General features: G+C 45.2%; 3 protein-coding genes, 3 long non-coding RNA genes and 1 other non-coding gene across 49 annotated transcripts; 3 read left to right on the top strand and 4 right to left on the bottom strand.

Annotated features, from left to right (window-relative positions):
- Nucleotides 1–418: 418 nt before the first annotated feature.
- LOC149126008 (uncharacterized) lies at nt 419–3,061 on the bottom strand. 2 transcript variants are annotated; one of them, XR_016235187.1, is made up of 4 exons: nt 3,009–3,061; nt 2,815–2,902; nt 1,576–2,127; nt 419–1,395 (listed from the first exon to the last, which is right to left on the bottom strand). It is a non-coding gene; the product is annotated as an uncharacterized LOC149126008 (long non-coding RNA). The 2 variants fall into 2 exon arrangements; XR_016235186.1 differs by having other exon boundaries at nt 419–1,137.
- A 9,749-nt stretch (nt 3,062–12,810) lies between these two features.
- Nucleotides 12,811–128,854, bottom strand: TNFAIP8 (TNF alpha induced protein 8). Of its 6 annotated transcripts, none has more exons than XM_008254930.5 (2): nt 128,773–128,854; nt 12,811–14,370 (listed from the first exon to the last, which is right to left on the bottom strand). In XM_008254930.5, coding segments are annotated over exons 1-2 (567 nt in total). In that variant the 5' UTR covers nt 128,774–128,854; the 3' UTR covers nt 12,811–13,804. The 6 variants fall into 6 exon arrangements, with proteins under 6 accessions (XP_008253152.1, XP_069932135.1, XP_089190963.1 ...); XM_070076034.2 differs by lacking the exon at nt 128,773–128,854 and adding an exon at nt 125,600–125,708; XM_089334837.1 differs by lacking the exon at nt 128,773–128,854 and adding an exon at nt 86,967–87,292.
- Nucleotides 128,855–135,819: 6,965 nt separating this feature from the next.
- On the bottom strand, nt 135,820–316,742 carry DMXL1 (Dmx like 1). 15 transcript variants are annotated; one of them, XM_089334832.1, is made up of 47 exons: nt 316,276–316,742; nt 299,407–299,532; nt 295,351–295,422; nt 291,250–291,328; nt 280,566–280,698; nt 269,293–269,359; nt 266,974–267,152; nt 263,477–263,666; nt 261,866–262,034; nt 258,811–259,023; nt 255,375–255,628; nt 254,579–255,260; nt 254,368–254,489; nt 249,895–249,984; nt 249,711–249,813; nt 241,991–242,110; nt 241,491–241,712; nt 236,982–238,667; nt 235,177–235,284; nt 230,165–230,334; nt 229,564–229,661; nt 228,444–228,609; nt 226,470–226,731; nt 222,358–223,442; nt 221,688–221,879; nt 216,354–216,430; nt 211,995–212,122; nt 211,284–211,532; nt 210,847–210,960; nt 200,974–201,152; nt 195,450–195,586; nt 192,986–193,071; nt 188,805–189,006; nt 187,214–187,331; nt 183,022–183,084; nt 175,860–175,946; nt 171,526–171,647; nt 171,075–171,216; nt 168,015–168,065; nt 167,719–167,779; nt 156,167–156,294; nt 153,669–153,761; nt 152,169–152,260; nt 151,176–151,228; nt 148,841–149,058; nt 146,171–146,410; nt 136,844–136,980 (listed from the first exon to the last, which is right to left on the bottom strand). In XM_089334832.1, exons 1-46 carry the CDS (start codon nt 316,360–316,362, stop codon nt 146,186–146,188), a joined length of 9,300 nt encoding a protein of 3,099 aa, XP_089190958.1. In that variant the 5' UTR covers nt 316,363–316,742; the 3' UTR covers nt 136,844–136,980; nt 146,171–146,185. The 15 variants fall into 15 exon arrangements, 10 of the variants coding, with proteins under 10 accessions (XP_089190958.1, XP_069932125.2, XP_069932127.2 ...); XR_016235167.1 differs by lacking the exons at nt 168,015–168,065; nt 183,022–183,084 and adding an exon at nt 135,820–136,063 and having other exon boundaries at nt 136,827–136,980; XM_070076024.2 differs by lacking the exon at nt 136,844–136,980 and having other exon boundaries at nt 144,280–146,410.
- A 195-nt stretch (nt 316,743–316,937) lies between these two features.
- LOC108176450 (uncharacterized) lies at nt 316,938–364,250 on the top strand. Of its 4 annotated transcripts, none has more exons than XR_016235182.1 (4): nt 316,938–317,330; nt 339,223–339,279; nt 361,486–361,629; nt 363,823–364,250. It is a non-coding gene; the product is annotated as an uncharacterized LOC108176450 (transcript). The 4 variants fall into 4 exon arrangements; XR_016235183.1 differs by having other exon boundaries at nt 317,159–317,330; nt 361,490–361,629; nt 363,823–364,089; XR_011389657.2 differs by lacking the exon at nt 363,823–364,250 and having other exon boundaries at nt 361,486–362,069.
- Nucleotides 364,251–368,944: 4,694 nt separating this feature from the next.
- Nucleotides 368,945–385,000, bottom strand: LOC138850126 (uncharacterized). 13 transcript variants are annotated; one of them, XR_016235172.1, is made up of 7 exons: nt 383,930–383,969; nt 383,365–383,493; nt 383,115–383,237; nt 377,292–377,331; nt 373,817–373,921; nt 371,369–371,692; nt 368,945–369,634 (listed from the first exon to the last, which is right to left on the bottom strand). It is a non-coding gene; the product is annotated as an uncharacterized LOC138850126 (long non-coding RNA). The 13 variants fall into 13 exon arrangements; XR_016235173.1 differs by lacking the exons at nt 383,365–383,493; nt 383,930–383,969 and adding an exon at nt 384,902–385,000; XR_016235175.1 differs by lacking the exons at nt 383,365–383,493; nt 383,930–383,969 and adding an exon at nt 384,029–384,164 and having other exon boundaries at nt 377,292–377,328.
- DTWD2 (DTW motif tRNA-uridine aminocarboxypropyltransferase 2) lies at nt 384,212–540,987 on the top strand. 3 transcript variants are annotated; one of them, XM_070076035.2, is made up of 6 exons: nt 384,212–384,402; nt 423,337–423,427; nt 431,271–431,365; nt 431,651–431,843; nt 535,921–536,049; nt 538,750–540,987. In XM_070076035.2, the coding sequence occupies exons 1-6, from the start codon at nt 384,212–384,214 to the stop codon at nt 538,918–538,920; spliced, it is 870 nt and encodes a 289-aa protein (XP_069932136.2). In that variant the 3' UTR covers nt 538,921–540,987. The 3 variants fall into 3 exon arrangements, with proteins under 3 accessions (XP_069932136.2, XP_089190962.1, XP_089190961.1); XM_089334836.1 differs by lacking the exons at nt 535,921–536,049; nt 538,750–540,987 and adding an exon at nt 476,214–476,323; XM_089334835.1 differs by lacking the exons at nt 431,271–431,365; nt 431,651–431,843 and having other exon boundaries at nt 538,750–540,192.
- Nucleotides 540,988–593,074: 52,087 nt separating this feature from the next.
- LOC149126007 (uncharacterized) lies at nt 593,075–674,439 on the top strand. Of its 6 annotated transcripts, none has more exons than XR_016235164.1 (5): nt 593,075–593,213; nt 638,688–638,921; nt 639,047–639,149; nt 669,314–669,400; nt 670,456–671,930. It is a non-coding gene; the product is annotated as an uncharacterized LOC149126007 (long non-coding RNA). The 6 variants fall into 6 exon arrangements; XR_016235161.1 differs by having other exon boundaries at nt 669,314–669,479; nt 670,426–671,930; XR_016235160.1 differs by having other exon boundaries at nt 670,426–671,929.
- The last annotated feature ends 174,730 nt before the right edge of the window (nt 674,440–849,169 follow it).

Genomic DNA, 849,169 nt, shown 5'->3' with positions numbered 1-849,169 from the left:
CTTCCGGCCACCACAGCTGGGAAGTAGTGGCACCGCACTGCCACCAGAGGGAGTGAAGAGCCGCAGAAACCTCTCACTCCGTGTTTCGAAGGTTAGGCAGGACCACCTGGGGAAAGAGAACTTTGTGTCCATTGCCCACCTGTTCTCTTTCTAATTTTCCAGCTTGCTTCCCGCCAGCGGCAGGGCCAGTGTCTGCAGACCGCACTGTAAAGCTGGGGCAGAGGCCGGGGGAGCAGCGGACTTCAGTGCCACTGTCCGGCTGCCACCCCCAAGGAGCACTCCTCACACTGCTCAACCGGGTTCACTCCTGGGTTTGCTTCCAGAGCTAGAAATTCTGGGTGATGGGAAAACGTTCTCGAAATATTCAGCGAATCAAGAATTGACTGACTTATTTGTAAAAAAATGTATTGACTTATAATGCAGAATGACAGAGAAACAGAGAGAGAAAGAGAGAGATTTTCCATCTGTTTACTCTCCAAATGGCTGCAAAAGCCCAGGTCAGACAGAAGCCAGGAACCTGGAGCTCCATTTGGGTCTACTATGTGGGTGCAGGGGCCCAAGCACTCAGACCATCCTCTGCTGCTTTCCCAGGCGCATTGGCGGGAAGCTGGATTGGAAGTGGAGCAGCAAGGGCATGAACCTGCACTCATATGGGACACCCGTGTCTGCAGGGGAGGCCTAAGCCGCTGAGCCAGGGCACCCTTGAATGGATTTATTATGACACTAAAGCAACAAGGTGATATAGAGACCAACAAGAAACTTTCAGAAGCCCACAGTAAGCACTGAATCAGTAGCGGTCAGGTCCAGCTTTGTTGGAATGAAATCCCCAGTCCTAATCCCCATGATTCTGAGTCCTCTGCACCTGGGGCAGCAGTAGCACGGGACCCCTAAAAGGTGGCACGCCGCACCTGATCGCCACGCACGGTGTCTGCAGTGTGCTTCCCTCGTTGTTAGTGCAGCCTGGAAAATGATGACCGCAGCTGGCTGAGACCCTCCTCTCAGCAGTTAGTCAAATGCTGCAGGCAGAGCCCCAGGGAGGAGTCAGCACAGCAAGAAGTCAGCTCTGACAGTGGTAACAGAAATGCAAATCCAGCTGGCGCCAGTGCACACGCACATTCAACGGAACAGCTTTGCAAACTACGACAGCAAGGAAAAAAATAACTGAAAATAAGTTACCAGACGTCTACCGCAAGATTTCATTCTTTTCTTACGTTTCTATTTCTACTTCTCCAAATAGGGCAACATTTCCCGCACAGTGGCAACGTGAACTGTCACAGACTGCTGGAGACAATGCATCTCGTGGTCAAGGTGGGGGAGGGCAGAGGAAAGCCACGGCGCCTTAGCGGAGCAGGGCAGGAGAAAGCACACTGGCCACATCTCCCCGTGAGAAGGCACCTGCAGGTGGCAGGAGGAGAAGACAGCCAAGGCCCTGTGCTGCTGAGACCACCAGGGTTCAGGGAGCTCCCTGCGCCCGGAATCCTCCTGCGGATCTCAGCTCCCGAACGCCCTGGGACGCACACCTCTCCTCCTAGCAATCCAACGCTTACTATGCAGGGATGCCTGCTTCCAACTCACCAGCTGCTCGCCCTGCCATCTCATCAGTGCTGTTTCCCAGCTTTGAACCTGGTCGAGTCAGCGCCGCTTGAACACGTGGGCCTGAAGCTCAGCGACTTCCGCCTGGCCCAGGAGTCACCGCGCCAAGGTCCCTCTCAGAAGACACTGGCGTCCTGGAGGCTGGGTACTATCCGTCTTTGAATGAATCACTGTAGGCTGCCGAAATAGCTCAGTTGGGAGAGCGTTAGACTGAATGAATCACTATAGGCAGGGGATTGAGGCTTCGATTGATGCCACCCTCAGGCTGTAGTCAGCTCCATTGGAGCCACCTGCATCCAGAGTGAGCAGATACAGATTCCCAGGGAATACTGAGGGCCACTATGCATAGACCAAGTGGAGCCCGAGGCAGCACAGACTCACCACACACCTCAACCAGCACCGGCCCTTGCCTCTCCATCGTCACCTAGCACAGCCATTGGGAACCTTGAGCGTTAGGACAGAACACACACAGAGGCCCTGCTGTCGTGCAGTGTGCTGGTCCCGATGATGGGCACTCCCAGGCTGGGGATTGCTCTGTGGGGAGAAACATAAGTAGCTGATTGCCGAGGGCTGTTTCAGTCTCTGCCAAATCACTCATTAATTTCTGTGGTCACCAGATCACACATACACAACTCAAGGAGGCAAGCAATGTCCATGACTACCTCTGACAGCAACACAGGTCTCAGAGGGTGCCTGACAAGGGGACAGGGAACCTAGCAAGGACGCTAGGTGGTAGAAGGTGTTAATTACCACTTTTTTTTTTTTTTTTTTTTTGGACAGGCAGAGTGAACAGTGAGAGAGAGACAGAGAGAAAGGTCTTCCCTTTGCCGTTGGTTCACCCTCCAATGGCCGTTGCGGCTGGCACCGCGCTGATCCGATGGCAGGAGCCAGGTACTTCTCCTGGTCTCCCATGGGGTGCAGGGCCCAAGCACTTGGGCCATCCTCCACTGCCCTCCCTGGCCACAGCAGAGAGCTGGCCTGGAAGAGGGCCAACCGGGACAGAATCCGGCGCACCGACTGGGACTAGAACCCAGTGTGCCGGCGCCGCAAGGCAGAGGATTAGCCTAGTGAGCCGCAGCGCCGGCCACCACTTTGTTAATCCATTGTAGAACAAGGCCTGTTTTCCATACAAAATGTCATTTGTTTCAAGTGAACACTTGCATTCCCCTCCCCTTTGTGCAAAGCAATAAACTGAATAAAGTAATCCCCCGTGATTCCCACCTGGTTCTCCTGTTAAACACATGATCCAGTCAAATCATAACGAGCGGTTCATTAGGAAGAAATGCTTGTCCTTCCGCAATGAGAAATCCTGAAGTTGACAGAGCAGTAAGAAGACACAGTGAGACCTTCACAACTTCCCAGGAAAGACAACCTTCTTCCTCAAAGTGACTCAGTTCTGCTCCTGTCTAACTCACCACTGGAAAGTCCCACAGCCAGCCTCTGTGGGATCCTAGGAGGACTCCCGCCTGGGAACCGGGTCTCCTGATGAGCTGGAACCGACAGCGGACAAAGGTGGGCACAGGAGCCTGAGTGCACGGGCCAAGGACTCAAGTCCCGCTGGCATAGAAGGTGCTGCAAGCCAGCGGTCAGCGGGGACAGGGGAAGAAAGAGCAGGCTGTGGGTTTCGGCAGCTCGGGCTATAATCCCAGCCCTGATCATCAGCTGGCTGCCCTCTCTTGTTAAGCTGAGTGTTTTCATCTGTAAAATGATGATTAAAAGCTCCTACCTTCTAGAACTGTGTTAGAAACAGGACCATCCACGTCTGGATTGGGCTTTTTGACTTGTGTTGTGCTTTTGTTGCTGTCGTCGTTGCTTTTTTAAGTGCCCAGGAGGTAAAGTTTGGTGTGAACTTGCTTCTGCCAGGAGAAAGGCTGGCATTGACAACATATTGTTACCTACCTGAAACTGTGGACCAGCTTCCTGGAGAAATCCAGGAAATGCACCAGAAGCAGGTGCCACATCAAGTTATTTACTTGCAGCAAATAAGGAGGCGAGGGGGAGCAATTTCCAAAGCTGTGACTCCACTAGCCATCTTATTTTAGGGGGAAATGGATCTGTGAGAGGAGAGGGCCTTGTCATCACATGTAAGCGTGGCTATAAGTGCAGAAACATGTGTCAGCATGGGTGTGTGTTAGGGTGACAAGGCTTAAGCTCTCCTGGGGTGGAGAGCTTAGTGTTAGGATGCTGCAGAGTGACCTCTGGGTACTCTCCAACCCGTATGTGCAGGCAGAGCTCTCGCACTAGGGATGGACTGGTCCAGGGCGGCTGGCGATTACATCTCTCCCCGGAATGTGACTGGAAACCTGAAAGACAACTTCGGAGAACATCAAGTACTTTTAGGGTCTTGACATAGAAATGAGTCATAGTAAAGACTTCAGAGGAGCCTTTGGGGCACAGATGGTGATGCCACAGCCTTCAAGGGAGCCAGGGGCATGCTGTTGGATAACTCGGGCTGCACTGGAATGAGGAAAACAACTAGCATTTCGGTCTCCTTTGCCTGCCAGCACGGAGCAGCCAGCGAGCAAATTCAACATCCTCATCGTAGAGCATTTGTGCTTCTGATTTAGATGATTTTGTTTTTCTAAATCTGGCTCATGGACGCAATAACAACGATCTTCACATAACCCAGAAAGGAAAAATCCAGAGCATTGTTAACAGGGACAGCTCCTACTTATGGAGGCTGCACTGGGCACCTGTTCTGCCTGCTTTATTCAAATCATCTGTGTTAACAGTTCTCTGTGCTCATTTTACAGACGGGGAAATGGAGGCTCAAGGACACAGGGTCACCTTCCTAAGCTTCAACCACAAAGCTTGTTTCCTTAAACTTGGCAGCCTCCAAAATATTTTTTCCATTTTTTTATTTAACTTCAAAGGCGGAGAGAATCTTCCATCTGCTGGTTCACTGCCGAAATGCCCCCAACAGAGCAGGGCTGGGTGAGGCTCAGGCTCAGGCCAGAGCCAGGTGCTCAGTTTGTTTCTCCCACGTGGGTGGCAGGGCCCCAGGCTCGGAAGCCCTCACCTGCCGCCTTCCAGAGTGCACATTAGCAGGAGGCTGGAATTAGGAGCGGAGCCGGAGAGCAAGCCCGGGCATTGGGACGGGATGGGATGTGGACGTGCCAAGTGGTGCCGACACTGCTCTGCCAAATGCCCACCCCCAAAATACTTGAAACAAATTATCACTAACATCTAAAACTTTTTAAAAAACTTTCTATTTGAATCAGTGCATTCTCGTGATACTTGAGGACAGATTACCTGTGAGTTCAGGCTGATGTATCTCTGACCGTTCCAGGTTCTCGCTGGTCTGTTTCCAGGCGATGCTCAGGGACTAGAGGTCTCTTGGGATCTCTCTCCTTTCTCTGCAAAAGCCAGAACTTTCGGCAAGGAAGGCAAGACCCACCCAACAAGCATCTGTGTCCATCAGAACGCTTTCTATTACAAGTTAAGAAGCCTTCAGACTGGCTTTACCAAAAACCCAAAAAGTGTTAGCCTTGGAAACCGAAGCAGCCCAGGGGAAGCCTGTGGCGTCAGCAATGGCTGGCTCCCTCTCTCCCTGACACCTCTGCATCTCGTGGCTCTGCTTTCCAGATCTGGTCCTTCCTCAGGCTGGCGCCCTCTCCTCTTGGATGCACACTGGCTGCCAGAAACGCCAGGAGCAGAGCCCCCCGTTTCCAGTGCCAACGTCAGGATGATCGACAGCTGACCCTGACTGCCTGGCTGCCTCACGTGTTCATCTGTGATTCAATCACTGTGGCCAAAGGGAGGAAATGGGAAATGCGCTGATCGGCCAGACTAGGTCATGGGACCCACTGTTGTCAGAGGTGACGTCAGCACATGACTAGAGAGTTGGGGACAGAGGGTACCCCTTAAGAGAAACTTGGATATTGTCAACAGCAGAATGAGGAGTGGATGCTTAGCAGCGGGACTCAGCCCAATAGATTCCTTTTTTTTTTTTTGACAGGCAGAGTGGACAGTGAGAGAGAGAGAAAGGTCTTCCCTTTGCCGTTGGTTCACCCTCCAATGGCCGCCGTGGCCGGTACACTGCGGCCGGTGCACTGCGCTGATCCGATGGCAGGAGCCAGGTACTTCTCCTGGTCTCCCATGGGGTGCAGGGCCCAAGCACTTGGGCCATCCTCCACTGCCCTCCCTGGCCTCAGCAGAGAGCTGGCCTGGAAGAGGGGCAACTGGGACAGAATCCAGCGCCCCAACCAGGACTAGAACCCGGTGTGCTGGCGCCGCAAAGCGGAGGTTTAGCCTAGTAAGCCGTGGCGCCGGCTTTCAATAGATTCCTAAGTAGACCCCAGGCGTATGGAGTGACAAGACGTAATATTAGAAATCAAGACGGTCCCTAAAATCCAGGCCAGATTCTAGCCCTACATTCCAGCCAAGTATGGATTTAATCAGTTAACACAAAGCAGCTCTTACTCAGTATGCCAGGGCCCATACCTGTGCCTCCAGAGTAATGGAACCAGTGTCAATCATCCATCTTTCCCTGCACCCACTTGATCGTGACCTTGCATATTCCAAGATTTGGAACAGAGGAGCCATCAAAGACACTAAAGGCGGCAGAGGCAAGCAGACTCAAGTTTCCAGCATACTCTAAAGAGCGAGCGGAGGATAAAGGCTCTCCTCACATGGTGCCCATATGGTTTACACACTGCATCCCTGGAATTTATGTGAAATCTGCAGCCAGGGGCACGGGTGATGTGGAAGGAACCAACCAATCGCCTTTCTGAGACTGGAACCCGCTGAGGATATGACCTCCACCAGGTGCTGAGGAATGAGAGAGGTCATTGTCAGAGGGAGCCAGCAGCACGGCTCAAGGCAGAATCTGGTTTTGGTTGGGTGAAACTGTGAGCACAGCTCTTGTACTGTTAGTTGAATGTGCTATTATAGTCCAAAAGTGACGAGGAAGAGATGCAAAACGATGGCTAGGGAATGTTTTCGAAGTGCAGATCAACAGTCCACTCTCAATCAGAATCTCCTGCACATGTCCATGGGTTAAGCAAGTCTCCTAAACAAATTCTCTTGGCATTCAACTCTTTATTCAGAAAACAGCCTGGATGACGGCTAAAGTGCATTTCAAATCCAAAACATAACAACTAGAATTTTCTTAGGAAAGGCAGCTGTTAACCACAGTGTCATCTCGGCCCAGAAACCTGACTTCAGCCCACACTCACCTCCGCCCACATTAGCACCACGTGGCCGTCCATGTTCTCTGGGTGACGACAGTGATGACGGTGGTGGTGGCAGTGGCTACAGACACTGAACCCTTCCTGCACCTGACGTACTTCTTCACGCAAGTGCTTCGTGTGGCTTATGTTTAAGACCCCAATTATATCTACTTAACAGAGGAAAATAATAAGGGATAGAGGAAATATGCAATCTGCACAAGGCCACAGCCACCAAGTGGCTCCCTCATGCCCATGCTTATCAGCCGTGGGGTCTGTGGACATGACAGGAAGCAGCTCCATTTTCTCACCGTCAGCAATAAGCCAGCTGTCCATCGAAGCATCGTCAGCATTCTCATGTGGCTATGCACGAGCAAGCCACATGCAGGTCAAGACAGAACTAGGTAAAGACAGGACTAGGGTGATGGAAATAACCATGTGACAGTAACTTCCTTAGATCCCCACAGAGCATTTGTGAACAGGTGGAGCGAGAGAACGGCAAAGATTCACTTCTGCTGCCCACTGATGCTGGGAGTGCAAGGGTGCATGCATCCTGTGCCAGGCTCTGGCTCTGCCACTTAGCCAGTTTTTTGGGTCATTTTTTGGGTAATTCCTGGGACATTCATTATCTTCTCAGGGTAAGCGTCACTTCTGTAGACGGGAACGGCATCCTGCAGCTTGCATTGAGGGAGAGCGATACAAAACATCCACCATTGCACGTTAGCGTGGGCAAGTGCTGCCCAATGATAGCAGCACACTGACGTGTGTCAGAATCCCAGGATGACTGCACCACGGCACAATCAACAGGAGACAACAGGAAACGTGCAGTTCAGAGATACCCACTTTATCTCTGCAAGAACTAATCTCGACTACCCCAAATGTGCCACTTCCTCTTTTCTGGAACAGAATAATTTTATCACCTATGAGAACTCACAACTCACGAAGTTGCTGTTGATCCCCTCTCACTTGCAGAGATGTTTTCAGATCTCAACCAGCAGCAGCCCTGCCACCAGTGAGCACAGGTGAGCTGGGACAGGTCAGGTGATTTACTGATGCCCTCACCCACATGATCTCAAAACTGTGTCTTCTTTTTTTCACTCCTCAAATGCCCACTACAGCCAGGGCTTGGTCAGGTCAAAGCTGCGGGCCAGGAACTCAATCCACATCTAGGTGAGTGGCAGTGACCCACCGAGGATACACATTAGCAGAAAGCTAGAGTCAGGAGCCAGGGCTGGGACTCTAACCCAAGTACTCTAATGCCTGACGTCATTGTCTTAACTGCTGGCTCCGGAAATGCCTCTTCTCCATTTATCAAGAAGCTGATGTGGAATGGGTCATCACATCTCAGGGAAGTATTCTTGACAGCATCAGCTTCCCCAGCACCACAGCTCTCTCTAAAAACAGCCCGCACTCCCTCGAAAAGATTGACCAGGGAGAAGGTGGGAAGGCTCGTGTCCTAGCCACCAGCTGATGGCAACCAGTGCCCATCTGAACCTGCTCAAGCAAGGGCATGGGAGAGAACAAGAAGGTTGCTGTGCTAGGTCATCCAGTTTTGGGTTGGCTCATTATGCAGCAACAGACGACTAAAACCAGACAGAACAATCAGATAATTTAAGAGGTTCAACATTTAATCGGTTAAGAGACCACACATCAGGAATTGCCAGAAATCATTACTTTCAACAACTCCATCCAAAATGATTTTTCTAAGTTGAAAGCAAAAGCCAATTTTCAAACGAGATTGGAATCTACCAAAATGTTCTGTTGCTTGGTGTATTTTAGACTTAGCCTGATTTCCGTTTAATGGGAAATGGTGAAGCCCACCAGTAAACAACGCCTCACATGGGATCAGCCTTCAGGTTTCAAAGCCCTCCGTGTTTTCTTTCATTATATCCTTAAAATAAAACTGCGAGGTGGTTGTTTTCTTGCAAATTTCAGAGACAAGGTGAGAGAGGCCCCTGGCGGGCGAGGACACTCCAGTTACCTGATGGCTCCAGCACACGCCTGTGCCCTCCTGGGTTCACCAGGTCTCTCGATGGTGAGTGTGGCAGGAAGTTGCCAACCTCCTGACACACAGCTGAATGATTTGTGATGCCCATGGATGCTCCCTAGGGAGCATCTCAGCTGAACATGCCAGTCCTTGCTTGCGAGAACACCAAGCCCACCAAGCAAGAACGCTGGCACTTTTATCAAATACCAGTAAGTGCTCCTCTGGGACATTAACTGTCTCATACAATTTCATAATAAGCTGAGCCAGTATTTATCCTTTGGTGAAAACAAGAGGTCTTAGGAAGAGCAGCCGAAGATGCTGACCAATCATTTGGCAGGAGTTAGCAGCAGCTCCCACTGAGCTCATAAAAGCCCATTTCTAGGAAAATGGAACTGGGGCTTCTTAGAACACATCACTCATCTCAGAGAATGGTGACAGTATAGATATTTATACTCCCGAGTTTTCACTTCCAGGCTTTGTGTACCTACCTTACATCAGGCAATCTTAACTGACTTAATTAATCTGTTAGCTTCTAAATGGAAAAGCCAGAAGAGCCTACTGTCTGACATCACTCTAAGAATCAAAACACATTTTTTAAAAGTCAAATCTCCCTTGTGCTAAGAACAAACCCCAAGGGCCTGATCAACCGCTTTATTTCCCTGAGACAGAAAGGCAGTTCTGCAGCTGTTACTCAGGAAGCCAGAGGGCCTCAGCCACCCATGAAGGGAGATAAAGGGGCCGTATGCACGGGCTGGTTCATCTTAGATCTCATGGAAGTCGGGCAGACACAGAGCACAATTCTCTACACTCAGGGAACCTTTTCCAAAGCACAGATGTTTTCCTAACTGTGAACGCTGGCTGACTTGTCCACGCCCGTTTTCAGCGCTCAGCACAGCCCGAGCTTGGAGCGGCTTGAACCCCGTAACTTGGGGCTGGTGCTCACTGCTACGGGGAAAACAGATCTTCAGCTGGACAGAAATGATTCAGTACTACGCAAAAATGTTTCCGTTTTGGCAATGTTCCCGAGATAAAGATGTCTTTCTGGCTCTGAGCATTCCTAACTGTCCCCGAGACCCTTTTGTAAAAAACATATTTTGAACTCTTTGTGATGATGGTGATATGTGACAGTAAACCCCTAGGGATTTTCCGGTTGTTCTCATTCCTCAAACAGAAAGCTGACTCACTTTTCGGGTTAAGGCCTCAGTGTTTTCACTAGGGGGTTTCTATTAAATCTCCACTGGAATCACACAAAATCAAATTTCAGATCTAAGATAAGGCTTTTTCTGTCATAAACAGACCTGAGGAATGAAAGCTGTCGTGGACTTCACAAATCACTTGGAAGTTTTATGGCCAGGAATGCAATATATTGAACTTCAGCTAATTTAGTGAAGTTCAGTTCATTTAGTGTGGAAATGCAAGATTGACTAAGATTTTTAAAACATTCCATTCCTATTAAAATGCTAATTTCAGTTCATTTTCTGATATTTTAATTTCCCAGCAATTGAATAGCACTTAATTTTTTAAAAACGATACATATTTCAGCAAATGAAATCAACACATCCAACTTTCATTTACTGTCAGGGTTGGAATGTTGAATTCTACCTTAACCGACATTCTCTCATTAAGTAGCCCAAGGAGCCATCAAAACTGTCAGTAAAAACCCAGCTGATGAAAGGAACAAGGGACCGTTTTGAGCCTCTGGGAGGGAGTGGGAATCCATCAGAAAGGTTAAGCTTCGTATATTTTTTTAAAGTGTATTTGTATGAATAGAGAAAAAGAAGTTTCCCAATAATCATGAATGAGATACTGTTATATAAGACAAAAAAGAGCACTATTTCTGTACCATTAATGTTTCTAACACATGCTTTTCTTTTAAACCAAACATTCATGGTGTCTGCAAGGTCCAATAATCAGAAAAACACAAAAGTATTTCTAACTTCCTTGCTCCAGTGTTTTCGGTCTCCAAGCCTGTACAACAATGCTGACGCAGTGAACTGACACCACAGCTACCCAGGAGTGCATGGCGAGCTTCACCACGCTGAGTGGGTGCCCGCCAGGCTGCACCCATGTGTCAGTGTCCACTGCGAGCATCCTGAATTGAGGCTCCCTAAGGGATAGAAATCAGCCGGCGCCGTGGCTCACTAGGCTAATCCTCCGCCTTGCGGCGCCAGCACACCGGGTTCTAGTCCCAGTCGGGGCACCGGATTCTGTCCCGGTTGCCCCTCTTCCAGGCCAGCTCTCTGCTGTGGCCAGGGAGTGCAGTGGAGGATGGCCCAAGTACTTGGGCCCTGCACCCCATGGGAGACCAGGAGAAGCACCTGGCTCCTGCCATTGGATCAGTGCGGTGCGCCAGCCGCAGCGCGCCGGCCGCGGCGGCCATTGGAGGGTGAACCACTCTGCCTGTCAAAAAAGAAAAAAAAAAAAGAACTCCAGGCCCCCGGATGCCCCCGACTTAGCAGCCCTGTAGAAAACCATATTTTATGAAACTCACGCCATTCTTCAGATCAGACCTGTAGTGACTCAAATGCTGCCTCTAATATCACTGTCATTGCGGAAGCGCCCGGCGCACTCTCCTCTGAGCCACTGGGGTTTTAGAGTTGCCTTTGGCCACGCCATCTTTGCATGGAAATCAGGGGCATCCATGTTGTGGCTGTGATCCTCAATAGCCATGGGACTTCAGGCAAATTCCTGACTTCTCTTGTCTTGGTTTCCTCATCTACAACACGTTGAAGGCTGCGGCAGAGATGTGGTGTTAGTGTGCCTGGCACTGGGGCAGGGGTTCCGGGGCAGTGGGTTAAGCCACCACTTGCAACACCAGCACCTCACACTGGCATGCTGCACAGAGTACTGGCTATGCTGCTTCCAATCCAGACCCCTACTCATGCTCCTTGGAAGCACCAATGGTGGTGCAAGCCCTCGACTCCCTGCTACGCCACGGGAGATTGGGATGGGGCTCGGGGCTGAACTGGAAGCAGGGGAGCCAGGACTCAAACCAGGCATCCTGATACGGGATGAGGGTGCCCCATGTGGTGTTTCAAGTGCTACACCAAGTTGCATTGTATCAGGTATTACTAGACACGAGATGGTTTAAATTATACAGAAGGATATATGTAGATTACATGCAAATACTCTGCTTTTATATAAGGAACTTAATAAGCATCCTTGGAGTTTTATAACCAAGGACATTCTGGGTCCAACCCTTGCAGAAAACAAGACGACTGTCCTCCTTGTGCGTTCCCGCTGAGTGAATGCAGGGCTTCGTGGGCCACCTCCCACCACCACGTCCAGTTGACTGCTGATCTGCTGGTATAACTGTATGAGCCACATGTAAATTTCTCCCCAGGTCTTCTCCCTCTCTCTCTGATTGGTCCTGCCCAAGCTGAAATGAGCAGGAAGCACTCACCGACTACCCAAGCAGTCCACTGTTCACACCTCTGCTGAGTGAGGTCTTCCACAGCAGGCATTAAATCTACACCTGACAGCCCCTCACACGCTCAGCTTTGCCACACCAGGCTGAGCTGCATTAATAAGCCACTTGGTTATACTTGGTTATGATGCAACAGCGGTCATTTCTGTGGTCACTGTGCTATCGTTAAATATCTAGTGACCACCTACAGGATCTGGGAAATGAGAATGGTGCCTCTAGTGGCAGGATTTGGTATCAACCAGGGAGACAACCTTTGCCTGTGCAGCTAGTTTTTGCCAAAGCAAGCGAGGGTCTCAGGGAAACAGAGGGCTTCTTCCAGGCCACCGTGGGGTTGAGGCAGACCTCCACCTGCAGAGTTCTCATCGCAAGACCTTTCCAGGTGAACTGTTACTTGAACGTCAGATTCTAGGAGAGCACACTAAGTCACGGAGGCAGTGACCATCAAAGACTCCCTGCTGGTGACTGGATCTGTCACTTCCCAGGAGGTTCCCATTCATCTTTCACAAAACAAGCGAATGCCTACTTTATCGTTCACACATGCAGAAGTGCACACACACAGCACCCAGACTTCTTGGAAGGAAAATAAACTTTCGGTTTACTCATCAAAAACAGCAAGTAACAAAAACCCTCATCAGTTAAATAAAAAAGTGACATTCTTTATTTTATCAGACCTCCTTAGACATTACATTGCATTCGTCTGCATGGTCATGTTCTTCAGGAAGATCCTTTGTTCCCTTCTGCCCTCCCACCCCCTCAATTACGTTGATGGGCTCATCTCCAAAATGAAGATTTAAAAAAATCTTCCTTAATGCCATTTTTTAAATTGACCAATCCAGATTTTTTTCTTTGTCTCTTACATATTAAACTTAGATGTCCCATGTGGAGATTTCATCAGCACATTTTCAAAACAAATCGAAAGTTAAGCCCTAAGTAAGCGTTTCAAGGCCGAGACGTGCCATTGTATTTCTGGGAATTTAAGAATCACCGTGTTGCACCAAAAAAGCAGGATTCAGTTCCAGAAGCAAATTCTTATCCTGGGCTTTATCATGAAGTCTAACATAGTTCATTTCCACAGTAATGACTTCACACAAGCAGTGTTCTGTTCTTCTGAAGGTTCACTTGGACTGCCTCAGCCTTAATTCCTGAAAGTCAATGACACCATCTTTAATCAAAGAGCCAGGGTAGACTAGAAAGTGGAGCAATGCCAGCAAGAGAAAATTCTTGGCTTCTAAAAAGGAAAACGTTGTAAGGAATAAAAACGAATCAAATCACGTAACTTTGTACATGCTGGAAATAGCCAATGTGCCACCAACACAATTTTCAAAAAAATGTCTGAAGGTTTGGATCCATGTACACAGTCTCCCCTGTCTGTGTAGCTACCTTTGCTACTAACCACACATCTTTCCCATATCTGCTATTCATTACGAAACTTTTAACCAGAATTTTTGGCAATAAGCTTCTTATTAAATAAAACAAGCCTCATAAAAGCATTATCATTGACGTCGGAAAACTGAATTGGGAGTCTTTCTGAAATATGTGTCATCTTCAAAGAATTGCCTTTTCCTTCATAAATCAGCAGTGCTCCATCTTTAAACAAATCACGACCCGGTACAATCTTCACTCACACGTTCAAATGTTCTCTTCGTCCAACATCTTGTTGATGCCATCACAAAGTTTCTGTAAGTGGGGTTTGAAATTTCCGAAAGGATTATACAAGGCAGCCAAGAAATCACAATCTGAGAAATGGTCAAAGACATTATTAACGCGTCCGTGCGACTTGGCGGTGAGGTGACGCTGAATGATCTGGTGCAGCAGCTCTCTGCACTCGTTCAGCAGCCTGGACAGCACGTTCCGGTCGAAGGTGTAGTCCACCTGGTGGAAGCTGACCACCGTCATGGCCAGCTGGTGGACCTTCTTCTTGAACTTCTCCATGAGGGCCAGCTCGTCCTGGTTAAACTGGTTGTTCCTGTAGAGAATGGCCAGCTTGATGACAGTCTTGATGAGGTCCTTGATGATCTTCTCGGCCTCCTTCTTGCTCTGGGTGTACTCCCGGGTCACCCTGTACAGCTCGTCCAGCACCTCGCTGCTTGTGTCATCTATCAAGGTGGTGGCGATGGACTTGGACACCATCTTCCCCAAGATCTTCTTTTGCGCCTGAACGGCCAGGTTTTTGGAGTTGAAGACATCTGTGGCCACTGCAAAAGAGAAAAAAAAGGAGTGGGGGGGGAGACCATTACATATCGCAAGAGAAGCAAATTTTAAAACAGTTATTATCAGGGAGTACTTTTCCCCTCTCATTTCCCCATTATTTGTGGCTTGTCTCCCACTACTTTCCACATTTCCAGGCACTGTGGAATCGTTCAGGTGAACGATCTTTAAGGTCTTTGGCAATTCAATTACCTTCTGTTATACAGTTAATACCTTCTTTAGAAGTTCAAGGTTATAATGTCTTTAAAAAACAATTTTCACCTTTATAAAACAGTATGTCTCATCAGACACTAAGATTTTACGCCATTTTCCCTAGTCAACTTTATTAAAAAAAAAAAATGCATTGAGAAGATCAAGTCTATACTGGTCCACTGGGCAATGAACAGCAAGGGAAGCAACAGAAAGAACCCCACCTAAATCAAGAAGGAGAAGTGGCAAAGCAATGGCAATGAGTAAAAATGGCAAATTCATGGAAGCAAATCAAAGGGGAGCCCTGTTTCACAACCCAGTTATAAAAAGGCAGATTTCCCAAGACGCTGGCCAGCACACTCCAGCTGTGCTGCCCTGACCACTTCGGATTTCAACACTCAGAAGGTTTTGAAAGAAATACCACTCGGAGATCTCACTGTCACCTGCTGTTTCTGATGCACAGCCCCTCCCCTCAAGATTTTATACATTTTGAGGAAATAACCACTCCTCACGAGCGAATGAAATGTGGAACACAAAGAACCTGAACTCTGAAACCGCCGCTGCTTAGAGTTCATTTTTGCAATTCCTGTAACTTTGCATTTTTTTTTCTGACAGGCAGAGTTAGACAGTGAGAGAGACAGAAAGAGAGAGAAAGGTCTTCCTTCCGTTGGTTCTCCCCCCAAATGGCTGCTATGGCCAGCGCGCTGAGCTGATCCGAAACTAGGAGCCAGGTGCTTCCTCTTGGTCTCCCATGCGGGTGCAGGGCCCAAGCACTTGGGCCATCCTCCACTGCACTCCCGGGCCACAGCAGAGAGCTGGCTTGGAAGAGGGGCAACCGGGACAGAATCCGGCACCCCGACCGGGACTAGAACCCGGGGTGCTGGCGCCGCAGGCAGAGGATTAGCCTAGTGAGCTGCGGTGCCGGCCAACTTTGCATTTGACAGATGTGTGAGACAGACATATTAACGGACCGTAAGCAGTGCTCCTAGCTTAGAACCAGCATCTGTCCATCCGCTGAAAGACATTCTCGACCTACCTAGCAACGGTGCCCTCACACATGTCAGTATTTCAACCTGAAACACGAACTGAAACTGCAGAAGAAGAACTGGAATCCACTCTGAGAACGAAAAGGAAAGTGAGAAAGCCTGAGAGCGGCCAACTCGAGGGGGAGGGTTTCCAAGCCACCTTACGTTTTCATCGCTTGAGCAGTTGTCTTTCTATGGCTACTCTTCAATGATCTGCCAAAGAGAGCAAAGACTGATTCCCACGAAAGCATCTGTGCCACAGAAGCAGCACACGTGGCGTTCACAGCACAGAAGCGGCACACGCGGCGTTCACAGCACACAAGTGGCACACGCGGCGTTCACACCGCAGAAGCGGCACACGCGGCGTTCACACTGCAGAAGCGGCACACGTGGCGTTCACACCACAGAAGTGGCACACGTAGCGTTCACACCGCAGAAGCGGCACACGCGGCGTTCACACCACAGTACGGACCAGGCCACCCTTCATCTCAGAACTGCCGAGAACGCAGCACAACACAGAGCCCTGACTGACGGAGGGGCGGGTCCCTGGTCTCCTCACACACAGCCCCTAACTAGATTTCACCGGGCAGGGGCTGGTTCCTAAGACCCCCTGTGCTCCTCTATCAAGGCCGGACTTGCATGTTGGCACCTCTTCCCAGCTCCTTATTAAACCTCCAGGTCCTGCTTCATTTCAAACAGAAAGGGAACACAGGAACTCCAGGTGCAGCACAGGGAGGGGCACGAAAGGTGAAACCTCCCACCAACCAGGCAAGCTCATTCCCCGGGCGCTGCCACCCAGCCTGGGCCCGGACAGCGACTCTGGGCTCGGGGCCTGCATACTAGTCCCAGAGAAGCTCCCACCTGGGTTCTGGGAAACCCAGGACAGCGCACTGGGACACACGCACGCAGCAGACTTACTTTCCAGGGATAAAGAAGGCTCTGTCGGGGCCAGCTGGGGGCTGTGGCGCAGGCTCACTGGCCAGCAATGCGCCGTCTGTGATCATGAAATGTGATTTTTTTTCCTTACAAATTAACCGGCTCGCTCCTCTCCTGCTCAGGCTCGTCTGTGAGTTCCTCAGCCTCTCCCGGGTCCCTTAAAGGCCTGGTATATCTCAGGGTTAGTCCTGGACCAAGGTTTTCCCTTCAGTGTGATCTCATGCACTCCCAGGGCCTCAGGTACTGCCCAGGTGCCAAGTGCCAAGGACTCCCACAGTAACAAGGCAGCCTTGACCTCGGCTCCTGACTCACACTCAAATGCGTTCAAGCTGTTCCTTCTCCTTGGCTGGTTTGCAGGCATCTCACATGCAGCAGGTCCAAATGGGAATCCTTTTCTGAGTCTCTCTTGTCCTCACAGACAATAGCATCCTCTGCTCCAGTCAGAGGCCCGGGGTCACCCCCATACCAACCTCTCTGTGCCCATTCCATGAGCAAGCTCTGCCCATGCTCCCTGTTCCCCGGCTCTCTAAATTCTGAACACTTCCCTCCATCAAGGCCAAGCCCCTTTCCAATCCATTTCTACACAGAAGCCAGAGTTTTTAGCATACGTGCTGCCAAAGTGAGCACAGAAGCCAGAGCTTTAAAAACTAGAAAATGATGACCCATTTAAGTTCTCCTTGTTCCTGAAATCCTCATTTTTTGCTCACATTAAAAAAAAAAAAAGATTTATTTAGGGGCAGGCATTGTGACATAACAGGTTAAAGCTGTGATGCTGGCATCTCATATGGGTGCTGGTTTGAGTCCTGGTTGCTGCACTTCCCACTCAGCTCCCTGCTAATGCATGTGGGAAAGCAGCTGAAGATGGCCCAAGTGCTTGGACCCCTGCACCCCAACATGGGAGACCCGGATTAGGCTCCTGGCTTCAGTGTGTCCCAGACCACTGCGGCCATTGGAGGAATGAACTAGAGGATGGAATATCTCTCTCTTTCTCTAATTCTGCTTTTCAAATAAATAAATTTTTAAGACTGCAGGGCAGGTGCTGTGGTGTAGAGGGTAAAGCCTCTGCCTGCAGTGCAGGCATCCCATATGGACGCCAGTTCGAGTCCTGGCTGCTCCACTTCCAATCTGGCTCTCTACTATGGCCTAGGAAAGCAGAAGAAGATGGCCTAAGTGCTTGGGCCCCTGAGAGACCTGGAGGAAGCTCCAGGTTCTTGGCTTTGGATTGGTGCAGCTCCGGCCATTGTGGCCATTTGGGGAGTGAACCAGAGGACAGAAGTCCTCTCTTTCTGCCTCTCCGTAACTCTGCCTTTCAAATAAAATAAACAAATCTTTAAAAATAAATAAAACATTTAAAAAAGATTTATGTATGTATTTATTAGAGGGAGGGAGGGAGAGAGGGAGGGAGAGGGGGAGAGGGGGAGAGAGAGAGAACTTCCATCCACTGATTCACTCCCCAAATAGCTGCAAGAGTCAGGTATGAGCCAGACTGAAGCCAGGAGCCAGGAACTCCATCTGGGTGTCCCACAGGGGTGGCAGGGACCCAAGCACTTGATCTGTCCACATTTTGTTGTCTGCTTCTCCCGACTAGGATCTAAGCTCTTCTGTCTCCCATCCGCTGGGTCACCCCTGGGACTGGAGGTCCCTGGAAAGAAGTAGCAGTGAGCTGCTACCCCCCACCCCACACTTAAACACTTCTCAATGAAAATATCTTGGCCCACAAAATCAGAGTTCTAAATACACAGGTGAGTGTTCTGAAAGCCAGAGAAAGAGGTATTCGTTTGACTTTGGCACATGCGTGGCTTCCTTGTAAGTATGCTTTAGTATGTGGTCTCCCTTAATGCCAGCTGTAAGTCCTTTAAAAAAGATTTATTTATTATTTATTTGAGAGTTACAGAGAGGGAGAGGGAGAGACACAGAGAGGTCTTCCATACACTGGTTCACTCCCCAAATGGTCACAACTGCCAGAGCTGGGCCCATCTGAAGCCCAGAGCTTCTCCCACGGCTCCCGTGTGGGTGTAGGGGCCCAAGCACTTCCATGCTTTCCCAGGCCATCAGCAGGGAGATGGATAGGAAGTGGAGCAGCTGGGACTCAAACCAGCGCCCATTTGGAACGCCAGTGCTACAAGTGGAGGCTTAACCTACTGTGCCACAGTGCCGGCCCCCCCTTTTAAAGAGCAAAGAGGTGTGTGCACACTGGGGAATACAACACAAACGTTAGAGTCTACACAAAGTGCAGCAGTTCTGACTCACACAAGCCCTCTGCTGCTTCTGGCTGGTCCTGGGTTGAAATATGTGACAGAGAGAGGGGCCACAGGCCTGGCCTGTCCCAGGACAGGGGACAGAGAGAGTGCTCAAGGCACTGATTCAGTGTTATATCTATGAGGATGATTTCACTTGTGTTTTGGAAGAGACATGTAAGTTACTGACTAATGGAAAACAATGCCGCCTATCAAACATACACAAAGAATCACTACTGTGTTAATCTACTGAAGACTGGTCGATAGAAATAGTGTCAATTTCTTACCCCCGCCCTCTTTGTTTTTGTATCTCTTCCAGTGGCTTCATCAAATAGTCCCTTTTGGCAACGTTTGTTGTCAAGCAAACTGATGTTTAGGGAATCCTGGTTTTAGCATTGACAACTATATAGCTGATGGCAAAAATACACCAACTCAGAATGTGCTCAGAAGGAAAAAAGTGGGGGGAGGAGGGGAGCTTTTAATCGCCTTAATGAATGAAAATCTACAGTTTTCCGAAGATTAGCAAAATGCTCCATAACAGAACTATTCCAAGAGTTTGCTAACACGGCGAAGTATAAAGGTCTCTCTATTTACATTCCCACCAGTGAACACATCATTTTTTCACACTCCAATCTGTTATACTTGGAACTGGTAAGCGGTTACTTCAGATGCACACATCCCTGCAAACGCCTGCCCAGTTACACGCATGGAGGCCAGGGGGCCCGGTATCAGGAAGGAAGGGAAAGAAAATGTGCAGAGCAGATACGTCAAACCGTGCCTCTCTTGCGTCTGAGTAACTCCACATCTAATGACAACTGGACAAGGCAGCTTCCATAGCAAAGTGGCTGCAGCCCAACGCAGGCACTGTTACAGGCAGGCTACAGGCTATGGGGACCCCCCAAAAACACGGGACTTAGCAACACTCCAGGAGAAAAGCAAGGAGCATCCGGAAGCCAGGATGTATCTGTGACACTAGCCTGCAAACTCAAAATCCCCAAGAAGTAAATTCAACAGGACAGAGAACAAACAAGGAACAGGAAGAGAGCATAGCAGAGGGCAGGGGCTGTGGCAGGGGCAGGACCTGCCGGGGGCAGTGAGGGACAGAAGCATGAGCAGTGCTCTGGGGAGGATCAACACACCCGACACCGAGTCCACGTTGTATTTGTCTTAAATGCTTATGCATTTATTTGAGAGGCAGAAAGAGAAACACACACACACACAATGGGGAGGGGTGTGGCGCTCGCATCTGCTGGTTCACTCCCCCAGTGTCCACAATGCCCAGGGCTGGGCCAGGCTGCAGCTAAGAGCTGGGAACTCAACCCACTGGTCCCACAGTGGGTGGCGAGAATCCCATCCAGCACCTGCTGCCTCCTAGCGTCCGCATGAGCAGGAAGCTGGAGTCAGGAGCTGCAGCTAGGACAGAAACCCAGGTATTCCGATCCCGGTTGTGGGCCTCTTAACTGGTAACTCAACCCCCAGGCTGAGCACACAACGCGCAGAATGCACCTTTTGCTGTGCACACATTTTCCTGGCTCCAAGTTGTTAAGGATCAGTGATCTGCACCATCACCGGGACAAGCCACATCATTCCCTCTGTGTCCCATACCAACTCTAGAAAAATATTCATATAAAATGGCAATACATGGGGCTGGCATTGTGGCACAGGGGGTTAAACCACTGCCTGCAGTATCAGCATCCCATATGGTCACCGGTTCAAGTCCCGGCTGCTCCATTTTCGATCCAGCTCCTTGTTAACGCACCTGGGAATGCAGCAGAGGGTGGCCGGAGTGCTTGGGCTCCTGCACCCATGTCGGAGACCTGGATGAAGCTCCAGGCTCCTGGCTTTGGCCTGGCCCATGTCAGGGATGAACAAACAGAAGGAAGATTTCTCTGTCTCTTCCTTTCTCTCTCTACCTCTGCCTTTCAAGTAAAATAAATAAATCTTAAAATAAATAAATAAATCCTTAAAAAAAGGCAACACACAAAAGAAGACCTGACTACCCCTCCCTCGAGATCACTGCCTTTAGAACTGAACCACGCTTGGTCAGAGTTAATCAGCTCCTTGTGCAAACATCGTGGAACTGAGAAGCCCAAAACGCCAGATGGCTGTGTGAAAAAAGACCTCACATGGCTTAGTGTATAAGGAGTTAATTTCCTTTTCCATGACGACATTTTGAAATATATCACACAGTAAAACTCTCTTTAGAAGGGAATTTCTCTTTTTTAAAGTATTTGATCTCCTGGTAGCAACAGACTGTGATGAGTAAGACCAGGGCCTTACGCCTGGGAAGACTGGCCCGCTGGGAACAGAACAAAAGCCTGCAAAAGATGGCAGGAGGGGAAGCAGCGTGGACATCCACGTGGAGTGGTGTAAGAGGGGCAAGGTGCACAGGAAGTGGGCCAGAAATAAACGAGTGAAGACCCGCCACTGAAGATCCCCCAAAAGCTGCTGCAACCTCACTGGGAGTTCGAGCAGCACCCGGCAGCAGCAGAGCCCAACAGCAGCGCAGGAAGCCAAGGCCAAAGCCAGGGCCGTACACTGGGTGCGCTGAGTGACTCTGAAGCTCAGTTTTCTCATCTGCTAAGTGGGGGCTCACTTGGAGGTGCTGGGACATCAAGGGGATTGGACGAGTCACAAGGCTGCAAACCCAGCAGTGTGCTAGGCTCACTGACGGCAAGGGAACACTGTTTTACAACCTTAGCTAATCTCACCTGAAACAGGAGTGTAGACTCAAACCCAGTGTTTGCACACACTCTGCCCTCACCACTTACGTCTCCATATATCTCCGATCTGCCAAATCTGTGCACAAGATAAAAGGATGTCCCGAAGCAAACACCGCACAGCCTTCCCTGTGCCTTCACAACAACCCTTAGAATAAGGCTATTATTATGATACCCCTTTTACAGATAAGGTAACTAAGACCCAGAGACATGAAGCTACCTTTTTAAGATTTATTTGTTTATTTATTTGAAAAGCAGAGTTACAGAGAGGCAGGAAGAGCAAGAGCAAGAGTGAGAGAGAGGACAGATCCCCCATCCACTGGTTCACTCCCCAAATGGCCCCAAAAGCTGGAACTGTGCCGATCTGAAGCCAGGAGCCAGGAGCTTCCTCTGGGTCTCCTACTTGGGTGCAGAGGCCCAAGGACCTGGGCCATCCTCTACTGCTTTCCCAGGCCATAGCAGAGAGCTGGATTGGAAGTGGAGCAACCGGGACATGAACTGGCACCCATGTGGGATGCCAGCACTGCAGGTGGTGGCTTTACCTGCTACGCCACAGTGCCGACCTCTCCCCCCCTTAGCTACTTTCTTAAGGCCATATAGTCGGAGAGAAGCAAAAATGAAACTGAACTCAGATATGTTCAAGTCCAAGATATTCTCTGAACAACTACATTACAGTACATGAGCTCTGGAAAAGAAAGCTCCAAGACGGGCATCTGGCCCAGCAGTTACTCCACCTCTTTGCACATCTGCACCCCATATGGGAGTGCCTGGGTTCAAGTCCTGTCGCTGCTCCTGATTCTATCTTTCTGCTCATGTGCATACCGGGAGGCAGGAGGTGATGGCTCAAGTGGTTGGGTTTCTGCCACTCATGTGGGAGATCCAGATTGAATTCATGACTCTTGGGCATTTAGAGAATAAAATAGTGGACAAGTCTCTCTCTGTCCTTCTCTGTCCCTTTCTCTGTCCCCCTACTTCTCCAAGCCTCTCAAGTAAAAAACAAATAAATGTTTTTAAAAGGAAACCTAGAGGCTTCCTCTTGAAGATATGGGGAAATCTAATAACGTTCCACTAAGTGAACTGAGATAAGAGAAAACAGAGGTCAGATCTCGTACAGGGAGGAAACAGACACAGAGTAGATCAAGCCAGCTCGGCTTGACATGGTCTGTACTTCCAGGGAGAGCTGATGCAGTTTTAAAGAATTTTAAAATTTAATCCAAAAACTAAAACAAAAACAAAACCAGCGGCGGGTGTTCTGGAATAGCATGGTGAGCCCCTGCTTCAGACGCCTGCATCCCGTATCCACCGCCTAGGAGAGACTCCCAACTCCGTTTCCAATGCAGCTTCTTGCTAACCTGCTTCCTGGAAGGCAGCAGATGATGGCGCCTGCCACCTACTTGGGAGATGGATTGAGGTCCTTACACCTGGCTTCAGTCTGGCCCAGCCCCAGCTATTTTGGGCATCTGGGGAGCGCACCACTGGATTGAAGATTTTTCCTTTCTCTCTCTCCCTCTCTGTCACTACACCTTTCAAATAAATAAAAGTCATACTAAACAAAAAACTGGGGCCAGCGTCGTGACATAGCTGATAAAGCTGCTGCCTGAGACACTAGCATCCCACACAGGCACTGGTTCATGTCCCAGCTGTTCCACTTCAGATCCAGCTCCCCACTAATGGCCAGGGAAAAGGAGTGGAAGATGGTCCAAGTGTCTGGGGCCCTGCCACCCACGTGGGAGATCTGGATGTAGCTCCTGGCTCCCGGCTTTGGCCAGGCCCAGCGCTGGTGGAAGATCTCTCTCTTTGTGACTCTGCCTTTCAAAGTAAATAAACATTAAAAACAAAACAAAAACAAACAAAAAAACCCAAACAATTCACTTACATTATTCAAAGTCAGAATGCAAATATATAAAGCAGACAGTCTCCGTAGCCTTGCCACTCACTGCACAGATGCCACCCAACTCTTTCCCCCAAGGGACAACAACTGTTAGATCTGCGGCATCCTTTCACAGGTAGAAATGTATGAACGATACTGAAGGGCGGGCAAGCCTCAGGAGAGGCAGTTTTTGAGTGACGAAAGAACATGAGTTGTGCAGGCGTAACCCTGACATAACACGGTGACATCCTGGAGGACCACGGGCTGTACTGATGGTTCTCTACACACACAGCAGCGGGCAGAGTCCACAGGGAGTGATGAGCAGGCAGTGAGTTTGTGAGATGAGGCTTCTTTAATGAGGCTTGTTCAGCGTCATGAGTGGGGTGACCAGTCTGTCATCCCGACAGGATCCTTTAGAAAAGGGCATTGTTAGTGACCACACTGGGACCGCTGCAGCTCTGTGACTGCCCCAGGTGGAGAGAAGAAGTCACCCTCCTGAAAGGAGAAAGGATCCAAAGCAAGGACTAACCCAAATATTTAGGACTTGAGAAATTTAAAGGAAACCCCACAAAAGCACCCATCAGCTTTTTCTCCAAACTGTGTTCAAAACAAAAACAAAACAAATAAACAAACTAGCTCTTCAAGAAGTGAAAACGAGCAGTAGGGAGAAAAATCCTCTCCAGTTAAACACATCTGGAAAACAGTGTCCTGGCGTCCCCTTGGAGACGCACAAAGTGCATCGGTAACATTACATACAACTCTTGTGCAGTAAAGAAACATTGTAGCTCCACTTACCCTAACTTCCTAAAATAATTTCACAGGGGACTCACCACCAGATTTGCAGGTCAGTAGATTATTGGTTAACAAACTAACTGGGATTCTTGGTGTTCCTCTGGAATGGACTCAGAATTATCTCACGCAAATGGTGGAGAGCGAAGCAGGCCACCTGGTGATTATGAGCCTGGGCTCTGGGGTCTGTACTTAGTGCCCGCCTCCCTGGAGCAGATGACCTGAGCTTGCTACGGGTCTTCATCTGGACATGGGATACCTAAAGGTTTTATGAAAATTAAATGAGAATCATCCAAAGTGCCCAGCACAGCCCCAGATGCAAAACAAGTGGGCCCGTTTGCCCAAGCAGTTATTGCCATTATGACTGCTTCCCTCACTATTCGTTCGGGTAGATACTGCTGAAGCTCTGCTGGTCTTATGGTCAGGTCTTGATAAACAGGAGTGGAGAAGAGAAAAGACGAACCCAAAGACATGAGTCATCCAACAAAAACTTCAGTTGAGTGTTTGTATCAGATACTGCGGTTTTAAGGATAAACACGGCCCCCTGCCCAAACACTTGGACCAACAATTTCCACTGGGTGGAGTCGGGGAGGGGAGCACCCAGCTAGGCAGGATACAGATGCACTGGGAAGCCCACAGCAGGGACTTAGCACCCAGCTAGGCAGGATACAGATGCACTGGGAAGCCCACAGCAGGGACTTGTCGAAACGCAGTGGCTGCAAAAGCGGGGGAGGTCAGTTCTGCAGGATGGGGTGACAGTGGGAGGCCGGGTTTGGGGAGAGTTTCACAAAAGGGAAGTGAAGTGGAAGAGAGGATTCTGCTGTACTCCAGAGCTGACCTACACGCAGACTTCTTTTTCTTTATGCTTTATTTGAAAGGCACAGTTATAGAGAGAGGGAGAGAAAGAGAGAGAGAGATCTGCCTTCTGCTGGCTCACTCTCCAAACGGCTGCAATGGTCAGGGCTGAACTAGGCCAGTCCAGAAACTTGAATTCCATCCAGGTCTCCCATGTGGGTGGCAGGTGCCCAAGTCCTTAGGCCATCCTCTGCTGCTTGCCCAGGTGCGTTAGCAGAGCTGGATCAGCAGCAGTGTAGCTGGAACTCAACCCGATGCTCTAATGGGAGACTGATGTCTAGTGGCTTAACCCACTGTGTTAAGTTAGTTAGGGGTGCAAGGTTCTGTTCATCAGTGTGCCTATCTCTGAACCCCATGGATGTATCTGAGTGTCCAGAGGATTTCTGAAAACATTAAACATAAACTAGGTATCACCTGTCAAGGCCCAGGAAACACTCAAGACAAAGACATTGGGTTTTTAAGGGTGTTTTGCAGGGGAGGAGTGGTGGAGTAGGCATCAGGGCAGAAGAGTCTGTATCAGGAGGGCCTGGAGGCTTCTGAGGAACTGCTGCATCCACTGAGCGCAGTCTGCAGGACCGCAGCCTGAGCACCTGCAATTGTAAGATGTGCCCCGCGGGGCGCTGGTGTGGAGCAGAGTCGGAGGACCCCTGCTTGGAAACAGACATACTTCAGCCACGAAGACAAGAGGCGTGAGCAGACTATGGATGAATCCAGTTTCCACTCACAAAAACACAGATGTCCATTTAAGCACAGAACTCAGATATTTTACAATCATTTATTCTAAACTGACATTAACGAACTCTTCCTCTCTATCCATTACATGAACCCTCTCTGATTCACTAGGCTAAATTTTTTAATGCTGATTTTTCTGAATTTTCAATTCAGCTAAACTTAGTTACATATTTTCTTGAGGACAGAAGGCTTTTCCACTGTGGGGACAACACCATCTTCTACCAGGAAGCAGAGAAAAATCTTCTAAACAGCTCTGTGATTTTCTACAGTGTTCAACCCCCAATTTCTCCCATCTTGCCAGGGGCCCTGGCTTCTGCTGAACATTTATATTCATGATGTGTAGAAAACAGGACCAGATTTTGAAATCCAGCACACCAGAGGAAAGTTTAGTTACAGAACTAGCCCCCAAACTGGCATCAACAGTCACCTCATCTCTCCTGATCTCATCAGGTTGCTCATGGCCACACAAGAAAAAACAACCAGACACCAAAACTACAGTGCAGCTCCGCACAGCTTGCAAAACATTTTCATTATAACACCTTCGTATGCATTTCTGGTTTGGCCCTGTTATTACCCAACCCTGAGAGAACCACATGAGAGAACCTAGGCTCCCAAGCCAAGGGTGCAGGAGCGGTAAAAGCTGAGCCAAGTTGATTCCTACAATAGCACACAACTGCTGTACCAGAAAAGTGAAATTAAAGTCAAGCACATTGTTTCTGAATTGACTATCAAATGCCACAATGTTGCTGAGCCAGCCACAGAATCTGGTTCCCCCAGAGAACAGAAACTAACGAAAATTACAGATCTGCCTTCACCTCTCCCTCATGCCTGAAAAAGTGCTGGTCACCAGTTCAGGCTCAGTTCAAATACCACCTCTTCCAAGAAGCCACGCCAAATGCAGGGGCCGGGACAGACCTTTCCTAACCTGCTTTTCTGCCGGGCAGGAGAGCTAAATTCCTCTCTTAATTGTTCAGATGCTTGACAAGTTAGGGACCAGGTCGCCTCTGCACTTTTCAACCTGTGTCACAGGTGCCCTGCGGCCAGCAGGGACCGAACTAACCACAGGGTGCTCAGAAGTCCTGAAGACACAGCCAGAGTTCAGCTTCTCACATCTCCAGTGTAACAAGTGAATTTACTGGTGCCCCTTGGGCAGAAACAGAACCCTATTTATGGGATGTAACACACTTTGCTTCAAAGGAGAAGAAGCTATATACAAGGAAAGGATTTTCCTTTTTGCCTTTTCATCTATGGCTTTTCTTCCCAGCCCTTTGCCAACATATACAGAATAACCAGCTACTTCTGCTTGGGGAAGTGGCCATATTTAGTTAACTCAATCCCTACAGCAAATGTTCCGGAATCTTCCGTGCACTATCCCAAGCCCATCTGTTCGGGTATTTTAGGAGCAGTGACCTGCTGGCCTCGGCTTGGGCATCTCTCAAATATGCATCTTGGCACAACTTTGCAACATTCTAGGGCACGATCCTTCCCCCAAGGACTGCATTAGAATGTCGAATTAATCGAGCACTTTACAGCCATCTCAACGTCCTGAGGCTACGTCCAGCTAAAGGGAAGGAAATAATGAGACGGCATCTGCGGGGTCTTAACGTATCGCAATTCAAATACCAAGACACACGATGTGCTGAAATCCCAGGGTAACCCCTGAAACACGCCAGCGGTCTGCAGGAGCAGTGTTTCTGCCGAGGTGCCTCCAGCAGGGCACCCATGCCTTCGGTGGCTTTTGCCCCTTTCTCACCATCTCTCTCCCTTCCTGATGCCCCAGCCTTCCTGTCCCTCGCTGTTTAATGCACATCAGGATGCCTCGCTGAGGCTGTAACCCGCAAACCCCATTCTTTGGCCTGTAGAGTGTTGTACCGTTCTGAGAATTCATGGTCCCTGTTAGAAAGTCAGCAAATTTAACTTCAAATTCTGTGTTTCTGATTTTCTTAAGATCTGAGCAACAACATAGGTGCACAGTCTCACAGGACAACCAGGGCGCTGAGCTCCGTGTTGGCTGTCTCCGATCCAGGTGGGACTCCCCTGCCCAGGTCACCTCCTGTGGTCCTCACGCACTGACACTCACTTCCTGGGCTCTGCAGGCATTCGCAGGATTATCCTTGTCTTACAGAAACAAGCATGCAGAACTTTCAGAGCCAATCTCTGAACTCCTACCGGACACTCAGGTCCTGGAAAACCCTGTTCATCGGGCACTTGCGTGTCAGAAACTGGAGACATGTCTGGGTCCCAGGGATTATAGAAATAATTTAAGGGGCTGGAGCTGTGGTTAAGCCTCTCCTTGCAAGGCGGGCATCCCATATGAGCAACATTTGAGTCCTGGCTGCTCCACTTCTGATCCAGCTTTCTGCTGATGTGCCCAGGGAAGGCAACAGAAGACAGCCCAAGTAGTTGGGGTCCTCTGATCCATGTGGGAACTTCAGGCTCCTGGCTTCAGTCTGGAATAGCCCCTAGCTGTTGTGGCCACGTGGGGGAAATGAACCAGCAGATGGAAGCTCTCGCTCTCTTTTTTTAAAGATTTAATTATTTTATTTGAAAGTCAGAGCTATACAAAGAGAGAAGGAGAGGCAGAGAGAGAGGCCTTCCATCCACTGGTTCACTCCCCAATTGGCCGCAATGGCTGGAGCTGCCAAAATCCCAAGCCAGGAGCGAGGAGCTTCTTCCGGGTCTGCCACACTGGTGCAGGGGCCCAAGGACTTGGGCCATCTTCTACTGCCTTCCCAGAACACAGTAGAGAGCTGGATCAGAAGTGGAGCAGCCAGGACTCAAACAGATGCCCATATGGGATGCCGGAACTTCAGGCCAGGGCGTTAACCTGCTGTGCCAGTGTCAGCCCCATTCTCTCTCTCTCTCTCTTTCCTACTCCTTCTGCCACTGTGCCTTTCAAAAAAATAAATCTTAAAAAAAGAAAAAAAATTTAAACACAGATTTTTACAGCCAGCAAGTTTCTAAGGAAGACAGACAGAGAAGCTGTGGGAAGCGTAAGAGGAAGTGGTGAGAAGGTTAAGGGTGACGATGATTTGTTTTTCCTACACTTGTTCCTTAGTCACAGGAAGCTACATTTGGGTACCAAAGTCTTCTTTTTATTTCTACACATCATGTCAAAGGGTTGGAGAGAGGTGGTAAATTTGCCAAATTTGTGAAGATCCTAGGAGAACATGGCACTTGGCTTCTCCGCACCAGACTGGAGCTCCATGCAGCAAGCAGGCTTCTGGCGAGAAAGCCTTCCCTCATTCACTCATTCATTCATTCATTCATTCACACATTTTTATTGAGCACCTACTGTGTGCCAGGCACGAAGCAGGTTCTCAGGAAGCACAGGCCCAAGACCTAAGACACAAGAAACAAACGTGCACACCTCAGGGTGTGAGGGCGTGCAGTGCATGTCTGTGTGTACGAGTGTGTGCGTGTGCGACGTTACTTCACCCAGGGTACTCGGGGGCGCCCTGAGCCTGGTGAAACCCCACGGCCCATCCCAAACACCAGCCTTGCAAGACGCTTCCTGCATGGTCCCCTTCAGAAACGCTGCAGCCGCCTCCGGCTCTCACAGGAAACATTTCTATCGCACTGACCTGCTTCCATTTCCCGTGCAAGCACAGTCCTTGAGACCGGTTACAACGTACGGTGTACTCCTCGCTGTAATAACCACTCAGTTGACCCAGAATACGTATCTGCTGGATTTAAAAAGGTTGCCATGTAGTTTGGGGGTGAGGCAGGGAGAAGTAGGGCGCAAATACCATGTTTTATGAAACACAACCAAAAGAGGCTAAAAATAAATTATATGACCGCTCATTGGGCATCATATTGTAAATAGTCTTATGTAGGAAATGAACATTTCACTACAATTCTTTGGGAAAAGTTTATTCTAAGTGAGTCAGTTCACAACTAAAGACAGGTATCCCAAAACTCATCTGTTGATAACATTTGGAACTGGTAAGAAATACTGGCTAACTCATACTTTCCAGAGGAAGCAAAAATTTATTTATTCATTTGAGAGGCAAAGTTATGCAGAGAGAGAAGGAAAAAAGGAGAGATAGAGAGACCTTCCATCTGCTGCTTCAGTCCTCAAATGGCCATAACAACCGGGGCTGGGACAGGCCGAAGCCAGGAGCTTCTTCTAGGTCTCCTAGGTGGGTAGCAGGGGCATAAGCACTTAGGCCATCTTTGCTGTTTTTTCCTGGGCCATTAGCAGGGAGCTAGATGAGAAGTGGAGCATCCAGGACACGAATGGGTACCCAGGTGGGATGCTGGCACTGCAAGTGGAGGCTTTACACACTACACCACAGTGCTGGCACCTAGACGCAGCTTTTTTTTAATTCATTTTTTTATTTTTATTTTTGACAGGCAGAGTGGACAGTGAGAGAGAGACAGAGAGAAAGGTCTTCCTTTGCCATTGGTTCACTCTCCAATGGCCTCCGCAGCCAGCGCGCTGCGGCCGGCGCACCGCGCTGATCCGATGGCAGGAGCCAGGTGCTTCTCCTGGTCTCCCATGGGGTGCAGGGCCCAAGCACTTGGGCCATCCTCCACTGCACTCCCGGGCCACAGCAGAGAGCTGGCCTGGAAGAGGGGCAACCGGGACAGAATCCGATGCCCTGACCGGGACTAGAACCCGGTGTGCAGGCGCCGCAAGGTGGAGGATTAGCCTAGTGAGCTGCGGTGCCAGCCAGCTTTTTTTTTTTTTTTTTTTTTTTTAAGATGAAGTCACATTATTTAGGATCAATTCATAAGAAATTTGGAAAGGCACACACTTTACCTTTCTTTGCTAGTTTGTTAAGGAAACGAAAGGTGAAGATTGAGGCAGGATACAATGCAACATCTTAAATTACATGCAGAATTTAAAATAATTAAGCCCAGCAAAGCCATCAAGACACACAGTTTTGTGGAAGTAATTATAATCATTTGATGGTGGTGGCACATACTTGGTGTATGAAACTCGCTTTTCAGTTACAGAGAGTAACTGAAAGGACCATTATAGTGGCTCTTTTGCAAGAACTGGAATTTCTTTCCCTAAATACACTAACTTGCTGTCTGGGAGATGGATTACTTCCCTAATGGCAGGGTACCTGGGTGAAGCAAACACTGGCAAATAATATAACACAGCCAATCAATTTTACGACTAGTTGCAAACAGCAAAATAAATGTCTTCCCTAAAATACCCCGGCAGGACCGCCCTTTGTGGCGCTGCCATTTCAGCCGTTCACTCGCCTCCACACCTCTCGGGCTGTCTGTCACCAGCCAGCTCTGCCAGAGGGGAGACGCCATGCAGGCTGCAGGGGAAACAGGGCCTGGTTAATGCAGGGTCACCAGGCGGCCCCCTTACCACGGGCCACTGGCAGTTTTGCGGAAGGCTGCTTTATGCTGTGGTTATCAAAAGAGGCGAACGGCACCTCCTCCAGCCAACACAGACCTGAGGCACTTCTGCTGGTGCCATCTTGCCCTGGGCCCCTGGGGTGTGTTCTTTTTAAAATTGAGATAAAATTCATAGACAGCAAAGCTCACCACTGTCACCACTTTAAGTCTACAAAGTGGCTTTTATTATATTCTCAGTGTAGCGCAACATCACTATAATGTTTAAAAAGTTTTATTTATTTTTATTTATTTTTACTATTTTTGAAAGGCAGGGCAACAGAGAGCGCGAGAGAGAGAGAGAAGGGGGAGGGGAATATCGAGAGACCTTCCATCCTCTTGTTCACTCCTCAAATGGCTACAACAGCCAGAGGCAGGTCAGGCTGAAGCCAGCAAGCGATCCACATCTCCCACATGGGAGGCAGGGACCCAGGAATCTGAGCCAACACGTGCTGCCCCCCATAACCAGCAGGAAGCCAGATCGGAAGTGGAGCTGAGACTCAAACTAGGCACTCTGATATGGGATGCAGGCATCCCAGTGGCGGCTTAACCACTGCACTACAAACTTGTTCCAACGTTTTAACTTTTGTTTTTGCAATTGGTTACAAAGTATACACATGAAGAGATCTTGTGAAAATTCAGAGTTCTAGCTTCTCAGAAAAAATAAAATCTGAGCTTCTGGCAAGACTGAAGATAAGAAACAGGTCTTCTACAGTTGGTCAGCTGGCCATCCTGGTCCCTTGGGTAACTGCCCTGTGGGCACATGAGTTAGGTCTAACCAGAATGGATCACTTCATAGACGCCTGGGTGTATAATTCTATGGGTGATTTGAGTGCTTGCAGCCTTCTGCTGCCAGGGCTGGTGACTAGGCAGGGGGAGGAGGCTCCCCAGCCCTGGCTGTCCAACAGGGTCCCTTCAGTCTGCTCTCCCTCATAATGCCTTACATCCTGACTTCTTACCTGAAAGCCATCCTGCATCTACCTGAGCCAGCACACAACACCCCTGCCCTTGCAATGCCACCATCATAGCTTTGTTGCCAGCTCACTAGCTGCCTTCCACTGCCTATAGCTACTGCATTAGTCAGCTTTTTGCTACTGTAAGGAAACCCGAAGCATCTAACTTGACGAACAAGAGAGGCTTACATTGGCTCGTGGTTCTGGAGATTCTCAGTCTGAGATCAAGGGCCCCATCAGTCCCATCTCTACATTCTTATGGCAGAGTCCCGAGGTGGCTCAGGACATCACAGGACAAGAGACATGGAGTGCATGGTCTGTGTCTTTCATAGAGCCAGAAAGACTCAATCATGGACCCCCTACGCTAACTACAGGACACTGATTACAGCTCCCATCAGGAAGTCATTCTTGGTGTGAGGAGTTGGGAGCTGTCCTATTTCAGGGAGCCTTTGTTTGCAAGGGAAGTAAGTGTGGCTAGTGGCTGGGAGTGTGGGGTGGGGATTTGGTTTTCAGCCTTTATTTCTGGGGGTGGAAAAGGGACTGGGCACCTTCTGTGAGACTCCAGGTGCCATGCAGGCCCAAGGAGGTTTCATTCACACAGCCAGGGCCAACATGGTAGACACTAGACAGAGATCTCATAAGCAAAAAGCAGTGTTCACGACCACAACGTCTGAGAAATATAATGATGGTCACATTGTATTTTTAAGTTATCTGGATTAGTTTTCTGGAAGACAGAAACCCTTATAAACTCTGCAAACATAGTGCTCTGATGCTCATTTTACAAAACTATGACTTTAATTTCACTGAATCAAATACTCAGCAAGGTTTATGGCTATGTCTTCCTTCTTAGGAAATACTATTGGTTACATCTAGCTGTTATTTGACAATCAATTCCTGATAAATAACAGAGCCTCCACTGAAAACATTTCTATGGTGAAAGTCAATTGCACTTTATTGAAATTTTCTTGCTATATTCTCTAATAGTCTCATCGTTGCAATGGGCAGAAAACACCTGTCTTGGTCTGTTTTGCCTTGCTGTAACAAAATACCAAAGGCTGGGGCCAGCGTTGTAGTGCAGCAGGTTAAGCTGCTGCCTGTGATGCCAGCACCCCATATGCGCACCAGTTCAAGTCCTGGATGCCCTGCTTCCAATCCAGCTCCCTGCTAATGGGCCCAAGTGCCTGCACCCCTGCCACCCACATGAGAGACCTGGAGGTTGCATCACGATGTGGGGATGACTTCCACGGCAGGAGCACAGGCAGTGGTGCCAAGGTGCACGTGGTAGCAGCCTCGCTCTGTCACAGCAGGCTCTCAAGGAAACAGCCTGCCCCCTAGACCTAACCCTCTCCCGAGAGATGAGCATTAATCCCTTCTGACAGGTGGGGCCCTCACCACCCAGACAGTGGGGACCAGGCTTGCCATTTCCACCTGAAACTGTGAGACACAAAACCAGATCCAAACCACAGCACCACCTCAGAAAAACACCAACCGGCCCGTGTCCACAACGTGAGATGAGCTACGTCATGGTTAAAGGAGAAAATGAATCAAGACTTTCCAATGCACGATTTGAGTCAGTCTTTAAGAAAACTGAAAATGCAATCTATCCTAGCAGACAGTTTCTGTTTGAATGGGTGTCCTGCCATGCAGGCCACCTCTGCTTTGGTAAGGATAGGGGTAGGAAGATTCGCCAAAAAGAAAACGCTTGCCCACTCATGATTTAGGCATCCGTCTTTTTCACCTTTTGTTGATCTTGGAATGAGGGAGACAGATGCGGTGGCTGGACATGCCATGTGGTCTCCCACAGAATGTTTAAGCTGTCAGCTGTACTGTCCTTCTCCATACAGGCAATGGAACAAGTGTTTCTCTGTACCTTTGTCTGCTAGAAACAGAGAAACGCACACATGCCAGAATCCCCTCCATATTCCTACACAGGACAGCTTCTATAGCAAACTCACACCATGAATTCTGCCACCATTTCCCTGTGAATGCAGCAATGCAAAGTCTTTTTTTCACTGCACCCTACAAAGTTAAAGCAAACAACCTATCATATTGCCCCACCCAAATTTAGACACCATGTTTAAACAAATGCGTAAAGACTGGCTAACATCAGGAGGGAATTTAATTCAACAGCAAGCACCCAGCATCCATGAGGTCAAGTATTTCTCTGCCACTAAACGCGTATCACAGAGTTATCGAAGACACAGGCCAAAAAAGGGGGAGGGGGGAGGCAGAGACCTCCGGGTTGAGAGGCCAGTGCAGGACCTAACACCCCTAGGGCACAGCAGAGTTTAAAGACCCCTCCTAAAGCATTTGCAGGTCAGGCACGTGGTCCCCTTTCCTGGCGAGCTTCCGCCCATCACATGTTTCCAGAGGGAGAGAATCTGAACATCGCTAAGTGTGTTTTAAATGACTGGGGTAGCTGAGAGCATGCCAGCACCGCTGCTGCAGGCTGGCGTTGGCTCAGCAGAGGGCTTCGCTAACAGCTGGCTCTCGCTTCCTGGGTCCAGACTTTTTTTTTTTTTTTTTTTTTGGTTCTGCTGGCTTTGCGAGACCTCCCTGTGTAGGACTGCAAGCCTTGTGACCCGTGCTTGCCTTTTTATGTTTTTTTATTTGACAGGTAGAGTTATAGACAGTGAGAGAGAGACAGAGAGAAAGGTCTTCCTTCCATTGGTTCACGCTCCAAATGGCCACTACAGCCAGCGCTGCACCGATCCGAAGCCAGGAGCCAGGTGCTTCTTCCGGGTCTCTCATGCAGGTGCAGGGCCCAAGCACTTGGGCCATCCTCCACTGCACTCCCGGGCCACAGCAGAGAGCTGGCCTGGAAGAGGGGCAACCGGGACTAGAACCCGGTGCCCATATGGGATGCAGGCGCCACAGATGGAGGATTAACCAAGTGAGTCACGGCGCTGGCCCCGTGCTTGCCTTTGCACCCCTCACCTGGCCCCTGGCCGGCTTCAAGGCACGAGTGACCACTTGGAGGCCTTCGATTTAGTGCCAACACCTTGCAAAGCCCGGGTCCATCTTCTACTTCAGTTGCAGGACATCCCGTGGGGTTCAAAGGGTTCCCTCAGCTCACCACAGCCCTGCCTCTGGACACAGCCATTGCTTCTTGGCCCGCCAATCACGAATGTCTTTCTCCTCTCTCCAAGGAACTGATGTCTATTTTAAATTAGCCCTAATCTGAGCTGATGGAGGTTCCCCTAGCTAGAGCCCCAGAAGAATTGCCCAGATGTTTCAAAGACTTGAAACAGATGATTTTGAAGCAAAACAAACTGGGGGCCGGGGTGGGGGAGGACAGATTACAAAGAAGAAAGCATTATTTCAGGTGCAAGGACTGACTCAGACACTCCCTTTATCACTGCCGCCACAGTTCTTTGATAGTAAAGTGCATCTGACCCAAATCAGAAAGAACTCTCTCAGCTCCTACCACTTTTCAAGAGAGAAAGACGTTACACTGCTCTGTCTCTGAGCCCAGACAGAGCCCGCCTGCGTGGGGCCCTCCATGGGGTGTGTGGGCTCTCAGCTGAGGCCTGAACGCTCATGCGAAAAGCATGCTGGGAGACCCAACACCACCCACGGCGGCTCCAAGGGAACCGGCCAGGAAAAGGCACGAGGACCTCCCAGGCATTTAAACCCTTGGGGACTGAAGAACCAGAGGAAGAGGCCAGAGGCCGCGGGGAAGCTGCAATGTCGGGAGAGTGAGGAACCTCAGGAAAGCTCTGGAGGTTTCAGCTCCGTGAAATATTTCTCGCACTTGGGGCCAGTGCCTCTCCTCACGTGCCAGGGTCATCAGCAGCTCCTCTCTGTCTGCAGCGTGCCCATCACCAAGAAGAGCCACAGCCACTTCAGGGCAACGTGACACTGCCACTTCAGCCCAGCCGAGGTCACAGCCCCCTTTGCTCCCTGAAAGCAACCGACTAGAACAGGCAGAGCCTGCTCTGCCCAGAGGACTCCTGTACCCCAAAAGGGGCTGCTTGGTCCCCCTGGTTGTGAGTGAACGGGGTGAGCTCAGGAGTCCTAGCGAGTCAGAGGCACGGCCACGCCCTGCCCGAGGGCAACGCCGCAACCTCACTCTTTGTACACTGAAGATCTATTTCTAAATGTGGCAAATGGGATTTAATTGAGTCCTTAAAGATGTCTCCAAAACTGATGTGCCCTAACCCAAACTAGAAATATTTGCATGCACTTTGTATTTTAAATCATTGTCCCATGGCACACGTTCTGATTTGAAAAGCAAATAGACTGCCAGACACGAACACTTGCACATGAGAGAGGCACTTTTCTGCTGATGTTCGAGACACTCTAATAAATGCTGTGTCTAACTTAGCATTTCCATAAACGTGGTGTCAGACTTCATAAGTTCTAACACCTACTTCTCTTAAAAATCCCTGCTTAGAACAGGCAGACGGAAGGAAGAAGAGACAGATCGCTCTTTTTTTAAAATTGTTTAATTTAATTTAATTTTTTTTTTAATTTTTGACAGGCAGAGTGGACAGTGTGAGAGAGAGAGACAGAGAGAAGGGTCTTCCTTTGCCGTTGGTTCACCCTCCAATGGCCGCCACGGCCGGCGCGCTGCGGCCGGCGCACCGCGCTGATCCGATGGCAGGAGCCAGGTACTTCTCCTGGTCTCCCATGGGGTGCAGGACCCAAGCACTCGGGCCATACTCCACTGCACTCCCTGGCCACAGCAGAGAGCTGGCCTGGAAGAGGGGCAACCGGGACAGAATCCGGCGCCCCGACCGGGACTAGAACCTGGTGTGCTTGCGCCGCAAGGTGGAGGATTAGCCTAGTGAGCTGTGGCGCCAGCCCAGATCGCTCTTAAATTAAGGAAAGAGAAATTACATCAGGAAGAGAGCGAGAGGAAATAAAATATGAAGTTACTTTTTAAAAAAAAATATTTTATTTATTTGAGTTACAGAGAGAGGTAGAGCCAGAGAGAGGTCTTCCATCTGCTGGTTCAGTCCCCAAGTGACTGCAATGGCCAGAGCTGAGCTGTTCCAAAGTCAGGAGCCAGAAACCTCTTCCAGGTCTCCCATGCAGGTGCAGGGGCCCAAGGACCTGGGCCATCCTCTACTGTTTTCCCAGGCCATAGCAGAGAGCTGGATCAGAGAAAGTGGAGCAACCAGGACTTGAACCAGAGCCCATGTGGATGCCAGTGCTGCAGGCTGGCGCTTTAACCTGCTGCGCCACAGCACTGGCCCCTGAAGTTACTTTTAAAGTCCTAAAAAAATAGCTGTAGTACAGTTCTTCCTGGGTCGTTACGATGCTGCCTGACTAAAGAAATCCAAGCAGCGCTGGATGGAGGGGCAGTGACTTTCGGGAAAACACGGCTTCCAGAGCCTCAGATCCACTGCCAGGCACGAAGCGCACCAGGCACTTGGGCACAGTGGCTTCACAGCTGGCAGAGGTTATTTTTCCATGAGCCACCTCAGGAGGGCGATGATTGAAAAAGAGCTAAAAATAGAAGAGGAAACAAGGAGAGAACATGGACTCTGATTTGCACAGACATTCATGTATCAGCTTGCTCATCTTAAAAAACCAACAAAATACCAACAGCATGAAGTAAGTTCCAACCTGTGTAACAGAAAATGTGAGGGCACATGAAGGCCTGGACCAAAAACGAGAAAGCAAAGTGGTTGACTCTGAACTGCAACACTCGTCAGACAAGCTGAAACGAGTGACAAAGACCTACTCTGTCCAGAAATGGCCCCTTCATTTTTCAGCCTGGAAACTGGTTAGTCATATCTATACGAACACTTCCTGCCAGCCTTAGGAGCTGCCTACGTTTGTTCAATTGAGTCATTCATGGAATTAAAAAAGAGCATCAAACACACACACACACACACATCCAACTAACTGAAGCTCTAAAAGACATACAACGAAAACAGGTTTGACTACTGCAAAAACAGGGATGGGGGTGCCATGAGAAACCAAGCAGCAGGCAGCAAGCACTGGGCTAAGACAGCACTGCTGGTGGGCTCTGTGACGTTCTAGTACCACTGCCAAGGACAACAGCTCTCCCACGCCCAGCCCTGGGTCCAGCTGCCTTCCCACTCATTCCTTCACAAAAACGCCAAAGACTGTGGAATGACTCCAGGAACCAAACAACAATGAAAAGCCAATGTATTCTTTTTTCCTTTAAATTGCTTCACCCAGGGGCCAGTATTATAGTGCAGGGGTCAAGCCACCACCTACAATGCCAGCATCTCACATGGGCTCTGGTCTGAGTCCCGGTTGCTTCACATCTGATCCAGCTCCCGGTTAATGTGCTTGGGAAGGCAGTGGAAGACGGCCCAAGTGCTTGGGCTCCTGCACCCACATGGGAGACCCAGATGGAGTTCAGGCTCTTGGCTGTGGGTTGGCCCAGCCCTGGCCATTGAGGCCATTTGGGGAAATGGATGGGAGATCTCTTTTCTCTGCATCTCCCTCTCTCTGTTCTTCTGTCTTTGAAATGCATAAATAAAATAAATCTTTTAAAAACAATATTTGGTCCACTCAAAAAGGGGTTACCTAAGAATGTTATTTTAAAGAGATAGAACGCAGAGGTCTAAACCAGATAGATGTGTTAACTGATGGCCTAATGACCACAAGGTCACATTAAGAACCCATCTCTCTGGACCAAGCAGGACAATGCTTCCTAAGGCCACTCTCAAACACCACAGGACAGATAGAAAGACAAAAATACCCATATCCATCTCTGCACCCATTTGTCAGCTTCCAAAGTAGCTGCAGAAGACAGACCTCCAGCCTTTTATCCCGGTAAGATTATGGGTAATTCTCTCTTAAGGGGGGAAGGTCAGGTAGGAAGTCAGAAATCCAGTCTCTACGTGAGAGAGGCCTGAAGACCAGCACCTACTGTGGAAGCTCCAGAAGCCCAGCATGCTGCACTTCAAAGCCCTGTCCAGATTCTAGTAATCGCCCAGGTGGTCCCAGCCCTTCCCCTGAGGGAAGCTCCCAGGAGAATTCTCTCCTCAGGACCAAGTGGGTCACCTGACCTGATAACATGGGGCAATAAAACCTTCCCCGAGTCCTGAGGGAAGACCACTGCCAGCAAATCTGGGGAGGACTTTGCTAATTTTCACCCAACAAACCCTTCTGCTAGGACTCCCCATCCTTTGTCCTGGAAGAGAGGGGGAGGTGGGTAAACAGACTCCCTTAAAAACTTAGGGAGTCCAAACAGACTGCACACTCAGTTCTCTGCCTTTCGGCTGAGCTGCCTGCCTGGCCTGCCCAGGTGTATTCTCTCCATTCAACCATGTAATCTCACGCTCCCAGTCCGTGACTGGGTGCTCTCTATCTGTCCCTGCCATTCTGACGATACCCTATCCCCAATAAAGGTTTATCACTTTGCAAACAACAACAACAACAAACAAACCAAACCCATATCTGGGAAGGCAATATGGTTATGCATTTTTCCCAGCGACCCTGTGGGCTGCGGGGGGGGGGGGGGGGGAGGCTTTGGCTGGGCCACTGCCTCTCCAGTGGTTAACCCATGCACATGTCTAAACAGGCCAGCCACCGCACCCCTTTGAGGACTACAGGAGTGCCTCCCCTCCCAGTAACCAGCTGTGCGGGGGTGGGGGTGGGGGGAGCACAAAGCATGCCGTGAGTGCTGGCTGGGACAGGAATGCCCTTCCCAGGAACGTGCCTACACTGCTGGGGTTATCAACGAGACCATCACCGCAGAGCCAGGGCTGAGTGAACGAGATAATTGAAACCAGGGCTACCCATAAAAACTCTCAGCCTGGAATGCTCAGGAAGCTTGTGCACCGTCAGGTTTGTTAACGAGGGAAACCCCAGAAGCCAGGCCTGCCCTCGCTGGCAGGAGTGGGGGCTCCGTGTTCCTCAAACAGCCATCCACGAGCTGGAGGCAGCAGACAGCTTCCAAGTGATGCCCCCAGGCTGGCACCACTGCCTCTCTAGTCCGTCACCAGCCGTCTGCCGCCTGCAGGAAATCATTTTTACAACCCTGTAAGGAAGTTACTAGAAATGCAAGCCAAGACAACACAGCCCTGGCTTCTGCCCGGCCCGATTTAGCAGCCGGAAGAGCGGCCGCATTCCTGAGCGTGGTGACCCTGCCTGGGAAGAATGGCACAGCCTCTGTGTCCCGGAGGCCACCACTACACTTGGAGACCAGCACCCAGCTCCCGGTAACTGCAAAATCAAAGGCACCTGGCCGGCGCCGCGGCTCACTAGGCTAATCCTCTGCCTTGCGGCGCCGGCACACCGGGTTCTAGTCCTGGTCGGGGCGCCGGATTCTGTCCCCGTTGCTCCTCTTCCAGGCCAGCTCTCTGCTGTGGCCAGGGAGTGCAGTGGAGGATGGCCCAGGTGCTTGGGCCCTGTGGGGAGCAACCCGGACTAGACTGTTACTGGAATTAAGACTTATTCTATGCATCTGCTCTCCCACAATATGGTGCTGGGAGAGAAGAAAACAGCTTCTACACAGCTGCCTCCAGTTCAGCCAATAAACTGTAGGACTTGCTCCTGATTGGAGGAGAGCAGCGAACTCGGCGTGTGGGTAGCCGAGTTGGGATTGGCAGAGGAGGACTATAAAGGAGGAGAGAGACGGCATGCACCGGAAACATCTAAGGGGAACATCTAAGGGGAACACCTAAGGGGAACACCTGTGCAGCCCCCGAGAGAGCCGGCCGGCGGTGTGCCGCTCCCCTGCGGAAGTGGGGAATGTGGCCAGGGGGAACTGCCCTTCCACGGAGGTGGAAGGGACAGTAGCCAACCCGGGAAGAACCAGCAGCAAACCCGGGGAGGGCCGAGCAGACGAAAGAACAGCGCAGGGTTTAGTGTCGTTCCTCCACGAAGAGGGGGAGCGACATAATGGTGCCGTGACTCGGATATGAAGCCTAGGCAGGGCTTAGTGTCGCTCCTCCGTGAAGAGGGGGAGCGACAGGGCCCTGCACCCCATGGGAGACCAGGATAAGCACCTGGCTCCTGCCATCGGATCAGCGCCATCGGATCGGCGCGGTGCACTGGCTGCGGCGCGCCGGCCGCAGCGGCCATTGGAGGGTGAACCAACGGCAAAGGAAGACCTTTCTCTCTGTCTCTCTCTCTCTCACTGTCCACTCTGCCTGTCAAAAAAAAAAAAAAAAATCAAAGGCACCCAGAGTGCCAGCCAAACACCTTTCCCCTCAGTGAGCTCTGGGGCTAGTCTTGTGCACAGCCCTTTGTTCTCCGTGTTATTCTCTCCTCCCCTCCTCTCTCCACTCTCCTTGGCTTCCCTGGCAGCTTCTGCACCAGGCCTGAAGCCCACCCTGGGCTTCCAGGCCCGCCTGCTTCCTCGTCCCACTCACCCCCTCCCTGGAAACTCTGTAATCTGCCAACCAGCCCTGCTCTCTTGGCTGCCTTGGCTCCCTGCCCGCTCTCAGCTGGAGGAGCCACGTGCCCCTGGACACTGCCTCCGTGGAAACTTCCCTTTCATCACCTTTGTCTGAAGAACGGGAGGCCGAGGTCTAGACGAGGGATACAGGCAAGGGTGCATTTACCCGCTTCCTCAGTTCTCAGATTAGTCTCAGGAAGGTGACAAGGGTCTCATGAGTGTGGCTGTGCGCTGATGCCTGGCTGCTCCTCACAGAATGAGAAACAAGGACTCCGCACGGACGGGGCAGGTCTGGGCAGGGCTCTGTCGGCGGTGCGGTTGCAGCCTCCTGGCCTACCAGCACTCTCGCGTGAGGCTGTCTGGGCGCTGAGCTCAACACGAACGCCAGAGTGCTGGGCCTGAGGACATCCCCACCGGCTGACGTGCTCAGGCTGACTCAGTTTACCAGTGCTGCCCAAACCCTACCTAATGTGTCTACAACTTAAGTCCAAGGCATTCCAGCTCCAAGGCCGAGGCCAGGCTGCCCCCGGTCAGAAGCATCCAGTTTTCCGAGAGCCGTGCTTGGAACAAAGGAAGAATAGGTAAAAGGGAGGAGAGAAAACTCTTATGAGCTTGGCTGAGGCATCCTCGTCGTATGGAGAGCCATGTGATCTATGATACAACAAGAAATTCGTCTTTGTCTTTGTCCCCGGCTGCCGGACAGGGTCCTAAGAAATTGGGGGCTTTGTCCCCGGCTGCCGGACAGGGTCCTAAGAAATTGGGGGCTGGCATGTGGCGAAGCGGGTAAAGCCATCGCCTGCAGTGCCTGCATCCCATACGGGCGGCGGATTGAGTCTGCTTCACTTCCAGTCCAGCTCTCTGCTATGGCCTGGGAAAGCAGTGGAAGATGGCCAAGTCCTGGGGCTCTTGTGACTGGGTGGGAGACCTGCAAAGAAGCTCCTGGCTTCAGATTGGCCCAGCTCTAGTCTTTGTAACCATCTGCTCGCTCTCTCTCTCTCTCTCTCTCTCTCTCTCTCCCCCCCTCTCTGTAATGCTGCCTTTCCCATAAATAAATCAATCTTTAAGAAAAAAAAAAATCCTTGGAATTTCCTGAGTGATGGGAGTGGGAGGGGCCTCCTCCTTTGCCCAGGGTAAACCCCTCCCACCTTACCTGGGCTCATGCAAATAAAGTTCCGGAAGGGACTGCTCACCTGGGAACCAACCATGTGCCGGCAGCTGTACCTGCACTGCCCCTCCGTCACCATGGCAGCAAGCTGCTGGGATGGACATTCCCCCCTTCCCTGGCACCTTGACCTCTGCACTCCTGCCATTTCTTTTCCTCCTGACTTGCTCCCCTTGCAATAGACCACCAAGTATTTCCCTACATTTTCTGAGCTAATCCAGCAAATGCCTGAACCTGAGGAGGAGGTTGTGAGAACCTCCAGTTTATGGTTGGCCAGTGACAAGGAGGGGGTGTCTTGCCTTGTGATCCCTTGGAAACAATGCTAACCCATGGCAAGACCCCTGCCAGGTGCTGACTATGCCTACGGCCCTCTCCTGGCCCTCCCAGTCTTGGGGACCACCGGCCAAATAAACTCCAAGTTTCACAGATTCCCCAGCCTGCAGTATTCACTTCCTGTGGTAGCCGGGTTAGGTTCCGTACGGATGCTCACGCGTTCCTGCACAGAGCAGTGCTTATCTCGGGTGATGCCGCAGGGTCAGCCTGTGCATAAGCTCTCAGGCATGGCCAGAGCGGACGGGGACTAGGAGAGGGCCCTGCAGTAGAGGGGCAGGAGAGCAGGTGGAAATGGAGACCCTGGCCAGCTCCTCCCAGCAGGGCAGTGGTCTCCCACTCCCCGCTCCCTGCATTCCTCAGTCACCCCCTGAATACTGACCGGACACCCCCAAGGTGCTCCCATTCCTTAGCCAACTGAACTCTTCAGTGAACTCTCTGACCCAGGGCACAGCAGCCCCTCTCTGCAGACAGGGCTGGTCCTGGCAGAAAGCTTGAGCTCCCTTTCGGTCCCCTCCGCCCTTCTCCCCAGCAAAGATAAAGACAGGTGCTCGGCACACCCTCTGCTCTCTCTGCGGCCCTTCCTCCTGAGATCACAGAGGGGAGACCTCTGCTGAGCTCCCACCTCCTGCCCTGGGGCTCTCATACCCAGCTCTGTCTCACCCTCCGCACAAACTCAGGGTGCTCGCTGGCTCAGGATTCCCCAAACGGCGGTCCACATACCCCTCTTCCACTCAGCTCGACAACCCCCTTCCTTACGATAACTGTGTTTCCTGCCCAGAAGGTCCCTCCAGCATACATTACTGTTCGCATTTTTCTGATGTGAAATGAGTTCAGAGAGGTTAAGCCGCTACCCAAGGTTGCACAGACAACCAGGGGCGAAGGCACGCGTCGAGGGAGACTCCTGACTCCCAGAGCCTTCTCTGCTGCCACAGTCCCTCTGGGAGGCCCCTGGTTTCTAGCCTGGCCCAGGAGGCACTGAAACACTGCTTGCCAATGGACTCCCAGGCCATCCACCCCACACCTGCTGCAAACGTCCTTTCTGAGCACACACAGGGCCCTGGCTACCCTCTCCACCTGCTTACAGCCGGCCCTCTGCGAAGTCACTGCTGCCCAGCATGGCCTTCAGGGCCAACTCCCTCTCCTGCAGTTTCACAGGGTGCACCTGGCCCTCTGGCTGCACTCACTCTGAGCTCCCCACCAAGTACCAGTGCTTTTGCCTTATGAATGTACACACATTGTGCACGATGCTCCAAACCAGTGGTCCTTTGAGGACAAGGAGTCCCACACATAAACACACACATACACGCACACAATACACTCATGTACACAAACATCCCACATATGTGCACACATGCACACACAAACATACGTGCATACACGCTACCCCCACATATACATGCAAACACCCCATACACGTGTATACAATACGTGCACACACAGCCACACACACACACATCCACATGAGTGCACACACACACAGTCTCTGCTTCCCCAGGTACTGGCTCAGACAACTTTGTTGCTACAAGTACCAAGGCCGTAGACAAACAGCACTGCGTGAGGAAGGGCAGCCACCCCGGAAGCAGGAGTCAGTGCAGTGAGTGTCCACGGAAGACAGCACCTCATGGAGCAGACCACGTGAAAACACCTATCGGGGCAGTGAGCTCGCAGCAGCCACAGACTGACTGCTCCACCTCCTCCTGACGTCACCTGGGCAGAGGAGGTCTCGAGGCTCCAGGAGCCCAAGGCTGCGCTGGTCACTTAGGACACTCTGTGTAGCAGCTGCCACCTTCTGGGGAGAAACCTGGCTCCTCATCACTTGCACTTTTGTCACTACAAAGCTGGAAAAGAATTCCCACTGAGGTCTGTGGCTCCCCCTCTTCGTGGAGGAACGACACAGGACCCTGCGTTGTTCTTTTGTCTGCTCGGCCCTCCCCGGGTTTGCTGCTGGTTCTTCCCGGGTTGGCTACTGTCCCTTCCACCTCCGTGGAAGGGCGGTTCCCCCTGGCCACTTTCCCCACTTCCGCAGGGGAGCGGCACACCGCCGGCTGGCTCTCTCGGGGGCTGCACAGGTGTTCCTTCAGATAGATGTTCCCCTTAGATGTTCCTCGTGCATGCCGTCTCTCTCCTCCTTTATAGTCCTCCTCCGCCAATCCCAACTCGGCTGCCCACACGCCGAGTACGCTGCTCTCCTCCAATCAGGAGCAGGATCAGCTCCTGGAGGTCATCACTCAAGTTGGCAAGAGGCAGCTGCGTAGAAGCTGTTTTCTCCTCTCCCAGCGCCATATTGTGGGAGAGCAGATGCATAGAATAAGTCTTAATTCCAGTAACTCAGTCCAGTCCGAGTTGCTCCCCACAAGGTCCACAGGGGGCACCAGGCGCACAAACACCTCCCTCTCTCACCTTTCTACCTGAAAATGCGCCCAGGGAATGGACTCACAGCACAGGCTTCAACCAGGCACACACAGCCCTCGGCAGGTCACTGCCCACTCACTCCAGCCCCTGGCTAATTCTTCTTAGAGCAAAGCATAAGCGGCCGCTTGCTCAGAGCCTGGGGGAGCAGCGGCTGCAGCTTCACGTCTGCAGAGCAGGTGTTCTGACTCCCAGAATGCTCCAGGCCTTGGCCCACGTGGGGAGGCGAGGCTGTGGGAGCCCACCTGCACCTGCCATGGCCTGTCCCATGTCAGAGCGCAGACTCTCTCTCCACCCTCACAAGAGTTTTGTGAATGACCTTCTCAAAAGAGTGAATGAAAGTGGGCTCACGGGTTAACCACCCTGCCTTGGCTCTACCACATATACAACCGGGGCTCCCACAGAGGATGAAAGCGGAAATCTGCATTTGTTCACACTCCATTCAGGTTCTGTAATTCCCCAAAAGGTAACGAGTGACATCCACATGGGTTAGATCTGTCCTCCTATAGGAAATCTCACGCAAAACACTTGATGCTAAACTCGTGCTTGCAAAACTCCACAGTGCTAAGGCTATGACTGCAAAAATCCCGGCTTGAAGAACAGGTGGAAAGGGCCTGGTGACCCCCTTCTGGGCCTCAGTGCTTGCTGTCCAAGATGAAGAGGTTCTGCAAACCATCTGCCAAGTTGCTTTGAAGGCGAAATCAAGGTGAGCTCTATGGGTAGCTGCAGGGGCAGTAATTTTAATCGCCAAAGAGTTCTCCCTGCAGACCTTTCTGGAACATTACAGATGGGCACAGGCCTTGGCTTTGCTTTAATTCACCTTACGCTATCTCTTGAAGAGCAGTCTTGTAGCAGGGAGGGCTACAACCACACCACACCCAGCTCCCTGATCTCCTGGTTGTTAGCATCCTCTCACACCCATAGAAATGCTGGCATGCAAAGGGTTTATGGCCAATAAAGAAACTATGTTGTTCTGAGATGAAATCAGTGGATTCTGAGATTTTCCTGGCCCTGTCGCATTCTTGCTCAGCCACCCACTTTCGGGCTACTTCCTGGCTTACTAACAGATGGGAGCAGCCAGACATTTAATCTCTCACGTTATGCTAACTGTTCAATGGTATAATTCAGGGGCAAGAAAGGCCTGACATATACCCCAGCTGATAAAAACTTCAGAGGTGAGGAAGAAAAGACCCAAATGGATTTAGGTTTACAGAGTTGGGAGTATCAGGCAGTACCAGCTTATCACGTGATGTCCACTGCACAGGAGTGAACATGACACATGTCCATGCGCTTTCCACTTTGAGTCCTCGTCAGCACACCACTCTCCAAGGCTAATGACGACACAAACAGGAACAGGTCACCACACCCGGGTCCAGTGCCTAGGAGCATATGTTGCACCTGCTACGTGAGGGATGGCACCGAGGGCAGCCACATTAGGTGCCACACATTTGTCAGAGCTGAACCACCACTTGGCCTCCCTTCTCTTCATTCCCTCTGCACAGCAAGGGCAGGGAAGGGAGGGAGCAGGGGACAAAGCTACTGAAGACTGCGTAGCACTGAGTGATGCTGCATCAGCTACCACAGTACAGAAGGTCCAAACGGTGAGGATGCTACACTGTATGGCAGCTGCCGTGATACCACTGGGATTCCTTGTTACAGAGGAGGAAGCCTACAAAAAAACCAACACAGCACAACCGGCCGTCTCTCCTCCGTGACAGCCGCCAGGCCAGGGGGCTTGGGAAACACTTCTGGACTTCAGACTTCCTGGGGTAAGACCCCTCCAAGAGCTCAACTGACAAACAAGACTGAATCGGCAAAGTAGAGACAGCCTGCAGAATGGGAGGAAAGATCTGCACACTGGATTAATATCCAGAGTAGGAAAGTCAAAACCCCAAATAATCCAATCAGAAAAGGACGAATGATCCCAACAGGCATTCCCCAAAGAAGACATATAAATGGCTGGCTAGCATTCCTGTATGAAGACATGGTCCACATCGCTCATCATCAGGGAAACGCAGATCAGTGAAATATCATTTCAGCCAGTCAGAACGCCTATTATCAAAAAGACAAAAATAATAAATGCTGATGAGGCTGTGGGGAAAAAGGAACTCTTACGCCCTGTCAGTGGGAATGTAAATTAGTACAGTCACTACAGGAAACAGAATGGAGGTTCCGCAAATAACTAGACAGAACAACCCTATGATCCAACAATTCCATGATGGGAACATAACCCAAAGGCACGGATATCAGTGTGTGAAAGAGATTTCTGCACTCCCACATTTACTGCTGCACCATTCACAACAGCCAAGAGAAGGCCGACGGAGGTGTCCACTGGAAATGGATAAAACAAACGTGATACATGTACACAATGGAATATCACTCGGCCATGAAAATGGTGGAAAATTACAGGTAATTTGCAACAACATGCATGAACCTGGAGGATATAGTGTTCCATGAAATGAACCTTGCACAGAAAGGCAAACATCTCATGTCTCACCCACATACAGAAAAACTAAACAGCTTGACCTCACAGAAGTAGCACAGTAGTGGTTCACAGAGGCTACGAAAGGCCTGGGGAGAGTGGGGAGTGACGGGTGGCCGGTGGGTCCAGAAACACAGATGGGAGGCACACATTCTAGTGTTCTATAGCACAGGGCAGGGTAAGCATGGTTAACACTAACTTATTGTACTGGTATATTCCAAAATAGCCAGAAAAGGGATTGTGCGTGTTCCTAGCCCAAAGCAATGATACATGTTTGAGGGGATGCAAATGATAATTAGCCTGATTTGATCATTACACTTGTGTGTTTGTACAGAAACCCCACACTGTGCTCCAGAAACACTAGTATGTACAATTATCATGTGTCTATTAAAAATGATGCTCATTCAAGTACTGGCCCCTTTGATCCAGTGAAGTCTCCATTCTTCACTCCCCTGAAGGGTTACAAACACCAGGATGTGGGGCAATGCCGAGCTCCCAGGAAGGTTCTGGAAGACGGCCTGCAGTGCACTGCTTCCCTGCACTAGTCTGACCTCAGTCACTCGACTGGCAGCTGGCTGATCAAAGTGAGCTTCCTGTTAGCCCACTGGGGAGTGGATGCTGCAGCCAGCGAGACTCAAGGTAACCAGCGCCCAGAGAAACCACTGCACCCACACAGGTGGGACACCTGTCAAATGATATTTAAACCATGGAAAGCTGTAACCAAAAGTGCCAAGGCCTATGCACAATCCACAGCAAACCAGCACACGTTCAGGGGATACGATGGGCGACTCCAGTGTAACACAACTGTGCTGACACTCACTCGCTTACATGCACACATTTTGTAGATCTTAATGCAACCTGAAACACAGCAGATGCTGTGGAGTAGCCCAGCAGTTAGAACAGAACAGCGCACAGCTGAACCCTGGTGCACAGTCTCCTTTCTCAGGCTGACACAGCAACTGAGGCCCCTCTCTGGTCCCCAAGGCACTTGGGCCCCTTGCACTTGAGGGCTCCAGGCAGCTCCCACATCTCATGCTTCGGGGTGAGAAGACACATCTGGGAATCCTGCTATGCTCCTGGGCAGCAGCCAGCAGGCAGGGGGTGGCAGAGAGGCAGTCGGAGCCTGGGCACTGGGCTCCTCCTCCAGGATGCCTGTCTCTCCCCTCCTTGCTTGCTTCTCAAGACAGGGGTATGAGGATATACACGGACGCAGAGCACAAGGGCGACCACGGGGTGCTGAACTCACTTGGGTACATGTGAGGCTAGCTTTGGATGGCACAGAAACTCTACACAAGGATAAAAGACACAGGCTCTGTGAGCTTCAGTTCAAGTCCTGGCTCTACCTTTTCTAGCTCTGTGGCTGCAGGTAGAGTTGTAACCTCTCTGAACCTCCGTTTTCTCACTGTTTCGTGGAAATGAACACAAGAGGTTCCTGCACAAGTCTGCATGGAGATAACCTACGCAAGAAGATGCTCGGCACCGGAGCTGGCGTAAGAGCGTGAGGCCTTTTAGTTTCAGTACTGCACTGTTCTGCCAGCCCGCGAGGAAATGTGAGATGTTGGCCCAAGTAATCAAAGACATATGCTTGCTCTGCCTCTGCTTTTAGGAGCATATTAGTGGAAAATTTAAGAACCCTTAAATGGCTGTGTCCTTTACGTTTGGAAGGCCCTCCGCCTATAAAATGAAGCCAGATAACCGCCTAGCTGTGCTCTAAAAAGGTCTCACCAGCTCACATAACCCCACTGTAAATGAATGAATGAACAGACTTAATAAGGCTTCATTACACCCTCCTCTATGAGAAGCCCTCAGTCTGGCAATGAGGATTCAGAGAATAAAACACGGGGCCAGTGTTGTGATGCACTGGGGTTGAGCCAGCATCCCATCCTGGAGCACTGGTTCAAGTCCTGGCTGCTTGGCTTCCAATGCAGCTCCTGTTCCCAAGCCTGGGAAAGCAGCAGATGATGGAGCAAGTACTAGAGCCCCTGCCACCCACGCGGGAGACCCGGAAGAAGCTCCTGGCTCGTGACATGGGCCTGGCCCAGCCTCAGCCACTGCAGCCATTTGGGGAGTGACCAGTAGAGATGTCTCTCTCTCTCTCTCTCTCTCTCTTCCTCTATCACTCTGTCTTTCAAATAAACAAATCCAACTTGAAAAGAAAAGGTACAAACTTTGCTGTCATAAAGCTCATAGTGAAGTAGGAAAAAACCAGCACTAAGAACCACAACACAAGGTGACAATACAGTCCAACTGCCAACAGAGAAGGGTGAGGGAACAGCCTAGCAGGGCACCTGCCCCAGACTGTGCTGGGTGATGAAGGAGATGCCCCCATGCGAGGAAGGACAAGAGAGTGGACCCCAGCAGAGGAAATGGCACTGTTTGGGGAATGAGGAAGCAAACAAACGTGGCCACACTCAGCCAGCTGGGTCTGGTCCATGGTGTGGCAGGCACATTGTTGAACTGTTTTGGAGACCCACATACCGACTCCCTGCCTACTTAGAGAGGTGCTCACTGCACAAGTGGTAGAAGGAGGCAACCCCCCTCCCCATCTCTCCTTCTCTCTCTGTGTAACTCTGACTTTCAAGTAAATAAATAAATCTTTAAAGAGAGAGAGAGTCTTCCATCCGCTGAATCATTCCCCAATTGGCCACAACGACTAGAGCTGCACCGATCTGAAGCCAAAGCCAGGAGCCAGGAGCTTCTTCCGGGTCTCCCACAAGGGTGCAGGGGCTAAAGGACTTGGGCCATCTTCTACTGCTTTCCCAGGCCATAGCAGAGAGCTGGATCAGAAGCAGAGCAGCTGGGACTTTAACCAGCATCCATATGGGATGCCAGCACTGCAGGCGGCAGCTTTACCCTTTATGCCACAGTGTCAGCTCCAAACCCTATCTCCTGCTACCAAAGCTGGAACCAGAAGTTCCCTCTGCCTGCAGAGCAGCAAGGGGCAGGTATCTGACCAGCCCTTGGCCAGTGGGATGCTCTCTGCGTCAGATTCTGATGGCTGAGGATGACCAAACAGCTAGCCACCTTTGCGGTCCTGGCTGAGGTGCTGTAGGCAGAAGTGAGGCCTCACTCTGGTAACTCCTGGGCACCGCCAGGGCTGAACCTCCTGACATATTTCAGAGGCCACTCTCCAGGCTTCCTGGGGACGTGTGAACCACCCAATGTCCTTTGGATAAACTCCCCTGTCTTGGATGGCAAGAATTAAATTACACTTTTTGCAGCCAGGGGCGACGAGGACAGAGGTGGTTACTGTAATTATGACGGTGCAAATGCTGAGGTCTGAACCAAGGCAGGGCCGGGGACCTGAGAATGAGATACAGTCCACAGGCAGTGAGGAGGGTGAGGGCTGGGGCTCTGTGGCCAGCTGGATGCAGGAGACAGAGAGGGCATACCAAATGTCTCCCAGGTTACGGTTCGGAAGCCAGAGAGAGAGGCCCGTGATAGTCTGTGACAACACAGGAAAGGATGGGCTCGGTGCAGACCTTCTGGACGCGCGGAGCCTGCATGATACTCACAGCACGGGGTCACCCAGGAAGCCGGCTGCACGGTTCCTAGAAGAGCCCGGATGCAGGATTAGGAGACCAGAACCGAGCAGGTAGAAAAAGAAAGGAAAACCGAGAGCAAGCAGTCACAGTCGTCAACAAGGATGCAAAAAAATGGGAGAGCACCTGGGCTCCTAGTGGTAAGTGCAGGACAAAAACCATGAATATGGGCTCAGTGGTGACGGAAAGGCACTAGTAACTTTGGCAAATGTGATTTTTCTAGATGGGTGGAGAAAAAGACTTCATGGAGATGAGGGCAGACAAGGAAAATCCAAGAGCACTAAGTATTTTTTTTTTTAAATGGTGGTTTGTTTTTTTCTTTTAAGATTATTTGAATGGCAGAAATAGACAGGGAGAAGAAAGAGATCTTCCATTCGCTGGTTCACTCCCCAGACGGCCACAATGGCTGGGGCTGGGCCAGGCTTCTTCTGGGTCTCCCACGTGGGTGCAGGGGTCCAAGGAACTGGGCCATCTTCCCTTGCTTTCCTAGACCACTTAGCAGGGAGCTGGATGGGAATCAATGCAGCTAGGACTCGAACTTGTACCCATATAGGAAGCTGGCACTGCAGGTAGAAACTTAACCTGCTATGCCACAACGCCGGCCCCTAAAATGATTCTTCTAAAGAAGAAATAAGTGGAGATCATAGAAGAAATAAAGAATGGAGGTCATGCATTCAATCATTCCCCAGGGTGGAAGGATCATCTCTGGCTATGCAGGTCCTGGAGGCACAGTGTGGGGTAAAACTGACAACAGCGTGTGGCCTGGAAGAAGAGAGATGTTAACCTGCACGGGGGCCAGTGGGGACAGGAGTAGGTGCTCCAAGGGAGAGGGAGGGGACCCCAGTTTAGGTCGGGGTTCAGAAAATGTCTCTCTGAGATGGCCAAGAAAACGGGTTCAGGGAAGAAGAATATTTGGGGCATAAACCCCAGCAGGAGCCAATGCCCCGGAATGGGGGCCTGAGCTCACCTCGTGCAGGAGCCCAGGCTGGAAGGGGTGGCACTCTGCATGGCAGTGACACCTGCTGCACAGGCACCAGGAGGTGTGAGGAAGGGAGACTACCGGTCTGGGAGCAGGAAGGGGAAGCAAGTATCCGCTGGTTACGGTTTGCTCTGCCAACGAGCAGGCCAGGCGAGGCATGGGGGAAGCTGGCGAGTGGTGGTGGGGAATGGCTGCTGCGGGCAGAGGAGGAGGGGGATGAGCCCGCTTCTACTTCCGCTGTCCTTACAAAGTGACCACTCCTGGTACCCAATGCTGCAACAGCTGGGCTAAGGGCCTTGCTTTCCTTGATGTGTGGCACTGGGACAATCCTCAGAGACCTGTCCGACCACAAAGTCACTCTTGTTAATTCATCAGGTGCTAATTTTCTCGATAGGAAGCTACTGGGTGCAAAGCTGCTGCCTGCAGCTACCTCCCAGGGAGCCCCATCCCCCAGAAACTGTGGACACTGTGCAGGTCCTCTTTTCAACGGCCTTCCCCTTGCTTTCCTATGTATTTTCTGTCTGGATATCTTCAGCTCATTCAGCTTTTAATAATGCACGGGCTGGATTATTTTCTCCCTCTAATATCCAAGCACAATCACCTATTCATCTGTAAGCAGGAGAAATTAAGTCACTTCTCTAGGAGGTGGCCACGGGCTGAGCACAGAGGTCCAGCACCCCTGGCCCAGATTCAAGCACACTCGAAGCTATGCGGGCATAACAATACCCCAGTCATTTGCTTCCACATTCACGCACAGACGCAAATATGTGGGCCTCCGAAGACTTGAGTCCTACTTCATATTTTTTTCAGATTCAACCCCAAGGAAAGCACACAAGTTGCTTACTGTGGCTCACAATGACTTAGGAGTATTTCCCATTAGAGCCGATCAGGCACAAAGCGTCCAGAGGCAAGTGTCTTGCAATACAGACATTGGGAAAAGCTTGCGGTGACGTCACAGAACGGGATGTGTAAGCCTGCCGGGGGGCGGGGGATGAACAGAAGTGGATGGCGAAAGAAGAAAGAAAACTGAGTTATTTACATAGTACAGCTCTTTCCACGGATAGCTCAGTGGTGGTAGCTAGTGGGTTCTAGGTCAAGGCCTGTAGCCAGCCTTGCAGGAACTACCCAGGAGACAGGCAGACACACTTACACACCCAGAAACACACTGAAGATAAAGTATTCGATCAGTCTCCTGCAAGTTATTCAACAGCTGGGCTGGTGTTGTGGCACAGTGGGTTAGGCTGCCTGCATCCCACGTGGGCATTGGTTGACTCCTGGCTGCTCCAAGGGACACCTTGGTGGGGTTTGCAGCTCCCAGCTTTGGCCTGGCCCAGCCCTGGCTGTTGCAGCCATTTGGGGAGTGAATCAGCAGATGGAAGATCTCCCTCTGTGTTACTCTGCCTTTCAAATAAATAAAATACTTTTTTTTTCTTTTAAAAAAAAGTAGGGGATGGCGCCACGGTGTAGTAGGTTAATAATCTGCCTGCCTTGCTGGCATCCAATATGGGTGCCTGTTTGTGTCATGGCTGCTTCTCTTCCCATCCAGCTCTCTGCTATGGCCTGGGAAAGCAGCAGAAGATGGCCAAAGTCCTTGGGCCCCTGCACCACAAGGGGGACCCAGAAGGAGCTCCTGGTTCCTGGCTGTAGATTGACCCCATTCTGGCTGTTAAGACCATCTGGGGTCATGGAAGACCTCTCTCTCTGCCTCTGTCTCTCCCTCTCTAACTCTGGTTCTCAAATAAATTAAAACAAAACAAACAACAAAGCGGAATCCAGTATCTCACCCTCACTGAGATCACTGTAAAGCTCTGGCACCTGACGATCCTGAAAGAAACATTCCCGTCTTTGGAAAGCACAGAGACCAGATCATGGCAGCAGGGCTGCAGAAGGCACGGGCCCCGGGAGGGAAGGTGAAGGGGCAGGAGCCCCTGGTCATCAGGGAAGCCTGGGCCCACGGCTAGGCAAGTGTGTGACACACACCTGGGAAAGGGCTCCCCCCGGTCCCCACTGAAAGAGGAGGAAAACAAGACAGGGGTCACCAGTGGGCTCTCTCAACCCAGCTGCTCTCCGCCTTGTTCTCGGCCAGCCGCTGCTACACAGCCACACAGGCCGCAGCCAGGGAAGCGAGCCCCCAGCCCCACATCAGCCTCCGGCTGCCACTCTGCACCCCGCCAGCCTCTGCGTTCAACAAGCCCGCTTCCCCGACGCTACCTCACCAGGGCGAGGGCGCAGACAAAGCCCCCAGCCTTCACGGGGAGGGTCGCTGCCCGCTGGAGGCCACGGTCCCAGGGCTCTGCGCCCGCTCCCAGCTCCCGCGCTGCGAGAGGGGCACCAGCGCCCGCAGAGGCGGCTCCTGCGCAGAGGCGGGAACCTCAGGATCCCGTGCATTTTCCCTCTTACCCTCTCATCCCCCAACCTCGCCACTTACAAGGGGACTTTTGTGTACACAAAGCACCAGGGAACAAAGCACGCGCATAAACTCCCCAAACCAACGCGTAACTGTGTTTGGGTTGGGCCCTGGCCAGCCCTGTCACCCGTTCTCCGTTGAGAGTAAACCGAACTCTCGCAGAAGCACTCGGCCGCCCTTCGCTTCCCAGCGGCACAGCCCCTCGAGCCTCCCCGCCCCCCCAAGCCAGCTCCGTACAGAAAGGCCCGCAAAGACAGAAAAAGGAAAAAAAAAAAAAAAACCACCCAACTATTCCCCAAATAAAGATCTCTCACTTCTCCCCACTCGCCCAGCTTCCCCTTCTGGCCGGAAACGCACGGCGCCCGCAACTTCTCTAAGTCCCCTTTTCCACGCAACCCCAGCCTCCCGGGCTGCTCCAGGGTCGCCGTCCGCGTGGTCCCCACGCAGGCAGGCGGCCGAGACCCCAGCGCATCCTGCGTCCCGGGAGTCAAACGGGGACCCCCTGGCGCTTCCAGAGTGAGCGCAGCGACCGCTGCGCTGGGGGCCTCCCGGTGCCGCTGGCCGGGAGCCGCCCGAGGGGCGCGCGGGGGTCCCCGTCGGCGCCAGTCCGGCCCCTCCGCCCTCGCGCCCCGAGGAGCCCAGCCCTACCTTCCTTGCCCTCCTCAGCCTCGGACCGCATCGCGTCGGGGTCGCCGGCCGCAGGCCAGCCCGCCGCGGACCTGTCCTCGGGAGCGCGCCAAGCTGGCCCCGCAGCCCAGACCCGCACACGACCGGGCAGGAAACTCGCCCAAATCGCAGGCGGCGGCGCGGGAGGCACGGCCCGGTGCAGGGATTTCCAGGGGAAAGTTCTGCCTAGTGACGACTCGCGTCTCCGCCCCGCGGCCGTCGGGAGGGAGGCGACCTGGGGCAGGGCGCACGCAGGTGGGCGCGGCCGCCTGGGCGGAGAGGGGGCGCGGCCGGCGGCCCAGACCAGGCGCGTGGTGCGAACGCGGCCTCCGCGTCTGCGGGTGACGCTGGTGATGCCCACTTGCCTTCTCCCTGTTGGGGGGCTTACGCGCCCCCCGGCCGCGCGCTCCTCCTCCACGGCTGCTCGGGTTTGCGCGTCACTTTGGCAGGAAACCAGCGTGGGTGACAAGCGGGGGACTGGAGGGACCCGGTCACCAGGCACAAGTTCCCGAGGGCCAGAGGTGCGCCTTGCGCACAGAGAGGGGCGGCCTCTACCCCCATGGCTCCGCGCTGGGCACAGCCCCCTCACCGCATCCGGGCCGGCCAGCGCGGCCTCTGGCTCTGGCCAAAGCTGAGAGCGCAAACTCAGCCTTTGCTCAGCGCAGCCTCGGTGTTCACTTCGGAGAAATGGGCACAGGAACTGTGGGAAGCCCTGCATTATCTCCAGTCTTGGGCCAAAGACCATGTCTGAAAGACCCATTTGGAAACTGTGACAAAAGCTATCTCCTTTTAATGGGTTTTCCAGTGCTTTCTTCTCGTTTCTTTCTTTTTTTTTTTTAATGGGGCTAGACACAAGAACAGAGGCACTGTGGCAAACTTGGTAAAGATTTCATGTGTGTGTGTGTGTGTGTGTGTGTGTGTGGCAAAAGACAGAGAGAGAAGGAGAGAGAGAGACCTGGTCTAAGATTCCGAATTTAAATCACTTCTGCTATTTACTGTTTGTATGGCTGTGAGCAGATCACGCAACCCCTGTGAGCCTCCATGTCCTCATCTGTAAAGTGAGGACAAAAATGGCATTGTTTACTGCACAGATGTTTGGCATTAGGAGGTAAAATAAGCAAAGGACCACATAGATTATTACTAACTGCTACACCATTAAAAGTAAACTTTCGTGAAAGACACCGTTGGGTTTCATGCCCGCACTGGGTTTGAACCGCGAGAGTGCGGATGCTCTCACAAGCAGGGCAGGATGGAACTACTCCTGGGAGGCCCGGAGCTAAATCGCTCGCTGCGGCTGAGCGCGGCTCGCACGCCTAGGGTCCTGGCAGGATTTTGTCTCCGTGTCACTGACAAGGGCAGGCGGGGACTAGAGGACACAACAGCAGCCAGCAGAGGGGAGAGGAGGAGAAACATCTGGAAAAGATCAGTGTTGTGGAGCCTCCGGAAACGGACTCTGCCCCTGAGAGGGTCACAGGCTCCAGCCTTCTGGAAGTCATGGCCAGCTTTGTGGTCGTCCCCTCGCCTTGGATCCGGGGTCGGGGACCTGCTAAGGTGTGCACCTTACACTTGGTCACCCCAGGCGTACGGGGACACAAGCTGGGATGGAGATCTTTGTGAACCCCAAGAGATGCACCCTCTCCTTCCCCCACACCACCCATGTGTCCCTGCCACCCCCACTGTAGCCAAGATGTCACCAGGGGCTCTGAGGCCCCCCCCCCAAGGCCCTGTGCTACACGAGTGAGACTGCGTCTGTGGATCTGTGATCGGGGAAAGCAACACCTTTCCAAGGTGACGATTATGCAAAGCAAGACAACCCATATTCCAGGCCAGTCTGTCCCAACCAGAATTACTTTCACTGTGTTCTTTCAGAAACAGCCCCTGTAAGAAACACTTGTGAAACGTCCTTTTGCAAGTCTAGGTGTGGGTTAAGTCCATCTCCTTCATGTCCCAGTTGCTTTGACCTTCAGCCCCAGCCTCTCCCCAGCCCCACCTGGTGCAGCTTAGCCAAGGGGAACAAATGCTGAATGAACAGTTCAGGCACCACTTTGTCAGCCTTGTAATTCAATTTAGGGTCCTGCTGGCAGCTCACTGATCCTTGAACATGCACCAGGATCCTCAGGAAGCCCATGGAGAAACTTCGTTTGTATTTAAATACAATCCAGCAGTCACCTTGGGGTGAATGTCTTCATCTAGCTCAGAGCAAGGAATGAATGCTCAGCTTGTTTTAAAAGACTGTGCATAAATCAGGGTGCTCCTCATCCTCCTGCATAACCTCAAAGCCACCACCTGGTTAGCCTGCGCAGATTCATCCCTGCCTCTAACCTGTACGCGGTGACAAGGACAGCTGACCCTCCAGGCTCACTGGTCTGCTCCTGCTTCACACGAGTGGTCTTGATTTTGCTTTGCTTTTAATCAAAGCAGGATGACAGTACTTATGTTTAGCCCCTGTGCACGAATAAGGCTCCAGAATCTCACCAGGATTTGGGGGATAGGCATTCTGGCGCAGCAGGTTAAGCTGCTGTTTGCCATGCCAGCATCCAGTATCAGAATACTGCCCCACTTCTGATCCAGCTTCCTATTAGTGCACGTGGAAGCAGCAGATGATGTCCCAAGGAGTTGGGTCCCTGCCACCCATGTGGGGAACCCAAATGGAGTTCTTGACTCCTGCCTTCAGCTGGCCCAGTCCCAGGCTATTGAGGGCTTTGGGGGGAGTGAATCAGTAGACGGAAAGATGCAAGACCTATGTCTGTCTCCACCTCTGTTTCTCTGTCACTCTCTCTTTTTCTCTTTTTTTTTTTTTAAAGAAAAAAAAGAAAGAAAGAGAAAGAGAGAAAGAGAGAGAGTAAAGAAAGAATTTGTCATCCTCATAGGAGGGACCTGCTCACAATTTTTTTTTTTTTTTTTTTTTTTTGCAAAGACTTCTCTATTTATTTGAAAGGCAGAGTTAAGGAGAAGGGGGTGGGGAGATGGTCCATTTGCTGGTTTACTCTCTAAATGACCACAATGGGCAGGGCTTGGCACTCTATTGTGGCCTCCCATGTGAATGGCAGGGTCCCAAACACTTGGGCCATCTTCTGTTGCTTTCCCAGCCGCCTTAGCAGGGAGTTGGGTTAGACAGGAGCAGCTGTGACTCCAACTGGTGCCCACAGAGATGCCGGTGTTGCAGGCGAGGCTTAGCCACTGCGTCACAACCCTGGCCCACTGTTCACTCCGGCATGTTTACCGAACTCTCTCACACCCTTAGCCTGCCAATGCCCTTGGAATTCACAGCAACAGTTAAAGACCATCTGATACAAAATGACAACTAAATAGCAACACTCACCCTTTACCTCAGCTGCAATGAAATACTAGGAGAAAGTCCTACGCACGCCTGAGTGTCAGGACATGAGTTAACACACTGGTGAACATGCTAATGGTTTACTCACGCATTCAAGCATTAGCAGACATTTACATATGCCACATGTAAATTGGCCTGGCTTATCTGGAAATTGGTATAATTTTGGTCATTCTGACCATATACCTAATGAATTCAACTTTCCAGGTCACCTTGGTTCTAAGAAAGGTTTATTGGCACCAACTCTCAACTGAAATTTATCACAAAGTAGCAGAAAAATCTCCCCAAGTTGTACTGCAGCTATAAAAAAAGAAAAAACAAAAACAGCACCACCACCATCAACACAGGCCTGGGCTTTGGGGCCTCTCTCTGCTCAGAGGGGCCCAGATGTCTGTGAAGATCGGGGAGATGGATGGGGGCAGCCCAGGCAGACTGGGAGCAGAAGGTCTCACAGGCTTTCTTATCCAAGATGGTTCTGAGTTGCCGGCAATGAAGTACTCAGCACCTCCCTGAACCGGATGTGTGCCTGCAGTTTCTGCTTCCTACGGACCTCCGGAAAATTCACCAGGGTTTTCATTCCCACCTTGCAGATCTGAGGCTATTCTACCCGCACCAACATTTAGATCAGAAAGAAAAGACCAGTTGTTTCTTTCATATAAAGCATGGTTTTCTGGGACCAGTGTTGTGCAGCAGGTTAGGCCGCCACCTGCAATGCTGGCATCCCATATCAGAGCCACGGTTTGAGTTCCTGCTGCTCTGCTTCTGACCTAGCTCCCTGCTAATGCGCCCGGGAAGGTAGCAGATGCTGGCCTAAGTGCTTGGGGCCCTGCCATGAGATCTGGATGGAGTTCCAAGCTCCTGGCTTTGGCCTGGCCCAAGCTGTTGTGGCCATCTGGGGAGTGAAGCAGCAGATGGAAGCTAGCTCTCTCTCCCTCCCTCCTTCCTTCTCTCTGCCCCCTCTGACACTATGCCTTTCAAATAAATAAAATAAATCTTCTTTAAAAAATGGCTTTCTTCTCTTTGACTTCGAGGCTTTCTTCAACTTTTCTTGTATTATCTGTCTCTACCCTGGAAAAGTCTTCAGGGGCTGACACTGTAGCACAGTGGGAAGAGCTGCGACCTGTGGGGCCAGCATCCCACATAGGTGCTGGTTTGAGTCCCAGCTGCTCCACTTCCAATCCAGCTCCCTGGTAATGTACCTGGGAAAGCAGCAGAGGACAGCCCAAGCAGTTGGGCCCCTGCACCAACATGGGAAACCTGGAAGAAGCTTCTGGCTCCTGGCTTCAGATTGGCCCAACTCCAGCCATTGCAGCCACTGCAGGAGTGAACCAGCAGACGGAAGCTCTCTCTCTGTGCACCAACTCTTCGCAGGCTCCCCCTCACTCGGGGGAGAGGTCTGTGCTCTGGGCTCACTCCGGGGGGCTGAATGCTCTGCATCTCTCCCAGTGTCCTTGGACACTTTCCCCCAGACAGCGGGGCCTGCCCTGTGCCTCTGCACAGCTGCGCTGGGCCCAGGTCACCTGCCTCTACTCTCCAACACTTCCTCCACCAGAAGTGCGGCAGAGGATGCTCACCCGACAGCGGGGGTCTCCGAGGCGCCCACTTGGGAGGTCAAGCTCTGTGCCTCAGCAGCCCTGAGTGCGTGAGTTGCTGAGGACTGCGATGAGAATGGGAGTTTGGGGTGGTGGGGGGTGGGCAAAATGGGCCTGGACCCGAGGACAACTGAGGATGCGTGTGGAGCTGGCCCCTAGATCCTGGCAGTCCGCGGTGATGGGGAAATGTGTTCCTGGGAGTCTCTGAAGACGTCTCCAGGACCTGCCATGCACTCGGCGGTACTCTGGGTGTGGGCATCAGGGGAAGAAGCGCTAACACTGGAGGCGGGCCGGTGCCGTGGCTCACTAGGCTAATCCTCCGCCTTGCGGCGCCGGCACACCGGGTTCTAGTCCCGGTTGGGGCGCCGGATTCTGTCCCAGTTGCCCCTCTTCCAGGCCAGCCCTCTGCTATGGCCTGGGAGTGCAGTGGAGGATGGCCCAAGTCCTTGGGCCCTGCACCCGCATGGGAGACCAGGAGGAAGCACCTGGCTCCTGGCTTTGGATCAGGCGGCCATTGGAGGGTGAACCAACGGCAAAGGAAGACCTTTCTCTCTGTCTCTCTTTCTCACTGTCCACTCTGCCTGTCAAAAAAAAAAATAAAAAAATAAAAAAAAGAATACTGGAGGCGAGCACAGCCATCCACCTGGACCCATCTGTTCCCCAGCGTTTTTCTTTCTTTCCTTAAAAACTTCCTTGTTCAAAACTTTCAGCAGGCGACCACAGGCACACACACTCTCAAAACACCAGGTCTGAATGTAAGATCTGAAGAATTCGTGGCACACTCTTTTTATTCTATGTAGCAAGAACGCCCTGCACTTACAGAGGTTCCATTTAGACTCTCAAGTTAGCCACCTTGGGTCGTCCTACCCATTTTACAGATACGTCATTAAAGAAAGAGAGGTTATGCGATTTGCCCAAGGTCACAAACTCAGTAATAATATCCGTAAGATGTCATGGAATGCAGATGAGGCCTCCTGGCTCCTATATCCAGGCCTTCTCAGTCTACTAAACTGTTTATGCAACTTTTCAGTCCTTTGTTGTACAGAGGAGCGCCTCAAAGATTGCTCGATTGGGAGGGTCCCAGCACGTTTAGGGCTGCCCATGGTTCCAGCACACACTGCTCAGGAGCTTAGACCACCGCCTCCAACTCCACTCATTCCATGCCTGATACTCAGGGCTTTACATGAGCCGTAAACTCAACCGTTTCTGTTTGTCCAGCTACGTGACCCTACACATCTTTTTCAGCTGATGCTTTAAATAAGCGTTCACTAAGGACTCTAACTTGGCCTCAAGGAACAGGGTGGAAAACAGCAGCCTGGCCTGGGTAGCCCTGGGCCCATCACTCACGGACACCCCCATGAGCACAGCCAGTGCCGACACCGGCAGGATTCTTCTCTACTCGTTCTTCCCCCAGTTTTCTTCTAAAAATGGGCAAGTGCCTCAACCTTTCTGCACGTCTGTGTGCACATCTGTAAGAGAGGTGATGCCACTGACCTGTGACCAGGGGAGGGACAGCGGCGAGATGAGCGGTGCACGTGAGCAGCCCCGCATCGCTTTCCCAACGTCTCTGTGACTAACTGCTTTTGAGGTTGTTTCTGGGTGCCTGGAAGCCCCCAATCCTGCCCCTATAAATGCCCATTCACAATGGGCAGTGTGGTTCAGTGGATGTGTAAGGGCTGATCATCCTTACTGGGTTCAGGCTGATGGGGCCAACCAGAAGGGGACCGAGGAGGAAGAAGGGTGGCACTGACACGGAACCAGGATGGCACAAGGTCACATCCGACCAGCACAGCCCTGGATCTGCTTCCCAACAGTGACGGGCAGCCACAGCCACAGAAACTCACACCTGAAGCAGCCTCGGCGGTCACTGGGTGGAGCCTTCTCCCCAGGGTGTGCAGTCGCCACCTCCTGCACCCGTGGCCCACGGCACACACTCACCCCTTTGCCCCTGCAGGCCTCCATGAGCAGAGACGCCACACTTCCTGTCTAAGACCACTGGAAATTTCAGCAAACTGAAATTCAAGGCTAAGGCGGTACAGCCCAACCATTTCCCTGGTAACCACCGCCTGTACTCCCCAGAGCATGGAAACGGTTGTGTGGCAAGATAACCACAGGGGGCCGGCGCTGTGGCTCACTTGGTTAATCCTCCGCTTGCAGTGCCGGCATCCCATATGGACACTGGGTTCTAGTCCCGGCTGCTCCTCTTCCAGGCCAGCTCTCTGCTATGGCCCAGGAGGGCAGTGGAGGATGGCCCAAGTGCTTGGGCCCCTGCACCCGCATGGGAGACCAGGAGGAAGCACCTGGCTCCTGGCTTTGGATCGGCATAGTTCCGGCTGTAGTGGCCATTTGGGGGGCGAACCAACGGAAGGAAGACCTTTCTCTCTGTCTTTCTCTCTCTCACTGTCTAACTCTATCTGTCAAATTAAAAAAAAAAAAAAAAGATAACCACAGGTTTTTAACTGATCTTCCTTCTCCAAAGCTTCGTGGAGGTCCCCCTCACATACTGGTGGGCTGCTGGTAGAGAGATACGCATGACTTTCATCAGCTCCTGGTGACCCGGAAGCACTCAGAATGGATGAGCTCTTCTCTCTGCAGTACAGGTGGAAAACAAAGCCAGGACAGGTTGAGTAATGGGCCCTACCTGGATGCATGTGAGCAGGCAGGAGCTCGATGTAGGTTCCTGAACAAAATGTGAAATCCACCAAGAAAACCAAAGTCGTGCTCCAGGTGTGGAACCGGAGCACAAATTCTCCACCTGGGATCTGTGTGACAGTCTACCCTACTTCCAGCTGGAGTAACTTGATTTTCAGATTGCGTTTTGGACATGGGCTGAATCTAAGAAGTGCACAGTATGCCAGCTGGTCACCCTTAAGAGAGAGAGAAGGCTGGCACTGGCTTGCAGGTGAGAGAGGCAGCGGCTGACACTCACCAGACCAACTCAGCAGGTGGTGAAAACGCAAACCGAAGCAGAACTTGTCCAAACAGGGCTTAGGGAAAGGGGAGGCTATTTTTGCAGACATGGGTCAGAGGTTTTTCCACTTGAATAGGTCAGGTTACAAAACTTGAGTTACTCAGCCTCTCCTTAAAGAAGGGCTATGGAAAGGTGTGCCAGTTACGACTCACGGGGTTGTAGGCATCACCAAACGATTGCCTTTGCAGAGAGACTGCTCGCTGGAACAGTGTGCCTGCCTACCTGGGAACAAAGAGGAGCGCAAGACCATAAATGTCTGAGTAGCAGCAAAAGAAAACTAAAAACATGCATTTTCTCCATCTGTGGTCTCTTTCAACAGATTCTTAGCTACTTGGCAAAGTCTTACCACGTGCCCTGGACTCTCAATTTCAGCCATGTGCAATCAGCCCCAAGTGGACACAAAGCAAGAGGAATAACAACCTAAACCACACACCAGCCCCCACCCAGCTCATCCCTGTGCGAGCAGAGTAAATGTGAGACGGAGCTGGAAACTCACCGTCCCTGCCTCCCTCTGGTCTCTGCACGGCCCCTCCCGCTGCGGGCACTGCACACGAGGGTGAACATGTTCGTCTGAAAGTGCGCAGTTTTTTTAACTGATAACAACAGCACATCTCGATGGGGGTACAATGCGATGCCTCAGTCTGTGTATATACTTCTGTATTGCTTAACCCGTTAGGGGGCCCCCACGTCAAACATGTACCATTTCTTTGTGATGAGAACATTGAAAACCCTCTCCTCTAGCTATGTTGAGCTATGCGTGTTTTTACATCTGAAGACAAGCCAGCCTGGTCCCCTAGAAAGCCAGCCAGGCCGGAGGGCAGCTTGGGCTTGGGCGTGCTGTCTCAGCCCAGGCGCGGGGGCCTGCTCCCCCGGGCTGCTCTGCCCCTACTCCCAGGGCTCTCTACTTCCTTTTAGCCAGTTCCCATCATGGTTACTACTTCTTCTGTCTTTAGTGGTTTGGATTTCTATTATTGTTTTGAAGTTGTAAAATATCACGGTTCTTCAAAAAGTTCAGAGAAAATATATATTGTGAAAAAAGTACGCAGATTTCAAAACCTTTTGCATCAAAATAAGCGTCTCTATTAATTGCATCTTCCTAGGACTTTTTTTTGCAGTTCCTTCATATGCTTCACAAACACACACAGCATAAACTCTGCTTCTCCGTCATTTTTCAGTGTGGCACTAAGGACATTCATATTGTTGTGCAGCCTTCACCATTCCATCTCCAGAATTTGTTTTCATCCTGCAAAAACCGCAGAATGAGCTGCTTTCTGTCTCTCTGGACTTCTTAACTGCGGCTGTCACTCAGCAAGGAGCAAGCACAGCACAGCACGTGTCAGAATTCCCTTCCTTCCCAAGGCTAAATGCTATTCCACTGCACGCGTGTGTCACATTTTGACTTCCATGTGCCCACAGGCGGATACTTGGCTGCCTCCAACTTTTGGCTGTCATGGTCAATGCTGCCATGAACACAAGTGTACAAGTTTTCTCTCCGAGACCCTTTCTCCATGATTTTGGGTAGACACTCAGAAGTGGAATAGTCATTCTATTTTTAATATTTTGAGGAAGAATACTCTTTTCCTAGTTAATATTTATTTTAAAATTTTGCCCAAATTATTCTGTGGCTTGGCCTTGACTGGACCCTGACTGATGGATAAATGGAAAACCCAACAGGTGCCCATGTTCTATTAGTAAATAAAGAACAAAATAAAAACATTGTTCTTATCTTTCAATTTAGGCGTATTAACAGTGATGAAGCTGTCTGAACCTGAGCACTTAACAAATGGGAATGTTAGGTACTTCTTTGGTCTTAAAAATTATAGCAAAAAAAAAAAAATTACTGAGACACTAAGGCAGCTCTGAGTCAAGGTCTGGAGCCCCTGCTGCAGCCTGTGAACTCACTGCTGCCATCAGGTCTGTCTGCTCGGAGGTCTCCTAGGGTCGCCCTAGCTGGGGTCTTTACCCCCAAAGGCACCTGGAGACCCTCATCCCCACACCAGCCCTGACACAGCATCCCAAGTTTCTTGTAACATTAATTTTTTTCTGAGCTAGGCAGTGGTGTCTAGGACCTTACAGTAACCCTATGCGATTCCAATTTCTCTCCTTATTTCTAATCCTGCTAAGCCCCACAATCAAAAATGTTTTTTCCTGTAGGGCTTTCTCTTCCATTCCTGCATCACCTGATAGATGTGAAGCTGGATCCCTTACCGAAGACCACAGGTTGGAAGTTCAAACACCTGCCAAGGCCAGCAATGCTTTGGGGTCCCTGTCCTCATGGAGGGGCACAGATGAGAAGGCTGAGGCTGGGGTGCTATCCTGGGAGGTCGGCTGAAGGTGATGGCAGCGCAAGGCGGCACGCAAGACGCTCTGGATGCGAGATCCTGAATGCGTGCGCCTCCATCATCCCCTCACACACAGACAGGAGTGCTCTGAAGAGCAGGCAGTCATTCAGAAACTTCTGACACTTGTTCGCATGAACGGGAAAGTACTTAAAAAAACCTAGCCGTGAATCACAACAGCCTGTGCAGAGGCAGCGTGGGCGCGGCGGCTGCCGGCCTGGCTGTTCTCAGGGCGCAGTCTTCTCACCTCTCCACAGCCCCACTCAGCCCAGCCCCTCCAGAAAGTTCTGTGAAGCCGACGGGGAACCTGTGCTTCTACAGCAGGGGTGGGGAACGTCTGGCCCGTGGGGCTGGCCCTGCCAAGGCAACCGCAGGTGAGACTCAGCATGCACTGAACCTAGAGCAGGCTGATCGTTAGGCTGGTGTACGGTCTGCGAATGACGTGGTAACCGCCCAAGCGGCCTTTGCAGGAGCAGGTTTCCCTACTGTACTTGGCACGCGGGATCTCGAAGCCAGCTGCCTCTGACACAGATCTAAGCCGTGCCACTGAAGACACAAGATGATGCCTCCCGTCTCCTGCTTTCAGAAGGCACCACGCGCCGAGGGCACGGCACAACAAACACAGTGCATCACCTACCCACGTGGGAACACAGAGTACGACAACACGGAAAAAAAAGCCCAGTTTCCCCTGACCCAAAAGGCAGACTGCAAGGAATCACACCCAATATTACCTGCACTCCGCGGACAAAGCAAGCAAGGGGAGCACACCGGTAGTGCAGCCTGAACCGAAGACCCTCCTCTGCAGCCTTCCCTACATCTATCAGGGATCCTGATCTATCCAAAGATGCTCAGAAAAGGAGCCAAAAAGAAAAATAATAATAATAATAATAATAACCCTGACAGCACAAGCCTTCTGTCTTACAGCAGGCACACAGAGCACCCTTCCTTCACCATCCTCAGAAACACAGCACTGTGCACAGGCAGACGTCCACGGGGACCCAGGCTTGCACCAACGGACCACGCTTTCCCCTCAGCCCCCATCACACCCTCCTAACTGCCCCAGAGGCCATGAATCAGACACACTGAACAAAACGCTAGCTCAGCTGATGGGATTCCCAGGGCCAGCAGCTGCCCAGGTTAAAAGAGCAGCCATCCTCAGACTGTTTCCTTCATTAAGCCGAGAGCTAATGTCCGGTCCTGGACCACCTGAATACATAAACTAATAAACCCCAGATGGGAAATCCTGCCACCTCTCTTCTCCAGGCCTGGCTTCCCCTCGGGCGATAAACATCCCATTAGGTGAGCTTCCCTCCAGAGATGTTTGCATTGACAACACGTCGGGTTTTCTAAAGCCAATTTGGCACCATGCCTGCACAGTGTGTAATTGATTTTGTCATCTTTTTTTATGAATGAAATTAATCTGTGAGAGTAAAAAGCAGCACCTTAGCTGTCTCAAATATCTCATTATCTAGACCAGGGGAAGGAAGGAAAAAGTATCCCACTTGGCTACAGCCTCAAATGCGGAACCAGTAAAGCCATTTAGAGCCCAGTGATCTATGTACTTTTGTTAAACTGTCTTTTTTTTTTTAAAAAAAAAAAGATTTTATTTATTTATTTGAGAGGTAGAGTTACAGACAGTGAGAGGGAGAGACAGAAAGGTCTTCCTTCTGTTGGTTCACTCCCCAGATGGCCGCAACGGCTGGAGCTGCACCAATCCGAAGCCAGGAGCCAGGTGCATCTTCCCCATCTCCCACATGGGCCCAAGTCCTTGGGCCATCTTCTACTGCTTTCCCAGGCCACAGCAGAGAGCTGGATTGGAAGAAGAGCAGCTGGGACTAGAACCGGCGCCCTTAAGGGATGCCAGATCCACAGGCAGAGGATTAACCTACTGTGCCATGGCACTGACCCCTAAACTGTGTCTTAACCTCATCAGCAATGAGTATAAATTTTCAAGCACCCACTATGTGCCAGGCACATTCCAGGCACCTAACCACTCTCACTCTCTCAACACAAGGTGGCGCTCTCTAGCTCCTGGAGGTCTCCTGCGCACACTGTCCCTAGTCCTTGCAGCAACCTAGCAGGGCAGGAACCGCTTGTTTCAGAGGAGGTTGCAGATCCTGAGAGAGCCTCCGTGGCTGCCTGGGCCACCAAGCCAGGGCCGTGTGTGCGCTGACACTAGGGTGGGGTCGTCTGCCCTCAGCCCCTGCTAGCTCTCCTCTACAAGAGGGAGTCTCCAACTGCGACAGAGGCTTATACTTCATGCCCCGGATGAGAGGGGTGGAGAGCAGGAAGGAAGGTCAGGGGGCAGCCGACGTGGAGCCTCTGAGCCTGGCCAACCTGGGGAAGAGGGAGGCGGACAATCGTGGCTGAAGGGAAGCCCCGGGGAGCAGCCGCTGTGGCCGAGGGGGAGGCAGGAGCTGCGCGTCATGCGTGGGAGTCTGGGGTCTGCGCCTGGCACCCCTGTGGTGTTAGCATGAGCCCCGCCCAACCCCATGAGTGATTCCTGGATACCCAGGGCTCCACCAGGTCCGCCTGGTGAAGCTGCGCTTTTCCACTGTCTGTAGGCCCAATCTTTCCTACCTACATTTAAGAGACAAGAAAGTACAGTGACCAGGATGTCACCCGCTTTTCAAACGCTCTAGGAAGCCCATCCCCAGTACTCAAAATTACAGAGCAGGTGTAACTCCCTTCAGACAGCCGAGTCACACGTCCGGAGGTGAGGCAGAGCCGTGAGTTCCAGAATCCATAAACTGAGCTGCACACGTGTACAGCGGCAATTTCCTTGGAAATTCCCTAGATGGCCCGGAAGTACGGTGCCGTCTACACGGTTCTGTACACACACCATCCTGGACTAGTTCCTCTAACTTTCCTATGTTGTTCTACAGACGCCACCACCCAAGTTCTTCTTCCATAATGCCAATCTGTTCATTCCTGCCCACTCGCCCAAGCTCCTGAACAATGAGTCTTGTTCTGGTGGAGGTCAGAGTCCCTAAAGCCCTCCCATTCTATGGCTCTGCCAACAGGCAGCTCCTGGTATGCGTTCAACACAACCGGTGCAGAGTCACCACCTGGGACTGATGTCACTTCTTGTGGACATCAACCACTCCCTCTGCAGCTTCCAACTGGAGACCCAAGGGCCCTGTGGGGAACTCACGATCGTGGAGGACACCAGAGGGCATTTACCTGCCTGGTGGAAGCTGTGGTGCTCCTGTGCTGATGCTGTCCCCAGGTATACGTTGCTTCATTCAGCAAATGTTTACTGCACACCTACCACATACAGGCAACTGGGGTGGCTATGACGGCCATGGTGTCTGCCCTGGAAGAGCACTTCAAACACGCTCACTAACGCACAGTGCTGTAAGTGTGGCAGCAGATAGCATGAGAGGCAGGCCCACAGGAGCAGAGTCGGCAAGCAAGTGTGGCTAGCAAACGGGGCGTGAGCTGGAAGGCGGGCCCCGCGGAATCCCTACACAAGGAAGGTCCACCACGGGAGAGTGGGGTGGAGACGAAGCCAAAGAGAAGGCCAATGGACGTGACGGCCAGGTGGCCACTGCTGATCCTTCGAGAAAGAGGCCTTGGGAGCATGGCTGGAGAGAGAAGCCAATGGCAAGGAATGGCAGAAGCAGCTTGTGTTCAGAAGTAGAGAAGGTGGCCAGCGCCGTGGCTCACTAGGCTAATCCTCTGCCTGCGGCGCCAGCACCCTGGGTTCTAGTCCCAGTCGAGGCTCCGGATTCTGTCCCGGTTGCTCCTCTTCCAGGCAAGCTGTCTTCTGAGGCCTGGGAAGGCAGTGGAGGATGGCCCAAGTGCTTGGGCCCTGCACCCCATGGGAGACCAGGAGAAGCACCTGGCTCCTGGTTTTGGATCGATGCATTGAGCCAGCCGTAGCGGCCATTATGGGGTGAACCAACCGAAGGCAGACCTTTCTCTCTCTTTCTCTCTCTCACTGTCTAATTCTGCCTGTCAAAAAAAAAGTAGAGAAGGCATCGGGGTCCATTCCATAGAGGACCTTCCGTGAGAGGACTAAGTTGAGTGAGTCCCCATGGCATTAATGGGGGCTTTGCCAGAGGAATCTTATAAAGCTCCCACGACTCTGCTAACACCAGACACAAGGAAGCCGGGTGCCTCCCCCATCTCTTAGAAAAACACAGTTTGCAAGAATTTGTGTGGACTCTGACAAAAGTTTGAATCATGCAAATAAAAAAGGATAAACTCAAATTCTGCTCGATGCCCCTCGGCGAGTGCCGAACCGATGGGTTGGACCTGCAGCAGGAGCACAAGCTGTTACAACAGGCGCAGACGCCTGCAGGTCTCCCAAACCCTGAGCTGTCGGCTCAGCAGGGCAGGAAACACTCCGATTCGAGGGTCAGCATGGAGTGACACCCTGCCCTACCTCCTGCTGTGCCATTAAGTCCTTCAAAAACTCAAGAGTCCCCTGCAGGAAAGGCCCGTGGGTGACCAGCATCTAAGGGGCAAAGAAGTCACTGCTTTCTCGGGAGGAAGCCGAAGTGCAAAATCAAGAGTGTGGGAAGGGCTGGGGACATGAGCTCGACCCACTCTGGGTTTGTTTTTGTTTTTGTTTTTTTACAGGCAGAGTTAGACAGTGAGAGAGAGAGAGAGAGAGAGAGAGAGAGACAGAAAGGTCTTCCTTCCATTGGTTAACCCCACAAATGGCCGCTATGGCCGGCTCACTGCACCGATCCAAAGCCAGGAGCCAGGTGCTTCTCCTGGTCTCCCATGGGGTGCAGGGCCCAAGCACCTGGGCCATCCTCCACTGCCTTCCCGGGCCACAGCAGAGAGCTGGCCTGGAAGAGGGGCAACCGGGACAGAATCCGGCGCCCCAACCAGGACTAGAACCCGGTGTGCCGGCGCTGCAGGTGGAGAATTAGCCTAGTGAGCCGCGGCGCCGGCCCCACTCTGGGTTCTACGCTGGCCACGAAGCCCAAGCCCACAGAGATCCAGCAGACCCGGGAATCAGTCAGCAAGGAGGCAGGCTTGTGGGTTTCAGGGATGCAAATTCCTCAATGATGTAAATACTCAGCACTGCTCTGACTGAGATGTCCATCTCTTCTTCTCTAAACTGACTCAGCTTCCAAAGGCCACACACCAAACAGTGGCTTCCAGGAGGATATTCCTTCCGAAAACTGAAACTGTGAAAGGTTCCCAATGAGGAGACCCGGACCCTCCGACCCCAAGCAAACACAGCCAAGAATTCCAAATGGACAGCCTGAGAGCAGTGTCCAGCACCTGGTATGGGGGAGGGGGAAGACAGGTCTCGTTCAGGCAACTTTTGGTTCTCATCTGGACACCGGTCACCTTTCAGCGGGACCCATTCTCTCTGCAGTTTGCCACGGGCCCCGTGACTGTTCAATGCAGCACTGTAATGGGCTGAGTAGGATTTGTCACCCCAGAACTCGCGCAGCTGTCTGAACTCTGATGTTTTAATGTTAATGGCGGACTGACTGAGGGAGGAGACTTGATACGAAGACGGCTGGCATCTGAGAGGCCGGGCCTGGGGGCGGGGGTCACTGGGAGCATGTGCTCGGAGGGCGGTTCTGGCCAGAGGCTGGAGCAGTCCAGCTCATGGCTAAGTCCTCGCTCTGCTTCCTGGCTCGCCCTGTACTGGTTCCTCTGCGCCTCCTGGGCCCTATTCCTGGGCTCTCTGACATTTATGTCCCAGAACTCAGCCAGAAGTGAACACTGTGAAAACATGGCCCTGTTCAGCAGGGTGCGGTCACACACACTCTCTCTGGCATCTGACACTTCTCACCTTGGCGGCAACGCGCACCCGGTGCTCAGCCAGTCCAGCCCCCTGGTGCCTGCTTCACTCGGGCACTACTGAAACTGTGCCACTGCCTGTCGGTCCATACGTCCCCACAGAGACTTCGGTCCTCACCCCTACTCCCCCCGACTCAGTGCCGCATGACCCTTCCTGCCACACCCTGCACAGAACCCAGCCTTCAGAAAGCTGGGCTGAGCGTCTGGCACAGCGGTTAAGACAGCCCTTAGGATGCCCACTTTCCCTATCAAGGTACCAGCTCTGCTCCTGATTCCAGCTCCCTTCTAATGCACACTCTGGAAGGTGGCAGCCAATGGCTCAAGTAATCCAGGCCTGTGAAAGACCCACATTCAGTTCAGGCCCCTGACTCTGGCCTGGCCCAGCCCCAGCTGCTAAGAGCATTTGGGGATGGCCGGCGCCGCGGCTCACTAGGCTAATCCTCTGCCTGCGGCGCTGGCACACCGTGTTCTAGTCCTGGTCGGGGCGCTGGTTCTGTCCTGGTTGCTCCTCTTCCAGGCCAGCTCTCTACTGTGGCCCAGGAAGGCAGTGGAGGATGGCCCAAGTGCTTGGGCCCTGCACCCGCATGGGAGACCAGGAGAAGCACCTGGCTCCTGGCTTCGGATCAGCGCAGTGCGTCAGCTGCAGTGCACTAGCCGCAGCGGCCATTGGAGGGGGTGAACCAACGGTAAAGGAAGACCTTTCTCTCTGCCTCTCTCTCTCTCACTGTCTACTCTGCCTGTCAAAAAAAAAAAAGCATTTGGGGAGTGAACAAAATCAAGATCTTGGGACACATTCAAAGGCTCTGCCCTGTGAGCACCTGAACAGGAATGAGAACTGCTCTAGTCACCTGGGCCAAACCAAAGTCTCCTGGTAGGAACCAGGCTGCTCTGGGGTTTCTCCCAGACAGTAAGAGCCAGAGCTGATGGACACTCCTGGGTGGCACCTGAAGAGGCCAGGCGTGCCTGATAGACCGGCCCTCCCACCCCGTCTCCCGCCCACGGTCTCACAAAGGCCAGTGAGCAGCCTGGGAGCCCCCTCCCCAGGAGGGCCAACTCCAGCTTGTCTGATGGCAGAGGCCCAAGGCCGGGACAGAGGGCAGCTGAGAAACCTCCGTGGTATGCATGGCCTGCAGAGCCTGCAAGTGGGGTCGGGCTCCCTGACCTAGCTCCTGCACTTGGAGCGGGTGGGAATGCCCCTGTCATACCAGGGCGGCTGCCTGTCTCCCAGGGAACAGAAAGGGCAGGCCGGGCCAAGGCACTGGCACCTGTTATTATGTGTGCAAAAGCCCCAGGTTCTCCCTAGGAGTACAGAGCCAGGAGCCTGGTCAGGTCCACCCGGGATTTCCTCTCGGCGTCCAGCAGCTCAGGTGTACATGCGGGGAAGGGTAGCAACGCGGCTATGACAGTCGCAGGATGCGGGGCAGATCAACAACGGGAGGCCTGGCCTGCTGGGGTCAGCCCGCAGTAATGCCTTGAATGAGCTCAGGACCCACGCGGGCAGCCTTCCGCGAGGGACATGGTACTAATTACTGCTGGAATCCAGCTGCGTCCCAACAGAATGGCGCTCTGGCACTGGGGAACTCAGCTGGAGTTTGCCCTGGGATCCCTCTGTGGCGCCTGTAGCCAAGCACTCTCATTCTCCGTCTCACTCACGCAGCAAACGCTTGTCATGGTCCTGCTCGGACGGTGAGCAGCAATGCCCGCTGCTCACCGCAGCCCCCGTCAACGCCCCCATTTCTGCATGAGTCTGGGGTCCCTAATTAGGGTCCACTGGCCCTAATTATAACACCATTTCCTCCAGCCAGCACTCAATCTAGGTTCCTACCACATCTAGCTCAGAGAACGTCCCAGCTGCACCACTCCCCTAAAAATACAAACCGAAGACCACAGCTCGGCACCCGCAGCCTCCAGGGTGGCAAAGACCTTCAGGGAAGGTTCAGAGAACTGAATCCACAGGACGCAGGCCAGTGCCCACCTAATGCTCACACTGGGGACTTCAGAGCTCATTCAGAGACAACACACAGAACTAAACACAGGAAATCACGCTGGCGCTTTTCAAACAAATGTCAACACGAGACACATCTCACGTTCTCTGGCTTTCAGAGGAAGGGAGGAGAAGAGGCAAGAGAGGTTGGGACGAGTTTGCTCTGCAGAGGCAGATACTTCACGTCGCTCTGTCCACTCACAGGGGCCTTCGACGGCTATCAAGGGGTTGCACATGACACTCAAAGTCATTTTCCTCCTTCCTCAGCACTGCTTTGGCCTCTGCAGAAGGCAACAGCAGAGGATGTGGCCTTGGCCAGAGGAAAGCAGTCCTGAGATCTGAAGGAGATGGGAGAAAAAAGATAAACCACGACCAACCAAAAAGACTTGAGCAGCTTCAAAGTACAGCAAGACTCAGAGCCCCAGGCCAAAGCCAGCCCGTTACACTGGACGGGATGGCCATGAATGCTCAGTGGGCAGTTCTGTTCGCAAATTCGTTTCAAACTGTAATTAACACTCAATCTTACCTTCACCACAAAGGTGTGGTACGGGGAACCGGGGTCACACACTGTGGACCCTGGAAACCTCATCTTGTGTTAACTACAACCAAGCAACTTGTAACTGAACACAGCAAAGTTTTAGATGACTGTACGCTCTTGCGTTTAGCAGAGCACCACTGGGAAAACCCAAGGGATTTATCCCCACCCAAAACAAAGGAGGCAGTGTCTGGCAGAGAATGCCATTGGGGAAGAGGTCTGGTTCCCTGTGGTGCTCGGGTGCCCATGCGGCCTCCACAGTGTGTACCTGGGGACAACTGGGGAGCGGCCAAGAGGAACCATGCTGCACCACTGCCCCTGGACGTCTGCAGCTTTGTTACTGCCGGGCATGTGACCACGGACACCTGACTCAATCTCTTCCGCCTGAGTTTCACCTGTGAAGTGAACACTTTCCCTAGAAAGATGGCTGCTCCTCTCCCATGCCCAGGGCCAAGTCAAGCTCATGACCACTGCCCACGAGGCCTCACCTCACCTGGCCCCTCTGCTCCTCTCTCTCGCTCTTCCTGCCCTTCCCATCACTCTCCCAGCTATCGCTGGGGCGCCCCAGGTTGGTCACACCTGGTGGGCTGTGCCTGGCTCCCCCCTGCCTGCAGTGCTCCAGGTCTGTCTTCCACGCGCCTCTCAGGTGGGTGCAGTCTCCCAGCCTCGGCGAGGATTCACCGCCATGTGCGATGCCTCTAACCATGTGCACCCACGCACACCCACTCACTAGTCCCTGTCTCCTCCAGCTTTCGCGGGGCCAACTCCAGAGCATCTTGTTTACGGTGCAGCCAGCTGTCTCCCTCGGGTAGACTACCAGCCAACCAGCACCTGGCACTCACCGGGCGTTCGCTGGGTGGACACCCGCACTGACTGGCAGGAGTGTGGACTGCAGGGCGTCTTCGGCTGAGGTCTGTGGACAGCAGAGTCCACGCTCAGAGGGCTCTGTGCCAGCAGCAGGGTTGGGCGGGAACCACGCAGAGACACGCGGCCTCTGGGCACGGCCACAGACCCTGGGTAGGAAGCTGCCTCCGGGATCCGCATGGCTCTCACCCCCTCGCCTCCTCCGCATTTCCGGCCTGGCTATTTCCTGCCTTTTATGGACAGTCCGCGCATGCAGGCATGCCAGTGCCTTCCTCACGGCAGCCTCGTCAGGCTGATGTCCACCTCTTCCCGCCCCAGTGCCACACACTCCGCTCCCACGCCGGCTGGGACCCCCACCACACCTGCGCCGTGACCAAGGCGCACACGGGTGAACCGACAGGGACCCGCGGGCACAGCTCTGAGAACCCTGCGGCGTAGACAGAAATGTCGGGGACCGCATTCCATCCCAGACAAGAATCCGGACTGCACACAACCAGTTCTGGCTGTTAGAGCAACCAACGCCCACCCGTGTCTTCAATTTCCAGTGTTCTCTTAGTACTCGACTTCAGCTCCGGTGAGAGAATTGAGCAGAAAAAAAAAAATCTTAGATATCATGCATGGGTTTGAAAAAAAAAGTATGTAAACACCAACAAAACTTTACGGGGTGTTTCAAACCTTATCTCTGTTTCGACCTTGATTAAATACAGCTAATACAAGTATTAAAGACAGCATAACTATAGCTAAAAACATACCCAAGACGTTATTCTAAGCAGAAAAAAAGCTTTATACAGATGCCTTCAGAAAGTACATGGAAAATGTGCATTATAAAAAAAATTATTCATTGACTTCCAACTTCTTTTGCAGCAAAATTATCTTTTAAATGTCATTCTCTTGTCCCCCCCCCCCCCCCATTCCTGCAGTTCCCTGGAACATCAGGTCAACTTGCTCTTGGGTTGTTAACCTGCCAGAGCGAAATTCTGAAAATCCCGTGACCCGCGGGGGTTCACAGGTGCCCAGGTGTGGCCCCTGCGACCCGACATCTGGGAGCCAGAGCGTGGAAGACGCCCTGGGAGAAACATGGGCTCACAGAAGTGTTTCCGAAACGCTGCAATTCTCTGCTAGTTCACAAATGCAACTCTCCACCTGCAAACGTCAGAGGCCGGTTCTCCCCAGCCTGGCCCGGGGGCAACGCCCAGAGCCACGCGGAAGCCAAGCCGCCACCCGCTGCCCTGCAACCGGCCGAGACACTGCCCATGCAGCCTCCGCGGGTTCAGTTTCCAGCAAAGGAGCGGCCCCACTCACCCAGCTTCAGCATGCTCTCCCCGCGCGGGCGGAGGGCCTCTGCAGCCCTGCTCCGTGAGGTCCTTGGGCCAAAATCCCCGGCCACGCACAGGCGGCGCCTGCGGTGGAACGCATCGGGGGTTGTGACCATTCATGCAGGGATGGGCCGGGTGCTGCCTGCGCTTGCGTCCCGCGAACACAGGCCTGCCTGCCAGAGGCCCACAGAACCAGGCAGCGGCAGGAAGTCCCACGTTTCAACATGCTAGGGAAAAGAACTAGATTCTTCAGAAGGGTGTGTGTTGGGGGGAGGTGAGGGTGGGGCATGGCCCATGCACAGATGCCTGGAAAAAAAGTCTTAAAGTCAGTCCCCCTTGTTCCTCCCTGGCCTGCTCAAACACGAATCTATCCGGAGGAGGGGCTGCTTCCAGTGCCCCTGCTACTGAAAATCGCCGGCCTTTTTGCTTCATGAAGAAAAGGCTTTAGTAAAGCAAGCGGCACATCCAGTATGCACCCGGTACGCACGGACATGGCGCACACGTTAAGTCCATGCGTGTGGCTGTACAGCATCCTGCCACAGTGGGTTAAGCTGCCACCTACGATGTGGGCTTCCCCTGGGGGCGCAAGTTCCGGCTGCTCCACTCTGATCCAGCTTCAGCCGCAGGAATATGGCCCAAGTGCTTGGGCCCCTGCCACCCATGTGGGAGACCTGGGTGGCGTTCTAGGCTCCTGCTCTCAGCCTGGCCCAGCCGTGGCCGTTAGGGGCCATCTGCAGATGGAAGATGTCTCTCTTTCTAACTCTGCCTTTTGAATAAACAAATAAATCATAAATCTTTTTTTTTCTTTTGAAGGAATTAAAAATAGTCTCTCTAGACACTTACTGATCTAGCTGGGTGTCTCACTGCTACCCACAAACCCCTGCGTCCCCCCTGGGTGAGAGGACCTTGTGGGGCCCATGTCCCCACTCCCCAAGGGGCCCCACTGAGGCCTGCATGGCATCAGTCTCTTCTGCGAACCCCCAGCGTGCCTCCCTGAACCCAGGTGACACTTCCTGCTACATCTGCAGTAGCCCTTGCACTGCCTGCTGGCCCCACGACATGGAAGCATCTTGCTTATATTTTTACCCTCTGGGAGCCGGCAGGGCCCCCAGCAAAAAAAAGCTACCAAGTGGATACAACAGATGAGCTCTCCGGGGGCTGGTGGGCTTGGTCCAGATTCCATTGATGCTGCTTCTGGGGTTTGTGGCCCTGCAAGTTATGTCATGTCCTAAGCAATTCTGCTCTGTGTAAAATGCGAATAAAGTCACTGATGCCACACAACTGCTATCAAGATAAAGAGAGAACCATGAGAAGCAAATAACCAGCCTGTGCCTGCACACAAGCTGTGACAAGCCTTGTCACTGACCTGAATTCAAATCCAGTGCCTCTCACTAACGTGGTGAGGTGCAGAAGGAGACAGGGCGCCAGCCTCGAATATGATCACGGGCCTGACTCATGGCAGAGTGACACTAAGGCCGTGGAAATCTTCTGTGCTCCTCTGTGTTATCTCTGCCAATCGGGACCAGCCGGGAACATTCGGCAAATTCCACTGGGGACTAAAGGGGTCACGGAAGACGTCAAGAGCAATCTCTACCTGGAAGTACAGGATTCTACATGCCAAGGGCTTCCTAAATCTTGATGCACTGGCAATGCCAAGTGTTTAGTTACTCAGTAGAAATGCTACATCCAGAGGAATGGCTTTCTCGAATGCCCCTAAAATGTGGCCAAAGCGATGGCTGCCCAGCGTGGTCATTACCAGGAACTGCTCTGTTCACTACTGCCCGGGGTGAGGGCAGGGGAGGGAGCAGGAGGAGTCGGGGAGGTGCAGAGAAAGAACCCTGCAGTCCCAAGTAAAACGCCTGCTCATCAGCTCCAGGACCAGGACGGCCAGCACCGGGAAGGTCCTGACACCCCTCGAGGGAGGCCAGAGAAGGCTGCGGGCACTACGGCCTCGGTGTCAAGGGCACCTCCACCCCTGCAGGGCATTCTGGACCTCAGAGCCAGTTCTCCAGGAAGGAGGGCGTGAAAAGCAAAGCCTCAGGCTGGACTCTGTCTCCTGATTCCCCTGCTGTCGGTGGAAACCCAGGCTGTGCACGCTCGGATCTAGACAGAGCATCTCTTTACGCAGTCCTGCTGTGGGACCATCAGGTGCCCGTCTTCAACACTTGGGCCACACCTCACGGAAGAGCCCCACGCCCAGCAGCGCCTGCCTCTGTCAGCAGGAACACAGCCATGGTTCCCCACATTGAGAGCGACCACACTCTGGGCAGATCCAAGGACCAGCAAGTGTGAGGGTCACCCACTGAAGATGTGTCCCCCGTGTTCTCGGGCGGGGAAGAGAGGGCAGGGACCTGGGACTTCCAGCCCAACACCCTGACTGGGCGCCATGGCTGAGCAATTCACCCCGGGCTCCATCAGGGCAACCTGTGCTCAAGAACACAGAGCTCAGAGTTTTCTTGGCGAGCCCGGCTCTGCAGCCCCTGGGGAGTGCTCCTGTCACTGGCAGGCCCGGAGCACAACTCAACTGCTGGGGCTGGGCCAGGCTGAAGCCAGGGGCCTGGACCTCCATCCAGGTCTCCCCCGCAGGTACAGGGGCCGAAGCACTTGGGTCATCCTCTGCTGCTTTCCCAGGCTCATTAGCAGGAGCTGGATGGAAGGGGGTCATTCGTGCTCCCCACACCCAAGGGCGGCAGGTGGCAGGCCCATTTCCTAATACGGCAGCAGAGCAGGAGGCTGGGCAGCCCCTGTCCCAGGGCGTGCAGGAGGGGGCAGGGTGGGGACACAGCCACGCGGCCCTTGCGCCACAGCACAGGCTGTGCACTCAGCACTCCCACCGGCTTCGCGCACGCACACCCCAGTGTAAACGTTTCCCGCCCAGCTGCCCACATGCCCAGCAGCAGCCTATTCAACATGATCGCAGCCAAGCATGTGAGCTTGCAGGAAAAGGATACCTTCACTTGTCCATCTCATCAGTCTGGAACCAACCACAGAACCCCGGCCCTCTGCTCTTCCGCCTCTGCCCGCCCCGAGCGTGCGCAAGACCCTGGCCGAGCCTCCTCTCGGGATCCCTCAGTGCCTGGGCCCCACCCACACCAATGCTTCCCATGGCCTCCCTGAAATCCATGGCCCAACGGGGCTCCCTTCACTTGCCCACGAAGTGGGAGGAGACCAGGGCTTGAGTGGGCCCCCGGGGTCCACCGACACAGGCGGGGAGTGGGGGACTCACCTCCCACCCCAGGGAGGGCTTGCCCTGCCTGGCACCTCTGCTTTAACGCAGCTCTCAGAAGCGCAAAACGAGACCAACTGCCTTCTCCTTTCTGTCTCTAAAGCAGGGGACTTCCTCTGATGCCATGGACTCTCGCACCACGCACAAGGTGCACAAGGCAGCCCAGGGAGGTGCTAGGCAGGTGTCAAACTCAAGAGGCCGAGCCTGGGGACGCCAGGAGGAGCGCGTGTCTGCCTCCCTCTCTGGGCCCTCGGGGGCAGCAGGGCGGTTCATCCTCCACTGGCCGGAGCACAGACAGCAGCCTGACACTCCAGAGCCTTCTTCCACTGCAAACACACACGCGATCCCCAACCGTAAAAATCCCTGCATCAGCGAAACTCTCCACCTGCCAAGGAAAACCCTCCAACGCGAGAGTAAGTTTCTCTACAAACTTGTAGAATTTCCAGCTCATAGACGACACCTGCTGTTTCCAACGGAACCCTGCCACTTCCCTGCACTGCCGACCTCTCTCCTTCCTGTCACCTCTGTCCCTCAGGGCCAACTCCTGCCCTCCCTGCCTACCAGGTCACTCACTCGCCGGCTCGCTGGCTTCTCTGTGCTTCTCCCATCATGCCTTCTGCTCAGGCTCTGGCACCTTCGGTTTTAAGCTGAGCGAAGGGGACTTGTTAACTAAGGGCCCAGACAACTCCAGCAAGGCAAGCAGTTCTGCTCTCCATCCCTCCCTAGCCAACAGACAGCTTCATCCTTCTGTCACATGACTACTACAAAATCTATATTTAAAAAAAAACACATTTGGTGCCGAGGCTGTGGCGTGGAGGGTGGGGCCGCCACCTGTGGTGCTGGCACCCCATGTTCATGTCCCGGCTGCTCCACTTCCGATATGGCTCCCTGCTGTGGCCTGGAAAGGCAGTGGAAGATAGCCCAGGTGCTTGGGCCCCTGCACCTGCCTGGGAAGCCCAGAGGAAGCTCCTGGCTCCTGGCTTCAGATCAGCTCAGCTCTGGCCATTTGGGGAGTGGGTCAGTGGATGGAAGACCCCTCTCTCTCTGCCTCTGCCTCTCTGTGACTCTGCCTCGCAAATACATAAAATCTTAAAAAAAAAAAAAAAACAAACACATTTTCCAGGAACTTTTCAATCTAGAGACAAATCAGAAACTACAACACCTCCTGGATCAAGCTTTCCTTTGACTCCCTGTTTCCCCCTGCAGACGAGAAAACACTTGATGTTGGGCTGTGAGGTGCCACCAGTTCTGGACTTCCTGTTGGTACCCAGGGTGCAACTGCTCACCGCTGCCCTCCAGGACCAACGAGGGTGCACAGCCTGGCTTAATTTGCAAAAGGATCTCTTTTGCACAGCTCGCAGCTTACACTTCCTTTTCGCAGGGCCACTAGCAAGCTTTCTCATGTGCATTCCCCACGTGCTGCCCCCAAGGGGTGGCCACCGGTCTGCACACCTCAGCTGCCCACCTGCACTGCAAATTCCTAACAGCAGGGGGCGTTCTACGTCCACCTGTACCTGTCTAGCATCTCCTGAATGCTGGCCCACGGTGAGGAAGGAGCCACAAGACGCCACCTGTTCCATAAAACTGGCGTTCAGTAGGAGAAAGGTGGCAGACAAGTACATACACAAATACACAGGAGGTGGACTGGGAGGCACAGGGTGCAAATGAATCTGGGGGAGGGAGAGGGTTCAGGAGGGACCGCACTGGCAGGCGCACAGCAGGCTGGGTAGCAGAGAGGGCAGAGGGTCCACTCTGAGACAGGGCATCCTTGGAGAGACAGGAAGGGGGCTGGTGTAGCCCCAGTGCCGGGAGAAAGAGGAAGAGGTGTGAGCAGCAGATTCTGCAGGCCACACAGCAGCAGTGTGAATTATTTCATAGGGTGGGAATGTGTAACGGAACACATCTGGGAACGTGGCAATAAGGACCATCGACCTTGAAGCCCCTTGAACCACATCCAGAGATGCAGCTGATGAGACCAAGACAGGTGTGGACAGCTGTGTGCAGGAAGTCAGTCACAGCAACCCAAATACCAGAAACGGCCCCGCTGTGCAAATGGAGACGGGCGAGTGATCAAGGGCGCAGCACACGATGGCACCGAACGCCGTCTTTAAAGCCATCTTGCAGAGTTATTAACCACAGGGGACTCTTCCTAAAAACCACAAAACAATATATGCAAGGAAAGAACTTATATTTTTGTAGAGAAACACTATACGCATACAGAGGAAAACCCGGAGTGAGCACAAGAACATTTTGGGGGGGGGGTCAGATTGTAGCTGATTAATACATGACACAAACATGCAATGGTTTTATAAAAGACGGCACACAGGGAGGACATGCGCGATGTCAACAGAAACAAGAGGCTGACAGCCAGACGGCTTGGGCAACCTGCTGTCTTTTTTTTTTTTTTAAATGCTTTATTTATTTATCTGAAAGGCAGAGTTAGAGAGAGAGGGAGACGGAGACCTTCCATCTGCTGGTTCATACACCAAATGGCTGCAAAAGCTGGGGCTGGGCTAGCCAAAGCCAGGAGCCTGGCACTCCATCTGGGTCTCCCAAGCACTTGGGCCATCTTCAGCTGCTTTCCAAGAGCATTAGCAGGGAGCTGGATCGGAAGTGGAGCAGCTGGGACTTGAAGCAGCGCTCATGTGGGATGCTGGCATCGCAAACAGCAGCTTAGCCCTCTGAGCCGCCGGTCTTCTATCATTGCCAGGGACTCTTCCAAGTAATACAAAATAACAAGCCCTAGAAACTCCCTAGAAGCAAGGCAGGAAGTGTGTCCCTCCTTGCTGGGCCCTGTGACTCAGCAGGGACTTAGCCAGCCCTGGTTGGAGAGAGCTTGAGAAGAAGCAGGTGCAGACATCACATTCAGGAGCTCCCTGCCCCGGGGCTCAAGTCTGAAACGTCCACCTGGCTCTTCCATGGGATCAGTTCACCCCGACACTTTTCAGAGTCATCCCTGTGTCCCCCTCTCTTGTTATAGCTCAGTACGGTCACAGGCTGGTCCATCCCTCAGAACCAACCCTTTGCCGCAGACCCCGCCCACCCCCAACACAAACGCCCTGCGGTCTGCAGCCTCCTTCCCAAACAGGCTTGGACGTTAAGGTGCGGACTGGACACGTCTGGGCAAGCCTCAGGTATTCTGAGCCCGCCTTACACAGGCCCAGGGGGAAGGAGCTCCCCACTCAGCTCTGCGGCCCCTGCTCTCCACGGAGACTTGGCTTTGCATCCCCGCCACCAGCCATGGTCTCAGCTGAGCACTCCACACAGCACACATGGAAGCCCCATGGAAATGACACGGCAAGAGAAACACACACACACACACACACACACACACACACGGGACTAGGAGGGAAGACACACACCTCTGGCTCAGGACGCCTTCGCGTTTCCAAGGCCAATTCCATCAGAACATGAGCACTCCGTCGGTGACCACCTGGGGCCACCACAGAGTCTCCCCCACTATTTCCAGAGGCTTCCCTGTGCCCGGTGCTGGACTCTGGGGGAAAAGAGAAGCAGGGCTGGAGGCGGAGCTGGTGGGTGTGGACTGAGAGAGGCAGAACTTCACCACGACTCCAAGGAGTACAGTCAGTTTGGGAAGAGTTTGGCTACAGGCTAGTCAGGGTTGTGCGAGCCTGTTATAGATTCTAGCAAAACTCCAACGAGGCATCTCAGGCAGGGCGGACACAATCAGACAGCAGCACGGGAAGCCGACTGGAAAACGATGGGGTAGGGAGAGTCAAATGCCCTGCGGTCATCAGGCAGCAGATGGTGGAGGTGGCTTGGCCTTAGCTGGTGGCAGTGGCCAGTGGCAAGCAGTGGCCAGGTTCCAGGTGATGTCATGGAGCTGGCAGTGCTGCGGCTAAAGGGCACAGGGCTCCTGCAGAAGACGCCTCCCAGGTTTCTGGACAGTGTCTGCAACCTTTACCGAGAGGAAGACCAGAGACGAAGGCACTCCACTTTCCCCACACCGAATCTGCAATGTCTGGGAGACACTTTGCAGCCAGACTTAGAATCAGAATGGAGACAGGAGCTGGGCCTCGAAACATGAATGCGGAAGTCAGTAGCAGGTAGAAAACTGGAAACCCTGGCAACAGACAGTACCATCAGGGAGACAGCAGACAGAAACGCAGACAGAGCCTAGGAAATACCGGGCTTGGGGGATGGACAAAGGAGGAGGAGGTGCCGCGAGGGCACAAGGAGAAGCACAGAAGGGAGTGGGGACGGAGGAGCCGGCTGGGCGCCTACAGCAGGTGCACTGCTTGGTGGGGAGAGCATGGCGGAAATGCAAGGCATCCGCCAGTCACTGCAAGTCCCAACGACTTCCACCTCACGCTGCGAAAGCGAGCAGGAAATGGAACGGGAAGAAACATTTACTTAGTGCAAAAACTCAGAATCTGCTAAGAGTGGATTCAAATGCATCTTATGAGAAAACTGTACTTAGATTGTACATAGATTTCAACTCACGTTCAATTCTACTTTTCTGTGAACTTGCTGGAAGTCCTCTCATATTTCTGGAATCATCTGTGAGCATTCAGGGGGCCAAGTGGGAGGAGGAGCAAAGAGGAGTTCTGAGACAGACCTAGCGGTCAATCCTGGCTACAGCCAGAGTGGCCTGCGCAGAGCCTGCAGACAGAAGTGACCGCAGGGGCTGGCGCTGTGGTGTAGTGGGTAAAGCGGACGCCTGCAATGCTGGCATTCCATATGGGTGCCAGTTTGAGTCCTGGCTGCTCTTCTTCTGATCCAGCTCTCTGCTATGGCCTGGGAAGGCAGTGGAAGATGGCCAAGTCCTTGGGCCCCTGCACCCATGTGGGAGAACTGGAAGAAACTCCTGGCTCCTGGCTTCGGATCGACCCAGCTCCAGTCTTTGCAGTCACTTGGGGAATGAACCAGCAGATGGACGATCTCTCTCTCTCTCTCACTCTTTCTCTCTCCCTCCCTCTGTAACTCTGCTTTTCAAATAAATAGATAAATCTTAAGCAGAGGGGTTCTGAGTGCAGGCCTCAAGGAGGGTGCCGCATGATTCAGTCATGGTGATGAATGGTCACAGCCCCGCATGGGAGTGCTGTCCATGGAGCTGCGACAAACGTCCTAGTGAGACAGCCAGGAACACAGGATGCCCAGCAGAGGTAAATGCTGTGCGGGAAAACGAAACCCACAGCAAGGCGCAGTGCGACAGGGAGAGGGGCACACTGCAGATGGCCTTCTCCGGGATGACATCCACATGGAACCCTGACAAACATGAGGGCAAGAGCCAAGGAGCAAGCTAGGGCCAGGGCCTTGCAGCCGAGGGGAGGTGCGTGCAGGTGTGCAGAGGTGGAACAGGCTGGGAAGGGAGGCGGGCGAGGCTGGGCAGAGACCTGGGCACGGGAGCCCCTGACGGTGCTACAGACTGGGGACCTCACCAGCTGGTACAGAGGCCATGGGAGCCCTCGGAGCAAGGCAATGACCGTGACACAGGAGTCACAAGTCTGTCTCCTAGACTTCGATTGGCCAGTTTTGTTTCTGCACCTGTAGGACACACAGAACCTGTCTAATCCCCCTGGCCTATCTTGCAGACTTTTGAAGACTAGTTAGTTACTCCTGCTGCACCTTGTTAATTCCACACCACCTAAAGCCAACCAGGCCCTGTCAGATCCAGACACACGGTCCCCCGGCTGGCGAGGCAGCCATGCTGGTGCTCCTTAACAAGACGAACATATGGACACACGTACTGGAACAAGAGGTACACCAGTGCGAACACAAAGCACCCACAACCACCACAACAAGACGGCGTCAGGCTGTTTCCACTCCAAGGTTTAAGCTTGGCCTTCCAATCCATAAGCACTAATTTAATTTTCTTCCTCTCCATCCCTTTCCCCACTACCAGCAGAGAACTCCCCAACACACACACTCATACTCTCACATACACACACAACTCACACACATACACCAACACACAACTCTCACATACACATACAATTCACATACAACACACAACTCTCACATACTCATACACACTCCACTCATACACACGTGCACAAACACTATTCTCACCACGTACATACAACTCACACACACTGACACACACTCACACTCCACTCCCTCACACTCAGACTTACACACATCACCCACACATATTCCTCACACATACACACAGTCCATTCACTCATACACACTCCACACACACACACACACACACACTCCACTCACACACACTCCATACACACATATTCCACTCACATACACACACTCATATACTCACTCACACACTCACACATACACTCACACTCATACACTCAGACACACATACTCATATACTGACACACACTCCACTCACACACACACTCATACACTGACACACACACTCCACTCATACACACTCCACTCACACACACATACACTGACACACTCCACTCACATACACACTCTACTTACACACTCATACACTCACACACACGCTCACACTCATACAGTGACACAGTCCACTCACACACTCATACACTGACATGCACACTCACACACACACTCATACACTCACACACTCCACTCACACACACTACTTACACACTCATACACTCACACTCGTACAGTGACACAGTCCACTCTCACACACACACTCACACACACACTTACACACACACACTCCACTCACACACACACTCACACTCCACCACTCAGACTTTCAGGATGGAGAACATTTACCCAGCATCAGCTGCCCTGTTATTAAGCACGTCTTGTCATAGTTCCAATGGCAACCAAGTTTTTGGGAAAACATCTCTTAATTTTAGATAGTCTCTCAAAATCTCACATCAGAATATGAACCCCCAATGTTTGAAGAAAAACGTGAATTTTCATGTACCCACAGAGAACATCTTTAAGAGCAGATTTAGATTTAGCTAAAAGCACAGCTTCGAAAACCAGAACTGCAACACAGTGAAAGTGTACGTGGGTTATGGGATCGCTCACTTCAGTGAAGAAACAGGTGCATCATTCCAGCACTTACTCGCGAGCTGTCATTTCACAAGTCTTAATTTAAAATATCCCAGCCCCGGGTGTGAAACAAGAGTGTTGGGTCAGGGCCTCAAATCACACAGAACTAGGCTGAGAACAACTTTCAGCCATCATAGCACTGAATGCAAAACTCACACCAAAGGCTCTGAACAGGCTGCGGAATAAACTGCTTACGGTGGAGCCGGGGGCTCAGCAGATGGCCAAAAAGGAGAGGGAACGAGGGGAAAACCGAGCACAGGTCTGACCCCAGGTTCACAGGCGTGGATCCTGTTCTAGAACAAAAGGCCGGTGGGCAGCAACAAAGGAACAAACTGAGAAAAGGAGAACCGGCCTGGACCACCTGCCTGAGACCAGGGGCTTGAGAGCAGAGTCAAGAACAGACCTGCCGAAGTCAGGCAGCAAAGTGTTCCGAGTGTGTTTAACCTCGGCTTCCCGCCAAATTCACCACCTCCATCCAACGCTACACCTGACGACTGCACAGCAGAGAAAAGACAACAAATGTGTGGCCGAGATCTTTGATGACTGCCCCATTCAAAGGAGATAAAGCCCTAGACACCAGTTATGCAGTAAGATAACCAGTGGCGACAGCCAACCTGCTACGAAGGCATTTCTGGATGTCTCAAAATTAAAGACAACTCACGGTGACAAAACCAAAAAAGTCCCTTTCCAAGCCTCCTCTTACCCAATCCGTGGGAAGGAAGAAGCGAAAACGCTCTGCACCGCATTAAGGTCAGATTTCCTACGATCCCACACAATCTCGCTCAGACGCCCACTCTCGGCTTTGAGAAAACTTTCCATCAGGCCAAGCAATTCAAAAGCTTATTCAAAAATTATTTAGCTTGGCTAATTTCGATGGGCTTAATTTTCTTAACTTTGGCCTTCTCCCAAGCCATTCAAGTGCCATGTACTTAAGGAAGGAACCACAGGATGGGATCCAGCCCGGGAAACCAGAGCAGGGAGCTGCACCAGCCACGAGGGCCCGGCTGATGGCGGGCGCAGAAGAGGCCCGGAGAGGAGAGGCTAAGCCACTTCCTTTCATTCAGGGAACAGAATGTAAACGTCTACGTGCTACGACTTCCTCACCGCAGGCACACACACTGCCCTGGCACTTCTTAACTTTTTCTCAGCATTGCTGCTCAGTTGTGGTTCTGCTGATACTGGGGCAGATCACGATTTGTCATGGGAACTGTCCTGTGCACTGGGGGCTGCTTCGAAGCAGGTCTGTCTTGTACCCACCCCTTCCCCAACTGTGACAACCCAAGTTCTTCCAGACAGGGCCCCACGTCCCCTGGGGGCACAATCACCCCCCGGCCGAGGGCCACGTTCCAAGGCACTGGCTCTTAAACCCCGCCACATATTGAAGTACTCTAGGAGTACTTTTTCTGTTTTATTTCAGAGGCAGAGAGACAAAGACAGGGGGGTGGGGTAGAGAGAGACATACAGAAAGAACTCCCATCTGCTGGTTCACTCCCCACATGTCCACAACAGCTGCACCTGAGCCAAATCAAAGCTAGGAAGTGGGTACTCCATCCAAGTGTCCCACGTGGGCGGCAGAGATCCAACCACTTGAGCCATCACCTGCTGCCCCCCGGGGTCTACCTTAGCAGGAACCTAGAGTCAGCAGCAGGGGCTGGGACTTGGACCCAAGTTCTCCCACGTCGCATCTTCTGAACCAGCGTCTTCACTCCCCGTGTTCTTAAAAACACTGATGCCCACGTCTCATCTTCAGAGATTCTGTCTGAGATTCTAACGTGCAGCCAACATGAGAACCTCACCACAGAGTCTATCAGCGACATCAAGTAAGCCACTGAGCCAGTTTGACAGGAAACAAGCGTGTTTTCCACTCTGGTATCTTGGTATCAGAATGGACATGACCAGAGGCGACAGAAAACCCAAGCACAGCTCAGATGTGCAAACCTCTTTTCTCTTAGGGTTGGACAGGTGTGCAAATCTCTAGTGCACAAAGAGCTAGTGGAATCTTTTTAAAAAATATTTATTTGAAAGTCAGAGTTACAGAGAGAGAGGGAGAGATGGAGAGAGGTAGAGAGGCCTGACATCTACTGCTGGTTCACTCCCCAAGTGGCCACAATGGCCAGGGCTGAACCAAATGGAAGCCAGGAGCCAGGAGCTTCATGCAGGTCTCCCACTTGGGCGGCAGGGGCCCAAGCGCTTGGGCTATCCTCTGCAGCTTTCCCAGGCTTTTAGCAGGGAGCTGGATGGCAATGGAGCAGCCGGGACCCAAACCAGTGCCTATGTGGGATGCCAGGCTACCATCTCTGCTACAACACAGGGCCCCAAGTACCTGACTCTTAACATTGTATGTGACAATACTGTGTAGTCTGAGAGATTTGGAAACCAAGCCTCATGAGTTGGAGACAGAGGGACGCCACAGTGAAAACGCCACCCACGATGGAGACCACCATGGAGCCGCTGTCTCCCATGGGTGCCTTAGAGGAAGACCAAGTTCATTAAAACGAACAAACCAACCAGCAGTCTGCGGGCTGGGGGACAGCCAGGTCCCCCCAACAGCCCTCTCTGGGGGACAGTCACTCCCAGGAACCTGCTTGTGGGGGGAGCAAAGCTTAATCTGCACGGAGGCCCCAAGGCCACGAAAGCCCGCCCGCTTCCCTCCTTCTGTCACTCGTCACCCTCGGCGTCCTCTGCCCGCTTCCTCGGCGCGTTCAGCATGTGCAGAGAACGGCAGGGCTCCGCCCCACAGGCACAGTTCCCCGAAGAGCCACTCTCCGGCTACCATCTCCCAGTCGGCTGAGCGCCAGCCGGCGCTTTCTGCAGTTAAGGGAGAAGCAGGCAGATACACACGGACACACAACGCCACGGTTACTCCTCTCCCCAGCAGTAACCTGCACCCAGCTCTCTGACTCCTGACCATGCTGGAAAGTGGAGGCAGCCTCACGGCGAAGTCACCGAGGCTCGGGCAAAGCCAGGACTTGGCCTGCTGTTCTCTCGCTCCAAAGCCCATGCCTGAACTGACAGGCGCTATCACCTCTCCAGGTCTCCAAAAAAATAAAAACATTAAAAAACACCTATAAATCAGTGATGTGAACTCTGCCACCTCCGAGAGGCTCAAGGTCTCACTGGTTTGGGTCGGGCTAGCATAGAAGATTTCCTGTGGTTGGAGAGGATGTACGGCATCCATATTCTGTTCTCTCTCTCTCTGTCCCCTGGGCGGGAGACGTGTGTGTGTGGACAAGAGACACAAGCTGTTCGTAAATACTACACTGCACTGCCTCTGCTACACCACGTGCTAGTCACACTCAGGACAAGCTACTCTGTAGACAGCGTGGAAAACTAACTTAACTGCGCTTAGTCCCGTAACCTCGAAACCCAACACAGGAATGCCTCGTGCACAGTAAGCTCTTTGCTGCCCCAGTGCGTGGCTCCACACCACACGCCTCAGCACACACTGCCAAGCTACACTAGATATGTGCAAATGGTAGCTGCCTGAGACACGCTATTTACAGGCACCAACTGAAATCTCTCCACCTGACAGCCGCTTCACACGTAGAGAATCTAACAGAAGCATGGGGCAGGCATCTAGCACAGCGATTCAGACCCCGGTTAAGATGCGCACGTCCCACAGCAGAGAGCCTGGGATCCATTCCCGTACTGCAGCGTCACTCCAGTTTCCTGCCAGTTCAGATCCCGGGAGGCAGAGGCAATGGCTCACACACACTGAGGTCCTGCCACCCACATGGGAGCCCTGGATTAAGTTCCCAGCTGCTCCCTTCAGCCTTGGCTACCAGGGGTAGCTGAGTCTGTCTCAAATCATGTAAAAATTTTTAACAAAAAAGCAGAGATCTTCTGAACCTTAATGGAGTTCTTAAAGGTGCTGAGAATTCTATTATACACATCACGTGTCAATAAAGTGCTCTCATTCTAGAAAGTTCTACATGTCAGCAAACACCGTATGTTCCTGTTTCAGGACAGCTATGGGATAAAACATGGGCCTGTTAGGGGGCCGAAGGCTGGGGGCCTGGCAGCTCTGCCAGTGGCGGCCCCAAGGCAACACTTGCTCCCCACTCTCCATCCCCCCTCGCCAGGCCCCTAACCAGCTCTGCTTTACAATTTCTGTAAGGCTCCCTCAAGTTTGTGGCTTGTTCAAAAAATAACTGCCTTTTGAGCTTTTAAGTCTGGAAATCAAATATAAGTTATCAGCTTTGAATGCACTTTCGACAGCAAACTGACAAACACAAAGCTCTCTACAACACCCTTCAATACAGTTTGATATGCATTTTCACAGAAGCCACCTTAATATAATTTAATCACTCTTAATCTGGAAGCCAAAGTAAGGATTATACTAACAATTAGAAAAAGTTTGCCCTGATTTGCCATCACTTTTTTAGTGCCAACGGTCCTAACCAGCTTCATTTTCTCTTTTTTTTTTTAAGTTTATTTATTTATTTTATTTTTTATTTTATTTATTTTTTGACAGGCAGAGTGGACAGTGAGAGAGAGAGACAGAGAGAAAGGTCTTCCTTTGCCGTTGGTTCACCCTCCAATGGCCGCCGCGGCCGGCGCGCTGCGGCCGGCGTACCGCGCTGATCCTATGGCAGGAGCCAGGAGCCAGGAGCCAGGTGCTTTTCCTGGTCTCCCATGGGGTGCAGGGCCCAAGCACCTGGGCCATCCTCCACTGCACTGCCTGGCCACAGCAGAGAGCTGGCCTGGAAGAGGGGCAACCGGGACAGAATCCGGCGCCCCAACCGGGACTAGAACCCGGTGTGCCGGCGCCGCTAGGCGGAGGATTAGCCTAGTGAGCCGCGGCGCCGGCCTTTCATTTTCTCTTAAAGATGTGTATCCAGGGGGCCAGCATTGTGGCAACATGGGTAAAGCTGCCGCCTTCAATGCCAGCATCCCATATGGCTACAGGTTCAAGTCCTGGTTGCTCCACTTCCCAGCCAGCTCTCTGATAATGGCCTGAGAAAGCAGTAGAAGATGGCACAAGTCCTGGGGCTCTTATACCCACACAGGAGACCTGGATGAAGATTTGGCTCGTGCCTTGGGCCTGGTCCAGCCCTAGCCCTTAAGACCACTTGGGGAGTGAAACAGTGGATAAAAGATCTCTGGGTTGGTGCCACGGCTTACTTCGTTAATCCTCTGCCTGCAGCACCAGCATCCCGGGTTCTAGTCCCAGTTGGGGCACCGGATTCTGTCCCAGTTGCTCCTCTTCCAGTCCAGCTCTCTGCTGTGGCCCTGGAGGGCAGTGCAGGATGGCCCAGGTGCTTGGGCCCTGCGCCCACATGGGAGGCCAGGAGGAAGTGCCTGGCTCCTGGCTTCGGATTGGTGCAGCGCGCTGGCTGTGGCAGCCATTTGGGGGGTAAACCAACGGAGGGAGGACCTTTCTCTCTGTCTCTGTCTCTCTCTCACTGTCTAATGCTGCCTGTCAAAAACAAAAGCAAAAACAAACTCTCTGTCTCTCTTCCTCTCTCTGTCTTTCAAGTAAATAAGTAAATTGTTAAACAAACCAACCCTACTCAGTGTCTATTTCAGTGCCACATCCGCCTGCTTTGTATGACCTAAAGGCTGCCCTGCCCTTTGATATTCTCTTATTTCTCTGTATCACTTCCATATCAGTATGCATTATTACATTGTCCACATTACTTCTCAAACTCTGTAAGTTCACACTCTGCCTTGGGAACAGACCTGCCCCATGGGCAGCAGCACTTCAGACCAGGAGAAGGACACCAGGCTTCCTAGCCTGACCACGGCTTCCACCGAAATCACTTAAGACGCGTTCTCTATAAAAATTAAAACATGCTGCACACTTACTACTTACTGTATGCTAGGCACTGAACTAAGTTTATTTGTATAAATATTTATTTATTTGAAAGACAGAGTGACACACACACAGAGCGAGAGAGTGAGAGCAAAAGCGAGATCTTCTGTCTACTGGTTCACTTCCAAATGACCACAGTAGCCAGGGCTGGGCCAGGCCAAATCCAGGAGCCAGAAGCCCCCTCCAGGTTTCCCGCATGGGCAGCAGGGACCCAACCACTCGAGCCACCACCTGCTGCCTCCCAGCCTGCACATTAGCTGCAAGCTGGACTGGAAGTGGACGCAGGACACCGTCCCGGGCTCTCCACTATGGGACAGCAATGTCCCAAGCAGCAGCCTAACTCACTGCATCACAGTGTCTGCCCCTCAAAATTCAATTCCATTTTCCATGAAGTTTTACAAAGCACCCTCATATGTGCATGCGTCCATTATACCCTAATAATGAATTCCTGAAAGAAGCACTGCTGGGTCAAAAGGTACCTGCGTTTTATATTGTAATACCTCCCCAGAAAGGCCATACCCACTTAGAATCTAATCAGCATGTTTGCCTACTTTCTTTCCAGCCCTGGGCCTTATCAAACCCTGCCTATTGAATAAGTGTGAAACGGTATCTCCAAGCACACAGACCTGGTCCTGTTCTGCTCTTACCCAACATCACAACACCTGGGTTCCCCCCAAATGTCCCCGATAAGAATGCTGTTGACTCTGATCCTGAGCTAGGATCACAAGGTTATCAGCTGTTCTCAGGAGTCCAAACTGCATCGCGAAACCTGTGATGCAAAAGCCCAGTGCAAAGAGTCCAGGAGAAAACATGGAGTGGAAAGGAGGCGGCAGAAAGAGAATTCAGAGGGGGGCGTGGTTCTTCAGGAGCAGGGCAGAAACAGGACAGAGAAGGTGTTTTGTCACCCCACAGAGGTCACCAGTGAGACTGTAGACAGCCAGGAGGGCCCCAGGTCGGAGTGCACTTGCATTCCTCTGCTTGCTGCCCAAGGGCCACAAACCAGAGCCTGTGCCTCCCCCGGGAGTGAGCACCTTCCAGACCCCCTGGTGGTCATCTCACTCTGCTCCTGCTAATCACTGTTCAGAGAAAGAGGTGCACCTGGAATGGGCATTGGACGTTACGCTGATGTTTGGGACGCCTGCATGCCATACCAGAATGCCTGGGTTCAAGTCCTGAAAGTACTCCCAATTCCAGCCTCCGGCTGATGCAGACCCTGGGAGGCAGCAGGGAGGGGCTCAAGTAGGTGGGTCCCTGCCACCCACAGGGAAGGCCAGATGGAGTCCTGGCCATTGCGGGTGTGTGGGGCGTGAAGCAGCAGACAGAAGCTGGACCCAGGCTGGGGCATTGTGCTCTGGGGCTTGGCAGAGGTGAGGGGCGGGCCCAGGGGCTGCTGTCTGATTGAGGTGTGAGGCCGTGGTGGTGCAGCTGTCCACTGTGAAGCTGTGGCTTCCCACTAAGATGAGAAGGGGTGGAGAGGGGCACAGAGGGTCACGGGGGCGGGGGGCCCACAATCAATTTCAGAGCAGTGTCTGCCTCTGACTGCGGGCGCTTCAGGCCTCCCTGCACAGAGGGCCCGGGGGAAGGGGGCTCTTGTATTCGTTCCCAGGAACTGAACTCCCCGCTGGACAGTCGCCTGCAGGCCACGGCTGAGGCCAAGGCAGTGCTCCCCGAGCAGGGCAGGGCAGCCGTCTGGGGTGGGCATCCTGAGGCCTCACTGGTGCCCCGGCTCTGGTCTGTTTCCTCTGCTCTTAGCCTGCACCGCTGTCCTGAGAGGTCAGTCATGAACACAGCACTCAAACAGGGGCACATTCTTGGAGAAGGCGCTGGACGGTGTCATGGCCGCCCTGGGTCCTGGGCCTTACCCCTCCAGCCTTCGTCACACTCCCCAAAGGGTGCACAACCAAAGACAAGGTGGAATCTAGCAAGGAGAACCTCATCTCTAACAGGAACAGGGGCCGATGCCGTGGTGCAGCTGGTTAAGCCATGGCCTGCAGCGCCGGCATCCCACACAGGCGCCGGCTCGAGTCCCAGCTGCTGCACTTCCAATCCAACTCCCTGCTGCTGCACCTGGGACAGCAGTGGAAGACGGCACAAGTGCTTGGGCCCCTGCACCCACGTGGGAGACCCGGATGAAGCTCCTGGCTCCTGGCTTCAGACTGGCTCAGCCCCAGCCATTGGATGGAAGACCTCGCTCCCTCTCTCTAACTCTGCTTTTCTAATAAGTAAATAAATCTTAAAAAAAAAAAAAAAAGAAAGAAACAGGAACAAAGCGGGCACCCAAAAGGATGTCAGTTCAGAGGTGCAGAGACACGCCCCAGGGGCCTCCATCTGCTACATTTCCTTCTGGCCCTGTAGCATTATCGTCCTCCATTGGGTGAGAAAGTCGCAAACCAAGGCTACTGCAGGGCTTCGAACAGGGAGGAAGGAAGCTGCGGTCTGAGCCGGGGAGGAAGCAGCAGCAAACGTCTTTGATCTTTGCCTTTCACAAAAGGCAACTGAAAATGTCAATAACTGTCTCCTCCTGGACCAGGTGATGGCTAACAGTTTTATCACAAGGCATGTGACAGACAGCCTGAGTACACGCCCAGGGGCCCCTTCCCCCACCCCAGGACCCCCCCCTCCCGCCCCCGCCTGCGCAGACACCCTCCCAAGGCACTGTCAGAAGAGTCTCAAGCAAAGAACACCGCAGCCAAGGACACGTATTAAGTGCCGACTGTTTAAGTAAGACCTCCTTCCTAAGATGCAGGGATAGCCTGGCAGAGAGCAGAGGTGATGGGAAGAGACACACACACACAGCCGGCAGCCGGGGAAACAGGGTGGAGGCGGCAGGGAGGAGAGACAAACACAGGCTTCCAGCCCAGGCAGACCGAAAGGGAGGATGGGGGAAGAGGGCGAAGCCACGGAGGCCACGCCCCTGGGAAGCGGGCGCAGGCCCCTGGGGAGTCTGCAGGTGGGAGCCGCAGTGCGGTGCAAAGCTATCCCGGAGCGACTCCAGCATCCCTCCCTGCTCTGCATCTTCACTGAACGGCTTGTTTTGTTATCAACCATCGGATGGGGCAGATGCACGACGTAACGCGTGCCAAGCCCTAAGGAGGTAGGGGTAACAGCGGCTTCTGTTGCTCTAAGGAACCCGACGCTACGGTTTCTGCAGGCGCTTCTGCTGACGTGGTTAGCTGTGGACTGGGCTCCTGACGAACACGGGGCAGCAGCCATGCCGGCCCCCCCGTGGGAAAGTACTTAGCTAGAATAACTTCCACACACATCCTGGCAGACACAGGTATGCACACCCTGACTCCGGAATGCCACCGGAGGGGAGACGCACCATTTCATAGCACGCTGTTTGGGGCAAGGACTGGGACGCCACCTGTACACGGCCGTTCCACGCTGCTGCCCCAGTGGACAATGGTTACGACGTGAAAAACGCACGTCTCAGAACTGGAGAACTGAGCGGTGAACAGGTACCCAGCCGCCCTTGCAGAAACCTCGCTCTACAAAGGACCAAAGCTGTTGGGATCCCATCTAACACTGAAAACCACAGGTGCCACTAAAGGTTTTACAGAAGTTGTTCCAAAACGTATTGTGTGTGCACCTTTGGACAGAACTGCTCACATGCACTGACAGAGAAACATGGACATCTACCGCAGTATGAACATAACCTAGAGGAAGCCTGTGAACAACAGACAGGCACGAGGAGTGATTTTGGAAATCGAGCTATTTTTGTGGACTGATACATGTCTGACAAACTCGCAATACAGAATTCCACAGGACAAAAAGAACAATGTGGATCTCTCTCTTGGCTCCTATGGGCTCACTGATGTTCAAAAAAAAAATTTTTTTTTTTGACAGGCAGAGTGAACAGAGAGAGAGAGAGACAGAGAGAAAGGTCTTCCTTTGCCGTTGGTTCACCCTCCAATGGCCGCCGTGGCCGGCGCACAGCACTGATCCGATGGCAGGAGCCAGGTGCTTCTCCTGGTCTCCCACGGGGTGCAGGGCCCAAGGACTTGGGCCATCCTCCACTGCACTCCCTGGCCACAGCAGAGAGCTGGCCTGGAAGAGGGGCAACCGGGACAGAATCCGGCACCCCGACCGGGACTAGAACCTGGTGTGCCGGCGCTGCAAGGTGGAGGATTAGCCTAGTGAGCCGCGGCGCCGGCCTAAAATATTTAATGTAAAAAGCAGCGGGTCTCAGAAGAGTGACTTTCTGGATGTGATCAACAGTAAAATACATGTCTCTTCATTTCTTAACATATTTGAAACTGGGGAGCATTATGCAGTCAAAGGCAGCACGTTAAATGGAGTGACAGGGCCCTATTTGCAAATACATGTATAAAATACTCAGTCTTGAACACGCAAAGGACATTTCCAGAAGCTGTTCATGACTATGGCACAGAAAAAGAGCGGCAGGTGAACAGGTACCCAGTCGTGAACACAGCACTCAAACAGGGACACATTCTTGGAGATGCTTGGGATGCCCCGGCACTGAGCCCTGGCTCTGCCTCCACATTCCAGCCCCTGCTGTTTTGCTCCCTAGGGGAGAGCCAGGGATGGCCCACGTACTTAGGCTCAAGCTTCCCTGCCACACGTGTGGGAGACCCAGATTGAGTTATGGGGCTCCTGGCTCCAGCCTGGCTCAGCCCTGGCTCCTGCAACCATTTAGGGAGTGAACCAGTGGACTGAAGGTCTCTCTCTGTGCACTTGCACACACCTATGTATGTGTGTGTTTCTGTGTGTCTGTCCTTCAAGCAAATAAAAAACAAATAAAAATTTAGAAAATAGTTCACTCTAAACAGTTATCTTGTTCGGTTTTACTTAACCCCACATCTTTTCTCCAGGTTTGAGGTGCTTCCCTGAACACTTACCACTTCTGGGAAAACAACCCAGAAGTTGTCCCAGGCCCCTAAAAGGGGGCACCCACTGCAGGCCAAGCCTTTTGGGAAAACTACTCCCTGGAGATTTTTTGTTCATAAAAACATTTATTTTGGGGCCAGTGCTGTGGCGCAGCAGGCCAAGCCTCCACATGTGGTGCCAGCATCCCATATGGACACGAGTTCAAGTTCCGGCTGCTCCTTTTCTGATCCAGCTCTCTGCTATGGCCTGGGAAAACAGTTGAAGATGGCCCAAGTGCTTGGACCCCTGCACTCTGTGGGGGACCTGGAAGAAGCTCCTGGCTTCAGACTGGCTCAGCTCTGTCTGTTGTGGCCATTGGAGAAGTGACCAGAGGATGGAAGACCTTTCCCTCTGTCTCTCCCTCTCTAACTTCACTTCTCAAATAAATAAATAATACCTTTTTAAAAAAAAAAATTTATTTCGGCTGGCGCCGTGGCTCACTAGGCGAATCCTCCACCTTGCGGCACCGGCACACCGGGTTCTAGTCCCGATCGGGGCACCGGATTCTGTCCCGGCTGCCCCTCTTCCAGGCCAGCTCTCTGCTGTGGCCAGAGAGTGCAGTGGAGGATGGCCCAAGTGCTTGGGCCCTGCACCCCATGGGAGACCAGGAAAAGCACCTGGCTCCTGCCATCGGATCAGCGCGGCACGCCGGCCGCGGTGGCCATTGGAGGGTGAACCAACGGCAAAAGAAGACCTTTCTCTCTCTCTCTCTCACTGTCCACTCTGCCTGTCAAAAAAAAAATTTATTTCATAGGAAAATCAAGGATCAAAGAAGGGGTCAGCTAAGAGACCATGGGCACCTGCAGAGCTCTGCTCCCCGTTTCTGGCTCACTAGGGCAAGGTCTGCAGGATGGCAGAGGGTGGAGTCCACGCTGGGGCAGAGGAAGTGCAGTCCTGAGGAGAATGGGCCGTGAGGCACAGCCCAGTGTGCTCCTTCTCTAGGGGCTGGCCAGGGAGACAGCCCCCGGCATGGCCCAGGGCACCTGCCCCACAGGGTGGTCAGAGGCAAAGAGCCAGGTCCTGGGCCCAGGTCAGCAGGAGCCCTGAGTGCCTGCAGAGGGTAGGGACTTGGGGGCCTCCTGCTGGAGCCACCAGAAGCCTTGGTCAAAATGCAGATTCCCCTGGGCCAGGCAGGCCAAAGGCGAAGCAGCTTCCACACACATCGCACAGTGGCCTGGGCGCTCATGATCTCACTGTTTGTCACTTGTCACTTGGAGGGTGAGGCCTAGAAATGGTAACCTCTATAACACGGAAAAAGGAGATCTGGGACACATCAGCTGAACAAATTTTGTTCCATGTGACTTTTAATGCTAGAATTGATGCTACGGCTCCTAGATCTTCGGCAATTAAAATCTCCTATATTTTAATAGTTGTGAGGAGCAGAAACAAAAGCTGGAGAATTCTAGCCCCTCTTAGGGAACTAGAAAATACGCACCTTTCCCAAGACACTCAACCAAGACACAGGCTGTCTGCAAAGTCAGTTCGCGCTGGAGGAGAGGAACCCCTACAAGGACGACCACCGGGACTTTTTTAAGCTGCTCTGTGTTTTCTGAACCCTTCCATGCCCTTTTGTAAATGAGCTCGCGTAGACGGCTCAGTGACCTGCAGCTGGGAGCTCACAGCACCGGAACCCACACTCAACACCACGTGCCCGTCGTTCCGACTTCGGCTCACCGCCCTCCTCCCTCCAAGGGGCGTGCCATTATCTTCCTCTTACATTACGACAGAAGGCAGACTGCACTGACTCACGTCTAAGTGATTCAATTATGTGTCGTTTTCCAGAGATGACAATCACATCGCTGCTCCCCCGGACTCTTCCATTCGGCCCCAGGCAGCTGGCGATTGGGAAATTTATCACTCACATCAATTCATATCAAAACAAACCAAGATACGCTTATGGAGAAGATAACTGAAAGTAACTTCCAAAAGGACAGCGCCCTTGACAGGAAATCATCCCGAGAAAGAAACAGGGAGTCACACGGCTTCCATCTGATGGGAGTGGGCTCCTGTCGTTACGGTCTTCGCTCAGCTTTCCAACAAGACAGCAACCACGCGCACTGCACTGCATTCAGTCCAGGATTTGGGGTGCAGGGTGGAGGGGTCTGTCCACGGGACAGCAGGCAGCCGGTCACTGTGGCCATCACCACCACCTGTGTCGGTCACCCCTACACCTGCCCACCCCACCAACGCCCATGAGCCCTGTGCCTCCAGCAATCCAGCCAGTGTTCAAACACGAAGACAATACAGACTTTTCTTACCAATCAACAGATTAGTCAGGATTCCACCAGGATCGGATAACCCACATTGAGGAGCCCGCCAAGCAGTCAGAGGACTGTCACAGCCACTCTGAAGCAACAAGCCCTGCTGCAGCTCCCCAGGCCTCACGGAGCTCACAGCACATCACTGTACTCACGGCTTGTCTCTTAAACCCGGTGTCCGCTGTTTACCCAAACCAGGGGGTGTAGGAGGTCAAGGCCATGGAGTCAGAGAGCCTAGCAGCAAATCTGATTTCTGCCAGCTGGCAGCGGCAAGAGCTGCACACTGTCCTGTGACTCAGTTTACCCAGCTTTACAAGTGGAAAACATAATAGCATCGACTGCCAAGTGTAGCTATGAGGATTAAATAAGCCAGCACAAATAAAACCCTCAGAAAACCGCCCAGCATTCGGGACCTGCTCAACACACAGCAGCTGCAGGTGCAGAGGTGGCCAGCAGGTCCACAGCCACGGCTGAAGACACCAATCCTTGGCAGAGGCATTGGCAGTGGTGGCACCAGGGATTGCCCGGGAGCATCTCAAACCCGAGTCCAGGGGGCAGCGGCTGAAGCCGCGAGGAGCCCAGGCAGGGGAATGACGTGTCAGGTTCAGAGGATAAGAAAGATGGGGGTCGGCCTCCAGTGCTGGTTCTAGTCTCGGCTGCTCCACTTCCAGTCCAGCTCTCTGCTGTGGCCTGGGATAGCAGTATAGGATGGCCTAAGTCCTTGGGCCCCTACACTTGTGTGGAAGACCTGGAAGAAGCTTCTGGCTCCTGGCTCCGGATCGGCACAGCTCTGGCCATTGCGGCCAACTGGGGAGTAACCAGCGGATGGAAGACCTCTCTCTTTCTGCCTCTCCATCTCTCAGTGTAACTGACTTTCAAATAAATAAATAAATATTTAAAAAGAAAGAGAGAGAGAGATGCTCAGAATGGCTGGCGCACAGAGGAGGGGCAGACGAGGCAGACGAGGCTGGGAAGCCAGACAAGACCCAGCTTTGGACTCAGGTGAAGGAGCTTGAACTTGACCCTGAGAGCCTTTGAGACTAACCAGCTGCGGTGTGACTGCCTTTGTCTCTTCAAAGACTCTCTGGGGCACTGGGGAGGAAGTCATGGGCTGGCGGTCTCTCCATTAAAACTGAGAAGACACAGAGCAAAAAGGTGGAGGAAATTTCCACTCCAACTGCTGAAACCGTGGAACTCGGAGCTTGGAACGCCCTATCTGGTCCATTTACTCAGGCGAAATATCTCACCCTCCAACAATGGAGGGAAGCGGTTGCGCAAGGTTCCAGAAACTCGAGGGGCTGTTTCGTGCTTGCGTCTCACTGCTGGGCTCACCTAGACCATGTGACGGGCAAGGTCGTCTGGCAGGGGAGCCTTGCGGCACTGCTGGGAGGTGCCCCTCCTGCCCTCCTCCTCCGTGGCTGCAGGAAGAAGACTTGAGCCCAGCTCCACAGATCTGATGCAAGCACCGAACCACCCTGGGTTCTGTGCCATCACTAGGGCGAGCTCCCGGACTACTCCTGCACCCCTGCTGCCCACGTGACGGGAGAGAAAGCTCGGGGCTCTGAGCTCCGAGTCAAGATGACCAGCTTTGCTGGCCAAAAAGACGCGCCGTGCCTCTGAGACCCTGAGCTCACGGTGTTGCTACCCTGTCTGTGGCAGCGAGGGTGCGGGGGGGAGTGGGGGAAGCAGCGTCTGCGAGACCTGTTGTCCTGGGGACCTGGGACCCAAGCCTCTGGCTTCCAAACTGGTTATCTGCAAGTGGACAGCGGCACATGCTGAGACAAAGCACCAGGCTCTCTGCAGTGAGCGAATTGTTCACGACCTCACCAGCGTGGGTAATGGAAAGCCCAGACGCTCTCTCTAACCCCGCCAGAATGTTTATACTGGCTGCACACTGCTCTCCCAAAGAAATCCATCGGGAAGCCGGGCTCCACTTTCTCAATTTCCTGGTGTGTGGTTTTGCTCTGCAGGGCAGCAGGGCACGGCAAAGGGGGCTTTCCCAGAGGAGAGAGGGGGCAGATGGATGAATCTGTCCAAACAGCGCTCCAAAACGTAATACAATCAAATGGACGAAGGCGGAGATGACGGACTGAGGGGCTGAAAGCGTCACAATCGCAGCAGAGTGTCTGCCCAGCGTGGGGAATCCCCATTAGGAAGCAGTGCTGCTTCCTGCAGTGCTGACGCGGCAGGGAGAAAGTGCAGGCCCAGCGCTGCCAAGAATGAGCTGCTTTGCTTTGCTCTGCTGTTTGGGGCTGGAGGGGAGGGTTGTTTGCTTTCGCAGCTGATTCAGCCTGGATCATAGCTTTAAGTGCTAATTAAGAATGGAAATGAGTGTGCTGGGCCAGCTAACACTAATGCAAAGATGATGGTCAGGTGAGCCACGCCCCACTGATGAGCTCATGCAAAGTCCACTTAGAGACACCCCCGGGGGTGGGAGTGGGGTGGTCTCAGGAAGACCCCATGTGCTCAGCACCCCCTGGTTCTCAGGTGGAAAACAAGTCTTGTTCCACTCACCCTTCCCACAGGAAGACAGGCTTTTGCTTTTAAGATTTCCCCAGTGCCTAGCAGGAAACACACCAGAAGCAGAGGAGAAAAGAAACTGCGGTGTTCTTTCATCCCTGTCTCTGATCCAAAATTCTGGATTAGCTCCTTTGGATTGCAAGCTTTTGGGCACGGTCACAAGAGTATAGGGACTTTTTAGCTCCTAAAACGTCAGTGAACAGTTACGGGAAAGCTGTGCCTTAGAACCTGCATACAGCAGGTGGTTGGAAGGTCGAGTTCAATGCACTGGCCAGCATGACCCCTAAACAGGTCAACCAAATTTGATCCTGGGATTCAACACATGCAGTGAGTGAATAACCCCTCCCTCCTTTTCTCTTATTTGCTAAAAGGTATTGACTGAAACAACTAGCGATATTTCAGAGCTTGATGGAAACTTAGAAATTACGTCAGCTCACTGGCGCCTTCTTTTCTGAAGATAAACTAGAAAATGTGTAGGAACACCTGACTTACCCTTCAGTTCCTAGACCTTGTTTCTCCCACACCTCCCCCAAAATGCACACAAAAAATGAGATGAGACCTTGGAGTGCAGAAGTGGGTGTGGCTGTTATAAACTCAGTACTGGGGTTGTCTCTTGGAGAGTTAATAGGCCCACACTTCGGGAACATTATGAATATATGCTTCAATATTTCCATGTCAGTTTCCTTTCTTTTTTTTTTTTCATATAAAACAGACTTTCTGGATGTATTTTTGTAAGATGTTTCACTTCAAAAATCACACACCAATGTTCTACGGAAAAGTTCATTCTACCTTTATTAGCTTTTCATCACCATAACAAACATCCAACAGGAGCGCCTTAGGCAGGAGGGAGTTTTCTTTTGGCTTGTGGTTTTGGAAGTCCACAGCCCAAGACTGGGTGGCCCCATCCATTAAACACGTGGTGAGGGTGGTGGATGGTGATGGTAGCGCACATGTAGAGAAACAACCACGCGGTGAGCTGGAAGCAAAGAAAGGTTGACCGGACTCAGCCCTTAGAACCCAACTCTCAAGAACCGCCTACTTCCAGGGTCATGGCCCACTAGGCCCAGCTCCTAGGTGCAATAATTGGGTGAAGCTTCCATGCTCACAGTCCCATCCACTTACAACTTTGGGGTTTAAGTCTGCACTGCATCCAACCACAGCACCAGCCACATTCCCAGGGGCCCACCACGTGCCAGACACAGCCGTGGCTGATGGGATTTAAAGGTGGGGCTCCAAGGTGTGCAGACAGCAGGAGCTGCGGCATGCAGACACCAACAAAACCATGCACAACCCAGGTCTGCAAAGTGTCGTGAAAATTCGGAGAAAGCAGAGCAGACGCTGCCGAGAGAGGCCTGGAGACGAGGTCTTACTAGGGCTTTGAAGACTCCAGAGAAGCCGGTCAGTGGCGAGAGAAACAACAGAATTACAGCCAGTGCACTGAGGGACACCCCAGACAGCCTGAGCACACAGCGCTCAGTGGGGAACACCGGAGTCTAGGAAAACGCAGGCGGTCTGCACACTTCAGTCTGTAGGCAGTGCAGGGCCGTGTGCGACAGCTGCTAGGAGAGGAAGCGACACAGCTGGCTGGTGGCAAGTCCAAGAGCGGAGTGGGAGCTGGGAGACCAGGTAGGAGACCTAAGATAATCCTGAGAATAAATGAGGATCTGAGTTCTGAATTCCAAACAACTGTCTCCACTATGGTCAAATCAAAGCTTGGACCCATCTGTCATGACTTAGCACGAGGCGGCCCCAAAACTGTGCCTTGGGGGACACTCCCTGCCTTGGCTGGCATCCACACCGAGGGTTCTTACTCCAGGAAACATCCCCCACCTCTTTTATTTATTTATTTATTTTTAATTTTTACTTTTTTTTTTTTTTTTTTTTGACAGGCAGAGTTAGACAGTGAGAGAGAGAGACAGAGAGAAAGGTCTTCCTTTTTCCATCGGTTCACCCCCCAAGTGGCCGCTACGGCTGGCACGTTGTGGCCGGCACACTGCGCCAATCCGAAGCCAGGAGCCAGGTGATTCCTCCTGGTCTCCCATGCAGGTGCAGGGCCCAAGGACCTGGGCCATCCTCACTGCACTCCCAGGCCACAGCAGAGAACTGGACTGGAAGAGGAGCAACTGGGACTAGAACCCGGGATGCCGGCGCTGCAGGCGGAGGATTAGCCTAGTGAGCCGCGGCGCTGGCTACATCCCCCATCTCTTTCCTACCTCCTGCCCGTGCAGGTTCCACCGTGGTTTGAAGGTGTCCTCCCAGGGTTCCCGTCCTGGTAACCTAATCCCCAAACTCCCTTGTTAACAGTCTGTGCTGGTGGAATCTTTGGAGGACAAGGAGGGTCAGACGGGGTTCCCAGGGTGAGCTCCTCCATGGCATCAGCGGCTTTTTGAGAGGAGGAGATGAGACTGGAGCTGGCCCCGGCTCTGTCTCGCCATGAGCCGCCCCCTGCTGCGCTGTGATGGAGCACCACGAGACGCCAGTGCCACGCTCCAGGCCTTCAAGCTAAATCAGCTCCTATTCCTCACGAATTACCCCATCTCAAGTATTCTGTTACCGCAACAGAAAATGGACTGAGACAGAGTCAATGAAGGCAGAGAATCATGGAGGTCAGGCTGCAGCCTTCAACGGACACCATGCTCCAGTGCAACCAGGGAGTAAAGGGACATGAGCATAGACCCGGAGGGACGCAGCCCAGCGTGAACATTGACCGGCCTCCTGGGCTCACGAACTGAGTCGGCCTCGCTGTGCCTCTGCTTCCTCCAGTGCAAAATGAGGACATAAAACTCCTTCTTCAAAATGTGGGTTATGGGGCTGGTGCTGTGGCGCAGCGGCTAAAGCCACAGCCTACAGTGCCAGCATCCCATACAGGTGCCGGTTCGAGTCCCGGCTGCACCACTTCCAATCCAGCTCTCTGCTGTGGCCTGGGAAAGCAGTAGAAGATGGCCAAGTCCTTGGGCCCCTGCACCAGCACAGGAGACCAGGCAGAAGCCCCTGGTTCCTGGCTTCGGATTGGCACAGCTCCGGCCGTTGTGGCCAACTAGGGAGTGAACCAGCGGATGGAAGACCTCTCTCTGCCTCTCCTTCTCTCTCTGTGTAACTCTGACTTTCAAATAAATAAATAAATCATTAAAAAAAGAATGTGGGTTATGATGAGTTGGGAAACAAACCCGTGGACAAGTGAGTGGTAAGCCAAGCAAGAGGGTAATGCTCACTCCCACACTCCCTGCTGACAGCAGACCACGTCATGAACGCAACAGTACCTCTGCGTGTCCATCACAGAGAAGTCAGTAATGCAGGGTACCATCATGACGCTGTCCAGTCTGCGTTTGTAAGGCTCACGGTTCCGCCGTATTGCAGAAAACCTCATTTTAATTTTAATTCTAACATGCATCACTCTTACTTGAACACAATACGCTGAACAGGATGCAATTCCTGGGCAGGTGTTTGGAGCAATGGTTAGGACACCACTTGGGACACCGACATCCCACATCAGAGTGCCTGGGCGTCTGTCCTGATTCCAGCTTCCTGCTGATGTGCACGAGGGGAGGGAGCAGGCGATGGCTTACGTACTCGGGTGCCTGCCACCCACACAAGAGACCCGGATTGAGTTTCTGACTCCCAGCTTCGACCTGGCCCAGGCCTGGTTGTTGCGGGCACTTAAGGAGTGACCCAGCAGATTAAGCAACTCTGCCTCTCTCTATCTTTCAAATAACTTAAATTTCAAAAAACTGCTTAACCTCCTTTCTGATGATATGATTACCACGATTCTCTCACATTCCTGCTGAGATACTGGCAAAAGGTAACACATAGAGTGACTTGCTATACCATGTGTTTGTTTTCAATGAAGGTCAAATGATGCCCTCCCACTGCCAGCACATTCACCACTGTAAAGTGTTAGACACATGCTGCGAGTGTTATGTTACATCCACAAAATAACGGGCTTGCCACCCTCTTCAAGTTATTTTTACTATGCAAATTTTCAAACACACACTGGAGCAGAAACCAGAATATAATGAACTCTCGTTACCCGTCAGCTGCTTTATCAATCAACTTATTGCCATTCCTGCTGCATTTACAGCTTCTGCCTTCTCCTCCTTGTCTGTCACCTTTTATCCCCCACATTTTATTGAGGAATAATTTATAATTTTAAGTCAATAACTCACTGGGGGCAAGGGCAAGAGTTGCAGAACCACCACCACAACTGAAGTTTTAGAACATTTAATCATCCCAATCGGATAAAGAAAACGTGGTCCACACGTGCAAGGCCCAGGCACAAAAGATCTACACATGGGCCAGTGCTGTAGTGTACTGGGTTAAGCCACTGCCCGTGAAGCGAGCATTCCATGTAAGTGCCAGTTAGTGCCGCCTCCACTTCCAATCCAGCTCCTTGCTAATGAGCCTGGGAAAGCACTGGAAGATGGCCCACATGCCTGGGAGACCATGCAGGAGACCTGGACAGAGTTACAGGTTCCTGGCTTCAACCTGGCCTAGCCCTGGCCATTGTGGCTTTTTGGGGAGTGAGCCAGAGGATGGAAGATTGCTCTCTCTCTTTCTCTCATCTCCCTCTCTCTCTTTCAAATAAGCAAACTTAAAAATTAAACAAAATTAAATAGTATTACACAATTTTAAAAATATCTACACACACAAGGTCTAGTACACAAGGGAATACTGTTTAGTCTTAGAAAAGAAGAAATCCTGTCACCCACGATAACACGGATAAACCTGGAAGACATCACACTAAGTCGATACAGATATCCACATCTATAAACACACACTACGTATACAGTAAACACGTACAATATTGCCTTGCCCAAACACATTTCAAAAATAAAGCAAGAAGGAAGGAATCCCGCCATTGTGACAACACGGATGGACCTGGAGGGCACTGTGCTGGGCCAGACAGAGAAACCCAGGTTCTGGAAAAGAACATCCCAGGGTCCCACAGTGGCCACCTCACCACAGCCGTGGGCAGCCCTGCTCGACTTGTTACCTTTACAGACTCAGCAACAGCCAGCATCTTGCCCACTCGTCACATAAACAGAATCACAGAATACATCGTCCTTTGTGTCTGATTTTCCTCACTTGGCACAGTTCTCATCCAGGTTGTACTGGGTACAAACTTTGCTGCTTCATCGCACCAGTGAGTGAAGCTGCCATGTCCTGTTACCCATTCACGAACTGGTGGCTCCTGGGGCTGTTCCCACTGTTTGGTTGGTATGTGAAATGCTTCTAGGTGCACTTGCAACTAAGCACTTGGGTGGACACGGGCCTCATTTCTCTGGGTGTATGTCTGGAAGTAGAACTGCTGGCTCTCTACCCAACAGAATCACAGAAACGAGCCTGAATGGATCTTCAAAAAAACCAAAGAACACATACCCAAAGACGTGGACTGATGCACCCGGACCTGCAGTCCAGACACAGATGCCGACAGACACGGTATCCAAACCCAGGGCTTCTCACTCTTCCCTTCTTCCTCTTCTGTAAGCTCCTGGAGCCCTCCTCCCTCACTCCCCTTGGCCTGGCTTCTCCATGGGCCAGTCCCCTTTGCTGCTTGGGGACTTTCACCCCCAAATCCACGCCAAGCCCTGGATCCTGAGTGCCCTCCTTCCGAGCCTCCTTGAATGCTGCGAGCAGGTGCCCTGCTTCCCGCCCCGTCCCATACTCTCCCCCGCCCACAGGCGCTTGGTCCCCCACTTCGCCCCTTTACTCTGTGAACTCCTTGGCCACCCCTCCATGAGCTCCTCTCTTCACACCCGCTGCAGCTCAAGGACACAGAGGCCTCCAAGGGTTATGGGGACAGAGCTTGCATTCCTGGGTTTTACTTTTTTAGCATGAGGGAGATTTTCAAGAAACAAAGCAAAAATGTCTTTGCTTGCTTGAGACCATGAGTCTCCATCATTTTTGAAGCTACCTCATGAGTCAAATGCTTACACGATCAATGAAAATGCATAAACAAGGATGTCATTCAATCCGAGGAGGAGGAGGAAGGGGACAAAACTCCGCCTCCAGTCCAAACCAGAAGCTGTGCTCCACAAACATCTTCCATGTGCACAAAGAGGATGAACTTATGGCTGTTCAGACATGAAAGTGACCCTCCCTGCATGCTCCGGCTGGTTGCTGTTCCACTAGCCTAATTTAGGCAAAATAAGAACTCTCTTTGAAGCTGAAAATAATCCCTGGGGTTTTAAAAATAAGATTATTATTCAATGTTTCCTAAAAATATTTTGGCAAATGCCAAGCACACAGAATCACTTCTGAACACTTTTTTCCATGTACATAAATCAAATCCACTGTACTTGCTCTCTCCTTTGAAAAAATGCTGAACTGTAGATTAGGCACCACCGGCCAGAAACAGTGGCTGGACACACATGTGGTCACTGGCTGCTTTTGTCCACCCAGTGAGCAACTCTTTACTGGATATGGCACGGTGGGGCAAACAGACATGATGCAGATAAAGATTGGTCCTCTGGCCCCTGTAATCTATTTGTGATAACAAGACAAATACATGAAAAATCAAACAGCTCAAGGCAGTTGTGGTCAAGGCATGGGCAGAGGTGCTGCAGAATTGTAGACACGAGAGTTGACTCCTAGATGACACTGGGGACAAAAGGGAAGAGGAAACAACAGCTCACAAAGCGGGGCTCAAATGCACCAACGATCCTGTGACTCACCTGCTTACAAACCCTCCAGGACTCATCGCTAATAGCCAAAGACAGTCTAGACCCCCGAGCTCGGCCCTCAGATCTCACAGGCCCCAGCCCCCTTCCACGTGCCACACTGTGCTCCAGCCACACGGCCCCCCAGTGCCACCGGAGCACACTGACACCTACTGCTGCTCAGCCCCACTGTTCCTGGTGCCCTTCCCTACCCACTGCCCTGGCCCTCGACCTCAGCAACTGGACATCCACACACGACAGGCCGCCTCCTCCCCTCGACATGCCACACACATCCTCTTCCAACTCCAGGCAGCTCCTGGCCTCTGCAGCCAGCCAGTCTCCAGGCTGTGCCCATGTCTCTGCCCACACCCTCGAGTGTTCCTTCCACGGCTTAATCCTGAAAGGCTTCCACCTTGTGCTCTCTTGGCTCACTCGCTCTGGGGACAGCCACGCACCAGGCGATGACGACACGCCTGTAAACCTACGACACAGCTACACAGCTCCTGTTCGCAGCCAGACCAAGATGCCAACTGCTCATGACCCACCTTGGACACCCTGCAGTTGTTGGCAGCCCGGGCCAAGCCCCTGTCTATGGCCTCACCACAGACCCCCAAGTCGAAACACAGAGCTCCGCTGGCCTCCGGGTCCTGACCCTCAGAGCTGGGTGTGCTAATGGACATTTACTGCTGATGTGAGCCGCTGAGCCAGGTCAGCTGTGACACAGCTGCAGATAACCACACAGCATCCCGGAGACCTCCACCTGAACCTTTTCTAACCTTTTCAGCTACATTCAGGAAGATATTTCACAATCATTAGTTGATTGACTGAATGACCCAACAGCTGAAAACCTTACCACAGTGGTGGTGCTGAGCCTCGGGTTGACTTAGTCTTAGTTGGGATGATTTTGTCATAGTTGACTTTGTTGTTTTCTTTGTTTGTGTTTGGTTGAAGGAGTTGGCAGTGTGGAAGTCATCACAGCTGGCATGCAGATTCTGATCCCAGCCCTGCCTTGCAGGAAATACTGCTGGGAACAGAGAGACCCCGCCTCACTCACCTCTCTGGATTTGTCACGTATCTGACACTTGTAACACATCCAAGGCCAATGGTGTAGGCAGGCAGAGAGGACAAAATTGATTAGGTTTGTGAGCTGGAAGACCACGCCCCCTGTGTGATCTCATGCCCCTACCTGACCCCACCTGTACCCCCACCTGCCAATCAGACATAACCACTCCCTGTTTGGGAGTAAATAAAAGGCCCGGACCACACACGATGGGCCCTCCCCTGTGGCCCCACGCCTTCGGGTGCGTGGCCTATCAGCCTGCTCTCTGTTTGCTTCTCTAACCATACGCTTGCTCCACGTGGCTTGCTCCTGGCCTGCTCTCTGCTTGGTGAGGACCAGCTTAGCTTCGAGACTCCTCTTTCTCCCCTTAACAGAGCTCTCACTCTCCTGTGCATTTTTCTCACAGAATAAAATCCTTAAAAACTTACCATGCTGTATGGTCTATGTGAGCCATGTATTCAACTCTGAATACATGGCAAGAGCCCACAGGCTTACTAATACTGAACATTATTCATAAGCAGTCCGATATCAGCAAGAGCAGCTTTAGAGTGTCACAGGTGGTCAGGGAGCAGCGATGGGGCTGGGGGCAGGGGCCTGGCCTCATAAACAGCTGCCATTCAGAAGGTTCAGAGTGGGGGGCCCCGTCCAAGCAGCCGGAACCTGGCAGGATCCCTGTATCTCAGACACACAGGCCCCAGCCCCAGGAATCGGAGGCGTCTTGTAGGTTCCTATTTGGGAGTTACTGCAAAACCCTTTAATATCTTAAAGAGGGCTCCAGGCTGCCGCAGGCCCTCTGAAACTCAGGACTAAGTTCCAGTCCTCTCATGGACTCTCTGGGGCCACAGAAGCCGGCCTGTGTGGTGACTAAGACCCCATGTCTCTCTTTAAGCCACAAATGAAACAGGAAATAAATAAATAAATAAATAATAAATAAAACCCAGAGCCAATCTTTTGTGGCTCCATTCATAAATTAAAGCCATAAATACCACCCAAGATACCATCACCCCATTGGGAAACACAAGCACAGGCCATTCCTTGGTGACATTACAGGAAGTTACACACAACGAATACACAGGTGCGAGCTTTATAAAGTGTGCTAATGCCTAACAGGTAAGCTGGCCCGGAAGACAGATCTGGGAATGACGTTTGTATGAATGACTCTGACTCACGCAGCTTTACAGGAAAGCTACAAAGTCTGGCTCGATGACAGCAGGTGCTCCTGGTAGGAAGGAGAGACTATGACTAGTCCACAGGGGAGGGCCAACGTAGTCTGCCAGGCTGCAGTCAAAGCAAGACTAGCAGATGGAGTACACAGTGCTCACTGCCAATGGTCTGTCAATGCCCACGCTCCCTTCTATGTATCTACAGCCCTCAAGGAGACCCTGGTATTTGGCCTAATTCTTCCCATCAGTTCAAGGTTCATGGGTTCAACACACCTCACTGCCCACAGGCACCACCCAGATTCCTTTCTTCTGAAAAGAAGGCTAACAATGGACTCTTCTGTGTCAATTATCTCATTCTCTACAGGCTTTAGAGACCTGACATTCCTTAGCAGAGGCCTGCGGCTGATACAGGAACCTGCCAAGAAGGAGGGCTGCCTTCCAGCTGTTCTGAGTGTCCTCTGACAAGAGAGTCACGGCTTGGGCAAAACTCTGCTATGGGTGAGTGTTTAATGAAAGAAAACCATGCGCACTGGCCTCCCATTCATTGTACCGCAAACATCCATCAAATCATCTGTTGGCATTTTTGCTTGGTCTTTTTAAACTGCATGACTTCCTCCGGCTACATCTTTGTTTCACAGCCAAGAAAGGCAACCTCTAATCACTGCATTCAGAAACAGAATCGAATGTCCATAAAAATGGTGAGAGAAAGCAAATACTGCATAGTGTAAAGTCTGTGGTCACAGCTACATATAACTCCAGATTAAGGAGAGAAATATGAGGAATAAAATAAAATGTTTCCGCCTGCACATCTGCACCCTCACTGTGTTTTCCTTTCTAAATTTCCTTTACTTTTGCAGGGAGTTGTCTTAATAGTGGGTGCAGCTTGTTTGCTTTTCTGAACCGTCAGTGTAAGACGTCACCCCACCAGACTAGAGCTCACAGCCACTTCCTTGTGCATGGGGCGGAGACTGGGGTACCTCTCCGTGTGGGTGCCCGAATGCTCCTACCAACTCTTCAGAGTTGGGTCCATACTGTGGTGTGCGAGTTAAGCCTCCACCTGCAATGCCCGCATCCCATGTAGGTGTCAGTTTGAGTTCCGGCTATTCCACTTCTGAGCCAGCTCCCTACTAATGCACCTTGGATGATGGTGCAAGTCCTTGGGCTCCTACACCCATGTGGGTGGGAGACCCAGATGGAATTCCCAGGTCCAGCTCTGGCCATTGTGGCCACCTGGGGAGTGAACCATTGGATGAAAGATCTCAAACCACTACCCCCCCCCCCACATATCTCTGCCTTCCACATAAAAAATAAATCTCTAAAACAAAACAAAATAAAACAAAACAAACAAAAAAAAAAAAACAAAAAAAAACACAAAGATTTCTGGTTCAGCCCAAGCATCCACTTGCAGTGCCTGCATCCCATATGGGTGCTGGTTCGAGTCCCAGCTGCTCCTCTTCCAATCCAGCTCTGTGCTAATCGCCTGGGAAAGCAGTGGAAGGTGGCCCAAGTGCTTGGGCCTCTGTACCCACCTGGCACACCAGGAAGAAGCACCTGGCTCCTGGCTTCTGATTGGCCCAGCTCCGGCCACTGCGGCCATTTGGGGAGTGAAGCAGTGGATGGAAGACCTCTCTCTGTCTCTTCCTCTCACTGTAACTCTGCTTCTCAAGTAAATAAATAAATCTTTTTAAAAAATTTTTCAGAGTGAATTCCACAATCTTCAAGCTCAATCCCTGCAAGAGGACACATTCTTACTTTTGGTATCAAATTGAAATAAGCTTTCAAATGAAAGAAAAAAACGATATTTGGGCAAATCGTAAAAACGAAGCCACTCCTACCACATATTTACTGAGAACATGGTGTAAGGATGAGTTATTGAGATGAACTTACGTGACTTACCAAAAGCACAAAGTAGACAGAGGCTGCCAGGAACTGCACGGGGAGGGTCGGGCCACGGGTATAAACCCTGGGGGGTCCTGAGGATAGAAGGTGTGGCACAGCCGCCGCAGTTAACTATGCCGTAGTGTTTGCTTGAGTGCTACTAAGAGAGCATATCTCAGAGTCTCACCCCACACACACACATGGCAACTACGTGCTGAACTATGTGCTGGTCTGATCATGGTAATCACCGACACGAGGTAACCCGTGCTGGGAGTCATCATGTTCTGCATCTTCTATACCAATTGTTATTTGTCCATTATGCCTCAACCAAGCAGGAAACCTAAAATCTCTAGTCCCTGCACCCCGGATCCACTCTATTGGGGTACAGACAGCAGCAGCCTGAGGCAGAGAACCCAGTGAGACACCCAGCGAGGCAGGGCGGCAGCTGGGCTCTGTGGACTCCTGGCAGGAATCTGGGCTTCTCCTTGGTGGAGGACAGAACAGGAAAGCTTCCAGGAGGCGGCGGCACCGGAGCTGCTCCTGCAGAGCCACGCTGTCCTGGGGAGAGCAGCATGGGCACTGCGGCAGGGGCTGAGACGGGCTGGGAAGCAGGGGAAGGCACAGAGCAGCCTGGGCGAGGCCCGGCCTCGGACAGCAGAGAGGGGTGGGGCAAGACAGCAAACACGTCCCCAGGCCTGAGCAAGGAGCCTTGCACCTGCTGTTCTATATTTATTCCCCACCTCTCCAATCCAGCTCCCTGCTACAGGGAGAAGATGGCGGCCGGGGACTGTGGCCCACAGTTTCTGGAAGGCTCGCAGTCCCCCCACCTCGGTCTCCCCACACCCACCAGCGGGCCGGCCCACGCTCCGCACACCTGCCTGCCCCGGGGCTCGTCAAGATGGTTTTGGCAGACACCGGGGAGCCGCTGCTGTGCCGGCTGAGAGCGCTGGGCTCTCAGAAGAGGCCTGTGCGGCGGGGGTTGCCCAACCTCGGGAGCCTGAGTGTGGACTTTCCCAGCATGCTATATTTATACCGCGTTTTCTAAGTAAGTATTAGAATGCCCCAAAACCTCCAGCGAAATCTTACTTCCCTCCTTTGCCAAATGTATTTTTATTATGGAATTTAAGTATTTTAGATGGCATAAATAGAATGCAAACCCTTTCCCCTCTTCCAACCCCACAGTTTCCTTACTCTTAGTATGGCTCATTCTTCTAAAAAAACACTTATGTACCCATAAACATATAATATGCCTTTTTAAAAACACAATGAGATCATTATTTTGCTTTTCAGTTTAATCTATCTTGGAGATCTTTCCAGATCAGCGCACAGAGACCAACCTTGTTCTAAAGCCACACAGAGCTCCAACTCAAGGACGCAGCGTTTTATACATAGACGCAGCCAATGAATATTTAAATTGTTGAGGTTTTGTCTTGTACATTCTATTTATTTGTGAGACAGAAGAAAAGAGAGAAATCTCCCATCTTCTGGTTCACCCCCAAATGCCCTCCAGAATTGGGGCTGAGCCAGGCTGAGGTCGTGAGCTTGGGATTCAATCCCAGCCTCCCGTGTGGACGGCAGGAACCTATTACACGCTGCCGCCCGAGGCGCACAACAGCAGGAAGCTGGAATGCGGGGTAGAGCTAGGAGTTGAGCGCAGTTTCCTATGTGGGTCATGGGTATCCTCACTGGCATTTTAATCACTACATCAAATACCCACCACTTGCCTTGTTCATTTTTAAAAACAGCACTGTAGGGGCCAGTACTGTGGCGCAGAGGGTTAACGCCCTGGTCTGAAGCACCGGCATCCCATATGGGTGCCAGTTCAAGTCCTGGCTGCTCCACTTCCAATCCAGCTCTCTGCTGTGGCCTGGGAAAGCAGTAGAAGGTGGCCCAAGTCCTTGGGCCCCTTCACCCATGTGGGAGACTCGGAAGAAGCTCCTGGCTCCTGGCTTCAGCATGGCACAGCTCCAGCCATTGCGGCCAATTGGGGAGTGAACCATCGGATGGAGATCTCGCTCTCTCTCTCTCTGCCTCTCCTCTCTCTGTGTAACTCTGACTTTCAAATAAATAAATAAATCTTAAAAAAAAAAAAAAAAACACACTGTAGGGGCCGGCACTGTGGTGTAGCGGGTTAAATCGCCATCTGCAGTGCTAGCATCCCATATGCGTGCTGGTTCGAGTCCTGGCTGCTCCACTTCCAATCCAGCTCCATGTTAATGTGTCTGGGAAAGCAGAAGTTGGCTCAAGTGCTTGGGCCCCTGCACCCAAGTGGATGCAGCTCCTGGCTCCTGGTTTTGGCATGGTACATCCCTTATCTTGTGGCCACTTGGGGAATGAACCAGTGGATGGAAGATCTCTCTTTCTCTCTCTCTCTCTGCCTCTTCCTCTCTGTAATTCCACCCTTCAAATAAATAAATAAATAGATAAATAAAAACAACACTGTCATGAATCCTTCATGTGCCAAAACGAATTGACTTGTGGTCACTGGTATTAGCCTCTTGGTACTTTCACAGACGAGGTCTCTCATGTAAGACAGAGTTGAGCAGGGTTTCCTATCAGTATCTTAGCACTGAAGGGGAAGATGAAGGTAAGTTTAAAATCAATTTCCTGGCCGGCGCCGCGGCTCTCTAGGCTAATCCTCCGCCTTGCGGCGCCGGCACACCGGGTTCTAGTCCCGGTCGGGGCGCTGGATTCTGTCCCGGTTGCCCCTCTTCCAGGCCAGCTCTCTGCTGTGGCCAGGGAGTGCAGTGGAGGATGGCCCAAGTGCTTGGGCCCTGCACCCCATGGGAGACCAGGAGAAGCACCTGGCTCCTGGCTTCGGATCAGCGCGGTGCGCCAGCCGCGACGGCCATTGGAGGGTGAACCAACGGCAAAGGAAGACCTTTCTCTCTGTCTCTCTCTCACTGTCCACTCTGCCTGTCAAAAAAAAAAAAAAAAAAAAATCAATTTCCTAACAAGAGTATTTCAGGCCACACTTTGTAGCCCTTGAGCCTGGCAGGAAGACTCGGGCTGGTACTGCAGCCCCCGGCCCCCAGCGCCCCATGCCCCTCGTGCAGAATTCCTCACCCCACACAGGGACCGGTCAGCTTTCCTCCACGGAGGAACCCGACACTGCCCTCTGCCTCCACCACTGGCCTCCCTCCCCCAGTTTCCTCACTCAGGATGACAATGCAGGGCCAGGTGTACCAGAGTGCTGGCTTCCAGTCCCAGCCCTGCGTCCAACTCCAGCTTCCTGGTGCCCCCGTTAGGCCCTGGCCTAGGGGTTGTGCAGACTTTCTGTGGAGTACACCAGTCACAGGTGATACTGGGACACCCAGCCATCTTACCAGACAGAGCTGTCACCAACACCCTGCACGCGGAACACAGAGACCCACATTTAGGTGCTGCAACCCAGCAGGCGATGGCTCAAGATATGACCCACATACGGAGACCGGATTCCATCTGGCCCAGTTCCAGCTGTTACAGGTGTGTGGGAAGTAAACCTGCAGACGGAGTATCTCTGTTTCTCTTGTCTCTGTTTTCGTCATTTTTACTTTTCAAATAAACAAACATATTTTTGAAAATGAAAAATGTAGGTGATAATTACCAGCATCATAGAATTCCAGAGCTGGGAGGGATTAGTGATCACTTCATCCACACTTCGTTTTTTCTAGATGTGTCAATCATGGCCCAGGGGGGTTAAACATCTCAACAAAATCACAAAACCCACTGCTGGGCAGCCCACACCCTGCATACCTCTGCAGAGCTGGCCCACCACGGAGTATCAGATGCCACCTGCGTTATTTGCTTAGAAAGACCCTTTTTGTCAAAAAACAACAACACCACATGAGAGCAAAATGTGTCTACAACATTCCCCTGAGTAGAAATGATGATTTTTAAAAAAGATTTCTGGGGCTGGTGTTGTGGCATAATGAGTAAAGCCGCCACCTGCAATGCTGGCATCCCATATAGGCACCAGTTTGTGTCCCAGCGGATCCAGTGCCCTACCGGCTCCCTGCTAACGGCCTGGAAAAAGCAGCAGAAGATGGTCCAAGTGCTTGGGCCTCCGCCACCCAGGTGGGAGAGTCAGATGAAACTCCAGGGTCCTGGCTTCAGTCTGGCCCAGCCCTGGCCATTGCAGCCATCTGGGGAGTGAACCAGCAGATGGAAGATCTCTCTCCCTCTCTCTTTCTTTCTCTATCTGACTTTCAAATAATAAATAATTAAAAAAAACGGTTCTGAGAATATATGTAGATATGGCATAGATAATAAGAAAAACCATATTTTATATTTTAGATCTACTTAATGTTTTTTCTCCACAAAATTCACTTTTAGAATGCCTAGCAAGTTCCCAAACTGACACACTGAAGTCTCACCTCCCCCTCCCGTCCCTGGCGGAGGGGTTAACAAGCAGGTGCTGGCAACACTGCTGACTGTCATCAGCAAGACCTGCGGCGCTCAGGCCACCTGCAACCCTGGCCACGGACTCCCAAGCCTGTGGCTGCCCGTTCCCCGGCGCTCTAGAGCCTTCCTCCCATGCACGCTGCAGGAGTTGAGACCAGGGACCCTGCAGAGCTCCAGGAGACATCTGTGCAAGACTGAGACGTCACGGAGCAGCCAGCTCCACCCTCCAACCCTGGGCTGCAGGAAACACCTGTCCCGCAAGTGGCCTGGGTGACGTCACGGCCACAGCCCAGGCAAGAGGAAGGACAGAAACACGGCGTGAATCCCAGATGTGCCACTGGCCTCTTACGGTCTCAGCTTTCTTGCCTTTAAAGTAGGGACAGCAACAACAGAACAGGTTTTAAACTGCCACTGACGCATCTGGTGCTGTACACAAGGACCCAGTGCCTGACACATGCTAAGTATGTACCCTCTCTCTGCCATGTGGCTTCTCACGTGGGCCAGTCAGAAGCAGAAGGCAAAAACACAGGCTGGGGGCCAGCGCCGTGGCTCACTAGGCTAATCCTCCGCCTTGCGGCGCCGGCACACCGGGTTCTAGTCCCGGTCGGGGCGCTGGATTCTGTCCCGGTTGCCCCTCTTCCAGGCCAGCTCTCTGCTGTGGCCAGGGAGTGCAGTGGAGGATGGCCCAAGTGCTTGGGCCCTGCACCCCATGGGAGACCAGGAGAAGCACCTGGCTCCTGGCTTCGGATCAGCGCCAGCCGCGGCATCCATTGGAGGGTGAACCAACGGCAAAGGAAGACCTTTCTCTCTGTCTCTCTCTCTCACTGTCCACTCTGTCTGTAGAAAAAAAAAAAAAACACCACAGGCTGGGAAAAGGAAAGGAAAAAAAATCTTCAGTTGGATTTCTGCTGAATCAGTAAATGACAAAGAGACACACACACACGCTGGGAGTCCCATGACCCCACGGCTTCTCCGTGAGTCTCAGCCTTCTGCGTGCAGGGTTGGAGTGAGTGACAGCACTGTCTGGGAAGATGGCTGGGTGTCCACACATCACATGTCACTGGTGTGCTCAGCAGAAAGTCTGCACGGCCCCGACGGGGCACTGAGGCAAAGACGGCTCGTGCTGGGCAGCCCAAGGTCATGCTCACGTGGGACACCAGGGTTCAGAGCTCACCAATTCAAATGGCAGAGAAATGAAATGTACGACCGACCAGGTTACACGAACCCCAGGAGGCAGCAATCACAGCTCAGGTGATTGGGTTCCGGCCACTCCCCTGTGGGAGAAGGGGGTTGAGTGCCCTGTTCCCAACCTGGCCCAGCCCTGGCTGTTGTGGGCGTTTGGAGAGTTAGCCAGCGGATGAAAACACACAAACACATACAGTGTTGTCTCTGTCTCTCTCCCCATGTGCCCCTCAAATTGAAAAAAAAAAAAAAAGTATATTTTTAAAGAGATAAGGTTATCACAATACATTTCCAATAAACTTTGTGAAGATCTCATGGCTTTCAAAAATTTTACAGCTAAATAAACGTATGTTTTAATTCCATTTTTTCCCCTGAACTTTCTGAAGTACAACTATACACTTAAATTCAATGAAGTCATAATAGTAAATTAAAAAAAACTCTAATTGGAGGCTGTAGCTGTGGTGCAGCGGGTTAAAGCCCCGGCCTACATCCCATATGGTCGCCAGTTCAAGTCCTGGCTGCTCCACTTCTGATCCAGCCCCTTGCTAATGTTCCTGGGAGGGCAGTTAGAGGATGGCCCAAGTGCTTGGGCCCCTGCACCCATGTGGGAGAACCAGAAGAAGCTCCTGGCTTTAGATCAGCTCAGCTCCAACTGTCAAGGCCATCTGGGGAGTAGACCAGCAGATGGAACTCTCTCCATCTCTCCCTCTCTCTTTCTCTCTCTCTGTATTTCAAATAAATAAAATAAATCTTCTTAAAAAACTCTGATTGGTCACCAGAGAATAAAAGGAAATAAATTTTTGCAAACTGGGTGAATCAAATGCTTGTGAACTGTACCACTGAACAACCAAGCAGCAGACAGAAGGGGAATCTATAAAGTTATTCCAGCTGACAAATGAAATAAAATGACAGAACGTCACATACTACAACCCCCAGTGATCCAACAGCTGCTAACATCAAAAAAGCGTGGAGAAACCCGTGCCAGGTGCCTGCGGGGACTAACACAGCACCTTCAGCACCTCCCGGCCTCCTGCCAAGGGAGCCACCTGAGTCCGATCCAAACGCCAGGGAACCAGACAGCCAGGCGTGCACCCTCTCTGCTGAGACTGCGGGAAACACCTCTACCCAGCCCAGGTCCTCGGGCATCCACGGAGAGCGTAAGGGGAGGCACATGCGAACAGAGCCCATCGATGAAAAGGCACACACAAGTCACACCTTTTAAAAAAATGGACAAAGCTAAAGTACGTGGGTCAGGCTGTTGGTTTGCACGATAACCCCACGAAGAGGCAGGAAACAGGGGCAATCAAGGCTGGACACAGGGAAAAGCGACCAGGATGGGCTACGAGGCCTAGGACTGGTGACAGCGGTGCCTGTTTTACAATAATTCAGTAAGCTGGGGATTGTCGCACGTGGCTCTCTGGTATCTGGTTTTTACTGTACAGTAAACTGGTAAAAACAAAAAAGCTTTAGGAGAAGTTAGACGTGTCAGCTGAACAGGACCCAGTGTTGGGAGCACGAGAGGAAGAGAAGCGAGGGCCCTCCCACCCCACCCCCGAGTAACTCAGCCAGGAACCTGTGGGCTTGCTTCGGGGCTGCTGCTGCTCCGGGTAAAATGTACCCTGCTCTGATTCAAAATTCACCTGGCAACAAAACATCTTTAAAGCTTATCATCCAAATGACAGGCTCCAAACCATCTCAGGAGGGTCTCAACTCGAAACCACCCCTTGGATGTCCCCTGGAATCATAAAAAGCTGGGTACCCCAACACAGAATCCACATCTCTCACTCCACGAGAGGTGCACCCCAGCAGCACGCACTCCGCGGCTCGTCTCTCTGGTACTAACAAACAAACGTGAAGATGCAAACCCACAGACAAGCCATGGGGTCCGACAGGACAGGTGCCGAGGCAAGGGCTGGGGAGACAGCACAGAAAACCGGGGCACTGGCGGCAGCCCAGCCGAGGAGCGAGGCCCTGCGGCTGCCCAGAGCCTGGAGGCAGCAGAGCTGCCAGGGGCGACTCCCAGCTCGGCCAGGCTGATGTCACCTCCGAGGGCCTCCATCCTCATCTGCTAGGGAGGCTGGGCAGTAGGGTCTTGCTCACGGATCCACGCTGAAGGTGAATGCAACAATACATAAAGCCTGTCTCATCATAAAGACTCCATAAATGCTTGCCATGATGACGGGGGCGGGGGACGTTTCCAGAAACGTAAGGAATTCTCTTGTGATGGGCATCTCTGGGCTTGAGTGCAGCAGTACTTGCTATTTTTATAAACCTATGATTATCGACGTGAAAAAGCAATCATGGTGCTTCTGACACCTTTTTCCCCCGTTTTTTGTATGCTTATTTTGTAACCTGCAACTTAGTAAATGGGTTTATCAATTTTTTAAAGATTTATTTATTTGAAAGACAGAGTTACAGAGAAGGGGTGAGGCAGAGAGATCTTCCATCTACTGGTTCACTACCCAAATGGCCACAACAACTGGGGCTACGCCAGGTCAAAGCCAGGAGCCAGGAACTTCTTCCTGGTCTCCCACGTGGGTGCAGGGGCCAAGCACTAGGGCCATCTCCCACAGCTTTCCCAGGCCATGAGCAGAGAGCTGGATCGGAAGTAGGACAGCAGGGACTTGAACCAGTATCTGCTGGCATAGCAAGTGGCAGCCTTACCCCCTATGCCACAATGCCGGCCCTCACACACCTTCTATACCACTGTTTGTTTTTTTTTTCTCCTAACTACCATCATGAGTGGCTTTAACTCTAAAAAAAATCTGAAATTCCTGTTATCAGGAGTGGCGGTGGCCTTGGTGGGACAGCCGTTAGGTTGTCAGGGGCTAGTGCAGGCGCTGTCTGTACCAATCACCATGCCTACTGCATCTTCCTGTTGGCACAGGCTGAAGGTTCCCACAGTCGAGGGTCTCCCTCAACACCCAAAACTCACCTGCACACTCCCCTTGGTGTTGTGACTCGGTTCCAGCCAAGACAATTCAAGCAACAAGCGTCAGGAAAGGCTCTATCCCCTGATGTGAAGAGACAGACACTAGAAGGGAACCTTGGGGTGGCCCAGCCCTCCACAGACAAGAGGCCTCCACAAGGCCACGGAAAATGTCTATCAGGAAAACCCTAGGCACTGCTTCAAAAATGAACTTATCGGGGCCGGTGCTGTGGTGTAGCAGGTAAAGCTGCCGCCTGTAGTGCAGGCATCCCATATGGGTGCTGGTTCAAGTCCCGGCTTCTCCCCTTCGGATCCAGCTCTCTGCTGTGGCCTGGGAAAGCAGCAGAAGATGGCCCAAGTCTTTGGACCTCTGCACCCGTGTGGGAGACCTGGAAAAAGATCCTGGCTCCTGGCTTCGGATCCGCACAGCTCCGGCCGTTGGGGCCATCTGGGGAGTAAAAAAGCGGATAGAAGACCTCTCTCTCTCTCTCTCTCTCTCTCTCTCTCTCTCTCTGCCTCTGCAATTCTGCCTTTCAAATAAATGAAATATATAAAAATGAGCTTATCAATAAATGTCATTTTCCACAAACATCCTGAAATACCCTCTCACACACACGTCTGCCTGTGAATGACGTCAGTGGAAGCCAGCACTGCCCCTCGCTGGAGGAGCCACTTCCTGGCCCCTTGACAGCACGATGCAGACAGAAGGCAGGATGCTAAGGGCAGGAGGGCGAGGACGTGGAGCCCCTGGAGCCTCTGGCCCCGTGAGAGCCCACCTTAGCCCTGCCCGACCACGGACGCCCCTGCACGAGACGTGCTAGAAAACCGCCGCGGGCTGGGCATTCCCTTCCCTGCAGCCTGAAGCCGTCCGACGGGTGCGTACAGAACTGTGTCCCTCAGAATTCATTTACTCGAACCCCACGGTGAGGACGGCATCACAAGGTGGGGCCTTGCGGGAAGCTCCACCCTGATGAACAGATGGGCGCCCCTGGGCAAGACGTGGGGCGGACTCCCTGCCGGCGCCTGCCCTTCTGCCTCCCGTCTCGTGCACGTGGGAGCACACCGCAGCGCTCCCCTCTGCCTCCTTCTGCCGTGTGCAGACGCCACCAGAGCCAGAATCTTCTGGCACCTCATCTCGGACTCGCCAGCATCCAGTACTGTGAACAAACTCCTGCCCCTGACAGACGACCCGACTACAGCAACACAGACTTCAGATGCTCCACGTTCACTCTGGGCGCCCTAACCCCTGCACTGTGGAATGTGACTGCTTCTGGAGACCCAAGCAGGTGACTCAGCTAACAGGAGGAACCTAGGGCAGGCCCTGTCAGTGTGACGGGTGTCCTGGGAGAGGCTAGGACCCAGAGACACCAAGGAGTACACACAAGAGAAGCTGAAGGAACCCACTTCCTGCAGATCTGAACTGCAAGAAATATTACTGGAAATTCTTCAGGCTTCGGGGGCGGGGGAGGGGGACTGATGCAAACGTAGGCCTGTTCTAAAAACGGTGAACCCAAATAGGATCTCTAAGTGGGTAAATTAAAAATCACCTTTTTCGGGGCCAGCGCTGTGGCGTAGTGAGTAAGGCTGCAGCCTGAAGTACAGGCATCCCATATGGGCGCTGGCTCAAATCCCAGCTGCTCCACATCCCAACCAGCTCTCTGCTATGGCCTGGGAAAGCAGAGGAAGATGGCCCAAGTCCTTGGGCTCCTGCACCCACGTGGGAGACCAGATGAAGCTCCTGGCTCCTGGCTTTAGATCTGCACAGCTCCAGCTATTGCCCCATCTGGGGAGTGAACCAGCAGATGGAAGACTCTCTCTGCCTCTCCTTCTCTCTCTGTGTAACTCTGACTTCCAAATAAATAAATAAATCTTATCCAAAAATTCATCTTTTCCCTCTCCTGCTGTAATGGCTTGAAAAGGTAACTGAGCACAGCAAAGTAATGGGTCTGCAGGGATCACCCCGAGCAGAAACAAACCACGCGCAGTCACAACACAAGGGCATTATCTGCAACGTCCTTTATAAGGCGACTGTTAGACAGGACTTGTGTCCCCTCGTCCCCGTGCCCCCCCACCCTCGACTGCACATTCATGTCCTGAAGCCCTGTCCCCTAGTGTGACCACACTTGGAGACAGGCGTTCACTAAAGAGGTGATCAGGCTAAAGCACATCGCAAAGCGGGGGCCTTATTCCAACACGACTGGTGCCTAAGAGAGGGGGGCCACACAGAGAGAGGCCCACCTGCAAGCTGAGGGGAGAGACCCCGGGAGAAACTAAACCTGCTGACTCCTCGAACCAAGAGCAAAGGAGTCAATGTCTGTGGTTTCAGCCTGCTGGGCTGTGGCGCGTGCTGTGCAAATGGACACACTGGTAGAGACAGAACTTCTGAGCCTGACTGTACAGACACTAACTGGAAACCGCAAGAGAACTTGGGACAGACCAGGGGTGGACATGCATGCTTGTAGGGCGTCAGAGCCAAGTGTGCAGCAGGGAGAGTGGGCCGGCTCGTCGCCTGCCCCCGCCATCTGACTCCGCAAGTCACGGCCCGGCCTCCTCCCTCCACCTCGTTTCCTGAAGGGTGAGGGAAGTCTCAGTTCATTTCACACGCACATCCCTGATCAAATAGCAAACCCGGAGTGGGAAAAGCAGTGGTTCCAGAAAACTGTTTCTCTCAGCCCACAGCAGGACACCTTTGTTATTCCTAATTCCCCAGGCCCATTAGGACAAAAACCTACAAACCTCCAGAGTCAGAAATGGGGAAGAAAGTCTCAAAGTCAGACATGACCCCCCATCCCCACCCCCACAGAAAAGGAGAAGGAAGTTATAGCAAGATTTACAAAAGGGTAGTTCTGCATTTTCCGGTTGCTGACCATTATGAAATGAGAAGGACCCTCATCTGAGGGAAGGGACGAGGGGGGCCCTGCAGGCGCCAGGACCTCAGGCCAGGGGAGCGGGCCGGGGACAGGGAGAACAGGCCACCTGGGACTCGGAGTCTCCCAGTGGGCCTGGGCTCTCTGAACATGTGCTACGCTGGAGAGGAGCAGGAGGGGGCCCACCCTGGAGCAGGCTCGGACGGGCACCTGCAGGTGCTCATCCGCCGTCCGGCCTTGTCGGGGCGCCGTGGTCCCAGCTCCACTCTGGACTAGAGCTTCCTGCCAGCGTGCCTCTTGTGGAGCAGCAGGTGATGGCTCAAGTCCTGGATCCCTGTGACGCACGTGGGAGGCCTGGATGGAGTCCCAGACCCCTGGCTTCAGTTTGGTCCAGTCCTTGCTTTCTGTGGGCATTCGGGGAATGAACAAATGAATGGAATATGTCTTCCTCTCTCTCTCTCTGCTTTCAAATAAAATGAAAAGGATAAATGACATTTCATAAAAACATTGGCTTCCCTTCTATGTGGGGAGGTGGACTGGGCCCTGTGGCTCCTCCTCCTACTCAGACACATCCCACACGATCACCTGCTGTGGCTCACATCCCCGTAGCAGCAGGCCCCGGGGGATCACGTGACCCCGCAGCTGGGAAACGCTGGAACTGGGCTGCAGTTACCCCTCGCTCCTCTGGGCTCCTCTGGCACCTTTGGTGGTGGTGGTGAGGGCGGTTCCCACTACAATCACAAATGGCTCAGAGACCCGCTCCACTGTGGCCCAGAACTGACACCGTCCCCTCAAGAGCAGACCCGTGCGGCCAGTCCAGCCAGGCCCACCGCTGGCTGGGTGCCTCCCACACACTGACAGCCAAGGAGGAACGTCCTGGTTCAGTCCACACAGCAAGCATGCGCCGTAAATGCTGGCCCAGTGTTTAGGCGGAGACACAGGGTGCAGCGGGCTCCAGCAGTCATCCGCACCAACCACTTCTCCACGGAAGCCATCTTTATTCCCAGTGCTCATGGAAACCAAACAAGCAGAATTCTGAACTTAATTCCCTTCTCCTCTACTAAAGAAACCGGCGCAGATTTGTCTATGCCGCTTGCAACTGGCCTGCTTGCAACTCCCTCCCTCACCCCGCTCTTTCCTTTCTCACGCCCCGTCAGCCACCTGCTCGCTAACCCGCCTCGTTCTAGATGCCAAGGGCAGCCTTCGAAAACCACCTGGCTGGTGCCCCCCGCCTGCAGGGGGTTCTGTGCCTCAGCCACCATGAGAAAGCGACTGCTGTCTGCAAGGACAGGGTAGGGATAACGCGATTCACGCTGAACCTGGGGTGTTTTCAACCGAGTTCCTCAGGTGACTTTCCACTTAAGCCCGAGAACGCACTATTCCTCGGGAAACAGGTTCCCTGTGGTCATATCACTGGGTTAAAAAAAAAAAAAAAGACATCAGGAAAATGAAAGTGCTTTTTTTGGTGTCTCATTTTTTGAGAAAAACAATGTTCAGAAAATCACTCTACTGCCTGGCTGAGGAGGTGGCTCTGCTTCCCTTTGGGAAACACAATGGAACCCTGAACCCACTTCCACCCAGGGCCTCAGCTTCAGGGACCCCTTCTCACCAACACGCGTCTGGGACCCAGTTCCTTTCCCTCTTGTGTTTCAGGCCTTCCTGCGTATGTGAGAGAGTTGTGCCGCACTGGCATACAGCAGGAGCTCAATAAATGCTTGTGTGCATGAATGGTGCTCACCTCTGGGCTGGATGCCTTCGGGCCCAAGGACTGGCAAACATGATGGTCTAGGATCACAGGCCAGCTGCAGTCTAAGGCGCCTCTTGCCTCTGACGTTCTAGAATTATCTGCCCTGCACCTTGTGGCTCATTTCCTCTTCAAAGTGGAAAATGAAAATGAGCTGTTCTCCAGCGCATACTGAGAGAGCACATGGTCTCGCCTGCAGGTGCAGCCGGCGCTCTGGCCCCCTGCTGCTGCTCCTGGGGGTTGATGCCTCTCAGCTGAAGGGCAGACCTCAGAGCCATCAGCTGGGACCCTGGGGCCGGTCCTCAGCACCTCAGCTGAGCCCTTAGCCGCGGGGCAAGGCACTGCTGGGTGTTACTGGAGTCCCCGCCACTCTGTCTGGCATGTCAGGCAGGATGTGGCAGGCGAGGACAGCTGTGGCGCCACGGTGCTCTCCTCAACTTCCCATCAGAGCCAGATGCCCGAGGAGGCCCAACTGGGTCAACCGTTGCTCGTGTCATACACACTGGCCCCTGTGCCTGTGCTCAGGGCCAAGAGAGGCCCTGTACCCCCTGGAGAAAACAGGTGACTCTTACCCATCGGCTTCTGGGGGTTAGGAACCCCAACACCCAGTCCCTCACCTGTGCCAGACACAATGGAGGGGGAACGGAAAAGGGACTGCCGGATGCGGCTAGGGGCTAAGCTGGACTGTGAACGTGGCCATGCTGTCTGCGACCATGAAGGCAGCTGGCTTCCGAGCGAGGCCGTGGCCAGCGGGAGAGAAATGATGCATGGATGAGCACAGCCGGTAGCCACCGCTTCGAGGACCAACGCTCCCCAAGCCTTAAACCACCAGGCCTCTGCTCCTCCCCCAGCCCGCGTTTCCCAGTGAGCACCGTCTGGTCTGGACGCAACCCTTCCTCTCCACACGCCCTTTCCTCCAATTGCGACAGAACAACTGCAGGGAGCGGGCCTCCAAATGCTGGGCTCCCAGCCCACGCGTGTGCTCCCCACCCCGCAGTGCTTGCCGGTCCTCACCATGCTCCCCGCACAGACGCCCAGCACCCTCCGGTGACACACTGAGCAGGAAACACAAAGACCACAACCGAGAACATTTCCCCACGCCACTACCCCTTTTGTGGCTAAGTCCAAACACAGCAGAGGAAAAGGCACCGTGGAGGGGTCAAAGCTGTGGTGTGGCAGGTAACGCTGCTGCCTGCAGTGCCGGCATCCCATGTGAGTGCCAGTTCGAGTCCTGGTTGCTCCACTTCCGAGCCAGCTCTATGCTCTGGTCTGGGAAAGCAACAGACGATGGCCCAAGTCCTTGGGCCCCTGCACTGCACGGAAGACCTGGAAGAAGCTCCTGGCTTCAGATTGGCTCAGCTCTGGCTGCTGTGGCCATTTTGGGAGTGAACCAGTGGAAGGAAGACCTCTCTCTCTCTCTCTCTCTCTCTCTCTCTCTCCCCCCCATCTGTAACTCTGCCTTTCAAATAAATTAAAAAATCTTAAAAAAGAAAGAAAGAGAGAAAGAAAAAGAGAGAGAGAGAGGGAGAGAAAAGGCACAGCAGAGCCAAAGTGTCCCAGTAAGAGACAGTCCTAGGCCCATGTGTGCAGGGTGCCACCCTTGAGGTGGGATCCTTCCCCGCTGAATGAATGATTCAGTGATTCTTAAATCATCTGCTAATCTAGATGAATGTCCTGGCTTGCAGAGTAGAGAGCTGAACCCAGACAACCAGTACAGAAGGCACTCAGTGGTTCCCGAGGAGGCAGGCGCTCACGCACTTCCCTGAACTTGACTCAATTTACAGATAACCCCGTGTGCCATGGGGCGGCAACGCGTGTGGAGAAGACACCTCTACAGCCGTCTGCCAAAGGGCTGTGTGACCGGCTGGAATAGTAACAGGAAAGCGCTGACTTAGCAGCCCACAGCAGATCTAATTAGAAGGTGGCAATCAATGTTTCGAGGTGTTTAATTAAACTCAGTAATTATTTCTTCCCTTAAAGAGAGATGGCGTCCTAGGTTTACAGCGCAAAGTCTAACGTTCCCGTAGTTAAAGCAGCGTGGAAACACCTTTGCTTGACACAAAGCAGGAGAGAAATGGCAGCGCAGGCGAGGGTGGGCCAAGCCCGCTCTCCCTGCCTCGCACCTCAGTGAAACACTGCCCCTCTCTGCCTTTCCCTCCCCGCCTGCCTCACAAGGCTTTCTTGTCTGGGGAGTGGGAGGAGGCAGGGGGTTTTATGAGATGAGAACTCAGAGACCCTCACGACCAGAGGGGAACCTGTGCACCGGGCCAACAGCTCACAGGTTAAGAAACCAGGGGAGCAACAACTGCCGTTTTAAGGGTGCAAATATCGTCGGATTTAAAAAAACAAAAACAGGCGCAAATACACCCTGCACCGGGAGAGTACTGACCCCTAACCCCCAGCTGAGACTGAATAAGCAGCCCGAGGACTTTCGCCTTTCAGGTGTCAACTGCAGGCACTCCACCGCTTCATCCCTTCCAGACTCCGCTCTGGACCAGGCTGTCTCGTGACAAGGCTGAGAAACTCGGTCTGAGGTCACTGCGTCCATAAACATCTTCCAGGTGCCCAGGCCTGAGAGTGGGCCTGGCGCCTACCAGCGGGGCTGGGTCCCCGGTGACCTGGCGGCAGGTGCATGCACACAAGTAAAACACACACGAACATCTATGCACACGCGTGCACACGTAAACACACGTGGACGGGCCCACGCCACACGTGGACTGCGCGCGCACATATGCCCATACACACGTGGACACACAGACACACGCGTGCACACATGCACGTAAACACACGTAGAAGGGCCCACGCCACACGTGGACTGCGCGCGCACAGACGCCCATATACCCATGGACAGGCAGGCACACGCGTGCACGCACGCACACAACTCACAGGAAGTCTCCTAAAAGTTCTCAAAGCAAAGCTGCTGCGGCGGCGGCAGCCCAGCGCCGGGCTGGGGCAGGGGCCCGGCGGGCATCGCTGCCCGCAGCGTGGGCCAGCGCGGACGCCCACTGGTGCGGCGGCCGGGACGCCCCCGCGGCAGCCGCGCCGACGGAAGCCGGGCGCGGAGGGGACGCGGCCGGCCGCGCAGCCCGGGACTCCGGGCCGGGCGCCCAGGGGCCACGAGGGTGGGCGCCCCGCTCCACGCGCACTCCCCGCACTCCCCCACTTACTGGAGCAGGCGCGGAGACGCGAGGGCTTCGGGGGCGATCGGTGGCTCGCGGGCGTCCACGGACCTCTCAGCCAGCGCGGGCCGGGCGGGCGCGCGCGGGAGGAGCCGGGGGCCGGGGCCGGGGCCGGGGGCGGAGCCGGGAGGGGTCCCCGGGCGTGGCCCGCCCGGCCCGGGGAGTGGGGAGGAGCGCGCGGGGGAGGAGGAGCCGAGCGCGCGGGCGGGGCGCCGAGGGTCCGAGCGGCCCCGGCGCGCACACCTGTGGGTGCCGGGGGCTGGGGCCGCCCGCCCCTCTGGCCGCCGGACTTTCTGAAGTTGCAGAACTGCCAGCCCCGCCTGGTTCATCCCGCCTTGTCCAGGCGGAGCTGGTTAGACGACTGGTGCACGTTCGCCCCGGGCCTGGCGCGGAGCAGGCACGTGTGCGGGGCCCGGCTGCAGCCCGTGTGCCTGGTCGTGATGAGCACAGTCCGTGACCGCGCCCGCGTCGCTGTCGCCTTTGACTTTTCCTTTTCTCTCTTCTCTGTTGGCCCGAAGTCTGCCCGGCGACGGGTGACGCGCGCCCGACTCCTGGTTCCCATTGGCGGGCGACGTCCGGGCCTGGAGGCCTTGGGGGCAGCCGGCTGAGCGCTGTCCAGCAGGGGGCAGCAGCCGCTGGGTCTCCCCTCTGCTAGAGCCCTGGCGCGGGGGAGACCTAGTCCGAGGGGTGCAGGGCCCCGCGCAGCCCTCACAGCCAGCAGCCGGGCAGACCTCAACGCCACGCCGCACAGAGCTGGGGGCGCACCTCCCTTGACGCCAGCAGCCACGGGAGGATGGGGGGGTGTCTCCGCCCTGCATCCGCAGAAAGGGAATTTTGCTAAAACTCCAAGTAAGCAAGCAAACAGTTGCTGCCTTGCAGCCCCGAGAACGCAACGTAGTCTGCCGGCACCTGGATTGCGTCGCGCCGAAACTCCTAAGGGACTGAGAAACTAAGGAGCTGTAACACAGCACCATGTGAGTTCCTGAAAACTCCAACTGATGCAGGTGGCCAGGGCGGTTAGAGACCAGCGCAGGCTGAGGGTGGAGCGGAGCGGGATTAAGGGTGTACACAGGATGGAGGGGAGGGGACGTAGGGAGTGGGAAGTAGGATGGATGGGATGGGACAGATGAAATGGAATGGGAGGGAGGAATGGGAGGGGAGGGGTCAAAGGAGTGGACTGGGAGGGGTTGAGATGAATGGGGTGGGAAGGGATGGGAGGGGTTGGCATGGATGGGATGGGATAAATGAGATGGAGTGGGAGGAGGAATGGGAGGGGTTGGAATGGGATGGAGGGGAGGGGAGGGGCGGTGAGGGAAGTGTTGTCAGGGACGATTTACCCCTGTGTGGATTGGCAGGCTCAATGGTGCGGCTGGGATGCAGGCAGGGGACAAGGCGGGCATTTTCTAAACACCTCTGGGGTCCGCGGTAACCCAGCTGCAATAGGTTAAAGAGGTCGGGGCGCTCGCAGCCTCCCTCATACCCAGGTCATCTGGAGCCATCCCCGAATGCCCACGGGCAGTGATACTGGTCACCACCAGTGCAAGTCCCAGTCTGGGCAGGGCTGTGGGGCAGCACAAAGCTCTGTGAGAGAGAGGAGGCGTCCTGCGTGCGACTGCGCCACGGTCACCCAGGCTGCAGGTCGTCAGGAACCCCCACCCCACGGGCGCTTCCACCCCGGTTCCTTTCAGTCTCCCTTCCCGGGGCTGACCTCCCACGCCCCAGGCAGCCTCTGCCCGCGGCCCCCACCTGCTTCCCTTCCTCATCTGGCTTGTCCTCCGCCCTCTTGCCAGCCCAAACGGAGGGCAAGCAGGTCAGCCCCTGCCTCGAGAGTGCCCCGCCCCCACTCCTGTCCCTGTTCCCACCTGTCAATCATTCTCAACACCCATGGGTCTGCAGGTTCATGACCTCTGAGATCAGCTGAGTCTCTGTGCAGCTTGAGTGTCTTCCTGCACCATGGATGGGAGGGAGGGGTGGGGCTAGCCTTGCCCACCCCTCACCCTTCCTAGGTCACAGAATATATAGGGGTCAATAGTACAGATTTTTCTCAGCCTCCTGCCCCAGCCACCAAAAGCTGCACCCCTGCACCCCTCCCGGCCCCCCCTTCCATCTTCTCGGGTCATATTCTGAGCATTAGCCCCCCCCCCCCTTTTAAGACATTTATTTGAAAGGCAGAGTTACACAGAGAGGAGAGGCAGAGAGAGAGAGAGAGAGAAGTCTTCTATCTGATGATTCACTCCCCAATTGGCCACAATGGCCGGAGCTGGGCTGATCCGAAGCCAGGAGCCAGGAGCTTCTTCTGGGTCTCCCACAAGGGTGCAGGGGCCCAAGGAGTTGGGCCGTCTTCTACTGCTTTCCCAGGCCACAGCAGTGAGCTGGATCAGAAGTGGAGCAGCCAGGGCTAGAACCGGCGCCCATATGGGATGCCGGTGCTTCAGGCCAGTAACCCTTTTCTTTTACCATAACTTTCCAATTTCTGGACTTTAGCTGCCCAGCATAAAAGTATCAAAATGTAAGAAGTACACGGTTCAGAGCTCTCCAGGGGTCTGACCACCCGTGCAGCACAGCCCACTTTCCTGGGACCATCCTGACCTCAAGAGCTCATGGCGGGAACCAGGCAGGGAGGCCTTGCCCGGGGTTACCTCTGCAGTCTCAGGCGACTTACTGTCACAAACAGAACTGCTACTCCAGTTGAGACAACTCTTGGGATGCCCGAATCCCACACTGGAGTGCCAGATTTCGGGTCCTGGCTGTGCTCCTGATTCTCACCTCCTGCTAATGCAGTCCTGAGAGGCAGAGATGCTGGCTGAAGTAGTCGGTTCCCAGCCATCCCCCGGAGAGACCTTGACTGGGTTCCTGGCTGTTGTGGGCATCTGGGGAGTGAATCAGCTGGGGGATTCTCTCCCCTCCCTCTGCCTTTCAAATAAATACAACAAAACCATTTATTAACTATTCTTTCTTCCCTTTAACTTGAGTAAAGACATGGGACTCCCCCCTCCCTTCTGTCACAGCGGGGTGATGCTTAGAAATCAGAAATTTGCTTTCCTGTCCTACTTGAGCCAATGGAAACATGGGTCAAGTTACCTCTTGCGTGTTTCCAATTGGAGACTAAAAATGCATTGAAGGGGAGGGCATTTAGCCTAGCAGTTGATGCCTGCTGTGTCTGATTCAGAGTACGTGGTTCTGAGTCCTGGCTCTGGCCCTCGCTTCTTGCTAATGCAAAGGGAAGCCAGGATGAGCAGCGGGGACTCCTGTAATCAGGTTCCTGCCACTCTCTCAGGTGGGAGACCTGGGCTGAGTCCCTGGCTTCAGCTTCAACTTGGTACAGTCCCAGCAGTTGGGTGCTCTTTCTGTTTCACTCTCTCAAATGATGATTTACTTTAAAAATGCCTGAGCATTTAGGAAGCTCTTAATAAGCAGTTCATTATTCACCTGCTAAATGTCTTTTAAAATATTCGCAGTCATGTTTGGATGAATGCATCCTCTCAGACCAAAACAAATCACATAACGTGTGAAGTAAAACGGCAGTTACTGTAGCTCGTGCCTCAGATAACACTGTGCATTCTAGTTTTGCTACTGTCTAGCTGAAGGTAAAACAGCTAACTATAGACAACGCTGCAAAGCTTTTTAAAATCGTCTGCCCGGTTTTCTCGAGTACTCCTGCCTTGCGTCAAGCTTTCACGATACTTACTCAACAAGAGGCTCCTCTGTTTGAACGTGAAGAAAGAACTGCCTGGCACTGTGACATATGCACTAAAAATGTATGCACACACACTCGGGGAGGAGACAGGAAGTGACTCACATTCTCTGGGGGGGGGCGGGGGAGATTTCAGAGAGGCGACCATCCAACCCCGGCAAAGAGGAGGAACTGGAGTTTGCCAAGCAGAGAAAAGCACTTCAGGCAGAGGGAAGAAAGGCAAGTGCATTTTCCGGCCCGTCGTGAAATACTAAAGCAAGAGTGTACAGCTGAAATACAGCCCGCAGAAAACTCTGAGGCCTCTGTGTTGCAGCCACTTTTATTTATTTATTTTTTTTTTGTGGGAGTACAGTGATTAATATGCCTGATTTAAACCATGGCAATCATTTCACCACTTTCCAAAAAGTTTTACATGAACGTGCATGCTTCAACTGTATCCTTCCAGTCTTAATTATTTTGGGGGCATTATCAGAACATCTGATCTCATCCTTAAAAGTGACTACAGAAGTGCGGTCCCCAGTGCAGGCATTTTTCTTTATTTTTCTTTCTTTCTTTCTTTATTTTTTTGACAGGCAGAGTGGACAGTGAGAGAGAGAGACAGAGAGAAAGGTCTTCCTTTTGCCGTTGGTTCACCCTCCAATGGCCGCCGCAGCCGGCGCGCTGCGGCCGGCGCACCGCGCTGATCCGATGGCAGGAGCCAGGAGCCAGGTGCTTTTCCTGGTCTCCCATGGGGTGCAGGGCCCAAGCACCTCGGCCATCCTCCACTGCACTCCCTGGCCACAGCAGAGAGCTGGCCTGGAAGAGGGGCAACCGGGGCAGAATCCGGCGCCCCAACCGGGACTAGAACCCTGTGTGCCAGCACCGCAAGGCGGAGGATTAGCCTAGTGAGCCGCGGCGCCAGCGGCATTTTTCTTAATAGAAGGCAATGTGCTAATCAGGTAGGGTAGAACTGTTGCATGTCATCGAGCAGAAACTCCGGGATAGAGTAAGAATCAAAAATTTAAGATCAGTGACCATTTCCTGTTACATTGATAAGCCTAAATACCCACTGGTGGATATTACACATTCTACCTCAAAGTATGTCTCTATGAGGTTACCTCCTCTGATAACACAGCCACTAAAACACACCTGTTTCTACAAAATCTTGCTAGAACTATTGCCTACATCAAAGGTGAGATGACCGGTAAGAGAATTCCACTGGGCTAGCCACCCTCCTCGTGAAACCAAGTTCTTTATCTGCTTCCAGATGGCCACCTCGTAAGCCATTCTTCTGTAGAAACTATATTCTCTCTCCTACTCCTAGAACTGCTATTTTTCTCTGCATCACTGGACTTCATGTGGATTCTGTTCTATCTGAACTATTTCCCCCTTTTAACCATCTCCAATCTAACAAGAGTGGATCCCAAATACTAGTTTGGCTTCATCTTATTGGGTAGACAATTCTGCTCTTTGCACTCCTTTTCAGAGCTTTTCCTCCAACCGCGGCCTACATTTCTGGCCTCTGAGAGTTTTCCCATAGCCTCCCACCTACGGACTGCCAGTCCAAGTTGTCCGAGGTGAAGCTAGCCAGGCTCCTATCTACATCCTCTGATGCTCCAAGCACAGCCTCCTCCTCACACAGGGGCCGACTCTCACGCTGTTCTCCTTCTCAGCCTCGCTTCTTGCAAGGGAGTTACCCACCTTCAGAGTTCAGTTACCAGTTACTTCCACATCTGTGTTCTCTCCATGACAACGGCATGGTTTTTTATTTACTCAATGTTTTTGTGGATTAAAAATGATCTGAGAGTGAAGATACAACCAACATGATGATCATAATTCCTTTTGTTAAAATCTCAGAAAGATCTCATTTATTTTATTTGAAAGGCAGAGAGAGAGAGAGAGGTCTTCCATCTGCTGGTTCACTCCCCAAATGGCTGCAATGGCCAGGGCTGGGCTAGTCCAAAGTCAGGAGCCAGGAGCTTCTTCTGGGTCTCCAACGTGGATGCACTTGGGCCATCTTCTGCTGACTTCCCAGGTGCACTAGCAGGGAGTTGGATGGGAAGTGGAGCAGCCAGGACTTGAACTGGTGCACATACAGGATGCCAGTGCTGTAGGCAGTGGCTTAACCTGCTGCGTCACAACAACACTGGCCCCAGGATCTCAGAAAGACTTTGACAAACCCTTGTGAGAGATATCAGGATTTCTAAGAATCTTGTTTTATTTTCTTGGTTTTTCTAAGGTTTATTTATTTGAAAGGTAGAGTTACAGACAGAGTGGAGAGATGGGGATCTTCCAGCTCCTGGTTCATTCACCAAATAGCCACAATGGCAGGGGCTGGGCCAAGCTGAAGCCAGGAGCCTGGAATGTCATCTAGGTCTCCTATGTGGGTAACGAGGCCCAGGCACTTGGGCCATCTTTCACTTCTTTCCCAGGTGCATTAGCAGAGAGCTATACAGGAAGTAGTATGGCAGGGACTCTAACAGGCATTCATATAGGTTACTTGCTACCTCTCTAAGAATCTTAAGGTGATATTTAACACAGCAAAATTGCAGGTAGCCCAAGGTAGAGAACAGACTGTCCTAGGAAGAAATACGGCTATGGCTTTTCTCTAGTGGAGTGGTGTCTTAGTCTGTTTTCCATTGCCATAACAAAATATGTAATCTGTAAAGGAGAGGAGTTTATGTAGCTCATGGTCTGGGAGTTTATAAAGACCACGGTGCCGGAGTCTGCTCCGCCCCGGAGAGGCCTTCTCACTTCATCACAGCGTGGTGGCTGCATCATGACAGGAGTGTAGGCAAGAGGGAGCAATCACATGGCAAGACAGAAGCCAGAGCTAGTCAGGTGCCTTGCTTTCTCAAAGCAATTCCTTCTCACAGGAACTAGCCAGGGAATCATGGGAACTAGCTTACTCCGTTTTCTGGACAGTGCCCCCATAACCTAACAAACACCTCCCACTAGGCCCCACCCCTACAACACTACCACCCTGGGAAAAGATTCCTGCAGGGGGACTTTGGGGGGACATACGCAAGACATATCCAGCCTGCAGCAAGAGCTTTCTAATGGGGTATGTAAGAAACCCAAGAGTTGTTAAAAGTTTTACTACATTGAACCATAGAGGCCTGGTACAGCACAAAATGTAGAGAGGCTTTCACAAGTCTCCTGTGAAGAAATACCCAGAGAACATGACCCAGTTGCAAATACAGCCACATTCATGGAAAAGGATGACTCAGAGGTAAGAGGGGGCCTGCTCATGGAGCCAGGAGGTGTATGGGACTACTTTCAGGATTATTCAAGCAGCAGCAGACATAAGCCTACCTAAATTTCAGGTCTGTGGGCCCAGGATTGCTACGCTTACTTTATGCTTTTCTTTTTACAGATTTGTTTATTTGGGAAGCACAGTTACAGACAGAGAGGTGTGAGGGGAGGGAGGGAGAGAGAGAGGGAGAGGTCTTTCAACCACTGGTTCACTCCCCAGATGGCTGCAATGGCTGAAGCTAGGCCGATCCGAAGCCAGGAGCCAGGAGCTTCTTCTGGGTCTCCCACGCAGGTGCAGGGGCCCAAGGACGTGGGCCATCTTCTACTGCTTTCCCAGGCCACAGCAGAGAGCTGGATCAGAAGTGGAGCAGCCGAGTCTTGAACCGACACCCATATGGGATGCTGGCACTACAGGCCAGGGCGTTAACCCCTTGAGCTATCTTCTACAGCTTTCCCAGGCCATCAGCAGGGAGCTGGATAGGAAGTAGAGCACCCGGGACTTGAACTGGGGCCTAAATGGGATGCTGGCACCACAGGAGGAGGCTTGACTTACAGTGCCAGTCCCTTTGTGCTTTTCGAATGAGATGGCTCTGTCTGTCTCACCACTGTGCCTAGCGTGTGGGAGGCACATCACTTGCCTCCTTAGTTCAGAGGTCTTCCAACTGAGCAATGTCATACTTAAGAATCCCCATTAAACAGCCTGACACCTGGCCCCAGTTTAAATGCGAGGCTCCAGGGCTTGAGCCTGATCCTGCTCGATGCTCTAACGGGATGAAACGACTCGAGTGTCTGCGAGGGAGGGCACTCTGCTGCATGTGGGAGGGACGTAATTAATGGGCAGAGGCTGAACTGCTGCAGATTGTGAATGGACTGAGTTCTTTGACACTTCTCCCCTTACAGGTCTCTGCCCTCCTCCCACCCCCTTGATTCTGGATGGGCTCTTTCAGCTTTTTGGCCAACAGACTATGACAGAAATAACACTGTCCAAGTTTCTAGGCCTGCCCTTAATAGGCTGGCACCTTCAGCTATCAGAACACGCACTTTAAGAGCCCAAACCCATCATGCCAGAGTCTGGACTTGTTAAGGGGCCCTGTGGGAAAGGCCTTGAACTTACATGCAAACAGGGAGAGCCTGCCTGTGCCCTGTCTTCTGGTCACGCCCACCACCAAGGCACGTGATGAATCTGCCTGCTGAGCACTGCGGCAGAATGATTCCAGTCAGTGCCGCAAGGAGCAGAAAAACTGTCCAGAGAAGTCCTCTTTGAATTGCTAACAAAACAGGAAACACTATACTGTAAAAAGTTATTTTATGATGTTGGGAAGGTAGTTGGTTAAAAAACATGAAAAAGTTTCACATCCAATTCATATCACATTCCCACATTCAAATTGTTGCAAATGTGACCGGGGAAGGATTTCTGGTTTGTCTGTTTAGCACAGTAAAATAGTACATGATCAGTGTATTAGTTTCCTAGGGCTGCCATACCCAAATCCCACAGACCAGGTGGCTTAAACAGATTTATTTTCTCGAAGTCCTGGGGGCAGGACGTCCCAGATCAAGAGGACAGCCTTCTGGTTTCTCCTGAGGCCTCTCCCCCTCTGTGCAGGCACACCCCAAGGTGCAGCTCCTTCTCCTAGGTATACACACCGGCCATACTGGACTGAGGACTTCATTTAACCCTAATCACCTCTTTAGAGGCCTATCTGCAAATACAGTAACACGGTTTCAAAATATGAATGTGGAGTATGCACAGCAATCACTATCGTAAAGGCCATTACAAATAGCCTTTAGGGTAGAGTTGCCAAACGTATAGCTTCTACTTAGGAATAATCTCCACAAATCAGTTATTTTTTGCTGTTAAGCAATATCCTGAATATAATAGAGCTGAAGAAAATAAGTTTTTACTACTAACCCACTTAATCTAGTGTTTGGAGCTCTTAATTTTTTTTGTAAGATTTATTTATTTATTTGAAAGAGTTACACACAGAGAGAAGGAGAGGCAGAGAGAAAGATCTTGTATCCACTGGTTCACTCCCCAAATGGCTGTCACGGCCAGAGCTGAGCCAAGCCGAAGCCAGGAGCCAGGAGCTTCTTCCGGGTCTCAAATGCAGGTGCAGGGGCCCAAGGACTTGGGCCATCTTCTATTGCTTTTCCAGGCCATAGCAGAGAGCTGGTTTGGAAGTGGAGTAGTCGGGACTCGAACCGGCACCCAAATGGGATGTCTGCACTACAGGCGGTAGCTTTACCCGCTACGCCACAGCACTGGCCCCGGAGCTCTTCATTTTTAAAGAATAGACTCAACTTTACATCAGGTAGTCTTGTGTCTTTCAGCCTGAAGAACTTCCTTTAGTAATTATTTCAGTTCACATCTGCCAGCAACATCTTGTCCTGGCTTTTGTCTCTTTTTTTTTTTTTTTTTTTTTTTTTTGACAGGCACAATTAGAGAGAGAGACAGAGAGAAAGGTCCTCCTTCCATTGGTTCACCTCCCAAATGGCTGGTATGGCCGGTGTTGTGCTGATCCGAAGCCAGGAGCCAGGTGCTTCCTCCTGGTCTCCCATGCGGTGCGGGGCCCAAGCACTTGGGCCATCCTCCACTGCCTTCCTGGGCCACAGCAGAGAGCTGGACTGGAAGAGGAGCACCCAGGACTAGAACCAGAGCCCATATGGGATGCCGGTGCCGCAGGTGGAGGATGAACCTAATGTGCCTTGGAGCCAGCCCCTCAAACTAACTTTATAAGTTTTGAGAAGGCTACTGGAACATCCTGTAGAACCTGGCGCCCAGATGGGATGCTGGTGCTGCTGGCAGAGGATTAGCCAAGTGAGCCACAGTGCTGGCCAAGGCTTGGCTTTTATCTAAAAAGGGCTTTATTTTACTCATTTTTGCTATCTTTGAGTTTTTCTTCTTTCCACTTTAAAGCTTCTCAGAAAAAATATGATGCCTGTTTAAATTTTTGCAAAATGTGTCACTTTTCTTGGCAAGATGGTCTTAACAATGATTTTCAGCAATGTATTATGTCTCTTGATGGGGTGTGTGTTCATCCTGTTAGGAGTTTCTTATATATCAAAGTTTAGTTTTAAACAAATTTTGAAAATTTTAAACTGTTATTCTTCAAATATTTTCTCTTCCCCTTCTCTTTAGTCTCCTGGGAGTCTATGTACCTGGATCATACAACTTGATACTGAAGCACCACGAACGGGTCAAGGCTCCTTTCTGCACCACATTGTTTTTCTATTTTTTTTTTTTTTTGAAAGGCAGAGTTAGACAGTGAGAGAGAAAGAGAGAAAGGTCTTCCTTCCATTGGTTCACCCCCCCAATGGCTGCTAATGCCAGCATGCTGCGGTCGGCGCGCATCACTGATCCAAAGCCAGGAGCCAGGTGCTTCCTCCTGGTCTCCCATGCGGGTGCAGGGCCCAAGCACTTGGGCCATCCTCCACTGCACTCCCTGGCCACAGCAGAGAGCTGGCCTGGAAGAGGAGCAACCAGGACAGAATCTGGCACTCCAACCAGGACTAGAACCTGGTGTGCCGGCGCCGCAGGTGGAGGATTAGCCTAGTGAGCAGCAGCGCCAGCCTGTCTGACCTCTTAACTCACTTTGTCTTGGACAGCTTCAACTGCCATGTCTTGGATGCCTTAGTTCACACAAGTCCTGTTACACATCTTCCTACTATGTACTCCTCTAAGCTTTTGAGTTGTTTTTTTTTTTTTTTTTTTTTTTTTTTTTTGACAGAGTGGACAGTGAGACAGACAGACAGACAGGTCTTCCTTTTGCTGTTGGTTCACCCTCAAAGTGGCCGCTGCGGCTGGCATGCTTCGGCCAGCGCACCGCGCTGATCTGAAGCCAGGAGCTAGGTGCTTCCTCCTGGTCTCCCATGCGGGTGCAGGGCCCAAGCACTTGGGCCATCCTCCACTGCCTTCCCGGGCCACAGCAGAGAGCTGGCCTGGAAGAGGGGCAACCGGGACAGAATCCGGCACCCCGACCAGGACTAGAACCCGGTGTGCCGGCGCCGCAGGCGGAGGATTAGCCTAGTGAGCCGTGGAGCCGGCCTAAGCTTTTGAGTTTCTAATTCCTGTGTTGTTTTATGAATGCAGTTGCTAGTTCAATTAATTCAAGTTGTAATGTTTTGAATTATTGTCTTCTTTTGTTTCATGATTTGACTTTTTGGAGTGGTTCTGTATGTTCAAGAAAAATATTTATGGTAAGATTTTATACAGAGATCGGTTTTTCCCCCTGTGTTAGTGGAAACCTGACAGGTGAAGTTACAATAGGAATCCTAGGGCCAGCTGGAGAGAATACAGCAGTGTAGAGTTCCGTGGAGAAAGGGTGTTGTTTGGGGTTCAGAAGCAGTATTTTATTTGTGAAGTTCTTCCCTTTTAAAAAATGTATCTTGGCCAGCGCCGTGGCTCACTAGGCTAATCCTCCGCCTTGTGGCGCCGGCACACAGGGTTCTAGTCCCGGTCGGGGTGCCGGATTCTGTCCCGGTTGCCCCTCTTCCAGGCCAGCTCTCTGCTGTGGCCCAGGAAGGCAGTGGAGGATGGCCCAAGTGCTTGGGCCCTGCACCCCATGGGAGACCAGGAGAAGCACCTGGCTCCTGCCATCGCAGCACGCTGGCTGCAGCGCCATTAGAGGGTGAACCAACGGCAAAGGAAGACCTTTCTCTCTGTCTCTCTCTCTCACTGTCCACTCTGCCTGTCAAAAAAAAAAAAAAAAAAAAAAAAAGTATCTTTTGGGAGGTGTCTGTCCCTTTTGGATTGACATCCCGCTAAGTAAGACCTTTATCTTCCTTCCTCCCTTTTACCAGTAAGCCTCAGGGGACATCACCTTCTCCCACAATGCCTTCCTGTCCCCCAGAACCAATTTCTCAGCATCTAATTAAGTACAGTTGCCACATGTTATTTCCCATTCCTCATCAACCAGTTATGATTTGTTCTACTCCACAGATCAGAATGAGAGCTCCTTTGGAAGTCCTTTGGAAGTCGGGTTCATGGTGTGTTACTTACCAGTAGAACCCTTCTTCACTCTATGTGCCCTTTTCCAAACATTTGTCTTTTGCCCTAATGTGGGGTTGGGGTGTGGGGTCTTAAATGTTTGCTTCCTAACTTATATGTGTCATTAAAAGTTTGGTGCTGGGGCCACAATGTGGGGTAGCAGGTAAAGCTGCCATCTACAACACTGGAATCCCATGTGTGTGCCAGGTGAGTCCTGGCTGCTCCACTTCCAATCCAGCTCCCTGCTAAAGCATGTAGGAAAGCAGTAGAAGATGGCCCAAGTACATGGGCCCCTGTACTCACATGGGACACGTGGATGAAGCTCCTGGCTTTGGCGTGGCCCAGATGCTGCCATGTGGCCATTTCAGGAGTGAACCAGCAGATGGAAGATCTCTCTCTCTGCCTCTCTTTCTCTGTAACTCTGACTTTCAAATAAATATTTAAAAGAAAACCACACAACTTTGGTGGATCCTCTGCCACTGAGCATGCTTTGGCGTGGCCGCTGAGTGATTTGTTCATTATTTTACAAGAATCTCAGACTTGTAACCAGGAAGTGAAGGACATGGTGAACGGCTGTGCAGTTCCTGCACCACGGACCTGGTCAAGGGGATGTGCTGGCCTGACGTCTAGCCCTCTCATTCTGAGGTGCACCTGCAAGCTCAGCGGTGGGTACTGGTCTGGGACTCCACCCCTACACACTGAGGCTTCTCCACTGTGAACTCCAGATGGGGCAATCTCTCCCCCCATAACCCCTGCATAAATATTCTCATTAGAAGCAGCCCTCAAAAGTCTTAACCACATGAGAGGTATTACAGTTTGCTTAGTTTTCTTGATGTCTGAACAGCCAGACATTCATGTAACCTGGTGATTAACTGCAAAATACAGAAAAAACAAAACATGAAAACCTAACACACACAATTAGATGCTATTTTAAGAACTGTCTTTGCTCACATTCATAATTAACTGAAAAGGAGGTGTGGCATCAAAAGCTAAATTGCTGGAATCCCAGAAATGAGGCCAAGAAGATTCCAAAGGATTCAAAAACTTAATTAACACCTATCTAGGGACAATTTTTCCACTGTAAAAATAAATGTGTCATCACACAAACTTTTTCTCACCCATCATACTGTATTTGTAGTGGGAGAATTTAATAGCACCCCAACTCTTGCCTTCCCCAAGTTTAAAGTTTTATATTTTCCCACATACATTTCTTTGTTCATAGACAAATATAGCGTGAAATATCCCAAAAACAACATGCGATTATGCCTTTTACTTTATATTGTGATTTTTTTCTCACCAATCTCTTTTCAAGTCAACAGATACATATATAACATTCTTTTTATATGGTGAAAGAATACTCCATGGGGCCAGCGCTGTGGCGCAGCGGGTTAACGCCCTGGCCTGAAGCACCGGCATCCCATATGGGCACCAGTTCGAGACCTGGCTGCTCCACTTCCGATCCAGCTCTCTGCTATGGCCTGGGAAAGCAGCAGAGGATGGCCCAAGCCCTCCCTGCACCCGCATGGGAGACCTGGAAAAAGCTCCTGGCTCCTGGCTTCAGATCGGCTCAGCTCTGGCCGTGCGGCCAATTGGGGAGTGAACCATCAGAGGACCTCTCTCTCTCTCTCTGCCTCTCCTCTCCTCTGTGTAACTCTTTCAAATAAATAAATCAATCTTAAAAAAAAAAAAAGAATAATCCACTTAATGGGTGAATTACAATTTGTTAAATCAACATTTAGATTATTTCCAGTTCTTCTTACACCAGTACAGTAGGTGATTCTAATAAACATCTGTGTGCACATGAGTTTTGTGTATGAGTACATTTATTTTTACAGGATAATTTCTCTACTGTAAGACTGTTCACTGAAAGGAGTGTGAGTTTAATTTTAATACATACCCAGGAAATACTGAGGTACTCTGTGGGCCGGCATGTTTCAATGTGCCCATTTCTTTGCACTGTTTTGACCTTACACCAGTTTCATGAAAAATGGTATTAAGTTGTTGCCTTTTAAAAAGCACTCCATCAACCATTAATCAGATGGAATATATTTTATGTTGAGATGGAATATATTTTATGTTTATTAACTTTTTCAAAGTGCTGTTCTGGCAGTTGCTTATTCAGTTTCATCATTTCTCCAATAACTTATTTTAAAATTCTCTTTGCATTTAGGGACACCAAAATACTTCTTATTGCTATATAAAAATTTCTGTCTACTTATTCTTTTAGTTTTGATTCTGTATCCCTGCCATATGACATTCAAACTTTTTGTTCAGTAAAATACATAGGTCTGTCTTCCAATTCTTTTTAAAAGATGACTTCGGGAGGCTGGCATTGTGGCATAGTGGGTCAAGCCTCTGCCTGTGGCGCTGGCATCCCATGTGGGTGCCGGTTCATTTCCTAGCTGCTCCACTTCCCATCAGCCTCCCTGCTCATGGCCTGGGAAATGTGGCAGAGGATGGCCCAAGTGCTTGGGCCTATCCATCCATGTGGGAGACTTGGAAGAAACTCCTGGCTCCTGGTCTCAGCCTGGCCTACACCCAGCCATTGCAGACATCTGGGGAGTGAACCAGCAGATGGAAGATCTCTCTCTCTCTCTTTCTCTCTCTCCCTTCTTCTCCCTCTTTTAAATAAATAAATCCTACAACAACAATAAAAACAAACCATAAAAACAACTCCAATCCCAAGGTTGTATATGGCTCTTCTTTAAAAAAAATGCAGCATGGGGGCTGGTGCTGTGGTGTGGTGGGTTAAGGCTGCAGTCTGCAGTGCTGGCATCCCATATAGGCGCCATTGACGTATTGGCTGCTCCTCTACTCATCCAGCTCTCTGCTGTGGCCTGGGAAAGCAGTAGAAGATGGCCCAAGTGCTTGGGCCCTGCACCCATGTGGGAGACCAGGAAGAAGTTCCGGCTCTTGGCTGTGGATCAGCCCAGCTCTGGCCATTGCAGCCGTTAGGGTAGTGAAATAGCAGATGGAAGACCTCTCTCTCTCTCTCTCTCTCTCTCTCTCTGCCTCTGTGTAACTCTGCCTTTCAAATAAATAATTTTTTTTAAAGTGCATCTTTATATTGTGTTTCTACTACTGAGGCACTTCTGCAGCTTTTTTTAAAAGAATTTTTTTTTTTTTTTTTAATGAAGGAAGGGTAAGGGCAAAAGAGGGGCAGGAAAGGAGGACGGAGGTGACCACTCCATAGCTCCAGGTACTAACAATCTCACTTTCAGAACATGAGATTGGCACCATTATAAATTCTTCCTACAAAGCCACAGCATCAGAAAAATCACAATTAAAAAACTGTATCTTGATGTATCTACTCCATTAATGTGGATAATGAAATTTCTCATGTATGTTCATGACTATACATATACTATATATAACTATTTTTATTCCCACTTTTCTTGAATACTGCTAACCCATTGAGTAAAGAAGACTGCAGAAAAGGAAGTTGAGAGAAGTGGGAAAATTATTCAATCCTCTCTACATTAACCAAACACAAATACAAAAATTCCCCACGTAGAAATGTCACAATATTGGAAGTCAATTAAATTGGCACAAATATTACTTAAAATAATAGCATGCCAAAAAAGTCATTGCATGATTGTTTATTTAAAATATTATGACTCTGGATGTAAATACATATGGGCTTACATAATTTATAGTAATTCATATAAACCCTCAGTTAAAATGCTTAATTGTTCATCCACAATGTCTTTTGTTATAATAAGCATAATAGTAAATTTTCTACCTCATTTAAAGTGTTTAAAGCTGTCTGAATCTTGATTTGTGAAGAAATTAATGAAAAATAACTTAAGCTTAGCTATATCAAACAATATTATTGTTTGCAATGCTGTCACAGATTTCTCCATGGCAAAATAGTCATATCATTATTGCACAATTTACAGGTACAGGTTATTATGTGCATATAAACTCTCTCCATAATGACGGTGTTTACACTGCAACTTGCTCCACACATTTAAAGTTATGAAATACAGTTTACAAAATCTTTTAACAATATACTTTTATAATAAAAGTATCCTGAGGATATTACAAAATTCATGTTGCCAGCCCTTCATTCTTTGCTTTATTTACTCTTTAATTTCCAAGACAATAGTTGTCCATATTTCATTACATAAAAAGGCTCTTATAATTCCTACTAAACAAAATATATTTACGCTAAATAGTATACAACTGTTTCTTAAACACTCCCATCTACCTTTACTCTCACTGATTAAAGTCAAGTATTTATCAAGTTTTCTATTATTCTGAATCAGAAAATGTATAGCACAAAATCGACAGAAATAGGGTTAGCACATTTAAGTTAAAAGCATTGTGCATTTTAAGTATTTTGGTCATATTTTATAACAAAATAATATATTTTGGCAAAAATAATAAAATATAACATTCACTTTTCTATTAATGGTAGATGTGGAGGGTATTTTACATTTGTAAATACTACCTATTTAATTTGACTGTTTTCACATTTGTTTCTAAAAACACTGCTATAAGGTTTTCAGAATTTTGAGATAAAAGCACCTAAAAAATAAGAAAAAAATAAAATTTAAGTAAAATGTTTATCTGATGCTCAAAAACCCTTTAACAAATTCATATACTTACTTTTAAGTGTCTTATATATGCCAACACAGAATCTTTATTGCCTACTAAGACTCACTGAATCAATATAATCATCAAAATAATAATCCTAGAAATCTCCTTGAAATTTACTTGAAAATTAAGATGAAAATTCTAACACTTAAAAAATGAAAAACAGCATTTGCAAAAACAAGTTGCTATTCTGGTGGCAGTAACTGCTATGGCACAAAAACACATCAAAAGATTTAAGGGTTTCACTTATATACACACAAACTAAATTGAAATAAAATGTGTAAGATATATATATATATATACACACATATATACATACACATACATACATATACATACACACAACCTGGGATCCAGAGGGAAACTGATGAAACTACATGACGAGCCACTTGGCTCATTTATCACTGAAGTCCCAGTGACAGTTTTAATGGAGATATTCATTATTTAATTCTTAACCAAATATTAATCTATCATTAGTAAGAGTTTGAAATGTGTAAGTTTGATAAAGGAAGTGAGGTGTGGTGGAGTAGGTGATGAGTACTGTGTGCAACTTCATTTACATGAAGGGCATCTTTCCTGTCAAAGATACTCAGAAGTTTATCAACAAGAAAACGGAAACTACTTTAACACTATGACACTCATTATGACACACTGTAAGTATGTATTATTACAGTTTACTTACACAACTCTACTTCAGCAACGCAATCTACTTCAGCAATGACCTTGTGAAATGTTTAAGGCATCAGTGCATCAAGGGCAAAGCTCCATAATTAACTCTAAGAACAAAAAAGCACTGGCTTGTTGCGGCACAGAGTGACTGCTATATGTTACATCTGTTGGCCACTTCCACGAAGTAGGCAATAATAATTATATACCTTATTGTGAAAATGTTACAGCATCAATTTCACATCATTTTTCAGCACTTCATTTAAAGGGCTGAACTGATCCGGCAGTATTCTCATTTTCATTGTCCCATCAGCTCCACAGGAGAAAATGTGATTTGCTGGCCCTGTTTCAATTTGCATCACTCCAGTTCCAATATTCCTAAAAATGGACTGCCGGGCATGTTCATTGATAAAAGTGTGGAGAAGACTAAAGGTAGACAGACTCCAAATCTGAAAGATAAGAAAAACAAAATGAAAACGAGGGTTAATTATTACCTTAGGATCCAAACAAAAATATAAAGTTTTCCTTCCTGTGCAATTATTTCCAAAAACAGATGCAAACACCTGGATTCTCTATAGGTTATTACACTTTACCAACTGCTTGCATATTAGTAAATACTTAAGTATCCATCCAGTAAGAGTAAGTCATAGTTTGTTTCATATTAGTTCTCTGGTTTGTATTATGGCTCTGAGGCTTACTGTTTAATCAATTAAAAAATCTGAAAATAAGCAGTGTACTCAGAAACCAAAATTTAACAAATGCAGGTTCAATTGGTATGAATGCATTTCTTAGAGTACAGGAAGAAAGGTTTTTTTTTTTCAAATAAAAACAGAAAAAGTGATATCATTAAAAATTGAAGAAAAATTGGTTTTACTCAGCCTTTTAGGATGTCCTAAAAACTTTTAGGTCCTTCACAGAAATGAAGATGCTTGTACTACACTTTAGAAGAGATAAATTTATTCTGAAACTATGACTTCTTATAAACTGAAGGCAGTAAAAATAAGAAATTCATTTTAAATCAGAAATTTTCTGTTGAGAAATGTATTTGATTTTAAGAAAAATCTTGTAAGATTAGTTTTATTTATTTGAAAGGCAGAGTTCCAGAGAGAGAGGGAGAGACAGAGAGGTCTTCCATCTGCTGGTTCACTCCCCAAATGGTTGTAATGGTCAAGGTCAGGCCAGGGAAAAACCAGGAGCCAGGAGCTTCTTCTGGGACTCCCATGTGGGTGCAGGGGCCCAAGCACTGAGGCCATCCTCTGCTGCTTTCCCAGGAGTATTAGCAGGGAGCTAGATCAGAAGTGGAGCAGCCGGGACTCAACAGGTAACCATATGGGATGCTGGAGTTGCAGGCAGCGGCTTTACCCTCTATAGTGTCACAATTCTTTTCAAAACACCATGATTCTAGGTAAACCCACCCCACCATGAGAATTATGAAAACAGTTTGTCAGTTTTAACAAACAAGTCCAATGTACTGTGGCAAATATGTTCATTAGTGCTTTAATTAATGAATTCGAAGAAACAAACGCCTGAGGCCAGTGCTGTGGCGCAGCGGGTTAACGCCCTGGCCTGAAGCGCCAGCAACCCACATGGGAGCTAGTTCTGGTCCCCGCTGCTCCTCTTCCGATCTGGCTCTCTGCTATGGCCTGGGATAGCAGTGGAGGATGGCCCAAGTCCTTGGGCCCCCGGGCCTGCGTGGGAGACCTGGAAGAGGCTCCTGGCTCCCGGCTTCGGATCGGCGCAGCTCTGGCCATTGCGGCCATCTGGGAAGTGAATCAGCGGATAGAAGACCTCTCTCTCTGTCTCTACTTCTCTCTGTAACTCTGTCTTTCATAAATTAAAAATAAAAATAAATAAAGAAAGAAACTGACTCCTAAGTCTACCTATCCTGGACTACTGAAAAACAGCAATTCGTGCTTTCAGTGACTTATCCAAGCTGAAGTGGAACCAGATGACCTGCCATCAGTCACAAGGTACGAGTTGGAAAAATGCAGATTCCCAAGGCTTCTTATCAGCTGCGTACTTCCAGAGTGAGGTGCAGTTATTTAACATTTTAAACAATCTCAAGTTCTAAACAATCAAATCCGAAAAGGACTGCTATTTGCAGGGCTTACAAGGATACATTCAGAATTCTTGAATCAGACACTGAGAGATTGTACTGATTTTATATATAAAAAAACGGGGAACAGGCCGGCGCCGCGGCTCACTAGGCTAATCCTCCGCCTAGCGCGCCGGCACACCGGGTTCTAGTCCCAGACGGGGCGCCGGATTCTGTCCCGGTTGCCCCTCTTCCAGGCCAGCTCTCTGCTGTGGCCAGGGAGTGCAGTGGAGGATGGCCCAGGTGCTTGGGCCCTGCACCCCATGGGAGACCAGGAAAAGCACCTGGCTCCTGGCTCCTGCCATTGGATCAGCGCGATGCGCCAGCCGCACCGCGCCAGCCGCGGCGGCCATTGGAGGGTGAACCAACGGCAAAGGAAGACCTTTCTCTCTGTCTCTCTCTCTCTCACTCTCCACTCTGCCTGTCAAAAAAAAAAAAAAAAAACGGGGAACAATGTAGGATAAAATAAGGTATCAGTGTATTACTCTGCACCTAAAAACTGAATTCAGTAAATTATGTGATACTGAACAGAGTCCAAACTAATTCTAATGTCTGAAATATGTTTATAGCCACATAAAGTTTAGTTCTCTAGCATAAATTAAGCATATTTTTCAAGTTCAATATTATTTCATTCACCAACATATCTATTACACAACCGTGAGCACAGCTGATGACAAAGGAGTTGATATTACTACTATTTAAATGAGCTGGTGTCATCACTCTAAGACCTCACGTTCTGGAGGTTTCTTCTCATGGTGTAGACAGTGACGTCAGCTGTGCGTACCTTGATGTTGCCCTCGGCAGATCCTGTAACAAAGTATTCTTCAGTTGGGTCAACAGCAATGGCCTTCACAGGAGAATCGTGGCTCTGGAAAAGCTGCCTCTGCTGTCGCTGGCGAAGGTCAAACACACACGTAAAACCTTTTCTTCCTCCTGAAATGAGCAGCTGGTGTTTTGGAGCATACGCTAAAACTGTGGCTCCACTGTCATGGCAGGTAAAAGCTGAGATTAAAAAAATAAATAAATAAAAGTAAACACCATTTCACAGTAGGAAAAAAATACTTCTAGTTTTTGGCCAAGATGGATAACAGAACAGATTTGCTCTCCTGCCTAAAACAACTAAACAATCAAATGAAGTGGCAGGTGTTGTGGCATAACGGGCTAAGCCATCACCTGCAGTGCCAGTATCACATGGGTGCTGGTTTGAGTCTCAGCTGTTCCACTTCCAATCCAGCTCCCTGTTAATGTGCCAGAGAAAGCAGTAGAAGATGGCCCAAGTGCTTGGACCCATGCCACCCAAGTTAGAGACCTGGAAGGCACTCTTGCCTCCTGGCTTTGCCCTGGCCTCAGCCCAAGCCATTGCAGCCATTTGGGGACGGAACCAGCAGGTAGAACTCTCTCTCTACCTCCACCTCTCAAATAAGAAATAAAATAAATCTTTAAAATAAATCAAATGAAGTATAGAGAAACAATGATTTGAGGTGTCAGACTTTAGGCAATGAAGAATGACCTCTGAGAGATGGGAAACAAACTGGGTGCACACAACTGAGCCTGCTTATTGCCTAGAAGGATTTTTTTTCCTGCCATGGCACAAGGAGGAAGCACCCAAGTTGCGCTGGGTTCCCTATCAGTCAGAGTGGAAAGCCTTATAATTCAGAAGGCACTTGGTAGACACCAGATACTGCTTTGGTCCAATTTAACAAGAACCTCCCAAATCTAACTCTAAGCTCAAGAATATTTACAGAATACCAAAGTAATCAGCCTTTAAGAAGGTAAAATTCAGAATGACTGATATTTAAGGAAAAAATACCAGGAGTTCAAAAAAGCAGGAAAATAGAATCTCAAAAACAAAAGAAAAATCCATTTGTGCAAGAAAATTCCATATTTTCTATTCAGATAATAAGAAGGGGGCAACTGTAGCTTTAGAGTAAGTCTTGAACTCAGGCAGTGTGAATCATCATTTTGCTTCAGTATTTCAATGGCTACTCTATGTCTTGCCTATCCTTGAGATCAGTTTGTTGCCATCTACAAAGTAGCTTACTGGATTTTCATTATAACTGTGTTGAGTCAGTGAAGTTGGGAGGAACTCACTTCTTAATAATATCAAGCCTTCTAATGTGTGGGTGCAAAGTACATCTCCATTTATTCAGACCTTTTATTTCTTTAATCATTTTTGTCATTTTCTATATACAGACCCTGTACATATTTTGTGAGATTTATGCCTATTTCATTATTTTATATGCTACTGTAAGTCGTAACAATTTGTAAATTTCAATTTGCTGTTGTTCATTATTGGTATTTTTTTAATTTACTTATTTGAAAAGCAGAGTGAGACAGCGCGTGTGCACACACACATGATCTTCCATTTGCTGGTTCACTCTCCAAATGCCACAGGAGCTACAGCTGGGCCAGCCTGAAGCCAGACGCCTAGGTGGCAGGTGCCCAAGCACTTGAGGCATCATCTGCTGCTTTCCCAGGTGCATTATCAGGGAGCTCAATTGGAATCTGAGCAGCAGGGACTGACCCAGCACTCCAATATGGAATGTCGTATCACAGGTAGTGGCTTATCCCACTGGGCCACAATGCCTGGCCCCTATTGTCCTTGTGTTCTGACCTTGCTATTCTCATCCATTAAGTTCCAGGAGGTTCTTTTATAGATTCTTTGGGACTTCCCACAAAGATAAGCATGTAATCTGTGAATAAAGGCATTTTTATGTATTTCTTCCCTGCCAATCTGTGTGCATTTTCCTCTTTTCTGGTGTTAGGTAGTACCTACAGTAAAATGTTGACTAGGAGTAGTGAGGGTGGCCGTAATACTAGGTAATGACTGACATTCACAATGTTCACAACGACGATCCGTGGCTAGCAGACTGAGTGGAAATAATCTATATATGATTTTTATAGTACTATGTCTCACTGTACTTCATCAAGGTATAGGGAAGAGTTAACTTTGTATATTTGTATCTTGTTGCTTTGAATTATGCTTCATGGCATATGCATCACGGGCAAAGTAAACCTAACAAGCTAATAAATGTGGCATGAAAGGAAATCTACTTAAATATCATTTACAATTTTTAGTTTATGACTTTCTTGACTTACAAAACGTTTTCAAAACTTACCATGGACTAAGCTATTGGCTGGTGCTACAAGAGTATCCCACAAACATATATTTCTGGAAAAAAAAAGATTCGTTATTAAGTGCTACTGAAAGTTAACAACAGAATAAAAAGAACATCATCTCATGCTGTTACGTAACATTTAAACCTTGCTTTAGAGAATGCTGTTTACAAAAGCACAAAACGCAAGTAACCCACATACTTACGTGACAATACTTACATAGAATTTTAAAACTACTAGCTTACAAAAGTGAATAACTTTAGATCAACATACGCTTACAAATAGTGCAATATGAAGGCTAAGTACAGAAACTGCTTTTGTTGTCATTGTTTCTAACTTACAGTTGTTATGGCATACACAAATAAGAGGAGTAGCTCATTTTCTTGAGCACAAAGGAAACTTATTTCTACTATATGCAGGTTCCAACATCCGTAAGGAGTTTCTGTGGAAGCTCTGTACTCCTAAAACCCCATTTCTAGAACAAAGGAAGGCCTTACAGGTACACAGAAAAGCTCAGCAATCGCAGAGAGCCTTCATCTTAAAACTCATTTCTGATGAGGAAAGCCAAAAGATGCGGTAGGAGTTGGGGGAAGGAGAACACTTCCTTGCCAACCTCACTTTTTTGGGAGGGGAAGGTGCTGGGGGTATGGCTGACTCTTTTAATTAGCTGTAGTACAACTAACACATATTTCTGAGTTTATTCTGTACATCCTGTGAAACAGTGATGATATCTATCTAATAAAATAACTATCTAATAAAATAACATGGCAAATAATATGTAGAGATTAATATGGAGAACATTCATTTTGCTACAGGCACCAAAATTTCCCTAACTTTACAATCAGGACACCAAAATGATCCAAGGAAGAAACAAGTCTTTATAACAAAAATGCTCAAAGGCAAAATTATAAAAACATTCCTGAGATGCAAGGGTATAAAGCAATAAAAAAGCAGCTCTACATAGGCAGATTTCAGTTTCAACAATCATCTCTTACCTATTGTCGGTTGAAAGACCAGCTGTAGCTATCAGGGAAGAGGAACTCACAAAGACAAAATCATTGGCTGTTTTGTTATGACACTGCCAAGTCTGGAAAGGATACAAATAAATGTTATTGCTGTCACTAAAAATCCTGTAAGAAGGCGGCTCTAGGTTATTCAAAAAACAATCATGTAGTTTACAGCTAAATCTGCTATGTTCCCCCCTACCTCTGAACTTAGTCCTTTGTTTTGTTAATCAAAGGTTCAAAGGCAAACACGAAGAGGTTATACTTTAAATATTTCCCTTGGTAAATTTATTAAAAATTTTTGCCTTAGAGGAAGACAGAAATAAAGATTTTATATTATTTTAGACTTAATTATTTTCGGTAAATTAACTGGCATAACGTATTTCTTAGAAAATTTAAATTATGAATAACTATTTAAACATGTGAATAAAAAATACTAAGTCACCAAAATCTAAAAATTTAAAGTATTTCTCAATATTATAACAAACAAAAACTAAGCAATTATGATTTAGTTAATCATGAAAACTTATAAGCTATATTTAGATATTTGTCTTTTAAAAAAAGTATCTTTAAGTATACAAAACCACCAGGTAAAAGATTTTTCCTTCAAACCACCTTCTCTATCACCAGGAATATGAAGGAGCTGGCCTAGAAAATAACTTCCTAAAACAAACATAATCTGCGAAAGTCAATATGTACATTTGAATTTATCTTTTTAAAAGTTAAAAACAAGAGCAGTTTCTCAGGGAAGGCAGAGTTGCACATTTATCTGTTAGCTTAATGAAACTATGTGAAAAAATTATTATTCATTCACAGTACTCTAACCACACCCCTCTCCCTACCTTGCTTGCTTTCTTGTAAAGCAAGAAAGGCCTGAATTCTAACATTTAAAGTGGGGTCAATTATCAGAATCATAACTTGCATTTTTAATGTCTTCCTGGTAGGTATTACTTAGTTCTATAAAGGGCTTCACCGAAGAATGTATTAAACATAAATTCAGTGTTCTAGAAACCTGTACAAGTTCATCATATGTATACAGTGCTAAACTCAGATATATCAATATTTTGTTTAAAAAGATATGGACAAGAAAGTAACAGTTCCACCCACTGGATGCCCTTTCTACTTTGTCCAATCATAAGGGATAGCTGCAGAAAAATAAATCTTCTAGGGCCCTGGTTTCTTAATCATTCTGTTTAGGTAACACACGCCGCTGTGTGAGATTAGAACAGCCTCTGAAATCCACAGGTTACACAGGTCCCGGTAGGCACCACGTGGTTCTATACAGGTTAACCTTCCAAATTACCAGAGACTGAGTAAGGATGTTTATGATTCACAGAGTAATTTTCCCATGTAAGAACAGAAGCTTTTGTCTGTCGGACTAGACAGATTCTATTTGCTGTCTTCAGTATTTCCTGTACCAAATATGTATTCTTGGATTTTCTAAAAGTAATAATTCAAACTTCACTTAAAAGGTAGGAATTCTTGGCTTACCAGGTATGGTTTGGGCATGCTTCCAGTAACTGGACAACATTTCCAGTTTGTCTGATACAAACTTAAATATCCATCGGCATCAACTATTCCAAACTTGGAGAAAAAGCATTTTTAGATGTTTAAGATAAATGCAAAAGCACATAATTATCCCTACACACACTGTGGCACATTTTGACTTTTAAACATTTGACCGACATATTGTTCAACTATTCACTTCAGTTGTGCATGGATCTAGTTTCAGAAACATTTAGCCACTACTTAAAAAAACTTCCAGGCCGGCGCCCTGGCTCACTTGGCTAATCCTCTGCCTGTGGTGCCTGCACCCTGAGTTCTAGTCCCAGTTGGGGCGCCGGGTACTTGTCCCGACTTCCAAAAACTTGTAATGAGGGAAACACATCATGGAGATTAGAAAGTAAAATGAAATGAGCATTATCACAGAGAAGGAATCCCACTATGAGAACTCAGTTAGAATGATGTAAAAATAATCTAGTAAGGGAACATCTATATGTGAGACAGATCTTGAAAGATGAGTAAGAGACCTAAAATTTTTTCTTTAGATTATAAAGTTAATGCATGCTTATATAAAGTATATAAAATAAATGTCTACTATGGACTCCTGCCATTCCCTGTACCAGGTCTAATACTAATCAACAATCTAAGGTGTTTCCTTTCAGATTAGTTTCTACGACTATTCAAACATTTATACAAGAAACATTTTTAAATTTGAAATTTTAAAGAATTAGGATAATATACAGGTCTTATTACATTTTTCTTTTTTTATCTTTGACAGGCAGAGTAGACAGTGAGAGAGAGAGAGAGACAGAGAGAAAGGTCTTCCTTTGCCGTTGGTTCACCCTCCAATGGCCACCGCAGCCAGTGCGTTGCGGCTGGCGCATCGCGCTGATCCGAAGGCAGGAGCCTGGTGCTTCTTCTGGTCTCCCATGCGGGTGCAGGGCCCAAGGACTTGGGCCATCCTCCACTGCACTCCCTGGCCACAGCAGAGAGCTGGCCTGGAAGAGGGGCAACCGGGACAGAATCCGGCGCCCCGTCCGGGACTAGAACCTGGTGTGCCGGCGCCGCTAGGCGGAGGATTAGCCTACTGAGCTGCAGCACCGGCCACATTTCTGATTATTATAATAATCTGTCTACATAAACACAAATTTAGCAAATTCTTGTGCTGTATAGTATCATAATTATAGTTAATTCAAAATTTTCCCCTTATAGAGTTTTCAATTTTTCCCATTCTAAAAAGTGCTGCTTTGAACATTCTGTAAATACATGTTTTCATAATTATGTAGGATAGAAACCTAGAAATGGAAAAACTATGAGTAAACCTCATTTAAAACTGTCAGAGATAAAATTAGATTCTAAAAGATAATATACATTTATAGGCCCTTTCTTCTCATATATTAGTCAAGTCAACATCAACATTGGATATTATTACAATTTAAAATATTTGTCAATTTTATATGGGAAAAAATGTCTGACTTTAATTGACTTTTCTTCAGTACCAACTAGGGCTGCTGGCTATGCATACTTTTACAGTAACTGATGGATCATATTCTTTTTCGATTTCTCTATCAAGTCATCTGTGCTTTCAAAATATTAGGAATATTAATTCACTGTTTTTATATTTGATAGATAGCTTTCTGAAGTCTATACCTTTTCCTAGTATATCCTACATTTTCTATAACATGTCTAAATATGCTTCTCAGTAAAAGATGTGTGTAAAGTCTGTATCAACAACAACTCAGCTTGCATTCCTTAACTACCAGAATTCTGCAAACACTGCTTGACTGTTTACTTATAATCTTTATTTTTGAGTTGACTAACATGAGTAATTTTGGGGAGGGTTTACAACTAAGAATTTTCACACCCCACTACTAGTTTGAGTATGTCACACAGAATAAAGAAAGTAAGATAATTCAGTAATCAAAAATGAATAAGGGACAGGCATCTGGCCTAGTGGTTAAGACACAGTTAGGATACTGGATTCATTAGCTGGCTCTAGCTCCTGACTACAGACTCTGGGAGGCACAGCAGGTGATGGTTCAAGTTAACAGACTTCCTGCCACCCACTTGATAAGACATGGACTCAGTTCCTGGCTCTGGCTTTAGCATTGGCCAGTACCATTTTGGCTACTTAGGGAGTGAACCAATAGATGGGAGATCTTTATGTCACTCTCAATTTTTTTAAAGAAAATTTTAAATAAGAAAAATGTGTAATATAAGGTACACCTTTAATCATTTAGTCCTTAAGCATCATTTAAATGAATTTTAATTGACATATATAAGTACATTACATACCTGCAGGAAGACCAAATGAATTTAAGTTTGCTTTGAGAGGAATTAGAAAAAAAAGCACTCATATAAATACTTCACTACTGGCCCACTGAACAGTTCTCATCACAAACCCAAACAAGTGATAACTATTAAGTCTTATGTTATAATCATGTTAATAAGAATTAATGCTTAACCTCTGCAATTTTATGTACTACCTTATTTCCTTGATAATTAAATCTCATTCTTGTAACTCTTGCATTGCCACCAGCTCGGAAACAGGTTATTTGTTGAGAATGGCCCCATTCAAACATTCTGACACTTCCATCTTGAGCTCCTGTCAGATCTGCATCATAAGAGAGCAAAAACGGTAAATTTATTTTAACAATCTTTGGGAAAATTTATTTCCTAATCTGATGTGGAAATCTTCAGTTAGGAAAAACCTAAGAAATGAATGACATTCAATTTATATGAATTTACTCTTGCATGAAATTTCACTTCACTACTTCTCAACATAAAAACAGATAGTTATATGATGTACTTTTTTTGAGAACACATCCTCAAACAAAACAATAGAAAAACTTAATTCAGATCGCAATCGATGTATTTCCCTTTATAATTATCTTGATAGTATAATAGCCTTTAATAATTTTTTTGCCCATCTATGGGGCATATTGGGAAAGAATATTTCTAATGTCCTAATATACAAAGGGACTCATTTTTCTATATGCAGAGTCAACTATAAGACTCAATGAATCAGAAATTGCCTATTTAAGAACTGGCACTGAAATGCCAGTGGGAGTCCAGGTTGTTCCACTTCTAATCCAGCTCCCTAGTAATGGCCTGGGAAAAGCACAGGAAGATAGCACAAGTGTTTGGGCCCCTGCCACTCATGTGTGACATCCAGAAGATCTGGTTCCTGGCTTTGGCCCAGTGCTGGCTGCTGTACCCATCTGGGGAGTGAACTAGCAGATGGGAAATCTCTCTTTCTCTCTCTAGCACTGATTTTCATAATAAATAAATAAATCTTTATCTGAAAGTCTTCTCACAAAAGGCAAATGGGGAATCACAAATATTAATATAACATTTTAGCAATGGGGGTGGGTAACCTTGTTCCATGAGCCAAAAACACAATTTGCATCCAGTTATTCTTATTATAAATCAGTGAGTTTGGTTTTACTGTATTTGGTACATAACTAAAATTTTAAAATGAAAGCTTTAAATGTTCTTCTGTAAGTTTATAGATGTCTGTATGCATGTTATGTTTGTTATGTGTTTGTGATATCCTTCTACTTCCAAACAGTATTTCTAAAATGAACTTGCAAAAAAGCTTAAAGGAAAAACAAACAGGTATGTAAATTAAGTCCTCATTAAACTGCCAGAATGATAGGACCCAAGTGTGTTTTTTTTTTTTTTTTTTTAAGTACACATGTCCTGAGATAACCTTCTATAACAAATGCTAATCAAGAGCAGAACTGACATTTGAACCTGGGCACTGCAATAGAGGATGCAGTCACCCAAGTTGTTTGGCTTAATTACAACAGGGATATCTCCAGAGCTGTCAGAATTACAAAGAATGCAACAATTTTTTTAATACTTGTGTTTACTAGTAAAATAAACTCATGTTATCTATGTTGTCAGAGAAAAATTAACCTAATGATGGCCAGCTTTATTTGATGTTTCCCAAATCTCTTCAGCAACTTACCTGGTTAGTTTCACTGACTTAAACTGAGTGATGGTTATTCACTGAACATAAACATCATTTACAAATAAAGTAACCACTGAAACATTAGTTGCTGAACACAGCTTATATACTTTTGACTTCTCATTACGCAGAACAAAAGATGATCTGGTCTGTTGGTACACATGTCCTGTGCACCATGGAAGACTATAGTGAGAGAGAGAACACACTTCTGTAAATCATGAAAGGGTTTATTTACAGATTTGCCAACCTATGGATTGCTGGTATGATGTACACAAGTGTTTATTTCTTGGTTTTCACTAGAAATTAAAGTAACTACAAGTTAATTATAATTAATATATGTAACTGAAACTGTTAAAAAAAAACACTAAGAGAAATAATGTTTTTGGTAAATGAAGCTATCAGGTATGATGGATGTGTCATTGCTAAGAAGAAAGTCATCTTTGTCCTAAAGTAAGAGTTCCACATCAGGAAGAGCGAGGGTATATAGGACAAAACCTTGAGTAGACATAAAAAAGTTGGAAAAAGGTTGTGATAGAGAAATTTGGAAAACGAATTCTATGTGTAGTCAAGCTGGGTAAAATTTCAGTAGATTTATGTGTAGTTATAAAAAGAATGATGAGGCTTAAGACCAAAAGCACGCTGCTACAAAATTTTCTCGGGCTATTAGTATGCTCAGCAAGAAATTATGTAAATGTTTCCTTTATCTTTTTAAGAAATCTGAGTAGGAAACCAAGTATTTTTTTTTAAAGCAAGATAAACTATTGGGCTTTATGTTGTCTTTATTAAGTCTTTGGTTATTTAAGAAATCTTCTTAATATTAAAAAAGGCAAAACTAAGGGGGCCGGCGCTGTGGCACAGCAGGTAAAGCTGCTGCCTGCAGTGCTGGCAGCCCATATGGGTGCCAGTTTGAGTTCTCGCTGTTCCACTTCAGATTCAGCTCTCTGCTATGGCCTGGGAAAGTAGTAGAATATGGCTCAAGTACTTGAGCCCCTACACCCACATGGGAGACCCAGAAGAAGCTCCTGGCTCCTGGCTTCGGCCTGGCCCAACCCTGGCTATTGCAGCCATTTGGGGAGTGAACCAGCAGATGGAAGACTTTCTCTCTGCCTCTGCCTCTGCCTCTGTAACTCTACCTTTCAAATAAATAAATACACCATAAAAAAAAAACAAGTATTTTTCATCACTATATAACTCTCTGTATTTGCCTTTGTACTCTTTGTACTTTTATTTTAGTAAATATAAATTTCCAAAGTACAGTTTATGGATTACAATGACTCCCCCACCCCATGAATTCCCTCCCACTCGCACCCCTCCCATCTCCCGCTCCCTCTCCCATTCCATTCACATCAAGATTCATTTTCAATTATCTTTATACACAGAAGATCGATTTAGTATATATTAAGTAAAGATTTCATCAGTTTGCACCCACACAGAAACACAGAGTGTAAAATGCTGTTTCAGTACTAGTTATAGCATTACTTCACATTGGACAACACACTAAGGACAGATCCCACATAAGAAGTAAGTACATAGTGACTCCTGTTGTTGACTTAACAATTTGACACTCTTGTTTATGGCGTCAGTAATCTCCCTAGGCTCTAGTCATGAGTTGCCAATGCTATGGAAGCCTTTGAGTTTGCCGACTTCGATCTTATTCATAGTCAAAGTGGAAGTTCTCTCCTCCCTTCAGAGAAAGGTACCTCCTTCTTTGATGGCCCGTTCTTTCCACTGGGATCTCACTCGCAGAGATCTTTCATTTAGGTGGTTTTTGTTCGTTTGTTTTTTGTTTCGTTGTTTTTTTTTTTTTTTTTTTTGCCAAAGTGTCTTGGCTTTCCATGCCTAAAATACTCTCATGGGCTCTTCAGCCATATCCGAATGCCTTAAGGGCTGATTCTGAGGCCAGAGTGCTGTTTAGGATATCTGCCATTCTATGAGTCTGCTGTGTATCCCGCTTCCCATGTTGGATCGTCCTCTCCCTTTTTGATTCTATCAGTATTAGCAGACATTAGTCTTGTTTGTGTGATCCCTTTGACTCTTAGACCTATCAGTGTGATCAATTGTGAACTGAAATTGAACACTTGGACTAGTGAGATGGCATTGGTACATGCCACCTTGATGGGATTGTATTGGAATCCCCTGGCACGTTTCTAACTTGTGTTGGAGTTAGAAACGAGTTAGAAACGTGCCTTTGTACTCTTAATTATCACTTTTGCTAAACGAACAAATAGGGTTTCATATGAACTATCATCCCATTTTAACTGATATTTTCGACAGTCCTCCCAAATCAAATTTTTATTAAATCTTTTTGGCCTCAAATTAAATTTTTTTTTTTTTTGTTAAAGATTTTATTTGAGAGGTAGAGTTATAGACAGTGACAGGGAGAGACAGAAAGGTCTTCTTTCCGTTGGTTCATTCCTCAGATGGCTGCAACGGCTGGAGCTGTGCTGATCTGAAGCCAGGAGCCAGGAGCTTCTTCCTAGTCTCCCACGCGGGTGCAGGGGCTCAAGCACTTGGGCCATCTTCTACTGCTTTCCTAGGCCATAGCAGAGAGCCGGATTGGAAGAGGGGCACCCAGGACTAGAACCAGAGCCCATATGGGATGCCGGTGCCGCAGGCGGAGGATGAACCTAATGCGCCTTGGAGCCAGCCCCTCAAACTAACTTTATAAGTTTTGAGAAGGCTACTGGAACATCCTAAAAGAATCTGGGGACAGCACCATGGCCATTTGGAAGGAAGACCTTTCCCTCTGTCTCTCTCTCACTGTCTGCAAAACTCTACCTATCAAATAAATAAATTAAAAACAAAACAAAACAAAACAAAACAATCTGTTCTTGGGGCCAGCGCTGTGGTATAGTGGGCAAAGCTGCCGCCTGCAGTGCCAGCATCCCATGTGGGCACCAGTTCAAGTCCCTGCTGTTCCACCTCTGATCCAGCTCTCTGCTATGGCCTGGGAAAGCAGTGGAGAATGACACAAGTCTTTGGGCCCCTGCACCTGCACAGGAGAACCGGAGGAAGCTCCTGGCTTTGGACTGGTGCAGCTCTGACCATTGAGGCCAAATGGGGAGTGAACCAGTGGATGGAAGACCTCTCTCTCTCTCTCTCGCCTTCGTTCTCTGTGTAACTTTTGACTTTCAAATAAATAAATAAATAAATCTTAAAAAAAAATAATCTGTTCTCTCTTGCTCTTAAAGTAATCAGGTTTTATTTGATATGTTATGTTGCATGGGAAGCACTGGTAAATCAAAGCAGAAATCTTGGATTACATGTCTAAGGTTATATGTTACAATTTTAATTGTTGCAGAAATTTTATGTAATTCCTAGAAATACAATATGGCCTGGTAGAGTGCTACCAGTTATACTTTCAGTTATGTCACAATGTTTTATGTCATAGAAACAATCAAATATCCTTGTCAAATATGTCATTACTATAATGAATTCTTATCAGATCTGTAACCAAATTAATTCTTTCATCATTGAGAGACAACTGTTTTACTCTGATGCTTGCCTGAAACCTTTCTAATCAATTATAAAGTATTCTGTTTTCAAGGAAATGTAAAAAAGAAAAGGCTCTTAAAGGCCCAGGTTTTTGTTAACTTTAAGATCACACAATTAGAGCAGGTAAAAGACTTTCTAGAACTCTAAAGAAAAAAAAAGTTACAGATTCACTTAACTGCTATCCAAGATCAAGCAAAATAAGAATTACATGGGACTGAATGACCTGATATTTTTTAAATTTAAAATTATTTATTGAAAGGCAAGAGTGTTAGAGGGAGACACAGATACAAACATACACACACAGACATAGACAAAGATAGATTTTCCACCCTGTGGTTCATTCCCCAAGTGCTCGTAAAAGCCAGAGCTGGGAGTATTCTTATTTTCATAGCAATGTAGTTATTTCTAAGTTTTCAGTAAGAACCTATTCTTATAAAAGTATCTAATTGGAAATAGTGCTCATTTTATCAAGGCTTTGACTGGAGTATTGTATTTGTGAATACATGTAATCACATATTACCAGTTTTAAGGAACTAAGCTTGATTCTATGGAGCCAACAAAGTACCTTGCAAAACAAAACAAACAAATGAGAAGCAATCCTACATCTATAACCCTTACATGGTTACGTTATATATGAGTGCATACTACTACTTCCTGGCAGGACCAGCAACCCCAGGATATTTGATAACCTAAGAACGGAGGAATTCACCCAAACCTATAGGACTGTAGATGAATTCTGGTGCAAGTCCTAGGCTTGGCTTCCCAGCCTCGACAAGTTTTTAAAATCGAATCTGGGCCGGCGCCGCGGCTCACTAGGCTAATCCTCCGCCTAGCGGCGCCGGCACACCAGGTTCTAGTCCCGGACGGGGCGCCGGATTCTGTCCCGGTTGCCCCTCTTCCAGGCCAGCCCTCTGCTGTGGCCAGGGAGTGCAGTGGAGGATGGCCCAAGTGCTTGGGCCCTGCACCCCATGGGAGACCAGGAAAAGCACCTGGCTCCTGGCTCCTGCCATCGGATCAGCGTGGTGCGCCGGCCGCAGTGCACCAGCCGCGGCGGCCATTGTAGGGTGAACCAACGGCAAAAAAAGGAAGACCTTTCTCTCTGTCTCTCTCTCTCACTGTCCACTCTGCCTGTCAAAAAAAAAAAAAAATCGAATCTGAGACTCCTTATTAATATTCTAGCCAGCAGACTTTTAAAAAGTCTGTATACAATCAAGCCCTATTCTTGCTGCACTCACAAAGCAAGCTTGATGCGCTTGCTGGTTGGTGACTATGTCCAGATGCTCGAAAGGTAGTGCATCCCACCTCCAGGGGGACGGAGGCCACTTGCGGAAGGCACCTTGCCCTGAGTACCCCTACACCTCTATCCTCTACAGTGAACTGACAAATGCTGCGTAAAGAGTTTCCGGAGTTCTATGAGACACTCTAGCAAATTAATCAAACCTGAAGAGAGTAGAAACCCTGATTCATAGCTGGTTGGTCAGAAGCACCAGAATACTTCAAACAGCTTGTGGAAAAACTGTTTAAAGTATGAGTTTATTCTGTTGCAAAAATTTCATTTTCAGATCTATGTTTTTTTCATAATACACATTTTGCACATAGTAAACTCATACTCTTAACTCTTTTTCTATAAAGATATTGAAATATCTTTATATATAAGCCAACCCACTTCTTGTGATTGACATCGGAAGTAGGTGGAAGGGCAGTCTTGTGGGACTTAAACATTAGCCTATAGCATCTGACTGACTCCAGGTAGTACTGAGCAGATTTAAGACATTCAACTAGTATTCAAAGGTTTGGATAACTCCTGAAAAAAACTGCACATCTGGTGTCAGAGCAGAGTGTTTTCTCATCCAGGAAATTATAAATGCTTCAGTCTAACTTCTAAAAGATTGTTTGGAGTCAAAGTCCAAAAGCTGTGACTTTTAAGGAATAGGACTTCTTAACAGATCTTCTCCAAGGAAGGAAAGGAGCTATCTGCAGGTATCAGAACTTCAGAGTGAGATTTTACGATATCCTGTCTCATACACACACTACACGAAAAGTGCTTAATGTTAAACTAAAGTACTACCTGGGAGATTTGTTTGTGACATGAAAAGATGTGTTGGAAAAAATTCAGTGATTACTTTAATCAACTTTTAATTTTCCAAGTCTCTTATCTGAAGGTTATGACAGTTGCCTCAATAGAGAAAAGATTTAATTCTTAAGCCAGCAGCGATTTGACTTTACCCAATTAATCTCCTTTAAAATGAAGGGAAGAGAAGAGGTTCTTTATTTAAATTTAAAGGGCTGAGATAGAGTATATTCACTATAAACCATTCACTTGTTAGGATACATGCTGAAGAATTAAGGGAAAATGAGGTCCCTTTACTATCTTAGGAAATTTCTAAACCCTGTTGCATACTTTTAAGAAATACCTAGGCTGGCGCCACGGCTCAATAGGCTAATCCTCCACCTGCGGAGCCGGCACACCACGTTCTAGTCCCGGTTGCCCCTCTTCCAGGCCAGCTCTCTGCTATGGCCCGGGAGTGCAGTGGAGGATGGCCCAAGTCCTTGGGCCCTGCACCCGCATGGGAGACCAGGAGAAGCACCTGGCTCCTGGCTTTGGATCAGCACGATGTGCCAGCCACAGTGCGCCAGCCGCGGCGGCCATTGTAGGGTGAACCAACGGCAAAAAAAGGAAGACCTTTCTCTCTGTCTCTCTCTCTCACTGTCCACTCTGCCTGTTGAAAGAAAAGAAAAAGAAAAAGAAAAAGAAAAAGAAAAAGAAAAAGAAAAGAAGGAAGACCTAATATTTCTTATTGGGGCAATATTATTTACTTTGTATATAAAATATATTTTGATTTCTTACTCTTTAGGCTTCATGACCTTTTTTAGTTATCACTTCACATTAAATTTATAGGTAAGAAACCCGTACTGGGTGTGATAGTTAAGATGCAATTTGGGAGGACAGCATCTTAAATTGGAGTGCATGGACTTGAGTGCTGGCTACCATGCCCTACTGATTCCAGATCTCTGCTGAAGTACACCCTGGGAAGCAACAATGGTGTCTCAAGTAGTCAGCTTCCTGCTACCCACGTGGGAGATCCGGATTGGATCTCTGGATCTTGACTTTGGAGTGCTGCAGCCTGGGCCATTGTGGGCATCTGGGAAGTAAACCAATGAATGGGAGATTTCTCTGTGTCTCTCTCTTTCTATGAAAGAGAGATCTCGGTCTCTGCCATCCAAGTAAAATAAAAAAAATTTAAATATCAGACACTTCTAGTGGTAAAAAAAATTTGATATAGTGAAAACCAGACTAATTTTTTGTTATTTTATTTCTAGTGTAAGTAATGGAAGTTATTCTCCTTTTTTTTAAAGAATTATTTATTTGAAAGACAGAGTTAAGAGAGAGAGAGAAGTCCTCCATTCCGCTAGTTCACTCCCCAATGACTGCAATGGCCAGAGCTGAGCTGATCTGAAGCCAGAAGACAGGAGCCAGGAGCCAGGAGCCAGGAGCTTCCTCCAGGCCTCCCATGTGGGTGCAGGAACCCAAGGACTTGGGCCATCTTCCACCGCTTTCCTAGACCGTAACAGAGACCTGGATCAGAAGAGGAGCAGCTGGGACTCAAACCGGCGCCCCATATAGGATGCCAACGCTGCAGGCTAGGGCTTTAACCCACTACACCACAGCACCGGCCCTCTTCTTATTTTAAATATATAGTTCTTTTGAACCTTTTGTGGAAAAAGTATATGCTTTTGATAACAAATACTTCCAGACTTACGATGATTAAGTAGTAAACAGCATTAATTCTGTCAGCTGTATTTCATTAAAATACATCATATGAGAAAAGGTGGTTAAAAATGTTTTTACAAGTTATTAAATTGGAGGAGTAAGAACACTTGTTCCTATGCATGTATTGTCCATGTTACTAAGTGAAAGAACAATCTGATGAATGGCATAAACATTATATTTAAAAAAAACTTGGGAGTACTTGCATACCAGTATGAATACTGATTTCAACTCACCAGTTAATACCGCCAATAAATTCTCCATTAATTAAATTCATGTTTAAAGGAAGGTAAGCTTTTGAGGTTCCTATGAAGGCTAATTGAAAACAAATACTTTCTGCTCTTTTAGAATATAAAGATTCATAAATTGGTCCTTCTGCCATTCCTTCTGTGCCGCCATAATAGCGTGCATGAATGTACTGGCCGATGCTTTCAAGAGCATCAGTAATCCTGAAAAGAGAGGCAAAAGCCAAGTTCTTGTTAGGCTGTGCTCCAAAGTCATCACCAGGTTTCTACCTGACGATGAAGCACGGTTATGTTGGCAAATCTGATGATCACAGAGCCAGGAAAATTCATGTGACCTCACAGGCAGTTTAAACAAGTATGCAATGATCAGTACCAGATCTGACGTGCAAATGAAAGATCTAGAAAAATGGCAGAATACTCTGCTTCCATCCCACCAGCTTGTTTTCACTGTACTGACAACCTCAGCTGACATGACGGACCACGAAGAAGCAAGACGAAAACGCACAAGAGAGAAAACATCTGGATACTTTTTCCAGGGTTGTAATAAGAACATACAAATAAAAGCCTCAATGTACAAAAAATTTTAAAAAAATCACAAATAACATTACCATGCTTACTATAAATGTGTCTGATAAAAGATGAGCGTGCTCTCAAAAATCAATAAAATACAAACTGATTATGAGGAAGCAACAAATCATCACTCTGTCAGTGTAATAAAAGACAGCAGTGATACTATGATTAAAATACTAAGTACTGGGTGGGGCCAACATTGTGGCATAGCAGGTTAAGCTGCCACCAGCTGCTCCACTTCGGATCCAGCACTCACATAGCAATGGTGTGGGAAAGCAGTGGAGGATGGCCTAAGTACTTGAGCCCCTTTTCCCATGTGGGAGACCTGGAAGAAGCTCCTGGCTCCTGGGTTCGGCCTGGTCCAGCCCTGGCCATTATGGCCATCTGGAGAATGAACCAGTGGGTGGAAGATTCTCCCCCCTGCCCTTTCTCTAACTCTGCCTTTCAAATAAATAAATCTTTTTTTTTTTTTTGACAGGCAGAGTGGACAGTGCCGTTGGTTCACCCTCCAATGGCCGCTGCGGCTGACGCGCTGTGGCTGGCGCACTGTGCTGATCCGATGGCAGGAGCCAGGTGCTTCTCCTGGTCTCCCATGGGGTGCAGGGCCCAAGCACTTGGGCCATCCTCCACTGCCTTCCTGGGCCACAGCAGAGAGCTGTCCTGGAAGAGGGGCAACCGGGACAGAATCCTGTACCCTGACTGGGACTAGAACCCAGTGTGCCGGTGCTGCAAGGCGGAGGATTAGCCTAATGAGCCGCGGCGCCGGCCAAAATAAATAAATCTGTAAAAAGAAGAATAATCAAAGACAAATTAGCATTATATAATGAATACAGAAATGTTCAAAGATAAAATGTGCTGACTTAGTGTCGCTCCCCCTCTTCGTGGAGGAACGACACAGGACCCTGCGCTGTTCTTTCGTCTGCTCGGCCCTCCCCGGGTTTGCTGCTGGTTCTTCCCGGGTTGGCTACTATCCCTTCCACCTCCGTGGAAGGGCAGTTCCCCCTGGCCACATTCCCCACTTCTGCAGGGGAGCGGCACACCGCCGGCCGGCTCTCTCGGGGGCTGCACAGGTGTTCCTTCAGATAGATGTTCCCCTTAGATGTTCCTTTAGATGTTCCTGGTGCATGCCGTCTCTCTCCTCCTTTATAGTCCTCCTCTGCCAATCCCAACTCGGCTGCCCACACGCTGAGTACGCTGCTCTCCTCCAATCAGGAGCAGCTCCTGCAGCTTGTCAAGTTGGTGAGAGGCAGCTGGGTAGAAGCTGTTTACTCCTCTCCCAGCGCCATATTGTGGGAGAGCAGATGCATAGAATAAGTCTTAATTCCAGTAACTCAGTCTAGTCCGAGCTGCTCCCCACACTTAGAAATATGCAGTTAAACAGCAAAAATTTACTGCCTTAAGTTAGCCTTTTCTGTTAATATGGGAAACTTTCTTTTTCTATTTGTATTGAACTTTGAAATGAAGAATTTACTTGAAAAAATTATCTACAGCCAAAGGAAAGTAAATGCTGTCTTTCAAGTAAAACTAAGAGCTTCCAATAAATTCCTTTTTTTTTTCTTTTTTTTTCTTTTTTTTTGGACAGGCAGAGTGGACAGTGAGTGAGAGAGACAGAGAGAAAGGTCTTCCTTTGCTGGTGGTTCACCCTCCAATGGCCTCCGCGGCCGGCATGCTGCGGCTAGCGCACTGCCCTGATCCAAAGCTAGGAGCCAGGTGCTTCTCCTGGTCTCCCATGGGGTGCAGGGCCCAAGCACTTGGGCCATCCTCCACTGCACTCCCTGGCCACAGCAGAGAGCTGGCCTGGAAGAGGGGCAACTGGGACAGAATCCAGCGGCCCGACCGGGACTAGAACCCGGTGTGCCGGTGCCGCAAGGCAGAGGATTAGCCTAGTGAGCCACAGCGCTGGTCCCCAATAAATTCTTGACAATAAAAATTACCAGAAAGATGTAAGAATAAAGAAAGAATAATGGCTAATTATTGTTAACTTACAGTAAGGAAGAGTTGGATGAGAAGTCATTCTTCTGACATTATTAATGGCCTTCTTAATCATCTGGAAAAAGGAAGATTTTAAAGTTAAATAAAAATTAGAATTAAAAATTCAAATTGTGGCAGTAAGTTCAAGTAACATTTATTTCCGATTTTATAATGACTATTATGAATGTAAAAATTTGAAACATAAGAACAGAAGTTTAATAGTGCAGCTCTTATATTTAAGTGTGCAAACATTTCTGCATCACTGACTAGGGTACAAGAAGAAATTCCCCTCAAGAATTTTACCTCCTTACCTCCTTTCTTGCCAATTCTTTTCTGATCCCATTAAATTTATTGGAATAATCCTGAACAGTATAAGGTTAAAAAGACAGACAGAAGCATGTGAAAATAAAAGAGGTAAACAGAAAATTAAATTATAATTGATAGTTTGGAACTGATTATACACTCATTTTAAAATCATGCTTTGAATGATTAACTAGCCTGTCAAGAATAAAATGTATGTAGCAAAAGGGAAATGTTTAATTGACAGAACATTTCCTATTTACACAGTAACACAACTACAGTCAGATGTTATCCTACATCTGTGGTTCGATCCCAGGTAGATTTTGCTGTTGTTGCTGTGTTAGATTTTAAACAATCCCATCAGCCTGGATACATGGAGGGGAGGAATAGTAGGGAGGGAAAGAACTAGGCCAACAGAACTGTGAGGGACCGAAAACATGAAAGGTACATATGGAGGCAGTTCTACTCCAGAATAGCACAACTTGGTTATAACAAACACTGTTTTTGCTATTAGTATTTATCGTTCAAGGAAATGACAGGATGAAGAAAAATGTTATCAGTTCTCCAGAAAAAAAAAAAAACTTTATTGTACCTTAGCAAATTTCATCTTCAAATCCCATGTTCTTAAAGAAAAGCCTAAAGATTCCTATTCTGTTTTTCTTTTTCTAACCAGAGTGTGAAAGGTAAAAAAATACATAGCACAGGCTAAAAGTATTTCTGGAAGCTCATGTAGAACATCAGACAAATAAGTGTTAACTATTTGAGAAGATCCATGTAAAAATATCAGCCTTATTCTATTAGCATCTTTTACTTGAGCATGGAATTAGGTAATCCTAGTAAGTATATATTCACAAGCCACAATGATTCCTACCAGAGTTGTCCTTCTAGGACCTAGATTGGAAGAAAACGCAGCTAAAAGAAATGTCAAAGGGAGCTCTATATTATAATACTCTAGAATATAAACAAGTCTTTTTCTGAACACCTACTATATGCCCAATATCATTCTAGGTAATTGTCATTCATCTACAAGGAAGACAGAATCTGAGCTATCAAAAAGTTACATTCCAGAGGGTATAAAAAAAAAAGACAATTAAATAATGTGTGACTTCAATGACTGTTAAATTGTATGTGGATGGTACAATGAAATAAGAAGATATCAAGGGGTCGGCACTGTGGCATAGCAGGCTAGGACTCCATCTGTGGTGCCAGCATCCCATATGGGGGCCAGTTTGTGTCCCAGCTGCTGCTCTTCTGATCCAGCTCCCTGCTATGGCCTGGGAAAGCAGTGCAGGATGTGCAGGAACTTGGGCAACCAAGCGGGAACATGGGAAACCCTGAAGTAGCTCCTGGGTCCTGGCCTCAGATCGGCCCAGCTCCAGCCGTCGCAGCCATTTGGGGAGTGAATCAGTGGATGGAAGACCTTTCTCGCTGTCTCTCCCTCTCTCTGTAACTCTGTCTCTCAAATAAATAAATAAAAATAAAATCTTAAAAAAAAAAAGAAGATATCAAATGACTAGAGGTGGAACAAAAGCCTGCATTAGGGAAGCCAGGGAAATTTCTAGAATTGTTTCGGTTCTGCATGGGGAATGTAGTGAGAACACTTTAAGCAGAAGGTAAGGCAAAGGGTCTGACATGACAACAGCTTGACGAAGTCAAGAGACAAAGAAGCCAGTGCAACTAGCCCAGAGAAAATCATATGGAATGAAGAGTAATGAGCCTGTACAGCAGGCAGGGAGTAACTGCACAGGCAGACCTGTACAGTTTTCTCTGAAGCTGAAGTTGAAAAAACAAAACTAAAAAAGCCCATTATTTGTACTGATATCTTTTCTTTTTAAAAATATTTTATCAGCAAATTTTACTAATAAATTTGAACATATCTGACAACTGGAAAAAAATTTAACCTCTAAAGACCCAGTTATTTCATTTGAGTAGTTACCAGATTGCTTTTTGAATTTAGTGTAATTCTTAAAAACACTGCCATCTGAAGTCACAAATTTCCCAGAAATTCCACAACAAGGTCTGAGTCACTTGAGCTTTCTGGATCAGAAGCTTCTAAGAAAGAAAAACAGCAGCTACCACAGAGACAGCGAAGAGCTGTAGGTCGTATCACCTATCAGGAAACTGTTAAACACCATCTATGATTAAAAATGAGCCTTGAAGCCATTCTATAAGACTCAAAATTTTAAAAAATGCTACTATCAACAAGTCATTCAGAGACTTAATGGTGCTGGGTTTCTTTGATTATGCATATAAATTCCTACACCCAAGTTATCAGTACAGGAAACTCTTGGAGGTATCAAATAATGACATCTCAGATAATCAGGGCTCAAATAGATCTTCCATCACCAAAGAAAAATTTCTGTATGTTACATTTTGCTTAATTAAAAAATCGTATTTCTTTTGTTAATATAACTTTTGGAACTAAAATTAAAAACACTTTTGGCATTTATATGCAAATTGTTGACAGTTGATATGGATTTGAATATATTATCTAGACCAGGAGTGAGCACACATTTAAAATAAAGGACTAGACAGTAAATGTTTTGGGCTTCCTATACATAGGTTTCTGTCGCAGATACTCAGTTTTACCACTGTAGTATCAAGGTATCCAGAGACAGAATACAAGCAAATGGCCCAGACAGTGCTCCTGTAAGACTACTTACAAGGCTGAAATAGAATGTCACGTAGTTTCCATTTGGCACAAAAAACACAACTTTTTCCAACCATTGAAAATGTAATCACTATACTTTATATACTACATACTGGCTTGATAAAAACAGGCAAAAGGCAAGAATTGACCTACGGGCCACAGTTTACCAAAGACTGATCTGGACCAACATGTTTAATTAAAATACAACTCTTTTGTTTCAAAAAGGTGTATTTTTAAACAATATTTGTTAGTCTTTCAAATGAAAACATTATTCTTCAGCATCAAAAATAGTAATTTACAGCATTGAAGTTTTATTAAAAATTTAAGAAGTAAATAAATTGTTAAATGGTCCTTTATTTACTAACCTGAAGGGAAAAATAAGACAGTCATACACAAACTAGAATTTTTTAACTTTACACACCACAGATGCTCCTCTGCCAGTCTGGGTGCTCCCAAGCCAGGGCATGTTGATGGGAGTGCCAGGATTGCTATGCGTGTAAGGGGTGGTACCTTGAACAGCTGCTAAATCATCATGGGCATGGATAACCAGAAACTCTTCTGAGCTACAAGGAACAAAAACAGCCCATCAGTTCTTCAGTTCTTCTTCACACCTGACGGCCCTAACACTGACTTTATATTTCCTTTTGCAATTAATTTTCTCCAGCTCTTACTACTAACTCACAAGGACCTTTATGTAGTTTCCATTATCTTCACTTATTCTCCCCTAACACTCACTTCCTTCTGCTCACACCCCATTACCCATTTACGCTTTAACACACCAGCTTCAACTCCATGTATAATCTAGGAGTATTCCTTTCAACAATCTTTTACTGTATTGCAACATACGGAATAAAAACAAAGTGTAACGGTACCTTTTGGTTTCCATCTCTATATCATCATCTACCCAAGTATAGATCTGCGTAGCCAGAATTCCGGAAACATCCAGTTCTTGCACATCATGACTAGAAGCAATTGCTATGCAGTTTCTATTTGCCTAAAACATAAATGACAGATTTTAAATTAAAAAGCACAACAGATACGGTGACTTAAAAATGCCAATTACAACATAGCATTCCTACAAGTTAATATTTTAATAATCAGCTTTTAGTTAATTATAGGCTTGAGTGTGGATATACGGTTACATTCCAGGAATTCAAGTACATCAAGAACGCCAATTTCTAACTGTAATACATGTACCACTCTCGCTCCTCTAAGAGCACTCCCTCTCTCATCTGCTAGAATGCTATGATCTCCCCAAAGTCTGCACAACTCAGAAATGTGGAAGAAGATGCAGGGAGACCCAGAAAGGTAGAGACAGGAAATCTCCAGCCCAGGCCCTTGAGGCCATGTGGGGAGTGAACCAGCGGATAGAAGACCTCCCTGTCTTGTCTCTCCTTCTCTCTTGCTCTGTAACTCTACCTTTCATATACATAAATCATTATTTTAAAAAATAACAACTTAAAAATTATTTCTAAATCAGGAATATAATGTGGCCGGTGTTGTAGCATAAAAGGTTAAGCTGCTGCCTGCAGTGCTGACATCCCACATGGGCGACGTTTGAGTTCCAATTGCTCCACTTCTTATCCAGCTCCCTGTCTATGTGCCTGGGAGGGCAGCAGAAGATGGCCCAAGTGTTTTGGTCCCTGCCACCCACATGGGAGACCTACAGGAATTTCCTGGGTCCTAGCTTCCACTTGGCCCAGCCCCAGCCGTTGTGGCTATTTGGGGAGTAAACCAGCTGATGGAAGATATTCCTCTCTCCTCCAGTCTCTTTCTGTATCTCTGTCTTTCAAATAAAAAAACCATTTTTTCTTTAAAAAAAAAAAAACACACATGGAAACATAAAGACATCCCCATGTACACACATGTGTGATGGTGCTTTAAAAAGTTTCATGGAAAATGGAACTGCAAGGTAAGTTTCTTTTCTTTCTTTCTTTCTTTTTTTTTTTTTTTTGTTTGACAGGTAGAGTTATAGACAGCGAGAGAGAGACAGAGAGAAAGGTCTTCCGTTGGTTCTCTCCCCAAATGGCTGCTACGGCCGGTGCTGCGCTGACCCAAAGCCAGGAGCCAGGTGCTTCCTCTTGGTCTCCCATGCGGGTGCAGGGGTCAAGTACTTGGGCCATCTTCCACTGCCCTCCCAGGCCACAGCAGGGAGCTGGACTGGAAGAGGAGCAATCAAGACTAGAACTCGGTGCCCAACTGGGATGCCGGCACTGCAGGTGAAGGATTAACCAAGTCAGCCACTGCAGGGGCCCCAAGGTAAGTTTCTTTTGATGCAAAAAGCTTTGAGGGGCCAGTGCTGTGGTGTAGCAGGTAGAGCCATCGCCTGCAGTGTTGGCATCTGATTTGGGTGCCAGTTTAAGTCCCAGCTGCTCTACTTCCAATCCAGCTCTCTGCTAAGGCCTGGGAAGGCAGTGGAAGATGGCCCAGGTGCGTGGGCCCCTGCATCTGCATGGAAGATGCAGAGGAAGCTCCAGGCTCCTGGCTTCAGATCCAGCCCAGCTCTGGCTCTTGTAGCCATTTGGGGGGCGAACCAGCAGATGGAAGACACCCCCCCCGACTCCCTCCCTTCAAATAAATTCATAAATCTTTAAAAAGAAAAAAAAAAGCTTTGAAATCCATGCAGTTTTTCATAATACACATTTCCCATGCACTTTTTAATGGAAAAAACTATTTGCGGACTTCAAAATCTTTTTGTTGTTTCCTAAATTAAACTACTCTAACTATAGACAAGGCACGTTCCAGATGCCTCTGTCCAGTTTGTACCAAGGGGATCACTGAGGATCTTTCAAATGACTGGAACTACAGACTTCATTTTATAGTTATTCTGCAAGATATAGGTACAAATTGTTAAACTCATTAACAGCTGCATCTCACAACCCTTATCCACCTCCCAATGGAAGTATTTGATGAAACTACCATGTGAGTAATATTTTAGTTACTTCCTTGCTACAATGGAACAATAATAAACTTTTTCCCCTCCATTTTGTTTGGGATATGCTGATTAGAATTAAAACACTTTCAGAAGGCATGTACATGATTCATACAGGAGCCTGCTGTTTTTCAAATTAATAAAATTAAGAAAACAATTTTTTAAAAAAGATTTATTTATTTGAAAGTCAGTTACACAGGAAGAAGAGAGGGGGAGAGAAGGAAAGAGAAGGGGAGAGAGGGGGAAAGAGGGGAAGGGGGGAGGGGGAGGGAGGGAGGGGGAGAGAGAGAGAGAGAGAGAGGTCTTCCATCCGATGGTTCACTCCCCATTTGGCTCCAATGGCCGGAGCTGCGCCAATCTGAAGCCAGGAGCCAAGAGCTAATTCCAGGTCTCCCACGCAGGTGCAGGGGTCCAAGGACTTGGGCCATCTTCTACTGCTTTCCCAGGCCATTGCAGAGAGCTGGATCAGAAGTAGAGCAGCTGGGTCTTGAACTGGCGCCCACATGGGATGCCAGCTCCTCAGGCCAGAGCATCAACCCACTGCGCCACAGCACCGGCCCCAAATTAAGAAAATTTTTAAAAAGTCACAGTGGGAGATAGATAGAAAGATGTCTGGTCTACTGGCTCACTCCCCAAACACCCACAATACACACTGCAGCTGGGCCAGACCAAAGCCAGGAGCTGGGAACACAATACAGATTTCCTACAGGTGACCCGACCAGTTGAGGCATCACCTGCTGCCTCCCAGGGTGCACATCAGCAGGCAGATGGGATCAAGAATAAAGCTACAATCAAACTCAGACATTGCAATGTGGGATGTGGGTGTCTTCACCACCAGGCCCAACATCTGCCCTCCATGAACTTTGTAAAGTCCCCTCATACATATACACACATGAGTATATTTCCTTTAAGTATCCTTTAGAAACACACACACAATAGATACAGTACTTCTAAATTAACTGAAGAAAAAGGAAACCAAAGAATAATTAGAAGCCACTAGAAACTATGTAGTAAGGGAAGGAGGGGAGATGGTTGAAGAGATGGACAAATTTTAACCTTAAACTATTCTACCTAAGACCATCTCTTCTGTGAGGAGTTCACAAATTTTAACCTTTAACTATTCTACCTAAAACATCTCTAAAGAGGATGTTAAGAAGGTGGCCAGAGAATACATAGGAAAAACCAGTTGGGCAGCAACTGGAGGTGAAGGTCTGAGTTACATCTGAGCTTAAATTTTATCAAATATTAAGAACCATAGTCAAGGCCGGCGCCGTGGTTCACTTGGCTAATCCTCCGCTTGCGGCACTGGCACCCCGGGTTCTAGTCCTGGTTGGGGCGCTGGGTACTAATCCCAGTTGCTCCTCTTCCAGTCCAGCTCTCAGCTGTGGCCCGGGAAGGCAGTGGAGGATGGCCCAAGTGCTTGGGCCCTGCACCCGCACGGGAGACTGGGAGGAAGCACCCGGCTCCCAGCTTCGGATTGGTGCAGCACCGGCCGTAGCGGCCATTAAGGGAGTGAACCAATGGAAGGAAGACCTTTCTCTCTGTCTTTCACTGTCTACAACTCTACCTGTCAAAAAAAAAAAGAAAAAGAAAAAGAACCATATCCAACATACTCATATGAGGAACATAGAAAATTTCTCCTTTGGGTTGATTGTTATACTATGTTGTTTAAATTTTAGAGCTGATGCATATATAAACACTTGATTTTTCTTTGTGTATTAATAAAACATTATGTTACAAGCTATATATCCAAAATCACATAATAAAATTACATTATCAAATAATATAGTAATTTATAAAAATATCATAAAATAAAATTTATTCAGATTGCAATAAAGAAAGTGGTGAGCAGGACTAGAAAAGAGAAATACTGATATTGAATAGACTGATAGAGGGCCGGCGCTGTGGCACAGCGGGTTAACACCCTGGCCTGAAGCACCAGCAACCCATATGGGCACTGGTTTGAATCACGGCTGCTCCACTTCTGATCCAGCTCTCTGCTGTGGCCTGGGAAAGCAGTAGAAGATGGTCCAAGTCCTTGGGCCCTTGCACCTGCGTGGGAGACCTGGAGGAAGCTCCTGGCTCCTGGCTTCAGATCGGTGCAGCTCTGGCCGTTGCAGCCATCTGGGAAGTGAATCAGTGGATGGAAGACACCTCTCTCTCTCTCTGTGTAACTCTTTCAAATAAATAAATAAAAATCTAAAAAAAAATAAATAAACTGACAAAACTGATAATATCTACTAATCAAAGAAAAGGAATTGTACATGTACTTACTTTATTAACAGCAAATGCAGTAATGATATCAGATTCCTTATGAATAATTCTTGCTTTACCTCCAGGATACCCCAAATCTGCTTCTATCTAAATGGAATGAAATAAAAAAGTAGACTGATTTCAATAACAGACCAAGTAATATATGCATATTTATCATTTAGTGCTTCCATAAATTATTTTTAAAAACATTATAGATATTTTGATTCCAAAGGTACTGTTGTATATACTAATTATTCCTAAAACAAATTTGACAACAGGAATTAAAATTTTTACAACTTTTTCATGTATAAAAAGTTAACTGATACAGTACACAATTTCATTCATTGGTTACCGTCCCAAGCTATAATGAATTAACTTTCGAAAAGATCAAGGTTATTAAAGGTTTTTTTTTTACCAAAATTCTTAGTATTATGGTTCCTTAATGATCTTTTCTAAATATTAAAAGGTCAGATGGTAAATATATTTCACAGACTACAAAGGCTACCAAGTGATTGACTATTTTCAAATAACTCTATAAAAAGACCAACCTTAGCTGCCAGGTTATACAGAAATAAGTGTAACTGGAGAGCTGGCGGTAGATTATTGAGTCTTGATCTAAAATAACTTAATGAATAGAAGAGAAAACTAAAAACCTAAAGGCACAGTAACTTGCCCAAGTCAGTAGAGATTTCAGTAGCTGAATAAGCTGTAATTCAATGTACTTTAGAAGAGGGACACTGATTTGAGCTTCTGTGCACCCCAGAGGGGATGTACACAACCGTTTTGAACTCAGAAAATATTATGAAAAGTCAACATTTACTGAAACAGTAAGAGGTTGAAAAGGACAGCAATTACTGAGTTGGAAATATTCCTTAATATAGAGTGTTACTGTTGCTAAACTTCAATCAAATTAATTAAAATATTTTATAACTCACCATGAAATACAGAAATAAGCATAAACAAATTTATTTCCTGTAAAATTTAGATAAAAATATCACCAATGTTTGCTGCTGATTACAGAAATAGCCAGGCTTGGCAGAATTTATTTAAATGGCAACTAACACACTGTTGAACTGCAGAGTTGAAAGAGATTTGTAACATAATGATAATTTTACCATTGTAACACATGAGTCGTACTTTGGAAATTTATATTCATTAAATAAAAGATAAAAAAAATAAAAAAAATAATGATAATTTTAAAAAAATCCATTCTTACACAAACAAAATCACTCAGTGTAAACACATTAAACATGTTATAAACTAAAACGCAATTTGCTTATAAATACATAAGAATTTCAGTATTTGTTGATGATTCTGGATGACCTGAGGGCCCATCTGTCTTCTAAGAAGAGTCTCAGCTCTGATACATGATCAACAGCCCACCATGCAGTAAGAAAGTACAAGTAAACTTTCATAATTCTATGATAAAATCCCAACATATCCACCTATCTGACAGGTGCCTAAAGTAACACTAATTGTCCAGCACTAGGTTTTGGAGAAACTTGACACAAAGAAAGAAAATATCCCCAAGTCAAAAACTATTTGCTGGTTAACAGCTGGCTGGAGGTGGGGACAGGCCTGCTGCACCTGGGAAGTCCGAATTCTGGGCTGAGGGGATGAAAAAATTCTGGAGTCATGTGGTGGTGCTGGTTGTGTAACAACATCACCCTACTTAATGCTAGTGAAATGTACATTTAAAATCGTTAAAATGACAAATCTGACATGTTTTTAAAATTTTTTCACAATTATAAAGAAGAGATTATGCAGATACTCATCTTAAAAGGGCTTGGGTTTCAGCCGGCGCCGCGGCTCACTAGGCTAATCCTCCGCCTAAGCGGCGCCGGCACACCGGGTTCTAGTCCCGGTCGGAGCGCCGGATTCTGTCCCGGTTGCCCCTCTTCCAGGACAGCTTTCTGCTGTGGCCAGGGAGTGCAGTGGAGGATGGCCCAGGTGCTTGGGCCCTGCACCCCATGGGAGACCAGGAAAAGCACCTGGCTCCTGGCTCCTGCCATCGGATCAGCGCGGTGCGCCGGCCGCACCGCGCCGGCCGCGGCGGCCATTGGAGGATGAACCAACGGCAAAAGGAAGACCTTTCTCTCTGTCTCTCTCTCTCACTGTCCACTCTGCCTGTCAAAAAAAAAAAAAAAAAAAAAAAAAGGGCTTGGGTTTCATACAAGAAGAAGAGAGATAGTAGCTCTAACAGGTAACTCCAAGATTTTACTACTATTTCCATTAAAGAAGAAGCGGGTTTAAAATGATCAATTCTGACTTCACATGCTAAGTAAGAAGGTTCCAATGATAGAATGAGTCCAAGGTCACACAGATCTATGGAGAAGCTAAACTGAGACCCTAGGTCTTATTAGTAATTTTCAGTTAACAGTAATTTCTACAACATAAACATGTGTAACTGGAGTACTTCAATACAACTCTAGTGACACAATAAAACAAACATGAAAAATACTAAAAAAAAAACAAGGATTATCAAAGGCACACCTGGAAGGGAATGGGAAGCAAACATATAATAATATCAATACTCAAAATATTGAATATTACGTATAACCAATAACTCTGAGAACAGAAATGAATAAACAAATTTCCTGAAATATATGATCTAGCAAAGCTCACTTCAAAATAAATAAATAATCTGAATTGCTCTATATCTGTTAAACAAATAGAACTCTGATTAAAAACAAAAAAAAAAAAAACTCTGGGCCAGCCCTGTGGCATAGTGGGTAAAAGCTTCCGCCTGCAGTGCCAGCATCCCATACAGGTGCCGGTTAGCGTCCTGGCTGCTCCACTTCTGATCCAGCTCTGCTATGGCCTGGGAAAGCAATAAAAGATGGCCCAAAACCTTAGGCCCCTGTACCAGTGTGGCAGACCTGGAACAATCTCCTGGCTCCTGACTTTGGATTGGTGCAGCTCTGGCCATTGCGGCCAATTGGGCACTGAACCAGCAAATGGAAGACCTCTCTCTCTCTCTCTCTAACTCTGACTTTAAATAAATAAGTCTTTAAAAAAAAAAAGCTCCATGATTATACCAAACACAGAAGAAATAATATTAACTCTTCCCGAATTTAAAGAGCAGAGAATTCTTGCCAACCTATGTTGAGAGGCCATCATTAATCTAACACAAAGGAAAAACAAAAACACATGAAAACTATAAACTAATGTTCCCTACAAAGCTAAATGAAAAAGTTATTAAAATTTTAACAAATTGGCCGGCGCCGCGGCTCACTAGGCTAATCCTCCGCCTAAGCGGCGCCGGCACACCGGGTTCTAGTCCCGGTCGGGGCGCCGGATTCTGTCCTGGTTGCCCCTCTTCCAGGCCAGCTCTCTGCTGTGGCCAGGGAGTGCAGTGGAGGATGGCCCAGGTGCTTGGGCCCTGCACCCCATGGGAGACCAGGAAAAGCACCTGGCTCCTGGCATCGGATCAGCGTGGTGCGCCGGCCGCAGCGCGCTGGCCGCGGCGGCCATTGGAGGGTGAACCAACGACAAAGGAAGACCTTTCTCTCTGTCTCTCTCTCTCACTGTCCACTCTGCCTGTCAAAAAAAAAAAAAAAAAAAAAAATTAACAAATTAATCTAATAAAATGTAAAATGGACAATAAATCACGATCACTTGGGAAAATTTTCCTAGGAATGTAAGTCTGACTTGACATAAAAAAAAAAACAAAATCTGGGGGCTGGCGCTGTGGCACAGCAGGTTAATGCCCTGGCCTGAAGCGCCGGCATCCCATATGGCGCCGGTTCTAGTCCCGGCTGCTCCTCTTCTGATCCAGCTCTTTGCTGTGGCCTGGGAAAGCAGTAGAAGATGGCCCAAGTCCTTAGGCCCCTGCACCCATGTGGGACACCTGCAGGAAGCTCCTCGCTCCTGGCTTCGGATCTGCACAGCTCTAGTCGCTGCGGCCAATTGGGGAGTGAACCAGTGGATGGAAGACCTCTCTCTCTCTGCCTCTCTTCTCTCTGTGTAACTCTGACTTTCAAATAAGTAAATAAATCTTTTCTAAAAAAATCCACCAACCTACATTACTATATTAAAAGACTACAAAAACCATACAATGATCTCAATCCTAGCCACACACACACACAAAAGCAGCAAATCTACCACCAATTCTTGACTGAAAACTCTGAACAAGCTAAGAATACAAAGAAATTTTTTACTCAAGATTATAAAGGGCATCTACAACAAACATAAAAGTCACCAGTACTTAGTAATCAAAGACTGAATACGATTTCTCCAAAGATAAGAAATGATAGAATATCTGCTCTTATCAATTCAACTCAACAATGGACTGGAATTTCTATTCAATGTGATAAGGCAAAAACAAAAAATAAATTGAAAAAGGAAATATTTGAAGAACTTAAATTACCTGACTTTAAGATATATGATAAAGCCACAGTAGTCTAGGCAGTAGGCTATTAACATAGAGACAAACAGATCAATGGACCAAGAGAGAGAATCCAGAAATAGACCTACAAATCTGTTAACAGATTTTTGTAAAAGCGGAAAAGGCAATTATGTAGTGGAAAAAAGGATAATAGTCTCAACAAATAGTGCTGGAACACAATTGATATAAAAAATATAAAAAAATGTTAAAAAAAGGAATTGAGATTCATATACTTCATACCATTTTAAAAAATTGAAAATGTATTACAGACATAAATGTAACATCAAAAAACATCTGCAACAAAACAGAAAGAAATTTTTGTTATTTTAGTTTAGGCAAAGACTTGAATTCAACAGCAAAAATAAAATCATACAGAGAACACACTGATGTATTAGGCCTATACAAATTAAGAAATTCTGCACTTCAAATGACACTATAGAGACAACAAAAAGACAAGCCAGAAACAGAAAATAATTGCACACCACTCTCTGATAAAAGGGCCTTTACCCAGAGTATATAAAGGACTATGAAGATTCAAGCAAGAAAAAAAGTAACCCAATAAAAATGAGAAAGACTTAAAAAAACACTTCACCCAAGAAGACACAAATGACAAACAAGCATGAGAGTTGCTCAGTACAAATTAAAACCACAAGTTAAAACCAGTACACCCCTCATAAAATAACTAAAATAAAAGAACTGACTACACCAAGTGTTAGCAAGAACGTGAAGTAACTGGCATTTCAGAGACTGCGAGTCAAACAGTACAACCACGCAGTAAAGTACTGATCAATTACTTAAAAAGTTACAAACCTACCACTCGATCCAGGCATTCCACTCCTGGGCATTCACAAAAACAGGAATGAAAGCATATGTCCGTACTGAGAGACATGTATGGGAATGTAAGTACTTGGATCACCATCTGCTCCCTCCCAGGAGCATCAGCAAGAGACTGGATGAGAAGCGCAGAGCAGTGGAACTCAGATCAGGCACCGTGCTATGGGATGTGGGCATCCTAAATGATAGCTTAGCCCAATGTGCCACAATGCCTGTCCAAGTTGTTGATGTTGTTGTTGTTTTAAATGTACCACAGAGCTTGGAAAACGCTGGCCAGAATGATGATGATGTTAACCAAACACTTTGATGCAGCATGGAGATGAAGACAGAAACAGAACTTTATGGGCCTGGCATTGTGGCACAGCAGGTAAAGCCACTGTGTGTGATACCAGCTTCCCATATGGGTGCTGGTTTGTGTCCTGGCTGGTTCACTTACAATCCAGCTCCTTGCTACTGGCCTGAGAAAAGCAATGGAAGATGGCCCAAGTGTTTGGACTCCTGTCACCTGTAGGAAGGCCTGGATGAAGCTCCTGGCTTCTGGCTTTGGCCTGGCCCAGCCTGGGATACTGCTGCCATCTGGGGAGTGAATCACTGGATAGAAGATCTCTCTGTCTCTCCCTCTCTGAGACTCTTAAAAAATAAATAAGATTTTTTTAAAAAAATACAAGTTCATGATTAATATTTTATAAACAGTATCAAAAGAAAAATCTTGGGGTAAGAATTCCTGATAATGTGTACATTATAGTAATCATTACCAGGTAAGCAAAATCAACAGATTAAAAGTTTAAATCATATCCTCTCAAAACTCTTAATGGCCATAAGAAAACTTTAAAGTGTAGACTACATATATTTATTCTGCCCAAGTTTTAGCTATAATATGTGCTCAGTATCAAATGTCATTTTTATTAACTATATGGAATTGTTTCTTGTATTTTATGAAAATATCCCTTCAGGAAAAAAAGATGAAAGGTGGGAATAAGCGGCCTTAAAAAACTGTTCCTTGAAAATTTTCCACTAAAAATCACTATGCTAGGACTTTTTTTTTTTTTTTTTTTTTTTTTTTTTTTTTTAATTTGACAGAATTAGACAGTGAGAAAGAGAGAGACAAAGAGAAAGGTCTTCCTTCCATTGGTTCATCCCCCAAATGGCCGCTATGGCCGGAGCGATGCCAATCCGAAGCCAGGAACCAGGTGCTTCCTCCTGGTCTCCCATGTGGGTGCAAGGCCCAAGCACTTGGGCCATCCTCCACTGCCTTCCCGGGCCACAGCAGAGAGCTGGACTGGAAGAGGAGCAACTGGGACTAGAACCTGATGCCCATATGGTATGCCAGCACCGCAGGCTGAGGATTAACCAAGTGAGCCACAGTGCTGGCCGCAGGATTATCTTAAAGTCAGTGAATCATACAGAAAATGAAAAACATGAGTGAACTACCACACGAATAAGTTTACATGTGCAATCCCAGAGCATCCTGGAGGTATTTCATGGTGGTACAGGTTCTCATGCTTTGTGCTTTGCTTCTTGAGTACTGTGTGTACTTACTACACAAACAGATTCCTATCCATACAGTGAGTGCTATGTAATAGTATTCGCTGTACTTTTATGAATTAATGTCAAGACTATAACATCAAAAGTGTTAAGTGCAGAAATGGAACATGGTTATTGTACTTCTAAAATTGCTACTATTGTAATTACATTTATCAGCAACATTAGCTGTATTACAAAGAAAAATCTGTAGCCAAAAACAGGTTACATTCAACTCCCTTTAAAATTGCATTCTCTTACTTAACAAAATAGCAACAACTTTTATGACTGAAATTTTTAAGTTGTTAAAGGGACAATAATTTAAGGAACACTACATTAATTTCATTGGAAACAAAGTCTGGTCTACAATTAAAATGCATATGCTTTGTTCTTCCTACTAAAGAATGCAATTTCTAATTTCAGTTGAATGTTATATTGTACCTTATTGATGTTTGGCTCCTCCATCATAGAATTTTTGATGATTTCACTGCTGTCCTCTAATGACTTCATCAAGAAAGAATAACCACATGACAAAGAGTAAAGGCGAGATATAACATGTAAAATACTAAGGATTTTTAAGTTAGGTTTTTAACCAAATTTCCCAGGAGAAAACAGTGGACTGAGTTTTTATTGTTAAGTTCATACACCTTAAAAGGACATGCAGAGGGTACATGGATAAGGAATGAGGGGAAAATCAATCCTTAGAATTCCATAATCTTCAGTTTAAGTTTTATTCTACTTCCTAATAAATTGTGACTCAATTTATTTTGAAATGTTGATGTTAAAGCAAGATTGAGCCTAAAGCATTCTGTAGTACAAAATTCAGAGCTACTGGTGCCATAGTGTTATCAACTGAAAAAATCAAACTGTGCTCTCACAACTAGTATGTCTTATCTCCATGGCATCTGACCCATCAGGAAAACATCTGGTTAGAAAATTTCAGTCTCTAACTTTATAAAACTGTTCCTCTGACTTAGCCAGAAGTAGGCAAGACAATTTCAACCTCCACCTTTCTAAAATTCTTCTACTTGGTTCGCCAGAACCAGTCAACGAACTGCTTGGGCGCATATATCCTTCGTGGAAGGAGATGTAAGTAAACGCTTGTTAAGGAGTTGATTGATTCAAGACCTTCAGTTCTTTTCAGAAAATAAAAACGAAAGAAGCACTGCGGATAAGATGGCAGTTGTCAAGTCCCAAATTTTTGGTTGGGAATGACTTAATTTGCCATCATCTACTTAATTTTGAAACAAGTACAAATAGGGAAGACATTTCATTTTTAAAATCTATGTACTACTAAACCACTAAAGAAAAGAAAAGATCTTTTTTAGTGGATACGATTTGAAGGTCAGATGAAGGAATGGTAAAATTTCACTTTCAAACACATAAAGCAATAAACAAACAGCAGCAGTCTCAAAATACTCTCTCTCATCTCTCACCTGAAATATACGGCCAATCATATATTTATTTCTTAACTTTCTGAAAAGTCACATGACTTAGACCAAGCACAATCATTGTATAAAATAAGAAATGGAACGGTAACTGTGCTAATACCAAAAATGTCCTGGACAAACTACCAGTAAAGATAAATAATTTTATACCAACTCTATTTAATTCCATCTAATCTATGTTTTACTTTTAACTCATTAAGCCCCAAGTTTTCAGTTCTGTGTATATTTCAATGACATACTATGTATTTCAAAGTTATCGTAAGTGGTACATTTATCACTCAATTTAATTCTTTATAATAAAGGACAATGGAACATCAAGGGTTAAGAGTATTACCATCAAAAATAAAACAGCTAAGCAGTAACAACAGATTTCTAATAATTACCATCAACAGTGATATAGTTTAGATAAATTAAATCTAGTAATCCAAAAGTTGCCAACAGGTAGTATAGTAATTTTGCAGATACAGAAATTAATTTTCAGGAAAAATACTTAGTTTACTAAAATTACAAAACTGTTAGTTCAAACACTATGTCTATGTTTTTGATTAATATAATTACAATAAAAATAATTTAAAAATTTTCTGAAAATCTTATGGGACTCCAAAGAAAATTAAAAATCAAATCACAGAGGAGTTTTTTTCATTTGGAGTGGTATTTATCATTTGCTTATGCATTCTGGTTTGGTTAAATTGCTCTATTCCCTCAACGATTCTATGCCTACAACAACCACACAATCAAAGTCTGCATATTGATATTCTTAAATATTCCAGATAAAACAAACAAGAAACAGGCAAAGTAAACAAATTTTTTATGTAGAAGAAAGCAGGACATTTTAAAACTTGTAAAAAAATATTTTAGTCAACTATATATTTGAAAAAAAGTAGGAAACCTGACCAGTAAACATACTCTAATTAGTCCTACACTCTTCTCATTTCACATTCATTTTACATTTTATCTGGATCTGTTTTAATGGAAACTCATATATTAATATTTAAGACATATGTTTCATTTTACAAAAAATGAAATATATTCATGTTTGCCAAGATGTCAGTGTTATATCAAGTAACAGAGTTCAGAAAGTTTTGGACACAGGATTTTCAGTTTAACAATGTCCTACCAGTATTATGTTTCCTGGCTGGTCATAAAGTCAAACTGTAAATAACACCATATGCAGCTGCCTCTTTTAAATTGATGTTTAAATTGAGAAATAATGAGATATATATGGAAGTTTCCTTTTATTCAAGTTGGCAGGCTTTCTTTTATTCAAAAAGGTTTCTGCTTAGTACCTATTTATTGTGAAGCCATCCTTTTTCCTTATTATTCCAACTGAATTATCTTTTACTTTTCCTCCCACTTCAAAAACTGTTTAAAATTTGCTTTCCAACTAGTTCAGTCTATTCAAGATATGGTCCACAGACCAGTTGCTAGTTTTAAACTCTTTGTTACTGGTATGGAGAGGTAAAGAACCACTGTATCACTTCCACGGTTTAATAGCAAAATTTTCCCCAAAAAGTAAACAAGATGTTAATTTACTTTCAGATGCAAATATCCCATTTCATCAAACTGTTATTATTAATAGTACTGAACAAAATGACCATATAATCATTATAACGATAATTTCATGGTATAATCAATCACTTACAGCTAACTATGAGTCTGTAAAATTTCATTTAAAAATATTCTACAGAATACAAAGAAAATGCACCTATTTAAAATGTTTCCAGTAAACATACCAGGGGATTCCAATTCAATCCCATCAAGGTGGCATGTGCCAATGCCATCTCACTACTGCAAGTGATCAATTTCAGTTCACAATTGATCATAATGAAAGGACTAAGAGTCAAAGGGAGCACATAAACAAGTCTAGTATCTGCTAACACCAACCGATAGAATAAATAAAGGGGAGAGTGATCCAACATGGGAAGTGAGATACTCAGCAGACTCATAGAATGGCGGATGTCCTAAATAGCACTCTGGCCTCAGAATCAGCCCTAAAGGCACTCGGATCTGGCTGAAAAGCCCATGAGAGTATTTCAGGCATGGAAAGCCAAGACACTCTGGCAAAAAGATCTCTGTGAGTGAGATCCCAGTGGAAAGAACAGGTCTTCAAAGAGGGAGGTGCCTTTCTCTGAAGGGAGGAGAGAACCTCCACTTTGACTATGACCGTGTCTAAACAAGATAAGAGTCGGAGAACTCAAGGGGCTTCCATAGCCTTGGAAACTCATAACTGGTGCATAGGGAGATTACTGATGCCATAAACAGGAGTGTCAATTGGTAAAGTCAACAACAGGAGTCACTGTGCACTTACTCCTCATGTAGGATCTCTGTCCTTAACGTGCTGTACACTGAGGCTTAATGCTATAACGAGTACTCAAACAGTATATTTCACTTTGTGTTTCTATGGGGGTGCAAACGACTGAAATCTTTACTTAATGTACACTAAACTGATCTTCTGTAAAAAAAAAAAAAAGAAAAGAAAGAAATTATCAATTCCCAACTTGACTCTCACTGGGATTAAACATGACAATAGGTCTGATCTGATTTCATCATCATTTAAAAAAAATCATCTATTATTTTTCACTTTATGTTTCTGTGTGGGAGCAAACTGTTGAAATACTTACTTAAGGTATACTAAGCTGATCTTCTGTATATTAAGATAATCGAAAATGAATCTTGATGTGAATGGAAGGGGAGAGGGAGTGGGAAAGGGGAGGGTTGTGGGTGGGAGGGACGGTATGGGGGGGAAGCCATTGTAACACATGAGTCGTACTTTGGAAATTTATATTCATTAAATAAAAGATTAAAAAAAAAATGTTTCCAGTATACAAACTAGTCTGAATTGAACTTCTAAGATTACCTATAACCTGCTAACTGTTACATGAAAATCACAGGAGATTTCTTTGTTTTCAGCTAGGGATCATGACAAAGCACAGGATATAAGATAAAGATTCTTAATATCTTTTCAAGAAAAACAAAGTTTCAAATACTTCTACACTTGGATTCACTCTAAATTAAACTGATTTAAGAAAAGACTGCCATTCTTCTTTTGCATTATTTATCTAAGCATTAATTACGTGTTTGTGACATAAGAATGAGTTTTCAAAAATTTGTGAAAAACATATTTAATAGTAATGTGATAAAAACTTTAATAATAAAATAGTAAGCAAGCTTTAACTTATACAGACCTCATTCAGACATCGTTTCTTTGTGAATATATTTCTGATAAAGGTTTCCTGAATTCCTTCCTGCTTCACCAAATACTGCCAAAGTCTCTTCACAGACAGTGCCAGGTGGTGTCTGGATCTAGAGAGACAGGAAATTTATACACTTCAGAGTTCTGAATAACTTAATCACGATTCTTTAACCCACATAACGCTTACTGTAGTAAGTTAACTAGCATCAGACCACACAATGTAGGTAAGCAGTTAACAAACTTTTTCTTCAAGAAAAAGATCAGGGGCTGGAGCTGTGGCACAGCGGGTTGACGCCCTGGCCCGAAGCGCTGGCATCCCATATGGATGCTGGTTCTAGTCCCGGCTGCTCCTCTTCTGATCCAGTTCTCTGCTATGGCCTGGGAAAGCAGTAGAAGATGCTCCAAGTCTTTGAGCCCCTGCACCCATGTGGGAGACCCAGAATTAGCTCCTGGCTCCTGGCTTTGGATCACCGCAGCTCTGGCCATTGCAGCCAATTGGGGAATGAACCATTGGATGGAAGACCTCTCTCTCCTCTCTCTGTGTAACTGACTACTGAATAAATAAAATCTTAAAAAAAAAAAGAAAAATATCATAAATATTTTAGGCCTTGTGGGTCTAAATATGCATGGCTTCTATCACAACCATTCAACTCATCTACTGTAGAGAAATCATAGGTATAGACTGTGCATCCACTGTCTGACCTTTGAAACTTTTTGAATGTTGACAACACATATTGTTTCAGATTTTGGAGCACTCCAGATTGCAGATTTTCAATCAGTAAAGTCTGTGGACATGTTCTAGAATCAAAAAAATTCTGAAATCTAAAATCCTTCTGATCCGAAGCACTTCACATAAGAAAAGCTCCCTGTGTAATATGAAAGTGATGGATATGGCTGTGATCCAATAAAATTTCATTTACAAAAGCAGGAGGAGGGCCTGAACAGTTTGACTCCAAAGAGACAGTCATCTAAAACCCAAATTGTCCCCAGACACAAACCAGTCCAAACTCTTCATTACCAAACAGCAATGAACAGAGTTTCTTTAAGAATGTAAATCATTCACACCACAAAGCCACTAAAGTGTATTGATTAAATCAGCTAACATTTTTGTAGCAAGGCACTGATTTCCCTTTTGAGTCAGACTTCCTTCCTCCTAGAGAGCCAACACTTCCTAACCAGCTTTTGTCAACAGCATTGCTATAGAGTGTCATAAACTATGCTCACAAACCAAATCTAGTATGACTCTCATTTTCAAAAATAAGGTTTACTGGATTGAATCAAGCCTATCCACTTATCTATTGTCTGTAGTTGTTTTCATGCTAGAATGCAGGGGCACAGTCACTGTGATAAAACATTCTGAAAAGTCTAAAATTTCACAACCTCTACCTTTGTGAGAAAAGTTTACTAACCTCTATACTACCATGTGCATTACACAAAGACACAGATATGAGCCTAGAAGAAAAAAATTAATCATAGGCCTTAAACATTTTTCTCTCTAATTATTCTGTACAACATCCTGGTTTAGCTACTAAAACAAAACAAAAGAAACCAACTTAAAAACAAATACCCATTGGAATACCTACTTGAAAGGAGTGTTTGTAGGTTCCAACAAAGCTTTGTGGCGAAGAATTGCGGGACCTGCAGATAAACCCTCTTCAGAGGTATGACTTGCAATATAGTTTTGAGGTGGCCCACCATAGATTTCAAGGCGTCGGAAAAGAACTTGTTCCCAACACTGAAGAGTTTTTAGAACCGCGTGACAAAGAGGTGAACTAACTGGAAGTTCTAAAAGAAACAAAATAGAATTGACTCACATTCATCTTCTGAAGCAAAATTCTACATGCAACTTCAAGATCGCCGAAGATAATGGGGCCAGTATTGTGGTGCAGGGTTAAGCAGCCACCTGTGACACCAGCATCCCATACGGGCACTGGTTTGAGTCCCATAAGTTTTGATATGTTGTAATGTTGTCCCCATCTATTTCCAGAAAGATTCTGATTTCTCTTTTGATTTCTTCTGTGACCCACTGTTCATTCAGGAGCATGTTGTTCAGTCTCCATGTGCTTGCATATGTTCTAGAGATTCCTTCTTTGTCTCTTTTACCAGCTTTTGTGTTACAGTCTATTTTGTTTGATACTAGGATGACTACACCAGCTTTTTTTTTTAAGTTTCTATAGCATAGAATATCTTTTTCCATCCTTTTACTTTCAGTTTGCATGCAATGCTGTTGATGAGATGTGTTTCTTATAGGCAACAAAAAGATGGGTTCTGTTTTTTAATCCTTTCAGCTAGCCGGTTTATCTTTTAACTGGGAGTTGACGCTATTTACATTCAAGATGACTACTGATAAGTACCCACTTGACCCTGCCATTTTTCCACAAACATTCCTATTGCTTACCTTGTATTTTCTTTGTACATTTACTGGGAGATTTTCTGCTTTCACCTTTTTCATAGTGATGACCATGTTTCTGTGTGTAGTATATCCTTTAGCATCTTTTATCAGGATGGATGAGTGGTGACAAATTCTTTGAATTTCTATTTGTTATGCAAGATCTTTATTTCACCTTCATTCATAAATGAGAGCTCTGCAGGGTATAGTATTCTGGGTTGAGTTTTTTTCTCTTAAGACTTGGAATATATCTTGCCATTCTCTCCTAGCCTGTAGAGTTTCTGATGAGAAGTCTGCTGTGATTAATTGGAGATTCTCTGAAAGTAATCTGGTGTTTCTCTCATGTACATTTTAGAATCTTTTCTTTATGTGTTACTGTGGAGAGTTTGACTACAACGTGTCATGGTGAAGATCTTTTCTAGTCGTGCCTATTAGGAGCTCTACATGCTTCCTGTACTTGGAGGTCCTTTCTCTAAACTAGGGAAGTTTTCTGTGATTATTTCACTACAAAGGCCTTCTAATCAATGTTCTTTTCCCATACCTTCAGGAATGCCTAAGAACTGTATATTAGGTTGTTTGATAGATTTCCATAAATCTCCAACACTGTTTTTTAGTTTCCTAATTTCTTCTTACTTTTTTGAGGTCTAACTGTAAAATTTCCAGAGACTTGTCCTCTTAGATATTCTTTCTTCTTCCTCATCGAGTCTGTTGTTAAGGCTTTCCACCACTTTTTTTTTTTTTTTAAAGATTTATTTATTTATTTGAAAGTCAGAGTTACAGAGAGAGAGAGGAGAGGCAGAGAGAAAGTTCTTCCATCTACTGATTCACTTCCCAATTGGCTGCAACAGCCAGAGCTGTGCTGATCTGAAGCCAGGAGCTTCTTCTGGGTCTCCCACATGGGTGCAGGGGCCCAAGGAATTGGGCCATCTTCTACTGCGTACCCAGACCATGGGAGGGAGCTGGATCAGAAGTGGAGCAGCTGGGACTCGAACCAGCACCCATATGGGATGCTGGCACTGCAGGCAGAGGCTTTACCTGCTATGCTACAGTGCCAGCCCCACCACCACATTTTTATTTGATCTATGAATTCTTCATCTCGAATATTTCATTTTGATTTCTCTTTAAAATCTCAATTTCATGAGATAAATTTTCATTCATGTCATGTATAGATTTCTTTAATTCGTGGATCTGCTTCTGACTGCTTTTGATTAACCCTACTATTAGTTTTTTGAATTCTGTTTCTGGCATTTCTTCAATCTCATCTTCACATTCTAGTACTGAAACGTTGTTGTGTTCCTTTGTGGGTAACAGGTTGTCTTCCTTACTCTTACTTCTTGAATTACTGCATTTATTTTTAGGCATTTGTGGAGATACATTGTCTATTGTTTTGTTTTTCCTTTGTGATGGCTTTTATCTTTGGACTATGCCTCTGTGGCTTAGTGGAGGGTCTGCTCTTTTAGCGAATACCCAGAGGCATGTGCTGGCTGTGACCAGGGAGTTCTGTTCAATGCTCTAGTTAGAGGGGAGTGTCCAAGGTGACACCCACACCCGGCTTGGCATGTTAAAGCTCTCTCTCTCTTTTTTTAATCAGAGGGGAGGCTTGTTCTGTTCTGTTGGCATAGTCTCATGCTTACCTCCTCTCCTCAGAGGAGACCAATGCTTGGGCGCTAGCCCCAGTTGCTACAATATTCATCCACGCTGCCAAAAAATCATTCTAAGGATCCGTGTAGTGCTCAGTGTGAGAATGGATCCTGCAGCAATGACCCTCACCAGGAAATCAGGGATCCTCGAGTACGTGGATCTGTCCACAGTTAATGCCCACAGATCCAGTCATACCCTGCGTCCTCCCATGCAGCCACAGTTTTTTCACAGTCCCAGCATGCAAGGCTCCTACAGTCATGAGCACCCAGCCCCTCCCTCTACCCTCCGCCCATGAATTCTCCCAGCCAGACTCAGTTGTCTCCTTTCTGCTGGTTGCTGGACACACAAAGACAAGCTGACACAGCTATTACATATGCCCAAACTGGAGCCCCACCCCAATGAGTTAGTTACAGGATTCTGGTGCCAGGAGGCTGGGGAGACAAATGTACCCCCTTCTTTTCCTCTAGGTTGGCAGGTACACTGTCCCCCAAGTGGTTCTAATCCAGACTCACACCAGGCTCTTCCAGCAGCTTTATAGCCACTGGCTTGCGCTGCTGCAGTCTGATCTCACCTCAGTCTCCAAACCTGGTGCTGCGCCATCAGCTGCTTGGGTCCTGAGTTCTGGGCATTCACACCCTCCATGTAGATCTACAGTGTCCCTCTAATATGCCTGGAGTTTCCTCTCCAGTTTTTACCCTAACTTTTTCCCGAGACTTCATTCTCTCCACTTTTTATTTAAACTATCTCACCCTAGACTAGAGCAGTAAACTCCCTTCCTATTCCGCCATCTTGGAATCCTCCTGCATAGTTTTTTTATAATATACCTTTTCACTTAACTTTTTGAAGAACTGAAGAATCATAATATTAACCCATACCTTGGCAGGGGAGATGTGGAAAGACAGGTACACATGGAAATATGAAAATAGGATGAATTTAAAAAGATGGTACAACATTGTATATTTTAACATTATACCTCTGACCTTAATGTCCCATAAAAATATACATGAAGATTATGAAAATATGTGTGGGAGGAAAACTGATTTTTTAATGAAAATACACAAAGTACATAAAGCTGAATATTTGCCATAAAACTCAGCACTTCCCAATTCTACACTACTGTGCTCCTGAGTCCTGATCCCACTTTAAACTTTTAGCTATTTCTGCAATTTACTTTCTTATATCTACATAACATGCTTATACTGATAGTTCTTGACTTTTTATTTTTAGAAACAATGTATTAATTTACTACTACAAAATACTCATATGAGCTACTCTCTCCATTATTCCAAAAGAGTGATATAAAACTATGGTTCAACTGGTATTTTAGTGTTTACCTTCACATATGTTAAAAAATACAGTTCAGAGCTCAGCCATCTGATACATTACCATGCTCTTACCTGTCCTGTACAATCTTTTCCTCCTGTGGAGTTAATAACTGCCTTTTTTGTATTTGATTACTTTTCTATTTCACTACTAGTATGAAATATCATCACAACACTGGGCTGGAACTACAGAATCGCGATATAGCCCATCACATCAGGTTCAGTGCCTGATTTCTTAGACACTGGCCTCTTTGAGCAACTAAACTATGAGAAGCATTTTTATAAGTGGTTGGTTTATTAAAAGAAACCTAACTTCTACAACAGGAAGTCATGAAACTTTCTCCTCCACTTAAAAAAATACAAAATAGGAACTGAAAAATAATAGCATTGTTTCTGTTGAGACATTCATTACCTGCAAGATCATGGCCTGCAAAGGGATAAAAAGTCTTCAGATTGTTCAGCACCAATTGTACCATGGCCAATCGCATCAATGACCAGCTGGAAAAAAAAAAGCAACAAAAGATTTGTTAAGTACTTACATAGGATTTTAAAAAAGTACTCTACCCTTCAGCCCAACAATTCTACTACCAGGAATTTACCCTGAAGATATAACTCAACACACATACACACACAAGTTAACATATACACGCATTTTCTCTTGCTCATGTCAGCATTGTTTATGACAGAAGAGAACAATAATCAACCTCTTAGGAGAGTATGGCTAAATAAATAATTTAGAACTATGGAATATTAGGGTAATCACCAAAAAGAAGGATCTCTAAGTGTTAATATGAGTAAATCCCAGTATATATTAACTAAAACCAATTTGCAGCACTTTATACAGGGTATTTGGGTATAATAGGAAAAAAAATGAAGATTGTATGTACACTTGCATATCTTACAAAAAGACAAACTAAAAGGTAATAAAAACAATTGGCTGGGGGCCAGTACTATGGTGCAGCGGGTTAACGGCCTGGCCTGAAGCATAGGTATCCCATATGGGCACCAGTTTGAGTCCTGGCTGCTCCACTTACCATCCAGCTCTCTGTTATGGCCTGGGATAGCAGTGGAAGATGGCCCAAGTCCTTGGGCCCCTGCACCCATGTGGGAGACCCGGAGGCAGCTCCTAGCTCCTGGCTTCGGATTGGCACAGCTCCGGCTGTTGCAGCCAACTGGGGAGTGAACCATTGCATAGAAGATCTCTCTCTCTCTCTCTCTCTGCCTCTCCTCTGTGTAACTCTTTCAAATAAATAAATACATCTTAAAAAAAAAAAAAAGATTGGCTGTAGAAAATGTAGAGCAGAAAATGAAAAGAGGAGATCAGAAGGGAAACAGGCTTCTGATTAGGTATTTTTATAAAATCTGATACTTTTTTAAAAAGGTATTTCAGCTTCTCTTCATTTCTGGTATAATGTATTCTTTCTTAAGGTATGCAATTTTTAATTGTGGTAAAATACAATGTAAAATTTACCATCATAACCATGTTTAAATGTACAGTTCAATGGCATAAAGGACACTCACAATGTTGTGCAAACATTGCTATCATCTTCCTTCAGAATATTTTCTTTTCTTTTTTTTTTTTTTTGACAGGCAGAGTGGACAGTGTGAGAGACAGAGAGAAAGTCTTCCTTTGCCATTGGTTCACCCCTCAATGGCTGCTGTGGCTGGCACACTGCACTGATCCAAAGCCAGGAGCCAGGTGCTTCTCCTGGTCTCCCATGCGGGTGCAGGGCCCAAGCACTTGGGCCATCCTCCACTGCATTCTCTGGCCACAGCAGAGAGCTGGCCCGGAAGAGGAGCAACCAGGACAGAATCCGGTACCCCGACCAGGACTAGAACCCGGTGTGCTGGCACCGCAGGCAGAGGGTTAGCCTATTGAGCTATGGTGGCGACGGCAGAATATTTTCATCTTGCAAAAATGAAACAATATATTCAACCAATCATAACTCCCCATTTCATCTATCCCCAAAACCTCGTAGGAACCACCATTCTACTTTCAGTCTCTATTCTACTGTTCTAGGCACCGCACATAAACAGAAAAACACACTATGCTATCTGCTTTTTGGTGACTGGCTTATTTCATTTGGTATACATGCTCAAGGTTCATCTGCGCATGTGCAAGAACAGTCTTCCTGTTTCAGTCTCAGTAATGCTCTATTACACAGACACAGAATTCTGGTTCTATGTCCACCTGTCTCCAGATACTCGCACAGCTTTATGCCTTGGTTACTATGAGTAATACTGCTTTGAATGTGGATGTACAGATGTCTGCTCGAGTTCCTGCTTTGAATTCAATGGGATATATGTTCAGAAGTAGAACTGCTAGATCACACAGAAAGTCTATCTTTAATGTTTTGAGAAACTACCATATAGTTTTCCACAGCAACTGCACTATTTTATATTCCCAATAGCAGTGCACAGAGTTTCCAATTTTGTCCCATCCTTGTAAGCACTGCTGTTTTGTTTTAATGAAAATGTGATGGTGTCCAATCACCATGGTTTTTATTTGAATCTTCCTAACTACTAGAGCATCTTTTCATGTGCTTATTAGCCATTTGTATACCTTCTTTACAGAAATGTCTATTTAACTACCTAATCCATTTTAAAAACTCAGTCATCTGTTCTACCATTATTGAGTTACCTAGTTTAACTATTCAGTCTTGTAATTGTATTATATATATTAAAAACCTAAAATTATTTCAATAGGAAAAATCCCTATCATAGCAGTAAAAAACAATCTTAAAACAACTTTTCAATACAGAAATATTTTATTATCTCCAATACACTTATTAATTTCTCACGTAGTATTTTCAAAAATATTATTCATGTAAGCCATGATGATTTTTAAAAAATATATAAAATAAAGTATACCATACCTATATGAATTTGAATTAGAATGCTCCTGGAGATGAAAATCTGAAGCTGAAACATCATCGTCATCATCATCATCACCACTTTCCATACTCTCCTCTGAGTCATATTCTGCTCTACTTTGGGAAGGGGGTAGAAAAGGCTAAAATAAAGAAGTTCAAAAAATTAACAAGTTGTTATTCAAACACCTGATTTAATACATTTAGTCTAGCGATAACAATTCATCCCACTTATAGACACTTCATCAAAGAAGGTAACTATTATTTCCTGTTCTATGCCTTTGACATTAACATCACTTTGCACAAATCTGGTATTTATTCATTCAACAAAAAACTTATTAAGGGTCCATTATGCACCAAAAAGTATTATTAATGAAAGAATTCTTAACACAGATAGTGTCACTACCCTCATAGAGCTTACATTTTAGTGGTAAGGACAGGCAGAATACAGACAATTAAATAAAAATTGTATTAAGTGCCATAAAGAAAAAAAATGCTGGGGTCAGTGCTGTGGCATAGCAGGTAAAGCCGCCACCTGCCATGCCAGCATCCCATATGGGTGCCAGTTCGAGTCCTGGCTGCTCCACTTCTGATCCAGGTCCCTACTAATGTGCCTGGGAAAGCAGCGTAAGACGATCCAAGTCCTTGGGCTCCTACATCCTTGTGAGAGACCAAGAATAAGCTCTTGGCTTCGCATCAGCCCAGCTCCAGATGCTGTGGCCATTTGGGGAATGAACCGGCAGATGGAAGAATTCTCTCTCTCTCTCTCCCTGCATGTGCATCTGGTTCTCTGTAACTCTGCCTTTCAAGAAAATATGTAAATATTTAAAAAACGTTGAGATGGAAATATGTAGTACCGAGATAAGCTCCTCAGGGAAGGACTCTGAAAAGCAGCATCTCAGAAGCAAGCATTCAGACCAGTGGTTCAGACGCCACCGTCGGAGCACCTGGGTTTGATACCCAGCTCTGGGATCCAGCTTCGTGCTAATGAAGACCCTTGGAGGCAGCGATGATGGCTCAAGCAATCAAGTTTCTGCCACTCAAATAGGAAAGAAAGCCGATGACACTCCTGGCTTCAGCCCTAGCCCAGCCCTAGATGTTGCAGGCACTGGGGGAGTCAACTCATAGACAGGAGCCAACTCTAATAATAAATTTCTTTTTTTTAAAACAAGCAATTAAGTGACAATACATAATGGCAAAAGGAATAGTCATCTATATAGCAAGAGCAGGAAGAAAGCATTTTAGGCAATGGAAAGGGCATGTAGAAAGGCTTTAATATGGGAAACCACTTAGTATAAAAAATAGGGTTTGGCATGAGCTTGCACAGAAATATAGTAAGTGCAGGAGAAAGGCTGAAGAAAACAACAGATTAGAGTTCAGACAGGGTCTTAACAGGCTCTGGAAAATGAATATAGTAGAATGTCACAAGTGAGTTTTTGATAGGCAACAAGTGTTGAGATTTGTACTTTCTGAACATCACAGTAACTACTCTCTTTCAAATTTTAAAAACTTTTTAAAAAAGACTATTTATTTATTTGAGAGTTAGAGTTGCAGATAGTGAGAGGAAGAGACAAGGAGAAAGGTCTTCCTTCCCTTGGTTCACTCCCCAAACGGCTGCAACGATCAGGACTGCACCAATCTGAAGCCAGGAGCCAGGAGCCAGGAGCCAGGAGCCAGGAGCTTTTTCCCAATCTCCCACGTAGGTGCAGGGGCCCAAGCACCTGGGCCATCTTCCACTGCTCTCCCAGGCCATAGCAGAGAGCTGGATCGGAAGAGGAGCAGTTCAGACTAGAACCGGCGTCCATATAGGATGCTGGCACCGCAAGCAGAGGATTAACCTACTGTGCCACGGTGCTGGCTCCCAAACATTTTTTAAAAAGATTTATTTATTTGGGCCGGCGCCGCGGCTCACTAGGCTAATCCTCCACCTAGCGGCGCCGGCACACCGGGTTCTAGTCCCGGTCGGGGCGCCGGATTCTGTCCCGGTGGCCCCTCTTCCAGGCCAGCCCTCTGCTGTGGCCAGGGAGTGCAGTGGAGGATGGCCCAGGTGCTTGGGCCCTGCACCCCATGGGAGACCAGGAAAAGCACCTGGCTCCTGGCTCCTGCCATCGGATCAGCGCGGTGCGCCGGCCGCAGCGGCCATTGGAGGGTGAACCAACAGCAAAGGAAGACCTTTCTCTCTGTCTCTCTCTCTCACTGTCCACTCTGCCTGTCCAAAAAAAAAAAAAAAAAAAAAAAAAAGATTTATTTATTTGAAAGGCTCAGAGTCAGAGATAAAGAGGGAGAGACAGAGAGACAGAGACATCGATGTTCAATGCCCAAATGCTTACAATACTCAGGGCTGTGCCAGGCTGAAGCCAGGAGCCAGGAACTCTACCTGGGTCTCTGACATCAGTGGCAGGAACTCAAGTTCTTGGGCCATCTTCCACTATCTTCCCAGGAGCATTAGTAGGAAGCTGGATTGGAAGCAGAGGAGCTGCTTCCAATAAATCAGTACTCTGATATGGGACACAGGCAGCATAAGCCACAGCTTAATATGTTGTATGACAATGTCCAACACTTAAATTATGTTTAAAGAATTTTTATTGATATATAATAGCTTCACATACTTTAGAATAAAGGTGATATTTCAATATATGTATACAATGTGTAATGACCAGATCAAAGTAACTGGGATAACCATCACTTTAAATAGTTATAATTTCCTTGTGTTGGGAACATTAAAAAATCCTATCTACTAGCTTTTTTGAAACACACAATCAGGAGAGGTTTGGCCTAGTAAAGACGCCAGTTACGATGCATGTCTCTCGTATCAGAGCACCTGACTCCCACTTCTGACAGCAGCTTCCTGCTAGTGTTGACCCTGGAAGGGACAATGAAAGTTCAAGTAACTGGGCAATGTCACCCATGTGGGAGACCTAGGTTGAGTCCCCTGCTCCTGCCTTTGTCCCAATCCAGTCCAGTCCTGGCTATTTTGTGGTTGATGAATGGGAGTGAATCTGCAGATGGGAGCTCCCTCTCTCTTTCTGTGTGTGTGTGAGAGAGAGAGCGAGACAGAGAGAGATTGATTGCTTCTCAAATAAACTGATTTTAAAAGAAACCTCAATAGCAATTAGTTAACATCTCAACTAACCTGACAGGGGTAAGGCAGACTAGCCAGAGATTTAAAAAGGAAACCAGGAACAAGAAAGTTAAAGAAGGCCTTGCTAACCAACAATCCTATATCTGGCAGAATCATTCTTCAAACATGAGGGTGAAACAGACATTCCCAGATAGATAAAGCACTTAATAAACAATATTGACTGCAAAGGCAGTGAGGTGCAAGGAGGCACAAACTCCCATTATTACCTACAAGCACGCACAATACAAAAATAATAAAAGGCACAGCTTAATAGGCAGGGGAGACTGATGTCATCAGAATCGTTATCTGTGAATTAATGGAAGGAAGGAAAACATCTGGAAGTGGAGTTTGAAGGATTTGGCAAGAGACATACAAAGGTAATCCCTGCTCTGCACAGTAGTTTAGAACTACAACAATGACCATGTAAACAGAAACCACAAAACAAATCTTAATAATCACTGGGAAAAATTTTAAGTGTTCTGTGGTCCTGAAGAGTATCTGTCAAAACACTACAAACTCCTACCATTGACTATAAATGTAGGGGAAATTTTGAAAAAAAAATTTTGAATTTCTATTTAATACTACTAGCATCATAGCAACACTAAGAATTAAGTGAATTATTTGTAAAAAGCTATCAAGCTATCAAGAGTAGTTTGGGCCTGCATTGTGGCACAACAGGTTAAGCTGCTGCATGCAATGCTGGCATCCCATAAGGATACCTAAGTGAGTGCCAGCTGCTCCACTTTCAATCCAGCTCCTTGCTAAGGCACCTGGAAAGCAGCAGAAGCTAATCCAAGGGTTTGGGCCCCTTCACCCATGTGGGGGACTCAGCTGAAGTTCCTGGATTTGGGCTGGGCCCCTGGCCACAGTGGCCATTTGGGGAGTGAATCAGCAGATGGAAGATGCATCTCTCTCTCTCTCTCTCTCTCTCTCTACAGCTCTCCTTCTCTGTAACTGTAACTCTGCCTATTAAACAAATAAAAAAAAATTTTTTTAGAGTAGTTAGAACAGTTTGCCTTCTTCTAATTCTGTAACTTAGGATATGAAGCAAATATTTTTTCTTAACAAATTCTCACACTTTTATCAAAGTCTGCATCCATCTCCAGCATTTTATTCTTTGAACTTAAAATGTTGTAAAGTCCATTAACAAAGCTTTTGCCAACACTATGTCTGGAATTTCATTCTGTACTTTTTTTTATCTTAGTTGGCCAAAACCATTTACTAATTATCTCATTTAAAAATATCATCAGTTTTTCATGGGAGATAAGAAAGTAAAACAACCACATGCTTTGCTGTCTGTGTGAACTGACAGACGCTATATGATTAATCAGTGGCAGACTTCAAAGTAGGATAGGACAGGGTGGAAAGTATCATTATGTTCTTACAACCATACATATAGGCCGGCGCCGCGGCTCACAAGGCTAATCCTCCGCCTTGCGGCGCCGGCACACCGGGTTCTAGTCCCGGTTGGGGCACCGGATTCTGTCCCGGTTACCCCTCTTCCAGGCCAGCTCTCTGCTGTGGCCAGGGAGTGCAGTGGAGGATGGCCCGATTGCTTGGGCCCTGCACCCCATGGGAGACCAGGATAAGTACCTGGCTCCTGCCTTAGGATCAGCGCGGTGCGCCAGCTGCGGCGGCCACTGGAGGGTGAACCAACGGCAAAGGAAGACCTTTCTCTCTGTCTCTCTCTCTCACTGTCCACTCTGCCTGCCAAAAAAAAAAAAAAAAAAAAAAAAAAAACAACCCAAACCAAAACAACCATACATATGAAATCTGTTCCCTTTATATTAATGAAACAACAACAAAAGGGAAAGACCTCACATGGTTGGTCACTGATCACGAGGTGCATTTGTTACTGACATGGTGGTTTGTGTAATGATGAGCTTCCCTGTTAGGGAAGTTGGTACTTTACGTAGTTATTCATTTACTATACCATGGTAAACTTCATTTGAACTGTGTTGAGGGCATTACTTAACTAAACACTGGTAAATAAAATTTGTGGATACCAGAAAAATACAAGACTGACTATACTACATACAAACACACACATACACAAAGATGAGTAAGGCTGAGAGATGACCAGGGCAGTTTGACATCTGATGGTCCTCATTCCTTAACTTACCAAGTACCTTAACCCTAAGTGCTAACCAAGTTCTATTTTTATCTGATTTAACAACTTTTGTCTGTTTAAAATGCAAAAATCACAATTTATTAAAAACTGCCTTAAAAACTGACCGGAAGCATGGTGAAAATATTTTAGGATACATTTTTTGGAATGTAGCTGACATAAATGAAAATTTTCAAAATCAGAGTGAGAAAATATTTGGAAATACCAGCAGTAGCACTCATTTAAAAAACCTTCATGTGCATTTGAGCACGTGAACACTGACTTGAACAGCGCTGCACTACCTTGGCTATGAAATAGTCCCAGATACTGAGCTCAGGCGGGATGAACTTCTCCCTGACCGTCAGCGACTCCCGGCTTCCTGGCGGCGAGGAAGAGTTCAGTGGGGCAGATGCTCTGCAAGACATGTTTGATGGCCTGAAACGTTTGTTCTGTTTTTCTCCTTCTTCAACTAGTGAAGAAACTAACAAAAAGAGAGTAAAATGTTATTGAAGTAAATATTATTTTCACTGCACTTATTTTACTTTTCTTTATATAAAACCTAAGGTTAACTACAAGCAAGTATATCTGAAACAATAAGATTATGATTATTAAGCTATAGAGCAAGTAATAGGTAGGGGAAAAGAGACCAAAAACACTTTGTATAGTGACCTTTGCTTTTACCTCAAATTGTCCCTCACTCACTGAATATTCACTTACCTACTATACACACACACACACACACACACACACACACACATACAGGATAACAGGATGCAATATTTGTCTGTAAATCAGTCAACAATTCATCTAGGAACATGGAAGGAGATGTCCGACATCCTTTTAGTTTCTTTAATGATACCATGGGATGTCAATGTTAATTAAAGGCAACAACTCACTTCTGAAAGTCTTCAGTAATCACCTGGCCTTATAAAACCATACTTATCATTAGCAAAGATAAAGTTCAAGCACTATAACTACCTAATCAGACTTATTCAAGTGTATGGAAGTGGCTCAGAAGTGAAGTTTTCTAGTAAATGGAATTACCAAAGAAGAAAGTGAATATATAATCTTCACTTTTTTATTTTGGGAACACTCTCCAATTAGTCCTTAGAAGAGGAAAGACATTAGCATAAAAATAGCAATACAAATGTCTAATCAATACTAGGTCACAAGATGCAAATCACCAGCAAACAATCAAGGCTCTTCAAACATAGGCATGATCTAATTTATGGGCAAACAACACTACTGAGTTATACCAATATTCTCCTTCAGTGATTCCAGTGAGATTTTACTTACCTTTCAAAGGGATAAAAATATCTGCTCTGTAATATAATTTTGTTTTATTGTTTGAAGCTACGCAGCATGCAGACACAGCATGCACATGCCTATATCAAGCTGAGTTTAACAAAGTGATTCTGATAATCCAGACAACAGGAAAGATGGACAAAATATTAGTATTCTAAGATTTGACCAAAAAGCGTTATGATTGCATTTTCAAATGCTTTTAAAAGGAACTGTCAGACTAAATGTGGTTTTTTTCTTTCTTATTAACATTTGATATTCAGAACTCAAGTTTACAATAATATTTGCTGTACACATTAACACAATCTAAAACTAAACTGAAAAACTTGGAGGCAGAGCTTATGAATTAGAAAGAGTGTAGAGAGGTTAGAAAAGTAGCTGAAGAGAAACCAAGGCATTCAAGGGAAGGGAAAGCAAGAATCAACTTCTAATATGCACTCAAAAAATAAGTTTCTTAATTGCTTTGATACAGAGAAACCACTCCTTAGAAGTATACATGTCAAAACAGAATGCGCAGACAAATACAACTTCTTTCTCTTAAAAAATCCCTTCCTCACTCTGAGAAATGGGCAATGTGGTTTTCTCAGAATTGTCAAAGTCACCCAAAAGAATTCAAAATAGAAATGAAGTAATGGTTAAGAGGCTGACTCTAAGGAGTGTGCGGTGCAGATAAATAAAAAAGATAACAGTGCTTTAAAGTTCTTCTGTACTACTGGATTTGTTACCACATACACCTATTATTGTGGTTAAAATCAAAACTAAGAGGAAGACGTTGGTTTTTTTTTTTTTTTTTTGGACAGGCAGAGTGGACAGTGAGAGAGAGAGACAGAGAGAAAGGTCTTCCTTTGTTCCTTTGCCGTTGGTTCACCCTCCAATGGCCGCCGCGGCCGGTGCACCACGCTGATCTGATGGCAAGAGCCAGGTGCTTCTCCTGGTCTCCCATGGGGTGCAGGGCCCAAGCACTTGGGCCATCCTCCACTGCACTCCTGGGCCACAGCAGAGAGCTGGCCTGGATTAGGGGCAGCCGGGACAGAATCCGGCACCCTGACCGGGACTAGAACCCGGTGTGCCGCGGTTGAGGAAGACGTTTTTGATGGACTAAATATTACAAGTTCAGATTTGCTTTTTCAGTTTATAATTTCCAATCAGATATACTGAAACTAATTTGTGAATGTACATAAAACATCATGGCTTTTAAAACTGAACTTAAAAGTAACCAGCAGAACCGGCTTATTTTCTACCTCTCAGTACCTGGCACCCTTGTTCACAGGGCCACTCCTGAGTGTACAGGGGCACATGAAGCTTCAAAAGGCCCATTTTGCTGGACCTTCATGTTTAGCCCCAATGCGAGGCAGAACAAAAAAGTTAATTTACTTGACTGATGGTTGAAACATTTAATGTTGAGGGGCCGGCATTGTGGTGTGGTGGGTAAAAGCTGCCACCTGCAACACTGGCATCCCTTTTGGTACTGGTTCAAGACCCAGCTGCTCCACTTCTGATTCAGCTCCCTACTCATGTGCCTGGGAAAGCAAAAAAAAGCAGAACATGGTCCAAGTGCTCGGACCCCTGCCTCCCATGTGGGAAATCAAGAAGAAGCTCCTGACTCCTGGATTTCAGCTTAGGCCAGCCCCAGCCACTATGGACATTAGGGGAGTGAGCCAGTGGAAGGAAGATCTCTTTCTCTGTATCTTCCTCTCTCTGTGTAACTCTTTCAATTAAATAAAATAAATAAATCATTAAAAAAGTATTCAATGCTGAAAGAAATACAAATATAAATTATATTCATATAAATTTATATTCATATAAAGATAAAAAAGATTTTAAATCTATTCCTTGCTTTCAGTAAGCCAATGGAGTCTAATTTCACAGTCTTCCAAAAGTTACACATTCACTTTCCTTTTATCATCCAGATTCTTTAGGTAAAAAGTGTGAGAAGTACAAATGCTCATGGACACAAATTACATATAAAAGAAACCCTCACAAATATGTGTGAAACACGATTTCACAAATAAACTTCCAAGAGTCCAAAAAGGAAAAGACTAAAAAGCAGTTAATTGAAGGTATTTCTTAATCCAAAAAGAATGACACTGATGACAAGAAAATAATCTGACAAGGTACCATTGGTTTTTAGAAAGACTGTTTGCCCCTTAAGATCCTTCTAGAACCATTAATCATCTCACACAGGAACTTGAACACACTCCATAAATATCCATAAAACTGAAGTGCTGTAGTGATTTGCCTTCAAATTACAGAGAAGTGTGCGAAACAATTCACTGGAATATGAAAGGAAAATATTCCAACTGCTATTTAGATCTTTTTATTACTAAGTGAGAAAAAGGGGAGAAGGAGAAAAGAAGGGGTTGAGAGAAAGCGAAGAAAAGAAAAGGGAATGGGAAAAGGGAAAGAAGGAGAAACAACAGGGCGGCGGGGAGGGCAGCGGGGGAGCAAAGCTGGGGAAGGAGAGAGTGCAAGAGGAAGAAAACTATCAGTGCTTGTGACCGGGAACCGCATCACACATGAACACACACTTACTGGGAGCTTGTAGTCATTCATGCTTTGAGGGAGGAGTCATGTAATCAGAAATCTAGAGATCACCGCCCAAGAGCAGCGATCTACCCGAACGGCATAATATGTTTCTGTCTATTGAGATTTCAGCTCAAATTCAACAAATGTACTGAAAATCTGAATAGAGTACACATAAACAGTAGAATATTCATCTTAAAAAGGAAGGCAATTCTTCCATACACTACAATAAAGATGAACCTTGAAGATACGTTAAGTGAAATAAGACAGTCACAAAAAAGGTAAATATTATATAATTCCACTTAACGGGAGTACCTTAAGTAGTAAAATTTCTGAAAAAACAAAGAATGGCAGTTACCATCAGATGAGGGGATGACCATTTCATGAAAACGACATGTTTTAGATTTGCAAGATGCAAAAGTTCTGGAGGTCTGTTTCACAAAAATGTGAATATAATTAACACTACCAAACTGTACACTTAAAAATGGTTAACATGGTAAATGTTACTTTTTTTTTTTTAATAAAAAATTAGAATAGAGAATGCACTCAAGCCTTTCTGCTTCAGGACTCTGAACTGCCATAAATACTAGAGAACAGCATTGCATAGAGAGAGAGAGAGCACACACTTAGTCTCAGCCAGAGACGTAGAAATACTGACAGTGTAGGCCAGACAGAGAAGTTCCATTTCTTGTAAGGTTAGCTTCTTCCTTTGTATTAGACTTAAGCAGTGAAATAAAAAGGTAATTATATGTAAAAAATGATACATGTGCATTTCATGGAAGGTTTATTTTTTTTCTATGCATCACCTACCCTGACTATATGAGAACCTGTCTTCCATCACTATTTACAAAAACAAAAACAAAAGGGAGAAAAAACCTGAAGAGAATGCCTTTTAAACTTTCAAATTTATATTATATGATCCTCAATAAAATACTTATATTTTAAGAAAAAAGGTACTACTTTACCACAAAAAATTAGTTATTTTGAGGTTCAATTGCCTTTTAAAAGTTCTTCACAGGCCAGCGCCGCGGCTCACTAGGCTAATCCTCCGCCTTGCGGCGCCGGCACACCAGGTTCTAGTCCCGGTCAGGGCGCCGGATTCTGTCCCGGTGGCCCCTCTTCCAGGCCAGCTCTCTGCTGTGGCCCGGGAGTGCAGTGGAGGATGGCCCAGGTGCTTGGGCCCTGCACCCCATGGGAGACCAGGAAAAGCACCTGGCTCCTGCCATCGGATCAACGCGGTGCGCCAACGGCGGCGGCCATTGGAGGGTGAACCAACGGCAAAGGAAGACCTTTCTCTCTGTCTCTCTCTCACTGTCCACTCTGCCTGTCAAAAAAAAAAAAAAAAAAAAAAAAAAGAAGAAGAAGTTCTTCACAATAAATCACCTTTTAGAAGTACTTGGCATATTCACTACCATTTTAAATAGCTAGTTTTGCTTTGTATTTTAAAATGATTCAAGTCTTACCTTTTCTGGTCAAGAATTTTTGCTATTTTGCCAAAGAAATAATAGCAATGATGTGATAATCACTGCATAGTGAAAACAAAACTTTTATTTTTATACAAGTTCATAGGAAACAGCAAAATATCTAATTTTCTGACCTATATTTAACATAAATAATAAAATATCCAAAGCATACTTTAAAGTATCTAGAACATCTTAACAACCTTGTAGTAAAAAAAAACATACATGCTTACCACAAATAATTCATTTTATATTTCATGCCTCAATTTGGAGACATAAAAAATCATTAATGTAAATTAAGTATAGAAAATTCACAGTTCTTATAATTGAAAATATTATCAGAAATATAATAAAATTCTTAAAAAAAAACTTTATTTTGCCTTACAATATGCATTAAAAAGCAAAAGTATGGATTTCTAACTGTTACCAAAAGAGTAATTTTTTGAAAACTGCAATTGCTTAGCTGATTCTCTAAAAATCAACCATAAGAAAACAATGCAAAAATTCAGGAACACACACATGTACTATAGTTTTGCTTAATTAGAAAATCAAGTTCTTCATTTACATATGATGTAATATTCATAAAGAAATTTAAATGTGATCAAAAGTTAAATTACTTAGATACACTAACATTTTAACTATTCTGATCTACCAAGTTGGTCTAATAAAATTCACCTTTTTCTTCAACCACAAAGGTTAAGTTATATTTAAGTATTATGTCACCAAAATAACTGATACATTAAATATATAACAGATGTGGAGAAAAATATAACTTAGTTCATGAGACTATGTCTGCAAAGAAAATTAAAGTCTGGTTTTATACCAGAGTAAGAAAAACAAATGCTAACTTTCAAATTCTTTTCAGAGTTCTAAGCTTATGTAAATACTGTTTAGAAAATGTCATTTAGCGATTCTAAGTACATATATCATTTCTAATAAGATAGAGTGTTATAACACTATTTTGATTTTTCAGAAAAAAACCAGATTGGCCAGTTTTCATTTGGAAAATTTTAAAGCGACTGAATCCAGAATGTTACTTTACAAAACATTACTTTATTCACTCAGTCTGCAACATATATTGACTGGTACTTAAGGTGTGGGACTCTTGTGGCATCACGATTATCTTCCACAGTAATTCAAACTGGCGGGCTGCTCCCCACTATCGCAAATTCACTCAGGGTGTTGGGCAGCTTTACTTGGTATGCTTTCAGATCAACATAGTAATGCCTTCAAAAATTGAGATTTCAAAACTATTTTACACTGAAACCACGAGTGCTTATGCCTTGTGTTGGCTAATGTTCTGTTCTCAGATGTTTTCTCCCTAGTTTTCAGTGGATCTGCTTCACATGTCTGCTACTTCTAATTATCACTTCCTTCACTTGCCTTCGCTACTTAATGTCTTCTCTCTACCTTTATCTCCTCCTACCCCTTGCCCACTTTTTGTTTTCAAAGTAGTTCAGCTTTGGAACCAGTAGCCCTGAGCCTTCAGAATTTAGTGAGTGTATTCCTTTTTTCTAGTTAACAAACTGACAAATCACACATTCATGTGTTCTTTAAGTGCTGCTAATTATTCTAAGCTATTGAACTACCATGTCCCAACTCAAGAGGTTGGGAGATACAGATGGAGATCATTTTTAGTCATTTTATTTTTGTTTATTTGGGATTCACCAAATAGTAGGATACAGTTTACAATGGTACTTGAAAATGATTTATAAGATGGTGCTCGCTTCGGCAGCACATATACTAAAATTGGAAAATGATTTATAAGATGGCGTTTTTACCTATGAACAACAACTTAAAAATCTGAGTGGTTAAACAAGGATGACTGTGGATTTTGAGTAAAGCTCTTTATACAAAAATGTGCTCAGCAGAAATAGTTAAACAGACTTGATGATCATTAAGAACATATTTTAGGCCAGCGCCAAAGCTCACTAAGCTAATCCTCCGCCTGCAGCGCTGGCACACCAGGTTCTAGTCCTGGTCGGGGCGCCGGATTCTGTCCCGGTTGCCCCTCTTCCAGGCCAGCTCTCTGCTGTGGCCAGGGAGTGCAGTGGAGGATGGCCCAAGTGCTTGGGCCCTGCACCCCATGGGATACCAGGAGAAGCACCTGGCTCCTCCCATCTGATCAGCGCGGTGCGCAGGCCGCAACGTGCCGGCCATGGTGGCCGTTGGAGGGTGAACCAACGGCAAAAGGAAGACCTTTCTCTCTGTCTCTCTCTCTCTCACTGTCCACTCTGCCTGTCAAAAAAAATTTTTAAAATAAAAAATAAAAAAAAATTCGTAAAAAGAACATATTTTGCTTTTTTTGTTTTTTAAAAATCTGTCCTCAGAACTTACCCCTTTAAACATCTCATATTAACAAGATTAAAGGCTTAACAAATGATTTTTCTTAGAACATATTACAAACAGAACCAAAATTAATATATCAACTATTTACTTAATATTAAATTTAACAGAGCTATGACTCTTACTTCCTTTATACTTTGAAACTTTTTCTTGACTTCTGTTATCTAAAGTATATAGTCCAAGATATATTTCACATGAAGTCTTTTTCTAAATCCATGCAAAAATAAATAAATCAAACAGAAAAGCACTGTGTTAAAAATCAGAAAAGAATTTCTAAGAGTTAAAATATTTATTATTTTAATAAACAAAGATGCATTTGGTAAATACAGTAAATCTGCACTTAAAATTTGAAGTTCATAAGGAGGAAAGGTAAAAAAATAAATAAATAAATTCAAGACAATGGACAGGAACCAGAGAGATACAACAGTGAGCAAAGTGTGACAGGCAGGTGAGTGCCAGGCAAGATGGCACAAAGTTTCGGAAGAGGCCATAAGAGCCTTGAGAATTCTCAGTACTTTGTAGCACCCAAAACCGAATTAGCCCCTGGCCTTGCTGAAGCAGCCGGGGCCTTAGCAAGGAAGACATAAACTATCCTATCAATGCCCCTGGCTGTTTCATAAGCACTAATGTGGGGTTAGGTCAAACACCAGCAAAAGATTCAATGTAAAGTTTAGGTCCGAAAAGAGTAATTTTACTTTTCTTGAAACTTAAATTCAAAGCCAGTGTTGTGGTGCAATAGGTTAAGCAACCCCCTGCCTAACCAGAATCCCATATGTAAGCTGGTCCAACTCCCAGCTACTCCACTTCTGATCCAGCTCCCTGCTGACGGCCTGCCAAAGCAGTAGAAGCTTGGGCCCCGTACCCGTGTGGGAGACCTGGAAGAACCTTCTGGCTCCTGGCTTTGGACCAGCCCAGCTCCAGCCATTGCGGCCATTTAGGGAGTGAACCAGCAGATGGAAGACCTCTCTGTCTCTCTGTGTCTGTAACTCTGCCTCTCAAGTAAATAAATCAATCTTAATAGAGAAAAAAAAACTAAATTCCTTTCACCGGGAAGGCAAATGTTTTTTTCCAGAAGAAGCAATGACAAACCACTTCTGCTTCTACAGCAGGGGATGGCATATCCTTACCTATTTTTGTAAATGACATTTTATGAGAACACAGTCACAACAATTTGTCTACACATTATCTATGGCTGCTGGTGTGCTACAAGGTCAGAACTCAATGGCTGTGAAACACCAAAGGCTCTGGAAGGCCTCAATTATATACGTGGCCCTTTACAGAAAAAGTGAATTGAACTTTGCTCAAAGTCGTAAACTGATTTTGCTTTATTGTTCCTATTAAACATAAAAGACTGAATATCTGCCAGTTTACTTCTTTTTGGAAGAGGGAAGTGACATGGATTAGAAATTAAGTGTCTTAGGTAACTTAAGAAACCATTTCGATAAAGGGAAAAAAGTTGTAGGTAGGCCATCATGATTTTTGTTGTGCAATCATCCAGGACTATGACTTAGTAGAAACTGTTTTTAGGGAAGTACAACACTGCTATTAATAATTTTCTACTATTTTAACAAGATAACTTTTTAAACTTTCTTAATAATAATACAGCGTCATCCAAAAATATTATTTATCACAGTATAAATTTTGGCAATAATTTTCTGCCAAATAATGAAGTCAAATTCAAATTTTAGTTTTCCTTTCACACGCACACCTTCCTACATCCTGCCTCATCTCCAAACACATAAATATTCAAACCTACAAACATATATAAAAACATGCATAAGTGAAGTATAAATGGGAGGGAGAAAGTGTCCTAACATTCATAAAGAGATAAGTAATCTTGCTGGGCTCATTCTTAATGTGTGTGTGTATAGTGCTGTTTTTTGAAAAGTATTTAAAAATTTTTTTCATAGTTAGTATACATTGAAATAGGTTTTCAGGTACTATACATTAATCCTTAAATGTACTTCCAGTAACCTCCAAAACTGGAAAACCAAGATCATCATGCATGGGCTAATCACAGAAACACAGAAGCAAAAGCATCATGGAGGTTGTTCTAGAGACAAAGTCTGCTGTTTCAACTGCGTCATAAATATAGTACATATAGTCTTCATGTAAGAAAGTTTCAGAAAAGAGATAAAACCATTTACAACATTTACTTTTCATAGTATTATTAACACTTAGAAATCCAAAAACCCTAATTGCAAATCATAATGCAGCGTCATTGAGTGTGCTTTTCCAGTCATTTCAAGCCATAGTCTGATTTACTATGATCAGCCCATACTCTTTTATTTTTATACACTTAGAAATATGAAAATATAAGGGTAAGAGGATAATAAAAACAAAGAATTTAAAAGCAGAATTAGAAAACAGTTTTCTAAAATGCTAATCAGTTTTAAATCAAAAAATATGGCTTGATTAAAGGAAATTTCTCAATTTTATTTAAATGGCAAACAAAACAAAACTGGCCCACTTTACCCCACTCCCCCCAAAACAACACAAAGCAAGCTGAATTGTAAAAGCCTATTTCTAAAGCTAGTATCTTGCCTGCAGGACTGGTAGGACTATGAGAACTGATGGCTGAGAGAGCTTTGGAAAAGCCCACACACTCCATGGAGAATACCACTACCTGGTGAGGACTAGGCATAGCAAAGTGCCTTCCTGCCAAAGAAAGAAGAAAGAGTCCGTATTTGGGATAGAACAAAAACCAGTACTACAGTGTACTATAAAAAAAATTCCATAGTAAAAGACTTAATACAATTACATTAGAAATTCTATTCACCAGTGCAGGGGCATCTTAAAGATTGAAAACTGCACCAGAATCTGCATTTTCACCAAAAAATTATTTGATCTTGCTTTAATACAATGATCTGTAACAAAAACTGATTACTGTGACTAAATTGAAGTGTGATTACATTTAAAAATTCAGATGACTAATAAACCGGCAGCCTTAAGTAAGATTAAGGAAAAGATTAAAAACTCACCAGGTAAAGTTTTTGAGTCTGTCTGTTCTTTGCTAGGAACATGTGCACCTCCACCAAATATAGCAGACCACATTTTTTCATTTAGAGGATGGGCCACAATCCGAAACAGTTCATTACTGGAATGTGTTGCCAGGCCATGGATGAAGAGACTCAGATACACGGCTGTGAGAATCTCACAGAGTAATACTGTAAGCCCTGACTGGGCTTCTTCACCCGAAGAATTCAAAAGTCGAATTAGACAAGTTATTCCTGGAACCAAAAACAAACACAGCTACACCGACAATAATTATTAAAAGTTAACTACTTTCTTGCAAAGTTTTTAAGTTTTTCTAATTTTGCAGAAAACTGTATTGAATCAGGACTATTTTCTTCCAAGGATTCATAGAGAGCTACAGATTAAATACTGAAAATATGCAATATTACTAAAATCTCACAGTTAAAACTATATTGGCAAAAATGTTTTTCTATCATAAGAGTAAAATTATTTTTAAATAATATAACAACATTTTTAGGTTACTGTAGTATAATTATCTGGGGAATACTAATTTTTAGTGATTACATAATTTGTAATGAATGGTGATGAACTGGCATCAACTCCAGCTATGTTTAACAATGATTATCCCATGGCAAAACCAAACCAAATGTGATTTTCACTCACTAAGATTTTCAAGATGACTAAGAAAAACTCATACAGCTAGAAATTACTTATACCTGGCCATTGAGCTGGTGATGTATTGGGAGTTATTGCTTCATCTAAGCTTCCTGTTTTCAAAGAATGTCGATGAGGAAGCAATACTGTCTGATACACCATTCCAGTAAAATGATTTGTTTGTAATGAACTAAGGAGAAAAAACAGCATTGAAATCTATCATGAATTACATATGTTGGTATTTCCATGCTAAATATAAATTTTTATTAATGGTAACATCATTAATTTAAAGTAGCATACAGTCTAGTGCTATATTTAAAAAAAGTAGCTTTTAAATGTAAATAAACACATTTTCTAAATTAAAGCACATCTGACAGGTTTTAAGAATCCTTATTTATTAAAAGACCTAGAAGAGGAGCCATTGTGGCACAGAGGGTAAAGCTGCTACCTAGGAAGCTGGCATCACATACAGGTTAGAGACCCCATTGCTTCACTTCTGATCCAACTCTGCTAATGCGCCTGAGAAAGCTGCATCAGATAGCCCAAGTGCTTGGACCCCTGAACCCATGTGGGAGACCCAGAAGAAGCTTCTGGCTTCTACCTGGCCCAGACCTAGCCTTTGTGGCCATTTGGAGAGTGAACCACTGGATGGAAGACCTCCCCTACTCTCTGCCTTTCAAATAAATAAATAAATCTGAAAAAAAAAAAAAAAAAAGACCTAGAATAAGTACAAATAAGAACTTTAAATTACAAGGGACTACACATAGCAAGCCTACGTACTGGACTTTATTATTGGGCTTTAAAGTTATTTAACTCAAAGTCTGTTTAGACTCCATTTTATTTCATTCTGATTTTTATTTTTTACTTATTTGAGAGGCCGAGACAGACAGAAAGATCTCCCAACCCTAGATTCATTCCCCAGATGCCTAGATGGGGCCCATCACGGTCTCTCCCACATGTGTGGCAGGATCCCAAAAGCTGAGCCACCACGGCTGCCTTTCAAGGTCTACATCATCAAGCAACTGCAGTCAGGAACCAGAGGTGGGCATCAGCACAAAGTCTCTGACGCGGGATGAGGGCATCCCAGTCGTCATCCTCTCTATTGCTAAATGCCTACCGTTCAGTTTTATTTTAATGATTAGCCTACTCTACGTCAAGCACTCAACTAGGCATATAAAGAAAAACAGTGTCTGTCCCCATGAAATACATACTCTGGTGGGGGAATAAGATGGAAATAATTCTATCATATTGTCCTTAAAGATGAAGTTATGCATCCAATGCTATGAAGGCGATACGGATGAGTACTTCATGTAATCTGGAAAGTCAGTATGAGCTTCCCCCGTACATGACTCTTTAAGACTAAGTAAACAGATGCTCAAAATAACTTGCAGCTTGACAAACTACAAAATAATCATGACAAGATGGTATAAAAATTTTGTCAAATTCTTCAGATATTCCTGTATCATACACTAAACAAATGAATATAATCTGTAGACACAGGAATTTGCTGGTTTAAATCTGCTCTGACTGGTAAATCTCACTGGCCACTGACGTTTTAATGCGTTCCTAGGTAGTTTCTCTTGCCTTACTTCTCAGCTTCAAGATAGCAAAGTAACAACAAAAACCTTCCCTCTTGCTATCATAAACCTATAGAAATGTTGGGAAACCAACAAATAAAAAGTTGAAAATAATGTCACACTCAAAAATAAGAAAATGAACTCTTAAAGGACTAAGGTCAACAAAAGCAACTATGTTTGGAATACACATGTAACCAGAGAGGAAGTGAGGCAATTCATGGAGAATTCAAACATGTAAGATGAACAGACAAGCAAAAATCAACACCAAGCTGTCATCATTTACAATTTCACCTGAGGAAGCAGACTTATCCCAACAGTAAGAAAAGAACGTAAGGCTCAAAGTTTTGAAAATAAAAATAAGTTATAAAAAATAGAAGCAGTTATTACAATGATCAAGAGATTCAGAGTGACATCACCAGCATGACAGACTAGAGAGCTCTGGATTCTCCTTCCACCCATATATGCACCAGACATCAATGCATTATTCCCACCTGAGAGCAAGTCAGAAACCTGCTGAGACACTCCGACACACTGTGTAAGTGTCAGACAGGAGGAACAGTTTTAGGGTTCTATGGCAACCACAGTTAACCACTGCATACTGCTTATTTCAAAATAGTTAGAGAAAGGATTTTTAATGTTCTTACCACAAAGAAATAATAAACATATGAGGTGATATATCAAAATATGACTCTGTGGGGCCGGCGCTGTGACACAGCAGGTAAAGCCATTGCCTACAGTGCCAGCATCCCATATGGGTGCCGGTTTGAGTCCCGACTGTTCCTCTTTCAACCCAGCTCTCTGCTATGGCCTGGGAAAGCAATAGAAGATGGCTCAAGTCCTTGGGCCCCTGCACCTGCGTGGGAGACCTGGAAGAAGCTCCTGGCTCCTGGCTTTTGATCAGCACAACTCTGGCCATTGTGGCTAATTGGGAAGTGAACCAGCGGATAGAAGACACCTCTCTCTGCCTGTCCTCTCTCTGTGTAACTCTGACTTTCAAATAAATAGTCTTTAAAAAATATATGACCCTGTATCCCATAAATATGTACAATTACCTGTCAATTAAGAATAATTTTTTAAAAAAGAACGCTTAAAAATGGAATTTCTAAAAAAAAAAAAACAAAAAAAAAAACCTGTGGCTAAATAAAGACAAGACACTGCGGAATAATAAATCAATGTCTAGAAAATGGATAGAAGATTTTTCCTGAAATGCAACAGAAAGAGAAAAGGAGAACCCAAAAGAAAGTTAAAGAGGGCAGGGAGAACAGGCTAAAAAGTTGTAGTATCTGTGTAACAGGAAAAGAAATAGAAGACATTTGAGACAATATTCAGAAAACAATGTCACACAATTTCAAACAACTAAAAAAATACAGAAAGACCCCATAGAGTGCCAAACAATATTTTGTGAATTCTAGATAAACTGTAGTCAAACTTTAGAACTAGAAAAACCCTACATAGCAGCTCTTCCAGGGCCAGCATTGTGCCACTGGCATCCCACATAGGAGCTTGTTCATGTCTGGCTGCTCCACTTCGCATCCAGCTCCCTGCTAATGGCCTGGGAAAGCAGCAGAAGATGGCCCTAGTCCTTGGCCCCCTGCACCCATGTGGGAGAACCAGAGGAAGCTCCTGGCTTCCAATCAGCCCAGCTCTGGCCGTTTGGCCATACAGGGAGTGAAACAGTGGATAAAAGATCTCTCTGCCTATCCTTCTATGTAATTCTTTTTTTTTTTTTTTAATTGACAGGCAGAGTGGACAGTGAGAGAGAGAGAGAGAGACAGAGAGAAAGGTCTTCCTTTGCCGTTGGTTCACCCTCCAATGGCCGCCACAGCCGGCGCACTGCGCTGATCCGATGGCAGGAGCCAGGTACTTCTCCTAGTCTCCCATGGGGTGCAGGGCCCAAGCACTCGGGCCATCCTCCACTGCACTCCCGGGCCACAGCAGAGAGCTGGCCTGGAAGAGGGGCAACTGGGACAGAATCTGGCGCCCTGACCGGGACCAGAACCTGGTGTGCCGGCGCCGCAAGGCGGAGGATTAGCCTAGGGAGCCGGGGTGCCGGCCTCTATGTAATTCTAACTTTCACATAAATAAATAACACTTTAAATAAAAATTATCTCAATTTAGTCCAAGTTAGTCCCCCTGTCCTCTGGGCTCCCTGGGCTTCTTGGTATCTAACATGTTGCAGAACTTATCATTTAAGTACTATCATACATTATCTATCATTCTTAAAGGAGAGAACTTATCTTATTAATGTTAAAATTCTGAGTACCCATCAGAATGTCTGCATAAGGCAGTGATTAATAATGGTGTTCAGTAAGTTATACTGGTAAGGGTTTACTGAGATCCATTTTCCATAAAGGCATAAACTAACATTTTAAATATGAAAAAAAAGTACTCAACATCTCAGTCATGTGCTTTTTGCATTACTTAAGTAGACTGCTGGGGCCTGCACTGTGGCATGGTAGGTTAATTCTCCACCTGCGTGCTGGCATTCCATATGGGCCCCGGTTCCTGTTCCGGCTGCTCCACTTCCTATCCAGCTCTCTGCTATGGCCAGGTAAAGCAGTAGAAGATGGCCCAAGGTCTTAGGCCCCTGCACCCACATGTGAGACCCAGAAGTTCCTGGCTTCTGGCTATGGATTAGTACAGCTCTGGCCACTGCGGTCAATTGGGGAGTGAACCAGCAGATGAAGGACCCCACCCCCTCTGTAACTCTGACTTTCAAGTAAAATAAATACATCTTAAAAAAAAAATAAAGCAGACTGCTATATATCATTCAAAAGCAAAAAGATAAATATGAAACCTCAATGGATACACAAGCATTCTTAAATTTCAGAAAACCACATTTACCTGTAGTTATGACTACCACAAAGACACTGATAAATACAAGCAGAAAGTGAGGCTGCCAAAGTGTGCATTACATACACCTGGAAGAAAAAAAAACAACAAAATTGCTTAAACATTTTTAAATATAACTTTCAAAATATAATCAGCACTTTTAAACTGCTGGGAAAATTTTATCTGTAAAAATTACTTACTTTTTATTTTTCTCTAACACACATTTCTACCTAAGGAAGTCTCACTACGGAAAATTTAAAGATAATATACCGAGTCCTTTGGTGGAAATTTTAAAACACACACCTGCTATGCAGTTTGATTTTCAGGAGCAAAGAGAACCAGATGTCAGCTACCCAGCAGAGCATGAACCATGTATTTACAAGCAAGTCCTGGGGCCAGTGCTGTGTAGTGGGTAAAGCTGCCACCTGCAGTGCCAGCATCCCACGTGGGCACCGGTTCGAGTCTCAGCTCCTCCACTTCTGATCCAGCTCTCTGGTATGGCCTGGGGAAGCAGTAGAAAATGGCCCAAGTCCTTGGGCCCCTGCACCCACATGGGAGACCTGAAAGAAGCTCCAGGCTCACGGCTTTGTATCAGCCCAGCTCTAGCTATTGTGGCCAATTGGGGAGTGAACCAGTGATTTTCTCTCTTTCTTTTTGCTCTCTGCCTCTCCTTTTCTGTGTAACTCTTTCAAATAAATAAATAAATCTTAAAAAAAAAAAAAAGGAAGCAAGTCCTTGGGACTAGAGTCCGAGAGCAGCAGGGGAAGCAACACAACAGCAGCATCCCTTAGCAGAGTGAAGCCTCGAATCTCAGCTGCTCTGCTTCAAGTCCTTGCTCCCTGCTAATGTTCCTGAGAAAGCACCAAGTGATGGACCAAGTACTTGTGCCACTCACGTGGGAGATCCACATGGAGTTCCTGGCTCCTGGCTTCAGCCTGGCACATACTTGGCCACTGTGCTTATTTGGGGAGTGAACTAGCAGATGGAAGATCTCCCTCCCTCTGTCTTTCCTCTCTGTCACCCTGCTTTTCAAATAAATAAATAAATAAATAAATCTTTTTAAAAACTAAAGGCAAGCCCTACAATACTCAATCTGTTTTTTATTCAATCAAAACATGAAGAAGCACAGACTTAACCAAGAGTTCACCTATGGACAGATTACTGAAGAAGAACAAGCAACCACATATTCTAGTTATCATAGAAATCAACTTGCAGAGTGAAGCTTTATAGAAAGGAGAAAGGATAACGTGGAAAACAGCAATCAGAAGGCAGTAGAATAAGCAAATTTTGAGAAATAGAAGATTCTAAATAGCATGGTAGCAGCCATATGAAAAAAAGAAGCTTAAGGTAGGTAAGAAAGTAGACTTGACTAAATATTTTTTTTAAGATTTATTTGAAAGTCAGAGTTACACAGAAAGAGGAGAGGCAGAGAGAGAGAGAGAGAGAGAGAGAGGTCTTCCCTCTGATGGTTCACTCCCCAATTGGCCGCAACAGCCAAAGCTGCGCCATTCCGAAACCAGGAGCCTCCTCCAGGTCTTCCACGCAGGTGTAGGGGCCCAAGGACTTGGGCCATGTTCTTACTGCTTTCCCAGGCCATAGCAGAGAGCTGGATCGGAAGTGGAGCAGCCGGGACAAAAACCAGCGCCCATATGGGATGCTGGCGTGTCAGGCCAGGGTGTTAACATGCTGTGCCACAGCGCGGCCCCTTGACGAAATATTTTAAGATCAGTTTTGTGATCTGATTATGAAGTACAGTAAGATAAAAACATAATGACAGGTGAAAACATAATTGCTATCTTGTCCAACTGTCAATAAACATGGGACATGAATTAAAATCAACTATATCATAATAGGGGCAGATATCTGGCCTGACAGTTAAGATGCAGTTTAGGACATTCACATCCTATAGCAGAGCTCGTGGCTTAGGGTCCTGGCTCAAGCTCCTGATTCCAGCTTCTTGCTAATGCCGATCCTGGACAGCAGTAGTGATGGCTCAAGCAGTCAGGTTCCTTCCAACCTTCTAGGAGACTTGGACTGGGTTCCTGGGCCTGGCCCCACCTCTATCCATTACCAGTACAGCAGGCATTTGGTGTGGGAGTTTTTTCACTGCCTCTCAAAAAAAGAAAAACAACGGGGCGGGGTGGGGGTGGGGGGGTGGGCACAAGGAAGGTGGTAAAAATAGTGCCAACACTTTGAAATGTCTCTAATACAGAACTGAAGTCATTACTCTATTCACTGAATCTGGGTTGGCCTTGTGACTTGCTTTGACCAAACAGCTCCAACAGAAGTAAACACGTGAGTTCTGAACCCATACCTTGCAAATGCTCTTGTTGCTCTTAAATCCCACAAACAAAATGTGGAGGAAAAAATAAATCTAGGTGGGACTGCGTCCTGTAGACATGTGGTCATATATTATCCTGGGTATTTGTATGAGAAAGTTTCCAAATGACATACAGACTTGAATCAGTATATTTATTAAAGCAGGTGGCTCGGAAGTCCTTGGGCCCCTGCACCTGTGGTGGGGGACCCAGAAGACATTCCTAGCTTTGGATAGGCGCAGCTCCAGCTGTTGTGGCCATTTGGGGAGTGAACCTTCAAACGGAAGACTTCTCTCTCTTTCTCTGTCTCTGTCTCTCTCTTTTTTTTTTTTTTTTTTTTTTTTTGATAGGCAGAGTTAGCGAGAGAGAGACAGAGACAGAGAGAAAGGTCTTCCTTCCTTTTATTCACCCCCCCAAATGGCTGCTACGGCCGGCATGCTGCGCCAATCCGAAGCCAGGAGCCAGGTGCTTCCTCCTGGTCTCCCACACGGGTGCAGGACCCAAGGGCTTGGGCCATCCTCCACTGTCTTCCCAGGCCACAGCAGAGAGCTGGACTGGAAGAGGAGCAACCAGGACAGAATCCGGAGCCCCGACTGGGACTAGAACCTGGGGTGCTGGCTCCGCAGGTGGAGGATTAGCCTAGTGAGCTGCTGCACTGGCCCTCTCCCTTTCTCTCTCTCTCTCTCTACCTCTCCCTCTCTGTAACTCTGCCGAATGAATGAATGAATAAAGTAGATGGCTCGGGGCCAGTGCTGGGGCGTAGCAGGTAAAGCCACTGCCTGCAGAACTGGTATCCCATATGGGTGCCAGTTCAAGTCTCAGCTGCTCCACTTCCAATCCAGCTCTCTGCTATGGCCTGGGAAAGCAGTAGAACAATGTCCAAGTCCTTGGGCCCCTGCACCCACATGGGAGACCTGGAAGAAGTTCCTAACTCCTGGCTTTGGATCAGCCCACCTCTGGCCACTATGGCCATTTGGGGAGTGAACCATTGGATGCAAGACTGACTTACTTTCTCTTTCTTTCTCTCTCTCTGCCTCTGCCTCTCTGTAACTCTGCTTTTCAAATAAGCAAAAAAAAAAAAGAAGAAGAAGAAGAAGAAGAAGATGGTTCTCCTGGATGCTCTGTTTGCCAACAACATGTTTTGGGACTTTCCAGCCTTCACAGTAACATGAGTCAATCCGTATAATAAATCTCTTTCTTTCTAATACATCAAAGTAATTTTAAAAGTTGGCAGAAAAATTAATTAAAAGCTAAATTTATTTTGATGTAACAGTTTTTTTTTTGAAAGTCCAGTATAGTTTTTTCCTAAGATCCATTTTCCATGTACTTTCTGAAGACTCCTCTTCTATCTAGCCTATTTCTCTATAGAGAATCTGGACCAAACATTGGACTTGCCTGCTGGAGAGTGAGACTCACATTCTCCTGTCAGCCTGTTCAACAGCTTGTTAACTGACACAAATGCTAGATCACTGAGAGAGTCCACAGGTCAGCCCAGCTGGTGTAAATGTAAGAAATTAATGAGCCAGTCTCATCAGAATCATGATCAAAATAAATGATGGCTTTTAAAAGCCACTAATATTTCAGTGTTTCTTAACTAGCAAAAGCTAAATGATACAGCACAGACAGGCTATGAATAAAGTTACATACAGAATAGTTTGTTTAAAATTACAGCAAAGTTTGAAAGAAATTAAATTTTAAATTTAAAATGAAGTATGGGCACTTATGCTACAGAAAAGTACAGGAGAAGTGGCAACATTAAATTACAAGGATTATGGTTATCCAACAGGGCAAAACTGTGCAAGGAGAATCCACCATCAAGCAAGCAGGAAACAAACATGTGACAGCATAACCTAGGAGACAGCCTACTCCCCCAGGGGATACTAAAAAAAAAAAGTCAAATTTGGGCATACTTCAAAAGATTTCAATGTGTCTGGGGAGAAAAGATGGGGAAATATGACATGTGGTATTAACAATAGATAAGAGAATAATGATGGATAGGAAGATGCTATGGTTGATTAGACAATTGTAATATTATTAATTATATACCAAAATCAAAATCACCTAAGGAACATCTTAGATAATACATGCTACTGGGCTAGTGCTGTGGTGCAGTGCGTTAAGCTGTGGCCTGCAACACTGGCATCCCATATGGGCACCAGTTCAAGTCTTGGCTTCTCCACTTCCAATCCAGCTCCACGCCTATGTGCCTGGGAGAGCAGCAGAGGATTCAGCTGCCTGGGCTCCTGCCACCCACGTGGGAAACCCAGATGGAAGCCTTGGCTCCTGGTTTAGCCTAGCCCAGCCAGTGCTATTACAGCCTTTTGGTGAGTGAAACAGCAGAGGAAGATTTCTCTCTCTAATAAGTGTTTAAACAAAAAGAAAAAAGTACATATTCCTGTAATTCAGTCTCATAGACTGATTCAGTAAGTCTGAAGTGAACTCAGGAATCCAAATTTTTAACAAGCAGTGCAAGGAATGATGATGAAGTTGATTGATAAAGTATTGTATGATCTGGAAGAAAGATAGGGACAAAGTACTTTACACTATCCTTACACTAGGCACTGCCTAATACTAACATGGGAAACCCTTACTTATCTGTCAGTACTTTTACACTAAAAATTAAGCTATCATCTTAAAAACACACACACACACACACACACACACAATCAGCATTCTAGCTAAATGAACAACTAAAGAAATCACTCATGTACCTTCAGATGCACCTATTATTCTTATCTTAATAATCTTAATAAAGTGGTTACCTAGGACTAAGTAACTAGAATTTTAATTTAAAGAATTTTTAAGTGCCCTACTTAGTATACCACAAGTAAGATAAGCCTGGTCTACAAACAGATGGAAAGGAAATTTAGAACCATATGCTTTCTTTAATCAGAACCAGTACAAATAAGGTAACATAACCACTACGTCTAGTCTGATGTGTACAACTGTTCTTAAAAGGCTTAACAGTTTTCTTTAGTTTTATCCTTGTGTACAGGTGATTTAAAACCTTGGGACCAGGCATACTTACTTTATTGCTCTGGAGATCAGGATGGGGTGGTGATTCAAAGCTTATTATGGCATGCAGGATATCATGAGTTAGATTACTAAGGTGTAACAATGGATTGGCAACTACTGTTTTGGCACTGGCTGTACAAGCAAAGAGGAGAGGCACCGAGGTTTGCTCTGACAGAGGGCTAGTAAACAGTGGTTCTGATGTTTCCTTAAAAACAAAGACGGAAATGAGGTTAATCAACTATTTACAATTTCAAGCCATTACTTTAATTCAGGAAGTTCTTTTCAAAGCTTCAAAACAAGTATAACCTAAATACCTTATAAGAACTTAGAGGGAAAGAAGCCGAGGGGGCCAACACCACAAAAACCATCTTTTCAAGATGATGGACTATCATCTCTTCTAAAAAGCTTGTTACTTTACAAAGCTTTCCTTTAAGACTTCAGAGTATGCGGTTAACAGGTCATAAGGCCTGATACTGAATTGTCTTCAAACAGCAAAACACACAGGACTCATGATAAGAACTCATAATAAGAAACTCATAATAAGAAAAACTGAACCAAAGGGAACATTCGCTAAAGCAAGTGCAATGAAGAAAATAAAGTTTTAGTACTCAAAACCCAAAAAGAGCAGTACAGAAGCCTGCTGCACAGAGGCACTATTTTTGACTATCACGTAATTTACACACCTGCTGAGATTCTTGTAAAAGAAGAATCAATTCCATTCTCACAGACGCAAGACCCCCACCATGGGATCCATGAAGTACACAGTAACTAAGAAACATCCTCAAGAGAGACTGATATTTCAAGAGCCACTGCCTTTTTTCCTGAAAATTTTCTCTCAATTGTTTCCCTTTTGCTTGGTGAAGCAAATCTTCAGTGTCCTCATTTAATCTGAATTCACCTCCACTTTTGCCTAATGCAGACGGTGGCTCTTCCACATCTGAGCAAAAGTCACAAGTCCTCTGAAGAGCTATCACTTCTTTTTCAAGCCAGTGGTATAGTTGGTAACGCAATTTTCCACCATCTATTTCATAACCAGTAGATAAAGTACGAAGTTCTACTGTGAGAATCTTTAAACATGCTCTAAATTTTAACTGGACTGCAATTATATCTTCTGATGGATCTAAAATATCATTTTCATTAATTGTGCTGAAAGATTCTGTGTAACTGGAACTTACTTCCTCCAATTTTTTATCTATCTTTCTCTGTAAAGGTTTTAGTTCTTTCATTGAAAGAGGGAGGTCTTCATTTTCTTCATCGTTATCACTGTCCCATTTTAACTCTAAAGAGTCGTCCTGAAATATGACACTTGGTTGGCTCCAGTCAAAAGAAAGTGCTGAGTTGGACTGTTTCTCTGATGAACCCTCTGACGAGGACCCAAAACCATTTATCAATGACTCTGACCAATCAACAGCAGAAGACTTATCTTCCTCTGCATCCAATTTTAGTGGAGAAGAACCTCTACCCGTGTCCAGAAAACTAGATGCTTTATAAAATGCTTTTGTCTTCGTGATGACCTTGGGCATCTTCGATAAGACTTCCAGGGCCAACATGGGGCAGCCGGCCTTTAAATGAGCACTGGCAGTAGTAAAAAATAGTCTTCTTTCACTTAAACTAATTGTTCCTGCCAGTCCACTCTTTCCTGTTAAACTCATGTGTGTGGGAAACGTATCAGATGATCCAAAATGACGTCTCAGCAAAAGAGGATGTGTTCTTAGATAATTGTAAAAATTAAAAACTGCAGGATTGCAGGCTGATGTCATGACTTGATCTGAAAGAAAATTCATTTTATGAGCCAAGACACAGTTTAAGAGTTAAACTAAGGCTTCTATCTGTACTATAGTCCTATTTTTCTACTATGGTACTGCACCCTTATCTAGATGATTTTTAAAACAAATTCTTATTAATAGACTTAACCAACAAGAAGACACTTGTAATTCAAGTGTTGTAACAATAGGAAAACAAAGGTTATGCTGCGAGTCCTCATCTTTGCTGCCCTCAAATGCAGAAGGGGTCTTATAGTTTAGTTCTTCATCTACTCAGTGTTAAACTCACATCACCTAGTGGCTTTAAGTATTATCTGTAAGCTAATAACTAGCACATCTGTATCTCTAGTCACAGCTTCACCATGAAAACCTAAATTCCTACACCAAAAGGCCTACATTACATTTCAGCTTAACATATATATACTTGTGCCTCAGGGCCTTTTTTATTTAGTGTGCTCTTGGCCCAAACCACTTTTTTCCACACATCTACATTGATTAACTTGCTCATTTCAATCAATTCCCCCTCAAAGCCTTCTCTTTTCTTCTTCTTCTTCTTTTTTTTTTTTTTTTTAACATTTATTTATTTTGAAAGTCAAAGCTACAAAGAGGAGAAGGGAGAGACAGAGCGAGTGCACAAGATCTTCCATCCACTAGTTCACTCTCCAGAAAGCTGCAGCTGCAGTGCTAGGCCAGGCTAAAGCCAGGAGTCAACAGCTTCATCCCAGTCTCCCATGTGTGTGGCATCTTGCATTTGAGTGGAAGGGGCCCAAGCAGTTGGGCCATCTCCTGCTGCTTTTCCCAGGCCATTAGCAGGGACCGGGATTAGAAGTGGAGCAGCCAGGACTAGAATTGGTAGCCATATGGGATGCTGGCATCGCATGTGGAGGCTTTACCCACTATGCCACAATGCTGGCTCCAGAGTAGCCTTTTGGATCTAAAATACCACTTGCCCCTGTCATTTACCTACTGTTCAAGCTAAAAACCAAGGAGTTATCCTTGACTCCTAATTTCTTCATACTCTATATCCAATCAGTTCGATCTAACCAACCTTAAAATCAGATTTCAAATTCAATCATTTCTTTCTGCCTCAACTCCCATCATCCCAGTCTAAGCCACTATCATCTCTAACATTTTTTTCTAGAAAGATGAGTTTAATTGATTGTAAAAGTATGCAATCACATATTTATCCCAAATCAAAACACATTTGTTAGAAGAATATGTATGGGTGCAAGAGAAGGGCTAGAAAAGGGGTTTTGTTTTGTTCTCTTCCTTTGTTCTCTTAGCCTTACAGAGAGGCCAGCTTGAACATCTTTGCTCACATGGTTGGGAGACCAAGTCACACAGCTTTCTCGTTAAGTTCAGAAGGAAAAGCACATGATATTTCTTGATTAAATGATGTCACAAAAAACTATGACCTAGAAGATTTCTTATTAGTACCATAAATGAGACCCACTGTACCAGCTATCTGACTTAATTCTATTTATGGAAACATATTTGAAAAACAAATCTCATCATTTTCACAGGAATTCATAAGAAATTCCATTTTATATTAGTCTCTAAGAACATTTCAGTTAGGAGGAGTTCTAAAAGGCAGAAGTAAAGTTCAAAAAGGTATATTAAAAACATTTCTACTGGGGCCTGCATTGTGGCATAACAGGTTAAGCCACCACCTTTGACACTGACATCCCATACAGGCATCGATTCACGTCCCAGCTGCACCATTTCTAGTCCAGCTCTCTGCTAATGTGCCTGGGAAAGCAGCAGATCATGTCTCAGGTGCTTGGGCCCCTGCAATGATGTGGGAGACCTGCCGTTGTGGGGAGTGAACAAGCAGACAGAAGAAAGCATCTCCCTCCCCCAACTATGCCTTTTAAATAAAATAAATAAATCTTATTTTAAAACAAATTTCTGCCTACTTACTCTCCACTCTTGAAAAATACAATCAAGAGTTTGGATGAGGCCGGCGCTGCGGCTCACTAGGCTAATCCTCCGCCTTGCGGTGCTGGCACACCGGGTTCTAGTCCCGGTCAGGGCACCGGATTCTGTTCCGGTTGCCCCTCTTCCAGGCCAGCTCTCTGCTGTGGCCCGGGAGTGCAGTGGAGGATGGCCCAAGTCCTTGGGCCCTGCACCCCATGGGAGACCAGGATAAGTACCTGGCTCCTGCCATCGGATCAGCGCAGTGCCCTGGCCGCGGTGGCCATTGGAGGGTGAACCAACGGCAAAGGAAGACCTTTCTCTCTGTCTCTCTCTCTCACTGTCCACTCTGTCTGTCCCCCCCCCCCCAAAAAAAAAAAAAAGAGTTTGGATGAAGATTTTTCTGATCACAAGGCCAGCGTTGTGGTGTAACAGGCTAAGCCACCATGTGCAATGCCAGCATCCCATGTGGACACTGGTTTGAGACCTGTATGCTCCACTTTCAATCTTGCTCCCTGCTAATGTGCCATGGAAAGCAGAGGAAGGTGGCTCAAAGCTTGGACCCTCCACCCTCATGGGAGAAGTGTCAGAAGCTCCAGGGTCCTGGCCTCAGATCAGCCCAGCCCTGGGCATTGTGATCTTCTGCAGAATGAACCAGCAGATCGAAAACCTCTCTCCAAAACTCTGCCTTCCCAATAAATTAAAAATAAATCTTTGGAAAAAAAAAAAAAAGATTTTCTAATCACATCACTGAAAACAATTTTCTTTACAATGAATAGTTTTACTGTAAGAATTACAAAACTAATATATAAGTACACAAAAGATTTCTAAGATTAAAAAACTGGCTTCATATCACATTTTGCAAAATAGTCACATGAAAGTATTGATAATATTTTGTGTTCAATAAACTTACTTCACAGAAATGGAAATCCAAGGTTCTTGGTTTTCAATGGATTAAACTTTAAAGAAACAAAAAAGAACTCTCTATATAACTCTACGTCCCCAACCGAATCACAGAGTCATAGAGACAATGAATTTAACATGTTTTGTGTCATCCTTAGCATCCAACAGAGCAGTAAACACACTCTCAATCAGAGTACTTGACAAGCACAGCTTACCATCATCCTCTCTAACAGGTTGCCTTATTAAGGTTTCCAGAGCACCACTATAATCTTCCAAAATCCAACAAGCCATACTCCGAAGAAAAGGATCACAATGCATATTCATGTTTACTGAACTGAACTCAGTGACAGAAGAATCAATTCCTAAAACCTTTTTGCATAAAATGGATTTATATGTTGAAGATGTATCAAACTCGGACTCATAGAGCCTTGCTATCACAAGAGCTAACTGAATGTCGTTCAGTTTCTCAAGACATACCTAGAAAAAAGGTTGACAATATTTAGGTTAATACTAAATATATACCTGCAAAAAGAATTAGCCTAAAGAGAAAATATTAGATAATTCCAGCTTCATATAAGGGTAGAAAAAGGAATTAAGAGATGATTTTGTAGCCAAAAAATTTGAAATCTAGGCATTTTTTTCTTAACATGTATTCAACAAACTTTTTGAAGATCCCTTGCATTTTATTTTAGTCATAATCACGTGTTCTTCAGCCACCCCAGCACACTGTGTTTCCAAATTAAAAAGCTGCTTTAAAATACTTGTATGGGAGCTGCTGTTGTGCCATAGTGGGTAAACCCACTGCCTGTGACATGCGCATTCCATACAGATCCTGGTTTGTGTCCTGGCTGCTCCACTTCTGCTCCCTACCCAGCTCCCTGCCAGGGCTGGGCTGGGCCAAAACCAAGAGGATCATCCATTGCTCCCACATGAGTGGCAGGGCATAAGCACATGGGCCACCTTCTGCTATTTTCCCAGGCACATTAGCAGGAAGCTGCATCAGAAGCAGAGCAGCTGGACTCCAAGCAACACTCTGATATTGGATGTCACCATCACAAGCAATGGCTTAATCCACTGCATCACAAAGCCAGCCTCCATGAACATTCTTAAAAGCTGTATTAACAACCTATTTCTATCAATCAATCAATACAACCTGATAAAATTAAAAGACTGTAAAAACATCACTCAAGTCTAGTGACAGATTTTTCAAAGTCACTACTAAATACTATCACTTCAGTTATTATTTAGCCTTCTGTTATTTCCACTAAAGTTGAAATTGAAAAGTAAAAACTGAGGTTCTAGATGAAGCTGAAATGGGTGACAATGAGTTTTAAAAAGTTTCAGTTAGAGGCCGGCTGGCACTGTGGTACAGCAGTTTGAAGACCTGGCCTGCAGCACCAGCATCTCACATGGGCACAGGTTTGAGCTCCAGCTACTCCACTTGCAATCCAGCTTCCTGTTAATGTGCCTGGTAAAGCAGTGGAAGATGGCCCAAGTCCTTGGGCCCCTGTACCCACGTGGGAGACCCAGAAGCAGCTCCTGCCTCCTAGTTTTGAATCAGCTCAGCTCCAACCATTGCGGCCATTGGCATCCCACATGGGCACTAGTTTGAGTCCCAGCTGCTATACTTCTGATCCAACTCCCTGCTAATGAGCCTGGGAAAGCAGGGAAAAATGCAGCTGCACCCACTTGGGAGACCCAGAAGAAGCTCCTGGCTTCAGTCTGGCCTAGCTCTGGCCACTGCGGCCATTTGGGGAGTAAACCAGTAGATGGAAGATTCTCTCTCTCTCTCCCTGTCTAACTCTGCCTTTCAAATAAATCAATAGATCTTAAAAAAAAAAAAAAAGTTCCAAGGCCAGCACTGTGGCAGAACAGTGACCTCTGCCTGTGACGCTGGCATCCCATATTAGCGCTGGTTTGAGACCTGGCTGCTCCTCTTCCAATGGCATCCCAGATGGGTACAGCAGAAGATGGCCCAAATACTTAGGCCCTTGCACACAAGTGGGAGACCCAGAAGAAGCTCCTGGCTCCCGGCTTTGGATTGGCTCAGCTCCAGCCATTGCAAACATTTGGGGAGTAAACCGGCAGATGGAAGATCTCTGTCTCTCTCTCTCTCCTCTCTCCATCTATAACTCTACCTCTCAAATAAATAAATAAATCTTAAAAAAAAAAAAAGTTTCAATCATTACCTCAACTGCATCTCTGAGGCAACCAGCTAAAAGAAAAAACGCTGCAGAATGTTCAAACCGTTGTTTGCCCAGCAAAGAAAAAGCATTCTTTAAAGCTGCTTTACGCCACCTCTCATCCTCAAAATTGTGTCCAAAAAACTGTGTCATCTTGGTGTCTTTTTGAGATCTACAAAGGAAAGAAAAGCATGAATACTTTCGAATACAATGCTTTTACATCAGAATCAATCTTCTGAAGATAGGACTTACTCAAAAGTGATAAATTGACAGAAACATTTACTAGTTTGTAAATGCCTGTGCATCTGCTTATTTTCCTAATACAAAAGAATACTACTATGTGTTTACTTTTCCTAATCAGCCCCAGAGATCAGTGAAAAATTTTCTTTAAAACTGCAAACCGTAACAGCTGTACTATGAGAAATTACTTCTAAATTCACGGAAAATACATAATTAACTTCCATGTTATGTCACTATCTAAATTCCATCAACACCCTTTCCATCCTGCCCATCTGAAGGCGACTTAGGTGATGAAAATATAAGGAATCTGCCTTCATTCAAAACAATCCTAAAAGATCTAGTTTCTTAGCAAAGTTTGTTACCATGATTTTCCTCCAAAGGTAACAACACAAATTACATAAATCACCTAGAACTGAATCCAAAGCAAATGATGAAGTATTTGTTAGCTGTGTTCACCAAGTCTTGGTGAGGAGAAATGAGAGAAACAAAACTTGTAACTAAAGTCTGCTCAGGAACAAGGTCTGAACCCACAGAAAATAGTTTCAAGAGACAGTCTGCCCAGGACCAGGAGCTCTCCACTAACTGATCTTCCTCCCCAACCTAAATACAACTTTCTGCATTAGTCCACCTTTGTTCTACCAAAGAGTCAAGAGAACTAAAATAAGCAAAAGACATGTTTCTGGACTGGTAATTCTGAAAACAAACTCCAGTGTGTCAGTAAGTTTCTTCCACTATGGAAAATACCTGGGTTTCTTTTTCCTATGGAATCTGTCCTTAAATGCAGAAGTAGGAATCGATGTGAATCAACATCAACAAGAACAAATGTCACTTCATAAATTACTTTTTAAGAAGAGATTTTTAAATTTGAAGCAGTTTTCTTACCTACCTATATAATCCCCAAATCACAGCTTTCTTTTTCATTGCAAGGTAAAAAATAGCAGCATCTAAAGGATCATTCTTTCTATAAAAGGCTGCTTTGGCTACCTATAATTAGAAAATAATAGATCAAAATTTCAGAAGCAGTTTTTAAGTGAATATTTTCCCTTATATCTAAGACTGGAACACATTATTTCAATGCTCAAAAATTCCCTTAAATTATGTATATGAAATATACACACAGATACACACACACATAACAAAAAGTACTACTTTAGGGTAGTTCTCACAAAGGATACACAGAAAAGACAACAGGACTACCACTGCTTTCATTACAAGTTTTTACAGCACTTTTTTATTTTTCTAATTACTCTCTAATACACGTTAGTCTACAAAAATCAGACATATCCTCCTAAACATACATATTTTGATTAGAAATCACAGTAAATCACAATAAAAAATTTTAAAAACTAGATTTTTAAACATAGGTTATTCCAAAATATTTTACTGCTTTAAAAACAAAAGGAAATAATAGCAGAGGAGACGTGGAATACCATTTAAAGAAACATCCCAAATATTTTAATTTTTTACACCAAAATAAAACCACTTACTTTTTCTATGCATCTGCGTAAGATGCGGGTATTGCGGACCCACCACCCCACACCCATAGCTCTTAGCTCAGACCAAGTGGGATCATCTCTCTGCATTGCAGGCAACATGTTCAACAGTTCTTCTTCTGCTACTGAGTGAAATGCCCAAGCAAAGTGACAAGTAGACAGGCCTAGAGGAATGTCAAGAACAGTATTTAAAAGAAATATAAGCACGGTTACACAGTGATGATCAGAAATATGTTTCTATTTGAAACAAAAATGTGAAAACATATTATATGAGAGTCACAAGTACACTTAATTGTTTAAGATTAGCGGGAGTATGGGCTATTTTAAAGTTTTGTTTTTCCAAAGAACTCCATCACTCCAATTAGCATATACTTTATTATAACTGTAAGATATATTAGGTAAGGCTCATGGTGACCAGAAATGAAAAATCTGTAGTACGTGCTCAAAAGAGAAATAGAAAGGACCCAAAAATTCATCACTACAGAAAATGTTCAAACCATATACCAAGTAAGCAAGCAAGGAAGAAATAAAACATCCAGAAAACAATCAGAAAACAATTTTCAAATGGCAGTAGTAATTACTTACTTTAGTAATTATGAGGGTACTTCAAGAAGTTTGTGGAAAACAGAATTAAAAGTAAGTTGATTTTGGTATAAAATATGTTGAAATCCATGAACAGTTTTTTCATAAAACACATTTTTCATGAACTTTTTGAAGACATTACATAGAACAGATTTCCAACTTCTTTTTCACTGAAATAAACTTATTTTTATTCCATTTTCCAAGAACTTTTTAAAGTACCCTCATACTTTGAATGCAAATGGATTAAATTCTCCAATAAAATTACCTAGAGTGGCTGAATGGCTAACAACAACAACAAAGACCCCCCACTGTAAGATACATACAAGAAACTTATATCAGTTTAAAAAAAAAAGTTCATTTTTCATCTATTTAAAAGCCATCATGTGTCACCTCCCAGAATGCATTACTAGGAAGCTGGATCAAAAGCAGAGTTACAAGGACTTAAACTGGTGCTCTGATATGGGATTCGAACACTACAAGCAGCAGCCAAACCTGCTGCATCACAACATCCCCACTTTACCTCACTTTTAAGGACACATAGAGACTTAAAGTAACGGGACAGAAAAGAGATCCCAGTGCTGGCACTATGACAGAGCAGGTTAAGTCACCATCTGTAGTGATGGCATCCCATATTTGTGCCAGTTTGAATCCTGGCTGCTCCACTTCTAATGCAGCTCCTTGCTAATGTGCCTGGGAGGGCAGTGGAAGATGGCCCAAGTGCTGGAGCCACTGTACCCACATGGGAAGCCCGGGTGAAGCTCCTGGCTCCTGGTTTCAGTCCGTCCAGCCCTGGTTGTTGTGGCCATTTGAGTAAACCAGTGTATGGAAGACCACTCTCCTCTCTGTCTCTCCCTGTCTCACAGTAACAGTGACTTTCAAATAAAATAGTTCTTAAGAAAAAAAAGGATATCCCACATACACAGAAACAACAGAGCAGGATTGGCTGTAATTATGTAAGAAAAAATAAACTTAAATAAACTGCAAGAGAAGACAAAGGATTATAATATAATGATAAAGGTATCCATTCACCATGAAGCTTGAATAACTGGAATATTTATGTACCAAAATCAGAGCATTTAAATATATCAAGCAAATTGTATTATAAAGGGATCTGAATAAAGAGCTAAATAGCAACACAATAGTAGTAAGGGGTTCAACACCAACTCTCAACAATGGACAGGATACCAGACAGAAAAGTAACAAGGAAACACTGGAACAGAACTACACTTCAAATGAAATGCACCTCTGGGGTCGGCGCCGTGGCGCAGTAGGTTAATCTCAGAAGCACCTTGCATGGGAGACCAGGAAGAGGCACCTGACTCCTGCCTTTGGATTGGCGCAGCTCTGGCCCTTGCAGCCATTTGGGGAGTGAACCAAAGGAAGGAAGACCTTTCTCTCACTCTCTGTAACTCTACCTCTCAAATAAATAAATAAAATCTCTTAAAAATATATCAAATGCACTTTTACGTCCAAAAGGATCCTAAGAGATTATGATAAGCAATTCTATGTCAACATATTGGGTAACTAGAAGAAATGGATAAATTCTTAGATGCATACAACCTACCAAGAGTGAATGATGGAGAATTACAAAAACAAAACAAAACAAAAAAACCACTAATGAGTAGCGCCATGAATAGATCATTAAAACTCTCCATCATTGGGGATGGTATTGTGGTGCAGGCAGTTAAGTCACCACTTGCTACACCAGCATCCCATATGAGAGCAACAGTTCGAATCGTGGCTGCTCTGCTTCTGATCCAACGACCTGATAGTACACCTAGGAAGGCACTGGGAGATGGCCCAATTACTTAGGCTAAGGCATTTATTTGGAAGACCCAGATCAATTTCTGGACTCCTGACTTCAGTCCAGGCCTGATCCTGCCACAGAAGCCACTTGGGGAGTGAACCAGATGACCGAAAATCTTAATCTCTCTCTGTCACTCTGCCTTTCGACTAAGTAAATAAATATACTTTTTTTTTTTTTTAAAGCCTCCATCATCAATAAAAAAATTGTCTAGGACCTGATAACTTCACAAGTGAATTGTACCAAACATTAAAAGGAAAACTAATACCATTCCTTCTCAAACTCTCCCAAAGATAAGGAGGAAGAATTCTTCCAAACTTTTTGTGGCATCAGTATTACCCTCATACCAAAAACAGACACTGTAAATAAGGAAAATTACAGGCCAATATCCCTGACAAACATAAATGCAAAAATACTCCACAAAATGCGAGCAAATCAAATCCAACAGTTTATGAAAACAATCATCCACCATGAGCAACTGAGACTGATCACAGAGACGTAAGAATGGTTCAAAACACAAATCAATAAAATGTCATTCTGTTCAGATTAACAGAATGAAGACCAAAACCATACGATTCTCACCAGATGTAGAAAAACGAATTCAACATTCTTTCATAAAAATTCTCAACAAATTACAGAAAGAATATACTTCAAAACAGTGAAGGCCATATATGATAAGGACATGGCTAACACCACACTTAAGAGTGGAAAGGTTAAAGTTAACCCTCTCAGCTCAGGGAAGAAGACAATGATGTCCACTGTCACTCTTTTATTCCACACAATATGCTAAGTGCCACCCATAGCTACTGGACAAGAGAAATAAGTAAAAAGCATACAAATAGAAAAGTAGTGAAACTGTTGCTGTTGGCTGATGATAGAATCTTTTTGAAACAGTTACAGTGAGACAGGGACAGTCAGAGGAGAGACACCTTCCATCCACTGAATCATTCTCCAAATGGCTCTTGCAACCAGGGCTGGGCCAGGACGAAGCCAGGTGTCAGGAGCTTCATATGGGTCTCCCTAGAGGATGCAGGGGCTAAGTACTTGGGCCTTCATCCACCACACTCCTAGGACCATTAGCAGGGAGCTGGACTGGAAGTGGAGCAGCTGAGACTGGAACTAGCACCGATATGAGATAGCAGCACTATTACAAATGGCAGCCCAACCTGCTGTGGCACAGCACTGGCCCTGAGGACAGGATCTCATATACTATATAGAAGACACTAAAGATTCCACCTACAAACTGTTAAAGTAACAAATACAATAAAATGAAAAATACAAAATCAATATATAAAAATCAGCAGCATTTCCAAACACTAACAGTGAATTATATGAAATGGAAATTTTTTTTAAATCCCTTTTTTTTTTTTTTTTTTGACAGGCAGAGTGGACAGTGAGAGAGAGAAAGACAGAGAGAAAGGTCTTCTTTTGCCGTTGGTTCACCTTCCAATGGCTGCTGCGGCCGGCGCACTGTGGCCGGCGCACCGCGCTGATCTGAAGGCAGGAGCCAGGTGCTTCTCCTGGTCTCCCATGCGGGTGCAGGGCCCAAGCACCTGGGCCATCCTCCACTGCACTCCCGGGCCACAGCAGAGAGCTGGCCTGGAAGAGGGGCAACCGGGACAGAATCCGGCGCCCCGACCAGGACTAGAACCTGGTGTGCCGGCGTCACAAGGCGGAGGATTAGCCTATTGAGCCGTGGTGCCAGCCCTAAATCCCACTTTTAATAGCTACAAAAATAGTTTTGGAAATTAGTTTAACCAAGGTGGTAAAAGATCTCTGCACTAAAAACTATAAAACACTGATGAAAATGAAGACACAAAAAAGAAAAACTATATCATGTTAGTGGATTAGAATAATACTGTTAAGAAAGTCCAAACCACTCAAAGTCATCTACATATTCAATGCAATCCCTATCAAAATTCCATTGACATTTTTTACAGAATGTGGGAAAAATAACCTTAAACTCTATATGATACCACAAAAGGCACTGAACACACAAAGTAACCTGGAGCAAAAAGAATAAACCTTCAAGAATCACACCTATTTGAGTACAAAGTTATACTAATTAAAACAGTACAGTACTTACAAAAAACCAGGCATATACAGCAATGGAACAGAACAGAAAGGCCAGAAATTAATTCACACACTCATATCCAACTGTTTTTCAATAAAGGTTCCAAGAATACACAATGGATACCGCCCAAGTACTCAGGTCCTTGCCACCTATGTGGGAGATAAGGATGGAGTTCTTTGCTCCTGGCCTCAGTCTGGCCCAGCCTTTGCTGTTGTGGGCATCTGGGGAACAAATCAGCATATAGAACATCTCTTTCTCCCTCTCTCTGTTGCTCTTTCAAATAAATAAATCATAAAAAAAACCCACAATACATAATATCCAATTGCCCAGTATCTATTTCTTTATTAATTCTCTTCATTTACTACTCAAAATTCCAATATCTTAAGCAAAAAGAAATTAAGAGGAAATAAGCATTAAAAAAAAAAAAAAAAAGAATGCGTCCCACGTGCCATTGTTACTATGTATGGGCAAAAAACAAGTTTAAAAGTTCAAAAGCCCCTTTTTCTATTCCCCTCCTTTGTTTTAACAGATTGATATGAAAATCACCTTGGTGAACGAGTTGAGCTCGATATGCTGGAAGGGAGGTTGTAAGAAACGTATGGAGGCGCACAGCCAACAGAAACTTTAACCCACATTCATCAAGAGTTTCTCCACCTGTAATGAGGAAAAGCAAAGCAGTTACTTACTTTCATGTGCAGGGGAAAAAAAAACTTGTAAGCAAAAACAAATAGTACTAAAAATTCTGACAATTCGCTTATATCACAGCACCAAATATAGGAAAACTGACAAAAAAGGCTATCAGTATCAAATATTTTCTAATATTTCTTTTTCTACACAATTTTATAAAACAGAAAAAATGTAGTATAAATAATTGGAAAATCACTAACAAAGACAAACTGACTCAAGGTCTGTGGCATTCTTTACAATCTAAGCTCCTCTGACATGAATCTTATTTAAATTAAGATCTGACTGAAATGTACACAGCTTAGCTCTGGAGTTTCTCTGTAGTATGTATGACAGTTACATTTTCCACACTGATCCTAACCATCTCTCCTTCCCAATAATTTGCTATTAACACTAGAAGAAATAGTTATAGTGAGAAGACCAGATTTTCACTTTAAATGATTAAGAACATAAAATTCCTACAACATATTCACAGCAAAAAAAATATCTACTAGTAATACCTACCAGAAGAAAAGTATCAAGATTCATAACCACTTTTTCCTTAAATTTTTATTACTATCTTAAATTTATCCTGTTTTCCTCTCAAGCTTAGTTCAGTGGGTGTGTCCTACTCACTGAGTTCTGGTCCACAAGGTTGGACTTGCTAATTTTGACCTTCAGATTTGACTGGAATTCTCCATTCAAATTTCTTAAAGAGATTTTTTTAATGCTCTGAGTGAAAGAAAGACCTATTTACAGCATGCTTATATTTATTATTCTAGGTAAGAGTAAACACTAGTACTAATTATTTTTAAAACTTCATATTTTAAAAATCAAATTATACACTATGGAGTACCACTCAGCTGTAAAAAAAAAAAAGAAAGAAAGAAAGAAAGAAATCCTGTCTTTTTCAACAAAATGGATGTAACTGGAAACCATTATACTTAATGAAATAAGTCAGTCCCAAAAAGACAGATACCGTGTATCTTCCCTGATCCAAGGTAACTAACAGAGCACCTAAAACATAATGCACAGGATTGAAATGAGCATTTTGCAATTCGATTTACAGCCCTTGTCTCTTCTGTGAGGAACAATGTTTTTATTCTTCATACTACTTGTTGAACTCTTTTATTTAGTGTAGGGTTAACCTTATGATCATAAAACAAACTGAAAGTAGATCTTTGTGAAAAATAGGAGTGGGAAAGGGAGAGAGGAGGAAGAGGGGTTGGACTACGGGCAGGAGGGAGGCGAGGGTGGGATGTATCACTATGTTCCTAAATCTGTATATATGAAATACGTGAAACTTGTATAACTTATATAAAATTTTTAAAAATAAATAAATTATATTCACTGGTGCATTATTACATCGTGGGGAGAAAAACAGAAATCACTTGCTATTTTCAGGTACCTAAAAGCAATTATTTAATAGAATCTGCCAACTTTTGCTGAACACTTTAGCAGAAAACTATTAAGTGAATGGCATAATCTCCTTTATGCATTTCCTAAAGGTACAATGATTCATGGGAAAATAGTACACAATGAAGTTAAAACCACTGTAAAGGCAGTAACGATCTATCAAAAACTCATCTTGGCATCATTTTTATAAAAATTATTTAGTATTATTTTCTAAGAAAACCAGTAAAAATACCACAGTTTTTCTTGCATTGCTGTACAGAACTTAGCTTTACCTTGGCTTCTGTCTCTGCTTTCTCCAATGTCAGTGCTCGTGGTTGCAATTGTATCTGCTACGGCCATCAGGGACATCTGTTCCATCCGAGTGAGTCCTGGCAAACTAGAGTGCAGTAAGTGTCCAGAAAGAACCCGGGCATGCTCAGGACCAAAGTAATTTGGACTGTATTGTGAAAGGTCAATGACTTTGGGCTTCATGTTTTCTTCATCTGTCTCTAATACATCAGTATCAGTCATTAGAGCTGGGGTCTGAAAAAGCTCATCATAACTTTCTTTTGACAATTGGTTGGATTTATTTAAGGTATTCTCATTACTAGACTTATCCAAAGATGAGTGGCAGCTATCATCATCCGCCGCAAGTAAGGCATACAGAGGAAGTGGGGGCACAGAATCTATTTCTGTGTAGTCCGTATTTTCAGCCTTGTTAAATGCCTGGGGGTCTCTGCTGGTGCTCCCACTAGCACTGATGGTGAGAGACCTGAGGCGGCGTTCATGATTGGATTCAGCCTCATTCAGAGCCACGACTTCCCCAGCAATGCACTTGACAAGGTGTGACAAAATGGCCTTTGCTCTCCGAACTCTGCCAAGGTCCATGAGTTCCAAAAGCTGCAGAGGGTGGTACTGAGGTAAAGTTGGGGAAAGAACATGAGCTGCTTCAAAAAGACCTGAATCTTCCATATCCACTGAAGGATCGAATGCCGTTTTCTTTCCACAGATCTTCTGGGCAAGACTGGTCATAGATCGAGTCAGAGTTTTTTTTGGAGGATGTAACCCAGAACTGGATGAGTTACTCTGTTTTATTAAACTTATTATAGAAGGAGTGCTCCCACTGAATGAATCTGTTACAACAGGTTCTTGCTTGGAAGATGGTTGCCACTGGGAATATACATGCATTTCACAATCCATTCCTACCACAAGGATGCCGTCCCGTACCCACGATAAGGAAACAGGAAAAGGTGGGGAGCCTTCTACAGAAGAAACCAAGTCCACACTTCGTAAAAGCACAAATTTGGAAAGAGGCACAACTCTAGTGCTCTCCCAGAGAGGAAAGGCCAGGCTTTCCTTACCACTCTGTTCTTGGACCTTGCCAGCCAGGGGTCCATACATAAAAAGTTTTGATCCAATTCCTACAGTCAGGATATGAGACCCATCTTCTCTAGACATCCAATCTAAGTGAACTAAATGCTTTGTGTTTAATGCAATACTCTCTTTACTGAATAAATATGCCTCTTGTTTATTATAGGCTACTAAATTGCTATCAATACTAATGCCAGAATCCAACACTGTGCTTAACTCATCTAAATGAATTGTCTGTTCAAGGACCCAACATGAACCTCCTGTGGACTCACATTCAAAAATACTTACATGCATCACAAAATCCTGAGATGACCTACTGCTAGATGTAGGCTGCTTGTAAGCTACCGCTAAACGATTTGTGTGTGCACAGCTCACTTCTACAGGCCTACCAGGTACAGTTAAACTACTATTGGTCTGAAGTCCATCTTCAATTAGTAATGGCCATTCTTCCCAAACATACACAAGATCCAGGTTTTCATTCTTTGATGTGGCAGATTCTCCTTTTGTTACCCTGCATCTCCAAAATCTTACTTTCTCATCTGAGCAGGAAGTTGCCAATAAGTAAGGAGCACTGCATGCAGGATATATGGAAGAAGAACTCAGATGTCCTAAAATGGAAAGAATCCAGTAACAAAAGGTCAAATCTGGTTAACATTTTGTTTTTGTAAACTAAAGTTTTTGGTCCTTTTGTATTAACTACTGTTAGGAGCCTGATACCTTATGAAGTATCAACAAGATCACTGAAAGGCCTTTAATGACATAAAAAATGTAAATAAGAAGAAAATACCATCAGAACCTAGACTTACAAGGAAATGCTGAGAACACATACTTCAATTCCTGAATTCTCCAAATAAAGATCCTTTACCAAACACTCTCTTGGGCCAAAATCAACTGGACTATGGCAAAATTTAAAAACCTTACCTCTAGTCCTGACTCTCAATGCAGCATTCACTTCAAAACTAGCTGCCAGTTTTACCACTAGAACTTCCATTTTAAAGGTATTAAAACATTTTTAAAAATTTTCAACACTTATTGGCTCCTTTCCTTTCCTATTTTTCAGTGCAATGTGAATAGCTCATGGTTACCTATCAAACAGTCACATTAAAGGGCCTTTCCTGAGTGAGGTGTACTTGACATCACTGGTGTGGAGCAGTTTCCTAAAGGGAAGTTAACAAACACTTAAATCTAAAGGAATCACATATAGTGTCTTCTTTAAACAGGCATCTTCTAAACCGTTTTGTACAGGGTCAGACTATAATGACTATTTTAGGAGTTGTCACCTGAGGATTCAACTCTGCCACTATAGGACAGAAATATCTATATATAATAGTAAGAGAATAAATATGGCTGTGTTTCAACCAACCTTACATACGTATAAATTAAATATAAACAATTATATATAGAAATGTATATAGGACATTGACCATATTTTAGAAGTATATTTTACCATAACTGTAGTAAGGTATTCTTAAAAAGTCCTCAAGAAATACAGTAATATTACAAAAGGACACAAAAAGTATTATCCATGGGTTTCCCTGAGCTGTTCTGAACACAAAGAAAATATATTATACTTTCCAATACTATTGGTTTAAAAAAAAACTAACACTAAAAACCTTTCACCATATTCTACTCTTTTTGCCAAACCAAAAATGATAAAAAATTATAGTCACTTCTTCTTCTAAAGGATTTTTATTGAGACTTGCCTTAATAAATTACCTCCAGTTTCTCTATATTTGCTGTACTTTCTAAACTGCAGTTTAGTAGTAAAGATCATTACGCCCTGGCTAATGATGACAGCTCTTCAAATTTCAGCAATGCAAGTCATTCTTATTCAAATTTTAACTCTTGTTGCACTGAAGTCTTTTTTTTTATTAAAATATACAAAGAAGAATGTAAAAGTGGGCCCCGGTGGTGCTGTGGTGTAGTGGGTAAAGCTGTGACCTGCAGTGCCTGCATCCCATATGGGTGCGGGTTCGAGACCCAGCTGCTCCACTTCCAATCCAGCTCTCTGCTATGACCTGGGAAGGCAGTAGAAGATGGCCCAAGTCCTTGGGACCCTGCGCCCACGTGGGAGACCCGGAAGAAGTTCCAGGCTCCTGGCTTCAGATCGGTACAGCTCCAGCCATTACAGCCAAATGGAGAGTGAACCAGTGGATAGAAGAGCTCTCTCTTTCTCTGCCTCTCCTCTCTCTGTGTAATTCTGACTTTCAAGTAAATAAATCTTTCAAAAAAAAAAAAAAAAAAAGAGAATGTAAAAGTAAGAACACTGTTAATATCTCTAACTCCTGTGAATATCACATCAGAAAAGATTAGATACTCGGTAATATGGGAAACTAAAAAACATTCAAAGTAATCAGTCTGCAGAGAAGAAGAAAAGAACAAATACCCACACTATGACTATTAAAAATAAAAGAAGGGAGGAACTGGGTGGTTTCAAAAATGGATTTTTAGTTTGCACAGGAGTTTCTTGATATCCCAGAACATTAGTTCCTGATCTTGTGCATTCTTAACAGTCACCTGGAAGGCTTCTCACCAGGCCCCAGGTCTTGCCCTAGACAGAAACCATGAGTAAGTACCTCTGGGGTTTGGCACATTTTTCATTTCTAAAAAGTTCCCAAGATATTGCTGCTAGTCTGGGGGCAATATTTGGAAAACTATTGCCACAAATAAGGATGGCAAATAGATAGCAGCAACTACACACTCAGAATCGTTCTTAATACCTGATTCCAGTCAGCTATTACCAATATAATTAAATTGACAGGGAAGAGGCAGTTATTTGATATAATGGTCAGACACAGTTAAAATGCCCACATTCCATATTGCACTTCATAGGTTCCAGTCCTAACTCTGCTCCCTTTCCAGCTTCCTGCTAATGCATATCCTAGGAGGCAGCACTTGATTGCTCAAGTAGCTGGGTCTCTGGCAGCCATTTGGGAAGCTTGGATTGGGTTTTTGGGCTTCGGGCTTCAGCCTGGTCCAGTCCCAGCCTTTGCATGCATTTAGGGAGTGAACAAGAGTATGGGAGTTCTCTAGCTCACTCTTTCCCTCTTTCTTTCCCGCCCCTACCTCAAATAAAGAAATAGAAGTTCTTTTTTAAAACACTTGGCAAATAAGGTTTAAACTTAGTTAAAATCTCCATTCCATAAACTTTCACTTTGGCATCCCAAAAGCACAATAAAAATTTGTCTTAGAAACAAACATTTAAGATTAGAATTGTCTGACAAATGTCACAGTAGGCTGAAAGCAATGATAAATTTACATGTTCAATTTAACATAGTTAAACGTATGTTAACTATAATATATGTTATATGTTATATTATTTCCATTGCTACTTCTCTGTGGATTTAAGAGGTAGGTCCAAGACTTGCTTTTAAGCATCTGGTTAACACTCATGAGTTTCAAAGTAGTATCTTTTCATAAAACGTACAAACCTGCTGATGGCTTCACGCTGATTATCTCAACTCCTTCTGGCAAATCCAGCTCCTGGCTGTACACCATCTCTGAAAACAGAGTTAACTTGCTGGTGCTCTGGAGATTTGCTCTGCAAGCCTGATACTTCTGTGAAAAAGGAGACGGGATCTTCTCTGGAGAAGGTGAATAGTGATCTTCTGGCTGCCAAACTGCTTCAGATTTTTTTTTATCTACTTTTTCATCTATAAAACATAAGAACAAAAAACTAGTAGGGGATAGGGTTCCCTATAAATATTATAAACTGCTACATTTTATAATCCTAAACTGTATTACACAATATAAAACAGTATACATAGTAATATGATCTTTTACAGCAAAAAATTAACTTTGGTACTTTATTTAATTGAATAAGTTATAATTATCACCATGAAATATGAATGGTTTTAAGAAATACTCCTTTAACTATCTAATCTTGTATAATTTGTTAATTTAGGCCTGAAGTTTTAAAAAAAAAACTCACCCAATGAGACAGGAACTGACTTTAAATGTAAATTCCACATGTGTAACAGTGAACGGTTCTCTTGAGTACACTCTATTACAACTAGGTAGAATTTTTCAGAAAATCCTTTAGGTGAGCTGCCTGTTGGAATTAATGATATTTTTTACTATTAACATGAATAAAGGAGATAACTTACTAAATATATCAAATTAAAATAACTGAATTTTAAAAAGAAACATAAAAATATTTACCTAGGATTTGAAATACGGTGGCATTACAGAAATTATTTCACTTTTTACCACATGAGTTTGTACTAACAATTTTTTTTTAAGATTTATTTATTTATTTGAAAGTCAGAGTTACAGATAGGGAGAGACACAAAGAAAGAGAGAGGTATTTCATCTGCTGATTCACACCCCAAGTGATTCCAACAGCCATGGCTGAGCCAGGCCGAAGCCATGAACCAGGAGCTTCATCTGCGTGCCCATTTGAGTGGTGGGGCTGAAGCACTTGGGTCACCTTCCACTGTTTTTACCAAGATACCAGCAGGGAGCTGGACTGGAAGTGGATCAACCAAGACATGAACCGACACCCATGTGATAACAGTGTCCCAGGCAGCAGCTTTGCCTGCCTCGCCACAATGCCAGCCCCCAAGTTTTAATTCTATTTATATTTATGTCAGGCTTAAATTTAATTTTCAAATTGATAGGTTTAAAAGTCATATATTATAGTCTTCACTATCAAGTTGTTCACATACATTAGACCATATTAAGTGGGCAATTTCTAAAGAGGTAGAACTATGTGATACCTACTTTAAGTCAACATATGATAAAAACTGTGTGGCCAAACTTTTTCAAAGTAAGTTCTGTAATTGAATGTCCTATTCATGATGTTTACCTAATGATCAAAACAGAAGTATTCATTCTGTAACGTAAGGGAAGTTTTCTTATCCCACACTGTATAAATGGTATACAAGTTGCTCAAAATAAATACATAAGTGTAATTTTCTAATATGTAACATAAAATCTAGTAGTTCATCTTCAAATGTTTTGTAGAAGTCAGTAGTAAAGCTATCAGATCTTCCTTGATGTAAGAGCTTTTTTGAAAAATTTATTTGAAATGCAGAGTTTTTTTTTTCATTTTCAATTATCTTTATATACAGAAGATCGATTTAGTATATATTAAGTAAAGATTTCATCAGTTTGCACCCACACAGAACATAAAGTGTAAAATGCTGTTTCAGTACTAGTTATAGCATTACTTCACATTGGACAACACATTAAGGACAGAGATCCCACATGAGGAATAAGTACACAGTGACTCCTGTTGTTGACTTAACAATTTGACACTCTTGTTTATGGCGTCAGTAATCTCCCTAGGCTCTAGTCATGAGTTGCCAAGGCTATGGAAGCCTTTTGAGTTTGCCGACTTCGATCTTATTCAGACAGGGTCATAGTCAAAGTGGAAGTTCTCTCCTCCCTTCAGAGAAAGGTACCTCCTTCTTTGATGGCCCCATTCTTTCCACTGGGATCTCACTCACAGAGATCTTTCATTTAGGTTTTTTTTTTTTTTGCCATAGTGTCTTGGCTTTCCATGCCTAAAATACTCTCATGGGCTCTTCAGCCATATCCGAATGCCTTAAGGGCTGATTCTGAGGCCAGAGTGCTGTTTAGGACATCTGCCATTCTATGAGTCTGCTGTGTATCCCGCTTCCCATGTTGGATCGTTCTCTCCCTTTTTGATTCTATCAGTATTAGCAGACACTAGTCTTGTTTGTGTGATCCCTTTGACTCTTAGACCTATCAGTATGATCAATTGTGAACTGAAATTGATCACGTGGACTAGTGAGATGGCACTGATACATGCAACCTTGATGGGATTGTATTGGGATCCCCTGGCACATTTCTAACACCAAGTATGATTGAGTATGTCCCAAACTGTACATCTCCTCCCTCTCTTATTCCCACGCTTATATTTAACAGGGATCACTTTTCAGTTAAATTTAAAAACCTAAGAATAATTGTATGTTAATTACAGAGTTCAACCAATAGTATTAACTAGAACAAAAACACTGGCCCTGATAGAAGACTTTTAATCTCACTACTTGTTATGGTTTTATTCAGACTGTATCTTCTTGATTTAATCTTGGTAGATTGTATTAATCCAAGAATTTATTCATTTTACTGAGCTTTTCACAGCAGTTTCTTATGATCATTGGTACTTCAGTGGTGTCAGTTGGAAAATTCAGGAACTGAAGTACGTGTTCTCAGCATTTCCTTTTTATTTATTTATTTATTTATTTATTTTTTATTTTTTGACAGGCAGAGTGGACAGTGAGAGAGAGAGAGACAGAGAGAAAGGTCTTCCTTTTGCCGTTGGTTCACCCTCCAATGGCCGCCGCGGCCGCCGCGCTGCGGCCGGCGCACCGCGCTGATCAGATGGCAGGAGCCAGGAGCCAGGTGCTTTTCCTGGTCTCCCATGGGGTGCAGGGCCCAAGCACCTGGGCCATCCTCCACTGCACTCCCTGGCCACAGCAGAGAGCTGGCCTGGAAGAGGGGCAACCGGGATGTCGCTCCCCGTCTTCATGGGGGAACGACACAGGACCCTGCGCTGTTCTTTTGTCTGCTCGGCCCTCCCCGGGTTTGCTGCTGGTTCTTCCCGGGTTGGCTACTATCCCTTCCACCTCCGTGGAAGGGCAGTTCCCCCTGGCCGCATTCCCCACTTCCGCAGGGGAGCGGCACACCGCCGGCCGGCTCTCTCGGGGGCTGCACGGTTTCCCTTAGATGTTCCCCATAGATGTTCCTGGTGCATGCCGTCTCTCTCCTCCTTTATAGTCCTCCTCCGCCAATCCCAACTCGGCTGCCCACACGCCGAGTACGCTGCTCTCCAATCAGGAGCAAGTCCTACAGTTTATTGGTTGAACTGGAGGCAGCTGTGTAAAAGCTGTTTACTTCTCTCCCAGCGCCATATTGTGGGAGAGCAGATGCATAGAATAAGTCTTAATTCCTGTAACTCAGTCCAGTCCAGTTTGCTCCCCACAGATCCCCCTTTCTTTTTATTTTTTGGCGTTGATACGCGCCTGTCTTCGGTGTCCCGCGGCACACACTCTGCTCTACTTGCTAGAGTTGCCACAGGCTCTTACAAGTCCTATCCATCAGGCAAACCGAATCCGGGCCCTCTCTTCGCCATGTTGTGAGGAGGTTTTTAGGCGCTGATGCATGCCTGTGTTCGGTGCCCTGCAGCGCATGCTCTGCTCTGCCTGCAGGGGCTTACAAGCTCTATCAGGCAAACCGAATCCAAGCCTTCTCATTGCCTTTTTGTGGGGAGGCCTTACTGATGTTAATTCGTGCCTGTCTTCGGTGACCTGCAGCGCATAAGCTGCTAGCCGCCGCAGGTGCTCATCGTGCTCATCGCCTCACTTAATCAGGCAGACCGAATCCAAGCTCTCACAGTGCAGTGTTGTAGGGAGGCCTTTCTACCTCTCTATTTCTCTATCTCCGGGCATTCCTATTTCTCCCATTTTACTTCTGTCTGCCAACATTCCTATTTCTCTCACTTTACTTCTAAACTTCTGTTTCTCTTATCCCCGCAGCTTCCCGCTGCCCGCCCCGAGGCTGCTTCTCGGCGGCTTCCCAGCTGAGCCGCTTCAGCCTCTCTCATCTGCATGGCTCGGCTTTGCGCGGCTTGGCTTCGCGCGCTCCGCGGTCTCCACGCCCTTCGCGTCTGCACCATGGCCTCGCGCCAGCCCCGTTCCCTATCTATTCACGCCCCGTGCTCTCTCTGCACGCGGCGGCTTCCGCGAGTAACACAGCGTAGCTTACGTGTCCGCCACTAGCATTCAATCTAAGTTCCCCGGGCTAGCCTGGCGAATTCAACCCAGCATACGTCTCCGCCCCACGGTTTGGCTTCCCGTCCTTTGCTCCCCGGGCTAATCAGACGGATCCCAACCAGGCTCACGTTTCAGCTTCTGGTTTCAACTTTTCGCCCCCTATTCCCGGGCTAACTTGAGAATCCCAAAGTGGCTTTCGTGTCCGCCTTGGCCTGCCCCCCACGGCTTCAATTTCCCTAATATTTTTCTCTACCCGGTATGTTTCCCCAAACTTTCCTCCAACGATATTCCTCCCTCATTTCTCCTGGCCTCTCCCCACAGTCCGCGTCCGAGTCTGTTTGTTCTAGCTTTCACTTTCGCTTTCGACCTTAGAGATTTCTCCCAGCTTCCCCCCGTAGTCCGTATCCGAGTCTATGCCTAGGCTTTCAATAGCTTCTTCCGGCACCCTTTTCGTCCGGCTTTTCCCTAGGCTGTTTGCTAGTCTCTCTCTCTGGTATTTTCCTGCTTCTTCCCGTTTCTTCCCTCCTAAGTTTGCTATCCGTCCTAGGTTTCCTATCCGAGCTAGGTTTCCTAATCCGAGTCACGGCACCATTATGTCGCTCCCCCTCTTCGTGGAGGAGCAACACAGGACCCTGCGCTGTTCTTTTGTCTGCTCGGCCCTCCCCGGGTTTGCTGCTGGTTCTTCCCGGGTTGGCTACTATCCCTTCCACCTCCGTGGAAGGGCAGTTCCCCCTGGCCGCATTCCCCACTTCCGCAGGGGAGCGGCACACCGCCGGCCGGCTCTCTCGGGGGCTGCACGGTTTCCCTTAGATGTTCCCCATAGATGTTCCTGGTGCATGCCGTCTCTCTCCTCCTTTATAGTCCTCCTCCGCCAATCCCAACTCGGCTGCCCACACGCCGAGTACGCTGCTCTCCAATTAGGAGCAAGTCCTACAGTTTATTGGTTGAACTGGAGGCAGCTGTGTAAAAGCTGTTTACTTCTCTCCCAGCGCCATATTGTGGGAGAGCAGATGCATAGAATAAGTCTTAATTCCAGTAACTCAGTCCAGTCCGGTTTGCTCCCCACACCGGGACAGAATCCGGCGCCCCAACCGGGACTAGAACCTGGTGTGCCGGCGCCGCTAGGCGGAGGATTAGCCTAGTGAGGCGCGGCGCCGGCCAGCATTTCCTTTTAAGTCTAGGTTCTGATGGTATTTTCTTCTTATTTACATTTTTTTTATGTCATTAAAGGCCTTTCAGTGTTCTTGGATGTATGTATATGGATTAATTTCTGGGTTCTCTATTTAACTTTATTGATTTCTGTGTTTGTTCTTTAAAAAATTTTTTAAAGCTTTTCACTTAATTATTTGAAAGGCAGAGTTACAGAGAGGCAGAGGCAGAGGCAGAGAGAGAGAGAGACAGAGCCATCTTCCACCTGCTGGTTCACTCCCCAAATGGCCATAACAACTGGAGCTGGGCCAAGCTGAAGCCAGGAGCCAGGAGCTAGGAGCTTCTTCCAGCTCTCCCACGTGGGTGCAGGGGCCCAAGGACTTGGACCATCTTCTACTGCTTTCTCATGCCATAGCAGAGAGCTGGACGAAAATGTCCAGACCATACACTGGAGTAAGGATAATCTCTTCAATAAATGGTGCTGCAAAACTAGAAGGATATATGTAGAAGAATGAAATTACATTCTTAGCTTCCATACCCCTTCATATACAAAAATCAACTCAAGATGGATTGAAGACCTAAATTTAAGACCTGAGACTGCAAAGCTGCTGGGAAAAAATGTACTAGAAACTCTCTAAGACACTGGCATAGGTGACTAATTCTTGGATAAGATCCCCAAAGTACAGATAAGCAAAGCAAAACTAAACAAATAGGATTATACAGCCAGCGCTGTAGCACAGCGAGTTAACACCCTGGCCTGAAGCGCTGGACCTAGCTGCTCCACTTCCAACTCAGCTCTCTGCTATGGCCTGGGAAGGCAGTGGAGGATGGCTCAAGTCCTTGGGCCCCTGCACCCATGTGGGAGACCTAGAAGAAGCTCTTGCTGTAGGGCTTCAGATCAGTCCAGCTCCAGTCATTGCAGCCATTTGGGGAATGAATCGGTGGATGGGAGATCCCCCTCTTTCTCTCACTCTCTGCCTCTGCAACTCTGCCTTTCAAATAAATAAATAAATAAATATTTAAAAATAAAGTTACACTACTATAGCTTTAATTGTGATTATTTAAAAATTTACTGTACATGGGTGAAATGATAACCTTTTCATTTGACTACTGTTTACAGCCCTCCTCTATCTTTCTGCTGAACTAAGGTCTTTTAACTTGTTGATTTTTTAATGTAATAGATCATGAAGCCCTTGAATGTAATGTTACTATGTTACTGCAAAAAACTAAAAAAGGAGGAATGAAAAAAGGAAGGAAAGAAGGGAGGGAGGTAGGGAGTGTCATCTTATTTTTAGAATTTTATCTATAAACTACATTGAATCTGTATTAATATTGTATTAACATGAAAAAAATAAAGTACCAGAAAAAACTGCGAAGTAATGAATAAATAAAATCAATGGTCCACTACTGGCTGAAAAATAGGTATTTTAATGTCATATTTGAACCTAAACTTGCCTCACTTTTTAAAGTATCTGTTTTAAGGTTTTCAAAGAAGGAGGTACCTTTCTCTGAAGGGAGGAGAGAACCTCCACTTTGACTATGACTTTGTCTAAACAAGGTAAGAGTCGGAGAACTCAAAAGGCTTCCATAGCCTTGGAAACTCATGACTGGAGCATAGGGAGATTACTGATGCCATAGACAGGAGTGTCAATTTGTAAAGTCAACAACAGGAGTCACTGTGCACTTACTCCTCATGTAGGATCTCTGTCCTTAATGTGCTGTACATTGAGATTTAATGCTATAACGAGTACTCAAACAGTATATTTCACTTTGTGTTTCTATGGGGGTGCAAACTGTTGAAATCTTTACTTAATGTATACTAAACTGATCTTCTGTAAAAAAAAAAAAAAAAAAAGAAATTATCAATTCCCAACTTGACTCTCACTGGGATTAAACATGACAATAGGTCTGATCTGATTTCATCATCATTTAAAAAATCATCTATTATTTTTCACTTTATGTTTCTGTGTGGGAGCAAACTGTTGAAATCTTTACTTAATGTATGCTAAACTGATCTTCTGTATATAAATAGAATCGAAAATGAATCTTGAGGTGAATGGAAGGGGAGAGGGAGTGGGAAAGGGGAGGGTTGCGGGTGGGAGGGACGTTATGGGGGGGAAGCCATTGTAATCCATAAGCTGTACTTTGGAAATTTATATTCATTAAATAAAAGTTAAAAAAAATAAAGTATCTGTTTTATTAGAATAAAATTACTGATGAGGGAAAAGGGAAGAAAATGAAAGTGAATAAAATGAGCATGCAAATAGGATTGAGACTTTAAATTTAACTATTTGTAAAATATTAGGACATAAATTGATAAATACAACAACTATTGATTCTCAGATAACCCAGACCATCTTAATAACTAACTGTCCAAAACCACCATTGTTCCAGAATGAGGTTTTTTATTTTATTTAAGATACACAAATTTTATATATTTCATATATACAGATTTATATTCTTCATTATGTACAAAATTATGCCAAAAATGATGTCAATCAAAGAACATATTATCCAAATGGATAGCGTGAAACCATGAATGCCAAGAGTGCTCAAACACCAGTGAGAAACCTCTAATTTTTGTTCATGTTTACTTCCTGGTTAAGAAGAAGATACTGATATTTTGAAGATGACTAATCTCACCAATCTACACAGCACAATTTTAACTTCAGAAAGACAATGTGCAAACTGTGTCATTTCATATTTACTAACAACCTAATAAACTTCATATATTTCTCATTACATAAAAAAATATTTTTTTACCTGCATCAGACAAAATGCTATCTTTTCCCAGACTTTTCTTCTCAAGGTTATTCAAAATGAAGTCTTCTTGGAAAACATGAAGCAGCTGGGTTTTTCTGCCATGCTGAATGTAAATAAATACCAACATAAGTTGACACATACGATATTTAATACTAAGTAGCAAAAAAAAAAAAAAGATACTTACAAGTTTGGTTATGGGATCTAAAGCAATGATACATCCTGGCCTGGCTGTTGATTGTTGACTAACAATGTTAAATACTTCACCAACAAACCTCTGTTCAAAAAAAAAAAAAAAAAAAAAATCGGCATCTCATTCACCGAACAATTCAAAATTAATTAACAGCAAGTAACAAGAAATTTCAGATATAGCAGCTGAGTAATAACTATGTTCAAGCGTGGTTGAATAAAGTCCTTTTCAACTAAGAAAAGTCTAGGATTTCTACATCAAAGGAATTATGGAGAAGAGTTAAAGCTCAACTGGAACAGAAAACACCAAAAGCAATGGCTGGTAACTGTTATGTGAAGAAAATATTTAATATTTATAAATGTTAAAGACTGACATCAAACTCCAGGAGATCTTCTAAATTATTTTTAATGCATCATTTTTGCAAACATAAGGTTTAAGATTTATTTATTTGAAAAGCAAAGTTACAAACAGAAGAGACAGAGATATAGCTTTCCCATCCACAGGTTTACTCCTCAAATGCCCCCAACAGGCAGTGCCAGGCCCAGCTGAAGCCAGAAGCCAGGAACTCCACCCTGGTCTCCCACATGGGTAGCTGGAACCCAACCATTTTGGCTGACATATGCTGACTCCCAGGTGCATTAGCACCAATCTGGACCAAAAGCAAACGTGGGATCTGACTCCAGGCACTGTGATAGGGAATGTGCCTGTCTCAACTAGCAACTTAACCTGCTGCTCCACACCACCTGCCCCATACACCTTTATATGCTGACAACCACCTATTTCTTATTTTCCCTCTACTGGATCCCTAGACATCAAATAGGCATTGCAAAATTCAAATGTCTAAAGCGAGGCTCTTGAATCCCTCTGCCCCTCAAAACCTGCTACTTTTACCTTCTTATCTCAAGACAATTCTTCTCATCCTAATCCTGGCACAGGGTAAACCCTGGGAGTCGTCCACTTTCTTCCTACAGCCAGTCTAATAGTGACTATTTAACAATCAAAAGACATCCAGAATTGTGACCAATTCTTATCCCCTCTATCATTACCACTTGCTACCTTTCTAAACCCCTTTTTATCTTTTCTGGGCTTCTGAAATAGCTTCTTAAGTAAGTCTTTCTGATTCTACTTCTCTTTTCCATGTCTAATCTATACAGCCATTATAGGAATCCATTAAAACCCAAATCAGACCATATCAAACTATCACTCTCTTCGAGAGTTTCCAAGTTACTTAGAGTCAAAGCCAAAGTCAGCACAACAGCCTATGAGGCCTTGTATGATCTGGTCAGGCTTTCTGACCTGAGGCCCACTTGCTCTCCATCACACTTACTCGGCTGCAATCACATTGACCTCTGTGCTGTTCTGAACATGCTCTGGCCTCAGGGTCTTTGAACTGGCTATGCCTCTTCCAGCATCACTCCACCGACCTTTTACTAACCACACAGTAGTGGCCACTCTAACCTGCTTCAGGACTTTACTCAGTGGTACCTTCTCAGTGAAGCTTATTCCGGAGCTGCACCTTAGCTGGCTCTCCCTACTTCTTTCCTAACACTATCTCACCATTTGTTATTTGTTCATGGAAAGTTTCACTTCTGTGTTCTGGTATCTACCTTCACTAGAACATAATTACTATGATAGTCTTGTCCGTATCACATCTAAATCCTGAGCACTTTACATAACACATGATACAAAGAACCTCAGTAAACATACATACTTGCACTACTACACTATGTGTGTGTTTTGAAACTCCTTGTGTTCAAGCACCAGCCTTCTGGTGCAGCAGGTTAAGCTGCCACTCTCAATGCCAGCATCCTATATAAGCAAGAGTTTCAGTCCCAGCTGCTCCACTTCTGATCCAGCTCCCTGCTCATGCACCTAGAAAGGCAGCAGAAGATGGCCTGAATGCTTGGACCCCTGCCACCCCCATGAGACCCTGATGAAGCTCCTGGCTGCTCACTTTGGTCTGGCACAATTCTGACCATTGTAGCCATTTGGGGAGTGAATCAGTAGATGGAATCTCTCTTTTTCTCTTTCTCTGTAACTCTGCCTTTCAAACAAACAAATAAATCATTAACTCCCTCCCCTCAAAAAAAGGAAAAAACAAAACAAAGCCCTTCTGTTATGCAAAATTGGGCATTAAAAATAACTTATGAGAAAAATTAAAACATTCGTGCAACTTTATAACCAGGCATTAACAGGAACTTTAGTTGTCAGCTGAATAGACTACATACATGGCTCACTACAGCTGAAGGCTGCCTCTGGGGATAGTGAAAAACACTGACAACAAAAAGATGGAAATGCTTGCTTGCTGGAGGTGCTTAGACAACAAAGAAGGTTGCCATTAGTTGGGCCAGGATGAAATGTAGCTGTTGTAAGGCAAAAACTTAGCAAGGTTTTGAAAGGACTCCTGCCTGGGTCACCCAAACTGGACAGGAACAAAACCACTGGGGAAGACCAGACAACTCCAGGACCAGGATGAACAAGACTGAAATTTTTGGCCTAACATCTGGTCATGGAAATCCTGGCTACTGCCCACCCCCACGCCACCTCCGGCCTTGGCCCTGTAGCCTCCATCCTCCGGCTATTTCCCTTTGGGCCATGAATCTTTAATGTTGTCATTCATTTTGTCTTTCACAGAGTATACTCCATCCAGCTCCAGATGGTCATGAGACACAGCTTCCAGCCTATCCCTCAGACGTTATGACCAGTCCTCCGGACCATACAACAGAATCATTTCCCAAGCCACCTCTGGATACCACAGAAGAGATGGCAAGTGAAGTATACCCATAACCAGCTCGATGGCCATATGTCAGCTCTGAAGAAAATACAGAAGATGGACCTTCACTCATATGAACACTCATATCATATGAACACTCATAAGATCACGGGTTACTTCCTGAGTGGGGGGGATATGAAGGTAGTGAGGCAGACATGAGCCTATGTGCATGTGAGGCCAAAGAGAAATGGGAATTTCTGTGTAATGGAACAAAGTAGCAAGCTGGGAAGCAAACCAACATTTACATATCAATGTTGCCACTGGTTTTTGTTTTGTTTTGTTTTGTTTTTGACAGGCAGAGTTTAGACCTTGAGAGAGAGATAGAGAGACAGAGAGAAAGGTCTTCCTTCCATTGGTTCACCCCCCAAATGGCTGCTATGGCCGGAGCTACACTGATCTGAAGCCAGGAGCCAGGTGCTTCCTCCTGGTCTCCCATGCGGGTGCAGGGCCCAAGCACTTGGGCCATCCTCCACTGCCTTCCCGGGCCACAGCAGAGAGCTGGAATGGAAGAGGAGCAACCGGGACAGAATCCAGCACCCCAACCGGGACTAGAACCTGGGAAGCGGGTGCCACAGGCGGAGGATTAGCCCAGTGAGCCGCGGCGCCGGCCTGTTGCCACTGTTTAATAACCTGGATGGGTGGGTCCAAGTCTTCTCTCTGGGGAATCTCTCTTAGGAGAATCTCATCTGCCCTTCACCAAGGGGGCTATTGTCAAGTTCTGGGAAGCAATCCTTTCTGAAAGAGCCCTCCACTCAGCCCAATTCCAGAAAGGGTTTCATAGGGGGAGGAGAAAAGAGCCATACCCAACATCCATAAAAACTCTAGACTGAATACAGACTGAGCTCTCAGTTCTTTACTGAGATGCCCACCTGTTCTGTTTTTTGTTTTTTGTTTGTTTGTTTGTTTTTTACAGGTAGAGTTATAGACAGTGAGAGACAGAGAGAGACAGAAAGGTCTTCCTTCCATTGGTTCACTCCCCAAATGGCTGCCACAGCCGGAGCTGAGCTGATCAGAAGCCAGGAGCCAGGTGCTTCTCCCCAGTCTCCCATGCAGGTGCAGGGGCCCAAGCACTTGGGCCATCCTCCATTGCTTTCCCAGGCCATAGCAGAGAGCTGGACTGTAAGAGGAGCCACTGGGACCAGAACCCGGCACCCATATGGGATGCTGGAGCCACAGGCAGAGGATTAACCAAGTGAGCCACAGTGCCGGCCTCTGCCCATCTGTTCTGTAACGTGTACTCTCTTCATTAAACTTTGCTAGCATGCCTACCATTAAAAAAAAAAAAAAAAAAAAAGACTCCTCACAGGATTGCAAAAAAGTTGAGGCCTTTTTCCTTTCACACTTAACATAATAACTCTACTCTTGTTATCCTACCTCCCTTTGCCTAGACAAAAAAATGCAGGTCAATCAACATAATTTCCACATCATACTGCTAGTAGTCCCCAGTTTTCTATAAGCAAAGAGGTAGTAGACTAGGTTCTAATTCATGAATAAAGGAAAGAAACTATTTATTTTAAAAAGAGCTTAGAATCACTTAATGTCACAATATAAATGAGACTCAGATAAAATTACAAAGATACACATGTTTATTACAAATTATGTGTCAGAATTCTAGAACATGCCCAATAAGTATAAAGTATTAAAAATGTACTATAAAAACATAGTATTTTAAACCATATTTATAAGTTATTACTTACAGAAATTTCAGGGTTGGAAAGTTCACATAAAAGTTTCTTAGCATCAATGACTGCTTCATATAATCTCAGATACTGTCCATCACTTGCTACAAAGCATGCACTAGGAGAGTTGCAGTATGCACCTATGAAGTATTTATAAACATTTAAAATTGAGCCCATTAGTGATAGTGTCAGAAAGCCTAAATTACTGAAATAAAATCAGACTTCTTACCTAGACAGTAACTGGGTATAAGAGTGGGCAGCCATGCCACATTGGAAAAGGCAGAAACATGCAGAGAGTTTATCCGGGCAAGTTCAGAAACTCCTCCAGAAAAAGACAATGGCCCAACTGGATCTACCCTCCAAAGAATAAGTTCACTATAAACTGCATTGGGATCCTGGAATGCCATATCAACAGTGCTTTTATTTTGTTGTGTCAAAGAACACTCTTCAATATTTACAGCATAAGGTTGCTTTGGGTTATCGACATCTGGCGTCCTTAACGCATTATGATGGGATGTTGTCAGTAATAATGGTAATACTGAATGGCAAGCTAAATCATTCAGATGAAAGCGATGGCCACAATATCTGGATTTGTGGGAAATACTGAGAACTGTAGAAAAAGCGGATTCTTCAGCAAAACTAACCAGCCATTGGTTCAGAGACCCATCATCGTGTTTTGAAATCATCATAACATTAGGAGTAAAAATACTTAATTTTAAACTATTTGATGATTTATTGTGACCAGAAGAGATAAGCATTGATGTGGAGCGAGTGAGGCCAGAAGGTTTCTGCTTCCCTTGTTGAATAGCCAAGTCAACATTCTTGGTACATGCATACATCACTATGCTTTTACAGAGAGAGTTTGCATCACCTGTGGGAAAAGCTACAGGTATTCTGGAAACAAACGACACCTGGAATTAAGAAAGCAATCATTAGAACATGTAAAATTACACAAAAAGGTATCAATAAACAGTAGCTACATAAAAAAAAAAAAAGAAGTAGCTCTTCAGAGATCTTAATAGTACCTGCACTTGACGAAACATTCCAGGCTGGTATTCATCCAGCCAATCCACATGCCAAACTAGCAAGGAACCATCCATGGGATGTATACTGAAAAGCATGTCAGCATTTTTACTCCACTCAGACAGAAGTATTTCGATCTGATGATCAATGGCAGCTGACGGTAATGGTGCAAAACTTAAGTTTGGTACCATTTTATCACTGCCTGATTCCTTCTTTTCATGATTTATTTTCACATCATCAACATCATCATCCATTTCTGTAAGCAAAACAGTTCATGAACCAAGTAAATACGCTTTTACATCACACTATGACTATAAATTAAGAAATACCTTTACACATGCAATCAAGTCGAAAAATGAAGTTTTTTGTATTAACAAGAAATAGGCACCCTTTCTAAAAAAAAAAAAAAAAAAAAAAATCCAGAAATATAGGATCATTGGAAGGACAACAGGACTGAGGCAACAAATTACTGGTAAAAGGACTGACATTCAAGTGGAAAATAAGTAAACTGGCTTCTACACCCAGATGTCCCACAGTCAACCACTCAGCAAACTATCTACTACGTGTCAGGACCTCAATTTTACTCATGCTAAAACAAGGGAGCTGCAACAGGGTCTATAATTCTGGAACTGGATTTTCAAAATTTATTATTTGAATGCAATCTGTCCTTTGTTCTGTATACCAGATTTATCCAAACCCAAGTATCCAAGTTATCCCCAGGTACATGCACTTAAAACTGATGCAACATCTTAAAAAAACCATCATAAAGAAATACATTTATAGTGTACAATTTCCAGATTTCCTTTCACATATTAGTAAAAGTAAATCTGAATATTAATTTATTGATATAGATAAATATGTATATTTCCACCTCTTTCAAAAATTCCAGTCCCCACTTCCTCTCCCAACTCCTGGTTAGGAATACAGAGACTTTCTCTAAATAAAGTATGAGGGGTCTGCACTGTGGTACAGCAGGCTAAGCCACCGCCAGCAACACTAGGATCCCATCTGGGCATCAGTTTCTGCCCCAGCTGCTCCACTTCCCATCTGGCTACCTGCTAATGCCCCTGGGAGACCAGCAGCAGATGGCTCAAGTGATTGGACCCCTGCTGCCCACATGGGAGAACCAGATAAATTTCCAGGCTTCTGGCTTTGGCCTGGCCTAGATCTGGCTATGACGGCCATTTGGGGAGTGAATCAAAGGATGGAAGATCCCCGTCTCTCCCTCACTCTGTGATTCTGTCTTTCAAATAAATACAAACAAATCTTTAAAAAAATAAAGCATGAGTATTTTTTGACTAGTTAATGGATTAAAACAAAGACCAGACACACTAATAAATATGAAACAAAAAATAACAGAAAATTAGGCAAAGTGCACAAAACGGAAAGTCAAAAAAGGGTTAAAATAAAAAAGATACTCATTCTGTCCAATTTATAAAACAAAATGCAAAATAAAACAGATGCCTTTTTCCCTCATCAACTGACAAAAAAAGTAATGTAATTATAAAAGGATCCAGTATTGGCAAAGATGTGGAAGTATGAGTATGAACTGGAAAAACATTTTTGGAGGGCAATTTATCAGAAGTTACTGATACTTAAAATTTGTATACTCCCTGGTAATTACACATCTAGAAATCTATGTCACAGAAAAAAATGATACAAAGAAGAAAAGACATATGATTATACCATTACTAGTGAAAAACAATGTCAATCAACTTAAATATCTATCATTAGAGGAGTTCTTAAAGTTTTCTCTTAGATATCGAATACTAAAAATAAGTGAGATGATAAAATGCTCATTACCGAATGAAAACAAGTTGCCGGGTGGGTATTGTAGCACAGCAGGTAAAGCCACTGCTTGGAATGCCTGCATCCCATATCATAGTGCCTAGAATCAAGCCCTACCTCCATGTCCAATTCTGCTTCCTGCTAATACGCCCGGGAGGCAGGAGATGATGGCCCTGCTACCCACATGGGAGACCTGGATTGAGTTCCTAGCTACTGGCTTCAGTTTTGTACAGCCCCAGATGCTGCCAGCATTTAGGGAGTGAACTTGCAGATAAAGATCTCTCTAATTCTCTGCCTTTCAAATAAATTAATAAACAAAAGTTTAAAGATAAAATGTTTAAAATGAAGTTGTGGGGGTGGCACTGTGGTGTAGCAGGTAAAGCCACTGCCTGCAGTGCCAGCATCCCATATGGGCATCAATTCAAGTCCCAGCTACTCCTCTTCCGATCCACCTCTCTGCTGTGGCATGGGAAAGCAGTAGAAGATGGCCCAACTCCTTGGACACCTTTACCCATGTGGGAGACCCAGAGGAGGCTCCCGGTTCCTAGCTTCAGATTGGCACAGCTCCAGCCATTGTGGCCATCTGGGGAGTGAGCCAGTGGATGGAAGACTTTTCTCTCTCTCTCTCTCACTTGGCCTCTCTGTAATTCTGCCTTTCAAACAAATAAATTAAAAAAAAAAAAAAAGTTATATAACATTTATTTTTGTACAAAAATGAACACCCATATTATAACATCTATTTTTGTATAAAAATGAACACCCATAATATAACTTAAAAAAAACTTTATACATATGTGGGTAATGCACGAAGTTCATAAAAAAAGAAATTAAAAGATAAGTTTACTTTGGTGCAAAAGATCTGAAATCCTCAAGCACAGTTTTTTTCAAAACATGCTTTTTCCATGAACTCTTTGAAGACTCCTGTGCGAGCATAGAAAAGAATCAATCTGGAAGGAAACTCTTCAAACTTAACCATGTAGAAACTTTTAAACTTGTCTGTACTACGTACTATTTGATTATGTAAAAATCTTATAATTAAAACAAAATTTTAAAAAACAGAGCATTCATGAACTACAGAATCTGGCAGACATAACCAGGTGCCTGCCAGTTTCAGAGCACCTGGCTTCCCAGTTCAGGACCGTATGGGGTTCTTGGCCAGTTTTGCAGATGGAATGAAGGGAAAGGTGACGTGTGTTGATTCTGGGTCTAGGCAGCTTCTGCCTCTCTCCCTACTGGAATACCGGTAGAGGAATTTAAGGCTCTAGGTACAAAGCTTCTCAGACTTCACGTATGTAAAAATCACCTGAAGATTTTATTCAACTGCAGTTCCAGTTTTGTAGTGTGTGCAGCCCGAGATCATGCATTGCTAACAAGCTCACGGATATTGCAACGCTGCTAACCCACAGATGGACCTTCCAATGTCTTCCCAGGAACGACAAAATCTCACAAATGGAGAACCTCAAGTCCTAATATCACCATGTGGAAGAAAACCTCCCGCAACAGGCCATGTACAGACTGTTAAATGAGTTAGTCCATATCTGTATTAGGCACTGTAATTTGGGAGTTTCTGACAGCATCAGTTTTACCCTAATGCAAAACCTTTCATTGTTTTGAACAAAATTTAAATTTTTTTTTTCCTTAAAGCATTACCTTCATCAGATTTTACATCTGTCTGATTACAGTCCTCTCCACTGGCCTCAGAAGATGGCTGTTCACAACTTTTTCTAAGTTGCTGTAAAAACACTTCCATGGACAAAGTAAAATGCAGCTCTTTATTGTTTAGCCAGTGTACCACAAAAGGTCCCCTCTTCTCTTCATTTTCACTTAAACTCAGAGATGTAATAGATGGGAGAAGTGGAATGTCTATAAAAGAAGAAAATCACAAAATTAAAAGTTTTACCATTCTAACATCAAAATACCCTTGTCTCATATTTTGATTACTTACTGTTATTTATCTTTTCTTTGGCTGACAAAGTCTTTCACTATTTAACTTTATTCTATTTTGAGGTTTTTTTGAAAACGACTATTTTTAGAGTAGTTTGAGGTACACAGCAATATTCACAAAAATGTACAGAGACAACTGTATGTTCTCCATCCCTACATGTGCAGTCTCTCCCCCATTATCAGCCTCTGCCACCGGTTGTACCCCAGTAGTAGTTGAATACTCTACAATGACAGCTCTATCACCCAGAGTCCATTGTTGAGTTCATTCATGGTGTTGTACATTCTATAGGTTTGAATAAATTTATAAAGAAATTACATTTATCTTTAAACTGTTTAAACCAATAAATAAACTTCTAATGCAATGTTTGCCACTATTTTAAAATTTTTAAAAATTATTTATTTGAGAGAGAGAGTGAGACTGAGAAAGAGAGCTTCTTTCCACTGGTTCATTTCCCAGATGTCCACAACGACCCCAGGCCAAACTCAATCCAAGTCTCCCACACAGGTGGCAGGAACCCAGTCACTTCAGCCATCACTACTGCTTCTTAGCATCTGCATTAGCAAGAAGCTGGAGTCAAGAGTGGGAGCCAACTGTCAAATCCATGCACTCTGATATGTAACACAGGCATTTTAACCAGCATCTTAACTACTAGACCAAACTCTTGCCTTGCCACTATTATTATGAATGGTAACATATTTAAAAGCCTACTTTAACAGGTCTATTACAAAGGAGATAAAATTATATACTCCAGGCCATATAGCATTACTGCATTAGTCATTCACATTGGTTTTCATCATTAAAAAATATTTTCATGAGCAAACACTTCTATAATTTGCAGGACTGTTAATGGATATGTCTTAATTTATCAGAAATCTTGGTAACGAGCATATTTTACCCTGATCTACATAGAAAAGTTGACGCCAAAGGAATTAATGATAGATGTATTTGAATAGCAACAATTTAATTTTTTTTAGCCAACAGTGGCATATGTACCCTAACTCCTTTAAAATGACCTAACCACCTAATTTAAAAATGATATTGATTATTTAATAGCATTAAGATTGGAGTTCCCTTCTCGTGTTCAAGGAAAGCATTCAAGACAGACCATGCTGGCTAAAAAATAAGACTTGTCCCTCGGTATTACTTTAGATATAATGGCTACATTAAGGATACAGAAGTATAAATCCTGTCACTTGTAGCAAATTACAATCCCTAATAATGAAACTAAAGAAAAACATTAATTCTATATTAAGTCAAACCTGCATCATGCTGATATCTGCAGAACTGTAAAGGCTGGAATGGATTCAGGAAATGTAAATAATTTTCTCTAAAATAAACCTAATTACTTAAAGGAAAGATAATGATTCTGAATTATCTACTCCTATAATTTATCCATCATTAGATACCAATATAAAGATATTGTAGATGAGTGCTCAAGGAAAGGACACACGTTCCCCCGCTGCCTCCACTGGAGGCATGTTCTCCACGTGGACAGATACACACAATTCAATAGCTTCAGTCTTTCACTACACATTCCTTAAATAAATATTAACAATTATAATAATTAATAATAATTATACTATGCCTCCTGCCTGATTATAGACTTCCTGACAGGAGGACCACACCCATTCTGATCACTACTATGTCTGCAGCTCACACCATCACCCTCGTTCCCAATCAGGACAGACGAGGCACTCAGTCAAAGGTCATCCCAAGACTAGTTTTAAGGAAGAGGATTCTCCTTAAAGTCCAACTTAACTTCTAAGAATATTTTATTTTGATCAGCACTACGTTGTCCTTAGAGACCTGCCATCTAAAGAAAGATTTTAGAATTCTCCTTATTAGAAACTAGTAAAGGAAAAGGCACCTTGGAACTCAGGGTCCATTTTTCAGTAACTCCTTAGCTTTTTACATTAAAGTGAAAATACAACCCTTCTTTATTCTCATAACATAAATTATTCCACTGACCTTAGAGTTAACTCTGGGCATTATAACCACTCTTGATTTAAGTTTTTGATAAAGATGATGGTCTATAATATTTTAGTTTCATTTTGCTTTATAGATTCTATTAAATTTAAGACTGCTGTCAACAAATGTAAGCTAAGAAGGTCAATAAGCATTTTTATTCCTACCACAAGTCTCTATACTTCAACTTATCACAGCACTTCTCTCTTGGATGAATAAAACTCTATTCAAGTAGCTCATGGACCATTCTTTGAAGAATGTATTGCTGCAAATCCCGTATGCTCCACAGAAACAGGTTATGCTTAATTTATACTTAAGAATATTCCATAAAATACAAAAACTAATCAGTAGTGTTAACTGAAGAGTACAATTTATCAACTATAAAAATCTATCGACTTGGGGCTGGTGCTGTGGCATAGCGTGTAAAGCCACCACATGGAATGCCAACACTCCATATGTGCGCCGGTTCAAATCCCGGTTGCTCCACTTCCAATCCAGCTCTCTTCTATGGTCTTGGAAAGCAGTAGAGGATGGCCCAAGTCCTTGGGCCCCTGCATAGGAGGCCCGGAAGAAGCTCCTTGCTCCTAGCACTGGGTCTGTGCAGCTCCGGCCGTTAAGGCCATCTGGGAAGTGAACCAGTGATGGAAGTCTTCTCTCTCTTTCTCGCTCTCTCTCTCTCTGCCTCTGCTTCTCTGTAACTCTGCATTTGAAATAAATAAATCTTTAAAAGTTAAATAAATAATTAAAACCTACCTACTCCATTTAAAAGACACATTTAGAACAATGTTGTGTTACCTGTGGCTGGATTGATGCTGGCTGCAATATGAAAGTGGCAAAGTGCATTGGCATGCAGTGGAGTGTTCCTGTGGACAAGATGTGGATCCTGCTGATGGGGCAGATATCCGGTATTGGCTACCAATGCAAGTGATTTCCTATGACCTCTACGAAAGTGTCTCAGATTTACCTGTGTGAACAGAAACAAAGTAAAACTACAGCCTCCATGGTTAAAAGTTGTATGTGTGTAGGCTACATATAATTGTTAGGAGTTACACAGATCCTATTTCATATAATTATATTTTAAAATACCTTTCAATATTTTTTGTATAGAAATTTGAATCATGAGTAAGCACTAGGCTCTCTCTCTACTTTAACATAATAATTTGTCACTTTGATTGGTATGTTCTCTTTAAAACTAAAAAAGGTTTTTCCAATAATGTTTCTTGAACAAGGATATCCCTGTGACCATGAAAAACTGAATACTATCATGCATCAGGACATTCCATAATCGACAAAGAATTTTAACATGGATCATTTCATTTGATTTCATGAGGCAGAAAGCCTAAGTACTATTATTCTCATCTTTCATACCACATAACAGCTTATACAGAATCCAAGGTCACCTAGCTTTTAAGAAACAGAGCTAAAAGTAAAACAAGGCTTCAGGTTCCCATGGTCAAGGACTTCTTTCAGCTATTTTTAAATATAAGCATTTTATTCATTGTTGAGTAACCTTGCACTATGTATTTAACTACAGAACATTACTCAGTTTTCAAGTTTCCCCATATTCATACAATGCATTCAAAGATAAGTCAGTTTTAAATCATCTCCTGTTTTCAGTACTAAGAAAATAATAAGAAAAATCTATACTACCATTGTGTTTTGAGTTAGCCCAAACATCAAAAAAACTTTTCCAGGGCCAGTGTTGGGGTACAGCAGGTTAAGCTGCTGCTTGCAACACCAGCATCCTACATCAGAGCACTGGTTCAAGTCCCAGCTGCTCCATTTCTGATCCACCTTCCTGCTAATGTGCCTGGGATGCCCCAAGTGCTTGAGCCTCGGCCAACCACATGGGAGACCCAGCAGGAGCTCTGGGCTCCTAGTTTCGAACTGGCCTAGCCCCAGCCATTGCAGCTAATTGGTAGTGAACCAACAGATGAAATCTCTCTCTCCAATTCTGCTTTTCAAACAAATCAAATACTTTTTTAATCTAAAAAAAATGATATTGCTTTTCAACACTAATTAGTAAAACAAAGACTTCAAGTTGAGGGGGATTCTAAAGATAACAAATGTTATCACAGAATATGACAAACTACTCTATTCCAAGTTCCATGGAAGACAAAAAAAATATTATTACAGTCTTTGCATTCTCAGATTTTATTTTTCTTCATCTAAGTCAACTGTAATTATCCTTTTCTTATAATCAGTTAACTTAAGATTATCTTCAAAATTATAGGCAGTTTTATGCTCTAAAATCTTTATGTAGTTTTTAAACCAAATAAAACTAAAATAATTTCTGTGAACTCTCTTGATAGATTTTTTTAATACTACTACTAATGTTACCAAAAAAGGCAACATATAACCAAGTTTTAGAACTTACAGCATATTACATCTTAAAAAAGCACTTACTTCTATAGCATTTTGAACTCGCTCTTTATTAGAAGCATTCCTCTTGAAGTTATTTGTTAAATTAACTGGCTCAGTCCAATGGCTGCAGTCACCTCCATACAGCAAACAATCATTTGGTAAAAATGTCTCCACCCAGAGACGACACACATTATCTTTGCAGCAGGTCAACAGTACATTACATACCGAAGCCCTAAGAATAAAAAGATGTTATAAATAAAAATACAAACTTCATGCAGTATCAGATATTCTATAATGTTGCTATAATTATTCAAATGCACACACGAAGTTAGCAATGTAAAACATATTAATATACACAGACCACATCACAGCAAAAGCATGCCAATCTATTTCATTCCTGCCCAGAACTTAGACTTCCTTTTTCAGTTAAGATTTTAACATATAAAGAAGGAAGATCAAGCCATAATCTCTCAGCTGACAAGCAATATAACAGTTACATCACAGGGCAGGTATTGTGGTATAGGAGGTTAAGCCACCACTTGGGATGCCTGCACTTCATACTGGAGTGCCTGATTCACGTTGAGGCTACTGCAAGTTACCAACCCAGCTTCCTGCTAGTGTGCCTAGGAGACAAAGAATGATGGCCCGAGTATTTAGTTTCCTGTCGCCCACATGTGAGACCTAGATGAAGTTCCTAGCACATGGCTTTACCATGGCTGTTGTTGCCATTTGGGGAGTGAACCAATGCAAGATATCTCAGTATGTGTCTCTCTGTGTGTCTGTGTCTGTCTCTGTCTTTCTCTGTCATGGTGCTTTTCAAATAAATAAATCTGTTTTTCAAACTACATGTTCGGGGGCTGGTGCTGTGGCGCAGCAGGTAAACGCCCTGGCCTGAAGCGTTGGCATTCTATATGGGTGCCAGTTCCAGTCCCGGCTGCTCCTCTACCAATCCAGCTCACTGCTCTGGCCTGGGAAAGCAGTAGAAGATGGCCCAAGTCCTTGGGCCCCTGCAGCCGCGTGGGAGACCCGGAGAAAGTTCTGGATCCTGGCTTCGGATCGGCACAGCTCTGGCCGTGGCAGCCATCTGGGGAGTGAACCATCGGATGGAAAAACTCTCTCTCTCTGCCTTTCCTCTCTGTGTAACTCTGACTTTCAGGTAAAATAAATAAATCTTCCCAAAAAACTACATGTTTGGGCCGGTGCTGTGGTGTAGCAGGTTAACACCCTGGCCTGAATCACTGGTATCCCATATGGGCGGTGGTTCTAGTCCCAGCTGCTCTCTTCTGATCCAGCTCTTTGCTATGGCTTGGGAAAGCAGTTAGAAGATGGCCCAACTCCTTGGACCCCTGCACCCATGTGGGAGACCTGGAAGAAGCTCCTGGCTCCTGGCTTCGGATCGGCGCAGCTCTGGACATTACGACCAACTGCAGCCAATTGGGGAGTGAAGCAGTAGATGGAAGACCTCTCTTTCTCCCTGCCTCTCCTCTTCTCTGTGTATAACTCTGACTTTCAGATAAATAAATAAATCTTAAAACAAACAAACAAACAAACAAACAAACAAACAAAACTGGGGCCAGCACTGTGGGACAGCGGGTTAATGCCCTGGCCTAAAGTGCCGGCATCCCATATGGGCACCAATTCGAGACCCTGCTGCTCCTCTTCCAATCCAGCTCTCTGCTATGGACTGGGAAAGCAGTGGAAGATGGCCCAAGTCCTTGGGCCCCTGGAGACCCAAAGAAGCTCCTGGCTCCTGGCTTCAGATGGGCGCAGCTCCAGCCGTTGGGGCCAACTGGGGAGTGAATCATCGGATGGAAGACCCCACCCCTGCCTCTCCTCTCTCTGTGTAATTCTGACTTTCAGATAAATAAACTTAAAAAAAAAAAAAAGACAAAAATATATGTTCTAGTAAGATCTTCTGATTTATTTCTGAAACTTTCATTATGCTTTATTTTTACTTCCTAAAAAGGCAACTGTACCCTGGTTACTAACAAGTTTAATAACTATTCTATATACTTATTTTTTTAAATTAAGATCTATTTATTTTATCTGAAAGGAGACTGACACAGAGAGGGAAAGAGACAGAGAGAGGATCTTAGATACATCAACTGTTCAACCCCCACTGGGCCACAACATCCAGGGCTGGGCCAGGCTGAACTCAGGACATAATAACTCCATCCAGGTCTCCCATGTGAGTGGCAAGTTCCCAAGGACTTGCGCCATCTTCTACTTTCCCAGGTACATTAAAAGGTAGCTAGATAGGGGCTGGTGCTGGGGCATAGCAGGTAAAGCCACCACCTGTGCTGGCAACCCACATGTGCACCAGTTCGGGTCCCAGCTGTTCCACTTCTGATCTAGCTCTCTGCTATGGCCTGGGAAAGCAGTGGAAGATGGCCCAAATTCTTGGGCCCCCGCACTCATGTGCGAGGCACAGAAGAAGCTCCTGGCTTCTGGCTTTGGACTGGCCCAGCTCCAGCCATTGCAGCCATTTGAGAAGTGACTCGGTGGATGGAGGACCTCTCTCTCTCTCTGTGCCTCTGACTCAGCATAGCTCTGCCTTTTAAATAAATACATAAATCTTACTTACTATTTTTTTTTTTTTGGACAGGCAGAGTGGACAGTGAGAGAGACAGACAGAGAGAAAGGTCTTCCTTTGCCGTTGGTTCACCCCCCAATGGCTGCTGCAGCCAGCGCGCTGTTGCTGGCGCACCGCACTGATCCGAAGCCAGGAGCCAGATGCTTCTCCTGGTCTCCCATGTGGGTGCAGGGCCCAAGCAGTTGGGCCATCCTCCACTGCACTCCCGGGCCACAGCAGAGAGCTGGACTAGAAGAAGAGCAACCAGGACAGAATCCGGCGCCCCGACCGGGACTAGAACCTGGGGTGCCGGTGCAGCAGGTAGAGGATTAGCCTACTGAGCCACGGTGCCGGCCCATAAATCTTATTTTTTAAAAGATTTATTTATTTATTTGGAAGTCAGAGTTACACAGAGAGAGGAGAGGCAGAGAGAGAGAGAAGTCTTCCATCTGATGGTTCACTCCTCAATTGTCGCAACGGCCAGAACTGCAGCAATCTGAAGCCAGGAGCCAGGAGCTTCTTCCAGGTCTCCCATATGGGTGCAGGGGCCAAAGGACTTAGGCCATCTTCTGCTGCTTTCCCAAGCCATAGCAAAGAGCTGGATCAGAAGAGGAGCAGCAGGGTCTCGAACTGGCACCTATATGGGATGCCAGCACTTCAGGCCAGGACGTTAACATGTTGTGCTAAAGCACCAGCCACTCAATAAATAAATCTTAAAAAAAAAAAAAAAAAAAAAAAAAAGGAGCTAGATTGTAAGCAGAGCAGCCAGTGCAGACCTGGGAGGCAGCTGCAATGGCTCAGGTAGTTGGCTCCCTGCCACCTATGCAGATCTGGCTTCAGCCTAGCAAGGCTAATACCTGTCACTGTCTGTCTGTCTGTATTTTTTTTCTGCCCCTAGTATAAGACCTTCTTTAATAAAGTTAAAAAACACAACAAAAAGCACATAGATAAAATGACCTTCACTGACCTAGGCATGTATTTGCTCGTTTTACGCCAGGAAAACCCATTTACAGCTCGAGGATGTGCCAGATAAACAAAAGAAAAGTCGATTTCTCCTTGGGATTGTTTTTCTGAACTTGTATCTGGAGAGGTAACAGATGTTCGCCAGGTTTCCACATTGTACCATACCTTTAAAAGACAATCATCCTAAGAAAAAGAAAAATATCCATGTCAGAATTAAAGGTGTGGTGGGTGTTTGCTGCAGAGGTGAACATGGGGCTTCGGATGCCTGGGTTAGAGTCCTGGTTCCACTTCCCATTCAAGCTTCCTGGTATTGTACAATCTAGAACACAGTAGGTGATGACTCAAGTACTTGGGTATCTGTTACCCACATGGGTACCAGGATTGAGTTCTACACTCCTGGCTTCAGCCTGGAACAGCCCTGGCTGTTGTGGGCATTTGGGAAGTAAACAAGTGGGTGGAAGGTTTCTCTGAGACTATCTCCGTCTCTCTGCCTTTGAAATAAAATGAAAAAAAAAAAAAAAATTAAAGAAAGGAATTAAAGATTAAGTCAAATAGCAAAATATTTTTCTTCCCAATGGGAGCAACCTAGAGATGGGAGGAAAGACTGGGAACAGAGGACTTGAGAAGAAATCCCGAGCAGTTTTTTATTCACATTATTTAACAGTGCTTTGAGAAGTCAAGCGTGTAAATTGGTGCAAGGGTACTTAAAAACTCTGCAGAAAATGTAATTTTAAAGTATCTACTTTGGTGGAAAAAAATAAATGTAATGGATCATGAAAGAAATTATGGAAAATGCATGTTATGAAAAAACTATGCATGGATTTCAAATTTTATTGCACCAAATAAACTATCTTTTAATTCCCTCTTTCATGAGCTTTTTGAGGTTTTCCTTATGTATTCTGTGTTAAAAAAAAAAATGCTTGCTCAGTCTGTGTTGTCAAGGCCACACAGAAGGCTAAGTGGTTGGAGCTGTCTGTGCTCAGTGTGGTGAAGACAAACAGCTCTACCCAACGATAGGCCTGAGATAGAACTTTTTTTCTGTCCTATAAAAGTCACAATGAAATGGGAGGAATGGGAGTTAAAAACAAAGGCTGAGCTCACCCTACAAAAAACACTCTTCTTAAAGGACATTGTACAAACTTTGCAATGGGCGATAAAATACCCAGGTCACTTCCTTTCCAGGGTTTTTTCCTGCTGAAGGAGCCCCGCCTGGCTGCTTTCCTGGGAGCTTTTGCTCTGTTCTTTTAATCTCTCTCCTCTTTTCAATAAAACTCTTTTGCTAACAATAACAACAACAACAAAAACTTGCTAATTTCCATCCATGATGGGAAATTAAGTCATTCAGGGAAAACCAGAAGATGAAATTAAGGGATTCCTTTACCTTAGGCCAAAGAAAGGAACCCCACCAACAGACTTAGAAAGGCTGCTAATTGGGGAGGGGAAAAAAGGACTCTGTACATGAGCTATCACATGATTTTTAGGAGAAAATACTAAAAGTAACAACTAGTTCATAACTAGTACTATTTCAACATTGCCTGCACAATTAAACTTGTGCCTCCTACCTTGGAAAACTAGAAAAGAGCAGAAGCTAGAAGTTAGCACGAACTACTCTTAAACCATATTCAGCGTGCATTTGTGTAAACCAGAAGGAACAGCTCCACTTCTCTCCTAAAAAGACATCTCACTGTGCTATCAGAGCATCTTGCACCCTGAGAGCGAATGCAGAAGGCTCTGAGTTCCAAAGACAGTAATTTCAGATTGTTAGTGTTCACCAACCATTCTGTGAATTAACGGCTAAAAATAAGGTCAAGAAAATGCACTGCTTTGAAATCAACAGGTAGTAACAATGCACATACACTCAAGAAACTTCCTTCCAAGAGCCTACTATGTTTTACATTTTAAATACAGCCTAATACACATGTCAGCTCAGAGGTAACACAACAGAAACTCCAGCTTATTGCTCATTGTATAATGTATGCAACATACTGAGCCAGTCACTTTATATAAACTGTCTGAATTTATCCAAGATTAATGATCTATGAGGTAGGTGGGGGTATCCTCATTTTACACATAAGGAAGAGATAAACCAACTTACCTAAGCTAACAGAACTGATAAAAGACAGATTTATATTCGGCTCAACCACTAAGTCCACAATCTTTCAGTTATAGAACAGTGCTTTTTAAAGACTATTAATATTTAGCCAATTTTTTGCTATATAATATTCTTAACAGAAATATTTAAGACAAATGAAAGAATTAAGCCAGTTAATGTTAATAAGTTTCAAATTCAACTGTAAACACACTGTATAGTTTCACACTTTACCTTCCCAGCAGTGGCAAAAAATTCTCCATCTGGTGAAAATTTCATTAAATGAACTTGGGAAGCCGTTCTGCAAATTAAATAGGTAAGGAGTAAATTGCAAGGAAAATTAAACAAATGGAAAATACTCAGAACTATACACTGATTACTTCAAATAAGAGAAAATTTTATTATAACACAATTTCATGCTTTTAAGGGGAACCAAAAAGTTGAACAAGTTACTAAAATAAATTTTAAATATAAAAGTATCTAGGCCGGCGCTGCGGCTCACTAGGCTAATCCTCTGCCTGGCGGCGCCGGCATACCAGGTTCTAGTCCCGGTCAGGGCACTGGATTCTGTCCTGGTTGCCCCTCTTCCAGGCTAGCTCTCTGCTGTGGCCCGGGAGTGCAGTGGAGGATGGCCCAAGTGCTTGGGCCCTGCACCCCATGGGAAACCAGGATAAGTACCTGGCTCCTGCCATCAGATCAACGTGGTGTGCTGGCCGCAGCACGCGGGCCGCGGCGGCCATTGGAGGGTGAACAATGGCAAAGGAAGACCTTTCTCTCTGTCTCTCTCTCTCTGTCCACTTTGCCGGTCCAAAAAAAAAAAAAAAAAAGTATCTAAACCTGAGGCTGGTGTTGTGGTGTAACAGGTAACGCTGCCACCTGCAACACCAGCATCCCATATGTGTGCCAGTTCATGTCCCAGCTGCTCCACTCTGATCCAGGTCCCTCCTAATGGCCTGAGAAAAGCAGCAGGGGATGGTCCAAATGTCAGGGCCCTGGTATCCCATGGGAGACACAGATGAAGCTCCTGGCTCCTTGTGGCCATTTGGCAAGGGAATCAGTAGACTGAAAATCTCTCTTTCCTTCTCTAACTTTTTCAAATTTAAAAAAATAAATTAATTAATTAAAAAATCCATGCCTAAGAATCCCAAAAGGAATGACTTGTCAAAATCTAATCTTTAAAGCCTAAAATAAGAGTTCTACTTCTCATTTCCTTAGAATGTTAGAGAACGGCTTCATTTTTAATCAGGAAATCTACACATCAGATCCATGGACCCCTACATTTCAATATTCCTTTCATGCACAATAAATCAGTATTTTAAATGAACTTTGCCTTAGGTTAGCATTTACTTAAAGATTGTATGTGGATTATGAGGGGACTTGTAGCAATCACAATTCTGCTTGCCAGTTTTACCTACAGTTGGTACAGCTGACTACTTGCCTTTTTTTCCTCAAAGGACTTTGGCTCATTTCCCTTCCACTTCCTTCCTTTTTAGCGACCCACATAACATACACTAATCTCAAGGCAGTCTATTACTTTCATTGCTTCCTTGTCTGTGCCCACATTCATGCTGAGATAAACCTATACCAAACTTCCTTGTAAAGCAGACCAAAGAGGAACTCCGTCACATTTCATTTTAAAAATAAATCTACTTTTTGAGTTTAAGGGTATTAAATACATAATGAAAAAAAAAACTAAGACTGCTAGATGAAAGGAAGAAAGTGACGGCATCAATAGTTGCTCAGACAAGAACCAGCACTAACATTTTAACACTCATACTTCTAGAGCCTTCTCTCCTTTCTCCTTTCCTAACTACGTTCCGCAGGAGGACTTTCAGAAAGAAGGAATGGCAGCTGCAGGCATACTTAGTTTTCTCTTTAATACCATTCACTCATTTAAAAACCTCAGGAATATCTTTGCACTTAAATGCCAAGGTGTAATGAAAGGACTAAGAGTCAAATGGAGCACATAAACAAGTCTAGTATCTGCTAACACTAACCGATAGAATAAATAAAGGGGAGAGTGATCCAACATGGGAAGTGAGATACTCAGCAGACTCATAGAATGGCGGATGTCCTAAATAGCACTCTGGCCTCAGAATCAGCCCTAAAGGCACTCAGATCTGGCTGAAAAGCCCATGAGAGTATTTCAGGCATGGAAAGCCAAGACACTCTGGCAAAAAGATCTGTGAGTAAGATCCCAGTGGAAAGAACAGGTCTTCAAAGAGGGAGGTGCCTTTCTCTGAAGGGAGGAGAGAACCTCCACTTTGACTATGACCGTGTCTAAACAAGATAAGAGTCGGAGAACTCAAGGGGCTTCCATAGCCTTGGAAACTCATGACTGGTGCATAGGGAGATTACTGACGCCATAAACAGGAGTGTCAATTTGTAAAGTCAACAACAGGAGTCACTGTGCACTTACTCCTCATGTAGGATCTCTGTCCTTAATGTGCTGTACACTGAGGCTTAATGCTATAACGAGTACTCAAACAGTATATTTCACTTTGTGTTTCTATGGGGGTGCAAATGATTGAAATCTTTACTTAATGTACACTAAACTGATCTTCTGTAAAAAAAAAAAAAAAAAAGAAATTATCAATTCCCAACTTGACTCTCACTGGGATTAAACATGACAATAGGTCTGATCTGATTTCATCATTTAAAAAAATCATCTATTATTTTTCACTTTATGTTTCTGTGTGGGAGCAAACTGTTGAAATCCTTACTTAAGGTATACTAAGCTGATCTTCTGTATATTAAGATAATCGAAAATGAATCTTGATGTGAATGGAAGGGGAGAGGGAGTGGGAAAGGGGAGGGTTGTGGGTTGGAGGGACGGTATGGGGGGGGAAGCCATTGTAACCCATGAGTCGTACTTTGGAAATTTATATTCATTAAATAAAAGATAAAAAAAAAATGCCAAGGTGCACATATGCGTAAAGATGTATAGATCTGCACCCTTATTCATCGGCTTATAGTATTCCATCACATATGTAAGCAGTGATTCAAAATAATGTAATGTTCACTGCTGTTTTCTAATCTTTGCTATCACGCCCCACCCCACCGAAAAGAGTACATTCAACATCCTGCACATTGCTTTTCATGCATCTGGTTAATTTTTTTTTTTTTGACAGGCAGAGTGGACAGTGAGAGAGAGAGACGGACAGAAAGGTCTTCCTTTGCCGTTGGTTCACCCTCCAATGGCCGCCGTGGCCGGCGCGCTGCGGCTGGCGCACCGTGCTGATCCAATGTCAGGAGCCAGGTGCTTCTCCTGATCTCCCATGGGGTGGAGGGCATCTGGTTAATTCTAAGAACATTCTTATGGCAAATTATTAAAAGTACCTGGTCTCTATGAATGTGACTTCATTCCCTCGTTAGGTAGGAAGTCAGATATGAGCTTACAAAGGCCTAAGGAGACATTTGGGTCCAGCATATGCATCTCAGTCATCCAGATAACCTTCCAGGGGCAGCCAGTATCTGCACTTCAAACACACCCAGCCCCTTCTACCAGATAACCATCCTTCCTCTAAGGCGGGGCAGCTTCAGCTGTCTCAAAATTTCAGGGGGAAAACTCTGATGATAGGAGTTTTCTATTTACATCCAAGAAGTCCTTTGTTCTAAGAGGAGCAGAGGTGGGGAGGCAAGAGACAACCCCTTAAAGACCCCTGGCCTCAACCAGACTGCGCGCTCAGCCCTCTGCCTCGCTTCTGAGCCATCCGCCTGGCCTGGTCAGGTGTACTCTCTCTCCACTCAACCATGTAACCTCGCTCTCCCCCAGACTGAGTGACTGGGCACTCTCTCTCAGGTTCTGTCTGGAGAGGTGCCCATCCGTTCTTACGGATGTCCCTTCCCTAATAAACCTTGCTATTTTACTTTCCACTACTGTCTCATGCCTGAATTCTTTCTTGCGTGAAGACAAGAACCCTGCCATTCACCAGTAACATTTTGGCGACCACGAGATGGACTTTAAGATGACATTGAAGGTCAGTATTCCTTCCCACAAGCGGGACCAGATCTGTGGAAGTGATCATCAAGTGTCCAGCAACCCACAGCTCTCCGAGAACACAGAGTTCCCACGGCCCCAGCTTAGCTAAGGCCGAAACTCCAGAGGGATTGTAAGGAACGGGAGGGAAATCAGGAAGAGTAGTTGGCTTAGAGCCTGGAGACCCGCTGAGCTCGCTTTGGCTTCCTGGCAGCCGGTTGCACTGCCAAGTGCTAAGGGAGCAGGGCCTAGCTTGGGTCTAGGCTACTATTGGCCCTCCAGGTAAACTCAGATAACTAGGTAGTGGGCAATCGTAAGCGATAGGAGATTTTGAACACCCACTCAGCCCCCAGACATCAGGACCCTTCCCTGTGCTCTCCCCCAGTTGAGATGCCTCATGGGCACAGCCGGAGATTTCTGAAGGAAGGTGAGGGCCGCTGCTCAAGCCTTATCCTCTGTCACTTTCCCTCTTCCTCCTCCTGGTCTCCCTCCCCCTCTCTTTGTTTCTCATCTCCATTGCTATACCACTGACCAGGGGGAAGGGAGAGGATAAATTCCAAGGTCTCTCCACCTAAGAAAGGGAAAAAGCCATTACCGGTTAACCCTTTCCAACTTGGTAGAAGGTTTTCTGTCTTTGCAGCTTATGGTAGCTCTGCGTCTTGAAAAGTTTTTGTGTACTATTACTGTTGCCAAGCTTTGATTGCCTGAGGACTGAATCTGGAAAGGAGCTAAAGATAACTATCTGTTTTAATTGACTGAGTGACTGCAGTAGCCCTGATTGGATCTGGCTTTGGTTGAAATATCCAAGTTGAATGGATTAAGATCTCAACTTGGTGGCCATTTTAATTAGACTAGGCAATGCGGACTTCTGTTGTGTTATAAAGGATTTGCTATAGGAGGTCCCCAGAACTCTTGGTGAAACAGCGCACCTATCCAACCCCACAGACAGTCCTGCTAGGCCCCAGCGTGTGCAGTCTTCCCTGTAAATGGAGGACCTTTCTCTGCACTCTGTTCCAGTCAGGGTGGCCTGCATCGACATTGCCAGATACCTCTGGTGAGAGCTCTCCCCAGGACTGCTTTTTTCCTCTCCATTTCCAATTCAATACCCCTCCTCACTAGGGAGGAGAGGGGGATGCCTCTGGCTACTGCTGGCCTTACCTAAGGGAGCAAGAACCTTAATCCATTAACCCTTTCCAACCTGATGGGTCTTCCTCTTTGCAGTTAATGGAAACCTAAGCAATGGGCTCATAGGCTGACGATCAGCTCTTTTCTGTGCTGCTGTAGCTTACTTATCTGACGAGAGTTTGCACGTGTCTTGAAGGTTCCCATTTTTCTATTGCCAGTACTGAGTCTTGATTGGGAAAACTGCAACATGAAGTTGTTTACCTTATTTGCCTGTTTTTAATGTTTGAGTGATTACCTAACTGATCAGATCTAGCCCACAGCCTTGGTTAAAACGCTCAGGTTAAATGTACTAATTTTTGACTAAACAGTTTGACTCTCTGACAGTTCTAAACTGAGTCTTCCAACTTTTGAGGCTTCCAGTCAGATCCCGGGAACTCTCAAAGGATGAGACTCTAAATTTGTTAAAGTAACAACTGTTTGAGTCAATTCAGATTATGCTAAGTATATTAAAATGTTGTACATGATGTCAGACCTATGTTGTATTCATGTTTGTTAGGAAACTGGCGGAGTTTTATCTATGGCAGTTTTATCTATGGCGTGATCTGCACCTTGATTTACATCCTATGCCCCAGCCCCCACCACCATTGCTGGAAGCCAGGTGGCCACAGGGCCCAACTGCTGTGGTCAAGCTCCACCCCCATCCTAAAGGGATTCACTGCTCCTGCTTCCCTGCCCACCCTCTGGCAAAGTTTTAAAAGGACCTGTTCTTGAACACATGGCTCTCTCTTGGCTTCTCTCTACTCTCCTCTCCCCCTCTCCTCTCTGTTTTTCTCTTATACTCCCCTTCTCTCTTTTCCCTCTTCACCCCTTACCTCCAGTCTGCTGGGTTTTCCCCAATAAACCCTTTCTTTCTCTTACTCCAGTGTTTGGTGTGTTTTGTGATGGCCTAACAGAAATATATAACAATGTTTTTGCTTTCCAGCTAGAGAGGTCTTATAAAAATCAGAGTAGATTCTATGTATACAAGCCTTTATGTTGTTAACTAAAGTAAGCCAATACAGACTGGTTCAGAAAATTGGGTTAATCCAAACGCCCTTCGGTTTGCTTGGCTTGCTTGTTCAGTTTTTCGTGTATTTAATATATTTTGTTCATTAATAACTCAGTGTCTTAAATCATCTAGGCATCGGCGCTAAGTAAAACATGGGAAAATGTATTATGTGTACTTTTAACATCTTAAATGCTGTAGGGGAGACTGAGTTTGCCAGCATGTAGTCTCATCGGTTATCCATACATGACAATTCAAGACTATCTAAAAGTAACCATGGGTGTAAGTTTCAGAAGGTGCGAGCAAGTCACATAAAGTTTTTAAAAGTTTATGATTTTAAAACATTCTTTACAGTTTTTTAGTAAGTTGAGTGTTAATGCCAAAGTTACAATGACCTAAAGTTCAAGTCTGATCTTCTGTTACAACAATGGGGTTTTTAAAAAAATGTGTACTGATGTTAGTAAATATATGGAAATGGTCTAAATAATAAATCTTAGAATTTGCTTTTGTAAAAAACTGTAATGTCTCTTTTTAACAGTGTCTGCTTAATTGGTTACTCTGCCATTTCTAGAGTTAGGTCCTATAAGTTATTTTTGACTCTGCTAAATAGTTCTGAGTTATGTCATAATTTCGTGTGCTAACTCTTATGTTCAAGGTTTTTATTTCTGGTTTATTCGACAGCAAGAGACAGAGAATTCACGTTCTGCCAAAGTAATCTATTGTGTACGCTACTGTCTCTGTTAAGTTCAGATTGGTGAAAAGCATTAAGTCTTAAAAAGTTATGTTAAATATCATTAAGATTAGATCTAGTCTAGAAATATTAACATCACCCTGACTAAATGAATGGCTATCATTTCAGGATGTTAAGGAATTCTATTTTGACCAGATACTCTAAGTTCTCTTGGCACCTTTAACAGACTTTATGAAAATCAAAGTTCTAAATTCTCTGGACTTTTGGTATCTCCAGAGGGCCCCTGGAGATGTCAAAAGATGTATCTCTCATCTTGCAAAGATAATAACCAATCGGGCTGTTTAGATCAAAATTGCTGCCAAGATGTGAAATGATGCTAAATTTCAGTTATAAACGTGTTTCTTTCTAGCTGCTCCAGTCTCTCGCTCAGAAGCCAGATTCTTTAAAGAGGGACTGACAAAGTCTCCATCCAGCTAATGCTAAATAACCAGGCATTGCTAGTTCAAATGTATTGCTAGTTTGAATGTGGATCAAATGGAGGTCTAGCCTAAAGAGAGAAAGTGTTCCAAGAGACTTAGAGACAATGGGAGATGGTTATGTGGCAGATACCAGAGAACTGCGTTCCAGGAGCCTACAGTGTTTTCTCAGAAAAGCAGCCATGGCCCACCACCTAATTTCTTTCAGGTAAGAGCTCAAATATCAAATCCATTTTTCTTCTTTTACTTCTTCTCTAAAGTACCTCCTTATCTTCGCATAGCATGTATAACTGGTGTCACAAAAGGAGAATGAGAAGATACTGTGGTATATCAGGTAAAGCTGCCACCTGCCATGCAGGCATCCCATTGAGGATGCTCCATTTCTGATCCAGCTCCCTGCTAATATACCTGGGAAGGCAGCAGAGGATGGCCCAAGTACTTGCACCACTGCACCCACATGGGAGACCCAGAAGTTCTAGGGTCCTGGCTTTGGCTTGACCCAAGCCTAGCCATTGCAACCATCTGGGGAGTGATCTAGAAGCCAAAGAACTGTGTGTATATCTCTCCTCTCTCTGTAACTCTGCCTTTCAAATAAATAAATAAATAAATCTTTTTTTTTTTTTTTTTTTTTTTTGACAGGCAGAGTGGACAGTGAGAGAGAGAGAGAGAGAGAGAAAGGTCTTCCTTTGCCGTTGGTTCACCCTCCAATGGCCACCGCAGCCGGCGCACCGCGCTGATCCGATGGCAGGAGCCAGGTACTTATCCTGGTCTCCCATGGGGTGCAGGGCCCAAGGACTTAGACCATCCTCCACTGCACTCCCGGGCCACAGCAGAGAGCTGGCCTGGAAGAGGGGCAACCGGGACAGAACCCGGTGTGCCGGCACCGCAAGGTGGAGGATTAGCCTATTGAGCCACGGTGCCGGCCTAATAAATAAATCTTAAAAAAGAAAAAAGAAAAAAAAAGGTACGATGTGCTTCTAACTCAACTTTTAAATGGATTCCAGTATCTCAACCTCATATTAAATCTAAAACCTGCATAGTTTCGAAGCTTTTCTGCTACACAATAAACAATTCCTAATAAATACTGTGTCTATTCCAAATTACTACCATATACTGTGAAGTTAATTTAAAATTGCTTCCTCCCCTCTCACAACCACCTAAAATACATTTCAAGTTCTCTGCTCATCTCATGGAAGTCCCTCAAAAGACCTGTGGTGAAAGCCCTTCCTCCCACTCATAATGAAGGATTCCAAAGCAAGACTAAAGTTCCTTCTGAAGAATTATATAAAATCTTGTTCCCTCTCCATGTATCAACCTTTTCATTCCTCGCTTACAGGTGCAAAATACATGGAACTAGTTCCTTTGAACTCTCCTCTGTAAATTCTATATATAGGAGGTTTGCCTTACTCCATCTTTGGTATTTGATATCTATCCTATTACTGCTACATACAAAAGTGATTCAAGAAGAATTTTATTAAATATTGTTATACTGATGTACTGGTTTATGGTCTGTCTCCCCATCTGTTCACTGTAATATTCCAAGCACTTTCACACCTGGGTGGAACATGCTAAGCCTCAACAAATATGAGGAGCCTTCAAAAAAATCATGTGAAATAGAATTAAGAGATGTTTACCTTGGTGCAAAAATTTTTAAACAAACAGTCTTTTCAAAAAACACAGTCCATAGTCTCATGGACTTCAAGAACCCTCATATGCATGGGTATCAAAAAATTCTGCATCAAAATAAACATCCCCTAATTCCATTTCCTATGTACTTTTTTTTTTTTTTTTTTTTGACAGGTAGAGTGGACAGTGAGAGAGAAAGAGAGAGAGAAAGGTCTTCCTTTGCCGTTGGTTCAACCCCAATGGCCTTTGCGGCCGGCACACCACGCCAATCCGAAGCCAGGAGCCAGGTGCTTCCTCCTGGTCTCCCATGCGGGTGCAGGGCCCAGGGACCTGGACCATCCTCCACTGCACTCCCGGGCCAGAGCAGAGAGCTGGCCTGGAAGAGGGGCAACCAGGACAGAATCCGGCACCCCGACTGGGACTAGAACCCAGTGTGTCGGCGCCACAGGTGGAGGATTAGCCTAGTGAGCCGTGGCGCCAGCCCGTATGTACTTTTGAAGTACTCTCATATCTGCTGATTGATTAAAACTTGGAACTGCTATCTAAAGGATATGAAAAATATTGTCTGTTGATCCATACTTTCACATTTTTCTCTAGAAAGATGCTATCAATTGTACTCTTATTGATAGTATGTAAAAGCAGTTGTTGGGCAGTGCAGAGGGAGTCCTGTGACTCAGTTGGCTAAACAGCTAACTTCAGATACCTGCATCCCATACTGGAGTGCCTGGTTTTAAATCCCAGAAACTGTGCTTCTGATCTAGCTTCCTGCTAATGCATACTGGGAGGCACCAAGGTAACTCAAGTGCTTGGGCCCCTGACACCCTCCTGGGAGACCCAGATAGAGCTCTGGGGTCCTGGCTTTGCCCTGACTCAGTCCTGGCTGCTGAAGGCCTATAAGGAGTAAACCAGCAGATGGAAGATCAACATCACCCAATTCCCTGCACCAGGTATAAAACAAACTCTAACTTCATTTTCCCTTAAAAATAATTTTGTGCCAGCATAGTGGGTAAAGCCGCTGCCTGAAGTGCCGGCACCCATATGGGTCCAGTTCAAGTCCTGGCTGCTCCTCTTCCCATCCAGCTCTCTGCTATGGCCTGAGAAAGTAACAGAAGATGGCCCAAGTCATTGGGCCCTAGCACTCAAGTGGGAGACCCAGAAGAGGCTCCTGCCTTCGATCAGCCCAATTCCAGCCATTGAGGCCATTTTGGAAATAAACCAGTAGATGGAAGATTCTCTGACTCTCTCTTTCTCTCTCTCTCTTTTCCTCTTCCTCTCTGTAACTTTGCCTTTCAAATAAATAACTAAATCTTTAAAAAAAAATTACTGTACACTTAATCTTAGCCAAAAGGCAGAGAAACGACAAAATCCTTGTTACTATACAGTATAACTTCAATCCTTTTTCCTTTCAGAATATCCCTGGTTTTCCCATAATTGCCCTTTTAAATGAAGTTTAGAACTATGCTCAAAAACAGACATTCCAATGGGATTTTATTTTTAAAGTTTTTTTTGTTTTGTTTTGTTTTTGTGTTTTTTGTTTTGTTTTGTTTTGTTTTGTTTTTTGATAGGCAGAGTTAGTGAGAGAGACAGAGACAGAGAGAAAGGTCTTCCTTCCACTGGCTCACTCTCCAAATGGCTGCAACGGCCAGAGCTGCGCCGATCCGAAGCCAGCAGCCAGGTGCTTCCTCCTGGTCTCCCATGTGGATGCAGGGGCCCAAGCACTTGGGCCATCCTCCACTGCACTCCCAGGCCACAGCAGAGAGCTGGACTGGAAGAGGAGCAACCGGGACTAGAACTGGTGCCCATATGGGATGCCGGCACCGCAGGCGGAGGATTAACCTAGTGTGCCAGAGCACCAGCCCCCTCAATGGGGTTTTAATAGGGATTATGATCAACATAATTATTTCATTATACTCAGCCATTCATTCAAAGCATGAAAAGTATCTCTGTCTTCTGTATAGTTGACCAAGTTTCTATTTAATGGTTTTCATACAGGTCATATATTTCTTGTGTTTCTTCCTAGTTATTTTGACAACTAAAAAAAAAAATCAACCTTTGGAACACAGAAAATCCTGTATATAAGAAAAGCCATGTTAAAAACTAAAATCAGAGGCCAGCAGAGGCTTAGGGGTAAGGCCGTTGCCTGTAGTGCCAGCAGCCCATGTGGGCACTGGTTCGAGTTCCAGCTGCTCCATTTTTTATGCAGCTCCCTGCTAATGCTCCTGGGAAAGCAGCAGAAGATGGCCCACGTGCTTGGGCCCCTGCCACCCATGTGCAAGACCTGGATGAAGCTCCTGGCTCCTGGTCAGACCAGCCCAACTCCAGCCATTGCAGGTATTTGGGGAATGAACCAGTGGTTAGGAGAGCTCTGTCTCTCCTTCTCTCTCTCTCTTCCTCTCTCTCGTAACCACACCTTCCAAATAAATGAATACAATTAAAAAAAAAAAAACCTAAAAAATCAATCATTTTAATGATAATACAGTCTTATACAAACTAATACACATATATAATAGAATTAAAATCACATAGAACAGGTTTATCATTTTAATGCCCTAATTAAGTGCTTACTTGCAATGCCAAATGCATCTCCAATCCCCAAAATCAAGATCTGTTTTATCTGGATTTTCTTCTTCAGTTGGCTTCTCCAAGTTAATGTTGGACCAGAGTTGTAAACAGCTGGAACCAGTTAGAAGACGATTGCCTAAAAAATTATTATTCACCATTTATTAAGTATTTAATAGTGAGTTAAGTTATATATTCAAAATGTTTCATATATTACTATACAGGTAATACATTTTCTCAAGAAAAGTCAAATAACAAAAGGGTCTTTGGAGAAAGAAAGAAGAAAGTTGTATTTTAATTTTGTTCTACAACTTGGGAAAGAAGGTAAGACATCTACTCTTATTCAATGAACATTTCATGAGCTTCTCCTTTGTACCAGGCACTGTGCTAGGCACATGACAAGAAAAAAACAAAACAAAACAAAAAACAAAAAGCCATTGTGTTCTACCATAAATTCCAGTAAAAGAACATTAAAATATTACAGTCCAACCTAAAAGTTTTATAAACATTATAGAAATGTATGTAAAGTGTTACAAGGGTACACAGGAAAGAGAAATTATGTGTACCTGTAGTGAAAATGCCATAGAAAGTAATTAAATACAACCTGGTCCACTGTGGATGAAAAAGCAGTAGAGGGGACAAGCATTGCAGAAAGGAGTTTCATCATGAATAAAGAAAGAAAGGCATGCAAGTCCATCTATTTTCCAAGAACGCTTTAATCTGATGTGATTAAGTGTCGCTCCCCGTCTTCATGGGGGAACGACACAGAACCCTGCCTAGGCTTCATATCCGAGTCACGGCACCATTATGTCGCTCCCCCTCTTCATGGAGGAACGACACTAAACCCTGCCTAGGCTTCATATCCGAGTCACGGCACCATTATGTCGCTCCCCCTCTTCGTGGAGGAACGACACTAAACCCTGCCTAGGCTTCATATCCGAGTCACGGCACCATTATGTCACTCCCCCTCTTCATGGAGGAACGACACAGGACCCTGCACTGTTCTTTCGTCTGCTCGGCCCTCCCCGGGTTCGCTGCTGGTTCTTCCCGGGTTGGCTACTATCCCTTCCACCTCCGTGGAAGGGCAGTTCCCCCTAGCCACATTCCCCACTTCCGCAGGGGAGCGGCACACCGCCGGCCGGCTTTCTCGGGGGCTGCACGGGTTCCCTTAGATGTTCCCCATAGATGTTCCTGGTGCATGCCGTCTCTCTCCTCCTTTATAGTCCTCCTCCGCCAATCCCAACTCGGCTGCCCACACGCCGAGTACGCTGCTCTCCAATCAGGAGCAAGTCCTACAGTTAATTGGTTGAACTGGAGGCAGCTGTGCGGAAGCTGTTTACTTCTCTCCCAGCGCCATATTGTGGGAGAGCAGATGCATAGAATAAGTCTTAATTCCAGTAACTCAGTCTAGTCCGGGTTGCTCCCCACAATTAAGGAATATGATACATTGTAAAGATGGAAACAGTAGCTTGGAATAATAGGTTTCTTTCTTTCTTCCCTCCTTCCTCCCCCCTTCTCCTCCTCCTCTTCCTTCTCTCTCGCTCTCTTTTTTACACAGAGAAAGCTCCCATCCGCTGGCTCACTCACCAAATGCCCAAAGCCTTCACCAAAGCACGGAGCCAAGAATTCAATCCAGGTCTCCTACATGGGTCTCAGGAACTCACTCAACCACTTGAGCCATCAAAACTACACTGGCTGAAACCAGAATCAGGAGTCAAGAGCCTGAAACTGAAACTGAATCCAGCACTCCAATGTCGACATGTGTGTCTAAATTGGCATTTTAACCAGGTCTAATTCCCACCTCTGAAAAGGTTTTATAAGTGGCAAAGTGAAGGTTATATAATTGGACCTGTATTTTGAACAAGGGCCTAACTGAAGGTTCTAGTCAAAGATGAACTCAATGAGGACTTTAAGATTATATACAAAAGTTGTGTATATAATATGTGCATTTTTCCTAGAGATAATCCACCTTAACTTCTGCAAGACTTTAAAAAAGAGATAAGAATACCCTTTTTCAAAAATAATACAAGACAGGAGCAGGTGCTGTGGCATGGTGGGTGCGGCCTCTGCCTTCCGTGCTGGCATCCCATGTGGGGGCGAGTTTGAGGCCCACATGTGCCTCTTCCAATCCAGCTCTCTGCTATGGCCTAGAAGATGCCAAGTGCTTGGGTCCCCGCACCTACACAGGAGACCTGGAAGAAGCTGCCGCCAGGTTTCAGATCAGTCGAGCTCTGGCCACTGCGACCATTTGGGGAGTGAACAAGTGGATAGAAGACCCGTATCTCTGTCTCTCCCTCTGTCTGTAACTCTTTCTCAAAACAAATAAAATCTTGAACAAAGGAAAAAAAAAAAAAAAACTTGAGACAGACAAGATTAGGAAAAACATAAGAGCAAAGGAAACCTAGTTAATTAACTATAATATTCATGAACCAAATAATTACAAGTATCAAGGATTTTGAAAGACATTGCAAAAAGTACAACTGTCAAGGCGTCATATCAACTAAAAAACAAGGGGAAAACAAGTGGTTTCAAGGACAGGTTCAACTTTATAACTTGACAGTTCAGTAGGTTGTGCTATAATCCACACAAAGAAGAGACAGAGGACAAGCAATTTGGGAAGGAAAACAATGCATTTACCTTGACAATTAAGATCAATGGATTTGTATTTGTAGGGATTATCATTTTCTTCCAAAGGAAAGTAGGGCTGTGGCAAAAGCATAGACTTTATATCAAAAATTCCTGAGTCTAAACACTAAGTAAGCCACTTAGTTAGTCATGTGAATTGAGCTAACTGGGCAACCTCTGAGCTCCAATTTTCTCATCCATAAAACCACAGGTTTGTGCAGAATTGTACTAAAGATTACCTTTAATACACACAAAATCTCTAGCACACGTCTGGCATATAGCAGAAGGTAACAAACAGAGCAACCAAGCAAAAAGTTTCACAGTCACAAAAAAAGCAAATAAAGTACTAATGAAACATTTCATTTCAATATATTTGTTATTTCACTGTGAAGCTTACAATCACACACAAGTTTTCTTTTGACATATACTGAAGATGAAATTATGATATACTACTTGATTGAATGAGAATTTTATAATACAAAACAATGAGTCCAGGGTACTGAATGGTTCAAAAGTAGGTCAGTATGCTATGATACATTGATTTGAAAGAAAAAGGACAGACATATGGATAATAAAATAGGTAGGGAAACTAGAAAACCCTTAACAGAACATCTCATGATGTACAGGATATACAACAGTGAATCCAGAGACAATACAAAAGCAATACAATACTGTAAGTTTAATAATACTATAGGAAAAATTTTATATCCTAATATCTGGTATATTACAGTAAGTAAATATTAATCATAACTTAAATACAGGTTGAACATCCTTAACTGAAAATCTGAAATCCAAAACAATGCTCAAAAAGTTCCAAATTTCAGGGCATTTGGTATTTCTGGGTCAGGGATGCACAACATTGCCACTGTCTATGCAAATACTACAAAAACCTAAAAAGCTGAAATCTGGTTTCAAGTATTTCAGATATGAGATTCTCACTCTATATTAATATTTCACCTACAATATTTAAAATCTGTTTATGAAGACAAAGTGCACTTGTAAAAGTAAAAATATACTACTTCTGTCTGCACTTCAGTGTTTATTGCAGCTCAATTCACAATAGCTAAGACATGGAATCAACCTAAATGCCTATCAACAGAAGACTAGATAAAGAAATTATGGGATATATACTCTAGAGAATGCTATACAGCAGTAAAAAAAAAAAAAATGAAATCTGGTCATTGGCAACAAAATAGAGGAATCTGGGAAACATCATACTGAGTGGCCAGCGCCGCGGCTCACTAGGCTAATCTCTGCCTTGCAGCGCCAGCACCCCGGGGTTCTAGTCCCGGTTGGGGCACCGGATGCTGTCCTGGTTGCCCCTCTTCCAGGCCAGCTCTCTGCTGTGGCCCGGGAGTGCAGTGGAAGATGGTCCAGGTGCTTGGGCCCTGCACCCTACGGGAGACCAGGATAAGCACCTGGCTCTTGCCATCGGATCAGCGCGGTGCGCCGGCCACAGCGGCAATTGGAGGGTGAACCAACGGCAAAGGAAGACCGTTCTCTCTGTCTCTCTCTGTCCACTCTGCCTGTCAAAAAATAAATAAATAAATAAATCATGCTGAGGGAAATAGGCCAGTCCCAAAGGGACAAATATCATATGTTCTCCGTGATCTGTGACAACTAACTGAGCACCTAAAAGGAAACCTGTAGAAGTGAAATGGACACTATGAGAAACAACGACCTGATCAGTCCTTGTCCTGACTGTCAAGGAACAACTTACTATTTTATTCCTTTTTGTATTTTTTGTTCTACTTAACACCATTGGTTGAACTCTTTTAATTGACACACAATTATGCTTAGGTGTTTAAATTTAACTGAAAAGTGATCCCTGTTAAATATAAGCGTGGGAATCAGAGAGGGAGGAGATGTACAGTTTGGCACATGCTCACTCAGACTTACCCCTAATGGTAGAGCTAGAAGCGTGCCAGGGGATCCCAGATCAATCCCATCAATGTGGCATGTATCAATGCTATCTCACTAGTCAAAGTAATCAGTTGAAATTCATCCCTGATCATAAAGATAGGATTGAGTCAAAGGGATCACATAAACAAGACTGGTGTCTGTTAATACTAACTGATAGAATTAAAAAGGAGAGAACGATCCAACATGGGAAGCAGGATACACAGCAGACTCATTGAATGGCAGATGTCCTAAACAGCACTCTGGCCTCAGAATCAGCCCTTAAGGCATTCAGATCCAGCTAAAAAGCCCATGAGAGTTTCTCAGGCAAGGAAAGCCGAGACATTCTGGCAAAACAAAAAAAAAAAAAAGTGACTTAAGTGAAAGGTCTCTGTGAGTAAGATTCCAGCAGAAAGAACAGGCCATCATGGAAGGAGTTTCCTTTCTCTGAAGGGAGGTGAGAACTTCCACTTTGATTATGGCCTTGTCTAAATAAGATCAGAGTTTGTAAACTCAAGAGGCTTCCATAGCCTTCGCAGCTCATGACAAGAGCCTTGGGTGATTACTGACGTCATAAATAATTGTCATTTGTTAAATCAACAATAGGAGTCACTGTGTACTTACTCCCCATGTATGATCTCTGTCCTTAATATGTTGTACTATGCAAATTAATGTTAAAACTAGTACTCAAACAGTACTTTATACTTTGTATATCTGTGTGGGTGCAAACTGTTGAAATCTTAGTATATACTAAGTTGATCTTCTGTGTATAAAGATAACTGAAAATGAATCTTGATGAAGAATGGGATGTGAGAGGGAGTGGGAGATGAGATGGTTGCAGGTGGGAGCAAAGCTATGGGGAAAAGCCGCTATAATCCAAAAGTTATACTTTCGAAATTTATATTTATTAAATAAACATTAAAAATATATAAATACTAGCTTCCAAGAATGCATTATAGTAATAGTCCACTTCTCATCCAAGCCACTAAATAAAAAAGTAATAAACTGCATGTGAATTTTAAACCTTGTAAGATTCAAAAGATAATCAATAGTCCTGAGTTGCTGTCAAGCCACCACCAGATATGCTGAGGAAATAAGTAATTTTCTTGTAATACTACTTTGTAAAGATGATTTTAGGGAGCCAGTATTGTGGAGTAGTGGTTTAGAAAGCCACTGGCATCCCATATGGGCGCCAGTTCAAGTCCTGGATATTCCACATCTGATCATGCTCCCAGCTAACATGCCTGGGAAAATGGCAGAACATAGCACAAGTGGTTGGGCCCCTGACATCCTGGTGGGAGGCCTGGATAGAGTTCCATGCTCCTGTCGATGGCCTGGCCCAGACCTGGCTGTTATGCCATTTGGCAAGTAAACTAGCAGACAGTCCTTCTCCCTCTCTGTAACTCTGCCTTTCATTAAATATGTAAATATTTTTAAAGATTATTTGAGAGAAATTTAACAATAATTCTGCTCTCTGAAGCATTATTACTATTGCCAGACCACAGGAACAAGATTCTAAGCTTAAATAAATATCATTTGGTCCAAATATTAAATGCTGGAGCTGGCACAGTGGCACGGTAGGTTAAAGCCCCAGCCTGAAGAGCCAGCATCCCATATGGGCACAGGTTCAAGTACTGGCAGTTCTACTTCCAATCCAGCTCCCGGCTAACATGCCTACGGAAAGCAGTGGAGGCCCAAGTCCGTGGCCCCTAAACCCATGTGAGAGACCCAGAAGCAGCTCCTGGCTCCTTTCTTCAGATCACCTCAGCCCCAGCTGTTGCAGCCATTTGGAGGGTGAACCAGCAGATGGAAGACCTCTGTCTCTTGTACTCTCTCAAGAATATAAAATAAATCTTTAAAAAATATATTAAATGTTTTTATTGCAGTTATTAGTATGACACTGCAAAGTAGGCAGCAAGTTTGTTCAATATTTGTAGCATTCTATCATTTACCAAGTAGGCACATATATACTGTAATATCTGATCATTAAAAATAATACTGAAAATAGATACTATCTCAATTTTCAAGTGAGTTAACCAGTGCTTATTTGTTAAGTGAGCTTTTCATAATCACAGAACTATCCATCAAGTATATGAGCATTTATTGAGAGCTTATTATTCACTGGAAATGTGAATATAAATATATGAATATAACAGAAGTGCTGCCCTTGTCTAAAAAATATATAAGCAAGCGAGGCAAACAAATAATTATAATAGATTATAGAGATATAAGAGTAACCACAGAATTTATAATTCAAGTAGGAACACTTGCAAGTGTAAAAGAATGAGAAATCAATAATAAAAAGAAGACAATAAACATACATGGGGCATACGTCACCCTACCCACAGCAGAGTTAATATTCGAAAGTGCTATGCTAAATGCCAAATTTCAAACTAGGTCTGATCTCTCCTTACTGCATGCATCAATATACAGCTGGGTTACCATAAATAGCATCAACCTCAATCTCATAGGAATAAGCATTTTAAAAGATTGTGTGATTTTAAAAGCTTGAAAGAATGTGGAGAAAAGCGCACCCTAATCCACTGTTGGTGGGAATGTAAACTGGTAAAGCCACTATGGAAGACAGAATGGAGATACCTCAAAAATCTGAATATAGACCTACCCTATGTCCCAGCCATCCCACTCCTGGGAACTTACCCAAGGGAAATGAAATCAGTAAACAAAAGAGCTATCTGCACCTCCATGTTCATTGCAGTTTATTTCACAATAGCTAAGACATGGAATCAACCTAAAAACCTAAATGTCCACCAACCAAAGACTGGATAAAGTAATTATGGGATATGTACACTATGGAATACTACACAGCAGTAAAAAAGAGAGAGAGAGAGAGAGAGAGAAAGAGAGAGGGAGGGAGAGGGAGAGGGAGAGAAAGAAAGAAATCCAGTCATTTACAACAAAATGGATCAATCTGGAAAACTTTATACTTAGTGAAATAAGCCAATCCCAAAGGGGCAAATACCATATGTTCTCCCTGATCTGTGAGAATCAAAAGTGCAACTAAAATGAAAGCTGTAGAAGTGAAATTGACACTCTGAGAAACAATGACTTGAACAGCCTTCGTCTTGACTGTCAAGGGACAGTTTTTTTTTTTCTTTTTTCTTTTCTTCATACTATATGTTGAACTCTTTACTTAACATGGTGTTAATCATATGTATATAAAGTCAACTGAAAATAGATCCCAGTAAAAAATAAGAGGGGGAATAAGAGAGGGAGGAGGAAGTTTGTAACTGTAAAGCTGTATAGTTCTGCATACAGTCCTACAGACTTACTTCTAAGGGTACAGTTTAAAAACTTATCATGGGACTCCAATCCTGTTGAATTTGGTGGTAAAAACGTCATCTTAATTGTTAAAGTGATCATATTAAGTGTTAAAGTGAACATACAGATAGGATTAAGTGTTAGAGAGATCATACAAATAATATCAAGTGCCTGGTAATAATAACAGAGAGAATTAAAAAGGAGGGAATGTCCAGCATGGGAAGCAGCCCATACAGCAGACTCCTAGAGTGACAATCAACTTAAATAGCACTCTGACCTCAGAATCAGCCCTTAAGTCTTCCTGGTCTGGCTAAAAGGCCTGTGAGAACATTTCAGGCACAGAGAGCCAAGACACTGTAGCAAAAAATATCCTACATGAAGGATCTCTGTGAGTGAGACCCCAGTTGAAAGAAGAGGCCATCAAAGAAGGATGTACTTTTCTCTGAAGGGAGGAGAGAACTTCCACTTTGCTTTTGGCCTTGTCCAAATACTGATGGAGTCTGTGATCACAAAAGGCTTCCATAGCCTTGGCAGCTCATGGCAAGAGCCTTGGGTGATCACTGATGTCATAAGAGTGTTAACTATTAAATGAACAACAGAAGTCACTGTGCACTTACTCCCCATGTAGCACCTCTGTCCTTAATGACTTGTACTATGAGAATTAACTGCAAAGCTTGTTCTCAAACTGTACTTTATATGGTATGTGTGTGGGGGGGCACAAATTGTTGAAATCTTTACTTAGCATAGAGCTGGTTCTCTTTATATAAAGTTAAACTAAAAATGAATCATATTGAGGAATGGGATGGGATAGGGAGTAGGAGGTGGGAGGGGAGTGGGGGTGGGAGGGTGGGTATGGGGGGAAGGAACCACTATATTCCTAAAGTTGTACCTATGAAATTTGCATTCATTAAATAAAAGCTTTTAAAAGAAAGATTGTATGATTTTAAAATTCTCAAAGTATATGTATATCTTTTATCTTCTAAAATAACTTCCAATATTTCTGAAGTTTGTATTCTAATCAGAATTTTCCTCAGCAATGTCAGCTACTACATTATGAAAACTAAAACTATTTCCTTTATCTAAACTGACGACTTCTAAATCCTTGTTTCAAACAGAATTTCTTATGTTCTAGATTCAAATTTCATCTATTGCTTTATGATAATGCAAGCATCTAACATGCCATACATCCGAACACCACCAACAAATCACTACTTCCAACTCCTACATATCATTTTTCTTGTGCAGATATTCTCAAAGTAATCTCAAATCCACTTGTCAAGTGAAGCCAACTCTAAATGTATGCCTAAATGTATTTCATAACCATGCTCTCCTTTCATGAGTCATCAATTCATTTAATACTGAGTACCAACTTTGGCAAAGTCACTGAAACAGGTTCTTCTCACTTAGACTACTGTGAACGCATCCTCCTCAAAGAGTCCCTCTGACTCCCATTCCTCCTTCATTTGCTCTTCCTAAGTCACTGCTAGCAGAACAATCATGTAAACCCATATATATTAACATGCCATGAGCTTCTTTCAAAAATCTCTAACAATTTTTAGACAATTAAAAAGAATTAAATTCCAGAGCTGGCAGTGTAGCACAGTGAGTAAAGCCACCGCTTTTGACGGTGGCTTCCATATGGGTGCCAATTTGTATCCCCACTTCTAATCTAGCTCCCTGTTAATGTGCCTGGGAAAAGCGGTGGAAGATCGCCCAAGTGTTTGGGCCCCTGCCATCCGTGTGGGAGACTTGGATAAAGCTCCTGGCTCCTGGCTTTGGCTTAGTTCATCTCAGGCCACTGAGCCCATCTGGAAAGTGAATCACCAGATACAAGACCTCTCTCTCACTTCTTCTATTTCTCTCTCTGTAAAGATGTAATTAAATACATGTAAGAAAAAAGAATTAAATTTCAATGCTTTACCATAATTTTAAAGGAATTCCACAATATTCTGCTGCCTACGTTCTCACCACCATACACTGGGACTCTAGCCCAAGTGAACTGTTAATTGCTATTAGAATGTATCTTAGGCTTTCTTTCTCTGTGTTTTTGCTCACTATGGTAGAATGGTCAAAACATCTCCCAATAAATCATGTTTCCTTGTGCATACACCCTCTGCAACATGATTCTGCTGCATCTAAAAAAGAAATGGAGTCTATTTCTCCCATACCTTGAATATAAGCCAGTTTTGCCAGACTTTAGGAATCCTTGCAGCTTCTATCTTCACTCTCAGAATCCAGCTACCATGTAAATCTAGGCTCCCCTGCTAGAGAGGCCATACAGAAAGAGAGGCCATATAGAGAACAAAGGCAATATTCTGACAGACAGCAAGCAGCAAAGCCCAGATCTATGAACAACATTTTTCTTGGATCTTTCAGCTATAGACAGAATTGCTTTAGCCAATCACACATGGAACAAGAGACAAGCCATTTCTTTGAGGCCATGTGGTAATTCCTAATTCACACAAATAACCACTGCTGTTTCGAGCCGCTAAATTTTGGGATTTTTTTAATGCAGAAATAGATACTTGAGCATATATTATCTCTTCTGAAAATTCACTTCTTTTTCCCCTACTCCATCAACCCATTCTCACTGTTAACATCTATCTATTCATAAATCATAGATTCCCCTTCAACTAAACCAAGAAATTTAAGATATCATTCCAAAAACTGATATTCCCATTATGGCATTTACCATATTCTGTGATTTATTACAGTGCATATCTGTCTTCATTTTGGTATAAATTCTAAAAGGGCACAATCTGTTGTACTTACTTTTATATTTTCCACAATCTCACACAGAACAGAACTGGCACTATATGTTACAATAATGAAAGCAACAGCCTAGGCAAGTGATATTTCATGTCAATTAACCTGCTTATTTTCTCACCTGTGGGATCCCAAGTTATATTGTGTGCTATTGACTCCAGAAAAAATTGGCCACTTTTCTGCCACTGACTATATAATTCCTAAAATGAAAAAAGGTCAATTAGGCAACTACAATTAGCATTTTTCCTGTCAAATGTAAATGGTCATATTCATCATTCTTATAAAAACACATGTAGTCATTTCTAAAGAAAAAAAAGGTTCAATTTGGTCAAGAAAAACAGAGAACATATGACAGAGGAGATTAGACACAGAATACCCATCCCTAGAGGTCCAAAAGTCTGTCTTTACTATGAAGTGAATAAGCCTGTACTACCTTGGATAATCCTCATATAAGATCACTGCTCTTGTTGTTATTATTAATTATAAAGACAGAAGTTTAATTTTAAATGTACGTCTGTGGCTCTATTTCAAGCTTTACCCCATCTGAGATCATGATGGTATATGGAGAAAGTTAAAATAAGAGATGAAATACCTCCTTAATATTATGTAATTTAAGGTCTTTCATTTGAAAAGATTTTTTCAATTTTTCTGCTTGAAAATCAGTAAGAAATAAATGCTGCACAGCAGTTCAAAACACATACACAAACTAAAGAACCTAGCTTTATCCTTATTACATATGATATACTCTGACATTTTCTACTTCATTTCATTTTCTTTTTAAATTCAGGATTCAGCCTACTAAGCTAATTTCACTGTCCTGGCTATTGTGGTCTTTTGGGGAGTGAATCAGAGGATGGAAGATCTCCCTCTTTCTTTCCTTCTCTCTCTCTGTCACTCTGCCTTTCAAGTAGAGAAGAACAGGATAATAATTCAAATTTCCTTCTTTTCCCACTCTCCAGCTGTCTTTTGACTGCTTTTGGTTGGGGGCTGTCCCACACCCAAGTGAGAAAGATGGTGGCTGCAAAGATGAAAAAATGTCTTTGGAGCTGATCGATTCCATGCTCTAGCTTGTTATGGAAAGTATAAAGTACATGCTGGGGTAGAAGCAGAATCTGAATACGATCAAAGAAAAGAAAACCTGGCTATCTTCACTAACAACTGTCCAACTTTGAGGAAACTGTAAATAGAATACTTAGCCATATTGACCAAAACTGGTGTTCATCACACCAGTGGCAATAATACTACAGAGTCCGCACACTGGCTATCATTGATCTAGGTGATTCTGATATCATCATAAGCATGCCAAAACAAACTTGTAAAATGTAAACCATACAAAATTGTTCTCCACTAAAACTTCGCAGAGTTTGTTTAAAGCAAAATTCTGATTTCCAGGATTTGCACCCAAAAAATTCAAGTTCAAGAGGCCAAGAATGGAATCCCAGGTGATCCCAATATTATAGGCAGCCTTCAGAATATGTTTTCATGAAACATGACCTGGCTCTCAGTCATACTGTACATCAAAACCCTCTCAAGAACTAAACACACAAGTACACAGACACAATCAGGCACCTATAGCTTTAGAATTCCCAGGGCAGTACAGGGACACATGTATCCCCTAGTAATTCTGAGGTGCACCTTTCATGAATAAACACCATTTTAAAAGAATATTCTGGAACGTACAAAGAAAAGGGTGTGTGTGTGTGTGTGTGTGTGGTAAAGCAACAAAAAGAGGGGGAAGAACTTCTGTCTTTGCATTCACTCCTTAAATAGCCTCAACAGGCAGGCCCGGGCCAGGCTGAAACAATTCTGGTGCCCACATGAACAGCAGGAGTCCAAGTACTGCGGCCATCTTCTGTTGCCTTTGCAGGTGTGTTACCAGGAATCTAGATCAGAAGTAGACTAGCCAGTACTTAACTCAGGGCTCCACTATTGCACACCTGTACCAAACTGCAGCTTGACCCAGTGTACAGAATGCCAGTCTCAAGAAAATCTTTTTTTTTCCCAAGACCTATAGAGTCTGAGACTATCCTCTAAAACTGCAGACTTTGTACCTCTTCCAAGTCTATGATTTTTTTTTCTTTGTCTATTTGAACCAGTTTTCCCTTCCTCATCAAAGGTTTGTTTTTTTTTTTTTTCCCTCAAGCCTCTCTATATAGTCAGGCTGCCTACCAATAACTAGCTTCCTCTTGAGTTTTTTATACCATTCACCTATTGTAATTAGTAAAAGGGAAAATGAACAAAAATTAAAAATCTTAATTTTATCCTTATAAATAAAGGATTTTTAAAATAAAATATTTTTAAAAGCTAATTATTTCACTCAAGTAGTTAATGAAATACATTGTTCTGGCTGGGGTGACATCCTTTAAAATTTATTTTTATTACTGTCAATTACTAAATCATAAGGCTATATGAGCCTCTAATATTGGATTCACTGGGAAACCTATAAACATGAATAGGAATTGGGGAGAATCATGGACACTCTCTCCAAGTGCCTGGAGAAAATATTTTCGTTAACACAGGTACAGAACAAATGCTCACATGCAGGAATTAACATGCTTAATTCCACTCTAGTTCTGTGGCTCAAAAGCTGTTTCATTGGTCAAGTCACTTACTTTCTTTGGGCCTTTGTTACCTCATTCATAAAAGAAGAAATAATATCTTCCCCCTCAAATTTTATGTTACTAATGAGTTAAGTGAAAATGACATGAAAATTATCAAAACAAAGGTATTTCTAATACTAAAATACTGGTAAATTCTTTATAACAATACATTTCTGCACATGTATTAATATAACCTCATCCTTATAATACTCCCATATCAGAGCGCCGGGTCAGTTCCCAACTGCTCTGCTTCCAATCCAGCACCTGGGGAGGCAGCAGAAGGTGGCCCAAGTATCTGGGCCCCTGCCACCCAAGAGGGCGACCAGGATGGAGTTCTAGGCTCCTAGCTTCACCCTGGACCAGCCCCAGGCATTGTGGTCATTTAAGGACTGAACCAGCACACAGAGGATCTCTTTCTCTTTCTGTCACTTTGCCTTTCAAAGAAATAATGTATCTTTTTAATTTTTTAATAATGTATCTTTTTATTGATCAGTTAGTTTCAGAGTTAAGAAAAGAACCTCATAAGCCTGATTTGATTAGGATCAAATAGCCAGGCAGCAGCAGAAACAGAAACCAGAACTTTGACTCCTTATGCTCTTTCAACTACACTATGTTGATCCTCTTTCATATCGTTTATATCTTAGGAGCTGGTGCTGTGGCACGGTAGGCTAAGCCTCCAACTGCAGCGCCAGCATCCCATATGAGCACTGGTTTAAGTCCCGTCTGCTCCTCTTCTGACCCAGCTCTCTGACAATGGCCTGGGAAAGTAGTAGAAGATGGCCCAAGTGCTTGGGCCTCTGCACCCACCTGGAGGACCCAGAAGAAGCTCCCAGCTCCTGGCTTCAGATTGGCCCAGCTCTGGCCGTTGCGGCCATTTGGAGAGTGACCCAGCGGGTGGAAGACCTCTCTCTGTGTTTCTCCCTCTCTATGTCTGTAACTCTACCTTCTCAAATAAATAAAAATCTTTAAAAAAAAAAAAAAAAAAAAAAAAAAAAAAAAAAACCCACTACCTTAACCTTTAATAGCAATACAGACAACACAACAACATGCATTAAAGCAACTATCAAATCTACTATATAATCCCAGTATTTATAATCCACAGACAAGCCAGTTTTCAAAACTATTTCTAAATAGTTTCCTTATAAAGAAAAAAATTCATTAATCTACTAACAATTATATGACACAGTAAATTCAAGAAAGTCTTTGAAGTATATGGATTATGCCAATATAACATGCAAATTTAAGTACACACATATGAAAGCAAAAGACAAGAAAAAAAAAGTACAAAAACCAATAATACAGTGCCATATATGGCTGAGCAATGCTGTTTGATACCAGCAATAAAGTAACTGCCAAACGTTAGGTTATGGACTCTTCAAATATTTATCATCAAATAAAAAGTGTCAGAAGTAAAAATACAAAGCATTTTAGGACAATTTATTGGCAAGACTTAGTTTAATTATATTCCAATGAAACATTTAGATATATTTTCTAATATGAAGTAGGACTTACTATGTATATTCAATTATTACATATATTTACCTATTTAATAATCATGATGATTTTACACTCTTTTAACACGTAAGACATTTCAATTACTAAGAGAAAAATAAATTACTGACCAAATTTTTCTTTTGTTTTGGTATGTTAACTGGTTCAAAAATAGAGATGATGTTTCCATAGGATGCTGCAATCTTTTAAAAAGAAAAAAAGAAAACTTACTATGGTTATATTAGCTCACGTACAGATCAAAAGAAATAAAGTTTCATTTTAAATACATTCCCATATGCAATTTCCATCACTGATACTTGGCAACTTCGGTGGCAAAGACTAACACATTTGGGTCAGAATCCTAGCACTGTCATTTACTTTGTAACTAGCAAGCTAAACTCTTAGCCTTACTTTCCTTGTCTGTGTTTATAATATGCATAAAACTACCATCCCAACCATATTACTTTAGGAACTGAAATCACACTGGTAAAACATCATATAACAAACTGTATTTGGTATGGAAAGTAATTATTGTTTTCCTCACAGAAGAAAAGATATCAATGCATTCTTTATCAGGTATGAAATTTGAAATTTGATACAATTTAACAATTACTTTTGAGTTACCTATCTTGTTTAAATTCTGGCAATATACTTTTTAAAAATGAAACTTAGAGGGGGCCGGTAATGTGGCACAGCAGGTTAAAGCCCCAGCCTACAGTGCTGGCATCCCATATGGGTGCCAGTTTGAGTATTGGCTGTTCCACTCCTGTTCCAGCTCCCTGCTAATGCACCTGGGAAAGCAGCAGAGAATGGCTCAAGTGCTTGGGCTCCTGGATTCACGTGAATGAAGCTCCTGGCTCCTGGCTTCAGCCTTGCCCAGGCCCGCACACTGCAGCCATTTGGGGAGTGAGTCAGTAGACAGAAGATCTCCTCTCTCTCTCTCCTCTCCCCATCTCCACCTCTCTTTATTTAACTCTTTCAAATACATAAATCTTTAAAAAATAAAAATAAAACTTACATCTATTCCTCTGTGAATTCACCAAGTACACTGTTATAAATATTCTATTTTCATTTATTTTACATGTACTCTTAATCATTAGAGCATAACACTTCCTCAATGTTTTATTAAGTAGCTCCTTTTATAGCTTGAGTAAGTTCTATATGACAAACAAAATATCAGAAATCAGATGGAGCTAGGTATATAAGGATAAGGAAAAAGAGAAATAATAAATGAACTGGGGATAGAAGAAACCCCATATGATACAGTGAAGAGAGGGGTCAGAAGTGATGAAATAACATGCTGCTGGGGGGGGGGGGGGGGGACTTCCAATGGCCATTTGAAGTTTTCTGTGTTTGTAAGGTACAGAAATTACCTGTACTAAGTGGACCTGGGAGGGAGTGTTTAGTTTGGGTCTTTCAGTATGGCCAGGATCTCAAGAGGCAGTAAGTACCCAATTTTAGGACATAGGAAGAACATACGTGTAAAAACTAAGAAGCTGGGGGCCGGCGCTGTGGCTCACTTGGTTAATCCTCCGCCTGTGGCGCCAGCATCCCATAAGGGCACCGGGTTCTAGTCCCAGTTGCTCCACTTCCAGTTCAGCTCTCTGCTGTGGCCCGGGAGTGCAGTGGAGGATGGCCCAAGTGCTTGGGCCCTGCACCCACATGGGAGACTGGGAAGAAGCACCTGGCTTCTGGCTTCGGATTGGTGCAGCGCGGGCCATGGGAAGTGAACCAACGGAAAGAAGACCCCTCTCTCTGTCTCTCTCTCTGTCTATAGCTCTACCTGTCAAATAAAATAAAATAGAATTTTTAAAAAAAACTGTAAGAAGCTATATATGATTAGAGGTGACCAACTGCTCAGCTTGAAGAGGGGATTACTAAATCAAAATAATGGACAGTAGACTAAAAGTCAAGCTTAAGCGAGCTTACAAAGTCTCATGACAAGAAACAAAGATAATCACAGAAGGGTTTTTCTAAAAAAAAAAAAAAAAAAAAAAAAAAAAAAAAACCACCCTGATGGCAACACAAAAAAGAAAAGAAAAGAAAAGAAAGAAAAAGGTCAGACCACTAAAACACTATGGTGTCTAGCGGTTGGCGCTATGGCACACTAGGTAAATGCTTTGCTTGCGGCGCTGGCATCCCATATGGGTGCCCGTTCTAATCTCGGTTGCTCCTCTTCCAGTCCAGCTCTCTGCTGTGGCCCGGGAAGGCAGTAGAGGATGGCCCAAGTGCTTGGGCCCTGCACCTGCATGGGAGACCAGGAAGAAGCACCTGGCTCCTGGCTTCGGATCGGCCCAGCTCCAACTTGGGGAGTGAACCAACGGAAGGAAAACCTTTCTCTCTCTCTCACTCTGTCTGTAACTCTGCCTGTCAAATAAATAAATAAAATCTTAAGAAAAAGAAAAACTATTGTATCTATGTACATTAACTCTTAAAAGAGGTTCCTGTGTAACAGAACCTGCAAATTTTCTTCCTGACATTTTAAGGAACACTTTGATAATACTGATATCTGCAAACAAAGGAAATCTTCCCTTTATTATAATGACCAAAAATCCAAATGCCTTCTTCATCCTAACTTGGACTGTCATGTAGTTTAGCCTATCACAAAAGATAGCTCTCACTAAAAATTATTTAATTAGATTTCTAATCTTATCCCATGTAAGTCTCGATGTTGTGAGCAAGTTTTTCTATAATAAAATAATTATTTCTATAAAGTACAATAATAAAGATTATAAATGTACAGAACTAGGAGATCAAACAAAACATACAAAACATGAAGAGAATGGAAAAAGAAAACAGGGAAGGGTCAAGGCTTTTTAGCATTTCATAATAAAGATCATTTTTGCAGTATAGTAATAAAACAACAGAAGGCAGACACTTGTAACTGTATCAAAGGAAAGGACACAGGGACAACAAAAGGACAGTACTCCCACAAATATGTGAAGACTGCAACACTGCAAACTCCTGCTACCATGAGTAAATACAGGTTTATCAGGATGTGAATCCATGGACTCTCACATGACCCCTTTGATTCCTCACATTAATTGCTCCAATGACATCTCTAGATTTCATTAGATGTTTCATCAAACAATATTTTTTAATATCTAGCAGTAAAAAAAAAAAAAGTAAGTTTGCTGAGGAAGGCATCTGGCAGAACAGTGAAGAAGCCATTTGGGAAGCCCACATGCCATGTTAGAGCGGGAGTCTGAGTCCTAGTTCCTGTGCTGCCAATCTAGCTTCGGCTAAAGCAACCTGGCAGGCAGCAAACGAAGGCTAAGTGCTCGGGCCTCTGCCTCTCATACGTGTGACTCAAATGGAATACCAGGCTCCTGGCTTCAGCCTGCCCAAGAACTTTGTTGCTGGCACTTGCGGAGTTAACCAGTGAATAGATCCATCTCTGTCTCTGTCTTTCAAGTCAATGAAAATAAATAACCAAACGTTATTTTAACAAGAACAAAGCTGTCCAACCAAACACATATCTGAAAAAAAGTAAATGTGCGAAGTTCAGCCCAGTCTAGCTAAAACTGTACACAGGCCTGACCATCCACACCTACATGGTACTATTTTAAGCAATAAACTATGCTGCCTACCAAGTAAGATTCCCATTCTAGAACATCATAAAACTGTATTTAATCTGATGTAGAACTCTATGCATTGCTTCTTGTTTCTGTTTTGCTACTTTACTTTCAAAGTTACCTTTATACTTCTCACATGCAAACTAAAGTCCAGATAAAGTTTTTCATTTTTCTTACAATCATGTAAGAAATTAACAAACTATAACAGAGTTGAGAAGCATTTATCTTCTTCTCAGTAAAAGTGTATTCAGAAGTTACAATAAGATTACTTGTTTACAAAGAATGACCCTGCCAAATGATTTTTCTTCCAGTTTATTTATAAACAGAGTGAAGATCTGTCATTCCCTTCCCTCATTATAATTAATTTTAAATAAGTAAGCTTTAGGCCTTTTCCACAAATAGTATTATATTTCTGTCTCAACTCATAGATTACATTTTCAAATTATTTACAAACAGAACCCTGATGCTCTCAAATGCATCTCAGAAACTTGAAACAAGTAATTTGTAGATACCTTGTCCTTGTCTCAAATTCAAACAAAAAAATACTTCAAATATTAACCTGACAAAAATCACAGTCAAAATAAATTTGCAAATTACCATAAGATTACAAACCTTGCCTTGCTGCATTGAACAGTCTACACATCCTACTTGAATATTTCCATGTTTAGCTCCTGGTATTATTTGTAATCTTTCAAAATCACTTCCCAGTATTACAATGTCACATCCAGATGCATAAGCCTAAAACAGAAATTAAAATAAAAATGATAAAAGCATCAAGAAACCATGTAGAATATTAGCATTAAAAACTTTTTTAAACAGATCCATTCTAAATGTTGACTTCTTTACAAATAAAACCCTATATTTAAAACTATTTCCTTTACTTCCCATATACAGCCCATTAAGAATTCTTACCTGCAAAGTATACTAGTATACCAACCAACCCTTACTTCTTACATCTCTATTGTCCACAAGGACCCTCGCTCATCTAAGCCACTATCCTCTCTCTCCTACAGCACTATTAAATACCATTGCTTCTGTACTTGTCTTCTGCTTCAATTCCACACAAAGCCAAGAGTCGCTTTTTAAAAATGTTTACTGTATCAAGTAATTTTCCATACTTAAACCCTTTGAATAGTTTCCCACGTTGCACCTATAACAAAATCCCAACTCCTTAGGATGGTCATATACCCTTGAATAAACATATCTGAGGTTGTTCCTTTCTTCTTTCCTTTGCTTAACCAGCTTCTGTCTCTACACTGCCCTTCTCTCTGTTCCTTTTTCCATCTCAAGATAGTTTATCTGCCTGGTCTTTGTCTAGCTGTCTTCAACACTCAGATCTCATTTTCCAATCATTCTTTCTCCCATTACTTGCCATCACATTACGATTTATTCTCTTCAGAGCATCTATATCATGATTTGTAAATATCTTAAATATATTCCATGTCCATTACCGTAAGGTGAATTCTAAGAGGTAAAGGATCAAGTTTATCTTGTTCTCTAACAGAAGGGCCTGGAATATAGCTAGGGCTTTATAAAGACCTATGGAGTTAAAAAAAAAAAAAAAATCCAATCTCACAAAAAAACAGCCACCATAACCAAACAAACAGAAAGAAAGTTAAAGGCTTTAGGCAAACATTCTATAACTCTTTTCCAACTCCACAGTTATTAGCAGAACTCTTCCAACTAGAATTCTTTTTTTGTTTTTCCCTACTTTCTTCTTTGATCACCGGGGTTTCTTCCATTACAGGGTACTTGGTTGTCCTCCTTAAGATTCACATATTATAGGCAGGCACACACTGTAACAAACTAAAATTAAAGTATATCACAAATTGTTTTCCATCACGAGTTCTTAGAGTTAGTCATTCTTTACTTTCTCTTCACTTTTGCATGTGCCTAAGCAGGTACTTCAAAATCAAATTAAATGATAAGTTTACTGTCTTGAATTCCATGTGTTATGTGAAATTAATATATCCATTCCTGCCTTGTGTTTGTATGTCTCTGGTGTATATTTAATTCTCAACCTTTCAAAAAAAAGTTTGTTTATTTGGATTAAAAAAAAAATCACCTGACATGCATGATATTTTTGACACATCTGCACATTGTCTGATGTTCAAATCAGGAGAAATGTTATCTATTTCCTCAAACACTGATCATTCCTTTATGGTAAAAAAAATAAAAATCCTTTCTTATGGCTTATTTTTTAGAAAAATATGCAGTACATAACATACAAAAGAATTCCAGAATTTCCTTCTTTATTCAACTATAACTTAATACACATCAACAACCTTAAGTTTTTTATAAAATTGCCTTCTTGAAAGTCATACTTTATGGCTTAAAACTTAAAAAGTTAGAAGGTGAGTGTTGTGGCACAGCGTGTTAAACCACTGCTTGGGAATCCTGCATCTCATACTGGAGTGCCAATTTCTGTCCCTGTTCCTCTGCTTCTGATTCACCTTCCTACTTATGTGGAAGAAGGCCCAAGTGGTCCTTGCCATCCACATGGGAAACCTGGATGGAATTCTTGGCTAAACAAATTTCTATTCATTGTACATTACCTATTCTGTGATATTCTATAAATCAGTACAAAACAGACTACGATAGAATGACACACGTGAGCATAATTCTTTCACTTATAAAAGTATGTTAACATCATATTCAAAAAATTAAATCTTTAAGAATATAGAAGACCTAAAATTAAAAAAAAAAAAAAAGTGAATCTATTTGATTGAATTTTTGAAGCCAGGAGCTTCTTCTGGGTCCCCCATGCGGGTACAGGAGCCCAAGGACTTGGGCCATCTTTTACTGCTTTCCCAGGCAATAGCAGAGAGCTGGATCAGAAGAGGAGCAGCTGGGTCTTGAACTGGCGCCCATATGGGATGCCGGCACTACAGGTGGCGGCTTTACCTGCTATATCACAGCGCAGGCCCAAGAATAAAACTTTCTTAAAAACTAAATTATTTATTTGAAAGGCAATGTGAGAGAGAGAGAGAGAGAGACAGAGACAGACACACACACACACACACACAGGGATAGAGATAAACTTCCATTCACTGCTTCACTCAGCAAATGGCCACAACAGCCAGGTCTGAAACAAGCCCAAGCCGGGAGCCAGGAACTCCATCCAGGCCTCCCAGATGGGTGGCAGGGATCCAAGTACTTGAGCCTTTGTCTGCTGCTTCCCATGAACATTAGCAGGGACTGGGATGGAGAATGGAGCAGCCGGGACCCAAAGCAGCACTCTGATATGGGATGTGGGCATCTAAGCAGCAGTTTAACCCACAGTTCCACAACACCCACCCACTAGAGTAAACGTTTGATGAAGATCAACGTATTTTCATGATCTTTTCTTTAAAAATCTATTTATTTACTTGAATGACAGTTACAGAGATAAAGAGACTCTTCACCTAAGGGTTCACTCCCCAGATGGCCTCAACAGCTGGGGTTAGGCCAAGCTGAGGCCAGGAGGCTGGAACTCCACTCATCTCCACACGTGTGCAGGGGCCCAAGCACTTGGGTCATATTCTGCTGCCTTCCGAGGTGCATTACAAGGGAGCTGGATCAGAAGTGGAGCAGCCAGGACGTGAAACTGTGCTCATATTCAAGCAGCAGCTTGCCATTGCCATTCTCCCCCTACTCGTTCCAACACCAGCCCTTATTTCCACAATCTTCAAGTCTCTCCACAATCATATGCTTATTTTCAATGGTAGGGGCAGGGAGATGGGGCAGGGAGTATCAAACCAGTTATACAGTGGAGAAATTGGGCAACATCTTCATGGGGTCATCAAAATTCAATCACTAATGAGGCACAGATATGCATCATGTGCTTCCAAATAAGAAATCTAGAAAGGCCGGCGCCGCGGCTCACTGGGCTAATCCTCCACCTAGCGGTGCCGGCACACCGGGTTCTAGTCCCGGTCGAGGTGCCGGATTCTTTCCCGGTTGCCCCTCTTCCAGGCCAGCTCTCTGCTGTGGCCTGGGAAGGCAGTGGAGGATGGCCCAAGTGCATGGGCCCTGCACCCCATGGGAGACCAGGAGAAGTACCTGGCTCCTGCCATCGGATCAGCGCGGTGCACCGGCCACAGCGTGCTGGCCACAGCGGCCACTGGAGGGTGAACCAATGGCAAAGGAAGACCTTTCTCTCTGTCTCTCTCTCTCTCACTGTCCACTCTGCCTGTCAAAAAAAAAAAAAAAAAAAAGAAAAAGAAAGAAAGAAAGAAAGAAAGAAAGAAAGAAAGAAAGAAAGAAATCTAGAAAATACACCACCAGCTATGCAGCATTTAGGCCAAGAATGTATAATCTCAATCTGATGAAGAAGAAACATCCTACATATGCAAAATGAAGTGCCTTATTTGGATATAAATCAACTAGAGCTTCTGTAGTTGCTGACAGGACTATAAAACTACAAAAAGTTAAAAAACATATATACCCTATGATTCAGCAATTCTACCCATATTCAATACAAGCACGTTTTGCACAGGTAAGTAACAACAAAATCAGCTTATGCTTCACACACTGAGCATCTGGTACTGGCTCAACTGTGGGTGTCACTGAGTCCAAGGGCACTGAGGTCTGTCAGACTTGCTTCTTGTGAAGACAGGCTTAGATTTTTTGCCTTTGGAACTCCAGGAAGCCAAATGACTTCTCTGAATCAAGAAAATGCACAGTTGATGGATTTTCACCCCATTCATTATAGGTTCAAGTATAAGTGATAACTTTTGGGAAAGAGGATCGTCCAGAGTCAGGGTGAGGAGAGTCTGGTATATCTCCATTGTCATGTTTCCAGGCAAGGTTCCGTAGAAGGACTGGAGAGAAAGCTCTGGAATGACCTGGAAATGTCACTTGTTCTTTAGCAGAAAACATGGAAGCCCCGGCTGTACCAGTGTTGACCTAAAGTCATCCTTGGGGACACTGGACACAAGACCCTAAACTATTCATCAATAACAGAATGGAGAAATTCCAAAAATCATATAATGGGATGCTATAAAGCAAGGATTCTCAAACTTTGTGGTCTCAAGAATCCTATGTATTCTTAAAAAAAAACACTGAAGACAATCGGCCTTCTTGCATTTGGCCTAATGGTTAAGACCCCAGTTAGGATGACTGCATCCTATTATCAGAATACCTGAGTTCAAACCCTGACTCTAGCTCCTGGTTCCAGCTACTGCTAATACAGACACTGGGAGGCAGAAATGGTGGCTCAAGTAATGGGGTTCCTCTACCCACATGGGAGACCTAGATGAAACATCTGGCTCCCAGCTTTGCCTCTGTATGCACCTGGGAATTGAACCAGCAGAAGGGAGCTATGTCTCGCAAATATTTTTTAATCACCCTCATCTCCCTTTCTTTCTTTCTTTTTTTTTTTTTTTTTTTTTTTTTTTTGGACAGGCAGAGTGGACAGTCAGAGAGAGAGACAGAGAGAAAGGTCTTCCTTTACCATTGATTCACCCTCCAATGGCCGCCGCAGCCGACGTGCTGCGGCCGGCGCACCACACTGATCCGATGGCAGGAGCCAGGTACTTATCCTGGTCTCCCATGGGGTGCAGGGCCCAAGCACTTGGGCCATCCTCTACTGCACTCCCTGGCCACAGCAGAGAGCTGGCCTGGAAGGGGGGCAACCGGGACAGAATCCGGCACCCTGACCGACCAGGACTAGAACCCGGTGTGCTGGCGCTGCTAGGTGGAGGATTAGCCCAGTGAGCCCCGGCGCCGGCCTCTCATCTCCCTTTCAAGAGCTTTGATCTGTATGGATTATCTCTGTATTTACCCTTTTAGAAATTAAATCTGAGGCGCTTCCAGATAGCTGAACACATGGAGGTTCCAGGAAGGTGGAAAATCAGAAGGCATAGAAGCTCCACATCCCTGTCCTCATGCCTTTCCCTACACATCTCTTCATCTGTACTCTCAGTAATATCCTTTATAAGAAACCAGTCAACAGTAAGATGGTGGTTATATATACGGAAGAAAAGTACGCAAGGTAAGTGACTTTAACACAGTGGTTGCCAGTGGCTGAAGGCAGAAGAGGCCCACGCTGTGGCGTAGCAGATAAAGCCTCCACCAGAGGCACTGGCATCCCATATGGGCGCTGGTTCAAGTCCTCACTGCTCTACTTCCTATTCAGCTCCCAGCTAACGTGCCTGGGAAAGCAGCAGAGGATGGCCCAAGTTCTTGGGCCCTGCATTCATGTGGGAGACCCAGAAGAGGCTCTGGGCTCCTGGCTTCAGTTCAGCTCAGTTAGCCGCCATTTGAAGAGTGAACCAATGAATGAAGATCTCTTTGTCTTTCTCTCTCTGCCTTTCAAATAAATAAATAAATCTTAAAAAAAAAAAAAAAAAGTGAATAGAGACTGACTGCTAACAGAAAAGAGGTTTCCTTTTTGGAATGAAAAAAATGTTCTGGAGTTAGATTATGGCGAAGAATTCAAAATTGTGAATGTACTAAAACCACTGAAATATGAACTTTAAAAGAGTGAATTTTATTTACATAAATTATATATCAATAAAGCTGTTCTAAAAATATGTACTAATATCCCAAGAAAACTTCCTCTAGGAAATAAATCTTTACAAAAGACAGCAATCAATACATGCAACTGGTAAACTGTAAGCTCATTCTCCTAATTTTTTTTTTTACCATACTGTATATAGCAGGACCCAAACTGCAGAAAAACTCAAAACTTATTTCCAAACAAGAGGGTGGGAGAGATGAAAAGTTACTAGAAGAGCACATATAAGGGTGTAAGTAAGAGAAGGAATTTCCTGTCGTATAAATAGAAGGCAGGATATAGCTAAAGTTTAGGGAGACAACTCTGCAGAGAGGGGAAAAACTGACAAGAGACTTAAAAATACACTAAAATGCCTTGGAAGAGGGATGTCATCCGAACTGGCTTTTGAAAATGCTCCCTATGCAGTACCGGTTAAGTAGATAAAAGCATGATTAAATAAAAGTTAAAAGGTTCATCAACAGGATGACATACAATGTTTGAAAGTAATGAGGTACAATCTACAGAGCTTGATTTGCTATGTAAGAGAAGGACTAAGAAGCACAATAAGTAAAAGAACAGGAATTAGGAGGCAGTGCTATGGCGTAGCGGGTCAAGCCACTGTCTTCAGAGCTGGCATCCCACATGGGTGCAGGTTTGACTCCCAGTTGCTCTACTTCCAATCCAGCTCCTTGCTGATGTGCCTGGGAAAGCAAGAGAGGGTGGCCCAAATCCTTGAACTCTTGCACCCACCCAGGAGATCTGGAAGAAGCTCCTGTCTTCAGCCTGGTCCAGCCCTGGTCATTATGGCCATTGGCAGAGTGGAATCATCCCTAGAAATGATGAACACAGTAGGACAAATCGAACAACTGAGGCAACAGGGTTTTGCAGAGTATATCAAGGCAGAACATACTGAGTCTGGAACATGGTGAATGTCAGTATCTGTGTTACCTTCAAATAGGTATTTCCCAGTTTGAAGCTTATGTCAGGAGATGATAGATGGATACACCAGGAAGTTCTTGTAGAATGAAACAAGAAGAGGACTAAAGCCTAATGGTCACCAACATTGAAGGGACAGACATAAGGGATAGGCATTGTGCCACAGGTTAAGCCACTACTTGGGACACTCACATCCTATAATAGGGGAGCAGGTGTGACGCCTCAATCCTCTTCTAATCTAATTTCCTACTCCTAAGGCAGAGAAGGCATCAGATGGTGGACAAAGTAATCTGGGTTCCTACCACCTATGTGAGAGATTTGGATAGACTTCTGGCCTTGGTCTGGCCAACCACTGCCTAATGCAGGTATTTGGGGAGAGAACCTGCAGACAGAAGATATTTCTCTGCCTCTGTCACTCTGTGTTTCAAATACATAGTTTTTTGTTTGTTTGTTTGTTTGTTTGTTTTTTAAGGGGATAGACAAGAAAGATACTTTGGAAAGAAAACTGACAATGGATAACTGCAGAAGCAAAAAAGAAAAAAGTAGAGTACGGCATAACCAAACCAAAGGAAGAGAAGAAGATGATCAATATGATGAATGCTAAAGAAAAAGACTGACTAGACCTGTTGAAGCAAGTTGTCACTAAAGCAGCTGTGGGTGAACAAGGACATAAAGAGGACAACAGGATGTAAGTGAAAGCAGCAATAAACAGAAACAACTTAAGAATGCTAAGTATGAGATTGGTGTTCTGATGTAGTAGGTTTAGCCTCCAGCATCCCATATGGGCACCAGTTTGAGTCCTGGCTGCTTCACTTCTGACCCAGCTCCCTGCTAGCGGCCTAGGAGAGCAGCAGAGGATGGCCAAGGTGCTTGAGTCCATGCACCCACATGGGATACCCAGAGGAGGCTCCTGACTTCAGACAGGCCCAACTCCATTTGCTGTGGCTATTTGGGAATAAACTAGGGAATGGAAGACCACTCTTCTGAAACTCTGCCTCTCAAATAAATAAATGTGTGTTAAAAAAAAAAAAAAAAAAGGAAGAATGCTAATACAGCTGTGAAATCAGACACACAAGAGGGAGACCAGCTCAAGGAAGGATTTGCTAGTTGTTAAAGATCAGAGTTTTAAGCATGTTTCAGAACAGGTGGGCAAAAAAGAGTAACTAAAAGACTGAGATCCCAGAGACAATTTGTTAAGATCCAGAAAACAGGCAGAGGTTAAGCTTGGATACTGAGGAAGACACATCTTTTACTGTCGCAGGACAGAAGTAAAGAATGGATACAATAATGAGTCAATTTTTCAGTTTGTAGTTAAAAGTAAGGCTATTGGGACAGCTGCTGTGGCACAGTAGGTTAAGCATCGCCTACAGTGCAGACATCCCTTATGGGTGCTGGTCCAAGTCTCAGCTGCTTCACTTTTTTTTTTTCTTTTTTTTTTTTTGACAGGCAGAGTGGACAGTGAGAGAGAGAGACAGAGAGAAAGGTCTTCCTTTGCCATTGGTTCACCCTCCAATGGCCGCTGTGGCCGGTGCGCTGCACTGATCCGATGGCAGGAGCCAGGTACTTATCCTGGTCTCCCTGAATGCAAGGCCCAAGTACTTGGGCCATCCTCCACTGCCCTTCTGGGCCACAGCAGAGAGCTGGCCTGGAAGAGGGGCAACCGGGACAGAATCCGGCACCCCGACCGGGACTAGAACCCGGTGTGCCAGCGTCGCAAGGTGGAGGATTAGCCTAGTGAGCCGCGGCGCCGGCCAGCTGCTTCACTTCAAATACAGCTCCCTGCTGATGGCTGGGGAAAGCAGTAGAAGATGGCCCAAGTGCTTGGGCCCCTGTACCAGTGGGGGAGACCGGGAAGAAACTCCTGGTTCCTGGCTTCAGATCGGCCCAGCTCCAGCCACTGTGGCCATTTTGGGAGTGAACCAGCAGATGAAAGGTATCTCTCTCTCTCTCTCTTCCTCCCTCCCTCCCTCCCTCTGTCTGTAACTCTGCCTCTCAAATAAATAAATCTTTAAAGTTTTTTGTTAGTTTGAGAGGCAGAATTACAGAGGGGAAGAGGCAGGGAGATATAGAGAAGAGTCTTCCATCCACTGGTTCACTCCCCAGATGGCCGCAATGGCCAGAGCTAAGCCAATCCAAAGTCAAGGAGCCAGTAGCTTCTTCCAGATCTCCCACGCGGGTACAAGTGCCCAAGATCTTGGGCCACCTTGTACTGCTTTCCAAGGCCATAGCAGAGAGCAGCCAGGACTCGAACAGATGCCCATATGGGATGCTGGCACTGCAGGCGGCAGTCTTACCTGCCTGGCCACAGCGCTGGCCCCTCAAATAAATAAATCTTTAAAAATAAGAAGGTATTATCACCTGATAAATTCCAAGAGGTAAATTCATATGAGCAAGGGAAGATTAAGGTGGGAAGTTTCAGATGAAAATTTTTTATACTTTCAGTCTGTAAATTTATATTCAACCTGTGCTAATCAGGAGATATTTCTCTACAGATAATGTAAACTGGGTATCATCCAAAAATTTACTGAAATAGATATATCTTCTAGATATTTCTTATAGACCACTGTAATAGCTCAAACTCCAGAGCCTATAACATTTGATCAGGTAATAAGCACAAAAAGTATCAATAAAATAGGAAAAATAGATTTTTTAAAGATTTTCGTTTGATTTATTTGAAAGAGTGATAAACAGGAAGGGAGAAACGGGGTGAGGAGGAGAAAGAGAGAGGAAGAAAGGAATAGAGGGAGAGAGAGAGAGAGGAAGAGAGAAAGAGAGAGATCATCCATCCACTCCCCAAATGACCACAATAGCCAGATCTAGTCCAGGCCAAAGCCAGGAAGACAGAACTCCATGTCAGCACGTTAGCAGGAAGCTAGATCAGAATCAGAGGAGGGGGCTGGAGCTGTGGCATGGTGAGTAAAGCTGCCAACTGTAGTGCCGATTCGAGTTTCAGCTGCTCCACTTCTGATCCAGCTCTCTGCTATGGTCTGGGAAAGCGTAGAAGATGGCCAAGTCCCTGGGTTTCTGCACCTGTGTGGGAGACCTGGAAGAGCTCCCAGCTCCTGGCTTCGGATTAGCACAGCTTCGGCTATTGCGGCCAATTGGGGAGTGAACCAGTGGATGGAAGATCTGTCTCTCTCTCTCTCTGCCTCTCCATTTCTTCACGTAACTCTGACTTTCAAATAAATAAATAAATCTTAAAAAAAAAAAAAAATCACGGGAGCTAGGACTCCAACTAGCACTCCAATATGGGATGCTGTGTCACAGTGGCTTAACCCATGTGCCACAATGCCAGTTCTGTCCCTTTAACTTAAAAAAGGGCTGACTGGGGCCGGTGCTGTGGCGTAGCGGGTAAGGCCACAATCTGCAGTGTCAGCATTCCATATGGGTGCCAGTTCCAGTGCCAGCTGCTCCACTTCTGATCCAGCTCTCTGCTATGGCCTGGGAACGCAGTAGAAGATGACCCAAGTCCTTGAGCCCCTGCACCTGTGTGGAGACCTGGAAGGAGCTCCTGGCTCCTTGTTTCAGATCTGCTTAGCTCCTGCCATAGCGACCATCTGGGGAGTGAACCAGTGGATGAAAGACACTCTCTCTCTCTCTCTCTCTCTCTCTCTCTGCCTCTACCTCTGTAACTCTGCCTTTCAAATAAATAAATCTTAAAAAAAAAAAAAAGGCTGATTATGAATTTAAAATAATTCAACTACCACTAAATTCTAAAAGAGAAATAATTCACCCTACTTGATTTTAAATAAAAATCTAAGATGTAATATAATATACACTACTTCTAAATCAAACTCTAAAGTTAGGTGGGGGGCCGGTACTGTGGTACAGCGGATTCAAGTCCTGGCGTGAAGTGCCGGCATCCCATATGAGCGCCATTTCTAGTTCTGGCTGCTCCATTTCCAATCCAGCTCTTTGTTATGGCCTGGGAAAGCAGTAGAAGATGGCCCAAGTCCTTGGGTCCCTGCACCCACGTTGGGGACCTGGAAGAGGCTCCTGGCTTCGGATTGGCATAGCTCTGGTCACTGCAGCAATTTGGGGAGTGAATAAGCAGATGGAAGACCTCTCTCTCTGTCTATACCTCTCTCTAACTCTTTCAAATAAAGATATATCTTTTAAAAAATAATAGGTGGATAGATTTTTCTAAAATAACTATTTACAGAAATTTATTTCAAGGTGCCCTGAATACATAATGTAGAAGGTTATGAAAGCAACATGAACAGCACTGGCTTATCAAATAAACTGTCATGCAATATCCATATATTTTCATTGGTACACCAGTTGCTTCTATCGAAGGACCCACTATCAGAACAATGGATTATTAACCAGTGAAAACTGGCAAATACTGTTAGGCACACATGACATTTAGTTTATTAACACTGAGACTAAACAGGATGCATAGGAAGAACAGAGTCAACTGTGTGCTATAAGACATATAACTAAAACATGATTTTTAACTAAACACCAAAGGCTATTACAATCTGTATCCTAACTTGGAAACTCTGTGATTTCCATTAGAAACCCAGATTTCCTTTTCACTGACGTTTTGTTTTAACCAACCATATCAGATTAATATTCTGATTTCATTCTGGTGTATGTTGTGGTTAAATGACTTAGGTATGGAAAATTGTAATTATCTATGATATGCTTATTCTCTTTTTAAAAATGTAATATTGAGAACCAATATTATTTAAATGTTCAAGGGTATTTTAAAACTACGAAACATTGATATTTCTAAGTTCAATTTAGTACTTTCAATGGCTTCAAAACCTCCAGACATCTTTCTCTTTCTCCAGTGGGGACAGTAGCAAAGTTTCCCCTCCTGTATTCACCTCACATGCTCCATTCTAAAAAAAAAAAAAAAAAAAAAGCCTTGCCATCCTCCTAATATAACAATCACATTGCCACCAGTGAAGGCTCCCCTCAAGTGATCAAAACATCAAAAAAGATGTGTACCATCCAGAAAAAAGAGAATGCTTATTCAGCCCCCTTATCTCTTAACAAACACCCACAGAGCTGCAGGCTTTTGACTTCTATCTAATGTGGGTCCCCTCATCTAGTGACACCGAGTTGTCTAACACTAAGACCTGTAACTAGAGCTCTAACAGATTTTGCTATCCCTCTTAATAGCTAAAGTGTTTAAAATACATATCAGAGAAAGGAGTCCCAGATAACCACACAATACTGCCATCTCTTAGAAATCCTTTCTGGCCGGCGCCGTGACTCACTAGGCTAATCCTCCGCCTTGCGGCGCCGGCACACCGGGTTCTAGTCCCGGTCGGGGCGCCGGATTCTGTCCCGGTTGCCCCTCTTCCAGGCCAGCTCTCTGCTGTGGCCCAGGAGTGCAGTGGAGGATGGCCCAAGTGCTTGGGCCCTGCACCCCATGGGAGACCAGGAGAAGCACCTGGCTCCTGCCTTCGGATCAGCGCTGTGCACTGGCCGTGGCGGCCATTGGAGGGTAAACCAATGGCAAAGGAAGACCTTTCTCTCTCTCTCTCTCTCTCTCTCTCTCACTGTCCACTCTGTCAAAAAAAAAGAAAAAAAAAAAAAAAAAAGAAATCCTTTCTAAGGGGCCGGTGCTGTGGCTCAATAGGCTAATCCTCCACCTACAGCGCCGGCACACCAGGTTCTAGTCCTGGTCGGGCACCAGATTCTGTCCCGGTTGCTCCTCTTCCAGTCCAGCTCTCTGCTGTGGCCCAGGAGGGCAGTGGAGGATGGCCCAAGTCCTTGGGCCCTGCACCTGCATGGGAGACCAGGAGAAGCACCTGGCTCCTGCCTTTGGATCAGCATGGTGCACCGGCCGCAACGTGCAGGCCCTGGCGGCCACTGGAAGGTGAACCAATGGTAAAGGAAGACCTTTCTCTCTGTCTCTCTCTCTCTCACTGTCCACTCTGCCTGTCAAAAAAAAAAAAAAAAAAAGGAAAAAAGAAAAGAAAAGAAAAGAAATCCTTTCCCCGGGGCCGGTGCTGTGGCGCAGCAGGTTAATGCCCTGGCCTGAAGTGCTGGCATCCCATATGGGTGCTGGTTCTAGTCCCGGCTGCTCCACTTCCGATCCAGATCTCTGCTATGGCCTGGGAAAGCAGTGGAAGATGGTTCAAGTCCCTGGGCCCCTGCATCCACGTGGAGACATGGAAGAAGCACCTGGCTCCTAGCTTTGGATCTGTGCAGCTCCAGCCGTTGCGGCCATCTGGTGAGTGAACCAGAGGATGGAAGATCTCTCCCTCTGTCTCTACCTTTCTATGTAACTGTCTTTCAAATAAATAAAATACATCCTTAAAAAAAATTCTTTCCATTTCATTCAAAACAGTTTCCATCTCATTCAAAACACAATTTCAACAGTAGAGGATGGATAAATTACAAAAGAAAAAAAATCTATAATGTTATCAGTATACACAAAAATATTAGGAAATTTAGATTCTAATTAACTGTGCTTTTTAATTTGTCCTTTATAACCAGAATAATTATAATTACAACAGTTGTCAACAATCAGGCCCAGATGGTACAAATAGTTTCACTCTAACATTGGTAGGTAGAAAATTAACAAAGAAAGGAGTGAAGAAAGCATTCCAACAAACAAGAGAAAAAAAAATTTTGCTTTAAGCATACCTGAAGCACTCTCTGGTTGTTCACCTAACACTGATGAAATGTTTAAAGAAACTTTAATAGAAATATTTTATTTGGATTCAAATCTAAATTATTTAAGCTGCTTAAAGTATTACCTATACTGCAGTAGGTTTCCTTAAAAAATTTCTATCAATCCATTCAACCAGTATTTTTTTTTTAAGATTTATTTATTTATTTGAAAGAGCTACAGAGAGGCAGAGGCAGAGACAGAGAGAGGTCTTCCATCTGCTGGTTCACTCCCCAGATAGCTGCAAGGGCTGGAGCTGGGCTGATCCAAAGCCCAGCTTTGGATTCTTCAGGTCTCTCATGCGGGGGCAGGGGCCCAAGCACTTGGGCCATCTTCTACTACTGTCCCAGGCCATGACAGAGAGCTGGATGGGAAAAGGAGCAGCCAGGACTCGAACCGGTGCCCATAAGGGATGCTGCACCGCAGGTGATGGCTCTACCTGCTGCACCACAACATTGGCCTCCCAACCAGTATTTATTAATTTTTAGCATCAGGAATCAAAATGAATATAATCTTAATGTTACAAAACAGCACTGAAAGAGTTTCATATGTGCTAAGACATGAGCTTAGAGTTAGCAGTTTGTCAACAACTCTAAGTACTACTGCAGTTCTCCCTTACAGATGAGAAAAAAACAGAACTCCAAAGACTGTAAAAGAATTTACCCATGCATAAACAATTAACTATAAGAGACCACGCGGAAATCAAATCCAGGTAATGACTGCACCATCAGGTAACATCACTTCCCCAATCACTGTTCTAGGTGCTCACAATGAAGCCAGAGAGAATGCACACTTACACAAGGGAAGACTGGCTAATGATATAATCAAAGTCCAAACAGAGCGCTTTGGAAGTCTAACAGACACCTACTAGAAGCTTTCTTACTGAGGGCAAAGTCAAAATAACTTGAGGCCAGTTTAAGTAGTAAAAATATATACTAATATCTATTAGTAACTGCATATTTTTACATCTCAAAAAATGAGAACTGGCATCAATTTCCTTTCCACTTGAAACCTATCAGACTTTCTGCAGAAAACAGGATCTGGTCTACCGTAATCTTTCAAAGCAAGAAAGGGAGTTATCTGAAAAAAAGCAAAGGGAGGATATACAAACATGGGGCTGTTTTATGAGATGGCAGAAATGTACCAGAAGGGGCAAAAATATTCTCCAAGGAGGAATATAAGAGGAGGATCTCACATCTCTACCTCAAGGAAAACTGTAACTGAGAGAGATCTTGTATTCATCACACCCTATCATTGATGTTTGCTGTCTTCCTATCAAATAGAGAAGTCGCAACCTAAAAAAGTTACAACTCAAGACGGAAACAATAGATTCTGTTCGCGGACATGAGACAAGGAAAAGGGACAATTTCAAGAGATAAACTTGGGGGCTGTGGCAAAGCTGGCTAAGCTGTGGCCTAGAGCGCTGACATCCCATATGAGTGCCAGTCCGAGTTCTGGCTGCTCTGCTTCCAATCCAGTTCCCTGGTAATGCGCCTGGGAGAGCAGCAGAAGATGGCCCAAGTGCTTGGGCCCCTGATGCCCACGTGGGAGACCCAGATAGATTCCCAGGCTCAAGGCTTTGGCCTGGCACAGCTTTGGCCATTGCAGCCAACTGGGAAGTGAAACAGCAGGTAAGAGATTTCTTTCTGTCTCTAACTCTGCCTTTCAAATAAATAAAATAAATCCTAAAAAAAACAAAAGAGATAAACTTAAAGTGTTATTTAAGTGTCCAGGAAACTGAAGGCAACCAACTTAATTCTACATTCAAGAGTCAGGAATGGATTATCTGCAGAGAAAATCCTTACTATGAATCCTTAAACTATTACCAAAATGAAGAGCTGGAATCTCATTATACTAAACCAAAAAAAAAAAAAAAAAATTAGCTTGTTTAGAGGAATGCTTCCAGAGGACTATGAGAAAGCTGCAGCAGACTTGGTGGGAGATAATTAAAGCCTGCTCTATGGAAATGGACTTAAAATACAGAACTGAACAACAAGCGACATGATGGTGTAGGATGACCATATAAACCTTGGCACATTAACTGACCTCTCCTTAAAAATAACACAGAGACGTTTTCCAAGGTTTTACAGAGGAATGCACCCAGGCATATAAATAAACCATCAAACTATACATGCTTTGAAGTTCACATCACTGGCTGACATAGATTCTGAGTGCCTTACTGAGGCAAGTTCTCTGAACTGACATTGGAGGCAGCACAGACATAACTTGAGAAGGTGACAGAGAATGTAACAATAATATTCCATAGCTTTCCACTTGGAAAACCTAATATTGTTTATTTGCCTCCTTTACACAAGCTGAGAGCAATTCCCAGCTGTAGGGAGGCTACAGTTGCCCTGTGCGAGGCACAGAGCTCAGTCATTTGCCTGTTAGGGCTAGGCAAACATTTAGGAGCAGAATCTTACCAGCTGCTAGTCTGGCCTGCAAACTCTGGTGCCTGTGAGTCCCTCTACAGGGGAGAGACAGCCTCCACTGCGAGCAAAGTGCTTGGCTGGCACAACTCTCCAATTCCAGCACTAAATGCCTACACCATGTTAGACGCGGAGTATTACAGCTGAGACTGACAAGGGCCATAAAAAAAAAAAAAAAAAAAGGCCAAGAGCAGAGAGGAAAACTGTGACACTCGAAGTCCAAGATGACTACACTTGGGAAAGCTGTTTCTTTTGTTTTACTTAAACGAAACTGAGTTTTACTTTTAGTTGCAGTTGAAGAAACAGCTACACAAGTTGCAGCCAAATTCCCCGGCACTATCAACTATGTTTTAAAGGGTGTCAGGTGCACTATCAACTATGTTTTAAAGGGTATCAGGTGCAATGGTCCCGGTTGGAAGCGCTTCTCAAAACTGTAGTGCAGGCATAAAACTCCGCCGGGCGGGGAGGCGGCCCGAGGGCTGCGGCATCTGTTGGCGGCCAGGACACAGCGAGTCGCTTCCAGGAACGCTCCGGCCCGGAATGCCCACTGCGAGGCAGAGGCGGGCAGCTGAGCTGGACAATCTAAAACCAATCCCGTGATCCAGGGCTGCGGGACTGGAAAGGGCGCTGGGACTTCTCGACGGAAAACACTTTCTCCTTCCAGTTACTCCTCGGTGAATCCCAAGTAGGAAAACAAAATTAGACGAAAAGCCGCGTTTTCCCCACGTCGCTCACTCAGCGCCAGCAACGGCTTTCAAGGACTCGCTTTGGCTTTGACTCCACTTTTGACCTTAACACGTGAAACCAGCCCCAGCCACGCCTAAATCTAACCTTTGGGGGCCCCGAAGCGGGGACACTCCAAAGCCGCCCCCCGCCCAGCCCGTTACTCAGCGAAGGCCGCCGGGGATCCGCGGCCGGGGCGAGCCCCCGCGATCGCAGCGCCGCGCCCGGCCCCGCGGTCCCAGGCCCGGCCGGGCCGCGGGCGCCTCCCGCGCTCCCGCACTCACCGTGAAGCGCTGGTCGCCGACGCTGCCCACGGAGAAGCAGTGGTCGCCGGGGTTCACGGCCCCCGTCAGCACCTGGTGCAGGTTCATGACGGCGCCTCAGACCCGCCGCGGCGCCCTCAGGGGCGGCGGCCGCTCTCCGGCAGCGATCCGAGCCGCTCCGCCGGGGCCCGCAGCGCATCCCGAGCCCCGGAGGGGGCGGGCCGGCCGAGCGCCGCGCTGCTGCGCGCACCTGTCACCGCCGCCGGCGCGGGCCCAGGTGCAGCCCCGAGGCCGCCCGGGGCCGAGCTCGGGCCGGGAGAGCCGCGCCGAGCGCACACCGCCTCCGGGCCCGGGTCCGAGGCCCCGACCGAGGACAGCGGCGCGCGCGCCCTCCCGCCCGACCTGTCCCTTCCCGGCGCCGGTGCCCGCCGCCGCCACGGTCCTCCGCAGCTCACGACGCGGCTCGGGGTCCCTGCTGCCGAAACATCGCGAGATTTCCCCCGCGAGCAGGACGGCTGTGGCAAAGGACTCACTTTTTAATCACAGCGCACATCTCTGCAAGTAAACCGTCCCCCCCCCCAAAAAAAACTTGTAAACTGGCCAATCCGGAGCGCCATTCCAGCCAGGGTTCCGCCCCATGCTGAGCGCAGACCAATCTCCGTGAGGCTTAGGAAGGAGCCCGCAGTGCGTTTGAGCGTTGGGTTCAAGGGGCCCAGCGGCAGCCTCGTGAACCTGGAATGAGATGCGGTTTATCTCAGGAGGGTGTAGACGACGGCTTCAGCTAACCGTTGGGCCGGGAAGTTTACGGCAGAGGAGCGCATTAGGCGCGGAGCCCCAGTTTGCTCGGCCCGGCCTGGACTACAAGTCCCAGCATGCACCGCGCCCGGGCGCCGCGGGCGACTCTGGGAGCGGCGGTCCCCGCCCGCTGCGCGGTCACTGCTAGCGAGACCGGGCGGTTCTGAAAGCCTGGCGTTCCTGACAGCCGAGTCGGACTGTGTGGGGACCCGGGTTTTGAGGTAATGCAGGTCCGAGGAGCGTAGGCGGCCTGCTCCCGGCGTGCTCCGACCCTACTGGCGGTGAGCAGAGACTATGTCTTTAATTGCTGCGTTCGTTTTCTGCGGCATACCCTTAAACAAAAAGACTTCAAACTGAAACTGGGTGAGAGGAATGCCGATAAGTGTTTCCCTTTGCTTTTCCGTTTCTGCCATATACGTTTATCTTGTAATAGAAGTTACTTTGGGGAAAAAGAAAGTTCTTGGACGAACTTAAAAGAAAATGAAATCCGATATTTATCCTAGTCTCTTCCTAAACATGAGGGATGGAGCCGTTTATACATTTAAAAAAAAAAAAAAACTTTGAGGTTTAACAGTTTTAAAATTTTTGTTATACCTCCTTCATTTCTTTTACTTACTTGACATGTTAAAGTGACTTTAGATTAATTTTATATTTTAGACCTTAAATCAGGACTGTTCATGTGGTTGTGTGAGTCCCACATAAATTCCGTGGCTGACTCCTAGTTTAATACATTCATGCACTTTATTCCGTCCGGTTTGAGAGAGGTGCGCGCACGCACACACACACACACACACACACACACACCCCATCCACTGGTTCCCTCCCCAAATGGCTGCCGTGCCCAGGGCTGGATGGGGGCCAAAGCCACGCTGGATCAGAAGCAGGTGCGCAATGTTGAAGCCAGCCACTCTGCTGTGAGGCAAGCATCTTAGCCGGTTCCTCAGCTGCCGGGCTAAATGCTGAAACTTCAGTGTTTGGTTTTGAAGGGCATGCGATGAGGCACAAAAAAATAAGTGACCTAGTAGTTGGAAAATAGGAGATCTGTCCCACTTCCCCCTTTTAAGTTTTATGTATTTATTTGAAAGGCTCTTAACAGAGACAGGGAGTTATCTTCCATCTGCTAGTTCACTCCCAAATTACTACAACAGAGCGGGAAGCACCATTTGGCTCTCCCAAGTGGATAGCAGGGGTCCAGGCACTTGGTCCATCTTCTGCTGCCTTCCCAGGCACATTTTCAAGGAGCAAGATTGGAAGCAGAGCAACTAGTTTGGAACTGGCACACACAGCTTAACCCGTTACCCCACAATACCAACCCCTGAGATCCATTCATGATTCTCGCATTAACTAGTTGTCTGACTTTGTAAAATGTTCAAGTTTTCCTTATTTGTAAAAGTAGAAAGTTTAACTTACCAAGAATATTTTGTCTGGAATTCTTTCTTTTTTTAAAAAAAATTATTTATTTGAAAGAGTTACAGAGAGAGGAGAGGTGGAGAGAGAGAGAGGTCTTCCATCCAATGGTTCACTCCGCAGTTGGCCTCAAGGGCCGGAGTTGTGCCGATCTGAAGCCAGGAGCCAGGAGCTTCCTCCGGGTCTCCCACATGGGTGCTGGGGCCCAAGGACCTGGGCCATCTTGTACTGCTTTCCCAGGCCATAGCAGAGCGCTGGATCAGGAGAGGAGCAGCTGGGACTAGAACCGATGCCCATATGGGATGCCAGTGCTTCAGGCCAGGGCGTTAACCCGCTGTGCAACAGTGCCAGCCCCTGGAATTATCATTTCTATAAATTGTGCATCTGTTAATTTTCCTTTAAGTTCCTTTAGCCTGTGAGTATGAACTTTTGAAACAGAGTTTGAACCCCACCCTAAGCACTCACTTGGACAGGTTACTTAATCTCTTTGTGCTTCAATTTGTTTTTCTGTAAAGTGAGCTTTGGACTTTCAGTCCAAATCGAATGTCTTGGCAGTGTTTGAGACCACTGCAGATTTCTGTGTCCATTCTAGTCTTGATCCAAAACTATAGAAATAAAATAACTAAATTTGGCCTGGGGATGCCTCCATACTCTGAGCCCCTAAGTAAGGAATTGCAACCTAACTTAGTACATAAACAGCACTTCTTATAACACAGAACAGATACTAACAGTTGAATACAAGGATAAAATTAACTAAGACCTGACTGATGTACACATAAAAGATTCTCTGAAAAAGCTGTCCCAGAGAGGTGGCCATAGCAAACCCCTTTGCCTGTATAAAAGAACAAAGTTGTAGCAGTTCATTTAAAGATCATCACTGATATTATTTTCAATTCTAGAATCAGAAAACACTATATTTCATGATCTTACGGAGTGAGTAAAAGAAGTTGGTTTTATAGACCAAAAAGTGACAATAAAGCAGAAACAAGCAAAAACCAGATTGGTCATTTCCAAAGTAGCTTTCCTTCAGGTTGCTTCTTTTGTGCAAGGCTTGAAGCAGAGGAAAATTTCATATAATGCCAGTAGAAACTGACCTGTTCAGGAAATGTGGCTGTTATCTCTCTATTTGTGATCTCTGACGAGGTCAGAAAAGCAGCTTCAGTTTGATGGCTAGAACTGTAGTATAAGTGACACCATTTTTATTTTAGGCCAGGCCTGCGCAAGAGCTTAGTCCAAAACAATGTCTTGTAATTGTCATCTAGCATCTCCAAACTGCTGTTCACATAGATCATCCCCTTAGTGTAGCAGAGCTGCTCAGTTCTAAACCCATTCCTGACTTAAGCAGGAACTTTCTGGAACTGACCTTATGAGAAGATTAGTAAGCTAAGAAGTTGGAGCGGGTAAAGGTGAATTGTGCATTTGTCTCATTCTGCCCTGCCTGTGCCCGGCCAGCAGGTCTAGAACCTCGTGCTGTCTGCCTCCAGGCTGCTCTCTCAGTGTCCAAAGATCACAGAGCCACCGCTGACACAGAAAGCCAGGAAAATTACTGGATCAAATTAATCCCTGAATTGAAAATGGATTGTATCTTTCAGGCTTTGAAGGCTTTGTACCTTATTTTTTTCCTTTAGTTTCTAAGAAATCAAGGAGGAAAAATGCCTCTTAAAAAGAGGAAGTCGTCTTTAAAAAATGAAATTCTGTGTATTTCCTATTATCACTAGCAGAAAGATCTCTTAAAAAACCCAAGTGGTAAGTGGTTTTGGGGACTGGCAGACCAAAGAGAAATTACGCTGTGCTCCCTGTTTGTCTTCAAGGGCAGAGGTAGTTTTATCGAAGTCACTGGGTAGTGACCGTGTAAATAAAAGCAAGCAGGGGCAGGTGTTTGGCGTGGTGATTAAGCTTCTGGTTGAGGTGCCTGTATCCCGTAATTGGAGTGTGGGAGTTTGAGTTCCATGGATTCCAGCTTCCTGCTAGTGTGCACCCTGGGAAGCAACCGCTGATGGCTCAAGTAATTGAGTTCCCGCTACCCACTTGAGAGCCCTGGATGAAGTTCTTGTGCTTCAGCCCAAGTGTGTGTGTGTTTGGGGGCAGGATGGGGAGCGAGGCTGTTGGAGACATTGGTGAAGTGAACCAGCAGATGGGAGCTCACACACACTCTGCCAAAATAATTAATAATTAGTTATAAAAGCCATAAAGCCACACTCTTGAGAGTCTTAAAAGTGAAAAAGGGCATATGAGTAGTCAGCACAGGAAAAGTAATCATTTCTTTTCCTCGATATCTGATTTCCTGAAATTTTTTATTCATTGCCTCCTCCCCTTTTCCAGCTCATGGGTCTAAGTCCCTCTCCCTCAAGTGGCTTCTCCACAGTCGCCACCAACAGAGGATTCAGTCTCCACTGTCAACACCCAGCAGATAAGAGAAGGTGCAGGAATCTCCAATGTCATAATTGCTGAATCAAGGGAAGTGTGTTGCTGGAATTTCACATTAGCATTCTGAAAATATTTTCTTAAAATATCACAAGGATCTCTGTGCAGCACAGGCACAGAAACTCTAGAAACTTGCCTGTACTGACAAAAACAACCTTGCCTATAGCAAAATACATCAGAAACAATGTGGATTGAATAGCCATTTGAGGGGGCCAGCACTGTGAAATGGGCACCAGTTTGTATCCAGGCTGCTCCACTTCTGATCCAGTTCCATGCTAATGGCCTGAAAAAAGCAGTGGAAGATGATCCAAGTGTTTAGGTCCCTGCAACCCACCACCCACATGGGAGCCTCTGAAGAAGCTTCTGGCTCCTGGCCTTGCTGGTCCCAGCGCTGGGCCAATGCAGCCGTTTGTGGAGTGAACCAGTGGATGGAAGATACCTCTGTGTGTGTGTCTGTGTGTGCCTGTGTCTGCCCATATTTCCCTCTCTCTGCGTAACTCTTTCAAAATAAATAAATATTTTTAAAAAATAGACATTTGAGCAATGAATTGGGAACCTAACCATAATTTTATAATAATGTTGCTATACACAAAATTAATTCCAATATTCCCTGAAACTTGGAGGTTGCTACTCTGTATGCTTGACTCAAATCGCATGCTCATCTGAAGGGTTTTCCAGCCACAGGAATCTAAAGAATAAATATTTCCTTTTTGTTTTTTAAAGATTTATTTATTTGAAAGCGTTACAGAGAGGCAGAGAGAGAGAGGTCTTCCATCACTGTTTCACTTCCCAAATGGCCACTCCCCAAATTGGCCAGAACTGGGCCAATCAGGAGCCAGGAGCCTCTTCCAGGTCTCCCATGTGGGTGCAGGGGCTCAAGGACTTGGGCCACCTTCTACTGCTTTCTCAGACCATAGCTTAGAGCTGGATCGGAAGTGGAACAGCTGGGACTCAAACCAGCCCCTGTATGAGATGTTGGCACTGCCAGCGGTGTCTTTCCCTGCTACGCCACAGCAATGGCCCCAAGGATGATTATTTCTTAAAGTTAATGTTCATTAAACACCACTCTACTCCTACACTATAATAGATATTTTCTCACTTAAACCTTAACGGTCCTATAAGGGTAGCATTTTTTTTTTTTTTTTTTGCAAATGAAGAAACCTAAGTTGGAAGATATTAAATAACTTGCCCTGGTACATTAGATCTCCATATCCTAACCACCCAAGAATTTGAACTCAGGGCTCTTAGGCTGCAAAGATTGTTTACGTGTTCTGCAAAGACCACTGAATCCCAAGGGAATACAGTCCCAACAAACTACTCCCTACCACCCACCACCCCCAAGCTGAAAAGTTTGAAGCGATCAGAGAGGTAAGTTGAAAAGGGGGATTAAAGTGGGAGAGAATAAAAATAAAGCTTGGCATGAAAAATCCAGAAAAGAAAACCTAGTAACTCTTGAAGAAAATTTCTTCTGGAAGCTCTGCATAGTAGTGTAATAACAGAAATTCCACTAAATGAGAACTCAAAGAGGACAAAATAATGAAAAGAAAAAGATTTCAGAACTAAAGAAACAAATCAAGAATATGATTTGACAACATGAACAGAATAAGAAATAGAACAGACATGGTTGAAAATGAAACTTCTGATGTTAAAGAAAATAATTATAAAACTGCAAGATGAGATAAAAACAAATGAAAAGTTTGAAACAGGAAGAGAAACAATAACTATGTTAGTCATGAATTTTAAACAAAAAGATCACCTGTTTTACAATTTTAAGGTTGGAGAGTAATTCTGGAAAAGTTTTTCGGAGAATTACTGGGGCCAGCTCTGTGGCATAGCTGGTAAAGCCACTGCCTGCAGTGCCAGCATCCCATATGGGCACCGGTTCAAGTCTTGGCTGCTTCACTTCTAATCCAGCTCTCTGCCATGGCCTGGGAAAGAGGCAGAAGATGGCCCAACTCCTTGGGCCCCTGCACCAGTGTGGGAGACCAGGAATTAGCTCCTAGCTCCTGGCTTTGGATCAGCCCAGCTCCTCCCATTGCAGCCATTGGGGGAGTGAACCAGTAGATAGAAACCTCTCTCTCTCTCTGCTTCTATCATTCTGTAACTTTGCCTTTCAAATAAATAAGTAAGTCTTTTAAAAATGTGAGTATGTTTATTATTAAAAAATCATAATGTGGAAGACAAGAAGCAGATAAAAGTAATTCAGATCTCTCCACACAAGAGTTAGTCACTCTTGGTATGTTGTTCTTTGTATATTACAAATATTTTTTATCAAAAAAGTGTAACTACTTTATGACCTATTTTTAAGCAACATTTTGTTGAGAACACCATTGTCTATAGTGGAACATACCTCTTTAGCCTCATTTAAGTGACTGTGGTATCCAGTGCATATATATATACCATACACTATACAAATAACCTCCTGTGGGTGTACACACTTGAAAGGTTTTTATTTTTTATGATTCTTGTTAAATACTTTCCCTTTACCTCTCAGAAAGGCAATTAACAGTTATTCTGTGTGGGTTGCCATTGCTCCATAACCCATTCTCCATCCCACTACCACTTAATTCTCCTATCAGACACATGACCATTAATAAAAATAACAGATCAGACATGCAGTATATTATATGTGTTTTCACAGTGAATGCAATCTTCATAGTGTAATTCCCATGTTACAGGTAAGGAAACAAACAGTTCAGGTAAAGATCAGTCATTTCCTAAAGCTCCAAGTCCGGTGCATCTGCAAGAGAGCACAGCCTTTAAACACTGGGCTCCATCTCCCCTCAGGTTCTTGGCCACTGTATTTGACTCAAGGATGAACCCTAGGATTTTTTGCTGCAGCTAGCAGGGGATTCTTGTCTTTTTCAAAGAATGAACCATTTTCCCTGACATAGATGGTGCCTGATAGTTTTAGGCAAGAATAAAAGAGAAGGAAGTAGAACTGAGTTCTGGTTTCCATAGGGAGTAAGAGGAAGTCATGATAGTCTCATTTGAACCCTTGATCAAATGCTGTTTAATGTCCATGCTACCCAATTATGTGAGCCTGAAATCCTGCCCACCGACTTCTTTTTTCCTAAGTTGGTAAGAATTCTGTTTGGATCACAAGATATTAATAGGTGACAAGTTATACTCCAACAAACACAAGAGTGTGAAATTTCCAGCTTCTTTGGAAAATAACAGTGTGTGAACAAGCAGAGAGAAAATCATCAGAGATTGGAGGAAGGAAGAACACCGTTCCTGAAAAACTGCTTCAGATATAACTAGGTTCATTTGCTGCAGTAGGACTTTTAAAAATAAAAGTGCAGGCATCGAGTAAAAATCAATCCCCCTCCCCCCCAAAAAAAAATCCAACATAGCTCTGAGGAAATAGAAGAAAGAGTTGTGAGAAGAATGAATTGCTCAATCTTTCACCTGCTTAGTTTTCGTACTCTATTCAGCAGAGGAAAGGGAAAAACAAGCTTCAGAAGGAAAATCTGTAAGCCGTGTAAAAGTCCTTAATTCTGTAACTGAAATTGCTGGAAATTCAACTGGCCACAAGCTGTTTCTCTGGGCAGACTCCTTGCTCTGCATGCAGAGCCTTTGATTATAGGTCTTGGATCAAAAGCACCCATAAAGGGAGAGTTGCAGATTGTAAACACTGCTTTAATTAAAGCAAATCTGAAATAATAGCACACTTTCAGTAAGTGGGGTCTTTTGTTTTCTGAATCTTAAGAGCTAGAGGGACATAAAAGAAATGCCTTTTTGTTTTTTGAAAACAAGTCACTTTTGCCATACACATTTCTGGAGAGGGGAGTGGATCTCGTCTTAAAGCTTGTATTTTTCAAAAATGAAATTTTAAAAATAGGTAGAAGGTACTTTTGCATGTTTCTAATTTTCTGTGAGATAATGCAGTTCAGTTTTGTCATGACGTATGTTTTTTGCCTGAGAATCTTCCTAGAAAATATTTTGAAAATTTTTTTCCTTCTGGAAGAGTCTTAAGGTTCCTTTCAAAAGAGTAGGAATGAAGACAAACCACTGATGAGGGAGCCAGCATTATGGAGCTGTGGGTTAAACCACCACTTATGAAGCTGATATCCCAGGTTGGAGTGCTGCTTTGACACAGCTTCCTGATGAAGCAACTGGGAGGCAGCAAAAGATGGTCCAAGTGCTTGGACTGCTCCACTCGCATGGGAGACCCGGCTGGAGTTCTGAGCTCCTGGCTTCAACCCAACTCAGTCATACCAAATTGGCATGGAAGATGATGATGGGATTTGGGCAGTGTTCATGGCTTGGGTGGTGGCAACTTTTAGTTCCTTAACTCATCCAAACTTTGCCTCACCTACATCAATGCTACAAAGCTAAGAGAAAGGATATCCATTAAATGTCAAGAGTTTAATTTCATGGCCAGCGCTGCGGCTCAATAAGCTAATCCTCCGCCTTGCGGCGCCAGCACACCGGGTTCTAGTCCCGGTCGGGGTGCCAGATTCTGTCCTGGTTGCCCCTCTTCCAGGCCAGCTCTCTGCTGTGGCCTGGGAAGGCAATGGAGGATGGCCCAAGTGCTTGGGCCCTGCACCCCATGGGAGACAAGGAGAAGCACCTGGCTCCTGGTTTCGGATCAGCGTGATGCGCCGGCCGCAGTGGCCATTGGAGGGTGAACCAATGGCAAAGGAAGACCTTTCTCTCTGTCTCTCTCTCTCACTGTCCACTCTGCCTGTCAAAGAAAAAAAAAATAAGTATGTTTGGGGGGCCAGCACTGTGGTGTAGCAGGTAAAGCCGCCACCTGCAGTGCCGGAATCCCATATGGGCGCCGGTTTGAGTCCCAGCTGCTCCACTTTTAATCCAGCTCTCTGCTATGGCCTGGGAAAGCAGTAGAAGATGGCACAGGTCCTTGGGCTCTTGCACCCACATGGGACACCCAGAAGAAGCTCCTGGCTCCTGGCTTCGGACCGGTGCAGCTTGAGCCATTGCAGCCATCTGGGGAGTGAACCAGTGGATAGAAGACACCTTTTTCTCTCTTCCTCTGCCTCTCTGTAACTTGCCATTAAAATGGGTAGATAAATCTTGAAAAAAATATATGTTTGGGGCAGCACTGGGTCCCAGTGTGTTAAGCCACTACTTGGGACATCTGCATTCTATAACAGATGGCATGCCAGTTGGATTCCCGGCTTCTGTCTAACACTACCTCCAATCTGACTTCCTACTTATGCATTCTAGGAGGCAGCAGATGATGGCTCAAGTGCTTGGGTCCCTGCCACCCATGTAGAAAACCTGGATGGAGCTCTGAGCTCCTGTCTTTGGCCTGGCCCAGCCCTATTGTGTTTGGGGGAGTGAACCAATGAATAGGAGATTCTCTCTCTCTCTCTCTCTCTCCCCTCCCCCCCTTTCAAATAAAGAAGAATATACAAATAAACATTTTTAAAAAATGGTGCTTTTTTGAAAATTTGCTTGGATTCTTGGAGTTGGGTCGGGAAGATATTGCTCAAAGGACAAAGAGAATCAAGAAGACAGCATTGGATTTAGTGTTTCAGGAAGTCATTGGTGACTTTCAGGAATGCCCTTTTGTAAAGTGGAGGGTATCAATGTTGGATTAGATTGTAAAGGCATAAAGAGGCCTTGCTTGGCAGCAATAACTATAAGTTGTCCTTGCCCTTGACTTACTCATTTTCCTTTTCTTGAACTGGGTACTGGAAGGGGAAACCGATGAGGAAAATTACAAGGCTCTGAAGAACTGGCACCTAGGAGGGACTCAGTCTTCCAGCAATGCCTTGAAGCTAACTCAGACCCTGAGAGCTCTTGAATGAAAACAGATTATCTTCCTTTTTCTTTGGTTCGAATCGGCTTTACTTTTAAAAAGTTTTTGGTTGGTTCATTTTTAGGGATTAAAAGTTGTGTAATTGCCCCCTTTATCTAGAAGGCTGTACAGGGACAGGTGCTGACTGAAGCACTCCTAGAGGTCAACAGACAAAAAGGGGATGGTTTCCTAGGCTTCACCCAGAAAACAAGTCCTCTCTAGCAGTGGCTTTGGACCACTGTCCTGAACAGTCTAATTACTTTGCTTCCCTGACCTTGATTGCTACCTTTGGGGGAGATTTAAAGCCTGCTCACCCTTTTAAACTTGCCAAGTCTTGCTGCTGCTTCCAAGTCAGTAATCTTGCCCTACCCAGACCCCTTACTGTCTGACCACACTGCTTAGCTAACCCATTTGTGTCACACCTTCCTGCCTATGCCTCCTATACAAGGGCCTATGTAGGAACTACCTTCTTATGCCATTGGGAAGCCTTTAAAGATCTTGAAAGAAACAAGACAATAAAGAATAAAGAATGGAGGATTTGAATTAGGAAATGGTAAATGTAGAGATAGAGACTTTCGGCTAGAGAAGAAGGAGGTGGAATAAGAAAGGATAAACGTGATACCTTCATCCCTCTGCACTATAGGAAGTGAATCCTTTTCAAAGCAGGAATGTGATTGTATATGAATTATGTTTCAGTAGAATAGGTTTTTAAAGAGCAGTGAATGTAGGTGATTGAATAAGGTTTTTGAAGTATTGAGTTTAAAAGTCACATTCATCTGAGAGTGGCAGTTCCCTTTAATGATGTTTCCATTAAGAATGTTTGCAGTGGTCTACATACACCTCCCTTCCTTTCTTATTAAAATATGAAATTGCTCCAAAAGTTCTTACAGAATCTGTTCACTCTACTAATCATTCCAAGGACAGGACAGGGCATAACCATATGTTTACTAATCAAATGCAAACATGATGAATATACTAAATGTTGCAAGATGTAAATAGTGTTTACATAGTATGTGTTAAATAAAAATTATAGGAGACCATTATTTTAGACTCATCTCCTGTACTGGGATCCAATGGGCCCCAAATGGAGTCATCCATGCTAAAGATCCAGGACACCAAATAAAAACCAAATTGCTGGCCAGCACCGCGGCTCAATAGGCTAATCCTCCGCCTAGTGGCGCCGGCACACCAGGTTCTAGCCCAGTTGGGGCGCTGGATTCTGTCCCGGTTGACCCTCTTCCAGGCTAGCTCTCTGCTGTGGCCAGGGAGCGCAGTGGAGTATGGCCCAAGTGCTTGGGCCCTGCACCCCATGGGAGACCAGGAGAAGCACCTGGCTCCTGCCATCGGATCAGCGCAGCGCGCTGGCCGCGGCGGCCATTGGAGGGTGAACCAAGGGCAAAGGAAGACCTTTCTCTCTGTCTCTCTCTCTCTCTCTCACTGTCCACTCTGCCTGTCAAAAAAAAAAAAAAAAAAAAGAAAGAAAGAAAAAGAAAAAAAATTATCTGGACAGAGAAATCAAGAGAGGTAACAGCTACATTTTCCAAATCAGCTAGTTTCAATTGGCATATTAATAGCATCCCCTCTGCCTTCATATTTACACAAAAAAGTAACCTGCAAAACCTGATGTCAACCAGCCAGTTATTTTTCTATTGCTCTGTCTCCATGGTCCCCACGTTACAAGGAAAATAGCCAATCTGATTTTTGGCTTTGTTTCTGCTTTTTTCAGCCCTTCTCTACCTATAAAAATCAAACTCTCCTGCTTAACTCGTGGAAGCTCTTTTTCTGTTTTACAGAATGAAATGTTGCCAGATAATAGAAATAAAAATAAAGCCAATCAATATCTTTAAATTGCTGTAATTTTGTCCATTGACAATGTTAGGCTGTACATAACAGACTACGTAATCAGCAATGCCTTAAATAATAAAGACAGAGTTGTGTCATACAACAAAGATGCAGGGTGGTCAGTAGCTAAGTGTGGGCCTTCCCCTAGCAGACACACATTGGCTATAGAAGCATCAGATATCTTGTGCTCACTTGACAACATGCAGGAAGGGTAGGAAGGAAAAAGGCATTCTTCTTACTTTCTACTTTTTTTTTTTTTTTTTTTTTTTTTTTTTTGGTCAGGAGGAAAAATATTTCTAGGAGGCTAGCAAAAAAATTTCCTGTTTTATCGTAAAGGCCAGATGTGGGCCATATTGCAAACTTTTAGCTTTAAAAAATGCCGGAGAAGTGAATAACTGGCTTGCTTAGCTTTAGAGATCGAAGTACAAGACAGGAGGGAACTGAAAATGAGTGTTGGATAGGCAGCAAAACTGTTGCATTACTCACTGGGAAAAAGAATAACACAACCAAGAAATAATTGCTTGAGAAACCTCAGATGTAAGCAGATTTCAGTTAAACCTCAGTAAAGCTCAAGAACTGAGGAGCAAGTTTTGAAATGTGGACAGTATGCTGGAAAAACAAACAAAACTTCAAACAACTAAGCATGTTAAGACAATCTGGTTAATACAGTTTTATAATTTGGACTTCATTGAGTTTGGGAGGACTGAAGATTGCTTCTACTAGTAGCTAACTTTTCATGGAGTTCTCTGCCCCTGTGCGGATGCCTAGGTGGCCAACAGCCTGGGTGTTTTCCTCTCAGGTTAACTGTAAGTGTCTCTAACAGCCACTCCCAATGATAGTGTTCGCTTTTCTTTTCATTTTAATTTTGGATTGGGTTGTGCTTGACTTTAAGTCAAACACTTCCTATCTTACATATGGTACTAGAAGAAAGGTTCTGATATTTGGAGGAATATAACTTGATTCTTAGACCTTAGATCTCTACGAAAGCCCAGAGTTCAGAAAAACAACTGTTTTTCATTCAGGCTATGACCAAGCCATCTATTGTGAAAGTATACTCCTCGTAAGAAACTTGCAAACTCACAGAATGTCTTTGGATATTTTTTTATTGCTCCCAAGGAGAAAGGACACCACATGGGTTTCTTTCTAACGTTTCCTAACAAACAGAAATGTTGTGCACGTATTATGGCTTTAGCAACTTTGACTACATTGACTACTGCAATTTTGGTTTTAAAAAAGCATATACAGAAGTAATTAAAGGTAGTACTTACTATTAGGGAGTTTGTAGTGAAGTAAAAAGAAGTCAGGGCAGACATTAAGTATCATATTTAAGATACTGCTTGGGATGCCTGCGTTGCATATCCATATGTCTGGGTACAAGGCCAGGCTCTACTCCTGATTCCAGCTTCCTGCTAATATGCACCCTGGAAGGCAGCAGGTTCAAGTAGTTGGGATGTTGCCACTATCATGGAAGACATGGAGTGAGTTCTTCCTGGACTGGGGGCCTTCAGCTTGGCACAGACCTAGTTTAGTGGACATTTAATGAGGGAACCAGTGGATGGAAGATATCTCTCTATCTTTGTCTCTCCCTGTCTCTCTGTCACTCTTTCAGATAAATAAGTAAATGACAGATTATTTTAATCTGAAGATATTTGAGTTTCAACAAATGTAGAAAGCAGTATTCTGGGAACGCCCTCTTTGGGGCCGCTTTTACTCCTAGGAAGGAGGCCAGCAGTACACCTACCATGAAGTCCCTCTACAGAGAGTTTTGTTTTGTTTTAAAAATGTATTTATTCGCTTGATAGGCAGAGTTAGAGTGAAGGTAGTGGCCCAACTCACTGTGCACAGCGCTGGCCCCCTGGGGAGTTTTATAGCCTATAAAAATACCACTCTTGCCTGAGTAGACAGACATCACAAGTTCTTTATCTCTCTTTTGTTCTGCAACTCAAAGGTGTCTTCCCTATGGAAACTTCTTTGTTCTTCCATATCAGCCATTCCCTTTTCCTCGGAAGTCAAGCTTCTAGCTTTAATTATTCAAGGAGCTAGCTATTTCTTTCACTAGTCCCTGTGCATGAATAAACCTCTTTTCACCTGTTAATCTGTTTGTTGTCAGCTTAATTAGATGGCCCTTATTGCTGAACCTTTAGGGTATAGGAATTGCTTTTTTCCCTGACAAGTGTATCAGTTTTCCCAAGTGGTGTTATTGGCATTTTTGGTGGGACAGTTCTTCATTGTGTGGGACTATATAATTTGAGAACATTAAGTGGTCTGATCCCTGCCAGTAGTGCACATACCTCTTTCTCCCTAACCCACCTCATCCCCCAATATGTCTATCTTTCAACTTACTGTGTTAGCTCAAAAAAGGCTATGCTTCCAAACAATAGTTAGAATTTTATCCAAGTCGGGTTAATTAGTTAGCACATGATTCATCCTATCTTAGTTTGCTTGGCCTGCTGTAGCAAAATATAAACAAAATAGTTTATAAATGATTTCTCACGTTTCTGGAGGCTGGAAGTCCAGGATCAAGGCAGATCCAGTGCGTAGGGAGGGCCTGCATTCAGGTCACTTCCAGTGCTTTCTTGCTGTGTCCTCAAACGGTGGAAGAGGCAACTGGTCTCCTTTATGCCCCTTTTAAAGACACTAATGCCATTCATGAAGAGTTCCCCTTCTTGACCTAATCACCCTCCCAAGGCCTCTCCTCCTACCACCACCACCTGTGGACCTAGTATTTCAACACAGGAAGTTTTGGAGGTGAATCATTGACTTCTGATGGCTCCAGGCCGTTCACAACTTAGCAGGCCAGTAACTAAGATACAATTAAGAGGGACTCCTGGGTGGCACTAGTGTTTTCAGGTAATATGTTCCCAACTCTTCCAAAATAATGTCTTTGACTACTGTCTGTTCAAAGTGGCTCTATGACTTAACAAAGTCTTGGTAACAAATCTCTTCCTTTGGAACCTAACCGTGAACAGGTAATCTGTAGCTTAGAAGGAGTTCTCTCACTATTGGAAGTTGGACTGTTTTCCAACAGTGGCTAACCTAGTAGAGATTTTTTTAATCCTTTTTTTTTTTTTGAGGGTATTTAAAATTGGATGGCCCTTCATGTTGTACAATCTGTGATTTTTGCTGAACGTATTCTGCATTCTCAGTGAATAAGCTTACTTTCTGTTATTTTCTCTGTTGAACATTTCTTCTTAAATTTTTTTGGAGATTTATTTATTTTTATTTATTTGAAAGGCCAGGTTACAGAGAGAGGGAAAGAGACGGAGAGAGAGAGTTCTTCCACCTGCTGGTTTACTCACAAAATGGCCACAACAGCTGGAGCTGAGCCAGGCTGAAACCAGGAGACAGGAGCTTATTCCAAGTCTCCCATATGAGTACTAGGGGCTGAAGCACTTGGGCCATCCTCTGCTGCTTTCCCAGGCACATTATCAGGAAGCTGGCTAGAAGTGGAGCAGTCGGGACTTGAACTGGCACCCACATGTGATGCCGGCGCTGCAGACAGCTGCCTAATCCATTGTGCCACAATGCCAACCCGGGACTGTACAATTTGAGGACATTAAGTGGCCTGATCTCTGCCAGTAGTACACATACATCCCACTTCCTAACCTAACTCATCGCACAACAAGTCAGCCATAAATGCCTATACATATCCTAAGTAGTATTGCCCAACAAAATACAGAAAACCCAGTTAAATGCTAATGTCAGAATAATTTCTGTGTAAATATGTTCCAAATATTGCATGGAATGCAAACCGGGTCCCATATGGGATACCGGCACTGCAGGCAGAGGCTTAACCTGCTGGCAAAGTGCTGGTCCCAACATTTCTTTTTTCTTTAAATACTTATTAATTTATTTGAAAAGGAGAGTAACAGAAAGCAGGAGAGCTGGAGAAACCTTCCATCTGCTAGTTCATTCCCCAAATGTCTGGAATTCCATCTGGGTCCCCACATGGGTGGCAGGGACCCAGGCACTTGGGTCATCTATTACTGCTTTTCCAGGTGCATAAGCAGAGATCTGGAGTAGAAGAGGAGCAGCTGGGACTCAAACAAGCACTCATATGGGATGTCATGTTGCAGGCTAGTTAGCCCAACCCACTGTGCCACAATGCAAGCCATACCCCCCCACACACACCATTTTTTTTTAAAGATTTATTTATTTATTTGTTACACAGAGTTACACAGAGAGCGCGTGCTCGAGAGATATCTGAGAGATCTTTGCGCATTTCTAATCACTGCTATAGGGCTTTAAAACATGCTGCTTTTCTTCTGTTACCTGGAGAAAAGGAAACTCACGACTGTCTTACCTGTTGTGAAACACCTCCTGTCTGTGTATATTTATTAGAAATGTCCTTGGGAAACACATATGGAACCTTGCCTGACCTTGTCTGTTGATAGGTCAAATTTTGAAACTAAAACAGAAAACTATCAGGTCAAACACATTTTTTAAAAAAAACCAAAAACTTGGGGCTGGTGCTGTGGCACAGTGGCACAGCAGGTTAAAGCCTTGGCCTGCAGCGCTGGCATTCCATATGGGCACTGGTTTACATCCCTGTTGTTCCACTTCTGATCCAGCTCTTTGCTGATGGCCTGGGAAAGCAGCAGAAGATGGGTGGGCCCCTGCACCCACGTAGGCGACCTGGAAGAAGCTTCTGGCTCCTGGCTCCAGATCAGCTCAGCTCCAGCGATTGCGGCTATTTGGGGAGTGAACCAGCGGATAGAAGACCTGTCTCTACTTCTCTCTGTAACTCTGTCTTTCAAATAAATAAAATAAATCTTTTTAAAAAATGCCCAGTTCAGTCCTAGATTACAAGCCAAATGGGAAAAGAATTCACTGTGCTCACTAGAGCTTGTTAGACAAGAGATTAATGTTTGCAGATAACAGCAGATAATTTTATGGAGTAGTCCAGAGTGTTGAAGTGCTCTGGGAGATAAAGAAGGATTCTTGATCTCAGGTGGAGCCCAGTAAAGAATGCTTAGCTAATTAAAGAAATGTGAATGTTGTAAAGGTTCCCGAGGAAGTAGCTATTACAAAATTAGGAATGCTTGCTTTTAAAATGATAAAGGAAGTGCTTTGGCACTCAAATAAGACACCAGCACTCATGATAACTGAAGAAAGTCCATATTTGGAGAGTTTCAAAGAGTCTGTTATAGAATGGCTGCCCTGAACAGAGCTAACAGGCTAGCCTGCAATAAGGGATACAAGATCCCTGACATAAGGAAGCTATAGGGTAAACCAGAGGCATACAGTGGAAGGCAGGGCCAATTCTTTTCCTTTTTCTTTTTTTTAAGATTTATTTTATTTATTTGAAAGAGTTACAGAGAGAGGTCTTCCATCCGCTGGTTCACTCCCCAAATGGCCGCAACGACTAGAGCTGAGCCTATCCAAAGCCAGGAGCCTGGAGATTCTTCTGAGCCTCCCACATGGGTACAGGGATCCAAGGAATTGGGCCATCTTCCACCGCTTTCCCAGGCACATTATTAGGAAGCTGGATCCAAAGTGGAGCAGCCAGGAAGCAAAGAGGCGCCATATTGGTTGCCAGTGTGGCAGGCCAGGGCTTTAACCCACTGTACCACGGCACCAGCCCTATGAAGTTTTCAAGTAGAAAAAAGGAGAGTCTTACTGTGTCTGCAACCGTTTCTTAAGGCAGGGTGCCCTTGAAGTTAAGTCTTTGGAAGATGAGGATGAGATGAAACAAGGGACGACTTTACAGGCAAAATAAGCAGCATTCTGGGAAAGCAGTAGAAGATGGCCCCTGCACCCACCTAGGAGAAGTTCCTGGCTCCTGGCTTTGGATTGGTTCAGCCCCAGCCGTTGCGGCCAACTGGGCAGTGAACCAGTGGATGGAAGACCTTTCTCTCTGTCTCTCTCTCTCTGTAACTTTACTTCTCAAATAAATAAAATAAAATAAAATAAAATGAAATAAAATAAATAAAAAGAAGAGGAAGAAGAAGGTGGAGGAAAAGGAAGTAGAAGAGGAGGAGGAGGAGGAGGAAGAAGAAGAAGAAAACTGCATTTGCAACAGTGGCTCGAACCAAGATTGTGAAGCAACTTGATCCATCTACTGACCTGCACACATTTTGTGTGGCTAGAAGAGTTTGTTTTTATTTTTTTTTTTATTTTTATTTATTTATTTATTTTTTTTTTTGACAGGCAGAGTGGACAGTGAGAGAGAGAGACAGAGAGAAAGGTCTTCCTTTTGCCGTTGGTTCACCCTCCAATGGCCGCCGCGCTGCGGCCGGCGCACCGCGCTGATCCGATGGCAGGAGCCAGGAGCCAGGTGCTTTTCCTGGTCTCCCATGGGGTGCAGGGCCCAAGCACCTGGGCCATCCTCCACTGCACTCCCGGGCCACAGCAGAGGGCTGGCCTGGAAGAGGGGCAACCGGGACAGAATCCGGCGCCCCGACCGGGACTAGAACCTGGTGTGCCGGCGCCGCTAGGCGGAGGATTAGCCTAGTGAGCCGCGGCGCCGGCCAAGTTTGGATGACAACCATGAAATAGCACATTCATTGTGGGAAATGTCTGTAGCCCCACCTTTGCCCTAAATGAGGGGATCTAGAGAAAAGGAAAAGATTCAGTAAAATAATAATTCTTGTTTAGTAAATGAAATATCCTATCTGAGAAGGTCCTGTTTTCACTTTTACAAATGTATCTTTGTTTTCTGATAGTCTTAGTTATTTCTTTTTTTTAAAAGATTTATATATTTATTTAGAAGTCAGAGTTATGCAGAGAGAGAGGAGAGGCAGAGAGAGAAAGAGAGGTCTTCCATTTGATGGTCCACTCCCCAATTGGCCGCAATGGCCAGCGCTTCACTGATCTGAAGCCAAGAGCCAGGAACTTCTTCTGGGTCTCCCACATGGGTGCAGGGGCCCAAGAACTTGGGCCATCTTCCACTGCTTTCCCAGGCCATAGGAGAGAGCTGAATCAGAAGTGAAGCAGCCAGGACTCAAACCAGCACCCTTATGGGATGCCAGGGCGTTAACCTGCTGCACCACAGCGCCAGCCCCAGTCTTACTTATTTCTTAACTGCCCTAAGACTTAGCCATAAGGAAAGAATAATGCCACATATCCAATTCTGTTGATGGGCTTTCCCCCACCATATAATCTAGTTGCCACAAATTTCTAAAATCCTTATTCGGGATAAGCATAAATTCATGTAATACCTCTACTTTTAGACAGATGTTATTCATTCAAAAACCAATCGTGTTCTGATACTCAGAATGTTTGCTGACATGGCCTATATTCTTATGCTTGAATAACAAATACACATTTGTCGATGTATCTGGGTACACATAAATGTTGTATTGTTCCTATTTTTGTGCTGTCTTCTTTTTAAAATTTTATTTTTATTTATTTGAAAGGCAGAGTTATAGAAAGAGGGGAGAGTCAGAGCAAAAAAGACTTTGCCAGGCTGAAGCCAGGAGCCAGGAACTCCATCAGGTCTCACACATGGGTGGCAGTGGCAGAACTACTTTGGCCATCTTCTGCTGCCTTCCCAAGTACATTAGCATGCAGCTGGATTGGAAGCACAGCAGCCAGCACTCTAACCAGCTCTCTGATATGGGATCCGGTATTGAAGGCGATAGATGAACCCAGTGTACCACAATGCTGGCCTTATAATGTCTTTTTGTGCCTAAACACGATATTCTATGCTCTCATTTGATGGCTTTCTAATTATTGTTATATAGCATTGTTGTTAGCAAATGCCATGCATGGAGTACTACACTAAGCCATCTGCACCACAATTCTATTCTCTTCCCAGTATTATTTTGGAGTAATATAAAAATACTGTTATGTAAATATATGTTAGTATAAATAAGCATACGGTTTTCACAACATAAGCAATGGCGAACTTAATGACAGAAACAGGAACAGATTGAGTCCTTGTTTTCTTTTGAGTGGGACACAGGGGACTTCAGGCTTAAAGGGTTAAGCAAATAGTCACCCTTCCTCATTTACAGCACTTTGCCACATTTGCTTTATGTTTTATATGAGAAGACTGTTTTACACGTGTCCTCCCAGTCCTTAAGGTTTAGATGGAAATTAAGTTCTAGAAATACTTTCAAATTGGAAAGACCAGGGTTGGGATCCTGGCTCTGTACCACCTGATAAATGTGTGATGTTGGGCAAATGATTTGATCTCTTTGAGAGCCCATTTTTCATCTGCAAAATGGAAATAATGATACTAACATCTAATAATAGAATTGCTGTTAGAATTGAATATGTACCTAGATGATTAGCACATGGTGCTCACTACACTTTAGCCTGTCAGTGGCATAAGAATTCTGAATTTGTAGTCACAGCAGTCTTGGCTAGGAATCCCTACAACTAGTATGCTGTGTAACTTTAATATATATTTGCTTATTGTATTTATTTGAGAGAGAGAGATAACATCAATCTTCTGTCTCTGGCTCACTCCCCAAATGTCCACAACATCTGCAATAAGGCTAGGATGAAGCCAGGAACTGGGAACCCAGTCTGATCTGCCATTGGGTAGTAGGGACCCAACTACTTGAGCTACCACCTGTTGCCCCCCAGGGTGCAAATTAGCAGGATGCTAACTTTGATATGGGCCATAGGTATTCCAAATGTGGTCTTTTTTTTTTTTTTTAAGGTTTATTTTTCTATTTGAAAGATAGAGTTACAGAGAGGCAGAGAGAGAGAGAGAGAGAGAGAGAGAGAGAGGTCTTCCATCCGCTGGTTCACTCCCCAGATGGCCACAATGGCTGGAGTGGCGCCGATTTGAAGCCAGGAGCCAGGAGTCTCCTTCAGGTCTCCCAGATGGATGCAGCCAGGGGCCCAAGCACTCGGGCCATCTTCCACTGCTTTCCCAGGCCACAGCAGAGAGCTGGATCAGAAGTAGAACAACCGGGACTTGAACTGGTGCCCATATGTGATAATGGCATTGCAGGCGGTGGCCCTACCCACTATGCCACAGCACTGGCCCCCAAATATTGCCTTAATTGTTGTACCAACTGCTTGGTACTGCTATATAGCTTTATTTATTTTTACACATATACAGTAAATTTAATCACAGGTCACTAAATAAAACTCCAGTAATATTGCTTTGTAACTTTAAACAAGCCAGTTTGCCATTCTGCGACTGTGTTACTGTGATAGACAAAATGACATTGCAAATATTTGTAAATAAGATTGTGCAAATTTGAAGCATTGAATAAATGCTAGTTTGTCACCTTGTTTTAATACCTCTAATCATGTTTATAATTCTGCAGATAAGTGTAGTTAATATTTTCTGTTTACAGTGTTCCTTCCATTCAGGCATTAGTAAGACATTTCCAAGGTGAACAGGCATAGAGCTTGGAACCTGGCCAAGGTTATAGACTCAGTAAGACAGTGACAGGAGGAGGAGGTGCTCTCTGAGAGATGGACAACTACAGAAGAAGCTTCATTTTCTCTGCTTACTCCTAGACAGTAAGCAACAAGTCATCAGAGATCCTTATCAGCTGCCCTGTCAGGCAGGGATGGGCCCTCAGACCAGAGCTCAGCTGTGAGTGGATACGGCAGGTCTTCAGGCCACCTGGAGACCAAGGTCCTCCTGTCCCTTTTAATGCTGAATTTGGACAACATTGAATTGGGCTGGCCACGGGAACAGCTGAGGAGGGGAGGCTGTGCCGCAGGAGGGATGGATTCCTAGCTGCTCTGTGGCACTTTGCTGTGACTCACACTTCTCGTTGCCGTCTCCGTGGAACTGTTCAGATGAGTTTTAGAAAAGGTAATGCAGGTAAAGCTATTAGCTCAGTTTCTCACAAGCACTAAATACTTAGTGTTGTTCCTTCTAATAATTGTGTATAGTTACCATTGTTATTTTAAATTAAGAAACAAGGCCTCTAGGCCCTTCTGATTTCCCTAGTTTTACTGTCATCGTCATAATTGTAAATGTGATCAGAAGGGGGGGCCACCCATGATAGATTTGAACAGATAAAAACGACCCCACAACAGTCCTGCGTCTGGTCTCTAGTAGACCCTCACTAAGAACTGTCTGTGTGGGCACATGTTTCTCTGAAGTCACAGCTTAGTCTCTGAGGCTTCCTGCATTGCTTTCCCTTTCAGTGGACCGGAGAGAGACTGTTTATGCCCCCACAAGGTCCTGCTGTCTGTAAGCTGGTCTGGTTGTGGCTCTGTTAGAAGCAGATTCAGGAAACCGTAGCCAGTTGGCGCAAGGGTAGACAGTACGGAATCATGGAGGGTCTCAGGAAACATTTTTGAGGGTCGCAGGAAAAGGAAGGACACGTTTCCCAGATTTAAATGTCTTGCACTGAATGTTGGAATTGGGTTACCTCCTCTCTGGTCTTTCTCTGCCAGAATTTTAGTTGCCCAGTTTATCTTATTTGCTTCGCTGTATCCAGTTGATTTTGCTGAAAGCTTCTTATCTTAATAGATAAAAACTAATTTTAGTATTGGGTCAAGCAGAATGTAGTAAGGAGAGTAAACCTTTATTGCCACTCTTTCCTTGGAGGCACTCCCAAACAAAAGTTTTATATTATGGCTGCTCTCAAATGTTCAAGGCATTGCCAGCTATCCCTTGAAGAGATAAATGCTTTTTAAAATCATCCTAACAAATTAACCAAAGATTTTAGCAGAGGAAAAATTGCCATTAATTCCCAAGGGGAAGCAGGGTTGTGGTTTTCCATCAATATACTTGCAATAGATTATTTATTAAATTTTCTTTCCCATACTACATCCCTTAATCCAAACTTTATGTTCATTTGCAGTGGGCCAAGGAATTTGCCATGGTGACACTGGAATTCGGAGTACCACAATGCAGCCAGGTCAGAATATAACCATCTACACCAGGATGTGTGTCCAACACTGTCCGTTTATGCCATTTATCATTTATTAGGTGCTATTTGTTTGGTTATTTGTGTACTTGTTCAGAAGCTAGTTCCCACTACCTGGGATAATGTCTTATTGAAAGGAAGACAGCAGCAAGGAGAGAGGGAGGGAAGGAAGCTGAGTGAGTGCAGTGCTAGAGGTAGGGTCAGAGAAGCAGGCCTGACAAGTCCCATTGTCGTGCTCTTCCACCTCTTATACTCACAGCCCCCTGCTGCCTGTAGCTTCGTGTCTGCACCAGACCTCTTGATGGTACTAGCTTTAAAGTGAAGTAATTCCACAGTACAAACAGTCCCTGACTTTTGATGCTTTGACTTAGATTTTTCAACTTGAAATGAAGTAGTATACATCCATAGAAACTGTGGTGCAGTGGGTCAAGCCACTACTTAGACACCAGCATCCCATATCAGAGAAACTGCACTTTGAGTTTTGAATCCTGATCTTTTCCTGGGCTAGTGGAGTGAGGTCTGAGCCTCTCACTGATGCTGGGAGCAACTGTGAACCACAGCTCCCAGTCAGCCATGCAATCAAGAGAACAAACAGCCTGAATGTACCCTTCTATGTACTGTGTTGCTAAGCTAGGATGTTCAGTAGGGTAGAGGCATTAATTGCGTCTTTGACTAAGCATATTTTCCACTTAGAGTGGGTTCAGCAGGGATATAACTCCATCATTAAGTCAAAGAGCATTTGTTTTCCTTTGCTATCAGAGTAGTCAGTCATTCAAATTCCCATCAGTAGTAGCAATACTTTCAGTTGAACATATTTTTAAATGTGGGTCTAAAATAGGTAGCACTGAATAATTCATGTGGCTATTGTATATAACCTTGTCCTGGAATCAGTGAAAGGCTCTGAGACCTAAAAAGAAAACAACAACCTAACATTAGTTCCCTCTGTCCTCTAATTAACCTTATAATCCACAGAGGCGGAAGTTTGAATTTTGGAATCACATTGATTTATTTATTTTTCCCTGAGGATTGTATTAAACAGTGTGTGATGACACACAATGAAATACAATAATTGATAAGGCTTTTTGCTGTACTGTTCTTTATCCGCAATAAGCACTTGATTGGATGAGTTCTTTTTGGTTGTACAGCTCACTAGCCCGAGGGATAGGATGCCATCTGCTGTGTATTTGTTTTTTTTCAATAGATTATGTTGTTGCCTCTGTTTATAATGTTTCAAAAGAAAAATGTCAATTTGGTTTTTAAAAATGTCTATTTCCAGGGCAGGATTTCAGCCTAGTGAGTACCTAGATTCAACACCAGTCTCTGGCTCCTGGCTCCAGTTTCGGCTAATGCATACCCTGGGAGACAATGAGTGATAGGTAGCTGAAGTAATTGGGTTCCTGCTACACAACTGGGGGACATGGATTGAGTTCCAGGTTCTCAGGTTCAGCCTCAGTCCAAGCTCCAGCTGTTGACGGCATTTGGGGAGTGAACCGGTAGATGGGAGCATTCTCTCTCTCTCTCTCTGTCTCCTGGCATCTCAAAAATTTCCTATCACTTTCTTTGAATAGATAACACAATCATATGCTTTAAAATCCAAAAGATTCAAAGGGTGTATAGTAAGGTGAATTTTTCTTGCCCTTGTCTTGTCCAGTTCCTGGTGTAGATCTTCTCTGATGCATTCCCATACTGATTTATTTTTATTTTTATTTATTTATTTGACAGGTAGAGTTATAGACAGTGAGAGGGAGAGACAGAGAGAAAGGTCTTCCATTCACTGGTTCACTCCCTAAATGCCTGCAATGGCCAGAGCTGGGCTGTTATGAAGCCAGGAGCCAGGAGCTTCTTCTGGGTCTCCCACATGGGTGCAGGAGCCCCAGTGCTTGGGCCATCTTCCACTGCTTTCCCAGGCCATAGGTGAGACCTGGATTTGAAGAAGAGCACCTGGGACTGAACTCACAACCATATTTGTTGCCAGTGCTGCAGTCCCAGCCCCCCCCCATACTGATTTGTGATACATCTTATTTCCTCTAAGCAGCTTTGACTCAGCTCCTGAATGTCAGGGATTCGGTTGTTTCCTAGAAGAGTCATTTCTCCCCTCTGGTTATTTGCTATGAATTCATTTACAATAGGGGAAAATTTGGTATAATGAAACTTGCTTTCGAACAAACCTGATAGACTGATAGAATGTGGATAAACTGCTTGGCTTAATTGAATTAATGCTTAAAAGAAAACCATTTGCTTGACAGTCTCGATAGCAACTTTAAAAAGATACTAAAGCAAGTATCTTCCTGGTATGTTAGTCGGTGAGGAGGAGGATGCATCTGGGAATTCTTTTTTGTTTTTAACCTTGTCATGTGGGAGAATATCAAATTAGGCTGCAAGTGGAATCCCACAGTGTTCCTGTTTTTAATGTATATATTCCTGCACTTTTCCCCTCGGATAAGCTTTACTTTCACTTACCCCTCCTGTCCTGATACACTGGACTTGTACACCAGTTTAGAACTGCCGTGTGGGTCTATCCATGCCTGTTTCACTTATCTGTACTCCTCTATTCTTTGTCCCATCAAGCTCTCAGAATATAACAACAGTTACAGCACAAAAAATTAGTTCTCGAATAGTCTTGCTGGATAGAACGGTGTTTGGGGAACAAAACTTGTATATGGCAATTTAATTCAGCGAAATTTGTTGAAGCATATCAGCGGCCTTAAAATTACTGGAGTCATTTACTTGGTTATGGGAATCAATTCACTAAACAGAAACCTAAATAGGTATTTAGCAAACTGGCTTTCCTTGACAATGCAGGTCTATCTCACGTACCACTACAGGAAAATATTTCTGAGGGATCATGGAGGAAAGTGCATGTCCCTACCAATAATGAGTTCTTTATTGGACCCTGTGAGGGGTGTGATCGTGAAGATGGAGGTAAGGAAGGCATTCTCAGGGTAGGTGTGGTGAGTGCACAATAAAATGCCTTTCTAAAAAAGCCTGTTTCTAAAGGGACTTCTGGGTGTTTCTCGGAGCTAATCCCCCTTCTCTGGATTCAACAAGATCTGGCCCTATACTAAACTAAAAACACTCTTACAGCAATGTCCCAGGAATATGTTAGTTGTGTCACTATAAATTTATACAAATAGAACATGCAGTAACTAAAAGAAACAGTGTTTTTATTTCTCATTATCCAGTAACCAGGCAACCAGGAATTTGATGAGTATCTGCTATTTGCTTGACACACAATTCCCATTGCCCAAGGCCTCCATCAAGAAGGTGAACGAGCATTGCCAAAGTTATCGGATCACCTGTGTTCATGTATTTTTCCCAGTATGCTTCACATAAAGCATTTTTCTGCTTAAGGCTTATTTTCAGTACCACACTTGGGGCAGGTGGTTAGCCTAAGAGGCTAAAACACCTGTTAAGATACTCACGTCCTACTTCAGAGTACATGGGTTCAATACTTGGCTCTGGCTCCTGACTCTAGCTTTCTGTTAATGTGTATCATGCGAAGCAGTGGAGCTGACTCAAATAAGTATGCTTCTGGATTGAGACCCAGATTGAGTTCTTGGTTTCTAGCTTTGTCTTGGCCCAGCCCCAGCCATTGCAGGCATTTGAGGAGCGAACCCTCAGATAAAAGCTCTGTTGATCTCTCTGTCATTCAAATAAATACTTCAAATAAATATTTTTAAAAAATCTAAAAATAAAACTGCTTTATTTATTTACATATTTGTATTTTTAAAATTAGCACATGGTGACTGTATACATTTATGGGATGCAGTGTAGCATTTCAAAAACATAAATGATATAATGATCAGATCAGAGTGACTGGACTATCCTTCAGTATACACTACTTTGAAGGAGATAACTTAGGGGAAAAAAAGAAAAAAGAAAAATGGAAAATGATAATAAAATAAATGGGTTACCTGAAATACAGTCTTTTACTAGCACAAACTTGTATTTCAGAGGTAAAAAACAACCTTATCCGGGCCCAAGCTATTTTGGGATATATCTAAGAATCAATTTTATAAAAACTTAGAATTGTATACACAATACTGATGCTCTGTTTCTGGCATGTGTTCTCATAACAAACTTCATCAATAAAGGAAGGGACAGAGAAAGCTCTGTGGTCAGATATTCTTGGTGTGTGGCATTTTCTAATTTTGTACTTCTGTTTATACCACAGCACTATTGGTTAGATTACTTACAAGGGGATTTCTACCAAGATTGAAAACTGAGATAGTGCGGAATTAACAGCAAGCTTGTCTTATACATGTGCTACCTAGGCAGAGCGTCACCAAGTCTTAGTGTGGGACTTCCAGTATTGATGGCTTAGGTGACTGTTATTTGTCTTTAAGGTGATCATAACAGCATTTTATTAAAGGAAAGAACTGTATCTTTGTATTGTATGTTTTAGGTATTTGAATGCCTCCAAATTTTATCTTGAAGAACCTACTGTCAGAAACTTGCAGGAAAGTGGCCTTCTAATTTCACTCCCTTACAATGATTTTGGAGCTTTATGTTTTTTTTGTGTGTGTTGTTTTGTTCTGAAGATTTATTTACTTGTGTGTTTGAAAGGTAAAGTGATGGGGGGGGGGATAGAGAAAGAGAGAGAGAGAGAAAGAGAGAGAGAGAGATATTTCATTCACTGTTCACTCCCCAGATGGTTGCGACAGCCAGGGCTGGGCCAGGCCAGAGCCAGGAGCCAGGAATTCCATCTTGGGCTTCTTGGGTGCCAGGAGCTCACATACTTGAGCAATCATCTTCTGGTTCCCAGACTCATTAGCAGGGAGCAGGATTGGAATCAGAACAGCTGGGACTGCAGTTGGCCACTCTGATACGGGATTTGTGCATCCCAGATGGGATGCCCGCTGCACTGTAACACCTACCCCTGAAATTTATGTATTTTAAAAATATTTATTTATTTAAAAGACAGAGAGAGAGAGACAGCATGCAAGAGAATATGAACTGCTTCCTAGGTGCACTAGCAGGGAGCTGGATTAGAAGCAAAGTATAAATAAATATATATATTTTTTAAAGTGGAGGGGAGCTGGCACTATGGCATAGTTGTTAAGTCTCCACCTGCGGAGATAGCATGCCATGTAGGCACCGGTTCAAGTTCCAGCTGCTCCAGTTCTGATTCAGCTCCATGCTAATGACCTGGGAGGGTAGTGGAGGATGGCCCAAATGCTTGGGCCCCTGCACTCATGTGGGAGACCTGGATGAACCTCCGGGCTCCTGGCTTCAGATTGCATTTAGGGAGTGTACCAGTGGATTTAAGACCTTTCTGTCTCTCCCTCTCTCTGTAACTCTACATGTAAAATAAATAAATAAATCTTTAAAAGAAAAAAAGAAGCAGAGTTGCTGGGACTTGAACTGGCACTCTGAAATGGGATGCCAGCATTCCAGGTGGTGGCTTAATCTGCTGCTCGATAACGCCTACCCCTCAGGGGTTTATGTTTAAATAATTCTCCTGAAAATTACATTAGGACTAGTGGGTGATGACTCAATGGAACAGTTCTCTCTCTGACTCATGGAAAATCTGGTGTAACTCATTTGACTCATCTGCTTCTCCCATTTAGAAGATGCCACTATAAACATACACCATAAGGTACTTGTGAAATATTTGAGTGTCCAAATAAAAGGTGCTAGAAAATTACAAGATTAGAGGGTCTTCTTTTAACATATAGTTTTTTAAATTGATTTTTCAGTCAAACTGTTTATGAACATTTATTACTAGTAAATTATTTTATGTCAAAAGAGAGAATCAGTAGGTATTTTTCCCCCGAAGAAACCTTTTATTTAATGAGTACAAATTTCATTAGTACAACTTTAGGAATATAGTGATTCTTCCCAACATACCTACCCCTCCCCACCTCTACTTCCACCCACCTCCTCCTCCCTCTCCCATTTCCAATCCCATTCTGCATTAAGATTCATTTTCAATTATTTGAACACATACACACATACAACCAAAAAAGCCTGTTTGAGTACAAGTTCTACAGTTAATTCTTATGGTATAGCTCATTGAAGACAGAGGTTCTGCATAGGGAGTAAGTGCACAGTGATTATTGTTGTTAATTTAACAATTAACACTCTTATGTATGATGTCAGTGATCACCCGAGGCTCTTAACATGAGCTACCAAGGCAACAGAACCTTTTGAACCCACAGTCTCCATCAGTATTCAGATAAGGCCATAGACAAAGTTGAATTTCTCTCCTCCCTTAAGAGAACAGTGCATCCTTCTTTGATGGCCACTTCTTTGTGCTGGGGTTTCACAAAGCTCCTTCATGTAGGACATTTTTTTGCCACAACGTCCTGGCTTTGCATGTGTTAAATGCTCTCATGGAGATTTTATCCAGATCATAATGCCTTAAGGGCTGATTCTGAGATCAGAGTGTTATTTAAAGTGATTGTCATTCTGTGAATCAGCTGTGTGAACTGCTTCCCCTCTTGGAACATTCTCTCCATTTTTAATTCTATTATTATCAGACATTTGATCTTATTTATATGATCCCTTTAACACTTAATCCTATCCATATGATCACTTTAACACTTAATAAGTTCACTTTAACAGTTAAGATGGCATTTTTACTACCCAGCTTAATGGGATTTGGGGTCCTATGGCAAGTTCTTAAACTGTACCCATAGAAGTAAGTCCCTATGAATGTATGCAGAACTATACAGCTCTATAGTTACAAATTTCCTCCTCCCTCTCTTATTCCCACTCTGATTTTTTACTGAGATCTATTTTTTTAATTTTTAAAATTTTTTTATATTTTATTTTATTTAATGAACATAAATTTCCAAAGTACAGCTTATGGTTTACAATAGCTTCCCCCCCCATAACTTCCCTCCCACCCACAACACTCCCCTCTCCCACTCCCTCTCCCCTTCCATTCACATCAAGATTAATTTTCAATTATCTTTATATACACTGAGATCTGTTTTCAATTAATTTATACACACATGTTGAACTCTATGTTAAGTAAAGAATTCAAAAAATAGTACGAAGAAGCTTAAAAAAAAAAAACTTCCTTGGTAGTCAAGACAAGGGCTGTTCAAGTCATGCCTTCTCAAAGTGTCAATTTCACTTCTACAGATTACCTTTTAGGTGTTCTATTAGTTATCACAGTTCAGGGCGAACATATGGTATTTGTCGCTTTGGGATTGGCTTATTTCACTAAGCATGATGTTTTCCAGATTCATCCATTTTGTTGCAAATGACTGGATTTCATTTTTTTTACCGCTGTGTAGTATTCCATGGAGTACATATCCCATATTTTCTTCATCCAGTCTTCAGTTGATGGGTATTTAGATTGATTCCATGCCTTAGCTATTGTGAATTGAGCTGCAATAAACCTGCAAATACAGCTTTTATGTGCTGATTTCATTTCCCTTGGGTAAATTCTCAGTAGTGGAATAGCTGGGTCATATGGTAGGTCTATATTCAGATTTCTGAGGTATCTCCATACTGTCTTCCATAGCGGTTTTACCAGTTTATATTCCCACCAACAGTGGATTAGGGTAATGTTTTCCCCACATCCTTGCCAGCATTTGTTTTTTGATTTCTGAATGAAAGCCATTCTAACAGGGGTAAGGGGAAAACTCATTGTGGTTTGGATTTGCATTTCTCTAGGCTAATGATCCTGAGTGTTTTTTCATATGTCTGTTGGCCATTTGGATTTCCTCTTTTGAAAAATGTTTAAGAACTTCGCTCATTAGTTAATTGGGTTGTTTTGTTGTAGTGGGATTTCTTGATCTCTTTTTATATTCTGATTATTAAGCCTTTATCAGTTGTGTAGTTTGCAAATAATGCCTCCCATTCTGCCTCCCATTTCCTGAATGTTTCTTTTCAATACAGAAGCTTCTCAATTTGATGTAATCCCATTTGTCAATTTTGGATTTGATTGCTTATGCCTCTGGGGCCTTTTCCAAGAACTCTTGGCCTGTGCCAATGTCTTGCAGGGTTTTCCCAATGTTCTCTAATAATTTGATGGTATCAGGTCATAGATTTAGGTCTTTAATTCATTTTGAGTGGATTTTTGTGTAAGGTGTAGGTAGGAGTCCTGCTTCATACTTCTGTATGTGGAAAGCTAGTTTTCCCAGTATCATTTTTTTTTTTTTTTTTTTTTTTTTTTTTTTTTTTGGCAGGCAGAGTGGATAGTGAGAGAGAGAGAGAGAGAGAGAGAGACAGAGAGAAAGGTCTTCCTTTGCCGTTGGTTCACCCTCCAATGGCCGCCACGGCCAGCGCGCTGCGGCTGGCGCACTGCGCTGATCCGATGGCAGGAGCCAGGTGCTTCTCCTGGTCTCCCGTGGGGTGCAGGGCCCAAGCACTTGGGCCATCCTCCACTGCACTCCCTGGCCACAGCAGAGAGCTGGCCTGGAAGAGGGGCAACCGGGACAGAATCTGGCGCCCTGGCCGGGACTAGAACCCGGTGTGCCGGCGCCGCAAGGCGGAGGATTAGCCTAGTGAGCCGCGGCGCCGGCTCCCAGTACCATTTTTTAAAGAGGCTGTTAGCTCCTTGGCCAAATATAAGTTGATTGTAGATGCTTAGATGGATTTCTGGAGTTTCTATTCTGTTATGTTGGTATAATCACCTGTTTTTGTACTAGTGCCAGGCTGTTTTAATTATAACTGCCCTATAGTATGTTTTGAAATCTGGTATTGTGATGCCTCTGGGTTTGTTGTGTTGTATAAGATTGCTTTAGCTATTTGAGGTCTCCTGTGCTTCCATAAGAATTTCAGCATCATTTTTTTCTAGATCTGAGAAGAATGTATTTGGTATTTTGAATGGTATTGCATTGAATCTGTAAATTGCTTTCAGAAGTATGGACCTTTTGATGATATTGAGTCTTCCAATTGATGAACATGGAAGATTTTTCTATTTTTTATCTTCTTCTATTTTTTCTTTAATGTTTTATAATTTTCATTGTAGAGAACTTTGACATTCTTGGTTAAATTAATTTCAAGGTATTTAATTTTTTTGTAGTTATTGTGAATGGGATTGGTCTTAGAAGTTCTTTCTCAGCCGTGGTTTTTCTATGTATACAAAGGCTGTTGATTTTTGTGCATTGATTTTATATCCTGCTACTTTACTGAACTCTTCTATGAGTTCCAATAGTCTCTTTGTGGAGTCTTTTGGATCTCCTGTATATAGCATCATGTCATCTGAAAATAGGGATAGTTTGACTTCCTCTTTCCCAATTTGTATCCCTTTGATTTCTTTTTCTTGCCTAATGGCTCTGGCTAAAACTTCCAGGACTACACTGAATAGTAATGGTGAGGGTGGGAATCCTTGTCTATTTCCAGATCTCATTGGGAATGCTTCCAACTTATTCCCATTCAATAGGACTCTGGTCATGGATTTGTCATAAATTGCCTTGATTGTGTTGAGGAATGTTCCTTCTAGACCCAATTTGCTTACAGTTTTCATCATGAAAGTTTTTTGTATTTTATCAAATATTTTCTCTGCATCTCTTGAGATAATTGTATGGTGTTTGTTCTTCAGTTTATTAATGTGATGCATCACATTGATTGATTTGCAAACGTTGAACCATCCTTGCATACTAGGGATAAATCCCACTTGGTCTGGATGAATGATCTTTCTGATGTGTTGTTGGATTCGGTTGCCTAGTATTTTGTTGAGGATTTTTAGCTCTATGTTCCTCAGGGATATTATTGTGTAGTTCTCTTTCTCTGCTGCATATTTTCCAGGTTGAGGAATTAAATACAAGGTATTTGGGAGGACTTTTTTGAAGAACTTGAGAAATATTATAGTTAGTTCTTCTTTAAATGACTGGTACACTTCAGCAGTGAAGCCATCCAGTCCTGGACTTTTCTTTGTTGGGAGGGTTTTTTAAATTTCACTTATTTATTTATTTATGACAGGTAGAGTTAGACAGTGCTATAAACTCTTAACACTACTTTTGCTGTATCCCATATTTTTTGATATGTTGTATTGTCATCTTCATTCATTTCCAGAAATTTTTTCATTTCTCTTTTGATTTCTTCTATGACCCACTGTTCATTCTAGAGCATGTTGTTCAGTCTCCATGTGCTCTAGAGATTCGAGTTGCTGATATCCAGCTTCATTCCTTTGTGATCTGAGGAGATACATAGTATGATTTCGATTTTTTTTTAATTTACTGAGACTTGCTTTATGGCCTGGCATGTGGTCAATCCTAGAGAAAATTCCATGCACCACTGAGAAGAATGTCTATTCTGTAACTGTAGGATGAAAAGTTCTGTAGATATCTTCTAGGTCCATTTGGTCTATAGTGTTGATTAAATTATTGTTTCCTTGCTAGTATTTCTGGTTGATCTGTCCATTGCTTGAAGTGGGGTTTTGAAATATCCCATTACTATTTGAGTCCATGTCTGCCTTTGGATCCCTTAACATTTCTTTTAAATAGCCAGGTACCCTGTAATTAGGTGCATATACAGTTTTAATAGTTACACCTTCCTGTTGAATCAATCCCTTAATCATTACGTAGTGCCCTTCTTTGTCTCTTTTAAGTTTTTGTGTTAAAGTCTATTTTGTCTGTTATTGGGATGGCTACACACAAGCTCTTTTTTCTGTTTCTATTAGTGTGGAATATCTTTTTCCATCCTTTCACTTTCAATCTGTATGCATCTTAGTTGGTGCGGTGTGTTTCTTGTAGGCAGCAAATAGATGGGTTTTCTTTTTTAATCCATTCAGCCAGTCTGTGTCTTTTAACTGGAGAATTGAGGCCATTTAAATTCAAGGTGACTACTGATAAGTAATGACTTTGTCCTGCCATTTTTTCATAAATATTCCTATTTTCTACTATGGATTTCCTTGTACATTTACTGGGAGTTTTCCTCCCTTTACCTTCTTTCATAGTGATGACAATGTTTCTGTGTTTCTGTGGGTAGCACATGGTTAAGCATATTTTGCAGGGATGGACAGGTGGTGACAAATTCTTTCAGTATCTGTTAATCATGAAAGGTCTTTATTTCACTTTCATTCATCAATAAGAGCTTTGCATGGTATAGTATTCTGGGTTGACCGTTCTTTTCTTTTAAGACTTGGAATATACATCTCCATTCTTTTCTAGCCTGAGGGCTTCTGATGATAAGTGTGCTGTGAATCTACTTGGAGATCTTTTGTAAGTAATCTGGCATTTCTCTCATGCAAATTTTAGAATCTTTTCTTTAAGTTTTCCTGTGGAGAGTTTGATTACAATCTGTCTTGCTGAAGATCTTTTCTGTCATGTCTATTGGGAGTTCCATGTGCTTCCTGTACTTCGATGTCCCTTTCTTTCTCCAGATTAGGGAAATCCTCTGTCATCATTTCACTAAAAAGCCTTCTAATCCTTTATCTCTTTCCACGCCTTCAGGAACTCCTAGAACCGGTATGTTGGGTTGTTTGATAGTAGCCTATAGATTACCGACAGTGGTTTTTTTTTTTTTTTTTTTTTTTTTGACAGGCAGAGTGGATAGAGAGAGAGACAGAGAGAAAGGTCTTCTTTTGCTGTTGGTTCACCCTCCAAATGGCCGCCACGGCTGGCGCGCTGCGGCCGGCACACTGCGCCCGGCACACTGCGCTGATCCGAAGGCAGGAGCCAGGTGTTTCTCCTGGTCTCCCATGCGGGTGCAGGGCCCAAGCACTTGGGCCATCCTCCACTGCCTTCCCAGGCCACAGCAGAGAGCTGGCCTGGAAGAGGGGCAACCGGAACAGAATCCGGCACCCCTACTGGGACTAGAACCCGATGTGCCGGCGCTGCTAGGTGGAGGATTAGCCTATTGAGCCGTGGCGCCGGCCCTGATAGTGTTTTTTAATTTTCTAATTTCTTCTTCTTGGGTTTGATCTGACTGTATAATTTCCTGTGCTTTGTCTTCTAAATTGGATATTCTTTGTTCCGCTTTACCGATTCTGTTGTTAAGGCTTCCCATTGCATTTTTGTTTGTTCTATTGAATTCTTCATTTACAAGTTTTCATTTTGATTTCTCTTTAAGCTCTCAATTTCATTTGAGAAATTTTCTTTCATGACATGTATGGATTTCATTATTTTGTGCATTTGCTTCTGATTACTGCTAAATAATCCTATGATCAATTTTTTGAATTCCATTTCTAGCATTTCTTCAACCTTATTGTTTTCACAATCTAGTATTGAAGTGTTTTGTTTTGGGGGGGCATCATTTTATCTTCCTTATTCTTCTTGAATTGGTACTTTTTTATTGGGCATTTGTGTAGGTACTCATTGATTTCTTTGTTTTCTTGATGTGGTGGTTTTTATCTTTGGGCTATGTCTTTGTGGATTAGTGAAGTGCCTGCTTTCAGGGAATACCTAGAGGCATGTGATGGGTATGGCCAAGGAGCTGTGCTCAGCAATCCAAAGTGAAGGGCGTGTCTGAGGTGACACGTCCAGGTTTGGCATGGTAAAAATCTCTCTCTCTCACTTTTATCAGATGGGAGGTTTGTTCTTGTCTGTTGGTAGAGACTCAGCTGAGCTCCTCTCCTTAAAGGAGACCAGTGCCTGGGTGCTAGCACCCGTGGGTATATTATTCATCTGCTTTGCCTCAAGTACCACTCAAATGATCTGTGCAGTCCTTAGTCTAAACTCTGATTCCCCAGCAGTGTCCTTCACCAAGTAACCAGGGAGCCCTGAGCGTGTGGAGCCTCCCACAGTGACTGCCGAGAGTCCCAGCCACACCCTGAGTCCTCCCACACAGCCTCAGTGTTTTCACAGTCCCAGCACACACGCCTCCCACAGTCATGAGCACCCAGCCCCCTACCTATTCTCCCCACTAGAAGCAGGAGTTTCTGCTCAGCTGATGGCTGGGCATGGACATGAGCCGATGCAGCTGTTACATATGTCCAAAATGGTATTTGCTCTCTATCAGCTTGTTACAGAACACAGTTGCAGGGTGATCAGGGAGAGAGAAACATGCCCTCCCCCTTTGTTTTTCTCGTCCAGTTTGGCAGGTAGACTATTCCCCACATGGCTCCAACCAGATTCCCTCTAGGCTCTTCCTGCAGCTTTTTCTGCAGTGGCTTGGGCTGCTGCAGTCTGGTACAGAGGCTCTAGGCTGCTGGCGTCCTGAGTCGTGAGTGTCCTCACTCTCCACGTAGGTCCACTGTGTCCCTCCAATTTGCGTAGATTTTCCTCTGCTATTTTCTCCCTAACTTCCCTGAGACTGCACTCTTTCCCCTTTTTTAAAACTATCTTCTAGACTAGGCTGGTTCCATGGCTCACTTGGCTAATCCTCCACCTGAGGCGCCGGCACCCTGGGTTCTAGTCCCTGTTGGGGTACCAGGTACTAGTCCCGGTTGCTCCTCTTACAGTCCAGCTCTCTGCTGTGGCCCGGGAGGGTGGCGGAGGATGGCCCAGGTGCTTGGGTCCCTGCGCCTGCGTGGGAGACCAGGGGGAGGCACCCGGCTCCTGGCTTGAGAATGGCGCAGCACCGGCTGTGGCGGCCATTGGGGGAGTGAACCGATGGAAGGAAGACCTTTCTCTCTGTCTCTTTCTCACTGTCTATAAATCTACCTGTCAAATAAAAAATAAATAAATAAATAGAACTATCTTCTCCTAGACTAGAGCAGCAAGCCCCCTGCCTACTCTGCCATCTTAATCCTCCCTTAACATGTAGTTTTATAAAACTTCAAAGAGAAAATTTAATTTTTCTTTATAAACTGATAACCTGGTTCTTTGGGTGATAAAAAGCCCTGTTTCCCTTCCATATTCAATAGCTCACTAAAAAGCTTCATAGCTTCTGTATATTTCCAGTCACTAGGCTCAATAAAATTAGTTGAAAGAAGCATTCAATATTGGATTAGATGAAAAAATATTTTCCTAATTTTCTCTAAAAGTTCACACAGTATCCAGAGAGCCTGCCATATGCTAAATTATTATATTGCTTGCTTCACTTACATTAAATAGAATTAAGCTTGCTTACAGAATAAGTTTTTACAATATTAATAAATATTAGCTTCCTAAAAGTATTTTTTAAAGACTTACTTATTTGTTTGAAAAGCAGAGCAGCAGAAAGAACAGAACAGACAGAAAGATCTTTGACCCTCTGGTTCACTCTCCAAATAGCTGTAGTATCTAGGTCTGGGGTAGGCCAAAGCTGCAAGCAAGAGCTCTAGCTGGGTCTTCCACATGGGGGATACCATCGTCCTCTGCTTTCCCAGTCTCATTATCAGTGTGCTGGATTGGAAGCGGAGAAGCTGGAGTCCAGATTGCACTCTGATAGGCGATGCCAGTGTTGCAAGTGGCGACTTAACCTGCTGTGCCACAACACTAGCTCCTTCCTAACATTATTTCGACTAAACCATAAGTATGATGAAATGTGTGAATAATATACTTCTTGTAGGATAGCGGAAAACTTAAAGAAAAGAGACTAGGCTTTTAGAACAGTTTTAGGTTTCCAGAAAAATTGAGAAGACAGTATGGAGTTCCCAACTACCCCATACTCAGTTTCTTCTGTGTTTAACATCTTAAATTAGCATGACATATTTGTGAAAATTCATGAAGCAGCATTGACATATTAGTCTCTGAAGTCTGTGGTTTGTTCAGATTCCTCCGTTTTACCTGGTAACCCCTTTCTATCCCAGGACACCATTAAGTGCACCACCTTGCACTTTGTCAGGATATGTCCTTGACTCCCCGTGGCCATGATGCTTTCTCAGATATTTCTTTTGACATCTTGGACACTTTTGAGGTACAATAGTTTCCATCATGTCTTTCTACTGAAGTTTATATTTTTTTCTCATGATCTGAATGAAAGAATGGCATTCTTTGGAAGAAATTGCAGAGGTAAACTAGCATTTTCATCATGTGCTACCAAGGCTACACTTGTGAACTGATGTATCCCCATCCGTGCTGACCTTGATCACCTGGCTGATAGGATGCCTGACAGGTTTCTCCACTGAAAAGTTGTTTCTTCCCTTCCTTCCAAAACTGGACTCCTTAAAAGGAGGTCACTTTCATTAGACTACATTTACAGTTAACTTCCCCCACCTTTAATTTGCTATAAATCCTATAGCTTTTGTATATTAGAAATATAATAGAATTCACAATAATGATTTATGATAGGCAAGAACCACAGAGCTTTCTGAATTAAATAAAGTGCCTAAATAAGTTATTGACCTTTTGGATGAAAGATTTGTCTCTTCCACCATAGTTATTTATACTACCTCATTTTGTACTTAAATTATTTCAGTGACTGCCACTGGAAGACCTTTCAGTAGGCTTCACTGTGACTCACTTGTATTGCTGGTTTTTGTTTTTTGATTGGTCTGTTTTAGTGTTTTTTTATTTATGACACCACAGATGCTCCAAGCTCATCTGGGTATAGTTGAGAACTGAAATGCATACATAATACACACACACAACACATACACACACAATGTATATATTCTAATTTCTTGCATAGGATAATTGACAATTATAATAAACTCTTACTTTTCTTCCAGACTATCAGATAGTCCAAATGACTATTTTTCTACATTTAATATTATTATAATATTACATTATACATTTAATATTATAATAATCAAGAGATTAGTATGAGTTCAATTTAATTTCTATGGATGTAGTATACTAGAATTTAAAAGATCACTAAGATAGGGCAAGAACTCTGATTTTATGAATCAAATAAAAATTTAAACATATTAAGAATAATTCTAGCAGTCAGCATTTTGGTGCAGCAGTGTAAAGCCATGACCTGCAGAGCTGGCATCCCATATGGGTGTCAGTTCAATTCCTGATCGCTCCACTTCTGATTCATCTCCCTGCTGGTGCACCTGGCAATGCAGTGGAGGATGGCCCAAGTATTTAGGGAGATTCAGAGGAAGCTCCTGACTCCTGGCTTTGGCCTCACCCAGCCCTGGTGATTGAGGCCATTTGGAGAGTGAACCAGTAGATGGAAGATCCCCCCGTTCCCCCGTGACTCTGCCTTTCAAAAGGATAAATATATCTTTAAAAAATAATTTTAATGATATATGCTGTCTATTTTTTTAAAAAGATTTATTTATTGAAAGTCAGGGTTACACACACACACACACACACAGAGAGAGAGAGAGAGAGAATGAGAGAGAGATCTTCCATCTGCTGGTTCACTTTCCAGATGGCTGCAACAGCCAGGGCTGGGCCATGCTGAAGCCATCCGGCTTCCCAAATGTGTGGCAGGACCTCAAACACTTAGGTCATCTTCTGCAAACAGCTGAATCAGAACTGGAGCAGCTGGGACATGAACTGGCACCGTTAGGGGATGCTGGTGTCACCTTGGTGACTCTACCGGCTATGGCCAGAATGCCAGCACCTACATACCATCTTCTATTTAAAGAAATTAACAACCCAGATGTTGCATATAAAATACTCAAATGCTCCAACATCACGGGTGACTGTGATTTCACCTGAGGAAGCAGAATAATTTTTTAAAGTAAAAATTTGGATAGGGGCAGGCGTTGTGGTATAGCAGGTCAAGCTGCTGCTCAAGTCACCACATCCCATATCAAAGTGCGTGGGTTCTGGACCCACCTGGACCTCCAGTTCCAGATTCCTGATAATGTGCATCCTGGGAGGTTGCAGGGGATTGGCCTGCGTGTGAGATCTGGGTGGAGTTCCTGGATCCACGCTTCACGGTGGCCCAGGTTCAGCCATTGCAGGCACTTGAGGGGGCAAACCAGCAGATGAAAGATATCTTTCTCTTTCTCTCTCTGCCATTTTGCTTTTCAAATAAATAAATACAATAAACATAAAAAATGTGAATAAGTCTGAATGTTTCTTAGGATATAGGACACAGTTGTAAGTTATAGCCGTATATTAGGGTTCTCACAAATGGCAAGAACGACCTTAAATGTTTCAATGTAAGCGAAAGAGTGTAAGCAGTGCCTGACACATTTGCCTGCGCCTTAATGTTCAGGCTAGAGGTGGTCAGAGGTTAATATGAAGCCCCATGACACCTGCTGAACCTAGGCGTGTTTCTTCAAAGTACCTAACACCAAGTTAGAAGGGTGAATGTGTACAGAGAAGCCCCTTTGATGTTCAAATGGGGATGTTTCAAGGAGGCTTCCAGCGAGCTGGGCAATTGCACTGCTAGCTCCTGGTGGGAAAGTGGTGTAGGAACTCACTGTTCTATACGTTTATAGGAACTTAATTGCTAGAAAAATCAAGGCTTCTAATGACTCCACATTGCCTCTGAAGTCAGTTTACATGCACTGATGGAGTCCCACACACAGCACTCAGCTTCTCCTGGGTGGGGTGATTCTCAGTGGGGTGATTCAGGCACACTAACAGACAGAATGCTTCCATCCCTGAGTAGGGCAGCTGTTCTCTTCTTCCTCCCCTTCCTCAAAATAAGTATGCAGTCTTGCAGGTTAATAAGTATTTAAATCTAGCAAGTAAAAGTTGGCTTTTATATTATGGTCCTGTTATTATTACTAATATTATTGTCATTATATTATGTGTTTTTCACAGTTATCAAAGTAATGGCCAATATAGGCAGAACAAACATTTTCTTTCATTTTACAGATTAAGAGACACAGTCTCAGAGTAGTAAAGCCATTTTCATGGAGGAAAACATCAGAACTGAATTTTGAGGCCTGTCTTTCCTGGTTCTAAATTCAGTTCTCCTTCCATTAACCATTGCAGTCAGTGATTTTAGGGAGTCAACAGATTAATACTTAGGAGTTTTTATTTATTTAATAAATATTTATCATTATTCATTTATTATATATTATTTAATAAATATTAATATTTAATATGTGAAAACTTTAATTAGCACATCAAGCCTTGATTTCATGGGTGTTATTTTAGGGTGAAACTAAGCTAGATATTCATTGGAAAAATGAGCCAAAAAATACCATCTTAACACTGAAAGAGATGCACATAGATATTGAAGAAATCATGAATGTGAATGACCAAAGTCTGGGAAATGATGAACTGTAGTTTGCTTAGATGTGAAAAGAATATCAGTTCATTCCTAAAGGGAATCAAGAAGGAAGCCAAAATGTAAATAAAACAAACAAAAATAGAAATATAATTAAATGGCTTATATTTTATTCTTTTAAAGATTTATTTGTTGATTGATTTGAAAGGCAGAGTGATATAAAGAGAGAGAGAGAGAGAGGCAGAGAGGGAAGAGATCTTCCATCCACTGTTTCACTCCCCAAAAGGTAACAACAGCCAGGTCTGGGCCAGGCTGAAGGCAGAAGCCTGGAACTCCATCCTGATCTCCCACTTACTTGGCAGGAGCCCAAGCACTTGGGTCATCTTTCATTGCTTTCCCAGGCAGATTAGCGGTGGGATAGATCTGAAATAGGGCAACCAGGACTGAATCTGTGCTTTGATATGGGATGCCAGTGTCACAAGCAACAGCTTCATGTACTGCACCACAACACTGGACCCCCAGACATTTTTAGAATGATTAGAACTATATTCACATAACCAGACAAATTGTGTATGCTATATAATAATTAAAAATGGTTAATGGCAAAAAGATTACATTTGTGAAAAAGACAAATACATATGATCTAGTGTGTGTAATTTTTGGTTCTTTTAAATGTAATTATAGTTTGTTACTCTTTATTCTTTTATTATAACTAAATCAAATATTTTATGAAGACATCAACCAGCCAAATTTAATACTACTAGAAGAAAAGAAGGAGATTTATTTTCCTATGGCCTGTAAAGTCGATTTCTAATTTGGAAAATAAACTTCAGGCAAGAAAAGTAATGCAGAGGGATGCAGATTTTCTGCAACAGAGAGGCAATAGGATTTCACTCAAAAATCCTTGAGCCAGGAATGATCAGTCCTGGGGTTTAGTCTTAGTTTTTCAACTATATGACATTAGGCAAATGACCTTAAAAATGTTTTATGTAAATAAAGAGGATCAAGATTTCTGAGAGTCCTTTTAGTTCTAATTCTGAATCAAAAATTCACTATAATCCATTTTCCACCATATGAAGCTGTGTTTTTTTTTTTTTAAGATTTATTTATTTATTTGAAAGGCAGAGTTATAGAGAAGCAGAGACAGAGACAGAGAAAGAGGTCTTCCATCTGCTGGTTCACTCTCTAAATGGCCACAATGGTGGGTGCTGGGCCAATCTGAAGTCAGGAGCAGAAGCTTCTTCAGGGTCTCTCAGGTGAGTGCAGGGGCCCAAGGGCTCAGGACATCTTCCACTATATGAAGCAGTTTTTAAAAATGGTGAATTTAGGGTACAGTCCCATTGTATTCTGGAGGCATTTTAGAATGGGGTGATCTGTCCAGCAATTCTCCTAGCTAGGCCTCAAACCCTTTGGGATTATTGCTTCTGCCCCATGATTAATGGCATATAAGGTATGAGAGATAGTTTCTTGTTCTCACCAGATTCCCCTTTATTTTTCAAGTTGGTCTATGTTCCCTTTATAACTGTGATCTTGAAAACTGTGAATATCTAGTTTTATCTACCCCCCCATCCAAATTTCCAGTTTATTTCTAGCATCCCCAACTAGGACTAACTAAAGATCTGTATGAATTATAAGTCAGATAAAGATTACAAAGTGTATTTTTTTAAACTCAGAACTTGGGTTATTGGCACTTCCTTTCATAGTCATTTCCTAAGACATGGTTTTTCATCTCCTTTTCTGTTTTCCCATAAACCCTGATTTACCCCTTTCAAAGGCCAAAAATAGAGAAGCAAAGTGGTTTCCTCCTTTTCCTCTGTTCATGTCACAGCTGCAGCACATTAGCTTGCAACATGGTGGCCAAGGCTCATTGAAGCCAGGGCTGCTGGTCAAACCTGAGACACTGAAACCCAGCCCCACCCAACTGGCCAACGCAACTGACTGCACTGCTGATCTGCAGATCCAGATTTTAAGGGGCATGAACAGTATACACTTTTAGAAACCTCTTAAAAATAATAATCTTGGAAGGGGCCCAAGTAAATGAGAAGCACCGAACTTAAGGTTTCTTGGCATCATTTTTAAGTCTGTCACTGCTAAGAAATTTGCATATGTAAAATAATTTGTATATTTATAAAGTACCGAATTCTTGTGTGTGTATGTGTGTGTGTGTTATCACACTATGAGAAATCAAGACGCTGCAAGACGCACGCACACTTTATTTTCTGCCTGGAGTTGGTTTTGTCTCCAGTCTCCAATGTAGAGTCTAGTTCGAGTTAGACTGAATCATCAAACTAGTCAAACCTGAATCTCAGATCTCATGATTTTTTTTTTTTTTTTTTGACAGGCAGAGTTAGACAGTGAGAGAGAGAGAGAGACAGAGAGACAGAGAGACAGAGAGAAAGGTCTTCCTTTTCCATTGGTTCATCCCCCAAATGGCAGCTACAGCTGGAGCGCTTCGTCCCCAGCGCGCTGAGCTGATCCAAAGCAAGGAGCCAGGTGCTTCTGCTGGTCTCCCATGCTGGTGCAGGGCCCAAGGACTTGGGCCATCCTCCACTGCACTCCCGGGCCACAGCAGAGAGCTGGACTGGAGGAGCAACTGGGACAGAATCTGGAGCCCAACTGGGACTAGAACCCAGGTGCTGGCGCCGCAGGTGGAGGATTAGCCAAGTGAGCTGCGGCGCCTGCCAGATCTCATGATTTTTAAACAAAATGAGGCTGGGAGCAATAAAGTGTGCTAAGACGGAAAAGAGCGAGACTGAATATTTACATTGACCAATCCTGAATTGCTGCATTCCCTGAGTGGGATTCCATCCCATTTCACCCAGAGAGAGATCACTCCTGTGAGTTTTACTCGCTTTGAAAGCATCTTCCTAATATATTCTAGACTGTCCTTCCCCCGTTAGGTAATGGGGTAGGAGAAGCTCTCTGTGAGTGACAAAGCGATGTGTGCACAGCAAAGGAAGCTGGCGGGATGATGCAGGGACGCGAGTCTTGACCAAAGCACACAGTCCCTTCACGCTCCCTCAGTTCTGGACTATAAAGTTAATTCCTCCACTTGGCCAGCAACATCTTCCTAGTATCTACTGACTGAAGTATTTGGATTTTTTGCTCTGACTGATCAAATGTTTAATTCATGTGCTATCTATGTAACATTAGTTCCAAAAATCAAAAATTTTCCTTACAATCAAGGGGTTAAAGAAATCTGTGCAATTAGAACTGGAATACAGCTCTTTCTCTCCGGGTCATAGTTTCTACTTCCCTCTGTGTTCCTGTTTTTTATCTGTCTGGCGGCTAACTTCTGCTTACAGTTCCTACTCCCTTCAACTTCTGCTTGCACATGACTTGTATTTGTTATAGTTCTACACCAGGTCCTGGAAACACAGCAGTGAGTAAGGCCACCCTGACTCCTCATCCCCTCATGGGACTCACAGTGCAGAAGGGAATAAACAAATAATCTCACATACCCACATGATGTACCATGAAGCAAATGTACAAGCTACATGAAGTCATACATTAAAAAGCAGTGTAATATAAACTGTGGATCAGTATCCATGATTGGGTTATAAAATGAATCTAGTGATTTTTAACAAAAGAAGTAACAGAAAGTGTCCAAGTAAATCGCACATCATAAGAATTCTTTTGTGAAACTTTTATTTCAGTTTATAGTATCAGTGAATAAACAGATGAAAATTCAGGTTCTTAGGGAGTGTGATTTCTAGAGGAAAGGTAAATAATAAATAAGATAAATTAGTAAAATATAGAATATACTAGAAGATGACAAAGGACTGAAAAACAAAAGGCAAGGAGTAATAAAGGGCCACTTCCATGGGAAGGCCTTTTGGTTCATGATCCCCAGAAATGGAGAGAGCGAGCCGTATGGACATTTGAGGAGGAGACTTCGAGGCAGAGGGAACAGCCAGTGCAAAGACCAGGAGTGCACATGGCCTGTTGGAGCTGAAGAAACCCAGGCCCATGTGAGTGATGGGGAGTGAGTGGGAGGAGTGGTGAGCAGAGAGGAAAGGTCAGATAGCAGTGGGGGTCAGATCACGTTTTTTCTGAGACTGAGATGGCACACTGCTGGAATGTGCAGAGTAGATCAACATGATCTGTATTTTGATAGGATTACTGGCCACCAGAATGAGAAAGGTTTTAAAAGGCGAAGAAGAAACAGGGTCATCATGATGTGGTCCTCCTTAGGTCAGGAATTTCTATCTGTTTTATTCACTTTGTGTCCCTAGTGTCTTATAATAATTATTTATTTGAGAATGAATATTTACAAGTATATGTGCACCAGGTCATGATATGAAACATATTTTTTTAAATTGCTTTTTTTTTTTTTTTTGAAAGGTAGAGAGTGTGAGAAGCAGAGACAAAGAGAGACCTTCTAACCATTCATCTGCTTCCTAAATATCTGCAAGAACCAAGCTGGGTCTGGCCAAAGACAGACGCCTGGAATTCCACCCAGGTCTTCCACATGTAACCGGAATCTAAGTACGTGAACCACTACTTGCTGCCTTCCACGATACATATTATCAGGAAACTGTATAGGAAGCAGAGTAGCTGGTTCTTGAACTATGATCTCACATATGAGATGTGGGTGGCCCAAGTGATGGACTTAACCACTGAGCCAAATGCCCATCCAGTGAAACACACTTCTTACTATGAGGTCAGAGTCAAAAAGAGTGAAAGCCCCTCTCTTAGTAGTGACTTAGTCTTGGATCTCAGGAAAGGGATTCTCTGGGAATTGACATTTAAACCGAGATCTAAAGAACAGACAGGAAGAGACAGGAGGCAGTGACAAGACGTTTTTCAGGAGTTGTAAATTTGGGAATGATGAATACATGCACAGTATTTGAAACCCTCTGCAGGTGTTTTTGTCTATGTTGTAAGGAAGGAAGGAGCAAAATTAAAAGCATTGCTAACCACCTCTACTTTCTGCTTCCTATTTTTGTATATTCATTTCCTGTAACATTTTTCCTACTGAAAAATAGCACTTAGTAGTTCTTTATTTTTAAAAAGCATGTATCTTAAGGAAACTTCCTATATCACATCATAGTAATAGGAAATGTCAATGAATTTGAAATTCATATTTAGTAAATTTTATTTAAATGAGTGAAAAGATTCACAAATATCTTAGATATTTCACGTTTTCTGAGGTTGATCTTTTTATTTCTGTGTCCATAATTCAACTTCTAAGAAATATTTATTTGAAAGGCAGAGTTACAGAGAGAGAGTGAGTGAGAGAGAGAGAGTAGAGAGAGAGAGAGAGATCTTCCATCCACTGATTCACTTCACAAATGACTGCAACAGCCAGGGCTGGGCCAGTCTGAAGCCAGGAGTCAGGAGCTTATTCCAGGTCTCCCACGTGGGTGCAGGGGCCCCAGGATGTGGGCCATCTTTCGCTGCTTTCTCAGGAACATTAACAGGGAGTGGCATTGGAAGTAGAGCAGCTGGGACATGAACTGGTACCTATTTGGGATGCTGACGTTGCAGGTGGTGACTTAACCTGCTAGCCATGACGCTGGCCCCCATGATTCTACTTTGAATATGCAGAATGTGGTTCTTCTGTGCTAGTGCTGGTGTAGGTAATTTCATCTGCCTAAAGAACCAGCAATACTTTTCTCCCATCTCTGCCCACAGTATTCTCAACACTAATTTTATTTTATCCTAAATTCCATTGCTCTGGTAAGAAATCTTGACTTGAGCACACACACAACCCCTGATCTTAGCAAATTTGAATATAAACTACTAATTTAAAGCAGGAGTTTGTATCTAAGCAAATGTTGGTATATCTTATTTTCTAATAAACATACTAGTTCTGCATCATTCATGATGTTCTAGTACTCATAAAATAGTGAAATAGGGGCAAGCGCCATGGCTCAACAGGCTAATCCTCTGCCTGTGGCATCGGCACCCCGGGTGCTGGTCCCAGTCGAGGTGCCAGATTCTGTCCCGGTTGCCCCTCTTCCAGTCCAGCTCTCTGCTGTGGCCAGGGAGTGCAGTGGAGGATGGCCCAAGTGCTTGGGCCCTGCACCCCATGGGAGACCAGGAGAAGTACCTGGCTCCTGGCTTTGGATAAGCGCAGCGTGCTGGGGAAGAAGCGCTCCAGCTGTAGCAGCCATTTGGGGGGGGGGGGTGAAGCAACGGAAAAGGAAGACCTTTCTCTCTATCTCTCTCTCTCTGTCTAACTCTGCCTGTCCAAAAAAAAAAAAAAATTGTGAAATACGACTGAACTATTTAAGCATGTATTTTCAATTTTTTAAGTTCCATCATAACTCTTTTTTAAAAATTTATTTGAAAATCAGAGTTACACAGAGAGAGGAGAGGGAGGGAGGGAGGGAAGAAGAGGGAGAGAGAGAGATAAAGAGAGAGAGAGAGGTCTTCCATCTGATGGTTCACTCCCCAATTGGCTGCAACGGCCGGCGCTGCGCCGATCTGAAGCCAGGAGCCAGGAGCTTCTTCGGCGTCTCCCACGTGGGTGCAGGGGCTCAAAGACTTGGGCCATCTTCTCCTGCTTTCCCAGGCCATAGCAGAGAGCTGTATCGGAAGTGGAGCAGCCAGGTCTCGAACTGGCACCTATATGGGATGCTGGTGCTTCAGGCCAGGGTGTTAACCTGCTGCGCCACAGTGCTGGCCCCATAATAACTCTTTTTAAATTTTAAAATTTTATTGTTTATTTAATAGGCAGAGGGAGAGAGAGAGTGTGTGAACGAGCCAGCTGCCGGCCTCTGGCTCACTCCATCTGTGTGGGTGACAGGAACTCAAGTACTTGTGTCGTCATTGCTGCTTCCTAGGAACATTAACAGGAAGCGGAGTCGAGAGCCAGAGGTGGCAGCAGACCCCAAGGACTGCAGCGTGAGATGGGAGCATAGCAGCTGCGAAGCCAGATGCCTGCTCTGAGTGTGTAGTTTAAGCAGCAGAATAATTTAAGCTGCAATAAAATACAGTTCTAACTTTTCCTAAAAATGTGGAATGATTGATTTTTTAAAAAAACACACTGGAAATATTTAACTTTTAAGAATTGTTTGTAACAAATGCTTCAAATAACTTTTTCTTATTGCAAAGACAAAACATTGCCATTGTAGAAATTATAGAAAATATATAAAAGTATAAGGAAGAAAATAAAAGTCACCTGTAGTCATATCACTCAGGTATAGCATCACTATTCACAGTTTCCATGCATGCACTTAATGTATATGCATATATAAAGAATTATATATTTATTTGAAAGGCAGAGTTAGAGAGAAAGGGAGAGACAAAGATCTTCCATCTACTCGCTGGTTTACTTCCAAATGCCCGCTGGGCTGGTCAGAAGCCAGGAGCCTGGAACTTCTTCTGTATCTCCCACATAGGTGGGTGGGGCCCAAAGCCTCGGGCCATTTTCTGTCACTTTCCCAGGTCCATTAGCAGGGAGCTGGATTGGAAGTGGAGCGGCTGGGGCTTGAATCAGTGCCAGGATACCACAGCATTCTAATAATGGGTAGCATTTATTGACCGTTTACTACAAGCTGTCGTGACACCAACTGCTTTGCAGGTGTTGCCTCATTTAATCAAGCCCAGGCCCCTATGGAGGTAGGTACTGTTATTATCCCCATTTTATAGCTGAGGAAACTGAGGCTCAGAGGGACTTAGTAGCTAGCTGAAGGTCATACATTCAGAAAACGTCTGAGTCAGTTCTTGAATCTGGTCTGACATACTATAATGATTCTTGTAGACTCTAAAATTATTTTAATGTGCTTCTTTCATTTGCCATTAGATTGGATGAATTTTCCATGTAAGTAGAAGTTTTCACTAGAGGATTTTAAAGACTGTAAAGTCATTTCTTTTTCAGGCTTATCACAGTTACTTCAACTATATTTGTACTTTTGGACATGTAGGTTATTTCCAACTTTGAAGTCAAGAACCAACCATGAGCCATCTCTGTGTCTCGAGTGCCCGGTCTGGCACTTTGTTCAGGCCCAAAATGTCAGCTTAACAGATGGCTGTAGAGAGGAAAGGCAACCTCCCCTGGAGATATAAAATTGAAACTGGCACAAAGAAGGAAGGGTCATACTTAACAGAAACAGAAAGAATGCACGTTGGAGGACTTAGTTTTTTCATTAAGCTTTTTGAGTTGCGAAAAACAGAAAATCATTCAGGCTGACTCTGTTAAGAAGGTAATTAACAATCAGGAAAATAGTGCCACAAGAGGAACTCAAGCCTAGAACTGTTGCAGGACCCTTTAATAGGCCTCTATACTTTCTTGAAGTCCTTTTCAGAGTGTTTATTTGCTTTTTCCTTATATTACCAGCTGACTTTCGTACTCTTTACTCTTTTACGTGCCTAAACTTTCTTTACCCTATGCATTGAGTCAACATTTCAGCTGGCTCATGGGTCAGTATTGCCCATCTGTCCTCTTTCTACCTCATGACCAGAGGTCATGCCTCCCAAACTAAACTGCTTATAGCAGGCATCAGAGGTACAAAGATCAACACAACCAGGTTAGTTGTTCCGGGAAATAGTGTTAGCTCTTCATTCCAGCCGCAGTAGGTACTGTGCAATTCCCTGTCCCCTCTATTTAAAATAAACAGTTTTAAAATTGCTCCTCTGCTCCACCACAGCCCTGGGCACACGTCTAGCATGACATCTGGGACTCCTTCCTGTAGTTATCTGTTTACGTTGTCACGACTGAATGGTGGGCTCCTCAGCAACAAGCAGAGTGAGTGAATGAATACAGTCAGAACTCACTTATATTTATTTTACACACCATCCATACATTCACTGAGACAACAGTACTCTATGGAAACCTAGTATGTTCTGCCTGAACAGGGAGGCATAGCTAAGTAGATGGTAAGAATGGACAGGTCCGCCGGCGCCGCGGCTCACTAGGCTAATCCTCCGCCTAGTGGCACTGGCACACCGGGTTCTAGTCCCGGTTGGGGCGCCGGATTCTGTCCCGGTTGCCCCTCTTCCAGGCCAGCTCTCTGCTGTGGCCAGGGAGTGCAGTGGAGGATGGCCCAGGTGCTTGGGCCCTGCACCCCATGGGAGACCAGGAAAAGCACCTGGCTCCTGGCTCCTGCCATCGGATCAGCGCAGGGAGCCGGCCGCAGTGCGCTGGCCGCGGCGGCCTTTGGAGGGTGAACCAACGGCAAAGGAAGACCTTTCTCTCTGTCTCTCTCTCTCACTGTCCACTCTGCCTGTCCAAAAAAAAAAAAAAAAAAAAGAATGGACAGGTCCTCCCTTTTATCCATGGATAGATCCCAAACAATTGCACCAAGGGCAAAAACCATCACCAGTGAAACCTCATAATTATCTATTTTTAGGCAAAAGGACCTTTCAACCTCCAAAGGAAGGGAAGAGGCAAAAGCAAAAATAATATGACAATGCCAAATAGGTATACTGCACCTAAAATGCCTAAAACAGCTTGGTTACCTGACTTGACCATAGTTGATCCACTGTTGGTTCCCCTTAGGCAGGCCTGAGGGGACAATCAGAGGCATGATGAGCATTTTTAAAAAATATTTATTTATTTATTTATTTGAAAGGCAGAGTTAGAGAGAGGCAGAGGCAGAATTACAGAGAGAAAAGGAGAGGCGGTGTGTGTGAGGGGGTGTCTTCCATCCACGGTTAACTCCCCAGATGGCTACAATGGCCAGAGCTGTGCTGATCTGAAGCCAGAGGCAGGAGCCTCTTCCGGGTCTCCACATGGGTGCAGGGATCCAAGGACTTGGGCCATCCTCCACTGCCCTCCCAGGCCATAGCAGAGAGCTGGATCGGAAGTGCAGCAGTTGGGACCTGAACCTGCACCCACATGGGATGCCGGCACTGCAGGCAGCAGCTTTACCCGCTATGCCACAGCGCCAGACACTGAGCATTTTTGTACCTGCCTGCTGTGTGACACACCCCCAAGAGGACAAATGAATGGATTCTCAGTGCTCTGCAAAACCGGCACAATCATCAGCACCTCTCCTCTTACCTCGTTCCTTGCTGCTTTCCTTATAATAATGAAGCAGCTGCACCTGACATTTTAAAAAAGAGGTGAATAGTTTAATTTCTTAAAAAATATTTATTTATTTGCTCGAAAGGCAGAGTGACAGGAATCTTCCATCCTCTGGTCTGCTTCCTGAAAGGCTGCAATCGCCTGGGCTGGGCCAGGCTGAAGCCAGGAGCTAGGAACTCCATCCAGGTCTCCCACGCAGGTGGTAGGTGTTCAAGTTCCCAGAGCAGCAGGGCACTCAAATCCATGCTCCAACATGGATGCAAGCTTTATGTGCTGCACCACAATGCCAGCCCCAAGGTAAATAGTTTTGAGGTGGGACTATTTCCTAAGCAACCTTACAGGACAAAAATAGACAGGGTACAGGGTTCCCTCAATTGTTTTGTAACTTGCTTAACTTTGAGTTTGCGATTTTTTTTATCTGTTAGAAAAAGGAATGTAAGGTATCACATCGTGTTCTGTATATAATGTGGAGTTTGGGAAACCAAACCCAAAGTACCTTCTGTGTGACCCAGGCTGTACCTTATGGGAACATACAATATATATGCTTTAAGGGTATCATTAAGAGCTCTGACTTCTGCTGTTTTTCATTCTGTCATCTTCAGCCTGTTGGTTCTTGCTCTGAGGCCTGTTCTCTCAAGGCCACAGTTGGTATCAGATGCTATGTCATCCAGTGGAAGAACAGCAGTAATTTTCTTCTAAGGACTTGTTTTATCAGCTATCAGAAACTTCCTCCTGCTTCCTGTCATGTCTCATTGGCCAAACTGTTTCACCTGCTCATGCCTAGACCCATTATTGGCAAGGAGAATGGAGTGATTTTAACTAGGACCAGTCAAGGTCACTGGACTTTGGAGAGGTTCAGCTTCCCTTAAATCAAAAGACTACTGTTGACCTGAGCAGATAGGTTCTCTCGGGAAGGAACAGAGCTGGGCTGTGGGCTGTAGGGAAGAATGACTGTTGGATAGGTAGTCAATGATGTCTATAGCAGACACCCACCTTCAACAGGGACTTGTACTGGGCCATTTAATGTAGGGGTAAATCACCCCACATATATATATATATATTTTTTTTTTTTTTTGACAGGGAGAATGGACAGAGAAAGAGAGAGACAGAAAGGTCTTCCTTTTGCCGTTGGTTCACCCTCCAATGGCCACCGCGGCTGGTGCGCTGCGGCCGGCGCACCACACTGATCCGATGGCAGGAGCCAGGTACTTCTCCTGGTCTCCCATGGGGTGCAGGGCCCAAGCACTTGGGCCATCCTCCACTGCACTCCCGGGCCACAGCAGAGAGCTGGCCTGGAAGAGGGGCAACCAGGACAGAATCCGGTGCCCCGACCGGGACTAGAACCTGGTGTGCTGGCGCTGCTAGGCAGAGGATTAGCCTAGTGAGCCGTGGCGCCGGCTCCCACATATATTATTCATCTAAAAGATTTATTAAGTGACTGCCTAGGCTAGCAAATGGGACATAGGCTTTAGAAACAAACAGATCTGGCCACTTAGAAGTGACTTAACCACACAGAAGCTAACTTCTCTGCAATTCACCTTCCTCCTTTGTAAAAAGAGGATACCTCTCAGAGTTATTATCAGAATCAAATTTGGTGCTGGAAATCAATGGCAAGAGACCGCCACAGGCATTCAATGAGTGTGTATTTCTTTCCCTCCTTCACTGAAGTTATAATAATTCATAATGATAATTCTGAGTTATCAATAAAATGTTAAAGTTGTTTTATATTTTAAAATCGGAAGCACCCGGCGCCCCAACCGGGACTAGAACCTGGGGTGCCGACACCTTGGACAGAGGAACAGCCAAGTAAGCCACGGCACCAGCCTATTTATTTTTTAAAGATTTATTTATTTATTTCAAAGGCAGAGTTACAGAAAGGCAGAGGCAGAGAGAAAGACAGAGAGAGAGAGATCTTCCATCTGCTGGTTCACTCCCCACATGACAGCAATGGCCAGAGCTGCACTGATCTGAAGCCAGGAGCCAGGAGCTTCTTCTGGGTCTCCCACATGGGTGCAGGGACTCAAGGACTTGGGCCATCTTCCACAGCTTTCTCAAGCCACAGCAGAGAGCTGGATCGGAAGTAGAGCAGCTGGGACTCCAACTGGTGCTCATATGGGATGCTGGCACTGCAGGCAGTGGCCTTACCAGCTATGCCACAGTGCCGGCTCCTATTTTTATTATTTTTAAAATATTTTATTGATTTGAGAGGTAGAGGTACAGAAAGAGGGAGAGACAGAGAGAAAAGTCTTGCATCTGGAGGTTCACTCCCCAAATGGCCACAATATCTGGAGCTGATCCGAAGCCAGGAACCAGGAGCTTCTTCCAGGTCTCCCATGCGGTGCAGGGGCCCAAGTACTGGGGCCATCTTCTCCTGCTATCACAGGCCATAACAGAGCTTGATCGGAAGAAAAGCATCCAGGACGTGGACTGGCGCTCATATAGGATGCTGGCGCCACAGGCGGAGCTTAGCCTACTATGGCACAGTACTGGCCCTGTTTGTTTATTTTTTTAAGGAACCTAAGTGAAGGAAGAAGAACAAGTATATATACATATATAAATACATGTATATATACACAGCTTGTGTTGTATTAGTATTCTTATTTACCATTTCTGGTCTTATTCATTTGTCCCTGTGGATTCCATTCACCATCTGGAGTCATTTCCTTAGGTAAACATAGCTTTCATTTTTTTTATTTTTATTTTTTTGACAGGCAGAGTTAGACAGTGAGGGAGAGTGAGAGACAGAGAGAAAGGTCTTCCTTCCATTGGTTCACCCCCCAAATGGCCACTATGGCCAGCGCACTGCACCAATCCGAAGCCTGGGGCCAGGTGCTTCAGTGCTTCCTCCTGGTCTCCCATGCCGGTGCAGGGCCCAAGGACCCGGGCCATCTTCCCCTGCCCTCCCGCGCCACAGCAGAGAGCTGGCCTGAAGAGGAGCAACTGGGACAGAATCTGGTGCCCCAACCGGGACTAGAACCCGGAGTGCCAGCGCCACAGGTGGAGAATTAGCCTGGTGAGCCGCGGTGCAGGCCCAACATAGCTTTCTTAAATACACTTCCTTGTGCTGTTGTTGGTAAAAATATTAGGAGTGTACTTCAAAAAGTTTGTGGAAAAATGGAATGGAAAAATAGTGGGCATTTCCCACAAACTTTTTGAAAACCCCTCATTACATTCCTACATGTTAGATGCTCAACAATATATTATATACCTATTGTTTTACACAATTGCTGTTTCATGTATTTGAATCTGTTATTGTATATCTCAAGGTAACATTTTGAAACACATATGAGTATATACAGCATGAAATGACACAATTGTCAAAATAAAATGTGACCTTACCTTGCTGCCTTATTCATGGTCACAGCACCTGAATAACTCTGGGCAGACTTTCAGATTACAATACATGATTCACCATGGTCCTCATGCTAAATCTCCACCCAGGCTGCAGAACTGCCTCTCTCTGCCCTTTGACCTACTGCTGCTTCTCACTCACTCCCTGCCTTTATTAGTTACAGTTCTACTCTATGCTTTCAGGTGTTTAAGATTCCACCTGTAAGTGACATCATGCAGAATTTTTTTCCTTCTGTATCTGGCTGATTCACTTAACTTCATGTCCTCCAAGTGCATCCATGCTGTTCTGAGTTAAGGCTGAATAAAGCTCCATTATATAAACCACAGCATCTCTGTATACAATAGCTGCTGCTCTCTAAACCAGTGAGGAAAGGAGAATAAACATGTATTTATGGTGTCATATATAATTACATACTATAGAGGAAAGCCTCAATCTCCCATCAGATGTGTTTATTACTCTCTCTGTGTGCATTTAATAGTAATTCTAATCAAATGCCATCAGTCTTTCTTATCTTCTCCCATTGCATGTTGGTCTCTTTCCTCTCCCTTAGGGGAGCCTATCTCAGCAGGATTCCCAGCGTCATTTACTCAGCTGCTAAAGTGGGAGGGCAGGACTGAGCTTCAGCTGGCTACATCTGTCATCCGCTTGAGAAAGTCGGCTTCACTGCTTTCTGTTTTCCTTTCGCTGTATCACTTCTCTTTTCCCGTTGTGGTGCTTCTGGAACTCACCTTCTGAATAAGCTACATATGCTCAAGTCCTCAGCTGAGGCTGTGTTTCCCGAGAGCCCCCCCACTGATCCCATGCACCAGAAATAGTCTTCTAAAAACTGCCAACACACAGAACTAAAGTGTAACATTCCGTGAACTCTAGTGAGAAGCGTTTCACCCTCCCTTCCTTACCTTTAAACATTCAGTGCTTCCATGTCATTTTAAAATAGAACTTGACTATGAATATTGGTTTCGTTTATGAGTTAAATTAAAGGTGTCCAGCTAGGAAGGAAGAAGGAAGGAAATAAAACAGGAAAGGAGAAGAAAAAAATAAATCCCCATGCAGGGTGAATGTTCTGTCCTTGGTGGCCTTTGTGCATCATGAACGTTTGCAGCGTGTCATTTGATCCAGATATCCACGTTTCCAAGGATCAACAGTAGGAATAAATCAATACTGAAGCCTTGACTTTGACATCAGGCTGAAAGGAGGGAGTATCAGTTTTTCAGATGAGCTATCTGTGAAAAAAAATTTTATTAAAAACGCCTCATATTTTTTGCCCAACATCTGTGGTTCAGTTTTAGGCTAGGCTAGAATAAAAACAGGAGGGTTCTCAGGTCAGTACCAGCTTAATAAGAGCAGTTCTTCACGTGATATAGCAAAACACCTTCAACCTTTTAAAGAAAATAAAGAAAAATCCAGGGGCAGACATTGTGGCATAGCAAGTTAAGCCGTAGCCTGCAATGCCGGCATCCTGTTTGGGCACTTGTTCTAAACCTGGCTGCTCCACTTCCCATCCAGCTCCCTACTATTGCTCCTGGGAAAGCAGTGGAAGATTGCCCAAATGCTTGAGCCCCTGTCATCCACATGGGAGACCTGGAAGAAGCCTTGGGCTCTTGGCTCTGACCTGGCACAGCCCTGGTCAATGTGGCCTTTTGAAGAGTGAAAAAGTGAATGGAAGATCTGTCCCTTCCTCTCTCTGTAATTATTCCTTTCAAATAAAAAAGCTAAATCTTTTTAAAAATTCTAAAATCATTTATAGCTAAAATTTAATTGATAAATGAAAAAGAAATTTGATTCAGTTATTCACAAGATTATTCATGATGAGACAACTCACATATATTTTAAAATTATTATATATATAATCAACTTCATTTTACAAACAAAAATGACATAAATTAGAGAGATGTAGCCTTTTAGAAAAGATACATTCTTTGGTCTCTTATTGTTTGTACAGAAATTTTCTTCAAGGCCGGCACCACAGCTCACTAGGCTAATCCTCCGCCTAGCGGCGCCGGCACACCGGGTTCTAGTCCCGGTCGGGGCACCGGATCCTGTCCCGGTTGCCCCTCTTCCAGGCCAGCTCTCTGCTGTGGCCAGGGAGTGCAGTGGAGGATGGCCCAGGTGCTTGGGCCCTGCACCCCATGGGAGACCAGGAAAAGCACCTGGCTCCTGGCTCCTGCCATCGGATCGGCGCGGTGCGCCGGCTGCAGCGCGCCGGCCGCGGTGGCCACTGGAGGGTGAACCAACGGCAAAGGAAGACCTTTCTCTCTGTCTCTCTCTCTCACTGTCCACTCTGCCTGTCAAAAAAATAAAAAAAAAAAAAAAGGAAATTTTCTTCAGAAAAATGCTTTTTGGTGAAGGACAGTGAGCGTAGTTATTTAAGAAGTTGTCTTTTCCTTCAGATAGTGAGTTTGATTGAAGAGGTTTGCTCTGATTCTTCATCGGTCTCTGAGTTAATCTTGCTCCCAGTTGGAGATCGCTTCTTCCTCAAATCCATTGCTGTGTCTGGGGTGTTGTGAATGGATCCTTCACTGGAACCATTCACCTATTTGATGTGCTAGTTAAACATCTGAAATCCCAAACAGGTTATGTGATGGGACTCTAAATTTACTACAGCTTTGGGCCTTGGCTGTTGTCTTCACTCAAGAAGCATTAGATTTCTAAATTCCTACCTGGGTTCTGAGACACACACACACACACACACAGAGTCAAGTGCTGGCTGAGTCACTGTTTTTGGTGAATGATTAAAGACAAGACAGATTGTCCAATAAATGACCCTAGAAGTTCTCCTTTTGTGGTCTGGAGGAACTAGGTGGAGCTGAGGACTCCTCCCCTTCACCAGTGGAAGCCACAGGGTTTGGAACAACTTCTGGTAGCAGTGGCTCCCTGTCTCCCTACTGGGAAGAGTTGTGCCTAAACCAGCTTCCCACAGGAACTTATCAGCAGTGTTGCCAGACAATAACAGCACCTAAACTCAGACCACTTCGCCCTGCTGTGTGGACTTCATGTTCCTTGCTCATTAAGTCCACTTGCACCTTGCCCTATAAAGGAACAGGGGGTGGGACCCTCTTGCAAAGCACAGACCTTCAGGCACCCGCTGCACCCTGACCCTCCCTAGCATGCCTCTAGACAAGATGCCCAGAGACTGTGGGACCCTTCTGCCTGTGGCATACACCAAGGGGATGGCAGATGTTTGCACTGTGGTATTTCCCTTCTCCCACTCTTAAAAAGGAAAACACAGTACTTACCTCACAGGATTGTTCTGAAAGTTAAAATTAGTTATTCATTCAACTCATGTGTAAAGCACTGTTGAAATGGCTCTTATGTAAATGTTTGCTACACAGATTAAAATAAGTCACCTTTGAGAGAGTTGTGTCATGAGAAGAGCAAGCATTTCCGAGTCACAGACCTGGCTTTCCATTCTGACTTTGCTGCTTGTGCCCCTGTGACATCAAGTCCTTAACCTGCAGAATTTCAGAGAGGGTGTGAGTCTTAGATGATGCCTATAAAAGGATCAAGTACACACACTAGTCCACGTTCAATAAATTGCTCATCTGCCTCCCTTTCTGCCTTCCTCCTTACTTCTACCCTTGCTTGCTTCTTAACCCATTCTTTCTTTTCCTCTTTGGTCTACTCATCTGGATTCCCCTCAGTTTTTCCCCAAACTGATAGGACATGCTTTTCCCAACTCCACACATTCCACACACAAGCTGCATGGAATACAGGAATGCATCCTTAGTGGATGTGGGTATGGGGTTGGTGCACATCCTGCCGGGCCTCTTACCGCCTACCCCATGAGAGGTGAGGTGATGATAGTTGTTTCAAGTTCAGTGTGATATGCATTACTATACACACCAGTAGTAATCAGAATTGCATCTTTATGCAAATCTGGGCTGTTCTTTGCTTCCCTCTCCTGGTGAGTTTCACCTGTTGTATTTCTTGAGAGAACAGCATTAATTTGGAGAGATGTAGTAAATAAAGTAATTCTAGACTAGCCACCAAAGATCTACCCTCCCTGCTTCTCTTTCTCAGGGTCTGAGATGGTGTCATCGTTTTGTATAGTGATTTCACTCTGATGTCAGTGGAGCCAGAAAGACTAGGAGAAACTGAGACTCGGAATGAGACATTATGTTGCAGTCCTGGATATGTATATGATGATGAGCTCTGTTGTGACAGTGACTTCAAGTCCCAGGTAGATAGTCAAATCATTGGAGAGGCAGATTTAATACAGCAGGGACTGCTGGAGACTCTGTCAAAATGGAGAACCTGTGTCTGTCCCAGAGACATTAAAATAGATGCATTTCAAGCATTGGGAATTGCAAACCACATTTGTTAGTGAACTAAATTTCCCCGAGGGCTATCAGTTGGAAATATCCCTCAGACCTATACAACTTGGACTCCAGGGAATATAGCAAAAGGTAAGGGTAGAGAGTCAGTAAAGAGATCAGCATCTAGATGGTCCAAGCAGGTGGAATGGGGTGACTGGAGAGAGTTGTCATGGCACACAGTGTGCAGGAAGGAAGCCAGTAGTTAACAGAGACCCAGTTCCATGAATAAGAGTGGCAGTGAAGAATGCCAGACCCTCAGTGATAGGAGGGCAAACAAGGCAGAGTTTCCAATCAGGCAGGCCAAGGTTATGAGCCTGGGAATCATTATTGGGAATTAGAACTGGATGCAAGAAATGGCAAAACAGTGTTACCACTTACTACTGAATCACGTGCATATTTAACTAGTGATCCTTCAAACCCTTAAATATTTCCAAAACTGCTTTTAATTGCTTATTAGAGAAGACTCAGCAAATACAGAGGCTGGTGCTGAGACGCAGTGTACTAAAGACCCTACATGTGGCACCGGCATCCCATATGGTCACTGGTTCGAGTCCTGGCTCTCCACTTCCCTTCCAACTATCTGCTTATGTGCCTAGGAAAGCAGTAGAAGATGGCTCAAGTCCTTGGGCCCCTGTGCCCATGTGGGAGACTCTGGTGAAGCTGCTGGCTTCGGATCAGTTCAGCTCTGGTCGTTGCAGCCATTTGGGGAGTGAATTAATGAATGAGCACCTCACTCTTACTGTCTCTACCTCTCTCTGTAACTCTTTCAAATAAATTAATACTTAAAATAAATTCAGAAAACACAAAAAACATAATAAGAACGAACTTTGGGATTTTCCTTCTTGAGGGTAGACAAGATAGTTTCCAAATTTTGAGGCCATGTAGGGAATCAAAAGCTTTTGCCCTTTGTAGGGAGGACTTGTGGGGTAAGGGGACAGGAAACTGGGGCAGAGCTTAGAATGGGCTGTCTACGTTTCATGAATTTTCTAGAGCAGCACTGATTCAGATCTTTTCTGATTTTTGTCATGTTTGATTTGAAAACATTGTATTCAGGACCCAAAATATTCAACATAGCCCTTATCCAGCTGGATCTTCAGTATTCATAATACAACTTAACCTATTTTAAGAATTATAGACTCTCAGGATATCAAGTATTTACATCTTATTAAGATGCATGTTCTAAATTCCTTTCTGGGGGTTATGGGCTAGTGTGGATTATAGACACTGCTGATCTTTTGCTTCATAGATTCTGTTGTGTTAGAATAATTCTGATTTGGCTAAATACATGCATAGGAGAATATGAATCTTTTCAGGCTTCGACTACTGACGTGTTTTTATGAGCTGTCAGCCCTTGCACATGGTTTTAGTATGTGAGTGACTTTCAAAGGGCACAGAACAAGTCAGATGACAACTAAATGGATTGGACCCAAATTAGTTACAGACAGCCATCATGTTGAACTCAAGTTCTGGAGTTTGTATGTAAAAGTTCCAGGCTTCTGGCTTTGTCTGGGCCCAGTCTTAGCCACTGTAGCATTGGGGAGTGAGCCAACCAACAGCAGTGCGTGCTTTCTGTCTGCCTCTCAAATGATTAGAAAACAATTCAGAAAGTTATCAGTCGAATGCGAGACTGAGTGATTGGTTTGTTTTTCAAAAACAGATTTTTAGAAGAGAAATATGATACTTAGAGGAGAAACACTACAACTTGGTGTTCTCTGGGTTATTCTTGAACTGCACTCCCTTCTTCTAAAATAAACAAAATAAATCATTCATCATATGGAGATATAGTGGCATTTTCAATGAATAGGGGCTTTGTGTATCACATGTCTCCAAGACGTAAAACCTAACATTTTTCATGTGTGACGCCTACAGTGACTGCACTCAAGCATTCTAACATCTGATATTCTAACATTATTTGTGTATTTAGTTTTTCTTTAAACTTTTTTTGTAATAACCACATCTGCTTTAACAATTTTGTCATTTTTAATCTTTGTTTTGCAAAAGGTTTTAAAAAGTATGTAAATTGCCTATACAATGGAAATTTGAAAAAATAGAATAAAAGAGATAAGAAATTAAATTATAAATATTCTCAAAGGAATTTATGTGATGGATATTTTCCCCATAGTTTTTAGCTCACGGTATTTATACAGTTACTGCTTGAAGAAACAATGGTAAGAAATGTCTGTATCTGAATCACCAATGAATGTTTAATGGATTAGTTAAGAAACAGCAATGCAGGAAATAGAAATTCTAATATTAGCTCCTTGTGATGTAATTTCATGATGTCAAACCACTCAGCTCTGTTATCCCAATTTTGTGCCTTATAAAATTGTGGAAACTATTAATAGATAAACGGTTCAGAGGATGAGAAGAATGAAAGACTTCACGATAAAGAGAAACAGGACAGGAGTTGGAAGAAACGGCTCCGAAGCACAGTCTCGTCAGTTAAGGTGGCCTGGAAGAGTCACATGAGACGCTTCATGTTCCAGAGGCTGTCAGTTTTCCTCACCTCTCAAACAGATGATAAAACTTGTGTGTATCTTCTTCTACTATAAAGAGAACGGAATTAAATAATATTGATAAAAGGGCTTTGTAAATTACAGAATGCTGTATAAAAGCAAATAGTTATTTCAGAAACAACACTAGGACGTTGCTGGAGTACCATGTGTCATGGCATGAGCTTCCATTTAACGGGGCTGCTTGGTTTCAGGTGCTTCAAGGGGACTATCAGTGACAAGGCTATGTCACGTTTCTCTCTGAAGGAATTTCTAGGTGGTTCTGAGAATAAAATTCAAAGAATATTTAGAATTTTGATTTTAGTTTTGCTAAATCACCCCAATGCTATTTCAGTGATTTATATGTGTTTTGAGAACTATCAGATTTCCCCATTGTCATTTGCTCCCCATTCCTTAAACCGAATTCCAACCTCATAAACAGTAAACTAAAAACAGATGTGTATAGAAGAACCACTGGTCATCTTTGTATTCCAGATGTCTTGGAATTCTACAATATAATCAAAAGGATTTGAAAAGATCTTGTGCTGGGGCCCGGGTTGTGGCACAGGGGGTTAAGCCGCTTCTGGTGGTGCAAGGCATCCTGTATCAGAGTGCCATCTGAGTCTGGCTACTTTGCTTCCCACCCAGCTTCCTGTTAATGCACAAATGAAACTAGCGGGTGACACCCCAAACACCCATGTGGGAAGCCAGATGGAATTCCTGGCTCCTGACTTTGGCCTGGTCCAGCCCTAGCTATGACACCTGTTTGGGGAGTGAGCCATATAGGCTAGAAGCTCTCTGTCTCTTTTTCCCTTTCAAAGAAATAAATAATAACTAAAGAAATAATATTAAATGATATTTAAAAAGCAAAGATCTTGTGGAGCTAGTTTTGCTATACTGAAAGTTAACATGGAATAGTGAGGGTTCATTTCGTTTGCTGTCCCTTCTGAAATAAAACAAACATCAGGTATTTCTAGGGTTGAGTTCCTGTTTTTTTTTTTTTTTTAATCAAAACAATTTTTTAAAAAAATTTTTGACAGGCAGAGTGGACAGTGAGAGAGAGAGAGAAAGGTCTTCCTTTTCCATTGGTTCACCCCCCAATGGCTGCTGCGGCAGGCGGCCAGCGCACTGCGCTGATCCGAAGCCAGGAGTCAGGTGCTTCTGGTCTCCCATGCAGGTGCAGGGCCCAAGCACTTGGGCCATCCTCCACTGCACTCCCGGGCCACAGCAGAGAGCTGGACTGGAAGAGGAGCAACTGGAACAGAATCCAGGGCCCTAATTGGGACTAGAACCCGGGGTGCTGGCACCACAGGCGGAGGATTAGCCTTTTGAGCCGCGGCGCCAGCAAATCAAAACAATTTTTAAAAAAGATTTATTTAATTTTATTTTAAGGTAGAGTTACAAAGAGAAAGAACAAAAGAGAAAGAGAGAATCTCCCATCTGCTGGTTCACTCCCCAAATGGCTGCAACAACTGGGGCTAGACCATGCAGAAGCCAGGAGCCAGGACGTTCTTCAGATCTCCCACATGGGTGCAGGGGTCCGGGGACTTGGGCCATCTTCTGCTGCCTTCCCAGGATATTAGCAGGGAGTCTGGACTGGACGTGAACCAGCATCTATATGGGATGCCAACATGGCATGTGACAGCTTTACCTATCATACCACAATGCTGGCCCCCCAACAAAAGCATTTTTCATAATACTAAAATTAATTTCAAAGCTGAGATTTCCCTAATATTCAGGACTCCTATATCCAATGGCATACTTGATATTCCCACTTAATTTCAGTGTTGGCTGTTTAAAACAGCATGGACAGAACAGAATTCTTGGTAGCTTACCTGCTACCTCTCTTCTCAAAACACATTGTTTACCCCAGTCTTCCCTTTCTCAACTGATGAAACCATTACTCAGTTACTGTCTTATCGTTCAGTTAAAAATCTGTTTCCATGATTCTTCTACTTTACCCTACATATTTAAATCATCAACCAATTTTCTGACTTCACTCTAAAACACAGCCTTAATATTTTTGTTACTTTCCATTTCTGTTATTACCCTATTATACATAAGCCCCCACCTCTTTCTCTCACATTTTTTAGCCATTTAACAGAAACTACAGACACAATGTTTCATTACCCCTAAATACTTCAGTGTTTAATTTCCAAACGTAAGGAGGTTCTCTTAAAAAGCCACAAGTTTTAAAACAAGGAAGCTCTCGTTGATGTAATACTTTTACCTACTCTAGAGAACTTTTTCAGATTTCTCCACAGATGTAAATAAGAGATACTCACTTTTAATACCTTAAGTCTACAGAACAACAGAACTGTGTTGTCCTCATGATGGCAAGCACAGTCCATGAACAGCAGGACTATGGAATCTGTTCTTCTAGTTGTTTATACAGCACCTTTATGAAAACTCAAGAAAGGAAGTGGGCGACTGGGTATGCCTAGCACTGCCTTGTGGTGGATCTCTCATTCGTAACTTGAAATGTCTGGTCTTTAGTCCCATCACAACTGTAAGGTATGGAAGGTGACCTCTGAGGACCCCCTGGTTCTGCAATTCCATAATTTAGGGATGGCTTGTCTCAGGCTGAACTCTGGCACTGTGTTGAGACTGTTAGCAGCTGGGTTCCCAGCATGAAGGAAGTGGTGATGAAAGACAATTCTTGCCCTCAAGGTCCTCACAGGCTGCTGTCCGAGCTCACGTACCGGGGCAAGGATGTAGCTTGGGAGGAAGACGCGAGTGAAACCGGGGCTCTCTCTGCTCTAGGATTTTAATTCTGATATTCTGATTAACGAACTTGGACTGTGAAAGCTAAACGTTACCAATAATTACTTTTGCAATATTTTTCCTAGAGATATTTGAAGAATAAAAGGAAACTTCCAGAATGCTTGTAGTGAGTTCCTATTTCCCTCCACACTTCAGGGTCAAAACAGAACGATTGGAAAGGAGAGATGAGATCAGGGCTTGTGACTTTCAGTTACTGGCTCAGATGAGATGACAAACAGGACATGTTAGAAGAGGGTGCTCAGTGGGCTCAGAGCTGTCAGGAGTTCCTTTTTTTTTTTTTTTCTTTTTCTTTTTATCCTAAAGGCACGTCAAGATCAGGATTTTTAATTCTCTTAGGTAGACATTTTAACATATGGAATGACACCCATAAATCTAGACCACTGGCGTCAGCTTTGGATTCCCTGATGAGGGCTGAGTGGGTGGGGCTCCCACACGCAGATGGAGCCTGTCCTCCTTCATCACTTGGTGGAGCCTCCCCCTCCATCGTGTTGGGCTTTTGCTTTTCTCCCACTCTCTTTCTTTCTCCACTGACAGGTGTTTTATTTATCCTTAAAGGTAATTATTTTACTGGGCACTGTCCCAATCTCTTTATGTTGAACACAATCAGCTGATTATCTGTCATCCCTCTAGGTAACGACAGAAGACACCTTATATAGCACAGTCCTACAAGGACAGGAGTGGGAGGAAGAAAGGGAAGAAGACAGATCTCCCTTTGGTACAAAAAATGCTCTGGGGGTGATACCTATGCAGCCAAAGATGACAGAAAGAAATGACTGGGGTAATAAATTACTACTGTGGTGAGAATGTCCCCCAAGTTGGATTGTGATATATTACAAAACAACATATAATCCACTGTAGAACACGGAGGAGAGAAACCTGAGTTATATTCTTTTGTTATGAGACAAACCCATTACTTTCAGTAAATTGCAATGGTTCACAACTCAGGTGGTCATCTAGATCATGTACAGAGCGACAGACTCTGTTCCACTAGGTTTGTGGTAGAATCAAAGAGTTTTTCAAGTCATGATGAACGCTCCATAGAGAACTCTAATCATCCCAAACACTGGAAACAAGCATGGAGAGCACAAGACATGCGAATTAAGGAGGCCTGCGTATTCTGTGTGGCCATCTTCCTCTTTGAGCCTTGGCCTTCTCATCTGTAAATGTAGGATCTTAGATTAGATCACTCGTTTTCAATTTCCAGGGCAAGACAGAATTTTTGGGAGTATTGATGCCTGTAAGCCTCCCACACAGATCCTGATCTAAGGCCACTGTGCTGAGGTTTCTTGGATGATTCTAACATAAACTAGCCTGTAGAGGTACCACGTCAGACTCTCTCAGTTCTCTTCCTCCTCTAAAATCCAATGGTTTTAGCTGAAGATTCAATTTTTATTTCATTCAAATGGTTAAATTAAAAAATTGCCTATAATCTGAAATGGATTTTTAAATTTTAACTAACTCCCATGGGAATATTTAATTCTAATTGTAATAATAAGTGTCTCCTGTTACAAAACCAAATGCTGGAGGCCGGTGCTGCGCTTGGGCCCCTGCACCCATGTGGAAGACCTGGAAGATCCTGATTCCTGGCTTTGGATGGGCTCAGCTCTGGCCATGTGGGGAGTGAACCAGCGGATGGAAGATCTCTCTCTGTCTCTCTCTCTGTTTCCCTATAACTCTGCCTTTCAAATAAATAAATAAATATTTTAAAAAATTGCTGAACCAAAAACATCGAAGCAAACAAGGTGCTTTAAAAAATAATCCTGAGGCTAGGAGATCAAAATTACATGTGTGCATGTTTGTGTAAGAGAAAATAGAGGTAAGACACTTCTAAGTTAATTAAGAACCTAGAATTTCAAGAAAACATTAAAGCAAAACTGCACAGCCAGGAAATGTAAAAATCAGAGTAGATTTCTGAGGAAAACCAGGCAGAGAAACAAAGACATTTTTACAAAGAACTGGTGTCAAGACACTTGAAGAAAGAGGCAATAAATTTTATATTGATGGTACAGCTAAAGAAGAAACAGTGCAGGTCTGGTGACAAGTAGGACGAAAGCTAAGAAGCTGTGAAGGGAGGCTGCATCCTGGGACAAAGGATTAGAATCCCTTCACTGGAGTTAGAGGAAGCACTGAAGTGTTTAGGGATGAGGAAGCTGAGGAATCTTCATACATGACTACCTCCCTATCATCAACCAGATCACTAAAGAACTGTTTATGTCAAAATGATGACAGACGTACACAAGGAGCTTGCATTAAACATTAAGCTTAACATTAAACATTAAATATAAGCATGCAATGCACTCATTATTAATTCACATGAAAAAGATAGGGAATATTCAGACATTAAGGAAAGTTCATCCGAGGAAATCAAGGAGTGGAATGAATCATAACCACCTTCCACACCCATGACTTCATAGTAGTTAGACTGCTGTTAGATTATAAAATGTCTATTTTTATTTATTTGAAAAGCCCAGCAACAAAGATAAAACCCCCTGCAGATTTCCTCCCTAAATGTGTGCAAATAGCCTGGGCTGGGCCAGGTCCAAGCCGGCAGCCAGAGTTTCACACGAGGGGGGCAGGGGCTGAGGCATCTACCACCTGCTGCCTCCTAGGGTGCGTTAGAGTCGGCGAGGTCCAGAACCAAGACATCCCAAGTGGTGTCTTAGCTGCTACTTCAAACACCTGCCTTGTTATTAGACTTTGATAGAAGTCAACGTTTTCTTGTTTACTATTAAATACTGTTTATATGGCCATTTATTTAGTGCAATATTTGGAAAACACAAGAAGAACACACAGACCTTCCATTCCAGCATACTGATATAAGTATTGATTTTTAGTTTTTCCGTATGCATATGAGTTTGCAACCATAAATTTAAGTGAGCAGAACTGTGGCCTTACGTTGTCCAAGCCCTGGCACCACCCCGTGAATGTGTTACTTTGCACAGCAAAAGGGAATTAGAGCTGCTGCTTACTTGACTGTTAACAGAAAGACTATTCTAGCTGGAAAGAAAGGCAGAGGGCGCTCCGGAGATGCGGTGGGCAGCAGAGGAACTCACCTCTGCAGTGCTGACCTGGAGGACGGGGCGGGCAATGCTGAGACCAACAGGGGAAGCCGCAGGACCTAACACCTGAGAGCTGAGGGCCTCCTCCCAACCCTGAACCGCAGTCCCGTGGCATCCCTGTCGGATTTTTAAGATTTTTAATTATTTTAACAGACTCAGTGTGCTTTGTCGATAGAATTCTAAGAACACAATGACATTCCCTTCCTTCTCCCTTTTGGTTTTTGAAACAGCATTACACACTTACATGACAGCACAAAGCCTTACTACCTCACCACGTGCGTTTAACCAGCGAGAAGACCCCGCGGACTGGGAAAAGGCATCGCCGTGAGCAGTAGCTGCACGGAGGAAAGACCACGCCACGCCTAACGGCAAACTGCAAGGCAAGCACAGCTCACTCAAACCACAGTGGTACCGCGGTAACCACCGGTCTCCCGAGGGACACACCGACCAGGGCTGTGTCGGACTTGTGCTGACACAGCGCCCGCTTGAAGCCGCTGCGACGGGGATGAGCGACAGAGACGACGGGAAAGGCGGCGGGGGCCTCCGTCACCTCCCGCACTTCGCAGAAGTGAACGCCCACCCCGGCGCCCGAAGGACACCCGGCTCCGGCCGGGCCCGCACCCTCCCCACGGCGCGCGGCTCGGAGGAGGGGTCCCCGGCAGTGCCTGTGGCCAACTGGGAGATGACCAAGACAGCACCCGGCCGGACGCGCTCCCCGGCCTCGCGAAAAACAACTGGGGCCGCGAACAGACCCTGCAGTACAAGACTTAGAAAGGCACTAGCCGCGAGACGGGCTCCTGAGGCCTCACCCCCACCAGCAACGCAAGGTGCGCTCACCTACGCGGCCCCGGGCCCACCCTTCCCTTCCGGGTGTAGGATGGAAACGCCCCCCCCAACGCGGGGCTGACCAATGGGCTCGTTCCTTCCCCGCCGTGGGGGCGGGCCCTCGAGGAGCCACTTCGGGGACACGCCCCCCGTACGCGGCGTACGTGCGTACGTGGCCACGTGCGTCGCGAGTCGGTTCCCTCAGCGCGTGGCGCCCCCCGGCGGCCACAAGGACTCAATGCTCCGACTCCACCTGAGCGCCTGCCATGGAGCCGCAGAGAGAGGCGCGAACGCCCGGGGACCCCACGGCACCGCCGTCCGGGGCCTCCAGATCTCCGACGCCGGATGAGGAGGGGCGGCGGGAGGGCGGCGGCGAAGCGGACGGCGCCGGTGCGGACGGGCTGTGGGCGCTGCCGGTGGAACCGGCCGAGCGGAGGCCGGAGTGCGGCCGCTGCAGGTGACCGCGGGTCCGGGGGCGGGCACTGGCGGCGGCCCCCGGAGGCGGCGGCGCCCCCTGCCGGGGAGGCGGCGCTGCGACCCGGCCCGGGGGCGCCGGCTGGGCGGCCGCGCGGCGGGCTCGGCCCCCACCCGGAAGCTGCGTGTCCGCGTCCGCGACGAGCCCACCTTACTTCCGGTCAGCCCTTGGGCGAGTTGGGGCCGGGACGCGGCCTCCGTGTGCCGGAGCCGCCCAGGCGTCTGAGGGTGGCGCGGCCGCTCCGGTGCCTCGGTCTTGTCCCGGACACACTAAACCGGGGGCGAGGGTCAGGCGGGGCGGCCGCCCCCGGGGCTAGTGAGCTCAGGTGGAGCACAAAGTCCCCCCCCCCGGGGTCCTCGAGTGACCCCTTCCTCCCGGCCCCCGGACGCGCGAGCCCCGAAGGCGCGTACGAGCACGGAGCGGGCCTTGCAGAGGCCGCCCCTGCACGCTGTCACCCGGGCGTCTGTCTCGCTCCCGCTACCTGACCCTGAGCGAGGCTGCTCCGTCTCGTTTGGGGGTGTAGGACGGGCAGAGAGAACAGGCAGCCCGTGCGCCCGGGGCTTTCGGCCCGAGTGGCTCGCGTGCACGCGTGTGGAGGGCGCGCAGCCGCGAGCAGAGCGGCCACAGGCCCTGGCCTGCCGGGCGGATGAGCAGTCAGGACCGGCAGTGAATGCCCGCGGGAGCCCGCCGCGTCCTGGGCTCGCCGCGCGGTGTGACCGCGTGCTGCCCTGGGGCAGCTCCGTCCACCCGCGGGGTGTGCACTTCTCCCCAGGTTCCCGCGTGGTGTGACCGCGTGCTGCCCTGCGGCAGCTCCGTCCACGCGGGGTGTGCCGGGGTATGCGGGGCTTCTCCCCAGGTTCCCGCGTGGTGTGACCGCGTGCTGCTCTGGGGCAGCTCCGTCCACCCGCGGGGTGTGCACTTCTCCCCAGGTTCCCGCGTGGTGTGACCGCGTGCTGCTCTGCGGTAGCTCCGTCCACGCGGGGTGTGCGGGGCTTCTCCCCAGGTTCCCGCGTGGTGTGACCGCGTGCTGCCCTGGGGCAGCTCCGTCCACCCGCGGGGTGTGCACTTCTCCCCAGGTTCCCGCGCGGTGTGACCGCGTGCTGCCCTGGGGCAGCTCCGTCCACCCGCGGGGGTGTGCACTTCTCCCCAGGTTCCCGCGCGGTGTGACCGCGTGCTGCCCTGGGGCAGCTCCGTCCACGCGGGGTGTGCCGGGGTATGCGGGGCTTCTCCCCAGGTTCCCCCGTGGTGTGACCGCGTGCTGCCCTGGGGCAGCTCCGTCCACCCGCGGGGTGTGCACTTCTCCCCAGGTTCCCGCGCGGTGTGACCGCGTGCTGCCCTGGGGCAGCTCCGTCCACCCGCGGGGGTGTGCACTTCTCCCCAGGTTCCCGCGCGGTGTGACCGCGTGCTGCCCTGGGGCAGCTCCGTCCACCCGCGGGATGTGCACTTCTCCCCAGGTTCCCGCGTGGTGTGACCGCGTGCTGCCCTGGGGTAGTCAGGTAGGAAGTCAGAAATGAGCTTCTGTGTGTGTGACAAAGGCCTAAGGAGTTGACATCTACAGCATCCGCATCTCAAAGCCATCCCCATAACCTTCCAGGTGCAGCCCAGTGTCTGTACTTCAAAGTCCCGCCGGATCCTGATGACCTTGCAGGGAGTCCTGCCCCTTCTACCTGATAACCTTCAGGGTGCAGCCCAGTGTCTGCCCCTTCTGCCCGATAACCATCTTTCCTCTAAGGCGGGGTGATGCCCTCTTAAGTCTGATAACTTAAGAGGGAAAACTCAGAAAGGAATTTTTCGTATTTACATTCAACAAGTCCTTTGTTCGGGAGGAGGAGAGGGAGAGAGAAAAGGCGGGAAGGCAAGACCCATCCCTTTAAAAACCCCAGCCTAAATGTACTCTATGCACTCTCTCTCTGCCCCTACCCTAACAAACCTTGCTATTTTGCTTTCCGCTACTCTCTGTCTCACGCCTGAATTCTGTGTTACGCAAAGACAAGGACCCTTTGCTTCTCCGGTAACAGTAGCACCGCCTGTGGGGGGCTTCTCCCCAGGTTCCCGTGTTGTCTGACCGTGTGCTGCTCAGGGGCAGCTCTGTCCACGCGGGGTGCGCGCGCGGGGCGGGGGAGCGTCTCCCCAGGTTCCCGGAGCTCCTACGTCCCCGCCTTAGAATCACTCTGCAGTTTGCTGTGAGATCCTGCACTGCCCTGGTAACCTCCATGAAATGAAATCCAGTGTGCCTTTTCCTGTTGATTTTTTTTTTTAAAATTTATTTGACAGGTAGAGTTATAGACAGAGAGAGACAGAGAGCAAGGAGCCAGGTGCTTCCTCCTGGTCTCCCACGCAGGTGCAGGGCCCAAGGATCTGGGCCATCCTCCACTGCCCTCCCCGGCCACAGCAGAGAGCTGGACTGGAAGAGGAGCAACCGGGACTAGAACCCGGCATCCATAAGGGAATGCCTGATTTTTTTTTTTTTTTTTTTTTTTGGACAGGCAGAGTTAGAGAGAAAGAGCTTCCTTCCGTTGGTTCACTTGGTTCACCCCCAAATGGCTGCCATGGCCGTCGCGCTGCGTCAATCCGAAGCCTGGAGCCAGGCACTTCCTCCTGGTCTCCCATGCGGGCGCAGGGCCCAAGCACTTGGGCCATCCTCCGTTGCCTTCCAGGGCCACAGCAAAGTGCTAGACTGGAAGAGGAGCAACCGGGACAGAACTGGCGCCCCAACTGGGACTAGAACCCGGAGTGCCAGCGCTGCAGGCGGAGGATTAGCCTAGTGAGCCGCGGCGCTGGCTCTGATTTTTTTTTTTTAAATATTTATTTGAAAGGTAGAGTTATAGAGAGACACAGAGAGGGAGAGAGGGGTAGATTCACTCCCCAATGGCCTTACCATCCAGAACTGAACGGGTCTGAAGCCAGGAGCTTCTTCCTTGTCTTCCCCGTGGGTGTAGGGGCCCAAGTGCTGCTTTCCTAGGTGCATTAGCAGGGAGCTGTGTCTGAAGTGGAGCAGCCAGGACTTGAACCAGCACCCATATAGGACTCCGCCGCCGCAGGCATGGGCCCCTTCTGTTGACTTTTTCCTCCATCTGTTGGCAGTATTCCACAGCTGAATGCTATGCTGACTTTAGAAACACTCTCGTTGGCCTTGCTTTGGTTTGTCTGACTTCTCTGCCCTCTATCTGTTGCCTGTTCTGTGCAGACTCCGATGTTGGGCTCTGGAGCATGACTGTAGGTTCTCCTCTAAGCCTGCATCCTATCTCTGGACATCTTGGCGACTTTTCAGCCTTCACCTACAGTCCTGGTTTTCTAACCCCGATCTTTCGGAGCACCACAGCTGTGCATTCGCTGAGCGAGCGTTTAGGGCCTGTTTAGCTAATTGCTGACGCAGTGGAGTCCACATCCCTGTGCGTGTCCATTCTCTTTCTGATGCAGATAATAAAACAGCAAACAAGCAGTTGTGCACGGTCATGCATTGCTTATTGGTATTAGCACTCTGCCGTTGTGTGAACAGCCTTGAGTGCACTTATTACCATAGGCCAGTCGTTTGATGTGGCCCTTTGAAGCAACCCAGAAGTGGTAAACTTGAAACATATGAGGCTGCTGCTTGCATGGCACAACACATGTGTTACAGTAAATTCTTTTTTACATACTTAGAAGACATATACCCTGATGATAAGAATATAGTAACTATATCAGTAACAGTCATTTATTATCAAGTATTTTGTTAAAGGTTTATTTATTTGAAAGGCAGAGTTAGAGAGAGAGAGAGAGAGAGAGGGAGGGAGAAAGAGAGAAATCTTCCATTCACTGGTTCATTCCCCAGATGGCTGCAAAGGTTGGGGCTGGGCTTGGTCAAAGCCAGGAGCCAAGAGCTTCATCCAGGTCTTCCACATAGGTGCAGCGGCCCAAGCACTTGGGCCTGTTCTGCTGCTTTCCCAGCTGAATCAGCAGGGAGATGGATTGGAAATGGAACAGCTGGGACTCCAACAGGTGCTCATATGGGGTGCCAGTGTGTGGGTGGTGGCAGTGTCTGCTATGCTACAACACTGCCCTTATTATCGGGTATTTGTGCTGTTTCTACTTGTGTTCAGTGGACTTTTATTGGATTGCCAATGCAGTAGGTTTGTTTAAACCACCTCGCCACACAGGTGTGAATACTGTGTTGACATTCCCAGGCGACAGGAAGTTTTCAGCCCTGTGGTGGTCTTAGGAGACCACCATCCTGTATATGGTCTGGCATCTGACTGTGATCACAGACCAAGGAAAAAAAGCACTCATGGAAAGGCGTGGGGTGCTGGGACATAACATAGCTAGACAGGTAAGGGACGATCTTGGGGAAGATGGCGCTTGCACTGAGATTTGAAAGATGAGGGGCAAAGCTGTCCAGGAGGGGAGCAGGACAGATGGGAGAACGTCTTCACCACTTGGGTACTGGGACACTTTGACCTTTTCCCAGGACTGGCTTTGCACCTCCGAGGAGATCTTGAATGGAAGGAAGTTTGTGTATTTCCTGGGTGCAGGGTTCTCATGTCCCTGGCTTGTGATGGTTCTGTCTATGATTTTTTTTGGTTTTAGGATAAGCTGTGCCTGGCGTTCAGCTGTTTGTTGTTTCCCTGTGTGCACATATGGGGTGGGTGTTGGTTGGCAGCAGCCAGCCCCAGCTGCAGGTCAGTGGCGCCATCTCCAGGATGAACAGCTGGTACAGCAGGGCATGCTGTGTGGGTAACTGATGTTCTGAAGTTTGGATGTGTGAAATGCACTTTTAACTTAGAGTGTGTTCATGGTGTGGTGTGTTTACTGGAACATAACCGTGTTGTAAGTTAAGGAGTGTCTGTATGCCAGAGTTGACACTCAGTAAACCTTTGAGGGGGTGGATAATTTGTGACTAGAAGGTACTGTGTATCTGAACAAATGTGTGAATACATTTCATTTAAACACATTTCCTGAAGGGGTTAGGAAAGTAACATTTAAAAATATTTGGCAGGGTCGGCACTGTGGCCTAGTAGGAAAAGCTGCTACCTGCAGTGCCGGCATCCCACATGGGCACTGGTTCTAGTCCTGGCTGCTCCATTTCCGATCCAGCTCTCTGCCGTGACCTGGGAAAGCAGTAGAAGATGGCTCAAGTCCTTGGGCCCCTGCACCTGCGTGGGAGACCTGGAAGAAGCTCCTGACTCCTGGCTTCGGATGGGCACAGCTCTGGCCATTGTGGCTCTCTGGAGAGTGAACCAGCAGATGGAAAACCCCCACCCCCACTTCTCTTTAATGCTGACTTTCAAATAAAATAAATACATATTTAAAAAAAATTTGGCAGGATCTCAGTAGAATGCTGAAAGAAGAGGTTTTTCAATGTCAATCCAATGCTAAATGTTTGAGCTAGCTTTCTCATGAAGTTTCAGTCTTTAAATAGCCGACTGTAAGTGTTGTAATGAAATTTTTTTAAACGATTTATTTATTTGAAAGTCATAGTTACACAGAGAGAGAAGGAGAGGCAGAGAGAGGTCGAGAGAGAGAGAGAGAGAGAGGTCTTCCATCGCTGGTTCACTCCCCAATTGGCTGCAGCGGCTGGAGCTACGCTGAACTGAAGCCAGCAGCCAGGAGCTTCCTACTGGTCTTCCCATGCGGGTGCTGGGGCTCAAGGACTTGGGCCACCTTCTACTGCTTTCCCAGGCAATAGCAGAGAGCTGGATTGGAAGTGGAGCAGCTGCGTCTCGAACCGGTGCCCATATGGGATTCTGGCACTGTAGACGGTGGCTTTACCTGCTACGCCACAGCTCCAGCCCTTAATAATTTAAATATTATTCTATGTAATATGTATTTATAATTTGATCTACCTTTTAAAAATAGAAATCATTTTTCTGGGGTTTAGCTTATTTTCAGTTATATTTAATCAGTACTTAAGGTTGATAATTCATTTCTAAATTTCTCCACTTTGTATTTCTAGTTATTGTACTACTTTTTTTTTTTTTAGCATTTATTTATTTATTTGAAAGGCAGAGTTACAGAGAGGCAGAGGCAGAGGCACAGAGAGAGAGATAGGTCTTCCATTGGCTGGCTCGCTCCCCAAACGGCCACAAGGGCCAGAGCTTGGCAGATTCAAAGCTAGGAACCAGGAGCTTCTTCTGGGTCTCCCATGCAGGTGTGGAAGCCCAACAACTTGAGCCATCTTCCACTACTTTCCCAGGCCATAGCAGAGAGCTGGATGGGAAGTGGAGCAGCCGGGACTTGAACTGGCACCCATATGGAATGCTGGCACTGCAGGCGGTGGCTTTATCTGCTAGTCCACTGATTTTGCTACTTTTTAAAAGCTCTTTTCTCCCTTTGGCATACTATGAATTTTATTTATTTTAACTGGTTCCATAATTATGTGGCATGTTTAGGTGTTTATTTCAATAATGTATATACTAATTGATGGTTCTTTATATTTTATTTTATTAGACTGTTTGCATTTTGCTGCTTCCCTGAGTAAACTTCTTCACATTTATGCTGTAATAATTTTTAAAAATGTGTCCTGCCGGCGCCGCGGCTCACTAGGCTAATCCTCCGCCTAGTGGCGCCGGCACACCGGGTTCTAGTCCCGGTCGGGGCGCCGGATTCTGTCCCGGTTGCCCCTCTTCCAGGCCAGCTCTCTGCTGTGGCCCAGGAGTGCAGTGGAGGATGGCCCAAGTGCTTGGGCCCTGCACCCCATGGGAGACCAGGAAAAGCACCTGGCTCCTGGCTTCTGCCATCGGATCAGTGCAGTGCGCTGGCCACTGTGCGCCGGCCGCGGCGGCCATTGAAGGGTGAACCAACGGCAAAGGAAGACCTTTCTCTCTGTCTCTCTCTCTCACTGTCCACTCTGCCTGTCAAAAAATAAAAAAATAAAAATTAAAATAAAAAAAAAATGTGTCCTTAGTCGGCGCTGTGGCTTACTAGGCTAATCCTCCGCCTGCAGGGCCAGTACCCTGGGTTCTAGTCCTGGTTGGAGCGCCGGATTCTGTCCCGGTTGTTGCTCTTCCAGTCCAGTGCTTTGCTGTGGTCCAGGAAGGCAGTGGAGGATGGCCCAAGTGCTTGGGCCCTGCACCTACATGAGAGACCGGGATAAGCACCTGGCTCCTGGCTTCAGATCGGTGCAGCGTGCCAGCCGTAGTGGCCATTTGAGGGATGAACCAACGGAAGGAAGATCTTTCTCTCTCTCTCTCTCTCTCTCTCTCTCACTCTCACTCTCACTGTCTAACTCTGCCTGTCAAAAGAAAAAAAAAGTGTCCTTAGATTTCAGTAATCAATAAATCACAACCGTTTGGCCATTTACTTGAACAATATTCATTCTTCTAAACACATTGCTATAATTGTCACAGCCTAGGGAGTTCCAGAAATTAACTTTGTTCATTCAGTTCTCAGCAGAATCATGCTTGTTAGAAATACAAAATACCTTAAATAAGAATGGAATATTTTATTTTTAAAAGATCCCAGACTCGTAATTTGTTATTGCGAGATATAGATTCTTTTTTTTTTTTTTTTTTTTTGACAGGCAGAGTGGACAGTGAGAGAGAGAGACAGAGAGAAAGGTCTTCCTTTGCCGTTCGTTCACCCTCCAATGGCCACCACTGCCGGCGCGCTGCGGCCGGCACACCGCGCTGATCCGAAGGCAGGAGCCAGGTGCTTCTCCTGGTCTCCCATGCAGGAGCAGGGCCCAAGGACTTGGGCCATTCTCCACTGCACTCCCGGGCCACAGCAGAGAGCTGGCCTGGAAGAGGGGCAACCGGGACAGAATCCGGCGCCCCGACCGGGACTAGAACCTGGTGTGCCGGCGCCGCAAGGCGGAGGATTAGCCTAGTGAGCCGCGGCACCGGCCGAGATATAGATTCTTTAAACCTGTTCATTGTTTTGTGTATGTCTTGTTGATAAGACAGACCTGTTACGTCCAGTTACCTCTCCATTTCTCTGTTCTGTCCGGTCCTCCCCAGCAAATCCAGTTGGTGTTTTTTTCAGATCAAGACAACATCTGGTTGATTTTTCCCAAAGAAAATGTTATTAACACTATTTGAGGTGAAGTAAGACTTAAGGGTCACAGGGCGTGGTAGATGAAGAACATATTTGTTGAATCTCTTGGTAAGATTCAGTTGTTCAACAAGTATTTTTGGAAAACCTGCGCCCCGCGTTGTCTTGGGTGGCGGAGTGTGAAGTGCAGAGGTGAATGGGGTAGGCCTCATCTCTTGTGGCTCAGGCAGCAGAAGAGAGGGTCGGTTTGGGAAGAGTCCTCAGGTGAGCAGCCTGATGACAGAGGCCATGCCTTTCCCTTCGCTGTCGTGAGCACACGCGCCTGTGTCATGCAGAACGTATTCATTTTTGAAGTTCTGTAGAAAACAAGAAAGAAAGGTCTTCTGAACTACTCAAGGTAAAAATATTTGTAAGGTAAACTTTCCTCTGTGTAAAACCACTTTGCTGATCAGTAACGTCTTCTTTAAGTCATATGGCGTCAGCGTGGGAAGTTTAGTGAGTTTCTGTATGTATTTGATATACTTTGGCAGTCTTTGAAATTAGGACATGATGGAAGCAGGAGTCGGAAGATAAGAGGATTTATGTTCACCAACTTATTAGACATTTAAATTGTGTCAGGAAATGAGTTGCTGTCTGGTGTTAGATTTCACCCTGTTGGCTTCTCTCACAGAGGGGTCTTCAACAGGATGTTCAAGGAACACATAAGAAGGTCACCTAACCCCAATGACCCCGATTATTTTGGGCCAGGGTGGAGAAAGGTCAGTGAAGCTTGGAAGCAACCTGTGAACTGACACTGAGGAACACAATGGGACTGGGCTCTGATGGTTAGGGAAGAGACAGCGAGAGGCTGGGGAGGAAGACGTGTGTTCTTGGTGGAGGGCAGCATGCGTGGCGTGTACCTTGCGGAGCGCAGGGCGGCGCTGTGGGGCGGTGGGCTAAGGCTCCGCCTGTGGCGCTGGAATCCCATATGGACGCCTGTGCCTGTCCCGCCAGCTGTCTTCCAGTCTACCTTTCTGCTTATGTCCCGGGAAAGCAGTAGAAGATGGCCTTGGAAGTCCTTGGGCCCCTGCTCTCCCATTGGAGACCTGGAAGAAGCTCCTGGCTCCTGGCTCTTGGCTTCAGATCGGCCCAGCTCTGGCTGTTGTGACCATTTGGGGAATGGACCAGCAGATGGAAGACCTATGTCTCTATCTCTGCCTCTCCCTCTCTCTGCAACTCTGCCCCTCAAATAAATAAACAAGTCCTTAAAAAAAAAAAAAAAAAAAAGGAATGCAGAGCTCAGAGGCCGGCAGAAGGGAGGGAGCAGAGGTGAGGCTGCTGAGGCTGGTGGAGGCTGCGTCCAGGGAGGCCTTGTAAGCCATGGTGGGGCCCGGGCCTAATGCTGGAGAACCCACCAAGCCAGCCTTGAGGCATTTTTACATTTTCTGTGTATATTGCTATGAGCTTGAGGTTAAGAGTTAGAAACTATTTGCAGATCATTAGTAATAAGAATAATAAAATAATGTCTAAAAAGTATGTATCAAACTTTCAAAGCAGCAGCCAGGGAGTTTGCACACAGACTGGCTCAGACAGACCTGAAGCAGGTTTTTCTCTCCAAGGCCTTTTCCAGAGTACAAAGTTGTGAGGATTATAATAAACTACCCCTGTGTGTTTAACATCTGTTTATTAAGTACCAGTTATCTACTAGGTGCACTACAGGCCTAAGTATTTTTCTTTCTATTTATTTACTTGAAAGAGTTAACAGAAGGCCAGTGCCAAGGCTCACTAGGCTAATCCTCTGCCTGCGGAGCTGGCACCCCGGGTTCTAGTCCCGGTCGGGGCGCCGGATTCTGTCCCAGTTGCCCCTCTTCCAGTCCAGCTCTCTGCTGTGGCCCAGGAGTGCAGTGGAGGATGGCCCAAGTGCTTGGACCCTGCACCCACATGGGAGACCAGGAGGAAGTGCCTGGTTCCTGGCTTCGGATTGGCGCGGCGCCAGCCATGGCGGCCATTGTGGGGGTGAACCAACGGAAGGAAGACCTTTCTCTCTCTCTCTAACTCTGCCTGTCAAAAAAAAAAAAAAAAAAGTTAACAGAGGGAGGGAGAGAGAGAGAGCTAAAGGTCTTCCATCTACTTGGTTCACTCCCCAAATGGCCACAATAGCTGGGGTGAGGCCAGGCTGAAGCCAGGAGCAGGAGCTGGCGTACTGGACTCCCATGTGGGTGGCAGGGGTACAGGCACTCAGGCCATATTCTGCTGCTCTGCCAGGCACATCAGCAGAGAGCCGGGTTAGAAGTGGAGCAGCGGAACTCAAGCGGGTGCTCATGTGGGCTGCTGGCGTTGCGGGTTGCGTCTTCACCGTCTGTGCCACAGTGGCAACTCTGGCCTAGGTATTTTATAAATGTATTTTGCTAATTTCTTCTAACAACCTTCTAGAATTGATGGTACTCTTCACTTTTGAATAACGAGGATGTGGAAGTCATGGACGAGTGCAGAGGTGGGTCTTCAGTCCAGCCCACTTGGCTCCGGAGCGTCTGCTCCCTGCTGAAGAAGGCTTAGGACTGTGTGCTGTGGGTTAGTCACCAGCTGGGGTGCAGTCCCCAAGGCTGCAAGGGAAGCTCTGGCTTTCTATTGTCAAAGTTAGCGATAGTGTTTCCCGCAGCGTGTTTGTGCCACGCATCTTCACCTCTCTTGCTGTTTAAACAGGGCTATGTTCTGGAGAAGGAAGTGATGGGGATGAAGTCATTGGAGACCTAGGGAGAGGGAGTGGGTAAGGAAGCAGTGTTCAGAATGTAGGAGTCGCAAACACAGGTTTTGTTCTGAACTGTATTTACCGGCTTTTAAATTGGTTGCTAACAATTGGAGACCACCACTTTTATATAAAAGCCCGGACTCCTGGCTTCTGTGAGAGTGGAAATATCTGGCTGCTCAGGGCGAGGCTTCCTGAGCAGTGGCCGCTGGGCTGGGTGTTGGCTGTACTCTGTGTACGGTGGATGTGATCGTCCAGGGACTGTGGCTCCCAGTCATCCTGCTTAACTCATGTGTGCTTTGATCCTGGGTCTGTCTCACTCACATCCCTGTGGTTGGTGTGACTGAGCAGCGGGTGGAATCACTTGGCAGGTTTGATAGGAGAAAGTGAAAAATGGTAATTCTGAACATAGTTTAGAATGATTGAAACTGTAGAATTAGTATCAACAATTATAAAGCCACCTACTATGGTAAATATAAAATCAAGTTGATTTTGGTAATTTTTAGGGTAAGAATTTAGGTATTCTGAAAGTTTAACTTTTTGTACGTATCAAACATATCATATTCCCAAAAGAAAATTCTTAAGCTAATTTGTTCTTTCCTGTTGGTAAAGAAAATATATTATTCTTTGAAGTAGTTCATTCATAATATATGTGGGAAGCTAACTGATTTACAAATTACTGTGCAGGCTAATTGTATGTTCAAAGATGAGCAAAGATGATATATGTCAAGAGGGAATTTTTTCCCTTAATCTTAATGAAGTCTCCAAAGAGGAGTGACCAATTTTGAAAACCACGTTAGAGCTTTCTAAATGTTTGATTTATTCCCCCCCAAATAAGAATTATGTTATTACCTCTGATGGATAGTTTTCTTCAAAGAGCATCAAAGCACATTAATTCCTTAAGTTCATTTGCCCCAAATTAATAATTCATAGTTATATTACTGCTTATGTAGTTAGAGAATATAGTCAGAAATAGTCTAGTTTAAAATTTGGTATCATTTAAAAAGTTACAAAGTGCTTTTACATGCACATTTTAATTTAATACGCAAGACAACCTTGTGATTTAAATAGTGTTATTCCCTCTACAGATCGTCAAAGTCGGTGACTGGTAGGCAGAGCTGCTTTGGTTCTCAGGTGTACTGGGCCTCCACATAAGAAGAAAGTACACCTGCTGAACAGACTGCCTGCCTTTGTTTTCCCACTGTGTGTACGAAGTGTTTGCAGTGAGGTGTTTCTTTGCTTTCTTCTGATCCATAGATGGTCAAGTTTTAATGAAAAAGATTTTAATTATTTATTTGAAAGGCAGAGTTACAGATAGAGTGGAAGAGAGACAAAGAGAGGTCTTCCATCTGGTTCACTCCCCAAATGGCTGTGACAGTCGGGCTGGGCCAGACTGAAGCCTGGAGCTTGGAACTCCATACTTGTCTCCCACATGGATGTCTGGGACCCGAGAGTACGTGAGCTGTCTTCTCCTGTTTTCCCGGGTGCATTAGCAGGGAGCTTGATAGGAAGTGGAGCAGCTGGAATTCAAACTGGTGCCCAAATGGGATGCTGATGTTGCAGGCTTAAACCTGCTGCATCACAGTGCCAACTTCAGTGTTTTTTGAAAGCTTTTATTTAGTAAACACAGATTTTGTAGGTACAGCTGTAGGAATATAGTGGTTCTTCCCCCCATACCTGCCCTCGCACCCCCACTCCTGTCCTACCTCCTACTCCTCTCCCATCCCATTCTTCATTAAGATTCACTTTTAATTATCTTTATATACAGAAGATCAGCTCTGTACTTAGTAAAGATTTCAACAGTTTGTACCCACACAGATACACAAAGTATAAAGTACTGTTTGAAGACCAGTTTTACCATTAATTCTCATAGTACAACTCATCAAAGACAGAGGTCCTACAAAGGGAGCAAGTGCACAGTGACTCCTGTTGTTGATTTAACAATTGACACTCTTATTTATGACGTCAGTAATCACCCGACGCCCTTGTCATGGGCTGCTAAGGCTGTGGAAGCTTTTCGAGTCCACAAACTCTGTCAGTATTTATAGACAGGGCTGTAAGCAGAGTGGAAGTTCTCTTCTCCCTTCAGAGAAAAGTACCTCCTTCTTTGATGGCCCCTTCTTTCCACTGGGATCTCGCATAGCTCCTTCATGTAGACCATTTTTTGCCACACTGTCTTGGCTTTCCATGCCTGAAATGCTCCCGTGGGCTTTTTAGCCAGATCCGAATGCCTTAAAAACCTCAAATTTTGTCCTTTTTAAAGTCAAGGTCAAGCCTGTGTCTCTCGAATTCTTTCTCTGCCCATGATCAGATTCTGTTGGTGCCTCCTTACTTTTCTTTTGGAAGACAGATTTGAAGACATTAGTCATAGTAATTTCTGGTTTTTTTTTTTTATTTTTTATTTTTTAGTTGACGGTAGAGTTATAGACAGTGAGAGAGACAGAGAGAAAGGTCTTCCTTCTGTTGGTTCACTCCCCAAATGGCCGCTATGGCTGGCGCTGTGCCGATCCGAAGCCAGGAGCCAGGTGCTTCTCCTGGTCTCCCATGCAGGTGTGGTGGCCCAAGCACTTGGGCCATCCTCCACTGCACTCCCAGGCCACAGCAGAGAGCTGGCCTGGAAGAGGAGCAACTGGGACTAGAACCCGGTGTCCATAAGGGATACCAGCGCCACAGGTGGAGGATTAACCAAGTGAGCCACGGTGCCGGCCCGTAATTTCTGTTTTCTCAGTTAAGTTTTTGTTAGTGTGCTTGCTTGCTTTTGTTTTTCTGGTTTGAAGTCTAGTGGGGCGAAGAGGGAGCAGTGAAGCAAAGTTCTAGGACCCCTCAAGGAGAAGCCATGAAAACAAGGTGCAGGAAGCCTGTTGGTCTCACGGAGGTTAGAGGGGTTGCCCTGATAGGAGTGCTGTGGTCTGGGGGCCAGCGGTGTGGACCAGAATCCCATGTCACCGTGCTGGTGTGTGTCCCAGCTGCTCTGCTTCTGATCCAGCTCCCTGCTAATGTTCTGGGGGAGGCAGTGGACGACGGCCCAAGTAATTGGACCGCTGCTACTTATGTGGGATACCAGGATGAAGTTCCTGACTCCTTGTTTCAGCCTGGGCCAGCTCTGGCCGCGGTGGCCATTGGAGTGAAATAGCAGATGGAAGATCTCTTTCTCTCTTTCCCTCCCTTCCCTTCCGTGTCACTCTCTGTCTCTCTGCCTTATAAAAAATCAACCAAATAAATAAATAAATCTTAGAGATGCTCTGATCTGTTTATGTAGACAAGTTATATGACAGGATAATCTTTTTTCCCCCCTAAATTATGGTAAATAAATATAGCATTTATCATATTAACCATTTGGTAAGTGTGCAGTTTGTGACATTAAACAGTAGTATTATGTAGCTAGCATCACTGTCTGTACCCAAAACTTTTTACCATTCCCATGTAAACTCTGCCCCATGACACAGTAACTTCTTATTCCCCATTTCCTCATCTTCTGGCAACCTCTGTCTCACTTTCAGTTTCTATGAATTTACCTGTTTCAGATACCCCATGTAAGTGCAGTCATACAATATTTGTCCATTTGTTGGTCTGACTGAGTAGTGAGGTCATTGCTTGGCAAGTTTGGTACTAAAAAAGTGAAAAATGCTAATTGCCACGGTAAGCAGTTTAGAATAATTAGAGTTGTTGAATTGGTATCAGCACTCAGAATTAGAAAACAAACTATTTTGGTGAGTATAAATCAAGTAGATTATTGGTAGTAAGTTTTATAGTAAAAATTTAGGTATTCTGAAACTTAAAATATTTTTAAAAGATTGTTTGAAAGAGTTACAGAGAGAGAGAGAGAGAGAGAGAGAGATCTTCCATGCGCTTGTTCACTCCCCGGATGGCTGCAGTGGTTGCACTGAGCCAGGCTGAAACCAGGAGCTAGAAGCTTCGTCCATGTCTCATGTGGTTGGCGGGGCTCCAACACTTGGGCCATCGTTGGCTACTCTTCCCAGGCCATTAGCATGGAGTTGGATTGCAAATGGAGCAGCCAGGACCCGAACCTGGGGTCCATATGGGATGACAGAATCACAGGCAGTGTCTTTACCTGCTTCACCAAAATGCTGGCCCTGACTTTACCTTTTTGTATGTATCAGAGGTATCACGTTCCCATGAGAAAATTACGAATTACTGTTTTTTTTTTCCCTAGTAGAATAAAAATATGTGTATTCTTCGAAGTGTTTCATTCATAATACATGTGGAAAACTAACTGACATATCCCTGTGCAAGCTCATTGGCGTATTTTATTCAACATAAGGTTTTCAAAGTCCATCCTTATTGTAGCATGTGTCAGAACTGCATTCTTTAATGCCTGAATGGTGTGTTTACTACGGCTCTTGTGACTAATGGGCTGTGAACGCTGGTGTGCAGATATCTGTTCTGGATCCCACATTCATTTCCCTTGAATGTGTTCCTGGGAGTGGAATTGCTGTATCACATGTTGACTGTGTTTAACTTTTTGAGGAATTGTCAAATTGTTTTCCATAGTAGGTGTACCATTTTACATTCTCAACAGCAATTATGAGGTATTTTGTTCGTTTGCATCCTTGCCAACTCTTATAATTATTCTTTTTTTTTTTCTTTTTAAATTATAGCCATCACGACTCACTAGGCTAATCCTCCGCCTACGGCGTCGGCACTCCAGGTTCTAGTCCCGGTTGGGGCTCGGTTCTGTCCCGGTTGCTCCTCTTCCAGTCCAGCTCTCTGCTGTGGCCCGGGAAGGCAGTGGAGGATGGCCCAAGTGCTTGGGCCCTGCACCCGCATGGGAGACCAGGAGAAGCACCTGGCTCCTGGCTTTGGATTGGTGTAGCACACCAGCTGTAGTGGCCATTTGTGCGGTGAACCAATGGAAGGAAGACCTTTCTCTCTGTCTCTCTCTCTCTCTCTAACTCTGCCTGTCAAAAAAAAAAAATTTTTTTTTTAAATATTATAGCCATCCTCGTAGGTGTGAAATGGTGACTCATTGTGGTTTTGACTTGCATTTTCCTAAAGACTAATGATGCTAAACATCTTTTTATGTGCTTCTTGTCCATTTGCTAATCTTTTTTGAAGTAGTTTCCATTTAAGACCTTTCGGCAGACTGATTGAATGAAAGGTTCCAAAGTTAGACTGCCTGGGTTTATGCACTGTCTTTAGGACCTGCAGCAGTTACTGAACATCTGTGAACTGAATTTCACCAACTGTAAAACAGATAATAATAGGTGTCTACCTCACAGTGTTCTTAAGAGGATCAAGTAACCTAATATGGGTAAGTTCTTAGAACTTGGTATAATAAATGCTCAATAAAAGTTAGCTGGATTTATTTTTAGGAACCTCAGAATGGCTTTCCATGGTTTATGAAATAAATAAATTCTAGTTAATATAGAAAGCTTGCTTTTTTTGAGCTTCAGACATTTTTATTGTAGTTATATTTATATTTAAAATTTTAGAAATTATACTACTAGAGCATATACTAAGACATTATTCTATGTATAATAGCTGTGAAAGTTTTACCAGCTTTTTCACTAGTCAACTGTGTGACATTGGGCAAGGCACTTGAATTCCTTTTGTTATCTGTATCAGGAATATAATGTGATCAAATGTTAATATGCATGAAAACCATTAGTATGGGAAGTATAATTAACTTATGCAAGGTAACGATTAATATTTATCTTTAGGAGCTTTCATTTGATCTTGTAAATAAACTTACCTCATTATAATTGCTCTTGGGGTGAATGTCATGGCACTGTCTTCAGAGTCAGCTTAATGAGATCTTGTGGTATTTAAGTGCAGCTTCGCCCTGCCATAGGAGAGTGATTTCTTTCCTGAATCACTCGCTCTGCACTCACCCTTTGTAGGGTGAATTCTTTTTTTTTTTTTTTTTTTTTTTTTGACAGGCAGAGTGGACAGTGAGAGAGACAGAGAGGAGAAAGGTCTTCCTTTTTTGCCATTGGTTCACCTTCCAATGGCCGCCGCGGCTGGTGCGCTGCGGCCGGTGCACCGCGCTGATCCGATGGCAAGAGCCAGGTACTTCTCCTGGTCTCCCATGGGGTGCAGGGCCCAAGCACTTGGGCCATCCTCCACTGCACTCCCTGGCCACAGCAGAGAGCTGGCCTGGAAGAGGGGCAACCGGGACAGAATCTGGCGCCCTGACGGGGACTAGAACCCGGTGTGCCTGCGCCACAAGGCGGAGGATTAGCCTAGTGAGCTGCGGCGTCGGCCTAGCATACTATATTAGTACATCTTATTCTTGGTGAGATTAATCCTGATCATTTGGTGAAAGTTTCCCCTTTGCAATTGATAAATATCTTGGGAGACGTTACTTTGAGACTTCACACATTTTCTGTTTCTCCCTAAGTTCTTGGCCGCTAGTTTTTATATTGATTGGTGGATCTTGCCTGCAACAGCTATTGTTATGGTTTTCTAATAGTGATTTTTTGTTTCCCTCATTCTTTCCATACTAATTGATTGGAATTTTTCTAAATGGAAGAGCTACTTCTTCTCCACATTTATTTATTTATTCAATTTTTTACTTATATCTATAAGCAATTATTTTTTTTTAAATTTTAATTTAATAAATATAAATTTTGAAACCGCAACTTTTGGATTATAGCGGCTTTTCTCCCCCATAAGCTTCCTCTCTCCCACAACCATTCCATCTCCCACTCCCTCTCCCATCCCATTCTTCATCAAAATTCATTTTCAATTATCTATTTATAGAAGATCAACTTGGTATATATTAAGATTTCAACAGTTTGCAACCACACAGATACACAAAGTATAAAGTACTGTTTGAATACTAGTTATACTGTTAATTTGCATGGTACAGCACATTAAGGACAGAGATCCTACATGGGGAGCAAGTGTACAGTGACTCCTGTTGATTTAACATATAAGGAATTATTGATATTTTATTAATGGACTATAATTCATCTTTTGCTTAAATTATTATGTTGGACCATTGGAAGCTCTTTTTTTAAAAAAAAGATTTATTTTACTTATTTAAAAGACAGAGTTACAGAGAGAGGTAGAGACATAGAGAGAGTGTTCTTCCATCTGCTGGTTCACTCCCCAAATGGCTGCAATGGCCGGCGCTGCGCCTATCTGAAGCCAGGAGCCAGGAGCTTCTTCCGCGTCTCCCACGTGGGTGCAGGGGCCCAAGGACTTGGGCCATCTTCTACTGCTTTCCCAGGCCATAGCAGAGAGCTGGATCGGAAGAGGAGCAGCCTGGACTAGAACCGGCACCCACAGGGGATGCCGGCGCTTCAGGCCAGGGCGTTAACCCACTGTCCCACAGCACTGGCCCCTGGAAGCTCTTTGAAGCTGAGCCCTAGACGCTTCTGACATGGTAATCCTTTTTAGAATTTTCTGGCACTTTAAGATGGAACAGCCTGATTTTACACTTTCCCTGACCCAATGCTAGAATTGGCCACTTTTATAAGGAGCCAGGATCTGGATGCTAGGTGGTGTGATTGTTGTGAGGTGTCCATCCTATCAGTGGACAGAGCTCACATATTTGTGTGGACACACTGATCCATGCTTATAACTATATCTGTATTTAGTTCTGATTCTCTCTTTATGTGTGTGTGAACTAAGAAATCCTAAGTTCCATCTAATATCACTTCCTTTCTTTACTTGTAATTTGTTGCTTTAACAGTGAGAAAGGAAACTCTTTATCTGTAACATATATACTTAGTTGTTCAACCATAGTATATATACAGAGGTGTTTCAAAATTGCTAATCCACACCCCTGTTACATATTGATTTTTATTTTGTAATTCTGGAGAACTATTAAGGAAAACAGCATACTAGGAGATAGATTCTAATGGTGATTACTTCTATTTAATTAAGTTTGGTATAGCTCCTGGTCAACTTTGCCTTCCACAATTATTTTTGACTTTGTCTTACATAATATAGTGTACTAAAAGGATAAGACTGGCATTGTAGTATGTTACCAGCTAATTTGCCTGAGTATGATCATAAGAAAATGTTAAACATCTTTTTGGTGAGGTTTGGAACTCACAGATTGTTGGAGAAGCATTTAGTTGGCATCCAGTTAATGCTTCTTAAATTTTTGTTTTATAAGAAGAGGTGTATGCTGAGTAGAAGAAAGTCACACATTACAAAAATATGTAAAGGCACATATGGAAATCCCTTATAAGCCCTCATGACAGCTACCACCCACCCACATATACCAGATAACTGTCCTTTTTAAAAAAAAAAAAAAAAGATTTGTTTATTTGAAAGGTGGAACGTCAGAGAGAAAGGGAGGCACAGAGAGAGAAAGAACCTACATTTACTGGTTCATTCTCCAAATTGCCGTGACAGTCAAGGCTGGACCAGGCCAAAGCCAAGAGCTGGAAGCTCCATCCTGGACTCCCACGTGGGTGGCAGGGACCCAAGCACTTGGGCCACCATTTTCTGCTTTCCCAGGTGCACTGGTAGGAAGCTGGATTTGAAGCAGAGGAGCTGACACTTGATCTGGCACTCTGACATGGGTTTCCAGCATCACAAGCAGTGGCTTAACCTGCTGTATTACAGCATCAGCCTCATATACATTGCTTTTTAAACTTGAACATTTTATAGTCCTGTTTTGAGGTTTGCTCTTGTAAATTTGCCAGAATGGTAGAGAAAATAGCTAAATCCCACTATTTGGGAAATCGTTAGAGATGTCAGGAGACATTGGGGATTTTGATAGTACTAGCATAGGATTAAGATTTCTGGCCAGGGTACCAAGGAATGCCAGTGACTGCCCCCACACAGTAGCTGACATCTCTTTGTTTCCCGGGAGGTGACCTAGTATGTGTAACGCACAGTGGAGGGTGAGGAACAAGGTGTTGGGAAATTACCATTTCTGGGTCTTCTGTAACTTTGCTAGTGCTGCCATTAGAAATGACTGCAAGTCAGTGGCTGAAATACCAGAAATTTAATCTCTCGCAGTTCTGGAGGTCAGTAACCCAAAACCAAGCATCAGTAGGGCTGATTTCCTGAGGAATCTCAGAGGAAGAATCAGTTCCAGCCTTTGTTAACTTCTGTTGAGTGCTGGTTGCTCTCGATGCGTAGACTTCCATTCCAAGCTGTGTCTCTGTCTTCACATGGCCTTCCCCTCTGTCAGAAGTCTCCTCCTTCTCCCCCTTCCTACACAGATAGCAGTCATTGGATAGAAATCACTCTCAATTCAGATGATCTCATCCTAACAACCTTAACTTGATCATATCTGCAAAGACGTGCTTTCCAAATAAGGTCATAGGTACAGTTATGACCTCTCTGAGTGACATTTTTTTTTTTTGACAGGCAGAGTTAGACAGAAAGGTCTTCCTTCCGTTGGTTCACCCCCTAAATGGCCACTATGGCTGGCGCGCTGTGCCGATCCGAAGCCAGGAGCCAGGTGCTTCCTCCTGGTCTCCCATGTGGGTGCAAGGCCCAAGCACCTGGGCCATCTTCCACTGCCTTCCCAGGCCACAGCAGAGAGCTGGACTGGAGGAGGAGCAACCGGGACAGAATCCGGTGCCCCAACTAGAACTAGAACTAGAACCCGGGATTCTGGCACCGCAGGCGGAGGATTAGCCTAGTGAGCAATGGTGCCAGTCTAGGTGACATTTTTAAAAAAGAAATATTTATTCAAAAGGCAGAGTTATATGTAGAGAGGGAGAGGGAGGGAAAGAGGGAGAAAGTGAGAGAGAAAGAGAGAAAGATTGATCGATCATCTGTCTGCTGGGTCACTCTCCAAGTGGCTGCACTGGTCAGGGCTGGCCCATGCTGAAGCCAGGAGCCTGGAACTCCCTCCAGGTCTCCCACTTGGGTGGTAGGGGCCCAAGTACTTGGACCATCCTCCACTGCTTTCCCAGGTGCATTAACAGCAAGCTGGGTTGAAAGTGGATCAGCCAGGACTCAAACTTGTGCTCAAATGGGATGCTGGTGTTGCAGGTGACACTGTTGAACCCACTGTAGTCTCTAACACTTGTACATATCTCTGTGCTCAGAGTTCAAGGTCTTGACTGTTCTTTCCTGGACTCTCTCTCTTGGTTGTGTTTGTTTTGAGCATTATGTGTTTGTATTAAGCAACTTTGAGAAGTGATACCTTTATCCCAGCAGAGAGCAGACTTGCTAACTACTTCCTATATAGGCAGTGATTTCCCATGCACATTGTTTCTGTCCTGTTACACAATCCACTGATAGTCTGCTGGGCTGCTTGTAGATCAGGGGAGAACTGATGTAGACATTTGGGCAGCTTATTGGTAACATGAATAATAAAGTACTTTGCCTTTAATCTTCTGCTAACATCCATGAAACAAATTAGTGTATTACCTGCTGATGGGATAGCATAAAATATCAGACCCCGACACAAGGTGCTGTGTTGTTGGTGTGGCTTGGGCCTGTAATTCTCATGCAGAGCTTTCTAGAAAGCTGGTTCAGAGCATGCCATCTAGCCTCGATTGCTTAAGTGAGGACATTTCCTTCTTATCATGTCCAGATGTTACCAGCAAAGATCTCAGAGATCGTCCCTGAGCCCAGAATGAAAAAGTGTGAGGGCACTGTCAGGGCTGTTCCCAGGATCATCTCGTCATCTGAAGGGAACAAGTAGAACACAGGAGGCCTCTCTTCATATTGGATCTGTCACCACTGATTACTTCAGCCTCTAGCAAGTGTAGCCCAGTCTGTGTCATGGAATCTGGATGGCCTTGACCAGGTCAGTATGCCTCTTCTTGCGGAGGAAGCAGACAGCGTGGCTTTTAGTCTGAATGGTGCCGTTTGTCACTCTGGCCTTATACAAAGCATGATTTGGAAGCAGTCTCGTTCTGCCGTCACATCTCACTACTGAGTAAACACATCTCAGATGTTTTATTCTGGAAACGTTTGTTATATGTCTCCTTTTAGCAAGCAGTGTACTGGAGATATTAAAAATGAATGAAACTTGGCAGTTACCACGAAGAATTTTAAGTGGAGAAACACACATAAGCCAGTAATTGCAATATAACATGAATAATGTGGTTTGGGAGCACAGAGTTGGGGGGCCCACTGCTTGGTGCATCACAGGGGAGGTGGTACTTAAACTGTTCTTACCTGGTTTGTCTCACACCATTGCTCTGCCATGAGATTTTAGTCCTATACTAATTGAAGTAGTTTTCCAACCTCTATTTTGTCATCCGTCCAATTCCCTTTCAACAAAGTGCATTATAAACATCTGGTCTTTCTCATTTGATTCCTTTCCTGGACACCTTCCATGCTTGTATTTTTGATAAAGAAAGGAGTGCAGACTCTTGACAGCTCCCGAAGTCCTCCCGGTCAGTATTTGGCTCACCTGTTCCTTTACTTTGCAGATCCCCGTCTCCAGCTGTTCCAGGCTGCTCCCTGAAAACACATGGAGTTTATGTTTGGCTCTGTGGCTGTGTTCTGTTGTTATTATTATTATTTAAAAAGATTTACTTACTTGAAAGAGTTATGGAGAGAAAAGAGAGAGAGAGACAGAGAGAGAGAAAGAGAGAGAGAGGGATATCTTTCATCCACTGGTTCACTTCCCCAGTGGCTGCAACCACTAGAGTGGGCCAGGCAGAAGCCAAGAGCTGGGAACTCTGTCCCATGTGGGTGGTAAGAGCCCAAACACTTGGACCATCTTCTACTGCTTTCCCAGGTGCCTTAGCGGGAAGCTGGATTGCAAGTAAGGCCAGCTGGATCTTGAACTGCTGCCCATGTGGCATGCTGGCGTCGCAGGCTGTAGCCTAACCTGCTGCACCACTTGCTGGCCCCATGTGTTCTGTTCTAAGACAAGCCTTTCACTTGTCTCTGCTGTTTGAGATCGTACACTTTTTTTTTTTTTTTAAGACTTATTTATTTGTTTCAAAGGCTGAGCTACAGAGAGGCAGAGGCAGAGAGAGAGAGGTCTTTCATCTGCTGGTTCACTCACCAGATGGCTGCAATGGCTGGAGCTGTGCTGATCTGAAGCCAGGAGCCAGGAGCTTCCTCTGGTTCTCCCATGCAGGTGCAAGGACTAAGGAGTTGAGCCATCCTCTGCTGCTTTCCGAGGCCGTAGTAGAGAGCTGGATTAGAAGTAGAGCAGCTGGGACTGAAACTGGCACCTTATGGGATGGCAGCACTACAGCTGGCGGCTTTACTTGCTACGCCACAGTGCCCTGAAATCCTACACTCTTTCAAGGTCTACCTCAAATACCATGTTTTGCATGAAGCCATTTCTTGTCCATCTAGCTCTCTTTCAAGTTTGACTCCTGCCTGTCAGTTTTCTTTAATATTTTGTTAGCTTTCTATGGTTGGCCGCCTCATATTTCTTCTGGTATCAGTAACTCCATACCCTTAGTTTCTTTTAGCTGTTTTATACTGTAAAATTTTGTGAATGGTTTGACATTGACCTCTTCTGGTCACAGAAGGTGTGTTCATCCTCAGATGTTTTAATTTTAGTGCTAGGCCTTCTGGGGCCTATGACAACTACTTAGAATTATGCATCAAAACTTCACTGGACAGTGAACGCTTAAGTGAAATCAATTATATATTGATTAACTGTACTTTTTTAAATAAAAATTTAATTTATTTGCAAGGTGGAGAAAGAGCGGGAGAGAAAGATATCTTCCCTCTGATATTTTACTCCCCAAATACCTACAACACCCACGGCTAGGCTAGACCAAAGCCAAAGTTGGGAGCCTGGAACTGTATCTAGGACTCCAATGTTGGTGGCAGAGACAAATGTACTCAAGTACTCACCATCTGCTGTCTTCTCAGACGCATTAGAGGCATAGTGTTTGAATTAGAACTGTATTCTCGCCTCAGCTCTGGTTGCTCTTTCTCTCTCTTTTCCCAAAGATTTATTTATTAACTTGGCATGCAGAGTTACAGAAAAGAGGTCTTTTTTTTTTTTTTTTTTACAGGCAGAGTGGACAGTGAGAGAGAGAGAGAGAGAGAGAGAGAGAAAGGTCTTCCTTTACCGTTGGTTCACCCTCCAATGGCTGCCGCGGCCGGCGTGCTGTGGCCGGCGCACTGCGCTGATCCGAAGGCAGGAGCCAGGTGCTTCTCCTGGTCTCCCATGGGGTGCAGGGCCCAAGGACTTGGGTCATCCTCCACTGCACTCCCAGGCCACAGCAGAGAGCTGGCCTGGAAGAGGGGCAACCGGGACAGAATCCGGCGCCCCGACCAGGACTAGAACCCGGTGTGCTAGCGCTACTAGGCGGAGGATTAGCCTATTGAGCAGCGGCGCTGGCCTAGAAAAGAGGTCTTTTATCAGCTGGTTTACTCCCCAAATGACCATGATGGCTGAAGCTGGGGCAATCCGAGGTCAGGAGCCAGATGCTTCTTCTGGGTCTCCCACATGGGTGAAGGGCCCAAGCACTTGGGCCATCTTCTGCTTTCCCAGACCATAGCAGGGAGCTGGATTGGAAGTGGAGCAAGTGGAACTCGAACTGGCACCCATGTGGGATGCTGGCAATGTAGGTGGATGCTTAAGCCACTACACTGTGCTGGCCATCCTCTGCTTTCCTTGGTGAAGTTACTTTAACACGCTAAGTCAGTTTTTTCCTCTGTGAATTATGACAATACTACAACTTCCTTTGAGATTTTCTGAGAATTAAAGTGTTTAGTGTAGTGTGCTGTAAATTTCAAATTCTCCTTTATCTTTTCCTCATCTTAATTTCTCTCCTTGTTTTCCTCATTTTTGTTTTTCCTATCTTCTCATTAGTAGTGTCTATAAAATTTTCTGTTTTGCAGTTATCTGATTTCTTTGCTGTTAGGGTGATTTTTCTTTCTTTTTTTTTTTTTTAAGATTTATTTATTTTATTTGAAAGAGTTAACACAGAGAGGAGAGGTGGGGAGGGGGGGCGTCTTCCATCCGTTGGTTCACTCTCCAATTGGCCATAATGGCCAGAGCTGTGCTGATGTGAAGCCAGGAGCCAGGAGCTTCTTCCGAGTCTCCCACGCGGGTGCAGGGGCCCAAGGACTTGGGCCATCTTCTACTGCTTTCCCAGGCCATAGTAGAGAACTGGATAGGAAGTGGAGCAGCCGGGTCTTGAACCGGTGCCTATATGGGATGCCGGCGGTTCAGGCCAGGGCGTTAACCTGCTGCGCCACAGTGCTGGCTCCAGGGTGATTTTTCTAGATTTAGAGGTTGTGGGCAAGTTAATAATTCTACATTGTTAATGCTGCAGGTCATCATAAATAAACTGCCTCATGATGGAGACTTTGTCTTCTTGAGACTTTCAGTAATAGTCACTTATTAGCTCTATGTAAATACTGCATTGATCACAACTTCTTTTTGGGGTGGGCATCAAAATCAACATCTTATTCACAGTAGTATTGTATTCCCTTATGTAGTAATGCACCACTAGCCTAAACCTTAATATGTTTTCTTTCATTCATAGTTAGGAAAATTAAATTTTCAGTTCCTTTTGTACTCTTCTGGAGAAATGTACGTTTATATAAAATTAGGAATACTCAGTAAGTCATCTATGTAGAAACCTGTATTTTAACTATAGATAGTTTTTAGATAAAGGAAGGGATGAAAGAGTGAACAAGGCCGGTGCCGCAGCTCAATAGGCTAATCTTCCGCCTTGCGGCGCCGGCACACCGGGTTCTAGTCCCGGTCGGGGTGCCAGATTCTGTCCCGGTTGCCCCTCTTCCAGGCCAGCTCTCTGCTGTGGCCCGGGAGTGCAGTGGAGGATGGCCCAGGTCCTTGGGCCTGCACCCCATGGGAGACCAGGATAAGTACCTGGCTCCTGCCATCGGATCAGTGCGGTGCGCCGGCTGCAGTGTGCTGGCCGTGGCGGCCATTGGAGGGTGAACCAACGGTAAAGGAAGACCTTTCTCTCTGTCTCTCTCACTCTCTCACTGTCCACTCTGCCTGTCAAAAAAAAAAAAAAAAAAAAAAGAACAAAATGAAAATGCTTCCTAGAAACATGATCTCCTTCTTTGTTATTCTCTGTGAAATATCTCTACTTTGACTTTGGACTCCTTGCTTCTGCAGATGGAAATGCATGGAGGTGGAATCTGTGACACATGGCCTTGGAGGTTCATCTGATAAATCATGTGCATGTTCTTGATTCATTCATTCATTCTTTATTCACTGTCCAATACCATGTCGGTACACAGCTGGGGTCATATGAAAATGACTAAGAAATTGTTTCACTTAGAGTTGATAGTGAATTTAGTGTGAGGGAAACCATGTTTAAGTAATATATTTAAGACAGATAATCAAAGTACGAAGCAAGACTTAGCAGAAGAGTGATTAATATACTGCTAACGAGGTGGCTTGCTATTTTTTATGTTTTTATCCTTCTAGAAAAGGAAAAGAACTGAATGTGAGATCGTGGTGAGATCTTGGTGTCAGTTGGCTGTCACTCTCCCCTTGCAGCTCTTGTGGGGACTTTGTAATCTGCTGTGCTCCTGCGCGGCTCTCTCTCGATGCAAGGCTTTCGTTCCGCAGGCACCTGCGCTCTCTGAAGGCTTCTGTGGTTAAAAGAATTGTCACTGATAGTGTTCTTACTTAGGGATCCTTTAGGAAGAAGGAGGCCAGTCGTAGGAATCATTGTGATTGTATATTATGGTTGATAACAAAAAGGATGGATTTCTGCTAGGTATACATACATATCTAAAATTACATACATTTATTATATACCAATACATGTATGATGTACATCATAAAACATACACAAAAATAAGCATTAAGAGGGAAGAGATAGACTAAACATGTCTTAGCAGGAGCAGACATTCAGCCTAGTGGTTTAAGGCACCCATGTCCCCTATCAGACTGTCTGCATTTGATTCCTGGCTCTGGCCTTTACTTCAGCTACCTGCAGTGCAGACTCGGAGAGGAAGAAGTGATGGGCAAGACATTGAGTTCCGCCACTTACAGAGGAGACCTGTGTTCCTGGTTTCCAGCTTCGGCTTCTGCTCTGGCTAATGCAGGCATTCGGGAAGTGAATCAGCAAGTGGGCGATCTGTGCGTCTGCTCTCTACCTCTCAAATGAGAAAAAAAAGTTGTGCTAAGTAGTGTGAGCTTGTTGGAGCCTCACTGTCGTGTTTTTGTTTCCAAAGCACAATACAGGGGCCTGCGTAGTGGTGTAGACTCTACCTGTAATGCTGGCGTCCCATATGGGAGCCAGTTCATGGCTTCACCTCTGATCTAGGTCCTTGCTGATGGCCTGGGAAAGCAGTAGAAGATGGCCCAAGTGCTTGGGCCCCTGCACCCACGTGGGAGACCTGGAAGAAACCTCTGACTCTGGCTTCGGCCTGGCCCAGCTCCCGCAGTTGTGGCCATTGGGGAAGTGAACCAGTGGATGGAAGACTCTCTCTCTCTCTCTCTCTCTCTCTCTCTTCCTCTCTCCCTCTCCCTCCTTCTCTCTTGTATCGCTGCCTTTCAAATAAATAAACAAATCTTAAAAAAAAAAACACGGATATGCTAGGATACTCAAGAAGTTCGTAGAAATGTGGAATTAAAAAGTAAGCTTATCTTGGTTGCAGAAAAGTTCGAATCCATTCCTATACTGGTTTTTTTTTTTTGAATATGAAATTTCCATGATTTTGAATGTAGTTAGTATGCATGACCTTCAATTTTTTGCATCAAAATAGATTTATCTGTTACTATCCCTTAACTGAGTTTTTTTTTTTTTTATTGTTGGGGTGAGGTTTATGGCTGGCAGTTGTATAAATGTGAATCCACAGGTCAAAGGAACTTGGTAATTTCCCTTTCTGTAGGCATGCCTTCTGGGGCAGAGGTCTCTGAAACTCAACTACAGATGGGATTATCTGTCTGTACTCCTCCCATTCCTGAACTCAGTTGTGAGTTAAAAGAATCTAAGGCGAAAAACAGTTTTGGAGAAGATATCATTGTTATTTATGCCTGGAGCAACTAGACATGGGTGATGTTACCTTCTTTTTTTCTATTTAGGAGAGGAATGTTTGCTGTAATACTATATAAACAGCATAAAGGTATTTCTCTCTTTCTCTCTCTCCCCCTCTCCCTCCCCCATCTCTCTCAGACTTATTTTTATTTATTTGAAAGGCAGAGTTACAGAGAGATGGAAAGAGACGGAGATCTTCCATCTGCTGGTTCACTCCCCAGATGGCCAGGAGCCAGGAGCTTCTTTCAGGTCTCTCTGTGGGTGCAGGGGTCCAAGCACTTCAGGCATCGTCCACTGCTTTCTTCTCTTTATAAGTTGTATTAAATGTATGGTTTCAGAAAATTAAAAACTAGAGTTTAAGATCTTTTGATTTCTTTAAGTGACAGCAGAGGGCACTGTGGTATTTTGTTTTCCAAAGCCTGCTTTAAAATTAGAAAGCTGTTGCCATTTTTATGTGTAATGAGGTGCATATATTCAACTAGTCCAGTGCAAAGCTGTGAGATTTTTCCCTTCTTTGATTTTTCACTCTGTTGGGACTACAGAATTTTTGTTAGATATTAGAAAATTTGAGATGCTCTAGTTTTCCTAGTTCTACATTTACTTTAGTGGGTAAAAGAAACGCTTTAAAAAGGGTGTAAATCTTTTCACTAATCTTTAAAGTTTGCTTATCTTGATTAGAATCAGCGCTATGAGAAAAAAGCTTTCAGGGAGGATGATATCAGAAATTTAATCAAGCTTCTGGAAGAAGTTTCTGTAGGCTCTAGCATCAATGGTAGTACGTCAGGTCTGATTTGATTAGCTCACAGGCTGGCGGAGATAGCGTTCCCAGTGTTACCTTTGCAGTACAGCATTCACTTAGGAAGCAGTCAGTCTGTGTCAGGACGCCTGTGTAGTTATCCCTACATCCTTAACAAGCAAAGGAGAAAAAGCTTATTTTATAAAATTCTCTTAGGTAAACTATTTGAAGGTTCCATTTATATTTTAAGAATATAATTAGCAGTAATTAGGTTGTATGGATTTTAAAGGAGATAAACTCTAATGAGTGGAAAAGCAGTTACAATAAATTTACCTTACATCATAAATACAGAGAAGGGAAAAATCTCAGCCCCTGCTTTGTCGTTCTAAATTACCTCAATATGATAGCTATTACTGCTCACGATTTTTTCTAATGTTCATCTGTGATTCAGCAGTTATCCTCCAGAACTTTCTTGATGCCTTATTGTTATTAGAATTGTAAAGAGGGAAATTGAAAACCTAGCACATAGCCAAGGTCACACAGCAATACAGTGACATTTCAGTGACTTATCGTAACATAATCCTGCAGACCCTTACCAGTTAACCAGTTTGTACTTCTTTATGTATTAATTTTTGGGAAATGCTTTTGTTTTTGAAAGACAGAGTGATAGGGAGGGAGAGACAGAATGCTTGTCCATCCTGTGATTCACTCCCAAATGGCTTTAGTAGCCAGATCTGGGTCAGGCTGATTCTAGGAGCCAGAAACTACATCCTGGTATCCCACCAGCAGGGGCCGGAGTACTTGGGCCATCTTCGACGGCCCTCTCAGTCACATCAATGGGAAGACTGCATCAGAAGCCAAGTTACTTGGGACTTGAACCATTACTCCAGTATGGAATACCAATGTTGTAAGCAGTGGCTTAACCTACTGCAATGCTGGCCCCATAAGTGATACTTTTATTTCACAGATATATATATATATATATATATATATATATATATAATGTAATTTATATATATATAAATTCTAGAAGTAGCTTGACTTTTATTTAAAAATGAATGTTTACTATTTTCAAATAATCTGTTTTTACATGTAGTTATGTAGTATTTTCTTCTTGTGGAGTATAAAAGCAAGGAACTTTTACAGCATTCTTTCTGGCACAGTAAGAGCAAATAACCTCCATGAGAGCAAAAATCTTGTTTTAATGTCCCAAGTGCGTAATATCTGGCACATAGCAGGGTGTGCCGTAAATATTTGAATGAAAGTTTGCTGCATTTCTGAGTATTTAGTACATTATTGGTATGAAATATTTAAACCTTTAAAAGTTGAGTTTGGATGTAGGGAGACTTTGGTTAATGTTATTTGGAAAATGATATTAGAATGATGAGTGCAATGACTCTGCACTTACTGCTGATTTGGTAAGCAGGGGATTCACAGGTGATAGCGTGGTGCACCAGGCACCATCTCAGTGCACGTAGAGCATCCTGTAAGAGCAGAGCACGAGAGACTGATAGGCAGGCAGGAAGCACAAATTAAATTACAAGGCAGCTCACTGCTAAATAATCACATTGGTCAGTTGAACTTGCAGACGGTTTTGAAGAACTGTAGTTTTATTAGTTAGAAGTATTAGTTTGTGATAAGAATTAGGTTAATAAAAGAAACATGTTTTGAAATAAATAGGTAAGGACTTATGAGTATTTGAAAGCACAAGCCAAAGTAATTAGTTTTAGATTAAATCACAGTTATAATGTTTACACATGAAATACTTAGCTGATTTTTTTCCCTCAGCAAATATTTTGTTTAGTAAAAATTTTTGTCTCTTACGTACAATTGCTTTTCAAATTGCTCATAAGTATAACAAAGGAAAACCTGACACTCTGAACTTCATTTATAGTACAAGCTAATTACTTAAGTGCTGGAGAAGACATGAAGGAGAGATCAGAATGCATGTGTATGGAAGTTAAGGAGTGGATGCACAATTGTGTGGGAGGAGAAAGCATCCAGGGGGAGGTCAGAGGAAGTGCTGGGTGCTGGGTGCCGGAGATGGAGCAGTGAGGGAGGCAGGCTGACGTCTTGCCTTCCTGCAGCTCACCTTCTCGGGAAGGCGCCCAGGTTCAGAGAGCAGCATGTCTGACAGCAATACCATGCTCTGAAGGTACTCAGTGAGACAGGGCGGAGAGCCGTGGCGAGAGAAGAGGTGGGCTGTCAGAAAGGGGTGTTGGAGCAAGGACTCGGAGTAGTAAAGACTCAAGCCCAGCAGACACCAGGCAGAGCACACAAGTGAGACATTGGGAGACATTTGCGTGCATTGGACTACTACAAGCCGCACACAATATACTGGAGAAATAAACAAACAAACCCAGGATAGGAGCTGTAGCTTCTGGTAGAGCAGCCATCCGTGCCCCTTTTTGCTGGAATCCTGTGGCCATCTAGCTAGGCAGTGTGGTTCTGGTGAGAGACAGTGTACTCCACGCTGGGCAAGTGTGGGAGCCTACCTGAGTGTCGTGGCCACAGGAGCCAAGATCTCTTTGTAACAACTCTCGAGCGAGTTTCTAGGGTTCCAGTTTAGGGAAGTCTACAGTGTGGTGCCTCTGACAGATCCGTACAGCTCTTCAGTCCATGTGCAGTCAGCCAGCCAGGGGTCATTTCAGTCACATGCAGCGTTGCTTAGCAATGTAGTTATCAGGTTGCCAGGGCAACAGAGCTAGTTAGTTAAGGGAAGGTCGGATTTCCACGCAGAGGGAAAGGTTTGGCTAGCCCTTTGCCTCTGGCTTTGTTTATTATTTTTTGATTACTACTTCTAACTGGAGTATACAGCTTTGTTGGTGTTTATTCTTTGATTGTTACTTCTCACAAAAGTGCACCAGTCTTTGCCTTCCCTGGGTGCAGGCAGGAATGGTAATTGGGCAGGATTTAGATAGGAATGAAATTCAAGTCACTCGCAAAAACACTGAGGTGGCCTCCTCTAGGGATGTGTCTTCCCATCTCCCTGCCTCATTCCTCACCCAGTGGCATAATCAGCTCCACCTTGGAATTTGTAGAAATGCAGATTCTCAGGCTTACTGATCTGCAGTCTGGGTGCGGGGCGGGCTTAGCAGTCTAGTTTATTGAGTACTCCAGGCGATTCTGATGGAAGCTGATGTTTGAGAGCCCTGGGCCAGGGGATCCAAACATCACCGAAAAGCCTGCTCTTGAAGGGCTCACTGTCTAGGAGGGAAAGGCACGTGTGAAATCAGACATTGTCACGTGATGTGGTCAGGTGTTAACACAGAAATACATGCAGAATATAGAGGAAATGTATGCAACTACAATTGAAGAGTGACTTCACCCTGGAAGTAACAGAAACTTGCAAGCAAGAAGGGAGTCCTGGAACATAAATGTTGTGGTCCAGGTTGGATGATGAGCTTTAACCTCGTATTCTAAGCATTGCACACTTTGTGAGTAGATTGATTTTAGTGGTGTGAGCTCAGAATCTAGCCAGTTCCAGATAACTGACTTTTCATAGGCTTTGGTAGCAGAGTTTATAAATATCCTTAATGGTTTCTTGGTATGAAGATAAGTTGGTTTCTGTAGAGTTGTATTTACTTAATTAGATTTTAAAAACTTTCTTAAAATGCAAAAATGTTTCAGTTTAGTTTTATTATTTAAAAAATTAGTCTCATTTGACATAGTCAGTTCACTGAGTCCATTAAGGATAAATTATCTTTGTAGAGAGTTTATTTTTATTTATTTATTTTTTGACAGGCAGAGTGGGCAGTGAGAGAGAGAGAGAAAGGTCTTCCTTTGCCGTTGGTTCACCCCCCAATGGCCACTGTGGCTAGCGCACTGCGGCGCGCTGCGGCCGATGCACCGCGCTGATCTGATGGCAGGAGCCAGGTACTTATCCTGGTCTCCCATGGGGTGCAGGGCCCAAGCACTTGGGCCATCCTCCACTGCACTCCCTGGCCACAGCAGAGAGCTGGCCTGGAAGAGGGGCAACCGGGACAAAATCCGGCGCCCCGACTGGGACTAGAACCCGGTGTGCCGGCGCTGCAAGGCGGAGGATTAGCCTAGTGAGCCGCGGCGCCAGCTGTAGAGTTTAAAAAGGGCAGCTTGTGTAAGTTTGTTTTGTGATACCACTGTGGAAGTTCAGTCATATTGAGGTTTTGTATAATCCTTAAAAATCATCCAAATGAATTTAAGTTACACTTAGTGTGATTATAAATGTGATGTAATGTTTTTAATGACTAATGATATATACTGTAAAGAGCTGACATGATGGATGGTTCGTCTGCTAAAGATTAGAAGTCAACCTTTTAGGTAAGATGTTACTGTGTCAGGGCGGAGTGTTAGAATGTTAGGACTTATCTGTAAGAGATTAAAACTAGTGTTTGTAGACTCTTTATTCAGCCAAATGTGAGTAGAGTTATTACGAAACTTTAAAGTTGAGTCCCCCTGCTCCCGACAATACACATTGGAATACTATTAGCATATAACTGTTTGAATTGCCTGGTTATAATAGAGAGACATTAGTTTTTACTTGGTTCTTCTCTTGTGTAATATGTTTATTCTTTGGACAATTTTAGTTTATACTTCAAAGTTAATTTAAAAATCAGAATCTTAGCGGTTTTTAGAATTTATTCCTCTATATATTCATCCTTTTACTGAATGAAAAATCATCTTTTTTTAAAAAAATTTATTATTTATTTGAGAAACAGAGCGAGAGTGAGAGAGAGCATGCACACCCCCTCCTGCTCATTTGTTTCCCAAATGCTGGCGACAGCTTGGGCTGGGCCAGGGCTGAAGCTGGGAGCTGTGGACTCAGTCTGGGCCTCAGTATGGGTGGAGGAACCCCCTTACTTTGAGCCTGCACTGCTGCTTCCCAGGGTCTGCACTGGAGGGAAGCTGGAGTCAAGAATGAGAGCCAGGAATGAAGCCCAGGTGCTCTGATGTGGAATGTGGGCCTCTTACCAGCTAAGTGGCTGTTATATGCACCCTGTTTTATAACAGCCGTCATGTTTGTCGGTGTTAGTTCTATCAGTCACCATTTGCTGCTCTCTTGTGTTTACTTCTGTGACCACAGAAAGACTCTTTGCATTCTCTGTAAATCTGTCACATTCCCCAGAGAAGATCAGTGTGGGCAGAACAATCAGAATGAGTCTTCCTGTGTTTTGGATTTCCTTGGTTGATCACCCACCCTGGCTCAGTGGGGGATGGGGAGGCGGATTCCTGTGGCACAGGATGCTTCCTCCTCTGCCTGAGAGCATCTTCACACCGTGAGTGTGTCCGTGTCTTGCAGACTGAGTAAGTAGCTGTAACAGGTATTTGAACCAGTTTGCCCATATTTGTCATTTATGAACATAATCGGTTCCCCCCAGGCTGTAACTGTCCAGCAGTAAATCTGAGGAAGGTGTTGACAGTGGCGAGTTTTGTGATAGTAAGTATGCCAGTGCAGAATCCCCCTTACTGTAACATTCACTTGCATACAGTTGTAGTGACACATCATTCTGCCTGTAATAGTGGGTTGTTGTGAGGCATTCCTTCTCATGATGTCTGGAATTTGATTGCCTGACGGTTTCATATTATTTATTTATTTGTAAATAGAAAATATTTAAATATACAGTGAAGGCATTTAATGTATTAAAAATTTTGTAAGCATTGTAATTATGCTAGCATTTTGAATCTCTTTTTCACTACTGGGTAAGATAAATTTGTATAGCATTTTGGAGCATGGAATTTTCTATAAACTATGCATAGTGGCTCATACTTGATCTTGATGCTATCATTTGAGATGATGAGACTTGATTTTCAGGCTTTTTTTAGAGTTTATTTAAATTTTTTTTAACTTTTATTTAATGAATATAAATTACCAAAGTACGATCTATGGATTACAATGGCTTCCCCCCCATACGGTCCCTCCCACCCACAACCCTCCCCTTTCCCACTCCCTCTCCCCTTCCATTCACATCAAGATTCATTTTCGATTACCTTAATATACAAAGATCAGCTTAGTATACATTAAGTAAGGATTTCAACAGTTTGCTCCCACACAGAAACATAAAGTGAAAAATAATAGATGATTTTTTTTAAATGATGATGAAATCAGATCAGACCTATTGTCATGTTTAATCCCAGTGAGAGTCTAGTTGGGAATTGATAATTTCTTTTTTTTTTTTTTTAACAGAAGATCAGTTTAGTATGCATTAAGTAAAGATTTCAACAGTTTGCACCCCCATAGAAACACAAAGTGAAATATATTGTTTGAGTACTCGTTATAGCATTAAATCTCAATGTACAGCACATTAAGGACAGAGATCCTACATGAGGAGTAAGTGCACAGTGACTCCTGTTGTTGACTTTACCAATTGACACTCCTGTCCATGGCATCAGTAATCTCCCTATGCTCCAGTCATGAGTTTCCAAGGCTATGGAAGCCCTCTGAGTTCTCCAACTCTTATCTTGTTTAGACAAGGTCATAGTCAAAGTGGAGGTTCTCTCCTCCCTTCAGAGAAAGGTACCTCCTTCTTTGAAGACCTGTTCTTTCCACTGGGATCTCACTCGCAGAGATCTTTTTGCCAGAGTGTCTTGGCTTTCCATGCCTGAAATACTCTTATGGGCTTTTCAGCCAGATCCGAATGCCTTTAGGGCTGATTCTGAGGCCAGAGTGCTGTTTAGGACATCCACCATTCTATGAGTCTGCTGAGTATCTCGCTTCCCATGTTGGATCACTCTCCCCTTTATTCTATCAGTTAGTAGTAGCAGGTACTAGACTTGTTTATGTGCTTCCTTTGACTCTTAGTCCTTTCATTATGATCAATTGTGAACTGAAATTGATCACTTGGACTGGTGAGATGGCATTGGTACATGCCACCTTGATGGGATTAAATTGGAGTCCCCTGGTATGTTTCTAACTCTACCATTTGGGGCAAGTCAGCTTGAGCATGTCCCAAAGTTTATTTAATTTTTTTTAAGGTGAACAAATTTTGTATATCTGGATTTAGGAGCATAGTGATACCTCCCAACCTACTGTCCTTTCTGCCCATGCTCCCACCCACCATCCTCCCTCCTCTCCTATTCTTTGAATTTTTACAGTGATTACTTTTGGCTTATTTTGTACTCATAAGATTAACCCTGTACTAAGTAAAGAGTTCAAGAAATACTAAGGAAAAAAAACCACTTTTCCTCAACAATAGAGACAAGGGCTGTAAACAGTCATCAATTGGATCTTAAAATGTTAATTTCACTAGTACACATTACATTTTTTGTTACCTTATTAGTTATCACAGATCATAGAAATCAAATGATATTTGTCTTTTTGGGATTGACTTATTTAAGTAAGTATAATGTTTTCTAGTCGCATCTACTTTTTTGCAAAAGACAGAATTTCTTTTTTTTAGAACTGAGTAGTATTCCATGCTGTATGTATATACTACAGTTTCTTTCTTTTTTTAAAGATTTTATTTATTCATTTGAAAGTTGGAGTTATGGGGGGGGTCCTCCATCCAATGCTCGACTCTCCAATTGGCTGCAATGGCTGGAGCTGCGCTGATCTGAAGCCATGAGTCAGGAGCTTCCTCCGGGTCTCCCACACAGGTGCATGGGCCCAAGGACTTGGACCATCTTCTACTGCTTTCCCAGGCCATAGCAGAGAGCTGTATCAGAAGAGGGGCAGCTGGGACTTGAACCTGTGCTTATATGGGATGCCAGTACTTCAGGCCAGGGCTTTAACCTGCTGCGCCACAGCGCCGGCCCTTTCTGATCATTTCTATAAGGAGTTCTGTGTGCCTCATGTACTTGGTTTTCTGTAATTATTTCACTCAGTAGGACTTCTAATCCATTCTTCATTTCCATGCCTTTAGGAACAAGCAAGACATGGAAATGAAGAATGGATTAGAAGATAGATAGATACTATCACTTGATAGTATCTCTTAAATCTCAAACACTGTTTTTAATTTTTTAAATTTCTACCTTTTTTTTTTGTCTAAGATATTTCCAAAGATATGTCTTCTAGCTTAAATATTCTTTCTTCTGTCTCCCCATGTCTGTTATTAAGGCTTTCCACTATTATTTTTTATTTGGCGTATTCAATTCCTCTTTTCTTTTTTTTTTTTTTTTTAAGATTTATTTATTTATTTGAAAGGAAAAGTTAGAGAGCGAGAGATCTTCCATCCACTGGTTCACTCCCAAATGGCAGCAATGGCCTGAGCTGAGTTCAATCTGAAGCCAGGAGCCAGGAGGTTTTTCCAGGTCTCCCACGTGGTGCTGGAGCCCAAGCACTTGGGCCATTCTCCACTGTTTTCCCAGGAACATTAGCAGGCAAGCTGGATTGGAAGTGGAGCACCTGGGAGTTGAATCTGTATCATATGTGATGTGGGCACTGCAAGAGGTGGCCCCTGCATTCTTCATTTCTAATATTTCAGTTTGATTTTTCTTCAATCTCATGGGAAAATGATTCCTGTGATATTTATAGATTTTTCTAAGTCATGAATTTTCCTTTTTTTTTTTTTTTTTGGCTTCTGAGTAATCCTGTGATCATTCTTTTGAATTCCTTTTCAGGATTTCATCAATTGCTTCATCTTCATATTCTAATATTGAAATGCTGTTATGTTTCTTTGGGGGAGTCAAGCTGTCTTCTTTGTTCTAGTTTCTTAAATTTTTGCTTTTATTTTTAGGCATTTGTGGAAATGCTTGTTGGTTTTCTCCTCCTATGGATTTTATCTTTGTACTGTGTGTCTTTGCCTTAGTGGAGCGTCTGCTCTTTCAGTGAATACCCAGAGGTGTGTGCTTGGTGTGACCAGGAGCTCCTGGATGGGGTGAGCATCCAGGGTGACACCAAGTCGGGCATGGTAGATCTCAGCGTGTTCAGCAGGGGTAGGGCATGATCACTTCTGTTGGCAGGATCACACCCCCACCTCCTGTTTGCTGAGATGATCGATGCCAGAGGCTGGCCCACAGTGGGTGCAACCCTCACCCATGCCTCTGCATGAACTGTTCAAAGGCTCTGTGCAGTCTTCAGTGTGAGCATGGATCCCTCTGCAGTGACCCACCCCAGGCTGTCAGGGATCTAATCCTCTGGTACCAGACACAGTGATTGCCCAGAGACCCAGCTACACCCGGCAGCCTGTCGTGCAGTCAGAGTTACCACAGTCACAGCATGCCAGGCTCGCACAGTCACGGGGTACGGAGGATCCTCTCTGCTTCGCTAGCCTGTCCTGTCCACAGAGACAGCAGAGTCGTTCCCTTTGGGTACTCCATCTTGGCACTTTGGGCCCTGGATCCTGTGATGGTTGCACCTCACAGTCCTACATGGGTACCCAGTCCCCTACCAACCCTCCCAGGCAGACTCATTTTGGGAAACGTGGATTTTTCCCTCTGGTAAAATCCCTTGGTTACATAAAATACAAGAGCCAACATAGCCTCTACTGTCATCAGCATGGCGCCTTCTCCCTGCCAGTTACTGGGCATGCCCTTGTAGGGGTGTGGGGACAAAGAAACATACTTTTCTTTCAATGAATTACGTGGATACCCTTCCCCCCACTAACGCTCCAGGCTGGAGTCAGAGACATCCTGGTGCTCACGGCTCTCCCCCAGGCAGTATCACCAGTGACATGGGCTACATCCATCTGTTCTCACCTTGTCCTCCAAAACTGGCGTCTCCTCCGTTCCTGGCTGCCAGGGTCATGTGTGTTTTCTTTACTTGTTGCTGCGAGTCCACACCTTCCACGCTGCTCCACGGCATCCTCCTTCCTTCTGCAGCATTTCCACTGTAAACGTCTCTCCGACTCTCCCCTGGGAGTGCACTTCCTCTGTTTTTCTTCTGCTTTTCCCCCTTGTCTAAAGCACCAGCCTTCTTGGAATCTAGAATTTCATATTTTAAATACACATTTCAGATACAGGAGTTACAATAGCAAAATAGCTGTGTTTATTCATGTGCTGTTTTTGGAAGGACACAAGAAGCCGGTCATTGGTTTTCCCTAGGGAAGTGATTGTCCAGGCTGGAGGACTAAGGTGGGAGACAGATCCTTTTATTTAGTTTGAATTTTTTTTTTTTTTTTTACCAAGTATAAGGCTACCTAAATAGTAGTAAAGCACCAAGTAAAGGAAATAAAAACAGTAAGCGGTAACAAAAGGGAAACTTCACTGGGTAAGGTAGATACTCTAGGGATATGTTTCTAGGCAGGGAGAGTTTGCTGGGCTCTGTTTGGGATTTTGCACACTATGGGAAAGCTCTCTGTATTGACTGATGGCTCAGTTTGATTATAATTCTTTTCTAGGTGGTAATTGTATTCTAGTATTTTATCATCCTATTGTTTCCCCAAGTTTAGATGATATAGAAGAGTTTCTAGGCTTCTAATTGACATGAGGTCTGGTCTTTCTTTGGCATGAAAGGGTAGCTTCCTAAGTCACTAAGAGGACCATGGTGACATGTGAATATTCTCCCACTAAAGATAACTAAGATAAGACCATCCCAGTATACTTTGATTTACATAGACAGTAAATGCTTTTCTTGAATCTTTCCCCAAGCTTTTGTGTCTAAAGTATAGCTCATTAAATTTAGTCTTTTTTCTTTTGAATAGAATGTGCCTACAGCTAACCTTTTTGATTTATTGAAGTGGCATTATGTATCATTGTATTTGAAAAATTTATGTTTTTTTTCTTTTATTCTTCAGCCGACCTCAGAAGGTGTGTTTGTGTCCTTTTCTGCCAGTTCATCCTCTCCAGATCTCTACCAACTTGTACATAATTCAGCATCCAGCAGAGGTGAGTGAGATTTTGTAAAATATACCAGCTAGAATATGAAGATATAGAAGGAAACACCGGATAACAATCCTCATTCCTACCAGCTCTTTAGCAGTCCTGAAAAATCACTTTTTAAAAATATTTATATATTTGAAAGACAGAGTGACAGAGAGAAAGAGAGGGAGAGGGTGGGAAGGAGAAAGAGAGAACAAAAGAAGAATACATAGCTCTTCTATCTTGCATCTGTTGGTTCACTTCCCAGATGGCCACCACAGACAGAACTGGGTCAGGCTGCAGCCACGAGCCAGGAACTCAGTCTGGATCTCCTCTGTGGGTTGCAGGGTCCCAAGTACTTGAGCCGTCATCAGCTGCTTTTTTATCCCCCAGAAACCTTTTGTTTAAGGAATACAAACTTCACACACTTCATAATTACAACTTCAGAACATGGTGATTCCTCCCACTGTACCCACCTTCCTATCCGCTCTCCTACCCCTCTTGCTCCTCCCTCTCCTCTTCCCAATTTTATTTTTTACTAAGATCTATTTTCAATTAACTTTATATGATTAACTGTGTTAAGAGTTCAACGAATAGTATGAGAAAAAAAGAAAAAAACCGTTCCTCAACAGTCGAGACAAGGGTTGTTTAAAGTCATTGCTTCTCAAAGTGTCAATTTCACTTCTACAGATTGCCTTTTAGGTGCTCTATTAGTTATCACAGGTCAGGAAGGACATGTGGTGTTTGTACCTTTGGAACTGGCTTATTCCACTAAGAATAATGTTTTCCAGTTTCATCCGTTTTGCTGCAAATGACTGGATTCTATTTATTTATTTATTTATTTTTACCACTGTGTAGTATTCCATGGTGTACATATCACATAATTTCTTTATCCAGTTTTCAGTTGATGGGCATTTGGGTTGATTCCATGTCTTAGCTATTGTGAATTGAGCAGTAATAAACATGGGAGTATAGATAACTCTTTCATATGCTGATTTCAGTCCTTTGGATAAATTCCCAGGAGTGGGTTGTCTGGGTCATATGGTAGGGCTGTACTCAGATTTCCAAGGGATCTCCAAATTGTCTTCCATAATGGTTCTGGCATAGCATGTGGTCATTCCTAGAGTAAGTTCCATGCACTGATGTGAAGAGTATGTATTTTGTGAATGTTGGATAGAAAGTTCTGTAGCTATCTGTTAGGTCCATTTGGTCTATATGTCGATTAACTCCTTTGTTTCCTTGCTGATTTTTTGTCTGGTTGATCTGTGCTTTGCTGCATGGGGGGTATTGAAATCTTCCATTACTATTGTATTGGAATCTCCCTTTAGACATATAACGTTTCTTTTAAATAGCCAGGTCCCTGTAATTAGCTACATATACATTTATAATAGTCACATCTTCCTGTTGAATTGATTCCTTTATTACATAGTAACATTCTTTCTCTGTTTTTACAGTTTTTGTGTTAAAGTCTATTTTGTCTGTTATTTAAATGCCTAAACCAGCTCCTTTTTGGTTTCTGTTAGCACAGAATAACTTTTTCCATCCTTTCACTTTCAGTCTGCTTGCAACTTTGTCAGTGAGATGTTTTTATTGTAGGCGGCAAATAGATCGGTTTTGTTTTTTAATCCATTCAGCCAGTCTTTTAACTGGAGGGTTGAGGCCATTTACATTCAAGGTGACTATTACATTTGATCTTAGCCAAAAGGCCGAGAAGCGATCAAGGTGACTATTGATAAGTAACGAGACTCTGCCCTGCCATTTTCCCATAAATATTCTTATTGTTTACCTTGGATTTACTTTGTACTTTTAGAGGGAGATTTTCTGCCATCAGCTTTTTTCATAGTGATAACCATGTTTCTGTTTTTCTCTGTGTAACACATCCTTAAGCATCTTTTTTAAGGCTAGATAGGTGGTGACAAACTCTTCAATACCTGTTTGTTTTGGAAGGACTTTATTTCCCCTTCATTCATAAATGAGAGCTTTGTAGGGTACAGTATTCTGGTTTGACAGTTTTTTTTCTCTTAAGACTTAGACTATATCTTGCCATTCTCTATGGGTTTCTTAGGAGAAATCAACTATGAGTCTAATTGTAGATCCTCTGCAAGTAATCTGGCATTTCTCTCATGCCCATTTTAGAATCTTTTCTTTGTGTTTTACTGTGGAGAGTCTGACTACACTGTGTTTGATGAAAATCTTTTCTGTTCATGTCTATTAGGAGTTCTAGGTTCTTCCTCCTGTATTTGGATGTTCCCTTCTTTCTCCAAATTAGGAAGTTTTTTGTAATTATTTTACCAGTCTTCTAATACACTTTCTCTTTCCATGCCTTCATGAATTCCTAAGACCCATATGTTGGGTTGTTTGATGGTATTTTTATAGATCTCCAACAGTGGTTTTTTTTTTTTTTTTTTTTTTAGTTTCTTAATTTCTTCTTGTTTTTGGTCTGACTGTAAAATTTCCAGAAATTTGTCTTTTAACTCGGTATTCTTTCTTCTGCTTCACCGAGTCTGTTATTAAGGCTTTCAAATGCAGTTTTTATTTGTTCTATTGAATTCTTCATTTCTAAGATTTCGTTTTGGTTTCTCTCTCTCTCTCTCTTTCTCTCTCTCTCTCTCTTTAAAAAGATTTATCCACTTATTTCAAAGGCAGAGTTACAGAACAAGAAAGAGAGAGAGAGAGAAAGAGGTCTTCCTCAGCTTCGCTCTCCAGATGTCTTTAGTGGCTAGAACTGTGCCAGTCTGAAACCAGGATCCAGGAACTTCTAGGTCTCCCACATGGGTGCAGGGACCCAAGGACTTGGACCTTCTTCCACTGCTCTCACAGGCCGTAGCAGAGAGCTGGATTGGAAAAAGAGCAGCTGGGATCCAAACTGGCACCCATATGTGATGGTGGCACTGCAGGCAGTGGCTGTAGCACAGTGCCAGCCCTGTGACTTCTTTTTAAGATCTCAGTTTCATTGGAGAAATTTTCTTTCATGTCATGTAGGGATTTCATTTGTTTGTATATTTGCTTCTAATTACTTTTAAGTAGGCCTGTGATTAATTTTTTGAATTCCATTTTTGGCATTTCTTCAATCTCTTCATCTTCACATTCTGGTATTGAAGAGTTGTATTCTTTTGGGGGGTATCATGTTGTCTTCCTTGTTCTTGTGTCTTGAATTGTTGTGTTTATTATTTGGCATATGTTTCGTTGTGTTTTGCCCCCCCCTCCCCCGTTATGGCTTTTATCTTTGGACCATGCCTCTGTGGCTTAGTGGAGGGTCTGCTTTCTCACTGACTACCTGAGGGAGTGTTCTGGTGTACCAGGGAGCTCTGTGCCATGGAGTGCTCAAGGTGACACCCAGGTTGGGCATGGTAAATCTCTCTCTCTCTCTTTTTTTTTTTAATCAGAGGGAAGGTTTGTTCTGTTCTCTTGGTGTAGTCTCGTGCTCACCTCCCCTCCTTAAAGGAGACCAGTGCCTGGGCTCTAGCCCCAGTGGGTACAGTATTCATCTGTGCTTCTGTAAGAACCACATAAAGGATCTGTGCAGTCCTCAGATTCTGCCGCAGTGACCCTCACCAGGGAATCAGGGAGCCTTGAGCATGTGGAGCCTTCCACAGTGACAGCCCAAAGTCCCAGCCACACCCTGTACCCTCCCATGCAGCCACAGTGTTTTCACAGTCCTAGCACATAAGCCTCCCACAGATACGAGCACCCCCTGTCAGTTCTCCCTGCCAGACTCAGGCATCTCTGTTTGGCTAGTTGCTGGATTCGTGGATTGGAACTGGCGTAGCTGTTAGTTATGTCCAAAATGGTGCCCACTTTCTATTGGCCTGTTATAGAATGCTGGTGCACGGTGGTCAGGGACAGAGAAATGTGCCCCTCCTTTTTTTCTCTTCTAGTTTGGCAGGTACACTGTCCCCCACAGGGCTGCAAGCCAGATGCCTGCAAAGCTCTTCCCTCAGTTTTATGGCCAGTGGCCAGGGCTGCTGCCGACTGGTCTCTCCTCACTCTCCAGAGCTGGTGCTGAGGTTCTCTGCTGCTAGGGTCTGAGTTGTGTGTGTCCACACCCTCCACATGGGTCTGCAGTGTCCCTCTAATTTGTGTGGAGTTTCCTTTGCCATTTTCTCCCCAACTCTTCCCTGAGACTGCTCTTCTTCTACTTTTTAAAAACTGTCTTCCCCTAGACTAGAGCAGTAAGGTCCCTCTCCTGTGATCCAGTCCATCTGCTTTTCTTTCAAGACGTCTTATCAGGGAGCCAGAAAGAAGTGGAGTAGTGAAAACTTGAGCTGGCGCTCCAGTATGGATGTTGGCTTTGCAGGTGGTGGCTGAACCCGCTGTGCCACAGTGTCTGCTCCTGAGAAGAATTGTTTTTTCTCTTGGCAAAAAATATTAGACATATATGCTTTACAGACAGATATTGTTTCATGGAAACTGTATTACTGATTATTATTGAAATTTTGAAACTGTAGGAATTTTGTATGAATTTTGGATGCTTTTTCAGATTTGGTGTTGGTTTATGTTTCTTTCTTGCTAAAGTAGAAATAACTCTGGAATTTTAGTCTTACAGAGTAAATGTACAAATAAAGTTTTGGTTGCTTTTAGATGAATAGAACAAACATATATTTTATAGTAAATGTTATATGTATATAAAGGCTTTTCAATTAACATTTTCTTATACTGGTTAGAATTATACATGTGCTGGTGTGTATTTGTGTTTTTCCCTCTTGATTGACTGGAGTCGCAAAGAGGGGAGAAAGAGTAGAAACCCATGTTAGGGTACATACCAGATTAGTCAGTATTGACAAATGGATTTAGTTTAAGCTGAGTAAAAACTCTTCCAGTATGCAGGAACTCAGGCAATCATAGTCCAGTGAGGATTAGGAAGGAATTATTACTTGTTAAATTTCTGAATCTTGTACCACATGAAGACTGTAACAGTGATATAAGAGAAGTTAATTTGTCTTTTCCTCTTTTCAAACATTGAAACACCTGTTTATTGCAGATGTTTAATTTTTTATTTCTTGGGGACCCTTCCCCCCAGTTTTTATCAACCTTCCTTTTCTTTTTTCAGGATTCTGTCCATTTGTTGGCTGGCATTATTTTACTGCATTGAAACTTACAATACTGCATAGCCAAGTTTACATAAAATGATAGGTTACTGGCTGCTGCGTTTTCAGTTAAAACCTGATTAGTATTTTCATTTTGCCTTGTATATAATATGGTGCCTTTTTATTATTGTGTGTTCCAGACATGAGATGGCTTTTAAAATGTAGGTCTATTTGCTGATTTCTTGCAATCTTACTTCTTTTTGAGTCTTATTGTTATTATTTTGTGTCATGGTTAATCCAGTTGCAATAACCCTTCCATAGTGGTGTGTCCTGCAAATGTATTTATGCATATGCAAATACACCAAACTGCTTGTTTTTTCTCACCAACAAAGGAGCCTTCAGGTCACCTATCTTGGTAACACTGGTTTGCTTATGCTTAACCTCCGCATATTGATGTCAATAAAATGAGATATTAATTTGATGACTCCCCCCATAAAAAGTGATTGCAAACCATTTGAACAGGTTCTGGGAGGGGCTTTGGAAACAGAAGACTTGGTGGAGGAGGTGATATGAGATGACATGGTGGGAGAATTTCAAAGGATGGGTATATGGGCTATCAAAAATAACAAAGACTTTAAAAGAAACAGCTGTTAGGTCAAACTCCTTGGCTTTTCTGACCAGTTTGTATTTAGTCATAAGCATGTCAATGGTTTGTTGATTTAATTGGAGATTTTAGAAGCTGAGAGGGTAAGGAGAGGTGTAAAAAAATCAAAGCCTCATCTGTTACGGCAAGTGGTGGAGAGAAAGTGTGGTGGTGAACAGCAGGGGCTCTGGGGCCCGATTTCAAATCTAACAGCTTTGCAAGAGTGGGCAAGTTTCTAGCCTCTCTGCTTCTGGTTCCTCCTTAGGAAAATGGAAGTGATCAAAGGTGTATTTCTTTATTGGCTTATTGTGAGAAGTAAATGATCCTGTCTGTGTTACATTTAGACTTGTACACATAATCATTAGCTTGGAAAGTGATGACAATTGGTGGCTTATTTGCTAATATCTAATATTAAATAGTAAATAAAGAAATAGAAGACACTTATTACTTGGAAATACGGAGAGAAATACCAGGAGAAACAGCTAAAGCTAGTGTTTGCCTTTGGGGTGGGAGACTGGGGAGCACCTGTGGGCACAGAAGTGGTGTTTTACATCTTTTGGCACTGTTTAATTTGACAGCACACAGATGTGTTACTTTGATAGCGGTTCTGGAACTGGCTGTGTCTGTGTTAAAATCTCATGGTCATGGTGTGGAGGGAAGGCTTTCATAGGAAACACTGGAAATTTCCGAAAGCTCAACTGATACAGAGTAGCTAATCACCTGTCTTTGGGGACTAAGGGTGTGGCAGTAAGAAAGATGGTTTCCAGTCTTGGAAACCAGGATTTTTGGGAAAAAAAAAACAACAAAAGATAGTCAAGCTAATGTTGTTTTTGGAAATGGTCACCGTGATTCTCCCCCCTCAAGTTAGTGCTTTGTTTTCTTCCTGTCCCCTGTTTTCTTGTGCAGGAGGGCCGTTAATCACGGCCACATAAAAGCAGGCAGGGAGAGTGAGCTCTCCGCGGTGCGGGGACTCTTCACATCCTTTCAGAGCTCTTCATTTATTTTTGTATTTGGTCATTTATATAACTCTGGACTCCATGAGTTATAACCCAGCACTGTATTACTGTGTTGATCACATTGTTCTGCTTTTGGCCGTTGGGAGCTCCTACGATTGGTTTATGTGTTTTTGTGATATGCCCCCATTGTTGTGTATTTTTTTTTTTTTAATTTATTTGGAAATAAGAGTTACAGAGAGAGGGGAGATCCTCCATATACTGGTTCACTCCCTAGGTGGCCACAATGGCCAGAGCTGGGCCATACTGAAGCCAGGAGCCAAACAGCTTCATCTGGGTCTTCCGGGTGGGTACCAGGGGCCCAAGCACGTGGGCCATCTTCTCCTGCTTTCCTCAGGCCATTAACACAGAGCTGAATCTGAAGTGGAGGAGCCTGGACAAGAACTGGCACCCGTATGGGATGCTGGAATTGCAGGCAGTGGCTTAACCTACTGTGTCACAGTCCCGGACTCCCCCATTATATGTTTTTTGAGCATAAACATCTAGGTAATTATCTTCAAGGTGAGATAATACAAAATGTAATTACTAGTGAAATAAGCTCATCAGAATAAAGGATTCAATTAGTTAAATATGTTTACACTTAAAAATTTTTTTTTATTATTTATTTGACAGATAGAGTTAGACAGTGAGAAAGAGAGACAGAGAGAAAAGGCCTCCTTCCATTGGTTCACCCCCCAAATGGCCGCTAAGGCTGGCACGCTGCGCTGATCCAAAACCAGGAACCAGGTACTTCCTCCTGGTCTCCCATGTGGGTGCAGGGCCCAAGGATCCGGGCCATCCTCCACTGCACCCCCGGGGCCATAGCAGAGAGCTGGACTGGAAGAGAAGCAACCGGGACTAGAACCTGGTGCCCATATGGGATGCTGGCGCCGCAGGTGGAGGATTAATCAAGTGAGCCATGGTGCTGGCCCCAAATATGCTTACATTTTTAATAATCTTAGCCATTATTTAGATTGGTGTTAATTGATCAGTAAACATACCCAAGTAGAATAAAAAGGTACACTGTATGTTGCTTCATACTGATAAATTTGGAAAAAATTTCCTTTTTTTGGCTTTATTAAACTGTGATCTGTAGTAAAAGACTTTTGAAAGTTATGTGTGAGATCATGAATCACACGTTTATCATTAAAGTTTTAAAAGTGTATTTAAGTAAAAGATCTGTGTTTTAATAAATCTTTTGATTAAAGGAAAGCAGAGTGCTGCGGACAGTTCCTCTGCTGGCGGCATGCCTCCCCCAGGACAAGTGCACAGTGAGAATCGGTCGTCGCTTCAGTGAGGAGAGGTAAGTTAACGTTTAGGGCGATTTGAAATAATTATCATACTCACAGAAGAACCTTAGTGCAGAGGAGGAGTGAAGGTTGGAGCATGTAGACGATGGTGGCAGAATTGTGGCTCACCCATCAGTAGAGTATACCAACTTTGTGACCTAATTAGTACCTGTGTTTGAGTAAGATACTTGACTAGATAGAGGGAAAATGTTTCTAGGAATTTTAGTAATCAAAATAAAGCTGTTTTGCCTCTGCAAGCTAATGAAGGCATATGTAAAAAAAAAAATGTTTGTTTTCAGAGATCCTGAACTTTCAAATATTTGCCGGAAATCTGGGACATTAGTATTATATCCAGGGGCTGAAGCTACTAATTTGGAAGAATTTATATTAGAGTCTCCTGTTTATCCTTCCACAATCATCATCATCGATGGTACATGGAGCCAGGCTAAGGACATTTTCTATAAGAATTCCTTGTTCCGACTTCCCAAACAGGTAAATCAGTATCTTAACAGACAATAAGCTCAAATGGGTAATAGCATATGTTGATTATGTTTGCTCTAAAGGGCTTTATGTTTTTATATACGAGTTTGTTAGTATTTGTGTGTGTATGTACACACATATGAATATGTTTAAATATATATTTACATATATAAATAGAACATTTTAGATTTGTCATCTCTTTTCAGCTCCCACTGCCAAACTTCACTGTAGATTTGTTATATTGAATCTTCCTGACATTTAATCTAAGAAGTCTAAGGACTCATTATTTCTGTGTGTATTAGTTTTTTTCTTAAGAAGTGTTAACATTTTAAATGTTTTGGTCACTAAGTTACCTAGTTCTTACTAGGAATGAAGTAATGAAATAGTTTTTTTTGTCATTCATTATTATAATCATATGATTTAGCCTTCAATTTTTGATATATTTAGTTATGATGATTCACTTTCTAATACTGAATCCTTCTGTTCCTGGAATGAATTCTACTGAGTAGAAAATCAAAACTTTTTGATAAATTGCTGAAAATTATACTTTATTTAATGATGATGAATTTTCACGTTTTTCTTGTACTTTTGTAAGCAGATTTGGGTAGTGAGTTAATGCTAGCTTTGTAAAATAAATTAGATAGATTTTAATATTTTTTTCTGAGTAGTTGAAATGGTATTAGAAATTGTTGCTCTATAAAAATTAGATGGAACTCATTGGTAAAAGTACCTGCTTTTAGTCACTTTATTTTTTTATTTATTTATTGTATTTATTTTTTGACAGGCAGAGTTAGTGAGAGAAAGAAACATAGAGAAAGGTCTTCCTTTTCCGTTGGTTCACCCCTCAAATGGCCGCTAAGGCCAGCGCACTGCGCCGATAGGAAACCAGGAGCCAGGTGCTTCTCCTGGTCTCCCATGTGGGTACAGTGCCCAAGCACTTGGGCCATCCTCCACTGCCTTCCCGGGCCACAGCAGAGAGCTGGACTGGAAGACGAGCAACCGGGACAGAATCCGGCGCCCCAACCGGGACTAGAACCCAGAGTACCAGCGCTGCAGGCGGAGGATTAGCCTAGTGAGCCACAGTACCGGCCTTTTAAAAAATTTTTTAGTATTTATTTATTTATTTATTGCTCTCAGTCACTTTAAAATTGTGGCTTTTAAATCTGTCTTTAAAACTCTTCAGTGGAAATCACTTAAGTTTTCTATTTTTATTTGGATCAGTTTCAATACCTTTTATTTACCTTAGGGAATGCTCTTTTTTTTTCTAAGTTAACAGATTGGTTGCCACACACATACACATTTTAAAATACTTAATCTCACTTGAATGTGTTATTTCTTGTTTCTAATCATGCACACATGCACACATGTACTTCTTTTACTGAACTTTTTAAAAGTGTAAGTTTTTAGATTGCTTATGATGGCTATTATACTCAGCCTCTGGTAGCCACTATTCTATACTCTACTACTGTGAGATCAACTATTTTCAAATTTCCATATGAGTGAGATCGTTTGGCATCTATCTGTGCCTAGTTTCTTACACTGTAATTCCCTCCAGGTTCATCCATGTTGTTGCAAATGACAGAGTTTCATTCTTTTTGTGTGTGTGTGTGTGGCTGCATATGTTCCATTGTGTGTATATACACATTATCTTTGTCCTTTCATCAGTTGATGGGCAGTTAGGTCATGTCCATATTTGATTGTTGTGAATACTGCTGCAGTGAACATAGTAGTGCAGATATTTTTCCAGCCTACTTATTTCCTTTGAATGTATATACCCAGTAGAGGGATTTCTGGAGCATGTATTAGTTCTACTTGTAATTTTTGAGGGAACTTCATATTGTTTCTCATAATGGGTATACTAATTTACATTTCCAGCAGAAGTGAATAAGAGTTTCCTTATTTCCACATCCATGCCAGTGTTGTGACTTTTTGATAATACAATTTCTGATTGGGTGGAGTGATCTCTCACTGTCCTTTTGATTTGCATTTCCCTGACATTTTGTGATGTTGAGAATTTTTCATGTACTGATAACCTCTTGTATGTCTTATTTTGAGAAATGTCTTTTTAAAAATCAAGGTACTTGTTTTTCTACTATTGGGTTACTGAATTCTTTGTATTTTCTGAATGCTAGCCCCTTGTCTTTTTTTTTATATTTTCTCTGGTTCTGATGGTTGTCTTTTCACTTTGTTGATTGTTTACTTTGATGTGTAGAAGGTTTTCAGTTTGATGTAATCCAGTTTATCTTGTTTTTCTTTTGTTGTCTTATTCATAAAACCTTTGCCCATATCTTTGTCCTGAAGCATTTTTGCTGTGTTTTTGTTTAGTGGTTTTATAGTTTCGGTTCTTACACTTAATCACTTAATCTGTGTTTGGTTGATTTTTATATGTGTTGAGAGATAGGGTCTAGTTTAATTCTCCTGCATGGGGATAGCCAACTTTTCCAGGATTGTTTATTTAATTGACTGTTTTTCCCCACTTGTTTGGTTTCTTCTTTCACATTTTTCAGTTTTTTTGTCTGTTCCTTCTGTGATTTTGTAAGATTCATGTTAGAAAACTGCTATGGACTGAATTAGATCCTCTCCCAACTCCCACTCTGGGGCCCTAACTCTCAGACTCCCAGTGTGATGATTTTTTAGAGATGGGGCCTTTGGGAGGTAGTTAAATCGTGGCGGGAGAGCCCTCATGTTGAGATAAATGCCCATAGAAGATATTTGCTATTGTGTGTTTGAGTGCCCCTCCCGCCATGAGCCTTATGAGGATACAGCAAGAAGACTTACTTCTTCTAGAAGGTAGAGAACTCTTATCAAGAACCTGACCATGCTAGTATCCTCTCTTGGACTTCTGATCCTTTAGAATTGTGGGAAGTAAATGTTTTTTGCCTAGGCCACCCAGACTATGATAATTAGTTGTAACAGCCTGAGCCAAGACAAGTATTAAATTCCTCTATTAAAATGACCGAGTTCTTTCTTTGACGATAAAGGGAGAGATGTTGCTATTTCTTCCTAGTATAATTTTCTTTGTTTCTTGTCAGGTTGGGTTGAAGTGCTTTAATATATGTAGTATTGAAATAATTCGTGTTTTGATTTCTTTCTCTCCATGGATCAGCTAGTTGTTAATTCTCAACTGTTATAACATTTTTGGTCATTGTCATTATTTTATTTTTATTTCTGATGTTACTGAATTGTGGTAAAAGAACATTGGCTGTAATATTTGTAATAAATTTATATGTAGCTAGCCTATGAATATAAAATGCATAGTCTTTGGGGGTATGTAAGCATTTATATTATTGTTTTTAAGTTTGTTATTTGCATTTTTCCTAATTTGTTTAATTTCGGTGTTCTTGGGCTGTTAGACACTGGAAAAGGTATGTGAGAAACTTCAGTCTTGTGTTTTAAATGATGTTATCCTGCATTCCCTGTAGTTTTTTTGTTATATGGCTCTGTGTTCTGTTATTGGTTTCTTATAAGCCATGCACTTAGTGAAAACTAATAATGAAACTTTGACTTTTGAGATTTTTTTCATCCCACATTCTTTCAAGGTTTCATTATCTTTGGCCAAATACAGATATTGCTTTTCAGTTGAAACTCAAAAATGCAAAATGATTCCAAACAATAGGTCATGCATTGAGCACTTTGAAAGGTCAAGTCCCAATTCCAAATGTTTTGGATGTATTAATTTATTTAATCCTTCTTCAGATTCTGTGAGGCAGCAGGCGTTGTTGTCTCAGAAACAGATGAGAAAACTGAGGCACAGAGATGTTGGGTAGCTTGATCAGTCACAACTGTTAGCACAGCTGCAGTTTGGACTCAGCTGTTTAAATTTTTAATTTTATTTTTTAAAAGGATTATTTTATTTGAAAGACAGAGGAGAGTGAGAGAGAGAGGTCTTCTATTCCCCTGGTTCACTTCCTAAATTACTGCCATGCCCAGAGCCGAGCTAATCTGAAGCCAGGAGCCAGGAGCTTCTTCCAGGTCTCCCACATGGGTGCAGGGGCTCAAGCACTTGGACCATCCTCCACCGCCTTCCCAGGCCACAGCAGAGAGCTGGATCGGAAGAGGAGCAGCTGGGTCTCAAACCGGTGCCCATGTGGGATGCCGGCACTGTAGGCTGGGGCTTTAACTCACTGCACCACAGCGCCAGCCCTGGACCCATCTGTTTTAGAACCAAAGTCTGAGGCATTCACTGAGTAGACAGACTCCTCCCTGGTTATTGACACAGGGCAGCCTCCTTACGTTTCTCTGACTTCGTAAATATTTGTTGTGTTTATTCTGTTGTGTTCCACAGGAAGCAACTCATAAATGGTGTGGAAGCTGTTAGATTTCGGTGCATTCCAAGTAATTTTTATGTTCATGTTACATTTAGGGATTCCCCGATACACAGAAAAAGTTTAACTAAAAAGGGAAATTTATCTGGAAAGTGTTGTAGTCCAAATATTTGAAACTTTTTCATGGCTAACTCATGTCTGTATTTCTAATCTTTCATTTTGTGTTAACTACATGAAAACTGTAGACATGAAGCACATCCATTAAAAAGATTAAAAGTCTATTTTAAAAATACAATTCAGCCGGCGCCGCGGCTCAATAGGCTAATCCTCCACCTAGCGGCGCCGGCACACCGGGTTCTAGTCCCGGTCGGGGCGCCGGATTCTTTCCCAGTTGTCCCTCTTCCAGGCCAGCTTTCTGCTGTGGCCAGGGAGTGCAGTGGAGGATGGCCCAAGTGTGCTTGGGCCCTGCACCCCATGGGAGACCAGGAGAAGCACCTGGCTCCTGCCATTGGATCAGCGCGGTGCGCCGGCCGTGGTGGCCATTGGAGGGTGAACCAAAGGCAAAGGAAGACCTTTCTCTCTGTCTCTCTCTCTCACTGTCCACTCTGCCTGTCAAAAAAAAAAAAAAAAATACAGTTCATCAAAGAAATCTTTTCTCTTAATTGAGCAACATACAAACATTTAAATTAAATCATTTCTGTGATCCTGTTGTGTCATAAATTCCTATCATCATTTATTAAAAACAGAAATAAATATCAGTGGATGTTTATTTGATCTTGAGATGAATAATGGTTTTCAGCCATAGGGGAAAGCACAATGCAAAGGAACCATCAGGTGATTTGAGTACATGCTGGAGAACAGCATTAGCCGAAGTACTAAAGAAATGACTTCTTGGAGAACTGGGAGTCAGGGAAAGGCTTCATCAGCATAGACCTCTTGAAATGAATAAGGCGAAGGTAAAAATCTCAAGAAAAGGGCAGAAGATACAAAAACAAAGGTCACAGAATTGAGAATAAATGTATTTATAAACATATTCATTGTTTATTTGTAATCTTATTAAAACTTAGTTGTAAACTTTTATGTTGAAATAACTTAACAGTTACAGGAAAGTTTCTGCGATTATACAGAATATCTTGAATACCCTTACTCAGATTCTGCTTTTTATTGCAGTTTTATTAATTTATTTTTTATTGATTTGAAAGGCAGTGAAACAGAGCCAGGGAGAGGTCCTCCATCTGTTAGTTCATTCAGCAAATGTCTGCCCACAGCAGCTGGGCCTGGGCCAGGAACTTATTCAGTGCCTCCTAGATGGGTTTCTGGGATCCAGCTACTCCACTCATGTTACTTGCTGGCAACCATGGTGCACATTAGCAGAAAGCTGGAATGAGAAGTGGAGCCTAGGACTCGAACCCAGTCACTCTGATTTGGGATTCAGGCATCCTGAGTAACATTTTAACTGCTGCACCAAAAGCCTGTCCCATCCAGTCTCCTCAGTTGTCGCTCCCCGTCTTCGTGGGGGAACGACACAGGACCCTGCGTTGTTCTTTCGTCTGCTCGGCCCTCCCCGGGTTTGCTGCTGGTTCTTCCCGGGTTGGCTACTGACCCTTCCACCTCCGTGGAAGGGTGGTTCCCCCTGCCACTTTCCCCACTTCCGCGGGGGAGCGGCACACCGCTGGCTGGCTCTCTCAGGGGCTGCTCAGATGTTCCTGGTGCATGTTGTCTCTCTCCTTTATAGTCCTCTTCCACCAATCCCAACTCTGCTACCCACATGCCGAGTATGCTGCTCTCCTCCAATCAGGAGCAGGTCCTACAGTTTCTTGGTTGAACTGGAGGCAGCTGAGTAGAAGCTGTTTTCTCCTCTCCCAGCGCCATATTGTGGGAGAGCAGATGCATAGAATAAGTCTTAATTCCAGTAACTTAGTCTAGTCCGAGTTGTTCCCCACAGATCCCCCTTTCTTTTTATTTTTTGGCATTGATATGCGCCTGTCTTCGGTGCCCCGTGGCACACACTCTGCTCTGCTTGCTAGAGTTGCCCACAGGTGCTTACAAGCCCTATCAATCAGGCAAACCGAATCTGGGTCCTCTCTTCGCCATGTTGTGAGGAGGTTTTTAGGCGCTGATGCATGCCTGTGTTCGGTGCCCTGCAGCGCATGCTCTGCTCTGCTAGAACTGCCTGCAGGTGCTTACAAGCCCTATCAGGCAAACCGAATCCAAGCCTTCTCCTTGCCGTACTGTGGGGAGACTTATTGGTGTTGATTCATGCCTATCTTCGGTGACCTGCAGCTCATACTCTGGTCGAGCTGCCTGCTGGTGCTTATCGCCTTACTAATCAGGCAGACCGAATCCAAGCCTTCTCATTGCGGTATTGTGGGGAGACTTATTGATGTTAATTCGTGCCTGTCTTCAGTGACCTGCGGCGCATAAGCTGCTAGCCGCCCGCAGGTGCTCACCACCTCCCTAATCAGGCAGACCGAATCCAAGCTCTCTCATTGCCATGTTGAGGGGAGGCCTTATTTTTCTCCATTTCTCCATCTCCGGGCATTCCTATTTCTCCTATTTTACTTCTATCTACCAGCATTCCTATTTCTCTCATTTTACTTCTAAACTTCTGTTTCTTATCCCCGCGGCTTCCCGGCACCCTCCCCGAGGCTGCTTCTCGGCGCCTCCCTGCGGCGGCTTCCCGGCTCTGAGCCGCTTCAGCCCGCGCTTCTCTCATCTGCGCGGTTTCCCGGCGCCCGCCCCGCGGCGGGTTCCCGGCTCTGCGCGCACGCTCCGCGGTCTCCGCGCCCCTTCTTGCCCGCACCACGGCCTCCGCGCCAGCCCCACGTTCCCTATCTATTCACGCCCCACGCGCTCTCTCTGCACGCAGCGGCTTCCACGAGTCACACAGCACAGCTCACGTTTCCGCCACCACTGGTATTCAATCTAAGTTCCCCGGGCTAACCTGGCGAATTCAACCTAGCTCACGCGTCTGCGCCTTTTGGTCTGCCTTCCCGTCCTTTGCTCCCCGGGCTAATCTGACGGATTCCAACCTGGCGGCCCACGTCTCTGCCTCTGGTTCCAGATTTTCGCCTTTTGCCCCCCGGGCTGACTTGAAGAATCCCAAGCTAGCTTACGTCTCCGCCTCGGCCTGCACTCGCGGCTTCATCCTCCCTAACATATTTTTCTCTACCCGGTATGTTTCCCTAACTTTTCTTCCAACAATATTCCTCCCTCATTTCTCCTGGCTTCTCCCCACAGTCCGTGGTGTTCCTTCTAGGTTTCACTTTCGCTTTCAACCTGCAGTCCGTATCTGAGTCTAAGTTTCTTCTTGCTTTCACTTTAAATCCTAACGTCCAATCCTAACTTCTTTCCCACAGTCAGTATCCGAGTCTATGCCTAGGCTTTCGATAGCTTCTTCCGTCACCTTTTTCGTTCGGCTTTTCCCTAGTCTGTTTGCTAGTCTCTCTCTCCGATATTTTCCCACTTCTTCCCATTTCTTCCCTCCTAAGTTTCCTATCCGAGTCACGGCACCATTATGTCGCTCCCCGTCTTCGTGGGGGAACGACACAGGACCCTGCGTTGTTCTTTTGTCTGCTCGGCCCTCCCCGGGTTTGCTGCTGGTTCTTCCCGGGTTGGCTACCGACTCTTCCACCTCCGTGGAAGGGCGGTTCCCCCTGCCACTTTCCCCACTTCCGCGGGGGAGCGGCACACCGCTGGCTGGCTCTCTCAGGGGCTGCTCAGATGTTCCTGGTGCATGTTGTCTCTCTCCTCCTTTATAGTCCTCTTCCACCAATCCCAACTCTGCTACCCACATGCCGAGTACGCTGCTCTCCTCCAATCAGGAGCAGGTCCTGCAGTTTATTGGTTGAACTGGAGGCAGCTGCGTAGAAGCTGTTTTCTCCTCTCCCAGCGCCATATTGTGGGAGAGCAGATGCATAGAATAAGTCTTAATTCCAGTAACTTAGTCTAGTCCGAGTTGCTCCCCACACTCAGTTGTTAATATTATGCCATTTTTGCCTTTTCTCAACCATGCTCTCTCTTTAAATTTATTTGAGAGGCACAGTTACAGAAACAGAAAGGGAGAGAAAGGTCTTCCATCTGCTGGTTCACTCCTCAAATGTCTGCAATGACTGGAGCTGGGCCTGGCCAAAGCCAAGAGCCAGGAGCTTCCTCTGGGTCTCCCATATGGGTTCAGTGGACCAAGGACTTGGGCCATTTTCCATGGATTTCCCAGGCCATCAGCAGAGAGTTGGATTAGAAGAGAAGCAGCTGGGACATGAGCTGGTGCACATATGGGATACCAATGCTGCAGGCAGAGGCTTAGCCTAGTAAGCCACAGTGCTGCCTTGTCTATCTCTTTTTTTTTTCCCTGAACCATTAAAATAATGAATTGATACCTAAATTTTACTATTGGAAATTGGCATTTTTGCTAGTTCTAGTTTAGCAAGATTGTCTTTTCCTAAATACTTTTAGGAAAAAAATAATAATTAATATCAGACCCAATTTATAAAAACTCATATTACATATCTAGGGAATGTTTTATCTTAAGATACTTGGGGGGCTGGCGCCTGTGGCGCAGTGGGTTAATGCCCTGGCCTGAAGCACTGACATCCCATATGGGCGCCGGTTCGAGACCCAGCTGCTCCACTTCCTGTCCAGCTCTCTGCTATGGCCAGGGAAAGCAGTAGAGGATGGCCCAAGTCCTTGGGCCCCTGCACCTGCATGGGAGACTCGGAAGTAGCTCCTGGCTCCCGGCTTCGGATTGGTGCAGCTCAGACTGTTGTGGCCATTTGGGGAGTGAACCATCAGATGGAAGACCTCTTTCTCTCTCTCTCTCTTTCTCTCTTTCTCTCTCTCTCTCTCTCTCTGCCTCTCCTCTCTCTGTGTAACTCTTTCAAATAAATAAATAAATCTTTAAAAAAAAGATACTTGGGAAATTTGAATAATCTTATAAATAGTATCTGTGGCTTTTTAGAGTCTCATGTATCCATCTGGCACAAATAATATGAGTATGGTCTGGTCATGAGAAATAGGGTTCTAGAAGTTGTTGAAAAAAAAAAAAGCAGTATAATCTGTACATGTACTCCTCCTTTATAAAAATTATATGGAGTATATAAAACAGATATTAGGTAAACTGAGTTGAAATATTTATTGATCTTCAAAAACTAGACATCTATAGAATTGTGAACTTATGTGGATAATTGAAGTGGTTTTGTAATGTGTTCTGAACTACCCCGTGTAATACTAAAAAGTTTATAATTCTTTAAAAATTTCCAATTCACATGTGATGATTTTACTATATCAAAATGTTCAGTTCATTAGTGACCTTGTTTCTCAACTTATCAGTGAAAATAAATTTATTTTATCATGTAATAGGCTTTTCTTAGGCATCCTGCTTTAGTAGATTGGTACCGATAAGTTAAAAGTGACATGCCTCTTTCGTGGGTAACTGACAGGAATCCAGTTCTACTAACCAGATGAGAAAGGGAGTCATCTGTGTATGGCAGCTGAGTGTCTATGGGATAGGATTCAGCCTTTGCCCAACCACCTTTCTTTTGTTTCTGTTTTTTTTTTTCCTTTAAGATTTATGTTTTTTTTTTCCTTTAAGATTTTATCTATTTATTTAAAAGGCAGAGTTACAGAGAGAAAGCAGAGAGAGAGAGAGAGAGAGAGAGAGAGAGAGAGGTCTTCTATTCACTGATTCACTTCCCAGATGGCCGCAATGATTGGAACTGGGTAGGCTGAAGCCAGGAGCCTGGACCTTCTCTGGGATCTCCCACGTGGGTGCTGGGGCCCAAGCACTTGGGCCATCCTCTGCTGCCCTCCCAGGCGAATTAGTAGGGAGCTGGATCAGAAATGGAGCAGCCAGGGTTCAAAATGTCACCCACATGGGATGCCAACACTGTAGGCACTTAACCTGCTATGCTGCAGCGCTCCCCACCCCACCTCCTAACCACCTTTCAAACAGCTGTTTTTGAAGTTTGCTTACTGTTTTGTTGGTCTGATTTTTTTCTGATGATACGAGACTTTTTTCCCTGCTCCTGGAAAAATTCTGTAGGAAGCTGTCGCTCCCCCTCTTCGTGGAGGAACGACACTAAACCCTGCCTAGGTTTCCTATCCGAGTCACGGCACCATTATGTCGCTCCCGGTCTTCGTGGAGGAATGACACAGGACCCTGCGCTGTTCTTTTGTCTGCTCGGCCCTCCCTGGGTTTGCTGCTGGTTCTTCCCGGGTTAGCTACCGTCCCTTCCACCTCCGTGGAAGGGTGGTTCCCCCTGCCACTTTCCCCACTTCCGCGGGGTAGCGGCACACCGCCGGCCGGCTCTCTCGGGGGCTGCTCAGGTGTTCCTTCAGATAGATGTTCCGGGTGCATGTTGTCTCTCTCCTCCTTTATAGTCCTCTTCCGCCAATCCCAACTCTGCTACCCACACGCCAAGGATGCTGCTCTCCTCCAATCAGGAGCAGGTCCTGCTGTTTATTGGTTGAACTGGAGGCAGCTGAGTAGAAGCTGTTTCCTCCTCTCCCAGCGCCATATTGTGGGAGAGCAGATGCATAGAATAAGTCTTAATTCCAGTAACTTAGTCTAGTCTGAATTGCTCCCCACAGATCCCCCTTTCTTTTTATTTTTGGCGTTGATACGTGCCTGTCTTCGGTGCCCCGCGGCACACACTCTGCTCTGCTTGCTAGAGTTGCCCACAGGTGCTTACAAGCCCTACCAATCAGGCAAACCGAATCCGGGTCCTCTCTTCGCCATGTTTTTTGTGAGGAGGTTTTTAGGTGCTGATGCATGCCTGTGTTCGGTGCCCTGCAGCGCATGCTCTGCTCTGCTAGCTAGAGTTGCCCACAGGTGCTTACAAGCCCTACCAATCAGGCAAACCGAATTCGGGTCCTCTCATTGCCGTATTGTGGGGAGACTTATTGATGTTGATAACGTGCCTGTCTTCGGTGACCTGCAGCCGCCCACAGGTGCTTATCGTCTTACTAATCAGGCGGACCGAATCCAAGCTCTCTCATTGCCGTGTTGTGGGGAGGCCTTATTTTTTTCTATTTCTCTATCTCCTGGCATTCCTATTTCTCCTATTTTACTTCTATCTGCCAGCATTCCTATTTCTCTCATTTTACTTCTAAACTTCTGTTTCTCTTATCCCCGCGGCTTCCCGGCGCCCGCCCCGAGGCTGCTTCCCGGCTCTGCGCCTCTTCAGCCCATGCTTTTCATCTGCGCGGCTTCCCCGGCTTCGCGCACGCTCCGCGGTCTCTGCACCCCTTTGCGCCCGCACCACGGCCTTCGCGCTAGCCCTGCGTTCCCTATCTACTTGCGCCCCGCGCGCTCTCTCTGCGCGCGGCAGCTTACGTGAGTCACACAGCCTAGCTCACGTTTCCGCCACCGGTATTCAGTCTAAGTTCCCCGGGCTAACCTGGCGAATTCAACCTAGCTCACGTCTGCGCCTTTCGGTTTGGCTTCCCGTCTTTTGTTCCCCGGGCTAATCTGACGGATTCCAACCTGGCTTACGTGTCCACCTCTAGTTTTAGCTTTTCGCCTTTTGCTCCCCGGGCTGACTTGAAGAATCCCAAGCTAGCTTACGTCTCCGCCTCAGCCTGCCCCCGCGGCTTCATCCTCCCTAACATATTTTTCTCTACCCGGTATGTTTCCTAACTTTTCTTCCAACAATATTCCCCTCTCATTTCTCCTGGCTTCTCCCCACAGTCCGTATCCGAGTCTAAGTTTCTTCTAGGTTTCACTTTCGCTTTCAACCTTAGAGATTTCTCCCAGCTTCCCCCTGTAGTCCGTATCTGAGTCTATGCCTAGGCTTTTGATAGCTTCTTCCGGCACCTTTTCTGTCCGGCTTTTCCCTAGGCTCTTTGCTAGTCTCTCTCTCCGGTATTTTCCCGCTTCTTCCCGTTTCTTCCCTCCTAGGTTTCCTATCTGAGTCACGGCACCATTATGTCGCTCCCCGTCTTCGTGGGGGAACGACACAGGACCCTGCGCTGTTCTTTTGTCTGCTCGGCCCTCCCCGGGTTTGCTGCTGGTTCTTCCCGGGTTGGCTACCGTCCCTTCCACCTCCGTGGAAGGGCGGTTCCCCCTGCCACTTTCCCCACTTCCACGGGGGAGTGGCACACCGCCGGCCGGCTCTCTCAGGGGCTGCTCAGATGTTCCTCAGGTGTTCCTGGTGCATGTTGTCTCTCTCCTCCTTTATAGTCCTCTTCCACCAATCCCAACTCTGCTACCCACACGCCGAGTACGCTGCTCTCCTCCAATCAGGAGCAGCTCCTGCTGTTTATTGGTTGAACTGGAGGCAGCTGAGTAGAAGCTGTTTCCTCCTCTCCCAGCGCCATATTGTGGGAGAGCAGATGCATAGAATAAGTCTTAATTCCAGCAACAGTCTAGTCCGAGTTGCTCCCCACAGGAAGCAGCAGATGAATAGTCTCCTGGTTTTATTTACCCAAGTGGAGTGATTTTGCATCCTTCCCAGAGTCAAATCCTGGATGGCCCTGCTGTTGGAAATGGGGTGGTCAGAGACACCTTGCTGAAAACAGGACCCAGGAGCCTGGAAGTTCCTCAGAGAACATGGGCTATTCTGAGAAGGATGCTTAAAAAGCCTGGCTGGGCAGACACAACACCCACAGTTACTACAGTCTGTTGTGCCTCAATTGTTTATTGTTTTACATTTCTTGGTTCATTCAAGGTTAATTCTCTCTTATGCTCTTGCGCACAAAGCAAAAAGTAAAGCTATAAAAAGAAAATTTAAATCGGTTATTAATCTGTTTCCCAAATTATACATTATGTAGTTTAATTAGGTTTTATTCTAAATGTAATTTATTTTGCCACACACTCATAAGCATCCCTGATATTTTTGCATACATTGGTCTTAGCTATTGTTCATAGTTGATCCATTCAGTTTTTTTTTTTTTTTTTTTTTTTTTTTTTTTTTTTTTTTTTTTTGACAGGCAGAGTGGACAGTGAGAGAGAGAGACAGAGAGAGAAAGGTCTTCCTTTGCCGTTGGTTCACCCTCCAATGGCCGCCGCGGCTGGCGCGCTGCGGCTGGCGCACGCGCTGATCCGATGGCAGGAGCCAGGAGCCAGGTGCTTTTCCTGGTCTCCCATGGGGTGCAGGGCCCAAGCACCTGGGCCATCCTCCACTGCACTCCCTGGCCACAGCAGAGAGCTGGCCTGGAAGAGGGGCAACCGGGACAGAATCCGGCGCCCCAACCGGGACTAGAACCCGGTGTGCCGGCGCCGCAAGGTGGAGGATTAGCCTATTGAGCCACGGCGCCGGCTGATCCATTCAGTTTTTATAGTATAAAAAATTTTGCTCTAGGGGCCGGTGCTATGGCATATGGGTTAAGCCTCTGCCTGTGGTGCCAGCATCCCATATGGGTGCTGGTTCAAGTCTTGGTTTTTCCACTTCCAGTCAGCTCCCTGCTAATGACCTGGGAAAGCAATGGAAGATGGCACAGATACCTGGGCCCCTGGGCCCCTGTGGGAGACCCAAAGGAAGCTCCTGGCTCCTGGCTCTGACCAGCTCTGGCCATTGTGACCATTTGGGGAATGAACCAGCAGATGAAAGACCTCTTTCTCTGTCTCTCCCTGTGTCTTTCTGTGACTCTGCCTCTCAAATAAATAAATATTTAACAAAATTTTGCTCCACATATGTGGGGGTAAAATACAGAAAGGAAGCAAAAATAAAAATTAAAGTCTATAGTATTACTTTCTTTACAGAAAAAAAGTGTTTTTTTTTTCCTCCTAAAAAGCAAGCAACCATATGTGATTACTTATATAATTGAGGAATGAAGGAATTGTAATGTAAATACAATGCTTCTGAATCTGGAATTCCAGTACTTCCAGACCATTTGGCAGTGAATCTCTTCCCTCAGAGATTTTGCACGTAAGACCCTTCTTGGCATTGTTAGGAATAAATCCAAGGTTTATGTGAAAGTGTTTGTAGAGGCTCCTGGCTTTCTTCATAAACATATTTCCTTGGAGATTTGCATATCCTTGCTCTACTGCTTTTAGAATGTCCTCTAAAGCTGCATTTCTCACTTGATAAGCAAGCACTGTTGGCAGCATTTACTGGCCAAGGTATTTTCATGAAAATTTTTTCTTTTGTGTACTCAGAGCTATTATAGATTGGTTTATGTTATGTATCTGATCTGTTGCCAAATTGATCATTATCCTTTCAATTTTAACCAAAACTTATTTTCTGTATTTCTGTCATCACCACTGGGAGGGAGTTGGCTTTTTCTCCCTTAAAAGAAGAAATTTTTTAGTTTTTTTTTTTTTTTTTAATTTAATACAGTTGAAGATCCTGGATAAGTAGGGAACAATACTGTCTCACTGAGGTGTAGATTCTGAGTACCCTCTTCTATTGTTTGTGGAGACTTCTTTTTTAAAAATTTTATTTATTTATTTAAAAAGCAGAGTTACAGAGGCAGGTGGTGGGGGGAGAGGAGGGAGGGAGGGAGAGAGAAAGTCTTCCATCCACTGTTTCACTCCCCTTGACTTCTGAACTGTAGCTTCCAGTACTTACACTTTTTGTTGGTGCCACAGCAAGATAACTCATTATATTTTATGTCATGAAACTTTCCTGTCCTTGTTTAATGGCCAGAACACTTGACTGATCGGTGCAAAGTGCCAGAGGTCTGCTGTATCAGTGATTTATTTTTGACTTTTTCTCATCACTGATCATTTTGTTGACAGAACATACTCATACCTCTGTATCTTTCTGGGTCACACACTGGGGTATTGTGTAGTCCGCACAGGCTGTGTGGCTAATCTCTGAGGTTGTGTATAGTATTTCCATGTAGAATGTGAGTGAACTTGAAAGACAGCTTGCTTTTATGGGATGTGTGATTCTAGGTGATAGAATGGAACATGATAGGAACTGTGATCCTGCTGCATGTAAAAGTATGATTTAAAAAGAGTTATCAGAGATCTTGGAATACCCTGCTTTGCTACTTCCATCTGGTCTTTTTATTTATTTATTTATTTATTTTTTTGGACAGGCAGAGTGGACAGTGAGAGAGACAGAGAGAAAGGTCTTCCTTTGCCGTTGGTTCACCCTCCAATGGCTGCCGCGGCTGGCACGCTGTGCTGATCTGATGGCAGGAACCAGGTGCTTCTCCTGGTCTCCCATGGGGTGCAGGGTCCAAGCACTTGGGCCATCCTCCACTGCACTCCCGGGCCACAGCAGAGAGCTGGCCTGGAAGAGGGGCAACCGGGACAGAATCCGGCGCCCCGACCGGGACTAGAACCTGGTGTGCCGGTGCCGCAAGGCGGAGGATTAGCCTAGTGAGCCGCGGCGCTGGCCTCCATCTGGTCTTTATTGAGTTCTTAACTATGAATTGATTTCTCTTACTGAGACAAAGTCTCAGATCCTTTGATAGCTAATAATACAATTTTGAGCTGTAGGGAATCTTAAAGATTAACTGATAAATTCTCAGCATCTCAAAAATGAGGAAGCTATAGTTCAGAAGTTCGTTACTCTTCTTTTCATTAAAAAAAAAAAACATTTATTTTGTTTATTTAAAAGGTAGAGTTAGAGAGAGAGGGAGATGGAGATACATATAGATCTCCCATCTGTTGGTTCACTCCCCAAATGGCCCTAGTGGCTAGGGCTGGGCCAAGCAGAAGCCAGGAGCCAGGAGCTTCTTCTGGGTCTCCCAGGTGGGTGCAAGGACCCAAGGACTTGGGCCATCTTCCGCTGCTTTCCAAGTGCCTTAGCAGGGAACTGGATTGGAAGTGGAGCAGTCATATGGAATGCTGGTGTTGCAGGTGGTGGTTTAACATGTTATGTCATAATGCTGCCCCTAGTACATTACTCTTCTAAAGGGAGAACTAGGAGTAGAATCTGAATCTCCTACATTCAGATTCATGTATCATTCTTTCCCTACACTATTCTATTTTTAAAAATATGCATTAAACTTTATTTTAAAACTAACCTAAATTTTTGATTTTATGCTGTAAGTCATGTGGTCCGAATTAGTACCTTAAATTTAAAGCATTTTATTCCGAATTACAGGAAGTCAGGTTGAGGTATGTAGGAGCAGAATGTGAAAGGATTTGCTGACTTCCTTCTCAAACTGGGACTCTGGGCCGGCAACATGGGCCTCACGTGGGGTTTTGGAAATGCAGAATTTCCGGTCTCACTTTGGAGCTCCTCAGAAACTTCACTTAACAAGATCTTCAGCAGATGCTTGGGAGGAGGAGCGGGACCTTGACATCCTGATAATGGGCAGTGAACGCAGGGCGTGAGACTGCCTCGGATTGTAATGAATGCCTGAATAGCGCATGTCCAGCCTGCATGAATGTGCAGGTCCTGACCTCCAGGTAAATGGATTTTGCGTGCAGTTTGGGCATTTAAAAATTGTTTGTCAATGTGTGAAGTTTCTTTTGTATTTAGCTTATATTATCAGGAGTGATTCATGTCTGGCACTAAATGTTTCACTTCCACTGAAGTGTTTAAATATTAGGATTTAAAAAAAGCATTCTTTGTTTCCTGTTTCTTGACAATGCTGAATTGGTTGCTTTTATTATTGTCTTTTCAAAAAACATCAGCCCTCCACTATGGATAAGAAAATCAGTATATGGGGGCCTGCACTGTGGTGCAGTGGATTAAAGCCCAGGTCTGCAATGCTGGCATCCCATATGGGTGCTGGTTCGAGTCCCTATTGCTTCACTTCTGATCCAGCTCTCTGGAATGGGCTGGGAAAGCAGCAGAAGATGGTCCAAGTCCTTGGGCCCCTGCACTCACATGGGAGATCTGGAAGAAGCTCTTGGCTCCTGGCTTCACATCAGCTCAGCTCTAGCTGATGAGGCCATCTGGGGAGTGAACCAGCAGGTAGAAGACCTCTCTTTCTCTCTGTAACTCTGACTTTTAAGGAAATAAAATAAATATTTAAAAAGAAAATTAGTGCATTTTCCTTTGCTCTCAATAATAATGTAGGTCAGAGGACTTTTCTAGAGTTTGAATGCCAAAAGCTTGGAGGTGATAACTTTCACATTTCCATGAAAGGACCTTTCATTCCAGGACAGAAAGAACCCACCTTTTATATTGGGATAACTTATGAGGCATAAAGATAATTAATTAGCCATTATAGCAAAAAGAAGAATTGGAAGCTTTTGGCTTATTTTTTTAAAGATTTATTTATTTACTTGAAAGTCAGAGTTGTTACACATGAGAGGAGAGGCAGAGAAAGAGAGAGAGGTCTTCCATCTGCTGGTTCACTCCCCAGATGGCCTCAACGGCCGGAACTGGGCCAATCCGAAGCCAGGAGCCAGGAGCTTCTTTCTGGTCTCCCACGTGGGTGCAGGGGCCCAAGAACTTCGGCCATCTTCTATTGCTTTCCCAGGCCATAGCAGAGAGCTGGATCAGAAGTGGAGCAGCCGGGACTAGAACTGGCTCACATATGGGATGCCGGTGCTTCAGGCTAGGGCTTTAAGCCGCTGCGCCACAGTGCCGGCCCCGCTTTTGACTTAATATAGAAATTTTATCTAATGCTGTATTAAATAGTTTTCTAGCCTTAATCATTTTTTTTTTAAAAGTTTTATTTATTTGACAGGCAGAGTTACAGAGAGAAGGAGAGACAGAAGGGTCTTCCACCCGCTGGTTCACTCCCCATATGGACGCAGTGGCTAGAGCTAAGCAGATCTGAAGCCAGGAGCTTCTTCCGGGTCTCCCACATGGATGGAAGGACCAAGCACTTGGGCCATCTTCTACTGCTTTCCCAGGCCATAGCAGGAGTCAGATTGGAAGAGAAGTAGTCGGGACTAGAACTGGCATCCATATGGGATTCTGGCGCTGCAAGTGAACACTTAACCCACTATGCCACAGCACTGGATCTTGCCCTAATCATTTTATTTAATGCTGTATTAAAAACTTTTCTTGCCCTAATTTCTAAAAATGTTAACATAAATATGTAGAATAAACCTTAATATAAGGATATTTTTTCACTTATATTTTAAACAGTTTGAGATATATTCTACATCTTTCATTTTTTGAAAACATTAGCTTTTTTTTTTTTTTTTTTTTTTTGACAGGCAGAGGGGACAGTGAGAGAGAGAGACAGAGAGAAAAGTCTTCCTTTGCCGTTGGTTCACCCTCCAATGGCCGCCGCGGCTGGCGCGCTGCGGCCGGCGCACCGCGCTGATCCGATGGCAGGAGCCAGGAGCCAGGTGCTTTTCCTGGTCTCCCATGGGGTGCAGGGCCCAAGCACTTGGGCCATCCTCCACTGCACTCCCTGGCCACAGCAGAGGGCTGGCCTGGAAGAGGGGCAACCGGGACAGAATCCGGCGCCCCGACCGGGACTAGAACCTGGTGTGCCGGCGCCGCAAGGCGGAGGATTAGCCTAGTGAGCCGCGGCGCCGGCCTAAAACATTAGCTTTATTGAAGTATAATTTACAGATAAATTCTCCATTTTAAGTACATTTGATGAATTCTGACAAATTTACGCAATTATAGCCAACATCATGATCGAGATATAGAGAATGTTTCTGTCATCTTGAAAAATCTTATGTATAAAACCTTTATTTTTTTCTGCAAGGGATCATATATGTACCTGAATGTTATTAGCAGAACAATATAATGTTTATTCTTTATGTATAAATAAAAAGCCACATTGGATCAACTATAAGCAATAGGTAAAAATAATTTGGCTTATCTATTGATCTGTTTGTTTTTTTTTTTTTTGACAGGCAGAGTGGACAGTGAGAGAGAGAGACAGAGAGAAAGGTCTTCCTTTGCCGTTGGTTCACCCTCCAATGGCCGCCGCGGCCGGCACACCGCGCTGATCCGATGGCAGGAGCCAGGAGCCAGGTGCTTTTCCTGGTCTCCCATGGGGTGCAGGGCCCAAGTACCTGGGCCATCCTCCACTGCACTCCCTGGCCACAGCAGAGGGCTGGCCTGGAAGAGGGGCAACCGGGACAGAATCCGGCGCCCCGACCGGGACTAGAACCTGGTGTGCCGGCGCCGCTAGGCGAAGGATTAGCCTAGTGAGCCGCGGCGCCGGCCCTATCTATTGATCTGTTTAGAAAAGTTTGGAGAAAAATTTTACTGCAGTTACCTGATAATTAGTTGCGGATGTGAGAGGGGACTCCAGGTTTACTAAGCTTAGGTTGGGGGAACTTCCCCATTTACTGTATTGGTATAGTGTAACAATATCAAAAGTTTACAGTGACATAAATACAGACTGATCTTTTTTATGATTATAGCTATAACATTTCTAAATGGTATCTTGGCCAACAAAACCTATTGCCATACAAAGGCTTAATGTTTCATGAATTAGTACTGATCTTATAGAAATATGAGTATGAGGGGCTGGCGCTGTGGCATAGCAGGTAAAGCTGCTGTCTGCAGTGCTGGCACCCCATATGGGCACCGGTTTGAGTTCCAGCTGCTCCACTTCCAGTACAGCTCTCCACTATGGCCTGGGAAAGCAGTAGAAGATGGCCGAAGCCCTTGGGCCCCTGCACCCACATGGGAGACCTGTATTAAGCTCCAGGCTCCTGGCTTTGGATCAGCCCAGCCCTGGCTATTCTGGCCATTTGGGGAGTGAGCCAGCGGATGGAACACCTCTCTCTCTCTCTCTCTCTCTCTCTCCCCCCTTCTTTGTAACTCTGGCTTTCAAATAAATAAATAAGTCTTTAAAAAAATAAATATGAACATTTTCAGTGATTGATGAGATCTTGTGATTCCAATGATTAGGGACTAGAATTAGATGAAACTCAAAATTCATTTTTCACTAAAACTATGTAATAAATAGTAATTAAAAGAATGTGCGTTTTCTTTTTTTTTTTTTTTTTTTAAGATTTATTTATTTGAAAGAATTATAGAGAGGATGAGACAGAGAGAGACATCTTCCATCTGCTGGTTGTCTCCCTAAATGACCGCAATGGCTAGAGCTGGGCCAGGCAGAAGCCAGGAGTCAGGAGCTTCATTTTGGTCTCCTGTGTGGGTACAGGGGACCAGGGCAGTGTTCTGCTGCTGTCTCAGGCGCATTAGGAGAGAGCTGAACCAGAAATGGAGCAGCCAGGAACCAAACCTGTGCACATTTGGGATGGCCACAACAAATGTGGCATCTTTTTTTTTTTGTTGTTGGACAGGCAGAGTAGACAGTGAGAGAGAGAGACAGAGAGAAAGGTCTTCTTTTTGCCGTTGGTTCACCCTCCAATGGCTGCCGCGGCCAGCGCACTGCGCTGATCCGATGGCAGGAGCCAGGTGCTTCTCCTGGTCTCCCATGCAGGTGTAGGGCCCAAGCACTTGGGCCATCCTCCACTGCACTCCTTGGCCACAGCAGAGAGCTGGCCTGGAAGAGGGGCAACCAGGACAGAATCCGGCGCCCCGACCGGGACTAGAACCTGGTGTGCCAGTGCCGCAAGGCTGAGGATTAGCCTAGTGAGCCGCGGCGCTGGCCTTAAATTTTTTTTTGACAGGCAGAGGGGACAGTGAGAGAGAGAGACAGAGAGAAAGGTCTTCCTTTGCCGTTGGTTCACCCTCCAATGGTCGCCGCGGCCGGCGTGCTGCGGCCGGCGCACTGCACTGATCTGATGGCAGAGCCAGGTACCTCTCCTGGTTTCCCATGGGGTGCAGGGCCCAAGCACTTGGGCCATCCTCCACTGCACTCCCTGGCCACAGCAGAGAGCTGGCCTGGAAGAGGGACAACTGGGACAGAATCCTGCGCCCCGACCGGGACTAGAACCTGGTGTGCCGGTGCCGCAAGGCGGAGGATTAGCCTAGTGAGCCGCGGCGCCGGCTAAATGTGGCATCTTTAATCACTACCACAATGCCAGTGCCAAAGATATGCATTTCCTGAACCAGTTTGCTGTAACAATGTAAAAGTGTTTAAAGCAGAAGTTAATAATCTGTGTATTCTGTGCAGCTAATTCAACCACTACACTTCTCTCTTCATACCTTCAGCTATTTAGAATTAAAATTATGTTGTTTGCTTATAATTTTTTCTGTGTCTATGTATACTACAACAGTATATATTTGCAGTGGTAGGACCCTTTATCACTCTCAATTTATTTTTAAATTCTTTATTTGAAAAGATAGAAGAGGGAGAGACACACAAATGAATTAAGCACTTCCATACCCTGGTTCATTCTGCAGATGTCTGCAGTAGGTGGGACTGTGCAAGGGTTAAGCCAGGAGACAGAAATTCAATCCAGGTCTCCCGTATAGGTGGCAGGGACCAACTGTTCGAGTCATCACTTGCTGCCTTCCAGATCACGTATTAGCAGGAAATTAGAATTGGAAGCAGAGCCAGGACTTCAACCCATATACTCTAGTACCAGACTCAGGCTTCTTGGCACTGGGGTAATTGCTGTCAAATCCCTGCTCTGCCCCTCTTTACCTCTTTTTTGAAAAAGAAACAGTTGGCATGTGGCACAGGGGGTAATACTGCTGCCTGTGATGCCGGCATCCCATGTGAGCTCTCTTTTTTTTTTTTTTTTTTCTTTGCTTTTTTTGAGTCCTGACTGCTCTACTTGTGATCCAGCTCCCTGCTAAAGCATCTGGGAAAGTAGCAAAAGATGATCCAAGTGCTTGAGCCCCTGCCAGCCACATACAAGACCTGGTTGGAGTTCTGGCTCCTGGTTTTGGCCTGATCCAGCCCCAAATGTTGGGGCTTTCTGGTAAGTGAACCAGCAGATAGAAGCTCATTCTTTCTCTACCCTCTACACACCTTTCCTCTCTCTCTTTCTCACTCTGCCTTTTGCAAAAATATTATTTTTTTAAAGAAACAGATGACAGTATGCCATACTTTCCGTTCCCTTTTCCCTTTTTGGAGACCATTCCTCCAAATTAACGCAGGTAGATCTGTCTCTGTCAGCTTGAGCTCTTAGTCTTTAGTGTGAGTCATGGTGTGAGTCTACCAAAGGCTAGGCAGCCCAGAGGTTTATTCAGTTCTGGGGCTGGGAAGTCCAGATCAAGGTGCTGGGTAAGTTGTTAGGGCTGCTTCTTGGCTTGCAGGGACTGTCTTCTCACGGTGTCCTCACATGATAGAGAGAACTATGGTATTTCTTCCTGTTCTTACAAGGACACCATTCCTATGGGACTGTGGCTCCACCTTTTTTTTTTTCTTTTTTTTTTTCTTTTTTTTTTTCTTTTTTTTTTTTTCTTAAAGGCAGAGTTACAGAGAGGCAGAGAGAGAGAGAGAGAGAGAGAAACGTCTTTCATCCACTGGTGCACTCGCTACATGGCTGCATCAACCGGAGCTGGGCTGATCCCAAGCCAGGAGCCAGGAGCTTCTTCCGAGTCTCCCACATGGGTGCAGGGTCCCAAGGACTTGGGTCATCTTCTGCTGCTTTACCAGGCAATAGCAGAGAGCTGGATTGGACATGGAGCAGGCGGGACTTGAACCAGCACCCATATGGGATGACGGCACTGCAGGTGGCGGCTTTACCCGCTACGCCATAGTACCGGCCCTGGCTCCACCTTTATAGCTTCATGTACCCATTAGCGCTCTACGCAGGCTCTGTCTTCAAGTACAGCCTCATTAGGGCTGCAACATGAATTTTAGGGATACACAGTTCTCTAGTATGAATCTACCATAGTGAATTTCCTAATTTGGGGTTTCTCTAATGAGAATGTGGAAGTGCATTTTCTTTGACAGTATACATCATCATAAAATAAACCTTTTTAGCATCTTTCCTTAAGTTAAGATTTACTAGGCTATTTATTTTTATAAGATAGTGACTCAAATAATACTGCAAGGTCAAAGGGTATACATATTTAAAATTTCAAGCATAAGATATTATGGATATTTAAAGTATTTGCTAGTTTAGATGTGTAATTGGTATCTCATTAAACCTCATTTTACTTCTTTTATTGAGGGCCAACACCTTTTTAAGCATAATGTCTGTTTGTATTTTGTTATCATTGCCAAAATTATTTGACAATATAGAACTAAACAATATGTTGTGCCCAATCTTTTTTTTTTTTTTGGTGATGGTTACAAAGGGATTGTCCTTTTTTTTAAAAAAAAATTCAATTTGTGGCCACATTTCAAATAAGTGAGGTTAACTTCCATTTCATGTTGTATACATTGTACATAATTTAGCCTATTCTAAACAAAGTTCTTTGATTTTATTTCTGGTTTAGTTTGTTATGTTGAAAATCTAAAATATATGTGATTAGATTTTCAGTCTCATTTCTAATGGCCTCTAGCTTTTCTGTCTTGGTGTTTCCTTTGTCTAAGATTTATAGTAATATATTCCTAATTTTTTGTAATTTTCAATCTTGTACATTTCTGTATTAACCCATCTGTGGTATTGTAGTGGGATCTGTGAACAGTCGAGACACCAAAGCCAGGAAATAGTCTTTTATTAATATGCTGGCATAAGGCCCAGTTGGATTTTTTTTTATTTTTCTTTATTTTTATTTTTTGACAGGCAGAGTGGACAGTGAGAGAGAGAGACAGAGAGAAAGGTCTTCCCTTACCGTTGGTTCACCCTCCAATGGCTGCTGCGGCTGGCGCACCGCGCTGATCCGAAGCCAGGAGTCAGGTGCTTCTCCTGGTCTCCCATGCGGGTGCAGGGCCCAAGGACATGGGCCATCCTCCACTGCACTCCCGGGCCACAGCAGAGAGCTGGACTGGAAGAGGGGCAACCAGGACAGAATCTGGTGCTCCAACTGGGACTAGAACCCGGTGTGCCAGCGCTGCTAGGTGGAGGATTAGCCTATTGAGCTGCGGCGTCGGCCCCTAGTTGGATTTGTATCTAAAAAGATTGAGCCCCAAATGAAGAGGGGTATTTATTACATATGTTTTTAGCTTTTTTTTTTTTTTGGTCTCCCTTATATGGCTACATATATACAGTTGATTGGATATTTGAATATTAGATGGTGGCTATAGGAATTGATACTGTACTGGACATGCATATGTAGTTTCTGATGGTGTTTCTTTCACGCACAGACTGAGCTGTGTGCTGTCTGGCAAGGGTTAACATTGCTGTGTACTGGCAAGCAGAAGTCAAAATGGTTACATAGGTGCAGATAATAACTACAACTGAAGCATCCATAGGCAAACAGATGATAACCACATTTCATTCCAAGGATGAGTTTTCTTCTTTTTTCCCTCTCTTTTTTCTGACCTTGGGAAGACCCCTTCCACATGAAGTCAGGGTCCCACTTACGGGAGACCTTAATGTGAGGAAAATGGGATTTCAGGTAACTGGGGAACATTCGTTAAATGTTGTTGGTACAATTGGGAAACTGAAAAAAATTGTCAGATTTACATTTTATACCTTGCTTGGGAATAAGTTGTAAATGAATTCAAGAATAATGTTATGTCAAAAAATGTCAGATAATTAGATGATGTTGTAGAGATGTTCATCTTATAAATAATTGGGGAAGATACTGGTTAGTTAGTTATGGCATTGCAGTGCAGCATATAGATTTAAAGGTCATGCTGTTGAGTGGTGATTTTTAAGCTTTGTGTGTCCTCATCCTGTGGTGAAGACCCCGTCAAGCTGCTGTCTTGGTGGGGAAGGGGAAGGCAGGGAGACTTATGGTGGCCTTCTGGTTCCTTAGCACTATTTTTGACAACACAGCTTCTATTAATATATCTTATATGTAGACTTATGCCTCAGATTTCATTAGAAGAGAAGAGTGAAATGTATTGGTAGAGGAATTTGATACATGAGAATATATCCAAAGTATACCATAAATAAGAGACAGTCTTAGTCTGGTTCAGTGAGGGATAGGGATTGGAGCAGAAAAACCAGGAATGGTAAACATCATCATATTTAATCAGCGAAGAGGCAGATAGCATCCTAACTATTATCTTCTGGGAATTCCCTTGGTATGAACCTTATAATATGAAACTCAGAGCTTAGAATTTAAATCGTCAATACTAGGAAACAGAACCGTGAACGTTTTTGTGTTTCTGCACATTTGAGCACGGAGCCCTCTCTTAAATGCTTTTTGAATGGTACAAATGCTCTGGAAGTTAAGAGATGATAGGTAGACCCAGAGCCATTAGAATAAATTCTAAAAGTTCTTGACTGGAAGATGCTGGCTTGTCGTCTGTTTGCACTCTAGTGATAATAAAACCCAGACATATTTGCTTATAGTTAATTGCTGGTGAAAACCTGGGGACCATCCCTCATTTTCACAGACAAGGTTTATTTATGTTCTCTCTGGAGGACACAAGGAGCAGTTACGCTTCTAGTTCCTCCATGAGCTCTGAGTTTCATGGTTCAGAGTTCTGCTTTGTTTCCTACAACTTCTGCCCTCCTTGTGTCGCCCTCCAGGGGTTTGGAGGAGGTGCTACAAGATGTTCCATGGTTAAGTAAAAGTCTGTCTCTCACCTAGAAACATGTGCTTCCTGTCAGGGATAAATAAGTGTCCACTCTTATCTTGCAGCTGGCAGTTAGATGAATTTCACTCCTCAAGTCATAACCACTTGAAGTGAAACTTTGGCTTGTGAGAGTAGGGGGCCCTTTTGAAATCTTTGTGTGTGTGTGTGTGTTTTAAGAATTTTATTTATTTATTTGAAAGAGTTAGAGAGAGGGGGAGAAATAGATAGATGTAGATGGATAGATAGATCGATCTTCCACCCAATGGTTCACTCCCCAAAATGGCCACAATAACCAGGACTGGGGACAGGTTGAAGCCAGGAACTAGGAGCTTCTGCTGCTACTCCGACTTGAGTGTAGGGGCTCAAGGACTCTGGCCATCTTCCGTTGTTTTCTCAGGCACATTAGCAGGGAGATTTATCAAAAGTGGGGCAGCCAGTACTTGTCCTTATGGGCTGCTGGTATTGCAGGCGGTGGGTTTGTCTATTATACCACAATGCTGGCTCCTTCGTTTGTTTTATTGCAGAGGAAAGGGATGTGCTTAATTTGCTCTTTTTTGTAGGAATTTTTTGGCTATTACTTACTTTTTTTTGAGTTATTAGGACAAGCAAATCAAAATATTGTAGTTCTTATACTGCCATTGTGTGGTTAGAGCACATCAATAGTTAGCAGATCTGTTCTTCCCTAATTTGAAATTTCTTTTCGGTTTCAAACATCTTGCTCCTTGGTCTAATAGTTAAATTATATGCATATATGAAAAATTTTGTAGAATTAAGTATGTTATTTTTATTAGTTTAAAATTCTGTGTATGATGAGCATTTCAGGTTGAAGAGAAGAATCTCAGTCTCCATTCTGAGCTCCAGGTTCACTGATGAGTATAACTGTAATTAGCCTCTGTTGAATGGGGTGCAAAGAAAAGGAGCATTGCTCTGGATATTTCTGAAAGCTATTGTTAGTGACCAGAGGTTGAATATTTGCTGTAGTTAAGTTGAAGAGTTATAGGTTTTATTATTAATAATGACATTGACTAAAATTCTCATCGTTTTAGATTTGGGTATATAAGGAAAGATTCTTTTAATCCATGGGTCATCATACTGTGGGTCAGAGTGTTTCCATGAGGTGCCAGTTGACTGTCTTCCAGCTGGCTCTGGTTTTCCTCATCAGCCAGTTTTAAGAGTGGTTGGAATTTGGCCTCATGTAATGTCATGTCTCAATGGCCACCTTTCTGTCAACCAAGATCCTTTATTGGGGATCTGCTGTCTCTCTTTCTTCCAGAGTGTTTGTGCACTTTGTGTTACTTGTTGGGAAGCTACTGCGAGTTGGAGACCAGAACTTTCTGCCTCTTTGAGCGTCATCTTCCAGTTAGTCCATGTTGATGGTAAAGGACAGATTAGCCAACTCAGGTCTTGAAGTGCCTAGATGAGCTACCAACCACCCACTGTGCCTTTCACTCACAACTCCACATAGAATTCCTAGTGAGTAGTTGAAATTTTAGGCTTCCACTGAGTACACAGAGGAAAGAGTTTGACCAAAATTAGTTAAGTTTCAAAGATCAGTTGACATTTTTTTAATTGAGAAGGGTTAATTTATTTATTTTTATGTAGAATAATTTTTAGGTGAAAAGCTCACATTTTATTGAAGATTAACACTGTTAATGACTGTCAGTAAGTGACCACTTAGATGTGTAAACTTCTTTTTTTTAAATTGATTTTAATTTTATATAGAAAATTTTTATTTTTTACCAAAGAAACCTTTTATTTAAGGAATACAAACTTCATGCATTTCTTAAGCACAACTTAGGTATATAGTGATTGCTGCAACCATGTGCACCTTCCCACCCACACTCCCACTCCTCCTCCTCCTCCCTCTCTCATTTCCCAGCTTATTCTCCACTAAGATCCATTTTCAATTAATTTTATGCCCAGAAGACCAACCCTATGCTAAATAAAGAGTTCAACAATTTGCACACACAAAAAAAGAAAAATAAAAACTATTCCTCAACAGTCAAGACAAGGGCTGTTCAAAGTCATGGCATCTCAAAGTTGATTTCACTTCTTCTTCTTCTTCTTTTTTTTAGAAACTTAATTAACTTTAAAGAAATACCCAAGAATGATACATCTTTTTTGAGCGCTTATACGTAACTTTAACTTATGAGACATGAGAATATCCTCCAATTAATGCACTAAAAAAAAGTAAGTCCTTGGGAATGAGTTTTATCATTACATAAGGAAAGCACCTAAGAAAACAGGCAATGGAGTTGGACACTTGGGTGTAATTAAAACTTATGATACATAGGAATATCCTCCACTTAATACACTAAAACAAAATAAATCTTTGAGAAATGTTAACTGTTAAGTTACTGTTAACTCTCATAATATAGCTCCATTCTCTCTTAGCCTGTGGGGTTTCTGATGAGAAGTCCACTGTGAGTTTAATTGGAGATCTCCTGAAAGTAATCTTGTGTTTCTCTTGTATACATTTTAGAATCTTTTCCTTAAGTTTTACTGTGGAGAGTTTGATTAAAATGTGTCATTGTGAAGATCTTTTCTGGTCACATCTATTAGGAGTTCTATATGCTTCCTGTACTTCAGTGGCCTTCTTTCTCCAAATGACAAAAGTTTTTTGTAATTATTTCACAAAACAGTTCTTCTAATCCATTCTCTATTTCTATGCCTTTAGGAACTCTTAGAACCCAAATGTTGGGTCATTTGATTGTATCCTGTAGATTCCCAACAGTGTGTTTTTAGTTTTCTAATTTCTTCTTGTTGTTTTTGGTCTGACAGTATAATTTTCAGAGATTTATTTCTATGTTGGATATTCTTTCTTCTGCTTCACCAGTTCTGTTGTTAAGGCTTTACACTGCATTTTTTATTTGTTCTATTGAATTCTTCACTCCCATGATTTTATTTTAAAATCTCAATTTCATGTGAGAAATTTTCTTTCATGTCATGTACAGATTTCATTAGTTTGTGCATTTGCTTCTGATTACTTCTAAGTCATCCTATGATCAATTTTTTGAATTCCTGCGTTTCTGGCATTTCTTCAGTCTCTTTGTAATCTAGTTTTGAAGTTTATGTTCTTTTGGGGGCATCATGTTGTGCACGTTATTGTTTCTTCTTCAGTTGCTGAGTTGATTATTTGGCATTTGTGGAGATACTTGTTGGTTTCTCTTTTGTTTTTGTTTTTTTTGCTGTGACATCATTTATCTTTGGATTATGCATCTGGGGCTTAGTGGAATGTCTGCTTTTTCAGTGACTACCTAGAGGAGTGTGGTGGTTGTGGCGAGGGAGCTCTGTTCAGTGTTCCAGGGCAATGGGAGTGTCTGAGCTGCCATCCAGATTGGGTGTGGTAAATCATTGTTTTTAAATCAAGTGTGATATTTGTTTTGCTCTGTTAGGGTAGATTCAGCTCACCTGCTGTCCTCAAAGCTGACCAGTGGACCAGTGCCTGGGTGTTAGCCCCAGTGGGTATAGTATTCATCTCTGCTGCCAGAGGAATCGCAGTCCTCGGTGTAGGCAACGTTCCTCACCAGGGAACCAGGGAGCCCTGAGCATGTGGAGCCTCCCACAGTGACTGCCCAGAGTCCAGCCGCTCTGAGCCCTCCCACGCAGCCGCAGTGTTTTCACAGCCTCCCACAGGCACGAACACCCAGCCCCTGTCTGTTCTCCCCGCCAGACTCAGGAGTCTCCCTTTGGCAGGTTGGGCGGAGAGGACATGAACTGGCACAGCTGTTATGTATGTCCAGAATGGCACCTGCTCTCTATCGGCTTGTTACAGGATGACATTACAGGGTGGTCAGGAAAGAGAAACATGTGCCCCCCCTTTTTTTCCTCTAGTTTGGTGGGTGCACTGTCTCTAACAGAGCTCCAGGCTCTTCTTGCAGCTTTATCACCAGTGGCGTGGGCTGCTGCAGCCTGGTCTCACCTCACTCTCCAAAGCTGGTACAGAGGCTCTCGGCTGCTGGGGTCCTGAGCTGTGGCCGTCCGGGCCCTCCACCTAGGTCCACACTGTCCCTCTGATTTGCAGGGCGTTTCCTCTGCCATTTTCTCCCTAACTCTTCCCTGAGATTGCACTCTCTCCCTCTTTTTAAACTATCTCCTAGACTAGAGCCGTAAGCTTCCTCCCTGCTCTGCCATCTTAATCCAGTCTCTCAGCTGACATTTGATTCATATTGTAGAGAGCTCATTTTAGATCATGGGAATCCTTATTTTTATTTCTTATTTTGATTGAAAGAACTTACCACTAAATATGATATAGGCTTTTTTCTACATTAAGAGACATTTATATGTTACTGTCTTCTAAGTTTTTTTTTCAAACTCAGTGATAGTAACGAATTCTACAAAATATATATTTAGCATCTATGATGATAGCCCTATGGACTTACTCTTTTGATTTAATAAGGTAGTGATTTACATATATGTTTCCTGATGTTAAACTGCCTACATTCCTGGAGGGAAATTCTCATTTGTCCTATTTTATCTTTTTAATAAGTTGCTACATTCTCTTTGCTAATACTTCATTTTGTGTTTTTTCTGTAAGGTCAATGAGATCAGAGACCATGCCTTCTTGTTTTGCATTGTCCCTATACTCAAAAAATACTTAAAGAATTAATGTAACTTACGTAGATGTGTCTTACTCTCTTTGTGCTGCTGCTGCAGATACCACAGGTTGTACACATTTTAAAGCACAGGGATCCATTGACTCCTAGTTCTGGCCAGGCCTGGGAGGTGCGTTGTACAGGCACTAGCGGGTTTGGCAAATTCTGATTCCAGTGTGGTGCCATGAAGGAGAGAAGGCAAAGAGAGTAATAAAGAGAACTCATCCCTTTGGGCCTCTTTTATAACTGTGACCACCCACTGTGAGGCTTCCAAACAGCTCCCATTAGTACCATTACTGTTGCATTGGAGTTAAGTTGGCAGCACATGAGTTCTGGGAGACACATTAGGCTCATAGCAAGGTGAAACCACCCAGGGTACAAAACTGTTGTGGACTTTAACAATGAGGCCCATCTAAGGACAGCAGTACAACATTAAGAAAAATAAAAATATTAAAATGGCATTGTTAATGTGTGTTAGTCGATTTAATTTGCTCTCCAAAAGTATACTTGTTTTTTTTTTTTAAAAATGCTTTTTTGCTCTTTTTTCCTTACAAAATTAAAAAACCCTCTGTATTACCAGCCTAATCAGCAGTTTGTGGTATTGTGTTTTCATCAAGTTTATAGTTATTAAACTATTATTTTTTATATTATATAGCTTTCTTGGAAAGTTTACAATTACATTTAGTTCTGTAATCATGTTCACTAGTTATTTAAATCATCTTTATTGTTCTCTACTTTTTCTAAATCTTCCCAGTTTTTATGACTTCCTATGATTGTACACTTTTGCACTTGGCTAGATTATATTGTTAGCAAAATCTTGTTCAATATATTTGTTGTAAGAATTTCTTTGTTCATGTGACAAAGGAAATGCTACATGACTTCCTACAGAGCTCTTTGTTAACTTTCTTTTTACTTCAGAACTCTGTAGATTATACACAGTATAATTTCTTCAGTGAGGGAAGGAGAGGGAAGAAGATATTCTACCCACTCGTTTACTCTCCAAATGCCTGCCAACAGCCAGGGCTGTGCCAGCCGCAAGCCAGGAACCCAGGGCTCCAGCTAGCTCTTCCATGTGGGTGGCAGGGACCCAAGTACCTGAACCGTTTTCTGTTACCTCCCAGGATATGCCTTCGCGGGAAGCTGGAATTGAGTGGAGGTGGAATTCAAACCCAGGCAAAAGGGATGTCAATGTCCCAAGCAGTGGTTTTGACTGCTGTGTTACAGCACCTGCATATATCCTGAAAACATTTTAAGATGGTTCCACAGTTCTAAAAAGTCTAAGGCACTTTTTTCAAAGTACTATGAAAAGATTTTCAGTAAAAGACATTGTCATATAGGAAACATTTTCAGGAACATATCATTAGTGCAATGTGAAACAAAAGAAAATCTGTATTAATCATATTTTTAAGCTTTTACTGAGTTTTTTTGTAGTGGTAAAATAGGTATGTAAAGTGTAACATCTTAATCATCTCTTTTAAGTGCACTTCAGAAGTGTTAAAGTATATGCACATTGTAGCATACAGGTAGATTTTCAGACCTTTCTAATGTTAACAAACAAACAAAATACTCACTAAACAATAACCCCTCATTTCCTTCTCCCTCTGGTCCTTGGACTCCACCATTCTACTTTCTGTCTGTGGATTTTCTGCTTTAGGTTTCACATAAAGGTATAATCATATAGTGTTTGTTCCTTTGTGACTGAACTATTTCATTTAGCATAGGCAAGGTTCATTTGTGTTCTAGTAGGTGATGTTTTGTTTCTACGATTGGGTAATATTCCATTCCATGTATATATCACATTATGCATCCATTATGTTTATGGACACATGGATTGAGTTCTCCTCTTGACTATTATGAATAATTTGCCCATGAACATGAGTGTGGAGTGTGTCTTTAGGATACACTTTGAGTTCTTTTGGATATGTAACAACATTTAGCATTGCTGGATTACATGGTAATTCTGATTTTAAGTTTTTTGGTTGCCACCGTGCCATAGTGGCTGTATCATTTTGCATTTCCTCTAATAGTGCACATAATTTCTGATACCAGCATCTTCCCCTCTCTTGCCTCTTCCTTTTATTAGGCACTCAGGGTGTTATTGCTGTATTTTATGAATATCCTTTTTTTAAAAAAATATTTATGTGTTTATTTGAAAGGTAGAGTGACAGAGGGAGAGAGATTGAGAAGGAAGGAGGGAGAGAGAAGAAGGAGAGGGAGGGAGGGAGGGGGGAAGAGGGGAGAGAATATTAATGAATGAATGAATGTTCCATCTGGTAGTTCATTCCCTAAATGGCTGTGCAATCTGGGCTGAGCTAGGCCTAATCCAGGAGCTGGAAACTCAGTGCAGCTCTCCCACACAGGTGGGTCGCAGGGACCCAGCTACTTGGGCTTGCTGCTTTCCCAGGCACAGGAGCAAGGAGCGCTCACATCGATGACAGTGTTGCAGGTGGCAGCTTACCCTGCTGCACCACAATGCTGGCCCCTAGTGAGTATCCTTGAACACCTTGGCTTTTTCAACATGTGAATATTTCTGTTAGATTCCTAGTAGTCAATTTTGGGTTAAAATAAATGTATTTTGTATCTAGAAAGATACTGGCAGATCCTTCTCTAAATTTAGGGACAGCCTGCACTTACATCTGAGAATTTCTGTAGTCTCATGATCTACAGAGCCCTGGATATTATATTATGGCATTTTTTGCTAATATGATCATATAAGATGGCATCTGCTTATTGTTTGAAATCATTTTAATTGAATCATCTACTCTTGGTAACTTTAAATTTAATACCGACACGGTGATGTGAACTTCTGATAGGTTCCGAAGTCCATGTGATATACTGTGTCCATTTCTCTCATAATTTCTGTCTTCTTTTCAGAAGAAGAAACACTATCAACTTTTTTTTATTTATGAAAACACACTGATAATGCTTAACATTTGTGTGGCAATTTATAGTTTTTAAGGTTGTTTAATGCTTATCTCATTTGTTTTCCAAAATTACCTTTTAGACAATATTGTTACTGTGTTGGAGAAATACTGAGTTAAGTTTTCATCACTTTAACACAGTGAATAGTAATTGAATTTTTGGTAGAATTGTGGAGTTTTTTTATTTTATTTTATTTTTTGACAGGCAGAGTGGACAGTGAGAGAGAGAGACAGAGAGAAGGTCTTTCTTTGCCATTGGTTCACCCTCCAATGGCTGCCGCGGCCGGCGCACTGCGGCTGGTGCACCGCGCTGATCCGATGGCAGGAGCCAGGTACTTATCCTGGTCTCCCATGGGGTGCAGGGCCCAAGCACTTGGGCCATCCTCCACTGCACTCCTGGGCCACAGCAGAGAGCTGGCCTGGAAGAGGGGCAACCAGGACAGAATCCAGCGCCCCGACCGGGACTAGAACCCAGTGTGCCGGCGCCGCAAGGCGGAGGATTAGCCTAGTGAGCCGTGGTGCCGGCAGAATTGTGGAGTTTTAGAATGCATACTTTTCATTATAAATAATTATTTAAAAATATACTTGAAATTTATTTATTTTTGAGACAGTGGGGGTGCTCTCATCAGCTGGTTCACTCCCCATATGCCTATAACTGGGGGCCAAAGCTGGTAGCCTGTAATGGAATCTGCTTTTCCCACATGGATGTTGGAGATCAAACTACTTGAGCCATCACGTGCTCCCTCCCAGGGTGCACATGACTGGAACCTACAGTTGGAAACAGAGCCTGAATTCAAACCCAGGTATGGATGTGTGCATCCCAAAGCTGTGGCTTAATACTAGGCAGGAAACCTGCCCCTGAGTTTACTTTTCATGACTAAGTTAAAAACATGGTGATTAATTAGTACTAAAACCTGGTTTTGATTATTTTATGATGCAATGTATAGACATACTAAAAAAAAGATGTCATATCAGATATGTGAAAAGATCATGCAGTGTATGGTATAAAGGGATATTAATCATTTAATGATTTGAAGCATAGCTTTTTTATATATATTGTTAAATATTTATTTGTTTGAAAGGCAGAGTTACAGAGAGACAGAGGCAGAGAGAGAAAGAGAGGGGAGAGGAGGTGTCTTCCCTCTGCTGGTTTACTCCCCAGATGGCCACAATGGCTGGAGCTGGGCTGATCTGAAGCCAGGAGCCAGGAGCCTCTTCCATGTCTCCCATGTGGGTTTGGGGCTCAAGGACTTGGGCCATCTTCTGTTGCTTTCTCAGACCATAGCAGAGAGCTGGATCAGAAATGGAGCAGCCGGGACTCGAACTAGCACCCACATGGGATGCCAGCTTTACTTGCTATGTCACAGCGCCAGCCACTAAGCTTAGTATTTTTGTGGGATTAACAACTTTGTGTGTAGCCTGTATCTCAAGAACCATGCGGCATACTTATTTGAGTATACATGGTAGAAGGTATCTCCAAAACTGCTGTGGAATTCCACAGTAGCTATGTCTGCTGTGAAGAATATGTTGATTACCTTGCAAAGTACCAGGCATACTTTCTCCAAATAGATGTTTACAGGGTAATTGTGATGGGAAAATGTAATGTATTTCCTGCTTTTATTGTCCTCATCAACCAGAAACTTTCATGTGTATATTCTCTAAGTGTAAACAGTACCCATGGATAATTGTGTTGAAGAATTACGATAAATATGTAGATGTAATTGTAGATTTAACTATTTTGGGTTAGTCTCACCTGAAGCTATTCTTTGGATTACAGATATCTGTGTATTCCTACTAGTTGAGAATTCCTACCTGTTTCATCCATTTTAAAGTACATCTGGATCATAGTTGTCATATGTTCCTGGGTCTTAAAATTTTATCTGTACATTCCCTTGGTATACTTATATGTCATTTTATATATATTGTTAAGTATTTATTATTTAAAAATCCTATAGATAAATTAAAAATCCTATAAATATATATTGAGTTCTTTGTGTGTTTCAGGTACTATTCCAAATGAGGGACCTTTTTGTTTTTCCTTTTGAATATTTGGTAAACTATTTCCAGTAGCACTCTTGCAGCTCTCCACTGTTCAGTTCCTCAACAAGTTAAGTAGTTATATTTTCATAAATTTTTTTTGACAGGCAGAATTAGACAGTGAGAGAGAGACAGAGAGAAATGTCTCCCTTTTCCGTTGGTTCACCCCCCAAATGGCCGCTAAGGCTGGCGTACTGCACCGATCTGAAGCCAGGAGCCAGGTGCTTTTCCTGGTCTCCCATGGGGTGCAGGGCCCAAGGACTTGGGTCTTCCTCCACTGCACCCCTGGGCCACAGCAGAGAGCTGGCCTGGAAGAGGAGCAACTGGGACAGAATCCAGTGCCCCAATTGGACTAGAAGCTGGGGTGCCGGCGCCACAGGTGGAGGATTAGCCAAGTGAGCCACGACGCTGGCCCATAAATTATTCTGTTTCTTAGGGAATCACTAGGAACAGCAATACATGTTGATGTAACATAGGGTGAGAAAAGGTACTGTTACACGATAATGTAGTACATTATTTAAATATGATTAATGGTAAATTGTCCACACTTCATGAACAATAAAAAGCAATTACGGGCCAGCGCTGCAGCTCAATAGGCTAATCCTCCGCCTAGCAGCGCCGGCACACTGGGTTCTAGTCCTGGTCGGGGCGCCGGATTCTGTCCTGGTTGCCCCTCTTCCAGGCCAGCTCTCTGCTGTGGCCAGGGAGTGCAGTGGAGGAGGGCCCAAGTGCTTAGGCCCTGCACCCCATGGGAGACCAGGATAAGTACCTGGCTCCTGCCTTCAGATCAGCGCGGTGCGCCGCCCGCAGTGCACCGGCCGTGGCGGCCATTGGAGGGTGAACCAATGGCAAAGGAAGACCTTTCTCTCTCTCTCTCTCTCTCTCTCTCTCTCTCTCTCACTGTCCACTCTGCCTGTCCAAAAAAAAAAAAAAAAAAAAAAAAAAAAAAGCAATTACGTACGAATCATTAAAAATAATTTAAGATTACAACTGTCTAATTTAATATTGAGTTTAATGTTGGTTAAAAATAAACATTCCTGATTAACACCTAATTCCTGAGTTTTCAATTCTGTGAATATTTCAACAGCATAATGTTTATTTCAGAGTTACCAATTGGTCTATTTATCGCTCAATTTAAGTCTTTATAGGTGTCTTATAGGATGATGGGACAAAATGAGAGAAGTCATTCTAATCTTTTGATGTCTAAGCAGATGATGGGTAGTTGGGACACCTTTAAAACCATATGATTATCTCAATAGATGCAGAGAAAGCATTTGATAAAATACAACACCCTTTCATGATGAAAACTCTAAGCAAACTGGGTATGGAAGGAACATTCCTCAATATAATCAAAACAATTTATGAAAAACCCACGGCCAACATCCTATTGAATGGGGAAAAGTTGGAAGTATTTCCACTGATATCTGGTACCAGACAGGGATGCCCACTCTCACCACTGCTATTCAATATAGTTCTGGAAGTTTTAGCCAGAGCTATTAGGCAAGAAAAAGAAATTAAAGGGATACAAATTGGGAAGGAAGAACTCAAACTATCCCTCTTTGCAGATGATATGATTCTTTATTTAGGGGACCCAAAGAACTCTACTAAGAGACTATTGGAACTCATAGAAGAGTTTGGCAAAGTAGCAGGATATAAAATCAATGCACAAAAATCAACAGCCTTTGTATACACAGACAATGCCACGGCTGAGGAAGAACTTCTAAGATCAATCCCATTCACAATAGCCACAAAAACAATCAAATACCTTGGAATAAACTTAACCAAGGATGTTAAAGATCCCTACGATGAAAATTACAAAACCTTAAAGAAAGAAATAGAAGAGGATACAAAAAAAAAAAAAAAAGGAAAATCTTCCATGCTCATGGATTGGAAGAATCAATATCATCAAAATGTCCATTCTCCCAAAAGCAATTTATACATTCCATGCAATTCCAATCAATACCGAAGGCATTCTTCTCAGATCTGGAAAAAATGATGTTGAAATTTATATGGAGACACAGGAGACCTCGAATAGCTAAAGCAATCTTGTACAACAAAAACAAAGCCGGAGGCATCACAATACCAGATTTCAGGACATACTACAGGGCAATTGTAATCAAACAGCATGGTACTGGTACAGAAACAGATGGATAGACCAATGGAACAGAATAGAAACACCAGAAATCAATCCAAACATCTACAGCCAACTTATTTTTGACCAAGGATCTAAAACCAATCCCTGGAGTAAGTACAGTCTGTTCAATAAATGGTGCTGGGTAAATTGGATTTCCACGTGCAGAATCATGAAGCAAGACCCCTATCTTTCACCATACACAAAAATTCACTCCACATGGATTAAAGACTTAAATCTATGACCTGACACCATCGAATTATTAGAGAGCATTGGAAAAACCCTGCAAGATATAGGTACCGGCAAAGACTTCCTAGAAAAGACCCTGGAGGCGCAGGCAGTCAAAGCCAAGATTAACTATGGGGATTGCATCAAATTAAGAAGTTTCTGTACTGCAAAAGAAACAGTCAGGAGAGTGAAGAGGCAACTGACAGAATGGGAAAAAATATTTACAAACTACGTAGCAGATAAAGGGTTGATAACCAGAATCTACAAAGAGATCAAGAAACTCCACAACATCAAAACCAACAACCCACTTAAGAGATGGGCCAAGGACCTCAATAGACATTTTTCAAAAGAGGAAATCTAAATGGCCAACAGACACATGAAAAAATGTTCAAGATCACTAGCAATCAGGGAAATGCAAATCAAAACCACAATGAGGTTTCACCTCACCCCAGTTAGAATGGCTCACATTCAGAAATCTACCAACAATAGATGCTGGAGAGGATGTGGGGAAAAAGGGACACTAACCCACTGTTGGTGGGAATGCAAACTGGTTAAGCCACTATGGAAGTCAGTCTGGAGATTCCTCAGAAACCTGAATATAACACTACCATTCAACCCAGCCATCCCACTCCTTGGAATTTACCCAAAGGAATTTAAATTGGCAAACAAAAAAGCGGTCTGCACATTAATGTTTATTGCAGCTCAATTCACAATAGCTAAGACCTGGAACCAACCCAAATACCCATCAACAGTAGACTGGATAAAGAAATTATGGGACATGTACTCTATAGAATACTATACAGCAGTCAAAAACAATGAAATCTGGTCATTTGCAACAAGATGTAGGAATCTGGAAAACATTATGCTGAGTGAATTAAGCCAGTCCCAAAGGGACAAATAGCATATGTTCTCCCTGATCAGCAACAACTAACTGAGCACCAAAGGGGAAAGCTGTTGAAGTGAAATGGACACTATGAGAAACAGTGACTTGATTAGCTTTTGTCCTGACTGTTGATGTACAATGTAATACTTTATCCATTTTTGTATTTTCTCTTTGTTTTGTTCTAGTACTATTGGTTGAACTCTGTAATTAACACACAATTATTCTTAGGTGTTTAAATTTTAACTGAAAAGTGATCCCTGTTAAATATAAGAGTGGGAATAAAAGAGGGAGGAGATGTACAATTTGGGACATGCTCAATCAGACTTGCCCCAAATGGTGGAGTTAGAAATGTGCCAGGGGATTCCCATTCAATCCCATCAAGGTGGCATGTACCAATGCCATCTCACTAGTCCAAGTGATCAATTTCAGTTCACAATTGATCACACTGATAGGTCTAAGAGTCAAAGGGATCACACAAACAAGTGTCTGCTAATACTAACTGATAGAATCAAAAAGGGAGAGAACGATCCATCATGGGAAGTGGGATACACAGCAGACTCATAGAATGGCAAATGTCCTAAATAGCACTCTGGCCTCAGAATCAGCCCTTAAGGCATTCGGATCTGGCTGAAGAGCCCATGAGAGTATTTTAGGCATGGAAAGCCAAGACACTCTGGCAAAAAAAACAAAAACAAAAACAAAAACAAAAACAAACCTAAATGAAAGATCTCTACGAATGAGATCCCAGTGGAAAGAACGGGCCATCAAAGAAGGAGGTACCTTTCTCTGAAGGGAGGAGAGAACTTCCACTTTGACTATGACCCTGTCTGAATAAGATCGAAGTTGGCGAACTCACAAGGCTTCCATAGCCTTGACAACTCATGACTAGAGCCTAGGGAGATTACTGACGCCATAAACAAGAGTGTCAAATTGTTAAGTCAACAACAGAGTCACTGTGTACTTACTCCTCATGTAGGATCTGTCTTTAATATGTTGTCCAATGTGAAGTAATGCTATAACTAGTACTGAAACAGTATTTTACACTTTGTGTTTCTGTGTGGGTGCAAACTGATGAAATCTTTCCTTAATATATACTGAATTGATCTTCTGTATATAAAGATAATTGAAAATGAATCTTGATGTGAATGGAATGGGAGAAGGAGTGGGAGATGGGAGGGGTGCGAGTGGGAGGGAAATTATGGGGGGGGGAGCCGTTGTATTCCATAAACTGTACTTTGAAAATTTATATTTACTAAATAAAAAAAGAAAAAAAAAAGAAATACATAGAAAAATAGGCTTAAAAAAAAGAATTTCTCTGATTTCACTGACAGGTTTCAGACATAACCCTCTAGCCATGGTGATACTTACCTAGAGGCTTTCTTAGCTAGATACAGTGTATCTTGTTTCTTTACATACACACAGTATTCTAATATATTATTTATTAGCATATAGCATTTTTTTCAACAACAGGAGATATGTGACTTAGCAGGAGGTAAGTTTTTTAGACTTACCTCCTTATAAGAAGCATTCTGGTCTCTGTTTTAATTAGATTCTGAGCAAAGAAGAACAAATTGTTAAAAACTGAACTGTTTAGAATTGTGAAACTGCAGTGTCTGATTTTCTCCAAATTTGAGTGTTTTAATGCTTCTCCTCTATTTTTATTATATTTTATGATTTGCTAGCTTGACAGTCATACTTGTGACATACGTATTTATGTGAATTTATAAGCTGCCTCTCCATGTTGTTTGTTTGTTTGTTATTACTCTTCTGAATTTTGTCATTTGAGGGTAAATAATACAATGTTGATTATATTGTGGCTACCAAAAAATGCAAGAAAAAAATAGTATCTAGGGGAAGGCATTTGGTGTAGCATTTGGAGGTCCCACATCCAATATCAGGTTACCTGGGTCCCAGTCCTGGTTTTGCTTCTAGTTCCAACTTCCTGCTCATGCATGCTGTGGGCAACAGTGGATGGCTCTAGTACTGGATTGCCACCCAAGGTGAGAGATTTAGATTTGTTCCCAGCTTCTGGTTTTGTCCTGGCTCAGCCCTGGCTGTTGCAGGTGTGTGGGGAGTGTACCAGTGGATGGGAGATCTCCAGTTTACTCTGTTTGCCCCTTCACTTTCTAAACAACTAGAATAAATAATAAATAGTGAAGAAAAATAGAAATTAGAAATAAAGAAATTATATGAGCTGGTTGGTATTAGAAGTTCTAACAGGCCGGAGCCGCGTCTCACTAGGCTAATCCTCCACCTTGCGGCACCAGCACACCGGGTTCTAGTCCCGGTCGGGGCGCCGGATTCTGTCCCGGTTGCCCCTCTTCCAGGCCAGCTCTCTGCTATGGCCCAGGAGTGCAGTGGAGGATGGCCCAAGTACTTGGGCCCTGCACCTGCGTGGGAGACCAGGAGAAGCACCTGGCTCCTGCCACCAGATCAGCACGGTGCGCCGGCCACAGTGTGCCAGCCACGGCAGCCATTGGAGGGTGAACCAACGGCAAAGGAAGACCTTTCTCTCTGTCTCTCTCTCTCACTGTCCACTCTGACTGTCAAAAAAATTAAAAAAGAAGTTCTAACAAACTTTATTATAAATGATTATATATTTAATTATACTCAAATAAGTTAGTTAAATTCTGAAGAATGTGTAATATATATGAATTCATAAATTCTTGAGAAGTGATAATGATTTGAGGATAGCTATCACTCAGAAACGCTTGTAATAAACACAGAAGGAAATAAGATTTTTAGTACTTTTTCCATAATTTGTTTAATCTGGGAAACCTGTCATTCAGTCCATCTTCAAACAGAACAGTTTACCTGTTATGTATGTCAGGATGATGACCATGGTTTTCATATGAATGAAAGGTTTTCTTTTCTACAAAATGAGCAGTGTTTTATTCAGCTCAATGCCACAAGTTTGCCTTCGTTGTCTTCTTTCTTTTCTTAAAATAGATTTGGAGGGGCCAGCGCCATGGCTCACTTGGCTAATCCTCCACCTGTGGTGCCGGAATCCCATATGGGCCCCGGGTTCTAGTCCTGGTTGCCCCTCTTCCAGTCCGGCTCTCTGCTGTGGCCCGGGAGGGCAGTGGAGGATGGCCCAAGGCTTGGGCGCCTGCACCCACATGGGAGACCGGGAGGAAGCGCCTGGCTCCTGGCTTCGGATCTGCCTAGCTCCGGCCGTAGTAGCCGTTTGAGGGGTGAACCAACAGAAGGAAGACCTTTCTTTCTGTCTCTCCCTCTCACTGTCTATAACTCTACCTGTCCAAAAAAAAAAAAAAAAAAAGGATAGATTTGGGGCCGGAGCTGTGGCACAGCGGAAAAATGCCCTAGCCTGAAGCGCCGGCATCCTATATGGGCGCTGGTTCTAGTCACGGCTGCTCCACTTCCACTCCAGATCTCCGCTGTGGCCTGGGAAAGCAGTAGAAGATGGCCCAAGTCCTTGGACCCCTGCACCCACGTGGGAGACCCAGAGGAAACTGCTAGCTCCTGTCTTCAAATCGGTGCAGGTCTGGCTGTTGTGTCCAATTGGGGAGTGAACCATCGGATGGAAGATCTCTCTATCTCTGCCTCTCCTCTCTCTGTGTAACTCTGACTTTCAAATAAATAAATAAATCTTTAAAAATTGGATTTGTTTACTTGAAAGAGTTACAGAGTGAGATGGAGATACAGAGGGAAGGAAGGAGGAAGGGAGGGAGAGAGAAAGAGAGCGAGTGAGAGAGAGATACCTTCCATCTAATGATTCACTCCCTGCATGCAGGAACCCAAGCACTTGGGCCATCCTCCACTGCCTTCCCGGGCCACAGTAGAGAGCTGGACTGGAAGAGGGGCAACCAGGACAGAATCCGGCACCCTGACCGGGACTAGAACCTGGTGTGCTGGCGCCGCAGGCGGAAGATTAGCCTAGTGAGCCACGGTGCCGGCTCATTAAATTTTTTTTACTAACAGTACAGCACAGTATTTCAACACATAAATATGGCATAAAGAGACCGAATCAGGAGACTACACTTTCCATTTCTTTATCTTTTCTTTGTATTTGACATCCTGACTGCTTGTCTCTTCCAGTTGTTTATATGCTGTATAACCCGTTATTGTGAACTGTCACCACCCCTATTGTGCTCTGGACCAGTAGAACTTGTTACTTCTGTTGACAACAAGTAACTTTTAAAAATGGTTTAATTTAATACAATTCAAGTGGAAACATTTAAAAAAATATAAGGCTGAAGCCCAAGAATGTTCATGTTAGTACTGTTTGTACTATCCCCAGTTCCCATCAATAACAGCATGGATAAATTTTGGCATGAGCTATAGAATACTCCACAATGATTAAAAACTGAACCACACATAATAGCATGTATGAAACATAGAAATAATACTTTTGGGGCCTGTGCTGTGGCGCAACGGGTTAATGCCCTGACCTGAAGTGCCGGCATCCCATCTGGGCGCCAGTTCTAGTCCCTGCTGCTCCTCTTGCAATCCAGCTTTCTGCTATGGCCTGGGATAGCAGTGGAGGATGGCTCAAGTTAACCCATGCAGGTGCAGGGGCCCAGGCACTTGGGCCATTCTCCCCTGCTTTCCCAAGCCATTGGCAGGGAGCTGGATTGGAAGAGGAGCCACAGGGACACAAACCAGTGCCCTTATAGTATGCTAGGCCACAGGCTGAGGCTTAGCCTATAATCAACAGTGCTGGCCTCTAGAAATAATACTTATACCCAGCTCTGCTAGATTTAGAAATGTTTTTTTCTGATTATTTGCTGATTAGCGACTTACCGTAACCTTGTAAGTTAATTTTTTCCTGTCTAGTATCAAGTGACCGTTAAATGATTATATTTCAAATAATGTCATATAGTTTCTACAGAATAAATTTGTATCAAAGTTCCTAACAGGTGGCTTCAAATGTAGCTATAAAACTGTAATTGAGTTCATTTTCAAAATTAATTTTACTTTGTTTATTTTCATTTATTTAAATTTCACAGAGAATATTGCTTAATTTTGTTTTACATATTGGTTTCTTTGAAGTACTTTTATTTTTCTCAGGGAAACAGGATAAAGGCAATTTTAGGTTAGGTCGCGGCAGGCTGGTGGTTTGTATATGCAATGTATTTGACAGTGGCCATGGCTGTTCCAGTCTAGGATTACTGCTCATGGAGAAACCAAATAACATGCAAGTATCAGATGTTAACAAAGCAAAGCATGGAACATGCCGGTCTCACACGGTCAGGGTGGACCTTAGCTGGCACCTGGGAAGATGGATGGTAGAGCTTCCTGCACGGACAGAAACTTCCCTCGGGGACAGCAGTGGCTTGCTGTGTGTGAAACTGTTTGTGCAAGCAGTGCTGTGCCCAGCATTGCCCTGGGAGTCTGCAGTCTTGTACGTGCCAAGCACACGATGTCTGCAGGGCCAGCTCCAGTTACGACCTTGGACACTGTGTCTGTGATGAGCTCCTCTGGTAGACACTTCCCACTTGTCACAATTCAGTGCTAGAGTGTGTAAGTGCATCCTGTGTGATTCCACTGGGAAAAGACGCTTGGAAGCTGCGTGTACTCTCCTCTGGGCTGTGTCGTGTGTCTTTTCTCTTTGCTGGTTTTTACCTTGAATCCTTTTGCTATAATAAATCTTAGCTATGAGATTTGACTGGATACCGAGTTCTGTGAGTTGTTGTGAACAACTGAACCTGTACGTGGTTGTGGGGAACCCCCAGAACACTGTGTAACAAACTCCCAAATGGCAACAGACATTTTATCATGTGTCAGTCAAGAGTTCAGTCGGGTGAGTTGGTCGTGTGGTGGTTTTCATCTAGTGGTTGGCTTAGATCAGAGCTTTGTGCACGTGTCTGACACTGTGGCAGGGGTGGATGGGAGATTTCCCTGGCCTGGGACTGTCCCTTGCATGTGACCTCTGCAGGGCTAGAGCCTGGAAATGCCAGTTAGGAAACAGATCACCTGCCTGCCTGACTCACACTTCTGGATGGCTTGTACTTCAATTGTAGCTCTAACTGGATAACAGATTCTCTGTATTACCACATTAAAAAAATTTTTTTTTTTATTTTGACAGGTATAGTTACAGTGAGAGAGACAGAGAGAAAGGTCTTCTTTCCGTTGGTTCACTCCCTAAATGGCCACTACAGCTGGCACTGCGCTGGCCTGAAGCCAGGAGCCAGGTGCTTCTCCTGGTCTCCCATGGGGTGCAGGGCCCAAGCACTTGGGCTGTCCTCCACTGCCCTCCTGGGCCACAGCAGAGAGCTGGACTGGAAGAGGAGCAACTGGGACTAGAACCCAGCTCCCATATGGGATGCCGGTGCCTCAGGCAGAGGATTAGTCAAGTGAGCCACAGCGCCAGCCCCCCACATATTTTATAAAGTTGTTAATTCCTTTCATTTTTCCTGAACCATGTTTTCCAGTTGTTAAGGAATTTTTCATTCTTTGAATAATTCTGTGTTCATGTTATTCATAGCTCCTGTGATTTTATTAACATGTGCTGTCCTCTCTTGGTGCTCTCATTTCTGAGAGAATTAATGTTTTTATCATATTCCCCTTAGAGAGTGTTCTAGTTGTTTTTTTACCTTAATCTTTTTCAGAGTCTTTTTTTTATTTGAAAATGAAAAACCTGACCTACATATAGTGGTACAGGCTCAGATGCACCATAATTCTTTTCCTGAAGCACTATGGAGGCATAAATTCTCTTTGCAGAAATATTATTGCTTTTTGAGACTAGGAATTATTATTAATATGGAAAAATTTCCAACATGTGATTAGAAATGTTTCTTGTTTGCTCACTGGCTTGTATCTTGTAAGAGTCCTTGGAACCTTCTTCACGAGTATGAAAAACCCTTGAATCTGGTTAGTGGCTAGAGCACATTTTAGCTTATAGTTTGATATTTTCACATTTGTGTTTGTTCAGGACACCTCAGTGGATGTAATGCCATCTGATTTGTGTCTATTTTTCTGTATTACTAAATCATGTTTTTGATACACTAAAGCATTATATAATTTTATTCCTTAAATGAATTTAAGGTAGTTTTAATATGTATTGTCAATGGTCGATGACAGAAACAAGAAAGTGAGGGTCAGGGGGAGTTCAGAGGCTTGAAAACAGAAGAACTAGAATGAGGAAGGAGGTTTTTTTTTTAATAATTTTTTTTTATTTGAAAGGCAGAGTTAGAGAAAAAACAGAGAGAAAGAGGGAGAGGGAGGTAGAGATCTCCCACTTGTTGGTTCACTCCCCGAATGGCCACAGTGGCAGGGGCTGGGCCAGACTGAAGCCAGGAGCCAGTAACAACAGCCTGGTCTCGAGTAGGTGTCAGAGGCCGAGTGCTTGGGTCATCTTCTGCTCCTTTCCCAGGCTCTTTGGCAGAGAGCTAAATGGGAAGTGCAAGAACTGGGGTCTCGAACTGGGACTCAGAAGGGTTGCCAGTATTGCAGGCAGCAGCTTAACCTGCTGCACAGCATTGGTTCTGGAAGGAGATCTTCTAACTCCAAATCTCACTGCCAGCCCTTACCTTATGCCTGTTCAGTCTTAGGAGCACCTATGTTTTCACCCTTGGTCCTGTGATTCGCATTTTTGATGTTGTTAGTTTTTGTTGTTGATCTTGATCAAGGCAGGCAGGATAGCAGGCACTTCACTTGCATTTGAGTTTGGAATATCTTGATACCCTTAGTTTTGCATTTGCTGAGTTGGAATGAACTAGAACTCTGACAGTCACAATGAGTCTCCTTTTGCTTTTCCTCATTGAAAATGCCCAGTCTACATGAGTAAATGCGAATAAATTACAGTCTTAATTTTTTAATTATTATTTTTTATTGTATTTGAAAGGTTAAGAGACACACACACATGCACACGGTGCGGGGGAGAGGGAGAGACATTCATCTGCTGGTTTACTCCCCAGCAGTTGAGGCTGGTCCAGGCTGAAGCCGTGAACCCAGAACTGCAACCACGTCTCCTACACGGGTGGCAGAGAACCAAGAACTTGAGCCATATGCTGCCTCCCAGGGTGTACATTAGCAGTTCTGGATTGTAAGTGCAGTAGCCAAGACTTGAACTGGACATTTCTGATAAGAGATGTTAGTGCTCCAGGCAAAGACTTAACCACTGCACCAAACAGTTTCCTGCAATTTTACGTTGTGTTTCTCCCACTGGAACTTGAGTTCTGCCTTAAATCACTTTTTTTAGTTCCTGCTCTTAGAAATTGGATCATGAAAGCTCCACTCACAGGCTGAGCTCTTGTTCCAAAGATAGGGTTGTGACGGTATCACTTGTCTTACTTTATCTGTTCACCGGATGGACAGACTGTGGCTACTAATAACCCCATCATTGGCACTACAGCACTGTGGTGTGTGGTGTTGGACACTTTTTGGGGGGGGGGGTAGCGGCACAGCCTGGGCTCATTCATATGTCCTCTTTTCTTTTCCACATTAGCAAATATTGTATTTGAGACTGCAGTTAGGACTCATGTGCTCTTTTTATTAGGGTATGCCATTTCCTTAGTGTTTTACTAAGTTGTTAATAAGGTGTAGACTTCCTGGGTTTTCTTCCATGTCTTCTGAACTCTCCCCTTTGAACGACTGAGAATTCAGAATTTCTTCCAAGTACCAGCTTTCCATCTGGAGTTTAGAGAAGCGACTAGTCTGTCAGTCATCCCACATAGGTGGTCAGTGAAGGCTGGCTATGAATGATATTTTCTAGGATGAGAATATAGAGTGAAAGAAGGGTATTTAAGATTGGGCCTTTGGGACTGACGCTGTGGCGCAGCAGGTTACTGGCCTGAAGTGCCGGCATCCCATATGGGTGCCATTTCGAGTCCCGGCTGCCCCACTTCCAATCCAGCTCTCTGCTATGGCCTGGGAAAGCAGTGGAGGATGGCCCGTCCTTGGGCACCTGTACCCATGTGGGAGACCCGGAGGAAGCTACTGGCTCCTGGCTGTTGTGGCCATCTGGAGAGTGAACCATCTGATGGAAGACCTCTCTTTCTGTCTCTAACTCTCTCTGTGACTGTCTTTCATATAAATAAATAAAATTTTTTTTGACAGGCAGAGTGGACAGTGAGAGAGAGAGACAGAGAGAAAGGTCTTCCTTTTGCCGTTGGTTCACCCTCCAATGGCCACTGTGGCTGGCGCGCTGCGGCCGGCACACTGCATTGATCTGAAGCCAGGAGCCAGGTTCTTCTCCTGGTCTCCCTTGTAGGTGCAGGGCCCAAGGACCTGGGCCATCCTCTACTGCACTCCTGGGCCACAGTAGAGAGCTGGACTGGAAGCGGAGCAACCAGGACAGAATCCGTCGCCCCGATTGGGACTAGAATCCGGTGTGCTGGTGCTGCAGGTGAAGGATTAGCCTGTTGAATTGCAGCGCCGGCCAAATAAATAAATCTTAAAAAAAAAAAAAAAAGATTGGGCCTTAAAGGCCTCTAGTATGTATATATTTATTAAAAAATTTATTTATTGGGCCTCGTGCTGTGGCATAGCTGGTAAAGCTACCTCCTCCAGTGCTGCCTTCCTGTATGGGCACTGGTTTGATCCTCGATTATCCACTTCCAATCCAGCTCTTTGCTGTGGCCTGGGAAATCAGCAGAATATAGCCCAAGTGCTTGGGCCCCTGTCCCTTGTGGGAGACCTGGAGGAAGCTCTTGGCTTTGGATCTGTGCAGCTCTGGCTGTTGTGGCCATCTGGGGAGTGAACCAGTGGATGGAAGACCTCTCTTTCGCTCTCTCTGTCCCTGCCTTTTTGTAACTAAGCTTTTCGAATAATTAAATAAATATTTAAAAATTATTTATGTTTTGAAAGAGCAAGAGAAACAGTAAGAGCAAGTGTGTGCATGCAGGAGTGAAACACCCCCGTCTGCTGGTTCACCTCCCAAATGCTCACAGTGTTGAACAGGCTGGGCACTCAGTCCAGGTCTCCCCTAGGGGTGACAGGACTCAAAACTTGAGCCATCACTGCTGCCTCCCAGGGTCTGCATTGGCAGGAAGCTGGAGTCAGAGTGGTACCTGGAATCAAAACCAGGAGTTCCAGTGTGGGGTGTTGAATGTCTTAACTGCTTGACTAAATTCCCTGATGATTAGGAGAAAAGGGTGAAACCACAAGGAAGACTGAGACTGTGTAGCCAGAGACGTAAAAGGGATCTTGTATGTGGGAAACAAGGGAAGAGTTGAACACACCAGTGAGATTAGTTAGAGTGAGATTGAAAGTATCCATCAGCCTTGGTGACAAGATGGTCATTGTTGCATTGTTGATTTTAGTAAGAGCTGTGTTAGTGGACAGCAGGGACAGAAACTAGGCCTGTGGCTAAGGGAAGGCAGATAGAATTGAAGAAATGAGTCCAGTTAGTATAGAAACCTATTTTGAGTAGTTTGGGAAGAAGTGAAAGGAGGCGGAAGCTGGATGGAATTGTGAGGTTTGCAGAAAGTGTTTTGCTTATTTTTTTTCCTGAACAGGAGAGACCTAATGCAGTAAGAAAACTGGTCGGAAGGATTTAATAGATTTAATAGAGTAGCAGAGAGGCAGGGAGTTTGCTCATAGTTGTATTTCTGAGACTGCAAATAAGAAGAGTGAAGCTGCTTTGAGCATTGTTTTATAAGGCTTTTTATGTCATATGTTTTTATTTATCTTGGATAAATATTTAAGAGTGGAGTTCCATGTGTTTTGTTTAACTTTGTAAGAAACTGCCAAGCACTTGTCTGAAGTGGTTATACCATTTTGCTTCCCTCATCAGTATGGCGTCAGCACTGTTCTGTATCCTTGCCGACTCTTGTCATTCTTTTCCGTTTTAGTCATTTTAATGGCAGTGTAGTGGTATCTCACTGTGTTTTTAATTTGCATTTACATTTCCCCTGTGATTAGTGATGCTGAACATCTTTTCATGGTTTATTTGCCAACTATATTTCTTCTTTAGTGAAGTGTCCTTTCCTGTTTTTTGGGGTAGGGGTTGTTTATTATTGAAATGCACGTTTTAAGTATTTTCTGCAGACAAGTTCTTTGTCAGATTCATGAGTATGTATCACAAATACTTTATCCTAATCTATGTATTGTCTTTGCATTTTTAGTGTTGATTTTGAAGAGCATAAGGTTTTGGTTTCAGTGAAATCCAGTTTATCTTTTTTTATGGTTTGTGTTTTGACAACATATTTTTATTAGCAGAGCCAGATTATTTTCTTGACTAAAAGTTTGTAGGTGTTTTTGGAAGTTTGTTGTCAGGAGAAGTTTGAGCTAAAGGCAGTTGTATGTTTATTCAATCACTAGTAACGTCTTGGTTATTCTGTTTGCTTCTACTGTTCTGTTAGTAGAGTTTACAATGCATCTTATTTATTAAGTATTAGTAACTTGACCCATTGGATCTTGCTGGGCTGCAGCTGTCTCTGAAGGCATCTCGTTTTATGAGATGACTGTATAATCAGGTACTGTAAGTTTCAGTGAGCCATATCATTTACTGATAGTGTTTAAACCTCTAATTGCTTACATTCTTTTGGAGGAGTAAATTATTCAGAGATGTCTTGCATAGTCACAATTGAGAGTAGGCTGTGAGCAGCAGTGTATGCACTGTAGTATTTCTTCCAACAGCTGTCACAGTTGGCAAAGGTAATGCTGGAAAAGCACTGTATTAAATTGGTCCAATGGACACAATTAATTCAGAGAAAAGAGCTGCTTGCATAGCAGGCATCCTTGGCATAGTAAGGCAGCTGGTCTGATTATGTGCCTCAGTTATAGGTCATGGTGGGAAAACTGCCTCTGTGAAGTGATGTCGACTGCGTTGTAGGAACAGATGGCTAAAAAGAGGCTCGACCTTCTGGTACCTTGCCATACTAATAATGATAGGAGTTTTTTTTTTTTTTTTTTTAAATCAGAGTTTTAAAAACAACCTAATGCAAATGAAGGAAATTTATGCAAATTTAGTCAGAGGCGAGCACTTATATTTCAGAGTGGGCATTTGGCCCAGTGTTAAGAAGCTTGTTAGGATGCCTGTGTCCTGCATCAGTCTGCCTGATTGGTTACTGCCCTGGCTACCAGAGGCAGTGGTGATGGCTCAAGTTACTGGGTTCCTGCCACCCACGTGGAGGCCTGGAGTGAGTTCCTTGCTCCTGGTTTCAGCCCAGCCCCGGTCTGGCTGCTGGAGGCATTTGAGGATTGAGCCACACTCAATGCTCAAATTGAGTGAATGGGTGTGTGCACACATGAACACTCTCTCTGCCTCTTAAATAAATAGAAACATATTTTAAAGACCTTTTTAATTGCATCTAGAAATTACTAATGAAATCTCACAACTGATAAAATTATTACATGAATATGAAGGCATGTTTTGGCGCTGTAGAATTTCACATTGAGCCCTCCCTGTATTTCTGCTGTGTTCTTCAACCTGCTCTTTAGTGAAATATACACACCTTAGAAAATATGTTTTACCTATACATTTATTTGACTTTTAATTTTAGAGAATGGATCACATAATTTGGGTACAAAAGTTGTGACATCAGAATTTTGTACTTTCTGATGGCTTTGATTTACATTCTGAGAACTGCATTTTGCCTAAAAGTATGGCCCACCTGGTTTCAAACCTTCATAGAAAGTTAAATGAATTAATTTAAAATTTAAGAACCTTTGAGATTATAAATTGTGAATTACAGAAGGGCACATGAAGTGTGTGGGACTTCCCTGTAGCTGCAGTAATGAAATGTGTGGGACAGGCCCTGTTGCATCATGTTTAGCAGCCCAGGCCTGTGTCAGACTGCCTGCCTTCATCCCTGTCTACAGCTGCTTGGGATTTCCTGTGGCAAGTGAGCTCTCTGCCCTGTTTCCTCATTTGCCAAGTGGTGGTGGCAGTCATCCGCATTCACTGGAAGGCTGGCTGCAAGATTCAGATGAGGCGGCACACGCAGTGCACTGAGAGAGCTCCTGGCATGCACGGATGCTAGTGTTACTTGTGGATTTCATATCAGAGGGTGTGTAGCTACTTCTGTGGGCTAGCTGAGATGTCCTTAGTAAGCATAAAATCATCACAGTGCACAAAATAGAGCATTACCTCTGAAATCAGAGGATTTTGAGTTTCAGTAGAAGCTGAATACAATTTCTCATTCTTTTTTGAAAAATTTCTTTTTTTTTAAATTTTATTTAAGGTATAGACATTTCATGCATTTCTTACATACAGATTTAGGAATGTAGTGATTCTTCCCGTCCTACCCTCCCTCCTACACATGCTCCCACCCTTCTTCCTACTTCTCTCCTATTCTCACTCTTAACTTTTACAGATATCTAGATTAACCCTACAGAGTAAAGAGTTCAACAAATAGTATGAAAAAATGAAGCACTGTTCCTCAGCAGTACAGATAAGGCCGTAAACAATCATCAAATCTCAAAAAGTCAATTACATTTCTATACATTACATTTTTGATACTCGGTTAGTTACCACAGATCAGGGAAAACATGTGATATTTGTCTTTTTGAGACTGGCTCATTTCACTAAGTTAAATGGTTTCCAGTTTCACCCATTTTGTTGCAGAAGAGAGGATTTTATTTATTTTTACTGCTAAGTAGTATTCCTTACTGTATATATGCCATAATTTCTTTATCTAGTCATAAGTTGATGTATATCTGAGTTGATTCCATATCCTAGCTATTGTGAATTGAGCTGTGATGAACAAGAGAGCACAGTTAACTCTTTCATATGCTGATTTCAAAAAATTGCAGTTCATGACAAGAGCCTTGGGTAATCACTGACGTCATAAAAAAAGAGTGTTAATTGTTAAAGGAACAACAGTAGCCAGTGTGCACTTGCTCCCAGGTAGGACCTCTGTCCCTATTGAATTGCAGTATGAGAATCGACTGCAAATTCTCTCCCCAAACTGTACTCTATATATTGTGGGCGGGCATGGGGGCAAATTGTTGAACTCTGTGATTAGCATAGAGATGGTCCTCTGTATATAAAGTCATACTAAAAATGATCCATAATGAAGAAGGAGATGGGAGAGGGAATGGGAGGTGGGAAGGGAACAGGGTGGGGGGCATGAGGGAAAGAACCACTGTATTCCTAAAGTTATATCTATGTAAAAATGCATTCATTAAAAAAAACAGTGTATATCATGATAGTGTAAATATCTACACTTGAATGTGAAAGCCATCACTGATCCTCCTTAGCCTTTTTGTCAAAACCTGGTTCTGAACTGAATGCCAGCCATCTAGAATAAGAGCCACTTTAAGTGGAAATCTGTCACATCACAACGTAACCCCTTGGGTCAAGTTTATTTGGATTTAGCACTGTACCTCATTTTTCACATAAAATTTCAGAGGGTAGATTGTTACCACAAATTTTAGGATAAATGATCTCTTAATTAAGTAGGTGGTTAATCCAAGTTTTGACATTGATCTTAAAGCTCTTGTTCTTTTTTCTTTTTTGAAAAACTGAGTTATGAGGGACCTTCAGTGTGCTGATTCATTCCCCAAATATCCACAACAACCTGGGCTGGGCCAGATTGAAGCCAGGTGTCAGGACCTCCATCTGGGTCACCCACGTGGTTGGCAGGGGCCCACGTACACACACGGTCTTTCACTGCTTTCTCCTGTGCATTAGCCGCAACAGGGTCAGGAAGAGGGAAAAGGAGAGTAACTCAGTTACTCTGTTATGGAATGTGGATTTTTTTTTTTTAATTAATTGAAAGTCAGAGTTACACAGAGAGGAGAGGTAGAGAGAGAGAGGTCTTCCATCCGATGGTTCACTCCCCATTTGGCTGCTACGGCCAGGAGCTGTGTCGACCCAAAGCCAGGAGCCAGGATCTTCTTCCAGGTCTACGCGGGTGCAGGAGCCCAAGGACTTGGGTCATCTTCTACTGCTTTCCCAGGTCATAGCAGAGAGTTGGATTGGAAGAGGAGCAGCCGGGACTAGAACCGGTGCCTATATGGGATGCCGACGCTTCAGGCCAAGGTGTCAATCTGCTGCGCCACAGCACCGGCCCCAGAATGTGAATGTCTTAACTGCTAGGTTGAGTGCCTGCTCCAGAGATTTTCAGCTGCATTTCCTGTAATTGCCATCCTTGATATGCCTCTACAAGGTTGGGTTCTTCTTTTAGCTATTCCCAAAACACCTGCAACTTAGTCTTATCTCAGGGACTTAACTATGTGCTATATTAATTATCCACTTATTTGCCTGTATTTCTTTCCAGACTGTGAGATGTTTTAGAAATGGATTTTCTGTTCTTTGTTTTGAATCTCCAGTGATTTAAACTCCTGCAAGGTAGATATTTCACTGACGTTTTCCAGTGCTCTATAACAGTAACTGCAGAGTACCCTGTGCTAAAATACTCGATGAACACTGTGAGCACTCTGATAATCTAGTTCAACTTTAGTTATACCAAATTCATGTACTGTGGAACTATTTTCCAATATTATTGATATGATTCCTAGGCATTGATTTCTGTTTTCTTTTTTTAATAGAAAAATTTTATTTAATAAATATATATTTCAAAAGGAGAAGTTTTGGATTGTAGCAGTTCTTCCCCCCATAACCACCCTCCCACCCACAAACCATCCCATCTCTTACTCCCTCTCCATCCCATTCTTCATTAAGATTCATTTTTGATTATCTTTATATACAGAAGATCGACACTATACTAAGTAAAGATTTCAACAGTTTCACCCTCACAGATGCAAAGTATAAAGTACTGTTTGAAGGCTAGTTTTACCGTTAATTCTCATAGTACAACACATTAAGGACAGAGGTCCTACATGGGGAGCAAGTGCACAGTGACTCCTGTTGTTGATTTAACAATTGACACTATTATTTATGACATCAGTGATCACCGAGGCTCTTGTCATGAGTTGCCAAGGCTATGGAAATCTCTTGAGTTCACAAACTCTGACCTTATTTAGACAAGGCCATAATCAAAGTGGAAGTTCTTTCCTCTCTTTAGAGAAAGGTACCTCCTTCTTTGATGGAGGTTCTTTCCACCAGGATCTCACTCACATAGATCTTTCATTTAGGTCATTTTTTGCCAGAGTGTCTTGGCTTTCCATGCCTGAAATACTCTCATGGGCTTTTTAGTGAGATCTGAATACCTTAAGGGATGATTCCAAGGCCAGAATGCACTTTAGAACGTTTATCATTCCGTGAATCTGCTGTGTGTCCCACTTCCCATGTTGGATGGTTCTTTCCTTTTTTAATTCTATTAATTATTATTAGCAGACACTGGTCTTATTTATGTGATCCCTTTGACACTTAATCCTATCTTTATTATCAGATATGAACTTAAACTGATCACTTTAACTAGTAAGATGGCATTGGTACCTGCCAGCTTAATGGGATTTGGAGTCCCACGGCAAGTTTTTAGCTTTACCCTTAGTGGTAAGTTCGAGGGAACATGTGCTGAACTGTCCATCTTCTCCCTCTCTTATTCCCACTCTTATTTTTAACTGGGATCAATTTTCAGTTGGATTCAAACACCTAAGAATAATTGTGTGTTAATTAAAGAGTTCAACCAATGGTATTAAGTAGAAAAAGAAAATACTAAAAAGAATAAAATAGTAAGCTGTTCCTGTACAGTCAGGACAAGGGCTGATCAAGTCATTGCTTCTCATAGCCTAGATATTGATTTCTAAAGAATAGTAGGACATTCATAATACTCCAGTGTTGCGCAATTTATATTTCTAAACTTCATATTAAGTAAAGTATAATGTTTCTTGAGGTAACCAACAAGAATGAAGAATTTAGCATTGTTATGGTTCCATGGGTAAGTTTTTATATTTTGTTTTAACATTGTGAATTAACATGTATTACTTGCACATTAAAACCCAGTTATTTGGTGCTGGTGTTGTGGTGTAGCAAGTAAATCCACTGCCTGTGACATCAGGCTCCCATGTGGATAGCAGCAGTTCATGTCCCTGCTGCTTCAATTATGATCCAGCTTCCTGCTTAGGGCCTGCAAAAAGCAGGGGAAGGTGGGCATCAATGTTGGAGACCTGGATGAAGCTCCTGGCTCCTGGCTCCTGGCTCCTGGCTCCGGCCTGGCCAAGACCTGGCCTTTGCAGACATTTGGGGAGTAAACCAGTAGGTGGAAGATCTCTTTCTCTCTATCTATCTCTTTCTCTCTCTAACTCTTTGAAATAAGTAAATATTCCTGGAAAACTCTGTTTATTTTAATTTTATTTGAAATGCAGAGAGACAAAAAGAGAGGCAGAGAGAAAGGTGGAAAGAGCACTTTCATCCACTGATTCATTCCCCAAATGCCCCCAGTAGTGAAAGCTGGGCTATGCAAAGCCAGGAGCTCAGAACTCAATCTAAGTCTCCCATGTGAGCAGCAGGGACCCAAGTACTTGAGCCATTACCTGTTGCCTCTCAGGGTGTGCATTAGCAGGAAGCTGAATCAGCAGTAGAGGAGAAGGGAATCCAACCAGTCACTCCAATGTAGGTTGTGAGTGTCCCGAATGGTAACCTGGCCACTTGAGAAATGCCTGTCCACCTGTACTTTTTTAAGGAGTACAGTATACCATTTCATAAATCAGTAGTTCAGGACAATCATACCAGGCAATCATTACTTTTACCTTTTGTGTGTGTGTGTGTTTGGGGCCTACGCCTCTCTTCCAGTTCTTTAAAAATATTGTACATTGTCATGAACCAGAGTCACTTCATCGTGCTTCAAAATACTATAACTTGTTCCATTCATTCTATGGATTTTATTTTTTCCCCAGAGAACTTTTATTTAAGGAATACAAATTTCATGCATTTCATAAACACAACTGTATAAACAGTGCTCCTCCTCCCTTCTACACTCTCATCTCTTTTCCTCCTTCCTCTCCTCTTCACATTCCCATTTTTTTTTACTAATTTTTGTGTTTATATTTTTCTCACAACTTCATTGTATTTCCTTATTAGTTCTAATAGTCCCTCTTTTTTTAAGATTGATTTATTTATTTGAAAGGCAGAGTTATATGGAGGCAGAGAATGAGAGAGAGAGACAAAGAGAGAGAGAGTGAGAGAGAGAGAGAGGTCTTTCCATCCTCTGGTTTACCCCCAAATGGCCACAATTGCTGGAGCTTGGCTGATCTGAAGCCAGGAGCCAGGAGCTTCCTCTGGGTCTCCCATGTGGGTACAGGGGCCCAAGGACTTGGGCCATCTTCTACTGTTTTCCCAGGCTATAACAGAGAGCTGGATTGGAAGTGGAGCAAATGGGACTTGAACTGGCACCCGTATGGGATGCTGGCACTGCAGGCAGTGACTTTACCTGCTGCACCACAGCACTAGCCCATCCAAAAATTATTTTGATTTCTCTTTTGATTTCTTCAATGACCTACTGTTTGCTCAGGAGCATGTTGTTCCATCTCCATGTGTTTGCATATGTTGTAGAAATTCTTGAGTTGATTTCCAGTTTCATTCCACTGTGGTCAGAGAAGGTCCATGGTATGATTTTGATTTTTTTTTTTAATTTGCTGAGATTTACTTTAGGGCCTAGTATGTGGTCTATCCTAGAGAAAATTCCATGCACTGGGGAGAAAAATGTGTATTCTGCAAAACTGTAGGATGAAAAGTTCTGTAGATATTCATTAGGTCCATTTGGTCTGTAGTGTCCATTATCTCTGTTGTTTCTTTTCTGATTTTCTGTCTGGTTGATCTGTCCATTTGCCAAAAGTGGGATATTGAAGTCCTTCATTACTATTGTATTGGAGTCTATATCTACCTTTATATCCATTAACATTTCTTTTAGATACCCAGGTGCCCTGTAGTTAAGTGCATACATGTTTACAGTAGGCACTTTCTGTTGAATTGATCCCTTAATCATTACATAGTGCCTTTCTTTTTCTGTTTTAACAGGTTTTGTGTTAAAGGCTATTTTGTCTGATATTAGGATGGCTACACCAGCCCTTTTTTGGTTTCTGTTAACATAGAATATCTTTCCATTGTTTCACTTTCAACTGCATTATCTTGGTTGGTGAGATGTGTTTCTTGTAGGCATTTTCCAAGGTCTTCTTTTTAATCCATCAGCCAGTCTGTATCTTTTAACTGAAGACTTGAGACCATTTACATTCAAGGTGAGTATTGAAAAGTAATGACTTGGCCCTGCCATGTTCCCATAAATATTCCTATTGTTTACTTTGGATTTCCTTTGTAGTTTTACTGGGAGATTTTCTGCCTTCACTTTCTTCCATAGCCATGACCATGATTCTGTGTTTCTATATGTAGCATCCGTAAACATCTTCTGTAAGGCTGGACGAATGGTGACAAATTCTTTCAATTTCTGTTTGTTGTGGAAGGTCTTTCTTTCCCTTCATTCATAAATGAGAGCTTTGCAGTGTACAGTATTCTGGGTTGACAATTTTTATCTTTTAAGACATGGAATATATGTCGCCATTCTCTCATAGCCTGTATGGTTTCTGATGAGAAGTCAGCTGTGAGTATAATTGGAGGTCCTCTGAAAGTAATCTGGTGTTTCTCTTGTGTACATTTTAGAATCTTTGCTTTATGTTTTACTGTGGAGAGTTTGACTATAGCGTTTTCACAGTCCTAGCACACAAGCTTACCACAGTCATGAGCACCCAGGCCCTTGTCAGTTCTTCCAGCCAGATTCAGGTTTCTCCTCTCCGCTGGTTGTGGGATGCATGGACACGGGCTGGCACAGCTGTTCCATATATCCAGAATGGCGTCTGCCTTCTCTTGGCTAGTTAAAGTACACCAGTGCTGGGTGGTTGGGGAGAAAGAAACGCCCCCCCCCCTTTTTTTCTCTGGGTTGGCAGGTTCACTGTCCTACACAGAGCTCCAAGCTGAACTCACTCCAGGCTCTTCCTGCAGCTTTACTGTCAGTTTCTTGGGCTACTGCAGTCTGATCTCTCTCCCTCCAAAGCTGGTGCTGGAGCTCTTGGCTGTTGGGATCCTTACTTGTGCACGTCCACACCCTCCAGGTAGGTTTACAGTGTCCCTGTAATTTGCCTGGAGTTTCCTCTGGAGTTTTCTCCCTAACTCTTCCCTGAGATTGCAGTCGCTCCATTTTTTTTGAACTATCTTCCCCTAGACTAGAGCAGAAAGCTCCATCCTTATTCTGCCATCTTGGAAACTCTTCTCTACTGTATTTTTTTTTTTATCTTTTATTTAATGAATATAAATTTCCAAAGTACGACTCATGGGTTACAATGGCTTTCCCCCCCATATCGTCCCTCCCACCCACAACCCTCCCCTTTCCCACTCCCTCTCCCCTTCCATTCACATCAAGATTCATTTTCGATTATCTTAATATACAGAAGATCAGCTTAGTATACCTTAAGTAAGGATTTCAACAGTTTGTTCCCACACAGAAACATAAAGTGAAAAATAATAGATGATTTTTTTTTAAATGATGATGAAATCAGATCAGACCTATTGTCATGTTTAATCCCAGTGAGAGTCAAGTTGGGAATTGATAATTTCTTTTTTTTTTTTACAGAAGATCAGTTTAGTGTACATTAAGTAAAGATTTCAATCGTTTGCACCCCCATAGAAACACAAAGTGAAATATACTGTTTGAGTACTCGTTATAGCATTAAGCCTCAGTGTACAGCACATTAAGGACACAGATCCTACATGAGGAGTAAGTGCACAGTGACTCCTGTTGTTGACTTTACAAATTGACACTCCTGTTTATGGCATCAATAATCTCCCTATGCACCAGTTATGAGTTTCCAAGGCTATGGAAGCCCCTTGAGTTCTCCGACTCTTATCTTGTTTAGACACGGTCATAGTCAAAGTGGAGGTTCTCTCCTCCCTTCAGAGAAAGGCACCTCCCTCTTTGAAGACCTGTTCTTTCCACTGGGATCTCACTCACAGAGATCTTTTTGCCAGAGTGCCTTGGCTTTCCATGCCTGAAATACTCTCATGGGCTTTTCAGCCAGATCCGAGTGCCTTTAGGGCTGATTCTGAGGCCAGAGTGCTATTTAGAACATCCGCCATTCTATGAGTCTGCTGAGTATCTCACTTCCCATGTTGGATCACTCTCCCCTTTATTTATTCTATCGGTTAGTGTTAGCAGATACTAGACTTGTTTATGTGCTCCCTTTGACTCTTAGTCCTTTCATTATGATCAATTGTGAACTGAAATTGATCACTTGGAATAGTGAGATGGCATTGGCACATGCCACCTTGATGGGATTGAATTGGAATCCCCTGGTATGTTTCCAACTCTACCAATTGGGGCAAGTCAGCCCGAGCATGCCCCAAATTATACATCTCTTCCCTCTCTTATTCCCACTTTTATGTTTAACAGGGATCACATTTCAGTTAATTTTCAACACTTAAGAATAACTGTGTGATAATTACAGAATTAAACCAGTCATATTAAGTAGAACAGACAAAAAAAAAATACTATGAGGGATAATATATTAAGTTGTCCATTAGCAGTCAGGGCTATGCTGATCAAGTCACCATTTCCCATAGTGTCCATTTCACTTCAGGAGGTTTCCTTTTTGGTGTTCAGTCAGTTGTCACCGATCAGGGAGAACATATGGTATTTGTCCCTTTGGGACTGGCTTACTTCACTCAGCATGATGTGTTCCAGATTCCTCCATTTTGTTGCAAATGACTGGATTTCGTTGTTTCTTACTGCGGTATAGTATTCTAAAGAATACATATCCCATAATTTCTTTATCCAGTCTACCATTGATGGGCATTTAGGTTGGTTCCAGGTCTTGGCTATTGTGAATTGTGCTGCAATAAACATTAGGGTGCAGACCGCTTTTTTCTTTATCAATTTAAACTCCTTTGGGTAAATTCCAAGGAGTGGGATGGATTCTCTACTGTATTTTAGTCACCAATATCTAGCCTCTTCCTTTACTCAGTCTACAGTAATCAATCTAAATCTGGATCAAATATAATAAATTATTTCTAGCTACCACATATGAGAGAAAACATGCAGTGTTTGCCTTTCCATGCCTGGCTAATTTCACTTAACATAATGATCTCCATTTCTATGCATTTTTCTGAAGCTGTCAGGATTTCAGTATTTTTTATGGCAGAAAAATACTCTGTTGTATGTATGTACCACATTTTCTGTATTCATCTGTTGATGGATAGCTAGGTTGATTCTTTATTCTGTATCTATATATTGTGGATGGTGGTGCAATGAACCTTTCTTCTTACATAGGGAAATGCATATCAAAACCACAATGAAGTGTCATCTCATTTACTTTTTGATAATAGAATGTCTATTGTCAAGAAGACAAAATAACCCATAAGATGTGGAGAAAAAGGAACCCTTCTACACTGTTGGTAGGAATGTAGAGTAGGGTAGCCCTTAGAGAGGACAGTGTGGAGGTCACTCAACTCTAAAGACAGATAAACTGTATGATCCAGCTATCCCACTTCTGGATATATATCCAAAGGAAATGTGCACAAGTTTTTGTAAAACATGAAATAGCTACATGTGTTATAAGTATATAAATACACAAATCTGTTAGTGCAGTGACAAGTGCATATTTCTCTCACATATTGGTGTTTCCAGAAAACTTTTATGAAGAAGCTTCTAGGTTTGATGAAACCAAAATGAAAATATTCATTGTACTCTCTGTGTTTCTCTCTTCCTTTCTCATCTGATAGCTGCAAACTGTATTTGCAGAAAAAGAGCCCTTATAAATTAAAAAAATATGAAGTTTAATCCTGAACTACACAATTCTGTCTCTTGTACTCATTACTAACTGAGGTGTAAATATTTATAAAGGTCCTTGCCCACCATTTTTAAGTGTCATTTTTGTCAGCTTTATTTATTTCCTATCTCTTCTCCATAGAAATATTTTAAAATAGTTTATTCCCTAAGACTAGTAGTGTTTGGTATTTATTCCCCTTTTAAAAGAAATATTGAGATTCTAAAAATATGAATTTCAAATAATACTGGTGGTCATTAGAAATAAATAATATTTTCAGATTATTAAAAAGATTTTAAAACATGTTATTTCTGAATGGTATGGACGTTAAAATACTTTGTTCTTTCAAGTAAGCAATTCCCCAAAATAAATTTATAATAGAGTACATTCCATGTCCAGTATATAATATTAAACTATAAGGTTACTTTTATTGCTTGAAGCAATTAATCAGTTAACGTAACGAAATTGTTTGGAGTTTCTTTTGCTGATTGCATTAGGGCAAGGTGATTGACATCAGTCAAGCTGTGTAACAATTCTGAAAAGTATAATTTTCATTGTTCAAGGAAATCACAAAACACAGTATTTACAGTAGGGAGCTTAAGATCTTTTTTTTTTTTGTATGTAAGTTGAATTGTGGCTTTTGATGGTTATTTCTTTTTTTTAACTTTTATTTAATGAATATAAATTTCCAAAGTACAGCTTATGGATTACAATGGCTTCCCCCCCCCCATAACTTCCCTCCCACCCACAACCCTCCCCTCTCCTGCTCCCTCTCCCATTCCATTCACATCAAGATTCATTTTCAATTATCTTTATATACAGAAGGTCAATTTAGCATATATTAAGTAAAGCTTTCAACAGTTTGCACCCACACAGAAACACAAAGTGTAAAATACTGTTTGAATACTAGTTATAGCATTAAATCACAATGTACAGCACATTAAGGACAGAGATCCTACATGATCCTACTAGAGGAGTAAGTGCACAGTGACTTCTTGTTTATGGCATCAGTAATCCCCCTAGGCTCTTGTTATGAGTTTCCAAGGCTATGGAGGCCTTTTGAGTTCACCAACTCTGATCATATTTAGACAAGGTCATAGTCAAAGTGGAAGTTCTCTTCTCCCTTCAGAGAAAGGTACCTCCTTCTTTGATGACCTGTTCTTTCCACCAGGATCTCATTTGCAGAGATCTTTCATTTAGGTCATTTTTTTTTTTTTTTTTTTTTTTTTTTTTTTTTTTTTTTTTTTTTTTGCCAGAGTGTCTTGGCTTTCCATGCCTGTAATACTCTCACGGGCTTTTCAGCCAGATCCGTGTGCCTTAAGGGCTGATTCTGAGGCCAGAGTGCTGTTTAGGACATTTTGATGGTTATTTCTGCACTGAACAGTTTTAGATGAGCCTGTCAAAAAGGCCATGAAATATATGAGGGAGATAATGCCATTTCTAAGTGTACATGGAAATAACTAGTCAGAAAGCTAGCATTTTGTTTTCAAAAAATGAGTATCACTTATGTAGAAAGCACTGTTTGAATGCATTTTAGTACGCATTTTCTTGTAGTGTGAGTCTGTTGAGATCTGAGAGCCCAGCGAGTGCAGACGTGTGGTGCAGTGGATCAAGCCTCTGCTTGGGACATCTACATCCCATTTAGGAGTGTTAGTTTGTGTCCTAGCTGCTCTGCTTCTCATCTAACTTCCTGCTGATGTGCCCTGGGAGGCAGCAAATGAGGGCTCCAGTGCTTGGGCCTGTGCTGCCCGTGTGAAACCCAGATGGAATTCCAGGCTCCTGGCTATTGTGTGCATTTAGGGAGCAAATCAGCAGATGGAAGATGTCTCTGTCTGTCCCCCCCCACCCCGAACACTTTTCAGATATATGGATAATAAGTAAACATCACATTTTATTTTAAGATTTATTTACATATTTGAAAGAGAGAGATACAGAAAAAGGAGCAGAGATTGATTAATTGATTGAGAGATCAAGATCGATCTTATATCCACTGTCTCACTCCCTAAATGGCTGCAGTGGCCAGGGCTGGGCCAGGCTAAACTCAGGTGCTGGGAGCTTCCTTCAGGTCTCCTACATGGGTGAGAGGGCCCAAGCACTTGGGCCATTCTCCACTGCTTTCCCAGGTGCACTAATAGGGAGCTGGATCTGAAGTAGAGAAGCCGGAACTTGAACTGGCTCCCATAAGCAGGAGGCTTAGCTCTCTACGCCACAAGTATGTCTAAGAAGTCATTGTCAAATCCAGTGTTATGGAACTTTTTTCTCTTACTTTTTTCCCCTAGAGTTTTATAGTTTAATGTTTAGATCTTGTCGTCATTTTGAGTGAAGTTTTAGATTTGGTGTAGGTTAAGGGCCTGACTTCATTCTTTTGCAGCAAGCATCTAGAATTTCCAATGTTATTTTCTGAAAAGTTTCCCTTTTCTCCCCATTAATGGTTTTGGAATTGTTATTGAAAATAATTTAACCCGGATCCACTGTTGTGGCACAGCACATCAAGCTGCCACCTGTGATGCAGCGTCCCATATGAATAATGGTTCATGTTGCAGCTGCTCCACTTCCAATCCAGCTCCCTGCCATTGTGCCTGGGAAAGCAGCAGCAGATGACCCAATTGCATGGGCCCGTGATACCCAGGGGGGACACCCAGTTGGAGTTCCATGCTCCTGGCTTTGGCATGGCGCAGCTTCTAGCACTGCTACCATTTGAGCAGTGAACCAGCAGATGGAAGATCTGTCTCTCCCAGTCTTTGTAACTCTGCCTTTCAAATAAAATAAATCTCCTGAGAAATCATTTGATCATATATGCCAGTGTTTATTTCTGGGCTTTCTTTTCTGTTCCATTGCTCTGTGTGCAGTCTTTATGCCAGTACCACACTGTTTGGTTACTATAGCTTTGTAGCAAGTTTTGAAATTAGGAAGAACAGCTTTGTTCATTTTCAAGATTGTTTACCTATTTGTGATTCCTTTAGATTCTATATGACTTTTGGGTTGGAGTTTTTGTTTCTGCCTAAAACACTATTGGAATTTTGATAGAGATTGCATCGAATCTGTAGATTACATTGGGTGATATTGAAATCTTAACAGCCTCCATCAAGTGTTCTAATCCATAAACATGAAATATTTTTCTACTTATTGGTATCTTTAATTCCTTTCAGAAGTCTTTTTGTGGTTTTAAGTGTTGTTTTAGAGAAGTTGATGTTTTTATGTAAAATATTTTTAAATTAACACAAACTGATATATTTGCAGTATATTTGTAGTATACCATATGGTATTTTTGATACATGAATACCTAGTATAATGTACAAATTAAGGAAAACATATCTCCTTCATCAGATGTTTGTCATGTTTTTGGTGAAGACATTGAAAATCCTTTCTTCTAGCATTTTTTTGGGGGGGAATGAGCAGTTCGTAATTGTTACCTGTCGTCACTGCACTCTGCAGCGGAACAGCAGAACGTGTTTCTCCTGTAACGTGATGCCCACTGATCAGCATTTCCCTAACCCTCCTTCTCTGCTGCTCTCCACCACTCTAGTCTCAACTTTTCTTTTAAAGAGTTATTTATTTATTTATTTGAAAGTCAGAGTTAAACAGAGGAGAGGCAGGTAGAGAGAGAGGTCTTCCATCAGATGGTTCATTCCCCAGTTGGCCACAACAGCTGGAGCTGAGCTGATCCGAAGCCAGAAACCAGGAGCTTCTTCCGGGTCTCCCACGTGGGTGCAGGGGCCCAAGGACTTGAGCCATCTAATACTGCTTTCCCAGGCCACAGCTGAGAGCTGGATCGGAAGAGGAGCAGCCAGGTCTCAAACTGGCACCCATATGGGATGCCAGCACTTCAAGCCTAGGCACTAACCTGCTGCGCCCCAGTGCCGGCCCCTCTAGTCTCAACTTTAAAAAAAAATTTCAAAAATTAATCTTTAAAAAACTGACAAAGTAGCACATTTAAAAATATTCAACCTTGAAGGTTCTTTTTTAAACTTAAGGTAAACAAGATACTTCCCACCCATGCTCCCTCCCTTCCTCCTCCTCCCTCTCATTCCCTCTCAGTCTTTATAGTGATATGCTTTCAGTTTACCTTTTACTCCTAGGATTAGCCATACAGTGAGTAAATAATTCAGTAAATAGTAAGAAGAAAAAAAGCACTGTTCCTCAACAATAGAAACAAGAGCTGTAGACAATCATCGAATCTCAGAATATGAGTGTGTGCATTACATGTTTGGAGCTCTGCTAGTTACCACAGATCCGGGAAAACACATGGTATTTGTTTTTTCAAGATTTGCTTATTTCACTAAGTGTAGTGGTTTCCAGTTGCATGCGTTTTGTAGCAAAAGACAGAATTCATTCTTTTGTATGGCTGATTATTATTCTATACTGTATGTATACCACAATTTCTTTATCTGGTCATCAGTTAGTTGGTGGGCACCTGGGTTGACTCCATATCTTAGCTATTGTGAAGTGAGCTGTAGTAAACATGGGAGTACAGATAACTCTTTCATATACTGGTTTCATTTCTTTTGTGTAAATTCCCAAAGTAGCACTTTTCAATACAGGTGTTGAACTGGATACTATAGAGTAATTACTACCTTTGATCATTCATTGAGACTGTTAAAATACTAGCAATCTGATTAAGTTGCCTGACTTTTTTTGAGTGAAATATATTCTGTTAGCATTTTATAATAATAATAAATATGAATAAATGAAGTACTTGAGAAGCAAGAAAAACGCAGAAGTTTTGAAATAAAACTGATCATTGTATGAAATAGAAAAACATTTACATAATAAAAATATGGGCAGATGATGTTATCCATTTGTCTAATTACTCTTTAGAGTAAAAACTTTTAGGACTATGAAGAAAAATCACAGGGAAGATAAAGAATAATATAGCATTACTGTAAGTCAGCAAAGTCTGACTTTCGATTATTGAATTTAGCTTAAGGTCAGGACCTCTATGTTGTCCACTTTCCTATTTAAATGAGTATTTTTCTATATTCATTTCGGCATAGCCGTCTGGAGTTTTATAATTTTCCCTTTCCACCATTTCTCCAAAATGACAATATCACTTGTGATTTTAATTCTAGATTTTCATTTGTCCAAAACTTAACTCTCAGATGATGCCTTTTGTTCATCTTCCTGTACTACAGAATCTTTTATTTTAAAGCCTTATTTATTTATTTATTTGAAAGGCAGAGTTTAGAGGGAGAGGGATAAGGAGAGAGAGAGGGAGGGAGGAAGAGAAATGGCCACAACGACCAGAGCTGGGCCAGGCCAACGCAAGGAACCAGGAGCTTCTTCTGAGTGTCCCACGTGGGTGAAAGATCTCAAGTACTTGGGCCATCTTCCACTGCTTTTCCCAGGCACGGTAGCAGGGAGGTGGATCGGAAATGGAGCAGCTGAGACTGGAGTGGGCACCCATATGAGATGCTGGCGTTGCAGGCAGCAGCTTTACCTGCTATGCCAGCCACGGTGTGGGCAAGAATAGAATCTGTGGAACTAAAGAGCTTTCTGAAAATGAGAGTGGAACGTCCACTCCCAGGAAACTTTTGTAAGTAGGTTCCTGAATATTACCTGACTTTAAGGACTGCCTGGAAAGATAGGGTAGAGAGCATGCACTTCCCACCGGGAAACAAATTAGGAATTTTTTCTCTAGTCGTGTATAAATTTATTTTCTAAATAAATGATTTGAAATTATAAAAGTGTCATTTTTATACAGTGAAAAAGAACAACGAGGGCTGGCGCCGTGGTGTAGTAAGTTAAATTTCCATTTGTGGCTCCGGCATCCTATATGGGCAGCAGTTTGAGTCCTGGTTGCTCCACTCTGATCCAGGAAAGCAGTGGATGATGGCTCAGGTGCTTGGGCCCCTGCTTGGGAGTGCTGGCTCCAGTCACTGCGGCCACCTGGGTAATGAACCAGTGGATGAAAGACTTCTCTGTGTCTCTCCTTTCTGTCTGTAATTCTCTCTCTCAACTAAATAAATAAAATCTTAAAAAAAGTACAGGAAGAAGGTTATGTAAATATTTGATTGGGAAACACGTTTATCTGGAGTTTTAGTTGTGAGGAAATTTTTAAAAATCTTTCAGAATAATTCTGTCTGGATTTTTACAGTGATTTTTTTTTCATTTCTGTCTGTCACTTGTAGATATATTGTATGTTAGTCGATTTTAAGATATTACTACATTCTGCTTATAAAGTATATGAGTCATATCTCATGGCCTTTGATCTCTTTTAATCTGCTTTTCAGTCGAACATAAGTTTGTTTCAAATGTTCATTTTAATGTCTTGTAAAATTCTTTTATAGTTTCTTAAAATGTGCCTTTTTTTGGACTACATATATTTTTCAGCTATAATGTTTAAAGCAATAGTAGCAACATACTTGTTGGTATTTCTTTAAAATCCAGTTTATAGATTAAATGAAGAATTCATGTATCCTTACAGCATCAAATCCTTCCTTTCCTTACATATGAATTTTATCTTTCATTTCATGTCATCATTTGTTGCCTTGCAGAATTTTAATGTTCATACATATCTTGCCCATCTCTTGAACCCAGTTTTTATACTTCATGGATCTAATTTGTTAGTGAATTTTCCAGAAATTTTGTATTACTGTCACTATAATTGTAATTGACAGATGACTCTTTTGGGAGATAGTGTGTGTCTGATCCTGTTATCTCTGTTACGCTGTCTTTGTTGGAACAGTTTGGTCTGAATGCTTTTGATGATTGTTTTTAAAAGACTCATAACATTTTATAACTAAGATCTCTGGGACTGTCCTACTGTCCCATACCTATGAGGAAACTAAATCTCGGGAAGTTTAAATGACTTGTCTAGTGTTAAACAGCTAAATAATTTTAAATAGAGTTTTTAAAGGGCAAGTAACAATTTAACATTTTTAGATTTATTATTTCCAACCTGGTTGTTCTCAAATGGAACCTTCTATGTTAAGGCACTTTGCTTCTTTTTTTTTTTTTTAAATATTTATTTTATTTATTTGAAAGAGTCACAGAGAGGTAGAGACACAGAGAGAGGTCTTCTATCCACTGGCTCACTCCCCAGATGGCTGCAGTGGCCGGAGCTGCGCTGATCTGAAGCCCTGAGTCAGGAGCTTCCTCCGGGTCTCCCAAGAGACTTGGGCCATCCTCCACTGCTTTCCCAGGTCATAGCAGAGAGCTGGATTGGAAGAGGAGCAGCCGGGACTAGAACCGGTGCCCTTATGGGATGTGGCGCTTCAGGCCAGGGTATTAACCTGCTGCGCTACAGCGCTGGCCCCAGGCACTTTGCTTCTAAGAAAGGCCATCAGTTATTCTTCCTAGTGCACACACACACATACACACACACACTTACACACTCTCCCCTGCCGCATATCCCTGTACTCCTTGTAGACTTTTGATGCATTTGATACAAATGTCATTGATTGTGAAGTACTCAGGGGCTGATTCTAACCATGTGAAGGTTTGGGAGGAAGGTCCTTGCTTAAGTGTACGTGTTGTGAGTCACCTGAAAAGTGTTCTTGTTTTTCAGATTTGTTGAATCCTAAGCGGATCGTTTGTATTCTGTAATTTATTAAAAAAATGAAAAATTCATTTTTTCACTTTTGAAATATTTTATATGAATCAGTGAGGCAAAATGAGGATTTTTAACTCTCATCAGTGTTCCGCCTATAAAAAAATTAAGCCAAAACAAAACAAATTAGGAGCATAGTTTTTCTTCGAGATCTAATGGCCCTTTATCTTTGTTAGATTTCTTACATTTTTCACTTCCATGCATTTAGACAGCATTCCATTAACTTCAAAGAAATTTGAGAAGACCTGGGTATGTCAGCATGTGAAGGGTCAAGTTTTTTTTTTTTTTTAAGTTTAAAACATTTATGTTTTTTTAATAGAAAACTTTTATTTAATAAATATAAATTTCGAAAGTACAACTTTTGGATTATAGTGGTTCTTCCCCCCATAACTACCCTTCCATCCGCAAACCGTCCCATCATCGCCTACTCCCTCTCCCATCCCATTCTTCATTAAGATTCATTTTTAAATATCTTTATATACAGAGCGACTCTATACTAAGTAAAGATTTCAACAATTTGCAGTGAATTATCAAGTTTTAAGCTTTTTAAGCCTTTTCTTTTACTGAATATGGAGATATTTGTATGTGTAATTCTGCATTTATTTACTCTATTTTATGTTTATTTTCACACATAATATTTTTTCTACATAGGAGTTTGTAAGCAAACCAAAGGGCAAGTAAAAAAGGTATAGAATATATTTATATTCAGGATTCTAACATAGTGGTTTTGTAGGAAGTGAGTGCTTTATTCTTTCCTACTATAGTCGCATATAATAAGATAGTCATAATGTCATCTAACAGGTTTGGCAGTGATTTTGTATCTTTACTTTAAAGTGACTATTTTTAGTGAAGTTCTTGTCAGCCTAGATTGAAGGCTAGTAACTATGAAGGAATGTTTGTTTTCAAATTCACATTCAAATTTTTTTCAAAAATAGCAAGTAATCACCTGTGGGTGTATCTGAAGGTCATGATGAATACCGGTCATGATTGTAAAAGGCATGCACATTGTATACTATTTGCATTTGTGTGTGAATTAACATCTACCTTGTAGTAATTCATTATCATGGAATGCCTTTTCAGACAACATATGCTTATAGTTGTAACTTCTTTTTTTAAAGATTTATTTGTGGGCAGCACCGTGGCTCACTTGGCTAATCCTTCACCTGCGGTGCTGGTGCCGGCACACCAGGTTCTAGTCCCGGTCGGGGCGCTGGATTCTGCCCCTGTTGCCCCTCTTCCAGGCCAGCTCTCTGCTGTGGCCCGGGAGTGCAGTGGAGGATGGCCCAAGCGCTTGGGCCCTGCACCCGCATGGGAGACCAGGGAGAAGCACCTGGCTCCCGGCTTCGGATCAGCACAGGCCATAGTGGCCATTTGGGGGGTGAACCAATGGAAGGAAGACCTTTCTCTGTCTCTCTCTCTCTCACTGTCTTAACTCTGCCTGTCAAAAAAAATTAAAATTAAAAAAATTAAAGATTTATTTCTTTGAAAGAGTCTCAGGAAGTGACGGAAAGGCAGAGAGTGAGAGCGAGAGAGAGATTGACCTTCCATGTGCTGGTTCACTCCCCAGATGGCTGCATCTACTGTGCTGATCGGAAGCCAGGAGCCAGGAGCTTCTTCCAGGTCTCCCATTTAGGTGCAGGAGCCCAGACAATTGGGCCATCTTCTGCTGCTTTTCCTGGCCATTATTGGGAAGCTGGATTGGAAATAGAGCAGCTGGCATTGAACCGGCATTCATATGGGGTGCTGGCGCTGCATGTAGCACCTTACCTGCTGAACCACAATGCACAGTTAAAATTTCTGAATGCAGAAAGGGATATAATTTGGCATCTGAGAGGGGGCTACTCTTTTGTGTTTGTGAAAAAAGATCTGTCAAAGGAAGCAGCACAACCGTGGAAACCAGCAGTTAAAAGGGGTTTTTATGACCACTGGGAACATAGCTTCCACCATTTTTGCATGTAAATAAATCCTCTAGAATTTTAATATGGAAACAGTTGTGTCTTTGTATACTTAAAATGACATGCGTTTGTGTTTTTTAGCCGCTTCTATTTTTTTAAAGTAGAGATTCTTTTTTTAAAAGATTTATTTATTTATTTGAAAAACACAGGTAGAGAGAGAGAGAGAGAGAGAGAGAGAGCGCTTCCATTCACAGTGGTCAGAGCTGGGCAGATCCGAAGGAGGAGCCAGGAGCCAGGAGCTTCATCTGTTCTCCCAAGGGGGTGCAGGGGGCCAAGTTCTCAGGCCATCCTCTGCTGCTTTCTCAGGCACACCAGCAGGGAACTGGATTGGAAATGGAGCAGCCGGGACTTGAAGCTGCACCCATATGGGATGTTGGCATCACAGGCAGTGGCTTTACCTGCTTTGCCACAACACCGGCCCCCTAGTTTAACATTCTTAAGTATTGGTTTGACAAAGGTATAAAACAAAGTTTTACAAAACTGAGCTCGCAGCAGTATTGATACACATAGGCATTTCTTTCTTTTTTTTTATTTTTTTCTAAGTTTTTAGCTGAAATATGTAAGGGAGAACAGGTAGTATTTGTCTTTCTGTGTCTGGTTTATTGATTATCTTTTAAATCGTACTTTAGAATAATTTTACATAAAAATTGGAAAGAAACTGCAGAAAGTTCCAGTATACCTTCACCCGGTTTTTCCTAATGTTAACTCCTTCAGAAACCATGGTGCATTTGACAGAATTAGCGAAGTAACGTTGTATGACGTGAAGCTCGAATTGCAGACTTTATTCAGAAGTCACCAGTTTTTCTACAATGTTCTCGCTCTATTTTAGGACCAATCCAGCATTCCATGTTGTATGTCCCTTTATCTCTCAGCTTGGCAGTTTTGTCTTCATGGATTTTCATAGTCTTGTTCTGTGTTCAGATTTGGTTCATGTGGCAATGCAGTGGAATTTGAAGTTGTCTTCTCACCTCCGTGTGTATGACACGAGTCTGTCTTGGCCCTCGTGGTGCTGAGCTGAATTACTTGCTTAGGGTCGTGTGTGCCATCTTTCTCCATTGCAGTTACTGTTTTCTTTCTTTTTTTTTCCTTCTTCTTCTTCTTTTTTTTTTTTAATTTGACAGATAGAGTTAGGCAGTGAGAGAGAGAAAAGTCTTCCTTCCGTTGGTTCACCCCCCAAATGGCCACCATGGTTGAAGCTATGCTGATCTGAAGCCAGGAGCCAGGTGCCTCCTCCTGGTCTCCCATACGTGTGCAGGAGCCCAAGCACTTGGGCCATCCTCCACTGCCCTCCCGGGCCACAGCAGAGAGCTGGACTGGAAGAGGAGCAACCAGGACTAGAACTTAGCACCTGTATGGGATACCGGCGCCGCAGGTGGAGGATTAACCAAGTGAGCCACAGCACTGGCCCCAGTTACTGTTTTCTTAATACTTCATTGGAATTGAATCCCTCGTTCCAGGCCACATTCAAGGGGAGAAGAGTTAAGATTCATCACCTTGGCCGGCGCCGCGGCTCACTAGGCTAATCCTCCGTCTTGCGGTGCCGGCACACCGGGTTCTAGTCCCGGTTGGGGCGCCGGATTCTGTCCCGGTTGCCCCTCTTCCAGGCCAGCTCTCTGCTGTGGCCAGGGAGTGCAGTGGAGGATGGCCCAGGTGCTTGGGCCCTGCACCCCATGGGAGACCAGGAAAAGCACCTGGCTCCTGGCTCCTGCCATCGGATCAGCGCGGTGCGCCGGCCGCGGCAGCCATTGGAGGGTGAACCAACGGCAAAAGGAAGACCTTTCTCTCTCTGTCTCTCTCTCTCACTGTCCACTCTGCCTGTCAAAAACAAAACAAAACAAAACAAAAAAAATAAAAAAAAAGAAGATTCATCACCTTGAAAGAGGAGTATCCGAATACATCATTAAAAATTACATGTCAGAAGATATCCTTGATAATTCTTCCTTCTACCTGATCATTTTTGTTTAATCATTTCTCTGTGTCAGTATTGACTCAGAGATGTTTATTATTTTGAGTTATAATCCAGTGCTCTCTTTGTTTATTTATTTATTTATTTATTTTTTGCTCACATTATTTTAGCTTTGACTGTTGTGATCTCTTTCAGTTGACTCTTGGGTCCTTTCGTGTGCCACCCCCACTCCCAGCCCCACTTTTCTTGAGCCTTTCTTTGCTTTCTGACACGATATAGTGCTTCAAGCTCATTTTCCTTTTCTTGTCCTGGCGCTGAACACCGCATTTCTCCAAAGAGCCTGGGTTGTTTTTATTGTTGAATTATATTTCGAAACCAAGGGATGGACTCTGGATATACTCAGTAGTGCTTGGAATGTCACTACTTTTATACTTACTTAATTAGCAGCCCCAGGAAATACACCCACACCCACACATACACACTTGCACGGATTAACCCACGTATGTACACATTCACAGTTACTTTTGCATCTAGCTGTTCACTTACATTATTTAGTAACAAATCATTAGTATTAGATATTTCATTAATAACTGATAGTCATACAGATATTTGCAATGCAGATCCAGCACCACTGCATTCACTGTAGCCTCCCCCGTGCGTCTACTTCCGTGTGATTTCTCTCTCTGCTGGTGAGAAGCATGGTTCCAGTTATCACAATTGACTTATCTGTCCCACCTGAGTATCCATGTTAATCAGTTTCACAACTGTTAACTCCTATGCTAGTAAGAAACAAGTTTACCAACTAGAATGCTATGTTTTTATGCAGATTTTTTGTCATTACTCTTAACATTATCCAGTTAAAATATCACTTTCCAGAGTTACTTAGGTCAGCTCTGTTCTTCCTCTCATGTTTGTGGATATTATTTTACATGGCTTCTTTAAATTTTTATTTAGTAAATATAAATTTCCGAAGTACAGTTAATGGATTACAATGGCTTTCCCCCCCATAATTTCCCTCCCACTCACACCCTCCCATCTCCCGCTCCCTCTCCCATTCCATTCACATCAAGATTCATTTTCAATTCTCTTTATATATACAGAAGATCGATTTAGTATATATTAAGTAAAGATTTCATCAGTTTGCACCCACATAGAAACACAAAGTGTAAAATACTGTTTCAGTACTAGTTATAGCATTACTTCACATTGGACAACACACTAAGGACAGATCCCACATGAGAAGTAAGTACACAGTGACTCCTGTTGTTGACTTAACAATTTGACACTCTTGTTTATGGCATCAGTAATCTCCCTAGGCTCTAGTCATGAGTTGCCAAGGCTATGGAAGCCTTTTGAGTTCGCCGACTTCAATCTTATTCAGACAAGGTCATAGTCAAAGTGGAAGTTTTCTCCTCCCTTCAGAGAAAGGTACCTCCTTTGATGGCCCCATTCTTTCCACTGGGATCTTACTCGCAGAGATCTTCCATTTAGGTCTTCCATGGCTTTTAATTATGGATTATTAGAAGTGTGGTGCCATTTAAAATAATGATAAACTATTTCTGAAATATCAGTAAAATATAAAAAGTTTTTTGTAGCTTTTATTTCAAATAATGTTTTAACAGAGATGTTACAATATTTTCAAGGAATGTGTCCATTCACATTGGTTATTGAAGTAATTATATTTATTTCATTAAATTTTTAAATTTATTTACTTTTAATTGAAAGAGACAGAGAGAAAGACCGAGATCTTTCATTTGGCTGACAGACACCCAAGTACTTCAGGTATTAACCTACTACCTCCCAAGGTGTGTATTAGCAGAAGCTAGATTGGAAGTATAGTCAGGGCTTCAAACCCAGACACTCTGGTTTGGGATACAGGCATTACAAGCAGTTTTATCCTCTATGCCAAATATGCTTCTACAGGTAGTTAGCCTTAACAGAATTATTTCATACATACCAGCTTTAATAATTTTAAAAGTGCAACTGTAGCTAAGAGTCTGAAAGATGCTTCCAATTCTAACAGTTGGTTTTCCAAAAATAGGTAGGCATAAGCTCAATTCCCAATAGCTAAGATATGGAATCAACCCAGATACCCATTAGCTGATGACTGCATAGAGAAAATGTGGTATTATACACTATGGAATACTACTCAGCTGTAGAAGATTGCAATCCCATCTTTGGCGACATAATGGATGCATTTGGAGACCATAATGCTTAGTGAAACAAGCCAGTTCCCCAGAAGACAAATATCATGTGTTTTCTCTGATTTGTAGTAACTAATATACAGAGTAAGAAAAACAATGTATATTAGTGGAATTGACATCTTGACATTTTATTATTGTTTGTAGCCCTTATCTGTACTCCTGAGGAACAGTGGTCTTTCTGCTTACTAATTGAATAATTAATTTAGTGGAGGATCAGTCTTGTAGTTGTAAAGTCAACTGAAAGTATGTCATTGCAGAAGTTAAAAGAAAAATAAGAAAGGAAAGAGGAGGGAGGGTGATTCAGAGTTGTTGCTGGGATGTCAGGGCTGTGGGTCAGCTCTCACAGGACAAAGGGTGGAACAAGAGGAGTGGGGGCTACTCTGTCCGCCTCTTTCACCTTCTGTCAGACAAAAATGTTCCCCAGGCCGGCGCCGTGGCTCAATAGGTTAATCCTCCACCTTGCGGCGCCGGCACACCGGGTTCTAGTCCCGGTCGGGGCGCCGGATTCTGTCCCGGTTGCCCCTCTTCCAGGCCAGCTCTCTGCTATGGCCAGGGAGTGCAGTGGAGGATGGCCCAGGTGCTTGGGCCCTGCACCCCATGGGAGACCAGGAAAAGCACCTGGCTCCTGGCTCCTGCCATCGGATCAGCGCGGTGCGCCGGCTGCAGCGGCGGCCATTGGAGGGTGAACCAACGGCAAGGGAAGACCTTTCTCTCTGTCTCTCTCTCTCACTGTCCACTCTGCCTGTCAAAAAAAAAAAAAAAATAAAATAAATAAAAAAAAATAAAAATAAAAATAAAAATGTTCCCCAAAGCACCTCTTCACTTGCTGTGCCTCAGGCACACTGGCTTACTGTCTCTTCCTTGCGAGTGCCTGTTGCTGCCTAACCCTTTCATTGTCTTTACACTGCCTGGAGTGGCTTCCCCAGATCCCTGGGGATTTGGGGCTGGCTCTTTGTGATTAATGCCTCAGCACACATGTCACTTCCTCAGAATCTGCCCCCTTGGTTACCCATTCCAAATTGACCCTCTGTAGTCGTGTCCTAACTTTTAGCCCACTTGTTTTCTTCTTTCCGTCCTTCCTCCTTACTGATACGTATTATTGTAATATTGCTCATTTTCTATTCTTTGTGCTGAGCTCTTCCTTCTTCCCTTTAGTCTCTCTCTATCCAGATTTTCCCTCAAGCTACCAGGCACATAGTAGGTGCTCAGTAAATGTTTACTGAAGGGAAACGTATTGAGAAATAGTGAGTTTGAAGTTATACTTCCTTATCAGCTTGATAGAGATGCACATAATTAGGTTATCAGCCTAACTGAGAATAAGGGTGAGGGTGCCTGGTGGCAGCTGCTGCAACAGCAGGTTTGCTCCCTCTGTAAGTAGGGTGAATCAAGATAATGCTTTGTGCAGGGACAAAATTAACTTCTGGGAAAATTTTTCAGTTTCTGTGTTGGTTCTCAACAGTGATGAGTGGACAGAATAGGCCCTGAGAGTGAAATTGTTTTGATTTAGAAAACTTGTAAGTGTAGTTCACCAGTGCTTGCTCAACTCACACTATCAATAGAATACCAAGTCGCAGGCTGAGTTGCAGCCTTTATCACTACAGGTTAATTTAGTGTCAGTAGCAAAAATATCTAGAAGAGAGGTCTTTTTTTTTTTTTTCCAGCACAAAGAATTAGTAAATGTTTTAGACAATGGATCTGTTAGTCACCATAATTTAATCATTACACGTTGTATATTGCACCCTATAAAATGTACAATTATTTTGTATCAATTAAAAAAACTTCATCTAAGTAACTTCCAGGTATGCCCACCAATAAAAACTGCATTGTATAGTGTCTATTTAAGTGAGTTAGCTCTAATCTAGGTAACTATTAGGAGACATTTAGCAGTAATCATCATTTTGTTATTAGACTCTTTGAATCTAAAGTCATTTTGAAACAGCAGTTAGCTAGTAATTAAAGAAAATTGTCCTTTAAGCCTAGTTTCAATTTAAATATTAAAATCATGCATAAAAATGATTGCTCATGTTTCTGACTTCAACTGAGAAATGGTGAGAACTTGTGTTTAGCTTATGTAAAAGTAGATGTGATTTAAACAAAGTCAAAAGACAAAAGATAAGCCAGGCTAAAATTTACAGTTTGTATTGTGTAATGCAATTATTTCTAAAATTGGAGAGATGAATAATGCTGTGGGAGAATATGCAAAAGATGTTATTAGATAGTTTACAGAACAATACCTTTGAATGACCCTGAGATGGATGGAAAAGAGGTTCAGTTTGGGTCCTAACAAAAAGGTCATTGACCATGACCAAGTGGGGTCTATCCCAGGGATGTAGGAATTGTTTGTTGTATACAAATGAAAAAACATAAATCATCACATCAACACAATGAGTAAATCAAACAGGACTGGCACAGTGTTGAAAATTATGAAATCTGGATACTGTATATGTAGGTGGTTCATTATATTATTTTTCTTTTGGATATGTTTGAAAGGTTAAGTAATACAAAATTCTAAAAACTAAATGAGGAACCTCTAACATACATGGTTTCAAAAAACAAAGATTTGTAGCTGACTGTACTTCTCACCTAAGAGACTGTGGTTACCAGTTCTCCCAGGCTACTTCTCTTAAGTGTGTGCCACCACCTGTAACCTAGAGGGAAAAATCTGCTCTTGAAATTACGTAGTTTGTGTGAATACCAGTCTTCTCTGAAACTGGATGCATGCATGTATGTCTATTATATAACTGTCTCCTTTTGAAATATCGCAGTGCTCTGCAGTCACACTAAGGTCAGGTCTTTTTGTTACATGAGTTTTAGCAGTGGATCAGTCCTCTGTTTGCATAGTGATGCTGTGTGACAAACAGCCACACTATCTTAGTAGCATCTAAGTCTGTTACACGGGGAGGTCAGCGGAGTGTCCTCTAGGTGACATACTCCTCAGACTGGCATGGGCTGGCTCGGAAACCCCTGTGACTCACTGATTTTCCCTTGCTGTGTCTTCCCTTAGACTGCAGGAGGCTGTAGCAGGCATATTCTCCTCGTGACTGTGGGTGTGGAAGAGGAAGCATTACAAGTCCTCTTGCACAAACACCGAATAGAGCCTCTTCTCCTCCAGCTAGAGAGGGCCCTGCTGTACATTCTGTTCGGTTCTCTGACTCCTGGGGGTGCTTGCTGGCTGCTGCGGATAGAGCCTTGTCTAGTGCTTTGCCTGTGTCTGTCGGTCACTGTTACTGCTTACCTTGTAGGTGACTTTGTGTTTCAGCTTTCTTAAACACAGTATGAATTGCAGTAACCATAAAGTAAAAAAGATTTCTAGGTTATATTTCATGAAAATTAAAAACTTGTAGTCCTCAAAGACATTATAGTGAAAATGTAACTCACAGTCTGAGGAGATACTTATAATTCATGATATAAAAAACTCTACAAATTGATAGTAAAAAGGAAGAAAATATTGAAATATTGGGCAAAAGATTGAACAGATATTGCACCAAAAAGGTATCGCTAATGAGTGTATTGTGAAATTTCAACAACATCTGTCTTTAAGGAACTGCAAAATAATCCCTCATATGGCCAAAGGAAAAGTCTTCACTTTGTAAAAATACAGGAAGTTCTATAAATATCAAGACTTGTATGCTTTATATTATGTATCTGTATACACTTAGCACATACACATGCACAAATAGGAAAGTTAGTGGCAGGGTAGACTACTACTTAAGTCCCTTAAATTAAAACAAATTTAAGGAAAAAATGCAGGCACCAACATTTATTTGCTTGTAAAATGAACAATAAAAATCTCTACTCCGCCTAATTGGATTGAAGGTAAAAATGTAGGAGATACAGGAGAGCCCTATAAAATGATGAATAATGTAACGAAAAGGAAAAATGCAAAGTGCTAGCAGCAAGGAGTTATTTTATACCCACTTGGTTGGAAAACATTTTAAAACGTCTGATAATGCCAACTGTCAGAGATGACATGGAACTCTCATTTGCTACTGGAGGATATATATAAGACAACTACTCTGAAACACAATTTGTCACTGATTCATGAGGTTTCAGACGTTCATAAGGTAGTGCTTATTTCACTTCTCGTAGGTGTGTTTTTTGGTGAAACTCCTGTACTTGTAGATGAGGGCACATGAATTTGTATTGCTTTGTTTACAACAAGGATGACTTTAAATGCCCCAGAGTTTTAGTGAACACACAGTTGTGGGAATTTTCCTTACAGAGGTTCTGTGAGAGAGAAATGCAGATGCATGCGCTGTAGCCATAGGCATCAGTATGCATGGACCCTAAATGCAATGTGGAGAGACAGGACCCAGAGGGTACAGATCATTTTGTAAAGTTTAAAAATAGGCAACACTGAAGAATGTTACATTTAAGATACCTAAAATGAGGGAATTTAATAAAATATTTAGAGTAATGATTTTAAGAGAAAGTAGAGTTTATTACAGTTCTTTTTAAACATCACATCTCTTTAAATTTTATTGTGGAGAATATGTAACAAGCTGGCCTCATAATGTAGTAATTTATTCCTTTTTTTGTCTTGCAATGTACTTTATTTAAAATTTTTTATTAATATAAAGAGAACAGGCTTCATGTGTCTCAAAGGTACAATTCTAGGAAGATAGCTGTACATTCCTCCCTCCCTCACTCCCTGCCTCAATCCCCCTCCTTCCTTCCTTCCTTTTTTTCTTCATTTTTACAAAAACATAATTTCAGTCCAGTCTTAATCACAGGCTTAATGCACCACTAACTATAATACTTAACAAATAAAAGTAGAAAAGCCAGAGTTCCACAGGAGTATAAACAAGGGCTAATAACAACAGTCAAGGGGCCGGCCCGTGGTGCAGTAGGTTACTCCTCTGCCTGCAGCACCAGCATCCCATATGGGTGCCGGTTCTAGTTCCAGCTGTCCCTCTTCCAATCCAGCTCTCTGTTGTAGCTTGGGAAAGCAGTGGAAGATGGCCCAAGTCCTTGGGCCCCTGCACGCACGTGGGAGATCAGGAAGAAGCACCTGGCTCCTGGCTTTGGATCGGCGCAGCTTCAGCCATTGCAGCCATCTGGGAGGTGAACCAGCAGATGGAAGACCTCTCTCTCTGTCTCTCCCTCTCACTGTCTATAACTCTACCTCTCAAATAAATAAATAAAATCTTTAAAAAAAAATCAAGTCACAAGATGTCCATTTCATTCCTATACTTTTTTTGTATTCTATATTAACTGGCACATATCAGAGAAAACATATGATATTTGTCTTTCTTGGGACTGGCTTATTTCACTAAGAATACTGGGTTCCAGTTGTAACCATTTTGTTGCAAAAGATAGGATTTCATTCTTTTTTATGGCTGAGTAGCATTATCTAGTCATCAGTTGATAGAAATATGGGTTTATTCCATATCTTAGCTATTGTGAATTGAGCTGCAATAAACATGGGGGTGCAGATAACGCTTTGATACGCAGATTTCATTTCCCTTGGGTAAATTCCCAGGAGTAGGCTGTCTGGGTCATATGGTAGATCTATTTTCAGATTTCTGAGGAACCTCCATATTGTTTGCAATAATGGTTGTATTAGTTTACATTCCGTCCAACATTGTATTAGGGTACTAATTTCCTCCACATCCTCACCAGTATTTATTGTTTTTTGATTTCTCTATGATATCCACTCTAAACCTCATTGTGGTTTTGATTTGCATTTCCCTGATGGCTAGTGATCCTGAGCATCTTTTCATTTGTCTATTTGTCATTTGAATTTCATCTTTGAAAAATACCTGTTCATGTCCTTTGCCCATTTCTTAACTGGATTGTTTGTTTTTTTTGTTGTTGAGTTTCTTGAGCTCTTTATAGATCCTGAATATTAATAATTTATCACTTGTATAGTTTGCAGATATTTTCTCCTATTCTGTCGATTTATATGATGAATTTTTTTGAAGTTTTTTTTTTAAATTTTTTGAGAGGTAGAGTTATAGACAAAAAGAGAGAGAGAGACAAGAAAAAGGTCTTCCATCCACTGCTTCACTCCCCTGATGGCCACAATGTCTAGAACTGGCTGATCCAAAGCCAGGATGCAGGAGCTTTTTCAAGGTCTCCCACGTGAGTGCAGAAGCCCACGCACTTGGGCCATCTTCCACTGCTTTCCCTGGATATAGCAGAAAGCTGGATCAGTAGAGGAGCAGCCAGGACAAGAACCGGCACCCATATGGGATGCCAGCACCACAGGTGGAGGCTTTGCCTACTGTGCCCCAGTGCTGGTCCCAATTTTTATGATTAACTTAAAGTCTTTAAAATATTCTGACTTTGATACAGAATATGAAATACCTTAGAAGCAAGAATGATAGAATTGACCATGAAACACTGGTCTCATGTGTACTTCTTGGGTTGACAGTTTAGAAGATTTTACTGTCTCAACTTTTACAGGAATATATATGTGTGTGATTAGACAAATGTAATAGTAGTTGAAAAGATTTTTGTGACATCTACTTTTCTTGTAGGACTTTACAGTTAAAAATGTGCTTGTTATTTATTCCCTCTAGAATTTTTTCTCCAGATGAAAAAAATTTAACTTCGAAGTAGGGCATAATGTTTGGAAAAGATAACTTGTTTATATTCTTGATACAGTTTTCAGTAACATGATGAGTTTTGCTCTGGTTGAATTTCTTCACATACTTAAAGAAATTGAAGAATATATTTTTGCATTATTAATAAACTCTCAGAATTCCATGGAACAAAAGAAATTAATCCTTTAATATTCCTAGGAAAGGATTGGATAAACATAACATCTTTTTTTTAAAATGACTTATCTACTTATTTAAAAGGCAGAGTCACAGATAGAGGGAAAGAGAGAGCTTCCATCCTCTGGTTCATTCCTCAAATGTTTGGAATGGCCAGGATGGGGCCAGGTTGAAGCCAGGAGCTTCTTCCAGGTCACCCGTGTGGGTGCAGGGGCCCCTAGCACTTGGGCCATCTTCCACTGCTTTTCCAGATGCATTAGCAGGGAGCTAGATTGGAAGTGAGGCATCTAGAACACAAACTGACACTAATAATGGGATGCCAGCTTTGCAGTTGGTGGCTTAACCCATTATACCACAATGCCAGCTCCGTAATGTCTTAATAACAGTTTAAATTTGGATTGTAAATTCTAGGCACATTTTATAGATTTCTCAGCTTAAATAGAGATGAATTCCTTTTTCAATAAAATGAACCAAAGGCCTTTTTTTCCAATTATTATAGAGTTTGTGTGCTGCCAGTGGGAAATCTATACTTTGTAGAACTACCAGGGTCCCTTGAAGACATAAATTGTGACTAATAATATTTGTTTCCCAATTCCATATTTTTTATGTAAAATTAATAGTTGACTCAGGGAATTGCTTGTCAACTTTGTAAGTTTAAAGTCAGAGAGAAATTGCTAACTTCCTTAAATATTCTATTTCTTGACTCTTCATTCCCACATTTCCTTCTCCACCAGCCACAAAACCTCCTAAAGTTAGGTCTTAGTGGTTGGATTTGGCATTTGGTATTTTATAGCTATAGCTGTCTATCTGCTAATGACTATAATCAATGTTACTTCTTTTTAACTTTATTTTAGATTTATTTATTTATTTGAAAGAGTTACAGAGGGAGGGAGGGAGGGAGAGAGAGAGAGAGAGAGAAGGAAAGATATCTTCCATCTGCTGGTTTACTCTCCAAGTGGCTACAATGGCCAGGGTTGAGCCAGGCCAAAGCCAGGAACTTCATCTGAGTCTCCCACACGGATGCAGCGTCCCCAGTACTTGGTCTATCTTCTGCTGCTTTCCAGGCACATTAGCAGGGATCTGGGTTGGAAGTGGAGCAGCTGGGACTCGAACCAGTACCCGTATTGAATGCCAGTGTTGCAGGCTGTGACTTAACCCACTATACTGCAACGCTGGCTCCAGTGTTCTTTATTTTGACCAAGATTTACTGAGCACCAGCTACTGTGTTGGGGGTCGTTCTAGACACTAGAATGCAGTGACAAGCAAAATAGATAGTCCCTGTCTCAGTGAAGCTTCCATGTAGTGGGACAACAAATAGTCTCTTAGATTAGTATATAATTACAAATTTAGGTAACATGTGTAAATATTTTAAGAAATAAATGCTTTGAAATGGAGGCTTTATTTAGGTTAGGGATTCAGGAAGACCTGTCTAGCGTGTGAGAACTGAAGAAGAAATAAATAGTGGTTATCTAGGCAAAGGGTGAAAGAAAGCAGCGTTGGGACCCCCCACTGGTCTGACTGGTGTGTCGTGAGGTGATGGGGAGAGGAATATTGATGAAATGGATGATTTTAGAGCATGGTGAGGATTTTCCTTAGTCACAGACTATTTCAGGATTTTCATCTGGATAATAACATAATAGGCTTTATTGTTAAAATCACTTGGTTGATTCAGAGAGCATGCTTAATAGCAGGACAGAAGTAGAAACAAGACGTCGAGGCAGGCATTTGCAGAGATGGGGCAGAGGAGATGTTGATTGGAGTTGTGCAGTGTCACCGGGGAGGAGGAGTTATTTAAAATAAAAGCACCATTAATAGGATAGTTTCTTAGGGCTGGTGTTGTGGCTCAGGGTATGAAGCCGCCACTTGTGATTCTGGCATCCCTTATGGGAGGCAGTTTGAGGTCTGGATGTTGTATTTCTGATCTAGCTCCCTGGTAATGTGCCTGGGAAAGCAGTGGAAGATGGCCCATCTCCTTGGGCAGCTGCCCCCCTGTGAGAAATGCAGAGGAAGCTCGTGGATTCTGGCTTCAGACCTGCCCATCTCTGGCATCGTGGCCATTTGGGGAGTGAACCAAGGGATGGAACACTTTCTCCCTCTCTGTCTCCCCCCTAACCCCCGTAACTCTACCTTTCAGCTAAATAAATAAATCTTTAAAAAGTTTTGCATACTTTTGTCTTTGGATTAATATTTTGACCTTGTCTAATAGGGAACTAGTTAATATAGCTGGAATTAAATTCTAGATATTGCCAATAAATTAAGTGTGCACAAACAGCTTTCTTAGGGATTAAGGAAGTGATGGGACTCTTATTAAGATAATAGTTTGATAAACTACAGAGGAAGCATTCATTCATCAGATGGTAAAAAAAATCTAACAGTAAGCCAGACTTTATTAAATATTGTATCATCGTAATGATACTTTTATTGTAATTAATGCTTTCTGCAAAGAAGGTTAGAGTTAACATGCCACTTGTTTTGATTAACCAGGGAATAGAATCCTCATTTAAATCATTGAAAAGATGAATGATGAGCTTTAGGAAAATTCAATTTTAATTTGAGACCAGAGGCTTTTTCTGCATCAAATATAAAGACAGCTCTGTAGTTTGATAAAGTTTTCCATTTTGTGTTCTTTTTCCATATTCATTTACTCTTCATGTAGTTAACAGATGCAGGGTGCTGATTCTTCAGCCTTGTATGCCTTGCTAAAAACGAATTCATTGATCAAATTCAATATATGAGATTTATGGACATTTTTCCCATACTAGAAGGTTAATAGGTTTACACCATCTTTCTGAAAGGAATATGTTGCATGTCATTGATGATAATTATGTGGAACTTTGTTATCCAAACTGTGGATTTTTTTCCAGTTTCTCTCCGATCTTTAAATAGTCTAATTGACAGGTGCTTGCTTCTGCAGCACAAAAAAGATAATTGACAGAACATGTGTAGGTGTTGTCTATCCCTTCAGTGTGTTGACTATATTCAGATGGACAATGGCGTTGATTAAATGAATTCTACACCTCCGGGAGATATAATGTGTGTTATCTTTTCAGATCTCAGAATGGTTTGTGTCTGACTTTTGAAGCTTAGTAATCAATCAGCGTCTATTTAAATCCCTGGCACTCTGTCAGACTGACAGAGGATTGAAATTCATGCTCACAGTTTGACTGATTGTTGTTCTTTAAATTATAGTGTAATACTATGTTTTCATGTGTATGTGCGTGAGGTTGCATGTGCAACATTTTTCCATTTGACTGTACAATGGAGGATGGAAAGAACATGGGTCGGAGCATTAGATTTAGTCAGGGTCGTGGCAGTGTTCACGTGAGTGATGGGACAAAGGGAGAACCATGGATTAGAGCCTCATGGACTCTCAGGGGTAGCACAAACCCATTATTTCATATATTAGGGGTGTAAGTCCCTCAACAATAAGTAACCTACCCAGGGTCCCACAGCTCATTACTGACAGCTGTCCTCTGGTTTCCAATTTGATTGTAGTATTTTGGGCAGCAGAAAAATCTTCTAATAAGGTCATAGGAGAATTTCTAATACTACATTTTATTTTGACATGTGTAAAAATATGTATATAGTAAGAAATGCTTGAAGAGTTAACATTCTTGTGGCCATTATTCAGGTCAAGAAAGGGAACATTTGCTAAGATGATTTATTCCACAAAGGCCCCTGATCTAGTGTATGTTACATCTCCCTTGCTATTGCTTTTCCCCAAGGTAACTGAATCTTGGCGTTTATTGTAATAATTTTTTGCAAATGTATGTGTCTCCAAGTAATACAGTTTTGAGTAGTTTGGAACTTCATATAAATCAGACTATATTAGTGCCCTCTCTTGTATTGCATTTTTTATTTTGTTTGCTTACTTGGTTTTCTAGTGTCGTGTCATTAAAATCCATCCATGTTATTGTTTGTGGTTGTACTTTGTTCATTTACATTGCTGGATAAAAGCCCGTTATGTGACTCTAAGACATGTTATCCATTCTCCTGTTGATGGACATTTGGGCTGTTTTCAGCTTGGGGCTATGATAAAGTACTGCTGTGAATATTCTTGTAATCTATCTTGATGCACAGGTTTCAGAGTTCTCTGGGGCATTTGCCTAGAAATAAAACTGATGAGTCATGGGTTAAGTACCATTTCAGTTTTACTAAATTTAAACAAAGTGTTATAAAGTGATTAAAAGTACAAATATTCCACCAGCATGAATGGAAATTATCCTCTCTGACATCAGGCACTTTAAATTCTTGCTTATCTTTTGAGTGTGTAATGATTTCTCACTTGGTTTTAATTTTCAGTTGCCTGCTTATTGATGAGAATTAACACCTTTTAATATGTTTGTTAGTCATTTGCATTGCCTCCTTTTTAAAGTGCCCATTCATACATCATTGTTCCTTTTAGCTTTCTGGCCTCTTCTCTTACAGACTTCTAGTTCTTTGTGTGATCTGGCTCTGAACCATTTCAGAGTTATGTCAGTTGCCAGCACCTTCCCTCTCTGATTGCTGTACTTGTGTTTTGGTAAATGGCATTTGGTTTTTAGTGTGGTATAAATTTTTAGTCTTTCTTTCCTTGGGTAGTATTCCTATGTTTTGTTTAAGAAATATTGTTATCACTAGCTCATTCTCTAACATTATCTTCTAAAAGCTTTATAGAGTTTTACCTTTGTCTTTAATTTACCTATAATTGATTTTTGTGTTTGATATGAGCTAGGGGTCAAGTTTCAGTCTGTTTCCTTTATGGCTGGCAGTTGTCTTTGCACCATTTACTGGAAAAAATCTAAAGCTTTTATGGGACACAGTATTTATATATATTTATGAGGTCCAGTGTGATGTTTTGATTCGTGTATATGTTAGATAATGATCAACTTTTATTGTTTGTTGATGGTACTGCTTCTGTCATTTATGATTTGTACATAGGATACTTTAGATAATCATAGAAAATGGAATCAAAAAGTAATTAATCTGTTGTGGAAAAACACTAGAAACCCATGCATATAAGGAATTTTCAAAAAGTTTATATATACTGTGTATTATGAAAAATATTGCTTTGGTTTCAAATGTTTTGCATCAAAATAAACATCTTTAATTTTACTTTTCCACATACTTTTTGGAGTATGCTAAACATATTTTGTTTTTAAATCCTTTTCTTTTAGTCTGTTTCTGCACCAGTTCCACACTACCTTAATTAATGTTGCTTTCTAGTAAATATGTACTTCTTCAAAAGTATTTTTTCAGAATCAGCTTTATGAAATTCCACAAAAATACTTCTTCAGATTTTTATTGAGGTTATTTTAACTCATAAATCATTTTTTGGAGAATTAACATTTCTGTTGAGTCTTCCATTCTGTGGACATGCCTTTTGTTTAGATTTAGTTAAAATTGTTCAACTGAGTACACACCATTGGCATAGTTATTATGGAGAAGTCTGACAGTTTCTAAAGAAATTAAAAATGGACCTACCCTTTAACCCAGCATTCCCTCTTCTGGTTTCATACCCAGAGGAAAATAAATCACCTCTTCACAAATAGACATGTGCCCCCATGTTTGTGGTGGTGCTACTCACAGAAGCCAACCTGTGGAATCAACATGAGAATCCATCGACAGACCAGTGAGTGAACTTGGGACATGTATGGGATGGAGTATTTCTGAGCTGGGATAGAATGCAATTTGCCACAGCACAGGTGAGCCAGGAGGACGTTGTGTCAAGTGAAGTAAGGTCAGACACAGAAAGAACAGTGTTGAATGGTCTCGCTTATATGCAGAATCCTGAAAAAAAATTCAGTGCACAGAGATAAAGAAGGAAGCAGTAATTAATGAGGCCGGGAAGGAAGAAATGTGGAGCTGTAGGTCCGAGTGTTTACCTGTCAAGTAGCAGATGTGTGGGATGTATAGGCCCAGAGAGCTAGTGTACAGTATGAAGAATATACAGTATGAAGTTCTACCATGGATAGGATTGGTGCTAAAAGAATAATGGAAACAGCAATGAGATTTTAGCTATGATTTTCACAAAAATTTTAAAAAGTGGGTAAGTGGGAGCTGATCGGTAATAGCATTTTTATTACTTATATATATCCTGTGACATTCTATTATATATCTTAAGTGCACAAAATAAAATTTATTTTAAAAAATATAAACTGTAATGATTAAGACACTGACATGTTAAACATTTTGTAATTTTCTGTATCTGGTTCAGTTTTACATGAAGAGTCAAACTGTGGTATAAATAAGCCACAGTCTTTTTTAAAAGGTCTGATAGTCTACAACCCATAATTTTTCATTGCAACATGTAATTTTTTATAATTTAAGTGTCCTGTACTGTGTATTGTTGAAAGGAACATAGCAATCTATTGTTAACCAACACATTTAGATGTCTTTCTGCCACTTTCAGTTTCATAAAATCAATTAAGTATGATATCCTTGTGCAGTGGTAGAGGAAGCTAAGGGCTCGTTTAAGACATTAGGTAGGGAAGACAAACATTTAATCAAAGTCATCCAAGAAATGTCAGCTTTCATTTTCAGAATCATTTTAAAAAATCCTTGTTAATTCCTACTTTCTCTTTGCTGTTACGTAATGTTGCTTGGTAATGTTTTAAAGATATCCCTAACGATAGAGGTGTAAGATCTGATTGCTTCTGTGATTGTTACACACCTGAATGATTCTCACAGCTTGTACTTAGAGGGTAAAGAATACAAGACTGGAAATTTCCTTGTCTGTAACTGTGTCTCTAGTGACATTATTTATGCCTTTTTCAAAAACCAAGGTTCTAATTCCAGTAATATTTATCCGGCAGCGTTAACACCTTCTTTTCTTATATTCCATAGAACCTCCATTCTGTTTCTTCAGCTTCTTTTTAACTATATATATACTTAAGATTTATTTATTTTTTGAGAGGCAGAGCTACAGAGAGAGAGAGAGAGGAAGAGACAGAGAGAAAGGTCTTCCATCCTCTGGTTTACTCCCCAAATGGCCGCAATGGCCGGAGCTGAGCCAATCCGAAGCCAGGAGCCAGGAGGTTCTTCTGGGTCTCTCATGCTGGTGCAGGGGCCCAAGGACTTGGGCTGCTTTCCCAGGCACTTTAGCAGGGAGCTGGATTGGAAGTCAGGCAGCCAGGACTCAATGCCATATGGGATGCAGGCCCCCATGTACATTATTTTCATTCAAGGTTATAGGAGACAAAAGTTCTTAATTAAATGAAACAGCATACAATTTAACTTGTAATTTTTTAAAAGATTTTATTTATTTATTTGATAGGTAGAATTATAGACAGTGAGAAAGAGAGACAGAGAGAAAGCTTTTCCATCTGCTAGTTCACTCCCCGAATGTCTGCAATGGCCAGAGCTGGGCCAATCTGAAGCCAGGAGCCAGGAGTCAGGAGCTTCTTCCACGAGTAGTGGTCCAAGCTCCTGGGCCATTTTCTCCTGCTATCCCAGGGCATGGCAGAGAGATGGATCGGAAGTGAAGCAGCCAGGACTTGAACCAGTGCCCATATGGGATGCTGATGCTGTGCTACAGTGCTGGCCCTACCATGACAGCTTTTGAAGTCAGTTTTTAACTGTTAAATGAAGTTTCTCTTCAGCAGAAAATGTTTAATCAGCAAAGAATTTTAAATTGTGTATTATTTAGGCAGGACTAATGAGTCAGCTACTAATATCCTGAATATTTATGTTTCTAACTTAGGTTTCCTAAGAAAATGTATGAATTGATGTAATCTCAATATGGAAAATTGCAGATATGTAAACATACTCCAGCTGGACGAGTTCAGCAAAAATCAGTTTCCATAGCATTGTTCATAAGACACTTGAGTTCATAAACCGTTGTGAATAAATAGGAATTGGTTCAGGGATTCCTGCTTTTTATGCTAAAATTTGTTAAGGACTATATGGAAAAGCTACTTTTTTAAAAAGACTTTTTACTGAAATGCAGTATGCATACCAAGAAATTCACATAAGTGTACAGATAAATGAGTTCTTGTTCCTCTGATCACATTGATAACCAACACCCAAATTAAGAACGAGACGTTACTAGTATCCCAAGGATTTTTGCTATTCCTCCTCCCATTTCTTTTTAACATGTGAAATAAGAGTATATTGTCATTTAAATGCTATGATTCAGTGAAGCATGGTTTAAAACTGTATTCCAAATGATATGACACCTACACATTTTTATACTTTATGTATAAACTACTACAAATAAGAGAAAATATGATAATTGTCTGTCTGGATTTGTCTGGCTTATTTTACTTAGCAGTGTTCTGCAGTTCATCCATTTTGTTGCAAATATCAAGATGCCATTCTTTTCTTATCCTTTGGCCATTTCTTAATTGGGTTGTTAGTTTTGTTGTTATTGAGTTTGAGTTCCTTACATATCCTGCATGTTAATCCTCTGTCAGATGCACATTTTACAAATATGTTCGCCCATTCTGTTGGTTGCCTCTTTACTTTGTTGAGTGTTTCCTTTACTGTGTGTAAGTTTCTTAACTTGATGTCATCCCTTTTGTTAATTTTTGCTTCTATTACCTATGCTTTTGGAGTTTTATCTAAGAAATCTTTCCCTAGGCCAATATCTTGCAGCATTTCTCCTGTTTTATTCTAATAATTTGATGGTTTTACATCTTAAGTTTAGATTCTTTTTTTTTTTTAACTTTTATTTAATGAATATACGTTTCCAAAGTACGAATAATGGATTACTATGGCTTCCCCCACATACCGTCCCTCCCACCCACAACCCTCCCCTTTCCCACTCCCTCTCCCCTTCCATTCACATCAAGATTCATTTTCGATTATCTTAATATACAGAAGATCAGCTTAGTATACATTAAGTAAGGATTTCAACAGTTTGCTCCCACACAGAAACATAAAGTGAAAAATAATAGATGATTTTTTTTTAATGATGATGAAATCAGATCAGACCTATTGTCATGTTTAATCCCAGTGAGAGTCAAGTTGGGAGTTGATAGTTTCTTTTCTTTTCTTTTCTTTTTTTTTTTTTTTTTTTTTTTTTTTACAGAGGATCAGTTTAGTATGCATTAAGTAAGGATTTCAACAGTTTGCACCCCCATAGAAACACAAAGTGAAATATATTGTTTGAGTACTCGTTATAGCATTAAATCTCAATTCACAGCACATTAAGGACAGAGATCCTACATGAGGAGTAAGTGCACAGTGACTCCTGTTGTTGACTTTACCAATTGACACTCCTGTCTATGGCATCAGTAATCTCCCTATGCTCCAGTCATGAGTTTCCAAGGCTATGGAAGCCCTCTGAGTTCTCCGACTCTTATGTTGTTTAGACAAGGTCATAGTCAAAGTGGAGGTTCTCTCCTCCCTTCAGAGAAAGGTACCTCCTTCTTTGAAGACCTGTTCTTTCCACTGAGATCTCACTCACAGAGATCTTTTGCCAGAGTGTCTTGGCTTTCCATGCCTGAAATACTCTCATGGGCTTTTCAGCCAGATCTGAATGCCTTTAGGGCTGATTCTGAGGCCAGAGTGCTATTTAGGACATCCGCCATTCTATGAGTCTGCTGAGTATCTCACTTCCCATGTTGGATCACTCTCCCCTTTATTTATTCTATCGGTTAGTGTTAGCAGGTACTAGACTTGCTTATGTGCTCCCTTTGACTCTTAGTCCTTTCATTATGATCAATTGTGAACTGAAATTGATCACTTGGACTAGTGAGATGGCATTGGTACATGCCACCTTGATGGGATTAAATTGGAGTCCCCTGGTATGTTTCTAACTCTACCATTTGGGGCAAGTCAGCTTGAGCATGTCCCAAATTGTACATCTCTTCCCTCTCTTATTCCCACACTTATATTTAACAGCAATCACTTTTCAGTTAAGTTTCAACACTTAAGAATAACTGTGTATTAATTACAGAATTAAACCAGTCATATTAAGTAGAACAGACAAAAAAACTACTAAGAGGGATAATGTATTAAGTTGTTCATTAACGGTCAGGGCTATGCTGATCAAGTCACCGTTTCCCATAGTGTCCATTCCACTTCAACAGGTTTCCTTTTTGGTGTTCAGTCAGTTGTCACCGATCAGGGAGACCATATGGTATTTGTCCCTTTGGGACTGGCTTATTTCACTCAGCATGATGTGTTCCAGATTCCTCTATTTTGTTGCAAATGACTGGATTTCGTTGTTTCTTACTGCGGTATAGTATTCTAAAGAGTACATATCCCATAATTTCTTTATCCAGTCTACCGTTGATGGGCATTTAGGTTGGTTCCAGGTCTTAGCTATTGTGAATTGAGCTGCAATAAACATTAGGCTGCAGACCGCTTTTTTGTTTGCCAATTTAAATTCCTTTGGGTAAATTCCAAGGAGTGGGATGGCTGGGTCGAACGGTAGGGTTATCTTCAGGTTTCTGAGGAATCTCCAGACTGACTTCCATAGTGGCTTGACCAGTTTGCATTCCCACCAACAGTGGGTTAGTGTCCCTTTTTCCCCACATCCTCGCCAGCATCTGTTGTTGGTAGATTTCTGAATGTGAGCCATTCTAACCGGGGTGAGGTGGAACCTCATTGTGGTTTTGATTTGCATTTCTCTGATTGCTAATGACCTTGAACATTTTTTCATGTGCCTGTTGGCCATTTGGATTTCCTCTTTTGAAAAATGTCTATTGAGGTCCTTGGCCCATCTCTTAATTGGATTGTTGGTTTTGTTTTTGTGGAGTTTCTTGATCTCTTTGTAGATTCTGGTTATTAACCCTTTATCTGTTGCATAGTTTGCAAATATTTTTTCCCATTCTGACGGTTGTCTCTTCACTCTCCTGACTGTTTCTTTTGCAGTACAGAAACTTCTCAATTTGATGCAATCCCAATAGTTAATTTTGGCTTTGACTGCCTGTGCCTCCCGGGTCTTTTCCAGAAACTCTTTGCCTGTGCCAATATCTTGAAGGGTTTCTCCAATGTTCTCTAGTAACTTGATGGTGTCAGGTCGTAGATTTAGGTCTTTAATCCATGTTGAGTGGGTTTTTGTGTAAGGTGTAAGGTAGGGGTCTTGCTTCATGATTCCGCACGTGGAAATCCAATTTTCCCAGCACCATTTATTGAATAGACTGTCCTTGCTCAAGGAATTAGTTTTAGATCCTTGATCAAATATAAGTTGGCTGTAGATGTTTGGGTTGATTTCTGGTATTTCAATTCTGTTCCATTGGTCTATCCATCTGTTTCTGTACCAGTACCATGCTGTTTTGATTACAACTGCCCTGTAGTATGTCCTGAAATCTGGTATTGTGATGCCTCCGGCTTTGTTTTTGTTGTACAAGATTGCTTTAGCTATTCGAGGTCTCTTGTGCCTCCATATAAATTTCAGCACCAATTTTTCCAGATCTGTGAAGAAGGTCTTCGGTATCTTGATTGGTATTGCATTGAATCTATAAATTGCTTTTGGGAGAATGGACATTTTGATGATATTGATTCTTCCAATCCATGAGCATGGAAGATTTTTCCATTTCTTGGTATCCTCTTCTATTTCTTTCTTTAAGGTTTTGTAATTTTCATCGTAGAGATCTTTAACGTCCTTGGTTAAGTTTATTCCAAGGTATTTGATTGTTTTTGTAGCTATTGTGAATGGGATTGATCTTAGAAGTTCTTCCTCAGCCATGGCATTGTCTGTGTATACAAAGGCTGTTGATTTTTGTGCATTGATTTTATACCCTGCTACTTTGCCAAACTCTTCTATGAGTTCCAATAGTCTCTTAGTAGAGTTCTTTGGGTCCCCTAAATAAAGAATCATGTCATCTGCAAAGAGGGATAGTTTGAGTTCTTCCTTCCCAATTTGTATCCCTTTAATTTCTTTTTCTTGCCTAATAGCTCTGGCTAGAACCTCCAGAACTATATTGAATAGCAGTGGTGAGAGTGGACATCCCTGTCTGGTCCCAGATCTCAGTGGAAATGCTTCCAACTTTTCCCCATTCAATAGGATGTTGGCTGTGGGTTTTTCATAGATTGCTTTGATTGTATTGAGGAATGTTCCTTCCATACCCAGTTTGCTTAGAGTTTTCATCATGAACGGGTGTTGTATTTTATCAAATGCTTTCTCGGCATCTATTGAGAGAATCATATGGTTTTTCTTCTGCAGTCTGTTAATGTGGTGTATCACATTGATTGTCTTGCGCACATTAAACCATCCCTGCATACCAGGGATAAATCCCACTTGGTCTGGGTGGATGATCTTTCTGATGTGTTGTTGCATTCTATTGGCGAGAATTTTATTGAGGATTTTTGCATCTATGTTCATCAGGGATATTGGTCTGTAATTCTCTTTCAGTGCTGCATCTTTTTCCGGCTTAGGAATTAAGGTGATGCTGGCTTCATAGAAAGAATTTGGGAGGATTCCCTCTTCTTCGATTGTTCTGAATAGTTTGAGAAGAATTGGAGTTAGTTCTTCTTTAAATGTCTGGTAGAATTCAGCAGTGAATCCATCTGGTCCTGGGCTTTTCTTTGTTGGGAGGGCCTTTATTACTGTTTCAATTTCTGTCTCAGTTATGGGTCTGTTTAGGTTTTCGATGTCTTCCTGGTTCAATTTAGGTAGGTTGCATGTGTCCAGGAATCTATCCATTTCTGATAGGTTTCCCTGTTTGCTGGCATACAAGTCCTTGTAGTAATTTCTGATGATTCTTTTTATTTCTGTGGTGTCTGTTGTTACATTTCCTTTTTCATCTCTGATTTTATTGATTTGGGTCTTTTCTCTTCTTTTTTTAGTTAGTTGGGCCAATGGGGTGTCAATTTTGTTTATTTTTTCAAAAAACCAGCTCCTCGTTTGGCTAATTTTTTGTAATGTTTTTCTTGATTCAATCCTGTTGATTTCTTCTCTGATTTTAATTATTTCTCTTCTCCTACTAGATTTGGGTCTGGTTTGCTGTAGGTTTTCTAGATCCTTGAGGTGAATTGAAAGCTCATTTATTTGGTGCCTTTCCAATTTCTTGATGTAGGCACCTATTGATATAAACTTTCCTCTTAACACTGCTTTTGCTGCGTCCCATAAGTTTTGGTATGTTGTGCTGTTATCCTCATTTACTTCCAGAAAGTTTTTGATTTCTCTTTTGATTTCTTCTATGACCCATTGTTCATTCAGGAGCATGTTGTTCAATCTCCATGTGTTTGCGTATGCTCTAGGGATTCCTGAGTTGTTCATTTCCAACTTCATTCCTTTATCGTCTGAGAAGCTGCATGGTATGATTCTAATTCTTTTGAATTTGCTGAGACTTGCTTTATGGCCTAGTATGTGGTCAATCCTAGAGAAGGTTCCATGTACTGCTGAGAAGAATGTATAATCTTTAGCTGTAGGATTGAAAGTTCTGTATATATCTGTTAGATCCATTTGGGCTATAGTGTCGTTTAAATCTACTGTATCCTTGTTGATCTTCTGTCCTATTGATCTGTCTATTTCTGAGAGTGGAGTATTGAAGTCCCCCAGTACTATTGTATTGGGGTCGAAGTCTCCCTTTAAGTCCGTTAACAAATCTTTTAGATAAACCGGTGCCCTGTAGTTAGGTGCATATACATTGATAATTGTTATATCTTCCTGTTGAATTGATCCCTTAATCATTATGTAGTGTCCCTCTTTGTCTCTCTTAACGGTTTTTGTGGTAAAGTTTATGGTGTCTGATATTAAGATGGCTACGCCTGCTCTTTTTTCATTTCTGTTGGCATGGCATATCTTTTTCCAGCCTTTCACTTTCAGTCTGTATGGATCTTTGTTGGAAAGATGTGTTTCTTGTAAGCAGCAAATAGATGGGTTTTGTTCCTTAACCCAATCAGCCAAACGGTGTCTTTTGACTGGACAGTTCAGGCCATTCACGTTCAATGTGACTAATGATCAGTGGTAACTTTGCCCTGCCATTTGCCAAAGATAAGTTCTAATATATGCTTTGAATTCCCTGTGATCTTTTGCTGTGAGCTTTCCTTCCTTGGTTTCCTTCCTTTACCTTCTTTCATATTGATGACCGTGTTTCTTTGTTTCTGTGTGTAACACATCTTTAAGCATCTTTTGCAGGGCTGGACGAGTGGCAACAAATTCTTTCAATTTCTGTTTGTTATGAAAAGTCTTTATTTCACCTTCATTCACAAATGATAGCTTTGCAGGATGTAATATTCTGGGTTGGCAGTTGTTCTCTCTTAGTACCTGGGCTATATCTCGCCATTCCCTCCTAGCTTGTAGAGTTTCTGATGAGAAGTCAGCTGTGAGTCTGATTGGAGATCCTCTGAGAGTAATCTGACGTTTCTCTCTTGCACATTTTAGGATCTTTTCTTTATGTTTCACTGTGGAGAGTTTAATTACAACGTGTCGTGGTGAGGACCAGTCGTGTTTATTAGGGGTTCTGTGAGCTTCCTGTACTAGGATTTCTCTGTCCTTCTCCAAACCTGGGAAATTTTCTGCTAATATCTCACTAAAAAGGCCTTCTAATCCTTTCTCCCTCTCCATGCCTTCAGGAACTCCTAGAACCCGAATGTTGGGTTTTTTAATAGTATCCTAAAGATTCCCGACAATATGTTTTAGATTTCTAATTTCCTCGTCTTTTCTTTGGTCTGACTGTATCCTTTCCTGTTCTCTGTCTTCTAAGTCCGATATTCTCTCTTCTGCTTCTCCCATTCTGTTTGTAAGGCTCTCTATTGTGTTTTTCATTTGATCTATTGAATTCTTCACTTCAGTCACTATCCCAGTTTCCTGTTGTACTAGTTGTTTCGTTTCATTTTGATTCCTCCTTAATATTTCATTTTCACGAGAGAGATTTTCTATCTTGTCCATTAAGGATTTCTGTAGTTCAAGAATTTGTTTTTGAGAACTTCTTAATGTTCTTATCAATTTTTTGAGATCTGCTTCTTGCATTTCTTCTATGTCATCATCCTCATAATCTTGAATTGGGGTGTCTTTTTCATTTGAGGGCGTCATGGTGACTTCCTTGTTTTTATTACCTTGGTTTTTGCGTTTGTTATTTGTCATATTGGAGATATTTGGTTTCTTCACTGTGGTGCTTTTTCTTGTTATACTATGACTCTAGATTAAGTGGACTATCTGTTTTTGATGGAGCCTTAGGGCTTGAGATGGGTGTGGCCTGAGAGCTCTGTTTGGTGTGCCAAAGGTGACACTCCCAGGTTAGGCGTGGTAAACCTCTCTCTCTCTCTCTCTCTCTCTTTTTTTTTGATTCAAAAGGGAAGTTATTCTGCACAGCTGAACGAAGTTGGAGGTAGTTAGCAGGCAAATGATATACCCACAGGAGCCAGAGATCGGAAGCTCTTTCCCAAGGACCACACAGGGAATCTGTTCGGCCCTCGGAGTGGGCTCAAATTCTCCTTCAGTCTCCCACTGGGTTGCCACAGTTATGGAATTGTAGCGTCTCTGGAGAGTGCTCACGTGAATTCCGTGAGTTCTCTCCCCCACCGTCTCTTTTTTCACAGTCTCAGTTCAGTAGCACCACCAATTTACTAGGTCCTAATCTCCTGTTAATTCGCCCCACCCAGAGTCAGGTTTTACTGCTAGGCTCAGGGCCGGTGCAGACCTGAGGTCGCTCTGCTTATGACGTATGTCCAAGATGGCGCCTGCTCTTTGTCTTGCTCGCCCTTGAGAGGTGAGCGGAGAGAGAGAAACCCGTGTCCGTACCAGTCACCTTTTTTTTTTTCCCTCTCTCTCTCTTCCAGTTAGCTTGGTGAAGTCCCCCCCCCCGGGGGTCGTTCCCTCTAGTCTCCTCTCTCCGCTTGCCTGCCGGTGTCTCGGGTTATTGAGGTTCGGCTCACCTCGCGTTCCAGCGCTGGTGTGTTGAGTCTGCCGCTGGTGTCCTGAACTGTGGGCTCCCACGCTCTCCACGCAGGTCTGCTCCCCTTCCAGCGCCGATGTGTGGACTTGGAGCCCTGGACGTCCCAAGTCTCCCCGCTGTTGCACTCCCCTTCGAGCACTTGCGCGCAGACCCTGCAGCTTGCGCAGCTCAGTCCCGCGGCTCGGCTTCCGCGGCTCAGTCCCGCGGCTCGGTCCTGCGGCTCGGCTTTCGCGCGCGGTGGGCGACCTTGTTCTCCCAGTAGGTCCTCCGATTCACGCCCACTGGATCCAGAAGAGTTTTGTCTGCAATATTTTCCTGGTTCTTTTTTCTGAGGCTACCGTAACTCCCCTTTTATTAAACTAAATTTTCCCGGACTATCGGTGCGCGCCCTCACTATTCCGCCATCTTGGCTCCGCCCCCTTAACTTTAGATTCTTGATCCATTGCGAGTTGATTTTTGTTGCGTTTCCTAAGTTAGGGGGTCTTTCTTCAAATTTCTGCTTTTGAAAATCCAGTTTTCTCAAAACCATTTGTTTAAGAGACTTTGTTTTCTCCAGGGTATGATTTTTAGCTCATCTGTCAAAGATTGGTTGGGGGGCCAGTGCTGTGGCATAGTGGGTAAAGGTGCCGTTCTGTGGTGCTAGCCTCCCATATGGGCGCCAGTTCAAGTCCCGGCTGCTCCACTTACAATTCAGCTCTCTGCTGGTCTGGGAAAGCAGTGGGAAATGGCCTAAGTCCTTGGACCTCTGCACCCACCTGGAAGACCCAGCAGAAGCTCCTGGCTCCTGTCTTCAGATCGGCACAGCTGCCAACAGTTGTGGCCATTTGGGGAGTAAACCAGTGGATGGAAGACCTCTCTCCCTCTCCCTCTCTCTCTCTCTCTCTCTCTCTTTCTCTTTCTCTTTCTCTCTCTCTCTCTCTCTCTCTCTGTAACTCTGACTTTCAAACGAATAAGTAGAATCTTAAAAAAAAGATTAGTTGGTTGTAGATGCGTGGATTAGTTTCTGGGGTTTCTATTCTGTCCATTGGTCTGCGTGTCTACTATTTTAGTAATAACAGCCCTGTAGTTTGTCTTCAAGTCTGGTATTGTGATGCCTCTGGCTTTCTTTTTATTAAGGTTGCTTTGGCTATTTGGAGGCTTTTATATTTCCATATGAGTCTTGGAATTATTTTTTCTAGATCTGTGAAGAATATCCTTGGTATTTTGATTAGAATCTCATTGAATCTGTAAATTGATTTGGTTAGTATAGTTATTTTGATGATGTTAATTGTTCCTATCCATGAATGTGGAAGATTTTCCATTTATTTGTGTTTTCTTCTATGTCTTTCATTAATGTCTTAGAATTTTCATTGTAGGGATCTTATACATTTTTGGTTAAATTTATTACAAGGTGTTTATGTTTTTGGTAGCTATTGTGAACGGGACTGATGTTACAAGTTCTTTCTCAGCCAGGGCATTGTTGGTATAGAAGAATGATCTTGATTTTCGTGTGTTGATTTTTGTATCCTGCAATGTGGTCAAATTCTCTTTAAGACTTCTAATAATCTCTTAGTGGATCTTTTCATTCCTGTGTGTGAAGGATCATGTTACCTGCAAACAGTGATAATTTGACTTCCTCGTTTCTGATGTGTATCCATTTGATTTCTTTTTCTTGCCTAATGTCTCTGGCTAGAACTTCCAGAACTATATTGAGTAATAGTGGAGAGAGTGGGCATCTTTGTCTGGTTCCAGATCTTAGTGTAAATACTGCCAGCCTTTCTCCATGCATAATGATGCTGGCTGCAGGTTTGTCATATATTCCCTTAATTGTGTTGAGGTATATTCCTTCTATACCCAGTTTTTTAAAGGTTTCTTTTTTTTTTTTTTATCGTGAAAGAATGTTGTATTTTATCAAGTGCTTTCTCTACTTCTGTTGAGATACTCATGATTTTTGTCCTTCATTTTGTTGAGGTGATCTAGCATTTTCATTGATTTGCATCTGTTTGACAATGCTGGCATCCCTGGGATAAATCTCGCATCATGGTGGATGAGCTTTCTAATGTGTTGTTGGATTCAATTTGCTAGTATTTTCTTTTTCTTTTTTTTTTTTTTTTTTGACAGGCAGAGTGGACAGTGTGAGAGAGACAGAGAGAAAGGTCTTCCTTTGCCGTTGGTTCACCCTCCAATGGCCAGCGCGGCCGGCGCACCGCGCTGATCCGATGGCAGGAGCCAGGTGCTTCTCCTGGTCTCCCATGGGCTGCAGGGCCTAAGCACTTGGGCCATCCTCCACTGCAGTCCCGGGCCACAGCAGAGAGCTGGCCTGGAAGAGGGGCAACCAGGACAGGATCCGGTGCCCCGACTGGGACTAGAACCCGGTGTGCCGGCGCCGCAAGGCGGAGGATTAGCCTAGTGAGCCACGGCGCCGGCCAATTTGCTAGTATTTTCTAGAGAATTTTTGCATATATGATCTTTGGGGATATTGGTCTATAGTTCTCTTTTTTTGTTGTTATATCTTTCTCTGGTTTTAAAATTAATGTTGGCCTCATAGAATGAGTTTGGAAGTGTTCCCTCCTTTCAGTTGATTTGAATGGTTTAATAATTGGTGTTAATTATTCCTTAAAAGTTTGAAAAAATTCAGCAGTGAAGTCATCTTGTTCTGCACTTTTCTTTGTTTGGAGGCTCTTTATTAATAATTAAGTCTCGGTCTTTGTTTTTGGCCTATTTTAGTTTTCTTTGTCGTTGTGTCTCAATTTTAGTAAATTGTGTATGTCCAGAAAATTATCTGTTTCCTCTATAGATTTCCTAATTTTTTGGTGTATAGCTATTTGTAATAATTCCCAATGATTCTTTGTATTTCTGGGCTATCAGTTGTAACATATATTTTTTAATTCTGATTTTATTAATTTATGTCTTTTCCCCTCTTTTGTTAGTTGAGCTGATGTTTTATTGATTTTGTTTATTTTTTTAAAAAAGGTTCTTAATTTCAGTGCTCCTTTGTATTTTTATTTCTATTTCATTTCTTCTCTCACACTTAGTCTTTCTTTCTACTAATTCGGTGTTTACTTATTGCTTTTCTAGGTTCTTGAGATATATTGTTAGATCCTTTATTTGATACCTTTCCAGTGATTTGATGTAGGCACTTAACTGCTATAAACTTCACTCTTAGCAGTGCTTTTGCTATATCCCATAAGTTTTAATATATTGTATTTTCATTTTCATTCATTTCTGAGATTTTTTGAGTTCATTTTAATTTCTACTATGACCTACTGTTCCTTCCAGAGACCACTGTTCTCTCCTCATGTGTTTGTGTATTTTGTAGTTTCTTTTGCTGGTAATTTCTAGTTTCATTCCACTGTGGTTAGAAAATATACATGGTATGATTTTTCATTTTTTGAATTTGTTTAGAATTGTTCTATGACATAGTATATGCTTTATCCTAGAGAGGATTGCATGCACTGATAAAAGAGTGTGTATTTTGCAACTGTGAAATGAAATATTCCTTAGGTATCTGTTAGGTCTGTTCAGTCTGTGGTATAGATTAGTTGTGTTGTTTCTTTGTCAATTTTTTTTTTGCCTGACCTGTCTGTTGATGAAAGTGATGTGTTAAAGTCTCTCATTATTATTATATTAGAGGTTATGTCTTCCTTTAGATCCATTAACATTCGTTTTATTAAACTGGGTATCCTAGTATTGGGTGTGTATATACATTTACTATATCTTCTACATCTTGTTAATTGACTCCTTAATCATTACATAATTATTTTCTTTGTCTGTTTTAACACTTTTTGTTTTAAAGTCTATTTTGTCTGACTTGAGAATAGCTACTCCTGCTCACTTTAGATTACCATTTGTATAGAATAACATTTTCTACCATTTCACTTTCAGTCTTTGTGTATCTTTATTGGTGAATTGTGTTTCTTGTAGGCAGTATATAGATGGATCTTGATTTTTCTTATCCATAAAGTCTGTTTCTTTATTGCAGAATTTAGTCCATTTACATTTAAGATTTTTATTGATAAGTAATGACTTGGTCCCACCGTTTTCCCATAAATATTCCTATTTTTTAAATCTCCCTTGTTTATTTTCACTAGAATAGTCTCTGCCTCCACATTTTTTCATGCTGAATATCTATCTCTTTTTATGTTGTAGTACATCCTTAAGTATCATTTGTAAGGTTGGCTGGATGGTGAAAAATTCTTTGAATTTTTGCTTGTATTGTAAGGTCTTTATTTCACCTTTTCTATGAATGAGAGTGTCTCTGGATAAATATTCTGGCATTTTTCTTTTAGTACTTGGACTATGTATCTTCATGGTGTCCTGGCCTGTAGGGTTTCTGTTGCAAAATCTACTGTCAGTGAGATGGGATTTTCTTTTAAGGAGACCTGGCATTTCTGTATTGCAAATTTTAGGGTATTCTCTTTAATTTTACTTTTGAAAGTTTGACTGCCATGTATTGTGGTGAGAATCTTTGCTGATCATGCCTATTTGGGATTGTATGTGCTGTATAAATTTGGATGGCGCATATCTTTCTCTAGATTGGGGCAATTTTCTGCTATTATTTCACTGAACTGTGTGGCACGTGGGGCCAGGGAGCTCTGGCTGTAGTTTATTACCCACATGGGTGTGGTGCAGCGCCTGAGGCCACAGTCAGTGGGTAGAGGAAGTGTTGGAGCTGCCTGATGTGTTCACAGTCCCAGCCCTTCGCTGTGCTGGGGTGAGCCAGCTGATTCTCAGCCTACAGTGAGCGCACAGTGCCAGCACAGCTACCCCCCAGAACCATGAACCCCTCTGCAGTCTATCCTCTGACCTGTCTGAGAGGCTGTTCCCAGTGTGCCAGGAGCTCTCAGTCTGCAATCAGACCGGGAGCCAGAAACTTTTTCCAGGTCTCCCATGTGGGTACAAGGGCCCAAGGACTTGGGCCATCTTCCACTGCTTTCCCAGGCCATAGCAGAGAGCTGGATCGGAAGCAGAGCAGCCAGGACTTGAACTGGCGTCCATATGAGATGCCAGCACGACTGGCGGTGGCCTTACCTGCTACCCCACAGTGCCAGCCCCTTATCAGCAATCTCAGCATTGATAGGTAAAAGATAGGTTTTTTGACAATATCAGGTTCAGCTATGTGATTTCATGAGTGTTAGGAAGAAATGAGGACAACTAAGAAACTAGAAATGACTTGGCTGAGATTAATTAGTTATTGTCAGGTTAAATTCATGCTGGTTTTTCAATAACTCCTCTTTCTTTATGCCACAGTTACATCAGATGTTTCTTTTCCCCTTTTGTAGAATAATTTTGCTTTGGATTTTCTTGAAATTTTGTTTAAGAAAACAAGCCATTTTCCCCAAATTGCATGTTATGATGCCTGTGACTTTTCAAGAAGCCGTGTCAACAGGTTTCATCATGCGCTTGCTCATTTGCTGATTGAATCAAGTGTGATAAAGATAGAATATTTCAAAAGCATGAAATGAGCTGTGAGAAGACCACAATTGTGTTTAGTTGTCTGGTAATAGATGCTACTAGTGTGACAATCTGTCAGTATGTCCAGTTGGTCACTGTATCATTCCTAGAGGGTTGTTTGTGTAGGACATTCTGTAGTCTTTTAACGTGATACATTATAAACTCCCTGAAATAATAGACTTCTTTACAGAAGTTTAAATTTCTTCAAACTCCTCCCCTTCCCTGAAGAAACACAGCATCCAAGTTGTCCACGATAATTCTTGAACAGAAAGCACAGAGGGAAGAAGTGTATTTTTTGTCATGGGGGCTGCATGAGCTGCAGTGGGGGGAGGAGCTGAGGGACAAGATGCTGGCGTGGACAAGTTTTGTTGGTGAAGGAATAAGAGACTTGCAGGACTTTGAAGAGACTGGAAAACAGGAAAGGACATTGATTTTAGTAAGTGTCTGTACATTAATACTTAGGCATCACTACCTCCAGTCCTCATGTTCACACATTTTATGAATGGAATTCTGGTCAACCCACATATCCTTAATGCGATTCTGATCAGAGTGTGGGATAGTAATATAACTTTCTAAGTGTGAGATTGCTTGAATATCATTTAATTAACATCTGAGTCACATGCCCAAAATGTACACATTCACTTTATGTCTGATCAGCCTCAAGTGTTCAGGTGTCAGCTAAAATACTGTCTCCAGGGCGAAAAGTGTGCGTAGCATCCTGCATTGGAATGTGCACACTTGTGTGTGTGTATGCTGTTTATAGACACCCACACAGAATATACCTGCCAGTTTATACTGAGAAATAATGGGAGGATAACCCGTAATGTTGAGAAAGTCGTCACTTCTAAAGATTGTACCATGTCAACTCTCTTATTTATTTATTTATTTTTTGACAGGCAGAGTGGACAGTGAGAGAGAGAGACAGAGAGAAAGGTCTTCCTTTGCCGTTGGTTCACCCTCCAATGGCCGCCGCAGCCGGCGCACCGCGCTGATCTGATGGCAGGAGCCAGGTGCTTCTCCTGGTCTCCCATGGGCTGCAGGGCCCAAGCACTTGGGCCATCCTCCACTGCACTCCCTGGTCACAGCAGAGAGCTGGCCTGGAAGAGGGGCAACCGGGACAGAATCCGGCGCCCCGACCGGGACTAGAACCCGGTGTGCCGGCACTGCAAGGCGGAGGATTAGCCTAGTGAGCCGTGGCGCCAGCCACCATGCCAACTCTCACTGCAGTGTTTGGGAGTTGCGTTTGCTCCTAATCCTCGCCATTTGATTGTGTTAGTCTCTTTGGTTTTTGGTACTCTAGTGGATGTGACGGATCACTGTTAAACACTTTTTTCTTATATATGTTTGTCATTCTTACATCATCTTCTGTGAAGTGTACATTCCCACCTTTCCCCACTGGGGGAGAGGCACTGGTCTTTTTACTTTGGGCAGGCAGGAGTTTATGTATATTCTGGGTATATCTTCTTTTGTTAAGTGCATATATAACCACCCTGTGGCTTCACAGTTTAACAAGAACAACAAAATCATATTGTATAGAAAAGATATTCAGACTACTGGCAATTTGGGGAAGAAAGTAATTACTATTCAAGATACAGACTTTATAATTTTAAGTTGAAAACCAAATTACATTCTGTTATCTTGTTTTTGGTTTCAGGTGCAGTTAAAAACCAACATTTCTAGTCAGTATGTAATTCGGATGCAACCAACCAATAGATGCCTTTCTACACTGGAGTGTGCAGCTGTTGCTCTTTCTATCCTGGAGAAAAACAATCACATACAAGAGGTATGTCTTGGGAAGGAAGGAAAGTAGGAATTTGATTGGATTTTATTTAGAAAATGTAGACATGCTTAATTTGTTAAATTTCTAACTCAAGTGACTAGTAGAATGTATCTGTGATGGAAACTTATGTTCTCTTGTAAGCTGCTTTTCCCCCTGGTGTTTTTCTGTGTTAGTTTAGCGTTCCAGATTGCATTATTTAAATACTCTTACCAAGCTGTGCAAGCAGCATTTATAGTATGTTAAATTGCGTTTAAGTATCACAGCATTAAACAGAGGCTTCTCTACTAGATTTTTCATTTTGTATTTTTCTCTTTTAGTATTTTGTATTCTCTTATGCTCAACTTCTTTCATTTTTCTTTTTAATTAAAATAACTCTGTAACAATGTTTTACAGCATTTGTGCTTTTATTTGAGAATGCTAAATTCCAGTTTACCTTATCTACCCTCACTTAGGTGTAAAAAAAAGATACATTTTTTGAGAAAAATCCCTAGAGAATATGAAAAGGTTATAATATACAGACATCATTTTATTTAATTTCCACGAAAGTCTAATGATTACAAATGTAATTTGTAATCATCAGCCAAGAGTAGTGTCTTAGTGAACCTACTAACTCTTCAAGTTTGGGGGAGACATTAAAAACCTGTGTGTGTGTGTGTGTGTGTGTGTGTATGCTTTAAGATTTATTTATCTGGTAGGCGGAATTACAGAGAGAGAAATTGTGTATCCACTGGTTCACTCCACACATGGCTGCCATGGCTGGGGCTCTGAGGCCAGGAGCCAGGAGTTTATGGAGTCTTCCACATGAGTCACGGGGGTCTCATCTGCCGTTTTCCCCGGGCACCTCAGCAGGCAGATGGATTGGAATTGGAGTAGCTGTGACTTGAACCCGCGCTCATGGGATGCCAGTGCTGCCTCCTGCAGCTTAACCCACTACTCCACAGTGCCGGCCACAGAAACCTTGTGTATTTGGCCAAAGAAATAACTACACTTAAACTGTTAGAGTTTCTCAGTAATTGAAAACTTTTGAAAGATGTAATTCAAGGAAAATAGTTATAGTATGGAGTGTATAGCTCATTGCACACACATACACACACAAGAACACACATGTGCACACACACACATGAACTATTCCTTCCTGCCTTCCCACTTGCTTCCTCACTCACTGTGTGCTGTGATTACTATTATAGAAGTGTGCTTAGCCATGAAGGAGATTTCAGTATGAAAGTTCAGTTCAGAGTGCCTGGATTAGTTACCAAGGTATTAATCCTAAAGCTGATAAAATGATTTCAGGAGCACAGCATGTGTGGAGAGTGCCAGAGGAGAGCACTAAACTGCTTCCTTTTCTCTCCTGCCCTAAATTGTGGAAAACATCAGAGGTGGAGTCTTCTTTAGAAAGAAGCCGCTTTCACAAGTAGGCTTTTAGGGTTGTTGGGTTGTGAGTAGACTTCATTTGGGGACTGGTCAATTTCACTTTCTCTGTTCTCTCTGTTTTGAGAACAAGATATTCACGAGGGACCCCAGATTCTTACCCTAAATGACCAGGTAGTGTTCCCGACCCTTCTTCCTGTCCTGTAACTTGGTCCCATGCTCCCATAGAACCTGCCATCAGCCTAGCATTCTTAGCAAGAACAGTTATACTCTTTACAGTTATCTTAAGAGGACAGCGGCTTCCTGTGCTGTTGTTTCAATTTACTTTCTGTGCAGTCTCTACTTTCTACTCTATTCAAGTAGAATTTTGGAGTCAGGCAACCTAAGACCAAGGAACCATTAAAAGTTCCCATCTTGAGGGAGGAGTATAATACTCTTTAATTCTGGGGAAATCTAATGTTCTTTGGTTCAGGAAGAAGTCTACTGTGGATTTATAGCCTTTGTTCCCATGTCTGGAACTGGCTGTTTGCTGCAGTTCTATGGAGCTTTGATTTTGGCAGTGATGGAAGCTGGTTATAAATAATAATAAAACACCCATTGCTGGCCGGCGCCGCGGCTCACTAGCCTAATCCTCCGCCTTGCGGCGCCGGCACACCGGGTTCTAGTCCCGGTCGGGGCGCCGGATTCTGTCCCGGTTGCCCCTCTTCCAGGCCAGCTCTCTGCTGTGGCCTGGGAGTGCAGTGGAGGATGGCCCAAGTGCTTGGGCCCTGCAGCCCATGGGAGACCAGGAGAAGCACCTGGCTCCTGCCATCGGATCAGCACGGTGCGCCGGCCGCAGCACGCCGGCCGCGGCAGCCATTGAACGGTGACCCAACGGCAAAGGAAGACCTTTCTCTCTGTCTCTCTCTCTCACTGTCCACTCTGCCTGTCAAAAAAAAAAACAAAAAAAAAAACAAAAAAAAACCCATTGCTGTAGTCATCTAATTGTTAATAATGTCAGAAGGCTTGCATTAATTTGTGAAACTGAATTATTAAATCATTATAAAAGCAAGAAGTTTTCATGGTATTTGAATAAGTTTATGTATAAAACTAAATCTATACTTTATTACCAAATCAGTATTTGCATTCTTTATTGCATAACTTAGTGGAATGTGGGGTATGAGTTTTAAGACATTGTTTGCTTAGAACTAGTTGTATATTTATCAGACGGTCTGCTTCTTTTCCTAGTTAAGGGCCAGCCTTAGTAAAAGGAAGCGTGGGGACCCCTGCTTCTGCAGACGAGCAGCAGAAGTTGTGGTCGTCCCACACGTTTTCTGGCCTCTGTTTCCTTCACAGGCTTTGCTTCGCCCTCTTCGCGCTCTGTGCTCTTTCCAGCTTCAGCACGGGGCTCAGGTTCGCCTCAGCAAGGAGCACCTCCTGGAGCATGGACTGTACCCCAAGCCAATGCCCAAGAACAAACGCAAGCTCAGGAAAATGGAACTGCTGATGAACAGTGTCAAGATCTAGTGTGCTCTTACGGTGCTTGTGTGCTTGTTTCCAGATAACCTTACCAAGCTAAATTTTCATAGTTTAGCTTTCTAGGTGTTTGACTGTCTAGAGAAGATTCTGGGTTGCTACTGATCCTGTCCAAAAGAAGGGACATACACCAAATAGCCATCAAAGCAGCAAAACAACGTCACTGACTCAGTGGAAAGCAAGACTTCAGACTGTATTTTTATTTTCTGAAAAAGTGTGCCTCTAAATACAATTTTTCAAATCCAAAATTTAAAATATGGTTGATCATTGACCTGGGGTTAGACATCTTGTTTATAAAATGCCTGGTTGAAGCAGTGTTTTTCCATCAATGTTCATGGGTACTGAGGTGTAGACCAAAAGTAGAGCACTCCCTGCAGTCTTGTACATGAACTCTATAGTTTGAAATAAGTTACAAAGGACAGTGATGACGATCAAGTGTAGAGTCAGCTTACTTATTTCATAAATCAGTATAAAGTAAGGGAACTTTAAATATTCTTTAGGGACGAACACAGCCAGTGTGATTCGTGTTGTATTAATTGCCCTGATTTTTAAAGAGGTGCGTATGATATTGAAATAGCATACATTTTCATTGGAAGTCAGTCTGGGTGAATTTTATTTTTTCAGTATTCGTTGAACAGGTTTATTGACTATGGTAAGCTAATTTTATTGAAGTTGTCATATGTAAGTAACTGAAGTAGAATATAATACAACTGTGATTTTGAGAATGCATTTTTGTAACTAGGGCTATTTAAATCTTTTTCAGTGAGTGAAGCCTTTAATTTGAGAGAACAGATTCCCCCTACTCTGTTGGAAAAATATTTACTGAGAGTTTGTACAGAATGGGAGGAGTGTACGAAATGTACATTTATGTCTATCATAAATCTACTGCAGTTATGTATACATTTTGTCAAGAGGAGAGGACTGCATTTAGTTTTTGTTTGTGACTTCCAGAATTTCCTGTATCCCACGTCACATTGTAAGGAGTCTAGATGTGGAATTGTAAGGTAAGCTTGATGAGCATTTGTGTGTGTGTGAACACGAGCTTCCCTCAGTGGTTGCTTCTGATAGATTTCATGCTCATGTACCCATTTGATGTTGACTTGGATTAGACCCTTCTTAAAAGGTGTTGGGAAGAACTCTGCAGGAAACACTGTACGATATTAAAAACCTTAGATTTCTATTTTGACAAATTTTTTGATTTATAATTGAAAGTGCCTGATATCAAGGTTTTTTGGGATAATAAAGAAATAGTATATGATAATATATAATCATTTCATAAATGAGTTAAAATCATCACACAGTATTTTTTTTGTTATTTTTGAAATTAAATTTCATTACTTCCCTGTGGTGTTTACTACTGATTCTTTAAAAAAGAAAATCTGCCGGTGCCACGGCTCAGTAGGCTAATCCTCCGCCTTGCGGCGCCAGCACACCAGGTTCTAGTCCCAGTTGGGGAACCGGATTCTGTCCCGGTTGCCCCTCTTCCAGGCCAGCTCTCTGCTGTGGCCAGGGAGTGCAGCGGAGGATGGCCCAAGTGCTTGGGCCCTGCACCCCATGGGAGACCAGGATAAGCACCTGGCTCCTGCCTTCGGATAGGTGCGGTGCACCAGCCGCAGCACGCCGGCCGTGGCGGCCATTGGAGGGTGAACTAATGGCAAAAGGAAGATCTTTCTCTCTCCCTCTCTCTCTCACTGTCCACTCTGCCTGTCAAAAGAAAAAAAAAAATTCTTACGTAAGATGACATCTTTATCTCAAAATTTTACTTTGTGTTGACTTTTTCAGTTAATTTCCAATTTTGCCTTTTAAATGCAAGATATTAGGGCATTTTTGAATACTTATAAAAGTTTAAAATTTAGTGTTTTTGTAAATGCATAAAATTTTCTTTAAGAAAAGACATAGTTTTCCAAATTATTTTACTGATCTCTTAACTCATTTTACATATTTTTGTAATTTTTTATACTGAACTCTTAACAAGATGATTCAATTTAATCTTCTGTAGTCTGCAATGCTTCTCTGCTCACCTATTCTTATTAAAATTTTAAGTGAGTTCATTTGAAATATGTGCATTTACTTTATTTGAGGGACAGAGTTGGAGGGAAGGAGAGAGAGAGAGCGAGCGAGAATGTGTGAGCTTTCATCCACTCTTCCCTCTCCAGATGTCTCCCGTAGCCAGAGCTGAGGCAGACTGAACCCAGAAGCCAGGAACTCAGTCTGGTTCTTCTAAGAGCATGGCAGGGACCCCAGTGTTTGGAGTCATCACCCACTGCCTTCCAGAGTGCTTGTGGGCTGGAATGAAGAGCACGGGTAGAACTAGAACCCGGTACTCTGATGTGGGATGTGGGTGTCCGAGGAGCCTCTTAACCACTAGGCCCAGTGCTTGCCCCCTCCACTGTTTGATCGTACTAATTGATTTAATTACTTTTAAGAGTTATGATCCTTGTCTTGGGCTAATGTCTGTGCTGATGGGGTATAGTAATAGTTTTTACTTAGAATTAAACATCTGTAACTTATAATATGTAATATTTAATAAATTCCTTTTATTTTAAAAGGCAATTAAATTACTAATGATATTAGTTATTTTGGATAATGCCTTTGCTGTTGTTTTTTGGTTACAAATGTTATTTGAGTTATTTTAAAAGTAATTGATTGGTTTTATTTTCCTGAAAACTCTCAATGTTTGAAATATATTAATTATGCCTACTCTTTAGTAGGAAAGAACAGAATCTGTTCATTAATAAATCTCCCCATGCTTCTTCCATTATTTTGGATAATGGAAATAATGACATTAGTAGTAAAATAGGCTTAGCTATTTCTAAAAATATCACGCTCAGTTCTCGTTAGCATTTTCTGAAATTTTGTTTTTTATTTCTGTTAATAGATCTAGACTTACCTAGATCTAGAAATACCTAGAATTTCATAGCAGTCAGTCCCATAAGCTATTGATTTATTCAATACATATTTTTATGTAGCATATACCATGTGCCTGGTAGTAGAGAGCAGTGCCATGAAGATGAGAATGTCTGCGTCTGAGGAGTTGAAGTGCTTGTGGTTGGAGGCACTCCGCAGTGCAGTCGTCTCAGGTGTTGGTGAGTGAGAGGAAAGGGTCCTGTGGCCGAGAGTGCCGTGGGAGTTCAGCCCCCGTGTTTGGGAAGGCCTTGCTGGAGAAGGTGACCTTTCAGGGAAACAGTGAAGAGATCAAAGGAGAGTGCTTTGACAAGCAGTACAGGATACTAAGGATAGTGATCAGTCAGGACACTTGAGGTGAGTGTAGTTAGATTACATTTTTATTCCTGTGAAGAAAGTGGCAAAAATACCAGGAAAATCGAGTGGGTGTATTATGATACATACTTACAGAGGAAATCTGAAGTGGATCTGCCATCTTGGTGGCATGGGATGTGTGTAGGCACACACATACTCTGCTGTGGTACGTACTCCTGGAGTAAGAGATAATAGGATTAGGTGCTGTCAGACAAACACAAAGGGAAGGTGTGGGTATGTAGGAGTTGGGGGTGAGGTGTTAAAATGCTGAACAAAAGAACCCAGGCTGCAAGAGGAGGGAAGGAGAGCATGTGGACTGTGCATGGTGGAAAATTGGAGTTGCCTTGCCGGGCAGCCTTCATGAAGTCAGAATTGTTGGAATTGAATCACTGTCCTAGAGTTAATAAACTGGAAGGTTAGGATAAGAAAACACAGGTTTGAAATTGCATTTCAGTTTGGCACAGTTATTACTGATGGCCATATCTCAGGTATGACCTTAATAATGATGCTGAGGTTTGGAAGAGAATTGGAAGGATGCTTTTAGGATGTGAAAATTATCAAGAGTAACCAGAGTAATGGTGAAAAGTAGGTGCTGACCTTGACATCTAGGGAGGGGAGGTAACTGGAGATTAACAGGTAATGCTAACAAGGAGGGTAAGGTTTGATAATGAATTTCAAAGAGGCTGGAGGTTTTCAGTGAGAGAGAGAGCATGAGTTAGAAAGTGTCAGTGACCAGCAGAGGAGAAACCTACCCCGTCTGCAGACTTTGAGGTATGTGGATGTGAGAGAAAATCCAGCAGGGAGGACTGTTGGGAAGCCAGGTTCTCAGTGCTGCCCATTTCTGTGGTGGCAGGGAAACGTCCAGGTGCCGGAATGCACTGCTGACTTGCTAATGTGTTATACAAATGGGGACGCCTTTAGTGGTTGCTTGAGTACTGAAAAACCACTCAAGTGATACAGTATTGAAGTGTAATGCATAGTAATGCTACTGATGGCTGACATGAATTTTAAAAGAGATAGTGGAAGGATTTATTAGGATAAAGGGTAGGAAATGGGATGTAGAGGGAAGCCTGGTAGTGGGTTCATATGATGATAACTATTCTGGGAAGTTTGCATTCCTGGTTAAATGGAGGTGACCACACACGTACAGTATGTTGGGATTCATCCTGAGGTCAGGATACCCAGGAAGAGTTTAACTCCTAAGGGTTATGATGGAGATCATGACAGACTGGAGGTATGAATGATTCTTAAGAATATCTGAAGAAAGTTTTCATGTGGGAGTCTAAAGTCTGATTTTTTAAATATTTATTTATAATTATTTCCCCAAATGTTTCATGGTTTTATTATCATTAATATTAGAAATTTAGAGCACTGAAGTTTTTCAGAGTGCTTTTCTATACCCACTTAATGAATGCACTCTTGTGATAATTAGGGTTTAAAAAAATGCTTTTAACAAGTACATGGCAAGTTATTTTCATAATGTGACCTGCTAAAGGCTCAAAAACAGAACATATATTGGGGAATTCTGTAGAGATGTAGGAAGAAGGTAATTAGGTCAAACCACATGGGTTTGAATTGAAAAAAATGAATCTGACAGATGTAGTCCCGATCAGGAGGTTCTAGGGGATATGGCAAGCTTGAATCTGATCTGGCTGGTATCATGTGAAATTCATTTTTTGCAGAGCTAGAGAGCAACATGACCTGTTTTAGATAAAGTGTTCCGCATGCTGTGTGGAAAATAACTGGTAGGAAGTGTGCAAATAGCAGGGTGTGTTAGGATTCAATTGCAGCACAGCTGGGAGATAACAATGGCTTGGAGGAAGGTGGTGGCAGTGATAATGGGGAAAAGTGAAAGAACCAGGGATAAGAAGTGGAAGAGTGGAGGTCAATCAGAATTGTTTGTAAAGATTTTACAAAAAAGAAAAAGAGTCACAAAGAGAGGGAGAGCGATAGAGAAAGGTCTTCCATCTGCTGGTTCATTTCCCAAATGACCACTATGGCCGGAGCTGGATTGATCCAAAGCCAGGGCCAGGAGCTTCTTCTGGTTCTCCCACATAGGTGCAGGGACCCAGGCACTCGGGCCATCTTCCACTGCTTTTCCAGGCCATGAGCAGGGAGCTGGATGGAAGAGGAGCAGCCGGGACACAACCAGCACCCCTATGGGATGCCGTTGCACAGGTGGACGCTTAGCCCACTATGCCACAGCACCAGCCCCTGAATCATAACTTTAAAATGCAAAATTTTAAATTTGTAGAGCAATTTGTCTCAAAATAATCCTCTCACAAATATAATAATTAGAAATTCTGGGCAGGATATTAAAAGAAAAAGCAAAAACAGAACAATAAATGTGTGAGGGAACTGAGAGTGATCAAAACCAGAAACTTTGGTTTTTATGGTTGGAAGAACAGACCCTCCATTGAATGGAGTGTGCTTTTACATGGCGTTTATCCTGAGGATGCTTCCCAGTCAGTGTAGCAGGGGCTAAGCAGAACTAATGACAGAGCTTGGGGTTGTAGAGTGAACTAGAAATTGAGGTGTGTATGTGTAAGCATGTATTGTGTGTTGGGACTTAGATCAGGGAGACCTCTAAAATTTCTGTAAAACCTGTCCTGAAATTTTTGGCTGACCTATGAATTCTGCAAGAGTGAGTGAGACTGCTAAGAAGTCCAAAGGAACATACCAGCTGGGCAGAGATGTCAGCTGTTGCCAGCCACAGAGGAGACAGAATTCGGAGGTCTGAATCCTACCAAATAAGAAAGATTTGATGTAAACCTGAGGCTTCTCACTGAAGCCCCAGAAGGGACATGCTTCAATTCCAGATCCATCCTCCATCCTAACAAAGAGTGAAGTCAAATCTCTGCATGTGTGGGGTGACCTGACTGGTGGAACAAAAGCTCAGTTCTCTAATGAGGAAGAATACAGATCCAGAGTCCCTCCAGTGTGTATTTCATTGTTCAGTGCACAGTTAAGAGCAAAGCCAAAAACTAAACCTGAGAAGAAACAGGATGCAAGGGAAAATCCAGTAGAGGGACCTACTGATGACTCATATGCTGGAATTAGTAGACAAGGTTTAAAATAGCTGTGATAAATATGTTAAGGAGTTTATAGGAAAGGATGAATGTAGTAGGCAAAAAGATGGTGCATTTTAAGGGAGATTAGGCAAAAACATATGATGTATGTGGTAGAAATTCTAGAACTGAAAGGTATGTATCTGAAATGGGTTATTAATGGATGATATTGAGCAGGTTGAACAGAACAACGTCCTGCTGAGGCACCTGGGAGGTGCTTGGACCACTGCCACCTTCATGGGAGACCCCGATGAAAATCCAGGCTTCTGGCTTTGGCTTGACCCAGCCCTGCCTGTTTTGAGTATTTGGGGAGTGAAACAGTGGATTATCTGTCTCTCTCTGCATTTCAAGTAGATGAAAATAAGACACTTTTTTTTTTTTAAATGAAGACATTAAACAAAATTAAAGAGAATTCATGACTAGCACAACCTGAAATGCTAAAGGGGATTTTTTTTTTAAATAAAAGCTTTTATTTAATGAATGCAAATTTTATATGTACAACTTTAAGAATATATTGGTTCTTCCCCCCATATTCATCCTCCACCCCCACTCCCATCCCACCTCCTACTCCCTCTCCCATCCCATTCTTCATTAATATTCATTTTAAATTTAACTTTATATACAGAAGACCATTTCAAATATCAGTAGCTATGTATGACTAATGTCTAGGTATTGGACAGTACAGGTACAGAATATTTCTTTTTAAAGATTTTATTTATTTATTTATTTGACAAGTACAGTTAAGACAGTGAGAGGGAGAGACAGAAAAGTCTTCCATCTGCTGGTTCACTGCCTAAATGGACGCAATGGCCGGAGCTGAACCAACCTGAAGCCAGGAGCCAGTAGCTTCTTCCAGATCTCCCATGGGGGCGCAGGGGCCCAAGCACTTGAGTGATCTCCTATGGTTTCCCAGGCCATAACAGAGAGCTGGTTCAGAAGAAGAGCAGCTGGGACTAGAACTGGTGCCCATATGGGATGCTGGTGCTGCAGCCAGAGGATTAACCTACTGTGCCACAGCCCAGCCCCAGTGCAGAGTATTTCTGTCACCAGCGGAAGATCCATTGGGTAACAGTTCCCTAGAGTACCACTAAAAATCAAACAATAATGCAAAGTTGCTTAGGTGGAAAGTCTGTAGAGGAGATTGAATGGAACACTAAGTCATAATTAACCCTAAGGAAGACAGGAAAGATTGAATTAAGACCAAAGTAAACAAATAGCAAAAACCAGGGTGGTAGACTTAAACTCAGTGGTAGTATTAATCGCATTAAATGTAAATTGACTAAGCTTTCTAATTGAAAGGCAGAATTTGTCAAACTGGGTGAAAAAAGTGAGTATGCCGTTTATAAGAGGAACCAGATGCTCTCTATATAAAGTGACAGTCGTGGAAGTAAAGGCTGTTATGAGGTGAGAGCTGTCTGAGGTGACTGGGCTGTGAGGCCCTCAGGGCTGGTCTTGCTGCTGTTGGAGAATGGTGAGTTGGTGCCTCCTCTGCCTCCTTCCTTCTGCCTGCTGCAGTGGGGTGACACAGCCCCTTGACCCTGGGCTTCCCAGCCTTCAGAGCCATGAGGACAGCTTGTCTGTTCTTTGTAGGTTGCTCTGTGTGTGGTGCTCTGATAGGAGTGCAAAACTGAGTGAGACGGGATCAGTGTTCTAGCCTTGTACTAGGGGTTAGTCTGGAAGACAGAACCAGTAAGACAGTCATGGTAAAGGGATTTATAGGGGAATCGACTCTTCTGCAGCTGTGAGTGAAACTGAAAAAGTTCAAATTGAGGAGCTGGAGGATCAGAAATGCAGCCTCCAGACCCGGCGCCATGGCTGACTTGGCTAATCCTCTGCCTGCAGCGCCGGCATCCCATATGGGCACTGGGTTCTAGTCCCGGTTGCTCCTCTTCCAGTCCAGCTCTCTGCTGTGGCCTGGGAGGGCAGTGGAGGATGGCCCAAGTGTTTGGGCGCCTGCACCCACGCGGGAGACCAGGAGGGAAGCACCTGGCTCCTGGCTTCGGATCGGCATAGCTCTGGCGGTAGAGGCCATTTGCGGGGTGAACCAACGGAAGGAAGACCTTTCTCTCTGTCTCTCTCTGTCTCTCTGTCTCTGTCTCTCTCACTGTCTAACTCTGCCTGTCAAATAAAAAAAAAAATGCAGTCTCTAGCAAGTCCTCCTGAAGCACTGGCGCAGGTGGGCAGGAGGAACAGAAACCAGGCACTCGTGGCTGCTGAAGTGGAACTGTGGGAAGAACCTGTGAGGAGGTGTTTCCTCCGAATCCTGCCATCGCGGAGGTTCTCAGGTAACCACCTGACTGTGGCCCAGGGCTGCTGTTGGTCAGGTGGGCAGGCAGGCAGGAGGAGGAGCAGGGGAGAGTCAGGACCAGCTGGAAACACAGAGGCTGCCGTTTGTTTGCACCACAGCTGACCTTCGGGGAGCAATGACTGCTGTTGACTCCCACTTCTAGGTCTTAAGCAGCTTCTCCTTTAGGCCAACTCTAATCTGAATGCATACAGGAAACAGTTCTGGGAAGGAGCTTCTGCTTTAGTCAAGTTGGTAGAACAGTGACCACACACTGTCCACTTCTTGCTTGGTGTTCATATTTAACACCCAACTGTATTTAACTTTCAAATAAAAGCAGTTGTAAAAATCATGCTTCTACCTACTGTGATTGGGTTATCTATGAGTTAACTGAAAACATGATAGCTCTACATGGAAAAGGATGTGATGTCCCATGTCATTTATCTACTTTGGGGTTATGTTTATTTCTCTTGTAGCTGGATGTCATGCCACCTTTGGTATCCTATAACTTAAATTCTGATGTATAAGAATATATAAACAGGCTGGCGCCGCGGCTCACTAGGCTAATCCTCCGCCTTGCGGCGCCGGCACACCGGGTTCTAGTCTCGGTCGGGGCGCCGGATTCTGTCCCGGTTGCCCCTCTTCCAAGCCAGCTCTCTGCTGTGGCCAGGGAGTGCAGTGGAGGATGGCCCAAGTGCTTGGACCCTGCACCCCATGGGAGACCAGGATAAGTACCTGGCTCCTGCCATCGGATCAGTGCGGTGCGCCGGCCGCAGCGCGCCGGCCGCGGCGGCCATTGGAGGGTGAACCAACAGCAAAGGAAGACCTTTCTCTTTGTCTCTCTCTCTCTCACTGTCCACTCTGCCTGTCAAAAAAAAAAAAGATATATATATATATATATAAGCAACTACTAGTAACATACCTTATGGTATAAGAGAAGAGGGGGAGAAAAATAATTTATTTACACACACATCAGACATAGAAATATTTATAACTATCACGGTTTTTATTCTGTAACTCTCTTCCACTGCCTTTTTGATATTTCATTTGCCTGAAGCAATCACTCAGCAAGTCATGGGTCCTTGATTGGATGACATTATCCTTAATCCCAGAGGGTCTGTGTCATTAGCAGACCTGTTTCTCTTGGATTCTTGTAGTCTTCTGTTAACTTGTATCCTAAAGCAGGTGAAAACCAAGAGATGCACTACCAGGTCTTCATTTTAGATACAGTCCTACCCACCCTCATTTTGTATTTAGCAACTCAGTTTCCCTTCACAGTCATCCCAGTCAGTGATAACAACTCTCTTTTTTGCCAGTTGATTTTCTGGCGTGAGGAACCGAATAGCTGTGTGGAAGTCTCAGCCTCCAGTTTCATGGAACTGGTGTTGTGTCACTGGTGAAAGCGTTCCCCCCTTGGAAACATAGACATCAAAACTAGCTTGTTCTATACTTTTAGGGACAAGAAACAAAAACTTTGCTAGTCGATGATTAAGGTAAAACAGGAGTCATTCCCATTTCTTTTTTTTTTTTTTTTTTTTTTTTACAGGCAGAGTGGACAGTGAGAGAGAGAGACAGAGAGAAAGGTCTTCCTTTGCCGTTGGTTCACCCTCCAATGGCCGCCGCTGCAGCCGGCGCACCGCGCTGATCCGATGGCAGGAGCCAGGATCCAGGTGCTTTTCCTGGTCTCCCATGGGGTGCAGGGCCCAAGCACCTGGGCCATCCTCCACTGCACTCCCGGGCCACAGCAGAGAGCTGGCCTGGAAGAGGGGCAACCGGGACAGAATCCGGCGCCCTGACCGGGACTAGAACCCGGTGTGCTGGCGCCGCAAGGTGGAGGATTAGCCTAGTGAGCCACGGCGCCGGCTGTCATTCCCATTTCTACTGATTTCTGGAGCTTTCCATTCTGACTGTGGGAGAAGTGAGACCGTCTGTTAGTTGCTGAATGCGTGCCATTTCCTAGAGGACGTCATCGAAGCCTTAGTTATCCCACAGTATGCCATAACTGAGTCTTCAAATCATCATTTCATCATTTCATCAGGCCAGATCCTTCAGAGTGATTGGAAATACAATGGTGGTCATTTCCAAAAATGAGAGTGGGTTGCTGGCCTCAACTGCTGTAAAGTGAGTTCCCTAGTCAGGAACAGTACTGTGTGGATTTCTGTAATTTCACAGACAGCAGTTTGGGCAGAGCCTTGTGGGCAGGGAAGACACCCTTGTCCATGGTGAACGTCTCTTATGCTAAGAACAAAGCACTACCCTTTCTGTGATGGAAATAGTCCGGTATGGTCAACCTGGACTTAAGTGGCGGATCCAGGTGTAGAATGGTGCACTGCCCAGTGTTGACCCCTACTAGATGGCATTTTGGGCACTCAGCAGGGACTGTAGCTCTGTCAGCTCTGGCACATTGAAATCCATGTGGCTGAGCCACATGTATAAGCTCCACCCCAGTCTCCATGGTCACGTTGTACAAAGCCTAGGTGGTGGCTAGGGAGAAAGACTAACGTACACAGAATGTGTCATTTTGTCCACCTGATTATTAAGCTCCTTCTCTACTGAAGTTTGTTCCTGGGTGATTGATTATTCATACAGATCACAGATACCTTCATATTTAATTATCTGCTGCTTCATCAAAAGTCACCTCCAGCTTAAGCTTTAAGTCAGCCTTCATCGTGTATTGGCTCAGCTGCAGCAGTCTTGAGTAGGCAGTGCCCTGGGATTGCTCAAACAACTCTAGTCTTACAGAGGCTTGACCTGGACCAGATCATCCAAGTTAGATTAATTTATATTTTGCACTTGCCTCATCTGGTGTGACTGAAGCAGGCTCTCTCTCTTTCTCTCTTTCCTTGTGGCCAATCTTGAAGGCACCACCTGCCCCAAGGAAGTGAAAGCAGAAGCTTTCAGATCCCAGAGAACATGAAAGAAGTTGCCAGGCTTCTCGGAGTCTACATTCTGAAATTTATACAACATAATTCCTATCATACTTGTGTTGTGCACTGCAGATTAGGAGGTCCGCTGAGTTTGTTCAAAATGCACTCATTTCTTCCCGTGATCCGAAAGACACATTGAATCACGGCCTCAGTTCCAAGTGCAGAACCTTTGGTCTTTATGAAATCTGGACATGGATGAGACCTGTCAGATGTGGTTCCTCTTGATCTGGGCACTGATCCTCTGTAACGTGTTTTAATATTCCCATTGTGAATACACTTTGAGAATGGTATTTGTCTACAGTAAATTTAATTGTGATGTGGTAAAGTGTCTCCATATAAGCTATGCCTTTTGATCTGAAGAAATTATTCCCATGACATTATTCAGTGTATAGATATGTGTGAATTGCCTCCTACTATCTCATCTCTTTGGTAGCAACAGTACCCTGGGAAGTTGGCAACACCAAGAGATGACTTTTTCTGGCACTTCTGCCTCTGCATGAAGACAGTGAGATGTAAAAGAAGCAGCTGGGTGGGATTCCCAGCAGGGCTCTGTGAAAGACGACATACATGTCTCTCCGTGAGAGGAGCTGGCACTCCCTGGAGAAAGAGCTAATTCTAAGAGAGGTAGAAGGAGTATGTCGGTGAACTTAGGATATCTTGTTCTACTGGAAGTTAAGATTTTGTGTTTTTTTTTTAGATAATTACACAAAAGTTCAAATGGAATCCAATAAAGAAAGGATAATCTTTTCAACAAGTCTTGCTGGAATAGTTGGACCCACAGATGCAATAAAATGAACCTATATATAAATCTCATACTTCATACCAAAGTTAACTAATCCTAGACCTAAATGCAAGATCCTCAAAATATAAAAATTTCAGAAGAAACATAAGAGAAGATCTTTGTGGCATTACATGAGTCTGAGCTGTCCTCTGTGTGACACACAAGTATGTTCCAGAAAAGAAAAAAATGAATGCATTTGTTTTGAAACTAAGATTTCTTCTCTTTGAAAGACACTGGTAAAACGTGAAAGGACACAAATTTTGAGGCAGGATTCACGAGTAGTGTATTTGATGAAGGATTTGTATCCAGAGAAGCAGGGGAGGAGAAAATTGATTTTTTAAAATCAGCTCTTTTCTTCTCTTTGATAATATATACACAACACACACATACAGTGTAGATACAATAAGATACTATCTTTGTATTATCACCCTACATTAGCATTATTTTTAAAAATACTTCAGAAGCGGCCATTGTGTTGCAGCAGGTTAAGTAGCCCCTTAGGGCAGAACACCCACATTTCATATTAGAGTGCAAACCAGCTTCCTGCTGTGTGCACCCTGGGAGGCAGCAGATGGCAGCTCAAGTACTTGGGCCCCGTCACCAACATGGGAGACCCAAACTGAGTTCTTGTCTCTTGGATTCAGCCTGGCCCTGCCTTGGTTGTTGTAGGCATTTGGGAGAGTGAACTTCCAGATGTAGATTTCTCTTGCTCTCTCACTCGCTCTCTTGCTCTTAGCTGTCTTGCCCTGCTTTTCAAGTGTGTGGAAATACATAACAAACATTAAAAATACTTAAAAATTTGTGAAAAAAATGACTTTTTATTATAGGCTTAGGTCCTACAAGTCTTTTCAAGTTCATTATTTCATTTAATATTCATGATGAGGTTTGTGAAGTATGTTATTTTATTGTATGTATTTTACAAATGAGACAGAGGCTTATTTTTTACTTTATTTTCTTTTTTGTGGATTTTAAAGAAAATTGTGAATCGCAGCAAACTGATGGCATAACCAGCATTTTAATTTGGGCTTTTAGGATCTTGGAGCCCTTCCTACTCAGTAGCATACTCTACTTCCAACACTGCTGTATGATAGAGTGATTTGTACTGTCACCATTCATGATGTCCTTGTTTATGTCACTGGTTATCCTGGAAGTACAATTCTGTTAACTTTACTGGCTCATTTCCAGGATACCCAAGTATTGATTTGAATTTAAGAAAATGGAGGCCGGCGCCGCAGCTCACTAGGCTAATCCTCCGCCTAGCGGCGCCGGCACACCGGGTTCTAGTCCCGGTCGGGGCGCCGGATTCTGTCCCGGTTGCCCCTCTTCCAGGCCAGCCCTCTGCTGTGGCCAGGGAGTGCAGTGGAGGATGGCCCAGGTGCTTGGGCCCTGCACCCCATGGGAGACCAGGAAAAGCACCTGGCTCCTGGCTCCTGCCATCGGATCAGCGCGGTGCGCCGGCCGCAGCGCGCCGGCCGCAGCGCGCCGGCCGCGGCGGCCATTGGAGGGTGAACCAACGGCAAAGGAAGACCTTTCTCTCTGTCTCTCTCTCTCACTGTCCACTCTGTCTGTCAAAAAAAAAAAAAAAAAAAAAAAAAAAAAAAAAAGAAAATGGATCCTGGCTAAGATGTAACTGGACCATAAAACTGAAGATACAAGGAACTGATTCAAAATTGAGTACACTTTATGAAGATGTACAAAGAATACAGATATGAATTAGGCAGGACAGGAGTTTTTTTCTTGGTAAAAATGTGAGTTAAATATCTATTTCTTCATAAGGCTTGGCATCAGGTGTACAGTCCTCCTGCTGCTTGCAGTCTTTGTCTGTTGTGATCTTGATACCATGGCCCTCGCTGCCCCTTAGGTCCACATTCTCAGTGCTCTCCTCCGTATTCTGACATCACTTGTAAATACTGTAACTTGAAAACAACTTGTTAGTATCTCAGCACCTGCCCCCTTCCATCTTGTCCAGGTAGTTTCGCTGTTGTCAGTCTTTGATCACATGGCTTCCAGATTGTTCTTCCCGTGCTTTCTCTTTCTTCACCAGACCTTGAATTGCTTCATTTTATAATCCACTTTCTCATTAACTCAGCAGATAGATCATCAACATCTAGTAGGTGTCAGGCACTGTTCTATTTATGGAGATAGTTGCATTAAAAAAGCAGACAGATTCTTGCCCATGTGCTGAGATTGTGTGTCCGTCTTTCTTTGAGTCACATCATCTAACCAAAACTGTAACCCTGATTGAGACCAAGTATTCACTTTCTATATACCTTCTCCAAAGAGCCAAGTGCACTTGGCATAGTAAAAGAGGAGACAGATATTATAAATCTATTGTTAAAGATCAAGAAAGGCAGCTATACTTGTCTAATTAGTGCCCTGTCTCTCTCTATGTCTCTCTTTTGCTTTTCTTAATGGATATTTCTACCAGTTTCCTCTTTCTTCATTTGTATAACTCATTAAAACTGTTTTATTGAGTTTTCCGAGGGATCCTCCAATAAGTAATAAACCTTTTCTTGTATTACAAATGATTTTTTTAAAGCAGTAGGGCCTTAAAAAGCCAGAATTATCTTTGTCACTGAGGGTACTTAGAGACCTCTGGTCTTTAGAGAGGCAGATTGCCCACCCATCCCTGGGAAGTGCAGCCAGGGAGCTTGCCTTCGTGGGAGGTCTACTAAGGGAGCACAACCAGCATCATTGCAGCTATGTATACTTTTGAAATCTAACTATTTGGGATTTTTTCATATTTTGCTTTTGAGGCTAGAAAAATTGGCAATGCTGGGATATTTTTGCATAGATACTTGTTCTCAAGAGAAATCTTACTCTTCAAAAGAAAAGGCCAAATCGTGCAATCCAACCATCCGGTTAATACTCATTTTTGTAGTTACAAATGTCTACTAGAAATAAGTAGAATGTTAATCCCAGGCAAGTGATCAAGCTTTAATTTTAGTTAATCACAGTGGTAGGCATCAGTAGTCCTTAGTAAATCTTTTAATCCCAGCTGGGTCTTTGTAATACAACAACAGTGGTATTTTATATGTACTTGATAGATTCGAGTGTTTATTTCAGTCCTTGTGATCTAGTCATTAGTTGCTTATCACTTCAGAAAACATGTCACACGTCCTGAGTGAGTGGGGAGTGGAACCTGATTCTGGCTTTTGAGCCCAGGATGTTGCTTTCAACACGAGATGAATTCCTATCAGAAGTGAACCAAAGCTTCGTTAGGTGTTTCTCATCAAGAAAATTAGCTTTCCTTTCTTAACCTACTTCACTGTGTTATCATCAGGGTGTAATTCAGAGAGAAGAGTGTAATACATGTTGACAGGGCCTCGCCACGGAGAGACTGTTCCAGTTAACTTGCTGGTTTCAACAGAAAAATGCCTTGGCTTGCTGCATAATTGAGGTACGATTGTAGCAGGGGACTGGGCTGACCGGTGATTCCAGTGAGGAAATCACGTTGGTGCAGAAATATTCTATGTAAAATGTATGATATTCTTAATACTCACATTTAATATTTAATAAGTCTAGTCCTGAGGGTTAGTCTTTGAAATGCAAGTTCAGCTACCTGACTGGCATTTCTGCATGCCACAATTAGAGCTGTCAAAACAATCTCTTTGAAAATAGAACCAGAAGGAGCCTCAGTGCTTGTTGTCTGAAGTTGTAGCAGCATTACTCCATGTGCATACAGTGTTTCCCCAAAAGGAGAAGCTAAAAAAATACCATGTAATTGTGAGTACTGCACCGTACACAACACACACACGCACATTTGAGTGCATGAACACACACACCAGAAGAAGCAATGCACTTCTCAAGGCTAATGCTGAGATCTTTCTTCTTTAATTATTTACGTGTTTATGAATAAGCCAAAGCATCTGAAGAAACATACAGCACACCATTTCTGGAATTCAGTTACGGAATAAAGAAGCCGCAAATTTATTGTTACAGAAAAGAAAATGGGGTGATATATGAAGATTCCTGAAGTTAACGTTCATTAATGGGCACTGTACCTTTGGTGACAAGACTTTTGGCCTTTTATCTTAGGAAGTGGTGTGCGGTAAGAAATGTCACATGGATCTCTCATCTCTTTCTCCCCTCTCTCCTGGTGTGCTCTTATACTCAAGAAAATCATCCCCCAAGGTTCTTCGTCTTTAATTCTTGCAGTGACTTAGCCTGATTTTACTGTAACCCAAGCTCTTGATTGTCAGATTTTAAAAAATTCGAAATTCTGTGACAGATTCTGTGGCAGCATCTAAACATGATGTCAGTGGCGGATCTTCCCACTCTTTGTAAAGTAGGCAGTGAATGGCAAAATCTGCATCAGAACATTGAGCATTGTACTCTCAAGCTGTATGATGTGCCCCAGAGTCAGCAAGAGCAAAGAGAAACCTTGGTCCCTGCCTTGTGCTGAATTCTAACATGTGAATGCCGCCTTTGGAAAGAAGGGACACATTTATTGCTTGAGGATTTTGCACGTAAAGCCATCCTGTTCCCTCCCCAACTGCTCCCCCTTGACTTTGTGTTACGACAGTCTCCAACTGCGCCTGCTGCAGATGACCAGCTAATGGTTTGTGGCTGCCCTGGAGTGCAGGTTGTCGACTGGTCTGAGGAGAGCTGTTAAAGAATGGAACACTCAGGCCTAGCACAAGAGGAGCCCTGGAGGGCACTTGAGAGTCACAGTGGCAGTTACAGCACACAAAGAGAACAAGGAGCCTGCAGCACACAGCTGATGCTGATCCTGGCAGTGCAAAGGGCACTGTGGGCACCTTGGGTGCTGTGGGTGCTCTGGGCACCGTGGGTGCTGTGGGCACTGTGGGTGCTGTGAGCGCTATGCCTGCTAATCACGTTCTGTGATCTACATCAGGGTTGCTTTTCTGGATGTCAGCGTTTCCTCCTGTGTCTCTGGAGCTCCTGACAAAAAATGCTTGTGGCAAACACATCTGACCTAGAAAGAAAGAAGCATTCACTTCTCTGCAAAGCTCCTCCTACACAGGAGGTAGGAGAGAAGTAGAGAGCTGAGGGAAAGTAGTTCAGCTGAGGGTGCACTCAGCCACCTAACCTGCTGCGTCGATAGCCTTCAGTCCTCAGAGCATCCAGCTCCTACTGGGTCACAGAGGTTCCTTTGTGAAACACTCATTGGAGAAAATGTCTTATAAAATTATTAAGTTGGGCTGGCTCCGTGGCTCACTAGGCTAATCCTCCGCCTTGCGGCGCCGGCACACCGGGTTCTAGTCCCGGTCGGGGCGCCGGATTCTGTCCTGGTTGCCCCTCTTCCAGGCCAGCTCTCTGCTATGGCCCGGGAGTGCAGTGGAGGATGGCCCAAGTGCTTGGGCCCTGCACCCCATGGGAGACCAGGAGAAGCACCTGGCTCCTGCCATCGGATCAGCACAGTGCGCCGGCCGCGGCGCAGCGGCCATTGGAGGGTGAACCAACGGCAAAGGAAGACCTTTCTCTCTCTGTCTCTCTCTCTCACTGCCCACTCTGCCTGTCAAAAAAAAAATTATTAAGTTGATGTCTTAACAAATACACCAGCTTACGTAAATCGCAAGGGGGCAGTGTCCCAAGCAGGGTGCACAGATTTGGAAGTTGTACATTAATTTTATAATATTGTAGGAATGTTTCTGGAATTGCATCCAGAAGCCACTGAGATCACATTATTTTTTCTTCATTATGTATTTTTAAATATTTATTTATTTATTTGAAAGGAAAAGTTACAGAGAGAGGGAGAGAGAAAAGAGAGATCTGCTGGTTCACTCCCCAAATAGCTGGGTCCGGGTTAGGCTGAAACCAGGAGCCAGGAGCTCCATCTGAGTCTCCCACATTGGTGGCAGGGGCCCTAGCCCTTGGGCCACCTTCCACTGCCTTCCCGGGTGCATTAGCTGGAAGCTGGATTGGAAGCCCAGCAGCCAGGACCCAGCCGGTGCTCGTGTGGGTGCTGGCATTGGGCAACTTAACTCACTGTGTGTCAATGCTGGCCCCATTTACTCCATTCTTGAAGAAAAGAAAATTCTCTGTTGATTGTTGCTTTTGATTTATTGAAGTATACAAAAAATTTAGCTCAGAATAAGAGGAAAATGGAAATTAACCTAGTTGATATGAAAATGCAGCAAAGAAATCCAGTCTGTTTCTTTTGAGTTAAAAAGGAAACCCGTAGAGGGCATTTGCCTGGCGTGGATGCTGCATCCCATAGTCAGAGTGCCTGGGCCCAGTGCCCAGCTCTGGCTGCTGACTCCAGCTCATCGCTAACGGGGACCCGGGAGGGGGCAGTGATGGCTCACGTTATTGGTTCCCTGCCACTCTTATGGAGACCTGGACCAGCCCCAGCCATTGAGGGCTTTATGGAAGTGAACCAGCAAATGGGAACTGTCCTGTCCCTTATTGTCGCTGCCTCTCAAGTAAAGAATAAGAAAGAACAGAAACAGAAATAAAATCAAACACTTCACCATTTCTGTATATCAAGTGTAGCTGCTCCTGTAGCATGAATTCTTCATGAAGGATTCCACTGATTCGAAAGTCAACATTTACATTACTTATGAGGCTGGCTCTCGAATGTTATAAAGCTTCAGGGTACTGGTGATTTTTTTTTCTGTTTCCACTGCTGATTAATAGTTGCTGTAACATTAAATATTTTGGCTAAAGAAAAAAATCTTCGTCTTTTACTCAAAGTCTGTGACAGAGTAATTGCTTAACTTTTTAAATGTTAATTTTATTTCACAGTCATCTTTCTTTTCAACTAAATTCAACTCTTCAGTAATCCAGTGTACCTTAATGAACTAAATCTTATCTTTTCAACGTTTTCATGTTGAAATCTTTGTGGAAAACTCCATGGTAATGAGGCAACTTACCAATTCAGGTGTAATTTGAAGATGTTTTCTCTTCCTACTTTAAACCTTTTAAAGAGCCCAAAGAGCTCTTCCTGAACATAACTTCATCTGTATAAGGTTCTTTTAAGAGATAAAAATAACTTTCAAGGAAAACATTATTTTTTGACTGATAATTATAATCAGCATTTTCATGCTGACCTGAAAGAGCAGAAGTATACAGTTTCAATAACAAGACTTTACCTGGTCTTGGCTGATAGCAAGATAGCTGGGAGGTGTTTTTTTTTTTTTAAGATTTATTTATTTGAAAGTCAGAGTTACACAGAGAAGGATAGGCAGAGAGAGAGAGAGAGAGAGAGAGAGAGAGAGAGTCTTCTATCTGCTGGTTCACTTCCCATTTGACTGCAATCGCTGGAGCTGCACCCATACAAAAATAGGAGCCAGGAGCTTCTTCAGGGTCTCCATGCAGGTGCAGGGCCCAAGGACTTGGGCCATCTTCTGCTGCTTTCCCAGGCCATAGCAGAGAGCTGGATCGGAAGTGGAGCATCTGGGCCTTGAACCGCGCCCATATGGGATGCTGGCACTGCAGACAGCAGCTTTACCCACTATACCACAGCGCCGGCCCCAGTTGGGAGTTTTAATGTTATATCATTCCCTGCTTTAAAGAGTGTGAATTTGCTTCCCACTGGTGAGTGTGACTCCCAGGTCAGTGTTTCCCTGAGCCCTGTGTTGTTATCCACTGTGAGGATTCTGACTCAGGGTAGTCCTAGTCAAGCCCTAGGACTCAGCGAATTCCTGTCTCAGTCGCCATTTTACCTTCAGCTCTGATGAGCTAGCTTGACCACACTCAAACCTTCTCATCTTCAGTCTAGACTTGCACCATGTGGTTCTCCTTGATTTATTTAAAAGCCTCATGAGACTGGGTGACCAGACAGCACACCCAAGCCTACAAAAACATCTCCTGGAAAAACTTAGCATGGAGGATGAGCAGTAGGAGGTGTGCAGTGCCTCACTGCCCTTCAGCTCTGCAACACTGCCCTAAATATGCCAAGGCTCCTTGCAAAGGACCCAACCGTTGGGGGCTTAGCATATCTACTGGGGGGAAACCACAGCCTTTCCCGTAGCATGATCAAGAGTGGCAGCCCAAGCTTTCGGGTTGTAGCTGTACGACAGGCATCTGTGTGCCCTCAACAGTATCTGCTAAGTCGTAGGTATAGCTGCTGACACATTGCTCTCACCATGTCTGTCTGATGTAACGGTGCAGGAATGGAACTGATTAATAGTTACCAGAATATTGTTTCTAAGATATTTTTCAGTTTTTGCTCTGGTTGTGGAAGAGTCCCCGATGTATTGGGGCAAGTCTTTTTGGTGGAAAATGATCATATTTCAAAATGAACTGAGTGACTTGGCTCAGAATCTGTGTTCCTTATGGTGGAAGTGGGGTTCCTTAGGCCACACCCTACTGCCTCTCTCTGCACTTGAAACGTTTTACAGGCTTTCGATCCCAACTGGAGCACTTGAGGAAAATTTTCTGGATGTAAGAATGATGAGCAGATTGCTTTGAAGGGATAGCGTCTGTCTTGAACCGATCCCAAGGAATGTGTAGTAACTTAGGAATGGTGGGTTCTGTCAGAGCCATTAGAGAGAAGCAGCAGGTGAATGACTCTCTGTGGAGCCCTGGTTCAGAGCACGCTCACCTTCCATTGTTCTTTTTATCTCCCTAGTATTTTTTATAACTCAGGGCAAGGAGAGGACCGTTAAGATCCATGCCAGATACTAAAGCAAAAGCGGCTATGTTTCTGTTGCTCTCCTCCAAGTGGGAAGCATTTTTATGTGAGCTCTTGATGCTTCGTTTTATTTTTATTTTTACTCCTAAGTTGAGATAATGTGTTAAAAGCACACATTACAGAGTGAGCATCTGGGAAGTATTCTGACTTTAGAAGATGATGTGGAACTGTTGCAGCAGTGACTAGTTTTTTGGGGGGGCGGGGAGAGCATCAAGAGTCAGGGTGATGTCGGGGTATGAAGCAGGAAATGAAATGAGAGACCGAGGAGATGGCGGGAGGGGAGAGGGAGTTGTGTGTGTGTGTGTGTGTGTGTGTGTGTGATGTGAGGGAAGATCTCGGGCTGAACTGTAAGTAACAGCACCCTGGGAGATTAAACTGGGCACAGTTGACATGCCAGCACCACCTCCTCCTACCTACGTTTTTACACATCTGCTCTCCTGGCTGCTACATTTGCATTTTTTGAGTGTCTTTAGAGGAATTCCGAGGTAAGGCAATTGATCAAATCAGTAAAAATCACTCAACGCATGGAAGAATCAGCTTCATTGACTTTTTGAACACTGTTGGTCTGAATGTGAAGTGGCACCTTAGAAGCAAATGGGCAGAGCTGCTAGCAAGTTGTAGACAGTTCATTTTTAAGGCAGTCAGATTATATCAGTGTCAACCAACGTCTGCAAACACTGCACAAAACTGCTCATCTCCTTGTTATTTTCAGTTTCTAACAGACCATTAAGTTGTACTGCATTTTGGAATCATCAGTTGCCTTTCATGATGGAATCAAAGATACATAATTTGAACTCGATCTTCATATTTAATTCTTTTAAAAAAAACTGCTTATTTTCATTTTACTTGACAGGCACACACACAGAAAGAGAGAGTGAGAGAGAGAGATTGATTCTATCCACGAGTTCACTCAACAAATGCTCACAATGGCTGGGGCTGGGCCAGGCAGAAAGGAACCTGGAATTCAGCTTGGGTTTCCCAGTGGGTGGAAGGGACACAAGCAGCCTCCCCGGGTATTCATCACCAGGAAGCTGGTTGGGAAGTAGTGGACTTGGGGTACTGACCAGGCATCCGAAGCAGTGTCCTGACTATTGACCCAAATGCCTGGCAAATTCCCATTTTGAAATAATCTCAGCTGATTATATTCCTGTGAAATATCCCCATGTATAACTTACAGATGATAAAAGAAAGTGCAGACTGCCTTACTGGGGTAGTCAGCCAGCGATCTGCGACAGTGGGAACATGCTGCTGCTGAGTAGTGTGGCGCACTGCTTGTCAGCCTTATCTGTGTACACTTTACTGCACACGCGGAGAAAGCTAACTTAGGTTTGGAAGCTGATCTTTATTGAAATAGTTGCTAATAAATGTGGGAGCTTGAAGACAAAAAATGTCACACAGGTAAGCCCTCACAGTTGCCAGCCCATCTTCGTGAATGCCTGGGACCCAAGAAAGAATCAGCCTAACATTGTGGTCAAAGGAACACTTTTGAAACCCTGTAAATGGTCCTAAAAGTCCTCATATTTGTGAACCCAAATTCAATTACAGAGACCAACTTACCTAACCCAGCCTCAAGTATCATGATAGAATCTTTTTAAAAATTGTTTATTATTATTATTTTTTATTTTTGACAGGCAGAGTGGACAGTGAGAGAGAGAGAGAGAGAGAGAGAGAAAGGTCTTCCTTTTGCCGTTGGTTCACCCTCCAATGGCCGCCGTGGCCGGTGCATCGTGCTGATCCGAAGCCAGGAGCCAGGTGCTTCTCCTGGTCTCCCATGGGGTGCAGGGCCCAAGGACTTGGGCCATCCTCCACTGCACTCCCGGGCCATAGCAGAGAGCTGGCCTGGAAGAGGGGCAACCGGGACAGAATCCGGCGACCCAATTGGGACTAGAACTCAGTGTGCCGGCGCCGCTAGGTGGAGGATTAGCCTAGTGAGCCGCAGCGCCAGCCTCATGATAGAATCTTACTAATCCTTGCAGTCTGTGTTGTCATGTCTAACTGTTATCAAAAGTGTGACAAGAAGAATGAGTCCTTTACTTGATGCCAAGCCCCTGGTTCAGTGTATTGGTAGACAGCTGTTCAGACAGATTTAAGCTCTGGGTGTTACCAGATGCCCAAACCCTGAATTGCTCACACAACCTCAGAATCCACGTGGTAAGTTAAGATGGCAGCTTTCAGTCTTTCTTGAAGGGATTGCTAATCTTAAGAGAAAAGAAGATTTGTGGGGAAACACTCTCTGTGCTTTACTTTTCCCTCTGATCACTCTTTTTTTCTTTCTAAAGATTTATTTACTGGGGCTGACATTGTGGTGTAGCTGGTAAAACTGCCACCTGTGATGCTGGCATCCCACATGGGCACCAGTGCTGTGCTTCTGCTGTACCCAGCTCCCTGCTAATGCACCTGGGAAAGCAGCAGAGGGTGACCGAGGTGCTTGGGCCCTGCAGCCACATGGGGGACCCAGAGGAATATCCTGGTTCCTGGCTTTGGGCCAGCCTAGCTCTGGCCTTTGCGGCCTTTTGGGGAGTTGAACCAGCGGATGGAAGGTCTTTAACAGTCTCTCCCTCTCTCGATCTGTAATTCTGCCTTTCAAATAAATTAATAAATCTTATTTTTTTTATAAAAAAGATTTGAAAGGCAGAGTTAGGGAGAGAGAGAGAGAGAGATTGATTTTTATCTGTAGGTTTACTCCCCAAATGGTCATAATGGCCAGGGTTGAGCCAGGCTGAAACCAGGAGCCAGGAGTTTCTTCCAGGTCTCCCACGTTGGTGCAGGGGTCCAAGTACTTGGGCCATCTTCCAGTGCTTTCCCAGCTCCATTAGCAGGCAGCTGGATTGGAAATGGAGCAGCTGGGACCAGAACGGGCCCTCTTATGGTATGCCAGCACCGCAGGCAGCGTCTAAACCTGCTATGTCACAATACTGGCCCCTGGCCAATTAATCTTACTTGGGTGAGATCAGATTAAAATGGTCATCGCACAAAGTGCTGAAAAGATGGGCTAAGACTTCAGGGCATGAGGCGGTCAGAAATTACTCTCCTGATAGAGTGCTGTGAAGGGAGCAAGGCCCAGTGTTGCAGTTTGCTCTGTCTGTAGCAATTCAGGATTCATTTACGCAGAGCCACGGGTCTTTTCTAGTTCTGGTTTCTCGAGCCTGCCTCTCCCTGCACGTCCCTGGGCTCACTGCTCCTTCAGTGGTCCTGAAGAGCTCTGCACCAGGAGTCAGCCGACGACTTGGCCCTGATGGCACATCAGGCCGCAGCTGTGTTCACAGGGATACGCAGCAGCTGAGGTTAAAAATGGCTTTCAAATTTTTAAATGGCAGAGAAAACCAAGAAGAATGTTTAGTAATACGTCCAAGTTACATAAGAACCCAAATTTCTGTGTCCGTGGCGACACCGTGTTTGGCTCACAGCCACAGGAAGTCCTTACTGGCTGCTTGGGCAGCACTGAGGTGAGCAGCTCCCACAGGGAGTGCAGTCGCGGAAGCCCAAAATAATAACTCTCATGGCCACTCCTGGCCTTATGCGTGGAATTTAGGAAGAGAGTCCTCACTTTCTTTTTCAAGATCTGAGCTCTAATGACACAAAATCACCAGACAGTTGTAAAAATGTAGATTCCAGATCTCAGTGTCGTACACTCTACTGACTGAAAAGCTGGGGAGCCCGCAGGACATGAAGTCCGCATTGGTACTGCGTGCTCTGGGTGGGTTTCCCATCTGGGGTGGCATGGGGAGCGCTGTTTTTATTTATTTATTTATTTATTTATTTATTTATTTATTTATTTATTTAAAGATGTGTTTAGACCAGCACTGTGGCTCAATAGGCTAATCCTCCGCCTTGCAGTGCCAGCACATCGGGTTCTAGTCCCGGTCGGGGTGCTGGATTCTTTCCTGGTTGCTCCTCTTCCAGTCCAGCTCTCTGCTGTGGCCCGGGAAGGCAGTGGAGGATGGCCCAAGTGCTTGGGCCCTGCACCCCATGGGAGACCAGGAGAAGTACCTGGCTCCTGGCTTCAGATCAGCGCGGTGCGCCAGCCACAGCGCGCCAGCCACAGCGCGCCAGCTGTGGCGGCCATTGGAGGGTGAACCAACGGCAAAAGGAAGACCTTTCTCTCTCTCTCTCTCTCTCTCTCTCTCTCTCTCACTATCCACTCTGCCTGTCAAAAAAAAAAAGTGCTCTAAAAAAAAAAGATGTGTTTAATGGGCTGGCACTGTGGCTGGTAGGCTTAGCCTCTGCCTGTGGCATTGGTGCTGTTCGTGTTCCAGCTAGTCTGTGCAGACTCCCTGTTAGTACATGAAATTCCTTTTATGGACAGTTGGAGATAGGCCAGAGAATTCTCTCAGTGTTCTTCTATGTACTGTGACCCCTCTTCATTTGCAGGGCTCCTGAGAAGCCTTGCTATTGAAATGGAATTTGATTTGTCTTATTGTATCAAGTGGTGGTCCCCAAAGTGAAGTACAGACACTGCTTGGTCTATAGTTCTCTGAATTCTTGGAAGAAAATATTAGAATTGTTAGCTTCCACTGTAATTTCATTGAGTGTGTGTGTGTGTGTCTGTGTGAAGTACATTGTGTATGGGGCTTAAAAATGAATGAAGTTTATAACAAGAAGTCAGCATTTGCTGATCTGACCCATTGCCTGTTGATTTCTTTCCCCGAGAGAACGTTTTGTCTTTTACCCCATGTTTGTGAATAGCACATTCATACTATTGTTCCTTGATATTTCTATTTTAGACATCATCTAGTGACCTCCTGGTATGAAAGATGAGGGACTTGTGCTCCTGTATTCTGCGTAGTCACAGTCTTTACTGCCATGGCGTCAGGATGAATGTGTAAACATTTTGTTTAATCTTCAGTGTGTATGCATTTATGGCAATGGGTTGTTTACTTTCTAGATCAAAGGGATAGCTGCCATCCTGTGGCTTTCCTTCCATGTCTTTCTTGAAATTTCCTTTGCCTCTTTCCTTTGTGGTTTCTTTCCCATTTTGCTGTGCCTCATGCCTTCCTTTTCTTGTTCACTCTCGCATTTTTCTGGATTCCTGATGAGAGGCACGTAGGGAGAGCAGGTTTTCAACACCCACTTTGTCTAAAAATTCCTTGATCCCTAGTTTTAATGAGGGCTGCATTGAAGTTTAAAAACATTTTCTTCCTTCACAAGGCATGGTTTCATTCACTTTATTTTTAATTGACAAATGTGTATGTTTATTGATACTGTGTGATGTTTTGATATATGTACACATTACAGAAAGATTTAATTAAACTCATTAACAAATCTACCACCTTATCATGTTTTCATGGTGAGAACATTTGAAGTCTGTTCTTTTAGCCATTTTAAAAATTAATACATTCTTATGTTTAATGAAATTTAGTGTGTATATTTGGAGTGTAGAACATGATGTAATGGGATTCATAAAAGAGTCAAAAGGTTACTGCAGTTAGCCAAGTCACAGACATCATATATAGTTAGTTTATATACGTGATATATAATATATGTGTCTGCATATATAGCCATCATATATAGTTATTCATTTTCAAAACGTTTGTGGTAAGAGCAACTAAAATTTAATGCTCTTTGGCACGAATCCCATGTGCAATACAATTTCCTTACATATTGTCTATCTCTCTCTAGATTATTTATCCTACGTATGTGCTCCCCTGTGTTTTTGACCTGCATATCCTGTTTACTCCCCTTCCCTACCCTTGGCTCAGAATTTCTTTACTCATCCATTCCTGGACACCTACGTTGTGTCCAGAGTGTGGCTGTTGTGAGTAATGTGGCAGTGAACACGAAAGCACTCAGATCTTTATGAAGTGGTGATTTCATTTACTGTGGGTATATGCCCAGAGGGATTGTGGGTCATATGATAATTCTATTTCTAATTTCTTTAGCAACCTCCTTACTGTTCTACACAGTGGTCTACATTCTCAGCCACAGTGCAGAGGGTTCCCTTTACTCCACACCATCACCGACACTTGTTGTCTCTTGTTTTTGCATCACCGACACTTGTTGTCTCTTGTTTTTGCGTTTGCTTTTTCTTTTGTTTTAGGGTAATTGATGTCTTAATCAGTGTGAGGTATTTGATAGTGGCTTTGATCTGCCTTTTGCTGATTAGTGATGTTGAGCAACTTTCATTTACCTCTTAGCCATTTTTTAGATCATCGTTGGAGAAGTAGCTGTGCAGGTCCCTTCCCCATTTTTTATTCAAGTTTTATATTTTGTTACTACTTCTAGGAACTCTGCCTATTTTGTGTATTAGCCCTTTATCAGATACGGCTTACAAACATTTTTCCTCAGTCCATATGTTGCCTCTTCATTTTGCTAATTGTTTGCTTGGTGGTACAGGTGCTTTTTAGTATGTTGTAGTTTTTTATTTTATAGCCTGAGCTATAAGATCCAAGAAAACATTGCCAGTGCCAGCATCAAGGACCTTTGCCCCAGTCTTTTGTATTTCTGTAATACCAGTCGTGATAGCTCCTTTTTCATTTATAATTTTTTATTTTGATCTTCTCTGTTTCCTTCTTCCAGCTAGAGGATTGTCAATTTATCTTTTCTATGCAACCTCTTAGTTTCATTGATCTTTTTATTTTTTAGTCATGATTTCATTTATTTCTGCTATATCCTTTTTTTTTCCTGCTAACTTTGGGCTTCATTTTTTTTCTTGTTCCTTGAGGCATAAAGTTCGATTGTTTACTTGAAATCTTTTTTTTTTAAATGTAGGCATTTATCACCATAAGCTTCCCTCAGTAGTCTATTTTATGCTAATAATTGTGACCACATACAAAAACCCTATTATTTCATTTCATTTCCCTTCTCCCCACATTTCATGTCACTGGTATCATATTCTCTCTCTCTCTCGTAAAATATTTATGTATTTATTTTGAAAGTCAGAGTTACAGAGGGAGAGACAGAGTGAGAGGGATCTTCCATCTGCTGGTTCACTCCCTAAATGGCTATAGCAGCTGGGGCTGGGCCGGGCTGAAACCAGGAGATGGGAGCTCCTTTTGGGTTTCAGGAAACTCAGATACTTGAGCCGTTACCCATTGCTTCCTGGGCGCCTCTGTAGGGAGCTGGGTGAAAGCAGAGTAGCCACTACTCGACCCAGCACTCTGGTATGTGATGGTCTAACCTCTGACACCACGAAGCCTTTCCAGATTTACATCTCTTAATATTATGTGTTCATTAATAGTTTATTTCAGCTGCAGTTATTTTTAGTGCTTTTGTCGTTTAACTTTTAGGCAAAGAGTTTTCTGGATTTGTCTGTATTTTATTTTATATTGAGTTTTCTGAATTTGACTATTTAATTTTACATTGAGTTTTATACATTTATATATTTTTGTGTTGTTGAATAATTTTTTTTCATTTAAACCTCAATAATTCCATTTAGCATTTCTTGTAAGGCAGGAATCGCATGAACTCCCACAGTGTTTATTTATTGGGAGAGCCCTTTACTCTCTTTAGTTTTTTTTTTTTTTTTTAAGATCACCATCTATTCACTTTTTAAAAAAGATTTATTTATTTATTTGAAAGGTAGAGTTAGAGAAATGGAGATACCGAGAGAGAGAGAGAGAGAGAGAGAGAGAGAGAGATCTTCCATCTGCCAGTTCATTCCCCAAATGTCCACAACAGTTGGAGTTGGGCTGGTCTGAAGCCAGGAGCCAGGAGCTTCCTCTGGGCCTCCCATGTGGGGGCAGGGGCCCAAGCACTTGGACCATCTTCTACTGCTTTCCCAGGCACATTAGCAGGGAGCTGGATCCCAAGTGAAGCAGCTGGGACTCAAACTGGCATACAGATGGGTGTTGGTGTTGCAAGATAGCAGCTGTACCAGCTACGCCCCCTTTCCTTAATTTTCAAAGAGCTGTAGGGTATAATAGTATCCTCGGGAGATTTTTGCATTGAAAGATAGACACACACACAGGAGGCCTGGACGAAGCTCCTGGCTCCTGCTTCCACCTGGCAAGCCCTGGCCGTTGTGGCCATATGGGGAGTGTACCAGTGGATGGAAAGTATCTCTCTCTTTCTGTCTTTTCCTCTCTCTCTGTAATTCTGCCTTTGAAATAAAAATTTTTTAAAAATCTTTTAAAAAGTAATTCATAATTGAAATCAGGAAAACAAGATATGAACAAGATTAGATATTCCACAGAGTGATAGAAACCATGAAATAAGAACCAAACAGAGATTCTAGAGCTGAAGGAGACAGTGACTGAATTGAAAAATCCCAGTTAATAGCAGACTTGACCAAACAGAAGAAGGCAGTGAAGAGCTTAAGAGATCAGTGGCAGTTGCACCGTCAGAAGAAAAGGAGGAAGAAAGTCTCTGGGAGTTATAGACTACCATCAAGTCACACACACACACACACACACACACACACACTGTGGGAGTCTGAGAGGAACAAAGACAGTAAAAAAGCATATTTAAAGAAACAAGGCCAAAAACTTCTAAAACCTGGAGAGAAGAATGAACACCCAAAACCATGAATCCCAAAGAAAGTCACATACATTAACTATAAAGAAATCTTCCCTGAGCAATCTTCAAAGACAAAAGAGAATTTTGGAAGCAGAAAGAGAAAAGCAACTTATCACATACAAGAGAACCCCCTAAAATTATCAGGGGAATTCTCAGCAGAAACTTTGTAGCCCAGGAAAGAACGGGATAATATAACAAAGTGCTGAAAGAAGAAAGCTTCCGAGGGGCAGGCGTTTGGCCTGGCAGTTAACATGTCAGCATCCCACACTGTAATGCCTGGATTCCGGCCTCCTGTTAATGTGCACTCTGGTAGGCAGCAGGCGAGGGCTCAGGAAGCTGGGTACGTGCAACCCACATGCAAAACATGGACTGGGTTCTTGTCTCCCGGCTTCAGCCTGGCCCAGCACTGCCTGTTCCAAGTGTTTGAGAAATGAACCAGCACAAAGAAGTGTGCGCTCTCTCTCTCTCTTTCTCTCTCTCTATCTCTCCCTTTCCTCCCTTCCCCTCCCCTCCCCTCCTCTCCCCTCCCTTCCCCTCCCCTCCCCTCCCACTCCCTTATTTTCCCTATTGGTTTTCATCTTTGTATTTAATTTCAAAGGCCCTTATCAAATTAATGGGACCCTTGATTCTTTGTGCACACTAGAGAATGAAACTGTTAAGGGCTTAGTGAAGTTGCTTTGTTCACGATTGGGGATTATCAATCAAAGACTCATGATAAGTTAATAAGTCAACGAGCAGGTTTTCTCATTTGGAATAGCAACCTAGCATAGCTAGTCTCTAGCAGTGCCACCTCCCCAGAGGGGATTCTCCCTAGCATAGCTAGTCTCTAGCAGTGCCGCCTCCCCAGAGGGATTCTCAGTTCCCACACGAGGAGGGAATGAACTTGACTGATGTTATTCTGGACACTGAAAAGGAAAAAGGGCTGGAGCGGTCACCTTTCTGAGTGTAGACTTCAACTCATCTACGCACTCAGTCATGCAGTTTTCAAGGCTTATTTATTTTATTTGAAAGTTACAGGCACACACACACACACACACACCTGCTGGTTCAGTTCCCAAATGGTTTAAATGGCATGGACTGAGCCAAGCCAAAGCCAGAAGACAGGAGCTTCATTCAGGTCTCCCGTGTGCATGGTAAGGGTCCAAGTACTTAGATCATCGTTTGCTGCTTTCCCAGGCACATTAGCACATGAGATCTGGGTTGATAGTTGAGCAGCTGGGACTTGAACCCTGCGCTCATAGGGGATGCCAGCATCACGTGTGGCAGCTTAACCCACTATGCCACAATGCAGAGTTTTCTAGAAAGTAAGTTTTCTGTGTTCTGCCAGATCTGTAGGTTATGATGCTGTGTAAGGGAAGCCGTTTAGCTAGGGGATGGAGAAGGGATGTCACCACCAGTCCTCATATTTGAGGCGTCACCAGAACTTCTGCGTGGTGCCTGCAGTTCCTAAGTCTGCCTAAATCTGTGCTGTGAATTGCCTTGCCACTCTCCTGGTCGCTTCCAGGTTCCAGCTGCCACCCCTGCCATGGCTGTAAGAGTTTAGTTTTCTGTCATCTCTAAATCTTTTACTGTCACTTTTATATGTATCTTATAATATGCTAGCCTAACAGCAAAATGACTTGTATATCATTTATAAATATATAAATACATCCGCATTTGACACAGGCAAAAAAGTATTTACCGACGGAAGTTTGGGGTTAAAAACCAATTGGGGCTGGTGCCGCGGCTCACTAGGCTAATCCCCTGCCTTGTGGCGCCAGCACACCGGGTTCTAGTCCCAGTCGGGGCACCGGATTCTGTCCCGGTTGCCCCGCTTCCAGGCCAGCTCTCTGCTGTGGCCAGGGAGTGCAGTGGAGGATGGCCCAAGTGCTTGGGCCCTGCACCCCATGGGAGACCAGGAGAAGCACCTGGCTCCTGCCATCAGATCAGCGCAGTGCTCCCACCGCAGCGCGCCAGCCGCGGTGGCCATTGGAGGGTGAACCAATGGCAAAGGAAGACCTTTCTCTCTCTCTCTCTCTCACTATCCACTCTGCCTGTCCAAAAAAAAAAAAAAAAAATTAGAAACTACTTATTTAGAGGCTATATAATTAAACTTTTGAAAAATATTTGTATATAAAGACAGAAGCTAAAATGAGACCTTGACTAAGAGAATCTAAAAGTGTTGCAGGAGTAAAAATATAGCTTTGTGTGCACACAAAACCAAATGGACTAGATTAGTCACATGTATTTCCAGAAAGTTCCACTGAGTAGAAATTTTAGGAATTAGATTTAGATTTAACCCCAATTAATAGGAGAATTTTCTTATAATTAAAGCAATTCAAAAATGAAACGTGGGGAGCTGAGGTTTACTTTTGCTCTAATAATCCTTTTTCCTCTTTCCATTCATTATTCATAATGCCGTCTCATCTCCAGAGATACTGTACATGAGGTTTCTCTTGGTTGATTTACTGATCTAGAAAAGTTTTAAAATCCCTCCCAAGTCTAATAGTCTGTGATTTAAAATCAAATCTAAAGTTTAAAAAATACCCATATTAATGTAAGTCTTAAATAAACCTAGACAAAATTTAGGTAGTTATAAGTACAATGTGTCTTGTAGTTATAGCATCATCTTTACTATTTAGAGCTGCGAGTGGCTCTCATTGGCATGGCTTCCTTCAAGCAAGGGCCTGTCTTGGTGGGACAGTCATCCATCCATCCATCTCTCTGGAACACCTTTCTTGTGGAATGAACATAATTAGTTGACTGGCTTTCTTAGCATACTGTGTCTTATCTGGAGGACACCTAAGGTTTATATAACACCCAGGCATCAGTCAATTAGACCTGGAAAAAAACAAGTCAGTTTCATGAGGCTGCACAGTCAGGGATTTGATTATCTTGAGAAAGTGGGTTTGTCTGCTTTCATAGAGTTTCCTTCTGTAATCGATTAACTGCTGGCTCTTGTTCTATTGACCCTCGCTAACTTTGTTGCATAGTCTGTCATTCCCTATCTGGAGTGTGAGACATGCATCTGTAACTAACAGCAGCTGATGAGATTAAGGGGGCTCAGTCTGCTCTGAGGTCAGGTAGTGTTTGCAGTGTGTGGAGGGCCAGGTCTGGGCCTTGCTGCCCTGCACATCTTCCAAGACCAAGCTTCAGGTTGTACTTGTGTATTTTACACAAACCACAGATGGTTAGGCAGTCAGTACCAGCATGGAGGTTTACAAGCTCAATTTTGAGTTTGTTTTCAGACTTTTTAATTTTCTACATTATAATATTATTTTTAAAGATTTATTTATTTTAAAGAGATCTCTCAATTTTTTCATAATATACTTTTTCCACTAACTTTATATTAAAAAATTTATTTATTTACTTGAAAGGCAGAATTACAGAGAGAGAAAGAGACCAAAAGAGAGAGGTCTTCGATCTGCTGGTTCACTCTCCAAATGGCTGCAACAGCTGGGGTGAGGCCGGGCTGAAGGCAGGAGGCTGGAACTCCATGTGGGCCTCCCACATGAGTGACAGGAGCCCCAGCACTTGGGCCATCTTTTACTACTTTCCCAGGTGCATTAGCAGGGAGCTGGATTGGAAGCAGAGCTGCTGGGACTTGAACCAGTGCTTGTACAGGAGGCTGGCATCACAGGTGGTGGTGTAACCTGCTGTACCTCTCTGCCTGCCCCACATTATATTCTTTTTTTTAATTTTATTTTATTTTATTTTTATTTTTTTTTTTTATTTTTGACAGGCAGAGTGGACAGTGAGAGAGAGAGAGACAGAGAGAAAGGTCTTCCTTTTGCCGTTGGTTCACCCTCCAATGGCCGCCGCGGCTGGCGCGCTGCGGCCGGCGCACCGCGCTGATCCGATGGCAGGAGCCAGGAGCCAGGAGCCAGGAGCCAGGTGCTTTTCCTGGTCTCCCATGGGGTGCAGGGCCCAAGCACCTGGGCCATCCTCCACTGCACTCCCTGGCCACAGCAGAGGGCTGGCCTGGAAGAGGGGCAACTGGGACAGAATCCGGTGCCCCGACCGGGACTAGAACCCGGTGTGCCGGTGCCGCTAGGCGGAGGATTAGCCTAGTGAGCCACGGCGCCGGCCCCCACATTATATTCTTAATAAAGTAAAATCCTGGCTTTGTGTGGAAATGGAGTTGATAGACTTAACAGGAATTAAATTGCTCTTGCCACTAAGGGTTAGTCGCTGCTGTTTCATTTTACTCCCAGTCTCAAAAAAATTGAGCCTTGTTTAAAAACAACGACATTGGATCAAATCCTTCAATTCTGTCTAAACAACTCGTACAGTATTCTAAGGCAGTTGCTATTGGTTTCATGTGATTTGTTGGATATCATTTAGAACTTCAAATCCTTTTTCCCAAAATTGTTAGAATTTATTTGATGGGTTAAGTCATACTAGATTCCTATAATAATATGAGCAATTTGTTAAATTTTTGCTGAATTATCTGATGAATCGGATATTAGACATGGATTAAGGAATTTACTGGAATGAACTTATTGCTGAGTGAGACACCTAAGGCTAGACGGATCTAACAGTGCTGAATACCTGTCCCCAGTTGAATACCTCATCACTCTTTAGCGCATTGAAATGTGACATTTATAGACCACGGATGCATGTAGAGGCCTCAGAGGTGTATTGGACCTTGTAGAGGGGCAGGAGAGTGTAGCTGCACGGCCCTGACTTACTCCCCCATGTGACACGTGGGAAATGGGCTTTTAAGAATTCCTGTGTGAGTTTTATGTCTTGTTTCTCTCCAGCATCTCACCTGTGTTATCACTGGATGCTGTCTTGTGCAGGTTTAATTTTTGTTAACCTCAACACCGTCACTGTTTCCTCTGCCAGTTAGAATTTCCTTCTTTTGTCTGCTGGATTATCTTTCAAGACAAAACTAATAGGTTTTCTTTCCCGTGAAGCTTCTGCCTAACGGAAGTAGAGAGCTTCCTCCTCTGGGCCACCACCTACCAAATATCACAGCCATTCTCACCCTGTATGGTTTTTTATTGTTATTATGAACATCTGGGTGTAACGTTGGATGGATGCCATTCCTTGTGCCTAGAGGGTTTTGGCTCAGTTATCAGTGGCTACGTGGTGAACCACTGATGTTCATGGCTGCAGCAGCACTCACGTGTCTGGATCATCTCTGCGTTGTTCTCATTTGAGCTCACTCGTGCCTGTGACTTGGTTGGGGACCAGCTGGTCTAACATGGCCTTATTCTGCATGTCTGGTGTCTCACTTGGGATAACTAGGATGACTGAAGAATCCCTTTTGCCGTGTGGTCTTTCCCATGAGTTTCTCCACATGACAGTGGCTGCATCCCAGTGGAGAGGTTGTTTATAAAGATTCTGCTGCATTGGGTTTACTGGTGTTCCCTTGGCTGAAGCCGGCCATGTGGCCCAGCTGAGTTAGTGGGGGAGAGGACTGTGCAAAGACGTGGATGTCCAGGATGTGTGGCTCTTTGAAGACCGCTGATGTAACCATGGTACAAGGACATCCATTGTCTGATGTTGAAGAATTTTCATCCTTAACGCTTTTCTGTTATTTTTCTTCTCCAAAAAGTCTTTGACGTTCTCTGCAGAGTTTTTCTTGCATGTTTCCATAGCACATGGGGCGAGCTTCTATTCTGGCCCCTGGGAACAGCTTTGAGATGCTCATCAAGAACTTGGAGAATGTGTTCACTTATATTCTTTCTTGTTCCAAAAGAATTTAAGGCATCGGCTTGGAAATAGGGGACATAAGGTCACCTTGGAAACTTTAACCGTGTAACTTACAATATTGGATTTAATACGTGCTGCCTCTTAGGTCAAGTCAGTGCTTCTGAAGGTACTAATGCATCCAAAAGAACATATTGTTTCTCAGATTTCAATTTTGAAAAGATAAAAACAGAAAAGCCTTAGTAACTTTGGCTGGTAAGAGTTCAGGGAGAAAGGCGCTCTTTGGCTCAGTGGGAATGAAATAGTAACTATTCTGAAAAGCAATCTAGTCGTCTGTATTAAGACTTAGAAAAGTTCCTATTGAACCAAGTCCAGCAATGCTACTTCTAGAACATAATTTTAAGGGAATAATCAGAGATGGTTATATGCAAGAATGTTTAATGGTGCTTATTTATGCAAACAAAAGTGATGATGAAATTATGCAATAGTAGTATAAGGGGATATTGTGTGACCAACAAGGGGTAGTCTATTGGAATAATGGTAATAACCTGGAAAATCGCTCACCATATAGGATGTAAGTAGTTAAACCCCTGCAGAGCGTTCACTCGGTTACATGAAATACTGTGCGTGTAAGTGTGTGTTAAGTGATCAACAGCTACGTTGAGCACATGAAATACTGTGTGAGTGAGTGTGTGTTAAGTGATCAGCACCTACACTGAGCACATGAAATACTGTGCGTGTGAGTGTGTGTCAAGTGACCAGCACCCACACTGAGCACATGAAGTACTGTGCGTGTGAGTGTGTGTTAAGTGATCAACAGCTACACTGAGCACATGAAATACTGTGCGAGTGAGTGTGTGTTAAGTGACCAACAGCTGCATTGAGCATATGAAATACTGTGCGTGTGAGTGTGTGTTAAGTGACCAGCACCCACGTTGAGCACATGAAGTACTGTGCATGTGTGTGTTAAGTGACCAGCACCCACATTGAGCACATGAAGTACTGTGCGTGTGTGTGTTAAGTGATCAGCACCCACATTGAGCACATGAAATACTGTGCATGTGAGTGTGTGTTAAGTGACCAGCACCCACATTGAGCACATGAAATACTGTGCGTGTGAGTGTGTGTCAAGTGATCAGCACCCACGTTGAGCACATGAAGTACTGTGCGTGTGAGTGTGTGTCAAGTGATCAGCACCCACATTGAGCACATGAAGTACTGTGCGTGTGAGTGTGTGTCAAGTGATCAGCATCCACATTGAGCACATGAAGTACTGTGCGTGTGAGTGTGTGTTAAGTGACCAGCACCCACACTGAGCACATGCAGTACTGTGCGTGTGAGTGTGTGTCAAGTGACCAGCACCCACACTGAGCACATGAAATACTGTGCGTGTGAGTGTGTTAAGTGACCAGCACCCACGTTGAGCACACTCCTTGGCTCCCAGTGGGAAAGAAGAAAGACAGGGTTGCGTTCTTCCCTTTGCTTGCAGCTTAGCAGGGGAGGAGAGACGGGCAGGGCTGATGCTGACTGGGTGACAGCCAGATTTACACTGCCAAAGCACCAAGAAGAAAATGGAGTGAGCAGGGGAGGGTGTGGATTTGAAGAGGTGGAGTGGGGAGAGAGGGAGGACTTTGTGGTGGGAGAGATTTGCAGGGGTGAGAGATTGCGAGAAAAGCTGAATGAGGTAAAAGGACTTTTAAGAATTTATACTGTATATATTCTTGCCCTGTATTGTTCTTTCTTTTTGTTGTAAATATGTAAATTACTTTCAATCATGAAATCTACGCATAGTTTTTTCTTAATAGGCATTTGCCACAAACTTTTTAACAATTTATTTATTTGTTTTCACTTTATCTGAAAGGCAAAGATAGGTAGGCAGATAGATATATGGATAGAGATATATATAGAGAGATTTTTCATCCACTGATTCTTTCCCCAAATGCCTACAACAGCAAAGGCTGGGTCAGACCAAAGCCAGGAGCCCAGATCTCTGTGTCTTCTAACCGTGTGGCAGGGACTCAGTTTCTTCAGCCACCATCTGCCGTGTTTGAGGATGTACATTAGCTGGACACCGTTAGTGGAGTGGCCAGGACTCAAGCCAGGCGCTCCACTATGGATGCAGGCATCCCACGTGGCTTTTGTGCCAAAAGTGTGCTCCTTCCATGGACGTTTAGACCTCTTGTGTGTGTGCAAGCACACACACACACACTGACACTCAAAGCTGTTGAGCAGTTTATCTTCCTTTACACATGTGTTAATATTGGGGGAAAACATTCTAAAATCTGGGAGGTGATTGTGAGTCATTTGAATTTTATCTTAATTTGCAGTCAGAGAAATCTGTACCACATTTAAATTAGTTATACTGAAACTTCAACGATTAGTTGATGAGGAAGACGTTTGACCAGCAGGGAAGGCAAGCTGTTGCCTTGACCAGGGCAGGGTGAATGTTGTCCTAACCGTCCGGTCGTCCAGTAGGTGTCTAGCCTGAAGTTTGCACACGCATGCTCATAGAGCCCCTGATTCTGCACTCCCCGGAATCCTCTTCTGAGTGTCTCTTTACTGAGAACCTGTGCCCAGATCTGTCCTCAGCAGAGTGAGCTGTCATCTAGAGCCTCCGTCAGTGACCTGTATGAAAATGCAAATTTCACTGTAAACTAGAAAATTACAGTTCTGGATCATGTGTTAGTGTTGGTCGGCTCACTTACATGTAAGTTCATGACCCGGGGAGAGACTCACGGCCCGTGTGCTGATAAACTCAGGCTCCTGCGTGTTCTAGGGAACAGAACAGGCCATGCACGTGGAAACATCACAAGGCAAGCCCCGAGGAGTTGTTGGCAGTTGGCTGTGTGGCCCATTTTAGTGACATGCACCTGAATCTATGCGCAGTTCCCTCAAATTCTACAGTATTGAGTTGTCATAGACTTACCTGTTTTCATGCTTTCTTATTAGAAGGTAAAAGTTTCAAAGAGAGTCATTTTTCCCGTTCATTACTATGTGTATTTAGCATCTAGCAGAATATTTGGCATAAAATATGCATTTTATTATTATTTATTGAATATAAGCCCAAACATTGATTGAAGTTCATTACCATGTATACTTGGGCATATGAATGAGAGTAAATATTGATAGATTTTGGGACACCCGTTCCGTAGGATGATTTACACCTGACGTCACCAGTCCTTGCCTGTGAGCTGCTGCTGTACTGAATTATTTTTTTTAAGATTTATTTATTTTCATTTGAAGGAGCAAGGCAGAGTTACAGAGAGCAGGAGCTCCATCTGGTCTCCCACATAGGTGCAGAAGCCTAAGCGCTTGGGAAGTCTGGTACTTTTCCCAGGCACATTAGCAGGGAGCTAGATTGGAAGTCGGGCAGCTGGGATGCAAACCAGCACTAATGTGTCATGTTGGCACTGCAGGCTGTGGCTTTACGCGCTATGCCTCAGTGCTGGTCCTGAAATAATATTTTGTAAGGATACTAGTGGGGTCAATAAAATTCACTGATGTCAGTGCTTGATAGCCTTTGCAGGTGTCTGTGCTGACCGACCAGGCCAGGGACATCTCACGTTCTCCACGTACAAGTGTTTCTGATCAGGTGCACTGAGTAGGAGGTGCCCTTTACATGCTTCTCCTCCCCACTCTGATGCTGGGCGTCCCACAGAGTGTGTCCTGTGAGCTGGTGTGTCCCCTGTGGCAGGGGCTCCTCTGTATTACACAGTCGTGGGGCTGTAACAAGAGTACCACGCCCTGGGCAGCTGATGGAGAACACAGGCGTTTCTACTCCTGGTTCCAGAGTCTGGGAAGTCCAGATCAAGGTGCAGCAGGTTTGGTGCCTGACAAGGTGCATTTCCTGTTCACAGATGACATCTTCTCACCGCGTCCTTTCATGGTGGGAAGGATGGACGACCTCCCCTTGGCCCCCCCTTTTTTTTGAGAGCTTTTTTTTATTTTTATTTTTAACTTTTATTTAATGAATATAAATTTCCAAAGTACAGCTTATGGATTACAATGGCTTCTCCCCCATAACTTCCCTCCCACCCACAACCCTCCCCTCTCCCACTCCCTCTCCCCTTCCATTCACATCAAGATTCATTTTCGATTCTCTTTATATACAGAAGATCAGTTTAGCATACATTAAGTAAAGATTTCAACAGTTTGCTCCCACACAGAAACATAAAGTGAAAAATACTGTTTGAGTACTAGTTATAGCATTGAATCTCAATGTACAGCACACTAAGGACAGAGATCCTACATGAGGAGTAAGTGCACAGTGACTCCTGTTGTTGACTTAACAAATTGACACTCTTGTTTATGGCATCAGTAATCCCCCTAGGCTCTTGTCATGAGCTGCCAAGGCTATGGAAGCCCCCTGGGTTCACTGACTCTGATCATATTTAGACAACCCTTGGCCCCTTTTATAAGGTCACTGTCCCTTTTTTGCAGGCTCTGCTCCCATGACCTAATCCTTCTCCTAAAGGCCCCACTTCCTGATACCATTGCTGTGGAGGTTTTCATTTCACCATGGCCTCTGCTTCAGCAGCCATGAGTCAGGGCCAGGTGAGTGGGACTGGAAAGACCCTCGCCCACTGGCTCTGACCACCAGGCTATGTCGGGAGCCTGGTGCTGTCACACCTTTTGGTGTCAGAAGAGAGGCCACCACAGGCAGACTAGTTTCTGTTGAGAACCTTGGTGTGCCACATCACTGAGAGAACCGATTGTCTGTCTTCAAATTTGTCAGGAGGTACTTGTGTCCCGTTCGAGTCTCCGTTGATTCGGCATATTGATCCTTTGTATGTTTCCTAGCACAGCGTCTTGCTTGACTGTCCTCAGTCCAGTGCTTGAGTTCAGCGACGGTTACCTGCCTGGCCAACGCATTTAAGACCATCAGTAACTGCAGGTGGACAGCACAGTGGATGCACACTGTCCAGGTTGTGAGGCTTGACCGAGGGAAGCCTGAAGCCACTGAATCTCACTCTTCTGAAGGTAGCTGCACCTCACTGTGGGCTTCATATTCCTGTGTCCTTAAGGATGCAGGTGACCCCAGGCTGTTCAACTTTCTGCTTGGTTTTAAGGTGCTCTGTTTATTTCTGAAAACTGTCATTTTTTTATTTGGAAAAAGTTTGTTCTATGTGTTTGAAAAGCTGAGTTACAGAGAGAGGGAGAGAGAAAGAATGAGATCTTCTGGGGCCGGCGTGGTAGTGCACTAGGTTAATCCTCCACCTGCAGCGCCGGCATCCCATATAGGCGCCGGGTTCTAGTCCCAGTTGCTCCTCTTCTAGTCCAGCTCTCTGCTGTGGCCTGGGAGGGCAGTGGAGGATGGCTCAAGTGCTTGGGCCCCTGCACCCGCATGGGAGACCAGGAAGAAGCTCCTGGCTCCTGGCTTCAGATCGGCGCAGCTCTGGCCGTTGCGGCCATTTGGGAGTGAACCAACAGAAGGAAGACCTTTCTCTCTGTCTCTCTCTCACTGTCTGTAACTCTACCTGTCAAATAAATAAATTAAAAAAAAACTTAAAAAAAAAGAAAGAATGAGATCTTCTATCCACTGGTTCACTCCCCAAATGACTGTAGTGGCTGGAGCTGAGCCAGCCCAAAGCCTGGTACCTGAAACTCCATTCTTTTTTTTCTTTAAGATTTTTAATTTATTTTTAATTTTTAGTTCCAAGGGCTTCAGGTGAGATGATACAGTCTTGGAGATTTCATGTTTTATGAATGAACAAGTAGTTTTCTTCTGGTTATTCTATTAAGGATGATTTTTTCAAATGACTGAAGAAATTCACTGAGTGAATACACACGTGTTTTGCTGTTGTCAAAGAGATGTGAAATAAAGCTGCAGTGATGGGCCTGGCTCTCAGGCGAGCTGCGACGTCATGAGGTTTGCCTTGGAGGCCCTTGCACATCCCTTCCTGTTTCCTGGGCCTTATGCTCTGCCCATCCTTGCCTCTGGAGACGCAAGGCTCTCAGGTCGCCCTGCAGTCTGGGCTCCTCCCTGCTCTGCCCGCGTGGGCTCTGCAGCCTTGAACAGTGTAGCATGTTCTCACTGACTCTCCCTGCTCAGCAAGGTCGATTCTGAGGCTTGCAGCCCAGGGCCCATAGCTGCCCTTACTGTAGCTAAGGCTTTCATGCACTGAAATGGTTTGATGTCTTATGAAATGCAGGCACTCTGAAAAGAAACACTTGAGGGTCATTCACATTTAAATTAAAGATTTATCCCAAGTGGCAGCTCAGGCCAGCTATGGTGCAGTAGATCTGTGAAGGGTTAGCTTTGTGTGTTGCCTCCAGGGCAGACTGATCCCTTTCTTCCTGGTCTTTATCCAGGAGGTCTCCCCTATAAGAAGGATGGCTGGGTATTGCATCCCAGCTGTGCTCCTCGTGGACCCATTTAAACCATTGCCAAGAAGTCCTGCACCAGCTTCCCTGGGCACCGCCTTCCTCCCATCTCCATCACGCTTGGCCATTGTGAAGCTCCTTTGTAACAGAGTCCTGTAGGCTTCCAGTGGGGCGTGTGCCAGAGATGCTGTATCTAGCATCCCGAGTGACCTGGTGACTACTAAGAGCTGTGGCATCTTCTCCCGAGGGTCCGGCTTGCTACCCCGCCTCTGTGACTCTGGTCCTGTCATCATCCTGCACCGCCCACCCCGGCCTGTAACTGTTGTTGGAAACAATGGTGTCAGTGTGTGCGGGATGATACCAAGCATTTGTAGGACAGGAAGATTTGTGATTTGAACCTTGGTTGCCCCCAAGGTATGCTCACTCCACTTTATCACAGAGGCGTACCATGTTCTCTCTCCCCTCACCCAGGCTCTTCATTTTTTCTTAGATAAAACATCCATCCCTCACAGGATAGGGTTAGCAGCTGCTTCATCATCCTGGTCATTCTCTTACAGGGAAATCCATTTCGTTAATGTCTCCCTGAAAATCTGATGTCCACAGTGGAACAAAATATAGGCCACAAGAGAGTTCACCTAAGTGTTTTCTCATCTGTCTGCCTTTCTCCATCTCGTCCACACAGAGATCATGGGAGACTTTAAGGAAATGCCTTCCTAGAGTCCAGATTCACCATGACAGAAGGGAAGTGGGGCCACCTGACATGCAGCACACACACAAGCACACAGTTCACATGGAATCACATTTATAGAACTTAAATGCATAAAAATGGTAATATTCTTTTTTTCACACAAGCGATGCTAGCTTGTCCTCAATCCCATATTCCATTCATTTTTCAGAGAAAAGCAAAGCTGAAATCTGCTAGTGCTTGGCTTCTTGCTGACTTGGCCACCGTTGGGTCATCTCAGGTTGCTTTACGATGACTACCCACATTCAAGGCTCACCAGGAAAGGATCTTCCCTCTCAAAGACTTGCCCCTCCACTCCCGCACCCAGCTCTGCCCTGCAGGTGTCTGTGGGAGCAGCCCCCCGCCCTGGGGTCAGCGTGGGACAGCGGATCCTCATCTGGGTCTTTGCAGGCCCCTGTGGAGGCGTTGCTCCCTCCTGGTTTCTGCTGTAGGAATAGAAGTCTGTGGCTGTTGAAGCTCTCTCAGGGGTCAGGGTACAACACGACACTGACCTCCTGCGAATCACAGCCCCTTCGTGCACCCGGCCGGCACACAGGTGGGGAAGTGGAAGACAGTGCAGAGATGGTGACTGGGTGTGGCCGAGAGTGGGCAGTGCGTGTCTGGTGCAGTGGACCAGTGAGCCCTCCTCAGATCCACATGTGGAAATCTTAACTCCCCACGTGTCAGGAGGCGGGAGTTTGGGGAGTGATGAGTTCGTGAGGGCGGAGCTCTGATGGGTGGGAGGGCTGAGTGTGCCCTCCTCAAATCCGCATACGAGCACCAGGAACTCTCCTGCAGCCTGAAGCGGTCCTGCAGCAGAACCTGGCCACGCTTAGCAGCCTGCACTAAGACGCTCGTCAGGAGTGGCCGCAGCCACGGTGGCCCTGGCCTCATGAGGAGCTGGAGCTGAAGCCGGCTCCAAAGTCCCTGGTTCCTTTCAGCTGGGAGCCTGGGGCTCAGGATGGAAGGAGTGCTGGTTTCCAAGACAACACTGGATAGATTTCTTTTTTTTTAACTTTTATTTAATGAATATAAATTTCCAAAGTACAACTTATGGATTACAATGGTCCCCCCCCATAACTTCCCTCCCACCGCAACCCTCCCCTTTCCCTCTCCCTCCCCCCTTCGATTCACATCAAGATTCATTTTCAATTCTCTTTATATACAGAAGATCAGTTTAGCATACATTAAGTAAAGATTTCAACAGTTTGCACCCACATAGAAACACAAAGTGAAAAATACTGTTTGAGTACTAGTTATAGCATTAAATCTCAATGTACAGCACATTAAGGACAGAGATCCTACATGAGGAGTAAGTGCACAGTGACTCCTGTTGTTGACTTAACAAATTGACACTCTTGTTTATGGCATCAGTAATCCCCCTAGACTCTTGTCATGAGCTGCCAAGGCTATGGAAGCCCCCTGAGTTCACCGACTCTGATCATATTTAGACAAGGCCATGGTCAAAGTGGAAGTTCTCTCCTCCCTTCAGAGAAAGGTACCTCCTTCTTTGATGACCTGTTCTTTTCACTGGGATCTCACTTGCGGAGATCTTTCATTTAGATTTTTTTTTTTTTTTTTTTTGCCAGAGTGTTTTGGCTTTCCATGCCTGAAATACTCTCATGGGCTTTTCAGCCAGATCCACATGCCTTAAGGGCTGATTCTGAGGAGGATAGATTTCTTACTACTCCCTCTTGTTGGAATAATCACCACACCAGACTTGTGCTTTTTTTTTTTTTTTTTAATTAGCTTTTACTTTCTTGAGAGTCAGAGAAGCAGAGATAGACAAAGAGAGAAACAGAGATAGGGTGAGCGCTCCCTCCCATTGGTTCACTCCTCAAATGCCTGAAATGCCCAGGGCTGGGCTGGGCTGCAGCCAGGGAGCAGGAAGAGACCCGGCCCCGCACATGGGTGGCCGGAACCCAATCACTTGAGCTAGCCCCTGCTGCCCCCCAGGGTCTCTGTTGGTGGGAAGCTGGCGTCAGGAGCCAGGGAGCGGAACCGGTACTGCACTGTGGGCTGCGAGCTTCACCACCAGGCAGAGTGCCTCTGACCCTCGGTTTTGTCGTGGGTGAAACAGGGAAGAAATGCCTGTCTGACTGAAGAAAACCATGCGCTTCAGCACACACCAGCTCTACTTGTCTGTCAGTCACAGCGGGATTCTGTAAGCCCAAGTCCTGGTTTTCTGTCATATACTGCAGAGGTGGCATCTGACCGGGGGTGGCTTCATCCTGTGTGACATCTCCCCCGGTGCAGCCATTTTCCTTTGGTACAAACGGCTTTTCTCCTGGGAGGGCTGCGCGGCTCCTGTTCCTGGCAGGGCCCCGGAGGGTGCCCTGAACGTCCCTCCAGGCTCCCGGGCCGCCTGGCTCCTGGCACTGTCTCGCTGGGCCCAGCGAGGGCCGGGAGACCTCCCTGGTGGCTGCCTGGTGTCCGCTGGGGGCCCTGCATGAGATGGATGACGGAAAGGTCTCGCCTGCAGCGATGGCTCAGAAGCCAACTGGTTTTGAAATTAGAGTGGAGGACTGAGCGCAGGGAGGGCCGGCCCTCGGATCTGTGGAGCGGGGGACAGTCAGCCTCGGTGCCCCCGGGCCTCGCTCCCTGGCAGGCTGTAGGCCCCTGCAGGGGCACCCTCAGAGGTCTCAGCAGATGTGCAGGCATGTGAGCCCTGGGAGGGCAGAGCTCTCGACCTGGGAGGGTGTCTTCTCGCAGCTGGGTGCTTCCTCCGTGCTCTTTTCTTTTTTTTTTTTTTTTTTTTTTTTGACAGGCAGAGTTAGACAGTGAGAGAGAGAGACAGAGAGAAAGGTCTTCCTTTGCCGTTGGTTCACCCTCCAATGGCCGCCGCGGCCGGCGCACCACGCTCATCCGAAGCCAGGAGCCAGGTGCTTCTCCTGGTCTCCCATGCTGGCTCAGGACCCAAGCACCTGGGCCATCCTCCACTGCCCTCCCGGGCCACAGTAGAGAGCTGGCCTGGAAGAGGGGCAACTGGGACAGAATCCGGCGCCCCGACCGGGACTAGAACCCTGTGTGCCGGCGCTGCCAGGCGGAGGATTAGCCTGTTGAGCTGCGGCGCCGACCCCTCCGTGCTCTTGACCTCCCCCGATCTCCCAGCAAGAAAACAGGGGAGCAGCTGCCTTTCCTCCCAATCTTTCCGCCCCTCAAGTCTTCCTGCAGAGGGCACGGCAGCTTGGCTAAAGAAATCTGACCCCAAACCCAGGCGGGGAGAGGGGCTTTTCTGCTCCTCATTCGGCAGAGTGGCTCGCTCAGTGGCTTACCCTTTTGTTGGCTGTCTTAGGTGCACAAGCGTGAGGCCTTAGCAGTGTACTGGGATGGCTCCTGCTGACAGAGGGTTCTCAAGCAAGTTTTTGAGCCAAGGATTAGGGTCGGACGTGCCCTTGGCTGTACTGTGGCCTCCCAGAAGCACACGCAACAGTACAAGTCAGTGCTAAGCCAGCCTGGCCCTGGCTCGCAGGGGTCTGCGTGAGGCCTTGTGCAAGGGGCATGCTGTGGGCACGGGTGACCAGCAGGTGGCAGTGGCAGTATGCACAGGGCGCCGCCGCAGCCGTGGTTCCACCATGCAGGTTTGCTTCCTTCCAGCTGTCTGAAGTGAGGAGCCTGTGTTTTGTTAACACCGTGTTACACAGAGCTGTGTTTCTGTCGATTCTTGCTTCTACCCAAACCACCGCAGCCCACTTTCCTGCCTCGTGACGAGCTTTACTTGCAAGGAATTCAAAGGCCGGAAGGTTTTGTTTGTTGAAGTTTGCTCCGTGTATTTAGGATGCTTTGTGTTCTTTGAAGCTTTACCAAAACGGCCCAGTTTTCTGGGAAATAAGAGGCCCCCTGGGTTGGCCTCTGTCCTCCCCTCTCCCTCCGCCCCCGCGGGGGCTGCCGCAGAGTCCTGGTGCGCGGTGGATGGTGCCCTCCCTGCCAGCCTCCTTGCTTGTCAGGGCTCTGGGTGACCTTCGTATGACTTGGACCTGAACAGGCCCCAGGTTACCTCTGCCTCTCCATGACGGACAGCCTACGTGGAGATCCAGCGAGTCGGAACTTGAACGCCCCCAGGACTCTTGGGGAGACACCGGCAGGAAGGCTCCGGAGCTGGTGCCACGTGTTTGGCGGAGGAAGGTTTCCAGGGACGCAGGGGGCAGCGGTGCTGTGAATGAGAACCTGGAAACCTGCCGTCGTGCATTCCTGGAACAGGGACTGCCTGACGTGGAGGAGAACCCCAGGAGTCCATGTTTTAGGCTGTGTAGGCCGTAGGCCTCAGTTGCAGCTACCCTCACACTGCCCTCATGGTCTGAAAGTAGCCCAAGATAATATTGTTATATAAAGGTGCACAGCTTTGTCCACGTAAAAATCTTACTGCCAAGAATGAGGCTGGATTCGCCTCACGGCCTGTAGTTGTCAGAGCCCTGAGGCAGAGGGAGGAGACACAGCAGCTTCTCCGCGGTGTGCGTGCTCCCTTCAACCCTCTTGTTTTGCCTCAGTGGTGGCTGAGCACTGTCCAGATGGGTCTGGTGTCGTCCTGAAGGTTTCCCCACTGTCACGGGAACTCAAGGGGAGGGGCTGCTACAGGCAAGGAGGTCAGGAACAGAAGTATGGGAGGGTGGCTGGTGTGTCCCATCTCCTGCTCGGCTCCCAAAGTAAGGTGCGTGAGGATGTGGAGGCGGGAAACCCTCCTCCCCTGGTGGAGTGTAATTTAGTGCAGCCATTAGGGAAGACAGTACGGAAATTCCGCAAAAAAAAAACAAAACCAAACCAAAAAAAACCACCCCTCCTACCCCTCCTACCCCTCCCTCCCCTCCCTCCCCTCCCTCCCCTCCTCACCCCTACCTTTTTCATTTCCTTCTACCCCTTGTGTTCTTATGTGTGTGGAGGGTCTCCAAGTCTTCCCTGGACACACACAGGGAATGGAATTTGTTTTATGTTCTTGTAACCTCAATGCATGAAGAACATGCTTAGAGAAATGCAGCACGTGCCTTTCTGTGTCATTGGGGGCCCTCTTGCAGCCACAGGTGCTGGGGTTGGCTTTGCATTTAGAGGTCTATGTCGTTTGAACTGGGTTCTGCCCATTTCCTGTCCTCCCTTAGCTTCTATTTGTGTCAGCAGCTTCCGTGGGGTTGAGCCACTGCTCATCAGCTCCAATGATCTAGGCCATTGGGGTGCACAGAAGAGGGTGTGAATAGGAGCCCAGCTTCCTGGGCTGCTTACCAAGGAAAGTTTGTTTAGGAGCTAAATCTCTTTCTAAGAGAGTCACTCCCTGTAGTACATTAAGATGCTGATAATGTTTGCTCGTCAATTCTGCAGCATGACTTCCGTGTCTCTCCGCAGTTTATCTTCTCAGACATCGGTTTCCATTGCAGGTCATTTGTAATGCTTGGAAGCAAGGTTGTGGCCCTGTTCTAAGACCAAGTGCTGATCTGGGCAGAGTCCTCTGGACCTGGCTCTGTAGGACCCACCACCTCCTCCTGGAAGGACCCCAGCCGCCATCATGTTGTTTCTCTAGAGGTTTTCTGGAGATAATATCCAAACCATGCAGTTTTTCACTGGCACTTTGGCAACTGGAGGAATCTCACATGTGAAATGAAGGGATCCCTGCGATGGATGACGCACGGCTGTGTGGTCTGTGATGCTTCATGTGTCACCCAAGTTACCTAAGGTGGTGAGGACCAGAACGTAAGCGTCCCTGTTACTTGAGTTCTCAGAATACTCCATTCCTGGAAAATCCAGAAAGCTGTCAAGATGAATGGGAGTCCATAGACTAAGCTCTTAACTGACAAGAAAGCACCCATAACTCAACACATCTGAGCTTTCCCCCCTTCCCAGCCAAGGAAGACCAAAGACTGTCCCCCCGCCCATCCTCTTTCTGTTGGCTGTGGGGGCCATCGCCCAGGCTGCACACATACACTTCGGTCTCTTCCTGGTCCCTCGACCACTCTCCATGTCTGACACAGCTCCTGAGTGGTGCACCTGCCGCCAGCCCTTCTCTCTCCAAGTCCTCTTGCCCTTGCCAATCTGTGTCATTCTTTCTCCGAGACTGACCTTCCCCTGGTGATGACTTTCCAGGACACGTGAGCTCCCACCAGATGCTCCACTGTCGGGCTCCCTGGGTTGTGGTTCGTACTGCGGTCCCAGGGAGCTGTCTGTAGGCGTCAGGAGAGTCGCGCTGCTTCAACCTCTCCCTCTGGTCAACTCCTTCTCCTATCAGTGGTTTTCAACCAGGGGCCATTTTGCCCCCAAAGATCCAGCTGTCACTGGAGAGACTTGTGTTTGCTATGACTTGGGGAGAGGTGCTCCTGGCATCTGGCGTGTAGAGACCAGGCTCTGGGACAGGCTCCCACAGCAAGGCATTCTCTGGCTCGAGGGTCAATGAAGCTGAAGTTGGGAAACCCACGTCCACCTCTGTCCCCAGCAGGCTTATTGCCGCAGGCCAGAGGTAGCAGTCTCTCCTTTAGCAAACTGTGTTGCCATCTTCTCCCCAGGGGCTTGGGAGGTACCCTGTGCCCTGTAACCAAATGTTCTCCTGTGTGCACCTCCACAGGCCTTGCCCAGATCATACAGAATTAGGACTGTTACTATTTTTTTTAAAGATTTTATTTATTTATTTGAGAGGTAGAGTTACAGACAGAGGGAGAGACAGAGAGAAAGGTCTTCCTTCCACTGGTGCACTCCCCAGATGGCCGCAACTGCGCGATCTGAAGCCAGGAGGCAGTTGCTTTTTCCCAGTCTCCCACATGGGTGCAGGGGCCCAAGCACACTTGGGCCATCTTCTACTGCTTTGCCAGGCCGTAGCAGAGAGCTGGATCGAAAGAGGGGCAGCCGAGACTCAAACTGGTGCCCACAGGGGATGCAGGGGCTGCAGGCAGAGGATTTACCTACTGCGCCATGGTGCCAGCCCCTGTTACTTTGCTTTTAATAAAGATAACATGGGTGTATCAAACAAGCCAGAGTCTCCTTCCTGCTCAAGATGGAAACAGATTCCCAAGCCTGCTCTGCCACCCACCGCCCATGGTCCGTGCAGGAGAAGAGGGGCCGACCCCCACTTGCATTTCTCTGGAGGCTCTGAAAGAATTCCTGTTCAAACAAAAAAGAGACGACGTTTCACAAGGCGATGTTTTTCTTCCTGTCTGCTCTACGGGGGAAGTGAGCACAGGCGTGAGCCTCCCCACGGTGGGCCGTTCCTGCCCACTGCACCACGTGCGCACTCCGGGGGAAGAACCACAGTGACAACCCAGCCAGGGGGGGCATTGCCAGTTATTTCCCTGCCCCTGCATTCCCCGCTCAGTGGGGGCAGGGAGGAGTGTGGGAGTCAGGGCAGCCCACCCTCACCTTCCGGCAGCCATGCTGAGGCTGTGGCCTGTTCTTGGGGTGCGGGAGGGTGCAGGTGCTCACAAAAGGTCAGAATGAGAAGCGATAGAGGACCCAGTGTCAGAGAGGCAAAGGGTGCTGTGTATAAATCAGTGTCTGAGAACTTAGGGAATTGGGTCAAGATGATATTAAGGAGGGCATTATTTATATAAGACATCTAGGAATAGTTAATCGGCCGAAGAAAATAACAAGGTTTATATCCCAAGGAGTTGACAGACCTCAGTAAGCCAGCTACAGATATCCGTGATCAACATTCCAAGCAGTGGAAAAAGAGATGCTAATTATAGAACAATGATGTAATCTATTTGTCCGCCTACCACTGAGAGTCGTTGGGTGCTCCTGCTTGGGGGGCACTCTTCACTAGGGGGTGGAGGAGGCCTGGGGCTTGGAGCTTGGCAGGCACCAGCTGCCGCAGTGGGGGTCTCTGTTCCTGCAGAGAGCCTCCTGCAGCCAAGGGATAAGAGGAGTGAGCGGGACCAACGCCTTGCTATGCAGGAGCTCAGAAGCAAGGGCCCAAGCTGACCCCTGGGTCGCCAGCAGACCCATGGGATTTGCTTTAATGGCAATCTATAGAACTCTTGTTTGCAGGGTTGAGAGCTGTAAGCAAAGGTTTATAGAGGTCAGCATTCTAGCCAACTCACAAGTTGCCTTGTGCTCCCTAGGGGAAGGCACTTTGAGCTTATGATCTGCGTAGGCTGCCTGTATCTCCGACTGGACTCAGGCCCTACCACACACACCTACACACACTCACTGAGACATACACACACATATGCATGAACACCCTCCTGTACAGTCACACACACGCTTATGCAACTCCATTTCTGGGTCTCTGGGTCTGGCCACACATCTCTGTCCCCTCCGTGGGAGATTTCGCTCACTGCTGCAGCAATGTCGCAGGCCCTTCTTCTCTGCCTTCACCTAGCTGCGGAGGGAAGGGGGTGGCCCTTGTGTAAAATGATAACGTGGGACCTGTCCTCAACAGAGTCGTCCAGAGTTTCCAGCTGGTGACAGCAGAGCCCGAGTCAAACCCAGGGGTCTCTCTGAGCCTGGGTCGTCTCCAAAGGGAGCTCACTTTGCAGCACCACCGAAGATGCTGGGGTTGGGGCCTCTCCAGGAGGGAGTGTGCCCCCGGTGTCTCCGCGGTCGTGCAGGAGCAGCTGGCCACCCGCCTCTGAGCCGATGCATCCCTCCGCTCTTCGCTGTCTGCCCGGGCCTGGCAGCATCCCGGTGGAAGCACACACACGCCGCTTCTCATCCTTCTCTTTTGCTCAAGGAGTGGTGCTGTTGCCGGGTGACTTAGTCTGGCGTTTGCTTCCTCTGGTAGGAGGAGAGGAGACCTTCTCGCTCCTTCTTCCTTGTGTGTTATCGGGCACACGTACACAAACGATACCCGCTCAACCAGCTGTAGTCATACTGCTGTGTGGCCACTGCCGCACTCCGTCCCCAGAACTCTGTCATCTGAATCCAGGTCCTCCTGTCGCAGCTCTCTCCCTGGGCCAGAACCTCCTTGGAGGCCCGGAACGTGGTTTCCTTTTCTTTTAACTGGCACAGCCTTTCAGAGAGTAGACACCCAGAGTTCCTAGGAAATTCATTTCCAGGGAGCGGAGGGAAACGGAGTGGAAGGCTTCAGTCTCTTCCCCCATGGTGGTGAGAGGGAGCCTGAGGCAGAGGGAGTGCCACCCTTTTCCCTCCTAGGAAGTAACACAAGCAGGTTTTCTCCTCTCATTCATGGTGTCCGGCTGCCTTATAATTTACAGAGCATCCAGAAACTTCCGGTGAGTTGGTTAATCTACACTAACACATGTACAGCTTGTACCTAATAGCCTTTCACATATGAACAATAAATAAATATAAAACAGAAGTGGGGAAAACAAACCACAGCCTTGCGTTTGCATCTCCTCCTGGATTCTGACATAGCTCCCATCCTTTTTCAAATAAACCAGGATTCTATTTCGCTTCCAGATTTTATTGCATAATGTGAGGAAACTACTTTTTATTGGTTTGAAAACTGTTTAGTCAAACGTGTCTAATATGTGGATTTGGGAAAGAAAGGTTCACTCCGGAGTGTGTTGTGACACAGCGGGTTAAGCCACTGCTTGGTACTATGGCTTCTTCTATCAGAGGGCCTTGCTCCCAGTCCAGCTTTCCTGCCCGTGTGCACCCCCAGTCCAGCTTTCCTGCCTGTGTGCACCCTGGGATGCAGCAGCTGATGGCCTGAGCACTTGGGTTCCTGCCATCCGTGTGGGAGATCAGGATGGAATTTCTGTCTCCTGGATGCCCTTGACCTAGCCCTGGCTGTTGCGGACATTTAGGGGAGTGATTTGGGGGATGGAAGGGCTCTGTCTCTGTCTCTATCTCTCTCCTTCTCCTTGACCCTTTGCCACTCAAATAAATTAATCTTTCTTCTTTTTTTAAGAAAGGGCTGTGTCCAAGCAGTGTCCACCTCTTAAAGGATCATCGCGAAGAATTCAGTAAAACTCTCCAGTGATTCTCTGGTGTTCAGAGGCTGGAGAGGAGGGGTCTCGCCAGTAGTACGGTCAGATGGTGAGGGAATGTCCTGCCTGGAGGTGGGTGGTTGGAAGGTGATCATAGTCCTGGTGTGAAAGGAGAAGCAGAAAGACGGGAAGCAGCAAAACGGAGGGAGGGATGCGAGGTTGTCAATGCAGGTGTCTCCAAAAGTACCCCATTCTGACAAATGTGAGCAAACAGGTGTGGGCCAAATAAAGTAGCCCGACGGACTTTGAAGCGAAACTGCTGTGCTGCTGTGACGTGGGTTTCTCCGTGTGGTTTTGACTGGTAGAAAATATCGCTGGGCTGAGGAAAGGATTCTTAGCTGTTTTGGGGAGCGAGCTGTGTCTCCTTCTTCCTCCCAGGAGGAATCGGTGCTGCCTGGTGGCCATTCTTCTGATGCTCATTAGTGTCTGTGGGGAAGCTGCTGACAGCCATTTTCTTATCTGAGTCTGTCTGTGGAACACAGCAGAGAATAATACTTGAGGCTCACTCAGGAATAGCTTCTCATTTACCCTGGGGGGCCATCCCTTTGTATGGTGCCTCAGTGGTAGCTGTGCTAGGGAAAGATTTGTAATGGAGTGATAATTTAAATAAAGAATTAGGACTTCAACCCTCATATTGGTTGGAGTATCAGCTGCTCCTACAAATTAGGCTCAGCATTTCAGCTGCACACGGTGCCCGATTTTCCTGGCGGAGAGGCAGGTGGCTTTCCTCTGAGTGGTCATTCGGCGTGAGCAGAAGCAGGAAGGCGGTGAAGAGCAGGCACATGTGGAAGCGATTCACATCACCTGCACGCACCGTTAGCAAGATCTTCTCAAATGGGCGCGGTGTGGAATGCAAGGAAGGCTGGCACACGTACTTCTTGCCAAATCGCCTTCAGCGACGGTTCAACCTTGGCAGGCAGTTTTCCTTCCCTGGGCTTCCTTTCTCCAATATGGATTAATCTCTTTCCAACCATTAAAACTTAATGTTCTCCAGTCGAGTTACTCTGGGGGTACCCAGGAAAAGAAAAACAGTGACGTTTGGACCCGAGATCCATGTAAATCTGCAAATAGAGTTACTGTTCTCTCCAACAGGAGCAGTTGGCAAAGAAATAATCCATACATCAGAGTTTTAATACGTGTGGTACTGTGTTGGACAAGAACACGTGATGATCAGAAATAGAAGGCGTTCCTGTAGCGGGGGCTGGGCAGTCTGTCTCTACCTGGGATTATGTGGTTGTTACTACTGATACTTTTAGGAGCAGCTTGGTGTTTATTCAACACTTGCTAGGCCTCGGGTTAACTATTCTGTAAACAAGGCTCCATTTCCCCCTCCCACTGGTTCCAAGATACCTGTTTGTGCTGCAAACAGGAATGCTATGAGCAGTAGGAATGCATTCTGGGTAATCTAACAATAGACTTTATAGACACATATGAGATGGCTCAAATCGAAGACAAAAAGCACAGTAAGTCTCAGGTAAGTCAGGCATGAGGGAGGCCCCAGGGACCCAGGAGTAGTGAGGCAAGGGACAGGTGGGAAGGATTTGCTCCCCTTGGTAGAGGTGCCAGCAATCTGATGGTTATCCCACCAGAAGCTCACACAGCGGGGGAGGAGCTTGTCTCCCTGGAAAAATCCAAGCCCTCTCCCAGTAACCTAATAGCAGAGACAGGATGCAGTGCCGAAAGGAGTGCCCGGTTAGATGACAACTCGAAGGCTTTAGAGACTGACCCTTGTGTGGACCCTGGCTCTGGCACCGAACATGGCATGCAGCCCCGTGAGCCTCAGGTTCCTATTCCAATGGACAGCAATAACCGGCTGTCAAGAATGTCCTAAGCGTTCAGAGGCTGTATTCAAAGAGGGGGACGAGAAGCCATAACCTGGAAACACACTGGCTGGCGAAACAGTTGAACGCCGTGACTCTCAGCCGTGATGTGCATCCCAGAGGATCTAAATTCACCCTTTTAACGCGAGTATTTTCAGACTCTTGTGTTCAGGAGCAGAGCAGAGGAAAGCCGATCCAACACTACCGCTGCCTGTGTTGTGGAGATGGGTCACCGAGACTTCCAGGGGCTCCCTCAGTTACGGATCTGAGCCCTCCCTGCCAGGGTCCCCCTCCCGTGACCACAGTCACCACGCCCACTCCTCCATGTGCTCTTTCTTAACTCCCAGCGTCCCGAGACTACCCAGGTCCACCTGCTGCTGCAAGTCAGTGGGTCTGTGTTCCCCGTGGCCTTCGGGTCCTGACGCTTCTGGTGAGATTTGGTCGGGTCTCTGTGCTGCATGCCCGGCCCTCAGCTCAGTCACAGTGTGCACATCTGAGACCCCTGAGGCGTCTGCACGCCCCTGCGCCCAGCCTGCCCTGGGGTAAGTTCAGCACTGATTTTGAGCTTGGGCTATTTAGTTAACTCCCTTAGCAACGTTAAGTTCCCCTTCACCATGGTTCCTAGGACTGTGGTCTTCTCATCAGATTGGTCTTCGTTTTCCTTGGTCTTTTCCGAAGCACTGACTGGCCACAACCATCCTATCTGCGTGTTTCTAAGACCACAGGACAGAAGACAGCAGATACAGATTCAATGAATTTGTCTCCCAGGGAGACGGATTGGCATTGGCGCTCCTTGTTCTTGTAAAGAACTTGTGCCCTGGAGAGCTGGCAGGTGGCTGCTGGTTTGGTCCGAGACAGGTGCAGGTGATTCTTTTGCTTTGGCCCAGAGGTAGCCAATTTCTCCTGAGCTTCTTTGCAGATAAACTTGTGCTACCTCTTGGAGGAACTTTGGCTTATGTCTCCCTGAATGTGTTTCCCTTTCACAGAGGCATAGCCTCCCTGACAGGTGCTTGGGACTGCGGTGGAACCCTGAGGAGGACCTTCTGAGAGGAACTGGGCTGTGTGTTTAAGAGACACTCTCAGATGAGAAAGGAGTGAATTAAGTTACAAGGTGGCTCGAAGTCTATGGGAGCTCTTGGTTTAATTGACTGATAGACAGCATGTGTGTAAAGTTAAAGGGCAAACTCGGGAAGTTCCAGAGAGAGAAACATTTAACTTTTTTTTTTTTAAGATTTGTTTATTTGAAAGTCAGAGTTACACAGAGAGGAGATGGGGGGTGGGGAGAGGGTGAGAGGGGTAAAGGGGGAGCGGGGGAAGGGGGGAGGGCTATGCTGATCCGAAGCTGGGAGCCAGGAGCTTCTTCCAGGTATCCCACATTGGTGCAGGGGCCCAAGTCCTTGGGCCATCTTCCACTGCTTTCCCAGGCCACAGCAGAGAGCTGGATCAGAAGTGGAGCAGCCGGGACTAGAACCGGCGCCCACGTGGGATGCTGGCGCTTCAAGCCAGGGTGTTAACCCCTTGCACCACAGTGCCGGCCCCATAACTTTCGATGCTATAAATTAGCTCTCTTAAGAAAAGCATTTGTTCTTTTGAGGACATTTTAGCTCTTTTGAGGAAAATTTTTTCCCTCTTGTAACTGAGGCTCTGCAAAGGAAAACATGGCCTTGCTTACAAGATACGAGTAACAGTTGGATTTAAGAGCAACTATGGGGGCTGCAACCGTGGTGCAGTGGGTAAAGCTGCCGCTTGCAGCGCCGGCATCCGCATGAACGCCCCTTCGAGTCCCGGTTGCTCCGCTTCCAATCCAGCTCCCTGCTAATGGCCTGGAAAGGAAGCGGAAGATGACACAAGGGTTTGGGCCCCTGCACCCACGTGGGAGGCCCAGATGAAGCTTCTGGCTTCGGCCTGGCCCAACCCCAGCCACTGCGGCCGTTTGGGGCTGAATCAGCGGATGGAGGATCTTTCTCTAACTCGGATTTTCAAATAAATAAATTTTTTAGAAAAAGGTACAACTATGTTTTCTCCTCAGTTTTTCATAATGTAAAAGTATTCATAGTTTTATGGATGAATACTTAATTTCTCATGAGATAAACTTTCTAAAGTTCCTATATTAATTTTCAGACCTAATAAATTATTTCTTTGCAGAACCTGTTTATTACAAAATGTACTGTTTAATTCAAACAACAGAGGCTGGCGCCATGGCTCATTAGGCTAATCCTCCACCTGCGGCGCCAGCACCCTGGGTTCTAGTCCCGGTCGGGGCACCGGATTCTGTCCCGGTTGCCCCTCTTCCTGTCCAGCTCTCTGCTGTGGCCTGGGAGTGCAGTGGAGGATGGCCCAAGTGCTTGGGCCCTGCACCCCATGGGAGACCAGGAAAAGCACCTGGCTCCTGGCTCCTGCCATCGGATCAGTGTGGTGCGCCGGCCGCGGCGGCCATTGGAGGGTGAACCAACGGCAAAGGAAGACCTTTCTCTCTGTCTCTCTCTCTCTCATTGTCCACTCTGCCTGTCCAAAAAAAAATCAAACAACAGATAATGTTTTAAAAGTCTAACTCATGACATTCTTGTGCAGGTCATAAGAATTATACAATTATATATGTATTTATATGTGGATAATTATAGAATTAGGCATGTAATACTCAGCGTACTTCTTGATTTTGCCTTTTCAATTTTTCCATGAAGCTGGGAGAGCCTTCCCTGGGAAAAGAAAGACTTCCTCTTCTTCTCTCTTTTTTTTTTTAATATTTATTTGTTTATTTGAAAGGCAGGGTTAGACACACACACACACACACACACACACAGATCTACAGAGAGCTTCCATCCATGGTTCATTCCTGAACTGGCCACAACTTCTGGGACTGGGCCAGGCTGAAGCCAGGAGCCAGGAACTTCTTTCAGGTCTCCCATGTGGGTGCAGGGGCCCAAGCACTATAGGACATTCTCCACTGCTTTCCCAGGCACATGAGAAGGGAGTTGGATCAGAAGTGGAGCAGCTGGGACTGGAACTGGGAGCCACAGCTGGGACTGTAACCTAGTACTCTGATATGGGGTGCTGGTGTCTTAACCATTGTCTTCCGTTCTTGGCCAAACACCCACCCTGGTTGTTTACTTTTAAATCACACTGACTGCCAGTATGCCCAAAGGAAGCAGGCATATCAGTCTGACTCCTGAGGACCTGGAACGGGCCTTAGTGGTGGTGCTGGAGGGACCTGCTTCTAGAAGTTGCTTTGAAGATTCTAGAAAAGGACCTGAGGCTCAGAAGAGACATGGACAGCTAGGCAGAGAAGGCCTAGTCAAGCTTTCTCTTTGTGAATCCTCTAAGTGTTCCCCACCCCTTCCCTGGAGCCCTCCAAGGATGCGCTGGCTCCTAGGTCAGTTCATGCTTCACATGAACTTGGGGTCACTAGTTCTGTAGTTCTGCCTTGCCTTTTGAATACAGAACAAGGTTGCTCTGTCTCATTATGATAAGACCAAATTGTTCTCAAAGCAAAGGCCCAGCTTCAGTCATTGTCACTAGAACTAAATTAGTGCTTGCAGTGGGTTAGGCTTCTGGTAGTGCTTGCCAGGAACCCAGCTAAGACAGGCTCAGCTTCCTTTGGATCAAGGCCCCGGTAAGCAACCACCACCACAACCGCTGTGCCAGCTGCCCGCACTCCTGTGTTCCTGTTGTAAGCTTTCCCACGTAGTAACTCCCCGAAGTCTTGCTCTCAGCAAGAGGCAGCCTGAGATGGGGCGGCCGGCAGCTCACATGGGTGAGGCATATGAAATGGAGAGTTGATCTCTAGTCTTAACCATTATGCCACCTGAATTCTCATTTAAAGATTCTAAAATCAAAGTCAAAAGCTCTGGTATGTTTTAGTGGGAAGTATGCTGAGCATGTTAACGTTTTCTCTTATATGAGGTTTACGTTTACAGCAGTTGTTTTGAGACTATATAAAGTACTTCCTCCAGTTTTTACATAGTAAGAATGTACTATTTGTAAGAAATAAGTCCTTTTCATTTCCTCCAAGTTCATCATTTTACAAAAGTACCTTTGATTATAATTTTTCTTATAGTTTAAAATGTCAGTTTAAAATAAATCATTAAAATAAATTCAGCTTAATGCTTATACCCAAATATAAAGACTTATACATGTTGTTAAAATTGGACTGTAGTTTTAGCTGCACATTGCTTAATACTGGATATAACTGTTGTAGAAGTTTCTGAGTTTCTAGGATGAGGAGCCGGATAGCAATATGGGGGAGGCACAGCAATACTGCGGTCTGCAGGTAAAGGAGGGACAGCAACCTGGCAACCACCTGCTGCGTGTTACAGAGATGGCCGAGAAGGCTGCTGGCTCAAAGTCCCTGGGTCGCGAGGGCCCACCCACTCCCAGCATTCAGGAATACAAGTGCATCTCCTGATCAGGCCCTCCAGCCTCCTGGCTTTGCTGCTGTGTGTGCTTGTTCCTTATCCTCCAACTTGTCCAAAGTGACTTTGTAAAACCTTCTCTACTTTCTTCCAATTTCCTAACTCTGTTTAATTGCCTTCCACTTGTCTCATAAAATGACCTACTTCAAAGCCAACATGGAATAAGACCAAGTGTCTGCTAATAATAATATAATTAAAAAGGACAGAATGATCCAACATGGGAATGGGCCACACAGCAGACTCACAGAATCACAAATGCCCCAAACAGCACTCTGGCCTCAGAATCAGCCCTTAATGCATTTGGATCTGGCTAAAAAGCCCATGCGAGCATTTCAGGCATGGAAAGCCAAGACATTGTGGTAAAAAATGACCTATTCAAAAGATCTCTGTGAGTGAAATACTGGTGGAAAAAAGATGCCGTCAAAGAAGGAGGTACCTTTCTCTGAAGGGAGGAGAGAACTTCCACTTTGACTATGGCCTTGTCTAAATAAGGTTGGAGTTTGTGAACTCAAGAGGCTTCCATAGTCTTGGCAGCTCATGACAAGCACCTCGGGTGTCAATTGTTAAATCAACAGGGGTCACTGTGCACCTGCTCCCCATGTAGGACCTCTGTCCTTAATGTATTATACAATGAGAATTAACATAAAACTATCTTCAAACAGTACTTTATACTTTCTGTGTCTGTGTGGGTGCAAACTCTTGAAATCTTTACTTAGTATAGAGTTGATCTTCTGTATATAAAGATAATTAAAAATGAATCTTAATGAAGCATGGGATGAGAGAGGGAGTAGGAGGTGGGACAGTTTGGGGGTGGGAGGGAAGGTATGGGGGGAAGAACCACTATAATCCAAAAGTTGGACGTATGAAATTTGTATTTATTAAATAAAAGCTTTCTATAAAAAAAGCCAACATGGAAGCCATCAGATGGGGACAGCTCTTCCAGCGCCACCCTAAATAGATTGCCCTACACCTGCACCCCACCTTGTTGTGCTCTACAGTGGAGGAGCGGCTCCTCATTCTTGCTCAGAAAAGTTCTTCCCCTTGTAATCCCCAATCCGCAACCCTGCGCCAACCACAGTCCCTTCTCTCTTGCATATGCAACCTTTTCCATTGGCATTGGTACTCTTTAGGCTTCTTGTTCTTAAAAAGAGCTCTCCTTGATCCTGCATCAAATCCTTAACCAACTCTTTCTCCTGCTTCTTCATTTCCATGCAGACTTCCCAAAGATAGTCTGCCTGCTCTCTCCTCCCCCACACTTTACACTCACTCCCAAGCCCTTTCACGCTGGTCCATCAAAACTACCCCTCAAAGATGACTGGTTACTTAGGTTGCATTGCACAATAGGCACAGTTCTTCAGTTCTTTGAGTTCTTTAGTGTGTTGAGAAAAAAAAAAAGAAAACAGAAAAATACAAACCAACTCTCCATATTTTGACACATGAGAAATTTGATTTTGTGGCTCACAACCAAAGAACCCCAGTGGGTACTCTAACTCTCCAGCTTTGTTGGTACCACCAGTCTCCTCCTGGTACTTCGTGGTCTGCTTAGACTGCCCTTCTTTCTGTTCCATGAGTAGGTTCTGCTCTCTCCTGCCACAAGACTGGGGCACCTGCTGTTTTCCTTGATTGGAAACCTCTCCCTCTCCCTCTTCACCTGATAATTTTAATTCTTCTGATTCAGATCAAATACTTCCCTAGACTCCTAAACTTGATAATTCTCCCCTGTTCTGTAGTCTACAGGCCCAGAGATACCACTTAATATTCCCATAAATCACTGGTGCAGAGTGAAGATCTCTCTCTACCCAGTTTGGTCATAAGGTCTGGATTTTAATTCCAACCACGTTATGAGAGCTCGAAAGGCATTTTTGGGGATCCTTCAAGGAAGATGTATGTGACAGGTGTGTTGGAACAGTGGCTGGTGCGTCCTCTCCAGTCGGACGGCCTGCTTCCTGATGACCCATGGCCGTTCGGGATGTCTGAGCTCCTTTTAGGATCCTGACAGTTGCAGAAGACGTGAACCAGGCCCCCAGCCGAGGCACCGGAGGCCTGGCTGCTGCCATGGAATGCCTTTCACAGAGTGATTTGTGGCTGCTGCTCTGGTCACCATTTTTATTGCCTCGGGGAGTTCCATTGGCAGCTTGTCCATTTGCCTTGAGGCCTGGCTCTGTGCTTTGTCCTGGCTTCCCACATCCCCATTGCTTGTGATTATCCCACAAGTTGCTAAGATTCCTTGGTCGGTGTACTTACCAGAAGGTCGGGGAAGACTAGGAAGAAGGCATGTCCTGTATAGCACTGTGGAATTAACATTTACTTATCACTGAAGCTTGAAAGAAGAGGGCAAAGGTGGTGCTCTAATCTCCATTCTCCATAAGGAGAAGTTGAGGCCATGCAAGCAGTGTGTAGAGCTAGTGGTGGTGGCTGTAGTCCTGAGGCTTGGGGTGGGCATTTGGACTGCTGGTCCAGACTGGTTAAGACACCCACATCCCATACCAGAGTGCCTGGGTTTGAGTCCTGGCTGCACTCTCCTTCCAGCTTCTTGCTAATGCACTCTGGGATGCAGGCCTGGCGTCCATGTGGGACGGTGGGAGACCTCGATGAAGTTCCTGTCTCCTGGCTTCCACCTTTCCCTGTCATGGGGTTTGTGAGCCATGATCCAGCAAATGCTGGAGCTCTCTGTCTATGTCCCTCTCTACCCCTCTGCCTGTCAATGTAATAAATTACTTAATTGAAAAAAGTTATAGAACCTAGGCCTGGTGATTTTCAGGAAAGTGCTTTTTGCGGCTACATTATTAATTTTAAAGTATCTCTAACTTTGATCTAGTGCAACTGAGATTTGGGGTGAGTTAGACTTTGAAGAAAAAAGAGTTATTTATTAAGGTCTTGATACCGCTTAACGGTCTGTTGGATTCATGAAAGAACAGAATGAATGTTTGCCCTCTGTGGCCTAGGCTGGTGGTTGCCTTTCCCAGTATCCATTATGGCCCCGCAGCATAAGGACAGCATTTCCCTGCTTCGTTCATATCTAGTCCCTCTGTGTGGTATGTGCTGGCCAGTTACTGTAATGAAAGGTAGGGCAGTCCCAAGGGATCTTGAGTGACACCTGGAAGACACTTGGCGTGGACCTTTCTCCCCTTCCGTTCTGTTTATTAGCACCTGGCCAGTGCGCGAGCGAGCATCGGCCTGGGGACAAGAGTGGCTGCTCACAGGGCAGAATGCAGGTGGATGTCTGCACACCTGCTCTGTGGCAGAGCTCAGGATGACTTTTGAAGGAGCAAAATGGAACGTTTTTTCCAGGGCATCATTATTTTGGGGTTAATGTCCTAGGCAGCTAAATCCAATCATAGCTGTACTCGTTACTCTGTCACCATCAAGAATGTCTTAAAATCAATTTCATGTGTTCCCTGACAAATTGGATCTCTCTGTGTTTCCAGGGTCTGGGCTGTGTCTGGGTAGAAGAACAGGCCATTATGGGAGGTGGTGATGGAGGTGTGAATGACTTCTGGTTTGATGGTGGGAGAGCGAGAAGACTTGGGAGGGACATGAAGGGGCTGATGCTGGGCTGCCACTCAGAACACACACGTCCTGTGTGGGCGCCAGTCCGAGTCCCAGCTGTTGTGCTCTGGTCCAGCTCTCTGCTAATGGCTGAGCAGGCAGCAGAGGATGACCCCAGCCATCTGTGTGGGAGACCTGGATGGAGTTCCTGGCTCCTGGTGTAGGCCTGGCTGTTGCGGCCATTTAAGGACTAAACCAGCAGATAGAGGATTTCATCTCATCTCTCTCCCTCTCCATCTCTGTCTGTCTCTCCTCTTCTCTCTGTCACTCTGCCTTTCAAATACTTTTTTTAGAAAGAGGGACATGCAGGGAATTCTGGGATAGGGCGTGACTCTTGAGGACTGAGAACGGAATCAGCAGTCACAGGTCCTGTTGCGCGTGGAGACCTGACCTCCCTAGCGGCGATGGCACGGTGGATGCGGGAGTCTCGGGGCAGCGATGGCCAGGCCAGCGCCGTGCTGCTCTTGTGGAGGTTCAGTGAGGATCCCCGGCTGAGCGTGGGACGGGAGGAAGGGAGCCACGCGCGCAGCCTCTTCCTTCCCAATAAGCCATCATCAGTGACCAAACGGAGCCCCAATGCCTGTTGTGTTTATCTGGACCTCATAGCTCTGGAGTTCCAGTTTGGAAGAATGGAAAGATAGGCGATCCTAGAAGGTGAGCTTTATTGGATTTCTCAAAAGGTTCATCTTCTGTGGGGGTTTGGAGCCACATTGGATTTAGTTTGGAACACAAAGGAATTTTGTATTTCTTGCCCCTCGTGGAGTAATTCATGCCATTTAGCAGAGCACGGAATGTTCTCCTACTCTTCGCTCAAAGCCCACAAGGTGTTTGTCGATTCCAAGTGCGCGTCTTGTTTCAACGTGGTAAGTGCCAAATCACCCAGGTTAAACGTCTGAAGCAGGAGATTGATGACTTAATGAACTCACCATTTATTTATTGAGCTTACACTTGGTGCTGGGTGCTGCTACATTACAGACCACTGAGGTTAGTCCAGGTTCAAAGGGAGTCCTTGACCTCGTTGGGGCCTCCTCCGACTAGTTTGTGGACAGACAGCAAACACGGCACGCCAGCGGCTGATGTGGTAGGGAGCTCCGAGGGAAGAGACACGCATCCTTTTTCTTTTTTTGTCTTGGCTATTCTAAGCCTCGAGAGGCAAATTAGTCTGTTAGGGACAATGCGCCTGATGAGACAGTGCAAGCCTTTGGGAAGCTTACATAGAGGAGTCCTGCAATTGTCCAAAACAGGCCCTGAGGATTTACTGAAAACCCTGCAAAAGTAGCAGACTGGAGGGGCGGACATCTGATCCCAAACGTTTTGCAGCTCATAAACAGACCGGCCTCCTGACAAGAGGTAAAGACATTAAGGCCTGAAGTGGGGAATGAATGGGCTGATTTTTGGAGGTTAAGGGCTGTGGTGAACTTGGGGTGTTAGCGTCTCCAAGCACAGAGGGACATCTCCGTTGGACTCCGACATGTTTCCTGCCACCAGAAACATCCCGACGTGTGCGTGGATTGAGAACACTCACTGGGAGGCCAGGAGTGATGCTACTGTGCACGGCTCTCACGTAGGTCGTTGTGCAGGCGGGCGCTCTCCGCGGCTCCTGGAGAAGGCATCTGCTGGGTCTGCAGTGCTGGTCTCCACAGGTGGCTCTGTGGAGTGGGCCCTGAGGGGGGAAGAATTACGTGCTATTAGAGAAGCCTGAGGGTGGAGGGCAAGATTTAAGGGTCCCTGGCTGTCTTGGAAATTAGAGAATTGAATAGCAGATCTGGAAACAGAACCGAGAAGCCATTTAATAAGTCCAGAGCTGTGCAGACCGTGCCAGGAAGAGCGTTCAGGCTACCTGTGGGCAAGGCAGACTTCGAATCAGGATTTCTTACATGGAAATTGGAGGAGGTAACTCTGGGTAAAAAAATTTTTTAAAGATTTATTTATTTACTCAAAAGACAGTTACAGAGAGGCAAAGGAAAAGAGATCTTTCATTTGCTGGTGCAATCCCCAGATGGCTACAACTTTTGGAGCTGGGCCAGGCATAAATCAGAAGCCAGGAGCTTCTTCCAGAAGCTTCTTCCAGGAACTTCTTCCCATGTGGGTGCAGGGACCCAAGCCCTTGGACCCAAGCATAATCTTCTATTACCTTCTTAGGCCATAGCAGAGAGCTGTATTAGAAGTGGAGCAGCCAGGTCTCCAACTGGTGCCCAGGTGGGATGCCGGCACTGCAGGTGGTGGCTTTACCCACTATGCCACAGCACTAGCCACTGTTTATTTTTTAAAGATATATTTATTGGGGGCAGCATTGTGGCATAACAGGTTAAGCCACAGTCTGCAATGCTGGCATCTCATATGCACACTGGTTCATGTCCTGGCTGCTCCACTTCCAATCCAGCTCCCTGCTAATGCACCTGGGAAGGCAGCAGAGATTGGGTTAAGTACTTGGGCCCCTGAATCCATGTGAGAGGGCCCAGATAAGAGTTCCAGGCTTCTACCTGTCCCAGCGCTGGCCATTGTGGCCATTTGGGGAGTGAACCAGTGGATGGATGACCTCTTTATATCTGTGTCTCTGTAACTCTGCTTTTCAAATAAAAAATTTTAAAAAGTCTTAAAAAGCATTTATTTTATTTGAAAACTTGACAGAGAAAGGTGGATAGACAGACAAAGGAAGTGGGTAGAGGAAGAGGGGGGAGGGAGGGAGAGAGAGAGAAATCTTCAGTCTACTGGTTTATTCCCCAAATGGCCACACAGCTAGGACTGGGCCAGGCTGAGGCCAGGAGCCAGGAAAACTCCATCCTGGTCTCCCACGTGAGTGCAGACCGCGAATCGCCACGCACTGCACTTGCTGGTGCTTTCGCAGGAAGCTGGGTTGGACGTGGAGCCACTGGGTCTTGAACCAGTGCTGTCATTTAGGAGGCTGGTGCTGCAAGCGGCAGCTTAACCTGCTGCCCACAATACCGGCCCACGGGCACAGGAGTTTGAACTTGGATGTGACCGTGGCTTCTGAGGGCCAACGCAGAGAAGTTGGAGGTTGCTGAGGCTTGCAAGCTGCCTGTGAATAATGCCGTGAAAGGCATTGTGGCCCATGCCCGAGGGTTAAACGACTGGCTTCAGAAGCATACGTTGCACTTCGCCTGTGGGCAGTGCTGTTCCGAAGAGCAGTGTTGACGTTCCCGGCATGTGGGTCTCTCGGGATGTCCAGGCTCTGGTACAGAGTGGGCAGCAAAACGATCCCTCGATTTTGGGTTCAGCTTGTCCACTCAGAGCAGCCCTCGTCTTTCAGCTGTGTTGTCCTCCACAGAGGTATCAGAAAATGGGCTCTTTCCTTTGGCACAACGTCTGAGAAGCTCAGTTAGAACCCACAAAGGTTGTGGTGTTATTTGTGGTCATGGTTGTGTGGTTATTTATAATTACAGGGCTTTGAAAAGTTCGTGGAAAAACGGATTTGAAAGACTGTGATTTTGCATGAGGTTTCTGAATATGGTTATATATCTGTAGTTGTATAGTTATAGACAGGGTTACATATAACTGTTCATGGTTATAGCTATATATTTACAGTTATATAATGATACATATGAAAGTATTTGGTGTTTCATAACTTCAGGCTTTTATGTGCTTTCAAATAGATTCATTTTACCCTTTAAAAAAGCTGAACTTAAAATTTGGAAATGTTATCACTAAGTGGCAGATGCCTGGTGACTGAACCACAGGACTTTTATTTTTCTGGATTCAAATAAGGTTCTCAGCTCAAGCCCCAGCAGTTTTCCTCCCTTGCCTCTCTGTAAATACCAGTACAAGGGAGCTTCAAACTGTGGAAAAAGGGAATTAAAAGATAAATTTCTTTGGTACCAAAATATTTGAAATTCATGCATAATTTTTTCATAATACGTGTTTTCCATGAGTTTTTTTTTGATGATCCCTCATATATATTGATTTAAAAATTTTTTGCACTTACCTAAACGACTTTTAGTTCCATTTTCTATCAAATTTTAAAATTCCCTTTGTGTATATAAATATGCATACACACATAGTTGCAGGTATATAAACACTCGCACATACGCACACATATGTATTCACATAGACACCTTTAAAAATGAGTTAAACATTGGAAACACTGAAAAGTCTCCCTGTTGAAATATGGTGCTTTAGAGCAATTTTCTAATGGAGCAGCTTGGCACATTTTCTGGTCACCTTTTATCTGCGACGACTTTTTCTAATTTTAATATGTTTCACACCCAGGCCTGGGTTAGCAAATGTGATTTAAAGCTTGCCCTCGTGTCTCCTGGGTGACTGCAGGGAGCTGGGACTTGCGGCTCTGTATCAAAGTGCTGCTGCAGCTTTGCAGTTGTCTTTTCCGCAGAGCAGTTCGAGTCTTTGCACGCTCATCAAAGGGAAGCGGTTGGTTTCCCTTCCTCACACCCTGCTTCCCCTGTCCCGTGGGCGAGTTAAGGGGGGGGCGACTCCCCAGGAGGGGGCTGGGGAAGGGCGTCTTTGGAGAGGCTGGGGTCTTCTGACTGGATCTTCTTTAATTCCCAGAGGTCTTCTGGCCCTTTTGCCCTAGGTGTTTGGGAACAGTTGCTGCAGAATCCCGGGGTCCTGGGAAGAGTGCTGGGGGAGCAGTCACATGGTCTTGCTGACTGCCCACCCTGCCGTGAGTGGGCTGTGTCCCCGTCCCTTTGGGCGAGTCTTGGCTTCTTGGCTTCATCTATAAAATGAGAGAGTGGGGTACTATAATCTTAAATTTCCTTATAATTCTAGAACACTAATCTATTCATGTACCCCTTTTATTGTATTGATGTAATGCATACTGGTGAATGTAGTATATCGTGTGTATATATATATATATATATATATATAGAGAGAGAGAGAGAGAGAGAGAGAGAGAGACATGATTAATTTGAGAGGCAGAGAGAGAAAGATATACATATGCAGACAGAGAGTGACACACTCACACACACACACACACACACACACACACACAGAGGTTGGGGGAGGGAGAGAGCGAGAGTGGGAGAGAGAGAGGGAGGGAGGGAGGGAGGGAGAACTCTAACCTTCTTGTTCACTCCCCAGATGTCTGCAAGGACCGGGGCTGAAGCTGGGAGTTGGCAATGCAACCCAGCTCTCCCATGTGGGAGGGAGGAACCCAGCTACTGTGCCTTCACCTCTGCCCACCAGGTTCTGCATTAGCAGGAAGCCCACCTGGGTCCCTGGTGCAGGATGGCGGCATATTAACTGCTGGCAGAACACCTGCACCTGTACAATGTGTATGCTATGTCTTACTATGGTATGTCATAGCTGTTTTTGCCCTAATAATTACTTGGATTATACATTTTTCTTTAAAAAATTAGAATTATTTGTAGCAAAGTGGATGGAACTGAAGGATATAATGTTGAGTGAAATAAGCCGAAGACAGAAAGAGGAGAAAGACAAATACTGTGTGGGAGCTAGAGAAAAAACAAACTAAAACAAAACCTCAATCTCAGTGCAGAATGCTGGTAACTAGAGGCTGGGCAAGGTAAAAGGAGTTTGGAGTAAAAATAGAAGTGGCTTGGTGTGGTTCATGAGCTGTGGCGGAGACAATAGTATGAGATGTGAAGGGAAAGTGGGAAGGAGGCATATGGGAACTCAGTAGAACTACCTCACCATTTTTTAAATAAAACTATTCTGAAGTAAAATGTCCAAAAGTAAAGACAAAATTATAAAATTCTTGCATATAACTGAACAAAATACTTTGAACAGATTTAAAAAGATTTTTGGGGATTTTACTTTATTGCTGTAGATTATTCTACTGATGTGTCTTTATCAGCTGTTTGTTGAAAAGCTGCTGTTACGTATTAATGTTCTTTAGTGTTAAAAGCTTGACCAAGACTCTTCACTACAGTGTTACCTATGGCCCTTGAAATTCAAAATGTGAAGTCCTAAGACAGATGTGATTTTCACAAAATGTGTTTTAGTCATATGGAGTTAGAACTGTCATGGGACTTTCTTACTGGAGTGGGGTAGAGGACCTGGGTGTGGGGGCAGCCCCTGGAGAGAGGGGGCCTGGACTAGCAGGGGAACCCAGGCCCCCCCTAACACGTAAAGGATTGGCACAGGAGGTGGAGCTCCAAGGAGACTAAGGCCATGAGAGGCGAGTGAGAGGCAGGAGACAAGCAGAGGAGCTCCTGTCAGGGAAGTAAGAAAGGAGGAACTTGCAGAAGAGGGGGATTGGTCAGTGTCAATGTTGCGAAGAGATCGAAGAATTGTGTGTTTTTTTTTTTTTTTATTTTTTGCTGCTCAGAAATCCACTCAAATTATAGTAGTCTGGGTGTCAGGATCACTTATGTGAGGTCCTGTAAATATGAGAACGTGGAGCCTGGGGTCACTGGGGGTCTGGGAAGGCCCTGCCCCCTCCCCGGGGGCCTGAGCAGCAGCTCCTGTCTGTCCTCAGCCAACACCAGTGTCTGCAGTTCTTTATCTCTGGCTGTGGAGGCCAACCCAGTCTCAACATCCCATGGCCTGCAATGTCGGTTACTTCCTCATCTACTGTCCACTTTGCTCTGTGTGTGTGTGTGTGTGTGTGTGTGTGAGAGAGAGAGAGAGAGAGCGCGAGCGAGCAGAGAATGAATGCTTACAAACCACAGTTTCATAACTTTCTGGTCCACCTCTAGATGGACCAGAAGGTCCACGCTAGATGGCCCCTGTTAGTAATTAGCCTGTTGCAAACAGTGCTTTTCCTTCCTTCAGCTGCACCGCCCCACCCCTTTGGAAGGGATCTGCTGTGCTGTGACCTACATGTTCTTGTTAGTAGGCTTGGATGCACTCCTTACCACCAGGCTCCCCACACAACTCTGATTAACCAGAAGACACTAGACACCTGGTCTAGAGGGCAGGGAGGGAGAGCTCTTTGCCCTTTGGTTTGTCCCTGCATCACAGGACAGACTGCTTCCTCAAGTCTCCTCAGAAGTAGGACAGATGCCCACCCTCCAGACGTAATGGCTCATCCTTATTAATTAGAAGGACTGTTGGTCCTTTCATGGGGCTGGACACAGCTGCCTGGACAACAGGATCCATCTCTGCAGTTGGAGAACCGGCAGCAGCTACAGCAGATGGGACCTCTGGTAGTCTACGTGGTAGACCACACATTCAGGATGCGAAAGGGTTATCATTGCTTATTCAGATTACAAAAACGTCTAGGCATCTCATCGAGCAGTCCTATCACGTAGAACTCAAATTCATTTCTGCAGAAAGTTGATCTGGCCCCTCACGATGTGTGGTATTTCCTGGGAAAGGCTTCCAGATGGGGGGAAAGAGCTGTGTAGACCATTTTTTCCTTTCATGTTGCCCCTCCTGGTTAAAATAACTAACGTAAGCCTAGTAAAAGGCTGTGTAATTGTGGAGCTAAAAATCTGAGAGTAGCAAGCATTTGCTAGTCTGGCTGATTCTTTTTTTTTTTTTTTTTTTTTTTTTTTAACTTTTATTTAATGAATATACGTTTCCAAAGTACGAATAATGGATTACTATGGCTTCCCCCCCATACCGTCCCTCCCACCCACAACCCTCCCCTTTCCCACTCCCTCTCCCCTTCCATTCACATCAAGATTCATTTTCGATTATCTTAATATACAGAAGATCAGCTTAGTATACATTAAGTAAGGATTTCAACAGTTTGCTCCCACACAGAAACATAAAGTGAAAAATAATAGATGATTTTTTTTAATGATGATGAAATCAGATCAGACCTATTGTCATGTTTAATCCCAGTGAGAGTCAAGTTGGGAGTTGATAGTTTCTTTTCTTTTTTTTTTTTTTTTTTTTTTTTTTTTTACAGAGGATCAGTTTAGTATGCATTAAGTAAAGATTTCAACAGTTTGCACCCCCATAGAAACACAAAGTGAAATATATTGTTTGAGTACTCGTTATAGCATTAAATCTCAATGCACAGCACATTAAGGACAGAGATCCTACATGAGGAGTAAGTGCACAGTGACTCCTGTTGTTGACTTTACCAATTGACACTCCTGTCTATGGCATCAGTAATCTCCCTATGCTCCAGTCATGAGTTTCCAAGGCTATGGAAGCCCCTTGAGTTCTCCGACTCTTATCTTGTTTAGACAAGGTCATAGTCAAAGTGGAGGTTCTCTCCTCCCTTCAGAGAAAGGTACCTCCTTCTTTGAAGACCTGTTCTTTCCACTGAGATCTCACTCACAGAGATCTTTTTGCCAGAGTGTCTTGGCTTTCCATGCCTGAAATACTCTCATGAGCTTTTCAGCCAGATCTGAATGCCTTTAGGGCTGATTCTGAGGCCAGAGTGCTATTTAGGGCATCTGCCATTCTATGAGTCTGCTGAGTATCTCACTTCCCATGTTGGATCACTCTCCCCTTTATTTATTCTATCGGTTAGTGTTAGCAGGTACTAGACTTGCTTATGTGCTCCCTTTGACTCTTAGTCCTTTCATTATGATCAATTGCGAACTGAAATTGATCACTTGGACTAGTGAGATGGCATTGGTACATGCCACCTTGATGGGATTAAATTGGAGTCCCCTGGTATGTTTCTAACTCTACCATTTGGGGCAAGTCAGCTTGAGCATGTCCCAAATTATATATCTCTTCCCTCTCTTATTCCTACTCTTATGTTTAACAGGGATCACATTTCAGTTAAATTTCAACACTTAAGAATAACTGTGTATTAATTACAGAATTAAATCAGTCATATTAAGTAGAACAGACAAAAAAACTACTAAGAGGGATAATGTATTAAGTTGTTCATTAACAGTCAGGGCTATGCTGATCAAGTCACCGTTTCCCATAGTGTCCCTTTCACTTCAACAAGTTTCCTTTTTGGTGTTCAGTCAGTTGTCACCGATCAGGGAGAACATATGGTATTTGTCCCTTTGGGACTGGCTTATTTCACTCAGCATGATGTGTTCCAGATTCCTCCATTTTGTTGCAAATGACTGGATTTCATTGTTTCTTACTGCAGTATAGTATTCTAAAGAGTACATATCCCATAATTTCTTTATCCAGTCTACCGTTGATGGGCATTTAGGTTGGTTCCAGGTCTTAGCTATTGTGAATTGTGCTGCAATAAACATTAGGCTGCAGACCGCTTTTTTGTTTGCCAATTTAAATTCCTTTGGGTAAATTCCAAGGAGTGGCATGGCTGGGTCGAACGGTAGGGTTATCTTCAGGTTTCTGAGGAATCTCCAGACTGATTTCCATAGTGGCTTGACCAGTTTGCATTCCCACCAACAGTGGGTTAGTGTCCCTTTTTCCCCACATCCTCGCCAGCATCTGTTGTTGGTAGATTTCTGAATGTGAGCCATTCTAACCGGGGTGAGGTGGAACCTCATTGTGGTTTTGATTTGCATTTCTCTGATTGCTAATGACCTTGAACATTTTTTCATGTGCCTGTTGGCCATTTGGATTTCCTCTTTTGAAAAATGTCTATTGAGGTCCTTGGCCCATCTCTTAATTGGGTTGTTGGTTTTGTTTTTGTGGAGTTTCTTGATCTCTTTGTAGATTCTGGTTATTAACCCTTTATCTGTTGCATAGTTTGCAAATATTTTTTCCCATTCTGACGGTTGTCTCTTCACTCTCCTGACTGTTTCTTTTGCAGTACAGAAACTTCTCAATTTGATGCAATCCCAATAGTTAATTTTGGCTTTGACTGTCTGTGCCTCCCGGGTCTTTTCCAGAAACTCTTTGCCTGTGCCAATATCTTGAAGGGTTTCTCCAATGTTCTCTAGTAACTTGATGGTGTCAGGTCGTAGATTTAGGTCTTTAATCCATGTTGAGTGGATTTTTGTGTAAGGTGTAAGGTAGGGGTCTTGCTTCATGATTCTGCACGTGGAAATCCAATTTTCCCAGCACCATTTATTGAATAGACTGTCCTTGCTCAAGGAATTAGTTTTAGATCCTTGATCAAATATAAGTTGGCTGTAGATGTTTGGGTTGATTTCTGGTATTTCAATTCTGTTCCATTGGTCTATCCTTCTGTTTCTGTACCAGTACCATGCTGTTTTGATTACAACTGCCCTGTAGTATGTCCTGAAATCTGGTATTGTGATGCCTCCGGCTTTGTTTTTGTTGTACAAGATTGCTTTAGCTATTCGAGGTCTCTTGTGCCTCCATATAAATTTCAGCACCAATTTTTCCAGATCTGAGAAGAAGGTCTTCGGTATCTTGATTGGTATTGCATTGAATCTATAAATTGCTTTTGGGAGAATGGATATTTTGATGATATTGATTCTTCCAATCCATGAGCATGGAAGATTTTTCCATTTCTTGGTATCCTCTTCTATTTCTTTCTTTAAGGTTTTGTAATTTTCATCGTAGAGATCTTTAACGTCCTTGGTTAAGTTTATTCCAAGGTATTTGATTGTTTTTGTAGCTATTGTGAATGGGATTGATCTTAGAATTTCTTCCTCAGCCATGGCATTGTCTGTGTATACAAAGGCTGTTGATTTTTGTGCATTGATTTTATACCCTGCTACTTTGCCAAACTCTTCTATGAGTTCCAATAGTCTCTTGGTAGAGTTCTTTGGGTCCCCTAAATAAAGAATCATGTCATCTGCAAAGAGGGATAGTTTGAGTTCTTCCTTCCCAATTTGTATCCCTTTAATTTCTTTTTCTTGCCTAATAGCTCTGGCTAGAACCTCCAGAACTATATTGAATAGCAGTGGTGAGAGTGGACATCCCTGTCTGGTCCCAGATCTCAGTGGAAATGCTTCCAACTTTTCCCCATTCAATAGGATGTTGGCTGTGGGTTTTTCATAGATTGCTTTGATTGTATTGAGGAATGTTCCTTCCAAACCCAGTTTGCTTAGAGTTTTCATCATGAACGGGTGTTGTATTTTATCAAATGCTTTCTCGGCATCTATTGAGAGAATCATATGGTTTTTCTTCTGCAGTCTGTTAATGTGGTGTATCACATTGATTGTCTTGCGCACATTAAACCATCCCTGCATACCAGGGATAAATCCCACTTGGTCTGGGTGGATGATCTTTCTGATGTGTTGTTGCATTCTATTGGCGAGAATTTTATTGAGGATTTTTGCATCTATGTTCATCAGGGATATTGGTCTGTAATTCTCTTTCAGTGCTGCATCTTTTCCCGGCTTAGGAATTAAGGTGATGCTGGCTTCATAGAAAGAATTTGGGAGGATTCCCTCTTCTTCAATTGTTCTGAATAGTTTGAGAAGAATTGGAGTTAGTTCTTCTTTAAATGTCTGGTAGAATTCAGCAGTGAATCCATCTGGTCCTGGGCTTTTCTTTGTTGGGAGGGCCTTTATTACTGTTTCAATTTCTGTCTCAGTTATGGGTCTGTTTAGGTTTTTGATGTCTTCCTGGTTCAATTTAGGTAGGTTGCATGTGTCCAGGAATCTATCCATTTCTGATAGGTTTCCCTGTTTGCTGGCATACAAGTCCTTGTAGTAATTTCTGATGATTCTTTTGATTTCTGTGGTGTCTGTTGTTACATTTCCTTTTTCATCTCTGATTTTATTGATTTGGGTCTTTTCTCTTCTTTTTTTAGTTAGTTGGGCCAATGGGGTGTCAATTTTGTTTATTTTTTCAAAAAACCAGCTTCTCGTTTGGCTGATTTTTTGTAATGTTTTTCTTGATTCAATCCTGTTGATTTCTTCTCTGATTTTAATTATTTCTCTTCTCCTACTAGATTTGGGTCTGGTTTGCTGTAAGTTTTCTAGATCCTTGAGGTGAATAGAAAGCTCATCTATTTGGTGCCTTTCCAATTTCTTGATGTAGGCACCTATTGATATAAACTTTCCTCTTAACACTGCTTTTGCTGCGTCCCATAAGTTTTGGTATGTTGTGCTGTTATCCTCATTTACTTCCAGAAAGTTTTTGATTTCTCTTTTGATTTCTTCTATGACCCATTGTTCATTCAGGAGCATGTTGTTCAATCTCCATGTGTTTGCGTATGCTCTAGGGATTCCTGAGTTGTTCATTTCCAACTTCATTCCTTTATGGTCTGAGAAGCTGCATGGTATGATTCTAATTCTTTTGAATTTGCTGAGACTTGCTTTATGGCCTAGTATGTGGTCAATCCTAGAGAAGGTTCCATGTACTGCTGAGAAGAATGTATAATCTTTAGCTGTAGGATTGAAAGTTCTGTATATATCTGTTAGATCCATTTGGGCTATAGTGTCGTTTAAATCTACTGTATCCTTATTGATCTTCTGTCCTATTGATCTGTCTATTTCTGAGAGTGGAGTATTGAAGTCCCCCAGTACTATTGTATTGGGGTCTAAGTCTCCCTTTAAGTCCGTTAACAAATCTTTTAGATAAACCGGTGCCCTGTAGTTAGGTGCATATACATTGATAATTGTTATATCTTCCTGTTGAATTGATCCCTTAATCATTATGTAGTGTCCCTCTTTGTCTCTCTTAATGGTTTTTGTGGTAAAGTTTATGGTGTCTGATATTAAGATGGCTACGCCTGCTCTTTTTTCATTTCTGTTGGCATGGTATATCTTTTTCCAGCCTTTCACTTTCAGTCTGTATGGATCTTTGTTGGAAAGATGTGTTTCTTGTAAGCAGCAAATAGATGGGTTTTGTTTTTTAACCCAATCAGCCAAACGGTGTCTTTTAACTGGACAGTTCAGGCCATTCACGTTCAATGTGACTAATGATAAGTGGTAACTTTGCCCTGCCATTTGCCAAAGATAAGTTCTAATATATGCTTTGAATTCCCTGTGATCTTTTGCTGTGAGCTTTCCTTCCTTGGTTTCCTTTCTTTACCTTCTTTCATATTGATGACCGTGTTTCTTTGTTTCTGTGTGTAACACATCTTTAAGCATCTTTTGCAGGGCTGGACGAGTGGCAACAAATTCTTTCAATTTCTGTTTGTTATGAAAAGTCTTTATTTCACCTTCATTCACAAATGATAGCTTTGCAGGATATAATATTCTGGGCTGGCAGTTGTTCTCTCTTAGTACCTGGGCTATATCTTGCCATTCCCTCCTAGCTTGTAGAGTTTCTGATGAGAAGTCAGCTGTGAGTCTGATTGGAGATCCTCTGAGAGTAATCTGACGTTTCTCTCTTGCACATTTTAGGATCTTTTCTTTATGTTTCACTGTGGAGAGTTTAATTACAACGTGCCGTGGTGAGGGTCTCTTTTGGTCGTGTTTATTAGGGGTTCTGTGAGCTTCCTGTACTAGGATTTCTCTGTCCTTCTCCAAACCTGGGAAATTTTCTGCTAATATCTCACTAAAAAGGCCTTCTAATCCTTTCTCCCTCTCCATGCCTTCAGGAACTCCTAGAACCCGAATGTTGGGTTTTTTAATAGTATCCTGAAGATTCCCGACAATATGTTTTAGATTCCTAATTTCCTCTTCTTTTCTTTGGTCTGACTGTATCCTTTCCTGTTCTCTGTCTTCTAAGTCCGATATTCTCTCTTCTGCTTCTCCCATTCTGTTTGTAAGGCTCTCTATTGTGTTTTTCATTTGATCTATTGAATTCTTCACTTCAGTCACTATCCCAGTTTCCTGTTGTACTAGTTGTTTCATTTCATTTTGATTCCTCCTTAATATTTCATTTTCACGAGAGAGATTTTCTATCTTGTCCATTAAGGATTTCTGTAGTTCAAGAATTTGTTTTTGAGAACTTCTTAATGTTCTTATCAATTTTTTGAGATCTGCTTCTTGCATTTCTTCTATGTCATCATCCTCATAATCTTGAATTGGGGTGTCTTTTTCATTTGAGGGCTTCATGGTGACTTCCTTGTTTTTATTACCTTGGTTTTTGCGTTTGTTATTTGTCATATTGGAGATATTTGGTTTCTTCACTGTGGTGCTTTTTCTTGTTATACTATGACTCTAGATTAAGTGGACTATCTGTTTTTGATGGAGCCTTAGGGCTTGAGATGGGTGTGGCCTGAGAGCTCTGTTTGGTGTGCCAAAGGTGACACTCCCAGGTTAGGCGTGGTAAACCTCTCTCTCTCTCTCTCTCTTTTTTTTTTGATTCAACAGGGAAGTTATTCTGCACAGCTGAACAAAGTTGGAGGTAGTTAGCAGGCAAATGATATACCCACAGGAGCCAGAGATCAGAAGCTCTTTCCCAAGGACCACACAGGGAATCTGTTCGGCCCTTAGAGTGGGCTCAAATTCTCCTTCAGTCTCCCACTGGGTTGCCAAAGTTACGGAATTGTAGCGTCTCTGGAGAGTGCTCACCTGAATTCCGTGAGTTCTCTCCCCCACCGTCTCTTTTTTCACAGTCTCAGTTCAGTAGCACCATAAATTTACTAAGTCCTAATCTCCTGTTAATTCGCCCCACCCAGAGTCAGGTTTTACTGCTAGGCTCAGGGCCGGTGCAGACCTGAGGTCGCTCTGCTTATGACGTATGTCCAAGATGGCGCCTGCTCTTTGTCTTGCTCGCCCTTGAGAGGTGAGCGGAGAGAGAGAAACCCGTGTCCATACCAGTCACCTTTTTTTTTTTCCCTCTCTCTCTCTTCCAGTTAGCTTGGTGAAGTCCCCCCCGCCCCGGGGGTCGTTCCCTCTAGTCTCCTCTCTCCGCTTGCCTGCCGGTGTCTCGGGTTATTGAGGTTCGGCTCACCTCGCGTTCCAGCGCTGGTGTGTTGAGTCTGCCGCTGATGTCCCGAACTGTGGGCTCCCACGCTCTCCACGCAGGTCTGCTCCCCTTCTAGCGCCGATGTGTGGACTCGGAGCCCTGGACTTCCCAAGTCTCCCCGCTGTTGCACTCCCCTTCGAGCACTTGCGCGCAGACCCTGCAGCTTGCGCAGCTCAGTCCCGCGGCTCGGCTTCCGCGGCTCAGTCCCGCGGCTCTGGCTGATTCTTTTTTAAAACCAGCATACAGTTGTGCTTCCTTGCTTCTTTTGCCTACAGAAATGCTTTATGATCTGATGATATTCTCAATTCGGCTCTTCCACGAAGTGCTTGATTTTAAGTTCCCTGCCCTGTCAGATGCTGCTGTATAAAGCCTGTTGTATGTATTAATGGTGCTGGAAAGCCAATTTGCTGGGTTTCAATGCTTTCTAATTGGGTAAGGCATAATACGGAGTTAGCCAAAATTGTTCCATTCCGTAGGCATTTATTTTACAATTTCCCCCTGAAATACAGTTCATAGATGTTTCCTGGGAAGTCAGCAGGGGAGACCAAGAGTCTCTGTTCCCAGGAACTTCCGCCATCACTGCTGATGTGGCTGTTGGGGGGTGGCGCTGGCCATTATATGAACATAACCTCTTGCACCTCTCGAAACACACACTTTAGTTATTCAAGACCCATGGCATCCTTTGGGTCTGCTGCAGTATCTTTTTTTATATTCTTCTCAGTGCCTGAGCTAGCTTTAGCTTGTTTGTCCTTAAAAACTGATTTTTTTTTCTTACCCAGGAACTTGTGTGAATTCAGTCACTCTCAAATTGTTTTTTCACGGTTTGTTCTCTCTTCATGGATTGCTGGTTGTGAAACTGCATATTGACTAAAAACAACAAAAGAATCCCAGCCTGTTGGTTGCTTCTTTTATGCCCCTGATCTTTCAGCGCACAAATAATTTAAGGTGCTTTTCTTATGCCGGCGACCTGTGAGAGCTCCAGCCCCCAGTCTCCAAGGCTGGAGATGGTGTGCAGGTCTCCGGGTCTTCACCCTGCCTCTGTCAGCCTCTTGGGAAGGGCTACCAACCAGAGGTCACACCAAGAGTGAGCGTTCTGCACAAGGGATTTGACTGAAAAGCAGAGATTGTATTTGAAAAGCGAGTTCTAGCCAGTGACTCCCAAGGGCTCCTAATGTCAGGTGTGTGGTGGCAGGCTCTTTCTTTGGGGACTCCCATGTTCTAGTTGCTCACTCTGTAAGTTCGGTACCCCCAGGTCTGCTATTTCTTCAGAGCAGGCGCTGATTTCTTGGAGTATGAAGTGGACCCTGTAGCTGTTACATCTTTGGGCTTTGTTCTGAGAGCCACCCATGCCAGGCATTGGTATTATGGTTTGTTTACTGTTGCTTTATGCTCATGTACCACGACTGGTGCAATGTGAGTTCATGCTTCAGCTCCTGTCTTCTCCACTTCAACTCCTAGGCTGAGTCCAGGGAGATAGATTTCTACTAATCCATTTGCTTGCTCTCATTTGAATCTTTGATTCAGTTCTGGCCCTTTGTGTTGACCAGATTGGCTGGTTACTCACCTGGTGCGCTGTGAGGGACACTAACAAGGCCACTAACTTCTCTGCTGGAGCAGTAGGGTCTACAGTACTGTCACTGAATTGTACTCTGTTGGATCCAAGCACTACCTTTTGTTACTTGCACCCTTAGGGCCTCTGCAAAGAATGACAGATTTGCCGAATCAGCATGTATTGGTTTCACTGGGTCTGCTCTTAGCAGACATGGTGCTCCCCATAGACTGTCAGAAAGAACCTCAGCTACCCAGGGAGAGAGACATTGCTTTGTCTCAGCCATAGGAAGACATCAAGCACCCTCATGCCGCTCCTCGCTATCCTGCAGCACGTGAGTTGATGAAGACCCTTCCACCAAATCTCCCATCTAGGTAAACTCCTCCGCTCCCTCCTCCTCCTCCTCCTCTTCTTATACTACTGCTACTAATTCTGCTCCTCCTCCTCCGCCTTGTCTTTCTTCAAAAGATTTATTTATCTGAAAGGCGGAGTTACAGAGATAGAGAGAGACACATACACAGAGAACAGAGAACTTCTCCATCCACTGGTTCACTTCCTAAATGGCCTCTGCAGCTGGAGGTAGGCCAGGCCAAAACCAGGAGCCAGAAATCAGTCCGTATCTGCCACCTGGATGCAGTGGCCCAAGCACTTGGGCCATCTGCTACTGCCTTCCCGGTCACATTAGCAGGGGAGCTGGATCAGAAGTGGAGCAGCCAGGACTTGAACCAGCACACATATGGGATGCTGGTTCACAGGCCGTGGCTTAACCTGCTGTGCCACAACACCAGCCATGAGCTGTTCTTCTGAGAGATAATTTCTCAGGTTTTTAGTGCATTAAAATCTAAATGACAGGGTTTGGAAGTAAACATATGTGAAGGTTTGCTTTGCTTTGTGCAACAGCTGTTTATGTGAAAAGTTATTTATCAGTTGAGTTTTTGGAGATGTAAATCTATTTTAAATGCTCCGAGGGAAGTTTTCACTTAAAGGAACCCAGCAGTGAGACTTCTCAAAAGCAGATAATCCCCCTGTTAAATACAAAGATGCACACATTTATCTGTTGGGTGAGTTTGGAGTTTAAAGAGTCTCTCTCTTTTTCAGTCATTCTAAGTTTGGGATTGTGTTCTCATTAAGCCGTCGGGGATTATTTTCAAAGTATGAGGCAATAGTTTACAGCATAAACCTGAATTAATTTTCAAAATCAATCAATAAATCTTTCTCTCCCCCTTTCAGTCATGCAGACACAAATACACTTGCGACATAAACGCCCTTATAAATCACACTGCTGTGGGAAGTGTGGAAGGCAGGGAGGGAGGGGATGACTGAATTAGTTCTGAATACTGAAGGGGACTGAGAAACAGGAATTTGCGTGGGGAAGGTTGCTAATAGACACAGTGATTTGCAGATCTGATAGGAATTTCTCTGGGGACTGTTTTGTCTCTAGTTAAGGCTGGTAGTTAGTTTGAGTTGGTTCTGTCTGTGTGGAATGGCAGTTGGTCTTGAAACCATGATGATGGAAGGTCCTCTTGGTGTAGGCAGACCCTCCCTTTGCACTTGTCAGCTATCTCTCATCCTCCCAAGGAAGGATGGGAAGTCCACACTGTCTTCTCACTGGTCTTCCTGCTGATGCCCTGTGGGGTGCGGTTTCTGTTTAAAGCAAAAATGGGTATGGGCGAGCTGTCTAATCCCTATGTATTCTGTAGCTCTTTTTTTCCCCTGAATAGCATTTTTGTTGTCTTTAATGGCCTAATTACTTAGACTGTTAAAGAAATCAGCAGGAAAGAGAGGATCGTTTTTTTATTTTTATTTTTTGGAGGGGGTCCCTACACATCCCATTGCATTCTCATGGTCTCCGACAGCCAAGAGTCTCAGCCAAGAGGATGCTGTCAGGTGACTACTCTCTGTTAAATGAAATGAGGACCATGTTGTGGCTGAGTGTGAATTCCCTCAGCCTCTCCCCAGAGGGTGTGACTCGTGTCCTCTGGGCCCTGCAGGCTGCAGTGGCACTGAATGTTGTGAGTGACACCCTTGGAAGGCTGAGTCTCCGGCACTGAGCACACCTGCTGCTGAGAGGAGGGTTCTCCGTGAGGTTGCCGTTCCATCACCTTTGCTGCCTTTGGCTTTGCTCTGGATTCCATGTGTGGCAACCCAGGGCAGTGGGTGGGGTTGTGAACAACCAAAGCTTCGCATGGGAGCACCGTCCTTGGTATAGTTTGCTACATATTAGCAATATGTTATATGAAGGGTCTTCAAAATGTTTCCCTCTAGTTAGGCCTTCACATGGATCTGGCTGGGCTCCCTCTCCCGAGACGTGACAGCAGCGTGGAAAGAGCACATGGCAGTTGAGAAACTTGTGCCTTCTAAGTGTCTGGGGCCTGTCTGGGCAGACACAGCTGTGCGAGAGATGGAAGAAGGCAGTGATGAGAAAGGTGTACCTGGTCAGTGGCTGACTTATCACTTGCTGACAATACTACAGTATTGCTACAATACTATCAGTAGTTGTCACTAATGAAAACTCCAGACATTGGCTCCAGGGTCTGATGTGAACCAGTGGCTCTTGAGAATGTTATGATTGCATAGTACAGTGGCACAGGAGCGCTTCTTCTTGAACAGATTTGCCAGGGTTGTGAGGAGAACTTCAAGACCCAGTGCTAATGCCGGTCTTAAAAATGCAGTATTTTTCATGCTTCTGCCATGATTGTCCTGCACTTCAAACTGCTGTCCATGGTGCTGGCACTTGCTTTCTTCTTCAGTAGACAAAAGCTGCCTACTTTTGAGAGAAGCTGATGTACGGTAAGATTCAGGCTCCCCCATTACCCCAGACAGAGCTGCTGAACATTTATCATTTTTTAAAGATTTATTTATTTATTTGAAAGTCAGAGTTACACAGAGAGAGGAGAGTCAGAGAGAGAGAGAGAGAGAGAGAGAGGTCGGTCTTCCACCTGATGGTTCATTCCCCAATTGGCCACAATGGCCAAAGCTGTGCCAATCTGGAGCTAGGAACCTTCTCTGGGTCTCCCATGTGAGTGCAGGGGCCCAAGGACTTGGGCCATCTTCTATTGCTTTCCCAGGCCATAGCAGAGAGCTGGGTTGGAAGTGGAGCAGCCGGGTCTCGAACTGGTGCCCATATGGGATGCCGGTGCTTCAGGCCAGGGTGTTAACCTGTTGTGCCACAGCGCTGTGTCCAGCATTTATCCTTGAACCTGGCAAGCTGAGCATGCACCAATCAGGCCAAGCAAGTGAGGACAGTTGGTACCATTTCTCCAGAACTGGCCTCCACACAGGGTCACTCAGCGGTTCTTCCTGCTGCTTCTGGGCCCTCTATGTGTATTGGATTTTGCCTGCTCTTCCTGTCCACCCCCTGGCACTTTCCAACATGCCACAGTCTCTCTCAAATGCCTCTCTCATGGTTGTCTTTGATCTCGTAAGTGTGGCTTGTGTGAAACATAAAGGCTGTGGGTCTTGTTATTTTCCTTTGATCCTTGGCCAATACTTCTCTTTTGAATGAATCTTCTTCCATAAAGACATGACAACAGCTGAAGGAGTCCTTCCCACACTGACATGGGAAAGCCAGAGGGTTGCTCCTTTCAGAAATCAGGATTCTCAAGGAACCCTGATTGTCCTGCCCAAAAGATTGCTGTGCCCGTGGAACCATAGAGGCTCGAGTGCTGGCTTTTCCTAGTTGCCAGCCTGGACTGAGTTCTGCTGCATGCATTTCGTTAGGTAAATCTTATAAAAGGTAAAAAGCTATAGACCAGAGTGAGATCAGGGAAAGAAACACTAGAGGCAAATTATGGCTCTTTTTTCTGTAGATAGAAAAAAATACGACTCTGTTGGCTAGATGATTAAAAGCCCTCATATTTGGAAAACTTATCTAAGCAGGCAGTTGATAAAACACACCCATTATTCCATATATTTCATACCACCAGAAATGAGATGTGGGTCACAGTCACCCTCAGAGTTTTAGTTTTTTGAGATTACTTCTGAGCACACATTCTGAAAATGTGCCACTTAGCAAGCTCTTCCCACCCATCTCTTTTAGGGCTTGATTTGCTAATACTTCTGCTTTCTAACTCTTCTTCAGCCAGCACTCATGGGAAAAGAGAATTTTGAAGAGTATAAGCAGAGATTCACTAGCCAAAGCTACTAAGTGCTGTATTGTGATGTTAGTTGGTGGTGTTGCATTGCGGTACAAACTGTTTTTTAAAAGAGGAGTTGGGGCTGGTGCTGTGGTGTAGTAAGCTCAGCCTCTGCATTGCAGGCTGGTATCCCATGTGGGCACTGATTTGTGTCCTGGCCGCTCCTCTTCTGATCCAGCTCTCTGCTTATTGCCTGGGAAAGCAGTGGAAGATGTGCTTAGTCCCCTGCACCTGTGTAGGAGACCCAGCGGAAGCTCTTGGTCTGGGTTTGGATCAGCTCAGCTCTGGCAGTTGTGGCCATTGGGGGAGTGAGCCAGTGGATAGAAGACCTTTCTCTCTGTCTCTTCCTCTCTGGATCTGCATCTCAGATAAATAAACAAAATCTTTAAAAAAATAACAGAGATGTTAAAGTGGATTAAAAAACTAGAGAATTTTGTCTGAATCATTTTTATGAATGGGTTATAAATCCATATTAGAAAACTGAAAGCAGTATTGAATTATAAAAAAAGGTGAGAAATATGAAATGAATAAAAATTATGCCAAATTTGCAGTCCAGGCAATGTGGATGGCAGATAGGACACAGGAGCTGTCCATGGGCCCAGCCACACCCATGGATGGATGTCCTGTTACTTCTGGCAATGCCAATGCACTGATAGTGAAAATCTCAGTTTGTTTTTTTTTTCCTGCAGATTCTATCAAAACAGTTTCCTATGATAAGGTCTAGAAATAGTATTGTCCTCTAAAACATGTGCAGTGAGACACTGCAGATGTTAATAAACTCATGTGTACATTGTTTTTGTATCTCAGGTATATATTTCAATGATCTATCACACTTCTGACTCCCTTGTGTCATTCAAATGTCAACTGTGATGTGACAGTTGTAAATGTCTATATAGTAACTTAAATATAAGTATTTGTTTCAAGTATGCATTGAATTATCAAAACTCATTGATACATAGTAGAAAGCAACACAACTTCGGTGTCCGTTCCATTGCCTGTCTTGGGCTAAATGTCTTATCAGCTGTTGCTTTTGTTTTTCTCATAGAAGGGACAGGTACAGAAGTAGAGAGTGGCCTGGGGACAAAGGAAGGGTTTAAAGAAGGAGAGCCTAGATCCTGTGCCCAACACTCTTAAATGGCTGCCAGTGTCCTGGGCTCTGCCCCAACGCTCCTATTGATAGTTTTTTAATTCTGAGGAGAGTCTATTCTCTTTGGAAATTTCAAAGAAAAAGTTAAATTAGAATTTGGTTTTGAAATTACAAAGTAAAGGTTAAATTAGGATTTGTCTTTGAAATGAGAAAATGCTAATTTGCAAGTCATTTCATATAAACAAACACCATCAGTGTAGGCTGAGCTTCCATGCAGGCTTCGAGGAGACACCACAGCTGGGCAGCTGACCTCCGTGAATCTTCATGCTCATGGCCCTTATGTTTTGACTTGATCTTTAGTGGGAGAGACTGCCTCAAGACTGGGAACAGGAATTAAAAAATGAATTCTTGGGAAGTTATTATCCATCAGGTCCCCTGCACCATGGTTTTTATGAGTCTGAACAAGAAATGGTTTGAAGTAACTGTGGACCACCTGGGCCCAGCCTGGACCGTCATGGCGATTTGGAGAAAGGACCAGCAGGTGGAAGATCTTTCTCTCTAACTCTGCCTTTCAAATAGATGAAAACAAACCTTGAGAACAGAGTAAATTAGAACTATTGTGATTCTTTTTAATTTCTTGGGTGACTTCAAGGAGGAAGGCTCTGTTGGACCCACTCTCAAGCGTTTTATCCCCAGCACAATTATAGCTCCTCAGAGAGGCAGGGGCAGCCCAGGGCCTGTATCTAGTTAGCATTTAGCATTAATGACTTGTTTTTATTATACTGTGTTTACTTAGAATCATCGTTCTTAAAAACTACATGGTGCTTGACATATCTGGAGACAGATCACATCAAATGTATCTGTACAGGTAAAAAATACTTACAATGGGAATGACTGTTAATGTATAATGGGCTTCTCTCTGGTGTGAAAAAAAATGGTTCCTAAAAGTTTTGATGGTTGTACAACTGTGGATATACTAAATCCCTTATCTTTTTTTAAAATTTTTATTTAGTAAATATAAATTTCCAAAGTACAGCTTATGGATTACAATGGCTTTCCCCCCAAAACTTCCCTCCCACCCACACCCCTCCCATCTCCCGCTCCCTCTCCCATTCCATTCACATCAAGATTCATTTTCAATTATCTTTATATACAGAAGATCAATTTAGTATATATTAAGTAAAGATTTCATCAGTTTGCACCCACACAGAAACATAAAGTATAAAATACTGTTTCAGTACTAGTTATAGCATTACTTTACATTGGACAACACATTAAGGACAAAACCCATGTAAGGAGTAAGTACACAGTGACTCCTGTTGTTGACCTAACAATTTGACACTCTTGTTTATGGTGTCAGTAATCTCCCTAGGCTCTAGTCATGAGTTGCCAAGGCTATGGAAGCCTTTTGAGTTTGCCGACTTCGATCTTATTCAGACAAGGTCATAGTCAAAGTGGAAGTTCTCTCCTCCCTTCAGAGAAAGGTACCTCCTTTGATGGCCCCATTCTTTCCACTGGGATCTCACTCGCAGATATCTTTCATTTAATTTTTTTTTTTTTTTTTTTTTTGCCAGAGTGTCTTGGCTTTCCATGCCTAAAATACTCTCATGGGCTCTTCAGCCGGATCCGAATGCCTCAAGGGCTGATTCTGAGGCCAGAGTGCTATTTAGGACATCTGCCATTCTATGAGTCTGCTGTGTATTCCACTTCCCATGTTGTATTGTTCTCTGCCTTTTTGATTCTATCAGCTAGTATTAGCAGACACTAGTTTTGTTTGCATATCCCTTTGACTCTTAGACCTATCAGTGTGATCAATTGTGAGCTGAAAGTGATCACTTGAACTAGTGAGATGGCATTGGTACATGCCACCTTGATGGGATTGTATTGGAATCCCCTGGCACGTTTCTAACTCCACCATTTGGGGCAAGTCCGATTGAGCATGTCCCAAATTGTATATCTCCGCCCTCTCTTAGTCCCACTCTTGTATTTAACAGGGATCACTTTTCAGTTAAATTTAAACACCTAAGAATAATTGTGTGTTAATTACAGGGTTCCCTTATCTTATTTTAAATGAGTGAATTGTATGATATGGGGCTTGAATCTCAATAAAATCAGTGCCAAAAAATAAGTTACAAAGAAAGGAGAATAAAATAATCAGAGAAATCAGCATGGATGGGAGAGTCAGATGACACAGTATGAACAGCTCAGTCTCCCCTACCCACTTCCTCTCTCCCTTCTTCCCAGTGGGATCTATCTTGCTTGAAACAAATTAATCCTCATTAAGGTTGTTTCAGGTTTCTTATCATTTAAAGCCCACTTTTTAGCCCAGATTTTAAAAATCTATAGAAAAAACCCAAAAAACTAAGCACAACAACCATAGAAACTACTTTTAACCACAGCTGCGCAATCCAAGGTCTCTGTGCTGCAAGTGTTCCTGGATTCCAACTGGAGCTTAGCTTTGAGCCTGGGAGACCAAGTGCTTTTATTCCGAGATGTGAAAAACTGGGGTTGACAATCCTTTCCTTCAGTATTGAAAAAATGAATGTTTTTCTAGGCTTAGTGGCTTACGTTTCTAGCTTTGTAGGAGCGTCTCTTTATTCTGGGTGAAATCAATTATATTCACCCACATTCCCACCGCAGTGAAAGGGATCTCCTGGTACATGTCCAACAGAATTGAAGTCAGAACAAAGGCCAGGTAATAAATAGTTTTTGTTTGCCTGGTTGTGTTTGCTATAATGACAACTTCATTTAAAAAATCAAATTAAAAATATGAACATTTGGTCAGCAAATGGTGACATATTGCAATGTGTATGTGTGCCGTTTCATCTCGGGGTAGGCACCTGGCCAGGCAGCAGTTGAGATGCTGGTTGGAACGCTTGGGTTTGAGTTCCAGCTCCTCTGCTCCCGATTCCAGCTGCCGACCGTTGTACCCCTGGGAGACAGCAGGTGTTGGCTCAAATAGTTGGGTCCCTGCCACCCATATGAGAGACCTGGATTAAGTTCCTGACTCCTGGCTTTGGCTTGGTGCAGCCCTAGCTGCTGCACGCATTTGGGTAGTAAACTACTAGATAGCAATGCTGTCTCTGTCTTTCTTTCTCTGCCTTTCAAAGAAATTAAAAATTTAAAAAATTAAAACTTCGACTTGGAAGAACCAAAACCCGTGTGTTAGGAACTTAGCAGAGAGACACAGGGCTGAAATCATCTCCTTTTCCTGGCGGCTCCTCTTTCCTTTGACTTCCTGCTTCCCGATTTGCATCACTTTGATTGCTTTTTCTTGGCTAATGGCTCTGGCTAAAACTTCTAGCACTATATTGAATAGCAGTGGTGAGAGTGGGCATTCCTGTCCAGCACCAGATCCCAGTGGGAATGCTTCCAACTTTTCCCCATTTAATACGATGCTGGCTGTGGGTTTGCCTTGATTAGTTGAGGAATGTTCCTTCTAAACCCAGTTTCAAGGGAGTTATTCATATTCTAGACCATGGGCTCCAAGTGAGTGTTTGTATTAGATATATGTACACTAATAAATACCCTTTAAGTTCCTGCCTGGGCTTCACCTGTTGATCACATGAAGTCACCATGTGTACAGTAAAACTGTGGAGTCTGTACTGATCGCACAGTGTCCTGGCTAAGAAGTGGGCTGTGTCTTTTGCAGATGACTCCCTAGTTTCTCACCCCGGGGCCCCTGGATGTAGAACTTGTAGGAAGCATGTAGCCTCTCTGCTCTCATTCCGCAGCTCCTGGTTGGCTGGCCTCATTGCTACTTGTGTCCTGTGGGCCCACTAGACAAAATGACCCTACAACACTGTGGCCACAATCAGAAACCCCCTTTGGTTTCTGCCCACATGAAATGCGGGGTCCCAGGTGATCTTACAGACGCATAGACTGCGGCAGGGGCCACAGGTTCCACTAATATGCAGGCCTGTTGCTCAGTCTGGCCCAAGCCGCTGGCCTCCTCTCTGGTGATGTTCTCTGAAGAGCCCGTTTTCAAACCCTTCGGCCTGACACCCACTTGGGAGCTGTGTCCTCATTCTCTTCCATGAGCTCCTAGGCGTTGTGCTAATCAGTGCACGTAGCTGGGGATCTGTTTTCCAGTCCCTCAGTCATCAATAGCTTTTTAAGAAACTGCTGAGTAGCCAGTGAAAGTCTGAAGACTGGTTAGTCTACAACAGTGGTTCTCAGACTTTGATCTGTGTCCCAGTCACCCGAAGGGCTGTTAAATTGTAGGTTGCTGGATTCCCGTCCCCAGGTTTTTAGATTGTGTCGGCCTGGGATGGAGTCAGAGAATTTGGCAACTTCTCAAGCGATGCTGGTACTGCTGGGGAGGGAACCATTTGAGACCAATAGACTGGAATATTCTGAAGACTTCCACAACGTTGTATTGCCTAGTGCCAGATGCTAGCCCAACAGAATTTTATCTATTATTTATTCAAAATCATCATATATTTTAAAAAACTGAATAAAAATTGAATTTATGCTCTTTGTAATTTTCTTGAGTTGTTTCTATTTCTTTTTTCATCTCTGCCTGCAGTAGGACTCGGAGTCAAAAGGCATTGTAAATCTAGGAGGAAGAAATAGGGTTGCTTCCTGTGTGTCTGGAGATAGGTCTGAAAACTTGGCTACATCCAGGAAAGAGAGGTTTGATAGTACACGGTTTCACAGATTGAGAGCTGATGGAGTGCTACCCTTTCTTAAAAGGAGTCACATTCATCCAGCCATCAGTCAGTCCCACCTCTGGGTGTATTGATCAATTCTATTTCTTTCCTCTTCACAGGTAGATGAAATCAATCGTGTTGAAATGAGGGTTTTGATCTCTGGATAATGTGTGCAAGAACAAATAACAGAGCCTATTACTCTAGTAGGTTGGAGTAAAAAAAATTAAAATGGAAGATGACAACTTGTAAAAGAAGAGAGCTGAGAATATGACATAGCCGGAGTCAGAACCCATGATCACATGTCCCGACGAGATGGGAGTCTTGGGGCTGGGGGGCATCAGCCAGGGTGAGCAGGTAGCAGTTCTCACTCTTCTCGTCTAGAACTGTTGTCATAGCAGGGAAAATTACCTTATCACCCTCAAAATTTTTAGGCTTTTCATAACTTTTTAAAAGATTATTTACTTAAAAAATTTTTTTTAAATTTATTTGACAGGTGGAGTTACAGACAGAGAGAGAGACAGAGAGAAAGGTCTTCCTTCTCTTGGTTCACTTTTCAAATGGCCGCCATGGCCGGAGCTACACCAGTCTGAAGCCAGGAGCCAGGTGCTTCTTCCTGTTTTCCCACACAGGTGCAGGGGCCCAAGAACTTGGACCATCTTCTACTGCCTTCCCAGGCCACAGCAGAGAGCTAGCCTGGAAGAGGAGCAACTGGGACTTGAACCGGCACCCATATGGGATGCCGGTGCTGCTGGCAGAGGATTAGCCTAATGTGCCACAGTGCTGGCCCCTATTTACTTATTTTAAAGGTAGAGTTAGAGGGAGGAAGGGAGAGTTAGGGAGAGGGAGAGGGAGAGGGAGAGGGAGAGGGAGAGGGAGAGGGAGAGGGAAAGAGATTTCCTGCACACAATGGCTCACTCCCCAAATGGCCACAATGGCCGGAGCTGGGCAGATTCACAGCCAGAAGCCAGGAGCTTCTTCCAGGTCTTCCACATGGGTGCAGGGACCTGAGCACTTGGGCCATCCTTTGCTGCTTTCCCAGGTGCATTAGCAGGGAGCTGGATTGGAAGTGGAGCCGCTGGGTCTCAAACCAGAGCCCATATGGCATGTCGGCACTGTAGGTGGTGGATTTACACACCAGGCCACAGCACTGGCCTCGGCTTTTCATACTTTGTTACCTGGCTGGTTAGTGTTAGAGCCAAGCGACTCTCCATGCTGCAGGTGTTCTGTTCTAAGAACACACAACTCGTCTTCAACTGCCTTGCCCATCACAGAGCAAGCGCCTAGCAAGCGCCAGGACTGCAGTCCCCACTGTTGGGTTTGAATGGCTGAAGTGGAACAGGTAGAGGGGACTCCGGAATCAGTTGCAGACAGAGGCTCCCATGGGTGTTCAGGAACCTGGGAAGCAGTGGAGAGGGAGGGTTGGAAGGGAGAGAGATATAGGAGGGCAAGGCAGAGGGCTTTGATAAACGAGACTTAAAAAATATTTAAGATACACAATGTTTTTTCCCACTGTGGAAGTAAAATTGGTGGCTTGTATTTGGGGGAATGAAAAGCAACATAGAATGTGATTCACTGGGTTGTGAGGGGAGAGTTGCAGATCGGTGGAATGTTTGTTGCAATGCTTTCTTCTATCACAGAATTAAGTGAGGGGTTGCCGTCTCTACTCCATCCCAGTGTCAGTGTTCCTTGAAAATGCAGAGTGTGCACCTTGGCTTCAGTTGATACCTCATCCCCTTTAGGACTTTGCGCTCTCTTCTGATTTCCAAGGGCACTTGTCTAGTGGTTTTGGGTTTCAGATATCAGAACCCTGAGTCCACCAGCACGATCCATTTCTTTGCAATGCTTAAAAAGCCCCCCCCCCCCCCACCGAGAACTTAGCCCAGTGTGAGTTTCTATAAGTGATTGCTGGCGTATCTGATACCCTGGCAGGGCTTTCCATCTTGGCTAATCTCTTCCCGAGATTACTTTACAGTCCATTTCCTTGGGCAAGGGCTACAGTGTCCCGAGTCTCTGTGTGTGGAGCGCGAATGTGAATATTGAGGCAGAAGGCTGGAATCCGAGTTTATTATTCTCAACGTTGTTGTTCTCTATTAAAATTCCACACGCCATATATTTCCAGACAAGAAACAAAGTGCTTAGACGGCTCCATGGTTGACAGATGCACCCCTCAGCAGTCTTGGAGAGCACAGGTTGTAACTGTACAATGCCAGTTCCACTAAGCATTTTCTTATACCACACTTCTAGTGGCTAGCTTGTGGGTCCACTTATACCTCTGTAAACAATTGTTTTTAGCCAGGTAGTGGAAGGGATGTTTCCAACCAAGGTGTGCTATTCATAAGAGAATGAATAACTCTTTGTCCAACTGCAGGCAAATAAAGCCAAATCAGATTTATTAAGGTGATGCAAGAGAATAGGGACTTTTTAATGGGCAGCAATGCCATGCATTATCTAAATGCAAGGCAGATGTAATGATGCATTAGAAATACTGAGAACATTTAATCAGTTTAGAAAAATATAATGAAATGGTTGTTTAAACACTGTAAAGCTAATGTGAGAGTAATTACTTCCCATCGAGCAAGGCATGGAGCGCATTACTCAGGCTCTGTTTGATTAGTCATCCTGCCTGCAACATCTGGCCGTTTGATCCATTTTGATTTTAATACAATTTCTAAACTTCTAAATTTAAGTTTTACACGAGTGAATAAATAAAAAAAACTCCTGCAGGAGACAACATATTCAACAGCTCAAGACTGTTTAAAACTCTGCTTCCTGCTCACTCCCCAAGCCAGCCCTTCCTCTATGGCTCCCTCGGGCATGAGAGAGAACCCTGCATGCCACCAGCCATCATGGTGGATGTCCTTGTGTTTAGGATTAGGGAGCAGCTACATGAGATGTGTTGGTTTTCTCTGAGTGGCCCTTCTTTCGACATTCAGATGATAACCGGGTGGTTTTTAGAATGCTTATCTGATTACCTACACATAGAGAAGGAATATAAAGAATGGTTATAAAAACCAGTATCTTTTCATGAAAATTTTCATGCTTTTCATAGAAAACGTAGAAAAAAACAGGCAAGAAAAAAACATATCACTGCTATCCCTGTTTCCCAGAATTCAATATTGTTAATGTTTGGGTGTTTTTTTTTTTTAAATTAATAGTGGCTATTAATCTGCCCTACTCCTATAACCTAAGGATTCTGTACGTTGGGAGTTGGCATTGTGGTTAGGAGTGTGGAAGCTGGAGCCAGATCTTGACTTGACCTTGTCCCAGTACCAGGGTTCCTAGCTGCCTCATCTCCCCCTACTCATAACACTGCCTAATATTTGGAAGTTCATCTGTGCTGTAGCACGTAGCAGCACTTTGTAATTTTTGCTGGATAGGATCCCATTGTGTAGGTACACTACGTTTTATTTCTCCAGTTCTCATTCGAGGGAAAACTGAAATGTTTCCACTTTTTTAAACTATAATTAATAATGCAGCTGTGAATATTCTTGTACATATTTTTTGTGTAAATGTTTTTGCTTCTCTTGAGTATACATCTAGGGGTGGACTTGTTGAGCCCTAAGGTAATTCTGTGCTTACTTTGGGGAGCTGCACCATTTTACATTCACGTTCCCAGTGTCCAAGGCTTACGTTTTCCCCACATCCCCATCAGTACCTGTTAAATGTCTATTTTTACAGAAATGATTGTTATCCAATGAATGTGAAACGGTACTGCTTTGTGATTTTCATTTGCTTTTTCCTGACTGCAAATGTGAAATTCGTCTCACTACACTTTTCACTGTCAGCCCCAAAGGTGCCAGCAGGGAAGTTATCTACCCTTCTTTGTTTGCCTCTTGTTTTGTTTTCTTTCTTTCGCACCTGCTAACATCAGTTGTTTCAGGGTGGGACACAGAAGCCACTCTCAGTGTTTCAATAGAAGGCATGCAGATGCAGGAGCAAGGGTAGCCCTTGTCCGGTGATCTTTGGGGTTCCTTCCACACAGTGGTCTCATGGCTGTGACTGTAACACAAGGTTAGGACACTGGTGCTGGCCTCTGCTGCCCCGCATTACCTGGAATGCTGGGTCTGTCCACAAACCCTTTGACACAGGCCAGCAGCAGCTGGAAGATGGGTCCTTCCTTATTCCCCAACCTGCTGTTGGCGCATGTCTTTGGAATAATCAGTTTGCACCCACAGCCTGGCTACACAGCACAGTTCACAAAAGGAAGTGCCATCTCATGCTGAGTGTTCGTGAACCGCACTCAGCCACTGAGCGCCCTCATGGTCTGCGTAAAAACACTGATTTGTGATCATTCAGAGCGTTCTCCTCTCATTCTGAATAGAAAGGATCCATCAGGAGGTTGGGATGGGCCTGGTTGAAGGTGGACAGAGCTGCGGATGGAAAGGAGCTGGGCTTATGCTCCACGGACACTGGAGAGGGGGTGCGAACCCTGGGCGGAAGGCTTCCCTCAGAGAAATCCTGAGCAATGGGGGGGGGGGAGGACCTGCTCGGCTGCATCCTGGGCACGGGTGTGGGGCAGGGAGGTGAGATGGCGCCGGATGCAGCTGCCTGCTGTGGTGAGGGCTGCGCACTGTAAACGGTGAAGGGAGCATCCCCCATGGTGATCCTTCCACACAGTGGTCTCGTGACATTTTCTTTCTTTTTTTTTTTTAAGATTTATTTTATTTATTTGAAAGAATTACAGAGAGAGGAAGACACAGAGGAGAGGTCTTCCATTCACTGGTTCACTCCCCAGTTGGTTGCAAAGGCTGGAGCTGCGCCGATCCGAAGCCAGGAGCCAGGAGCTTTCTCAGGGTCTCCCACGTGGGTGCAGGAGCCCAAGGACTTGGACCATCTTCCACTGCTTTCCCAGGCCATAGCAGAGTGGAAGTAGGCAGCTGGGTCTCGAACCATTGCCCCTGTGGGATGCCGGTGCTTCAGGCCAGGGCTTTAATCCACTGCGCCACAGTGCTGGCCCTAATCTTGTGGCATTTTCCAAGGGAACAATTTAATTATTTAAATTGCCTTTAAAGTTTCTGTGGATTTTAGATTCGATTCCTCCCCCCCACCCAACTTTGGTACCATGGCGGGCCATGAAGGGACCTACTTTTATTCTGTTATCATTCTTTTTCTATTTATTATTAACACAAATGGTCCAACATTTATGTGGACTGAATGGATATTTTTTGTGATTAGGGGAGCAGTCCTTCCAAGATACATATACGGGAACTTTGAGTAAGAGATCCTTTTAGTTACCTGGATCTCTGTCCTCACACACCTGGGACCGAGGCTCCCTTGGGAACACCTGCACCCTGTGATTTGTCTGAACTTAGTTGAGACGGAGAAGGAAGGGGAGGGAGGGAGGGAGGGCTTAGCGTCCATTATTTCAACCTTCTGCATAAATTATCTTGAAGTTGTGTTGTATTATTCAAAACACATTGAAAGGTTTTCGTTGTCAAGCAGGTTTGACATTTCTGAGAATAGACTCACAAGAAACACTTTCTCTTAGTAGAGTTAAAAATACGTAAAATGGAAGGGTCAGCTTTTCACATAGGGCTCGGCACACAGCAGAGCTTCAGAGGAGATGCTGCCTGGGTGGGGTGGGTGCTTGTCAGGGGAGTAGAGGTCAACTTTCTGGGGGGAAATCGTTCTTTGCCCCGCCCCTTTCTGTGTTAGGCATTGGTTCAGGCTGCAGGAGCCTTTGGCCTTTGTTGCTCACCCTGAAGAGAATCCAGACACTAGATCCCGTTCTTCCCCTGCTCTTTGTACCCAGGAGGCCAGAGCGGGTGTCATGCTGGGTCTTCCGGGACAGCCGTGTCTGGTGGAGCAGGACGAGGGGCGGAGGTGCTCAGAGCAGGACATAGGATCCACAGACTTGACCCCAAGACCCGCCCAGGATGCAGCACACGGGCTGCCAATGAGTAAGACCAGAGTTAGGCTCGGGCCCCAGGATTGCGTCTGCCACTGCTGAAGCGTGATGCCGTGTGGCTTTGTGTCAAGGAGAGCAGCTTATGAATCACAATGGTAGAAGCCAGGGTCTGAGCCGTGTGTTTTTAGCTTGCCTCTCAGTTTGTCCTGTTTCAACTTGAAGCTACCTGGTCTTAGAGTTAGGATTCCCATGAGGTTTTAGTTTGTTTTCCTAATGTACGAAGGAGGCACTTGCTATGTACAAGATGACTTCCTGTCCAAAGATAACTCACCAACCAGCCCATCAGAAGTTCCGCAAGGCCACCAACAGAGAGCTGTTCCTTTTAGTTAAACTTTTCTTTGTCCGAATGTTTTTATTTTAGAATTCACGTGCCCCAGAAAGGGGTAAAGAAAAGAAAAGTGGGTGTGAGAGAAGAATTTCCTTTGGTTGACAGCTTGTACTGCAGCCTCATGTTGGAATGATGGCCTTCGGGCACTGCAAGATCCTCAAGGAACTCTGTTCCTTCCACTTCCATTTCTAAAGCTATTCCAGATTTTAAGTTAGTGGGTTTCTTTTTTTTAAAGATTTATTTATTTAAAAGGCAGAGTTATGGACTGAGAGGGAAAGACAGAAAAAAGAGAGAGAGGTCTTCAATCCATTGGTTAACTACCCAAAAGGCTGCAATGTTTGGGGCGGGGCCAGGCTGAAGTCAGGAACCAGGGTCTTCATCTGGGTCTCCCACGTGGGTACAGGGCCCAAGCACCAGAGTGAGCTGGACTGGAAGAAGAGCCGCTGAGACTCGGTGCCCATAAGGGATGCTGGGATGGCAGGCGGTGGCTTCAACTACTGTGCCACTATCCAGCCCCAAGTCAGTGGGTTTGTGTATATTTCTTTCATGAATATACTCCTTAATATTACATGTTTCAAACACTAATCAATAGAATATCTGAAAATATCAAGTGACTAAATGCACCAGACTCTTGCAAATGGGGATTATTTAAAATTTTCACGTGTGTTGGTAATATAAACAGTGCACATAGCATAACTTGGCCAAAAGTATATCACACCTTGAAAGCCAGCATCCAAACAGGAGCCACCTTTCCAAGATTCCTTTTGTTTTTTTGATGAGTGGTCCTTACTAGAGCGTGGTCTGTCTCGGGGCTGCGTTGCGTGGCTCTGTTGCAGGAGTCGCAGAGGCTCCTGGGCCCTTGGGAAATGCTCCCTGACAGACTCCAGCCTGGACGTGTGGCTGCTGTTGGCTCTACCCCCGAACTGGGGTTGCAGTTTTCAGAACCTGGGAGAGCAGAGTTAGAACCAATGATTCATTTTGTAAACACTATTCATGATGTGTGGCAGATGTGTAGTTCTGGGATTTCAAGTGGTGGGAAACGGGAAATGGGCAGGGACCCTTCTGGTTCTGGCCAGTGCTGTGGGGAGGCAACGCCGGCCAGGTGCAGCCATGCCAGGTGTAGAGCGAGCTCCCCTTCTGCTCTGCTTTCTTCCAGCTCGCCCGGGGCCGTGTACCACTGTGAGTGTTTTTTCTGCCCCTACTATAATGACATACCAGATGCTGGGTAACAGGAAGGAAAGAGCTTGACTTGGCTCACTGTTCTGGAGGTTGAAAGTCCAGGCAGCATAGCAGGCTGCTGGCTCAGTGCTGCAGACTTGACAGAGGTGCACAGCGTCCTGTGAGACTTCCCACTGACATTCACCTGCTAGCGTGTAGAAGCACTGTCCAGACTGCAACATGTCTTCTCATACTTCATTTCATTGGCTCCTCCATCATTCCCAGTAGCAACCTCGTTCAGTCTTTCTTATTCTCATCTGTGCATGATTGACGAGGTTCAGAGAGGTGAGGAGACTTGCCAAGATCTCTTGGCAATTTTTTTTTAACACATCTCTTGCAGCAAAATGAATGGAGCTGAGGACATTATGTCATGTGGAATAATCCAGACAGGAAAGACAAACACCGCTTATGCGGTCTCCAGTGGGGAAGCCTGAACAGTTCAGTCTTCATAGAACGGTAATTACTGGATCCTGGCAAGAGTGAGTGTGTAGAGGGAGGTCGGGTAGTGGGTCCACACCAGAGCTGGCTGGATGGAGGGCGTTCTCAGTGTTACACAGCACAGTGGGATGACTGCAGGCCACAGTAATGTGTAATACATTCTTTTCTGAGCAAGTCGGGGAGAGCAGCTACGAGAGTCCAATCATACAGAGGTGATGCGGAGAGAGGCGGGTGTTGCGTGCTCTGATTTGATCAATGCACACTGTGAGTGCGTATTGAAATGTCACACTGCACCCCGGAAACATGGACAGTTAGGGAAAATCAAAAATTTTGTGGTGGTTTTAAAAGTAAAAAGGAGAAAAAGGAGTTTGGTGGTGGTGTGCTCTGTGCCCACCCCAGCCTTGCGGACACACGGTTGCTGGGCTGACCACGCCGCCGTGCCGTGCCAGGCCCTCTCCGTTCCGCTGTCAGCCTCTCAGTGAGGGCAGGGAGAGGCAGGTGTGCCGCACAGACTGGGTGTTTCTCTAGCTTGAGATGCTGCGAATACTCTCTCCCGTCAGTGTAATTAATGACTGCTGACGTGTGCAGACTCTCCACAAGTTCCGCACACAGAACCTCAGAGAATTTCAGCTTCTGGCCTAGGGTGGGCCGCCTGTTGCATGTTTTACAGCATTAGTCTGCTGGACCGCTTGGAGTAGATTTGTTCTGTATAGGAAAACAGCATTGAGATCCTATCAGCAAGAGGGACCCTTGTACAGAGATGAAATACTTGATCAGTACCCCCTCCCTGGCGTTCCGGGTCACCCCCAAAGTGTGCCTGTACTGATGCATAATGTTGACAAGCTGGTGTCTCCATCACAGCCTGAGAGCTTGTCCCTGCTTCTCCTCACTGCCCTTGCTTCTGGCTCCGATACTTCCTCAGATGGGTTGCTATCTTTTGGTATCATTTTAGGGACCAGCTTGTCTCTGGCTCCAGGCATGGTGGGTGCTGTGCGTGTTTGTGCATCCCGAAAACCACTCACGCTTCTGCACCTTGTTCCTGCAGCTCTGCTTGGAGTCCACTGTCCTCAGTACTGCAGCACTTCACAGGTCCCCGAGGGGTCCCAAGTCTGAACTCCAGGACCCTCTCATTCTTCTTGGCCACCGGCTACACGGGACTGTCTGTGCCTTTTGTCCCCAGATCTAGCACAGCTGCTCATGTCTCCCTGGGTCTGGTCACCAGCCTGTGATCACCCATGACAGCTCTCCATAGAGCAGCTGCTCAGGTCAGATGTTGGTAAGGTCAATACAAACAATAAGAAGAAGAATGAAGCATTGCAAAGGGTCACTGAACTTCTCCAGATGAAACTGTGTGTAATCACCGCTTCTTTTTATTGCCCTCATCGGGCTGGAAATGATGAATGTATGCACATAAAATTAAAGCCCTCAAACAAACGGGGAGCATTGGATGGTGCGGGCTCACTCCTACTTCTCCCATCTTTAGGGTAAAAGACCACACATCTCCCCCTCCCAGGTGCCACCCTAAAGGTGATTTATTTTATGCACAGTTAACTCTTGTCCTACAGAAGGTACAAAGGAGGTTACCAGAGCCCAGTACTGATGGGACAGCAGGTAGCATGGATGAGGGGGGCCACCAGGGTGGGAACCGCGGTGAACCAGGAGGCTACCAAACCCACAGTGGGCAGCGGACCTTTGGCTCCTGGCATTGCTGGTCCTGGGCCACGAACCCTTCTGATTTCAACTCCAATCAGAAATCTAATCTGGCTTCTAAATGTTGGTGAGGAATTTGAATGTGTGTGTGTGTGTGTGTGTGTGCGCGCACATGCCAAGAACACAGGGCAAAGCTTCTGATACGCAACCTACGCATACGGCTTTTCTTCAGACCCCAGCCTTCATAAACACGTTTGTTTAATTCCCGTCTGTTTTCTTTTCTCTGATGGCTGCACGGGAGTTGGTGACTTAAGTTGCCAACAACAACTAACGTACAAGCGCTCTGCACGGCATTCTGGCCCTTTCTGGCTCAGGTTTCCCTCTTGCCTGTCTGTATGGGTAGCCTGGTGTACCTCTCAGCTCTTTCCTATTGGACTCCTCTCCGTGGCCCACCTGACACCCCGTCTCTTTGCAAGACTAGGAGGTTCCTGGGCCACAGACCAAGCTGCTCCTGGAAACCCTTCCTGGCATTTCCTGCTATGGCTGGGATTTTCATCTGAGTTCACTCTTTTCTGGCTCCAGAATGCAGAGCCTCTGCCTGTCCTAGAGCACAGCCTGCTTTTCCGAGTCTTCCCACATGGGTGCAGGGGCTCAAGCACTTGGGCCATCGTCTGCTGCTTTCCCAGGCCACAGCAGAGAGCTGGATCAGAAGTGGAACAGCTGGGACTCGAACTGGTGCCCATATTGGATGCCGGCACTTCAGGTGGCGGCTTTTACCCGCTACACCACGGCACCCACCCCTCTCTGGATCTTGGGCTCTGCTGCCTTCACTGCTCAAGGCCTGGCTCGCTCTCTGTGCTTCCGTTTCCTGACCAGAGTACTCCTGGCTTATGGTCCAATCATTACAGATGCTGAGACACATTATTATATTATTGGACATATACATGAAATACGTATTCTATATGACACGTCTTCACAAAAGTATATGTAGAATGTGTATTATGGAAAAAACTGCATAGGTTTAAAAAACTAAACTTAGCTTTAAAAACTTGTTATTTATGTGGCAGGGAGAGACAGACAGATAGGGAGACACAAAGTTTGCACTTGCTGGGTTACTCCCCAGTTGGTTGCAATTGCCAGGGTCAGGCCAAAGCTGGCGTCTGGGAACTGAATTCAGGTCTTCCATCAGGAAGGCAGTGATTCAGCCAGTTAATCCATCACCTACTGCCTCCAGGAAGCTGTGATCAGTAGAACTGGGACCTGAACCCAGGTACTCTGAGAAGGGACGTGGACATCTTAACTGCTAAGCCAAACACTTGCCCCTCCATTTATCTTTACACTTGATTTTAGCCAAACAGCCAAGAAACGATTACTTTATCTTTTAATTTCATTTTCCCCACAAACTTTTTGAAATACCCCCATATATTCATAACCTTTGCATATGATTAAGAGTTTATAGTTTACAAACATTTTCTCCTGCATCATCAGGTAATGCCATGGTATCCTTACATGTGGATGGAAAATATTTATCCCAAATCTCTTCTTGAAATCTCCTTGCCCAAAGCAGTTTGGTGTTGAATACTGATGAAGGACAGAGACGATGTGTGTGGCAGACGTTAAAAGTGGCACCTGCACAACCCCAGGGGGTCCTGCTGGGTTTAAAACAAGGAACATTTCCAGTATCTCTGAGATAAATAAATAAATAAGCAAGCCATATGTAGTCCTTCTCATTTATAATTATGCTGTTTGTAGTTATTTGAGATTAATCCTTGTTTGATGGGACTACCTGCAGTTAATTATTTTCTTTCTGTATGATGTTTTATTGACTAAAAATCCTACACTTTATCTTTCATTCTGCTGGTAATAGTTACTGGGTTGTTTCCTTCCCTGCCCCACAATCACAAATAATATTACTATGGATGACTACACAGACCGCTTGGTATAGCCAGCAAGGGAGTGAACTGTGTGCATGTATGGGAGTAAGCTGTAGGAGCATAGGACACACATATTCAAGACTGTATCAAGAATCTGTGGAAGTAGAATCAAAAGATAAATGTATTGTGGTGCAAAACAAATTGAAATTCACAGATACATTGGGACTTCAAAAAGCTCATGAAAAGGTGCATATTATGAAAAAATGCCTGTCAAGTGCTCACACATCTCTTCTTACATTTATTTCTGGGAACCTTGTGTTTTTGTTGCTACTGTAAGTGATAGCTTTAAAAACTCAAGTCTGTCATCTAAAATTGATTTATGTTTATCTACCTTGCTAAACTAATGATTCATCTGATTCTCTTGGGTTTTATGTGGAGAAGATTAAATTATCTATAAAGAATGACAGAGTATTTCTCCTTTTCCCGAGCTTGTAACATTTACTTACTTTTCTTACTGTAAGTGCTGGCTCAGACCTGTAGCTCAGTGTTGAATAGTAGTGGTGTTAGTGCCTGTCTTTGTATCTTTCCTGATTTTAATGCGATGGATTTTAGTTTCCCCGTTATCGTTATGTATGATACCTGTTGTGGACTTTTTGTAGGTGTCTTTTGTCTCATTAAACTGGCTGGCAACAGCGAGGTTGACTTAGATGGAGGGCATTTTCCTTGGTCTGTTGTGAGACTAAGTCTCGGAGTCTCGGAGACTCGCCGCTGGCTCCGTTTCAGGGAAGCGGAGGGTTGTGCGGGCAGTGAGGGCCCATTCGCCCGCTTCTGCACAGCCCACCTGTCCCAGGCCACATCCTCCCTGGAGTGCTGTGCGTCCAGTGACTGAGCAGGTGAGTAGGAGGTGCCTCCCCGGTCTGCCTGACGTGGGATGACTCCAGCGGGGTGTTTGTTTGCTCTGTGTAGTGATTTGACTTCTCCCTCTGCTCTGTCCCGGTTTTCCCCTGTCCTTTCACAGGCGTTGATTTCTGATAACCATCTCACTCCCCAACCTGCATCTCACGCGCTGCTTTTCGGGGAACTTGACCTGTGACGGCATTTTCCCCCTTGACTCTGCTAAGGTAATGTATTCTGTTAACTCATTGTTCTGAGACTGAACTAACCTTGCATTTCTGTGAGAGACAGCTTTTTCCTTTTCTATTATTTCATAATTGCTGGCATGTGCTTGCTAATTATTGCTATTTTAGATTTTTAGCATGTATGATTATGAGTGAAATCTGATTTTAGATGCTAAGAATCTAAAATAACAATAATTAGCAAACGCATTCCAGCAATTATGAAATAAACATTTCTTGTATACTTTCCTGTATACATGAAATACACAGTTCTTGCATAAATTCTCTCCTTTTTTGCTCTTCTCATCATGATTTTTGCTAGATTCATTAAACAAGTTGGGTTTTTTTCTTTTGCTTAACTCTGGCAAAGTTTATGTTAGAATATATTTTATTTATTTATTTTTTATTTTTTGACAGGCAGAGTGGACAGTGAGAGAGAGAGAGAGTCAGAGAGAAAGGTCTTCCTTTGCCGTTGGTTCACCCTCCAATGGCTGCCACGGCCAGCACTCTGTGGCCGGCGCACCACGCTGATCCAATGGCAGGAGCCAGGTGCTTCTCCTGGTCTCCCATGGGGTGCAGGGCCCAAGCACTTGGGCCATCCTCCACTGCACTCCCTGGCCACAGCAGAGAGCTGGCCTGGAAGAGGGGCAACTAGGACAGAATCCAGCACCCTGACCGGGACTAGAACCAGGTGTGCCGGCGCTGCAGGCAGAGGATTAGCCTATTGAGCCGCGGCGCCGGCCCCAATATATTTTTAAAGAATAATTTACCTATAAAATCGATGAGCCTGTGTTTTCTTAAATTGTGTTTTAAATTGTGAAAATTTAGTGTACTTTATGAAATCTCTTTAAAAATTAATGAGTCCTCCAAAAGTCAGACTTTCCCTAGTGGTCCTCTTTGACCTGATGCAAGCCAGACTAAGAATCTGGAAAAAACTTTCCTGAGCTGCTCAACTAAGATTAGGCTACAGGCAACGCTCCTGTGTTGTTATCCCAGGCATTTGCCTGGGGCTTGCAAGGGAGCATCCTACAGGGACTTACACCTCGTATTCCCGAAAGTCTCCCTGTGAGTGAGCTGAAGGTGCACCTTCATCCCAGTGTGGGCTCATGGAACGTGGGCAGTGCACCTCCCAAGTCTGGGGTCCAGCTCTGGCTCTGCCACGGTGGGCCTGCTGGCCTCTCTCCTCCATCCTTGATACCAGGTGTTGGTTAACTATTCTTGGAAGACTTTAATCTGTTGATGCAACTTGCTTAATTGTTATGGCACAATCTGACTTACCATGTATTTTTGAGTCAGCTTGGTGTGTTATATGTTTTTCTGGGAATTTAGCCATGTTTTCTGTTTGCATAATTGTGAGCATGAACTTTTTTTCATAGTGTTCTTTTATTTGGTTTATACTTTAAGAGTTAGCTACTCCTTTTCGTTCAGAATACTGTTCTTTCTTTTTTCAGAGTAAACCTTAGGTTTATCTTTTGTATCTTTTTTTTCTTTTTTTAAAGATTTATTTTATTTTATTCGAAAGAGTTACAGAGAGGGAGGGAGAGGGAAAGAGGGAGGTGAGGGGAGGGGAGGGGAGAGAAGAGGACTGGACTTCTCTTTGGTGGTACACTCCCCAAATGAATGCAATGGCCAGAGCTGAGCTGATGCAGAGCCAGGAGCCAGGAGCTTCTTCCTGGTCTCCCACACGGGTGCAGGGGCCCAAGGACCTGGGCCATCTTCTACTGCTTTCCCAGGCCATAGCAGAGAGCTGGATTGGAAGTGGAACAGCAGGGACATGAATCTGTGCCCATATGGGATGCCAGTGCTGCAGGGCGTGGCTTTACCTGCTATGCCACAATGCGGGCCCCTCTTTTATATCTTTTCTATGAACCACCTTTGGCTGTGTTGAATTTATTTTCTATTTTGTTAATTTCTGACCTATTTTATTTCCTTTAATTTGTTGGGTGTGGTTGGAGTTCTTTTTATTAAATTCTTAGGTGAGGTGCTTAGCTAATTAATTTTCAGCTTATCCTTCTTTCTAACAGAAGTCCTCCGGGATATATACTTCCTTTTAAGTGCTGTCTGGGTACATCACATGTACTTTGGTATGAATATTTTATTATTTAATATTTTGATGTTGCACCTTTTCTGTTTATCACTCTGTTGTTAATAGCTAATGCAATCACATTGTACTCAGAGAAATGCTGTGGGAAAGCTTTGTGGTAGTCAACGCCCTGGTTTTATTTCTAACCCTGTGTTTTGTTCCTGTTGCTTATCTTACCTTTTATGTAATTTTCTTTTCTCCTACTGTTGTTACTTTTTCTGGGGAATGATTCACTTTTTCTTTCTTTCATTTTCCTCCTTCATATTTGGAAATTATACATTATAATTGTTTTAGTAGGTAGCCTAGAATAGTCTTAAATGAATACCCTAGTCCGGCGCTGTGGCATAGAGGGTATAGCCGCCACCTGCAGTGCTGGCATCCCGTATGGGTGCCAGTTTGAGTCCTGGCTGCTCCACTTCTGATCCAGTTCTCTACTATAGCCTGAGAAAGCAGTAGAGGATGACCCAAGTCATTGGGCCCCTGCGCTCACATGGGAGACCCAAAAGAAGCTCCTGGTTCCTGGCTTCGGATCGGCACAGCTCCAGCCATTGTGGCCAATTGGGGAGTGAACCAGCAGATAGAAGACTTCTCTCTCTGTGTCTCTCTCGCTCGCTCACTCTCTCTGTCTCTCTGCCTCTCCTTCTCTCTCTGTGTAACTCTGACTTTCAAATGAATAAATAAATCTTTAAAAAAATAAAATGAATACCCACTGTTCTCCATAGTAATACTTGAGTGTGAGGATACTTTAATTTTGGCTATCTCTCATCTTATTCTCTATTGTTGTGTTGTATTTTAGTGTCTTTTTATTTTTAAACCTTCAATTCAGATAATTATTGTTTTATGTAGTTTAGATTTGCCCACGTTTGTGCCATGTTCCTTTAGAAGAAATCAAGAGCATGGCACTCCATCTGGGTCTCCTGTGTGGGTAGTAGGGACCCAAGTACTTTAGCCAGTATCTGCTGCCTTCCTGGGAACATTAGCAGGAAGCTGCATTTGAAGTGGAGTAGTGGGGACTTGAACTAGCACTTTGGTATGGAATATGGGAATTCTAGTAGGTGATGGCTTAACCTGCCACACCACGATGCATGTTCTTTCTGCACTATTCAGTTTCACATTTCTGATATTCCTATTGCCTTATCTTTTTCTTTCTGATTCAAGCATACTGATTAGAGTTAGAATCTGTGTTGGCAAACTCAGTTTTTGTTTGTGTTTTATATTTCACCCATGATTGTTTGAAAAGCATTTGAATAGGTACACAAATTTCGTTTGAAAAATCTGTTCTCAGAATTTTTTTTTTTTGACAGGCAGAGTAGACAGTGAGAGAGAGAGAGAGTCAGAGAGAAAGGTCTTCCTTTTGCCGTTGGTTCACCCTCCAATGGCCGCCGTGGCCTGCGCAGCGCGCTGATCCGAAGCCAGGAGCCAGGTGCTTCTCCTGGTCTCCCATGGGGTGCAGGGCCCAAGCACTTGGGCCATCCTCCACTGCACTCCCTGGCCACAGCAGAGAGCTGGCCTGGAAGAGGGGCAACCGGGACAGAATTCGGCGCCCCGACCAGAATTTTAAAGATGTGTTTCACTGTATTCTGTCTCCATTGTTGGTATTGAGAGGTCCCTCAATTGTAGATCATTTGTAAATAATATGTGCTTCTCCCCTCTCATATTTCAATAAATTCTTTGTTTCCACTGTCCTCAAATTTCTTTGTGATGTGTCTCGATGTAGGCTTAAAAAATTGTTATCCTTAGTTGGCTTCTTGAACCTGAATTTTCTTCCTTATTTTTATTTAAAAACAGTTTTAATTTAAATTTTAATTATTTTTAACAGATTCACTGTGATTTGCAGATATAATTCTAACATAATGATATTTCCTTCTTTCCTTCCTCCTCCCCCCCATCTCCCTCCTTCTCCCTTTCTTTTTTTTTGTTTTTTAGTTTTTGAGATAAAATCTTTTGAATTGACTCTACACTAGAAAGGCATAATACTCCCCTGAATAAGAAGCTTAACAGATAAAAAGCAAAAAGCCCCTAGTTTAGTGGGAATATAGACAATGGCTGTAAACAATCCATTTCACCCATATACAGTGAATTTTAAAGTAATCACAGATCATTAAAACTATTTTACAGATCATCAAAACATTAAAACTATATAACATTTCTTTTTTTAAAAGATTCTATTTATTTATTTGTAAGGTTGAGTTACAGTGAGAGGGAGAGACGGAGAGAAAGGTCTTCCTTCCATTGGTTCACTCCCCAGATGGCCACAATGGCCAGAGCTGTGCCAATCTGAAGCCAGGAACCAGGAGCTTCTTCTGGGTCTCCAACATGGTTGCAGGGGCCCAACCAACTGGGCCATCTTCTCCTGCTTTCCCAGGCCACAGCAGAGAGCTGGGTGGGAAGAGGAGCAGTGGAGACTCGAACCAGTGCCCATATGGGATGCTGGCACTGCAGCCTGAGACTTAACCCACTGCACCACAGCACAGGCCTTGCAGTATAACATTCTTAATCATTGGTTTGACAGAGGTATTAAATATACTGATGTGGCAATGCTGATGCACACGGATATTCCTTTCTTTTTTGTTTATTTATTTATTTTTTTAATTTTAGCTCCCACATATAAGGGAGAACATGCAGTATTTGTCTTTCTGGGGCCAGCTTATTTCATTCAACATATCTTCCATTTGTGCCCATTTTGCTTTAGATGGTATAATTTCATCCTTTTTATAGCTGAATAATATTCCATTTGTATAATTGCCACATTTTCTTTATCCATTCTTCTCATTATAGACATCTTTGTTGATTCCAAATTTTGGCTATTATGAACAGTGCTGCTTTAAACATGGTGGGGCAGGTATCTCTTTGATACATTATGTTCACGACTTTTGAGTGTTTTCCAAGTAGTGGGATTGCTGGATCCTATGGTACGTCTATTTCTAGTTTTTTAAGACATCTCCACACTGTTTTCTACAGTGGCTGCACTAATATACATTCCCACCAACAGTGTGTAGGCGTTCTCCTTTGTTCACATCCTCGCCAGCATTTGTTACTCTCTGTGTTTTGGATTTTAGCTGTCCTGACAGGGGTGAGGTGATATTTCACTGTGGTTTGGATTTGCATTTTTCTGATTGCTAGTGATGTGAAGCATTCTTTCACACATTTGTTGGCCATCTGTAGTTCTTCTTTTGAGAAGTGTCTGTTGAAGTCCTTTGCCCATTTCTCAGCTCGATTAGTCGTTTTGTTGTTGAGTTTTTTTTAATTTTTTTAAATTTTTATTTATTTATTTTTTTTACAGGCAGAGTGAATAGTGAGAGAGACAGACAGAGAGAAAGGTCTTCCTTTGGCTGTTGGTTCACCCTCCAATGGCCGCCGCGGCCGGCGCACTGCGCTGATCCGATGGCAGGAGCCAGGTGCTTCTCCTGGTCTCCCATGGGGTGCAGGGCCCAAGTACTTGGGCCATCCTCCACTGCACTCCCTGGCCACAGCAGAGAGCTGGCCTGGAAGAGGGGCAACCGGGACAGAATCCGGCGCCCCGACCGGGACTAGAACCCGGTGTGCCGGCGCCACAAGTGTTGTTGAGTTTTAAAAGTTGCTATCGCCGGTGCTGCGGCTCACTAGGCTAATCCTCCACCTTGCGGTGCTGGATGTTAATCATTTGTCAGCCGGGTGGTTTGCAAATATTTTTCCCCAGTCTGTTGGATCTCTTCACTTTCTTGATCGTTTCCTTTGCTGTGCAAAATCTTCTGAGTTTGATACAGTCCCAGTTTTTTTAGTTTTGGTTTTGTTTTTGTTTTGTTTGCAGATTCAATGTAATCCCTATCAAACGCCAATGACATTTCTTTACAGAATTAGAAAAAACATTCCTAAAATTCATATGAAGTCAAAAAAGGCCCACAATAGCCAAAGTGATTTTTAAAAGAAGTCAAGGGGTGCTTCAGGGGTCTTGTCCAAGAAGTCATCCCCTACACCAATGTCTTGGTTTTTTCCCTATGTTCTCTCTCTCTCCCTCTTTTTAAGATTTATTTATTTGAAAGAGTTACACAAAGAGAGAAGGAGAGGCAGAGAGAGAGAGAGACAATGTCTTTGTTTTTTCCCTATGTTCTCTCTCTCTCCCTCTTTTTAAGATTTATTTATTTGAAAGAGTTACACAAAGAGAGAAGGAGAGGCAGAGAGAGAGAGAGAGAGAGAGAGAGAGGTCTTCCATCTGTTGGTTCACTCCCTAACTGTCCACAATGGCCATAGCTACACTGATCTGAAGCCAGGAACCAGGAGTTTTTTCTGGGTCTCCCACATGGGTGCAGGGGCCCAAGGACTTGGGCCATCTTCCTCTGCTTTCCCAGGCCATAGTAGAGAGCTGGATTGGAAGTGGAGCTGATGGGACTTGAACCAGCGCCCATATGGGATGCTGGCACTTCAGGCAGCGGCTTTACCTGCTATGCCACAGCAACAGCCCCTCCCTCTGTTTCCTTCCAGCAAATCATATTCTCAAGTCTTAAATTTAGGTCTTTCATGCGTCTTCTGTTGATTTTTGTATATAGTGAGAGGTGTGGGTCTAATTTCATTCTTCTACATATATATCCAGATTTGCCAGCACCATTTCTATCAGTTGTTAACGAGAGTATCCTTACTTCACTGTGTGGTCAGGGCACTTTTTTCAAAAATCACTTGGCTGTGTGTACATGAGTTAATTTCTGGGTTGTCTCTTCCACTGATCTGTGTATCAGTTTTTATGCTAGTGCCATGCTGTTTAAATCACTATAGCTTTGTAGTATTCTTTGATGTTAGGTATTGTGATTCTTTCAACTTGAGTTTTCTTGCTCAGGATCACTTTGGCTATTGTGGGCCTTTTTTGACTTCATATGAATTTTAGGAATGTTTTTTCTAATTCTGTAAAGAAATGTCATTGGTGTTTTGATAGGGATTGCATTGAATCTGCAGATTGCTTTATGTATACATTTTAATGATATTGGTTCTTCCAATACATGATTGAGAAATATTTTTCCATTTTTTGTGTCCTTGATTTCTTTCATTAATGTTTTTTTTTTTTTATTTATTTTATTTTATTTTATTTTATTTTTTTTTTATTTTTTGACAGGCAGAGTGGACAGTGAGAGAGAGAGACAGAGAGAAAGGTCTTCCTTTGCCGTTGGTTCACCCTCCAATGGCCGCCGCGGCCGGCGCGCTGCGGCCGGCGCACCGCGCTGATCCGATGGCAGGAGCCAGGAGCCAGGTGCTTTTCCTGGTCTCCCATGGGGTGCAGGGCCCAAGCACCTGGGCCATCCTCCACTGCACTCCCTGGCCACAGCAGAGGGCTGGCCTGGAAGAGGGGCAACCGGGACAGAATCCGGCGCCCCGACCGGGACTAGAACCCGGTGTGCCGGCGCTGCTAGGCGGAGGATTAGCCTACTGAGCCGCGGCGCCGGCTCTTTCATTAATGTTTGATAATTTTCATTATAGAGATCTTTCATTTCTTTGGTTAAATTTATTCCTAAATATTTGATTTTTTGGTAGCTATTATGAATCAGATTTCTCTCTTGATTTTTCTCTTTCTGTGAATTCATTATTAGCATACAAAAGACATTTTATATTTATTTTTTTTGTAACGTGCAACTTTACTGAATAGGTTCTATTGACTTTTTGGTGTAGTGTTTAGGTTTTTCCATGTACGGCATCATGTCATCTGTAAACACGGATAATTTGACTTCCTCTTTTCCAGTACTGATGCCCTTTGTTTCTTTCTCCTAACTGCTCTTGCTAAGACTTCCAGTACTGCATTGAATGCGAATGGTGAAAGTAGATGTCCTTGTCTTGTTCCAGCTCTGAGGGGAAATGCTTTCAGTTTTTCCCTACTCAGTATGATGCTGGCTGTTGGTTTGTGATATACATCCTTTATAATTTTGAGAAATGTTCCTTCTATACCTAATTTTTGGAGGATTTCTATCATGAAGGGGTGTTAAATCTTATTAAATGCTTTCTCTGATCTATTGAGATGACCATATGGTTTTTGTTCTTTGTTCTATTGATGTGATTTGTGATGTTTATTGATTTGCAAATGTTGAACTACCTTGCATGTCTGGGATAAATCCCACTTGGTCATGGTATATGATATTTTTGATGTGGTTTTAGATTCAATTTGCTAGTATTTTTTGGGAATCTTTGTGTCTGTTTTCATTAAGGATATAGGTCTATAGTTTTCTTTTAATGTCATAAATTTCTTTTGTTTTTGTATCAAAGTAAAGCTGGCCTCATAAAAAGAGTTTGACAGAGTTCTGTCTTGTTCAACAGTTTGAATAGTATTGGAATTTGGCTGTTACGGTCACTTGGGGAGTGAGCCAGTGAATGGAAGATCTCTCTCTCCCTGTCTCTCTCTCTCTCTCTCTCTCTCTCTCTCTCTGTACCTCTGCCTCTCAAATAAACAAATGGATCTTTAAAAAAAAAAAAGTATTGGAGTTACTTCCTTTTTGAATGTCCCTGTCTTCTTCATTTAATCTTGGTGGGTTATATGAATCCAGGAATTTATCCATTTCTTTGAGTTTTCCAGTTTATTAGCATACAGTTCTTCATCTAGTTTCTTATGATCCTTTGTATTTCAGTGGTGTTAATTTTAATGTTTTCTCTTTCATCTCTAATTTTATTTATTTGAATTTTCTTTGTTAGTCTGACTAGAGGTTTATCTATGTTGTTTATCTTCTCAAAAACCTAACTTTTTGTTTTGTTGATCTTTTGAATTTTTTTAGTTTGAATTTCGCGTATTTCTGCTGATCCTCATTATTTCTTACCTCCCACCGATTTTTTTTTTTTTTTGACAGGCAGAGTGGACAGTGAGAGAGAGAGACAGAGAGAAAGGTCTTCCTTTGCCGTTGGTTCACCCTCCAATGGCCGCCATGGCTGGCGCGCTGTGACCGGCGCACCGCGCTGATCCGAAGGCAGGAGCCAGGTGCTTCTCCTGGTCTCCCATGGGGTGCAGGGCCCAAGTACTTGGGCCATCCTCCACTGCACTCCCTGGCCACAGCAGAGAGCTGGCCTGGAAGAGGGGCAACCGGGACAGAATCCGGCACCCTGACCAGGACTAGAACCTGGTGTGCCGGCGCCGCAAGGCAGAGGATTAGCCTGTTGAGCCGCGGCGCCAGCCCACAGGTTTTGATATGTTGTATTTTAATTTATTATAAGAAATTTTTTGATTTCCTTTTTAATTTCTTCAGTGACCCATTGATCATTTGGTAGCATGTTGTGCAGTTTCCAAGTATCCATGAGTGTTCTATTGTTCTTCTTGTTGGTTTCCCGTTTCAGTCCTTTAAGTTCTGAGAACATGCAGAATATTTCAGTCTTCTAAAGTTTGTTGAGACTTTATTTGTGGCCTAATATGTAGTGTGTCCTAGAAAGTGTCCCATGTGCTGATGAGAAGAATATGTATTTGTAGCTGTTGGGTGAAAAGTCCTGTAAATGTCTGCTAGGTCCATTTGCTCTATAGTGTGTTTCAGTTCCCATGTATCTTTATTGATTTTTCTGTCTGAATGATCTGTCCACTGATGAGAGTGGGATGTTGAAGTCACTCACTATTATTGTATTGGAGTCTCTCTCTCCCTTTATGTCTAATAGTAATTGCTGTATATATGTGGGTGGTCTTGTGTTGGGTGCATATGCTTTTATGATTGTTATATCTTCTTGTTGAATTGAACCTTTTATCAGAATATAATTTCCTTTTTAAATCTTTTCATAGTTTTTGATTTAAAGTTTGTTTTTATCTGATATCAGTGTAGCTATGCCTGCTTGCTTTTGTTTTCCATCGGCCTGGTTTATCTTTTTCCAACTCTTCACTTTCAGTCTGTATCTTTGTTGGTGATGTGTGTTTCTTGTAGGCAGGATATTGTGGGGTTGTAGATTTTTATCCATTCAGTCAATATAAGTCTTTTGGTTGATGAATTTAATCCAGTGACATTCAAGATTAGTATTCGAAAATGAAAACTAAGACTTGTCATCTTTGTTGACTAGATACTGATTCTGCCTGCTCTGTTAGTGAATTTGGTAGTGTGGTATGTTTTCATATTCATTCTAACACAGAACTCCCTTCAGAATTTCATGTAAGGCTGGTCTGGTAGTGATGAATTCTCTCAGTGTTCACTTATCTGGAAAATAGTTTATGTCTCCTTCACTATTAAAGGATAGCTTTAATAGTGATATATATATATATATATAATAAATATATATAAATAAAATGTTCTTGACTGGAAGATTTTTCTTCTAAGACCTTGGATATATCATCCCACTCTTTCCTGGCCTGTAGGATTTCTGCTGAGAAGTCTGATGTTAATCTAACTGATTTTCCTTTCAATGTAACTTGATACTTTTAGTGTGTTTGGGAGTCTTTCCTTGTCTTTAACTTTTGACAATCTGATGACAGTATGCCTTGGAGAAGACATTTTTTGGTGGAGTCACCTTGGGGTTCTTTGAATTTCTTGTATCTGGATGTCCATGGGTCTTTCAAGACCTGGGGAATTTTCAACTCTCCTCCCTCCCTCCCCCCTCCCCATTCCTTCCTTCCTCTCTCTCTCTCTTTCTCTCTTTCTTTCTGATTTTATTTATTTGAGAGGCAGAGTTATAGGCAGAGTGAGGGAAAGGTAGAGAAAAAGGTCTTTAGTCTGATGGTTCACTCGCCAAATGGCTGCAATGGCCAGAGCTGGGCCGATTCGAAGCCAGAAGCCAAGAGCTTCTTCCAGATCTCTCACATGGGTGCAGGGGCCCAAGGACCTGGGCCATCTTCCACTGCTTTCCCAGGCCCTTAGCAGGGAGCTGGAGTGGAAGAAGAGCAGCCAGGATATATGGGATTGCTGCCACCCCAGGCGAAGGCTTAGCCTACTGCTCCACAGTACGGGCCCCAACTATTATTTCTTGATACCTTCTTCTGTTTCTTCTCATTCCGGAACACCTATAATATGAATATTTGGTTGTTCAATGGTATTCCATATTTCACATAGACTTTCTTCATTCTTTTTAATTCTTTTCTCTTTATTTTTGTCCAATTGGGTTATTTCAAAATTTTTGTCCTTGAGGTCAGAAATTACTTCTTCCACTTGGTTTATTTTGCTGTTGAAACTCTCAATCATATTCTTTATTTCACGGATTGAAGATTTTATCTTCAACATTTCGTTCTTACTGAGTTCCAGCTCCTTAGTAATATTTTCACTCATGTCACTCATTGATTTCCTCGTCTCCTTGATCTGCCTATCTGTAGTCTCCTGCATCTCCCTCCATTTCCTTATAATAATTATTTTGAGTTCAGTATCTGTGTCTTCATAGATTTTCTTCAGTTGGATCTAGTTCTGGAGGATGTGGTGTTCTTTGGAAGGCTTCCTGACAGCTTACTTACTCATGTCTCCTGTTCCCGTGTTGACTTCTGCACATCTGGTCAACTCGTCCCTTTTTCTTTATGGAGTAGGTTTTATGAGAAAAGAGTTTATGGTTTAGTCGGAATGCAGGGTATCACTCGGCTTGTTGTTTTGGATTTGGGTGAGACCAGGAGTGTGGTCTCTGAGTGATTTCTTTTGTCTTAATCAGCGTCGGATTTGTCTGTAAGTGACACAATAGACGAGTCTGCTGCAGCTCGTAGGGAGAGAAGTGTGGCTTTGAAATGAATAAGGGGTTCTTTGGCTGTGTATCTTTGGTCCACAGAGACTCAGTGTGTGTCTCCCTGGAGAATGTGGTAGCCAGGGCCTTGTTCTTGGTGTGAAGGAGACAAGGGTGGCTGCCCCCTTGTCCTACTCTCAGGTCTGAGTGATGCTGGGGCTTGTGACACCCATTGCTGTGGCTCTGAGACCATGTGACATGGATGGACCCTGCTTCAGGTCCTGCTGGGAGAGTCCAATTTGTGCTGTGACTTACAACACCAACAGCCATAGGCCTGGGACTAGGGTGTGTGAACTGGACCCTGCTCCAGCCCTACAGGGTGGCTGCAAGTTACAAAGATTTTACTCTGAAGGGAATGTCCAGAGAGGTGGAATGCAGGTAGGTTCTTCCCTATGTCCACCAGCTAGATTCCCATGGCACCGGCAAATTTAGAATGAAATTTTACAGTCCTGGTGTTGCAGGTATAGTGAGATCAGTATGCAAATCCTCCGGGGTGGGAGTGGATTTTTTAACGGGCTGCTTCTGGTGTTAGCTCCCAGAAGTAAGGCGAATCCCCTTCGCTCATGAAGAGTGGAGGAGCAAGGCTTTGCATAGCCCCAAATCTCCCACAGCTGCAGGACGCAGCGGATCTGTTCTTTGCCCCACACATTGCCCTGATTCTGACTACAATGCAGCGTTTGGGTTTTCACTGCCAAGTGTGGCGTTTGGCAAGAGTAGGGGAGGGGAGGAAATCAAAGTGGCTTCCCTGCCGCCTGCCCGGCGGTTGCTCAGACCCCAGTCAGCTCTCCAGGCTGCGGCAAAAGTGGTGACTGCGGAGTTCTCGCCGACTCAAGCTGCAGCTGCAAGGCGTGGCGATTCCTTTCTACCTTGACGTGGTCAGACGGCAGCTCACAGCGGCAGCTGGTGCACCGTGTGGGTGGCTGCAGCGGTATCTGTCCTCTGTCCCCTCCTACCAAGGAGTCTTCATTGTTGTTTTTTGCCACTTTGGCAAATATTTCTGTCAGTCAGACCCCTGCAAATGTAGTCTTTCCTTTGTTCTTTTTATACCCTGGAGCGGCTTAAGTTAGTGTGGCTACATCCTGTTCAGCCATCTTGGATCCAGCCTTGCATGATCTCTTCAGTTCTGTCTCTGTCTTAGAAATTCTCTTCAGCTGTGTCTAACCTGCCATTGATCTCTCATCTAGATATAAATGTTTCGTTATATTTTTTGTTAGAGTTTTGTTCTTTCAAATTTTCTTCATCTATTTTTAGTTGCATTCTTCGTTGTATTTAAGTATTCTCTTTTTCGTGTTTAAGAGCCAGATGCCCCCTTCCCCCATGGCACAGATACACACACACACACACACTATATATATATATATATATATACACACACTATATATATATATGTATATATGTATATGTATATATATACTCATATATATGTATATGTATATATATATGTATATATATACACACACTATATATATATACACACTATATATATACACACACATATATATAGTGTGTGTGTGTATATATATATGTATGTATGTGTATATATAGATGTGTGTATATATATATATATATATGAGAGAGAGATGAGGAGAGATCTCCTAGGCCAGATCACTTCCCAAATGCCCACAATAGCCAGGGATGGGCCAGATCTAAAGCAGGCAGCTGGGAATGCAACAGAGGTCTCCCGCGTGTGGCAGGAACCCAGTCAGTTGAGCCATCACCAGGCCTCCCAGAATTTGTGTTCGCTAGAAATGGGAGTCAGGAATGACAACTGGGAGTCATACTCCGTACTCCGAGGGGAGATGTAGGTGTCTTTACCACTAGGATAAATGCCTTTTCCATGGCTTTCAACTTTCAACTTTAAGTATATTTATAATCTGAGATTTATAATTTCAGTGGATAAAATCATTATAGGTCTGATTCTGTATAGTCAAATTTTTTTCTCAAGATTCTTGCTTTGGGATGTGTTTTATGATACTGTTCGATAAAGTGTGAATTTATATTCTTCAGAAAGTCATTTGATAGAGTTTTGCTAATATAGGGAAAGAGATGCATTCCTCCAAATAAAACTTATGCTTGCTTATGATAGATGTATGGTGATACTCGACCTGGGAAACTAAATTTGGTTGACGTTTTTCGAATCAAAAAATTAGTGTTAGAGCTCAGGTAGAGGAATGTGCAGTGGCTGCTGGTAGTTATGAAATGTCAGAGGAGACCCTTGCTCCTGTTGAGACAGTTTCTTTCCTGCCCTCTTCTGAAAGGAATGTCTGTTTCTGTTTCATGCTTAGATGTCCGTGTCGGCTTCTGCAGTCCAAGCTCATGCAGTTGTCTGCTGCTGGACTGTGAGCAGCCCGGCCCGTTCCCTTACCCCTGAGTGTTGAGTAGCTGTCAGCGGAAGCTGGGAGTCTGTGCTCCTCTGGTGGCCTCCAAGCAGGAACCGCCCTCGGAGCTCTGCTCACTGCCATGTATTCTGCGCTCCCAGCTCCCCCTCTGAAGAGACCCTGTTTCTTTTCCAGATAGTGATGGGTCGTAAAAGTGCTCTTTTTTTTTACATAATTTCAGTATTTTGTTTGTTATTAATGATGTGGTATTCATTGTGTCTGTTCCACTATACTGTTGGAAATGAAATTCATTTGTTCCTGTTGATAAAGATGAGGATATCCAAGTTCAGAAAGTCCAAATTCCACCCCAGGCCATGGGATTAAAGGTATCGAGGTGCATGATTAGAACTCTGTACCCATTGTTTTTGTAATTCTAACCCTTTGTAAGACTTCAGCCAGGGCTGGCACTGTGGCACAGTGGGTAAAGCCGCCAGCTGTGGTGCCAGCATCCCATGTGGGTACCATTCATGTCCCACCTCCTCCACTTCTGGTCTAGCTCCCTGCTAATGTGCCGGGAAAGCAGCAGCAGATGTGTGGGAGACCCAGAAAAGCTCCTGGCTTTGGACCAAGCCGACTCTGGCTGTTGCAACTATTTGGGGAGTGAACCAGCAGATGGAATATCTCTGATTCTTTCTTTCTCCCTCTCTCTTTCTCTCTGTAACTCTGCCTTTCAAATCAATTAATAAATAAAATCCTTTTTAAAAAACTTCAACCATCAACTACAAGGAGTGCACGTCACAAATATACAGATAGAAAGGTCTTTTTTTTTTTTAACATAATTTAAAATTTTTGTTCTATATGGAAAGGTAAGAAAGCAGTGTAGGGCAGTAATAACTTGATTTTGAAGCTTACACAGAGAAATTCACAAACAGCTGAGCATAAGGCATGAGATTTTTCTAAGTGAATTTTCATAAGTTTGAAAGGAGCTTTTAATTTTTAGATAGCTTAGACAAAAATCTCCAATATGTAATAGCCATTATGTAATTTTAATATTCCCCCTTGGAAAATGAGAAGTAAATTATGCAGGTATATCTTGTCAACATCAAATAACTTGGTAGTTTTTAGAGTAAAGTTTTGTGGCTTTGAGGAGCACTTAATTTTGAAGACTATTCGATGGCTCCCTTAGTACATTTCTACATTTAGGAAATACTTTTTTTTTCCTAAGTAATTATGCAAACGCTGACCAGAGCATATGAGGTGAGCAAGGCAGGATGGCCGGTTTCCAGTCCCCAGGCCCCAGTGTCTGGGCGTCAGTTGGTGTGGTTGACACTGCTGATATACCCATAATATGAAAGGCAATTACAGGATAATTTGAGATGGGAACAGGTGAAGCTTAAATAATTTTAGGCTGAGACGAGATGAACAAATGGCAGCTATTCCAAGCGGTCCCGGCACAGCTATGTGGTGTTTTGATGGGCATGTCTCCTAATGCAATTCATTATGCTTGGGCTGAAGCCTTGGATTTTAGACTGACAATGTGCAAAACTGGTTTATCTTCTGAGTTCACAAAAGAGAGGACAGAATGCTCGCAGGAGAGTCTCAGTAGTTGACAAGAACACAAACAGAAACATTGCTCTGTTTGGCTCTCTCAGAACAAAAACTCTGAGTAGAAATGTGAAGTGATTTGCATTGAAGAACGCAAGGAGAGGCTAACAGTTCAAGAATCCTCTTGAAAGTGGTTCTGTTCCTGTTACAGGTCTTTGTGTGCTTTTCCATTTAAAAGTGAGCTCTGCTTCCCATTTGGTGATTTTAGCCCATCCAGTATGTCGTGGTTTTGGAGAGGTTGTTCTCAAAGCAAATCAATCACAGAGAAATCCTCAAGGCTCATCCCACCCCATGGCCCCAGCAGGTCCTGTAATCACTGTTCTGCCAAGGACAGGGACCAAATCCTGCAGCCTGTTTTGTCCTTGTCAGAAGAGTAGCGAAGCTCAAGACTCAAACCCAAAGTTACACATGACTCCAAAAAGAGGAATTTGTCAAGCGTGTCATTGGCACAAATTGAAATGAAATGAGGTCTTGGGCTCTTGAGGTCACTTTGCAACAGGAATAATTCATTATCTAACTATGCAGAGAGGAAAATGCCTCACAATTGTTATTTGCATGTAAAGGATGAGTGCCCACACAAAAAGCCAAAGTAGCAGAGGTCACTTACAAGAAATCAACTCCATGAAAGCGGAGTGCCCTGGTTGAAAGCCTCCTACTCCTTCCTCTGGCCAGAGTTGCCTGGGGGCTCACGGCTCAGGCACTGAAAGCCCTTTCAGATCTCTGTTGTGCGTGCACAGTCCCGTGCCCAGTGCTTCTCCTTTGTCTCCTGGAGACACAATGCGCTTTTCTGTGCTTCCCCTCCTGCAGCAGGGAGAGTCTGTTCTCTCTGTGTGTCCTGTTTTAACTAAGACCGTGTTCCATTCTGTGGCATTCTTCTGGTTGTGGGGCAGAGGTGCGGCCTTGCATACTGCACAGTGCCCTGTGGCTGGTTTTACTTTCAGGAGTAGAAGGAAGGGAAGTGCATGTTAAAAGCATCAATCCTGAGGACCGCATTTTCCCCCCAACATATTTATAAATCACTTAGAACGGAGTTGATTATTCCATTTTTTGTTGCTCAGTCGTTGACAGCTGGGAGCATAATAACAAAAATCAAAGTCACTGTAAATGAGAGAGAAAAAGACCATGGTGAAAGAGGATGAATTTAAATAGGAATCAGTGCGGAGAGCCACTCCCTTAATCCTCCTCGAATTCACATGTTTGGAAGCACTGGAGAGGCCGTGTGCTAAGCCCAGGGGCCGGTTTTTCACTCTTGTCCCTTTCCTTCCATCCAATCGAGATTCCACATCTTTTAAGTTTTTTCAGAAAAGTTCTTTTCCAGTGATTTGACTTCCCATTCTTTACTTTTCTCTCTTTTTATGGATGCAAACTTTGGTAGTGATTACATTAAATCTGTAGGTTTCCTTGAATAGTAGGGACATTTTAATAATACTGATTTTTTTTTAATCCATGAACATGTGATGTCTGTGAAGCCATGAAAATGTTTTGTTTCCTTTAATTTTTTCAGCAGCATCTTTTTGGTTTTTGAGTTTTGTTATAAATGGCTGCCTGTTTGTATGGTTTAGTTTTTCTTTGTTGGTGAGTATTTTTGGACATTTTGATGGTGTCCTCCATTCAAAGATAGAGGAAGAAAAGTGGTGTTCAGGGTATGAGCAAGATCATGAACCCAGTGCTGGATCTGTTGCTTTTTAGAAATTGGGACGGCATCTGCAAGAGGTGTGGATACCAGTGCACTGTCTGCATCAAAGCTGTATCTCTGACATACATACAATGGAGCTAGACATTGATGGGTCATATCGTAAGAATGCGTGCAGAAGATGCTTACAGAATACACACATTCATGCACTTACATACATACATGCAAACAGAAGGAGGGGAAAAGATCAGTTCTCCTTTCACCTTCACTCTACCCAACACTGAGATAGCATCCCAACCTGTTAACACTGTTACTATGAGTACACATGACAGCAGCCAGTAGCAAAGGGAGAGAAAGAACATTAAACATAGAATTCAGACGAGTACTATCACAAGTTAAGGTAGCCAAAGCATGTATATGAGCTTACTGCCTCCTCCTAGCTGCCTGAAAACCACATCTAACACAGATGTTTTACCCAGTGATCTTCCTCCAAGAGCTTGTAACGCATGTGATTTCTGATTTTCCTTTGGTGACAGAATGAACTACTGACTTTGAAAATCTACAGGGGAAGAGACATAGCTGTACTCCTCCTCGGCTAATCGTTCTCCCTTTATTCTCTCTGGTCTCCAGCTCAATTGGTAGACCCAAATGATTTTGTTAAGGCCTCCTTTCTTGTCCAGGGGGACCCAATCTTCTTATACTGCCATGTGAGACATCAAAAGTAGAATAGAATAATTAGATGTTACCTGGTTTAGATGTGGTCTGTTTGTTGAAGGAAACTGAACTGGATGCACCTGTCACTCAGTTTTCAGTGTGAGATGACAGTAAGGACAATGAGCTCTCAGCCTCCCATGACCCCTCTTCCAAAGGAATGGCAGACTTTCATAATTCTTAGGACTTCTGGCTTCCATTTTGAGCCTGTGGCATTCCTTTTCAATGATGGAGATGTGAGGGAGGTGGAAGAAATGGGAGAGATGGAGAGTGGTGATCATTTTCTCTCTCAGCACGTTTGATGATGGGATAGTATATTTTTGACGTATTTGTTGTAGAATATAACTTCCACAAGGGCAGGACCTTGCCTGTTTGGTCCACTTCATTCACAATGTCTCGTGTACAGCCAACAACCATTAGAGAGTCATTGAGTTAAATTTTATAGTAAGAATATGTATTGAATATGTACACATTTCTATTTTGGAAAATGTGATAACTGTGGCCCACTGACTTTGTGTGAAGCATAATAGGTTATTAACCCACTTTACTGATTTCTTCTGCAATTGCTTTGATGACCGCCCCCCCCCCCCCCAGTACTGTAGTTTGCCTTGCTGCTTGGGTCTGCCGTTGGACACTGCTATCAGGTGTGAAAAGGTAGCTATGTCTCTTCGGCAAGTTTGATGTAGATCTTGAATTCGTTGCTCCTCCTCTGGCCTACAAAGAGACCTTAATAATTGACAGTTGTGTTCAAGCCCTGAAAGAACTGAGAGAGCTGGTGATTAGGGGTGTCTTCTAGCTGTCACTCTGATTTCAGTGGGATTGTACTTCAATGCTATGCCTGGAAGCACTAGGAGAGACACAGTTTTCCTTTATAGGACCCCTGTAGAAAAACTTCACCAGCATGGGGGGAAAAAAAAGACACTTACTGACTCGCTTTTCATCTGGAATTAATGTGATCAGCAATGTCTAAAGAAGGTAGATAAGGCATATTTTCATTTCAACGAAATCAAGATTTTCAAAGCTTTTGAGCTGCTAATCCCTCTCCCTCCTTTCTGCTGCTTTTTCCTCTTTTCTCCGGTGCACTGTCTGCATCAAAGCTGTATCTCTGACATGAGCGGAACAATTGGAGGCAGTGTGAAAACACAGTGCATTTGATTGAATGCTGGTGCTCCACAGAGCGGCAGTGAGAACAGACAGACCCAAGTGAATACAGGATGGGTCCCCCATAATGCCCCACCCGACTGCCAGCACAGCAGGAGGTGGCACGAAACGTGGCATGTTGGACAGCCCGGGGCTCCTCGGCAGCCACGGGATGTGGTATACGCGTTAACGACTGGTGAAACACTTAAAAAAAGTCAGAGGCAGAAAATGCAGCAGACATGGCTGGTTTCTCTGTGCTCCAGATCTGTTTCCACTTACCCTCTCCTGGTTTTTAGAAAGGGTTTTACATCAACGACTGGGAGCAGGATCTGGGGCAGGGGTGGGAGATGCTCTGAGGATCGGGAGCTATCGCTCCCAAATTAGGCTGATTTTAGACAGCATGGCGTGTTTGTCAGTGAAAGAACCAGTGCAGTGTGAGAGGTGGCTGTAATGCCGTAGTAGGGACAGATCAGAAGCAAAGTCAAAACAAAGAACTGTGCTGTATTGGGAATTCTACATTGTTTAAGTCAACATCAGTGTGGTTTACGCTGTAGAACCTAGGCATACGGTTCAAAATGAAGATAGCAACAGATTGAAAGAGAATACTCCTCTGAACATGTTTCGGCTTGTGCATTACAGAAAATGATTTTCTAGAAAGCCAACTGCCTTGCTAAAGAAGAAGAGCCTGGGAGGAAAACTGAGCAAATGAAAAAAAACGGTCGTGGTGTTCAGCGGGGAGTTTTCAGTCTGGGAAAGAGCTTGGTCTGCGGACTCCCTTAGCTTCTCTCCTTCTGATCTTCGGTTCTGGGCCTCAGGAGCTCTAAGCGTCTTGCTGCACCACTGACTGGGCCTGCTGCTGAAAGTACTTTGCAAGATGAGGGTGAGATGCACTTAGAGGCTCTGTTAGTAGGGTCTGCTTTTCTCGGGCAGAGGCCTGGATGCCTGGTCTTTGTTAATCTAGAACTGTAGGTGGCAGTTGAGAGGCACCGTATTGACTTGAGTCATCTTCCTAATGAGAAGCAAAGCCTGGGTCAGAGGGGGAGTGTGGCAGTTTGTGGCGGGAGTCTTGGGGGAGGGCCGCGGTTGTGGCTGGTGACAGATGCAGGTGGGAGATGAGGCTCTGGTTTCATTCCGCTGGGGTTTATGTCATTACCGTGGGTCTTTGGGCCCTGGGCAAGTGCCAGCCTCGGCTGGATTCTCCAGGAACCTGAGTTTAGTATATAGGCCGCTTGTTTGGAAATGTCCTTGGCCTAGCACTTGAGATAGGGAGGAGGCAGAAGCAGGAATGGAGAGGACAAGTCAAGTGGCCATGCAGGGAGCTAGAATGACGATTTGCAGTTATCCCAAGCTGGGCGGAGATATCGTCAGACTGATCAGTCCCTGGGAGTGGGTGGCCAAGGAAAGGGCAAACCTGAGCAGGGTGGTGGGGCATCTTGGAACGCCCAAGGGGAGGCTCTCTGCCAGCTGCATCCCAGCTACCTGTGGGCGCTGGGTCCTGCTCTGCGCAGGGGTCTGGGCAGCACCTGGTCCATGCACTCAGCATCTCTGGGCCTGTGCTTCCGCAGTGTTCCGTTGAGATTACAGATGTTACGTGGGTGACCACTGGGTACCAGAAGGTGGAATACATTTGCCCACACTCTTCCAGATGGGAAGAGGTGGAGAAGGCCTTGGAATCAGACCTCACCTTGCTGTGCTTAGTAACTGCATCAAATACCAGATCCCGCGTGAGTAGGGTTGCTTCAGCCAGGCTCACTCAGTGAATGAGTTTCACACAGAGGGGCCTCTGTGGCCCCGCTGACCACAGGGACCCCCAGGCCTTTCCTCCCCCTTACTTTCTCCCTGGCAGAGCGCTCTCCTCCCAGCCTCTAGCTCGCTTCCCTGGCTTCCCACTCTAGCGATGGGTCTGGGCGTGACTTGGGGCGGGGGGGCTGCCCTAAGTAGCAAGGGTGAGAGAAGGCAGGAGAGATGAAAGCCCTGGCCTGCCTCCCTCTCCCACTTTTTCCTCACCATCTCCCTTCCCCCAGGCTGCTTTCCTCACATGCAGGACCCCATCCTGACACAGAAGTGAAACTCAGAGCATTCCTTTTAAAAAACTGTTTTTGTTTATTCTTACTCATTTACAAAGGAGAGAGAGGGAGACAGACAGACATCTCCCATCTGCTGATTCACTCTCCAACCATCCACAATAGCCAGGGCTGGGCCAGGCAGAAGCCAGGAGCCTGGAACTCAACTTGGGTGTCCCCTGTGTGTGCCAGGGACCGAAGGATTTGCGCCATCATCTGCACAGGGGTGCACAGTGCTGGGAAGCTGGATCTCAAGTGCAGAAGCTGGGACTCAAACTGGAAACTCCAGTGTGGGATGAGGGCATCTCAAGCGGTAACCTAGTGTTGAGCCATGCCCCAGCTTGTTCTATGGAAAAATCTTTTCCTGGCTCCCCAGACCGACATATAAATGAATGGTTAAAACTGTCTGTTAAGTTTGGCTACATGTATTGTTTCTCTCCTTGAGTTCCAAGTGAAAGAGCCAATGAGATTTATTTTTTTCTTTAAAGTTTCTTCTTTCATGCGTGCTTTGATGGGAAAGCTCTGTTAAATGTGCATTATTTTCTACAGAATGCAATGAAGTAGAAGAACCTGTATTTCCCAGGGGCCTACAGTCTCCATCAGGACTGTATTATAATAAGAAATGATATTGAATTTTAGAGGACTGTGTTTATATAATACTATAATATTCAGTTCTGGGTTTGCAACACAAACTGAAAATTAATAATTTTAAATTGTTAATCTTAAATGCAGCATGTGTGCATTTCACAGATAAATGAACAGTTAGAATGTAGATAATTCATAAAAATCAAGGTCCTATTGCAATGATGAAATCTCTCAGCTGTTGTCAGCCCCCCAGAGCTTTCTCTTCAGGACTTTGAGATTCTCATTCACGGAAGGGTCACAGCAGAGAGAGGGCCAAAATTCTATGGACTTTCTCACCCTCTCTTGTTGTTCTCCAGAGGTGGACTAATGACTTAATTTTATTGGTGAGTTTGTAACGAGATCATGGGCCCAGGCTTTCTCGTCTCCCTTTTCTTTAGAGGTAGACAAGCCTACAGGGAACATGAGGTCTCCTATCACAGGGAAGCCCTTCCTGGAACCCAGTGTGTGTGTCTGTCTCACACATACAGGCCACATTCTTGGTTATCAGCACAATGGTGATGGAATGATGGCTTAGCCCTGGAGGTCAAGTGCTGTCTCTTTTGCCTTATTCTCCTGGTGAAATCATTCACAGTCCCACCCTGATTCCAAAAGGAAGGGGGTGAAGAGCCCTACCACTTGTTGGAAAGAATATCAAAGAATTTATAGCATGTTTTAAAACTACTGGAAAGGACACATGCCACCTTTAGAATTATTAAGTTGACCACCTCTTCCCCACTCACCCCGAAGTGTATAAGTCAGCACTAAGGTATATCCTTAGCCACCCTGGATATTATCAGTTTGTGAGATATTAGTCAATTTTATAGGGAAAAAGACTGGATAGCATGCCATGCTAATTTTTAATTATTTACATACAAGTAAGCTTTTAAATGTGTTTTTATAAAAGATTTATTTATTTATTTGAAAGACAGAGTTACAGAGAGGCAGAGAGAGAGAGAGAGAGAGAGAGAGAGAGAGAAAGAGGTCCTCCATCCACTGGTTCATTCCCCCATGGCCGCAACAGCAGGAGCTGTGCTGATCTGCAGCCAGGAGCCAGGAGTGTCCTCCAGGTCTCTCACACGAGTGCAGGAGCCCAAGGACTTGGGCCATCTTCTACTGCTTTCCCAGGCCAGCAGAGAGCTGGATCAGAAGTGGAGCAGCCGGGTCTCCAGCTGGTGCCCATGTGAGATGGCAGCACTGCAGGCAGCAGCTTTACCTGCTATGGCACAGCACCGGCCCCCATGTGTTTTTGATCCTGTGTCAAAATTTTTATGTTTTTCTTTTTTTTTTTTGGTTTAGTTTTCTGTTAGGGCATTCTTTTGCTTATTAATTGATAGGTGTTGCGTACATATAAAGATTAAATCAAGGTGTTCTGAGTTTCAATGGGATTATTTCACCAATACCCCTTAGCAACTCTAATCAGTATATATTTTAGTGCTAAATGTAAGGGACTGTTTGCTTGTAAGCCTGAGTCTGCCTCTCCATTAGTATGTTTTCTGTTACTTTAACTAAAATTCCTGAGAAGAGCCCGGGAAAGGAATGGCTTTGAGCTTACAGTTGGAGCATATAGTTTGGGCTTGGGCAGCCCCGTAGTCTGGCGTTGATGGACGTTGGTCATGGTGGGCGTGGAGGAGCAATCAATCACACAGTGAGCCAGGAAACAGAGAGAGCACTCATGCAGAATCTGAGCTCAGATAGCCAGTCCCCCAGTGAGAACCACCTTCTGAGGTCCCGTCTCCAGTGACTTAAGGATCTCTCACTGGCCCCACCTTCTAGCTACCGCAGTTAGGTCAAGTCTCTACCCTTCAATCCATCAAAGCTTAAGGTATCAGAGTTTAAACATCTGCATAAGTTCTGGGGGTATAAATCGGGCTTAACCAATAGCCTCTTTGCAGCTATATGACTTGGGCAATTTAACCAAGCCTCCTGGATCTTGGTTTCCAATCCTGTGATATTAGAAAATAGTGCTCCCATTGCAGAATACCATTCTCCTCTCTGGTTATGTGAGAATCAGTCACGTCTATGTAAGTGTTTTGAGGGAAGCTGATTATATTCGAAGTGTCCAATAAATGTTAGTGGTTTTCTTAATGGGATTATTGCCACCACACCTGGATACTTGTGTTGTAGCAATTATCTAGTTCTTTATATTGCCCAATCTGTAGTTGTATAACTGTAGATCTGGGCAACACATCAAAAGCATCTGACTTTTTTTTTTTAAAGATTTTATTTATTTATTTAAAGTCAGAGTTTCACAGAGAGAGGAGAGGTAGAGGTAGAGGGTAGAGGTAGAGGGTAGAGGTAGAGAGGTCTTCCATCTGCTGGTTGGCCACGACAGCTGGAGCTGTGCCTATCTGAAGCCAGGAGCCAGGAGCTTCTTCCAGGTCTCCCACATGGGTGCAGGGGCCCAAGGACCTGGGCCATTTTCTACTGCTTTCCCAGGCCATAGCAGAGAGCTGGATCAGAAGTGGAGCAGCTGGGACTCAAACCAGTGCCCACATGGGATGCTGGCGCTGCAGGCAGCAGCTTTACCAGCTACGCCACAGCATGTGCCCTGAGCATCTGACTTTTGAAAGAGTCACATTTGCTCTGGGAAAGATTTTATCTTCTGCTTGCTTTCTGCTTGGTTTTCAAGTTTCCCAGAGGAGCTAAGTCATATACCATGCAGAGTGGACTTTGGGAGAGTGCAGTGCCGGTACCTTGGTCAACAGGACACACACTTGCCAGAAGTCCCTTCCCTCAATCATTATGCTGACATTGTTGGAAAGAACCCATTGCTTTGCGAAGCTTCTGAGACGAAGCTGAGTTTACTGGTATTTGCGCTGCCTCTTCCATTCATCTTTCCATTCATTTAGACTGAGCGAGAGGCGAGTATCGCAGAGTGCATGGTGGAGCTGCAATGATGGACAAACAACATACTGTTTTCTTGGGGAAGGATAAGTCCCAACGGGTTTGGCTCCACTCAGTAGGGTCTTGAAACCAAAGGCCTGGGGCCTGGACCTTAGGGAAGCCTGACAAGGTCAGCCTTTGGGCTGTAATCGCCTCCAAGTGTGTCCCTTCTTCCCAGCGTGGCACCTGCTCCTGTGCTCCTTCCTTTCCAAGCCTCATGGGGGTGTTGCAGCACCATGCACGGATGCAGGGGGACCCAAGAGGTCTGGCTGGCCCCCCCTTCCTCCGGCCCCCGCCCCCCCCCAGGAGCACTGAACATTTGTTGTCTCCCGAGAGGGCTCCTGGCTGCAGCCCAGCTGTCCCTGTGTGGAAACCACCATTGCTAATATTCTGGTGATGAGTCACTTCGGGTCCCTGTCTCAGCGCCTCTGATCGCCCTGTGAAATATGAGTTGGGGGAGTTTTCTGTGACAGATGCCTGCTCGACTGAGCCCCCATTCAGGCATCCGGTGTCAGTGTCAGCACTTGCCGCAGACAGTCGGTTCAGACAGTGACGGATTCCGCCTCCTGCTCAGACTGTCAGGGGCGTCCTGCTCAGGCCTGGACTTGTCACAGGAACGCCTGGCTGCATCCTGCCAGGGCTCTGGGCTGCACCTGTGCCCCCACATGTCCTGGGCTGGGGAGCCAGCAGCCTCCAGCACCCTTTGTGTGGAGGTCAGCTGACCGCCCTGGGGGAGGGGGCTCCTCAGTGGAGCCAGACCTGTCTCTTTTGTCCTTTGTCCAGCAACATAAGAAAGAAGCGCTTTGCAGCTTGTCAAAGAAAGCATTGGAGGAGATTCCCCATCTCCTGCTGGGGAGAACTAGCCCAGGCCACCTGACTGCCCTTACAGGTTCTTTCCAAATTTGCTTCAAGCTTACCTTGCTGGCCTTGGTTGGCTATGAGGAGAAGAAGAAAACAGCAGCAGGTGGTGAGAAAGACAAGGTTCAGCCTGGCGGCCACTTCCGAGATGCCACTGGGTTGTTTGGTTGCAGCAGGGTGGCAGTGGTGATGCGTCAATCAGAAGCAGCAGCCTGATGGCCCACGGACTGAGTTTGGTGCAAGGAGTTTTCATTTGGCCCAGTGTGCGTGCGTGTGTGTGTGTGTGTCCATGCACACATTCGTGTGTTTACTGGAACTTCATGGTAACATTTAGAATTCAGAAAATTGCACCAGCGGTTTCTGGCTGCTCTTCCAGTTTGAGTTTGCATTCTTGCATAAAGAACGCTGGAGCGAACCACGTTGTTGCCACTGCCCACTTGAGAGAGGGCATACTCTTATCTGCCACAGTCCTCGCCTCGCTCTTGGTACCCCCACGCTGCTCCTCTGAGTGGTGCTCCATGGGTCATCCCTGTAGACAACTGATTTGGAGACCCCTGGCTCCAACACTGTGCTGTGTTTCTGAATTCAGCCCTGAGCCAAGTCTGCTGTAAGCCCTCGGCTTGGATGCAGGTAGTGGCAAAGAAGAAAAATGCTGGGTTTCCCGCTCTGAGAGCACTGTGATTACCACTGCTAACCTTTCGCTCTCGAACCCAGACCTTAGCAGAAATGGTGAATTCTGGGACACATTTTCCTGCTGCTCCTGAGAGGGGAAGAGGAACCGTTAGTCGAGTCCTATTATAATATCTCATTGGAAACCTTACAAATGCCCTTCCGAGTCTGCTTTCCACGAACAAGGAAATGGGGCTTGGAGCTAGGAACCTTTCTCAGGTGTTTTTAGAGCGAGAAGTTAAGGGAACAAAACTCATACTCATCCCTATTTCTTGCTGTTCTCTGTACAACCCACCCCTGGAATGGAATTCTTTGGCATTTGTTTAGGGTGAAATTCAGGTATTTCAACAGAGGCAGCGTGTGTCTACCTAAACAGGCTGCATTTGGACTTTAGAAGCATGTGTTTAAGAGTCTTGTAAAATTAAACAGAAAACAAAAAGCTTTACTTAGGAGGTGGATTTTTTTCCCCTTAAAATAATTTTGTAGCTAACCAGTTATATAGATCTAAAACACACTCCATTGATTCTGACAGTGAAAATAGTAAGAGCTGACTTTTAGAGAAGGAACGCTTGGTACGTTTATGTATCTGTCTCTCTACCTGTATCTATATCTATATCTATATCTATATCTATATCCTCATTTAACCCTCTCAGCAGCCACACAGAGGAGGCACAGTTACCCCTATTCTATAGATGAGGGAATGGAGCCTGGAGAAGTGATGCCAAGGACTGGACTAAACTGCTCGACTAAAACTGCTCAGTAGGTTGGGACCAGCATTATTGAGGCAGCTCAGCCTTCCAACTTCCTCTATTTCTTTTTTAAAGATTTAATTACTTATTTTAAAGTCAGGGTTATAGAGAGAGATGGAGACAGAGAGAAGGAGAGATCTTCCTGCTGCCTCATTCCACAGATGGCTGCAACAGCCGGGCTGGGCTAAGCCAAAGTCAGGAGCCAGGAGCTTCATCTGGGTCTTGCCTGTGGATCGCAGGGACCCAAACACTTGAGCCATCTTCTGCTTTCCCATGTGCATTAGCAAGGAGCTGACTATGAAGTGGGGCAACTGGGACACAAACTGGCAGACTATGGGGTCTTGAGAGTGGTGGCTTTCCCTACCATGCCACAATGCCAGCTCCTTTCTCTTTCTCCATCTTCTCCTCTTCCTCTTCCTCCTCCATCTATTTATTTATTTAAAGGCATCATTATAGAGAGAACGAGAGGTAGAGAAATCTTCCATCTGCTGGTTCTTTCCCCAAATGGCCACAATGACCAGGTCTGAAGCCAGTGTCCTGGGACTCCATCAGGGTCTACCACACCTGTGGAAGGGGCCCAAGCTCTTGGTCATCTTCCACTGCTTTCCCAGGTACGTTAGCAGGGAGCTGAATTGGAAGCAGAGCAGCTGGGACTCAAGTGAGCTCTCTAACATGGAATGCTGACATTGGAGGTGGTAGCTTAACCGCTACATCACAACTCAGGCCCCTGCCCTGCAACTTTCTGACCCCGACGGGAATTAGCCAGGGATATTGGACTTGCGTAGCCACTGCCTTTCTCCAGGTCATGTCTGGCTATGCCAGTCAGGTTTCTGCTGTTCTCCAGGGGGCAATACTGGAAACACCCCTTAAGGAGTTGCTTGTCCAAGTAGACTGTGGATGACAGTTTAGGCAGGTCATTTGTAGTTCTGATCACTGTAAGTAGTTTTGAAGTGATGGTTGAATTTCCAAATATTACAAATTTTAATGATATTGACAAAAATGTTCTGGACAATCTCTAACTCCACCATGGTCCTGGGCTTGCTGTTTGAGGTCCGTATAGACTGGATTAAATAGTTGATGTATTTGACAGGAATACACCTGAAGTGTGGGGAAGTGACTATGCCTTCTCTCTGCTGTGTGCCCCTTGGAGTGGCCCCCATGTTCTTGTTTGGGGACTATGGTATAGAAACAGCGTGTGCAAGTCATGGTGAAGGTATGAGAAGGTCTCACTGACCATCTCACTTACTCTCCTTACCCTGTCTGGAGACAGAATGTGTTGGAACCCACAGAGCTCTGCCTGTGCTAACTCCTATCTTCAGGAACGTGATGCCTGCTCCGCGTCCCGTCTCGGTTGGCTTAGTGAAAGCCAGAGCGGACGGCGGACTTCCTGTGCTACTGTCTGCCACGTCTCCTTGTGGGCTACTTGCCCTCTGACCTTCCACAGCCCAGTGTCAATCTCAGGGCTTTTCTGTTTTTTCTTGCTCCCCTCTGTGCCCTGTCGGGATGGTTTTGTTTAAATGCTGTCTGCAGCTTTAACTGCCCTGGGTAAGCTGTTGACTGCTAACGACAGCACCTTCGGATCCTGTGCACCCCCTGAGCTGCAGTCCGGTGTTGCGCCCTGCCCACAGAGCCCATCCCTTTCGATGTTCCTTTTGTTTCTCAGAAACAGCAGGCTTTACTAAGCTCATTATGTCCTCTCTCACCTGCTTCTCTTTCTGCTTTCATGAAGTGGGTATCACACTTCAGTTCGCTGAGTCCTCACTCATTAATCTAGGAGGGGGCAAGGAATTGACAGCTTGCGATCCCTTCTAGTGATTCTGATGTTTGTGGGCACGTGCAGTGCTAAGAAAAGGTGCGGAGTCAATGTAGCTGTCTCCACTGGGTCATGGGAGCTAGACATCTTGGACGCGTCCCTTCTGTTGAACCCGTGTCTGAAGGGCAACCACGTCCTAGCAAGTCTCCTTCCTTTCTGGGCCCTAAATCAGTTCCTTTCTTTCTACTGCCACTGCTACTCCTCTCGTTGTAGCCTAGGTTATCCTATCCGGTTCCTCTTTTCTCCTTGCCTTACTGGTGCCCTCTCCAGTCTACCTCCTACCGGGCCACCAGAGAGATCTTTGCAAAGTGCAGACACCTGTGGCCACTTCATGTCCCAAAGTTGTCAGGGGCTCTGTGTTTTAAAGGATGAAGGCTGAACTTCTCAGAACAGCACGTTAGGTCTTTCATGGTCAAGCCCTTGCCTACCTACACAGCCCCACTTCTTTTTGAGTCCCGCAGTCCAACCCCTATTCTAGGCGTATCAAGCCTCTTGTCAGCCTGTGCGGGTTCTAGTCTCTGTGATCTCCAGTACAGCAAAAGGCAACCCTTTTCTTCAATGACCCTTCCATTTGGTTGTATTTTACTGTTACCCTGTGAATCAAGTTAAGCATTTCCACTTGGGGGAAGCATTCCATGAGCCTTGCTGAATGAGTTCCAGATTTCTCTGTAGAACTCCGTGTCTATGGACATGAGAGCGTTCATCATGCACAGTTGTATTTTTGTTACGCTTCTTTAAAACTAGAGTGTGAATTTCTTGAAAGCCTTGACTATGTGTTTGATCTCTGCATCACCTAGCATTTGGTAGGCATTCAGAAGATGTTTGAGGATGAATGGGTAGGTGTTCTTTTTAAATAATACAACCATATTTTATTAAATATCTCAAGCAATCTGATTTGTTATTTTTTAAGATTTTTTAGATTTATTTACTTGAGAGGTAGAGTTACTGAGCGAGAGAGAGAGAGGGTGAGACAGAGAGAAAGGTCTTCCATCTGCTGGTTCATTCCCCAGATGGCCACAATGGCCAGAGCTGGTCTGATCTGATGCCAGGATCCAGGAGTTTCTTTCGGGTCCCCTATGCAGGTGCAGAAGCCCAAGCACTTGGGCCATCTTTTGCTATCCCAGGCCATAGCAGAGACCCGGATTGGAAGAGAAGAACCCAGGACACAAACCAGCACCCATATGGGATGCTGGTTCCACAAGTGGAGGTTAGCCAACCATGTCACTGTGCCAGCCCTGCTTAGCTGTTTTTAAACAACTTGTTTTGATCAGAATAAGGAAGAGTATCCTTCTGTCATGGTTCTTGCAAAATAAATGGCTCACTTGCCTTTGCAATGGGAGGTTTTCATCGGTTTGGTTTTGTTGCTCCCATAATGGGGGATATACTTAGTACTTGGTTGCCTTTTCCAGTGTTCTCCCACCAGATCCAAGTTCTTGGGGTGAACAAAGGAGCTGAGGTTCTACTGCAGCAGTTGCAAGGCAAGCGGAGCCTCCAAGGTGACTTCAGAGTGTGAATGTAAACTCGCTTCATATCCAATCAAATGGGAACTTCAGGGGGTGCTACCTTCAACTCTGTGTAAGCAGTTAGAATACCCAGAGCAAGGGTGGTCTCCAGGCAGTCAGTCAGCGTCTTAATACTGGCATCCACAAGGAAGTCAGGCTGTCCTAGAAGCAGTTTTGTGTGGGATTCTGGGGGGTGAATGAGCAGATGAATTACCAAAACATTATTTTTAGCATCCCTTGGGCTGGCCTGTTCCTTGGTAAGTGTGGCCATCCAGCCAGCCTTCCGCAGGCGTTTACTGAGTAGCCCTGAAGACCCCACAGTGGTACAGGGTTGAACAGGGTGCAGCCCCTGTCACTGAAGAGACAAGCATGTCAACAACAGAACCCCAGCTTTCAGAATTCCCTTGCTGTAGCATTTCAGAATCCTTCTTTGTCTCTGTTGGCATAGAGAGCTGGGAGTCAACGCGAGAGAAACTTCTGTTTGCTGTTGTGCAAGAACTCCCTGAAGGAAAGCGACGTCTGTAGTATCCCTGTGCAGCGTGCACCAGTGCCTCGGGGACCCCTCCCTCGGAGGCAGGCACGTTAGCCCTGTGCATCAAGGGTGACCTTAGACGAGGCCATGCGCACAGAACCAGACTGCCAGTGTGACCTCTGTGCCCTCGGGACCTCTGCAGCGAGGGTGGCATGGAGGAACTGCCTCAGTGCAGAACTAGGCTTGGAAGTGGGAGTGGGATCGGTGTCCTTTTGGGCACCCAGAAGCACTGTGGGATCAGGGGGTGGCTTGTCGGATCTTCTGGGGGAGATCTGTGGGGAATAGAGAATTGCATCCTCCAAAATTAGATCCAAGTATGCCATTCGTCTAGTTTCAAGTCTGTTTTTGTAAAGGGAGTTAGTTTAGGGTACTCTTTGAAAGAGTGTAAAAAGGTTAATTTAGATAAAGGAGAAGAGAGAATGATTGGTTATATTTCTAAGACTTATCTCAGGCTTATGTGTTTGTGATTTTTTTATTTTGCCCCAAGGAGCTGCATCCCATTATTTTCTGTATATAGCAGATGAATGTAGCTGTTGAGGTGGCTGTGGATTCTCTAAATGGAGAGTTTCTTGACTATGGATGGCATCACCGCTCAAACATCTGGTGCTCTCCGCATATTTCTGGAGGCAGAGTTGGTCGGCTTCTTTCTCAGCTGGGGAGCAGGACACGTCTAAGAGTTCCCAGCACTGCGACCAGGGACAGTCGGAAGATGGAAGGCAAGGACTTGTGCCCAGTGGAGTGGACTGTGCTGCTGCCCTCAGCATGGGGCCGAGAGAGCTTTGATCTGCAAGTGGAAGCCAGGTTTTGTTGCACTCAGGAAAAGTCTTAAATAGAAATTATTTTGACAACGGGAACTTATTTTAACCATCGTTCTCGTCAATCCCAGGGGTCAAAGTGATCCTGGGTAACTGTTAAGAGCAATGATTTTGTGATTTCCTACTGTGGCCCCTGGGCCACAATGATATAGCTGATTTATTCCTGGCAGGAGTGGGGGAGTCCCTCATCCACTGGTGTTTACCCTCAGAAGCTCTGATTATTCAGCCTCTGCCCGGAGTCATAGGTGCTGCCCAACGGTGCGCTCGGGTCACTGCAGCATGGAAAGAATCTGGGAGTTGAGTTATTTGCAAAATCCATTCCACTCAGTTTTGCCAATTTGCAGCAGCTTGGATTAGAAGATAGCATTAAAATAAATCTTCACAGGAAGCGTATGTGGTGTGATGAGTTTGTTAGCTGTGGTCCTCCAGATAACAGCACCATCCATACATCAACGTGTCACAACGTACTCACTAGGACAGCAACGGCCGAGATGGCATTGTTCCTGATTATCTCAGCCAATAAAGGAGTTTGAAGGCTGTTGGAATGATGCCATCACCTCGGTGCCCCTGCCCTTCCACTGAGCACTGAGGGAGAAGAACTTGAATGAGCAGCATGGAAGACTTAGCAGTGGGTTTGTTCATGACGTGGCTGGTTCAAGATGGAGTTTCCCTGGAGAGAACATGGCCACCGTGCCCTTGAGATTTTGCCCAATTTCAAGATACAGATTACGGGTTCTGTCCTGAGAGAACACACTTTCCATTCATGACCGATTTGGTGTTTGTAAGAGCTGGGAAACTTAAAGGTCTGAGTTTCACTCAGGCCAAGAGTCTAATTGTCAGCAGGCAATTGCATAACTTCTCTGAGCTCTGATTCCCTGATCTGTAAGGCAAAGAGTTGAGCTGATGCTGTAGTAGACCTGTCATTAATCCAGACATTGTCTCAGCTGTAGGAAGTCCTTCATCTGTCTCTGATCCGACTCACTTCATCATTCTCACGTTCAGCAGACATGTACAGACTGTGTGGCCCTGTGTCAAGTACCGTGTAGGACAGAGCATGTGTCTGTGCTATGACTAATGTAGTCTTGTTCCCAGGGGGTGAGATGTATTGAGTGTATGGGGAGCAATAATCAATATAGAGAAATAAATAACAACCATAATATAGTGCAATGCAGGATAATCTATTGGAGATAAAGGATGCTTGGGAAACTCAAATCAGTGTTGCCTGTTATTGTAAGAGTGGAGAGAGAACGGTTGTGTTTAGGAGATGATATTTAAGGATTTATTTATTATTTATTTAAAAGGCAGAGTTACAGAGAGGCAGGGGCAGAGGCAGAGAGGAGGGAGAGGAGGAGGTGAAAGAGGAGGAGGAGAAGAGAGAGATTGATTGATCTTGCATCTGCCGGTTCACTCCCCAAACTCCTGCAATGGCTGGAGCAGGCTGAAGCCAGGAGCCAGGAGCTTCCTCTGGGTCTCCCACATGGGTGCAGAGGCCCAAGGATTTGGGACATCTTCTACTGCTTTCCCAGGCCATAGCAGAGAGCTGGATCTGAAGTGGGGCAGCCGGATCTCGATCCAGCACCCATATGGGATGCTGGCACTACGGGTGGCGGCTTTACCTGCTATGCCACAGTGCCGGTCCCAGAGGAAATGACATTTAAAGTGAGCCCCAAAGGTAGTCTTCTGGGCAGGAGGATGAGGAGTTAGAAGTTCAGGGATGTTACTTTCAAAGGAAAGCATTTGCCCAAGGGCTCGGAGGAGGAATGGTGGGGGCGAGGAGGAGAGGGGGGCTATGAATAACGTGTTCATGGGACTCGAGGGAGTTTAGCGTGAAAGCCACAGCGTGGAGAAGGGGGCACAGCAGGAGGCATTTGAGAATGGAGTGAAGGCCAGGCGTGAAGTGTATTGTCCTTGCACCTGTGCAGTTAGGGCCTCGCGCTGAGGCTTGGTGGAAAAACAGGAGCATCTGACGGGGCAGTGCAGCAGTTGGGGGTTGTTGGGGGGGCGTCTTTGGGTGCAGTGAGTAAAAGGCGCTGTGGGGTGGGGCGGGGCTTGGCTGCAGCCTGCTGGGCTGGGGGATGAAGCCAGTGAAGATGCTTCCAGCTCTTGACGGCCACCAACTCTGTAGTGGGGGAGTTTTCCAGGCTGGCGGGTGCGGATCCTGAGGCAGCTGAGGTGGGAGTGAGTAATGAGGGAGTGCCAGCTGCTCTCTAAACGTGCCCTCCCCCACCCTGGGGGTCCCTCTGCAGGCTGGAGGGGAGCTGTCCATGGCCTCTTCAGACCTAGTGCCCACTGAGGCGTGTCTCCTGTCCAGACTGAGGCTGGCATCCGCAGCCTCAGCAGGAGCAGAGAAAGAAGAGCCAACTCCCTTGGAGGCTTCCGGGACGGAGCTGAGCTCTGCAGGACACTGCCAGTTGGTTTTCGCTCACTGCCTGGCTGAGTTATGTGAATGGGTCCATGTGTTCCCCGTCCCTGTCTCTGCCTTGCATGACCTTGTCACTCTTCTGTTGTCTAACTTTGCAGAGAATGTGCAGAGCCCTCCTTTGTTGGGAGAAGACATCTTGGCCGTTCTTGCAGAGGGCCACAGAGGCCTGGACGAGGGACTGGCTGAAGCCCCTGGAAGAGGAGGCCGGCACAGGGAGGCAGCCTTGGCTGTCTGTCTCATGGTCCCTCTGAGCCCAGGCAGACCGAAGTACCTGAATGTACAGTCACCAGCACTTGGAAGCTGGGCCACATCCACTCACCGGGGAAAGCAGAAAGCCCAGTAGGAAGTGGCTGGGTGTCAGAGGACAAGGATTGCCAGCCCCTCTGTCCAGAGGGTTCAGTGCCTGGACCCCCTCTTTGCTGTGCTTTGCTTCTGGCCTGAGGCTTGCCCTGACTGTCAGTCCTTGAATCACTGGGTGAGGCCTATAGAAGACCTATGCTTTTATGCAGGCTCTGAGTGTGTCCCTTGGGTTGTATTTTGTGTCTCAGCTCTGTACAGATCTGCATGTGTGACTCTGAGTAGACAGTAGCTTCTTGAGAAAAGCAAATGGACTTATCCATCGTGGATTTCCCAGAAGCATGAGACCTTACACCCAGCACGTGCCCAACAAATGATCCTTGAAATAATATTCCATTACGGTTAAATGATGAGTCGTGCTAGAGCCAGGACCCAGACCCAGACCTGCCTCACTCCATAGTTCTTGCCTCTTTCAGTCATGGGTTGTGTGAATGGGGTTGAGTCCTGAGCCTGAAGAGGAAGAAAAGGCCTGTGTGAGAAAGGATTTCCTTTGTAAGAGATAGCATAGCAAGTACTGGGACATCACAGACTCCAAACTGTCCCCTGCTGGCCCAGTGATAAGGAAATCTGGTGGCTGGAACTTCCAGGGATGTCTAGGTAGGCCCTAGAAGAAGAGGCAAAGATGGGCAGCATTGTGGTGTAATGGGTTAAGACATATGGGTGCCGGTTCGAGTCCCAGCTGTTCCTCTTCCAATCTGGCTCCCTGCTAATGCATCTGGGAGAGCAGTGGAAGATGGCCCAAGTCATTGGGCCCCTGCACCTATGTGGGAGACCCAGATGAAGCTCCTGGCTCCTGGCTTCGGCCTGACCCAGCCCTGGCCATTGTGGCCATTTGGGGAGTGAACCAGTGGATGGAAGAGATCCTCTCTCTGTATACCTCTGTTTGTAACTCTGCCTTTCAAATAAATTAAATAATATATAAAAAAAGCAGTAGAGAGATGTAGATATTTCTGTGCAATTGTGTGTGTGTATGTGTGTAGACACATGCAAAGGTTATTGACTGCAGATCCCTGGGACCTCTGGCTGACAGCTGTAGAGATGAGAGGCTGATGAGTTCGTCTGGACTCTGAGCAAGATGGCCTAAAGGAGGTAGTGCCTGGTCTCCACCAAGTAGTCTCACGCTCGAGGAAAACTTCACTCAGGGGCTGGCACCTCCAGTCTGTGGGGCAGACTGTGTCTCATCTCCCTGGGTGTTTTCCCACCTGGAGGGCCTGAGAGAAGGGACGCAGGGAAAGAGAAGGTGTAGAAGTCAGAAAGCCTAGAAAAACAGGGGTTAAAGCTGTCGTAGGGTGCACCTAGCGTGGTTAGGGCCCCCTTAGTCCTTATCAGAGTGCCTGGCTTCGGTTCTGACTCCAGCTTCCTGCTAACGCAGACTCTGGGAGTCAGGGATGATGGTTCAAGTAGTTAGGTTTCTGCTGCCCACACAGGAGACCTGGAGTGAGTTCCCAGCTGTTGGTTTCGGCTTGGCCTAGGTGTTGCAGGCACTGGGGGAGTGAATCTCTCTCTGTCTCTTCTTCTCTCTCTGCCTCTCTTTCTCAAAAAAGAAAAAAAAAAAGAGTCAAAAATGACTTGTGCTGCTCAGACATTCTGGGCTTCGTGTTCTGAGTCTTTATAATAAGCGGAATCATTTCTCGCTCTTGGAGTCTTGCGTGCACAGAAGACATATTCTCAAACATCCTTGATGTTTGGCAGAGTTGCCAGAGCCCAAGGTGTTATTACTATAATGTAGCAATTTTTACTGGGCCGACAACCCTGATATTTTCTTGTGAACACAGTCAAGAAGTTAAGGCATACTCTTCTGAAGATCCTGAAGGTATTGTTAGAAAAGTAAAGATGCTTTCAGTGTCACACTCACAGTGTTTCCTTGGCCTGCAAGGGTCGCCAGGCTTTTGGAAAACGAGGGTAGAATTTCACAACTGAGCCTGTAGCTTTGCTTTCTCTGTTCCTGTTATTTTTTTTCTTGTTTGGGAGAGAAGAGGAATTTTTGTTCTAAAAGGATCTGAAAACAAAGCTCCCATCTGATTAAAGGTGTTTTCTTGTTGATGTTAGACATGTTTTCTTGGACATTTTGGCTACTGGAAATGTTTGGAATTTAGCGGGGAGGGGAGCAGGAAGCCACCCAAGAGGGACAGCATTGAGTTGCCTGTTTATGCTTGCACAGGACGTGCACAGTAACCTCTGTGGCTCTGCAGGCTGCTTCCTCCGGCCAGGCTGTGAGTGGGTGCGTCTGGGTATGGCTCTTACTTGATCAAGGCCGCTGTGACAAGGAGAAAACAAAAAATAGATTGTAGCCATGTGCCAGAGCCACTGGTGGTAGCCCTAGCTGGCTTCACTGTTATTCCCCTTAACAAGGCAAGTGCTGGGAGCATTGATGTGTTTACTGAGAGACCATTTGGGAGCACAGTGACCCATTCCTGGCTTGCCACGTACCCTAGACTGGTCAGATCCACTTCGGTCCTCCTCCTCTGTTGGCAAAGCTCTGACAGTGCTACTCACTGAGATGTCTCACTTAGTTACCTGGCTTGAGAGAATCTGTGTTATTTGCTTAGCATCCACCAACTCATTTAACTGATTTATGTTAAAGGACACTGCACCAGACTTAGCCTCACAAAACAAATACATTTGAATCCAACTATCTGATTGGATTTTGGTAGCATTTTTTTCCCCCAAATGGCATCTCTCATTTTGAAGTCCATTTCAAACTGAACAAAATCCACATTTTAAAATGACTGTGGTGACACTGAGCAGGTCTTCTGGGTGAGCATCCAACCCTGGGCTGTGACTGAAATATTCAGTTTGGACTCCTTTTTGATAGATTCCAGGAATCAGCAAACTTCAGACACAGGTTTTAGGGAGAGAAAGCTGCACTCCCAAGATGGGAATTATCTGGACATAAAGTTTTGTCCAGAGAGCACTCTGGGGTGTTTCTTGATTTTTGCTTTTTTGCAATCATTGAGCTAATTCTTGGCTAAGATGCGGATTCACAGGAATGGGCTGAGGGTGATCTTAGGACCTTACAGCACTTCGGGTTCATTGACAGCCTAGGAACAAAGATGCATCTGTGACACCATCAACATTCAAAATGTTTTTGGCTAGAAAGGGGCCATTAAGCAAGAGGGGAAGACAGTGCACAGAATGGAAGGAAACTTTGTAAATCACACATCTGCTGTGTGTCATGTGTGATATAGAGCATACACAAAATTATTATGACTCTTTAATAATAATGGAAAGGCAATGAACCTGGTTAAAAAGTGGGCAAAGGCTCTGAATGGACACTTCTCCTCCAAAAGAGATAGGCAACGACCAATGAGCAGATGAAAAGATACTCAAGTGGCAGCCGCAGTGAGGTACTGCTTGGCACTCCCCAGGACAGCTGCAATAGACAAGCTGGGCCCCAGGGAGCCTGGGCGAGGAGGTGGAGACATACTAAAAGCTACGTTGCTGGTGGAAATTAGACTCCATGTAGATGTTTCGGGAAGCAGTCCAGCAGGTCTTCGGATGGTGAACTATAGGGCTGAACACATTATCCAGCAATTCTGCCTGGAGGTGTTGACTTAATGAAATGAAAACATATCCACCAAAAGCTTGAACAGAACCTACCTTCCTATCTGCACACTGCAGAAAAACTGAAGTGGGAGCAACTTAGATGCTCACCAACTGATGAGGGAATAAACAAAGTGTGCTGTGTCCATACAGTGAAATATTATTCAGCTGTCTACAGGAATGGCATACTGATAAATGCCACACATAGATGAACATAAAAATATGCCAAGTGAGGGAAGCCAGCCACAAAGGACCACACATTGTATGGTTTCCTTTACACGAGATATAAAAATAGACAGGTGGATTGTATGGTCTGTGAATGTCACCTCAATACAGCATGCACCTGTGGGAACAAGTCTCCATATCCTTTCTGATCTCCTCTACTATTGCACTTGACTCTCAGAAACTAAACGGGTTGTGTCTGAAAACGAAGGAAAAAAAAATGAGTTGGAAGTCTTACAGGGAGAAAAATGCAAGGAATGTCCTCAAGACCTGTGAAGTCCAAATTTGTGATGTGGCCAAGTGCAGATAAACTCCAGAGTGGAGTGGGATGGTACAGAGGAGTGGATTTTCAACGCTTCCTGCTTCTGAGACCAAGGAACACATTTTGCCGGAAATGTGATAGCCAGGGCCTCCCTGCGATAGCCAAGGCAGGTAGCGCACAGGCTTGGAACTAAAAAGGAAAGAAAAACAAACAGCAAGGCAAAGACCCCTTTCTAAATTGCAAGAAGCCTTTGAGTCTGATGTTTGTGTTCCCTGCGATTCTCGGGTTGGTGGCGACTTTCTGCGGACCTGTTTGTCTGTTGTTAGAAGATAAAGAATCAAAGCTCTGCCCACGCTGTTCTCCTTAAAACTACAGCTCACCAGAGGTTTGGATGTGTCAGCTGCCTCTATGGTGTGTTGGGGATGGATATTGTGAGGAAGAAAATGTAGCAGCGACTCTGTCAGCCCAGGCAGCATTGGAAATTGTCCAGCCATCCCAGGGACGTGCACAAAAGAAATGTTTAAAGCAGCGTTTCATTCTGAAAGAAAACTCTTAAGGGAACACGTTTTCAGAATTCTTTCAGAGGTCTTTGTTTGGCACATGAAAGAGGATTGGCTGGAAGGGAGGCGAAGTCGGGGGCAGCCAAAGTCTCAAGTGGAGGGCAGTTCCCTGGTCTCCCTGCTCCCTCACTGTCATCTTCAGCCCTCCTCGGCTCAGTCCCTGTCCACCACTTGGGTGACTGATGAGGGAGAAAAAGGAAGCTGGGAAGAAGATGCCATAAGGTTGCTATCAATGAAGTGGATTTCAACAGCACCCAGGTGGCTGGCAGAAAGCAGCCCAGTTGCACAATCCATCAGAAACTCTCTCTGTTTATGCTTATGGCTTAAGGTGAAAGAGTCAGGATTGCAGGAATTTTTTCCCCCTGCACTTTCTCTGTTTGTTTGGTGTAAGTGTGTGTTTAAAGAGCTTAGTTAGGGACTGGTGCTGTGGCATAGCAGGTGAAGCCACCGCCCGTGATGGCAGCATCCCATTCGGGTGCCGGTTTCATCAGGGATGCTCCACTTCCAATCAGGCTCCTTGCTGGTGTGCCTGGGAAAGCAGCAGAGGATGGCATAAGTGGTTGGGCCTCTGCACCCATGTGGGAGACCCAGGTGAAGTTCCTGGCTCCTGGCTCCTGGCTCCTGGCTTTGGCCTGGTCCAGCTCTGGCTGTTGCGGACGTTTGGGGAATGAACCAGTGAATGGAAGATCTCTCTCACGCTCGTGTTCTCTCTCTCTCTCCCCCCCCCCCCCCCGTCTTTGTAACTCTACCTTTCAAATAATTAGATAAATCTTTAGAAAATATTTAAAAAATAAAGAGCTTAATTTAAAAACAACAACAAAGTAATGAAACCAGTGCTGGTGGATCCGAACATTGCAGTTCCTTGGAGCCAGAGCCCGGGGTACCTTGCCACTCGCCTTCCTGGCTGTGGGTTTTCAGGCCTGATGTTTCTTTAATTGGTGCTGGCTCCTCAGCACTCTAATCAGTGGGTTCCTGAGTGTAGGTATCGATGCTAGTTAGTGTTTTGTTCAAATAAATGAAAATGAAAGACAAACCCCTTCCCACTTCAGGAGATCTCTTGGGACAAGCAGTGTAGCCTAACCCTTTGATGCTTCAGATACTTCTACAAGGAATTAACACCAGAACTGTAGGAACGCCAAGTGGTGTACAAACATTTTCTGGGCGGGTCAAAGTAGTTGTGAACAGGTCACATGTTTAGTCTTTGGAACCAGTGAAGGGAGTTAATCTCACCACATCTCGTTTCAACAGGAACTCAGAGAACCAGGCTTACAATTATATGGAAGAATTGCGTCATGTCCATCTCAGGCCTCATGTCTGTCCTGCACCTGCTGATGGGGAGTTGCAGCTGGAGTGGACTCCAGAAAACTTGGGTCCTAGACCATGGCACTGTGGTAATGGATGAGCCTCTTGATATCTTTTGGACGTTCATTTCCTTCTTTTAAAAATATTTATTTATTTTAAAGAGATACAATTAGATCTTCTACATGCTAGTTCACTCCCCAAATGGCCACAATGGCTGGGGCTGGTCCATGCTGAAGTCAGAAGCCCAGAGCTCCAGCCAGGTCTCCCACATGGGTGGCAAGGGCCCAAGTACATGGGCCATCTTCTGCGTTCCCAGGCTTATTAACAGGGAGCGGGATTGTAGCAGATTAGCCGGGACTGGAACCAGTGCTCTCAGGCAGGACACCAGCATTGCAGGTAGCTGTTAAGTCTGCTGGACCACAATGCCAACGGCGGACTCCTTTTTGGAAATAAGATAATTGGACCTAGTGGACTTGGGCACCCCTTTCTAGCTCTCAGATTCTGTTCTGTGGTTTATATGCTGCTGCCTTAGGACTAGGCTGCCATCCTTAGAACAGTTCAGAGCTAATCACGTAAATTAAAGTGTGAAATAGGTGACACAGGACAGAGACATAATGCTTACCTTTTTTTTTTTATAATAAAAAGCTTTCTTTGCATGTATGTAAGGCTATTTAAAATGTCCATAGAAAATGACATGTTGTGAATTTATTTTGGTGCAATCTTTTTTGAAAACCATGCATGCAAGGGGTCTTCAAAAATTCGTGGAAAATGCACATTATGGAAAAACTATGCATGGATTTCAAAATTTTTTTTGCACCTAAAAAAACCTTTTAATTCCACTTGTGTGGTTTTTGAGGTACTCTCGTATGTTATGTAGTTATGTAAACACGCACATACAAACACTGAAAGAATGTTATTCTTATTAGTAACTGAACTGAATCTTGCAGGTAAATTTTCATCCCATTAGGCCAACTGTCTGTGACCATGTTACACATTTCAACAGCGTGCGAAACAAGTAGCTCATCAGAGCCAACAACTGTGGCTCTTTTCCTCAGTTAATGGTTATCGCGCATTCAATATGTGTTCACACTGTTTCAGAAAGTCAAGGGTAATTGAAGAAGTGTGAAATTTGTAAAGAACAAACCAGTGCTGCGTGCCCTGGTATTAACTCTGCACCCAATAGGGATTTAAGGAGGAGAAAACAGGCAGTAGTTCTAGTTAGAGGAGGCTTCATTGGGCGTGTGATACATGGGTTGCTGAAGGTTGAGCAAGGTAAGGGCAATTCTTTTTTTAAGATTTTATTTTATTTATTTGAAAGGCAGAGTTACAGAGAGAGAGGTAGAGACACACAGAGAGAGTTCCTCCATCCGCTGGTTCACTCCCCAGATGGCCACAATGGCCAGAGCTGTGCTGATCCGCAGCCGGGTGCCAGGAGCTACTTCTGGGTCTCCCACGTGGGTGCACGGACTCAAGGACTTGGACCATCCGCTACTGCTTTCCCAAAGCATAGCAGAGAGCTGGACTGGAAGAGGAGCAGCTGGGACTAGAACTGGTGGCCATATGGGATGCCGGCACTTCAGGTCAGGGCTTTAACCCGCTGTGCCACAGTGCCGGCCCCAAGGAAAGGGCAATTCTAACAGGAGGATGGGAGAAATTAACAGAAGGAAATGAGTAGAAGTGTGTTAATCATGTTGTGAGCAGGGGAAGTGGGTGGCTCAAGCCACATTGCTGTAGCACACCACCAGGAAGATGCTAGACTTGAGGCCCTGGCCAACATGGACCAGCTGTTTAGAAGATGTTGCCAGGAAGTGGGAGCAGGATGGATCCACACTCCTCGAGATTCCCTCCTCTGTGGAGCAATTCTGATGTTCCAAGATGCGATTAGAGTGTCCCATGCTTATGTTCCTCCCCCGTTGTTTTACAAGAGTTGGATTGCAATTAATATGATACTTGTTTATGAAACCTGAAGCAGCTCGACCTACTTCTTTTTGTGGTCCCAAAGGGAGATAGAATTTTAGAGTGTTCTTTTGAAAACAGGAGGCAAGTCATGTAGCACCACTCCAGTGCTTGATCCTGGTAGGCTTGTACCTTCCTTCTGGTATGTAAAAACCTCAGGTCATCACACTCATCCTCACAACCAGAAAAAGGCGGGTATGCTGAAAGCCAGTGACTTTCTTGAAGCCATCAGAGAGCTGAGGTCTCAGAACAATCTCATCGTAGAGACAGGCACATGCAGAGCCGAGATTTGTTTACCTCCAGGGTAAGTTACTGGAACCATCAACTACTAGGAACACTTACATGGTAATTTTAATGAGTTAATAACAGCTGGGTGTAGACTGATTTGGAAGTGAGAAACACACTGAGTGAAGCAAAGTCAAAAACAAAAAGCAGGGACATTGGAGGACCTTGAAGCCTCTGGAACCTATAGCTACAGCAAACATTCAATTTACCTCAACAGAATACAAGCCATGCATGATGAGCACACAGCCACGTACTCAGGAGTGAAAGGTTGAAAGCTCTTCTCCAAGATCAGGGAATGAAGCAAAGATGCAGAGTTTCAGCGCTGGCATTCAGCGCAGTGCTGGAGTCGCTTCGGAGCTGGAGGAAGAAACGGCAGACATCTGACGAGGAAAGGATGTGGCGGCACTGTCACTGCTGACCACCTGATCTCATTTGTGCAATCACAATGATTCCAAAAGAAAAGCTTAGAACTGACAGACAAAGTGAAGTGGCAAGAGACAGTCAGCTTTCTAGCTGATGGAAAGTTCTTTGACTTGGATGCTTTACAGCTCCAATAATATTGTCCAGACATGGTGACCCAGCTGAAAAAGGAATCAAGAAAATGGTCCCATTCACAGTAACTACAAACAAAACTACTTAGGAAGAAGTTTAACCAAGAAGGTGAAAGATCTCTACACTGAGTACTATGGAACACTGATGTAAAATTTAAAGAAGGCTCTAACAAATGGAAGGATTTGTAATGTTAATAGATTAGAAGAATTAATATTGTTAAAATGTTCATACTATTCAAAGCAGTGTACATATTTAATCCAATCACTATCAAAATTTCAATGACATTTTTCATAGAAATAGGGAATACTGTCTTCAGATTTGTATGGGATCCACAGAAGTTCCCCAGTAGCTAAGGCAATGTTGAGGTTCTCTCAAAGACATGCGTATGTCCATCAAATAGAAGAAAAATGTTCAGCCTCACTAATCATCAGGGAGATATAAATCAGACTCACAATGTATTATCACCTTATTCCTGTTGGAATGAATTTAACCAAAAGGATGAAAGATGGGATGTCAAGAAAAGAATACCAGTGAACGCTGAAAATGTAAATTAGTATGGTTATTATGAAAACCAGTATTGGAATTTCTCAAAAAACTAAAAACAGAATTTCTGTATCGTCTAGTAATCCACCGCTGGTATATATCTAAGGGAAATGAAATTGGTAAGTTAAAGAGATGGCTGTGCCACCATGTTGATTGTAGCCTTGTTTACTGAGACATGGAAACAACCAATGTGCCCGTCAATGGATGAATGGATTAAAATATATATGCATATAGAGTGGAACAGTATTCAGTTTAAAAAGGAAGAAAGTTCTATCATTGGTGCCAACATGGATGAGTGAAGGAGACATTCTGGTAAGTGAAATAAACCAGGCACAGAACAACTAGCATAATCCCATATGTGGGATCTAAGAGTTAAACTCATGGAAATAGGGAGTGGGGTGGTGGGGGAGGACCTTGAACGGGGAAAGGGGCAGTCTTGGCCAAAGCTTACAAAGTTTGAGAAGGCGTGGGTTCTGGGGCACAGTCTAATAATGAGAGCTAATGATGTTGTGTATTTCAAACTTGCTAAGGGTAGATTTTAAATGTAATTAGCACAAAGAAATGATAAGTATGCATTGTGATGAATATGTTAAATATTCTGATATTACCATCTTACAATGTAAATATGTATCCAGACATCACATTATACTCCATAAATATATATAGTTAATTATGCCAGTTAAAATAAACCTTAGGGGAAAACTTCATGGAATTGATCTTGACAATGTTTTCTTGGACCTGACCTCAAGAGACAGTGAATCTTAATGTGAGAGGGAGGAGGTGGGAGTGTTGGGAGAGTGGGTGGGAAGAGTCACTATGCTCCTAAATCTGAATATATCCAATACATGAAAGTTGTATAACTTAAATAAAATTTAAAAATAAATCAGTATATTAAAAAAAGGACAGTGAACAAAAGTCAAAATAAAAATAAATCTACATAAAACTACAAAGTTTGTTGTGAGCAAGTGAAACCATCAGTGGTGTGGAAAGGCAATCTACAGAATGGGGAAATAGATTTTGCAAACCATGCATCTAAAGAGGGGTTAATTGCTAAACTATATAAAAGGAACTCCATCCAACAACGCACTAGTAAAAAAAGAAACTGAAACAAAACCTAATAACTTTATTTGTAAACGGAGTTAAGGATGTGAATAGATATTTCTTCGAAATAGATGTGCACATGGCTGATAGAACATAAGAAAACGTTCACAGTCACTAATCATCAGAGAAATGGACGTCAAAATCCTAATGAGATGCCACGTCAACGTTTCTGGATGGCTGATACCAAAACCAGAGGTGTCGACAAGGCTGTGCAGCAATTAGAAATCTCACACACTGTTGGTGCTGCAGCCGCTGTGGCTCCTCAGAATTCAGGAAAAGAACGACCATCCGATGCAGTGATGCCATTTCTCTGAGTATTTACCCAGAAGAACTGAAATTGTCACTACTGCTTGTATCACCTGGCTTTTCATTACTATAGTGAAATACCTGAGGCTGGCTAACTTTACAGAACAGTTCTTCATTTGAAATAGTCACAGCGTAAGCAGGAAGGCTTAGCTGCTTTGAAAGGTCCTATTCCACAGGAGCCGGCCCGTCGCTTTTAAATGTGGCCTTTGACCACATCTTAGGGTGTGGGCTCAAGGCAGCGAAGTTCTTTGTCGCAGTAAGAAGGCATTCCTGCTCTGCACCCACAAATGTCTCTGCTGTACCTGGGACCATTAGCCTTCTGGTCGCATCCTCCCAGCTGGTCGGCAAGCCAGCACAGCTCTTCCCAGTTCTCCAGGTCTTGTGAGCCCGCACCAGAACTGCGCGTAATGCAACGCTTCCAGGATTCCAGGCTTTTTTTGGGAAACTTCCTCCTGCAAACTCCTCCAGTCTCTACCAGAAACCCGATTCCAAAGCTGCTTCCACGTCTTTAAGTATGGTTAGACCAACAGTCACACTTGTGTCACCAATTTTTCTGCGTTAATATGTTGTCACTACTGTAGCCAAGCATCTGAGAGAGCCTACCCTATAAGGAAAAGGCATTTACTTTTGTTCATGGTTGTGGAGGCTAAAAGTTCAAACACAGTAACCCAGGTTTTGGGGATGGCCCTGTGGGTGCATCCCACTGTGGTTCAGGTGTGCCTGTGCGTTGTCTGTGTGGTTTCTCTCTCTGTACCTAGAAAGCCAGCCAGATTCCAATACGGGGACCCCACCCTAATGATCTGATTTAATCCAATCCCTTTCCGAAGGCCCCACTGATGTGTGCCGGAGTGGGATTAAGTTTCCACTCTCTTAACCGTTACCATCAGGCTTTGATGATGCAGTGCCTGCATGCACTCTGGGGGACAGACCATATTCAAGCCGTAGCACTCTGTGTTCATTGTAGCACTCTTCACAGTTGCCAGGATGTGGAAACTACTGGAATGCCCGTCAACAGGTGAATGGACTTTTAACATGCAGTGAGTACATGCATTGGGTTACCAATCAACTTTTAAAAAGCAGGAAGTTCTGTAATCACTGACAACGTGGAGGAACCCAGAAGACTTGAAAAACAAAATTTATCTATTTTTCTTCCCTAACTCCCGTTCTCAGCACATTGAAGACATTATGGTAGTTGAAATAAGGCTGTCAAGAAAGGCAAACACTATGGGATTCCACTTGTATGAGGCATCAGAAATGGTCAGGTTCATAGAATCAAGGAATGGAGTGGGCTGGGAGGAGGGAAAGTGAGGAGTGGATAGCCACAGGCATAAACTTCAGTCAATGGAAACAGAAGCAACATCAGGGGCTGTGGACAGTTACAGGTGTATACAGATATAACAAACGCAACTGGAGTTCCAGAAAGAAAAATGGGAGAAAGGAGAGGAAATGCTTTAAGTGACATGGCTGAGAATAGTTCCAAATTAATGGCAGACAACAAGCTACACATCTCGGAAGTTCAGAAGTACCAAATAAAATAAATGGAACAAATGTTCAAACTCTGCATTCCTCCCAAAAAAAAATCCCACTTGTTTGTGCATGTTATATTCCAGTTAGGTAAAACCAAGAAAAAGAGAAAAATTTTAGCTGGAGCCAAACAGAAAACTCCAAAACCCCAAACCCTCCCCAAAAAACATTTTATGATAGAAGATTTGAAGTAGATCTCTCAAAGAAACAAGAATATAACAGAGTTATATATTTCACAGGTTGAGGTAAAAAGCCTACTAATATATTTTGTTACTTTAATAAATTATATTAGTATTTCATGTTAGTTTATATAATTGTAGTCTATATATAATGTATAATATAGGCTAATATAATTACATATAATTATCACATACTGTATTTATTACATATTGATGCATATTTTATATTTAATTTATAATCTAGTTTTTATTAGAAGAATTAGAAGAATTTGTCATACAAACAAGAGCAGAGGCAGTTCACTGCCAGCAGATCTGCCTTGCGGTAAATGTTCAAAGATGTTCTCAGGAGAATGATAGTGGTCAGAAAAGCGAACCAACATAAAGAAAAGAAAAGCATTGAAGAAGGAATAAGTGAATGTCAGATAAAAGTTTTTATCTTTCTTATTAATTGTATAACGTATAACTGTTCAAAATAATAGTAGCATAAATCAGTGTGTTTGACGGTGGATGCTTATGTGGATTTTATGTTCATATGTGCTTACATGTATGAGTGAAGTTGGTGACAGCAGTGAACAAATTGTTGGGCAAGAGATTAGGATTTTATAAAGCATTTGTACCACTTATGATGAAGCATAGTATTTTTTAAGAGATTTACTTATTTTATTTGAGAGGCAAAGTTACAGAGAGAGGGAGAGATAGAAAGGTCTTCCATCCGCTGGGTTCACTCCCCAAATGGCTGCAGCAGCCACAGCTGCATTGATCTGGAGTCAGGAGCCAGGAGCCTTTTCCAGTTCTCCCATGTGGGTGCAGGGGCCCAAGCACTTGGATCATCCTCCCAGGCCATTATTAACAGGGAGCTGCATCAGAAGTGGAGCAGCCGGGACTCGAACTGACACCTGCACAGGATGCTGGTGTGGCAGGCACAGGCTTAACCTACTATGCCACAGCCCCAGTCCACATAGTATTATTTGAAAATGGATTTGGATTAGTTACAAATATGTACTGAAAACACAAGGGCAATATTTTAAAAAATGCATAAAACAGGATAACCCGTATATGATAAGAAACAAGAGAGAATGGAATCCTGGGAAATGCTTGTTAGCACCCAGGGTGTGAGAAGGATTTATCCTACTGGTCAAGATGCTTGTGTCCCACACTGGAGTGCCTGGCTTTAATTTCTGCTCTGGATCCCGACCCCAGCTTCCCACCCAAGCAGACCCTGAGACCCTGATGAGGGCTCAAATAGTTAGGTTACTGATGCCTCTGTGGGAGGCCCGAAGTGAATTCTCAGCTTCTGGATCTGACCCCAGTCCTGCCCTGGCCATTGCAGGGGTCTTGGGAGTCAACCAGTAGGTGGGTGTGTCATTCCCCCTGCCCACCCACCCCGACTCTGAAATAAAAAATCCAACAGAAATAGAAACAAATAACAATGGCAACCAATAGAAAACAGTAGTGAATATTGCTCATATTCATCGAAATATATCACTAACTCCTTTGGATGTCAAACGTCCAAAATATACTAATTAAAAGCTGTAGATGGTCAAAGTGGACCCCCAAACCAAGATCAACTATACCTTTTCAATAAGAAACCCACTTTAAAGACACATGTAGATTAAAAGTAAAGAGGAAAAATGGAGGAATACCTATATGCACCTCACATGCAGCAGACTTAAAAGCAAAGAACGTCATCAGGGATAAAGGGAGGGTCTATATAATGATTATTGAGTGAAATCCACAAGAAAACATGACACTATTTAATGTGTATATTCCTAACGGAGCATTGACATGTGCAAGATGAAAAACCGGTAGAATTTCAAGGAGAAACAGATGAATCCACTATTATGAAAAGAGACTTTTCTACATCCTCCTATCAGAAATGGACAGGTACAGTGGGCAGAAAATCAATAAAGACATAGTTGAACTCAGCACCACCATTATTAAATTGGGTATATTTGAAATCTCCACTTTTTTTTTCATCTAAAAATGGAAGAATTCACGTTCCTCTGAAGTTCTATAATCTCTCAGAGGATAAAGGAAAAGGATACTTCTTAACTCATTCTGAGGAGAGCATTATCCTAATATCAAAACCAGACAAAGCCATTACAAAAAAAGAAAATTACAGAACAACTTATTTAAGGAATTTAGATGCAAAAATTCTCGAAAAAGTTGGCAGATTGACTCAACAATGTATAAAAAGAATTATACACCATAAACAAGTGGGATATACACCATAAACAAGTATGCAAGGCTGGTTGCACACATGAAAATCAATTAATGTAATCCATTACACCAGCAAGCTCAAGAAGAAAAACCATGTGGTTATATCAGTGGGTGCCAAGAGAGCATTTGACAACATCCAGCACCTGTACATAATCAAAATTCTCAGTAAACTATAAACAGAGGGAACCTTCCCAAATTGAGACTGTGAACCTGCAAAATCTCTACAACTAACAACAGACTCAATGAAGAGAAAGTGTAAACTGTCTCACCAGGATCAGGAGCAAGACAAGCGTATCCCTCGTCACCACTCCTTTTCAAAAGTCTTAATTAGTGCAGTAGGACGAAAGAGGCAATAAAAGATACACTGATTGGGAGGATACATAAGAATGTTTGCAGTTGACATGATCACCTATGTAGAAAATCTGAAAGAGCTGAGGAGAATTCTCCTGGAACTAAAAAGCAGTTAAAGAAATGTTGCAGGATTCCAGGTTCGTGGATAATTTCTACCCATATTCATGAATAGAAAGACTCAATTAGTTCTAACCCCATCTGCTCTATTGATTCACCATAATCTCCGTACAAATTCCAGCAAGTTATTTTGTGCATGTTGACAAACTGAGTCTAAAGTTGCTGTGCAGAATCAGAACGCCCGGATTCCCAACATGGTATTGCAGTAGGACAGAATTTGGGGAAAGACACTTTTTCATGTGTGCTTCAAGCTACAGTAATTGAGATCATATGGCAGTGGAGAGAAGAACTGACAAACATCAGTAGAACAGAGCAGAGGATCCAGAAATAGACTCACATTATTGACAAATATCAGTGGAATGGAAGGTCCAGACAGAGACTCCCAAAGTTATAGTCAACTGACATTAGACAGCAGGACAAAAGAAATACAGCGGGGTGGGGGATGGTCTCTTCAAAGCTTCTGAACCAACATTTTTTTTTCCTGGAAGAAACCCAGCACAAGACTTGATACCTTTCAGAAATATTAACTCAAATGTGTCACAGGTCTAAAGGTAAAACTCAGAACTATAAATCTCCCAAAAGAAAACATACGAGAAAAATCAAGTTGACCTTAGGTTTGGCAATGATATTTTTTAGACAACGAAAGCAAGATCCAAGAAAGAAATGATTAATAGGCTGGGTTTATTGAAAATGAAATAATTCTGCTCTGTGAAAGACCATGGCAAAACGACGAGAGGACAAGCCACAGACTAGGGGAAGATTTTGCAAAAGACATGTAGTGAAGGACTATTGTCTAAACATGAAAATAACTCTGCACTTGCTTCTCAGTTTTGTTGTGAACCTAAAACTGCTCTGCAGATTTGTCCTTTAAAAAAATCCCTAAAAAGTGATAATAAACACAGAGAATTGGTTGATTATAGTATATGAACAAGTGAAATGAATGATGTTACTGTCACAGGAATAGAAATGAAGAATTGCGAGTATTCTTTTTACCTGCACTACATGTGGAGCAGAATAGTATTATTTGAAGATGGACATTGATTAGTTAAAACTGTATATTGCAAGCTTTATTGAAAATATTAAAGCTTTTTAAAAGAAGTATAATTAACACTCTGAGAAAAAATAAACTGGGATCATATAAATGCTCAGTTAAAACCAGAGATGTCGGGAAAAACAGGATAAAGAACAAATATGATGATTAGAAAATAATTACAAATATGGTAGTTATTAGACCAGTAATATAATCATCACTTTAAATGGTCTAAATATATCAATTTAATGGAGATTGTCTGAGTGGATAAAAAACAAACAAGAACATGGCCTAACTGTATGTTGTCTGTAAGAAACCCACTTTGCACAGGAAGACTCGGGTGTGTGGCAATGGCTTTCTGTGTGACTCAGAATAAGATCCATCCTCTTTCTTCAAGGCTGGGTGTCTGTGGTCTGTCCCCTGCTGCCTCTCTGACGCCACCTGTTGTTACTCTTGCTTTGAAGTATTCTGCCCCACAGTGGAGTTCTCAGGTCTGCTTCCCCTTTTACATTTTTGTGTGCTGTCCCCTTTCTGGAACAGGTTTTACTTCAGGCTTGCTCCGTGCCTGTCTTTAGGTCGCTATGCAGTTGATGCTTTTTCCCTGTTGACAGTCCTAACCACCACCTTACCACCACGTCTCTTCCCTGCTTCATGGCCGCCTAGCTGGACACCGTCTGATGTTCGGACAGTTTAGTTGTTGGTTTCTAAGAAGCGTCTGTGTCCACTACAATGAAACTCCGTGAAGCTGGCTTAAACACATGTAAAGCCAATATGTAAACGAACGTTTCTAATACTACACCCCCTCCCTCCCCGTGGCTTAGACTAGTGCTGGTTTGCGGAGATGTTCCAGTGAGCATGATTGCCCGGCTGAATGGAGAATGGGAGCTAAAAACCTGAGCTGTTGGGTGAGTCAAAGTAGCGCTGGATCATTGGCTGGGCTTTGACCTTGAGCTACAGAGAGCCTCTGTGAGCCAGGCACCTGCTGTGGAAGGGCCCTGGACAGCAGCGGTTCAAAGCAGACTGAGTCTGTCTTTCCCCAGTGCCCCACCAGGGGTGTGCTGGAGCCAGCTTGTACCAGTTCCTGAGAGATCAGTTTTGTCTTTCTGGGACTTCTCAAGTTGTTGAACTCGTTGTAACTGGCCATGGGGGGACTCTAGGCTCTACCCACCCAAGCTGCTCACCTCCCATGCTCCCGGTCACCCCTGGGCTGGGAGAACGGCTGTTTTCCTTGCCACTGCTGCGGGCAGCGAGGAGCGGGGAAGCATTTTTGTTTGTTTTCCTTGCAGCCAAGTGAGGGCATGCATTTTGACTTAACCTGGGGAACTTAAAACGCATACATATGCACAGTTCTCCTGTGCCTGGGTTCCATCCGGAACTTGAATTTTTTAAGCAGTGATTATTATCATTGCAGCTCCAAGAGTTTTTAGAAGCCTAGTGACTTAAAGCAGCACAAATCTCATTCCTTACAGTTGGGCAGGTCAGAGTCTACACTGGAGGTGTTGGCAAGGCTTTGTTCTCCTGGAAGCTTCCGGGGAGAACCTCTTTGTATAAAGGCCGGTTTCTTTCCTCTGCTCATGGTCCCTTCCTCTCATCGCTCCTACCTCTTCCTTCTCTCTCTGTTGGCTCTGAGTCCCCTGCCTCCCTCTTATAAAGAGTGCCAATAGTCCTGATAGGCTTGCTGTGTTTCTATGGTAATCTCATTTTAAGTTCCTCTGTGGAATCATTTGCAAAATCCTTTTCCCAAGGCAGGTAAACTAGTCACAGTTTGGGGGGACTGGGACATGGTCACCTTGGAGGCAGTGTTCAGCCCACCGCAGATGGTTTCTAGCCATGAGTGAATCTTGGTCACTTGGGGAGCTTCAGTGTTCTCTTGCCCAGGGTGCATCTCAGAAGAGTGAGTCTCGGGTGATTCCTGTGTGCAGTCAGGCTTGCAAGCCCTGGGTTGGAGGTCCCAGGATGGCATCCAATATGTGTTTAAAAATGTCTCCAGAGATGAAATCCATAGGGCATCTCTGAGTTAGAACCCCCATCTTGCAAACTAAGTGGATTTATCCCATTGAATTCTGTTTTTGTGTGTTTTTCTCAACCTTGAGCGGCTGTCCCTTCCTGGGGTTCAGGGCCATGTTTTGCTTTTCCTTGTCACGACAGGACCATGTGTGGTAGGTAGTGGTTCTCTGCATGAAAGAACATATTACAAAACCCCTCTTGCCTGTCCCGTTCTGCTCCACTCTGTCTACTACAGGGTGACTGCTGTCTTCTTCGGGGCTGTGAGCCCTTACACACTGGTTAGGGGCATCAGGAGTAGGTGTGGAGAGGGCCAACTCACTTCAGGGGAGAGTAAACCTGCCCCACCTCTCCATGCCATTTCCTTCTGGACTTTTCCTTCCTGTGTACTCCATGATGGCACCTGCATTCTCCTGGGGCCCCCTGAGGCACACATGGTGTGTTCTGTTCAGAGCAGGGACGACCCCACACTCCCCAGGCAAGTGAGGGTCACACGTTTGGAAGGCGACTCACTTGCCGAGGAGGTAATACAAAGGAGTCTGTACCAGTATTTCTTTTTTGAAATGTGAGCAGCTACTTTTTTATTTGTACCTTGTCCCAGTTTTATCGAGGAATATTTGAGAAATACAATGCATATAGATAAGTGTATGGTATGATTTGGTTTGTGAAATGATTACCATAAGCAAATTAATGTACACATCTGTCACAGTTATCTTTGGGGGTATTTTGGTAAGGACATGAATGTTGGTGCTCTTCCAGTCACTGTCAAGTCTACACACAGTTATGAATTATACTCACTGTGCTATGCCGAGATTGCCTGGACTTACTCATCTTGTGGCTGCAAATTTGTGCCCTTTGACTGCCATCTCCCATTCCCACCCCCCCCCCCCCCGCCCCTGGCAACTGCCCTTCTCCTCTCCGTTTCTGTGAATTCAGCTTTGTCCGTTTCCCAAGTGAGATCGTGCAGTATCTGTCCTGTGTCTGACTTGTTTCACTTTGCATAGCGCCCTCCAGCCTATCCGTGCCCTCAGAAACAGCGGGGGTTCCTTCTTTGTACTGCTGAATAGGATGTGTGTGTGCGCGCCCTATTTTCTTTATCTGTTCATCCAGTGATGGACGCTTAGGTTGGTGCCACATCTTATCTGTTGTGAACGATGTTGCAGTGCGCATGGGCGTGCAGAAAGCTCTGAGATGTTGATTTTGTTTCCTTTAGATACATACTTGGAAGTGGGATTCCCAGGTAGTTCTATTTTTAATTTTTTGAGGAATATCCATACTGCCTACCATGATGGCTGTACCAATTTATATTCCCACCAGTTAGCATCTACTTCTTAAAATGTGAGAAACTACCCAGACACGGAAGCATGCTGAGATTTTAAAGGGATGTGATTCTGCTTTGAGTGGGAGACCCCAAGTGCATCAACAGGTCGAGAACACAGCTGATTCCTGACATCAGCCAGTGAATCCATGATTTTCCCCTTGCTCATGCTGCTCTGGCCCCTTGGCCCCCTTCCTATTGGTGAATGTTCCAGACAAGGCCAGCCTCCCGTAAGCCTGGGAGTCTTTTGTGGAACTGGGTGTTTTTATCTCTGAGATGCTCATCTCCAGGATGAGCCCTCCGCATAGCCCTCAGCAAATTCTCATCTACCTGCGCTACCTTTCTGTCCCTCCTGTTTTCTGAAGTGTTAACCACCATCTAGTACCTCTCCTGTGAGAGGTATTTATTTGTATCCACCTGCTACAATGTAAACCTTGGAACAGCAAGGGGCTTTGTTCTGTTTGCAGAAGTACCTCAAGTCCCCGGAGGGTTCCTGGCACATAGTTGGCACTCAATAAGTAAAATCTTTTTAAAATTTCTTTCTAAAAGACAGTAGAGAAACTAGAGCAGCACAGGGATTGAGACTGGGGTAAGAAACTGTAAAACCGAAGCGTGTGGCATGGAGAAAATGGCATGCAGCATCCGGGGTTTGCGGAGGGAGAAGCTTCTGTCTGCCAGAGACAGGAGAAGTCAGAGGGGAGCTGTGAGGAAGGAGGTTGGGATGTCACTGCAGTTTTGATTAAAGTTAATAGGGAGTAATTATGGTTCCACGGAAGGGAATTAAACTGAGGAATCCAGAGGAAGTCTAAAGATAGTAATTTAACTTGGACTTCAGAGGTGGAAGTGTAGGGCTGCTAATCATTTATAAACTAAAAATTCAGAGTTTTGGGAAGAGAGAAGACAAAAGGGCATTTAAGGAGAGAGCTGACAAGCAGTGCCTGCTTCATTTATTTATACCTGAACTGTCACCAAAAACGGTCATGGCACAATTGAGTGCTTTAATTAAACCCGAGCTGTGCTGACCGTACAATGTGAAGATGTAAGTGTTCTGGTGCCTCATTGGAAGGTGATTTGTTTCTGAAATTCCCTTACTCTGTTCATCTGACTTGTGTATGTTGTGTCTGGATGATGATAGAGGTGGCATTTTGGAAGGAGTATCTCCAGGGATATTAGAAATCGGAGCAAGGGCAGGCCAGCGTCAAGGGTACAGTATAGCACGGGTATGCACAGTCTCCCCGACCCCCCGTAATCACCATCTTCCCATTCAGGACCAGTAGCCACTGTGTTTTACGCCATTCCTCTTTGCCTGTTGGAACTTAGCTCCATGGTATGCAAGTACTTGAAGTTGACAACCTTGATGCTTGGGAGAGGCTGGTGAGGTCTTTTGCAAAGGGTCCGAAGAGGATGGAATTTGAAAGTGAGTTGCAATAGTTCTCTACCCTCTTGCACCCGACTCTGGGAAAGAACAGCGGATGGACCCAGGATGGAGTGCTATCAACCCGGTGGACGATGTGCACCTGCCTGGACATCAATGTTTCACGTGTCACCGAGGGAAAAGGCTTTCTGTGAGGGCTGCCCACATTGATTTTCAGGGCTGAGGTAAAAGTGAGCATCAGTCATCTTTTTAATTTTCTTGTCTGGACAAATTGGGGGTATTTCTGGCAGGTCAGACAATTCCACCTGTCTCCGGACTCAGTAATTTGGGAGGAGGGTAAGGTGAATAGATTGAAGGATGAGGCGGCACAGGCTGGTGGCTAAAGCTCCCTCCTTCAGTTTATTCTTTAGCTAAGTCCTCCTGCAGTGGCTCCTAAAAATAAATTAATGATCGCTACCACTAGCAAGCAAAGTCTTTTGAAGCCAGAACACCATTTTCTCCTCACCCCTGAATCTCACTGATGAGCTTTGATTACTGGCCTCATCCCAGTCTTGTTTGGCTTTGATTGCTGACATAATGGATATGTAGTTATTTTCTGTAAACTCTACAAGTAGATCTCAAATAACCTAATTGGTGTTGAGGTTAATGAATAGGCAGGAAATTGGCCTCATGAAAGGACAGATATGTACACAGCGCCACTGAACACTGGAAGAGGGAAATAGCAAGATTGTGTTGCTGCTTTGTTGGCATCAATAAGACCAAGCTGTAATTTTTGTGTTTATTGTGAAATAATGATGTGTCTCATTGTGAGGAACATTCTGGAAACAACCGAAACCTCTTCATTAGTAAGACACTATGGCAGGCTTTGCTCTTCTAAGTTGCTATTCTTTCGTGTGTTAGGAAAATGGAACTTAGACAGCTGGAGTACAAGATACCACACTTTCTCTGACCCAAAGACACATACGAAAGGATCAGACAGACCAGCTTAGATGACATCAGTGGGTTCAGCACAAGCACACTTGCCCTCTGAGTATGGGCAGTATCAAAACACACAGCAAGAGAACTATTTGCTTTGTCAAAACAAAAATAGATAGAATTTATAATGTTAGTCATTTCAGATCTGTTGCCAGATGGATATCACCTATTATTATTTTTTACTTCTCCAAATAAAAAATTATGACAGGACAATGACTCAGTATTGTGGACTTCATAATGATAATTTTTTTTAAAGATTTGGTTATTTATTTGAAAGGCAGAGTTACAGAGAGGCAGAGGCAGAGGCTGAGGCAGAGAGAGAGAGAGAAAGAGGGAGAGAGAATCTTCCATCCGCTGGTTCACTCCCCACATGGCCACAACGGCTAGAGCTGTGCCGATCCGAAGCAGAAGCCAGGAAACTCGTCAGAGTCTCCAACATGGGTGCAGGGGGCCAAGGACTTGGGCCATCTTCTACTGCTTTCCCAGGTCACAGCAGAGAGCTGGATCGGAAATGGAGCAGCCGGGTTTCGAACCGGCACCCAAACAGGCGGCAGCTTTACCTGCTCATCACAGTGCCGGCCTCCGTAGTGATAATTCTAAACATAGAACATGTACCAGCACGAAAAAGGGTGGCTTTGCATGCCTCTGATGTGAGCCTTGTTCTGCAAGGGAACCAAAGGCATGCTTATTCTCTGACCCTTTGCACAGTCAGACTCGTTTTCATGTAAACAGTGGAGAGTTTGACTTGATTTATTGAGTTCCTTAAGGGCTGCCCATTAGTGAATGCCAAGGGCCCTATGTGTGCAAAACAAATGAACAACAAAAAAAACAACAAAGCCAGGATGCCAGAGGGAAATAAGAAGTGAAGACTGACAGGCATCCCCAGGTCTGAAGCATCAGTGACAGGTTCTGAGCATGAGAGCTTCCAGGGAACAGAGGCAGAGGAGGCTCAGCCGTGAAAGGGTGTTGTGGAAACTGAGAGCGACTGTTCCCTGTGTTGAGCAGTTTTACTCTCCGCTGTCTCAGAAAGGTAGGAAGAAACCGGCAGCTGGGAGTCTGGGTCCAGAGTGTGTGAGCCGATGACTGGCCGGGACGGCGGCTGGAAGAAAGAGAAGGAGGCTGTGGGGACACTCAGGGGGCCAAGGAGAGATCCGATTTTTTCTGTCTGGTCCAGTTTCTAGGTTCAACATCCTTTTGTGTTGAGGAAAAATGAAAACACATTTCTCGTCACCAGGCCAGACACTGACCAGAAAACAAATAACCCTGTGAATCTAAGAACCCATGTACTTGTAACAAAACTTGATGGCCCGTGTGATGGGGACATCTGGCTGCCCAATACTCATCGTGGCCCTTCTAAGACTGATGTTCAGACTCCCGGCTTTCTGAATGCTGAGTGCTGGGGAGGCGGAATGCGGCGACTGCCCCTCACAGTCCTGCTTGGTGCTGGTTGCTGTTGAGAGTGGTTTTCCATCTTCTTAACCCTCTCCAGTGGCAACCATAGAGACATTCACCATTGTATTTCACTTTGGCATTTTTTTCTTGTTCCTCCCATCCAGGGCATTTATCAGGGCCCATTACCTGCTGTTTCCATTGGCTCATTAGTTAAACCCCTCTGGGCCTTGAGAAAGTGAGGCCTTGGGCAGAAACGTGGATGCTTAGGGCTGGAAGAGAGACCACGAAGGCTACCATTTTTCATTTTTATTTACTCTGGGCTTCTTAAGACATTGCACTAAGACCATTGCTCTGAGCTGGGAAATGAAGCAGTCCTGAAAATGAGGAACGATCCAGGGATGCGAGAGCTGCATCTGCTCTACGACCTGTCTGTCTTTCTTACTTGGATTTCCATGGTTTCGAGTCATTAATTTGTAAAATGTATTTTTGTTATTTTTAATTATTTTATTTTTACTTCTTTATTAGGGGGAGGGAGCAAGAGAGGGAGAGAGAGATCGCTTCCGTGTGCTGGTTTTCAGCAGCAAAAATGTATATTGGAAAGCACAGCTGTACCTTGGCATCTGTGGAGATTGGTTCCAGGACCTCTGTGGATACCAAAATCCTTGGATGCTCCAGTCCTTTCTATAAACTGGAGTAGTGTTTGCATGTAGTTTATGCGTATCCTCCCAGGTCCTTTACGTCACCTCCAGATTACTTTTTTTTTTAATTTTTTTTTTGACAGGCAGAGTGGACAGTGAGAGAGAGAGACAGAGAGAAAGGTCTTCCTTTTGCCGTTGGTTCACCCTCCAATGGCCGCTGTGGCCGGTGCATCGGGCTGATCCGAAGCCAGGAGCCAGGTGCTTCTCCTGGTCTCCCATGGGGTGCAGGGCCCAAGCAACTGGGCCATCCTCCACTGCACTCCCTGGCCACAGCAGAGAGCTGGCCTGGAAGAGGGGCAACCGGGACAGAATCCGGCGCCCCGACCGGGACTAGAACCCGGTGTGCCGGCGCCGCAAGGTGGAGGATTAGCCTGGTGAGCCGCAGCGCCGGCCTCAATTACTTATAACACCTGATACATGGAAATGCCCTATAAATAGTTGTTACTGTGCCGTCCAGGGAATAAGGACAAGAAAAAAGTGCAGATGGTTGTAAAAAATTTTTTCTTAATCCAAGTGTGCAGAATGCATGGGTGTGGAGGCTGCCTCTACTGCTGCTGGCCGAGCGCAGGTGCAGAAAGAAGGCAGAGAAGAAGGGAGTTGGGTTTTTACCTCTTCTTCCTCCTGAGTCAAGCCCTACTGGACATCGGAAGACAACACTTAATGCAATGTGGAGAATTTAAATCAGTGGTAAATCCAATCAAGTTGGTCTCTTTCATTTAAATGCCAAATCCGTTTAGATTTTCTTCTCCTTGCATATCTGTCTCCAGGATGGAGTCTGGGGACGTGGTGTTCAGGATGGGACTCAGTCACTTCTAGTGCTGGGGAGGAGGCTTTGGCTTTGCCTCTGGGGCCCTGGTTTCTGGGGTTGCCCTTGTGTGCCAGCTGTAGTGTGGATCCTCCCAACCCTGGCTGGTGGAGTCCTAGTGGACTCTGTCCCCAGCTTCATCAGTTGCCCTCTGGCTTGGCACTAACCGAGTCCCCCAGCTGATTGTCCTGCTCTACAGCCCCGAGCCACGGGGTCCCATTACCCCATCAGGACAAACTCCGGGAGATGCTCTGAGGTAGTCCATCGTTGATCTCCACCCTGCAATCCCTGGATGCCTGTGAGTGTCTAGACCGTTCCATTCCACATGGAGCTCAGGGGGTGGCTGGGAGCCCGGTGGTGATGTTTTTCCTCCCTTTCTGCTCCGAGCCACTGCTCCCTGTCTGGAGCGGCAGGTTGGCGTGGATGCCTAAGGGTGTGTGCTCCATGTACTCCTCGGGGCAGTCTGCCTTCTCCATTGCAGATGGGCACGTGGCCGCGGCTCCTCTCTGCTTGGAGTTTTCTGCTCAACCTAATGAAGATAAAGTCTTCTCTGGGACTGAGTGGAGGATGTGGTCAGGAACGTTTGGTCTCCCTGCTTCCTTCTCTGCCTCCCCTGACCCTCTCCAAGTCCCGGGGCTGGGGAGGACACACCCCCTTCTTTTCACATCTTCTTGCTTCACGGGACGTTCTCCACTTAATGTTCTCTCCCTCAGTGGCATGATCTTCTCTGTCTCCCTTTCTCTGGAGCAAAGATTGGAGTGGAAGTCACTGATTATTCCAGTGGTACCAGTGATGGGAGCTTGTGTTTCTGATCATAGACTTGGCCGCTCAGCTACAAAGCACCATGACCCTTGAGGAAAAGTAGAACAACCATGACCTTCTACAGAAACGTACTTAGCAAGGCTTGTTCTACATTTTGTACAGTCATCTTAATGCACTTTGCATATATCTTGGCATACGTAAAGAATTCCACAGTATAGCAGATTTCACTTCTGCATATAAAATGAAACTCAATGCTATCATAAATTGGACCTCTATAAAGTCAGTGTGCTAACGTGATAAGCATGCATTAAATATTTAATTAGCTGAAATTTGGCCTGTTTTGTAGAATGTGGTGAGTTTCCTGTGGAAAGGATAATAATTAATAACCTCTTACTAATCATGTCCTTCTAAAAAAGTTGCTTAACCCTATGTTCCTCAGATGCGGTCTGTAAATGGGAATATTGACAATTTTTACATTATAGAGTTATGGTAAGGATTAGACTGGACCAGCACCTGGCACAAAGGTACTATTGTCAACATTTTCTACATTCATTATGATTTGTGTGGGCTGAGTTTTCATGTCTTAATCAATGCTTTTTCTTTCAGTGTTGCAAATGTAGTTGTTCAAAATGATCTCTTGGATCATTATTCTTTGTATTTTTTTTTGTTATATGTCGTTGTAGCAGCTGAACACTTGAGGTCACCTCTGATATTCGTGGTTGTGAGGGTTTAGAAAACAGAACTACCTTGCCTTTGTATAGCTGGTTTGTTTTCATTCCTTCCCTGTATTCCAGATGGCGAAGCTCCTTCCTGCTCTGGCGCGCTACAATTCTGATTCCCTCCCTCCCTCCCTCCCTCCCTCCCTCCCTCCTAACATTCCTCCTACCCTTCCTCCCTCCCTTTCTCCCTCCCCCCACCCCTCCCTTTCAAAATTCCTTGAGCATTGAACAATTCAGGCATTACCATGATTGCAGTCATTTTCAAACCTGTCTATGCACAGAATTTTCCAAGTGGTAGAAGAGATGATGGTAGTCATGGCTGCAATGGTTGTAGCTACGACGGGCAAAGTTACAAGACCCGAGAAGGACTCTGGGATTACAGTGGAGGAGGGGGAGGAATGCCAACAGTCCTGCTTCGCTTTGATTTCCTGGGTAACTGTGCAGTGGGCTGCTCTCCTCATTTGCTTGTTCATTTGTTGCTGGTTTTGTTTTCTAAGTTTTCTGTCCCTGTAGCCTTATCCCTTTATGTGTTAGTTTTCCTTCTTTGTGTGAGCTCTGCAAAGTTGTTGAAACACTGTTGGTTCTATGTGAAGCGTATATTTATTTCTACCAGTTGTCTTTTGATTAGAGATAAGAACAAATTTTGAAATTGTTTTTGAAGATTTTTTTTTATTTGAAAGGCAGAAAAAGAAGCTGAGGCAGAGATGGAGGGAGAGAAGGAGGAAGGGAAGAAGAGAGAGAGAGAGAGAGAAAGAGAAATATTTTCAGTCTGCAGGTTTATGCCCCAAATGGCTATAACAGCTGGGATGAGCCAGGCCAAATCCAGGAGCCAGGAACTCCCTTGGAGTTTCCCACATGGGTGGCAGGGCCCCAAGTACTAAGGCCACCATCTACCACCTTCCCAGGCATATTAGCAGGGAGGTGGAGGGAAGTGGACTAGCTAGGACTCGAACTGACGCTTTGCCATGAGGTGCTGTTGCTCAGGTGGTAGCTTAACCTGTGCCATAATGACAGCCCAAGGTTTGAGATTTTGTATGACTGAATCTGTTGACCACGTGTTCTGGGAATTCTTATGTTGCCTTTAAGTTTTGAGAATCTTTCTTTACAGTTTGGCAAGATTTAATATTGCTATTAAGGTTAAAATTTCTAATTTTTTAAGGGAAAGGGTTTATTGGGGGAAACCCGGCAGACTGAAGGGAAGGGGCAAAGAAGGAAAAGAGGGAGAAGGAGAGCATAAGAGAGAGAAACAGAGAGAAAGGTCAGGAGATGGAGAGGGAGAGAGAGAGAGAGCGTGAGCCAAATTTTAACTTTTCAAAGAATTTAACTTTTATTTCCTTAGAGTTTATGTTGTTCATTGTGTGTAAGTTAAATTTTTATTTTAATTGAGTGAAAGTTGTTGTAATGACATTCATTGAATCTGTGGTAATTTTATCGTATCTGCGTCTTCCAGTACAGTAATCACTAGCTGTGCGTAGCTACTGAGCGCTTGAAATGTGCCTGGGCCACATTGAGATCCGCTGAGAGTGTAGTGCTAGCTTTCAAATGCTTTAAACAACCACCACAAAAGAATGCAAATCATCCCATGGATTTTTTCTGTGTTTATGACGTGTTAAAATGCTGATATTTGGGTGCCAGCATTGTTGCATAGGGAGCTAAGCCGCAGCTTGCCGTGCTGGCTTTCCATATCAGAACACATGCCCCACTTCTGCTCCAGCTCCCTGCTAATGTGCCTGGAAAAGCAGCAGAAGGTGGCCCAAGTGGTTGGGCCCCTGCACCCATGTGGGAGACCAGATAGAGCTATGGGTTCCTGGCCTTGGCCTGGACCTGGTGGTTGTGGTCATTCTGGGGTGAACCAGTGGATGGAAAGTCTCTCTCGCTCACTTTTTGCTTTTCTGTCCTTGGTGTATATGTGTTGTTGCTCTTCCATTCAAATAAATAAATAAATCTTTTAAAAATGATAATATTTGTATATAATAAAGTATATATATATTAGTGTATAATATATTAAGTATATATTAGTGACACATAAACAATGAACATATTATTAAAATTAGTTTCCGCTTTTTTGCTTTTTAAAATGCTGTTATTAGAAAATTTTATATTAAGAATGTCTCTTATTCCATTTCTTTTGGACAGTTCCACTCTTGTGTATTAGGGTTTATTTCTGTGCTATTGATTCTCAGTGCTCTTTGCAGATTTAGTGATTCTAGCTTTATGTTTTCAGATCTGGCTGAAGTAGTTTCATTTCTACTGTTTATCAGACTGCCTCTTATTTATTTTTGCCTGTGTATTCTTCCGTGTACTGTAAACATTTTTGCAGGGTTCTAAGAAAATTAAATCCCTCTCTGGGTCTGGTTGAAATCACACAAAGTTTTAAATTGATTTTGAAAGAATTGACATCTTTGCAAGACCAGATTTTTTTCCTGAAGAATTATCTCTCCATTTTTATCTTCATTTTTTCCATTTCTTAGTAAGCTTTGTGTTTTCCTTTGTACAAATTATATCTATTTGTTCTCTAGATTATTGCTAAGGATGCTGTTTCTATTGTTATTATAAATATGAGCTATTATTCCAATACATTTTCTAGCTGGTTGTTGTTGGTTTAGGAAAGGTGCTTTTTTAAAAAAATGTAGCTTGTAACTAGACGTTTTTATGGAGCCTTTAGAAAAATTGATTTTAACAGTTTTTCAGCAGATTCTCTTGGGTTATTCCCCTTTTCAAATTAAAATGTCCTATCACAGTAAGCTTTGAACGAGCTTCTATGGTTCATGCCAAAATTCTAGCTTTAAAAATCGAGTTTTTGAGAAAAACATAATAGTTAGGTTTAAGGTCCTGTTGTTGACTACAGATGGAATTTTCTCAGCATTTGTCTGTAATCCTGGAGTCACAGAGTTGCAATGTTTTTCTTGTTTCTTTAGATCTAAGGACCAGGGAAGATGGTGTGGGATTCAGAGCAGGGCTCCTAAGTGCATTTGGGGCCAGTGAAGGGGAGAGAGAGAGAGAGAGAGAGAGAGAGAGAGAGAGAGAATGAATGAATACACATGTGTGTGTAAGACCAGTAGTAAGGGGTAGTTGACTTCTGACAGCTGCCCTTTGATGGGCTTTTCAGGTTGCGTTTTTAGCCAGATGCTTACAAGGGTTAGCTGAATCGCTTCACAAGTGGGATTTCACCTTGAAACACTCACCCTTTACCTCCGGGTCCTGAGAGCTTGGAGCCTTAAGTTTCATTCTTGTTGCGTGATTATAGGAATTCAATTTTTATTTGGTCTTAAACATCTTTCCTTTTGGCACTCTGCCCGTATCCTTTTACTAATGCCTTTAAAAAGCCTTCCTTCTTTTCAGGTAGCATGAATAACATTTTTATTTTATTTCATGAGAAACTAGCATTTTATTTGAACAACAGTCTTTGAGCACAAAATCATTCAGGTATTGTAGTAATGTCAAGGTGTTCCGCAGAGGTCCCTGGGGCAGTGCAAGGCAAAGTGAAAGAGAACCCAGGCTAGGGGGAGTGCTTTTGCATTCCAATGGGCTTCGCTAATCAACAGCACCAGAGATTAAAGTAAACTCATCAGTCTAGCAAGAGTTAATATGCATTTGTAGAGGAACCTCAGCCGGTCTCAAGGGACTACAAATGATTCTCTCTACTGATGTAGTTACACAAAGACTCCTGACTTTCTACAACAGAATGTTTTCTCTCCAGATTAACAAGGACAGTCTCCAGACTTCTGTTCTGCTCCTGTGGGAGTGCACCGCCGTCCTCACACCGGCCAGGATTCCCTGGGGATGCAGGCAGAACACACGCACATGGCATTGGAAACATGAAATTGCTATTAGGCAAAGTTCATGTGTACATACACAGGTGGACTTAGTATGGACTGGAAGTTCACTGAAAGATGTTACATGGGGGACTGGTGCTGTGGCACAGCGGGCAAAGCTCCTGCTTGCAGTGTCAGCATCCCGTATGGGCACTGGTACAAGTGCTGGTAGCTTTGGGATCCGCATGGAGGGAAGGCCTACACTTCCGGGAATGCAAAGTCCCTCCCTGTACTTGCAGGGAAGAAAAGTCCTTGTCAAGGTCCCTGCAGGTGCCTAAAGGTCAACCAGTGAGGATCAGACCCGCCTCAGCCTTTAACCCCCACGCCCTGAATCTATAAAAGGAGCCCTCCCAACCTCTGACGCACGACTACCCCGGCCCCTGCTCTGTTGCTCTGTTGGGACCCGGGGAACCTCGCCCGGGAGCGGAACCCCAATAAAAGCCTGTGAATTAATTGATTCGTCTGCCTGGGAAGATTTGTTATGCGCCGGACACCTTGCAAGCGTCCCGTATGGGCACTAGTACAAGTGCTGGCTGCTCCACTTCTGATCCGGTTCTCTGCTGTGGCCTGGGAAAGCAGTGGAAGATGGCCCAAGTCCTTGGGCCCCTGCCCATGTAGGAGACCTGGAAGAAGCTCCTGGCTCCTGGCTCCTGGCTCCTGGCTCCTGGCTTCAGATCCACCCAGCTCTGGCTATTGTGGCCATTTAGGGAGTGGACCAGCAGATGGAAGACCCAGCACTCACTCTCTTTCTTGCTCTCTCTCTCCCCCTCTCTGTAACCTTGCCTTACAAATAAATAAATAAATCTTTAAAAAAATGTTATATGGTAGTTTAACTTATTTTCCATGGATTTCAATTAGCTGTGGTTAATATTGCTTCAATATTTTTTAGAAATGACTTATTTTAATTGTATTTGAGAGAGAGAGAGAGTGAGAGCGAGAGCGAGAGTGAGAGAGCGCCTACATTTACTGGTTCACTTCCCAAATGCCCAGAACAGTTAAGGCTGGGCCAGGCTAAAGCTAGGGGTGGGCACTCAGTCCGGGCCTCCTGCGTGGCTGGCAGGGACCCGACCATGGGATCCTTCACCTGCCGCCTCCCAAGGTGCACATCAACAGGAAGTTGGAGCTGGGAGGAGCAGGGCTGGGATTGGAACCCAGACCCTGATATGGGATTCAACGGGTCCTGTGTGGTAGCTTAACCATTATGTGAGACGTCTGCCTTTCAGCCCAAAGCTATTACATGGAAGGTTCCAGAAATCAACAACTCGTAAGTTTTAAACTGTGTACCATTCCGCGCAGCACAGTGAAATCTCTTGCCATCCTGGTTCAAGGAACCCTTGTTTTGCTCAGTAGTGGCTCCAAAGCACGAGTAGTAAGGCTGACAATTTTGTTATAGTATGTTGTTGTACTTTGTTACTATTATTGTGCCTAACTTATAAATTCAATTGTGTCAGAGGTGTGTATTTGCAGGGGAAGAAACCACAGTATGTACAGGGTACAGGCATTCATTGGGAGGCCTTGGGAATGCGCTTTTGTTGGAGGAACGAGAACTACTCTGTGGATGTGGTACAGGTGTGTGTGTGTGTGTGTGTGTGTGTGTGCTGGGGAAGCTGTACCTTGTCACCTGTCGGCACTTTCATGTACAGGGAGAACATTCATATGTGCTCAGCAAGGGGAATGACTCTTGTGCCCAGTGCTCCGGCTGTCGAACTTATTTCCCAAGTGATAACAGCAGAAAAGCAGAACTCGTAGCATGCGAGGTGTTAAACAGCTCCTTAGCCCGAGCTGAGGACCCGCTTTCCACGAGACAAGCCTGTTTCCACTTGTATTCCAAGCAAAGATGGAGAAATATTGTCTGTCAATCCAGCAAGTGGCATGCATTATCCTGGGCCATTTTCCTGGTCCGGCTCTGTCTCGTGCCTGCTCCTTCTCCGTTTGGAAGGAAGGAGACAGAGCCACCCTCCTCCATCCCAACCACAGCAAACACCAAAGTGAGGCATTTCAGTACAGGAGAAGTTACAGGGGTTTGTTCTTAGCCGTACCCTGTGCCATCAGCGAACCTGGCGGAAACAACAAGGATTTAGCTTCCTCCTCAAACCAACAGTGCAATAACTCACAAGAAAGGAAAAATCGTACATAAGCACGTAGACATTTACACACATATTCAAACATAGAGTCTATTCCACAACAGAACCACAGCACCAAAGCCCATGGCCGTGGATCTGAAGAATGAAGTGCTAACTCCGAAGTGTACAAACAGAAATAAAGGCATGTATGTTAATGCTAACGAGGTCATTAGCATCTGTATTCTTATAAGCATTAAGTGTAGTGTGAAAATGTTGCTGAACTATTTCCAGAAGTTTACGGCAGAAATTTTCAAAATTATTTAAAAGATATTTAATGTGAGGCAGATAATGAACTTCCTGCTATCCACTTATTTATGACCAAAAACATATTGCAAGTATAAGTATCTTAGCACATGCAGGATGTAAGGTTCTGGGGTTGTTCTCGGTTACGATCCTTTGTATATTCCAGGTCTGAGGTTTGTGGATTTGGGGTGTTGTTAACGCATTTCAGGTGTAGAGTACTTGGTCAACGAGTGCCTCTAGTGAATACCATAGTGAAAAGAAGGTACTCTTCGTCTCCAAGCAGCTAAGAATCCCTGCTGTTCTGTCGCAGCCCTGTTCTCCACGGGGGGGTGGCGAGCTGGGCCACAGCAGGGCTGGTGCACTGGATGATGGAGGCTCCTGTGCTCAGGGGCGTGTGTCCCTGGTGGGCGGTGGTCTCTCTGCGCTGACAGCTGGAGTCAGAGCCAGGAGGAAGGGCTCCTGCCTGACACGTCATTCGTGGTGTGGCCAGTGATGACAGCCAGTGTGGCCTTCTTACCTAGGGTATTACAGCGATAACCGCTTTCGGCAGTGGACGTCCACGTGCAGTGAAACGTCAGACTTGGCCTGGCTGCAGTGCAGTGGGCATGGTGGGTCATGACATCCTTCCCTGACAGACAAGGCCAGAAGACCCACCCCAGACTTAGGTCATGGGAATGGCCTGGTCCCCAGGAGGGCAGGGAACCTCCTGACGGCCCCGAGCGCCTTTGATGTTCTGCCCGCTGCAGGCCGAGCCCACCTCCACTTCGGATCGTACACCGCATGACCTCCCAACTGAGCTGATCGGTGCTCCGCGCACGCCTCCTACTGTTCAGGCCCCATTCTAATGACGAAGCCTCGATAATTAAGCTCTGTCTTGGCTGCTGAGCCTGGCCTCTCTGACAGCGTGGCCAGCAGGCTGGCTGACCCTGCACGGCCCTGTGCCAGTGCCTCCTTTGTTTGTTGGGGTGGATGTCCAGCGTGCTTAGACTAGTGTCTCCTCTCTGGGTGCTTTTCATTAACCCCTGCAGCCACAGGAAGCAGCTTGTGAACACCCGACCTGCCCATATTATGGGAGCACCATGAGTTACATCCTAGCAGAGTTGCACCCAACTCCCTCCTCCCTTTACCTGGTTCACCCCCTTTAACCTCGTCTGAACAGTGGCTCTTCATTCCGCATCCTCAATGAAGGTGTTGTCCCTGTGTGCCCGGGGAGGTTGTCCCTTCTATAGTAAGTTCTCATCTAGGACATACGCCCAAGAAGGTAGTTGCTGGGAGAATGCACCTGTTAACTGAAGAAGATCTTTCTTGTTGATGTGCCCTCATGACCCAAGTTTAGGGCTATTTAAGAAAGTCACAGTAAGCTGGTGCTGTGGCACAGCAGGTTAAAGCCCCAGCCTGAAGTTCTGGCATCCCATATGGGTGCCAGTTCGAGTCCTGGCTGCTCCACTTCTGACTGAGCTCTCTGGTATGGCCTGAGAAATCAGTGGAAGATGACCCAGGTCTTTGGGCTGCTGCACCCATGTGGGAGACCTGGAAGAAGCTCCTGGCTCCTGGCTTTGGATCGGTGTGGCTCCAGCCATTGCAGTCATCTGGGGAGTGAACCAGCAGATGGAAGATACTTCTCTCTCTCTCTCTCTCTGTCTCTCTGTCTCCATAACTCTGTTTTTCAAATAAATATAAATCTTTAAAACAAAGTCACAGTAATAAATGGAGATATTTCCACCTATGTGTAGATCCCTTTCCTGAGCTGGAGTCCCAGGGTAACAGTCCAGCCAGCTGTGCAGTTGAGGAAGAACACAGCTTTGTGTTTGAAATGGGTGTGTAGTCAGCTCAGTTATTTATGGAAGGAGAGGGAGTGAATGGCCGCAATGGCCAGGCCCCGGCCAGGCTGAAGCCAGGAGCCTGGAACTCCACTTGGGCCTCTTCCATGGCTGTCCCAGGGGCAGTAGCAGGGAGCTGGATCAGAAGTGGAGCAGCCAGGACTGGGACCGGCACTCCTGAGGAAGGCTGGCGCTGCAGGTGGTAGCTTAACCAGCTACACCACAGCGCTGACCCCTGCTTGCAATTGCAGACTTCATTTGGCTGAGTGCCCCTCTGCCTGACAGCAGGAAGGAGAATGTGTGCTGAAGACATGGACGCCGTGGATTCTCAGGATACTGAGACTTTATGCACGAGCGAGAAGCTGTTCCCGGTTTCACACCTGTTCCCTGCGGTGTTCAGACTGAGTGGACGGCTTGGCATGGGTGCGTGTTCAACAGCTTCTGCTCCAGGCTTCCTGCCTGATTTCTCTGGGGGTGCCGGGTGTGTTTACTCCCCTTGTTGGCATGTGCACCCCAGCACCCAGATGGTGCCAGGCCTCTCCCTTGCCCGCTTCCCCTCCCTCTCTTCCTCCATCCTTGTGGGTGCTGGACCAGGGGGAGCCCCCTTACAACCCTGAACGTCACCCTACTGCGCTGTTCCCCCCTCTCATCTTGGGATAGAGAGCTCTCAGTGAATGACACTGGGAAAGCGAGAGGAGAGACGGCAGCAGGAAGTGGGCAGAGGCCTTCCCCGGGGTGGGACTGCAGTGGCTTGCACTGGTGCTGGTTGTTTGCTGCCCAGCTTTGCATGGCTCGTGGGGGTACGGTCATGATTGCAGGAGCGAAGGAAGAGCAGAAAAATCGAGCAGATCAGCTTCGGAATGACCGCAGGCACACGGTTCACAGCAATGCTGCAGACTCCCGTGAGCGCTGTGGGCCTGACATCCGGGTGGGGACAGCCCCACCCCTGTCAGCGGCCTGAGCTTTTCCTGCCCCTCCGCAGGGCAGCTCGCTGCGGGGTTGCTGAGCGGAGGGGGACTGAGGCTGGTGGGAGGAAGAACTGACCTTGGCCTGGAGCTACTGCAGGAAGGGGCCGCCGCGGAGCCAGTGTCTGAAACCCCCACTCACCTCCTGGCTCAGAGCTGCTCCTGTGGAAGTGAAAGTCTCACGTTTTCTCCGGAAGTCTTAGTGAAGCGAGAGGGATTTAAGTTTTCCTCCGTCTTTGCCTCCCATTGCTGCTTGTCTGTGCTGGAGTCTGGCACAGGCCAGTGCTCAGCTTAACCCCAAAGAATGGCATTTTAATGGTTCTGATGGACGGCCATTGGGCGGTGCCCAGGAGAGCGCCCTGCCACCCTGAGTTGTGCTGTTTTGGAGAGCAGGATGCTGTTATGCCAAGATCATGAAGCTCGCAGTTGGAGGCCTGGTTTTACACACAGGTGCTTGCGGCCCCTCTCACTCTCAGGAAGCCGCACCTCCCCTGGTCTCGCTCTCCAGTGAGATTCCACAAAGTTGTTTTCATGACTCCTTGCAATGTTGTGTGCCCGGTTGCTTGGCCCGTCCCGTGGCGTGTGGCACACGCATGTGCACCCTGTATCTTTATTCACTCCTCCTGAGCACACAAAGCACCCACAGATAGAGGAAGCACAGCTTTCTAAGTCAACGTGATTTCTCCCAAAGAAACCTGGGCCAGCGTGTACAGACTTTCCTTAACACGTAGCTGAAAACCCAACTCTGAACTGCTACACGTGGAGCTTGGCGGAGGCACGGGGCTGCCCCTCGTTGGCTCTGCAGGCTGCATTCTTACTGTGTGTGTGGAGGGCACCTGCACCTCCAGCTCCGTGTCAATTAGCGACCCTGGAGCCGTGCACGGCGGGGAGGGTGGCTCCGTGGGCTTTATCAACTCCGTGTTGTTGACAACCTCCACTTAGTTATTTCCCTGGGATATTGTCACTGTGTCATCTGTTGGATTCACCAAGACCACGTCAGAATCCTGCGCTCCACATTCTCTCTGAAGCCAAGGCTCAAAGCACATGTTTATTGCATTCCGAAGCACTTGTGTTTGGACCTGCAGTAGGCATGCAGTTTCCCCCAGGCCTGCCCTGTGAGAAGGGGGCATTCCATTTTGAAGCAACACGATCCGGCTATCAGCATCTTTCCCAAGGATCTGTGCCTGTCCTTGGGCATACCCTGATGCCCAGGCTCAGGGGGAACCAGAATCTTTGCTGAAGTTGCTAGCACGCTGCTCGTTTCCTGCTGAGAGTGTGTAAGCAATGGATATCAGTAGAACATGACCCAGCAGTCTCTTGGATGAGCGAGCTCCCTGATATGCAGCCATGGATGCATCACTCAACAGGGCCCTGGTTCCCAGAATATGAAATCCGCTTTGCACAATTAGGCCGTGTGCTTATGCATGCTAACCAGCGCGTGAGCGTGAGATGCCGATCTTCTTCCTGAGGCGTATCGATCCTTTGGCAGGCACTGTCTCTTTCCATTTGACTGTGTAATGTGTGCCCAGAGGCAGCTGTTGCTGAGCTCATGCTCCACACAGAAATCAGTGCGGCTGTGGAAGGGCCTGAAATGCACGCCTCAAACATGTTGCCTCTTCCCTCGTGACAATACGCACGGACCACTGCGGTGCCGTCCTCCTGCACCTGTTCCGTGTGTCATATTGCTTTTTCAAAAACAGATCTGTTATTTTATAATCATTTAAAGAAGAGAAACTAAAATCGATAAGGTAGAGAATGCCATATTTTGCTTTTGTTTTGCGGCAAATACTTAAATGGTCAGTACAAAGGCTAAATTCTCATGCCGAGGTGCAGTTGACATTTTGTTGAGATTTGGAAAATGTCATTAGGCTCTCACTGTATTTGTGTACCTGTTTGCTTTGCTCTTGCCGGTCTTGTTGAGTTTACCAACTGAAGTGAAGGTCTTAGGGTCAGTGCCGGGCTGATGTTTCCACCCAGTGTTTGTCAGGGGGTTGAATGAGATGTCGTATCTTTAGGAGGTGGTCATCGGGGAACGCTGAGCCTTGTTCTTAGAAGGAGAGAAATCCAGGATAGAGAGAGAGGAAAGAGAAGAAAAATGTTCTGTGTCTCTGGATTTCCTGAGTCTGTGTGTGGATGTGCCAACTGCTCTCAGGTGGTCAGTGTTGAGCTGTGTGTCTGTAAGTGATCACCAACCAGTACAGTCCTATTATGGTTTTCTTTCCATATTTATGACCAAGTTGGAAAGCACTGCTTGGCTTGGCCCTCTCATTGCTCAGTAAAAGCATTTCTGAATTGTCTGCTGGGCGTGCATTTTGGGCTATCACAGTTGTGATGGGGGCTGTGTGGATACAACCTGTAGTTGCATCAGTTTCACTTACTGGTTATTTGTGTATTCTACTCTACCCTGCTAACCATAGTGGATCCCAGTCCCTATGTGTAGGGCCAAGAGACATGATTGAAAAGGAATGCTAATCACCTATCACGTACTTGGCCGTGGGCTGCAATGGGGAGTTGATCTGAACCCATCCCAGCTCCTCTGGGAAACTGTATCCCAGTGAGATCCAATGTGTGTCCGTAATCATTCTTTCATAGGAACATAATTTTCTTGTATCTGCTGTTGCTAAAACTAATTGTTTCATCAGTTGCGACATGTTCATGGTTTTGTCATAGAGATGCATTTTCGTGTGTGGTGGTATTTTACCTCTACCATGGGTGGCAATATTTTCAGTAAAGACCTGCTCATTCTTGTCATTGTTCTCCTTCTGTAGATGAGTGAGCTGGGTGTCATGTGGAAACAGCGCATGTTGTCAATTTATATGTGTATAAACTGCGTGCCTGGAAAAGCACCTGCTGCTTTTTCTCCAAGGTTCCTTTGGGCGGCCAGGAAGAAAAGCAGGAACTTGCTCAGCAAAGGAAAAATAGAGGCATTGGCAATGGGGCACTAAGCAGGGGAGAGGCATGGGGAAGAGCCGGTAGAGCTGCGGGTACCTCTGTCCCGGCCTGAGACCCCAAGGAGACTTCCATCCTCTCCACTGGAGCAAGTAGCACTAACAATGAAAACGAAAGCAGGTGGCAACAGCGACCGATAATACTGATCCCTGGTGCGTTGGTGACTGTGACAGCATTTGCCACAATTCGGTTTAACACGGTCGTCACAGAAAGGTGATGATATTATTACACTCAGTTTACGGATGAGAAAGTTAAAGTACACAGAGGTTATGGAGCTTGCTCAAGGTCACCCACGTAGTATTCACAAGAAGTTAAATGTAATCAAGAAAAGAACTAAATTGCCCTTAAGTGTTGTGATCCAACTTTTTTTCTCTGTAAAACCATGATTTTCAATCTGTGCAGTGTTTTAGAATTACTCGGGGAACTTTAAAATCTTGTGCCTGATCCCCCACCCAGATATTCTTCAGTTGATTCGCGGTATGAATTGGAATGTTTCAAAGCGCCCCAGCCGATGAGCCTAGCCAGACTTGGGAACCTCTACTCTGGGGTTGTGTTTTTCTCTTTAGACTTTATTTGGTCCCATCATTTAATTCGTGAGCATATTGCCGTGGCCTGGGGACTTGTTTTCCTCTGTCCCTCCCAGATGAACACAAACTGTGTCAGGGTACACACCACGTCTACCTTGTTTTGCACCCTAAGGCTTTGCCTGGTGCTGCATCAGTTTCCACGCCTGAGTGTCATTTGCCTTTGAAAACTGTTGACTACCAACTGGAGTGTGTTTATGCCACTTTGATTGAACTAACAAGAGAAGGGTGATGGCAACACCTACTCTAAGTGATCATGGAAGACAGTGAGGAGGAGGTGAGGAGAAAGGGAAGTACCAGCAGTCCAGGGAGGTCGGGGTGTGGGGCCGTCCTCGGCAGACAGGTGGAAGATCCCTTATCCAAAATGTTTGGGACCAGAAATGTTTTGGGTTTTGGAGGGTTATTTTTTAGAATTCTGAAATATTTGCATATACATAGTGACATATCCTGAGCAGGGGACCCAAGTCTAAAGACACAACTCACTTGTTTCCTGTGCAGTTTAGCTGCATAGACTGGAGGTAGCGTGATACAACATTTCTGGGGCACCTGCATTCTGTACCTGTTGCAGCAGGCGAGGTGGCGGGGTTTTCCACCAGCGCTGCCTCTTCAGCTCCCCAAAAGTTGTGGGTTTTGGAGCATTTTGGAATTTGGATTTTCAGACTAGGGATTCTCGATCTATAAAATATGAGGGTTTCTCAGAGTGACAGGTGGGCTTTATTTGGTTGAAAATGACATTTGAAGCTTCCATCTCAACATCGTTGTCAGTGAGGAACCTGATGGAGAGTGCAGGATGGATGAAGACAGCCCGGGGAGGGGAATTTTGGTTTGTTCCACTCTGCAGGGAAGGAATCTGCTTGCACAAGGTGTGCGCTGGCCTGGGCTGTGCTGGGCTGTGCTGGGCTGTGCTGGGCCAGGGACCATCGGAGGCAGATGTCGCCTGTGTCTACCTCAGTTTGGGGATGAATGATGAAGACAACCAACCTGGAGAATGATTCAGCTCCCAACAGCTCATCAAGCTGCTATTGCGTTGCAGCAGGAAAAATGTAATACATAATAAATAAGTTTTCACTGCCTCAAAAGGAAAAAGGAGTTCTTTGTAAAGCTATTTCCCATTTTAAGGCTAACTATCATCACACCATTAATGCTGGATCATACACTTAATTTGAAATCCAAATATTGAAGTTTTAAAGTGAAATTTGACCCAAACAATGAAGTGATCAGTTTGGCAAGCTACGTCTCTGTGTGTGCATCTGGTGCTCACAGAGACAGGGTGAGGAGGGTGAGTGTGTGAAAAGCTGACGCAGGGCAGGCATTTTATAACAACGGCCGTGGGTCACTTTTACTTATTTAATAGGGGTTTTAGAGTGCATTTCCTTACTTTGTAATTTGAAAGGCAGAATGGCAGGGCTTTTGAGAGGGAGGGAGGGAAGGAAGGAGAGAGAAAGGGAAGAGATAGCTTTGATCCACCAGTCAGTTCACTTCTCAAATGCTTGCAACAGGCTGTGTCAGGCTGAAGCTAGGAGCCAGAAATTCCATCTGGGTTCCCACATGGATGGGAGGGACCTGAGTACCTGCTCCATGACCTGCAGCCGACTAGGGCATACATCGGCAGGCACCTGGATCAGAAATGGAGGCGGGACTTGATCCCAGGCACTGTGATACAGAATATGGGCACCCTAAACAGCAGCTTAGTCCAGGCTGTGGCACGACGCCCACTCCAACAGGTGTTTCAGAGAGTCTTAGAATCTGCTAGACACTGGTGTGAGCACAGTAGACTTACTAGATCATTAAATCATCATATCAACCCTGTAAGGTACATCTTATTGCTACCATTCCTAGTTTACAGACAAGGAGCGGGGGCCCCGAGAGGTCACGTAACTTGTTGAAGATCATACAGTGCGTTAGTGATACAGCCAGGACTCACAGCTTGGTTGCCTGGCTCTGTAGCACATGCACCTCACCGCCATGCAAGTTTCTCTCTCTCTCTTTTTTTGACGGGCAGAGTGGACAGTGTGAGAAAGAGACAGAGAGAAAGGTCTTCCTTTGCCGTTGGTTCACCCTCCAATGGCTGCCGCGGCCGACGCGCTGCGGCTGGTGCACCGCGCTGATCCGAAGGCAGGAGCCAGGCGCTTATCCTGGTCTCCCATGGGGTGCAGGGCCCAAGCACTTGGGCCATCCTCCACTGCACTCCCGGGCCACAGCAGAGAGCTGGCCTGGAAGAGGAGCAACCGGGACAGAATCCGGCACCCCGACGGGGACTAGAACTCGGTGTGCTGGCGCCGCAAGGTGGAGGATTAGCCTAGTGAGCCACGGCGCCGGCCAGTTTCTCTCTCTCATCAAGACCACGAGACCCACTCGTTGTCCTTTTAAAACCAGAAGATGACGTCCAAAGAAAAGAGCCCATCCGTGCTGCTGCAGAGATGTTGCATGTCCCGGAGCAAGATGGCCTTTGCAAGAGTCGTGAGCAGAGACAAGCAGCCCCAGAAGTGCAGTGCAGAGGGGATGTGCCCTTGTATGGACAGCCCTCCCTCCTGTGGAAGAGTGGCTGATACCTGATGGCCAAGTCAATGTGTGCTTGCATCTCTATTAGAAAGAAAAGGCATAAGGGAAATTTCTGGATGGATATGAAGAAATGGCCTCAGGGAAGTGGGCTCAGGTGTGGTGAGCAGGAAACTCACTTTTCCTCAGGTATCAGCTGTGCCATACGAATTTGTCTTTTTCAGTCTTGTGCACCTGTTATGTTTCATTACATCCCCAGTGAAAAGCAACCTTGCTTTTGCGCCAGTTGGCGTAAGGCCTGAGTCAGCAACACGAGGTGGTCTTTGTGGTGTTCACGTGGAAACCTCCAGGACGTGAGGTCAGGACGGGGGCCTGTGTCGGGGGCTGGTGGGGAGGAATGACTGTTAGGAGTGGGTGACATGTGAGCTCTGCTTCGCTGGGCTTCCTGCCCGCTGACAGGGAGGCAGGCATGTACCTGGCAGGTTTCTGCCGTGGGCCATGCATGCCACTGTTGACAGAGGGGTGCAGGCTGCTGAGTGTGGGGGAAGGGGCGCCCCCAGTGTAGGATGTGCCGCATCAGCATATGCTGCCTGTTGAGTCTGCAATTCAGGAGAACTGAGGCGCGGGAACGCATGCCTGGTGGCGCTGCTGCCTGCTGCACACACTTGTTGGGGCTCTGAGCCCCTGAATAGGCCTTATTTTGACAACTTGCCAGTAGGAAATGTCAGGAGGAGGTAGTCCACGTCTATCCAAGCTGACAGCTATTTCTGAATTATACATACTTCCCTAGGTCTAATGGGAGACTCAGGTTTCATGAATTAAAATATATGCAGTTGAGTTTTTTTTTTTTTAAATCCGTGGTTAATCAGATCATGATGGAGTAAAACGAATACATTTTAAGCCCTTATTAATGTTTCTAATGCTAAGCATTTGCAGCTACAATCAATATTTTTCTCAATGTAATGACTGTAAATGCTGGATTATATCATTTAAGCATGAAACTTTTTCTGATAAATATGCATTGGGAAATGATTGCACGTCTTGCTTTTCCTTTAGGAAAAGTGGAAAAGTTGAAAGGTTTGGACAGAACGACACATTACTACAGTTTATTTATTTGTAGCACTGTGCATTTAAAACATGAAAAGGTGAACTCTATAATACTGTGTAAATTCTAGGAAGGCAAGAAAATGATTGTTAATCAGCTGTTAGCTAAGTGTTCATTATAACTAGTAACTCATACTTAGAATCAGCAAAAGTGTGGCTAGGTAGACTTGTACAGTCTGTATGCTGTAGTCCTTTGGGCTCCTCATGTCATTCATGAATCCGCATTAGTAAGGGTGGCCTTTTAATATCCAGCATAGCCATTTAGTTCTCTCCTCTTTGCCTCACTAATGAGGAGGTTTACAGAACACGTTCTCTCTGCCTGCAAGGGAAAGTGCACTGGAAGATTTGTTTATCAGGATAATTCAGGGCATGAGCTCTGCAGACAGATGAAATAAATTAAAAATCCCACCTCCAGTACTTATTAGGCCAGTGGCCTTGGGCCAATTATCCCATTGTTCTGCACTACGGTCTCCTAATCTATAAGAAAGGGGGTGAAAGTTATACCCATCTCTGGTAGATGTGGGAATTAAGTGAATTACTGCTTATGAAGCCATCAGGGCAACATGTGAATACAGCCAATGTTCAGTTAGCATCAATAGTATTATTGTTTTCTTGGTTGAAGTACTTGCTGTCAAGGACTATTGTGAGTGACTTAGGAGGAAAAAGAGGAACTCACGTTTGCTGAGTGCTTCCTGTGTTGGCCCGTTTGTGCCCACTTTGTTCTTTTAAGGAAGAGGGAATTGATAGACGTGGAAATTAAGCTTTAGGTAAGCAAGATGGGGAAGAATTTTCCCGGTATCTGCAAGACCTCCTAAGTTGGTGTGAGGGACCACAGGTCCCAGAAGGAGAATGGTGTTACGTTACACCTCCTAGAAGCACAACCTCAAGAGAACTGGAGGGTTAGTGTTTCTGGGACAATGGGACCCAAGCCCTTTTGTGCAAGATTCCTAACTGGAAGACTTCCTTTATGGAAACATCCAGGGACCATCAATAGTGTTCCAGCCCCTACCATCTTTGTGGTTCTTGAATCTCGACCTGCACTTTGGGCAGCTGTCACTAGAGGGCGCACTGCCTACATCTGTGCCTAAAGATGACCCTGGCTCTCCTTCCTATGGACACCTGGGAGGGTTTTTATTTGCTAGAATCTCCTTCTACCCAGAAAGGTCAGACCCCGGGCATGTGGACATATCTCTCTCTCCCCTCTCCTCCCTCCCCCCTCCCCCTCTCCCCCTCTTTCCCCCTCTCCCCCTCCCCCTCTCTCCCCCTCTCTCCCCCTCTCTCCCCCTCTTTCCCCCTCTCTCCCCCTCTCTCCCCCTCTCTCCCCCTCTCCCCCCCTTCCCCTCTTTCCCCCTTTCTCCCCCTCTCCCCCTCTCCCTCCCTCTCTCCCCCTCTTTCCCCCTCTCTCCCCCTCTCTCCCCCCCTTCCCCTCTTTCCCCCTTTCTCCCCCTCTCCCCCTCTCCCTCCCTCTCTCCCCCTCTTTCCCCCTCTCTCCCCCTTTCTCCCCCTCTCCCCCTCTCCCTCTCTCCCTCTCCCCCTCTCTCCCCCTCTCCCCCTTCCCCTCTCCCTCTCTCCCCCTTCCCCTCTTTCCCTCTTTCTCCCCCTCTCCCCCCTCTCCCTGTCCCCCTCTCCCCCTCTCCCCTTCCCCCGCCATTCTCCATTGCCTCTGTAAGACCGGAAGGGTTAGGGTAGGATGGGGAAGTCCTGATCACTCAGAGGGGTGGAGTGGTGTGGAGCTGGGTTGAACCCACTTAAGAACTCTGAGTTTTCACAGTAGTGAAGTGATCCCTATGTCATACTAATGTTTAGTATACATTTCTGCTTGTTTTACACTTTGAAAAAGTGTGCCGTGTCCTATAGCAAAACGGAAAAAGTAGATACACTTGAAAAAGTAGAGACACTTGGATTTCCCCAAATCTGTGTGAACCTATGAGAATCCAGGCATGCTGTTTACTACACTACTCTCTTTTCCATCACCAGAAGCCTCAAGGGGTTGGATGACCTGATGATGTCAAACACTGCTGACAGTTTCTCTAGGATGGAGAACTCAACTTGATGAATTTGAATGCCTTGCAAAGAGCGGGGTTAAACATGTGAAGCAAGTGTGTCACATAGCACCAGGATTTATGGATTGACAGAGGCACAGGAGAGGGTCCTGATGTAGCCTTTGGAGTGGGGGTGACCAGTGGTCAAGAGAGGACAGACAGCAGGGGAGAGAACAGAAACAAGATGGCGGCTGCCGGAGGCCAGAACCAGGTCTCCTGTGGTGGCAGTGGGGAAGGGTTTTGGAAGTCTTGCTCCTTGGGTGGATTTGCTGAATGGTTTTTGTAGGCAAACTCAGTAATTTACATCTCATTTCTGTTCTCCTTAGGTTGTTGGAGCCCCTAACTTTGAGAACTTAAAGAATAGAAAGCTCTGCACTGGGTACCTGGCTAAAAGAAAAAGACACAGTGGCTGAAATTATTTCTTAGCTTCCTGGAGCCCTGTGGTTGGCTGCAGGATAGAGACTTTGACAGATTCAGGCATAGATTCCTGGGGAGGAATGCAGCTTGGAGCGAGGAGATCTGATCACTCCTCAGGGATCATGGTTATGGCTTCCTGAGTGACATGAAGCTGTGACCTTGAAGGGAACTCAGGAGGAGGACCAGGCCTCAGGAGACAGATTCGGCTCCAGCTGCCGCACTGTGGCTTCCGGTGTCTGCTTCAGAGTCGAAGTGTTTTCTCATTGGTTTCTCTGCTGTAAAGCACTAAAAGTTGGCATTAATCTCTCATGGGTTTATTCTTCAGACTCAAAATGGAGAATGTATGTAATTACTTTCTCCTAGAGATAGAAGTTTTATAAATTTTAAAAGAATATATACATATATATGTGTATATTCTCATTCTTTGTAGTCTGGTTTCAACATATCAGTAGAGAGTTCTGTTTTGGTATATAATACTCACTTTTTGGATTCTTAGCATTGACATGCTCTTTTTTCCCTTTTAATAAAATGGGGACTGACATTTATAGAGGGCTGTTCCTTACTTAGAATGCAAACTCTTTTATGTTTCCTTTACTCCAAACCTTTGAAGATGCGGTCCTCAAACTTTCTCAGAGTGTGGTGCCAGCAGTGTTGGGAGACATTTTCCTTTTTTTATTTTTAAGATTTATTTATTTGAAAGTCAGAGTTACACACAAAGAGATGAAGGGGTAGAGAGGTAGAGAAGTAGAGAGGTAGAGGTAGAGGTAGAGAGAGGGAGAGAGAGAGAGAGAGGTCCTCCATCCTCTGGTTCACTCCCCAGATGGCTGCAACCACTGTAACTGTGCTGATCCAAAGCCAGGAGCCAGGAGCTTCTTCCAGGTCTCCCACGAGGGTGCAGGGGCCCAAGTACTTGGGCCATCTTCCACTGCTTTTCCAGGTCATAGCAGAGAGTTGGATCGGAAGTGGAGCAGCTGAGATGCAAACCAGCATCCATATGGGATGCCAGCATGGCAGGTGGCGGCTTTACTTGCTATGCCGCAGCACCGGCCCCTGGCGACATTTTCTACAGTGTCCCTGTGCTCAAAGAAAGATCTAACAGTTCTCTTTGGTAAGTACTTACATCCAGTTAGCTGAGGTATTTATACTCAACAACTTAATAGATCTATGAAAAGGCAATACACATGCCTGGGAAGGAAGTATTTGATTTTTAAACCTGTCTAGTTGCTTACAAAGGGGACCATGTGTCTGACTGATACTGCCCAGCTGCTTGAACCTTGGAGACAGGCTGGACCGCCCCCACATTTGTTCCACATGATTTTCCTGTTACTTATATTTTCCCACGACCGTTTAAAACCTAGCTTTACAAAAATGTGAATATATACCCAGAGGGATATAGTGTGATCTAACACTGAAACTGTGAGCTCTCAGGAGCTGGGAGTTTATGCTTCCTCTGAAGGATGTCGGGTATCCTAACATTTCCCTCAACAATTTCGATTATCTGTTAGATTACTGGGGCATCAGGGCAACTTGGCAACCAGATTGGGAGCCACGACTCTAACGTTAGATAAGCGCAAATGGAATTTAGAGAAATCCCCACCGAAGCAGAGAGTTACTTGGGCAGCTGACGACTTGTGCGTGGCCTGTCTTTATCCAGATGGTGCAAAGTCGAGAAGTCGCCATCTGAGTGACCGGGGCAGCAGGTGCGATAGTAGTAGGGAGGCAAGATGATGGCCCTCTCAGGAAGGGGCTAAGAGGGAACACTTGGCTATTCTAACTGAGGAGTGTGGGGAAGGGCGCAGGGCTATTCTAACTGAGGAGTGCAGGGAAGGGCGCAGGGCTATTCTAACTGAGGAGTACAGGGAAGGGCGCAGGGCTTGGGAAGACAGTGGGGCTCCTTCCAAGGCGTGCCGTCTCAGTTCCTGTTGGCGGGTTGCTGGGTTTGACATGTGTGGAGTGCCCAGAGTTTCACAATGTAACGCCGATGCATGTGTTAGCTGAGGGGACTTCAAACAGTTCATACAAATGGAGGCACAAGATAAATTTACTACCAACATTTTAAACTCCAAAATTAGCTTTTTCTTTTTCTTTTTTTTTTTTAAACTTTTATTTAGTAAACATAAATTTCCAAAGTACAGTTATGGATTACAATGGCTCCCCCCCTCCATAACTTCCCTCCCACTTGCACCCCTCCCATCTCCCGCACCCTCTCCCATTCCATTCACATCAAGATTCATTTTCAATTATCTTTATATACAGAAGATCAATTTAGTATATATTAAGTAAAGATTTCATCAGTTTACACCTGCACAGAACATGAAGTGTAAAATACTCTTTCAGTACTAGTTATAGCATTAATTCACATTGGACAACACATTAAGGACAAATCCCACAAGAGGAGTAAGTACACAGTGACTCCTGTTGTTGACCTAACAATTTGACACTCTTGTTTATGGCATCAAAAATCTCCCTAGGCTCTAGTCATGAGTTTCCAAGGCTATGGAAGCCTCTTGAGTTCTCTGACTTCGATCTTATTTAGACAAGGTCATAATCAAAGTGGAAGTTCTCTCCTCCCTTCAGAGAAAGGTACCTCCTTCTTTGATGGCCCCGTTCTTTCTACTGAGATCTCACTTGCAGAGACCTCTAGTTTAGGTTTGTTTTTTTTTTTTTTTTTTTTTTTTTTTTTTTGCCAGAGTGTCTTGGCTTTCCATGCCTAAAATACTCTTATGGGCTCTTCAGCCAGATCCGAGTGCCTTAAGGGCTGATTCTGAGGCCAGAGTGCTGTTTAGGACATCTGCCATTCTACGAGTCTGCTGAGTATCCCACTTCCCATGTTGGATCGTTCTCTTCCCTTTTTTATTCTATCAGTTAGTATTAGCAGACACTAGTCTTGTTTGTGTGATCCCTTTGACTCTTAGACCTATCATTATGATCAATTATGAACTGAAATTGATCACTTGGACTAGTGAGATGGCATTGGTACATGCCACCTTGATGGGATTGTATTGGAATCCCCTGGCACATTTCTAACTCTTCCATTTGGTGCAAATCCAATTGAGCATGTCCCAAATTGTACATCTCCTCAAAATTAGCTTTTTCAAACCGGCATTCTCGTGAGCTGTTGGAAGGCCTCTCATTTGTGTTTTTCTGCCACCTGAAGCTTACCGATGAAACTGTGGAGTGATTGTCACCCCCACGTTTCCTGGTAGCCCCTGTGTGCAGAGACGGAGGCAAGCTGCGGCTGTCCACTGGATCTCTTGTACCTCTTTTCCTAGTGTGTTCCAGGGAACAGCTGGCGCTACCTGCAAACACTGTTCTGTGGTGAAGTGGGTTGAGCCGGGCTAAGCAGGGCCTTTTGGAGCCTTTGCTATGTGGTGCCTGCTGTGAGCTTCGTGTGTGCCCCACGCTGCATTGACTGAGGCATAGTTCATATTGAACGAGGCGCCTTATGGACACATGTCATGTCTCAGGAAATGCGCTTGGGAAAAATAGCTCCGAAGAACTTTTTACCCAGTGTTTCTTTTGAGTTAATACTTGAATGGATGTTTGTTGAACAGATCCTCTGATTTGTCTGACATTACATTCTAGGTCAGGACTGCCACCTGCACTCTAAAATATCTGTGGGAAAGTACACTGTGTTTTAAGTTGGTTCTTTGGAGTCCTGGTTTTCTGTTATGTGCGGTGGTTAAAGAAAAGATCATCTGTGTGGAGCTACTGGGTTTGCAACATGCTGAACAAGAGTTACGTCTGGTGTGTGACTTAAAACTTATTGACAGTTTCCTTGCAGGTGAATGCTTCTAGCCATCAAAAATTTTTAAAGATTTTATTTATTTATTTGAGAGGTAGAATTACAGACAGAAAGAGGGAAAGAGAGAGAAAGGTCTTCCATCCATTGGCTCACTCCCCAAATGGCCACAACGTCTGGAGCTGGGCCTATCCAAAGCCAGGAGCCCGGAACTTCTTCTGGGTCTCCCACGGGGATGCAGGGACCCCAGGACTTGGCCCATTTTCTACTGCTTTCCCAGGCCCTAGCAGAGAGCTGGATCTGAAGAGGAGCAGCTAGGACGGGTACCGGGGCCCATATGGGATGCCAATACCTCAGGCAGAGGCTTAGCCTACAATGCCATGGTGCCAGCACTGCCATCAAAATTTGAAAGTGTATTTTTACTTCCTGGCACCTGTTATGTCTTTAAGCCTATTAATGCACGTGTATGTTTTTCTTTCAATTCCATGTTACAGGTTACATCATGTAAGTTTGGGCCTCTGTGAAAAACAAAACATGTGAAGCAAAACAAACCATGTCCCATGTGTAGGTTTGGGACAAGTTGGGAAAAACCAGAAAATATGAGATTGAAATATCACAAAATAAAACTGTATATTATATACAGTTCGCAAAATGGTCCGGTCCACGTTGAACCCCAGCAGCAGGCAGACTGGCATTCCGTCCCAGCTGGCGTTGCAGGGAGGGAGGCTCGCCTGCACGCTCGTGCCTCCTGCTTCCTCAGGGAAAGCCATCTGCAGGAGAACAGGGCTGAGTCTTGCGTGTTCTCAGATTGACTGGTGTCCAGGAGGAGCAGGGTGGGGGACAAGGAAGAGACTGGGGATTACCCTGATTCACAGGAGGGGACTGTTGGGGGAAATAAAGAGATATTCCCCAGTGGCATCTGGAGGTAGCGGCACAGGCTCAGGACTCTGTGTGGTGGCGAGGCCAACGTAGCGCTGTTGGGGGACTTCCGGTTCATGGTGCCCTGTGTTTTTAAAGGTCGTGCTTCGTGCAAAGCTTGCTTTAAAATCCCAGACTCTCTGAGAAGGCTGCTGTGTATCTGATCCTGTGTTTGAGTGTCGGGTAAGGGTCTATTCAAGCCAAACTAGAGAAGGAGCATGCTCTAGCTGCAAGTAGCTAAAATGAAAAGAAATGGAAATGCCTGCCTGTGCTTATAAATTGGAGGTCAGGTCGTGAGAGCTCACGTTAGTGACTACAGAGACGTAGTATGGTGGTCCCTCCCGGTCCCTGCTGCTTCCCAGGTTCCAGTTACCTGTGGTATAAAGGGTGTGCATGGGAGGGTCAGATATTTTGAGAGACAGAGAGAGAGAGCGAAATAGAGAGAGTGAAATAGAGAGAGCAAAATAGAGAGAGCTCATATTCACATAACATTTATTATAATTTTCCTACTTTATTATTATTTATTGTTAATCTCTTACTATGCCTAATTTATAAATTTATAAATCTAACTCCATCAAAGATATGTATATACTCTATAGGAAAATGATAGTAGTATAGTGTATATAAAAGAGATCTTGAAATAGTTCATGTAAAATTGTTACTAGGAAAAAACTATGGCTTTCAATCCTTTATGCACCAAAATGAGCATTGTGAAAATGCATGTTATGAAAAAACTATGCTTGTGTGGATTTTAGAACTTGGGGCAGCGGGGTGTACTTACCTTTTAATTCCATTGTTCACGGGCCCTTTGGCGTGTCCTTGTGTGTCTTGCTGTGGGCCACAGTTTCAGACATGCATCTCCCCGTGCTCAGGAGGGACCCCTGACCATGGCTGCAAACTCCCGCTTGCTACCCATGCAGTGTGCGGCCTGGGGTTGACGGGGAAGCTCCTAACAGCATGTTTCTACACCAACAGCGAAGGCTCAGGCCCACACGTGGAGTCGGGAGCCCTGGGGTTCCCATCCCGGCTTCATGCCCACCAAGAAGCCAGTTCACCTGCCTCACGCCAGCAGCCTCTGGTATGGGACAAGGACACCGAGGCTCTCATTCCACCGGAAGGGGTTAAAGACTGCATTTAGGGTGAATTGTGAGTTAGTGAGTTTTCCTTTCTGTCTGTATTTTCAAATGAGTTAGTTAATTAATTTGAGAGGCAGAAAGAGAGAGACACACACACAGAGATGTAGAACCCTCTGGTTCACTCTCCAGGTGCCCGTGATGGCTGGACCTGGGCCGGGCTAGAGCCAGGAACTCGGGACTCAGTTTGGTGGGCTTAGTACCGAGGATTACTGAGGAGCAAAGTGTGCCCTCGCCTCTCCCCTCCTTCTGTTGAATGCACTCTGCTTATGGAGGACGGAATGCACACATTGCAATGCCACAGCCACGCTCGCCTCCTCTTTCTGATAGCTGCACATCCCAGCACAAGGCCGAAGACCTACACGAAACAGAGAAGCTCTTGGGTGCGGAGTCTCCTGCCTCCGATCCACAGAGCGAGAACCTGCGTGGGCCCTCGTGGTGGGGAAGGTTCATGCAGATGCAAGGACCAGGTGGGGAGCCGTGATTACCCAGGCCCCCAAATCTAGAGAAAAGTGACAGAACAGAGATAACTTTAACGATGGATTTCCGTAGGTCCTCCGTGAAGGGGTCGCGGGAGAGGCCTGCTGTCTGGGCCGTGCGTGTCCATTTCTGTGTGCACGGTGGCTGATGGGGGTAGCAAGGGGGTTCTGGTGCCCCCGAGATTTGAAACTGGTGACAGTGATTTTGGAAAGTGAGGGGTGCCCTCGGGAGCTGAGTTTGCCGCCCAAGGAAGGCTCTGGGAGAGGCTGGGGCAGCACAGAGGCCAGCATGAAAACAGGAAACGTGGGTTGGAGGCCGAGGTGGCCCGAGCCGCCCACGGTCCCTTTGAAAAGCCTGTGCGCCTTGGCCTCAGGAAATGACCCTTCCCGGTTCTTGCTGTCTCCCTGGCTGGCAGCCCAGACGTGGGGGGATCAAGGAAGAGATGGTTATACAATTCTGAATCTGCTTGATTAGTTTGCAAGTTCAAGGCTAAATCGGTTCAGTGGCAAAGTAGAAACGATGAGACGGGCACAAATGAGCAAGCAGATGATAGTGGGGTTTTTGCTTTCTGAAAACAGATCGTAGGAAGCCTTTGAAACGGTTATTTTGACTGAGTCAAGGTCGCCTTAAAATGGTTCAACTTTGACATATTTGTGGCCCAATTTGGGCTGAGATTGATGGGAATGTTAAATTGTGGGTATTGGGTTCTCACGGGGGAGCGAGTGAGTCACAGACCATTAACCTGAGGTGCATCCTACCCGCCACCCAGTCCATCCAATATCCTTGGCTGTTGTGGGCATTGTATCCTAGAGAAATTCGCTTTCCAAAAACCTCACCACGGAGACCAGCACCGAGTTGTTTGTCGTTGCCCTTGGTGCTGTCCCACGACTGAGACAGCTGTAGCCTGCTGTGGGCTAACCGGCTCGGACAGGAATCAGCACCCGGGCCAGGAAGCCGGCCTCCTGCTGAACAACCATGAATCTGATGACAAGGGTTTCAAGCACCTACGTATTTAAAGGGAATATTTTAACAGGACTTAGGATCAATGTTAAAAAACAAATGCATCTAACAAACAAAGTGAGCCATTCTTCTCAAGGTTAAGTGGACAGTTTTTGTCAGTGAGTCCAGCAGTTGGTCTGAAACAAGGTAGCATTTCTGCCAGACAGGCAAGCACCCTGGCAGCTTGTCATTGGCTCACGTGGAGTTTGTGTGGACCCTGAGATGTGTCAGTGTGTCCCGAGTCCTAGCGTTGGAGCGCCGGGACAGCCCTGAGAGCCCTGGCTTTCGTGTGGGGTAGGGGGTGTGAATCCTGCACAGAGAGGAAGCACCTGTCTCGGCCACTCCGATGGACCCCGTGCCTAACCATGGGTGCTTCTCTGCAGGAATCTGACCGAACCGTCAGCCTGGGGGCCAGGTGTTCACTCAGTGGAATGCCGAGCTGTCCATCTTTGCCCTTGGTATCTCTTACTAAACTCCAAGGAGTTGGGGTTCGGCACTGAAGTGCAAGGCCCTTTGCTGGTGACTAGTGGAAGAGGGCAGTTGGCACTGACACAGAAAGGGGAGCGGGAGGTGATGTGGAAGTCCACTCCCGACTGTTGGTGAGAACACTGAGGTACATCGTTAGCAAGGAGGGGAGGAGGAGGCTGGGGAAGAGGAAGTGGAGGGGGCACACGACGGGGGAAGAGGGGAGGAGTGGAGCAGAGAGCTCCCGTAAGTCGTAGTCACGAGAGTTCACTGAGTATTTCTAGCTCCCGTGTCTATGAAAAAGGGGGATTTTGCTCCTTCCTCCTCCTCTTTTTTTTTTTTTTTTTTTTTTTTTTTTGACAGGCAGAGTGGACAGTGAGAGAGAGACAGAGAGAAAGGTCTTCCTTTGCCGTTGGTTCACCCTCCAATGGCTGCTGCGGCTGGCACGCTGCGGCCGGTGCACTGCGCTGATCCGAAGGCAGGAGCCAGGTGCTTCTCCTGGTCTCCCATGGGGTGCAGGGCCCAAGCACTTGGGCCATCCTCCACTGCACTCCCTGGCCACAGCACAGAGCTGGCCTGGAAGAGGGGCAACCGGGACAGAATCCAGCTCCCCAACTGGGACTAGATCCAGGGGTGCAGGCGGAGGATTAGCCTAGTGAGCCAGAGTGCCAGCCCTTCTTCTTCTTTTTTTTTAAAATTTATTTTACTTATTTGAAAGAGTTATAGAAAGAGGTGGAGCCAGGGAGAGAAAGAGGTATTCCATCCTCTGGTTCACTCCCCAGATGACTGCAATGGCCAGAGCTGAGCTGATCCGAAGCCAGGAGCCAGGAGTTTCTTCCAGTTCTCCCACATGGGTGCAGGGGCCCAAGGACTTGGCCATCTTCCACTGCTTTCCCAGGCCATAGCAGAGAGCTGGATCGGAAGTGGAGCAGCAGGGACTCAAACCTGGCACCCATATGGGATGCCGGTGCTGCAGGCCAGGGCTTTAACCCGCTGTGCCACAGCGCCAGCCCCCTTCCTTTTCTTGTGTTAGGCAGGACTTGTGGCTTACTTGGCGAATACAGCATGACTGAATATGATCTGGGCCACGTCCCGGCAGAAAGGCAAAGACCCGAAGCAGCCAGTTTCCTCTTTCTGCTGTAGCTGTGGAAGCACCTGGTGCCGTGAATTCCTGTTGGCTCGATCCCTGAGTGACATTGAGGAGCAGCGTCCCCCTGCCAGCAGTCACTGGACGTGTCCTCTGATCCAGGAAGTAAATTTTTGTCCAGATATTCAGATTTTGTCCTCATAGGGTCACCTAACATCCCATCTGATACAACAGTTTGGGAGCGCAAAGCAAAGGTAGTACACAGGTAGCATCGTCTAGAAGCTGGGCAGAGAATGGTGAAGGAACTTGCCAGAGACTGGATGGGCAGTGATTCCCACAACTCAGCAGCAGAGCGTCTTTGAGAACGCTGGTTGCAGTAACTTTGAAGGCAAGACGTGGACCACGTACATTTGCCATCTTGGGAAAAGAAGTTGGAAAACAGAATCCCAGTGGCCTGTGTAAATGGGTCTTGATCGTGGTTGGCCAGCTCAGGAAAGAACTCACTGGGGCAAGTGGTGTCACTCCCCCTCTTCGTGGAGGAACGACACAGGACCCTGCGCTGTTCTTTCGTCTGCTCGGCCCTTCCCGGGTTTGCTGCTGGTTCTTCCCGGGTTGGCCACTGTCCCTTCCACCTCCGTGGAAGGGCAGTTCCCCCTGGCCACATTCCCCACTTCCGCAGGGGAGCGGCACACCGCCGGCCGGCTCTCTCGGGGGCTGCACAGGTGTTCCCCTTAGATGTTCCCCTTAGATGTTCCCCTTAGATGTTCCTGGTGCATGCCGTCTCTCTCCTCCTTTATAGTCCTCCTCTGCCAATCCTAACTCGGCTGCCCACACGCCGAGTACGCTGCTCTCCAATCAGGAGCAAGTCCTACAGTTTATTGGCTGAACTGGAGGCAGCTGTGTAGAAGCTGTTTTCTTCTCTCCCAGCGCCATATTGTGGGAGAGCAGATGCATAGAATAAGTCTTAATTCCAGTAACTTAGTCTAGTCCGGGTTGCTCCCCACAAGTGGAGTGAAAGAGAAGGGAGGGAGGGCATCCAGAGACTTGGAGGTTTGTGGGCTCAGAAGAGGCAGCTGCTTCTCAGACCTAACCATCAGAGAGCAGTCTGGCAACATAGGCTGGCTGCACACAGCACACAGAGTGTGGTGGTTTTAAAGGGGTCTTGGAATAGGAGTCAGTCTGGTGAGGTAGAGCCCCCAAAGTCCTTATACCTGCCTTAGGGAAAAAAGGCCAGAGGTGTGGTTCTCACTCTGTGGTCTGACAGACCTCAGGTGTGTGCAGTTAAGAAAGAAGGCATGGAGGTAGAAGGAGAAGCAGAGAAATACAGTGCATCTACATGGTGTGTCCAGAAGAGAGCCACGGGGCACAGCTGTTGGCACAAGGAGCCAACAGGCCTCAAGTAGGGACAATGCTGGGTTTTTAGAAGAGTTGGGTTTTCTTAAGGACCCACTAGTTTGAACTAAGAGAGACTGAAACAACTTTCCGTTGGAAGTGGACAAAGCTGCTCAGCCCTCTTGGAGGTCCTGTTCAACATCCATGTCAGAGATCCCCACGGAAGAGGATGGAAGTGGAGGGTGAGAGCCCGGGGCCCTCAGTGGGTGATGATGGCCATTCAAGGAATGGTGTCCTTGTTATGCCCGCCTGGAAGGAGCTGAGGATTTCTGCAAGTCACAGGTTGCTGTGTCTCCCATTCTTCCTCTTACACTACTTTGTGTAGTGTTTTTGTGGGTTGGACCCCCAGCTTCTCTTTTTAGTTCCTAGACCGAGAGGTGTTACCCCTCCAGCTCATGTGGAGGCTCCCAGGCACCACACCGAGACCCCAGACGTGCTTCCAGGTGGGAAAGACATCCCAAACTAAGTTAAGGATCTGCGATGAACCAGGAAAGGGGATTGTAGGATGGGTGACAGAAAGGGGCTGGGGTGGGGAGTGTCTGGCCAGTGGCCATACAAGGTCTGTGAAATCGTTTGTTCTGGCCCTGCCAAGGCAACTGTAGGCAGGGCTCAAAATCCAGTAAATCTGTATAGCATGCTAATTTTTATGTTGATAATTTTGTATGGCTTGTGAATGATGTTCTAAAGCTCCCAGTGGCCCTTGGCAGGAGAAAGGTTCCCCACTCCTGGAGCCATTGTTGTAGTAGGAGTGCATGTACATCAGTTAAGGGAAGTCTAGAAGAACAAGCAGATGATGAGTGGAGGGTGTGGACAGACAAGGTGTACATCTGGGTCTAGTGAGAAGTAGCTATCAAGCCTGGATTGAATGTCAAGTGGAAATGCCTTTTCGAGGAGAGGGGGAAGAAGCCAGTAGAAGCCAGGCAGGTGGTCAGACCACGGCGCAGGACTGACCCTAATGAAGGAAAGAGAGAAGAAAGGTGGAGTGAGAGCACACAGTGTGGTCTAGGGAAACCTGTGTGAGGTTTTGGGACAAGTCTTGAGCCCCGGTCACTTAAACCCCTGTGGTCAGAGGTCTGCAAGGCATAATCTTATGGTCACTGCTCTTGTCTTTAACACTGGTGCGAAACACATGATGAGATGGACAACCGTGCACCTGCTGGGGACATCTGGGGGTTGAAGTGGTAGATGGAAGATCTCTCTTAACCTCTTAATAAATGGAGTTTCAAATAAAAACTGTGACAAGGAAACTTTTTTTTTCTCTTGCCCCTTATACACATATAGGTAAGAGATGAAAAATACTGATGTTACACTCTGTTGGCAGAGGTAGGGAGGACAGCACGCCCACCCTTCAGTTATGAGGACATGATTAGGTGGAACTTTTTCAGAGGACATTTTTCTGTGTCTCTCAAGATCACTGATGCATATGTCTCTCGCCCAGCTTCTCTGTCTTTTCCATTGTGTCCCTCAGGATACCCTCACGCATTCAGAGCACTGTGTGGCAAGGTGTTTATGTAAGCAGCGCTTGGGAAAGATTGGAGACAACTGAAGTGCCCACTAATAAAACACTGAGTGTGTAAGGTTTGTGTGTTCATAAACTTAAATGCATGCCTTTAAAACAGTGAAGAAGGGAGTGATGAGGACTCTCGCTAAGGTGTGAGTTTAAGTGAACAGAGAAACAGAATAAGGTGTGACGTGTGAAATGTGCTGACATCTGTGATTTTGGAAGACAGGGAATGCTGTACACACAAGACTCGTCCACGCACAGGGTGCCTCTGGGAGGCCCCGTGAGAAACCATCGTCAGGGACTTGGCATTGTGGCACAGCGGATGAACACCCACTTGTAGCACTAGCACCCCGTATCAGAGCTCCAGTTTGCCTCTCAGCCACCCCATTTGTCATCAAGCTCCCTGGTAACGGCCTGGGAGTGCAGTGGAAGATGGTGCAAGTGTTTGGGCCCTGCCGCCCACGTGGGAGACCTGGATGTAGCTCCTGGCTTCTGGCTTCAGCCTGCCCCAGACCTGGGTGTTGTGGGCATGTGGGGGAGTGAAGCAGCAGATGGAAGATCTCTGTCTTTGTCTCCCTCCTTGTCTCTCTGCCAAATAAATAAATAAATACATGGAAACCAATGTTAGTGGCTTCCTGGGAAGGATTTTAGGGGACAGAAGTGGGAAGAAGACTTAACTCTTCATGTGTTTCTTTTAGTACTAGTTACATGTTTTCCCATGAGTATGGATGAACAAATTAAAAAAATAAACATTACTGTAAAATACAATTTTTCTCTATCAACCACAGCCACCGTGTGCTGAATTCCTTTCTTATTATCCTGTTACATGGTCACAGAGAGCGACCCCTGGCTGGCACAGCACACGTGACCGTTACAGAGGGCAGACTGAGATGCCAGGTCAGCCACACGTGACTTGCACTGGGACAATTGTCTCCACGTTGGCAAGATTTCTCTTCCAACAGATTTGGCCCTGTAATGAACGTTGTAGCAATCTGGAGAGAAAACAGAATACAGTGATTGTCAAGTTTGCAGCATGATTTAAGTTTCCTTTTATCACTTTGCAAAAGATATTTTGAAACAAAACCAAACTCCCAGTTTCTCTTGGTGGTCGCTCATTGGCATGAAGCCAGACGAGCTGCTAATGAAGAAGACAACTGACACCTCCTGTTGTGACAAAGGGAGACAGGATGAGACCCTGTTTCTAAAATGCGATGCCCATTACTGTCCCTCTCTGTCTGAGGCTGTATCTGGCCTCCGTCTACATCTCCAAGATACGATCCAAATCCAGAAACACATCATGGAATGGCCCTTCGAGCTCAGCTTGTTTTTTGTCTTACAGATTGAAACCTCAGGCTCAGAGAGATTAAATAAATCCCACGAGGTCATAGAGCCAGAAGGGAAATCGAACATTCTGGACATCAGAGCTCTGGATGTGGGCGTGAGCCTCTGACCCCCTGCAGTGAGCCCACTCCCCAGAGCTTCAGGGAGCGGCTCAGGTGGGCTTCCTGTGTGCTGCGGCCCTCCACGTGGCCAGGTCTCCCGGAGGAGGTGCAGAGCCGGTGAGCAAGGTCGGTGCAGCAGGGGCTGCTCACTTCTCTCCAGTTTCAGATTTACCTGGAGCCTCCTTCTCCTTCTCACAATTACCCTGTGAGTATTGATTTTAATTAGCTCTGTCTATTAAGATTCCCCTTAGGTTCAGAAGCCATCCTGGTAATTAACTGCTCAGCGGTACTGAGGTGAGTTACTGCTCCCCTCAGCCAGACTCTGGGGTTGAGGCTCCTCTGTGGGTCCACCCTAAGGGCTGCTGTTACAGGTGGCTTTCCCTACGTTGTGATGGTCCCGGGAGTGGGGACCGGAGACTCCTCAGAGGTCGGGATGCTTAACACTGGATTACGACCCATGGTGTGGGCGACTCGTGTGGTGCAATGCAGATGGGCTTTTTGAACTTTGCCTGATATCAAAATCTGGTGATGTGCCGGCGCCGAGGCTCACTAGGCTAATCCTCCGCCTAGCGGCGCCGGCACACCGGGTTCTAGTTCCGGTCGGGGCGCTGGGTTCTGTCCCGGTTGCCCCTCTTCCAGTCCAGCTCTCTGCTGTGGCCAGGGAGTGCAGTGGAGGATGGCCCAAGTGCTTGGGCCCTGCACCCCATGGGAGACCAAGAGAAACACCTGGCTCCTGCCATCGGATCAGCGCGCCAGCCGCGGCAGCCATTGAAGGGTGAACCAACGGCAAAGGAAGACCTTTCTCTCTGTCTCTCTCTCACTGTCCACTCTGCCTGTCAAAAAAAAACAAAAAACAAAAAACAAAACAACTGGTGATGGGGTATTGTATTTCCTGAATGAGACTGGTACATTTGCTGGGCGAGGTCGGCCTGAAACAGTAGTTGATAGTCACCATTTCCTGAATCCTGGGAAGAGAGAGATTACACCGCAGTAGTTTCTTGGGCACATGAAGTCTAATCTCGCAGCGAATGTCTGTGTGGTGTTCAGACTTTCGGCATAACATTTCTGCGACTCTGCTCCCCAGGTGCCCGTTCTGCACTCAGGCAGATGGAACTGGCCGGCTTTCGATTTGCGTTTATAGTTTCAGTGTAACAGGTTGTCAGGATAATGATCATAATTGTGAACTTCGTAGAGGATCAGTTAATAACGGAGCGAGAGGCACAGGGACCGTTCTCCGTGATTGCATCAGATTCCGTGCCTTGTCCTGGCCCTGTTATTCTTACTGAGACAGCCTGACCCTTAGATGTGCCCTTTGTGACGCTCGCAGGCTCTGGATTGACCGTGGTTAGGCTCTGGATTGACCGTGGTTAGGCTCTGGATTGACCGTGGTTAGGCTGAACCTCGCGCTTGCCCTTGTCCAGTGGAATGGACCGGAGGGGTGGACACTGTCCAGGTCCGTGTGTTTTGTGCATGCCGGGTGCCCTTCCTTCACACCTGCCATGGTGTCCTGTCTGCCTCAGTGTGCCCTCTTGGGTTCCTGGAAACCTTGGCAGCCAGGATTTATCTCCTGGGCTTGGTAGCCCGGACGGTCAGTCCACACGGAGGGTTCAGTTCTCAGTGATGAGTTGTCCTTGTCTGCTCAATGGGGGAGTGTCTGACCTGAGTGGAGGTTGAGCTCACATCTCGTGGGCTCCAGCCAGCGTGACTGGCTCGGAAAACTCAGAGTGGTTATCATAAAGCCACTTAGCTAATCAGATGGCTGTCTTTTCTCACCTGCTGCCGGATAATGTTTTTAGGTAACTGTCCCGTGGTGGGCAGAAGTAAGACCCTCGATGCTCCTTGTCTGGCGTTGGGAAGGGAGCATGGCACAGGAGAAACACAGGGCCACCATGAATCAGCACAACACAGATTTGCAGCAGTGCCACAGGCTCTGGGGAACAAACAGTAGGTTATCGATCCATCTGTGGGACAGTTAAATCATTTATTGTTCCAGTCAGTGATTGTCAAGTGTGCACTGTTTGCATAGCAACATGGAATGCATGAAGTAAACTGACGGAGATGACCAGGAGTGGTGTTGTCTGGGAAGCGGATGGACTGAAGCCAGAGCAGCAGCGGAGCCCGTGAGCGGCTCCGCCTGAGGCCGAGGAGAGGGGGTTCACGTATCCGGCGCAGGAAAGACAAGGGTCCCACGTAGCTGCGCGTAGGAATGCGACGCACAGCTGGATTTAAAGGCAGTTACACCACTGTGATGATACCAAGCGAGATCTGATTTCCTTAAGACTGTGTCCTGCGAAACAGCAGTGAGTTAGCTGTCTCCGTTCACAGCAGCACGTAATGATGTGTCTCCTTTAAGTGAGAATGTGAGTGACAGTCATTGACAAAATTGGCTGGGAATTGATTTCCTGCAGTTCCCCCGTGAGCATGTGCATTCTGGACCAAGATGATTGCTGCAGATGAGAGAAATGTGGAAGAAGAAGATGGGGTCGTGTTTGATACATATTAAACGTAAACGTAATACTCCAAATGTTCTTTTTTTTTTTTTTTTTTTTTGACAGGCAGAGTGGACAGTGAGAGAGAGAGACAGAGAGAAAGGTCTTCCTTTGCCGTTGGTTCACCCTCCAATGGCCGCCGCGGCTGGCGCGCTACGGCCGGCCGGCGCACCGCGCTGATCCGAAGGCAGGAGCCAGGTACTTCTCCTGGTCTCCCATGGGGTGCAGGGCCCAAGCACTTGTGCCATCGTCCACTGCATTCCCTGGCCACAGCAGAGAGCTGGCCTGGAAGAGGGGCAACCGGGACAGAATCCGGCGCCCCGACCGGGACTAGAACCTGGTGTGCTGGCGCCGCAAGGTGGAGGATTAGCCTAGTGAGCCGCGGCGCCAGCCACTCCAAATGTTCTTGTTACCTCCTGAGCAGGTCATACCGAGGCTGAAGTTGCCGGTGATGAAACCCTAAATGGTGAGCATCAGCCCACCCTGAGGCTCGTTATCAGTGTGCTATTCTAAGGCCATTGCTGCAGGTGTCTGATTGACGGTTATTTTCAAAGTTCCTCTTCTGGAAGATGGTGCTCAAGGGAAGAATAACGTGGACTAGGAAACAAGATTTTTTTTTAAAAAAAGTAGTTGCTTTGCAGTTACTCAGAGTTTATCCTTTGAAAGGACTGCAGTGTGCTAAGTGAGGCCCAAACAATGGTTTGCTATTAACACATGACCCCTCAGAGGGCAGAGAGCGAATAGAAGGTTGCTTCTAGAATCCGACCAGCTCTGACGCTTGCTGGTGTGATCTTGGACAACTTCCTGAACCTCTCTGTGCCTAAAAGTTACATCTGCCACAGAGAGTCATTGTGGGAATTCAGTAAGTTAATAATAATTCAAGTTGTCTCTCCAGCGTGTGTCCGTTACATGTTGAACGTGTGTTGACTATTCCCAGTATTCCTGACCCAGGTCAAGAGCTCAGAAGGTGCTTGGAGTTGGATGCTGATTATGTTAAACCCTCACCGTTTGCTGGTGTCTCCTCCTGGGGGGCTGTCGGATTCCTGTGTCTGCCCGTGCCTGCTGGATTTCATGCCTCCAGAAAGGTGTTGATAGTTCTGGTTCCTTACATGGAGGCCTAGGCTAATTCCTGTGACATGCTGTCCCCAGGGCCACGTGCTGACTCAGTTTCCCTTCATACAGGTAGTGTAGCACTCATTCTCCACTTCTGAAAGAGGATTCAGCGTGTGATGGGAGGCCTGGGAGCTGCACCGGCATTTGCCGAGTGGTGGTCTTCCTGTGTCTAGGGAGAGACCTCACTGGTGTCTGCCGTGGCACAGCGACACGCTGTGGTCGTTGTCTCGGAGGCGAATCCAGGCTGGGTTTGCTCAGGGTGGGATTTTCGTTGAAGTATCTACCACAGGCTTAAGAGGAGTCCCCTGGGCCTCCTGTGGATTGTACTTGAACTGGTTCCAGTGTTCCCACACAAGAACTGCCTCACACGCCCCAGGCCTGTATTTACCCAGCGAGCACCTGGTGTGTATGTCACTGCGCAGGGTCCTTTCCCAATGGAAGAGCATGGCACGGCAGAGTCTCCCCACGTCACGCCGCTGCAGTAGCCCCAGTGGGAGTGACTTGAACACTGTGCCGGACAACGGAAGGAAGCTGCCAGCTTCGCACCTGTGGGAGAGCGGGGGCTCGCGCCGCCGTCCGTTCTGCCTTCAGTTCCACCCCAGTTCTTGCGAAGTCCAAGGCTCCCAGGCTTCTTGTTCTCCAGTCAATCCAAACCTCATTAGGCTTTGTCCCTCTGCCGTCTCCTGCCTCTGACAGTCACCAGAGAAACGAGCAGTGTTGCTCTCGCACGGGCCACCTCCGGGTCACTTTAATTTCAGGGTGGGCACGTGTCCATGCATTTGTATGAGCTCAGAGAGGAAAGGATCGGTAAACATTTAGGAAAGATTGTGAGTGACTCGCTATGCTTCCAATCAGACTGGGCACCTGAGCCAATACGTCAGGTTATGAGACTTCAGGTATTTTAAATTTATTATGTATCACTCATGCATGTTATATACAATACATATAAACACAAAACTTTTATCACTATATTGTATACGTAATAAGTATAGTAGGACTGTTTCCTCCTTATCGTCAGACCACATGTTAATATAATATATATCTCACTCTATACTAATAGTAATGAAAGTGTGTATTACACACACACACACACACACACGCATGCACACATACAAGAGGATTTCAAGCCATTCATGGAATAGTGGAATTAAAGGATTTGATTGTTTTGGTGCAAAGCATTTTGAAATCCATGAATAGATTTTTATAAAATGTATTTTCCATGCATGATTTGAAGTCTCCTTGCACATACGTGTGCATGTATGTATCCTCATGTAACACACGTGCATGTAATGATAGCACAGCTTCTCATTCAACCGCAGGTGGCTGGCTGCTTCCAGGCAGGAACACTTAAAGAGATGCGTAGATGAGGCGAAAGTGTGCGTGCGTGCGTGCGTGAGCTCAAACACGGCACTCTCAGAATGTGGAAAGAGAAGGGGAGGGGAGAACTGTCCCTTTACCTTTAAAAAATGCTTTATAAACTCATCATTGTGTTGGTGACCTTCGGAAGGAAAGGTGACTCTCCCCAGGGACTCTGGGGACTTGTGTGTGAGTGAAGCCGTGACTTGACCTACATCTGACCTGAGTGTTCCTTCTTTGGCAGCCCCGCAGCCTGGGCCCCTGTTCATGCCCTGGGTCATCTCGCCTGCCCTGGCCAAGAGACTTTCTCCTGGCCAGACCCACCCAGGGAGCAGCCTGTGACCTTCAGCCGTGAGCCCCTCAGTCAAGGTCCTTCTCCCTTCCACTGCTCTGGCAAGGAATCCAAGGGGGCTGTGGCACCGTGTCCCTCCCCGTCAGAACTGTGAGGGCGATCTGAGACAACAGAGAAGGTTCCGGAGCATGCTGGGTTGGATCCTGCCAGCCCAAAGCTGGTGTGGTGAGGAAGGCTACGTGTCGTGTGTCATTTTGGCATGGAGTCCTCCGCTCCCGGTGCTTCATGCACTGAGCACTGGCACTGCTACGTGGCGTTGTTGGTGGGCACGGAGAGCTTCTTTGCTGGCCCATTCATTTTGCTCTGACAGTTGGCTTACGACGTGGGTATTATCTCATACAGGGACATTATGTGTTTACTGTCCCTAGATCTGCTCATTTAATTGCAAACTATTTTTATCCTATAATTAAATGGAGAACAGCAGAATGAGAATGCAAACGAGCAGTGACAGAGGCATCAGGGAGAAGGATTTAGGAGGGAACGACGGGAAAAGTGCTGGACTGAGACGCCCGAAGTTTGGGGTTGAGTGCTCCTGTCGGGGGTCCCGACTTCCGGGGTGGTCCCGGGGTGACTGAGGCCCTGTCCTCTGCATGTGTCTGCTCTGTCTTCTTCTCAGGCCACCTGCTGTCCCTCCTCTCTTTGTTCTTTATGGTTTGTCCAGGCCAGGTGGGGTCTTTTCCGGTCATAACAACTCTCAAGGCCATCACGTCGGGAAGTGAATCAACGATTTATGAGGGTGTTCCATTGGCTGGGAACTTGACCCGCACCACGTCCCAGGGCCTCAGTACTACCCTGAACATTAGAACTTGCAGTGTTTCCTTGTGTGGAGTGAGCAAAGCAGCATAACGTTACATACCTCGGCCACGGCCTCGGGGTGAATGTTAGCCAGCTCTGTCTGTGTCGAGTCCCTGTGCTCCTCCTCTTCCAGAGCCTTGCCTGCCGTCTGTGTCCTGCCTCCTGGGGTCCGCATCGCTCTGAAGAGCGGATCATGTTCCGGCTTTGAAGAGTAGGATCTTGGTGCCTCATCGAGCCCTCCGTCTTCACTTTTCCTAATTCCACACTCGGCTCTGGCTTTCTTCTCAGCCTCTCAAAACAAGGGTGGAGTCCCTTCACCCGTGGAGATTGGGGTTTCTCACTTTGTACAAGCCACAGAGGTGGAAGATATGAGAGTTACACAGCCTCTCTAAGGAAGTCATGTACACACACACACACACACACAGCCACAACCCGCACACAGTATATTCAACCCCCTCAGACATGTACAGTGCCCCCACGTGCATAGCTCCTCCCACTTACACAGTCCACACACACGTACAACCCCATTATACAAATAGAACCCTGCACATGTACAACCCCCTCCACAATGCACAACCCCATGTATAATTTACACACACAAGTGTACAACTCTCCTACATGACAACCCCCATGTACAATTTACACACAAGTGCACAACCCCTACATGCACAACCTCTCCACACCTGCACAACCCCATGTACAATTTACACGCAAGTGCACAACCCCCTCAAACCCCCTCTACACATGCACAACTTCCGTGTACAGTTTACACACACAAGTGCACAACCCCCTACACACACAACTCTCCACACCTGCACAAGCCCCCTTTTTCGCCTGTTAGCTTAGGGCATTCACAAGGCTCCTACAGTCTAACTCCACTCCTGCATTAAACACTGCCTGATTGCCAGTGCTGTGGCTCACTAGGCTAATCCTCCGCCTTGCAGCGCCAGCACACGGGGTTCTAGTCCTGGTTAGGGCGCCGGATTCTGTCCCGGTTGCCCCTCTTCCAGGCCAGCTCTCTGCTATGGCCAGGGAGTGCAGTGGAGGATGACCCAAGTGCTCGGGCCCTGCACCCCATGGGAGACCAGGAGAAGTACCTGGCTCCTGCCTTCGGATCAGGGCGGTGCACCGGCCGCAGCTCGCCGGCCACGGCAGCCATTGGAGGGTGAACCAACGGCAAAAGGAAGACCTTTCTCTCTGTTTCTCTCTCACTGTCCACTCTGCCTGTCAAAAAAAATAAAATAAAAAATCAAAAATAAACACTGCTTGATCTTGGTCAGGCCTGGGGACATGTCCCATTTTCTTTATTCTGGGTAGGTCAAGTCATATCTGTTTGAGAGCACCTGTAAGAGTGTGGTGTCCACACGCCATGCCAGGTGCAGATCCTTCTAGATGGACACGTTGTGTGTGGGGGGGTTCCTTGTTCTGCCCCGGGGTTCTCATGGGACGGTTATCTAGAGGTGGTCAAGAGAGCTGGATTTCTCATCCGTGGCTCAACTTCCTGGCCTCCTATGTTTGTGGCCCAATCCTTGCTTTTCAGATTTTCTGGGTAAAGATAAAGAGGGATCTGGGTTTGCAGCCTTTGACAGTGGAAGCTCACAGCGCACAGGTCAGTGGGTCCCTGGGCCTTGGAGGCTGTGCCGATTCCGCGTCAGTGGCCATTCCCAGCCTTCCCTGTGAAAGGCCTGTGGCTGCGGCTGACAGTCCTCAGCCCATCTGAATAAAGGACAGATTGGATATGGCACTGGAGCTCTGCTGAGGATCAGCCCCTGCTCTGTCCTCACAGGCTGCACAAGCCGTCTCTTCTACATGGCCTGTGAGGCTTAAATGAGGCAGACTGTTCCAGTTTGCATTTTGTCTGAGAGCTGCCCAGTGTTGGTGGCAAATTTATAGCTGGCCTTGGTCTGATTAATTTGAGAGAGAGGCTGAGGCTTCAGGATTATGTAAGCCATCCAGCACGGCTCGGCATCTCTGCCAGGTTTCCCAATCAACCCTGGGGAGCATGAACTTGGCCTTAAGTGTCTGACACGGTAGTCCTATGCTATGGATTTGAAGCTTGCAATCTGTCACAGCAGTCCCCTTGCTGTTTATTTAGGTAGACACTTAATGCTACCCACGCCAAAGCCTGGCCTCATTATCGGAATGGTTCTGCTGACTTCTGCTCAGCGAGTGATTCAGATTCATTTTCTCAGAGCAATACAAAAGATCCTTGGACCCTCAGTGCCAGCTCGGTGGCCTGTTGGAGCCCCTTTTAGGACTCATCATTTGGCTTTGCACTAATGAGATGAAACCAGCAGGGGCAGATATGTTCTTCTTTAATTTCCATTCCTGTTGTTCAATTGGCATTACACACACATAATGAGACCAGAGAAAAACACCCTGTAGCAGTCTGTTCAATACAAATAACTCAGGCAGAGGCAGCCAGATGTATCCCTGGTGACCCCCTCGACTGTCAGGCTAGATGTGCATTAGGGGAGGTGCCCAGGGTGCTTGATTCTCTGCCGAATGTGCCAGAGACGCACCTTGTCTGTCTCTCCTCCCACGGGCCGTTTGCCTGGGTCCTCGGCCATCCAGAGCTGTCTTCCCGGCACCTCTGGAGTGACCTGCGCTGGAGGGGAGCCGGAGCTTGTGCACACGTCCGTCCGGTCAGTGCTGGCTGGAGGCCCTCAGGCCGCAGTGCTGGGGACAAGGCCCTCTCCATCTGTCACCAAGGCGCCATCCTGCAGACTCCTTAATTAAGGAGAAATGCTAAGCCACAGGACAGGCCAGCAGGACGGGTAACGAGCTGCAGTGTTTTCCTCCCATGCACTAGCGTTTTATAGGAAAACCAGCCTTCTCTTCTGCTCGGCTTATCCGGAGTACGAGGCGGGCCCTGTCTGATGGGCTCCGTGATTTAACTCGTCAGTTTCTTTCCCTGGATTGCCGATTCCAGGATCAGCTTCTTGACGTACAGTTTTCCAGCAACGCCCCATTACACAGCCATGATTGCAAGGTTTCCCTCCACACACTGGTAATAACCTCCCTTCTTCCAAAACAGGAGGTGAAAATTGTCCTGAACGCCACCTCCCACGGAGCAAATGTGGGTGAATCTACCAGGTGTCCTGGAATTTTCCCTTGTTTGTGCAGCATGTGCAATGCCAACGTTTCCATGCCTACAGGAGACAGGATGTTAACAGGCTGCTGTCCATTTGCCGTGGGAAGACAGGTACCATGGAAGGAAGCCTCACTCAGCACAGTCTCGTGGTTGTCTGCACCCTGGGCTGCTTCTCATCAGCGTACCCTGTCCCAGTGAGATGCACCCCAATACTGGCAAAGCGGAACCCACCAGGCATCCTCCCTCCCTTTCATTGGTGCCTGGGCTCGTCTTCATTTCACCACTCCCACCATGGACCAAGGCCCTGGCGTGGGCAGGACCAGGGGAAAGCCTTCGGTTTGCCTCCCTTTATAACCTTTGGCCCTTTGGTCTTGCCTTCCAGCAGCTAGATGGCTGTTTAACAGTGCAAGGCAAGGGGTTATCTCACTGTGACTCTGGAGACACTTCAGTGGCTCCATGACACGTTACCAAACAAAGCTGTTAACCCCAAGCTGATGCAGCCCTCACCGTGGCCTGCGGGTCCCTGTGTTGCCTGGATCCTGGCCGTTGTCTGTTGAGACGTTGCTGTCCCTGGTGTGGACTACTGCAGTAAGCGCCTTTCCGTTTCTTCCTTCCATTCTCAGGGGAAGACACAAAGATTGGCATCCCGTCTTTGTGTGCAGGCTCCAGCCTCATCTCGCTTTGCAGCCCCGGCCGCAGCCTGCCTTCAGCTCCCAGCTCTGCCTTCCTCACTCAGGACGCAGGCCTTGTGCACGCCTTCCTCTCCTCTTTCCTTAGCGATCTCCTATTTGACCAGCCCTCGAGCAGCCTTCTGCTCAGCTTTGCAGCTGCCAGGGTCAGGCCGCGTGCCTTGTCGGCTGGGCTCACAAGGACGATTCTTTCCCACTAATGCTTGCTGTGTGCCTCCAACTACAGAGACTGGGGTCTTCTCTTTTTGCCAAAGAAGATGGAAACTTTTTCCCCAACTTGAATCAGTCAACTGTAAGAGCTACAGAGGAAACACTGGAGGCGCTAGTTACGATGTTTAATTCAGAGGTGCTGTGTGTTTAACAGGCTCTAGGCAGAGTCACGTGGGTTGCCCATGCGTGTGTCAACCCTCGTTCTGTGCCTGCCCTCCTCATGCGTCTCTGACACCGCGTCTTGGTGGTGGTGGCACCACTCCGCGAGGTCTCTAATGCGGTTCTGTGAGAGGTGTCACCTTCGCTTCTGTCTCCGTGGTTGGAGGCACCGCACCATCCTGAATCATGCATGATGCTGTCACTGGAAATTTATCCCAAGCCACTGGAACCCATTTGTGGAACATTGGGGCAGCTTCTCTTTTTTTCCGTCCATTTGTCCTGTGGGTAGTACTTATGTTCCCCACGCCCTGACCACTCACCATGTGGCTTTAACAGCAATCATTAAACTTTAAAAGGCTTGTTTACCACCACAGCCAACATTTGCAATTGTTAGGTCACCCCAGAGACAATTACTAAATCTTTGTTAAATTCCATTCCTCCTTTATTACCAATTATGTCCGTTCTGGGTTAATTTACTGAAAGACAATTCACTAAATGGCCAATTTGCTTAATTCACCTGTTTCTTTTCACTAATTTTTGGTGACCGGCCTTTTATTTTGTCTTCCTAACAAGATTGTAAGGAATATTACACTGATCTCTGCTTCAAGGTCCTCCTACTGGCACTGGGCGTGGTGCTCACCAAGTTGGCGTCTGTACCAGCCTCCCCTACCCAGGCTCTTCGTTAACAGAAAATCCATTTGTTTTAGGTCTCTACCCCCACAGCCACAGGACTCCAGGAAGGCTGACTCCATCCCTGCTTTGCTCATTGTCCTGGGTGAGGCGTGGTGAGGCTGGACAGAGCTCCAGAGAGAGAACTAGATAGAGTTGTGCAGTCTTGTTGTAACTCAGGTTCCCTGGGGGGAACATAACATGGCACACGCAGCCGCTCAGGTGAAGTGCCAGGGTTGGTGGAGCAGAAAGATTATAGGCCACACCTTTGTCATGGCTTTTGTGGGAAGTAGCCGGCAGGGCGGGATTGGTGGGCCTAGGATTCGTCAGTTTAGCCATGTTTGAAAGTGGCTCCCTGGTGAAATTCATGTCTAAAGTCTCCAGATGTTTTCAGGTGAGCCAGGGTTTGCTAGCAATTATGTCATTTGTAAATGCTGAAGCTTCAATTTATAGAAATGAAAGGATGGTCGCTGTACTCCCACCTCACGGGTCTAAGCCACATCCAGTTTTTGCTCTGGTGATAGGTGACTTGAGTTTGCCTGTGCCCCCTTGCTGTTCCCACCTCTCCCCTCCCAAATGGAAGAAAATTCCCTTGGGAAATCTTGAGGCTGTCAGTAGGGCAGGCCCACCCACACAGCAGCCCACGCTCCACGCTGAGTCATCTCTGGGAACCGCTCTGTAGCCCAAGCGGGAGGCCAGGTGGAGCAGATTTTGCTGGGTGGTTGTTAGCAGTAGTGGGGCTGCCCTCTGTCCTTTCACTCGCAGTGGACAACTTCGCCCAGCTCAGCCCAGAGCTGCCGAGAGCCATTCCCACAGGACTGCAGTGACTGGGGAATGGGACACACTCACCACCTCTCTGGTTTATCCTCGGGGTACCACCCTAAGTGCTCAGTGCAGATTACAGATAGGGGAGTAGAGCCCGCCAGCCGACAGAAACTCGTCTGGACCCCTGTGTACTCTTGCCTGCTGTTTCCTGGGGCATCTCTCGTTTGGATTTTTGGCCTTTCTGCCTGCTTGTCCAACCCAGCTTGCCTTATCTCTAACCCTATGTGCAGTCTTTGGAGTTTCATTCTAGATCTGACCATTTTGGGTCTTTGTTTCTACCATAAAATAGATGTCTCCTCAGCTTCTTTAGCTAGTATGATGCCAAAACCTACATATACCATTCTATGTCAGGCTAGCCAGAGACTGGCAGAAGGATGTGCCAAGGGCAACTGCCAACTAGATGTCAAAAACTACCAATTTGGGGCCGGTGCTGTGACTCACTTGGTTAATCCTCCGCCTGTGGCGCCGGCATCCCATAAGGGAACTGGGTTCTAGTCCCGGCTGTTCCTCTTGCAGGCCAGCTCTCTGCTGTGGCCCGGGAAGGCAGTGGAGGATGGCCCAAGTGCTTGGGCCCCTGCACCCACATGGAAGACCAGGAAGAAGCACCTGGCTCCTGGCATCGGATCAGCACATTTGGGGGAGTGAACCAATGAAAGGAAAACCTTTCTCTCTGTCTCTCTCACTGTCTATAACTCTACCTGTCAAATTAAAAAAAAAAAAAAACTACCAATTTGTAGGCAACAGAAATGATGCTCAGGCAAAAGGACGCAGACAGAACTTCCTGATATTTGGATTGTAGGTGAAAAAGTGTATTACATATAAAGGCTTGCAATGTGCATTACTGAATAGATTTATGGAAAAGGTAGATTTTCTGATCCCTGGCTATACATGGTTCACCTAATGCTGCCCTGGCCTGTGTGGCATCCGGGCTTGAATGACGCAGCTCCGGTGCTCCCACTGAGGGCAGAGTGCATGTCAGCCCCACTCCGCTCCTTGTCCAGGCACCCTGACCAGGTCACAGCCCACTGCACAATCATGGTGGCCTTGATCCTGCCCCATTCTTATTTGAAAGGAGTCTTGTTGTTTTGTACTTGCGTCCAAATTCTGGTTTGTTATGTCTTACTTTTCTGAATTTATACTGTACCCTTGTTTCTTTTCACTGAAGCACTATCACTCCTTTTTTTTTTTTCTTCTCCCAAGCCAGCAAGTAGCATCTGCCATCCCTCAGTAATGTGTGAACTCAGCAGGTGAATAGTGAAATCACAAGGGGCCATTGTTATGGCACTGTGGTTAAGCTACCTCTTACAATGCCAGCTTCCCATATCTTAGTGCCCAACCAAGTCCCAGTAGCTCTGCTTGGGATCCAACTCACTGCTGATGTGACTGGGAAAGCAGTGTAAGGTGGCCACTCTTTTCTGTGTGGGAGACCTGGGTGGATTTCCTAGCTCTTGGCTTTGACACGGGCCAACTCTGGTTGTTGCTGGCATTTGAGGAGTGAACCAGCAGCGGAAGTCCTCGCTCTCTGTTCTCACTCTCTGTCTCTCTGCCTTTTGAGTGAATGAATGACCAAATACATAAATATATCCATCTATCTATCTTTGAAAAATAATGAAATCACTGGCATTTTCATCCCCTACTTTCAGTTCTTCAGGCTCTTGTTGCTCCACCTGCTGCCCAGATCCAGTGTCTGCTACAGTCCTCTGATCATTCACGAGTCAGCCATGCCTGCCCCACCTGTGCTCCCTCCATGCCTGGGGCTTTGCTCTTTCAGTTTCTCCTGCTGTTTGCTTTCTCCGTCCCTTCAGGTCTCTACACAAACTTCCTTAGACATGTCCTGACTACCAAGACATGCCTTACTGTCGCTCCCCCTCTTCGTGGAGGAACGACACAAGACCCTGCGTTGTTCTTTTTGTCTGCTCGGCCCTTCCCGGGTTTGCTGCTGGTTCTTCCCGGGTTGGCTACCGTCCCTTCCACCTCCGTGGAAGGGCGGTTCCCCCTGCCACTTTCCCCACTTCCGCAGGGGAGCGGCACACCGCCGGCCGGCTCTCTCGGGGGCTGCACAGGTGTTCCTTCAGATAGATGTTCCTGGTGCATGTTGTCTCTCTCCTCCTTTATAGTCCTCTTCCACCAATCCCAACTCTGCTACCCACACGCCGAGTACACTGCTCTCCTCCAATCAGGAGCAGGTCCTACAGTTTCTTGGTTGAACTGGAGGCAGCTGCGTAGAAGCTGTTTACTTCTCTCTCAGCGCCATATTGTGGGAGAGCAGATGCATAGAATAAGCCTTAATTCCAGTAACAGTCTAGTCCGAGTTGCTCCCCACACCTTACTCTCCAGTCACTCACCCTGCTCTAGGCATCTGCAGTTAACATGCTCCTGTATCTGTTTATTTGCATCTTCATTGTCATCATCACCGCCTTGGGCTGTCAGGTCCATATAGGTAATGACTGCACTTTGTTTGCATCTGGGTCTGAAATAGTGCCTGGCATGAAGGAGGGTCTCAGTGAATATTTGTGGAAGAAACAGGTGAATCCATGAATGAAAGACTTGAGCTCCTATTCTTCGGTGTGCAGCAGTAGTGTGCTACTTACACTGCCTTTGTGGAAGCTACAACATGAAGAATAAAGATTGCTAGAGTCCAGTTCTTGGCTTTTGAACTTCTAAAATACATTATTGTAAATGTGGGATGGGGAGGACCGTAGTGGGAGAGGAGGCCTACTGAGAAACAAGAATCCAAGTCCTGCATTAACAGTAGGGTTGGAAAACTCTCAAGCCCTTCCTGCATTTCAGAAAGAAGGTCAAATCGTCCAGTGAGAGGAGGACAAAGTCTAATGGAAGAGAGAGGAATGGAATGAGCCATTGGCCATGGTCTTGGTGAAGGATTTTATGACCTGTTTTCTCCTGGACTGAAACTGTCAAGACATTTTGGGGATGGGGAGGGAAGTAATAAAAACATGAGATCAGATTTGTTGGAGGTTTTCCGAGAGCAGACTTGCCATGGGCTTTGTTTTTGCAGGCACATCCACGGCCAATGTGAGCCTCCGAGAGCGACCACATCTACATGAGCTGTTCAGCGATGAGCTGGTGCTGACTGAGACGTTGTCCTTTGAGACAGCAGCCTGTGTGGCCAGGCCTCACCTTGACACGAGGAGAGCAGTTGAAAGCGCCCTGTTGGTTTTCTGGACTGACGATTATCAAGTGCCGCAGACTGGGTGGCTTAGAGAACAGAGATGCATTTGCTGATAGTTCTGGGGGCTGCATGTCCATGATCAAGGCATCACCAAGGCCAGTTTCCTCTGAGGTCTCTCCTTGGCTTGTACGTATTCCCCCCCCCCCCATGTCTTTACATAATCGTTCTTTTCCATCTGTTAGCACCTCAGTGTCCTTTTCTTATGAGGGTGTCAGTCATAACTGGATTAGGACTCACCATATGACATCAGTTTACCTTTACTGTTTCTCTAAAGGCTTAATATCTAAATATGGGCACATCCTGAAGTACTGTGGGTTAGACTCAACATACCAAATTTGGAGAAACACAGTTCAGACCATAAAAGAGCCCTAGTGCCTCCATATGGGGCACAGTCCAGCTGAGAGGAGACAGCTGGGCTACATATGTTGTATGGTTTAGCTAAGAAGGACACAGAGGGCATGTCTAGGGCATTTGAGGCTACAGCAGGACTGTCGACTCAGCGCTGGATCCCACTCTGGGATATGGAGACACAGCAAGGCAAATTACATCCCAGTGGAGGTCAGCATGGGCAGAGGCTTTCTGTGGATAAGGTGACTCATTCCTCCCAAAGTCCCATCACAGTCATCCTTGATGCAGACCACAGATCACCTCCAGGGAGAAAGGGATGAGGAGGATGAGGAGGGGTGAGAGGGGACAAGGATTGTGTGTTCACCAAGACGAATTTGAGGGTGTGCAGGGAGGCAGGCCGTGTCTGGGGGAATGGCCCCGTTTCACTGAATTGACAGTGTCAGATATCCAGGGAGCAGGAGCTAAGCTGAGACGTTGAGAAATAAAGGAAGTGAGACTGTTGGATTCAAGCCTGCTGTACAGCAACTATTCTGTCCTGGCATCTCCAAAGACACTTTGTGCAGATGTCCATAGCTGTACTTCTCCTTTGTAAGTTTGCTGCTCCTTGCACTTTGACCTGCTCATGGCACCTTTCAAGGGTGCTGTCCAACTGCAGGGTCTGAACTGTGAGCTAACAATGAACTGAGTCACATTGGGTCTTCTGACTTGATGCCCTATGTGGCTGGCTTGCACAAATGGTTTGTTCTTATATTGAATTGTTCATCATACAAATATCTAAGGTAAAATTATTTGATCCTTCTAGACCAAAAGGCTAGAGTGCTTTGACCTCCCTTCGGTGTCCAAGTACTCAACAGGCACCTTCAGCCGTAGATGCTTGCAGTCTTCCCCTCCCCCCATTTCTTTCTCTTTTTTCTCTCACTAACAAATATTTGATTTTACATAGAGTAGTCTTCATTTTAAATATTTTCTTCCATATTTTTGAGCAGTTACTTACAAATTTTCATTGTGTATTTAATTGTTCCAAGGGATAGAAGTCTAGTGTGGTGAATATTGACATCTTAAAATTTTAGATTACTCTTTTACATGTATCTGACTAATATGAATTCCACAGTAATTTGATTCTCACTAACATTTGCTTCAAAAATGCATGAAGAAACTTTTTAACAGTAGGAAATCTTATATCATCTCTTCTTGCCTTAGCAATTGTATTTCTATTTCACTTCTAGAGAGAACTGCATTCTAATGTGGTAGTGTTATATTTTAAAGTTTTCTACTGCATCACAGTTCTCTAGAACAAAAATAAGCACTATGTAAATTTGAATTTTTAAAATTTTTCGATGACCTTAACATTGTAACATATGAATATTTTTCTTCTAGATTGAGTTGCCAATCTATTAAAATTACAATTATTTTTCATAAACAGTGAAAATATGAAATATGAAAATATGAAACAACATATATTTATGACATATTGTGATCAGTTGTTCAATAATTACACATACAAGTAAAACTTTATTGGGAATGAATTCCATAATAAATTGGACTGAGAAGGGGTTAAGACACCCTGTTCAGAAGAGGGTTCATCTAGTCTAATTTTGTTTGCCTAAACAGTGTGGCCCACAGGGACAATGCACCAGAGGAGGATTTGCCTTGTGTTTTCATTGTTGTTGGATGATGGAAGGGGTGAGGGCCCAGTGTAGGTCAGGTCGGACTCAGGGTAACCAGGCATGGGGAAGTGTGGACACTGAGAATTGAGGCCCTCAACAATGGCCTCACATGCAGACGTCTTTGTGTTCCTCTCTCCGAGGTGGCAGCCCCATCTGAAGACTACAGTCACTGGGTGCAGGGTGCAGTGCAGGACCTGTCGGCCAGTTTCAGGCTCACCCTTGGGAGAAACCGATACTGATGGGGCGGAGGCCTGCTCGGCAGCCTGCGCTATGTTTTGTGACATATAGAAACCTGGCACCAAATGATGATTTGGCTATGGCTGGAGGAGTAAACTCATATTTTTTTTCCATCATGGAAAATAACCGAAGCATAAGTTAAACACCTAAAATTCTCAGGTGCTTGGGGAATTAGCATAAATCAGTGAATATGAAAACAGCATATTTTTAATTTGATATTCAGCGGCTGTGTAATTAGGAAGGATGAAATGACCCCGGAATTCACAGGGTCCTGTGAGGTCCAAATGAACAAAATATCAGTAGATATGGAAGAGAAAACCAAAAGGATTCATTACCAAAGGCAGGACTACCTTCAGGGTGGGCTCCCTACCCCGCACCCCAGGTTAGCTAATGTACAAGCCAAGTGGATATGACAGATAGTGGTCTTCATAGAAGTCCAGGGCCAAGCTTCACTGATGGAATTGGACCAGGAGAAGTGAGGAGAAGGAAGACATTTGTCCAGGGTGAGGCACTGTCGTGGAATGCAATCTCATAAAATTTGGCTTCCAAACTGGGCTCCGTTTAATTTTGAGAACAGTTGCTTGAATTTAAAATGAGCCTTTGGAACCCACGGAGGAATAGCAGCGCCAGGCTGAGCTGCGGGCTGTCTGGCATTCTCTTGAGATTCAGTGGCAAGCTTGGGTTTGCTTGTTATTTTCTCGTCTCCACCTGAGACAGTGACAGGTGCCCAGGCCGGACCACTGTGCCAAGCCTCTTCTGCCAGGTCCCAGTGGCAGGATCTTGTCTTTGGTGGCGTTGCTACTGGGCAAACAGTAACCGCGGCAGAGATCTCAAGTGACTGTTCGGGTTCACCTTGGTGTCTTGGCAGGTGTGATGTACTATTTTAATAAAGAGAGGGTTACAGAGTCTGAGGTTCCGGACACTGCAGCAGAATGTTCTGAGGGCAAGCACAAGGGTTTCTCTGCTTTATTTACGTGCTGGCTTCCTGATGGTGCATCCTTATTGAAGAACGTAAATATCTCTGCTGTTCATTTACTTTCTGATCCCACTGCTGGTGGTGCGTTTTGTTGTCCCTGTTCTACCTCTAAAGAACATGATTGCCTTGAGACTGTTGTTTTCTACCTGGGGGGAGGGGGTCTCCTGTAATTGCAACTGAGGTCATTAAATAGGAAAACAAGCCATTGTTTACATTTAAAGGGATATACTTTGAACAATGTAGGAATTCTCGGTGGTAATTCTTGGTGGTATTTTTCAAACTTGAGCCAAGGTTAAATAAAAATAGTATAATCTCAGAAATTAACCAGGAGTTGTATTTATTTACTAGAATTGTTGTAAATGGCAGAATCCAAAGGTTTTTTTTTTTTAGCAACACCATAAATATTGAATGAAAATATCACTGACAAATAGTATATGCTAATTCCCTCCACGAACATTCTATCCTCGTGGATGACAAATGTACAGCGTCATCATGTTTCTATTCAAACTAACTATAAGAGTCATTATTTCACACATTCTCGCCTGAAAGTCATCTGGAGCAGCAGTCACGGGATTTTTCCAGTTGCTCTTGCTCCAGGTTCAGTCTTGAGTTCTAGGGAGAGCACGTAAAGGGGTAGGGAAAGTGTGGAGTGGGTGGAAAGCTTTAGTAGTTTGCAAAATGCTTGCCTGGGATGCGATGACCTTTCCCATAAATCAGAAGGGAAGTTGTCAGCCGGATGCTTTCTCATTTGCAGCAGGTATGGCAACAGGAAAATGAGCCAAAGCGTTCTTTGAAGCAAACATTACATCCGATGCAGTTCGTTCTCCCCGTTGGCTCTTTTCCTCCAGGCTAACGGTGAAGATAAATCAGCCGAGGCCCTGGTACACGCTGCTCCTCCATGGGCGTCCCCTGTAAGGAGCACCTCGATTCTCTTGCCTGAGGTACTCCTGCCTTTCCCAGCGACAGAAGCAGGTGCCATGAGCGCGTGGTGAGTGTGCTTCCTGTGGGAAGAGGAGAGCTTTTCTGTACCTGAAACGCAGCAGCCTGGGCCACGCTGGGCCCCTGGGTGGCTGTGAGATGTACTCATTGCAAAGTAACAGTGTTCTGCCCTTGCTGAAAACTCTGCCTGTCGGGCGTTGCGGGAACTTTCCCGATGCACTCGCCAAATGACAACTCTGACCACGCGTTTAGACTTGCAGCAACCCCAGTGACCCCGTGTCACTGCTTGTCTTCATCCGGCTCTCCCCATCTGTTCAGCCTTGTGTCACTGGACACCAGCTCTGTTCTCGCCAGGCTGTCCTCTCCTCCAGGGCACTTGCTGGCCTTGCTCCTCTCCGCTCTGAGCTTCTGTTCAGACCCCGCTTCCTGTCCCTCGATCCCTCAGCTGTTTAGATTGAGTGCCCTTTGCCCACTGCAGGTGACAGACCAGAGTTGGCATTTTCCATCAATCTACCAACTCAGCAATACTCCGTGCGTTTCAGGATATCAGGGGAGAAAAATCTAGAGAGTTCTGGATGAATCTTACCAAGAAGTACAGGAATGAGATGCCAAGGCAGTGGCCAGAATTGGGTTTTCCATTCATTTCTGTGAGTGCTCATTCTGTCTTCAAAATCACATCCTACTGGCCGGTGCCACGGCTCACTAGGCTAATCCTCCTCCTGCAGTGCCGGCACCCTGGGTTCTAGTCCCGGTTGGGGCGCTGGTTCTGCCCTGGTTGCTCCTCTTCCAGTCCAGCTCTCTGCTGTGGCCTGGGAAGGCAGTGGAGGATGGCCAAGTGCTTGGGCCCAGGAGGAAGCACCTGGCTCCTGGCTTCATAGTGGCCATTGGAGGGTGAACCAACAGAAGGAAGACCTTTGTCTCTCTTTCTCACTGTCTAGCTCTGCCTGTCAAAAAAAAAAAAAAAAATCATATCCTGCCGTCCATGTAGCCCTTCCACGACAATTCGTAATCAGACAGAACTTTGGTGATGTGCATTCTTCCAAGGGCCCTTAATACCTGGGACTCATTCTGCTTGTGTTCTTTTCTGGTTCAAATTTAAAAATGATATTTAGTGAGAACACTCCTGTTCTGAGCTGGGCAAAATGCTCATGGATACAAGGCAGTGAGGCAAGCTCCTGTCTCCGAGGAGTTCCCACGCCATTCCTGGGAGTATGTGACTTGTGGTAGCCATAGGGAGAGGGAGGAGGTCAGGCCCGACTGTGGGCAGAGGGGCCTGTGGGGGTCCAGGCCCTGAGCTCAGCTGCACCTCTCAGCTGCTGGAGTTCCATGATGGCAGTTGCTCTTCCACTCTCTTGCCTGTAGGGTTGTCAGTTTCTGCATCAGCTGTTTTGGCAGAGGATCGCGTTAGTACAGAATTCCTCTCTCAATAAGGAGTTGACACGAACTTCTAATGGGCTGAGATTGAAAGAACATCCCAGCTAGGGGTTGCTGAGTGCCTGTGGTGTGCTGGTCTTGCTTGCATGACCCCATTTCATTCTCAGAAACAGAGGGCAAGCGATTTGCCCAAGGTCACTCAGTCGCTGGGAGATGGGGCTGTCTCTGCCCCGCCAGCCTGGCCGCCTCGGCCTGTGTTCTCACCGCTGAGCCCTCTGCCTGTCTGCTGCAGCTGGTTCTTGGAATTAATGACTCAGATACATCAAGGCAGCACCTCCGCCGGCTTCCCCAGCTTTCCTTCCAAGGTGGTTGCTGTACCTACAGCTGTCACAGTCTACCCTGCAGACCTCAGACTCCCATGGCTGAGCTGTGCCTCCTGCTGTCGCTGACTCTGCAGGCAGCTGGTACAGTGAATGTTTAGCTTTTGTCACCTCTAGAGAAGAACTGGCCAAACAGTGCTGGTCTGGGGCTGGTTGTGGGGCGATTGAGTCCATGAGGTCCTCCACGGTCAATGCCCTTCTGGGTGGCTCTCTTACCTGATCTGAGCGAGGCTGGGAAGACAATATCTGTTTTTTGAATGCTATTATTCCCTGTGGCAGGAAGAATAATGGCCCCAAATGTACCTGGGTGCTGACCCCAGGGCCTGCCTTGGAATCCTTGTAGCCCGTGTATGGCCAGAGGGACTTTGTGGCTGGGATTCAATGGGGGAGGATATCTGGCTTTATCCATGCGTATTCTGAATGTGATCAGTGGTATCTGCAAGCTAAGGAAAAGAGAAAGATTTGACCAGAAAGACAGAGGCAGTGTGACGCCTGCAGGGGGACGTTATGCTCCTGGGTTTGAGGCTAGGAAAAGGGGCCGTGGTCCTAGGACGGCGGTGTTGCTGAAGCTGGAAGAGGTTGAGAAGGTGGTGGTTTCTCCCAGAGCCTCTGGAGGGAGTTCTGATCCCCAGAGTGCAAACAAAATCAGTGTGTGCCGCTTGAGGGCACTGAGTCTCTGGCTGCATTAGAAAATATTGCAGTGCCCCAACCAGACTTCCTTCCCCCTGCTCTGCTGCCAGGTAGACTTCATTAAGCTGTGTGTGTGTGTGTGTGTGTGTGTGTGTGTGTGTGAATGTGAGTGTGAGAGAGAGGGAGAGAGAGAGAGGGAGAGGGAGACACATACATACACACACACACACACACACACGGGCAGAGGTGCTCCAGTCCAGCTCCCCTACCTGCCCCCTTGCCTGCCTCTCACCTCTTTCCTCCTGGTTGGCTGGATGCACACTCAGGACATGGATAGATGCATTGCATGTTCAAGGCTAAATTCCACAAACATCACTTCCGCTCCTCACTGTCTGTGCTCCCTGCCGTCCTTGCCTGAAGTGTTCTCTGGGCAGGACAGCAAGGACTGCAGTGAGAATCGGTAGGGGGTCAGATGTCACATTTCCAGTTCCGCTTCTCATGCTATGGGAGCTCTTAGAGATAGAAAGAAGGGAGACTCTGGGGACAATTGGAAGAGGTGGTCGGGCCAAAAGGGGGCTCTGTTGCTGGCTCCAGCGGCAGGTGCACCTCAGCAAAAGACAGACCCTGTGTTCTCAAGATGCAATTTTTGAGAGAAAAAGGTGGGCTTAGTGAGTCATTTCTGAAATTCACTGCAGCCCCTGTGTGTAGCCTGAGAGCCGTGCGATGGATTGGTCCGCCTTCATGCAGTTCAGCAATGCTTGTTGAAGCAGCCACCGTTCAAAAGGATACACTGGCAGTTCTGAAATGCTGAGGGCCGAGTGGGCTCCAGCTTTGCTCAGCACTGAGCCAGAAACTCCTCATTTGTTTTCCTTTACTGAGAATCGGCTCATGCTATTCAGACAAGGGGACAGCCACACCCGGGGAGGCTTTGTGATCCAATTTAACTGAGGCGTGTGGGTGCAGGCTGGAGAGGAGAGGTGGCTGATGAGAGATTGTTTTCCCTGCTCACCAGAGCTGTTGGGTGACGAAGAGTGGAGATGACCCCAGCTCCCTGCTTGCCATCGTGCGGCTGTGGCCAGTCCTTTAACCTGGTGGATCTGTAGCTGCCTCACTTAGAAACAGGTAGAAGGGAGCCAGAAGCTGAGGCGGCCCTGAGCTAAGTGCTGTGGTTACAGGTGCTCTTCTCTTCTTTTTTCAGTGTCTAACTCGGTCTTTATTAGGCTGCTTCACTCTGGAGTCACCAGTGCCATCAGGTGTAGGGGGCACCTTGATGCCTATCAGGGGCCCCAGCGCACCCCCCTCGAAGAGAGAATCAAGACGGTTACAGGGTACGCATGGCGGTGGGCAGGGGAGGGACTGGGGGCACGGTCTGTACAGAGAGTGTCAGCTGCCGCTGCATGGCTGCCTGGTGCTGCCGCCGGTGGTCTTCCAGCGGTTGGAGAAGGAGCGGCAGCTCTTGCCACAGTCAGAGCAAGAATAAGGCCGTCACCATGTGGAGCCTGGAGATGGCAAAGACCTCGCCACGCGCACTTCACAGGCAGACGGCCGCTCACCTGCATGCAGGCGCTGGTGGTCTTTCAGGTGGGCACGCTGATGGAAAGCCTTGCCAGGACCTCTCCGGGCTCAGCAGCCACATGGACTGGCTCATGTGCCTGCAGCTGAGCGGCCGAGCCCACTTTCTTGCCACAGGTGCCACACTCAAAGTGCCGGGGCCTGGGCAGCAGTGGCAGCTCGGTGGTGCTCATGGAGCCACGGGGAGGAAGGGAAGGCGGCCCCACAGGAGGGGTCTCCCTGTTCTCTCTCTCTCTCACTAAATAAGACGTGACCTTTTTTAAAAAAATTGAGAGGAATGGGATGACATTATGTTGAAATGTTAGAAACAAGAAGCTCATGATCTGTTTTAACAACAAAACAAGGTCTGGGTCTTTGAATAAAGAACGTGTATGCACTTTGCGTGATCCTTCAGTGGTGAGAGGCGGGGGTGCTGAGGCTGGGGGCATCCTCAGAGGCCCAGGCCAGACCCTGGCAGTCAGACCACCTTGGCCACATCGTGGAGCAGGGCCCATGGTGGGGCTCGGAGCACCCACCCACTGGCTCACTCTCCAAATGCTTCTAACAGCTTCTTGGGTCAGGCCAGCATGAAGAGCTGGGAACTCAATCCAGGTCTTCCGTGTGAGTGGCAGCCATGACCTGCTGCCTCCCAGGGTGTGTGTGTTAGCAGGAAGCTGGCACCAGAGGCTGAGCCGAGGCTCCGTGACATGAGATGTGGGCATCTCAGACAGCATCCTAACTGCTACGGCGAATGCCTGCCCCTGTTCAAAGCTATGCCTGTGTCTGGCCCTGCCGATGTCTGCTTTGTCGGCCTCAGTCATGTTATGGTTTTGGATGGAGGTGGGCGAGGGGAGTCTCTTTGCCTCTTTACTGTGTGGGGTTGGATGGCATGTGGAGAGTGATAAGACAGGATTGCTGTTAAAAGAGTTGCAAGATAGTTGGAGATTAGACATATGAGAGTACTTCAAAAGGTTCGAGGAGAATGGTGTCAAAAGATAAGTTGATTTTAGTGCAAAGAATTTTGAAATCCATGCAGAGAAGAGGTCTTGGAAGTTCTTGGAAAATAGATGTTTTGAGAAACTATGCAGAGGTTTCAAAATATTTTGGCAGTAAAAATTAACTTTTTGTACTATGTTTTATGAACTTTTTGAAGTACGTTTGCATGTATAAGAAAGAGCTGGATAACAGACGCAGGAGGCTCATCATCAATACATTTGAGGCTCTCAGGTGTGGAGGGTCTGGGTGAAGACGGGGAGGTATACCAGTTAGCAGAGGGCCTCTGGAGCATGGGGCACAAGGTTTGTCTATGAAGCCTTCATTCCCTCTGCCCCGTGCCCACTGAGACGCCGGTGGTCCCTTGGCTCTGCTCAGTCTTCAGGTCTCTACGTTGTGATTCCCCACCACTCTCCCAAGATAAAATGAGGCGCTGGTGCTGTAAGTCAGCTTGTATGTCCCAGTGGGAGTTTCATATCTCTGGACTCTCATTGAGTTCTATCCCTTTTGCAAGTCTCTGGAAGCCTTGTGAAGGCGGGGGTTTGTCTTGCTTATTGATGTCTTCCCAAATGACTGGCACTTACTGACTGAACAGCAAAATCATTGATAGTTGAAGCAGTAATAAAGACCTGCTAGAAAGACTGAAGTTTCAGGATGGCTTGGTTGCTGCCTCCTGTTTGGCCTCACTAGTTATCTACTTCCTCTCTGGTGGATGGAGCATAGGAGAAGCTCTGTGTCCATTTGACAGGAAATGATTTTACATTATCCTTTGTATGTATCAGGAAGGGTGCTGGGTTCTGAGTCCAGAGTGCTCAAGACCAGAGGCAAGATTTTTATTGTTACAGGATGCACATAGCAAGGATTACACAAGCAGAGGAATAAATACTATTGCAGATAATAGTACATGCTGGATAAAGATGGGAGGATGATGTTCTGCAGATCAGGGACTTGTGGTGAGAGATCTCAGGGAGCGGTTTGAGAAAAGGAGCCGGGTAGGAGGTGGGTGGGAAGGAGAAGACCCAGGGAAGGACATTTGGGACATTTGAGGTGCAGAGGAAAGGCGGGGCTGGGTGGGGTGAGATGAATGGGAGGGGGTTTAACAGAGCAAGGCTGGGATCAGAGGCAGAGACCAGCAGATCACGTGCAAGTCCTTAGAGGCTACACATTCTGTCCAGAGTGCCGGCAGGAAACCAGACACTATCAAACTGGGTGTGCAGTTAGTGTTCAGGAAAAACAGCAGGGTTAGTGCAGTACCCGGGGCTGGAGAAAGGCAGAGAAAGAGAGGAGGGGTCAGCTCCTGACTGGAGGGACGTGGCCAACCCCTGGGACCCAGCGAGGATTCTGGGCTATTCTCTGCCACACTCTGCGGCCCCCACGAGTACCTCCTGTTGTCCAAACGAGCCAGCAGCAGGGAGTCGGGGAGCCCACTGCTGCAGGCCGATGGATGTGGAGAAGAGCCCAGCTCATCCTGCCGTCACTTTGGAGTTGAGTCGTGGGAACAGTGACAGGGAGTGATGTGCTCCGATGTCCGTTCTGAGGAGGACATCCGTGTCTCCTTGTCAGACTGGAGGTGTGCTGCCCTGTACAGGGACGCAGGCAGTGGTCCTGGGCTGCCACTCATTCTCCACCTGGGTGGAGATCAGACACTGTAGACTGGCTCCTGCTCCCCCATGGCCACTGTTCCAAAGGACTACACGTGCATTCTGGGCCATCCAGGGTCATTGCATGGTGTAGCAGGCGTGGCGTGGGGTAGGCGTGGGTCACACACGTGTGCAGGATGGCAACCACAGCATGGCTTATAGCTTTTGTTTTGGTATAAAACTGAATGCTGGCACTACTGTCTGTGTGCAACCAGCCCAGATGGTTGTGTGCATGTGTGTGTGTGTGTGGCATTGTAGGGGAGGGGAGCTCTGTGGAGGTGTTTGGTCATGTCCACGCCTGGCTCTCACTTCCTTCATAGCAACAGCGTCGTCTGGGCCACACCTCTGGTCTGTTCTCTCTGCATGGCACTTTGCTGAAGGGAGATTGGATCCAGAGAGATTTTTCTGAGAAAGCTTACCAATACGTAGGTTACCCCAGGAAAAAAGTGTCTATTTATGTGTTTGCATGTGTATATACACATGTGTGTATATGTGTGTGCCCTGTGTGTGTGTGCGGAGAATGGGCAGGGCAAGAGAGGGAAAAAAGAAGAGGAAAAATGAGGAATTTTGGCAACATTTTGATGAGCCCAGCTTATCTCCCAATGCTTGTAGGAAATGCTATAAGGTATGCCCTGCCCAAACTGAGGGTAAAGGTGAAATTCCTGAAAGTGAAAAATAATCCCAAACTTTCCTTCCCTTTGTGTTGCTTGAGTTGAGCTTATCAGTGTGAAGCATTGCCCCGCTGGGTACACGCTCCGATGCTGGCTATAGTGCTGACACTCAGTGAGGGTCATCGCAACCAGCTGTTGAAACGTGTATATGCTGACTCAAAACCCATTTCACTTTCGACTTGATTTTAAATGTGGGGCCACATAATCCGACTGGCTAGGGTGCATTGTGCTATCTATGAGAATTTTAATGGCTTGGTAGGGAAAGGAATGAATGACTAGATTTTTGGTAATTTTTTAAAGATTTATTTATTAATTTGAAATTCAGAGTTACACACAAAGAGGAGAGGCAGAGAGAAAGAGAGAGATCTTCCATTTGCTGTTTCACTCCCCACATGACCGCAATGGCCAGAGCTGTGCTGATCTGAAGCCAGGAGCCACGTGGTTCTGCTGGATCTCTCGCGTGGGTTCAGGAGCCCAAGGACTGGGGCCAGCTGGATCGGAAGTGGAGCAGCTGGGTCTCGAACTCGCACCCATATGGGATACCAGCACTGCTGGTGGTGGCTTTATCTGCTACGTCATAGTGCTGGTCCATTTGGTAATTTAAAAAAAATTTTTTTAAAGATTTTATTTATTTATTTCAGAGGTAGAGTTATAGACAATGAGAAGGAGAGACAAAGAGAAAAATCTTCCATCCACTGGTTCACTCCCCAAATGGCTGTAACGGCTGGAGCTGAGCCGATCTGAAGTCAGGAGCCAGAGCTTCTTCTGGGTCACCCACTCAGGTGCAGTGGCCCAAGCTCTTGGGGCATCTTCTGTTGCATTCTCAGGCCATAGCAGAGAGCTGGATTGGAGGAGCAGCAGCCAGGACTAGAACTGGCACCCTTATTGGCTGCTGGCACTGCAGGCAGAGGATTAACCTACTGCACCACAACACTGGACCCAGTTTTTTGGTAATTTTAAGATGATAAATTTGGGGACTGACACTGTAGCGGGTAAAACCACTGCCTGCTGTGCCAGCATCCCATATGGACTCTGGTTCGAGTTCTTTCTGCTCCACTTCCAATCTAGCTCCTTGCTATGGCTTGAGAAAGAAGTAGAAGATGGACCAAGTACTTGGACCCCTGCACTTGTGTGGAAGTTCCAGAAGAAGTTCCTGGCTCCTGTTTTGGAGTGGCATAGTTCCAGCTGTTGCGGCCAATTGGGGAGTGAACCAGTGGATGGGATGGAAGACTCTCTCTCTCTCCCTCTCTCTTCCTCTCTCTCTCTCTCTCTCTCTCTCTCTCTCTCTCTGCCTTTCCTTCTCTCTCTGTGTAACTCTGACTTTCAAATAAATAAATAAATAAATCTTTAAGAAAAAAGATTTTTTGAAAACAGGTTATGGATTCCTGATGTGAAATTCCTAGGAGAGACCAAATGTCAGTAATGGGTAATATTTTAATACTCTGTTAAAAGTGTATTGATCTAACGGTTCAGGAATCTTTGAATAATTAGTTAGTATTCAAGGGATGGCTATCACATAATGAGATGGCTTTTAACAAACTCATTAAAACGCACTCAATTGACAAAAAAAATAAATTGAAGGTGAACTATTTGTAAGGCAAATGAAGGAAACAAAAAATGCTCAAGGCGTAGTGTCTGCTCCCAACGATCTTGTAACGAGCATTGTAACAGTGCTTGCCCTTCAGTGTGATGACTGTGGGAAGCCATTGTTTCCCCAGTGAGACCACTCCTGCCACACATTCAGGAACCTCTTCTTTGGGACCATCTTCAGAGTCAGTGGTACCCACTTGTGCACCCATGTGCACACACACGTACCCTCCTTGTCACCTTTGTTTCCATAGGCAGGGGTCAGCAAATCTGGTCCGTGCATCAAGTCCAGCCCACTGCCTGCTTCACATTGCCCAGAGCTAAGAATGATTTTTAAATGGTTGAAAAAACCATCAAAAGCAAAATACTATATCGTGATGCATGATAATTGCGTGAAATTCAACTTTCAGTGTTCCTAAGTAATAGCGATGTGGAACACAGCAGTGTTTATCTGTTTACATAAGGTCTGGGGTGGCGTCCACGTTTCAAGAGCAGAGCTGAGTAGTTTTTAGAGACCATAGCCTCGAAAGTCTAAAATGTTTGCTGTCGGATTATTCTTTACGGGGTCGTATGTTCAGGGTCCTGTCTGCTTTCTTGGAAGGATTCTTGAATTAGATCCTCTACGTCTTCTCTAGGTTGGACTCTGAATTTTTCCTCCTCAGTGCTCAAAGCTCAAAACTTTCCTTAGTGGGGGTAGGGAAGCTTTCCCCTGCCAAGGGCTGTGTGGGTATTTATAGCATCACTTGTGGGCCATGCAAAATCAGCAACTTGAAAACGAGCCTGCTGTAGATTTATTGAATCTTGAGTCCTTCCTGTGGTTGCCTGGGCAGGGCCCGACCCAGTGATTCCGTGAGCTTTATACAGCCCATGGGCCAGACATTCCCCACCCCTGCCTGATGGGGAAGATTTTGGTTTACCACATGGCTATTCAAGGGAACCCAGTTCAGGCTTTGAAGTTCTTCCCCAGCCCCCAGTGCTGTGAGTGACTGTTGTTCCTGCTCTGAAGGGGGGCATCCCTGAGTTATTTAGGGCGAGGGAGAAGGCAGAGCTGGCTCAGTTGTCCCCGAGAAGGCCTGGAAGGGAACCGGGTTTGGGTGTAGCAGAAACCTAAGAGTCCACTCCTCTTTGCCCAGAGGTCTTGCCTTTGGCGCTCAGCCCCTCTCTTGTGTTTGCTGTGACTTCTTCCTTTGGAACACACACAATCCCTTCCCCTCTGCTGGTATCCCCTAATCCCTGCTCCACGGCTTCTGGTTACTGGTGGCTTCCTTCCTCTTGTCGCTTCTGCTGACCCCACATATTCTCTTGCTGTGTCATGTTTAGATATCCCAAGAGGGAAGATCTTACTCGGTTGTTCAGTCACTGCCTTGGATGTGCAGAGTGCACATCCTGGTTCCTCCCCCAGGGAGGTGGGACAGCCCACAAATGCCCGTCAGGACTGGGAGCAGAGAGGCCTGGAATTGGACCTGGCGCCCATTTGAGGATTTCTGCTCTTTCACAGTCCTCTGATTTCTTGGTCCTTTGATAGGGGCTGCTGTAGGCGCCGCCAGCCTTCAGGGGTCTTAGTGAGAACCACAGCCCCCATCCCCTGCTCACAGTCAAGGCAAAGAGCTGAACATCAGCTTGGTGAGTCACTGTGTTCAAGAAGTGCTGGCTCTGGTTTTTCTACCTGGACCCAAGTGGACCATATTCTTAGAGAGAGGCATGCAGCTGACCACTGGAAGAATTGAAAGAGGTGGATGAGTCGTGGTGACCCCAGCTTGCAATACTCAAGAGCCGCCAACTGGGGCCCAGTGTAGCTTAGTCTGAGCCTCTTTATGGGTCTGTGATTTTTTTTCTCTGTGACAGAGAATTGCCTTGTTTTTTAATAAGTTCCCTGGCCTACGCAGAAGTCCTCATTTGACGTGCAAGATATTTGGGATTAAAACCATCCACATTGTCAAAGCTCCAGACTGACCATCCTCTTTCCATCCGTTCTTGTTGTCATCTGCACCTGGCTTCTCATGGTTTTTCTCAAATGTTTTGAGTAGAACTGGAGTAAACCAGAGCCCACGTGTTCTGGAGGCAATTGGCTGTGTCCAGATGAGGCTATGGAGCACGCAGAAACCAAAGCAGGCTCAGTTCCCCAAGCTGCGACCCAGTGCAGCTGCACTGTGGGAAGCCCTCTGCCTTTGGACACCTAGGGCACCCAGGGTGGCGTGAGTGGTGTTCTGTCTCAAGCATTCAGCCCTTTAATGTCAGGTTAATTTAGTTTCCTTTTTATTATTTTTAAAGATTGATTTATTTATTTGAAAGAGTTGCACAGAGAGAAGAGAGGCAGAGAGAGAGAGATCCTCCATCCGCTGGTTCATTCCCCAACAGGCTGCAATGGCTAGAGCTGCGCCGATCTGAAGCCAGGAGCCAGGAGCTTCTTCAAGGTCTTCCACATGGGTGCAGGGCCCAAGCACTTGGGATATCTTCTACTGCTTTCCCAGGCCATAGCAGAGAGCTGGATCAGAAGAGGAGCAGCCGGGACTAGAACTGGCACCCATATTGCATGCCGGCGCTTCAGGCCAGGGTGTTAACCCGCTGTGCCACAGCGCTGGGCCCTTAGTTTCCTTCTAAAAGTTGCTTCTCCAGCTCCAGGAAGCCAAGGACGTAAATGCTGTGGCCATGAACTCTGACCTTGGCACAATAGATCATGGGATACAGTGGCTGTGACTGCACAGCTTGGATAGTGTTAGTGGGGTGCCCACTAGGATGACTTGCATTTTTGGAATTAGAGGGTGCTTCTTCTCCACTTCCGATCCAGTTCTCTGCTATGGCCTGGGATAGCAGTGAAGAATGGCCCAAGTCCTTGGGCCCACATGGGAGATGCGGAAGAAGCTCCTTGCTCCTGGCTGCAGATTTGCACAGCTCCGGCTGTTGTAGCCAACTGGAGAGTGAACCAGCGGATGGAAGACCACTCTCTCTGTCTCTCCCTCTCTCTGTAACTCTGTCTTTCAAATAAATCTTTAAAAAAAAAGAAAGTGCTTCTTAGGGCTATAGCAGAGGCAGATGGCATGTGTTGAGGGAAGGGCAAGGAAAGAGGTTCTTTAAACACCTTTTCCTGAAACATTTATTGATGACTCTTTATGTGCGGCCAGCCATCTGAGTTCTGCATCTGTAGATTCCACCCACTGTGGATCATAAGTTTTCAAAAGAAATTGTATCTGCACTGAACAGGTGTGGGTTTTTCTCTCTTCATTATTCTCTGAGCAATCCTGTGTAACAACTATTTACATAGTATTTACGTTGTGCTAGGCATTACAAGTAATTTCAAGATGATTTAGAGCATACAGGAGGGTGTGCTTGGACTTTATGTGAATTCTACACCATTTTATATATGGGACTTGAACATCTGTGGGTCTTGGTGCCTTCGGGAGGTCTTGGAACCAATCCCCCGGGAATAGCAAGGGGCAAATCTACTGTCATCTGCTCCCTTTCCACTCTTCTGCCTTACCTCACCTTACCTCTGCCATGAAGTGCCTGAGTCACCTCAGACCGCAGAAATGAGCTACTGCACCACCAGGTCGTTACTCCCTAGCTGTTCCTCCTCTTGAGAGAATGAGAATGAAAAGCACAGGGGATCCCGCCATGCCCCGCCTTGGCCATCCCTGTTTGCACCTGCAGGAGCAGGTGGAAGGCAGGTGCTTCCGTAGGGCTCGATGCCTGGGATGTAGCCTACTTAACAGGGTGGTGGTGAAGTTCATTAATCCACGCAGAGGAGAGCAGCCTGAAGCACATTTCCAAGTTCCAGACAGTTCTGATCATTTTAGAGAGAATAAGATATTTTGAAATTATACAGCCATCTCTGTGAAAGAGATAACAGCTGGTACCAACTTGACAGATCAAGGGGCCTTACAAGAGAGATAAACAGCCCGCTTCTGTGGCCCACAGCAGAGCAGCCTCATTGGGGACTCCAGCCAAGGCGCTTACTCTGCTCCTGTAAGTCAGCACACGACCTGGTTGACCTTTCACAAATGGATGAAAATAAGTTGAGAAAACCCAGCAGGAGATGCAGAGCTAGAGGGGCTGGCGGTGGGTAATAGGGGGTCAGAGCAGTTTTGCTAAGCCAGCCAATCGGCAGCGATTGGCGAAGGCCCTGCTGTGCCGAGAGCCTGGGGACATGCTAGGCTGCCCATCGGTGAGCCTGTGATTGCTGGCAGCATGCTTTATAGGCACGCTGGCCATTCTGAGGGTGTTTTTCTCCCATGAGATTTCGGAGTGGACCCCCTGAATCTGCACCTTGGCCTGGAAAGTGTTCTCCGGCCTTGGGGTTTTCCTTCTGTGTCAGCATTTGCTTCCTGCCAGTGACGTGGCCTGGATGCCCTGCCGTGGGCGCCCGAGGCCCGAGGTATGACTGTATTTCCATCCCCTAAGCATTATTTCTTCTCAGTGTTTGTCCTTGGAAATGGGGCCATTTGGAGATGATGACTACATGGTGAACGTCTTCCTATGGGAGCCTGAGCAGTGAATCCATGAGCATCTACCGTGCCGTGAAGGCAGGTGCACTGGGCCAGCCCTTCTCCCATGTTTGGATACAAGTCTCTAACCAGCACCCACTTCACTGTGCCCCCTCCCCAGCCTGCCTGAAAGAAGCATTCAGTTAGGTCCCATAGTAGGAAATGTTTCTCAAATGGGAGCCAAAGATCCCTCCTTGAGCTGAGCTCAGGAATCATGGAATTCCCTGAGTGACCTCCTGAGAGACCAGAATCCAGGGGTGGGGGACAGAGGCCTTGTGATGAGCTGGGATGGGACCAGACCTTCTTTCTCTGAGGCTCAGCACGGAGGCCTGCAGTTCACCGTGCCTCCTTGGCATGCTCGCTCTGCTAGTGTTTTTCTCTTCAACTTGGACCTTGGCCTGCATTGCAGCCCCCTCATGAGGCACGTGACACTGTAGTTTTAAAGTAACAGGAAGGACACTCCAGCACTGCTCATGGGTGATACGACATTCAAGCCGTCTACAGCTGGCTGAGGAAGTGAAATGTTGTGACAGGGACAAATATGCGTTGTCGACATTTCCTTACCCATGGTTGGGAAGGGAAATTGAAACCGTACTTGGTCAGGGCTCGGGAGCCATGATGTCCTCCAGCCAATGACTCCTGACTGTTTGGCTTTCCTCTGTGCCTCCCTCTTCTCTAATGAAAGCCCTGTTAAAAGCACAGCTCCCCTGCTGGGAAAACAGCGGCTCAGGAAGGATTCTGGAAGGAGCAGCGACAGAGGCCATCCTTCCCCGTGACAGAGATTCCTGGGACCAGCACGGAGAGACAGAAGGATGTGACCTCCAGGAGAGGCAAAAGGAATGGTACCTTTGAAAGACTGAGACGCTGTGTGCCTGTCTCTCTCTCTCTCTCCTACTCTGTGTGTGTATGAGAGAGGGAGGGACAGAGATGAATTACTTGAGGTGCATCAAATGGCCGGCAAAAGACAGCAACAGCAAAAAAAGACTCCGCAGTGGAGTGGGACAATGTGTGAATTTGTCTCTGGGATCACTTGGCGTACAGGACTGTGCCCTGCGTGTGGCGTCCATGCAGACTGAGTTCTCTCTGTGGTCCCAGCAGCTGTGCCCTCACCACTAGCATTTTCTGGGAGTGGGGTTTGGGCTGCTGGTGACCATGCTGACCGCTGGCTTTATGTCATGCAAGCTGCTCTGTGTTTTGTGGCTCAGCCAATGCTCTTGGTAAGAGGGAATGTTGACAGCCGTCCCTTTCTCGTGAACTGCTGAGGATGCGTTTGCTCTCGTCAGTCTCTGTGCATGTGCTGTGCAGGAGGAAGTAAATGGGCTACGGCTTTGGGGACTAGTCTTGGCTTTCAGCGTCATTTAACAGCCAGGCCTTCTTGAGCATCTACGGCTAGTCATCACCAGTCAAAGTTAAGCAAAGCTGAAGTCCTGTCCTTAAGCAGCCTGGTATCTTCCCAAGCAAAACTAAGTTGCCTTGGGGTAGCAGAGCAGATTAAGAGGCCACTCGGATGCCTGTGTCCCGTATCACAGTGCCCGCCTCGGCTCCAGGTCTGGCTCCACTCCTATTCCAGCTTCCTACCAGTGCACTCTGGCGGCAGCATGCAATGGCTCATAGGGGGTTCCCTGCCACCCACATGGAAGACCTGGGTTGAGTTCTGGGCTCCTGGCTTTAGCCTTGTCCTGGCTGTTGTGGGCATTTGGGGTGTGCATCAGTGCATGGGGTATCTATCGATCTGTATCATTTATCTTTCTATCTTTCAAATAAATAAAAATGGTGACCCCTTTAATTTAAATGTAATTTGAACCCCCTTTACTCTGAGGGTTCTGGAATCAGGCAGATCTGAGCTTAAACCCTGATTCAACGCATGACATTGGTTGGCACGGTGGTTTTAGTTCAGTCTCTTTTTCCCTCACTTGTTAAGTGAGGGCTGTGATACCTGCTTCGAGGGCCATTGGGTTGAGTAAGTGAGATACCACGCACAGTGTTTCTGTGCTGTGCCTGGCACCTGAGTCTACCTGGCAGGGTAGCCTCCTTCCTTTAGGCCACATGACTTCCCCAGTCAGTCTCACAGATGCCATTCGCACACCCGCCTGCCCCCGCCAAGTTACCACTAGCATCAAGGTGGGGTCAGCTGAATGGTGGCTGTGCAGTGGAAAGAGATGAACCAGCTTGCTGAAATGTATCTGTCCAGGTGCGTCCTGTCGTCTTTCAAGAGTGATGACACATGAGAGGGTTGGGATTCACAGGCTGTAGGCCAGTGTTTGAGCACAACAGGTTCTCCTCCCCTCCCTCACGTGACTCATTCTGGCTACTGAAATGGCTCAGAAGCGACCTATGCCACTTCTAGAAGGAGACTAACAGATTGCACTCTCGGTGCCCCCACAGTTGTGGAAGCAGATGTTGAGATGGCTGGCGTCAGCCTCAGCCGGTGGGATACTACAGGGAGCAGGTTCCCTCTGCTAATCCACGCTGAACATGTAGCGTGGGTGAGAAGCTGACTTCCTTGCGTGGCCCGCTGAGGTTGTGCTGTTGACTAATCGTGCTGCTGGACTAATCCACGCAGGAGCTTGTACACATGTTCCGACAGTTCTGTGGCAATTCGGTGGAGCACGTGACACACACAGCCACAGAGCAGAGTCACACTCTCTCTGCCCTGGAGCGGCCTTGGCAGCCTCCATCTTCCGCTTCGTTGTCAAGACTCGACTCTGCACCTGCTGCAGGGGAAGACTGAGCCTGTGGGACACAGCGTGGCCGTCAGAAGCAATGGCACAGAAAGGCTGAGCAGGACCATGGGGGATGGAGGCACTTTGCCCAGGAACTCTGAGAAGGTGCGTTGTCCGTACAATATTTGCAAATAATAGAACCAGCTGGGACACGGGCTCCTTCTCATCTCCCTGTGAATCTGCCATTGTGAATTGAATGAAGACAGACTACACCTCCCTTCCCGACTCTCACTGCACCCCTCTCCTGATGCCACTGCTCTGAAAGCAGTTACAAAGAAGTTTTCAAAACGTGTAGGTCAGTGAAATGTAAATTGGAATGGCTTCTCCTCACTGTGCTGTTTTGAAGAAATAATGTTCATTGGGAATATTTATTTACAAGAAAAAAAACATCCCATCCCATTTTATGGCTGCCTTTTGGACATTAGGTTGGCATTGCATTGCTTTTGAATCTGGTCATACATCCAGTATTTCGTTCTAGATTGTACCATTCACAGTTGGGGGCGGGGAGGGGCAGTTTGGATTTTATTCATTCTTAGGTGTCCATAGGATCTGGGCTGTACTGTGGAGCCAAACACATAATCAGGCCCAGAATATGTTGGGTGGCTCAGACCAGGTGAAAGGGAGATGGTGTTTTCCATCAGTCATGCCCACGAGAACCAGGCAAGATCTGCAGCCACTGCTTTGAAGGGTCTTCCTGTTGGTCGATGCTGGAGAGCTACAGGAGCCTACTGTTTGCAGAGAGAGAGAGGGAGGTGTTTCAGCTGCTGGGACCAGCAGAGATTGGGGGCTTCCTCACCTACTACCCATCATCCACAGCCACATAGACACCCTGGGGTGCTGTTCTCTGGACATTCCTGTCTGCTCCTGTTCTTCCCACACGCAGTTATCCACATGAAATGAAGAACAAACTGGACTAGGGAAACAGAGGAGAAAACATTTGGTTTGTCTCAGAGCTGTACCTCTCAGGGAGGGTCCTGTTGCAGGCAGGATTCTGTAAGAGTCAAGATGGGGATGGAGGCTTTCGGACAAGGTGAGGCTGACAGTAACTTCAGACTTTGGCTTTGGAAAACATAAGTAAGTGGGATGCTTGTAAAAGTAATGGTTGTCATTGGACTATATCATGAATAATCATGGGTCCAGGTTATAGTGACCTTAGCCCCGGCCACTGGTGGTTTTATGGGTAAGTTATGGTCCTGAGAGGGAACAGGGGGAGCTTAGGCCAGGAGGAATCTTTTTGCATTTTGAATGCCCACTTTAGTGCAACTTGAGTATAATCTGAGACTTCAAAGGGCTCACGAACAGCTCCTGGTCTGTTTGGAGTCCATGCCATCATCCAGGGACCTCTCGGTTGGAATGACCTTGGACAGAGCACCTTATCAGCTGGAGTAGGTGTCCTTGACTGATCAGATGTCATCTGGGATTTACAGATGTGGCCCAGGTTCTGGGCGAGTGAGAAGCCAAATGACATCTGCTTTCTCCACAAAATTGTAGGTCGTTTTGAGCTCCTGGGATGAGACGGTGGAGTATAGAGACTGGAATGCACCCACCTTTCTCTTCTGCACACCTGGGCTTCTATTTGGAGTTCAGTCGACTATCATGCGAGGGTATTTTTGCACTTAAAGACTTGATGTGAGACTTAAACAAAAGAAGTGCCTAAATCTTTGTTTTTGCTCCCTGAGAAGAGCTCCTGCAGTTTTCCACTGTCCTTTCTGGAAGGAATATTTGAGTGGACTACTCTAATCTGACACTGGACACAGTAAGTGTATCTGGTAAAATATCTGACTTAAAAATAATTTTGGGGAGCCAGTGCTGTGGTATAACTGGTAAAACTGCTGCCTACCTGCTGGCTGGCATCCCATATGGGCACCAGTTCAAGTCCTGGCTGCTCCACTTCTGATCCAGCTCTCTGCTATGGCCTGAGAAAGCAATGGAAGATGTGGGAGACCTGGAAGAAGCTCCTGGCTCCTGGCTTTGGGTCAGCCCAGCTCTGTCCATCGCGACCATTTGGGGAGTGAACCAGTGGATTGAAGACTACTCTCTCTTTCTTTCTCTTTCTCTGCCTCTCTCTAGCTCTCTGTGTTTCAAATAAATAAATAAATAAATAAATCATTTAAAAATTAATCTTTGCCCTAGGAAACTTTGTATTTAATATATATATTCCTTGGATTTCTTCTTTTTAAAAATAATTATCTATTTATTTGAAAGTCAAAGTGACAGAGCAAGGCAGAGATAGAGAGGTAGAGACAGATGGATCAAGAGGAGAGAGGGAGAGGGATTGTCCATCTTCTGGGTCACCCCCAAATAATTACAGCTGTTGGATTGGGCTGGGAGACAGGGATACCATCCAGGTCTCACGACTGGGTGGTATGACCTCAAGCACTTGAGCCATTATTGGTTGCTTCTCAGGTGCGTGAGTAGGGAACTGGATGGAAGCAGAGAAGCCAGGATTTCAGCGAGCACTTTGATGAGATGTGGACATCCCAAGTGGCTGTTTTACCCACTGCAACCTGACACCCGCCCCTGTTTCTTGGGTTTCTGATAGCATACTTTGGCCAACAAGAGGGTTCAGGAACCATAACCCGCATTTTCCGTTTAGGAAGTCTTTGGGTATTTTAGATTATGCTCTCATTTGCTTTTGTCCATTTACCATTTGTTATTCAGGCAATAGGCAGAACCGTACTCCAAGAATGACCTGGGGCAGTCATTTCACAGTTTTTTTTTTTTTTTTTTTTTTTTTTTTTTTTTTTTTTGACAGGCAGAGTGGACAGTGAGAGAGAGAGAGAGAGAGAAAGGTCTTCCTTTGCCGTTGGTTCACCCTCCAATGGCCGCCGCGGCCGGCGCCCTGCGGCCGGCGCACTGCGCTGATCCGATGGCAGGAGCCAGGAGCCAGGTGCTTTTCCTGGTCTCCCATGGGGTGCAGGGCCCAAGCACCTGGGCCATCCTCCACTGCACTCCCTGGCCACAGCAGAGAGCTGGCCTGGAAGAGGGGCAACCAGGACAGAATGCGGCGCCCCGACCAGGACTAGAACCCGGTGTGCTGGTGCCGCAAGGCGGAGGATTAGCCTAGTGAGCTGTGGGTGCCGGCCCCATTTCACAGTTTTAAGCTCGCTGTGTGTGATATGTCGGGACTGGACCCAGTGACATCCAAGGTCCCTGGCAGTGTTTGGATCCAGGCAGGGAGGGAGCTACAGGAAGACTTCAAGAAGCACATGGGCAATTTGAATTAAAAGATACATTCATCCTGATGCTCCCATTTTTTGAAAACCATGCAGAGGTTTTAAGCATTTTCTTTGACCTTTCAGACAAAAACCTTGGGTATGGCACCTGCCACAGCACTCCCTTCTCCTAGCTGATGTTTTCCTCAGGGCTGGAGGGGAACCATTTCCTAGAGCATGACCTGGAAGCATGTCTTCCCTTTTGGACTTGGAGAAAGTGTTCTGGATGAAACAGGGGCCGGCAGCGGGTAAGCTGCTACCTGTGGTGCTGGCATCCCACAGAGGCTCCAGTTCGGTCCTGGCTGCTGCACTTCTGATAGAGCTCCCTGCTAATGTGCCTGAGAAAGTAGCAGGAGACGGCCCAAGTGCTGGGCCCCTGCATCCCCTGGGGACCTGGGTGGGATTCTGGTTTCCTGGATGCAGCCTGGTCCAGTCTGGCTTAGCCCCGGCCATTGCAGCCATCTGGGGAGTGAACTGGTAGAGGAAGGATTTCTCTCTCTCTCGCTCTCCCTCCCCCTCTCCCTCCCCTTCCCCCCTCCCTCTCCTTTCTCCCTCCCCCTCCCCCTCCCTCCCCTCTCCCTCTCTTTCTCTATAACTCTTCCTTTCAAATAAATAATAAATAAATCCTTAAAAATTACTGAAACAGTGGCTTTAGGTCTATACATCCCCCCCCCCCCCCCAGAACACATTCCCTCTGTCTCTTCTTTGCAGGGGTTTAGGCAGCTGGGTTCCGTGGGCTTTCATCCCGTTTCTTCTTCCCTGTTTCCTTTTTCCTGCCCAGATGGAAGCCTGGGCAGCCTGCTCTTCCTGATGGGAAGGCGCTGACGGTGGCTCAGGGGTGGGTTCGTCTCATTTTGTGCTGTCAGCTTCAGAGACCATTTGGGACTGTGTGATGGGAACCAAGCCCCTCTCCCTCCCGAGACCTCTGCACACTGCCCTGCCTGGGATATCTGACGGCCCCTTGGGAAGTAGACTGTTTCCTTCCCTGTTGCGGCACCAAGTTGAGACGTGGCACGTAGTGGATTGTTTATTAGGCATCATGTAGCTGCTGTGGGCAGGACCATCAAACCCTGCACAGGTTACAACCTGGGACACCCAGCCATGGTGCCCGAAGGGGGGAGGGAAGGACTCTGATCCCTTCCCAGCTGCGGCCTTTATAACCAGAGGGTGAGCAGTAATCTCATCGGAGTCAGAAGAACCTTGGCTCTAGGAAATACGCTGTCCTTAACTGCCGGAACAAGAGTGCATAAGCTCCCTCTCACCCCCGTTAACAGAACGGAGGCTGAGTGAAGGCGGTTGTGAGTATTTTGTCATTTGCCAATAGTGGTGTGCTCAGTCCACAAATTAGGTGTATGTTGTGAATGTGTACTTCAAAATATTCAAAAACAACGCAATTAAAAGATGAGTGATTTTTTTGGTGCTACAATTTTTAAAATCCATACATAAAGGGCATCTTTAAAAAGGCCACTGGTGGCCGGCGCCGTGGCTCACTAGGCTAATCCTCCGCGTAGCGGCGCTGGCACACCAGGTTCTAGTCCCAGTCGGGGCGCCGGATTCTGTCCCGGTTGCCCCTCTTCCAGGCCAGCTCTCTGCTGTGGCCAGGGAGTGCAGTGGAGGATGGCCCAGGTGCTTGGGCCCTGCACCCCATGGGAGACCAGGAGAAGTACCTGGCTCCTGTCATTGGATCAGCGCGGTGCGCCAGCTGCAGCACGCTGGCCGTGGCGGCCATTGGAGGGTGACCCAACGGCAAAGGAAGACCTTTCTCTCTGTGTCTCTCTCTCTCACTGTCCACTCTGCCTGTCAAAAATAAAAAAAAAAGGCCACTGGACATGCATACTACTGAAAAATGCGATGCATGGGTTTCAGATTTTTTCCCGATTTTGTTTCATCAAAATAAACTTCTCGGGGCTGTCTTATGGTGCAGCAGGTTGAGCTACGGCTTGTGCTGCCGGGCTCCTCTGTCAGTGTGCCAGTTCAAGTCTTGGCTGCTCCCCCTCCAATCCAGCTTCCTGCTAATGCACCTGGGAAGGCAGCAGACGATGGCCCAAGTACTTGGGCCTCTGCCATCCACCTGAGAAACTCGGATGGGGTTCCTGACTCCTGGCTTTGGTCTGGGCAACAGTGGCCGTTGTGGCCATTTGAAGGGTGAACTGGTGGATGGAGGGTCTCTTTCTGTCTCTTGGTTTCTCTCTATTACTCTACCTTCAAAGAAATAATAAGCAAATAAATCTGTTATTTTTATTTTAAAAGACTTACCTTTTAATTATGTTTTTTTCCTATGAACTCTTTGAAATTCTCTTAATGCAGAAAAGTAGAAAACTTATGGAGTTTGAAGGTATTTTTATAGTCTAGATGAGTATGTTGTACTGATGATATACACATTCATGCTGTGCACTTTTCTTGTTGCTGTTATTGCTGTTGAGTCAAAGCTGAGACTTTTAGTCCTACCTCTAGGTTCTACAAACAGCGGTTAGTAGCCTGGATATTGGTACCTGAAAGACATGAGTTTGCACCTCTGGACACTCCATAACATTGGCATACACTTCAGTTGACTTCTCTGTAAAATGGTGCTAAAAATAGCGCCCACCTCCTCTAGAGGTGTCTGGAGGATTAAGTGAGATTGCACACATTGAAAACTGCTTAGTATGGTGCCCGGTGCGTTACGAGAACACGGGGAATATTTGCCATCATGGTCATTGCTGCTCTCTTCCCGCTGTTGTTAAACAGTCACTGTAGAACACACGCGTGACCTTTGTAGAGAAGAGGAAGGAAGGAAACGCTACTCCCACATCACATGTATGTGTACGCGAAGTACATGGAAGATGTGCATTGTGCAAAAAACGTTCATGGGATTTCCGAGATGGTCTGCATTCAAGGTGACTGATCTTTTAACTGTGTTGTTCACAGACCTTTTGGCATGCCCTCGCACTTGGGTGGGGCAGCACTGGTGATCTGTGGGAGGTGTCCTGTCCTCAGGATTTGGTAGAATTGACTCAGGAAGCAGAGGAAGGCAGGAGAATACTTGTCACTGCAAAAGGTATTCCTTTACTCTGCTTGTCTCACAATATCTCTTCTATAAGACACCAGAAGGCTCTCATGTCTCAGCGTTTGCTTAGTCTATATACTGGCCATCTGAGCATTTAAACTAAAGGTTTTTTTTAAATGGGCAAATTCTAATATATGAGTTCTAACCATTGTGCCTACACTATGTGGCCAAATGCAAAGAGTAAAATTAGAAAATGATAGCTCCACTCTGCTCTGGGAAAGACAGGGAGAATATGCGGAGTTTGTCCTCTCTTCCCAGTTGAGTCCTGGAAGTGACTTTAATTGACAAGCATATTTTTAAAGATTTATTTATTTATTTGAAAGGCAGAGTTAGAGAGAAAGAAGAGAGGGAGGGAGGGATGGAGGGAGGGAGAGAGAGAGAGAGAGAAAGGAGAGAGAGTGAAAGGAGAGAGAACTTGCATTTCCCAGTTCACTTCGTAAACGTCTTCAACAGCTGGGGCTGGAACTCCAGCCAGGTCTCCCCTGTGGGTGGTAGAGGCCCAGGTACGTGGGCCATCGTCTGCTGCTTTCCTGAGAGCATTAGCAGGGAGCTGGTTCGCAAGTGCAGCAGCAGGGCCTTGGAGCAGCGCTGATGTGAAGTGCTGGCATTGGCCTTGCAGGCGGTGGCTTAATCTGCCGTGCATGATGCTAGCTGACAGACAATTCTGAAGGGTGAAGTCAGAGTGACAGTGTTTGTGTTCCTGGATTGCCAAAATTCCTCTTTAATGACGGACTCAGTGTTTAGATGGTAAATCAGAGAAGTACACTTGAAAAGAGGAATAATGGGAAATAAAATAACTGAGCATTTGGGTTACGGAACAATCTACCAGAGTCCTTTTGTTGTTACATTTGCTCTTCTGTCTGCTGTCATTGCAGCATCACCTTTAAGCAAATGAACTGTTCATGGGCCGTACTTGCTGGTCCATCATCTCTTCACAAGTCACAAGCCAAACAATAGAGGGCTGTGTTTGAAACGAAGATTACTGTTGGAGTGCTTCTATCTCTCCCTCTGTCTTCAAACTCCATAGAACAGACAGGTACAAATGTTAGAGTCATTTTTGATTCATCACATGGACATACACCAAAAAACAGGGCAGGAGTCTTCTCCAAACCCAAGGAAAAGTTCCCACCCAAGCTCTGTGTGCCTTACATAAGGCATGCTTGCCTTTCACAAGAACCATTGTTCTTGCTACAAGATCTGCAGTGTGTGTTAATGGGTGGAGAAAACCTGCCTGGGAAGGACCATAAATCTTGGGGGGCCACAAACTCTGGAATTGGGTTCCAGGATGAAAGTGCTGTGAAAACCGGACGCGCAGGCTGAGTTCGTGGGGTCAAGTACGTAAGTCAGGGGTCATGCATTTGCAGAGTGTCCTCGATGGGGTTTCTGCTGGTCTCTGTCTCTCCTCTGAGTCCCAGTGTCACCCTGCAGCTGACAAGGAGTAGAAAAAATGAACAAAACGGACAAACTGGATCTGGATGAGCCAATGAAGACTTCATGACAAATTTTCAGGAGATTATCCTGATATTGTCCTCAAATGAGTACATTCCGCTTCACAGGTGTCACTCTGGATGGTGCTACTGTGGACAGAGCTGCCCCTTGGGACAGAAGTAGGAGCCCAGCTATGGCTTGTCCTGGGCACCATCTGGAAGCCCAGAGCCATTCTGGGTGAGGGTCAGCTTTGCAAGCGGCCTGCCTCTTTCCTGCACTGCCATCTTCAAAGAGCCTCTGTTTCTACCCCATACGTATGGCTACAAAGGAGTGTTTGTTACCCGGTCTGCAGCTCCAGTCTGTGCACATACACACTGGGTTCCCACTAGAGTTTTTGCCAGGCTCTGGGGGCCCACCAATGTGGTCACAGCACACAGGTTTCTTGCTGTCTGTGCATGTTTTCAGTCTATAAATCTTGCCTATTCCATGACTGTTCCCCAGGCTTCCAGCTGGGACCATGTCGTAGGTGTGAATGCCACATTCCCCCAGAGAGAGCTGAGCACTCCTGCCTGGGAGGTGTGGGCAGACCTGCGAATTCTGAATAGCAGTGAGCTCCAGCTTGTACAATGGTCTCCTCTGATCAGTGTCCCAGTCCACAGACTGGGCCCTTTTCGGCCAGATGTGCTCAGTTGCCCTCGCGTTACAAGGACTCTGTTTTGACTACAGAAGGTGGCAACCCTCTTGTTTTGCTTGGGGCTAAGTTGAGCCACAACACTCCTTTTACTTTTACTTGAGGACCTGCGGGGAATGTGCCTTCAGCAGATTGCAAAGTATTGCTTTAATCAAGAGCTGACACCTCTGAACGAGTCCTTGGAGACAGGAGAGAAAAGCATCCTATGTATTTGTTTGAATCCCATGATTCATTTTTGCACTGAGATTTTAGCCACTGTAACATCTTCATGTTTAAAATTCTGGAACAGCAGCAAGCCAGTGGGGACCCTGGAATAAGAAGGGAGTGGTGTGAAATCACTCTGTACCGTACGTGTCTGGTGGGTGAGAGGTGCTGATCAAGGGGTCTGCGAGCACCCCAGCTTTGGACCCCTCCCTCAGAGATGGAGATAGAGCTTGGACAAGCTCTGCAGCTGAAGCAGAGGGTGAGGGGGAAATGGATCTCCAGGCCAGAGCCCGAGCTGGGGAGTAGAAAGCTCTTACTCCTGGGCAGGATAACAGAGCCCCCCCCCCCCCCCCCATTCCACAGATTGTTGTAGATCGTGCGTCCTCTGTGCCAAGGCTGGTGTTTCAGGGACGCTGGCTGTCATCATCCGTCACATCTTTGCTAAGGGTTTCCAGGAGTGCACACGAGCTGGCTGCTCCAAGGAAGTGTCCCGGAGTCAGCGTGGCCACCCCAGATCCTGTAGAAACGACAGGATGCCTCTGCTTCTCTATTCCAGGGCTCAGCATTCAGCAATGTTATGCACAGCTCCTGTTGTTATGCACACACAGAGACCGTGTGCAAGTTGCAGTAGCTACGATTACTCACAGGAAAATTTGCTAGTGCTTACTTAGGTTACTTTGTTCCCTGCACATTATGGCTTGTTACTTTCTGTTCTTTTAATATATTTTACCCACTTACGTTTGTAGATAGAAATGAAACGCTGGTGTATCACCATTTTGCAAGAAAGATATATATGTTTCTCGTATTGTATTAGACAGGTTAATATGCTTTTGCATTTTACAACAGGGACCTTTATTAGCACGGGGAAATTCATGCATGCGCGGCAGTATCTTCCGAACCGGTTGTTATTAGTAGGTGCAATCTGATGAGGTAATTGCTAACTGAATGTTGGATCAGGGTTATTACTGAAGTAAAACCACTCACTGTGTGATGATCTGGGCTATAATATTGTGAATGATGAAAGAGCCACATCCACTGTCTTGTTTTAATTAGCTAAAGAGGCGTCCTGGGTGGTTTTGAAAAGCTTGCCTTATCAATAATGTTATTTAGAAATGATTTACAGCGTTGTTACCATGTTCCTATTGTTAAAGGTCTATCACTGCTTCTGTTATGAACTCTGCTGTCTGCAGATGTGGCTTAAATATTTATTTCAAAGCCACGTGTATATTTAAGAGAATTTTTTTCCCAAGGCCTTTGAACCCCAGGACTGAGTAATTTATTGTAATAGATATATACCACATTTTCTTTATCCATTCATCTGTTAATGGTTGATTCCCGGTCTGGGCTATTGTGAAGAGTGGCACAATTAGCAAGGAAATGCAGCTCGCTCCTGGCTGGGCTGGTCTCATTGCCTCTGAATGTCTACCCCGTAGTGGGCTGGCGGATCCTATGGTAGAATCTGTTTTTAGGTTTTTGAGGAACATCCGTCCTGTTCTCCACAATGGCTGCACTAACCACGGCGGCGTTAGGTGGAAGAGAGGAGTTGTAGTGTTAGCCAGCATGGTGGGCTGACTACAGCTCATAATGGCCCATCATATATTCCAGGAAGAGAGGACCTGGAACACCCTCCCCAGAAAGAGACGGTAAGGAGCTAGGAATGCTGATTGTTGTGAATTGAGCAGTGTTTATAAATATCCTCAAACATCCCACAGTACCCATACACAGGTGCAATGATTACATGTTGGCAAAAGTATCCAAAACCCTCACATGAAATATTGGTCGAAAAAATGAAAGATTTAATGAAGCTAAAGAAATGCAGGGCTGTTTGCGGATGCACTGCTGTGCCCTTGTTCATTTTCAGAACAACACCCAGTGTCGGTGCTGTGAAAGGACGGGGACCTGCCTGTCCTGCGGACGATGACTTCAGTCCTTTACCCATTGGTCTTCCTACGTTTGCAGGTGCGTCTTGGATACACTGGGAGCAGATCTTAGGCAATTCATCTTCTGCCATTTAAGTATTAGGTTCATTCCAATGTCTGTGCTCCAGAGAGTAATGAGGTTGCTGGAAGGACTTAATGAACTATCTGAAGTGGTCCTGAGTGAAGTGTCCCCGCTGGTCAGTTTCTGAACCAAAGTCCATGAGACATTTTCCAACACGTTCTTCAGCTCCTGCTGCAACAACTATGTTTCTGAAACCCTTGCTTGCCAAATGACAGCTCTGTGGGTTACATCATGTTCCTAGGTCCCTGAATTCACAACATTGTCCTATCCCAGGTACCACCGAAGGGCTGTGGCCATTGTGACTGCCCGGGGATCACTGGCCATCCAATAAGCTTGTGCAGCCCTTGGAGTTTTCAATCTTCCGAGAACCCATGCCTCACAAAGGTCGTTTCTAGGGAAATGATTGAACTTTCACGGAAGTTTTGCTTCATCCTTATTTATGAGTTACAAAGGAAGAGACCAAAAGAGACCACAAGAGACTGTATACTGGTCTAGGGTCGAGGGTGTTGTTAGCCAAAAAGATATTGAAGAAGGAGCCAGCTGCCAAGCCACACTTCTTCCTACTGACTGCTTGCCTACCTTCTTGATTGCTGGGGAAATTTCTAGTGACTTTGAGAGCTCTGGGAGCCGTCAGAGAGGCTTTGGTCCTGCTGCTGGGTTTCCTGGATCCTGGCGTGGGCGGTTCCCCTCGGTGGAGCCCTGCAGGTGTGTTGTCTTCTCTGTGCAGATTTTCCTACAAAAGGAAGGTTTTCTCTTGGTGAGGGACACTAGCTCCTGGATCACTCATGTCTCATAAAATAAATGCTGTCCTCTGGGACAGCCCAGGACAGCCCCTGCCAGGAGGGGTCGCCCATCACACCTGCTCCAGCCAACGGAGGACAGGAAACGAAATGTTCACTTTTGAAACTGTCAGCCCTGACTACTAAGGTCCAAATTTACTTTTTCTGGAAATTTAAAAAACCTGAGTGGCCTGCGCCACAGCTCACTAGGCTAATCCTCCGCCTTGCGGCGCCAGCACACCGGGTTCTAGTCCCGGTTGGGGCGCTGGATTCTGTCCCGGTTGCTCCTCTTCCAGGCCAGCTCTCTGCTGTGGCCAGGGAAGGCAGTGGAGGATGGCCCAAGTGCTTGGGCCCTGCAGGAGAAGCACGGCTCCTGCCATCAATCAGCGTGGTGCGCCGGCTGCAGCGCGCCGGCCGTGGCGGCCATTGGAGGGTGAACCAACAGCAAAGGAAGACCTTTCTCTCTGTCTCTCTCTCTCACTGTCCACTCTGCCTGTCAAAAAAAAAAAAAAAAAAAAAAAACCTGAGTAAGAAACATTTTAATTTTTAAGCTGTGTCTGTTGCTGAATGTCAGCTGTCACATGATACACGCTCTCGCTGAGTCTCGCACCTGCAGTTACAGGAGTTGCACAAACTTCAGCGCACTCCCAGCAAAGTTCTAGAAAAAGCATCACTAAGGAGCTTCTTCACCAGCTGTCGTGGGGCCAGGCGTACTGCGCTTACATTACGGCATTTATCAGGATCTCCTCTCACTGTGAGAGCTCAGAAGGCAGGGCTGGGGTGTGGCACGGGCGTATTTCTCATCCACTAGAGTCTCGGCTGTGGGTAGCCTTCAGCCCCGTGGGGATTTAGGAGCCAGGTCTCTTTCCATCCCGTGGCCCCGTCACCCCCAACATGGCTTCAGTGTCTCTGTGTTACATTCGTGGGAAGAGTGGACGGGCAGAGCTCCTGTTGCCCTCACCACATCCCATGGCAGGCACGAGTAGGGGCTCCCAGGGTAGGAGTGGCACTTTTCTCCGGGTCGCTGCTTCTCAGTCCCACCCTGTATTAGGAAGAGGAAGCATGGCTTTGGCAGGGTCACCTTCCTCCGTCAACGTGCTCACAGTCCACTCTGAGGACAGCAGATAGAGACAAGCTGAGAGACTCAGGAATTGGGCAACTGTGCGTGATGTGTACCTGCGTTCATTCATAAGACAGCGTTTGGCAGTGGCTCGGGGTAGACCGATTCACGTGGATGTCCCAGGCAGGCTCTGTGTGGTGTCCCTTCAGACTAATACTCTTTAAATACTCATTCAATAATTATTTAGCATGAGTGGTGAAAAATGTTTACCCTTGAAATATGGAACTACTTAGGTCCAAAATATGGCTTTACTATATATAGCTTCCAAAGTTGGTAAGTGGAATACATGCATATGATATAAGTATATGTTAGAATAACATGTGTTTATAGAAATATCTATCTATATACAATTATGCATGTATTTACTTATATGTAGATTAAAGTAAATGAGGTAATTGGATTGCTCACTCAGATACCGGGTTTTATACCTTTGATACTCAGTTGTGACTGCCAGTTAGTTGCCTCTCAGTGGGGTGATCCAATAACCTTCAAGGCTGGTAGCTTTTTGCAGGATGAGGCTCAATTTGTTTCACAGAATCCTCACAGATAATGGGGCCAAAGAAGCTGAAAAGAAATTTTCTAACCACTTAAGTGCACAATCAATTTGAGTCCAAATGTTTCCATTCCAATTTAGTACTTACTATTAAAAGACATTGAAAATCCCAAAGAACTGACACTGCGTTTCAGTTTATCCCATGACATCTGAGTGCCGGGGTTATCCACCAATCGTCCTCCTTCGGCATGTCTGCATTCTTGGCCAAATTATTCCACAGGTTTGCAACTTGGCCAGATTTACATAAGACCTCTGGAGAAGTGTACCGCTTCCAGCACAGACAGAGCTAATCAATGCCTGAAGGAACTACGAATCCATCTTGCACAACCGAGAGATGCCTGGAGGACTTTCTGAGGTTGCTGTTAGATGGTTTAGCGGCACCTTCGAAAGCAGGGTCCTTCAGCTGTGGCGGCACAGTGGGGCCACGCGAGGACCCTGAATGAACCGCTGATATGAACGAACTGCTGATGTGTCCTTCCTGCCTCCTCTCCCTCCCCTGGGCTCCGACTGTCCTGGGGTGAGACTTGGGATTGACAATTTTCCATAGCTCTCCAGATTCTTCTAGCAGGCTTCCTTTATTTAAGAGGCTCCCTGAGCAATTCAGCCAGGGCTTAGAATCCCTGGTCCAAAGTGATGTTCCCACTCAGATGTTCTGTTCACCCCTCTGGGGACTGACTCTAGCTTAGTACTTTGTGTTGAACCTGATGACAGTAAAAAGGTGAAAGTGAAACTCCAGTAATGTCTGCATTCCCCAAGGAGATGAGGTCGTTACATTGTTCTGCTACTGAGACTTAACCAATGCGACTGACTTCTGCTTGTGCTAATACCTGACTATTCCGATATTTGACCATTTAGTGATTCAACATAGTGATTTATCTTTTTACATATCAGGCAGCAGAACAGTCTCATAAGCAAACACATAAATATTACAAAGTATGTTGAAGTTTTGGGAGAGTGCTCATCAGACCTCACTTAGAGGGATGGCGGTAATGTGATGCTTTCTGAAGTACATAAACACTCATGTTCACTCTTCTTCCCCATCCCTGGGCATCCTGGATGATGGCAAAGGTGCGAGGGCAGCAGGTGGGCTTGGTTTCCCAGTGCTTCCTCGGGCACAGGAGAAATACTGGAAGCAGATGTGAATGTTAGCAGTGCTTATATCGGAACTGTGGGTGGTTCTATCTATGTGGTTTTGCATATTTTCTAAAGCAGATACATACTTCATTTGTGATCTGAAACAAAATGAAAATGCTTTCAGAAAGAATGAAGGCAGACGTTTCAGAGACGACCTGGGATAAGGGCAGGCAAGAGGAAAAGAATGCGGGGTTGTGGTTTTACAAAGCTTCCCTGGGAGACCTGGGCCTCAGCTTGCAAGCAAACAGAACGGCCCAGGCATGGGCACAGCCAGCATCAGAACTGGAGACCAGGGAGGGAGCAATCGGTTCTTGCAGTGTCTAGACGGGGTCTGAAACTTGATCCTTGCACGCAGGCAGCGGAACGTGCATATCATCACAGTGAGCGCAGGAGTCATTTAGTGGAGCAGACACCTGCTCTCTGCATCCAAGGTTTAGGAGAATGTGGCCATAAAACAATGCCCTGGCCTGCGTTTGATTAAGTGTGCAACATGGAAAAGGAATTAGTGTCTTCCAGCGTGTGGGCGGTTTGGAGAAGCAGCTATAAGTTTTCAAAATAGCCCATTATTAGCAATCTGCACCCGATCGATTGCTACCCACTGCTCAGTCAGCCCTTAAACAAGCTGGACAACAGCTGAAGTAATTATTTGAGGTAAATTATCGCTACCGGAAAAGGTGATCAATGCCTTATTACAGCAAAAAGAGATGTTTTGTCCTAATTTCTTTCTGCACCCCACCTCCCCTCAGTCTAATCTCCTTGCCAGAGGTCTGGAGGAGCAATTTTTTTTTTTTAATTTCTTCCCCCTATTGCAGGCATGTGACTGCATCAAGACAGCACAGCGCTTGAAAAGGTTTTCCATTTCAATGTCTCATACTGACCAACAATGAATTCTTTGTAGCTAATCTGCTGTTCGGTGAAAACAGTCTACATGGTTAAAAAAATCAATCATTAATGAGCAGTAAATGACAGCTCCCGACAACACAGCTGTATTTTGGTAAAAGTGATTAAACATTGTCTGCATTCATAATTGCGTGGTTAATAAGAATGTAGAGCACCAAGTCGAGCATTGTTGCTAATGATGACAGATGAGGATGCTGCAAACGCATCGGAGTTATGGGGCTCCATTTGCAAAGGCAGTCCCTGGAACGGAATGCACACGGATCCACTAAGTAGTCAATTTGCATGGCCCATTACCAGGTTGGTGTCTGGCATTTGGGAGCTTTGCTGTTGAGTCTCTTTGGAAAATCTGGCCCATTCTGACAGAAAGCATCTGTAATTAACAGTAACTCGTCTCCCTCTGCCCGGCCTCGGTGAAAGGTGCGAAACGCTTGGCGTGTGGTTTGACGGAGCCCAGAGCCGCTTTGATGAAGAGCCCTGAATCTGACAAGCAGGGAAGTGTCTGAGGGGATGTGATTCAGCCTCTGGGGCGGGTGGGGGCATCAGAGTGCCACAAGCAGGGGGGATCATTCCGGAGAGGGTGGCTGCGGGTGCCGGGTCACCTCTGTGCTCCTGCCGTGGAGGATCTGTGGCTCTCATTGTCACGGACATGCTCATGAAACCATGGAAATCGCTGGGTTATCATCCACAGGTCTATCTAACGTCTAAGGTCGCCCATGGCCGGTTAGGGTTGATGACTGTGCAGCGGCTTGAATTTCAGTTTTTCTGAGCAGAGTGGGTCCCCTAGTGACTAGGGAAGCTCTGTCTACTGATCAGGGATGGGGTGGGGGGAGGGTCTGTGGTCCGCCCAGGTAGGAAGCAAATCCATGCACACTGAAAGGGAATTTACGAATCCGTGCATTCCTGGGTAGATCTTGTTTCTCTCATATTCAGTGGCACCATGTTTATCCTGCTACTTACCTCAGTTTGTATGGGTAGCTCGTCTTGACAATACCTTGCATTGAAAAATCAGTCATTTGTGTTCATCATTTGATTTTTGGCTTTTTCTGGATAATCCAATTCTTGTCTTAGCAGATGACTATAATTTTTTTTAAGATTTATTTATTTGAAAATTGGAGTTACAGAGAGAGAGAGAGAGAAAGAGAGAGAGAGAGAGAGAGAGAGAGAGGTCTACCATATGCTGGTTTACTCCCCAAATGGTCCCATATGCCAAGGCTGGGCCAGGCCAAAGCGAAGAGCTGGGAGCTTCTTCTGGGTCTCCCATGTGGGCGAGGTTCCCAGGGACTTGGGCCATCCTCTGCTGCTTTCCCGGGTGCATTAGTAGGGAGCTGGAGGGGAAGTGGAGCAGCTGGAACTCAAACCAGTGCCCATGTGGGATGCTTAACCCACTATGCTGTAGTGATGGCCCGAGTTACAGGGTCTTGTGTGACTAACTGGCATAAGCAAAGAGCACGGTTTAAGATACCTGTGCACGGAGTATCACTCCAACTGCATCTCTCAGAACCTTGCCTTCCCTCATCAGTGAAATAGGAAAACTATTAGTAGGTACTTGTTACAGGTATTGTGAAGCTTCAGAGAGGGAGAGCATGTGAGAGGGAAGCGTGTGAAAGTCTTAACAGAGTGAGCAAGGTTTGCTATGTGCCTGATGAAACTCATGTGCTTCCAAGATCTTGCTTCTCCATCTCGTAGTAGCAGAGATGGTGGCTACCAGGGGATGGAGTTGAGGGTACTGGAGAGATACACGCTGGGAAATGGGTGCAAAATTTCAGTTCAACCGGAGGAGCAAGCTCAAGAGATCCATTGTACAGCACAGTGACTTTAACATTGCATTCTTGAAACATGCTAAGAGAGTGAATGTAAGTTGCTGTTGTCACCACAATGATAATTATGTGAGGCAAGGTTCAGACCTTCTACCCTGTGCATTTACTTCAAAACATCACACTGTACACAGTAAATGTGTGTGGTTGTACCTGTCAGTGTAAAAAGTAAGAGCAAGGGAGCTGCCGCAGCGTATTGGTGTACTTGCCATTGTCGCTGCGATGCCATTTGTCTAGGCGCTGAGCAGTGAAGTGCCGCGGCAGAGGCCGGGATCTCTTCAGCTGCTCGGGTCGTGCTCCATAGATCTGAGAGGCAACGACCAACTGCTGTTGGTCCATGTGTTAAATGGCTATGGCTGACAAGCAGTTACTCGTCAATGCAAATTCCCCGACACCTAGAAAGGTAAGTGCACCTGCTAGAGGGGCAAATGAGGACAGGTCAAGGACAGGTCTAGGAGGAGGCATGGCGGCTGTCAGGCTGTCATAGTCCACAGGTCCTACCACCCCAGTCCCAGCGTTGGACATTGCACCCTGGTCTGGGTTGAAATGTAGGTGTGTCCTCCCTATCGCTCGTTCAGGGTCTTGTGCCTGTGGCCATGGCTGGCAGCATCTTTCTTCGCTCAACAGCAGAGCCTGGATGCAGTGTAAACACCTGGCAGGCTCTGGTCCCGTCCCCCCCAACCCATTTTTTTTTTCTCCTTAGGTTGTTTGCCCTCTATGTACTCAGGGCCCTCCTCCGTGAGGCCAGTTAAAAAGTACGTGCCTGGTGAAGTTGCAGCATGTGTCTTGGGCTGAGCTCTCCTCTCTTGCATTGCAGTGCCCTCTGGATTCTTTACTGTAACAGCAGAAATTTAAAAATTGTAACCTAGAGTTCAAACTGAAGGCAGAATTGCATGGCATTATGAAATTTTAAAGAATCACATAAATGTTCCACAAATTTAAAATCATTAGAAAGAATGAAGTGGAGGAGGAGTGTGTGTGGCTCCAAGGACTTTATGACCAACTTGAAATTATGATATTAATACCTTTCTGTGCTTTAATGCCTTATATCTTCATTTAGCAAATGAAAATCATACTGGTTATTGCCCGTTTTCTCTTTGCAGATGAAGAATAGTAGCCACTAAATTACTGTCAAGTATTTTGTAAATATGCAAGGCTAAACCACCGTGGTCATTTGCATGGTAATGACCAGGAGCCAGTTCTTTATGCCCCACTGCTGCAAGTGGTTTTCAAGAAAGTTAGGCAAGACAGTCTGCATTTGGGAGGCATCACGGAGCCTGGCAAATGCTGAGGGGTGCAAATGTCCTCTTTCAGTGGTGAAACAGTAACCGCAGGCTGTGTGTTGTTTCCTGTGGACGGTTGCTGGCCTGGGCAGAGCTTAGGACTTTCTGCATCTTCTCTACTGAGAAGCCAGGTAAAACTTGACATCAGATTTTTGGAGCTAGAGGGGATTGTAGGGACGTGGGATGCTGTGTTTTCCAGAATGGCAGAGAAACTCCCATCGTCGCATTCTTCTGCAGGGTGGGCTTGCCACTCCCCTGGGTATCAGTCAGCTTTCTGTTTCCAAAGTGAACCAGGCTATGTTGGAAGGAAAAAAAAAAGCTAATTTGTCTCACAGTTTGAGAGGCTGAAAAACCAAATGGAATAGGGCAGCATCAGGGAGGACTGCCCCTTGGTTGCATCAATGCATGGTGTAGATAGTAGTGGTGGGAGTCGGGTGAGTGATTACAGAGAGAATGGGAGCGGTCTTGCTTCTGTTGTGACAGCTCTCGGGGGCACTCAAAGGGTGGAACCCTCCAGCAGGAAGCCTGCAGCTACCTAAAGACCCCCCACTGGGCCCCATCTCTAACGATTACCCAGTAGTGCTGTTCTAGGAACCAAGACTCCAGTCACCATAGACCTCTGGGTGAAACTAAAACCACACTCGAACCCTGGCACTGATATCGCCCATGAACGTGACTCTTAGCCCTGACTCTGACTGAGCTGGTTACCACTTTGAACAGTAGAGCAGAATGGATGGGTTATTACAGGACTTCCAAGGTTCGGACCTAAAATGCTCTGACTTGTGAAACACGGTTATTACTCTTTGGAGTTCCCAGCCACCAAGGAAGGAATCCCACTCTCCCGAGATGGCCATGCTGTGGAGAAGCCCAGGCCACAAGGAGAGGTCCTCATACAGATGAATGCAGGCACCTTCTTGAAAGTGACCTTTCAACCCCCGTTGTTCTAAGCCCAGCTGTCTGCATCTCCTCCTGGAGGCCCAAAATGTTATGGAATGCCCCACCGTGTCCCTTCTGGTCCATGGGCATAATAAAATGGTTGCTGCTTTATGCCACTGAAATTAGTCATCTTTTTATGCAGCAAAGATCATTGGAACCAGGAGTCCATAATTTGGAGGCTACTCAAGCCCAGCCATGTTAATCTACCACTTTATTCTAACATGGTCTTAGCGGTAGAGTCTTTTTGAAGCCATGGCTTGGAGCTCTGTGTGCTGTTCATTCCTCATGCATCGTCCTAGGTCTTGACATCTGCCCTGCATGTTTGCAGAGTTCAGATTTGACCTCTGTACTCAAGGGTACACCGTCTAAGACATACCCTGCTCTTATAGCAAGCTGAAGAAAATTAATCACATTGTAAGCCCAGCGGAGAGGATTCTGTTGCAAACCATGTATTAAGAGATACTGCGTGCTCCCACTGAAGGGATGGAGATGAAATGGAGACGGAGAGGAAGTGAGACAGTTCTGCTGAGATGGGAGCCCTGCAGGGGAGGGATTGGGAAGCAGCACAGCGGGGTGATAGAAATCAGGAGATACTGGTGGGTAAAGAAGAGTTGAAATTGTTTCAACTCTATTTAGGCAAACAACTGCGTGCTGACAAGAAGAGGCTGATGAACAGCTTTAGCTGAACTCTTACTGTCTGGTGCTTAAGGGAAGGGGGGCGGCATCTGGAGCAAGAAGGAACAGAGGGAGTCAGCGTGAGAGGAGAGGGCAGGATTGAGCAGAGAGATGGGGAGCCCAAGCGAAGGAATGGGAACAGTTGGCCCTACGTGTAAAAGAAAAATCAGGAAAAATTGAAGACAGTGGGAGGCGATGAGGGAAACAAAATAAAAGCACAAACAGAATGTTCAAAGAACACATGTGAGGTGCAAGTTAAAGCCGAAGAGAGCGCCTGGCAGAGACGGGAGGAGGTGGGGGTTGAAGCATACTGCAGGTGGAAACAGCCTGCCCATTCCACCTCTCATAAACTAGTTCAAGCGAGGGTTTCCGTGACGTCATGGATTTTGTACCTGCTTACAAAGAAGGCAGGAGTGTATTTCTAAAATGTTCCTCACATGACTTTTGTCAGAGAAATTATGCAGATAAAATGGATGGGCTGGATTTCCTTTGATTCTCAAGAGCAGGAAATAGCGTTCAGGAGTAAAATGTATAATTGTAAGCAAGCAATAAAAATTCTCCAAAGCTCTGCCCAGCAGTGAGTCGGCGTCTGTCTCCAAACCTACGCTCCTGGTGTCTTTGGGTATTAATGGAGGGACTGCTGTTGCTAATGTGGTGTCTGCTACTTCTGACTGTGGGAAGGCAGAACCCAGTGAGCACCCTAGGAATATGATTTGCCTCTTTGGTGGCTCTGCAGCAGGGAGGCAAGAGTAGGGAATGTGGAGCTGGACATGGCTCTGAATTGAGTCTTGGCCCCACTTCTGTCTGTCTCACTTTGGACAGTTTATTCATCAATGTTTTATTCATCTGTAAGGTGGGGATTGCACCACTCCCTTTCGCAGGATGTTTGTGAAGGTTTAATGAGACAGTGATAGAAAATGCTTGGGAAATTGCTTGAGCAGAGGTTCAGTACTTGGTGCTCTGCCTTTTTACAGATATGATGATTGATGATTGAAGATATTTGATACGAATCAAATCAAATGGTATTAAGGCTTTGGTAGGGAATGTTAAAAATGTCACAATTTTGGCTGGCGCCACGGCTCACTAGGCTAATCCTCCACCTGCGGCGCCAGCACACCGGATTCTGTCCCGGTTTCCCCTCTTCCAGTCCAGCTCTCTGCTGTGGCCCAGGAGTGCATGGAGGATGGCCCAAGTGCTTAGGCCCTGCACCCCATGGGAGACCAGGAGAAGCACCTGGCTCCTGCCTTCGGATCAGCGTGATGCGCTGGCCGCAGCTCAGCGGCCATTGGAGGGTGAACCAGCGGCAAAAGGAAGACCTTTCTCTCTGTTTCTCTCTCTCACTGTCCACTCTGTCTGTCAAAAAAATAAATAAATTAATTAAAAGTCACAATTTTGTATGTGGTACATTGTGTATCTTCATTAAAAACTAATTACTTGAAGAAAATTTAGGAAAAAATTATGAGATTTAGGCAAATGATAAAAAGATCTAAAAGAGAAAGCTATACAAATGTTGCAATTCCAAGGAACCTTCTGTGATAGTCAGAATATTGACTTCTCAAAGATGTCCACACATCCTCATGACCAGAATCTGAAAATACGTTACCCTTTATGGCAAAAGGGACTTTGCAGATATGGTTAAAACAAGGCCCTTGAGATGTGAAGATTATCCTGGATCATCTTATTGGCTGCAGTCCAATCACATAGGCACTTAAAATCAGAGACCCTTTCAGACTATGGCCAAAGACAGATGTATGATGGTGGAGGAACAGTTGGGGAGATGCAACCTTGTTGGCTTTGAAGATGGAGGAAGGGGCTGTGACCCAAAGAATGTGGGCAGCTTAGACCCTGGAAAGGGCAAGGGAACGGACTCTCTCTTGGAGCCTCAGGGAATGGCCACAATCCTGCTGACACCCCAGGTATAGCTCAGCGAGACCTACGTCGCACTTCTGGTCTACAGAAGGGTAAGGTAATAAATCTGTGTTTTTGTAAGCCCCTAAGTTTGTGGAAATTTGTCACAGCAGCTGTAGCCTCAGAGAAAAGTCTGATTTCCCCTCTCTCCCTCTCCACCCCTGGAAAGACCGATGCGCCGTGTGCTCCTGCTTTGGCACAGGCATTCATCTTGCAAGGGCTCGGGGTCTCACCAGCCTGTCTGTGCTGGAGTCTGGGCTGTGAACAGCAGCTCAGCTCTTAGTGGTTTTGCTGCATTTGTTTGCAGAGGCTCTGGGCAGCAGCTCTGGCTCGTCCTCATGATAAGAGCCTCCCTCCTAACAGGGTCCTTTTAAAGACAGGCTGTGGGCACCCACTTTGGAGTGCCCTCACCGTTACCTTGTTTTCCCAGGGTCACCTGTCTTCATGCACAGAACTTCTCACAGTCAGGTTTGCCCTGTAGGATGGCCCGCTTGGCCAGAGCTGACTTCAACAGAGGAAGTTACATGGCCCAATCCAGGACCACCAGAATCTGTGTCCTAGGGGTTTAGACTAGGTTGGGGGAGTGGTTAGTTTCAATGTCTGCACCTGGCTTGATTTGAGAGGGTGGGAACTGGGCTAGATGGTGGCCATGGACCAGGAGAAAGTAACCATGACATCTATAGGGAGGCAGATGCACAGAACAAAGAAAGACCAAGAAGCTGGCTGCCTCGGTCCTGTTGGCTTACGGTCAACATTTTTTATCCTGTAGGGACCCAGACCCAATCTTGCCCCAGGTGCCACAAGATAACATTGGATGTTTATGAGAAAAAAAGTACTTTTTGTCCACCTAGCTTTGCTCAGAGGATTCCTGTTAGTTGCAAATAAAACAGCCGCCAAGACTAAGACACCGGCTGTGATGGGAATGAATGAGAAGGATGGGGAGGAGGTCCTGTCAGCATCCCCTTGCATCCTCACCCATGCCTCACTCCTGGCAACCTGATGATTCCGAGGGCCCGCAGCATCTTGGGCTCTAGGCTGTGGCTACAGCTCGTGGCTGGACCTGCCTTTGTGGGGGTTGAGACCCCTGGCCATAGGAGGTCCTGGCCAAAGGCATCTAATTCACACATCCAAAATTGATGTTGGCAGACGGGTGTTTTAAAATCAGGTTTTTGCCATTCCGGCTGACCTGCTGCAAGCCTAAACACATAGACCGAATACCTCAAAGAACCAGCCCGTGTGCTTTTCTATAGTTACTCAAGTTTGAGAATATGCTTGGCGGAGATTATAGTTTCTTGGAAGAGAACCTGAAGCCAGATATGGTAGTTTTCCTAATTAGTATTAACTTATAGAATTTAAAAAAAACAACCACAACCATAAAAATCATATTATCCAACTCTTTAATTATGCAGACAAAAAATATGCTTAGAAGCATTAAATGGCTTATTTTTATGCTTTGATTGACTTTCTATGTGTATCTATAAGAAGAATTGCCAAACCCATGGAAATCCAGAGAATAAATTAATTATGAGACAGAGAACACAGAAATCTTTGGGTTGAGAAAGTTCTGTGACTACCAAATAGTTTTTACATTGCACAGAAAATATTACTGCTTTTCTTTTCCTGAATTGAGATTCTTTATGTAAATCCAAGTGTACCCCTCACAAATGCAGTCTCTTTGATGGGCTAGAGTTTACCAACAGTAGTTAGATGCTCCTGGATGTAAAGGGTCCATGACTCATCCCACCCATCTCTCCCTCCCTCTTATTATTCACTGAGTGCCTGCTATGTAGCTAAACATCTCCAAGGGCTGAAGATACAGTAGAGAAGTCTCACGGAGTCCTCCTCTGCTGGTGACTCTGCCCTCATGGGGCTTGCTTATACATGAGTTGGGGGCGAATAGAAAACAGACATATAATATATATATTATATATTAGTGGATGATTACATACATATATATATATATATATATATTAGTAGATGATAATGAAGTGCCACGAGGGAATACAGTGTAGTCCCAGGAGAGAATAAAGGGCTGGGGTGCCGACAGACTGACCGTCGGGGCGAGGCGGTGCCCTGTCTCTCACCAGTCCATCCTGTACCTCTCTTCTGGGCTGACATGGAGCAATAGGGTGGCTGCTGTTTACTCCCAGAAAATAGAAACGAAGTCATTGGCTCTCATCACAGAGTTCATGCTGTTAAATCGGTTTTCTCTTGTAGGGCCTCTGATGCCACTGCTAAAGGGGATTGTGGAGAGTTTGTCTTCAAGGTAGGGAGAGGAAGCACAGATAGGTTGTTGGACAGCATCTCCAAGTACGAACTCGTTTCTTTTCCTTTGCTGCGTTCCTTGCCAGCCCCTCAGTGGTATCTCTAGGATTTCTGTGGCCCTTGCTGTCTTTCCTGGAGCCCTACACAGGGGAGCAAGGCCGATTGGAAAACACTATGCAAAAGCTTGGCCACTGTGCTGATCAGTGTGGGGAAAGACTCTCATTCAGACTTCCAGCATTCGTGCTCCTCAATGGAGACTCTACACTGTAGAACCTCAGCCGTTACTGAAGCCAACACCTCCTATCACCAGTGCTCAGGAGACAGAGTCGGTGCCGACTTACTGCTCTCAGTGCCGGGGCTGAACCTCGCCAGTCGCCCAGAATCTTCTCTGCTCCTCCACCGTGGAGCTGTGCCTTTCCGGAAATGGCCTATTCTGTCTGCTACCCAGGGGCATGTCAACCCTCCAGTTAGAAGGGTGGGAGACTCGGGGCCTGGAGAGAGGGTGACGTGGAGGGAAATCTTCCCTTCTCACCAACAAGGGCAGGGTGTCCCTTGGAACGACTTGCGCTGTGCATTGCTGCACTGGTTCAGTGTTGTCGCAGTAGTGCCTCGTAACAAACCACCCCACAAACCAGTGGCTGAAAGCAAATAGGCGTTTATTTAGTCTGTGGCTTGGTGATTTAGGCTGGACATACGGAAGTTATTTTGGTCTCAGCAGGGCTAATTCGAATGTCTGGTGCTGGGCTTTTGGCTGGTCAAAGATTGAGCTTGCCAGGATGCCTGGGGCCATCCTGCCTTTCAAGTGTCTCTCCCCTAGCAGGCCAGGCCATGCGTGTTCTCACGACCCTTACGGACAAGCAGAGCAAGTGAGTTCAGTGGTGCAGATTTCAAACAAGCATTTTATTGGCCAAGCTGGCCGTTGATGAAGCCCAGAGTCAGTGTGGAAGGGAGCTGAAGATGAACATGGCAGAGAATGTGGACGCAGGAAGACCTGGGACCACTAACGCAGTAGGTACCACTCACCCTCTCCAGGGTTGGAGTGTTAAGGGTAGCTTATTTCTTAATAGTCTGGGCAGAGTTTGAAGGGTGAACTAGAGTGGGGGAAGCTAGAGGCAGGGAGCACAGGGGAACAGTCGCACTGCCTACCCCGTGGGTGACTGGGGCGACGGGAGTCGGAGGGGCAGGTGGGAGCTCTTGTCCAACTCTGTTGTGCTGTGCATATGCGGGCGCAAAGAGGGAGGAGGCAAGGTTGACTCTGTCGTCAGCGAGCTGGGGGGTAATAGGCGGGGAGCCACCCATGCCTTCCAGGTGAAGGTGCGGAAACCACTTGTGAGAGAAGAGAGAGGCTTGATGCGTGGTAGGTCAGGCACCTGGGAGGCATGCATCGTGGTGGGAGGCAGGCGTCGTGGTGGGAGGCCCGTGTCATGGTGGGAGGCACGCGTCTTGGTGGGAGGCAGGCGTCGTGGTGGGAGGCCTGTGTGGCTGCAGCCACAGGGCTTTGAGAAGGTCATGGCTGCAGGTGCTGAAGCCACCTGTGTGGGCAGCTTGCAGTGGATCCCTGCTGGTGGAGAACTGGAGCTGCCCAGGCTCTCAGGGAGACGTGTGTCTTGCAGGGAGTGCTCTCGAGATGGGAGCTTCGTCTAAAGCATCAGGTTTGTGGAGACCCACAGTGGGCGCGGGGATCCACTGTCATGGCATGCTCAGACCACGGCCCCTACTGCCCCTGACCTGGTCCATTACGCTGGCTTCTCTTCTGCCCCAGGCTCCTGTCCTGCTCTCATCCACGTCTTCTCTGGCTTCCTTTTGTCCTCTCCAGTGCAGTAAGCACTAGCAAAACCTGGACATCAGGATGAAGCCAAGCATTCTCAATTTCAAATTATTTTTCTCTGTTTTCCAGTAAAGAAGTCTCTTAAAGACTCTCAATGTGGAATATGATTTGAATTCCCTCCTTTGACCCACTGTTCTTGAATTCTTCAGGATCACCACTGAAAATATTCGGAGTGATTTCTGGGACACGGTTGCAGAGCTTAAAATAGTTTGAAGGCTTGTGGGGCGGGCGCCTGATAGAAGAGGCGATTTGTCGCTGCGTTAAGGCAGAATCGGATGTCGTGTTGTCCAAGGTTAACGACGAGCAACTGCTTCTGAGCCTGAGCGCAGCTGAGCCGCCTATCCCAGTTTCTCCCCGCTGCAGGGAGCCGCAACGCTGTAGGTGAAGTGGAAGTTGTGAGATACAGATAGGAGCTTTTCTCGGTCTCAGATCCACCCCATCCATTCCCTCTCCTTTGTCCTGGAGAGGCAACTCTTGCAGTGGAAGTGAGCTGAGTCCCTGTTCCGCAGTGTCAGGGGGACCAGGAAATAGAAGACGGACAGCAAGACAGGCCCTCCGTGGGAGTGGGCCGTGTGTGCTTGAATGTGGGGACTCTGAAGCCACACGTTTCCCTGCCCGCGCTGGAGCTGTGCTGTGCTGGGGTCTTTGGCTTTTCCAGGGCTACCCTCGAGGGTGTTAAAGCATGGCTAGACACAGAGATCCCACACAGGAAACAGCTACAAGAATCAAGCCACAGGCTACCTGAGACTCGGGAAACCGCTGAAAGCTTTCTTAAGCCAGAAATGGTCCCAACTCTATAAAACAAAGGAAGCAAGGCATCTCTTGTATTTGCTACATACAAACAGACGGGATGTTCACAACTTTGTAGAGGTGGGCTCCGTGCGTTGCAGGAGCTCTGAGAAGTGATTGCTTCCTTCCGTGTACCACTGTGCACTTGAGCGAGGCTGTTCAAGAACAAGAATGGGCTTCTCCTATTGCATGCATTTTACCCTCCTCTGTCGATCATCCATACCACTGTTCTGTGGCTTGACCCTGGCCCTGTGGAAGCATGGAAGATGGTCTTGGAGGAGCCGTGGCCCCTGTGTGGTGTGGTCTGCTTGTATCTCTTCTCTTAGAGGGTAGCTTTAGCTACTGTGGTCCCAGTGGGGCCCTGCCGGATGCCCAGTGCCAGTCAGCACCCTGACACAGGCACCTGCACCTGCTCAGCCGCAGTCTCACCTCTGGCAACTCCTTCTCCTCTTCTCCGAGGTTCGTCTTCTGGATTTTTCTGTGTCCTGGAGTCCTTGGTTACCTGGACTGTCCTCAGGCTGAGTGATGTCATTCGATGTTCAAGACTCAGAAACCCGGCTCTGTCCTGAGTGCCTACAGCAGGGATGACTGCACTGGTGCACTTGTGTACTGCGCTGCTGCCTTTAAGATTTACTTATTTATTTGAAAGAGTTACACAGAGAGAGGAGAGGCAGAGAGAGAGAGAGAGAGAGGTCTTCCATCTGATGGTTCACTCTCTGACTGGCTGCAATGGCTAGAGCTGCGCTGATCTGAAGCCAGGAGCCAGGAGCTTCTTCCGGGTCTCCCACGTGGGTGCAGGGGCCCAAGGACTTGGGCCATCTTCCACTGCTTTCCCAGGCCACAGTAGAGAGCTGGATTGGAAGTGGAGCAGCCGGGTCTTGAACCGGCACCCCTATGGGATGCCAGCGCTTCAGGCCAGGGCTTAACCTGCTGTGCCACAGCACCAGTCCTGTGCTTCTATCTTAAACATGCTGTCACCTGCCTTCTTCCAGTTGCTTGTTACTGGTTTTCCTAGACTCACAGCCCCCCTTCCTTGTTTCACTTGTCCTTGGTGCATTTTTGGGTGTGTAGGACTGCTGGAAGCTTGTGGTGGAGGAGGGTAGAGGGCAGAGAGGCAATATTTATTATTATTTCCAATGGGAAGTATAGACTTTATTTCTCTCACCATTTTTTTTTCCTTAGGTCTCCCCAGTGCTTAGCCCAATACTTCCAGGTGGTTACAGTGTTAGCAGGTGTGAAGGTCAAAGCCAGAGACTCCTTGATGGTGGAGATGTGATGCCCGTTTTCTCTGGTTGCAGAGTCCTGCTCCTTCCCTGCTCCTCTGTCCCTGGCAGGTGGGTCTGGGAAGAGCAGTTGCTCTCCAACCTGTTCCCACCTCCAGTTATTCAGGGAGCAGAGATGAACATGCGAGTCTTAGGAGGAATCCCCTCCATCCTTTATGCCACACTGCTGGAGAATCTGCTCCCTGTTTCTGAGGTACAGCACTCCCCAGCTGTGGCTAACATTCGAATGGGAAAGACAGAGACACTGATAAACAGGCCGATGATGTGATGGCTGAGGACTGCTAAGAGGAACAGTGCAACAGGACAGTAGGGTAAGCAGCGATGGGGCATCTGCGTTACACGTGGAGGTCAGGGGAGACCTCACTGATCAGGTGACGTGTCAGCACAGACTTACAGGGCGGGATGGAGTAGGGGGCAGCAGGTGCAAACTGCAGGAGCTGGGCACTGGGTGGGAAGCTCCGAGTGTGCCGGAGTTGGAGGAAGCACAAGGTGGCCAGTGCGCAAGGCTGGCTTGTCCAGGAGAGGCCTGCAGGCCACGCTGAAGAATCTAGACTCTATTTGGAAGGAGCTTGATAGGAGAGCTACTAGGAGATTTTGAGCAGAGAAGCGGCGGGATGGGACTCAACATTTTAAGGACGACTGTGGATGAGGTGTGCAGATGGCAGGAGACAGGGATCCCTATTCAGAGTCATTTGCAATCACTCACAAATGATGAAAAACCAACTTGGTTGGCAATGACACTGTGTATTTCAGTAACTTTGCCTTCTTCAGAGTTTTATTGCAATTGCTTATAATTCTCTTTACTCTTAGTAAATAACTGCTCTGTTCAAGGTTTGTGAAAATTGCCTTGGGTGTCTTTCCCTCTTCCTTTCAGCCTTTTCCTACCACCTAGGTTTGTTTTCTTCACAAGGAAACCCAATTACACATTGTTCCACTTATCTCAACAGAAGTGGAAGGGAATCAATGGCTCCGGCTTTCTGATAACACAAACCTCTCTGGCTGTCTGGAAGGAAATGAAGCTGGTTCCAGTGACGAGTGACCCGGTGACAGCTGCTGCTAGACCGAGACCCAAGTGTGCAGTGGGCTTCCGATGTGGGCTCTTTTCCACGCGGACAGCACCTGCTGTCCGCCAGCTGAGGTGGGTGATTGGATTGGGACTATTAGCCACCCAGTGTCACTAAGGGCGATTAATAGGGGTGGAATAATTGAACAACCAGACTTGTTGGGAGATGTAACTACTTTACACATCACTGTAAATTGTTTTCCAGAGTCTCCTAGCCTGTCTTCAGCCATGGAGACATTCAGATGTAAAAAAAAAAAAAAAAAAAAAAAAAAAAGATGTCTCCTGAATACTTAGCCATAAAAGTAAATGAGATTGCTTTAGATGCTCTGTTAAGATGGAGCCATCCACACATGGAAATTGTTACCTACTGTGTGGGAGACGTTACTGTGCCAGCTCTGCTCTCTGAGTGCAGTCCCTGCTTCTGGGCAAACAAGCTAGCAGCCCCATGTGCCCCTCCCTGTCCTTTGGGGGAACATTCCTCCACTAAAGAATGAACCTTTCCTAACTACTGCTCTGACCGTTCTCTGTCTGCTCTCTGATTTGCAGCAGCCCCGGGTTTTGAAGCTGGGCTGTGTTCCTGTATCATTGTTCTCCCTTTGCCATCAGGCTGGGGATAAGGCAGCCCCAGAAGTCTGCATCTTAGGTGCAGGTGGGCACAGTTCTAAGTGGGTCAGCTGCCTCTTCTCCAGCTAGTTCTCCATATGGATGGTGCTTTGTGTCAGACTCTGTCTGCCCTGATTCTTCACGCAGTCAAGGTCAAGCTCGCATTTTGCCTCCTTTAGAAAGCTGCACACGAGAAGTTCAGCACATGTGGTCACTCAGAGACCAGAGACAAATTGCATGTGTTCTTAGCAGCACCTGAGTTAGATTCTCACATATCTCATCTGACCACCACAGCACTAGCCCACAAGGTAGGTGCTGTGGGAGCAGCCTGAGGGACGAGCGCTCACACACAGAAGGGTCAGCATATGAATTCGTGGCCGGGTGACGTTACAGGTCTTTCCCCTATGCTCTCTGACGTCATAGAACCTTCAGTGACTTCACGGCAGGAGACACCGACCTGAGCACGTCCTCGGGTAGACCGCGGCTTGATTCTTGCGGTTGCTTCCTGTGTGGGTTCCCTGTGTCTGGCAATGTTGTAACACCCTTGAAGGTAGCCCTGGAAAAGACAGAGCAAACCCTGTGGCCTCCATCATCTTGTGCCTTGGTACAGAGTGACATAATGAGGAGAGAGACTCTCCTAGCCCATCGGGGAGCTCAGGGGGTCTACAGAGGACCTGGAGCAGCATGGAGGTATTCGCTTCTCCCTGTGCACCTTGGGGTATGGGTAGCTGGGAGCAGGAGAGATTTGCAGAGAGATGATCTTTTGATTCTGACAGGTGAGCAGGTTTTCTCAGCAAGTAGGAAGACTTGAGTCAAGGCCGGGGGGCCTGGGCAGAGGTAAAAATGGGAAAATACTGCAGGCAACAAGAAAGCCCTGGCAAGTGTGCGGCACCTCAGGGAGTAGCTGGGGGTGGTTGGACCCAGCATTAAAATGGCAGGGTGAGGGGAGATCCGGAAAGCAAGCTCGAGAGACAGGTGGCAGAGGGCAGGGCCTGGGCTTCTTTAATGCTTTACTGAGTTTGAATTTTCTTCATTGTTTCCTGTGCCATCGAATGTTCCGAAATTGGGGTGCAGTATAATTCAAAGCAGCATTTGGTTTAAGATCCTGTATGGCAGAGGCATTATTTGAGACGTACTGGAATAAACAGGTGGGAGGGCAGCTGGGCAGTAGAGGATGAGAGGGAGCCTGTTTCCTGCCAGTCCCGGTGTGGACAGCATCATCTTCACCGTCATTGGTTGGCATAGTTGGCTTTCTCAGATGCAAATCACTTCAGGATTTGTGAGCAAAGAGGAAAAAGATCTGAAGTATTAGTGAAATAATTCTTGCTGGCAGAGCTCTGGCCGTTTATCTTTTCCTATAGATGGAACTGAAATGCATTAGCAAGTGTTAAGGCAATTTAAGTGTTTCAACTTCGTAACTGTGTGTCCTTGAAGGCCTTCATATTCGTGGTAGGTATTTTCCCTGCTGTAAATCTGTGTTGACAGGTGTAAATTTACTCTAATAAATTAATAACAGAAGTGAGAAAAACAAACTCCAGCTCCTGGCATGCTGGATTGGCTGTAGAATGAGCAACATCAAGAAAACACAGATCCACTGCCTTCTGATTGATTTTCTCTTGATTGGACTAAGCTGTGTGCAGATGAAATTTGTAACACCTCTGTTGTTTTCCTATCGGGGTTTTTCACTTATTAAGTTTATTCCTCACGCTGCTGTACCATTTTGGGATCTAGAGGTCTGTTTCAAAAGTGAACGGAAAGATGAAATTTGCAGTGTCTCTCATGAAGGCTGTGGCAGAGTCGCATTCTCTCTCTGTGCTGTGACACTCTGGATCTCAGCAAGCGATTTATCTTCCAGTTTCCAGGGTCTCGTTGCTTCTGCGGACTCGTGACAGCTCAGTGAATGAATATTTTCTTGTTTTGGGCCCTCTTTACTGCATCTCTTGAATCTTCTTGAGAGGAGGGATGAAATCTTGCTCATTTTTGATCACCATCAGTTTTTAGCACAATTTTTGACACCTAATAAGGGTCTTTCAGTCTATGCTGGATGAATCACATCAAATGTCTGCCCTTCTCGAAGGGGGAGTAGCTGGGTTTTTTTGGGTTAAAGGAGGGGATATTAGAAAACGAAATTCACATAAACACAGAGAAATTGGGAAAACACTCCCAGTGTGTGTGTTACATTGAGTTTTACATATGCAAAGAACAATATCCTTAAACAAAACCCCATTGATGTATATCTTAAGGGTATTTTACTTCATCAGTGCTGCACCAGGAATAGTTATTAAATATATATTTATATACAGTCATTTTTAAATTCAGGTTTAGAAAAATGAGTTCTCATCTATTTCTTTTCTATAAGATAAAGCCTGAATCATTATGTACCGATTGCCCTACCCAGTGTTCCATGCACATAGCTCATTGGCTGTATTGTTCCCTCTACCTTTAGTAAGTGCAGGAGCACTGGCCAGGACACCTGCCATCTCATCTGGGCCTCCCTGGGTCTTCAGGCTGCTGGACCAGAATCCCCATCCTGTCTTCCTGCTCCATGTGCAGTCTGCTTGGGTTAGTTTTTCATTGCTCCGATAGCAAATTATCACAAACACACTGGCCTCAAAATCATCTGGTATTCTGTAGGTCAGAAGTCTTTGTAGGTTCACTTAGGTTCTCTGTTCAGGGTCTCAAAGCCAAATTTAAGGGACAGGGCACCTGTGTTCTTTTAGAAAATTTATTTAAGATACACAAATTTTATGTATTTCCTTTATACAGGTTCAGGAGCATAGTGATACTTTCCATCCTACCATGACTCACACCCACACTGCCACCCTTCTTCTTCCTCCCTCTCCTATTTCCACTCTTCATTTTTACAAAGATATATTTTCAATTTACATTATACTAATCAGATTAACCCTACACTAAGAGTTCAAAAAATAATATGAAGGAAAAAAAAGCAAAAACAAAACACTGTTTCTCAATGGTTGAGACAAGGGTAATTCCTAAACCAGAAAAAGATATAACAGAGAAAGAAAACTACAAATCAATATCCCTGATGAACATAGATTCAAGAATCCTCAAAAATGCTAGTTAATCTAATCCAACAACATATCAGAAAGATCATTCATCTTGACCAAGTGGGATTTATTTCTGGTAAGCAAGGATGGTTCAACATTTGTAAATCAATAAATGTGATATATCACATTAACAAACTGAAGAACAAAAAGCATACGATTATCTCAATAGATGCAGAGAAAGCATTTAATAAAATACAACATCCTTTTATGATAACTTTAAGCAAATTGAGTATAGAAGGAACATTCTACAACACAATCAAGGCAACTTATGACAAACCCACAGCCATCATCTTAATGAATGGGGACAAGTTGGAAGCATTCCCATTAAGATCCAGAACCAGAAAAGGATGCCCACTCTCACCGTTACTAAACAGCTTGCTGAGATCCAGAGTGTCACAGCACAGAGAGAGTCCTGGAAGTTTTAGCCAGAGCCATTAGGCCATGACAGGAAATCAAAAGGATACAAATTGGAAAGGAGGAAGTCAAACTATCCCTTTTTGCAGAATTCTATATGTAGGGGAACAAAAAGACTTCACTAAGAGACTTTAGGAACTCATAGAAGTGTTTGGAAAAGTGACAGTGTATAAAATCAATATGGAAAAGTCAATAGCCTTTGTATATACAGACAATGCCACGTCTGAGAAACAACTTCTAAGATCAATCTCATTCACAATAGCTACAAAAATAATCAAATACTTTGGAATAAATTTAACCAAGAGTGTCAAAGGCATATAAAATGAAAATTACAAAACATTAAAGAAAGAAATAGAAGAAGACACAAAGAAATGGAAAAAAATCTTCCATGTTCATGGATTGGAATAATTAATACCATCAAAATGTCCATACTACAGAAAACACTTTATAGATTCAATGTGATCCCAATTAAAATACCAATCTGAGACCTTGTTCTCAGATCTAGAAATAACAATGCTAAACTTCATATGGAAACACAAGAGACCCTGAATAGCTAGAGCAATCTTACACAAGAGAAACAAAGCTGAAAGCACCACAGTACCAGATTCCAACAGGTACTACAGGACAGTTATAATCAATAGTCTAGTGTGCCAAATAATAATAGACATGTGGACCAATAGAACAGAATAGAAACTTCAGAAATCAATCCACACCTCTACAACCAACACAACTTTGATAAAGGAGCTAAAACCAATCCTTGGAGCAAGGACAGTCTCTTCAACAAATAATGCTGGGAAAACTGGGTCTCCACATGCAGCAGTATGAAACAAGACACTTACCTTACCCCTTACACAAAAATCCACTCAAACATGGGTCAAGGATCTAAGTCTCTGGCCTGATATCATCCAATTACTAGAGAACACTGGGGAAACTGCAAGACATTGGCATAAGCAAAGCCTTCTTGGAAAAGACCCCAGAAGCACCAGCAAGCAAAGCCAAAATTGAAAAATGGGATTACATCAAGCTGAGAAACTTCTGCACGGCAGACTGGGCTCCTATCCGGTGCTCTGGCGAAGAATCCATCTCTCGTCTCATTCACGTTGTCAACAGAATCCAGTGTTTAGTGGTGTAAGACTGAGGACCCCTGCCCCCATTTATCTACTGTTTACCCTCTGCTCCCAGGACCCCATTCATGCTTTCTTTCGTGGTGTCTTCTGTCTTTAAGGTGGTAGCACATACTGACTCCTCCTTCCTCAAGTCTCTGAGCTTCTCAGACCCCACCTTTGCCTTCCTCTTCAGACACCAGCTAAAAAATGCTCCCTCTTCTAACGGCTTGAGTGATGACATTAAGCCAATTATGATAACCCAGGGTAGCCTACTCATCTTGAAATCAAATGATTGTTAACCTCAATAGCCTCTACAAGGTTCTTTTGGTCATACAACAAAACTTATTCATGGCTGTGCTATCTCAGTGTATAAGGACTATAGCAGGCTACTTTTTTAATATTTATTTTCATCTATTTTAAAATTAGAGTGACAGAGATGGGGGGTTAGGGGGAGAGAGAGAGCGAGAGCGAGAGTGAGAGCGAGCGAACGAGAGAGAGAGCGCTTCCATCCACTGATTCACTCCCCAAGTACCCATAATAGTTAAGGCTGGGCTAGGTTGTAGCCAGCGGCCATAAACAGGTGGCAGGGGTCCACACCTGTTAGCTGACACCTGGTGCCTCCAAGCACAGCTAGATGCCAATAATGAGACTGGGACTCGGGATGAGTTTCATGTGCACTCGGGTGTTGGTTTACCTCAGGGTCGTCAGGCTGCGTTGCTGGTACTGGTGGCCTTGTGTGCTATGTGAATGCCTTGGAGAATGTTCCGGGGTGCAGCATTGAATAAGAATGTGAACGCAGAGGATTGTCAAGTGCCAGGCAGCCGAATTGTGTAGCAGAAATTGTCACTGTTACATAGAGCTTTCTTCTCGTTTGTTTTTTCCCAAGCCAGAGCACATTGACAAGAATAATTCATGTGTCATGAAGGCCCTTTTGCTGGGAATCTGCCACTATTACCATTTTCTAGGTGATATTTGAGAGAATTTTTTTTGCTTTCAATGAGTAATTTAATAAGTAATTCAGAAATCCAACACAATTAAATGAGGAGGACAGATTAAACACTTGAAATTACACTGTGACTATGAGAGCCGCTAAGTAGGAAAAGATTTGAAAGTGTGACTTCACAATCTTATGAAAACTATGGCCAAGAGTGATACCAAAGCATCTCTTGACTTTTGAATGGGAAGAGCACTTGTATCCAAACCAATTTTCATTATGAAGAATAAAGGATTACTCGTTAATGTCATTGTGTATTCATTTCCCCAAAGAGCACCGTGACACTGCTGTTTCTTACAATGGATGGACATAGAATGGAAGCAATAAGAGAAGATGGAGCCACACATCTAAATGCGGTCTCCAAGGCTAAGTCCCAGAACTGTGAGATCGGCTGTCAGACGATGCCTACCATGTTGTGAGTCCTCTTTTCCTGCTACTATTTTGTAAAGATTTGCTGTGTAATAAAAGCTGCCTTTTCATTTTCAAAGGACTGTTCTCCCAGATCAGTTAGCGCTTGTTTTGTCTTCCATGTAAGGATTCATCAATTTCTCATCAAAGTAACATTTATAACATTGTCCTAATTGATGGGCACTAAAAAGTGTGCCTTCCTCTAAGTTAACAGTTAGCTTTCAGATTAAGTATGAGTGCTTAACTCTGTTACCTTCTGGGAGGTAGGAACCAGAGATGAAATAGTAAAAGTAATTAAACAAATAAGAAGTTTGGACTGATATTATTATTACCAATTACGGATACAGATGCGGGTCCAAAGTCAGTACATGGCTTTAATGCATTTTTAGAAAAGTTAGGAATAAAAATCATGTCATGTATTTCATTTGAGGTAGCTGGAAATTGTCATTTTTCCTTTAGAAACTCCATCAAAAGAAAGCTTTTCAACTTCACAACATTCTTGGGGAAATATAACTACCCTATTTCATGGGAAAATGGAGAAAGATTAAATAAGGAGTTTTTTAAAGAAGCAAAATGAGGTGGACTTTGTCAGTCATATTTATGTTCAATCCAATAAATCACAGGATTTTCTTCTGAAAAGAATATAAATCTTTCCCTACATGTATTATCCAACTGGGGCATGAATATAAACTTGGGGAACAGGAATGTATATAAAGGATGTATGTAACCGCAGAATAAATGGGACCTACATTCTTTATAATTTTTTTTAACAATTTTCAATTAACATGCACCACTTGTACATTTTTATGGGGCACAGTGCAATATCTGAACAATACACACAACATAAATTAATCAACCCAGGCTCCGGGCCTTTGCATTTCTTCCATTTTTATTTTGTTCCAACTCATGTTCTTCAGGTCTGATCAGCGTGTTGTACACGCTGTTAACCCTAGCTGTGGAACACTAGGAGTTGTTATTTCTCTCTGTGTTGTGGTACCCGTTAGCCTGCCTCTGTTTCTCCCTCCTTTCTGCATTCTTTCCAGTGTCCAGTAATCGCCATTCTAAGCTCAGATCTCCTACTGTTGTTTACATTCTACGAGAGAGAACCTGTGTTACTTGTCTTTCTGTGTCTGTCTTGTTTCACTTAACACAGAGTTCTCCAGTCCCAGCAAACCTAACACGCAAGTCAGGATTCTATCAATTTTATGGCTGAATAGTATTCTATTGTATATATTTTTAAAATAAATATTTTTCATATAATAAATAAATATAAAAATAAGTTTTTCATATATAGATGGAGATCTAGGTTGACTTTATACTTTGGTTATTGAGAATAGTGCAGAAATGAAATGGCAGTGCAGATTGCTCTTTTATTTGGCTGCTTTATTTCCTTCAGATACATACCTAGAAGTCGGGCTGGGGCTGGGGAGCTGCGAACTCAATCCTGATCTGCCATATGGGTGACAAGGACCCAACTACTTAGCCGTCTGCTGGGATGCCTGTTAACAGGAATCCAGACACAGAAGCAGATTCAGGACTTGAACCCAGACATTCCAGTATGGACTGTGGGCACCCCGAATGGCATCTTACCTGCTGTGCCTACAGCCTGCCCCATTGTGACACATTATGTTTATTGGTTTGCCTGTGTTGGACCATAGCGGCATCCCTGGGATAAATCCGATTAGATAATGATTAATGGTATTTTTGATGTACTGTTGGATTCTATTCATTTGTATTTTGTTGAGAAGTTTTGCATTTTGTTCTTCAGAAAGATGAGTCTATAGTTCTATAGTTCTGAGTCTACAGTTCTGTTATGCCCTTGTCTGGTTTTGGAGTCTGGGTAATGCTGGCCTCGTAGAATTAGTTTGGAAGGGTTCTCCCTGCTTTCCATTTTTTGGAATAGTTTGAAAAGAACTGATGCCACTTCTCCCTTAAAAGTTTGGTAGAATTCAATACGGAAGCCATCTGGTCCTGTGGTTTTGTTTGTTAGGAGACTTTTGGTTACTGATTCAATAACGTTACTCACTATTGGTCTAGTCAGGCTTGCTTTCTGTCCCATTTTGTAAAGTTATGTGTTTCCACAAATGTGTCTCTTTCTTCTTGGTTTTCCAAATTGCTGGCCTGTAACTGGTAATAGCAGTCCCTGCGATGCTTCGTACTCTGTGGTATCAGTTGTGATCATCCCTCTTTCATCTCTGGTTTTATTTACTTGAGTCTTTTTTCTTAGTTTAGGTTTTTTAACTTTGCAGTTTACTTAGGTTTTCTTGTTTATGTTTTCAGAAAACCCACTTTATTTCATTAATTATTTTGTTTTGTGTTAGTGTCTATATCATTTATTTTTCCTCTGCTATTTCTTGTACAAACTGGGTTCATTTTATTCTGGTATTTCTAGGTCTTAGCTGCATTGCTAGGGGGTTTACTTAGTATCTTTCTATTTTTGGTGTAGGCAATTATTGGTATAAACTTCTCTGTTAGTACTGCTTTTGCTGTATCCCATAAATTATGGTTTGTTAGGTTTCTATTTTCATTTGTTTCAAGGAATTTTTAAATTTCCCTTTTGACTTCGTCCATGACCAATTGTTCGTGCAGGAGCGTGTTGCTCAGTTTCCATGTATTTGTATAGTTTCTTATGTTGTTGATTTGTAACTGTATTGCATTGTAGTCAGAAAAAACACATGCCATTATTTTGATTTTTTTTCTGAATTTTTTGAAACTTCTGTGTGGTCTAATATATGCTCTTTCCTGTAGAATGTTCCATGTGCTGATGAAAAGAATGTGTATCCTGCACCTGTTAGATGCATTGTTCTGTAGATGTCTAAAATGTAGCTTAGGTCTCATGTTTCCTGGTTTATTTTTTGTTCGGATGAGCTGTTCATTGATGAAAGTGAGGTGTTGAAGTCCCCTTAGAATATCATACTGGAACGTCCCTGTCCCTTTTCTAGGTTATACACCATGCCCACAGGGTACCAGCTGGGAATGGGAACTAGGGGACCCTTTTTGACTCTCGGTGTCACTGCAACTGGTCTGGAACTGGGTTCCAAATCTAAGGTGGTCCTAGTCCTTTTCCTTCCCCCAAGCAGGAAATGTCTCTCTCCACGCTGACTTACTTGAAACTGGGAAGGGGTGAGTGGCAACTCTTTCCTTCCTGCCTTCTTCAATGTGTCTTTTCCATTATTCATACTAAAACCAGGTGCTGTGGTCTCTGACCTGGCTTCCTTGGCTTTTGTGAAGGCAGCTTCATGTGTGAATAGCTGCTCAAGATTTTGTCTCTGTGCAGAGATCGCTGAGACATCGTGCTCAGCCCCCATCTTGCTCTGCCTCCTCCTTAATTCACATTCTTTATTTTATTTTATTTTATTTTGACAGGCAGAGTGGACAGTGAGAGAGAGAGACAGAGAGAAAGGTCTTCCTTTGCCGTTGGTTCACCCTCCAATGGCCGCCGTGGCCGGCACACCGCGCTGATCCGATGGCAGGAGCCAGGAGCCAGGTGCTTCTCCTGGTCTCCCATGGGGTGCAGGGCCCAAGCACTTGGGCCATCCTCCACTGCACTCCCTGGCCACAGCAGAGGGCTGGCCTGGAAGAGGGGCAACCGGGACAGAATCCGGTGCCCCAACCGGGACTAGAACCCGGTGTGCCGGAGCCGCTAGGTGGAGGATTAGCCCAGTGAGCCACGGCGCCGACCATTAATTCACATTCTTGAAGTGGCTTCACATTGGCTTGATGAAAAATAGTTCAATATTTTCAGGTGCAGATGTCTATACAATATACATGTCATATAGAAACTATCCTTTTATTTATTTTTAAGGTTTGTGATAAGAGTTCGAAGACCTTTTCAGTGTGTAGGGAAGAGAGTCTGTCTGATCTGTGTGGTATTTACTGTTCTCTTTCTCAGTGGGCAAATTGAGAATGCTGATCTGCAGGTTGGAGAAATTAGTGCTTGTAGAAGAAATAAATGAGTATGTTCTTTTATGGTCTGAAAAGAAGAATCAGGCTTGGCTTCAGGGATTTAGAAATACTCTACATCCAGGCTTTCAGTAAAATGGCCAATATCCAGTTTTCAATTATTCGAGGATATACAAACAAAAGGGATGTATACCATTATTTGGTCCCTGCTGTGTAAAAGACAGAACTGCATGTAGTGAAGTTTCCAGGAAATGCTGGATTCACGGCCACAGGTAGAGCAGGTCCTGGCCAACTTTCAAGGGAGTGAGAAAGGTCCAGCAGGTGGATAGAAGATGATACACTATAGCGCATTGTGATTGATGGTGGGGTACAGTGGTTTCTTAGAAAGTCAGAGGCTTCAGCCTGGTGCAGAAGTTATAAAAAGAATGCAGTTGACTGGCAGGTGGAGCAGAACAATGAGGCTGGAGGAGGATGTATTGGAGGGCATCAAGTCTGTCTTGTAGCTAGTAGACAACCGGAGTCCACAGGAGCTGGGGAAGAGGTTGGCAAGAAGAGAGAAGAACTTCCGGTCTAAAGGACCAAAGGTGAAAGGCGTAACATGAACCAGGAGCTTCAGTGTGGGGAACCGATGGGGGTGTGCGATTAAGCCTGCGTGTGGTTCTCAGAATCCTGCTTACCGGGTTGAGTGGAGGAGGGACTTCCACAAGCGTGACTTGATCAAACTCGGTGGCTCACGATAGTTGGATAAGCCGACTGACTCCAGAATTCAGAATTGGGCAGATAATGCAGAGTTGGCCATGTGGCCTCAGGGGAGGAGTAAGAACCCTCACTGGTGCTTCTCCAAGTTCTGCACAGGTGCCCACATATTGAATCATCTCTTCTGTCTCGAGTGAACGTGTTGTTGAGGTGTTACCTATAAATGCATTTAGATTGGATGTCAATGCCTGCTTTAATGTTGTAATCAATGTCTGTACTGAACAACTTGAATGTACAGAGGATTTTGGAAACATATCCCACTCTAAGCATGGCAGGAAATTAATATTTTGACAAGGAATACTAGTGCATTCTGTGATGGCATATACTCACATCGAACAAAAGATCAGTCTGGTCTTCAAACCAATCTAGGAGCACAAATCTAGCTAGCACGAGGACACCCCATCTAAAATAAGTTTGTTGGAATGGAATTCAGACTTCCATGTAGAAAAGTGAGATGAGGTGCAGACGGCAGTGATGGTTGGAACAAGCATCCGCCTTGTCCCAGGGAGAACTGGAGGATCTGTTCCAGCAAGGACAGCAGGTCCAGATGGAAGTGCCTGGACACAGGACTCGCTGGACGTTCGCTTTGAAGCTCCCTGGCAGGAGGTGTGTGCTTGCTGACGCAAGATTTGAGCTCATGTGGGAATCAGGATCAGAACGCTGTTCACCCCTCCCCTGCTCCGTTCCATTGCCGATTTGGGGCTTAGCGTGCTGCCTGCTTGCATGAGCCTATTTTGTCCACACTTGGCAATAGACGCTTAGGAACCTGGCCCATGGCAGCTGAAGATTCCAGCATCCAGACCTGTCACGATGCCTCCAGGAGCACCTCAGGCTGTCTCCGTCTATTAGGTGGCCCCGGCTGACAGACAGGCCTCCTCATGGAGTGCCCTTCTCTCTCAGGCTCTTGAATTGCGGCTCTTGGTAAACATGGAGCTAAGAAACACATTCAGAATCCTAACTGAGCCGTTCAATTTCTCTCTTACCCACTTGGCCTAATGCCTCAGCTCATTATTTTGCAGTTTGGGCAAAGGTTGCATGCTTTTGACCGTTTCATGACCTTGGATGGGACTTTTGATGTATTTAGAAGGATTATTCCATGGGCAACTGGGCACTTTATCCTCCTACTCGTTATTGGCCAGGAAATGAACAGACCTGAGGTTTAAGACACTGCATCCAGCCAGTCTCTCTCTGCGCACCCAGCTCCAGTCTTCACCAAAGGAGGATCAGGACCTGCCTCTGGCCCTGCCCAGGTGTGGCTCCTGCCCTGGGTACAGTGACATGAACATAGCCTGAGCTGAAACTAAGACAAATCCTGGCCTCCCCAGGAGGGCTGTGGGGTTTTTACCCCCATCTCACCTTGCTGTTGCTCTCCTGGCTAACTTTACAGCCTCATTTTGATAACTGGGTTTCCCCTTGTTAAAAATTTTGGAGCAACAGTCTGTCTCCTGCTCTTTCGGATGCCCTGTCTTTGTTTCTTATCCAGGCACTCACTCTCCAGAGTTAGAGTCCAGGGTTTCTGTGGCTATCCCTCCTCTGGTTTGCCTTTTTTTTTTTTTTTTTTTTTTTTTTTTTTGTGCCTTCCCTGCTTGCAGGGGTGAGGCACGCAGGACCCGGCTCCAGCACCCATGACTTACAAGCCCTTGCTGCTGGTTCAAGGTCAGGCAGGTGACCCACGCAGGTTCCCTCAGGGTAAGAAGGAGATTGCTTTTGTGCAATCAAACAAGAGATTGAAGAAGGTGCATGGTCTACACCACAGATGGAACATGAAGGTGACTGTTAAAAAAGGAAGCTGAGGGGCTGGTGTTGTGGCACAGCAGGTTAGGCCACCGCCCGTGATGCCAGCATCCCATGTGGCTGTGAGTCTGTGTCTTGGCTGCTCCGCTTCTGATCCAGCTCCCTGCTAATGTGCTGGGAAAGCCGTGGAGGATGGACCAAGTGCTTGGGTCCCAAGCACCTGAGCCATCTTCTCCTGCATTCCCAAGACATAATGGAGAGCTGGATCAGAGAAGGACCAACCGGGACAGGAACCAGCACCCCACCCATATGCGATTCCAGAGCCACGGGCAGGTGGAGGTTGAGCCACTACACCATAGGTTTTTTTTTTTTTTTTTTTTTTTTTAAAGCTTTAACTAATGTACCCTGACAGTGATTAGAGTTTTGGCTGAGAATTTCAATCTAAGGGTTGGGCCTGCCTGCCAGCTGGCAGCCTGACACAGGTCTCTGCCTGTCTCTACCCATTTTCATGTTTTCTTTCCTGGATTTACACCTGTTGGGACATCTTGGTGAACCCTAAGGCTCTTTTTTTTATTCTGGGTAAAATCCCAGGCTATAGAAACCATGTTTTTCCTGATGAGTATTTTAGGCAGGCTTAATGACTCCACAAATAGATTGTCTCTTCAGTAACTCAAAGTGGGGAGGCTTCAAGGAATTTCATGGAATTGACCCTGGGATACATAAATTCTTGAAGTTCAGGGGCTCATTAATTTTTCTGTTTCTGCATGGAGCTCCTTGTACCTTTTCCTTTATTCGATAGTAACCTGTATGACCTTCTACTCGGTGGGCAGGCAACAGAATAACTTGTTCAAGGGAAAAGATGAGGAAAGCGATTTCTCTAAGAGATTTTACTCTAATGGGATCCGAATGCTGGTGAGTGGGGAACCGGAGTTAGAGACAAGGCATCCCATGGTTTGTGCTGCCTGCAGATGCCCACTCTGTGGTTTTCTGAGAAACCAAAGGTGACCCGAGAAGTGGGATTTAAACAAGCCGTATAGGTTAGGATTCTGGTCTTAGGATGGGCAAAGGCATGACTATGGATCTGCCTGGGCTAAAGCAAAGCAAAACAGTAGCACCTCACAGCAAGGTGAGAAGCAGCTGAAATCCTCTCATGCCCTGGCCTGCTCTTTCCTGAACTGCACCCAACTCACTTTTCTGCCCTGATCCCAAGGCCCTCTCCCGCATTCTGATTCTGATCTGTTATGCAAAACATTCCAGCCTTAGTCCTAAGACAGAAGCTAGGACAGCAGTGGGGGAGATTCCTGCGTGATGCGGGGGTTGGGAAGGGTTTTAAGGGCTTGATGCTATAATCTGGAAAGCCTTCATTGACAAAGATACAAGCAGCCGGCGCCATGGCTCACTAGGCTAATCCTCCGCCTAGCGGCGCCGGCACACTGGGTTCTAGTCCTGGTTGCCCCTCTTCCAGTCCAGCTCTCTGCTGCGGCCCGGGAGTGCAGTGGAGGATGGCCCAAGTGCTTGGGCCCTGCACCCGCATGGGAGACCAGGAGAAGCACCTGGCTCCTGCCATCGGATCAGCGCAGTGCGCAGGCCGTGGCGGCCATTGGAGGGTGAACCAACAGCAAAGGTAGACTTTTCTCTCCGTCTCTCTCTCTCACTGTCCACTCTGCCTGTCCAAAAAAAAAAAAAAAAAAAAAAAAGATACAAGCAGTTTTTAGAAAAGGAATATCAGGATGATTGGAGTAGAGAAAATGAAAGGGATTATGAAGAAAGTAGGCCAGCTACAGCTGCCAACAGGAACATCAGACTTCTTTCTTCTTGATAAAAGAATTCTCTGTTTCGCGTTAAACACCAGTACAGTGCTAGCTGACACCAGGAACCCAGGGTTCTGTCATTCTTCTCTGTTAACCCTTGGCACAAAATAACCCAGAAGCTCCGGCCACCACATCTGTTTTGTAGTCACAAAGAAGGAAGAGAGGCAAGGGTGAGGCAGTGAGGCATTCTCCCTGTTGAATTGGTTTTCTTTCAGCGTTGCTCTTAGAAGCTGCTTCTCATTGGCCAGGGCTTGGTTACATGCGCACAGCTAGCTGCAAGGGTTTCTGGGAAATGTAGTCTTTCAGGTGGTTGCCTTGATGCTCCGATTAAAAGCTGGATTTCTAAGGAAAGCAGTGACAATGGCTGTTGGATAGAATTTGTAGTCCCTGTTGTGAAAATCCTTGAAACCCATGATTACTTTAAGCAGTTAAAAGCTTTACAGGATTACAAGGAATATGATTGTTCTTAATTCCAGTGCATAAATTGGTCAGGGAGACTCTTAGCAGTGATTTTCGCCTGCATATAAAGGCCTGTGTATAAAATTGTACTTTCTGAGAAAGGGTATGTAGCATTCGCTTGGGAGTAAAGCATGGACAGAAATAAAAGCTCGATGTTGAAGTCTTAGGGATTCGTCTGTGACAGCAATTGTGAAACAGAGTTTAGAAAGGCATGAATGTCCTGCAGTGAAAGAGACAAATTTATTGAATATTGAGAAATCTGGGATAAATTGCAAAGGGTGCTTATGATACTAGATTAGAGTGGGGGGCAAGTCTGAAATACAGGAAGTGTGAGCTCCATTTAGAAGTCAAACCAATGCGTTTTGGGGCTGGGGCTGGCCGTCTGACTGCAGTCACGTAAAGCCACAGGAGCACTTGTCACAGAGCAGGGATGCTGCGGTAGAGGGAACAAGAGAGCACTGGCCTGCCCTACGGGGGACTGCCATCTGGCCACAGTCAGTCACTGACATCAGGGATCCGGCTTAGATATTTTTCACTATAGACATTCAGACTTTGTACATAAACGTCTGCATTTTTAAATCATTGTGCAAATTAAGCAACTAGGTGTGCAAGTTTCATTTGCCCAGTGGACCCCCAGTTTGCAATTACTGATCCAGTTCAGTGTCTGGGTTACTGGCACTAGGAGAGCTGAGTGACTTGCTGAGATAAGCACCCAGCTTTGCCTCCTGGTGTCTTCCTGCTGCACCACATCCTGGACCGATTCTTGATGGAGCAGAATGATCGGGGCAGCTGGGCACACCCTCTTTGCCCTTGAAGCAGGAATGCCCAGCACAGAGCTAGTGTTCAGAAGGCGTCAGAGTTAGCCTGATCTCCGGCTGCATTGTTACGGTCATGGCAGTTGTTAGTGAATAAAAACACTGGGGAAGGGAAGGAAGCAAAAAGCCATTATCAAGCCTTGGGGACCCCCACAATTAACAATGGAAGCCAGATAACCAGTTAGCAAAGCAGCCTCCCAGGGCCCACAGAAGCCGGCTCCTACCTTTACCTTTGCCCTAATTACAGCTTTAGGCTGTAAGTGTTTTAATTTGAGGATCATTTCCAGCCCCTTAATAAATTTCTTTCCAATTATCCTGCTGCCTTAAACTTACAACCTCATAAGAAAGTACGGTCTTCAGAGATTTTTTTCCTTCTTCTCTTAGTGGAAATCAGACAGATGGATTAATTCTGGCTAAGGATGTGCACCTCCACCTGGAGATTATTCCATCATTAAGTGGTTAAATGTCTCCAGAATAAGTAATCATTGTGATTTTAAAACAGAGCTTAAACAAAAGAAACGGCCTTTGAAAACTTCCCTTTGCAGTTTGCTTCTGTCCTGGTATGCCACAAAATTTGCTGAATTATCCCAATACTACAGCTCCCAGGGCAATAATTTTTAAAGTGGCCCATTTTGTTTTCTTCTTTTTCAAAGATACTAGACTTTTATCTCTGTCTACAGAATAGGTTTTAATGTGTATTGTTAAATGCATTTTTTAAAGGCCTTGTTTAAAGTTCTGAGGAAATCCCTGGAAACTAGAATTTCTCGTTGAGTGCTCATGTTAGAATTTTGACTAGTGAACACAATGCAAAGACCTGAGGGAATTTCTGAATTCCTTAGCTAATTTATCTCTGAATTAGCTGCTTTTGCAGCAGATTTTGCTTACAGTAATAATGGCCTATATTTATAGTTTGTTCTCCTGGCATTATCTCCATGGAACTGAAATACTGACATAGTCAATGATGTTGGGTTAAAGTCACACGCTGGTAACTGGCGCATAACTGATTGGATTTATCATTATAAAATTCCTACTCAACAGTGTTGAAAATGGACTGCGGCCATTAAATAAAGAGAAACAAACTTTGTTATTCATTTGCTATGTAACCCGTGCCTTATGCATTTTCTCCTTTCTTTTTTAAAATAAGACTTGGGTATTCTATTTAAAAGGCAGAATGAGACTGAGAGGAAAATGTGAGAGAAGAGCTCTCGGCTGAGGTTGAGTGACTTCCCCAATGCCTGTAACAGTTCAGGCTGGGCCAGGTCGAAGCCAGAAGCTGAGACCTTGAGCCAGGTCTCCCACGTGGGTGGCAGGGACCCAACTACTTGGGCTCTCGCCTGTTGCCTCCCCCAGGATGTGCATTAGCAGGAGCCCAGAACTGGGAGTGGAGCTGAGGCTGCAATGCAGGCACTGGATATGGGGTGTGGGCGTCTTGTCTGCTATGTCAGTTGCCTGCCCCTCTTTGCTTTGCTGTTCCTAGGCACATGTAAAGTTCCTACCTGTGTCAAAAAGAAAACAGATGCTTGCCTGCTATTGTGCTGTCAGCTGGAGCTGAAGTGAACACAAAACACAAACATCCCATTCTGCCTCCTTGCCGAGAACCCATGTCCAGGAGGGCAGGTCGGGTGCCAGATCTTTCCGTACAGACATGTTTCTTGGTCAGAGAAAATCAGGCACAGAACCTGATTTCAAAGCCTTCTCTCCACTCCCATTTCCCCCCGTTTTGAGTGGATTGAGAGCTCTCGTGAAAGGCTCAGACATGATGTGCAGATGGGCAGTGCTCTCGCCACTGCATTGGTTGTCTTCTGGAATTCATTGAGATTCTTCGGGGGTGGACGGAGCATGAATCAGAGCTCTTCTCCATTTGGGGGTTGAAGGAGAGAAAGTATGACCCAGTGCTGGGATGAGAGTTTTTGGCATGACTGGGGCAAAGATTCTGAAGATCCAACAGACCTGTGATCCTAGCCTTTGAAATCAAGTCCAGAGCTCTCAGAGTGGATGAAAAGAGACATTTCCCATCTCCTGTGAGGAGAGGATGAGGAATGAGATGTATATTTGGGGTTGCAGCGAGAAACATTCCAGGTTCCTAGCTTTTTTTGGGAGTCACATACCTTTTGATAATCTGGTAAAAATTATGAACACTTTCCCCAGAGGAATATCCATCAAGACAACACACATAGAGTGTATACACTTGTGGAATGACTTATACAAACTTGATGATGTAGAGTCCCTAAAAAATTGTATGGATTGTTTGGGGGGTTGGGACCCTGAGTTAAGAGTTGCTGGGGCTCTGGAGAGGATTGTGAGAATCTGCCTTGGACAGCCGTGTAATCTGTGTTCCCAGCTGCCCTGAACTCAACTTAGCATGGGGCGCGTGAGGAGGAAAAATCTGAGCTCTGGCATTGTCATGTCAATCTCCTCACTTTGCGTTGCTGCTCCTGCAAAATCCTCTCCCTCTCCTAAGTAATGAATCCCACAAGCGCACGTGACCTCAGGCTGAGCTCAGAATGCCCAGTCCCGTGCCAAGACCGACGTCTGTGTGTGGTGCGGTGGCACTGGCCACCTCACGCTCCTCTGGGTAGGTCTGTGTGCAAATCCCACTGCAGAGTGCCGCACATCCCTTTCTCAGGGACACAGCACAGAACAGACTCAGCAGAAGTCTAAATGAGGATGTTCAGAAACGTGAACACTTAAGAATAAGGCATCAACAGTGTGACCTGGGCTTGGGCTGTAGGACCCCAAAAGCGGTGTCCTCTTGTGACGACCCCAGAAACACAGACTCCAGACCAGACGATGCAATAGAGCAGGAGGTAATTTTATTTCATTTGCGCAAATGGGCCCCCTACTGCTGCAAGCAGCAAGCAAGTGAGAGGAGCCCCGAGCAGCTATCTCACACAGCTTTTAAAGGGCAAAACCACAAAATTAACATATTATAGGCTGGCGTAAGTTCATTGGATAATTTTCAGTAGCGGGCCTTGTATGGCAGTCTAAAAGTGGTAATGTCGGTGGAAAAGTACTAGGTCAAAGGGATACATTAGGGGAGGGGGTTTCTAGGAGAGAGGAATAGGTTGCTACGTGCCTTGCAGCTTTCTTTGTTAACCTTGAGCAAGCGTAGGGAAGGGGCTTATCTACAAGGCAGGTGTTCTGTGTATCTCTGGTTAGTAGCTGACTGCTTTCTCTGTGAACCGGTTTACTCCCCATTTCCCAAGGCCGTCTCTGGAACGGTTTGTCTCAGGAGCCCCATTTTTTTATGGTGGCTCTTGGCTCCTTTCAGGGCACAGTATGCAGAGAGGGCTTCCAGAAACCCAAAGACCAAGTGCTTTTAATTCTCCATCCGGTGCCCAAGCCAGCGCAGTGCTGTGCAAGATGGCGTTTGCAAACTCCAGCTCTTACTGGAAGCAAGCGCCTTTTTAATTGTAAGTAACTGAGCAGCACCTGTAATAACTTAGATTCAGAATGATCTTTCTGTCATGATTCTGTTTTTTATACAACTCGTGTACCTCAGATCCACACGGAGTCAATAACATGCGATTCTGAAATAATCCTGCATTTCAAAGCTCAGTCTGCAGTGTATGGGAGCAAATGCCTCCCTGTTGCTCGTGCTGTTATCCGAAGGCAATGGGGCGGAGTCATCACTGCTTGGGAGATGCATTCTGGAAACGCCAGCCTCTCCCCTGGATGGAGATTGCTCATAGTTGGCTCTCTGGGCTGCGTCGGCCATCGCTGTCTTCACTCACACCCCTCGGCTTGCCGATGTGCTGGACGGAGTCCACCGCCTTTGTGTGGCCGTCTCTGGTGTCCCCACATGCTCCCGCCTCCCACTTTCCACCATGTCCGATGGCCAGTTCTCAGGCACCGTAGTGGCTCACTCGCTCTCTCTTGGTCTCATGAACTTCCTTTCTCTTGTCAATTGCGTTTTCTCTCCTAAACGGGCGGTGATGTCTGGGTTGTTAGATGTGGGTGCAAACACACATGCACGCACACACAGGATGGGTCTTCCGAAGCTCTTGGGAAATGGGCATCTTCCTTTCTCCCCGTGCTCCTGTGTGCCTTTCCAAGTGCTACCCTGTATATCAATGTGGACACAGTCTTAGCCTACAGATGTCCGGGGTCAACTCCATCGTGAAGATACAATGTAGCTCTACTTTTCCTGAAGAGGGTGACATCATTTCCTCCTGAAACTCAGTCCCTTGAGTGTCTGCACAGTGTTGGGGCTGGCCCTGGGGGAGCAGCTCTGGAGTTCCAAAAACCATCCTCTGTCTCTAACCATCTCTTGTGTCTCCCTCTCTCCCTCTCTATCTCCTCTCTTCACTTTCTGGTAAATGCTTTTCCCTCAGGGTTTTCTCCCTCCCCCAGCGCCTTTGTCCAACAGCTGTTGCCCCGTGCAGAAGGAGGGCCTCTGCCATCTGGTGGCTGGGGCAGGGGGCCTCTGTGCCCACCAGGCTCTCGTGGATCCTCGGTGTTCCCATTGGCTAGCGGCACAGGGAGACCGTCTCACACCACCTGGACTGCTGGAGACTTGCTGAGCTTTGCGACGCTGCCCGTTTGTTTCGGATCAGGAGGTCCCCACTGGCAGCCTGTCCTGAGTCTGTTGCTGCTCATGCAGAAGTTCTTGTAGCATCTCCACCTGCTCTCCCACCGGCATGCAGGCACCACGGGAAGGGGGAGGGAAGCTGGGTGAGGACCTCAGGCTCCCCTGCCTGTGGGGGCTGCCTCGCTCAGGGACCCTGGAGTCCTGCTGGGCTACCAGGGGGTGCTCACCACCTCCTGCTGTGCCTGCCCTCGCTCCCCGCCTCGCCACTGCCCTCTCACAGGACTTCCCCTGCGCTGGGAAGCGGAGCAAGCGCCTGTGGCTTCCCCTGCACTTGCTTCCTCCCTTTGATGGTTTCCTTCTTCTCCCAGGCTGGCAGTACTTTCTCTGGGATGTGACGATGGCAGAGGGGCTTGCAGACGTCCTGATTCAAGAGGGTAGAGGGTGAGGGGAAGGAAAAATGCCATTGCTTTGACTGTTTCAAAATCGCTTCCTTGAAAACCAAATTGTTTTCCTGTAACGAGTGCCCCACCCCCACTGCGAGTGGCCCTTGAAGGGAGCTGGGGGCCACTTGAAGAGGGGTGTGAGCTCTTGTTCTGCTCCTCGTCGTCATCTTTGGGGGTTCCAGACCCACTCGAGTCCTCTGCGTTTATTCCTTTGACTGTTCCTCGTGCTAAGTAGTGAGCTTGTGGCCAGTTCTCCTCCAGGCCGCTGTTGCCTGGCAAGCCCCGCACCCCAGTCATGGGTGTCACCACCGAGGGTGCAAGGGTATGGCCACGCAGGAGATGATGCCCATGCCAGGGCTGCTGCCTGCAGTCGCCTGAGAGCTGACTGGGTGCAGGGTTCACAGGGAACCCGCGGCTGCCAACTGGGAGGACGATGCCTTCCCGGGGGGCTGCTCCCTGTCCTGTCTGTCGTGGCTGCATTCCTGGTGGACCACACAGAGCCTACACTGGGCATGTGGGAATGGCATGTTCTGTCTCCCCAGGATCCTAGTCCTGCCTCTTGTTCAGTCGCCAAGGGGTTTTGCGTGTGCTAACTTGCTCAGTATTAACTTGCCACACCTATGGTCTGGGCTATGGCAAGGCGAACGTGACTCTGTCAGACCCTCAGTCCACCTGTTGCTGCTGCTCCAGTGACTGGGGTTGTGCCCCCGGTTCCGGTCTGTGACCTGTACTTTCTCTTCCAGGAGGCTTGCTAGGGGGATGGCCTGTGGGAAGCCGCTCACTCCTTATACAGATGCGTAATGTATAGCCTCTTCCAACCAGTTTCCAGATGCTATCACAGTGGTGGTAAAATTTATGCTTAAGCTAAAGCTTGGTCCTCCACATATAATTTAAATAATTTACAGATTTACAGTGTTCTCTTTAGTTCTGTTAATGTACCAAGCGATCCTCTGTAAATCTCTTATTCTCTTGTTTCTTAGGTTGCCAAGTGGTTTAAAACATTACAGAAACCCTTGCAAGTTTGAACCTGGCCCCTGCACCTCCATTCCTTAATAGCCAAGGTAATTAATTATGAGCAATATTTTGTGTGAGGCCGGTGCCGCGGCTCACTAGGTTAATCCTCTGCCTTGCGGCGCCAGCACATGGGGTTCTAGTCCCGGTTGGGGTGCCGGATTCTGTCCCGGTTGCTCCTCTTCCAGGCCAGCTCTCTGCTGTGGCCCGGGAATGCAGTGGAGGATGGCCCAGGTGCTTGGGCCCTGCACCCCATGGGAGACCAGGAGGAAGCGCCTGGCTCCTGCCATTGCATCAGCGCTGTGTGCCAGCCGCAGCGCGCCGGCCGCGGCGGCCATTGGAGGGTGAACCAAAGGCAAAGGAAGACCTTCCTTTCTCTGTCTCTCTCTCACTGTCTACTCTGCCTGTTAAAAAAAAAAAAAATTGTGTGAGAGTCTCTTTTGGGTAAAGACTAAAGATTTTTCACTTCCTTCTCTTGCTTTTTCAAGAATGGGTTTTTATATTTCCTTTTTAACTGGCTTGTATGACAGGCAGAGTGGACAGTGAGAGAGAGAGGCAGAGAGAAAGGTCTTCCTTTTTCCTTTGGTTTACCCCTCAATGGCCGCCACAGCTGGTGTGTTGTGGCTGGTGCACCACGCTGATTCGAAGCCAGGAGCCAGGTGCTTCTCCTGGTCTCCCATGCAGGTGCAGGAATCAAGGACTTGGGCCATCCTCCACTGCACTCCCGGGTCACAGCAGAGAGCTGGACTGGAAGAGGAGCAACCGGGACAGAATCTGGCGCCCTGACCGGGACTAGAACCTGGGGAGGCAGCACTGCAGGCGGAGGATTAGCCTATTGAGCCGTGGTGCCGGCTGACTTCTGCGTGTCTTCAATGAGTCTTTTTGCTTTTTTACTAGACACAAGTAAGTGAAATGTGAGATTCATTGAAACCATCTCCTCCCCACTCAGATCCTACGTGATCTACGGGAGGCTGTGCCATCCATCTTGTTGACTCAGAGCCCTTCTCAGCGAAGGTGTGGTTCTTGGTAATGAATGCAGGAACAAGGGGAAGTCAAGTGCTCCTCAGCCCACGACGCCAGTAATTCCTGAAAGTGCTCAAGAAAGAACTCGCTTTAAGACCATCTGCACGTTAGCAGCATGTTTCCTCATGGGAGGACAGTAGACAGGGCCTCCCTAGGGGAGCTGATTCATGAATAAACTGCTAGGATGAGACGTGCTGGTGCTGAGGAGGGAGAAACTTATCCCCAGCCTTCTTGGACATCAGTGAGGATGCCCAAATCAACAAGCAGAGGCTGATGCTGTAGAAGGGGGAGCTGCCATCACTGTGTGTTGGCACAGACTCCACAGCAGGCAGCGGGGAAGGACAGCTTTGTGGGGAGAACAGGGAAGGCTGCTGGGGTGCCCAGCCGGAGGCGTGGGCCTGGGACATAGCAGGCAGCTCACTGGCCGGAGGCGTGGGCCTGGGACATAGCAGGCAGCTCACTGGCCGGAGGCATGGGCCTGGGACATAGCAGGCAGCTCACTGGCCAGAGGCGTGGGCCTGGGACATTGCAGGCAGCTCACTGGCCAGAGGCTGGAGGTCTAGGACACTGTGGGCAGCTCACTGGCCGGAGGCTGTGGGCCTGGGACATTGCAGGCAGTTCACTCGCCGGAGGCTGGAGGTCTAGGACACTGTGGGCAGCTCACTGGCCGGAGGCGTGGGCCTGGGACATTGCAGGCAGCTCACTGTAAGTGGGACATCTTCACTCTGCTCCTTTCCTTCACTGTGCAGAAGCCACTGAGTTTGATGTAAGCCCATTGGTCCACTTTGGCTTTTCTTGCCTTGCTTTGTGGGTCTCATCCAAAACACTGTGGCTTCTTCCAGTGTCCTGAAGAGTTTCCCCTTTGTTTTTTTCTGGTGGTTTCACAGTTCCAGGTCTCGTTAGATCTTTTTTTTTTTTTTTTTTTTTTTTTTTTTTGACAGGCAGAGTGGACAGTGAGAGAGAGAGAGACAGAGAGAAAGGTCTTCCTTTGCCGATGGGTTACCCTCCAATGGCCGCCGCGGCCGGCGCGCTGCGGCCGGCGCACCGCGCTGATCCGATGGCAGGAGCCAGGAGCCAGGTGCTTTTCCTGGTCTCCCATGGGGTGCAGGGCCCAAGCACCTGGGCCATCCTCCACTGCACACCCTGGCCACAGCAGAGAGCTGGCCTGGAAGAGGGGCAACCGGGACAGAATCAGCGCCCCGACCGGGACTAGAACCGGGTGTGCCGGCGCCACAAGGCGGAGGATTAGCCTAGTGAGCCGCGGCGCCGGCCTCATTAGATCTTTGATCCATTTTGTGTTGTAGGGTAAGAGCTGGGGGTGACTGTGAACCTTCCGCTTATGGATATTTAGTTTTCCCAGCACCATTTGTTGAAGAGATGTCTTTTCTCCAGGGTGTATTTTTGGTACTTTTGTTGAGAATGGCTTGGCTGTAGAGATACACTGTTGTTGGAATGCAAATCGGTACTATGGATAACAGTATGTGGATTCCTCCGGAAAACTAAAAACAGATCTACCACATGACCCAGGTCTCCCAGTTCTGGGTCTTTATACAAGGAAATGACGCCAGCACTCGAATGAGGTGGCTGCACCCCCATGTTCATTGCAGCCCTATTCACATGAGCCAAGGAATCAATCTAGAGACCCATCAGTGGATGAATGGATAAAGAAGATGTGGTACATATATATGATGGAATATTATTTATCCATAAAATGAATGAAAACCTGAGGTCAGAATTGTGGCACAGCAAGTTAAGCTCCCACCTGTAAAACTGGCATCCTGAGTGAGTGCCGGTTCAAATCCCTAATGCTCCCCTTCTCATCCAGCTCCATGTTAATGTGTCTGGGAAAGCAGCAGACGATGGCCCAAGTCCTGGGCCCCTGCACCCACGTGGGAGGCTCAGATGAAGCTCCTGGCTCTTGGATTCAGCCTGGCCCGACCCTGGTCACTGGGGCCATTTCAGGGGTGAACCAGGGGATCAAAGAACATTTTCTCTTTGTGTCTCTTTTCCTCTCTCTGCAACTTTACCTTGCAAATAAATAAATAAATCATTAAAAAAAGAGTAAAATCTTGACATTTGCATCAAAATGGATGGAACGGGTGATCTAACAATAGGAGAGAGAATTCAGGTGCAGAAACATGCTTTCTATGTTAAGGTTAGAAAATGCAGTTGATCTGAACTTATAATAGTGATTATTGGAGGCAGTTGTATTGTAAAAAACTTTTTTTCAGCATTTTTTAAAAAATTATTTGACACAGAGACAGAGACAGAGAAATGGAGGAAGACAGAGGAAGGAGAGAGCTCTCATGTACTGGTTCCCCCTCCCAATGCCTGCAGCTGCTGGAGCTAGGCCATGCCAAAGCTGGGAGCTTTGAGCTCTGTACAGATCTCCCATGGGAGTGGCAGGGGCCCAGCTATGTGAGCCTTCACCTGCCGCCTCTCAGCCTGTGCACTAGCAGGAAGCTGGAATCAAGAGGGAGCTGGGAGTTAAACCCAGGCGCTCCACCATGGGACATAGGCATCCTCATTGGCATCTTACCCGCTAGGCCTCACCTTCTCCCCTTTCATAATCAAACACAGGAAATTAGCTGACACATAAAACTTGTGCATATTTATGGGGTACCGTGTGCATGTGATGTCTCTATACCTGTGTACATTGCATTCAGTTTCTCGCTTCATGAGGGGAGAATCAATTTAAATGGGAGTGCACGTGTTTCCTTTCACACAGTTATGGAGCCAGAGTTCATCCAGCCTCTTGAAGGCAGCAGGCGCTCCAGGCAGGATGGAGCATGGACTTCCAGCTGGGGTGGAAGCCATCAGAATCTGCAGGCAACCCTTAGGAGTAGGGTGTTGGCATGACTCAAAGGGGTTGCCTGGAGGGGGGAGGCGGGACCTGGCCAGGAGACAGATGCTTACAGACAGACAGGAAGCTGATGGGGAGGGGGTGCGGATGTCAGCAAGGAGAAGCAGCCACAGGGGAAGCTTCCCAAGGCTCAAATGCTAACCTCGTGGACCTTCCTTGGGTTCCCATGAGTGACCGGGCTGGGGACAGAGCCCGACGGGCAGTCCTCTCCCTCTAAAGTGCTGGATGCTGCTTTGATGCCTCCGTGGAGAGGCTGTTCATCCCCGCACCGCCACGTAGGTTCTGGTGTGGGGACAGGTGCGGCACTGCTCGGAGGGAGAACGTCCTCTGCTGTTGGCCCTGACATGAGTGAGCGTTGCCGGTTCCCTGCAGGGGGAAGCCAGACCCACCTGGACAGTATTAAAATCTCCCCCCAGATAAACAGACCCACCTCAGTCAAAGCCTGCCTGAAACCACGGCTCTCTAAATCATGACTCTGCACTTGAGTGCAGCTCACCCATGCGCAAAGCAGGTTTTCTACTCTGGACGTGGTAAAAAAAAAGTGGAGCTGTGTTTATTAGCTTTGGATGAGTAGGTTTGCTTTGGTGAAATCATTATTCTTGATCAAAAATATCCTCCCTTAAGGAAACTGGTCACACTAAGCGAAAAACCAAGCTTCTCAAACCCTGATTTTCTAGGATGATCTTTTTCATGGGGGAAATGTTCATTTGACTTAGCCAATTCAAAGATTTCTTAGGATTAGATAAACTGAAATCTTGTAGAGTATAATACCGTGAATAATGGAAAAGAAAACTAGTACTTCAGATATTTGATGTGTCATCTCTATACTATGAGTTCTTCTGAAATGCAGTTGTTTTTATATATGTGTGGACCTTTTATGATATGGCTACAGCTTTTTTTTTTTTTTTTTGACAGGCAGAGTGGACAGTGAGAGAGAGAGACAGAGAGAAAGGTCTTCCTTTTCTGTTGGTTCACCCCCCAACGGCTGCTGCGGCCAGCGTGCTGCAGCCGGCACGCTGCACTGATCCAAAGCCAGGAGCCAGGTGCTTCTCCTAGTCTCCCATGCAGGTGCAGGGCCCAAGGACTTGGGCCATCCTCCACTGCACTCCCGGGCCAGAATCCGGCACCCCGACTGGGACTAGAACCTGGTGTGCCGGTGCCACAGGCGGAGGATTAGCCTAGTGAGCCGCGGCACTGGCCTCTACAGCTTTTCTACAAATATATTACATTGTCTTATAATGCAAGGGGTTTTAATATTAGATTTGATGAAGCCTAATTTAGGTGACAGAATTGAGAGTGAGAACAGGACAATCTTGTGGGAATAATGTTTGGGCAGGCATCAGCTCAGGTTTAGCATAAGTGTGCAAATGACCCAGATGCAGGGGTTTGTGGTCAGGGCAGGGAAGGAGGAGGAAAACCTCAGGGCTGGAGAACTGACTGGACAGCTGGCTCCGACGGCAGAAGACGAGCGTCTCTTACTGAAATCTGCGTGTAAATTCAGAACAATACGTGTAATGAACTTGAGATGTGGTGCTGACCACACAACTGTTAGCATGGGGCTCTTTCAATTCCGTGGGCTTTTAAGATAATATTGACTCCAAAGGCTGAACTCAAACACACAGGTGAGCTCAGCAGTCCCAGGGCCTGGAGCCACAAAGATTCCAGAGACGGCAGGGAGACCGGGCTGCACTGAGACTTAGTTCTGCGGAGCTGGCTGCCCGAAACAATGGTAAACGCTAGAAAGAGCTGTTCAGAGGACCTTATTTTGAGCACAGGTTTCTATGCTACTGGAGCCTGCTGTGTGGAAGCCCTGTGTCCACTCTTATCTTGCTAGCACACTGCAGTGTCATGACTTTGTCATGCATGTTTTCCCCCACTCTCTGGACCTGTGCTACCTGCTACGCTACTGATTCATCACATAAATGCGAACTTGTGCCTTCCTGGTTTGCTGAACAACCTAGGCGCTTACAGGCAGGCACTGAGGGAGATCTCAGCATTGCTCTGAATTCCCGTGGCCCCCGTGTGTGAGGTAGGCAGGACCGAACGCTCACTGTTCTCTCCTAAGGCCAGTCCCACCGCGCTTGCTTTTGGGTTGCAAACTTCCATTTGCCCCAGCGGTGTCTCCTCTACAACCCACCCTCATTTTTTCAAACTCTGATGTCATAGCCTTAAGAATTTGGTTAGCCTTTAATTTTAAATCTTTCACTTGTATCCCCTAATCAACTAAGTCATTCATTTATGATGTGTCTCTTACTTTCCCTTGCTGTACTCTGGGTAGCTTATCATGCTACACTTAGAGTATTTCACGGTCTCCTAGCAGGTCCCACTGCTGGTGGCATCTCCCATCCTGAAACCACTCTTATTGGGACAATTTCCTGCTTAAATCCATAGTACTTAGAAGGCTCAAACAGGTGAACCCCCGAAGCCAGGCTTGCTTTAATTTCATTCTCCCTCCGCTCTGACCCCATGGAGCTGGATAAAATCTCTTCCCAGCTCCATGTTCCATCGTTTGAGATGGGCTCCCCTTTGTTCTACTACTATGATCCCACCTGGGAGGCACAGGCTAGCCCAACACTCATAACCGTCGACAGATTTCCCAGTCAAACCATCCACAGCTGTTTCCTCCTCATCCCACTTCTTCTCTTCCACCACAGATAACCAGCATTGCCATGATGCGTCTTGAATAGTAATCACCAACATTCTAAGTACTATCTGTGACCACACAGCGTATTCCGTGTCTTCCGTTGTCCATCTCCTTAGCTAGTTCCAAGCTTTTGTTCTCCCACATTTTCTTTTGATTTCTGCACCTTCTGTTTCTACATTTTAAAGTTGCGACAATGGGGTTCATACAGGACTAAGAAGAGATTAGATGTTTATTTGTTATTTCAGACACAGTGAATTCTTCAGCCGGAGATAAGAGATTCAATTGGTGACAGAAATGAGAACCAAGGATTTTTCTGTAAGGACATGAATAGATTGAGCTAAATGATGATACATGAATCAAATTACTGAAACTCAGGGAAAAATACAAATTATATTAAATCAACAGTGACAAATGCATCATGTATCATCTATCTCATGGATTAGAAAATGAATCAATTGAATTATTTTTCTTTGTTTTCGGGACACATGACAAGTAATAATTTTCTGTTCATGAGATAGTCACTTCTGAACTTTTTGATTCATCTGGCTGTACATTTGTAAAAATATGTTTACTGGCTTAGTTGAAAAATATTCAAGGGTTTCCATTCAAAACAAGGTTTCTCTTGATTAAAACTTTACCACGTGAATATAAGACACCATTTTTATTAGTTTTTTAAAAACAGCCATGTGGAAAGCAAAAAGGTGTTCCGATGAGGACTGTGTTTTCAATGTTTCAAAACCTGTGTTAGGCTCCTTCCTGTTGGAAGGAAACCACCTTCAGCTGAGTCACTTGAAAGGACAGAGACAGACGAAACAGAGGAAAGAGCTTGTTTGTGCAGCTGAACCGGGCTCACAGGAGACCTGGCTTCCCTGTGGGCGACAGCGGCCGGCGCCCTTTCCTGTGCGAGGGAGCCTTGGCTGCTGTCTCTGCACCACTGAAGGCTCTGCCACTCCCCTCTCCACCCTCCGGACTGCGCTTGCCAAAGGCTTCTGCTCCTGGTTTGTCTCTCTTGCTTCCTGGTTTCGGTCTACTGCATTCTCTCTGTATCTTTCCACTGCTATGGATCGTGATGTCTGTTGACTTCTTTTTTTTTAGGGTTTATTTATTTATTTGGGAGGCAGAGTTACAGAGAGAAAGGGAGAGAGAGAGAGATGGTGATAGATGTTTCCATCTGCTGGTTCACTCCCCAAATGGCCACTGTGGCCAGAGCTTCCTCCAAGTCTCCCACATGGGCGCAGGGGCCCAAGCACTTGTGCCATCTTCTGCCTTCTCAGACGCATTAGCAGGGAGTAGGAGTGGAAGTGGAGCAGCCAGGACTTGAACTGGTAGCCATACGGGATGCCAGCGCTGCAGACAGAGGCTTAGTCTGCTTCACCACAGCTTTGGCCCCCTGTTGACTCTATCAGAAATTATGTCAGCATTCTCTGAGAAAATTCTGATTCCAGATTTTTCCTGTCCCCACCCTTCTTGTCCTTAGGCTTCTGAAACTCACTTATGGTGTGGGCATCAATCCTTGGTCCAATTACATATGTCCAGAGACTTTTGGAGTCATGATGTTCAAACAGGTCCTCACCATCTTGCATTTTACAGGTTAATGCATCCCAGGCAAGGGCTTCTCTCATGGGCTTTGCAGGATCTAGAAGTGTGCCTTACCCTGGGGTCCCAGAATGGACAGATGTGAAAGTGCTGCCACTGATCTAAAATCTAAAACACTGACTTATTAACTTAAAATTGGAAATGTAAGCCGTCATGAAAATCAGATATTTGTAACCGCCTGGCCAGTTGGTTTTTCTTCCCTGTAGGCAGAGCTGGAGCACAGGCAGATTAGTCAGACGGATGGCCACAGTGCCAAGCGTGGAGGAGGCCTCGGCAGCTTTGGATAAACTGGAAGTGTGGTCCCAGCCAACCGAGCGTTCTGCACGTGACGCCACACACAACTGGGCAGATGGAAGTCAGCCTGACTTCTGATTCAATAGACTGGTACTTAGCAGAGTTTATTGAATGTGAAAGTTCTCTCTCTATGCAGTCGTGTGGTGGGAGTAAAAATCAATCCTTGCCAGCAACAATCTATCTCTTTGGAGTTCTTTTCCAAAATAAACCTCGATATCACCCTGTGGAGTTGGTGATGGGACCCCAAGCTCTGGGACCTCCTGGGCTCTTGATGTCGGTAGAGGGGATCTCGTTTCTGATCCTTTCCTGGTTCTTACCCTGGGCAGGGTTGTCCTCCATTCTCTACTCCTCTGGGTGTGCCTGCTTTATGTACCTTAATATCTAAACTCAAATTGAATGAGACTGCCTAACACAGAGCCTGTTCAAGGATGGCAGATTTTGGCACATCCAAAATCAACATCTCCCTGAAATGCCTGAGAGCTTAATTTAACAGCACCATTAATGTCGTGCTAACCTAATCCCAGACATGAAGACTTTGATTCTCTCAACAATACTTTAAGTCAGTCATGTATTTCTGGCCTGAAAGCTGTTTATGAATTTCCCATCTGGTCCAGCACTTGCTGATTGAGCATTCACATCATCCTACAAACGTGAGGCATGGTGCTGACTTCAAAGCCCAGGTGTTCGCTGGTCAAACTCTCTCCCAGCTCTTCACAGTACCCCAGCTTTCTATCCACTGCTACATCCCAGCAGCTGGAGGCCTGGTGGAATCTCAGTTCCCTGGTGCTGGAAGTGTGCCTGACACATGCCTGGTACTTAGTTCAGCCTGGCTGAATGTGAAAACCCTGCTTTCTGGGGTAGCCTTACCGTATCTGTTCCTTTCGTAACTGCCTGTGGTTACAGACTGAAGATGGATGTAAGGTGCCAGTGACTTCACAAGAGGGTTAGCACAAATCCTGAATGTGTAGGACTAGCATCATCACTGTGAGAAACGCACCTTCACTTTTGTGTGAAGCATGTGATTTCAATATTGATTCAGTTTCAACCCTGAGAGTGACAGATGTCATCATACATGATGAGAAAACATCATAGAGTATATTCATGGAGCACTTGAATTTGAACACTCTGTCAAAAAGCATGAGATGGGGACTGGCGCTGTGGCATAGCAGGTACAGCCACTGCCTACAGTGCCAACATCCCATATGGATGCTGGTTCTAGTCCTGGCTGCCCTACTTCTGATCCAGCTCTCTGCTGTGGCCTGGAAAACCAGTAGAGGATGGCCCAAGTCCTTGGGTCCTGCACCCTCATGGGAGACCTGGAAGAAGCTCCTGGCTCCTCACTTCAGATGGAACTAGTTCTGGGTGTTGCAGACATTTTGGGAGTGAACCAGGAGTTGGAAAACACACACACTCTCCCTCTCTCCCTCTCTCTCTCTCTCTGCCTCTCTGTAACTCTGCACTTCAAATAAATAAATAAATAAATAAATAAATCTTTTTTTTTTTTAAGTGTGACATGATCATCAGGGCAACTCATGGCATCCTATGTCTGTTTACTGTGATTGAACTGAGAGAAGAGAAGAAAAGAAAGAGAAGAGGAGAGAAAAAAGAGGCAAGATTCCTTTAGATCTATTTGTTCTATGTGTGTGGTGATGGTTTATCATGGTTTGAGATTATCCTCAACTTCTAGAGAGAAGATGGTGACCTTTGCTCTTCATGAGAGAGCTATTTTGATATCTTCCAATGATGCCAAGTGTATCTGTGCATGTCTGTGTGTGTATAAATATATATATTATATACACATATACAGCTATGTATGTATATATACAACTATGTATGTATGTATATACAACTTTGTATATATACACACACATACGCACACAATTTGTTTTTCCTGTGTAGCTGTCACAGAGTAAGCAATTGCTCTCTGTTTTTAAAAGCCATTATCTTCTATTAGCTGCAGCCCAAAGTGTGCTGTTACGTATTATCTGGTGTACTAATTAAATTGAATGAGGTAGTGGGAACCGAGTTACAGTGCTGGAGCTAATGACCGAGTGCATTAGCAGTGATAGGGAAGACACATCCAAAGACAAATGTCTTGTTTTAATTGCATTATTGTAGCATTTGAGTGGAGAGAGTGACGTTTCTTTCAAATCCTGTGTAAGTAAAGTCTATCATTACATGAATGGTAAAGGATCAGCTATGTCTCCAGACTAACTAATGTTTAGTAAACATTTTTCCTTTGTTGATTATATCCATTTGGGGACTGTAAAATCAGTGCTGCTAATGTAATTCTAAATTGGTATTGATACCAATTACAGTTATTATACTATTGAAAAATTAGGTAAGAGGAGAGCCTTGGAATTACATTAGAAATGACAGCATATATGTACTTTAAAAAAGTAGCAATATCAATTAACAAGAATAGCAACTGCACGCCAGACTTCCTGACAAGATAAATTTAGAAAGAAATAAACTATAGTTCAGGATATGAGCATTAAAACAGGGGAGTTAATTTGTATGGTTCTCAGCTGTATCTCCATGCACACAGCGAGTTCTCAGTAAATATTTGCTGAATGATTCGAAGTCATATACAGTACATTTTGATCCATCTTCTTGTGCGTACTTGAAGGTTCATTGCCATACTGTTTACTCTCTTGGTTCATTAGGGTTAGACTTAAATATCCACCTCTAACCATTCAACCCTGAGTGCCTCTTAGGCAATATTAAACGTATTAGCTTTCTGTTAGAAATCTGAGAACTTATGGGGCAGGCATTTGGTGTAACAGTTAAGACACCACTTGGGAAACCCACGTTCTGTATCTGACTACTGGGGTTCAAGTCCTGGCTCTGCTTCTGGTTTCAGCTTCCTGCTAATGGCTACCCTGGGAGGTAGCAGGGGATGGCTCACATATCCGGGTCCCTACCACCCATGTTGAACTGGACTGAGTTCAGCGTGGTCAGCCCCTGGTGTTGCAGGCAGTTGGGGAGAGAATCAGAGAATGGCAGATCTCCCCCACCCCCACTTCAAACAAATGAAAATAAATAATGATTTAAAAAAACATTTTAGAACTCAGGTTCTGGGAGGTTGAAAAATTATGGCTATCCTGTGGCCCTCCATGCTCTCACCTGTCACCTCCATGTACAACATCCCTCACTCACAGCTAGGGCAGGGAACACTGTCTGGCTTCACGCTGTGTAAGAAAAAGGATCACAGTAATACACAGGGAACTGATAAGTTTAACAAACTGCTAGCTGGGCTTGAGGTATGCAGTAAGGAATGGCGTAATTTGTAGTAAGCAGTAGTAGAGCATTATGGGGGGACCTTTTATGCCAGTGTCTACGTAGCCATGTAGAAGTATTATAATGTCCATCTGGCATCAAAAACATTAGCCCTGGTGGAGAAGAATTCATTTATCTGGATGGATCAGAGACTTTGGCTCTTGTTGGGTTTTGTTGTAGTAACAAATGCTTCCCGAATTTTATTGGTGTCAGTAATATTAATGAGGCAGGTGGGTTGGTTGTATCTCTGCTACACATGGGCCATGTGACAGCCCCAGGCTAACGGAGTGGTGTCTCTCTGGGTCTGGCAGAAGGAAAGGACTGACAGAAGCACTCAGTGGCTCGTAGTGCTTCTGCTAGGGTGTAGCCTACATCACTTGCTTTCGCATTGTTTCAGTGGAAGCAGACCACATGGTCAAACTCAGCCACAGTGGGCCCTGAAGTGTGTTGCTTCTCGTAGGCACTGAAAGTCACGTGGCAATAGATGGTGAGGGTGGGATCCCTTCCATGGAAAGGAGGCTAATCAGAAGCCTAAGACTTTCTGTCAATCCATATTGATTAGCTTCCTTGGCCCGCCTAACAAAGTACCACAAACTTAGCACAACAGAAATGCACCCTCTCGTAATTCTGCATGCTGGAACTCAGAAGGGTGTTAGGGTTGTGTTCCCTCTGGACTGTGGGTAGAATTCTTCTTTACCTCTTCTAAGCTCCTACTGGCATCCATTGCCCCTTAGCCTTCCTTGGCTTGCAGCTGCGTCACTCGTGTCTCTACCTGTCATCACGGGGTGTTCCCTGCTTGTGTCCCTTCATAGGCTGCTTTCCTCTTCTTACAAGGACACCTGCCATGCTGGGATTAGAGGCACACCTGTTCCACTGCGACCTCATCTGAACCTGATTCCACCCTTACAGAACCCATTTCTAAATAAGGCACATCCACAAGTACAGGTCCAGAGCTTTAACATGATTTTAGGGGACATAATTCAGCCTGTATTGTTCTCACCTTATTTCCGATCTCTTGTAAGATATGCAGGATGTGTTGTTCATCCTTATCTCAAAACACTTACTTGGTTCTGCTACCTCTAATTTCTGCTGTTATTGACTGGTACGTTGGTTGTATCTCTGCCAGTGTCTCCAATTTCACAATCAATTGGACAGTCATGATCCAAGTGTAACTATTTAGTTAAGTCTTTTCTTGTCTTTACAAAATCTAACAGGACTGAATGCAAGATAGAGCACTGAATTTTGTTCAGAGTATCCAGTTCAATTTATTTGGAAGAGAGAGAGAGAGAGAGAGAGAGAGAGAGAGTGTTTCATCCACTGATTTACTCCCCCAATGACCACAAAGGCTAAGCAGCTGAGGCCTGACTGGCCACAGCTAGGATCCAGCAGCTCAGTCCAGGTCTCCTGTGTGGTTTGCACGGACACAACTACTTAAGTCATCACCTGTTGCCTCAGCAGGAAGCTGGAATCAGGAGCAGAGCTGAGACTCAAATCCAGGCACACCAATACTGAATGAGGGCATTCTAAGTGGTGCGAACCACCATTCCAAATGCCCACCTGATCAACGAGTTTTCCTATAACAGAATAATAAAAAATACATTGATGTGTCTTCAGATTCCCCATTACAACTAACTGTTGAGAAATCACCATTTGTCCAGTTTTGCTTATATCAAACAACAACATCCAAGATTGGCTACAAGACTAGTGAAAATACTTCTTTCCCAACTATATATCTAAGACTGAGTCTCTGTCATACGCTTCAACCAAAGCAGTGTATTGCAATAGATTGAATGCCAAAGCCATAGGAGAATTCAGCTGTCTTTTATTCAGCCAGTATTAAAGAAAAAAGGTAAAACAAATTCCCTATTGCCACTTAATTATTTTTTGTTAGGCAAATAGGTGATTCTTCATACAATGTTTTTAAATTATGATATAGCAAATTTGCTCTCGTTAGTTTAAACAAAGCAATAAATACTTTTAAATGTCTCTATTTTAACCTCTTAAACAGCACACATACATAAGTATCACTTCTGTATCTAAAAGCTCTTTGATATCCTCAATAACCGAAGTGTATGACAACGCAGTTGTGGAAAATCAAGGGGCATTGTCATGAGTTGGTACTGAGGACCCTTTCTCCTTTATAGAAGAAACAGAACATTCAGGCCAAAATATCTGCCACGGAATGGGTATCTCTCCACCTGGTCCTGTTCAGTCCTCCTTCCCCTCTTCCTTGAAGGGATGAAGTGGCCGATCCTTTCGGACGCTTCCTCTGCCTGAGCCCTGAAGCCAGCCCCTGCAGAGCACACAGCCCTGGGCCTGGGCTGCGGATCCTCCCTTGCTGCTGGACCTCACACGGCCCTCCTCTATTGGCTACACTGCCTGTAGCCTTGCACAGTGTCAGTTCCCTCGTGGTGAGGACAGCAGACACGTTTAAACTCTCCTCTTGCTCCAGGAGCACTTGTCCCTGCCCATTGCTGTCTGTGTGCTTTTCATGATGTCACACTCTCAGACTTTTCTTCCCACCTCTCAGAAAGCCCCCCTCACCCACTCTGTCCCCTGCTCTCCCACCACAGTGTTCACCATTGGTGATCCTCAGGGCTCAGTCTTGGAGCTTGGCCGCTCTGCTTCAGCACTGTCCTTGGGCAATCAGTCTCACTGACCGCTTGCTTCTACTTACAGTCTACATGCTGGTGTCGGGATCCTGTATGTTCCCACCAGCTGTCACCTGGGTTGGCATCCTGTATATTTTAGTGACATATGCAACATATCCTTAGGATGTTTCCATAGTGCTTGAAACTCACGGCCTGTTTGAAGCTGTGGGATCCACTCAAGAGGTGGACTGGACTCGGGAAGTGCAGTGAAAGAGAGACTTTATCATCACTCTTGCAAGGCCGGGTGTCTGATGAGCAGACCTGCCTGGAGCAGTTACAGCAAGCAGTGTATATCCTAGCACGTGGGTCCCTCGCCTGCTCCTCATCGGATGAGCACTGTGGGGTGTACAGCCTTCCTGACACCCCCTGTGTTACAAAGGTACTTTCATTTCCCCTTGTCAGTTGGCTTCTCCATAGCATCCTGTTTTCCTAGGGAGTTTGGCTGCATCTGCAAGTCAGCTAAGAGTAGTTTCCCATGCTGTGTTGAAAACGGACAACAAGGGCCAATGTTGTGGTGTAGTGGGTGGAGCCCACTGCCTGCAGTGCAGATCCCATGTGGGCGCTGGTTCAAGTCCTGGTTGTGTCACTTCTGATGCAGCTCCTTGCTAATGTGGTGGGAAAGCAGTGATGGATGGCCCAAATTCTTGTGCCTTTGCCCCCACGTGAGAGGACCGGAAGAAGTTCTTGGCTCCTGGCTTCAGCCTGGCCCAGGCCCAGCTGTTGTGGCCATTTGGAGCGTGGACCAGCAGATGGAAAACCTCTGTCTCCCTCTCTCTCTCTCCCTCTCTCTGTCACCTTTCAAATAAATAAATCTGTTTAAAAAAGAAAATGGACCAGCAGACATTTTCTTAAAGAGCTTAACTAAACTTCTCCTTGAAGCCCTCTCTTCAGTGGCTGCCAGGGGAGGTAAGAGAATGGGTTCTAGAGCATGTGGCTGGATCACAGTCTGGCTCCCCTCACTGGCTGTGTCGTGTGAAGCAAATGATTGATCTTCTGTGTCTGAGGGTAGTAACTTGTATGAGGGTTCTTCAAATAGTTGATGGAAAAATGGAATTAAAAGACAAGTTTATTTTGGTGGAAAAATTTTCTGAAATCCAAGCATAGGGTCTTAAAATTTTTTATTGTATTTATTAGAAAAAGTTACATAGAAGGATTGAGAGAGAGAAAGAAAGAGAGAGAGATCTTCCATCTGTTGGTTTACTCCCCAAATGGCTGCAACAATTAGGGTTGGGCCAGGCTGAAGCCAAGAGCCTGGAACTCCATTCAAGTATTCAAGTCTCCCACGTGGGTGGCAGGAGCCCAATTACTTGGGCTACCTTCGCTGCCTTTCCCAGGTGCATTAGCAAGGAGTGGATCAGAAGTGGAGCGGCTGTGACTTGAACCCAGTGCAGATATGGGATGCTAGCATTGCAGGCAATGGCTTAAGCCACAATGCCAACCCCATATAATTTATTGTAATAATATACATTTATGCTAAATTTTTGAAGATCCCTTATATGCATAGGGTTCTATTATCTTTTTTGCACCAAAATCAGTCAAACTTTTGTTGCATGAATGAGACAGTCCATAGGCGGCTGAGAACAGTGTTAGACATACAGAAAGTATCAAGGAATGCCAACTTTTATTTGCAGGCTTTTGGTTCCAGTAAGAAACCTGGGCTCTCCAGCTCCACCCATTCCATGTACACTGAACTGATGGCCAAGTTCTAGTCATTTTTCCAGCTGGATATTTTGCAAATCTACTTGTCGACCACCATTGCTGTTAGTGCAGACTCCACCCTGTGTATGGGCTGAACAGCATTCCGGTGTTAATGCTGATGGCAGAGGGCAGAATTCCTGGCCAGTGCGCCAAGATGTTTCTGCTGATTTGACCCAGGGAACTTGTTTTATTTGTGAGGAGGTTTGAAGCAGATGAACAAACGAGAAGACAATTTTTTTTGCAGAAGTCTTTTACTGAAAAGAGTGGAGAAAGGTTGAATGCAGGGGAAAGCAGCTGGGAGGGGCTTCTTTGGAGGAAGAAGCCGCTGATCTGGGGGTTTTGCGCCCACTGGAAAGTTTGTGCAGGGTCCTTTAGGAAGCATTTCTTGCAGAGTGAACTCTTCCGGGCTTCTCTGCTCCCATTCCTCCAATTTCGTTGTGACTTTTGTAGGACACAGGAGAAGGTTCTATTTTGGGGCCTGCTGGGGGAGAGCTGCTTGTCTTTAGCATGCTCCTGAGACTGGTCACAACCACCTGGCTTTCTGGGTGACCTTGGCACCAGCACCTGCTTTTCCCCTGACTCATCAGTGCAATTCTGTATGTCTCTTGTCTCATCACACTTGCTAATCCAGCTCAGGCCGGCATCCCAAGGAGGCTAAGAACATGGTCCGCAGTGCGGGTGGGGCCCTTTGTTTTCTCCACCTTTGTGCCATTCCCACCCTGACTTGTTTCACTGGCAGCTGGGTTTCCTCGTCTGCTGCTAATCCTGTCTGCAGTGTAGCCAACACTATTCCTTAGCCACAACGTGACTTGAGACTATGGTTCCTAAAACCCACTAGCCGCTTCCCCTTAGAGCTGGGAGAGGGCTGAGCTCTCTCTAGTACTAGGGTGATGGAGCGGAGCCACTGTGGGATCCCCAGGAGGGAAGTGGAGGAAGGTTCCCATCCCATGCACCATGAGAGCTCCTTCCATCTGGGGATGAGAAACCGTCTTCTGTTTTTGCCAGATGATTTCTCGGAGGAAGTTTAGAAACAATGTATGGGAGCTTGAAATAACTACAGGGGTCCAAATAGAAACAGAACACACAGCTAACTGGGTGGGAGGATGTAGCCTGGGGAGACAAGGGAGTGAAATATTACTTTTCTGATCCCCTTTCAGGACTCATGCTTAGCGGGCGGGCTTGCCAATGTCACTGTAGCCAAACTGAAATCAAAAGATTGATTTCTGTTACTTGGTTATATGCTAGTACTGTAAAATAATAAAAAAAAAATCCTGCTCTGCCCCAAAAAGGACTTTTTCATCTGATCTTTCCACCCAGAGCCTTGTGCTCTCCCAGGACAAATACTGCAGATCGAAATACACTGAAGAGTTTGACCTCTGGGCATACTTTCCGAGCAATTAAATTGGGCTGCCTTGGCAAACGGCTCAGGAGACGTTCCCTGTTGCCCACGCAGGGTAGGGATGAAGTTGATCATCTTTTAACAAGGGAAAGACCTTCAGGTAGTCTGACTTGGAAGGAAAGCCTGGCTCTGGGTGGCGGGGGAGGGGGGAGCGGTGAGCTTTGGGGCTATGAGCAAACGGCATGGGACAAAGCTGGAAGATGGGACTTGCACAGAAAAAAATCAAGTGAACTGCAAAAAACTCAAACCAGGTGCAGGGCAAGGCCTGCTGGTGTCCCTGGTTCGGGGGTGCTGACTCTTCAGGAGGGGGACTGAGACTGCTCACCTGGTGGGGACAAGCTGAGACTGCCTCTCATGGAGGTGTCAGATGAAGGGTGCACTGACATAGCACTGCATTAGGGGAGTTTGAGTATTTCAAGTCGCCTTGTTTTCTAAGCAGAGGGTAGAGAAGGGGAAGCCTGAGAAATGAGCAAAAGTTGCACCTTCTACACTTAAACAGGCAAGGGAGGTTTTTCCAGGCTGTTGCAATAGAGTAGGGGAACTGAACCCAACTCCTCTGTAACAAAAGCAGGAAGAACTTGTAGCTCTGGGATGAGCTATGGGAAAGGACTAGAGGACATGAGGGGGAGGTTAGTGAGCCTGATTGGGCCCTCTGTGTTTGCTTATTGTGGAGTTAGGCTCCTATCTTCCTCTGAGAACAGGCCATGTGGGGGTGCCGTCACCTTCTGTGGTTCCCTATCAGAGCGATGGCTCCCAGCAACCAGAGGAAGGCATTCCTGGGTTTCAAATCAGCATAAAACGATTTGCATCTCCAGGGGACTGAGAAACCATTTACAGTGGGGAGTGAGTCTCCTAAACTAAGCGCTCTAAGGGGGAGGTAGAGGTAGACAGTGGCAATGTGAACGAAGCTGACTGGTCGGTACAGTGCCATCTGCACTGCTGTGCTTCAGAGACCACTGATCTCTCGGGTGCCTTCCAGGCTGGTAACAGAAAAATCTGAAATAGTTTTAATAAATAATATATAACAGAAAAATGAATATCAAAAGTTATTAATTTTAATTGGCAAATAAGAAAGGGAATGTGTTAGTCCTGTAACCAGGTCCAGCAGGTGCGATTTCAGGAATGGTTTGATCCAGGGCAGAGGTTGTTTCTCTTTCTCACCAGGTGCGTCTTGTTTCTTTGGTCCTGACACTGGGCGAGCAAGCTTGGCCCCTTGGAGTTGCCTGGTGGCCACTAGCGATGTCCAGGACACACGTGTTCCTCTTCAGATCCAACTCTGCCTCTGGGTTAGCTGTGCAGCTGAACCTGAGCCTGCAAACATGGTAGGAGAAAACCACGCTTGAATACTGGCCAGTCTCGTGCAAATTGGTGACCACAGACCTCAAGCGGCCTCTCAGCGCTGCTCAGCCATCCCGTTGCATCTTATTTATGATTTCACACCTTGAATCCCCCAACACTTCCCGGTTGCCCTTGCTGCTCATTCCACTGAATAGAACCGTTTTGTTAGGACGGAATCCAGCGACGGGGCTGTGACTAGACTCACACAGTCGGCTTCTTTCTTGTGAACGGGGTGACTCCTGTCACCTCCGTGGCAGGCAAAGTGAGCCGGTGGAGCCCTTGGCTTCTGCCAGGTCCCTCTCCCCAGCACCCCCCCCCCCCCGTCTGCAGGGTCTTTTGTACAAGGATGCAGTGAACTCTGACCTGTCTTCATCCCCCTCAAGCTCTTTTTCTGCTTCCCTGTAGAGGGAGACTCTGCGGTGGGGTTGTCTTTCATCACTGGCTTCCAGCTCCTACTCCAGCTGGGCTTTAATCTCCATGCCCGCACCCAGACGGCTCTATGAGGTCCCCAACAACCTCTCCTGGCTGTTTCAGTCCTCATCCCCCCCCCCCCCCCCCCCGCTCCCTTCCTTCCTTTGGGAAGAATTTGTGCACTTGGCCTGTGGGAAGTGGTTTAACTGCCAGTTAAACCACTCCTCTGGGAAGCACAGCGCCCCCTGCCGTCATTGCTCCTTACCTGCAGATGGGGAGGTGCCTCCAAGTGCAACCTCAGGTCTCCTTCCTCTCCAGCTGCATTCACTCCCTCGGGGTTCTCAGCCATTTCTTCTTCAAGATTCCCACATACTTATCTATCCCCTACCTCTCCTCGGAACTCCACACTCACTGCCTCTACCCCTCCACTTAGACCTCTGCCATGTCTTTCAACACTAAGTCCCAACCAGAACTCTTAATTTGTACCTTCAATCCTTTTTTTTCCTCACTCCTCCATCAACCCCTTCTCATATGACAGCAACATGCATCATTATTCTGGAGTCATCACTCTGCTACATGCCACATTCAACAACACCTGCCAGTCCAATGTCAAAAGATATCCTGAAACCAATCACTCTTATCACATCCATTTAGCCAACCCCAGTCCAACTTAGTGTTTCTTACGAGTCAACTCAATACTCCCCAGCCGGGCTGTCTCACTCATTCTTCGTTCCACACGGTCTACCCTGTCGCTCCCCCTCTTCGTGGAGGAACGACACAGGACCCTGCGCTGTTCTTTCGTCTGCTCGGCCCTCCCCGGGTTTGCTGCTGGTTCTTCCCGGGTTGGCTGCTGGTCCTTCCACCTCCGTGGAAGGGCGGTTCCCCCTGCCACATTCCCCACTTCCGCAGGGGAGCGGCACACCGCCGGCCAGCTCTCTCGGGGGCTGCACAGGTGTTCCCCGTAGATGTTCCCCGTAGATGTTCCTGGTGAATGCCGTCTCTCTCCTCCTTTATAGTCCTCCTCCGCCAATCCTAACTCGGCTGCCCACACGCCGAGTACGCTGCTCTCCTCTAATCAGGAGTAGGTCCTACAGTTTATTGGTTGAACTGGAGGCAGCTGCGTAGAAGCTGTTTTCTCCTCTCCCAGCGCCATATTGTGGGAGAGCAGATGCATAGAATAAGTCTTAATTCCAGTAACTCAGTCTAGTCCGGGTTGCTCCCCACAGATCCCCCTTTCTTTTTATTTTTTGGCGTTGATACGCGCCTGTCTTCGGTGCCCCACGGCACACACTCTGCTCTGCTTGCTAGAGTTGCCACAGGTTCTTACAAGTCCTATCAATCAGGCAAACCGAATCCGGGTCCTCTCTTCGCCATATTGTGAGGAGGTTTTTAGGCGCTGATGCGTGCCTGTGTTCGGTGCCCCGCAGCGCATGCTCTGCTCTGCCTGCAGGGGCTTACAAGCCCTAACAATCAGGCAAACCGAATCCAGGCCTTCTCATTGCCGTATTGTGGGGGAGACTTATTAGTGTTGGTTCGTGCCTATCTTCGGTGACCTGCAGCTCATACTCTGGTTGAGCTGCCTGCTGGTGCTTACCGCCTTAATCAGGCAGACCGAATCCAAGCTCTCTCATTACTGTGTTGTGGGGAGGCCTTATTGATGTTAATTCGTGCCTGTCTTCGGTGACCTGCGGCGCATAAGCTGCTAGCCGCCCGCAGGTGCTCATCGCCTCACTTAATCAGGCAGACCGAATCCAAGCTCTCACATTGCTGTGTTGTGGGGAGGCCTTTCTCTTTCTCTATTTCTCTATCTCCGGGCATTCCTATCTCTCCCATTCCACTTCTATCTTCCAGCATTCCTATTTCTCTCACTTTACTTCTAAACTTCTATTTCTCTTATCCCTGCAGCTTCCCAGCGCCTCGCCCTGCCGGCAGCTTCACGGCTCCGCGCGGCTTCCCGGCGCCTCGCCCCGCCGGCGCCCGCCCCGAGGCTGCTTCTCGGCGCCTCGCCTCCCCGCGGCGGCTTCCTGGCTTTGCGCCGCTTCAGCCCGCGCTTCTCTCATCTGCGCGGCTCGGCTTCGCGCGCACACTCCGCGGTCTCCACGCACTTCGCGCCCGCACCACGGCCTCGCGCCAGCCCCGCGTTCCCTATCTATTCACGCCCCGTGCTCTCTCTGCACGCCGCGGCTTCCGCGAATGTTTCCGCCACCACCGGCATTCAGTCCAAGTTCCCAGGACTAACCTGGCGAATTTCAACCTGGCAGCCCATGTCTCTGCCTCTGGTTCCAGATCTTCGCCTCTTGCTCCCCGGGGTGACTTGAAGAATTCCAAGGTGGCTTATGTCTCCGCCTCGGCCTGCACTCGCGGCTTCATCCTCCCTAACATTTTTCTCTACCCGGTATGTTTCCTTAAGTTTTCTTCCAACAATATTCCTCTCATTTCTCCTGGCTTCTCCCCACAGTCCGTATCCAAGTCCAAACCTCCTCCAGGTTTCACTTTCGCTTTCAATCTCCCAGCTTCCCCGCCATAGTCCGCATCCGAGTCTATGAAAGCTTTCACTTTCGCTTTCAATCCTAACTTCTTTCCCACAGTCCATATCCGAGTCTCTGCCTAGGCTTTCAATAGCTTCTTCCGGCACCTAGGCTCTTTGCTAGTCTCTCTCTCTGGTATTTTCCTGCTTCTTCCCTCCTAGGTTTCCTATCCGAGTCACGGCACCATTATGTCGCTCCCCCTCTTCGTGGAGGAACGACACTAAGCCCTGCCTAGGCTTCATATCCGAGTCACGGCACCATTATGTCGCTCCCCCTCTTCGTGGAGGAACGACACAGGACCCTGCGCTGTTCTTTCGTCTGCTCGGCCCTCCCCGGGTTTGCTGCTGGTTCTTCCCGGGTTGGCTGCTGGTCCTTCCACCTCCGTGGAAGGGCGGTTCCCCCTGCCACATTCCCCACTTCCGCAGGGGAGCGGCACACCGCCGGCCAGCTCTCTCGGGGGCTGCACAGGTGTTCCCCGTAGATGTTCCCCGTAGATGTTCCTGGTGAATGCCGTCTCTCTCCTCCTTTTTTTTTTTTTTTTTTTTTTTTTTTTACAGGCAGAGTGGACAGTGAGAGAGAGAGACAGAGAGAAAGGTCTTCCTTTGCCGTTGGTTCACCCTCCAATGGACGCCACGGCTGGCGCTCTGCAGCCGGCGCACCGCGCTGATCCGATGGCAGGAGCCAGGAGCCAGGTGCTTTTCCTGGTCTCCCATGGGGTGCAGGGCCCAAGCACCTGGGCCATCCTCCACTGCACTCCCTGGCCACAGCAGAGAGCTGGCCTGGAAGAGGGGCAACCAGGACAGAATCCGGCGCCCCAACCGGGACTAGAACCCGGTGTGCCGGCGCCACAAGGCAGAGGATTAGCCTAGTGAGCCACGGCGCCGGCTTTCTCTCCTCCTTTATAGTCCTCCTCCGCCAATCCTAACTCGGCTGCCCACACGCCGAGTACGCTGCTCTCCTCTAATCAGGAGTAGGTCCTACAGTTTATTGGTTGAACTGGAGGCAGCTGTGTAGAAGCTGTTTCCTCCTCTCCCAGCGCCATATTGTGGGAGAGCAGATGCATAGAATAAGTCTTAATTCCAGTAACTCAGTCTAGTCCGGGTTGCTCCCCACACTACCCCTCATACGATAGTACCAAGATGAGTTTTTAGGTTGCTAACTGGGTCCCCCACGCTTGATTTCTCCAAAGCTGTTATCATTGCCAAGAGAGCTCTCATTGTTTGGCACCTGTTTTCTTTCCCCTCTCATCTACCGTTTCTCCTGCCTCGGCCCTGGCTCCCACTAGCACCAGCGCTGATTTTTCTGCTTGCCCACGGTGAGCACTTCCTGAACATCCTACTGTTTCTTTAGCTGTTGACTCTTGTTTTGTTACCACTGGAACATGTATGCCAAGCACGATCCTTGGTGCTCTACACGGTTATGTCATTTTGTGATAACAACCACTCTGTAGGTTACCTGTTAAATTCTATCATTGTTCCCATTTAAAAGATCAGGAAACTGACATTGATGTGATGTCACACAGCTATGAAGTGGTGGAGACTGAATGTAAACTAGGTTTTGGCTTTCAGAACCGTGATCATTCTGCCCTGCCCTTCCCGTATGGTGCCATACGGTCCAACCTCCTTTTAAAGTCCCCTGTGAACTCTGAAATCCTCCGGTCTATTTTGGAAGTAATAGCAGAATTTAATCACGCAAGGGTGCCTGTGCTTTCTTGGCACCGACTGCATCCCCAAAGCCAATTTCCAGGTCCTTCGTGTTGCGTTCCTTCAGAAGACGTTTCTCCTTTGTCTTTTACCCTCACTTGCAGCTGTTCCTGACATGGCCCATTAGCTCTTGTGGAAGCTTTTGGGCTTTTTGTCTCTTCAGGATTGTTAGGTCAGAAACTGATATTCATTTCCCACCCATAATATTTCCATTGCTGCAAAATGCAGATGCATATTTTTATTTCTATGTGAAGGTATTGGGATGAAAGAAACCAAGTTGCCATGATTATTAAGACACTGGGTACAACATGAAGCATTAGGCCCATATTAAAATTCAAAATTTTAATTTGTAATTAGTTTTTTAAAAGATTCAGTGTGCTTTGTAGATAAAATTCTAAGAACATAATGATATTCCCTTCCTCTCCCCCGCCCTTCCTCTCTCCCTCCAACACTCTTCCTTCCTTTCTTTCCATCTCTTTATTAGTTTTTGAGATAACATATTTTAAACTTACATTACAGTAAAAAGGCTTACTACTTCACTGAATAAGAAGTTTAGCTAGTAAAAGGCAAAAAGTCTCTAATTTACAGGAATCTATACAATGGCTATAAATAATGATTGATGGCAAATGACCATCTCACCCATAAACAGTAAATTTTAAAGTCATCACAGATCATTAAAACTATAGTAGTATAACATTCTTTTTTTTTTTTTTTTTGACAGGCAGAGTTAGTGAGAGAGAGAGAAAGGTCTTCCTTCCATTGGTTCACCCCCCAAATGGCCGCTACAGCCGGCGCTGCGCCGATCCAAAGCCAGGAGCCAGGTGCTTCCTCCTAGTTTCCCATGCGGGTGCAGGGCTCAAGGACCAGGGCCATCCTCCACTGCCTTCCCGGGCCACAGCAGAGAGCTGGACCGGAAGAGGAGCAACCGGGACAGAGTCTGGCGCCCTGACCGGGACTAGAACCCGGGGTGCCAGTGCTGCAGGCAGAGGATTAGCCTAGTGAGCCACTGCACCGGCCAGTATAACATTCTTAACCATTAGTTTCAAAAAGGTATAGTGCAAAGTTTTACAAAACTGTATTTCAGCAAGGCTAATGCACACAGACATTTCTTTCTTCTTTTTTGTTGGTTTTTAAAATTTTGGCTCCCCCATACAAGAGAGAACACATGGTATTTGTCTTTCTGGTCCGGTTTATTTCACTCAACATGCTGTCCTCCAGGTGTGTCCATTTTGCTGCAAATGGTAGAATTCTCTTTTATAGCTGAATAATATTCCATTGTGTATATATACCACATTTGCTTTACCCATTCATCTGATGATGGGCACTTAGGCTGATTCCCAAGTTTTAGTTCTTGTGAACAGTGCTGTAATAAACATGGTGGTACAGGTGTCTCTTTGCTACATTGTGTTCAAATGTTTTGGGTACATACCCAATAGTGGGATTGCTGGATCATATGGCGAGTCTGTTTCTAGTTTTTTAAGAAATCACCATGCTGTTTTCCACAGTGGCTGCACTAATTTGCAAGCCCACCAACAGTGTATATGTTTCCCTTTGTCCACATCCTCCCCAGCATTTGTTACTCTGTGTTTTGGATTTTAGCAATTCTGACTGGGGTGAATTGATACCTCATTGTGGTTTTGATTTGCATTTCCTTTGATGGCTAGTGATGGGCAAATTTTTTTCATATATTTTTTGGCTATTTGTATTTTTTATTTTGAGGAAATTTTTTTATACTTTTGTTTGTTACGATGTTTTGACATCTTTAAGACCTTTTCTGGCTAAGTAGACACTGCATCCAATTCAAAGATGGCTTGCCAATTCTTTGTGTGTGTGTTTTTTTTAAAGATTTTTGAAAATTTATTTGAAAGAGTTACAGAGAGAGGGAGAGAGAAAGAGAAAGATCTTCTATCCACTGGTTCACTCTCCAGATGGCTGCAACAGTTAGGGTGGGCTAAGCTGAGGCCAGGAGCCAGGAGCTTCTTCCAGGTTTCTCACATGGGTACAGAGGCCCAAGAAATTGGGCCATCTTGCACTGTTTTCCAAGGCCATTAGCAGGGAGGTCAATCAGAAGTGGAGCAGTTGGGACATGAACCAGTGCTATTATGGGATGCCAGCATCGCAGGCGGTGGGTTTACCTCCTATGCCACAATGCTGGCCCACCATTCCTTAAAGATAAGAGCAAAGGGCCCGGCCATGAGCACATCGTTGATCCATGAACTAACCAACCCAGACTCAGACCCTCTGGATGCAATGATCCTCTGTTGTAAGTATCCCAGGGTCAAGTGCCAGGAAATTAGGGGCTGCCCTATAAAAGCCCAGACCCTACTGAAACTATTCATTCCAGCCAGTCTTCACTGGTCACCCTACCTTGCCTCATCTTTCCCAGGGAGACCCCACGAGGACAGGGGCTGTCTCCTCCTGCCCACCTTGGGATCTTTCCCATGTGATGCTGTGTGGCATGGTATACATCTTGATTCCAGGGAAATTGGGTATCAGAAGCCTGTAGATGGCATCAGTCTCAGGGCTGGCACTGTGGCATAGTAGTTTAATTTGCCTCTGCTTACAACGCCAGGATCCCATATGGGCACTAGTTCGTGTACCAGCTGTTCCTCTTCCATTCCAGCTCTCTGCTAATGGCCTGGAAAGGCAGTGGAAGATGGCCCAAGTGCTCAGACCCACCTGATGGACCTAGAAGTAGGTCTTGGCTCCTGGCTTCAGGTTGGCCCAGCTTTGGCCATTGTGGCCATTTGGGGAGTGAACCAGAGGATGGAAGAGCTCTCTCTCTCTTTCTCTGTTTCTCCCTCTCTCTGTCTGTACTCTGCCTCTCAAATAAATAAATAAATCTTTTAAAACATAAAAAAGACATCAGTGTCATCACTCAGTCACCTTTACAAATTGAAGCCTGGGCATACTATAATGGGACATTCAACCACTGATTAATTAGTGAAGAACTACCCAAAACATAAATATATCTGCATTTCATTAAAAAAGGAACTAATATAGGCCTACCATACAACCCAGCCATCCCACTCCTGGGAATTTACTCAAAGGAAATTAAATTGGCAAATAAAAGGGCTGTCTGCACCTCCATGTTTATTGCAGCTCAATTCACAATAGCTAATACATGCAATCAACATAAATGCCCATCAACAGAAGACTGGATAAAGAAATTATGGGATATGTACTCTATAGAATACTATACGGCAGTAAAAAATGAAATCTGGTTCATTTGCAACAAAATGGAGGAATATGGAAAACATCATGCTGAGTGAAATAAGCCAGTCCCAAAGGACAAATATCATATGTTTTCCTTGATCGGTGACAACTGACTGAGCACCTAAAAGGAAACCTGTTGAAGTGAAATGGACACTATGAGAAACAATGACGTGATTAGACCTTGCCCTGAGTGTCGAGGAACAACTTACTATTTTATTCCTTTTAGTATTTTTTTGTTCTATTTAAACCATTTGTTGAATTCTTTAATTAACACACAATTATTCTTAGGTGTTTAAATTTAACTGAAAAGTGATGCCTGTTAAATATGAGAGTGGGAATAAGAGAGGGAGGAGATGTACAGTTCAGCACATGCTCACTCGGACTTACCCCTAATGGTAGTTAGAAATGTGCCAGGGGATTCCAGTTCAATCCCATCAAGGTGGCATGTATCAATACCATCTTACTTGTTAAAGTTTAACAGCCCTAACCCTAACCCTAACTCTAACCCTAACCCTAACCTAGTTGATCAAAAAGATAGGATTAAGTGCCAAAGGGATTACATAAACAAGACCAGTGTCTGCAAATAATAATTGATAGAATTCAAAAGGAGAGAAAGATTCTACACGGGAAGCAGGATACACAGCAGACTCATAGAATGGCAAATGCCCTAAACCACACTCTGGCCTCAGAATCAGCCCTTAATGCATTCGGATCTGGCTAAAAAGCCCATGAGAGCATTTCAGGCATGGAAAGCCAAGATGCTGTGGTAAAAAAAATGACCTAAATGAAAGATCTCTGAGTGAGATCCCAGTGGAAAGAACGGGCCATCAAAGAAGGAGGTACCTTTTTCTGAAGGGAGGAGAGAACTTCCACTTTGACTATGACCTTGTCTAAATAAGATCAGAGTCGGTGAACACAATAGGCTTCCATAGCCTTGGCAGCTCATGAGAAGAGCCTCGGATGATTACTGACATCATAAATAAGAGTGTCAATTGTTAAATCAACAATGGGGAGTCACTGTGCACCTACTCCCCATGTAGGATCTTTGTCTTTAATGTGTTGTACTATGTGAATTAACGGTAAAACTACTACTCAAACAGTACTCTATATTTTGTGTGTCTGTGTGGGTGCAAACTGTTGAAATCTTTACTTAGTATATGCTAAGTTGATCTTCTGTATATAAATATAATTGACAATAAATCTTGATGAAGAATGGGATGGAGAGGGAGTGGGAGATGGGATGGTTGCAGGTGGGAGGGAAGTTATGAGAAGAAAAGCCTATAATTCAAAAAGCTATAATTCTACAGTTGTACTTTGGAAATTTATATTTATTAAATAAAAGTTTAAAAAAATAAAAAATGAACTTAATGTAATTAGTTGTTGCTCCTAGAACTATGCTTATACATAATGGGACTTAATTTGTATGTGTTGAACCCCCAAAATACTCTTTCTTTGTGACTGTCACTCAGAAGTGGGCACAGAAGTGATCTGGAGCACACTCTGTCTTCTCTGCCTGTCAGAGTTTTTGTTTTGATTTTAGAAAGAGCTGCAAGTGGAGGAGTCAGACGCCGTACAGCATGAGGTGGGCAGCATTTCTTCTTCACTACTTGTCTTCTCTCAGCGTGAGTTGTGAGTCCTGTTCTAAGCTTGCCTTGGGTGTGCAGCTTATTCTACTTAGCATATGGCAGAATGCTCAGCAGATGTGTGTTTTATTTCATAGATGGGAAATAATCCTTTAGGCTGTTTTTGAAAATAGCACATTCTTTTCAGAGTTGAAGACAGTTCACTTACTCTTGTTTATGCTGAATACCTTTTCTTTTGTAGCACTTTCTCCCAGTTCTTCTTGGATAATTCAATAACTGGTCTCACGTCCTGCCTTTGGACCTGGAGGCCAAGCCTGATTCTGCAGCCAGGTCTGATGTTGACCATGAGAAAAGAACACTTCTCCTCACTACTTCCCACTTCCAGTGGATAATACAGAAAGCCCCTGGATGAATCAATTGAAAGTTAGCAAAGATGCCAAATGATGGTCTCTTCTTTGAAGAGGAAGCATTGACAGTTGTGTTAATAAAGGCAGAACAGTAACTCTCCTCTACAGAAACACTTCTTGGTTCGTGAGTACTAGGTCTTATTTTTCCCGAATGGTCTGCTGTTTTCACCTTCTTTCCTGAACGAATGCATGTGTTGCTTGCAACAGAGCCACATTCTAATGAGCATCACTCCTTCCACACGCACTGACACAGTCATTTAATAAGGACTTCGGCTTCCTCCTGACACTTGCCAGGAGCTGGGCTTGAGATGAGCCGTTTGGTGTCAGCTTGCCAGTGACAAGAACTACACATGTGCTGATTCGGCAGTTTTGGAAGAAGAATCAATTCTGTCACATCATCTCAAAGGACGTGATAGGAAACATTGTGAGTGCAAGTCAATTCAATATTCATTTAGCAGTTTATATTTGACAGGACTCAACACTGAGCCCCATCTCCCTTCTGTGTCCTGTACAACAATCAGGATGAACTGGGCTTTTATCGCCATACTAGTGCCCACCACTGCCCACCGGTCCTCCAACCACTAGCACCACTGCTTCTACAGCTACCGGGTAACCTAGGGCACTCAGTATGTGACAGGCACTGTTCTGATAATTTGTAATCTAATACAACAGCTCTTATGATACAGGAATAATCCTTACACCTGTTTTATAAAGGTACAAATCAAAGACAAAGCAGCAAGTAACTTGCCTGGAGTTGCACAACTGGAAAATGGCAGAATTGAGGCTTTCTAGCTCGGGCACCGTGCAGCATGCTGTAAACCACCCTGCATTTAAGCTGCAGCCCCAGCTATGGCGGTGATGCAGAAGGGAACATTTGTTTGTGCATTTTCCTGTTAATGGAACCAACAGGGAGGTCATCCAGTGAAAGCCGCATTTGTGATCATATCTGTTTCATTTTACAGTTGGTGGCCTGAGAGCCACCCCCTGGGTCACACCAGCAGTGCTGTTTCTTGAGGTCTCCCTGCCGCCACCTGCTCTCTCCCCGTCTGCTCGGGTTGGTTCCTCTCGCGAACACTTGGGGAAGAGCTGGGCACTTGTCAGCACCCTCCCGCTTGCAGCTGCTCCTGGGTGCCATCGGGCACTGCTCTCATCTGCTGGTTCCTCAGTGGTCCCGAGAGCCCAGCGTCTGTCATCATTCATTCACTAAGCAAGTGGTTTCTGTGGTCCTGTATCGGATGCTGGGTTCTGTTCTGGGCTATCAGCTGGATTGCAAGGAAGATCAAGAAAGACGTGATCTTCCTTTATGGAGGTCACATTCCAGTGGGAGAGGCAGACAACAAAAGCAGAAGGTGATAATGAAGAGAAGTAACTCAATGGAAGTTGTCATTGCTGGAAGGAAAAAGCAGGAAATAAAAACCAGTAGTGAGAGGGCATCAGGAGGGAGGTGTCATTTAAACTGAGACCCACAATTATGACAGTGTCCTACATTAAGACTGGTGATGGCTACACAACTCTGAATATACGGAAAAGCAATTGAATTGTATATTAATCAGGTGACCTTTATGCTATGTAAATTATATATCACTGGACTGCAGAACAGCCACACCTCCCCCAGGGCAGGCAGTTAGCCCAGCAGTTAGGATGCCAGTCCAGGCCCTACATGGAGAACCTGGCTTTGATTCCTGGCTGCAGCTCCTGTCTCCAGTTTCCTGCTGGTGCAGACCCCAAGGGTTGTGATGATGGCTCAAGTGTTTGTGTTCCTTCCGCTTACATGGGAGACCTGGTCAGAATCCTGGCTCCCGGCTTTGGCCTTAGCCCAGCCCCAGCCATTGAGGGAACTTGGAATGTGAACCAGTGGATGGGAGGTCGTTTATTTCCCCTCTCTCTTTCCCCTACCTCTCAGATCAATCAATCAATAAAAAATTAGACACAGTGAACCACCAGGTTCAGCAGAGATCTGACTGGAAGGGAACTGCTCTGTATTCTGTACCTTTTTCGGATTCTGCTGTGTAAGGTGGGTGAGCTCTCCGTTTTGCCCCTTGATCCTATATTTAGGTTATCATTTGTCCATCTGCGTTACGGCTTTCACACTCACATCGGTGTTTTCTTCTGTGTTACGTATTTGATGTTGAGTTTAGGCCCTTAAAAAATTCCCTTTGTTATAGTTCTGATGGAGTTTAGGAGCGATCAAAATAAGGTGTTTATTCAATCTGTAATCTTAACCGAGAACTCCCCATACGCTCTGCTCAGTTCCCACTTGTATGCGGTCTGCGAACGCTTTTGTTCTATAATCCAGCCACTGAACGTGATTCTATCAGTCTGATAGTGTTTCTGTCAATTTTCCTGGGTTTTCTAAATGTATAATTATATCAAGTGCTTATCACAATCTCGACTGTATCTTGTCAATATTTATGTTTTATTTCTCTTGGCAATTGCATTGGCTAATCCTTTTAGAAAAAAGTGAAATAAAAACAGTGATAGAGGGCATCGTTATTCTTCCTGAATGTTAATGGGATTTCCTCCAATATTTCACCATCAAGCATGATGGCTTGTCTTGAAATGCATCCTTACAAAAAAAGAAAAAACAAAACAAACAAAAACACTCGAACATAGGCCGGCGGCGCAGCTCACTAGGCTAATCCTCTGCCTTGCGGCGCTGGCACACCGGGTTCTAGTCCCGGTCAGGGCGCCGGATTCTGTCCCGGTTGCCCCTCTTCCAGGCCAGCTCTCTGTTGTGGCCCAGGAGTGCAGTGGAGGATGGCCCAAGTGCTTGGGCCCTGCACCCCATGGGAGACCAGGAGAAGCACCTGGCTCCTGCCTTCGGATCAGAGCGGTGCGCGCAGGCTGCAGGGCGCCGGCCATGGCAGCCATTGGAGGGTGAACCAATGGCAAAGGAAGACCTTTCTCTCTGTCTCTCTCTCTCTCTCTCGCTGTCCACTCTGCCTGTCAAAAAACAAACAAACAAACAAACAAAACACCCGAACCTACCAGAAACTGAATCCTGGACAGTGGAAGAAGGCAGCCGCACCGCGGTTGGGTGAGTGTTCCATTCAGGGGTAAGTTGGAGAGAG

The sequence above is a fragment of the Oryctolagus cuniculus genome, chromosome 6 (genome assembly GCF_051225735.1).
Source record: "Oryctolagus cuniculus isolate XC-2025 breed Fujian yellow rabbit chromosome 6, ASM5122573v1, whole genome shotgun sequence".
NCBI classification, from domain to species: Eukaryota; Metazoa; Chordata; class Mammalia; order Lagomorpha; family Leporidae; genus Oryctolagus; species Oryctolagus cuniculus.
Note: the sequence above shows the minus strand (reverse complement) of the source record. Positions and strands in the feature narration are given on the sequence as shown.

Bases quoted from the DNA above. Each gene is read 5' to 3' on its own strand.
- TNFAIP8 (XM_008254933.5), bottom strand. From the start codon at position 74,932: ATGCGGATCCCGGAGGCAGCTTCCTACCCAGGGTCTGTGGCCGTGCCC. The intron at 14,371-74,730 runs GTGAGTGCCAGG...TCTCTTTTGCAG, and splicing joins GTCCACCCAGCGAACGCCCG to TGGCCACAGATGTCTTCAAC.
- DMXL1 (XM_089334832.1), bottom strand. From the start codon at position 316,362: ATGAACCTGCACCAGGTGCTGACGGGGGCCGTGAACCCCGGCGACCAC. The intron at 193,072-195,449 runs GTATGGTATACT...TTTTTTTTCCAG, and splicing joins TCTAATTCAAATTCATATAG to CTGGTCATTGATGCGATTGG. The intron at 171,217-171,525 runs GTACCGTTACAC...TGTTCCTTGTAG, and splicing joins ATAGAGATGGAAACCAAAAG to CTCAGAAGAGTTTCTGGTTA.
- DTWD2 (XM_070076035.2), top strand. From the start codon at position 384,212: ATGGAGCCGCAGAGAGAGGCGCGAACGCCCGGGGACCCCACGGCACCG. The intron at 384,403-423,336 runs GTGACCGCGGGT...TTTATTCTTCAG, and splicing joins CCGGAGTGCGGCCGCTGCAG to CCGACCTCAGAAGGTGTGTT. The intron at 431,366-431,650 runs GTAAGTTAACGT...GTTTGTTTTCAG, and splicing joins CGTCGCTTCAGTGAGGAGAG to AGATCCTGAACTTTCAAATA.